At 41.0% G+C, this 1153433-nt stretch overlaps 1 protein-coding gene across 2 annotated transcripts; it reads right to left on the bottom strand.

Moving 5' to 3' along the window:
- Nucleotides 1-194745: 194745 nt before the first annotated feature.
- On the bottom strand, nt 194746-1123082 carry DCC (DCC netrin 1 receptor). Of its 2 annotated transcripts, none has more exons than XM_037902678.2 (29): nt 1121734-1123082; nt 808110-808430; nt 709428-709712; nt 685376-685526; nt 684832-684968; nt 567837-567991; nt 565315-565435; nt 487845-488001; nt 471288-471442; nt 445988-446136; nt 444201-444339; nt 432087-432136; nt 360218-360359; nt 357056-357166; nt 348903-349097; nt 320453-320548; nt 316437-316675; nt 308816-308954; nt 302119-302226; nt 294619-294813; nt 286393-286425; nt 264685-264750; nt 257591-257753; nt 250792-251018; nt 247277-247393; nt 241316-241471; nt 228067-228279; nt 203810-203952; nt 194746-201225 (listed from the first exon to the last, which is right to left on the bottom strand). In XM_037902678.2, the coding sequence occupies exons 1-29, from the start codon at nt 1121822-1121824 to the stop codon at nt 201136-201138; spliced, it is 4344 nt and encodes a 1447-aa protein (XP_037758606.1). In that variant the 5' UTR covers nt 1121825-1123082; the 3' UTR covers nt 194746-201135. The 2 variants fall into 2 exon arrangements, with proteins under 2 accessions (XP_037758606.1, XP_043403133.1); XM_043547198.1 differs by having other exon boundaries at nt 316437-316615.
- Nucleotides 1123083-1153433: the final 30351 nt, after the last annotated feature.

Here is a 1153433-nt window from a genome sequence, read left to right as displayed (position 1 = left end):
TTTGACAGTCTCCATGGTATCAAAAATGATAAATATCCTTTTGTGGGAAAAGAGGAGTTGAGGCAGGTTGGGGCTTTTGTTAATACTGTTGTTGTTTAATTCTGATCCTGTTTCCTAAGAAGACAAAACAAGACAAACACACAGAAAAGGGGAGCAAAAAGAACAGCAAAAATAAAAATGCAGCTTCCATCTCTGTTGCTGTCCCTTGCAGTCTCACTGCTGGAAAGACAAAGGCACGGCACGGGGTCTTATCAGCCACTCCAAGACTTGGCAAACTTGTACCGGCACTGAGCTGTTTAGGGCATTGTTTTTAGCTGCCTCTCTGGTCACAGGCTTAAAGCAGTGTTGCAAAGTATGCAGTCTTGGCTGGTTAAGCCAGACTCTTGTTAGATAAAAGGCAAAAGGAGAGGGATAAGAAAGAGAGGAAATAAAATAGGGAAGGAAAAGGACACCTGGGAGTATAGGGTGGGGTGACAAAGTCTCACATCTCAGGTGATACTTGAGATTTAGCTGAAGCCAAAAGAATTGGCAATGTCATCTGAGTCTCTCTCTGGCCTCATCTGTTTAGGACATCTCTCAGGATCAGGATGACAAAGGCCTGGGTCCTAAGAGATGGTAGGAGTGGCAACCATGTTGGTGAAGCTCACTCCAGTAACCAATTTTTCTCCCCAAAGTCTTTTTCTTTAAGGCCCCAAAGGCAGTGATGGGTGGAATAGCCAATCCCCTCATTTTGTCCACCAGTTAAACCTAAAATCTGACATACTGATTTTGGTTTATTCATTTTCAGTCTTCACTTCCTCTTGTTTACCAGGGATGATCTTAGCACAGTCCTTGAGTTATGTCAGGGGCCCTTTTCATTTGGACTAATTCAGTCTGTCTGTCTCCCTTTTGTACCTTTCCCCGTCAACATTTATTATGCGTTATTGTGACGTCTAATGAACTTTCATTCACTTTTTTTACACTGGAGCTCACAGTTAGGGTAAATGTGTAGGCCCAATTATTACACAAGGCCTCAACCCCTGAGCACTGCATACGGCTACACTGGATCTGAACACCAGCTCTTCAGTCCATTTTCAACAGAAATCAGAACTTGCAAAACCCAAACTGGACAGAACATACTGCATAATATGGAACGTGTGTACAATGCCACTCTTTAGGGGTCTCTGTCAACGGAGAGCTATTATAATGCTTACTGTGTGAGAAAAGAAAACTATTTCCCTATAAATCTTGTTCTTGGAGGGTATAATAGAGCCCATGCCATCTCTTTCTCAGGGAATGTGGGATGAATGTTTGCATTTTATATGGCTTCTATCTTTGCTTAAAATAAAGAACAATTAGGCAATTTCTCAGTAGAGTGAGTGTCATATGACTTGCAAACATGCCGTGGCCAAGAAGGCTCATCTTCAACTGCTAGACTATCAAGACTGTTGGTTTAATCTACCGCACTTGTTAGTCCACAGTTAAGAAGCAGACACAGTCCCACAGAAGTTTCACTTTATCACATTATATATTTGTGCCTAAGTCAAGCTGGCTGCTACACGTGTGAATCGTTTTCTGTTGAATAAAGGGTTTGGCTTTTATGTGAAAAGTGTATCATGGTATTACTATTATGATTTATGATTTGTTTTACTGTAGCACCTGGGAGCCCTAGTCATGGACTGGTGCCCACTGTAGATACAACAAAAAGACAACCCCTGTCCCAAAGAGCTTACATAGGGACTAGTCATAAGAGTGGACCCTAGTAGCTGTTCTCTGCCATTAACACTAGGCTGCCGGCTTTAGGCAGTGAAGGGAGGAAGCCTGTCTCCTACTGGAAACAGGGAACAGAAGCTAGAGAGAAAGCCATTACTCCAGCTAGACTTTGACAGGGACACTGAGGCCAGGTCTACACTTAAAACGCTGCAGCGGCTGCTGTCGTGCTTCAATGAAGATGCTAGTACGCTGGAGGGAGAGCTTCTCCCATCAGCGGAGTTAATCCATCTCAGCGAGAGGCGGTAGCTATATTGGTAGGAGAAGCCCTCCTGCTGACATAGCACAGTCTATGCAGGGCGTTAGGTGGGTATAACTACATCACTCGGCTGTGTATTTTTCAAACCCCTGAGCGATGTAGTTATACCCATGTAAGTTTATAGTATAGACATGGCCTAAGGCTAACAAACCTGCTCTCATGTGAGGTAACACATTTTCAGCCCTCATAGAGGCATGGATTTATATGGGCAGTCTGGAAGTGCACCTCCAATTTTAAATTGAACAAAACATACAATATGACAACATTGTAAATGTGCTACTAGGATGCAGAAATAAACACTATTATCAAAAATGTGGCTTGATTCTAACACAGCCCCACACACGCATGTCTCAGTGATTTACACACATGTACCCAGAGGAATGTGCACAAGTAGGCATGTTTAGCATGAGTGCAAAGGCGTACGTCTTTGGGACCTAAAAGTCAAGCACAGAATCTTAAACGATCATGAGGAGACATGACCTCAGTTCTACATCTCACAGAGAGCAAAAACCTCCAGCAGCTGGCTTCAAACAGTTAACAGCTAGTTTGATAACATATTAATAAATGCTTCACACTTCTACTAATTTTATTTTCTAGCATCTGTGTTTTGTGATTGTCAGAGGCAGAGCTAAATTGTGTGAGATCAAAATTACCATTCTAGCAACATACTAGTGTGTTTTAAATGCTCCAAATAGGTTTAAACAGATTTAAAAGAGATATTTTAAAAGAAATTCTTCACAAGACAAATAGTTTTTTTGCCAAATAGTTTAAAATGTTTTTGAAAAAATAAAGATTTGTAAATACTAATACTGTGTCAATGAAAACTGAGTCCTTGTAATATGGTGATTATAGAATGCAATCTGCTACTAATGGGGAAAGCCACTTAAGTTCAAACCTAGCAAAGTGACCTTATCTGTGATCATTCCCAGGAATGGGCTCAAACCACATAATTCACATCTGGAGTTTGAACACACTGAGGCGGAAAAGTGTTTGGATGTTAGGATTTGTTTCAATCCATGGGTGGTGGAGAGCAGAGGCTTAGGAAAATTCATATCCACATCTGCCTTCAGATTTCAAACCTGCACAGAGGTGGGGATATAGTTTGAGCTCATCTCTAGTAATTACCAGAAATCTGAGATTTTTTAGGAGCTTTCTTAACTCAATGCAACAAACAAAATGAAACCTTGGTTGGTAAACACATGGAAATGTCTTTTAAAATGACTAAATCCCACTTTATCACTCATTGCAGGGCTAGCAGACCTTCTCCCTATTTCCTTGGGTTATTACTTTCTGTGCTCTGTAGGGCATTCTACAGCATGCACAATTTGCACACAATATGCAATCATCACATCACAATCCTGGGTAAATGCACCTGTGGAAGTTAAGAGGGGGTGGAGATTACTCTGGGGTAGATTCCACTCTGTTTCAATGTTGTAGTGTTCCAGTTACACTCAATCACATGTGTATGTAAAAGTAATATTGATAAATGATATAGGGTAATGTCTTTCCCCCCCAGTGTAGGTAAAGAGGGAAAGGATTTGCAGAGTTAGCACAGGGGAGGTGAATGACTGTACACCTCAGATCTTTGGAAGCACTCTGCATGCTGTTCCTCTGATGTGGTATGTAGCTATATGACTGTAGGATTTTTTTTCTTATGTACTGCACCTTTAAATTTTTACAAATCTGATGTCTGCTGGAAGTAGCTGCCCTTTTTCACTCTGTTCAGATGCAATCTGTTGGAGAAGAGAGGTACACACACTGTGTCATCTCAAGACTGGATGTAGGTTAATTTGTGGCCCTGATTATATTAATTTGTGGCCCTGATTATATTAAACATTCATTTGGGTTCTTTAATAGAGAATGTAATTATTACCCACAGAACAAGTAATGCCATGCGATGCTTGAGCCCCAGTCCTGCAATTTCCGCACACCCCACAACTCTCATAAAAGTCTATGGGTTTTCTGAGAACCTTTCATTTTGCATATGGAGCTCTGGGGCACTTTTTTGGAAATTTTTCTTACTCCTTAAAGCACTCGGTTGGTTAAGGGAGGCATAGATCAAAAAGAGCTTTAAGTCAAAATGAGTTTTTGAAGGAAAAATGCTCCTTGTAATAGCTCTAGGCGATCTTTGAAAAGGGAGCAAATAACAACCACAACAAAAAAAATTGCATTTATTTAGCACCCATCACAGCACAGCTATCCCTGGGCACTTGACAAAACTTGTGTGTTTGCATTAAAGAAACGCTGAGAGATCACTGAATATGAATATATGTAAATCACAATATAAACTTCCAAAACATTGCTTATAACAACTGTTTTATTAAGTCACTCTCTCTTTGAGTTTTCGTGAGTTTAGGGGAAGAGGCAGGTCACATTTCAGAGTTTTCTCTCAGCTTTCAAATGTATTTGAGTTGTGTGCCATGAAGTGTATGAGTTTGAAGAATCCAGATTTGGGAAGGTATTTGGAGATATCATCTGATTTATAATAGTGACTCTGCAAGTCATCCAGAACAGGAACAAGCATGAAGGTTTGTTTATTTGAAGGAGACACAAGTTGCTACTCCTTGCCTTTTTTTAGCTGTATTCGTCAATAAAATATGATCAGAGTTTTGGGGAGACTCATGAAGTTTCCACCTGTACGGCAGCCAGTCAGAACCTGTCAACACAATTTTTGGAAACTGTATGGAAAACATTAGCAGAATTAAAAGCAATCTAAATATACAGTCAGGTAGCATGTGGATATAACAGGATGGCAAACACCTTATTTTTTTTAAACAAAGAAAAGGATTTGCTATTAGATAGATTTGAATGGCTAGGCAGTGCTGGAGAACATTCTGTGTTGATCACATGTAAAAACTACAGTAAACAAAATGAATTAACTCTCCAGTTATGCCAATATATTCAGAAGTAGCCAAGTCACTCTTGCGATCAGTCTTTCACATTGTTGTGAATTACTGTGTGACTAAAGGGCCAAATTCCTGCTACATAGGGGATTTTGGCCACTCTTGCAAATCCTCTGGCCTCACCTCACAGCTTCCAGCTGCCCACTCATTGACCATAGAGGGGGCTGCTGCAGAGTGCTGGTCCTTAGCATGCCAAATAGGGGGTACAGGTCACATTCATCCCTGCTCCAATGCAGAACCCGGCACTGATGTAGCAATCTGGTGAGAATGTTACATGTCCTCCTGTGCCCAATTTGCAGAAGACATGAATCTGTTAGAACCCCTGGGTCTAGAGTGTGGCTTTTAAGATCAAGCAGCAGAGACTTATCTGTTCAGCTTATGGTTCAGTCCCCTTGTGCCCATCGAGAAAGCAGCCATCACCTAAGTGAGGCTTGCTCAGTATCTGAACTGTTGTGGGTCTCAGATGCTCAGAGAAAAGGTATCTCTGTCCAGAAGGAGTTCATAACTCACAGGTCAGTGTGTCTTAACATCTCTTTCTGTGCCCAGTCCACAGAAGCTGTGGGTCTGCTTCAGCTTGAGAGGCTGAATCTCCAGCTCAAGCTGCAGTGAGTCATGCTTTTGGCTGAAGAGGTCCCCACTTTAATCCCCAGTGTTGGCCAAAATGGTGGTCATCACATGGACCAACGGGATGCAGCTTGCACCCTCCCTATCCTAGGGCTGCCCAAGGGCTGATCCAATTCCCAGTGCAGTTAGGGCAGTCTTGAGGGATGCTGTAACTTGAGCCCTGGCTGTCGTGGCCTCTATGGACTTTGTCACAGCCAGATAATTGCTGGCTACCACTTCTGTTGTCTGGAATTCATCCTTTACTGACCCCAGCATGTTCCCCTGAACTGGGGGCTCCTGTGGGGAAGACAGTACAGAGCAGACTATGTTGGCTCTGTGAATAGTGGAGAAGGCCTATTGCACTGGGCCCATTCCCCAGTGGGGAAACAGCTTATAGCTGCTATGGTACTATTTGGACGAGCTTATCGGGCATAAATGGCCTATAGGTAGGGTGACCAGATAGCAAGTGTGAAAAATCAGGACAGAAGGTGGGGGGTAATAGGCACCTGAAAAAGCCCTGAATATCAGAACTGTCCCTATAAAATCGGGACATCTGGTCACCCTACCTCTAGGACACTGAAGATTTCTGCCTTTTGCCACCATTCACATATCCCGGCTCCACCCAGTGGCTTTTTGCTGAATTTAGGGCCTTGCTCACATATGGCAGGGAGGCAACCTTGGGTCTCAAAGAGTTTGCTGAATATCACAAGACCCCTTTTGTTCTCTGTGCACTAAATGAAGTGACACAGATTGCTGATGTATTATGTATCTATTTTGTGCTCATTACAAACAAAATGTCATGACAGAGAAGTGTCACCTGCTAACATCTTCCAGTGTAAGATTAGTGATTGAAAGGAAGGGGAATAAATTCCTGTGAGTGATTGTCAGAGGAAGGTGAAAGAATTAAACAAGAGGAGGAAGAGGAAGGAAAACGTTTCACATGTGATGGATTTTTGATGTTTTGATAATAAATATTTAATAAATTCCAGACACCTGAAGCACCAAGAATCTCCCTCTCTCCCTCTCTCAGGATATGTCTACACTGACACTGCAAGTTGTAATCCCCAGCTCAAGGATGTGCAGCTGTGGCAGCATGACTGGTGGGAGGGGCTAAATGCCCCAAGTACAATCCTGTCCAATACCATAGGTACATAATCAGGGCATCCAGCTCCACCCACCACTTACACTACTGCAGCTACACTTCAGGTTTTAGTGTGGTAGCTCAACCAGAACTAGCGAGGGTACATCTCCTCAAGCTGGCATTTACACCTTCCAGCTCCCATGTAGACAGCTCCAGTGTAATTTGCACTACATTTACTGTACAACACATAGTATGGTAGACCCTATGTAGCATGCCCTGCACATAAAAACCCATTAAGGGGAAAGGAGACTCTGGAAGCACCCTATGCTTGTGGACTTTCCACCAAATTGTTCCATCAGAGGTTACATTTGCTGTCAAATTGTCAGAATGTTCAGTCCCTGACCCACAGATTCCCCCCAAGCTCTATGGGAAACTTGGAAGGTCCCACATAGATCTTAGGAGAAACAGTGAGATCCAGAGCAGGTACCTGAAGGCCCTGTTCCTGAGTACTGCTCTCCTGGCCTCCATGAAAGTACAGTGACAACGTCCCACTGAGCAGCCTTCACCTCTCCTACCTCACCCACAATGACATGAATACATGAATGAAAAGAAATGAGATCAAGTAGTCCTAGGCACTTAGATACCATGGGGGACAATGCCACAGAGCCAGCATTCCACCCCTTTCCCTTTCTTCCTTCAGCCAGATATGTCTATCTAGGATTTTATACCAGGTTTCTCACTATCATATCAGAGTGTTTAGCTCTACATGATTTGGTTCCCCTTCACTCAGGAAAGTAGCAGGGACCATCTGGCCTGATACTAGACTCCAGTTACTATGCAAAAGTCTGAAGTAGTGCCAGTGTAGCTGAGGGAAGAATTTGGGATGTACCAATAAGCAAATAATAGCCTGTTAACGTTAGAGTTGAAAATGGCGTTACCGTGCATAGGGGCTCAGATACTATCATGATGGGCACTAATACCAAGCCCAAAGATAGATAATACAATAAAGGAACAATTTCTACAACTTCTCTATATTTAGTTGTTTCTACTGGGAAAAAATAAAACCAACAATTTAAGCATGAGGCTAAAAAAATAACAAACACCAATATCTCTTTCGTTTACAGAAATGACAAGGAAGTCATGCCACACTACACAGTGGAACAAATTACAGGGTTATTGAATCAGCAAAGTACAACACTATTTGTAAACAATGCGATACTGGGCTCTGGAGAAATACAGAGGGAGATTTTTTGGCACTATTTGATGACCTACAAAAACTATTAAATCATTAGTTCAAGCAATCAAACAGGGTAAATAAGTGAACAGACTTTCTGCTAAATGACAGTGATGTTATGTGCTCAGTGTTGATTAGTGTCTTAATTTTAATCAGCTGAGAAATACTGCAGGGGAAATATAAATACAACAATAATTTGTTGTTTTGGAAAGAGTTTTTCTTTGTGGTGTTTCAACAGATGGTTATTTTTGTTTCCTGGAGACAGTGCATGTGCAAGCCATTTATGCTTTGATTTAAAGTGGAAGGTTAGTGCGGCATTTTTGAAATTTGCTTCCCCCCCTCAGTATAAATTCTTTGCATTCTGATCTGGGTTCACATCACTGATGCTGCAAAGAGAGGAGTAAAATGAATGCAAGCATCTGTGCAGATGCACAGTGTACTTGTGCGCTATGTGTCAATTCTATAAAGAGCTCCATTAAGCAAAGCAGATTGAATATTACTCTGGCTAATTCTGTAATGTTTGCTGTGCCAAAAATTGATAAATTCACTTGTTATGCACTCATAAATTTCAGCAAAGTAGGCTGAGAAACGTGCCAAGCGTAGTGCCACATGTTCCTACTTCCTACCTCCGCCAGTGTCCTCAGACAGGAAGAGATAACTCAAGAGAACCTTATCTAAAAACTCTTTCATATTTTTAACATAGCCTCAGGGTCCTTACTTCTTTTTTAGTCAGTTCTCAGGAAAACTCACACTGAAGTAAAAGTTGAGTGAGGACTTTAGATCACTGTCAGGGGTCGGCACCACCATGTTGCACGACAGACTCTTGACAAAATTACCGTACTTAGTGACGGACACTGGGGGGGTTATGTCATTCAGTCATTCAACGTTTCTTGAAAAATTACCATGGACCTCAGAGTTTTTACCATGGACACTTGTGACTGTGTACAGACACGTTGCTGACCCCTGACCACTGTATCTATACTTTACTGCTGGTAACATTAAGCTAAACTGGCTGTTTTATGTTGTTTTAGCCTGCATACCACATCCAGTGAAAAACAAATGCCCAAGATTTTCAGAAGTGATTAATGGCTTTGAGTGCTCAATTTAAGATACCTTAAAGGAGCCTGGTTTTCAGGAAGTGCTGAGAACCTGCCCTCTGAAAATCTTGGTCCTTTGGGGCATCTCAAGTTTCCCCCGCTCGACACTCAGAATCAAGGCACTGAAACCACTAATTACTTTTGAAAATCATGAGCAATAATTGTATTTAGAAAGTGCCCCTATTACTTTACACTGCCCAGGGTCTGCACCAAAAATGTAAAATAACTTCATCTCATAAAATGAAATACTCCCAATTGCTGGGCCTGGCCCAACTGTGTTCTGTGCAAGACTAGGGGAAGGGTGGGGGAGAGAAATATCCCATTATGTCACATTTACATTCCCTCAATCCTGGGGCCAGCTGCAGACTGTTTCTACTACTGCTGCAAGTGAGGATACATCTTCACTGTAAAAAAAAGGGTGTGTTTTTAATTTGGGTTTAAAATAGCAGTGAAGACTTGGTGGGGAATGTCGTAAAAAGGGTTTTAGTATTTTTATCTGTGAAGAACCATAGAGTTTATCACTATATCCTGAGAGAGATGGAATAAATCCATGGAAGAATGACAGATATAACTGAAGAGAGGTCTACGGCAGTAGTAGTCTTCTGCCTAATCTCCTTTCTTATCTCTCTCTGTTTCTCTCTGATTTGAGCTTTTTATAGTGACTCTTGACCTCCTCATACAAAATCATAATTCCTCCTGTATTGGGACTTATTCTTTTGGGCTTAAAAAACATTGTTCATTTCTTAGAGAGAGATTTTCTGGGCATCTGTGTCTGTAGTTAAGACATACACCATTAGTTTTAGCTTCCTTTCCCTTTGTTAACCTCGTGTTTTGAATGTACATTAGCCAGAAGGATAATCCCTTTGATTCATTTTGTTAATCTTTGTTAATAAATCCTTATTGCTTGCCTTGTTGTCTATTTTTCTATATTAAACAGCTCTACATGTCCCCCAAGATTTTCTAGGGAAAGCTCTGTATCTTTTAGTCTTTATATTGCATATTAAGCTTGTCAGAATCAAAGTCCTTTCATGTTCCAAGGTTCACCAAGTGCTGTTACTTGTTGGAATTAAACCACTGTACTATTTTATCCTTCTTTGTATGGTTGCTTTTGAACTTTTTAATTGTGTCTCTTTATACACACAGGTCAGTGTATGATACCTCCTTTGCATAATAATAACAGTGACATTTTTGTAGTATATTTGTTGTGCTTTGTTCTTACCCTTGTGGAAAAGGTCTATAGAAATAAACAGAAAATGAAAACCTTTCTATAGGTGCTTTCTGCCATCCACCAGAACATAACAGACAATTATATCCCCTGTTGTGGAATTCTATAGGTTTGTTAAAAAAACTATTCAAAATGTATCATTCTCTATTAAACATTATGGGCTAGATCCTCAGCTGGTGTTGGCATAGCTCCCCTGAAGTCAAGGAAGATATGCTGGTTTAGCACAGCTGAGGATTTGGTTTTGTGGGTTTTACGAATATTTTCTATGGGAGCTTATTTGATTTCTGAAACATCCTATTGCTTTATCCCTCATTAAAGTGTTTGTTCCCCAACTACATTTCCAACGTTAATGACAGTCCAAGGCAAACTATATAATAATTCTGGGTTTTCACTTGGTGGGGATGGATCCTATCTGTTGTGGGAGATCACCTTCTTTACAGGTATCAGATTCTACTTCCTTTCAAACAGGATACAGAGTCTATATCAGGGGACTGCAGACACTAGGTCTGGCCACCTAGGGGACAAAGAGGGAGAAATGGGTAAAAAAGAGTGTTTTATTTTTTTCTTCCCAAGTGGAATCTAACAAACTGGTTACTTTCCCCAATTTTCTGTTCTTTTAGAAAAAAAGCCAGAAATGTGATATTATGACCCAGAAGTTATACACACACACACACACACTCTTACACTTTGTTAGGGCATAAGGGGTCTTCATTAATCAACAAGTTTGGGAAAGTTTGGACCTGTCTGTTGTTCCTTTGTTTAACCTAGCAATCAGTGACCCTAGAGACTTAATGAAATAAGCCCCACCTAGGCAAAACTTCCTTTGTAACTAATGGGAGTTTTGCCAGAATTGGGACTGCAGAGTTGGGCCCTTGGTTATCAGACATATACCAGAAGTATTCATTTGAATATCATGAATGATTTAGCTTCCTATGTTTATGACACTGCAGTAATTGGAAAGCCTATTCCACATAATACAGAATTATTAATTGATATTTTCTCTCCCATCTTACCATAAGTCATTATTCATATCATGCACATTATCACAGATTTCTTGGTTTTTCTTTTCCTTTCATGGAATTCTCTTTAAGGAATTTAGCTATAATGCAAATTTTGTAAATTTTTTAATTAGTAAGGTATTCTTTAAACATGACTTACAACAAGATACTTGATGCAGAAATCACTGTAATAGGTTTTAAAGGTGCATACTGGATTTTAATTGAACACTCTGTGATAAATCTGTAATCACAACACATCAGCTAAACCACATGCAATCAATGTGGAATAGAATTCATGGCTATAGTTGCGTGAAGGGTTTAGGATTTGGTAAACTTGTTGATCTACATTTTGGGTTCACATAACGAAAGCTTATGCTCAAATAAATTTGTTAGTCTCTAAGGTGCCGCAAGTCCTCCTTTTCTTTTTGCGAATACAGACTAACACAGCTGCTACTTTGATAACTTATTTGAGTTCACAACTCCTTGTAATTTAAACACATGAGGCCAGACCCTTAGTTGATTTAAATCAGAGAATGAGCTCAATGGAGCTATGTCAGATTATACCAGCTGAGGAACTGGCCCATTTTTGTTTTTCAATAGACACTGAGTTTTAAAACAAACCAGCATATTTTTCCAGCTGAGGATAAGCCTGTGCTCTCTATGGTTGTTATTTCCTATGCAGTACCTAAGATGTGCCCATTGCTTTACATACTGATATTTATTCCGTACATTAAAGAGCTTGCAATTAAGACCCAGATAGTAAAATGGGAATCTGCACAGAGCCTCCCTATGTGGAAGAGATTGCAAGATCTGGGCCTAAATGAAAACAATATCAATAAAAGTAGACAACACAGCAAGGGATTATGAAAGGAGGATTATTGAAAGGATTATTAATGATCTGGAGGATGGTGTGGATTGCACCCTCAGCAAGTTTGCTGATGACACTAAACTGGGAGGAGAGGTAGATACGCTGGAGGGTAGGGATACGATACAGAGGGCCCTAGACAAATTAGAGGATTGGGCCAAAAGAAATCTGATGAGGTTCAACAAGGACAAGTGCAGAGTCCTGCACTTAGGATGGAAGAATCCCATGCACCGCTACAGACTAGGGACCGAATGGCTCGGCAGCAGTTCTGCAGAAACGGACCTAGGGGTTACAGTGGACGAGAAGCTGGATATGAGCCAACAGTGTGCCCTTGTTGTCAAGAAGGCCAATGGCATTTTGGGCTGTATAAGTAGGGGCATTGCGAGCAGATCGAGGGACATGATCATTCTCCTCTATTCGACATTGGTGAGGCCTCATCTGGAGTACTGTGTCCAGTTTTGGCCCTCACACTAAAAGAAGGATGTGGAAAAATTGGAAAATGTCCAGCGGAGGGCAACAAAAATGATTGGGGACTGGAACACATGACTTATGAAGAGAGGCTGAGGGAACTGGGATGTTTAGCCTGCGGAAGAGAAGAATGAGGGGGGATTTGATAGCTGCTTTCAACTACCTGAAAGGGGGTTCCAAAGACGATGGATCTAGACTGTTCTCAGTGGTAGAAGAGGACAGGATAAGGAGTAATGGTCTCAAGTTGCAGTGGGGGAGGTTTAGGTTGGATATTAGGAAAAACTTTTTCACTAGGAGGGTGGTGAAGCACTGGAATGCGTTACCTAGGGAGGTGGTGGAATCTCCTTCCTTTGAAGTTTTTAAGGTCAGGCTTGACAAAGCCCTGGCTGGGATGATTTAGTTGGGGATTGGTCCTGCTTTGAGCAGGGGGTTGGACTAGATGAATCATTGATTGACTAGATGAACTCCTGAGGTCCCTTCTAACCCTGATATTCTATGATTCAATGATTCTATGAAAGGAGGAGGCAACTAGGGTGAATCAATACATCAAGCAGTATGAGGGACAGAATGGCCCTCTTCACCCATACACCTTTTAGGCTGGCACAGGTGGGTACTTTGTGTGGCCAACCTTTTGAAAAAGTGACTAGTGATTGTGGATGCCTCAGTTTTTAGATGCTCCTTTTGAAACAGCTTACTTGGCCCTGATTGTCAGGGGATGGGGTGCTGAGCACCTTTTGAAAATCAGACCCCTATAAGGTGCCTCAAGTTGGACACCCAAAATCATTAGTGACTTTTGAAAATCTTGAACATTGACATAATCTGTTTAATTATTCTCATCTTCTCTCTTATATCCACACTTCTTGTATTCGTCATTTCCCACTCTGCCTCCTTTGCTCTATGTTCACAGTCTTTACTCAGCAGAATGTGAATCCAATAACGTGTGAGTCCAAGGCCAATATTTAAAGCTATGGTGTTTGTAGGGGTGTTGAAATAGGCAGTACAATTTTTCCCACCCCTGCTTGCGTTATATCTCATAGAAATTTGATGTTATCTGATGTACCGTGGCCACCATTAAGAAATCATTTGCAATGGTACCTAAGACAACACAATACTCCCTTACAGCTAAAATCGGAAATCACTGCAACATCTCAGATGCTGTGGTGTGGCAGCCCTAGCTAAATGTTGACATTTTAATGGCAGGCACCATAAATTCAGACAGGACAATAATGAAAATAGGAAGGAACTTTGGCCCTGATCATGCACTTTCTTTCTTCCATAATGTTTACTTGCGTATAATTTAATTAAAGTACTTTAAAGAAAGTTTAGATTTCATAATCTGACCTTGTGCTCCATACACTCAGTCCTCTATCCTGGAGCTAAAAGGCAAACTTCATTAGTGGTTGCAAGTGATTATTATTATTATTATTAATAGTTTGTTCCACCCAAAACAAATACATAAGGTCTCCTGCCTTGAAGATCTTCCAGTCTCATTTAAAGATTGATTTAATCCACATTTCTAGTTTAAATATGACACAATGAGGGAAAGAACAAAGAAACAAGAGAGGATAAGGGATGGGAAAGACAGAGTTACATAAAGAGACTTATGTGATGACTTTGGTCAGTTTGTGTACATCTAATAGACCATAAACTTTTAAAAATATATCCTCTTGTTTAATTTGTTTACTGTGGCTTTGCAGCAGAAATAATTTTTTAGGAGAGATATGAATTAGCAAAGTGTGGATTGGTTTTGGGAGGGCAATCCAAATATAACAGACAACATGTAAATAGGCACAGGCTTATTGTAAACCCTTTGCACACTGGCCACTAGAGGGCAGTAATTCATATACTCACATTCATTATAACCAAAGCAGTGAAATTTTCACAAACTATTTTCTATTTCCTTAAAGGTAGCCTTATCTATACTGTACCCTCTTACAGTAAGTATTACATAAGTTCACTTATTATTTGCAAAGGAAGAGCAACAATTTAGGTACTTAGCTAATTAGACATTTCTGTCTTTTGCTTTTGACATTTACATCAACTTGAAATTTAGCAGAGTAGATTACTGAAAGAATTTAAATTGAATGTTCTAGTGATTAAGCATTTAAAACTGAATACTAATGCATTTAAAACTGGGTTAAAGCTATAATGAATATAACATATTTAGTGTTAAAGTGGACCAATTAACAACTAAGTTTCAAGTGGAACTTATTTACATGTGCATTAAAAAAATCCCCAATTTTTGAGTGGCTAAAGTTGAAGTTGTCAGTTTGGCACCTCTCTGCTGTTGATAGGAATTTGCTGCTCCTCTAATTTCTCCAGATGCCCGACCACTATCTCTTGTCCTTCTCAGGGGTCTTCTCCATCCCCTGGGAGATTCTTTCCAGTTCCCCTGCCCTAAATCAGAAACTGCTTTAGGAATAGAAGATAGGGAGGTCCATCCAAACAGACGGAATAAGAACCCATCATTTCATTAACAGGAAGGCCATAAGGATGGACACCAAGAATACTCACAGATCTGTGTGTGTGTTTGATGAGTTTGAATGACTTGGCTTCTGTTAATGATTATGGGGCAGACGTTGCTGCTGTTACATTGAGATTACTACACACGTAGTCCCATGGATTTCAGTGTAGATAGTCAAGTAGTGAGGGAACCACGGAGAGTGAGAAAGGGTGTCAGTGTTGGACTCTAAGTGAATAGCTTGGATAATCCCCATTTATTGTTTTGAAGACGGGGACATTTTAAACTTATCTACAAATGGAGACTCACTGAGAGCCCACCTGGCCAAAGATCATCCCTTCGCAAAGCCTTCCTTTGGCCTAGCCTTTACTCTGCACAATTCCTGGAGGCACTGGAAACTTTTGACAAAAGACAGGTGTATCTTTTGATACGGTATCTTCACTCCCAGTTGGGTACAGCTATGTTAAGACTGGCCTAGTTATTTTTGACCCAGCTGCAGAAAGCCTCATGTTATGTTTCACAGCATATGCACAGAGAAGTTAGATAAAAACATAAACTACTACTGCTGGAAGGCTGCAACATAGCAGAACTTTATTTCTTAGAATTCAGAATTACGCACAAGAACCCAAAAAGAGAGAGAGCAAAAGTTGGCCTCTCCCTAAAACACCAAGGAAACTCCCTGAGAATTTAAATTGATAGATCACAATTTTAAGAGTTTTCAATAAACAACACCTAGGAGAAAGACATACCTCTTCATCTCTCCCCTCATAGGATAGGGATAACCTTTATTTTCCTCCTTCTCCTTCTGTACTCAACTAGAGCAGAAGAGGAGTAGGAGGTGATATTCCCTTTGGAATACATTTGACATCTATTTGGCATTTTATAATTGTTGAATTCCAAGGGGATTAGCCCACCTGTCAAGTAAAAATATCAGGTTTAGAATAATGAATCATAGAAGATTAGGGTTGGAAGAGACCTCAGGAGGTCAACTAGTCCAACCCCCTGCTCAAAGCAGGACCAACCCCAACTAAATCATCCCAGCCAGGGCTTTGTCAAGCCAGGCCTTAAAAACCTCTAAGGATGGAGATTCCACCACCTCCCTAGGTAACCCATTCCAGTGCTTCACCACCCTCCTAGTGAAGCAGGTTTAGTTTTCCCCTGGACTAATGTTCTGAATGTATAAACTTTTACACTAATATCACGAGACAGGTTTCCACAAACTTATTTTAATTCCAAGGGAAACAGGGTTTAAAAAAATTAATAAATAACCATTCCTCCTGCAGCTTCCATTCATAGATTTTTTAGGATGCCAGGAACACCCAATCTGACCTGCAAAATACATGCCCAAGGATCTCATCCAGTAATTTCTGCATCTACTTGTGCAGTCCACACACTGCAGCATTGAGTTATTACATAAGACACTGAAATGGAAATTGACTGGAAGCTAAGTACAGGGAAAAGTAAAAAATGACTTTTTCACTTTCATTGTCAAAGATGAAGAGAAATGCTGAAGGGTAAACAAGCGGCAAAAACCAAAGATGAGTAAGATAGACTTTCAATATTTTTCTTTGTATTGATAAGTAAAGTATGATTTGTAACACAGCTAAGGAAATGTGGTTTAAAAAAATACTGAGTGTGATTTTTAACCTAAAAGTATCTGACTCTGATAGAAGATAATTGAAGCCCCCTGATATGTACTGAAACAATTTAGCATTGGGCATGACTTGGTCCCCCAGTTCCTTGCTCCAGCCTTGTTGATTGGCAGGTGATCTACCCCATTTATTTGTTTGGCTCATCTAGCAGGGCCTCCATCTGCCTCAGCCTTCTCTCTTTCAGTTCATGGCCAATTTGCAACCCTGACATCTCTCTCCAGCTCTTACCAGCTGTAACCGTGCAACTGCTCAAAAGACCTTGGATTCTGTTCAACTCCAGCCTTCATGTCTGTCATCACTAGAGCACCTGCCACACCCACATAAATCAGGCACAACAGCTCAAGGTAGGGGTTAGAGTACATTTAACAAACCGGCTAGACTAAGGAGATGATCTGGAGCACACAACCCCAGCTACGGTGGGGTGCAGCTATGTAAATCTAGGGGAGATGTTGTGATTCTGTATTCTGGGCACTGCACTTCTAAATGGAAGGAGATTCTCTGCCCCTTTGCTGGGAGGGTGGAAGAAAGGGATAGTGCTATGAATCCTGCACGGAGAGAATATCACCCAGTGCACATAATCTCTCACTAGGCTTTTTTCCTAAAATAGGCAACATATTATTATTTATTATTTGTATTATTGTAGGCCCAGATTCACAAAAGGGCTTAGGTACCTAACTTCTACTTCAGGCATCTACATTGAAAATAGGGGTGTCACTGAGATCCTCCAAACCCCTGCTCACCTGCTGCTTAATTCTGTAATGCCTAAACTCACATTTTCACCATCAAAATTCCCTAGATGTCTACATTTCTGCCCCTGGGCACATGAGCATGCCTCACTCTAGGCATCTGGATGCCTATCTTGTGCCTAAGTCCCAGAGGCTATGTCACCTTAGTGCTCATGAAACCTGTGGCTGGCCTGGGTCAGTTGACTCCAGCTCATGAGACTCGGGCTCCAGTTTTTTAAATTGCTGTGTAGACACTCAGGCTTAGGCTGGAGCCCAAGCTCTGCAATCCTGCAAGGGTGGGGGTCCCAGATCTTAGACTCCAGTCCCAGACCAATCCTCTACACAGTACAGCAATGTTTAGTCCCGTTGTGACATTCCCCAGGGTACAATCCGGACTGGTGAACAGCTGTGTCTCCTATATTCTCCAGCCTGGGGTGCCTTTTACACTGCTTCACTATGGGAGCAACCACTCCTAGTCTGTTCATGCACAGCTTCCAGCATGTAAATTACTGCCAGCTACACAGTCGGAGTGCCAGCCACTCTTGAATGACAAGAGAAATGGGTTTTCTCTGCATGAGGAGAGCTGGAGCTTTACATTAAAGGCTATTGCTTTTTCACATCCTTACAGATAAAAACATGAGTTTGAAGAGTCAGCTGATAGAAACAAAAGGAGCCTGATTCCTCTGAATGACACTGGTTTTACACTGCCATCACTGCACTATGATAGGGAGACAATGTGGTCCAGTGGATAATGCACTGATCTGAGTTTCAGGAAACCTGGGATTGAATCCTGACTCTACCACTGACCTGCTGCATCATCTTGGACAGGTCACAAAATTTCTCTGTATCTGTTTCCCCTCCCCCACTTTGTCTGTCTTGTCTACTTAGAGGATAACGGATTTGGCATGCATTGTCTCTTACCGACCACAGTGGAGCTCTGCTCTCAGCTGAGACTTCCAGCAGCTACAGTAATACAAATGAATAATAATCAATGGAGCTATTCCTGGTTTAAGCAGAATGGCTGAAAGAAAAATCAAGCCAGCTGAGTTGTTTAGATTGGTAGCCTTTCAAAAGACAAAAAATCCCATGTTAATGCCTTATTCTTCCTTTGGCACATGCCACCTACTCTGGAGTGTTGTGAGCACCCAAAGCACTGTCTAAACAGTACATCGTTTGTATCATTGATAGAGTAGTGTAAGCGTACACACAGCCAGACTGTATTGATCTCTGCCAAATACTAGGCACCTGGCCCAAAGAAATCTAAAGTCAAACACAAACACTACCAATCAGAATAGCATGCACATATTGTGAGACATGACAACTCTAGCTATCACATCTTAATGAAGAGGTGGGGATTGATTTGAGTGGGGGGAGAGAGGTATCTTGGCTTATAATAAATAGGAAGCCATTTCTCATGTATGAAAGAAAGCATGGACTAAGAACCTGAAGCAAGGAAACATGCACAGATCATAGGAAGCAGAAGGAAATGCAGGAGGAGATAAAGGCAGAAATATAAGCAGGGTGAAGTAACAGAGAGCTTTGAACGTAAGGAGCTTGAACTTCATACAGAAGGAAAGTGGAAGCTAGTATAATTTTAGGGCCAATCTGGCAAAACAGACAGGAGTAACTTTACTCATCTGAGTAGTTATTTTACCGCCAAAGTGTTTGCATAATGGAGACTTTAGAATAAAAAGTGGGAGGATTGATTTCCCCCCCCAATCCGGTTGGAATTCTCCTGTATGTGATTCTGTCATTTATTTTGACTTGGTGTTATATATACTTTTTCTGGAATTTCTGCATCTCTATATTCTTTTCCATATCCCCTTTTCTATCCCCTTTTACCTCTGTGTTGATTATAAAAAAGCACTGAAAGTTCTAAAGGTGATAAAAATCACAGCTGGTTTCTGCTAAGTTTACGAGCTTATAATAAGTCTTAATAAAAGTAAACTGAGAAGTTCAGAATACCAGGGAGAGAAAAAATAACATATTAGGAAGGAAAAGTTGATTTTAGTTGTGTTGTGAATATTTTCTTAGGGATGCTTTCAACCCATTCCAAGTAAATGGAGTGTTCTGCAGATGGATGGCTCTCTGTTGGCTGGCATACACCCAGCTGGGCATGTCTAACAAACAGGTGCTTCAGTTTGTAGTTGTTAGCAGGCAGAGTGGTGCCAAAAGTTTTGCATACACTCTCCCTGTGTTTGCAAAGCGGGTGTTGGGGGGTGGAATTACTGAAGAGTTATTGTTTGGTTGGTTTGTGAAGTTACCTGTGAGTGAGGTGAGAGGTTGGGCAAGTTGGTCATGAGTTGCCGAGTTTACAACTGAGGTTCTGGTTTGGGTCATCACTGGTGGAAGGCAGAGACAATTTATTGTTCCTTAGGGCAGGTCTACACTTACAATGCTGCATTGGTTCAACTGCAATGCTTAGGTGAAGATGCTCCTATGCCAACAGGAGAGCTTCTCCCATCGGTATAATTAATCCACCTTGTGAGAGGCAGAAGCTATGTCAATAGGAGGAGCTCTCCCGCCGACATAGCACTGTCTACATGGGGGGAGCTAGGGAAAGAGTTAGGCTGGTATAGCTACATCACTCCAGAGTGTGGATTGTTCACACCCATGAGTGACATGGTTATACCAATATAAGTGTGTTGTGTAGATCTGCCTCATAAATTTAGGCTTCAGAGAACCCAAGAATAGCACTGGCTGGGAATTATTTTTTCTCTAGAAAATTTCAGATTTTTTTGTCAAAAGCCCCCAAATCAAAAGCCTTCTGCCAAAACTTTAAAAATCCATTGGGAAAACTGAAATGGAATATTTTGTGTCAGGTTGACCTAAACAGAAATATTTTCATTTGTTGAACTGAATTGAATTGCTTAGTTTTTGGCGTTAGTTTGACATGCTCCCAATTTCCCCTGTATGCCAGGAACCCTGGCCAGATTTTATCTTCCATTGTGCACCACAATCTCAACTCATTGTGACCTATTGCGGTGTATCATAGGACTCGTACGGCTGTGATTCATCAGGGGAGATGTAGTCTGGCCAGGGAGCCTGGCCCATAGAACAGAAGGGGGACCTAAGGCTCCCAAACTACAGCTCCCGTGAGGGACCAGGGGAGTTCAGGAGGACACGGTTTAATGTTGAACCGAGCTGAAACGAAACATTTAGATTCACGAACACTGAAATATTTCATTTTGATCAAAAATATTTAAACCAAATGTACAGACGTTTCTGAACAGAAATTTTGTTTTTTGTCTGAAAACAAAAAGCTTTTTGTTTTTTGGGGTGTTTGGGTTTTTGAGGAAAAATCAATATGTTCTACTGAATGCAGCCAGTTTTAGTGAAAAATTTCATTTAGTTAGAAACCCAATTTTCCTTTCAATGAAAATTTTCCACCACCCCTACCCAAGACTTTAACCATAAAGTCCTGTTCAACATTCTTGGGTTATGCAGGCAAGACCATGTTTTCCTCTTTCAAATGGTGGCTGATCTCCTGTTTGTAATATGATTAAGAAGCTGACATCTGATTTTTCCTTCTGCTTGGCACTATATCTTACTCAATTAGTTTGCTTTAGGTCTGTGCTTCCTTTTCTTGTCTACATACAAACCAGCCAAGAATAAAAGCCTCACAAAGCTAACTAGCATATAAAGAATAGAATAGGGCCTCTTGCAGAGCAAGCAACATACTCCCATGTTTTTCATGTTTCATGTTTTTCATGTTTTTCCACTGCATGCATCTGATGAAGTGGGCTGTAGCCCACGAAAGCTTATGCTCAAATAAATTTGTTAGTCTCTAAGGTGCCACAAGTCCTCTTTTTCTTTATACTCCCATTGCGTGTCAATAAGAAAAATAAATCTGATGGCATTATAAATTGATTAATTATATTTAATCAGGTTGCAAATACACTGCATTTTTCTTTTTCTTAAATATAGTCCCAGACAAATAGGAAAATGAATCAGTACCAGTTGTGTACATTGTATATGAAGTGAACTTGAAGACAACTAAAAGTCACACAAATCATCAATCTGACAGGTGATGATAAATGACAAAAATAATAGTAGCTGCATAGAAATTATGAATATATCAAGTATACTAAAAGAGAAAAGTTAGTTCATGAAGTTGGTGTCACACTGCCTGGAGTGGCTCACAACCGTGAGTACCTACATCAGGGCAGACTGTCAAAAACAGGGCAGACTCCTCAAACAGGTGGCATGTTCTCTCATTAGATTTCACCAAGCCAGTGATAAATGTGAACTCCTGGATCACTGTAACAGTCTTAGCATGGAATCACTGACAGTCCCCTTTGACTAGGGTGACCAGATAGCAACTGTGAAAAAATGGGACAGGGGCTGGGGGGGTAATAGGAGCCTATATCAGAAAAAGTCCCAAAAAACGTGACTGTCCCTATAAAAACGGAACATCTGGTCACCCTACCTTAGACTCTCCAGTCTATCGCACCACCCTGGCCTTAGTGATGAATGGTCACCTACACCAAAAATCACAAAATATTCAGGTTGCTTCCAAGTCCATGGAGACCAGTCACTTACCCCAGATCAAGTGGTACCTGTTCTTACACCAAAGACAAAGCCTGTAGCCAGTCCTATAATAAACTATCTAAAGGTTTATTAACTAGGAAAAAGAAATGAGAGCTATTTATAGGTTAAAGCATAAGAACATAAGAATGGCCATACTGGGTCAGACCAAAGGTCCATCTAGCCCAGTATTCTGTCTTCCGGCAGTGGCCAATGCCAGGTGCCCCAGAGCGAATGAACAGAACTGGTAATCATCAAGTGATCCATTCCTTGTCACCCATTCCCAGCTGCTGGCAAATGGAGGATAGGGACACCATCTCTGCCCATCCCAGCAAATAGCCATTGATGGACCTATCCTCCATGAATTTATCTAGTTCTTTTTTGAACCCTGTTATAGTTTTGGCCTTCACAACATCCTTTGCCAAGGAGTTCCACATATACACACAAATGAGTTGCAATCTAAATCCTAAGAATGACAAAGTTGTAGAGATCTGTCAATTCAAAATATCTTTCAGGGCGGACCCCCAGGTAACCCCTGGGGATCTCTAGTTCAGTTTAGTATCTCTGGCCATGTGAGAGCTTGAACAATAAAGAGATGACAAATTTTCATGTGTCTTTGTTTTTATTTCCTTCATTCAGGACAAGCTTCCATGCATTTAGCTTTTCCAAGGTGTGATAGGGCCATTCACTGATCCTTTGTATTGCAATGTTCCTTGATGGCCCACCTGATTTTGATAATCCTTCTGGATGGGTGTGTGTGTGTGTGTGGAGGGGAACACTCTTCCCATCTGAGTTTACAAGTTTAGAGTGAACATTTTCAAAGTTATAAAGCAAAACTTACAAACATTCCATTGAGTCTAAACACTAAAAACATTGTTATAAGACTAATACCTATTTTGAGCAACACTAACACATAAGTGAATTGGTCTGGTCTCCAGCTATGAGTTTATCAATTCTTAGCTAATGCCTGCAGCCTTGGCAAGAGCTGGCATCCGGCCCGCCACACTCCTGCAAGAAGAATCACATGGTCCTCTACTTAACTGGGAGTGAGAGCTAATCATAGAATCATAGAAAATCAGGGTTGGAAGGGACCTCAGGAGGTCATCTAGTCCAACCCCCTGCTCAAAGCAGGACCAATCCCCAATTAAATCCTCCCAGCCAGGGCTTTGTCGAGCCTGACCTTAAAAACATCTAAGGAAGGAGATTCTACCACCTCCCTAGGTAACGCATTCCAGTGTTTCACCACCCTCCTAGTGAAAAAGTTTTTCCTAATATCCAACCTAAACCTCCCCCCTGCAACTTGAGACCGTTACTCCTTGTCCTGTCCTCTTCTACCACTGAGAATAGTCTAGAACCATCCTCTTTGGAACCACCTCTCAGGTAGTTGAAAGCAGCTATCAAATCCCCCCTCATTCTTCTCTTCTGAAGACTAAACAATCCCAGTTCCCTCAGCCTCTTCTCATAAGTCATGTGTTCCAGACCCCTAATCATTTTTGTTGCCCTTCGCTGGACTCTCTCCAATTTATCCACATCCTTCTTGTAGTGCGGGGCCCAAAACTGGACACAGTACTCCAGATGAGGCCTCACCAATGTCGAATAGAGGGGAACGATCACGTCCCTCGATCTGCTGGCTATGCCCCTACTTATACATCCCAAAATGCCATTGGCCTTCTTGGCAACAAGGGCACACTGTTGACTCATATCCAGCTTCTCGTCCACTGTCACCCCTAGGTCCTTTTCTGCAGAACTGCTGCCGAGCCATTCGGTCCCTAGTCTGTAGCGGTGCATTGGGTTCTTCTGTCCTAAGTGCAGGACCCTGCGCTTATCCTTGTTAAACCTCATCAGATTTCTTTTGGCCCAATCCTCCAATTTGTCTAGGTCCCTCTGTATCCTATCCCTGCCCTCCAGCGTATCTACCACTCCTCCTAGTTTAGTATCATCCGCAAATTTGCTGAGAGTGCAATCCACACCATCCTCTAGATCATTTATGAAGATATTGAACAAAACGGGCCCCAGGACCGACCCTTGGGGCACTCCACTTGATACCGGCTGCCAACTAGACATGGAGCCATTGATCACTACCCGTTGAGCCCGACAATCTAGCCAACTTTCTACCCACCTTATAGTGCATTCATCCAGCCCATACTTCTTTAACTTGCTGACAAGAATACTGTGGGAGACCGTGTCAAAAGCTTTGCTAAAGTCAAGAAACAATACATCCACTGCTTTCCCTTCATCCACAGAACCAGTAATCTCATCATAGAAGGCGATTAGATTAGTCAGGCATGACCTTCCCTTGGTGAATCCATGCTGACTGTTCCTGATCACTTTCCTCTCGTGTAAGTGCTTCAGGATTGATTCCTTGAGGACCTCCTCCATGATTTTTCCGGGGACTGAGGTGAGGCTGACTGGCCTGTAGTTCCCAGGATCCTCCTTCTTCCCTTTTTTAAAGATTGGCACTACATTAGCCTTTTTCCAGTCATCCGGGACTTCCCCCGTTCGCCACGAGTTTTCAAAGATAATGGCCAATGGCTCTGCAATCACAGCCGCCAATTCCTTTAGCACTCTCGGATGCAACGCATCCGGCCCCATGGACTTGTGCACGTCCAGCTTTTCTAAATAGTCCCTAACCACCTCTTTCTCCACAGAGGGCTGGCCACCCACTCCCCATGCTGTGATGCCCAGCGCAGCAGTCTGGGAGCTGACCTTGTTCGTGAAGACAGAGGCAAGAAAAGCATTGAGTTCATTAGCTTTTTCCACATCCTCTGTCACTAGGTTGCCTCCCTCATTCAGTAAGGGGCCCACACTTTCCTTGGCTTTCTTCTTGTTGCCAGCATACCTGAAGAAACCCTTCTTGTTACTCTTAACATCTCTTGCTAGCTGCAGCTCCAGGTGTGATTTGGCCCTCCTGATTTCATTCCTACATGCCCGAGCAACATTTTTATACTCTTCCCTGGTCATTTGTCCAATCTTCCACTTCTTGTAAGCTTCTTTTTTATGTTTAAGATCCGCAAGGATTTCACCGTTAAGCCAAGCTGGTCGCCTGCCATATTTACTATTCTTTCAACACATCAGGATGGTTTGTCCCTGTAACCTCAATAGGGATTCCTTGAAATACAGCCAGCTCTCCTGGACTCCTTTCCCCTTCATGTTATTCCCCCAGGGGATCCTACCCATCAGTTCCCTGAGGGAGTCGAAGTCTGCTTTCCTGAAGTCCAGGGTCCGTATTCTGCTGCTTACCTTTCTTCCCTGTGTCAGGATCCTGAACTCAACCAACTCATGGTCTCTGCCTCCCAGATTCCCATCCACTTTTGCTTCCCCCACTAATTCTTCCCAGTTTGTGAGCAGCAGGTCAAGAAAAGCTCCCCCCCAGTTGGCTCCTCCAGCACTTGCACCAGGAAATTGTCCCCTACATTTTCCAAAAACTTCCTGGATTGTCTATGCACCGCTGTAGTGCTCTCCCAGCAGATATCAGGAAGATTAAAGTCACCCATGAGAACCAGGGCATGTGATCTAGTAGTAGTAGTAATAATGGATGACATCAAGCAGGCTGAGGAATTTAAGGCCTATTTTGCTTTAATCTTCACTAAAAAGGTATATTGTGACCAGATACTTAACCCAATTAATATTAACAACAAGGAGGAAGCAACACAAGCCAAAATAGGGAAAAAGCAGGTTAAAGAATATTTAGATAAGTGAGATGTATTCAAATTGGCAGGATCTGATGAAATTCATCCTAGGGAACTTAAGGAACTAGCTGAAACAATCTTGGAACCATTAGTGATTATCTCTGAGAACTCATGAAGGACTGGTGAGGTCCCAGAGGACTGGAGAAGGGCAAACATAGTACTGATCTTTAAAAAGGGGAAAAAAGGAGGACCTGGGAAATTACAGACCAGTCAGCCTAAGTTTGATACCTGAAAAGTTATTGGAACCAATTTTTAAACAATGAATTTGTATGCACCTGGAGAATAAAAGGGTGATAAGTAATTTGCCAAGAACAAATCATGCCAAACCAACCTAATTTCCTTGCCTGGCAGGGTTACTGGCCTACTAGATAGGAGAAAGCTGTAGGTGTGATACATCTTGATTTTAGTAAGGCATTTGAAAGTCCCATATGGCATTCTCGTAAGCAAATTAAGGAAATGTAGCTAGAGGAAATCTCTATAAGGTGGTGTCAAGGCTGATTTCCCACTCTGGCACTTCGAGTGCAGAAGGTGGGGACCCGCAAGGACTCTAAAAATTAATACTTGCCACTCCAGGTTTGTATTAAATTCTCAAGGTTACAGCTTTTTCTGATCTTGGATTGGTAAATGCTGCCACCATCCAAGTACAAAACCCCTCTGAGAACCCAGGAAGGCGCACTTGGGAATTCCTTCCTGTGGGGTACCCTCAAGCCCTTTTACACACACCCTCACCACTCCAGGGAAGCGCTGAGAAAGAAAAACAAAGGAAATCAGCTGTTGCCACCAGCTAATTAAACAACATCTGCACAAACTTCTTAGGACACAAAAACCCAATTCTGTTTTTAAAAAAGGTAAATTTTATTAAAAACAAAAAGAAAGAAAATGCTAGATTAAAAAAAAACCACTTACAAGGATTAATCATCAAGAATAACTTTTTTGAGGTCCATCTTAAAAGTTACAAGCAAAACAAAAGCATTTGGGGTTAGCACAGAGGAGTCCACAAGCCATAAAGAAATAACAGGAGGTAAACCTGATCGTGTCTTCCTAGACATTTCCTGAGCTACTTACATATCTGGGGTTTCAAATGAGTAGTTTTTAGGTATGATACCAATGATTTTTCATGCCTGGCCCCAAGTTTCTTTCAGCATAGTTGCTCATTGTCTGTTTCTCCCTGAGAACAAGAACAGACAGACAAAAGGGGAGGCTTGTTTCAATTTTAAAAAGTTCTAGCCTTCCCATTGGCTCTTTTGGCCAGGTACCCACGCAATTCCTTTTACCTGTGTATCGCAGTGACTTTTAACCCTTTACAGGTAAAGCAAGTAAAGAATAGCTACTAAGAGGGATTTTATAGCTAAGTAGCTGGCTGGGTCCCTAAAAGGGAGCTGCCCCCCCTTCCTTTATCACAGGTGGTATCATGGTTTCAGTTAAAAGACTGTACTCAAAGACTAGTTATCAGTGGTTCACTGTCAAACTGGGGGCACATATCTAGAAGGAATGCTCAGATCCTGGATCTAGTATTATTCAATATTTTCATTAGTGACTAGGATTATGGAGTGGAGAGTACACTAATAAAATTTGCAGATGACACCATGCTAGGAGGAGTTATTAGCACTTTGGAAGACAGGAATAGAGTTCAAAACAACCTGGACAAATTGGAGAATTGAAATCAACAAGATTAAATTTAACAAAAACAAGTGCAAAGTAATATACTTAGGAAGAAAAAATATCAAATGCACAACTATAAAATGGAGAATAACTGGTTAGGTGATAGGGCTGCTGAAAAGGATCTGGGCGTTATGGAGGATCACAAATTGAACATGAGTTTTTGGGGAGTTAATTTGGGAATGAATAAGCTGCCATCATTCCACTAGTTACAGATGAAGGGATCAAACTGCCATCTCATCACCATTTGTACAGAGTGGTAAATATACTTTTTTTTCCTGTATTCTATATAGTGCTGTGTTAATCTTTGACTAATCTCTGAATAAAAAATTCCAATTGAGCTGATTATTTTAACATCTTGAATTGTTATTAGTTAAATTATTATTATTTAATTTGAACATTCAACATATCATTGGACATTTTTATGAACAGGTTGGACAAACATCAGTCAGGGATGGTCTAGGTTTACTTGGTCCTGCCTCACCACAGGGGCTGGACTAGGTGACTTATCAAGGTCCCGTCCAGCCTGACATTTCTATGATTCTATGGACAGACTTCTGGGGCTGGGCAGAGTTCTGCTAACTTTACTGGGGATCCATGTGAGTGCAGGGGACTGCCCAGGAAGTTTTCTTTGCAGGATCAGGTTTTTCAGCAATTTCTGTGGTTACCATAGACTGGTAACAAAGCTAAAGATGGGGGGTGGGGTGGGGGACTGGTTTTCAAAAGATTCACTTTCGTGTCATGGGTTCCTCTTGGGAGCAAAGTAGTTTTATCTCAATTTTTACTTTAGCAATACAATATATACACAATAATAATTTGTCATGATATAGCTTACTTTAAGGTATTATGTCTGATTTAACAATATTGTAGCAGGTCTCGCATTTGTGAGAGCTCAGTGAATAGACAGAAGAACTTTAAGTGCCCAGATGCCAAAAGCATATATGCCTTTGTAGATTAATAAGAACCTCAAAGGCTTTCATGCTAGCTAGTTCTTTATGAGCCATTATTAGAGCAGGTCAGTCATTTTTTCATAATGGAGCTAGCTAAATATTATTGCATATGTGATGTATTCACTTAATTTTGCTTACTGTTCAATAATTATTTTGCATTATTTGACCTTCCGTTAGCTGATCAAATACTATTCATGAAGTGATTCAGTAAATATTTTTATTAGATTAGCTCTAATTATGAATCATGTTTATTCATATTAATCCACTCTTCTTGTTGCTTAGCAAACTATTTGCAAACTGATCATTGTTTACTTTGAACACATTCACTGTTTCAAAGGGTGTATTTAATGGCTTCAAGGATTGATTCTTCCAGGTATGGGCTATTTGCAAACTGCTCACTTTGACTGCTTTCCATTGGTTATTCTTGTTGTGTGGTTGGTCACTTAAGTCACATTATCATTTTTGTTCCCTCTTTGAATGATTGAAACTTTTTAAACATGAAAACAAGTAACAAATATTGAATAAGGCACTTTCAGTATGAATTCGTGGATGAATAGTATTTTGTGCTAAGAACCCAGAGAACCAGGAGTTGTCTACGTTCTTGTGAATAAGAAATAATGTGACACTATGAATCACAACAGACTGGGTTTTTTTTGGCTTTTATTTGTGAAAATATTTGCAATTTTTTTTTAATTTATTTAGTACTAGTTGATCAATTCTAGTTGTTACCAGCTAATAGCAGATGGGCCCCATCTTGCACTGGGACTCTTCAGTGGATCATAATGAAAAGCTGTACATGTGACGGCAGAATCAGTAGAAAATGGTTGGTTATGTCAATTCAATTAACACTTTCCCTCAGGGCCACAGGGTACATTTCCTGGTTGGTATGACTGAAGCGTGGGAACTAAATCACATTCTCATAACTGAGCAAGACAGATCTGTGGATTTACAGCTTTTTCCTATAATTGTAAGGAAACAAAGGTTTAGTTTCAATGCAATGCTCCCTATTTCATTTTTAAGACTAGGATTTTTAAAGGAACCTAGAAGAACTACGCACCCAAACCACACTGAATTTCAACAGGAGTTGGGTCTTCAACTCCTTCGAAAATCCCAACCTAAATCATTGTTTCTAAACATACCCCAAGAAACAGCCTGCACAGTTCCTAAATAATTAGAATAAAAAACCTGGTCACAGTTTCAGAACCATGGCTGTAATATGTGTTTAAGGAAATAAGGACTTCACTGAAATTGGTGCTTCAACTTTTTCTCTCCGATTGTCTTTAGCACATATCATTTACTGGGATATTGTGTTTCCTAATGATGCATGCCATCTGCTTTACTGTCCTAGACTTTATTTCAGAGGCAGTGATCACTCTTTCAGCCTATTCAGCAGAAAAGTGGTCTTACTGCAGGGTCTTCTTAGCCAGCTCTGCCTGAAGGTCACCATGAATATCATTAAAATATTTCTCCCTCCTCCTTTGTCAAGTTCTTAGGCTATGTCTACACTGCGCACACACCTGAATACTGGATTGTGTTCATGCTTGCACGTGCTCCCCTTACTTATGCCCGAGAGTCCACATATGCCATACTAGACACGGGTACAATGCCATGTACATGTGTATACCCGCATCTGTGCTGCCTCTGTAGGTACACAATGTTAGTGCTACCATTTAAGGCGTGGTATCTCACGATTCTGTGCATCACAGGGAGACACTGAAGGAACAAACTTCTTTGTTGTGCTTTGTTGGTACTATTCCCTGCTTTCACACATTTGCCCATGCTAGTTCCTGATCATGTCATGCCTCACTGTTATCTCTACAAAACTGGATGGAAAACATGGAGCAACTGGATGATGATCTGGTTCTAGTTCTGCTCCTGCTCCTTTATGCGGGACAAATGGTTATGTAGTGGCGTAGACGCTTGTCAAGATGTTGGATGGAATTTGGGCAGCATTTTCTGGCACATCAAGGATGAATTACATGACAATTCATTAAGCTCACACTGTACCGGTATAGCAAATGCTGGTATTTTTACGGTGTGCCCTTTGGTTGACTGTCGCCTTTGGTGTAGGCGAACCAGCACAGTATGGTGGGATCACATTGTTTTGGACACCTGAGATGACCAGCAGTGGCTTCAGAACTTCCAAATGAGGAAACAGACCTTCATGGAGCATGAACCCAATCCTTCAACACCAGAACACTCAATACAGCGAAGTCATATTGGTGCAGAAGAAGGTGTCTATTGCTCTGTGGAAGTTGGCAACACCAGACAGCTATTGATCCATTGTAAACCACTTTGAGGCTGAAAAGCCACTGTCAGGTCCATGGTTGTGCAGATTTGCAAGGCAGTTAACATTGTGATCTATCCATGGGTAGTTGCCATAAGAAAAGTTTCAGATATAATAGCTGGATTTCAGATGATGAGGTTTCCAAACTGTGCAGGGGTCATCGATGGTACCTGCATTCCAATATTTTGCTCACCAAAGAGGGCAGTCTAGTATGTGAACCAAAAAGATTATTGTTCTGCAAGGCTTAGTGGACCAAAGTTGCAGATTCATGGATCGCAACGTGGGAAACACTGGAAAGGTTCATGATGCCAGGCTGCTGGGGAGATCAGGATAGTACTTGAAGGGGGAAGGAGGGACTTTGTTCCCTAGAAACAATATGGATCTCTATGGTGTGGGTCTGTGCCAACTGTATTTTGGGTGACCTTGCATACTCACTCCTCACTTGGCTCATGAAACCATGCCCCCATTTCAATGACGCTGGAAAAAGGGAATTCAGTGACAAACTGAGTGGCTGCAAAATGGCTGTGGAGTGCTCTCAAGGTAGGCTGAAAGCATGTTGGTGCTGCATTGTGCTGCTCTTCTAAGGTCTCCCATGTAGTTGCTCTATGCTGATGGGAGAGAGCTCTCCCGGTGGCATAATTAAACCACCCCCCACGAGCAGTGGTGGTGATGTTGGCAGGAGAACATCTCCCGCCAACATAGCGCGGTCCACACTGGCGCTTCTGTCAGTGAAAATTATGTTGGTCAGGGTGTGTTTTTTCACATCCTTGACTGACAAAAGTTTTACCAACTAAAGTGTAGACATAGCCTAAGATGCAACTGCAGCACCACCTATACCAGGGGGGTCAAGTAAACAGTCAGGGAGGGTCACCTCCTGCGCTAGTTGTTTACACGAAACTAACTGCAAGCACTTAGCATTGTACAACTTAGGGAAAGACAACAGTGGACCATTAAAGTTCATGGAAGACAATGAAACGGAAAAGAAAACCCCAGTACTGGAAAACTAAAGAAGAAGGGAGTTTTCCCTGCTCTGTGTAACCATGAATTACGGTAGTCTTAGGGCAAGTCGACACTTAAAATGCTGCACTGGTGCAGTCGCACCGACACAGCTGCGCCACTGTAGCGGTTTAATGAAGACACTCCAAGCCGACGGGAGAGAGCTGTCCCACTGGCATAGTTAAGCCACACCCCCAAGACGTGGTATTCTCACGCCGACATAGTGCTCTCTACACGACGGGTTAGATCGGTACAACTATGTCACTCAGGAGCGTGGATTTTTCACACCCCTGAGTGACCTAGTTATACTGATATAGGTCTGTAGTGTCGACCAGACGTGAGAGAAAGGGAAAAATACCCTTGCAAACTCTTAAAAGGGAAGAGGGTTTGAAGAGAAGTCAATCAAGAAACCAGGGGCCAGCATCTAAGCAGAGTGCTGTCCAGCGAAACACTGGATCCCTTCTGGGGAAGAAGGCATGCTGGAAAATTGTTCAGAGGCAATAGGGAACTTGTATTAAAAAGGGAATTTAGCCAACACAGAAGTGTAAAGCCTGTGATTGGATCTTTATGTTTATTTTCTGTGTATATTGTATGTGTTTGCTCTTCCTTAATATTTCATCTCTGAATCTATGATTTTCTATTAAATAAACTTCTTGTTTATTTTTACCTCAGCCAGGTCTCTGATGTGCAAACTGGGTGGAATGTGGGTGTGTCAAAATGAACTGATAGCTGGGGTGCAGGTTTCATTACTTCAGAGGTGATGAACCAGAAGAGAAAAGTCTGAGTGTCTGGTAGTTAAGAAATTGGGGAGATGGATTTGGGGATCACCCAGACCAGGAAGGGTTCTGTCACCACCTGTCTTCTGTAACTCTGGGTGCCTTAATGTTGTTGTGGCTTAAAGCTCTGACACCAGTAGCTAGCTTACAAGCATAAGGTCTCCACCCTGGCTTCCCCCTGCCCTGTTAACTTCTTGCAGCATGTCCCCACTAGCCCTTCTGGTCCCAAGTCCCCCCAAATCCATCTTCCTGAGCTCTTAACTACCACTTAGACATTTCCCCTCTGGTTCAGCTCTCCTGAAGGAGTGAAGCCTGCCCCTAGTTATCAGTTCATTTTACACATGTCACACAGGTTGTGACTGATGAGCTGGTTCTGGGGTCTTGGCAGCAGGCAGACGCTGTACTCTTTTGGTCCCCCATTCAATTAGCTTCTCCATTGGGAACTTGGAGAACATAACGGTTTTCAAAGTACCAGAATGGAAAAGAGAAGTGGCTTACCACATCTGCAAAGGAGATCTGATAATCTGTGCCAGAAAGATGTTTCTGCTACAGGTCACCCCACTGCATATGGCTGAATGGAGTGGTTTGGTCAGCTCTGAAGGTAGACAAGGCACATTTGTACTGTGGGTGAACCTGAAGAACCAGGTGGAGTTTTGCTGCAATAGAAATTTTCTGAAATATGCTTGCACAATTGGGAGGTAGTTCAAATGGAAATTGACTATATTGTCAGCTACCATATGGAAATTTCATGCAGAAGGAGATCTGAACCACAAACCACCACCACCTCTGGGTTTACCAGGAATACCTGTGCCTACTTATGGACAGGGAAAGAAAGGGACATGCTGCAGCTTCATTAGGTTTCCTGAAGATTCAGCTGAGCATCGCAACCCTCACCTTAGACAACTGGAAAGGGACACTATTTTTATCCTAAGCCAGACTGGATCTTTCTCCCACCCCTGCTACCGCTGGCTTGTGTAACATGGCTCTGTGAAGGCAAAGGGACAGAGAAAGACTTCATAATCTTCCAAGGGAGAAAAGACTGCTGTAGCTAACTTTTCCTTGGACAACCACTTGTAGGTTTTGTACAACAGCATTCTGTTCCCTTCCTCACCTGGGACCTTCCCTCTCCCACTCCATCCCCTGTTCTATGTGGCTCTTGTTTGGAAGGAGACAGGTTGATCAGAGGTGTGGGAGAAGACCTGAACCTGTGTGATCTTTAAAGGGAGAAAAAAGACTAAATTTTCCTTAAACAACCAACTAGGTTTTCTACAACTAAATTCACTACCCCCAAGTAGGATCATTCAAAACCCCTGCCCCCTTCTGTGCAGCCTCAGAATCAACACTACCTGACTGCCCGCTGAAAAATGCGCAGACATGGGCACACTGGTTGTTTTTTTCTTTTATAAAGCGTTTGGAAAAATATCTTTAGTTATGTAATGCTGTGGTTCACAGAAATAAATAAAGTCATTGATTTATAACTGTCTCCCTGGAGGACCATTTCAGGGTGGAGCAGTAAAAGGGCCAGATGGAGGAAGGAAACCTGCAGGAGTCTGGTAAGAAGACGTAGCTTGACAAAATACTGGCTTCAGCACTGCATGGCATACTATCCAGGGAAGAAAAGTCAGAGTACAGTACTTCAAATACCCTGGATCTTAAGATCAGGAATTTAGCTCCAGCACAAGAGGAGATATTGGTGCGGGGGGAGGTTGGGAGACCATTGTAATTTACCAGCCTTGAGTTCCTGCTGCAGTGTAGGGTTCTCCTCAGGTTTGTAATGGGGGTGGGGGGTAGGGGAGGGGCTTCTTCAACTTGCTCCTCTGGATAAAGGAGTAGAATGACATGCTTCTCCTCCTCCAGGTCTGGGGCACCCTCTATGGTTCCTGCTGCCTCCTTATCCATGTGCCCTGATCAGTGTCCTGTTGGACAATGAGGTAGGTGGGGCTGAGGAAGGGATCATAAGCCACTCCAAGTTGTGTATTGCGACCTTGATAGCACCAGTCAAGCTCCTTGTAGAAGGGGCATTCACGATGAGCCCTCCTGGACCAACTGTTGGAATCTTTGACCTTCCTACAAAGGTTCAATACATTGTGGTGATGGGGATGGAGGACTATTGAAACTTGAGAGTACATTCCTGTTACCCCCGTTCACACTGCAGACTGGCTTGGGTATGTGGGCATGCCACAGCTAAGGCATGGACTTACCCACACCCCTCAGGCATGCTAGCTTACTCGCCCTCTACTCTCCTTGAGACATGTTTCAGGGGTTTAAGTGTGGATCACAGGAGGGTTCTGGCACAAGCCCACTCAGGGACATGTATACCGTTGATAGTGTAGACATACCCATAGTTTGACTAACTAAAAGGCTCAGTCGCCTACGCCTGCAAGAAAACTCCAGGGAGGGGGCTGAAGCAGAGAACATCTCTGTGTGAGTCTCCTTGTGGTTTTCTGCCCACTCTTTCTGGTGCAAGAAGCAGCATTTGCCTCCCTCGGTGCCCTATTGAAAAGGTCCTGAGGCCATTCTCCAAACCCCACAATTGGATTATAGGAGATCAGTTGGAGTCTAGGGCCATTCCCACTGAGGCCCTGTACCTCCACACTGGCTCCAAGTCTCTGGTAGAAGTTTAAGCAGAGACAAAAGGTAGCTGTGCTGACATTCCATATAGCCATGCTGCCTGTAGTGATCCTGCAGCCAGAGGTTGCCCCAAAAATGCCTTTTAAGGGGACTTGCCAACATGGAAGGGCAGCACAGACTTCTTATTCAGCCTATGGCTGTATTGTCTTTTTGTTCACAAGGCTGATGGGTGGGAAACAACATGCATTTTTCTCTGTGGGCACCTAGGCCACTCCTGACTCTCCCCCTCCCATCACATGACCCTTTGGACCTGCAGAATGGATCCCTCTGGCATGTCTTAATGGAAAATACCGACACCTCCCTACTCCTCCCCTCCCCAAAGCCAAACACAGTCCTTTAGGAATGGGAGCAGGACTGCTAGACAGTATGATCAGGTCCTGAATAAAGAACAGGTTTTTAGTTGGCAAAATGATGCCCTTTCTAGCTATCTTGAAATTATAGCATTCAGCATTCACAGCTGGTTAAACATGTATGATATCCTGGTCCCCAACGTCCATGAATATGAATTGCACCAGTTTCATCAGGACAGTGAGTAAAGCTAACACTGTTTCAGTTCCCTTATTGGTGACCGTGCTATTGCATTCATACACCGTGTCTCTTTACACTTCATCGTTCTGGCTGTCATTTTATGCTAAATCAGAATATTCAAGCAGTGCAAGAGGAGGAGAAAAGGGGTTCACAAGCACTTGAGGATACCAAGCAGACGTGTTATCACAGGGCGAGGAGAAAGTGTCAGGGATAGGTCCTGTGTCGGACACGTTTGTCAGCAAAAGCTGCAGCATCACAGAAAAGACAGAGCATCTGGCTCTCTGTATAAGAATACCAAGCTTATACAAGGACATTCCCGAACATGGCTCTAGGGGATAAACTCAAACATATAGGAATCTAGGTGACAGAAATTGTAATGTGCAATGACATTTTGCTTAACATGTATCTAAAACAGTACTGTTGGGAGAAAGATTAAAAAATATAGTGGAGCATTCTCATCAGGTAAATAGCTTGAGGCAAATAAACCGAACAAGAGTTTGCACCAGTTGTGTTCATTGCCTTTGAATATAGGACACATGAATAAAAGAGAGATTGCCTATGTGGATTCCACCTGTGCTTACTGCCTTCCCCAGTGCCCTGACTGACTGGGGGCATAGTCACAAAAAAGAGCCCAGAAGACAGATTGCCTTGCTGTAATCAGGCAATGGGCAAGTGAGAGTTTGCTGAAACTACCATGATCCAGAGCTGAAATTGCCTGCAACAGCAAGGAGGCTTATGTAGTTATGCTGAACTTCAAGTGGCTCAGTTCACTCTGGACAAGCATCCCAAAGTACAGATTCTTATCCAAAACTCTCTGTTCTGGAAATCAGTTTGGGAAGCTTGTGAGAATAGGGTTTCTAGCGAATTGCTAATCACTTGCTGAATTCATCTGGGTTAATACAATAGGCTCTGTGACATTATTTTAGTATTTCCTGTCCTGAAAAAGAGGGCATGCAGAGGAGCACAAAGATTTGAAAAAAGGATGTGAATTTTTAAAAGAAAATTTAACCCAGAATCCTTTCTCAACAGCATTTTGCATATGCAATTATTTGCAAGTGCAAATGAGGGCATCAGCTGTAGATCTCTAAGTACCTGATCTGCATGCACAATCAGGTTGTTAGAAGTCTTTTGTGTCTTCATTTGCCCTCGTAAATAGTTGCACTTATAAGATTGTGCTGGCCATTTGGGATATAAATTCTGGGTGTAAAAATTCTGTTTTTGAAAACAGGGTCCAAAAATTTGCTAACCTGTTTCTACCTAAAAAATGGTACTTGTTTCAGATTAAGGCATAAACTGCGGTTCAGACTTCATTCTAACAAGTTCACACTTCCTTCAACCTGACCAGCATTCTGAACAAAATTATGTTTTCTCTTTAAGGCAGTGCCTACTAAGGTCATTCCGCAAAGTGAGGCTGTCACAACTCTTTTGACATGAATTTGGCTCATTCTTCAGTACGTCATCCTGGAAGGTTTGCATTGTAATAGGACAGACTATGTATTCAAAGGAAGACTGGGATTAGAGGAAAGCACCATAAGTGACAAAATATTCATTTATATCTCTTGAATAAGGATTAAGCAGTGAAGTTATAGAAGGTTCTGGTGACTTTCCAGGCAGGGTACTGTAGCTGAATGCAATACCTCTGTATTTAAACATTATTATTGGAATGGAACCAAATTGTTTGACTTTCAACAACAACCACCATCAAAAAACCCACCCTGATTTAAAGTACCTCTTCAATATTTAATCTTTTTTCTGGTGCTTTTATTGGCTGATGATTTCAGTTCCTATTAATTCATTAGCATTAATGAAAAGAATCTCTTCTATTTTTAATTATTAAGTTTTCATTGGCCAAATTCTGTTTGGGGTTGCAGCAGTGTAAATTGAGAGTAACTGTAAATAATCTAGAAAAATCTAGATTTTACCTCAGTGGTGTAACTGAGAACAGGATTTGGTCCCATATTTCCAGATCCATATCAAGTACATGATTTTTATTTCTCAGATCTGCAGACTGTATATTTCAAATATAAACCTGGATTATATTAGCACTGCAGACCTAGGCTGAAAGCGTATGTCAAGAGGCCCATCTTTAGTAATACTGGAGCCTTCCATATAGTTCATTCTTTTTTAGCCCACATGAGAATTTAGTGCTGAGAAGGAACTAGTATCACCGAACTACCCTCACGTGTCTGCCTGTTCATCTCAATTCTGTCCTGCCACACCAATGCTCTTTTAGTCCTGGGCTATTCTTGAATTTTTTGACCACGTCAGCTTTTATAAATTCTCTCATCTTTTAAATCTATAAAGGATCCTATATATTTTCATCCTTTTCTTTCTTAGGCTGCTTTCTATATATGGCTCTCCAAGTCTTTTTTTTGTTTCTTTGTAAGTCACGTACAGTGTGATATGAACAAATAAATATACTCAAAAGTGTTGAAGGCTTTCTCAGGTTAGTCATGGTCAGGTTAGTTAGATGAGTTAAGTTTAGAAGGAAAATGATATAGTCTTAACTTATTATTATTATTTATTAATGTGTATTACGTAGCACCTAGAGACCTAAATGAGACCACCCCCATTGTACTAGGTGCTGTGCAGATACATAGTAAAAGACAGTCCCTTTCCTGAAAAGATTACAGTCTAACAAGACAAAGGGAGGGAGAGGAAAACAAAGGCACAGAGAAATTAAATCACTTGCTAAGGTACCCACTGTGACCCTACACCCCATATTCTTCATAGAGTTATTGTTATGATATGAATATGGCATAACTAAGATGTATTTTATGCAAGATGGGTCATGTGAGATATTATTGGAAAAGTTATAATTTACTGAATATGATTATCCTATTTGTATGCATGTATCATTTATGTTTCAGAAGTTAGGAATATGGACTATGTATCAATTACAAGAGTGTTTGCACCTGGGGAATACCCACCAGACAAAATGCAATCAGTCTGTCTGGTTAGTCAATAAATCCACTAGGGAGAACAATAGGACTCCTTCCTGAGAAGTTTCCTGGGATGCTGCTTTGACACGGCAGGGTCAGGTGATCATGTCACCTGGTACTGGACACCATCTTGGACTTCTTGTGTTTTTCCATTGAGAGTGGGTTGGGGGTCAAACTGGGAAACAAAGGATTCCCGTCATATGCAAATCCTATTTAAGGCTGGGAAGTGAGTTAATCTTGGTTCATTTTTCACTGAATCCCCACCCCGGATTACTGCTGCAAACATCTAAGAAACAAAGACAAAAGGGGAACGGGGGGGAGGAGTACTGAACCTGGGCTGGGAATGGTATCTGGCTCATGAAGGATATACCTGGAATTTTAAGCTGCAAGCAAGAGCAGTGTGTCCACAAGAAATTCTGAAACCTGCCTAAAACAACATTTAGGGTGAGAAATTACTATTTGTAGCCAATTTCTTTAGTGTATTAAGCCTAGTTTGTGTGTTTGTTTTATTTGCTCAGTAATCTGCTTTAATCTGTTTGCTATCCCTTATAATCACTTAAAATCTACCTTTTGTAGTTAATAAACATGTTTTTTGTTTATTCTAAAACCAGTTTGTGTAGTTCACAATTGGGGGTGGGGGAAAGCTGTGCATATCTTCCTCTACGTTGAGGGAGGGAGCTGTATAGATTTCTGTGCAGCACAAGGCAATACAATTTTGGGTTTATACCTCCAGAGCAGGTGTGCAGTTGAGTGCTGGGCAATCCCTGAGCTGAGTCATCCCACACAGAGCTGATCTCAGTGTCTGTGTCCTTTTGCAGCTGGGTGTGGCCCTACCTCTGTGTGTGTGCTGGAGGAGACTTGTGGGCCTGGCACATCAGGACAAGGTGAGGGAGCCCAGGCTGGTGGAACAGGTGGGCTCAGTGGGACCCCAGGACATCAGGTGGCACCCTGGAATGAGGGGGTAGCCTGTCACACCCTCCACTAATACCCACACCTTCATGTTGGTCCACTAAGTCTTTATTACACATTTATCTATCTAAGGTACTTATATGGCTCCCATCACCACAGTATCTGAGCATCTCACAGTCTTAAATGTAATGTTATCGCATTACAGATGGGGAACTGAGGCACAGGTAGACTAAGTGACTGGCCCAGTGTTATACAGGAAGTCTGTTGTGGATCAGGGAATTCAACTCAGGTGTCTCGGGTCCCAAGAAAACATTCTAACCATTGGCTCATCCTTCTTCCCCCTCACTATTGGGCTAATTGTGTATAAATTGTGCTTGATAATAGATAGCTTCCCTGGCACATGTCCCCTCCCACTCTCAGGCACACTTTCAAATGGCCTATTTGCAGCCAGCCAATAGGATAACTGAACTGAAAAAAAAAAAAGAAGAAGAAGAAGAATTAGCCTGAGCAGACCTACAATTCCTTATATCACTGGGTGCCTCAAGACATGGTAGCCTGGTAAGAAACATTCTTACTGTAACATCTTTTGTATGGGAAACTTTAGGCTAAAAAACAATTTCTAAAAATTGATGGGGTTTGACTGGCTTTACAAAAACGGCTTGCTTATTGCATGAAACAGCATCATTTCTTCTACTACTTAACGAGAAAGGTAAAATGGAACCTTTTGAAATTATGGGATACTTGTGGAATGGTTACCCTTCCCTATTACACCTGTTATGGCTAAAGTTGATCAACTTTTGTCATGCAGAATAAAGAAAACAGTGGGCATATTTTTAGGCTTGTGAGGAGATATTTTTCAAAACAGTCTAGGGGACTTAGAAACATGTAATCCATTAAAATTAATGAGAAGGATGCATCTAAATTCCCTAGACTATTTTGAAAATCTCAGCTGATAACTGCACAAAAGTTTTCTACAAGAAATAGCCTTGTCAAAGCCTGAACGTTTTTTTTTAATTTTTGTAATTTTGAGCTGAGCTGTCAGAGTTCAGAGATCAACTGAATTAAGTCTAAAATAACTCAAAAATTTGAAAACTGTCAGTGGGAGCCCAATTTTCCCAATGGTCTGTATTCCTGAAAATCTAAGAATAGCTGTGTAAGACCATTTTCTGCATTGGTAACAGGATTTTAGATAACTCTGCTAATGAACTATCTTTTGTTGCTGCAATAATGAAGCAAGTCTTTTGTAGTGTGCTAAAAAATACCACAAAAACAGTTGGGTTCAATTGCAAAGTAAAATATCGAACGTGTTGAGATAGAGTTTGACTCTATAATTCTAATGAAAAATAATTAAATTTCGGTATGTAAAAGGCCATTTTTATCAGCATTGTCTTGATAAAATGAACTGACAGCTGGTAACATTTAGCTATACCTTCAAAAATATGCAGCTTTGACAGAAAGTTTGGTTTTGTGATTATAATAAGATCATTAACAACCCTGTCTGCTGTTAACAAAGGACTGAGATTAAAAGAATTCTGGAACAAAAATATTCATTACAGACTGGACTTTTCTTTACTTACAGGACAAGGATCACAGCCAAGATCTTCATTCAGCTCTACCCAGTTCCCATTAGCTTCAGCCACGTTGACCTGCACCTGCCATTTCAATGGAATACCATTCGGTTAAACAATGTGATCCTATGAAGAGAACAGTTGGAGTAATGGTTGCAACTTTGGTTCAAAATGTATGGCAGACATCTGAGTGAAGATTCTGGTGTCAGCAAAATATAATTGGAGCAGGAGAATGGAAAAGTTCTATCCACTTCAATCATTCACTATTATTCTCCATATTCCATCTGTATATGCAACCCACCTTTCAGCATTTGTTACACATCCCTATCTGTGCCTGACCCACAGCAGATCTTACTCTGCTACTGCTCTCAGCTAGAGGAACTCTGTCCTTTACCTCAGGCTGTAGAAGCTCTGGCTCAGGATCAATCTCTAGTGACAACATGGATAACTGGTTAAGGATTGAACAAGGAGATATTTTCTCCTCTCCTCTTCATCACAGGCTAGCCATGCATACATATGCACACCTTTGCCTTATACTAGATGGAATAATGATGCAAGCAGCAAAGATGACTGGGTGCCTAAATGTAACACACTGACTTCATTGGGATAAAAAGACTGAAAACTAAGATACAGAAAACTCAGATTCATCAGAAATTCACAGACAGTACAAATGAATCCTTGTTCAACTATACATAAAATAAATAATGCAGATTTTCTGATTCCCCTCATGCTGCTGACTGTATTTGGGCACTCATATGTAGGAATTCTATTGCAGCCTGACAAAAATATAATTCTTGATTCAATTCAATGCCTGTATTTAGCACATGAGTAATACATAGGGTTCCTCTGATCACAAAGCTGAAGAGAAACAAAGTGTAGCTATATAGTATAGGTAGAAAAATGTAGGAGTTGAGACTGAGGCCTGGCCTACATTACAAAGATAGGTTGATGTAAGCCTCCTTGCATCAACCTAGTTGTGCATGTGTCTACACTTAGATTTGTCTCCCATTGATGTAAGATTTCCATTACACCAACATGGTAACACCACCTCCCAGAGTGGTGTTGAGCAATTGTTGATGTATTGAGGTCAATGCAGTGCAAATGTGGACACTGCACTACCTATGTCAATCCTAACAGTCCTCCAGCAGCTGTTCCACAACACTGACCACACTGGCCACAATTGTGAATTTCACTGCCCAGGGATCATGAAGAATGGAAAGCTCCCTCCCTCCCCTGACCCTCTCGTAAAGCCCTGCAAGTTTTAGAAAGGCCTTTTCCTGATTGTCCAGCATGGTGAGCACACCTAACAGCTCTCCATTGCTGTGTGCAGCTGACCAGGCTGGCTACACACTTCAGATGTGTTCCAACTTGGAGCTGACAGGAGATATTGGATCTCATGGGTGTGTGGGGAGAAGATGCTGTGCAAGCACAGCTCTGGACTAGCCATGGAAATGTGGACCTCTACAAACAGATTGCATGAGGGATGCATGAGCAGGGATACAACAGGGATCAATAGCAGCACCACATGAAAGTGATGGAACTGCAACAGGCATATCACAAGGCCAGGGAGGCCAACAGTTGGTACGGGCCTGAACAGAAGAACTTTTACAAAGAGCTGCATGCCATACTTGGCAGAGACCCTATCCCACCCCCACAGCACTATGGATACCTCTCGAGTCACAGACCCTAGTGAGGAGAAGGAGGAGGTGGAGGAGAATGGGGGACATATGACCAAAGGGTCCAGCTATGCTGTGAGCCAGGACCTGTTTCAGACTGCACTGCAATACAGTGAGTTCCAGACATCAAACACAAACGAGCCTGATGCAGAGAAAGGAACTTAGGGAAGTGTGTACATTTATTTCCCATTACAGAGATGGTACCCCCAATTTAGCAGGACAAGCCTATTGACTTTTCATTAATTTACTGATACTAGAAGAGGTGTCGGTACAACAAAGAAAAGTAGAGTTGTTATCTGTTTTTCATTCCCCCGTAGAGTTAGGCAGTGGGGCCATGTGGAGCAGTTTGTTTTTGTACACAGGGATGTCCCTTGAATCCTCCTGAGAGATCTCAATGAAACTTTCATGGAGATACTGTGCAATCCTCTCCTGAAGGTTTCTAGGAATGGCAGCCTTATTTCTTCCACTGTGGTAGAACACCCTTCCATGCCAGTTGGCAATAATTTTAGCAGTGAGCATTGCAGTAAACTGGCTAGCAGCATATGGGCCAGAGCAGTTCAGGACACCACCAGCAGCTGTGCTCATTGTACCTTTGTTACCCTCAGGAGTGAGCAGTTAGCTAAAAACACCAAAGCCTGCATAAAATTGTGCCAGTATTCAGTTCCATCACCCTGTACTCAAAGTTGCATGCAACTGAGCAATTCCCTCCTCATTTCTTCCTCCCTGGTGGGTCATACTCACTATGGCTGAAGCTGTGAGTGATGCTGTGCACAAGCACGCCAAAGCAGAAGTGTCACTAAGCTTGTCTTTTTTAAAACTTTAGGGGGGCACGAGAAGGGAGTTCTGAAACTTAACTTTTGCTTTCCCCTGTGAATATACTGACAATGACACCTCTGTGTGTTTTATCTGTAGCTGCTGTTGTTGAGGCCTTGAGGGATTCCCCCTCCACACTCGTGGAACACCAGAGCCAGTTAAGGAGAGGAAAGAAGCAGACTTGGATGACTCGTTCAGTGAGATCCTGCAAGCCAGTGCGGCATCAGACGGTGAACAGCAGACTGGAAGGATGACTATTGTAGGCTGAATTGAAAAGGAAAGAGTGGACAGGAGAAAGACCCGGGAGTCGGAGTGGGAGATGCACCAGGACATTATGGGACTTCTCTGGCAGCAAACACAGATACTTCAGACTCTTGCGGACCTCCAGGTTCAACAATCCTGGCCTTGCCTCCCTTTGTGGTCCATGGAGAACTTAAATAATCACCTTCCTGCACCACCTCAACATTCCATGTGGCATCAGGGGCCACATCCCTACCCCATCACTCCACATCAGGGGACATTAAGGACAGCCACAGCTTCACATACACGGACCTGTGAGTCATGGTTGATGTATGTGTAGCTAAAATGGACATGAATATTCCTTCCCCTTCTTTAAGCTCTGTTCCATACATTTGTCAAGGATTTAATGTATTTGCTTTTAACTGGCACAGATTTTTTGAAGTATTTTTGTTACTCAGTAAAAGTCTATTGTTTGGAAAATAATTTGCCTTTGTTAGTTTTTAACATATGCTACAGAATGCCTAGCAGTAGTGAAAGCACCCACTTAGTTGTTAATGTACATTGTGACAAAACTCAGGGAATCAGTGACAAACACAGTGTAATAATCATAAATGTACAGCAAGCACCACAACTTTAATAGTTGCATTATCAGTGTTATATTCATAGATGTGCACCAAGCACCATACAGTTCGTAACAGGGCTCCAAACTGCAGGGCCACGCAGAGAATGGTACATTAGAATGCATTACCGTGGCTTATTGTTAAAGTGCTCTTTCAAAGTCTCCCGGGGCTGTATAGCTCCACACTGAGCTCTTCTGTTAGCCCTTGTGTCTGCCTGTTCAAACTCAGCAGACAGATGCACCATCTCTGCCCCTCCACCATGGTGGCAACTTCTCCCTTTGTTTCACAGAGATTATGTGGGACACAGCAGGCAGCTATAACCATTGGGACATTTTTGTCACTGAGATCTAATCTTGTAAGTAAACAGTGCCAGCATCCCTTCAATCTACCACAAGCACATTCAAGTGCCATTCTGCACCTGCTGAGCCAGTACTTGAATCTTTCCTTGGTGCTGTTGAGGTGGCCGGTGTACAGCTTCATAAGCCTGGGGAGTAAGGGGTAGGCTGGTTCTCCAGGTTCACAATTGGCACCTCAACAGCGCCAATGGTAATCCATTGGTCAGGTAAGAGAGTCCTGCTTGTAGCTCTCTGAACAGTTCAGTGTTCTTAAACATGTGAATGTCATGCACCTTCCCTAACCAGCCACCACGGATGGTGGTGAAATGTCCCAGGTGATCCACACACTTTTGCCTAACCACAGAAAAGTAGCCCTTTCTATTGATGTACTCTGGGGCAAGGTGGTCTGGCGTCAAACTAGAGATATGTGTGCTGTCTATTGCTCCTCCACAGTTCAGGAACCATCCACTATGTCCTGCATGTTGCTGAGAATCACAAGCCCTGTGTAGCAGAGACAATTAATGGCCCTGCATGCTTGAATGACAACAGCTCCCACAGTGGATTTTCCGGTTCCAAAATGATTTCTTACTGACCAGCCGAAATCCGGCACTGCAAGTTTCCACAGTGTGGTCTCCACTCTCTTCTTCACTGTCAGTGCAGCTCTCATACTGGTCCCCTGCAGTGAAGAGCTGGGGCAAGCTCAGCACAGGAATGTGGCCTTTCTCATCCAAAAATTCTGCAGGCAAAAGTTCATAATCCCAAGCCTGCATTACGATGCAATCCCATCAGTCAGTGCTCATTTCTTGGGCCCAGAAACAGCATTTGCAATTGCTCTGTGGACAGTCTTGAATTCTTTCTTGCTATGGCCACAGCACTCTGACCTCCAGGAAATCATCATGTTCCCCACTGCTTTTCTTGTGGCTCTGCAAATAGTGGAGGATTGTGTGTCCTGTGCGTGCGATGCTCTTGACAATAGTGTTGTGCATGCTTCTGTCAGAGATGGTGGACAGCAACAAGTGCCTCGCGGATTTGTGGGATTTTCAAAATAGACACAAAAATTATGGGATAGAGACGGCATTATGCAGTGGAGAATGTCACATGCTGGGAACTTGACCCTGCAGTACCAGTCACCCCTGCACAACTCATTTCTGCACCACCATGCATTGCCAAAACTTCCCAAAAGACAGTGCACTGGACAGTGGTATGTTGCACGTGGGATAACTACCCCTGCTGCACTGCATTGTGCATCAAAGCAACCACGCCTGCTGATTATGCACAGTATCGGCGCAATGTACGATGTACTAACTGTGGCAGCTTTATGCCAATGTAATTGCATCAGCAAAAGTTAATAGTGTAGACACACCCAAAGGCAGGATTCGGTAGCATCAAGGTAAGGAATGCATTTTCAGTACAGAAAGAGATAAAGACTTAGTTCCAATGCTGTAAAGATATTCATACAAATTACTAAGGCCTTAAAGAAAGTGTAGTAGCAAGTAAGAGATGTGTGCTGTGAAGGTGAGCAAACAGCACACAAAACAAGCTCAAGGATATAATTGGATGAAAGATGAGAGTCTGTGATAAATGTCATTAAATATAGTGAACAGTGAAACACTATGTTGGAAAAAAGATCAGAAATGCTGCCTGAAAATAGTATATTGACATGATTTACTTGTGCAGTGTTCTCCACAGAAACAAGGTGCTACCAGACACATGAAATGAAGCATCTAAGAGGCACTGAGCATAGCTACCAGCACCCAATTAAAAGCTAATACCAGAGTTTTCCCAACAATTGGAAAAGTTTGTTGAATAGCTGTGTTACCAGCTCTAGCAATTTGATTGTGAGTCTCACAAAAGGCTGAAATATTCAGGAATAAGTTAGTTCTCATGAGACTTTCAGTCCAGCACCTTATAGTGGTTTGGATAAGGTTCAGATGAACACTTGGAATTGTGAGCACTGAACTTCACACCCTATTTTGGTTTGCCTGTGATCAGAGAGGAAAGGATGAGATTTACCCATCCATACCTGGGAGAAAGCATAATCTAGTCATCAGAACATGGGGATTTGGTTTCAAGAGTTCTAGGTTTAATTCTTGGCTCTGCCACTGACTTGCTAGTGTTGTTGAGTTAATCCATCTGTAAAATGGCTGAAAGAGTACTCACTTACCATATGGTGGATTTGTGAGACCTAGTCAATCAGTGGTTGTTAGAATGCTTTGAGATCCTCAGATGAAGATTATAATCGGGGTTTTCATAATAGATTAGTTATAACCATGCAGAACAGTATTTGATTTAGTGGCAACTAGCCAAAGAACCTTACAAGAACATTACTATCTTTATTCCAAGGTTTTTGGTACATGTTTTCAATGCAGACAATGCAGAGAACTGGTGATGTCTGAAAGCCAATAGGTAAAAAGGTAACACAAATGGAGAATCAGTTTTAGCCGTGGGTTAAGATAATGGATTAAATGAAAATGGAATGCCTAAAATTAGGCACTTAAATCTACATTTAGGCATCTAAATAAGTGACCTGATGCCTGCAGCTCCCAGTCAACACCAGTCAACTGTGGTGGTAGTTTTATTATATGGATATGTATCCCCTAGGAGCTAGATTAAGATATCCCAGTTTATTTCCCATTGTCTATGAAAGACCCAAGGTCTGGTCAATGTCAATCCAGTTTAATTTGAACTGGATGGGTAGATGTTATGTCCTATGTCTTATGGACTGAGACAGTCAGTCCAAATGTCTTCTTTCATCCGAGATGACATTAGCTTTCTGTCTCTCATAAACAAAGTTCCAATTCTTGTGTTGCATCAGTTAGGCCAAGGACATAGACCTGGCAGGAGTAACCTGGCAGAGCAGTATTGTTTAAACTGAGTAGGTTTTACAATGTATTTACAGAGGAAATTATTCCACAAGTTTGATTTTTGTAATGGATTTCATTCTTGGTAATAGCACACCTTTCCTGATCACTCTTGTTACAGTCTGTATGGTAACATCCATTGTTTCATGTTCTCTGTGTATATAAAACCTCCCTACTATATTTTCCACTGTATGCATCTGAAGTGAGTTGTAGCTCACGAAAGCTTATGCTCTAATAAATTTGTTAGTCTCTAAGGTGCCACAAGTCCTCCTTTTCTTTTTATGGATACAGACTAACACGGCTGCTACTCTGAAACATGTCAAAAGTTTTAGAAGTTCAGTTCACTTTGGATACACATTCAAACTTTGAAATCTGGTTCCACTCAAATCTAAGAACTACAGAAATATGTCAAAATTAAAAATAAAATAAAGTCTTTACTAATTTTTTTTGAACATCTAAAAATTCTGGTTCACTTAAAGTTTTTGGCAAAGTTTGGGACGATTTTTTTTTATTCAAACCAGTTTTTCCATCCCTAAGCATTAATCTCAAGTGTATTCACATGGTTGTTGAAGAGGTAACTTCAGGGGTATTTCATCTGAAACACTCTTTAACTATACAAAGAAGAATTCATAGCTTTACTCTATCCTTGTGTTTAATCAATTCTTTTCAAAACAGAAACTTATTAGCAAATCCCTGGAGTAATGGTTCATGTTTGTGTTGGAAGGCAAAATAAACTTCTTGTACATTCAGTGATAATGGTTTAGTTACACGCCAGGTTTTATGAAGGCCGTAATCTCTAATGTATGTCATTCCAAACAGACTAGAATATTCATTTATTTTGAGGGTGATAAATGAGTTCTAGAAGGTGACAAAGATTTGTGTCTTGCTCTGTTGATCTAACAACTCTCCGCATTTCTCTGAGCTAAGAAAAAAACAGAGTCTTGCCAGCTTGATGGGGGAATAAAAATGCCATGGACTAATGAGTACCAAAATGAACTGAACTGAACTGAATCCAAAGCAGCTCAAACTTCAGGCAGTTTAGACTCAGAGCAGACAACTAAAATTTGCTGTGTGACATTTGCCAGTGTGCCACATTTGGGGCCACATGGGACATGATGATTTTTTGTCACAGAGAAATGTTTATTAATGAAAAAGAGAGTTACTTCTTAGGAAACCATTTCCATACCATTTGGGATTCGTTGGCACGGAGGATGAAGGAAGAAAGTTCCTGGGGTGGGTCAGTTTAAAATTAATTGATTTTGCTGGACCATATAGGCTTGTAAAGCATATGATACAGAATTGAAAATGTGAGATATAGTCACATATGGACAGACATTTATTAGCTATTGCCTAGCATTGTTCTTTTATTTTTCTAAATTTGCAAATGCAACTAGATTTGAGAGACACAGATACAAAGAAGGCGATTACGATAAATAGATTATTTTTTTCCACCCTCCCGGGGGGCGGGGGGGGAAGACCTTCGTGGCTGAAATATTCAAAGCCTAATCTTTGTACAAAGATGAGGTTTTTTTCCTTTTTTTTCATTTTTTCAGCTAGCCTTGACTTTATTGGGGGGTAAAAATATACATTCCCCATTCCCATATGATAATTTCTTTCCATACGGTGTGAACGCAAAAACAGATCAACATGAAAACTTGGGGGCAGACTGTGAAATCCCTCCTCACATAGAATAGTATCTTACTCCATGAATAGTCACATTGATATCAGTGAAAAGTACTCAGAAAAGGGTTCACAACCTGACCCTTGGAGGGTAAGTAATCTTCTTAAGAAAATATATCCACAGTTTATGTTTGGAATAATTGGTTGGAGAATAAGCTAGGGTTGCCAGGTGTCCGGTTTTCGACTGGAATGCCCAGTCGAAAAGGGACCCTGGCGGCTCTGGTCAGCACTGCTGACTGGGCCATTAAAAGTCCGGTCAGCGGTGCAGCGGGGTTAAGACAGGCTATCTGCCTGCCGTGGCTCCGTGCAGGTCCTGGAAGTGGCTGCCAGGTCCCTGCAGCCTGTAGGTGCGGCCGCTTCTGGGAGTCGAGCGGAGGCAGGGCAGGCAGGGAGCCTGCCTTAGCCCCGCTGTGCCACCAACTGAGAGCATTTGAGGTAGCACCGCCTGGCTGGATCCCACACCTGAACCCCCTCCCACCACCCAGTCCCCCTCCCAGGTCGGAACCCCCTCCCGCACCTTAACTCCCCCTCAGAGCCTGCACCCCAACCCTCAGCCCCAGCCCTGGGCCTCCTCCTGCACCCCGAACCGCTCATCCCTGCCCTGACCCCAGAGTCCATACCCCAGCCAGAGGCCACACCCCCTCCCAAAGACCAACCTCCTACCCCAGCCCTGAGCCCACTCCCGCATTCCAAACCCCACGACCCTAGCCCAGAGCTCCTTTCTGCACCGCAAACCTGTCGTCCCGGGCCCCACACCAGAGCCCGCACTCCAAGCCAGAGCCCTCACCCCCTCCCACACCCCAACCCCTGCCCCCAACCTCCTGCCCCAGCCTGGAGCCCCCTCCCGTACCAGTTTGATTCAACCAAAAACAATTTAAAAAAATTTTTTTTGTCAAATTGATATACTTGATAAAAAATTTTTTGTATCAACCAAAACATTTCAGATCAACTCAAAACTATTTTTAGGTTTGTTTTTTTTTCATTTAGAGTCAGATGAGTCAGAGTCAACTTGAAACAAAATTTTTTGTTTGTTTTTCATTTTGTTTTGATTTTGAAAATGTTTTTTCATTGACTTGAAATTAATTGTTTTTGTCTTAATTTTTTTATCGAGGTTCTGCAATTTCCAGGTGTCTTTTGTTTTATTTTGTTTTTTGGATTTTTTTTTTTAAATTGACCAAATTTGAAAACGAAATGCCATTTTGAAATGAAAAGTTCAAAGGAAACATTTTTGAAAAAATGTTTTCATTTTTTCAGCCAAAACTATTCATCAAATTCAACCTTAGACTGCAAATAGTTTCACTGCCCCCCAAATGCATTTTTTTTGCAAAATTACTATTTGTTGAAATATTTTTGCCCAGTCTTATGTGTGATTAGTAGGATCTGCTAAGGGTTTACCTAAACCTATTGAAACCCTGTCTCCTTTGTGACATCCCAAAACAGTGTGACCAGAGACCCAAAAGATACAGGGGCTCCTGCTGGGACTGGTACATGTGTGAGTGTAAATGTCCCATTGAAATACATATAGCAAAACCTTCCAAAAGAAGCATAAATCCTGCTTATGAAAAATTGATTTTAAATGTGTGCATGACTAAATGGAGTAATTGCATCACCGTTATTGCTGTAGCCCTCATCCTTTTATATCTTCCGTGTGATTTGTCCCATCAGTTGTATAACATCTAAAATAAGCCCTTTGAGGCAGGGATATGAAGGTGTAATTCTGTCTTGTGTGAAGCACCAAGCATATTTTTGGATGCTATAAAATAATAAAAATGATAGCAGAGGGTCTCTTTGAAATTCTGCTGCTCTCTCCAAACTCTAGGTTTAATATAGATATAGATATATATCTTTCCATTACCATGTTAACAGGTGTGCTGGGCATTGCTTAAGCCTTGCTACATAGGTGCTACATATGGAGATGTCTGCCTATTGAGAAGCCTCATGTGGGTGTGTCTGCAGCCTCTAAAAGGGTTTCACAGCAGCCCTGCATAGCCCAGTATGGAGGGCCACATTTATGGTAGGCCAGATAGGGGCATCGAGTACTGGCTTTTAAGGCCCAAATACTGTTGTGGAGGGGTTGCACTTCCTATTTTAATCTATAGGCTGGGACAGCGGCTGTCTGGAAATTGCACAGCAGACCCACACCCAGGATTTCACCTCTACAACCATCCTACACTCCACCTACATACAGCTGGATTACTATGGTTCTATGCATGTGGGGTGAATCTTCTCTCTATGATACTCCTGCCTGTGGCTGATCTTGGAACATTCGAACATGGAACATGGGTTTGTTCCACAGTATGAATAGAGAAGCTGCACAAGTTACGGTAGACTCTGTTTGCCCTGAGGGGCTGGTGAGATGGAGAATTCAGAAGAGACTTGATCCTGTCTCCCATATATATATATATATATATATATATATATATGCATGTGTTCTCTCCTGGTTCCATCCACCTTGCAGAGCTGGAAATCAGAGGGGTTTCTACAGGGTTGGAGGAAAACGGGTGCATCTCATAAAAACAACAATGCCCTTTGCCTTAATACCATACGCATCAGCCAGGATCTGTAGGCACAGGAGGTCTACTGCTTGTGGGAGGGAGTGGAACATGGGGACTTCACATTTCAGCGTATACTCCAATCATTCAGAGGCAGATTGTTCTTGTGCAAAATTAAATGCTAAATCTAGATGCAAGCTTTCCCCCTCCACCAGCGTACTATGAGGTGCTTGTGCTGAAACTTTATTATACTAATTCATTTGTGTCAAGTAATATATTACTTAACCTGATTCGAAGACAGGTGGGTGAGGATTCCTAATAACTAACAAAATGCCATTTCTTTAAAAATGTCATCTTTATTAAACCGAAGGTGGCATCTGCAGACCCTGATCCATCTGCAGAGGCAAATGTCTTTAGTTATTACTGGAATGTGACCAGAGAAGAGAGAGAGGGTGAGGGAACAATGAGTGACAAATGCTGAACGTTCAGTGAAAGAATAAGCAGCATCTTGGCAAAAGTCATTTATTTATCCAGCCAACAGGAGTGAGATAAGGGGAATCAAATCCTCTTGGTGTAGGCACATAATGCATAAATGGGCCCAGGCCTCTATTCGTTGCACACAGCACAACTAAAACTCCTATTGATCTCTATGAGAGGTTGGGGTATGATTAGAATGTATGATTAGCCTATAGAAGGGAAGCGCTTGCTAGCGGGGCTGCCCTGTCATATAGTGTCACACACCCCCTTTTTCATTTCTCCACTCCTAGCACAGTAATAGAGTAATTCAGAGTCAGGCCCATAAGATCCAACCATGAAGTGCAAAGTTATGGAGACTGTTACTTGGTTGCCAAGTGATTTTCAGGGCCTCATGTTATTTTCCTGCTGGAAGGGAAATTAGTGACAGAGTCCACGTAATTTTTACCATTATTTGTCTATTTACATTCATCCTTATTCTAGGAACAGAGATGGTTGCAAACTGCATATAGGCCAGTCTGTCTTGTAGAAACCTCAGCAAAGACACTGCTTTCCTTCAATCAAGAAGCAGCTGTCTTAGGTCTCTGTCTCTTTTGGGCCCTGTCTACGCTTGGAAAAAAAGGTGTGTTTTTACACTGTGAAAGCCAACACGCTGTAAAATCCTAGTGTAGACAGCAAAGTTGCCATTTTACCTCCACTTTGCTAGGGTTCCCAGGGAGGTTTACCTCAACTAGCTAAATTCGAGTAAAATTACAACTTTCCCAGTCAACAATAGGGTTTTACAATATGTTACCTATCATGATATAAAAACAAACCTTTTACCTTGTGTCACCATACACCTGGAATCCTACTGCTTAACACACATTCTTTTTGCCTTCTTCAACCCCTGTGTTTTACAACCTGGAAACAACCCTAACATAAAACCTGCTCATCTGGGATCATGTAATGTTCCAAAGTAGCCAGACGATTTATCTGTCTTTTGTGAAGCTTCTCTGCAACACACACGGACTTAAGCATGGTTTAATTGCCCCTCAGGAGATTTCTTTAACCACACACTCTCCTTAACAAAATTCTGAGTGTGGCTACTGCATGATTACTTTAACTTTTTCTATGGAAATGTTTCATCCCGAGGACTTGTACATCATTGACTCATCATTGACTTGTGTGACCTGTTGTCATGACAATATATTATCAGTGACGATATTAATGAAACTCCATAGGTGAAGTTGAATTTAACCATAACCCATACTAGGCTGCAGAGGTGATGTGTGTGTGAAGGGGGCATGCGGGGTCACGTGCCCCTCCCTCCCCCTGATTTGCTGCTTGGCTTATATTGAGCATGCTCACACTCTGCCTCCCGCTCCCCCATCCGCAGGCATGGGTTGTCTCTGCTGGACAGTCTGTAGAATTACACTGGGATGTGCTCCATTCCCTGCTAATGGTCAGTTCAGATCCTAACTTAACTACACAGAGAAATCTTGAATTCATTTGGATACCTTCATTGATTTCAAAGGAGTTGAACCCTTCATTGATTAAACTGTAATGAACCAGCAATTACTCTGCATATACACAATTCTTAGGTCTCAGGTTGTTGGTTTTTTTAATAGCAAAAAATACCAAAATAGATCATGGGCTAAGTACTTGCCAAGGTCTGCATCTGAAAATCAGCCCATATTAAAATACTAAATATATGAAATTACCATTGTAATTATTTCAAAGTATTTTCCTGCTTTCAGACTAAATAAACAAACCCAGCTCATCTTTTTTGTTATTGGAAAGGGGGATGAAATGCTCTCAGAGGATGAAGATTTCTATGGCAACTGCCAGCCTGAAAGGAACATTTTGCAGCATTATGAACCTTCTGAAAATACATTACTTTCAAACCACGTTGTATTTAATTAGTTGGCCATGCCACATTTTCCTCTATCACTTTTTCCTTTAAAAGAGGATATTGAGGTTGTAAAAGAGCAGAACATGTATAGTCATCAGATTAAATTGCAGAACACTGAAAAGGTCAAAATCATTGCAGTATAGTATCTTTCAGAAACTGTCGCCAAAATGGAATGGCCATATTTGAATGCTTACTCATGCAGATATTTTAACCAAAAGTTGAAAGGGAAATATGAATTACTTCTCAAGTCGGGACTTGATCGTAGGACTTTACAAGTTGATTGCAAAGAGAATCAGAAATAATAACAAATGAAGTCCCTTCTCATTCTAGAGTGTTGGTGCCACTCCACATAGCTTATCTTTTCTTTAAGATATGGACAGATCTCTTCCATTGACTTCATAGGAATTATGTTTGTTTACATGAACTGGAACTCTGCCTCTCTGTTTCTGTGTCCAAATTTAAGAGATCAATCTTACCCCCAAACATTTACTGAAGCAATTTAGATAGCACCATATGGAATTTACTTGTATCATTTAGCTTCCCCAGTACAGACATAACTCTCAGAATCTTTCTTGTGTGGCAGTTGCACATGTGGCTGGGGAATGATCATTTACCACAATGGACAGAATCAAAGAACTATAGTTTGTGCATTTGTGAGTTAATATTTTCTCCCTGGCATTCACTTGGAACTGTCCCAGTTGTTGAAAGCTTGAGTTGTTTATTAGGCCAGCTTCCCTATTTAAATACAAGCTGTCACTTTTCATCTGCTTCTATCTTAGCGGCTGGTTAGTCATTTGGTCACTTGATTATCAAGGAATGGAGGGGGAAAAGAAACAGATTGGTAAACAAATTGAACTGCTCAATATTTGAAGAAGATCCAAGGGTGAAAAAGACTCAAAATATTCTAAAATCTGCTGGCTTCCACAACATCAGCAGTCTAAACTATGTTAAAGGAAAAGCAACGTGTTTTTAAGTATAAAGGGAGATACGATTAACTGATTTATATGTCTAGATGAAGCAGTGACTTATACTGGAGTGTTTCAAAACAAATTGATTAATTACACCTAAAGGTATGTCCACACTGCAGCTGGAAGCATGCCTCCCATCCCGGATACACAAACACGAGCTAGCTCCATGTGAGCTAGCATGTTAAAACTAGCAGTGTGGATTATACAGCCACCTACACCTAAGCTGGGGTCAGGTAGACATGTACTCAGGCAGCAGCTGACCTCTGCTGCTGCCCATACCATAACATCCACGCTTTTATTTTTAGCACGCTAGCTCAAGGAGAACTAACATGTGTCTATCTACCCAGGATAGGAGCCACAATCCTAGCTGCAGTATAGACCTACCCTAAGACAGTTTAGCAGCTTCTTTAGTATAAAAAGGTTTGTATCTCATTGGTTGTTCATTATGTTATGTGAATAAACAGATTATTTCAGAGCTAATGAAAGCTTTACCTTAACAACCGAAGAGCCATAGAAGGCAGGGATGGGAAAGAACTATTAGCACAGTCAATCCTTCTGTCAGCCAATGCAGGTTTGTTACCTACGGTACATTATCCAGGGTTTTGTCCAGCATAATTTTAAATATCCCACACAATGGACTTCTGCCACTTTCTTTGCTAGACTATTCTATAGCCTAATAGCTGTTGAAGCGAGTTATGACGAGATAACTGGCTCTGTGGATGAGGGAAAAACAGTGGACGTGTTATTCCTTGACTTTAGCAAAACTTTTGATACAGTCTCGCACAGTATTCTTGCCAGCAAGTTAAAGAAGTATGGGCTGGATGAATGGACTATAAGGTGGATAGAAATCTGGCTAGATCATTGGGCTCAATGGGTAGTGATTAATGGCTCCATGTCTAGTTGGCAGCCGGTATCAAGTGGAGTTCCCCAAGGGTCAGTCTTGGGGCCGGTTTTGTTCAATATCTTCATTAATGATCTAGAGGATGGCGTGGACTGCACTCTCAGCAAGTTTGCAGATGACACTAAACTGGGTGGAGTGGTAGATATGCTGAAGGGTAGAGACAGAATACAGAGGCACCTAGACAAATTAGAGGATTGGGCCAAAAGAAATCTGATGAGATTCAACAAGGACAAGTGCAGAGTCCTGCACTTAGGACAGAAGAATCCCATGCACCGCTACAGGCTAGGGACCGAATGGCTAGGCAGCAGTTCTGCAGAAAAGGACCTAGGGGTTACAGTGGATGAGAAGCTGGATGAGAGTCAACAGTGTGCCCTTGTTGCCAAGAAGGCTAACGGCATTTTGGGATGTATAAGTAGGGCATTGCCAGCAGATCGAGGGACGTGATCGTTCCCCTCTATTCGACATTGGTGAGGCCTCATCTGGAGTATTGTGTCCAGTTTTGGGCCCCACACTACAAGAAGGATGTGGAAAAATTGGAAAATGTCCAGCAGAGGGCAACAAAAATGATTAGGGGACTGGAACACATGACTTATGAGGAGAGGCTGAGGGAACTGGGATTGTTTAGTCTTCAGAAGAGAAGAATGAGGGGGGATTTGATAGCTGCTTTCAGCTACCTGAAAGTGGGTTCCAAAGAGGATGGATCTAGACTGTTTTCAGTGGTAGCAGATGACAGAACAAGAAGTAATGGTCTCAAGTTGCATTGGGGGAGGTTTAGGTTGGATATTAGGAAAAACTTTTTCACTAGGAGGGTGCTGAAGCACTGGAATGCATTACCTAGGGAGGTGGTGGAATCTCCTTCCTTTGAGGTTTTTAAGGTCAGGCTTGACAAAGCCCTGGCTGGGATGATTTAGTTGGTGTTGGTCCTGCTTTGAGCAGTGGGTTGGATTAGATGATCTCCTGAGGTCCCTTCCAACCCTGATATTCTATGATTCTATGATTTTATGAAGTAAGGAAGTTTTTCCTAATATTCTGCCACAGTTCTCCCTTTCTTAAATTCATCCTGTTACTGTGAAACTCCAACAGCTCCAGCCTTCCAATGGGAGCAATGTTGACAAAAAATGCAAATGGCATCCAGATGGAGCTTGATAAGTTTATGGAGGGGATGGTATGATGAGACTGCCTACAATGGCTTGTAGCCAATCAGCAGCTGCTAGTAGCAAATATCCCAATGGCCGGGGCGGGGGAACTAGATGGGGAGGGCTCTGAGTTACTAAAGAAGATTATTTCCCAGGTATCTGGCTGTTGGGTCTTGCTGAAATGCTCAGGGTTCAACTGACCACCATATCTGAAAAGGAATTTCCCCCCAGATCAGTGTGGCAGAGACACTGTTTGTTTGTTTTGCCTTCCTCTGCATCCCTGGGCATGGGTCATTTGCAGGTTTAAACTAGAGTAAATGGTGGATTCTCTTTAACTTGAAATCTTTAAATCAAGATTTGAGGATTTCAGTAAATCAGCCTGAGGTTATGGGCCTATTACAGGAGTGAGTGGGTGAGGTTCTGTGGCCTGCAATGTGCAGGAGGTCAGACTAGATAATCAGGATGGTCCCTTCTGGCCTTAAAGTCTATGAGTCTATCAACTGCTTGCAAAAGGTGACCCTACTGGAGCTGATCCTCAGCAGGTGTAAATCAACATAGCTCCCTTGACTTCAACGGATTTACATCAGTTTATGACAGCTGAGGAAATGAACCACTATCTTTGAGTCCGAGACTGCAGAAGTAATTATCACTATAGGAATTGGAAAATATGTTTCCTATACATTTAAAATCTACATTGCTATTTTTCATTGCACAAAAACAGATGTAAACAACTATTCTTATTTTGAAAGCAATTATAAGACAATAATTGTAGGGGGAAACATTCCAGCTGTAAATATGTAGTAGACAATGGTACATCAGTCTTACCTAAGAAAATTAATCTGTGACTTACCCAATGAAAAATTACTTCAGCAGTAGTTTAGAAACATTGCTTAGGAAAAGTTCTGTAAAGAGCAGTGACTTTGGAGTTGTGCTCATATCTGAAAATAGAGCTGGTCACAAATGGTAAGTAGATTCATTTAATGGAAAATGTTTTGTAAAACATTTTACAAAAAAGTGAAGAAAATATTGAATTTTTCCTCACTTTTTGTTCAATAAAAGTGAAAAACAGTGAGAACCACTTTTTGGTTTTTGAAATTTTTCCCTCCTTGTTCCATTCCCCTTGTTTTCTCACTGGCAAAATGAAAAAGAAGGGCCTAAAGGGGATTAAAAAGGAAAGTGAAAGAGGTATGGAAAATGGAAAACTGGGTGGAAGGGGGTTGGTTTTGAAAACTGAAAAAATAATTAGTTTTTGGTTGCTGGCATTTTTGCTGAAAAATTAGAAAAAACTTTTTTAAAAAAAACAACCCAAAACTTTGTCACTAAAATTTTAATTTTTTTAAAAAGGCCATTTTTAATAAAAAAAATTATTTGAATTGATAAATTTTGTCCAGCTCTATATAACAGTTTTTTTCAAATAATGGGGCTACTTCTACATTTCATTGAAGAGAGGCCTCTGGTTCTGGACACATCCTGGTTCTTCCTTCCGGGGGAACCCATCTGCACCACTCTGTTCACTCAGGCTTGGAGCACAGTGGAGGATCTGGGCAAAAGTCAACATCAAATACAGGGTGTGCATAAATATACCTCCATACATTGCATTCTGGGTAATGTAGTCTTCACTTTTGTTCTCCATACTGCTTATTTAGATAACACTTGCTGTCCTCTTTATTCTTCCAACCATTTTCCACCAGCCAGAAAGGGAGAGAAACAGCTGCCTCCACAGCTGATGCCAGCATCACTCTCCTGATGCCTGGCAGGTGTTACTTATGCGTAAATGGCTGCATTCCATCCCTCCAGCAAACTGGGTGCCTTAGCACTGAATTGCACTTGGCATATATTGGCCCACAATTGTTCCATCATTAAACCAGTTTGTGTGGAATTGGTAAGCTCTAGTCTCTGGAGTCCAGCTGCAAGATCAGGCCACAGGTATAAGACTTAAAGCACAGAGATGGAGCTCAGAGTTCTTGCCATCAGAAATCTGATCTCATCTGGAAACATTCTTGACCATTATGTAGTGGTTACACATAAATAAAGTTATGCAAGAAAAGATTCTCATGTTGGTACCACTGGAATAATTTGCTCTGAACTATAACATTAAGAACTTTGAAAGAGGCTTATCTGCAACACTGGATGTTTCATAATACTGCAGAACTTAGAACTACTTTGGCTTTTGTCAGCCACTTAACAACCAGCGGGGTGCTCACTGGCTCCAGTTTTGACTTAGGGATCTTAACTCCTTCAGCCAGCTACATACTATTAGATGAAGGACAAGTAATGTAAAAGAATAAATAAATCATGCAACATGGAATACACTTCCTTGTAGCTGTGAATCAAAATATTTTCAGTATTTTAATGTGTACTTATATATTAATAATCTTCCTCTTTACAAGGATTATGATGAAACAAATTCTATCCCTTTGGGCCTGATTTCCTAGACTTCAGAGGCTGAGCTCCAGCCCAAGCCAAAACTTCAAAGTACCATCTACACAGATATTTTTAGAGCTCTAGTGTGAGCCTCTCGGAACTAAGTTTGTTGACTGTGGCTGGGAGGCTCACTCCCACAGGCTTCAAACTGCTGTGGGTAGGTAGACCTACCCTCTATGAACTTAATGGTCCCTTATGGGCCTTAAAATATATGAGTCCATGTAATCAAGTGTTCCTCTCACTATTACCTTTATCTCCCAATGTCACCCAGATGTTGCACCATTCAGTTACTACAGGTGGGCGGATCCCTACACCTATGCGGAACCCCTTGGAAGCTAACGGGACCTGCAGGCACAGCATGTGCCAGTATGCATCTGTCAAGGTTCCTTCCCCACTCTGAACTCTAGGGTACAGATGTGGGGACCTGTATGAAAACCTCCTAAGCTTACTTTTACCAGCTTGGGTTAAAACTTCCCCAAGGTACAAGCTATTTTGCCCTTTGCCCTTGGACTTCCACTGCCACCACCAAACGTTTACCTGGGTTTATTTTTATTAGGAAAGCGTTGTTTGGAAACATCTTTCCCCCCAAAATCCTCCCAACCCTTGCACCCCACTTCCTGGGGAAGGTTTGGTAAAAATCCTCACCAATTTGCATAGGTGACCACAGACCCTTGGATCTTAAGAACAATGAAAAAGCATTCAGTTTCTGAAAAGAAGGATTTTAATAGAAGTAAAAAGTAAAAAAGAATCACCTCTGTAAAATCAGGATGGTAACTACCTTACAGCGTAATTAGATTCAAAATATAGAGAATCCCTCTAGGCAAAACCTTAAGTTACAAAAAGATACACAGACAGGAATATCCATTCTATTCAGCACAGCTTAATTTCTCAGCCATTTAAAGAAATCATAATCTAACGCATATCTAGCTAGATTACTTACCAAGTTCTAAGACTCCATTTCTGTTCTGTCCCCAGCAAAAGCATCACACAGACAGACACAGACCCTTTGTTTTTCTCCCTCCTCCCAGCTTTTGAAAGTATCTTGTCTCCTCATTCGTCATTTTGGTCAGGTGCCAGCGAGGTTACCTTTAGCTTCTTAACCCTTTACAGGTGAGAGGATTTTTCCTCTGGCCAGGAGGGATTTAAAGGTGTTTACCCTTCCCTTTATATTTATGACATGCCTCCCAAATTACAGCTAGGGTGAAATGCTGGCTGGGATTTCTTCCTGGAGCTCTAGGAAAAAACAGAGTTAATAAGACACATGCACCTCTAAATATACTACCAAGTACATAAAGACTAACAATATTTTCCACATCTCAAGGACGATTTTAACCAGTTGATTCTGGGAAACTTTCATGGGAGAGTGCATCAGCCACTTTGTTAGAAGCTCCTGAGATGTGTTGGATGTCGAAATCAAAATCTTGGAGAGCTAAACTCCACCGAATAAGTTTTTTGTTATTTCCCGTGGCGGTATGAAGCCACCGTAGCGCAGCATGGTTGGTTTCCAGGTGGAAACGCCATCCCCAAACGTATGGGCGTAGCTTTTCCAGAGCATAGACAATGGCATAACATTCTTTTTCACTGACTGACCAGTTGCTTTCCCTCTCAGACAGCTTCTTGCTAAGAAACACTACAGGATGCAATTCTTGATCCGGTCCTTCCTGCATTAAAACTGCTCCCACACCACACTCGGAAGCATCTGTGGTTACTGGGAATGGTTTGTCAAAGTCTGGGGCCCTTAGTACAGGGTCAGACATGAGTGTCGCTTTAAGCTGGTTAAAGGCCTTCTGACACTCTTCGGTCCACTGAACGGCATTTGGCTGTTTCTTTTTGGTCAGGACTGTCAGTGGGGAGGCAATTTGGCTGTATTGCAGTACAAATCACCTGTAATAACCAGCCAAGCCTAAGAAGGATTGAACCTGTTTCTTTGACCTTGGGACAGGCCACTTTTGGATAGCATCCACTTTGGCCTGTAGGGGGTTGATAGTTCCTTGACCCACCTGGTGTCCAAGGTAAGTCACTCTGTTTGGGCCTATTTGACGCTTCTTAGCCTTAACAGTTAGTCCTGCCTCCCTTATGCGCTCGGAGACTTTTTGTAGATGTTTCAGGTGTTCTGCCCAGGAATCCGAAAATATGGCCACATCATCAAGGTAGGCGACTGCATATTCTCCTAATCCCGCTAGGAGACCATCTACAAGTCTTTGGAAGGTGGCGGGTTCATTTCGCAGCCCGAAAGGGAGTACATTAAATTCATACAGCCCGACATGTGTGGTGAAGGCTGACCTTTCCTTGGCGGATTCATCTAGCGGTACCTGCCAGTACCCCTTGGTTAAGTCCAAGGTAGAGATGAACTGGGCCCATCCCAGTTTCTCTAATAGTTCATCTATGCATGGCATTGGATAGTTGTCTGGGCGAGTTACAGCATTTAGCTTATGGTAGTCCACGCAAAAACATACCTCCCCATCTGGTTTGGGAACTAGAACCACTGGAGATGCCCATGCACTTCCAGAGGGGCGGATTACACCCATCTGTAACATATCCTGGATCTCCTGTTCTATAGCAGTTTTAGCTTGAGGAGACACCTGCTAAGGTTGGACTTTAATTGGGTGAGCATTACCTGTGTCAATGGAGTGGTATGCCCATTCAGTCAGTCCTTAGGTGGCTGAGAACGTCGGTGCATAGCTAGTGCACAGCTCCTTGATCTGCTGTCGCTGCATACACCCAAGGGTCATGGAGAGGTTCACCTCTTCCACGCCACCAGCACTTTTCCCTTCGTAGTAGACACCTTCAGGCCACTCAGCGTCGTCTCCTCCCTGGGCTGTAAACTGACAATTCTCTAAAGCCCTTTTATTCCAGAGAGTTAAAGGTTTAATATGGTACACCTTAGGCTTTTGGTTGGAGGTGGGGAATGCTATGAGATAATTAACAGCTCCCAGGCACTCCTGGACCATGAATGGCCCTTCCCACAGGCTTCCATTTTATGGGACTGGAGTGCCTTTAAGACCATGACCTGGTCCCCTACTTTGAAGGAACGCTCTCTGGCATGTTTATGATACCAGGCTTTATGCTCTTTTTGAGCATCCTGTAAGTTTTCTTTAGCAAGTGCTAAAGAGGTTCGGAGGGTGTTTTGTAGGTTGGTTACAAAGTCCAGAATGTTAGTTCCTGATGAAGGTGTAAATCCCTCCCATTGCTGCTTCACCAACTGTAATGGCCCCTTAACCTCGCGGCCATATACGAGTTCAAATGGTGAAAACCCTAAACTGGGATGTGGTACAGCTCTGTAGGCAAAGAGCAACTGCTGCAACACTAGGTCCCAATCATTGGAGTGCTTGTTTACGAATTTACATATCATGGCCCCCAAAGTTCCATTAAACTTCTCCACCAGGCCATTTGTTTGATGGTGGTAAGGAGTGGCAACCAAGTGATTTACCCCATGAGTTTCCCAAAGGTATTCCATAGTTCCTGCCAGGAAATTAGTTCCTGCATCTGTGAGGATGTCGGAGGGCCAACCTACCCTGGCAAAAATGTCTGCTTGTGCCTGGCACACACTTTTAGCCCTGGTGTTGCTTAGAGCTACTGCTTCCGGCCATCGGGTGGCAAAATCCATGAAAGTCAGTATGTACTGCTTTCCTCTGGGTGTTTTTTTCGGAAAAGGACCCAGAATATCCACAGCTACTCGCTGAAGTGGAACTTCAATGATGGGGAGTGGCTGGAGAGGGGCTTTGATCTGGTCTTGAGGTTTTCCCGCTCTTTGGCATACTTCACAAGACCGGACATAGGTAGAAACATCCTTGCCCATTCCCTCCCAGTGAAATGACCCCCCCAAATGGTCTTTGGTCCTGTTCACCCCAGCATGGCCACTAGGATGATCGTGGGTTAAGCTCAAGAGCTTGGCCCGGTACTTAATTGGAACTACCAACTGTCTCTGAGGATGCCAGTCTTCCTGGTGTCCACCAGAAAGAGTTTTCTTGTATAAAAGCCCTCTTTCTACAACAAACCTGGATCGATTAGAAGAGTTGAGAGGCGGTGGGTTGCTCCGTGCCGCCGTCCAAGCTCTCTGGAGGCTTTCATCTGCTTCCTGTTTGGTCTGGAACTGTTCCCTTGATGCTGGAGACATCAGTTCCTCATTGGATTGTGGACCTATGCTTGGTCCCTCTGGAAGCGATGTAGGGGATGGGGCTGTTTCCGTTGACTGTGAACCGCTCTCCGCTAGGGCACTATGTTGGAGTTCAGGTTCCGGCTGAGCCTCTTGTGTAGGGTTATGGGCTGCTGTTGGTTCAGGTTCGGTGGGGCCCTCTGGTGTTGGGGTTGCAAGCACTGGATTCAGTGCTGGCAATGGGTCTGGTGCTGGTTGTTCTGCCGGTTCCGGTTCTGGGACTGGTTCCGTCTGGGTCTCTGGGACTGGATCCACTACTGCTGTTGCAGACATTGGCCTGGGGTCCGGGTCCATCACCTCTGACCGGGTCCCGGTAGAAGTTTCCGGAACAGCGTTAGGCGTGACAGCTGGTTTAGTCTGGCTGCGGGTGACCATTCCCACCCTCTTGCCTGACTTCACATTATTGGCCAAGTCTTCCCCCAACAGCATGGGGATGGGATAATCATCATAGACTGCAAAAGTCCACATTCCTGACCAGCCCTTGTGCTGGACAGGCAACTTGGCTGTCGGCAAATTGAAAGAGTTGGACTTGAAGGGTTGAATCGTCACTTGGATCTCTGGGTTGACTAAATTGGGGTCCGCTAAGGAAGCATGGATAGCTGACACTTGTGCTCCGGTGTCCCTCCACGTGGTGACCTTCTTCCCACCCACACTCACATTTTCCCTCCGCTCCAAGGGTATCTGGGAGGTATCTGGGCCTGAGGACCTCTGGTGTGATTCCGGTGCAATGAACTGTAATCTGTTGGGGTTCTTGGGGCAGTTGGCCTTTACATGCCCCGGCTCGTTACATTTAAAACATCGTCCAGCTGACGGGTCACTGGGGCGAGGTGGGTTGTTGGAGAATGGTGTGGCGGGACGATAAGGTGGCTGGAGGGTTCCTTGGGGGGTAGGTGGGGCCTTGGGTGGCCCCCAGTAATAGGGTGTGGTCTGAGGTTGTCCCTTCAGGTATCTGCTCCAACTGCGACCAGTTTTTTTCTTTTCTGGCACCTCCACCCATTTGGCTCCAATCTCCCCCGCCTCGATTACAGTTTTGGGTTTCCCATCTAGGATGTATCTTTCTGTTTTCTCAGGAACACCTTCTAAGAACTGTTCCATTTGCATTAGGAAAGGCAAATCTACTGGAGCTTCAACACTTGCTCCTGATATACAGGCATCCCAATGTGGTAGGCATGTCGGGTAAATGACACGTCTGGTTTCCACCTTAGGGCTCTGAATTGCCAATGGGAATGCTCGGGTGTTAGCCCCATTCTGACTCTCGCCTTGGTTTTAAACAGTTCATACTGGTTCATTTGTGCCTTAGGCATTTCAGCCGCCACCTCAGCTAAGGGTCCACTGAGCTGCGGCCTCAGCTCTACCATGTATTGGTCTGTAGAGATGCTGTACCCAAGGCAGACCCTTTCGAAGTTTTCTAGGAAGGCCTCGGTATCATTGCCTGCCTTGTAGGTGGGGAACTTTCTGGGATGGGAAGTGGTACCTGGAGAAGGATTGCTAGGGTTTGTTGGTATATTCTGCTGAGCCCTTGCCTTCTCCATCTCCAGTTCATGCTTCCTCTCTTTTTCTTTCTCCTCCAGTTCTTTTTCCTTTGTCTCCATAGCTTTCCTGTGAGCAGCCGCTTGGTGTTGTTCTGCCTCTTTCGCTGCCTCCCTTTCTTTGTCCTTTGCCTCCGTTGCTCTCCTGTGAACAGCTTCTAGGGCTTTTTCGGCTTCTTTCACTGCCTCCAGTTTGGCTAACTCCAATTTGTGTAGTGCCTTGGTATCTGTCATCTTTACCTCTCTGTTTTTAACTAACGTTACACCGAGGGTTAGAAATAAAACAAACAAAACTTGGCTTGTAAAATTTTGCTGTGCTGTAATAGGATACCTGTATTCTCTGATAGTGATTGTCAGCCTACAAAAATAATAATAATAATAATAATAATAAAAAACCCAACAACAACAATAAAAAAAATTAAAAAAAAAAAAACCCAAACCCTAACACCTTTGTCTCCAGGCTAATAGGCAGAAAACCCCCCTAGTTACTTTTAGGTAAAAAAAAAAAAACTTCAGGTCTGTGAAGACTTGTGAATTTCCCTGCTGGAGGTTAACCACTCTGCCTTTAGGTACAGAAAACTGCAATTCACAAAAGATAATTCCCTTTTGTCTCTGCTCTGGCCCCAAAGCAAAGCAAAAAAAAAAAAACAAAAAAACTTCCAACTATTTCCAGTTGGAGACCTGCTTTCTAGCAGCCCAAAGGATTTTAAAAATTTCCTTTTAAAATCTGTTTTTCTGGTTCAAAAAATCTCAAATTGATCTCAAAATGATTTCAAGTTAATCCCACTGCTCTGCCACCATGTCAAGGTTCCTTCCTCACTCTGAACTCTAGGGTACAGATGGGGGGACCTGCATGAAAACCTCCTAAGCTTACTTTTACCAGCTTGGGTTAAAACTTCCCCAAGGTACAAGCTATTTTACCCTTTGCCCTTGGACTTCCATGCCACCACCAAACGTTTATCTGGGTTTATTTTTATTAGGAAAGCATTGTTTGGAAACGTCTTTCCCCCCAAAATCCTCCCAACCCTTGCACCCCACTTCCTGGGGAAGGTTTGGTAAAAATCCTCACCAAATTGCATAGGTGACCACAGACCCAAACCCTTGGATCTCAAGAACCATGAAAAAGCATTCAGTTTCTGAAAAGAAGGATTTTAATAGAAGTAAAAAGTAAAAAAGAATCACCTCTGTAAAATCAGGATGGTAACTACCTTACAGGGTAATTAGATTCAAAATATAGAGAATAGAGAAAACCTTAATAGAATAGAATAGAATAGAGAATAGAATAGAATAGAATAGAGAAAACCTTAAGTTACAAAAAGATACACAGACAGGAATATCCATTCTATTCAGCACACCTTAATTTCTCAGCCATTTAAAGAAATCATAATCTAACACATATCTAGCTAGATTACTTACTAAGTTCTAAGACTCCATTCCTGTTCTGTCCCCGGCAAAAGCATCACGCAGACAGACACAAACCCTTTGTTTTTCTCCCTCCTCTCTGCTTTTGAAAGTATCTTGTCTCCTCATTGGTCATTTTGGTCAGGTGCCAGTGAGGTTATCCTAGCTTCTTAACCCTTTACAGGTGATAGGATTTTTCCTCTGGCCAGGAGGGATTTTAAAGGTGTTTACCCTTCCCTTTATATTTATGACAGCATCTAATTGCAGCATCAGAGCCTTAAACTGTGAGCCAAAACCTGCTGTAGTCAGAGGAAAGACTCAGTTTGATTCATTGGGCTTTTGAGCAGGTCCTTAAGACTATAAGATTTCTGAAATGTGGAATCTCTCTTTCATGGGTTTGCACAGCACCAGACACAATGGGGCCCTAATCCTGATTGGGGCCTCTATGTGCCACTATAATACCCATAATAATAATAATTAATAATAAAAGCCCTTTGATTAAATGCAAAATGATAACAATCTCTGTTTCAATGTAATAAAGTGCAATATATTGGGTTCCATTCTCCATAACACCTATGCGAGTGTAGGGCGATTCCATTGAACTCAGTATGGTTACTTTGAGTCTTCACCAGTGTAACTGACAGCAGAATTTGGCCTAGAATTTTTCCTCATCTCATTTTGTATCCTCTGGGAAGACTGGAGACAGCCACCCAGTTTTTAAATAAAACCCAACACAGTTATTTTTCCTTCACAGGCAGCCTCCTCACTTCCGGTGTTGATGTCATTAGGAAACAAGAACACTTCTATACAGTAAGATTTCTGTAATCACAGAAACTCGAGGCTTACAAAAGAGGAGAAAGGTAGCAAAACTATGGTAATCAGAACACATTAAAGCAGTGGCCTTTCTAATCCACTATTCCATCTGGGACTGTGGTCAGTACCAGCTGCTTCACAGGAAGGTGCAAGAAACTCTGCAGCAGGCAGTAATTGGATAACTTTGCCTTAGGGAAAATTTTCCAACTAACCCTTTGAAATGAAAGATTGTCTACGACAGTGGCTCATTCAACTGCCTTGTAATTTTTGTTTCCTTAAAAACCTTTCAACTCCACATCTATTGCTAAATTTTAGAGGTGAAGACATTTGGAATGACTTGCTCAAAAAAGTGCCATTTCAATCTGGGATTTAAGACCCCCAAATGTCCATGTTTACCAGGGTTTGTTTTTTGTTTGGTGAGTGTCTAGACTGAGAATAAAAAGTTTGCATATGTATTTTATGCCTTAACTGCCTTGAGAAATTAAGTCATGTTAGAAGTGATAGAAAGTCAATTTTCCTTTAATTAATTGTGCTTTATTAGTCCCATGATGTCCTGCTGATTGAATTAAACTTTACATCACAGGAAGAGTTATTATTTTTCACATTATATGCATTTCCACACCCCTTCTCCTCCTGGGAAGCCTGAGGATTTAAGTCCTGTACCTTCACCAGTGATCTTGTTAGAGAGAAATGTAATTATTTTTTGGCACATAAGTTGGACTTTTTGGGACACTCAATTACAATATATATTAAACACAAATGTTTTACTACTGATAATTTACATTTCAATTAGAAACTGCATGACTGTGCTTATTTAAAAAAAAGCTGATTACACTCACAAAAAAAGCTAGTCAAGTCAAGTTAAAGGTTGACACTAATGCACAAAAGTCAGGAAATGTGTTACCAGTTTCTTGTACTAAGCTGCTGATCCAAACCCTAGCTTGATCCGATGGAGGACCTGATTTTTAAAAGTTCACCTAGGTGCATCTGCCAAACACCCTAGGTCTGATTCTCCATTGCCCCGCACCTTGTGGAGTCTTTGAAACCTGTGCAAAGTGGGTGTAAAATGCTACCAGATCAGAATGTCAGCTTTTTAGATCAAATTTGTGCTGTTGTTAGAGACTACTCAAGGCCCAGGGCAATGGATGACTATGTGTGTCATGTGTGTGTGTGGAGGGGGAGGAATGAGATGTGTCTGAGTCATTGTTGCTCCACAGATGCAAAATTAGCATTCATGCCCAGAGTTTCTGGGCATGCTCAATAGGTTCCCTGTAGCTGGATAGTAGACTCTATTGAGCAAAAGCACATAGGGCAGCTGCTTTACAAAAGGACATGTGACCAGCATGGGTTGGGAGAAGTTCAGCTATCAGAGCAGAAAGCAGTCTGTTTTCCCTTAACTTTGAAGCATTCTGCAGCAGATTGATAATACTGTTAACTTTCCCACAGGGAAACCTTGTTAGTTATAGAAGGGGAAAATTGGGAGGAAAATTAACTTTTTTCATTTTAATTGTATACCTTGAATGTTGTTCGATTTTCGCCATTTTTATCACTACGGTTCACCAACTATTTTCTTATTTAAATGTGAGATGGGGAAAGAGTCCTTTATGTTTTGCTATTCTCAGTTCATTATTTTTGTGATGTCAAGGATATTCATTTACACATTTTAATCAATACTGATTATAGAATGAGTCAGTTAATTAGTTAGCTGATTAGCTAATTGCGTGATTCCGCAGTCCAGCAAAGGAGGAAGAAGAGTCTGCATGGGTTCCAATTGGAAATTTCTGTAAGCCAGAGTAGGGAAGCTCCTGCCACCCTGCTTTTGACCCAGCAGACTGTGTCGAGCTAATGAATAAGGACTCTGAGACTCAGGTGAACTCAACCTGAGCTTTTGGAACCCTGAGTTACTTCTCCCTGTATTTCTGCAGGGACTGACCTGTTTCAATTTATTTTGTTATATATTTCTGTATAACTGTGAAGATAATGTATGTGGATCATAAAATAGCTTTGTTTTGTAGTAGAAATTAAGCTGTTTTTTTTTCTTCGCTATAAAATGTTATATAGTTCGTACTTAAGAATTAAGTGCATTCGTCTTGTTTTTCAGACTTGATTGTGGGCAGGGTGACCCTCTGCAATCCTTGCTCAGAATCCTCCGTGTCTGAATTCTGGGTCTCCATGTGCTTTTCTAGCAGAGTTGTGTTGAAGCATTAGAAGAGGAGTGGTAAAGTTAACTCTGGACCACCCAAAGATTACTCACACAGTCATATACATGCAAATTGTCACAGGCCCTGCACAGGCTTCCCCTTCAGAGATTGTTTTAGGTTCTCAGAAAGGGCAGCCCATCATAAACACGTAGGCATGCACAACATCTATAAAAAATTAGATATTTCTCGGTTTTCCACACAAACTACCTGATTTGTTCATGCACATTGGGCATTTGGGGGCTGGTTCTGCTCCCACTGAAATGAATAGGCTGTTTGTGGGCCCAGCTGAAGGGTACAGAAAAGAGTGCCCACACTTTTTAGCTGTATGTGGGACCAAACACCCTGCATTCCAAATGGAATAGTAAAAGGGAAATAGTAGCTAATCGAAACACAACCAGAACTCAGACTCCCCTGATGTTTCCCAATTATTCGTTAGAAATGTTTGGAAACCACAAGTGTTAGATCTACAGGAGGTGGTTTATTGGCCACAGAAACTGAGAATAAAGGGATATTAAATGGGGAGGCTGAGAAAAGATTTATTAGCTAAGGAAAATCAGTATGAGTAAACAGTATGTGGTAATGAGCTAGAAGGAAGGAGGGGAAGTTTACAGAATTTCCCTGAGAGGGGGCTCTGTTTTCCAATGTGAAGAGAAGAAAAAACCATATTGAGCAGATTGTAGCAGAGAGAGTGTGAGCAATATTAAGTGATACAATGTATTATTGTGAATAATTAGCTACATTTAAAACTTTCTCCATTAACAGTTCCTCAACTAAACAGTGACTTGGAGTTGGGAGCAACAGGCCCCCAACAGCAAGAGTGTTGTGTTGTGTGCATGTTCTCGATGATTTTTATTGCAGCCTCAGCAGAGACACAGGATCCGATTCTCAAAAGAACTGGCCTCATTCTGTTTCCATTGAAATCAGTGGAAGATTTACTATTGACTTCAATGGAAGCAGAGTTAGGCTAAAGTGGGGTGAGTTTAATCCCACTCAGTGTCCAGACTGTTAAAGATATGTTGTATGAGACTAAGAGGGCAACCCCCCCAAATATCTACTAAACCCTGCACTCTCTATCCTATATATCACGTAATGGTCAATCAACACAGGACAGTGCTTCATTACAATCACATTATTTTGAAAACAATAAGGTCATGTCCAAAATCTTAGATTTTGTAAACTTTTGGGGGGCAGTGCCCTTCTGAAAAACACCTGGTACACCTCTAAGGGCTCTTACATACAACTCTGTACCAACATTGTTTATAATAGGTGGTTTTGCAACAATGAGTTTGTTATTAGTTGTCATTAGTTTGGATAAGTATCCAAAATGTTGTATATCTATGTGAGCTCTGCTGTGTACCCCAATAACTGTGTACCCCAATAGGCCCTGGCTTTTCCTTGCTGTTGTTCCCTTCTGAGGGAAGATCTGGTGGCTTCCTTTCCCCCCAATACCTTTGGGGTCAAATTGCAGTATGGTCCTTTTAGGGGGCATCTCACCCTCCTCAGTCCTCTCCCAGTGTTTTCCCCTTCTCTTACTCATTTCCCTGAACTTCCATCTGGTTTGGACTCCTCTTCCCTGTTAATCTATCATACCCTCCCCTGATCCTTGTAATAAAAACATGCTCCATTCAACGGTATTCATGGCGATGCGCAACTAGCTAATAGCATGGCTTAGCTCACATAATTCTCAGAAAAAATGCTTGATCACACTATCTATCACCCACAAGGTCTGTCCTGTCCATGGTGCTATAACAGTAGTAGCAACTGACTCTGAAACTCCCTTTTCATGTATCAGAGTAACAGCCGTGTTAGTCAGTATTCACAAAAAGAAAAGGAGTACTTGTGGCACCTTAGAGACTAACCAATTTATTTGAGCATAAGCTTTCGTGAGCTACAGCTCACTTCATCGGATGCATACTGTGGAAAATACAGAAGATGTTTTTATACACACAGACCATGAAAAAATGGGTGTTTATCACTACAAAAGGTTTTCTCTCCCCCCAACCCCACTCTCCAGCTGGTAATAGCTTATCTAAAGTGACCGCTCTCCTTACAATGTGTATGATAATCAAGGTGGGCCATTTCCAGCACAAATCCAGGGTTTAACAAGAACGTCTGAGGAACAGTGGGGGGGAACGAGTATGCAATCAACATAGGGGAAGGGATAGCTCAGTGGTTTGAGTATTGGCCTGCTAAACTCAGGGTTGTGAGTTCAATCCTTGAGGGGGTCATTTAGGGCTCTGGGCAAAAATTGGGGATTGGTCCTGCTTTGAGCAGGGGGTTGGACTAGATGACCTCCTGAGGTCCCTTCCAATCCTGATATTCTATGATTCTATGATCATATCAGCACACCAACTAAGTTCAGGATCTATTCAAGTTGTATCCTCTCCGTACTGTTGTACGGTTGTGAAACATGGACATTATGCAACTCAGCTGGAGGCTTTCCACACAAAATGCCAATGTTGTCTATTGGGCATAAAGTGGAATTACTTCATTGGTAATGCAGATGTTTATGGTCACTCTGGTCTACAGACTACTGGGGTCATTGTCCTCAGACAGCGTCTTATGTTTTTCATGTATGTCGCAAGAATGCCACAAGACGTTCCAGCAAATGCCATTGAAGGTGGCTTGTAACATCTGGGATAAAATTCCACCAACTGAGGGGTGGAGGCGGCCTGGAGGCCATGGGTTCATCAAGTCTGTTCCAATCTTGGACTCTCGGGCCATCAAGCCTTTGCGGCTGCACCGGAGAAGACCAAATGGTGAATGATTGTTACAGGCGACTGTACAGCGTCGGAGAAGAATATATCTTTGTGAGGAGTAATCAGGATTAAAAATTCCTTTTTGGTAGGTAGTGTAGTCCTGCGAGGGAGCATAGGATTGGGACTCAGATCTGGGTTTTATCCCCAGTTCTGCAATTGACCAGCTGTGTGACATCAGCCAAGTCATGTGTGGTGCTGGGGACTGAGTAACAGAGAGTCTAGCTGGGGCATTTGGAAGTCCTTGAGGTTATGCACAGCCAGTTGGAACCAGATACTGGAACCTGATAGAATAAACCAGATCTCTTGCAAGCACCTTAAGCTTGCAAGACCCTGATCCTCAAAGGTATTTAGGCACATAACTCCCCTGGGAGTGAGATGCCTAAATACCTTTGAGGATCTGGGCCTGAGAGATCACTGAACACAGCATCCTGTAACCCCTTTGTACTGTGATTTACCCTTCTGTAAAATGGAGATGATTTATTTCTTTTTAAGCACTTTATTTTAATGTTACTGTATAATTTATAATTCTAGGTACTCATCCTGTGCTGGCATAGGTTAAAACACAAACAATAACTGTCTCCGATGAATATAACCACCCCAATCCCCTCCCTTCTCAGTAGCTTGAGAAAAGATAAGGATAAAAAGTGCTGCATAAAAAGCTAAGTGATACTATGTATTCCTTTTTTACTTCTTTATTTAATAGACCTCTGATTTGTTTCTTTCACAGCTGTTTAAAACCTGTAGAGGTTTATGTTTCTCTTCACCCAAATTACCACAGTGAAAATACTCTGGTAAGCAGAGCCAAAAGCAGAAGAAAGTATGTTGAAAGGTTACATGCACAGAGAACTTATGAAAGGAAGAACGTTCTTCAAATCTGCCTGCCAAGGAATTTTCTTTTGTTAAAATTCTGTCTCATTTTGAGGGGGAAAAATCCTTTTTCCAGGCTCAGAGCTTAGATTCCCTTGGGGAACTTCTAAAATTCCAAGACTAAAATGGTGGCTCAGATTTCTCAAATGACATGTCTTTCTTTTTACCAGATTAGCATTTTTTCTCATTACTGAAAGGCTCACAAAGAATGCTTAAATAGGCTCTTCTAAATTTGCACATCCAATAGAAATATGGTTAGAATGTTACAGCATCTGGTGTGCCTGATGATTATTCATATACTCCAGAAAGATGACTATCACATGTGTCTTTACTGTTGTTTTTTAAGGAGTCTTTTGCTATTACATATGGTTGAACTCTAACTGGAAATAAGGGATAAATTAGGAAAAAATATTGATTTCCCATCTGGGCAAAGTCAGTTTCTGAACTGGATGGGCACATACCATATCAGGCATGAGTACCTAATGAAACTGCAGGATTTTGGGTGGGGGGGAGTAGCAATCTTGATGAACTTTAACCTTTTGCAAGGTCCTAGTCTTTTTTTGCTTTGCAAAGTGTAGACAATAACGATTAAAACCTTGGTCTGACCGAAGTTGTTGGCAAAACTCCCACTGACTTCACTGGGACCAGAATTTCACCCTAACGGTCCTAAGTTCTGTTAGTATCTGTTGGTAAATATTAATCCTCTTAGTCCTTTTCTGCTTCCAAATCATATTCTAATTGCCTCATTTTCCCCTTCATTTTACTAACCACATTACTTAAAGCCATGCAGGTTACAACAGACCTTGTATAGCCATGCCTTTTAACTTTCTTTTTCCCTTTTTTACCTTTTCCCTCTGTCTCTTCTTCAAACAACTTACACACGTATTTCCAAGGATCGCTTTCATTAATTGCTTTTAATGCAAATAAAATGGTTCCTTGTTCAGTAACAGTTTATTATAAAATCGTCCAGGGTTTTCCCCTTGTCGGCTGAGATTTTTCTTATTTAACCTATTTCAAATTTTTCTTATTATTATTAATCTTACTTTATTCTTTCCCCCCAAGGTACCTTACTGCCAAAGTACCACAGTGTGCTATGCACGTAGGCTTTAAAACAGTAAAGAAAAACACTCTGTTCCTAGACTTTTCCAGAAAACATAGTTTGCCACTCCAGGTAATCTGGATCCAAATGATACTGTTATTGACAATCACGTTGGGGGTCACCAATTTTTTGCGTGTGTGAGTTAATGGCGACTCCAGATTGTTGAATAACAGGCTCAATTGGAATTATTTATTCAAATTAATCAAATCAATTAATTGGAATTATTTAATCAAAAATGATCAATCGGGGATTAGTAAATACTCTATAGATTACAGAAAAAATAAATACATTACCACCCTTTTCTTGTAAAATCAAGAGTTGGGTCTGTGTCTCTTCTTCACTGTAATTGGAAAGATGAGTCAGGCTTCATTCTCCAACTAAATTCCAGCACCAGTGTCATTATATAGGATTCTCAAACAAAGAGACCTTCTTTGCTAAAAGAAATATATGTTTTGATGTCATTTCTATACATTCTCAATTTACCTAATTTATGTGTGAAGGAATAATTTTCAGCTCAGAGGACTAACAATTCAAGATAATATCTTTCAGTGAATCTTTCTTCCCCTGTAATCATTCTTCCCTGTTGATTCCCTAATAGGAAACATCTGCTGTAGCAATTATCCCTTATCAGTTTCCCAGGTTTATATATGCTTATGTAAGCTCTGTGTGTGTGTGTGTGTGTCTGTGAAGGGGCTGCTTTCTCAGACTACCTTGAGGTTTAGACATAGAGATGCCATAGAATATTTGATACAGTCTAATGCACAGAATTCCTGAATAGGGTTATTTATTGTTCAAGGACCAGTGATCTGGGCCTTAGAATTCAACATACTCTTTGTTACTATCCTACAGATTTTAAAGAATAGATAATATATAAATTAATCAAATATACAAAAAGAAAATGACTAAAAAGATGAACAGTGAATAATTTACTATTACTAACAGATACAGCTTATCATTTCCAGAAACCTCCTTTTATTTTCTTATCTCATGCCTAAGTCTTGGTGGGAATCACAAAGTAGGTCTTCCATCTCAAGAAATTGCCCAAATGACTAGGTTATGGGAAAATCTCCATGTATCTCCTGTTGAAGCTGTTTAACTGTGTATAAATAAATACATATGCAGTGGAGTAGAGGGATTGTAACCTGAGTTTCCCACAGCCCAGATGAGTGACTTAACTATGGGGCTACCAGAGTCATTCTGACTCCATCTTCCTCTGGAAGTTTTCAGAGTTTTTTCCCATGGCCTATCTCTTTCTAGAAGGGCAGATAGTTAGAGCTCCTTGAATAATAACAGAAGTGATTTGTGGGACTTCACTCCATTGTTATCCACAGAGAGATATCATTTGTTCATGATTATTTAGATGTGACTGGTTTATTTATCAACTTACTTGTGAATCCTGGAATCCCACAGTTTTTTAGCACAAATGATCATTCACTCCATAGAGAGAAGTATTTTCTTGTTCTCCTAGAGGCAGAGATAGTAGCTGCAGGAACTGAAACAATTTAGGTGGGCAAAAACAATAAGTGTAACCTTGGCCCCATTCAAGTCAATAGATGTTTGCAATTGATTTCAGTTGGGCCAGGATTTCACCCAATAAATCTGGCAAAATGGGAGAAGACTGATTTCCCTGCTGTAATGACTTGGAAAGTGTCACTATGCTATAATGACTGAAAAATCTATTTACTGGAAAGAAGAAACACCTAAAACGTTGGGTTAGCACTTGAGCATCTCACTTGACTGCTTTTAACTGCAATGCTTTTACTATGGCTGTTTATATATGTATGTACAGAGCCTACCACTGTGAGGGTTTGATCTCCATTTGGACTGCTAGACATTACTACAATGCAGACAATTAATAATAATAATACTCAGCAGTAAAGGTCTGGAGGCTCAGACCACATACGTTTAATACAAAAGCTGCCACCCAAGGGATGAAGGATGGCCTAGCATTGGACACCACACTGAAAAAACGAGATATTTTGATCAACAACACAGACACTAAACCCTAAACAGATCCCTGATTTTTTTTTTAAGGTCAGAGCACAGAAGAGAGGGTGCAAGGGTAAAATTCACCTCCGTGCAGAAGTTCAGCTCGAGGCCTATGTACCACTTAAGCCCTGTTTTTGAGGCCTTGTGCTGGCTGTCTGCATAGAGGTGAATTTCACTTTTTATATCTCATTCAAAACACCTCCTGTACAATGGGTGAAATCCTGGCCCCATTGAAGTCAATGGCAGTTTTGACACTGACTTCAGTGGGGCCAAGATCTTACCCTGAATACTTCAATCAGACTTACTGAAGGGCTGTGTCAGTCCTTCCAGGACTGGAACCTGCAATTTCAGGGACTCCTGGTTTTTCTTACCTGATACTTAGAACACTAGGTTTCATTCTTCAGAGGTGTATATTATAGGCTGTATGTTTTACCTGCTGCTATGTACACACATGTAGGAAACAGTCAGAAGGGTGGGAAAAGGCAATTTGATACAAATTCCAAAGATTTGAAAAAAAAATCACGTTTTAGTTTTTTATAGAAACAAGACATTGGAAATAAGCATAAGATTTGAAAGTTCATTCTTCATGATTAATGCTTTTGTATATTTACATTTAGCTTTGCAAGAAATGAGAATCTTTGGTTTCCTGTTAGATGGCTGTTGCACGATAAAATATTTTGAAATTGGATGTTACAGGTCATGGGTTTGTATTTATATATCCATTTCATGCTTCAAAAAATCAGCTTCTTAAAATGTAATACTTGATTACAGAAAAATGCTGCCCAGAAGAATAAATAAATAAAATCCTGATAGATGTTGTTCAGCTGTCTGATAGGAAGGGGAGGAATGTGACAATCTGGGAGAGGTACGAAAAGTATCATCAAAATAGCAGCTGCTTTAATTAAGTCATTACACTTGGCCCTTTTTAAAAACAAATAGCTAGTTCTGTTTAAAAAAGAATGAGCCCCAGACAGGTGTTGTGTCTGTAATAGTCAGATGCACAGGAGGGGCCGTGCACCACGAGAGGTTTTGAAGTGTGTAAGTGGGGGGAATTCTGGAGGCTAACTTCATTTTCCCCTCACGTCCTGCCTGCCTCCCCACTCGAGCCAGCTAAACTGTTATGAGATGCCTTTCACCTTAGGGGCAATTCTTGCTTCCACAGAAAAGATTCCTTCTCTTCCTGCTCACCTAAGATATATCCCAGCAACCCCACCCACGACTGGTCTTCCCACCATGAATGCTGTAAGAGATCTGCTGAAAGGAATATTCTCCCCCTGCCCTGAGACTCATGATTGCTGGGCTCTCCTCACGACAGATTTCCCACATTATTTTCCCTCTGTAAGACATGGGACTTGCCTCAGTGTACCAGAGCTCTACCCTGCAACCACCCCATCTTCTCACAGCTAATGAAGAGAAATGGCTGCAGCCCGCTGTGGTCCAATCCCAGTCTCCAATCAAGTAAACCAAAGGCTTCTCCAACCATAATAATTTCTAAGGCCTCATCTACACTAACAAGTTAGGTTGACTCAGCTACGTTGCTGGGGGTGTGAAAAATCCACAGCAGTGAGCGAAGTAGTTAAGCTGACCTAACCCCTGGCATAGACAGCACTAGGTCGATGGAAGAGTTCTTCCATCAACCCACCCACAGCCTTCTGGCAAAGCGGATTCCCTACACTGATAGGAGAACCCCACACTAAAATGCTACAGCAGTGCAGCTGCAGATGTGCCACTGCAATGTTTCAAGTACAGAGAAGCCCTAATGTCCTCTTCAGCTCATAAAGCTCTTTTTGCCTGCTTTTCCACTGTGCTATGTGAAGAAGCAGCAAGTGTGGATGGCCACTTCTGGGCCAGTCTTTCCCTTCTGCGTAGAGAAGGAAACCAGGAAAAATGTAGCTTTGTGCAGCCCAAACTTTTCCCTTGGCCGCTTGTTGAAGAAATAAGATGGTGTAGGCGCTTCCCAGAGTCTGTCATATATTCTCGCTTGAGGAACTGTGGGAAGAGGTGGCTACATTTAGTCTGATACGTTCCACCCCAAAAGACCTTTCGTAGATGATCCAAACCCATTTTGCAGCAAAATTCTTGGTGGGAGCAGCACCACTCGAATTAATATTCTAGAGGAGGAATGAAAGAACAAAGACCTCTCATCCTAGCCATCTGCTGCAAGAGAGAGACCTTTTTACTATTACCTTCCTCTGTGCCTCAATGTATCCAGTGTTGTTGTAGGCATGGCTGTCCCAGGATATTAGGGGGACAAGGTGGGTGAGGTGATATCTTTTATCTGACCAGCTTCTGTTGGTGAGAGAGACAAGCTTTTGAGCTTTCACAGAGCCGAAGAAGACTTTAAAAGCTTGTCTCTCTCATCAACAGAAGTTGATCTAAATATTACTTCACTCACTTTGTCCCTCCATATGCCTATTGTTGGTTAAGCTCTGAACAAGCAATACTTGATGTGGATAAGGACAAGCGAGCAAAAAGATACTTGCATTTATTTTTAAGAAGGATCTTCTTCACGTACATGCCAGAGCAACAATTTAGAAAAGAGTGTTCAACATCAATAGCTTCACCGTAGCTGAGTGCTACTCCAAGGGCAAGCTAACAAGAAAGCTGTCTCTCACTCATTTCATTTCCTAGTGCCAGTTACTAAAGAAGTCTTCTCCTCCTGCTCCTCGTTTTGCTCTTGGTAATGACAAAGAGAGCAGTGAGGGAGGCTGTGAGTTGTATCGGGCTCACTATAGACCTGAGTAAAATTTACCCAATTTTGTCTAGTAAAATTTTATGTCGACATTTTCATTATTGTGAATTATTTCATTCCCTTGACATTTCACTTTATGCAAAAATTTCAAGCCCTCTGGCTAATTTTACATCAAAAGAATGTGGTAAAAATGTAAATTTTCCCCTTGAAAGTGAGCCTGTTTTCCCTTGAAAACAGGGTTCCATTTCACTGGGAAAAATTTTAATATTTCTCTAAAAAATATTGTGTATATCTCAGTAAAGCTGCCTGTGGAAATGATCACATTTTGAGGACTTAGAGAAGTGTAAGGAAAAAAAGATGAATTTTGATTGGGTGCTGCATCTCATTAGAAATATTTCACACACCTCTCATCAATATGTGGATAAAGGGTACAATGTGTGAGGAACTGGGCTCATTTGCTTTCCAGGGAGAGGTTGTACCCGGAAGGATCTCTTTCATACCATCATACAGAATTGCTAATGCAATCAGTAGAGAGCAGCCTCACCTTTCAGCCTGATTCTGGAGGCATAATAAATTCTGAAGCTAATTTCTACTCTTTTTTCGGTGACAGCAGTTTGAAATAGACCTTCAAAGGAATCACAGCAGTGCTTTTAGCCTTTGGAAATTACATTTTCCTGTGTTTCAAGTATGTCCCATCCTTAACCTCCTCCCGTGTCCTTCCTCTCATTTCTTATGCTGGCAAGTGCTAATGCTGCCACACGTGAGTCTTTGATCCAAAGACAATCACAGACTTTGTTAAAGTCAATGGACACTCTTTCAGACTCAATGGGAGGAGCAATTAGGCCTCTTTATGTAGTGAGATAACTGGAAACAATGGAGCTACTGCCCAAGGCTGAAGCAGAGCTAACCCATGTAGATTAACACAGCGTTCCCTGACTGAAAACACAGGAGGCTCGGAGTTTGAATTTACAGGGTATCAGTGGCAGAGGGAGAAATGTGCCTGCTCACAACTGCTTCTCCAGGCTAAAAGGATGCAGAGAGACAGATCTTCTTGGCACAGAATTCACTGAGCAGGCACCCAGTGTATTTCTGAAGAAGGAAACTACCTGCTGTTGCTTGTTTCCATTGTGTTCATGGAAACATCTTTGTAAATAAACAAGATTGCACCATAAAAATACCCAGCTTGAGATTTCTCAAGATTATCAATTTCTCCTACTAACAGAAGCAACCCTCCAAGGCCCCCCATAATGGCTAACCACTGAGGCCAAAGGGTTAACATTATAATTGCAAAACAAAAAATATATTAACTAAATTATGTAACAATCAGGAGATAAATGTACATATGCATTGTATAGCAGAATATATAATAAATATCTCACAAAAATGTTGCTTATTCAGTTTTTAACATTATATTAAATGGAGGTATGGAATTTCAGGCTGCTCCTGGCACCAACTCAACTTCTGATTTGCAACTTTTGTATGAAGCGATGGATTTTAATAGTAATGTTTCTTTCTGAATGTTCCTCTCACCACTCAAACTTTACATGCCAGAAGAGGACAATCAGGTCTGTCCAACTTTGATTATATATGTACTTGTATTAGTCAATCTATATCTCACTGTATAACTCCATCACCATCTAGCCTTTCCCCCAAATAACGACTTATCTTCCTATTTGGATTAATTTCAATAGCTTGTACTGATGAGTTGGCAACTAGTTCCATACATCAAATGTCCTTGCTTTTTATGCTCTTGCTTTTTAACTAGTAACTATAATATTCAGGTGATTTGCATGAATCTGTCCTATCCTTTTAGGATCTTGAAAACCTTTGAAATTTCCCCTCTTAATTTCCTTTTGAGGTCTGATCTGCCTAACCTTTCTCCCTGAATCTGTTTGATTGTCTTCCACTAACCTTTTCAAGCTCAGCAAAGTCCTTGACCAAAACTGTAAACTACAATTCTAATCTAATTTTGGTCTTGCTAGTAGTTTAAACAGTGTCAGCAAAGCTGCTTCCAATTTATAATATATATCTCTATGCATACATCTCAAGATCTCATTTACTGTTGCTAAACATTGTGCAGATGGTTTTAGCGTATTATTGATGATCTCTCGCCAGTCTTTTTCCTGCCCTTTATAAGTGCTGTGTAGATCTGCAGGGAGACTTTACTCACAAGGGAAAGCATTGAGAAAGTGGCTGGGGTGTGGGACTAAAGGTTGCTTGCACTCTAATTAAACAAAATCTTAAAGTCAAGAACTGGATTCTGTAAGTAACAAACCAAGTTCTGTTTTTACTACTACCAGCTCAACTGGTAAGAGACAAAACATAACTAACTCGTCATTCATGACCAGCTTAATTATACTGAATGCCAAAATAATGTAGTATGTATCACAGGTATGTATGTATCATAGGTTTTATCAGATGCAATAGCACCTTTCACAATAAAATCAAGTGAAGCTTGAGTGATCAATTGAAAACATGCTTGAACACAACTACGAAAATAAAAATAAGTACTCTAATGATTTGGGCAATTCTGGTGGAATTTATGAAATTGCTGGATCAATGACTGGCTCAGCAGGTGTGGGGTCGGCCATTTCCTAACAGGGGTTGTGTCATGTGCCTCCCAGATGGGGAACAATGGAAAGTCATTAACATGAATGGATCTCATTCAGATGGGAGCATTTTAGGAAAATGGGATGGCTGTAGCCTAGGAAAACCAGTTGGACTATGTTTGTATACAGTAAGCGGGTTTTGGAGCAGTCCAAACCCCCCCCCCCCACCGCCCTGAAAGGGGAAACAAAGAAAGAAATCAGTGCTAGGGCTTAAAAACCCAGCGGGATTGACAGCACTAAAATGGAAGTTTGGGCAGGAGCGAGGAACAAAGGGGAATGCTTTTGTAGCAGAGGGGTTCTTTTGACTGTGGGACCAGCTGGGGAAGAAGGAAGCTCTCTGCAGGAGTGAGAGATTTCATTGTTCAGCGGAAAAGCCATATTCAAGAGGGGGACTGAGGACACTGTCTGAGTCCCAAAAAACACTCAGGAGTGGTGAGCAAGCTGAGGCAGGGAAGGGCATGTTGTTTTTATTTAGATCTATCTAAAGTAAAGAGTAATAATTGTGTTACAAAACTTCGCAAAGCTTATGTGTTTTGTGCTTCCTCTATCACATCTCCCTGGAGAGGTAGAGCGTAAACCAGCATGCTCACGTGGTTGGAGCTCTCAAAAACAGTGTGCTTAAGCAACAGCGGTGGTCTTGAAGGAGAGGGGTTCTGGGGGCCTAGAGCAACCGGACTGCAAGGTCCCGCTTCTGTGAAGGGATAATAGAGTCTGTTCCCAGGAAGTGGGCCAGAAAGGCCAAGGGGAGAGAAAGCGCTAGAGCCTACCCAGACCAAGGGAAGCTTAAGAGAGGCCTGTGTGATGGGAGCCAAACGCAGCAGCCTGGTGAGTGTCCAGCAGAGGGAGCTCAACCAGGGCTGTGACAAATGCGCATCAGCACATAAATTAATCTTAGGTTAAAGTTAAGCAATTTATCTTCTATAGCTATTGCAATAGCTTAGTACCTCACTTTGCAGGCAGCCTACTCTTACAAACAGAAATGGAATTACAGCGATGTCAGTGTGAATATAGTAAAGCTGGCTGAAATTTGCTGACAATCTTGGTAAATTTTGAATTTCAGGGGGAAAGTGGGATAGAAACACTCTGGAAAAAATGGTCTCAAAACGTTTTCCCCCTTTCAACTAACTATAATCGTAGGGTCTAGCTGAATAAAAGCTTCTGGTAGGAATATCATATACATTGTAGGTATGTGTTTATGGCTATGTGTATATCAGAAAACATCTATGTCCAGGCTCTTATTTTGCTAGCCTTTGTTCCTAGACAGGATTCCAACGCTGGTGGTCAGCCAGGCTTGTTAGGCTGCTCTTGCCTTAGCTCTGGTCACATACATTGTTATCTTCTTCCTTCCTTTTTTTGGTCTAGTCAGGAGTTATCTCAGAAATCCACAAACAGTCTTCCTCCCACAGTTTCCACATTTTGGAATAATTTAAAATACTTTAGAGAAAAGGAGATCTACTCCAGTGCTGTTCATTAAAGCTGGTTGGAAAATGGTAAATAAGCGCTGCAATTTTTTCTTAAGTTTTCCAATTCTTTTTGATTAAAATCTATGGGTTTGTTTTTTTCAGTTTTCATTTTCTTGGGTTTTAGGGATCTTCCCCCTTTTCTCTCCCTTTTGTCCCTTTTCAGTGGCAAAATAGAAAAAAAGGGGGAGGAGAAGGGGAAGGAGAGTAAAGGGACAAAACAACCTAAACCAGAAAAGGCTGAGTTTTGACTTTTGTAAACCAAAACATTTTTGATTTTGTTGTTGTTGCTGCTGAAAGATTTCAGTTTTGGAAAACTGGCCATTTTACAGCTAAAAAAAGTTACGACTGGAAAGTTTTTAACAGTTGTGCTGTTTAAACTATTCTTTAGCTTTCTCTCTCAATTGAGTTCTCAGGACTCAAACAGAGCTGCACAGGTTATCAAATAAAAGCTTTTTAGTTTTCTTCTTCTCTTGTAATACTTAACTGCTGCTCTTTCTTGTCTTACTGCGTTCAAGTTAACTGTGGCCAATTTCCTTTTTGTTATTTCAGTCTTTACTTCTGACTGTCACACTCTTAAAAAATATAAGAATACCTACCAGAGATATTTCCAGTACTGCTGCTGTAATCGAGACACCTACTCTCAAGCTATTACTATGTGGGCTTCACAGTATTAGCAAGTTAGGAAAGCGTATAAATTAATATATTTAATATTAACAAATGGAAGGAAAACTTCATTTATTTTCCAGCTGTTACTCTGGTGTGGCTTTTGTGAGTCACATAAAATAAAGAATAATAGAAAACACTGCAGACATGCAAGCATCAGCCTTGCCTCTCATGCTGTGAAATATAATTAATAATATTTCTAGCATTTACCTGTCTCTCTTTTGAAAACAATTTGGTAATAATAAGTGTGACTCCTTCAGTGGTTCTAAAGAGGAAAAGTAAGGGTTAGGAAGTATATGAAAAGGGGGAATTAAATCAAGGGAGAACTAGAGAACATCAGTAAGGATGAAATGAAGCCATCACAAAAGGGCCCGAGTTTAGCGCTCAAGCCAGATCCAAATGTTTCTAGTCCAAACCTGAACCCAGTGTTAAGGAGCATTACATGCCTCTAGCATCTGTAAATACTTGTAGTCTCCTGGAGAACTGTGTGAAACATTTCATATCAGTGGGAAAAGTGAAGAAATGTGCCTTTGCTGTTTTCAGTACATGCAGAAAAATATATTTCCACATGAGTTAGTTTCACCAAGTGTGCCATAAAACAACTTATTTTTCCATCTGAAGACTGCTTTATACGTTTGGAATTGTAGTGCGAAATGCACAGCCTGCTTAGAGAGGAAGTTATAAAATACAGCTGGTTGCATCTCTCAAACTTGATTGGAATGTCGTTACCTACACCCTCACTAAAGGCTACTGTTGTGACAGGAAGTCCCCGGCAAGTTAAAAAAAAATATGGATACTCGAAGTTCAGATTGTTAAAATGGACAAAAAGATTCCTAGTTTCTCTAGAGTTCTTCTGTTCATGTTATATCCCCAATTGCCAGAGATTAGCAGTAAAAGACTTTGTTGCTGCTGCTGTGGGAAATAAAGGGGGTGCTGTGAAAATGTTCGGAGAGAAATTGGATCTAAGTCAGAAGAGCACTCCAGAAAGTGAGGAAAGAACACATAAAGAATAGAGCCAAGGATCATAAAAATCCTTCCCTCTGATGCAGAATATATTGATTCTGATATTTCTGCATGTGCTTCTGAGGACAATATGGGCACTTGGACAATACCAATGCCCTAAGAATTGTGCAAACAAAATTAAATTTGTCAAAAATCCAGACATTTACAGTTTGTTTAAAATGTTCAAAAATAGTCCATTTTGTGAAAACCATACAACTCATGACTTCAGTGCATTACTCTGGTATATGAGCATGCACCTTCTGTAAAAGGGGCTACAAGTTATTTGGTAAATAGACATGGGTAAATTCCCTATCACAGATATACTGGCTAGAGTGCAGTTCTTTAGGCCCTTGATGGTGTGTACATGAAATGTACACTTGATGTGGTGGACTGAATGGGAGCCAATGGAGGGATTCAGAGAGATGGTTGGTTGTGGTGATGTGGAAAGAGACTATGCAATTTCATATTGACCACTGGATCCATTTCATGTTCCCAACTTACAATTTGGACAACTATTTTCCTCTACAGCACAAGAACTTGGAACTGTGGACCAACATTTGGAATTCTACAGCTGAGCATCCCACTTAATAAGTATCTTGAATGTAGGACTGATACTCTTTCTTATATTCCATTGGGATATTGTACATCCTTGACTTATTGATTCTTGACTTACCTTAGTGGTGTTTTTTTTCTTTTATTTCACTTTTATGTGTTTGTTCTGATAAAAGTAATGCATTTATTGAACAACAATGGAAGTAATGAAGAAAGGCCTAGAAAAGATGTGTATGGCTGAAATTCATCTCTTTGCAGAGAGCCAGCAAAAGGTCTATGCACCACTGAAGTTGTTTGCCTTAGCAGGCCTACACTATTTTAAGCATAGACAATAACTGTACTATCTGTTTGTACCACACCTAACATATGGAGCTGTAATCAGGGCATCTGGGTGCTACTGTCATATAAATAAATAACAGTGGTGTTTAGGCTTTGCTCTGGCCTTCTGCACTGGGGTGAGTTTCACCCTGTATGTATTGGCACTGGGGGCATGAGCAAGAGCTATATTAGTGAACATGCCATGGTGAGGCTAATTTTTTTCCAGGGAAAAGACACTGCATGCATGGGAAAATCTACTTTAAGAACCTACTTGCCAATGTGTCATGGGGAAGCATCTAACAATGAGGAACAGGTCAGAGTAAGGAAAAATGAGTCACAGAAGCAAGACAGGAGTAAGTTAGGGAAAGGCACCTAACTGAGTTTTGTACCTCTGTTATCTTTTTATTGTCGTATCCACTTGTCACTGCACTAGATAATAAGGGAAGCTATGTGATGTATTGGGCAGTTGCTATAAGTAAGGTGGCACCTAGCCAATATGTCTATCAGATAATACAGCCTATTGCTGAATCAATCAGAAGGATGACACACTTACCACAAGGAACACCCTGTCAAAGGTGGCTAGATTTCTAGTTCATGACCACTGTCCTAGTAAATAAGTGGCTCTTTCTGTCGTTTTGAAAAAGCCCTTACTGTAGTGAATCTGAAGGAAAAGCTGTTTGACAAGGTTGCCATGTGCTCTGCTGGACAGCACATTTGTCATAGTGACAGGGAACGTTCACATAAAAATAAAGAATCAGAGGGGCCTATCCTTCATTGTCTATATGGCTGAAACTCACTTGCAAAGACTGTAGCCAAAGCAACTTGGAACAACACAGAAATTTCTTATGTTTAAGGCTTCCAACTTAATATCAGAGAATATTAGTGAGAAATGAAGATGAAGCTCCTTCACTATTAACTAGGAGCAGATCAATGAAAAAGACCCGAATGGCTGACTACTCCCCCCTCTTCTTCATAGAATTCTATACCCTCAACATGCTCTGGGAATGGGAGCTTGGTCTGCAGATGGTAGATGTATAACATGGTTCAAAATTAGATAAAGAACTTAGCAGAGGAAAATAGATCCCTGACCGCTCTTCCTGTGTTGGTGTGGGGGGAGCCCCGGAAGGGGGTAGTAGACTACGCCTCCACCCGCACACTAGTGAGGAAGAGTCTAGCGAGGGCACGCTGGATGATTCCAGGGGCAAAAATGGCCCTGCGATGCGTCCATGGCGACACCCGGAGCTACCAGATGGCCCGGGTGCCTTTGGAGACCCAGGGGCGCTTCCAGTGGCAGCAGGTAGGGGTAATAAAGAACTTACGCTACCCGGTCCTACTGGGAGGTGATTGGGGACCCCCTCCGGGCAAAGCCGGGAGTCAGGGCATGGATCCTGGGGTAGGGGGGAAGGAGGAACAAAAGGGGGAGAAAGGAAGTTTGAATCCCCAAAGGGGCAAGAGCCCCCCACTTCGGCAACAAAAAAGGAAACTCCTAGACAACCGGTCAAAGAACTTGGGGAATGTTTGTTATGCGGCAACAGGGGATCCTCCGGGCAGGAGTGTGGGCCCCGAGAGCCTGAGGAAGGCCAGGACCTGGAGGCCAGAGAGCCAAACCCAGAAGTGGGGTACCTAGGCCACCAACCACGGCCCGAACAAGAGTGTAAACTCTGCCGGGCCAAGGGACATAGAGGGAGGCCTGTCCCTACCGCAGAGAGGGGAGGGGGGCAGGAAACCCCAAGGAGGACCCGCAAGAACCCACGGCGGGGTAGTAGAAGCCCCGCCAAGGGCTGGATATGTCGGGCTGCAGAGGGGTGGGAGCAGGTGGAGCCTGGCAGCTCATTGAAGGGGGGAGATGTGTGGCAGGGCAGAGGTAACCCCATGAATGCCCTGCTAAAAGGGGCTGGCCGCACCCTGCTTCTTGGCAGGGTGGCCAGTTATGGGGGCCCAGGCACCCAGCTGCAGGCCCTAAAGAGGGCTGGCCCAGAGGAATAAGCTAGGCCAAGTGGAGGCAGCTGTGCTGAGTACTGGGATGATTATATAAACCCTGAGAAAGCTCAGTGAGGGCTAACCTGGTAGAGGACAGGAGGGCTGTATTTCTGCCTCTGTACCAATCTAAGGAAGGCTCAAGGGCCAGAAGACCCTGGGAAGGGTCTGTCGGGGGATAGCGGCTGGGGGAATTGGGGGCTAACGGGAGCACTGTAAATAAAAACACGAAGGTGAATCAGCACAGGAGGGCATTGAGACTCTTTATTTGACCAGTCTAAGCACAGGGTGCAGCTGTGAGGGTGGGGAAGCCTGAGCAGACCCTGCCACAGGGCCCCACATTGATTACTTTTCCCCATCCCATCTCTCTCCCCATTCTGTTTCTGTCAGAGTGCCTGCTTGATTTGTTTCCCTTTTATAATTTTAAGAGATTAGGGATTTGTGTTCTTAATGTATTTTAATCTGGGATTTTCAAAGAAGCAAAGGGGAGCTAGGCATCCATTGACTTTCAATAGGAGTTTCAGCAGGAGGTGCTAAAGGTGCTACGGGAGCACTCAAGGCAGATAAGGCTATTGAAGAGAAGCTAAATGAATTATTTGCATCTGTCTTCACTGCAGAGGATGTGAGGGAGATTTCCACATCTGAGCCATTCTTTTTAGGTGATGAATCTGAGGAACTATCCCAGATTGAGGGGTCAGTAAAGGAGGTTTTGGAACAAATTGAAAAATTAAACAGTAAAAAATCACCAGGATCAAATGATATTCACCCAAGAGTTCTGAAAGAGCTCAAATGTGAAATTTGCCGAACTACTAACTGTGGTAGTAACCTATTACATCTGTACCAGATAGCTGGCAGACAGATAATGTGACACCAATTTTTAAAACAGGCTCCATAGGCGATGCTGGCAATTACAGGCTGGTAAATCTAACTTCTGTATCAGGCTAATTGGTTGAAACTATAGTAGAGAACAGAATTATCAGATACGTAGCTGAGTGTGATTTGTTGGGGACGAGTCAGCATGACTTTTGTAAAGAGAAATCATGCCTCACGAATCTATTAGAATTCTTTGAGTGGGTCAATAAACATGTGGGCAAGGGTTATCTAGTGGATATAGTGTACTTGGATTTTCAGTTCCCTCACCAAAGGCTCTTAATCAAAGTAAGCTATTATGGGAAGGTCCTCTCATGGATCAGTAGCTGATTAAAAGATAGAAATCAAAGGATAGGAATAAATGGTCAGTTTTCAGAATAGAGAGAAGTAAATATTTGCAGATAATACAAAATTGCTCAGGATAGTTAAGTCCACAGCAGACTGCGAAGAGTTACAAAAGGATCTCACAGAACTGAGTGACTGGGCTACAAAATAGCAGATGAAATTCAATGTTGATAAATACAAAGAAATGCACATTTGGAAAACACAATCCCAACTATACATACAAAATGATGACAGCTGTTACCACTCAAGAAAGAGATCTTGGAGTTATTGTAGATAGCGGTCTGAAAACATCCACTCAGTGTGCAGTGGGAGTCAAAAAAGCTAACAGAATGTTAGGAACCATTGGGAAAGGGATATAATAGGACAGTAAATATCATAATGCCACTCTATAAATCCATGGTACACGCACACCTTGAATACTGTGTGCAGTTCTCGTTGCCCCATCTCAAAACAAATCTATTAAAATGGGAAAAGGTACAGAGAAAGGCAAAAAAAATGATTAAGGGTATGGAAAAGCTTTAATATGAGGAAAGATTAAAAGATTGGAACTTTTCAGCTTGCAAAACAGACGACCAAGGGAGGATATAATAGAGGTCCATAAAATCATGAATGGTGTGGAGAAAGTGAATAAGGAAGTGCTATTTCTTTCCCTCATCACAGCACAAGAACCAAGGAGCACCCAATGAAATTAATAGGCATCAGGCTTAAAACAAAAGGAAATACTTCTTCATACAACACAGTCAATGTGTGGAACTTGTTGCCAGGGGATGTTGTGAAGGCCAAAACTATAACAAGGTTAAAAAAAATATAGATAAGTTTAGGTGTAGGAGGATAGGGCCATCAATGGCTATTAGCCAAGATGACCAGGGATTTAACTCCATGCTCTGAGTGTCCCTAGGCTCTGACTGCCAGAAGCTGGGTATGGACAACAGGGGATGGATCACTGGATAATTGCCCTCTTCTGTTCATTCCCTCTGAGCACTTGGCTTTGGCCACTGTTTATAGGTAGTTTACTACAAACTTTAAAGAGAAATAAAGACAATGATTTTACTACACCACAAGTTTCATCTAAATGTTAATATTCCCTTTTGATCTCTGAATCAATGGAGTATAGTAATGGAACATTACAGTCAGGAGCTGAAGTTTTAGCATCTACAAGCTAATTAGATCACATTGTTGAACCTCTAGTCTATTTAACATGGCTTTGCTAACTGTCTACAAGGAATGGCCCTGTTTACCATTTCAGTACTTTCTAATATGTCCTTAAATATTGCTTTTAGTTCAACCAGCTTCCTGGTTGCTTAACGCTCACTGGCTCAGCGTCACACAAGTATTTCAGACATCTTCACACAGGTTTTTATTATAAGCATGCTTTCACTGATTCTGGGGCCAGTGTAACTGACCAGAGGACTTACTTGTTTACGACGGTTGTCAAACTAGTGACATTCATGAGAATGAGCACTCACCTTTCACCTTTACAAGTCATCATTAGCTAATTTAGTACACCGAGCCAAGTGAAACAGGTAATGACAATGGGGAAAGTACAGAAAGGTTATTTAGTCACAAGAACTGCTAATATTGAGATGCGAAGCTTTGTAGGATGCAGAACTGTACATTATAATCCTCAAATCTGACCTAGGTTAAACATGGTGTGACTTGCCTTTTACTCACGAATGCCCATCAACCCACAGGCAGAAGACGTGCATTTGTTTTAATGCTTCACTGTGTTGTGACTACTATGAAAATTACCATAAATATATTTCAACATCTGATGATTAAAACACTGTCATCTAAGTGGATGTTTGTTGTCTGAAAAATGCACAGCTTTGTGAGCTTCCACAGCTGGATTGCTATGGTGACATTTCCATTATAGCTATGGTCTTTTGTGACTTTTTGGTTTCACTGTGCACATTTGGCAAAAGCAAAAGCTGCAAGTTTCACATGTCGCTATTTCTTAGCCCTGGTATCTAACACGACTTTACAATGAACTGCACAAGTCATTTCTTATTCATGATGGGTCTAAGCTTTCCTAATCGTTTTGAATTGTTTTCCTTTGCTTCTTTAATTTTTTTGCCTTTTAATATTAGTACTGCCCCATCCACCAGTAGGAAAATAGTGGGGATATTTATCACCCTCCAAATTATATTAATTGCTTGTTATTATGGTTATTCATTAATGACTATTTGTATTGTGGCACAAGTCATGGATTAGGTGCTATATTAATGCATAACAAAATGATGGTCCCTTTCCTGAAGAGCTTAAGTGGAGAGTATTTTAGGACGTGCCTAAACATACCTGTGTTTCTCTCAGCAGTGCACGAGGAAGTCAGTCTTAAAGATCTGGACCATTCCAGATTCCTCAGCCACATCACAATTCTACTGGTTCCAGGTTTTGGTATTCCTGAGCAACACAGTATGGGGAGGAAGTGAGCAGCCCTCAGTGGTGAAATAACAGGTTAAGGACTATTTAGAAAGTCCATGGGTGCATTCAAGGGTGCTGAGGGAATTGGCTGATGTGAGTGCAGAGCCATTGGCCATTATCTTTGAAAACTCATGGCAATTGTCCCAGGCGATTGGAAAAAGGCAAATATAGTGCCCATCTTTAAAAAATGGAAGAAGGAGAATCCGTGGAACTACAGACCAGCCAGCCTCACCTCTGTCCCCGGAAAAATCATGGAGCAGGTCCTCAAGGAATCCATTTTTAAGCACTTGGATGAGAGGAAGGTGATCAGGAACAATCAACATGGATTCACCCAGGGCAAATCATGACTGACCAATCTGATTGCCTTCTATGATGAGATAACTGGCTCTGTGGATATGGGGAAAGCAGTGGACGTGATATATCTTGACTTTAGCAAAGCTTTTGATACGGTCTCCCATAATATTCTTGCCAGCAAGTTAAAAAAGTATAGATTGGATGAATGGACTATAAGGTGGATAGAAAGCTGGCTAGATCGTCGGGCTCAACGGATAGCGATCAATGGCTCCATGTCTAGTTGGCAGCCGGTATCAAGCGGAGTGCCTCAGGGGGTCTGTCCTGGGGCCAGTTTTGTTCAGCATCTTCATTAATGGTCTGGATGATGGGATGGATTGCACCCTCAGCAAGTTTGTGGATGGCACTAAGCTGGGGGGAGAGGTAGATGCACTGCGGGGTAGAGATAGGGGCCAGAGTGACCTAGACAAATTGGAGGATTGGGCCAAAAGAAATCTGATGAGGTTCAACAAGACAAGTTCAGTGTCCTGCGCTTATGACAGAAGAATCCCATGCACTGCTACAGGCTGGGGACCGACTGGCTAAGTGGCAGTTCCACAGAAAAGGACCTGGGCATTACAGTGGACGAGAAGCTGGATATGAGTCAGCAGTGTGCCCTTGTTGCTAAGAAGGCTAACGGCATATTGGGCTGCATTAGTAGGAGCATTGCCAGCAGATCGAGGGAAGTGATTATTCCTCTCTATTCGACACTGGTGAGGCCACATCTGGAGTATTGCATCCAGTTTTGGGCCCCCCAGTACAGAAAAGATGTGGAAAAATTGGAGAGAGTCCAGCGGAGGGCAACAAAAATGATTAGGGGGGTGGGGCACATGACTTATGAGGAGAGGCTGAGGAAAATGGGCTTATTTAGTCTGCAGAGGAGAAGAGTGAGGGGGGATTTGATAGCAGCCTTCAACTACCTGAAGGGGGGTTCCAAAGAGGATGGAACTAGGCTGTTCTCAGGGATGGCAGATGACAGAACAAGGAGCAATGGTCTCAAGTTGCAGTGAGGGAGGTCTAGGTTGGATATTAGGAAAAACTATTTCACTAGGAGGGTGGTGAAGCACTGGAATGGGTTACGAGGGAGGTGGTGGAATCTCCATTCTTAGAGGTTTTTAAGACCTGGCTTGACAAAGCCCTGGGATTATTTAGTTGGGGTTGGTCCTGCTTTGAGTGGGGGGTTGGACTAGATCTCCTGAGGTCTCTTCAAACCCTAATCTTCTATGATTCTATGATGTTAGTGGAATACTCCAGATATTGTGATTCTGAGAGCACAGAGAACTGGAGAGAGAGAGAGAGACCAAAATGCAGGTGAGTGTAAATCAGTGGTTCTCAAACTTTTGTACTGGTGACCCCTTTCACATAGAAAGCCTCTGAATGCAACCCCTCCTTATAAATTAAAAACACTTTTTATAAATTTAACACCATTATAAATGCTGGAGGTAAAGCGGGGTTTGGGGTGGAGGCTGAGAGCTCATGACCCCCCATGTAAGAATCTTGTGACCCCCTGAGGGGTCCCAACCCTTAGTTTGAGAACCCCTGGTGTAAATCTACCTGGGGTGAATGCACTACATCAGGAGGTTAAGATAAGGGTGCCAACCTCCAGGATTCCTGGTGTCTCCAGGAATCGAAGAATAATCTTTAATTAAAGATTATGTCATATGATGAAACCTCGAGGAATATGTCCAACTAAAATTGGCAACTCTAGGTTAAGAGGGTGTTAAGAATTTAAGTACCCCATATTTGGAGCATTTCAGAAAAAAAATATTTTGAAGGACATTTTCAAAAAGAATGAAAAAGCTATGTGTGTAGAGAGGAAAACAGTTAAAATATTTTATAATTACTATGTGTGTTGGGTCATCTGCCCCACACTGGCCTATAAGGGGCCATAAGGAGCCTGCACAGAAAGCAGCCAATTAGAGAGGGGCTGTGAGGAGCAGCTAATCGGTGCCGGGCAGGCCCATATAAGAAGAGCTGCAGGGCAGAGCAGGTTTAATTGCTCCCTGGAGCTCAAGGAGGGACGACTGCTAGCCTTGCAGGAGGAATAAAACTAGCACCCTGGACAGAGCAGTGCTGGGCAGGATTAGGGTAGTGAAAGCGAGCTCCTGGCTTGCTGCTAAGAATGGCATGCTGAGGCCCCTAGGTAAGGGCAAAGAAGGTGTGGGGAAGTGGCACAGAGAAATAGACTGAGAGGCTGCAGGGGATGCAGCATGTGGCTGCCATCTACAGGGTCCCTGGGCTGGGACCCAGAGTAGTGGGTGGACCTGGGTCCCCTTGTCCACACTCGCCACTCAGGAAGTGGCTGGACTGTCAGACTGGTATTGTCTCCTGCAAGGGTGGGGTTCAGAAAGTAGCACAGCTGGAGGGCTGTGTCCTGAAGAGGATGCCATGGTCCTTGGAATGACTCGGGTCCAGAAACGGAAGTGATAGTGGGTGAGACACCACCGAGAGTCAGCACACCAACCTGTGGAGTTGAACTGCAAGATGACGAGCAGGAGGTGCTAGTGTGGTGAGTCGCGCCCCGTCACACCATGTAACAGGGACTGATAATTGTGCAGAGTTCTCTTATAGCAGCATTAATGCCATATTTCAGAGTAGCAGCCGTGTTAGTCTGTATTTGCAAAAAGAAAAGGAGTACTTGTGGCACCTTAGAGACTAACAAATTTATTTGAGCATAAGCTTTCATGAGCTACAGCTACATCTTTTAATGCTATAGCTGAACTGCTTGCAGTGAATATAATATAATGAATGCAGAAGAAATACAAGGAAAAGATATTTCACTGCAAGCAATTTTTAAACTTTTTTGATCTTATGTATAGAATAAATAAGGTTGTCAAGCTTCCTTCCCCACTCTGAACTCTAGGGTACAGATGTGGGGACCTGCATGAAAAACCCCCTAAGCTTATTTTTACCAGCTTAGGTTAAAACTTCCACAAGGTACAAACTATTTTACCTTTTGCCCTTGGACTTTATTGCTGCCACCACCAAGCTTCTAACAAATATATAACAGGGAAAGAGCCCGCTTGGAAACATCTTTCCCCCAAAAATCCTCCCAAGCCCTACACCCCCTTTCCTGGGGAAGGCTTGATAAAAATCCTCACCAATTTGCATAGGTGAACACAGACCCAAACCCTTGGATCTTAAGAACAATGAAAAAGCAATCAGGTTCTTAAAAGAAGAATTTTAATTGATGAAAAAGTAAAATCAGGATGGTAAATACCTTACAGGGTAATCAGATTCAAAACATAGAGAATCCCTCTAGGCAAAACCTTAAGTTACAAAAAGACACAAAAACAGGAATATACATCCCATTCAGCACAACTTATTTTATTAGCCATTTAAACAAAACAGAACCTAACACGTATCTAACTAGATTGCTTATTAGCCCTTTACAGGAGATCAGACCTGCATTCCTGCTCTGGTCCCGGCAAAAACAACACACAGACAGAGAGAACCTTTGTTTCTCCCCCCCTCCAGCTTTGAAAGTATCTTGTCTCCTCATTGGTCATTTTGGTCAGGTGCCAGCGAGGTTATCCTCGCTTCTTAACCCTTTACAGGTGAAAGGGTTTTTCCTCTGGCCAGGAGGGATTTTAAAGGTGTTTACCCTTCCCTTTATATTTATGACAAAGGTGATAAAATAATTATTTAAATTCAGGAAAAAAGAATACTAATGAAACAATCAGTAATGAGAACAAGTACAATATGTCAATGCTGGGTAGCTCTTTGTTTTGTTTTGTCTAATTTATTCTTATAGTATTTTCTAAAGTTAGATTACACACTTTAGTGTAACACCTATGGCCCCAAATGTGCTAACACATATATGTGAACATCTCATTAAGGAGTCTGTTCACATACTTAAAGTTACAAACATGTTTAAAATTAAGCACATGCATAAGTGTTTGTAGGATTGGGGCCAAAGCTTGTTTTAACAACTGCTGAAACGGAAGGAAAATGGAGTAATATAATTAATGGTGCTCCAAAGCATTCAGCTCCAAAGGTGATCTCAAAGACGCAGCATGAAATCAAATCACCAGCTATAATTAATCACCAGACCCTCTAAAATGATTAATAAATGTGAGACTCTTGGTTTTGCTAGGAAACTGTTACTAACAAAACCCAAATATCCAGCTGTAATTAGGAACACATCACTCAAAAGGCAAATGAGTACTAGGGAACTCTGAGAAAGAAAACAAGTTGGCTGTAATTGTGTGCATTTTAACAAGCAATCCTTCTCTCACATGAGATTTTTCAGGATTTTTAGTTGATGAGCCAGTTTTCCAGATGGTAGAAATCAGTGTAACTGAAATGAATTGCCATCAGTAGAGATCTGACCCATATTATAAAACCACTTATTAAACTGTACATCTCTGAAGCGCTTTTCTTTACATGAGAAAATGTTTTAGAGGTGATATCATTTCTTGTTCACTTTAGAAAGCTGTTAAAGATTGCTTTAAATTGTGCAGATGAAATAATGTTAATAGAAAATAATAAAGTAGATACATTCTCACTAATTTGGAACTCAATAGTTTGGAAGAAAAGTCAAGTAGTCTTTAGACTACATAGATATTGCTTAATAGTCATTGAATTCTATGGATAGTTCTAGTCACTGGAGAGCTACCATATTTTTCCAGTCATGTTCTAGAAACATAATGAATTCCTTTTAATATAATAGATATTGGTGATGTGGCTGAGGAATGTGGAATGGTCCAGATCTGCAAGACTGACTTCCAGGTGCACTGCTGAGAGAAACATAGGTGTGTTTAGGCACGTCCTAAAATACTCTCCATTTAAGGAGTATTCATCAGAAAACTCCAATCCAGATGCATGTTCATACTGGCAGCAGTGAGGCGGTTATGAATTAAAGAGTCATTTCTTCTCAGTCTGCAATCTGAAAGGTCAGCAACCTCTATCTTTTAGGTAGCTGTTTTCTTCTCTTATTGGAGAGAGAAGCTTTTTGCTCCAGCTGGTGTTAGCCTCCAATCTGACCCCACTAGTGTTCCAGTATTGTAGTTTATTTCCCATAAGACAATGATTGCAAGATAAGGAAATGATCTTTTTTGTTCATTTTTATGAACACCTGTTGGGGTGGGCTAAAACCATCCCCCCCAAAACTCTGAATTTTCTGGTATTGGTAAATTGCTTTGGAGAATTGCAAGAACTTTCTAAAATCACTGTATTAAAAAACCTCCCCTTCAGTCCCAGCTGCATTCAGGACTGTAACATAGCTCAGAAATCAAATCGGGTACAAGGATTGTCAATGCTCAAGCCTGTCACTTAAGCTCAGGATGGCAATCGGGTGGTTTGCCCATCCACTCCTTTGTATTTGCAGCAAAATAAAGGTACAGGTGATTGTATTAGAGCTAATTGAAAAATGGAAGGAAGGGGAGATCATGAACATTTCATAAAAATCTCTCCCCCCATCCTTCCATGTTTTTGTCAACAATTCAGCAACATTTTGGATTGAAAAAAACACCACATCTCTCTCTCTCGGCCATACAGCAGCATCTGTGGCCAGAAGAGGTGCTCATGCTGGATTTCCCCTTCTTCTAAAAGAAAGGGAGGTTTCTGAGGTCTCTGGAAGTTGCTCCTACACACTATCTGAAACAGCCCAAATCTGGTGACCTTCTGGTTATGCTGCAAAAGATACCTCTGCAATACAGTTCTTGAAGAGGGCTGAGGGTGTGTTTCCTGGAATAATGAAGGAGTGCAAAGGAACTTTTAGGAAGGAGGTTGGTTGGCAGAGGGCCTGTCTGAATGATTGTTTTAATGCTGCTGGGGTTATGCTGTAATATTAACATTAGGGCAAGTAAGGTGAAATCGCCCCATTGCATTCAATGGGAGTTCTGCACCTAGAGCCATAAATAGACATCTTTTTGATTATTTATATAAACATTTAAAAAATATTGACTGTACAAGCAACAGTGTCACTGCCTCTGGATTTTGGACAAGAGGAGAAGAATCCTAATACCATTCTTTTGCTCCCCTTATTTTCTCTCCTAATCAAATCTTTATTTTCTGTCCTCTCCTGATTTTATTTTTTCCCTTCTAAACCTTTGTTCTGCTGTCATGCAGTGTGTAATGGGGTGTCCACCCAAGACAAGGTAAGCAGGTTAAATTAATTAAATAACCTGAGAATCTGCACCTAGGAGAGAGCCAGGGATTGAAAGGCTGATTGATGATGGAGTCCAGCTGAGAAATAGCAAGAGGGACAGGGATGAAGCCAGGAAAATGGCAGCAGAAAGGGGCTGCACAGAAAGTAGTCTGCAGTCACTCTCTGGGAGAAGGGAGGTGTGTTCGGTGCTATGGAGTTAAGTAGTCTGAAGTTACTCTGTGGGAGTAAGGATTTTGGGCTGATAAACTCAAGGAAGAGGGAGCCAGAAGATGTTAGCAGGAGTCCAAGGAAATAGCAAAAGGTCTGGGAGCGGTTGCTAAATATAGGGTCCCTGGACTTGAACCCAGAGTAGAGGGCAGACCTGGGTTCCCTTACCAGCCCCTGGAGAGGTGGCACAGTCTTGGATGTGAAGGGAAGACTGCTATTGTTGTTAGAGAGACTTTGATACCCCGGATGGAGTGGACTATGGTCACCTGGCTGGAGGGCCAAGACATGAAGAGGGAGCACCCTAAGGCGCAGAGACAGAAAGAGACACAGACGGACAGAAGGCAGGGTGCATGAATGAGCAGTAGAAGGGGGCATCAGACCTGGAAAGCGCTAATCCCCACAGCAGCCAGGAGGAGGTGCCCTAGTAATGAGTAAATCCTGTGATACAGTCACATCTCTCCTTTCTGACTGTGTTTGCATAGTGGCCAGCACAAAGGGGCCAATAGTGCTATGTAATACAAATAAATAATAGGGATATTTGAATTTTTTTATTACAGTTCATTTGATCTATGACTTGGACCAAAAATAGATTCTGCCATTTAAATCACCCCAAAATTTTGGGGGGTTAGATTTGGACCACTCCTGGTTGGATTTTGCTTTTTCACCATCTCTGGACCATCTCTAGTTTTCACAGAGCAAACCCCTGACTGCAGTAACATCTGCTTCATAAGTAAAATATACTACGTAGCAGAGATTTTGGTCATTACTATCCATTATAAGGGAATACCAAGAAAACCTGGAACCAGGAGAAGTGTACTTGTTTGTTTTCACGAGGAACCTAACTCAGTGGAGGCTTCTGGCAAAGAACCTGGCACAAACTTCATACACACTATATATGGCAGCAAACTGGCTTGCAGCTCCAGGACTCTAAAAGGAATTTTAAAGAGCTTTATATTTAAAGAACAAAACAAAAAGGCTTGAATAGTTCTGACCAGGAATTGTTACAGTCCTTTTTCTATACAATAGCCAAACTGTCCATTTAAGTCACCTGCCAACGTGCTGGTAGAATGAGAAAACCCAACCCTCAATTTTGTCCCTCTTCCTAGACAAGCAGGGTTACAGAGCAACTGATTGACAAAAATGGGGGAATGAGCAGGTTCTCCATTGCTCTTTTGTAGTGGTTTATACCAGTGCAAAGTGGGTGTAAACTGTTACCACTTTCATTGAATAGTGTTTTACCTACACTGGTGTAAATGTCTCCACAGGTGCAAGGCAACAGGCAACCCAGCTCAAATTCTCTAATTTACCTTTATATTAGACCAACTCAATTCTATGTACATTTTTGTACTGAATTTGGTAATACACAATATTTCATGCAACAGATTTGGTGGGAGCAGAACTGAGTGTTATACTACTCCATTGCTACTTTGAACAGTAGTTTCTGAGGGCTGGTTTACACTGAAAAGTTACATTGGCATAGCTACATCTCAAAGGGGCGTGAAAAATCCATACCCCTGAGAGATGCAATTAAGCTGACGTAACCCCAGTGTAGACAGCGGAAGTGGATTACCTACAGCGAAGGGAGAACCCCTTCTGTTGCTATGGTATGTATCTACACTTAAAACTCTACAGCAGCACAATGTAGACATAAGGCTATGTCTTGTTTTTAGAGCAAGATAGTGAACTGGAGTTTGCTACCTAACTATAAAATCCTAGTAGACAGGGCGCAACTAAATATTACCTCAGATGAGGGGTATAGTGTTGTCTTGACTACCTACATTGAGGTAAAAAACTGTCTGTGCCTTGTCTCCACCAGGATTTTACACTGAGACAGCAACTTGAGTTTGCCATCTCACTGTAAAAACACACCTCTTTGGCACACAGCCTGGGTAAGGCATGCCATATATGCAGCAGTGCACTTGATAAAGACCTGTGCGGAAGAGATGCAGGATTGAATTCATGCAGGGGATGGGAGCGGAGAATATCTGGCAGCTATTCAGCCACCCCCATACAAAAATATTACAAGTTTGAAATGCATAGTAGGCTTACTGCCTCTGAAGAAATATCTCACTAAAGATAAAATATACAGCAGCATATCCAGTGCAGAGAATGTGCCTTGGTTTCATATTAGCTACTCTGCTACCATAGGAAGGGAAGATACTATTCAGCAATATTCAAGCTGTCAAACCCAGTGCGGGATATCTTTGTCCCTTTTAATCAGAGATTCCAGTACATTTTTCACTTAGGAAACTGATTGACAGATAACATATTTATATGGACATATTTTAAAACTGGAAAGACACACACATTTTAAAGCAAAGCAGGGCCCTTATTCTAAATTCTGCCAAAGGCTGCATTATTTTGGGGGGTGTTGTTTCTCAAAAAAATAGGGGCAAATAAGTAAAAATTCTCCCATTTGGATGATAGATAGATATAGGTAGTAACAACTCTTTGCATGAATAAACTTAATCTCAAAGCACTTGACAACTATTTTACTTGTATGTTATATCCGGTTTGGGTTTTTTCTTTAAATTTTCAGTTCTTGTCTCTAAGAACTGTCTTCCTTCATGTTTGCATAGTGTTTAGCACAATGGTGCCCTGATCTTGACTGTATTTCTTAATACAGAAATAAGAAACAATAATAATTAATAAAAATAACTAAATCTATGAAAGTTTACAGCATCCTTGTGAGGTAGGTAACTTATAGGAAATTCCCTTCACTCATCACTGAAATGCAGCTACCTCTGTAATAGACTAGAGCATCTGTTTAATTGATGCTCACAGCAATATAATACAATAGTTTAAGAGAGAAAGGGTGTGTGTGTGTGGAAATAATGTAGCTAAAATTAGAGTAGGTATCTAGGCAGGCACAGAGTAATTACTTAGGACAGAATTTGGCCTGGATATTGGTGTTAACACCTCTGCTTTTATGAAGCATTCCATGGACTTGTTAAAGTCCATAAATAGTCAGGACCTCCTGTTTATTGCTCTCTACAATGGATGAGCTCTTTTGAGAGATGTACAAATATTGTACACATTGTATAATATCACACAGTCTAGCACCTTGGAGTGGGACCTGATGGTGCAGGCCTATCAGGACTCGAGCAGACCAGCAGAGGCGAGCCAACCCCAAGTGCACCTGACTACCACTGAGACTAACGTTACCTGTGAGTGAAGTATTATTTGGATGGGGTTTATGGTGAGAGACAGTTCTGGACCTCCATAAGATGGACAAGTAGTATTTGGGACTCGGGGATTGACCAGATTCCAGATGTATTGATTTGGATTGCTTAAATACTTGGATGTATATATATAATAATGAGTTTGCATGTTTCTTTTGACTGTTTTCCTCTTTTTCCCCAAATAAGACGATACAGTGTTCCCAAGGACTCATAGTGCTTGCGACTGGGGAAAAATCTGCAAATGTGACCAAGTTTCATTTAATGTCCCAGAGCCAAGAATAAGACTAAGGTTGTGGGTGAAGGCTTGAACCACAGTTTTATTTATTTAGAAATGGACCACAAGATAGATTGTTGTAGTACTGGCAGATGGGTTACACATCTATATGAGCATGGATGATAAGAGGGGTATTCAGTGAGAGAGGCTGACAGTGTGCAGCAAGGGTCCAGAATGCCCTAAATTGAGATGGGGGTAATTTGGACAAATTATTGGAGTGCCAGGTTCCAGAGAGATGAATGCATCTGCAAGGGTATATCTTCTGCAGTATCACAGCTTCACATGTTGTTAACAAACAAGCACACTTTGCCTTTTTGTTCTGTGGCTGCTGATCAAAATGGGACAAATGCATCCTTAAGAGCTGTGGAGTTAGTTATACCAGGAATGAACTTGTCCTCAATGAGGACTATACCCGTGGCAAGTTCCGAATTTTGAAAAGAAGAAATTTTTGAGTCATTAGCACACAAAAAATACTTCTGAAATATTTTGTGCCTAGTGAAAGAAAACTATGTGCCATCATCGCAGGAATAGCAAAAGAGAATATTGGTGTGACTGCAGAAGGTGTTAACAGGGTGGTCGAAGAGAGGGAGATAATGCAATTGGCTGTTCAGTGCCTATGTTTATTCCTGAGGGTCAGTCCTAGGCCAGGTCTACATTAGTGACTTGTGCCATAACAGGTATACCATAGAATCATAGGACTGGAAGGGACCTCGAAAGGACATCTAGTCCAGTCCTCTGAACTCATGGCAGAACTAAGTATTATCTAGACCATCTCTGGGAGGTGTTTGTCTAACCTGCTCCTAAAAACCTCCATTGACAGAGATTCCACAACCTCCCTAGGTAATTTATTCCAGTGCCTAACCCCCCTGACAGGAAGTTTTTCCTAATGTCCAACCTGAACTGCCCTTGCTGCAATTTAAGACTATTGCTTCTTGTCCTGTCCTCAGAAGTTAAGGAGAACAATTTTTCTCCCTCCCTCCTTATAACAACCTTTTATGTACTTGAAAACTGTTATCATGTTCCCTCTCAGTCTTCTCTTCTCCCAACTAAACAAACCCAGTTTTTTCAAGCTTCCCTCGTAGGTCATGTTTTCTAGACCTTTCATCATTTTTGTTTCTCTTCTCTGGATTTTCTACAATTTGTCCACATCTTACCTGAAATGTGGCTCCCAGAACTGGACACAATACTCCAGTTGAGGCCTAATCAGTGCAGAGTGGAAGAATTACTTCTCGTGTCTTGCTTACAACTGTCCCATTAATATATCCCAGAATGATGTTTGCTTTTTGTGCAACAGCGTTACTGTTGACTCATATTTAACTTGTGATCCACAATACCCTGAGATTTCTTTTGGCAATACTCATTCCTAGGCAGTCATTTCTCATTTTGTATGTGAGCAGCTAATTGTTCCTTCCTAAGTTGAGTACTTCGCATTTGTCCTTATTTACTTCAGGCCATTTCTCCAGTTGGTCCAGATAATTTTTCATTTTAATCCTACCCTCCAAAGCACTTGCAACCTTTCCCAGCTTGGTATCATTCGCAAACTTTATAAGTGTACTCTCTATGCCATTGTCTAAATCATTGATGAATACATTGAACAGAACTGGACCCAGGGTTTACAAAAGTGGCATGTTTTTGTGTGTTGCATTGTACCTGTAATTCAGAGGTGATTTCTTTTTAGATTCAAATTAGAAGATTATTCATGGAAAATATTTTGTATTGAGAGATAAAGATGAAATAAAAGTAATAACAAAATGTATGTGTGGTAAATGTCACATATCTTACAGCCAATGTGAACTTTCATAAAATAGCCTGAATATTGGCACGAAGAGGAGTTTTCAATGATTTGATATTCCCTTTTTCATCACAGATGCATTTTCTGTCTAAAATTAATTTTTTATTTACTTGCAATTGATTTTGATTTGAAACCTGCTTTTTAAAAATAAACCTTGACTGTGAAATAAAAGCAAAAGAGAAAATCATCTTGGTCAAATTGGTTTAGTGTTATCTGCTGCTACCTTTGTCATACTATAACCAGTGTCAATACATTTTCACTCACCCCTTAAAGCTTTACCCTTTATCACTCTCACTGTTATCCTTAAGGATCAAAACTCCCATTGATCTTTACAAGTGATTGGAAGGTCAGTGGCCATCTTACCTGATTAAAAACTCCTGGTTGGGGCCCCAAAGTGAAATATAATAATATCCATAGTTCTACTCCCTTTCCATTTGAGCAGTGCACCTTGACACAAATTTCCCCTAGCATTTAATAGGGGCTAGTATATCCTTAACTCTATCCAGTGACTGCCTGCAGTGTCTGCTTTAGTTTCTCATATGGTATAAGGTACACACATTGTAGAATTCTTCTCAGTGAAAGTGCACTTCAGCTTACTGCAAGGAAGAACATCAAATCTTGATTTAAAAGTTGTCAATGATGGAGAATCCACCATGACCCTTGTTCAGTTGTTCCAATGGCTAATTATGCTCACTTTTTAAAAATGTACACCACATTTCCATCTGAATTCATTTAGCTTCAACGTCAACATTTTGGGGCTCCCTCGGTCTCTCCTGTTGAAGCCGTTGCACTTTGGATAAATACAAAAAGAGCAGTTGGGCCAGAGAGAGAGTGAGTGGGAATGACACTAATCCAGTGGATGGGACACCTATCCGGGGGGGGGAGGGTGCAGGAGCCCCCGGGTCAAATCTCCCTGCTTCACTCACTATCTTTATTTATCCAGAGTGGACCAGGCTCAACAGGAGAGACTGAGGAAGTCCCACAGCTCAGTGATTAGAGCCTTCTCCTGAGAGATGGGATACTCCCTGTTCAAATCCTTTCCCCTCCTCTGCCAGGGAAGGGGGAGTTGAACTTGTATTTCCTACATACCAGGTGAGTATTCTAACCACTGGACTAATGAGTTGGGCACCACCACCTCCTCCAGCTGTTTTGTGTGGAGTGAGGCAGGTGCCTCAGTCATGCCTGCAAGAAACAACATAGGCACCTAAGTCAGGAGAGGGTTTTCTGTTTGTGAGTCTTCAGCAGAGCTAGGCATGTCCCTGCATCCTGGATTTAGGCACCTATGGCTGAGAAAGTGCAGGGCTTGATACAGCATCTCCCGCTGGCTAGCTTAGGTGGGCGGCCACCTAGTATAGGTGCCTATCTCTCCCCATTCTTTGTGGAGGCACCTAGGTGCGCAACTCTGCTTTGTGGATTGCAAACTGCACCGCAGAGTTGTTCCTTTGAGTTTCTAACTTTTAGGTACCCTGACACTCAGTATTGCAGCGCCTAAGTCCCTGCATGAATTCCACCCTTACTGTCTGTACTGTGACTGCTCTTACGTATAAAGAGAATTTCTGTTTCCAGAGGTATTGTGCCATCACTTTTCACCATCCCCAACTTCACTAAGAATGAGACATTATAAAATAAATTGGAACACTGCTCAGCCTTGCTTTTGCAGACTTATTTGAAGGTTACACCTAATTTGATGCAATTTTGATGTTCAGGCTCCCAACTGCGAGGAAGCCCACTAGCAGTGCATCATTCATAACCAACAAGTTGCTGAGAAACCAAAAACAGCTTTAAATAACAGTTGGTATATTTAAAAAGGTGTTTTAGGTCTCTATGCAGAATAAAATGCACGTTACTGCAGCCTCTGGCTTGTCACAAACTTTAAAAGTCTGAAGATCCTGGCTCTGTGGGAAACTAACCTCTCCAGGCAAAAGATTGGCCTAATGCAGAATCCCAGTATGAAAAGTTGCATTAAGATAGTGAATGAACTCCTCTCTTCAGGCTAATTTTTGCTTATCCCACTTCACTGCTGACTGGACAGTAAACAAGAATGACAACTGAATTTGATAGTGGAATCTAGTCTTGCAGGTCATGCAAGACACAAAATCTTACATTAATATTTCCCTTCATTCTCCATAATCTTCTGTATTAGGGGGCATGAGGGACTTTTATGTATCCCCCTCCCTGGGAATTACTATTTTTGAGAGTTATGTCTAGTCTACCTTTAAATTGTTTGAGTTAATTATCATTACTGAAATGAATTAGGCAATTTTATAAGTAGTGTTACTGTAAAATATAGCCATAACAAGAATAAAATTCAGAATGGAGGCTAAATTCCTGAGTTTTGCAGCATACATAGCTCATAAAATCTCATATTTTTCTGATATTTCTAAAATGTACTGCCCCCATGCATGAGTTTAGGACTGAATGACATTTTGAATTATTGTCCATAGCTCTGGGAATTTCCTTAGCATTTTTGTAGATCCCACTAAACCTCAGACATTTAATTTTAATATTAGCCATATCATCAGTTGTTGCAAATCTGCATACTCGCATTCAAGTCAATGGCACTATGCTGTTTTACATCAGCTAAGGATCATCCCCAATATATTTGGTGGTCATGGAAGACAGGTGTCAGTGTATAAAAAATGTCATGTACCCAGCTCACAAGTAAAGGACTGGATATGGAAGTTAATGAAAGTTTTGTCTGCATATAGTCTTGAGCATTAGTTCCAGCGTAAATTGTCACTGAAGAATTGGTATTTCCCAGCGCTGGTGAAAATGAAGGCAGCAAAACACCCAAATATGCTTCTAATTGTGCCATGGCCTTTCTCTCTACAGGTTCTTCCCACTAGTCCTAAATGAGCTGTGACAAAGCAAGAGGAGTGAAATACTGCTTCCATTGAAATCAATGAGAATTTTGCCATTGGCTTCAGTGGAGCCAGGATTTCATTCCAGGTGTACAGGGCTCATCTGAAGCCAATGGAAAGACTTGGGTGGGCTTTAACAGTCTTTGAATAAGGCCCAAATTCAGCAAGCTCTCTGTATGAATATGTATTTTCTTTTTTTTTACTTGATATTTTACATGTGGGAGCCAGAATTATTTTCATTGTTATTTGTGTTTGTTAAGGTTGCGTCTAAAGGCCAATCAAGAGTGGGGCTGCATTTTGGTAGGCATTGTACAGCCACAGAGTAGTCGATAGTCCCTGGCTCAAAGAGCTTATAGCCTAAGTAGAGAAGATGGCTACAGGGTGCAAGCAGAGGTGTAACAAGCAAACAATGTGATGGCAGCAAACATCATGTTAGAATTCTTGAGAAGCAGTCATGGGTTTGTGCAGAGAGATAATAGGTTTCACTGGGACAAGATGGCTTTTAGCAAGCAATATACACAAGATTCTGCTTTATGTTTTAAGGAAGAGATGAGCATACTCAGATCTGATAACTGCCTTCCCCCGCCCCTGCTCTGTCCCCCATATATATAGGACATATTTAAAGTCATGTTCATTGATCATCTTTCTATTTCTCTTGGCCGGTTTTCTTAGACTTGCTGGAAGCTTAGCATTCATCTTGCTGGATACCGTCTCCCTCATTTGCTTTAAATAGAGCTGTAGCTAATTGTTCATCAGCGTTGCAACTCACTTGTGGAAGTTCATGAGCTGTCTGCCGTTTGTCAGAAGCTTTGCTCTTCATCATCGTCATCCTGAGTGTGCATGTTTGGCTTAAGAACCTCCCTCCCACCCCCCAAAATGACCATTAAAAATATCATACCACTAAGAATGAGGAAGCTAAGCAAGCTGCTTTGTTGGTTAATGAGAAACAAAAATAAAATTCCCATAATCAAATAGGTCAGCTGATGGGCAAAATAAAGCATTTTGGAGATTCCTAGGTAAAAATATGGAGATGGTTCAGTAAGACATATTATGCCAATTTTTGATGTACATTTTATCAACATTAATTGGATAGTTTACAATGAAAGCCATTGCCTGTGATATTCTAACTCCAAAGATGTTCCAAAAAAGCATTTTAAGTGTTTCTTAACTTAACAGTGATCACAAGTGATGCTTAAGACTGAAACTGTAGGTTTTAAAAACTGGAAATGTTTCTAATGGCACAGGCATGGGATGCAGAGTCAAGACCGGGTTCTATTTGTAGGCAGATATTTCTCTGTGCCTAAGTTGATCCATCTCTATAATAGGTATACAACCGTAGTTATTTGTATTCACTTTTTTAAACGCCATGCATTCTTTGTGCTGTATGTGTTCTCATTTATTTTCATGCAACACTTTTTTGAAAATGTCACCAGTTCCTAATTATTGTTACAAAGGATGAATTTTTTTATTCTAAATTTATTTTATGCATTTTCCAGATGTGCAGAAATGGGGAAAAGTCAGTACTAATGTTAGCAGTGCTGGAAGGGTCTCAGCAAGGCGCTTGCTGGAGGCATGATCCAGGAGCTCCATCTGAATCTGTATATCATGTTGGGGGTTGTTTTTTTGTGTGGTTTTGTTTCACTGATGATAGAATTGAAAGGTGGGATTTTCAGAAGTGCTAATTATTGGCCTAATTCAGCTCCCAGTAAAGTCAGCGGGAGTTTTCCTCCAAACACATAAAAGATGCTAAATATGGAGAAGCAAAACATGATCATTTTTAGTTTTACTTTTAATGGACATCTGGACTTTAATCTAAGGTCTTTTCCAGTAACATGCAGGTGGCTACACTCTTAATCAGAGGCTTTTTCTATCCTGAAATAAAACTGACTGGATTAATTCCAAGCAAGACATTCTCTGCACTACCTTCTCAGTGGAAAAGGCAATTGGTATTTCTCCAAAATCTGCTAAACTAGAAGCCAGGAGGGTGGGGGAAAATGATGGCAGTGCACATTTTAGGTAGTAAAATAAAATTATCTGAAAATCTCCTCTTTGAACTACTCAGGCAATTTCAAAACTAGTGAAGTGCACTGCAGCACTTAGAAAAAAAGATTACGATCCCAAAAGGTAAAAGTGGCAGGTGTCCCGCTAGGGGAAGTGATTTGGACTTGTGTTCTTTTATAGCCAAAAGAACTTGAGCTAAAAGTTCTGGATATGGATATCAAGGATGATCTTGCAGAAAGCATGTTGGGTTCCAATGTTGGAAGCCTCTAAAACACCCAGGAAGGAAGCCGCGTTATCATAACTTTGTCTGGTCAAAGGGCTCAAGGCATATTTCTGCATTTTGCACTTACTAATTTTGGGGTGAGTTTGTGTGGTTGTTTGTGTTTTTCATTTTCTTTCAGGTTATTTAAAGTTACGGGGTCAGCTGAGATTGTGAGTTTGGGGACTATTTGAGCCTTTGTTCCCTGGATCATCTTTGATCATCTTTGATCAGCTTCAATCAGCCTTGTGATCACCTTCCCCCGTGTGAATAATGAGGAGGTAGGGCTGACCTAGGAGAGAAGGCCTTAAAAATCAGAGGCTAAGCAACCAGGGGAGTTAGCAACCAGGGAAGCTTGTAAGAGGAAGTCTTAATATAATCACTATTGTTAGGAAGGGCCACATCACCAGTGCCAACGCTGCTCCTGTCTCCTCCACCTGTGTCTGTATCCAGAGAACCTGACCATGGCTATCTCTACCCAAATCCTGGTGTGGATTTGCAGACATCGTTGCCCGCATTTTCCACTCTCAGAAAGCCAGGCTGCGGGGAGCGTCCAGAGTGAAAGGTGCCTGCTGGTGGAATCTCTCAGGAAGCAGATGGGAGAGCTGCAGGAGTAGGTGGCCAGGCTGAGAAGCATCTGTGCCCACAAGGAATTCCTCAAGAGTATTCCTATGGAGACGTCCAAGGCTGAGGAAGCTATCTAGCTAAAAAGGACTGCTCTCATGCCACCGGGGGAGGAGGAAATAGCTCTGCCACAGGGAGGACACCAGCTCTTGGTTACTTCTGGCAGCCTGGAGCCTTAGAAAGATGGGGGGATATTCTACCCTGCTTCCGATTGCCCGCTCTCTTCCAACTGAAGGAAGGGATGGCATTCAAAACCACATACTGCATATGTTGCCGGAGATGGTATATTCTGCTGCTGCAGAGACAGCAAGCACAAGCAGATGCTCATCTTGTGGATGAGGGGCAGGCCCAGTTTGAATGCTTGATCCCTATGAGCCAGCATGGCATGTAAGAATTGACCACTGCCCAAAGGGAAGGAGGTGCCTTCATCTGGGACTAAGGAACCAGGGTTGGAGGGGCAGTTGAGACAGTTTGTGAGTGATGGAGGTAGCGTTCCTTTTAGGTATGTGGGATTTGTTATATTCCCATTGGCTAGTCTTTAGAATGACAGTCTTTACAGTGTCTGTGCTGAAAAAGGTGTTGGGATAGCTCTGTGCTTTGGAGTAAATCCTGCAATCTATCCTGTTAGACCTATTTGTGACGTGAGCATATAATTGCTTTATATTGTGCCATTTAGAAGTTGATAGGAGGGTATATTAGGAAACTATAAAACACTTGCCCTCTGAAAACCTAAGGGGTCTTAGGTTGCATACCAAAAATTGAGCCACCCAAAATCACTAGCCAATTTTGAAAATGTAGGCCTATAATTGATTATTTATCAAATGTTCTTTATTATAATTATGTAAAGCAGAGGTTAATTTTAATGTTAGACCACAACTTTGTCAAGAAGAATTTTCTTCTCTTCTTGGATTATGCTGACTTTTTCTCTTTTGTGTTAAGAGACTGAGCAAACTGTGGATACCACGAAACAGTAAACATTATGGGAGGCATTAAGGGAAAGGAAAACTCAGCCAAGATACCCTTACGTCTACTGCTACTGCCTACACCTAACACCTGTTTACGTCCTGACTTCAGCTTGCCTAGTCATAGAATCGTGGGACTGGAAGGGACCCCGAGAGATCATCTAGTCCAGTCCCCTCCACTCATGGCAGGATTATCCTCTGCCTTGTAACTCACCTGCTGATTGATAATAGGGTTGGCAGGAAAAAGGAAAGTATAGTGGAGGCCCTGTGTTTTTTAAATTTTGGTTATAGTAATGAGTACTTTCAGATATTTCTGCATCAGAATTATGTGGTTTCTCCAATGTCATGTATTTATTTTGTTTTTACTGAATAAAGCATTATTGCTCTATTCAGTAAAAATTACATAACATAAGAATGGCCACACTAGGGCAGACCAATGATCCTTCTCGTCCAAGTTCTATCTTCCAACAGTGGCCACTGCCAGATGCCTTAAGAGAATGAACAGAACAAGGCAATTATTGAATGATCTAGTCCCCAGTCCCAGCTTCTCGCAGTTGGAGGTTTAGGGACACCCAAAGCACGGGGTTGCTTCCCTGCCTGTCTTGGCTAATAGCCCTTGATGAACCTCTCCTCCATGAACTTATCTAATTCTTTTTTTTTAACCCAGTTATACTTTTAGCCTTCGCAACATCCCCTGGAAATGACTTTCACAGGCTGCCTGTGTGTTATGTGAAGTACTTCCTTATGTTAAATTAAAACCTGCTGCCTATCAATTTCATTGAGTGACCCCTGGTTCTTGCGTTATGTGAATTAATAGATGGACAGTGGATGCTATAGTAATACTTACTTATCTCACAGGGATGTTGTAAAACTTAGTTAACTAACATTTGTAAATCACCTTGCAAATCCTTGAATTCAATGTGCTATAGGAAATCAAAATATTATTGTTCAAGTATCAGTTGGATGGAGACAGTCCCACATAACTGCAGTCAGTATTTTAGGGGAACTTTTTAATAGTCATTATAAAATGGCTCATTTAGTTCTCAAATTTATAGCACCACCTAGAACAGTGTCTGAGAATATCAAGGTACCAGCCAACTCTCAGTTTTAAAAGCAGAGGCTTTCCTTCTGAAAGGAGGAAATGTGTTCTTGATAACTCCATTTTGTCAGAAGAGGGCCACAATTCTCCTAAAAGATACTTATGATACACATTTCTGTTCTCTGTGAAGAGGTAGTAGCTATTAGCTAGGATAGGCAGGGATGGTGACCCTAGCCTCTGTTTGCCAGAAGCTGGGAATGGGCGACAGGGGATGGATCACTTGATGATTACCTGTTCTGTTCATTCCCTCTCGGGCACGTGGCATTGGCCACTGTCGGTAGACAGGATGCTGGGCTGGATGGACCTTTGGTCTGACCCAGTATGGTTGTTCCTATGTTCTTATGGATGATTCCCCCAGAGGAAGAGGAGGAGTCCAATATGATGAAGTAATATGGTACTGAACAAGTCATATTTTTAGATGGAGGGAAAACATGAGTTGCTTGAGGAAAAAAAATTCCAGACACTTTGACTGCCCTTGTTTTCAGTTGGTTCTGGTTGCTGTTCCAGCTCCTAAGAGGAAAATGTCTCTTGTTGTGTGTCCTTATTTGGAAGGAAATGTAGAGAGTCAATGGAGTTGTAAGGAAATCAGTGGAGCTGCACCTGCTTACACTAGGGGTGCATTTGGCCTGATGACTGGTGGAGATGAGAAATACATGCCTCGTAAATGATATGTCTTGAATGACCTTTTACAAATACAGCAAGATTCTTTTGAATTGAAGAAGTGAATACATTTATGCTAGTGCTTCCCCATGGAAATGGTGATATGGAAAAAGCATGTAGTGTAATCAGGAAAAAAACAATCAGACTTTAGATTATTTCAGCAAGTCAAAGTTACTCCAAGGTCGCTGCTGCAGTTAAGAAATTCAAGGAAGAAGCTAAGCACTTCTGATCAGTGAAAGTGAGTGATAAAATTTACAAAGAACTGGAAAAATAGCTGGTGTTGAGCTGATACAACAAATAATTAGGTTCCACAGTAATAATAACTTGCAACTAGTTTCAAAGCTATGTAGCTTTCAAATGTTACAATAAAGTGGGTGAACCATTACAATTCACTCAAGGGCATCCTGATCCTCAGGTCTTTCTCATATGATTTGAATGGGGGTTGCATGGTACCTGGGGTGCAGATATAAAATAAATTGATTACATATAAGTTTTCTTCTATTTTGGCATTTCGTGCTTGGATGCCCCGCAACTATTATTGAGCAGCTATATATGCTTCCTTACTGGTTATATCAATTACTTGGTGCTTTGCAGTTAAATTGGTGTCAGATAATGAGTTATCGATCATTAACTGGACTGAAAGTGAGGGGATGGATGGCCTGGAGGTTTATCAGGATAACCTCTAACTGCCATGTTTGCATAGTTATCTGTCATGCTATCATGAAAGCCAGTGTTTTTAAAAAACCTACTAGGTCATGTAACTTCACTACCAAAGTTTCCTACAAGAAGAGCTGGTTAAAATTTTTTTTTTGAAAGAACATTTTTGCATCAGAAATTTTTTGTTGTTGTTGAAATAGAAATATTTCATGGGAGTGTGTTGATTTCAATGATTCAAAATTGAAATGGAATGTTTTGTTTCATTCCAACTGCCTTCTTTTGTTTCAACTTTTACATATTGTATTAATTATAGTTTATATTGTAGTTTTGAATTATTGGAAAGTTTTATTTTGATAAAGTTGTTGCAATGTTTAAACATACCAATATTCCACAATTTCCATTCTAAGACTTTTTGTTCCGATTTGGGATAAAAATAGATTTTGAAAAGTTGTTGTAATTTCCCACGAGACTCATGGAAATTCAGTTTTCCAACCAGAACTACCTACATGTTTATTGTCCAGTCTGGTAAGTATGCTGAATAATGAGGCTTCCACCTCTTCTCTAGAGAGATTACTTCACCCTATAAGTTTATTGCTCTTAGAAAAGTTTTCCTAATAATCAACCTAAATTTTCCATTTCTTAATATCATCCCAAGGGACCGCCATACGTTTTGTTTTTCCTACTGGTTGGAAAGGACTTAACTCTTGATTTATACTCCAGTTGGACGTATGCACACACTCACCAAATTATGCACAGAACCTTCAGTTTGTTGTTGTTCTGACAGTAAGGCAAACACTATCTCTTTTAAAAATTTTCCTAGTGGCTGCAATGATCACTTTGAAAAAATGATCATGAGAAAGAGTCCTTCCTGATGGAACTGCAGCCAAGGAAAGGACATTTTTGTCATAGCAGCTCCAACAGTCTCTGCAAACTTAGATCTACAATGGACAGCCATGCCTTCATGCTCTGTCTTCTGGACAGCTCACATTTCTAAGGCTATGTCTACACTACTGCGGTACGTTGACCTAAGTTGTGCAACTCCAGCTATGTGAATAACGTAGCTGGAGTCAATGTAGTTTAGGTTGACTTACTGCGGTGTATGCACCATGCTGGGTTCACGAAAGACACTCTCCCATCAGCTTAGCTTACTCTTCTTGTTCTGGGTGGAGTACCGGGGTCAACCGGAGAGCGCTCTGCCATTGATTTACTAGACCCGCTAAATCAATTCCTGGTGTACTGATCGCCAGCGCATTGATCCAGTGGTAGTGTAGACATAGCCTTTAGTAGCTACTACTCCAGGAGTCTGTGGAGCATGTAAAAATAGAAGGTACATCTTGATTCAGCTGATGAGGCGGAAGATTGCTCTTATATATAATGCATGTTTTTAAACATTTAATGGGGCTTCTACAGCAGAAAAAGACTGAATGTTTTCCCCATTGAATGAAACTGTTTTGTCTGCTTCTTTCGTTCTGCAGGAAATTATGTATAGCACATTTCAGTCAATACATGAAGCTGCTCTGCTTAAGTCACACGTGACATGCTGGCTCTGTTTAGGAGTGGATAGAGTATGGTGTGTTTTTATTTTTGTTTTAAACCTCAGAGGAAAAAGAAACCCAATTTGTTTGTTCAGCTGTTTGGAACAAAATATGAGCTGCTCTTGGCTGGTGAAAATATTATTTTTAAGCTTTTTAAAAGGATTTATTTGCACTGTCTAATCAAAATACAGACATCAAATAGCTGTTTAACAGAATTGATACCTTATCCTCATGCATGTTTTTCATTCAGTTTGAATGAAAGACTGATCGAATGCAGCACTCCCGTGAATTCACTTCAAATCAGAATTACCCCTCAGTAAACTTTTTTCAAATCAAGCACTGAAATAAAGGATCTTTATGTAATGGTTGTGTGCAGAGATTTCTAAAAGGAGCTGGAGAGTTTGGAAAAGGAGGAAAATGGGCTCAAACTAGTACATTAAACTCTCTGAATGATAGAAAAACACTTTTAAAAAAAATGAGAGCTCATTTAAGCCTGCCTGCAGGCAGCTTTCTCTTGGGTGACTTACTCCCAAGGCCCACCTGTACATAAACATGAACTACTCTTGAACAAGTTCTCTAATGTAGTGCATGAGATAAAAATGTATTTGCCTGAAACCATTGGGCATGAATTTTGTTTCACCATTATTCCTCAACAAACCATATTTATTATGGCAAACACTATAAAAACCTCTGTACACTCCTAAACTGCTGCAGATTTGCGCTAAGTGCGGACGGTGCTATGATTTACATCAGTGTGAGGATTTGGCACTGCAAGTCTCTTTATATACTGTACCGGTAAGACCACAGATAAAGTATCATGTTCTAATCTCCCTAGGAAGTAGCAGACAAATTAGAAATTAATGTAGAGAAGTAAAATGGACAAGGAGTTGATGGGGGCAAATTCACAAAAAAGAATGATAGGGTAGCATTCTGTATGTACTGAACACACATTCATCCAGTAACTCAGGAGTTAATTACCTACATCTGTTATGGATGTGTTAATTTGTACACCACAAGTTAGTTTTTGATATCAATTTCATCTCCAGTGGAAATCAAGAGCAATTTGATTGAACTGAATGGAATTAGGAATGATGTACTCCAGTATAATTTAGGCCAGTAGGCCCAGATATCTGCTGTGCTTCTGTTGTCTAGAAGTTTCGGGAAACGGTGTAAAGGTTGTGAGAACTGGTTCTTTCCCCTGCAGTCTAATATCAATCTTCGTCTGCAGAAGTGTTGTGCTCAGAGTGATTTAGCGGTAGAGTGCTGACCTTTAGCAGTGGCTGAAGGATGGCCTTGTGATTAGAGTGCTGGCCTGGGAGTATCACACTGAGTTCCCTGCTCTGTCATTGTGTAATCCAGGGCAAACCACTCTGCTAGATTCACAAAGAAATGGAGGTGTGGTGCTGCTGGCATCACTTTTAAGTGCTAAAGCCTGAGTTTGGTGCTAAACTCTATGCATGGGGAGAGAGACATGGCTTAGAATGAGATTCACAAAAGCCAGCATGCGAGATGGCTCCCAACCTGAACTAACCAATGGGAAAGGCCAACCTGAGGGGTTTTCGCTGAGCCTCACCCCTGTCTTGGAGATAGATGCCTGGGGGCAGGGAGGCACCTCCCTCCATCTGGGATTCTGAGCTGAAATTGTCTCATAATGTTAGACTCTTGTGCCATTTTAACAAGAAGCCAGGGGAGGGTGGGAAGGAGGAGAGGACTCCCCTCATAACTTTTAGCCCAGGGGTTAGGATACTCGGCTGGGAGGAGGAAAACTGCCAGTTCACATCCCCCTCCTTCTCCTGAGGGGAAGAAGGGATTTAAACTGGGCTTTGCCACTTCTCAGGTGAGACCTTAGCTACGGGGCTGTGGTATATTTGGATATGGGGCTTCCTGAATCTCTCCCTTTGAAACTATTCCACTGTGGGCTCAATAACTTTAGAAAATCATTGGGCCAGAGAGAAAGGAAGACTGAGGCCGACTCTGATACTGTAGTCTGGTGGTTAGAGCACTCAGCTAGGACATGGATTACCCAGGATCCAGTCCTTTCCCTGCTGCTCCTCAGAGGGAAGAATGGACTTGGACTGGGGTCTCCCACCTGAACACTCTCACCACTGGACTAAAAGTTATGAGGGAACTCCCTACCACAGCCATTTTGTGTAAGCTTCCCTATAGGGCTCTGTCTGGTAGGCGAGGTCTGAGCACACTTACTGGATTGAGCCCCACAGGCAGGTTAGGTGGAGGAAGCCTATCTTCTCCCGGATAGTGCATCACTCTTGGGCATAGGCATCTGGGTGCCTGGCATAGGGCTTCAGTGTGTATGCTCAGAGGCAGAGACTTAAGTGCTTAGGGAAATTTAACTTCAAAAACTGAGTGAGTTTAGGCATCTATGGGATTCAGGGAAAACAGCAAGGGCTTGTGAATCTCAGTGGGGCCTGATTAGGCAGCAGTTAGGCACCTAAGTCCTTTTGTTAATCTAACCTTTAGTCTCTCTGTGCCTCAGTTCCTCATTTGTATAATGGGGATAATAGCACTTCCCTGCCATGCAGGGTTGTTGTGAGCATAAATTAATTAAAGATTCTGAAGTGCTCAGATACTACAGTAGAAGACCACGTAAATACTAGAGAGTGCTGTGTTGATTTTTTTTTTAATTTAAATCAAAGTTAAATATTTTAAAGGAGATTCAAGTGGGCTCTTGGTTACTGGCTATTCTTCAATGCTAGAAATATACCCAGATTTACCCAAATGTAGCCAAACTTAAACCAGACACCAAAGAGCTTTGGAGAGTCAGAATTTGAATCCAGAATCAAAATGTTTTGAAAAGCTAGATTGAGCTGACCACAGTTTTCCCATCTATGGCTTATGCTAGGTTACAGCACAGTCTCTTGAAATATTTAAGACTTTGGTAAAAGTGTCAAAATTTTATAAGAGCATCTTAAGGTAAGTCTTTCCATACCATTAACCTTTTCTTTCTCTTCCCCCTTCCCCCGCCTGTTGTAAAGGGACAAAAATATAATTAATTAGCTGGTTCAGAACACAAGACATTCTATAAAAAAATACATAAAAATCCTGAATTGTGCATGGCCCCATTCACAGGAAATAAAACAAACTTTATAGCCAAGGAGAAAAAATGCAGTTTCCAGGAAGCTAAGCGTCTGGAACAACATTGAAGGAACACTGTCCACAGTAGCAAAGCAAATGGCATAACAGAATAAAAGACTCATTGCCTGGAATATTGAGCATCATGTTGCGAACAAATGCGAGAGAGTGTAAAGAATATATATGTGTATATATATAACTGGGGAATTGGAACTCATTGGGCAGCATTGCCAAATAGGAACAGGCACCAGGATGACGGGAGGCTAGTGCTGGCCCTAACTTGACTTATGTTGCTTTAAGTAAATTATTTAAGGTCTGTGTGCTTCCCTTTCCCCATCTGTAAAACAGGGATGCTAACACTTCACCAGATGTTAACTGTGGAGAAGCTATCATATCTCCATAGTTAAGCACTAAAATGTCTGATAAAGAGGCAACACTTTGTTACGCTGCCCCAGTAGCAGACTGGGAGTAGATTGCAACTCCAAAAAAACTCTCTCCTACTAAGTATATGTACAACAGCTACCAGAATACATCCCTGATCTCAGCTGTAGCCTCTAATGGTATGTCTACACTACCATGAAAGACCTGAGACACTGAGTCTCACAACCCAGTAGGGTTGCCAACCTTCTAATTGCAGAAAACCAAACATCCTTACCCTGCCCTTTGCCCCGCTCCTTTCCTGAGGCCCCCATCCCTGCCCCACCCCTTCTCTGAGGCCCCGCCCCTCTCATTCCATCCCCCCTCCCTCCATCGCTTGCTCTCCCTCACCCTCAGTCACTTTCACCAGCCTGGGGCAGAGGGTTGGGATGTGGAAGGGGGTGAGGGCTCTGGCTGGGGGTGCAGTCTCTGGGGTGGGGCCAGAAATGAGGGGTTCAGAGTGGGTGTGTGGGGGGGTCTGGGCTATGGCAGGGGGTTGGGGTGTGGGAGGAGGTATGGGCTCCAGGAGGGAGTTTGGCTGCGGGAGGGTGTTCTGGCCTGGGACAGGGAGTTAGGGCAAGGGAGGGGGTTTCGGGTGTAGACTCTGAGCAGTGCTGACCTCATGCGGTTCCTGGGAAGTGGATGGCATGTCCCTCTGGCTTCTAGGTGGAGGCACAGTGAGAGGGCTCCTTGTGCTGCCCCCACCTGCAGACGCCACCCCCGCAGCTCCCATTGGATGAGAGTGTGCCTGGATTCCTGGCACTAAGCTCTCACCTAGCAGCATTCATGAGTAATGGTTTCTACTGTCTCTGGTGAATATGAGACTCTGTCCCACCCTGGTCACAACTTCACTCCACAGACACTATAGAAATTGTGCAATAAGGGTAAAGCTTGTTTGTGCAGGAGAAAGAGACTACTTTTGTATCAGTCTAAGACTGTGGAACGAACTCCCACAGGGTCTGAGGACTATCACAGACCTCACCACCATCCCCTCCAAGTGAAATATGCACCTCTTTGACCTGCCTTCTCTAACATAAACAGAGCAGCAAATCGTGACAGGGTAGTTGCCCCTTAAGGGCACTACTGCCTATTGGTTAGTTCACCCCACTTCTGTTATGGCTCTTAAGAACTGAAAGGTCCAGTTACAGATGCAAGATTGGGCAGTGGGCAGACCTGATGGGTCTATATAGGAACAGTGAGACACTGCTCCCCTCCACTAGTCTTGGGGCTACACTTTGGGTAAGTGTGGATAACCCCTAAATTTCCCTGCTAGGGTTACAGCAAAGCCTTCGTTGGCTGACTATGCGGAAGAACACATTAGTGTCAATGGAGAGGAAGGTGATGAAGCCTTTTTCTCCAATTTCTCCACATCTTTCCTGAAGTGAAAGATTTGGAGAAAGGCCAGAGGACCAGAACAAAAATGTTCAAAGGTCTATTAAACATGACCCAGGACAAAAGACTGAAAAAATTGGGTTTGTTTACTCTGGAGAAGGGAAGACTAAGAGGGGATATAGCTGTGTTCAAGTACATAGAAGGTTGTTATGAAGAGGAGGGTGATACAATGAAGAACCACTGATGGGAACAAAAGGCTGCAGAACTGCAGGAAGTGGCTAACAAGCAAGATCTGAAGGCCTTCTATGAAGGTCTCTGTGCTGTGTTTGGCCTGAAATTCAATGATACAGCCCCTGTCCTCACAGCAGATGGTAACCAGCTGCTCACAGACAAAGGCAATATTCTCTCTTGCTGGGCAGAGCACTTTGATAGTCTCCTGAACTGTCAATCCACTATGTCCAATGAAGCCATCAACTCACTCTTGCAGCGTCCTGTCCTGGAGAAGCTATCTGTGGATCCTGCTTTGGATGAGGCTTCTGAGGCTATCAAGCATCTGGCCACAGACAAGTCTCCAGTGTACAAATATGGAGATGCCCACCTGTTCAGGAAAGTCAACAGCCTTTTGAAGACTAATGGGAAAAGGGAACCATGCCCCAGGAGTATAATGGTGCTTTTATAGTCCATCTATATGAAAGGAATAGAAGCACATCTAGCTGTGACATTGCAGAATCTCACAGCTATCTGTATCAGGGAAGATCCTTGTATGGCTTGTCCTCAACAGGCTCACCTCTCACCTACTTGATTTGGTGTATCCAGAGTCTCAGTGTGGTTTTTGTGCTGGCCGTGGTACCATGGACCATTTTTGCAGGCCAAAAAGTACCAGGGAAGGATCATGAAAAGAACAAGGATTTGTACATGGTGTGTGTTGATATGACCAAGGCCTTCAACACAGTGAATCACAAGGGTCTATGAAAACTCCTTCATGAATGTGGCTCCTTGGAGAAGCTGATTGCTATCATCTGCTCATTTCTCAGTAGCATGATGGCCAGGGTGTGGTGACTCATGGCAAGCTTTCCCTGTTACCAATGGCACCAAATAAGGATGTGTAATGGCTTCAGCTGTCTTTGCCATTGTCTTTTCAGCCCTGCTCTTGTTTGCATTCCAGGCTTTGACAAAGGTGTACAATCTGGTTTTGATTGGGTGTCTAGTCAGGCTATAGTGACTCAGGGCCCACACCAAGATAATCAAACAACTATTAAGAGAGCTCCTGTTTACTGATGACTGCACCCTCCATTGCATGCACACACACACACACACACACACACACACACACACTTGCGGATATTCAGCTTATCATGGATCACTTTGCCTATGCCTCAAAATGCTTTAGCTTTACAAACAGCTTGAAAAAGATGGAGGTCATGTACCAGCCAGCACCAGGCCACCAGCATCATGAGCACCATAAGCCCATCATCACAATTGACAATACACCCCTCAACTTGGTCAGGAAATTTTGCTGCCTGGATAGCGTACTTTCTAGGGTGATCAGATTATTCAGCGCCTGGCCAAGGCCAGCTTGGTATTGACAGGTTCACCCACAGGCTCTGGAGGGAGCGTGTAGTCTGCTTCAGAACGAAGACAAAACTCTATTGCACTGTTGTACTCACTACTCTACAGCTGCAAGTCACAGATGCTGTACTGACACTGCATCAAATAGCTGGAGAGTTCCACCTTCACTGCCTAAGATTCATCTGCAATGTCAAGTGGCAGGACAAGATCCCTGGCATTGAGATGCATGCTTATCAGGGTTCAGCTTTGCTGGGTTGGACATGTGTCCTCATAGAGGTTTCCTATATGCCAGTGGTCCTCCCTCTCCGTGCACCACAGTCTGAGGACCTCTGCTATATCCTGAAGCAGTTCTCTACAGCCAGCTGAGCACAGGAACTCACTCTAAGGGTCGACCTATCCTCAGCTATAAAGACACCTTGAAGGCCAATGTCAAAGCATGCGAGAGGGACATTAAAGCATGGGAACTCTGCACTGGACAGACTGAGATGGAGAAGTGTGTGCCATGAGGTCATGTCCACTTTTGAGGAATGGCAAATAAGGTCTTGTGGGAAAAGAAAGCACAGCATAATGCCAACATCTCCAACCTTCCCCCAACAATGCCTACACTTGCAAGATATGTAATGAAATGTGCAAATCTGAGATCGGACTCACTTCCCATGGGAGAAGCTGTAAAAATAAAATAAACCCTGAACTCAAGTCAATAGTAGCTGAACACTCCTCCGCTGAAGTCATGGGACAGTCCATCGCAGGCAAGGACCTTGGAAACAGGGAGTGTTCCCAGGAGTAAGTAGGGTTTGGAAGGAAATGCTGGTACTACTGTATTTCTTTAAGGGCTCAGGACCAGGAGCCTGTCAGACAGGACGGAGCAAGGCTCTCTTTTCTCCCAGCTCACCCTCAATTGGAGTGGAGAAAAGGGGAATAAAATGCTGCCTCCCTCATAACAGGGCAGATGCCTGTAGATGCTAAAGGGAGTAAAGGGCTCCTGCAGGGTCCTCAGTTAACATAAGAACGGCCCAGAGGGAATGAACAGAACAGGTAGTCATCAAGTGATCCATCCCCTGTCGCCAATTTTCAAGCTTCTGGTAAACAGAGGCTAAGAACACCATCCCAGCCCATCCTGGGTAATAGCCACTGATGGAGCTATCCTCCATGAATTTATCTAGTTCTTTTTTGGACCCTGTTATAGTCTTGGCCTTCACAATATCCTCTGACAAGGAGTTCCACAGGTTGACTGTGCAGTGTTTGAAAAAATGCTTCCTTTTGTTTGTTTTAAACCTGCAAACAAGGAACAGGAAAGTAGTGACAGGAGAAAGCTGCCAAACCTCCGAGCCTAAGGACTAAGTGGGGCCAGCTGAGGATCACAAATTGTAGCCCAGCTCCAGGAGGAGGGGTGGGGCACCTGCCATAAAGATAAGACACAGACTGAGAAGATAACCCTGAGGGGGCTCGTAACAGAGCTTAGAAGGCAGACTTCAGAGGAATCACTTTTGAAGAAGCACTTTTTTTTATATGGGACTTTTAGTTATGGATCCTTTTGTATGAGGTTTTGTAATAAACAAGCTCCAAGAAGGGTATTATTAAATTAAGCATCAAGAATGCCTGAAGTGGAATTATTGTCTTCCTGAGAAGGGAAACTGAGGCAGGGAGTACACACAGTGTCAGACTAACTTAGCAAGGGGTGCAACAGGCTGGCACACCCTTTGACACATGTACATTTAGAGAAACAAAATCCCCAAACAAAACCCTACCCAAACTCTCACCTGGACACGTATTTCTTTCCCTGCAGAGAGGATGAGAGAGAGAGAGAATGAACCACATGTGAAAAAATGTCAGTCACGTCACTTAAAGCACTATTGGATAGTGCTCAGATACTACCAGGATGCGGTGGCATAAGGACCCATATAGAATAAAGTGGTAGCGTGCTCTGTAACAATGATCGATATTCCATGTAAAAGTTAAAATTAAAAAAAAACTTGACCTCAGCTTCTCTGCTTGTCACCACAGCGGCACCATCGCTCAGTTGCCGCTCTGCAAAATTCTTCTCTCACGCCCCCAAGATCAGATAACACAGGCGATGACAAAACTGAAATTAGACCAAACAGATCTTTAGCGCAGCTTTTACTGCTTATGTCCACAAATGAGTCTTTAATAAACCTCGGCTGAGATAAGGTTCCAAGGTTGCCTCTTTAGGAAACTTCAAGGGATTCTAACTCAGAATATCCCCCTTTTTTTAAATGAGTGCATGTTAAGTGAGTGGGTGTCTGTAATGAAAGTGAAATATATTGTAAAATAGACGTTTCCTAGGAAAAATAAATTAAAATGTTTGACCATATAATAAATGGCTATAGCATAGTTACCATGGTATCTTGTGAGAGCCTCTCTCTGGTCATTCTAATTTCACATCAATAGCTATCACCTTATCAAAATGTTTCAGTGCCTCAGGTGGTCTGGCTATTTCAGATACAAGCTGAGAGCCCTGGCCTTTTGGTCAATACGTCGGTTTCAATCAATAATTTCTGATGTGTGGAAAGGATCAATATTTAAAGCCATCAGAAGTACAGGATTTCACACTTTTTAACAGCTTATGCCTCAGTCCTCTAGCATCACAGATTTAAATTGTTTGGGCTAATCTTATATACCCCAACAGCAGCCAAGCTTTTCACTTGGGGGAATGGGGGGAGCTGCATCTGAATATCTGTCAGAGACCCAGATTGTCTTAGTCCTGGCATGAGCACGGGAAGGAAAAAGGAGCTATTTGTTATGCCTGATCCTCATGTCAGGGCTAAAATAAGTAGCAGGCCCCACACTCCAGGGACTGCTGCTCTGTGCACCATTTGATTAGAAGGTCCCCCAAAGTAGGTGGGAAGGAGACACGGCTGGCATGCCTTTGTCTCCCCTTTAGTAGCCCATGGAGCTGTTTAGGTGAAGGAGGGGAGCAGGCTTTCCCATCCTAAGGCAACATCTACACTGCACATGCCTTACAGCAGTATTTTGAGTACATACATTGCATGCCCCATCCCCCTTCCCTGGGTGGATATAAATAGCAGTGTAGATGGTGAGATATTGCTTGGGTGAGGCACGCCTGACCCCTGTGGGTCTGTACCCTCCATGGTTCTCTACATGCCCAAGCAATGCCTCCCCCAGCTACACTACAGTTTTTAGCAGCATAGTGTCCTGTTGATTCCCCGCTGCTAGAGCCTTTGTCTGCCACAAGAAGCTGCTGCAGCCTTCCCTGCTGCCTCCCCCTGCGAGCACCTTTCACTGAGACGTGTAGCTTCATAGTGTAGTGTGGATGCAGCCTGCTTTTCACTGAGGCGTGTAGCTACGCATACCCTGTGCGCTGCCACCAGTGGTTTGGAATGTATCCATACCTATGTGATGGTTTGGCCCATGCACTCCCCTGTATGTTGGCAAGCACCATCCTGGAGGTACAATCCCTGGAGTTTCCTTGCGAATGGGATAACGCCACTTAATGATGCAATTTGGTGACATCAATATAGATTCTTCCTAATGATGGTTCATATAAGCAATATACATTCGTTATCTAATCTCACAACAAACAGTCTACAATGCAACTGTATTCTGAGACCCACACAATGTAGAAGTAAGTAAGATTGCATGAGAATAAAGTTATAATACATTTATAAGCCTAAGGTGCAGTGGTAGGAACTACAAATGGTGGACTACACACAGCTGCATGTTGGGAGAATTTCCTAGTTTCCTGCCAGGAAGACCCGCTGCCCTCCCAGCAGGAAGTTTAAGCACTGAAACTGGGAGCAGGAGGTATGCAGAGAGGTGGCTGCAGGACTGGAATCCTGTTCTGTGTTTTGTTACAGAATAAAACTAAAACTTTGTTCCTGGTGGTGTGTCTGGTCTGTGGTGAATACACACTGGCACACAACGCAGAGCCCAGTCCCCCAGAGTTGTGTAAAAAGTCACAAGGCCCTATCTTGAGCAAATCCTACAGGGATGGTGAACAGGAGTGTGTGTATGTGCATGTGTGTAGGGGGGTTACACACTGATGATAATATTTGTACAGATGTAGCACCTTACATGCAAAGATTTCAACACGCTTTACAAAAACTAAGATTCACAACACCCCTAGGGCCTATGTAAGTGCAATCGCTATATTACAGATGAGGGGAAATGGGGTGTAGATGGCGGGAAAAGAGGATAAATGGTCTTGCCTAAGGTCACAGACCAAGTGAGTGATAGAGCTGGAAACAGAAGCTAGGAGTCCTAATGCCCAATCCGCTGTTCCCACCACTAAACAGCATAAAAAGAATAATTATATGAGGAAACCTCTTACAGCTGGGAACTCTCATACCAAACAGTTAGTTTGACTGCAGCATCATATTGTGGGTTGATACAGCAGTGGTGCAGAGAGCGCACTAGCCTTTCAGCATTAGGAAGGTGTCTGATTTAGCTCTAGCCTAAAAAAACAAAAGGAAAACACACAGTTGGCAGTTTCTGCTCAAGAGCCTCGAGACCGGCATAGCAGGAGCGTTCAGGTCAGGATGCAGGTGGCTAGGTAGAGTCAAGGGGAGCTGTTTGTGGAACACTTGCCTCCACACTGCTCTGTCTGGTGTTATGCTAGTGGACGTGGGAAATATGTAACCCACTGGTCATTGTGTGTTACATTCCATGTCCCCATCTGACACTGATCCACGGAGGATATGGCTTTGTTTCAGCTTGAGACCCATGCCCCATGAAATGGCTATGGGTAGGTAATTGCATATTAGTCTATTATGGGGTTTCTTGGACTTTTCTCTGAGATATTTGGGGCTAGGCATTGTTGTAGACAGCATACTGCACTAGAATGGCCCTGGTCTGATTCCATATGATAATTCCTGCATTCTGTTCTCCTTAGAAAAGAGACAACTAAGGGGGGATATCATCGAGATGTATAAAATCATGACTGGTGGGGAGAAAGTAACTAAGGAAGTGTTATTTACTTCTCATAACACAAGAAGTAGGGGTCACCAAATGAAATTAATAGGCAGCAGGTTAAAAAAAAAGCAAAAGGAAGTATTTTTTCACACAACGCACAGTCAACCTGTGGAACTCCTTGCCAGAGGATATTGTGAAGGCCACGACTATAACAGGATTCAAAAAAGAACTAAATTAAGTTCATGGAGAATAGGTCCATCAATGTGTATTAGCCAGGATGGGCAGGGATGGTGTCCCTAGCCTCTGTTTGCCAGAGGCTAGGCGTGGGCGACGGGTGATGGATCACTTGATGATTACCTGTTCTGTTCATTCCCTCTGGGGCACCTGGCATTGGCCACTGTCAGAGGACAGGGTGCTGGGCTGGATGGACTCTTGATCTGGCCCAGTATGGCCATTCTTATGTTCTAAATAAAAGCAACTGAGTGATTGCAGAGAGAGAGAGAATCTGTCCTTGCTCCTCTGCATGTTTCTGTAACATCTTCATTCGTATGCAAACTGGTCTGTCTCTTTCCTTTTAATACTTCTTCCATCGATATGCAACAGCCATTATAAAGAATCTGGTATTGAATTCCCAGTTCTCATCTTGTCACAGGGTTTCTAGACCTAGAAACTCCATGTACTATAATTCTGAATCTTGATTAGACTGATATTATTGGGAAGTGAATTTATGGTTTTCAAGAGTAATAGGATCAATATCCAGAGAGTAATGGGTTAGGTAACCATGCCAACGCAATTTACCTGCAAGACTTGAGGGCAGGTTACTTTTTAAAACACTGAACATAGAAGTAATTAACTTTGATCCTGACAAGACATACAAACAAATAAGGATGCACTTCAAGTCATCTGGAAATTCTTTAGATGAAGAAATAAGGCTAATGCTGAAAACAAAATGAATTCAGTAGGTGCTGTGCGAAACAAAGTTCCCCAGCTTGAGAAAACATCAGAAGAGTTTCTTTTTCTTCTGGGCAAATATTTGTCTCATATTGCGGTCTCCTTTCTTTCAATAGGTACCTGAACTTTCTAGGTGTTGTTTGCCATGCAGCAGCACCCATGTGTAGTGGTGTCGCTCAAGGTATCCTGTCACTGGAATAATGGCATGCTAGAGATTGAAGGATGGGGCTATTTCTTCTTCTGTAGTTTTCTAGAGAGGGAGATCCAGTGTCTGCCAGGAGAATTATCTCAAGTGCACTTTTCACCACCCACAATTTCCACTGAAAATCAGACCACATCTGTGAATGTCATAGCAACAATGAAGCTCGAATTCAGCCTGTGTATAAGCAGAGTCAGTGGAGATACACGTACTTACACTGCATCTGTACCTTTCCAAAGATGCATGCTGTGATAGGCTTATGTGAGTGTATGGTATACATCTTTTGCTAGAGATGCGAAAATGTATCCGCTGAATGTCCTGTAAAATGCAAGTATCCTGTGGGGAAGTATTCTTTCTATCCACACTAAGGTGAGTAACAAATAATCACCTGCTTATTACATTGTTAGCACTGAGAAATGCTGATTTGAAAGGTTGGAGAGTTGCTCTGTAAAGACAGGCACAGCACATTGAAACAATTATTGTTGTTACTTACAATTCACAATACAGCAAAGGTCCATATCACTTTACACGTATTCAGACGTGGTGTAAGCCAACACAACGTAACGTACTAGGAGTGGCTTTTGGCCAAAGTCCTGGCCATAAGGAACTTAGAAGTTGACTCAGACCTATGCAATACTCTGGATAACAGCTAGGTAGTGATAGGTGCAGTTGTCAGTGAGAAAGATCATGAAAAGAGGAGCTTAAGGTAAGTGAATAATTAGTTTAGAAGAAGAAAGGTGCATAAGATACATAAGATGAAGAAGGCCGTTCCAAACACAGCAGACAGTGTGAAAGGAGGCACAGAGGCAAGAGTAGGTGAAGGACACAAAGGAACAGTTAGTAGGCAGCCTTGGGAGGAGTGTTGTGGGAGATGGAGACACTCTGGTGAAATGACAAAGCAGTTGTGATGAAATGATGGAGCTTCATGTAAATCCTCTCTTATTCCACCTGTGTTCCCACCCTCATCTACCCATTTGTCACTACCTTATATATTCATCTTCAGGTTTCTTCTGTTTCCCCTGCTCCCCCCAGCTCACTCACAAATGATGTTTCCATTCCCCTAACCTCTGTCTACTGGCTCTGTCCCTAAATTGTGAGCATCTTATGGCAGAGATCGTCCCTTTTTGAATGTCTGCATAGCACCTAGCATGTTATGGGAACTATCATAAAATAATAATGGGGATGCTGCACATGACACAATAATTGTATAAATTACACATAGCCCATGTGGATGCAAGCTTAGAACTCTGGTCCTTCAGTTCCAAAACATAGGATACTAACACTTAACATAAAGGAAGAACATCAGTAGCAAGTTCCTTACCCTTTCTGTGGGCCGTCCTCAAGAAGGAAACATCAAAGAAACCTACAAATCTCGACAGACAGTGATGTAGTGAGAGACATGTTAGTGAAACAAGGGATGGTATCTTGGCAGGAAAACATTTTTTTGTCAAATGCATTTTATTCTCCAGTTGTGTATAAATTATTCTGTGTAATGCTTTTGGCTCCAAACTCATGCTGTAAACATAATGCTAACAGCTGGCAAATCTGTCGTGCCCTGCTTCTGGTTTGCAGTATTGAATTTTATTTAAGAATAGCATCAGCTCGAAGCTGGCAAAGTGAATCAGAGTTATCATGTGTTATCTAGTGGGCCCATAAAATCACAACCTGGATCAGATCACTGGAGCCGTGCGCGCCGGCTAATGAAATCACATTTCTTTACAATGGCCATATGGGCAGAGTTAGAAGATACAACTCTGTGTTAAGGAGGCAAAGAGGTAAATTATGAACACATTCTACTTGTCATACTTTGAATAGACATCCCCCCCAAAAGGGAGTGTTTTCCACATTTAAGACTCAACCTTGAAGTCAACGTAAAACAAAATTTCCATAAAAGTAAATGAGATTTTTGCCTGAATAAGGGCTCCAGAATCAAAGTCCATTGCAAGCTGGGGCAGCCTCTGATCCGGATGATCTCAAGTCTGGGCAATTTTTTTTGGCCAAAACTTTTTTTCTCTGAAAAATGAAAATTTGGGTTGACTAAAATATTTAGCCACAAATTGTTTTGGTCAAAAATATTTTTTTAAAATAAAACCCAAAATGTTTCATTTTGACATTTGAAAAATGTTTTGATGTTTTTCATTCAAAACCACTTTGTTTCAACTATTACTTTAATTTTCTTTAAAAATGTTAAACTCTAAAACAAAATGTTTCATTTTGGGTGGAACAAAAATTATTTTTTCCCCTGCTCTTTCAGTTCACAGAAGAATTCAACCACTTTTAGTTTTGGGTTGACCCAATTTCCCCCCCCCCCTTTTTTTTTTTTTGGCCAGTGAACTGAATGCTGGAGTCATAGAATCATAGAATCATAGAATATCAGGGTTGGAAGGGACCCCAGAAGGTCATCTAGTCCAACCCCCTGCTCAAAGCAGGACCAAGTCCCAGTTAAATCATCCCAGCCAGGGCTTTGTCAAGCCTGACCTTAAAAACCTGTAAGGAAGGAGATTCTACCACCTCCCTAGTCCTTACTTTTTATCTCAGTCCTAACTCAGGCAGACATAAATCGGACTGAGTGGGGTTTGGATTTAAGGGCTTGAGTCAGTGTCCTTTGAAATCAGTGGAAAGACTCCCACTGATTTCAGTGGGACTGGATCAAGTCCCTAGACCAGTATTTTATACATGTTAAGGTTACTCCTTCTCATTTGTGACTCCTAAAGAGAAATAATACTCTCCTTTCCCCCTTTAAATGGCTTTTTGCTGATCTTCACAGCATGTGGAGTAGGCTTAGCCAGTCAGGGAACCTGAACACCATATAACAAAACCAGGTAATGAAAACTATGCAAAACAGCTTGCAAATCAAAGATGCACTACAAATAAGAAATTGTTTCTGCCAATCAGTGAGTGAAAAGCAACAGGCAAAACATTTCTCAGGACATACAGAGCATTTTCACAGAAGCACCGCTGGACTTGAAAAGCACGTTTTAAAATGTAACAAATAGCAGAGCTCTGGAGTTAATTACTTCCAATCTGGAGCTTTGGAACACTGGACCAAGACCAAACACATTAAACTTGGATCACTGAATATCCACCAGAGGGGGCTTTTTAGTTCAAAGGACTTGATCGCACAATTTGTTGTATGACGGCTGACAGCTGAACTCATATGGAACCCCATTGATTTGTTTTATTTTTTTACTTCAGTGTAGTGCTGTCTGGATACAGCAGTCTGTGTGCATGCAACACATTGCAGGATCAGGGCCTAAGCATCCTCTGTTCTGATGTTACTGTTTCCTGATCTTTCTCTATTATGTTTACCCCTTTTTGTGGCTTTCTTAATCAACTCTAATTCATTCTCTGAGCCATTTTTCCTTGTTTTGTAGTTTTTTCTCTCTGCATTTTAGGAAACTGTTGTCCTCTGAGCCCTTTCTTCTATACTCTTCCCAGCTCTCTCATTTATATAACTGCTCATGCTTGGCTTTGTAATTGCCCAGTCATGTACACTATCTTTTTTTGAGCAGGCTTGAGGTAGACTATAAATAGATATTTCTTTAGGGTAATTTGATTTTACAAATGTAGTGTGGGTATCTGTAACATTGTTCTTCTAAATCCTCAGCTGTACCCAATATAAAACAGAAGTGTGTGTTAATCCCTTCAATTCCTAATCCACACATTTATAAATGGTAACTTCATATTCAGACATATTCCTGCAAACATAGGCACTGATGTAGTGCATCAGATTAGTGGGCCATCTAATCCCGTATCCTGTCTGCACCAGTGGCCAATAGTAGATGCATCAGAAGAAGGTGCAATAAAACCTTGCAGTAACCAGTTTTGGAACAACCTGAGCACAGGAAAAAAATTCTTCCTAACCTCTATTAGTTAGGAGTTGGTTTGCGCCCTGAAGCAAGAGAGTTCATATTCCTTTCAAAATGCCTTTTTTCCTCTTTGAAAAATAGCCTTACTGTTCTAGCTCTGCAGCTTCTTCTTATCCATATAAATGTCCCTGGTATCCTTACAGCAGTCTTGGTTAAAATTAAGAACATTTTTGGTATTATTTGGACTTGCCAGTGATAGTACAAGCATTTATATTTATTTATTTGTATTTGTATTTATTTATACAAGTTTGGAACACATTAAAATAAATATTGTAAATCACTCATGACTAATAATAATTAATAGGCATTATTAATACTCCTACACTAAAATATTTTATATCAATTTACTATTTACCATCCTAAAGGCTCACAAGACATGTAGATTACAGCTATTGCTAACCTACCTACATTACATATCTGGAGTAGCCAGTACTCTGGTCTCCAATGATTACTCTTCAGTAGAAACCACGAAGCAGTGATGCATTACTGCTCCTCTTCCTCAAAGATCCTCCTTTGTAGGGTCCCACGGGACTCAACACTATTCTCTCTTCTCTTTGGTATCTACACGAAACCATTTAAAAATACAGTGAGACATCATGGAATTCACTACCAACAATATGCCAATGATGACACTGAATTGCAGATCTCATTCTCCACTGATGCGCCAACCACCATTACTAAAATGTCCCCATGCCGACAAGAGATTGGCTCCCGGAGGAATAGCAGCTGGCTGTAACTGTACCGAAGCAAGACCAAAATGATGCTGGTTACCCAAGAGAATCAATGTTTGCAGGCTTAGGGTCTAGAAGAGCAAACGATTAATTATGCTTTTCAAAATTTGCCCCCTAAGAACCGTATTTTGACATGAACTACTTATAATGCTTGGAGTAAGAGCCCCCCCGCCCAACCCAACCCTTTCGATTTCGTAAATAGACTGCTAGACCTTGGCTCCAGAAGCATAGAAGTAAGTCAGTCTAGATGTCCACTTACTCCTGCCTTAGAACGCATGGGTTGCCTGGGACTGAGCAGATAATGGGCGGAGCCATAGCTCCAAGCCCCAACTTGCTCCATAGAGTAGCTAAACCAGCATGTTGAGGAGGGTTAGTAATTTACTGCTGGCCTGTACATCAGAAGCAAAGTGGAAGCTGGGGAGGAATTTTGACTAAGGGGGTCATCTAAGGGTTTCAGGGGCTAGGCCTAGGATGGCACAAGCTATGTGTCACCCTTTATTCAGGACTGTGCCTAAAGTCACAATCAAATCCACTGTGCGTGTGTATGCAGGCTAATGGGGAGAGAGGCAGTTATCAATGTCCTCTGGTTCTGTGTTGTTTTTTCTTCAGCTGTGTAGTTTATTTAGCTGGGCATTTTATGCCTGGGGGATTTTTATTTGTTGTTAGTACCATTTGTGAGAGCTGTTGTTTTTTAAGTCTGTCTAAGAGCAGCTGGCATCTTTGTGGAGCTATTGCTGCATGGATGGTTTGCTGTGTATCTCACACACTTCCAAAGCTTTGCAGTGTGATACTCTTTTTATTTTTTTTAAATCACCATTCCTTTGCTGCAGTTTTTTGCAATTAATCATTGGCTGTTTGCTGGTATGTTGCTCTTCTTTAAGTTTTGGTATCCATAGAGTTGCTGTTCTCGCCCTGGAAATATTTAAATGTTTTAAATGGTTTAAATGTTGCGCTGAACTCTTTTCTATGGAACATTTGTTTTCTGTATCCTTGTCTCACTTTCCACTTCTCAGTGGTGCTTGTTGCTAGATGTAGTACTGTCTAAAGGACACTGAAGGATATATCTCCAACTGAACTTGGTGGGAGGCAGGACAGCTTGGGCACTTGGGATTGCTTTCAATTCTGAGGTGATGAAAGTTAATAGTTCTGGACTGTTAATATTAATGGTTACATCTTTATCTGCTTTCCTGATTGACTTTTCCCTCTGCATTTCAGCACTGGAATTTAGACTGTCTTAAGCTGACTTTCAAGAACAGTAAAAGATTGAAGAGGTTAAAATAAATTATGCTTTCCATGATTTTTATCATCTTTTATGGTTCCCTGTTTATTTTCTCCCATTTATATTCCAACCTCTTTTTTTTTATTGTCTGAGGGTATGTCTACACTACGAAATTAGGTCGAATTTATAGAAGTCGGTTTTGTAGAAAGCGTTTTTATACAGTTGATTGTGTGTGTCCCCACACAAATGCTCTAAGTGCATGTAGTCGGCGGAGTGTGTCCACAGTACCGAGGCAACCGTCGACTTCCGGAGCGTTGCACTGTGGGTGGCTATCCCACAGTTCCTGCAGTCTCCGCCGCCCATTTGAATTCTGGGTAGAAATCCCAGTGCCTGATGGGGCTAAAACATTGTTGCGGGTGGTTCTGGGTATATATCATCAGGCCCCCGTTCCCTCCCTCCCTCCGTGAAAGCAAGGGCAGACAATCGTTTTGCACCTTTTTTCTTGAGTTACCTGTGCAGACGCCATCCCACGGCAAGCATGGAGCCTGCTCAGCTAACCGCCACCTTATGTCTCCTGGGTGCTGGCAGACGTGGTACTACATTGCCTCACAGCAGCAGTTTATTGCCTTTTGGCAGCAGACAGTGCAGTATGACTGGTAGCTGTCATCAACGTAGTCCTGGGTGCTTTTTTAACCGGGCGCCTGGGCAAACATGGGAGTGACTCAGCCAGGTCATTTCCCTTGTTTCGTCTCGTGGCAATTCAGTCCCACACTGTCTTTTAATCTGCAGCTAGCAGAAGATGATGGCCAGTAGTCATACTGCACCGTCTTCTGCCAAGCACCCAGGTGTTGACGATGGCTAGCAGTCGTACTGCACAGTCTGCTGCCAGCAAGATGTATAAAGATAGATAAAGTGGCTCAAAACAAGAAATAGACCAGATTTGTTTTGTATTCATTTTCTCCTCCCTCCCTCCTTCCCTCTGTGAAATCAACGGCCTGCTAAACCCAGTTTTGAGTTCTATCCTTGAGGTTTTGAGTTCTATCCTTGAGGGGGCCATTCAGTTTTTTGCAAAGCCACCCCCCTTTGTTGATTTTAATTCCCTGTAAGCCAACCCTGTAAACCATGTCGTTAGTCGCCCCTCCCTCCGTCAGGGCAACAGCAGACAATCGTTCCGCGCCCTTTTTCTGTGCAGACGCCATACTACGGCAAGCATGGAGCCCGCTCAGATCACTTTGGCAATTAGGAGCACATTAAACACCACATGCATTATCCAGCAGTATATGCAGCACCAGAACCTGGCAAAGCGATACCGGGCGAGTAGGCAACATCAGCATGGTGACGTGAGTGATGAGGACATGGACACAGACTTCTCTCAAAGCACGGGCCCTGGCAATGCAGGCATCATGGTGCTAATGGGGCAGGTTCATGCGGTGAACGCCGATTCTGGGCTCGGGAAACAAGCACAGACTGGTGGGACCACATAGTGTTGCAGGTCTGGGATGATTCCCAGTGGCTGCGAAACTTTCGCATGCGTAAGGGCACTTTCATGGAACTTTGTGACTTGCTTTCCCCTGCCCTGAGATGCAATAATACCAAGATGAGAGCAGCCCTCACAGTTGAGAAGCGAGTGGCAATAGCTCTGTGGAAACTTGCAATGCCAGATAGCTACCTGTCAGTCGGGAATCAATTTGGAGTGGGCAAATCTACTGTGGAGGCTGCTGTGATGCAAGTAGCCAATGCAATCTAAGATCTGCAGATATCAAGGGTAGTGACCCTGGGAAATGTGCAGATCATAGTGGATGGCTTTGCTGCAATGGGATTCCCTAATTGTGGTGGGGCCATAGACGGAACCCATATCCCTATCCTGGCACCGAAGCACTAAGCCGGCGAATACATAAACCGCAAGGGGTACTTTTCAATAGTGCTGCAAGCACTGGTGGATCACAAGGGACGTTTCACCAACATCAGTGTGGGATGGCCGGGAAAGGTACATGACGCTCACATCTTCAGGAACTCTGGTCTATTTCAAAAGCTGCAGGAAGGGACTTTATTCCCAGACCAGAAAATAACCGTTGGGGATGTTGAAATGCCTATAGTTATCCTTGGGGACCCAGCCTACCCCTTAATGCCATGGCTCATGAAGCCATACACAGGCAGCCTGGACAGTGGTCAGGAGCTGTTCAACTACAGGCTGAGCAAGTGCAGAATGGTGGTAGAATGTGCATTTGGATGTTTAAAGCGCGCTGGCGCAGTTTACTGACTCGATTAGACCTCAGCAAAACCAATATTCCCACTGTTGTTACTGCTTGCTGTATGCTCCACAATATCTGTGAGAGTAAGGGGGAGATGTTTATGGCAGGGTGGGAGGTTGAGGCAAATCGCCTGGCTGCTGGTTACGCACAGCCAGACACCAGGGCAGTTAGAAGAGCACAGGAGGGCGCGGTGCGCATCAGAGAAGCTTTGGAAACCAGTTTCATGACTGGACAGGCTACGGTGTGAAAGTTCTGTTAGTTTCTCCTTGATGAAACCCCCCACCCCTTGGTTCATTCTACCTCCCTGTAAGCTAACCACCCTCCCCACCTCCCTTCGATCACCACTTACAGAGGCAATAAAGTCATTGTTGCTTCACATTCATGCATTCTTTATTCATTCATCACACAAATAGGGGGATAACTACCAAGGTAGCCCAGGAGGGGTGGTGGAGGAGAGAAGCCCCAGGAGGGGTGGTGGAGGAGGGAAGGACAAGGCCACACAGCACTTTAAAAGTTTAAAACTTTAAAACTTATTGAATGCCAGCCTTCTGTTGCTTGGGCAATCCTCTGGGGTGGAGTGGCTGGGTGAAGTGGCCCCCCCACCGCATTCTTGGGCGTCTGGGTGAGGAAGCTATGGAACTTGGGGAGGAGGGCAGTTGGTTACACAGGGGCTGTAGCGGCGGTCTGTGCTCCTGCTGCCTTTCCTGCAGCTCAACCATACGCTGGAGCATATTGGTTTGAGCCTCCAGCAGCCTCAGCATTGAATCCTGCCTCCTCTCGTCATGCTGCCACCACCTTTCAGCTTCAGCCCTCTCTTCAGCCCACCACTTACTCTCTTCAGCCCGCCACCTCTCCTCCCGGTCATTTTGTGCTTTCCTGCACTCTGACATTGTCTGCCTCCACGCATTCGTCTGTGCTCTGTCAGTGTGCTCAGAGAACATTTCATCACAAGTACCTTTTTTTCGCCTTCTAATCTTCGCTAGCCTCTGGGAAGGAGAAGATCCTGTGATCCTTGAAACACATGCAGCTGGTGGAGAGAAAAAAAGGGACAGTGGTATTTAAAAAGACACATTTTCTAGAACAATGGTACACTCTTTCATGGGAAACCTTGCTGTTAACATTACATACATAGCACATGTGCTTTCGTTACAAGGTCGCATTTTGCCTTCCCCCAGCCCCTCCCACCTCCCCGTGGCTAACAGCGGGGAACATTTCTGTTCAGCCACAGGCAAACAGCCCAGCAGGAATGGGCACCTCTGAGTGTCCCCTGAAGAAAAGCACCCTATTTCAACCAGGTGACCATGAATGATATCACTGTCCTGAGTATAACACAGAGAGATAAAGAACGGATGTTGTTTGAACGCCAGCAAACATACACCGCAATGCTTTGTTCTACAATGATTCCCGAGTACGTGCTACTGGCCTGGAATGGTAAAGTGTCCTACCATGGTGGATGGAATAAGGCTGCCCTCCCCAGAAACCTTTTGCAAAGGCTTTGGGAGTATATCCAGGAGAGCCACAAATGCCAGGGCAAATTAATCATTAAACATGCTTGCTTTTAAACCATGTATAGTATTTTAAAAGGTATACTCACCAGAGGTCCCTTCTCCGCCTGGCGGGTCCGGGAGGCAGCCTTGGGTGGGTTCGGGGGGGGGGGGTACTGGCTCCAGGTCCAGGGTGAGAAACAGTTCCTGGCTGTCGGGAAAAATGGTTTCTCCGCTTGCTTGCTGTGAGCTATCTACAACCTCATCATCATCATCTTCCTCGTCCCCAAAACCTGCTTCCGTGTTGCCTCCATCTCCATTGAAGGAGTCAAACAACATGGCTGAGGTAATGGTGGCGGAACTCCCTAAAAAGGCATGCAGCTCATCATAGAAGCGGCACGTTTGGGGCTCTGACCTGGAGCGGCTGTTTGCCTCTCTGGTTTTCTGGTAGGCTTGCTTCAGCTCCTTAAGTTTCACACGGCACTGTTTCAGGTCCCTGTTATGGCCTCTGTCCTTCATGCCCTGGGAGATTTTGACAAATGTTTTGGCATTTTGAAAACTGGAACGGAGTTCTGATAGCACGGATTCCTCTCCCCATACAGCGATCAGATCCCGTACCTCCCATTCGGTCCATGCTGGAGCTCTTTTGTGATTCTGGGACTCCATCATGGTCACCTCTGCTGATGAGCTCTGCATGGTCACCTGCAGCTTGCCACACTGGCCAAACAGGAAATTGAAATTCAAAAGTTCGCTGGCCTTTTCCTGTCTACCTGGCCCGTGCATCTGAGTTGAGAGTCCTGTCCAGAGCGGTCACAATGGAGCACTGTGGGATAGCTCCCGGAGGCCAATACCGTCTAATTGCATCCACAGTACCCCAAATTCGACCCAGCAAGGCTGATTTCAGCGCTAATCCCCTTGTTGGGGGTGGAGTAAGGAAATCGATTTTAAGAGCCCTTTAAGTCGAAAAAAAGGGCTTCATCGTGTGGACGGGTTCAGGGTTAAATCGATTTAACACTGCTAAATTCGACCTCAACTCCTAGTGTAGACCAGGCCTGAGTTATATTAGTAGCCATTGGCCGTTGGCTGCTTTGGCTCACTGGATCTGAACTGACATTCCAAGCTAAAAAACAGGGAGATAGAATTGAGGAAAGGAGAAGAAAAGAAATGGAAGTGAAGTATCAACATGAATATGACATATGAAAGAAGGGAGTGGCATGAGAGAGAAATATAGGCAAAAATGAAAAAATAGGAAAATATAGGTGAAGAATGGGAGAAGAGGTATCTTGGTGGATATGTAGCCAACTAGATGGCTCCTTCTCCATTTACAAAGACATCTGTGATAGCTTGGAGCTTGTCTCTTCACAGTTTGAACTAAGCAAAAGAGCTAGTCAAGAATTTTCCACCAAAACTTTTTTTTCTCTGTAAATGGCTTTTTGATGGTATGGAATTTTTCATATAAATTTCTGGGTTTGCAAAAAGAAAACCACCTCAAGACTGAAAACATTGTGGTTCTCATTTGTTATAACTTGGTTTTCAGAGAGGATATTTTTTTTTCCTGACAAAAACCTGGAAAATTCGACAATTTTTTTTTTAATTTTGTTTTGTTTTTGGAATTTTTTTGTGGTAAATAAAATCAATTTTTCCGCCAGCTGTACTAAGCAGGAATAGGTAGAAAGAGACAGGAGTAATTCTTTCTGAGTGAAATCCAGCTTTGGCCAAAGTAGTACATCTTACAACACTTCAGCAGTTTAATTTAAAGTGAAAGGCTTGTTCAGCAGCCTTATGTAAGCATAATTATATTGTATGGAACAAAATTGTATGTTTCCAAAGAAACATGGGCAGTGTCACATTTGTCTGGTTTTTTTCCAGCAGAAGCAGAAGAAAATTCCTGCAATTAAAGGCAAAATGTTCTGTAATTTTCCAGCGGGCCACTGCCTTGATGCTTTCACACATTCTGTTCTACCTCCTGTGCCTCTGGATGTTAGGGATTCCATCCTCTCCCCAGTTCAGCTCCCACAGCTGGGTCTTTGCTGGGCTAGTGTGAGTGATTACATATTCTGTGCTCTCTCTCTCTCATTCATCTCTTTCTCTCTGTTTTGGGGCACTGTGAGAAGGAACTAGAAACGTTATTTCTATATGCTGCAGTGGGGTCTTTTGGCAGTCACTATAGCTTCAAAATCAATTTCCCTGTAGGATCATACCTACAAAGTGTTATTCACATGAGTAATATAAACAAACTGTGGTCATATGTATTATTTATAAGCCCCCCTCTTCATCCACTAGAATTGAATCTGGGATTTTCAGCCACCGTAGCATGATCAAGCCACTGCTCCTTTAGCAAAAGGAGAATTCCTTTAGGAATGAATCAAGAACAAGTTGTCATAGCTGCTTGGGACAGCTAATAGAACTAAAAGATATGATTACATATGTGAGCTCAGTACAGTAGTTCAGTGTACTTAAGGACTACTCACGTGAGTTAGATAGAGAATAAGAGTCATCTATCATACCAGGGCCTGAAAGAGAAAATTTCTGTATCCTAAAGAAGAGACTTAAGGATAATTGATTTATACCAGGGGTAGGCAACCTATGGCATGCGTGCCAAAGGTGTCACACGAACTGATTTTCAGTGGCACTCACACTGCCCGGGTTCTGGCCACCGTTCCGGGGGGCTCTGCATTTTAATTTAATTTTAAATGAAGCTTCTTAAACATTTTAAAAACCTTATTTAATTTCCATACAACAATAGTTTAGTTATATATTATAGATTTATAGAAAGAGAGCTTCTAAAAACGTTAAAATGTATTACTGGCACGCGAAACCTTACATTAGAGTGAATAAATGAAGACTTGGCACACCACTTCTGAAAGGTTACTGATCCCTGATTTATACAGTGCTTTGAAATTGTAAAAGATACCGTAAGGGCCAAGAAGTAGTGTTAATAACTGTTGCAATGTATTTGGAGATTTGGTTTCTGAAATTTTGAACCTTTGTACCAGATAGTTATGAGCTCTCCGGCAGTGATGAGATATAGCACTGTGGGGTTTATGTAAAAAAAAGACAGGATTAAATACCACTGACACCGTTTTGTAAAAGCTTACAAATAATGTAGTGCATATTGAGGCTATCCACCTCCATTTTTTAGGAGAGACAATGTGACGTTACTGGGAACAGTGGAGTCAGACTCTTTCGCTATCCAGATGGATCTACTAGAGCCTGACTATAGAAAATTACAACTTAGTGAAAAACAACTAAACAAACATCTAATCTTTCCTCTGCTTAATAAACTCACCAAGCCAACCCCTCCACACAAACCCTGACAACTCATTGGGGGTGGGAAAAAGATGGGCTCTAGCTTTTGTTCTGCAGGGAGACCATGCAGCTGTAACAGTACCTGTTTAAGAGTGGGAATAGTGACTTCTACCTATCTAGATACTTATCTGACCTCATCTCTCTAGTATCTGAGCGCCTCGCCATCGCTAATGGATTTTATTTTCACAACAATCCTGTGAGGTAGGGAAGTGCTTGTCCCAATTTTTTTAAAGATGGGGAACCGAGGCACAAGGTTCATTAAGTGACTTGCCAAAGGCCAGACAAGAAGTCTCTGAATGAGCCAGCAACTATATGCAAAAAGAAAAGGAGTACTAGTGGCACCTTAGAGATGAACCAATTTATTTGAGCATAAGCTTTCGTGAGCTACAGCTCACTTCATCGGATGCATTCAGTGGAAAATACAGTGAGGAGATTTATATACACACAGAACATGAAAAAATGGGCGTTTTCATACACACTGTAAGGAGAGTGATCACTTAAGATGAGCTATTACCTGCAGGAGAGTGGGGGGAGGAGGGGAAGAAAACTTTTTGTAGTGATAATCAAGGTGGGCCATTTCCAGCAGTTAACAGGAACGTCTGAGGAACAGTGGGGGGTGGGGGGGGAAATAAACATGGGGAAATAGTTTTACTTTGTGTAATGACACATCCACTCCCAGTCTCTATTCAAGCCTATCTCCTCACTGTATTTTCCACTGAATGCATCCGATGAAGTGAGCTGTAGCTCACGAAAGCTTATGCTCAAATAAATTTGTTAGTCTCTAAGGTGCCACAAGTACTGCTTTTCTTTATGAGAATACAGACTAACACGGCTGCTACTCTGAAACCTGTCAACTATATGCAGGTACCAGTACACGCTAGACCATCTGTCCTAGCCACAGTCCTTCTGCATCCCCTAGACAAATTGGGATCACTGGATTAACATATATGCAGATTCACTTAGACCAGCTTTGCTAGAATTCACAGTAAGAATCCTATGAAGTATTCATGTTAGTGTTTATATAGCTAATTGAATCATCACTTTTTTCCAGTATTGCAATAAATAGATTCCTTGTTATGAAAATGGAACAACTAAGTGATACTGTCATTGGAAAGGAATGTTGGAACTGAGTAATGATTCCCGCTGAAAGGTAAATGCCAAGGCATTTGGAGAAAATAAACTTGTGAGAAAGCAGGGAAATGGGTTACTGCATTTTGCAAGTGGCAAGGAAACCTTTAGCTGGGCCCAGATTTCAATTCCAGGAACATTATTGCCAATCTACTTGTTAGGGGGCTTATTCCTTCACCCACTTACTTCCCTGGTCCTTCTCGCATGAACAGAGAACAACAATACTCGAAGTCCAAAGGTGCAAACAATTCGATGTTTATCGGGGTGAACTTCCAGCAAGCATGATTCCAGTTTCCTTCCTTAGTGTCCCCCTTCCCAGTTCTGACACCACAGAGCCTTACACCTGTGTCCCTGTTCCCATTCCTGCCCTTAGCCAAACATGATTCCAATTTCCTTACCCCCATTCCCTGTTCCCATTTCCCCCTTTAGCTAAACATGATTCCCATTTTCCCACCCCCATTCCCTGTTCTCATTTCCCCTCCCCACACCCACCTACCCACTTCCTGATTGACTGCAGACTGTATAGTAAAACTTGAGTTCTGCTTAGCTATACCTTAACCAATCATTTTCCTGAAATTTAACTAACCAATCCTAACATATTGTAACATGATTATGTAACCAATTATATCCCACCACCTTAATTAGTTTACACCCAGCAAAATTAATTATACAGCAGACAGAAACAATCACAGAACCAGACAGAGATTATACAGACAAACAATAGCAAAGTGGGAACTATAATGACAAAACAATACAGAAGTGAGGATTTCACATCCCAGCTATTGAAAAGTGAGTTCTTGCCAGACAGGATGCTATCAAACTAAGTTTCCTTTTACATTTTCTAGGCACTTCCCTTTCTCTGGAGGTGATAGGCATTATCAGGACAGGATTGTATTCCTAATAGCCCAATAGCACCTTATTTCAGTGTGACTAGTTTGGAATGTGAGGATGTGACCGGTCACTTCCCAGCTTATGGCTGCCTCTGTTGCTTAGCCAAAGGCCTTAGCCTAAGAACAGGGCCTCAGACTGTCACAGTAAGAGAAGGCCCTTACACCGGCAGACCGTGATTTTGATTCTTTCTTTTATATCTCTATACCTAGCCAAGTGATAAGAATACACCTAAATTCTTAGAGTATAGGCCTTTACAGACAGGCCTGAATATCTATATCCTAACATTACTGATTGAGTGAAAATAACATACAATAGAACAGTTCTAAAAGACTAACAGAAGAATGAGGTTGCAGCAGGAGTGAAAGCTGCTACCTGTCCCACTGCTTTTAGAGTCTGATCCAAAGTGTGTTTAAACCATATAACAACACAAATTGCCTTCAATGGACTTTGGGTAAAGGCTCCTAGTGGAAAACTCTATTCCAACTGCCTTAGATGGGACCTGATAGGTTGGGGCAAATGTCCAGCAGTGCATGAGCACATGTAAGGCCCATAAGCTTTGGCATGCAGCTCAGTTGGTTAGTATCATCTGGGTGTACATGAATCAGCATTATTGAGTGTGAACCCATTGCATTTGAGAGCTTAGACTCGTGTATTTCAGGAATAAAGAAAACAGCTTGCTCATAAAAGTGCACATTACTATGCTGATCTATGTTGGCTGAATTCATCCATTTGTACAGTGCTAGCAGCCTTTCTAATCCCATTGATGTGGCGTTTGGGGAAGATAGTTACAGTGACTGAAGCCCTTTGTTTTGCTATTGCCATTCCTGAGGTACAGGGTGAATGGGAGAATTGGAAAGAGATATTTGCTGTTTTGCATACAGTAGGGAAGATATTTTTATGTTGGCATGTGTGGTTTTGGCTATAAAGACAATGGAGCATATAATATGGAGTCTCCATTTCATTGAATCAGACCTTGAAGTTAGTGCAAGGAGTTGTCTGGAACGTGACTGTGATGCAGCGAATACTTTAACTGACTGAGCAGAACTGACAAATATTGCACCACAGGAATGGACGGATGCTCATGGCATGGTTACGTCAATGCTTGGCAAACTATATAGCAAGGAAATAAACTTCGTGATGGCAAAATGTCAAACTTGGGCTACATCTACACTCGGAGCTAGGGTGTGATTTCCAACTCGCATAGACAAACATGTTAACTCTCATCTGAGCTAACAAGTGAAAAAAAGCAGTGTAGCTGTTTAGCACAAGCTAGCTGCCTCAAACTCAGCCCTCCTTCTCCCCCGCCCCGAGTCCCCTGGATACATCCTCAGGGTGGTTAGCATGTGCCAGCGCTGCCCAAACTACCACGGCTACACTACTATTTATAGCATACTATTTATAGCATTCTAGATGAGAGTTAGCATAAGTATATGTAGGCAAGCTGGAAATCACACCCCTCGCTCGTAGTGTAGACATAGCCTTGGAGTTTTAAAAGCCCTTGAGTGCATAGGAAGAGATGAGGCTACTTTCATTGGTTATCTCTCCTCACAATTTCCATAATTAGATCGGATGCATAATCTTAAGGCTAGGATGGACCATTATGATCATCTGTTCTGATCTACATAACACAGGCCAAAGAATCTCATCCAACAATTCCTGCATCAAGCCCCTCACTTCTGTTTAAGCGATAGCATATTTTCCAGAAAGAGTCAGGAGACAGGGCTGCTTGCGGTTACGGTGGTTTTTCTCATCAGTGTCCATGTCAATAGTTTCCGGAGGGCTGATTGGACTGAACAGTCTCTTCTTAAAATAGATGGAGATCTTGACTACAGTAAAGTATTATCTTCAAGGCCCTTTAGCCCTACAGATGTCTCCATTAGCAGCGCCTCTGAGGTTACAACGGTTATAGCATTTTCTATTTTTACAATCTCTTTATTAATTTTTAAACAACTCTACAAAACTGCAGAGTGGAATTGCTAAAAAATCCCCACAAGCCCACAGCTAATAGAACCAAAATACGATGTCCAAACAGCACTGAGACAAGACATAGTGTTCATTGCCTTTCACAGAGAACTTCTCACATTGTTTGTCCCCTTTATACTTTCAAAATTTGAATTAGAGAGAGACTATGAAGGTCTCCCCTACACATGTCAGCAATAGGGAAGGGGTAGCCCTACTCCCCATGAACACTGATGGACTTGGGGACTGTCAGAGAGCAGAGCTGACCTCCTGTGGCCCCAGCTGGCTACAGAGCTGGCGGGAAATCCCACCCATGCTTCCTGCCACCAGCTCTCTTCCTGTTGAAAGATGGGGATGCCATCTGATAAAGTGTTGCATGGACTAGAGGACAGATACTACTCTAGGGAGACTGCAAGTCCAGAGCCTGAGTCAGGGCTGTTGGTCTGGTCTAGAGGGCACCCTGGGTGCGTGGCTAATAGGAACCTGCATTGCACTGTATGCAAGACTCAGGCTGAGCACAAATGTGCCCTGATTGGTGACTAAGGGAGGATTTTGGAGGGACACTTGGCCTGTTTGCTAGCAATGAAGATTGTTTGCTCACTAATAAGTGTATTGCTGTAACGTCGACAGTCGAGATAAAGTCTTCTCCACCCAGAGGGAAAGGATGGGATTGGAACAAACTACCAGAGAGGACAGCTTCCACCACGAACACATGATATAAGCAGATACCCTATTATTAGTTAATGTATTGTGAGTGTCCAGGAGCCCCACCATGGACCAGAGCCTTTCTGCTAGGTGCTGTATAACGCAGAGCAAAAAGACATTCCCTGCCTCCAAAGGGCTTACAATGCTCAGTTACAGTGGCATGGGGTGACTTAAAGACCTATACAGACATATAACTTGCAGTGCCAGATTTTCAGAGTTGTGTTCTGTGAACCTAATTTACACCTTTTTTATCTGTATTCCAGTAGTACCTACAGGCCCCATTGTGCTAGGTGTTATACATACACATGCTAAGAGGCAGTCTATGCCTTGAGGAGCTTACAGTCCAAATCAACAAGACAAGACAGACAGTCAGTGGCAGGGGAACCAGAAGTAGACTGACTTGCCCAAAGTCACAGAGTTGATCAATAGCAGAGGCAGGAATAGAACCCTGAGTCATGAGCCATCACCCTATCTAGTGGCCTGGGCAGTATAGGTAATAGTGTGTGAGAATGAAGAGCTATTACTACTTATAGAGCACCAAGAATCAATTCCCTGATCAGAAGAGTTTACAGCCTCTGGCCCCAATCCTGCTATGGGATCAATACAAGCAGTCCCCACGCAGAATACGCCAATAGGGCTCTGCACAGGTGCCAGGGTCTGTTTGCACAGATCAGATTGCAAGAGGGAGGCCTAAATTAAGACAAGAGCAAAAGGACTTAATGGCAGAGTGAGAGGGAGATGAAGACAGGACAATTTTACCATACAATTGCTTGGGTGATTAGTGCTTGCGCTGTGTTGGCTACTTTTTTTTAAGGCTGTAATTTACAAGCCACTATGATCATATGCAAATTCACTTATTGCAAACATACATACAGTAATGGTAACAGTGCCTGGAATTTAAATACAAATACTCAGTTCTGGAAAAGTCTGGTCCTAGAAAGGATGAGTAGAGCTGAACTAGCTGGGCATGCTGATAAGATATAATAAAGCAAGTTGGAACTGTTAGTCAGGCGGATCACTCTCCCATTTAATTACTGTTATTCATCAAGGCTTAGGATCCTACAGCATATCACAACAGTACATAGTGAGTGAGGCCAAAAGCAAAGTGATTTCAACTACTCAAAAATGCAGATTATTAACAGCTACACTTTTTTTGGAGCATGTTATTGGTTTTATAAGTTGTATTAACTGTTTCTTCTGTCATTTTTGGCTCTTAACCTGTGGTTATTTCAGAAACTCAGATACCTACAGAGTTGAAATCTTGGACAATCCTTTTCTTTTTAAACACAAACAAGCAAAAAACATTTTTAAAATTCTTTTTAACAGTCAGAATTAATTCTGTAGGTAGGAAAGGCCTTGTCATGAATATCAGTGTGATCAATAGTGATCCATCACAGCCCAAGCTGTTCTGATATCCTGCATTTATATTGGCATAGCAGCATCTTAAGTCGCCAAAATATATTGTGGACTACATGGTTGACTAGAATTGGTGCTCATGGCCATCCACAATTATTGGGGGGAGACAGAGAGACAAGGTGGAAAAATTATTGAAACTGAACTCTGCTCACAGCTACTTTTTATTTGTGTTCTTTCGCTAGGCTATAGCAAAGCATTAGATGCTGCGCTAGTTAAAAGTTTGCTATACATAGTGGTTTGTTTATGTTCACCTCTGGATGCACGCTGACCTAATCGAGGCTTTACCATGGGGGCAACGATTGCTTCTCGAAGAAATCAAGAAAATGCCACAACTATTCATCACTGATAAAGGTTTGTTTTGGATGCAAGTGGCTTAACTCTGATTTTGGAGCCCAAAGTTCTATATCTCACAACACCCACGTAGCACATAGGGTTACTGTGAGTCTTAAATTACGTTTGCATAGCTTTTTGAGATCTCAGGTGATAGGTGCTAAAGAAATGCAAATGTCAGCATGATACAGACAGAACACAGTTGCAAATAACAACTTGTCTGTTACCTACAGTGTATGCTCAACACAACTGCCTATTTTAGAGGAGAATTGACAGGTGATATCACTATGTGAAAGCTTGTAATGGTTCTAGATTCTATTATTGTTTCCACTCAGAAACACAAGTCTTGCAAAACATAATTAAGTTGTACAACTTCCTTTGCTGTAGGAAAAGACTGTAGCCTACTAAATGTAAAACTATTGCTGTGAGGCATTGATTATGGCTGTGCTAATTTTAACTGACATTTTCAGTACTTCTGTATCATCAGTACAGTGCTAATACATTCTGAGCAATTATTACCATCAACCATCAACCAGTGATGGATGACCCTTGAAGGGTCGAAAAGTTGGTACACATAAAGCAGATCCACAACTTTTTTCATTCATCTCCTTAGGCCTGGAGCAACTTCAGCTCACACTTCTTCAACTTTCTGCACTGAGGCTCCTTCTTTTAGTCAGCCTTCCACCAGTGATCTGCACCCTGGGCTTCACTCCAGACACCGTCTCCACCTTTTAATCTGTTCAGTGTCAATGAAAGCAAATTAAAAACAACAACAACAAATAAACCCAATAAGGAACTACCAAAATAAGTATGTAACCGTAAACATTTCTCATGCACGTTTAAGTATAGAAAAGCTCTCCTTTTCCTTCCTGGTATACGTATCTGTAGCACACATTTTTTCCTGAAAGAAAAGTTTGTAGGTTATAAACCTTTCTACAGTATTTAAAAATTCATTTGTTGTAGGTAATAATCATTGGAACAAATGACCAAGACTAGATGCCTTTCAGGAAATGAGCTTTAGCCACACAAGTTATTGGTCTCAATTCGGGAGTAACTGGATGAAATTATGTGGCCTATTATGTACAGGAGGTTAGACCAAATGATCTGATAGTCCGTTCTGGCCTTAAAATCTATGAAAACCTCTCTCTCTCATGTAATTTATCTTTTATCTACCACCCCCCTTCTCCCCGCAGCCTAGATTCTCAAAGGTATTCTAGGCATCTAACTCCCACAGAAGTTCGGATCTGAGGATCTAGGCCACAGATGCGTTTTGTTTTTCTTTTAAATGAATCCGTTAGTGGTTGTGAAAAATGCTGTACTGACATGCCTGGAGATGGCTATCTAGACTTTGGCATGAGGGCCTGGCATCAGATTGGAGTTGAGGGTGTTCAGCACCTTGCAAATCAGGAGTAGAACAGGTACATCTTAGGTAGTGGCTACTCAAGCTTCCCTACTCCTTTCTGTCTGTGGACTTGTCCTTGCAGGGAGTGCCAACAAAGGTGTCTATTAGTGCAAAGGGTGATGGTAGCTTCACTCCACTATGAGCTGAACTGTGACTAATTCACTTTATACAGATCTCTGAAAATCCTTTAGAAATTAATGACTTTGAATCATTTCTAACCTGGGTTACTTAGCTGGGTTGGATTTCAAGCAGTCTGAAAGATTCTTTGGCCTGTTACCAATCCCCTAAGCAATCTCGGTCTCCAGCACACAGCAGTTTGAATTAAATGAGATGTGAACACATACCACATCAAACTGTCTCAGAACAAGACTGCTTGATTAAACAAGAGTCACGTCCTAGTGATCTGAACTCAGGACAGCATGTCAGGAAGTCTTCCTGAATTTTAAACCTTCTAATCAATGACTCCGTCTGTGGCCTGGGACAAGCAGAGTAGGCCCAGATCCTCAAATGTAATCCAGAATGTTGGCACAAGAGTTGTGATACAAAACATCTATGCTTCCAGATAGACTGCGGAAATAATGGATGACTTTAACTATCTAGGCAATAAATTGTCATCAAATGAGCGCAGCCAGTCAGTCATTCTAAGGAGAATTGGTTTAGCAGCCTCAGTCATGAAGGACCTGCATAGGGTCAGGTGCCAAAAGAAGACAAAACTATATGCAAAAGTATGGGTTTAATCAAACCTGTGTACTTCCAATGCTCTTATACGGGTCTGAAATATGGACATTGCTGAGAGAAGACATCAGGAAGCTGGAGGCATTTCATACGTTTGTTTGTTGCCAGTGGTGACTACAGGATATAAACTGGTTTGACTTTATCAATAGTAGGGGTGTATCATTGAGAATGGGCCTTGAGAGGACTGTAATCATCATTGATCACAGGCTCTTTTTGGTCATGTTGTCTGCCTCAGAGACAAGGTCCATGCACACGGAGCTCTGAAGATCAGACTTGAGGTCAGGATGGGGGGAGAGGGTCTCTACCTGCCAGCAGTCATGTGGTCACCCAGGATTAACCTGGCTGAATCAGATCAGTGAGGAGCTCTTGGAGCACTGGAATAAAGCCATAAGGCATGGTCATGGACGTTCGGTGCTATGATCCTTTGCTGTCTAACTGTATAGTTGTTACTTGGTGATTCTGTACCTTTGAGGAGCTGGCCTTTAGTAAGAAATTCTTACTCATCTGAGCCATTCGTACTCATGAGAATATTGTTATTGAACTCAAAACTATTTTTATGTGTCGGAACTGTTCAGGATTTGCAAAGTTGTGCCCTTAACACTCTCTAACATCTGTAAAATGGGGACATTAATAATTACCTATATATTATACCCGACAGCAGTTTTGCTATATACGTGCTAACTATTCATTCCTTAATTAAATTTGTTTTTCTGACCATAACTAATTAAATCATATTCTGTCTTCAGAGCCTCTGATTTGATGTGTTTACTCTTTTATATTAACCTTCAGAAATATGAATTGGTGCTCCAAGAGTTAAGTGATGAATCCATTGCAGTCCCTGTAAGTCAATATACAATGCTGTTGCTTGCCTAGAAGTTTTCAGGGGCTACTTTGTTTTTTTCAGCTTCTAAAGAGGAGTTCAACATTTATTGCCACTTGTTTTAGCATATATTGGGTTGACATTTTTAAAAGAGTTCCCCACTGAACTTCCAAGAAGTGTAAAGACACCCAGTTTTCTTTTTTGGAGATTTCCAGCCTGGATTCTCACTTGGCCAGAGAGTTCTAGCAAATGTAGATTTTGCTTTCACTTGCCTGTATTTGTCAAGAAGGCTGTGGTTTGAAGTATGAACCTTGGTTCCCCGACATCTTCTCACCACACTGAAGCTATGCTTTTTGAATGCAGGAAAAATTATATTTCAAACTAGAAAAAAATAGAGAGTCTGGGAGTAGTGATGTGGTTTAGTCAGTCAAAAGGCCTAGTGGTCTGGGCCTCTGTCTCAGTCTTTCTCTCAGTTCGGGGTGTCCTGGCACTCAGGATGAGGTCCAAGCTGGACTGACCTCTCTGCTGGTAATCCATAGATCTGCCTTCTGTTACAGCGACTAAGTCTCCTTTGTGACTCGCACTTAGAGTTCCTATAAACCACCATAGTTGTTAGTGCCAAGGATATTTCATGAAAATATTCAGCCTTGTCAAGAAAGCTGCTGAGGGTTAAAGCTTGGTGAAAGGGAGGGAGCACCCAAAGTTATGTCTGCAAACATTGACAGTGTATGGTACTAGTTGATCTGTCACTCCAAAGGATCCCAAAATACTGTGCAAATAGTAATCTTCCTAACTTCCATGTAAGGTAGTTACTATCCTGATTTTATCGAGAGGGAAACTGAGGCACCGTACTCCTGTGTGCATTTGCTCAAGGTCACTGGGAAAGCCAGTGGGAGAAATAGTTGCAATTTTGTTTTAAATTGAAAATGTTGATGGCATTTTTTGACATCTCATGGTTTGAAATATTTTCATAATATTGGTTTCCCTGGTTTTTAACTAGTAAGGCCCAGGAGTCCTGGGTCTTGGCTCTTCGTCCTATATATGCTCACTCATGTCCTTGGTATTTTGTGTTAGATGGGTAAAGGCACAAAACAAATCCAGGTTTAGGTAACCCAGGAACAGGCTCATCGCGGTATAACAATCACAGATGAGCAAACTCCCTGGCTGACTCTTGCTGCCTGCACCCCCACAGAGCCACAGGGAAGTTCAGCTCTAACAGAGACAGACATCCCAAACAGAATATTCAAACAGACTTTTTGAATAACACTGACCACTGCGCAACAGTCATTCATTCCGATAGCAGATTGAAGGAATGATGTGTAAAGGAACAGCGTAGTTGGCAACAAGTCCTCACTTATTAATTTCAGGCCCAGAGAACCTCCCATAATGCAAATATAACTGCCTACCTTCCCAGTATTTTGGTTTGAGATTCATTTTGTGATCACAAACTAGCCGCAGCCAAAGGCCAAAACAATATGAAGGATAACAGCTGTGACTACAGGGGAGAGAGAAGGAGATTTTTTTTGTTCAAGAAGCCAGTTAATATTTTTTGTTTGTTCGTTTAAAATACCAGTGCATCCTCAATTCCGGCAGAGCCTGTTTTGTTTGGATTAAAATCATCAGACAGTTATATACTATATACTTAGTGTACAGAACCATATTGGCACTTATTTTCCAGAGTGTCACAAGCTGGAAGGCTAATCTCAGCATATTTAATTTTCAAGATGTAAATTTAAAGGGGCAGTTATGTTTTAGTAAGCTATAAAGCATAAATGAATAACTATGCTGCTACCATGCATCGCCCTATCAAATCCATTTGCAGCCTTCCCCTTGTCATCTGTATAGAACTGAAGCTGCTTATACTAGTCCTCACAATTCAGTTTTAGCCTTATTCTCTATTCTGCTATTGTGGTACTTATGTGGACCTCACCATTTTTATCTTCTTTGTCCCCAGAACACCCTGTGAGGGAGGGAAATATTGTTATCCCCATTTTACAGATGGGTGACTCATCCTTCATTCCACAATTTACTGTTCCCATTGTGTTCTTCTCCCGCTCTTGTCTCTGTGACTTCTGCTAGACCCTATATGCTTGAGATCCTCTCCTTGGTTCTCCCTGCCATGCCTTCCTCCATCCTTTCCCTCAAGTGATTCCTGAAATCACAGCTGTTTGAAAGAAGGATAGTCCAGTGATTAGAGTGCTGACGTGGGCTCCAGCCCTTGCTCTGGCACAGACTTCCTGTGTGATACTGAGCAAGTCACTTAGGCCCAATTTGGAAAGGGGTTTAGGTATTGCTGTGCTCAGTAGTGTAACACCTAGTTGATTTAGGAGGGTGTTGGGGGAGAAATATATCAAAGATTGCGAGGGGGGGGCATCTAAGTACTTTATATATAGAAAAATTTGCCTCTAGCCTTTGAGACATTGAGGAAGGACGACCTGGGATTTTTCTAGATAATCATTAGGCACTATTGTTGTTCCACACACAGCAGACAGTATATTTAGTGGGCAGTTAAACAGTTACAAACTGTTAAAGAAAGAAGTTTGGAATAAGCCAATACGGGCTGCAATCTAAATCAAAGCTGAGTGAGACAAAGGTTCATGCTTTCTGGAATACTGCATCTAAACTAGATAAAAAGGTACTGACAAAAGTCTTTAAATAAATATTAAAGTGGACTTACAATCAATGTTGCTTTGATTTTTTTCCCCGTTTCTTTCTAATGCAAACACTAAAGAAAATAGTGCCGCAAATATAGGTATAGATTTTTCTTCCCTAAGCAAATACTGTAGAACAAAGGTTTAGAATTTTTTTTAAAATATGAGCTTCCTCAATAAACTAAAGAATTTCCAAACAACTCCTAATATATTCAGCTTTGAAAAGGATTTCAAAATTACAAAGAAGCGATAATCTGGAATTTATCGAGCCTAATTCTAATGTACACAAAGGCCCCTTTTTCATCATTTTAGCAAACTGAAGGATCCAAAATGTATGTGCAAATATAATTTACTTCCACTTTAAGGACTGTTGTATTAATTTAGATGGAATAAAGAGGCCCAAAAAGTCAAAGGCACTAACATAATCCAGTCACTGAACAGCATTAAACAGTTTTAAATAAGATTTCGGGTTTGGTATACAGAGATCTCAGATTGCTTAGTACCACGGCAAACACACCATTAAAAATCCTTTTAAATTTTAATTAAAGATACAGAAAAGAAAGAAAAATAGTTAAAGCATTTGAAATGCAAAGTATTAAATAAAGACTTTCATTTTAACAACATCTCTTGTTCCCTTTCCCTTTAGCTCGAAGGAAAAAACCTTCCTTTGACAATCTCTTAGATTTTATTAAAGATAGTAATAACTGTCCTTTTTGGAGAAAAGAGAAGTTAGTTAAGATGGGCTGGAGTTTTTATTGTTGCTGTTGTTAAAGTCCAATCTAGTTTACTAAGAGGACAAAACAGGACAAACACATACAAAAGGGAGAGAGAAAAGAACAGCAAAGATAGAAAATGCAGCTTCTGTCTCTGGTGTTGACTCTCATGTGCAACCTCACTGCTGGAAAAAGTCAGGCACAGCACACTGTCCTAACAACCACTCCAAGACCTGGCCAACTTATACAGTGTCAAGCTGTTTAGGGTATTGCTTTTAGCTGCCTTTTTGCTCACAGGCTTGCAAAATATGTAGTCTTGCCTGGCTAAGCCAGGTTTTTTTTAAACAGAAGGAAAAAGGAGAGGGAGAGAGTCTATCATCCCAGGTGTTTGGGATTCATACAGAACTGGTAGAGGTGGTGAGGTCATCTGGCTTTCTCTCTCTGGCCCAGTCTGGTCAGGACATCTCTCAGGATCAGGATGATGAAGGTCTGGGGTTGCAGCAGATGGTGGGGGTGACAGACAGGATAGTGAAACTTGCTCCAGTATCCAGTTTTATTCCTCAAAGTCTCTTGAAGGACACCAAAATGGAGTGATGGGTGAAACAGCTCATTATTTCCACCAATTAGGCCTAATTTCTGACACATCAATTTTGGTTTACTGATTTCTGGTTCCACACGTATCGTGTTTACCAAGCATGACTGTAACACAGTCCATGAGTTAAAATCAGTAATCCTTTTTCTTTGGACTAATTCAGACTTTCTGTCTTGCTTTTGCACCTTTACTTATCAACATTTATTGTTTATTTATTGTGACATCTTATGAATTTACACCCACTTTTCTGCAGTAGAGCTGACAATTAGGGTAAATTTGTAGGACCATTTATCACAACAGGACCCTTTGCATTGCCACAGAGAGGTGTGAAGTAGCTTAGGGCTAGATTCACAAAGGGGATATATATAGACACATAGAAGTAGAAGGAACCACAAGGGTCATCTAGTCTAATCCCGTGCCAAGAGGCACGATTTGTTGTGTCTAAATCATCCAAGAAAGATGGCTATCTAGCCTATCCAGAGAAGGAGCTTCCATGATCTCCTAGGCAGTCTGTTCAACTGTCCTATTGTTCTTACAGTTAAGAAGTTTTTCCTGCAATTTAATCTAAATCTGCTATGCTGTAGTTTGAACCCATTGCCTTGTGTCCTGCCTTTTGTGGCAAGAGAGAAATTTTCTCCATCTTTTTTTTATAGCAGCCTTTCAAGTACTTGAAGGCTGCCATCACGTCCCCACTTTGTCTCCTCTTTCCCAAACTAAACATACCCAGTTTTTTCAGCCTTTGCTCAGATAGCTTGCATTCCATCCTTTTGATTATCTTTGTCACTTGTCTCTGGATCCTTTCCAGTTTCCTCCAAAGTGTTTGAATCCTCCCCCCCCCCCATCTTTGTCATTAGCAAGTTTTATCAGTATGCTCTCTATTCCTACATCCAGGTCATTCATAAAGATGTTAAATAACACCAGACCCAGAACAGAGCCCTGTGGAACCCCACTTGAGACCTCCTTCCAATCTGACATCATTCCATTAATAAGTTACTCTTTGTTTGTGGTTGTTTAACCAGTTATGTATCCATTTAATGGTAGTTTCACCAAGCCTGCAATTCTCCAGCTTACTTATCAGAATGTGCCTAGCTGATACTTTAGGCACCTAAATTCAACATTTGGGTGTCACTTGCATTCACAAAACCACTGCTCAGCTGCTGCCTAGTCCTATTTGCACTTAACCTCCTAGGTACCTAAGTTTCCATGTGTAAAGTCTCCTAGGGGCCTAAGTCCTGACACCACTGAGCTGCTCAATGCCTAACTCACACCTACGCCCTGGTAGGATTCTCAAACAAGGCATTCCTCTATCTCGTCTCCATGGCCAGATCCAGCAGGCATTCTTCAACATCACCTGTCCTGCACAAAAGGCAGCCAGGAGGAGGAGGAAGAGGAGGTGGTGGTGATGTGCCCTTTACCCAGTGGCCCAGTGGTTTGGGCACTGAGCTGGGAAGTTAGAGATCTGGGTGTAAGTATCTGCTCTGAATCAGATACAGATATTAATCCAGGTCTCCCACATCCTGGATGAGAGCTCTAACCCCTGGGCTATTGAGTAGGAAGGCGGAAAGGGTTGGCACCACTACCATCTTCTCATTATAGCTTTGCCTGGTTTCACTCTGTACAATGTACATGCAGATTTCACACAACCTTCATAGAAGCTGCATTGGGCACCCTGTGCATGTTGTATCTGAACTACAACAGACCCAAAGAAGGTTAGCTATTGCCAGCCAATTTCATTGCCTTGCATTTTTCATCTTCTGTCTGTGCTACCTCTTGTGAATTCCATTTGGAAGAGAAAGGATCAGATTCTCAAACCCACTAAAGCTTTGATTCTTGAAGATGTCGGCTGCATATACTTAATTTTACACATGAGTAGCTCATTGACTATAAGGTTAACATATGCATGTGTTTGCAGGATCAGGGCCTACATTTGATTTGACCTGCTCCCAGGGCCGGCTCTAGGTTTTTTGCCACCCCAAGCTCTGAGAGCTCAACTGCCCAAGCAAAAAAATGAATGCCACCCCTGGAACTGAGCCACCCCAAGCACCTGCTTGCTTTGCTGGTGCCTAGAGCCAGTCCTGCCTGCTCCATTTGCTAATGGAGGCTTTCATAAATACCATTGAATTTATGTCTCTTTTTGAATGCATCTGCAAGATATTTTGAATCCCATTCTCTTCCCCTTGAAGTTAATGGGAAAAGTGCCATGAATTGAAGTTCAGTCCAAGAGACTGACTAAAGCAGAAATCTCTCTTTTGGACCAATTCAGTTTCCTCATTGAACTGCACATCTAGGCTATTTTATTAGCTATTTAGAGTGCAAATTCATCAACAGCATTCCCCCCCTGGAATGGTGCTTTCCTCATTTGCACTCACCTAATTTAAAAATAAAAATGATTCTGACTGTGGAGTTCTCCAAAGGACACTTTTACCCAGAAGGTTTCTCCTTTCTTTGCTTCGACAAAACACCTGCAACCAAATCATTATTTTGGCTTTTCAAGCTACGAGTGCTGGGTTTTTTTCCCCCTTCCACTTTTCATCCACAGTGCAATCAAGCATGTAGTTCCTAATCATATGGAGCATTTGAAAACGATGATTCATTGTTAGGAGCACCGAGCTGGTCATTAAAATTTAAAGCAAGGTTATCAGAGTTATTTCAGTTGTGGTCTTTGAGGTAGATTTGAGGAATGACTTCCAGCCAATTACTGCACTGCCTGACTTGTGTCTCTTCAACTCTCCACTCCTCTCATCCCTGTCTTTTTCTTAAAGCAAGCCATTGGGATGACTTTGCCATCGGATCAAGTGAAATTCTGAAGTCTCCATCTGACTATTAGCCAACACCTTTCGTGAGCCAATTGTAATATGACAGCTCTTTGTTCATATTTTAGTGTTTTTGTTACTTTTTTTTTCCCCTGGCAAAAGCGGAGTTCTCTAGCATCATATTCCCAAACACCAATAAGAAAGACTAGTGTAAAGACATTTTCAGTGATCCTTTAAAATCAACCCTAAAAACTAAGTAAATGAAGATCTTTATTCTGTCCTAAATTTGCTGCAAATACACTGCCTATGGGTTTTTGAATATCCATAATAAAATATTCGTATATATCTATGTAAAACATGCAAAACTCCTTTCATCCAGAAGGATCCTAAAGTGCTTTACAAACTATGGAACCATTCTTACAATCAGACTCAGTCCATGTACCTTTTCAGCTGCAGGGAGCCACACTAGTTAGTGAGGCTCTGCATAGGTGCTGGGGTCCTCAGTAGCAAAACTAATACAGAATGGGGCATGGACGAGCGCAGCACCAGTGAAGATGCTTCTGCCAGCATTGGCGCTGGATAGTAGAAAACTGATTGACACACAGAACAGTTCCCCCTGGTTGGCTGAGGAGAAATGGCTGGTCAAGCACCCTTACCCTTAGTAACAGTGGCATGGGATCGTTTATGCAGAACACACAGGACCTCTCTTTTTTAAAGTTTCATTCAAAAATCCATCACTAGCTTTGAAAGTGAAATAGAGCACAGTGGCCACATCAGTGCAAGGGACTGAAAAGTAGTTTTGCCCTGGCAGTCTGAATTTTTAACCTTTAAGATCAATAGCAAAAAAAACCCACAATGGGGGGAAAAAATCTGGTGAGAGTGTGCGAGTTCCCAGCTCTGTCGTTTCTCCACAAGTCATTCGTTTGCTGAACTTTCCAAAATGAAATATTTATGCAAACACCCTGGTGGCTTTCCTTTAAAGGTGGTTGTGTTTGCTTGGGAAGAAGCACAGATGGCTCTATTCACTCAGGCTACATTCTTTGCACATCACCAGTTAATTTGCTTCATTCTCATTCCTCAGGAAGCCTTTCAGCATCTGTAGTTATCAGACCTGCAAGGGTACACCTGTGGCTGGGCACAGCTTGCCCGGTGCTCCAGTCTCTCAGGGGAAGGGCTCAGCACTCAGGTGGTGGCTGGGAAAGTGGGTTAGTGCATTCCCTGTAATCTGAACTGCATGCATGCCACACGTTAGTGAATTGTAAATGCAGAAAAACAATATTCCCTTGGAGAAAGCTCACACAGCAGGAAGGTGACAGTTTGAGCAACAGCAAATATTTCTAGCATAACCCTGAAACAGAGGGGGCAGAGGAAGTAGAAAGGAGTATTGTTCCAAGAATTGGGAGGCTTTCTGTGTTGATTGTTAGGGACTAATTGTCCTGATGAAGGGGTGGCCCACAGCTGCACTGCTCCAGAAGCAGAGCACAAGTTGAGACTCATGGAAAAGTCCTCTCCTGTGCTCCCTTCATTTCTTTTCATGGAGCATCTTAGTCCCCTAATGTGCCCAGCCAACTACCTAGGCTGGCCAGTAGAGGAGGTGGAACCAGAGCTTCTACTTCTCATCCCTACCCACTTGCTTGCAGTGTTTGAATAGCCCTTGCTCTTCCCCTCTCTGGCTGGAATCACAATCTGAGCAGGTCCAAGTAAGGGTGTGGGGGAAACTGTTGTCGTCCCCCTTACTCACCTGCAAAGCTGAGTAAGGCCTACGACTATCTAGCCATGTATGGTGCAACTGCTCTCTAAATGCTGCACTAAACATTGTTTGTCCATGCTTTACCTGAGCAGATATTGGTTGCATTAACCACAAGCTGTAAGTCAAATGGTAGTAAGGAGAAGCTACCTGGATTTACATCCCCCGTTGAGTTGCCAATGTTTTAAGAAGATTTTTCTGCTAGAATGCAACCTCTGCTCTTACCAGTGGATTACCTTGCAATCCTGCAGTGAGAACTCAGCAAAAGGGATTATCTCCAAGGACATTATCCTTGCTATGGATTTTGGAAGAGTATCCTTCTTGCATGACAGTACTGCTTGCTGTACATGAGTAATGGTTTCATGCGATTCAGTTTTTAACAGGGGCCGGAGTTATATAAAAAGAAACCTGTTGGTACACAGTTCTCCTCAGGAAATCAATATCTGAACTCTATATCAGGGTAAACCATAGACAGGCAGAGCTGGGGTTGACTTTTGAGCAGGAAAGTATCACTGAGCACCAGCTATTTGAGAAAGTTGCTCAGACAGATCTGAACTCTTTCTAGACCTAATACTGGCGAAGTAATATTGAAATGAATGAATGAGCACCACCACATAGTGCCTTCCTCCTGAGAATCTCAATGATTAAATGATAGGCTGCCAGAGACTGAATCATTACTCACACTGAGTAGCACCTCACACTATGAGTATCCATGAAAATTAATCCTCAGAGTGAGGTGCTACTTAATGCAAGGGTGTTAAGAAGGTGGCCCAAACTAAACCCTCCTGACACCTCTGTGAGAGGTTCTTATTTCCACTCAGGCAAATTGAGGCACAGAGAGGCAGGATCAAAAGCAAGTTATTATCTGTATTGTGGTAGAGTCCAAAGACCCCAATCAAGAAATAAGATGTGACAATCAATAGGTGGGAAGAGTGAAGGAATAAGGAGGTTAATAGTAATAAGGTCACATGGTTACATAGGTTAGCTCTGCAAAATGTGAAGGTTGAGTCAATGGAAGAGTAAGGAACAAAACACAGGAATTCTGAGTCCGTACTCTAATCACTAGATCTCTTTTGACCTACATGTCAGTGGGAGCCTTTTAATGAATACGAGAATTACTGAATATCCACACTGCATGTTTTTCAGAGGAGTGTGAAGTGTGTCCAATACCGACTGAAAGTCAGTGGGATTTGGGAACCTTACTCAGGCTTCTCTGGGTTTAAAAAAAAAAAGAAGCACATTTAAGAGTTACTTTGGTTTGCTGATTTCCTGTGTGTATTCTGGTGGTACGTGTATCTGTATGTCAGGATGCATCAGATTATAGTTATCTGTAGTCAAGATGAGAGCCAAAAGAAATTCAGTGGTGTTGCTTCATAAGGGTTTATGAAAATGTTCTCTTTGGTTTCGATCCACATGGTTTCACACCTTCTAAGTTTCGCTTTGTGTTTAAAGTTATAGTGATGGCCGAACCTGAAACCCTGGATTCAAACGTTCCTAAATTTGTATGGTGATTACTAATCTAATTTAGATCTGGATCAACATTTCCTAAGTGGCCTCTTTCTTTATTTTGGACAGGCCCAAAACCCAATTGTAAGTGTGATTCACCAGTCAACCTGCCCCCTTGTAGCAGGGTATGGCACAGCAGGGTCTCCTCCTATTTGGCGTGGCTGTCAGCTGACAGTCACACCAGCCCTGAGGTAGTCTGCTTCTTCTTGAGATTCGGCCCTCCATCCAGATTACATATAATCCCACCATTCCGGGATAAACAAACAGTCCAACAACCAATAGTCCATCAACCCCCCAATTCCAGGCTCTCTAGTCCTTACCACTTGTATCAGGGAGTTTCAATACCCCTTCCCTCTTGTGTCCAGAGGCTTCCATCCTATCTTCCTCATTCGGTAAGTAGGGAAACCCAGGCCCCAGCCCCTCCTCTGGGTTCCGGTCCAGGGACCCTTTAATAAACAGTCAGGGTCTGGCTACATGGACCCCTGACTGCCTCCTGAAGCACTTCCTATCAGCCCTATCCCAGGGCTTTCCAAAAGCCTTTCTCTGGGCTTACTGTGCATTTGCATCACTCTCACTAAACCTCCTCTCCAGGCTCACTGCAGAGCTTCTTAGTGCTTTCAGCCATCCAGCTGGTTCTGCTGCAGGAAACTTTGCTCCACTCAGAGGTGCCAACATTTCACTTTCCCCCAGGGGTGCTGGACCGCTGCTCTGCTCCAGGCCGTGACCCAACTCCACCCCTTCCCCCAAGGCCCCAAGGTTAATGAACTGGATGCATGAATCATGGAGTAAAATTCAAAGGCCTGTGTTATACAGGAGGTCAGACTAGATGATTAAAATAGTTGCTTCTGGCCTTAAAAATCTATGAAAAGCCCTCCTTGGCTGAAGAGTCCAGAAATATGATGAATTTTCTTGCTGATTTACTTGGTAAGAAAATGAAGAGTTCTGTAGATCAATTTCTAACATAAATAAAAAAAACAAACAAACAAAAACGGACAGCAAATAACATACAGGGAATCAAATCCGACAGATAATATAGTGCAGCCCAATTATCCACATTGTAGAGTTGGAGGCAATTTTTTCCTTTAACAGGCTCATTCCTTTGTCAGATGATATTTATATTCGGTGTATGGAAAGTTCACAGAACATACAGCACGGATATTAGTGCATAGCAGCATATCGCATTAGCTGTTCTAATACTCATTCGTGACTCCGCCCAAGTTGCTCCATGCATCTGCAACCGTAAACGAGGAATAGGGCCTAATATTAACACATTAAAACTGGGTTCCATTGCCAGTGCAGGGAATCCTGGCTGTACCACTGACTTAATCTCTGTGCCTTGGTATAGCCCCCGGTAGAACAGGAAGCTTGTTTGCAAATTGCTGAGCTCTTTGCTTGACAAGTCCTACTCTCATAAGTGCAAAATATTTGACTTCTGAACTACAGCTCATGATCGAAATGTGCCTCTTGTTGGTTGAAGGTGCAAGTTAGGTAGTTAAAGGAGACAGTGCTAGGGATTAACACCACCGGGCATTCAATTTTAGCTGCAAATTGTTCTCACAAAAACAGAGGTTGGGCCTCAGCCTGAAGCGTTACCTGAAAACATTCGCTTTTCAGCATATTCTGGAAAAGAGTCTGAGCTCATAATTCGTATTGAACAATATTCAGGGGATCTGACACGACTTCCTAGGAAGGGAAAAAAGGAAGGACAGTTAGTAAACCCAGTCTCTGGTAGCAGTGGGCTGTGGATGTAGACTCAGTGATGGTGCACTGGCTGGCAGTTTTGCTGTGTGCATGTTGAGGCAATTTCTGATCAGTCCTCTGCTGGTACAAAAGGCCCTGCCTGCAACTTCAGTGGGACACTAGAAGTGGGTGAAATCTTTCCACTGAAAAGTTCAGATTTGGGTCAACCAAAACATTCCGCAAATTCGTGTCGAGTTTGCTGAGTTGTTTCATTCAAAGCCACTTCCCCCCCAAAATTTTGACATTTTTGTAATGAAATGTTTCTCAATTTGAAAGTTTTTTGTTCCAAATTTTACTTCAGTTTTTATTAGGAAAAAAGGTTAAAAAACTCTTTAAAACTAAATGTTTCATTTCAGGTCAGATGAAACATTTTTGTCGACTGGAAATGACATTTTTCAGTTTGCCAGCAAAACAAAAACAACCAAAAAAAAAACCAAACCAAAACAAAAAAACTAACCAACCAAACAAAAAACAACCCAGCAACCCACACCAGTTATTCACATAGCTCTCTAGGGTATTCCTTCACTGAAAGAGGGCAGTTCTTAACAACCTGGGTGGGTGATATTCACTTCCCAGGTATCCCCACCCTTGGGGAGTGCCCCAGCACATGGCTGAACAGCTCTGACTTTGGAATAGGGCCAGCATTTCCTTGAAGAGGAAGGCCATACAGGTTGTGCTGGCCTATACGTCTAAAACTCTTGCTTCTCTTTAAAGTCCTTCTTCAGAGGCTAAAATAGGGAACGAACAAATTAAAAATTACTTAGACAAGTTAGATGTCTTCAAGTCACCAGGGCCTGATGAAATACATCCTAGAATACACGAGGAGCTGACTGAGGAGACAACTGAGCCACTAGCGATTATCTTCATGGAAGATGGGGGAGATTCCGGAGGACTGGAAAAGGGCAAATATAGTACCAATCTATAAAAAGGGAAATAAGGACAACCTGGGAAATTACAGACCAGTCATCTTAACTTCAGTACCCAGAAAGATAATAGAGCAAATAATGAAGCAATCAGTTTGCAAATACCTAGAAGCTAATACGGGGATAAGTAACAGTCAGTATGGATTTCCAAAGAACAAATTGTGTCAAACTAACCTAATAGCTTTATTTGAAAGGGTAACAAGCCTTGTGGATAGTGGGGAAGCAGTAGATGTGGTACATCTTGACTTTATAAGGCTTTTGATATGGTTTCGCATGACCTTCTCATAAACAAACTAGGGAAATACAACCTAGATGCAGCTACTGTAAGGTGGGTGCATAACTGGTTGGAAAATCATTCCTAGAGAGTAGTTATCAGTAGTTCACAATCAAGCTGAAAGGGCATATCAAGTGGGGTCCTGCGGAGATCACTTCTGGGTCCAGTTCAGTTCAATATTTTCATCAATGATTTAGATAATGGCATAGAGAGTACACTTATAAAATTTGCAGATGATACCAATCTGGGAGGGGTTGCAAGAGCTTTGACGGATAGGGTTAAAATTCAAAATGATCTGGACAAACTGGAGAAATAGTCTGAAGTAAATAGGATGAAATTCAATAAGGACAAATCCAAAGTACTCCATTTAGGATGGAACAATCAGTTGCACACGTACAAAATGAGAAATGTCTGCCTAGGAAAGAGTACTGCGGAAAGGGATTTGGGAGGGTCATAGTGGATCACAAGCTAAATATGAGTCGTGTGACACTGTTGCAAAAAAAGCACACATCATTTTGGGATGAATTAGCACGCGTGTTGTAAGCATGACACGAGAAGTAATTCTTCCACTCTAATCCAAACTGATTAGACCTCAACTGGAGTATTGTGTCCAGTTCTGGGTGCTGTTTAGTCTGGAGAAGAGAAGACTGAGAGGGGATATGATAACAGTTTTCAAATACATAAAATTTTGTTACAAAGAGGAGGGCGAAAAATTGTTCTCCTTAACCTCTGAGGATAGGAGAAGAAGCAATGGGCTTAAATTGCAGCAAGGGCAATTTAGGTTGGACATTAGGAAAAATTTTCGAACTATCAGGGTGGTTAAGCACTGGAATAAATTGCCTAGGGACATAGGTGCTGGAACTAGTGGTGCGGGGGGTGCTGACACACCCCCTGGCTTGAAGTTGTTTCCATCATAAACAGGGTTTACAGTTTGGTTCAATGGCTCTCAGCACCCCCATTATCCAAATTCTTCCAGCACCCCTGCCTAGGGAGGTTGTGGAATCTCCATCATTGGAGACTTTTAAAATCAGGTTAGACAAACACCTGTTGGGGTGGTCTAGATAATACTTAGTCCTGCCATGAATGCAGGGGACTAGACTAGAAGACCTCTCAAGATCCCTTCCAGTCCTATGGTTCTATGGTTCTTTGAATAGGCATTGTAATCACAAGAGTAAGTCACCACATTGACACCAACCAACCATCCCCTGAAATAAATCAAAACCTAAACCTAAACAAAAACCAAAGTAGCGCTACCACCCCACCCCCCCAGCACACAATTCCTTCCTCTCCCCTCCCTCTCCCACTTCCAAATGGTGAAGTGTCAGAGATTCTGTTAAATCCTCTTGGGACTTTGTTGCTGTTGTTGTTTTTACATTGAAGATGTTCAGATACTACAGAGATGGGCAACAGAATAAAAATTCCCCTGTATGTGTACATCCAATGGAAATGCATGAGCCTTCCAGGGTATATTCCATAGGCAGATTTAGTAGACTTTTCACATTTATTTGGATAGAGATATAATTTGAATGTGGCGCTCTCAGATCAGGGTATTCTAAGTATTTCTTAATGACTCACCCATAGTTAAGGCTGATTGTAGCTATATATGTGAAGCATGAGTCACATGATCTGTAAAGCTTTATACCTTCTCCCCCCCCTCCCCAGCACTTTTTTGTTGTAACCATTTTGTTGCAGTTGGCTGGGTATTTGTGTGTCTGCCTTTTACATTTACAGAAACTTAACAGAGAGTATTGCAACAACCAACATTTTCAAAATGAATTAATGCTCAAATTTTCCCTTGGGGAATTTGATTATTAGGAAATTGGAAACAAAAGCTGACAAGTAAATAACCAGCTTTTACTTGCATGTGCAAATACATTGCCTTAATTTAGGCAACAGGGTACGTAGCTGATCATTCTGAACATGCATTTGAGTGTATAAACTGATAGCCTTGTCCCCTCATTTCATTCCTCCCAGTTAGACAGCTAATTTTTAATTGTATCTCATTTGGATGTGCACTACTAGATTTTCTTCTCTGAAGTATCACGGTCAAAGATGTTCTAGTACAATGAAAGCAGAATTAGGCCAAAGGAGAGGGCTTTTTAAAAATGCCACTCTCCTTTGCAGTTTAAAGCTGCAGTGTGTCATGTGTCTTTTGGAAAATGTAGCCATCAGGCATGATTTTTTAAACCTCAGCTGCCGCTTTTGCATACACAAATAATCATGGATGCAAATGACTAAGCCCACAAATCAGCTAGCTGGACATCCAAGACTAGCAAATGAAGGTTGTACAATGCGAAATTGCAAGTACACAAGCGGGGGGGGGGGGGGGGGGGGCGGTATTTAAAAAAAAAACAGGACCAAAATGTTTAACTGATTAAGTAGTAGGGAGTGTGCTTGTTTTGCTAGAACTTTGAGACAAATGCATTTTCTCAACCTAAGCTACTTTAGAACTGTATAGTGACCCTTGTGAAATTAATTGGTAGTCTCAGTATTGCTCCTTGTGGAGAAGTATCAAAAAAAATATCGTTCTACTAGGCAGCAGCTGGCACCCTTATTGGTAGTCTTATTAAAGGCAAGGACTAAACTGACCATAGAAACTGAACTCTAGCCACATCACCAGGTCAAGCTTGAGAGGAGGTGAAGGACCTTGCATTGCTTTGCTTGTGCTACCTCCAGTGTGAATAAATGTAGGATTTTTTCTCCAAAAGAGTCTTTCTGACTCCCCTCATTCACAGAATATTCATTTTAAATCCCCCTACAGTATACTGTGGAGATAATAGTTTAAAAGGGTATCTGGCTTATAATGAGCCATTCTGAGTCTGACTGACCTCCTCCACCAGGCACCAGGATCATTCTCTTTGGGAAAGATGCCCAGAATGGTTGTATTTGGAGCAATTTTATTTTTGCCATCTGGTGGATCATAGATGTAACTGCAGCAGCAGTGGTCCACATTTTCCAGGGATACATTGGCAGAGTTGGAAAAAATTAAAAAAAGACACAAACTCAAACCAGAACATCAGATCTGAATCCCCTCGAGCTTTGGGGAAGCCAGTTTTAGGCTGAGGTTTGTGGGCTGAGTCACCCCCCACCCCCCCCACACACACAAGGTTTATTTAAACCTTTTACGTTTTTAACTGCGAATGAAAGTGTGATGCTCCAGCCAGTAGGACCCAAAGCAGAGACAGCTGCCTTAGGAGGAAGGGGGTAAAATGGGGCCCATTTAAGGCTACCCTTCCCATTTAAGGCAAGTGAGAATCCCCCACTCTGGTGATATCAGGGTCCAGTGGTGCACCACCTCTGCCCTACCCTGTGGCCTTGGGGGACAGCTGCAGAGAGGAGCCAGCCAGAGAAGCAGCCAAACCTGGGACCTCTGGGAATTCTAGTTAAAACAGTAGAATGGTCTGAATTTCCCTGCCCTGTGCTGATTGGCTGTTTGCACCAGCAATCCCAATAGTCTTTTCACCTCAGTGGCACGCCACACCTGCTCCTCCTTCCCTGCTCCATTCCCTTCTTCCCCCCCGCTTCCCTTTTTTCCCCACTTAGCTGATCCCTAGCTAAGCAAACCCCCTGGCTCCCCCCAAAGAAACACTTATCCTGGAACTAACATGCCAGTCGCAGTCATCACATTGTTCACTCTGCTTGTGTGTTACAGCGGTGGTTCTCAACCTGTGGCCTAAGGGGTCTGCAAAAGACAGACTGAAAACTGACTGAACAGAATTCAACTACATATACAAACAGTAGATTTCCAAAGGGGTCCACACCTTCATTCAAAAATTTTTAAGAGCAGGCAAGTGAAAAAAGGTTGGCAACCAATGTGTTACAGCCCTTCCCCATCCTGTGTCTGTCTTGTCTAGTTAGACTGTAAGCTCTGGGGAAGGGACCATCGTTACTGTGTTTGTACAGTGCCTACCACAATGGGATCCAGGTCCAGGAGTAGGGCTCCTAGGTGCTGTGGCAATACAAATAATAATCATAACCCTAACAACAACTTCTCTGCAATGCTTGCCTGCTTTTTGGTTTTTGTAAGCAGTCAATGAAGAACTATTTGTAAGGGAATGTTAAACTGTATTATACTAAAAGCAGCAAAGAGTCCTGTGGCACCTTATAGACTAACAGACGTATTAGAGCATGAGCTTTCGTGGGTGAATACGAACCCCCACAACCCTAACCCACACCCACACCCCCAGCCCTCTGCCCTGACCCCTGCACCCCCCTCAAACCCCCTCCCAGCCCTCTGCCCTGACCCCTGCACCCCCCACAACCCCCAGCCTTTACTCCAGCACCCCCACACATATCCAGCCCCCCCCCCACACCCCATGCCCTGACTCTTGCACCTCCCACATTCTCACCTCCACCCTGAGCACCAACCGGGAGCTCCTGCACCCCCCCCCCCCCCACATTCCTACCTGCACCCCTCGCACCAAATGGGAGCTGCCCAGGTAAGCACTCCACACCCAAACCTCCTGCCCCAACTCTGAGCCCCCTCCCTCATTCTAGCTCCTGGCCAGACCCTACACCCCAACCTACCCAGCTTGCTCCTTCACCCCCAGCCCTGTGCTCAGTGCACTCCCACCCTCAGCTCAGTGCAGAAAGAGAGGAAGAGAATGGGCTAGAACCAGGGAGAAGATAGGTACCCACTCTATGTGGGCAGGGCAGGGATCCCAGACCGGCAGCGGGCTGAGCAGAGCTGGCAGCCGGGACCCTGAGTCTCTCAGCCCACTGCCGGTCTGGGGTCCCGGCCGCTGGCCCCGCTCAGCCCGCTGCCGGTCTGGGGTTCTGGCTGCCAGCCCCTTGCCAGCCGGGGTCCTGGCCGCAGGCCCCGCTCAGCCTGCTGCCGGCCTAGGTGAATGGAACCCCAGGCCAGCAGCGGGCTGAGCAGGCCGGCGGCGTAAGATCAGCATTTTAATTTAATTTTAAATGAAGCTTCGTAAACATTTTGAAAACCTTGTTTACTTTACATACAACAATAGTTTAGTTACATAATATATAGACTTATAGAGAGAGACCTTCTAAAAAAAAACGTTAAAATGTATTACTTGCACACAAAACCTTAAATTAAAGTGAATAAATGAAGACTCGGCACACCACTTCTGAAAGGTTGCCGACCCCTGTGATAGACTAACAGACGTACTGGAGCATAAGCTTTGGGTATTCGTCGGATGCATCCAATGAAGTGGGTATTCACCCATCAAAGCTTATGCTCCAATACGTCAGTTAGTCTATAAGATACCACCGGATTCTTTGTCGCTTTTACAGATCCAGACTAACATGGCTACCCCTCTGATACTTGTATTATATTATTCAGCCACAAGGTGGCACCGTGTGTAAAATAGCAGGGATCTTATGATGAACACATCTGGTGTGTATAAGCAAGCTCTGTAGCTAGACGATATCTGGTCCAGGAACACAACATGGTGTCAGGAGTAAACTAAAAACAGAAACAGAAAGAGCAAAGGTTGCAGACAGAAGGAACAGTACCAATGGTTGGAGGATTTCGTCAATATGCCACTCTTCAATGCCCCAGAGAACTTCAGCTTTGACAACCCTTCACAATGGACAGACTGGAAGCAATATTTTTCAAGAATTGGAATTGCAAGGAAACTCCACACAAAAACTGAAAGTATACAGGTATCTTCTTTAATTTATACTATGGGGAAGCAGGCAGAGAATATCTTTAAATCCTTTGAAGACAGTCACAAAGATGATGATGAAAGCATTCTGGCTAAGTTTGATGCATACTTTATACCTGAGAGAAATGTGGTTTACGAAGAACATGTTTTCACCAGAGAATTCAGGAACCAGGGGGAAATGTTGAATGTTTTATAAGAAGCTCTGCATACATTGGCTGAAAACTGTGATTTTGGGAATGCAATACATGAAAACATCAGAGACAGGCTGGTTATTAGGTTAACATATAAAAACTTTTCACAGCAGCTACAGCTGAAGAGAGATTTAACCCTAGCCACAGCTATTCAAAGCAATCAGAGCTGGTGAAACAGGAGCAACTTGACAAACGTGAAAAACCTGAAACTAGCTTAGCAGCTATAAACAATCACTTGTATGTCAAAAATCATCATCATAAAACGCCTGAGGCAAGGACAGAAAACTCCCAGGGACAAATTCCAGTCTACATGCACAAAGTGTGGAAAAAATCATGTCCCAAGAAGTGATGCATGGCCAGCCAGAGGCTCCTGACATAATAATCACTTTAAATATGGAGATTTTGCAACTGTTCGATGCACCAAAGTGGTCAGGGAGTTGGCATATTACAAACAGACAATCAAGAACCATTGTTTCTGGGGCCTATCACTTGTGATGTCATACAACCTGCCTGGAGAGTGAAACTGAATATTCATAGCAAGACTACTGACTTTAAAATAGACTCAGAAGCTGATGTCAGTCATCTCAAAAGGGATTTAAAATAATCTTCAACACGTCCCACAGCTCAAGTAAAATGACATAGCTCTAAACTAGCCCTGGAGGTATTCTTAATGGCATAGACCAATTCATGCAATGTTGATGTAGCTGTGTCCGTCCCAGGATATTAGAGACCAGGTGGATGAGGTAATATCTTTTATTGGACCAACTTCTGTTGATGAGAGAGACAAGCTTTAGAGCCAGTTCATCACATAAACAACTTAGAAAGACAAAAGCTGTGCAATTCAGAGCATATATGATTAAAGGACCACAGATTAACAGTCTTCTCAGCCACAGCGTGGCAGCCATGATGGGCCTAGTGAGAAAGGTGGAAGAACTCAGTGGAATATTTAGTGAAATTGGACTTTTGAAAGCAGATCCAGTACAAATAAGCTTAAGAGACAATGCTGAACCATACAGCAGTGGTTCTCAAAGCCGATCTGCCGCTTGTTCAGGGAAAGCCCCTGGCGGGCCGGACCAGTTTGTTTACCTGCCACGTCCACAGGTTCGGCCGATCGCAGCTCCCACTGGCCGCGGTTCACCGCTCCAGGTCAATGGGGGCTGCGGGAAAGGCGGCCAGCAAATCCCTTGGCCTGCGCCGCTTCCTGCAGCCCCCATTGACCTGGAGCGGTGAACCGCGGCCAGTGGGAGCTGCGATCGGCCGACCGTGTGGACGTGGCAGGTAAACAAACTGGTCCGGCCCCCTAGGGGCTTTCCCTGAACAAGCAGCGGACCAGCTTTGAGAACCACTGCCATACAGTGTACATATACCTCACAGGATTCCTTTTGTTATTGCACATGCACAGAAGCATAAAAATTATATGTGCAGATTGAAAAGGAGTGCCTGGAAAGCATATGGGCTTGTGAGGTGTTTTACAGATATTTGTGTGGACTGGAATCGTTTACACAGATAACAGACCATAAACCACCTGTAACCCTCATCAATGGACAAGACCTGGATCAGGAAGCTGAGATGTCAGTATCTATTTCTATGGTTAATGAGATTTAACCTCATTTCTAAATATGTTCCTGGGAAAAATCTGGTAGTAGTAAATGCTCGGTCAAGGAGCCCACCATCACACTCAACTACCCATGAGCTCAAAGATGAAGTAAAGGCATATGTGTATGCTGTGAACACAGACCTGTGTCTGAAGAGAGACTATTCCAGTTACAAAAAAGCAACTTTGCCACACAATTCTAAGTTACGTTAGGGGTGGCTGGTGTAAGTATCTAAGAGGTCACCAAGGAAGCGTCTATACTGTGTTGTGGTGCGTGGACAATTAAGTGAGTCAAAGGGACTCATGATTAAAAGCAATTGCGTCACATTTCCAAATGAAATGAGAGGAGAAAACATAAAACTCATCCATGAAGGACATCAAGTATTAATGGGACAACTAGTCACTGTGGTGGCTGGGCATCAGCAAGGACATAAAGAATGAAGTGTCTGCATGTGAACATTGCAGAACTAACAGGCCAACACAACACAAAGATGCTTTAACACCACCACCTTTCCCAGACAAATCTTGCTGTAGATTTATGCAAATTCAGAGGACATTATTACCTGGTGGGCATGGACTATTTTTCCAGGAATATAGAACAAATGTGTTTGAGACATAATACGTAGCTGTGTTATCAAGAAACTGAAAAGCACTTTTGCTCATTTTGGTATTCCAGAACATCTAGTGACAGACAATGGACCACAATTCACTGCAGCAGAATTTAAGTAATTCCAAATGAAGTATGATTTTGATCATATTACTAGCAGTCCACATTACCCACAAGCAAAGGCAGAAGCTAAGAGAGCTGTATAGACAGCCAAGAAAATCCTACAACAGGAAGAGACATTCCTTGCTTGTCTGAGTTACAGAAAACCACCAGTAGCAGCTACTGGATATAGTCCAACACAACTCCCTATGGGAAGACAACTCAGAACTACTGTTCCAACTTTGGAAAAGAATCTATCTCCAAAGTGGCCACACATGAAGAGAATAGCCAAATCAGCTAAAAGAGTTTAGGAATACTTTTAGAAGAGATGTCACTCGGACAGCTGCTAATTCTAGAATACCGTGACTATGTTCATATCAAGCTTGGCAACAAGGGCACACTGTTGACTCATATCCAGCTTCTCGTCCACAGTAACCCCTAGTCCTTTTCTGCAGAACTGCTGCCGAGCCATTCGGTCCCTAGTCTGTAGCGGTGCATGGGATTCTTCCATCCTAAGCGCAGGACTCTGCACTTGTCCTTGTTGAACCTCATCAGATTTCTTTTGGCCCAATCCTCTAATTTGTCTAGATCCCTCTGTATCCTATCCCTACCCTCCAGCATATCTACCACTCCTCCCAGTTTAGTGTCATCTGCAAACTTGCTGAGGGTGCAATCCACACCATCCTCCAGACCATTAATGAAGATATTGAACAAAATCGGCCCCACGACTGACCCTTGGGGCACTCCGCTTGATACCGGCTGCCAACTAGACATGGAGCCATTGATCACTACCCGTTGAGCCCGATGATCTAGCTAGCTTTCTATCCACCTTATAGTCCATTCATCCAGCCCATACTTCTTTAATTTGCTGGCAAGAAAACTGTGGGAGACCGTATCAAAAGCTTTGCTAAAGTCAAGGAATAACATGTCCACTGCTTTCCCCTCATCCACAGAGCCAGTTATCTCATCATGGAAGGCAATTAGGTTAGTCAGGCATGACTTGCCTTTGGTGAATCCAAGCTGACTGTTTCTGATCACTTTCCTCTCCTCGAAGTGCTTCAACAGAGCAAACTCAAAATCTCAAATAGATGGCAGATGCAGACCATGAAGATGACGACTCTTATTCCAAACCAACTGGAGACAGTCATTGTAACTAATGGATAGCCAGATGACCAAGTTGTTACGTGTTCAGGTCGTGTAATTAGAAAACCAGTACAACTCAGAGATACTTAACAGATTGCTACCTACTGAACTTCAAAGACAGCATGATAGTGTAAATATTGTAAATGGTCGGAATGTAGAATTTAAGGGGGAGATGTAATGGAATGCTAAATGTATTATACTGTTGACCTGCTAGGTGGGACTGTGTGTAAAGTACCTTATATAAATGAACCTCATTCATACCTGGCAGAGTATTAAAGGAACTTGCGATGAACACAGCTGGTGTGTATAAGCAAGCTCTCTAGCCAGTCCATATCTGGTACAGGAATATGACACCATTCAAAAGAAGCCTGTTGTTGGAAGCAGGCCAAAAATCAGGATTATTACTGCAAGTTTCCCTTTACTGCCAGGAAGTGTGAACAAGAACAAAGCAGATGCAAGCACAGCATGAACAGCAATAATGTGCAGATGCTCCCTGTAATGTATGTGTTAGCCAGTCTCGCTGCTATCTGTGTTCTAGTAGCAGGAGACTGATGGCTCATTAGAACTTGGCAGGGCCTTTTTGGAAGGACAATTTGCTGCGGGGAGTAGTTTAGTGCTAGGAATGATGCCTCCTGGAAACATAGATTCAGCATGTATTCTCCCCCAAGTGGGGCTGTCTCAGTTTCAGTAATGGGTGCCTGTGGTGAAATTCCCAGGCCTGCTGCATGCTACTTGCCTCTCTAATAATATTTATCTGGGGGCTTTGGAGGGTGCAGTGAAGTGCAAACTTAAAAAAAATAAAGTAACTGGTCTGCTTTTTCTCTGCCACAAATACACAGGTGGAGATGTGGACTAGCTGGCTCCTCTCTGAAGAGAGAGTCATGTAAGAAACTAGCAGCCATAATCAGTGATGTAAAGAAGGGGAATAGAATGCCATTAAGAATAGAATACGCCCCCCTCCTAGAAGACATCTCAAGGGAGGTGGGGCCTAGGTACTATAATGGGAGGACAAGGAGTCCTCTAGACAGAAGACAGTGGGAGGGTAGGTCATTATTCAGACAGTGACATTTGTGTTCAGAAGTCCCAATATCATAGATGTATATTTAATACCAGAAGGGACCATTACATCTGACCTCTTGTATATCACACACCTTTACATTTCATCCAGTTACTCCCGTACTGAGCCCAATAACTTGTGTTTGGCTAAAGCATCTCTTCCAGAAAGGCATCCAGTCTTGATTCGAAGGCATTAAGAGATAAAGAATTTACCGCTTCCCTTGGTAGTTTGTTCAAATGGTTAATCACCCTCACCATTAAAAATGTGCCTTATTTCTCATATGAATTTGTCTGTCTTCAGCTACCAGCTATTGGTTCTTGTTTATGCCCGTCTCTGCTAGATGAGAACCCATTACTACCTGGTATTCTCTCTCGGTGAAGGTACTGTAATCAAGTCACCCCTCAACCTTTTTGATAAGCTAAACAGATTGAGCTCTAAGTCTCACTGCAAGGCATTTTCTCCAGCTGTTGAATCATTTTTTGTGGATGTTTTCTGCGCCCTCTCCAAATTTTCAACATCTTTTTAAAAAACAAGCACATGAGAACTGGGGGCATTATTCCAGTATCGGTCTCACCAGCACCATATACAGAGGTAAAAATCACCTCCCAGCTCCTAGTTCCCTGTTTATACATCCAAGAATCACATTAGCCTTTTTTGCCCCAGCATTGCACGGGGAGCTCATGTTGACTTGCTTATGCACTATAACGACCCTTGAATATATCAGTATATAGTAGTATTTAACCATCCTTCCTCTCTACTGGATTCAGTACAGCCTAAAATTGCAGTGGATCTGGTCTTTATGACAAATTCACATTGTCCCTCATTGCCTCTTATTTTTATACCCCCACATATACAATCCTCTACCACATGCAGACTTGTCTCAGACAGAGTCCTTTCTTTCCTCATTGACTCCCACAAAGGTGCCATGGTAGACAGATCTGCACACAACCAGCACAGGGGATTACAGATCCTTGGCGGCCTTGAAGGGGGGGTCTCAAATCACTTTAGTAGTATTTTGCTTTTACATCTTGCAGAAATTTGCTTTTTCTTCTTTGACCTATATCAGGCCAAATTCCACCACCCTTACCCATGCTGAGCAGTATTTTATTCCATCAGTGAAATCAATGGGACTCTTTGCAGAGTAAAGTCCTCAATATTACAACCTTAATGTAAGCGCAATGTGATGGCCCTGGATTGTCAGCAGCAGGGATCAGACCCAGAATCCTCTGCCTTCACCAGCATGAGTTTCTGCTGCCTGAGCTGAAAGACTGCTCTGTTAGCCAAGGCTATGACAGCCTCTCCAATCTGTATAGCTGGCCCAGGGACAGAGCACCACACTGAGTGGGAGTGGGTTACACACACACCCTGGCTGGGGAAGTTCATCTTGGTCTTCAAAGTCCAAAATCATCTTGTCCCTGCTCAAATCCCACTGGAAGTGGGGAATCTCAGCTTCTACTGCGGAGTGACTCCTGGCCAAGTGGGGCAGGGATTAGCTGCAGGGCACCAGATTGATTCTGGGCCAATCATCTGCACAAGGGTAGACTGAGTGATGGGAGATACACAGCTAAAGCCTAAACACATCTTATTTTGCAGCTGCTGGAGGGATCAGGCCCAAGTGCAGCTTTACCTATGGTGAGCAGGCCAGGGGAAGTTTAGACCTAGCACGTGTCCTGACCAGCACAGTGGCCATGAGGCTTGGCACCAGGTAGTGCAGCAGCATTTCCAACTCTGACAGTTTTATTGTGACTCTACCAATTCTGGGGTGTTTTACCTGTGTCATGACAACATGATGAAAGGCTGCCAACAGATGCGTTTTCCTCATTCAACATGGCCACCATCCCCTCTTACTGCCAATGGGGTTGGAGCCAGCAAGATGGCCGCCATTTCCTTACAGGCTAGCTCGGGGTAGGCAACCTATGGCACGCGTGCCAAAGGCGGCACATGAGCTGATTTTCAGTGGTACTCACGCTGCCCGGGTCCTGGCCACCGGTCCGGGGGGGGCTCTGCATTTTAATTTAATTTTAAATGAAGCTTCTTAAACATTTTAAAAACCTTATTTACTTTACATACAACAATAGTTTAGTTATATATTATAGACTTATAGAAAGAGACCTTCTAAAAACATTAAAATGTATTATGGGCACCCGAAACCTTATTCGGCACACCACTTCTGAAAAGTTGCCGACCCCTGGGCTAGCTGTATGTGACTATGTGTTAGGGGGCTTATTCCTTTACCCACTTACTTCCCTGGTCCTTCTCGCATGAACAGAGAGCAACAATACCCGAAGTCCAAAGGTGCAAACAATTCAATGTTTATTGGGGTGAACTTCCAGCAAGCATGATTCCAGTTTCCTTCCTTAGTGTCCCCCTTCCCAGCTCTGACACTACAGAGCCTTACACCTGTGTCCCTGTTCCCATTCCTGCCCTTAGCCAAACACGATTCCAATTTCCTTACCTCCATTCCCTGTTCCCATTTCCCCCTTTAGCTAAACATGATTCCCATTTCCCCACCCCCAGTTCCCATTTCCCCTCCCCACACCCACCCACTTCCTGATTGACTGCAGACTATATAGTAAAACTTGAGTTCTGCTTAGCTATACCTTAACCAATCATTTTCCTGAAATTTAACTAACCAATCCTAACATATTGTAACATGATTATGTAACCAATTATATCCCACCACCTTAATTAGTTTACACCCAGCAAAATTAATTATACAGCAGACAGGAACAATCACAGAACCAGACAGAGATTATACAGACAAACAATAGCAAAGTGGGAACTATAATGACAAAACAATACAGTAGTGAGGATTTCACATCCCAGCTATTGAAAAGTAAGTTCTTGCCAGGCAGGATGCTATCAAACTAAGTTTCCTTTTACATCTTCTAGGCACTTCCCTTTCTCTGGAGGCGATAGGCATTATCAGGACAGGATTGTATTCCTAACAGCCCAATAGCACGTTCTTTCAATGTGACTAGTTTGGAATGTGAGGATGTGACCGGTCACTTCCCAGCTTATGGCTGCCTCTGTTGCTTAGCCAAAGGCCTTAGCCTAAGAACAGGGCCTCAGACTGTCACAGTAAGAGAAGGCCCTTACACCGGCAGCCAGTGATTTTGATTCTTTCTTTTATACCTCTATAACTAGCCAAGTGATAAGAATACATCTAAATTCTTAGCGTATAGGCCTTTACAGACAGACCTGAATATCTATATCCTAACACTGTGATTCAGGCACCAGACTACTCAGGAGATCTGGGTTCAGTTCTTGGCTCTGTCACATTGCTGTGTGATCTTAAGCAAATCATTTAGTCTGTGTCTCCATTCAGCTCTCCTGCTCATTCTCTGTCTACGTACAGCACAAGCTGTTTGGGGCAGGAAGTGTCTCATATTATGTGAACTAGCAAATGGCCCCTTGATTTCAGTTGGTGCTTCGGGGTGCTGCTGTGTGTATATATATATATATATGGTGACAAAGTTCCTCCTCTGCCTTGGTGGGTCCTGCGCTTATTGATGGATTTGCTCGCCTCAGAGGTTCATGGCAGCCCTCAGTTTGGCCACTTTCATGGCTCAAATCTGTCATTCACTCAGTTAGCCTCATCACTGGCCAGCATGGGGAAAAGGAAGAAGAACAATCCCCGCAGTCTCTGCTGATCCACCTAGTGGACCAGGGAACAGGCCAGAGACCTTCCCCTCTGGTGGAACCCACAGTCCAGGTCAAATCCTCCGGTATCAAGTAGGGAGTTGGGGGAATGGAGGGAACCTGGGCCCGCCCTCTACTCCGGGTTCCAGCCCAGGGCCCTGTGGATTGCAGCTGTCTACAGTGGCTCCTGTAATAGCTGCGTCACAGCTACAACTCCCTGAGCTACTTCCCCATGGCCTCCTTCCAACACCTTCTTTATTCTCACCACAGGACCTTCCTCCTGGTGTCTGATAATGCTTGTACTTCTCAGTCTTCCAGTAGTACGCCTTCTCACTCTCACCTTCTTGCGCCTCTTGCTCCCAGCTCCTCACACACACCCCACAAACTGAAGTGAGCTCCTTTTTAAACCCAGGTGCCCTGATTAGCCTGCCTGTCTTAATCAATTCTGGCAACTTCTTGATTGGCTGCAGGTGTTCTAATCAGTCTGTCTGCCTTAATTGTTTCCAGAAAGTTCCTGATTGTTCTGGAACCTTCCTTGTTACCTTACCCAGGGAAAAGGGACCTACTTAACCTGGGACTAATATATCTGCCTTCTATCACTCTGCTGTAGCCATCTGGCCTGACCCTGTCACATTGGATAAATATGTAATATTTGTATTGATTTATGTAATGTATGTAACTTTTCTCTCTTTCACAATATTTAATAAAAACCTCGTAAAGAATCAGGAAAAAAAAAAAAAAACCTTCCTTGTTACCTTACCCAGGGAAAAGGGACCTACTTAACCTGGGACTAATATATCTGCCTTCTATCACTCTGCTGTAGCCATCTGGCCTGACCCTGTCACAATATATATATATATATATATATATATATATATATATATATATATATATATATTATATATATCTTAAGGGGAAAGGACCTATTCTGCCAGGTTCTAGAATTTTGATGTCTTGGGCAAATCCCAATCAAAATAATGGAATGGATGATACAGGAATAATTAGACGAAGAATTAATGGAGATTAATGTAGTTAATGCCAAGCAACAAGGGTGTATGGAAATAGATCTTGTGAAATGTACCTGATGTCTTTTTAAGATGAGATTACATGTCTGGTTGATAAAAGCAAATAGTGTTGATGTAATATGCTTAGAATTCTCTAAGGCATTTGACTTGGTACCACATGACATTTTGATTAAGCAACTAGACTGGTACAACATCAACAAGGCACACTTCAAACAGATTAATAACTGGCTAACTGATAGAATATCCTCATCAAGGAACAGGAGAATTCTCATCAACTGAATGTTTCTAGAGGGGTCCTGGAGGGATTGGTTCTTGGCCCTTTGCTATTTAACATTTTGTATCTATGAACAGGAAGAAAACAAATCATTACATATAACGTTTAGAAAATAAGAGCGGCCATACTGGGTTGGATGAAGGGTCTATCTAGTCCAGTATCCTGTCTTCTGACAGTGGCCAATGCCAGGTGCTTCAGAAGGAATTAACAGACCCAAATCGTCAAGTGATCCATCCCCTGCATCCACTCCTGCTTCTGGCAGTCAGAGGCTACGGACACTCAGAGCATGGGGTTGCATCCCTGACCACCTTGGCTAATAGCCATTGATGCACCTATCCTTCATGAATTTTTTAATTTTTTTTTCAGATGGCACAAATATTGGCAGAAAATGATAAATAATGAAGAGGCAGGTCACTAATACAGAGCAAACTGGATCACTTGGTAAGTTGGGTGCAAGTAAACAATGTGCATTTTAATATGGCCAAGTATAAAGTTATACATGCAGGAACAGAGTGTAACCCATACATGCAGGATGAGAGATGATTCTGGAAAAAACCTGGGGGACATGGTGCATAGTCAGCTGAACATGAGTTCTGAACGTGAGGCTAATTCATCCCCGGATGTATAAACAGGGGAATCTTGAGGAGTAGTTATATTAGCTATGTATTTGGCAGAGAGGCAAAAGCTAACGGAATACTGATTCCAGCTCTGATGTCCAGAATTCAATATGGATGTTGAGAAATTGGAGCGGGTTCAGAGAAGAGCCAAAGAATAATTAAAAACATTGGAAAACATACCTTAAGGTGAAAGACTCAAGGAGCTTAATCTGTTTTGTTTTATTAAAGAGAACATTAATGAGTGACTTCGTTATAGTTTTTAGGTACCCATATGGGGAACATACATTTGATAATAGAGGCTCTCTTCACTCTAGCAGACAAAGGTATATAACCCATCCAATGGTTAGATATTAAATCTATTCAAATTGTGACTAGAATAAAGTTCATATTTTTAACAGTGAGAGTAATTAACAATGTACCAAGGTTGTGGTGGATTCTCCAACACTGAAATTTTGAAAGCTACAAGCTGCGCGCTAATTAAAATGGGAATTAAATCCAGGAAGTCCTATGCCCTATGGTATGCAGGAGCTGAGATCAGAGGATCACAGTGAACCCACTGGCCTTATAAAGCATGCATCTATGAGTTAGAGATCTATTTTGTACTCACACCCACATGCCTGAGTTCATGAAGGCAAACACCCCTGAGCACTAGTATGCTATTTTAGTGCTAAGCTGGAGGTGGGCTAGAGTCCCAAGGTTTGGATTTCCATCTGCAACTGAATCAGAAGTTCATCACTGTTGGTTTTGCAGGGATGTGAGCCAGATAGGAAGTTTGTTTCTGTCTGATGAAGCTTGTGCTTGTTTCTAGCATAAACAAATGAAAGAAACCTGCCCTTCCCCTCTACTCCATTTACGTATCTTCCCTTTCTTTTGGTCTTTTCCCACTCCTAATTTCCTTGTACCTATTTACTTGCTGGCCTTTCCTCTTGGGACATCAACTGGTCAACTTCTGGTTGCCAGTAACTTAGCTTGTTATAATAATGAGGCAGTAGCTTTCCACTTTCTCCGTATGCTGTTGTGTTAGTTACTTGTCCTGCTTTAATTATCCTTTTAAAATGCCTCAAACAGCCTTGTGATTAATCTACACGGTGATTATTCTGTTTCCATCTCACACTAACTCTTCCTTGGTTAATGAAATATTCATGTCTGGAGCGGGTTGTTGTGAGGCTGGATAGCACATTGTCATAATAAAGTTATATTGATTTTACATGGTTGGTGCCATTTTCTTTTCACACATTCCAAACCCTATAGATTATGTTTACTCTTTCAAAATTAAAGAGTAAATAGTATTTTTCAAATTTTAGAAGTTAAGTAATTTATTAATCAGAAGAGTCTGCTTGTTATGAAAATTATTTCCAGTTATCAAGGATAATGTATACACCAATATGTATAATCATTTATAGGTCAGAGCCACAATGCAAAGTGGAACAGTCCTTTTACCCAACACTAAGAACAAAGTAACTCTGACCTAAATTCATAATCACACCATTACCACCAAGATGAATCAAGTGATTGGATGAGATCTGCTCTTTAATGAAGAGCAGCAAGCTGAAGCTGAAACTGAGCAAGTCAGAAGTGATGCTCGTGGGCAGAGGACAATACTTTGAAGAACTTGCAGCCGTGGTGCAGTCTCTGTTGGTTGAAAATACAAATCCACAATTGGTGATATAGTGTATAGTCTAGGAGTACTCTGATTCCTTACTTACACTGTGCTCTCACATAGAATTGTAAGACCCCCCTGCACACATGGCAGGACTAAGTATTATCTAGACCATCCCTGACAGGTGTTTGTCTAACCTGCTCTTAAAAATCTCCAATGATGGGGATTCCACAATCTGCCTAGGCAATTTATTCCCATGTTTAGCTACCCTGACAGGAAGTTTTTCCTAATATCCAACCTAAACCTCCCTTGCTGCAATTTAAGCCCATTGCTTCTTGTCCTATCTTCAGAGATTAAGGAGAATAATTTTTCTCCCTCCTCCTTGTAACAACCTTTAAAGTACCTGAAAACTTATCATATCCCCACTCAGTCTTCTCTTCTCCAGACTAAACAAACACAGTTGTTCAATCTTCCCTCACAGGTCATGTTTTCTAGACCTTTAATCATTTTTGTTGCTCTTCTCTGGACTTTCTCCAATTTGTCCACATCTTTCCTGAAATGCGGCACCCAGAACTGGACCCAGTACTCCAGTTGAGGCATAACCAGCGTGGAGTAGAGAGGAAGAATTACTTCTCTTGTCTTACAACACTCCTGCTAATATATCCCAGAATGATATTTGCTTTTCTTTGCAACAGTGTTACACTCATATTTAGCTTGAAATATCAGCATCTGTAAAACTTTCTACCATGTCCACAAGGCAAGGAAACTCTATCCTTTCCTGGTGGACAAAGATCTGGCCTCAGTTATTCTTACCTTCATCACCTCTCAGCTGGAGTACAGCAAAACAATATTCCTGGGCATGCAGCCTTCAGCATATAGGAAACTCCAGTGATTCAGAATGCTACACCATGTCTCCTCAGCAACACAGGCAAACCTGTCCTCTGCTCTCTACACTGGATTCCTACAGAATTTTGAATCCATGTCAAGGTCTCAGGCCTGATCTTCAAACCCAGGGCCCAGACCAAGATGTGCTATCTAGAAGATAATCTAAAGCTCTGGGATGAAGACCCTGGTGTGCTTATAGCACAATGGAACTCTCAACAATAAGAGTAAAGCTCATCTGTGCAGGAGACAGAGCTTTCTCTGGAGGCAACACACAAGAATAGGTATGTTTATATTTTTAAAAAAAAACAAACCCCACATCCTGCTAACAAGACACTCCACTACACACATTTATCTCCCTTGGGAGAGGATGAGAAAACCACCACCATTGGTGCCACATGTGTAGTCATGTTGCTTAATGTACTACTGGAAGGTGCTCAGATACAACAGTGGTTAGTGAGGTATAAGAACCTACACGGAATAGAATAGAAGGTCTTGTGATTAAGGCACTGGACTGGGGAGACTTTGATTGACTTTAGGCAAGGCACTTAATCTGAGTTCCACATCTGTAAAATGGGTATAATAGTAGTAGAATTCCCAGATAGGCAAATTTGCCTTTCATGTTAGAAATGTGTACAAAAGACCTGAAACCACTGATCTGCAGCATAGCATTTGTGTCTAACTGAATGGCCTTGTCAAGCTCATTTGTATCTGGTAGCGTGGGTTCAGACTATTGCCAGTCAAACAGCTTCTCTGAAGGTTAAGAAAGAAGAGAGACGCTGCTGGTATTCTGTTCAGTTCTGCCAGTCAGAGAAGCTTGGATAGAAGTGCTTATAAAGCCAAGCCATTTAAACAAAGCCAATGTAGCTCATCCTGGATTAGTGACCGCTTCACCCACCCTACTACATAATATATGGTAGGAGATCAAGTGAGACCCACTGGAGCCAGTACACACAATTCTTGTTCTTGCTTGAAAGAGAAATATGTACAAGGAGGATTCTTAGATACTATTCACTTCTCTCTCTGTGTAATATCTTGTTTTGACTCCCCAGTCACCTTCCTTTTGTCCAGGTCTGTGATCCTCTGCAAGTGTTATGACCTGCCCGCTGAGCTGGCCAGTGGACTTAGTTACATGGTAAGGATTGACAGGCAGGCACCCACTGGAATCTATGAGGTTCCATGCAGGCGCGGGTGTCTGCTAATTGCAGGACTGGGTAGAGCTGTTAGGAGACTGGAGAATTAGAACAGTTCAGTCCAGGCTTTAAAGAGAACGGTGTTTCCAGAAGCATCAATTTTCATAATATTGTTAACAAGGATGGAAGGGGAAAAGTCATTGAATTGTAGAAGTCCAAAATGGTAAGAGACCTATTCTGGCATCCAGTCCATCTCCTGGCCAATGTGGGATTCACTTTCTGTGGTATATCTAGCACTGAGTTCTAGCTTGTTTTAAAATATTTTGAGTGATGGGGCTTCCATCACATCCATTGATATCATTTCACAATTTGTTCAGATTCCCCTGTTTTGAATTTTGTCCTTATTTTTCCCAGTTTAAGTTGTAATTAATTTAAATATCAAATAAGATCAGTACAGCCAAATTTATCACATTGATATAATTGCCATAGTATCTGTAACAGTCTGGGTCTTGTAAATAGAAGTATTTCTCTTAAACAATGTTTCTGAGGTTATTTCACATGATCCTGACTCTCTCCTCCAAAATATGCCAACTAAACTAAGTCATTATTTTAGCACACATTAATAATGAAGACTTTTCCTCTACAGAGGGATGGATATATGGCCAATTGAATACTCAATGTTCTGTCCTTGAACAGAGTTCATATCCATAACCATTTATCACATGCAACAATCAAACAATTTCAGTACATTAATTCTGCCCAAATCAGCAAAAGATTCATTTCTGTGTTTAGTAGATGGGCTTAAGATGGAAAAATAAATAAAACTTATCGATACAGCACATCACAGAAATGGCCTTTATCAAGCTAGAGTCATTGAATAAAAGCAGGCATATCAGAGCAAGCATTCTCAGGAGGCGTATACAGTGCCATGGGGTGATTGATTTCCTCAGAGGTTGCTGATTGTTAATGTTATTTGTGTTTGAATATTTAAAACTGTTTAGGAATAGAACATTACGAGAAGGAACTGATGATTTTGACACTCTCTGTAATTCTTCTGGTTAAAAAAAGTGAAGGAAAAACAAAGTTAGGTTTTTGCCCAATTGTGCTTAGTTCTGGTGTGCATAAAAAGGCCATTTCCCCCTTAAAGCTACAAAGAATATCAGGAATTTTGTTATTGCTGCTAGCGAGCTCCTTGGATGACCAGAACTTTTAGTTGCCATTTGAAGAGGTAAGAGCACTGAATCCCTCATAGAGATGCCCAGTCCCAACAGTGTTGCAGTTGTTTGCTTGTTGTTAACCAAAACAAAGGAAAGGTTTAAGTCTGACTGTGAATTCCTTCCCCTCAGTTACTCAGCTTTCCCATTCTTTGTCTTTGTGATGTCATTGTGTAAGTTCTCCCATATTTACAGGTGGATTAGAGCAAGCTGGCTGTGTGGTCAAGGCACTGGCCTCAGATTCAAGAAATCTTTGTCTTGTCTCTGCCACAGACTCCCTCTGTGATCTTAAACTAGTGGCTCATCATAAAACAGGAACAACAACATTTCCCTTTTCTTGTCCAGTTAGACCAGTAGTGGGCAACCTGGCGGGCCACTGGACAGTTTGTTTACATTGATTGTCTGCAGGCACAGCTGCCCACAGCTCCCAGTGGCTGCAGTTCTCCGTTCCTGGCCAATGGGAGCTGTGGGAAGCGGCGGCCAGCACGTCCCTGTGGCCTGCGCTGCTTCCTGTGGCCATTGGGAGCTGCGGATGGCCATGCAAATGTAAACAAACTGTCTGGCAGCCTGCCAGTGGATTACTCTGACGGGCCATGTGTGGCCCATGGGCTGCAGGTTGCCCACCACTGAGTTAGACTGTAAGCTATTTGGGGCAGGAATTTATGATTGTACAGGGCTAGCACCATGGGGGCCATATCTCAATGGGGGGTCTTTAGGAGCTAGTGTAATGCAAATAAAAAATAGCAACAAGACCAGAATCTCAGATGAAAACACAAACAGAAAGGGGAAAAATACCTTTCAGGCATTCTTTATACACAGCCAGCCAAAGAGGAAACCATTCCCTTTTCCTTTTGTAGGGCACCTTTAAGAAACTTTTGACCTCCCAAGCTTTGTTTCTATATCCAAAACTGTTTCAAGTGGAGACCCAATCATTCTGCCCTGGCTGCTGAGGCGGATAATATAGTCTTCCAATTTAATAGTCTTCATCTCTTTCTTTGTGCCACAGGTAACTTGCACTAACAGACTTGAATCACTGGGCTTAGGACATCACTACATCTGTTAAACTGGCATGTGCCAAGAAGCCTCAACCCAACTCTTGTAGAGTCAAATGAACACCAATGACTTTTCGACTGTATGTTACCAGGGAACGCTCCAGGCATGGTACAAACAAGCAATGAGGAGATAAATTTCACTTCCTCAGCCTATCACCACCATGAACCCTTTGCTAGTGCACTTTGTAACTTGAGATGGGAATTTTCCAAAGTTTGCCTAAGCCCAAGTGGTCTACTGCGCACTTGACCGGGGGCTCAGCATATGTATGGGGACTCCAGGCCTTTTTGTAGAAACAGTCTGTTGCTGTACGAAAGTCTCCCGAGATCTCCGGGTGCTGAGTGTTCCAAGAGGCTGTGCCAAAGATGGTGTGTGCTCCTGCAACATTCACCCATGTACTCAGAGGGCCCTACATGCCCAGTCAGGTTCTTCTGAGTGAGTGGTGCCAAAGGCACAACTAAACTTGAAGGTGCATGTTTAGCCACTCAAGCACCAGTCGTTTGCTCATTGGTTTCCTGGATTATCCCGCACTGAAGATTCCCAGTATAAACAGATTAAAGGCATCAGCTGAGTGGGTGGACGCTGAGAGAGAGTGTATCAGAAAAATGGCAGGGAACAGGGTATGTGCCAGACAGGGCAGGGGGTCTGAGAAAGGATTCCTCTTGGGTTTTGCACTTCTGGGTAGGGGCTTCACCAGCCACTGGTTTAGCCCAGTGCCCAACCCTGCTAGGGTGCATATGTGGAGTAGGAGGAGGGAAGATTTGTTCTGACTCAGAGACACAGGTGGTACCAATGTCCTCCCAAAAATGAGTCTGAGACAAGTACCAAAAGGCATTGGTAATCCAGTGGTACAGATTCACTCTGGATGTCATCATGTGATGAGCTGAGGTATGGTCTGGAGAAGGCAACACAGGGGTCATAAATACAGAACCTCCCACCACCTCCCTGCAGATAAAACTTGTATAAGCTCATCTGCTCCCTCTTTCTAAAAGACTTAGTATTATGGTGAGAAGGGGAACACATAACACCCCCATGGACAGAAATACACAAATATCCAGGACGCAAGAATTCATTTTCTGTCTATGCTAGACAGGGTGGCTCACTGATCAAATATGCAACATACAAAAAAAACACCCATGCAATCATATATATGTTATTTCCCATTGTTATCCATATAATTGGTAGACTATCATGCATATCAATTTTATTATGATTTTATATTTATATGTTGGTGAGTCCCCAAAACCCAATGTGTTAGACCTAGTGCAAGATATGGCCCCAGCGCTGCAGAGCTTCCAAAAAAGCGTTCGCTTTACTTCTGTGCAATGCTCTATTCTTACTCGAAAGATTTTGTGAGGCACTTTGGTTCCTTCAAACTATGAGACTAATGCAGTAGAGCAGCTCTGTGTTCCCTGTTTGTCGCTGTGGATGACTAGATGCACGCAGAGGCTCACTTGAGGTTCATTTTCTTGGGATGCCCTTAGCTCTGGGAGTTAAAAGCACTGATGCATGAGTAATTGCTTAGCTCTCAGTGCACAAAGTAAAGGTTAGTTTTTCTCTCGGGAATAGGGGAAAGGGTGGGGGAGGGAGGGGGAAAAAGAGAAATGGGTCTTAAAGGAAAACACTTAGTGTTCCCTGGAGGACTTCCTGAGCCAGCCAGCACTATTGGAATTATTAGAATGCTGTAGCGAGGCGGTCTGGCTCCCTGCCGCCCCGGAGAGGGATGAGCCGGCCGAACCCCCCTACAGATGCATAGGGCAAACACTGACAGGACAGGAAGCCTGTACTGGCACCAAGTACTGCAGTGACTCAACATGCATCAGTGACTTCAAAGGATGCTGCACAAATACATATTCAGCAAATGAACTCTATGCATATAAATAACCTCCTCCTCCTCCCAAATATAAAGGTTTTACATGAAAGCACATTGATGTAACAGTGTCAAGTTTGACTTTAAAAAAACACAAACCAACACCCCAAAACCAGATAGCAACATTTTCTCTTTAAACTCTATTGATTTATTTCCCATACTGTTATTTTGTTACATGAAAATCTCAACTGGATTTAATTTATTAGGCCCAAGGGAGGACAGCATCTTTTTGTGCCTGAAATAAAAATATTCCCACTTGGCCAATAAAATACTGAATCATGATCAGTTTATTAGTGTGCCACTATTTTAAATTCAAAGTAAAACCTCACACATACAATTCATCATGGCTTGGTTTACCCTACACTCATATTTCTCTGCCCTTAAATGTGATATAATAGAAAAGGCTTCCATTAATCCCGACTGACAGTCCCAAATAGATTTTTTCAAGGACTCTGGCACAAAAATAAAAGCAGTGGTTTAGAACATGTCCTCAGGTTTGCACCTGGACCATCATTTAGAGTAATGATCCACTTCTTTCATATACTAGGGCAGATCGGGAGTAATTCATTGAAATCAAGTTATAACTGTGTGAGAGGAGAATCAGGCCCAGTATCAATAGACAAGAACATAGTCACAGATAATGGTCTCCTGTTGCTAGGTAAGTGCTGAGGCAGGGAAGAAGAGATGGCATCAAGGCAAAGCAGAGATGTTTATTTTCAAAGCCAGGCACATTTCTTTTGCTGATCATATTCTACTCCAGGAACTTCCCTTTCTGTCTACAGAAAAGCTGGGGCCTGACTTTCCCCACCCTTGTACCTGTTTACACCAGCGTAACACGATTTCACTGGCATTGCCACTGTAGTGTCTATTGGTATATCTTAGGTACTTATGTGGCCCCCGTCAGCAGAGAATATAAGCACCTCACAATGCATTTATCCTCACAATAGTCCTGTGAGGTAAGGAAGCGCTATTATCCCCACTTTGTAGTTGGGGAACTGAGGCACAGGGAGACTTAGGGCTTGTCTTTGTGGACACAGTTTGCACCGGTTACTACACTCCAAGACAAGCCCTAAATGGTTTGCTCAGGATCACATAGGAAGTCTGTGGCTGAGCAGGGAAATGAGCAAGGTCTCCCAAGTCCCAGGCTAGCATCCTAACCACTGGGCCAGCCCGTCTGTAAAGACTTACATGCCCGCCACCTCATTGACTTAAAAATGGGTTTATTCTACTAGTTTGCAAAGTCAGAAGGGACAGCTGTGATCATCTAGTCTGACCTCCTATATAACACAGCCCATAGAACCTCCCCCCAAATATTCCCTTTTGCTTTGTGTGGTCCTTTAGTCTCCTGGCTGTGTCTTACTACACCCAAAGCAAAAGGGAATATTTTGGGGAGGTTCTATGTAGTGTAGCAAGACAGATAAGAGGGCATGGTCTCATATCATGCTGGTACTATTTTGTCCTGTACTTACTAGCTGCCTCTTTTTTTTCCCCAACAGCAAACAAGCAGAAAGATGTTAAGATACCTGTCCCTTTGGCAGGTTACAAAATTCATGCTTTCAATGCGGCCAGGCCTAAAGTGTCTGAGCCTGCTCACCAACCAACATTTTTAAGAGCAGCTGTGGCACGGGAGAGTATATGAAAAAGACAAGTCCCCTTGCCCTTACCTCAGTGGCAACCAGTGAGAATGACCAGAATAGTTCCTAGAGTTATAGTAGGCGAGTTTCCTCTTGTGTTGGTAGAAAGGCTTTTTGCTGTGACTCAAGAGCTGATGAGAAGAGTCTTCAGTTGGAGGATATCTTGGCATTTCCCATCCTTTCTGATTGTTTTTTCCCCCCTCAAGCTGCTGCATGTATGGGCTGGTTTCCAGTTTACTGCTGGTTATATTCCTCCCTCCTTCTCTCCCGCTTCCCAAACACGCAAAGGGCAATCCCATGCTTTCACTTGGAATGATTTAGTTTAGATTAAAAGCCGAATAAAAGAAAAGTCTCAAACAGGGAGAGACTGTTCGTTTCGGTGGAATAGGGGGGCCCAGAGAGTTGAAGGGTTAAACGGGATCCTGTCACTGTACAAAACAAAACAGTTTAAATGGGTCAGGGTTAGGCGGGCCCAAGATGCCCCCATATTAACACACCAGTTTGACTCCTTTGTAAGATACCCCCTTTTGATTCCGTTCACATTCCGGATCCCTTGGGGAAAGGCTGAATTTTTGCTATCCAAACTGCAGAATGCTAGCAATGCACAGTGTAGGCTAGGGATTATGGATTACTCTACCAGCTGGCTGTTGAACGAAGTAATACAGTGTCTTCTGCTGGCTAGATCCTTTCCATCCAGCTCAGCACAGGCAGAGTCAGCATGTTTGCTACACTGCACCACAATGACTCTTTAGTCTATCAGTTAAGTAAAGGGCTTGTCATATAGCAATTTTGATGGCTGGAAGGGATTTCATTTAACATATCATGTACATTCCTGGATCCTGTTTGACTTGTCCTGTAGGTGATTTCCTACCCTGCAGGATAAATTCTGTTGAGTAGTTCCTGTAGAAAAGTCTCTTGCAAGACAGGAGGGGCTATAAGCCTCTACAGCTGCAGCCCAATCATATTTAGCACCAAGGGATGCTTCCAGAAGGAAAGTCTAAACTATCACCTCCAACCTCTGCACTGACTCCACACCTGCATTCCTGGGGCAGTCATTGACTCTGGTGAGAGATTGGGAATGGGCAGGGAACTCAGGATCATGCACAAGGTATACAAGCCCTCATTTTTCACAAATGAGCTACAATCTTTCGTGCTCCAGAGGCTGTGGATGTTGGGCTGTGTGTAGGTGGTCAGTTCCAAAGCTCTTACTCACATAAGTAAATCCTTAATTGGCTAAGCCAGCCTCTTGGAGTCTTAAGAGTCTCAGGCATGTAGGGGAGTCATGGGGGTGGGTCTGCTATTGTTAAATCTCAGGTTTGCCTCTTGGCTACTTGGGGATGCGGAGCCTATTTCCGTAGCAGAAAACGTGTCCAGGAAGTGTCTCCTCTCTGCCCCCATTTCTCCCAGTGGCTGCTGTGATAATTGGTGCCTTCCTTGTCATTAGTGAAGTTCTGGTGCAGGGATAAGGGGAGGATGTAAATACTCCCCCAACTTGGCTGATTGGGGTGCTGGCGTAGGTGATATTCATCTTTAGGTTGAGCTGGTTAGCCTTTCAAATTACTCTCTCTAATACAGGGCCCATCACTGCGGTATCTAAGAAGCCCCACAAAACTGACATCCCAAATTGACGTCACCCAGGGAGCTCACTATGGTATGCAAGTCACACACTACCCAGCTCAAGAAAGTTACATGATTGGATGCTCTGCGTGCCTCTTGCTGTCTCACCTCTGCCGAGGGGCATGAGCATTGTTTTTATTCTGTTTTAAATCCAAGGACATTAAGTTCTCCCTTCTGCAAATTCCATGGTTGTTTTTTCTCTATACTAACTTTGAAACTTTAAAGTCTCCTACCAATTTGATATTATAATTTGGCACTGCTTGGTACCTGCAGCTCCTTAGCAATTATTCAGTACCTTGCATGGTCTCCAAGGCTGCAGAAGTTTGCAGTGATTGACATCTGAGAAGACTGTGTGTGTGTGTGTGTGAGAGTAAGAAGGGCAGTGTAAGTAAGAAGGGCAGTGGAGAATGGGCAAAATGACTAAGTCTTCCAAAACCAAGACTACTATGGGGTTCCACTCACCACTAGGCACCTCCTCCTCACTGCTCTGGAGAAGAATTCTTTCCACATATGCCATCCCCTTCTTGCCGTTGCTCACTCGATCACTTTGTCATGACTTAATTGCTCCCTCTTTTGTGCTTGGCCCTCCAGCCAGTTCACTGTAGTTTGCCCCTTCGGGGGGATGGGGTTGTGTATCAAAGTCTCTCTGTACCAACCAACCAACCCAGGCAGTCTTCCAATTCGCTGCCTTTCAATGGTGCCACTTCCCTTGTGGCTGGTGGGGAACCCAGGCCCACTCTCTTCTGCTGATTCCAGTCCAGGGACCCTACAATCAGCAGCTGAGGTCTGCACTGTCCCACACATTGTTGCTCCTCCCCTGGACTACTTCCTACAGTGCTTCTCTCAGGCTCTATCTCTACACTGCCCAGGTAGGCCTGTCCCTCTGGACCAAGCATCAAAGAGAATGACTACAGAACTCCTCTCTACCACCCCTTTCTGTGCTATACCTGGCTTTATATAAACCGCAACTGTTGCTGTCCAGGTGAGCTTCCTCCTTTAATTAGTCCTCATTGCTCCTTGACTGCTCCTCCAGGTGCAGCCTAGACAATTAATTGGCTCATCTAGCCACCTTAACTTTTTCAGAGGCTGGTGTTGGTGACAACCCCATCATAAACCTTTAACAGGATACATGAACCCAGGGGGATAATGTTGTCCCTAGTGATTCCCCATCAAATGTCAGTGAAGAGGACCACAGAGACTCTGAGAGGCTTGGGGTTTTTTTTCATGGATTTTAATTGGAAGGGGAAATACTAAAATACTGGAGGTGAGTGCTTCCTAGATAGTGTATTGATGCATTTCTCATGTTCATTTAATCCTAATAAATCTAATATCAGCATTTCTTTTTCTAAGGACAAGGTGGAAATGGAAAAAACTGGTTGATGCTCTAGATTATAGAATCTGCAGGAACTGCTGGACTAAAGGAAAGGTTGGAAAGCAAGAAGCTTGACGGATTTTTTCAGGGGTCATTTATTAAACTGCCTGGGCTGGGCTATTTCTTGATAGGTCGCGGTAGAAAATTGCTATTTATTGAGCAGGATCGTGCCATAGAGAGAGGCTGTGCTGTCTCATATAAATGCTTAAGTATTATTTTTTAGAGCAGCTATTTGCGTAAGAGCTTTCTGACCCTTATAGCAGACATTAATTTTCTCAAACAAGTTTTTCAGAATGCAAAAAAAATAATTTTGATACATTACACTGGATCACATGGCCTCAGAAATAAATACTTCAGGGAGAAAAAAGAGCAAACATTTTGTTCCATTGAAACACCTCCCCAAATTACCAAGTCAAGACAAACACTGTGAAAGAGAAGAAACACCTTTAGGAATAAAACGCTGCTTTTAAACAAGAGTGAGGCTGCGCCAATGCCTCAGGAATAAGGCAAAGCAGAAAACATAATAGGAGCTAAGGATATCAAGTCTAAAATGGCTGCCCCTCCAGTTACTTCCTCCATTTTCTGGACCAAAAGTTGTCCCTGATACATTCCAAGAACTTATTGGCGATTTTGTGTTTTGCTGTATTACTTTCTCAACAGAGTCTGGGTGATTAAAGCCCACTCCGCCTCCTGCCCCGCATTAGTACCAGGTCCTATGTTTGAATATTTACATTGTTTGTTTTAGAAGTGCCGCATATACTGCCTAATTCTGATTTGGTGGTCTATGACATCACCCCTATTTTTTAACCCTTTTAGCTTCACCCAGAGACACTCAACTGGTCTGCCTCCCGCTTCCTTCTGGTCCTCAGAACAAGAGCCTATATCCTTTATGTAGCATGCAACACCTTCTCCCTTTATTCCCTGCCTATTCTTGCTGAACAAGCTATACCCCTCTACACATGCAGTGGGTATAAGAGGCGAAGGGAGGCTAAGCCTCCCCAAACAACTGGCCCACCACTTTTGGAGCGCGCCGCTGCTGAAAGGCGCCCCAGCCATGCTCTGCCCCGCTCCTCCTCTTGCCACCTCTGCTCTGCTGGCATGGGGGCCTCACGCGAGGAGGTGAAGAGGCGTGCAAAAGCAGTGAGTGGCCAGCCATCAGGTAGGCAGGGGGCAGGCCCTGGGAGAGGGCAGCGAAGAGGTGTGAGCGGCAACCAGGGGGGTCTCAGGAAGGGGGACTGAGTGGCGCTGGGTGTGGCGAGTGGGCAAGGCTTTGGGGGGTGGAGGCTAAGCAGAGGCAGGCCTCAGGGTGGGGCCACAAACCAGGCACGCGCAGCCTCCACAAATGGAGGAGTCATGCGCTGCCCATGCCCCGCTATACCAATATTCCAGTCATGAGACTTAGCCCACCAAGTCTCTGCGACGCCAGTTAAATAATAATTTAGCTTATATATACCAGGGAAATGTGGTCTAGCTGAAATTACTATAAGGTGGGTGCACAACTGGTTGAAAGACTGCACTCAAAAAGTAGTTATCAATGGTTTGCTGCCACACTTGGAGTCCCCTGTCTAGTGGGCATAGCTAGTGGGACGCTGTAGGGGGGTTAGGCTTGGGTCTAGTACTATTCAGTATTTTCATTAATGACTTTGATAATAGAGTAGCGAGTATGCTTATAAAATTTGCAGATGACACGAAGCTGGGAGTCGTTTGGAAGAGGACAGGTTTAAAATTCAAAATGCCCTTGACAAATTGGATAATTGCTTTGAATTCAACAAGATGAAATTTAGTAAAGACAAGTGCAAAGTAGTACACTTAGGAAGGAAAAAATCAAATGCACAGCTACAAAATGGGAACTAACTGTTTAGGTGGTAGCACTACTGAAAAGGATCTGGACTATGATTCTGGCATGTTGTATATAAGACACAGAAGGTAATTGTCCAGCTGTACGTGGCACAGTTGAGATCCCAGCTGAAGTAGTGTGGCCAATTTTGGGCACCACCATTTAGAAAGGTTGTGGACAAATTGGAAAGAGTCAAGAGGAGAGCAACAAAAAATGATAAAAGGTTTAGAAAACCTGACCTATGAGGAAAGGTAGAAAAAAACTGGGCATGGTTCGTCTTGAGAAGACTGGGGACCCTGATAGCAGTCTCCCCATCTGTTATAAAGAGGATGGTAACAACTGTTCTCCGTGTCCACTGAAGGCAGGACAACAAGTAATGGGTCAGAAAGTTTTTCCTACCATGTAACCTAGCTATAAGGGCATTAAGCTCTGGAATAGGCTTCCAAGGGAGGGCATGGAGTCCCCATCATTGGAAGTGTTTAAAAAAAAAAAGGTGGTCCAACACCTGTCAGGGGTGGTCTAGGTTTACTTGGTACTTCCACAACACAGGGGGCCGGACTGGATGACTCCTCGAGGTCCCTCCTTGACCTGCATTTCTATGATACTTACCAGATGGAAAGGAGAGAGCCTACAGCAAAGACACTCCTTACAGGCTATATCTTCTGTTGTTGCTTAAAGGATCAGAACATGCCAGGAAGGTATCTAGTAAAGGCAAAGTTGAGAACTAAATGCTGCCTAGGAATTTATTAGAGGGAAAGGGCTAAGCTCCTAACTCTAAGGGTTGGGGAATCTGTGCAGAAGACCACATTCTGAGGTGTTCAGAGCTAAATGGTAGGGTGTTTTGAGATATTTCATGTCATTTCAGTTTCCTAAGACATGTTTATATAATATCAATCTGGATACCTTTTTGACATCAGTTACTGCCCATGCTTAAATTTAAAACCAGCTCATCATGACTAGTAAGAAGAATGAGGCAGATCCACTCATTAATTCTCATAAAGAAAAGGAGTACTTGTGGCACCTTAGCGACTAACCAATTTATTTGAGCATAAGCTTTCGTGAGCTACAGCTCACTTCATCGGATGCATGCAGTGGAAAATACAGTCGGGGAGATTTATATACATAGAGAACATGAAACAATGGGTGTTACCATACACACTGTAACGAGAGTGATCACTTAAGGTGAGCTATTACCAGCAGGAGAGCAGGCGGGGGAAGGGGAGGGAAACCTTTTGTAGTGATAATCAAGGTGGGCCATTTCCAGCAGTTGACAAGAACGTCTGAGGAACAGTGGAGGCGGGGGAGAATAAACATGGGGAAATAGTTTTACTTTGTGTAATGACCCATCCACTCCCAGTCTTTATTCAAGCCTAAGTTAATTGTATCCACATCACCTTCAGCCCCCAACTAAAACCTCTCCAATGCATCATCAAGGATCTACAACCTATCCTGAAGGACGACCCATCACTCTCACAGATATTGGGAGACAGGCCAGTCCTTGCTTACAGACAGCCCCCCAACCTGAAGCAAATACTCACCAGCAACCACACCCCACACAAGAGAACCACTAACCCAGGAACCTATTCTTGCAACAAAGCCCGTTGCCAACTGTGTCCACATATCTATTCAGGGGACACCATCATAGGGCCTAATCACATCAGCCACACTATCAGAGGCTCGTTCACCTGCACATCTACCAATGTGATATATGCCATCATGTGCCAGCAATGCCCCTCTGCCATGTACATTGGTCAAACTGGACAGTCTCTACGTAAAAGAATAAATGGACACAAATCAGACGTCAAGAATTATAACATTCAAAAACCAGTTGGAGAACACTTCAATCTCTTTGGTCACTCGATTACAGACCTAAAAGTTGCAATTCTTCAACAAAAAAACTTCAAAAACAGACTCCAATGAGAGACTGCTGAATTGAAATTAATTTGCAAACTGGATACAATTAACTTAGGCTTGAATAGAGACTGGGAGTGGATGGGTCATTATGCAATGTAAAACTATTTCCCCATGTTTATTCCCCCACCCCACCCCCCACTGTTCCTCAGATGTTTTTGTCAACTGCTGGAAAATGGCCCACCTTGATTATCACTACAAAACGTTCCGCACCCCCCACTTTCCTGCTGGTAATAGCTCACCTTAAATGATCACTCTCGTTACAGTGTGTATGGTAACACCCATTGTTTCATGTTCTCTATTTATATAAATCTCCTCACTGTATTTTCCACTGAAAGCATCCGATGAAGTGAGCTGTAGCTCACGAAAGCTTATGCTCAAATAAATTGGTTAGTCTCTAAGGTGCCACAAGTCCTCCTTTTCTTTTTGCGAATACAGACTAACACGGCTGCTACTCTGAAACCTGTCATTAATTCTCATGTTCTTTTAAATTTGTGAACCCATTGGTGTAGCCAATTAGCACTAATCAGGCTGTAACAGTAGCCCCTAGGGAGACAAGTATTGTTGATGGGAGATACCGGTTAGGGCCTGATTCAGAAGTACTGAAAGCACAGCTTCCACTGATTTCCGCTTTGGGTGCTCAGCACCTTGAAAATCAGTCCCCTAGATCATTTTCTCTGCCAATACAGGAATATTCACTATGGTTTTTTAATAGTGCGTTGTCCATTCTAAGGCCCCCAACCATGCAAACACTTAATTGAGATTACTAATCTAAATAAGACTTGGCCCTAACTGTTCCAAGCAACAGGATTTCTACCACTTCCCAGGGCGGATTCTCACTCCACTCAATTGAACTTGCTCACTGTCAAGAAGTGTTCCCTTATATTCAGCATAAATCTTCCCTTTTCTTAATTATACACTATTATTCCTAGTTATACCTGGTTTCCCCTATTTCCCCTATATTTATTCTTATTTCTACGCCATCCCATTTTCCCAAGTTCTACCTAAAAAGTTCCTCTCTTTCTTTAGGTCTCAGTCCTGCAAACCCTTATGCACAAGCTTAATTTTAAGCATGAGTAGTTGGGTTGAGGTCAGTAGGATTCTCAGTGTACTTAAAGAATGTACCCATGTGTTTTCTATGATCAGGGCCTTACTGTTCATAATTTTCAGAGAGTTCTTGCCTGTTATTTATCCTTTCTCACCCACCCTTTGTCCTCACCAAGCTAAACTATCTAGTCGGATTTAGATCGTGCAAACTTTACTTGTACTGGTGAACAGTTGCCTACTGGAGGAGCTCAAAGGACTTCTTGGGTGAGTAAGTGCTTGCCAGTGTATCTAGGGGTTGTACTGTCATCCTCACTCAAACTCTTTAATCTTTCTTCATAAATCAGTCTCTAGCCTCCTAATTAATTTTTGTTGCTCTCTGTGAATTCAGCTGGATAAAGCTTACAGACTTTTTACCCTTTCTGTGTTGTGACAAACAAAAATCCTTACAAAGCTAGTCAATGTTCTTGTTTTCACTTTGGGTCACTCAATGCAAATAAAAAATTCCTGAACTTTGTACACCAAAAGGAGGACGTTTGTATCAAAACTTTATTTATTAAACAAAAAAATGCACCATTGGAATAACATTTCTATAAAAATGAATATGAGACTGTTCTACAGTGCATTACAAAACCCCCTTTTTCTTCATGTAGTAGTATACAAGAGTGTGTGTAGAAACAGTCATTTATTTTTACATCGTAAGCAAGTTTCCTTTCGCATAGAACAAGATTTACACTTAAATATTGCAGTCACTAGTCTAATTTGGTTAACAATGCTAGAATTTGACAATTTAAAGAAACTGTTTATAGGCTCAAAATGCCATTTTTAGGCCTTTTGTAACAACAAGATTTTTTTTTAAACTAAGGCTAGTTAAAGCTGTAGTGTAACCCATTTCGACCAGATTAAGGTATCACTAGTAGGCTAACAATTTGTTTGAATTACCTTGCAAAGCCCTTTAAATGAAGAGAGAGCACTGTTTTCCTTAACGTTTTAACGATTAATTAACAGTTTATGTCACTGTTTCACAGTCACCATCTTTTGTGTGACCTCAGTGGCAGATACCAGTGAATATTTAGCAAGATATCTTTGCCAGTTACTCTTGAGTACTCTTATAGTTAGGTCTGAATAATATAGTTTCAAAACACAACACACTGAGACATGGGACACAGCAGCTTTAACAGCCAACTCTAGGTTTCCAACCAGATCTCCCTTTTATCATAAATTATCCAAAAGAAAACACTCTAAATAATAAATTAAATATTACTTATAAAAAGTACACCCTTCCCCCCAACCCTCCCATCCTACACATGGTGACAATTCAAAAATGTAGGAATTGCCAGGTATATTTTACAATAATAAAAACAGCAGTTTTCCCTTCTTCTACCAACATTGCTTTCTTGCACTTCAAAATACGAGTACAGCATACAGTGAGAGACTCTGGCCTGTGCCGCTTTATGACAGATGTACTGTATTGTTATTGTTTCTTTCCAATCAAAAAAGGTCAGAATGAAGATGCTTAAAATGCTGTCTGCTGAGATCTAAAAAGAAAGACTGAGCAAATTCAACTTGAAATCAGCCAGGACACTTGCTGGCCAACAGAGAGACAAGTCAAACAGATAAGAAAAATAATCTCTGATCACTTTCAGTAGTTTGTGGCTTTGCTAATAATCAGCTTCCTTTATCCAGTTTCCAGTGCTTCCATTTCTGACAGAATACTGAATGCTTTTCATCTTATCCACCCTTTATGTTACTTATTTACACTGTACAATGTGTATGTTTGTGACCTGAAATATTTTTATTTTCCATATTTTTACATGCTTATATATAGATTCAATAATGTTTAACACCCTGACTCTGAAAACACATATGCATGTGCTTAACTTTATTACTGTGAGTAGGCTCAGCAGTAAGTTACCCATATGCACAAGTGTTTGCATGAGGTTGCCAATTCTCCAGGATTGTCCTGGAGTCTCCAGGAATCGAAGATTTATCTTTAATTAAAGATTATGTCATGTGATGAAACCTCCAGGAATACATCCAACCAAAACTGGCAACCCTAAGTTTGCAAGATTGGGGCCTAGCCATTTTTAATAAAATATAGATTTGGCATGCCAATTAAAGGATTCAATGAAGATATTTGGCTGTCAAATAACAAGGGATAAGGGGCTATTGGAAACAGGATCAGAATGTTCTAATGGAAATAATCATTTCATTATGAGGTTGAGTCTTGATACAGTAAGAGACATGATTTTCTAAAGTATCACAACTGATGCCTTGGTTCTCAAGTGTGTTACTCTAGTTTTTGTTGATTCAATTCTGTTGATTGCAGTGAATCTGCATTAGTGTATAACTGGAGTAACACTGTGGAAAATCAGACTTGAGAATAATATTGCATTTAAGAGAGGACATTTTTATAACACAATATAAAACTCACCAGCTCCCACCAAACTCGATGACAAAGCTCCCATTCACTTCAGTGCTGAGCAGGACAAGGCCTTTTATCAACACAACAGTTCACAAAACCACTCTTACAATAAGGATGTGGAATTAGTAAATTATGATTTTGCTCTTCATGTTAAAAAAATTCTTAGGGCAAACTTTGAATGTACAAATACCTTGGCCATCATACTTCTTCCATTTAAGTTAATGGAGTTTTTCCTTCAGTGGATCAGAGTGGTGCTATTTATGTTTGTGGTATATTTGTATATTAGTGGGGTGATTTTCAGATTTCATTTGTTAAACAATACAAAGTTGTGAGACTAACCTGGGAATTGTGTTCACAACTAGGGGTGGGCTAACTGGTTTGGAGAAAATGAGTAATAACTCCTGAACTATTGGTAACATTATTTTGAAACTCCAAAAAGGTAAATTAGGCCTTTGAGACTGCAATCTGAATCACCTGGGTGGCTGCTGTACTCATATGGAGCCACAATGATTTCAGTTTGCGATACTTTGCAATTCATAGCTTCTTCTGGTCAGGAAGCAGAAATTCCCATACACCATGGTTTGGGCAGCTTTTGCAGTATTATCCAGCCCAAACCATGAAGTAATGGAGATCATATGGGAGTATACCAATTTTTCTGCTAGTTTACCAACCAAAAGGATAAATGGCCTTAGATAAGTAACTAAATGTTTGGATGGTTTCCTGAACTAAGCCTTCCAAAAAAAAAAAAAAAAAAAAGCCAACCATCACCAGACTAACTTTGACAGCCAAGTTCTCAAGCTAGAGGACTCTTAAACAAAGAAGTTCTTGGCAGTATTCCATCTGTGAGGTCTTTCTCAAAAAATGAATATGATACAAGATATACAGCTGCAGAAGTCTTGACTGCAAAGTCTATCTGCTACCTGTAATGGCAGCCAAGGAAACCATTCCTAGGTGTGAATAGCTAGCTACTTCCCCATGGCAGCTTTACAAATTCATTACAAGTTGATTTATCTTTCTTTACATTTACGAGGGTGTTTGTGGTAGAGAATGATTCAGTGTCAATAATTTTTCATTTTAAATATTCTGAAAGCTTAGGAATCAGTCAAAACTGAAATAAATTTTACAGCTGAATTCACTGCAAACGTAGCACTATCAAAATATGCCTTTAAAGGTTCTGTGCCGTTACACTCATGTGAGTCTCCCATGTTTGGATGTTTATGTAGAAGGTCAATATCTTTGAAGTCCTAATATGGGCGTCAGTCCTTCAAACCCGTCTGTTTAACTTTACGGAAGTGAGTTGTCTCATCTAAGTCAATACAACTTTGCAGGACTGGGGACAAAATCTGAGCTAAAATAAATTCCTGTGTTCTCTATCCTATAAATAAACTATGGGAAAGAACAGCTCATTCTATTAGCTAATACCAAGAAATGCTAAAACCTTTCATTCTAGTTAGTAAGATGCTTCTGCTGCAAGTTGAGTTTAAAATTTGCCAGGAAAAGTAGAACTGTGCCTATTGAATACATATTTCACATAAAAAGTAACCGAGTTTTTCGATTAATTTTTAATTTCTCCATTTTCCAAATACTCTAGACAAGTACTAAGCTATGAACATTGTAGATTACCTCCATTTGTTCCTCTTGCCAATCCAGTTTATACAGTTTAGGTTTTGCACATAAGTCTCCTTTAAGATTTCACTTGATAACTAGAAAAGAAGCTGTAGCCCTGTGACTTATATCAAGCTAACTGAAAATAAACTTGTCTACAGGAAAAATGAAGGATCTCTGGGCAATAATGCCCTTCAGAAACTTTATCAGAGGAAGTCCAGAGACTCTGAGTAGGATTATTAAATAAATAGCTACTTAACTTTATATTTTCAGGTATGACTGCAAATGCTCACAAACTAGGGATGACTGAATTACTATGTAAAATTTAAGAATCTCCTCTTCCTGAAGACTCACAGATATCTAAAACCAAACTTGTTCTGAATCTTCTTCAGGTTCTGAAATTTTGCATTTCTTTTTCAATTTCCAGTTTCTGGCTGAATTTAGAGATGGAAATGCTTTAGAATTCACAAGAAAGGCTGTCCTCAAGAGAAATCCAGACCAATTTTGCAGACATACAAGGGTCTAACATTTAAATCAGTGGGAGTTGCACATTCACAAAATGAATATGATAATCCATGTCACAGGACAGCCAACACCATAACCAATGTTCAAATAAGCATCTGAATATTAGGATGCTTATCCAAACAAAATCCAGCTGTCAAAACTTTTGAGGTTCACCCGTCACATATTTTAGATAATTTTGTACCATGGATATATTCAGTTTTGGGTTAATGTTCTATGATTAAAAGCCCCTTGTTAAAGTCCTATGAGTCAGATACTGTTTTCCAGAGTAAGGGAGTACAGAATTTGGCCCTATGGTCCCATTTCAAAATAATTGACAATCTCTGCTAGAAGGGAAGAGGCTCTTTTTCAGAAGCTGTATTGAAACCTGCCTTGCAGAAACAAGGTAGTAGGCTGAACATCATGGGATCCAATACCAAAGCTATGAATTTGGTTGTCATCATGACAGATTTGCTTGCTTTGTTTTCAGTGGAAGTTCTTAGTTACAAATCTAACAGAACATAAAAACTCAACCTCTCACCTTCTTAACTCTTAGGAAATATCTGACTAAAATCTTAGTCAATTGAATAAAAATATATTTTGGTAAGGAACATTTTCACAAACACACTAGAGTTCCTAATGAAGCATTTGAATTCCATCCTTCACATCTGATTTCCTCTCCAATACATGACTGTAGAAAATAATCTGAATTATTACTTCTGTTACAGTGCCATTTTACGCCAAATATTTTATTCAGGGATTCACATATAATTACCCACCTAATAAAAGGAACTATTAGGTTGTAAAGATCCCGGCCTTTCCATGCTCTTTTAAAATTATGACCTACTCAAGCTTGAAATCAAAGGCAGAACTGAATGGAGTAATTCATCTGAAACTCTCTTATTGGGTTTTGCAGCCTCCTAACTGATAAATATGCAAATTAGTTCCCTTTTGGTGATTCAGCTGCATAAACAGGGATTAACTCTGAATGCAGCTGAAAATTCAGCAATAAAAAGTATGCTCACAAAATTTAGTCAATTCAAACAGTTATAGTTATCAATAAACGCTGTAATATGAAGCTAGACTACTAGAAGAGGGAGGAAAACACTGAAAGGGTTCCTCTAAGTTTACAGCAGTGTCCTGATGCTAAATTGTGATTGGTTGGTTGTTTTTTAACTATGACTGAACAAGGAATATTCTACTGCAATCAAGCACCTGTAATTTGTTTCCCAATTATGCAACACAGTTTCTGAATTCATTTTCTTGGATTTGTTGCTTGTCTGTAAAAACTGTGATGTGTCCATCACTGTTAACCGATAAGTCTTATCTTTCACTGTGCCTGACTGAGGGTTGCTTTCCAATTTCTGCAGCCTTCACTGAGTTAAGGAGAAGCCATTGGTGACTGAATCACAGAGTTAATGGAACCGAGCAGTCTCAAACAAGAGGTGGAGCAGTAGAGAAAGGATGGGAGGAACTTCACCCCGTTTTCCTCTTTGCTGCTGTGAAAGGTGGCCCTGGAGGAGCTTTCAAATGTCATCACAGTGCAGTCTGGCACAAAGGCCACCCATATTTAGAAGTGTTCTATTCCAAGTTTAAGCACATCATTAGTGTGTGTCAGAGAAGATTGCATACCATATCTTCTTTTTGTAAGCATACGGCAGCTGGCAGCGAGCCACCAATGCAGGTTTTTTTATGTTCCCGTTCTCTGTAGCCAGATATAAAATGTTACATATGGGAGGATTTCCAAATACTTGCAAAAATGGGTGGATTTTACAGCAACTCGCTAATGCACACCGCTTGTGCAAGATGAGTGATTGAAATTACAAAAGAAATGGGAGTTATTTGTCTGGTTTTGTGCTGTTGGTAACACTTCCAATCCTTTGGTGCTGTGTCGTGATTATTTGTTACAGGTGCTTTCATGTAAAAAAAGTATATAAAAAACAAAAAAACCCCAAAGAGTGAACTTCCACCCTGACAAATTATGGCGTGGTATATGTTTAAAAATACATTTGAATGACGTAAAACTAGATTTTCACCAAGAACTATACACCTCTATTAAGTAAAATGTGAGATAGTCATGACACCTCAAGTATTACAAAGGCTAACAGATCAAAATGAGCAATCAAGTGGCATCACCTTGGTCTCTGCTGTAGTTGTTTCACTTATTTGCAAGGGCTGCACTTTAATTGCTTTAGATGCTTGATCTATGGTAATGTAACATATTTTTTGTTATTTATTTTTTAGGACGCATCAAGACTCTTCCTTACGTTGAATGAGTGGTACTGCAGAAAGGGTGGTTTTATGGGGTTGTGTATGTGTGTGGCATATATGAAGTACTTGTATGCTGCAATGTTCCTGGATAATACAATTTATCTATTCATCAACAGCTGTTAGAAGGCTGAGCCTGTAATAGCGTTAAGTTGCTTCATTAACCCCTCCAAACTGGCCATTTGTTCACTCAGATCATCCTGTTCATATACCTGCAAAAAACCCAAATCAACAGTCAATGTGAGCAATAACCAAAATCTGTTTTAAAGGACACAGAAAAGACAAGGAGGGGCAGAGCCACTTGAAACAATGCATTAAAACAGTTGTTCTCAGATTCATCACTTTGCCCAACGGAGACCCCGTCACCTCCTTGCTCTCCTTCCACTGCAGTCAGCAACCTCCTCTCCTAGATATCTAGTTGGTGAACTCAAGGACCAAACTCTGTGATGAGTATATGCCTTCCACCAGCAGTGTTGCTTGCAGTACTCCAAATCTTGGATTATTCCAGACTGGCATGAGACTGAACAAAGGAATGGGAATGCAGCCATGGTGCACTGGGATGTACTACAGAGGCTGCTCCTGGAGTTCGTAATGAAGGGCCTGATTCTGCCAGGAGCTGAGCACTCCCAACTCCCATTGTAGCCAGTGAGTCTTAACTCTTACCATTGCTGTTAATGGGATTTGAGGGCACCCAGCGCCTTGCAGGAGGTATTCAGTACCCTGCAGGATTAGGGTCTGTGACAACAGTGGAGAGGGAAGTACATTGGACAGCCGACTGAGTACCTGTCATGAAACCTTAAATGACCGGCAAATGTACCTATCATTGGGAACCACTGACCTCAAAAGTTATGGAGACAAGAGTAAAATGAATGATTCTCTGCTTTTGATTCACTGAGCGAGAACTCAAACACTAGTTATTTATGTGGGACTTTTCAAAGTAAATGATTTGAAAGCACTGTGGGAAATCTGCAGCCTAAAGGTCTGGACAAAGTTAAGAATCCAATAGCATAATCGTACCTCTGCAGAAATAAACTTAAAAAACTCCCACAATTCACCCCTCCACCCCCAAAACTCTGACTACCTGAAGAGCCTATTAACTCCTGTCATTATTTCCTACAAGTGCTCACACACTTGCTGAGTTTGAAAAGTGTCCCTCTTGGGAAATAAATTGCGCTGCTGTTATAAGATGTTTAGAGCCGAAATAGCATTTCATGTAATCAAATGTTCTGTGCTAAATTACTCTTTATGTCAGTAATTTTATCAAGTAAGTCATTTTCATTTCTCTTCCCCCAATACAAGACTCCGTGTCCCTTATCTCCTCTCTGCGGTAAAGCCAGCAGGGCTTGGAAGAAGTTCAGAGAAATAGTAAGGCTGCAGTAACCCACAGGACTGCTCTGTGACCACATTGTTCAGTACTGGATTTTACCCACTGGTGCGCTGGCTCAGCACTACCCTTCATTCCAAGCACTAGTGGTTTCAGTCCCATTGCTGTTGCAGGGTTAGACTCTAAATCATGGAATCATGTTACACTTGTTGAGCGAAGGTCCAGGTGATTGCCAGAATCAGGAAAAAAAAATCCCAACACAGCAAGGGGAGTAAAGAAGTTTGAAAAGAAACTTCTTTAGTTAGACGAGGATATTTATCTTATCTGCTTTGGAAAGAGCTTTGAGATCTGTGGATAAAAGAACCAGGGCATAAATCCTGCAAGTAGATCTGCATTTACAAGAGTCAGTGCTAAGCATTATTATCAACATTACAAAGAGCCACTGGCAGCATAAGCATCACTAGAAAAAAAGCTACTGGGTTAGGAAAGGGTCAGGTAATAAAAACCAGTTTTTTGGAGATGGCTCCACACTTTGACGGCCATTACTCTAATGTAACATGAGACGAATTCTCTCAGAACAACACAATAGCACATTGCTTATGATACTACTAACAATAAGAGGGAACATAATTTAACTGTTCTACATTTCTATGGGCAGCAGACCAAAAATCTCTCTGTGCATGTCAAAAGCAGATTTCTTGCTTTTTCCCTTCCCCAAGGTTTCAAACATAAGAGGATTAGGTGACAAGATGCCAGATGAACCTGTCTCATGATGCCTAGTAAGCCACTCTCACATGTAAGGAAATGAAAATAGATTGTACATAACAGCCTGTCTCCCTTATTTTTTTCTTCCTATTCAGTTTCTTTTGCTCTTTCCCCACCTTTTGTAAAGTACTGCATCTAAGATTGGGATCGTTTTAAATTTTCTGATTATTTTTTCAGACATCTTTTCCCTCTGATCCTTTCTTTTCATCTTACCTATCCCTTTCACATTATTTTCTCTCTCCATTGTCTGGTATTACTTTATAATCTTTTATTCCTTAACTTATTTTTTCTGACATCAGTTTTCTCATTCATTCTCTCTTCCATCAGTCCCTTTCTCCTTCTGGATCCCATGCTTGACAACTAGAATTGTTTTGATCTCTCAGTCGGTACAAAAGAGATCATGTAAGTAACAATATGAATTATGTGTGCACAGAATACAGGTTATCTGTCCATCTCTATCAGACACAGGCCCAGATCCAAAGGCCACTGAAGTCAACAGAAAGATTCTTACTCACGCTAGCAGGCTTTGGATCAGACCTGTTGTTCCTTAACTGCTACTCACTGGTATAACCTAATACATCAAGTAGGCAGAGATGAAGCTGTTCAACTAAAATGATTGCACAGAATATGATTTACAACTATGACCCTTCACTTAAAGTTAATATGATTTGCGATGAGACTCTTGTTTTTTTTAAGATTGTTCTTACGTTAGCTGGATCCTCTGTCTGTTTGTGGCCCTCTTCTGACACTTCTGGGGCTGTTGGCACCGAGACTGGAAGCAGAGGGGATCGTGCTTTTCCAGCTAATCCAAGTGATGCTGTTTTAACCTGAGCCTTGGGAAGATTAGGCCCTGAAAGAGGAAACAAATCACAATAATAATGTATGAATAATACATATAGGGGAACAATGAGGTTTAAGCCTTCTATGCAAAATGCACTTGATTTAACTGGTTATAATTGGTTTTATATTTTCAATCCTAAATACAGATTATCTTTTCCAAATGTTCTTATATTGCTTCTTTCCTGAAGGGAAACCAATGCCAATTGGAACGCTCTTGTTAAAACTCTGTCAATTAGATTTCACTGTGAGCAAGCTCTAAATCCTATTGCTGCCATATTCGGATTGTCAGGTATTTTGGGATGTGTTTGTAATCCAGATGGCAGCTATTTTTGCCACTAGGCCAGACCATGGTGGGCTCATCTCCCAAAATAGGACTTAAAATCCTGCCCAGTACTAACACTTCAGCATTGTGGGTGGTGGGAGAAGTAAGGGTTGCTACTTGCCACTCGTCTAATGAGACATTATAATGAGGTCCCCGGTGGTTTTTCTGGTGGAAATTAAAGGTCCTCTCTCATGTTTTATCTTTTAAAACAACCAGTAATAAAACCAGTGTTGTGGTCAATGTGTCCTCTCTACATACAATAACTTCTGATGCTCATGGATATGTGGAAACTATTGCTGCTGACATAATGTCTGGCTACTGCACAAAGTATATGACTCTGATTTTAAAGACACTGGAATGGTTTGAGAATGAACGGTACCATATGAAATAAAATGTATAGTATTCATTAAAGAAATCGGGCACATATCAAGGACTCATACTATTAGAGGTGAGGTTTTCAAAAATGGTCAGCTTTGGCATAACTCTGCTCCCACTGAAGTCACTGGTAAAAGTCCCACACTATCAGTTGTGTAAAGCCAACTCAGTCCATTGCATCTACTTTATCCCTTCTCTTGAATATCCCTTAATCTGACTCTCTTCTACCTTGCCTCTATGGACACTCAACCACTGCAATGCATATTTGCTTCCTACGGTACATTTTAGGTTGATATGCCCAGGTTATCAGCACTCTCCAGATTGAAATTTGTTTGGCAGAGTACATTTCTTGCTAGCGTTGTGGAATCTCTCTCAAAGCATGGCTGCTATCAGTTGTCAGGAGATCGCTGCTAATACAGATGATCCTGTTAGGGACAATGCTCCATTTTCTATACTGTGCAAGACATTTTTTTATTCACTTCATTTGTCTCTCTGGGAATCAAAACCAAAAAAATATATGAATGAATGAGTCTGGCCCACCAGCCTCCCCTCCTTATCTCCCATAATGTTACTAGGAGCAAAGCATTTAAAATGTCTGTGCTTTTGTCTACCCATGTGTAAAATGGGTACAATAATAATTACTTACCTCACATAGGTGAATTATATCTAGATATGGTCTTAAAACCACCACTATCTCTGTAGTATCGGAGTCATGTTAGGCTTAATTAATTAATGTTTGTAAAATGCTATAAAATACTTGTATTAAAGATGCTAGGAGAAGGTGCAAGATGGCATTATATAATATTTTCTATGTCTATTACTACATCAGTTTGCTCTCCCTCCTCCATGTATAGATTAAATCATTGGGAATAAAGTGCCTAAATACTTTTGAAGATCTGGGTTTACCTTCCCAGATTGGATTATCATACCATCCAGTCTGATATCCTGCCTGTAATAGTGGCCTATGCGTGATGCTTCAGAGGAACATGAACATCCCTCCTGGCCAAATAATACACCAATAATACCATCTTCCTGATGTCCTGACCCTGGTGGGAAATATCTGACACCCCGAGACATGAGAACTGATTATCCTATTTTAACAAGCAAATATCAGTTTTGGTCATACAACTTATCCAGCCTCTATTTAAATCCAGACTGTCCTTTCTAAATTATAGGGTTTAACTTTAATCATTCATTGCTCTTGTTCTTCCCCAGTAGGTTCCAACCTGATGAGCTCAGTCATTGTAGATCATTAATAGATCATGAAGAGTAATTCTCTGGGGCCATCAGTGGTTCTACCAAGAGGAATAACTCTACTATGGTAGGAAAGGCAGCTGCTGCAGCTGGAGCAGAGAAAGTACTCCCCTACTCCAAATAACGGATTGCAGTCATGATAGTTTTTAGTATTTTTACAGCTCTAGTGAGTAGCCTGGGGACAAAAGCTGCAGATTAATTCCCTTGCATTTCAAAGAATTGTTTTTACATTTTTAATTAGTTTAAAATGTGTATAACAGAACTAAAATACTCAGGACCCGCAGCAGAAGAAACACAGAAGAGCAAAGAGAGAATGAAATCCCCCCCATTAGAGAGTCCCCTAGCACATTAGTTATAAGTAACTTCCAATAAAGAATTATAAGACAAAGACTAAAAGGAAAAGAGACCCATGTATCAAGCTCTTTGATAATACAAGTTTAACTGAAACAACAACAAAAAAGGAAAGTCAATACTGACTAAAAGAGATCACTAAAAAGATACAAACCCTTTGCTTGCTCCAGTTTAGTAGCTAAAAGAGTTCTTTAATAACTGGTGCTCCAAACTTCCCAGTACTTCAAAGAAAGACTAGAAGACACAGATATCGCCAACAGATAAAATCTCTTGAATGTCACAAATTCAAGTTTCAGAGTAGCAGCTATGTTAGTCTGTATCCGCAAAAAGAAAAGGAGTACTTGTGGCACCTTAGAGACTAACAAATTTATTTGAGCATAAGCTTTCGTGAGCTACAGCATCTGATGAAGTGAGCTTATGCTCAAATAAATTTGTTAGTCTCTAAGGTTCCACAAGTACTCCTTTTCTTTTTACAAATTCAAGTAAAATTTTTAAGAAAGAAAATGTGTTTAGCTTCCATTTCCTCAGAGAAAAGTGATTTTCAAAAGGGAAGAGGCTTTTTTCCCTCTTTTTTTGGCTATTAAAGGATTTCTGCTGATGTTGAAGTGAATGCAGACACCCTCATTTGCATTGATGGAAGCATTCTTTAAAATTTGTGTTTGATCAAGCAATTTCCGGACCCTGGCTGTGGCATCAGAATCCATTTGATATTATAAGAAATCAGTACGTGTTGTAAGGCATGCAGAGGAAGAAGACAAAGCTCTCAAGATAAAATGAGAAACCATCCAAACCTGAACTTTTAAATTCTATTTACACAAAGAAAAACATTAAGAGTCAGAGGGCGTACATGGGTGTATCTATATTGATTTAAATGGAACTGTGTCCATTTACACCAGCTGAGAATCTGGCTCTATAAATTATTAATACCCTTTTGTTTGTAGTTTCAAAATGCGCTCTGTAGGTATCTGTCCATATGAAACAGCAGGAGCAGAGACCAGAAACTGGCTGAGAAGCCTGGATGACCCAAGCCCACAATCCTGGGGGCCTTTCACCTATGGGTCACAGGTGTGAATTTTACCAATGTTTGTAGTGATCAATGTTCAGTGGTCCACTATATGTGAAACAGTAGAGTGGTTTCAGTCCAGTTGTGAAAGGCTGGGGCTCCAACTGAGCAAAACGCTTCAGCATATACTGAACTTCAAACACATGACTAGAGACTTCAGTGTGGCATACACACATTCTGAAAGTACATCGGCCTCCATATCACAAACCCACAATTATAGCTACCACTCTTGTTGGAGGTCTCACTGGAGAGACCAATGACTGATTGCAATCACAAAAGTGATTCCTCTGGGTCCCAGTTGAGGCACAGTGAAGGGTCCTGTGCTATATCTGTTGTGAATAAAATAGGATTTCTGTTTCCAGTACTATCCAGGCAGCGCCTTTTGCAAGCTCTGAATTCAATCAGCATTGTTTTATTTATGCCTGGCTGCCCTTGACTCCTATAGGCTTTTAAGGGACTCAAGCAATCCCGGTTCAATTCCTAGCCCCGCCACTGGTTTCCTGGGTGTCTTGGGCAGGTCATTTCCCTCCCTGTGCCTCAGTTTTACCATCTGTAAAATAGGAATAATTATACTGCTCTCCCTATGTAAAGCGCTTTGACATCTAGAGATGAAAAGCACTATATAAGTGATAGGTCCTCCTCCTCCTTCCTTTTCTTCCAACCAGTGCTCACTGGAGTTCAGGAACAATTTGAATGGGAACATATCCTTGATTCCGCTGATGTGGTACAGAATAAAATAATGCAAGCCTGTTCTCCCAATATACTGTCTGTACAATACACAACATATTGTTGTTACAAGAACTTGCTTGGTCTTTGTGACCATAGCATCTGGGCCTCAAGCCATGCATCCACCTAGGTTTAGAGCTTACTTCAATTGTTTGTATGCTGATGTGCAATGCTGCTGAAATATAAAGCAGAGTAATACAAAGTGTTCAGTAATGCCTTCTGAAACAAGACACTGCCTGGAATGTGCATCTGGCAGTCATATATTATATAACTAATGAGCAAAGTAAGTGTTTAATATTTTTAAAATATTAAAGATGTAAAAAGGTAAAAACACAATTTAGGTGCTGGTGTGCACAGACTACAGACTATCATGCTGACCGATACTGTCTTATTGTTCACTCATACTCCCTGATCTGTCTGTATCCATCTGTTGTCTCTTGTCTTATACTTAGCTTGTAAGCTTCCTGGGGCAGAGACTGGTTTTTGTTTTGTGTTTGTACAGCGCCCAGCACAATGGAGTTCTGATCTATGACTGGGGATTCCAGGTGCTATGGTAATACAGATAAAAAATGCAATAAACTGTAAGCTGGTATGGGCAGGGACCATACCTTCTTATAAGTTTTTAAAGCACTAAGAGTAACCTATGAAGAAAAAGAGTGCAACTGTGACTTCTGTAACTGTAGGATTTATTTTTATTTATATTAGCACCCAAAGGGCCCACTAAAAATATATTTATTCAGATTCCTATTGCAGTACAATTTGACTGGAACCTTTGGGTACCACTGTAACATAACAAAGAATAAAACTAAACAATTGCTAGTCAGACTTGCACCATGCTTGTTCACTGGTTAGCACAGCTATACTGTATAATGTTTCTTTCAACAAATGACTTCATACTGTGACTTGCTTGATCTTCATGGATTTGGGGAGAAAGTAAACATTTTACATGGAGGAGAATGAGTTTATGTGAACTGCAGAAATATTCTGCTACAATTATTCCTGCTGTAATGCATATTTGTACCTGTAAATCCCCTGGTAAAAATCCTGTTACTAATATGTAACTCATTATAGTAATTGGCCTTAAAGAGCTGCTTTTCTGTACAAAGACAGATGTTCCCTCCTGGATATTGTTAGAGAAAAGCCAAATTGACAATTAGCATTTTGTTTCCCCTTCAGCTCACAAAAACAACAGGCAATTTCTAAGCTTGTAACTAAAATGACAACCAGAAAATGTTACTTAAGTAACCCTACATTTAAAGTTCCCCAGTAAATGTTTACAGACCATTATCAAACCACACACAGTATATAATTTCATGAGTTGTACATACAAGAAAGAAACAAAGAATATTAAAAAGACCAAGCAGACCTTTCAAAAAATACACTGGACACAGAAGGTTGATGTGGTAAGTAAGCTCATATATGCAAATGAATTACTAATTAAATTAACAACATTAGTTTCTAATGCTTCCAAACCCAGCAGGACCCTTAGAAGAAAAATAGGAACTGCCAGCTCATGAAGAGAAAAATGACAGCGCTCATCAGGTGTAGTTCTAAGTAGCCACAGCATGAATTTACTGTTTTAAAGTTTTATTTCTCAGAAGGGTTATTAATTAAACACTTCATTTGCTCATTAGTTATACAACATACGGTTGCTAGGTGAAAATTCCAGCTAGTATCTTATTTCAGAAGGCCTTATTGAGCATGTGATGTCACTCTGCATTAGATTTCAACAGCACTGCACATCGGTGGGCAAATAAGTATTCTGTAACATCATTAAATGAAGATAACTGTAAATATATTGCATGCAAGAAGCAATATTTCAGATGGAAAGATAATTCCATAATTGTCCACTATAGGATTTCTTGCACTTTCTTCTGAAGCATCTGGTTCTAACCACTGTAAGAAAAAGGGTCCCTAACTAGATGGACCACTCGGGTGTGATTCAATATGGCAGTTCCTACATTCCTTTCTTATATTCTGTTCTTCCTACAAGTGTGCAGCCATGAACATCAAGGCAGGCTGAGCAAGGTATCAGGATCTGAAAAGAGAATTTTGCTCTAAGAGGTGTATGGGCATACTTTAATGGTTCCAGTTTTTAACTTACTGGTATTGAATCCACTGACTCCATAAAGAGTATTGGAGGACAATAACATGCTGTCAATTTTAATTCTAAATGAATTCCCCACCCCCTTCTCCATTCCAGCTAGTACAGCTCATGGAATTGTTAGGGTTGGATCAGTCCCTCAGTAAGACATGTAGCCAATTCCTCCCCACTCAACCCCCAGGACCCTAACATGTCATGTGTATAACTCATACATTTAGAGTCACTCTCTTTTTTTGAAAATAACTCTTTCATTTACAGACATGCAGTTATTTAAAGAGTGGTATTTCCCCCCCACCCCCATTTACGCAGAGAGTTTTTAAAACTTACTTTTAAGGTTTCATTGAACAATACTGAGAATGAGAGGAAATACTATGTTTGATGAGGTTAACAATTTTATCTATTACACATTGTATTTTCCCAGTTTCACCGTAAAGTGGGAATTTGCAATCTGGGAATCATTTTAAAGTAAGAAATTGCTAGGCTCAAAAGGCAGAAGCTGACTGAATGTTTACATGCTCTCGAGGGATTTAAAAGCTAATTAGGCAGACATTCAAAAGACTATAAGAAATAGACCAAGTGAGCTCAGGTAAAAGTCAAGCTGTTAACTAATTAACTAGCCTGTTACCATTGCAGGAAGGATCAACGCATAACAGCAGGTTTCAGAGTAGCAGCCGTGTTAGTCTGTATCCACAAAAAGAAAAGGAGTACTTGTGGCACCTTAGAGACTAACAAATATATTTGAGCATAAGCTTTTGTGAGCTACAGCTCACTTCATCGGATGCATTCAGTGGAAAATACAGTGGGGAGATTTATATACACAGAGAACATGAAACAATGGGTGTTACCGTACACACTACCAAGACTACAAAAAGAAGGATTCTGGGTGGACTCCTCCTGAAGGTCGAAACAACAGACTGGACTTCTACATAGAGTGCTTCCACCGACATGCACAGGCTGAAATTGTGGAAAAGCAGCATCACTTGCCCCATAACCTCAGCCGAGCAGAATACAATGCCTCAGAAACAACTCTGACATTATGATCAAAAAGGCTGACAAAGGAGGTGCTGTCGTCATCATGAATAGGTTGGAATATGAACAAGAGGCTGCTCGGCAGCTCTCCAACACCACTTTCTACAAGCCATTACCCTCTGATCCTACTGAGGGTTACCAAAAGAAACTACAGCATTTGCTCAAGAAACTCCCTGAAAAAGCACAAGAACAAATCCGCACAGACATACCCCTGGAACCCCGACCTCGGGTATTCTATCTGCTACCCAAGATCCATAAACCTGGAAATCCTGGACGCCCCATCATCTCAGGCATTGACACCCTGACAGCAGGATTGTCTGGCTGTGTAGACTCCCTCCTCAAGCCCTATGCTACCAGCAATCCCAGCTATCTTCGAGACACCACTGACTTCCTGAGGAAACTACAATCCATCGGTGATCTTCCTGAAAACACCATCCTGGCCACTATGGATGTAGAAGCCCTCTACACCAACATTCCACACAAAGATGGACTACAAGCCGTCAGGAACAGTATCCCCGATAATGTCACGGCAAACCTGGTGGCTGAACTTTGTGACTTTGTCCTCACCCATAACCATTTCACATTTGGGGACAATGTATACCTTCAAATCAGCGGCACTGCTATGGATACCCGCATGGCCCCACAGTATGCCAACATTTTTATGGCTGACTTAGAACAACGCTTCCTCAGCTCTCGTCCCCTAATGCCCCTACTCTACTTGCACTACATTAATGACATCTTCATCATCTGGACTCATGGAAAAGAAGCCTTTGAGGAATTCCACCATGATTTCAAGAATTTTCATCCCACCATCAACCTCAGCCTGGACCAGTCCACACAAGAGATCCACTTCCTGGACACTACGGTGCTAATAAGCAATGGTCACATAAACACCACCCTATCCCGGAAACCTACTGACCGCTATGCCTACCTACATGCCTCCAGCTTTCACCAGACCACACCACACGATTCATTGTCTACAGCCAAGCTCTACGATACAACCGCATTTGCTCCAACCCCTCAGACAGAGACAAACACTTACAGAATCTCTATCAAGCATTCTTACAACTACAATACCCACCTGCTGAAGTGAAGAAACAGATTGACAGAGCCAGAAGAGTACTAGAAGTTACCTACTACAGGACAGGCCCAACAAAGAAAATAACAGAACGCCACTAGCCATCACCTTCAGCCCCCAACTAAAACCACTCCAACGCATCAGCAAGGATCTACAACCTATCCTGAAAGACGACCCATCACTCTCACAAATCTTGGGAGACAGGCCAGTCCTTGCTTACAGACAGCCCCCCAACCTGAAGCAAATACTCACCAGCAACCACACCCCACACAACAAAACCACTAACCCAGGAACCTATCCTTGCAACAAAGCCCATTGCCAACTGTGTCCACATATCTATTCAGGGGACACCATCATAGGGCCTAATCACATCAGCCACACTATCAGAGGCTCGTTCACCTGCACATCTACCAATGTGATATATGCCATCATGTGCCAGCAATGCCCCTCTGCCATGTACATTGGTCAAACTGGACAGTCTCTACGTAAAAGAATAAATGGATACAAATCAGACGTCAAGAATTATAACATTCAAGAACTAGTCGGAGAACACTTCAATCTGTTTGGTCAGTCGATTACAGACCTTAAAGTGGCAATTCTTCAACAAAAAAACTTCAAAAACAGACTCCAACGAGAGACTGCTGAATTGGAATTAATTTGCAAACTGGATACAATTAACTTAGGCTTGAATAAAGATTGGGAGTGGATGGGTCATTACACAAAGTAAAACTATTTCCTCATTTTTTTTGCCCACGCCCCCACCCCTGCTGTTCCTCAGACGTTCTTGTCAACTGCTGGAAATGGCTCACCTTGATTATCACTACAAAAGGTTTCTCCCGCCCCACTCTCCTGCTGGTAATAGCTCACCTTACCTGATCACTCTCGTTACAGTGTGTATGGTAACACCCATTGTTTCATGTTCTCTGTGTATATAAATCTCCCCACTGTATTTTCCACTGAATGCATCCGATGAAGTGAGCTGTAGCTCATGAAAGCTTATGCTCAAATAAATTTGTTAGTCTCTAAGGTGCCACAAGTCCTCCTTTTCTTTTTGCACATAACAGCAGTGATTCATCATGTAGAGAGTATCAGAGGGGTAGCCGTGTTAGTCTGGATCTGTAAAAGCGGCAAAGAGTCCTGTGGCACCTTTTTGACTAACAGACGTATTGGAGCATAAGCGGGTGAATACCCACTTCGTCAGATGCATGTAGTGGGAATTTCCAGAGGCAGGTATAACGGGGTTAGTTCAATCAGGGTGGATGAGGCCCTCTTCTAGCAGTTGAGGTGTGAACGCCAAGGGAGGAGAAACTGCTTTTGTAGTTGGCTAGCCATTCACAGTCTTTGTTTAATCCTGAGCTGAGGGTGTCAAATTTGCAAATGAACTGAAGCTCAGCAGTTTCTCTCTGAAGTCTGGTCCTGAAGTTTTTTGCGGCAGGATGAATCATAGAATCATAGAATATCAGGGTTGGAAGGGACCTCAGGAGGTCATCTAGTCCAACCCCCTGCTCAAAGCAGGACCAATCCCCAATTTTTGCCCCAGATCCCTAAATGGGCCCCTCAAGGATTGAACTCACAACCCTGGGTTCAGCAGGCCAATGCTCAAGCCTTTAAATCTGCTATTGTGTGTCCAGGGAGGCTGAAGTGTTCTCCTACAGGTTTTTGTATATTGCCATTCCTAATATCTGGTTTGTGTCCATTTATCCTTTTACGTCTCCATTTATCCACAAATCAGATATTAGGAATGGCAATATATAAAAACCTGTAGGAGAACAATTAAGCCTCCCTGGACACACAATAGCAGATTTAAAGGTAGCCATCCTGCAGCAAAAGAAAAAGTATTCACCCATGAAAGCCTATGCTCCAATACATCTGTTAGTCTATAAAGTGCCACAGGATTCTTTGCCAATCATATAGAGAGTTTGCCTTTAAAAAGGAAACAGCTCCCAACAGACTTGGCAGAATTCCAGTTAGTCCCCAGTCCAGCAAACATTTATACATGTATTTGATTTTCATGGGACAATTAATAGTAGTAAAGTTAAGCACATGCATAAACGTTTACTAGGATCGGGGCCTTATTTCCTATATAGGCTCCCAATTTTGCAAAGCATTTAAACACCTGCTTAACTTTAAGCATAAATAGTTTCAGTATAGAATATTAATATATTTAATCTATAATAGATATTCTTTATACTGGGGCTGAATTAAGTCTTTAGTTTTGTAAGAACTGAGCCATTTCCTTGCAGCATTAACAGAATTGTGAGACACTCTGCAGGATTGGACCACGAATGACTAAGTAAGGTACTACAGTCACATTAAAAGATATTTAAGCATTTCATTTAATACTTTCTTCAGTCTCAGATGCTTCTGACTATAAAGAAGGTGACAGACAAAACTTGAATCTTTATTCTTTTAGTTAGTAATAAATAAATGTGATGTTTTTATTGTTATGAATTAAATATTTGTAGAGGGGTTTCTGGGGACGGTTATGAATACTGCAATGTGAAGAGGTCTTTTTTTCCCCTTTCAGTTCCACAACAATCACAAAAGGATCAAAGACAACTAACGGGTTATTTGATACTGACTGTACTAAAGTGTGTGTTCTAGCTGTTTAAATGTAGTTCTGAGCTTGCTTGTAACTACATGGCAGAATGTCCCCATTAAGTGAGATGGTGCCTCTCAAGGGAATGGAATGTGAAAGCATATGAAAAATATTTGAAGACTAGACTGTTTTACACTATAAGTAAAAAAAAAATGAAAGAAATAAAAAGATATTTACATCATTGGTAAAAATGGAGCTTTAAAAATGACTTTCCCAGATGATAATGAACAGCGGCTTGACTCATTCTATAGGGGAGATGCTTTTAAAAAGAGCCAAAGTTTCATTTGGGTAACTTTGATATCGTGGGGAAAGAAATTCAAAAAGGCAAACAGAAAAGAGAAAAAGGAAGAGGTCATTTTGTGAATTTCAAACGTACAGTACCAGCTATTTCATGGAATTGCCAATTGGGAAGACTTTTGAAGGATGTTGACAAGCCTTATTTTTAATGTAATAAGTCTTCATGATAGATGTAACAAATGGTGGGTATAGAAAGGACACTTGAAGATTAAAACAATCACAGAGAATGTTAACACGTAGAAGATGAAAGTCAAAGCCTTGAAACATATGAGATGTTTGTTCTGTCCTTTCAGGGCCTCTCCATCAAAATTACAGCTATAAACTTTAAGACCATGAAGACACTCACAAATTTCAATTGGGTATTATGATGTTTTCTTACAATTCCGTTATATGAAGTTAACACATTTGTCAGAATTCCATGAAAAATCCGGTGACTGTTAGTGTTTTACTTTACATCACCACATTGATCCTCTTTGTCTTTTAATTCTCAACAAGAAAAAAGGCTTTTCATCTCTCCTCAGGAAATATGCAATGAGATCAGTGAGCTGACAGTATAAAATGGATGTTGCTGATCAGTGATAATGAACACAATCTCAACTGCATATTCATACATCCGAAAAAGATTTTCCTCCTCCACCTTTGTGACACTGAGCCAAGCCATATTAGATTGACTCACGCTTTGAAATGTAGACTTGCATTCTTAGAAGAACTGGAAGAAGGTAGTGATTGTATTGGTCTGTGTTTACATATATCTTGTTAGAGGTTAACAATGTAACCAGATGGTTCCTGTCTGTTCCTGTCTTTTATCTTCAACTCAACTATCTTTAACTCAGCGAGCAGCCCCAGCGGTACTCCCTGTGCCTATATCTCCCACCCTTGGTTCAGCACCCCAGGGGGTCTCGCGAGCCAATACGGCAGCACCTTGCCAGCCCAGTGGCAGCCCATCACCTCTCCAGCAACCTTGCAGCGTGTCCCCCAAGATGCTTTAGCATAGTGGAGGTACCTTTGCCCATGTGTCTGCTCTGGGGACCTGTGCTCTGTACTGTGAATAACAGAAGCACTTTGCCCAGGCAGGGAGCTGGCTGCAGAGGGAACTGGATTCAGATTCTCCGCTCCCTCATCAGCTGGATAAAGGTGTGACACTCTTCAGCCTCGGCACATGATGTTATGGCCAGTGGCTGCCAGGCTGGGTCCTCTGGGGCTGAGTATGATGGGGAGGGAGGGGAGAAGAGGTAGAGAAGGGTAATGGGCCAGAATCGCCAGTGGAGTCATTGTTGGGGCCTGGGCTGTGGAGCCTGTGGCCCAGAGAAGGCCAGCACAGACCCAGAAGCGGGGACGGTGGGATCAGAAGGTGCGCAGATTCAGTGTGTTTCCCAGAGAGTCTTCCCCTGCCAGCAGAGATCCTCTGGAGCCCAGATGGAACTGAAAACCCTTGGTGAAGGGGAACCTGGTGCCACTACCTGGCCTCCCCTTGGTTTGGGGGCGGGGAGAGGGGGTGAAGGGGCTGCTCCAGGGCAAAGCAGCAGCAATGGCCAGGAGCCAGAGGGATCAGTTGAGAGAAAAAGTTCAAAAGAGACTGAATCTCTAGAGCTGAGCTCACAAAGGGGGGACGGGGAGTGGCCACGAGAAGTGACTGCAGGCTCCTGGAGGGTGCAAATGCCATGGAGCAGGGTGGATAAAAATCAATTATTCTTTTTTTTAAAAAAATCAAAATCAGATTTTTTTTTAAAATGTCATATTTAAATGAAATAGAGGTTCAATTTTTAAAAGTAAACCTATTGTAAATTAAGTTTGAAATTTAAGGCCTAAATTTATTATAATCTATTAAAATCATTTAAATTAAATACAAAAAATAATAGTCACCAGTACAGCTTTGCAGCCAAGCTTTTAAGCAACTCAAACTGCTGAACTGGTGGAAGTCACTGACTAGGCACTTGGAACCAGAGTTTGTTGAAGTGGATCACTTGATGATTAGCTGTTTTGTTCATTACTTCTGGGACACCTGGAATTGGCCACTGTTGGAAGACAGGATACTGGGCTAGATGGACCTTTGGTCTGACCCAGTATGGCCTTTCTTATGTTCTTATTGATTCAGAGATCAAAAGGGGATATTAACATTAAGATGGAATTTGGGTGTAATAATATCACTGTCTATGTTTCTCTTTGAAATTTGCACTCAACTGTCTATGAACTGCTTAATGGATAATTACCTTATGCCGATGAATGCAACTAATTACCTTGTATACATAGGATATAAAAGGTTTTACTTCAAAGCCACTATTCTTCACCCAATGAATATCTGCTGTCAAGAGACTATCATAGCCTACCAGAGATCTATAAAAGTATTCTAGGGCCCTGATCCTGTATCTGAGATCTACTTAAGCTTTGTCAGGAGAATTTAAGTCTCCTCAAGACTGAGCTCCAGTCTGGATCACCCTGATATTGGACATGGTTTGCCTATTTTGGACTATAACCTGATGAACTGATTCTGAAAAGTTTCAGAGTAACAGCCGTGTTAGTCTGTATTCGCAAAAAGAAAAGGAGTACTTGTGGCACCTGCTATTATCAGCAGGAGAGTGGGTTTGTGTGGGGGGGGGGGTGAGAAAACCTGGATTTGTGCTGGAAATGGCCCAACTTGATTATCATACACATTGTAAGGAGAGTGATCACTTTAGATAAGCTATTGCCAGCAGGAGAGTGGGGTGGGGGGAGGTATTTTTTCATGCTTTGTATGTATAAAAAGATCTTCTATACTTTCCACAGTATGCATCCGATGAAGTGAGCTGTAGCTCATGAAAGCTTATGCTCAAATAAATTGGTTAGTCTCTAAGGTGCCACAAGTACTCCTTTTCTTTTTGATTCTGAAAAGAACTTTTTGCAACTCAAAAGCTCACCATCTCTACTATGAAACGGACCTAAAAACTTTACTCATATCTGTATGCATAATGATCTTTTAACCAATACTCTCTCTCCTTTTCTTTTTTAATAAGTTTTAGTTTAGTTAATAAGAATTGGCTGTAAGCATGTATTTGGATAAGATCTGAAATATCCATTGACCTGGTGGGTAATGTGTCTGATCCTTTGGGACTGGCAGAACTTTATTTTCGATGAATAAGATTTTCAGTAATCCCCATCATATTTGACTTGGGTGTCTGGGGTGGAGGCCTAAGGCTGGGCTGCTTTAAGGGAGCTGTGTTTTTGGCTTCTGGGTAACCAGCAAGGTATTGTAGAAGCTGTTTGGTTGCTGGATTGGTGAATCTAATTATCAGAAATAACCACCAGTTTTGGAGATCACCTGCCACCCCATTCTTTGCAGTTTGCTCTCATTAAGCAATCTGAGTGTGCCCCCAGACCCTGGTCACAACCTGAAAACCAGGTGGTAAATAAGCCATCCATGCAGTCTTTTTATGGATTTGTAGTGGATCTTTTGGAAAAACACCCAACATTTTCAAAGAGAGTTTTTTAGAGAAGATGTAGTGAGTCTCCAGAAAACCATTACAAAAAAAATAAACTACAAAACGTGTAATCAATCAATTTATTTCTATAGGGGCTTGATCCTGCAAAGCACTTAAGCACATGCTAAATTTTAAAACCTTAAGTAATTCCAGTATAGTCAATAGTGCTATTCAGTAGTTAAAATTAAGCAGGGGCTTAAAGTGTTTTGCTGGACTGTGGCCAGATGTCTCATTAACATGCATGATTAAACCCCTGTGATCCTTCATCACTGAAGTATCCGAGTTGAATGGAGGAAGCCTGATTTAATAAAATGACATGGGAGCCAAAAAGTTTGAAAGGGTTTTTAGGGAAGGGGAGGGGGACAGGGTATATGGGGGGGGGGGATTTTGAACATAAATGACAACAGTCTTTGACTTCAAAAGTTGTGTTTTTTTATCTGATGCTAATGTGAATTAATTTAGGATTCCAGCACCAAAAGGCTATGAATATGCCATTAGTTTACCAAAGAAAGTTTCTAACATACTCCTGCTCTACCAGTGTTTGCTGCATTCTCAAGACATCTGTTACTCTGTATTCTAGATAATCTATCAAGAGAAGAATCTAAAACTGCCATTTCCAGCCAACATTAAAAGATGAAGAACTGGAACTAGAAGAACCACAGTTCTCATAGTTTTTATGCAAAGAAGCTGAAGGCTCTCTTTAAAAACTATTAGGTGAATTGGTGGGAGTTAGAACTATGTATAAAACGACAATAGGATTTTATTTAAATTTTCCATTAGCAATGGGAAATATTGACTCTGAGGGGTAAATTTCTAAAAAAGCACACAGATTTATCTAAAAAAAAAAAGGAGTACTTGTGGCACCTTAGAGACTAACCAATTTATTTGAGCACAGTTAATTAATTAGTGTCAGTTGGATTCATGTGAATAAATGCCCCTGTTCCATCACTTGATTACACCTCTCTGCTTTGTGGTTAAGTACAGTTCTGCTCCACAGGGTGTTAGATTTATAGTCTCCCCCAATTACTTCCTGATCAGATTTGCTTTGCTTACAATTAAAGAGTTGCCCTTGCCCTTGGAACACAATTAGCAGTTAACAGCTACTAATTATTATTATTATTATCATTCATATAGTAGTAGTGTGAAGGAAGCCTAGTTCTGGACCAGGAACCCGTGGCCCTAGGTGTGGTACAAACACAGAACAAAATGAGAGTCCGTGCCCCAGGAGAATCAAGCTTGCTCTCTCATAGCTTTGTTGGTTCTGCAGTGCCAACAAAAGCAAAACAATAGCAGCCTTTTGTTTGTCTGTTGCTATATTAAGCAGCTATGATTCTAAACACACAAAAGTATAATGGAATGCTAACCTGTATGATACTGTTTAGCTATTTGGTGGCACTGTGCAAAGCAGATCTTATTTAAGGTAACCTCAGCCTGTATTTATTTTCTCTTTTAGGTGTTTAACAGGGTCTGTGGAATTGGTGATGCCGTAGAAGAACAAGGTGGTGACAGTGAACGAAGTGGAGACTGCCACCCTACCCTTATGGTTCTCGGGTAATCATGTCGGAAAGCCGAAGTGTTCTGGTACAAAGTGGATTGCAACCAAGGTGGAGGATCCTACAGCAAAAGCAACTCCCAGGAGCAGGAATATGGACTGGGGGACCTACAGGGTGTGGTGTGTTTAAATGGAGTGCAGTTAACACTTGCAGGAAACATTACGGTTATTTTAGTAGATCACTGAACTGTCGCCCATGAGTTCGCCTACCAAGCCAGGAAAATGACTAAGGCCATGTCTACACTTAGAGCGACACAGCTGTACCGATGCAGCTGCGCTGCTGTAAGATCTCTGGTGTAGCTGCCCTCTGCCAACAGGAGAGAGCTTTCCTGTCGACGTAATTAAACCACTCCCAACGAGCAGCAGTAGCTATGTCGGCAGGAAAAGCTCTCCCGCTGACATAGCGCTGTGCACACTACCACTTATGCTGGCAAAACTTACGTCACTCTGGCGTGTGTTTTTTCACACCCCCGAATGACATCAGTTTTGCCGACATAAGTAGTAGTGTAGACATGGCCTGAGACTTGACCTGCTCTCTGAATGTGATTAAGGACTGGCAGAGTACCACTCGTGAACGTACTGGAGTAACAATGCCTCCTACTCCAGAATTGAATCAAGATGATGAACCATGCCTAGAAACACAAGCAGGACCTAAAAATGGACTGATGATAAATCGTGAACATCAGATTATATATAATAACGTACAGTACCAACTGATACCAGTAGTATTGAATTTAACCAATTTTTCATCTCAGCAGCTCTGTCATGGAAAATACGTGCGCCTCTGTGTGCAAACGATGCAAAGTTTCAGACAAGCAATGGATGGGGTGGAGTTGGAGGAAAGTTGGTGGTCTGAGAAGGGAAAGAGTCAGGGAAAGAGAGATAAAAGAGAGAGACATAGGAACAGTGTTGGGAGTGAAGGTATGGGTAGAGTCTGATAGAAGCCTGCTGTGAGTGTTAAGAGTCTGTTCTGATAACATTTAACAGCGTACGCATAAGTAGAACTGCACTTGTGTGAGAAATTACAGAATAATCAAGTTTGTGAGAAAAAGAAAAGATAAAGTAACTAAAAAACTAGAAAAGACCAGTTTAAACTAACACTAACTCTGTACTGACGGGGGAGGAGAGTTAACAGGGAAATGTGAGATTAATACATATGTATAAGAGAAGATAACAAAAAGTTATAAATAAATTTGTGTAAAAAAGGGAGGTCAAAACTGTACTGTCCTGTGCTGGACGTGACTGTGATGAGATCATCCCGATGAACTTTCCACTTGTAAGTGATCACTACTTGCTGAGTGTCTTGCCTTAATAAAGATGTTAGACCGACCTGCCGAGTAAGTGAATCTCAATCTAACAATATGTGGCAGAACATTAAAGGGTCTGATCCTGAACATATCTGGTGCGTAGCTCTGTAGCCAGCCCATATCTGGTACAGAAGCCTGATTTGCTAGTAGCAGCCCTGCAACCTACTGTGTACAAGAAATACATGACAGGGAGCAGATCTGTTGAATAAGATGGTGTCACTTTTTACAGTCATTTTTCCAAACACAACAGCAACTTCTTAGGCTACAACTACCCGATGAGCTAGGGGAGCGATTCCCCTTGTTATGCACATGTATTTCTGCTAGCTCTCATCACACGAGTGCAAGTATAAATAACAATGTAGCCACAGCAGCACATGGAGGGGCAGCGGAAGCACAGGTGAGCTGTGCTGAGAATGTCCCCACTGGTGTCAGGCGGGTTTGCCATGAGGCCACTGCCTGTACTAGGTTGGCTGCACTGTAGTATTATACTCATGCTAGGCTGATAAGAGGTAGCACAAGTGTGTGTACGCAAGCAGGGAATCACACCCTAACTCATAGTGTAGATATAGCCTGTAATTATGTCTTCTCTGGCCAAAGAGGCCTTTATGTATGTGTGAGATTGCTATGGCACAGGATTAATTAAGTTATATTAAATCCATTGTTTCATATTGATTTTACCTCTCATTTCTGTGGGTGTGATTTTTGTTTTTGTTTTTTCAGTTTTCTCTCTTGTTTTTCTGGTTCTTTCTTTGAAATCTTCATACAGAGGAAGAAAAGTGGCAGACTCAGCAACCACCAGACTGAGCTGATTTCCTTAGGCAGGTATGCTGCGGTAACGTCTAACAAAGACAGTTAATGGGTGGCTATAACCAGGCACTGGTAGGGACTTGTACTAATGTGCTGCCATAATTTATTACTTTTTTATATTTATAGGCATGCATGCTCGACTACTTCTTGCAAAAAAAAAAAAAAAGTTATGCCAAGAATACATGATGTCCTGACGAGCCAGAGAACATAAATCAGTCCACATTCTGTGCAACCCTCCCCTACAACTTCCGGATCATATCCAGTTTAAATCACACCTTACAGTGTGTAAGGAAGAAAACAATATCAAACTCAATTTTTCTGTACAATGATGTACTTTTTAGTTCTGTCATTTCCCCTGGCATATTGGTCCATGGAAGATTGAAAAGATGGGAATTATTACTTCTGTATATACATATTATGCAGAAAAAAGGAAAGTGGCAATAGAGTACAGCACTTTTACAACTGCAAAAAAAATACAAGGGCTAAAGTTATAAACCTGTGATACAGTATACAAGGCTCTACTTAAGAGGTCACATTTTCTATCCTGCTTACAGCACACTTCCAGCTACAGAAGACAAATGGCCTGCTAATCCAGGTTCATTTAAAGTGCAGCGGATCATTTCAACAGTTAAAAGGAATTTCCACTTGTCAGGAATTTAAAAAAAAAACCCACTCCTTTCCTGGCCATTTGTAGAATTTATGTCAGATCCATCATGCAATAAGCTCAACACTCCATCAAGCATTTTCTATTTAACCTGAAAGGGGACTAAGTCAAATCGCTTAAATGTCTATGTCCATGATTTGCAGGGAGAAATGACCGCAGCCACAGTGGAGTGTGGAAAGGAAAGATTGTGCAGTGGCTCTCATGTCTTCAGATTTAGTGTTAAGAATCTGAACCAGTGTATCATAAAGCGGTGATGAAACGGTGTGATCTACTATAAAATATCTATGAAATGGGCCAGCTTAAAGCAGAGAGCAAACTCAATGGCCTCAAGTAAAAAGGAGTAAATTTCAGCTTTGGGGTATGTTGCATGTATGACCTGAAAAACAGGGTTGTGGCCTTTTAAGTAATTTATTGATTCCCTTATGGTAAAATACTATAGAACTGAATAAATGATGTTAATCTTTCTACAGGTTTGTATGTACTAGTTTATAGATGTTAATAGCTAATTATAACACTTCTGTATGTGTGAGATTACTATGGCACATGATTAATTAAGGTATATTAAATCCATTGTTGTTGATTTTACCTCTCATTTCTGTGGGTGTGATTTTTGTTTTTGTTTTTTCAGTTTTCTCTCTTGTTTTTCTGGTTCTTTCTTTGAAATCTTCATAAAGGAAGAAAAGTGGCAGACACAGCAACCACCAGACTGAGCTGATTTTGGTTGGCTAAAATGCCTGTAGAAAAGATCTTCTATTAGGGCTTGTTTCAGTGCCCACTGGGAGTGGGGGTGTCAACAAAAAGACTCCCATTGACTTAAATGACAGTGACATTTGGCCCTTAAATTCTGTGGCCATGATTTTCAAAAACAGGGGCTTGAAGTTAGTCCCCTAAATCCACATTTACGCATATGAATAAATGGTCTGATTTTCAAAAGTGCTAACATACACAAGCTTCCACTGAGATCAGTTTAGATCTGCTGCATAGTCAGAATCTTTAAGAATCAGGCTGCTTATTTAGGTGCCTGCATATATTGATATAGGCTCCTAATTTTAGGGATCCACTTTTGAAAAAATCTTTGTCTATAGGTTTTTAGATCAATTCCTGTAGAACCCTGTTATATTTCTATAGAACCCTGTTGGCTTCATCCCAGTTCATTTAAATAGGAAGTTTCCATCATTGTTATTTTTGACGGGATAAGACACTTGCCCAACATGTGTTTGAGAAATGAGAGAGTGATGTTTTCCATGACACTCACTTAAAGTAATAAACATTTTCCTTGCTCTAAGTCAGGGATCGGCAACCTTAGGGAAAGCCCCTGGTGGACCGGGCTGGTTTGTTTACCTGCAGCGTCTGCAGGTTCAGCCAATCGCAGCTCCCACTGCCCGCGGTTCGCTGTTTCAGGTCAATGGGGGCGGTGGGAAGCGGCGCGGGCCGAGGGATGTGGTGATCCTCTGACCTCCATACAATTATCAGGGACTACCCACAAATAAGCCAGTGTGTCTCCGCAGTGGCTCTGGTACATGGCAGCCACCTCCTCTGGAAATGTGGATCCAGTGGTCACAATTAATGTTAACTTTTGTCTAATTAACAACACAGCCTTATACAGCGTAGGGAACACAGCAAATTCTGAGGTAACATAATTACTCACAAACAGCTATTTTAATGGTGATCACTGAACTTTATATGGGGATGGCTAACATGCCTTTACTTCCCCCCACCACCAAATCACGAAGATTAAGTGCAAACACCTGATTGCCAAGTAGTTCTACTGAAGTAAGTAGGCTTATTCACATGATAAGGTCAGTAGGATTTGGCCTTAGGTAAACTTGTGGTATTACATAAGGATGAACAGACCCTAACACATATAAAAATATAGTTCAGTTGTAAGAGTTGGCCAAAAAACAAAGACTTTCCAACATTGTAGGGTTTCTCTGCTTCTGTCTGCTGTCAAAAATTGAAATACCTGGTGATGGATAGCAGGTGTTCAAAGTAGAAACATGGTGCTTTTTTGGTAGTCCTGTAATCACTTACAGTTAGGTAACATATGCTGTGTGGCAAGAACACTATGTTCAGACAGCAACATCTGAATATAGAACAGAATTCAGCAGAGCTGAAATTTCTGAACTGCAGGTAATTCTGCCAAATTGAGCAACCCACCAAATTGCACAGTGTGAATTATCAATATTTTTTAGTTCCCATCCTGCAAACGTTATTCACACAGGTAGTCCTTATTTACCAGATAACGCTATTGACTTCAAAAGCACAACTCATAAGAATTATTCATGTAAGGATTCTAGGATATTGGGCTCATATTTTATATATATATATATATATATATATATATATATATAGTAAGGCTTATGTTATAAAACTCTTCTAATTTTATTGCATTTAATACAATATAGAAGAGGGGTGAAATATGGGGTGGTGTGTAGTTGTGCTATCCTAGCAGCATCCCAAGAAAGGAATCTCTTTAGAAAAGCGCAATTCCCTCTCTCTGCTCCATAGTCCATACTAGCAGCAAACAACTACCTTCCCCATGACAGCTCCAATGTGGAGATGGTGCATTGTGGAGAATGGACCTAAGATTCTACTCTTTCCCCACTTGCTTATGACGCAGGATAGTTGGTAGATCAGGTCAATTTTTTTGGCACATGGTGTATTTGCCGAAAAATGCAGTTTCAGTCAACATGGAACTATTTGTAAATTTGAACCAGGCCATAGATTATTTTGGGATAGGGGCGCACTCAGTCTCTCCTTTTGAAGCTGTTCCTCTTCCTATAAATAATCATTGGAGCAGGGATTTAAACTTGAGTCTCCCTCACCTGAGTGAGTGTCCTAAACACCAACCTAATAACTCTGTAGTGATTCTCCTTCTCTCTGGCCAAATGACTATTCAAGTACTTAACACAAAGTGGAGGAGCTTCGAAAGGAGAGGCTGAGACAAAGCCATCCCTATAGCCTGGAATGGGATGAAGCCTGGGTTCAAATGCCTGCTCCAGAGCAGGGATTCAAACCTGGCTCTCCCAATCCCAGGAAAGCACCTTAATCACTGGGACACAAGCTCTAGGGAGGTCCACCACCATCTTCTCCTCCTCCAACCACTTTGTGTATCTAGTCCTTTTAAAATGACTGGAAACAAAATGTTTCAGGTCAAACTTTTGTTTGACCCAAAACAGAATTTTTCAATTTGTCAGCGTTTTTTGGCATTTCTGGATTTGGTTTGATCCGAACTGATTTTTCCACTCCTATTTTTCAGAACTGCCAAGAGAACAAAAAAATCAGGTATTTGTTCAACTCTAGTAGTGAGGACTCCTGGCCCCTTACCTCTCTGCACCTGGACCCATGGTGCAGAGAGGCAACGCAGGAATTTAAAGAAGGGTCTTACTAGCATCATTCTCATCTCCTAGTGTTTTTTTCGTGTAACTGTTTTCTATTTCTTTCCATTCCCTGCAAATTTATTTTTTATTTTTAAAGAGTTTGCTGTCAGGACTGCATTCCAGACAGTTTTTCTGGCAAATATACATAATCCTTTCATTATCAAGAAAGTAAACCTTGAAACAGGAGCCAAGGATTTGGCATTGGTTTAATTTATTGTAGCAAATATGAAATTTGAAATAAGACCAACTTATTCATTTGGCTCCTGATTTATTTAATTCTCCTCCCTTATTAGTTAACTCTAATTTTAAACTATTGCCTTATTCTGAATTCCCATTCCAGAAAATCCTAATGAAATGCTGGAATATTATCATAAAATTGTCTGAATTCTTTTTTCATTCTACAAGAACTTAAAGAAACTTTTTTAAGATACAGGACAGTCTATATTTTATTTCTGACAGTTAAAGCATGTCTTTTTCTTTCAAGTGAGAACTTAACTGTATTTAATGGAGCTTCCCTGTAGAGGATGAGGAATTTTAAATGTAGAGGACTGCAACTTTTAAGAAAGTCAAAATATAGGTAAGGGTTGACCTTTAATTCTACAATTCTCACCAGGATGTCACTTAGTTTCAGTTCTACAAACCGCCTCAGCCCGCAGGCACAACCATCACTGATGTCAATGATGTGACTGGGAGTGGTGTGTATAGATAGAAGGCGCAGTACATGGACATTACAATTTATAGCCAGATTGTGCCTATTAGGATCTAGCCCAGGTTGCTGGCAGAGAAGAGCTGCTTTGTTCCAAGGGGCACCTCTGAAAGGCACTGGAGGCCTGATTTGCATTTACACTCAGGCCCCCACTTTACGCCACTTTGGAGCACTTAAGTGGGCATTAAGGACATTTATGCTCACTTCAAGGCCCCCTCCAATGGCCAGAATGATGTAAAGAAACTTTAGTGCAAATGAGTGTGAGGCTCATCCCTTAGAGTACAGCATGTGCTCCTCTCCACTGCTGCTCCTCCCACTCTCCTTTGAGGTGCGTAGCCCTCCAGGGAGTGTTGAGAACAATCTCTGTATTTAGGAGAACACAAGGACCGCAGCTGTGGCTGGCTTCTATCTGGGGTTCTGCAGCAGGAGGGAAGGTCTTTGTGTCCTTCGCTTTCCTTGCACATCCATGCCGGGTGCCGGCGCAGTACAAATTAAATGCAAAAAATAAAATGATGGCAGTCTATGGAAAATAAGCAGAACAAAAATCAAAGCCCTACTGCAGAAAGAGGAAGGATGGTCCAGTGTCTAGGTCTTGGAATATCTGGGTTCAAATCCCTAATCTGCCCACAGATTTCCTGCATGGCCTTTGGCAAGTCACTTAGAGCCAGGGCTATATAGGTATTTAAGCTCCTAAAGATGCAGGTAAGTACCTACTGGGATTTTTTCAAAAGCACCTACCTAGGTTCCTGTGGGCTTGTGAAAATCTCACAATGTGCCTATCTGGATCTTTAGGCACATAAATACCTTTGAATATCTGGCCCTTATTTCTATGTGTCTCAGTTCCCCACCATCAAAATGGGGAAAACAGCACTTCGCTGCCTCACGTGGGTATTGTGAAGATAACTAACTTAAAATTATGAGGTGCTCACAAACTATTCTGAGGGCAGAGGTCAGATAAGTACCTTAGACAGATAATCCCTGCATCCAGTCTCAACTAGAATACTGCACCTTGGTGGCTAATAAATAATACCAGTCATTCTTTCCTGAATTATTACCTGTTTGAGACAAAAGTGGTGTATAAGGGACTTTCGGTTCTATTGCACTCATTGGTGGAGGTAGCAAGGGGTTGGCAAAGCTGCGGAGAGGGTGCGTAGGCCGGACACAGGCTGTGGGAATCGTTCTGCTTGGGGCGTCCTCATTGCTGGCATGTTCAGGCTGTGTCTGTGGCAGCATGGATGGCTGTTGTGGGACTGGCCCTTCACTCACCGCTGTAAGGGAATAATAAAATGAACTATTATTAAGATATTTTTCCAAATCCTATTTCTTACTTTTGTGATCATTTCCCAAAGAAAGGGAAGTGCCAGCCTTTAACCTTTGAGGAGCTGTAAGATATATGTAAACATTTTTTTTTCAAAAGATATGAATAGATGAATTAGAAACAAGACATTCCTAAAAGCAGCCATGTGCCAGAGTGCTGCAATAAATCTTCCTTCACATAAAGTACAGAAAATGACATTTTTAGCTCCCTCTGTGTATTTTATTTGTATACAAACTTCTTAAGTTCCCATCACTATTGGATCTAGGTGCCTTTAAATTCTAAAAATCAAACAAAATCGTAAGTATATCATATGGATAGTGACACAAATCCCAGTTGCTGGAACTCATTACATTCTGCCCTATATTATTGTTATAGCCACAGCTAATGAGAGTTGAAGACAAAGAAGGGACTTAATTTCTATTTAACGAAATACCAACATCATTTTTCCTTGAAACAGCGTAATATTCACTGTGCCAAAGCAGTCAGTTGCTGTTTTATTATCCTTTACTCAAAGTCAATTTTTCTGTGATTTAAACACACCATGTCAACCTTCAAACATAAATCAAGGTTACTCTATGTTCTAGAGTGTTTCTTATAAAAGGCTCTCAAAAATTACCTCTCTCGTGAACTTTCTATGCCAGAACAGAGTTACAAACTTGACTAAAGTAATGTGAAAGAAAAATGAACGAAAAGGAAAACATTTCAGTGGATGAAATAATTTCTTTTTTTGTCTGCTTTGTATCCAGACTGGTAATTACAACTGTTTAGGCATTTTCATCATGGTCACTGAGCAACAGCATGGTCTGTTACTGAGAATATGCACATATTGCAAATGGAACTACAGAGAAGCTGCTCAGTGATGTTTTCAAAGAACAGTGTCAGGATAAAAGAGATGCTATGTGACAGTGCCAAAGCTTCTGAACATGTTAAGGACATTTGTATTAATACTGTAAACCAGTGCTACTCAAAGTGGTGGTCCGTGGGCCGGTGCCGGTCCGCGAGCCATCGGCTGCCGGTCTGCTCGCACATTGGAAAAAAAATTGCTGGTCCCCCACATCAGATAGCTTGAGAAGCACTGCTGTAAACCACTTTATTTGCACAGTCATGGGCCATGTTTGAAAGTGATAAATGCTCTGGGTTCATTTTTTTTTTAAACTGAAAAATTTCACGTGAGTTGAGTTCTCATGAAAGGTGTTGGATTAAGAGTCCTGGAATCTAAAATTGTTTGCCTATTTGCAGCAACCAGCATGGAACTTGGAAGGAGGAGCACAGGTTGCAGGAGGGAAGAGTCAGGAGGGGGCAAAGGAAGTCAGTCTGTGTACATGTAGCTGGAAAGCTAGCTGCAGTTTCAGAACCTCTGTAAATAGTTCTATTAATAAAGAGCCAGTTTTGTTTTTGAAACATGGAGTTCTCTCATGATAGTACCCAGCACATGATATATAAAATGCTATGCACAGAACAAGTACAGCACAAGCAATGGCATGGTTCAAGTTTCCCCATACTGCTCATGTCAGTAGTTTTACTGGATCACCTGTGGGGCAAAGGGTAGTTCAGATTCCATGCCCATTCATTTCTTGGCTACAGATCTCTTTAGGGCAAGAGCTATGTTAAATTATTTCCTTCTCGGATTGAGCCTGCAAGTGGATCATGTGGTATGGAGGAAAAACATGAAGAAGGTGGGGTCCAGTTGAGCAGGGAGCATAGTGGAAGGGTTGAAAACCTGATCATATCACCCCAGTCTAACAGACCATAAAGGGATCTTAGTGGTTATGGTTTGTTTGTTTATCCAGAAGATAAAACCCAGGAGTTGAGCAACTTGGAGGAAGAGGTATCTCGTTGCGTCTGTATATGGAGGGATGGAGGCATAGAAAATGGAAAGGAGGGAGTAAGATCAGATGTCACTTAATCTGTGTGGAGACTGGGTATGAAATCCTGACCCCATTCAAGTCAATGGAAGTTTTGTCATTCACTTCAATGGACCCAGGATTTCACCCTGGGTATTTCATTTTACAAAGTTATCTGCATTCCGTAAAAAGTTTGAGTGCTCCGTCTAGTGCTGTCTCTAAGTCATCGAGTGTGCTGGTCTTTGCTATTTTATATAGAGATGCAATACTGCACCATCAGAAAGCCATTACTGTACCGCAGGACATTCTTCAAGGGTACCACACCGTCCAAATGAAGTTGCTCTGCCAATAGATTAATCAAAAATATGAGGGTGAAGGGAATAGATTATTTTGTTCTTGAGAGAAGAATTTTAATTTTGAAGTAGTAAAAGTCTCGAAGAAGTAAATCCTAGCCACCCCTATCTACCATGACAGGCCCAACTAGCTAGAGTTATCCATGGGACAATAAGACTGTGAGGAACAAACGTTGGCTGGCTATGCCATGGTTATGGGTATAGTATACTAAACAGAAAGATGCCCAGGAATTCCCTCTCCCCTGCCACAAGGTGGTGGCCACTTCCACACAATGCACAGCCAACCTGTGGAACTCTTTGCCAGATGACGTTGTGAAGGCCAAGACTATGACAGGGTTCAAAAAACAACTAGATAAATTCATGGAGGATAGGTCCATCAATGGCTATTAGCCAGGATGGGCATTGATGGTGTCACTAGCCTCTGTTTGCCAGAGGCTGGGAGTGGGCAGCAGGAGATGGATCACTTGGTGATTGCCTATTCTGTTCATTCCCTCTAGGGCACCTGGCATCGGCCACTCTTGGAAGACAGGATACTGGACTAGATGGACCTTTGGTCTGATCCAGTATGACCATTCTTATGTTCTTATGCACTAGCTCATAACGCTACTCCATGGTGAGAATATGGGAAATTGATCTGCACAGTGTCTCAACCATCCCATTCCAGATCCTACATCCTAGGAAAATTCATAGAGGCCCTGCAGCCCTGGGCTCTGCTGTGTTTCCTGAGGATTTCCCAAATCCTGCTCCACTGCACCGAGGAATCTCACTAGAGCAGGGTTTGTCCATTAGTAAGTAGGCCAAGAGCTTCCCTAAATGACTAAAAATCTTAACTTTACTTGCAAACAGAGCAGTGAAAGGGTGAAAACAAGTTAACAAAGTGTAATCAGAGGAGGGATGTCTTTATTTTGAGCAAACTGGATTTGTCCAGTCTTGATTCAGGTAAAAACTCCTTAATATCTGTCCCAGCTAGAATGGCTCATAGCTCAACAGTTAATCTTGTGGCAGGAGCCCAGAAAGCAAAAACAAACAAACAATCAAGACCCCAAACAGCTCATCCTTCTCCTATAGAAAACAATCTTCCTGACACTTAGATATCAGATCTAGTTGTTATACTGGGAATGAAAATACTCTAGAGGATCTGGTTGCTTTCAAAATCCAGAACTCATTGTAGAAATAACGTAATTACAGAGCCAAGACAAATCTCAAGGCACTTTATAATAATGAATGTCAATGTATATAAGTAATTACAATCTACTAGGTGGCAAAATTATTTTGAAAAATGGAAATGAGGGTTTTTGTTCCAGAATCCTGTTATCTGTTCCCGATGCAATATTGCAGACCTCTCCAGCAATTTTGAACTCCAGGCAGAGGAGACTAACTACAGGATGAGACCAAGGTCACAACCATTTGTAGTTTGTAAAAGTTTACTTGGATTGTAGTGAAGTTTCCTTGTCCTCACCTTCAGTGCTCTCTGCATAATGATGCCACTGCCTGGCATCTCCACTCTTCTTTCCTTCCACTCCCTTGCTATGTGCACCCTTTCTACTCTTCTTTCCTGACTGTTCTCTTTGGACTAGGATTTGACTTGGACCACATGCCAGTGCAGGAGAGTAAAAACACCCTTTAAATTTCTGACTTGGTGCACAGAGGTAAAGTAGTGCTGTGGGAGCAGGCTGGGAAATAGTAGGGGCAGAGAATAGGTGGAATGTTGGCTCCATCTCTGCTACCTGCTGGCCAAGAAGAAACTGGAGAATCGTGACTCAAAGGTATGTGTCTCAGTAGCAAGGTCTTTGAGGGTGACTCCTCGCTCACAGCTGTGCTTAAAGGAAAAAAATCCAGCCTTTTGTCTCTTTCTCCTGCTCTTGGCCTCACATTTTCTTTCATGATATTAGGAACAGCCTGCTTCTTCTACTGTGCCCAAGGCTATCATGTCCTTCAAATCCACTTCTTTTTGGAGTCTGCTGGCTCGCATGCACAGACAGGAGAGAACAGGCACATATTGCTAACCTCCACTGACCTGCCTGATATCTTCTGAGTTTATGGTCTCAGAGAGAAAAACTTGATCAGCTGGCATCAGCAGTGTAGAGAGTGATATTTTTAACATTAGATTAATGGGCATTAGATATAGCTCCTGAGAAAGTTTTTGTATAAATCCAAGTGGGCTAGAAATGAAAGATGGTGATGGATATTGGAAGGGAAGCACAGTTGTAAAATCTGAAGACTACAATAACTTTTATTATACAAAAAACTTGATGGGGTTGAGCACTCCATCTACAATTGAAGGCAAGGATTCCATAAAAATTAGAAGGTTAAACTTGGGCTGTAAATATTGAAAGTAAGTTGTCTGAGGAAGATGTCTAGTATTTGAGAAGGGAGTTTTAAAACAATAAAACGTACATGCTTGAAAAACTAATGAGAGCCATCAATTCACAGTTAGTTCAGGTTCCTGAGGGAATGGAAGATGGAAGCTCTGAAAGTTTGTTTAAATAATGGATGAAGATGAGTCCATTGCTGGTACCACATGATCCAGTTACCTCAATTTCCCACTTAGAAGCTAGACATTTGTCCTTATGAAACTCAGCATGGATGTCTAATTCCAGAAGAATTCTGATTACTTGAACAGATATTGTAGTTAAAAAATAAGATTTTCATGGAAGCTAGGCTCTCAGACAACCCTGAATATGAAAATCATTGTAGTGGGTCCCAACTGTTCTCACTGCTGAAGTTAAGAGCTTTGACAAGGTAAAAAAAAATTTGCTGTACCTTGGCACCTGATCCAAACCCCAATGAAACCAATAGGAGGGCCTTCCACCGATTTCTAGGGGCTTCCACCGATTTCTAGGCCCTAACAGTAGTACTTTTATGTCTAGGTAAGCTCCATTTACAATGTGGAAGATTTATTTACTTCTTTAAATCCTCTGCTGCTGTCATGTTTTTCTGGATTCCAAAAGGAATGAACTGTCTACTAGAGGAACAAGAGGCATGTGATAGACTTAACACAGACTTAGCATTCTTGGTCCTGCTTTGAACAGGGGGTTGGACTACATGACCTCCTGAGGTCCCTTCCAACCCTGATATTCTATGATTCTATGATATTCCATGATTCTGTATATTTTGATTTTCTCTTGCATTTGCATATAGACTAATAGAATCATAGAAACATAGGTCTGTAAGAGACTTCAAAAGCTCATATATTCCAGCCCCCTATGCTGAGGCAAGACCATCCCTGACTGGTGTTTGTCTAACCTATTCTTAAAAACCTCAAATGACAGGAATTCCACAACCTCCCTTGGAAGTCTATTCCATTGCTTAACTAACTATCCTTATAGCTTGAAAGTTTGTACTAATAACTAACCTAAATCTCCCTCGATGCAGATTAAGTCCATTATTTCATGTCCTATCTTCAGTGGACATGGAAAACAAATGATCACAGTCTTCTTTATAACCTTAATATATTTTAAGACTATCAGGTCTTCTTTTCTCAAGGCTAAACATGCCAGGTTTTTTTTTAACCTTTCCTTCTATGCCAGGGGTGGCCAAACTTACTGACCCTCTGAGCTGCATATGACAATCTTTAGATGTTCAAGAGATGGGGCATGCTTGCCAGGGCTCGGGGCTCCAGCCCCGAGACCCCCCTCTCCACCGGTCAGAAGTTAGAGGCGATGCGTGGTTTTTTTGCCAGGGTTTGCTGGCCCCGTTACATGGTGCCACCAGGCCCCCTTCCTGCACGGCCTCTGCTGGAGATGGCAAGCTGGGAGCTGTGGCCGTAGGGAGAGGCAATGGCAAACAGCTGGGAGCTGCAGGGGGAGCCACTGCTTTTGTTGCTGCCCCTCCCCATGGAGCTAAAGCAGCAGCTCCTCCCTGAAGCTCCCAGCTGTTTGCTGTTGCCTCTCCACATGGAGAGAACACCTGGCAGCTACAGGGAGGGGACGCTGAGGGTATGAGGGAGGGTGTGGCTGGGGAGGCATGACTGAAGCTATGAGGGAGGGTTGCGAACCTTTAAATTGTGCCTTCCCCACTCAGCAGGCACCAGTTGTCTCTGGCAGAAGCCCCTAGCCCTGAGTTCCTCCTCCCCCGCTCTGGTAGGTGGAGAATGGAGGAGCGTGGTGGGGTAGGGAGGGGCGCAGGCTCCCACAAGCTATACTTGAACTGTCAAAGAGCCGCATGTGGCTTGCGAGCCATGGTTTGGCCACCCCTGTTCTATGCTCCCTATACCAATATTCTAGTCATTGGATTTATTCCACCAAGTCTCTGTGACGCCACTTAAGTCACAATTTAGCTTGTGGACTAGTACTTCCACATCTTCTGGTTTATTCCTGCATAGGTCTTGGTTTGATAGATTTGAGAAGTTTAATGATGTCAGACGTATGAATCGTTCATTGCACATCTTTTACTGAGTGATACCTTTGAGACGTACTCCCACTTTGAATGTGGCTGTTTGCCCCACTCTGACATGAGATAAGCCCGGGCTATCCAGCGTATGTTTAAACATGAATGGCCATCATGACCCAGAGGATGACCAGGGTATCAGACCGGGATTTAGGAGGTATGACTTTTATTCCTAGCTCTGTGTGACCCTGGGCTGCACTTCTCTGTGCTTCTGTTCCCCCTCCCATGCGTTGTCTGTCTTTTCTACTTAGATTATAAACCCTTTGGGGACAGGTTCTAGCTATTTGTATAGCACCTACACAATATGGCCCCCATTTCAGTTAGGGCCTCTGGATTTGTTGTTATCCAAATAAGAATAATAAATCTGCTAAAACATCAGTTTTATTCTCAGGTGAGAAGTTTAGGTATTTATATTTATATTCTTGGGGAAAAGGTGGTGTGGGTGTTGGTTTTTGGTTTTGTCTTATTTTTTTGCATTTGCAAGAATAAGACCAGATCCAGCTTCACTGAAGTCAATAGAAATATTTCTGAAGTCATTTATGATGGACCCCCAAATAATTCATTTCTTAAAAAAAATTACCTTTAAAGCTATTTTTCCTACTCATCCAGTCGATAAAGAACAAATGTAGAAAATGAGGGAGAAAGAAGAGCCTCAGTCAGAACTCAAGGATTGGGCTCACAGCTACATTGGGTCATGTCACACCATCATTTGTACGTGCAGCAGTCCCCAATGAAATCACAGAGAAGGCCTGCCTAAAATAGAAGGCATGATATAGCCCAGTATTAAAGTATCCTTTCTCTCCTCTCTTAAAAAACTGGTCAAACTGAAATATCAGTGATTCAGCTTAACAATGCTTCCTAGCTAAAATCCCAGAATTAAATATTCACTGTTACAGTTAGCTCCAAGAGGAAACACTGTCAAGAAATAAGATTTATTTTAATTAAAAAATGAGTATAATTCACTTTTGCACTTTGAGGGAGGTGAAGCTATTTTAGTTCCTTGCTAATCACGTATTGTTACCTCAAAATGGTGAGGACAGTTTCTTTCTTTCTTCTTTTCTTTAGTTTTTTGTTTGTTTTGGTTTTGGTTTTACAACTAACAATCTTGCCTTTACTCATATTTTCACTGGAAATTCATAAATTCTCATTTAAAAAAATTCACTTGATTTCTGGCTTCCTCTTCTACTGAAGCCTCCGGTGAAAAGTGTAGAGTACTGGGCATGTGGTGATGATGATCTGCCCCTTAGAAGGGAAGCTGATCTATATTGGACAAGTGGAGGCGTCCATATTACCTTCAGAGTCAGCCAAGTCAGAGCACATTACAATAGCGCAATCTAGAAGTGATTAAAACGTGCTGTGGTTATGTTCACATCTGAGAGGGAAGTCTCCTGGACAGCACCATTTTGAAAATTGGAGAACAGACCTCCCCACTGCCCCCAGTTGAGGGAGACACTGCAGCTCCTACTAGTCCTTAAAACTGCTTCTTCCTGACCAGTACCACTTCAGTGTTTTTCCTAGTTGAGGATGAATCATCAGGTCTCATCCAGTTGCTCATTTCTCTGATATTCTGAGACCTCAAGGGGACAGCATTGTCTGTGCTTGATGGGGAGGAGACAAAACTGAGTGTCCTCTGCAAATTTGATGACAGTGCAGCCCAAGGCATTTCACAATCTTTCCCCGGCATCCTGAGGTACACGTTAAACAGCTCAAACTAGAGACCAGACAGATTCCTCAGGTGAAGGATAACGGTTAGGAGGAACTGCTGCACAGAGTGAAGCCACCTTAATATGGCACCAATATATTTCCTGGCAGCAAGGATAGAAAAGCAAATGTATAATAATTGGCTTATATAGATTTCACTGATCGTGTGAAACAGACAAGCAGATCTGTTATTCCAGGAGGTTATGGTTGATTTGGATTTAGCCCTTCATTTTTTTTTTAAAGCTTTCTTCTCAGTAGAAGATGAACAGTAAAACTTGGCTTAAGGAAGATTTTCAACACTGGAAGCTTTGAGGTCAACCATGAAGAGTTTCAGGAACAGAAAGAGGTGTTGGAGCATGGTCCACTTGGCAGAATGCACAGCAACACTCTCCCTAATGACATTGCACAGGATGTATTCAAAGATTGCTATGTCCTGATCAATAGCATGTTCAGCCATGTAGTACAGTAGGTAGAATTCACCGCAAAGGAATTACTGCAGCGCATGTATTTTATTTTTTTTAAACTTTACTGCAATGGGGCAAGAATATCATGGGTTTTTCACTGTGTAGTTCAAATGGATACAAACCTACCTTATGCACCTTCCCTAGTATGATCTTCAATTGCCATTCACTGTCAAGAAAACCCCACATGATCACATGAAGACAAAGAAGTGGGTATGACTGAGTCAGAATCCTAGATTAATTTTCCTGAAACCATTTTCTGCAGAAGAGAAGCTGTATGGGAGACTGGTAAGGTGATCCAAACATGAAGCAGATGCTCCAGCTGCTTTTTAATGTTGTCTGCTGGCCGAGTGTATGGGAGGGAAATGTGAAACAAGGAGCACAGCCATTCTTTCATATGATGTGTTGCTGCCAGTCCCTGTGTCAGTGGTGGCAACATTAGTAGCGATAGCAGGTATGTAAATACATATATATGTACACACACACACACATGCACACAAATCTATCTGTCTAGCCTCCCCTCCATTCTACTCAGGCAGAAAGCTAACCCACCATGCTGTTACAGAAAGCTAGGCAATTGCTTGGCTGGTTGTCTGCATATCACCGATAAAACAAACAACATATATAAAAATAGTTTCTGCCTTACGGATTTTTTTGTGTATGGAGTTTTGTGGCACTTCTTTCTGTCATATTTTGCAGCTGAGTTTCCTGCATCTCTGACGGATGCTGCAGAAGTAACAATGTCTTCTTTGATTTCCCACCTGGTTTGTTGCATGTGTGGGAATTTATCCACAGATAAGAACATAAGCATGGCCGTATTGGGTCAGACCAAAGGTCCATCCAGCCCAGTATCCTGTCTGCCGACAATGGCCAATACCAGGTGCCCCAGAGGGAGTGAACCTAACAGGTAATGTTCAAGTGATCTCTCTCCTGCCATCCATCTCCACCCTCTGACAAACAGAGGCTAGAGACACCATTTCTTACCCATCCTGGCTAATATCCATTAGTGGACTTAACCTCGATGAATTTATATAGTTCTCTTTTAATAACTCTCCTCACTTCTTCTACTCTGCTGTGTAAAAGCGAAATATTTTGGCAGAAATTTTCAAGATGTCATTCTGAAAGTAGTGCCTCACAATTCCTACTGGAGAGCTACAAAAATATTTGCTTTGGCTCAAACACTGCTGTACAGAAATGCTCAGCTGCTCTCACTGCCTGCTTCCAGTGGTGATTCCAGGGTGGGCAGGTTGGTCAGACTCAGTTCAAAAATGCATTTTTTCCCCAAGAAAAGGGTAAGCTATTGATCAGATGACTGAGGTGTGCTATGACATCTTCTGGGGAGAAGTCTGGCAATGTGGGGGCCATGTAAAAGGATTGTTTGTGGATGGAAGCACTTGATGGGGTGAATGCTGTGAGAGGTCACAGGAGAGGTCTGGAGGTATTAGAAAAAAGATGAGGTAACGCCACAAGGAGGGCAAGATGATAGCGGCTGACCTAGTAGAGTTCAGAGACAGGAGAAAAGGGCTTTCTCTCAAAAGGAGGCAGTCATGTTCCAATCCATCCTGATGGAGGCCATCTACAAGATATGGGGGAAAGGATACCAGCCTCCTGTCCAGTGCTCTTCAGGGGAGTGTCGAGTTTGTGCATGCCTTACTTTGTGTTATACTGCTGACAATTTATTAAATATATAATCCCTTGTGAAATGTACCATGCAATATACTTATGAAATGTACGGTCCCTGCTCCACATTGCTCCTGTGAACACTATTGCAGTGCCTATCAGAGGTGCAATTGCCCATGCATTCACATTTTTTTCAGTTCTCCAGGATAAAGACTACACATTCCAATCTGTCAATCTTCTCTTCCATCTCCATGGGTAGGCAGAATCTAACACCTTGTAATGTGAAGTTAAAATTCTCCCTCCAAGTCCCCATATATCACCGAGCTGTGTTTCCATGTGTTAAATCTGTGATAATTTCGGGGTGAGGGAGGTCTATATTCTCAGAAACATCCAGCCAGAGTTAGCCACCCCAGTCACGCCCTCCAGAGGCAACTACCACGTACCCTTGTATTGGACCCAGTCATTGTAGGGGAAGAAGGTGACAATGATACTGGGTTCATGGATAGAACATCTAGGCCCACAGTCTACCCACAAGCATTCTACTGAAATGTCAATTACCAGTCCCTCTGGGCCTGACCATAATGACTGAAAGCAAAAATCAAACAGGATAAAAACCACTCATGGAATTTATTCTCCATGAACTAGCTGCACAGACTGCCAGGAATATGAAAAATGTGTGTGATAGATTGACATAAATATGTCAATAATTCATACCGAAGAGTAGAATAAAGTTAAGAGGGAATTGTAAGAAAATATGAGCCCTCCAGCTATGATAATTAGCATGCAAAAGCATGGTCATAGGCTAGAACATATGGCCCATGATGTTAGGACTGCTTATTTAAAAATAAGGTGTGAAGGTGAGGCTGAAGGACAACTGTTGTGTGCATATGCTTTCCAAAGAGCATTATAAACTGTAAAGTGAGTATAGGAACAAAAAGACCCCAATCTATTTCTCTAAAGAATATAAGTCTGGTAAATGTATGCCAAGGCAAGCAGTGTGGGCTAGTGGAGAGTGCAATAGTCTGGAACTCAGGAAACATGGATTCTATTCCTGGCTCTGCCATTAGCCTGCTGGGTGACCTTGCACAAGTCATTTCAACTCTGTGTGCCCCAGTTTTCCCATCTGTAAAATGGCAATAATGATACTGACCTACTTTGTAAAGTGCTTTGAGATTTACTGATGAAAAGTGCTATATAAGAGCTAGGTGTTATTATTTCATGCAAGACTGTTATATCCTTCCTGAAGGGTCCATATGTGGTAATATCTTTGTGGAAGATGCCATAGCAAGGCAGTTTAAAGTAAAGTGAGAGGATGAGGGGGCAAAGGATGGTATGAGATGCCTGAGTCTAAGAAATGCTGCCCTGTCAAACCATCAGGGACAAAGGGGCAAGCTGGTAAAAGTATGCATTCTCCAGAACAGTACAAGATTTCTTCCAAGTTTAATGGCATGACTTGGACCTATCTACATAAGTTGGTGCAGAGTTTAAGGTTAGATACATTATGCAGATTGTTTTTTTTTTATTTTGATCCAATTCTCTTTCAATTCTTAATAAATCTCATTTTGGTACAAACCAAGGGGTCTTAAAACTTTGGGGGATTTGAAACAGATGATCCTGAATAGGTGCAACAACTTTCAACCTCTAAGAAGAGATGTGAAGCAAGGCTGTCTGGTGTCGCCCCTGATCAGTGTTCTCAGTCCACCTGCTACAAACTAACGAGCTCTCTACCATAATGTTTTGATCCTCCAAATGCACAAGAATGCCTAATTAAACACAGATGAACACTGAGTTTAAGGAGTATATGATGACAATGTTTTATAAGGAGCAAGTCTGCTGGTAAGAAAATATTAGTGCAATTTTGGCAAACCTGGGTTTAATATAGAGAATGCTGGGTGGGATTTTGAAGACCAATCAACATTGGCCTAATTCTGTTCCCACTGAAATCAATGAAAATGTTTCTACTGATGGCAATGTGAATTTTGACATTGATTTCGAGTTAGACCAGGACGGAGTGCTTTTTGAAAATGCAACCCACAATGTATTCTTTTTATATTGTATATTGGTTAACTTTGAGAAGAAGAAATTAACTGCAAAGACCGCATGTATTCTTACTACACTTCAAAATAATACTGTACTACACAACTTCAGATATTTTCCTTTTTAGTACTGGCTCATACCAGAAAACATTCAGAGGAACCCAGTCACGAGGTGAGATGTCATTTTGTTCAAATGAATGTGTACACAAACTCTAAGTTAGTTATAAGCCTTCCTTTACAGTATACTGTCCTCCTGAAAAGAAAATAATACTGTGTTTGCTATTTCATAGATTCATAGATTCCGAGACCACAGAGGACCCATTCTGATCATCTAGTCTGATCTCCTGCAGGCCACAGAACTTTCCCAAAATTATTCCAGTTTGCACGAGAACCGATCTTTTAGAAAAGCAGCCAATCTTGATTTAAAATTTGCCAGTGATGGAAAATCCAACACAACCCTTGTTCCAATGATTAATTACCCTCACAACTAAAAATGTATGCCTTATTTCCAGTCTAAACACCACTTCAAAACACTTCATCAGAGAACAAACATCAAAATAAAAGGTAAGGCACTGTACTGACTTCTTCCTGTTCCAAAGGTTCGGTCAACAGAGAGTGTTGGGAATGGCACAGGCCGGAGGGTGAACTGCGGGTGTGGATATCCACATGTTGGCGATGGCAGAATTCCTGGGTACTGGGCACTTTCTAGTGTTGGCACTGGGATGGCACTGACAACAGCTGAAAAGAGAGAGAAGGAGAAAGAGAAGTAAAGATCTCTTAACATTCTGTGGAATTAAAGATCTCTTAACATTTGTAGAAAGTTAAAAATAAATGGATGGATCTCGCAGAAAATTACAAATGGCCACATTTCCAAAGCAGGTGCCTAAATTGCAGCCACAAAATATGTATTTTGTACAGTGCCTGATACAGTGGGGTCCTGATCCATGACTAGGGCTCCTAAATGCTATGGTAATATAAATAATAGATAAATAAACAAACAAACAATGTGTGTATGCTCTTTATAGACAAACCAACACACATACATACACCACATTTGTATACAGAAATAGGCATGTTTCATGTGACTGGGATATTTTCACATACAAAAAGCCACTTTTATGTATGAAACTATGTATGCACACATAAATGCCTGTTTCAAGGGTGCAGATTAGGCAGACAAGTTTGAATATTTTCCTGTTAAGTGACAAATATTTGAAAGGAAAATGGATGAATCAAGGCTTCAAGAGCCAGGATATAATCTTAGTGACTCTACTAAAGTTATTCCTGATTTACACCAGTGTAACTGAGATTGGCCTTACTTCCTCAGGGCTTGGCTACACTTATATTTTATAGCGCTCTAACTTGCTGGCTCAGGGGTGTGAAAAATCACCCCGCTGAGCGCAGCAAGTCAGACCGCTTTAAAGTGCTAGTGTAAACAGGCTCCGAGTGCTGGGAGCTGTGCTCCCAGTGGTCGGAGCTAATCCCGTCCTGAAGGTGGATTACCAGGAGCGCTGGGAGAGCTCTCTCCCGGCGCTCGCGCGCAACCACACTCGCACTTCAAAGCGCTGCCGTGGGAGCGTTCCCACAGCAGCGTTTTGAAGTTTCCACTGTAGCCATGGCCTCAGTGTGTACATTTAACTCTAACTGTTCTAATGGGAATTACAACCAAGAAAGAGAGGAAAGAGAAACAATGCGTTATGCAAATTAATCACCTGAACATTTAAGGCTTCTCCAAAGCATATGAACCATTTTGGTTTGGAAACTGGCTCAAAATCTAATGAAATCAGGATTTCTTGTGAGTGAGTTCCAGTATGTTCTGGTTTTGAACAATCCAGGAATAAACAACCAATAACAAAAACAATGGGCCAAATTCTGAATTCCTTTACCGGTTTTTATGCACTTCTTACTCAGGGAAACTCCCACTGACTTTAACAAAAGTTTTGCCTGAGTAAACACTGAGTAGTAACTTCAGGATTTGCCCCAATGATGATTTTTTTGGCTTATGTAGCACTTTTAACATGTGAATTGCAAACAATATAATAAATATTAAAGTAGACATTATTATTACTTCTAGCCCTTATTAAATCCACCACACAGAGTTGTAAACTGGGCAATTTGCCCAAGGTCACACAAAGAGTCAATAATTGTGCCAAAGCTTATTCCTTATTACTTCTTTAAGCACTAAACGACACAGTCTTTGTTGGGCATTTCTGTACTTCCAGAGGAAAACGGGAGGTGTAGAACCGCATAAAACTTTTATTAAGAAATGATAATCATAATATTTTGAACGTTCAAAATGTCTAGGTTCAATTTACCCATCCTTAAAATAGAAATCTTACTATTCAAAGATTTAATTTTATCTGTGGAAATCATTTTATTCACACTTTTGAAAGGTTAAATAATAGTCTTCCTGTTTGCATCATTGTTAATGCACTGCAAAAACAATCATTCTGTACTGAGTCATAAAAAACCCAACACATTTATTGAAGGCCATCCCTTCATTCTTCTCCAAGATATAAGTAATAAGAATAAAAAAAATATCAGAGTATTCACTGTAATATTATATTTATGTAGAGAAGCTAAGGGAAAAGATAGCTTCAAGCATTTTCAATAAGTCTCTGCAATATGACAAGAAATTTGTTCTGACATAGCCTAACAAGAGTTGAATTTGTATTTGATATGGATGCTTTAGGAGTTTGAAAGCAGAAATTCCCTTACCAGATTTTGGAGCTCCCTGATCACTGCCCTTCTGCATCAAAAATTTTCAATATGTCCTATAAACATGTAATCTAAGTATGGCTTATTGAATTTACAAAGTAGAGATTCCAAAGCTGTGCTCAGTAGCCCAAAGTCCACAGATGTTGCCAAACACAATATCAACATGATTGTTTCCACAACTTGGGAAAACATACTTAAAAAAAAATCCGTGATAATAAACCCCCAAAAGTGATTCATTCTATGAGCATATTTCTTCCTCACACAGATGTATTATAAAAAATAAATATACTGGAATTCTGTAGGTATATCACAAGAACATAAAACTAAGCAGTCAAAATTTTTCTACCTCCTTTTTAAAAATCTGCCCTTGTATAATGATACACTCTTATCAAGTTATTTGTTATCTCAGCACCTACCCTATTATAACATTTTGACTAAGCCAATCAGAAAATGGAAAATCTGCTGTGTTGATGCTAAGAAGGAGCACAGGTCTTTCACCAGTAGATAACACTCTGAATTCAACTGTCCTGTTTTCCAAGATTTTACTCCATAATTTGTCACCATTTTGATACAACAAATTGTGATATAGCCTCCTGCACAAACAGACTTGGGATCGAAATCCAGATCTTTGATTTTAAATGCCTGGGGAGAAGGAAGGTGTTTAGGACTATGTATCATCAGCTAGATTTCAGCCTCTTTTCTGGTTTTCAGCTCAGCTCTCAGCTCTTTGATCTGAGTATTTGACATCAATTGTGTTAGTTATGAATTGGAAACAATGCTCTGAATTGTTTTTCAATTTTGTCCTTGTGTGCGTCCAGGTCTTCGTTATTAATGAGATCAAGCCAGATTTCCACTGAGACTGTGACTTTAGCGTCATTGGACTGTAATCTGCCAAGACCCTATGAAACCCCTTTCAATTGCTTTATCAAGTTTAGTGCCTTCCTGTGAAGGAATTTAGAGACTTAAGAGTATCACAATGGCTACATTTCAATAACGATGATGGCCTCAAACTGTCTCACTTGTAGCATCATGAAACTCACCAAGGTTTTTCCCTTTTACGTCAATACAAAAAGTTTCATTCAATAGCTCATTTGATCCTGAAGAACCCAAATAAACTGATTTTCTGTGCTTTTTAAGATCAGCTTAAATCACATCTATTTTGTCATTTAACAGTGCCAATGTGTTTATTTTACTTCAGAATAATTACCTCTTTTGATTTCTTCAGTCCTTTCTATAGCTTATTTCCTATCACTTTTAATGTTTGGCACATTGAGTCAGATAAATTAAAAAAAATACAATAAAGCCCCTCAAAAACATACCGCTTTTATTTTATGGAGAAAGAAACAGGTTTTTTTACAACCCAGCCTAAAAAGTTCACAAATTAGACCTAAATGTGAGATCAATTTCTCCCCCGCTCCCATGTATCATTATATAATCTCTCTATTAGACATATACTAGTGGGAATAGGATACAGATAGAAAACAGGACCACCCTTCTAAAACTATTTATGATTTGATCCTAAAAAACCCAACAGCACATTTATCCATATACACTGACCTATAAAGCGGACTGATTTTACTTATACTGGTATTGTCCCATTGCAATTATAATGAGTTTGATTCTGATCTTGCCTACAACACGTCTACATCCATGTAATTCCACTGCCCTTATTCATATCTCCCTTGTATCAGGTAAATCAGGAGTAATGCTACTGCAGCTAGTGCAGTTATCGCAGCGTCAGTCTAGTGTGAGAAAGAGGATTATCAGGCCCATCAACATCAGTGATGTGACTTCTGATTTTCTCTGAAGTAAATGAGATCAGAATCCAACCCACTGAATCTTTTCCTGTGCACTCTCCAATATTTTTTACGTTTACAACTCCCCTTAGGGAAAGTATGTCAGGCCGGAATGTCAAAGTGTGTATGTGACCGCGTTATCTACAAGTGGATACAGCCTAAAAAGAAGAAAGTTCCCAAGAATGATTTTTGCCTCCGTATATTTAAGTACTTCCTTATCTTAAAGTACAAGTTGTTCCATTGACATCAGTGGGACTGCTCATGTGCTTAAAGTTAAGCACCCGTGTAATGGATTGCTGGATCAGGGTGTTATAGATTACTGGTAATGTAACATATACCAAATAATGTCTAGATTTAATATGTGTTGAGCAGTTCTTTGAAACCAAGGGATTCTTTCCAGAGATAAACATCTCCATCCTGTAATCCATGTTGAGAATCACACTGCACAGTAATGCATAAAGAATGAGGAGAACTTGTGGCACCTTAGAGACTAACAAATTGATTTGGGTATAAGCTTTCGATGGGCTAAAACCCACTTCATCAGATGCATGGAGTGGAAAATACAGTAGGAAGTCTGTTATTGAGTGTCCAGGTCAGTGCTTTCGTTGTGTGATGTGTAGTTGCTTGTGAGTATTTGCTTCAGGTTGGGGAGCTGTCTGTAAGCGAGGACTGGCCTGTCTCCCAAGGTCTGTGAGACTGATGGATCATCCTTCAGGATAGGTCTACAACCTATACCGAGGGACGATCCCTTACTCTCACGGACCTTGGTCAGTCCTCGCTTACAGACAGCTCCCCAACCTGAAGCAAATACTTACCAGCAAGTACACACCACACAACAAAAACACTAACCCAGGAGCCTATCCTTGCAACAAACCCCGCTGCCAACTCTGTCCACATATCTACTCAAGGGACACCATCATAGGACCTAACCACATCAGCCACACCATCAGAGGCTCGTTCACCTGCACATCTACCAATGTGATATATACCATCATGTGCCAGCAATGCCCCTCTGTCATGTACATTGGCCAAACCGGACAGTCTCTATGCAAAGGAATAAATGGACACAAATCAGATGTCAAGAATTATAACATCCAAAAACCAGTCGGAGAACACTTCAACCTCCCCGGACTCTCAATAACAGACTTAAAAGTGGCAATTCTTTAAAAACAAAAACATCAAAAACAGACTCCAATGAGAAACTGCAGAACTGGAATTAATTTGCAAACTGGACACCATCAAATTAGGCCTGAATAAAGACTGGGAGTGGATGGGTCACTACAAAAACTAAAAACTAATTTTCCCATGCTGATACTTCCCTCTACTGTTACTCATACCTTCTTGTCAACTGTTTGAAATGGGTCACCCTGATTACCACTACAAAAGTGATTTTTCCTCCTGTTGTTAATAGCCGACTTTAATTGAATTGTCTCGTTAGAATTGGTAAGGCAACTCCCATCTTTTCATGTACTATGTATATCTTCCTACTGTATTTTCCACTCCATGCATCTGATGAAGTGGGTTTTAGCTCACGAAAGCTTATGCCCAAATAGATTTGTTAGTATCTAAGGTACCACAAGTACTTCTTGTTGTTTTTGCTGATACAGACTAACACGGCTACAACTCTGAAATCTGTCGTAATGCATAAAGAGTACATTTGTTGGCTAAATTTTATAATTAAGAACAGCAATGATCATAATAAATATAACTCTTTGTAACATGTGTCCCCAAGTACTGTACACATAGGAAATGTACACAAAGGAACTGTGTGGTCTAGTGGTTAGAGCAATGGACTGGGAAGTTAGGACTTCTTGATTCTATTCCCACCTACCGAATCATTGTGAAGCCTTGGGAAACCATGGTTTACTCCTTTGTAAAATGTGGCTAGTGCTATTTACTGTAGTTGTGTTATGAGGCTTAATTAATTAATATTTGTAAGATGCTTTGCGATCCTCAAATGGAAGAAACTGTAGATGCATTATTGTTCTCACATACAATTGTAAGAGGGAGTAAGAGATGCGCTACTCACGAGGGTTGTTTGGTTGTGAATCCATCGGAATCATGAGCTTGGCACGAGTGGCTCTGCGGGCAGCAAGCGAGCGCTCTAATGTGGACATGCTACTTCCCACATCCTCCGTGTCAGGACCTAGTGAAAAGCAACACAGTGGCTATGTTAATAACGGCTAAACACCAAACTGTTTCCCTCTTTACCATATGTCTTGCAGTAAAGTGGATGGATATTTTTTCAGACATCTATCATTAAAACCGATCACTTAAATGGCATCATCTCCTAATTGTTCTGCACAGACTACTTTGGACACCATTCCTGAATAAAATGGTTGTTTCTCATTTTTTTACAACTGTCTTTAAATGTAAATTTCTCCCTTTACAATCACATCCTGGTTTAACTCCCCTTTCTCCCTGCCGCTGAAACAAAAATTGCTTCATAAAAATGACACTAACCCTGTGCCTCAACATTTCTTGTTACCCACTTCCTTTAAAGTTCAAACAAAGTATCATGGCCAGATTTGGGTGCATAAAGTAGGACGTCTAAATCCATAATCTAGCACCTAAATAACGGGCCTTATCTGCAGAGATGCTTTATATGCACCCACGAAGTCCCAGCAAATTCAAATGATTGGCTCAGCAGCTACAAAAATCAGGCATTATATTTAGGTACAAAATATAGATGTAGGTATCTTCAGGTAGCCAAATTGAAAGTTTTAGTCCAATTATACTCATACAGAGATGTTTGGTGTAACCAAAGAAGCTAGGGTAACTATCTCTGGTCACGGAGGTACCTTGTTTTCCGTGGTTTGGTACAGTAATTCCCAATGAAATAGAAGATACGTTTTCTGGTTCCCAAATTGTATCATATCTCATATGTATATTATATTAATGTCACATAAGTAGTTAAACTACCATGGGGAAAATGAGTTTATTATCGCCATAATAACATAAACTGAATTTATTTGTTATCTTTGAGTAGTTCACCTCCATTGTACCTACTCATCTCCACAGGGCTATTACTTTCTAAACCTCTGAGCAGCTCATAAACTTTTTTTTTAAATAAGAGTCTCCACAAAACTATTTCCTTCAAATTATCTTGATTTAATTTTCAGGACTAAAATCTCAGTAACTGTTTTAAGGTCCAAAATCTAGTGATTAAATAGGGCGAGGACAATATGTTTTATTCAGTTGATATTTTAGGATTCCTAGTACTATAAAAGTATTTGTATGTGGCCTAGTTATTTGCATGTATTTGTATCTAGCCCTTATAGCGAGGCAACTGGTGTGCTGTGACCACTGCTTATCTTGGGTTTGATCCAAAGATCATTGAAGACAGTGGAAAGACTCCAGTTGATCATAATGGGCTTTGGATTAGGGTCCATGATCATCTTACTTATGAACAGATTATAAAGTCTTTGGGGCAGGGATCATTGTTTTGTTGTATGATTGTGAAGTGCCTAGAGCAATGAAGCTGGGGCCTCTCGGTGCTAATCCAAGACAAATTAAAAAAAGAAAAAAGACAAACCACTATGTAAGAGTTCAAACCCTAAAATCCTGACAGCAACCTCTGATTTTTAGATCATTTTAGAGGTTTGAAATCCAATTAGGTCTGCCATTTCTTTCACACTAACGCCTGTACCTCTTACGGTAGGTAAGGAATAGAGAGACACAAACCATAGTAGCAGCTGAAGAAATCTAAGCATTTACCATCATATATATCACCAAAGAATCTGAAATACTTAAAACCCTATGTGATTTTCCAGACTAACTTGCTTCTGTCACTCATGAATGATGCAGCCATGCAAACTCATGCCAAATATACTTATATTTTGAATCTATATATTGCTTCTTCTTCCCCACCGCATTACATTTTATGACTGAAAAAAGTTTCTCTAACAAAAGGGAAGCCTGTACAGTTTAAGGATAGAAAAGAAAAGCTAGGCTGTCTGTATACTACACTTAAATTGCATTCTTTGCATTAGAGTTTTTTTTCTCTCTGGACCAAATTCTGATCTCACTTACGATGGTGAAACTCTTTTTTACTGTGTTATCTCTCTACTCCATTTTTCATTTGATTTGTTTTCCATTGTGTTCCCCCCCACACTATGTCATTCCCTTCCTCCCCCCCGCCACCAATAGGTTCTCCGAAAGTGGAATGCAAACTCAGGGCTTGTCTACATGGAGACTTAGTGCATTGCAAGCCAGGAATATACAGCATGCTAGCCTGCCGTGTTCACCATGTGGAGCCTGCAAGTGCACACTAAAGCACTATAGTTACACTTTGACTAGCTGGTCATACAGTAGGGTCCACATGACCAGTTTGTATGTGCAGGCTCGGGCACTGAAGATTTACACCCCAGCTTGCGGTGTACTAATTGACCGTGCAGACAAACTCTCAATAACGTTTGATTTCCAGCGAAGTTCTGAGCCCATCATGAAAGAATGGAGTAGAAATCAAACATAATGCATATTCTTCTAATTATTAACCGATGCAAAGTAGCATGTCATTTTGGAAAAATGAAATGTACCTGTTCTGCAGACACTATTGAATTGCTTAATATTTGATTTCTTGAAAAATCATTCTTACCCATTAAACCAATTGGGAATATTTGATTACGATAAGCTAAAACCTTCCAATATTGTATAAAACATACTCTGCTCATCAATTGTGGGTCCAGGTGATTTTTTCCTTCCCTCAGATCTCAATTTCAACATATGTATTGCTCCACTTGCATTAGAAGATACCCATGCAGCTAGTCATGCTGCTATATTAGACAAGAAGTATCTGCCACCATGCCCAGTCGCAGTGTTGCCAACTCTCCCAATTTTATTACAAGTCTCCTGATAATTGGTGTTTGTTAGAGCCCCAGTTGCTGGAATCTAGACTGGTTATCATCTGAGAATCCCAGATTTCATTTTTTTGTGGCTACAGAGCAAAGCTTGACAGCATGAACTCTAAATACTCCAACATCAGAAGGCAAACAAACAGAACCTAAAGTTAATTATTTTTAAATCTCGTGATTTTTTTAAACCAATCTGCGGATGGCTTGATTTGTGATTTTTGAATGCCTGGAGCTGGCAATACCACCAGAACTGCATTGGGCCTGTTAATCACTGCTGGCATTGGTGGAGGGGGCCTGCAGCAGGGGACTCCCTCAGAGGCACATTTTAGAGCAACCACCGTAGTACCCTTTACGCATGTACATTGCACATTTCCACCCTGTGTTGGCTTGATTCTGCCGGCTGCTCCCTTTGGTGGGTCTAGACTCCCCAGTCCTTATGTCTAGGAGTGCAACAATGGGAGGGTGGCAGGCCCATGTATAAGGATTATGAGCAGCCTTTTCTATCTCAGATAAAACTGTATCCAGCTAGGCCAAATTTGGACCATAGCACCCAGATTTATTGATTTTAGGACTGACTGTGTTATTATGCCCCCCAAAGAAACTATTTACATATCACTACAGATGCTTGAAGTTAAAAACAACTCCAGGCAGAGCTGGGACATTTCAGTGAGCACAATGGCGGTGCTGTTACCAGACTGTGAGGCACTCTTGCTGCCCAGCTGAGTTTCAGACTGGCTGTGGCTGACTGGTGTGATGTCTTGACAGCTCTGCATCGGCGAGTCTCTTCCTGAGGGGTCAGAACCTGACGGCTTTTCAATATTCTTCATCTCCATCTCTTCATGGTGTATCCAGAGGTCTGGGGGCCTCAAGTCTTTCTGGCTGCCCTTCCTTTTACCAGCACTATGGGTAGCACGCTTTCTATGGAAAAAGTCAAAATTGAAATCTAAGAAAATGTCCCCCAATAAAAAAACCAAAAACCTTAAAAATTAAGTGATCTCAGGTTACACAACAAATAAATCCATTAGGTTTGTCCAACAAGGCTTAGGAACCAGTTATCTTGGATCTGGCTGCTATGCCTTTAGGCCTCTAGAGATAAATGTATTATTGCGATATGTTAAATCCCCAGGGCATGGGGGTAGGTACCACCACGTGTCTCACTGTCTAGCACCAGCTGCTTGCTGATCCATGAAGTGGCACTGGCGTTAGTTCAAGATGAGGCCACTTGCCAAGCCCTTAGAGCTAGACATAAAGGTGTCTCACTGACAGCATATGTTTAGGAGATGAATGAAAGGGGCAAGTGAGAGGAAATACTGCTGTTTGCTCCAAGGGGTGGGCTTGGGGCTCAGCAGGGTAGGTCATCTGTGCACCAGCTGATGTGCAATTGGAGAAAAATTCCTTCCAGAAACAATAGGGGAATTGTGAAGTTCCTCTTGGGAAGACTATAATTTCTGATTTAACTACATATAGCAACAACAATTGAATAGTGCAGAATATATTCCCGTAGTGTCCTGCAGGCCTCATACTTTCCATAAATGGCTACAGCATACATTATATTTCTTAAAAGTATATTAAAACATTATTTTTATCACACAAAAGCTAAGAAATTCAGAGTGATATATCCCACAGCAACATTAACTTTCCTCCTTATGTATATTCATTACAATATGTTCTATCCTTACAAGACCATACAGTGTATGTGTGTATGTACACAAAACATGCACGCACACATATTCAGAGACATATGTGCATCTGCTGTTACAGAAAACGTATGCAACTTAAATATAAATCAAGAGCTCTCTGTTGCAGCTACCTAAAAAGTTTCATTGGAGATGCATTATTTAAACTCACTTTAAGCAATCTAAAAATATGGAAAACGTGCGGCCCCTCTGTTTTATTTTTAATGGTATTAATTGCAGAATAATCTGTCCGAGCATTCACATAGCATTTTTCATCGGCAGATCTCAAAGCAGTTTACACAAACGGATAAGTATAATCCAATTTACAAGTGAGGAAAGTGAGATACACCTCGATGAGGCCAAAATTTTCAAACTTGGGTGCACATTTAGTCATCAGAAAAACAGCAGCTTGATTTTCACATGCTGAGCACACCCAACTCTTATTCAAACTTCAGAAACAGACTTCAAAGAGAAACTGCTGAGCTACAATTCATTTGCAAACTTAACATCATCAGTTTGGGCTTGAATAGGCACTGGAAGTGGTTGGCTCACTACAAAAGAAATTTTCCCTCTCTTGGTATTGACACCTCCTCATCAATTATTGGGAGTGTACCGCATCCACACTAACTAAACTGGCCTTCAACATTGGTTCTCCACTTGTCAGGTAACTCTCTTCTCTTCATGTCCCAATATATATTTATGCCTGTTTCTGTAATTTTCACTCCATGCATCTGAAGAAGTGGGTTTTTTACCCACGAAAGCTTATGCCCAAATAAATCTGTTAGTCTTTAAGGTGCCACCGGACACCTCGTTGTTTTTGTGGATACAGACTAACATGGCTACCCCTCTGATACCAACTCCTGTTGAGCCACACAAGCTATTCATGCCAAAATGCACTTTATACATCTACCGAGTCATCACAGGCCTGATTAAAAGACCATTGAGCCAGGAACTCCTGAGTTCTAATTCTGCTCTGCCATTTATTTACCTGATCAAGTTGCAATCAATAAAACATTTACTTACTGCAGCTATCTCGCATGGGAGTCATGAACATTCATTTGTTTGTAAAGTGCTTTGAAGATATATGGTGCTGAGTGCAACTATTATTAAATCTTAAATGTCTTTTTGGTAATTGAATTAAAAATTAAGATGTACTACTCTTTACTTTTAAACTTTGCAATACACACAGAGTATGGTATTATCCAGTACACCTTGTGGAATTCACTAAGACACAGTACACGTTGAATCTTTTAAGAACGCTCTTTCCACTTTGCCGAAACATTGCCTTTTGTTATGCAGACACTATCCTAACCAGCTTGGATGAGGCAAATAAGTGAAGACATAGCTGATAACTCATTAGCATCAGACCTTGGAAAGGATGTTTTGTCCCCTGCAGGAAACAGCTTTTTGTCTCTGATTTAAACCAATTACTGTACCATATCATAAGTCTTCCAGCAGACAGGGATTCTATCTCCCAGCAGCTGTAGACAAATAAATAGAAGAGAAGCTCAATGAAGCCTTTTGCAATTCACCCCATTTGCCCTGACAGCATCGTACATATAACACTTGTCTGCACTTTTGTTTTTGTAACAGGCTACAGTAAAGGGAACACAGCTGATATAAAGGTGTTAGTAAGAAAAAAATCTCTTTACAAATGAGAAGTGATTTCACTTTCAGCTCAGTTATTTCCTGCAGGTTACCATGAAAGGAGTGGAAATGACATGTCTTCCCTATCACCATTCACACCACCAACAAATGTAACCTAATGCCTGGCAGGCAAGAGTCAAAAACATAAGATGCAGCTAATGAGCAATGTCAAGGTGGGAGATGCAGAGAGAAAGGAAAACAGCAGAAGACATATCCCAAGAGAAAACTGCAGAGACATACTGAGGAATTCTAGTGGCTGCTGACTTATTCGCCTGAACTTTATTTCGCTTTTCTTTAAGTTTCCACCTAGCTTCTCCTATCTCTGTACACATTTGCTACCATCAGTTATAATAGTACCTTGCCGGTAATCTTTATTTATTTCTCATATTTTTCCTTTACCCACTTCAGATGCCTAACGTCATATTCACTACCTGACAACTTCTGAAGGACAACCTCCTATCAGCTAGCTGCTGTGCTCTGAAGTGGCTTAGGAACAGAGGATTTACCTAACTGGATCAGACTAGAGGTCCACCTATACCAGTACCTTGCTTCTTGCAGTGGCCAGTACCTGAGTTTTTTTAACTTCTCAGGTTTTAATTTACATTGCACATGTGAGATTTCATGGTTTTAGCTTGCTGCAAAGGCCATTAATAAGCATTATATTATACAATCTAAGCACAATGTTGTTTACCATCCAATCCTGACAAACTCCTGCAGCAGTGAAGTTCACGGGTTGGCTATATACTGCATAAAGTAGAATCACAAATACATAGGGCTGGAAGGAACCTCAAGATGTCATCTATTTAATCTCTCTATGCTGAGGCAGCATTAAGCACATCTAGACAATCACTGCCAGATATTTGTCTAACCTGTTCTTAAAAATATCCCTTGATGGGGATTCCACAACTTGTGCTTAACTATCCTTATTGTTAGAAAGTTTTTCTTAATATGTAACCTAAAGTCCTTCAATGCAAATAAAGCTGATTATTTTTTGTCCTACCCTCAGTGGACATGGAGAACAATTGATCACTGTCCTCTTTATTACAACCTTTTCCATTTGTGAAGACTGTTACCATGTCCCCCGAAAGCCTTCCCTGGTCTAGTCTAAACATGGCCAATTCTTTTAACCTTTAGTCCTAGGTCATATTTTTAATATCTTTAATTTTCTCTCTATTTACTGCCCTTTACTTTATGTAATTTTGTCTCATTGTTTACTTGTACTCCTCCATCTGTCTCTCCAGCTGTTGTCTCTTGTCTCATACATAGATTGTAAGGTTTTTGGGGCAGAGACCATATTTATATTCTGTGTTTCTCCAGTGCCTAGCACAATGGGGTCCTGGTCCATGACAAACAAATAAATACATATATACACACATACCTGTGGATACTAGGGAGATGTGTTATATATAGAAGTTAAATTGCCTGATCTTTTATTAATGAATAGTAAGGCTGCACATGAGGATGGGGCACTGGGCTGCCCCCGGCACTGGCCAATGAGGGCAAACAGATGTAGTTCCCACCTGAGGGAAGTACGAGTGCCCATGTTCTGAGTGCATGCCAGTAAACCTCGAGTACTACAGAGGATATGATTACTGAGATGTTTCAGAATTTGAGGCAATTCAACGTACTTCAAGAGCTGTAGCGCCTCCTGTAGGTACAACAGAATAACGTAAACCTGACCTCTTAATCATCCCACTTTCCTGCTTTTTATAGACGTCTAAATTACTGGAAAGCTAGTATGGCTGATACATTATTCCTCCCTGAAGTCAGAGACAGAAAATAGCTATTAGGTTTCCTAATCCATCCCTCTGTCAGTACAGTGTTTTCCTACAGTATATTTTATAGTGCTTTGCCCACTCATGTTTTAAATGCCTCAAGGATGGCCTTCCCTGCTCTTGGGAGATTACTGTACACTACAGTATTAAAAACTTTCATTGTTAGGAAGGTTTCGCTCATATTCAACATGAATCAACCTTTTCTTGATGTCATCTCATTCACAGGTTTTGAAACTTACTTGTGATTTTAAAATCAGAGGCAAGTCCACATTGGAAGCTGGATCTAAAAACCCCTTGTTTCAGCGTAGGTGTCTCTTCATAATGGTCTGAACAAGAGGCTCCAACACCCTCAAATTTGAGGAAGTTTGGCTTCTGACTTTTGAATTCTGGACCTTGAGCCTGAATTTACTTGTTTATTTATTTATTTTTATGTAATGACTTCCCCCCTTCTCCCACACTTTCAGTATAAAAGGTTTGGTTTTGGTTAACATAGTCTCCACATCCTCCAATCTCTTTTACACAGTAGCAATCCAATAAGAGCTTTAGGCAGCGTTCAAAGCCCATTGCAGTCAACAGAAAGGCTCCCATTGTCTTGCATGGGCTTTGGGGCCAGACTTTTCAAGAGCTCGGAACCCACAGTTGAAGCGGATTGTCAAAATAGCTCAGCATTCAATATGTTGAGCTCTTCTAAAAACCTGGACACTTATTTTGGTGTCTAAATAGGGACTGAATTTTTTGAAAATCAGCCTTGAGTGTAGGTACTAAATTCTTTTGGAAATTTGGCTCCCAGTTACTATATTATACTATAAACTCCCCTGCCTCTGAGCTTGATAAGTCAAAGCTAATTTCAGCAGACGGTAAAACAATTTAGTCACATAAGAATGGCCATATTGGGTCAGACCAAAGGTCCATCTAGCCCAGTGTCCTGTCTTCCAACAGTGGCCAATCGCAGATGCCTCAGAGGGAATGAACAGAACAGGTAATCATCAAGTAATCTATTCCTTGTCGCCTCTGGCAAACAGAGGCTAAGGACACCTACCCTGCCCATGACCATCCTTTTGTTGCTCGCACTCTTTTTCAAGCATCAACAAAAATCAATGCAATAGACTTTTGACTTGCACTTAGACTAACTATTTGTCATCCTCATACGCAAAACATGATTAAATTTTATATCAAAAAGTTCATTATTTCACAATAGCATAATTACTATATAATTCTGAATCAATTAACTGGTAAAATCCAGCTCTATGGCAAATTAGGTGACTCCAGTGGAATATCTTCTTCTTATACCAGGGCCAGATGTCACCTTTAACTTTCTGGGACTGGAGCACCCACGGAAAAAAATAGAGCACCCACCGCCAGCCTCCCCAGTCAACTCCTCCTCCTCCTCACAGCACCACCTGCCCGTTGGTGGGCCCTGCTGATCAGCTCTTTCTGCTCCCTCCCAGTGCTTCCTGCCCACTGCAATCAGCTGTTCAGTGGCATGCAGGAGGCACTGGTGGGGGGGAAGGAGCGAGGAGGGGGTGCGCTCTGGGGAGGGGGGCTGGAATGGGGCAGGGGCGGTCAGGGGTGGGAAGAGGTGGGGCAAGGGTGGGGACTTGGGGGAATGGGTGAAGTGGGAGGCGGGGCCTGGGGCAGAGCGGAGCTTGAGCACACCCCGGCAACTTGGAAAGATGCCACCTCTGGTGCACCCTACACTGTCCCTTTAAAATATATGAAAATGGTCTCAAATGGTCTCAGTGCTGTTTTCTGGCATCTTTTACATATATATGAATAACAGATGTTAACTTTCTTTTGCAGGACAAAAGCCTTACAACAGGCTGAAAACTGAGCCTGAACTTCTCCATTTTTCAGCTGAATGGGGAGAGGAAGTCAACAGACAGTCTGGTACCTAGAAGCCATTATCAGGCAAGACAGATCACATTTTTCCTTAAATCAATGGAATTGATTCTTCCCCGTTTGATTGAACAGAGACGGGGTGGGCCATGAGGAGGCTGGTTCTGGCTGTCTGATTCTGAGGAGCAGCCCTCGGCCCCAATAAATGTTTGAGCTACTTTTTAGCATCACCACACCCTCTCCCATTCTACTGTGTGCTCCCAATGTGCTCCATCAAGGGTAGGCCATCTGTGGCAAAGGGACTGGAGTTGGGAATTCCCATATGACAGGGAAATTCTCTCCACTGGCCAGTTGCATCCAGTTTCTGGAACTTTTGCACCCTCTAAGCGGCACAAAGTGGCTGGATCTGATTACATATTTCAGCCTGTGATGCCACATCCTCTAAATGCTCATTTGAGGACCTTGCTCATACCATCTTTGAAACCTACCAACAGAAAAGACATTAAAAAGTGGCCACTTTTTTGTCTGTTTGTTCAGGTATTTGACAGCAACATACTTCCTCTGTTGTGCTGAAGAACGCCTGGTGCAGATCACAGCCACGATCACCACCACCACCACTGTAATGACCCCAACGGTGACCACAATGATTACTAGAAGGTTGCTGTTCTTCTGAGGCGTTACACTGCCGTGTGGAGGGTGCATCTGCCCTATGGGAGGTTCTGAAAAAATATAAATGACGAGAGTTTCAGCAGCAAAATTTAACAACAGAATGTAAAAAACAGATGTCATGTACAACAACAGTTGGCAGAGACTGCTAGATCCGGGGTATAGACCTTTTGCCCATCAGATTGCCTGGATAAGTTCTGTCCCCAGTTGAGAGAGACAAGGAGAAAAAGATATTTTATGCCACACAAATACTTTTCTGACATAATTGATGAAAGGTCATGGTTTATGAGAAATAGCCTACTTATTTCATGCAGGAAGACAAATTGCTTGACACATTGTGATCACAATTTACCCCCCTTCTCCTTCAGAAGCCACCCATAAAAAAAGGCACAATTTAAAGCCTGTCTGGGGTGTGTGAATTCTACTTTAAAACAGACAGTGGGTTCAGAATGGTGTCATAAAGCACTGAAATTTATGTTTCACTGTGTTTCAGTGGTATAGCAAACAGGAAAATATTGAAGCAGTAAGGACTGAGGTGCAAGGCGTTTACTGGAGATTAATGACCAGCTGCTGGGAGTTGATGGCTATCAGCTCATTATTGCTATTAGCAGCTAAAACTGAAAAAAAAAAGCAATATGCATTTTTATTCCTTTCATAGCCTCTATTGATATTTATTGGAAAATTAATGTCTTGTATATTAGCCAATCTGAATGTGTGATTCATCTCTCAAGATTCCATTCAGCTCATAATCAGCCACACATTATATTCTATTGTATTTATTGATATAGCTCCTCTGATGCAAGGTGTTAATCACGCTTCACTTGGAACATAATAGCAGATACAGAGGTCAATTCAATGGAATGACAAGACTGGACGCCAAATGATTAAGTTACATCATTTCAGGTTTCAGATCCCAATACCACTGACTTCAAAGATTGGGCCCTTGCTCACTAGCTTTTATGGATGCTATTACGTGGTGGATGGCACATTTTTCAACTGCGCTGACAGCTTCTTGCATAATTTACATAGAAAAATAATTACTCCCCTTGCATACCATCCAGAGATGGCCCAATCATGCAGTCTTTATTCAACAAAATTTGCATTTTGGTCAAAGGAACTTTTTGCCTGAATAAGGACTGAAGGTTCACGATCATACATTATAGACACTAGCGTAGGACAATATGAAATTTGGTTATTTTGTCTGCTAATGGAGCCCATAAAGACTAAGAGCTCAGGAAAACCAAGAGATGATGACACTCAAGTTTAGAGAACTTGTCAATAACTTCATGAGCAGAGTCTGTCAAGAGTTTTCAGATAGCGGCGTCATCCCAAAAGCCCATCTGTAACTTAAAAAAAAAGTGATTGTGAAGTCATTTTACCTTCATTAGAACTGAATGAGCAAATGACAAAGGTCAAAGCTTTCTAAATTGCCATTTTAGCTAGTGATAAATGTAATTTTATTGTAATTTTCTATCTTCATTCTGTACTGTAGTGTCATTTCTTTATATAACAAATTAATTTGTTTAAATAAATTGACTTTTTCTCATAGTTCTTTTTCAGGCAATGGAACATGACAAGCTCTTGTGAGTTTCATGGCTTTTGTCATTAGAAGACCTAGTACAGGAATTCAGTAGTTTTTCATTTCCATATTGCGTATAAGGAATATGACATGTATAGTAAACACTGTAAAACAAATTAGCCTTCCTCCTTCCCTAGTTCATGCATCCATCCTCTGTTCTCTCCGCAAAACTCAATTTTTCCATGAAGCCAACAACTATTAACCCAGATCCATAAAATCCGCTAAACCAAGCAAAATAAACAAGCTGCAAGACAGAACCTTTCTGAAGGCTTTTCAGTAAATTTTGCCTCAAAAGTCTACTTAGGGTATAAGCTTCACAGAGCACGGACTGTGCCTTCTGTGTCTTGTACGGAGCACATGGTTGCTGCTTAAATAATAATAATTATTCCTATAAAAACAGTAAACAGATGGCAGGTCTGGTGTTCCATTCTTAACTAGTGAAGTAGGAGTAAGTCCATGGATGTAATACTAGTATAAAATTGATACAAGATGGAGGAAATTGCTAACGGCTTATTTTAATTTTTCTCTTGCAACCCAGGATAGTGATTCATATAATAAAGTACTGACTGGATTTGTCTGATCATTATTAAGGTAACAGAATCCATGTTCACACATTTTCCTCCAAACAAGATGTCCTGGACTCCAAACCCCCCTCAACCTCTTTGAAGCCAGGAACAGCCAACCAACAGGAATAGGCACAGGAAACTTCAAAAAAATACCATAACAACTTAAAAGACATATCCAGACAGCAGCAATCATTTAAGCACACGCATTACCTATATAAACCACAAATTGATATTTTCTAGAGGTAATAGCGAGGGTTTTCTTTTTAAAAAAATTACAGTATCTCTCACATCTTAATATAACACTTGCTGAAAAAGACTGGAGAAGCTTCTATTAAAAAAGAACACCATGTTAAATAACAGCCTTCATCCTATCTTTCACACAACATAATATCCTTTAGAAATATCCATATTTTCTACAGTTTTCTCAGGGACTTAAGATTACACAGTAAATATGAATGATCTGGAATCAAGAAGCCTCAGATTGATTATTTGGATTTTAAACAAGATTGTTCAGCTTCACAGAAGTGGCATATAGCAATGCAAACGTAATTATTAGGTATTTCTGCACTTCTTCCCCAAGGGTGTCCAATGTCCCCCAAACAAGCCATTATTTTACTGTGCTACTTCTTTCTCTACTACACGCTGTAGGCATGTGTCAAGGTTCCTTCCCCATTCTGAACTCTAGGGTACAGATGTGGGGACCTGCATGAAAGACCCCCTACGCTTATTTTTACCAGCTTAGGTTAAAACTTCCCCAAGGTACAAACTGTTTTACCTTTTGTCCCTGGACCTTATGCTGCCACCACCAAAGTGTCTAACAAAAACAACAGGGGAAGTGCCCACTTGGAAACGTCCTCCCCCCCCCCCCCCCGCGCCAAAAATACCCCCCAAGCCCTACACCCCCTTTCCTGGGGAAGGCTTGATAAAAATCCTCACCAATTTGCATAGGTGAACACAGACCCAAACCCTTGGATCTTAAGAACAATGAAAAAGCAAACAGGTTCTTAAAAGAAGAATTTTAATTAAAGAAAAAGTAAAAAAAAACCTCTGTAAAATCAGGAAGGGAAATACCTTAGAGTGTAGTCAGATTCAAAATCCCTCTATGCAAAACCTTAAGTTACAAAAGGACACAAAAACAGCACATTCAGCACAACTTATCTTATCAGCCATTTAAACAAAACAGAATCTAACGCATATCTAACTAGATTGCATACTAACTCTTTACAGGAGTTCTGACCTGCATTCCTGCTCTGGTCCCAGCAAAAGCATCACACAGACAGAGAGGACCCTTTGTTCCCCCACCCACTTCAGCTATGAAAGTATCTTGTTTCCTCATTGGTCATTTTGGTCAGGTGCCAGCGAGGTTATCTTAGCTTCTTAACCCTTTACAGGTGAAAGGGTTTTTCCTCTGGCCAGGAGGGATTTAAAGGTGTTTACCCTTCCCTTTATATTTATGAGAGCATGTAGGTAAGTATAGCGGCTAGTAGGTTTCCGGTATAGGGTGTTTATGTGACCTGTACTTACCTACATGCCTCCAGCTTTCCTCCAGACCACACCACACGATCCATTGTCTACAGCCAAGCTCTATGATACAACCGCATTTGCGCCAACCCCTCAGAGAGAGACAAACACCTACAAGATCTCTACCAAGCATTCTTGCAACTGCAATATCCACCTGCTGAAGTGAAGAAACAGATTGACAGAGCCAGAAGAGTACCCAGAAGTTACCTACTACAGGACAGGCCCAACAAAGAAAATAACAGAACACCACTAGCCATCACCTTCAGCCCCCAATTAAAACCTCTCCAACACATCATCAAGGATCTACAACCTATCCTGAAGGATGACGCATCACTCTCACAGATCTTGGGAGACAGGCCAGTCCTTGCCTACAGACAGCCCCCCCAACCTGAAGCAAATACTCACCAGCAACCACACACCACACAACAAAAACACTAACCCAGGAACCTATCCTTGCAACAAAGCCCGTTGCCAATGGTGTCCACATATCTGTTCAGGGGACACCATCATAGGGCCTAATCACATTACTATCAGAGGCTCGTTCACCTGCACATCTACCAATGTGATATATCCCATTATGTGCCAGCAATGCGCCTCTGCCATGTACATTGGCCAAACTGGACAATCTCTACATAAAAGAATAAATGGACACAAATCAGACGTCAAGAATTATAACATTCAAAAACCAGTCGGAGAACACTTCAATCTCTTTGGTCACTCGATTACAGACGTAAAAGTGGCAATATTACAACAAAAAAACTTCAGAAACTTCAGACTCCAACGAGAGACTGCTGAATTGGAATTAATTTGCAAACTGGACACCATTAAATTAGGCTTGAATAAAGACTGGGAGTAGATGTGTCATTACACAAAGTAAAACTATTTCCCCATGTTTATTTTTCCCCCTTACTGTTCCTCAGACGTTCTTGTCAACTGCTGGAAATGGCCCACCTTGATTATCACTACAAAAGGTTTTTTTTCTCTCCTGCTAGTAATAGCTCACCTTACCTGATCACTCTTGTTATAGTGTGTATGGTAGCACTCATTGTTTCATGTTCTCTGTGTATATAAAATCCCCCTACTGTATTTTCCACTGCATGCATCCGATGAAGTGAGCTGTAGCTCACGAAAGCTTATGCTCAAATAAATTTGTTAGTCTCTAAGGTGCCAAAAGCACTCCTTTTCTTTTTGCAGATACAGACTAACACGGCTGCTACTCTAAAACAAAGTAGGGTACTTAATAGCTGGATCTGATTTTGTCTAAGATACCATTACTAAGTTCCTTTTAACAGCAGGAGCTATGTCTAAAATATGAAGCATACATTTGTCAGCTGGCAAAATATAGCAAGGAAAGGTTACTGAGTTCAGTATTCCCTCCCTGTCTGGTCTCTGGAAAGTAATCAGTCTGACTTAATCAGTTAGGTGCCTTGCAATAATTGTGTATTTTCCAGACTGGCTTTATATAGCACCTCAGGTGCTCTGTTCCTCTCATTTGTTCAATAATGTGAAAACTAAAGCTCCATTAGGTAACTGGGGAGGAAAAGGTGTTGATAGCATATCTAAAACTCAGTTGATAGTGGTCAGATTCAGTTAATCTTTAGTAATCCACAGCTTTTCCTCTTGTGTCTTCCTATATCAGCTCAGGTTTAATTAAGATTGCATTTGCCAACAGGAGGTTTAACACACTGAAACAAAATGCCATGAAATACTTTTTATGATGTTTTCCCTTTACGATCTTTTGGTTCTCTGTTTTATTTCTTATACTTCCTTCTTAACATTGTTCTTATGATGTGAGATAAAACTAAAACATCTCCTACGAAGAAAATAGCTAACTGGTTTTACAATAAGCTTCTACTAGGGAAAGAACATCTTTTTGACTGAAATATGACAGGGGATTTATTTATTTTTTACTTCGCTGGGTCAACTTTTGAAACAGTCAAAAAAGATTTTTTTTTAATTTGTCACACACACAAAAAAGAGGATTTCCTTTCTGATATGCTTTTTAAAAAGGAATAATTTCCTCTTTCTGTGGTTTACAATTGCTAAATCTACAATACATATAATAACTATTTAGTCATGGTTAGAACCTGCCAAGGGATAATTAAATTTTTTCAATTATCTATTTCATTTTACTCTTTAATCTCCTTTAACCTCTTTTCTCTTACAGGCTACTTTGCACCAGTGCTTACAGAGGTACCTCAGTTGGCAATGGAATGTAATACTACTACAGGCTGCCTCAAAGCAAAATCTTATCAATATCAGCCTTGTTTAAATTTCACTTAACTCCACCTGGTCTTCCTCTCTCAAGTGTACTAAGATCCATTAATGTCTATCTAAACTACAGGATCTGAAATATGATTTCAACTCATCAAAACTGTTATTCCTCTTCCTCTACTGGCCTAGGGCATAGAGGGGAAGCAGTAGACATGATATATCTTGATTTTAGAAAGACTTTTGACACAGTCTCACATGACATTCTCATAAACAAACTAGGGAAATGTGGTCTAGATGAAATTCCCACAAGGTGGGTGCACAGCTGGCTGAAAGACCGTACTCAAAGAGTAGTTATCAATGGTGTGCTGTCAAAATGGGAGAGTGTATTTAGTGGGGTCCCATAGAGGTAATTCCTGGGTCTGGTTCTATTCAATATTTTCATTCATACTTGGATAATGCAGTGGAGAGTACGCTTATAAAATTTGTGGATAACACCAAGCTGGAAGAGGTTGCAAGCACTTTAGAGGACAGGATTAGAATTCAAAATGACCTTGAAAAATTATAGAATTGGTCTGAAATCAACAAGAAGACTGAGGGGGGACATAACAGTCTGCCATTCTGTTAAGGTCTGTTATAATGAGGGTAGTGATCAATTGTTCTTCATGTCCACTGAAGGTAGGACAAGAAGCAATGGGCTTAATCTACAGCAAGAGAGATTTTGGTTAGGACACATGTCTAATTATAAGGGTAGATAGAAGCTCTGAAATAGGCGTCCAAGGGAGGTTGTGGAATCCCCATGACTGGAGTTTTTAAGAAAAGTTTGGACAAACACCTGTCAGTAATGGGCTAGGTTTACTTGGGTCTGCCTCAGAGCAGGGGCTTGATGACCTTGAGGTCCCCTTTCCAATTCCATATTTCTATGATTCTGTAACACAAACTATCATACTATGAATGGGATTTTGAAACTCACCCATATATGAATGGAACAATCTTATAAGTGGTGAAGAAGGTGATGGGGAGGGACAGAGAGGATGGGGTTCACTGCTGAAAATGGACTTAATAATCAAACTTAATTAGATGGAGTCTAGTTTAGTCTATATTTACCATTGAGGCTGCTTCTGTCAATCAAGTTCGTGTCAACTGGCCAATAGGCCCCATCTCCATGACGACCTGTTAACAGAAAAGCATGTGTCAGAAACAGAATGACAGATAAACTGATCTAAGTGTGATCTGCTTCTTGAAACAGAGTCCATCTGACAACATTTAAGCCATTAGACAGTGAGGGGAAAATTAATTCTGTATGTGCATGAGAAAACCTGTCATAAAAGTCAACTTTTAAATTAAGCCGAATTTCAAGCCTTTGAGAGGCTTGCCTTTTTACATTCTTTCTCCAATAGTCCTTGTTAAAGGGACAAAATAAGGTGAGGCAGTAGTAACAGTCAGAATGTTCTTCCTCAAAAGCTGACAGATCTGATGGAAAAGTTAGTTCATAGCATAGATGAAAGACATAATATTGGGCTTCCCTCACATTTATGCGGCTTATGTTCATTGATGGCTCCCAATTGACATTTCTTTGAGTGCAGGTAAATTGTCATTATTATTCTACAAGATGACAGTACATCTCATCTAGTGTCTGGGTGTCTAGTATTCCTTCTGTTACTTGCCACAGAAGATAAGTTTAATATTTGGTTATATTCTTATATGGGGAAAGTAACCCCTGTATAGTTTAGTTTATAAACTGATGTTCTTTGGGGTGCTATACTTAATATTGAATCAAATCAGTCAGAAGAATGTAAGAACCCTCTAAAATTGCCAAATAGTATTCCACAAGATATTAAGCAAATATATATATATCATTTTATTCCATCCCCAGAAATACTATTTTTCATGGAATTGCCATTTTTTACATTGAAAATGCAGGAATTTCAAAATGGATATGAAGTGATTATTGTTCTAAAGAAACTACAAAATCTCCTTTAAAATTAATATTTGTTGTTGTTTTTAAGAAAAGAATATTTGCCCCATTTCACAGGTTTTACACAAACGTGGAAAATAAGGAAAACTTTGACTTCTGAGATGTTCATATTTTGAACTTAATTTTTGTATGCTTATACCAGTAAGCAATTTTAGGGCCAAATTCAAAATGGTGGCTATGGCCACCTTGAGCCACCCAGGTGATGAATCTGTGATGTTGCCAAGGACTATGCTTATGCCTTCCGCATTCCTGGTAGATGGGGCATGTCAGGGTTGGTAGGGGGCAGGGTAGAGCTCTGCTATACTATGTTTATCTTCCACTGGTATAGGATCAATCAAGGACCATAAACCACTGGTAGAATGTAGTGCAGCTCTGGTGCAGGACAGAATCTGAGTACTTTGCCAGTCTAGGAATCCTATACCAGCAACATACTGCTAATATGGATGCAGCTTATACTAGCAAATCTGTGCTCTTGGCAGTATTGCTTATTCCACCCCCATCCCTCTCAGCAAAACAAGCTGTACCAGTAAAAGTGAAATTTTGCATTTATTACTACATTTACATTAGGGGCTTCTGCTGGCACATCTACGTTTGTCAGGGTGGGATTGCACTCTTTCACACCCCTAACCATTACAGCTATACAGCAGACACCTGTAGTGTCGGCATGGCCTGAGTAATGTACTTTCCCAATAGATAGCGAGGTGACTAAGTAGATGGTATTCTTCCCTCTGAGTTCATAATAAATCAGCATCCTAGCATGGAGTCATGGAGTCCTGTTCCTTCCATTTTTCAGGTGAGACATAAAAATGAGCCGATGACCAATTTTGGACAATAAAAAACCCAGGAGTCTTTTTAGAAAATTTGTATGGGGGCATTTAACCCCAAATGTTCTACTTAAATTCCAGCTCTGGTATCTAGTGTTTAGTTACTTCGAATCCCTCAGTAGTTGCAGCTGGAAAACATTTTCTTCACTTCCTACCATACACTATTATTATATTTGTGCATTGTTAAACAGTTGCAGCATTTCATTCCAGAGGTAGCTGCGTTTTGGGGGAGTATGAAGTGATTCCTATGTATAATTTTGTCTATCAATTTGTAAAGTGCTTTGCAATGAAAGGAACTATATAAATGTAAGATCATTATCATCATAGGTGACTTCAACATAATCATCTTTTCAATCAGCATAATTGCACAGCAAGGTTGTACAATATTTAGCTGCAACAAGTAACAGGCAAAAGTGAAATGAATGTAGGATGCACTGTAACTCTATTTACAAAAACTGCACTGTATATAAGTAATATTCCCGGGTTTGCACTAGAAGCTTTCAATATATGGGGATAAATTGTCAATAGAACCAAGTAAATTGGGTGTCTCAGTGGGAGATGCTGGTGGGTACTCAGTATTTGTTTAAAAATTTGTCCTTATTTAGGCGTCTAAGTGGGAGTTGATCTCTTTTAAAAATCTAGCCCCTACTGTCTGCTTTAACACCTCTCTACAATTTAAGATATTAGAACTCTTCAAGGCATTATATGTCACATTAATTGATGTACAAATATTTTAGAAACTGGAGGTCAGTTTAAGGTTTCATGATCCTCATGAAATCATGGATTGAGTAATTGAGCAAAGTACAAACAACATGGCTATTTCAGAGTCCTAAGGCCAGAAGTGACCTTCAGATCATCTAGTCTGACCTCCTGCACATCAGAGGCAACAAAGCGTACCCACTTATCCCTGTACTGAGCCCAATAATCTGAATTAGACTACAGTATTTACACCTCCCAGGAGACTAAATTACTCTATCTCACAGGCAGAGAATAGGAAGGACTGAGGTGCCGCAACAGCTAAACCCCCTGCAATGGCAGGGAATTGATTTGGTGAGACTTCTTCTAAGTTCATTTTCAACTGAATTGCCCTACAGGCAAACCATGGTGAACCTGACCAGAGTAAGAGGAACACTGGGATTCCAAAGATCAAATAACACTTACTACAGGGCTAGGTTAAAGCACAGGTAATATAAGCTTGTACCTAGAGACCCAGCTCTTGAAGTCGTATGATTATAAATAAAATAACTGTAATAGTTATTCTTGAAAATGTGACCCAGAGGTAATCAACACAGTGATGTCGGTCTGAGTGGGCACACATCATAAAACAATAGCACTGAAAGGCATAAACGGCGCTATACATCTTCCTGGATGTTACCACCAAGAATTGCTGTGTAGAAGAGTGGTCACCCACTCCTGCCCTGAAGGGCTTGAAATCAGCCCTAGGAGAGGGCTAAGGCTGTGAGAGGGCTGCTGCTAGGGAAAGCAGCAAGCCTCAGCTGATTGGGGAAACAGCCACAGCTGTGGCCAAGCCACAACCAGGGCCCAGCTGGCCTTTATAAGAGGGCAGTGGGCCAGGAGGACACACTCTTTCTCTAGATGTTGAGAAGGAAGGGCCTAACTGTTGGGAGCTGAGCAGGGTACCTAAAGTGGAGCAGGGCTGGTAAAAGGCCAGAGGAGCTGGGGAGCTCTAGCCTGGGCTGATAGCCAATGATGGACCTATTCTCTGAGATGCTTAGGACAGCTCTGAAAACACTCAGTGTATGGCAGGAGGAGAAGAGTGCAGCCATACCCACTTACCTAAGCAAATACACCCCAACTTCTGGGATAAATAATGGGCGGGTCCTCTGCTGCCACCCCTTCCTCTCATGCTTCTGTTCTTGGGGGAAAGGAGGATGCCCCATGATGCTCTGGTAGGGGAGGGAGAACTGTGCCACTGTGCAAGGGGTGGGGGGAACAACCTTATAACCTTTCATAAAAAGAAAGCTTTCATAAAAGGAAAGCTTCTAAAATGTCTTTTTGGAGGGAAAATCAGCTTCATGGCAAAGGAAAATGATTTAGTTTTATGCATGAAAGCTAATGTTTTCAAATGGTCTAACTTTTGATAAGTGTTGATTAGACTGATAACAGGGCAGAGAAATAAATAACACTTAAGCCCAGCACACAATATTTCAACAAAACTAGCTATCACCAGTAGCTAAAATTGGATTTATGGTAATACAGATTTATTCTGGTATTAAGATAAACAAACAAACACAATTATTCAACATTTTGATTATCTTGGAAATCTACACATTTAGGAGGCTGTAAAGCTGTAAGGTAAATCTTCAACACAGCGTGCTGGAAGCTAGATGCTAAAGAGTAAATGGTGCTGGTGCAGGACTATTAATGCTGTACTTCGAGCCAACATGCCTTCTTGGAAGCTTTCTTCATCTAGCTCTGTGTGGAGCTTACCACATTCTTCCTTTTGAAAAGTAAAATGATGCACAAGTCCATTGCTACTTTGAGCCCAAGTGCTTCATTCTGGCTTGATGTCTCATTCTCCCATTAGCCTACATACTTAGTCTCATCTACACACAAAACCACCTCCTTTGTGAATCCTTCTGCACTTACAACATCACCTCCTACCTTGCTAAGCCTGCCTCATATCACTGTGATTTTTTTTCTGCCACACTCAGAACTGTTGCTATTCCCCTGTACAGTCTTCCCCTGGATGAAACCCCACCTTTCTCACTTCTTCTTCTTTAATGGAGACCTTATATTTCCCCCTCAATATCTGATCTATGTAGTTGGCACAAGGCTGGGTTCTCGCTACTCTGCAGTTTTTCTCTGAGTTGTGTAACGGGTGGCAGAATTCAAACTAGCAGAAATATGTTCAAGAAGTGCCAACTTTTCACTCAAATTATGCAGAAAGGATGGTTTTAACTTTGGACATCACTTCAGTGTGAATGATTTCTGACCTTTCTATTTCCCATTTGTCCTCTGTCTTCAATTAGCTCCTTCTTTTGAATGCTTCTGTGACTAAAGTCCTCCACTGGAAAATGTCCTTCTCCCACAACTATAGCTGAACTACCATTATTTTTAATATGTTTTAACTTTGCCTCATCAAGGCCACAAAACTTGAAGTTCCCCATGACTGCAAATTTTCTTTTTCTTGTCAGTTCTCCAGCATTTGTAAATCTGGCATCACTCCTGCTGTAACTCTAGCAGACTTCTTCATTGTTAGCTCATTTTTCCTGATTTATGCTTCATCATTTATACTTTAACTACTGAAAATCCCTTATCTCCAAACTTCAGATATCCCAGAATGCCCTGTCCAGAGTACTCTCACTCCAGGAATTATTGCTTCCATTCTGCTTAATGTTAACTATATTATACATGGGTACTTGCTATGAAGAGTAGTGACATTATTATAGTATGTCTTGCTCTCCATGAAGGACTCATGATCTGATTCATCTGACCCAGATACATCCTTTCTCTACCAATGTTTTCAGCCCTATACTCATTTAACCCTGGGAAAATTGAAAAGTAGTCTTATTTCAGTTTACGAAGCTGTAAGCAATTTTCCTTCCCTCCAGGAGCCATAGTTGGAGACATGATGCCAGCTATAAGTCCTTCGGCGCTGTGCATGGATACCAGCCAATGCAAGGCCGTAATATAACCATCCTATTTTACTTCAACAAAAAAACATTTCTTATGGGGCACATGATTTTCCTCTACAGGCACCAGAGCTGCCAAAACAAGCTCCAATACACTAAAGGACACTCCTCAGACATAGTGTACAATGGTCAAAAGAAAATGTAAGAGAGCCCAGCTCTGCCATTTCGCGCTTCATGTTATTCATAGACATCTTCATTGCCAAAGTTAGGGATTGCCTCCTGGTTGTTCACCCTTGTATTTCCTTAGAGGTACTGACAGTTTTCAATCATAAAAAAGAAAATTATATTTAGTCAAAGATGTCTCAATTAAACCTCTTCATTGTGCCAACGCACCAAAAGCAGTTTTTCTGCCATAGGATTGTTAGCACAGACAGCTTTGGATGTAAGCTGCAGCATCACCCATTCCAAAAGCCACTGAGTACTCTATGTGCCTGCACCCGTGGGTGATAACTTGGCCATGCACTTTGTCTGAGTCTGCAGGCTTTATCATGCACAGAAAGGTCAATCTTGGGACTAAGGCACTGGATTGGGACTGAGGAGATCCAGGTTCAATTCCTGGCTCTGTCACAGTGAGTCTGGTCTCGTCACTTAAGGTATGGCTGCACTGCACTTGGGTGTGAGCCTCCCACCTTAAGTAGACAGACTTAGGTTTGTGGGGCTCGCCCTCATGTGCTAAAAATAGCTGTGCAGCTGTTGTGGCACTGGCAGAGGTTTGGGCTAGCCACCTGAGCCAACCCTATTCCCTGGGTCTGCGCTCAGGTGGCCAGCCTGAGCCTCCACTGGTGTTGCAACATCTACACAGCTATTTGTAGTGTGCTAGCACAAACTCTGCTAACACAAGTCTGCCTGCCCAGGCTGCCAGGCTGACTCCCACTTGCAATGTAGATGTACACTTAGGGGCAGATTTTTCAAAACTGATCAGCATGTTGGGTGCTTGTTTCCTTTGAAAATCTGGTCCTTAGTGTCAGAATGAGAGCCGCCGGGTGTTAAGTACTATTGAAAATTTGGCCCTTATTTAGGTGCTTAAATGAAGCTGAGCTCTTAGGAAACTTGGTGCCAGTTGAAGGTGCTCAGCACTTGAAAATCTTGCCTTGAGACATAAAGTAGCTGCAAGAGAGAAGGTCTGAAACAACTGAAGCTGGCCTTCTAGCAGCTTTGGAGAGCGAGCTCAAATTGGATTGCCAAGCTGCCGCCTGGGAAACTGGCTATGAAAGCCGGCCAGGTGTATATAAAAGTAGAGTAAGGAAGGCTGATGGAGAGGAAGGAGCAACAGGAGTTTGAGCATGGAACTGACAGACAGGAATCTGCAAGAGGAAGTAGGAATGTGATTACCAGGAAACCCACCCACAGGAAATCTACCCACAAGGGCCTGCAATAGTTTGTTGTAAACATGATAGACAGAATGTGGGACTGGAAAAGTGGCACACAGAAGTAAGAAGAGAGATAAGATTAACTTGCTACACTGTACAGTTCAAGGCGGCAACTCCATTAGCTGCTCTTTGTCAGGAGGATTGCTACTCCCTTTTAGACTTAGACTGGCAATAATCAGTAGATTGGGAAGATGACTCCGTACTCATCCACTCAGCCAGAAAGAAGGATGCCAAAGTTACTCAATCCAATTCTTGGGACTGAGACAGCCCCCTTTGCACCACTCCAGTGGCTAACCAGGATTCCTTCAGTTTTGGGAAATTCTACCCCTGTTGCTACAATCCTGGTGTAGGGAGCATGGCCAGGGTGTTACTGAATTCCATCTATCCTCAGCTGCTTGAATGGCCTCTTAGAGGTGCTGGGCATAAATTAGATCAGTTCTGGTGGGCCCCAGGATTAGACAGAGGATGGTGTAAGAAACATAAATCTATCTGTGCCCCCACCAAGCAGAGTTCAACCACACCCAAGAATGAGGGCCACAAGAGTACCCAGGAAGTGGGGGAGGAGAGAGGCCACAGGGGAGAATATTCACAGGGTCTTAAGTTTGTTTTCCTTCAGGCAATTAGATCCTGATATATTTCCGGGCAGGAAACTGGAGTTTTGAGTAGAGATGAAGTTATCCCTTGACTACATTAGCTATATCACCTCTAGATTTGCTCAATTTCAATTTCAAACATTGTAGTGTCTCAGCAAAGCAAAAATTAAAACCAATATTCAGTGATATCTTTTTAGCTTCTTTCCCAAGAATCCTAGCTATGCATTGCTCATTAGCAAAGCTTTCAATGTCTCTCCCATTAAGGATGACTTTCCATTGGCTACTTCATAATATTAGCCATATAACTGAATCCCTGATGACTTGGGTGGTGGGGAGATGTTCCACAAACAAACATGGCATTTTAATTTCTGTTTTCCTTAATCTCCTTGCTTATTATACATACAGAAACAGAGTATTTCAACCCACAGCATTATTTGTTTAGAAATAATCAGACATGCTGCCGAAAATCTGGTGCATATCAAAAGTCATCGGCCTCCCAGCACCTGGTAAAGACCCAAACCAGGCAGCGCCACCTGATATTGCTGCTTTCTGTGTCTCAAGATTTTAGAGCACCTCATTTTACAGCGAATAACATGAGAGGTGGAGAACACTTTGAATGGCAAGGAAGGAGACTTTCAACAAGATCAAAGCACGTGCGACAAGTACTTGTGCTAACCACATGAATCCAAAATGGTTTTCAAAGAAACCTGAAAACAGGCACTATTTTCTTTGACCTCACTGCAGCATATGATGTGGTATGGCCCACGGGTCTTCCTGTTAAAATATTAAGAATCCTTCCACCATGGGTCACTGATGTCATCGAACTGCTACTCCAAGACAGACGGTTCAAGGTGCATGTAGGTGAGCAAACAAGTGCTTGGAAAAAACAGATGAACGGGTTGCCCCAGGGATCTGTTCTAGCCCCAACCTTTTTCAATATATACATCAATGACCTGCCACCAACCCAGTCATGGAAGTTCATCTATGCAGAAGACATCTGCTGAGGGCTACAGGCTCCAACTTTCTCTGAGCTGGAGAAGACCCTGAGTAACGAAGCTGCAAAGCTTGAAGATATGGTGCCTTCAGCCTAGCACCAGCAAGACAATCTCTGGCACATTCCACCTCCACTACGCCAACTCTAAGACGGAACTAAACATCATAATAAATGGCCAGAGGCTGAAGCATGAAGCATACCCAGTTTACTTAGGTGTGACCCTTGACCGAACACTGACATACAAAAGCCACCTGAGGAAGATAGCAGTGAAGGTCAAAACATGCAACAACCTTCTCAGCAAACTGGCAGGTTCTTTACGGGGCACAAATGCTCCATTCCTAAGGACCTCAGCCCTTGCTATCTTGTATTCAATAGCAGAGTACTGTGCACCAGTTTGGAGTCAGTCAGCACACATCACAGCACAAATTTGCTGACTTACAACTCAACTCAACAACGTGCATCATACTAGGAACTCTCCGACTGACTCATCTTCCATGCATAGATGCCTTGTGCATCCTAATACTGGTGGGGCACAATCTAAAGGGGAGGACACATGACCGCCCCATGTGTCTCCTGTGCCCAGGGACCCCTCAGCCCTGAGCCCAGCCTGGGGCCACTGTGCTCTCCCCACCCCACCAAAGTTATCTGTGTGGGGAGAGGCTCTGTCCTTCTCCCACTGTGCCTCCCCGTGGCATATTCAGCCACTCTCCCTGGCATCTGGGCCTGGGTGGGGAGCAGAGGTGGTGGGACAGAGTCACTTCTCACGCTGGCTGAAGGAGGCTGCTCAGGGTCACTGCTCTGTGCAGTGTAGCAGCTGCCTGACAGACAGCCCAGCCACCACTGCCACTGCCCCAGCCAGACTCTCGCAGGCAGCAGCAGTGCTGCACAGAGCAGTGACCCGAGTGGCCGGCATGAGAAGTGGCTCGTCCCACTGCCTCCACTCCCCGCCCGGACCTGGCTGCCAGGGATGGGGACAAACGTGCTGGGGGGAAGGTATGGCGGGAGAAGGACAAAGCCCTTCTCCCCCCGGTTGTCTAAGCAGAACTCTTGAGGGGCATTTGACCCTGCATACTCCCCCCACGCATGGCCTATGCTTCTATGGCTCCTAGTTCTGAGCCACACTGTTCACCCTTACATAATGAGGGAGACTGCAGCTGGCAAGTTGCTTGAGAAGTTATGTGCCAACCCAAGCTTGCCCTTGTTTAATGACCTTTTTAGTCCACCAGCTACATCTCTTTCACCACGACACCTATTGTGGTTGAGGCTGCCAGGCTAGGATGTGACAGCAGAGCCCTGTGGTGGGAAGACTGGTGCTTAACTTCAACCAGCAGTCAGTTCCTTGTCCCAGACCCTACTGTCTGCTCGCCCGGCTTTGAACTGCCAGGTCACCAGTGGGCCCTTCTTTACCGATTCCGGACTGGACAAGGCCTTTGTGCAGCCAACTAGCACCATTGGGGGTCTTTGAGACAATCCAAGCTGCAGCTGTGGTGCAGATCTAACAATGATATACATTGTGGAGGAGTGTCTGCTCGCCAAATCCAGCGGTGGGCTCCAAGAGCCCCACTTAGCCACTAGCAACATTATTGCTTTGTGTGGTGAATATGTAAACCGTAAATAAATAAATACATTTGTTTAGAAAGCAGCTGTTTGAGATGCTCATGAATTACTCATCTTATTTATCTCTGCTGTGTTCACAGCTTCCAAGAGAGACTTAGGGTATAATACCAAAAGCCTGGAGCTAACAGAAGCTTCAGCAAAAGGTAAAGAGGAGAGTTAGCTGCCTTCTGCTGTCACAGTATGGGAGCAGGTTGCTGTCTCTAGGCTGACATCAGGCTACAGATGTATTTGCAGTTGTTTTCATACTGGCAGAGAGGAAGCAGTAAGCAGAACAATGAGACAGTTTATAGTTTTCAGATTAATGATATTGAACACTGGATGGTTTATGCTTCAAATAGCCAAACCGCAACATGCCCACTGTAATCCAAACATGGCAAAGGTTGAATGACAGAAAGTTAAGTTCTCAGCATGACTAGCCTGCCTTAAAAACCCTATTTCCCTGAAAGCTAAAACAATTAGTGCTCTGTTTATTCATGAGCTCAAAACCACTGAGGTGTAAAGTGGTTAGGTGCACAGCCATGTGTAATGCATTCATTCCCTATCCAGAAAAGTCAAAATCCTTTGAATTCACAGGGATCTGTTTGGATGCCTTGCTGAATGCCCTCAGAATGACAAAGGCCACCATTTTCTCCAGGGTTTTGAGACATGAGTCTTGGTTTTCAGTCTTGAGTGATCTTCCAGCAGTGCTTCTGATGCTAGACCCATCTGAGGAGAACTTCTTTACATCCTGCCAGATATGCTTGTTAGATCAGATACTCAGCAGGTGTAAATTGGCATAGTTCTTCTGGTCCATTGTTTTTTCAAGGTTTATAAACTATAGATAAGGCAGATGGCACTCCATTGGACTTGTACATCGTGAAATTATTCCTAATGGTAGTACATTTTATACATGCCCCTGTAAATCTCTAACTCATGGGCTACCACCAAAAGGGTAATGTTATATGAAAATCTGACTTCTCCTCAACACACAACACAATTCTAATTTGAAATAACACAGCAGTCTGTACTGGCAAATTGAACCTAACCAACTCTGGAAAGCTCAAAGGAGTCATTGCATAGATTATATATTTGAAGAAAAAAAATCTACTGAACTTCCCCCAGGATAAGGAAACTATCAACTCAAAGACTCACATGTTCCCTTTGACCAAACATTACAAATCAATGATAAAACTTACCTAAGTCCACACATAAGAATCAGCTTGTCACCTGAGAAGACATGATTGCCAAATTTGGAACCAACCTTAATTCTGCATGTAACTGCTACTATTTTTTCATTACCTACCTATATACTAATCTGCTCCTATCCAGAGAAAATATGGAATGAAGAACTTGATATTAGCTTATCATACGAAAACTGGGATAGGATAAAACAAAATAAACCAACCTCTTCATCACCAACTGTCCACTTATTTAAAAAAAAAAATCTTAAAGAGAAACTATTTAGACTTCAACAAGACTTTGTTACTCAGCAACTCTAACAAGCTGTTTGAAAGTATCTACACACCTCGGATCCTCTTTCATATGTACTTTGTGCCTCTGACAAAAATTCCTTCTCATATGACCTGATCTATAATTTTACTTTTACCTTCATATTGACAGTTATTGCCTTGGAACTTGAGCAGGCCTATAAATCTCACACATTCAAAGTAAATAAGGGGAACCTAAATCCCATTTCCAAATGCATCTAACCCATGGCATGAAGGCTCCTAAGGGATTTGGGTACATTTGTAAACTAGATTTTGGCTTCTCACTGACTTAGGCACTTTTGAAAATTTCACACTCAGTGTACATTTCCTTAAATCTCTGTGTACCTCTAACCTCTGCAAAGAGCAAGGGAGACTCCCTATTCCTGGACATTCAGGGATGGATTTTTAAAGGTATTTAGGTGCCTAAAGATACAGATTGATGTCAAATGGAATTTTTAAATGTGCCTAGGCACCTAACTCACAGGTGAGAAGTCTTTTGAAAATAAGAAAGTTTTTGAAAATCTCACTAGGCACCTATCTGCATCTTTAAAAATCTGACCCTCAGTCCCTTAGATCCAATGAGTGGACATTTTTGCTAATAAATCAAGATTAGCTCTTAAAGATGCCAAATACAGTGCTGTAGTATTACAATTCCACCTGTTCTGAATCACATTTCCTACCCTGGAATAACATTGAGTTCCTGATGTTTTTAAAGCAATTGTCTTTCTGAAGGAAATGGGAATTTTAAAGTTTAGTCATAAAGATGGGACGACACTTTGTTCTGCACACAGGACTCGAGACCCAGCTTCTAAGTGAAAGTCATGGCTCCATCCCTGATTTGCAGCATGACCTTGAAAAAGATTCTCACTGCAAATGAAAAAGGGTATTATTCTAATCTGTTAAAAAACAACTTCAAATACAAAGAGAATCAGAGGGCAAAGCTTTAGTAAATCAATTAATTACAAGTCTCAGATGCCCCCAACTCTCCCTACCATAAGAAGTGATCCTCAGTGCTGAATGACATACTATACTAAGAGCATGTCTACGCTACAAAGGTAAGTCGACTTAATGTAAGTCGACATCAGGTCTCCACAGTAATTAAGTAGATCGTTTGTGTCCACACCACTCTTATTGTGTTGGTGGAGTGCATCCTCACTAGCAGCGCTTGCGTCAATGCACAGAGCAGTGCATCATGGGTAGCTATCCCACAGTGCAACTAGCTGCAGGGGGTTTTGGGAAGGTCTTGCAGTGCTTCATGGGACCAAAACATTGTCGCAGGGGGGAATGGGAACATGGCTTGGGATTCCCATGATGCAATTTCCTCCCTCCCTCTCCCTTCTGCTATCAACAGCAAACAACCATTTCTTTCTGGGGGGCTTTCACTGGAATGGGGCTGTTTGCTGTGTACCTGGCTGCTGTGCAGTGGAGTTGAAAATGATCTCCAGAGCATTCACAGTGGAGCATTATGGGATACCTCCTGGAGGCTATTTCAGTTGAATTATACAACTATGTGTCTATACCGCCTTTCTGTCGACCCATCAATATTGAATTAAATGCTATGGAGGTGGAGTTATTAAGTCGACATGGAGGTGGAGTTATTAAGTCAACATTACAGATGAGTTAGGTTGGTGGAAGGGACCTGGTTGTGTAGATGCATACTTTATTAAGTTGACTTCAGGCAGCTTCCATCCACCTACATTTGTAGTGTAGACCAGGGCTAAGTAGTCATAAGAAATGTGCTATTTCTGGGTGGCCCAATATATGCTGTCCCAAAAGGTGCAAAAGTGTTAATATTATACAATGATTTAATTTCCATAATTTTGAGAAATTCTAGCTCATTTTGAGAATTATTCTGGCTGAGATTTTACAAGTTACACATAGCTTCCATTTTCATACAAACAGAACTAGGATGAAACTTTATTAAGATCAAGCACAGTATTCACTCAGTGAAACAGCTGCCACTCACAAACATGATAGAATTAGCTGCAAGGGCTATTATTATTGACTTTGCAAAATTGGGAAAAATTTGATCTGTCACTTCAGCGGAAGTGCTAATTTTTGAGTACATCTGGAGAGTCAGTTCAAATGAATCCAGGCTATTTTGATTGTATAGAGTTTTCTTTATATCCTGATAATTTGTTAAATAGCATTGTTCCATGCAGTTAGACAGTTTCTGTAATCCACCCCAGAACTGGCTGCATTTTGTTGGTGCATGAGATGATTACTATACTATACCTTTCACAAAAAAATTTTAGGATTATTTTGGTGAACGTGAGCTGCATAAATATGTGATATAATTCTACTCAAAATGCCTGTCTGCCTCTTCTTCTCCTTCACATAAGAGTGCTTTTAAGCAGGGCTGGCTCTATCGTTTTTGCCGCCCTAAGCAGTGGAGAAACCTGTCGCGGCCGAATTGCCACCGCAGATGGCAGGACAGAGAGAAGATGTTGCCGCCGAATTGTAGCCGCCACGGAAACTCTGCTGCCCCTTTCTGACTGCTGCCCCAAGCACCTGCTTGGAACGCTGGTGCCTGGAGCCGGCCCCGCTTTTAAGCAGTTCACTGTGCTCTTATTTGTTTTCTTCATCTGCTGTGCTTCTTTTCCCTTCTCCTTTGTTGACAAGTGCCTGCCTTGTGCTCTTGCCTCTTTTCCTAGCTTGCTCTTTTGACCTTTTAGATACTGAGCAGCTGACAGCAGAAGTTAGTTGCCTAGGCTGAACTAGCAGAGTGGCTTTGACACCACCAATGCTCCCACCTACTTCACTGCATGCAGATCTCATGTTATTAGAGCATGCTGTGATGACATAGCTGTCATTAAGGGTCATGGTTAGGTCCTGCTGAGCCATGTGAGTTTCTCATCCTCCCTCTGTCTCCTCTTTCCTGTAAATCTCTTTCTTTGCTCCATCCAAACCTAATGGAAGGATAGGCAGGGGGTTAATGAAACAGCTGCAGCAAAAGAAATGGGAGGGAGCACAGGCAGAAAATTGAAGGAAAAAATAATGCATGGGCACATTTCTCAGTAGCTGCTTTGGAACCTGGGGAGCAAACAGGTCTCATTATAGGCATGACAGTCTTTCTAGATTCCAAAGTGGAAAACTCTGTAGGAGAAACACTGGAGATTATGTTGGCAGGAACAATCCTGCACTAACAGTAGAATGAAGCAGATGCCCTAATAGGGTTAATTCTGTTATTCTATGAGAAGGACAGATGTGATGGAATACACCCTAAGGGCCTGATCCAACACTCTCTTAGGTATGTCTAGGGTGCTTATCACCTTATAATCAAAACTCAGCTTCTAATTGGATTTTATCTTGGTGTGTGCTTCTACTGGGCCAAATCCTGAGATCCTTACTAAGGTTTTACTTGGTGCTTACTTATCTCCACTGAAGCCAATGTCAAAATTATCTTGACTTCAGTGGGGCCAGGACAAACAGTAGTTTGTGTAAGAATTGTGTGAAAACTGAGTAAGAACCTCAGGATTTGGCTCATATGCTTGAGCAATTTATTAGATGACTTTAACGTACCTCTTTACTGATTTAGGACCTGATCCAATGCACATTACATACCATAAGATGGGGTCCTTAATGACATACAATACTAAGTAGTCCACAGAAATGTGCTGTTTCTGCGTGGTCCAAAAGGTGCAAAAGTCTTACTATTATCCCTAAGAGAGATATCCATAGATGGATGGGAAATTAAAGCCTGGTTTTTACATAACACAGTCATAAATAACTCAAAATGGTACGTTAGAGCTACTCTGGAAACATATTTGTGTATAGGTAATACCAGAATGTTTCATAACACGGAACGTGAGCTCAGAATATCCTAATGTCTGTTAAAACAACAAACTACATTTATAATGTATCAATAATGTGGCCCAGTCAAAAAACTCCCTAAACAAACTCCAAATCAAAACAAACTAGGGTATTCATAGACTATGTCTGAAATCTCAATATTAACTTAACCCCCTGAATGTATTGGTTACACTTGAATCTCAGAATATAGTAGATATAAAACACTTTCTGAAATCTATACCCAACCAAATCAAATTTTATTCAGAGTTTATTTAATCACATATATCACAAACATTCCTCAGATTGTTCTAGGGACAGTATTTTAGCCTTTAAGTTACTTTTAATATTTAATTTTGTGTTCATGAAAGTTGCTGGATTGAGAGCATTGAAAGACCTACGCAGGACAGTTCCAGTATGGGCAGGATCTGTAAAAATCCTGACCAGCTATATGATTCAGAGTTTTTCAGTTGTCAATCCTTGGTCTCCCTTCTGGGATTGAAAACAAGATTGTGGAAATCTGTACTCTAGTAACTGAGCTGAGACCACTAACTCATTTAACCAAAGAGCAATCCAGTGATAACACTTTTGTAGTTGCTGACACTGACTTTCAATTTATGGCCTACATGCAAGAGTCTGCATCTCAGTACTCCATGAGACATCCTCAGGTTCTTTTTGTATTTATTTATTTCCTTAATTTTAACTCTTGTGTCATAATGGTGATTAAGTATGGTCTGAAGGAGTGTAACTTTCATGTCTAAGACAATTAAACTTAATTGATACATTTAAAATGTGTTTTGATTTTTTAAGAATAAATTTGTGCCTGCCAGTACCACTGGTAATATTCAAAGTGTCTTTCCATTCTATTTGACACAATACAGATTGCCATGGTACAGTTCACCAACAACACATCCAGCAGGAGCTCTATTGCTATGACTGGCATAGCTCTGGGACTGTGTTTTAGACTATATTTAATTTATGGGATACTTTGGTGGAGAGAATCCCCTATAGGAAGTGATTGGTGATGTGTAGTGGAAGAACACCATGAACATGATTTCTATATGGGGTTGATGGACTGTGCTTGAAAATGGAAGTCAGAAGAAAGATACAGTTTAGTGACACGAGCATGAGAATGGGGACCAGGAGCATCTCAATTCTAAATCTGGCTCAGAGAGAGACAACAGCCCCGCCCTGGCAAGTCACTTAGGCCTAATCTTCAAATTTGCATGCACCTAAACATGCAGGTCAGCACCCACAACTCCCATGTCACTGTCAGTTTAAGTGCCTAATTTTAACTGCTTGACAGTGAGCCTGACACTAGGTAAGATATAGAGCTCCCTGCATGAGGATCTCAGAGTCTCAATATGGAGAAAAGACAAAACACCCCTATCTTATTCTGACTCAAAACTTGAGCTCCTACTACACCTATCCGCCAGCCTTGCTGTGCTATCTATCCATCCTGTTGTTTTTACAGTATTGATATACTTTTCTATATCAACTTCTATGTGTATTATATATGGCTCTTCGAAACGAGCTCTCTCTATAAGTTATCTTGAGTTACAACTATGTTTAGTGCCTATAATAGGACAGAAAGTCCTGCTTTCTCACTTTCAGTTCAAAAGAATCATAGAATATCAGGGTTGGAAGGGACCTCAGGAGGTCATCTAGTCCAACCCCCTGCTCAGAGCAGGACCAATTCCCAATTAAATCATCCCAGCCAGGGCTTTGTCAAGCCTGACCTTAAAAACCTCTAAGGAAGCAGATTCCACCACCTCCCTAGGTAATGCATTCCAGTGCTTCACTGCCCTCTTAGTGAAGAAGTTTTTCCTAATATCCAACCTAAACCTCCCCCACTGCAACTTGACACCATTACTCCTTGTTCTGTCATCTGCTACCACTGAGAACCGTCTAGATCCATCCTTTTTGGAACCCCCTTTCAGGTAGTTGAAAGCAGCTATCAAATCCCCCCTCATTCTTCTCTTCTGAAGACTAAATAATCCCAGTTCCCTCAGCCTCTCCTCACAAGTCATGTGTTCCAGTCCCCTAATCATTTTTGTTGCCCTCCGCTGGACTCTTTCCAATTTTTCCACATCCTTCTTGTAGTGTGGGGCCCAAAACTGGACACACCAACGTCAAATAGAGGGGAACGATCACGTCCCTCGATCTGCTGGCAATGCCCCTACTTATACAGCCCAAAATATTGTTAGCCTTCTTGGCAATAAGGGCACACTGTTGACTCATATCCAGCTTCTCGTCCACTGTAACCCCTAGGTCCTTTTCTGCAGAACTGCTGCCTAGCCATTCAGTCCCTAGTCTGTAGCACTGCATGGGATTCTTCCATCCTAAGTGCAGGACTCTGCACTTGTCTTTGTTGAACCTCATCAGATTTCTTTTGGCCCAATCCTCTAATTTATCTAGGATAAAAAGATTATGCTTGTGCTGACAAAACCTTAACTGTAACATTACTCGTGATACTACACTTGTTCTTTGATCAGTGAATCAAAGTACCATGTACATTCTCAGCATAAACCTGCACTGAGCCTTGCTGAGCAGTAGTTCTGGGCAAATGGAGCTATTTTTCTATTTTCCTAGCAGATTTATATAAACAAACTTGAAATAGCCTTGTTCATATCCTGGTATTATATTTGCACAGTATTCAAGACCCTATTTGAATCTGTAGTAAAATGCATGTTTATTACAGTGGAAAAGGAAGTGATTAGATCTCTTGGTGATACAAGGAATGTATATTCGTATATGATACACAGGCTAGTTCCACCTTCAACTGACACGCTTATTTAGTTCTTCACATGAATTAAACTACAGCACCATTTTTCAAAGGGGGTGCAACCGGCCTCCCTGCTGAGGCTCTGATCTTTTTCCAAGAGGGACTCGGGCAAGTCTAGAGAAAATGAAGAGAAGACTATACTTTTCCCCCCTACTTATTAATTTTTTAAAAGGGCATAGCCAATGCTGTATCTAGAATATTCAATAAATGTTCCTGTATTTTTGCTGGTTTCTACATGGATACAAGCCAGCAGACAAGAAACAAGAACACCGCTGATCCTGACTTCATATTTAAATTATGCACCTTTTTCATGGGCAGTAGCTGTGGGACAAATACAGAAGAATCCTGAACTAGAGGTAAGACAGGCCTGGATAACCAAGCTATAGCAATTTTGTACACCACACATTCAGAAATATAACCCCAATGCCCACAGAAAAACTACAGCCCTCATCCTTTAAGTAACTCTAGGAAGGCAAACATGAGCACCAGTATGGAGCCCTACTGGGGTTCCATATGGGTGCAGGTGCCTGTCTGTACAGAGCCTGTTGGAGGGCTGAGGCCTAGATTAGTTATTTGCCATCTGAAGTGACAGCAAGTGGGGCAGAAATAAATACATTGATTTCTCCCTTTTCATTCCAAATAATTTGCCATGACACAAAACATTAAATTGTGCAATATTATGTTATGTACATGCAATTTTACATCTAACTTGAATTAATGCACCATACCATAATGCTTTGAAGAGCAACAGTTATCACTAAAAACCCCCCTACCCTTTTGTTTTCAAGCCTAGTTTATGTTATATTGTTGGATTTCAAGTTGATAATCCAAATTTATTATGTGGGTAGCAAGTTAGCTGCACTGTTACCAAAATGATAACTCAAGTTTCCCTCTATTTGCATTTATTTAAAATCATTCCCAAGGTATCTGAGCAAATTGGCATCTTCTTTACGCTCCCGATTTTCTATTAAGATCAGAATTGACTGATTACTTGATTGCCTCATTTGTAAACTGGCATCAAAGGTAGAAGGAACATTTTGTAACAGGCAGTCCTGGAGTTATAACAGCTGGGGATCTTACTGAAAATCAAGATGCCCCGTTTGTTTTATCAACTAAGGCAAGTCTAATGAAATATGCTGAGATTTTTGCAGAGATCTAATGGACTTATGTGCCCAACTCACATTGTCTTTAATTAGAAGAAGAGTGCCTAAGTGGTTTAGACCCCACTGAAAATCATAGCCTGTCTACTTATTATTCTTAACTGTTCCTCAGTACTGATAATTTTATTATTAGGGCTTCAATTAATCACAGTTAATGTATGCAATTAATGCAAAACAAATTAACTAGATTAAAGAATAGTTACAATTAATTACCATTTTAATTGCACTGTTAAACAATAATAGAATACCAGTTTAAATGTATAATAAATATTTCTGGATGTTTTTCTACATTTTCAAATATATTGTTTTAAATTACAACACAGAATACAAAGTGTACAGTGCTCACTTTTTAGTAGTATTTTTATTACAAATATTTGCATCATAAAAAATATAAACAAAAGAAATAGTATTTTTCAATTCACCTTATACAAGTCCACTCAATCTTACGTCTTGTTCAGCCAATCGCACAGACAAACAAATTTGTTTACATTTATGGGAGATCATGTCGCCCGCTTCTTAACTACCTTGTCACCTGCGAGTGAGAACAAGCATTCACATAGGACTGTTGTAGAGGGTGTTGCAAAGTATTTATGTGCCAGATATGCTAAAACATTCGTATGCCTCTTTGTGCTTTGACTTGTAGGCTGTAAAGTTTTACATTGTTTTGTTTTTGAGTGCAGTTATGTCACCAAAAAAAATCTACATTTGTAAGTTGCACTTTCATGATAAAGGGATTGCCCTACAGTATTTGTATGAGGTAAACTGAAACATACTATTTCTTTTGTTTATATTTTTTACTGTGAACATATTTGTAATCCAAAATAATAAAGAGAGCACTTGTACACTTTGTATTCTGTGTTGTATTTGAAATCAATATATCTGAAAATGTGGAAAAACTTCCAAAAATATTTATAATACATTTAAATTGGTACAGACAGTCCTCGACTTTACAACGTTTGACTTACGATGAGATGTTTATGAATTGATACCTTGATTCGACTTATGACAACTGGTTTTGACTTAATGACGCTCGGTCCCGCAATGGAGTGGATTGCAGTTCCAAGTTACCATGTTTTGACTTACAACGCAATTTTGAGGAACCAATTGTGTTGTAAGCAGAGGACTGCCTGTATTTTATTGTTTAACGGTGCCATTAAAATTGTGTTCATTTGCAACAATTTTTTAAAATCTCATGCTTAATTGCAATTATTTTTTAAATTGTTTGACAGCCCTATTTATTGCTTGGTAGGCCTGCTTGGAAAGAACAATTATTTTAAAAAGGCAAGGGTGGGGGGTTAATTTGAAACTATTTTGCAGCCCACAATTTTTCACATTTTCCAAAACAAAATAAAATTGTTTTTTCACGTAAAAGCATGGAATTTGTGTGTTCTGGTGAAAAACCTAACATTGGTTGAAATCAAATGTCAAGTTTCAAAAAGATAAATGTTGAGATCCCTGTCCCCAAAGATAAAGAATGAAATCCTGAAACCTTAGGGTGGATTTTCAAAACAGTCTAAAGACGCATCTTCACTGGGGTGGGAGGTATGTTCTTACCTTGTGGTAACTGACATGATATAAAATCCTACTTAAGACACAGTTTATAGCTTTCACAGGTGCTAGCAAGTTGAGGTAAAGACTATGGGAGAGCATAGGCTTTATTGTGACCTGCTTACACAAGTGAAAGTTACAAACTGCATTGTCTTCACTAGGATTTTACATCATGTTAGTTAACTCGAGTTAGCTAACAGAAGGTAAGACTGCACCTTTTCTCCAAGTGAGGAGAGACCTATGGGGTTTGGATACCTTCTTTCCATTGAAATTAGTGTGAATGGGAGTTCAAATCACCTTCTTAAACTTCGTAGCCTTAAACTTTTCAGATATCATTGTGAATATTTCCCCCTCTCAATGTTTTGAATGACATTACTTATGTGGAAGATGCTATAGTTGCATTGGAAACAGATGTTGACAATAAATCAGTTTGGAGTAAAAAGAAGATGAAAATTTCCAAGCAACAGACAACACAAATAATAAAAAAACTGTAGTAAGTTAACAGCAGAAGAAAAATGACTAGTTAGACAACATTTCATACTTGGTAAACATAGCAATGATAATGCCTTGAAAAGTTGACTAAACTTTGCTTTTATTAAAAAGGGGCTGCTGACTTGAGAAAGAAAATGATTCATGATTTTTCACTGCAACACTTCAGAACTTTAATCTATAACCCATGAAAGGGTGCAAGAGCGGTCTGAATATTATGCTGAACTTAATTACACTTAATGTGAATTATTCAGAAATGCAGCAGAGAGAGTAAAAATTTATTTCGTACAAAGAAGCTTGACATTTTAATTGGTCCTTCAGAAAAGAGACAAAACAATTTCCTCTCAAGAAAATTTACATCTTCCCCATCAAAGCAGCAGCCTTTGCGAAGCAGAACTTCATTAACAAGATTAATTATCATGCCAGTGCCTGCCTCATCAGGTGTGCAGCCCAGGTGAAAAACAGAATGCAAAGTGACGAGTAACATCGTTCCTAACATTCAGCACTGATTCTAAGAGAAAACGTGACAGATTGAGGCTACTGTACCTTGGTCATTAGCCATTTTGTCAGGGTGCTCGACTGCAAGAAAAAGACAATATCATTAGACTGTGACAGCTCCTAGTAGGAAAGCTGACATATCAAATCAACAATTTTGTTAGCAGGTTTTCATATCAAGTTGCTGCTCTCCTGCACTTTTGGCAGATTGACTGGGACAAAGAGAGATATTTTACCTTTTTCCTGTTCAAAGAGATTCTGAAGAACAGATAGGACAAGTACAAGTCGCACTGTATTTCTCATCAAATGTAGTCACAAGTTCTTAAAAAAATAAAGCAGTAAAAAATATATATTTCCTCAACTTGTTGGTCTATGAACTTAGAAGTATCATCTGGGAAGTTTAATTAAGCTTGGAAGTGAAAAAGAGAGAGAGAGAGAGAGAGAGAGACTGTTCCTTGAATGGTTTCAGAGTAACAGCCGTGTTAGTCTGTATTCGCAAAAAGAAAAGGAGTACTTGTGGCACCTTAGAGACTAACCAATTTATTTGAGCATAAGCTTTCATGAGCTACAGCTCACTTCATAGGATGCATACTGTGGAAAGTATAGAAGATCTTTTTATATACACAAAGCATGAAAAAATGGGTGTTTTACCACTACAAAAGGTTTTCTCTCCCCCCACCCCACTCTCCTGCTGGTAATAGCTTATGTAAAGTGATCACTCTCCTTACAATGTGTATGATAATCAAGTTGGGCCATTTCCAATACAAATCCAGATTTTCTCCTCCCCCACAACCCCCCCCCACACAAACCCACTCTCCTGTTGGTAATAGCTTATCTAAAGTGATCACTCTCCTTACAATGTGTATGATAATCAAGGTGGGCCATTTCCAGCACAAATCCAGGGTTTAACAAAAACGTCTGGGGGGGGGGGGGGAAGGTAGGAAAAAACAAGGGGAAATAGGTTACCTTGCATAATGACTTAGCCACTCCCAGTCTCTATTCAAGTCTAAGTTAATTGTATCCAATTTGCAAATGAATTCCAATTCAACAGTCTCTCGCTGGAGTCTGGTTTTGAAGTTTTTTTGTTGTAATATCGCAACTTTCGTGTCTGTAATCATGTGACCAGAGAGACTGAAGTGTTCTCCGACTGGTTTATGAATGTTATAATTCTTGACATCTGATTTGTGTCCATTTATTCTTTTACGTAGAGACTGTCCAGTCTGACCAATGTACATGGCAGAGGGGCATTGCTGGCACATGATGGCATATATCACATTGGTGGATGTGCAGGTGAACGAGCCTCTGATAGTGTGGCTGATGTTATTAGGCCCTGTGATGGTGTCCCCTGAATAGATATGTGGGCACAGTTGGCAACGGGCTTTGTTGCAAGAATAGGTTCCTGGGTTAGTGGTTCTGTTGTGTGGTATGTGGTTGCTGGTGAGTATTTGCTTCAGGTTCGGGGGCTGTCTGTAGGCAAGGACTGGCCTGTCTCCCAAGATTTGTGAGAGTGTTGGGTCATCTTTCAGGATAGGTTGTAGATCCTTAATAATGCATTGGAGGGGTTTTAGTTGGGTGCTGAAGGTGACGGCTAGTGGCGTTCTGTTATTTTCTTTGTTAGGCCTGTCCTGTACTAGGTGACTTCTGGGAACTCTTCTGGCTCTATCAATCTGTTTCTTCACTTCCGCAGGTGGGTATTGTAGTTGTAAGAATGCTTGATAGAGATCTTGTAGGTGTTTGTCTCTGTCTGAGGGGTTGGAGCAAATGCGGTTGTATCGCAGAGCTTGGCTGTAGACAATGGATCATGTGGTGTGGTCAGGGTGAAACCTGGAGGCATGTAGGTAGGAATAGCGGTCAGTAGGTTTCCAGTATAGGGTAGTGTTTATGTGACCATCGTTTATTAGCACTGTAGTGTCCAGGAAGTGGATCTCTTGTGTGGTCTGGACCAGGCTGAGGTTGATGTTGGGATGGAAATTGTTAAAATCATGGTGGAATTCCTCAAGGGCTTCTTTTCCATGGGTCCAGATGATGAAGATGTCATCAATATAGCGCAAGTAGAGTAGGGGCGTTAGGGGACGAGAGCTGAGGAAGCGTTGTTCTAAGTCAGCCATAAAAATGTTGGCATACTGTGGGGCCACGTGGGTACCCATAGCAGTGCCGCTGATTTGAAGGTATACATTGTCCCCAAATGTAAAATAGTTATGGGTAAGGACAAAGTCACAAAGTTCAGCCACCAGGTTAGCCGTGACATTATCAGGGATAGTGTTCTTGACGGCTTGTAGTCCATCTTTGTGTGGAATGTTGGTGTAGAGGGCTTCTACATCCACAGTGGCCAGGATGGTGTTATCAGGAAGATCACCGATGGATTGTAGTTTCCTCAGGAAGTCAGTGGTGTCTCGAAGGTAGCTGGGAGTGCTGGTAGCATAGGGCCTGAGGAGGGAGTCTACATAGCCAGACAATCCTGCTGTCAGGGTGCCAATGCCTGAGATGATGAGGCGCCCAGGATTTCCAGGTTTATGGATCTTGGGTAGTAGATAGAATATCCCAGGTCGGGGTTCCAGCGGTGTGTGTGTGCAGATTTTCAGGGAGTTTCTTTTTCAGGGAGTTTCTTGAGCAAACGCTGTAGTTACTTTTGGTAACTCTCAGTGGGATCAGAGGGTAATGGCTTGTAGAAAGTGGTGTTGGAGAGCTGCCGAGCAGCCTCTTGTTCATATTCCGACCTATTCATGATGACAACAGCACCTCCTTTGTCAGCCTTTTTGATTATGATGTCAGAGTTGTTTCTGAGGCTGTGGATGGCATTGTGTTCTGCATGGCTGAGGTTGTGGGGCAAGTGATGCTGCTTTTCCACAATTTCAGCCCGTGCACGTCGGCGGAAGCACTCTATGTAGAAGTCCAGTCTGCTGTCTCGACCCTTCGGGAGGAGTCCACCTAGAATCCCTCTTTTTGTAGTGTTGGTAGGGAGGTCTCTGTGGATTAGTATGTTGTTCAGAGGTGTGCTGGAAATATTCCTTGAGTCGGAGACGTCGAAAATAGGATTCTAGGTCACCATAGAACTGTATCATGTTCGTGGGGGTGGAGGGGCAGAAGGAGAGGCCCCGAGATAGGACAGCTGCTTCTGCTGGGCTAAGAGTATAGCTTGAATAGAGACTGGGAGTGGCTAAGTCATTATGCAAGGTAACCTATTTCCCCTTGTTTTTTCCTACCCCCCCCCCCAGATGTTCTTGTTAAACCCTGGATTTGTGCTGGAAATGGCCCAACTTGATTATCATACACATTGTAAGGAGAGTGATCACTTTAGATAAGCTATTACCAACAGGAGAGTGGGGTGGGGGGAGAGAAAACCTTTTGTAGTGGTAAAACACCCATTTTTTCATGCTTTGTGTGTATAAAAAGATCTTCTATACTTTCCACAGTATGCATCCGATGAAGTGAGCTGTAGCTCACGAAAGCTTATGCTCAAATAAATTGGTTAGTCTCTAAGGTGCCACAAGTACTCCTTTTCTTTTTGTTCCTTGAATAATTGCATACAAATCACCTACATATTGGAAGCTAGATCTGAATTATAATGTTATTGTTTCCGCTTTTTACAAAAGAGGTTTTAAATTATTTACACGTTTTTGAATAATAATTACACAAATGATGGTGTGATTTGAAGTGCATCAGACAAGGCTTCAGAATTCAACAGACACACTGAAAGCTCTTCTGAATGGTTAGCAGCTCCCAGCAATTTATTAAATGATAGAGAGTATTAACTTTCCCTTCAGATTCAGAAATAGCTATGATTATGAAAAATTATCCAATTTTCTGGTTAATAAAATTTAAGAGAAATTTAAGCTACAGGAGATTTAAAAAAAAAAGAGTTTGACACACCTGAGTTTAAGTAGCTGAGTAAGTAGTCTATAAATATAGGGTGGTTTTTAAGGGCTGGTCTCTTCTCCTTTTGAAGAACACTACATAAATTGGTTACCCACCTTTATGTTATGACCACCATGTTATCCCATGATTTAGCTTACAAGATGTTGCCATGAACAATAAAGGCCCAAGATAGTGGCAACTTACATGTAGCACAATGACATTAGTGCGTCTATTTCTGATAACAATGTCATCAGCACCTGTTATCCTTGTAACTCCCCTCAGTACTTATGAAAGTTCCATGCGTGCAGCAAAGGGAAAACAGACCCCTGAATGATCATCATGCACTCTATTATTTTAACTATGTTAACAGAGAAAAATGTACAGAGTTGTACATATTCCCTCAAAGTTTCTAGAAATCTTTTGGGGAGAATGGGTTTCCCTGCTGAGTAATATCTGGGATTATGACCTTCCCCAGAGAACAAATTTATTTATAAAAACATTAAACCCTTGATTGCAACTGCAGTTACTTCATTCCAACTATTTATATCATTTAAAAGCTGACCTCAACTTTTTCTGCCTTCTTTGAGTTATTAAGGAGATGTAACCTGTGACATCTACAGTGTTGTGAAATACTGCTGTCGTGGGTCAGTAGGTAACATTTTTCTCTGGCAGCTCATAAAGGTTCACGTTTTGTAGCTTAGGAGCAAAGATTTGTTTTTTAACCACCACTCCAATACAGCATTAGAGGGCACTGTAATGCTAGAAATGCTGCCCCACATCAGCTTTGCCAAAGAAAAATGGGACATCAGCAATATGTATTCCTGGTGTCCTGCAGCAAGTCCCCAGATAAAGACTTTCCCTGCTTATCTTGGTACAATGGCATTAGTAATATCTGACAAAATTGAAAAGCCAAGATAATTCTCTCTCTCTCCTTTTTATAAACAACTGACCATGTATTTCATTCATCCTTGAAATAAAGCTTATAAATGTACTGCACGTACACAGATTTGTAGAAAATGCAGTATGTGCATTTTCATATTGTTATCTATGCATGTTGGTTTATTTTTGTGTTCGATATTAATAAACAGTTCAAATACTATTATTTTATTTGCTTCATTTAAAGTTCAGTAGACAATTATGGTTTGTATCTAAATTGAAGCTGAAATTTAGAATCAAATTATGTTTCAGTTGAAAAGGGGGTAAGTACAGTTCTGGGATTTATTAGTTTCTGCTACAGGTGAAAAACATAAGTTATTAATAAGTTAAAATTGGAAAGAATGAGGGGACCTCCTACTGATCGGACACTACTATATTCAGACTTTCTTAGCTAGCCTTTTCATAAGGCAGTCAGAAGTAAATTCCAGACTTGAGTTGCTTCCCTATCTTGCTAAATAGATTCCAGTTACTTTGCTTCAGAAATGTATCATTTAATGTTATTAATTTACATACAGTAAATCTAGTGGAACATTGAGATTGAAGTTCTGCTTTCCCACTTGTTACTGCATGCATCTTTAACTTCTAGAGGAATCCATGTCAATATGCAGTTTAATATTTCAACATATAAAAATATGATTTACTTCTAATTTTCTTTATATTTTTTCAGGACATCTAATGAAATCAACTGGAACCTGTTCGCATAAGAACTAAATAAAACCTGAATCAGGTTTTGGTCCAACGTATATAACAACAAAAAAGGGACGCACTCCCTAGTAATTAATTATGGGGTAGATAATCACATCTCACACCCTCATCTCCTCCTGGCACATAAGAACGACCTGGTAATGCCTGTATCCGAGCAATTATGTCTTAAATGGTGAATATGACCATACCCAGCCAAAGAACATGCAGGCTGATCCTCAGCTGGAGTTATGACAATTTAAAACAGCTGAAGATCTCTCCTTGGATTACATTTTGTTACCAATGGATCTAAGGGGAAAAACCATAAGCACTTTGCTCATGTGGCAGTGATATGTACAATAAAACGTATCTGTTCTTGTACAGGTCACTGCATAGTTAGTTACTAAAGGCATGTTACGGAGAAAAAAAATTCAGCTGCAGTTTTATAACCGACTAGGGGTGTGGTTTCCTTGAAAGAGCTTTGTGTGCTATAATATCTTAAATCAGATAAGGGGTGACTTTATAGATCTTTGATGCTTCCTTAGTTCCTTGCGGTTTAAAATATCTTGTGATCAAAACATCTATTTGCCAACAGAGCATTCATTACCATAAGTCACATGCATATCTCCTGTTAATAATCATTAAGGTCAGGAAACCAACGTTTCTGCATAATGCAGAATGCACTCAAGCCTTCAGAAGCTCTTTTCGCCTTATAGGTAGAGACAGATTTGTCAAAAACCAGCTGAATATTATTGAACATGACATATTTAGGGTGGATAACATTAAATATTCACGTCAGGGTATTAAACATAGTCCTTGTAGACTATTACAAGATGTAACAAATGTGTAAATTTATCTTTTTGGTATCTCTTGATGCTCTCTGATATAGAATTTATTTCCCAAATGAATTTTATGGTACTTTGTGTAAACACTATGAAGTAGGTGATATCTAGCCCATTAATCTTTTTGTTTAGTTAGATATCTGGGTCTCTGTATCTTTTGATGTCTCATTACTCTGTCATTATTATATTTTGATTCTTTGACTCACTTTAAATTCTCTCTAACAGAGTTCTTTTACTTGGCACAAATTGGGAGCATGAAATTAACTTGGCACCCCTCAAGTTGATAGAGACTAAGCACTTGCAAAGTGCTTTCTATTCACATTTCATGGTTGTTGAGAATGAATAATCAGGATCCTACAAATAATTCATTCAGAGTGAAACCAGACTCGGACAAGTAAGTCCTGAAAATCTGGATAGACTGTGATAAGCTCTGAACAAATTAATACATTTTTTTCATTTTTCTGACTCTTGTTAATTCACTAAAACTGTTATATGAGGGTTTTCACACTTAGCCTGAATATTTGATAACATGGTCTTTATACACATAGATAACGGCTAGCCCTCTGCCAATGCTGCTGAGTGCACTGGCCAATTCATTGCGATGCTAGGGACTGACTGAAAATGGAGTCTCCCTTTCCTCCTTCAAAAGCAGCAGGAGTAGGAAAAATGACGTTTCTGTTCCAATATTTGTTAAAGGCTGAACTTGCATAATACCTCTTTCCTACAAGGAAAACAAGGATAAGATGTATGTAGATCTACAGAGTATTGCATATGAATTGCCCTTTTGTTCAGTCATTTTCATATATATGTTTAAATTAAAGATAGGCCTGAAGCAGAATATTGGATCCAGACCTCTTACTCCCTACAAATGGAATTGGATCTGAAACCTCTGATCAGAGCTTTTCAGCTCTGGCCCATCTTCATTTTAAGCAGCCTTCTGTGAAGACATTATTTTTTATACTCAAAAGCTTAGGAATTTTTGCTCTCGAAAAGCTACAGCTCTACTACATGTGACCCCAGTTTCCTAAAATAGGCACATAACTTATGTCACTCTATTTGTTTCCTTAATTAATTGCCTTTTAAAAAAGAAGACTTTATATACTGTCATGTAACTACATAAGTGACAGTTTCAAACATAAGGCACACAGTTGCTGCCAGTACCCTTTGTGCCACTCGCAGTAATATAGTCTACCTTTTCATGGCTAATAACGTAGGGGCAGATTGTGACAGGTCTTTGCGTTTGTGGATTATCTCTCCACTTCCACTTTCAATGGGGCCAAACATGGTTGCAGTCCAGAGTTCCAGTAAGCACAGGCACTGCTCCCCATTAACACGCACTGAGGCACAAGCCATTGAAAAGGTCCCCCTCATCTTGCCTTTCCTCCATACTGGCCAGCAAGAGAGATATCTGGCACAGACTTGTTTAGGCCGACAAATAGTTTGTTCCAAGTAAGAGAGAAAATTCCATATGTATCCAATTAGACTGTGCCTCAGACAGTGTTGATCTGTTCTTTAATTATTTTGCATTTGTTTGATCAATTAAAAAGAAGGAAATCATAATTTTGTATCCCTATTTTCTAGATATGTGAGAGAGTAATTACTAGTTCTTTACAGCCACCAACAGAGATAAAATAAATACCAAGGTGAAACAGTATCTCACTAAGAAATTGCAGTCATGTGCAATTAGCTTCCTTGTTCATGGGAGAAAATGGAATGATGTCGTTGTTTTTTTACCCAATGGTATGCGTGTGAATACAGCTGCTGCATTATTATGGTGTTCATTTTTGTCTACTATGGCGCTAGTTCCAGTCTCTCAATAACGGTTTCAGAGTGCCTTCTAAAACTTTTGTATTAGTGTTAGCATAACTGACTCCTAATGTCACTGAAGTAAACTGCAAGCATTGAAGCATGAGCATGTTGTATATCTCATTAATATCCAGCTATCTAAGAGAAAAATTCAAACCTTTCAGAGTCCGGAAGAGAATAGGGTCAGAGAGCGGTCCCACTCCTTTGGCATTGCGAGCTTGGATTCTAAAGTAATACACAGTATCTAGGTTGAGGTCCATGATTTGATGAGTAAGTCGGTCACCACTGATTGACTCCATAACCCAGTCATCAATTGGAGCATTCTTGTCCAAGGTGTAGAACAGAATATAAGCTGCATAAACATTGTCTTGGTTAGTACATATAGTGCATTTTACAATCTATATTTAAAATTCAAATTTCAGTCAAGATAAATGTTTTTTATTTCACCTACATTAATGACAGGTCTTTCATTAAAATCTATTTTGATGAATGTTACAAGAATTAATGCATAATTTTCCTATTTCAAGATCAGAGTATCAATTGCAGTATTCACTGCAATATAAAACATAGGATTAACAATTAGGGAAATACCTAGCAAGCTTTACTGTGTTATATTTGTTACTTGTACATTGCACTTGTCAAATTCAGACTCGTGATCCAGTATGATATCAGTCATAAGCCATATGTGATAAGTCTTTAGTGTTTCAGGGCTGGTATAAAACTAAACAACATTGATGATAAAAGAAAAGGAGTACTTGTGGCACCTTAGAGACTAACCAATTTATTTGAGCATAAGCTTTCGTGAGCTACAGCTCACTGCATCCGATGAAGTGAGCTGTAGCTCACGAAAGCTTATGCTCATATAAATTGGTTAGTCGCTAAGGTGCCACAAGTACTCCTTTTCTTTTTGCGAATACAGACTAACACGGCTGTTACTCTGAACATTGACGATGCACATCATTCACTGGGTGCTCATGAGAAACCATGCAATATTTCCTGGTAACTATACAGTAAATCCATTTGAAAAAACCATGATAACTCACTGTAATGCTATCACTGTATCTCACAATCCCCAGGAAAATAAAATAAACCACCGCTGTAGGTAATTTGATTTAGTCCTAAATTGTGCAGAGGAGCCTGTCCAAAAGGTGAATACAGCTGACGTGCTGAGTAATAATGACCATAATGTAATTAAATTTAACATCCTGGTAAGGGGGAAAATACCAAAGAAACCCACCACAGTAGCATTTAACTTCAAAAAGGGGAACTACACAAAAATGAGGAAGTTAGTAAAATGGAAATTAAAAGGAACAGTCAGAAAAGTGCAATGCCTGCAAGCTGCATGGAAACCTTATTAAAAAACCATAATAGAGGCTCAAACTAAACGTATACTCCAAATTAAAAAAAAAAGCAGTACAAGGATCAAAAAATGTCACCATGGCTAATTAACAGAGTAAAAGAGGCAGTAAGAGGTAACATTCAAAAATTGGAAGTGAAATCCTAGTGAGAAAAATAGAAAGGAGCATAAACACTAGCAAGTCAAGTGTAAAAGTATAATTAGGCAGGGCAAAAACATGTTGAAGAACAACCAGCAAAAAGTACAAACACTAAAAGCAACTAAGGACACAGAAATCAGACACAGGAATCTTGCAAAACAATCAGAGGGGCACTGGATGATCGAGGTGTTAAAGGAGCACTCAAAGAAGACAATGCTGTTGTGGAGAAGTTAATATATTTTTTTTTTGCATCAGTCTTCACTGCTGAAGATATGAGGGAGATTCCCATACCTGAGCCATTCTTTTTACGTGACAAATCTGAGGAACTGTCCCAGACTGAAGTGTCAATAGAGGAGGTTTTGGAACAAACTGATAAATTAAAAGTAATAAGTCACTAGAACCAGATGGTATTCACCCAAGGGTTCTGAAGGAAAATGCAGAAATTACAGATGTGAACTTGCAGAACAACTAACTGTAGTACGTAATCTATCACTTAAATTAGCCTCTATATCAGATGACTGAAGGATAGCTAACGTAATTCTGATTTTAAAAAAGGACCCAGAGGCAATGCCAGCAATTACAGGCTAGTAAACTTAACTTATTACCTAATTTCTTGCCTAACTTACCAGGCAAATTGAATGAACCTATAGTAAAAAACAGAACTATCAGACACATAGATGAATACAACATGTTGGGGAAGACTCAGCACAGATTTTGTAAAAGGAAATCAAGCCACAGCAGTTTATTAGATTTCTTTGAATGTGTCAACAAACATGTGGATATGTAAAAACAATGAAGAGTCCTTGTGGCACCTTAGAGACTAACACATTTATTTGGGCATAAGCTTTCGTGGGCTATAACCCACTTCATCAGATGCATGGAGTGGAAAATACAGTACGCAGTACATATATTACAGTACATGAAAAGATGGGAGTTGCCTTACTGAACTGGGGGGGGGGGGGGGGTCAATTCACGAGGCCAATTCAATTAGAGTGGATGTGGCCCATTTTCAACTGTTGACAAGAAGGTGTGAGTATCAACAGAGGGAAAATTACTTTTTGTAGTGACCCAGCCACTCCCAGTCTTTATTCAAGCCTAATTTGATGGTGTCAAGTTTGCAAATTAATTCCAGTTCTCCAGTTTCTAGTTGAAGTCTGTTCTTGAAGGTTTTTTTGCTGAAGAGTGGCCACTTTTAAGTCTGTTATTGAGTGTCCAGGGAGATTGAAGTGCTCTCTTACTGGTTTTTTAATATTACAGTTCTTGATGTCTGATTTGTGTCCATTTATTCTTTTGTGTAGAGACTGTCTAGTTTGTCCAATGTATATAGCAGAGGGGCATTGCTGGCACATGATGGCATATATCACATTGGTGGATGTGCAGATGAATGAGCCCCTGATGGTGTGGCTGATGTGGTTAGGTCCTATGATGGTATCCCTTGAATACATACTCAGACAGAGTTGGCAATGCGGTTTGTTGCAGGGACTGGTTCCTGAGTTAGTGTTTATGTTGTGTGGTGTGCAGTTGCTGGTGGGTATTTAGTTCAGGTTGGGGGGCTGTAAACGAGGACTGGCCTGTTTCCCAAGGTCTGTGAGAGTGAGGGATCATCCTTCAGGATAGGTTGTAGATCCTTGATAATGCGCAGGAGAAGTTTTAGTTGGGGGCTGTAGGTGATGGCTAGTGGCATTCTGTTACTTTCTTTATTGGGCCTGTCCTTTGTAGTTGACTTCTGGGTACCCTTCTGGCTCTGTCAATCACGCATTCTTAAAACTACAATACCCACCTGGGGAAGTGAAGAAACAGATTGACAGAGCCAGAAGGGTATCCAGAAGTCATCTACAAAGGACAGTAACTATGGGGGGTGTGAGTGATTGCTGGACCCAGACAAGGAAGGAGTCTAGTCTGTGAAAGAAGCTTACTGGAACATCTCTAAGGGTGAGATTTACCTACATTTAGTTTCCTACTGTATTTGGCTTAGACTTGTGTGGTTTTGTTTTATTTTGCTTGCTAATTTACTTTGTTTTCTCTGTTATTACTTGGAACCACTTAAATCCTACTTTTTATATTTAAAAAATCACTTTTTGCTTATTAATTAACCCAGAACATGTAATTAGTGTTATATCAGTGTTATAGATGGCAGACAATTTATGAGTTTACCCGTACACGCTTTATACAGAGTAAAACAGATTTATTTGGGGTTTGGATCCCATTGGGAAGAGGGTATCTGGGTGCTAGAGACAGAAGCACTTCTTAAGCTGTTTTCAGTTAAGTCTACAGCTTTTGGGGGATGTGGTTCAGACCTGGGTCAGTGTCTGCAGCAGGCTAGTGTGTCTGGCTCAATAAGACAGGGTACTTGAACTCCCAAGCTGCCAGGGAAAACGGGCTTAGAGGCAGTCTCAGCACATCATGTGGCAGTTCACAAGGGGGTTTCTGTGACCCAACCTGTCACCAGAGATGGTATGATGGGATAACATGATTCTGGCAATTAATTGATCTTTAACTATTCATGGTAAATAGGCCCAATGGCCTGTGATCGGATGTTAGATGGGCTGGGATCTGAGTTACTACAGAGAATTCTTTCCTGGGTGTCTGGCTGGTGAATCTTGCCCACATGCTCAGGGTTCAGCTGATCGCCATATTTGGGGTCGGGAAGGAATTTTCCTCCAGGGCAGATTGGAAGAGGCCCTGGGGGGTTTTCGCCTTCCTCTGTAACATGGGGCACGGGTCACTTGCTGGAGGATTCTCTGTTCCTTGAAGTCTTTAAACCATGATTGAGGACTTCAATAGCTCAGACGTAGGTGAGAGGTTTATCGCAGGAGTGGGTGGGTGAGATTCTGTGGCCTGCATTGTGCAGGAGGTCGGATTAGATGATCATAATGGTTCCTTCTGACTTTAATATCTATGAGTCTATCTATAAAAGTCATTGTGAATATTTCTCTGAAACCATCTGCTTAAAGTGCAATGGCAATCAAAAAGGCCCACCGAATATTAGGAAAGGGATAGCTACTAAGACAGAAAATATCATAATGCCACTACATAAATCCATGCTACACTCACATCGTGAATATTGTGTACAGTTCTGGTTGCCCCATTTAAAAAAAAAGATATATTAGAATTGGAAAAAGTTCAGAGAAGGGCAACAAGTACAAGTAGGAATAGTGGTGTTGGAACAATTTTTATACTGGAGGTGCTGAAAGCCACTGAACAAAACTGAAAACCCCCATATATGATGGAAACCACTTCACACCAGCGAGTGCTGCTGCACCCCCAGCACCTCTACTTCCAGCACCCCTGATAAGCAGTATGGAACAGGTTCCATTTGAAGAGAGATTAAAAAGACTGGGTATTCATCTTGGAAAGGAGACAACTAAGGTAGGAATTGATACAGGTCTATAAAATTATGGATGGTGTGGAGAAAAGTGAATAAGGAAGTGTTATTTACCCTGTCACATAACACAAGAAACAGGGATCACCCCGTGAAATTAATAGGCAGCAGATTTAAAACAAACATAAGGAAGTACTTTTTCACACAAGACACCGTCAACCTGTTGAACTCATTGCCGGGGTATCTGTGAAGGTCAAAAGTATAACTGGATTAAAAAAAGAATCAGAAAAGTTTATGGAGGATAGGTTCATCAATGGCTATTAGCCAAGATTGTCAGGCATGCAACTCCAAGCTCTGGATGTCCCTAGAGTGGACAACAGAAGCTGGGAGAGGACAACAGGGGGATGGATCACTTGATAATTGCCCTATTCTGTTCTTTCCCTCTAAAGAATGTCACACTCGCCATTGTCAGAAGACAGGATACTGGGCTAGATGGACCATTGGACTGACCCAGTATGGCCATTCTTAAATTCTTATATCACTTATAAAATTCCACCACATAAAACCACAGTAACTGTAAAATAAACAAACAAAAATAGAAATTAATTATTTTCATATAAAACCAAAGTGACTAAAACCACAAGAATTGTACTATGAGCAAATTGAGTCCCTGATCCTACAACCAGATCTATGACTGGACCCTCATGTTTTTGTGGACCCTGACCAACTTACATGAGACACCACATGGGTAAAGATAGGTGAGGTTCAGATTGCATTATTAAGCCTTATGGTATTATTTTAAAACATAAGATGAAAGCCCACAGAAATAGAAATTATAGTAACCCTTAGAATAACAGAACTAATGTGAAATAATAATTGTCTATAGAAATAATTTCCTTGGCTACTCTAATTCTTGGGAAACTTCTTGTGTCTAAATCCTCAGCTGGTGCAAATCGGCATAAGTATTCTCATCAATATCCCTCTATTCACTTTAAAATAAAATAATCTTTGCATGTCCCTGTTTCCAAATGAATTGGGGTATTAATGCAGAGAAAAAAATGTCAGAATGAAAGGCCATGATTGTACTTTAAAGATTTTTGGCATTGTATGATGTTTACAGGATTGTATGCAGTTATTTAGAGGTTGTTCTAACTATGAAAGTTCTTTGTAGTCATGTATCAGTCAGCCCATTTAGGTTAGTCCTTGTGATGATGATATGAACGTCATGTGTCATATATCACCTCAACTATGTAACATATTACAAATCATTCAATGGGATTAGTCACGTTAATAAAGTTACACACTTGCTTAAATATTTGCAGATATGGAGTTTTGGTCGTTTTGCCTTTGCTTGACATTTCTAAATAACATTTGGCCACTCCTGGCTGCATTATAGATTTCCTGTATGTGTTGTTTTTCAAACAATTCCACAATGAAGAATAGTTCTCCATGGAAATTTTCAAGCAAAGTCAGCTCTCACTTACAACCCTGTAAATAAGAAACTCCATTAAAGTTACTGCCTTTGATTCTTCTCTCACTTACACCTATGGAAATCAGGAGTAATTCTATTTAAGTCAATGGAGTTACACAGCAGAACAGAAAGAAGACTCAGGACCACTGACTGCCAATTAAAATGACCATTTTTCCCTCTGAAATTGGGTTAATGTCAGAAAAAAAAATTCTATGAAAATGCATACCTTTAACATGCCTTTCTTTTGGATGTGGTCATTGAGTATAAAGTACTGAATATAATGTACAGGGAAATAATGAATAGAGTATTTCCAACCTGAGGTGTATTATCCCTGGGAAATTTCCCGACAGATCCAAATATATCTTATTTTACTGGTAATACTGGACCAGATTCTCCATTGGTGTAAACCACCCCAGTTCTACCAAAGCCAATGGAAATATGTTGTTCGGCACAGGTTAAGAATCTGATCCAATAGGCTTTGAATTACTCACACAGGGTTTATATTTAGAAGTATTCTTGCGCCAGCATTTATAGTTCAGGATGCTTGAGCGATATGTGTCAGGAATTAGTAGTAGTATTGGTGACATACACAGACTATCTCTGACACACAGAAGATATGCTGCATGACTTCCAGGAGTCTATCCCAATAGTTTGTGTTAATTAAACCATTATGTGCATATTTTTAAATTGAATGATATTTGTCACAATAATTCTATGTCTCTTAGATGTCTATTAAAATCCTAAAGTGATCATTTAGATGCAAAATCTCTGATAGAACCTGTTATATTCTTCATACTAAATTAACATTATGGGCTTGTAATGGGTGTCTTAATTATGCATTGATGTTATCTCTAATATTTTGAACAATAAAATTTGTCATTGTGAAGCATCCATTAAGTTCAGTCCTTGTCAGTCAATATTAGAGTTTTTCTGATCATCAGTGCTTTAAATTGTTATTATAAAGTTAAACATCTACATAAATCCTACCATTTATGTGTTGTACTAAGCAACCTATCATTATATACCTTATGTATTACAATATTGCCAAACAAACTACTTATTATTAGTCATTTCTAATTGCCACCAGAAGACCTTTGCTCAGAATTACTACATTTAGAAAGTATATTAATGCCTTCAGCAATTAAAACTAAAGGATTTATATTCTCTCAATTCTCCATCTCACTGTAACTCTGGCACTGAATTAACTACTAATATAACTCAGCATTTCTATGCAGAAAAAAAAGAAAGTTCAGATGAAATATTATAGTGGAAACAAAGAAAGATAGAAGAAGAATAATGGAGGAGTGAAACCAGAAAGTGAACAGCTGTAAAATAAAAAGATAGACATGGGATAATATAAGCATTTACCAGTAATTTTTCCATTGGCTTCTAATGGAGGCTGCCAGCTGACAATGACAGCTCGAGGCTTCCCTTCCCGAGTAATGACTGTCAAATCCTTGGGAGCAGAGGTTGGTGCTTAAAAGAATGGAAATAATAGAACACAAACCATCAGTTTCTCAGCTATATACTTGTTTTCCTTAAAATGCTATATCAGTCATTCTGCATAACTACTCATTCTGCATTTACTTCTTTTCTTAGATCCTCTGATGCATTACAGATACATTCTCGGGCAATATATGTTGAGAACTAAAACCTCGATTCTTAAGGGAAACTATTGTATCATCCCATTGGTTATGGGTACTTCTGGAAATGTAGATCCTTTTTATCCCATTCCATTCCACTCTGGTGCTTATCTTTCACGCATCACTGTGGTATTTGAGCACCTACTGTCTATGTTAGGGCCTCAAGGCATCACCATATTTAATATTAATACCACTGCTACTACCATGTTACAAAGATTTTTTAGGTGCCCATCACCATTTATGAAATTAAATTAAATGAAAATACACCTAACATGAGACATTCTGGATATAGTAGCAAAGTCCTGGGAGTATTGTGTAACAATAGTACAAAAGGAGTCCTAAATAGAGCAATATATCCCATTAAATATAGAAGGCTGGGTCTGTGAGTGTCTTGTGCCTTCTTTACACTGCATGTCTGTTGCATGTTTGCCACATAATCTTGCAGAGTGGCTTAGGGATGATCATCAATGGGATCTTCTGGTGGTGTACAGACTATCAGCAGAGTGGAGAAAGAGGGGAGTGGTTATTGTTAAAGAACATGATGAGGACTGCACTGAGCTATACTGTTCCTGAGCTAGATGTTCAGTGTTTGGGGTATAATATAGTAGGTGTTAACTTAGGGCTTCCTTCACTACTGGGGTAGGTCGATCTAAATTAAGCTATTATGTGAATAACGTAGCTGGAGTCGACGTAGCTTAGGTCAACTTACCTCAGTGTCTTCACTGCACTGGGTCGATGGGGGACACTCTCCGGTTGACTTCCCTTACTCTTCTTGCAGAGCTGGAGTACCGGGGTCGACCTGAGAGTGCTGTTCCATCGATTTTGTGGGTCTTCACTAGACTCACTAAACTGATCTCCGCGTGGTGAAGACAAGCCCTTAGATTATGTCTATACTGTAGTCTAAGGTGTGATTTCAGCACAGGTATATATAAGCACATGAGATTTACCCATGCAAGTATAACTAAAAATAGCAGTGTAGATGCAGTGACGTGGGCTTTAATGTGGGCTAGCAATGCAGGTAAGTATCCAGGATCCTGGAGTGCTTGTACAGCCATGCTGAAAACTGTGCCTCTTTCCTAGATTCATTCATAGATTCATGGATTCTAAGGCCAGAAGGGACCATTGTGATCATGTAGTCTGACTTCCTGTTTAACACAGGCAACAGAATTTCCCCAAAATAACTCCTAAAGCATATCATTTGGAAAAACAAACAATTTTTATTTAAAAATTGTCAGTGATGGAGAATCTACCACAAGCCTTTTGTAAATTGTTCCAATAGTTAATTACCCTTACTGTTAAAAAATTATGCCTTATTTACAGTCTGAATTTGTCTAGTTTCAACTTCCAGCCACTGGACTGTGTAATACCTTTCTCTGCTAGATTGCAGAGCCCATTATAAAATAGTGGTTCCCCACGTAGACACTTACAGATTGTAATCACATCACCCCATAACTGCCTCTTTGTTGAGTTAAACAGACTGAGCTCTTTGAGTCTATCACTCTAAGACAAATTTTCTAATCCTTTAATCATTCTGGTGGCTCTTCCTTGAACCCTCTTCAATTTATCAACATCCTTTTTGTACTGTGGGCACAATATTTCAGCAGCAGAAACACCAGTGCCAAATATAGAGGTAAAAATACCTGTCTACTCTTTCTCGAGATTCCCCTACATATGCATCCAAGGATCACACTAGCTCTTTTGGCAACACCATCACACTGGGAGCTCATGTACAGGTGATTATCCACCACAACCATAAAATGTTTTTCAAGGTCACTGTGTCCCAGGATAGAGTCCCCCAACCTGTAAGTATTGCCTATATTCTTCATTCCTAGATATATACATTTACATTTAGACTATTAAAATACATATTGTTTGCATGCACCCAGTTTACCAAGTAATCCAGATTGCTCAGACCCATCCTCTTCCTTGTTTACCACTTGCCCAATTTTTGTGTCATCTGCAAACTTGGTCAGTGATGTTTCCTTATGTTAAATAGCATTAAGTCAAGGAACTGATCCCTGAGGGACCTCACTGGAAATAAACTAACTTGATGATGATTCCCCATTTACAGTTACACTTTCAGACCTACGCTGCTATTTTCGGCTGTGCTATTGCAGGTAAATCTAATACGGGTATGCCTACACATGCTGTAATCATACCTTGGCTTGCAGTATAGACATACCCTTAGAGCAGTCACACAGCTCATTGTGAAAGGCATGTGCAATATAGAAAAAGAACAGGGCAGTGCAGTGTGAGCTCCACAGCTCTATTCACCACCTCCTACCTGACTTCCACTATGTGAATTTTCTGAACGTTTGAAAATCTGCCTCAAAGTCTTTTTTAAAATATTGTTCCTAAAAATTTCGTTGGGTTGATGTTACATCAGAAAAAAATCTATATTAAACAAAGAGGTTCTAAATGAACATCTGACCCAAAATGAAAAATATATAATGGTGTTAAATACTGTGAAACAAATGAACAACCACACACTTAACAAAGAAAGGATCATTACGATATTGAATACAGGATTCAACAGAATACTGATCAGCTAATCTTACAATTAATGTGTCAAATGACCCTATTCAAAAAAGGATCCCAAACAATCAAGAAAGATGTAAAAAGGAAGATCACATTATAATTAATATTGATAAGTAGGTGAGACGATCATTCACTGATGTTTTGGCTTAGGCCTAATGGCTACTGGATGCTAACTTTAACTATTCCATTGGGTTTCCTTACAGATGAGCCTGGTCATGTCAAGATTTTTGATCATTCTATTTAGTAAGGCCAAAATATTCGAACAAGGATGTTCAAAATTAGGCACACAATGCACAATTTTAGTTCTTCAAATCTCTTAACCTAGATATATTTACAGTATGACATGCCTGCACACTTAACTAGGAAAATTAGTGTAACAACAATAGCCTCTAATGGGTTGTGCTTCATAAAAAACATTCAACTCAGAACCTGTTTATGACACTGGCTCATCAATTTCTGTTGAAGGGCTGAAGTTTGAGTTCTGGGATTCAACAGATTGTGAACATAAGGAATTGTGAGTAAAATTAAAAGACCAAATCTTGCTCTCAGCTCTCATTAGCTCCCACTGAAGTCAATGAGAATTATCTGGGTATATCAAGGCCCAAAATTTGGCTCTAATTATTGTTTTTGTATTGTGGGTGCACACCTTCCTTCCACCCCATGTTGCTGATTTCTACTGAATTTTATATGAATATTGATATGAACATTCTTCATTAAGGGAACTTCCACACGCAGAATGGGTATAAAATAGGCATTAACAATCAGAAATACAAGATCCCTTTAGTTAATGCAGCTGCATCTCCAGCTTAATTAATTGTATGTCAACCATATGGGAAAATCTAAAGATACATATATTTCCACTGAGTTTCCCCCTGTTAAATAACTGATGTGTTCAGCAGTTGCCATTAAAAAGTCAATATTTACCAGCAGACATTTCCACATTTGACATCTGTTGGTAAATGTTGATTTTTAATTGTAACCATTGTACTTTTGCTTCTTCTTGTCATGTACAGAAAATATCACAGATATTATGTAGTCATCTAAGTTTATATATTAATTTATATATTAGAATCAAGAGTCAGTTAAAAAGGAAAATATCATACTCAGAGCTATAGATACACTTTTTATTGAGCATGGGAAATACAATAAAGTAACTAAACAGTTTGGATCCTATCCAGCACAGTATATCTGCAGTCTTCTGAGCCACTCAGTTTGTGGAAGATCTACCAGCTCTGCAGAAGGCCTACCTATTCAGAAGAAAGACTGGCCTACTTTGGAGTGCAAAACACAAAATGAACAAAAACAGTGAACCGGAGAGCTCAAGTTTAGTAACTGCATTTAAGAAACTTCCTGCCTGCTCTTCTCCCTATTTAGATTCCGCGCATCTCCCTATACTGAGGCAAGGCAGCTCATTGGCTTGACTCAAAAGCAATTCTTCTGAAGAGCCTCAAGGAGGGAAGATGAATAATTTATTCTAAACACATATAGAATTTAATAGAAAATACTAATCATTCTGTAGAGCAGTGATACTCAGACCTCAGTGGTTCAGGAGCCAAATTAGTGATCAACATTACCCAAAAAAGCCACAGCAGTGTGAATTCATTGTTTCATTTATATATTTAATACATATTATTCTCACAGCAAATAAGTGAATAACTTGATAAAAAAATTGATAACTTAATTGGTTAATAGCATAGTAAAAGCTGACTGGTTAATAACTTAGATTGGTTAATAATTAAATCACACAGTGTTTTAATATCATGTGCTGAAGAAAGCCTCAGGAGACACATTAAAGAGCCACTTGTGTGCCACAAGCCTCAGTGTGAGTACCACTGCTGTAGAGCATTGTTTTTATCCACTCAATAGAATTCTATATTTTGGGATACACTTCTCCATTAATATCATTATAATATTAATATGACAGTTAAAAAAGCAAAACCCAGAGAAAAGGTATCATTCTCTATTTTTTTAAGGGAGAACAGAGTAGAAGGAAAATAGAGAGGTTGGGACCTGACAAGCTCCTTAGCTTCCTTTTCCTTGCAGACAGAAATAAAGGTCCAAGCCAGAGACCTCCTAACTCTATTGCCCTTTTAATATATGCTCATTCAGCTTACTGGAGGTGTTATCTTACAATAAACATTACATGACTGCTACCCAAGCAATACTTTTCCTCAGAGCCTTAAGTAGCCATCATAGTTGTATTTCTGAGAGCCCTCACTGAGCATCTGAGGCCAGCAGCTACATAAAATCCTTAATGCCTAATATCTATTCAATGATATAATAACAATTCTAATAATAGGGAAAGAATAATGGTGACTAGTAGGGGCCTGAATACAGAAAGGTGTGAAGACAATGGGAGTGTCATCCAGGGCTTAAATTCTCATTCCCACTCAGGACTTGGGACTATAGCCCCATGGAGGGGGCGCCAGGGCCTGAGGCTTTAGTCCTTCAGGGGAGAAGGGGGGTGCTGGGGCTTCAGTCCCCACAGCGCATGCTGGAGCTTAAACCTCAAGCCCCAGTGCTTCCCGTGGAGCTGAAGCCCTAAACCCCAGGGCTCCAACGGGGCTCTGGTGGGTTCTGACTGAATTTAAGCCTTGGTGTCATCTAAGGAGCCTCATCCACCCAGGCAGGGAGCCTCTGACATGAGACAAGAAGTTCTACAGGTAGAAAGTTTGTATCTGTAAATAACATGCAATTTGAAGAGACTGCTCAACTTTGTTGCATATTTTTTGTTTAATTTTGTAGCTGTACCAGCTGCTGTAACTCCAATTCAGGATCTTTAATCCATCTGGGCTGGAGCACATGATTTAAGAGGAGAGGCTGAGGGAACTGGGATTATTTAGTCTTCTGAAGCGAAGAATGAGGGGGGATTTGATAGCTGCTTTCAACTACCTGAAAGGGGGTTCCAAAGAGGATGGATCTAGACGGTTCTCAGTGGTAGCAGATGACAGAACAAGGAGCAATGGTCTCAAGTTGCAGCAGGGGAAGTTTAGGTTGGATTTTAGGAAAAACTTTTTCACTAGGAGGGTGGTGAAGCACTGGAATGGGTTATCTAGGGAGGTGGTGGAATCTCCTTCCTTAGAGGTTTTTAAGGTCAGGCTTGATGATTTAGTTGGGGATTGGTACTGCTTTGAGCAAGGGATTGGACTAGATGACCTCCTGAGGTCCCTTCCAACCCTGATATTCTATGATTCTATGTAATGTCTGCATACAGACACCTCCAGAGCCCACAGAACTGCACATATACAATATAGTTAATAGAACTGTGGGCCTGTGGCTTCAAAAGCATCTTCTCCTCTTCAGCCAAAAAGAATCTCTATTAGCTGGTATCAGTACATGATCCATTCCCAGAGGCACTAGGGGGCTGGGACAGGATCACACACACTAGAGCCAGTACAAGTCGCCTTTTATGAATTAATAAATGAGAGAGACTAACAAAGCTGTCATCTTAGTCATAGAAGACTATTTCCATCATTGTTCTCATCTGATATCAGTTTTCTTTGAAAACTGAATACCAACTAGGTCACATCATTAGTGAAAAAGATCTTTGAAGCTCACCGTATTTATGATCCATATTATTGGAAACATGCCATTTACTAAATTCCAACGTTTGGCTTTGAGAAACTTTAGAGGAAATATTAAATGTCTTCTGTTTTGTTACCCATAGAAAAAAGTGAAGAAAATAAATTTAGCTTTTAATGTACACTGTTGATTTGTTTTGCTGGCATGAAATTTGACAATGCTACCAACTATATCAGCAGTAGTTCAGCAATTTCAATATACTTAGTCAGTTCCAGATTTTGAAAATTCCTAAATATATTTTACTAATATGGGCATCTTGAAACAAAATCACTTTTTAAAGCTATCAAAATATCTAGACATACCTGCTTCATATGTTGTGGCATGTGCAGTCATGCTCCACGTGCTTGACCTTCGACCTTTTGTTACCATGACAGAGAATTCATACATAGTGTTTGGCTTAAGGCCTATTACACTATGGCTCAAAGCTGTTGTATCTGCTGACTACAAAAGGGGGGGAAAGAGGAAAACAAATATATGTTTAAGCAAGTAAGACTTGAAAAACGCAATCCTAGAAAACTAACTTCCACACACACTTTCTCCATATAACAGAGAAAATGGAAGAGCATAATAGAGTAACACTAAATAGCCTTGGCACTGTAGCATGTATTTTAGTGGAACTATTATTAGTACTATAAATAAGATACTAAATAAGAAAAATAAATAAATAAGATACTAAACTTGTTTTCTATAATTTAGACAGTTAACTAAGGTATGGAGAAAAAATGTTTAGCAGCCTCTAATGGAAGTTTACAAATACATATTTTCTCACCAGAATGGTTCTAACTAAGGCACTCTGGTCTTTCTACGTTCCTTGAATGAATATGTATTTAATTTCTTATAAAAACTAGAACTGTTAAGTGTTGTATTTTTGCTTGTTTAATTATGCATTATTTATCCAGTTCACTACAGCATGTTAAGAACAGGTATATAAACTAATATTGATGTGCATATTACATTTTTATAATGTAGATTTACCTGATCTCAGCCTGTTCTAAGGAATGACTTAAGAGACACAGCACATTTTTATCACATGAGTAGAGCCAGAGGAAAATTGCAGGATAAAACTGGTGAAAACTGAATGAAACCCTGTCTGTATTTTCAGAGCATTATGGAGCCCCATCATACTGGGCCCAATTTCTGAAGAGTTAGGCACTTCCAGTGAGATGTTGAGCATCTTCCGTGCCCACTGACAGCAGTGAGAGTTGAGGGCATGCCACATCCAGTATAACATGTGATCTCAGCTCATTTATCTGAGCGGTAAATCTTTAACTTGTACGATATGTCTGATGGCCTAAAATCTACCAAATGATGCCTGAACCACTAGAGCGGGTGAGTGAAATTTATGCCCAGTTATGCAAAACATCTGACTTTCATCATTAGAATGGATCCTTTTTCACTGTTCGATAGGATGTGTCTGGAACTCTGCAGCTCTCTGGTATTCACCAGTAATGTCACCCTTGTGTAGACATTAATCATCAGCCCTAATGATGCAAGTTAAATCTTGTAAAATGTTACAATTAGCTTCGAAGGCAGTGCAGAATACTGCTTTGCTTTGCTACTCCACAAGCATTCACACTGAGGCTTTGCACAGCAGTTAAACAAAGAAGCTTCTGTATTCAGAGACAAATTCCGTCATCTTTGTACTCACTGGGACAAATCGTAGCCTTATGCAAGATAATGAGAGATTTGCAGTTGACTTCTTTGAGACTAGGATTTCACCCATTGAGTAGTCCCCCACTCTGTGAGTAATCGTAGTGAAATCAACGTGTCAACTCATGGAGTAAAAGTGGCAAAATTTGACCATTAACTATGTGACAGATTTCCCTGCGGTGGGAATTACTGTTCACCGTAAGTACGCCACTGACTTAAGTGGGACTATTTGTGGAATGAGGTACTACACAGCATGACTGAAGGAAGCTAAATCTTATAGACAGCACTGTAGAAATTAGAGTTATATTGGTAGGATGGCCCATGCAATGATCTTTGATGGGAGATGACCAAGGGGGAGGCCAAAGACCGGCTATGTGGACTAGATATAAGCTGACTTTATGGAGACCAATTTGCATGACAGCCAGGCATACTATCATGAGTTCTGGAAAAAGGCTATAAAAGCTGCCGAGCCCAAATAGGAAAGAAGAAGAGGAAGAAGAGCACTGTAGAAATTAAACTTTCCTTTTTTTTTCAAACTTGCTCAGATATTTCACATGCCCAGGATGAAGGGACAGGAATAAAACAAAGGGCAGGTCTCCACTATAGCACTACATTGGCACAGCTGTGCCCCTGTGGCACATCTGGTGAAGACACGTTATGCCGGTGGGAGAGCGCACTCCTGTGGCCATAATTACTCCACCTTGGCAAGAAGCGGAAGCTATGTCAGCAGGAGAGCATCTCCCGCTGACATAGCACCAGTGTGGACAGGGCAAAACTTATGTCACTCGGAGGAGGGACAGTCTTTTTCACACACCTGTGTAAAACGTAAGTTATATTGACTTAGGCTGTAGCGTAGACCTGCCCAAAGTGTTTGGAAAACAGGATGGGGTTGAACATGTTCTGGACACAATAGGCTTTGAGTGAACATACATTCATTGTGACTTTTTTTTATTAAAAGTAAAGTTGTGAGATTGCTGCTTCTGTCTGAAGTGGGAATAACAAAGGAACAGACTGATGTGACAGATACTGCAACTGTATGCAGAACCTTGGGGGAAACATTGTATCAACATTGTATACTGTGATAGACCCAGGCCAGTTGGGTACAGAAGAGTAGCCTTATTGGGATCCAGGAAGTGGGCGGGCGAAGCCCGGCCACTGCTAAAGGATTCCCCCATCCGGCCTAAGGGGGGGGGGGTCCACAGGACCTGGAAAACCAATTAATTATGGGGGACAACTAATGAACAACAGGGACAAGAGTGCGGTCAAAGGGTCAAACAAAGGGAACCTGACGGGGACACTGAGCAGAGAACCCCGGACAGCGCCCACTGCTTCTCAAAGGCGTCAAGGGAGTCAGTGGACGCCGCCCAGAGGAACTCTGCCCGGAGACATGAACGGACAGAGGATCGGAAATAGGCCGCACAGTCGCAGGAGACTCCATCGGCCAACCTCCTCACCCTGGTTTTATAGATGGCCACTTTAGCCAGGGCCAGGAGGAGGCTGACCAGGAGGTCCCGCAACTTAGTGGGGCCACGGACAGGGAGTGCGTAAATAAGGAGGTGAGGGGAAAAGTGCAACCAAAATCTTAACAAAATATTCGTGAGGAGCCGGAATAGGGGCTGCAACCTGGCGCACTCCAGGTAGATGTGCGCCAGGGTTTCCCTCATGCCGCAAAAGGGGCAGGTGTCCAGGATTGGGGTGAACTGCGCCAAGTACACGTCCGTGCTCACGGCCCCGTGAAGGAGCCGCCAACTGATATCCCCGGCGGGCCTCAGGAATAAGGTGGCATATAGGCTGGCCCACCGGGGCTCCTCACCCTCTAGAGGTGGCAGGAGGTCCTGCCACTTTGTGCCAGGGCGGTACAGAAGAGTAGCCTTATTGGGATCCAGGAAGTGGGCGGGCGAAGCCCTCCCACTGCTAAAGGATCCCCCCCCAGCCTAAAGGGGGGATCCACAGGACCTGGGAAACCAAATAATTACGGGGGACAACTAATGAACAACAGGGACAAGAGTGCGGTCAAAGGGTCAAACAAAGGGAACCTGACGGGGACACCGAGCAGAGAACCCCAGACAGCACCCACCGCTCCTCAAAGGCGTCAAGGGAGTCAGTGGACGCCGCCCAGAGGAACTCTACCCAGAGACGTGAACGGACAGAGGATCAGAAATAGGCCCCCACAGTCGCAGGAGATTCCATCGGCCAACCTCCCCACCTGGTTTTATAGATGGCCACTTTAGCCAGGGCCAGGAGGAGGTTGACTAGGAGGTCCCACGACTTAGTGGGGCCATGGACAGGGAGTGCGTAAATAAGGAGGTGAGGGGAAAAGTGCAACCAAAATCTTAACAAAATATTCGTGAGGAGCCGGAATAGGGGCTGCAACCTGGCGCACTCCAGGTAGACGTGCGCCAGGGTTTCCCTCACATTACAAAAAGGGCAAGTATCCGGGATGGAAGTAAACCGTGTCAAAAACACGCCCGTGCTCACAGCTCTGTGAAGGAGCCGCCAACTGATGTCCCCGACGGGCCTCGGAACTAAGGTGGAATAGAGGCTGGCCCACCGGGGCTCCTCACCCTCTAGAGGTCCCGCCACTTTGTGTCAGGGTGGTACAGAAGAGCAGCAGAAGGCAGATATACTGGCCACTGGATTAACAGTGTTCTGTTCCCCGACTGACCAGAGCAGGGGCTGCTCCAGGCTAATGAGAGCACCTGACTCCAATTAACCTGCAAAGAGTTAGGTGAGGCCATTAAGCTAATGTGACCACCTGACTCTAATTAAGGCCCCTCTGATAATATAAAAGGGATCACTCCAGTCAGGCAGAGGAGAGGAAATGTGGCTGAAGGGCTGGTTAATGAAGACACCCTCAAGTCATTGATAAGGGAGCTCTGAGGTAAGGGAGAAGCAGGAGAGCTGTGGGGAAGTGGCCTAGGGAAATGTTGCAACTCTGGCAGTAAAAGGTTGGCTGCCAACAGCTGCTACCATTAGGGTCCCTAGGTCGGAACCCGGAGTAGAGGGCGGGCCCGGGTTCCCCCCAACCCACCACTGCAGAAACACCTCCTGGGAGGGAAAAACAGGCCCCTGTCAAGACAGGAGGCTAAACTGTTTTAGCATGAGGCTGTAGGAGCAACAGAGACTATGGGAATTCTCTCACCAACCTCCATTGCTGGCTTATGTTGAAAAAAGCTCAGTAGACTGTACCCCTGGCCCTAGAGAGAGAAGGGCTATGTAGTGAGCCTCTGAAGCTAGCATAAACTGCCTGGAACCGCGGGACCCACGGGGACAACTTTGGAGCTCTGCCACAATGGGCAAAGGGATTGTATGTATGACCGTGTCCTTCTCCACAGGGAAGTGTTACCCGAGCTGCTTCAAGAACTAAAATAGCAAGGGGTTGGAAGGAGGGGCAATTATTAAGGTGAAACACTCAAAATGTAAACTCCTCCAGAGAGATACCACTTTCTGGAGAGGTTCAATATAGATTTTCCAGAGACTATGAGACAAATACATGGCTTTTGGCATTAAAAAAGCCATGTTTAAATTGACTCAGGGCCTTCATTCTGATCCAGCTAATGGACAAGACTTTCTGTCTTAGGGCCCCAACCCTTGCGGATGGGAAAGACTTTGGCCCTGCTAGGGCCTCAGAAGATTGATGGGTGACTTCTGGTAAGCTTTTTGCATGCGGATTGGAACTTATTGTTTTTTGTATGTTTTCTTAATGCTTTTACTGTAAGAATAAATGTGCTTGCCTAGAGAGTAACTTGTAACTGTTGGCAATACACTGTTCATAGCCCTCAGAGAAAACGCAACACACAGGGGCAAACTTTAGGCAGAGTGCCTTTCTGGGGTATCCAAGTGTAAGGCAGGGAGCTGTGCAGCCTTAAGATCTCCAGGCAGAAGGGAATGGGACAAGGGTCCTTGGTGAACGCTGGAGACCTTAGGCCTGACTGGTCACTCTAAAGTGGACCATGGAGGAGGGGATACAGATGCAGTTACCTGGAAACTGCGACAACTAGTTCATGACATTTCAGCTACAGATTGGCTAAACTAAAAAATAAACCAAACCAACCAACAAACAAAAAGCCCAGAAGGGTTTGACTCTTCATCCCCCAATTCAACAGAACAATGGAAAAAAAGCAGATTTGGAGACTGTCTTGAGTTCTGGATCAACTCTAATTTCCATAATTCTCCTTCAGGTGGAATCAACATGAGCCATCTCTTTTGTTGTCCTGTTCATTAAAAATAACCCTATATGATCACCCCACCTTAAGTTTTTCCATCAGGCTTGGTTGTCCGTATAGTTACTTTATAGTTACCTAAGCTTTTGTTTCCAGTCTTGACCATTCCTAGGGTTCCTTCCTATATCTATGTGCTGTAAAAAGTTAGTTTCTTCAATGAGTTCCACTTATCCATTTTAACAGTTTCCCAGCAAGAAACAGGGTGATGACAGGGTGGGGTGTCACAGGCAAACACAGTTAACCTGTTAAACTCATTTTACATAAGTGTGGTTACTATGAGATGACACTAACAAAGCTAGCTTTATATTTTTTGTTTGGCACCTGCAATTTTCCACTGGGCCTGCACATGATGAACACACAGTGACAATGTGGACAATTTCATAATTGTCTAAAGGTCACAATAAATAATGCTGTGCTCTTTGGAGCCTTGCTCTTACTATAGGAACTAAATTAATAAAACTGTCTCGTTCTACTGTATTCCACATTTTACTGGGAATGGGAATAAATCTCTCAATGGGTACAATTACATCAAAATACAAAACTACACTATTTCAGAAACCTTAACTTTTCTACACTGGAGCTTACTACACTGCCAACAAGCCCCATGTGTATGCTACATGAGCATATAAGAATTTGGTGATCTTACGGTTTAGCACTGTGGCCCAGAACAGTGCTATCTGAGGTTGAGATAGCTATGATAGTAATTGTGACACCACTCATTCTGTGATACACTTGAAAAGATGTTCAAGATGTACTGTTATATAGTTAAGCACGTTTAACTAGTATCTCTTAAGACATTTAAGATCATCAGCATCTACAGTTAAAAGACAACTGGCCTGATTCTCCTCTCACTTACACTATTGTAAATCAAAAGCAGTGGTTACAACAGTGCAAAACTAGTGTAAGCAACAGAAAAATTAGGACCACTGAATGAAATTCTGGCAGATGTGTTATGGTCTTTACTAGAAAAATCATGTCCAGCAGGGGGAGTGAGAAAAAAAGTTTCCACCATTATTTAGTCTCCTTTCAAAATCCACTGACACAGTGATATAGCTCAGAGTCTAAGAACAAGAACCAGATTCTAAAAGGTATTTAGGTGCCAAAAGATGAAGATAATTCTCTAGTGGGATTTTCAAATGCACCTAGGTCCCTAATTCAATAAATATTTTTAAAAATCCATCCCTAAATCCACATTTCTAATCACAAATTCATTTACTCACTAGTGGCCCTGTGATCATAATAGGAACAATCTGTACTAGAGAATTACGTTTGGGGTGGTGACCAGTCACTTATCGGTGAACATATTTGCAGTGTATATGTGCAACTTTTGGGAACAATTGCATGTTGCTCAAGAAGATAGCACCATATGGCAAGAAAAGTTAACCAGTAATTATGACATCACATGACAGGAATGGTGAAGCATGTTCACCAGGAGTGATTTGGACATTATAAGATGCAGGATATGAATTGACTATAGTATGTAAATTGATAGAGTTTATTTTTTCAGATTATTAATTATTATTATTTTCTCTCCTATCCCACATACATTTTAATATTTTGTTGGCATTAGTGTTTGAAAACATCTTTCATTTACAAGCAGTAGGATATTCATCCTATTACAGGCTATTTCCAAATTGAGAAGTTTCCTGTTCACTTGGTGCTTTTTGAGTGTTTGTTGCTAATATAATAAAACAGGGATTTCCAACAGTGTGGTTGATTTGAAATTGGCATCCCAGTTTCATTCTTGGGCATTATGCTGTCCAATCAATGACTTTCTAACTTACATATGATATGTAAAATTAAACATGAGAACTTTCAACAATTAGATTTTTAGTGTGGCATTTTCAGGCCAATAAATACTCTTAAAAAACCTCAACTATATATATTTGTGGCCCTATTACATGCTTGCTATTCAGGACAAATCTCCCATTGACTATACTGCGAGTTTTTCCTGAGTGAAGTACAGAATAGGTAGATTCAGGTTATTGTCAAATAAAATACGAACACAAGAAATCGCAGGTCTTCAATTCATATCCCTTTATAACTTCACCTTGTATTTAGCACTTGTAGAATAGCTGGTTCTCCAACGGACAGTGTAAAAGCGAACCTCAGTAGTCTTTTGATTCTTTGGGACAGAGTTGTCTGCCCAGCTGACTCTCACTGCATCATGGGTAAGTGCAACAGCCTGGACACCTACTGGTGGGAGCATGGGGGTGGAGATATCTGGGACTGAGGTAGGGAAATCATCAAGCAAAGGATAAAAATCAACTTCTAATGGATCAATGGGATCTGGGTCAAAAACCACCAAATGAGCATTCAAAAAAAATGAATAGCAGTTAAAATAAAAACAAAACAAAACAATCACCAGTGGATACACATCACAATGGGTTAAATGATGAGAGGGGAACAGGAGAAGAACAGAAAGAGAGGCATTAATTGAAAAAGATAATACCGGTGTATATATATATATACACACACACAATATTTCACTTACATTACAGTAAATAAAGCTAACTAGCAATTAATGTTATTTTGCATGGCTTGTTCAAATACTTCCAGGTGTGCTTTCTTTTCTTGGCTCCAAAATGAAGTTGAAATGCATTGTTTCTCCTTAAAATGATTTACTTTGCAGAAAAAAGAAATACATAAATGATACATTATTAAAAACACGTACAAAATAGTGTCATTCTAAAAGACACTCTGATGTGTGTAGGAGTTACCTATGCTTTTCTCTCTCTCTCTCTGCAGCTTCTTTTGTTCTTTTAATGCTATTCAAAGGAGCACTTCTACATCTGCTTAAACATTTGTCAGGCAAAAGAGAACATAATTTTAATGCTAAGATGGAGGTCCCCATTTGTTGATTTAAGAATGCCAGCATGATAAATGTGTGCATCCAGGTATGGATATGTGGATTGTTGTTTTCATCTCTGAGCATGTTTCCTCCTTGAGACATAAGCACACTTCTTTTATGCATTTGGTGATCATGCTGCCTTCAGACAGATCAATAGACTGAACATAATGATATGCAGAGGTAGGTGAACTTAGTACAACATACAGAGGCAATCTGTGGTAGGTTTTATTATACAGAAAAGTTTGCTTCCATTTCCAAAAATGCAATTCCATATTGGAAAGCCATACTTGGCAGTTAGCCAAATGCTATCTAAAACATCATGGGCCTGATTCTCCTCTCACTTCATTGTAATTGAATTGACTTCAACAAAATTAACCCTGATTTACAACAATGTGATAGGAGAATTGGATTGCATGTCTTTTTTTTAACCTCTGAGTTTTAAGTGGTTAAACTACTACCTCTTAATGCAGAAAATGTTGGTCAGAGCAGAGTCATTATGTTAAAATGTTACCTTTTAAAAATATATATTTGCAATTTAAATGCAAGATTATGATTTTACCAACCAAAAATTTCAGGCAGCAGTAGTTATGACACAGCGCACACCACCATATTTTTTTCCAAAATAACAGACTGCGTAATTAATCAAAGCACAAATTAATCTGACATTTCCCGATTGATAATTACTTCAGTTTGTCAGCTTTATATGTATGTCAAACTGCTGACAGTCTTTGATCACTTTTTTTTTTTGTAATTAATTATTTACAACTTCAGGAGGCCACAGACTTTGGAATAAAATATACAGGAGAAAAGCATGTTTAAAATTTTTGATGAGCAAGTAGATAAGTCTTTTATTTCTGCTGTTGTTGCTGCTTCATTCGTCATCAGCTTCTTTAGAAGCTTGAAAATAGATGCTTGGGAAAATAGAGCAATCTGGTAGTTCACCTACGGTTCCAAAATTCATTCGGACATTCTGCATAGCAGGATGGGTTGAAACTTCTTTGCCTATTCACAAAGAATATTGCTACTCTTAAGATTTCAATTCCCAGTTCTAAACTGAAATTTTCAAGGAGATTTGTCTATAAACCGTGACATAATGAACACTTTTCATTTTTGTTTCTTTTTTGCTTACATAGTTAATGCTGTAAGGTAATATGCATTCAGTATTTTGGCAAATAAAACACTGCATCTTTTTTCTTTCCCCATAGTGACATACTGAATTCTGAAGGTCTGTTGAACAGAGGATCATGAAGAAAGACTAGGTCTAGCAAAATAAATGATTAGATTCAATCAAGATGATTCAGTTCTTGACACCTGCCATCACTGAGCTGAGAAATGGTGGAATTTCTATAATCCTTTGGTGTCTGAAAATAGGTCCCTAAACACTTCCTCCACTTTTCAAAACAGAGTTATTTGCTGCTGTTCATGTTCGGACATCTGTCATTTGGAAATTGCATACCCTGGATAAAAAGGTTTCTGCTTCATTTAAATCTTATTTTGCTTATCACATCATTTGAGATTATATATTACACACACCCACACACACACACACAAATTTCTATATCTGTCTATATATACACAATTCTTATGCACTGAAATAAATACAGTAGTTAAATCTTCTTTTTCATTCAGGGCAACTCAGTTCAACAACCACTCAGGGAGTTCAACTAAAATGCTTCTCACTTTGCTGAACGTAGTTTTTGAAATGTTCTTCCATGAATGACCCAATGGCACTGACTCGCTTCAGAAGCTGCATCCAGAGGGGTAAGAGATTAGATAGGAAGCTCCTTGTTAGAGCTGCTCTTAGAAGTAAAAGAGAAGCTGCAAAATGGCATACTTGTAGAGAATCCTTGGGTCAATTCACCAAAGTAGAATCCAAGCTTGACATACCTTTTTCACATCTGGATAACATTTCATTTATGAGAGGTCACATACATACATACATAAAAAAAATTCCCCACAGGCTACACATAGATAATTCTTGATCTAGCATCAACATGGAACAAAAGGTCAAACAAAACAACACATGGATTTTGAACCAAGTTAATCAAATAAAGATTTCAAAAGACACATACTTAATCTCGCATGCCTAGCAGGAAGAACTGACCATTTCAGATACCACACCAGAAGTGATATTAACAATGTTGAAGTCACATGCTCACTGTTAGATATTACATCTGGATACGGTTTCTCACAGTTGTCTTTGCTTTTACATTGAATGTTTTTCCCCACCTTTGGGACTTTCCAAGATTTCTTAGGGGAATACTTCACAAAAACATACGGACAACGGATGGTTTTCCATTTGGAGCCACAGTGCTGCCATTTGATTTAATTATCCTTAATGGTTCACCCTAGTCAGTCTGTCTGTCAATGGTCCTTTTGCTCTCAGTGACATAAGCTTCCTTCCTCCGAGGAAGTTCTTAACGTGGTGGGTGAAACACAAGGAAAAACTACCAAATGATGGTGTCACTCCACAGGAAAATCGTTTTTTTTTTTTTTTTTTTTTTTTGTTAGCTCTCTTCAGTCTCACCCACTCATCCCCAAAACCCATACACGTACAAAGGCCACCAAAGGAACCCTAAACTTATTGGCACCCTGTTTTTTTGTACGAAGAATACATCTATGAAGAAAAATGTTGCATGGTAAGTGAGTAGCCTGATTAATACTGGGTATTCTGTTTTGTGTGAGTTTATATCATCATTAATTATTTGCAATACTTTCCTTCATCTTATCTGAGACCTGGCTACCTGACCCTATCTATGTCTGTGACTGTTCTTGGCTTTAATTAATTAATTTAAACTTAGCAAAAATTATAAGAGATACAGAAAATAATTAAATTCTGTGCTTGATTTGTAACAGCAGCTACAATTTTAACCTGATCTTCAGATATTCAAATTGCTCTGGGATTCATGCTGCTCCCAAGCCAACTCAATCAAACTACTAACGGATGTGCAAGCATTACATTATTTTATATCAGCTAATGAAAATTTACTGCTGTAAAATATATTTCAGGAAAGTGTAATTAATTCATTATCTTACATCCATGTAGTTCAACCATTTAAAATGGGGTGGAAAAATAATAATAATTTATTTTAGCAGAAAGTTGGATGTTGAAGAGCTCTTTCTTTATTGGCTTCCCAAAATAATTTGCCTAATATGTAGGTAAGGCTAATGATAACTGATATGGAACAAAATAAAAATCAACATTGCCAACTCACCTGTCAATGATCTAGTGGTGGCACTTTCATAGAGAGGGACTCCTTCACCCACGTTGTTAAAGGCTTTTAAAGAAATTACATAATGGGAACTTGGCTCTGCAGGCAAAAACAAACAAGGCATAACACACATTGTTAAAATCAATGCTCTGAATCAGACTGGATTAGCATTTTCATGAAAAATAAATAAAATATGTCAAGTGAACGCCTGTTCAAACTAAACCAACAGTTACAGAGCTGCTTAGAAAGCTGTCATGTTTTTGCTTTCATTCCATTCAGGCTTCAATTTAGGACCAACCTTATAGTCCTTTCTCAGTCTTTAATCAAAGTTCCCATTTAATTCAATGAAAGTTTTGCCTGAGTAAGGACTGCGAGATCAGCCTTTTCTTCCACAAGAAGTAACTACTGATGCACAACTCTGCATGGAGGTTCATTCAGGAGTTCACACTCCCCCTGCATGTTGCATGGAGTTTTGCTTTGTGTCACTATGCAGTATGGATTTAGCGATACATCAGGAATTGGATCCGCTGGCCCCTATATGGAAGGAAAGTTGTCAGTACAGATGCTGTGGTTGCCATTCCATTTCAATAATAGGAAACATTCCTTTTTCCCAACCCCTGATGAGGTCCCCAGCTCACCACCCAGGTACTCAGGCAGTGTATTTGGGGAAGAATTTGAGGCCAAGATTTTAAGATCGCTAACTATATATCTGACTTGTTTTTTGAAATGCGTGTCAGTGCATTTAAAATGTTCCCCCCCCCACCACCATTTTGCTGGAGATTCTGTTCTGAACCAAAATTAGAACAACTCACATACCATTATAATTCCTATATTGCTGCTGAGGAGTATATCTCACTCACTAACTTTGTGACAGAAAATTTATTGGTAATAGCTATTTTACTACTGTCGATCTTACTAATATTGAGAATTTATCAAGCCTTGAGCTATCTGAATAATGCTGGCATCCTGACTTGAAGCTCAGACATTGTATATCACTCTGGTGTGCAGTTAGAGATTTATAATTTACTAACTGTTGTACTAATGAAGACCACTAATCATCCAGGGATATACATCCAAAGCTATCCAGCTATGCTGTAAATGTGTGGGATGTGAAGGACAGAAATACTGACATACAAGAATTAACTTTTGGCAACATGAATATTCTTTGATACTTTTCTGTGTCATAGATTGCAATAGGAATATTCTAAATATATTCCCCCAAAGAAAAGAAAGAAACAGAATAGGTCAGTTTTTTAATGCTTTTTGCTACTGTTTTCAGAAGAAAATAAAACAATCCATTCTGCTGCATGTTCTCAAGTGATACCTTCAGGGCCACATTTTCTTCAGTAGGGAAGTTGGTAGTTATTGTATTGATGTAAATTTTAACCAAGAATGCTGCATGCTCACATATGGGCCAAACATAGGGAACCACTTTCTTGAGATTCTTTATTTCACAGAAACAAATGATTTTAAGTGAGGAGACATGAATTAATGTAACATTACAAAGGAATTGCTGTGGAATTACATACTTTATCCACATTAATATTAAATGAGTTAGGAATGATAGATGTTGTTATACTGAATGAAATAATAATAGTTAACAATGTATTGTATAGTGTTGCTAGTACCCCCGAATTTTGTAATTAATATTATGTTGAGCAGAAACTGGCGTATTTGTTTAATATTCAGGTAGATGCTCTGTTCATTTCCAAAAAGAGCTAAATTTTTAAAAGTGGCTAATGAATGACTGGAGCATTCTCCATTAATAACACTCTACACTAAGTGTTCCACAGTGATTACTTCAATTGGTATTCAGTGTAATATCATTCGTCATGATGAAATTATTTAGTATTCATGGAGACGTAATATAGATATGCATGTGATTTCCGCGATACACTAGCTTACTATCTTAGATTTTAATCTTTGTGGGTACCTGACTTTTTTTTATCTTTAGGTTCCATATGAAAATATAGTAGTTATTATAATTTAAAAAAATTGCCTAGTATTTTGCAAATTTTACAGTATGAGTCTACAAGTTATTCTCTGAAAAGAAACATATCATGTGATCTACATGTCGAATCAAAACACATCTTGAACTTCCAATATTGAATACTTGAAATTAATTGCTCACAAATAATCTACTGACCAAAAATTATTCCTAGGAATTATTTGGCAAACAATTTCAAACAAATTCTTTGCAGAAAAATGTGATCTGTTCACAGAAAATCCACAAACAGAAGCTATATTCATTAAACACATTCTTCCTTACAACTGTCTATCGAGCTCTAAATTATTATCCACCATCCCTTATTCTCTCTCTCTCTCTCTCTCTCTCTCACTCTCTCTCACACACACACAGATGATACTTTCCTACTTTCACATTTTTACTAATTTGGGTGAGGGTCTCATTAGCAAACATGGATCATTTTTCAAGAGAACTTGGTTTGAAATTTGGCTGTGAGGAAAAGAATTATGGCTTTGAGTAACAAACAAGAAAAGTTCAGAGGTTTCAGTGAAGTCTGTTGCTAATTAGGACAATAAGTAATAGACTAGGTCTCATTTAAAAAAATAAAAAATAACATTTACCATACTTTAAATAGGTCTTCATCCTCTCTTTTGAGTTTACGCCCAGATGCATTCATAGAGATCAATCATATCCCTTCTTAGCCTTCATTTTGCTATGCTAAACAAGCAACCTTGTTTAATCTCCTCTCATCAAATAGGATCTGCATTCTCCTGTTCATCCTAATAACTCTTCTCTGCAACTATTCCAGTTTGAATTTACCTTTCTTGCTCATAGGGTTACCAGAAATGTCTTCCAAATGAAGTCTTACCAGTGCCTTGTGTGATGTATTAATTTATCTCTACTGGAAATAACTTGCCTGATAAATTCTAGGATGACAAGGTGGGTGAGGTAATTTCTTTTATTGGACCAACTTCTGTGGGTGAAAGAGACAAGCTTTTAAGCTACTCAGAGCTCTTTAGTTCTGACCTGCAATGAAAATTAATACATTGTACAAGGTCTGACCTGAAGAAGGTAGCTTAAAAGCTCTGTGTAGCTCAAAAGCTCGTCTCTCTCACCCACAGAAGTTGGTCCAATAAAATATATTACCTCACTCACCTTGTTTCTCTAATACCCTGGGACCAACACAGCTACAAAACATGGCAAACATCCTGGGACCACATTTGATTTTTTTTTTTGTACAGCCACATTACAATGGTGGCTCATAGTCATCCTGTGGTTCACCAACACACCAGGGCTTCTTTATTCCTCTGTCACTTTCAAGCAGCTTACAGCAGAAACTCTTATTATTAAACCCTAATGCTGTGGTATTTGAGCTCAATATCAGAGCTACATCCTATTCTGAATCTAAAAAACACTGCAGTAAAGTCAAATACTGTTGCATGGCTAAATGTTGCCTTTTAAATTGCACCCACTGTATATTAATATTACTTATGGGGCCACTCTGGAGTTGAGTTTTTTATTTCTGTATTCAATTTGGTTTTAAAATATAAATATTTAAAATGACACTCGGCACCCTTGACAATTAAAAAATACAATCCAAACCAGTTAAAAACACCAGTGTCAAAACAGCAACCATCATACAAGAAGACAAATTTTCCCCCCACCTCAGTTTCCACAAAACCCTAATCTTTCAATTCAAATCTACTCCCAAATTCCCCCTCCCACCTAACATTTCAGCTTTTCCCAAATGCTTACCCAATACATGTGCTTTGAAGAGTGCCCTGAAACTCAATACCTTTGGGATATTTCAGACTAAAGATGGAGTCTCTACTTACCCTGAAAAATGTGTCCATTTTACTGTTACCTGAGATGCACATTTTACTATTACCTTCCAACTGCGGAAACTCACTCTCCTGCTGGTAATAGCCCATCCAAAGTGATCACTCTCTTTACAATGTGTATGATAATCAAGTTGGGCCATTTCCAGTTTGTGGGGGGGGGGGGGGGGCGGAGGGTGAGAAAACCTGGATTTGTGCTGGAAATGGCCCAACTTGATTATCATACACATTGTAAGGAGAGTGATCACTTTAGATAAGCTATTATCAGCAGGAGAGTGGGGTGGGAGGAGGTATTGTTTCATGATCTCTGTGTATATAATGTCTTCTGCAGTTTCCACAGTATGCATCCGATGAAGTGAGCTGTAGCTCACGAAAGCTTATGCTCAAATAAATTGGTTAGTCTCTAAGGTGCCACAAGTACTCCTTTTCTTTTTTCTCATTACAGTGTGTATGGTAACACCCATTGTTTCATGTTCTCTACGTATATAAATCTCCTCACTGTATTTTCTGCTGAATGCATCCGATGAAGTGAGCTGTAGCTCATGAAAGCTTATGCTCAAATAAATTGGTTAGTCTCTAAGGTGCCACAAGTCCTCCTTTTCTTTTTGCGAATACAGACTAACATGGCTGCTACTCTGAAACCTTCCAACTATATGTCTCTCTTTTGTTGTGTCTTGTCAGAAACAGGGTCATAATCTCTTTGGGACTAGAAGATATTAATGTAATACAATGAATAAATAATAATATAGGTGAATTACAAAGCCAAGAGCCCCCAAAATGAATTCCCTGCCAACATCCCTTCTCTCATATACCAAGGGAGTTCTAACTCCAGTAACGGCACCAATCTCAACTGTCGCAATAAGGCACAGGGAGAATGGCGGTAGGGTGACCAGATGTCCCAATTTTATAGGGACAGTCCCAACATTTCGGGCTTTTTTTAATATGGGCTCCTATTACCCTCTACCCCCGTCCCAATTTTTCACACTTGCTATCTGGTCACCCTAAATGGGGGTCTATCAGATAGGCAAGTCACAAGTCATTATGGACTTTACACATCAAACCCACAAACTTGAACTCTGCCTGAGAAGCAATGCAGATCTCAGAGTATTGGTGTAATGTGCTCCTGACAAGATAGCCTGCTTAACAAGTAGGCTGCCACCTCCTGCTCTAGCTTCTTGTACCGAGTTGGTTTAAGATGTAGCCCTGTGTAGGACTTCTTACAGTGTTCTACTCTTGGGAAGACAAAGGCCTGGAGGATCGTAGTGAGGTCTGCAGAAAGGGCGGGTAAACTCCAGCCATCTTGGTCATGGCTGCTGTATGACTGTTTAACAAGAAAAAGGATTCTAACAAAGCATCCGAACTGAAAATGTGATGAGTTGAGGGGGACTGGCCTGGATGATACTGAGGAGCTGCTTGAGGGAATTTTGAAGCTGTGCCATTGATATAATGCCCTTAGGCCCTCTCGCTTGTGAAGCGTTGCTGTAGAGACCTCTGCTTCATCACAGCCACTTACAACTCCCTTCCCATCTTCCACCTCATCTATACCTGGGGTGGAGGTGGAAGGCCCAGCTGCACAGGAGGGAGTTCCCCTCCAGCAGAGGAAAGCTATACTGGACAGTCACAGCAGAATTATGGCTCCTTTGAATCATTTGAGTGGCACAAAGGGTACATAACCTGAGAATCTGGCCCATTCTGTTTTCTATATCTTCCAGTTCCCTATCTCAGCCTGCCAACATCACTTCTTTTTCTCTGGATTGAACCTTATCTGCACCCCTTGAGTCCCATGACATGGAGAGAGAGTGGAGTGTTGTCAGCACACTGAAACACTTCAACCCAGGCCTCAGCCCTACTAACAACCCCATGTATAACCTGAACAAGATGGGAGTGATAACGTGGAATCCTACATGAGTGATTCCTCAGGGCAGAAAATGAAGCACCTAAAATTATTTCAGAGAGAAATGAAAAAGCCACCAAAAAGCAGTCCAATCTGCTCCCATTTAGGTCTGTGAAACAACCACATGCAATGACCAATAGTATCAACATATGTTGACAAATCTACTAACATCAGCATTACATATTGCCAAAAAGAGATCATTAAGCAATACAACAAGTGCCAAATGCAGGTTGAAAACCAGATTGACAAGAGCCATGGACGTCTGAGATGTTGAGAGCCCAGGTTTAGAACAAAGGTTTCCCAGCACATGCAGCAACTCAGTAAGCTGCACCATTGTAATTTGAGCAAAGGAGTCTGAGTCACTGCCTACTTCAAGATTTTGCTCTTTGAGACAACTCAGTGTGTATCTGAAGAATGCTCTCTGTAAAATAAGGAGGAATTTCTTCATAATGGGAGGCACTCAGATCTGGCCCCGGAGAAAAGTGCTAAGATATAGCAAGTTACTCTATGCAGAATACATCTGCTCTTTGAGACTGATATGGTGAAGGCTGCAGAGCTGGTCAAGCATGCCAAGGGAATTCACTGCACTACCTGTAGGAATATAGTAGTAGATGTGATTCTCTTGAGGGCTGGAAAGCCCAGGAAGGGATTCTGCTTTCTTCTTGAAGTTTCCTGTGAGGCAGCATGGGTGTGCACCACCACCAACACAAACATATTGAACTTGACAAACTGGAGAATTGGTCTGATATCAATGAAATGTAATTCAAGAAAGACAAATGAAAGTACTATGCTTTGGAGGGAAATATCAAATGCACAAATAGAAAGTGGGGAATAACTGGTGAGACAGCGGGACAGCTGAAAAGGATCTGGGGATTATGGTGGATCACAAATTGAAAAATGAGTCAACCGTGTGATATAGTTGTGAAAAAGGGTAATATAATTCTTGCATGTATTATCAAGAGTGTCGTATGTAGGATACGGGAGGTAACTGTCCCATTCTATTCTGCACTGGTGAGGCCTCAGTTGGGGTACTCTGTCCAGGTCTGTGCATCACACTTTAGAAAAAATGCGGACAAATTGGAGAGAGACCAGAGGAAAGCCAGAAAAAATGATAAAATGTTTATAAAACCTAACCTATGAGAAAAGGTTTAAAAAACTGGGTATTTTAGTCTTGAGAAAAGAGGGGGGACCAAATAACAGTCTTCAAGTATGTCAAAGGCTGTAAAGCATACTGTGATCAATTCTTCTCCATGTCTGCTGATGGTAAGACAAGAAGTAATCAGTTTATTCTGCAGCAATGGAGATTTAGGTAAGATACTAGGCAAAGCTTGGTAACAGTAAGGAGAGTTAAGGACTGGAATCGGCTTCCAAGGGAGGTTATGAAATCTCTGTCATTGGAGGTTTTTAAGAACACGTTGGACACATACCTGTCAGGAATTGTCCAGGGATACTTGATCCTGTCTCAGCACAGGGGGCGGCACTAGACGACCTCTCAAGGTCCCTTCCAGCCCTACATGTCTATGAGTCTATGTGCCTTAATGTTACAATGAAGCCCTGATTCAACATATTTTCACCGCCATTAGGTGCAGTGAGATTACAAAGAAACAGCAAGATTGACAAGTTCTCCATCTTGCACAATCTCATCCTTTCCCCTGTGAACAAGACTGAAAAGTAGACCTGAACCCAGTACAAGAAAATTATATCCTATTTAGAAACAATCTTTTAATCCTATTAGCAGCCTTTAATCATATTAGCTGTTCTCTTTATAAAATATTGTATTAGCATAGCATTAACAACGTGTCATGGTGATGCTCAAAGAAGTTAATTTCTTCTTACCTAAACTTCTCCTGTAGTTACAGCTAGATAAATGAATTTTTACTTTCTGCCTTTAACTTCTGCTATGCATTGTATACAAACCACCTTCCACCTCAGAAATGGCTGTATTTCAGTGATGGATAAGATCAACACTATAATATCAGTGGATAAAGTAGGCCAGGTAATTTGGAATTTTTGCTTGGTTGGCAAAGGAACACTTTAAGTGATAATTGTTATTATTACGAATGAAATGGAAATACATGTCTTTTGAACACATTTTCAGTAAACTAAAAGAACTACCAATATATTGGCCATTCTGTAATATACTAGAACTTGCATTTGTTTTTCATCTTTCTGTTAAATTGTACGTTGCATTATAACAGAGAGGAAATTACTGTATTTAAAAAACATGTTAGTACAATGCAATTTAAACTAGCCTTATAGGGTATACTTCAAACATTTCTTCTGCATGTCTATAAAATGTGGGTCTAATTCTCCCATTTGTTTCAGAGTAGCAGCCGTGTTAGTCTGTATCCGGAAAAAGAAAAGGAGTACTTGTGGCACCTTAGAGGCTCAAATAAGTTTGTTAGTCTCTAAGGTGCCACAAGTACTCCTTTTCTCCTATTTGTGTACATGAAAAACCAAGGATTTGTGCACACAACTGTAAGCAATGGGAGCATCTACAAACAATGAAGGTTGAAGTTTGGCTGCAGATGTGAAAATTCAGCCAATAATATTTTCCTAGGCCAAAAGGTTTAAACTTGGTGCCCAAATTCAACCAGCTAAATACCTTTTAGGCACCTAAGTAAATGGCCTGATTTTTGAGATACTGAAGATATGAGAGTGTAAACCTCCTAAAAAAATCAGGTGGCTTTTGTTTAGGTTCCTAAATATAAATGTAGGCTCCTGAATTGGGCACTCAAGCCTTAATGTTTTGGCCTATCAAAATATGACGGGCTGAACTTTCAAACCTGCTGCAGAGGATAAAGAATGATCTTATGATTAAAACGTTGGACTGGGATTCAGGACACCTGGGCTCATATCCTGGCTTTGCCACAGACTTCCTGAGAGACTTCATTTTTCCATGCCTTAGTTCCCTGTTTGTAAAATGGCATTAACCATTCTGCTACCTTTTGTCTCCTCTCTGTTTAGCCTCTTTGCGGCTATGCTCTTTGTGCAGGGGTTGCCTCTCACTATATGTTTGTCCAGGGCCCAGGTGCGCTAGGCACTGGTCTCAGTTGGATCATCCAGACACTATGGTAATACAAATAATAACAACATAATAATATATAAACACTTGGTTACATTTAAAAAATAGTGTTTACGTTTAATTTATAATGGTGCCCAGGGACTGCAGTGTTACCATACTGCTGCTGCCCAGGGATTCAGGGGGTGGAGAGAGGTCCTGGCTCACCTGTTTTGCAGAAAGGCCCAAGCTTGCCCTCCGCTTTTCATCCAATGCCAGTTATTAACCTAATCCACTAAAGATGTAATGGGGAGTGTTATAGGAGCAAATTCTGCAGTCTTTACTCAGGCAGGCCTCCTACTGACTTTCCTAGAAATTCGACTGGAATCAGTACCACAGGATTTGGCCTCTTCTGTGACCTGTATAGTAACGTTTCATTTGGATGACTCCTTCAGCACTCTGCTTCCCTGACTTCCGAAGACAGTCAATGAATCATTGTGAGAATTAGATGTATGCATATCCATAGGGCCAGTGTGTCTTTTCAGGCAACAAACAATCCTAAGGCACTGAGGTAGTACCACGACTTTCAACTGGTGAGTTTCATGATATTAAAATATTTCATTGTGATTGGCTGTTAATTGTGCCACAATATATTGGAGTCAATTGTGTATATATAGAGATACATGTACTGCCTCTAGAAATAGTTTGTTTCTAAAAAATTAGGGAGTTTGATTCTCATTATAAATTCTCTCTTCTCTGTTAAACAATCATCTGCATTAATTTTAATGCAGTTCAGGATATCCCATCAAGAGCAAATCCCATCTATACAGTAGCTTTTAAGATGTCATCTCATCATGCACATCTCATCATGCAATATACCTGCTCACTGATTTCTCTTGAGTCATGTCCTATGTGCATCATAACAAAGCATACAGGCTTTCAAAGAATGACTGTAACTTGAACATGCTTAGAAATAGGTCTCCTCCCCTGTGGAGACATGAACCTTTACAACTCCCACAGTGCATTACAAGCTCAGTGCATACTGTATAAGTTATAAAGCTAAATAAGTTTACAAAAATAAATGGCATATGTGTTTGGAATTTATGTTACAAACACAGCTGAAATCAGTAAAAGTTAAACGGTGTAGCAGAAACTAAAGCAAAAGATATATGGACAAATGAATTAAAAATGAATAACTATAATCTACAAGGCATTCTGACTTCCTAGTAAAATGCACTCACTGTGTGAGTAGTGTAAACTTGGCTTTGTTCAGGATTTCTTTGGGTACATGTACAGAAAGTAATACTGAGACTTTTGGAGCAGGAAAAGGCTGTCTGACTTCACAGAAATGGTACTTGCATTCAGGGAAATGTGAATGTATGTACTTAGGATCTGTTTCACAGTTTTGCTCTGTTTTGCATCAGTCTGCTGAGGCAAGGTGAGGCAGAAGTAAGCCTATCTGAGGCAGGGGACACCACTGAATTTTGTAGAGGTAACAAATCTTTGAGAAAATTCACTTGTCACTTGATTATTACCATTTGGTAATAATCCTGTCATTTTGCCAATATTTATGAGCAAATATATGTAACTAAATTATTCCTTTGTGATATTTGTCGCATTTATGCAGGAAACTGGGCCAAAGGAGTTTATTCTCGGGCATTCTGCGCTGCTGCAAGGAACACTACTATTAAAATCTAGTTCTTATATAATTCTTTTCACCACTAGATAGCAAAGTGCTTTACGAAAGAGGTAAATGTCATTCTTTCCACTTTACAGATGGAGGCAGCGGGAGATGAGTGACTTTCTCAAGGTCACCTAGCAGGCTAATAGAAAAGGCAGGAATAGAACGCAGGTCTTCTGAGTTTCTATCCAGTGCGCTAGTCACTAGGCTACATTGCAGCATTGCCCTAGTCTCTTGTTCTCCTGCTCAACTTTAGTTGTCTTTCTCTTCTTTCACTCTCGCTAGGATTCAAATCTTGCCCTTGATGAGTGAGGAGACACTCAACTGCTGCAGGATTGTGGTGCATGGGGAAGAAAGGCAAACTCTGGGAGCTCATGTGAGAAATATGGGTTTGAGGGAAAGCCTGTGCATGCTGCAGTGTCTACCTTTGGTCTAGAGTCTGCCCATCCATTCAGAAAAAGGAGTAATAATACTTGCTTTCTCCCGCCTTTGTCTGTCTTGCCCATTTAGATGGTAAGACCTTCAAAGTGGGGCATGTCCATTATTATGTGTGTGAACAGTGCCCAGCACAATGGGACCCTGGTTTCTATTGACCCACTATTTCTGTAAAGACACTATTGTAAGCATAAGAACAATAACCAGAGTGGTAGGAGCTTGAGAGGAGATATCCAGCACAGGCCCTGTGGAGATATCCAGCACCAAGCCTCATTACACAGGTTGGCAGAAATTCACCCTGGCTGAAGGCCAGGACAAGGCCTCTGTACCACTCAAGACCAGGACTGAAGCAGCACATATATCTTGTGTTGACCCTCTGCCCCAGAGTGAGGCCTCGTCTACACCTAAAACAGGATGAACTAGCTCCATCACCCAGGGGTGTGAAAAAGTCACACCCTTGAGAGATGTAGTTAAGCCAACCTAAGCCATAGTGTAGATGCTGCTGGGTCTCTGCACTGAAACCAGGATCTGAGGCCACAATACAGGGAGAAGGAAAGAAGGAAGGAAAATCAGTCTGTGTAATGTTTGGTGCAATGAATCATTTTGCAGTCATTTCTCAGAGGAAGGAAATAGAATGAACAGTCCCTGGAGTTTTGAAATGCTTTTTCTTGCTACTGCTGTGCTTTAATTTGATCTTTGAGGGAGGAAGTGGAGCTGCATAAAACATAACATGTTTTTGTTTGATTTCTACTGCTCCATTTTGTTTTAAAAAAATGTAAAGGGAAGAAAAACCCTAAACCTATAATAAAAAAAACACTTTCGTTTCCTTTCATGTCTTTGTTGGAATCCACAGCTGTCATCTGCAGAGATTAAACAAAATGAAGAGATCTCTCACTCTCGGTTTGCAGCAAACCAAAATAATAATTTGCTTCATTTATGTATGAGGGTCAAATTTAATCTAATCTGTAGTTAAAAGGGAGGTGAAGTCCTTTGATGTTCCCTATGCTATGTTCATTAAAATATAACTTCAGATCTCAAGTGCTTCATCTGCTTATATTTGTTGATATTCTCTTTGCTCTCATTCTGTGAGCAATGACGTGATCTCCAATGTTTAATGGATAGACACAGAACTATAGTGCACTACCATAAGGGAACATGGTAGCTGCAGGAGGCACAACTCTGCAGAGATAGCTGGGCGTCCCATGTGCCTCAGAAAGGGTCTCTGAACTGGCTCCACATAGGCCAGCACTGAGGCATGTGATGGGGAGAATGCTATGTGCTCCAGGTTTACTTTGAACCAGTGGCTTCAACACCCTCTGTGAGCAGGTTGGCTTGGGTACAACTGCTATTGCTACCATGAGCCTTTGGCTGGTTGGGAAGTGGATTTCACCTCACCAATTTATCTGCATTTATCCTGCCTGGAACCTGACTACTCAAGCTCTACTGGTGAGAAGCAGATTTCAGCCAAAATTAATACAATGTAAAATATAATGTAGTGTTGCAACACATTGAAGAGCCACTAAATCAAATTTAACACATCCCAAAATTTTCTTGTACTGTTCTACTCACATATGATAGATGATTAATGTGAAGGAGTTTGAAATAACTCTAATTAATTCACTTTGCACCATTTATTTTTTATACTCTTGTTGCGATCTTCACTTCATTCAGTGTAGGAAACAAAAACTATCCAGTAAGTTTCACTTTGTTTTTCTAGTCAATTTCACCTTCCTGCTCCTCACAGTTATTGCAAGTCTGCAACATTTGGTTTGCAAGCACTGTAGGGGAACTAATTCCATTTAACATTCATTTAAGGAGTGAAACTCTGGTTATATATAACCACTAGTTGGTAGTCTTAACAGGGTATATTAGCCCTGGGGAAATTCTGCGCCACTGCACACGTGGAGAATTCGTGTCCCCTAGCAGATTTTTTTTCCCCTGCAAAAAATACATTCTGCCAGAGAGGCACTAGAGTTATGTGTTTCACGCACCAGTGGCTGCTGTGGTGCGAGAACAGAGGATAGACACTCATCAACCGAAACAGCTGATTGAGGAATGCAGCCTCTGCTCTCTCCCTAAGCACCGGTTTCAGAGTAGCAGCCGTGTTAGTCTGTATTCGCAAAAAGAAAAGGAGTACTTGTGGCACCTTAGAGACTAACCAATTTATTTGAGCATAAGCTTTCGTGAGCTACAGCTCACTTCATCGGATGCATACTGTGGAAAATAGAGAAGATGTTTGTTTTTATACACACAAATCATGAAAAAATGGGTGTTTATCACTACAAAAGGTTTTCTCTCCCCCCACCCTACTCTCCTGCTGGTAATAGCTTATGTAAAGTGATCACTCTCCTTACAATGTGTATGATAATCAAGGTGGGCCATTTCCAGCACAAATCCAGGTTTTCTCCCCCCGCAAAAAACAAACCCACTCTCCTGTTGGTAATAACTTATCTAAAGTAATCACTCTCCTTACAATGTGTATGATAATCAAGGTGGGCCATTTCCAGCTAAAATCCACGTTTTCTCCCCCACCCCCCAAACAAACCCACTCTCCTGTTGGTAATAGCTTATCTAAAGTGATCACTCTCCTTACAATGTGTATGATAATCAAGGTGGGCCATTTCCAGCACAAATCCAGGGTTTAACAAGAACGTCTGAGGAAGGGGGGGGGGGGAAGGGGTTAGGAAAACAAGGGGAAATAGGCTACCTTGCATAATGACTTAGCCACTCCCAGTCTCTATTCTAGCCTAAGTTAATTGTATCCAATTTGCAAATGAATTCCAATTCAGCAGTCTCTCGCTGGAGTCTGGATTTGAAGTTTTTCTGTTGTAATATCGCAACTTTCATGTCTGTAATCGCGTGACCAGAGAGATTGAAGTGTTCTCCGACTGGTTTATGAATGTTATAATTCTTGACATCTGATTTGTGTCCATTTATTCTTTTACGTAGAGACTGTCCAGTCTGACCAATGTACATGGCAGAGGGGCATTGCTGGCACATGATGGCATATATCACATTGGTGGATGTGCAGGTGAACGAGCCTCTGATAGTGTGGCTGATGTTATTAGGCCCTGTGATGGTGTCCCCTGAATAGATATGTGGGCACAGTTGGCAACGGGCTTTGTTGCAAGGATAGGTTCCTGGGTTAGTGGTTCTATTGTGTGGTATGTGGTTGCTGATGAGTATTTGCTTCAGGTTGGGGGGCTGTCTGTAGGCAAGGACTGGCCTGTCTCCCAAGATTTGTGAGAGTGTTGGGTCATCCTTCAGGATAGGTTGTAGATCCTTGATAATGCGTTGGAGGGGTTTTAGTTGGGGGCTGAAGGTGACGGCTAGTGGCGTTCTGTTATTTTCTTTGTTAGGCCTGTCCTGTAGTAGGTGACTTCTGGGTACTCTTCTGGCTCTGTCAATCTGTTTCTTCACTTCCACAGGTGGGTATTGTAGTTGTAAGAATGCTTGATAGAGATCTTGTAGGTGTTTGTCTCTGTCTGAGGGGTTGGAGCAAATGCAGTTGTATCGCAGAGCTTGGCTGTAGACAATGGAACATGTGGTGTGGTCAGGGTGAAAGCTGGAGGCATGTAGGTAGGAATAGCGGTCAGTAGGTTTCCGGTATAGGGTGGTGTTTATGTGACCATCGTTTATTAGCACTGTAGTGTCCAGGAAGTGGATCTCTTGTGTGGACTGGACCAGGCTGAGGTTGATGTTGGGATGGAAATTGTTGAAATCATGGTGGAATTCCTCAAGAGCTTCTTTTCCATGGGTCCAGATGATGAAGATGTCATCAATATAGCGCAAGTAGAGTAGGGGTGTTAGGGGACGAGAGCTGAGGAAGCGTTGTTCTAAGTCAGCCATAAAAATGTTGGCATACTGTGGGGCCATGCGGGTACCCATAGCAGTGCCGCTGATTTGAAGGTATACATTATCCCCAAATGTAAAATAGTTATGGGTAAGGACAAAGTCACAAAGTTCAGCCACCAGGTTAGCCGTGACATTATCGGGGATAGTGTTCTTGGTGGCTTGTAGTCCATCTTTGTGTGGAATGTTGGTGTAGAGGGCTTCTGTATCCATAGTGGCCAGGATGGTGTTATCAGGAAGATCACCGATGGATTGTAGTTTCCTCAGGAAGTCAGTGGTGTCTCGAAGGTAGCTGGGAGTGCTGGTAGCATAGGGCCTGAGGAGGGAGTCTACATAACCAGACAATCCTGCCAATGCCTGAGATGAAGGGGTGCCCAGGATTTCCAGGTTTATGGATCTTGGGTAGTAGATAGAATATCCCAGGTCAGGATTCCAGGGGTGTGTCTGTGCGGATTTGATCTTGTGCTTTTTCAGGGAGTTTCTTGAGCAAATGCTGTAGTTTCTTTTGGTAACTCTCAGTGGGATCAGAGGGTAATGGCTTGTAGAAAGTGGTGTTGGAGAGCTGCCGAGCAGCCTCTTGTTCATATTCCGACCTATTCATGATGACAACAGCACCTCCTTTGTCAGTCTTTTTGATTATGATGTCAGAGTTGTTTCTGAGGCTGTGGATGGCATTGTGTTCTGCACGGCTGAGGTTGTGGGGCAAGTGATGCTGCTTTTCCACAATTTCAGCCCGTGCACATCGGCAGAAGCACTCTATGTAGAAGTCCAGTCTGGTTTCTCGACCTTCAGGAGGAGTCCATCTAGAATCCTTCTTTTTGTAGTGTTGGTAGGGAGGTCTCTGTGGATTAGTATGTTGTTCAAAGGTGTGTTGGAAACATTCCTTGAGTCGGAGACGTCGAAAATAGGATTCTAGGTCACCACAGAACTGTATCATGTTTGTGGGGGTGGAGGGGCAGAAGGAGAGGCCCCGAGATAGGAAACCTGGATTTGTGCTGGAAATGGCCCACCTTGATTATCATACACATTGTAACGAGAGTGATCACTTTACATAAGCTATTACCAGCAGGAGAGTGGGGTGGGGGGAGAGAAAACCTTTTGTAGTGATAAACATCCATTTTTTCATGATTTGTGTGTATAAAAACAAACATCTTCTGTATTTTCCACAGTATGCATCCGATGAAGTGAGCTGTAGCTCACGAAAGCTTATGCTCATATAAATTGGTTAGTCTCTAAGGTGCCACAAGTACTCCTTTCCCTAAACACCCTGTCTGTGAGGCCAGAAGAAGAGGCACATATGATGGGGGACAGACAGAGTGGGGCTTCTGGGGGGGCCACAGATTGTGGTTCAGTGGAGGGGCACAGACTGGGGCAGAGGCTGAATGGGAGTGGGGTGCAGGGCCACATGGGATGGGGGGAGTGGGTGCACGGAGACAGGAGTACAGGGACACATGGGGATGGTGGAGGGGTGCAGGGACACACGAGGTCAGGGGAAGAGAGGGTGCAGGGAGACATGGGGTGGGGCAGAGGTGCCTGACTGAATGAGAGAGGTTAGGGCTCATCCAGGGTCTGCATGGGGAAGGCTCTACAACTCCCTAACTATCCCTCCCCCCAAAAAACCCCCAAACTGTTCCATACTTCTCCCACTCACACCCCAAAAGCCTCCAGCTTCACTCCCAGCCTCCTTCCCAGCAATTACTTCCCTTTCCCTCGGCTCTTCCATTACCCCTGACTCCCCCAAGCCTTTGCATTGCTTCTGAGGAGTGCAGGAAATGTGTTTCTGTATTGTAGTTTAAAGAAATCATTACTCAAAGTTCTTTATTAATATGCCTAGTAAGGAATCTATTTGTCAAAAAAAATTAAAAAAGAACATTTCCTGAACCTTTTTCATTGTCTGTATTGTTACAGACATACTTATTGACAGGTATTTTGAAATAAATTACCAAAATAATTGAAACTGGTATGATGATTTATTTTGACAAATAAAATATGCAGAATTTTAAAATATTGTGTGCAGAATTTTTGCGTGTGCGCGCGCAGAATTCCTTCAGGAGTGGTATATGAAAAGTACAGAACTACAGCATGTAAGTGTGGTTAAAATGTTTCTCTGTGTGAGTTTTATTAGTAGTATTGATGCTTATCATTTATAGTTTAACCCTTATTTTCCAAACTACTGGTTAACAAAGGTTGGTTACATCCCCTAGGCTTACACTGTGGAGCTCACTATTTCCATAGATGGGCAGCTTCAGTCCTACAGAGCCATTAAGCTCTATAGGGCTTAAGAGAACCAAAAACTTCCATAGAGCTGCTCTACTCCACATTAGTGGAGTCCCTCTTCCATCTATCCTCCTAAAAGCAACACAGGAGCTTAGTTTTGATGCTGCAAAGTTTAACTGGAACTCTCAGTTTTATGAAGTGTTCAAATATCCCTGGGAGATTTTTAAAATCAGGATTTACCTGTAGACAGTGTCAACAATGTACAAGGTATTTTATAGGGAAGAATGAAGTCAAAAACAGAAGTTCTTATTTGAGCAGTTTAAATCAGAAAAAAAACCCAAATTCTTTAAAAAGTCCTTATCTAGATTATGTACGAGGGCTGTGTTTTAGGAGATTTAGTTCCAGGGGTGGTGAAAAAGCATCAAAGGTTTACATTAAAAAGAGAATAATATTTAAAGGTGTGTACTCCTGTTTCCCAAAGAAACCCTTTCATGTGCTTGTAGATGAACTCCTACATTACCATCATGCTCAAGGAGATCAATTTGATTTCTTTCTTAAGACGCTTAGACATGAAGGTCCATATTTTTAAAATGTATTTAGGCATAGGTGCTGCAACTCTGAATGCAGCAAAGTCTCATTTTCACAAGTGATTTAGGTACTTATGAGCCTTTGAGATTTTGGCTCCTAAATTATGTTTTCTTCTTCTGTTCATAAACAGGTAAAAAGGGAAAGATGTACTTTAAACAATGAAATTCACATTCCTTTAATTTACTGAAATTCAATACTGTGTTCATCTGATACTTGATTAGTAAGGGTTTTTTCAACAGTTAAATCGTAACAGGTAGTTAGATATAGTACTCCTCACACATAGATCTCAGGGTATCTTACAAAGAAAAGGAAACATCATTATCAGGGAAATTGAGGCACAGACAGTTGAAGTATCTTGCCCAAAAGTCACACAGCAGGTCAGTTACAGAACTGAGACTAGAACCCATATCGCCTGGCTCCCAATCGAGTACCCTGTACTTTGGCACACACTGCCTGTCCTATCATATGCTCACCAAAGTATTGTTTATTTGCTCTCTCACATATGTTATTAACAAAGAAATAAAGCTTTAAAGATCATAAAATGTTTCATTCAGATTATCATAGTGAATCAGTTGTTCCAGTGCCAGACTTATTCATTTTTCACTTACTCAAAGTTTTTGTCGATAGTCGCACATTTAGTAAACTCTGGTATGCTTCTTTCCTGTTCTTTTTCACTTTTGATTTCATAAGTAAGTTTTAACACAAAGCTCCATGGATGTGAGCCCAGTCATCTCATTACAAGGTTTAATGCCTTTTGAGTTGGATCAGTACAAAAATCATTATAACTTATGCGTAAAAGATTAGAATGGGCATGTGTGGAAGTTCCAGAATTGAGCATTTGTCAAAACATCCATTAATCAGGCAATAACCTTGCTATTTATAATCATAAGGTGGAAAAAAGAGAGCACATTGCAAATGGGCCTTCTTGTTAAAATTATTCATTTGGGAATCAGTCAACCACTGATTCCTTTGACACAGAAGAGGTTGAATGAGAGCAGTGGATGATTGCACCTGAAATTTATGACACAAATATCTTTCAAACACCGCAAAAGAAAATATAACAAATTCTTCACTGACAAAGCTGAAGTCATTCCAGATTTTTATATTCTGACATGCCCAAGAAGAGTATTTCCCAGGCAGTATGACCACTTTCTCATGGGATTAATCACTCTGTTTCATTTATGCTGACTTTCAAGTGTTAGTACCCGCCAATCATATTCAAGGCAATCACCACAAGAAAGGGGACCCCCAACAGTTATTAAGACAAAGTGAGTGTTGTCCTTTATGCTTTTGAAGTGATTTATTCAATATTCAAACTGTACTGCTTGGGTTACTTCTGAAGCAAGCAGCTGAAGGCTGATTAGGTAATTAAGAAGGCTTCTGGGATACTAAAAGTCCATGAAAACCTGAGATGAGGTGCAGGTAGACAGATTAAGGCATGATGTTTTGTTTGGGAGATCACATATTATGAAGAACCACCTATTTTGGTGTGATATTGCCAGTCACTGAGAGAAATAAAGTAATGTATTTATTGGACCTCCTAAAATAACCTATTCTGGGAGATTGTGGGTCTTTGGCTCCATCTAATGGATAGCCCATTGAGAGGTTGATGAGTCTGCTACTGCTTCCAGCTGGTGGATTTAGGGCCAGATTTGTAAAAGTATTCAGGTATCTAATGCTGCTGATAGAAACCTAGTGGGATTTTGAAAAGTACATAGGCACCTAATCCCGTTGAAATTGGTACCTATCTGCATCTTGAACAGGAGGAGGAGGAGAACACTTACTGAGGAGATGCAGGATCCCCCTACTTTAAAAATGTCTAGCTACTTATTGGCTAACTTGGTGAAGAAGGAAGCTGACTGGGTCCTCACCCTCCCTTTTTAAACCCTAGCCTGGGCCATATGGAGCTTCTTTGTGTTCTGTTCCAGCAGCCCCACCCGCTCTGTCCTGAATTGATAGTTCAAAGCTATGTTTTGCAGATGTTGTGGATCTGACCAATCACCAGTTTGGGGGTCAGGAAGGAATTTTTTATTCTCAGAAGGACCAGATTGGCAGAGGCATGGAGAATTTTTATGCCCTTCTCACAGCATCCTGGAGACACAGTTAAGTTAAATAGGAACAGTATTTAATTATTGATAGTACTTAGTAAGGATGTTAGTTCATTGCAACTTGCGGCCAGAAGTAAAAAACCTGGGATTTTACTGATGGACCTTGTGCTCGTGGGATAGGGATGGTCTTGTGGCCTTTGAGGGCCGAGGTCCCCCCTTTTAGTATCTTGTGCCATGTTATAGAGTGAGTGGGTGGTAGAACTCAGAAGAGTGAGTGAGTCCTAGGGGTTGGCTGAGGAGAGCCTACCCTGAGTTATGGGTTAGATAGTAGGAGCCCTGTAATCCCAGCACTTAAAATGTCTGGTACGTGACAGGGCGGGTGATCCCCTCCCCTGTGTTTAAATTTAATTAAGTTGTGGCCTGTCACTTAAAATCCATCCCTGCCATGTCTACATCAATTCCTTTTGCTTACATTTCTAATACTAAAGTTCAGCTCAGGTACTTGGTGATTGCCACTCCCCTACCTGACCATCACTAAATTTAGGGTTACAAGATATTGGATCGTAAGCCTTTTGCTAGTGCACTACTGAATACATTGCCTATTCTGCCTAACTGGCGGAAACTTAACACTAGAGAGGAAAAATGCACAGGAACAAATTTTTTTTAATGGCAGCTGACTGACTAAAGATTTAACATGTCAGAATTAGTGAGCAGAGTGTAGGTGAGGCACTCAAAGGTGCGTAACAAATCTAGTTTATCACCTGGCTCATCCATGTATTACACATATTATGTTATCACACCTTGTACATATCTATATAATGATTGCCACTGTCTGTCACTCTGAAGCTTAATGTCATGTTTGAACCTAGAGCAGAGAGAGGTTCCTGGGGCGAGAGGTAGGATAATGGGGAGGTGGGGAAGTGTTACTGCTGGGTCCAAACAACTGGGAAGGAAGGTTGGTATGTTGTGGTTAGGTGATAAAAGCCAAAGTTGTAACATGTAATGGGTCCAGTCCTATTCAACATACCCATAAATGATCTGGAAAAAGGGGAAAACAGTGAAGTGGCAAAATTTGCAGATGATACAAAACTACTCAAGATAGTGAAGTCCCAGGCAGACTGCAAAGAGCTACAAAAGGATATCTCAAAACTGGGTGACTGGGCGACAAAATGGCAGATGAAATTCAATGTTGATAAATGCAGAGTAATGCACATTGGAAAACATAATCCCAACAATACATATAAAATGATGGGGGGGGGGTCTAAATTAGCTGTTACCACTCAAGAAAGAGATTTCGGAGTCACTGTGGATAGTTCTCTGAAAATATGCACTCAATGTGCAGCAGCAGTCAAAAAAGTGAACAGAATGCTAGGAATCATTAAGAAAGGGATAGATAATAAGACAGATAATATCATATTGCCTCTATATAAATCCATGGTATGCCCACACCTTGAATACTGTGTGCAGATGTGGTTGCCCCATCTCAAAAAAGATATATTGGAACTGGAAAAAGTTCATAAAAGGGCAACAAAAATTATTAGCAAAAAGAAAAGGAGTACTTGTGGCACCTTAGAGACTAACCAATTTATTTGAGCATAAGCTTTCGTGAGCTACAGCTAAAAAGAAAAGGAGTACTTGTGGCACCTTAGAGACTAACCAATTTATTTGAGCATAAGCTTTCGTGAGCTACAGCTCACTTCATCGGAAGTGACCTGTAGCTCACGAAAGCTTATGCTCAAATAAATTGGTTAGTCTCTAAGGTGCCACAAGTACTCCTTTTCTTTTTGCGAATACAGACTAACACGGCTGTTACTCTGAAAAATGATTAGGGGTATGAAACGGCTACCATATGAGGAGAGATTAATAAGAGTGGGACTTTTCAGCTTGAAAAAGAGATGACTAAGGGGGAATATGATAGAGGTCTATAAAATCATGACTGATGTGGAGAAAGTAAATAAGGAAGTGTTATTTACTCCTTCCTAGAACACAAGGACTAGGGGTCACCAAATGAAATTAATAGGCTGCAGGTTTAAAACAAACAAAAGGAAGTATTTTTTCACACAACGCACAGTCAACCTGTGGAACTCCTTGCCAGAGGATGTTGTGAAGGCCAAGACTATAACAGGGTTCAAAAAAATAACTAGATAAATTCATGGAGGATAGGTCCATCAATGGCTATTAGCCAGGATGGGCAGGGATGGTGACCCTAGCTTCTGTTTGCCAGAAGCTGGGAATGGGTGACAAGGAATAGATCACTTGATGATTACCTGTTCTGTTCATTCCCTTTAGCGCACCTGGCATTGGCCACTGTCGGAAGACAGGATACTGGACTAGCTGGACCTTTGGTCTGACCCAGTATGGCCGTTCTTATGTGCGTATTGCAGGTAGACAATGTGCATGTTTTGCACTTGCATTCTTTCTATGTGTGTTGCCTAACAGTTTCTTCCAGCAAGCTCTGTCGCCTCATAAGACGAATTACACCCAGACAACAGCGCAGGCTTTTAACTAGTATAAGTGTATGCACTGGATGCTCGGCGAGTGATTATTGGTAAGCTGTACTGGCAAAGTAGATAGGGCTTTTAAACTGTAGAAGCTGAGCAGAAGAGTGGAGGGATGGTTTTATGGTTAAGACATAAGACAGAAATTCTGGGTTTGGTTTCTAACTCAGCCAGAGACACATTGTATGATACTGGAAAGTCACTTGAGGTGAAATCCTGGCTGACAAAACTCACATTGATTTCAATGGGGGCAGGATTTCACTCTTGCGCTTTCTATGCCTCAGTCTGTCATCTGTAAAATAGGAATAACACCACTTCCTTTTCCCATCCTTTGGCATATTTTCAACTGTAAGCTCCTTATGGCAGTAATTCTCATGTACGAGGTGAATATGCAGTGCCTAGCTTAATAATAGCAAATTATAACATGCCCACAAGTTTATGGGTAAAAAACAATAGTAAGTTATCCTCATGTTTACGTTTTCATTTGCATCCCATTGTCCATGTCTATCTTTTTTGACTGTAAGATCCTTGGGGCAAGAACTCTTTCTTATTGTGTATTGTCCGAACACATAGATAGTTCCTGGAAAGAGGTTTATGTATGCACACATATATGGTGTGTACAGAAGTGGTAGCAAAATTGCAGAGTCATGTGATAAACTACATTTATGTAGCACCTTTGACAGCCTCACCTATACAAGAATACTAATGCATTCCACACACCATTTCTTCTACTCTTTGGTAGCCTTGCTTATCTTATACCTTGTTATTCTATCCTAATCTATTCCACTCTACTCAGGTTCTTATGTTACCCTCATTACCATAGTATCTAAGCACCTTCCAATGGTACATTAATTTGTTGGTTACTTTTTCTGCTGCAACCCCACTCATCTACCAATTGATACTCATGCCCATTTGCATCAACTCTCAAATGTTTCACTTATGCCACTATGTTGCCTATTGGCCTGATTTTCAGATGGGCTGAGCACCTACAGTTCCCATGGACTTTAACTGGAATTGCTGACGCTCAACCCTTCTGAAACCAGGCCACATGTGTCTTCCTGCTCCAGTCAGAATCCTTCTCTCACTCACATTTCCAAGCTCTTTGCCATTCTCCCCTAAGACGTCCCTGCTGTCCCAGTTCATGAAGGCATGCATTTTTCTTCATTTAAGAAGCTCATAAAAGCCATTTCCCTGAGGCCCTCAAAAGTGAGTTTATAATGTTATTTCTATTAATTAAATTATCTCCAACCATGGATTTAGGTTGCTAGCTTAAGGATTTACCACAGAAGTGAGTCAGCATGGATTTGTGCAAGGTAAATCATGTCAGACAAATCTGATTGCTCATTAATGAACAAACCTATTGCTCTGGAATCCAAATTATACTTAATTAAATATTTAACATATTTCAAAATAACACCCAGAGCATAAACAAACCAAACACACACTACAGTGCATTTCAGTCATAGGGAGGTCAGATAAGTATTAACTTTGAGCCCTGAAACAAAGGCCTAGATTCTCAGTTACACCGGTTGTCCACTGGGTACAGCTGAAATGGAGGGCCTGAAAGGAGATGGTTGAAGAGCCCCTATTCTGGGGCTGGATTTACAGTGGTCCCATCATAGATTAGAGCATCTTTTGGGCTGTTCTAATCCACAGTGGCTGGTAATGGCCTATACTAGCTGGGGGTACACCCACCAGGAGAAATCCTCTGTTAGAAAGATACCTGGCCTTCCAGCTTATTTGCATCAGCAGAATGGTACAAAAGGGCCAAAATAAATAATAGGATCTGGCTTAAATAATTTTAAAAAGGGTGAGAGAAGAAATATGTTAATAAATTACACCTTTAAAAGTTGAATTTAAGTGCTGATATTCATTATTTGGTACCTTGGGCCAAATTATGAAAAACGGCCCTTAACTTAAATTCATATATGTACCTACAAATATACACTTGGTCATGAAGATTCTCAGTCTGATTTGAATATGTAAATATGGGTTCTGAACAGACAGCCATTTTGATTCTTTACTAGGTCCTGAACTTTCAGAAAATGATTATTAGGTCACCATCTCCATGCAGAATCCTCCAGTGCAGGATCATTCTCTGTTGCACACAAGACAGTATAGGATAGTTTGAAATGTGCCAAGAGATAGGGCTTTCCAACCCTTCCACTGGGAGACATCTCTAATAATGCTCATATTCAGGAAGCTTTTTCCTGATATTTACCTATTTTCCCCTTTCTGAATTGTATTCTATTACCCCCAGTTATGGGGTAACTTCCTTTCATTATGCAAAATAATTCCTTTTCCTCCATGAGGTTTCAACATTTAAGATACCTGTAGACTGTTACTGGTATCATGTTGCCCACTTATTTACTGCTTTGCTAAAATACATATTTATCTCCTTCACTCTTCAACACATCTGGGCTACATGACCATTTTTGTTGTCTTTCTCTAATTTGTCAGTATCTCTTTGGTAACAAGGTACCCAGAACTGAATGTGGTATTCCAGGTCCAGAGCCGAATAGGACCCCTTCCTGAGATGAGGTAAATACCTTTGACTTCTTAGCATCAGGCAGAAACATGGCCACAGAAAGTGACTATCAAAGTCCCTCTCCTGTGATGTACATCTATATAGATGGAGCTGAAAATAAACCTGTAATTGCAACTATCATATTACACTGAAAAATTATGTCTAATGTTCTGATCGCTGTCAGCCTATGTCAGTATTACTAATTCACCAGGAGTCAGACTCTTGAGAATGTCTGGAGGACAGCATGAGGGTTTGTAGAACTGGGCAGGAGATGAAGGCGGGGAGGAGTAGTCAGAGCTGGGCAGTGAGTGGGTGAAGGTGATGCACCAGGAGAGTGGGAATGCAACAAGTGTGGTGTTTGCAAAATGAGGAGTTGGAGACATTATTTGGGACCCAGGAGAAGTGGAGTTGGGAGAGGGAGGGATGAAAGACAGTGGAGTATAGGGGAGATGGTCTGTGAATGCCACGGTTGTTGAATGGGTTAGTAGGAATTTGTTCTTTGGAGCACAGAGGGAAGTCTGAAGTTTCACCATTTATTTTAGGTATCAGATTTTTATTATCATATTATGTATTAACAATACCACTTAATATGCATGGTTTGTGGGACATTTTACAACTGTTGGGATAAGACCATCTAATGCCTATCTTTTTTCCTTTCTGTCTGTTAGTGTATTTTGATCCATATCTTCTTGAAAACAATATTTCCATTAGGAAAAGAATCCTGTCTAATCATTTTGTAGTAATTTCCTTGTAATGGTCTCTAATAGAGTTAGGTGAATAACGTAAGAAATTTTGGAAGATGTTTGTTCTAATTTTTAAAAGCATTCTTTGGGCTCTTGGTTACATCATTTCAGGGTTCATTTTTTGTGAACATTTGAGCAACTGAATTTAATTAGCACAGTTGCTCACCAAAAATGATTTTCAAAGTTGTACACAAGAGTATTCACAGACATTAAGTATAAAAAGTACACATGCCAAAATTCACAAAGTTAAGTCCCTCAACCAATTAGGGAACAAATGCATATGATGTATCTGGAAAATCACAACTAAATAACACTGTTTACATTTTGAATATTTGTGATCAAACCAGAGTATAAACATCCAAAAAAGCATTTGGCCAATACATTTGAATACTGATGAAATCTTGAACAGCTAAAGAATGTTCAGAAAGTTAAAAAAAAAAAAAGAAAAAAAGGAAGCTACATTCAGCAAATAAGTTATTTGTAACTAAATATTTGCTCAGCTCTAAATAGTTTCCTCACATTTTGGTAGAAGTTTTAGAGTAATTTCTGGAACTACAATAAATTAGAATAATTGAAGCCGCATGATGCCATGTTATGAGGCATCTCTTCAGTTGCTAGTTAGAATATCTATAATGAAAGGTGCTCATTAAAAACTTTCAAGAATTTGATTGTATAACCATCTTCTCCTGGGGCCTTGCCAAAGTCCAGAGAACATACTGACCTATATAACTCTGTTAATACAATTTCTGTTTCTAATACCTTCAGGTCAGTGGAGGTGAGACACTTCAATTCAATCTCAGTAAAGTTATGAAACGACTTAAAGTAGGATGATTAAATTTGGAAGAATATAAATCCATTTTGGAATCTAGAAAAATGTGTTTAATCATTAATTGTTAGACCTATAAAGTCATTAGTAATCACTTTTATCCTTATGTTCCACTAACCTTCTTTGATGGCCCATTCAGACCTCTTTCCATTTTGCATAATAACTTTAATCTCCATCAAAACACTTTCAAGTCAGCCTTTATCTACATAACACTTTGAGTCTTTGGACTTTGGTGGCAAAGCTTACATGTAGCTCCCTGCAAGTACCTTCATGGGCACAATTTCGAGAAATTCTGAATATTATACATTTGAGGGACATGGAATATATTAAATGGATTCCGTGCTGTTCATATGAGTTACTGGGTTGTCCAGAAAAAAAACAGCTCTTTTATCATAATGGTGCTGAGAATGGAAAAACTACAGTAACATCTAGCGCTGCGTATTTAATTACTTAAGAATTAACCGTAGATGATAATTGTGACAATATTGTCATCATCATCAATCACAGACTACCAATATTTAAGGGATTTAAAACATTCCTGAGAAATTTTTGATATATGTTTCTATATGTTAGTTTTTTGCATTATGGTTGTTTTTGTTTTGTTTTTTTTTTCTAATTTTTCAAATGACTTTGCCAAGCCAATTTACTTAAAAATACAAATGCCCTAATAGCCACAGAGAAGCCGCTTGGTGAAGTCACAGTGAGCAATTTCTTCACAGTGCCTTTTATTGTGACAACCCCCCCTGCCGCCCCCGCGCAAAAAAACCCCACCCCACCAAAAACAAAACAAAAGTCCTCCTATGTATGAAGAAAGATTTTATCTGTATGAGATTTCTCTTGAGAACATGGCGATCACAGAAATGAATCATATCCAGTTTCTTGTGCTACTGGATGCTATTACCAAAAAGGCGTATCTAGTGATCACAGAAGACGACTGGAAGACAAGAAATTCTATGTTCCATTCCCAGCTGTTACAACAACTATCTGTATAAATTCTAGCGAATCATTTAACTTTTGTGCTCAGCCTTAACATACAGGTGCATTGTGAGACTTAATATTTGTAAAGCATTTGAGCAAGCCTAGAGCATCACATACAAATGTTAAACAACAATAATAATAAAGAAAAATAATATCTTTGAAAGAAAAAATGCTATAGAAGTAAAACAAAGAAAACTGATTATTTCTCATGACTTCATTCAAACTGTGAACCATTTCCCCAATGCTTGAATACCAGTATTTCATCATCAAAGTACCAGTTCCCTGCATACCAGGCCCAGCATCAAGATGAACCATCAGAGACAGTGTGCAATGAATAATGGGATAACAGAATATCTCCTTAAACCCTTTTGACAGATACAAAATATGAGTTTTGTGAGTGCCATTAAATTCCAACACTTGGGCCAGCTCAGGGAATAGCATTTCCAGCTCCTGCTCTCTTCAAAATAGGGGGCCACATGGTGAAGTGCTTATTTAGTATTTAGATTTGCTCTGAAGTGTAGGAGCCAAGCTTATATGCTACCAAAGTTGCAGTCCAAAAATATAAAATGCTGATTATATTTTGGAGTCTATCTTCAGCTCAATGAGCTTTTCATTGGATCATCAGTTAAAGGTCTACTACATGACATGACCACTTGATTAAGAAAACTTGATCCTCCCTGATCTGGCTCTTATTATAGTTTTCAGCATATGATCAAGGACAGAGAATAATTTCAGCCAATCGGTGACGAACAAATAAATGCATGATCTCAGTTTAGTAGATCAATTATTTGTTCTAAATTCCATGGAGACAAACGATTTTTATTTCCTCTTTTCCCATCTCGATCATTGATGTATCTCATTGTTTTGTAAAAGCCAAGCAGAAGATGATTTAGCAATAATTTCAAACACATTAAGAGAGTGTATGTGCTCATTAGAATCAAACACTGTAATGATATAAGATCTTTTATTGATTATTGTTTCCAAAGTTATAAATGTAATGTAACTAAGGTTCCATCTAGACTGTAAGTACAATTTTATTCTGGTAACCTGGTTATAACACCTTCATTGACATTCATGCTACAGAATTATAGTGTTATCACCTGGTTACAGGAAGATAACCAAGTGCCAGTTTTGGTCAACTGCAGGAGTCAAACCTCAGTAGCCAATGCTGTTAGTAGCTGAATATTAACCATTGTTTGTGTTGGCACAAACCATACTATGGCAAACTCAGCCATTAAGTGGCTACAAATTTGGTTTGTACACAAGGACTTAGTGATAGCCTAGGAAAAGTCTCAAAAATTAGTAAACTCCAGAAGAAACTTCTTTCTTTTAAAATCACTAAAGAACAAAGAACTACCTACCCAAGTTTTCAATGGAATAGTAGCGCTGTTTGCTGTCTACTCGCACTGTCTCAGCATATGGGCTGCCCACTCCATAGCCAATGATGTATCCGCGTACAACAATGTTTGGATTCAGTGGTGGAGTCCAACTCATGACGATACTGGTTGTCAATGGCCTGACATGAAGAGAGCTTGGCTGATCAGGAACCTGAGATTCTGGGATACAAATAAAGGATCCATTAATATCCTGCTCATTGAGTTTTACCATTCACAAAGGCAGAGTTGAGATTAAGAAATATGTTATAAGAAAGTTACCAGGAATCTCACAGCTACATGCATAGTCTACCTGCAATTTCCCTTCTGAACATTCAGACTTGTTTTGAACTACATTCTTCAGCAACAAGTACATTAAGCAGCTTCTTCAACATATAAGGTCTCCTTTCCTCTTTTTAAGAAAAATAGAATATCCCTCTGTTCGTCCCATTTTTAGTGTATGAATACAAGGCAGATCTGAAATTATGCAGGAAAGTGGAAAATGGAAATGTTTGGAATTGATAAAAAATTTTCCATAACAAATTTTGAAGTCTTCCTGGTTTATTTGCAAGTCAAATAAGATGCTGAAATCAACTAGATGACTTATCATGGGCCAGTAGTTTAACTACAGTATTTAATGAGCTGGTTGACTTTGTAAGTGATATAATAGCATTTATAACAGCAATGACCTATCTCATGCCTGTGAAAACTTAATGTTAATTACGAGCAAGCAAGCTTGAACTTTCTTGGACATGCCTCTCTTGGCTTGGAGGCTGCTCTGAATAATACAACAGCACTCGGATAATAAAATGAAATAATACAATGATATCTTTTATACAAAAATAAAAAGAGTACTTGTGGCACCTTAGAGACTAACAAATTTATTTGAGCACAAGCTTTCATGAGCTACATGCGTACATCCGATGAAGTGAGCTGTAGCTCACGAAAGCTTATGCTCAAATAAATCTGTTAGTCTCTGTAAGGTGTCACAAGTACTCCTTTTCTTTCTGCGGATACAGACTAACACAGCTGCTACTCTGAAATCTTTTATACAGGTTCTCTCAAGGCATATTCATTTCTTATGTAGTACTTAATGACTTGACGTGTAACTAGCACACTTTGTCTTCAGTGAACCCATTTTTACTTTAAAGAATAGATGAATAAATGCCTTTTGTTGGAGTGTATGATAGCTACTATATCACAAGTCTCTTTAGAAGAGCAGCACAGTAGCTTGTCTTTTTGAGAGCAGAAAGAGACAAGCTACTATTTTTCCCCACTGAAGAGGCCTGTAGTATAATAGGCAAATGCATGGGGGGAGTGGTACAAAATGCTGGTGTAAAACTCCAACAAAAGATATTTTGAGATTGTGAAGCATTCCCACTATAAACCTTGGAAAAGACCATAAAAAGATGGACTTAATACTTTTCAGTCCTATTGTCATATATGGTACAATGGTGTCTTTGGTATTTTATGTGCTTTGAAATGAATTCTGTTTAATGCATTTAAAATCTTTTGAAGAACTATTGAATCTGATTAGTACATTACCAGTCTGATACATAAGTTTTAAAAGTTCTTTGCACTCAGTTTTCTTAAAGTTGCTATACATGGTCATAAACTTTAAGAATGAAGGAAATGCACTGAAGAATAGCTAATGACAAAACAAAAACCAGATTACACCAGCAGTGCCACAGCAAATCAAATACAATTGTCATTCATCTCCTTCTGACCTCCAGACTTTGCTTCAATGCAGAATCTAAAGTTACTTGAATGACTGTCTTTGAATACCGATGATTTTTCAAATTACAAAAGTGGTTCTTACGTGAAAAAGACATATAGTAGCAGTTTAGCACCTTGTAATAGGAAGTCGTAGAATGAAGTGATACTGGATTCCTTGCACGTGGTAGAAGCAGTAAATCTCAAGCAGTTCATGAAATCTGAACATTCAAAAAGCTATTGGCATCAAGCAATAATCTTTTCATCTCACTTACATAATATATAGAGATTTTAACACCAGCATAGACATCCCTAGGTAGCTGTTGGGTTCAAACAACTTTACTCTGATAGGCTGAACTGTTAGTATGAAGGAATTCAAATATATGTATCATACAATTTTAAACAGCAGTGTCATTGTTGTCTCAGTAGGAAAAACTATAAGGAATTTACCCTTCTTGTGAAATACAGAGACAAAAATGAACCTAGGGTGAACTCAACCATTTTGGACTATTTGCCCACATAAAAGTTTTATGAACATGGGAACACAGGACATTTCAGGGGCAGAATGCATTTTCGAGACAGAAGAATTCTATATATAATTCTAGCTTAAATCTAGCACCTGTCCTACTCCTTTTACATTGTTACTTAGATGATGCCAGGTCTTGGCATAAGGGTTTAGGAGAACTGCAAATGTGGTTAACTCTAATCTTTCTGAATATAGCTAAGTGCTTAGAGTTAACAATCCACTCTTGGAAGAGCTTGTTTCCTTCTGGCAGACTCATGGGAACTAAATGAATTGGTTTACTTTTGAAGGTTTTGTTCACAACCAGAAGGATCAGAAATGTAATATCACTCAGATTCTGCAAAAAACACTGTAAATGCTAAGACCCCACCAAGAAACCTTAATTATATGCCAGACTGTGGAATTTCCATGCACAGGTGCTGGAACTAGTAGTGCTAGGGGTGCTACTGCACCCCTGGCTTGAAATGGTTTCCCTCAGATACAGGGTTTACAGTTTGGTTCAATGGCTCTCAGCACCCCAACTATTCAAATTGTTCTACCACCTCTGTTTCCATGGCTGGTAGTGGTCTAATTATGATTAGAAATGATGCAGAACATAGTCCTTTTGCTTAAACTTATTATCTGATATTTTTCTACCCTGGAGTAAATGAAGCAATCTATCCATACTCCTCATCTAGCCAACTAATTCTGAAATGTATTGCCTTTGTACTGACTAGACCCACAGTTTCTTTTTGTGATTAAACCATTTCATCACATTGCTAGCCATTATTTCTTTAGGTCACATATCTAAAATGATCCAAAATACTTCCCCTTACACAATTACAATCTGCCTTGGATATCCAAGTAGGTTCTTTATCTGCTCAAGTAGCTCATCCCAATATCACCCATTGTCAATTCTGAATATAAGCTTCTTGGATGATAATGCACTGTAAACTTCCTTAAACACCACATATATTACTTTAGGCCAGATCCCAAGGTGGTGTAAATTGGTGTAGCTCCATTGACTTCCATGGAGCTATGGTTGTTTCTGCCAGCTAAGTATCTGGCCCACTGTGTCCACAGCCACATTCATTCATCAATGAATACCTCCTAGTTCACCAGTGTTCTCTTTATCTCTTCTACTTTATTAAATGTCTATATCTGTTTACTGAAGCTGGTCAGAAAAATTAAAATGGAACTATTTTCCATAGGAAAATGCTGTTGTTAAAACCAAATGCTTTGTAAAACGGTGTCAATTTTGTAAACATTTCATTCCAGACAAAAACTGAAAAAAGGGCCCAATGTCTTCGCCATGCATTAAGCAGTGGGGCCCTTTCTCTAGATGGATGTAGGAGGTAAACTGCCCCTTTCAGCTTCAGTAATGGGGTTTGCACAGAGGCTGGTTGAAAGGGGGCCATTGCCTCTTTAAGGCTCGCCCTCCCCCCCTCCACCTCCATGGATTACCTTTCCTAGGTAGCAAGCAGGAAAACAGTACAGCCAGAAGAGGTCAGGGTGGGGAATGCTGCCCCCTCCCTTTCCAGCTAGCTGGAAGGCGGGGGTGGGGGTGGAGGTTAAAAGAAAGGAGGAGTGTTTATATGCAGGGAAATTCTGGAAAAGCCCTCTTTAACCTGGACAAGGTATGCAGCTCCCAGAAGGAGTTAAAATATTAGCTGTGGGCATTACACTAGTCACCCCTTTTCTTGGGGGGGCGGAAGAGGGGAGCTGGGAAGGAATTTTCCCTCACCACCAAATTGGCCTAGGTGAGATGGGTTTATTGCCTTAGGTGAGTTGCTGACCTATTGAGGCACAAAAAGGGGGGGGGGGCGGGGGGGGGGAGGCTGCAATGTCACAATTCATTGTGCAATGATGTGGCAGATGTCCAGTGCAAGTATTCCATTGGGAATGGATATGGATCAGATAAAAAATGGATGGATAAAGGAGCTACAGAAGACACACTTTAAATAAGCAGAAAAAGGGGGTTTGGGGCTCTTACAATTGGTAGGGCAAGAAGTCAACTCCTCCTCCTTCATAGCCCCACTTGACCCTCATATAAGAGGCTCAGTGGCAGAGTCCCAGCAGCAGGGTGGCTGGGACCAGAATGGAAAAGGGGAACAGATGATAACAGCCCTCAAGAAATGATCATGGAATTACCTGCACTGTACAATTTTATCAGCCAAGTATTCCCAGGTATTTTAAAAGTAAAATTGCAGCCTAAATAATACCACATTCAGGGTCTCCTGTCTTCCTCCTAGCATAGATGGGCAATGTTGAAATGGAATATTTCAGCATCATTTCCAGAATGAAACATTTCAATTTTTTTCATTGTGAAGTGATTTTTCATTTTGATATTTTCTTTTTTATAATATATAATATGACATTTTTTAAAAAGTCAAAATTGAAGCCAAAGTATATGTGGTGCTTGATTTGAAATGATTTTTAAAATCATCCCTTGGAGAATTTTTAAAAGTTGATTTTGTTCTGATTCAAAACAACGCCAAATTTCAAAATCTGAAACACTTTGTGAAGCAGAATTTACATCCTTCACACAGCTCTACTCTTTACATACCTTTTACATTTAGCCCCTAGTAACTCTCACTTCCCCATCATCTTCCAGCTAAATGCATGTAAACATCTACTTAGAGCGTATAGATACATCTCTTGGTCTCTTCTTTATTGCATTTTTTTGCACTTTTATAGTCAATATCCAGTTATGCCTTTGTTTCTAACCTTTTTTCTGTCTACCTGATATTAAACATGATGCCAGAGACATTTCCGAAAGAAGGAATCTTCAAATTCAAACCTCCTTTGAAAGATCTCCATTCTACTTCTACATTTGTCAACCCTTCAAACATGAATAAAGATTCCACTTTCATTGCACTCTGCAATTGTGCATGGAGTTTCTCTGACTCTAATTTGATGTCTCCTGTCCTCGTTCATAGAAGGAAAAATTCTATGTATACGTCAGCTGCTGAAGTCACGCAGAATTGCACACAAGTATCTGAAGGCTGAATCTGGCACTCCATGTTACTTTGATTCTGCACTCTTTACCTTCTGCACTATGCACATTTTGAGAATCTTAGGGCTTGTCTACATGGTGCCAAGTAGTCAAGCTAGATTCTCCAAGAAACAAAACCCTATACCATAGTTTCACTGCATAATGTACTATCTTCTTTATTTCATCCTTAATCAATTACTCTTTTATGTAATGGTCCAATCACATGTCTTTCATTCAGGGAATGTCGTATGTTTAAAGCTCCTTAATTCGTCAGGCTAACTGACAACACTAAGGAAGTTATTTATATTTGGGTCACTTTAGCAATTGTTGTAGAGGGTTCTCTGGAGTTCATAGTTGTATATTTTACAGATTAAATTAAGGCTATCTGATATTATTTTCATTTTCTTCCTGTATTCCCACAATTCATTTTCAGAAGAAACTATACTGTAATATAGGTTTAGCTTGTCATGCTCTTAAACACTAACTTAGAGCTGAAGTTAAACTATATCACTAATATTTATAATAGCTTCCATCTGTTCAAGGCAGTAAGCAGAAACTGAAAATTCTAAACCCATTTTCCTGGAGGATACCTTTGAAAACTTGAGTCTCTTGCATTCTTGCTCAAGCTATTTAAATCAGACCCTATGGGGAAAGCTAAATTTCCATTTTTTAAAGCACAAAATTTGAGGCTCAAAAATAAATATTTAAAAGCTTCCCAGCTGTCAGTAAGGGCACACAAGCTTTCCAGGGAACCTTGAATAAGCAGTGATGTTTGGCTTTCTAATCACTTTAACAAAACACACTAATTAAAAAGAATATCCATAGGGGTTAGTGTAGTTCTCTTAGAAACTATTCATCTTTGTGTTGCTTATGCCAAGCAGACATACAGTGAAGGCAAGAAAAACTGCACAAACCATAAGAGCAGAAAGGGAATTGCGGTTAACAATCCGTGCAACGGCATTTCTACTATTTAGCTGACAGTTGCAGGACTTTGCATAACTACAGTAATAAGTCAATTTCTCCCCAGAGTTTATCAAAGTATCTCAGTGGTGTATATATTATGCAACACAGAGCACGCAAAGTGTCAGACTGCTGCAGCTTCACTACAGATTTTTCATTGGTACTGTAAATGCAAATATGTGTAGACACAATATATGAAAAAAGTCTTCAGTTTAATTTGATTATCAGGGTGTTTTCATTTTCACTGCATGTCCCCTATGATTACGCTGCTAGCATCTTTGCATGCATATACATATATATTGTTGGATGAAAACAAATATCATGATATTTTCGTACGGATTAAATGCAAATAAAAACAAATGTGTTCCAAGAAATGCATTGTGTTTCATTTTGCAATATAAATAAATAAAGCCAAAGGATGTATTTGCTTTAAAAAACAACAACATGATATTAAATATTGAGACGTGTTTAGAATATATTTATTTTTACTTACTAAGATCTACCTCCAAATGAATGGCCAGCTGCTCTCATCTTGAATAATGTGTCATTTCTGAAAGCGCTATCCACTCAAAATAGTAGTTAGTAGAATGATAGCATACATCACCAGATACCATAGCATATTGTGGCCAGTCAGTATGGTCACATCACTTCCAGAAGTGTCATCACCTCTTTAAAATGTTCATTGGAACCCAGCTGCATTGAATAAAATATATTTTAGGTGCCAAGTAAGCCAGATAGAGTCATTCCTGGCTCCTCCATAAAAATGGAATTGGACATGCTGGTGAGGAAAAATGCTCAAAGTAGGGCAGGCTGGTGGTGAGATCATGAGGAAAGACTCTTAGTCAAAAAAAAAAAGGAAGATGACAATCTCTTGTTGCCTATTTACTTATTGCCTGTTTATTCTTTCATCCATTTTACCTTTGTTCCTTTTTAGATGTTTTTGGCTTTATTTTGCTTCTGAGCCTTGATTAGTTTTTTTCCCCTCGTTCAGTTTCCCCATATTTTCTATTGATCTCCTTCCTTATATATTTGCTTCTTGACAATTTCCTTATTTTTTCCCCTCAATTTCTATCTGCATCTTTTTTGTTCCATTTTACTTGCACTTTCTTTACTTTTGAAAGTAGGAAGACGTTTCCATTACTTTCTCTTTCTTCTTTTAGTTCTTCAAATGTCTCAGTCATTGTATCTGTCCCTTTGCTTTCAGTCACTTTTTTTCTTTTATATCAACATCTGTGCTCATTTTTACATTCCATATTTTTCAGGTTCCTGTTTCTATCATCTTTCAGTTATTATGTGGCTTCATTGCCAACCATCTGAAAATAGATAGTTCAAAGACAATAATCCTCAAGACATTTGTAGGCTCATTTTGTTGAGTTAGAGGCATCACTATTATTTTAAGTGTTTCTCTGATTGATTATGTTTATCGTTCATGATGTTATTGGTTCACTTCCTACTAATTTTCTTTCCAATAGTCATGACACAATGCATGAAATTCTAATACCTGATAATTACAACAAAGACTTTTGATGCTTTATTGGTGATCAGACCAGAGATATAGCTTAAGAAATATTAGTAGTGAAATCTATGTACGCATTATTTGGTTGGTTATTATCCAAGATGGTTATTGTATATTTTCGCAAGTGCAGCAAAACTGGGGGGAAAAAAAGTGAGACTGAAAATGAGAGTTTTTAGAGTGCCAGTGTAAATGGGGGAATAAAATTAAGTTGTCTTGTTTTGTCCCTTCCACTTCACTTGTTCAGAATGCAAGCAGGCAATCTTAATAATGGGTAATCACTGAGTTCTTCTGCTCAAAAACACCCAGACAACAGCTCCTGCAGCTATAATCACTAGAATCTAACCCAAGACCTGCACAGCATCTGGTTAAAGCTCTAGGTAACAATTAGAATGACACCCGTCAGATAAAAACCTAGAAGGAATGTGGTGATAATGTCTGAAAAGAAATGTAATTACCATCAAGATCATTCTCTGGAGTTTCTGCTGTATACCAGTCCGAGGAGGGTCCTGTCCCATTGACTGTCATGGCAGCTACCTGGAAACTGTACTGGCTTCCTTTATCAAGTCCTGTTAAAAACATAATATAAACCAAATAGAAAAAAAATAGTTTTATCAAGTTCCAGAGTTTGCAACAGAACTAGAGCAAAATGAATAGTCTCCAGTAAAATTCCAACTTCCTTGCCACATTGAGTTGTGTAGATAAACAGGTCTGCACTAATATATTCATTTACATGAACAGCAATAGTGGGTATGTTCCTACAGACATATTCATTTACAACAGAACCACTGGTCACTCTAAATTTCTATTACTGTTGCTACTTAGTACCAAATCAGTTTAACTCATAGACTCAATTCTGGACCCTATGTGGCTATGGTGAAGCAATCTGGCCACCAAACCTCCTATAAGTGTTTTATCATTTTATTTAGCCCATCCTGCCCATAAAGTACAAGAAAAACTGTTATGTTCAATTGCAAACATTCTCTGAAGAAGAATGATCAAAATTAAAAACAGCAATTTAAATTTATCAGTCATTGGAACTTACAATAAAACAGATAGCAGCCTTTTAAAATCTTTGTTGTAACTCTAAGTTACTTTGCTACTACAGGTTTCTACATTATCCTACAAAAATACCTGCCTAACAAATAGAGGATTGTAAAAAGTATTTACAACTGAATATTTAAGTCATCCATTTAAAACAACTGTACAGTTCAGCTTCTCTAGCAACTATTTTATTATTTTATTTTTAATATTTTATTACGTTAGAGCCTATAATAATGCGATCTGAAGAAAGTTTTGTTTTTAAACCTGCACATTTAAATATGTATTTCCACTACTTTCCCAAAACAAAATACCCAACTTAATATTTTGAAATGCAGAAAATCTTCCACGCATTGAACCCCCCCACAAAGACAACCAGCACCCAGTCCTCTATGCTAGGTATATGCCTACATTTGAGTCTCACTTTACAATTAGAGTCAAAACTTTAAGGACACTCTTTCTTCCTAAGCAATGTTGAATTTTCTGAGGTCAAGGTAGCTCTATTATATTTATATTAGTGTCTACAGTACAGTGTGCATGCATGTGTATATTTTACAGAGGGATATATCATAGACTGATGATATCAGAGGAACACATTATGGAGTCATGTGATAAAACTCCCTTCATTATGTACCTTTGACCATATCACCTGCATTATTCCTTCTAATCCATCACCACCTGGAGCACTTTTAACACTCCAAGTCTCTGAGCATCCACCACTTTTTATTTTGAAATCACCTATCATAGAAATGTTTCATTCTTTCCCAACAAACCTGACATTTGTATCTCCCCAAAACTACCCTGCTCTGAATCCAATAATCACTAGTCCTGCAACCTTTACTCACATAGTCCCATTATCTTTGAGACTATTTACATGAGTAAGAATACTCATTATTGCATCATTAGGTCTTAATTATGTAAAAATTATCTTCTGCGTTTGGTGTTCTGTGACTAAACAAAGTTGGTGTTTTTTCAACATAAATATAATTTTTGTCCCTGAGATATGTACTTTCATGAGACAGAAATATTTTCAAATCTCAAACAATACTATTTTATTTTAAAGTAAATGGAATGGGGATATTTCAGGGGGAGAGTCTGGGTTTCACCTATGGAACTTAACTTCCTTCACAATAAACACATATTGCTGGTGCAATATGAAAATATACCTGTGATAGTGTGACGATATCCTGGACAAACTTTATGGAATTAAGAGAAACTTTACTGAAAACAAGTTAAATGTTACTCATAGACTCAGACTTTAAGACTAGAAGGGACCATTAGGATTAATACTTTTGGGGGCCAATTGGTATTAAAAATGAAACAGTGTATTGTGGAATTGATGTACCTCCTTGAGCAGGGACGGGGATGCTAACGTACTTCCTCCATTATCAACCCTTTGAAGGCACCTCCCAGGAGAGTTATGCATATACTAGTTCAACCTGGATTCTTCAGGATTTTTGGACAAATAGCCTGGTTTTAAACAGGCTCAGTGCCTTTTTTCTAATCCAGCAAATAGACAGGATCCCGGTACATGGAGGGCCCCAATCCTTAGGGAAGGGTTTGAAACACTGGGCCTACTGAGGTCCATAAGACTGTGTGCTTATTCTGAGCTGAAGCTGTGAGGAACTTGTAAGCACAAGGAATCCCCTTTGATGGGGATTTGAAGGACTGCTTCTGCCAGAATCTAATGTTAGGGTTGGGTTGAACCCTGGTAAGCTTATTAGCATGTGTGTAGGTTCTTTATTGTTTTAATATGTTTTCTCTGTAGCGCTTTTATCTTAAGAAAAAATAGTTTTGTACAGAAAAAAAAAACAGTGTGGTGATGTATAACGATAGCAATTACACCTGTTAACTATCTCCGAAGAGAAAGCAAGCAGGTGTGCTTGAGTAGCCTGCCTATGCTGGGAATAACACAGTGAAGGAAGGGAACTGTGCAGCCTGAAAATTTACCCCAATCAGAAGGGCATGAGATGCAGGTCTCCACCAAAGAAAGGCAATGGCTGGGGAGCTGGAAGCTTGATACTGGGTGCCCTGGCTGGGCCATTGAGGAGAAATACAGATACATCTGCTCTGTGACAACATCCTCCTCCAGAAAGGACTGAAATGAAATTATTCTTTGTTTAATTTAATGTTACCTTGAAAGTACTGATTTGGCTGCTTACACTTAGCATGGCAATTATATTTTTAAAATAGTGTAGTGTTGGACCTGTCACACTTGGAAGAGAGATTTCCCCCCCATAAAGTACAAGAAGAGGGATGGCGAAAAAAAAAAGTGTGGTAGATGTCGTTGTACTAAGAGAAAGGATTTGTGGTGGACTCAGTGGTCCGAGAAACCAAGCTAGGTTTAAGATGAACAGAGGGAATTTGCTTTTATTAGGGTGATGAAATCCAGGGGACAAAACGTATGAAAAAAGCATTAAGAAGAAAAGTAAAAAAAATATATAAAGGTTGTTCCTGTACAGCCCAATAAATGTCACCTGCCAGAAAAGAAATCAATGTTTCCTTGAAGTGAAAATATATTTTATTCCCAAAGCATTTAATTCATCAAAACCTTGCAAGGCTACACCATGAACACTGACCTGTGAACAAGTACCAGAGGTTGTTTGGCTCCAGTGTTTCTATCTCACCCCTGCGGGCAGTCTTTCTGTGTCGGATTTTATAGCCAGTAATAAATCCATTTTGTGTGCCTGATGGTGGAGGTAGCCAACTAACTTTGATGCTCTGTAAAAACAGGAGATGTTAATGTTGAATTTTTTGCAAAAGACGAGAAATGGAGCCACAATAAATGGAATCACAAGTAAAGAAAAGTGTGGTGGGGGTAGGTGTGGGGAGGAAGAAGGAATAGATGTCAAGGCTGTTTTTTATAACAACATTGATTAATTTTAATTACTACTACTAACTTTAGAACAAACAAATGTAATTTAAACCAGGCACCAAATAAGTTTGAAAAGATTAAAACAATGATATCACAAACTACCTATTAATTGGCAAAATTAACTATACGGATGGTTGAAGCTTGGGAGATAAATAGCACGGTCCCTTGCTAGAAAACTGTCTCAGTTTCAGGAACATTTCATTTCAACAGGCCAAAGGGATGTCTCAGCTCCTTCATGCACTTCTGTGATATTACAGCTGTCATCTTTATATGTGAACACATACTGTGGCTCATCTCCACTTTCTAGTGAACCTCGAAGTTAAAAAACCACCCACGCTAGCTGTACAAATATTTAGAGACAGATTCACATCAAGAGCTTTCTACTTCCATTGACTTCTGTGGAATAATTTCTGACTTATACTAGTCCCCATCAAAAAATCAGTCCCCTTGGTTTTAATCTTATTGATGATTCTAATACATTAGAGCATTTTAGCAGAATTGTTCAATGAAGTCAATAGTACTAAGATTGATCAAAATTCGTGTAAATACATTGGCCTGCCTTTTCCAAAAATGACTTTGATTGTCTCATTTTTGGAGCACGTTAAAAGAAGCCTGATTTTCATAAATACTGACCATCACAGCCTCTGAAAAATAGGTGTCTCAAACTGGACATTCCCAATACTGAGGTGCCCCCAAATCACTGGTCACTTCTGAGAACTGAGGTAGTTGCTTTTAGGATTCTTTATGATAATTCACTTTACACCATGTTATCAACAGATACAATAAAATCCCCGAAGGCATGATTCTTATCTGAAAAGTGAAATCTGAGCTACCATTTATAAGGGAGCTTTTGTTGTTCATCAATATCTCTTCCCCAGGACCACTGTCTGGGAATTCACTCTTTGTAAGATTCTGGTCACGTGAGTATGGAGTGCTTTAACTCCCATTGACATCACTGGACAATTAGGATGTTCAAGACCTCACAGGATCAGGGCCCTATAAAAGTAACATACCCAGTTGTCAAGGTTCCTCCCCCACTCTGAACTCTAGGGTACAGATGTGGGGACCTGCATGAAAAACCTCCTAAGCTTATCTTTACCAGCTTAGGTCAAAACTTCCCCAAGGTACAAAATATTCCACCCTTTGTCCTTGGATTGGCCGCTACCACCACCAAACAAATACTGGTTACTGGGGAAGAGCTGTTTGGACACATCTTTCCCCCCAAAATACTTCCCAAAACCTTGCACCCCACTTCCTGGACAAGGTTTGGTAAAAAGCCTCACCAATTTGCCTAGGTGACTACAGACCCAGACCCTTGGATCTTAAGAACGATGAACAATCCTCCCAACACTTGCACCCCCCCTTTCCAGGGAAATGTTGGATAAAAAGCCTCACCAATTTGCATAGGTGACCACAGACCCAAACCCTTGGATCTGAGAACAATGAAAAAGCATTCAGTTTTCTTACAAAAAGACTTTTAATAGAGATAGAAGTAAATAGAAATAAAAAAAAAATCCCCCCTGTAAAATCAGGATGGTAAATACCTTACAGGGTAATTAGATTCAAAACATAGAGAACCCCTCTAGGCAAAAACCTTAAGTTACAAAAAAGATACACAGACAGAAATAGTTATTCTATTCAGCACAATTCTTTTCTCAGCCATTTAAAGAAATCATAATCTAACACGTACCTAGCTAGATTACTTACTAAAAGTTCTAAGGCTTCATTCCTGGTCTATCCCCGGCAAAGACAGAATATAGACAGACACACATACCCTTTGTTTCTCTCCCTCCTCCCAGCTTTTGAAAGTATCTTGTCTCCTCATTGGTCATTTTGGTCAGGTGCCAGCGAGGTTACCTTTAGCTTCTTAACCCTTTACAGGTGAGAGGAGATTTCCTCTGGCCAGGAGGGATTTTAAAGGGGTTTACCCTTCCCTTTATATTTATGACACCAGTCTTCAACAGAACCTATGCAGCCAGCTTTTGGACAAAAGGAAGAGTCATCTACAGGGCAGTGGATAGTTTTTTGACCATATACAATTAATTATCATTATTGAATTGCTTAGTCCATGCACAAATATAAGTTATGGCAAATATCAAATTAATTACCGCAATATAAAAATCAATTTTGCACATCTACTGCATAGTGATTTATTGGTCCAAACCAATTATGCATTTCAAAATCAATATGTGGGGTTTTCAATATGGTAGAACAAGCTACATTTTTCAGTTCAAGGAATGATTGTTTTTTAAAAAATGGATTTAGCAGCTGGGGCTATAAAAATTGCATTCATGTAATATGTTTATGGGAAAATGCAACTGCTCAGAAAAGAGAAGTTATAAACATAGACGTAATGGAGAACATAAAAAAAATGCTTCTGAATTCTTTTGGGAGGTTAACAGTAATTCTGTTAACATTTGCTTAAATGAGGGATTTTAGCTCATATAAATCTGAGCACTCTGTGGGCCCTAAAAACTGCATGGTACTGTGCACCTTTGTATGATCCTGTGCATCTTTATCTCCCTCTGAAGTTAATAGTGATGGCAGACCCTTGAATGATTGGCCCCATAGGAGCAATGGGTTTGATCTCACATTCAAGGTGTAATGCATAAAACTACTTTATAGTTAGACAAGTCCCAGTCCCTTACAGCTCTACCCAAAGCTGTCACTATTATGGTAACGGTTCACTTTCACCTCAGCTCAGTCTCCATGGACACTGCAGCAATGCTTTTCATCAATAGTACTTAACATGTGACCCTTGCTTCTCAAAAATCAATGGCTAAGGCTCTGAAGTGCTTCTTCTCCTTTACTCGGTTTGAGAGAGAATAGTAATTACTCGTACTTTAATCCTTTATGTTTTATAGAAGGGACAATTTACTGAAGGAAAATATTTCACTTCTCTCGTACCAGGATTCCTAAGGAAACCACAAAAGATTCATCTATCAAGTTCGTTTTATGAGTCTTCTAGGCATGGCTGAAAAGAAATTTTAATAATGCACTGAAAGGATTTTTCACCACCTGTGTGTTATTGCAATAATTCCACTGTAATCAGACTGTGTACACTGGCCTGCACTTCTGTAAGGTCATCACCAGCAGCACTGTATGGGTCTCAGCAGCCAAAGAGATCATTGGGTTCATTCAGAGCTGCACTTTTGAAAGTCAGACCCTATGCTTATTGTGGCACAGCAATGGACATGGCACTACCCCACTCATAACGTGGCACAGATTACAACTCTCCACCATAATGTTTAGACACATCTTCAAATGTTTTCAAAGGGCCTATCCTTTTAGTGATTGCAAACTGCACTGCATGACACGCATTAGGTTGACTGAGGACCAGTAATCATAGAATCATAGAATATCAGGGTTGGAAGAGACCTCAGGAGGTCATCTAGTCCAACCCCCTGCTCAAAGCAGGACCAATCCCCATCTAAATCATCCCAGCCAGGGCTTTGTCAAGCCTGACCTTAAAAACCTCTAAGGAAGGAGATTCTACCACCTCCCTAGGTAATGCATTCCAGTGCCTCACCACCCTCCTAGTGAAAAAGTTTTTCCTAATACCCAACCTAAACCTCCCCCACTGCAACTTGACACCATTACTCCTTGTTCTGTCACCTGCTACCACTGAGAACAGTCTAGATCCATCCTCTTTGGAACCCCCTTTCAGGTAGTTGAAAGCAGCTATCAAATCCCCCCTCATTCTTCTCTTCTGCAGACTAAATAATCCCAATTCCCTCAGCCTCTCCTCATAAGTCATGTGCTCCAGCCCCCTAATCATTTTTGTTGCCCTTCTCTGGACTCTTTCCAATTTTTCCACATCCTTCTTGTAGTATGGGGCTTAAAACTGGGCACATTACTCCAGATGAGGCCTCACCAGTGCCGAAGAGAGGGGAACAATCACGTCCCTCGATCTGCCAGCAATGCCCCTACTTATACACCCCAAAATGCTGTGAGCCTTCTTGGCAATAAGGGCACACGTTGACTCATATCCAGCTTCTCATTCACTGTACCCCCAATAGGTAAATCTATGCAGAAAAAGTAGGTATTGACCTGAACTTTCATCCAACATTCATTGTCCTGTTTTATATGTATACATGTTGTGTGTACGCTGCAGCTGCTGCTTTTCTTCTTCTTTCTTTCTTCTTTTTTTGCAATTCTAATGGATAACGAGGATGCAATTTTCAAAAAAAAGGTCAACTGAACATGCAAAAGTGTATTTACAATTACACCAACTAGATCCACAAATCAAGTAACTGCACCCAGGAAAGAATCATAGAATCATAGACTTTAAGGTCAGAAGGGACCATTATGATTGTCTAGTCTGACCTCCTGCACAACGCAAGCCACAGAATCTCACCCACCCACTCCTGTAACAAACCCCTAACTTATGTCTGAGCTACTGAAGTCCTCAAATCATGGTTTAAAGACTTTAAGGTGCAGAGAATCCTCCAGCAAGTGACCCATGCTCCACGCTGTAGAGGAAGGCGAAAAGCCCCCAGGGCCTCTGCCAATCTGCCCTGGGAGAAAATTCCTTCCCGACCCCAAATATGGTGATCAGCTAAACCTTGAGCATGTGGGCAAGACTCACCAGCCAGACACCCAGGAAAGAATTCTCTATAGTAACTCAGATCCCACCCCATCTAACTTCCCATCACAGGCCATTGGGCATATCTACCACTAGTAGTCGAAGATCAATTAATTGCCAAAATTAGGTTATCCCAACATATCATCTCCTCCATAAACTTATCAAGCTTTGTCTTGAAGCCAGATATGTCTTTTGCCCCCACTGCTTCGCTTGGAAGGCTGTTCCAGAACTTCACTCTGATGGTTAGAAACCTTCATCTAATTTCAAGTCTAAACATCCTGATGGTCAGTTTATATCCATTTGTTCTTGTGTCCACATTGGTACTGAGCTTAAATAATTCTTCTCCCTCCATGGTATTTATCCCTCTGATATATTTATAGATAACAATCATATCTCCTCTCAGCCTTCTGTTAGTTAGGCTAAACAAGCCAAGGTCATTGAGTCTCCTTTCATAAGACAGGTTTTCCATTCCTCGGATGATCCTAGCAGCCCTTCTCTGTACTTGTTCCAGTTTGAATTCATCCTTCTTAAACATGGGAGACCAGAACTGCACTCAATATTCCAGATGAGGTCTCACCAGTGCCTTGTATAACAGTACTAACACCTCCTTATCTCTACTAAAAATACCTCGCCTGATGCATCCCAAGACTGCATTAGCTTTTTTCATGGTCATATCACATTGGTGGCTCATATTCATCCTCTGATCAACCAATACGCCGAGGTCCTTCTTCTCCTCTGTTACTTCCAAGTAATGTGTCCCCAGTTTATAACAGAAATTCTTGTTATTAATCCCTAAATGCATGACCTTGCACTTTTCACTATTAAATTTCATCCTGAAAGGTCAGTTATGCACCTAGTTGGCCATTTTTGAGTTCACATATGTACCTGATTTGCACATGCCCCTTGTTAGAAAACCTGGCCTTGAAAACTGTCAAAAATTTGGGGAGGGGAAATAGAATTAAAACAGGAGGACTCTAGAGTAAAGTTGTGTAATTGTGCTGCACAATACACAGACACATACAGTTTGTATAAAGTTGAACAAAAATAAAAGAAAGAAGAGTGTAAATTCAAATCATCTGCTGTGGCCACATCTGATGACTTCATTCAACTAAGAGATTGACTATAGCTCTCTGAACACTCTAGGAGCAAGAAACAACTCAGTTCTAATCCCAAATCTAACTCTGACTTCCTACATGACCTTGGACAATCACTTACCCTATTCATTGAACAGGGCAGGAAACTTGGGAGTCAGGAGACCTAGACCTGGACTCCTAGGCAAGCACTTAACTTTTCTTTTGTTTCCCTGGGGATAACATTTACTAACTTTTGTAAAATGACCTGAGATTGTTGCATAAAAGGCTCTATTTTAAGTATTATTTCTGCCTCAGTCTAACCATATCTGCTGTTTACCGATATCAACAGCAACATTGTGAAGATTAATTATTTAAAGTTTGTAAGGTGTTGTGTACTGTATGCATTAAATATTAACAATAATTTCTGTTCAAATTGTATTCTTTCAAATTGTGTACTGCACATACTTACTGTGTGCTGAAAATTCATAGGAATGTTATGTATTGCACTTTAGTACATACTCAATTTAAACAAAACTCCACTCTCCCTCAAAATGAACTCAATGTAGTGAGAGATTTATATTAAATAAGAAAGTAATCCATAATTATGGAAAGTAGAATTTTCTGGAACAGACTTCGAAGCACCAGTCATTCTGAATTTCTAGTTTAGCCATGGTAGTTCCTTCAAAACCAGCATATTCCAGCAGAGTAATTGCATCCTGTCTACACTGCACAGTACCAGTGGTTCTAATACTTCTAGGGAATGATATCTAAATGCATAGCGTCATTACAAAACCTAAACCTAATTTCCCCAATACTAATTTCCCCCTACTGTTCCTCACAACTTCTTGTCAACTGTCTGAAATGGGCCACTCTCATTACCACTTCAAAAGTTATTTTTCCTCCCTTGGTATCCCACTGTCAATTGAATTGTCTCGTTAGTCTGACCTCACACTTGGTAAGGCAACTCACATCTTTTCATGTATTTTTACCTGCTCCTGTATTTTCCACTCCATACATCTGGTGAAGTGGGTTCTAGCCCATGAAAGCTTATGCCCAAATAAATATGTTAGTCTCTAAGGTGCCACAAGGACTCCTCATTGTTTTATCTAAATGCAGAATACCATTCACAGCAGACACCAGTTACAAATAACAACAACCTCCTAAACACATTTGATGGAAAGCTTTAAGATTAGTTTGACCCATCTTCAGTACTTAAGAAGGAATTGTCTCATAGAATCAGACTAGCAACAGTAGCCCAGCTAGTCCAGTATCTTCTCTCCAACAGCGGCCAATGCCAGCTGCTCTAGAGGAAGGTACAAGACATTTTTCATTAGGTTTCAGGAAAAGTCTGCCTTCAGAAAAAAATTCCTAATCAACTCCCAATATTCAGATGCTGCCTTATGCTGTCAAGCATGAGGGTTCCAATTTCTACCAAACCCTTTTTAAAAAAATTACTATTAGAACTCGTGATAGATTTATTACCCATATGAAGGGCCCATGTTTGGTCCATCCACCTGCAAACAGTCAGGGCACACCCTGACCGTTGTGAGGAGCAACACATTGCTCCGTCCAAGGACGAGGACCAGATATGAACCCTGGGAACTTGATTAAAGGTGGGAACTTGATTAAAGGACAGTAATCGTGGGAAGCTTCCTTGGCTTGGCCTTAAGGCCTGAGAATTAAGAATGTAGTAGATAGAAGCTGAAAAACAAGAATATTAATCAATGTCATGCATTCCTTTGCGGTGAAAGTAGGTAATGTGCAGGGGGGAGAAATATAATAAAGGAGAAGGTGGAAAGCTGACAGGCAGCAGCCCATTTCAGCTGACCAGCTTGCTTGCTTGAATAAATCTGTGTTCTGTCTCATCATTGAACCGCCACACCCATATAAATGTCCAATTGCTTTTTGAATTCTGCTGAGTTCTTGGCTTCCATGACATCCTGTGCCAATGACTTCCATGTGCTAACTGTGCATTGTGTGAAAAAGTGTTTCCTAGTATTTTGAATTTGCCACCATTCCATTTAATAGAATGTTCCCTTGTTTTTGTATTATCAGAAAGGGTGGACAGACAGTCCCAATCTACCTTTTTCATTACAATTAAGTCCAAGTCTCCTGAATAACCCGATAGTTGTTGAGCCAATCAGACGAGAACATGTAGACCATTTCCTGAATCAAGTATTTTTTGAAAAACATGTGGGACTTGAAAAGAAACAAAGATTATATTTGAGAAACAAGTATAGTCTTCAGGTGTATTTTAAGGCAAGTTATTGCTTCAGCTTTCTCAAATAAATGTTTCCTTTTTGCCCGAGAACACGAAAATCAATGTATTATTCGAGCAGTAAGATGTGCTAACAGATGGCATAACTGTAAAGTAATTGATTTCACCAGTAAGTTAACCATCCTGAGGTGAAGGCAGCTTAATGTACTGACACTTTGCTACACGTGAATTCGCTCACTTACGGGATAAGATCAATTTCCAAGAAATGCCCATTAGGTTTTATGTATGTGTAATTGGCTTCCATGGGGCAAAGATTAAGATTATATGCAAAATCCAAACTCTCTGTTTAGAAACCGAACTATGGTAGTCTCTGGAATTGGTGTATGATGTTTAGTAAGAAATAAGTGTGTCTCACTTTGAAAGAGGTCACATGTGCTTCAGTTCTGTGAGAAAACAAATGAAGCCCAAGTATTACACATGATATCAAGACCCTCAGACTAAATATAGTACTTCAATTGAACACCCCAGTTATTGTGACTGAAAATAATTTACTTGTCCACCTACGTTTCAGTCCTTATCTATATTTATGCATATAAAAGAGTAACCAAACTACAGAACTCCCAGATCAACCAGGCTAGGTCCTGAGGCTCCTTGTGAAGGTCTGGGTGGAGGAAACTTTCCCCTGAGGCTGAAAATCAGCTAAAGAGTTATCCCATGGCCAGTATTGTAGTCTTCAGACTGAAATAGCTCTCATTTCTCTTTCCTTTGTCACTCCCCTACCTGTGTCTGTGCACAGAAATCCCCATACAGAACTACGTTCTGTACAGCACACTGGGGGTTCATCTCCTGCACTGACTCCCCAAATCCATCTCTCTCGCATACACACGTACAGAGCAGAACCATGATAGTTTTGCCGCATATGGGAACCACTGAAAGCATAAGAGGTGAGGGAGGGCAGAATTCACTCCTTATCCAGTTACTTTCCATTAAAGCTGATCAGAAAACTTCAGGAGCTGATGGAAAATAGGGATGACATTTTTGTGAACACTGAATCATTTTTCAACCAGCTCTAGCAATTCTGCTTATATATGGAAAGTGATGCAATGGATATAAAGGACCTTATTTCCAACTGTACCGCTGAGACATCAGGAAAAAAAACAATTTAATTCATGATGTTTGATCTCCATAATAAAAATATTTAACCCACAATGTCTATCTTGCATCCTGCACCCCACAACATTCACTTCCTCTCTTGTAGAAGAGGTCTAGCAGTATTAGTTTAAAAAAAAAAAAGGAACAGACCCAAAACTTCACTCTAATCTAAACCCAAAGAGAACATTTTTTTAAAATTCCTAAATTCAGATAACTTGCATTTTCTTCTCACCCCTGAAATCACTGCACGTTTTGACTTTGGCTGGGACTGGAAGTGTTAAGCTACCTTGTAAATAGACTGTTCTCATGGTAAGCCTGGCATATAAAATACATTCCTTCTCACAAGAGAGCCTGTTTACTCAAGCTTACAAACCCAATATTTAAGACATTTGGGTGTGGGGGGGGGCAGGTCAGCTAAGCCTTCCTACTTATAGGGCGGATCAAAACTGAACCTCTGAACATTCAGAGATTCAATTAGAAGTTCAATCACTAGCCGGATGACTTATGTCCCAGGAACAACACTGTACATACAGTGCAAGACACTATAAGGGGAGGGGGCACAGTTAAAGGGGTACTTTACTCCTTGATACATTATTGTAAATGAAATGCCCTGCCTACCTTAACACATTCCCTTGCCCCATTAGTATGTGTATGCACAAGAGGCAGCAGAGGTTTCATGTTTAATATTAAAGCTGCATTTCCTCAAATATACTTGCTGCTGTCAGATCTCAGTCCTCAATCCTCTTCAGCATCATCGCCACTCCACACCTGACTTACTCTGCACTGTTAGGGAAGTCTCTATTGTACAACTAACTTGGAAACTGCAAATTGATTTACAAAACAGGTCTGATGTCAGTGGACAGTTGCCTTGGATTCCCGCAGTTTTGAAGTCCCCAATCATGTTGTTTTTATTAAACCACTTTTGCTCCACTGTTCATCATAACAAAAAAATTATACGAGATTTTGACAGCATTAAGACCCTGCCAGTGTGTTTTGGGTATTTCTCTTCTGCAAATATTTCCCCAAAGAGCTCTCAAATTAAAAATGATACAGTTAGATATTTAATACCGTCTCAACACCACAAACTTAAAAAAAATATATCAGGAAAAGAAGACTGATATAACACCTAGGACCTCTTCATGGTTCTCCTGAGTGGCCTAGCCCAGAAAGCTGGTGGGATTTTCCAAAGTGCAACATTGGTTTAATTTTAATTGTATCTTGATTATGCAGTTACTAAGAGGGAGAGAGGGGGGCATAACCATATACACGTGTCTAAAGAGTTTAAACAACAAGTAAAGAGAAGAATTATTTAGGGTGGCACAAGACAGTATAACTAAGAGTAATGGGATGACATTAAGTATGGAAAAAAATCTTTTCTAATTTCCACTCCCTATTTTCTATGCTTCTGCAATACAGTTGCAGTTATTGCATATGCAGTGATATATTGGTCATTCAAATAACTAAATAAAAAAACAACAGATATTGCTCTCATTCTTTCTAAACTAGCCTACTTTACTATTGCATTTAAATATGATGTGGGTAATAAATATGTACAACTCAGTAAAGTATCCTTTGGAGGTAAAAAATATAGTATTAGAAATACTATCTAGCTGGTTGGGAATTTTTCAACAAAAAAATTTTCCAATTAAAAAAATGCTGATTTTTTTTAAAGCGAAACTTTTAATGGGAAAAGGTCAGTTTTGATTAATTTCCTGTTTTAAAAAAATTGAAAAAAGTTTTGAAGCTGTCAAAAATGGAACTTTGACATTTTATAAATGAAATGTTCCAGGGGTTTTTTTGGTTCAAAACAACTTTTCATTTAGAAATTTAAGTAAATTTAGTAAAATAAATAAAATAATAATAATAAAGGTCAAAACTGAAGTGAAACATTTCCAAACTGTTGAACCAAAATGTTTCAATTGACCCAAACCGATTTCCAATTTGCAAAAATTTTCAAGATTTTGACTTTTTGTTCCAATTTGGGATAGGAAATTTTTTTGAAATCTCAATTTTTTCCAAAGAGAGGAAAACCATTTCCTACCCAGCTCTAGTACTATATCACAACAGAGGTAAAATATTACTTTTTAGTATGAACGCCTTCCCTTCTGACTCAGGTACATTTATTCCAGTGATATTTGCTTTTTTCCCTTATCAGTATTCTAGCTTCCAAATGGCTATACACATGTGGACTAATTAACCCCCCATGAAGGCCAATCAGCAAATTGACATTGATACTGACTGCAGCCTCCCGGCAAAATAAGAATTCTATAATTGTTTATTGACTGTCACATTGCATATGTAATGTCCCTGGCATTTGCCAACTCCAGACATACAGGGACAGCAAAACCATCTGCAGAAAGCCGCTTGTTCTCATGCAAATAAACCTATTAAAATTCAAACACCCATTCAACAGCCAGTCAAGCCAGTTCTGATCTACAGTACCAATTTTATTCATATGAACTGGAGTGGGCAGGGCCATTGATACTGACGTTTAGAGCCAGTTTTATTCTCCTACAACTCTGTAATATTCCACATCTGTAAAATGCTCAAGTCAACTTCCAGAATACCAAGAGGCATTTCACTGTTCCAAGGTCCATAGGCAAGTATCAATACTTCAGCTGAGTTTTCAATTACAGATGCAATAATTATGCATTTGATTGATTAACAATTAGCAGCACCTGTAGTTGGCTATCATTTAATTACTGATTACACCAGTGCTGATTACTTAAATATCTGCATGAGAGCCCTATGATTAACAGTTTATAAAACAAAGGGCACAACAATTCCAAAATAATTAGGCTATTAAGATTCAGATTAAAACCAAAACTCTAAATATTTCAAAGAGATTTCCATTTTAAACAATAGTAATGTTCTTTTCCTTAATTATGCAGCACAGATCTGAGGAGCTTCCTAGCAATCACTCTAAGAGAGCTAATCGCCTGCTTCTCTCTTGGATATGGAATATGTAAGTTGTCCATCGGAGCAAAAAACAGAACAAAAACAAACAAAAAACCATGGACCCCACCCCTTCTAATTTTGTTTATTAAATATTCATACTTCAGCAATGGGAACCTTGATTTTTTTTAATAATGCATTCTGTGATGTTGGCTGACCAGGTGCTAGCTCATGCCAATGTCCCCAAGCCTTAATGGAATACTGAAATCAGTCTCGCTCACCTGTGTGTATTGTTAAAATAGATATTAGAATTATAAGAATGTGTTTAGCGTTTAGACTTTATAGAATGCTTTTAAGTTTCTGCCTGCATTCATCTCACTTGTAACATCTGTATCCCACATTATAAAATAATATCTGAGTGTCTGCATTGTGAGCCTCTGTCACCATGTAAATCTCTAGACAGGAAAGAGACTTTAACTAGCACGAAATGCCAATCTCCAGCAGAAGGAAGGCCCCTCAACCCCACACACACTAGAGTGGAACATTAAAGAGCACAAAAGACTTTGTTGTTTACCCACATGAAGATATGTCTTGCAAGTGAATTCCTCCCATCCGGTGAATTTGCAGCTCAAAAGCAGAATGGAGAAGGGAATAAAAAACTCTAACAAGGAGGAACTGTGTCTTATTGCTGCTTGGACTCTGGGGGCAAGATTTCTGTGCATAAGGAAGAGATCCCCAGCTCCTTAGCCTGGATTAGCCCTAAAGGACATGTAGAGTTTACTTATAGAAGCTTCTATTACCTTTTGAAATTTAAGATTAAAACTCATTTTTGTACATAGGTTTACCTGCTTTAGCCTTGGAAATAACTCATTTCCTTTTCCTATTAATAAATCTGTATATAGTTTATTATAGGAGTGGCTACAAGCATTTTTTGGGTGTGAGATCTAAGGTGCAATTGACCTGGGGAAAATCACTGGTCTTTTGGGACTGGAAGTAACTCGAATATGACTGTGATTCACAGTGTAAAGGATCATCTATCAGAAAGTTAGGCTTACCTCAGTGGCAGATCGGAGTACACAAGGGAACTCTCTGTGACTCCATGTTAAAGCTGTTACAGTGCCTAAGGAGTTTACAGTTGATAATTGTTTGGCGAAATCTAAGTGTAGAACTCACAATCAATTTGGGGTTTGTGCCTAGGTTCTTAATAGCATGCCCTGAGGTTGGTACTACTGCTGTTAAGCTACTGCAAGACAGCTTGACATATTCATCAGTCATTCCTTTTCCAAAGTGCTCTTGATTTCTTTGTCATCACAACAAAAACCATGTCACTGTGACCACATTAGATGGATGAGAGAGTTCTGCAGAAATCTACAATTTACTACTTAACTAAGGCCTGATTCTGCACTCTTGCCTTATTCATACTGAGTAGTATCTCTCTCCACAAATAATCCCTGATGACTGCTACTCAGTGTGAATAAGAGTGCCAGAATCTGGCCTATAAAGGTTAGGGCACCAATCTTGTTCCCACTGAAGTTAAAGTTAAAACTTCCACTTACTACAGTAGTGCAGGACTGAAATTTAAAACTCAGTTGTACTCTCTCTTTTCACTGCTTTAATTGCTGCCCTGACACTGACTGTGTGTGACCTATAGAAAGTCACTTAACTTCTACTTGTCCCAATGCAGCTGTGTGCAAAATGGGTATGGTAAGTAATTACTTACCCGCACAAAAAAGAAAAGGAGTACTTGTGGCACCTTAGAGACTAACAAATGTATTTGAGCATAAGCTTTCGTGAGCTACATCGGATGTTGTGAGGCTTCTTTAGTGAAGGTTTGTCAAACATGTTGAGAACCTCAGATATAACACGATATAGAAGTGCAAAGTATGACTATCGTTACTATTTACTTATTATTAAGGCTGCGAGTCTGTCATGGAGGTCACAGATTCCACGAGTTTCTGGAATCTCTGTAACTTCTACAGAGACCGGTGTGTCTGGCCTGGGGGCCGCCGAGCAGCTCGGCAGCCCTGGGACAGCTGCAGCGACTGGTGCTAGGGCAGTCTCGGGCCACCCCCCCGCCGGCCCCCCCAGCGGGAGTCCCAGGCCACCCTCCGCGCCCCCGCTCCCCCGCACCAGCGGGGGGTCCCATGCTGCATGCCGCTGCCCATCACACACCCAGCACCAACGGTGGTCCTGGGATACGCGCCGCCAGAACACACGCAGCGCACCTGGGACACCCCTTACCCCAGAGCATGCAAGATTTAGTCAGGGGCATATAGTACAAGTCAGGGGCAGGTGAATTTTTGTTTACTGCCAGTGACCTGTCCATGTCTTTAACTAAAAATACCCGTGACTAAAATGTAGCCTTATTTATTATCCTGGATGCTGTCTTTTTGATTCTCTAATTCAAAGAGTATAAATGCAGTTCTCTTGTGGAAGGCGCAAGATCTATACAGGGGCACCATCTAGGGTCTCAAGAGGGGTGGGGGTTGAAGTCTAAAAAATTTAGGGAATGTTTCCCAAAATGTTATTGAATTTGTGAGCTAACAAAAATGGCAATTCTTCAGCCTACAAAGAAGTGACAAAACATGCAAATATTATTAAATCATATTTCACTGGTAAGCTGTTAATCAAGGGAAATGTCTTGTGAATGAGCTCTATGGGACTGGGGTGAACAATGGGTTAGAGGTAGTGTGAAGGGGGCTGTTACAAGACAAGGACCACGGGAGAGAGGGAGTTTAGATGCAGGGGATTTGGGAGTGTGAAGTGGAAGTGAGGGGCTTGGGGGGGAGGAGACCCTGGATGAGGGAGGAGATTGGGGCAGCCATTGGTGGGGGAGGGTTTAAGAGCCAGAGTCAGGTTGGCCAAGGAGGTAGGGCTGGGGGTGGAGACAGGCCTTGACAGATCTGATCCTGCATCACAAAGTTGAATTGGTTGGTGGGGTTGGTGCTTTTCTGAGCCGTGCCTATACCAGCACCCACTGGCAGCCTGACTAGGCCCTTTGCTCCTGCCGACACCTGGGGCTGAGCCATCCCGGCCCCACCCTCAGCTGCCTCAGGAGCTACTTGGATATGGCAGCAGAGCTTGGGCTCCTACACAGGCTGCTTAGTAAAAAAAAAAAAGGCTGGCAACAGGCCACCACTGTCCCCTCCCAAGAACCAGCACCCCAAGAATCTGCTTCCCGCCTTCCCCCACAGCCCCTCCCCTGCCCCCGACCCAGCTCTGAGTTCTCAGCATCCTCCCTCCCCATGGGCAGCATGCAGGGAGTCCTGGAGAGGCAGCACCTTCTCCACCAGCTGGCAGCAGTCACAGCCCGCGTTCCTCCGCCACTGCCATTCTCTACAGGCAGGGGGAGGAGACCCGTCGCCATGGCACCACGCTGCCTCTGAGGCCTAACAGCACTCCCAGCCAGGGGATAAAAGTTTACCGAGTGTGTCAGGTGCAAAGGGGGGGGGGGCGGAAATCTTTGCTCGTTCCCCCCCATCCCCACCTTGTGGTGCCCCTGGAGGTATAGGTATCTTTGCTCATTTCCCCTCCCTCCCGCCCCTAACACAATAGAGATATGTCTACACCTGGAGCTGGGGTGTGTGAGATTCCCAGCTCGTGTAAACCTACCCACACTGGCTCTCATCAAGCTAGAGCACTAAAAATAGTAGGTTTCAGAGTAACAGCCGAGTTAGTCTGTATTCGCAAAAAGAAAAGGAGGACTTGTGGCACCTTAGAGACTAACCAATTTATTTGAGCATAAGCTTTCGTGAGCTACAGTTCACTTCTCGAAAGCTTATGCTCAAATAAATTGGTTAGTCTCTAAGGTGCCACAAGTCCTCCTTTTCTTTTTAAAAATAGTAGTGTAGTTGGGACAACAGGGCAGCAGCAAGAAGGTTAGCTGTGCTGAGTATGTACCCACAGGGGTCGGGCGGCTTTGTACTCAGTCCGGCTAGCCCATACTGCTTCTGTTGCCACTGGTCATGCTACCCCGGCTACACTCCTATTTTTAGGGTGCTAGCTCAATGTGAGCTATCCTATGTAAGTCTATGAAGCTGGGAATCATATCACTAGCTTACAGAATAGTTGTAGCCTAAAAAGAAAGCAGAGTGAGACCCAGCCGCCTGCATGCATGGCAGCTTTGAGCTCTCGAAGGAAAAAAAGAAGCCACGTAACTTGCATCAGAACAGCTGACTGAGGACAATCTACAGTGGGGAAGTCACTCTGCATGGGGCTGAACCAGGAGCCAATCAATGAAGAGGTGAAGTTACAGGTGGCGTGTACAACTGCTGCTGAAGCGCTCAAAGATATAAGAACATGAGGCTGGGAGAATGTGACCACATCATCAAGCCTGAGAAAACAAGAAACCCTCTTATGGCTGGAAACGGCCAGGAATAATTCCAGACTATTGCACAGTTTAACCAATATTCTGAATGTGTGGTTTTGAGAATGAATGTGCAATTACACATTCACACTGTGCAAACGCATAATGAACTTAGAAATGGATTTCCTACCCAACAAGATACTTCCCATGTCTTTTAAAATTTCTCTTAAGAGGTAACATTTCATATGCCAGGGTCCAAGAATACCATTCATTTCTATTGACCTTCGTAAGAACTACTGATATCCTCTGGAGAAACAAAGATGGGGAATGACAGGGCCCCAGAAGTTAATAATTAAACCTTACAGACATAGGTGCCAGCTTCATCTGGGCCCTGGAGGTGCTCAATCTGCAGCCCCACCCCCACCAGACCCCTTCCTCCAAGGCCCCACCCCTGCCCCAGACCCCGCTCCTACCCCACCCCTTCTCCCAAGCCCTCTCCCTCGCCTCTTCCTGTCCCCACTCAACCCCCACCTAGTTTTGCCCCATCCCCCAAGTGTGCTCCATCCCCCTCCTCCCGCTCCACCCAAGGTATCTTGCACACCGCAGAACAGCTGACCATGGCAGGCAAGAGGCAGTGGGAGGGCGGGGGAGGAGTTGATCTGCAGGGTTGCTGGTGGGCGGGAGGCACTGGGGGGGGGCGTGAAGGGGGGAGCTGGCTGCCAGTGGGTGCTAAGCACCCACTAATTTTTTTCCATGGATGCTCCAGCCCTGAAGCACCCAAGGAGTCGGCGCCCCACAGATATTCTTGGGTTAGCATATGAACCAGTTTGTTTATTTCTACTCCAGTCCCTTCCCTTCACAAATGATAACTGACTCATGTCCACTCTTAACATAGCATTGTACACAGGATTGGCCTTAAACCTTTTTTGTGGGGGCAGAGGGAATGAAAGGGGCTGACTGTAGGAGAAGTGGAACCTAGGTGTGTGTGCTGGGATCTGCATATTGTTTCTGAAATTTAGAAAAGTGTTTCAATGGACAATCCTCAAAACAAGCTGGGTGGTGTGTGTGCAAAAATTCACCTGAATGAGCACTTATTAGCATCACTTTACAAATATTAACTAAACAAACACCTTAACACCCTTGGGATTGGTATACAATAACATCCTCCTCTTGTAGAGGGAAAAATTAAGGAAGGAAGTCTTAGTGACTTGACAAAGACAGAGATAGAGTCAGTGTCAGAGATGGAATTAGAAGGTACTTGCAGAAGACAATAGTTAGTATTTCCATGGAATCATGGATTTTAAGACCAGTAGGGATGATTATAAACCTGTAGTCTGACTTCTGACACATCACTGGCCAGAGAATTTCACCAAGTGTTTCCTACATCAAGCCCATAACTTCTGAGCTAGAGCACACGTTTTAGAATGACAGCTTTTCCCAGCTGACCATGGGTCAAATTCACCCTGCACAGGATGCCAACACAAGGCATCTGCAACACTTTTAGACCTCAAAGTAGTACTTAAGTTGGACTTAAGTCCTGCTTAGGCCTTTTGTAGACCCCCTGCTTGAGCGTGAATTCTATCCCATGTGAATAGTTCAAGTGGGCCTAATTTTGAGCTTTTATGAAGATCTTACTCAAGACTTTAATGTCAAGGGAAATTTTACTTAGCTCGGTCCTTGTTCCAAGTCTTTTGAATTTGGTCCAGTTACTTCAGTGGGGTTTTCTGGCATGAGTGTGTAAAACAGAATTCAGCACTGAGCTATGCATGACTTTTTGACAGGCATAAACCCCCATGCTTTTCAATACAGTGTTTTTACAACTTGAAACCCACAGTGACTATGGGAAGAATCAATCCTCTTTGTTACTGCTATTCTCTGATTTCTCTGTCCTGTGTTTTATACAATGCTTTTGATATTATGCTAAATATTATAGACAGATTGGAAATAAAAGACTTCTCACACATTGGTAAAGATAGACAGGCAAACTGTGAGGGCCCAAACCTCTGATACCATCTAAAATTAAAATGTGAAGTTGGCATTTTGGTGAAAAATGAAGGTGCTCGGCCATTTTCCCTAGAGCAAATCAGAATACGTTAATCCATATCGAAGAGCAATTGGCAATCCTACCTTGGGTCTCTTTTCCCGATAGTTTTTTGTATCTTGGCACTTTAAATCCTGCCCACAGTTCACTTCTCCACATTTTGCATCCCAAGGCTGATCTTATTCATAAATTCTTATTGAACTTTATCTATTCTTTTTGCTTTAAGCTTTTTGAATTCTGTAAAACATTGGCTCTTTAAACAAAAGTACTCCAGCTATCCCATATTGCCTTAAATATCTCTGGCTGCAGGCAGCTATGAAAATACATGATCTTTAATAATTATTTTAGTGTTGATCTCTATATTTTCATCTTTAAATTTTAGATGCTGGAGGGTCCTGTAATTATCCTGGGCACCAGACACCAAATTCATCTTGAAAAGGTAAATGACTAGAAGTTGCGAGACAATGCAACACATTATATTGATTTTGAGGATTAATGACTAGGGTCATTCAGCACAGGTCTTTAAATTGTGCACCCACTGGCATCCGTTTAATTAATATTTTTTCCCCTGCTTCTTGTGCACATTCAATAACATTAAGCAGAGTTCTTAAAAAAAATCAACTTTGCCATAAAAATAGATTTTCCTTTTTTCCCCTTTAACTTTTATAGCTGCAGAAAAAAAAAACCCCTCTTCAGCTGAAAAAATAAAAGGAATATTCCCCCAATTACAAACCAATTACACTTATAAAAAACAAAGTCAGACATTTGAAAATAAATTTCACAACCAGACATTTTTTTAATTTTTAATGCTGGTTGCAGAGCAGCAATTTGAGAAGCCAAACGAACTTGTGCAGGATTTCTTTAGCTATCAGCTAGATTTCGATGGTGTCTTTGCAGACAGTCTTGAACCCATTAGGCAAACACATTCTACATCTCCGCAACTGATGTTCACAAAAATTGTGAGAACACAACCCTTTCTGTCCATCGGGCTGAGTTCTTTATATGGCACCAATCAATGTAGGATGTAGTCAGGAGCAATTCCGCTTCCACTGAAGGCAATGGGAGTTTTGCCATTGACTTTAACGGGAGCTGGATTTTCAGGGTTGCCAGGTGCCTGGTTATTGACCCGGAAGTCTGGTAAAAGAGGGGACCTGGCAATGTCCGGTCAGACACCAAAAGTCTGGTTACTGCGGACGGGGGGAAGTGTATGTGTGTGCGGGGGGGGGCGAAGGCACCAGGTCATCAACCTATGCCAGCCCCTGCTCAGCCAGGGGCCATCTCCTACCTGCATCTCGTGGGCAGACAGCAAGCTGCACAGCAGGCTGCAGTTCCCGTCCCATCCCTGGAGCAAAGGAAGCCCAGCTGGGGAGGGCAAGGGAGATGAAAAGGTTTGAGTGACAAAGAAGGGTTGTAGGGGGAAGAGGAGTGAGCAAGAGGCAGGGCCTTGTGGAAGAGGTGGACAGGGGGGCGGGGTCCATTTTTCAGCCATTAGAAAGTTGGCAGCCCTAAGTGGGCTTTCTTGGATTAGCACTAAAATAAGCAAATTTGAGGGATTTCTCAATATAAATAGTTGAAGTAGGAAGCAGACTTGGAAACTAGACCCAGGGTTTTCAAAAATAAGTTAAAGTTAGGTTCCTAAAATAATAGCCTGGGCGTTCCAAGTGCTGAGTACCCACAGCTTCAATGGGAATGCTGGATACTCTACACCACTGAAAAAAACTGGCATTACAGAGACTTGGTGGGACACCTCCCATGACTGGAATACTGGTACAGCGTGTTCAGGAAGGACAGCCAGGGATTATACAAGCTTGTCCAGAGCTCCAGAAGGACGTGAGAGAAGGACCAGTTGAAAGTCTCTGGGTGAAGACAAAAGGGTATCAAACAGGGGCAATGTCATTGTAGGGGTTACCATCATCCACCAGATCAGAAGGAGGAGGCAGCATTTCCAGAACAAACAACAGAAATATCCAAACCACAAAACCTGGTAGTAATGGGAGAATTTAACTATCCAGACGTCTGTTGAAAAAGTAATAAAGCAAAATACAAAATGTCCCCATAGGTTCTTAGAATGCATCTGGGACAACTTTTTGTTCCAGCGGTGGAGGAAATAACCAGTGGGACAGCCATTTTACTCTTGATTCTGACTAACAGGGAGGAACTGGCTGGAAATCTAAAGACTGAAAGCAACTTGAGAGAAAGTGACCATGAAAAGATAGAGTTCATGATTCTAAGGAAAGGAGGGAGTAAGAGCAGTAGAATCAGGACAGTGGACTTCAACAAACTCAGAACTAGTAGGTAAGGGTCCATTGGAAGAACATCTAAGGGATAAAAGGAATTCAAGAGAGCTGGCAGTTTCTCAAAAAGATATTAAAGGCCTGAAATATTAATGACCTAAAAATCAAAAAGGAATCCTACAAAAAGTCAGTTATTCACTGCACAGTCTCTCTCTCTCTCTGTCTTTCTCTCTGAGTATTGGCATGCTCCCTTTCTTTGTGACTCAGCCCTCTGGCTAGATCACAGATATATAGTCTTATATAGTCCCCTCTTCCGGGATATCAAAGTCCTTCTGGACCAGATGTCCGGTTGGCATCTCCCATAATTCTTTGTGGCTTCCTAGTGGCTTATAGGGGAAACCGGACCCACCCACTACTCCAGGTTCCAGCCGAGGGACCTTACAATCAGCAGCCAAGGTCTGCACAATTTCTGTCTTCTGGTCTTGCTGCTCTTTCCCTCAGCTGCTTCCTACTTTACTTCCCAGAGGCTTTCTACACCCTTCGAGGTAAACCCTTCCCTCAGGGCCAGGATCCCAAGGCTTCTTTCACTCCCTGGGTTTCCTCCCTTTCCCTCTCTAAGCCCACATTGTGACTGCTGGCTTCCACACTGCAGCTCCTTTCTGCTACAAGCCTCCTGGTTTTGTACCTTGGCTAGCTTCTCACCCACCTGGATTTTATCACCTGGGCTGTAAATCAAGCCAGATTCTCCACCAGATGCAGCCTAGAAAGTTAATTGGCCCACTGTGTGCCACCTTAACTCATTCAGGGCTGATGTGGGGTTAAAATCCAATCCCAGGTGGGTGCAAAACTAGTTGAATGATGGTACGCAAAGGATAGTTATCAATGGTTAACTCTCTACTGGGAGGGCATATCTAGTGGGATCCTGCCGGGGTCAGTCCTAGGTCCAATACTATTCAATATTTTCACTGATGACTTGGATAATGGAGTGGAGAGGGTGACATCAAGCAGGGAGGGTTTGCAAGCACTTTGGAGTACAGAATTATAATTTAAAATGATCTTGACAAATTGGAGAATTGGTTTGAAATCACACAATGAAATTCACCTAAAGACAAGTGCACGTACTTCACTTAGGAAGGAAAAGTCAAATACACAGCTACAAAATGAGAAATAATTGTCTAGGTACTGCAACTGATGAAAAGGATCTGGGGGTGAATCCCAAGCTGATTAGTCAACAGTGTGATACAGTTGTGAAAAAAGCTAATATCATTCAAGGAATGTCTTACATAAGACACAGGAGATAACTCTCCCCTCTACTCAGCACTTGAGGCCTCAGATGGAATACTGTGTCCAGTCTTGGGTGCTACACTTTAAGAAAGATGAGGACAAACTGACATATAAGTAAAGGTTAAAAAAAAAAGACTAAGGGGGGAAATCTGATAACAGTCTTCAAATATACTAAGGACTGTTATATAAAGATGACTGTGACCAATTATTCCTCCATGTCCAGATTATTTTTCTGGATTACAATTTTTGGAAAATAACCCATTATAATAATCAACTCCTTTAACAACCCTGGCTGGATTCCCAGTTGCTGATCACAATTAACTTCCAGAACCTGGAAGAATATTTGAGAACAGTGAAATACCTCAGCCTGGCAGAATTATCACTTTTGGCAATTTTGCTCCTTATTCTTTGTTAAAAAGTTTTTAATACAGCAATAATGTAGGTAAAGATGTCTTTGAATTCTCACCATCCTCATTCACAGGGACACAATGTTCATGACATTTTAGAACAAGAACTGTTAATTTCTTGGAAAGTATAGACTAGTAAGAATTTACCAAATCACCTCATGGTGTTGTGCAAAGAACACCAATGCATTAAGCAAATTATGTGTCTGGTTTCAGAGCAAGTGCAAGCTTTATCACATCAAACTGTCTTACTAAATATTATCAACCTTTCACAAGAAGGGGATCCTAAAAGAGACTGTCCTGGAGCTTCCTTCATAACATGTTAGAGTTTAGGGCCTTACTCTCTACTCCATTGCACCAGTTTTACATTGGTGAAACTCCAGTGGAGTTTACTTGAGTTAAATGCATTCAAAACCAGAGTGAAGAATCAAGCCCTTACTTATCTTCTGACCAAATAATTATATGCATAACAAAATGCTGCACATTGAACCATACTCAATGCCTTGTCATCACTATTCAACAAAGCAAAACCGCAGAAATATTATGATTATATATATCATCCCACACCATGTCCTTCTCAAAGCCTTAGTGGGCACATCAGGAGCAGTAAATTGCCAGTACATGAGCTATTCTCAGAAGTAGTGGTTTTATAAATTTGCAGAGCAAAGCATCAGAGTTATACTGGATATAAATAAAAGTCAGAGTTGGTGGTGTTGTGCTCTGCTGAGTTGAGGCACTGCTGATTTTTTTTTTTTAAACATAGTGTTTTCGTCAAACAAATGACCAAAGATTGCTCAGGAATGGTCCACGGAATAAGGGAAAATGTTCATTGTAGATTATATTCCTCAGAACTTAGTTTGTTCAATCTTTAGCACCATAACTCTACAGGAAGAAGAAAGCAGCTTAAAAAAAAATCTTTGTCACATATTAAATGTGACAAACCACTTCCATGGTTTTTGCTAGTTTGCTTAGTTTTTACCTGATGTCAACTCTCAGAATATTCAGGCTGTAGTTAAGATGATAGTATAAATTAGTGTTTAGGTCTCATTTGTATTTGGCATGGAAACCTAGCTTGCAGAATAGCAAACATACAGAATAAATTGTTGTCCAACAGCAAAGAGTGACATTTCCATGAATTTCCTTAAAAGAGATGAGCTTCAATCTTGCCATCTGGGTGAAAGCACTCGTATGCATATGTGAACCTAGACGGACAGGGTCCTAGCAACGGTAATTAGGTCCTATGTAGAATTTTATAAAGAGAGATCTCAAAACGCTTTACAAAGGAAGGTAATCAGAGTTTTACTGATAAGGAAACAGACACAGGGAGGTGAAGTGTCTTGTCCAAGGCCACAGAGCATATCAGTGGCAGAGCAAGGAGAGAGTACACGGAGAGTGAGCAAAAGAAACAGTGAGGGCAAAGAATACTATCGACCCAGCACATTCACATGCAATGAGGGAAGTAGCTAGTTATGGGAGGAGGGCACAAAGAGGTCACTGGAGGCCCAGATGTAGCTTTAATCTAGTCAACTGGTAGCATTATCTGAAGAACAGAGATGATCCAAGCCCCAAATCTGGAACTAATCCAAATTTCCTCAATGTTTGGGGGTGTCTGAATCTGGGACTTTGTTTTGTACCCAGTACTACTGAAAAGTGCTGAGCATGAATAATAATCATCATAAGCACATACATGGGCAGAGGGATTTTACTACACTTGGTTGCCGTAAGTAGATCTGTTAAAACATTGGCATTGTCCCTTTAATATAACTAATAAAGATGAATGCAAAAAGGATGTTGTTGGAGATTCTTCAGAGGTTAAAAAAACCCAACCCTCTGAATCTGTTCCTCATGACCCACATTAGCTTAATCGAAGAAACAGTTATGCAAGGATGTGCAGCGTATGTCTTTGGTCCATACACATGTGGCTTCTCTGGGTGTATGCTGTATGAATTCAGTTTCAATAGCTCATTTGGACAAAAGAAGCAAGATGCTGAAATACTGCTGTGTTTAAATGAAAAGCATCCAGAAGACACCATAAAAAATGCAGGGAGGGATGGAAAGTAAGTAACTCCCTGAGCATTCAAAAAACAAGTGGAGAAGGGAAGAAACGTTAAATAGATTGTCAAGTGCAAAGTGCAGTTTAATACATCAGTATAAAAAAACTTACAGATGTGAAGATATTTAGCTAAACACATGATATTTAATATCTAGTTTTTGACTCAAAAAAAGGCAAATAATGCTGTATTTCATGATGATACCAGATCTACTTCTCCCTAATGACAATGAAAAAACAAAGAGGTCAACAGCATCATTTGATTTCATTATTTAAAAGGTAATATGTTATCAGTCTGGGCAGCTGTTGCAGCATCTAAAAATGAGCCAGTTTTGTGTGCACTAAATCCCATATATTTTTCACATCCAGATCCAATGCTCATTGAAGTTAATAGGAGTCTTCTACTGACTTCAGTGGGTATTGGATTGGGCCCATAAAATGGGTAATTGTGGACATAAGCAAGCAGTGAAACCCACTCTTATATACCAAAAATTCAGGTTGTTGTGCATTTGCAAATTGATGCAAACATCAAAACTTCGGGCCTCTTTTAGAGGCCAACAAATCTTTTCTATGATATGTAAAATTACCCACTGCATGGAAACTTTTGAAATATTGTGCTTACAGTAGGCAAATATGAAGGGAGCACAAGTTAGAATTTAGCTTTAGTTCAGAATTTTCCTACATTAGTTGTTTAATTAAACTTTTACCCTTATTCAAATGTAATTTTGTGGAGACTAAAACTTCTTTGATGATGATTTAACTATTCTGGAAGAAATACAGTCGTATAATTAGCTGCTTTGCATGCTGTGTAACGAAAAAGAGTTAGAGTTGTGCGTAGTTTCTGTAATAAACTCAAAGATGTTGAAGCTACTGCTGGAATGCTTCTCCAGAATAACTGGTGTTGCTCCATGGGTAACAAAGAACACCAACTCCTCTACTCTCCTCCACTCGTCCCCCAACTCCTCTCTTCCCCCAAAAAGAAAAACTCTGAATAATACTGGAAATTTCACATACTTTCTGAATTCTTGCTGAAAGATAACACTGAGTTTGTGAAAGGAGTCGATTATGCATTAAAAGGGTACTCTGACAGTTACTTTAGAAATTCGTAGGCAAAGTTTTCCTGGCATGACTGATTCCACTGAGTATCATGTAATTTAAGCCTGAAGACAAACTATACCTTTGAACTTACATGTATTCGTGAGTGTGAAATCTACACCCACTCAGTATGGCATCCATATGTATACATAAATCTACACACAGTGTGCATATCAGAAAAATGTAGTCTCTCAGGATAAACGGTCCTATCAACATGTTTGATTTAAGGGCTAACTCTGGTCCTAACTGGTAATTACAAGCAACAAAAAGCTGAAAGACCATAAAAGCATTTTAAAGTATTCAGCAGTGTGACATTTTATATTATTTTAAAAATAAATCCTAAAATGATTTCCACATTTGGAGCACAGTGGTAGTTCCTTAAATTTTTGAGATGGAAACCAATATCAATAAGAGGAACAGTTTAACTTTATTTTTTCTTTTGAATTTTTCATCCAACCTGACACCTGTCCCATAGATGACACTTTGTCCCATAGATGACATTTCTGCTCAGACCGTCCATTCACTAATGTGCTTTTATTCCAGAAAAATGCATCGCTATTGCAAATGACGTGGACCACAGTCCATAAAGGGCAACTGCCTTGTCTCCCAAAGGTGGTCCTCACAAGCTGGCTTCCTTGCTGTCCATCCATCCTCATTTTACACTGATTCTAAATGAACTCGGAGAAACATTTGGCTTTCTTCTTGCTCAAATAAAATGAAAATAATGCTGCTGTTAGAATCACTCAGGATATCATCGGAAAGACTCAGAAATAACATGGTAATCATGGTACATTTTAAAACTAATGTGACAGCCTACGTTTGCTGAGTGAAAGTGCTCCCGTTTCTACCAAGCTGACTTGAGCAAGGTCCGGATGTAAATGCTGTCATTTTTTACATATAAAGAGAGAGGACGTGGGGAACTTACATCGACCTAGCTACATTGCTCAGGGCTGTAAAAAATCCACACCTCTGAGCATCATAATCAAGCCGACCTAACCCCCAGTTTCGACAGCACCAGGTTGAAAGAAGACTACCGCCTCTCACGGAGGTCGATTACCTACAGCCCTTCTGTCGGCATGGATAATGTCTACACTGAAGAACTACAGTGGCACCACTACAGTGCTGCAGCTTCGCCACTGTAGCTTTTCAAGTGTAGACAAGCCCTAAAAATACTGAAGGAAAGATAGAGAAAATATGTGGCCCAACTAATATAAAGCTGATCTTTCTCACCGCAGACATCTAGAATATTGTTATGACAATTATATTATTCCTCTCCTTTCCAGGGACAAGGATTTAAGTTCAATTTTAACTTCTCCTTCAGGAGCACCAAAACCAGTTTTCAAAAGGATGGGTCATATTGAGAGAACCAAATTAAGAGAGACACAGGAGGGTCTGGGTTTGCTAGGAGAATGTCAGATGGTTATGCTTTGTTCCTGCAACGGAAGAAGAAAATCTATCTAATTTAGTGTGTGTGAAGAGGCAAGATTAGATGAGAGTAAACATGCATGTTGGCTGTTTGTGGTTATAAATGCCTTTTGCCTCTGGTGTAGAGTTCCAACTACTAAATAAAATTATTTTGTTTCAAGAAAGCTGTTGGTAGCACTGGTCACAGGTTCCAGAAGACAGGACAGGCAGGTGCCCAAACCCGAGCTGGACCTGCAAGGTGATCAAATGGCTGGAATATGCTGCAGAGGTGTACCAAGTTCCCAGTCTTAAAATGGAAAAATTGGTATATTTCAACCGAGACAGGTAAGAGCAAGAGGCCTTACACCTGAGGTGCACTCAGAGAAAACAGAAAGGGGGCTGGGATGCAGTTAGCTTTATACTGTGACCATGGCATGCAATTCCAGTCTTTGTTTTCTGCAAAACTGGGTTAACAAGATAGCAGCAATAAAGCAGTTTATACTCTTATGCGGTATCTTTGCAATGGGAGGAGACAAAAACTTGGGGCCTAACCCTGGAAGACGTTAAGCACACTTAATTCCTATAGGAGTCAATGTAATCTGAGGAAACTAAGCACTATATAGGAGATGCTCAGCACCTGTCAGGATTGGGCCCATGTATTTTGTTTGGTTCTTTGTTTAAATGAGAGCCTAGAATATGACCAAATTTGTACCGTGTAGCAAAAAATGATAATTATGGGATCCATGATTTTTTTTCATGCCAACAAATTTTCTCTTATCCTTAATATGGATTAAAAACAAAACCAAAAAAGACTTAGGGCCAAATTTTCCCATAGAATTGGCACCTCACCTGCTTAGATGCTTTTAAAGATTCCACTAGGTGCCTAGCTGCATCTTTCAGTGCCTAAATACCTTTGAAAATCTGGCCCTTACGAGCCAAGTGGTATTGGCACTTGTTCCTAAGTCTCAAGTCTCTTTTGAAAATGGGACACAGGCAATGCTGAAAATTTTACCGCAAGCACAGAAAAGTTCAGCTCAAAAGGGGAATATTCCAGAATGTTACGAGGCCATGAAAAATGGGATTTATGATAGAAACTGATTTGTAATAATGATAGTAGGCACAACTATTGATGCCTATAATAAATTAGATCATGAAATCAGACTGGTAGCTTATTAAATAGCTTTTGTTTTAGGTATTGTTTATTATGTGTGTTATAGTGGTGCCTAAAAATCAGGGCCTGATACAGTGTACAAACACACAGAAAGAGACAGTCATTGCTCAAAGAACTTTCATTCTAAATAGATAAGACATTCATTTCATTCTAAATAGATAAGTGTGAAAGTGATTTATCTAACCCAGCAGGTCAGTGTAAGAGCCAGGAAAAGAATCTAGGCAGACCAGCGCTCTACCTAGTAGACAAACCTGCCTCTTTAAAGGCAAATATGTTGCAAGATTTCATTTCTAAGTGAAAGTGTGTGTGTGTGTGTGTGTGTGTGTGTGTGTGTGCATGTGCATTTTTAGTACAAGTCAACATAAATTCCTGTGATTTCTACCTCAAACACTCAAAACTCATGCAACTGCAAGAATGGAAAGTGAATTTCTTTCTCGTTCCTTACTCCCTAAAATAAGCCTCTCAAAGAAAGCTCTTTATTCTTGACAGCTCTTAATATTAATCTTGTTCATGGACAAATTTACTTTAGAGACCTTTTAAATACTCATTTCAGTTGCTTGTGTTCAAACTGAAATCAAATATTACAGATGTAATGGAAGCTCCCAGCTACACCGAAGCAATAAGACTGCTGTACAACTTTCTCGCAGGGGAATCTTTGAGAGTTTCAAGTGCTTTCTTTTTTATAACTTCAAAACAATTATTTCTGTAGTTAGAACACAAAAGAGACTTCTATAGATGAAAAACATCTCTTCCAGGTTTATCCTTTATTAGAACATTATACCTTGGAAGAATGCCAAGGAGGAATCTAAACATCTCACCTTCAATTCACCGGATTTTGACAAGTCAATGCACATATAGCAACTTTACTTTCATCATCAGTGTTTAAGGTGCATTTAATAAAAAATGCATGTTTTGTAAGAGAATATTCCTACATAAGTGCAGAGTCTGATTTAAGCGAAGAGTCAAGGGGGAAACTAAAACAAACCTCTCAAAATCCTGAGGGTGACAATGTATTTCGGGCTAGCTCATCAGATCCCAGAACACATCATGGGTCATTTTCTACAAGTAGTGACAGCTTATGCCTGTAAACTATGTAACCTACCCTCATCTCTGCAGCAGTAAGTTATGTTGCTTTGCTATGAGAGCGATGAAGCTTTGAGAATACATTTTTTATCCAAGGCACCTGACTCATTGAATTTGGATAAAAGAGAACTGTGTACCTCTCTTGCAGAAGTCATTGCTACGGAATCCATTGTTGGGGGTCATAATTCGATATTTCTACACGTAGTAGCTTATTCGCCCTTTTGACTCACAGGAGTCACAATTACAGACAAAAAAATGAAGTCACAGATGTATATTTGACACAGTCCTCTAAGATCTAGGGCAGCATCTCTATCTAGCACTCAGGTGAGTACTTAAAAGGAGGCTTGGGTTCAACATTAGCCAAAATTCATGACTCCTAAGAGGCATATAGTCCGTGATTGGGAAACATGGTTTCAAAAATGTGATTGCTAGGGGCTAACAACATTGTGCACCTGGCAAGGCATTCTGCTAGCCCAGCCTGAGCCATCTGGTACCAACTTGATAGCTTATTTTGTGCACAGTCAGTCCCAACCCACTCCCTCTGCTCACTTCTGATAGGCTCAAGATTCTCCTTTAGTAATTGCACATCTATAACAAGATCTTACGTTATATAAGATAAGTAGCAAAATTATATAAGTGATTTTGCTCACTGGTCGCAGGAATTAGCATGAAGAGTCCTAATATTTTCAGTGATATTACATATTAAACAAAACTATGCAGCCAAAACTAGAAAACTGTTTTATACCTGGAAAAACAAATGACCAGAAAACTACTGATAAATTTGAGGGAGTACAGAGAATAGCAATTCCAGTGATCAGCGAGGGTAGGGGAATTTAGTTATAAGAAAAAGATGACATGAACATGTTCACAAAAAAATGTGTGCATATTTGCAGACTCAGTTAATGTAATCTCGCAAAGTACCAGTTAGGTATCCAAAGTTGTTTGCACATGCAGTTTTAATGCATGTGCATGTCAACAGAATAACTGCCCACACAAATGAAGCACACATTTTTCTGAAAATATATCCCTTAAAGAAATAAACATGTATAGCTTGACTAAGTGAGAACAAATGCAGGAACAAGACAACTGTCCAAAAACATATGAAGGCTATAAATACCAAAGGAGAGGCATAACTAGGAGGAAAAGAATGAAATTAAAAATGAGAAAATTTATGCTGACAGTGAAATATTAGCCACTGGAATAGCCTCCCAAGGGAAGTGACCGATAAGCACTATCACTCAGAACTTCCAAAATTAGATGTCGATAAACACTAGAAAAATGCACGGTAGGTAACAAAGAGTGAATTAGGCAAAGAGTAGGTCCTGATGATGTAATGACTCTTTCCAGCTACAATTTCAACCATTCTATGACAGAATCACATAACCCAGAAGCCTTTATTTCCTGGTTCACTGTGAATGTAAAAAACCCTCTTACTCTAGATTAATGAACCTCAGAAATAAAGTTTTCATGAAGCCAAGCTTAGATGGACACGGGGTTCATCAAAGGCATTTATTGCCTAATTTGTTTTAAACTGTCTCATATTTCTTCACTCTCCCATTGCTGTGCTCTTGTAATTAAAAAAAAACTTTTCCTAAAAAAGGCAATACAAAAGAGAAAGATTGCACCCATGATTATGATTTAAAAACCTACAGTACAAATAAATAAATAAAATAAACCCTTATGGTTACAATTCAACAGAACTGCCCAGTCACTTCTGATCCTTTGAGAACGAAGGATCGTCCTATTATGTTCCCGGTCTTAACTGTATATTGCACTGTAAATGTTGCATTTCATTTTCTGGCCTGTTAGTATATTGTGAAAAATTATTAGAATTATGGAGCTTATGGGGAGAGCTCTCTGACAACTAGTTTATAATTGAACTGGGTATGGGACTAGCATACCTCTCTCACCTCACTCTAAGAGATGGATTATCATCATCATCTCTCTTAAATGAATAGAAGCAGCACAGTCAGGTACACTATTGACCCCATCCATAAGCCCATGAAAGTACACCATTAATTACTGTTAAACTTTAAACCAAAGGTGGGTACATGAATATGTTCACTGAATATATTCTACTCTATGGGCACACTGAAGCTATAACTTTTAATCATCTGCAGAGGAGTCCAGCAGAAGAAGTAGGCTGAATGTCGGCATAAACCATGCAAACTACAGCTTGTGCAAGTGTGCACAAGACGCCATCCATAATTACAGACCTTTCTCTTGAAACAAGCATTATCAGCGGTACTAGCTGCCTAAAGGTGGGTGAAATCATGGCTATGCCTTCTCTGGCCCAGCCAGTGGAGCTGACATGATATGGGAGGAATGCCTGCTGCATTCTTTCAGAGTATAGCAAGCACCATGTTAGTCTGAATTTTCAGAACCATTTTGCCTAGCCCAGAGACAAAGGCACACAAAACATACAATATGCAACTGGTCAAGGCTGATCATTATCCACAGATATAACAGAAAGTTCCCAGCTCCCAAAAACTTTTCTTTAAGGACAACACTGATTCACAAAATAAGAGCTGTCAACTTATTTCTTATTGAATTCTTTGTCTGGTTCAGATAAATAATATCTTCTATTTATTCAGTGCTTTTATCCCAAATGGTTCCAGAACACTTTGCAAACTATGAACCAGATTCTTTATCCTAATGTACTTACACACATTTTTGTACATGGTATAAATTACAAAGCAAGCTGCTGAATCAGTTCCACACACGCGCGCACACACACACACACACACACACACACACTTTCCGGAAGTGGTCTCTGGTTATGGACATGTAACTTTATAAGCACAAATACATGGGCAAATGGATTTTGCACTTGTAAATTCATCTTGGCACGCGGCAGTTAGAACCTACCAACTGTGAACACTAATATTTGTGCTAAAAAATGTGTGTGCAGGTATCTGTACATTACAGATGGAGGCTCCATGCTCAGCATAAGCATCATGGAACATGCAGCCTGGTGCACACTACTACATGACACTGAGGAAGGTGGGGACATTTTTGCTAAAGTCACTTTGGCTGTGCCCATTCTCATTAGATCTTTGGGAGCAGATTTTGCAACAGTCCTCTGTATGGCCACCTTGTGTGCACAAACATTTAGGCATGCAGATGATTGCACATTAATGTGCAAATCCCACTTGTGATTACAAATCACACACCAATGTGTGGATATGAATATAAATTGTTACTTATACACAAAAACTGTGCACACAAATGATTATGTGTTGCAAACTGTGCATGCACAAATACAGGTCACGTTTTGATAATTTAGCCCTGCATGTCCAAGGACAGACATACTGTCCATTTTAAAGATCTTCTCCACAAGGCCAGCGTACAATAAAATCCATCAATCCCTATTTCTTTTCCCTACATCTGGAATTTGTTTCCTTGGGTTCCAGAGACTAAATTTGGAGACCTTCAGAAGAAAATTTTCTCAAGTATGTCTTTGGAAGGGTTGATAAGCAGCCTTTAATGGGGGGTTGAGTGAGGGACTGATTGGATAGCTGTGTAATCCCCACTTGGAATTGGCCAGCTCCTAGCACTCTGTCCTGAGCCTGTAAGGGGTCCTACGTAATAGACTACAACAATAATGACTATCCCCAGAGGCCTCTGACACCATCATGCCCTTGGAGTCAGTGGAGGGAGTTAAGTGGGGACAGAATGGACTTGCAACCCCGGCTGAGGCCAATTCGGAGGGTTCTGCATGGGGTGATTTGCTCAGACAGTTTGCTAGGCCTATAAAGAGTCAGGGCTGCTAAGCCCCTCAGTGGGAGGGGACAGCCTGACTGAGACAACAATTAGTTTTAGTTTCAGGTTTGAGCTTTCAGTTTGGGAGCTGTGAGACAGAGAAGCAGAAAAGTTCAGGAAATCTCTGATTAACTCCCCCTCCCCACAAAGTCTTTGATCTGCTGTGGGATCTGCTGCATGGCTCAGGCCATTCCAGCCCTACAAAGTCCAGAGTGGCAGAAATCAGACCTGGTGCTGGCTATCAAGAAGCAGCGGAGCTCTCCACAGGACTCCAGAACAGGGAGCCAGGAGAGGACCTTGTCCTGCCCAGGGGAAAAAGACACCGTAAAGCCCTTCTCTCACTCCCGTTTTTTGTTTTATTTAGGCTGGCCAATATTCACATCAACACCCATTTCCAGATTCATCCCCAGAGTACCAGCTGCGTGGGAAGGTGCTAGGGAGGGAGCTGGGGGCTGGGAAGAGTGATGAATTGGGGAAATAGGCATTTACTGTATTATTCATGTTTCAGCATTTATTAGTTAAACTTAACCCCTTTGTTCTCTTTGTCCAGTCCCAAATAAACTCCCCTTTGCCTTTGCTAGAGTGGATTTTTTGTGTGTGCAACCACATGAAATGCCATGCTGTGTTATACTCCTTGTTAAGAGTAATAGCATTTTCCCAAGGAACACCATCCCATGCATAGTGGGGGGTTGGGAGGGAAGGGTTACTTGGTAATTTCTGCAGTATCCTGTACAAACCTTATTGAATTAAATTAAACCTTACTGAATTGAGTATCCCAGGAGTTCACTGTATGAAAAAAATGTATGTGTTCATGTGGGATTTTAGATAACTTCTCCAGGAAACATAGCTAATACAAACCTTGAGAAGTGTTATGAGCTTCAAAGGACTCTTTGAAACGAATGTGCTGGACAGACAAAATTAAGTGAGATTGCTAGGAAATACTTGGGAGGAGGGGAAGGCAACTTCTCACCTCCTGGACCCATCCTTTTGAAGCTGCGCCCTAAAGAGAAACCATTGTCTACCGATCCCTTGTTACATGGAGGACAAAATCAGAGGCCCACTCTAGATAAAAGAATGACCCTCGGATTCCTGGATATGCTTCTCCTGAGCAAAAGCTGTTATGAACTTGTAACCGCAGAAAACCCCTTAGGTGGAGTCTGAAGGATCATTCACCTGCCAGAGACCTTGCTGGAGTTGGGTGATTTCTAGTAAGCTTATGCATCTAGGTTCTTTTATTGTTTTTAATGTTTGCTCTATAATGCTTTTACCATGAGAATACATATGCTTGCTTTGAAATAGCTGTGGGATAACTCAGCTGTGGCAACTGTACTATTTATAGTCTCTGAAGAGAAGACTAAACAGGCCTGCTTAGGCAGCCTTTGTTTGAAGGGGAATTCACAGTGAAAGCAGGGAACTGCAGCCTGGAACAACCCCAGTCAGGTGGGAGGAAGATGTGGGTCTCTACCCAAGAGAGGTGACAGCTTCTTACGAGTGAATGCTCTTGCTGCACAGAGGGGAAACAGAGGTGCAGTCGTCCTGAACTGTGACAGAGGTGTCAGGCATCACAGCAAAGAACCCAGGACCAACCCCTTGAAAGGAGAAGGGAGAAGCCACTTCAACAACAGATACCAGGGAAGAGGCCTGAGGGGCTACAGTGAACCTGGAATAGCTGGTTTGGGTGTTGGTGATATTACAGAAGGTCTTTGTTCTTTTCTTGTATGATCTCAGAGTGGAGGTCTGACCTGGAAAACATTCTATTTCAAATATTATATATAGTTTTGAACTGCAGTAAATCCTGAGATAGGTGCAATGGGTATCCGTGATTGAATAAATATCCTGAGAAGGTTAAAGGATAATATTGCACAATGCAGCTAGGGATCAGTTCTGTTGAAGACCATCACACAAATGTTACCAAGGAGTGGGTTTTCATTATTCTATGCTATTCCAAGTTGTCACTCTTTCAGCACAGGCAAGTTGTTTATCCCTTTGCAGATAAGTTTGTACATTGTTCTTTTTTACTGTTGAAAGTAGAAATTTCCATTATGGCATTATCTTCAGAGGCAGAACTGCTGCATATTCACTTGTGAACAGGAAAATTTCAGGCACTGAACTTACATTCTGCAATAATCTAGCAGCAAAAACAAATTAAGTCTCCTCCTGTTGGATGTAAAGGATTCAAATTTAATTATAAGAAGGCCAGCATAGCTTAAGCAGGGTATTTGAAAGATTACAGTATCCTAATTCTGATTTGACCAGACTCCCTGGATCAGTCTACCTAGAGGTCTGAGAATATATATTACCAGATCACTTATTACTTCTTGGTTCTGCTTTCCTGAATGTTTCAGTCACTTCTATATTCCTTTCAGGATTTCATGTATGTCTGGGTAAAGGAATTTGAACTCAACTAAATATGAAAGACAAACAAATGAGGGGTTTTTTTGTTTGTTTTTTAAAGACACTTTGCATCTCCTAAATAGAACCCCTGGCCATTATTTTTATTAGGTTTTGGAGAAGATTCCAATACAGCACAGCAACCCACCAATACTAAGGGGAGAGGAGAACACCAATCCACCTTGCACTGTGGTATTGCAATCTGAGACCCTGCAGTAAGGCAGCAGCGAGGCTGGACTCCACATTATCCTGAGACTCTTTCCCTTTGTAGCTATAGTTGCAGAACAAAATAAAGTTCTAAAGATTTTGCACAAAAACAGTTCCAGGATCCTCTCCTTTCAGATGGAGGCAGCAGGCTACATAGGCTGGAAGTAATTAAAATCCCCTCTGAATTCCTTTAGTTCCTCAGAAGAGAAAAAAGAGCACAGGGGTCGATTCACCATTATCATGCTCTTAGTGTAGTCATCTGCACCAGCGCAAAGTGGGTGTAAAATGCTACCAGATCAGAACGATAGCTATTTACACCCATGTGGCATTAGCATAAATGTCTACACTAAGTGCAGGCCATGGTAAACTGGGCCTACAGTCTTTAACGCAAATTAGGCTCACTCTGAAACTGGCAGTTTCCTTGCCTAGATCTGCCACAGTCCTAGTCACATTGCCAGCCATTCCCAGCAGGCTCTAGGTGGTAGTTTGTACTTCCTTTTCTATGCTCCTGACAGGGTAATAAGCTCCATGCTTATTCTTCCCCTTCCATTAAACCTTCCCTCCATGGAAAAAAAAAAACAATATGGGATTCCAAGGCCTTCTGAACCCATCAGCCACTTGTCCATCTTGTGATTCAGGAGGGTACAGACGGTACATTGCATCACACAATAATCTAATTAGATATCTAGGTTTCCTATACACCTGCCAAATTTCATAGCTTCTATCTGAATCACTCTGTTTTCCCAAACATATCAAATGTACTTGAAGAAGCATGCTCCATACCCAGCATTCCCTAATATTATACGATATATAGCCATCCTCTGGTGTCATTCAGTGCCTCCTTGACAGATTCACCATTACAGAAATGTGTTGTTTTACTCTGCATGCATGTATGAGAAAATGTATGTTGTCATCTCCACATAACGGGAAATGAAAAGATCCACCTATAAAAAATGGATACCTCTGATGATCACCTAGTAGAATACGTAGATTCCAGTGGTATAGATAAATTTTACATTCACTGCTCCTAGGGAAAATAAGTGGCAACTAATAGATGAGTTTCAACTGTCTCCTATTCTAGGGCTTTGACTTTAATAGCATAGTACACCTGTGCACTTTTATTTAATTTTCTCATAGCTTTTATGATTGAAATAACTTTGTTTTCCTCATTCAGTAATTTTGAGTACTGGAAACTCAACTGAGCAATTTTCATCCCTGGAAGAAAGGGTACTATACTGAACAGTTACTAGATATGCTATGTACATAAAGTGTACTATATTTTTCCGGGAAGTTGACAGGCATTCATTCATTTCATAGGGGGTTTGTTTTAAACAATCACAAGACCTGTGATACTGTTTCAGTAAGAAGATTGTAGAAATCAACCAAAGTGAAAAGAAAAAGTCATCTCAAGAAGTACAGGTCAGATAAGTAGCAGCACTGTTGACAGCCTATTAACAACCTTGGCTGACTGCATCTCCTTCCTTTATATTTTATAGGAAATATCTCTACCTTTTGATCACCAAAATGCTTGGCTATATTAAGTTTTGGATGCCAAAAAAGTATTTATCTAACACCTGGAATGCCCAGGAGATACAGTTCTTCAACCATTGCATCTTAGCACTAAACTGGCTTTGAGAGGCATCCTGTTATTTTTATTCATCACTTATATTTGAATAACTATTAATCACACTTTAAATTCAATGGTTTTCTTTTTATGGTATCATAGGGGTTTTCAATTTCTCAAGAGTGAAGAGATAGAAGCTTTCTATATGCTCCTAATAGAATTTTTTGTATTTTACAAAACACTTGTTTGCCCCAAAAACTTGTATTGTGTTTTGATAGCAAAATTAAGCACGTTGCTTACTGAGTTCTAATTTTACCAGCAATTAAAGGCAATCTAACTGACCCCCATATTATAGACTTCTGAGTAAATTAACAAAAAGTAGGGAGAGATAGAACAAAAGTTAGATTGATTTCTATTGACTAAAACTGAGTGCCTACAGTAAAGATACTCCCATTCTGTAGGACAGGTGGGATTTCACAGCTGTGGGAATGAATTGCTAAACTTTGCATATATTGTTTTTACCAGAGATAAAAAATACTGAAAATGTCAAAATCATGTAAATCTATATGGTGTGCCATCCAAATGTAAAAGAGGAATTTTCTTAAATAGCATCAGTTCAATACATCTGAGGATGCTAAAAGAACATATTGTCAATGTATCCATCTGTATAAAAGGCAATTAAAATATAATGTTAAGAAATATCAGAAAAATGGAAAGAAAGACACCACTGTCTTTTTTTTAACACTAAATAATACAATAAAAATACAATACCATTAAGAAACTTTGCAAATGCTGCAAAAATCTTATGACTCATTACACGCCACTGGAAATCAACAGAAGACAGACACCCTAAGTAGTTGACAACCCAAACCAAGTGTATCCTGAGACAGTGGAGGAATGAATTGCCACTGTGTTCCTGATTCAGTCACTCTTTTTATCGTGAGTCAGTGTAAACATTTCCAATAGCTCATTTTATTTTCATTGTGTTTCAGTCGAGAAAAAAAAAACTTGTCATAATGAACGAACAGAAGTTTATAACAAACACCCACACAACAGCATTTAGCAAGTTATTTGAATGGACACATCACTTTAGGTTGAGCCTTTACCATCTGTTTCAGTCTCTGATTAGCAACACAAAAAAAGAGCAAAATTCACAAATGCATCATAAAATGAAAGCTAGTGATTGGAATACATGTGTGTGATCTCTCCATGCTTTTTTTATACATCAGAAACAAATCACTAGGAAAATCTACTCACTCTGCACTGGTATGCAGACTATTGTATAGGCCACTAGAATTCACTGTAAGAGGACTACAATGTACCTATCAAGAGATGATTCTGGTCCTTTCTAGAATCTATCTGGTTGGAAACAATGGGAATTGGGAGCAGTTGGCAGCTCACAGGAGCACTTAGCACTTTTCAGGATCTGGTCCTAAATCAGTAGCTAAACTCCCTTTCACTTGAACAGCAGCAAGCTCATGTCACTAATTAGCTTTTAACAAAATCTACATACACAAACTTACAATTATATTGACTGGGGAACACTACTAAAATGCTTCTTATCCCAAATTACCTGTTTAATTGACAAAGACATCATTTTGGATATCTTAGCTGATGATTTCTGTAATCATAGTGGAATAGTCAAAATATCCACCAAGTGAAGACTAGCTAGAAATAGGTAACAGCTACCTAGGAAGAGTACCCAGAAGTTGCCTACTACAGGACAGGCCCAACAAAGAAAATAACAGAACGCCACTAGCCATCACCTTAAGCCCCCAACTAAAACCTCTCCAACACATCATCAGGGATCTGCAACCTATCCTGAAGGACGACCCATCACTCTCACAGATCTTGGGAGACAGGCCAGTCCTTGCTTACAGACCGCCCCCCAACCTGAAGCAAATACTCACCAGCAACCACACACCACGCAACAGAACCACTAACCCAGGAACCTACCCTTGCAACAAAGCCCGTTGCCAACTGTGTCCACATATCTATTCAGGGGATACCATCACAGGGCCTAATCACATCAGCCACACTATCAGAGGCTCGTTCACCTGCACATCTACCAATGTGATATATGCCATCATGTGCCAGCAATGCCCCATGTACATTGGCCAAATTGGACAGTCTCTACGTAAAAGAATAAATGGACACAAATCAGACGTCAAGAATTATAACATTCAAAAACCAGTTGGAGAACACTTCAATCTCTCTGGTCACTCGATTACAGACCTAAAAGTGGCAATACTTCAACAAAAAAACTTCAAAAACAGACTCCAACGAGAGACTGCTGAATTGGAATTAATTTGCAAACTGGATACAATTAACTTAGGCTTGAATAGAGACTGGGAGTAGATGGGTCATTACACAAAGTAAAACTATTTCCCCATGTTTATCCCCCCCACCCCCAGCACTGTTCCTCACACGTTCTTGTCAACTGCTGGAAATGGCCCACCTTGATTATCACTACAAAAGGTTTCCCCCCTCCCTTGTCCCCCCCCCGCCCCCCGCTCTCCTGCTGGTAATAGCTCACCTTAAGTGATCACTCTGGTTAGTGTGTATGGTAACACCCATTGTTTCATGTTCTCTATGTATATAAATCTCCCCACTGTATTTTCCACTGAATGCACCTGATGAAGTGAGCTGTAGCTCACGAAAGCTTATGCTCAAATAAATTTGTTAGTCTCTAAGATGCCACAAGTACTCCTGTACCTGAGCATTAGAGACTCACGCAAACTTGACGGAACCAATTTTACTTATTTCTTTTCTGTCTGCCAGAGAAAATATTTTTCCAGTGTCTAGGCTATTTGCTGTCTACAGTTAATCCTGATTCCTAATTAATTCTCAAACCCTATAAGCTCCAAAGACAACTAGCACAAAGACTGTCTGAAAGCATCTGGTGCAGTAACTGGCCTGAAGCACATCGCAACTCCTGACTTTAAGGTGCTCCAGAGCTCTCAAATGTGGTAGCAACATGGGATGCACACTGAGGCATTGACTTTTTTAACTGTGGAATGTTTTAGCACAGCAAAGCAATAACATCAAGAGAAAATGAGATGAAAAACTTTGCTTGAACTCAGTTTTCAGACAATATAAATCTATAGTATAAGGGTATTGATAGCCTGATTGAATACATCAAATAATACTATTGGTGATTATATTCTCACAAAAGGCCTTTGTACATCACAGAAGCTGCTCTGGCAGACTCCAGTATTCCTTCTATTGCTGTTCCCTCAAACCAGGATGGCTTAATATTCCTCTTCATGGCAAGTAACTAACTGAGTAAATATTATATTGAAACTTGTGCAAAGATGTTTTGACTTTTCTAACTACACTGCAAGCACACTTACACTCAGTAGTGAGCTGAGGCACATAGGAGATTGTCCAAAAGGCTTGTAATAACTATTTTAACTGTCTGATAGCTTCAGAGATTCTTTTTAGCGTTGGTCCAGGACCTGAAAAACCTTCTGAAATGATCATGCATAAAATAATCATGTAAAAAGAAGCTGCAGTAAACTGCGAAAAGCCAGCTTATGAATATGGACGACTCTTTCACCTGGTTTGTTCCAGAACAGGTGGGGGAGGGGGGTGCAGCTATAGTCTGAGAGTGGCAGTTAAAGAGACAGAAAGCAGAAAAAAAATGGCAATGCTTCAGATGAAAAGGACTCGGTTTACTAGTAGAATAATTGGAGGAACAAAGTCTCTTTCCTGACAAAGGGATGAAACCTGTAGAACAAAGAATCTCTTTCCAAAGAGGTTAAACCTACAGAGTTGAATTTTCATCACAGATGATCTACTGAGGGCTGACTGCACCAGCAGAAAGGTGCCTAATAGAGAGTATTTTGGAAATGCTTAAAGTGGTTGCCATTAAAATCTTGATATTTTTGCCTTTTATTACTGTAATAGGGCTGTCAAGCGATTAAAAAAAAATCATGCCATTAAAAAAATAATTGTGCGATTAATCACAGTTAAACAATAATAGAATACCATTTATTTAAATATTTTTGATGTTTTCTACATTTTCAAATATATTGATTTCAGTTACAACACAGAATACAAAGTGTACAATGCTCACTTTATATTTATTTTTGATTACAAATATTTGTGCTGTAAAAACCAAAAGAAATAGTATTTTTCAATTCACCTAATACAAGTACTGTAATGCAATCTCTTTATCATGAAAGTTGAACTTACAAATGTAGAATTATGTACAAAAATAACTGCATTGAAAAATAAAACAATGTAAACTTTACAGCCTATAAGTCCACTCAGTCCTACTTCTTGTTCAGCCAATTGCTCTGGCAAACAAGTTTGTTTACATTTGCAGGAGATAATGCTGCCTGCTTTTGTTTACAATGTCACCTGAAAGTGAGAACAGACGTTCGCATGGCACTGTTGTAGCTGGCATTGCAAGATATTTACGTGCCGGATGCACTAAAGATTCATATGTTCCTTCAACTTCAACCACCATTCCAGAGGACATGCATCCATGCTGATGACAGGTTCTGCTCAATAATGATCCAAAGCAGTGCAGACCGACGCATGTTCACTTTCATCATCTGAGTCAGATGCCACCAGCAGAAGGTTGATTTTCTTTTTTGGTGGTTCAGATTCTGTAGTTTCCGCATCAGAGTGTTGCTCTTTTAAGACTTTTGAAAGCATGCTCCACATCTTGTCCCTCTCAGATTTTGGAAGGCACTTCAGATTCCTAAACCTTGGGTCAAGTGCTGTAGCTATCTTTAGAAATCTCACACTGGTACCTTCTTTATGTTTTGTCAAATCTGCAGTGAAAGTGTTCTTAAAATGAACATGTGCTGTGTCATCATCTGAGATGGCTATAACATGAAATACTTGACAGAATGCAGGTAAAACAGAGCAGGAGACATATTATTCTCCCCCAAGGAGTTCAGTCAAAATTTAATTACACATTATTTTTTTAACTAGCATCATCAGCATGGAAGCATCTCCTCTGGAATGGTGGCCAAAGCATGAAGTGGCATATTAATGTTTAGCATATCTGGCACGTAAATACCTTGCAACGCTGGCTACAAAAGTGCCACGCAAACATCTGTTCTCACTTTCAGGTGACACTGTAAATAAGAAGCCGGCAGCATTATCTCCTGTAAATGTAAACAAACTTGTTTCTCTTAGCAATTGGCTGAACAAGAAGTAGGACTGAGTGGACTTGTAGGCGCTAAAGTTTTACAGTGTTTTGTTTTTGAGTGCAGTTATATAACAAAAAATCTGCAGTTATATAACAAAAAATCTGCACTTTCATGATAAAGAGATTGCACTTCAGTACTTGTATGAGGTGAATTGAAAAATACTATTTCTTTTGTTTATCATTTTTACAGTGCAAATATTTGTAATAAAAAATAATAATATAAACTGAACACTGTACACTTGGTATTCTGTATCATAATTGAAATCAATATATTTGAAAATGTAGAAAAATATCCAAAAATATTTAATACATTTCAATTGGGATTCTATTTTTTAACAGTTTGATTAAAACTGTGATTAATCATGATTAATTTTTTTAATTGTGATTAACTCAAAACAATTAATCACATGAGTTAACTGTGATTGACAGCCCTAGTAATTTTTATATATATATATATATATATATATATATATATATATATACATATATATATATATATATAATTTTATAGGAATACTACACTAACAATAACTTTCAAATGACAAATGCAAAGTTTTTAATTGTGAACCACTGGCGTTTTGTATTGTGTGTGTGTGTGTGTATATATATATATATGCGCACATTTGGGCATGGAATAAATAATAATATTCACATATACAGTGCATGCAAGCACACCCAAGACAGAGAGAGGAAAGCACCTTCAGGAAGAAGCTTAAGAAAGTCAGATCTAGGAAGTATGACGCTATGCCTAACTCTAGTTATGGGAAACTTGGGGTTAGGTTGTAGAATTTCTTTTAAATTGTTTAGCCTATCCAGGATATAGGTTAGTAAATATATAGGCTAGATATTATTAAAAATAATATTGTGTATTGATAGATACTTAAAATTAAATATGATGCTTAACTGCTGCCTTGTTCTTTAATAAAATATATTTTATTTACATAATATTTTTCAAGGTACATAGGAATTGTCATACTGGATCAGAATAATTGGACTATCTAGTCCAGTAACCTGTGTCTGATGGTGGCCAGCATCAGAAGAAAGTGCAAGAATGCTGAAGAGGGCAATTATGGAAAAACTTCCACAGAGAGAAAGTTTCTTCCTATCTACCCATGGTATTTATAGACTAGACATGATAAATCAATCCCCGCTGGATCGATCGCTGCCCACCGATCTGGCGGATAGTGAAGACATACCCCAAGGCTATGTCTACACTACCGTGGTAACTCGACCTACACTACGCAACTCCAGCTACATGAATAACGTAGCTGGAGTTGATGTACATTAGGTCGAGTTACCGCGGGGTCTACACCGCAGGTGGTCGACAAAAGAATCTCTCCCATCGACTTACCTTACTCTTCTCGTTGGGGGTAAAGTACAGGGGTCGACTGGAGAGTGATCTGCTGTCCATTTGGTGGATATTCACTAGACCCACTAAATTGACCACCGGTGCATTGATCTCAGAGTGTTGATCCCGGCTGTAATGTAGACTGGATGAGGAGTCCAGGGAGGAAGATTGTGACTAGAGAAAAACTAAAGCCAGGAGCCTGAGACAGGGTTATCAGGGTTTCTAGACTCCCTGATGCATAGTGGGGGACTCATTTGACTCCTGAGGACTCCCCAGGAGCAACCTAGGGAGTGGCTCTGTTTAATTTTGGAAAAATTGAACAGAAACTTTTCAATTTTTTTGAAACCTAAAGAATTTTCAGAACATATTTTCCACTTGAAGTTTTGAAATTTGTAACTTTTGTTCTGATTCCAATCCAAAATGTATTTGAAATGTTAGCATTTACATTCAGCTCTAATTGGGTCTGGGGCCAGTGGATATGGGGAACGTGGGTCAGGGATTGGGTGACCGAGGCCAAAGTATGTTGGGGGAGAGACAGATTCGTTGAGGAGCCAGGATGGGATGGAAATAGGACTAGCTGAGCAGCAAAACTAGAAGCAAGGAGGTGGGGGTAACTAGATAAGGAGACTCAGTGTTGGGGGAACTGATACAGAGGGTCTGGAGGGCTAACACTAGATTTGCTGGGACTGGAATGAAAAACCTGAAGTGTGCAGACTGGGACGAGTTAGTTGAGGAGAACGGAAGTGGGAGAAGGAGCCAGGGGTGAGAAAGAGGCAAGTCTGGGACAAGATGGAGGGGAGGAGGAAGAAAGGGTCAGGCTTGGGGAGGAATGCACAGAAAAATCTGTGCCCGTCAGAGCCTGAGTGGAACCCAGGATTCCTCACCATTCCTCTGCAGGCAGCAAATATCTGTGGAATCAACTGACACAGTCTGTGTCTCATTCTCTTCTAGCGCTGGTACATGTAGAGGATGCTATTAGTTACTCAGTTAACTCAAGTGGCGAGGTCTGACTGGTAGATATAAAGTTTACAACACTGCTGCTGACCCATATGGAAAAAATAGCATGTGATCATATAATTAAAGATTGTAACATAATGTCTACACACAAGGGGGCTGAATTAAGGTTGCACAAGCAGACTTAATTGTGACACTTCATAACTTTTGAGTGCTTGATTTTGCAACCTTAGAAATGTTCTTTTAAGAGTTTTTTTAATTGTTTTGTTTTGAAGTGTAATTTAATACAGATTACAGAGTAGCCTGAAAAGAGTGCTAAACAACCTAGCTATTTTATGGCTATGACAGGAGATTAAAAACTTCTCCACCTCAATGTACTCTTCTTCCTGCCTGTCATAAATATAAAGGGAAGGGTAACCACCTTTCTGTCCCCAGTGCTATAAAATCCCTCCTGGCCAGAGGCAAAACCCTTTCACCTGTAATGGGTTAAGAAGCTAAAATAACCTCGCTGGCACCTGACCAAAATGACCAACAAGGAGACAAGATACTTTCAAAGCTGGGGGGGGGGGGATGGAAACAAAGGGTCTGTCTGTCTGTGTGATGCTTTTGCTGGGAACAGATCAGGAATGCAGCTCAGAACTCCTGTAAAAAGTTAGTAAGTAATCTAGCTAGAAATGCGTTAGATTTTCTTTTCTTTAATGGCTGGTAAAATAGCTGTGCTGAATGGAATGTATATTCCTGTTTTTGTATCTTTTTGTAACTTAAGGTTTTGGCTAGAGGGATTCTCTATGTTTTGAATCTGATTACCCTGTAAGGTATTTACCAACCTGATCTTTACAGAGGTGATTCTTTTACTTTTCTTTAATTAAAAGTCTTCTTTTAAGAACTTGATTGCTTTTTCATTGTTCTTAAGATCCAAGGGTTTGGGTCTGTGTTCACCTGTACAAACTGGTGAGGATTTTTATCAAGCCTTCCCCAGGAAAGGGCTTGGGAGGATATTTTGGGGGGAAGACATCTCCAAGTGGGCTCTTTCCCTGTTCTTTGTTTAACATGCTTGGTGGTGGCAGCATAGGGTTCAAGGACAAGGCAAAGTTTGTACCTTGAGGAAGTTTTTAACCTAAGCTGGTAAGAATAAGCTTAGGGGGTCTTTCATGCAGGTCTCCACATCTGTACCCTAGAGTTCAGAGTCTGGTAGGAACCTTGACAATGCCTTATAATCAGAATGTAAGGATTAGTACCTGCAAGACAACCACCAGCTGACTGGATTCTTTGCCTATGCGGACTACTTCTAAATTGGTAGCCAGGTCTGCATCAAACAAGCAAATAGATGAATCACTGCAGAGGTGTTCAAAGAGTAGGCAGTATTCTTCAGAAGTTAATTTCTGACTGTGAATGAGGTTATGCTTACTTACCTCATGAGGGTATTGGGAGGATTAATTAGTTATATTTGTGAAGCACTTTAAGAATTAATTGTAATAGCTCAATTATTATTAATCATTGAGCTAGCACACTCTTTTGAAACAGGGTTTTACTTCAACCAACATGCCATTTAGATGTGCATGTTTGAGCATGAGGAGAAACCTAATTTTATATAGTGAAAATTATCTTAATTATCTAATATTTTCAGATAATTGTGCTTTAGAAATTTCACTGCAGCCTCCAGATTCCAGAAGTCTGCAACATAATAGCTCTAATATTTTGCATAATTTGCCATGGAGTGTCATCATCCAAGTTCTTGTAGTGTCATCATGCAAGTTCTTCTAGTTTACATTCCTGTGATCACTGCAATAACAAAGTGGCAACTTGAGCCAATTTGCTTTATCATACTTGTTATCCTCTCACAGCACCAAAGATGTGTGTGACCACAGGATCCAAATGAAAGGATATTCACAGCATGGTACTAAGAAAGCCTCAACATCTGATTTACCACAGTTATCGGCCAAATGTCAGACACCCCATATTCACTATGTTTGGATCAATTCATTTTAGTCTGGCTACCACTCAATTGTGTTTCTCAAGCCACACCGTCAGAGTAAAGTGCAACGGGATTCTCAAAGAATATTGAATATTTCTACTGCAGTCAATTAGTCAGATATTGTCTTCTGGTTCCCTACGTGTGCAGAGGATTCCAACTCATGCAACATGCCTTCAGAGGTTTTCACTGTCCCCTATTAAAATGACAACCAGTTTTGTTGTCAGTATAGAGGCTTTGATCCCGGAATACAGAGAAGAGGAATTCACAGTTCAGTTTCACTAGTAATACCGCTAGATATAGTAGCATCAGCATCATTGTCTTACATAAATATGCAGCAATTTAATATCTCATACTCTAATATAGCACAGAAGACTGTAGCAGGCCACTGACAGACGGCAGCAATTATTTTCCAAGTTGCCATTGAGCTGGAATCTTGAATTTTCCTACACCCATTGATTGCGGGCTACTAAGATTCAGACATGAAATCTGACTGGCTCATCAGCGGTCATCAAAAAGTCAACAACTGTGTGGTTTTTTAAATCGGATCTAACCATTCCAGTGTCATTACATGTGTAGACGCGGCAACAATTTCAAATGAGTATAGTAATTTTTTCCATAAGCCAGTCATGCGGGATAAAAACTTCCCAATTTGGAGAAATTAAGATCATTCAGGGCTACCAGTTCTATTTATTGAATTTTAGCCAAGAACATCTATGCAAGTATCTGGTAGGTGATTACACAAATTACATTAATTTCCATGTTCTCCTCTGTGAGACTGTGGACCAGATTCAGACACGACATATAAAGGTGGGTATGCAGTGTAGTTGTAGCCATGTCCGTCCCAGGATATTGGTGAGACAACAGAAGTTGGTCCAATAAAAGAGGTTATTTTGCCCAGCTTATTTTGCTAATATAAAGATGGTGTCAGTTTGCCATCCTTATCCCTAACATCAAGCTACAAATGTGTAAGCATCTTTAAAATAAGTGTAACTTACCCGGAGGAGTCAGAAGAAAGTGGAGTTAAAATTACCCTACCTATTTTAACCTGTGCCTTTTACCCCATCTAGCTTCTCAGCATGTATCCTTCACCAACATAGACCCCCTGGCATGTCAAAAGAGAGGTGTCAAAGGTGGTCTTAGAAGTGTAAGCGCATTTTAAGTCCGTATTAGGGGGTCTACATTACACCGCCTTGAATGTCACATTTGAATTTTGGCCCCATCTATTTGTTCGCAGTCAGCTGTTTGTTGAACTAGTGCATGGGTGAGCAGAGGCCACTATTAAAACATCAATGGCAATATACTGGTGTCAGAATAGTGACCTCTTTATGCACACATGGCCAATATAGCACTCCTAGCTCTGAATCAGGCACAAGCAATAATGTTTGTGTGAAAAAACTAGCTGCTTGACAGTTTTATGTTTTAAAAGGTATGATGAAATTACCATATACAGTATACTCCCACTTATCCCAATAGCCTGGAGGACATAGATTTTATTCAGATAATTGAGAGTTTGGAAAATCCAAAGGGTAGGTGCTATTCAGTAGTGGGGTGGCCTCCCCGGTGGCTAGGGGCTTGTCTACCGCTTTCTTCTTTTGGTCCTGGCTGGAGGTTTCTGCTCTATTGTCTCACCTCTGCATTAGCGGAATCCCACCCTCGTTCTCCAGCATAAGATACATGGGGGACAATAAAGGGATTTGGATAATGCAGATGTTCAGATAATGGGGAGGATACTGCATGTCCCTTCTGCAATTTCTGTATCCCCTTTAAAATATGAAAAAAGTATTACTAGAAGGATGAAGATCTACATATATGAAAAAGGAATTGAGTTTAGTGACCACAGGCTACTCTCCTTGTTTCAAATAAAAAGAGCAAACAACATTGCAACATTTACAAGTTGGAGCTTGCCCTAAGCAAGCAATGTGTTGCAGCTGCTGACACTGATCACTATCAACTCTAAAAAAAATAGTTTCAAGTTTGCAAGACAATTGTCAGCATCTTGACAAAACTGCCCTCCACTTCCATTACCTTGTACATATGTTTGTACAGCAAACAAGCTCATCCTTCCCCTGCCCCCAGCAGTAGGCCATTATTATACTGACATTTCTGTGATGTCTCACATTAAGACACAGCCAACCATTCAGTGGGTCCAAAGTAACATAAAATCCACAGACCAAAAGTATCCTTGTTTGCTCTCAGCGAGTCAATTCAGTAGTGTTCTAGACACATGGGAAAACTGACTGCTACTTGGCTCTCCTATAATATATTTTTCTATTTGTCCTTGCTTGTGTTAGCATCTTCTGTTCTTTGTGTCTTTTCAGCTGTAATGGCAGTGTTACTCTCATTTACAATTTTGTTGTTCAATTTAAAAATTCTGTTTTTATTGCAAGATGTTTTCTAGTCAAAACAATTACAGAACAGGCATTAGGTGCAGAGGACTAAGTGATAACAAAAACCAAAGAAATCAGTGTGGAATAAAATCCCTGGAAGGATTACAGAATTAAGACAAAATAAATTAGAGATGAGCGAATAATTCACAATGAGTAATTGAGCCTCCTTTCTGGTAAAAAAAAAAACATCCATGAGAAACTTGCAATTACCTCATATTTATTCAAAAAATCTTTGAAAAATGTTACTCTGATTTGATTATACACACTGCTTATCTGAACTGTGTAGATTTGCTGTGACTGGTCCTATGTGTCACATGGTATTGTTCCTGTTGCCTGAATGTGTGAGCACACAAACACTCCTGTTGCAAAGACTTGGATGTGCAAGTTTTAAATTTGGTTTCCACAGACACTGATATATGCTGTCCTCAAAGGCTCACAGAAAAGAAACAAAGCCAGAGTAGATTCAGCTTGAAATGAATATGCAAAGAAATGTTCTTACTTTTGTCGCCTACCTCTAATTAACACACAGGATGAAGCAATAGGACAACAGGGAGCTGATTCTGCATAGAGAGAAACAGTTGTAACTTTTTCAAAAGCAACTAAATGATTAAGAAGTCTAGGTCCAATTTTTATATATAACTGAACATCAGGGATTTAGGTGCCTAAATCCCATTATTTTCAAAAATAACTTGGATATTTGGATGCCAAAGTCATCTGGATGTTTTTGAAAATTTTACTTAGGTTTTCTTTTTTTTTTCAGATTGATTGTTTTGTCATTAACATTTCCCACATTTAGTGCTCCTGTCCAGTTTTACTGAGCAATACTGGAGGGATATTATCGAAACTGATGGCCAATATCTTTACTAGATTTTTAAAACTGGCATTCAGGAGCAATATTGATTGATAAAGGCAGATAAGCATTGAGTCCCTCAGCCAGTGGTAACTACAGTATTGTAAATGTATATCTGAGGGTAGGTTCAAACATTTTCACAGTGATCTCCAAACCACTTAACATTACTGAATTAAGCAGAACAGGACCATTGTTAAATAATATTTAAGACTGGCTGGAAAAACAAGAATTCTGTTTTGTGAAAAGATTTGAAAGTTTTCAATATTTGTTTTAATTTGACATTGGAAAAAAAAAGTCTGATTTTTTTCATTAAAAAACAACACAGGAGACAGACCCATTCCAGAACAGCCAACAGCCCAATGGTTAGGGCATTTACTTGTGGTGTGGGAGGAGAAATTGTTGAAAGAAAAGTGGTCAACTGCATTGCTTTTACAACATTATGCTTATTAAGATTGCTATTATACTAATCTCTCAAGAGTCAATATTTTGAGGAGATGTATAAATTGGTTTATGCAACAGGTCAAATTAAGGAGGAATTGTGTTTAGAATCTTATTGCTGATTTAGTTATGAATATATCCTATTTGTTATCCTCAATAGGCATAAGCACAAAAGGATCAATATCAGTTAAAGTAAAAAAAGAAAATTTACTGTAACTCACAGAATTGTAGAATCCAAACAGTTTTGACAGAGACAAAATAAACATTTTTACAAAAACCCAATTTACTAGTTTTTCACCAAAAATAAGAGTTTTAATATTAACTATATTTTTAAAGTCAACAACAGGAAAAATAAAAGCATACTGGAACTGTTTCAGAGGGAAAGTCATATATAACACTTATGCTCCACACTGGAGTGTCATGGGGAGGTTATAGGCTGTGGGGCGATACCGATGGAGCGTTAGGAGTATAAACACACATCTTTTCTTAACAGAACAGGAGATAAAATAGTGATAAAATATACTGGGTGAAAACCACTTCCTGTATATAAAGCCTTAGTAATCAGCTCTAAACACAAGAAGTGTGAATGCCCTCGGGAAAATCAAATCTCCCTGTTTAGATTCTTAAGTTACATCCATCACTGTAGTATTTGAGTATCTGGAAATCCACCCCCTATGTGGGGCCTAAGCCTGGGGGCTGCAGTGCAGTGCAGTCCTCCATGACTGCTACTTCAGCCTATGGGCTAAACTAGCAGCCACAGTCCCTCTGTAATACACATGAATGTCGGGACCATATGCGGCCTTCAACTGTCCTGCTCCCTCTAACAGTGCTGGCTTAGGCAAGACTAGCTTGCAGACCATCGGGAGTGCCCCACAGCCTATAACCTCCCCATGACATTCCAAGGTGGCACATAAGTGTTATATATGACTTTGTAGTACAGGTAAATTTCACCCCCAGGGGTCCATCAGTTGGGCAACCCACTGAAGACTGATAGAGAACAGCATTTGGCTCATACTGTATTGGGAAGGATTAAATGCAGTGACCAAAATGATTAGTAAGTTGGATGACTGGAGGGCTCACTGGGTTGGTAATGAGATACAGAGTTTGTCTTCTATCCCACCACTCAAATCCAGTTTAGCGCCTGAGTTGCCGAAGCAAAAAACAACAACAACAAAAAACCGCTGGAGCAGCCAAAGCTGCAATATCGGGACAAATGGCGTCCTGACCGTGCATCAGTCGGGACGTGGGACAAAGAACTAAAAATCGAGACAGTCCCAATTTTATCGGGACGTCTGGTCACCCTAAATGTAACTACTATCTAACAGCTGATCAGTTGCCCAGATGAAGTGAGTTGGCTGTTTCAATCTGTACCCAATGGACAGGTATCCACATCACACACACAAAAATACTGCCACAATTAACACCTTTCTGGTAGTCTGAGAGCTCGAGAATGGGATGGGCATGGAGACTAAACTATTCTGTAGGTCCTAGAGGTGGTCACTACACATCAGGACTCAGGCACGCTGGCAGGATGTGTGAGGAAGCTACTGGCAGGGTGTCTGAGCAATCCGCCTCTTTTCCCCACTACTAAACAACTGGCTTTTAAAAAGGTTCTATAATAAAACTAAAACCATGGCTCAGGGCAAAGAAACATAAGAACAATAAACCCATTTACATTTTTCAGCTGCAAAATGAAAAGTTTGAAGAATTCTAAATATTGTAATGCCATGGAGAATGGAAATGGATGGATGATATGTTATATTTTTCTTATCTGATTTTTATGCATGAAGATTTTTATTTTCATGCTGAACATAGTCTCTCTAATTTATTTCTAGAGAGGAGGCTTTTAGCTTTTGTAAATTCAAAGATTTCTTCAGGCTGTTTGAAGACATGTCTTTTTCCAAGAACTCATCAGGCTTGCTAAATATTGCAGGTCACACTGTATTACAACCGTACCTGAGATTAGACTTAAACAAAACAAAATCCTTGTAGTTTCTTATATAGTTCAGCAGAAAGAATTTGGAAGAAAAATATATTAGAGCATGCAATAGTTAGCTCACTCTTCCCTGAAATCTAAAGGTAGGGTTTTTCAACCATGATGTTTACAAAAAACAACAAATAAATGTCACAGTTGTTCTCTGCATAACAAGCAGTCTTAGGCGATCCTATGCATATTTTTAGTGTGTTCAAACAACGTCACTGCACATGTTTATTCAGCATCAAGTACAGCAGTGCCCTGATCCTTATTGGGCTGTCTGGGGACTGCTGCAATACAAACCATTCTTTTTTGCGGGGGGAGGGAATGGGGAAGAAGAGGTTGGGAGAGAATTTTATAAGTAGTGAACAAATCTCCAATTAAGATCAATATCTATTGAAGCATGTTAATAGCCACCAAGGACTCCATAAATATGTACTATGCTTCAATTTGATCTCTGGTTGTAATCATACCAATCAAAGAGCTGGCTGACTTTGAATCAGTTGAACTCTTTATCTTCTTGTCAATGAGAAAATTTTCCTTGTCAATTCCAATTTGATCCTTTGCCACATTTTATAATAGCAATGAGATCAGGCAATGTTTTTTTCAGGCCATACATTTTATTTTTTATTCTTGAAATAGTTTGTATTTGAGCAATGATATTTTCTTAACAGAGCCATCATCTCCATCATGATTTCCCATTTCAAAGACTCCAGCTCATTTAAAGTTTTCCTTAGCCGCAGCCACTTTTGAGGGGCAACTGATTCCACTTCAGTGTCCGTGTAACTCTTTCACCTAATTTCCAGTAGAGCTTTCAAGCAAAGTCTTGTCTCAGAGGACCCAATCCAGCACCCATGTAAATTAGTGGGAATATTTCCATTGCCTTTAACAGGAGTAATTTAAAGGACTTACCAGTACGCCAGAGTCCTGAGCAGGGGCGTGGCCTCAACCAGAAGAGGTGTGGCCTCAACTGGAAGAGGCTGGGCCTTTAAATCAAGATTTAAAGGCCCCGGGGCTCCGATTGTGGCTGGGAGCCCCAGGGCCTTTAAATCACCCTGGAACTACCAGCTGCAGAGGTGGCTGGGAGCCCCGGGGATCAGGGGCAAATTAAAGGGCCCGGGGCTCCAGGCCCCTTACCACAGGAGCCCTGCCGCCGCTACCCCGGGGCTCCGGCAGCAGGGCTTGGGCGGCGCTTTAAAGGGCCCAGGGCTCCCGGCAGCAGTCCGAGCCCTGGGCCCCTTAAAACACCGCCAGAGCCCTGCCGCCGCTCGGGGTGGTGGTGGCAGGGCTCCGGCGGTGCTTTAAAGGGCCCAGGGCTCCCCGCAGCAGCTGGAGCCCTGGCCCTTTAAATCACCGCCGGGGAAGCCAGTCCGGTACACCGGACCGGACCGGACCAGCTTACTTGCACTTCTGCAGGAGTTACATCAGGATATTAGGAAGCTCGGAATTCAACCTATGCCTAAACCAGAAGTGCCTCATCCTCCATAGCACTACACCATTTTTTAACCAATGTGACTGTACCAAATTCCAGAATAACAATAGAGTAACACTGAGGAGTATCAGGCCCCAATGTGGTTCATGGGGTAAAATCCTCTAAAATATAGATCAGCACGTACGGCCTGATCTAAAGCCTATTGAAATTAACAGTAAGGCACCCTTTGACTTCAGAGGTCTAAGCAGCTTGCTTGCTTGTATCCTGTCTCATGCAGAGCCTCTTAAGGGGCTCGATCCATAGCCCATTGAAATCAGTTGGAGTCTAAATACTTCAGTACATTTTTAGATCAATCCCTAATCTTTTCATGGTTCATATGTAACCATAATAGAACTGGAAATACTTGGGGAGGTGAGATAGTGACTATAAAGGCCAGCTGAATAATGTCATAATGAATAATTTCCACAGCAGTTAAAAGTTAATGAATAAAGATACATTGACAGACAAGAGATAAGAAGGTAGTTGTAAATTCCTTGAGTGCTGCTGGAGTATATTCAAAAAACTAAGGACCTATAGCACTGCATAGATACTCTACAGACTTCAGAGGTAGAGTAGCAACATGCAAGTCCTTCCAAATGAGTAAGAGTGACACTGAGTATAGCACCTGTTCATGAATGTAGCAAAGGGGTGACACAATGGTCAGCAAAATTTAGTGAAAAATATAACACAATGCTTAGACAGAATCTTTAGAGTAAGCTTGAAGAGTCAGATGACCAAATCCATTAAAAGAGATGGCTATGTTGTCCACAATGTACTTAAATGCCTGGGAATGCAAAGCAGGCTTTGAGAGGTTAGACTTCAAAGACTAAAAAGGAAAAAACATACTCTGATGTATGTCTGGAGAGTCTTCAGTGCCATTAAATGACCAAAATAAATAAGCACAACCTTGAAAAGCCTGCTTAGTAAATAGAATCATAGCATAATTAATGTATTTCATGAAGGAAGATACAAAAATATAGCAAATAATTTATAAAAAGCATATACCTGATTTAATGCCCAAGGGGTTCCCAAACTGTGACATGGTGACCCCTGGTGGTACATGAGCTCAATGGTCCCATTCATTCACTTCACAGCAATTTTTAAGAAGGTGATAATTAAAACAATAAACTGTGGGAACTGCTGAATGGCAGCAGAGCAGCTTTCCCTCTGCCAATGCTTCAGTGGTTTACCTCCCTTGTAATCTTATTTTATTCTGTTTTTCCCTTCCCAGACCCATTGTCTTCCAAGCAATAGCTGGCTGAATAATGGAACTTGCCAGTTTTATACACTACTGCAAAATGGGGAAGGCCCCTGGTCAAGATTTGAGAGTTTCAGTTACTGTGTGAATTTCAGACTTAGCAGAAAGTCACCACTGACTTGCCCAAGGAAAACATGGCAGATCAAATGCATTTTCCCCCTTTGCAAAGAATGAAGAAAAAGGGAATAATGGAGTGTAAGAACCCACTGTTCATGGTGTGTTACATGCCCCGTGCACCCATGCCTAGCCAACAGAGGATATTAGCCTGTTAAAGCTGACAGCTAAGGGACTTGGCTCTTTAGATCAAACTCTAGAGGCTCATGCTTTTAGCTTTGGAGAGCCTGGTGGTGACCTTACAACAGTGGGGGCTTCTCTGAGATCCGAGTTGCTGGGGACCTCAGATTGTTGTATCAAGATTCCACTGTCCAAGAGAAATATGCAACTTGTTGTTCAGTGAAACTCATCCCTCTCTGTGCTGAGCCACAGAACATGTGAATTTAATACAGCAGGGAAAGCCTCACCTTTCCTAGCACGCAGTTGCTAATGGTCTTCCAAGGGTTCATTAGCTCTAACACTAAGATTTATGGGACAACTTTTCTCCTAAGCTTATGCAGTTGAGTTTCCCAGTTCCTGCTGCACTATATGGAATGGAGTAATCACATTCTACGAATGCGCTTTACTGGGAAGGTGACCAGATAAGGGAGAAGTAGACATACAGTGTCTCCATCAAGGTTTAGAGGATGCAACAGAGGAGTCCACCAGATACCAAGAGTTAGGAGTCCGAGGGAGCCAGCTCCCTTGAAAACAAAAATAGGTAAGAAGAAGGATCTCAAGCTTGAGCAGAGGGGCAACTGCAGGACATAACTAGGTCAAGAAGGAGTGAGCATTCTTCTTAGAAGCACTGCTTCTTTGTAGAAGTCTTGGTCCTAATTCTCCACAGCCCTGCATCTTGTAGAGTCATTTACACCTGTGCAAAGTGTAAAATACTTTTACTAAAAGTTATTTATCCCTGTTTAAAATACTACCTTCTAAGACCTTTCCATTTATTTACATCAACGGCAGCATTCTGCACTGACTTTGCACATTTCTTACGGACGACATTAGGTTCAAGGCAGTGGAGAATCAGGTTCCTTACATCCAAGAAAATCAACAAGAGGCTGATTTGCTGCCAGATATTGCTAATGGTCCCAAGAGGACTCAGTTCACAGATAACTTGAGAACAGAATCCTCTAAGATTCTAATAGTTCTGTCTGCAATGATTTAGGAATAGCTGTGAGCTTTGCGCCCATTTCTGTTGCCAGCACGTGGAACCTTTGGAACTGGAAATTAGACAATGCATCAGCTACATGATTATTCTTTGGTGGTACATAACTGGCACTGAAAAGTATTCTATGACTATTTTCCATGGCATAAATATCTTGACCCTGCTATGAGACTGATTTTGATTAAGGGGGTTGTTTATTCTCAGTCTTGAGTACAGGTTTATTATCTAAATGAAATATCACTTTTTATCCTTCAGACTTTTTATCCTTTATCCCCCAAGTTGCACCTCTATACAAGACAGAAAAATTGGAGAACATATAATCTCTTGTAATTCCCAGTTTGCCACAGACTGTTGACTGCTGTGCAGTACACCATGATTCTCAGCAAAGGAGAGGACAAAAGAGGAAATTAGACAAAATAAAGCTACCACCCCATTTCCAAATGTTTGTCCATTTCTAGAACCAAATCTGAATCAAACGTTTTTGAAAGTTCTGACATATTTCGCTGACTCTGTTTTAATATTCATTTTCCTTTCTGTGCCTCTGAACTAACTTCTGCTCTGAATGAAAACCGAAAGTAATGGAATGCTCACAAAAAACACCTTTTGGGAAGGTCTGCAGGCAAGTTTTGCAAACACAAGAAGTTGAACTATCGCAGGCATACAAGTGTTTGCCTCAGCTAGAAGGCAGTGTAGTCTGGTGGTGAGTGAAAGGAGGTTGGAGTCAATACCGCAGGGTTGTTTCTGCCCCACTCTGCCTCTTGGTCATTGTGTAATCTCAGGGGAACCATTCAACCTCTGTGCCTCAGTTTACCCCTATGTAAAAAGGGGACAATAGTAATACTCAGCTTTGTAACAATGCTTTGAGATCCTGGGGTTTGATGCATTGTATTACTACCATCCAAACCTAAAGCATAGCTCCTAACATTTCATCGCTATAATGAATTCCAAAATCCCAGAATATTATAACATGTAGCTCAAGCAAATAAGTACATCCACTTGGACTGAAACAATCACTCTGTATTTCTTATGTTTAAAGGAGATCGTCTGAACCATCAAACTTAGGTGTTAGGTTAGATGAGTGACTTAAAATAGAGAGATTTTGGCAATGTGTCTGATAACTTATTTACAAACTACCTTTTCCAAAGCCTGCACAGGTGTAACAGATGCCTTCAGCATAAAACCTCTATGATTCAAGATATCCGAGAAGAAATTTCACTGGCTATTTTACAACTATCAGCTCAAGGTCCATTTCCAAGGGTCGGTATAATCATCATCATCTGTCTTCAGTTAATGAGATTCTTAGGTATTGATAATTCTTTTAGATGGTAGAATGCTTTCTTGATATCATCATTCTTAGCTGGATCTATAAATGCAATATACGGATATAGTGTACTCTCCTTATAAACAACTTGAATTGAACCTGCCCATTTGAAGGATATTCAGAAGCCTATGGGCAAGGAATTACCAAAATAATATTAGACACTGAACCACATACCTAACAATTCAAAGTCCTTGGGGGACACTGGCAGTTGTCAAAACATTAATTCAATACTTTTTGAATGTTGATGCTGAGTTGCCTAATGATACAGCACTCAGTTATAGTTAGAGGAAGCCATTATCTGATGTGCCTTCCAGATATGATACATGACAGATGTAACATGTATTTTTCCAAACTCCCTTTTTGGCACCAGGCCATTGGCAAAACAGTTAGAATTTGGACAAGAGAAATTATATTTCTAAGCTTAATATATTAAATGTTCTTGTTAAAAATGCTTCAGTCTTCATTCGATGCGTTATATAATTAAATGACTTGGCTTTTTAGTTAAATTGCACCATAACCTTGGAGGACATGTGTGCATGGGTGACAGTGAGATACTAACTAAATAGATTTAGAAAATACACTTAAAAAGCTAAACCTAAAGCTAAAGAAATTAAACCCATATAAATAGCTAGAAAACTCATGAACAGATTTAGAACAAAATATTTGAAACACGGTATAATAATGCCACTCTGCTACTGAAACTTTTTCAGTGGCATAAGTGCAAAGAATATTTACCAAGAGAATGACCCACAAATGGTGTAAAGTGTAAAGTGAGAAACAAAAGATATGTTGACTTACAGACTATCAGCAAATTTCTCCTTTTTAAAGGTTAAGCTCAATGTTCATTGCTGTTCTTCCCCATAAGTAATAGGTTTAAAGGTTAAAGAGCTCCTGCGATGCAGTCCTCTTCATAAGCAATATATTTAAAGGTTAAACCCATATCCTAGGGGTCGCCTCTCTAAATAGTGGTGACAATCATTGTTTTCACTTTTTTGTGTTTTTAAATATTCACTTGACTAATTTATAATACATTTTATATTTGCCCCTGGATCTCATTAAAGTTTATTCATGTCGTCATGGGTCAAAAATCTCCTGAATATTTTGAATGTTTTCAAAAACTAGTTCCCATTTAATTTTATTTTATTTTTACTCTCTGATAGTTCTTCATTTTGCAAGACTGGAGTAAACATTTTATCTTTCCTCCAGTCTCAGTTTTAAAAAAAGCAGCTCACCTTTAGAACTTGTTTCTATTAAGAATATTACTTTGCATTTATGTAGCTCTTCCCAGCTTGTTAGTGTTTTAGAAACAACAGTTAATTGAATGAGTCAGGCACACACCACAGCAACCTCTGTGCTAAGTTCCAGCCTAACTACCCACCCGAACATTCCTACATCCTTTGATATAAAAATGCTGCATTGTAGAAGCACAGGACAACATTTTCAACTGGGGTGACTAAAGCTAATCACTGAAATTGGTGACTTGATTTGCAACAGTAATGAGCTCCCACAAGCTTCCACTGACTTGAGTGCCTTAGACAAGCCTTCCTACTGGAGACACAGCTCATATAGGCAAAATATATACCAGTTACAAAATAAGCTATACTGGCAAAGGGACCTCTCCCCCTTCCAGCATTATTATATTTACACTGGTACTTTCGCTGGCATAGCTACGTGGTTAGGAGTGTGATTTTTTTTTATATTCCTAACCAACACAGCTGTCCCACCAGACCTCGACTTGACCATCTGCAAAATGGGGATAACTGCTGCTTAGGGTAGCTACCTGACAAATGTGATGTGACTGAATTCTAATTAGTTCCTGATCCTAAGACCCTCCACTCCCTCTCAAGTCAATGTATGTGAAAGGCAGTCAGCATCTGGCAGGTTCAGGCCTTAATAGATGGTCAGTGCTTTGTGATCCTCAGATGAAATAAGTGTGCAGTGTAAGTGCAAGGAATTATCATAATTGCTTAATACTCTACTGCAGTGGTCCCCAAACTTTTTCAATCATGCCCCCCTTTACCCGATCTGTACCACGCCCCTCTCCCCCAGGAGTCAGGACAGAATGTGGGGGGAGTGAGGCAGGACAGTGGAGGGTGAGCCGTGCTTGGGGCAGGACAGGAGAGCCACCGGTACCCCTCTCACTGGAGTTGTCCCTGAGTGCTCCTTGAGGCTCCAGCAGCAGCTGCTTCTGCTTCTGCTCTTCCCACCCCCTGGTGGCAGAGGCCAGTTACTCTGGGTAACTGGACTTTTAGTGTGCAGGCAGCTGGGACTGGTTCCAGAGCAGAACTGGGAGCAGAGCTGGGCTGGGTGGCGCTCTCTCCCCGCCCGGGGCTGGGCTGGGCCCACCATGTCCTCCCCAGATGTTACTTTGCACCCCCATAAGGGGGCACACCCCACACTTTGGGGACCACTGCTCTACTGGGAGGTGTTCAGACACTACAGTGATGAGTTCAGTGTAAGAACCAAAATAGAATATAAAAGAATAGTATAGAATAGTATACCTGCCTCATTGCTTGGGTTCAGCTGGCCTTGCAGACAGCTAGTGGTGGAGATGCACATGCTACTTCTGGTCCAACATCAGGTAGCAGAATGCATGGAAGTGGCCAGAGGGGAGGAGCAAATATGATATATGCAGATTCAGGGCAAGGACATGACCCTCCACCCCCAATCATGGTAACCAGTGGAATGCTGAGCCACCATAAGCAATTCCTTGGTGCTTTAACGTAAAGGACAAATTCATCCTAGTAATTTCACCCACTCAGTGGCGTTAAAACAGGCTGTGTGGCCTAATATGTCAATATTGTAAGAATGGTTTGGGATGGATTTACATGATATTTCAATGCAGATTTCATAGGAAAGTAATTTTAAACAGTTGAACTAAATGTGTTGTGATAGACCTGTTCATCCCTTTACTCTGCTACAGTATATAAATTCCCTTCAGTACAGAGCAGTCGCCAGACCCAGATGCCAAGCAATGAAAAAAATATTTTTCCACTGGCAAATCTGGCTCCTGTGTGTCTCATGTATGTCACACTGTATCCCACGGCATGGCTTCTGATGTCTGCGTCCGTTTAAGTAGCAGAAATTAATTCCAGGAGCAAAACCAGAAACAGAAAAAGTGCAATAGCATTTTAGAGTTACAGTGTTTAAAAATGGTGGCAGCCACAGTTGCATGGGAATGATATGAACAAAGGGAGGGCACTGGCTTGGAGGACTAGAATTCCACACAAAGTGGGTGGCGTGGAAATAGGCACAGAGACATTTGTAAATGAAGCAGGCTAATAGTGCATCAATGCTGGCATCATTGGTGAAGCAGCAGCAACACGAACTTACTGTGCATAACAACCCAAATGGGTCCTATTTCCAGGTTTGGCACTCATTGTGACCATGGGCAAGTCTTCTAGCCCCTCTGTAAAATGGGGATACCAATACCACTCACCAAGCTCTGAGCAGCGTTGCAAGACTTAAATTAAAATTTGTTATTATTTATACAAAACAGAGGTGCCCGGTGCTTTACAAAGGAGCTACCTACATGAGTAAGTAGCACTCAGGATGAATATAAGTTGTAGAATTGGATTTTAAATTAGACAAAGGAATGGGAAGGGAAAGAGAAGCAACAAACTTGCATGTGATTTTTTTTTTAAAGAAAACGTTTAAAAACCCATTCTGATATTTCTGAACTATCTGTATTGTAGGGTGTTGTTTTTTGGGTTTTTTTTTATAGTGCCCATCACCCTAAGGGCTCTTTTTCATGACGAAATGTTATTCTGATTGAACATGGTTAAGAATCAAGTTAGCAGACATGATGCTGACTACAATTTGACCTTCCCTAGGCTGATCAAAGTCAGGCTCAACATTGCGCCAGACAACCATCATGGAACCCTTATGTCCTCAGGTTTAATCATGATTAGCTGACACAGTGCTGAATGTGATTTGCTCAGGTCTACCCTGACTACAAACTCATGCTCAAAATCATATTAACCAACTTGATTCTTGATAATTGTATTCAAACACATGAAAATTTTGCAGTGTCGACCAGCGCTCAGAGTCGTATGAGTTGGAGGCAAATCATCAAGCCACAAATATATGGCTGGTGGTGAAAGTAAAGTAATTTGCTAAAGGCAGTGGACCTGATTCTCCACTATTTTGCCCCTTATGTAACCATTTAAATCTTTGCAAACTAAGGACAAAGTGACTGTAAGATGCTATCACCAGTTTATGTAGATATTTCAGATTTGGTAGCATTTCACTTAAATTTTGCCCTTTGTCAAATGACCGCACCAGGCACAAAGCAGGGGAGAGTGGGACTCATTGAGTGCTAAGTGTTATAATTATTACTACTGTAAAGTAAAAGAGAATATTCAACACTTTTGCAAATAAAACATTCAAAAGGATATTCCATTATCATCATCTGTTTATGCCAGCCATTGTCTCCTTCAGCACGGCTGCAACAAGAATCTTATGCTTGTCTTAACTTAAATTGATGAGGATGATCACATTGAAGAACATTCTTCTGAACTTTTCATATACAGTTAAACAACTTATATCTTTTCACACTTTATTAACTGTGTGAATTTTATTTGGGGTAAGATTCTGCAAACAGTACTTGACAGAGTACTTATTATCATAAGTAGCCCCAGTGAAGTCACACTATGCCTTTGTGATAATAAGTCTTTGATGGATCATTTGTGGGTCTTACTGTTGTAAATATTACACCCTAAGCATGGCTGGGTCTGATTCTGCTCTCAGTTACATCAGTATAAAACTGGCATAACATTGAGTTTCTTCTGATTTATATTGGAATAAGAGAAGAATCAGGCCTGTTACCCTTTATCTCATCTTTGATTCGGAGGAATTATTACATTCCCGGTTCTAAGACCCTTAACTATATTGTGCAGTGCCTTACTTCACAAGCAGTCCCAGTCACTTCAGTGGAACAACTTGTGGATGATAATTATTAACAGAAATATTGTAGAGACTAGGAAACCCAGTTATAGGCCAGGATCCCCCTTGTGCTAGGTGCTGTTCAACCAGAGAACAAAAAGATAATCCCTGCCCCAAAGAGCTTACAATCTAAGTAAAAAGCAAGAGACAACAGGTGGCTACAGACAGACTGATGGGGGAGTAAAAGGGAAAAATGAGACAATACTGGTGAGCATAATAGGCAGTGGTCTCAGCACACCAGCTTATTGTTAATTTTTTTGTAGGCATCACAGCAAAGGAGATATTTAAGGAGGGATTTGAAAGAGAAGAATAGGAAACATGCCTCTATGTTTGCTGTACAAATCCTTGATGCTCCTCTCATACAGGTCTTTTGAAGTACCACACAGATAATGTAGATATTGAAATATAATACAACTACTGCACACTTTAGTGGCTTTAAAACTGCCAATATACTAACAGGCATCAAAGTTTCTGTGCATCAGAGAAAAATTCAAAGACCGTATTGTATTAAAAAAGCCTCCATTATAACAAAAATCAAAACAAACAAACCAAAAACAGACTGAAGTATTTCTCTTCACATAGAAGGGCTCTGTTCAGACTAAAGTACTTTCCATTTTAAAAACAAAATAGGACAAATATCAACTTAATGGCTATTGCCTCTCAGCTAAAATAGCAGCTGGTCTGTCAAAGAAATCAGACTGGAATTCTGAAGTGTTTAGATCCAAGACAGGTCTCTTTCGCTCTCCAAAAGAAGAATTTCTTATAATTTTTACCCAGAGCTAGAGTTATGTAAAGAATTTCACACATATCCTCTCCCACAAGAATAACTAAGCACAGTATTATACCAAGTAACTTGCTTTTAAATTAACTTTCTTGGCACATGGCACATTTGTGTAGGTGGCTCATCCTACTGACATCACACTATGAATGCCACAGGTTTTGTTTTCTTCTCCAAGATTTCCAATTTTGTCAGTAAATATGAAAAAGCACAGAGCTGTATATAACTTTATGGTCAAACACTGTTCTAGGATGCATGCTACCTCCCACTGACTAATGAAAGAGCTGCCACGCACAGCTCTGAGAGCTGAATTTGAGCCCATGTAGAAGTTAAACTGAAGGAAATACACACACAGAAGAAGAAGTTATGAAATAAAATTTCATGATAAGATAGACTTTTGGCCACTTAAAAGAAATACAGGCAGCTGTGATTACGGCTACTGATTGGCTATGAATTGCCACACACAGCTCATCTAGCCTCCGATAAGACATTCTATGATTTTTGTTACTCTGTCTTCCAATAACCCTCAGCCACTTGCTTATCTCATCCGCCTGTAATATCTTGTATTTTAGATTGAAAGCTATTTAGGGGCAGGGACTGTTTTTTACTATTCAGTATCTAGCAAAATGGAACCCTGATCTGACTGAGGCCTCAAGGCACAACCACAATATAAATGTTAATAATAATAATACTCCAAAAATCTTCGATGTAATTAAATGTTTATATCTCCTACCACTGAGGAAAAATATTATGAAGCCAGAAATCTTATTAAAGTCAGCATGAAGTTTAAACAGGTATGGGGTGTGTTGAAGCAGGTTATTTTATTAGACAAGGTTGCATTATGAAGCATAGTTGCCCTGTGCAATATTTAAATACAATTTGGGAACTGTGCTGGAATAAAGTTCAGCTCCGTTTTTTTTTAATTTAATCAATTTGTGAAATGGAAGTGTTTAACTGAACTAATTCTCAGTGACTACTGTCAGGTTAGAAGAAAAGAAAGAATGATCAGGACAAAAGCTGACAGAGCGTAGTGTTATATTTTAGATCGTTGCAAAACCGAAGCGATAAAAGAAAAACATTACAAAACTCATGCAGACTTTCACAAGACTGGAAAATAATTGTAAAGTTCAATGTGAAATTGGGAGTTAAATTATGTCTTGGCAACAAATGCCACAAGAATCATATTTCTTAGCTATAAACAAATGCATTTTAAACACAGTCCATGAAACCAGTTCTTCTGCTTGATTAACTTTGTTTCTCTAGATTTAGTGAATTTACTTTTCTTTTTACTGTATTAAGATTGTTCTTCAAAAAACAACCCACATTTAGAAATCTATTCTAGCTTTTTCAAACAGTGCTCCTGTGTAGATATACAAGTCTACCAATGTACTTTCTAAAGGTTGCGGGCTTTAATGATGGACAAACATGAAATGTTTCAGAAATTCACTTTGGGACCAATAAGTACTCAGAAGTTGAGATGCACACTCTTGGAATCACTCTTTTTGAATGGATTGCTCGTCAATGGTGCCATATTGATAGCTCTAGGAAGCAGAAATTCCCTATTAACAGAAGAACACTTCAGGGACTATCCACAGAATATTTCCCACACTTCCCTGGCAATGTGCATCAATCTTGACATAGTGGGAGGGCAGTTCAGATTCCATATCCATCATTCAATCCTTTGCCTTCAGTCTCTTCAGATTGCCAAAAAGTGTGCATGTTACCGGTCATTTGGTTCTGTGATATCGAAACTTGGCCACCGTGAAAAGAACTGGGATAAATTTGTTTTGCATGGGCTACAGCACAGCAGTCCTGTGGGCCATGATTCAGCAAAGCACTTAAGCATGTGCATTAATCCATCCCCATTTAACAGAGCATTTAAATATGTATTTTAACATCCCATTGAAGCTTTATGCTTAAATGCTTTGTGAATCAGAACTAGAGTAGCACCTTCTGATTATAGAAAACCTAGAGATAAAAGGCTATATCCTTTAGCAATAGAAACATAAATATCATTACTATAGGAACAAACAAAAATAACTTTAAAATGGACTTAGTCCTCCCCATTTCTGTGTAGCATTATTTCCTACAGCATATTTTCCTGTTTTCGTTTTAAATGTCTTATCACTGAATGATCTCTACATAAGGTCACCAAAGATTACCAGCTGCTCTGTGACATGTGTCTTGAGAATAAGTCAAAGATACACACAAAGGTTTGGAATGAGATATTTCTATACAGCATTGCCCGTGGGTACTATATGTAGGAGGGTTTAAAAAGTGGAGAGTAGCACTTTTTTTAAAATACAAATTTGCATTCAAGAGAACAAGAGATGGAAAATGGAGATCAGCATGACTGAAATTTAAGTTCATAATTAACATGAGATTGCAGAAGTGTTTCCAAAACAGTAAGTTCATCCTTATTAATGAGCTTTTGAATTAACTTGTTGCTTAAGTGTCAGTGGTGCAAAAGGAAATGTCTGAAGGGCATGTTCCATTAGACCACCTGTAAATACAGATTTCACACATGGACACTTTTCCATTATGTCTGATGGCTGCTGAAATTGACAAAGTATGTATGCACATTTCTTTTAATGCTCTGAAGTGTCAACTTGAGGGTCTAAATGGACTTCCTATTGCAATGAGTTACCAAAAAAAAATTTATGTTGCTCCAATAAAACAGGGAAAAAGAACCTCCCAAACACACAGCATAATAAAATAGTACATTGCTATTTATATAATATAATGCTAACAGAATTAATACCAAACATATAAAATATCAAATGGAAGAGACAGTATTAACCAGCATCAACAAAAGGTATGACTACACTGCAATCAGAGGCATGACTGCAGCACACATAAATCTGAGCTAGCTTTGATCTAACTAGCTCGAATAACATCAACGTAAGCGAAGTGACGGCAACGAGGGGTAGCAGCACAGGCTTTACAAGCGCACCAGGGATCCTGGGTATGAATTCATGTGACCAACCAGTGCTGGAACTTCACTGCTATTTTTAATTGAGCTAGCTAGATCAAAGCTAGCTCAGGTATGTCTACATATGCTGCAATCACACCTCTGAGTGAAGTGTAGACAAACCCTAAAGGCTTGCCTACACAGCAAGCTACTGCATGGCAAACTGGTGCACAGTAACTGGCCATGTAGACAAGCCTTTAGTGATCTCTTGGATTAATTGACATTTGTGCCATTATGAAGGAAAAGATGTCAACAAATATATTCATAAAATTAGCAAGATGGAAATTGTCATACACAGGACATAGAAACACTGCAAGCCGTGTATGTTGAACATAATTTCCTGGTGAGAGTTTTTCCAAAGGGCACGTTTGCCTCTCTGTCTTCTAAGTGATTGTTTCCTTTGGTGATCATTTATGATTTGGGATTACCTTTCAATTGTTCACCTCAGCTGCACTGACAGTGCTGTTGGCTGAATCCTGAATGAAAAAAATCACTACTTAAGATGTTTTACAGATACCTTTCTCCCCTTGCCTCCACCATATTTTTTCTACATTGGATTAATTCTGTTGCTCAGTTACAACTTCTCAGTTGACAACCTTAAAATATCTGAGCAAGAGCTGGGTTTTGTAAAATTGATCAGTGATTTTATTCACTGCCTGTGGGTCTGTTTTGTCTTCGTAACTAGCATGGCTTCTTATTGCGATTTCTATAGGAGCATGTACAGTGATTGTTTTTATGAGCTAATAAGTGGCTGGCATCAGCTGGTATTAATTCTTGTGTGAAGATCAATTTAACCCTCAGGAAATTAATGTAAGTCAGTCTAATATGTGCTAACATCTCATATCCACGTTGAAAGGATAAGATTAAAGAACGCCCATTAGGAGATGGTTGAAATTCTGAATTTCTGTCCTGAAGGAAATTCCATGATTTCAAAATGGGTATCATCTCCAACCACTTAGTAAAGGCGAAATGTCAATTTTTTTCATGGAACAAACTATTCCAAATATTCCAGTATTTCATTTTGACCTTATCCAAACATTTGGATTCAATAAGATGGAAAAGTTCCATTTCCACTTTATTATTTTGACATCTGTGTTATTTTCATATAATATAAAAGTTGAAACAATAAAATCCAAATCAACCTTACCAAAGCAAAACATTTAGATTTTATTAAAATGAAACATTTTGATAATTTCCTGAAAAAAATAGACAAAAATCAATGTTCTCATTAAATGTTTCAATTTTATCTGATCAGTATTTTTTTGATGGGAAACTGTTCTGCTGGCAAATTTTTGACCAGCTCTGGAACCTCATGTACAGTGGAATTTCATACCACTAGGACAAAACTCATCTGTTCAGGCTGTTTCCAGATTGTGGAGCAAACTCCAACAGGAGCTGAGAACCATCACAAACATCACGCCCCTCTGCTCAAAGTGCAAGACACACTTCTTTGACCTGCCTTTTCTAATACAATCATATAGGAGCAGATACTACATATTTATTAGGACTGTCGATTAATCGCAGTTAACTCACGCTATTAATTCAAAAAATTATTCATGATTAAAAAAACTAATTGTGATTAATTGCAGTTTAAATCACACTGTTAAACAATAGAATACCAATTTACATTTATTAAATATTTTGGATTTTTTTCTCCATTTTCATATATATTGTGTTGTAATTGAAATCAAAGTGTATATTAGTTTTATTATAAATGTTTGCACTGTAAAAATGATAAAAGAAATAGTATTCTTCAATTCACCTCATACAAGTAATGTAGTGCAATCTCTTTGTTATGAAAGTGCAACTTACAAATGTAGATTTTTTTTGTTACATAACTGCACTCAAAAACAAAACAATGTAAAACTTCAGAGCCTACAAGTCCACTTAGTCCTACTTCTTGTTTAGCCAATCACTAAGACAAACAAGTTTGTTTACATTTACAGGAGATAACGCTGCCCTCTTCTTATTTACAACGTCACCAGAGAGTGAAAACAGGCATTTGCATGGCACTTTTGTAGGTATTTACATGTCAGATATGCTAAACCTTTGTATGCCCCTTTGTGCTTCAGCCACCATTCCAGGGTACATGCTTCCATGCTGATGATGCTAATTAAAAAACGTATGCATTAATTAAATTTGTGACTGAACTCCTTGGGGGAAAATTGTATGTCCCCTGCTCTATTTTACGTGGATTCTGCCATATATTTTACGTTATAGCAGTCTCGGATGATGACCCAGCACATGTTGTTCATTTTAAGAACAGTTTCACTGTAGATTTGACAACACACAAAGAAGGTACCAATGTGAGATTTCTAAAGATGACTACAGCACTTGATCCAAGGTTTAAGAATCTGAAGTGCCTTCCAAAATCTGAGAGGGACAAGGTAGGGAGCATGCTTTCAGAATTCTGGAAAGAGCAACACTCCAATGCGGAAACTACAGAACCCAAACCACCAAGAAAGAAAATCAACCTTCTTCTGGTGGGATCTGACTCAGATAATGAAAAAGAATATGCGTCGGTCCGCACTGCTTTGGATTGTTAGCAAGCAGAACCCGTCATCAGCATGGAAGCATGTTCCCTAGAATGGTGGTTGAAGCATGAAGGGACATATGAATCTTAGTGCATCTGCCACATGAATATCTTGCGACGCCGGCTATAAGAGTGTGATGAGAATGCCTGTTTTCACTCTCATGTGACATTGTAAAGAAGAAGCGGACAGCATTATCGCCTGCAAATGTAAACAAACTTGTTTGTCTGAGTGATTGGCTGAACAAGAAGTAGGACTGAGTGGACTTGCAGGCTCTAAAATTTTACATTGTTTTATTTTTGAATGCAGGGGTTTTTTTACATAATTCTACATTTGTAAGTTCAACTTTCATGATAAAGAGATTACACTACAGTACTTGTATTAGGTGAATTGAAAGATACAATTTCTTTTGTTTTTTTTTACAGTGCAAATACTTGTAATCAAAAATAAATATAAAGTGGGTACTTTACACTTTGTATTCTGTATTGTAATTGAAATCAATATATTTGAAAATGTAGAAAACATCCAAAAACATTTAAATGATATTCTATTATTGTTTAATCACATGATTAATCATGATTATTTTTTTAATTGCTTGACAGCTCTAATATTTATTTAAGAGAAGAAAACAACCGCCAAAGCACTAGACTATACACAAAATTTCCCCGTGGGGGGTATGAGAAAGAAATGAACTTCACATGACAGATGTTAGACCCATCACTGACTGCACTAGTGGAAAGTACTCAGATACTATGGTAATGAGGGTAGTACAAGAATCTATTTAGAATAGAATGCTTACTTACATTTACAACCAGATATTGGTATTTCACACTGTGACAGGGCTCACAGTACTCCCACTCATGGCCCACCAGGCACTACTCACCATGCCTCGGGGTCAGATGCCACCTTTCGTGATGTCCAATGCAGTGGTGTATAGACCCTCTGGCTAATGCATTTTTCAGTCCCACCCCTTCCAGAGTATTAATATTCACAAATAAAAGACAAACCAAGAAACCAAAATAGGGTCATCCAAAGAGTCTTTGGCAAGACCCTACCATATTTAGGTTCTGTCTTCAAACAACCAGTCCTTTGGTCAGTCTCGCAGGGCCTGGTCATTCCATCCACCAGGAGGCTTGTACTACCAGCAAGCTGTCTCAGTCTCCTGGCTGTAACCAAGCTTCTCTCCGAGAGAGAGAAGTAGAGCTCTGCCCTCCTTCCTGTGCAGCCCCCAATTCAACTTGCTCTTCTCATTTTAACTTCTATCTCCACACCTGATATCTGCTGCAGGTGTAGCAGAGCAGGGCTAGTTGGCTCCACAGGTCCTCATTAACCTCCTCCTTTCCAGTATGGGTCCTATATGCCTCATCAAACACAATGATTTTTTAAATTATTTTTATTTCAGAAGCAATTTCTAGCACATTTGTCCAAAAACATTTACACTGCTTTCAGCAGTTTAGCCGTTTCTATCACAGAAGCAATCATTCAGATAAACTAGCTTGGCTAAAATTGGTTGCTTATGACTGAATTGGAACATATTTTTTCAATTTACTAATTTTCAAGAACCACTATCTTGTGCACGGAACTATTTGTGCCCAGAAAGTGTACATGTGTATGTGCAACGGGGTAATTGTGCACAAAGGCATTGCTACACCAATGAAGTCAACACAAGTTTTTCCACTGACTTCAAGGAGAACAGAATTGACCTCAAAGCATTCATTTCTTATGTGAAAAATGGGTACTTATGAATTCTGGTAGCCCTTGTACACACACAATTACACTCTGTGGTCCACATTTTCAGCTGGTACAAATTGGTACAGCTCTAATGAAGTCAGAGCTACACTGTCTGTTTCCCACTGGCAAAAATCTAGCCCAGATTTGTGAGGACAGGTGCTAAATATGTATGCCCTCTTTGCATCCACACATTCTACTGGCAAACCATAAACAGATGTACATCACAGAAAAAATTAATGGTGTATTGAAAAGCTAAGGGGACAATAATAAATAGCTATTTACATTTTCAATTTTTTTTTAAAAATGAGAGTCAACTATGTGTTTTTGTTTGTTGAGACAGAATGAACAGAGCAAGACAGGGAATCAGGGAGTTCTGTTGAATGGCCCTTTGCAAGTCACTTAACAGTTTCCTTGTCTGTAAAATATTAATAATTACCCTACTTTGTTAAAACCTTTGAGATTTACAGTGTAATAACAATAATACTTAGAACTTACAAAGTGCTAACAATGAAGCACATTCTTAAGCAGGCTGAAGACTCGATTGTAAAGCAGTCTAGGATTTATTCCCCACTTTGCTACAAATTTATTGGGCATGTCTCCTATCCTTTCTGTGCCTCAGTTCACCCAACTGTAAAATGTGAACAACATCTAAGTCACAGGATTGTTGTGAAACTTGTTTTGTGATACAGCAAGTATTTGTAAATAAGGAGTTTCATTATATGTGTTGAGGAGAGAGACTAAGTCACGTTCTTCAGGAGAACCGAACTTTTCATGGTTTCCAGAGAAAACTGAACTCCTTTACTAGTGATAGGGAAACCCGTTTGAATGCAGTAGAGTCAGCACTGTGTCAAACTCCAGATAGCAAAATCAAGTGCCACAAGAATGATGCCTCATTAAAAGCATTGGAAGGAGCAATCCTCTCTTTGTTTGTTAGAATCAACAAGATTACAAAGTCTCATTCATTAGCAATGAATACACATTCTCATCTAGATTGTTACTGTAAGAAGTTTGTTGTCTTAATTACACCAACTCAGGTGGACACCTTGGCCTATGGAAAGGAAAGAAATATAATGCCCACCAAAATGACTGTTACAAAAGAGAAACAGGGATTTGGAACGGTCAGTTCAACTAATAAGGAAGGATAAAGAGATGAATGAAACAAAGCATTGTGTGGAATTTAGAACATTTTCTCTAACATAAAATCTACACGTAAATAGGGTGTGTATATACAGGATTACCAAATATATACATGAACTCTGACAATGAAATGGTGAACATATGGCAGACTTACCCTTGAATTAACCACTTCCAAGGAGACATTCTGAGGCATTGCACTTGGTACTGAAAGGGGAGAAAAAATTAGAAATATGTAATTAGCAGCAGAGTCATAAAAGGCTATGTCAAATCTCTCTCTTATTGGAAAGAACTGAGTGTGGCTTTTCCACACACTTTATAATCTGTTCATAAATGTGTAGTTAATTCAGGTGGCACTTCAGGGGTCCCCTCGAGAGACAAAAAAATAAATACATCTATTTGTTTCTTCTCATTTTTGGTAGACCTATTAGTGAGCCCCTTAAACAGTTAGTCAGTAGATTTTATGCAGTGATACCAAGTAGCTGATTTCAGTTACATGTTTATTTCAGTTGATGTTTATAACAAGATCTTTCAGGTAATTGCTCTGCTGAGCACCAGGCTATTAGAATACATGCATTTCAGAATTCACACTGCATTAAGATAAATCCGTGCATGTTCTCCTAATTGGTACTAGTTCTGAAGATCTACCAGAAAATAAAAGAATTTGAAGTCTTTTTCTGATATTAGTAAAAAATTATTTTAAAATATACCATCTTGCTCTAAAAGAAAAGGAGTACTTGTGGCACCTTAGAGACTAACCAATTTATTTGAGCATAAGCTTTTGTGAGCTACAGCTCACTTCACCGATGAAGTGAGCTGTAGCTCACGAAAGCTTATGCTCAAATAAATTGGTTAGTCTCTAAGGTGCCGCAAGTACTCCTTTTCTTTTTGCGAATACAGACTAACAGGGCTGTTACTCTGAAATCTTGCTCTAAGTAATATATGTAACTGGGGAGACACTGTTTATTAATTTCACTATTAATTTTATTATGTCCACACTAGTAAACATACTTTAATTGTTAAACGCAACTAATGCTTATTTAGCACCTCATCTTACAAGCTGCTGAGCACCCTCTTTCCAGCTGCTGATGCCCTTGGCTCCCTCAGAACGGAATCATCAGACCCCCACAGGAGCAGGCCTTTAATTTGAAGAAATAACTGATTCAAGTTCCTATCTAGTTAAAATTAGAACTTCCTTCAAACAATAAATCTATTTTTATTAAACATCCCCAAAGTAAAGCTTTTGTTCATCGAGGACTCATTTCTGCCATCCTCACCCACATTGAGTGATGCCATTGATATCAATGGAATAGTATTGGGGCTTCACCATAAAGGTGGTAGAATAGGTCCTTATTAGCTAAATGTTTACAGAACTGACAATTGTCTCCTTGGTGCCTGTATAAGTGAAGCAGATGTGTGCTACAGATCTGGCTGTGGGAGGAGGTTTTCATATATATTTTCTCCTAGCACACAGTCAATGTTCAACCAGTAGCTTAACAGATGATATCTTCAAACATAAATTCTTGGTTTGTGGTGCCTTTGCACATTTTGTTGCCTCCTGTCACGCAGAGATCTAGACCCAGAATTCCCTCTGACCCGAGTATACAAAGAGAGTTCTGGATCACATGGTAAGATGGGCTCCCTTAAATTTGAACATGCATATTGATACAGCTAAATGACCATCATACATCTAGAAGCCAAGACTGTAGGTCACACATATAGAATGTGGGGGACTGTATTTTCATAGAAACATAGAAATGTAGAGCTGAAAGGGACCTTGAGATGTCATCAAGTCCAATCCCCTGCACTGGACCAAATAAACATTGACTTTTAGTTAGAAAGTTGTTTCTGACATCTAACCAAAATTTCCCCGGATGCAGATTAAGCCCATTACTTCTTGTCCTACCTACAGAAGATATGGAGAACAATTCTTCATAACAGTCCTTATCTTCTGAAAACTGTTTTTTTAAAAAAACAGTGACTAAACAAAGAACTTAGGGACTACAGTGAATAATCATCTGAACATGAGCTCACAGTGTGATGTTGTGGCTAACAGACCAAATATGATCCTTGGATGTATAAGAAGTAAAATATTTATTAGGAGAAGGGAGCTGTTAATACTACTGTATGTGGCATTAGTGAAACCATTACTAGAATACTATGTCCATTTGCATTGTCCACAATTTAAAAATGCTGTTGATGAATTTGAAAAAGGTCAGAATAGAGTTACAAAAATGATTTGAGGTCTGGAAAACCTGCCTTACAGTGAGAGACTAAAGAAGCTCAGTCTATTTAGCTTAAACAAAGAAAATTAAAAGGACACTTGATTGAGATCTAACACAATAAGAATAAGGAGAAGATTTCTGATAGTAGAGAGATCTTTAATCTAGCAGACAAGGACAAGCTCCAATGGCTGGAAGCCATTCATACTGGAAATAAGGCATTTTTTTTTTACAGTGATGGTAATTAAGAATTGGAACAATTTACCGATGGGTGTGGTGGCTTCTTAATGTGTTGGTAGAACAGGATCGTAGTAGGGAATATAAATGATAGTTTCATGTATTACCCTAAACAGCTTTGCTCATGAAACTGAGAACTTGCAAAAAAATTGTGAAAACCAGAGACACCCACTTAAACTAGAGTACCTAATAGCTTACTGGTTAGGCCACTGTCATAAATATAAAGGGAAGGGTAAACCCCTTTAAAATCCCTCCTGGCCAGAGGAAAAATCCTCTCACCTGTAAAGGGTTAAGAAGCTAAAGGTAACCTCGCTGGCACCTGACCAAAATGACCAATGAGGAGACAAGATACTTTCAAAAGCTGGGAGGAGGGAGAGAAACAAAGGGTCTGTGTCTGTCAGTACGCTGCTTTTGCCGGGGATAGAACAGGAATGGAGTCTTAGAACTTTTAATAAGTAATCTAGCTAGGTATGTGTTAGATTATGATTTCTTTAAATGGCTGGGAAAAGAACTGTGCTGAATAGAATGACTATTTCTGTCTGTGTGTCTTTTTTGTAACTTAAGGTTTTGCCTAGAGGGATTCTCTATGTTTTGAATCTAATTACCCTGTAAGGTATCTACCATCCTGATTTTACAGAGGTGATTCCTTTACTTCTATTTACTCATATTTCTATTAAAAGTCTTCTTGTAAGAAAACTGAATGCTTTTTCATTGTTCTCAGATCCAAGGGTTTGGGTCTGTTTTCACCTATGCAAATTGGTGAGGATTTTTACCAAACCTTTCCCGGAAGTGGGGTGCAAGGGTTGAGAGGATTTTGGGGGGAAAGATGTGTCCAAACTACGTTTCCCAGTAAACCCAGTTAGAGTTTGGTGATGGCAGTGGATATTCCAAGGACAAAGGATAAAATTAATTTGTACCTTGGGGAAGTTTTAACCTAAGCTGGTAAAAGTAAGCTTAGGAGGTTTTCATGCAGGTCCCCACATCTGTACCCTAGAGTTCAGAGTGGGGGAGGAACCTTGACAGCCACTCACTTGGGATGTTGGAGACTCCAGTTCAAGTCTCTACTTCAAATCAGGCCCAGCAGATATTTGAACCTGGTTCCCTGACATCACAGATGAGTACTATTGTCTATTCTGGGATGGGTCTCTCACCAGGAATTCCATCCTAGATCTGAGGAAAGTTTAATCAATACAGCTACATTTCTGAAAAAGTTTCAGTTTTGAGAAATCAAAAGAAATGTTGTTGAAAAATTTCTCACCAGCTCTAATTTCTATCAAAGTGTACCAAGAAATACATGTTTTGGATGAACGGTGCAATGAAGTGTTTGACAATGATCTTTGAAACCTTTCCTCAATATATAGCACATCATAGGGTCTGCTTTGGAAAGGATGATGAGCATTTGAACATAGCTTCAGGTTTCTTAAAGTGACAACTGAGTCTTTAGACTTTTCCCCAGTGCTATTGAGGTTTGGTGTGGTCTTAGGAGACATGTTCTCCAAGAAGTGTTTACAACTGAATTGATGTTCTAGATTGTAAATGTCCATTTTGTGCCTTTTACATTAGGAGACACAGTATGAACCAATGATTAGGGACACTAGAATGCAAATCAGGAGACCTAGATTCTATTTTTAGCTCTGCTACTGACCTGGTGTGTGACCCTGGGCAAATCATCTCCTGCTCTCTTCTCATCTTTTATCTGTCTTGTGTATTTAGATTGTTAAACTTGATGGGACAGGGACTGTTCCCTACTGTGTGTTTCTAGCAGTTCCTCGTACAATGGAGCCCCAGTCTTGACTGGAGTCTTAGGCAGTACCATAATTCAAATACCAATACCAATAATATGTTAATATACAAGGTTCAGTCCAGCTTCTTAATATCTAAGGAAGCTGTGGTTGCTCATCAGTTACTCCAGAGATTGTATTCATTACTTCATTTTGACAAATTTAGAGACAGAATCTGTATCTGTAGGACACTCAATAATTCAAGTCAAAAAGAGAAGTAATTATGGTATTCCTGTGATATTACTGACCTGATCAGAAACAGTGAATAACTGATCTCACACAAGAAAGCCTGTTCTCATGAGCTATTTTACAGAAGCAAGAATTCAGATAACATTTCTATATATAGTATATCAGTATTTGTAATATGATCATCATGATGGTGTGTGAAGGAATTGTACACTTATAAAAACACTATGCTCGCAATCTACACGAAGATCCAATTTTTTTCTTCTCCCCTCCTGCCCAAGAAGCAGGAGGAATGGTGAAGAACAAGGATTGTTTTTTTCCCCCCTCTCTATCTTCTGCTGAGGACAAGTAGGAGTGTTTGTCTGGTTGGTTTTGGCATAGCGCATCTGTGTATAAGCATCATGGTGAGGCTATGACAAAGATGGGTGGATCTTTCACCTTCTCTTGGTGATAGTGGTCAGCATTCACATTTGTGGGTGCTTATGTAATCGAAAATATTTTGAGGTCCAATCCTCACTAATCCTGAGGTATTTAAAAATGTGGGATTTTAAAGGCGATCTGATCAGTGCCAAAGCAACTTGTGTCTCCTGAATTCAGGTGGGATGTCTCAGCCCATGCAGATCAAACTTGCTTTTTTTAACTACCACATTAAACTTCAATGTTGTATATAATTTGCTCTCCATTATCACCTTAGGCCTTTTTTGTCATTATTCCTTTTCCAAGTATTACTGCTATTGATTGTCAGTTTCAAAAGATTCCTCACCCAAATGCATTAGCCTGCATTTCTCCAGGTTGACTATAATTGTTTTTCCTGTCCACATTGATAACTTTTTCATTATTTCTCTGTCCTCACTGTGTGCAACACCTCCCAATTTGGTTTTGTGTGCAAATTTAATTAATGTGCTGTTTATCCCTTCTTCCAGATCTTCAATCAACATGCTAAATAAATCCAGACCCAGTACCAATCTGAGTCACCTTCACAGGAACATTGCTGATTGTCTTTACCTTTGTTTACTGTACTTCAGCCAATGAGACAGTACTTATAACCAAGACAATGCGATTTAATATTTTAGGCAAAAAAAAAATATCTGTGGGTCACTGTATCAAATGCTTTACAACAGTCTAGAACTATTACAATTGCTTTATTTCCTACTTCTACCAGTTTTGTATCTTGATCAAACAAAGCAATTGAGTTTGTCTGATGCAATTTGTTCTTTATAAACGGATGAGGCTTATTATCTATGGTTCCATTACATTTGATTAATCATTGGTCTATTATAATCTAGGTATTTAGAGACTTCTTCTTGCTCTTGATCAACCAGTAACCTAAAGTTTAGTGAAGTCAATGGGAATACACATCCATTAACGTCAGTGGTCTTTGGATTCAGACCCAAATTCTTACAATAGATTTCGCAACTCTTTCACATTCATACAATTTTAAAAGCATCAAGTGTCCTCTCCACAGGCAATTGCTCTCTGCTGTGTCATTAAACTAAGCAGGTACACAGCACAAAAAACTCCAGATTAACTCTTACTCCATATTCAAAAACAAATGCTGCCAAGTGCAATTACACTTCAGATCATTAAGCACTGTCTTTTTGCCTTCCTTTGCTGCATCATCACATTTTCCAAAACATAGTACATTACATTTATTTTTGATGTGGCCAATCAAAAACAAACTAATATAACTTCAGATTATATGTAGCATGGGACAGGGGTTGGGATTGCTGGCAGGAGTCATGACTGGGAGTCACTCTGAATATGAATATGAAACTTCTTATCATTCAATAAAAGAACACATCATGTATCTGGAGGCTGGGATTAAGCAGTTTTCTTGTAATCTATGTTTAACTAACTTCAAAATGCAGGGCTAAATTCAGGCCTCATTTACACCTGTGCAATCACATTCAGAAATTTAAGACAATGGGTTGCAGAGTTTAGGGGAGGCAGAATGTTGCCTGAAAAATCTTCCTTACTAGCATTGGTGCATGCACCAGAATGAACACATTTTTACTTTCAAATCCCAGGCTACATTTGCAAATCTGGAGGTTACCCCAAAAAATCATGTCATATTTGTAAACTGAGAAGATCTGATATGGAATCTTTGAGAGACAATAAACTAATAACCCTACCGACCATTGCTACAGAGTCACTCTTCAGAACTGAACAGAAGCTTGTATTCTTTTTTTGTAGTGCAGACCACACATCCTAATAGACAGATTGTGTTGTGTGCCACATGGATTGCAGTTATTTATTATTTGTATTTTTAAGTGCTGACAATATGCTCAGGGCTGTGCCAAACAGAAATGAAGCCAGGCCCTGCCTGGAAGAATTTATAATCTAAAATACAGACAGAGATGAGAGGACAAACTGGGAAATCAAGAGGATGGAGTAATTCCCCCACTTTTCAGGGAACAGACTGGACACATGTCCCTGTGGCCCACACCATTTCTCACTGCTCCCATTGGTCGGGAATGGCGAACCGCGGCCACTAGGAGCTGCGGGCAGTGGTGCAAATGCAAACAAACTGTCTGGCGGTCACTGTCTTAGAGATTATATAGGAAGGAACTGTGAGAGCAAGGATGGTCTAGTGCTTAGGGGTGCTAGCCTAAGACCTGGGATACCTGAGTTCAAGTCCCTGACCTGCCACAGAATGTCTGTGTGACCTGGGGGAAATCATTTAGCCCTCTCTGTATCTCAGTTACCCATCTGTAAAATGGGGATATTAGCACTTCCCTACCTCACCGCAAGGTACTTAGATACTGTGGGGAGTAAAGGGAAGTCTGTATAAAAAACACAGAGAGGTCAGATAATATTCTTTAGTTGGAGCTAACTATACCCAAGAGAACTGGGGTTCAACAGAACCCGAAGGAGTCCTAAAGCATGACATCTCTCACAGAGTGTTTGCATAGGGGAAATCTGCACTCTTGTGAGTTAGAACCACACAGATTCTGGTAATTTTCTGCATTAAATACTATAACAGCCTGCATTTCCTCTGCCACTGTTACTTCTCCCCCCACCTGCAAGTAAACACATGAATAGCTCAAGTTATAGAGCCAGCTGTTGATATATGAATAACTTTATATGCTCAGTGTCCTGACTGTGTCAGTTTGATCCTCACTCCTTAATTTTTTTTAAAAAAAATATTCCTATCATCATTATGGATATTAATTATTTTTGAATCAAATATTCAGAAAGAATTAAAAAAAACTGTCTGCCAACTTTTGGGATTAAACACATTTTGAAAAATTCTTAGGCATGATCGTTCAAAGCATTTCTGGAATGGCAAAAAGCCTGACCAAATATTAACTGAGCTGTATATTAAACAGAAAACTAAACATTAAAGAACCGGTAAATTCTATAAGTCTGTGATTCTATAGTTCCTGGAATTGAAGAAGCTATAATAAATCCCTGTGACTAAAGTATATTTCTTAGACTGTACGTTAGATCCCAGAGCTTCATGGATAATTTCTTCCTACAGACATGCAAGGAAATAGTATGCGCGGCTTCTTTATGACATCATCTACTGTATCATATAGTGTGAAAGTGCCACAGAATTTAACACCAGAAGGAACCACCTGATCATCTAGTCTGACCTACTGTGTATCACAGGACATCAATATAATCCAACACACACACACTAAACCCAACAACCGAAACTAGACTGAAGCAGTACAGCCCACAGTGAAGGATGCACAGAAAAAAAGAACACAAGAGGTGAGGTGGGGACCTACAGAAGCGATGACACAGCAGTATTACAGCAACAAAGAAAATCAGGTAGAACAACAGTATCAAGGCTTCTTCATCGTTTTAATTTTTAATCCTGTTCAAAATAAACCCTTGGAAGACTGAAAAGGAAATCTGTTTCCTTAATAGAATCCCTATCCCCTTTTTCAACTGTACACCTACACAAGTCTGTTGTAGTATTCATCTTGGAGAAATAAAATAAGATTACATGGTCTTTGCAAAGTGATACAGGGGAAAATGTTGGTCATTACGTTTTAGAGAGGAAGGTTTTGGTCTTGTGGTTAAAACACTGGCCTAGGATTTTGGAGACCTATATTTAATCCCTTGCTCTACACAGCCTTCCTACTTAATTTCTCTTTGTCTCTGCTCTCCATCTGTAAAACTGTGATAATAATTCTTCCTTTCTCCCACCCTCTGTCTGTCTGATCTATTTAGATCATGAGCTTTTTGGGGTGGGAATGTCTATTACTATTTGTTTGTATAGTACAGTACGTAGCAGAATAAGGCCCTAATCTTGGTTGTACTCTCTAAATTCTACTGAAATAAAATAATTATAATAAGTTCTGGTATTACTTTCAGCTTCGCACTCTTTAATTCCCTTCCCCCCTTCGCCGTGCATAGCATTTTTGTGGGAACTCAGATCACTGTATGATATTATACATAAAGGGCCAGATCCCAGGCCCCTCTGCCAACTACTCCTGGGCTATTGTGGCAGTGCAAAACAACTGAAAAGCTGTCCTAAAGAGGCAACCAGAAATCCCAGCATATACTTCCCCCATTTCCCCCCCCCCATACACTTTGGGAATATAATAGGGGGGCAGGGCCAGAAAGCCCAGGCTCCAGTCTTTCTTTGGCCAGAAGAATGGTCCCAATGGCACCAAGGAGGCTGGTATAATTTAGTCCAGTGTTTCCCAAACTTGGGACACAGCTTGTTCAGGGAAAGCCCCTGGCGGGCCGGGCCGGTTTGTTTACCTGCGTCGTCTGCAGATTCAGCTGATCACAGCTCCCACTGACCGTGGTTCGTCGCTCCTGGCCAATGGGGGCTGCAGGAAGCGGCAGCCAGTACGTCCCTCAGCCCGTGCCACTTCCCGCAGCCCCCATTGGCCTGCAGCGGCGAACTGCGGCCAGTGGGAGCCCCGATCGGCCGAACCTGTGGACGTGGCAGGTAAACAAACCGGCCTGGCCTGTGAGGGGCTTTCGCTGAACAAGCAGCGTCCCAAGTTTGGGAAACACTGATTTAGTCCATAGATTGCTCTAACTTATACCAAAGGCTTAAATGTCTCCTAGTGGCCCTAGGATCAGGGAAATGGAAAGATGTCTTAAAGACACCTTCCTCTCCTCCCCTAACTACACCAAGTCCTCAGTGTTGCAAAAAGCTACAGTTTACACCTCCCTGCAGCACCAGGGGTAGTTCTGTCTGTGTGTGCTGCAATTGCTGTATTCAGTGGGATGAGTTAAAAGGGCAAAATCTAAGTTGACAGGCTCAAAATTTGACTGTCCTTGCCACAGAACATTACAATAGTTTTACAAATATCTCCTGGATACTGAAAACTCTGTTAACTCTAAAAGAAGAGGAGAGGAACCTGGGTAAAATTCTTAATTCTCTGCTGGGCAGCTCACTCCCACCAACAAAACCAAACCAAGAGCGCTGAATTAGTTTGGATTCATGATAATTTACACCACATCATCTATGTCCGCTGCCTGCCTGCTCCTTTCCTGTAAACTGAATCTGCAACTGACAAGAAGGTTGCTCTGGAGCAAAAGACTTTTGTAACTTTTAGTCACCTGCTGGCACCCAAGAATGGAACCCACTTGTGGGGAGAGCATGAAGCAAATCTACTCACTTGCTTCATGTACACATATACAAAACAATGCAAAACTGGTACCAGTAGGTTTCATTTCAGACTAACACCCTACCTTCTCCCCTTGCTTAACAGCAGAGAAGTTAAATGCTTCTTGGGATGCCATATTCTCCATTTTGCTGTTTTCTGGAATAGTTTCATAAAAGCCTTCTCTTCAGTGACATTTTGTGCTCCCAAAGAGGTGAACTCTTCTGACAAAATTTGCAGAGGATAATTTTCAGACTCATGAATAACAATCTCTCCCTTTCTCATTTATGATGACATTTAAAACCAAAGTGAAGAACCGAGCCACAGTACTACACTTCACAGTCTGAATTATATCTACATAAATTATGCAAAATATTCATTTTCACTTGTTTTCCTTTTGTTTTTATAATTATAAGTGTGAAGTAATTTATTCTGCCAAGATCCAATCTGTATTACAAGTGATGACTGAATTAGATGGATAGGCCTAAGTAGTACTTGAAAAAATATTGAAGAGGTATCAAATGTAAAATAATTGAAAGTTGAAGTGCCAAATGAGGTGTGGGTAGCACAGATGAACCTTATAAAGGATACTACAATGATGGTCTGAAACACTACAGCCTACAATAATATTATCATAGTGTTTTTACCAATTCTGTAGGATAGCAAATATTTGTTTTTTAATAAGGGAAATATTTGTAAATACAACAGAACTTGAGGCAAGGGTTCATCCTTATCTATTTAAATCTTTTCTTCCATCATAGGCACTGCCTAGATTAGGAAAAGGAAATGTTTTTAGCAAGCGTATTAGCTAATATATTTATGAGCACCATTGTCTTTGTCTCCTCTGGCTGCAAAGTGGAGTTTTAAAATGTGTTAAGTAAGTGTTATGCTAACACGTTTGCTAAACACTTCTGTTTTCCTAAGTTTTGTCTTCACCACAAAAAAATGTGTATTTGTTTTACATCTAAGTAACCATGTCTCTGTAAAAATGTAACAGAAACAAGGGCAGGTAAGTTCTTCATTTAAACGGAGCTAGTCAAGGTCAACTCTATATCCCCACCTGGGTGTGTGCCTTGTCTCCACTAGGATTTTACAGCAAGATAGTTACCTAAGTGTAAAAAACCACCATTTTTTGCAGTGAAGACACAGCCCTGGTAAAGACAGCACTACTGTGAGCTTAAGTCAAACAGTGATTCAAATACAGGACAGGAGCAGAGACTGAAATTTGAATACCTAAATTCAGAAATACACAGGAAAAAACCATGGCTATCAGAATACATGCAATTATAAAAATCTCCATCACTACCCCAACACTACCACCACCAATACTAATTATTCCCTTCTAACTTTCAGGGTTCTGTTTTTCTCCAAAAAGTTGTAACAAGTTTCTAGCAGTGAAAAAAATCTACCCAGAAAAGTCATCAACGTACCACCAGAAGGACACACACATCCATTTTTTGTACACCCAATTATTGGGCTAATTCTCCTATCATTTACACTGTTTTTACACCACTGTAACCAAACTGATCAATGGAGTTACTCCTGATTTACAAGTGTGGGAATCAGGCTCACTGACTTCACCAGGAGTCACTGCAGCACTTACACATGAATATCAGGCATTAGACGTTTCCAAGCACAAAATAAACTTCAATTTATTACCCCAAGAATGAGGAGACACAAAGCACAGTGCAAGACATGGGACGAGTGACTATGCAATCACTGTGACAGGGAAGAAAGTAAACCAAACATTTTCTACGCTAGTATTCCAAATATGAGGAAGATCTAGAAACCTGTTTCTTCAGATTACCAAATATAATAAAATACTTTCCATTAAAAAGTGGTGAGGACAAACCTGTGTATAACTTCAGGAACTGGAAAGGGAGGGTAGAGATAGCATCATGCTATGTAACAACCTTCTACCAAACTAGGAAAAATGAAAAGGACAAATGATCATGAGGGATATGACCACAAACACCTGTGAAACGATATAATGGGGAGACAATGAATCTATGATTTCTGCCTCTGAAAAAGACCTGAATATATTTATTTATTTATTATTTTATTTAAGAGTTTACATTTTTGTAGTCAATTTTCACTTAGTTTGTCGTGCCTATCATTGACTTGAACTGAGTATACAGTAGAGGAAATCCTAAATTTGTCCTGGTCCAAGGATAAAACTTTTACATAGCGATCCATGATGTTCATCTACAAAGTGCACATTTTTCTTCTCCTTACATTGTCCATCCTGGCACGTGTAGTTCTAACTTACCATCAGAAAGCGTCATGACAGTAAGATCTTCAGTGGATACCCCAGGGCCATAGCGGTTATAAGCCAGGAATCGTAAGGTGTATTCCGTGAATTTTTTCAGCCCCTCCAGTTTGTATGATAGTCCATCAACCTCTATATTCTGGGCACATAAAAATGATAATTGTTACTAAGGGGAAACGTTAAAGAAGATATGACAGTAATGCTGAGGGATGAACTGATTACACAGTAGAGCTTTTCTATGTCTAAGAGGTAATGCTAAATCCTTATTTAAGTTGCTGTAAAAGGTAATTTGTAACATAGCATTGCTTGTTACAGCTCAGTTCTCAATAGATTATGATATTAAACTGCCACAGTTCAAGATATAGCTGACTCTGGTGCTTATACCTTTGGTTTAGTTATTTAAAGCACAGTAGAAAGTTTCCTTGCTTAAATCAATCACTCCTTCTCCCATAAGAAAGTGATAGGGAAAGGAAGAAGGGAAGAGAAGGGAGAAAATAAGGACTAGGAGTCATGGAGGAATTCCAGGAAAAAAAGGAGAGAGTGAAATAAAGAAAGACAAGAGAAGAGAGAGAAGATTTTGGGGGGGTGAAGAAGCCAGATAAATCTACCCTGGGATTTATGATGCCTGTGACTGTTACAGGCTACTAATTAATTAAACTGGCTCAGATGGAGAAAAAGGGAGTCCCTATTTTACTACCCTGTCCTCTTCTAAATCTCTATTATTATTATTTTTAAGTCACATTTCATTCACATAGCATCTTTCAATGACCTCTACAGGATCACTATGCCACCTTAACTTTACATCAGCTACTGATGTACTATGTTAACAGTCTGAACTGTTTAAACTGTTTATTTGCTAGAGTGCAGGATCCTTGGAGCAGAGACCATGATCTTATATGTTTCCACATAAAAACACACAGTCATTGCGGAACACCAATAATAATGATGATGCAAATTCCCTTTGTTTATATCTCTCATTTATGAGAAATACAGATAATGCCTAGACTGGGTTTATATATTTTACACTCCTGGAATGGACCTGGCCCTGAGGAAAGGGAAATAAGGAAATAAGGGAAATGAGGAAATAAATTAGATCATATCTAATTTGTAGAACTTCCCTTAACATCAGTAGTAGTTCTGCACAAATATAACAGGGATTCTGTGTCTGAAAAATCTAAAGGACTGTTATAAGGGAAGGGCTCTTTGCTTCGTTTCTAGACTTTGGATAAGAAAGGTAAACTAAGGGCTTGTTTCTCTCCTGCTTACACCAATCGTATGCTGGTGTGAATCCATATGGCTTGATCCTGCTGCCATATTAGTAAATCATAAGACTAACGTGGATTTCAATAGGCCATCCCATTTACTGCCGTGGAGATACTCCTGTCTTGCACAGTGTAAGTGAAAGAAGAATGAGTTCCTCTATATATTAAAGTATTTTGTAATAGGCCTGTGTAATATTCAGCTAAAGTGGCATGTAAATTCTCACAGTTCAAACCTGCCAGGGGTTCTAAAGACTTGATTTTTTTCAAAAAAATCCCGTCTACTCACTGCCTTTCAATGAACATTTCCAAGGTACTTAACCTGAGGAGTAACCACTCCACTCTGTTATGCCATTGAAGCACCAAAATTTCCACTATCAACAGGTTTAAAGCTGCTGAACAGATATCCTTGATCACTTGGATTGAACACTTCTTCTCCTTCCTGTCTGATTTTGTCACGTCATCCAGCAAAAGCCTGCTCTCACAACTAACTGAAAGAAGAACATACAGCTCCATTAACTTGCTCACCTGTTCTTTTCCAGTAGCAGTCTCTGTGCAGAACAATCTGTAACCTTGGACTGGACCATTTGCATAGGCAGGGGGTTCCCAGGAAAGAAGAACTGAGGTAGGTGAGGTAGATACAGCCCGCAGGTTTTCCACTGGCCCTGGAACTTGCACTGTATGAAGAAAAATTGCCTGAATAAAAGCAGTCATTTATTGCAGCTCAGTTCCTTAATCATTTTGTTATCCTTTTGATTGCTCTGGCATATCCAGCCCCAATATGTGTCCCCAAAAGCGCACACTTCTCCTGCTGTATATGACTGTGCAGAGCTGAATGTTTTTAACATTGGAGTGAAGTGTGTTTCTCTATGAGGAAGCATTTAATAGACTTGAATGGTGTTGGGGCAAAGCACGATTAATCCATAAAGAAGCTCTGCAGAGTGATACAACATTGCATCACAATAACCTTCTAAGTACAGAGGTGGCTTTGTAAAATACTGCCCTTCGTTTAGCATGTTGTTACAAGAAGTATGAGCTATACTTGTGATTAATTCCTAGTGCATGGAAACAGAGGAGTTGCTCTCCTTTCCCTTCCCTCGCATTCCTTCACCTTTCTGCATTTCTGCTTTTTGTTTTGTTTTTTCTTAATATTCTCTGCTGATTTTTCAAATCTATCTACCTATCTATCTAATATGAGGTATAGAAAAAACAGTCCAAATCTGATCAATCCCAAGACTGGTTCAAGAAAAGGAGGAACTTTAGCAGACCCATTACTCTCTACTTATAAAAGAGCAAAACTGAAAGACACACAACCTAAAATATCAACACAAAACCCAGCTTTTCAGAGAAATACAACGTAGCCTTACCATACTTCTTGAATATCTATTCAAGCTCTGTACAGACTGGCTCAACAGCTACTTGTTTAAAAATTGATTTAATGCATCATATATTGGCTTGGCCTCCTATTACCAGTGCAACAATGGGGTTTTAGTATCACTCCTATTTACATTGTTGCTTCATGTCCCTGTATATTTACTTAACCTTAGGTATATTTTATATGCTTTCCTGTAACTATCTCTTTGGATCACAAATGCATGGTTGCTAAAAGTAATCATCATAATAAAAGTAATCTTGGGCATGCACTGAGGGCCAAACCTGGAACTATGAAACACACAAGTAATCCTATTGCCTTCTTGGATTCACAGTTTGGCACTGAACATTGCTAGTGATTTGGTAGGAAGAAATGCAGTTTAGTGTGACTGAGACATAAGTAAAAACTTTCAAACCTGGATGCCTAAAGTTAGGTCCTGAAATCCATATTTAGGCACTTAAAGAACTTTCAGGTTTGAATTTCTGGTGAAAGATAATTATATGAATTGGTAAGAAAATGTAGCACATCCCCAGTTCTGTTTAATAACAATGGTTTTGTATTTGTGCAATATCTAGCACTCCAAAGATGTTACTGGAACTCAATACTTATAAAACTAAAAGCAACAATAAAAGTGTTAAAAACTGCAACCATCTGACAAAATCTTGCAATTACTGGAGTTAGTGCAACCAGTTCTAACAACACTTTAACCTGGAACAGATTTATTTTCAGGCAAAGGAAAATCTGGGACCAAAAACACAGAAAGCTGAATTATTTTCCATTTTCAGTATGATTTCATAAAATTTGGGGTAGGAGGTGAGAGAGGAGATTTTTTTTGGCATGAACCAACCCAAAATGAAATTGCCTGTTTTCTTCACAGATTTCATGGAAAAGCCCCCCAGTGTTGCACAGCTCTATGTTTTTATGTTTTATGTTTTTCACTCTTAATTCTGATTGTCACACATTATTAATGTTATGCATTCACTGTTGACTTGAACTAGTTACCAAATAACAAAAGTGCTATACTTGGGAAACTCCCTTTACCACTAATAGCCATTCCATACATAATCATTCCTCACATGTCGGGCAATGAGAAGGAACCACTACGCAGACTAATACTTTCAAGTCTGTCTCTACAGTTCATCTGTCCCTTCTGCTGGAACCCAAGGAAGAGTAACAGATGAGAGAAAAAGGAAGAAAATTGGCAGAAAAGTCGCAGAACAAGTGGAGAACCAATTCTGAAAATGATCTAAACTCTAAAGACTGGTGTGATCAACAGTGTTTAATATATCTGAGTTGTTGTTGCATGTCTATACCTTTTTCTTGCCTGAATATGAAATGGTCTATTCATATTTTACATATAGAAAATGCCATCAGGCAAAACAAATTTGCCAGTTATTGTGCAGTTGAAAGATAGCAGCATTACAATTCCTATAAAAGGCTTTTCACAGTCAAATGAATGTTACCAGACAATTTCATAGAAGAAAGCTGTTAGGGTAAAACTAACAGGTTTGTGGCAAGTGACAGGGAAAGAACATGACACTTTCTTCTGCTAATACCTGTGTATTTGACAATATGCTAAATGCAAAGTGGAGGACATCTAAAAGACTGCCACCCGGCCCAGGGTAAAGATCATGGTTGACAATTTCATTCCTCTGGCCCAAACAGAACTCTGTAATAGGGATAAACCATGGGAGACAGAACTTTCTCAGGGGCTAGACCGAGACGTGGAGTGAACTAGTCCCTCAGGAACCAAGGCTTGTCACTCTCTACTCCAAGTGTAAGGGGCATCTCTTTGACTTCTAACAAATACATAGCAACATGTGTATTAAAAAACCCAAAACCAAACAATTCACTCGGGTGTAAACACTGCACCCTCTGGGGAGAGGAGGAAAAAACGAACAACACATGCCAGATGTCTGTCACATAGCTGAATGTACTACTGGAAGGCACTCAGATACTGTGGTGATGAGCATGGTAAGAGAACCAATACAGAATTTGTAGAAAGCTAAAAATCAGTGAAAGGCTGCCAGTGACATATACTTTTAAATGGCTTTCAATATTCACTCTAATATAGAATTAATACATTTTAAAAGGTTTTTTCCCTCCAGCTTTCCATTTCATTATATTTCAGTTTGCCTGGCAGGCCCGCTAATATGCTAAACTTCTCAACACTTTGGCATGCAGAAATTCTTTAGTCTCTGCTGATCCCTGATGACAATAATGTAGGGGGAAATAGCATTTTGTTTTGGTCCTTGTTTTCCTGTTACTTTTTTGTTTTTGTTTTTTTGTTCGTGGGAAGGCTTTAGAAGTACAGCAAGAGCCATTCAAGCAGCACAAACCACTTCTCCCAGAAAAGTCATTCTCTTTAGATCAATCAGTTTCCTGGCCAAAAAGAAACATACCCAAAGATGGGAAAGAGCAAAGATTAAGTGCTTTTTGCCCCATATGGACTGTGCATAAACTGTGAAGTCATATTTATATTTGATCATTAATACTCACATGAACAAAACATGCTAAGCCTACTTATTCCATTGAGAATTTTCCTCCTGAAGTTTGAGACACTTTTGTAAAATAAAAGCTACATTAATTGTGAAAGAATTTGATTCTACTCTCACGTATGGCAGTTTTACACCACTGCGAACCTACTCATTTCAGTGGAGTTACTCCTGATTTAGACCATGTAAATGGGAACAGAATCAAGCCTAAAGCTACAAGTGGCCAAATTCTATATCATTTTCAAGGCTGGCTTTAGAAATATGGTTCCGTTCAATATCTACATAAATGATATTGTGAACAGCATAGAGAGTACACTTATAAAGTTTGTGGACAATATCAAGCTGGGAGGGGTTGCAAGCACTTTGGAGGACAGAATTAGAATTCAAAATTGCAAATGACTGCCTAAGAAGGAGTACTGCAGAAAGGGGCCTGGGGCTTATAGTGGATCACAAACTAAATATTAGTTAATCACTGGAACAAATTACCTTGAGAGGTCATGGAATCTCTGCCATTGGAGGTTTTTAAGAACAAGTTGGACAAACATCTGTCAGAGATGGTCTAAAATACTTAATCCTGCCTCAGTGTGGGGGACTTGACTAGATAACCTACTGAGTCCCTTCCAGTCCTACATTTCTTTGATCTATAATACCTATAACTGTCTTAATTTCTCCATAACTGCTGAAGGTGCAACTGTCTCTCATTGTGCCTGAGTGGAGTTAATAGGGCCCCATTTCAGCAAAGCATTGCAGCATGTGCTTTATGGGGGGAGGGATAGCTCAGTGGTTTGAGCATTGGCCTGCTAAACCCAGGGTTGTGAGTTCAATCCTTGAGGGGTCCATTTAGAGATCTGAGGCAAAAATTGGGGATTGGTCCTGCTTTAAGCAGGGGGTTGGACTAGATGACCTCCTGAGGTCCCTTCCAACCCTGATATTCTATGATTCTATGTCCATTCCTATTCAGCCAAGCACTTAAGCACATTGTGGAACTTAAGCAGTTGCTTAAAGTTAGGCACATGCTTCTGGACTTCATTGAATAGGAATAGGCTGCTGAACTGGGGTGTGAGAATTTTAACATTGGTTTCAGTGCGCACAGGTTCAAACCTAACAAAAGCTGCCTTTTTTATTACTTCCAGCAGATTGTCCCCTCTGATGAGGTAGGTCAAGACAAAGGAAACGTAGGTCAGCATTTGAATGCATAAGGAAGGCAAAAAACATTCACAGCTGCTGAAATAGAACACTGATTTTTTTTAAACAGTCAAAACCAATGTTTTTAGATTAGAAGTCAATTTAAAAAAACTTTGTGAGCTTAATTTCAGTAGGTGTATAGAAATAAGAGGTCCAGGACCTGTTTTTCAGTGCTCTGTAAGTGCTACTGCCTACTTTGGTCATGCATAACCAGATTCATAGAATCATAGAATATCAGGGTTGGAAGGGACCTCAGGAGGTCATCTAGTCCAACCCCCTGCTCAAAGCAGGACCAATCCCCAATTAAATCATCCCAGCCAGGGCTTTGTCAAGCCTGACCTTAAAAACCTCTAAGGAAAAAGATTCTACCACCTCCCTAGGTAACGCATTCCAGTGTTTCACCACCCTCCTAGTGAAAAAGTTTTTCCTAATATCCAACCTAAACCGCCCCCACTGCAACTTGAGACCATTACTCCTTGTCCTGTCCTCTTCTACCACTGAGAATAGTCTAGAACCATCCTCTTTGGAACCACCTCTCAGGTGGTTGAAAGCAGCTATCAAATCCCCCCTCATTCTTCTCTTCTGCAGACTAAACAATCCCAGTTCCCTCAGCTTCTCCTCATAAGTCATGTGTTCCAGACCCCTAATCATTTTTGTTGCCCTTCGCTGGACTCTCTCCAATTTATCCACATCCTTCTTGTAGTGTGGGGCCCAAAACTGGACACAGTACTCCAGATGAGGCCACACCAATGTCGAATAGAGGGGAACGATCACGTCCCTCGATCTGCTGGCTATGCCCCTACTTATACATCCCAAAATGCCATTGGCCTTCTTGGCAACAAGGGCACACTGTTGACCCATATCCAGCTTCTCATCCACTGTCACCCCTAGGTCCTTTTCCGCAGAACTGCTGCCTGGCCATTCGGTCCCTAGTCTGTAGCGGTGCATTGGATTCTTCCGTCCTAAGTGCAGGACCCTGCACTTATCCTTGTTGAACCTCATCAGATTTCTTTTGGCCCAATCCTCCAATTTGTCTAGGTCCCTCTGTATCCTATCCCTACCTGCCACCATATCTACCACTCCTCCTAGTTTAGTATCATCCGCAAATTTGCTGTGAGTGCAATCCACACCATCCTCCAGATCATTTATGAAGATATTGAACAAAACCGGCCCCAGGACCGACCCTTGGGGCATTCCACTTGATACCGGCTGCCATCTAGACATGGAGCCATTGATCACTACCCGTTGAGCCCGACAATCTAGACAACTTTCTACCCACCTTATAATGCATTCATCCAGGCCATACTACTTTAACTTGCTGACAAGTATACTGTGGGAGACCATGTCAAAAGCTTTGCTAAAGTCAAGAAACAATACATCCACTGCTTTCCCTTCATCCACAGAACCAGTAATCTCATCATAAAAGGCAATTAGATTAGTCAGGCATGACCTTCCCTTGGTGAATCCATGCTGACTGTTCCTGATCACTTTCCTCTCGTGTAAGTGCTTCAGGATTGATTCCTTGAGGACTTGCTCCATGATTTTTCCAGGGACTGAGGTGAGGCTGACTGGCCTGTAGTTCCCAGGATCCTCCTTCTTCCCTTTTTTAAAGATTGGCACTACATTAGCCTTTTTCCAGTCGTCCGGGACTTCCCCCGATCGCCATGAGTTTTCAAAGATAATGGCCAATGGCTCTGCAATCACAGCCGCCAACTCCTTTAGCACTCTCGGATGCAACGCATCCGGCCCCATGGACTTGTGCACGTCCAGCTTTTCTAAATAGTCCCTACCACTTCTTTCTCCACAGAGGGCTGGCCACCTACTCCCCATGCTGTGTTGCCCAGTGCAGCAGTCTGGGAGCTGACCTTGTTTGTGAAGACAGAGGCAAAAAAAGCATTGAGCACATTAGCTTTTTCCACATCCTCTGTCACTAGGTTGCCTCCCTCATTCAGTAAGGGGCCCACACTTTCCTTGGCTTTCTTCTTGTTGCCAACATACCTGAAGAAACCTTTCTTGCTACTCTTAACATCTCCTGCTAGCTACAGCTCCAGGTGCGATTTGGCCCTCCTGATTTCATTCCTACATGCCCGAGCAACATTTTTATACTCTTCCCTGGTCATTTGTCCAATCTTCCACTTCTTGTAAGCTTCTTTTTTATGTTTAAGATCCACAAGGATTTTACTGTTAAGCCAAGCTGGTCGCCTGCCATATTTACTATTCTTTCGACACATCGGGATGGTTTGTCCCTGTAACCTCAATAGGGATTCCTTGAAATACAGCCAGCTCTCCTGGACTCCTTTCCCCCTCATGTTATTCCCCCAGGGGATCCTACCCATCAGTTCCCTGAGGGAGTCGAAGTCTGCTTTCCTGAAGTCCAGGGTCCGTATTCTGCTGCTTACCTTTCTTCCCTGTGTCAGGATCCTGAACTCGACCAACTCACGGTCACTGCCTCCCAGATTCCCATCCACTTTTGCTTCCCCTACTAATTCTTCCCGGTTTGTGAGCAGCAGGTCAAGAAAAGCTCTCCCCCTAGTTGTCTCCTCCAGCACTTGCACCAGGAAATTGTCCCTTACATTTTCCAAAAACTTCCTGGATTGTCTGTGCACCGCTGTAGTGCTCTCCCAGCAGATATCAGGGTGATTGAAGTCGCCCATGAGAACCAGGGCGTGCGATCTAGTAGCTTCTGCGAGTTGCCGGAAGAAAGCCTCATCCACCTCATCCCCCTGGTCCGGTGGTCTATAGCAGACTCCCACCACTACATCACTCTTGTTGCTCACACTTCTAAACTTAATCCAGAAACACTCAGGTTTTTCTGCAGTTTCATACGGGAGCTCTGAGCAGTCATACTGCTCCCTTACATACAGTGCTACTCCCCTACCTTTTCTGCTCTGCCTGTCCTTCCTGAACAGTTTATAACCATCCATGAAGTACTCCAGTCATGTGAGTTACCTCACCAAGTCTCTGTTATTCCAATCACGTCATAATTCCTTGCCTTCACCAGGACCTCCACTTCTCCCTGCTTGTTTCCAAGGCTTTGTGCATTTGTATATAGGCACTTGAGATAACCTGCATTCACTCCCCCCCACTCATTAAACACTATGTGTGCACATGTGTAGCCAGACTCCCAAATCCTCTCAGAGCACAATCCTTCTCACAAACCTTCTCAGTTCTTTTGCTCTGCATTCTCACACAGATCTCCTAACTGCTACCTCTTACTCAAAATTTTGTGCATAGTCCTTAGTCGTTTGTACTGTATCTGTCAAATTCTATACCACTCTTTTTCAGGGAAAGGGTCTCATCTTCTCGAATATGAACAACAAACAATAATCCTTTCCCATGCATCTAAATCCTGACCTGCATTTCCTTTGTCTCAAACAGTGTCAAGGTGCCTATTTCTATTTATTATTATTATCATTATGTATTACTCTAGCACTCAGGAGCCCCAGTCATGTTTATGATTGTTGGTTTGCTTCTGTTCTTATGCAACACACTTTAAAACATTTTTCTAGTGATTCATTCTTCCTTATGAGATGCAATGATGAAAATTTTATTTTTATTACATTTCACTTTCCCTTAAAACAGCTGATTCCTATGCTGATTCGCAATGAAAACATTTAGAATGTGACACATTTACGAAGCCACTTGCATTTATTGATAATAGAGTGCATGCTTTGATTGTGTCTTTGATTTTTTTCCCCCCTTTCCCTGTAGTTAACAGCTTTAATGATATTTCTGTAAAATCTGTTTCTGTGCTGTATGGGGAGATGTGACTTCAAAAAGCCTGCAGGCAATGTAATTATTAGCATAATGAAACCCTTACTTCCCTGCACTGTATACAGCTGAAAGATATGACAGCAGTTTGGCAAGAAATGCAAAAACTACCCTGGTCTGCCTCGGCTGCTGATCCATGGGAGTTCCGCTGGACACAGGTTTTTGAAAGTAGCTGTCACTTAAAGATATTTTCACATTTTGTTCTGCTTTGCATCGAGTTATTCTGTATTTGCTTACATGGTGTGCAAATATATTCCATAGTCAAATATATTAACCTATTGTATAATGTTTTCTTCACATTACTAGCAAAACTATGGGCCAGATCACATATCATCAGATATGCAAGCAGCAGGTCTCTTCCACCTGCAGGTCTCCCACTTTCTCTGTAGAAAGTTGGCTTTGAGGGGGGAAGTTGCCTTCCTTGCACAAACCCTCTGTCTATGGGGACGGGGACTAATTTGTATCTAGTTAGGGTCTTGGGAAAACACCTCCCCACCCACTTAACCCTACTGCAGGACATCTGATTTTTTTAAAAATGGGGAAAAGGGAGGTACAGGAGTAAGTGACTTGCTTATTGCCACTGTCAATTGCAGAACAGGACATAAAAAAGAACAGAGGACAAAGTGCACACTTCATTTACACCGCTGAAACTCCCATTGAAGTGAATGAGATTAGAATTTGGCCTTGGTCTCGACTCCAAGTCCTGCACAGTAGTCACAAAACAACAAATTATACTAACAAAATATAACACAAAACACATAGGAATACACACACACACACACACACACACCCCTCATCTCCACGGAAGGGAAGTTATAGAAAGCTCAGATCAAAGGAAAAGACAGTTTAGATGGAAGAACTTCCCTGCTATCTCCTCTACGAACGCATCCTTGATTAGAAAGATACAGTATGTCTACACAGCAAACGTGCAGCTGGCCCGGGTCTGTTGACAGGCTCACCAGAGGGGAGTGTCTCAGAGCCCAGGTTCCAACCTAAGCCTGAACATCTGCAGCCTGAGCCCAAACCAGCTGGCATGGGCGAGCCACAGGTGTTTAACTGCTGGGTAGACTTACGCACAGAGCATTGACATCTGAAGGAATCACTACCACAGCTTTTAAGCTCAAAGGTTCCGATACTGGTCTGTGGAGAGTTGATCTGGTCACATGGGGACAAATTTTCATTTACGTACCTAATTAAAGACCAGATTTTTTTTTTTTAAAAAAGGACTCAGCACCCAGCAGCTCTCCTGGTGACACTGCAGCCAGATTTTCATGCTGAGCTGTTCCAAAAAAACTGTGGGAGCTGATCTGTTGAGCATCTTGTTGGCTCTCCTCATTGTTTGCAGCTGCTAAGTTGTAGTAAGAGACAGCCTAACATATATTAAATGATGTATTAGTATTACTTTTGCACAGGAGTAATTGCTATAGTTGCCAAAGTGAAGCTACCCAATTGCAAATGGAGGGCGAGGTGGTCGATGCAATAGAGTCTGGATCCAGGAGACAAGCTCTCTCTTAAAATGAAATTATTGTTCGTGGTTCTGTCATCGACTTCCCATGTGAGCCTGGATAAGTCACATAATGTTTTTGTGATTCAGTTACCCTACAATAAAATGGGGAGAATGCTTTCTTTTGCCCACCTCTAGTCTTATCTATGTAGACTGCAAGCTTTCTGGGACAAGGACTTACTCCAAATATGTACAGCTCTGTAAGGGTGTGGGACTCACCCGTGCGGCGCCACCTGCTGGTGTCCTGGGAATTAGCTCTACTTCCAGCCTTGGAGCCAGCCTTCCAGCCTTATGCCAGGCCCCCATGTCCCTCCTGGACCCGGTGCCCCTTGTACGCAGAGGTGCTGGCCCCTAGCAGTAACCCCTCACTTGCAGGGTCTCCCTCCCTAGGGAACCCCAACCCCCTATCCCTACCTCACCTCAGTCATAGGCTACTGCTAGTCACCAGCTAGTCTCCAAGCCCTGGGGCAGACTGCAGTATAAGTCACTCATCAAAGGCAAGGTTGGGTTTGGACCTGCTGCCTCTGTCTAACCTTCGGTTGTCCCCTGCAACCCCAGTACCTGTTGGGCCTAATACTAGGCCACAGCCTGGGGCTTTCCTGGCTGGTGCACCCCCAGCTCCTCAGGCCCTTCCCCAGCCCTGCTCCAATCTAGGTACTCTACTTAGGTCCCTGCAGCCAGGTCCCTCCCTCTCAGAAGCTAGAGAGAGTCTTTTGAGCTTCAGCCCAGCAGCCCCTTTATAGGGTCATCTGAGTCTGCCATGCTGAAGCTGGCTTTTAAGCCCTTTGGGCTGGGAGCGGGTGACCACCGCGCTACAAGCTCCTAGCACAATGGGGCCTTAGTTTCAGGGTCTAGATACTTTTACAAATACACATGATTTATAGAGGGGACTGCTTTGATAATTATCATTATGGGGTTAAAGGGAGAATGGTGATCTTATAATGCCTCCATACCAAATATGCAATTCAAGCATGGGAAAGAAAACATGTCAATTTGAAGCATCAACAAGGCTCTTCTTTCACTAACAACCCACAGTTATGATAAAGTTTTATTTTAGTGGAAGTATTCAGAAGATAAGTTCATTACCACCATAGTGGATGTTGGCTGGTTTAGAGACAGCTGTATGAAGACAAATAGATTTCAGCAGAATGCCATCCAGAAATAGTTTTGGAATGATTCTGAATAAGCTGAAATTGTTGTGCTCTCATGGTAACAGATAAGATCAATTTTACTTTATAGTAATTGCTAAATCATGTCAGATTACGTCAGACCAATACTAAATTAAAAACATAGGCGTGCTACTCAAGCACTATTAAATCAAAATGATTTTTGCTGGACCTGAAGACGAAGGGAGGAAATTGACCATAATCTTTCTTAAATTGCAAAAGTACTTCACATTAAGGAGACAATTTTTTCTAAGTAAACACAGAGGTTGCAGATCTTATTTAAAAGCTCTGGATGGACTGTGTTCTCTCTTAAGCAGGTCCAGAAACTGGAGATTTTATACAAATAATGTAATGCCTCAATTTGCATGTTTGAAAAATATGCAAAATCTCAATTGCATATATATGCATGTACATACATATATATGCATGTATGTATTTAAAACACTACCGCAGCATAAATGGGAATGATTCGTCTGAGCCAAACCAGAAACTGCCATATTAAGTTCATTGGTGTTTCTGACCTCACAGAAGCCCTGGTGGGAGGAGCTCTGAGATCATTCAAGAGGAGATTCTTTCTTTCTTTCTTATATTCACCTTCCCAGTTCCCCAAAAGACTCACAGAGCCTGGTTTCAGTCCTAGCCCAGCTGGCTCAGCTCCCATAGTGAAATCCACCCTTAACATACAGGCACTCTATCCCCAATACAGCCCATAAGAACTATGCTCCGAGGTCTGCCGGGAAGTAGCAGTCTACACTTCTAGGCACTAGCCATGGAGCAACCTAGCTGAGACCACAGACTAGAGATCAAATCCTGGCCCTACTGGAGTCAATACTCCCTGGGGCCAGGATTTTACGCACAAAGTGTTTGTGGGTAGAGTCTCACCCTCACTTACTGTTTACATCTAATTTCCCCAAGAGATTCAGACTCTCAGTTGGGAGGCCATGAGAGAAAGAGTATGCACAAACCTGTGCAGGTTCCTGCACACAGTTAACTTTGTCTCCTGGGTTTGGGCTGAGGAGGTGAGAAACAAATGGAGCATATCTGGCCCCGCTTCCCCATCCTGTCCATTCACATAGGATCCAGAACTTCATGGAAACCTTGTGGAAACCAATGTGAACTCTTCCATTGGATTCGGTGTGGAAATGAACAACATGCCATGGAAACAGCTTTTCCCTCTTGTGGGCATCTGGATCCATGATTTTTGGCTGCCCTCTGCTTGTGGAAGCAGAGAGAAGTATGGGGCCCTGTACTATTACAACAATACACAAAAATACCAATAATCTTAGCATTTTCTAATGTCCTAGGAATGGGATAAAAAGCATGTAACAAAGGGGACTACACATTTCCATTGAAAAGGTAATACCGGACACATACATTATCTTTTATAAGCAAAATGGCATGTCATGTAGAGTGCAAATAACCTGTATTGACGAGAGGAAAAAATGAACTAAAATCAATAGAAAAAAGCTATTTACTTCAGTCTTATTGGAATTCCCTCTGAAATTACTATAATTGACCCTGATACAGTCCATTCAACCAGCAAGAGACAGATTTCCACACTGGGAAGTTTATGTGTACACTGATATCAGCCATAGCTAGACAGGCCCCATCAAAATGGTGTAAAGAGAGAATTATCCATTTCAATTATCACGGCAATGCAGCATCAAAGAACTGGGCAACAAGGGGAATAAAGGCTCATGCCAAGCCAGTGATTTATAACAAGGAGCAGGAACAGATGCATCCATTTTGTTTTCAGCATCTTGTGTAGACTAACTTCAATGTAGCATGAGGAAGTCTAGAGTAATTGTTCTCATTGCTACTGTTATAATTATTGATGCTTTTGTGGTAACTGATGCTGATATTATACTTAGATAACAGTCACCCTGGAAAAGGACATCACAAGAGACACTCCAGCTCATTCAAGTTCAAGGCCATTTTTATACCTAACAAAATATAAACTATTTTAAATAAATTCTGCAATAAATGTAAAAAATGACCTTTGTGCTCAGAATAGAATCTCTTTCTACTGTAGCGACAACCTCGCTAATCAGGAGCAATCCAATTAAATACCTGTGTGTCTTAAACTGTCACTGATTTAGAGGGCACTTAATAAAGTACTATCAATTCTACCCTAAGTGTGAAGCCAGGGAAATCTCTTTAGAGGATTATTCATAAATTCACTAGTAAAGAATCTCTGTATGCTTCTAATGTAAAATGTATTCCTGGGTTTCTTGCACTATGGGACACAGGATGCAGGTCTCAGAGAGGGGATATGGAGTCACTCAAAGTAAGTTGTAATTACATATTTAATGTATCCATGTGAGTTTCTAACAAGATTGGCACTTTTCAAAGGAAACAGTAAAATGGTTCAAAAAAAAAAAAAAAAGATGTCCAGTGTATTATGCCAGTTAATTAAGATGAATGGTGAACAGTAAATAACTAGTTGGTGCTTCTTAGAATTAAACACAAGGCAATTTAAAAAAAATAAACTTACTTTTTGGTTTTGATGAGTTCTGTTATCTATCTCTTAGTTTACCACTGTGCTCAGTAAGGAAACTGCTCCTAATGGGCCAGATTCTGCCATCTTACTTATGAGGGTGTACCTTACTCCTAGAACAATTAATATTTAGTTCTGATTCAGCAGTGTACCCGGAAAGATAATGGAGCAAATAATTAAGCAATCAATTTGCAAACATCTAGAAGATAATATGGTGACAAGTGACAGTCAGCATGGATTTGTCAAAAACAAATTGGGTCAAATCAACCTGATAGCTTTCTTTGACATGGTAGCAAGCCTTGTGGATGGGGGGAAGCAGTAGATGTGGTATATCTTAACTTTAATAAAGATTTTGATACTGTCTCACATGACCTTCTCATAAATAAACTAGGGAAATTCAACCTACATGGAGCTATTATAAGGTGGGTGCAAAACTGGTTGGAAAACCATTCCCAGAGTAGTTATCAGTGGTTCACAGTCATGTTGGAAGGGCATAATGAGTGGGGTCCCGCAAGGATCAGTTCTGGGTCCGGTTCTGTTCAATATCTTCATCAATTATTTAGATAATGGCATAGAGAGTACACTTATAAAGTTGTGGACAATACCAAGCTGGTAGGGGTTGAAAGTGCTTTGGAGGATAGGATTAAAATTCAAAATGATCTGGACAAACTGGAGAAATGAGAAATGGTCTGAAGTAAATAGGATGAAATTCAATAAGGACAAATGCAAAGTACTCCATTTAGGAAGGAACAATCAGTTGCACACATACAAAATGGGAAATGTCTGCCTAGAAAGGAGTACTGCGGAAAGGGATCTGGGGGTCATAGTGGACCACAAGCTAAATATGAGTCAACAGTGTACCACTGTTGTAATAAAAGCAAACATCCTTCTGGGATATATTAGCAGGAGTGTTGTGAGCCGGACACAATAAGTAATTCTTCTGCTCTACTCTGCACTGATTAGGCCTCAACTGGAGTATTGTGTCCAGTTCTGGTTGCCACATTTCAGGAAGGATGTGGACAAATTGGAGAGAGTCCATAGAAGAGCAACAAAAATGATTAAAGGTCTAGAAAACATGACTTAGGAGGGAAGATTGAAAAAAAATTGGTTTGTTTAGTCTGGAAAAGAGAAGACGGAGAGGGACATGATAATAGTTTTCAAGTATGTAAAAGGTTGTTACAAGGAGGAGGAAGAAACATTGTTTTTCTTAACCTCTGAAGATAGGACAAGAAGCAATGGGCTTAAACTGCAGCAAAAGAGATTTAGGTTGGACATTAGGAAAAACTTCCTAACTGTCAGGGTAGTTAAGCATTGGAATAAATTGCTTAGGGAGGTTGTGGAATCTCCATCATTGGAGATTTTTAAGATCAGGTTGAACAAACATTTGTCAGGGATGGTCTAGATAATACTTAGTCCTGCCATGAGTGCAGGGGAATGGACTAGATGACCTCTCGAAGTCCCTTCCAGTCCTGTGATTCTATGATTCTGTGATCATCCATAGATCTCAAAGTGCCTTTACAAAGGAGGGTAGGTGTAATTATCCCCATTTTGCAGATTAAGAAACAGAGGCATAAAGAAATGAAGTGAGTTGCCCAGCAGTTGGTCCTCCCATGGGGCTCTTTTTGCAGAGCTTCACAGTATAAGTCTACTACCTCCTGCCTGCAGTGCAGTACTCAGCTCTCCTTATAAGCTCCTCCTCCAGCCTGTGCATGTGTTGCAGGTGTGTGCCTAAGCCCTGAGCAGTTCCTAAACCCCTTCCTCTCCTATGTGGGCGTTTGTAAACTCCATCGTAGTTGCTTAAGAATTAAGTATTTTCATTAGCCCTCTCTTGCAGTGCATGGTATTTTGACTGGAAAATGGGTTTCTTTCCTCCTCCATTACTACAAATGTTCCAGGGCAGTTGCATGTCTGTGATGCTGATTTGTTTCTCCGATCTCCACCCCATCCTACCAGTGAATGTAATAGCTATAATATAATCACATGATTAAATACTGTGTTTAACTCCAACTGACTGGCAACTGTATATTGTCACAGTGCATGGGATGGGATTATGTGACTGGCATCTGTCATGTAAAGATTTGTTTTATTTTATATAATTTTATCTTTAAATTTCAGCACACGCTGAAAACATCCAGTTAGCATAATCTGTGTGGCCAAAGAGTGAATAAAAGAGTGTATATTATTTATTAGCTTTGACTTTGTGGTTCCCAAATCCAAAGCCCTTTCTTTGAAGTTAAAGGAATTGGCCTTTAGGATGTGTATTCATATATGGTACCCCTTATATATAGTGAATGAGGGGGTGCAAAAGTCAAAGAGAGGCCAGTTTTTCCACAAAGCTAGATTTTTCAAAAGAGTTCAACTACCAGCAGCTCCTATGGTGATGAAATTTTTCTTTTGAAAATACCAGCCTCAATAATTAAAAATCATGAGTCAGGCCCCCCAGAATCACTAGATTGTCTTAAATGTAGTAAATTTGAGGTTCTTTTTACTTGCCTCCTGGCTTTTGAGCTCTTAGAGTTTTTGTGCTTTTCTCCAACATTGACAGCTAGGAACTTACTATTATTTTTCTTTTAATAAAACCTGACATAATTATATACATCTGGAAGCTGAGGGTCAGATTTTTAAAAGTTTTTTATGTGCTTTTTTTGTTAATTGAAAGACATAAGATGCTGTGTTTCAATATAACTTTTTACAATGGAATTGAAACAACGGGAGGTAAAATTAAAATGCACAGCATTAAATCTACTCAGCTTGAAACTTTATTTCACCTACAAGGAAGTAGTATTCAGTACTTGGTCTGAATTAGTAGGGCTAGCTAATTTCACACCATTAAGCAGCTCCTGATTTAACTTTAAACAGTTAAACCTGGCTTGGCTGCCTGCGTGGAGTTGTTGGAAGCAACAGTACTCAGAGGTGGATGTTAGAGTAGAACAGGGTTGTGAAGCAGAAGAGCAGGTTCAGCTCTGTGGGAAGGTGTATGCAACTGTACCTTCTCTGGTTATGCAAACTTAACCTTTGGAAGCTTCACCTTGAGAAGGGGACCTTTTATTTTTGGGGAAGTTCTATGGTCTGAGTTATACAGGAGGTCAGACTAGATGATCACAGAGGTCCCTTCTGGCCTTGGAATCTATGAAAAATTCATCCACTGATCACTTATCCCATGAGGACAAGATCAGAGGCTCAAACTGTATAAAGGAGTGACTCACAGATTCTTGCTCTGAGCAAAAGGTGTTATGGACTTGTAACCACAGAACAAAAACCTTGGAGGTTGAAGTGCTGACACCTACCAGAGCCCTTGTTAGAGTTGGGATAATCTCTGCTTATTGGCATGCATGTAGGTTCTTTTATTGCTTTTAATATGTTTTCTCTGTAATGCTTTTGCCTTAAGGATAAATGTGCTTGCTTAGGAAAAGCTGTGTGGCACCTTGTAACTGTGGGCAATTTTGCTGTTTAGAGCCTCTGAGGAGAAAGCAGAGTAGGCTCCAACACCTGGCTCCTGACTCCAAACATGCCCATTGGCCTCTGGTTCCTGAACTCTGCACTGAACACCAAGCTTGGACACCCACTTCCTGCTACTGGTTTTCCACAGATGCTGACCCAGCATGAGGGAGTTACAGCATAGCATTTTGATGCACACACCTCTAGCCTGACCTGTGGGGTAGTGTAGACATGCGCTAAATCTCTCAGATCAGAATGGATGCCAAGTAGTGCCAAATGTCATGCTGCTTGTGATGGTGCACAAGTCTATTAGAAGGAGGTGGGCCAAACTCACCGGTTCACAAATCATTTTGCAAATGAACATCCAGCAGAAGAGAAGGTTTTGTTCACAGCCAGCCTGAACCAGTGACCTAGAAATGAAAATCACCTTTCCTTCTACCCCACTCCCATTACCAGATCTATCCAGATGTCTGGGAAGAGCAGATTTATAAATTCACTGAAATTTTTGACACCTTTCCAAAAACATCCCATGACGGTAATGCCCTGAGTAGATCTAGATGATGACAAGACAACAATCTGTTAACAGTCTCACTGTTACATGTTCTGCTTTGATGTGTTGTAAAAGAGCCCACTGCTTATCTCCTTGGCATGCAGCCACAATAGCAGCAGCAGTTGTTGTTTTTGGATCATTCTTTGCCAATAATGATGATGGTTCCTTCTGGCCTTAAAGTCTGAGTATATAATGCTAGTCGCCCCAGGAATACCAGATTCCTGACATTAAGGGGTTAAGTTACACCTCTCCCAGTAAGATATCACGAAGAGCTGATTGGCTGTATAACTTTGCCCTTGACCAAAAGCATACAAATATTGTAGAGCATATGTCCTGAGAAACAGACAGATGCTTCATGTCATAAAAATGACAGATGGAGATGTAAAAACTACAAGTCCATTGACCCATCATCTACCTATACTGGACAACACATCAATCTGCACTTTCTGGTAAGACTTTCTAATGTTATGAGTTAATAATCCATAGACCAACAATCCATGCATTGCACTGAGACATTCTGAAACCCGGGCTTCCATTGTATTGTTGGCTAGAAAAATATGTCATTACTGTTGTTATTATTAATGTTGAAAGCGCGAGCTAGAAATTCTAAACATTGACACCTTAAATGTTTGAATGGGAAATAACTGTGGTAACTGTGTGTTGAGCAATGTTGAACATTTGAAGCGAAGGGCCCGATTCAGCATTGCCATGTGACCCCAGCCAGCCACAGACTGGGAGAGGTACAAACTCAGTCCCTCCAACAGTATCTGCAAGAGGATGAATCTGCTCTGACCTTATTTTTTTTCCTATAAAGAAAACAAAATTTGCAAGTTAAAAGGACAAAGGTGTGTATGTGTTACATACACATACACTTTTGTTCTTTAACTTGCCAATTCATCTCTCTTTCTCTCTCACTCACACACTTATCACTGTGGAGCTAGTTGTGAGCTTGATAGTTGAAACTGGGTTCTGAAATGGGCTTAAAATGTGGCACAAATCCCTGTTTTCCCCAACACCTGACCTTTTCATGTGAAATTTCACAGTGTTATTTTTTATGCTCTTCGAATTTTCTAAGATGTTTTGTTTAGATACATTTTTAATAGCAAGTGTTTAAACTTGGTTGTGGCTGACATTGGTCTATGTCAATCTGATTATTGTGTTTATAACTATTTTAAAATATTGCTTATCTACACAAAAATTGGTTGAGAAAGAAAACTTGAGTAGATCTGGTCAACATTTTTTAAATGTAGTATTTAGGGATGTTTTAGTCATTGTTTGTTTAGTTGCAACGGACAAATAAAATCTTCTCTGTTATAGACATAAAAGGTGATATTTTCAAAAGCACTTGGGGGCAGATTTACAAAGGCACCTAAAGATACAGATGGATACCCACTGAGATTTACAAAAGCATCCAAGCAGGCAAGGGGCCTTACTCCTACTGACTTCAATTAAAATCAATGGAATTTGTAGATATTTTTTTCAAAAGCATGTAAAAGATTTAGAAGCTTAAATCCCACTGACTTTCAATGGAACATAGGTTCCTAAGTCACTTGTGGCTTTTGGAAATCCCACCCAAAATCTTCTGTTGGCAGCCACACATTTCTGTCCAGTTTTATTCTCTCACAACTACTGTACACTGCAGACCAAACACTGCAACCTTAATTCTGTCCCTTATGAATGTCAGTCTTCTAGCAACCCCTTTACAGACTAACTCATCCCAATATAATATGCTACCACACACAAATCCACAACTAATAGTGCTAGGAGGGAGCAGTTTGGTAGAGCAGTATGATGAGAATAATGAGGGGGGCAGGATTAGGACCTCAGGAGCCTGAATCTCTGAGGTGCTGTGAACTGACAAATCTCACAGGATATGTGGAGACAGCGCCCTCAAAAAATCAGGGGGCTGGATTGAAGGGCCTAACATAGGCATCCAATTGTGAGAAATTTGGCCTGAGTGTTTGTCTCTTCTTGATAATACGTATGTGTGCTCTGAAATGCTCTCTGAATAATCAAGCCAGTTCTGTGTTGTCATTGATGTTTGACCACATATTTGGCTCATTTCAACAGGTGGATGTTTCCCTGAGGAAAATCAAACAACAGATTAAATACCCACTTAAACGAAAAGCTGGCTTTTCCTTGGCCTCCAGGAAAAACCTGAAAGTAGCTACCTCACACTAACTGTTTCTACCATGGGGACAAAGAGGGATTTAGAACTGAATATCACTCCCTTGATAATCACAGTATGTCCTGCCACAACAGTTATTCATTTGATTATTTTTTATAATAGAAGAAGGCCAGAACATAGAATCAAACATTTCAAGCCTGTTTTTATCTGCTTCCATTACTCCAAAACACATTTTTTAAAAATTAATGGAGATTTGCTTATGCCTAGTGTGGAGCAGACCCTGTAAGTGTTCAAATAAATTACTGCAACTCTTTCCATAATGATTTTTTTTTAGCAATCATAAATATAGTGATAGTTCATCTTTGATACTGAAAATGCAGATTTGGATGATGGATTATAACAGAGTGGATTAGCTCCTCCTGTTTATCAGTTTCCTCCTGATTTATTAGGGAATAATGATTTTTATCATGAGGCCAAACCTAAGGCTTTTATTCAGAGTTCGAGCCTTCTCCCACTGAAGCCACTGACTTCAATAGGAGAAGGATCTGGCCTCCTATTTTTTACTCAATGGACCTGATCCTGAAAACATTGAGGACTTTCAACTCCCCTTGCAGAGAAGAAGGTGCCCTGCACCTTGTAGAAGAGATTCAGCACCTCGGAGGATCAGGTCCACAACCAGTAGAACCAGGAAAGCTCCTTCATCCTGTGACTGCTCATGGAAAATATATTAAACAAATGCCAGTCCTTCCTCTAAATTACATTATCTTTCTCCTTTCTCAAATCTGCCTTGAATAGTGAGAAATGTACTGTTACAATATATTACAGTCAGCCCTGTAGCAGTCTCTTCCAGTACTAAGTGACCTCTCAGATAATGGAAATGCCCTGCCTTTCAGCTCTGTCATAACTAGGATCAAAATAAACTGCCACAGAAAAGCGGTTACACTGCTGAGACCCCTTAAGACCTAGACTCATGGATGTAGAGATTCATATGATTATGTTAAGGAGAACGGATTACCTACAGTAATTCATCTTCCCTGAAAAACTGGCCTCCAGTCCTGCTGACAAAGACCACACAACCACTTCCCTTGATTGCACTTATCTCATTTCCAATCACAATAGATATGTACTGAGATAATAGCAATCTTCCGCTCTAACCGTAAAACCTTTAGTCTGTGAATCTTTATCACTGACAACATCTGTTGAAAATTACTGATTGTGACCAGTATTTCACTCTTTCATTTCTCACTTCACACAATTGCATTTCTTTAATCTAAAGCAGCAGCATCAGGCAGTCCTACACTTTTTTCAATAATACATAGTTGATCTGCAAAGTCAGGTCTAGTTAACCATGCCTCTCTGAAATGATATGTTCATCTTACTTAATTTTATAGATGTCAGGCCCTCCGACTTCTAGCAGCAGTGCTCATAGCAGCCACACTACACTGATTTGGCAGCTAGAGGGACTTCCATGGGTGTGGAGAGGCTGGATTGGCCCAGAGTGTGCAGCAGAGAGTTAATCCTGTCTCAAGCAGCAATAACTCTTCAGCCTGTGGTTGGTTTGGTTTCTGGAGGAGCAGAATGCCATGTAATGCAGCCCCTCCTCCCAAACATTGAGCTCACCCACTTTTCCATTGTCAACAGACTATGTGGCTATTTTGTGGAGGGGGCAAAGTGGCTGGGCTCCATGGATGGGGGCATCCACTTAGCCACTTTTCCTCCCTGTGTGGGATCACTGGCTTTTCAGTGGATTTGCTCCCTTCTGCACCACGCAGTGTGTGTGTGTGGAGGGGGGGGGATGAACATATGGATACACAGATGGGCCTCTGTGCTGCAGTTAAGTAGGTATAATAATACTTCCCTACCTCAGAGGGATGTAGTAAGGCTTAATTAATTATTCCTTATCAAGCCCTTTAAGACTCTTGCATGGAAGGTTAAATGTAATTGCAAAGTAAAAGGATTCCATTAGACTGCAGATGATCAAAGGCAATGTTTACAGGCTGCAAATTACACGACAGTTAAGCAGTAAATCAATCAAATTATTTAAGTGTATATTGACACGTCTCCCTATTAATCTTTTCTTTTTCTAACCTCTTCCAATACACATATCACAGAGAAACAGGGTTATTAAAAGGCATGTGTCATAAATATAAAGGGATGGGTAACAACCTTCCTGTATACAGTACTAGAAAATCCCTCCTGGCCTGAGGCACAAAATCCTTGTACCTGTAAAGGGTTAAGAAGCTCAGGCAACCTGGCTGGCACCTGACCAAAAGGACCAATAAGGGGACAAGATACTTTCAAATCTGGGGGGCGGGGGTGGGAAGGTTTTGGTCTGTCTGTTTTGTGTGCTTGCTGGGCACTGATCAAGGAAGCAAGCAATCCAACTTCATTAGAATTAGTAAGTACTAGCAAGGGAATGCGTTAGCTTATTTTTGTTTTGGCTTGTGATTTTCTCTGTGCTGAGAGGAAGGTGTATTCCTGGTTTTCTTTTTGTAACTTTAAAGTTTGGCCCAGAGGGAAATCCTCTTTGTTTTTTAATCCGATTGCCCTGTAAGATTATCTTCCATTCTAATTTTACAGAGGTGCTTCTTTTACCTTTTTTCTTTATAATAAAGTTCTATTTCTTTTAGAATCTGATTGGGTTTTTTTTTAGTTTTTTTAAAAAACCCCAAGGTTGGTCTGTGCTCATCTTGTTTATTCTCAAGCCTCCCCAGAAAAGGGGGTGAGGGGGGTGGGGGAATATTAGGGGGGAGCAGGAACTCCAAGTGGTCCTTTCCCTGAGTTTGTCTAAATCACTTGGTGGTGGCAGCGCTACCTAATCCAAGGTACAAGGGAAAATTTGTGCCTTGGGGTGTTTTTAACCTAAGCTGGTAGAAATAAGTTTGGGGATCTCTCATGCGGGTCCCCATGTCTGTACCCTAGAGTTCAGAGTGGGGAGGGAACCCTGACACGTGTCTTAATAGCTAACGGTGGTGAAGATAATGGAGTTGGTGCCCCAGCAGGGAGGCTACCTTCAAAAAACACAGAAAAGCTCAACCCTCCAAGCTAGAACTAGACCAATTTCTGTACTCTCTGCTGCTCGGCTGCTCTAATAGCATCTTGAAGAGTCAAAATAATAACTCACAAAGTCTCCACATGTGGTATGAAAAGATTAGACAACTTAAGCGGGCAGGGATTTAAATCTTGACTGATAATACAGTTGTGAAATTATATACCATCAAAAGCAGAGGAAAAGGGGTTGGAGTTTAGTCCAAAGGAAGATTTAATCTGGAGACAAAGACCTTCATATAAATCCATCCCATATATTTTGGATGATTATTTCAAAAGCTGGAACTTGTGCTTGTTGATCTCTTAAACTGATTACTGAGAAACTGTATGCACTTTTAGAAACAGTCATTGACAGACATGCATTTCAGATGTTCTTTTTCTTTGGTTTTTATTTCTTAACAAAGCTAGATTGCATAATACTTCTGATATTTTCAAATAACACAGATATCTTGATATTCAATTTGTAGTGCAGCTGTATATTTTATTGTACAATAGCTACATCATGTTCCAGGAGACAGCAACATAGATACTGACTGAATTCCAGCACAGAAGAGAGTTGTTTCAAAATGATAACATCATTTTGTCAAGGGGGGAAAAATAATGATGGGAAAAGATATTTTCTCCAAGCATCAAATTCTGATACTTTGGAGCAACCTTCAAGTTACTGAATAGGAGAGAAATTCTATTAAATACTGTAGGAGTCCCTATGTTATTTGAGCTTCACATACACTAAGAGCAACACTAGGAAGTGTTGGTGCATGTTTATGCAAGGATCTCTTATGAATGTGCTTTCTTGATAAATACATTAATGTAATTTTTTAAATTGCAATATATATATATATATATAAAAATTAATGGTTAAAAGGAACACAAAAATGGCCATACTGGGTCAGACCAATGGTCCATCTAGCCCAGTATCCTGTCTTCTGACAGTGGCCAGTGCCAGGTGCCCCAGAGGGAATGAACAGAACAGGCAATCATCAAGTGATCCATCCCCTGTTGTCCACTCCTGGCTTCTGGAAAGCAGAAGATAGGGACACTCAGAGCATGGAGTCGCATCCCTGCCCATCCTGGCTAATAGCCATTGATGGATCTATCCTCCATGAACTTATGTAGATATTTTTTCAACCTGTTATAGTTTTGGCCTTCACAACATCCCCTGGCAAAGAGTTCCACAGGTTGACTGTGCATTGTGTGAAGAAGTGTTCGTTTTAAATCTGATGCCTATTAATTTCATTGGGTGACCCCTACTTCTTGTGTTAGGTGAAGGAGTAAATAACATGATAATAGCTAATTTACATAGCACCTTGCATCAAAGGATATCAAATTGCTTTTCATATTTATAAAGTGATTTTCAACCTGATTTCTCCTCACTCAGGGCTGAAATGCAGCCACCTCTGGTGGACCACAGCAGGGGAATAACAAGACAAAACAGCACTGCAAAAGAGTTTCATGGCAGGAAATGTAGAATACTTTGCCCAAACAAATCTGCAGTACAGGAGAACTTTAGGGAAGCTGAATGTAATTTCCCAAGTTGGCATTGGTCCTGCACTAACATCCCTACTTGTGCTGTGGTGGTGGGGTGAGAGAGGGGTTGTTTGTTTGTTCGTAATGATCACAAATGAGAGTATCTTGGTTTTCTCTCCTGATTAACACACCCAGTGTGTACATGTGGTTTCTCCAGTCCATTCCAAAGACATTCCACACGTGTTGTAGTTGGGCTGAAGGTAGCCCTTTCCTGGATTTGATTTTATTCACAAAAGGAACGCAGAATTAACCAGTATAAAATCCAGCTAAGCCTTCTCAAGAATCTTGGCATCTCAAGAGACTTGTCTCCAAGACCTCAGTCTATTTCCCCCCACCACAGAGAGCCACGCCCATCTCCTTCACTTAGATGGGCAACAAGTCACTTGCAACAGTAAATCAGGAAACCCCATTTAACCCTTTCCACTGAGGCAAAATGTGTTACAAACTAAAGAAGATTCCCCTTCTGACAATAAAGTTGACCTACCAATTGGTGGTGCTGTGAAAATCAAAAATTGGTCCAGCCTGGGTCCCTTTCTCTGGGACACTGATTGGCTAAGTGGGACAACCCTGACATATTGCAGAATACTCTGAACTAAAGAAAGTTTATCTTCCTTCTGAGGATGAAACATGTGTGCAAATATTTGCAGCTGGAGAAAACAGAGAAGAAAGTACAAGGCCCTGCAAAGAAGCTCTAAAATATACTGAAGACTAATAAAAATATTTCCAATTAACCATGAATAGATTAAACATCTAGCAACTGGAAAATTTTCCATGCCCTTCAAGGGGACTAGTATTTCACCCTGTATGTAAAGTGCGAGAAATACTGTGTGTGAGAGAGAGAGACACACACACACAATACAAAGTCAACACACCAACTAACAATATACCGTACTGTTCAAATCTAATAAACAATTCACTGATCAGATCAAATATTTTGAAAATACATTGTAAGAACATATATTATATTACAATGAAAATAGAGGGAAGTTTATTTTGACCATCCATATGGACTCTGTTACTAATATTTATAATGAAGAATTATTTGTAAACCTTAAAGAAATTCAGCATGACAAATGCAGAGCTGCTGCAGAAGTAGATCATTACTAACTCTATCTAACTTGGAAACACCATTATACCGCATACTTACATTCAGGCTGCGTGGCAACCTTGATGGATTGCGAGCTCTCTCCTGGTCCCCATTCATTGTATGCCACCACTCGGAACGTGTAGGTCTCCTCTGGTTTCAGATTTCCCACTGTAAGCTGAAGTGTCTCAGACTGTGTTGTGTTCTGTGCCCGTTCCCTAAGTAAAGACATTAGCACAGCAAAATAACTTTAAAATTAACATAGCCTTCCAAGCAATACTTATTTAATAATACTTGGCAAGCTAGCAAAGTGTCGCTAATTCTTTTAACTCTGACTTTGGGCTATAGAGTTTCTTTTAGGTGCCTGAAGCATTACATTACAAATTAACTCATGCAACGGGACCCAAGATAAATGCTGCAAGAACTACAAGAACCTCAGAAATGTTCTATTATAAACACTTAATAAGCAACACAATCTTCTGGTTCCTTCCCTGCCTTAATACAATAGGAAATGGAAACTGATGGGAAACAAATAGCTATTCAATAAACAGAAACATCTGTGATCTTGACGGTGAGATGTGTACTGGATCATAAACACTGGGCTAATGACAGAAAAACAGGTTCTGATGTTCTACAAATTGTTTTGTCAGTGCCGCTAACAGATGTGCCTTCTTGATGACAATGGGGACAAAAGTATACCACCATCCAGCTAGCAGTGCTGTGTTCAGTGGTGTCAGTTACTGTAGCTAATGCAAAGAGATCACACAGAGATGAAGTGTATCCATTTGATTGATTCCGTCTCCATTACAAAGGTCTGAAAAAAAGGCAAATTTGTAAAGTTTGCGCTCTGCCCCACTTAGCTCTTTTAGCGTCTTGGCAAAAATAGCACAGAGATTATCAAGTGGTGTTCTCATATCCTAGGAAGACAAACAGTCTCTGATACATATGTGCAATTCCCATGGCTGTCAACAGCAGTTGAGCACACAGATTAAGGGCGATATATTGCAAAAAGTATCTGGGACTGTGGCCTGTTTACGAACTGAATAAGGATTTTAGCCTCAGTCCCATAAGATAAGACTATGGCTGGTCTTGTGCATGTACCCAAAGCTGGGAGAGAGAATAAAAAGAGTTCTTCTTCCTTCGCACATCTTCTCAGATTCTAGCCAGGTTACTGATCCTGGCCTCTAAGTACATAAAGACTAAGGGTGTGTCTGTTGGTGGCACTGGACTCCCTAAATAGGGCAGGAGGAAGCCATTGTTTCATTGTCCTTTCCTACTGATCAATAGACAGAAGGCAGCATCAGGAGAGCATGTTACACCTTGAGAAAGGAACTGCTGTGACCACAGCTGTGTGGAAACACCCTGCATTCTTAGAGGCATTGGGAATACTCCAGGCCCAGTGCCTCTGAGGGCAGTGCTCCTCCATACTTCCCTATGCTAGACTGTGGCTTGAAAGCCACAGAGGGATAGACTCTTCTGATTTTGAGAAACAGTGAAGGCTTAGTAGGTTCAGGCTTGGTGTTTGGGCTCCCTAGAACCTCACCTTCACAGATTCTGAGGCCAGAAGGAACCATAGTGATCATCTACGCTGACCCTCTGCATAGGCCAGGCCACAGAACTTCCCCAGAATAATTTCTACAGCAGATCTTTTAGGAAAACATCCAATCTTGATTTAAACGAAGTCATTGATGGAGATTCCACCATGACCTTTGCTACATTGTTCCAATGGTTAATTACCCACATTGTCAAAATTTACACCTTATTTACAATCTGAATTTGTCTAACTTCAACTTCCAGCCACTGTATTCTATTGTACCTTTCTCTGATAGACTGAAGATTTCTTGTTCCCCATGTAGATACTTACAGACTGTAATCAAGTGATCCCTTAATCTTTTCTTTGTTATGCCAAATAAACGGAGCTCTTTGAGTCTATCACCATAAGGCAGGTTTTCTAATGCTCTAATAATTCTTATGGGTTTTCTCTGAACCCTTTACAATATATGAACATCCTTCCTGAATTGTGAGCACCAGAACCGAACACACTATTGCAGCAACAGTTGCACTAGTGCCAAATACAGAGGTAAAATAACTTCTCTACTCCTATTCAAGATTCCTGTTTATGCATCTCAGCATTGCATTAGCTCTTTTGGCCACAGCATTACAGTGGGAGTTCAAGTTCAGCTGATTGTCCACTATGACCCCCAAATCTTTTTCAGACTGACTGCTTCCCAGGATAGAGTCCCCCATCTGAAAGCATGGCCTACATTCTGTGTTCCTAGATGTATACATTTACACTTAGTCTTATTAAAACACATATTATTGCTTGTGCCGGATTTATCAAGCGATCCAGACCCCCTGTCATCTGCAAACTTTATCAGTGATCACTTTTTCTTCTACTTTTGCAGGACTATGTCAACACTACTTTCCTAACCACCAGGCTACAGTGTCAGTCTCTCTCTCTAGATTAGAGCACTTGGGGGGGCCCAGGTTCAAGTCCTTGCTCTGCTTCATTCAGACAAAGCACTGGTGGATTAGACAAAGCACTGGTGAATATAGTCTACGGAGCAAACCAGCAAAGTCCTACATAGGAGATAGTGGGGACCATAGGTCTCTTCTAATGGTGCAAGCAGATAAAAAGCAACAGGTCGATTTCCTGTTACATGGGCCAGAGAGTTGTGGAGTAGTGCTGCTCCTCCAAAATGGGAAGAGGAGGGGAGCTCTCCCTTTGCTTTTAGCAGAGGAAGTAGATCTGTGCTTGACCAACCCAAACCCTCTTCACCCCTGGTCTCTTCCATCTCCAATTTCTATTATTATTCTGGTGGAATCCAGAACCAAGCTACTCCCTTCTTTTGGGAAATGGAATCTGTTGAACTCAAAACCAAAATAAGCCATATTCCAGGCTCATTGACCCTGAGTGCAACTCCGCTGAAGTCAGTGAGGTAGCAAGAGATTCATGTCAATGCAGAATCTAGCCCATAACAACCTTTACATTAATTCTTTGCAATGTGGGAATTCACAACAGTAAGAAATGAAGGAAAAAAATAACTTCAGTGAGCTGTGGGATGGCCAGACACGTATTGCTATTGCCTATGAGAACCACTTTTTTGTTGAGATAAATAAGTAACAGAAGAGGCCCTTCAACGCACAAAACAGTAGGTAGGAAGTGATAAAAGGAAAACAGAAATGAAGCAAAAATGGGAAATTCTATTCACCTAAATCTCAAAAAATGAAACTTCTCTTAAGTTCAGCAGCTCCTCTAGAACTTTTGATGTGTGTATTTGCTTTTATATATCTGGTTATCTTCATCTGTGGCAACGCTACCTGCAGTGATGTCCATCTTACACACATTAGGGACGATACACAGCACATTAGGGATGATACACAGCGTCCAGCACTTCTGCAGCAAATCTATTCCAAGTAATATGCAAAGGAAATACTTGAATTTTCTTTCCCTGTTATGTAGAACTCCAGTCAAGGAACTGAAGAGCCTATTTTGCCTGCTGAGTACCGTTATTTCCCCTAAGTGTATCAAATCTACACTTTAGGCTTAAAGGGTCTGAATCTCTGCTGCTTTACAACTTGTGTAGTCTGTGCAAATTGGGTGCAAAATGCTACCAATGGCGTGCGTGAAAATGCTGACATAGTAGCATTTTGTCCTCTGCAAAACAATGAAGAATCAGGCCCACTGGACACAGACCAGGGTGGGATTTATAACTATTTTGTTTCTCAGACCTACATCTCAGGCTACTGTTCACATCTTAATCCATTCAGAATTAGGCTTGTCAGAACAAGTGATCAATACGCAGATAGTGATTCTGGTTAGGACTTTCAAAGGCACCTCAGAGATTTAGGTACTCATCCTCCATTGAATTTCAGTGGTATTTGGGTGTCTAACTCCCTTAGGCTCTTTGAAAAACCACAGTCTAAGGTGTTCCCGTTCCTGGCTAGCTTGCTCTATACTAACCAATACTTCCCTCTTTATATGCTAGAAAAGATGGACAGTATTATACTATGGCAGGTTCCATTATTTGTCTAATTCCTATTTTGGGGGGTTTCCAGCTGTCGTATTGAGGATGTCTTCCAAATAAAGAATTAGAAACCTGACATCTGAGTCTAGAAATGTTCTTTTTGCAACTGCAACACATAATTTTCCTATATGTCTTATATCCCAGATTAATGACCTGAGACTAGCTGATGTATTGTTTTATAAAATCTAAGGAGTGCTTTTATGCTTCCCCCACTTTCTCCTAACTTCAAAAAATAAGAAATGTACCATAGCAAAAGTAAATTTTCCAAACTTGACTGAGTAAGGACTGAGTAATAACCCAAGCAAGGACCTCAGGATTTAACATGCGAAAAATAACAAATAAAGAAGGGCTGAGATTCATTAAATCCATTCGGGACTTTATACTTGCTTTCAAGTTCACATGGGAGGCAACCCAATACTATGGTGATGGGCAGTAGTATAAAGCCATAAGATAGCTAGACAGACAGATAGATAGATGTTCAAAAACCGGTGTTCTAAATTAGAATCATAGAATCATAGAATATCAGGGTTGGAAGGGACCTCAGGAGGTCATCTAGTCCAACCCCCTGCTCACAGCAGGACCAATCCCCAATTAAATCATCCCAGCCAGGGCTTTGTCAAGCCTGACCTTAAAAACCTCTAAGGAAGGAGATTCTACCACCTCCCTAGGTAACGCATTCCAGTGTTTCACCACCCTCCTAGTGAAAAAGTTTTTCCTAATATCCAACCTAAACCTCCCCCACTGCAACTTGAGACCATTACTCCTTGTCCTGTCCTCTTCTACCACTGAGAATAGTCTAGAACCATCCTCTTTGGAACCACCTCTCAGGTAGTTGAAAGCAGCTATCAAATCCCCCCTCATTCTTCTCTTCTGCAGACTAAACAATCCCAGTTCCCTCAGCCTCCCCTCATAAGTCATGTGTTCCAGACCCCTAATCATTTTTGTTGCCCTTCACTGGACTCTCTCCAATTTTCCCACATCCTTCTTGTAGTGCGGGGCCCAAAACTGGACACAGTACTCCAGATGAGGCCTCACCAATGTCGAATAGAGGGGAATGATCACGTCCCTCAATCTGCTGGCTATGCCCCTACTTATACATCCCAAAATGCCATTGGCCTTCTTGGCAACAAGGGCACACTGTTGACTCATATCCAGCTTCTTGTCCACTGTCACCCCTAGGTTCTTTTCCGCAGAACTGCTGCCTAGCCATTCAGTCCCTAGTCTGTAGCGGTGCATTGGGTTCTTCCGTCCTAAGTGCAGGACTCTGCACTTATCCTTGTTGAACCTCATCAGATTTCTTTTGGCCCAATCCTCCAATTTGTCTAGGTCCCTCTGTATCCTATCCCTGCCCTCCAGCGTATCTACCACTCTTCCTAGTTTAGTATCATCCGCAAATTTGCTGAGAATGCAATCCACACCATCCTCCAGATCATTTATGAAGATATTGAACAAAACCGGCCCCAGGACTGACCCTTGGGGCACTCCACTTGATACCGGCTGCCAACTAGACATGGAGCCATTGATCACTACCCATTGAGTCTGACAATCTAGACAACTTTCTACCCACCTTATAGTGCATTCATCCAGCCCATACTTCTTTAACTTGCTGACAAGAATACTGTGGGAGACCGTGTCAAAAGCTTTGCTAAAGTCAAGAAACAATACATCCACTGTTTTCCCTTCATCCACAGAACCAGTAATCTCATCATAGAAGGTGATTAGATTAGTCAGGTATGACCTTCCCTTGGTGAATCCATGCTGACTGTTCCTGATCACTTTCTTCTCCTCTAAGTGCTTCAGGATTGATTCCTTGAGGACCTGCTCCATGATTTTTCCGGGGACTGAGGTGAGGCTGACTGGCCTGTAGTTCCCAGGATCCTCCTTCTTCCCTTTTTTAAAGATTGGCACTGCATTAGCCTTTTTCCAGTCATCCGGGACTTCCCCCGTTCGCCACGAGTTTTCAAAGATAATGGCCAATGGCTCTGCAATCACAGCCGCCAATTCCTTTAGCACTCTCGGATGCAACGCGTCCGGTCCCATGGACTTGTGCACGTCCAGCTTTTCTAAATAGTCCCTAACCACCTCTTTCTCCACAGAGGGCTGGCCACCTACTCCCCATGCTGTGATGCCCAGTGCAGCAGTCTGGGAGCTGACCTTGTTCGTGAAGACAGAGGCAAAAAAAGCATTGAGTACATTAGCTTTTTCCACATCCTCTGTCACTAGGTTGCCTCCCTCATTCAGTAAGGGGCCCACACTTTCCTTGGCTTTCTTCTTGTTGCCAAAATACCTGAAGAAACCCTTCTTGTTACTCTTAACATCTCTTGCTAGCTGTAGCTCCAGGTGTGATTTGGCCCTCCTGATTTCATTCCTACATGCCCGAGCAACATTTTTATACTCTTCCCTGGTCATATGTCCAATCTTCCACTTCTTGTAAGCTTCTTTTTTTTGTTTAAGATCCACAAGGATTTCAACGTTAAGCCAAGCTGGTCGCCTGCCATATTTACTATTCTTTCGACACATCGGGATGGTTTGTCCCTGTAACCTCAATAGGGATTCCTTGAAATACTGCCAGCTCTCCTGGATTCCTTTCCCCTTCATGTTATTCCCCCAGGGGATCCTACCCATCAGTTCCCTGAGGGAGTCGAAGTCTGCTTTCCTGAAGTCCAGGGTCCGTATTCTGCTGCTTACCTTTCTTCCCTGTGTCAGGATCCTGAACTCCTGATTTATGCTTTCAAATCCTATATTCTTACTTAGGCACCTACATAAGTGATTTGATTTTCATATGAGAAGGATGAGCATCCATTAGGGCACTAGGCTAGGACTTGGGAGACCTCGGTTCAGGTACCTGCTCTGTGACAGCCTTCCTGTATGACCTTGGGCAAGTCACTTAGTTTTTCTCTGCCTCAGTTCTCCATATATAAAATGGGGATAATAGCACTACCTTACCTCATAGGAGTGTTGTGAGGATAAATACACTGACAATTGTGAGGTGCTCAGATACTACGGTAATGTGGGCTATATGAAGTACCACAGATAGTGAGGAGGATCCAGCAGCTCCCACTGAAATCAGGAGCCTTTAACTTTAGACAATCAGTTTTTGAAAATCTAGACCACAACATTCATGTGTAAAATAAACAACAGTTTCTAACGTGATTCACTTGTTTATAAGATGGAGCCTACAATATGTAATTTCCAAAGGTGAATGTAGATCATCTTACATAAGTGTATCAGGGTTAATAATGCAATTACATTGTTCCCATACACCTCTTAGGTGAGCAACAAATGCTTTTACAATGTATCAAACACCTAATTAGTTGTTTCAAGGTGGAAGAGTCATGTTAATGTTCCTTGCTGTGAAATGCATATTATTAATTTAATAAGGTTTTAGCACCTTAAGTTTTTTTGGTACCTCCCACTATCTTCACTCCTGGGAAGTAGCAGAAAGACCTGGATTATAACAGGAAAACAACAAACATGAACAGTGCCTCTGGGAATAATTTTTAAAAACTTTAGGATGAAAATCTTTCTGGGAGATATGTGTTAGTCAGTACAGGGGTAGCTGAGTGAAATTCTATAGCCTGTATTACACAGGTCAGACTAGATGATGATCTGATGGCCTTTCTGGCTTTAAGATTTTGCACCTGTTAATTTGTGACCAAAAAGAAAAACAAATCAATGCCTTGGTCCTTTATAATATTAATGTAGGCCCTGATCTTCCATATGTGGACCTTTACATCAAGGGGAGTCCTGTTGTCTCCAAAAGTATCAATCTCTTTGCAAAATCAGGGCCTTAATTTCATTTATCAGAGAAAAAACTGAGATTTATTAATAGTAACTAAGAAGAAAGATGGGCACAAACCAAAATACCAGATCCAAACACAATCAGAATTTGAAGGGTTAGAATCTAAACCTGGACTTTGCTTCTTGGGCCCATGTCTAGCTGAAAATGTTGGACAGGAATATATATTACAGTATAAATACAGCATTCCTCTTTTTATTCTCCACTGGGAAGACTGAATTCTGTGAATACTGTGCACGGTTAACTAGACATATTCTGAGGTGATATTAGAACAGAATGTAATTTTTTTCTCATAATAGCATGCATCAGATCAGTGGTCTCCAAACTTTTTGGATCGCGCACCCTCAGGGCCAGCTCTAGGGAAGCAAAAAAAATAAAAAAGAAGAGCTGCCGCCGAAGGCGGAGCAGGGAGAGCCTGCCGCCGAAGACTCAGCGGTCCAGGAGCGCACCCCACTTTGGAGACCACTGCATTAGATCATGAACAAATTGCCAAAAGCAAACAGTGGGTCTGTCCTTGTGGTGACTAATGTAAAACCACACAAAGATCAAATGCCTGCATGAATCAATGCCCACACTTGTCCAGGGTCAGCCTGACAAAGACAGAGATGGGGTGTGGGTGGGGGATGGAAGATTAAAGATGAAAAGAAGAGGGAATGCAAACAAATGGCCAGCGAGCAAATCCTGCATGTTTAAATTAGATCAGGAAAGAGAACTGAATAAAAGTCCAATCTGGGGGCAGGTTTTAAAAACAGTTCAGCCTGAATCATGCCAACAGCCCCAGTGTTTGGGGGAATACTTGAAATCTGAACCAGGGTGTGGATCTGAATATTGAATCTAACTCCCTATTATTAGGAGTGAATTTTCACAGGGAAAAAATGTGCTACACAGTGCACAGAACAAACAGAGCCCTGCTCAAAAGACCTTGCAATCTATATACTATGCCAGACCTAAAGCCTGTGTTCAAATGCTCCTGAGTTTTGGGGAATTAAAGAGCTGGATCTAGAGCTAGTTTTTGCATCTTGAGTCCATTACTAATTTTAAAGACTTTGAGTAAATTTTTCGAAAGCACATAAGTGACTTGGGAGTCTAAGGCATTGTCTACACTACATGGAAAAGTCAATCTAAGCTATGCAATTTCAGTTACGTCAGGGGTTCTCAAATTGGGGGTCGGGACCCCTCAGGGGGTCACGAGGTTATTCATGGGGAGTAATAACAAGCTGTCAGCCTCCACCCCAAACCCCGCTTTGCCTCCAGCATTTATAATCATGTTAAATATATTGAAAAGTGTTTTTAATTTATAAGCGGGGGGTCACACTCGGAGGCTTACTATCTGAAAGGGGTCACCAGTACAAAAGTTTGAGAACCACTTAGTTACGTGAATAATGTAATTCAAGTCAACGTAACTTAGATCTACTTACCGTGCGGACCACACTATGCGATGTCGACGGGAAATGCTCTCCCATCGACCCCCTTACTCTTCTCCATCTGGTAGAGTACAGGAGTTGACAGCAGAGTGATCTGCGGTCGATTTAGCGGGTCTTCACTAGACCTGCTAAATCGACTGCCGATGCATGGATCGCCACCTGTCGATCCCCGGTAAGTTTCGACAAGCCCACAGTCCCATTGATTTTCAGTAAGACATAGTAGTAATAGTATTTACTATTTGTATTATTGTAGCTCATAGGAGCCCCAGTCACAGAACAGGCACTGTACAAGCTGCTCACAATCTAGGTAGGCTCCTAAGTGACAAAGTAACTTTTGTAAATGGGTATATATGTCTACATGGAAAAGTTTTACAGGTTACATAGATACAGCTATCTCAGTATCATTACCTTCTTATCAGTCTAAAAGTGTCTCTTTTTGGTAAGCTTATCTCACTTGGGAAGAGGTTTGAACTGGGGCTGTTGATTAATCTCAGTTAACTCACGCGCTTAACTAAAAAAATTAATCATGATTAATCACATTGTTAAACAATAGAATACCAATTGAAATTTATTAAATATTTATGGATGTTTTTCTACATTTTCAAATATATTGATTTCTATTATAACACAGAATAAAAAGTGTACAGTGCTCTCTTTATATTATTATTTTTATTACAAATCTTTGCACTGTAAAAATGATAAATGAAAGAAATAGTATTTTTTCAATTCACCTCATACAAGTACTGTAGTACAATCTCTTTATTGTGAAAGTGTAACCTACAAATGTAGATTTTTTTGTTGCATAACTGCACTCAAAAACAAAACAATGTAAAACTTTAGTGCCTACAAGTCCACTCAGTCCTACTTCTTCTTCAGCCAATCGCTAAGATGAACAAGTTTGTTTAAATTTACGGGAGATACTGCTGCCTGCTTCTTATTTACAATGTCACCTGAAAGTGAGAATGGGTGTTTGCATGGCACTTTTGTAGCTGGCATTGCAAGGTATTTACATGCCAGATATGCTACACCATCGTATGCCCCTTCATGCTTGGGCCACCATTCCAGAGGACATCCTTCCATGCTGATGATGCTCGTTAAAAAAAGAATGCATTAATTACATTTGTGACTGAACTACTTGAGGGAGAATTGTATGTCTCCTGTTCTGTTTTTCCCACATTTTGCCATATAGTTCATATTATAGCTCTCTTGGATGATAACCCAGCACATCTTGTTCATTTTAAGAACACTTTCACAGCAGTTTGACAAAACACAAAGAAGGTACCAATGTGAGATTTCTAAAAACCCAAGGTTTAAGAATCTGAAGCGACTTCCAAAATCTGAGAGGGACAAAGTGTGGAGCATGCTTTTAGAAGTCTTAAAAGAGCAACACTCAGATGTAGAAACTACAGAAACCGAACAACCAAAAAAAGAAAATCAACTTTCTGCTGGTGGGGCCTCTGACTCAGATGATGAAAATGAACATGTCCGTCCATTCTGCTTTGGATCATTATCGAGCAGAACCCATCGGCATCATGGATGCATATCCTCTGGAATGGGGGTTCAGCATGAAGGGACATATGAATCTTTAGTGCATCTGGCAAGTAAATATCTTGCGACACTGGCTACGACAGTGCCATGCAAATGCCTGTTCTCACTTTCAGGTGACATTGTAAACAAGAAGCTGGCAGCATTATCTCCTGCAAATTGTAACCAAACTTGTTTTTCTGAGCAATTGGCCGACGTAGGACTGAGTGGACTTCTAGGCTCTAAAGTTTTACATTGTTTTATTTTTGAAATCAGTTATTTTTTGCACATAATTTGACATGTTCAATGTTCATGATAAAGAGATTGCACTACAGTACTTGTACTAGGAGATTTGAAAAATACTATTACTTTTGTTTTTTACAGTGCAAATATTTGTAGTAAAAATAATAATATAAAGTGAGCACTGTACACTTTGTATTCTGTGTTATAATTGAAATCAATATATTTGAAAAGGGAGAAAACATCCAAAAATATTTAAATAAATGATATTCTATTATTAACAGCACAATTAATCACGATTAATTTTATCAATCATGTGATTAATCACAATTAATGTTTTTAATCGCTTGAAAGCCCTAGTTTAAACTAAACTATAAAAGCCAGAATATACTTGTATAACAATATCCATTTAAATCTGCAACCTAGTTTACACTGAACAAAGCTTTCCCATGTAGACAACGCTTTAGCCTCCCAAGTGACTCTGGCACTGTTGAAAATTTTACCATTATTTTTAAAAGTGCGACATGATATTTTCATGATATTTTAATGGAGAAGATAAACATTAGCACCCACTAACAGATGTTTATCATTACTTTTGGTCACCTGTTCCTTTGAATCATGTTTATTTTTCCTTTAAATATGTCAGCAGATAGTTTGAAAGCATGATGTCTTTTAAACGAAAGTATTTTCTCATGCAGATATTCTTTTGGATGCAGGTGTGTTCTGTGGTCTTTATTTATTTATTTCCTAATAGATTTAGGTTTGTTTTATCATACTTATAAGAATAAAAAACCCTGCCCTTTACCTGTAAGTGCTTTCCTTATCAGCAAGCAAAACCATTTCAGTGTTCGATCCCCTGAAGCAAGCCTACCCAAGTGCGAAGATTAAAAAGCAGGCCATCAAAAACACACCAAAGGTGAGGGTATATGATAAATGCTTCACTTCCAAAGGGGTTTCTCTTTAGAAGTGTTGAGTCAGGGCGCCCTCTTGTTCAAATTGCAGCCCCACACTACACAAACTTCTCCCTCTCTTTCCCCCTTAGATGTTTTTGGTGTCTGGTAAGGAAAGACATTCTTGAAAAGAGTCCAGCTTGTTTTCAGCAATCCACTGTTCCTATTAGCTCAAGTTCAAAGACTTGCCTGGCTCTTTGGCATCCAATAACAGCATGTAATACAAGAAAGCTGATGGGGAAAATTTAAAATTCACTTACTGGAAAGCTGGATTAGCAGTGAGGCAATAGCTTCAACCTAGCAAGTGTACAATCTGAGGAGACTTGGTTCTCAATCTGCTTCTCAAACCTGTGAGATGGATGTCACCCAGTAGTTACTGTACAACTAAAGGTTTCAGAGTAGCAGCCGTGTTAGTCTGTATTCCAAAAAGAAAAGGAGTACTTGTGGCACCTTAGAGACTAACTTGGTTAGTCTCTAAGGTGCCACAAGTACTCCTTTTCTTTGTACAACTAAAGATTGGCTCTAAAGAAGTTTGATGTATGGACTTATACACATCCCTAGCATTACTGGTACTGTCAATCGTCACACAAAATTATTGTTATTCTCAAACTGGGAAGAGCTTCTTACTCTCGAGTTACAGTAATTTGCCTGACAATTTCTTTGCATGCCTGAGGTTAATGTCAGATCCACTATTTTTGTAAGGAGAAAAATAGCTCTTCTGTAAAAATAACATATAAACAATAAATGACTCAGTAGTCTATGCAAGTGCTTAAAGGAAAACTACCTTCATTTGGTTCAGCCTCACAGGCTGAAAGTTCAGAAGACCAGAGGCAGTTCTCGCCATGGCTAAACTGTGAAATTTATTTTTTAAGAAAGTTTTTAATTACAATTGGCATCTTTAAGCTAAGCGCTGGAGGCTGCCATCTTGCTAAAAAGATTTTTTTTTTTTAATTTTGGAAGCATGAAAACCCTCTGCAAGGGAGTGTTAACAACTTCCATACCTGGGTTAGGGCTAGAGTCTGACACCCTCACATTGAATAGTGCCTTACCCTCTGTGAGTAGTGTTACTGAAATTAAATGGAAGAAAATATTCAACCAGTATAAGGGAATTGGAGGCCCTTACTACACAGATACAGATATAGATATGGATATATCTTGGAATCTTAAAAAAATAACAGTAGTTTTATATAAATATTTCATATTTAAATACTGAAGTATTCTTTTCAATGTTAAGCTGTTACTGGCCATTGTTGAAAACAGGATACTGGGCTAGATGGACCACTGGTCTGATTCAGTATGGCATTAAAGCAGATGAGAAATAATTGTAATAATGCTTTGCATTGTTACCATCCCTTCCATCCTCAAATCCCAAAGCATTTTATAACGTCAGTTCTGAAAGTTCCCATGTGCAGTATGGGTGGTATTATTATCCCTAGTTTATAGTTGAGGAAATTGAAGCACAGATGTTAACATCCATATTTTCAAGAATGTCCATTTATTTGGGAGCATCAATTGTTCGGTGCCCAACCTGAGATAGCTAATGGATAATGCAACGATTTTGTCACAGGTATTTTTAGTAAAAGTCACGGAGAGGTCACGGGCAATAAACAAAAATTCACAGCCATGACCTATCTCATGACTTATATTATAAATACCCTGACTAAATAGGAGGTGAGGGAGGCGCCTGGGGGCCGCTGCTGTGGGGAGCAGCAGCTGCTCTGGCTGCCCCAGGGACCGCTGCATGCTGCGGGGATGCCAAAGTGGCTGGCTGCAGAGCTGCGCCAGTAACGGATGTTGTGGCAGGCTCTGTGGCCACCAGAGCAGCTGACCCGGAGCCAGCTGCTTGGGCGGTCCTGGGGTCAGCCACACTGGCCACTGCACAAGTCACGGAGTTTGTGGAAAGTCGTGGAATCCGTGATAGACACGGGGCCCTACTGATGGATTGATTGTGTAACATGCTGAGCATCCGCTGATCTAAATTGGATTTTAAGAACAATCAGCTCCTCACACAGTGGTTAGCATGTTCTAGCTATCTTAGTTACTTATATATCCCCAATTTCTGTAGTATCTAAGAATACCTTAGAATCTTTAATTGATAGGCCTGTAAATTAATCTTATTTAATGCAAGCGATTAATGCGAAACAAATTGCGACTATTTTTTTTAAATCTAGTGAATCAATCACAGTTTTAATTGCACTGTTAAACAATAATAGAATACCAATTAAAATTTATTATACATATTTTTACCTAACTGCACTCAAAAACAAAACAATGTAAAACTTAAGAGTCTACAAGTTTACTCAGTCCTACTTCTTGTTCAGCCAATCGCTAAGACAAACAAGTTTGGTTATATTTATGGGAGATACTGCTGCCTGCTTCTTATTTACAATGTCACTGAAAGTGAGAACAAGTGTTTGCATGGCACTGTTGTAGCCAGCAGTGCAAGGTATTTACGTGCCAGATATGCTAAACATTTGTATACACATTCATGCTTTCACCTGTATGCTCTAAAGGTTTTACTAATAATAATTCTAAATTTGTAAGTTGCACTTTCACAATAAAGAGATTACACCACAGTTCTTGTATGAGGTAAATTGAAAAATATTATTTTATCTTTTTTACAGTGCAAATATTTGTAATAAAAATAATAATATAAAGTGAGCACTGTACAATTTGTATTCTGTGCTGTAACTGAAATCAGTGTATTTGAAAATGTAGAAAAACATCTAAAATATGGCTAATTTAAATTGGTATTCTGTTCTTAACAGTGCAATTAAAACTGTGATTAATCACAATTTTTTTAATCGTGCAATTAATTGTGATTATATTTGTAATCGTTTGACAGCCCTATCCATATATTATCTTCACAACACAAGGTCACAGAGAAGTCTGTGGCAGACCCATGAATAAAACCCAACAACCCTGGCTCCTAGGGCTGTATTTTCAACAGAAGCCCATCATTCCTCTTCACCTTTATAGACACTCCACAGGGCTCCCACAAATGACATCATGTTTCAGGAAGTTGTGCTCTGGGCACTGTGTACTTGCAGGGTATTCTGCTGAGCAAAATGGGTGCAGTTTTCCATTAAAGAGAATGGTTTGACTCTTGCTGTAAGAATTTCTGTAATAATTGTAGGTTTCTGTTTGTTCTGTGTAGTGCATAGCACTATTTTTCTTAAAAATCCCAACATTATTGTAGCATCATCAAATAAAACATATAATGCTAGAGATCAAGGGCCAAACCCTGCAATTTTTTGCACATGCTAATCTCCAAAAGGGGAGTTTCTCCTTTGGTAAGACTGTATTAATTATTATTGATTATTAGTAGTATTAAAGTAGCGCCTCTGAGCCCTAGATATGGATCAGGACCGCATTGTGCTAAGCACTGCACAAACACAGAACACAAACACAGTCCCTGCTCCAAGGGGCTTACACTATAAGTGTAAGATAAGAGATAACAGATGGTTACAGACAGACAGGAGAGTACAAGTAAACAATGAGAGAATGGGACTGGGCCCTTCATAGCTAAGCACATACTTCACTGTGGATAAGGCATAGTTCCCAAAAAAACCCAAGGCTAAACCTAAAAATCTCTCTTTGCAGATGCTACTCCACCTCATAAAATGAGATCAAAATGTGGGAAAAGGTTTTTGGGGAAAATGACTATACAAAATGGTCCTGGGGTGCCAAGTATATTAGTTCTCAGTGATTCCATTGCAAATTCATTTACTTCTCAAATCAATATAGGTTTCATTCTAATTCACCCTCAGAATCTGTGTTCTTTCTGGCTCCTACAAGAATACCATTAACCATCACACAGTTGAGGTGTATTACAAGTGCAGTTAAGGTGAAAGTGACGTTTAATAGACAATGATGTGAAGGAAGGGAAAAATCCATCTTAACTCTCAGATCTCAGGCTGATTTTGCCCATTAGAAAAACTAAACTAAACTAAAAGCATCTTTTTCACATGTACCCTGAGCACATTAGACAGGGAATCATGTGAGCAACAAACAAGACCCCCACAACATCTTTATTACAGAATAGCTTTTCAATGTACAATTATAAATACTTATGAAACTGAGGCATAGCATAGTGCAATCTCCAATACACAACTCTGCTATTAACATCTCAGTTCTCACCTGTAATACCTGTATCACTCTTGCACCCATTCTTGTTACTCCATTTTACACCATTGCTGAATTAGACATTGGCTTTTTGCTGGAGCTATCCTCATTTATCGATTAAGGAAAGCTCACCAAATTTACTCTCACTTGTGATTTTAACAGAATTTGAACCTGTTTCTCCAGAGGGAAATGAAAGGTAAATGTGCTAATCTACTAGCCATATATTAGACAAGAAATTAGGATGATAAAGTTGTTGCAAGTAAGTTGGGATTGCATAAGCTACAATCAATATACTACCCTCCTAGCCAGAAAGGTGCTCTGTTATCAAGGTACTAAGCATGGTATATGAAGTTAGATAAATTACAATAGACAATCTCAGTCTTCATACTGGCTATTATTGTGAAGTATTGTATGCAAAACCATAAGAATGATTTGTGAGACACTAATAAAAACCTTGTGCAGCTTTAGGACCATGAACACCCTGATATCAGTAGTGGGCTGCTTAAGTCATCTTAGTCATTTTCACCTACCTGTTGATGCTTTCCCTGGAGAAGTAGACAGTGTATGCCAGGATATTCCCTTTAGTTTCTGCAGGTGGGCGCCAACTGAGACGGACAAATCGACTGGAGACCAAAACAGGGACCACATCTCGGGGAGCAGAGGGGAGGACACTGGAACTTGGGATAGCTGAAGGGGAAGGAGAGGAATCAATCAGAGAGGTTGGTGGAACAGGGGATTCAGGGCTGGTGGGAAGCAGTGTAGTTGGCACAACTGATGTGTTACAAAACAAAGGGCCAATGTGAAATGGAAGTGTGTGAATAAAATGAATGGGAGGGGAAAAAAAGAGAAAACTGACAGTAAAACCACACTTTAAAATATAACATTCTGTGCAAGCAATAATCCACAAAGTTCAACAGCAACAAACAGATATTAGATGAGCTACTGTCCTGCTAATGTTCAGAGCTTCTCTCTTACATGTATGATCACAAAAACTCACAAAAATTGCATTGCTCACACAGAGATCTTTAGTTATCTGACAAACAAAAAATTTTTAGCAACTCTTAAAAATCCATTTTCTACAAGAACCAACCTTATTGGACTGGGAAAGGCAGAAACTAAGAACTCTTCTATGAATTACTTAGTGGATGATTGCATCCAAGTTCAATACAATAAAAAGCAGAATGGAAACTCAGATTTCAGTTTTAATATTGGTACATCTGAGCATCTGTTTTTGAGTTTAAAAAAAAAAAGTCAAACACACCAGGTGCATAAACAGTAAAACGAGTAAATGGCTAGGTCAGGGTTTCAGGTTGTGAAATTTACAAAAGTATTTGTGTGTGTTGAACACTAAATGTTTGTCTTATAGGTTGCGGTTCCAGCTACATATTGTTTTAGCATGCAAACTCCATAACCAGCATCCACAATCATCTTTCTTCCTTTGTGACCTAATGTGAAATCCAATGCTTAATCTCACAGGCCGGTTGCTGTTACCACGGTCACAACTTCCTTAACTGTTGTCATGGAGAACCACAGCCACTCAAAGAATACCAGCATATTCTTATAACTTTTTGAATGATCCGTGTTTCTGGTAGTCATAAATATAAAGGGAAGGGTAAACCCCTTTAAAATCCCTCCTGGCCAGAGGAAAACTCCTCTCACCTGTAAAGGGTTAAGAAGCTAAAGGTAACCTCGCTGGCACCTGACCAAAATGACCAATGAGGAGACAAGATACTTTCAAAAGCTGGGAGGAGGGAGAGAAACAAAGGGTCTGTGGGTCTGTCTATATGCTGCTTTTGCCGGTGATAGACCAGGAATGGAGTCTTAGAACTTTTAGTAAGTAATCTAGCTAGGTATGTGTTAGATTATGATTTCTTTAAATGGCTGAGAAAAGAATTGTGCTGAATAGAATAACTATTTCTGTCTGTGTATCTTTTTTGTAACTTAAGGTTTTGCCTAGAGGGATTCTCTATGTTTTGAATCTAATTACCCTGTAAGGTATCTACCATCCTGATTTTACAGAGGGGATTTCTTTACTTCTATTTACTCCTATTTCTACTAAAAGTCTTCTTGTAAGAAAACTGAATGCTTTTTCATTGTTCTCAGATCCTAGGGTTTGGGTCTGTGGTCACCTATGCAAATTGGTGAGGCTTTTTACCAAACCTTGTCCAGGAAGTGGGGTGCAAGGTTTTGGGAAGTATTTTGGGGGGAAAGACGTTTCCAAACATCTCTTCCCGAGTAACCAGTATTTGTTTGGTGGTGGTAGCGGCCAATCCAAGGACAAAGGGTGGAATATTTTGTACCTTGGGGAACTTTTTGACCTAAGCTGGTAAAGATAAGCTTAGGAGGTTTTCATGCAGGTCCCCACATCTGTACCCTAGCGTTCAGAGTGGGGAAGGAACCTTGACACTGGTCAAGTGTCCAAAAGGTGTGGGTGGGGCCCAAAGGGAGTGATTGTTTATGGAGGATGCAAGCTTAGTGGGGAAGTCCCCTTGGTGTGATGTGCTAGGGGTGGAGTTTTCCTCTGCGCATTTATTATTGGTTTTGGTTTTGTTGTGTTGTTATTTTAAATACTATCAAATGCCCACAGAGTAGCAGACAGGCACCTTTGATATGTTTTATAAACTTCAATGAGAAAAAAAAAAAAAAGCTGGCTCACCGTAGTATCGCACAAAATAAGCAGACCAGGAGTCTGACATAAGCCACTTAAAGAAACAGAATGCATCATTTAAAACCAGAAATTTGCCACTGATGGTGCACCTAAAGAAATTACTTTTTTCATAACTGTTCAGCTTTATTGGCCACGAAGCAATGAGCCCTATGGCTGTCCGCAACCTTTTTTTATTTTTTGGTGTGTGCTGTGAACAGTGTTATAGACATTAACTTACACTGGGCTGGTTAACAGTTCATGAACCGTATTATCTAAATCGCATATAAAGGATGGCTTGATGTGTTCATAAAAATGCAAAAAAAAAAAGTAATTTGCATAGAATATTAGATCAACCAATGAACTTATTTGCATGTCCTCATCCTCAAATTCTGGAACCCTTGCTATTAACGAGATGTCCAAAATATGGCCACATCTTTTGACTATTTTCATGAGAAGAAATACTCCTTTCTATTAAATACAATACTCAGTATGGTGGGGTCCATTAAAAAGTAGTAATGCTTGAAGGATAATTGTCCTCAGTGGAAGAATTGTGAGACCCATGGAATTTCTTTATGATATTCCTCATGCACTATCTGGTGGAAAAGAAAGGCCGTAGTCTTGACAGCTCTTGACACCTGGGGCTGATTAACTATTATTATTTTATTATTTGTTCTGTGGTAGTTGTATTTCCTAGAAGTCCCAGTCCTGAACAGGGCTGATTTGTGCTAGGAGCTGTACAAATGCACAACAACAAGTGAAATTCTCCACTCACATCTTACAGTGGTGCAACGCCATTTGTTGCAATGGAATGACAGCTGATTTGCAATACTAAGAGAGATTCTGACTTTTGGTCTAATTTGTATATCAACACCAATGCCACACGCCTTAATCAGGCCTATTAATGAATGCTAGACTGCATAAGTACATTATGGAAGCACCAAGAACCTTTCCTATGTTTTTAGTTGAATGATAAGATAGAAATGTTATTAAATTGACAGATTTTGTAAGATCAACCCCAACTTTGAGTAGGGTAATGAAAGTTCCGAGGGGAAACACATCAAGGTTGGGAGCTGGAGGGTCTACCCACTCCTTATTGCTTTCAGTAAATACTGTAGGGTTTGAAATATGCATTTTCTGCTAACTCCAGTAAAATCTATTTCACTTTTATGTTTGTTAGCAGCGAATAGTAAACATGTATTTATACTTATAATATAGAAATAACCTGTTAACTTGCCATTTATCTCAACAAGTAATATCCTAAAATCCTTTAAAGTTTCATATGAATATACTGGATAAAGTCGCTTGCGTCTGATCAGGGATGAATTTGTCCCATTTGTTCCCACTCTGTAAACAGTGGACATTTCTCTACTGTCTTGGCACCTAGAGTAATCATTTACTCCTATGTAAAGCGAGTGTAAAACACGACAGTTCTGAGTCACTTTGCACAGGCATAAATTAGTACACAAGATTCAGTGGAGACCATGGCAGCGGATGAACATAGGGCCACATTGTCAAGAGAGCTCAGTTCCCATTTAGGCACCTAAATAAACAGGCCAGATTATTAATCTGGCTGAACTCTTTTGAAACTCTGGCCCCAGTTGTGAGAACTGAACTCCTCTGAAAATTCTGGCCATAGGATCCATCCCTGCAGGACAAAAGTCCTGTGGGAAATGGGAGGTGTGTCGGAGTTAGGTGCACAGGCAGCTTTGACACAGGAAGTTCTTATGAATAGGGCATAGGCAGAACCATCTGTATATCACCAAACTATTTTATAGAAATTAAGGGCAACATTTTCTCTGATCTACCCTTTGCATTTGATCATGCCGCACCTTTAAGCAGGAAGATGTTGTCCGGCTGGCTGAGGGAAAGGGAACGGGGCTCTATGGGTGTGGAGGGGAGAGAACGTCAGAAGGTGTTGCAAAAGGGGGGAATGGGTCAGCATGGCCATGCTGACTCCTCCCCTGGAACCGGAAGGGTTGAAAGGGGACAAGCCCAGACAGGAAAAGCAGGGACAGGGAGGTGAGGGTGGGGGAGAATTCAAACACTGCGAAGCACAGATGGAGTGGGATTGTGGAGGTCAGTGGTAAGCCAGAGGTAGGATTCTCGCAAGAATGGTGGAAGGCTGGCCCCACAACCTGGTGCTGGTGGGGTGCTGGTGGAGCTCAGGGTGCCGTGTTTGATTACCAGTGGCAGCCCCCTAGGCAATAAGTATCAATTGTGGGGGGCTTGGTGGGGTGTGGGGTCCGTGCACTATTTGTCCCTCTGAGGATTTACATCGGGGAGATGGGGATGGACCTAGTGCGGTATTAAATGGGCCAGGGTAAGAATTGGGAGACTTGTCTGGGGGGCACGCCCTTGCAGGGAGGCTCATGGATTGCACAGCAGTTGTTGCAATGGCTTCTGGCATCCACAGGTGAGTGGTCTGGCCAGGGTGATAATGGATCCACAGAGAGGGCACGAGTTGGGGAGAGAGGCAATAGGAAGGTGGGGCAGACCCCCTGCACTGGTGGGGGAGCCCTCAATGGGGAGGAGGAGGAGAGATCCCCCAAAACCTTTCAGCTCTACCCCTGTCAAGGACGGTAACTACATGGGATGGAGTTGCAGTCCCAGTGCTAGTTGGGAGGCAACAGGGCAATGAGGGACAGTCAGTCCCGATATGGTTATGCTTGGGTGGCTGACCTGATGGGAGTCCACCCTCTCAGTACCACTAGGGATGAGAGGTGAATTTGTGGCTATATTATCACTGTTGCACAGGGAGGTGTCGGTGGATTGTAAACATGGAGTGAACAAGCAGAACAGAGAGATGCCCAAGCAGCTGAGAGTACCTAGACTGTGGGAAAATTGGAGAGGCTCTTCTATGCAGGTGTTACAGCAGAGCTTTACCCAGAGAGAAGCCCAGCTTTGTTTAAATATATGGATATAATCAGGTGGGCATACAATACATTCAAGGGCATGTTGTTTCATTATGATGAGCAGTTTAGATTGAGGGCGGCAACCCAAACATCAGACACTGTGGTTGGAATGGATGATGCTGCGGGGGCCTGATGCCCACACAGATAGTGGCCTGTTCATTCCACAGCAGGACTGGCAGGGGCCAGAGTCACGTAAGGTTATTTCCTGGGTGTTTAATGATAGCGATTGTCAAAGGGCATCCTCAACCGTCTTGAATCGCCTCTCTGCTATTACATTCACCAGTAGGCTAAACGGTTATCCAGATCCTTGTAGCGGTTTCTTAGTTTGAAAGTTTCTGGCGGGGTGGTTGCATACCAATGACCCCGGGGAGGATTCACATCATCCCACCACAGTTAACATACTTAGGGATCTTGTGCAGATCCTTGGCACCATATGTCGTAGTGGACTGGAGGCAGCCTTGTTCAGGGCAGCATTCTTGATAGCGTTTTTTTTGTTGGTGCTTTCAGTGAGCTAGTACCTGGGTAATGTAGGGACTCCATGGGAAGGGCGTTGGAACTGCATGATGTACACTGGCAGGGGCAAGCAGTGCTACTAAACTTGTGGAAGTCAAAGATGGATCAAGGAGGTCAGGGTGAATCTATTATCCTGTGGGAGGGTGGTGAGCCTGGGGTCTGCCCCATGGAGGCTTTGAGGGCCTACATGGCAATACGACTGGGGAAGGAGATGGGTGTACGGTGACAGGAGTCCCCTCACAACGTATCCATTTGTTATGGTGTTGAGACAGGGACTGATGAGGTTGGGGCTGCCAGCCCAGAAAGTTGGTTCCCATTCATTCAGAATCGTGGCAGCAAGTTTATTTGTACCAGAACAAAACTAGGAGCCAGTGAGTAAAGACCTCAAGAGGTCTTCTACTCCAGAACCCAGCACTCAAGGCAGGATTAAGTATTATCTAGACCATCCCTCACAAGTGTTTGTCTAACCTGCTCTTAAAAATCTCCAGTGATGGAGATTCCACAACCTCCCTAGGCAATTTATTCCAGTGCTTAATCACCCTGACAGTTAGGAAGTTTTTCCTAATGTCCAACTTAAACTGCCCTTGCTACAGTTTAAGCCCATCGCTTCTGGTTCATCCTCAGAGGTTAAAGATAACACTTTTTCTCTTGTAACAATCTTCTATGTACTTGAAACTGCAACGATGTCCCCTCTCAGTCTTCTCTTCTCCAGACTAAACAAACACAGTTTTTTCAATCTCCCCTCATAGGTCATGTTTTCTAGACCTTTAATCATTTTTGTTGCTCTTCTCTGGACTTTCTCCAGTTTGGCCACATCTTTCTTGAAATGTGGCACCCAGACCTGGTCACAATACTCCAGCTGAGGCCTAATCAGAAAAGAGGAGAATGATGTTTGCTTTTTTTGCAACAGTGTTACATTGTTGACTTATATTTAGCTTGTGATCCACTATGACCCCCAGATCCCTCTCTACAGTACTCCTTCCTAGGCAGTCATTTCCCATTTGGTATGTGTACAAGTGATTGTTCCCTCCTTAGTGGAGTACTTTGCATTTGTCCTTGTGGAATTTCATCCTATTTACTTCAGACCATTTCTCCAGTTTGTCCAGATAATTTTGAATTTTAATCCTATCCTCCAAAGCACTTGCAACCCCTCCCAACTTGGCATCATCTGCAAACTTTATAAGTGCACTTTCTATGCCATTATCTAAATCATTGATGAAGATATTAAACAGAACTGGACCAGAACTGACCCCTGTGGGACCCCACTCAATATGCCTTTCCAACTTGACTGTGAACCACTGATAACTACTCTTTGGGAACAATTTTCTAACCAATTATGCACCCACCTTACGGTAGCTCCATCTAGGTTGTATTTTCCTCATTTGTTTATGAGAACATCATGCGAGACAGTGTCAAAAGCTTTACTAAAGTCAAGATAGATCACGTCTACTGCTTCCCCCATCCTCAAGGCTTGTTACCCTGTCAAAGAAAGCTATTCGGTTGGTTTGACATGATTTGTTCTTGACAAAACCATGCTGTTACTTATCACCTTATTATCTTCTAGGTGTCTGCAAACTGATTGCTTAATTATTTGCTCCATTATCTTTCTGGGTACTGAAGTTAAATTGACTGGTCTGCAATTCCCTGGGTTGTCCTTATTCCCCTTTTTATAGATTGGCACTGTATTTGCCCTTTTCCAGTCCTCTGGAATCTCACCTGCCTTCCATGAACACAGAGCAACATGCTCTCTGTGGGAAGCAGCAGTGAGCAAGCAAAGCAACCAACCATATTCTGCACTAGCTGAATTTTCCAAGTGGACTTCACGTGCAGCCCTATGAAGAGAATATTGGGATTTGGGAACTATAGTGAGGTCTTGATCTAGATGGAAGAGTTGCAACCATCTAGCCAAAGCGTAATTGCTGCAAGCAGTGAAGGTGCTGTAGGAACAACAAATAAAATAAACCACCTGTCCACATTTCCACAGATTTAAAGCACAGACACGTCACCTCCCTCCTTCAGACAGCTCTACTAGTTTCACGCTCATTTCAGGATGCAATTAAAAATAATCCTCTGTGTTTAAACCTACCCAATGGACAGTCAACTGTAGCTCTTGGACTTCACTTTTCTACTCTACAAGCACCATTTCGATTTCCACAATCTCGCTATGTAACAGCCACCTTCTCTCCTGTCTTGCCATGTGGAACAGCCTTTCTGTATCTCTGTTTCTTCACCATTTCATGTATTTTCATGATCTTCATTTAAAACATCTTCCCATTCTTTTGATTATATCACTTACTTTGTCTCTCTGCTATTACATATCATTTAATTCTGGAATGCAGTTTGAGATACAGGTTGTGTGAAACAAATTTATTCAGCACATGTCTCTTTCTACCCTATATAGCACTTTCTCTCCCAATTGTTTCTGCCCTGCTCAAACTGAGTGGACGCAATATCTACCTTCAGATTAAAACTCTCATTTTGGAATGAAGTATGGTCAGTGGGCTAGCACATTTATTTGTTACCATGCCAACAACCTGGCTAATCTCATTTTTTTAATGTATTGGAGAGGGGAAAATGACAGTAAAGCTGTAAAGCATAAAAAGGGCTCATTGGCGAGAACGGCTCTTGTACTTAAAACCCATTAAGTAGGCAAATGAAAGGAATAACTACTAGCAATGATTAATTAAGGTAATAAAAACTCATTATGTAATCATAAATCGTGGACATGCATCAACCGCCATCTCATTTACTGTCACTTTAAATAGAAAAATATTAATTTCTGGAGTTTGTGAAATAATGATGTGTTAAATATTTTTCTTAACAAAAATAATGCTTCTGCTGTGAAAGCGTATTACTGTGTGAAAAAGTTACTTACCAGTGACAGGAAATGGCATATAATTGCAGATGTTAAAATTACTTGTCGACAAAACACAAAAAGTTCGATATGCAACATACTCAAACTTTACATAGAGATACAGGAGGCAATCACTCATAATTAGGGACAATTATGCCTATTGCAATTTAGTTATGATTTTTTTCTAGATCAGTGGCAACATTCTCTATGTCTTTATTACTAATAAAATGTACACCCCCTCACACAAAAGATAAAAACGGTTCAAATGAAATTCCAACAGTGGCCAGTAACAGCAAATCCAAAAAAATAATTAAAAAAAAAATCATGGCCCATATTTTCAGGAGTGACTAGCAATTCTGGGTGTCTCAATTTTTGGGTGAACACCATAATGGGGTCAGATTTTACAAAACTGCTGAGCACTTAGCTTCTGAAAATCAGGCCACTTAGGGTATGTCTACACTGCAAGTGGACACCCCCAGCTGGCCCGTACCAGCTGACTAGGGCTTGCAGGGCTTCGGCTAAGGGACTGCGGTGTAGGCATGGTGTAGGCGTTTGGGTTCGGGCTTCAGTCCAAGTGATGGGACTGTCCCACCCTTCAGGGTCCTAGAGCCCAAGCTCCAGTCTGCACCTGAACATCTACACTGCAGTTAAACAGCTCTGCAGCCCGAGCCCCAGGAGTCTGAGTCAGCTGGCACAGGCCAGGCACGGGTTTTTGTGTGTTTCAGTTGGGATATTTGAAAATAAAGGCACTCAGTATCACATTTTACACTTGGAAATCTTGTTTTTAATAACAGAATCATAGAAATGTAGGACTGTAAGAGACCTCGACAGGTCACCTAGTCCAGTCCCTGGCACTGAGGCAGGACTACGTCTTACTAGACCCTCCCTGACAGGTGTGTGTTGAAGTTGTTCTTAAAAGCCTACAATGACAGAGATTCCACATTCTCCCTAGGTAATTTCTTTCAGTGCTTAACTACCGTTACAATAGGAAGTTTTTCCTAATCACAGAATCTCAGTGTTGGAAGGGACCTCAGAAGGTCATCTAGTCCAACCCCCTACTCAAAGCAGAACCAATCCCCAATTTTTGCCCCAGATCCCTAAATGGCCCCCTCAAGGATCGAACTCACAACCCTGGGTTTAGCAGGCCAATGCTCAAACCACTGAGCTATCCCTCCCCATCTAACCTAAGTCTCCCTCGCTGCAATTTTAAGTCCATTATTTCTTGTCCTGTCCTCAGTGAATAAGGAGCACAATTTATCACCCTTCTCTTTATAATATTTTTTTATGTACTTGAAGACTCGTATGTCCCCCCTCACTCTTCTATTTTCCAGACTAAACAAACCTAATTTTTTTTCAGTCTTTCTTGTAGGTCATGTTTTCTAGACCTTTAATCATTTTTGTTCCTGTCCTCTGGACTTGTAGTGTAGTGTCCAGAACTGGACTCAGTATTCCAGTTGAGGCTTTATCAGTGCTGAGTAGAGTGGAAGAATTATTTCTTGCATCTTTCTTATCACACTCCCACTAATGCATCCCAGAAGGATGTTCACTTTTTTGGCAGTGTCACACTGTTGGTTCATATTTAGCTTGTGAACCACAATAACCCCCAGATCCTTTTCTGCAGTATTCCCTCCTAAGAAGCCATTTCCCATTTTGTATTTGTGCAACTGATTATTACTTCCTAAGTGTTGTACTTTGCATTTGTCCTTATTGAATTTCATCCTATTTATTTCAGACCATTTCTTCAGTTTGTCAAGATCATTCTACATTCTACTTCCGTCCTCCAAAGTGTGTGCAGCTCCTCCCAGCTTGATATTGTCTGCAAACTTTATAAGTGCACTCTCTGTACCACAATCCAAATCACTTATGAAGATATTGAATAAAACTGGACCCAGGACAAATCGCAGCAGGGCCCAACTTAATATGCTCTTCTAGCTTCACTGTTCACTGTTCCAGAGACTTCAGTGAGACTCCTTGTGAGTGAACAGGTCTTTTTGTAGTATCAGGGCCAATCCTGAGAAGAGAAAAGGAGTAGTAGTTTCACCTTAGAGACTAACCAATTTATTTGAGCATAAGCTTTCGTGAGCTACAGCTCACTTCATCGGATGCATTCTTATGAAGTGAGCTGTAGCTCACGAAAGCTTATGCTCAAATAAATTGGTTAGTCTCTAAGGTGCCACTAGTACTCCTTTTCTTTTTGCGAATACAGACTAACACGGCTGCTACTCTGAAACCAATCCTGAGAAGGGTATCCCTGGTTATGTGGAGTCCCACAGAAGTCAAAAGAACTCTAGGCAGGCTCAAAGCTCTGTGCAGTAAGAGCCCTTTGGCGGATCGGGGCCTTAATTTGCACGATAGGATAAACAGGATGTGACCCCCTGCTGGGGTACCCAGAACTGAGAGTCATGGTATTACCCCTCTTAGTCTCAGCAAGTGAGAGCTTTGCTTCTGCTAAGCTATGTGTTAGCTCCCTGACACACCAGCTTGTCTGCCTTGCCAGCAAACCTCTCTGGACTCTGCCAGTCCAAATTTTGCCTAGCAGGTAGCCATCAGTGACCCCCAATTCTCGAGTTTCTCAGTGACACCCTTCTTTGCAGTGTACAGTCCCTCTAAATGTAGCAACCACAAAACCTTATCAAGTTTGCTGCTCATTTAAAGAGACAGTACACAGTCACTTATGACGTTAACTGGAGTTAACAAACACTGTATTTCAATCAAAGTACTGAGTTGGTTATGCTAAAAGTAAAATGAGTTTATTAACAAAAGGACAGAGGTTTAAGTGATATTTAGTGTAAGAAAGAAGGATGGAAATGGTTACAAATAAACCAAAAGTAAAAATATGCTTCCAAGACTAAAACTCAAATTAACAAACTAGAGTTTTTAGTTCAAAGAATTTTTCTCACCACAATCTTTCTTCCTTCACAGGTGGCTAAACCTTTAGCTAGGACCCAACACATAGAGCTCAAAGTGCTTGGTTTCTTTGACTCCTTACGTGAAGGATAATTTAGGGGTTCTCTCCCCCCAATCTTTATAGTCCATTAAATGTTTGTGATGGATTCTTTGAAAAGTAAGCCCAGACTAAGTTCTCTCTCCTGCTGGGGAATAGATGCCATGCTGTCTCCTTCCCCAGTTATTAGCTTGATAGCTTTGTTTACCTTATATGTAAATATACCTTCATTGTCTCTACCTGACGACCAGGCTGGTCAGACAAGCAAATATACGTTCCTTTTTTGAGGGCAGATTGGGTTTATGCATTGCTTGCCAAATATCTCTTAAAAACATAATTCTAGCACATCTTTATAACTCTTTGTACACACCTCATACATACACCACACAATGATTTTGGGACCAGTGTGTTACCAGTCTGCGTATGATACCTTACATGACATCTTTTAGATAAAGATTATGACAACAGTGTGTTAGGTGTGGTGAGTATGTTAGGCCTGACAAGAGTTGCTGACACAGTGTAGTGAAACACCAATGGACTTCTGCATCACATAAGAGTAACAGAGAGTAACTAGCTAGCTACCTAGCTTATATAGCTGCCGTCATTGTAATACTGTACCTGAGCAGGAAAGGGACGGGGTGAGGAATGACATGTTAGGATCTTGTGACTACTCAGCATGTGCACATCTTCATGGTCAATTTAAAGTGTTTTTAATCATTTATTATTGTTGTTATTGACTCACTTCCTATGGACATTGCAGGAAAAAATGGGAGTTAAGGAAGGAATTGAGAAAAAGGAGGGTAGTGATGAGTAGTTTTGAAGCATTACAATTGAAACCTATGAAAAGACGGAATTTTTTGATTCAAGTTTCTTTTGTTAGTTTATCACCAGCAAAAATTGCCATGACACAATATAATGGTGGTCATGGGTCACAATCTGATTTTTAAAACTTTTTGATGCAAGTTATTCTGAATATTCACATTCAGGGGTAGATCCTCAGCTGATATAAATCAGCATAGCTCTGTTGATATTTAAGTAATGATAATGGGCACATATTTAATGACATTCATCCAATGATCTCAAAGCTTTTTACAAATATAATGTGTCACCACACACCCTGTGACACATTATCATTGAAAAGATTTATTATATTAATTTTTCTGGTGGGTATAGAGAGAGTAACTTTTTTGAGGTCATACTATGTTTGAATGGAAGAGGATGAATTTCAATGTTACCTAATTAGTAATGGGTTTGAATTTTATCAAGGTGTAAATGGAGCAAAATGAAATCCATCCAAAATATTTATTTTAAATGTTTTAAATTTATAAATAGAACTGCTCCAGAGTAAAGACATCTACAGCATGCTCCCCTCACCCCTGCAATACTGCTCAGTAGTGGCTGAAAAGTTTTGAAATTCAAAGTTTTTCAGCAACACAAACAACAATAAATCTATCACATAAAGGTTTATGAAAAAATAATCGTATTTTACAATCAACTCTACTGCTGATATTCTAAACACATCCAACATCCAGATGCAGAAATATGATATTTCAGGCATGACATAAAAACATTAATCTATTCCTATTTCTGAGGCCTCAATGTTAAAAGGAAATGCTACCTAAGGAGAGTGTTAGCTCCAGGAACATTAAAACACATGATTACCGCTTATCACTGCACAAGAATCTATACATTGAGGAGGCTTTTGTGTACTACTGTGTTTGGAGAAGTACCCAAAATTTTCAAAACTAGTTTGACTGAACTTAAGTAAGGCCCAACTGTAATAGATACAGGTGAGGGGGGGGAAAGCAAGTTGCAGGCAAAGCCATTAGGTTTCTAGAAAGTGAGGCATCTTTCCATTAAAAAAAAAGTGTTAATATATATAATATCAGCTATCAGTTTTAACCCGCCCTTTCATATTTTAGAATTTATGTATATGTCATAGAATCATAGAATCTCAGGGTTGGAAGGGACCTCAGGAGGTCATCTAGTCCAACACCCTGCTCAAAGCAGGACCGATCCCCAATTAAATCATCCCAGCCAGGGCTTTGTCAAGCCTGACCTTAAAAACCTCTAAGGAAGGAGATTCCACCACTTCCCTAGGTAATGCATTCCAGTGCTTCACCACCCTCTTAGTGAAGAAGTTTTTCCTAATATCCAACCTAAACCTCCCCCACTGCAACTTGACACCATTACTCCTTGTTCTGTCATCAGCTACCACTGAGAACAGTCTAGATCCATCCTCTTTGGAACCCCCTTTCAGGTAGCTGAAAGCAGCTATCAAATCCCCCCTCATTCTTCTCTTCCATAGACTAAACATCCCCAGTTCCCTCAGCCTCTCCTCATAACTCATGTGTTCCAGTTCCCTAATCATTTTTGTTGCCCTCCGCTGGACTCTTTCCAATTTTCCCACATCCTTCTTGTAGTGTGGGGCCCAAAACTGGACACAGTACTCCAGATGAGGCCTCACCAGTGTCGAATAGAGGAGAACAATCACGTCCCTCAATCTGCTGGCAATGCCCCTACTTATACATCCCAAAATGTCATTGGCCTTCTTGGCAAAGAATTGGTTGTGTCTTAGTTTCACAGAATTCCTGTTTATTTTAAATATGAAATGTGTCTTTAAATCTCCAAACTCCAGGCAACTCAGAAAGTTAGGGGATAGCTTTAGTTCTACATCCATTTATATTATCATGCCTGACACAAAGAGTTTATAGCCTAATTTGACTTTACAATTGCAATAGTACTAATATGACTTCATTATTTAACAATTCATGCTGTGATCCTAAGATGGAACGAGCTGTATTATTGTTCTCATGCAATGCCATTCATTCAGAGATCACAAAGCATGTTGGATATATCAGTAAGCCACTACTTATATGAGGCAGGTGAATTTCACACATCACTTAAGAGACATGTTCAGTGTTGCACAGTAAATCAGCAAGAGTAAGAAATGAGGACCAATGATGACTCCCAGTTTTTGCTTAAGTCATTAGACAATTCTCACTTTTAAGATACTGTAGATAAATTTTAACCTGGATTCTAATAGCTAGAAAGAAAGCAGATAGGAAAATACTAATGATTTAGGGTCTCATAAGTATATTAGATTAGTCCTGAAGGATCACTAGTTATGATTAGCTGAAATATTACTCTTCTCTGGATGTAAAACTCCCATTTATCTTCAGTGGGATAAAAGGTAGCATTTGGCTCTGACATTTTAAAGGAGAAATGTTCATCCAGCCTATGAATTGTGCTCCATATTTTCAAAGTGCTAAGTGCATGCACATGTTTACACTTGCCCAATGTGGGTGCAAATATGTAATATGCAGCTCAGTTTAGGTTGAGTATATGCCAAAGTGTGAGTAAATATCAGCATATCCTTCTTTTAAAATGTTAGCCTGTGGCGATGATGTTAAAGCAGTGAGTAAAAGATTGGTTTTGATTGCCACACAAACTTCACCTACTTTTGCATTTGAATGGAAATGTGTTATTTCTTGGGTCCATAATGATGTCCTTAGAACTAAGTGGTGCAGTGCTAATTTTTACTATGCCTCCTGTGTGACATTAGGGGACCTGTAATAAACACATTATTTATGGGCCCATGCTAATAATGCCTGAAGTTACTGAAAAATGGAAAGACTGAGGAATTCACACAGCACCTCTCAGGATCAGACCCAAAGCTCTTTTAAAAAAGAAAAAAAAAACAGAAAAAGGAAGCTGTACGAGATTTTTGATAGATCTACCCTGTGCTATAATAACCAGACCAAAATTGAACCATGCACTGCTTTCTCTTCTCCTCCAGCTTCTTTTTCTTAAACACAGAAAACAGAGAAGTACATAAGACTAATAGTTTAATTGCTAAGTTGTGATAGAGTGGAGGAAGGAGGCTAGTTATCTGCTAAGTGGCTGTACTCTAAAACTAGTAAACAGGGACACCTCTGCAGAGATCAATCTGTGCATTTGCTCCCACTCTTTAGCACAGATCTTACTAGGATTACATGCAGAGAAATTTTGCTAGTGCTCGGAGGGTTCTTATGAAGAGACACCAGATTTGCCCTCTCAGGGCTTGTGGAGGCACTGCACCCCATTGGCGTGTTGCTGTGTGCAACTCTGTAACAATGTTGAAAAGGCAGCTGCCAGGGAGCAATTGGAGTTAGGCTAAAATAGAGGTATGCTGGGAGCGTGGACTAGCAGTAGCCATTGTTCCAACCCAGAGACCTGAATAATGGGTGCATAAAGACAGTAGAATGTGCCCATGTGTTTGCTGCTCATGGTGAGGTTGAATTCCATCCCCACCAGTCCACATTTAGTGACTTCCACAAAGCCAGGTCATTTTGGTTTGTCTTGGGGAGAACAGACTTCCACCAATGACTGTTTCAGTGCTAGAGTATTAGTCATTCAGGCATCCATTGTTACTTTAGTTACAGCTGAGTAGGCAGCTCTGTTTAAGGAAACTCATCGTCTCCTTAAATTAGTGAGAGTGTGAGGACATGCTGAAGATCTGTGGGAAACAGGGACTTTAGTTTTGTCAGACATCACAATTATGTCAGAGTCAGCAGTCAGGGGAATGAATTGCAAGGAAAACTTCTCCATCAGGGGTTATGCCATAGGGTGCACACCCAAGTTGGATACCATCTAGCTGCATTTTAGGTTTGCTACAGAATCACCCATGAAGCTACTGTGAGATGATGTGCAATCCCACAAGGATCACCAAGTCCACATTCATAGGTCAACATACAATGGGGATGATGCAGGCATTTTCCCGACACACCCCTCTCCCAGCTGAGGTTCCATAGGGCTTTCATCCTCTCCCATCCCTCTGCAGTAGGTTTTAAAGGACTAAAAGGGAACATGGCAGACAAAGGGAGCACTAAGGCAAATAGGCTGGGCATACCACAGAGACTGGGATGTGGCCACAGGAAATGATGGCATAGATGTGGTTTGGGTAAGGTTATGCATTGCCCTGCAGGTGTGGACAAGAAATTTGAATGTGATGAAGTAAGAGACACAATGCCCATGGAGGAAATCAAGTTATGCAGTCCACAATGTGGAAGAAGATAACATTAATAGTGGTCTTTTGCACAGCCTGAAGGAGAGGGTAAACCCAGACAGGAGACGGCTACAGTAATTAATGCAGGAACAGCCAAGGATAGTGTTCTGTAAATTACAGAAAATAACAATTTGGCTAGTTAAGGGTTTTAGCAGTGCAGACTGCGAGCCAGATATTGAAGATTCAGAGGGATAAGAAATTACAAGATAGCAGAAAGACAGAAAAGAGGGGAGAGAAGAGTCAAAAGGCTAAGGAAAAATACTGGACTGGTCAATGGAGTTTAGGAAAGGAAGCAGAGGAGAGACTGGGAGCAGTATGTAGTTCTTGAGGGCTCTTCATTGCCAACATTTACGTGGTCTAGCTGGCATCATTCATGTAAATTGTGAATGTCTGTAAAAGGTTTGTCTCTACATATTATTTACTCTGGGGGGAATTCTGTGTCACTGCATGTGCGCAGAATTCATGTCCCCCACAGATTTCTTTGCTTCCCTGCAGAAAAATGCAAGAGCAGTCACGCACCATTCCCTAGCTTCGCAGGTACACTGTTTCAGGCACCCAGAGCAGCTGGTGGAGAGGTAAATCAATGCGGGGTTGGGGACACCCCAGACAATGGCTCCTACCCTGAGCTGGGATCAGCTGCTAGTCCCATCTGGGCTGGAGGCAGGAGACGGTGGGACTTCCTCTTCCCCTGCAAGGAGTAGCTGAAGCTGTGTAAAACCCACCCCCAGAAACCTCCCCACAGCTGCAGGAAGCTCAGCATCCTCCCCTGCTTCCTGCCCCCATCGCTCCTCAGTAGCAGGGGGAAGGGTCACTGCACGGGAGCTGCTCCTCAATCCTCCCAACTCCCCTTGCATCCAGACCTCCTATACCCAGACATCCCTACAAAGCCTCACCTCTTGCACCCAGAATCAACCTAGTCCTCCGTACCCGAACCCCACCCCACTGAACCTCAACCCCTGCATCTGAAGCCCCTGGACCCAGACAACCCTCCACTGAGCTCCCTGACCTCAAACCCCAACCCTGATGAGTCCCACCCTGCACCACCCTGAGCCCCCATATCCAAAACTCCATGCCACTGACCTCCAACTAGCTGCATCCAGAGCCCCAGACCACCAAGCCCCACTCCCCAGCACCAAGACCCCTCCGCTGAGCCCCAACCACCTTCACCTGGAAGCCCCTGAAAGTCCCATTGCCCCTGGAATCTCCCCAATGAGCCTCTGTGCATCCAGATCTCCCACACCGAGACCTCCCACTGAGCTGCCTGCACCCAGATTGTCTCATACAGAATCCTCTCACCCCACACCTGGATCACCTCACACTGAGCCCCACCCCATTTGAATCCTCCCTGGTTGAGGCTGCCTGCCCACACCTGGTGTGCCTGGTGCAGAGGGGCAGAGCCCCAGGGTGTTTTTGGGGCAGGCCCAGGCCTTGTGCTGTGTCAAGGTTGGGTTCAGCCTCACCACTGTGTCCGTGTCCCAGGGGTGAGGGTGTTGCAGGGTGATCTCCCACCTTTGTGCAGTCAGTGGACTGTGCTCCCCACTGCCATGCTGGAGCCTCTGCATTTATTTATTGACAAATAAAACTTGCAGAATTTTAAAATATTGTGCGCAGAATTTTTAATTTTTTGGTGAAGAATGCCCTCAGGAGTAACATATGTAATCAATGCAATGGAATTTTGCCAACAAAATGCTAAGTAGGCACATCCCTTTTACAACCATATGTGCATGAAAAACATCTTTTCTATATTATTTAGAAAATCTAGCAATTACAAGACCCTGTAAAGTTGAATTAACCCTGGGTGATCATGGCCACTGGTTATTTTGAATGGCTAAATAAAATGTAGTTAGTGGATGATCAAATTAAGGAAGATATTATTACATGAATCACAGTTGCTAATTTGCTGCTACACAGGTGGAACAATACAGGACATATGTATCATTTATTTAAATCTGTCGTGAGACACAAGCAGAGGGCTGTGACAAGGATCTAAGCAGCAGCACTACAGCGTGGGGTGGGGGAGAAAGACAGAGAAAGCACCCTTATGGATAATATTATTTTCTTCGTTGTAATAAAGTTCCTTGTTCACTGTTAGAAAAAGTGAGTTTTCTGTGATTCTTTACCATTTTCACCTGACAGCAATTCTGTCCAAAAACTAGTGTGACAAAGTTCCTCCTCTACCTTGGTGGGTCTTGTGCTTATTGGCGGATTTGCTCGCCTTGGAGCTTCACGGCAGCCCTCAGTTTGGCCATTTTCCTGAACCCACAGTCCAGGTCGACTCCTCCTGTGTCTGACCAGGAGTTGGGAGGATTTGGGGGGATCCCGGGCCTCCCCTCTACTCCGGGTTCCAGCCCAGGACCCTGTGGAATGCAGCTGTCTAGAGTGCCTCCTGGAACAGCTATGTGACAGCTACACTCCCTGGGCTACTTCCCCATGGCCTCCTCCCAACACCTTCTTTATCCTCACCATAGGACCTTCCTCCTGGTGTCTGATAATGCTTGTACACCTCAGTCCTCCAACAGTCCGCGTTCTCACTCTCAGCTCCTAGCGCCTCTTGCTCCCAACTCCTCACACACACACACACCACAAACAGAAGTGAGCTCCTTTTTAAAACCTAGGTGCCCTAATTAGCCTGCCTTAATTGATTCTAGCAGCTTCTTGATTGGCTGCAGGTGTTCTAATCAGCCTTAATTGTCTCCAGAAGGTTCCTGATTGTTCTGGAACCTTCCCCAGAGAAAAGGGACCTACTTAGCCTGGGGCTAATATAGCTGCCTTCTATTACTCTCCTGTCACCATCTGGCCCGACCCTGTCACACTAGTCTGCTATTATTCTTTTTAGAAACATGCCATCTGTAGTTAATATTATCTACGTTTGTTTATTTTCCTTAAATACAATACTTTCTGAAATGTTTTTATTTACACATTCAAATCCTTTTTAGACACAGTTGTGAGGAGTTTCTCTTTGGGTCTTTAATTATCAAAACACTGCAGTGGTACAGTTGGGAATGTTATACTATTTATAATGTTTTGTTTGAGGTATTTATATATTATATTATATATTTTTCTTCCCTTCTACAGCTGATTGTTGTTCATGTTTGCAGGGGGAAAAAACAATTGGAAATACAACCATAATGATTGCTTACTTCTGTGCAGTGACCAGATCTTCGTAATTAACTGACACCACACTGGAAACAAAATCAATGAACAAAAACACCAATGATCAGCTCACCAATTTCAAAAGAAGGACTATTACGTATACCCTCAATCCTGCAGCATTGGCTTCATAGCTCAGGTGACAGCCATCATAATCAATTGGTCAACAAGAAAAATTGTGGGGGAGAAAATAGTTTGTTGATTGTAAGAAATTCAATCACTCGCAAATATTTCCTTAGGAAATGCTGGCCAGTTAATCTAGTCAACCATCTTTGATTCATTGAACAATAGCTGCCTTTCACAGTAAAAGCAGAAATAAACAAAAGATTTGTTTCAAGTAGCCATGGGACTTCCAAATAAATTTCACAGCCAAATATCAACAGCGTTAAACAGAAAATGTAACTGTTATGTGTGTTCAGTTCAGCATACATAACATTGAGTGTATTTATTATTTCTACAGGTCATATTCAGCAATGCTTTGGAATGCTCAGTAAAATGATATTGTGGCTGGAATATCTACCTAACTGTTGCTGCTCCTCATGAGCTTACTATGCATTGTTATATTTTTTATTGATCACAATCATCATCCTTTCTGTGACTTTGCGCTATGTACAGGTGAGAAGAATCAGTAACACTGTAGGATCCAGGTGGGAATAGCCTAGCTTGTTTGCTGCTGCTAAATAAGCTGTCCTGTGGCTGACCAAATTGATGAAAATTATGATGCTTTGTCACCCATCCACAGCCATTCTGTGACTGATGTACAGCCATTGTTTGTAACTTTCATCTCTGTTTACGCATCGCTACTGAATTTGGCCTAGATACTACATTGGGTTTTGTAGCCATATAAGTCAGGCTTCATTTTGATGAAATGTTTCCCCTCCCCCTTCATTGTTTGAACAGTTCTACATAAAGTGATATTTATTTGACTTAAAATGTAAGCTACTGGGACCAGAGGACCTTGAAATGCTGGTCCGATTGAAGTCTTTGGGGGCTTAACCACTGATTTCAATAAGAGCCAGGATTTCAACTCTTATCTTTTATGTACTCTATGAAGCATCACATGTACTTATGGTATTCTATAAATAATATATGATAAAATATGTTGTAATCATAGCTATTTATTATTAAGTCTATTGTTGGATGAGTGTCTCATACAATTTGCCAGTTGCACACTTCAAATCTATTGAAAGAACTGGGATCTGTGTCAAATAGAAAATCACTATTTTCTGCAGAAAATTAAGTCTATTGATCTTCTGTGCTGTGGGGGAAAAAACCCAGTGGACTTAACTATAATTAATTATAAGTCAACTAGTCCAAAACATAGACAAATTTACAAAGTCTAACATAAAACGATAATTAAAATGAGAAACATAACAAAATCACTGTAATTAATCTTGATATTCTGATTTTCATTGAAAAAAGTACTAATGAAAGGTACCTAGTACCTACACTCTGACTGAGACATTGTAATATTGGGGCCAGTAGATCTTAGATTGGTACATACTGGCTTTGGACACAGTTTTCTCAATGTAAGCATCTGCTCAGCCATTTGCTCACTGCTTGAGTTTGTCAATCTTCAAGTCACTTTTCAAGACTTCCCCCTTTATTCAATGTTTTCCACAGGAGAAATTGGTGTAGGGTAAGATATGAGGCCTTCTGTATTTTTAGAATTAGTTGATACTGACTGAAATGATGAAAGGAAGTATGTGATTATTATTGTTAAGGCTACGTTTTAGTCACGGCTATTTTTAGTAAAAGTGATGGACGGGTCATAGAATCATAGAATCATAGAATATCAGGGGTGGAAGGGACCTCAGGAGGTCATCTAGTCCAACCCCCTGCTCAAAGCAGGACCAATCCCCATTTAAATCATCCCAGCCAGGGCTTTGTCAAACCTGACCTTAAAAACTTCTAAGGAAGGAGATTCTACCACCTCCCTAGGTAACGCATTCCAGTGTTTCACCACCCTCCTAGTGAAAATTTTTTTTCTAATATCCAACCTAAATCTCCCCCACTGCAACTTGAGACCATTCTTCCTTGTCCTGTCATCTTCTACAACTGAGAATAGTCTAGAACCATTCTCTTTGGAACCACCTCTCAGGTAGTTGAAAGCAGCTATCAAATCCCCCCTCATTCTTCTCTTCTGCAGACTAAACAATCTCAGTTCCCTCAGCCTCTCCTCATAAGTCATGTGTTCCAGACCCCTAATCATTTTTGTTGCCCTTCGCTGGACTCTCTCCAATTTATCCACATCCTTCTTGTAGTGTGGGGCCCAAAACTGGACACAGTACTCCAGATGAGGCCTCACCAATGTCGAATAGAGGGGAACGATCACGTCCCTCAATCTGCTGGCTATGCCCAAACTTATACATCCCAAAATGCCATTGGCCTTCTTGGCAACAAGGGCACACGGTTGACTCATATCCAGCTTCTCGTCCACTGTCACCCCTAGGTCCTTTTCCGCAGAACTGCTGCCTAGCCATTCGGTCCCTAGTCTGTAGCGGTGCATTGGATTCTTCCTTCCTAAATGCAGGACTCTGCACTTATCCTTGTTGAACCTCATCAGATTTCTTTTGGCCCAATCCTCCAATTTGTCTAGGTCCCTCTGTATCCTATCCCTACCTGCCACCGTATCTACCACTCCTCCTAGTTTAGTATCATCCGCAAATTTGCTGAGAGTGCAATCCACACCATCCTCCAGATCATTTATGAAGATATTGAACAAAACTGGCCCCAGGACTGACCCTTGGGGCACTCCACTTGATACCGGCTGCCAACTAGACATGGAGCCATTGATCACTACCCGTTGAGCCCGACAATCTAGCCAACTTTCTACCCACCTTACAGTGCATTCATCCAGCCCATACTTCTTTAACTTGCTAACAAGAATACTGTGGGAGACTGTGTCAAAAGGGTCACGGGCAGTAAACAAAAATTCATGGCCCGTGACCTGTCCATGACTTTTACTATATACCCCTAACTAAAACTTGGGCAGGGGGGCCAGAGGTGCTCTGGGGGGGCAGTCTGGGACCCCCATTGGTGCTGTGGGGGAGGCGAGTGGTGGTGTGTGGCCTGGGACCCCCATTGGTGCTGGGGAGGAGGGTTGGCGGGGCTCGCAGCCTCCCTACCCAGCTCTGTGTGTCCCTACAGCTCCTAGGGGGAGTGGCAGCCAGGGGGGCTCCAAGCGCTGCTCCTGCCACAAGCGCCAGCTCTACGGCTCCCATTGGCTATGGTTCCTAGCCAATGGCAGCTTTGGGGGTGGTGCCTGTGGGTCCGGGCATCCCGTGGAGCCCCCAGCCTCTGCTCCTAGGAGCTGCAGGGACATGCCTGTGGGAGACGGGAAGCATCCCCCGACCAAGGTAAGCGCCCCCTCCCACACACCCAAACTGCTGCTGCTGGCCCAGGAGCTGTCCGGAGCCCGCACCGGCTGCTGCAGAACTCATAGAGGTCACAGAAAGTCACGGAATCTGTGACTTGTGCAAGCTCTGTGACAGACACAGAGCCTTAATTGTTGTACACAAAAATGCCGAGAGGCCATGGTAGATATCTTTTTATACTTCAAACGATTAAGGCATCTCATCTATCTCCCATCATATAGTCATAGATTTCAAGACCAGAAGGAACTATTGTGATGGTCTACTCTGACCTCCTGTATAACACTGGCCATAGGACTTCCCCAAAATAACTCAGAGAGCATATGTTTTAAAAAAGCCATCCGATCTTGATTTAAAAATTGTCATCATGATCTTTGATAAATTGTTCCAGTGGTTAAGTACCCTCATGGTGAAAAAGTGTCTCTTATTTCCACTCTGAATTTGTCGAGCTTCAACTTGCAGCCATTGGATCATGTTATACCTTCCTCAGATAGATTAAAGGGCTCATTATAAAATGCTCAGAAAGAAAAAAATCAGGTCTTGGGGATCTCACAGTGGGCACTCAACATTAGTGAATACTTTGAACCATAATTTCTCTGCACCACAGTTCCCCATCTGTAAAATGGGGTTAATAATTCACCTTAGAGGGTGTTGCAAAAATAAATTCTTCATGAAGCACTCAGATATTATAATGATGAGCATCATAGAAAAGCCCAGGAGGAAATTAATAATTCTCTCTTTAGAGCAAGGTTTCAACTGATTTCTGTAAATAAGGCATGATGCCACGCATTGAACATCAAGGAGAAAACAATGAGAATAGATTCTCATTAAGTGAGCACCGTCCATCCTGGGCACTGAGTGAGGTGCTGGCAAAAAAGCTGATTTACAATTGCAGATGCAGTAAACCACTATTAAAGACACCATCTCCCTCCTCAGAAGAAATCAAATCTGTGGTTTGCAGCAGCAGTAAGTGATTAAATTCTAGTTTATTTTATTACAAAACCCAGTCTGGCTTAGTTGACAAATGGAACTGTCCCTGTCCTTTCTGACCAAACATATCTGCCTTTGAACTTTTTGACTATGGCCTATAGTTTGCAAGCTTTATTCTCTCTCTCAAAATCAAATCAATCTGTCTTACAGCAGTTGCCGCTAAATTCACAAGGCTCTACAAGCTGCTATACAGTCTATTCTGGCTTGGAAGGAAAATTAAACTGTTGCCGGACTATCTGACAAAAAGAAAGGTCTTTGGACTGCCCGACAGCATATTCAAACAGAGGCTTTATTTCAAGTATGCTCAGCAGTGCCCTTCTCCTCGGTTCCACCCCTTTTCCCAAAGCATCACTTGCATGGCTGGCATTCGTTAAGCCTATCCCCCTCACCTCTGACTGGCAGTTTAATTCTTTTGCTCTGCTCAGCTCTCCCCTTGTGACTGATAGCTCAGTTTTATTGCCCTGCTCAGCCCCATGCCTGAGGCAATTCAACTTCAGCCATCATCCTCTCAATGCTATTGTGCATTATGGTTCTCAGTCAGCTTCCCCTGCTCTCCTTGACTGGCATGCAGGAAATCTGACACTTCTACTTGTCCCAAGGTTTTGGGGGCAATAGGCATTTTCCTGGCCTGCAGGTTTATGATGATTATTGCATAGTGACCTTACATTTGCAATGAATCTGTTTTTAATAAATTGCATAGCACCTAGCTACTATTGTTATAGATTGGAAACAAACCTATAAACAAATTAATCAAATCTCTCACAGCAATTTTCCTTAGGAGGAATTTTTAATTCCTGAGTCTGTGCAAACTTCACTTCGTCATGCTGCAAAGAACTGGCTGTACCACCATTGCTCACAGCGGAAATGAATGTTAATGTTCCACAATGGGTTTTTAGGCCTCTTGGTTAAGTGCAAAATCTGTATGCCGTTGTCTGTTTGTTTTTAATTGAACATTTACCACATTCCGACTCTGTGAATGCTAGGGGAAAAGCAAAGCTGAGCTGATGAGCGGCTTTACTATAATAAAAATTATTTATTAATAGGTGGGGATAATTTTACTCAAACAGACTGCAGTTTGATCAGAGGAAACAACCAACCATCAATAGCAGGGTGGAAAAGAGATCATGTGATGAAGGCACTAGGTCTGGCACTCAGCAGAGCTGGGTTCGATTCCTGAGTTTGGCGCAGTCTTTTACTTTCTGTGTTTCAGCTGCCCCATCTGTAAAATGACCATAATAGTCTGTATTCTTCTTCTGTATTTCTTTTAGCATAGCACCTAGAGGTCCCAGCCTACGAGGTGCTGTTCAAATATATGAGAGACATTCCCAAAGAGTTTACCATTTTAGGGTATGTTGACTCTGCAGTGAAAGGTGTTATTACACTCCGGGCAGTCATTTCCATGCTAGCACAGCTAAACAGATTAGTGTATATGCAGAGGCATGGGCCTCCATGCAGACTAGCAACACAAGTACATAACCAGTGTGCTAGTACAGCCTCTTCTGAAGCCTATTCTGCTACATCTGCACTGCTATTTTTAGCCACGCTGAAATCACACTGCAAATTGAAATGAAGACATACCCTATATTCAAGTCATGATGCAATAACAAGGTGCAGTGAGGATCAGTGTATTAATGTTTGAGAGGCACTCAAAACGTAGGGCGAGATAAGTACTGACACAGATAGATGAGAATATAAGAGGTCTTTTCCCATTTCTAAGTTCCCAGGTGTCATGCTTGCTTTGCTCTTACTATTACCTTTTCCTAATGGAGGAGCTTCATGAGTTCAGTCATTTTGCATTTCCTTTTGAACCCATCATTTTATTGTAAACTCCTCTGTGTGCAAACAAGGTGGCTAAAATAAATTTTACCGTCTGTGATGGGGTGTACAATCCCCACACTGAGCAACAAGGGCTTAAGGGCTTAGTTTGGGCTCAGCCAGCCACACCTGCAGCAAATGCTCCATCTGCTGGAGGAGTTAAAAGGCAGCAAATTAGCTCAGTTGGTGAGCAGCACTGAAGGTGAGCAGATCTGCAGTGCAGAGCGGAGTAAAACCTAAAGGCTCCGAAGCAGCTGCCCAAAGGGGCCCTCTGTGAGGAAAGGGAGGCCCCTCTGCAGAGAGGGAAGTATTCTGTGGCCCTGGACAGTGGTGACTCCCTCTTGCTTCCTTGGGATTTGAATTTTGCCATCAGGCGAAGGCCTTGGACTTAGGTGACCGCGGGGAGAGAGACGAGAGGAAGAGGCCCAGGGCGGACAGCCGTAAGTAGTCTTGGTTGCCAGGTTACTGGTAGCTAAAAGGGCCCAGGGTCAGAGCCTGGTGGAGTGGCAGGGCCCGGGCTCCACTCCCCACAACCCCCTTGGCAGTCTGGGGCTAGGCCACGCTTCCCAACCAAACCCTGAGTGAAGACCAATACACCATCTAGCTTCAAAATAAACACATAAAAGAAACAGCTGAATTCAGATTGACTGTTAAAAATTTCACTGTTTCAATCTGGCCAGCTCTTGAATGAATTCCTTCACTGCTTGTAATGCACACAACGCTTTTGGTATGACACCTGGCACAAACAGCTGGGATAACAAGATCACCAATGAAATCAGCAAACAGCTCAGAAAATGTTACCCAAAGAACAGTTCAGGAAGGTCTACCTCTTCCAGATGTACTGGCTGCTTTATAGCCAAGGCACAGCCAAAGGCTGTGTGTACCCAGAGCTGCGCTACCATCCCAGCACAACAGTGCATACTGCATCCGTAATGCATGCATGGTGCAGGGACCTTTTGTGTGGTTCAATCCAGCTGAGCATAAAAGTCAGGGAACACAATAATGAGATCAGGGCAGATAACTGGATGGCAATCACAGACTGGAAAGATTGCTCATTGAAAGCACAACCACTATGATCCAAAAGCGCAGATTATATCAGCGTTACTGCACATCAAAGATGGTGTGTGCCAGGGTTCTGGGGGCTTAAATGGTATCTGCGAAAAATAAGATGAGAATATGGCTATAAAGCAGCAACTTTAATTGGCTAGGACATGTTTAATGGTAAGGAAAGAATATCCAGCCAGAATAAAAAGGGGTTATTTTTCCCTACATCACAGAGACGACTGCTTTAATAAAGCCCATAAATCTTTGGCAGAGTAAGCAAAATCATCACAGAACTGGAGGCCTTCCAGACGCCCTGTGCAAAATGGATATTATCCAGTAAGGTATCTCAAGAAAAGTGTTTTTAAAAGAGAGAGATTTGCAGTTACTGTGACCTTCAAGACTTTTAAAAATAAACCATATGACTGCACAGAAGGAGAAGAAAGCCTGCCTATGGGCTCTTTGAAGAGGTGTAATGCAATCAGAATGAAGTGTTGTAGTGATCAGCAAGTGACTCAGATGTCAGGGATGTTATCTGTAAGGTGGCAGGTCAGTCTCAGCTTGCTGCAGTTAACTTCCTGAATGATCACTAGGGGCACAGGAAAAGTACATCTGGAGCCCTGAGTTGGGATGGGGTTGGGACTCGACTGCAACTTCCGTCATCAGCCAATGTCCTTGAAAGGTCAGTGGACCTGGTTTGCAGCATGTCACAGACCGCTTACGCTCTTACTTGGCTATTGTTGTAATCAGGGAGTTAGTGGCCTGAACCATGCTCTGATTCCTCCCTGAATCCAGTAACCCTTTCCCACAGGCTATCCCAAGAGCTCTGAGTGAGCACATTACCACCTCAGACGTTTGGGGCTACTAGGTATTCACCAGCGTCCCCTGATCCCACAGGAATTTCAGGGAGCAGGAAGCGGTCTGCCTAAAGACAGTAACAAAGAGTGGCAGAGGGAGTGTTCCTGTCTTTGCTACTGTGCTAGGAACCAGGGACATTCTTCCTCATTCTCAACCTTCCCAAAAGATGATGTGGATTGGGACAAATGGCATCATGAAGCTGTGAGATGGGGATGGAGCCACTCAGTGACCCCGAAATACCCTCGGGGAGAGGCCATAGGCAGGACTGTTTATTTATTCACAAACTTCATTTCTGTATAGATATTTCTACAGCTCTCATCTCCCTCACATCCAACTAAATGGACGAGTGGTGCAGTGTCATCACGAAACCACTAATGACCTAGGGTGCGCAATGGGTTTGAGGGGAAAGGGAGATGAAGCTGTCTTGAGGGAGAAGTTTCTTGGGGGTCCAGATTCTGCAAAACTCCAACCTCCTGCAGGGAATGGATGGTGCCAAGCCCTATGCACCAACACCGAAAAAAGTCTGATTTGGTTAGCTTATGCAAACAGAACCCTGCAGGGTTTGCTCATCCCATAATAGGCAGATGTACTTCTGCCCCCTAATGACTGGCTTACGGAAAATAAAAGGTCAACTACTATTAAGAGGTAAAGGAGAATAAGACCGTGATCCTGTAAACACTTGTGCTTACTCTTGCGTGTGCTTAACTTCACACACATTGAACTCAATGGACCTGCTCACATATGTTGAATTAAGCACGTGTCTAATGTTTGAAGGATAGGGACCTAAATGATTATAGCCTGTGTTTCTGGAGCCAAAAGTTAAAGGCATTAAATGAAATCTGTTCACAGTCTTCCCTTGCAGCTTTTTTTTTTTTACTCAATCAAAAGATCTGCAAGATGTCTACAGCAGTTGATTCCCAGATTTCATGTTTTTGTTTTCAAGTATTAGTTGCCAAAATAAGTAGCTGAGAGGATTCCCAGCCTGAAAGAATTATTGCTTCAAATTTTCTACAATTCACCCAAAATTCTACCAGAAAATCAAGGTACAGCAACAACACAAAAAAGAAGTGACAGAGATTTGTAAGGTCTTGGTACAATGTGAAAAGACATGTAAAAACATTTTCTATTCTACCCTGTCCTCTACAATGAAACAATTGGTAGCTGCAGGTTCTGTTATCAAAATGACACAATTACAAAATGCATATTTTAGTTGTGTTTGCTACATGTTTTCCTAAGATACAATTTTCCTAGAAATATTGAATTTTACAGACATAAGAAGGAAACCAGCTGAGCTAATCTATACCTTAATGAAACTCACTGTGTCCCATTAGAAAAGCAGTTTATTTCAGACAACAGGAAATATATATAGCAGGTTACGACACTAATGGTTTTGTTAACATTATCTACTTTCACATAGATTTTAAAAGAATTAAACATTATAATGGTAGTGGCTGCTATCTTTAAAGTTGCTTCTTTTTATAGGATGTGGAACTTGCCAAACCAATTTGCAGCAGCCCCATCAATGAAGTGCAGACCCCTCAAATCTGGTCAGAGGGCAGTCATCAGTGATGTGTGACATTGTCTGTCTTTGGCCATAACCACATGTGGGATCCTCTCACTGGCCCTAAGTAGGAAGATTGGCTACACATTGACCCTCCAGAGTGGCTCCAGAGTGGTGTGGCAAATCAAAGCTAGGTACATGGTTGATTGGGTCAGTTAGAAGAGACTTGTTTCTAACATCAGCCACAGACCATTCTTCACAGCTTGTTGATATCACAGAGAAATTGGGGCAAGGCAAGTGGCCCCACAGTGGGTGTCTCAACGACAGCGCGCTCTTGAAGGGTCAAAAAAGTTTGTGTATAGTGGGAGGCTCAGTCATCTGCTGTTGTCAGGTCCAGAAACACAGCTCCTGTCTTCATTTTTTTTTCTGAAATCTGTTTTTGATTAATGTTATCAAAGCTAGAATTTGTTTGCAGATGGTCTACTTTGCCAAAAGCCTACTGGCTCAATGCTGAGTATTGACTCCATTTCTGGAGAGATGCACTAAAGAATGAGATGCTCCAGCACCTTGAATGGCACAGACGGAGATATTTGTTGATAGCTTGCAATGTTATGTGGGTCTTTCCCCAGTTTTGGGACAGCAATTTGATATTCGCCATGTCTTCAGAAATTAATGGATCAGTGTTCTTGTTGCACATTCCATGAGTACCTGGTTTGTACTGGGGAAATTGATGATCCAACCAGTGGACCACATTTGAAGTCCTTTTTAGGGATGAATCTTGGTCACTTGCCAATCAAAATTCCTGATGTAATTCAGCCCCTCTCCCCCCACCCCCGCCCCGTGTTTCAGCTATTAGGCTAAAGGCAGAGAATAGGGATTGTTGGCAACCAAATGGAGCATTATCAGCAATTAAAAGTTACTGAATGGTTTCCATACTAATTTTCTCCTTACAGGTTTCAGAGTAACAGCCGTGTTAGTCTGTATTCGTAAAAAGAAAAGGAGTACTTGTGGCACCTTAACTGGTTAGTCTCTAAGGTGCCACAAGTACTCCTTTTCTTTTCTCCTTACAGTCACTCATAAATTTCAAAATGTTAAGCTATCAGGTTGCAATTTTCCAATGCTAGCATCTCCACAACTGTGATTATGTTTTGAGGAGGAGGAAGAAGAGAGATTGCGGTGGGAAGAAACATTTTACTCATTATGGAAAAAAAAAATCTTGTGACCATTTTTTATTGCAATGAGTTTCATCACTAAAATTGGAGGGCCCGTAACATTGAAATTTGGCCAGGAAAGAAATGTCACTGATAAGTGACTTGGAGCGTTCAGAGAAAAGGGTTTTGATTAGACCAAATTATGAGGCTTTGAAAGTTACACTCCATCAGTGTGCAGCACATTTTGACTAGTGGGTGCAAAAAGCTTGTAAAGTGTACAGCTATGGAAGGCGGTTTGCTTTGCTGGTGCTGTGTAGACAAGCCCTACCCTCCTGAGTAGTGTTGTGTACTGTACATGGGCTGAAGCAAGCGCTCCAGTGCTCCCAGGCTTCCTGAGCCCCCTTCTCATGGACTCTTCAATCCCCCAGGATACTCCTCTTGTTCTGGTTCTCCTAAATGGCTAGGAGTCCTTAGCTGTAGACTTGCTGAGGCACACAGGAGGGAAGTGCCAATTTTTAAGTTCTGTGGCATGCCACCAGAATGTGAGTAGCGCTGCCATGTTGTTGTGATTTGAGTAATGGAGGGTTTCAACCACAGAGGACCCGCTGCAAGAAACTTCATCAGCAAAATTCACATCAAGGGAGACAAATCTTATTTGATATATAATTCATATATTAGTGCAATTAATTTTTAAAGAGATGATCAAACAATTTCTTGCCCCCCTCCCCCATCTCCAACTCCTTTCCTTGGAGGATCATAATCATAGTGGCTGTGGTCTGAAGTGCTGGTTTTATTTCTTTTCCAGGATAGTGCTTTGAACTGAAATAGCATTGGCTCACAGAAAAATTGGAGGATTCAACAAAATAATCCTTCCCTTTTTAAATATTAAATGTGATTTTATTTTGAACAGTGGTGTCAAAAAATAAAAGTGCTGATGTTTTGGCTGGGGTTACAGTTCCTAATCATCTAAGGAGACAGACTTAAAACAAGTCTATAATAATCAAGGAGTCTAAATAATTGAGCAGAGACACACAGATTGGGGGGATGTTTTTTGTGTAATAGCATCCCAAGATTAATTATTCATAATCATGATGATGATTATTAGTCGTGTAAGTTTCACACTATATCACTTGTAAATTACATCACTGATTCCTATAACCAGAGAGGTTAGAACAACATTGAGTTAATTTTCCTTCTATTTATTATAATCCGCCATCTAAAATTCAATATAGGAGGAAATGGTTCTCTAGTATGTGAAAAAGAAGAAAACTCCATTTATTAAAGTGACGACTTCTAGAGCTCACGTTTAAAAATCAGATGTTTAATTATGCCCCTGCTCCTTTTCCCACTGAAGTTAATGGTGGCAAATCTCTCATTGATTTCTAGGGTGCAGGATAGTGCCTATAAATCAGTATGGAATTAGAAACGACACTAAAAAATGTGATGTTTAGGGCTGGACTGTGATACCCTCATGCACATTACACCATGAATAGTTTGAAGTCAATGGGGCTACTTGTGGTATAAGCTACTAACCCTGGGTAAGAGGTGGAGGATCTGGTCCCAAGTATTTAGGTAAAATATACACTATGCTGACATGAACATTGGTAGTCAGACTTGCATGTTAAAAGGAACAGTTAAATCCATATCACTTGTTGATGCAATATACTACTTATGGAAAAAAACTGAAACAATGGGCAAGTGGAACATGATTTCATTGGTTAAAGAAAAGGAAATCTTCTCAACTGGGATATGTCAAACTGCAGCTAAAGTGGTAGATGGATAAAACAGCTTTCTTCAAATTTCTTATGAAACACAGTTCATCACAAATTGCTGGCAGGTGGAAGCGATCACAAATCCTGCCAGTAAAGTTATTTTACAGCTATTCACTGATGGGAAAAGGGCACGAGGATTTTATTGCCAGCACTTTTCCACTATTCAGCAGATAACGTAATATCTGTAATACAAACTACCATGGTCTCTGTGATATTGAATTCTCTATGACTCTCGCAGAAAGTAACTACTCAGTTTACAATACAAGACAATGGATTATAAAAAAATTATCTAAGACACCACCCAGGTATTTATGAATGTTTGCTCCTAGCCCTGAATTTTTGAAGTCAACCTGCAACCATGTGTTGTTGTTTTTTTTGCTCCACTGACAAAAATTAGAAGAAGTTGCCCTATAATACATGGGAGAAGTTGCAGTTTTCTTTTTTCAAATGCCTTAAACAAGTCCTTGGCTTTAAGATTCAGACCGGAAGTGTTCCGAGTGGAGTAGTTAAGTCTCCTTGAGATGAAGTTTTCAAATATTTATAATTAAACAGGGCTTTTTTCATTTTTAAACTATCAGTAAACTTTTCGTTTTTCATTTGCACAAAGATAAAAATAGCTATGCCATTGTTCTTAAAATGTTGGATGAATATTCCATTTCAAAGGGCAATGTAATACACACACAGATTTTGGCAAGGGAGAGGGAGGAAGTAGGAACATTTTTATAAGGGACCTATATGAACAAGCACAGTATTATAGCTTTAGTTTGAATAAGGTGGAATACGTAAGACATTTTCCAGTAAATGAGATTGCAAACAGGCAACTGCTAGAAAAATTAAAGTTAATATTTAAGCAAACTTTAGAAAAGACAATGCATTTCATTAGCTCCGACTGACATGCCAGTTGCAAGATGCAAAAAACAAAAAAATAAATAAAAAAAAGGAATGGAAGCATGGTCTAACAAATAGCACAGAGAAAACCTCCATGGAGAAAAGGGAAGAACCATTAAAAAAGCCTCTTAAGAGCACGCCAGGTAGAGACATGACAAAGGCCAACACACAACAGATGGAGTTTGCCCAGCTTGTTTTCCTGCACATGCTTGTGGAAGCATGTGCAGGAAATGTAAGAAAAAACAGGGCTTGAGAGGTTGTCTGTTGGAGCAAAGGAATCAAGGACATAGGTAAGTCATACTTATTTTCAGGGATCTGTGTCCAAAGACAGCATTCACTGTTTAACTCAAGATCTAAAATACTATTAAGTTTAGAACTGATTCAGGAGATTAATGCAGGGACAGAGATGTTTTGTTAGAGCAGTCCAAGGTAGTGATCAATAGCCTAAAAGGAGAGATAAGGTTGTCTGGGTCAATTAGAAGACCATACCACCTATGGCAGAAAGACAAAGAGCATGTGCTTGTCATTAATTGAGCCATGGCAAGTATCCTCCTTGACATGAGCTCCAACCATTGAGATGGGCTTCATAAAAGAGACAGAAAAAGCAAATGTGGTGTTTGGTGAAAATGTCCTGCTTAAAGGGAGAATCAGGGTGGATTCTACTGAAAGAAAGGGATGTACCCTATTTTCTCAGCACAGTATAGAGGATACCAATTCTGCTGTTTCTAAAGCGAAGGAAGAATTGGAGAAGGAGAATTTAGTAGAGTGCATAATTGAACCAAGAGAATCACTACGGTGCCTATTATGAGAATGGAAAAAGGCTCAACTGGACACTGACTGTTTCTCCAGGAAGAGGGGGGTTTTTCCCCCAAAAGGGGGAGTTTTTGTTTGCACCAAGAAGCTAACCCCACCGAATTTATGGCTAAAGCTCTCTGAAGCTCATGATGGGAAAGTAAATCATCCCCTCACAGGGGCTGAGATCTCTCTCAGTCATTGTGCTCCACTGGAATGATGAAATCCCCAAAGGTCACATTTGTGAATATGGGGCACCGAGTCTTTTCAGCAACTAGTCCAGGACTATGAATCTGCTTTTTGGCAGACCACAGAACTCACTGCCTATAGAACAAAATGCAGGACTTTATTTAGTCTACCCTACCACAAGAGTAAGAAGACAGGAGAAGAAAGAGGAGACACACTCACATGTACGTGTTGAAAGGAGAGGTGTGAATGAGAGTAATTCCAGCAGCCTCCTATAGAGGAGGGAGAAATACAATCCAGAAACCTCCTAGAGAGGAGGGAGAAATACAATCCTATCTTGTGTTAGCTCTTTTTCTGAGAGGCACTCAAGTATTAACATGATGCGAGCTTTTTTAAAACATAGATCAATTAGAAACTGTAGATTAGACAGCTATCCTATTTTAGTAGATGGGTTAGAAGAAGAACTTCAGAGAAGTCATGTGCTTCTCCTTTGTTGACTGTTCATGCTTGTCACCTAGAGTTATGACAATAGAGATTGAGTCCATTGGAATCAAGACAAAACCTCTTCTTTGATAAAGAAGAGGCAAGTAAAGAGATGGCCCTTGGGAATGATTCTGCAACGGGGGAATAGAAAAAAGAACAAAACATAGCATCTCCAGCAAATGAAAATATCCCTCCCTTCTACACAACCCCAGCAACTGGAGATGGAGGGGTCTAAGCGTGTTTGCTCGTTGTTGCTGTTTTATTTTCTCTCTTTAAACAGGAACCTGCTCCTATCATGAGGACAGTGCGCCTGGTTATAAATTTGCAAATATTCTTAAATCTCTTCCCTTAAGAAAGTCTGCAAAAATACACACAACGTTTGAGGTAAATGAGAATGGTAGAGTTCTCATTTACCTCAAACCAGAACCTACAGGGGCTCATGCACTAGTACTGATTGCAATGGGTGTGAGCTTTCAAAGTTCAAGATTATAATTGCATTTGGACATTTCTTTAATCAGATGTATACAATTTCTTCATGTGTATTTCATTTAGCCCTAAATAAATGAGCTGACTTATTTTGACAAATTTGTGAATCCAATCAAAATGTAATCAAACAGAAAGGTCTGCAGAAATCTATAGCTTTGGCCTGGTCTATTCAAGGTGATTTGAAGGTCTGAGTTATTCTATACAGGAGCAACTCAGCACTTTGTGGATGATCTGCACGTAAATAATCTACCACCATGGCTTGAAAGAGTGACCGAATGCTGCTCTTTTTGCAACCCTAGCGAGCCATTTGTTCTGTCTAAGGCTATTGCCACAACACTCTCCCTTCCGCTTGCTTTTCAAGGATTGCTTCTTAATTTTGTACTTTTTCAGCTGATTGTTCTAAAACAAACCTCCAAAGTTTTACCATGCACTGCATACCAAAGCAGGAGAGCAAACACATTCCAGTTTACTTTATACATAGAATTACCTCTTTATGTGCCTGCTGTTAGTTTATGCATGAGCTGTTTCTCTGGGGAATACATTATGTAGCTGGCAAACACTGGCTATTCCATGGAGCATTAACCATTTTACATAAAATCAAAAACAACTTAAATATTTCCATTGTTGTCGGCATCATATCTGATGTGCAGCAATAAGTGGAAAAATTTCATTTAAAATGGATACAGTTTTAAATTGAGGCATTACCAAAATTTGAAACAAATGCTACCAACTGGTGCTACTAATGACTATTTGGTAGAAAGTAATTTAATCTATATGAAAATGAATATATTATGTTTTGTTATTATCACAAAGGGACATTAGAGATCACCAGCCAGTTACTTTGGGTTTTTTTACTTCTTCTTTTAATAACAGACTCAAAGTGTAGCCATGGTTCACAACAAGGGCATCAACAAATTTTAATCCAGGGGGAATTCTGTGCTATTGCATATGTGCAGAATTGATGTCCCCTGTAGATTTATTTGCTTCCCTGTAGAAAAAATGACTTTCTGACAGGGAAGCAAAGGGAAGGCACAAGAGTGGGCATGTGACGCTCCCCAGCAGTATGTTTCAAGTGCCCAGGGCAGCTGGCAGAGAGGTAAATCACTGTGGAGCAGAGTGTGGGACTGGGGAAGACTCCTATCCTATGCTAGGCTCAACTGCTAGTCCTGGCTGGGCTGGGGAGGACAGGACTTCCTCTTCCCCTGCATGACATCTGGGCCTGTGTCAGACCCACCCCCAGATTTCTCCCCCAGCTGAAGGAAGCTCTGCACCCATTGCTCCTCAGCTGTAGGGGGAGGGGTTTCTGTACAGGAAGCTGATCCCCCATCCACCTAACACCATGTATACAGACCCCCTCATCCCCAGACCCTCCTGCTGAGCCTCACCCCCCCACACACCCAGAACCCCCCTCGATGAGCCCCACTCCCCCTGCACCTAGACCACCCCAATGAGCCACCCGCACCCAGATCCCCACCCTACTGAGCCCCAACCACCTTCGTCCTGACCCCCCTGCAGAGTCCCATTACCACTGCACCCAGAATGCCCCCTTCCCCCCACAAGCCCCAGTGCATCCAGATCTCCCCTGCGTCTGGATCCCCCACTGAGCCACCCGTACCCAGACTGCCCTACACAGAACCCTCTCAACCAACACCTGGATTCCCCCCACACTAAGCCCCTTCACACTTGGATCCTGCCTTGCTGAGCCTGCCTACCCACACCTGTTGCACCTGGCATGGAGGGGCAGGGCCCTGGGGTGTTTCTGGGGCAGGCCTGGTCCTTGCGCTGTGTCAGGGTTGCGTGCAGCCGCACCATTGAGTCTTTGTCTCGGGCAGGGGGGAAGGACTGCACAGTGATCTCCCACCTCTGTGCAGCCAGTGGCCTGTGCTCCCCAGTGCCATGCTGGAGCCTCCACATTTATCTGACAAATAAAATTTGCAGAATTTTCCCGAATTTTAAAATACCGTGCACATAATTTTTATTTTTTTGGTGCAGAATGCCCCCAGGAGTAAAATTTGAAAAGACCCGATTCCAATATCACTTAAGCTAGTATAAATTAGGTGGAATACCACTGAAGTCATCAGAATTGTATTGTTGCAAGTGAGATCACAATCAGGTCTTAGGTATTTCCACTGAGACTATTAATATGTTGTCTCCAATGCAGCAAGGAAAGGCAGGGACAATAGGGAAGCTAGCAAGTATTGCTCTGAGGACAAGGAAAGTAAGATTGCAACCTACATTGTCCACCAACACAGAATTTAGTGATACCAAATTAAGCAACATTCTTCAGTAATTCAGTAGAAAGAAATCCAAAGAGATAAGGTTGCTCCTGACTGGTTTTTGTCAGCTTAATATGCCTGCATTTAATTGCCTATTGCCAATTAAGTCCAAATGCAAGGCAGGGCTCTGATAAAGATAAAAGGACATTAAGTTATAACTCTTGGCAAAAGAGTGTATGGAAACTGAAGTAGTCAAGCATCACTGAACTGAGCAAATGACTGGACATATATCCCTAGTTAAGATACATCTCCGTATGGCTACATTTTGTTTTCTGTGGATACATAAGGCAATTTAGTTTTAGGGGAGAAAACAAAGTTTGTACAGGACAAAATAAATCTGTACAACAATATGGTGTAGGATGTTAAAAGAAGAGCACCATTTTGATGGATATTTGATAAATAGTGGGCTAGATTCTCAATTTCACCCAGTATCTGTTAAGTACAGCAGTGTAGGGAGCTGAAAGGGAGATGTCTGCAGCTTCGTGATTCCAGGGCCTGTTCTGTTCAGACCCCAGTATGGTTTCAAGCAGACTCAGAACTATGCTGCTGACTGTGGCTCCTATCAGCTGGGGATCATTATGCTACAGCCCCACCCTTGCCTCTCTCTGGCATGCCCCGGCATCCCACTACATAGAAACATAAGAATTGCCTATTTGATCAGACTCAGGGTCCATCTAGATCAGTATCCTGTTTCTGAAAGTGGTCAATAATGTAATGGAACAAGAGGAGGTAATACAGAGGCTGGCTTTGCCTGCTCTGTACCCAGTGGGGACTACTCTTGCTTGGGGAATCTCCAATTGTGGAGATCCAGCTGGCTTCCACAGGGGTCACACCAAGGGAGAGTATGTGGCCCTATAATAATTAACCTAAGAAAACAGTATTGGTTCTCGAACTGTATTAACATAGACAAATGTATAGTCCAGGTGTGGCCAAACCACAGCTCATGAGCCGCATGCAGCTCTTTTACAGTTATAGTGTGGTTTGTGGAGCCTCCCACACCCCATCCCATTCTCCACCTACCAGACTGGAAGGGGGAGCTTGGGGCTTCTGCCCTGTGGCAGGGTGTTGGGCCTAGAGGCTTCTGCCCTTCAGGGAGGGGGTGTTGGGGCTTTAGCCTTGCAGGGAGGCATTGGGGAAGAAGCACCGCACCCCAGCAGGTTGCGTGGCAGGTTGTGCGTGTCTCGCGGCTCTTGAACTTCTGAAGTCAAAAATATGTGGCTCAGAGGGTCAGTAAATTTGGCCACCCTGGTATAGTCTCTGGCTGCACATAGTATATCTAGATCATTTTGTCTGCTTTATAGTCCATTCACAGAAAAGTCTCCAAAATGAAATGTTACATCTCACTGAATTTGCTCCTGTATCTATATATATATATATTTTAAAAGATAGAATATATATCAGCTGTTATTCTCGTATAAGCTTAGATTTTACACTGTTTCCAAAAGTACATCCAGTGCCTTGTCATTCACTGGATTTCAAATGAATGTTTAAAACACTATTTTGAACGTTTCATTTTGAACCTGTGGAATCCTAGGAACCCATTTAATGAAAAACCTCTCATGTCACAAGCGGTGCATGGTATTGATCCTATAGATCAGTCATGAGCTAGCAGCCCAGCAAGAGAAAAATTAGGCTGCGATCAAAACAAATATCTTACTTCTTTGACATGCAAGTCGCTATTCCAATCTCATTCTTGAAACTGTGAGTACAAATGGCACATAAACAGTAACAGACAATATTTGGAAAAGGAAATTCAAGCACCAAGGGATCGAGCCGGGGGTGGGGAGGAGGAAGTGTGGCCTTCTATCCAGATACCCTTTTTTTTTTTCTTCCTGGATGGTGCTAAAATAAGAATGCACAACCAAATGAGTTTGAGGGGCAGATAGGTCTGATACAAAGGGTTAAAACATTTCTATGCCTGAAAGGAGGAGTTTCTATCTGTATCTTAGAACTGTGAGAAAAACTTATTTTTCAGTTAGCTGGCCTTTCGGGGGAAAAAATTGGTTCAGGTCAAACAAAACATTCTGGGTTTGTTTGTTTGTTTTTTGTAAGCAAAGCCAATGAAGGGCTAGATTCACCAAGCTGGTGATGGTGGTGCTGCTGCCACCCTTATAACCTTTATCTCAGGGGTTGGATGGAGGAGACCTAGATTTGAATCCCCACTGTTGAGGAGGGCCTTGAGCCTAGGTCTGCCTCCTTACAGATGAGTGCCCTAGCCACCAGGCTATAAAGTCATTGTCTCTGTGGCCCAAAGACTACTCAAGTATTTACACAAAGAGGAACAAATTCAATATTATAACCAATGGCCCAGTGGCTAGGGCATTCACCTGGGAGGGGGAGACCTGGGTTCAAGTCTCTGATAGGGTACTTGAAGGATAGTGGCATAACAGTTGGTACATCTGAGTTGCAGGCCCTTGCTTTTTCTGACTGGGCAGCAGAGGTGCCTGGTTTCTCATCTTTGGCTATGAACCTTCTGGCCTCCACTCACTTCTGGGCCTCAGCCCTCAAGCAGGTGTGATAGGGGGACCTGAGTTCTCCCCTCCCCCAGGTTCCAGTCGAGGGCCCTGTGTGAAGCAACACTGACAGGGTCCTTCCTGCAGAGAGTGTAAGGCCACTGCCCTGGGCTACTTTCTACCTATGGCCCTTCAGTTTGGGACACGGCGTCCATAGTCCAGTCTGTAGTATCTCTATGTTGGAATAACCCACTTGTGTACCTTTAGCAGCATCCTGCCATGGCCTCAGGTCCCTCTAGGCGAGGTCAGATGTACAGTTGTAGGGGCCCTAGCCCCACAATGTTCTGACAGTCAAACAGTAAAGTTGTCTCACAGTTGGGTGCTCCTCAGTCTCCCCAACAGTCTCTCTCTCAGTCAGGGACGCAGTGCTTTTCTCCCAGTGGCTGTCCCAGCTCCCAGATTTGTAGTGAAGCTCCCCTCAACATACAGAGGCAGAGCTACCTCCAGTCAGCAGTGAACTGAGCTGGGTTCTCTCCTTTTCTTCCCCCTCTAGGCCTGGCATTGGCTGCAGGTTTAGCAGGGCAGGGTTAGCTGGGCCCATAGGCTCTCAGGCTCACTTGAACCCTTTTTCTGATGGTGTGAGGTTTCTCCGCTCCATCACATTTCGCTATTCCAGAGCAGAGATTCAAATAGGGGTCTTCCGTATCCCCCATGAGTGTTCCAACCACTGGGCTAAAGAGCACAAGAAGGGCACTACCACCACCAGCACAATGTCTTGTGCCAAAATCCCTTTATAACTCTAGACTGAAAATTTGAAACGTTTTGTTTCAACATTATGGAGTGTTTTTCTTCTTTTTGTTAGGACAGAAACAGTTTCTTGAAACTGACATGAATTCAGAAAATGTTTCTGTTGACCTGAATCTGTATTTTTTAGCAAAAAAAATCCAACAACAACAAAAAAATACACTTTTATCCAAAACATTGTAGCCAGCTCTAGGTACTAATATGGCCTAATTACTGTCGGGTCTGAATGTGTCACAATCTTTAATGCATTTACCTTCAAAACATCCCTGTGAGCTATGAAAGTGCTATTATCCATATTTTATAGATGGGAAACTGAGGCACAGAGTGTCTAAGGGACTTGAAACTGGGTCTTCCAAAATCTAGGCGACAGTCCTAAATGGCTAACTTCCTCTCACAATACAGCTACTCCGAGGGAGAGGGGAAAAGAAGAAATTTTATTGTCACAGGGAATTAAAAAGGAAGGAGTCCCAGCTTTTCTGTGTGACATTCAATGCTTGCTTCAGGCCCTAGATGGTCCCAAGATAGTTGATATATTATTTAACGTCAATTTTAGATATATTTAAAATATATTAGTTACCCTTTTTTCTTTCTCTCTAAACTCTATACAATTGGACACATGGTAATTCCCTTTGCAATTAAAGCAATACAAAAAATAACCCCAGTAAATTGTTTTAAAACTCACTACAACATTCCTAAAATACTTTTTGATAACATATACAGAAAATATGGAAGTGTGATATGCTGTGATAGTTTTGTCAATACCCAGGAGTCTCCAGCACTCAGAGGCCTCAAATGCATGCCAATAAAACCCTTAATAACTGTCAAATGTTCAGTATGGCTCCTATCCACCAAAGCCTTTAAGCATTGACCTTAGCAGGAGTCCTCACCTGTTTAAAATTAAGGATGTGTTGAATGCTTTGCTGGATTGGAATGTTTAGATATATATAAACATAGAAATAGAAGATCTATATAAATATATGAAATACACTCTCTCACACACACACACACGCAGTAGAAGGTGGTGTTTGACAATAGCTGTTAAAGATAATAACAGTGATCAACAGGGATCAGAGCACCAGTCAAATTTCATTCAGGATGTGTTGATGCTGTCTTCATATACTTTACAGTGGGTACCTAACATAATCCTATGAGGACAAGCTGCAATATAAAGTGTTTGTTTTGGTTTATTTATGAATGACAATGGAGGGAACACAAAACTATCCAGCATACACAGAACTGGCAGGTTTTCTGCTATGTTCCCTAAGTGAAAAGTGAGTGGTTTGATATATTTTTAAAATTCATATATTCAAATAAAAAGATAAGAATCTCTTAATGCAAAACACTACTTTAAACAGTAGACATTTTCTGCTTTACAGATCGTGCTTTCTTTTTCAGGTCATCAGGGTAATGTAAAAAATGGCAGGCAGACAAACTGCCTGAGGCAAAATTCAAGAGTACACCAAAGAGTACATTCAAACAGTGGTCACACTAGAATACTTCTCTGAGTCTGGTATGATGGCAAAAAGCTGGGGTGTTAGAATACAAATTGTCAGAGACTGATAAGAAAATAATCTATCTGCAGCAAAAATGCATTATATTTTCCAGGCTCCAGAAATTCACGTTACATTGAAATAAGAACAGGAGGCAAAAATGGAACCATATAATTTACCCCAAAGTGTAAAACAATAGTTTTGGTGGCGATTAGTTCCATTTAGATATTGGTTTAATTATTTTTTTAATTTTACAGCTTATTAAGAGTAAATTTATTGTGATCCAATTGCTACAAATTGTATGTGGAAAAATTCCATCTAACCAAGAAGTATCCTGATAATTTATGAAATCTGATAAAAATAATCTGCTTTACTACCGTTAATGGCATTGCTATACATGATAAAGCTGACAGGTCATGGGGATGAAAACCACATACATGACTGTTTTTGTTATGCCTTCGGTCAGGGATCTCAATGACAGGTGTTTGGTTGTGTGTCTGTGGTATGGTTTTTTGTTTATTTAGCAGCATTTTAGACTTCTTAAGAATTTTAAGCTTAGATCAGGAAAAGTTATAGGACCTTTATAATCTAATTTTCAAAAGCTAAACTGCAATCACAAAATATTCACACAGAACTCATTGCATCTGCAATCAGATACCATTTTATCTAAGGGAGTAACTCCAACACCCTTCAGTATGGAGCAGATGCTTATCTTTACTGGTATCAGCCACTAGAGGGAGACACGATCACACGCACTAATCCAGTGTATGACATGAGCCTCTGTATCTATTTGCACGCCATGTTACCAATTCTATGGGCGTAAATGCTATCACACAATTTTGAAAATCCAGCCCTTAATGCCATTGCACAGTAAATGTTGCAATGTCAATCAAAAGCCACAGCTAATTGCCAGGAAAAAGGAACTTAGGCAACAGTTGCAACCATCACTATCCATGATAAAAGCTGTCAGAAGTTGGTAACATGTAAAAAGTATTAAACAACAGAGGAACACATCCTGGGTTCAAGTCTGAAAGTATCTTTCTCCCCGCCACATTTTGTCAGTGTGTTGAACGAGTAGCATGGATTGTAAAATATTCAGGAAAACACATCTCCAAAATACTGACTTCGTAGAGTAAAAGTTTCAGGCCAACACTCTTACGTTAAGCAAAATAGTAGCACAGGTTTTTATCCTCTAATCTGGTCATATTCCCTGTCTATGGGGTTAAAGAAGCTGCCTCTCTCCAGGCAATCAGAAAGAAGCACATGTTGCTGGAAATCCACAAGGGGCCAGAATATTTCATGTTCTACCATCTCTGTACTAGCATGACTTTAGGCTAATGAGCTACAAACGGCCTTGTTTTCTGCTGTGTGTTAACTAATTTGTCCTTTTTGTGTCTTCAATTTATACCATTTGGCTGTTTATCTGATTATACCTGTACATCAGGTACAGTAGTCCAATATGTAGCTCACATTAATTGCACCTGAAAATTGCAGGCAAGAAAAGGGAATCCAGATTTCAAAAATCTAACCCTATCTGCCTTCAGGAAAACTTTTATCTTATTGTATTTGTGCTGCTTAAATCAGTCATTTTGTGTTATGCTCTAATAAAAGGTTGGAGTCTTAAAATTCCACTTGTTTGGCAAGAAATGAAATCTTTTCTATTTTTAAAAAAATAATAATAGTGAATAATAATACATAGTTCTGATATAGCTCTTTCAATAGATCTCAAAGTGCTATACAAAGCGAGGGAAGTAGCATTATCCATTTTTATAGAAAGGACAAGTGAAACAAGAGAGATGAAATGCCTTGGCCAAGGTCAAAGCGCAGGTCGGTAGCTGAGGTGGGAATTGAATCCAGGCCTCCCTTGTCGTAGCTCATTGCTTTATCTGCCTCCCAAGGAGTCAATGGAATTCATTCCATAGGGCAGATGGTATTTTAATGCTAAAGTACTGCCTATAGTTTTGAGTAGCTTTGCCTTTATTTCTTTTATTGGGGATTACTGCAGTGCTGACATTACAGAGTATGACTGACAGAATAACGTGAGCAAGGATTTTAAACATAGACATAGGATTCTTATCATGTGTCCATACAAAGGAACAGTTGTGTGCAAGTCTTATACCACCGTAGTATCCAGTGATAATGAAGAATAGCTACCTTCAATCTACTATATACAATAGAAACTGGTTAGTATTCTGGAAGAATTGCCTCAGTCCACCGCCTGCTAATATCTGAAAGCTGCCATTTCTAATGCTTTAAAAGCTGCCTCCTTCATAACCTCCACACTTAGGATAATTGCATATGCCCTGGCAATGGGTCAGGAAGGATGCTCATGTCCTATACAAGATGAGGAAAATTAATTTTAATGTCTAGAAGGAAGGAACTGCTGGCAAGCCTGATAATAAACAGAATTGATTCTGTGGCACAAGAGTCTTGAAGGCAAAGCCAAAAGGTTTGGAACAACTGTCTAATGCATTGCTACCCTGAGTTGGTGAAAAGGGCATAGGAGAAACTCAAAAATCAGTGGAAAGCGGGCTTCAATTTCTCTTCTTTGCTTCACTAGAAAGGTCACATTCTGCTACCAGATAGACACACCACACTCAGTTCCTAATGAAATCAACGAGAACCATGTGCAGGGCAGTATTTGGTCCAACATGTTTAAGGAAAAAGGAACTGCTGCAACAAATAGCCATGCATATCTGATGTTGACGAAAAGCCAGGGTGTGACTAATATACTGGAGAAATTGTTAAAGAGCGTTTCCTCTTTATGCAAAGATTGCCCCTGTGATTCCGCCAAGGTTATGAAGACCTTGGGTTATCAGGTCTGAAAATACTATTAGCTCAAGTAACAGCTGTCTGGAGGCGGATCTGCAGATGTAACTTGTGTGTGTAATTTTTTATTTAAACATTTTGTAAGGTTATTTATTTATTTATTTATTTTTACTTAAGGGTCAGTGCAACTTGCTTATTTTTTGCCAGAGATCCACCATTCCCTCTCACTCTGGCTCCATATAGATTTTGCATACACTATTTGCATAATGGAAGAATTTTCCATGAGACATACACTCTCATGAAAAAAAGGCCAGGCATGTAAATACCAACTGCACATACGTTAGATGGGACAATTATGTTCCAGAATTTTGCAATTCTCAGTTACCAGGTGAAGGATTTGGTTAGATAGATTACATTCTATCTCATCTAGCCATCTACAATCTATTAAATCTATCTATGGACAGATCAAATGAATTATATTAAAAGAGAGGTAGCAAATCAGGTGTTTTTTGTTCATCTCAAGGCTTTGGGTTCTCAAAAAATGGTATCTTGAGGTCTGGTTAAAATGTATTATATAGAGAGCTGGATGGGAATTTTCTAGCAACTGAATTTCTGACAGAAAATGCAGTTTCTGCAAAATCAAAATTTTATGCAGAAAAATCTAGACTTTGCTGAAAAAAATGATTTTTCATTGGGGCACTCACAATTAAACACTTTATTTCTGGTCATTTTGACCTGAATAAGAATATTTCATTTTTTGAACTGACCCAGAAAGTTTAGTTTTGAATCAGTTCAATAAAACATTAAACTGCATTTGCCTGTTGTGGTGCATTGCCTCATGGAAGTTGTAGTTCGAGTCCTCATTCTCTCCTATGGGCTGAGCTCCCTGGAAGACTACATCTGCCATATGCAATGTGGATTTTCTTCTCACCAAGCTCTGTGTGGTGCATCATGGGAGTCACATAACTCTAGAGTTTGAATTTGTGATGCTTCCAGAGTATAAGACCAGAAGGGACCATCATATCATCTATTCTGACCAATAACTTGTGTTTGATTAAAGCATATCTTCCAGAAAGGCAGACAGTCTTGATTTGAAGACAGCAAAATGGAGAATCCACTACTTCCCTTTGCAGTTTGTTCTAGTGGTTAATTATCCTGTTTTCAGGTGTCTAATTTTTATTTGAATTTGTCTGCCTTCAGCTTTCAACCATTGATTCTTGATCATAGATTCCAAGGCCAAAAAGAACCATTGTGATCATCTAGCCTGACCTTCAACCTGACCTTCTGTATAACACAGGCCAAAGAACTTCTCCAAAATAATTCCTTCAGCATATCTTTTAGAAAAAAATCCAATCTTGTTTTAAAAATCATCAGTGAGCTCATTATTAAATATTTGTTCTCCATTGTAATAAAATCATCAACCTTGACTGTAATTAAATGTCCCCTTAACCTTCTCTTTGTTAAGTTATTGATTAAGCTCCTTAAATATATCACTATAAGGCAGGTTTTTTAATCCTTTAATCATTCTCATGGTTCTTCTCTGAACTCTTTCCAATTTGTCAACATCCTTCTTGAACTGTGGGCACCAGAACTAGACACACTATTCCAGCAGCAGTTGCACCAGTTCCAAATACCAAGTTAAAATAACCTCTCTGCTCCTACTCAATATTCCCCTGTTTATACATCTTCCTCCCAGCTGATCTGGCTTAAAATTTTTTTAGCATTGTGAAATTGGCCCTTTTAAAGCACCAAGTATGGATAAATAGATAAATCTATCCCTGGCCTGGACTTTATGCTATTTGCACAGTATAAATGTAATCAAGTCGTGATCACTTGTACATAATTTACCAGTATTTTTTAGTACTGTGATCAGTTGCTCCTTGTCTGTCAAGATGAGGTCTAATACAGAATTCCTCTATGTTGAATGAAACACTTCTTGAGTTAGGAAATTGTCATCTATAATATTTAGACATTCCAAGGATGTTTTAGTACTAGCAGCATGAGACCTCCGACATATGTTACTCAGATTGGAGTTCCCCAGGATCACAGAGCTTTTTCCCCCACACATTACAGATAGATGCTTAAGGAGCAGGTCATCCTGTTCCCTAATGTGATTGGTCTGCAGCACCCGATTTTGTGCTTTATCTGTTAAGACAGTGATCCATAAGCAATCAGGATCATTTTCTTCCCAGTGATCAGTGACTTGGAAACAGGTAATGCCTTTCTCCCCAAGACTCAAGAGTGCTTTAGTACCTGGTATTTTCTGTCCATTAAGGTACTGATACCCTGTAATCAAATCATCTCTCAAGCTTCTTTTTGATAAACTAAACAGATTGAGCTCTTTAAATTTCTTATTACAAGGCATTTTTTCAGCCCTCAAATAATTTTTGTGGATGTTTTCGGTGACCTCTCCAACTTTTTAACATCCCTTTAAAAATGTGTACGTCAGATGCTGTATTCCAGCATTTGTCTCACCAGTGCCACATGCAGAGGTAAAATTCCATTTCTACTCACTACTCCCTGTTTATACGTCCAAGGATTGCATGGCTTTTTTGGCCCCACTGTCAAATTGGGAGATCATGTTAAGTTGCTTGTCCACTATGATCCCTAAATCCTTTTCAAAGTCACTGCTTTTTGGCATACAGTCTCCTTTTCTGTACATACGGCTTGCATTCCTTGTTCCTAGAGATATCATTTTGTCTTTGGTTGTATTAAAACCCATTTTATTAGAATGGTCCCTGCTTACCTCGTGATCCAGATAGCTCTGTATGACTGACCTGCCCTCTGTAGTGTCAGGGTTAGTACTAATCCCCATGGAACCCCACTAGAAATATCCTCATTCAATGATGATCCAACAATGACAAATACTTTTTGAGTACTGTCAGTTAGCCAATTCTAATCCAAATAACAAGTACTATACTGATATTGTATAGCACTGATTTTTTAATGAGAACTAAGTCAAATGCCTTATAAAACTCTAAGTATATTACCAAACTTGTAATCTCATCAAAGAATGATCTTAGGTTGCTTGCCAAGAGCTATTTTTCATAAACCATGTAGTATAGAATTAACTATATCCCTATTCTTTATCGAGTAAGTCCCACATCCGCTTTTTCTTTATTTTGCTGAGGACTAATGTTAGGCTAACTGGCCAATAGTAACTGGGGTCATTCTGCTTACCATTTTTGAATATCACCACAACATTAACACTCTTCCAATCTTCAGGGATTTACCCAGTATTCCAAGATTTATTAAAAATTAACATCAGGGGGCCAGAGATCTCCTCAGCCAACTCTTCTAGGACTCTTGAGAGCAAGTTATCCAGGCCTATTGGGAGCATAAGGCTCTCTAACTACTTTTCCCAGAGGCATTGTGACACAATGGAAAACTGCAGTTTAATATTGAACTGACACAAAATAAGCATTTCTGGGACATTTCAACTAAACATAATGAAACATTTGATTTCAGGAATGTTTAAATATTTTGTTTTGATTGAAATAATGCATTTCAACATTTCTGGAATCAATTTTTTTAGGAATATATGAAAAAAACTGAAATATCAACTTCCAATGTGGGCTGAAAACAAATGTTGAAATTTTGCTCAGCTCTAATTATTTATTTCTTTTAGAGAGGCATCAAATCTTTCCCTTTTCATTTCTATTTTCCCTCCAAAACAAAGTTAAATCCATATAGAAAAGATTGAAATACCAGAAATAAAGCCTGTTTGATAGTCAAAAGTATGTATTGCTTTGTTTACATCAATTCAATTCAAAACTAAGGATATTGTGTCTGAATTAGCCTAAAGTTCATCTAATGACTGCGAGGTCTAAACTGGAATTTATGAAGCCTTCATATAGTGACACCAGGCACTTCTTTGATCTTATGCCATTTCTAGCAGACTAGATAAAATAATTTTTAAGTCAATAAAACAGAGTCTTGCTCTTTTGAAAACACTCAGGTAGCTCAGGTACCTTTTCCATGTTTAACCTTCACTAACACTTTAGGCAGCTGCTAAGTTAGTGGATAAAATGTGTTCATAATTTTCTCTTATGTTTTCTCTCATCCTCCTCCAAGGAACTATTTTTCACAATGGAAGAATGCATTACATAAATTCTTTGTTTTAAACTGGCACATTGACTCCTCCTTTAGCTGAGTGCATCTGAGGATAGTGAAGTATTATCCCTATTTTTTATAGATAAGGAACTGAGGCCCAAGGTAAGTTAAGTGACTGGCTCAAAGACACATGGGAAGTTGTGCTTTAGCCAGGAATTCAGCGTTGGCCTCCCAAGTCCCAGTTTGTTGCCTTATCCACTAGCCATTCCTTCCATCTTGTCTAGCGTGGCTATTCTTCTTGCCCTTTGCCCAGTCACACCATGGCTAATACAAGAGTCTTCTCCTTTGCAGCCTTGAAATTTTCATTTTTCTCTTATCCTTCTTGAAATGTTTTCTCTCTCTTTCTTTTTCTCTCTCTCTCTCTCCTACTCTTATTTACTCATTTACCTATCATAAGAATTTGTAAGGTGGCTGTCACCTTGGTATCTCTTTAAGCATGAATATAAATTAAGATGCAATTAATTTACAACCATATTTTTTCCCTTATCTAAGTCCCTTTATTCTCACCCTTTCTTCTCTCTTTGTAATATTGTAATTAAACTTTGAAACTACATTCTTTAATTCTGTAAAAATATTTTAGGAATAAGGTTTGAGTGACAGAAGCTAGATAAATATAGTATTGCACTGCACAGTCACTAGCAAAATTTTAGCATAGTTATTTGGTAATGGTATCATGGACAAGCACAAAAATACAGAATAAACATCCTGATATATTCTGATCATAGGAAAAAGTAATTAACCATTCCCCCAGCCCAAAACAATCAGTGCAGCATGTGGCTGGCATTTAGACATTTACCACACTTTATTGCTCTGTCCAATGTAAAGGACTTAAATATGGCACCTTTTACTGGCTTAAGCCTAAACTGCCAAATATCTCTCTCTCTCTCTCTCATGCACACACCAGTGGCACAGACCCAATACATAGCAAAATACAAACCAAACCCAAAAATGTAATCAATTTTCATCCATGACTCTCCAGCTCTCCCTAGTGGCAGATGGCAGATAGTGATAATCATTTTGGTGAAGCAAAAGGTGTCCCAAAAAACCACCCGCACACTGCTGGATGATATAACAGTCACTTCAAATATGCATGAGAAACACAATAATTCTAACCATCATTACAGCCCTGCAAACACTATAGCTACTGGGTTGGGTTGCTTTAGAAACCATTTTCAAAGCTCATTGTGAAGTGGCTCTGCTGTCAGTTATATCAACCAGCACAGCTGTTTGCTTTGTGACTATTTTAGGCTGCCCAAAAGGAGATAATCAAGACCCACCAATCCTTTGCTTTACTGGAAAACCTTTAAAGAAGATCCAAATAGGACATTGGTACTCAATTAACGAGAGGGGAGCTGAATGAGCAAGAGGAATCACTTATCAGAAGTGGGGAATTTTTAAATGGCCTTAAAATGTCGTAACACCTCAGTCAAGATCAAGAATGTTTTAGTCCATTGTGTGAATCATTAGAAGTTGTGGGAAGCAAATTCTAGTAGACTGTTCACTTTACACAGAAGAGTGTAAGGTGTGCTTCAAAGATTTGAATTTCAGCTGGTAGTGTTTCTAGTATGATTTTATGTGTTACAATACTCTTTACACATCACTTAAAGTTTAAGGTTAACTCACTAGTTTGTACCAGCTTTGTCCATGATACTGCCCTATACTTTCCCACATCTCATTTTGAATACTACATTCCAAATGTTGTTAAGCCATGAAAGAACTCTCTAGCTGTACATATTACAAAGTATTCACGCATCTTTGCTTTGAGAAGCTTCCTATTTTCTAATGCTGAAGTTGACATCAGGTTTGCAGAGTTTTGTGGGATGCCTGGCATGGGTGAACCGAATTGTAGGAAGAGCTTAATACATTCAGTTAACATAACTTCCCAACACCCACATATATACACTATAGATAGTATTAATACCATGCACATAATACGTATTAATGTGGTATGCCTAACATATATGTATTAGCTAACACAGGGTTTCCTGACCTTGGTGCCAAATGCAATTGCAGTTAGATAACATTTGTCCATAGAGCAAGCAGCAACACTAGCATGAGTCTATGCTAGAAAAAGGCCTTCTGTTATATGCGGTTCCTCTGAACTGAAGGAGCTAGCAAAGTGCTGTTGGTTGAAAATAGTGGAATCAACATTGTATGATTTGTGGGATCTAGCATGATGAGTTAGTACACATCTATTGAAATTCGTAGATGTTTTCAGTTTAATTTTTTTGCAAGCCAGACACACATTCTACTAATTCTAGCAAACAGTGAAAAAAAGCCATTCTTGAGTCCTTCCATTGTAAACCAGCCCTTTGGGAAACCAGAATAGCTGCTATTCAGGGATTAATAATGTTTCAAGGCTAAAGTAAACCCAGGGGGAAGGGCTAAAACTTCCTGCTGACATCAGGGCTGTTTTTGGTGAAAAAGCTAGACTTTAACCTGCAAGGGTGAGGGGTTAAAGAAGTAGGTTAATCAAGGAATTACGAGGACGAGGAGGAGGAGGAGGAGGAGGGAGAAGCAAAATGACTGCAGATGATAGACATCAGTAATGCATCTCCCAGGGATTAAGCTTCCCTCATAATTCACAGATTTACATGCATACATTCTTCTCACCTCCTCATACAATAGTTCAGTTTGTATAAGTCGATTTATTGCCAAAGTATTCTATTCCTGTTATGTAACCCATATGGAAACTACAAGCTTAAATGCATTGTCCTGTAGCTGAAGGTTTTAGCATTCCAATTTACTTATTGACCCATTTCACTGTGGGATATTAACATTCTTCATGTTTGTTTGATTGTCTTAAAATTCTCCCTTTGAAACTCCTCACATTTAGGTGTGCAGTGATCACCAATTTTTTAAAAATGTATTCTTATTCTTAAAATGGGATATTCTCTTATTAGTTATTCTCTTAGGCTGAATTGCTTAGTCTATGTTTCCAAGGCAACAGACAGGAAGCAGGAGTTAAGCAGAATCTTTCATCTGGGGAGGGGATGATGGGAACGGATGAGGGAGTTTGAGCAAGGTCAGGCATTTACCGCTGAATACAAATCTGTCACGCCTAATAGATGAAGCTCTTTAGTTTCTGAGCTACTCAGGCTGCTCCCAGCAGCCAAGGAGAAAATAAAAAGACACTCAAGCATGAATGCCAATCAGCTTGTGCTGGCAACAATGATGTATATACATGTGCCACAGCAGCTGTACCAGAGTTGGCTATGGATGAAAGGAGAAATTAAATAGGTGTCAATAATTATAGAAGGTCAGGATCTAAAGCTCTGAATATTAAATATATTTTAATAATATTGGATGAAAGAACAGGGAATAGTAAACCAACAGGCTCAAGAGTCCTGGGCCTAAAGTGCAGGGAGATTATGTAGACGTTATATTGGAAAGGCAGCCAGGCCGGCAGGTGGGAGTCGAGAAAACAGAGGGACCATGAGATGTGACTGACCAGCAAGCACATGTTTAGCAGCTGCAGCTCTTCTGGCTGGCCTACAGGAGGAGCTGCAGCCATGTTGGCTGGATGGAAAGGGGGAACAACATGATGGTTAGCGTGAGAAGAATTGCAGAAACTAGTCAAGGAGAGCTGGCTTGTGGGGGGCAAGGAGTGGTGAAAAGAGAGAGAACACAGTATGGCATTCATCTCCAGGCTGCTATGTGGTAAATCAGAACGAAAGGGCAAGGTGGCACACAAAATATTAGGTATATTAGTGATCCTACACCAATATGGGAAGCCAGGAGCTATGCTCTATTAATGATCACACCTGGAAAACTGGGTTCAAAGTCCATCATTGTAACAAAACAAGGGCAACGAGGCTGGCAGCTCTTAAATTCTCCATGACCATTTGTTAGTCGATCATCACTATAATGATGTGATGCTTTTGCTACCTCTGAATCCCCAGAACAGAGTCCTCACTTAAACTTTCATAAAGAGGTTTTACACAGCTTAATGGCACCTAACATGAATGTCACCCAGAGTTTGTAATTCCAGATTATGCTGTCTTTATTCAGACAAAACTCCCGTGGTATTCAACAGTACATGTACCTATAAATGGCCTGTGTAAGGAATGCAGTATTGTGCCCAGAGTAGTGAAAGAAATATATTTGCTTAATTTAACACAACAGTGTTCACAGAGACTCGTGTATTAGAATTAAAATCACAACTACCAAAGAATAAGTGGATCAATTTACATTACAAGTATTTTGCAGTGACTATCCCCCCCGCAATTTCTTTTGCGAGGAGTCTGTAAACTGCTCATGGGCTGAGATGCTTTATAACATTGAACATGAGATGCTACAACCTGCTTAGGGCAATAATATGAGGGCTGACTGGCTCTTACTTGGGTGCATACGGTATGGGGGAGAGGTAGTATGCAAGCAGTATTCCATCCCATCACGTCGTGCACAAGTGCTACTCTCAGTTGCAATTCCTGAACTCAGGGGAGTTCAAGGATAATTCCCTCTGTGCACATAACAGGCTGTGCATTGCCCCAGGGGAACTAGAGAGAACCTCTCCTGCTCTTCCCACTCTCCATAGTCCTACGCAGACTTGGCCAGCAGTCCCAGAGTGGGTGGACTTCTCCATCTGAAACTTCCCCTCTGAATCAATCCACTAAGGAAAGGATTCTGCAGCTCTGCTTAGCTCCTAATGCAGGCCAGTGGATAAATGTCACATATAGGCCCTTTATTTGGTAAAAGACTGAATGAAAAAACTATAAAATGGTGGTTAAGCTTTTTTGGGGAAAAAAAATCAATCTGAGTATAATCTCCATCCCATGCTAATTATAAGTGATTGCAGATGACGTGGCGGAAATGTACTAGTTAAACTGAACCTTCCTGCAGAGAAAGCATTCACTGTACTGCTATACTTTGCTCACCGATTCATTACCAACATAAGGCTGCTTCCTGCACTTTGTAGAAATTTTTTTAATGGGATTTCAAGTAATTGGAAGCCAGCGAATAAAACATTTTATGGTTTAGTTTTACAGTTTGTAAAGAAGTATGCATAGTTACATAACATAAGCAATGTCATACCACATGCAGCTTTACATTTCTGTGAAACAGCATGGTTTAAAACAAGGCATTGTTAAGCATGCCTTGAACACTGCGCAAAATATCCATGATTTTTATTATATTTAATAGGTTATTTTTGTTCTATATCACTAATATTTACATACAGAGATACATTTCACCAAGTTAGGTGCTTCATAAAGGATTGTAAAAATACTGACAAGGGATAGTAAAAGAGATACTGATCTCATTTGCACCAGTGTAAATCCAGAGTAATTTTGCTGTTTTCAAGGGAGTTCACATCTGAGGAACTCACATCAGAATCCGACCCATTTCTTATTGCTAGACTGGTTACGCATGGATGGTGAGTTCAGGGCATAGAGAACTCTAAGGCCACGTCTACACTACCCGCCGGATCGGCAGGTAGCGATCGATCCCCGATTGCTCTGCTGTCGACTCCGGAACTCCACCAGGGCGAGAGGTGGAAGCAGAGTCGACGGGGGAATGGCGGCCGTCGATCCCGCGCCACGAGGACGCGAAGTAAGTGATTCTAAGTCGATCTAAGATACGTCGACTTCAGCTACGGTATTCTCGTACCTGAAGTTGCATATCTTAGATCGAACCCGCCCACACACACACACAGTGTAGACCAGGCCTAAGAGACACATAGACCAAAACTGAGATAAAACTGGATGAGAAAAGAAATGGTGTACGAGAAAAAGTGTGGTGTTCCTTCTCCCTTTACTAGCCACTTTCAAATTCCTCTTTCTCTTCCACACCTCTTCTTCAGCTTGCCCAAACTGCATGTGAAAAGTGCAAGTATGGCACAGACATTAATACTCTTGGACTCTGGGAAAATGGCCCATGCCAGCTGCCACTGAAGTCAGAGAAAAGAGTCATACTGACTTCAGTGGGAATTGGATTAGGCGCCCAAAGTAAAGAAAGTTACCAAAATATTAGATTTTCATTATTCATTACATAGCATCAGATTCTACTCATCTAACTCATGCTGAATAGCACTGCTCCATGAGTAGCCTCCTTCATTACAATAGCACTTCTCACATAGTAAAGTATTACTCATTGAGAATAAGGAAGACAGAATCTGATCCATCATGATGAGGTTATCTGGTTCTGGTTTATTTAGTTCCTTTTTCTTTTGCACAGTTAGTAATTGTGACAAATATTTCAAGGTTCTCATTCCAACTGTATTAAAACAGTTGGATCCATAAAATTGTACTTACCAAACTTAAACTGCTGGCACAAAGGCTTATTGACAACAACTGGGAACAGTTGTTGCAGCTTGAAGGATGGCTATAAAGGTTTGGTAAGGAAAATCCTTCCAGTTGTTTCTCTTTAGGGAATCTTTCACATGAGTGACTGACCCAATAATCTACCATACACTGATAGAACAGACTAAAAGACTGCTAATTAAAAGATCTAGATTTTCTTATTCCTGGTTCTAAAAGAAAGAAATGTTATGGGATACAAAGAAAAGCCTTTACAATCCATAGTATGTTTTCTTCTACAATAGAATAGTACATTAGAACCTCAGAGTTATGAACACCAGAGTTACAAACCTACAGGTCAGCCATACATCTCATTTGGAACCGGAAGTATGCAATCAGGCACCATCAAAGACCATAAAAAGCAAATGCAGTACAGTACTGTGTTAAATGTAAACTACTAAAAATATAAAAAGATATAAAGGGGAAGATTTTTTTAAAAAAAGATTTCACAAGGTAAGGAAACTGTTGCCGTGCTTGTTTCATTTAAATTAACATGGTTAAAAGCAGCATTTTCCTTCTGCATTGTAAAGTTTCAAAGCTGCATTAAGTCAATGTTCAGCTGTAAACTTTAGCAAGAACCATAACGTTTTGTTCAGAGTTACGAACAACCTCCTGAGGTGTTCGTAACTCTGAGGTTCTACTGTAGTGCCCTTCAAATACTGTATGCTTTGACTTGAAATAGGTTGATAGCTGTGCTTGAGATCCTGTATTACCCATAACAGAACTCTAGCTCTAGGAAACAAGGAGACCAGAAGAATTTTCAGAAACTTTGAAAGACAAAAATATTGTTTTCTACAGAGGGTGCATTATTTACACTGATGAAGTTATGATGACATGTAAGCATAAAGGGCCTTATGACTTGTTCATTTATAGCATTGTAACACCAATGGCTTCAGTGCAATTACTCGTGATCAATACTGGTATAAATGTGAGAAGAATCAAATCCAAAATTCTTAAGAGTTGATGCCGTGGGGACCTTATTTAGTGTCTGGCTCTAAGCCAGTGAGGAAATGACCTTCCGAGTAATTTTTTGTCTATCTTCTATCAAAACCTTCTGGTAGGTGTGTGGAAATCCAATTCTGCTCTCAATTAAACTAGTGTAAATCAGGAGAACTTCCCTTTAAATCAATGTAGTTACCCCAGATTTACATCAGAATATGTGAGACGAATTTACCCCAAAGAATGGTACTGACAGCCTGCCGATGGAGCTGTATCCAGCCCTCTTACCACACTGGAAAGGATACCATGGCCCTCTCTCTTTCAAGGGTGGTGGGAAGCAAGGGGAGTAACTCAGATATCTCTCACTGTTCCGGCGGGGGCTTGCAGAACCCCTCAGGAAGAAATGAAGGTCTCCTCAAAGAGGAGACATCAGAACAAAGGCCTCCTCAGCTGCAGCCACAATGGCACAACGTATCTCAGGAAGAATGTGTGCACAAATTCAGTTTAAGTCTCCTCTGTGCTGTCCCAATGCAGAGTGGACTGTGAACTGGATCAGTCTCCAGGCATACATTAGCACATTTTTAGGCTACTCTATATTACACTTACCAATGGCTCTAAGGGCCCTGACAGTAGCCAAAGATCACCAGGAGATAGGGAAGGGATAGCCACCCCCAGAGGCTATTAATGGGGAGCACAGTGGTGTGGGAGCTCTAATGCCAGCTCTGTACCACTGGAGTTCATCCTCCCACGGATGGCTACATCAGCTTTAGGCCTGCCTTATGCTGGTGTCTGAAACGCAGGAAGAATCTGGCTCAAAAAATTTCATAAACATTGTAACCTAAGAGAGTTACTTTTCAGATTTACCAAGAAATCTCCACATTTCAATTTACTAAATGAAATCCTGTCCCCTTCTATACAGGTATTAATAGTAAATGCAGCTACTTATGAGCACTTGACTGAACGAATTCTTTTTCCTTCTCTTCATGGCAGCTGCAAATAAGTTTTACTCTGAATTTACATTTCAAAAGATTTTTAAAATCACATACAGAGGTATCATGAGCCCATGAGAAGAAGAAAGATTATGGGCCACTAGAAGGAATCTTATTTCTCACACTCATACACGTGTGCGCACACACAGAGTAGCTGAGGATTCTGGACTAATTTCTCAATTAACTACTCTTCAGAACAGTGGTAGCTGCAAATATGAGAAAGAGATAATAACCTGTGTAAGTATTTTCAGGAAGTTGACACCAGGGCAGGAGAGAAATTCTTTGATGTGAGTAAGAACAGTGGGATGAAATTAAGAAAAGAAAAATATTAAAGAGCTTGAAGGGAAAATCCCCTAGTTGTGAGATCTACTAGCTTGTGAAAAAGTCTCCCAAAAGAATATGTGAAACAAGTGGATTAGGCTGGATGAAGATCTAGAAAGAAACATACTGAGGGAAACAATCCTGCCATGGCTGGTGGGTGAGTAATGGATACCCAGTTATACAGCCACAGCTTGCATGTGGTGAACGAAGTCAGTGTGAGTCCCTCTGCATAATCAAGTCCTCGGAAGTCTTTTTAAAAATTAACTTTTATGATTACATGAATGCTCATAGTAAACTTGTTGTATGATCTCAGGTACAATGGTGTATGTTTAGCAATTTTAATGGAGTTACATCAGTGCAACTGCAATCAGAAGCAGGTCCTCAGGTGAAAACTGTGATAATTGATGCATCTTTTTAAAAAAAAAAAATCAGAACACAAATATTCCATAGAGTATGTGGCCAGGGCACAGTTTTAGCTTGCATAACTGATAACCCCTATCTGATCCCTCCACTAACATTCCAATTAATATAATTGAAGGGTTCCGCATGTTTAATTTTGACAGAGTTTAGATTGAGAACCTGTGGACTGTAAATTCTAACCTTTGATAGCTGGTCACCTTGGCCTTCTATACCTTGCAGAATTGGAGTGTATTCTGTGCAAAGAGTGGATTTTACTGCTGCAAAGCCTCCACTCCAGGGGAAGGAATCGAAAGGCGAGAATGTTGCTGAATATAAATAGGAATAAAGCACATTATAATTACAAATCTGGCTATCGGATGTACAGCTCTAAACCCTGAAATGATAGGCTGACACTGTCATCCCAGCCCAGACACCAATTACAATTACATCTAACTGAGGCCACTGAGCCAGACAGAGGAGGGGGCTGGATGAAAGAGGCACCTTCTCAGGGTTTCATCTCCCAAACTTCCAAGGAATTTCATTCTGCAAATTATCGGTGGATCACGCAAGCTAAATAATTAATGTTTAAATAAGGTGCATGAGATTATTCCTGAGTGGTGGGAAGAGGGAAGTGGGAGGGAAGGATGGAGAAGAAAAAGGGTAAATAGAGGAAGCCTGTTTTATCTGTCACTCAGAGAGAGAAGATATTTGCATTCCTGCAAGAAATGTGCCTGTTTCCTCCCCTTAGGAGATTGTACAAGGCTTTTTCTGGTCACTGTTTGATCCTGCAGATGTAAATAAGTAAATAAATAGACAGACAGGATGGTGATGGGTCACAGTCCACATCAGAACAAAACAAAGAAAACATCATCTTCATGAACAAGAGCATATTCTGAAATGTCAGAATGCAAGAGTGCTGTTTTGATCTTATTAAGATATTTGCCTGATCCTAAACTCTAAACTGAGTTTGCCCTGCAAAATCAATTTGTGAGCTCATTACGCAAATCCATATTATACTATTTAGTCTATATTTAACACTATAACAAGGATATTCAGGGTGAATTAAGTAGATTTTATTTCTAGGTTGCAGAGAGCCAAAGCTTGCCCTTCCTCTTTTAATTCTTTTCTAGGCTCTAATCTTTTAACACTAACCAAAAATCTTTTGCATGTAAAAGGAGACAGACTCTCTCTCTCTCTCTCACACACACACACACGAAATGAGAAGGGAAAACTCAGACAGTCTTCTATCATTGGATCTTTAAGTGCTACTCAAATCAATATATAACAGTCTTCAGGGTGATATTGACGACATACTTTTTGTTTTCTTATGCTAATGTTCCCCATGTTGTCCTGTTACAACAAAGTACATCATTGATGCAGTACAATCCTCAATCACTACAGAACAAATAGCCTGCAATGTTATACTATATATACGGAGCGCACAAGCATTTGTTACATCAGTGGAAGATAAAAAGGCTTTTCAAGCCCATTATGGGAGAAGATGTAGCATGCTCATTTTGCAAGGCAGAACTTTGTCGTCAATTATATGTTAGTAATAACTCCACACCATTGGTCTCCCATGATGAGCATTGTGATGCCACAAAGAAAGGCAGGTCTGTTCTGTTGGCTTACTCTGTGAGTAGGAGTTAAAACCCTGAAGAAATCTCCTGGGTAAATATTGCTGATTTTTGATGGGTTTCCCTTGTTAATCTATCAGTATGTGAGAGAAGGGAATATGACTTTCTGGTCAGGAGGAACTAAGGGCTTTTACTGGGAGATGCTAAAGGAAAAAGGTGGAATACAGCTGAGTGAAAATTTTCCAACAATACCCTTTTTGATGGAAAATTTTGTTTTTAATTAATTAAAAATGTTTGCAGAAAGTGTCTGAATAATTTCAGTTTTTTACTAGCAAACCAAAAGAAACAAAGAAAATTACTTTTTTTACTGTTCAGTAACACCCAAAAATCAGTTTTGATTTTCTGACACAACATTGAAAATTCATGTGGGAATGTTGACGAAGCCAAAAATGTTTTTGTTTTCAATGTAATTTTCCACAGAACAACAACAAAAATTCTTGACCTGCTCTGATTAAGGGCAAGCAGAAGTAGAGGGATAGTACAGATCTCTAGGATTCCCCCACCTACTGATGAGGGAAACCTTTGGACCCTGCCTCCTGTGGCAGACACAGTATTGGGTCCCATAAAGGGACATTTAATCTGATTTGCAGAAGGTCCCCGCTTCCTTTAATAGCTCTGCTAGTCCTGGTTGCAGAGTTACTTCACAGCTGTTCCACATCCCCCTCTATTCCAACCCATGACATGGATCCCCTGATTCACCTTAGATTAAAATTCCTACACAGATGCCCAGGGCAAGGTGTGGAATTAGCCCAATGATAATGATCCTGAACACTTGTGGAAGCGTTTCATTCTCAAACATTAATTCACTCTACCGAGGCTAGATGGTTTCCTCTAAACTTCTGTGCCAATCAGTAATATTTTCTTTCATTTTATACCCGAAAGGATGGAGCTCAGGTACAGCTGATCATATGCTGTGAACAAACGCATCACCAGTTTTCGATCAAGCAGCATCCTAAGTGGGCCGCTTGTGTGACGGCATGCTCTCTTCTTCTAAATCTTTTAGAGTCAGGGAGCAGAGCCAGCAACTGAACATTACTGACAAAAAATGCCTAATGATCAGCTTGCTGTTTCCCCACAAGCAAAACATGCTCAGATATGTCTAAGCCTTTCTTGCCTTTGAACAAACAGCTACTCAAAAGAAAGGCTTCCAGCTTTAAATCCTTCCTTCCCCGTTGTGAGGATGACAGGCTAGAACACTAGTTATAAAACCAGTCAGTACTCGGACAGCTTACAATGAATGTGGAGATCTTATTACAATGGGGCTTAGTGCTGCCGCTCCATCTAAGCCTCCATTAGAAACAAGCATGTTTCGGAGAAAGTGGAGGGTTAACTCTTGGATTAAATTTCCCTGAGCGGACACATGGCATGTAAAGTCAGAGCCCCAGTACATATAACTCAAGTCAGCAAAACGATGTGGTAAGCACACTTGTCTAACCTAGAAGGAAAGAAACAATTTGAAGTAAACAGGTCCACCTATCCTAGGTACTTACATGACCCCACACCTCCATTACTAGAGTATTTGGGTACCTCACAGTCTTTATTGTATTTATCTTCATCACTCCTGTGAGGTAAGGAAATGCTATTATCCCCATTTTACAAAGACTTGAACCCTGGTCTCACAAGTCCCAAATCAGTGCCCTAACCACTGAAAAATTCTTCCTCTGTAAGACACTGACTGTAGAATGGAGGAGAATAGCCACATGTGGAGGTGGGAAATCCTCTGGAAAGGCATAGAGCCCTTTACAAGGGCCACCAGAGTTCCAGAACAGCAAGAATTCCTGCTTCTGAGCAATTCTTAATTTTTTTTTTTTGAGCTTAAGGAAATTCCTATGTAAAAAGCTGCATCACCCTGGAATTAGGGATGAAATAATTTATCACTTCAGCAAATAAACTCACCAGAGAACATTAGTTAAAAAAATAAAAAGTCTGGAAATTCCAGATTCAGATTTCTACTTCAGAAACAAAACGCACAGTTGATGTCAGACAAAACACCTTAACTGCCTAGCACAATGGCAGACAGTTTACAATGAATGTGGTGGTTGAATAAAATATCTTTAGGGCATACCTACTTTGTCTTTCTAACATCCTGGGACCAACACAACACTAACAGCACTGCATGTCACACAATGGCACTCCAACGGCAACCAGAGAGAACTTCATCTACCCACCACAAAAGTTTACCCATTTGTGTCCTAGAAAACATTACCTGCAGTACGGTGCTGAAAAGGCAGAGTTAAGGGTGTTTGGATAATCTTTGGACCCTTTCAAATGTTTTAACTTGTTTTTGTAAAGTGTAACTTTATTTTGAAATACCATAGCTTTCAAATATTTGTGTTTGTTCTGAGAAATCTACAGTGCTCTCTTATGGATTTCTTTCGTGGAAGTGATAGAATATTTTAATCTTAACTCCAGGTTAGTGAAGTTACTTTACCTGGAGAGATTAAAAATGATCCAGACAAAGCTCTTAAAGGTAGATTTGCTATACTTGCAAACAGTTTAGAGTTTACAGTTGCCTCCAATGTGATTTATATGGAAAAGTATATTACCATTTTGCACCTAGCTATCCCTACCTATTAAATTTACAAATTACTGTGTGGAAGTTGCTTATGCTCCCTAGCCTCCATATATAATCTTTAAACTATAACATGGCACAAAGGGAAATGCTAGACTTGTTGACACATTGCTGTAATTGTGCATAAATCCTTGTTGAACCTACACTTATTCCTTCCCAACATAACCACTGAAATTTCACATTTTTATAGGTGCCTTTTGTTATTTTCAAGCCTGGGTGCAAATGTCAGTGTATTCAGTTCCACATTTAAGAACTCAAGCTGGCACTAAGGCACACAAAATGGGTTTCTAGCTACCTACAGTAAATGTTAACATGGATACCCTAATTCACCCTATTGATCAAGAAATCTTTGTGGAGGATAGGTGGAATATTAAGATTCTAGGAGAACTGTGATTGTCAAGAGGGAATCTTGTGCTTTGTTTTAAATCTCCATTCCCCCCAAAAGGAGCCCAGCTTCCAAACTTGAGTGTATAAATTGGGGTACTCAAGTTAACATTTACTGTAGGTACCCAGATACCCATTTTATGTGCCTTGGTTCTAGTTTGAGTGCTCAAAAGTAGATCTGAGTGCCCTGACATATGCACTTATGCTTGAAAATTGAGATCCAATTGTGTCACTTCCTGCTTTCAAAATAGGTTAGCAGGATAACAACCATCTCCATGATGACTCCTCTGAAACCTGTACTGGAATCACTGTTCAAGTCACATTCACCTCTACTGAATGTCAATGCAATTTCACCAGCGATGTGCATTAGCCCTTCTCCTTTATCATTTTGTTTGGTTTCTTCTCCTCTTGTTCTTTTTTCCTTTCATTTTACAGTCAGTACCAAATACCCTGCAGAAGCTAACTGTTCTGTTTATGGCTAAAATATGCTGATGCCGCTGGGCTTCCTTTAAGCACTTAATTATGTGACACCTTGAACAAAAGATGCAATGACTACTACATCTTCACTGTGTACTTGATTTCCTTTGTTTATGAGTAAATATGTGCATGCATATATCACATGTATGATTGTCTCTCTGTTCTTCACCTGTAATTTAATGTAAAACTCAAAAAATAACCACATAACATTATATATATATTGCTTCATCCATGCAATCAGAAGCCTGCAGTTCACAAGATGGGAAATAAAACAAACCCATCAACCTTCTCAGTGCACATTACTTTTGAGAATTGCCACATTCAGAGATGAGTAGAAACAGATGGATAACTGTTAGATGCAGGTAGCAGTAAACATCAACAATCTGAATTCCCCAAACTTAACTGACATTATAACCTATTAAGGCTTAGCTAAAACTTGACTCAGCAAATTCTGGGGATTTTTTCTACAGTGCTAGATCGCTATGTAATATGCTATATTACTGTAAGTGAAGAATAAAAGCCTGAGCTTGTGCCAAACCTGAATGAGAAACTATTATATGAGCTGTTTGTTAGTATATAGGTCTGTTTGTTAGCCTGGGATAGAGTTTTGGGTTTGACTTTTTGATACTCTTATACTAATATGTGTAAACAAAGGACAAAGACACTGTGATGTTGCTTCTGCCTAGTCAAATGGATTTGTTTATACAATGGGAATAGATAAAAGCAGTTAAAGTGTTACTCAGATCACACTTTAAGATTGCCTTAACCCTTATCTGAAGGCAAAATCAAGCAACCAGTCAGAGGGGCAAAAAGGCTTGGAGGGGAGGTATAAAACACTAAAAGACCAAAGAAATGCCAGTCCTGACCAGAGCACAACCTCACTCCTTACCCCTCCCATGGGGTACAAAAGAGGTGGGATGAAGACCCCAGACCCAAAATGGAACATGACCCCAAGTTGTAAGGGACTGTGGGCGTGCATTTCAGGTATAATTATGCCTCCTGAGGAGAGGGGGATGAGACACTGGGAAACAAGACTCTGTGGCGTCAGAGTTATGGAATACATGTTTGCTGGAAACAAACCCCAATAAACATTGCATTGTCTACACTTCAGACTTCTGGTCTTCTGCTTTCTGTCCATGTGACAAGAACCAGGGGAAAGGGTGAAGGGAAAGCACCCTAACACCATTCAAGGAAACATTTGCTTTGCACACAAAAATTCCTCCTTGGAAAATGAGGCTTCCAGGGGTATAACAGTCTAGTCATCCACAAAATGCTTGAATCATAGAATCATATCAGGGTTGGAAGGGACTTCAGGAGGTCATCTAGTCCAATCCCCTGCTCAAAGCAGGACCAATCCCCAACTAAATCATCCCAGCCAGGGCTTTGTCAAGCCTGATCTTAAAAACCTCTAAGGAAGGAGATTCCACCACCTCCCTAGGTAATGCATTCCAGTGCTTCACCACCCTCCTAGTGAAAAAGTTTTTCCTAATATCCAACCTAAACCTCCCCCAATGCAACTTGAGACCATTACTCCTTGTTCTGTCATCAGCTACCACTGAGAACAGTTTAGATCCATCCTCTTTGGAACCCCCTTTCAGGTAGTTGAAAGCAGCTATCAAATCCCCCCTCATTCTTCTCTTCTGCAGACTAAACAAACCCAGTTCCCTCAACCTCTTCTCATAAGTCATGTGTTCCAGTCCCCTAATCATTTGTGTTGCCCTCCGCTGGACACTCCCCAATTTTTCCACATCCTTCTTGTAGTGTGGGGCCCAAAACTGGACACAGTACTCCAGATGAGGCCTCACCAATGTCGAATAGAGGGGAACAATCACGTCCCTTGATCTGCTTGCAATGCCCCTACTTATACAGCCCAAAATGCCATTGGCCTTCTTGGCAACAAGGGCACACTGTTGACTCATATCCAGCTTCTCGTCCACTGTAACCCCTAGGTCCTTTGCCTAGCTATTCCGTCCCTAGTCTGTACTGGTGCATGGGATTCTTCCGCCCTAAGTGCAGGACTCTGCACTTGTCCTTATTGAGGACAGATTTCTTTTGGCCCGATCCTTTTAATTTGTCTAGGGCCCTCTGTATCCTATCCCTACCCTCCAGCGTATCTACCTCTCCTCCCACTTTAGTGTCATCTGCAAACTTGCTGAGGGTGCAAAGCACCCCATCCTTCAGATCATTAATGAAGATATTGAACAAAACCAGCCCCAGGACCAACCCTTGGGGCACTCCACTTGATACCGGCTGCCAACTAGACCTGGAGCCATTGATCACTATCCGTTGAGCCCGACAATCTAGCCAGCTTTCTATCCACCTTATAGTCCATTCATCCAGCCCATACTTCTTTAACTTGCTGGCAAGAATACTGTGGAAGACCATGTCAAAAGCTTTGCTAAAGTCAAGGAATAACACGTCCGCTGCTTTCCCCTCATCCACAAAGCCAGTTATCTCGTCCTAGAAGGCAATTAGATTAGTCAGGCATGACTTGCCCCTGGTGAATCCATGCTGACTGTTCCTGATCACTTTCCTCTCCTCTAAGTGCTTCAGAATTGATTCCTTCAGGACCTGCTCCATGATTTTTCCAGGGACTGAGGTGAGGCTGAATTGCCTGTAGCTCCCAGGATCCTCCTTCTTCCCTTTTTTAAAGATGGGCACTACATTAGCCTTTTTCCAGTCACCTGGGACCTCCCCCGATCGCCATGAGTTTTCAAAGATAATGGCCAATGGCTCTGCAATCACATCCGCCAACTCCTTTAGCACTCTCGGATGCAACGAATCCGGCCCCATGGACTTGTGCTTGTCCAGCTTTTCTAAATAGTCCCGAACCACTTCTTTCTCCACAGAGGGCTGGTCACCTCCTCCCCATGCTGTGTTGCCCAGTGCAGTAGTCTGGGAGCTGACCTTGTTCATGAAGACAGATACAAAAAAAGCATTGAGTACATTAGCTTTTTCCACATCCTCTGTCACTAAGTTGCCTCTCTCATTCAGTAAGGGGCCCACACTTTCCTTGACTTTCTTCTTGTTGCTAACATACCTGAAAAAACCCTTCTTGTTACTCGTAACATCTCTTGCTGGATGCAACTCCAAGTGTGATTTGGCCTTCCTGATTTCACTCCTGCATGCCTGAGCAATATTTTAATACTCCTCTCTGGTCATTTGTCCAATCTTCCACTTCTTGTAAGCTTCTTTTTTGTGTTTAAGCTCAGCAAGGATTTCACTGTAAAGCCAAGCTGGTCACCTGCCATATTTACTATTCTTTCTACACATCGGGATGGTTTGTCCCTGTAACCGCAGTAAGGATTCTTTAAAATACAGCCAGCTCTCCTGGACTCCTTTCCACCTCATGTTATTCTCCCAGGGGATCCTGCCCATCAGTTCCCTGAGGGAGTCAAAGTCTGCTTTTCTGAAGTCCAGGGTCCATATTCTGCTGCTCTTCTTTCTTCCTTGTGTCAGGATCCTGAACTTGACCATCTCATGGTCACTGCCTCCCAGGTTCCCCTCCACTTTTGCTTCCCCTACTAATTTTTCCCGGTTTGTGAGCAGCAGGTCAAGAAGAGCTCTGCCTCTAGTTGGTTCCTCCAGCACTTGCACCCGGAAATTGTCCCCTACACTTTTCTAAAAACTTCCTGGATTGTCTGTGCACTGCTGTATCACTTTCCCAGCAGATATCAGGGTGATTGAAGTCTCCCATGAGAACCAGGGCCTGCAATCTAGTAACTTCAGTCAGTTGCCGGAAGAAAGCCTCGTCCACCTCATCCCCCTGGTCCAGTGGTCAATAGCAGACTCCCACCACGACATCACCCTTGTTGCTCACACTTCTAAACTTAATCCAGAGACGCTCAGGTTTTTCTGCAGTTTCATACCGGAGCTCTGAGCAGTCATACTGCTCTCTTACATACAATGCAACTCCCCCGCCTTTCCTGCCCTGCCTGTCCTTCCTAAATAGTTTATATCCATCCATGACCGTACTCCAGTCATGTGACAGGTTTCAGAGTAGCAGCCATGTTAGTTTGTATGCACAAAAAGAAAAGGAGGACTTGTGGCACCTTAGAGATTAACAAATTTATTTAAGCATAAGTTTTTGTGAGCTACAGCTCACTTCATCAGATGCATGCATGAGTCATGTGAGTTATCCCACCAAGTCTCTGTTATTCCAATCACATCATAATTCCTTGACTGTGCCAGAACTTCCAGTTCTCCCTGCTTGTTTCCCAGGCTTCTTGCATTTGTGTATAGGCATTGAGATAACTCACTAATTGTCCCTCTTTCTCAGTATAAGGCAGGAGCCCTCGCCTCTTGCGCTTGTTCACACCACAACACATTTCTTCTTTTTCAAGGTTTAAATTAAATAAAATAAAAACAAGGCTCTGAATTTATAGTAAGAGTTCCTATATTAAGTGATAATAATTACACTTAATTGTCTGCAAGTAACTAATACGAGACTAGGAAGTACATCATTTTTCATACTCATAGATAGTCAATTCAGTGCTATTACCTAACAAATTAAATGCTAACAAATCCTGAAGTGTTAAGACTAAGTGTGCACTTATTCATTCCATTTTGTGATTCTTCTGAAGTTACTATGTAAGGTCAATATACAGTAATGGATATTGTAATTAGCATCACTTAATACAATGTGTTAGCAAAATGCCTTCTAGTTTTCTCCTGACTATTATTTATTACTATTATGTATTATTTATTAAGGAAATAAAAAAAAACATATTCATTAGATTCTGTAGCTGGGTTTAAGAAAGAACTATCAATTTAAGAGGAAAACATAGCCTTTTTTATAGTTATTTTTAAATTAAACTATTTGTATATAATTTAATAACTAATACTCTACCTTCTAAGCTATAGATAGGAGATTCTCTCAAACACTAAGTTTTTAGAATAAAGTTTGTAAAATTCTATTATATTGCTATTGGGCCTTAATGTTTTCATCTTTGTTATATTCTAAATTTGAATTTTCAAAAGGTGTCTAAATGACCAAGGAGCCTCAGTCCTGTCAACTTTCAAACAGAATAAGGTTCCTAAGTGAATTAAGTACCTTTTGAAAATGTTACCCTAAAGCCCATTTTCAGAAGTGACTTCGGTGTCCAAGTCTCATTGAGAATCAGTGGAACTTTGGCTCCTAGATAGATAGATAGATAGATATAGATATATGGGCCCATTACTGTTGTATCTGAGAACCTCTCAATCTTTAATAACATGCCTCTAATGTAAGGATGTGCTAATATTCCCATTTTACAGATGGGAAATGGAGGCACAGCAACACTAAGTAACTTGTCCACAGTCACAGAGGAAGTCCGTGACACAGCAAGAACTTGAACCAAGGACTCCCAAAAGCAAAGCTAGTGCCCCCACCACTGGATCATCTGTCCTTATTAAATCACTTTTGAAAATGGACTCTGGAAATTGCTACTTGTGATGACTTACTACAGCCTGAAGTTGGCAGCCTTCAGCAAGGCACACATCTTCTATCAGGCTTTCAGCACAGATAGTTTTAGGCTGGGCTCTGTCACAAGGCAACTTAAGTGGAAATGTTTTAAACCAAAAATAATTTGGCTAACTTAGCATTTTTGCATGGTTTCATTATAAATTCACAGTCATGATATTATGGTGAAGGCCATCATAAAATACATAAACAAAATTTATATTTATCATTATTATTACTGCTTATATGGTGCTTTGCATTTGAACAGCACACTAGCTATGCATATTAAAACAAGGGCAATCAGTTCTCAAGTTTCAGGGCATAAACATGTCATGATGGGGTCAGGAAGCCATTCCCCATCTCATTTATGGTAGTGTACACCTGGCTATATGCTTTATGTTAGGATTTTTTGGCTTTCCCCTGAAGCTTCAGTTAGTAGCCACTGATGGAAGCAGGATTCCAGGCTTGATAATGACATAGTAAATTCTCAATACACCCACCATTAATTAGTATACACATTGAGAGAGATGGCCCTAGCTCCGACCTGCCACAGGTGAGCAGTGGTGATTACACCACACACTCATACAACTCTGCCCCCAAATACTGCTCTGTCTACAAAGAGAAGGCAAGGAGATAAAACGTATTCTTTTGCAGCATGCACTGCAACTTATGAGAGCTCTCTTGTAATTCCCACTCCTCCTCCTCCTGTACCACTCTACCTCTGGCTAACTTACAGGAAATAGCATTGTAAACTTTGCTAGTCCCTTTGCACATCACAGATGACAAACTCCAGCTCATTCTTCCTTCCTCTGAGGAAAAATGTAAGGGTTTGTCTGTTAAATATGTTGGCCTGGATAAAAAAAGTGGGGAAACATGAGTATAAGGCTAAAAACAGTGAGAACAGGGTGGATGTAGCATCACTGAGCCCGCCTGTCCCACCAGCCTGCATTCCCCTTACTCTGTGCTGCTGTGACAGGCTTTCAAGCCCCCTTCCTGCACACACACAGGTAAAGACACACCCAGATGCAGCTATATTCACACAGATGTTGAGATCAGCTCTGCATGGGATAGCTCAGCTAAGGATTGCCCAGCATGCAAGTGCACACCCCCTCTGGAATGTAAACCAAAAATTGTACTGTCTTGCACTGCACAGAGAACCATACAGTGTAAATTCATAAAGTTTGCCCTCTCCCTCAATGTGGAGAGATATATGCAACAGCTTTCTGCCCCAAGTATGAGTTCCACATTGGTTTTAGAGACAAAACAAAACAAATATATTGACTACAAAAGATAGATTTTAAGTTGTTATAAGTGATAGCAAACAGATCAAAGCAGATTACCTTAGTAAATAAACAAAAATCATGAAGTGACCTTAACACACTAGATAGATAGGATATAAATTAGCAAATTCTCACCCTGAATGATAAACAGGCTGGCAGATACTTAAGGCACAAGCTGCCTTGGCTTTCTCAGGTTTTCATACACAGGATAAAAATCCTTCTAGCCTGGGACCATCACTTCCCACAGTTCAGTCTTTGTTTCTCAGGTGTTTCCAGGTGTGTTGTTGTAGGGAGCGTGAGGTCCCCCCATGATATCATTTCCCCCCTTTTATATCTTCTCCCCACTTTCTGGAAAGCTCTTTCGCTGTGACCTGGGTCAAACAGTTCCATTGCATAGTGCTATCTCTGAGAGGTTTCTATTGTACACAGTCCCTGGGGTAATCCTTGTTTATGTGCATTTCCTCAATAAAACCATTAACATTGTATGACCTTTTTACTGTCATATCCGAAAGGCTGCTTGTGGGTGTTTTCAACCTCACAACATGTTTCAGTAACACATACACAGCTAAACTTCACATATGATGATAGCACATACAATTCAACTACATATTACTGTCTAGCAGATCAAGACTTTTAGACACCCCACAAGGCATACTTTGTATAAGGCATATCCTGATTACATGGCAGTGGTGAATATTGGGGTGTCAGGATGTCACAGTACCCTATACTAAATTGCCAAGGGGGCAACAACCAGCTGCAGCAGCACCCTCTGCCCCAGCACTGCAACCCTAAACCTGGCCTAGTTAGAAGGCAAGGCCCAGAGAAAGGGGAGGGGGAGACTTGAGTGTGGCAGTTTCTGCCCCAAGGGGCTGGGCCTGGGGCTTTCCACTCCAGACATTGCAACCTGGTAGACGGGTATGGCCCTACCAATTTCACGGATGTGAAAAATGTGTCATGGACCATGAAATCAACCCTCCCCCATGAAATCTGATCTCCCTTGCTGCTGGGATCCCAGGGCTCCTAGCTGCTGGTCTGGCCATGCTAGGGGGCAATAGGAGTTGTCCTTCCCCTGCACAGCCACTCTTGGTGGGGAGATCAGATCCACCTCCAGAGGCAGTGCAGAAATGAGGGTGGTATATCCTCCCCTGGGGGCTTCCACTCCCGGTGGCTGCAGCTGGGGCGAGGGCAGCCCAGGCTCGGGGCTTCTTCCCCCTGCCACTCCAGCTGGGGGCTTGTAGCCCAGTGGGCTAGCTTGCCTTTATTATAGTCACTGCTTTGCATTATATTCTGCTTTGCATTATATTCAGCAGTAATGCAAGAAACCTACAGGTCTGTATCCTGTAAGACATTAGCTTCAGCAAGTTAACATTAGGCTTGAGGCCTATGAACTTTGAACAGATAAATGGCCCAATGGAAAACCCCAAGTATTTGGGGAGCTGAAAATAGAATTTAAGGAAAGTTCTGACCACAGATACATGCGTCAACCACAGAAGTGTCCTGGCAATGAACTGATGTACACAACAGGTACATGAGATACATCTAAGGCTCGCCTGCTTGCTTGCTTATATATCTTTTCTTATTTTCTTATGGGCTTGATTATTTGTTTTATTATAATAGGTTTATATTAGACTATATTTTGGCTGTAATGCAAGGGACCTACAGATCACATCCTGTATGTTGAGCTAAAGCAAAGTTAGCGTACATGTTTGGGACCTTTCACCTAGATACATGGTGGTGAGCTAAAGCATGAGGTCCTTATATAGTTGTGACCTTTAACATAAAGGATGCATTGAAGTAGGTTGGCATAGGGGGCTTCCTAAGTTCATACCCTATTAAACTTAACAGGTACACCACAACATGGAAGTTGGAAAGAACTGAAATAACCGGTTGAGACAGAAATAACAAATGTGATACCTAACCACAAAAGGGCCATGGTAACAAATTGACATATATGATAATAAGTTGAAATCATTGATATACTAATCTATAGAAAAAAGACACTCCAACATTAGTAAGGTGAGGAAATACAAATAAGGAAAAGGGAAAAAAATCCCCTACTGAATATGCATGGAACATAATGGCATCAGTGTAACGTATTATAAAAGTGGCATCCCAGCCTAGGGGTGGTAGGAAAAAGATGTAGCTCTTGGGAGGTGCCGGAATGATGGCCACTGGTGATGAGCGAGAAGGTGATGATGATGAGGAAGATGACGGCTAACATTTCAGGTTGTTCCACAAGGGATGGTGTGAGTACATGGATGTGCAGATGTACATTCTGTAGTATCTCTATCTACTTTACTGAGGGTGTTTGCGACTGTGCTAAATAAACTATATTTGTAAATATAAAAGAGTTCTTACAGTGTAAGTGTTGCAACTGTGCACATCGGGGTTCCCAACTATATAATCATTTAAACAATACTGGGCCTGATCTTGGGACAAGAACCTGTCAACCCTCAGAGTAATAACTGGGGATTCCTAAGTAATCAACATAATTAATACACAATCTAAAGATCAGGCAACAGGCTTCTTCCACTGCTCCATCTGGGGCAGCCTGGGCTCTGGGCTTCCTCCTGGGGCTTGGGGTGATCCAGTAGGGGCTTCTGCCCTGGGGCTTCTTCCAGTGCTGGAGCACCCATTTTTCCTGGGGGTGCCCAAACTGGCAGGGGTCCCTGCCTTAATCTGTCCCTGGTGTGGACTAGCAGCTAGGAGCCCCTGGCTGGGGCACTCCCAGCAGCATGGGGGAGATCCTACCCACCTCCAGGAACCTCCTCTAACTGCAGGAAGCTTGGAGGGTGCTGCTTTCAGAGCCCAGCTCTGAAGGCAGCACAGAAGTGAGGGTGGCAATCTTGGGACACCCCTACAACAACTTTGCAACACCCTCCCCCCGGCTCATGATCTCCTTTTTGGTCAGGACACCCCCACCCCACCCCCCGGTTACAACACCATGACATTTCAGATATAAACATCTAAAATTGTGAAATTGAAGTGAAGCTTGCCAAAAGTTTTCTTTATAACCCTCAATGCTCCATAGTCTGTAGTTTGAAACTGCCTCTCCCATTTCCTGTAGCAGTGGATGGACACAAAATAACTGATTATTAAAATATTTCCAGTATAGTATATCCTCCTTGTGTAACATAAATAACCCATGTAGTTTCCTGTTGTCTAGTTATTTTATGTAACAGATGATTTTCTTTATCTTTCTGTTTTCAAGTTAGCTACTTCTTATAATGTCTGGAGCTCCCAATGGTAAATAATATTCTCACGTATCCATGGTAAAGTGTATATCCGTAACTTAAAATTTGTTTAACAAGGAATTTATTAAAAAAACATAATTGACAATTATCCATTTATGTGAGTTGATTATTTCAGGATTATATTGATTAGTTTCTTTATCTGTTTTTGCACACTATGGAGTAAATAATTCTCCTCCCGCTGCTCCCCCCACCCCCACCAAGCTATTGGAAGGACGGATCTGAGTGAAAGTATGGGCATTAAGATAATAATTATTTGCAGGTTCTTTGGGGAGAATTTTCCTCTGGGATCATGTCCATCATACCTGCAGTTATGCATGTCCATCATATTTAATTTTTTAGATGTACAAATGATGTTTTTTACAGTTCTAAAAATAAATAATTCACTAACAAAAACCTCACTATTAACCATCCTGTTCTCTTCATGAAGTACATACTGGGGGCTTTATTCTAGAAAACCTCTAAGGTGCACAACGGATCCTACAGATTATAGAAGGTCCACAGGGATGGTCCTTCTTTAGTGGAAGCAGGAACAAAACAGGGTAGCTTTGGAGCATAGGCGGAGGCTGAACAACCCAGGAAAGCTGAGCTGCAGAAGATGATAGAGTTAAACATTTTGGAAACAAAGCCATTATTTATTATTTTTTTAAGAGCTGCAAAGGGGATGGTTATCACAGGACAATGATTGCAGCCTTCATTATGGAAAGAAGAGCAATTTCTCCAATATGTAATTCAAAGATGATGAAATGTTAAATACAATGCCTCCATAACTATAATCTCAGCTAAAAGCTAAAATTTCAGTTAATTTTCCCAGGAGGCTCACTTGCTCCCCAATGTCTAACCAATATATATTTAAATAGTATTTAACATTTAACAATTCCATCTGGAATTCTAGAAGAAAGGTTATAATCTGTGTAAACTCACTACCCATTTAGCTTGCATTACTCATTTCAGTGTTGTCTAGTTTCAACTCAGCATACCACTGTATTTACACTGAACATAATTTATGGGTCTGAATCAGATCTCACACTGGTTTTATAGTTGACATCGGTGGTGTTACTCCTGTATACCAGGAGTAACTGCTGTTTAAGTCAGCTCAGAATCAGATGATCAAGCTACATGTTTGTGTAATGACAACAGAAAGATTTGGTATCAGAGCAGGATCACAGTAACTAGAGACAGAAAAGAATCTTAAGATCTTCTGATTTACCCCCTACCAGACACTATACTGGATATCTCCAATAGACTATGCATCAGCCATTGAATAGATGACACACCTAATTTTAAGTTCATAGGCTGGCCAAGAATATTTGTAACTAACTAAAATACCAGTAGCCATGATTTTACGAATCTCATGGAGGATAAATGGTCATCTATTTATTTTCCCCATTATTTTAGGGAATAAAAAGATTATTAATTTACCTAGGGGCTTTTTGATAAACCTGATCTTGGCTATCAGAAAAAGAAAACTCTGTTAGCTCTTTTACATGTCTTGGACTCTGTTCCCTCAAAATTAATGGTTACAAAAAGGGGTTGGTAACTATTTATAAAAGACTATATTGAAACTTCATTAGGCTCTTGTAAATACTCACCAACAGAGAATACTGGATTTAACAGGTCATTGTCTATGCCTTAACAAGAAGCAGATTGTCACAGTTGCTAGGGGTAACCCTTAGTTTGAGGCCTGTGGACAGGCCAAAACTGAACAGCTGTGCAGTGCAGAGCTCACACTGAGTGTGAAAGATATGGTGACCGTATATTGACTAAATTTAAACAGAGAGGGCTATGTACTTCCCACCATGGTCGGCCCCAGCACTTAATTTGTATTTATAGCTGGCTTCTCTGCCATCTGTGCATGCTGGCCTTCTCAACATCTCGGAGGAATTGGAGTGGCATTGTTTGAAGATCTGATTAAATAGCTAGGAAAAAGTAATCCATCATTTATAAAGGGAAATGGAGACAGTTACAATAGTATCCCGTAGCTCTTTAGGATTTTGTCTTCATTTTCTTTTACTTTCATTCTAATCCAATGCCAAACATAATAAACACTGACCAAAAGTACAGAATTTACTGACAGCATTTGAACATCTAGGTGGAAACAGTAATGAATTCTCCCATTTCCTTTAGACTGGTCCTATTGATAAATAAAACTACATTATAGTTCACGATGGCCCCTCTTCTCCAGGGTTGCACCTGTCTAAATATATTCCAGAAGCATGAGCTAAATGCAAGATTCAGCTTTAAAAAGAAATCAAACCCTTCCTCCCCCCCCCACACACACAAAACCCTCTTTTCCCCCCATTATGATGTTTAATAGGGATGAAGTTATTTTTAGGTACCATTATATCGTTCTGCTCCCAGCTGCCCATCTTAAATATCGGTAGGGTTATGTACTATGTATAGTTACTGTGCCAAGGTTTTTTCTTTAAGCACCTTCTTATGTTCATGTTTCCCCCAAAGGAAAGGTAACACTCTGCACAGAAGGAGAGAAATACTCATCTGGCTTGATTCTTCACTATGCAGGTGCAGAGTGCTGAGTGCATAAAGGCCAAGTAAAAAAGTGATGAGCCATACCGGGAGCACAAGTGTAGCCTGATCCTGCTGTGCAGACATCCAGTCTATTAATAGCATGAGTCAGGCCTAAGAGGAGAGTTGCACAGTGAAGTGTCTCATTACCACAATGAGGATGAAAATCATGCCTCTGTCCAGGGTTCCCATGAAGCAATGTCACTGCGTAGCTGCATCCCCTGCTAGCAGGCACAGCTCACAGTGGGGGATTACTGCACAAGGGAGCTGGCTTGGGATGTGGGCTGAGAAGTGATCCATGGCTTCCCCAGGTGCTGCTGGAGTTGCATTTTGGACATGGGTTGGTCGGAGAAAGAATGAGTGAATGAAGGAGGGATTGGATAGCAAGGGAGAGGGAATGGGAGTGACAAACTGCTAAGAGGTTTAAAATTTGAGCTCAGGCAGTCATTCGTTCTGTACTCAGGAACAAAGATAGAGAAAGGACATTGGTCCTGTTCCCTTTTCTGTTTACCGTGTGTACTTGTTGTAAGGGAAATGCTATGCCAGGGACTCGAGACTAGTGAGGACCTAGCAGTTAACCCTGATTGTGCCCACCTGGAGTTACCACTTGCATTTGCACTGCAGTGCAACTACCTGGCACACTACTGCCCACAGGACAAAGGCTTGCAGTATCATAGCCTTTCAGGAAATCAATGGTCTTTAACAACACATTACAATGTTACTAGAGTGTTCCATATTACTTGTCTAAAACACTACAGTGGGTGGGTGTGTTACTGTAGTTATGGGCCATTAGTGGAGAACACTGTTTTTGTTTTTTTTTTCAAATTATGGCAGCGTTTAAGTAAAGCTTTACAATTTAAAATTATTCTGTGCGCACTTTTCAAAAGAAATTCTATAGCATGTGCTATAAAACAGGTCAAACAAGATGATGAAAGTGGTCCTTTCTGGTTTTAAAATCTATCAACAACTATGAACTGCCCATTTTCTACTTTTTCCAGTCCAGGTAAGGGTGTGAACGAACTATGGCTACATCTACGCCACAAGCTAGGGTGGTGATTCCCAGCTGCCAGAGACATGCCTGTGCTAGCTCTCATCCAGCCAGCATGCTAAAAATAGTAGCATAGCTATGGCAGCATGGGCAGCCACCCCAAATATGTACCTGTGGGGTCCAGGTGGGGTTAGTGCTGGGGGCATCTAGCCCATGACACTCCGCATCACTTATCGTACTACCGAAGCTACTCTATTATTTTTAGCACACGAGCTCAGAGAGAGCTAGCGCAAGTATTTCTACCTGGGCTCCGAATCACAGCCATAGCGCCAAGTGTAGACGTAGCCTATATTTCTGAATATTCACTTGCTCACAGCTTAATGACACAATTCTACATAATTAACAAACACAGCAGAACCCACTTCAAGTAAATAACTATCATATAAAACACAGAAAGCACATTAAAGGCATTTATACATGTTTTACCTTACCTGGTTTAAAATGAATACATAGTTTTTATGTATTTACAGTTTAATATTCCATAAAGAAATAAACCCCATTGGTATTGGCACAAGAAAGGACAGTTTATAATTCTTGTGAAACTATTCATTTCTGGGCCACAGAAACACACTTTTGTTCCCTTGTTGTATAAGAGACACCAGCCTTTCAATCAGTCTCTTTGCTACCCCTACCATCACAGTGCTAAATTTCACCTACCTTTTCCCCTATGACAAATATTCTTAGTGTTCACTGAGGAGCCATACAATATTTTATTCTCCATTCCATTTGGACTATTTCTTCCATCTCCCCCCTCCACACACACACACTCCCCCTGGCCCTTCATAATCCCCAACCTCTTCTCATATTTCAGCAAGATGAACCCAGTGGTTGAAAGGGAAGACACTGTCTTTGATTTTTCATGCTGAGATTCTGACCTCCAGTGTCACGTCAGGGATGCACCCAGCATCTGTAATTGTCCCAGTGACAGAGCGTCTCAAGGTTACACCAAGACAGACCTGCATTTCCCCTAGTGCTAAGGAACACACTGTTATAAGTCAAGCCAACCAGCTAGCTAAATATTTTTTAACATGGCTGAGAATGAAGTGTGGGGGTGGAATAGTAGGTGCCCAACTAGGATTTATGCTAATTGTATTCATCACTGATATGATTCTCTGTGTCCTTTGTATCTTACCCGGCTCAGGGATGATTAGCTGTGCACTGGTCTGTGCATTCCCGGCATCATTTTCAGCTACACACTGGTAAAAACCTTCATCTGACTTTACAAGGCCCAGAATCCGCAAGTTGCTGCCACCCTAGAGAGACAAAGAGGGGAGAGGGGAAAGGGAGGGAAATAATTAGAAAAAACTGTCAAACTGAATGTCAGTTACTAAGGAGCTTCAACAATATTTTGTTTGTGAAACAAGAGCAGAGAGTATTAGGAAACATCAGCCTCCGTTCATAATGTCTTTGTCTCCAGTGGATTGTAATAAAATGCATATTCATCGGAATCAACTGATTCTTTTTGTTCTCTTTGCACCACTCTGTTACAAGGATGGTGCTTGTGCCCTTATTCTCCCTGGGACAGAGGAGGGCCAGCCCAACACCTTATGCAACAATTAAACACCATATTAAAAGCTAGAGTGGGACTTGAGTGGGGAACAGGGCTTTGTATTGGCTCTTTGCAGCAGGGGAGATATAAAAGAACTTCCAACTTTTGTACCTTATGTACAAACAGCATTCTGTAGGTCAGATCCTATATCATGCCATGAGACCCAAAGACCAGCAGCAACAGAAGGGTCACTCATTGTGTGCTGCTGATGGGCAGGATTTCAGTTTTAGCTGCTGCTAGCACTAGCAGAATTAAGTGACGTGGCAAATGTTGGCTTCTAAGGGACAATTTTTTGCATAAGAAAATGCTGCAAGAGAGATTCCCTTGCTATAAATATTTCTTCAGGAAATAAAAATTGAAAGGATAATTCCCCTCCACATTATAATAATAATAAAGGGACTTTCCATTCCTTGGCAAGTACACTTATTGCTGTCTGATCCTCCTCATAACAAACAGTGATGCTGCATAAAGTAGCATGAACTTGTGATTCCATATAACTAACTGAGTAAATCTTCTCCACAAGAAAAATATGGTAAAAACCAACCTTTATTCATTGGAAGAAGTTTAATTTACAGGAACATAGTCCATTTCATTGATTAGAATGGGCATTCACTAGGAAATTGGCACTAAATTGCAATCTGATCTATATGAATGAGACATGCTAACCTTCTTATACCAAAGTCATCAAAAGAAAAATATTATCTCATGACCTATGGATATTTTTATCATGCTGTAACAAAAGATAGACATATTAGGGATGAGATTTTCCAAAGCACTCTACAGTGTCTCAACTCTGCTCCCACTGAAATCAGTGATAAAACTATCGTTAACTTTCATGAGACTAGTTACGCCAATGCTTTTGAGAATTCCACCATTGATGTTTAACTTTTAATGCCCCATATATAATGCTATTTGGGTAATAAAAAATGGGAATATGACATGGTATCACACTACCAATTATGTGCTATGGCGACAAACTTGTGTCATATGATAATGGTCATGAAAAAATGACCATTATCATGATTAATGTAATTGTGGTGAAAATACTTTGCATTTGAAGAAACTGATGGATCGTCATTGAAAGATCAAGTTCAGCAAATATGTTCTAAAACAGATTTGAAAACAATGCAGGGAGGGATGCCAGTTGAATGTCATACCTGTGGCAGAAATATCTGTTTCACTTTTAACTCCTATGAAAAGAAATTGCTAAGAAGCTGCAAGATCTGCACACTTCTGTAAATTCCAAATGGCATTTGTTAGCTCCCTTTTAAGAGCTCTACCTTTCTCACTTATGATTACTTAAAATGCGTACTGCAACGTATCCTTAAAACAGAGGCTGAAGGATATTAAGCCCCGTTTCCCCTTTGTCCGAGTTTATCCCCGTTGTTGCATTGTGGCTCACAGCCTGTTTTCTCTAGCTAGAAAGGCCCCATGCAGATGTGTGAAGTATCGCTAACCTCCATTGTAATTGTTGATCCGCTATCTTCATATTTAAACATATCTATTTTTAGAAGGACAGATTAAGAAGCTGTGCATTTAACAATAAGTACAGTTGATGACTGACCACTGTTGTATTCTTCATCCGACCACATTCACTTCCTTCCCTTTGTTTGTCATCTCTTACTACCTTACGTCTGAAAGTGTAATTTCCTCGGAGCAGGGATTTATCATTTTTTGTCTGTAGTAAAGCATCATACATGACACTGATGGCACTTTATCAATAATAGGTGATAAATAATAATAATAATAATAATAATAATAATAATTTAATTGAAAATATGACATGAAGTTATGGTCAATGCTCTGTTCTGGAGAAGAGCCTAAACAAAAATCTAAACCACTGTTGAATGAAAGAGTAAGGGCCTGATCTAAATCCCAGTGAAATCAGTGGGCTTTGGGTCAGACGATAACAGTGCACTCTGGTACCGTATCCCCTTTGTCCACCAGGAGGCAGGAGAGATTTGATCAGTTTTGCTTAGATGTTTCCTGCTTCTGCTAAACTAGTTAAAACACTGGTTATGAAAAGAAGGAACAAATCAGAAATAAAAACATACTTTAAAATAAGTCAAATAGTGAATTTGCAATAACAAAAATCAGATAATTACCACTATCTGAAAATAATCACTAGGAATGACCACTTCTCCATTCTTGATCCAATCCACGGTAGGGACAGGCTTACCAGAGACAGCACATTCAAACTCAATGTCCATACTTTCATAGGCATAGAGGTTTGAAGGGTGATTTAAAAACCACGGAGGAACTGCAAAGAGAGAGATAAAAACCAAAACAAATAGTGAGTGGATGTGAATGTAAATTTAGCAACCTAATAATTTCACTAGGCCTGGAAAATATTAGACAGAAATAGAAAACATATCTGCAAATCAAATTATTTCCCCAAACCCTGTTTTTTTTAAAAAAAATCAAATACCAGGGAAAACATTTATTTTAGTGAATACAGTTTAACAGTCATATGATTTTTGCAAAAAGGAAAGCTTAAAAACCCAGTATGGAGAGTATGTAAGATTTGTGTGAAATATACACAATAAGCACCTTGAGTAACCAGGGGCCTGATCCAAAGCTCATTCAATGGACCAGGTGCCAAAAGCATGCACATTAATATGCAGGTAGGAAGCTTTTAGACAAGTACACAGTGCAGAATGAAGTATATTTAGGCTTGAGAAAACAGTTTCATATAACCAAGTGGAACTTATGACTGGATTTACAAAATATGAGGATTTCACTAATAAGAATGAATTTTGTCCATGATGATAGAAAGAAGAAACAATCTGGATTATTTTTGCTGAGGACAAATTCTTATTAAGATAGCAATTATCTGTTGCCTTGTATTACTATAATGTATTCTCACTTTTGCAGTATGGTATATGATATGCTAATTTAATTTAATTTCATCATTACCATAATACTGGTATGATGGAGATTTGCAATTTGAGGAAAACTGCTAATAACATCAAATTTCTAATGAGATCCCTGTCACAGAAAAAACAATTCACATACAGTTCATCATCTTTCACAGGGGAACAATGTTCACTATTTTGAATATTCATAGTTGCTAGGAAGCCAGATTACATTCATTTCTAGGTAGCATCCATGGCTTCTCATTTGAACAGCAAATGCAATTGTATTTCTCAAGCAACCATTTCCAATGCCTGATTTATAATATATCTAAACCCATTAAAAGCGGGGGGACTGACATGAAAAGACTATTAAGGTTGCAAAATCACACACTCAAAAGTTAGGAAATATCAGAATTAAGATTGCTTGTGCAACCTTAATATGACTTCTTGTGCTTATACATTATGTGTCTGTCTTTAATTAAATGGCCACAGGTCTCCTGCTTCTTTTAGTGCACAGAATGGACATGACTCGCTTTATTAGCCATTATTCAATATTTTGTTTTCTCCTCATTGTTCAACATGTGGCCCTGTGCCTTTTTATTATTTATTTGGCATATGCAGTCCAGTGAAGCCAAGCCACAGTATTCTTATCAAGGATGTTCAAGGCACAAAGACCTCCAGGAAACTGCAGTTCTCAACAATGTGTATCATAGCTTGTGGCTGCCCACATTGACATAGTAGATTGTCTCTAAACCACTACCGAAATTCCACTGCAGCCTTATTTACTGCATACTATTCAAACCCAGTTCTCAACATAGAATTAAAAATTTCCTCCTGGGCTTTTCTATGGCACTCATCACTATAGTTTCTGCCCACTTCAAATTAATTAATTAATTTTCATAACATCCCTGTGAGGTGAGGGCGAGTATCCCCATTTCACAGATGGGGAGCTGCGATACCAAGACCTTTAAGAAATTAAAGGTCAAAGATGTCCAGTAATTTTGGTTGCCCAACTTGCAATGCCTAGGATCTGATTTTCTTCAGAGTATACAGCACTATATAGCACTTTACATGTTTAAAACTCAGCTTTCACAGACATCTATTGCAGTTGTGAGTGCTCAGCACTTCTGCAAATTAGACCTCAGGATCTCAAGTTGGCCACCTAGAAAATGAAGAACACTGTGGCCACCTGTGTAAAGTTTTGCTTAAGTGACTTACCCAAAATCACATAGGAAATCTGTGGCAGGCAGAGATAGAATCCAGTTCTCCAGGGTGGCATTTAATTGCCTTAACCATGAGTCCATCCTTACTCTTCCTGCAATCTCCTGCCTCACTCACAACATACCTTCAACTTGTGCAACAAAGAAAGTAACGTTATGACTCAGGAATCCTATGTTCTACTCCAGGTTCCGAGGAGAATATTATCTAGAAGTTATATAGACTCTTCTGCCCAGGACCCTTGAAACCCTCAGAACTTCAATGCCAGGGTTCACCATTCTATAACAGCAACTCCTATCAGACCTGATAAACTCACTACATCTAACATGACCTCCTGAGGTCCCTTCCAACCCTGATATTCTATGATTCTATGACACTTTGATATCATTTATTCACAGATAATATCAAGGCATTAAATGAAAGCCACAGTGACACACTAGTCACCATTAGCATTGTGAGATGTATCTACAGATGGTGTGTAAGTTATGTGTACCTACTAAAATATATTTTAAACTATGTAAAAAGGCAAAGATAATAAACAGGTTTTCTGCCAGACAAAAGAATGGCCGTTCACCTACCCCTGTCTCTGACGTAAATTAAGAATTGTAAGCCAACCACAATGGGAGCTACATTTGCATTCCAAGTCACAGTAAGGATACCACGTCAACATGGGGGTCAGCACACAGGAGAACAAACAACAGAAGGGCTCTTCAAAGGTTTACTGGACTGTCAGGAGGGGGAAAGAAAAGCACTTTGTTATCCATTCATGGAGGAAATCCCTTGAATGGTGTGGGTTGTTCATGAAAATTTGGAGCCTTGTTATGACTGAAAACCAGAAACTCTGTCAAAGACTGAACTCTTGGGACAAAGTCTACTTTATTAAATAGGAGCGGTAACCATTAATAAGTGTAGACTTAGGATTGCATTTTATGTTTTTTTTCTTATATGTGTAACCACTTCTGTTTCCAGTCATTATCCTTACTCATTATTTCTTAAGTCTTAATCTTTGATAATAAATTTAGGATTGTTTCACTGTAGCTATATCTCCATGGCCTTGAGTTGTACCAGTCAAGCTGTGTGTATGCTGTTCTCTTGGGACTCACAAATTACTGTGTCCAGTGATAGGGGCTGGACATTACAGAGGGATGCTTCAGAGGAGCTTGGAGACTGGGGTACACCAGATGTTAACCTGCAAGGCAAAGTAAGAGCTGGCAGAGCCATGAGGAAATTATTTGGGTGACTAATAGGCTGGTGGTGTCAGGGAGCTGACACCCAGTTTAGCACCAGCAAATATCTCTCTCGCTAAGATGGGGGAGGGGTGTAACATGGTGACACTATCCTGGGCACCCCTCTAGCCTGTCCTTGTCCTTTTCCCAGTTTCTTCTCTACCTCCCCCTCAGCTCAGTCAGGGTGCTTAATGATCGGGGATATCTAAAAGAACAAGGTCCAGGTCCAGGACAGCTAACGTAATGCCAATTTTTAAAAAGGCTCCAGAGCCGATCCTGACAATTATAGGCTGGTAAGTCTAACTTCACTACCAGGCAAATTGATCACAACTATAGGAAAGAAAAGAATTATCTGAGACACATTTCAGAGTGGTAGCCGTGTTAGTCTGTATCAGCAAAAAGAACGAGGAGTACTTGTGGCACCTTAGAGACTAACAAATGTATTTGGACATAAGCTTTTGTGGGCTAAAACCCACTTCATCGGATGAATGCAGTGGAAAATACAGTAGGAAGATATATATACACAGAGAACATGAAAAAATGGGTGTTGCCATACCAACTATAACGAGACTAAAAAGTTAAGGTGGGCTATTATCAGCAGGAGAAAAAAAAAAAACTTTTGTAGTGAGAACCAGGATGGCCCATTTCCAACAGTTGGCAAGAAGGTGTGAGTAACAGTAGGGCAAAAATTAGCATGGGGAAATAGTTTTTACTTTGTGTAATGACCCATCCACTCCCAGTCTTTATTCAAGCCTAATGTAATGGTGTCCAGTTTGCAAATTAATTCCAATTCTGCAGTTTTTCTTTGGAATCTGTTTTTGAAGTTTTTTTGTTGGAGTACTGTGACTTTTAGGTCTGTAATTGAGTGACCAGGGAGGTTGAAGTATTCTCCAACTGATTTTTGAATGTTATAATTCTTGATGTCTGATTTGTGTCCATTTATTCTTTTGTGTAGAGACTGTCCAGTTTGGCCAATGTACATGGCAGAGGGGCATTGCTGGCACATAATGGCGTATATCACATAGGTAGATGTGCAGGTGAACGAGCCTCTGATGGTGTGGCTGATGTGATTAGGTCCTATAATGGTGTCCCTTGAGTATATATGTGGACAGAGTTGGCAACAGGCTTTGTTGCAAGGATAGGTTCCTGGGTTACTGTTTTTGTTGTGTGGTGTGTGGTTGCTGGTGAGCATTTGCTTCAGGTTCGGGGGGGGCTGTCTGTAAGCAAGGACTGGCCTGTCTCTCAAGATCTGTGAAAGTGAGACACAGATAAACATGGTATGTTGGGGAAGAGTCAACATAGCTTTTATAAGGGCAATCATGCCTCACCAGCCATTAGAATTCTTTGAGGCTGTCAACAAGCAAGGGGACAAGGGTAACCCAGTAAATATCGTGTACTTGGACTTTCAGAAAGCCTTTGACAAGGTCCTTCACCATAGGCTCTTAACCAAACTAAGCAGTCATGGGATAAGAAGGAAGGCCCTCTTATGGATCAGTAACTGGTTAAAAGATAGGAAACAAAGGGTAGGAATAAATGCTCATTTTTCACGATGGAGAGAGGTAAATAGTGTGGTCCCCTAAGGATCTGTACTGGGACCTGTGCTATTAAACATATTCATAAATTATCTGAAAAATGGGGTAAACAGTGAGGTGGCAAAAACTGGAGACGATACAAAATTACTCAAGACTGTTAAGCCTAAAGCTGAATGTGAAGAGTTACAAAGGGATCTCACTAAATGGGGTGACTGGATGACAAAATAGCAGATGAAATTCTATGTTGATATGTGCAAAGTAATGCACATTGGAAAAAATAATCCCAACTATACATACAAATGGACAGTGTCAACATTTGCTGTTACAACTCAAGAAAGGTCTTGGAGTCATTGTGGATAGTTCCCTGAAAAGATTTGCTCAATGTGCAGTTGCTGTCAAAAAAGCTAACAGAATGCTAGGAACCATTAGGAAAGAGACAGATACTCAGACACAACATATTGTAATTCCACTATATAAATCCATGGTATGCCCACACCTTGAATATTTTGTTCATCCCATCTCACGAAAGATATATTAGAATTGGAAAAAGTACAGAGAAGGGCAACAAGAAGGATTAGAAGTATGGAACAGCTTCCATATGAGGAGGGATTAAAAAACTGGGGCTGTTTGGTTTAGAAAAGAGATGACTAAGGGGGAATATGGTAGAGGACTGTAAAATCATGAATGGTGTGGAGAAAGTGAATAGGGAAGTGTTTTTTACCCTGTCACATAACAAGAACTAGGGGGCACTCAATGAAATTAATAGGCAGCAAGTTTAAGACCAGCATAAGGAAGTTCTTCTTCACACAATGCACAGTCAACCTGTGAAACTCATTGCCATGGGATGTTCTGAAGACCAAAAGTATAATTTGGTTCAAAAAGAATTAGATAAGTTCATCAATGGCTATTAGTTAAGATGCTCAGGGATGCAGCCCCATGCTGTGGATGTTCCTAAATCTCCAACTTGCCAGAAGCTGAGAGCGGATGACAAGGGATGGATCACTCAAAAGTGCCCTATTATGTTCATTCCCTCTGAAGGATCTGGCACTGGCCAACGTCAGAAGACGGGATACTGGGTTAGATGTTCTGATCAAGAACCATGGCTCTTCTCTGATATAAGAGAATGCTCTGCTGGAAGAGCAAAGCTCATTTATGCAGGATTCAGATCTTTCTGAGGGGCCATCGAAAGATGGAATGAACTCCTGCAGCATCTCAGAACCACCACACATCTCACCACTTGTCACTCCAAGTGCAAGGCATACTTTAATAAAAATACTCAGCAGCAGAAACTTTTCAAATCCACAGACTATTTCCTCCTCACAAGAGGGAGAGAGAAAGAAGAACTACATGGGGCAGATGCTTCTTTTTAATGAACTCTTGGTAGGCAATCATATACCGCAGCGATAGATTAGAATTGAATATAGGTTGTTTTCGGAAGAAATGAAACAGAATTAATCTCCCAGAACACTAGCAGGAGAATGGAAGGGATACAGGTACGAACTGAGCCACATGCAATACTGTAAGTTACTTTAATACACAGAATTGTTGAACAGAGAACAGAAATATCATATTTACCAAAGTATTGTATAAAAAGAGCTAGTAGCATCCACAATCTTTAATTTTGTGAAAGCTTCTTAGCGTCAGTTTCCTGTCATGCTTATCAAAATACAGGTGTGATATTGTATAGTTGTAGATAAGGTATTTATTTTAATCCTTCACCAATTACGTAGTCATAGTGATAAATTAAACTAAACTGATTCCAAAGCACAGACTCATGGCCAGAAATAAATTAACCCCAAGTCCAGCAAACTTCAATTTCTAATCTGAGCTCCCATATACCTCACATTACCTCCAGTGAGAGGCAATAATATTTACTAGCTAAAAAGCAGAAAGAAATCACTCTTCAATTCACTTTAGGAACACTGAATTGGTGTTTTGAATGAATGAGGAACAAGAATCTTTTATAACTTCCCAACTCAAATCTGTAGAAGAGGAACAACATGAGGGTAAGCCACATGACTCCTCTAAAGAATAGTTTTATAGAGCTTTTCTATTTATATAAGCAGATAGACTTATGCAATGGAGTCAAGAATAGATATTCACGTGTTTCACCTACTTGTAAATAACTAGAAACCATCTTTTAATTCTGGTCTAGGAAGTGGCATCAATGAACCAAAGGCTCCTTTTTTCCACTCCAGCTTCTGTTCTTTAGTCTATGTAAGGTTATGTTTCCATTGCTTTGAAATTCCAAGTTTTCCCACCAGCATTTCAGAATGATCTGCTGGAGCTTCTCTCCATAGCACTTCACAGTGATGTATCAAGTACAACAGACAGCCTACAATGTAATATATGTTTTGCTCTATACAGTGGGAATATTCAGCAGCCTGTAGACAGTTAATATAGTGAGGTAGGTGGAAGGGGGCAGTGGGATGAGAAGAGGGGGTGGGGGGAATTTGGGATGTGCAGGACTGTGGCGGCGAGAGAAAGGTGACTTTCCCCAGCTCCAGGGTTGCAGCTGCCAGGGAGAGATGGCCCTCCTTCCCAGCCGCAGCTTGGGGGCTGCTGCGGCGGGGGAGAGAGAGAGAGAGACCCCCCCTCCTTCCCAGCCTCAGCTCAGGGGGCTGCCATGGCGGGGAAGAGAGGGCACATCCATCGCATTAGAAAGGTATGACTACTGATATTAAAATATGAGCTGTGTGCTTTTATTTGTAGCACAAAAAACACTAAAGATTATTATTTTTTTATATATAGCACTTTTATCCAAAGCGCTTTACAATAGTTAGCTAACAGTACAAACAACATTTGGAAAGATCATTAAGCAGTCCGCCGAGACCCGCCGCAATTTTCAAGTGGTCCACACAAAAAAAAGTTTGAGAACCACTGGTCTAGCGGGTAGGTAAATTTACTGGACTTCTATGATATCTTGACAGCTGTACTATTGACTCACTTTGTTACCTTCAGCAAGTCACAAAATCTCTCTATTGGTGTTTACCTATATATATATATATATACACACACGGGGGGTTGGGGCGGGGGGGGGGGGGGAAGGAGAGGATAATATATGCCTGCCTAAAGGAGTGGTGCAAACTTTTGTTAATTAAACATATAAAGCATTCTGAGATTCTGAGATGAAAGATGTTCTTAGTACAATGTTATTATTATTAGAGCTGTTGATTTTTACCATTGCTTTTTCCTAAAAGTCAGTGAACATTTAAAAAAAATCTCCATGCACTATTTTGTGGCTGGTTTTGTTTGGTTGTTTTAAGTGTGTGAGAGTATCCTGGCATAGTTCACAATATGGTACATGCACTGTGCGTTTGTGAATAACAAATGACAAAAATCGGATGGGTTTTCATGTGTAGTTTGCAAATTCCCAATTTTCAGCCTGTGACAGAAATATAAAGAACATATTAATATTCAAAGTCCAGGTCATGTTTGAAGCTTTCAGGATTTCTATTGTGGCTTATAAAAGGAGAGTTAATAAAATCACTAGCCCCTCCCAACTGGTACTTGCTGCTGTCTCTGTGCGGTGGGAGAACATCATAGGGTTGTCTCAGTTAGAATATGAGCGGCTCAAAGGTACCACACCAGGTCCACAAGGAAGCCCTGCTTTGCCTTATCCAACTCACACATTCAGCAGCACTGAAGCAGTTAATTTATTACTAAAATTAGGAGTTTCAAAATAGTTGCTGTCACTGTTCTTGTCAATCAGAAAATCTGACTGAACTTCCATGCCAGCTAAGTCTCACCCAGGACTTTGGGAGACCCAGTGTGTGGTGATTCTAGACAGCATAGGCTGCATTCTGTGCGAGCCTGGCAGTTAGAAAATGAGATCCACAAGGTCCATATCCAGTGTCCTTCATAAAATATCCCCTCCTTTATAGTCATTACAACAGAGTCCTGAATCTCCTCAGCCACACAGGATGCTGCATTGACCACTAGCACCGAGCTGTGGGTGTTATTTGTATACTTAATATAAACTGGTTATTTAAAGTGGAAACTTCAAAGTGGGTGAAATAGCCTGTTCCACAATGAACCCTATTACTTGCCATCATAATGAGTTTGCTAGAGTATATTCCACTTGGCATTGGGAATAGGATTTTAAATGTAAATACTTATACACAAATAGTAAAATACTGGGTTTCTGGGCCTTGTAAATATCTTAACATGGCATGATGACACTCAATGAAAGACAGGCCACTTAGTACTTTGCAGTTATAGTTTCTATTAGCTGCACACATAATATTTTATCAAAAACTAACTGCTATTGTATACATTTATTTTATTTTGTGGTTAACTAAATAATCTGTCATTATTATTCTTTGTATTGTGGTAGCACCTAGTGTCCCTAGCACTATTGTGCTAGGCACTGTACTAACAAACAATAGGAAGACATCCCTAGCCCAAAGTATAAGAGCCAACAGACAGATACAACAAAATGAAGGGGGAGGCGAGGGGAGTGCAAGATAATAATGAGATAAGTTGAACTGACTGCAGAGAGCTGGGAGAGATTTAGACCCACTTATCGTCAAAGGATGAGTCTCCCAAAGAAAGCAATCCACTACTTTTATACTTACCTTTGCAAATTATAAAGATGAAGCTTTTGATCAGTGCAGCTATGTTTCATGGGCCAAATTCTGCTTTGATCCCTACTGGGCTGCTGGTGTTTTATGTCAGATTTTGGCTTAATCACTTTACATATAAATAGTTACCCACCTATCACTCTCTGGTATCTTAGCTATAGCGGCAATGATAGTTCAAGGAATGTACAGGAGTTTAACACTGCAGACCATGCAGTGCGTATATCAGTAACATCCCAAAAGTCACCCCCATAAGTTACTGGTTTTCATACACAAAGATCATAATTTGACCTTGCCCCCGCAATACTGCAGATGCAACTTTCAAGCTGATGCTTTAGGCACCTGTTGACATTGTGTAGGTGATGTGTAAGGTGTTGTAAAATAGACTTCGTATAGACTCAGTGGGTCAAATTCAGAGATGGGTGAGAATGTAAGCTGCAGATTGGTATGTGGGTGAGACACTGAGAAAGCAAGTAAATCCAACAGATTCTAAATTGTTGCAACGCACACCGTGAGGGGATCAGAAGAAGATACACCAGCTTAGACTCTTCTCCAAATTTGGCTTTGTGATTGTAGTCACTGTCATTTCTCAGGGACTTCTCAACGTGAGCAGAGCTACAAATGGATGCAGAATCTTGAGAGTGGCTTGTGAATTCTTGCTTTGTCGTTTGCAGGAGACACCAGAGACAGTGAATAAGCGCTACTTTCAAACTTTTTCACACTGCTTTAAAACTTTACTTAAATTAGACAGCTGGGGTGCTGTGACCACTGCCTATCCTATTGACTAATATTGTCTCCTTGTTTCCTGGTGCACCCCTGTTTGTCTGTCATATCCACCTGTTGTCTCTTGTCTTATACTTAGATTGTAGAGAGACAAGGTGGGTGAGGTAATATCTTTTATTGGACCAAGTTCTGTTGGTGAGAAAGACAAGCTTTCAAGCTTCAACCGACCTGAAGAAGAGCTCTGTGTAACCTCGAAAGCTTGTCTCGCTCACCAACAGAAGTTGGTGCAATAAAAGATATTAGCTCACCCACCTTATCTCTCTAACATCCTGGGACCAACACAGCTACAACACCACTGTATACATACTTAGACTGTAAGCATCTGGGGAGTGATAACACCTTTTTGTTGTGTGTTTGTACAGTGCCTGACACAATTGGGATTTGATCCATGACTGGGGCTCCCAGGTGCTACCACAATACAAATAACTCATAATAATAAAAGAGAAAAAGGAAATGCCTCCTGTGATTTGTTTTTCACATAAAAAATCCTTAATAAGGGGAACATTGGTGAGTACATTCTAATTCAAGCAATTTGTGGTGGGTTCTTTGTTGTTGTTTTAACTGGAGTTGAGAGAAAAACATCGAGAGCAAATTTAGTGAATGTAGCTGCCTCTGACGTCAGAGGGAGCTGTGCCCATTTATATCTGGGCTGCATCTTGGTCAAGGAAACAGCAAGAAGATACAAGACGTTTAACTGGATATAAGAGAGTTGAAGGACAAAAATGGGATAAGAGGAAATATATTCATCTATTAATTCTTTTGTCTTATTTGTCTTAGTCTAATCCATGCATTAAAGTCAAATAAAAAATGGGAGCTGTGTGGCTCACAAGCCATGAATACATTTCAGAGTCTGTCAAAATCATAAACCATTCAATCTTTGCTTGTATAGTTTATTATGATGTTACCAGAAACCCACAATGAATTTATAGACTTGTAATTTGTAGATACCCATGAGTTATTCTGTATATAAACACACAAACGCAAGGACTCTGACCTCTACTTGTGAGACTATTCGTTTTCCACCCTAAAATAGAGTTGTTTCCCTCTCCCCCATTTTTCTTTATTGCTGTATTTTTCTAGTCTGCAAAAAACATACATCCACGTCATTAGGTCTATGAATATAACACCAGGCTCATGCTGGGAAGAAGGCAGTTAGGATACCAGGGTTATCCCCAGTTATAACTATGCCAGTCAGAAAATGAGGGAAGAAAAAGAAACTGCCTTGCATTCAGTAAAGATAATCTAAGGGAGGTACTTACCAGCCCTAAGGGTGCAGTATATTTATCAGTTCATGTTTTCCCATAAGCAAACTATGGGATCTGTACTTTTCTCATGCAAAAAAAGGTCATAATCCAGATTACATTGTTCCACTTCAGGAGTTTGGACTGGAGTCAGTGAGAGGTTTATGTGGGGACTGAGAGTAGAATATGGCCTGAAGTTTGTAATCCTTCTTCGATACCCTTGTATCTGCTCATCCATTTCCTTCAGCTCATTGATGATACCTGGAAAGTACAGCGATTGCTTGATATTGTCTGATATGCTTATTTACGTGTTGAGTTTGGTTGTGTGTGTGTGTGTGTTTTATTTTGTCTAGGGAGTTTCATTTGTAGCTGGTTGTATATCTGAAGAGGTTTATATACGCACACTTTTGGTAATTTATGTATGTCCCAAATTTTAGAGAAGGATTTCTTTTTACTAAAGATGACACTACCCTTAGTAATATATATGGTTTCTTTGGCAGATACATTGTAAAGTAGTAAACTGAGAAAGATTTAGATACTATAATGAAAACCTTTAAGAATAGTTATGTGCATAGAAAGTTATTGATAGGACCCATGAATAAAAGAAAAAAATAAAACAAAAGCTAAGAGCATCTGTATTGTTATTTATATTGCAGTGGTTCCCAGGAATAAAAGGTATCCAAACATTTTCAGCTATTATCTTTTCTGTTGAAATCAAAATGTTCATCTGAACTTTTTGTGGGAATGTTTCTCAAGTACAAACTGGAATTTTTGATCTCAATCTTAGACTCATAGACATTAAGGTCAGAAGGGACCATTATGATCATCCAGTCCGACCTCCTGCACAATACAGGTCACAGAATCTCACCCACCCACTCCTGTGATAAACCTCTCACCTATGTCTGAGCTATTGAAGTCCTCAAATCATGGTTTAAAAACTTCAAGGTGCAGAGAATCCTTCAGCAAATGACCCGTGCCCCATGCTACAGAGGAAGGCGAAAACTCCCCAGGGCCTCTTCCAATTTGCCCTGGAGGAAAATTCCTTTCCGACCCCAAACATGGCCATCAGCTGAACCCTGAGCATGTGGGCAAGATTCACCAGCCAGATACCCAGGAAAGAATTCTCTGTAGTAACTCAGATCCCAACCCATCTAACATCCCATCATAGGCCACTGGGCCTATTTACCATGAATAGTTAAAGATCAATTAATTGCCAAAATCATGTTATCCCATCATACCATCTCCTCCATAAACTTATCGAGTTTAATCTTGAAGCCAGATAGGTCTTTTTCCCCCACTGCTTCCCTTGGAAGGCTGTTCCAGAACTTCACTCCTCTGATGGTTAGAAACCTTCATCTAATTTCAAGTCTTCAAGTCCTGATGGCCAGTTTATACCCATTTGTTCTTGTGTCCACATTGGTACTGAGCTTAAATAATTCCTCCCCCTCGCCGGTATTTATCCCTCTGATATATTTATAGAGAGCAATCATATCTCCCCTCAACCCTCTTTTGGTTAGGCTAAACAAGCCAAGCTCCATTGAGGAATGGTTTTCCATTCCTCAGATCATCCTAGTAGCCCTTCTCTGCACCTGTTCCAGTTTGAATTCATCCTTCTTAAACGTGGGAGACCAGAACTGCACACAGTATTCCAGATGAGGTCTCACCAGTGCCTTGTATAACGGTACTAACACTTCCTTATCTCTCCTGGAAATACCTTGCCTGATGCATCCCAAGACCGCATTAGCTTTTTTCATGGCCATATCACATTGGCAGCTCATAGGCATCCTGTGGTCAACCAATACTCCAAGGTCCTTCTCTCTCTCATTCATATATGTGCCATAACCACCAAGCTACTCTGTGTGTCTTTCTCTCATATATATAACACATCTCCTGGGATATAGAACACCAAGGTTTAAGTCCCTGCTCAGAATCAAGACAAACCAGGGACTTGAGCCTGGGTCTATTGAATCATAGAAGATTATGGTTGGAAGAGACCTAACGAGGTCATTTAGTCCAACCCCCTGCTCAAAGCAGGACCAACCCCAACTAAATCATCCCAGCCAGGGCTTTGTCAAGCTAGGCCTTAAAAATCTCTAATGATGGAGATTCCACCTCCTCCCTAGGCAACCCATTCCAGTGTTTCACCACCCTGCTAGTGAAATAGTGTTTCCTAATATCCAACCTAGACCTCCCCCACTGCAACTTGAGACCACTGCTCCTTGTTCTGTCATCTGCCACCACTGACAACAGCCAAACTCCATCCTCTTTGGAACCCCCCTTCAGGTAGTTGGAGGCTGCTATCAAATCCCCCCTCACTCTTCTCTTCTGCAGACTAAACAAGCCCAGACTAAACAGTTCCCTCTACCTTTCCTCATAAGTCATGTGCTCCAGCCCCCTGATCATTTTTGTTGCCCTCCACTGGACTCTCTCCAATTTGTCCACATCCTTTCTGTAGTGGGGAGCCACAAACTGGATGCAATACTCCAGATGTGGCCTCACCTGTGCAAAATAGAGGGGAATAATCACTTCCCTCGATCTGCTGGCAAGGCTCCAACTAATGCAGTCCAATATGCCATTAGCCTTCTTAGCAACAAGGGCACGCTGCTGACTCATATGCAGCTTCTCATCCACTGTAATCCCCAGGTCCTTCATGGGATTCTTCCATCCTAAGTTCAGGACTCTGCATTTGTCCTTGTTGAACTTCATCAGATTTCTTTTGGACCAATCCTCCAATTTGTCTAGGTCACTCTGGACCCTACCCCTCCAGCGTATCTACCTCTCCCCCCAGCCTAGTGTCACCTGCAAACTTGCTGAGGGTGCAATCCATCCCATCATCCAGATCATTAATAAAGATGCTGAAAAAAACCGGCCCCAGGACCGACCCCTGGGGCACTCCGCTTGTTACGGGCTGCCAACTAGACATCGAGCCGTTGATCACTACCCATTGAGCCCAACAATCTAGCCAGCTTTCTATCCATCTTATAGTCCATTCATCCAATCCATACTTTTTTAGCTTGCAGGCAAGAATACTGTGGGAGACCGTATCAAAAGCTTTGCTAAAGTCAAGATATATCACGCCCACCACTTTCTCCATATCCACAGAGCCAGTTATCTCATCATAGAAGGCACTCAGGTTGGTCAGGCATGACTTGCCCTTGGTGAATTCATGCTGATATATCTTTCTCTCTGTTTTTGTACTGAAACATTTCTGAAGGTCCCCACACACACATCAGAAATCCAAATTCCAAAACCTCAATTTTTTTCATAAAATAGAATTGTTGTTTTTAGCCAGCTCTGCCTAGGACCCCTCCAAGCATGCTAGACACTGTACGAACACATAATTTTAAAAAAAAATAGTCCCATCCCAAAAAAGCTTAAAATCTAAGTTGTTTTAGCAATCTAAAGAGTCTTTGTTCTTAGGAACAAAGGAAAGACATTTTTATCCTTAGAAACGTAGGGCTGGAAGGGACCTTGCAGTCATCGAGTCCAGCCCCACCCAGTGAGGCAGGACCACGTATATCTAGATCAGTGGTTCTCAACCTATTTACCATTGTGGGCCGCATATGCAGCTCTCTCTGTGTTTTAAACATATAAATTAGCTCTATGACCCTGAGAATGTCACACAGGCCACAGCTGTGCGCTGATTGGGCCACAATCAGCACACGGGCTGCAGGTTGAGAACAACTGACCAAAACAATCCTTGACAGGTGTTTGTCTAATGTGTTCTTAAAAACCTCCAGTGCAGGGAATTCCACAACCTCTCTTGGAAGCCTATTCCAGCACTTAACTACCCCTGTAGTTGGAAAGCTTTTCCCAATATCTAACCTAAATCTGACCTGCTGCAGATTAAGCCCATTACTTCATGTCCTACCCTCAGTGAACATGGAGAACAATTGATCCCCATCCTCTTTATAACACATCTTAAAATATTTGAAAACTGTTATCAGGTCCCCCCGCTCAGTCTTCTTTCCTCAATATTAAACATGCCCAGTTTATTTTTTTTTCCTCATAGGTTGAGTTTTCTATATCTTTTATCATTTTTGTTGCCCTCCTCTGGACTCTCTCCAGTTTGTCCACATCTTTCTTAAAATGTGGCATCCACTACTGGACACAGTACTTCAGCTGAGGCCTTACCAGGACTGAGCAGAGCACGATAATTAGCTCCCCCACATTGCAGTGAAATTAAAACATAGGACAAAGGAAAGCAATTGTAAGGAAATGCAGGGTTTTTAAATTGCTCTGTAGATATCAACTCTCCAAGTGATCATAACTTCAGCTGGGAGCACACATATCTGACCCTGCTTCCCACCCCCGCCACCTGCATCCATCTCTGCTGCTTGCTCCTGACCAGATAGCTCTTATTCAACCCCATCTGCACCATATCTCTTCCATGACTCTTCCACAAGGGTGGATCCTTTCGGCAGCCAGCATTCTACACTGATCTCGTGCAGCAGAATGAGGTGCAGGATCACTTCTGAAATCACTTCAGGATCTGGGTCTGAGTTTATAAAGTGCTTTGGGATGAAAGGTACCATTTAAAAGATCAGGCATCTTTTCTCCTTGGCTCTGTCCTCAAAACAGGCAGGGCTAGGTCACCACAAGATATCCAAATTCAGGGCACCTTGCAAGTAGCCTCCATAGTCAAGGTTCCTATGGATACCTGACTGGAATTTAAAGTAGTCTTTCAGAGAAAGAATACTCCTCTCCAGGTGAGCTCCATTTATGGGAGTAAAATTGGCCTAGTATTTTGTTAAGGTTGCTTTGTTGAAATTGGGCATTAACATGAGACATTTCAAGATAAATACCAGTGAGTACCCCCCCATACACACATACACATCCTGCTGTATATTGCAGGTACACTTAATACATGAATCATGTTAGTATTCCTGCAAGCAGAAGCCTTATTACTGAAAATGGTGTTAAAATGTGATATCATTTCATGGGCTAGCAAATTTTTTTCTTTGACAGGTTAACAAACTTTGTTGATTTCTTTGACAGGGTGATAACCCTTGTCGATAAGGAGGAAGTGGTAGATGTGGTATGTCTTGACTTTAGTAAGGCTTTTGATACAGTCTCACGTGACCTCATAAACAAACTAGGGAAATATAACCTAGATGGAGCTACTATAAGGTGGGTATCTAACTGGTTGGAAAACTGTTCCCAGAGAGTAGCTATCAGTGGTCGATAGTCAAGTTGGAAGGGCATATCAAGTGGGATCCCTTAGGGATCAGTTCTGGGTCCAGTTCTGTTCATATCTTCATCAGTGATTTAGATAATGGCATAGAGAGGACACTTATAAAGTCTGCGGACAATACGAAGTGGGGAGGGATTGCAAGTGCTTTGGAGGACAGGATTAAAATGAAAAATGATCTGGACAAACTGCATTTGTCCTTATTGAATTTCATTCTATTTACTCAGACCATTTCTCCAAAGTACTCCACTTAGGAAGGAACAATCAGTTGCACATATACAAAATGGGAAATGACTGCCTAGGAAGCAGGACTGCGGAAAGGGACCTGGGGGTAACATAGTGGATCACAAGCTAAATATGAGTCAACAATGTAACACTGTTGAAAAACAAGCAAACATCATTCTGGGATGTATTTGCAGGAATGTTGTAAGCAAGACACAAGAAGTAATTCTTCCACTTTACTATGCGCTGATTAGGCCTCAACTGTAGTATTGTGTCCAGTTCTGGGTGCCACATTTCAGAAAAAAATATGGACAAATTGGGGAAAGTCCATAGAAGAGTAACAAAAATTATTAAAGGTCTAGAAAACATGATTTATGAGGGAAGATTGAAAAAATTGCGTTTGTTTAGTCTGGAGAAGAGAAGACTGAAAGGGGACATGATAACAGTTTTCATGTACATAAAAGGTTCCTACAAGGAGGAGGGAGAAAAAAATGTTTTCTTAACCTCTGAGGATAGGACAAGAAGCAGAGAGCTTAAATTGTAGCAAGGGCAGTTTAGGCTGGACATTAGGAAAAATGTCTTAACTGTCAGGGAGGTTAAGCACTGGAATAAATTGCCTAGGGAGGGTGTGGAACCTCCGTCATTGGAGATTTTTAACAGCAAGTTGGACAAACACCTGTCAGGGATGCTCTACATCGGGGTAGTCAATTATTTTTTGTCAAGATCCACATTTCCGGATCAAGGTATAATCAAGGTCAAGGCTCCGAAGAAAATAATAAAAAATACTAACAATAATGATAATAAGTAAATAAAAACATTTCGGGGTCTGTTTAAAAGCATTTGGTGGTCCGGATTTGGCCCACATCTGCCTATTGACTACCCCGGTCTACATATCCAAACCGAGACAGTAAGTTCTCAATATATCTCCCATCAGACCAGCCTTGGAAACAATAGTGTCTTAAGAAAAATAATACTGATATTCTACATAAAGCCTTGCAGTTCAACCAAGTAAAGATACTTCTTGTCTTGTTTGATGCTTTTTGATTATTTTCATGCTTCTATAGTTTTCAACATGAAGGTCAGTTAGTGCAGAAATTCACAAAAGCAGATCTTCATGGCTCTGAAGAGGAACAGACTAGAGCCATCAGAAATGAAAATGAAATATCACTGTAGTTACACATGAAAGGTAGCTGTAGAGGATTTGGAAATATGCCAAGTGGTTAGAGCAGGCATGGGTGGTCAGGGCATTTTGAGCTTGATCCTCAATTGTAGCTGAGACATCCTCAGTGCAACTGGGGAGGTGCAAGTGGGTGCAAAGGTTATTTTTAACCAATTGAAGTCTCCAGTTCTGGAGTCAACCAATGGTCTAGCATAACATAGAACAGCCTCAGAATTTCTCTCTGTTACACCCAAATTTTCATGATCCCAAGGGGTCATTCCAGCAGCCAGGGTCCACCAAAGCACAGCTATGCTCAGTCAACTCATTTTTTCCCTGTGAATGCTTCCTACATTGCTACAGTTCAGGGTGGTGTGGACTCAGCTATGTCCCAGCTAGTGGAACTCCACAGCCTGGCAAATCTATCAGTGAGATAAGAGGATAGGACAAGAAATTATCATCATTTATCCCTTATTTCCTATGAAAAAAGAGTCAAATTGAACGTCACATTGACCAGTTGAGAAGCTGCCAACCTTTGCTACTGTCTTCATTATATATTGATGCAAAAATCATCAAAAAAATACCCCTATTAATAAAAGTGCCAGGACCACACGTCAATATTGAGGGAATATGCAGGGATCATGCCTAGCCTAGCCTAGCTGTAAAGCTCTGCAAGGGTGACCAATACTATACTAGACTTGAGAATATTTTGTTAATTAAGTCTAGACTCTGGACTGTGTGTTATGGTTTTGTTTTATACATAACCATTTGTTTCCAATATTTCTAGTTGCTACTACTTGAATCTCTATGCTTTGTTAAATAAATTTGTACTTGATTTCACTATAAACAAATCTAAGTGTGGTGTATTAAGCAGAGTGGTGAGCCAAGGTGAACCTGGTACTCTGGGGTATACTGTTTCTTTGGAAGCAATGAATCTTACTCTTCCCAGGGGTACGCAGGGTTGTCAGGCACATTGCTACCACATGCTGTTAGCATGAGGAAACCTTGTCTGGGCCTGCCACAGGTCAGGTCCCCAACTCCTCTGGCTGTGGACAACACAAGCTTTCCCCTCTAGGCCTCGCTGGCCATGCTTTCTCTCTACAGGTTAGTGATTGCCAAACTGTAACCCCTGAGCCCTCTGAGTGTCTCCCTGGAGCATCCAACCCCTGGTCCACTGGACACTCACAGTATTCACCAACCTGCTGCTTCCAAAGAAGCTGTACACCGTGGCGTACCAATTTCTCCTCAGATCACTGCTCCATTCAGCTCACAGCATTTAAATTTTACACTCTTTAATATTATATGCAAGATCCTTGTATCACACATGCGAAATTTGTAACATCAGCATTTCAGTCCCTAGCCTCTGTTTGTCAGAGGGTGGAGATGGTGGCAGGAGAGAGATCACTAGATCATTACCTCTTAGGTTCACTCCCTCTGGGGCACCTGGCATTGGCCACTGTCGGAAGACAGGATACTGGGCTGGATGGACCTTTGGTCTGACCCAGTATGGCCATTCTTATGTTCTTATATTATGTTCTTAGGTTATGACTGTACACATTCTGCTCTTACAGAAAAGACCTACAGAATTAAATAAGGATGAAATCAGTTGAATAGGGATGAAACTAATAGGGATCTACACACTTTTAATAGGATATACAGAGATTACCTTAAAAACCCATAGAATATCCTTTCTGTAGATTTTATGAGCCATTGTATAGAATTCTTCAGCACAAATAGAAAAGGAGTACTTGTAGCACCTCAGAGACTAACAAATTTATTTGAGCATAAGCTTTCGTGAGCTACAGCTCACTTCATCGGATGCATGCAGTGGAAAATACAGTGGGGAGATTTTATATACACAGAGAACATGAAACAATGGGTGTTACCATACACACTGTAACGAGAGTGATCAGGTAAGGTGAGCTATTACCAGCACAAATGTAATTTTCTGTTAAATTTTAACAGAATGTGTTTTAAATCCTATGGAAAATGTATCCTTTTTTATAAGGACTTATAGAACCAATCATAAATGAATTATAAGAGCATTCTCTTCTAATAATCCAAAATATTGTAATGCCATTTTAAGCAATAACATTCTGGATCGTTATTACAGAATAAAGGTGTAAGTTTTGTTGTAATATGGAGAAGCATGCATGAGGGATTTTGACCCTATATTCTAGGCATACAAGCAGTTAAATCTCACAATACGTTACACAAAATACTGCTTGTCCTAAGTACAGACTTCAATATGATTCTTGAATGAAGATGCCTGTTTGAAGACCACAGCAGCAGGATGTTAATAAATGTTCTCTCCATGTAATCTACTCCTAATAGGGAAAATAGGGAGAGAAATCAAAGGTCACAGTTATCCGTCACTTCATAACAGCCTGAAGATTTTATTTTAGTGCAGCTTTTATGACTTACAGTACAGACATCAGTTATTGACCATATACCATCTGCACTGTGGATAAATGTGCCTTATTTTTTCACTGTGCACTTTATACCTAACAGTGGGCAAATTTTTGCCCTTGGATGCGTGAACATGATTCCCATTGAGCTCAATAACAGCTGAGCATGTCTCAGACACCAATATGCTTGGAAGCTTCTAAGGACTGGGATTTAGCTAAATTGTGACTAGAAAATGTAATACGAAAGAAAGATTTAACTCATAAGAAAAATTATAAGAACAGTGGAATTTTCCCAGGCTATTTTATTTTTTCATATCTTGTCTCTGTACCTGAGGATGGCCAATGACTACAAAAAGGAAGACAGACCAAAAGGGACATGAATTTTATACTAATAGAGAATAGCTCAGACATTCGCTCCACAAGAGCACTGCAGCCATGGCCTTTCATGTCTTTTAAAGAAAATTTTCAAGCCTTTTCTAAGAGGACTGAAAATAAACACCTACCTCAGGCCCTTACCCCTCCTCTATGCAAGCATAAGCATCCTGGTCCCTGTGTTTTGTCAAAGATCAAGGAGGAATATTTTTGTGGGATTCTCTTGTTAAGACACATGCACACACTCTGCAACACTTTACACTCATATGCAATAGCACTTTTCACCCAAGTATATCAAAGCTCTTTGCAGATGTTGAAAGTCACCAAGTAGTTTGCAGACGGGTGAACTAATACAGAGAGACAGAGAGAGAGAGAGAGAGAGAGAGAGTGTAGAGGACTTTCTCAAGGTTGTTCTACGAGTCTTGTGCTATGAATCAGTGACAATTATAAAACAGCATAATTAATCTGCATCCCTGTGTGGCAGTCTACACTTTTAAGAACCCTGCCCCTTCCTTTCTGGGCATCTGTAGCCAAAGCCGTAAGTTTTTTTTTGGTGGAGGAGAAGGGGTTATGAAAATCCTTTTCTGGACTGTTTGCCCCAGAATGTTCACTGTAAAACCAAGTTGTCACTGTGTCTATTACACAGAGCTGCTTGTATTTCACTTACATAATCTCAGACTCTGCTCTCCCCAATACTCTGCATCAAGAGAAGAATATCAGCTGGTATTCTCATTTAATCAGAAATTAAAGAGGCTACAATCAGATGAAAATACTGGCCATGTTGGGGGAGGAATAAGAGAGAGAATTTTCCTAACTGCCTCTCTCACAGTAATGTGTGTTTTTAATCTGTTGCTGTCTCTGTAGCAAGCTTTGGTCATCAAAGGGCTTTGTTTGTTTATTATTTTACTTATTTTACAACTAGCACCATCACCAGGCTGCTTCTTGGGATGCAAGTCTCGCGCCTGGGAAATATTCCTATCTCTTGTGATACTGAACGTTTTGCAGAGTAACAGCTGCAATAGAAATTACAGCAGCGTGTCCCTCTAACTCAGGATTTGGTTGATATTACACAATGTGGCTGAACAGCCTGTGGGAGCAGAAGACAACAGGGTAGCTGTGGCTATTAACTTTTTCTTTTAAAAAAAAAACTGTTTTCATTACATCTGAGAGCTACGTAGCCTGTAGCAACAGGTTGTGTGGAGATGAGAGTCCAGTGACATATAAAAACACACAAGAAAGAAGGTAGTGTGACAAATTGTAATGATAAGGCTGTGTAGGTAACTTGCAATGTAGTGAAATGAAATTTATTGCCAGTGCTATGTTCTGCTCTAAGTGATAGGGCTCTATACGTGCCTATTGTGCACACAGACCTGTATGATTCCATAATTAAGGAGTGGGAACAAGGAGTCCGGTGGCACCATAAAGACTAACACTTTATTTGGGCATAAGCTTTCGTGGGTAAAAAAAACCCACTTCTTTTTTTTACCTGGTTTTTTATCCATGAAAGCTTACGCCCAAATAAATCTGTTAGGCCTGGTCTACACCATGGGGAAGGGATCGACCTAAGATACGCAACTTCACCTACGAGAATAGCGCAGCTGAAGTCGACGTATCTTAGGTCGACTTACCTCATGTCCTCACGGAGTGGCCGCCACTCCCCCATCGACTCCGCTTCCGCCTCTCGCCACGGTGGAGTACAGGAGTTGACAGCAGAGCGATCAGGGATCGATCGATCAGTACCCGCCGATCCGGCGGGTAGTGTAGGCGTACCCTTAGTCTTTAAGGTGCCACTGGATTCCTGGTTGTTTTTGTGGATACAGACTAACACGGCTACCCTCTGATACTTAAGGAGTGGGAGTTGTTTTTAATTTCAATCACAGAAGATGTCTTAAGAAAAATAATAGACAAAGGTCTAAACTCTAGACCCTACCTTAGCTGATTCAGGATTGTTTCTTCACTAATACTACTACACATATTAATAAACTAATGGGAGTTGAAAGAACACAGCCCCACACAGGACTGGGCTATGGGCAACGTGCCCAAGAAGGTGACATGACCAATATTACATAGGAGGTCAGGAATAGACTCCAGATCTTCTAACTCCCATTCCTTTGCTGTAACCACAAAACCAATGCTTTGTCCAATCTGCTTTTAAAATGTCCAAACAAGGGGATATCCGCTATCTTCTCTCTTGAGTCTATTGCACAGAGTAACCGACCAAGAAGCTTTTTTTCCTGGTAGGCACCCTGTAGTTTTCCTTTCCTAATTTCATTATGTTAACCCCATGTCACTGGGTGTACCTCTTCTAGCATGTCCTGCTGGCCAAGTGTGGCATTGTAGGTCCTCCCTGCCTCAGTTTATCTTAATGTCATCAATAAGTTTAACAAAGCTTTATATAGGAAACAATGCCCCTTCTGAGGGGTCCAGTTGATTTATCAAAGACCCAATGAAAATATAAGAAGGGCTTCACCCTGGGATCTTAGCTAGGAAATAGAATAATTCAGTTTCTCCATCTCCACCTGGGTCCACCACTCCCCTGCAGTAGGGTTCTCTCAGCTCGGGTCCCTTTCCTGGAATCAGGTCTCTTGGTACAACCTGGGAAGAACCCTTCCACAGATCCAGGGGGTCTACAGAGATGTGTCAACTGTCGCTCCTGTCTGGGGCAGCAAATAGTTGCTGCCAGGCTGGGCTTCCTGCTACTATTTGGGAGTTCCCTCTGCCTCAGAGCAAACATTCCAGGTTCTGGTGAGCACTCCTGCTCAGCTTTCCTGGGAACTTTAAGGCTAGAAGTGACCATCGTCTAGTCTTACCTCTTGGACATCACAGGCCACAGAGCTCCTCCCCTCACGAGCTTTCTGTCTCTAGGATCCACCTCAGCTGAGACTTTATCACGCTCATCAACTAATTAGCGAACAATCAGACACTCCGATTGGGGTATACGAAACCTACACTGGAGAAGAAGGGGTTCAGGAGCAGATCTGGGCCCAGGTGGCCCTGCCCCACTGCACCTACAAAGCCTGCATACGCTGGAAGTGGAGCTTAAAAAGAGAAGCAGAGCAGCTCAGAAGCAAACATCTAATGGTAGGGAACATCCATGGAGCTCTGGCTGCCTACAGTTTGGAGATACTGACCTGAACAACCTTGCAAAGGAGGTACTGGTGACTTGTGAAGGTCAGGAACTTTAATGTTGTGTTCAGTTCTTTATTTTTCCCTGCAGGAAGAGGGGATCCTGGTAGGAAGTCATCCAGGGAGGCAACTACATAGCATACCCCAAGATGCAAGTCTTAACTGGCTACCATTGGGCCCTGGATTGGAGCCTGGTGGAGAGGGTGGACCAGACTCTCCTATCACCCTCTAAGGAGGGGACATTGACAGAAGTCCATCCCTTGGCAGGGAAGCTATCTGGAGTCCAGATTCTGAAGGTGCAAGGGTCCAGATGCTAAAACCCCAACCCAAGGAGAGAAGCCCTGAAGTCCTTACTGACTACTGTAGATTTCTGCATCATCGGACTCTTCATGTGTACCCCAAAAGAAGTGCCCTTAAACTTGTGACTGGGATTCTGGGCTGAGTTACTGAAAGGACAGATCGCCAAACAGCAGATCTATAGTGAGAAAGGCGAATGCCCAGGAGGAAGACAACCTGTCACACCCCCTGCCATACCTACAGGTGTAATTACTTCCAAATAGGTCTGAGTTGGTCCGCTCTCCCTTGCAGGAGCCTGTCACAGGTAGGCTGGGCCCTGACTTTCCTTAAACGTGCAGCCCCCATGACACTCCAGTTATATTCCCTCTTTTGGGAGATCAAAGTCACCCATTTAATTTGGGCACCAGAATACTTGCAAAATAATATATGCATTAAGGCTGATGAATGGTTGGTGGGGTGTGTAGAGAAGGAGTTTGTAGAGCAAAAACAAACCAGGAATCCAGTCAAAGCAGCACCATTTGCATTTGCCAAGGCAACTCTGAACATTGCAGGCCAAGTTTGTTTTCTGCCATGCTGAGGTATGGTGACAGTCTGTCACAGTGCAAGAGCAGGCCAGAGGGACAGTGCTAAAAAAGTTATCATGTACTATTTATATGACCCAAATCATCATAGTATCTCAGTGCCTAGATGAGCAGAAAAGGAGGAGTTGGATCAATTAAAGAGGCACTATATATAATATTTACTATATCTAACACTTGTGTTTATGGTGTCTATGCTGTTTTACATGGGCCAAATTCTGATACTATTTACTCATGCTAAATACATGAGTAAATAATACCTACCTCTTCAAAAAAGTCCTATTCAAACCAACAGGACTATTCATGGAGGGAGGTACTACCGAGCTTGAATAAGGGTGGTTGAAATCTGTCCCACAGAAAGTAAAGTGATGGTCTCTGCCCGACAAAGCTTACAATCTAAGATGAGCAGGTCAGAGACAGAACGCAGGACAAATAATCAGTGAGGGAGGAGTTAATGGAAAAGTAACAATATTTTGTCCCTTCCCCATTATTTACAAAGCTTGGGGGAGTCATGAGGCAGTCCTGACTTCTGAGTCATTAACAATGAGTCTAGACAAAGCACTGGAAAATAATATACTGTAGGGAAGAATATAATATAGTCTTTTCCAGCTCTAATTTCTCTGTCTCCCTGCTTCTATACCAGCACACGTCTCCTTTCAAAATGAATTAAACTTGGTTAGGTGTAGACTGATTTCAGTTGTGCCCAGTCAGCAATTAACCTCTTGCCTAACAAAAACCATCTAAAAACTGCAATTGGGTTAAAAAACATGTACTATGCTGGTAACTTGTGAAGTAGGGTTTCTTTTCTTCAATTCCACTAGCTTGGCCAAGATACAATATGAATAAAATTATGCAAAATGTTAAAAACACTTTCAATGGAGTGAAGGTTGTTGTGGGGTGGGCGGGGGGGGAGGGGGGGGAGTTTCTTCCCTGTTCTGCCATTCGATGCTCTGGGGACACAATAACCTTTGTTCTCAGCATTAAAAGTTAAATGCAGATAGATGAGAAGGAGTTAAACAGGCCCCTCAGCTATGGACAGTCCATTACAATACTACCCTTCTGCTTTGGGTGAGGCAGTTGTATTTTGATCTGATAGAAAGGAATCAACAAACTCTAATTTGATTAGCAAGCAAGAATGCCAAATAATTTTTAAGTAATCCAAGATTATTGGGAATAAAAGTGTTTCAGTTCTACATGTGGTGTTCAGTGAAGCATAATTTGACAACTATTGTTTCAACAACAGCCAGGTCATTTACTTCAGAAAACTATGTGAAGCCTTTTGTTCAGGAAATGGGCTGTCACACTTTACTGTACCAAGGGGGAAGAGGGACTAAATTGTGACCCCTCCAAGTAACAGAGTGCCTGATCTGTTCCTGGGGAGGTGCAACTACACACTGCCTCTTATTGTGGTGTTACAATCTAGACCTAAATGACTTGCCCGAGCAAAGGTATCAAGTTAATAAAATGGCAGAGCATAGGAAGAAAGTCCTAAGTCCCTGTCTTGTTTCCTCTCTCAGAATAATAAGTGGTATTAAGATGCATAGTTAGAGTATGTATTTAAAAAAAATATTGCCATAAATCACAAAAGAAAGGTCAGATCAATACATGTCTGCTAAAACAGGAACTGAATAAAATATCATTGTTTTTTACCAATATGTTATTTGTGGCCAAATGAAATGTCATACTTTTTAGGAGCAAAGTCACACACAATGGTTCGGAAACAGTTTCCAATTATTCTAGTTCCACTGTGCATTTTCTGTTTATTGCCATCTTTTGTATAAAAGTGAAAGCAACTCCACAAAAATTTGAAACTACATTGTGGTATCACTACTTTCCTATCAGTTACGTAAGCTACTCGTCCTTTTGTAGGCAACCTTAAGTACTGTAGAGCTCATAGTTAAATATACATATAAGAGATAATAATACATTCGGTCATATAGCTTGACTATCTTTCTATCATATTGTAGCATCTCTACACTGACTGGAAATATGACCACATGCTGTTCTTAGATACAAAGTACTTTAAGCCTGTTATTAGAGACAATGTGGGTGAGCTAACATCTTTGAATGAAAGTAACGAATTTAAGTTACACTCTCAAATGAGCTCACACAGGAAAATGATAAAAGACAAAAACACCCTATCACCTGTGGGTGATCGCATTGTGAAAAGTGTTCACTCTATCTCACTCAGGGCTGTCCTTACCCATACGCAAAGTACGCAGATGCATAGGGCACCAGGAAATTTGGGGCGTCACATTTCCTGGTGCCCTGCGCAGCTGCATGCTGCTCCAGCCCCTGCCCCGCCTCTTCCCGCCCCAGCCCTGCCTCACTCCACCCCAGCCCCAAAGCCCCCACCCCTACTCTGCCCCCACCCTCGTCCTGCCCCTTCCCCGCCCCTAAGGACTGCAGCAGAGCCAGGCCTGCACTCACCATGGGAAGTGCAGGAGCCCATCCCCAGCTGCACTGCTGGTGAGTGCCGGGGGTGGTTCCCCCCAGTCTCCCAAGGCAGCCCCACCCCCCACCGAGGGCCCCCCACACAACCCCTCCCGCGCGGGGGCTGCGTAGGGCCCCAGAATAGCTAGGGACGGCCCTGATCTGACTGATCAGTCCTCATCCTCAAAAGAAACCTGCACAACACTTTCAAAAGACGAGCCTGGGAACTTAAATCCATTACTCTGCTAGACACTAAAAGTCATGAACTGAACAGAGACACTGGATTTATTGCTTATTACAACAAGCTGTAACCCACTAACCCCTTCTTTTTGTCCTCTGACTGCAGAGGTGTTAACAGGCCACTCTAACTTGAATGGCCCCTTACAATATGTGCTAGCTACTTATGTTAAACAATCTGTTCCACCTTGCATTTTGCTGTGACACTGGGAATATCTTTCCCAGACCTGAAGACCAGTCCGTGTGGCTCCAAAGCTTGTCTCTCTCACCAGCAGAAGCTGGTTCAATAAAAGATATTACCCCCACCCACCTTGTCTCTCTAATATCCTGGGCCAGACACAGCTACAACTACACTGCATTAAACCTGTTATTTACTTTAGCCTAATAAAGCCATTAGCTGCTCCAGCATGCTATTGCATTGGGAATTAATTTATATTAATTAATTACATTTTATCATTTGCAGGCATGCAATATTTTACTGTAATTCTTAAAGAGCCCAAATCACTGTTTAACTGCTATAATGTGTTCAACATGGCAGACTTAATTTTGGTTCACCGTATAAAACCAGGCCGCACTTAATCCTGTTTATAGGGATGATTAAGGTGATGCAACAATCATTCAGGCTAGCTCATGCAAAACTGAACCCCTTTTGTCTAAATACAAACAAACCACATCTGCACCTTGGACCATGTACTGATCAGAACAGGACTTTGTTGACTTGTGGATGGGAGACCTTCAAGGAAATCCTATAGTATCCATCATTCAGGCCCCAATTCAGCAAAGCACTTGAACACGTTTAACACTAAACACACGCAGTGCAATGGTTACCAATGGGCATGCACTTATTTATGTAAGTGGCACGACTCACAAGGTTAACGTCAAGTGTGTGCCCAAGTGCTTTACTGAACTGGGACCATATTACTGAATTTCAGTCTCCATTCATCAGCAACTCTTCCTTGAAAGTGAGTAGTAAATCAATGGCCCATCATGGTATTACGCTGCTGGAGGTGCTGTCTCTTTTTATTAAAATGGAAACTGAAGTCCTCACCACTTACTTGTGGTGACTGAACTGCCTAGAGCACCTTTTTCACAAGAAAAGGACAGTGTTAACTCTGGTGTGCTGGCCAAATGTCTATGTAAAGGATTACTATCTGCCTATGTTCATTTCCCTTATAGTTCCAACTAGCATAATAGTTACATACATCCATTCACTGCACAATGTGTGCACCAGTGATATTATCGTTTATACAACTCCAGTGTTCTAGACACTTCAAGAACAAACAGAAGATATGACCCCTGATTCTAGGCTCTTAGGCTCAGCTCCACAAAGAGACTTCATTGCCTAAACCCTAGATTTAGGGACTACTGCGATCCACAAAATCCACGCTCAGCTGCCATCTAACCACGTAGGTGCCTAAACTCACTTGGTACCATAATGTTTGCTGTAAACATTCCGTACTTGCCTGTGTTTCAGCCTCTGAGCATGGGCACTGGTGCCTCAAGTAAATGTCCAGGTACGTATCTCATGCCTAAGCATCAGGTAAAGAAAGGCAGAGCACCACTTATCTCACCTGCAGGGCCTGATCCTGTAGGCATACTCAGAGCCCATCTAACTCCACACAAAATGGCAGGGCAGGAGACCTCCCTCATAAACTTTATCCCAGTTCTTAGGGTACTCTTATAGGATGTGAAAGACCTTGGTTCAATTTCAACTTCTGCCTGATGCAGAAGAGGGATTTGAACAGGGGTTCTCCACTTATCAGGTGACTGCTCTAACCACAGGACTATGGGATATTCTGATGTGGGTTCCTCTTAATCTTTCATGTTGAAGCCATTCTACTTCATATTAAATGGGCCAGGGAAAGAATGAGAATCCTAACCACTGGACTGTAACTTACATGAAAGGTGGGACCCCTAATCAAATCCCTTCTCCACAAGAAGAAAACTAAACTGGTGTCTCCCACCCAGGGGTGAAAGTAACTTAAAGGATTTACCAATACTCCAGAGTCCTGAGCGGAGGGGTGGCCTCGACCAGAAGAGGCATGGCCTTTAAATACCCGGGCCCTTTAAATCAAGATTTAAAGGTCCCAGGGCTCTGGCTGCGGCTGGGAGCCGCCAGGCCTTTAAATCACCCCCAGAGCTACCAGCTGCAGAGTTAGCTTGGAGCCCCGGGGCTCAGGGGCAATCTAAAGGGCCCCAGGCTCTGGCCACCGCTACTGCAGCAGAGCTCTGGGCCCTTTAAATCTCTGCTGGAGCCCTGCCGCCGCTACCCTGGGGCTCCGGCAGCGGGGCTCGGGGGGTGCGTTAAAGGGCCCAGGGCTCCAGCTGCTGCAGGGAGCCCCAGGGGCTCTGGCAGCGGGGCTCGGGGGGTGCTTTAAAGGGCCCGGGGCTCCCCGCAGCAGCCAGACCCCCTGGCCCGTTAAATCACCGCCAGAGCCCTGCCGCCGCTACCCCAGGGGCTCCAGCAGCGGGGCTCGGACAGTACTTTAAGGGGCCCGGTGCTCCGGCCACTGTGGGGAGCCCGGGGCCCTTTAAAGCGCCAGTCTGGGGAAGCTGGTCCGGGCCAGCATGGCACACTGGCTTTTGCTGGTACACTAGACCAGACTGGATTGGCTTACTTTCACCTCTGCTCCCGCCTCCGAGGTGAGTACCTTAACACTGGGATAAATGTTATAAGGGAGGTGGCTTTGTCCTCCTCAGATTAGAATCATAGAAATGTAGGACTGGAAGGGATCTCAGCACATTATCTAAAAAATTACTGCAGGTAGTAAGTAAGTAAGTACTTACTTCAGGTAGTAAGTAAATAAGTAAGTAAGTACTTCAGGCAGGTAGGAAGAATATAAATGTAAACAAAGAAAGTTACTGGTTGCCGGGGGATGGGGAGAGGAAGACAGTATCCTATAAGTAATTCAGGGTTTGCAGTACAGTTTGATACATCCTTTAAAATGTCCAACTCCACTAGACCAGCCAATTTTTTTGTTTTGTTTCCTTGATTGCTTCACCTACCTGCTTATCCTATTGGGATCCAGGAAGTGGGTCATGGGCAGATATTTGAAGTATTGCACCTAACTGCACTTGGCAGAAACCCGAGGCTTCACTCTTTTTACATGTTAGCCTTGTGCCTGCTAGGAAAATGAACAGTTACTGAAAGTTACTTAGCAGTTACTTAGCACTGGTTCCCAGAAAAAAGGTATTGAAAAATGATGTACATGCTAGTGAAGACCTGACAAAACTATTTTAACACCATTTCAGAAAGCACTACTGAGATTTGGTAGATGCAAGTTTTAGAAATGGCTCAATTTCCTAGTGTAGACAAGCTTATTGAGATTGGATTGAGGAAATTCTCAATCCAGTTCTGTGCAATGGTAATGTAATCTCTTTTGCCTGATCTACCTTAGCACTTAATCAGTTTTCAATATTAGTTCAGAGAAATCAATGCTGAAAAACATTTTCAGCAAAAGTTCATTTTTCTGGGTTCAGAAAGGGCCTTCTGGCAACACTCAGAGTATCTCATGACAAAAAGTATTTCTGAATTTGTATCTTCTCAACTCTATAGTAATAAGTGAGGGACCTTTCACATTTGTAGCAAATCTTGTGGTCCTCACTTAGGTCCTCACTGCAGAGTTAGATGATCAAGAAACAAGAAGTTGGCAACAAAAAATCTTTACCTTTTGTTATTTTACCACAGGAATCCGCCTCTAGTTCTGTCTTCATCTCTCTCTCTTTTTTTAAGCTTTAGTTTTCTCTCTTTTGATTAAGGTACAGAGCTCTTTTGAAAGGAGAAATATACAATGAAAAAATAACTTGAAGGGGAAAAAACCTGGGGGGAGGAGCAGAGCCACGAGAAACCTTTCACTGAAAATTAAAAACTGATGAAAGTAAAAGAAAAATGTCTCACATTACACAAAGCCTGTCAGAGGGAATTTGTTTTTTATACATTCAGTGCTAACTCCATATTATAAAAAGAATGGATGAACAAGTTGGGATAAAACACAAGCTGATATGATATGTACTGACAGCCAAAACTCAAGCTGAACTTCTCTGGTGGTTTGAAAAAGTTCGGGGAACATTTTTTTAATCTTTTTTTATTATATTTTTGTGTCCTTCCTGATGAAAGTTAGGACCAAGCCATCCTTGTGCTAATTTTAGGTGAACTGAAATCAGGAAAAATATCAAAAATCTTGCAAGAAATCCTGTTCTCACTAAATTTCCAGTCCAACAGCTTCTGGCCTGCTTCCACTGAAGTCAATATAAGCATTTCCTCCTCAGTGGAAGCAGGATTCAGCCAATCTGACAAATCTATATATTTCAGATGGTTCATTACTAAACATTTTGGAGTTTATTTAAACCAAGCAGAGCCCCTAAATTAGAGATATGTTTGAGCCACAAAGTTTGAATCTCCCCCAAAATTGGCAGATGTTTTCAGCCGAGGAATTAACTTCTAATTCCAAACTTTCAAGGGAAGCCCGTTGTTATTTAGCTATCAAAATGACATTTATTATTGTATAGACCAGTGGTTCTTAATCTTTCCAGACTATTGTATTCCTTTGAGCAGCCTGATTTGTCTTTGTGTACCCCCAAGTTTCATATCACTTTAAAACTACTTGCTTACAAAATCAGACAAACTTACAAAAGTGGCACAGCACACTATTACTGAAAAATTGCTTACTTTCACCATATAATTATAAAATAAATCAACTGTAATATAAATATTATACTTACATTTCAGTGTGTAGAGCAGTATAAACAAGAGTTTGTACTGACTACACTAGTGCTTTTTATGTACCCTGCTGTAAAACTAGGCAAATATCTAGATCAATTGAGGTGTTGTCGTCGTCCCCCACCCCCAGAAGACCTCTGCATACCCCTGGCTGAGAACCACTGGTTTCAACCCCAGTCAGTTAACATTCTGCCCCAGCAGCACCTTGTTTTTGTTTCAGTATACATTAGTTTTACTCTTCAAAAGGGCCTCTGAACCACATAATCCCACACTAGGACTGCACAGAGCTGCTCTCAACAGAGCAAGATGTTCTGAAGTGCCTCTGAACACCCTGCACCCCACAAGCTCCATCCTAGCTTCACTCAGTCCATGACAGAGTGTGGTGATGGAGGCGGAAAAAGGATGAGGCAACTTTTTGTAACTTGTTTTATTAACACATATAAACCAATCCTGGAATATCGGTGGTCACAAATAGTGTGCAGGCAATCTTCATACCTGCAGAACTCTCAGCCCTTTCACCCCAACACTCATGCCCAGTTCCAAAGGATCAGTTCTGGCTCAGTTAATTGACTCTAGGTAGAGAAATTAAGGGCAGTGAGAAAACACCCTCCTTATTTGCCTCAGCTCCCACAAAAACTGCAACAAAACACACTTTCAAATCTAAAACTTGCTCACATATTAAGAAAAAGACTATGTCTCACAGCAGCATCTAGTGACCCCAGCCATAATACTCCTTCCATCCATGCACACTGAAGTCCACTGAACATCAGTGAGTTCGATGCAAAGAAATCACTCCATTTCTGCCCAACTCTAATGATTTATATTCTCTTCTTCTGCTGATGGATCTCAAAAACATCTTTTCTATTTTACTTCATCAAAAAGCTAAGATGATGGCCTCAAGGATTTTCCTATTATAGTCGCATGTATTTCCTAGCTTGGTTCATTGCCTCCAGACCTATATCACAGATGTCTATATCACACTATGTTTTCATGCATTTTGCTGAGTCACCACAAAAACTAAGCCCTTCTAAATCTGGCTGCATTATTCCTCATTAAGGACAAAATTGACATTGATCAGAACGCAAGACCTGAACTAAAATGGAGAGCATAATGTGAAACGGAAGTCCTCAGTATAGATTCAAGGTCATAATTCTGCCTTATGTCTTCAAATTTGATATCATCGGCACATCAGAACTGTACCTCTTTCCATCCACCCTATTTAATATCTCTCTATTTCCTATATGTTATATATATACACACAAACATGACAAGGAAGACCCCAACAAATCACCTCTTGACGTTGTCATGTTCTTTCCAGCTAGAAATAATACTTACGTATTGCCATTTTTCTGAAGTTTGACAATTTTCTGTCCAACATGCAATTTTACCCCCTATGTAGTACCATTACACTGTACCTAATCTTACCAGTTATCTTCAATGTGGAACCTTATTTACATATTAAACCTTAGTAAATGGCTTTGGAAAATTTAGCATATATCTCCAATATTATTTCTCTAGTCTACCATGAAAGTAGACTTCAGAGAACATCAACAGGTTATTTAAGCAAGACTGTCTTCTCATAAATTCATGCTGACTGTCTTTAGTCAAATTATATTCTCACATTAAATCCCACAAAATCATTTCTAATATCTTTCTCACAGCTGATGTTACCTTCATTTTTCTACTAATACTTACTAAATCTCCTAGCTAAATGTAATATTTTGATGGCCAATTTCCAGTAATTACATTATTAGTTTGAATATCTTAAATTTCTGGCCAAAAATAAACAAAACAATGACCAGAATCACATTTGATTTTCAATGAGAACCTCTCTCTAAAAAATACACTTTATACCAGTGTTCCATGTTCTTATTCAGGGGCCTTATAGAAATTAATGAGCTGTGCATCATTGGGTCTGGGCTGGATCCCTCTGTGACTATATACTGTATTTGCAACTATACGACCTCATTATTCTCCTAAAAAGAATGTAGGAAGCTTTGAAGAATAAGAATATGCTATTGGAAATAATCTCTTGAATGCTACATCTCTTTTCTTTCTATCAGCTTTATGTGATGAATGAGGGCTTATTTTTAAGTTTAAACCCTCCCAAATAGGGGCCAATCTCCTGGAGAGCTGAGCAAAAACACTTGTCAGAGTCAGGCTCCAATTCCTACTAATGCAACAAGCAAGCCTTTGGAACTTTACTCCACTATCCCCATGTTCTAAGGAATTGTTAAGGTCTAAGATGAAAGACATGGAAACTCCAAACAGAAAAACAGGGTACCAATTTCGTTAATGTCCTCATTTCCCCTCCAAAAATATTTTATATTAAAATGTTAGTACATTTTTTATTTGAATTGTATTTTTATGGATTCAGGAAATTAGGTTGAAAAAAAGGTGTAGAGACCGTCTTTGACTGACCAAATATTTGTCCAGAGCAAGTTGGTTTATGCAGTGATAAAGGAAACGACCTGCCTTTCAATCTGCAGGCCAGAGTTTGGTTGCACATTCCACATTTGTTCTGTCTGAGTGGAATTTCTGTTGACGTTAGCAGAAGATTTGAGTGCAGAATAAGCATGAGAGAGCCACGCTACACAGAGGAGAAATCTGCATTTCCTGTGGCTTTATATTTTAATGAATATGTGTAATATTTATCTAACACCTTTCATCTGGACAAATTGACAGATTAATTCTCCACTGAAAGAAATCTCTCCTCTGGTATGCAGTGTGGAAACTAAGTATACCACATTCTGCAGACTGCAAAGGTGGAAAAACTTTTGGCCAAGAGCCCTGGGGCAAACACAACATACTATTCAATCTCTAATGTCCACCCTCACCTTCTGTATTAAGATCTCATCTGAAATGCACACATATGCAGAGAACTGCATGGTAGTCTATGTATTTCCAAAAGATGGAAACACCAAGTCTATACTGCTAGTACTTGAATTTGTGTTCTAGGGAGTTTTGACATTCCATGCCTGATGGTCAGCCTTTAAACTATTCCCTCTTCCAGCTCTCACCTTTACTATTTGACCTGGGAAATTTCAGATTTGCTATGTCCTTTACGCTTGCATACATTCAACTCTTTTGTAAGATTTTCATATGGTAAATGACAGTCTTAAAAGTAAATGCATTTCTATACATACCAATAGCAACCAGCATCATTAACTCTCATATCTTACATGTGTGACAGACGTAATACTTTGGAAACATGGAATATTCAAAGACTATTATACGGAGATGTGACAGATGCTATGGACCCATGGAATAATCAGTGACTATTCTGCCAACTTTATAAATATTATGTGTATCTTCCTGGGAAGGCTAGCAATTACATTGCTGGCTCAATGGGTGAGCTAAATGATTCTTCATACAGCAACTAAAGTCATTGCAGGAAGGGGTAGTTAATGCAAATTCTTAATGCAAATAAAAGTCTGTGAAAGCTTCATTTTGTGGGGAAATAGTATAGTCTGGTTTGACTTAGTTCAAGGGGCCTTGCAGACAAAGAACTTAAAACTATACAAAATGGCTGCCCCTGACCTAGGGAGGGAAGTCACTCCCACTTGATCCAAGAGAGACAGGACCTGAGAAGTGCGCCTGAAGTACCTGAAACTTCTCCTGGTCTTCATGTGGAAGTTGGATGATTGCCTAGAAAGCTAGATCGAGCCATTTATTATTTGTATATGTTTTCTCTCTAATATTTTTTGTTTGAATAAATAGTACTTTGCTTTTTGAGAACGGGTTGATCACTGGTTAACCCTGTCATTGCCCCTAAGAGAACAGGACTGTGGGTGCTAAACTAAAGGTAGACCTGCAAAGATCATCTCAGTGAATTGCAGCCTACGTCACTGGTCTGGAGGGCGAGGATTATGGCATCCTATCTCAAGATAACTAGAGGCCTGAAATCGAAGAGGGAGTGCTCTCAAGTGATCATGAATGGGTCAGAGGTGCAGTTACCTCAAGAGCTGTCACAACATGGATGCGCACACAAACAAAAGCCAGCTTTGGCTACATATTCCTCATGGTAAGGAAAAGAGAATGTACATAAGCTTCAGGGGTTTGCTCTGCAGGCTTTGTAATTAGCACCAGAGAAAAGAAACTGAAGCAGGTTTATGTGACCCTGGAAGTAATTGTCATCCTGCTACAGATGAAGAGCATGGAACCTTGCTGCAAGTGAATGGAGGAATATGAAGAAGCATTAATGTGCAACATCCTCGTTGAGTGGGACAGAGTAATGTCATTCTGCTAACCTGGTTCTGTAAGGGATATTTTTACTTATCTGTTGAACACACAACTGCTACATATGCTTGTTACCATGTTACAATATATTCAGGTTAAATAATATTTTGATTTTTAAGCTTGACTTTTATGCTCAGATCTATGTATCTCTTTATCTAGCAAGCTATTACTATGGACTCCATCATCATAGTGCTTGAGTGCATCTTATAACAACAGCTACCTTGACATTTTTAAAGGGTGCTCAGTTGTATATTTCTTTGTTCTCCTCACATAAATATTGCATAACCACTCAACATAATCTCCTGCATATTGGTAGAAACTACAATGAGGAGCCATGTGAATACCATAGATTAGCTATGGCTTTGAGGCTTTCAAGATATAAGAAATGAGCAAACCATTTATGCCATTCTGCTAGCAGGCAAAAGGTTAGAGTCTGGTATTCAGTGACCTTTGGAGGTTGGTGTTTTCTTCAAATAAAAACTGTACTTACAGTGACTGTAAGAGCACAGACTACCGCAATTCCAGTTCACTAATGGTTTGTAAGTTACAGGGAGATGCATAGCTATGACCTGCCAGATTAAAAAACCATGACATGACGTTTAACAGCTGGATGGTTGGGATTCATGGACTACGGAGCATCCCTCTTGGCAGATACAACAACAGATCAAGAAAATGTTGTGTTTATCTGGAGCTATGGATATTTTGATGGGAGAAAGCTTCAATTTAATTAGTTTAGCTCCTGATTCCAAGGTTTACACCCCTTCAATCTTAGGAAAGGAATGCATAATTCACCGTCTCTAATGGCCTCTTTTGTTTCCAGGACTGATTTTAATGTTTTATTACTTGTGTTAAAGTATGCGGTCCAGAATCTCAGCTAGCATAAATCAGTGTAGCTCCACTTAAGTCAGTTTGCACTAGCTGACCTGAGCTGAAAGTTTTTGGGCCTCTCTCACTCTTTATCAATGAAGTAGCTAACATTAACCACCAGTCTGTATGCTGCTTTGTTTACCACTGCTGGCACTGCACCCTCAGGGAACCTATGCTTTCCGTCACAATGGTCCCATCAGTGAACACACTGATTAATTTAATCAGGGGTTCAGAAACCAAATCACAGTTTAAATCTTGCCTAAGTCAACCTATTCGTTTCAACAAGCTATTTACAATTACTGGGGCATCCATATTTATGCTCTTTTGAACTCCATTTTTATCAGGCGTACGTTATATTAGTTCGTACTTACTGATTATTTATAAAGTGGCTTGAAACTACATGTCTTAGAAGTGCCATAAAATCAGAGCGGGGTGTTGCTCATGTTAATATCTGCAATCTGTGAAAGCAGGCAGAGCACTAATGGGTTGCATTTCAAAATCTTGCTTGTGTTAAATACTGTAAGGCTCAGGAGCTTATAAATATTGTAGAATTAAATGTTTCAAGCCTCAATAGAACCTAATGTAGTGTAATTTTTTTAAAAATCATCTTAGTGAGCTCTAGATCCCATTGGGAATTTTCCATCAGAATGATTTGCTGATGGAAAACAAAATTTCCACAAAATCAGAATTTTCTGTGGGAAAATATTGATTTTGCTAAACATTATCAATTTTCCATTGGGGAAATCAAAATGAAATATTTCATTCTAGGTCGGTCCAACCTGAATTGGAAGTTTTTTGGACTGATGCAAAATGTTTTGTTTCAAATCAGTTCCACAAACATTAAACTGCATTTTCCTATCAGTGCACTGCCTTTTGAGATTTGTAGTTTGCTCCCATCCACCCACTGTGTCCTAGGGTTGAACTTCTGGAGGAATACATATCGCATAACGTAATGCAGATTTCCCTCCGGATCAAGCTGTGTAGGAGTCACATGACTCTGGGTGCATTAAGGGAGATGTAGTCTGGTCAAGAATCCTGGCCTATAGGAGAGAAAGGGGGCATAAGGCTCCCAAATTGCAACTATCATGAGGCAATGTGCCACAACGCGAAAATTACTTTTAATATCGAACTCACTCAAAATGAAATTTTGAATTTTTTCAAAATGTCTGTGCTGCAGAACATTACCGATTTCAACTTTTTGTCCTGATTTGGGACAAAAACAAATTTTGAACTGTCAGAATTTCTTTGGGATAGAAGTTTGAAATTTTGCTTAGCTGTAGTCAGTTTTAAAAAATGTCATCTGTTCCCCCACTTCCTCCCAACATTAGAGCAAAATTAAGAAATGAAATTCGGCTTGTCAGTCATGTTCTTTACCATAATCAGTGCCAAATCTACATGCCAGCTACATACCTGAATTTGAAAGTTATGGACTATGGTGGTTTTTATATAATGATGATGGGATTTTCAAAAGCAAAAGCACTGGCCTGACTCTGGCCTCATTGCAGTCAATGGGAGTTTTACCATGGACTTCAACAGACTTAAAACAACACTGAATACTTTTGAAAAGACCACTCCACTAATATAAATGCCGCTCAAGTTGGTAGCTAACAGAACTAATCACCCATGAAAGCTATTTGGTGGTTTATATGAGATAGTATCCTGAAGTGTAAATATTCTTAAGGAATCAGGACAGACTAGGAATGAGCATATCTAGACATATCTGTAGCTTTTCTTTTCTTTTTTTCTTTTCCTTCTGTTATTTTTGTATGTCAACAGCCCAACTCAGTTTTAGGAGTTATGGAGATAATTGGGGCAGCCAGGGATGGGAGGGGGGAATGACAGCTAAGTCTTTATGGGACTTGTGCCAAATAAGGGAATCTGACTCTTTAATTATTTCCTCAATGGTTAATAATATAGCTCGACCCATAGTAATAGTCTGGTTATTACTAGGCCATTTGGAATCTGTTACATTTAATCAGCTACTTAAAGGGTTTGCTTACGCTTTTGAGTAAGAAAGGAAAAATGCCTACATTAATGCAATATTGTAACTGAAAATGTACATGCAGACATCAGGAATTTCCAAAGTTAAGCTTCCCTGACATATTTCAAGTGAGTAAATGCTGCTTTGGGAAATTTAGGATTAAAGCTGAAGACTTAAATAAAACAAAACTAAAAAGAAATTTTCAGGATTATTAGGGTTTTGTTTTTATGATAAATTTCTGTTTAAATATATGTTTTCTAATATATAACATACACAGACCCACAAGATCCGTGGTCTTGAAGACTGAAAAGAAAATCTGAACAATTGGCTAGCTTCTACTTTCACCTACACCTTTGTGAATCAAAGACTCAGTGTCACTGAAATCATTGGATTTACAGTGGTATAACTTTATTATATATGTAGCTCTGTAGAGGTGTATCATGCTTCAAAGAACCAGTTAATATGGATTCCCTGATCATAACACTTTTCATTCTAATTGAGAGCAAAGCAAGTGCAAAACTTCTGATCCGTCTTCATGATGGTAGACTTTCCATTACACTCCCACTGTCACAAGAGTTCATTTTATGTCTTGCCTACAAGGTATCTTGTCTTTCTGAAAGAAGAGATCTGAAAGCATCTGAATTTCTGATTTAAATAGTTTGCGTGCTTCTGTAGGCAATGCTGCTATTCATAGGTTTTTCCTCCCCTCCTCCCTTCCTCAGATAGATTACTTCATTCTACATAATTCATAAACAAAGAATTGTTTATGATTTATAACCATGTAAAATTACCTAATCCTTCCACAAGTGCAGTCCCTTTTCTCCAGTACTCCATCCACTACTGGTATATAAATCAATCATCAATGTGTTAACACTACTGCACATCACAGGCAACTAAGGAGATTACACACTAAATAATACATATACCTCTAGTTGCCTTTTCAATGTAATTCAGGCATAGAATAATATATAAAAAGAACAAGAAAAACCAAATTATTTTATTTACAGACAGCACCAGCCTCTCAGGACTCTTGGAATACTCACTATCGATCCAGCATCAAACTGACACAAGAGAGAAGCCTCTATCAGCTCTTTAAACTGGGTTTCATTGATATTGATTTTGAACCATCAAACAGAATATAAGATTTTGAAAAGACCACACCCTAAGGCTCCGAATCTCCTCTTACTTACACTTAATGACGTTGCACTGCCAAAGTTAGGACTATTTACCTTAGGTACTCATATCGCGTCCATTTCTAGAGTATCTGAGCTGCTTGCAACATTTAAAGGAGATATGTACCCTCACAGGATCCATGAGAGGTAGAGAAGTGGCATTAGCCCCATTTCACAAAGGGGAAGTGAGATTATAAGTGACTTATCAAATGTAACATGAGAAGTCTCTGGCAAACCAGGGTACTGAACCTCATAAATCCCAGATTAGCTTTTTAACCACTCTACCATTCTTCCTCTAGGTTCTGACCCTCTACTCACATTGAGTAGTATCCTGCTTAACATGTTGTCTCATTCAATGGGCTACCTCTGAAGTATGACATTGTCCGGTGTGACTAAAGGGTTTGCAATCTGGCCATTATTTTGTAAGAAGTTTGCACATTAATTGATTCTAATACTACTTTGCTCTTTCCATTTTCCATTTGTAAATCTCAAAATATTTTACTAAAACTAATCAAATAAATTTTACTATATTCCTCTGAGATAGGTACTGTATTGTTATCCACAGTATATACAGGAGAAGTGGAACCATGGAGATGTTAAATGAATTAACCAAGGTCCCACAAGAAGAAAGTGACAGAGCTAGGATGAAAACCAAGTCTCCTGACTCCTTGTCTTATCTTTTTGTTCTCTTACAGTGCCAACTGCAATGGGGTCCTGGTCCATGACTAGCCTCCTAGGTGCTGTGGTATTAAAAATAAATAAATAAATAAATAAATAAATAAATAAATAAATAGGCAAATGCTTCCTCTCAAAGATAATCGAGATACCTTGGAGAGTGAAACATTTGAGGATTGATTAATGCAATCCACAATACAATCAAAGGGAGTTTCTACTTATTGACCACAGAACTGGACCTACATGGTCAACTTAAACCTTAACTACAGCCATGATCGGCAGGTTTTCACATAAAGCTAAGGTAATTTTTAGTATATAACCAGTAGCAGAGGACCACCTGATTTAAATAAAGTACACAAATCAGAACGGACTGAAAACTTTGCCCAAAACTTGAACCAAAGCTTTTCTGAAGTTTGAAAATGAGTATATTTGTATATATATATATGTGCCTTGTCTTTCGGCAATGAAAGAAACATAATACAATTAAGAAACAAAAACAGGTTACAAAAAGCAAGTTATCTGAGTGAGAAAACTCTCCTCCAGTCAACAAAGTTAGAGCCTGAACCATTGATTCTCTCTCACCTCACCATAAGAAGAAACTGTATTTCCTTTAGTAACTGGGGAAATACCCAACCAAGAAAATCAAACATACACATTAGGATCATTGACTGGATGTTCTTCAGAGTTAGTATCTGAAGGGTGGGATCAATGGTAATGAGATCTTCTAAAGCTGTTAGTGTCGGTGTATCAAATTGACATGGTAATAACCTTGAGCCAAATTCTATTGTCATTACTGAAGGAAAATTCCACTTCAGTTAGAAGTTTTACCTGTATGGCAGTGGCTCACTAATATAGATATGGCCCATTGATTCTGGATATGGAATAGGCTGAAGACCCTGGCTCTTCAGCATCGACCCTTCTAACAATAACTTCAGAGCATTTACAAAGCATTTAACCACTGGCAAAATTTCCTATACTTATTTCCAAAACAAGAATGTATATTGAACACTGACCATGCATCATCCCATGCTTCTTTATTCTGGACAGTAAATGTTAACAGGAGAAATACAGCAAGAAAGTCTGTTCTGATTTTTGCTCTTTCACTCCCCCTTTCAGCCTTACTGGTTAAAAACTTAGAGCTTTTCGCTCATGAGAGTCTACGTTCAGCTTTAATACTTGAGAGGGTCAGACAGTTCAGATCAGCATCCAAACTTCTGAAAAAGCTATTACTTTATCAGAATCAGAATCTCCAAGGTTTTTGAGGCTTACCTATCATTACTAGAAGGCGGCTGCTGCAACACTGGATAGAAACTTGTCACTTAACAGATGAAGGTTGCTGCAACACTGATAGAAACAAGAAGCAAAATCCTGGGTCTAATACTGCACTGCTTTCACCCTATGTAATCCAACTGAAATAAAGGGGATTATGCAGTGTGAAGTCATCAGATAATTTTGTCCACTGTAATTATAATGCAAAATAAAATAATAATAGTAAAGAGACTGCAATGAAGTTTTATAACTCAAGCACTTCGATGACCAATGACACTTAAAAGTAGTAATGTGGGGAAATTACTGTAGCTATTGCAAACAGCTCTGTTGAAACTAAAAAAATTGTATTATACACAGATTGGGATACAGAGGAACAGTAATTAAAGTTTGTTGCTTTACATATGTTATCCCTTGGACCGGTTTGGTCCCCTAAGGCTTTTTAATGGGCTAAAAGTTATCACAGTCCACTAGTCAATTTCATGAAGTTACCAGAGCAGCCAGAAATCACTACAAATTTATATTGCCAGAAGTAAATAGAGTACTTTCCACAGCAGAGGAATGGTTAACCTCTGGCCTTTCACCTAGAACAGTGATTATCAAACTTTTGTACTGGTGACCCTTTTCACATAGCAAACCTCTGAGTGCGACCCTCCCCTTATAAATTAAAACACATTTTTATATATTTAACACCATTATAAATGCTGAAAGCAACGCGGGGTTTGGGGTGGAGGCTGACAGTTTGCGACCCCCCACATAATAACCTCACGACCCCCTGAGGGGTCCCGACCCCCAATTTGAGAACCTCTGGCCTAGAATATCCTACTCAGTCAATCAGCCTACATTTATAAAAACAGAGTTCCACCCAATTTTTCTAGAACATGGATAACTCTGGAATGAAACCAACCATACAAAGATATTTCTCAATTTAACTAGAAATGATGCTGAAGCTTCATAATGACAGTGTGCCTTTAAGTCCCTTTACAGCAGTAAGTAGGGAACTCAAGCCCTGTTGGTACATAAACTTTTTTTTTTTTTTTTAAATCTCCACAAGACAGTACTCGGAGGAGTAATAAGCCATAAACCCTCTTGCACTTGAATTTTGATTAGTCTCAATTAGGGCTGTCAAGTGATTAAAAAAATTAATTGCGATTAATCGATTATAAAAATTAATTGTGATTAATCGCACTGTTAAATAATAATATAATACCATTTATTTAAATATATTTGGATGTTTTAGACATTTTCAAATATATTGGTTTCAATTACAACACAGAATACAAAGTGTACAATGTTCACTTTATATTTATTTTTGATTACAAGCATTTGCACTGTAAAAAACCAAAAGAAATAGTATTTTTCAATTCACCTAATACAAGTACTGTAATGCAATCTCTTCATCATGACAGTTGAACTTACAAACATACAAAAAAACCCTGCATTCAAAAACAAAAAATGTGAAACTGTAGAGCCTACAAGTCCACTCAGTCCTACTTCTTGTTCAGCCAATCGCTCAGACAAACAAGTGTGTTCACATTTGCGGGAGATAATGCTACCCGCTTCTTGTTTACAATGTCACCTGAAAGTCAGAACAGGCATTCGCATGACGCTGTTGTAGTGGGCATCGCAAGATATTTACATGCCAGATGTGCTAAAGATTCATATGTCCCTTCATGCTTCAACCACCATTCCAGAGGACATATGTCCATGCTGATGACGGGTTCTGATCGATAACGATCCAAAGCAGTATGGACCGACGCATGTTATTTTCATGATCTGAGACAAATGCCATCAGCAAACGGGTGATTTTCTTTTTTGGTGCGTTGGATTCTGGAGTTTCTGTATCACAGTGCTGCTTTTTTAAGACTTCTGAAAGCACGCTCCACACGTCATCCCTCTCAGATTTTGGAAGGCACTTCAGATTCTTAAACTTTGGGTCAAGTGCTGTAGTTATCTTTAGAAATTTCACATTAGTAACTTCTTTGCATTTTGTCAAATCTGCTGTGAAAGTGTTCTTAAAACGAACTACATGTGCTGGGTCATCATCTGAGACTGCTATAATATGAAATATATGGCAGAATGTGGGTAAAACAGAGCAGGAGACATACAATTTTCCCCCAATGAGTTTAGTCACAAATTTAATTAACGCATTATTTTTTTAACAAGCATCATCAGCATGGAAACATGTTCTCTGGAATGGTGGCTGAAGCATGAAGGGCCATACAAATGTTTAGTATATCTGGCACATAAATACCTTGCAATGCCAGCTACAAAAGTGCCATGCAAATGTCTGTTCTCACTTTCAGGTGACATTGTAAATAAGAAGTGGGCAGCACTATCTCCCGTAAATGTAAACAAACTTGTTTGTCTTAGCGATTGGCTGAACAAGAAGTAGGACTGAGTGGACTTGTAGGCTCTTCAGTTTTACATTGTTTTGTTTTTGAATGCAGGGTTTTTTTGAAAGCTGCACTTTCATGATATAGAGAATGCATTACAGTAGTAGGATGTGAATTGAAAAATATTATTTCTTTTATCATTTTTACAGTGCAAATATTTGTAATAAAAATAATAATATAAAGTGAGCACTATACACTTCGTATTCTATGTTGAAATTGAAATCAATATATTTGAAAATGTAGAAAAACATCCACAAATATTTAATAAATTTCAATTGGTATTGCTATTGATATTGTTTAACAGTGTGATTAAAGCTATGATTAATTGGGATTTTTTTTAGTTAATTGTGTGAGTTAACTGTGATTAATCAACAGCTCTAGTCCCAATATTTAAAAGACTTAACATCCAAATATGAAGCTATTTAAGCAATACTTGATGATGTCTACAGCATGTGATATATTTAGTTTTAAATATACCATTCATTACAAATTTATTTCTACAAATTAGCTTGTTAAAAGTACTACATACAAACCAAAAATGTCACACAGCTTGCAGTAACATACCAAATGTTTGTACTTCATGGCCCAGTTCTGCTCCCAGTTGTGTAAACCAGGCATATAAATCTACACACGTGAAAAGCAATTTCAGCAGTATAAAACCTGTGAGAGTACAGAATCAGACTCCATACATGCACTACTCTTGAGATGTAGAAAGTATCTGCACTACTCCAATTCATCTCTCCCCTGCCATCTATTAGGAAAGCAGTGTGAGTATGTGTGAGCACCTGTCTGGTGGGTCATGAGACCGGAGTTCTATTCCTTGGTCAAGCGACTGAATGAAGGAAGGTAAAATGAAATCTACAGCTACAAAATGGGGAATAACTGGCTAGGGGTGGTACTGCTGAAAAGGACCTAGTGATGCCATAGCTGGAGTATTGTGTCCAGTTCTGGGCACTGCGCTTTAGGAAAGATGTGGGCAAATTGCAGAGTCCAGAGGAGGGCTACACAAAAATGATAAAAGGTTAAGAAAACCTGACCTGTGACGAAAAGGTTTAAAAAACTCATCATGTTTAGTCTTGAAAAAAAGATGACTTAGGATGGACCTGATAAGTTTTCAAATATGTTGCGGCCTGTCATGAAGAGGACTGTGATTTATTGTTCTCCATGTCCTCTGGAGGTAGAATATGAAATAATGAGGTTAATCTGAAGCAAGGGAGATTTAGGTTAGATATTAAGGAAAGCTTTCTAACTGTAAGGGTAATTAAGCACTGAAATAGGCTTTCAAGAAAGGTTGTGGAATCCCATAACTGGAGGTTCTTAAGAACAGATTGGACAAACACCTGTCAGGAATGGTCTAGATTTACTTGGTCCCACCTCAGCACAGATGTCTGGACATGGTAACTTCTTGAGGTCCCTTCTAGCCCTACATTTCTATCAATGTGGGACAGGCCTCAGCAATATAGGGGTTATCTGAAGAGCAATGTGGAAGAGACCAAGGGCACCAATTAGGTAGGGCTGCCCCCAGAGTTTCATACAGGAGGTGTGCTCCCAGGTGGAGCTCTTAACTGCTCAGAATTAGTGTGGAATGTGAGTTCTGCAGAGAGGTGCTTCTCCCAGCTTGTGTCCCTGGGGCCGGGAGTCAGTGTCTGGTTTACAAACAGAGGCAGGGTTATTAAGAGAAGAAAAAGGCTGGTAATTAAATTAAGGATCTGGAAGTCACTAGATGAACCTGTAAAAAAGGAATCCCTCTGAGGGGAGTGATGGAGGGGAAGGGGGTTTGAAGAGAGAACACAGGGACTCAGAAGAAATACAGCCAAGCTCTTTGAGCCAACGTTACATTCAGAAAAGAGGAAGATGTGAGGAGCACAAGTGAAAAGATGGGGCCAAAACTTAGGGAATGGATAGCAGTGATATACAGGAGTCCCTACTCTATCTGTGGTACTTATGTTGCCCCATCACTGTAGTATCAGTGCCTCACATCACAGCCCCTCGGTGAGGTAGAGCAGTATTTTCAAAGGTATTTAGGCACCTAGTGGGATTTTCAAAAGCACCTAGAAGGTTAGGGGCTTTGTAAACCCCACTAGATGTCTAGCTGCATCTTTGGGTGCCTAAAAACCTTTGAAACTCTGTCCCCAAGGCACTGACCTGAGGTCATACAGGAAGTCCATAGGGGTGAAGGGAGGAAAGTACAACCCAGGTCTCTCAGCTCCCTATCCACTGGACCAGCCTCTCTCTCTGCTGCATGCTGCAAAAAAAGGCCTCTGATGGATGGGAGAAAAACCAAGAAGGCCAGTTCTCTGAGACTCCAGCAATTGGTCCCAGGTGATTGGGAAGGATGTCATGATTGACAGTATGAAAAGCCGCACAGAGGTCAGGAAGGATGAAAAAAGAAAGAAAGAAAGAATGAGTCAGATGTGAGGAGAGCACTTAACCACCAATGTTTGGCAGGTTCTGCCCTAGGCTGAGTTGTACAGCAATGCCTCCTGTGCAATTTTAGATTTTAATGGAAAACCATTTTGTTGTTTAATTTTTTTTGTTCCGAGTTTGAGAAAATGAAGGAATGAGAAAGTGTTGTATGAGTATCGGATGTGATTATACAACAAATTCTTAGAGTTTCAGCTGTATTCAGGCCAATTCCAGAACAAAGAACAGAAATTGCATCCACAGAGTCCATAAAGTCAACGATTATTGTCATGATTTGTGTTATTCATTGGGCATCATGTGTGTGCTCAGCACTTTTCAGAATATGCCAGAAAATGTATTCCCTGAGCCATTGTATATAAGATGTATAACTCTGGATAAGATGGCTCAGATATTTAAATATGAAGTGTATAGTTATTGACCACACATGTTATCACTTGTTCACTGTGATGTTTATATCTATGAGTGGAGGCACTGATGGCAATAGAAGTTTTACTTGATTAAGTACTAGAAGATTGGACCCTCCTACTTTCTTTCAAGAGGAAGAGCTGCCCAGAGCTCCTGTGCCTGTTTATTTTCCTGTCTTGCCTGCAGTGGCCCTGATATACCTCTGAAGTCTTAATTTTTTCCCCAACTTTAAAACGTGGAATTTTCTTGGTGCTTGATTTAAAATATTCTCCTGTGAAAACTGCAACTCAATCACTGTAGTGTTGTGTTTAAGACCCTTCTGGACCCTTAGGAGCCTTTTAACCAGAAGTGAAAGCAGTGCTGCCAACTCTCATGATTTTGTCACGAGTCTCATGATAATTATTGTTTTCCTTAAAGCCCCAGATCCTGGAGTCAAGTGATATGTGATTTCAGCCTTCATTCTTAAAGAACCGCAAAAAAAGTGATAGAAAGTAACCTGGATTTTTCTTTCAGAGTAACAGCCGTGTTAGTCTGTATTCACAAAAAGAAAAGGAGTACTTGTGGCACCTTAGAGACTAACCAATTTATTTGAGCATAAGCTTTCGTGAGCTACAGCTCACTTCATTGGATGCATACTGTGGAAAGTACAGAAGATCTTTTTATACACACAAACCATGAAAAAATGGATGTTTACCAGACTCCAGCGAGAGACTGTTGAATTGGAATTCATTTGCAAATTGGATACAATTAACTTAGGTTTGAATAGAGACTGGGAATGGCTAAGTCATTATGCAAGGTAACCTATTTCCCCTTGTTTTTTCCTACCCCCCCTCCCCCAGATGTTCTTGTTAAACCCTGGATTTGTGCTGGAAATGGCCCACCTTGATTATCATACACATTGTAAGGAGAGTGATCACTTTAGATAAGCTATTACCAACAGGAGAGTGGGTTTGGGGGGGGGGGGGGGGAAGAAAACCTGGATTTGTGCTGGAAATGGCCCACCTTGATTATCATACACATTGTAAGGAGAGTGATCACTTTAGATAAGCTATTACCAACAGGAGAGTGGGTTTGGGGGGCGGGGGGGAGAAAACCTGGATTTGTGCTGGAAATGGCCCAACTTGATTATCATATACATTGTAAGGAGAGTGATCACTTAAGATAAGCTATTACCAGCAGGAGAGTGGGGTGGGGGGAGAGAAAACCTTTTGTAGTGGTAAACACCCATTTTTTCATGGTTTGTGTGTATAAAAAGATCTTCTGTACTTTCCACAGTATGCATCCGATGAAGTGAGCTGTAGCTCACAAAAGCTTATGCTCAAATAAATTGGTTAGTCTCTAAGGTGCCACAAGTACTCCTTTTCTTTTTGCTAGATATTTCTACAATTGTTTCAATTATTGTATTCAGGAGTTAGTAACAAATTAAGAATATACATTAAAATTTTAACCCTAACCAGTGTCCCTTAAGTGACTTGACACAAGATGTCAGAACATGTTAGTATTAGACCTGAGTGGGTCTAATATTTAATTTTCTTTCTTTATATAGGAATTAGAAATTATTATCTGACAGGAGCACTGTATCTAAATTATCTGCAAAAAACAGGAGTTTTCAGGTGCCCAAGTAGCCTCTGAAATCACAGTTAAAGTTGCCCCCTCACACCAAAATCTGAAATGGCACCCTGGAAGAGACTCAGGACATGGCATTGGGGACTGAAAGGAGCTAGGAAAACTTTTAGTCCAGTTTGAAGACTGAATGCAGGTTTGTGTGGCTCTTATTTTACTGATACAAGTTTACAAATCTCTGCAGAGTTTAGATCGGAGACAGGGCTCATCCCTGACATCCAGGAACCAGATCTGAACTTCAGCTAAGTTTGGCTGATTCAAACCAACTCTCTAGCTTTGATTTAAAGCACAAAACCTTTCAGGAGAGGTTGGCAGTTTGCTCTAACTAAACATCAGCCCTCTTTGAAAGACAAGGCCTTTGCTACACTTAAACCCTATTTTGAGGACTTAAGTAGTGTATAACCTTCTGCACAGGAGTGAATTTCATCCTCAGTGAAATATTAAATAACTACCAGTGCCTCATGGACAGCTATGCTAGAAATAGCTCTGCTTCTATAGTCCACATGTCCCCTTCTTCTCGTCCTTTGTTCTTCCTAACTAATGACTTCTGTCTAAAAATGGGATTTTGGTTACTAAAATGTGTCTCTAACCCCTGGTGGCTCATTTCCCTGCTCAAAGTGGAAATCCTTGAACTATCAGAACTGACTGCTGTGGAAGCAATTATGTCATTGTGAAGACAGAATTATAACTTCAGGTGAGAAATAAGCTGTAGGAGTAGATAAACATGAAAAAAAAAAGATCCTGTTTTCATGCAGATGTGTTCAATTATAAAAAAAACCTAGAAGAAAAATACAGGAAATATAGGACATAAAAAAGAGTTGTTTTTAATAGAATGTTTATTGAAGATTTTCATGACACATAAATAGCTCTTTAAGTGGCAAGTTACTGGTTTCCTGCAGATTATATGCTTTACAATCCAATTGAATTATTGAAATGTCTTCCATCCACCAATTTATTTACCTTAAGTACACCGTGTTATTTTCATACTCTGATACCAGCCTTCACACAGAGTGTTTACAAAATGGGTTTAGGGCAATTTATTTATAAAAGTGACATTTTCACCAGCATTTAGTGTATATAATCCAGCCTATGAATTCTGTATTTAGTCTTATTCATTACAATGATTAAACTTTTAGTTATTTTATAGCAGTGGAATAAAATCACACCAAAGCAGGAAAAAAAACATAAAATGCATTGATATGCTGATAAACATCTTCCTTATTCTCATAGATTCTAAGAGCTAGCAGGGTGATCTAAGCAAGGGATTCAGAGGAGCCTGGAGATGTGGTCCTGATACTATAGCTAATTCACTATGTCACCCTTGGCAACATATGTAGGCCTAATCCTACTCACTTTATGGCCCCTTCACACTGCTATGGGTTTTAGAGTGAGTGTAAATTAAAGCTGATCAAAATGTTGATGAATTTTTCAACAAAAAATTTTGTCAAGAAGTTTTGGGCTTTTTAACCAGTGTTGGTATATTATACTTTAAGGCTCCTTTCATTGGCAGTTGTATAAAGGGAGCCTAGTGTAAATGAAAAGCTGCCCCTCTTTGCCTCAGTCATGCCATCTGAGAAATGGAAACAATAATGCCCATCTTTATAAACGCATTTAGAGCTCCTTGGATGAAGGTTTATATGTAATTACTCAGCATTAATTATGAAAGTGCTCTTATTTTTAACATTAAAGGTACACTGATCAGTTTGAGAAAGGGAATCAAATTTGAAAGAATGATGGTATATATATATATATAAAGAATGATATGCCTGATATATTATGGCTGACATTTATTACATTATGCAGAATCCTATACTTTCCTGAATCATTAAGAACAAATGAGGAAATGTTATAAGCACCCCAGGCCAGGTTTTCAGCTGATATAGCTTGGCATAGCTATACTGAAGTCTGTTTCAGGGCTCCTCACTCATCTCAGTCCAACTTTGTGTCACACATCGTGATTAATTACCCCTTGGGCCCCAAGGAGCTACCTTTTTTTAGGTTGCTGATGGGAAAGGCACAGAGACAGTTTTGTTTCCCTGTATATGTTTCTTTCCCATCTGCATGCTTTGCAGTGAGGCACATTCTCTAAATTATTGGTCAGTCCACATATAGCCTACCTAAATTCCTGAAGGTTGTATTCCATCAGGACCAGGTCAAATTTGTTTGTGCATAATTAAAAATAAACTATCTTGAGTATCATAGAGTCTCTATTGGTGGGGGCAGAGGCTAGGACAGTTTTGGCCAGGAACCCAATGGGAGGAGGTCATTAGATACTCAGATTATAGGATGGGACAGAGAGAGAGGGTCATTGGCAAAGGATGGGGTAAAGATTTCAGTTTCTGCCTACTATAAGAGTTCTAAGCAATGCCCCTATTTTACCCAACTAACACAGTCAAGGTGAAATGAAAAGGATCGTATTCATGTGTCAGTAATAATTAAACATCAATCTTACATTCACTCTAATGTATGATGTAAGGGTACATTTACTCGTTTTGCTAGACTTAAGGATTCTGGTTCATCAAAGCCCATATTGCCTAAGTGCTTATGTCCAAACAGTGAGGCATTATGTGTTGTAAAATGCCCCTATTCCACATTTAGCAAACTATTACAAGAGAAAAAAGTGTAACATTAAGAACTGTATGTGCCCTATTATGACAAACAGTCTTCATAATAATTTGATTAAATACATCAGTCTCTAGAGGACATAATTTTATCACTCTATAACAAAACACCATAAACCTGCTGCTATTCCCAATAAGAATAACAGTTCTGATTAGATCAGGGGTGGGGGTGGAGGGTTGCTGCAGTAGATTTAGACAAACTGATCATGGCATGAAAGCAGCCCAGGGACGAATTAGATTTTTGCAAAGATTAACTGCAACATTAACTAAACACCACAGAACTGGTATAAGGCAATATCACACAACTGGGCCTAATCACTTTTTAAACAAATTTAAAATGGTAATAATACTTGATGCATTTTACTTTAAAAAAGCATTTGTCATATTAATTTTAAAGAGATGCTCCTATGGCTTCACTGCATCTTCCGAGAGGATAAAGTACCACTCAGGCCCAGTGTTGACGTGACGACCAATCTCAGTGGCACTGACATTTCAAGTTCTTATTCATTAACAATTGGACAGGAAATAAGCTACTTCCCACCAGGAAATTAAAAATAAAATAAAATATCAGTCACAACCAGGGATGATTTCAGAACTTTTGATACACTGATGTTTTCATTCAGTTTAGGGATTGTTTGCATTTTCTACTTACTCTATTAAAACATGACAATATTAAAAAAAAAGTTTTCTTTCCGCTGGGTACACAGCTGAATAATTGTGATGGACCCAGAATTAGACTGCACTCATCTTCCATCAGTTACAGCTATGTTAAAAGGAATATAAGCCACACAGCTGGATGGCCAACTTGTTTTTTCTTTTAAGTATCTATTCTCTGTATGTAGTGTAGTTGCAGCCATGCCAGTTCATGGCCACTCTATCTTGAATGGTCCCTGAGAATATGTGCTAACTACTTATGCTAAACAATCTGCTCTACCTTGCATTTAGCTGTAACACTTGGAGTACTTCTCCCAGACCAGAAGAGCTCTGTGTGGCTCAAAAGCTTGTCTCTCTCAGCAACAGAAGTTGATCCAATAAAACAGGGGTTCTCAATCTTTTTCTTTCTGCGGTCCCCCCAACATGGTCTAAAAGCTCCACGTCCTACCAGTTCCACATCAACTGTTTTTCTGCATACAAAAAAGCCAGGGCCAGCGTTAGGGGATAGCAAGCAGGGAAATTGCCTGGGGCCCCACATCATAGAGGGCATCACAAAGCTAAGTTGCTCAGGCTTTGGTTTCAGCTGCAGGTGGTGGGGCTTAGGGCCCCGGGCTGCAGTCCTGCATGGCGGGGCTTCGGCTTTCTGCCTGGGCCCTAGCGAGTCTAATGCCAACATGCTCAGTGGATCCCCTGAAACCTGCTCATGGGCCCCCGGTTGAGAACCACTGCAATAAAAGATATTATCTCACCCACCTTGTCTCACTGTCTATTCTCTGTCCTTTTTCTATGCTATTTGGGTTTATTTTTCCCGCTTCTTGTCCACTTCCTGTAGCTCGATAGCAGTGGTAGCTCATGTGGAAATGGAAATGTGAGGCAATATTTTTACTACAAGAATTACCAGCTCCAAGGTAATTTTGCCAAACACTGAAAGGTAAGAAAATAAATTGAAATATTCCAACAACTCCTTGGCCAAACTCATTCTGACACTGTGGTCACCAACTAAGCAAACACATGGATTTGATAGTATAATTTAAAGTGTAGTTCTATTGTGAAAAGTAACTCTTCAAAAGAACAATATAGGGTTCCATGTTTATTATCTCAGTGATATCCAAATAAACTTTGGTCAGTTCATAAGTAAAATTATTCAGAGAAGGGGGTGCAGGGTTCACACTACCAGCACTGCAAATTCCCCTGGGATCTGAATGTCAACCTGCACTCTCTTCTTCTTGCACAATTTCACCAGAAATAAAGATTCTTCAGGCCAAATTCTGTCCTCAGGTAGACCGTTGGCTGCCTCATTTTCTTCAAGTTATGGTCTTGTCTTCTCCAAGAGGGTTGGAACCCACTTTCACTTGTTCTGTAACAACCTAAGATTGTTAACCTACCGTGCACAGTGCAAAAACCTTCTTTCTTCACTGGTTCATGGGGAACTGGGAGATGCGTAAAGGTCTAGGAGTGGTTAGAGGTAAAAATTCTGGTGATAACTTTGTTAGTGAGGTTTATTAAATGATGTTGCTGCCAAGAAAGCATTATCTGGGAGTAATCGTTGGAATCCATTAATTTTACTATATTCATTTCTAATGTTTGTCAAAGATGTATAGATGGGCAACATTGTTCATTGTAATATAGGCAGGAATAAATAAAATAAATGACGAAGCACAAAATTCAGCCCTGAAATTAGAACTAAATTAATAATTCTGTTGATGGCAAGTGAAAAAAGAAAAAAAATCTCAATTCATTCTCCTATAGCTGGTCTGACTACAATTTAACAGGAGTAAAAAGTAAAAATAACAAAACCTCCACCACTTACTTTTGTCACTAAAGTTGATATGGCTCTGAATACACACAAGGAGAAAACCTCTGATCCGTTCCTAACTATACCCACAAGAAAGAAAGAATGGAACTAACACGACATTTGCTGCCCTCATATTGTTCATTTTGCTTGTGTGTTCCACTCTTCCCCCCACCACATGTCTGTCTTGTCTATGTAGATGATAAGCGCTTCAGGACAGGGACTATCTTTTTGCTCTGTGTTTGTACAGCACCTAGCACAATGGGGGAGCCTTGGTCCATAACTAGGGCTCTGAGGTGCTATGGCAATAAATCATCATCATCATAGTCGTTTTCAGAGTAAAACAGCACTTTAGTAACTTCTCAAATAAACAGTCCTCCATTTGAGCTAAGAACAGCATTAGCTATTGGTAGCATTAGCTTTACATCCTCTGAAGGCTCCAGCCACAGTAGAGCAACACCAGGCTGAACTGGTTTGCCTATCTATAAACGTACACAGTAGTGTGAGTACCATACATTGCAGCACATCTGTTGTGACAAAGGCATTGATGTGGTCAGGAAAACAATGAGACACAACACCAGAGTATGGTTAAATAGAGAGGCAGCAAATTCAATTAAAACAATTATCCACTTGGGGTAACCATCCCCAAGCTACCCAGACCTAGCACGACTGGTCCAGTGTGGACTACAACCGGTACCAATGGGGTACTACACCTCTCAGGGATAGTATGAGGGTCATGGCCCCTCTACACCCACGAGCTGCCCAGGAACCTGCCAAAGTTGTGGCAATTGTAAATTATGCCTCCAAAATCAAACCTCCAGGATGACACATGGCAGTTTGCCAATTTTGTCATAAGGGAAGAATCCTTTCTAAATCCCAGAACTGGTGATGAATCCAGCCCCTGGCACCAAACAAGATCCAATATACTAGTGTAAGGGTGGGGTTACAATAGGGAGCCCCAAAAAGCTAAGGGTCTGTGCAGCAAACCATAGCAACTTGCTTTGTCACTCCTATATCAAACTCTGTGACTTGATAGATTCCCTCTTCAAATTCTCAGGTCTCACCAACTAGTAACTCTTGAAACAACTGACAGTTGACAGTAAATGAAATGGTAAACTCTGGTTGGAATGCCATACCCGGCTTCTACATATTCCGTTGACTGATATCCTCTTCTGACATTATTGAAGATTTGCTTATAGATTTTTCAGTGTCAATTTTGGCTATTACGCTATCAATCTTACCACTCTTAATTATTACATCCAAGTCTAGTTCTCCTCCTGTACCCCAAATTAAAATACAGTCCAATCTTGCTGCCTCATTGCAGACAGCCAAGCAAGGTATAAGTAGTTAACAAGTTGTTACACAATGACAGAACTAACCTACAGTCCTGATGTGCTTGCACTGAAGTATCCCATTACAATTAGTAAGTCACACTTATGTACATCATTCCTGGTGATTTGGCACATTGAAGGCTGCTAAATAATTCCTCTGACTCTCCAGGGTCATTATCACTTGTCAGGGCACAGCACAAAACTCCTGAGACCTTGTCATGCCCTGATTGAACTGAACCAGCTGCCAGATATATATTGACAGGGTCCATGACTTAAGCTCTCTTCTCACCAGATCTGACAAGGGCAGAGCAGCTCCTGGGTAATATAATAGAGCTGATCTGAACAGCTACTGTACAAGATGGCTTTGACATCAGTCTTTGTTTCTACACTTCTTTCCATATATTTCATTTAAAATGAAAATATCCAGAGTATATAAGAAAAGGAGTACTTGCGGCACCTTAGAGACTAACAAATTAAGTACTCCTTTTCTTTTTGCAGATACAGACTACCACGGCTGCTACTCTGAAACGTAGTATATAAGAAGCTCCCACTGAAAATGTACTGTCTGTGCTATGAAGATTTGCTTCTTTACTTCATATTCTTCAGTCAATTTTTGTGGTCATGGATTATCATTACTAGGTTTGTTTTCCCTTTCTGGTCATTGCACTGCTTCTTTTCCTAGGCCTCTAAAATGCTTTATTTTCCAAGGTAGAGCTGCTAGCTTTGCATAGGGCTTTTCCGTTCATCCTAGCTCAGCATCAACACAGAGAGAATAGATTCATACCACTAATCTTAAGCTAAGCATATTGATGCAGAGGAGTAAGCACTGTAATTAAATCAAGCAATATATACCTAGCAAAGCACTAATTGTACACTTTAATCAGAATCAAAAATATATTAGACACCTTTTCCAAATATTAATTTAAAGCACCTTGAAGGCTGCCGCTTTGCATTTTTAACATGGTGTATGTAACCAGTTTGGATGTTCCGTCTATTTGTTTATATGATCAAAAGGATCTGGGTGTTCAAATAATAGCCAAGAGATAACACAGCATAAAAAAGGCCGAGGCAGTCATTTTTCTATGATGGCAGAAGGCAAATGTAAACTGGATATGCTAAAGCTCCAGCAAGAGCTACAGAGATAAGCTCGCCTGGGTGCACTTTCATTGACTTCATCATTGTCTCCCACCAGCAAGCTTGGCTTTCGCTTAATAAATGGCAGCCACAGTGGGGAAAACGCCATGAGAACAGTATTGATTTTTTTCTTCCTTTCTGACATTTAAGACACGCGGGGCTTTGTTAATGGAAGAACAACAACAACAACAACAAAAACCCATGATTAGTGACCTCAACAGAAAAAGTACTGCATTTCTGCAGGAAACTGATACGAATTAATTCAAATCCAAATCCTATGGAAAGTGTGAATAATTTTACCCATGGTAGTACATTTTATTGGAATTACCTGAGACAGTACAGATTGCTAATTAAGGGCCTGGTCCAGAGAGGAGCAGAACACCTGTGATTATATAGGAGTTGTGGGTGTTTAACAGACATCAATGTAACAAAGAAAGTTAACCATTAAATACATGAAGATTTCACTGTAAAGCTTTAGGAGCATGAAAACTAACTAAAAGAAGCAGATCAATTAGTAGTGAATTTTTCTCCCAAATCTGCTCTCTTCCCCCTCCCTGAAATCCTTTTCAGCTTGATGGGAGCTCCAACGGCATGCTTGGTATTCTTCACTTGATGATACCTATAGGAACAGAAGTTAGAGAAACGGGGAAGCACCACACAAAAAAAGCACTGAAAGCAGCAGCTTTGAGACTGAGACGCAGAACTTGGTGGGAAATACAGTTTCTGATAGTCTACCTTCAATATCTTATCACTAGCATATACCACGACTTAAAAAAAAATACAAAGGTAAATCAAAGGTTCCTCCTACAGAAGTACTCCCAGTGCTTATTACTGAAAGAGAAAAAAAGGAATCTTTTGCTTCAGCCTGAAGCATACTGTGCACCAGGAAGGAGAAATGAAAACAGCGTGAACAGCAGTGGCAGGAGCTGTACCAAAACTGTTTCACCACAATAACTTTTATGTGGTCAACTATAAGGCAACTAGAAGGCCAGAACAACAGTGTCCGCCCTATTAAGCTTATAAAAAGATACTGAGACTGTCAGTCTTCTTCACGGAGCAAAAAAGAAAGCTGACTGACCAGTGAATGCATCCAATGAAGTGAGCTGTAGCTCACGAAAGCTTATGCTCAAATAAATTTGTTAGTCTCTAAGGTGCCACAAGTACTCCTTTTCTTTTTGACCAGTGAAGTTAAACCAGTCACAGAGGGCAGGAATCATATTGGAAAAAGGATGTCTTGTCCATTTGCCAGACTGAGAGCCCTAAAGACAAAAGTCCTTTAACAACAGTACAAATATAGCATAGGGGCATTGGCAGTGCAAATTTTCCCTTGCCATCCCATGAGTGATTCCTCATTCCTGACCTGGACAGACCATATACAAGATTAGTGGGGTCCATCAGCACAAATTCTCATTCAAACCTTGGCCTCCTGAGTAAGCTAATAAGAGACAATTAATAGGGGGGCTTAAAAGAGATTAACACCTCTCCACTGAATCCACCAAACTAATTTCCATACAAGTATAGTGAATAACCATGAAGCAACTTTAGGCTGCTACTACTTTGGGGTGGCCTTAGCATATGCTTAAATGCTTTGCTGAATCTGGGCCTTAGACAGGGCAGGTTCCACTAGTGCTCCCTTTGGGCATGTAGCCAGCTAACAGAACAAGCTTTCCAAATCATAGATGTAGCAAGAATCGGTGTCTGTAGTGATCATTTTTCTCACTCTTTTTGAATACTTATTTATCCAATTCATGATCAGAGCATTACTCAGTCAGGTGGTAGATCATCTCCTTTTATTATTATGCGGTCGTATTTGCTCTTGTATTCTTTTCTGACCATCTATCACTTGCCTGTTGATAGCAGAGGAGAATAAACACCATATATGGTGACAGGTTTCAAAATGGTAGCCATGTTAGTCTGTATCAGCAAAAACAAAGAGGAGTACTCGTGGCACCTTAGAGACTAACAAATTTATTTGCCATAAACCCAAATACATTTGTTAGTCCCTAAAATGCCACAAGGACTCCTCGCTGTTTTTGCAAACACCATATAGGTGTTCTCTACTAACTATTTTCCTTTCATTTGTACTGGCATGATGGAGAGATGCATATTTTGCAATTACCCCCTCTAAGCCATTATTATTACTACACTCCAGCATAATTATTTCCCTGCAGATTTGCACAAGAAACTACTTGATGGGAGCAGAAAACAGTGCTAGATTTCTCAACTTTAATAACAATGATTATAATTTTTGAATGTTTCTAGAGAATGCAACTTCAACTATCCTGCCTATCTGCTTAAGGAATAGCCTCTATTTTTGGGTCCGGATCCCATGCAACTTACAAAGGCAACACTCCCCTGGGAGCCTTTTGCCAAACCAAATACATCTCTTCAAGCCTCTTTCCTACTATTTCCATTCTCAGTTCACCACTGACTGGTTCCAGGAAAAAGCACATAATAAAACAAACCTCTCTCTTGCAATGTGGCTGGGGCTCAAGCTATCCTGTTCTCTGTATTTTTGACATTCACATCTTCAGGACCCCCTACTGGTATGTTTAGCCATGGTAACTTGGAAAATCTGCATTTTTCAAAGAGTCCTGGGTTTCTGATGCATCCTTTTTTATTCTTTAAAAACAAGAACTAACCTCCTTCCTTGCTCAAAAATAACCCAAATTTATTGCTATAATGCTAATTATTCTCCAGGGCCTTTGAAAGAGAAAGAGAAAGGTGAAGTGGAAAGGGTATTTATTTGTTTATTTTGTTGGCTAGTTATACTTTGTGAGGGGGGTTGAAGTGAAATGACTTCAATAATAATTAAAGATTTACCAAAGGCAGTTAGAACTTGGGATAGGTACCCTTTATAATATTTATAGAAATGAAAGTAAATAAACAGAGATGGGCAAATGGGTTTGAATAAAATGGGAGCCAATGCAGACAGGTTTCTGGGGTCGGTAGTAAGTTAAGCTAACTTTTTGCCTCTTATTTTAAAAAAAATTAAAATGCCCCTGTTTGTCCTGTTTGGGGGTTTATTTGGGGTTTTTTTTGGGGGGAGGGGGAGGTGGAAAGCACCAAAATATTACAAGAAAGGCTGCTCTTGATTTGTTTCTGACCTAAAGGTACTAGAAACTAAATGAAAAATCAAGAACTGCTGGTAATCATCTTGAAAGCAGCATCTTGTGAGCTTTTTCCACTCAATTTCCAGACCAAAGGATTCAGATAAGTGTTCAAGATCCAAAGACTAGAAACTGAAACTAGACCAATTCAGACTGTAAATAATGTACAAATTTTTAACAGTGAGGGTTATTAACCGTTCATTGAAACCAATGAACCAATTTACCTAGAGAGGTGGTGGGGGGGTTCTCCAATACCTGAAGTCTTTGATTTAAAGAATGAATACCTTTCTAATGACAGGTTTCAGAGTAACAGCCGTGTTAGTCTGTATTCGCAAAAAGAAAAGGAGTACTTGTGGCACCTTAGAGACTAACCAATTTATTTGAGCATAAGCTTTCGTGAGCTACAGCTCACTTCATCGGATGCTTATGCTCAAATAAATTGGTTAATCTCTAAGGTGCCACAAGTACTCCTTTTCTTTTTACCTTTCTAATGGATATATACTAATTCAACCAGCAGTTATGGGCTTGAAGCAGGAATCATTTAGGGAAAATCTAAGGCCTGCGTTATGCAAGAGGCCAGACCATCATAATGTTCCCTTCTAGCTTTAATATCTAAGAGGTGTTCGGTTATCCCTTGATGCAAGGATGATGTCTGCCAAGGGGGTTCATTGGTGGGTTTTTAGGTGGCTGAGGATCCCACTTGGTGCCCTGCAGATTTTCCCACAGAGGTGACAGGTATAATCATGTGGTTGTTAGCCAGAGTGTTGTACCCTTTCTTTCCTCCGTTGTTACTTCTCTGTCTCATGAGCACATCTGTTCTCCTTAAAGTGGGCTGTGGTTTGGTGAGTGGTGTGGCACCACTATGTTCTGTTCCGCATCAAGTCCTCCCAGTTTGTTGGGTTGATGCCTTCCTTTTTAAGGTTTACTTTCAGTATGTCTTTGAAGCACTTCCTCTGCTCTCCGCATGCCCTTCTTCCCTGACTTAACTGAAAAGAGTGTTTGCTTCAGGAGGCGAGTGTCAGGCATACTTACACAGTAGCCAGCCCAACAGAGTTGGTGTTTCGTAACTTGCACTTCTACACTGCTGATGTTGGCTGCAGAGAGAGTGCTGATATTAGTGTGTAGGTTTTCCTAGCTGATCCTGAGAATCCTCCTGAGGCAGAGCTGCTGGAACCTCTCCATCTTCTTGAGATGTCGTCTGTAGGTTACCCAGGTCTCACACCCACAGAGAAGGGTGGGGATGACAACTGCCTTGTAAACCAAGATCTTGGTGCCTGTTTGCAGATCCCTATCATTGAAGACTCACTTGAGTAGTATTCCAAGGATGTGCTAGCACAGAGAATCCTGTATTCGATTTCTGTGTCAATACTGGCTGTATGGGAGAGGTGTCTGCCAAGATACGGAAAATGGTCCACTTTTTCCAGGGGTTCTCCACTGATGGTGATTTGTGGAGTATGAAGAGTAGTTTGTGCAGATGAGGGCTGGTGGAGTACCTTGATTTTCCTGATGTTCAGAGAGAGATCCAGGCTGTGATAGGCACCTGAAAAAAGATTTAGGGTGCTTTCCAGGTTGGCCTCTGTGTGTGCGAGAATGACGCAGTCATCTGCATAGAAGGTCAGTGATTCCAATTCTCATGATCTTAGATTTTGTTTGGAGATGTCGGAGATTGAGGAGTTGGCCATCCATATGATACTCACTCCCGATTCCGTCAGGAAGGCAGTCACGGATGAGAATCAGGATCACAGCAAGGTAAATTGAGAAGAGTGTTGGAGCTATGACACAGCCCTGCTTGACACCAGTGCAAATGAAGAATGGTTCAGTCTCTGACCCATTGCACAGAATGGTGGCAGTCACCCCATCATGGAGTAGTCAGATGATGGAAATGAATTTCTGTGGGCAGCTAAACCTGCACATAGGGCATCATGATTGATAGAGTCAAAGGCCTTGGTTAGATCGATGAATGCCATGAGCAATTCCTGATGTTGCTCTCTGCACTTCTTCTGAATCTCTCACGCCACGAAGATCATGTTGGTTGTGCCTTGGAATGGCCTGAAGCTACACTGTGATTCGTGGAGGAGTTCCTCGGCAAGGGGGAGAAGGTGGTTTAGTAGGATCTGGGCAAGGATCTTCCCTGCGATGGAGAGGAGGACAATACCTCTGTAGTTCCCGCACAAAGATTTGTCCCCTTTCTTGAATATTGTAACAATGTTGGTGTTCTTAAAGTCAGGCGGAATTTTTTCACAGGTCCAGATTTTGTTGAGGAGTTTGCTAAGTTTGTGCAGGAGGTAAGTGTCAGGACTTGGGCCGCTTATCCAAACTTAACATTTTTTTCAGTACTTAACACAAAGGCGATGTGCAATAGAATTCATTTAAAAACAGAGAGCTGTAGAAAGCTGAAATTTAATACTATCTTCCCCCTACAGTAGGTGATAGTCAAAATGGTTTCTATTACAACGTATGCATCCTCTCTGAGTCCTGGATGCATTTTGTGTAAAAGGTGAAAAGGCAAAATGTTAGTAATCTTATCATCTTTGTAGCCCATGTGTGAGGTATTACATGATGCTACATAATAATGCACAATATAGATCTCTTTGCTTAGAAACTCTTCATTTAAAAACCTTTTCAATCATTTATTGATGGTTTGCTTTCAATAATCTTTTTTTAAAAATTATGCAGCAAGGATTCTTTTCAGCATTTTAAGTACTAAGTAAATGACTGTGTAGGATGTCTCAAGTACCCAAGGAACATTTGAGCTGATGGAAAGCAAACATGCTAGGTAAACTTGCTAGGTAAGACTCGGCTTACTGGAAATATCTTGTGGAAGCACTGATTTAGAATTTTCTAGGTAGCTTATAGTAGTTCTGACTTCAAGATATTACAAATTCATATTGTACCGTGTTGCTTCACATGTGTAGATTTCCTCATACAGACTCCAACTGCAGCATACACACACTTCCAGAGCAGAGCTCTCACCCTCTCACCAACAGGTAACCCAACTGTACAGTGACAGAAAAATCAGAATTCTGACTGCCTTAAAGAAGCCCCATGCTGGTAGATTATAGAGTCATGTCAGAGGATCTTGCCCCCCCCCCCCCCCACACACATACACAAGCACCACAAACAACAACACGCCTATGCCAACAACATTTCTAAATTAAACAAATAAAAATAGAATTCCTTCTCGTTTGGTGAGTTTGAAGGCTATATGCCACTTCTTTCTTGGGTTAGATGAAGGTGCCTTAAAAGTGTTAGAGCTAGAGCCCTGTGTAGGAAAGGCACAATAAAGGCTCGAACTTCATTGCTGTACTCTGATAATTCTGTGCAGCAGTGGGTGCTCTAACTCCTCTCTTGCCACGTAGTGAAGGATATTAAATCATACTGCAGAATAACTACACAGGTATTGTAGCATGTATAGTACACATTGCTGCGAGAAAGACGTTGGCTGTCTTATTGGATCAGCACTACTGGTTATACAGAGTCAGAAAATGCTATTAGTCTCATTGTTGAAAGGAACCACATGACTGTCTTCCCAACCAGAGGTAAGGTACCATGACAGCAGCAGCTACACAAGCAAAATTGTGCTTCTGAGGTGCAGGGAGGAAGTTCACAGCCTTTTCCTGCATATAAGCAAATTAGGCCTAAAATTACTGAACATGCCAGCCTGGACATCAGGGAAAAGAAAATGACACATCCAGCAAAGGGTTGATATGAGAAAAACCTGAGATGAGAACACAAATATGAATTTAGAGTTCCCCTGAAATCACAATCAGCAATTCAGTATTATTTTTCATTATAGCAGCTGGATTTTGTTGTTGTTGTGGTTAATGCTAATTGTTGTTAGTAGTTCCCAAAATATTCTTTCAGATACTCAAAAAGGGACATTCCCTGCCCACAGATGTTCAAAATTTAAGGACGGGCAGACAATTACACAGTACTTAGTGGAGAGGAACAACAAATAAGGAAATTTGAATATGAGAAGCTGTCCTTAGCTCATTTTGTAGCATCCTCCCATTGTTTATTTACTCTGAAGGAGAAGTTTCATGCTTGCAGCTAATGTCTGTGTGCTGCTTTTTAACATTTGATATTTCAAGCATAATTAAATAGATCACGAAGAAGAAATACAAGTTGGTTAAAGATACATTCAACGTCTCCAAAGAGTACCATCCACATGGACTCTTTGCCGCTTTTATGGAGAAAATAGTTTCTCAGGGGATACCTGCCTTCTCAGTTCATGTTATTTAACAGGACCTCTGAATCAAAGGCAACCTCGATGTCCATTCTAAGCCAAGGTTCCCCTGAGGTGAGCATGATACCAAGTTGGGAATCTCTGGCACTGCATTCCTTCAGTGCTTCATTGCTATCATCCATTTTCACAACAGCTTAACTGATCACTTAATAGGCTACATCCTCTCAGCTCCTGTAAAAGTTTAATGGAATACATATTCTAACAAATATGGTATTTTAACATCAAAGCTTATTATCCTCCTCTTGAGCCACACAGGAATGTCAAAGGGAGAGACATGCAGAATGGAGGGGGGGAAATAAATCAAGGCACGTATCCCAAATTCATTAATCAAAACAAAGGTCACACTTTATACAATTATGTGTGTGTTCCATTTACAAATACTTTATAAATGGTTAATAAATGATAAATGGATGCCATAAGCATGTTACTGACATGATTTATGTGTGCTATAGATAGTTCTAAGCACATAAGTAGGTGTTATGGATGATTATACAACATAGTTATAAGTAACATATTGACCTTTAAGTCTCAATAACTGATTAACCATTTAATAACATATATGTTAAACAATTATTAACCATTAACAAACTACAGAAATAGAACCTTAATATAAAGTGTGACCAAATTGTGCGGTTCACTTAACTCTGTTGTTTACTCGCATCAGTAGCATGCAAGTATTTTATTCAGGCTAGCTTTCAAATTTCACAAGGAATACAAAATCTTTCTGTCATATTAGACTCTTTGGTATAAACATTCGGAAATGACCTGTAATTTTATACACACAATATTATGTTATACCCACAACATTATACCTACAAGTTTGGAACCGACAGTTTTGCACTTACAACAAGCCATGGCCCCAAATGGTAGCAATTAAACATCCAACTAAATGTGTCAGTCACTTTCATTTGTTGCCGGCACCAAACACCGGGTGAAAAATCAGAAGCTGGTTTGAAGTTTGGCTGAAAGTCAGGGCCTGTTTACCTCTGCTTATCTGTGGAGCCGTTTTCTTGCACGTTCACCTTCTGATCTGACTTCTCATGCTTTCTTTGCAGCATTTAATTATGTGACTTTAGCACACGACTCTGGGTTACTTTGCTTTACTAATGTAAATCCACGAAGACAATGGAATTAGCCTCTGAAGCCAGTAGATTTGCTTCGGATTCATGTCAGTATAAATGAAATAAGAACCTAGTCCCTACTAAGGTGGAATTCTCTATCATTTGAAATCATAATTCAGGTTGCCATATTTCTTCTGTAGTTCAATTTAAACAAATATTTTATATCTATTTCACAGAAACTTGATGGAATAAGGATAATCAATGGGACACAGTAATACCAGGGTACAAAATATATCGGAAGGACAGAACAGGTTGTGCTGGTGGGGGAGTGGCACTATATGTGAAAGAAAGCATATGATCAAATGAAGTAAAAATCTTAAATGAACCAAACTGTACCATAGCATTCCTAAGTGGAGCACAGGATCACATCCAAGAAGTGAATATAGCTGGACTGCTTGGTAATAGTGATCATAATATAATTAAATTTAACATCCCTTGTGGTGGGGAAAACACCACAGTGGCCCATGTAGCATTTAATTTCAGAAAGGGGAACTATACAAAAATGAGGAGGTTAGTTGAACAGAAATTAAAAGGTACAACACCAGAAGTAAAATCCCTGCAAGCCATATGGAAACTTTTTAAAGACACCATAACAGAGGCTCAACATAAATGTATACCCCAAATTAAAAAACATAATAAGAGAACCAAAAAAGAGCCACAGTGGCTAAACAACAAAGTAAAAGAAGCAGTTAGAGGCAAAAAAGGAGCATAAACTCTGGCAAATTAAGTGTAAAAATATAATTAGGAAGGCCAAAAAAGAATCTGAAGAACAGCTAGCCATAGACTGAAAAATAGCAAAAAAATGTTTAAGTACATTAGCAGGCTTTCTGCTTCTGAACAACCAGTGGACGATCAAGATGCTAAAGGAGAACTCAAGGATGATAAGGCCATTAAGGAGAAACTACATAAATTCTTTGCATCTGTTTTCACAGTAGAGGATATGAGTGAGATTCCCAAACCTGAGCCATTCTTTTTAGGTGACAAATATGAGGAACTTTCCGAGATTGAGGTGTCATTAGAGGAGGTTTTGAACAAATTGATAAAGTGAACACTAATCAGTCACCAGGACCAGATGGCATTCACCCAAGAGTTCTGAAGGAACTGTGAAATTGCAGGACTACTAACTATTGTCTGTAACCTATCATTTAAATCAGCTTCTGTACCAAATGAATGGAGGATAGCTAATATGATGCCAATTTTTTAAAAGGGCTCCAGAGGTGACCCCAGTAATTACAGGCTGGTAAGCCTGACTTCAGTCCAGGGCAAACTGGTTGAACTATAGTAAGGAATAAAATTGTCAGACACATAGATGAACATAACTTGTTGGGGAATAGTCAACATGGTTTTTGTAAAGGGAAACCATGCCTCACCAATCTACTAGAATTCTTTGAGGGGGCCAACAAGCACGTGTATAAGGGGGATCCAGTGGATATAGTGTATTTAGATTTTCAGAAAGCCTTTGACAAGGTCCCTCACCAAAGGTTCTTAAGCAAAGTAAGCAGTCATGGGATAAGAGGGAAGGCTCTCTCATGGATTGGTAACTGGTTAAAAGATAGGAAACAAAAGGTAGGAATAAATGGTCAGTTTTCAGAATGGAGAAAGGTAAATAGTGGTGTCCCTCAGTGGTCTGTAATGGAACCAGTCCTATTCAACATATTCATTAATGATCTGGAAAAAGGGGTAAACAGTAAGGTGCAAAATTTGCAGATGATACAAAACTACTCAAGATAGTTAAGTTCCAGGCAGACTGCAAAGAGCTACAAAAGGATCTCTCAAAACTGGGTGACTGGGCAACAAAATGGCAGAAGAAATTCAATGTTGATAAATGCAAAGTAATGCAAATTGGAAAACATAATCCCAACTATACATATAAAATGATAGGGTCTAAATTTGCTGTTACCACTCAAGAAAGATCTTGGAGTCACTGTGGATAGTTTTTTGAAAACATCCACTCAATGTGCAGCGGCAGTCAAAAAAGCGAACAGAATGTTGGGAATCATTAAGAAAGGGATAGATAATAAGCCAGAAAATATATTGCCTCTATATAAATCCATGGTACGCCCACATCTTGAATACTGTGTGCAGATGTGGTCACCCCATCTCAAAAAAGGTATACTGGACCTGGAAAAGGTTCAGAAAAGGGCAACAAAAATTATTAGGGGTACGGAACAACTGCTGTGTGAGGCGAGATTAATAAGACTGGGACTTTTCAGTTTGGAAAAGAGACGACTAAGGTGGGATATGATAGAGGTCTATAAAACCATGACCCTGGTGTAGAGAAAGTAAATAAGGAAGTATTATTTACTCCTTCTCAGAACACAAGAACTAGGGGCCACCAAATGAAATTAATAGGCAACATGTTGAAAACAAACAAAAGGAGTATTTTTTTTCCACATAATGCACAATTAACCTGTGGAACTCCTTGCCAGAGGATGTTGTGATGGCCAACACTATAACAAGATTCAATAGAGAACTAGATAAATTCATGGAGGATAGATCCATCAATGGCTATTAGCCAGGATGGGCAGGGATGGTGTCCCGAGCCTCTGTTTGCCAGAAGCTGGGAATGGGTAACAAGGGACGTATCACTTGATGATTACCTGTTCTGTTTATTCCCTTTGGGGCATCTGGCATTGGCCACTTTTGGAAGACAGGATACTGGGCTAGATGGACCTTTGATCTGACCTCGTAGGGCTGTTCTTATGTAACAAAGATATTTCCAAACGTACTGAAAGGGGGTAGTATTGTAAGTGATAACAGAAAACCTATTCCCAATATCTTTCCAGGAAAGCACCTAAGTGCGTGTTTAAGTTCATCCCTATTTAGGAAAGCACAAATGCATGTGCTTGACTTTAAACACATGTTTACGTAACATTGACTTCAACGGGATTTAAGCACAGCTTAAAGTACTTTCCTGAACAAAGATTCTTTCTTCAACCAGAACCAATGAACATGCACATAAGAATGGCCATATTGGGTCAACCCAAAGATCCATCTAGCCCAGTATCCTGTCTTCCGACAGTGGCCAATGCCAGCTGCTGCAGAAGGAATGAACAGAACAGGTAATCCGCAAGTGATCCATCCCCTGTTGCCCATTCCCAGCTTCTGGCAACTTACACTTTTGTAAGTTTATCTGAATCCAATCCCTTGAAGTCTACCCATCACTGCATTACATTTAAAACATGACCTAGAAGATAGCAAAACCATGACATGATCTGAAGATATAAAGTTATTTATATTTCTTTCATAAAATGCAGTATTGTATCATTAGTGTTATGCCTTGATGAAGTTTTTAATCAGAGTCCCTTCACTGACAGTATAAGACTGTCTCCCCTACGCTTCATCATCAAGGAAGACAGAGCATTGGTCTTGTTCCCATCTCATTCCTGCTCTGTTCCAGTCCTGCCCTGGTTCTGCCCCTCACTTGTTCCTGTCCTGCTCCAGCACTGCATTCCCTTCCTGGTTCCTAGCGCCAGCTCCCAATTCCTCACTTTGGGTTCAACTTCTATTTATGGTTTCTGTCTCTGGCGCTGACCCCAGCTCCTATTCTGGCTCTGCTTCCTGGCTCTGGTTTCTAACTTCGGCTTTGCCCCCAACTCTGGTTCCTGGCTCCCTCAGCCCAGTTCTAACCATTGAGATGAACTGCCAGTTACCACTCTGACAACCTATAGGAATGCAGGGGTGAATGTTTGAGCTTCATAAAAATCAGTGAGTGTCATGGCTGTATAATCCAAAGAGTGTTTTCAGTCAGTAAGGTACTGGTGTAACACCAACAGACCCTGGTCATCCGCAGGCGGGTGGGATTGAACCTGGGATCGCTGAAGTGTAATGCATGAGCATCTACTGCATGAGTTAAAAGCTACATGGCTCTTAGCTAAGGCTGTAGCAGACTCATTCTTCCCTAAGTGGTCTCAGGGCCACTAGAAGGGGACAGAGCAGCACACCCAGGAGGTGTGTGGGTTACACTGGTCTGGATTTAAAAGGGGAGAAATGTGAAAATTCTGTTGTTTTTAAGTGACCTTACTTGACATTTTCACATACAAGAATATTGACAAAAAATTTAAAATAAATCTTTAAACTAGGTTAACAGTTAATCAACTTATTTTGGTTCCCCTTTAGCAATTGTTATTGATTCTGAAATGAAATAGTGCTATGCTATTAGTTAAAATAATGGATAGCAGGATAGATCAAATTTCTGCATTCAAAAAAAAAATCACTCACTGAAGCAACTTGTACATTAGTCACAGAACTATTTAATTAAACAGAAATCCTGATGTAACAATGAAGTTGACATTAAAAAAAATACCAGCTAAAAATGGAAATGTAAGAGACTAGTCAGCAAGATTCGTATGATTCTGGGACAGATACAGAAAATATATACAAAGTACCTCTCTAGAATGATAGCAGAGAGTCCCTATAGCTTTAATTTAATTAGCATAGGTATTATAATAATTGGAAGAAATAGCTTAAAGAAACATATCAAATCTACTATAAAACTTCAGGTGCTGAGCATGATGGACATTTGAAGCCCCAGTCACATGATGAGGACAAAGATTCAAATAGAAATCATAAGCAGACCTACTGTATTAAAGAACAATGCACTAAGATGCATCTAAAAACATATGAAAGTAGAACATCCACATCAGACTACATTAATATGTGAAGGGAGTGCAGCCCTTTTGGGGAAAAAATGAATACCTAGAATTTAATTTTGAAATCTGTGTTACTCAAATGTAAGGTGGAATCAGCCTTCCTCAAATGTAATATTAGGTCATTAACACCATAAGCTTCAGTACGCATTATACACGTAGGAAGTGAGTCACCGATAATAACTAGTGGGTATATGTACACACGTGTGCATGTATAATAAAATACACACACATTCACATACACCCAGCAGAATTATGAACTGAATGAAATATATATACTTTCAGCTGAAACATTTAAACTAAGTAGCCATGTGATATTACTGCTATAACACTATTCTTTATCTCCCCATTGCTTGTTACCCAGCTTCTCATACCACATTTAAATAAGGACCTCATCCTTCAGTGTTCCCCCTGGGTGGGTTTCTGTGCTTTAACAGGAGTTTCGTAGGATCAGGTCCCTAGTCTGCGTACTCATTGCAGCTCATTGTCCCAGTCCTGATCAGCAGAGCTACACCCAATCTCACACCATTGCAAGTGCTCATAGCAATAGACGTACCCCAGCAGAGTACATAGCACTGTACGTGGTATGAGATTCAGGGCTTCATCCCGTTTCCATTAAAGTCAATGGAAAAAAACTCAAGCTATCAGGTCCTAAATTCTTCTTTTTTTATTACAGAAAGCCCAGCACATTTTTAGACACCGTAATAATTTATATTCAAAAAACTGATCAAAATGTGACCATTAGATTGACTTTTGACTGGTGCTGTGTGTATAGCTAAGTTATATCTCCACATAATGTTATGCTACTCAAGAGAATTTTTTTTATTTTTTCCATAGTTTATTGAAAAAAAAATTACCACAGAGAATACTGCAAAAAGCAGCAACAGAAAAGCCCTATCCACAGAAGAGACATTGAAATAAGACTTCTATTTCTGTAAAATGTCTGTACTGTCTTATTAACAGTATCTAAATTAAAAAAATACAATACATGGGAAGTTATTCCCCATGAGTAGGCATGATGTGCTGTTGTTGCAAGAAATAGCTTAAAATATATTGCTTGTTTCATACCGAGCTTTAAAAAGCCAATATTCAATAAAAAAAAAATCTGATCCCATTGAAAAATATCTTTTAATAACTATACCATAGTACTCACACCTTTAAGGCTACTGCATGGATTTTGCATATTTGATGACAGCACAATCTTAGAAACAATCTTAAATCATTTAATGGCTGTCATTTCTCCAGCTAAACACCCCTTCTCATACTCATAATATCTGATGGACTTTGTGACACAAGTCACCACTAATTGTTCCCTTCTGCAGTGCACTGAACCTTTATACTCTTTGGTGCCGTAAGTTCAAGTCCCAAATGGAAAGTCAAATTCACAGTAAGACAGCAGTGGACTTGGGGACTCCATTTCCCTTGACATACAGGTCTTTCTCCTTAGTGAAGAAGAGGGAAGGAAGCAACTGGAACTAGAATTGTCCCAATCAGCTTAAGCTTGCCTACTCCATGCATCTGAGCAAGGAGGAAGTTTTAATAGACATCAGCCAAGACAAAGGCTTCCAGTGTCTCCTACTGCTCTCCCCAGTGTTAGTTTACAAACATGGTATAAGCATTATAAAAACAAACATTTGAGAGAATCTAAGAAAGGACTGAAAACAACAGTTTGTGTCATTTGCTTGCCACATAAAGATTTTGGGGCGGTGTATATATCTCAACGGTACCTTGGAAAGTATGTGAAAGCGTGTGAAACTGACTATATATTTAGCAAATAAGGACAGCATTTCCTATATATTATTGTATCTCATGAATAGCAAACAGCAGAGACTCATGACAAGCTCAACATCATCCACACTACCTGCTGGAAGTCAGTGAGAATGCTCCTTATGCAAGAAGATAATGTGGTCCAGTGATTATAGCCAAGGACTGCATTCAGAACTATTCCTGGTTCCTATACTAATGCGTTGTGTAATCTCTCTTTGTGCAGCAATAAAATTTAGATGTTTGGTTCCCACCTCTGAAACCAGTTTGAGATCTACAGATGCAAACTCATTATCTAAGGCTGTTGTCGGTAGTGGGGAATTTAAGAGAATTTAATGGGAATTAAAGTGGGTGTTGGATACCTAACTTCACTTTGTGCCTTTAAAAATCACCTCCTAAATAGTTAAGTATTATTAGTAAATTAAATGTTTGCAATTTTTTTTTTAATGATAATGACACAATGTTCATTTTGGCAGCGTCACACAAGTTTGTGTGTGTTAAAGCAGACCCAGAATTAAAGCATAAATCTCTAACACACAGTCACTGAAAGCCAAAATTTCAAATGTAACTCAATTAATAAAAGTACATTTAAATCACTTCCAAAGGAACAGGAAAAGATGGGAGATAGAAAGCAGCAGCATCTGATGATAGGAAGAGGTGTAAAGAAGAACAATGGTGGTGATTCCCTCTCCCAGTAGACCTTGCCTTTATAAACACACTAAAATCAACTATGTTAAAAATAAACATACAGCTTGGATCAGCTGCCTTTTATTCCCAAAAAGATAAATAACTTTGTCAGTTGTGAAGAAGCTAGTAATGCATAGCAAAGGTGCATAGCGTAAAAAAACATTCCCTGACATAGACTCAGTCTGAAATTGAAATGTTTTGATTCACGAGTAAACAAGATAATAGAGCTGGGCTCATGTTGCTTGCACGTAGTTTGCCAGCAGCATGCAGGGAGGCAAGAGAAGTGGGCAGCTGATGTTGGAGTGCAGATTCAAATAAAGTAAGAGTAGAAGTTTTTACAGATCATGGATTGAGTGGGGGGCGGGAGGGGGTCTGAGCTACCTTCATTTTCCTGATGAAACTGGGTGGAGTAGGCACCCCTGACTGAAATTAGCCATGTGCCATGTGCCTCCACAGCCGGCCAGGAAGAGAGGGATCAAACTAAGCCTGGATTGTGGGGAGAATGTAGAAAAGAACCCAAGAGCTAAGGAAGGTGATCACGACTCCCAACTCAAAAGGAAAACACAGAAGTCAAATACTTTATAACAGTACTGCTTCCTCTCTGGGTTTCACTCACCCTTTCTTCTGAAAGCCATTTTATTTCCTTTTCCTATCATGCTCTATGTAAATAGTACTAAAATAGGGCAAGCAATGCCGACCTTACCCACCTCTATGCCAAATATCAAGGTGCCCAGGTGTCTGCTCATTACCCTGCAGCAAATTATCCTATAGTATCATACAGCATTTGTGTCTAAACCAACAGTGACAGCTTGGATCACATGTTGTAACTCATCACCGTACGTGTTATAAAACATGAGTTCCACTTAAATTGTCCATAGGATCAGATTTTCAAAGACAAGAATTCCTCTGATCCTCCTCCTCCCTCCACCCCAAAAATCCTGCATCTCTCTACTAGTTCATTTGGTACCATTTGTGTACATAAGGAGCAGTGGTTTTCAACCTGTGGGCCGTGGACCCCTGGGGGTCCACAGACTATGCCTAAGATTTCCAAAGGTCTGTACCTCCATTCAAAATTTTTTAGGGGTCTGCTAATGAAAACGATTCAAAACCACTGCTTTCAAGACAGTGTCAGACGAGAATAGGGCATTGCTATATCACTGAACATGCTGTACCACAATGCTTCCAAAATATGAAACACATTGAAAATGCTTGCAAGCTTGTGAGTGACCTCCCCTTTCACTCTCAATTGTGTCTATATCTAGTACTTAATTAGAAAAAGCAGCCTAATAAATGATGGCGCTAGGTTAAAAGGAAAAGAAAAAGAATAGTGAGTCAATGATGCTGAGACTGACGCATTGCTTTGTGATAAAATGCAGCAGTATGATGGGAATGTTACCTGCAGAAAACCTAACAAAATGAAGGAGAAAATAAAAAGCAAAACAATGAGAGAAAAATATAATTGGACTATTTGCATTGATAATACCAGGAAACAGAATATATAAACTAGAAGAAAAGACACACTTAGGGGGAAAAAACCACGTCTATATTATTTTTTAAATGGCCAAGTGGATTTATTTTCTAGCAGGAAAAAAAAATCATATTGCATGAAATAGGCTCCAAACAGCTCAGATAGACAGTGTTTGGTTATGGGAGCAAACCATATGCCCCAGATCTCAACTCCCTCCAAACTCTGGAGCAGTTTGCAGCTAGCTACACGCTTTTTAAAAAGCTGAGAGGGGAAAAAAGATCAGCTCCAAACAACTCTAAACTTTGTGGAAGTGTGGATCTGATTCTGGTCTTTGCAGGTCAGACCCAATATCTCAGTTTGTAATGCCAAATCACGTCCAAAAATAAATATTACATTGAAGTTATAATTCCTTGCTCATAATGATCCAAAAGGACTTATAACCCATCTGTTCCTATTATCTTCATTAGTGAACCTCCTTTGAAGGGGACAAACCTTCCTATAATCCACAACTACAAAATTAATTTATATAAGAATTTTTAGGTAGATTTTAATTTCAGCAACAGACTCTCACTTAAAGTCCTTGTTTGCATCTATTCCTATTGCATTGCTTCCACTACTGTAGATGGATGAAAATATCCCATGAAAGACACAATAGAAAAACATCTGAAAAACTCAAAACAAAGCTCTCTTCAAGGAACTCTTCCCTCAGATACTGAGAAGAAGCTCCTATTAATTTTAACTATATCTGAGTATTAAGAGCAAAATCCAGCCGATAGTTTTCATGATTGTTGATTCTTCTCAATTAGACTATATGCACGCAATGGCACCAAAAGGGGAAATATATGCTTCTAGAGAAAAGGGAGAATGAAAGCAGTCCACTTTTACAAAACACAATCAAAGTTATTTGGAGGATAAATGTTGCTAGGGATAGTTTCTTGATAAATATGGTCTGAAAGTCATGTGATTATTATTTATTATGCACCAAAAATGTGTGCTTAGATTCTGATCCAGTGTCCAGTGAAGTCAATAGATAAGATTAGAGAGAGAACTGGACAAGACTCAAATACAGATCTAGGATCAGATTCACCACCTGGTTAGCCCACTTTTACACCTAAACATGCTGCTCCCTTAAGGAGCCTGCCATCTGAAAAACAGACAGATCAGACAAGACAGAAAGATCACACAAGAATGCCTATGACTCAGAGGAAGGTGATGCATAAATAAAATATCTATTTTATTCACGAAATTGAGTTAGTTATGGCACCACAGGGGATAGCTTTTTTAGGTCTTTCAAGGAAGTGCGTTTGCAGGAGGGATGTGAATAAAAGGAGACTGGGATTGTTCTAGAATACCTGTAAGAAGGTGAAAGTTGGAGGATTGAGAAACAAGCTGAGGAGCCTGGAGTATTTGACAGAGTGAAAAGGAAAATAGATAGGATGTTTCAAGGAAGATGACCAGAGAGGGAGGCATCATTGGGCAGAGCCTTGGAGGCAAAGAAAATAATCTTGAACTTAATGTGGAAGATGAAGGGAAACCACTGGAGTGATTTGAGCATGGGAACGATATGGTCCAAACGATGGGCCAGGAAGATTGTTTTGGCTGCTGCCTTTAGGATGGACTGGAGGGGGAAATCATGCTCTCCTGATTATATCAATAGGCATCAATCTGGTGGGGCCTGGGTCATGTTTCACAGTAACAACTTCAAAACCCAGCAGGAAGCCAAATTCTGAAATAACATAAAAAATAAATGCACATTGAATTAGCTATTTAGATCAAAGACAACGAAGGTCAGAACTCAGGGGATTAAAGAACAAAAATTATTACTTCTTTATCACACAAAGGCTAATCCCTTCAAGACAAATATGTGGGAGATTTTTTTTCCATATGTTTTTAGAAAAGGAGAAGAAAAATAAACTACAGGGAGGATTACAGAAAAGAATCATCTCTGGGACTGTCAGAGAAAAGATGCTTTTTTAGTACTTCCTCTGATCTGAATGAGTAAAATCTCAGCATTTCTAGGGCAGCCATAAAGATGACACATGTTGGAACGTATTTGCCAGCTTTCCAGCCCTGTCACTTGATTTCTCTAGTGGCCTAGAAAATGCACATATTGTGTCATGGACATACGTAGTAAAGGACTATTATTTTACACATTTACAAGTTAATTCAGAAGGACAACACATTTCCATTCACACACCTCCTTCCTCTGCTGGGAAGAAATAAAGAAAGTCAGTTGAAAATACAGGTTGTGTTTGTGTTGGTTCCTCCAGCATGTTCATGATATTCTTTTTTCAACCTGACCACCAGTTTCTGACATTCAATATCTCAGTAAAGTGACTACCACAGCATTTATTGGGTAGTCTACTACAGGCTATAGCTCTGTGTTTAGGTGCTATGTTCCTCTACAGGACAATAACATATGTACAAGGAACAAGAAACTCTCCAGTTTTACTCAGAGTTAACTCCTAATTCTTGAATTGGTAGGCAGGATTTACCTCCCTTGCCCCCTGGGGAAGTGACAAAGAGTTCATCTCTCAAACTTTGGAGGAGCTGCTGAGGCCCACAGCTATGTGTGCAAAGACCTATCTTCCACCTCCTTAGCAGCACAGTACCAACAGAGCTACTACTGATCGGGGCTCTTCCATTTCAGAGTGGAAACCAGGAATCCCATCCCCAGAGCAAATGGCATTTAATGATCATTCAATTAGCACATTTTTTTGTTCAAATCACAAGACCTTAATACTTATTTAGTATACATATCACTCTAAACAGGAAGCATCAAACACACAGTACAGAAATCTTCACCACAGTAGTTGCTACTAGGTGTACACTATCCTATTAAAACTCAAGAACCACTGGAGTGATTTGAGCATGGGAATAATATAATAATATCAAGATTCTAAAATAATAGAGACTGTATTGACAGCTGGTACTAAAAAGTATCATTTCAAAGCTGTAAAATACTTGGTTTTGAACCATATTCTAAATGTTTTCTTGTTTGATATTAAAATGATCCTGATGGATCTTTAAGGTCATTACTCATAATTAGCAATGGGTGAACCAAGGGATAAGTATCCAGAAGTTTAGCTGCTTAAGTGAACTCTCTGGTCTATTATCTGCACATCTGTACAGTGCCTCGCACAACAGGGCTTTGATCTTGGTTGGGGTCGTAAGGTGTTACTGTCATATAAATAGTAATAATAAAAGTTATTCAAAGGCTGGAAGTTGAAGGTAGGCAAATTGAGACTGGAAATAAGGTGTACTCTTTTAACAGTAAGAGTAATTTACCATTGCAACAATTTACCAAGGACCATGGTGGATTCTCCATCACTGACCATTTTTAAATCAAGACTGGGTGTTCTTCTAAAAGATATGCGCTAGGAATTATTTTGGGTAAATTCTACGGCCTGTGTTATATAGGAGGTCAGACTAGATTATCACAATGGTCCCTTCTGGGCTTAGAATCTGTGAACACATCCCTCAAAGATTCCAATAACACAACAAAAACAGTCAGTCACTCTGGTCACGAGAGGAATAATTCCTTTAAATTCAAACCATGTCCTGAGATAAGGCAAGCAGGATTTGACCCTGAGCATGCCATTCCCTTCCAAAACATTCTGAGCAGTATAGATCCTTACTGCATTACACACTGAATTATTGCTTAAAAAATCCTCATTAAAGTTGAAATCCAGCTGTCCTTACTTGGGCAAAACCCCATTGAAGTCAGAGTGCCTTTTGGTAGGGCATGAAGGATTTGGTCCATTATACTTGCAGACAGATTGTATGGGTCTGGACAAGATGCTATTTCTAAGAAATATAGCAGTGCATTACACACACAACTTTTATGTGAGATCCTTTGTGTTGTTTTTCTAAAAAAACATTTTTGTGCGTCTTAAAACAGATTTTAATTAAACAACCGACTGAAACACAGTAGCTTTTGGTTGTTGCAATTTGATGGGGAACAAAAAAATTAGCCTAGTACTGCTCATTGCAATGTTAGAAAATAAAGCACAGGAGGCAATGAAAAACGACCAGTCATTTCTTTTCTCCCAGCTGATACATATCTTATTTATTCTTCCTTGTAATGTGTGAATGCTGTGCCATGCCCTATTTTGTCTTCCACCTCAATTAAAATGTTAATTTCTGCAGCCCATCTCTAATTCCAAACTGCTCCAGGCAGGGGAATTTAAACTGCTCTTAATAAAACCAACTACAGATGCTGCAATAAGATTCCTTTCAGACTGTTTGAAATCTATATTTTTAATGGTATTCTGTGTGTTACACAGTTATGTCATTGCTATGAACTTTCCCATAAGAGCAGTATTTGAAGAACTATGCATTGTAGATAAGCACTGGCAGAACTCCATACAAACATGCACACACCACTCCTTCAACAATTACTTATGGCAATTGCTCCTTTTTATACCTATAAAAGTCATAATGAAGTTAACACACTTAGGATTGTATGCCTGAGCTCCGCATCTTCAAAGTTCTCAAAACCTTTTCATGAGCCTAATCTTTACCAAATTAAGTTTTTAATCAGTAACTAACAATCCTACATTGGCAGGGAAATGGACTCAATAACTTTATAGTTTTCTCTTCCCTCTTCTCTGAGTTCTATGATGCTGAGCTAATGACTCAGAAGATAAATGTCACTCTCACGTTTATGTGAAGCAGTCCTGATGGGTGTATTTCTAATAATGGAGGTTTACAGGAAATCTACTCAGTTAACTCCAGGAAGGGCTGAAATCCAAAGTGAGGATTCAGAATTAACTCCTGTCCACAATATTGCTGTCAGGAAGTCCTTGTGTGGACAAATCTTGACTCTTGCCCCCGCCCCCACCCACTTTTGCTGGCACACAAGAAACAGAGAAAATACCAAATTCTCCTGTGCTTGGGGTGAAGGCCATGAACAAGAGATGCAGTGGTCTCCAAAACTCCTGTATACCAAAGAACAGGGCGCTCTGTAGTAATAGAGTCCCAAGGTGAATTCACTCCTACACAGGATGGAGAACTGACTACATGGATGCACTGCACAAAATTCCACTACAGCCCAAGAATGTTCTGGTAACTCAACTAATTTACCACGCACACTTACACATAATAATAACCCCTGCACAGTGGTCTACATTTCAAAGCTCTGCGTGACACATGGCAGTTGTAGTGAGAATAGAGCACCAACACTGGTATTCCACATCCTGCCAACACTTTGGAGAGGGGGCTTTTAATCCCCCAAATCCCTGAACAGCTGCATAAAAAAAATCTAGATGAGTATTTGTGGCTCTTGACATATATTATGAAATGGGAATGTCTCTCCTCTCACTTCCTCTTTCATTCCCCCTTTTTTTTTTTAAAAAAAAAAACCAGATTATTTGTATGATGCTCTGACAGTTCACATCAGCTCTGATATAAAAATGGGTGTACTTTTGCAGTCCCTTAACTGAATGTTTGTGTGTCCAACAGCACTGTCAACCTTCCCTACTGGCCTAATTCATAAATAGTCTGCAAAACAATCGTTACATTTGATCACTCTAACACCTCTTCAGATGTATATTAGTCTTCTCCTTTCCATTCCATTACAATTTTGTATGCATTGGCTCCAGCAGATCTCAGGCCACTGAATTCTAGCATGGACAGATCTGAGGACTTGAGAAGCATTTGGAAGATCTCTGTAGAGTACAGCTGACCTTACAGCATCTACAGATTTTTGGAAGTTTTAAGAAAAGGGAATGGGAAATGTCTGTGTTACAAATATTATTTATTTATTTATTTCTGCTTTGAATTTGCTTTCACCTACTGTTCTGACAATATCTCAGCATGTAGATAACAAAATCAATCAACCAATTCTGTAAGGCACTATGCACGATCATCTCCAAGTCAAGAAAATCAGACCACTTTGATTTAGATGCCTATTGCCAAAATTTAGACAGCCAAGTTTAAATATTAAACTCAGTGCCCACAGTGTTACCCCACAGTCCATTCATACAGTTTCCTCCCAATTTATTAGTGAGTCATCTGGACCACAAAGTGAGTCAATGGAAGAGGCTGGATTAGAAGCCAGGAGTTCCCATCTTCTATTCCCATGTTTGGCCCAATAGACCAAAGTAGTTTGCAAAGGCCCAGGATTTATAGCATAACAGATAATCGGCTCATTGCCTATTATAAAAATAGCCACTTTAAAACATGATGCATATGGTGAGGCTGACGAAGCCCTTACTGATCTTCCAACCAGGGACACCATGGCAACCACAGTGGAGATGTTGGTGCCAGTTGGAAATGGAGTGCACAAGTTCAGTACAGGGTCTGTTGGCTGCTCACAAGAGGGAGAAAGAAACATTAAGTGGACTGGGCTCTTCTCAGAGTTTTCAGGGCTAACGAAGGAAATGACACTAAGTAGCTGAAAAAAGAAAGAAGAAAAGTCAACGTGAATGAGCAGGTATAGACAGAGGGCATGTTCCCTTCCCCATTGAGTTTAACGTGGGGATGACTGGGTTCAAACTAATTAAAATGAAAACCATATGAAGCAATCATGTAAGAAAAGGTAAAGTAAGGAGATTTATAGATGTAAGAAGCAACACACATACATTAGAGGAGGATCAATGCAACAGTGTAGCTGGAAAGAATGGTCCGAGGAGCCCATCAACCCACTGCTACTTCCTCTGAAATCACAGAACTAGAAAAGTGTCCTATTACTTCATTTGAGTGGACAAGTTTGGAAATCATGGTTGGGATTGTAGTTTTGCTGGACACTAAAGCAGCCACCTTTTAAAAAAATCTGAATTCTGAAGCTGAGGCATATTGATCCCTCTTCCTGAGCTGACAAAGCATACTCCGCCCCACAGTAAAGCCAAAACTTCTGTGTATTTCATTAAATGTTTCAGGAAAGAGAATTGTAATAAGGAGCCAGAAGTAAGCAGCTAGATACCAATAAACCCCACCTGTACACAAAAAGAAGATCAGCAAGGCACCCAAGATGACAACTATGTAATTATACACAGGGCTCCATGGACACTGAGAAACAATGAGATCAGAATGAGGCAGGAACTCCTCACAGAAACATTAATTTATTTAATCACCATAGAACAGCCTTCATTCTTGCTCTCTCCCTCCACACACAAACACACACATTTGTGGATCATAGTTGAACATAACGCATTGGCATGAAGTCTATTCATAGGGACTGTAGAAATGTGTTATCTCAAATGAAACTGTAAAATCAAACTGTAAAACTCACACCCATTTTAAACTGAAATAATTAAAACCGTTTATAACAGTTACCACACCATAGTCTCTGAGATACCAAAGTTTCCCCTATAATTGGGACAGAAGATATCCACTGGTAAGTGTGTAGTAACTGTAGGCCAACACTGAGTTTTTAATAGCAATCAGTGAATTTTATTTTTATGGAGATGTATGAAAGGGGCTTCATGTACCATCCCAGGGGGACATACAGCAGACAGATTCATATTTGCTGAAAATATTTAATGACAGAAGAGGACTGACAACTTGGAATTCCAAACATAGAGGGACTGCTTTGCTTCTCTGGAAGTTGAACTAGTCTCACTCAATTCCAAAATCCACAGTCCTGAACCTTTCACTGTTAGTATAACTACTGTTAAGCTCATACACCACATTTAATCAATTCACTCCTACTGAAGTCAAAGACAGGGACTTAAGCACATGCTTAAACTCTTTGCTGAATCCAGGCCAGGGTTAATGATCACCGTCTTCTAAAAAAAGCCATTTATTTAAAACTCCAGTTCTGTAGTCCATATGTGTCTCCCTATATTTGCAGTCAATCATCATGGGACAACTGAAATAGAACAAAGGGCAGAGATTTCTGGATCAACATTTTCAGTTATTCTTTCTTAACTGTATACAGCAACATAGTGAGGTGGGTGTTTTGAATGTATTTGTGTTTCCATAGAGTTAATCAATGTGATATCTGAGCAATGGACAAAATTTAATGGATTAATCCTCATAACACCCCTGTGGAGATAAGGAAATGTGACTCTTCCCAATTTGTAGGTGAAGATACAGAAGGCTAGATTCTCAGCTGGTGTAAAACCAGGGTAGCTTTGCTGTATTCAATCAAACTGCACTGATTTACAGCAGGCGACACACACAGAAATTTGGCACACAGAAATTAAGTCTCCCAGAAATCTACAGTAGAGCCAGGTATAGGAATTTTGAGTCCTAGTTTTGTGCCTTAACTGTAAGATCATCACTCTTTGAAAATGCATGTTCTTTTTCTCCTCAGACACTTATGTCAAAGGAGCCATTTGTGAATTTCTTGTCAATATGGAACTTTTAAATCATTTTCATAGTATTTATTTGCATGCCACCTGTTATAAATATAAGTACTGTTGCTACTGTTGCCCTATCACTAGCTCTTCCCTGGGTTAATGCCAAAGAAAACAACAACAAAGAACTATAGCCAGCCCAGTCGTGCCAGCAGCAGGCTACACTGCCAACTGGGAAACCTGATTTCCACTGGGGATTCAGGCTCTGAAATGCCAAACCAGAGAAAATAGAGCTCATAATCAAGGTGGTGCTTTCAGCTCCCATCCACAGAGATGAAGAGCATCTGTAGGTCTCGTGGTGCCCCTTCATAACGATTCTAGAAAGTATTATCAGCAACAAGTTTGGAAGGAAATATTCATCTGCATTCTCAGTCAAGGAAAAGGTACATTAGACATCACCAGCATTCTGTATGTGTAAATTGAGAGAGGAAATAAAACAAAAGTAATACATAAATCAGCTTCTCAATCAATCTCAAACTGAGAGAGAATTTGTTGAGCATGAATTCACACAATATTTTACCATGAAAATAATCTCAACTGGTAAGATGGACCTTTTGAACATGGGTGTCAAAAATCCCAAGTATTTTATTTAGAAATTAATTGTGGGGCTGGTGTTAATAGATCCTTCTACTGCTGAATTTCTCTTGAATTTTGTTCAGCCCTTGAATCACAGTTTGACATTTTTAAATAGATACATGAAATGGTCTTGTCAGTAGCTTATCATTTTTGAACAACTGGCTTGGTAGTCCAACCAGAACTAAACTGCTTCAAAACATGGGGCAATGAAGGAACAGACTGAGTTTATAAAGGCACTCCAAAATTCATAAGAAGAGGAACCAAACTTTTAACTTTGGTGGGTTTGTTTTTGTTTTGTTTTGTTTTTGGGGGGGGGGAGGGTATGGACATGCACATTTGTCACTTTGGCCAATGGTGAAATTTCAACACCGTAGTTTATTTATTTAAAAACAAATGATCCCCAAAGGGCAACAAAATAGCAAATATTTCACCCATAAAAACAATTTGTGGTTTCCAGGCTCCTCCCCCTGCACACACTATTGATATGTAACAATAAAAAGTTAGACATTTTGTGAAAGCAGAAAAAACACAAGCTTTTACCCAAGCAGTGAGGACATTCCTCACAGGTCTATTTGCTTTCCAAGAGTTCATCTTTGATCTGTTTCATTTTGATTGTAACACACAAGATTTTGAACTTAAGTTTCTTCAAGTTATTGAATTTCTTTTCTGAAATTCAGTGATTTATTCCCAGTCACTACTAGTTAGATCAATATATTAGGGACCCCAAATCCCTATTCTATGGTCCTTAAAATGAGAGAAAATTTGATAAACATGACTTCTCAAGCAGGTTTTTATTAAGTCTGTTCATGCAATACAGGGTGGACAACTTCTGTAAAATGTATGAACCAAGACCACATTCCTAAGAACATGCAGCAACTTCAAAAAGATGCCTGTGAGCATACTCCATGTTAATTATCAGGCTTGCCTCATAAATGACTACAGTTTCCAATATGTCTGCTCAAGGAAAATCTACTGCAATCTTTAGGTCTCTCCTCTTTGTGTTTTTTTTTTTTTTTTAAACCTTTAAGCTTCTTTTCAAATGTTTTAATGTTACCAAACCTACTGCATCTTTTAGCTTGTAAACTGTTTAAGGCTGTTTGAGACTTTTTTGGTTGCTGTGTGTTTATACGCTAATTAACACAATGGGGTTCTGTCCATGACTGGAGAGCCTAGGTGCTCTCCCAATAAAAATATCATCTCGGAAGTTTTCCTAAATCTCTAGGATGTAATAAGTTAATTGAGATGATTAGTGAAATTTGTGAACACTTGCAATAGATAAGTCATGATATTATCTACTGGCTCAGCATAATCCGCATTAAGAATAGCCTTTTGTCACAATTTTCTATGACATGACTAAGTTCACAGTCTTGGGAACCTTTTCTCAGGATCTCATCCCAACTTCTTCTCACCGTCTCCAGTTTAAAAAAGAAAAGTGCTGCATGTATCTAGGGAAATGGGCTAAGACTGAACAACCAGGGAAATAACTTGAGGCGGGACAACCAGAAAATCCTCTCTCTGAAGGAGAAAAACAAATAGACCATACTACAACAATACAAGCTGGATGAATAGCATCTGCTGTGACAACTTCCACCAAGTACGTCTTTTCAGTTAAAAACACCTCCCTATGGATCTGAAGAAGGGTATCTCTTCCCCACCCCCTTCTGTTTTGTTTGTTCGCTTAAATGTAAGCCTTTTCCTAATCCTACAAACACCTTTTCAATGCAAGCCCAGTGGTCACTGCCAATCTCACTTGATTATTTACAGGCTGTTGCTTTCTTAAATGACATGCTGAGATGGGGCAGCATTCTGAAAATCAATCGTAAAGTGCTCTGAGACATCTTCAGACAAGCAATATATGGGGCCCAGTCTCTCTCTGAAGTGTGACTGAGAGATGTTTCTGCTCTGCCTTACACAATCTAGTTTCTCTTTGTTGGGGAACTCATGAAAGAAGTCAGTTCCACTCAACAAGATGTGCAAGAGTTCAATCTGCTTCTCAGTGCAATGAGTTGTTGACTTCATCAGTTACATACTGGTCATCAGACTTCTCTCTCCTGCCTGGGTTAGATATCATTTTACTTTTGACTTACTGAATACAGTCCCATTTTAGTAAATTATACTTACGTCTTTCCACACAGTGAGTTCTGCAAAATCAAAATCTGAAAAGGGAAAGGCAAAGTTTCCTACTGAATGACTTTGTTCACCTCTTCAAATGTTATTCACAAACATCAATTTCAAAAGGTGCTTGAACATAGCTTTCCATTGTAGCAGGAGACAGATGACCATACAACCTTCATTCCAAAAGCCATGGGAGGTTTGCTGTCCAGCAATGCATTATTCAGAAAGAGAGACCAACCAACATACAGTCAGGTTTGAGACACCTTGTCAAGGTTCCTTCCCCACTCTGAACTCTAGGGTACAGATGTGGGGACCTGCATGAAAGACCCCCTAAGCTTATTCTTACCAGCTTAGGTTAAAAACTTCCCCAAGGTACAAACTTTGTCTTGTCCTTGAACCGTATGCTGCCACCTCCAAGCATTTTAAACAAAGAACAGGGAAAGAGCCCACTTGGAGACATCTTCCCCCAAAATATCCCCCCAAGCCCTATACCCCCTTTCCTGGGGAAGGCTTGATAAGACTCCTCACCAACTGGTACAGGTGAACACAGACCCAAACCCTTGGATCTTAAGAACAATGAAAAATCAATCAGGTTCTTAAAAGAAGAATTTTAATTAAAGAAAAGGTAAAAGAATCACCTCTGTAAAATCAGGATGGTAAATACCTTACAGGGTAATCAGATTCAAAACATAGAGAATCCCTCTAGGCAAAACCTTAAGTTACAAAAAGACACAAAAGCAGGAATATACATTCCATCCAGCACAGCTTATTTTACCAGCCATTAAACAAAAGGAAATCTAACACATTTCTAGCTAGATTACCTACTAACTTAACAGGAGTTGTAAGGCTGCATTCCTGATCTGTTCCTGGCAAAAATATCACACAGACAGACAAAACCCTTCCCCCCACCCTTCCAGATTTGAAAGTATCTTGTCTCCTCATTGGTCATTTTGGGTCAGGTGCCAGCGAGGGTATCTTAGCTTCTTAACCCTTTACAGGTGAAAGGGTTTTGCCTCTGGCCAGGAGGGATTGTATAGCACTGTATACAGAAAGGTGGTTACCTTTCCCTTTATATTTATGACACACCTTGATACCAAACATGAAAGAACCCCAGGCAGTTTAATACTATCATGAAGGAGGCAGCTGTCTTTTGGGCTGTATCTCTCTTCTGTTTTTCTTTTTTCTTCCTCTCCTTTCCCCCAATTTAGTGTTTTTAAGAAATGTAGGTCTGGAAGGGATCTCAAGGGTCATCTAGTCCACTCCCTTGCACTAAGGCACAATTAAGTATACTTACACCATCTCCAGCAAGTGTTTGTTTAACTTGTTCTTAAAGTTCACACTGAAAGAGATTACATAGTCTCCCTAGGTAACATATTCCAGTGCCTTATCTATCTTTATAGTTAGGAAAAAATTTCTAATATCAAACCTAAACCTCTCTTGCTTCAAACTAAGCCAATCATTTCTTATCCTACCCTCTGTGGCCATGGAGAACAATTGATCATCTTCCTCTTTATAACAACAACTTTTTACACATTTGATGACTTATGTCCCCTCTCACCCTTCTCTTCTCAAGATTAAACATACCCAGTTTGTCAACTTTCTTTACAGGTCATTTTTTCTAAACTTATTATTTTTGTTGCTCTCCTTTAGACTCTCTAATTTGTCCATATCTTTTAACAGTGTGGTTCCCAAAATTGGACATAGGACTCCAGCTGAGGCCCCACCAATGCTGAGCAGAACTGACCAAGTACCTCCTGTCTTGTGTCTTAAATTCAACACACCTGTTAATATCCCCCAAATGATATACGCCTTTTTTGCAACTGCATCACATTATTGACTCATTCAATTTGCAATCCACTATGACCTCCAGATCATGTTCTGCAGTACCACTGCCTAGTCAGGTATTCCCCATTTTTAAATGTGCATTTGATTTTTCCTTCCTACGTATAGTTCTTTGGACTTATCTTTATTGAATTTAATTTTGTTGATTTCAGACCAATTCACCAATTTGTCAAGATCATTTTGAACTCTAATCCTGTTCTTCCAAGTGCTCGTAACTACTCCCAGCTTGGTACCAAGTATCAGAGGGGTAGCCGTGTTAGTCTGTATCCACAAATAAGTGTGGAGTCCGGTGGCACCTTAAAGACTATCTGGTTTATTTGGGTATAAGCTTTTGTGGGTAAAAACCCACTTCTTCAGATGCAAATAAACCTGTTAGTGTTTAAGGTGCCACCGGACTCCTCCCAGCTTGCTATCATCTGCAAATTTTATAATTATACTCTCCACTCCAAGGCATTAATGAATATATTGAATAGCACCTGATCCAGGACAGACGCTTGCAGGACTCCACTTGCTAAGTCCTTTTTTGACTTCAAACCAAAAATAACTACTCTACACCATCTCTATAGCACATCACATTCAAAGGCAGCACTGGCTCTCATATTCAAAGTAGTATTTCTCCTTACTTTATTAAGGCAATGCAGACATTAATATACATTCCTGTAGGTCATAAAGTATTTTCAATTACAGAGAAAAAATGTGAAATCTTTCTCTACCTGCTATAATCTATAAGGTGCTGATCACTCAGAGCATTTTAAAGATAATTGGAATTCTGCAAGGCTATCGGAGTTCTTTGGTTGTTTGGGGGAAATCGTATAACAACAGAGTAGTAGATAGAGATGAAATGAGGTACTGCTTCTACTGTGATTTCTCTGATTTGACTGTGGTTGGATTTTGTTTAAGTTAGGGCTTCTGAGTATAGTATTATTTGTGTGTGTGCTTAAGCAATTACAGGGCTCCCAGAATCTTTGTGTGCATGCCTCCTTATTAGCATTTTACAAATCCAAATAAATAAAATGTGGTGCCCAATTACTAGACCAGCTGGAAGCTCAAAATGTATGTGCAGTTGTACACCTAATTTATGCACACAATTAAGATAATATGAGCAATTGTACCTACAGGGCTGGCCCACAACATTTTGGCACCCGAGGCAGGGAGCTCAAATGATGCCCCCATGTCCCCTCACTTTGGCCAAAACTTTGAAAGGTCTCAATTCTGCTTTCTTCCTGTTCTACTCCTCTCATAGTACTGCTCTGCTACCTACCCCAATAAAAGGAGAACTAACAACTTAAAATGCCTTGTTCAAAATTTTTAAATGACAATTAACTTTCAAACACCTGAACAGCAAATGTAACTTTTCTTGTCTGCATAGTAAATACTGGCATTTTTATCTGTTTGAATAATCAAAGTGGTGTTTTCCGTGCCTTCTTGGTTGCAAAGATTTGGACTGCTTCCTGCTGAAGGTCCACAGTCTGGGCCAGCTCATGCTCTGTTGAGATGGTTGCAAGGCCGACCAGCCTCTCCTGTGTCATTGTGGAGCGTAGATATGTTTTTATTAACTTCAGCTTGGAGAAGCTGCGTTCTCCACTGGCAGCTGTTACAGGAAGTGTTAGAAGTATGCGCAGAGCAACAAAAGCATTTGGAAACAGGGTGGTCATCTTATTTGTGCACATATATTCCAGAACAGGCTTTGAAGTTGATCCTGCTGAAATGTATCTTGAAAGGGCTTTCAGTTCATCACCTAAATCACTCGCATCAATATCGCATGTCATCATGTGTCAACACTGTCTCTAGTGCCCTGCATTGCTGATGTAAGTCTTGTTCAGGTATAGTGAGGACTTTTGGAATATCATACACATCCCAAATATACTTCTGTGTTCTTTGAGCTGCATGAAATGTTCTTCAACTGACTGTATTGCACAATCTAGCACCTGGTTAAAGAATTCAACTTTGAATTGTTGTTTGGGGTCTCTTATGGGATTATCCCATGCCTCAAAATCAAAACGTCTTCTTCTTTGGTGACTCTTGTATTCTTGAATGGGTGGGAAAATAGCTTCAGTGTGAAGTTCCTCTGCCAACTTCTGTGCACTCTTCAGAACATTTTGAAATCCCTCATCTGACCGGTAAGACTGTAGGTATGACTTTGCTTTGTCCATTTGTTCCATCACTTCAGATATATCAAGGTCAACACCTTGGAGTCTCTTGCTTACAACATTTATTTCAAACAGTATGTCATGCCACAACACTAAGCCACACAGAAATTTGAAGTTGTGTATGTTTCTGGTGACTCCATTTCCCTCTGCCACTGTTCTCCCACAAACAGTTCCTGTCACAGCATTATCTTCCATAATGACAACTATGGCATCCTCTATCTTCCCAATTTGGTGTTTGATAGGCTTTATCGCCTCCACTCGACTTTCCCATCGTGTGGCACTCAGTCATTTCAGTATCAGAGAGGATGTTCCCAGACGTTGGTTCAAAATTTGCCATTGATGAGCTGATGCAGAGAAAAATACACAGATGCTTTGAATTATATTAAAAAATTCAGCAGCCTCACTAGAAGCTGATGCTGCATCACTGACCACCAAGTTCAGTGAATGAGAACTGCATGGGACAAAAAAAGCTCGAGGGTTTAACTCTCGGATCCATGTCTGCACTCCTCTGTTCTTTCCTCTCATGTTGGCACCATTATCGTAGCCCTGACCTCTCATGTTAGCTATCACAATTCCCGTATCTTCCAGCTTTTTAAGAAGCACATTTGTCATACCAGCTCCTGTAGTACCATCAATGTCAATAACTTCTAGAAAATGCTCTTTGACAGTCACCATTGCAGGGACATTTTCACTAGGTTCTGTTGCTGTTACAAAACGCACCATTAAAGTCATTTGTTCCGTATGGCTGATGTCAGGTGTGTAGTCCAGAATAACAAAGTAATATCTTGCTGACTTCAGATCTGCCACAATCTTCTGTTTGACTTTTGTTGCCAGTAACTGTATGATCTCATTTTGAATTGTTTTTCCAAGGTAGTGGTGTGTGTACATTTCTTGGGTGGTGACTCTTCTTAGATGCTTCTGGAGTATAGCATCAAACTAAGCCATCAGTTCCACAATTTTAAGGAAGTTGCCACTGTTTGGCACATACAGCTGATCTGAAGTGCCATGCAGTGCTAGGTTTTGGGTAGCAAGCATTCTCACAATGGCAATGAGCCTTTTCAGAACATTTTGCCAGGAAAGAGACTCTGATGCAATCTTCTCTTGATGCTGATCATCTATGGTGGCCTTTTAACCTTAGTCTCATCTCAAGCTCTTTCCACCTATGGAACGCTCTTTGGTGATTTGCTGCCTTCTCATGGCATGCCAGATTTCTAGCCAGATTTTTCCAGTCCTTTGTTCCTGTAGAACCCAATGCGGCTGGAACATTAGGAAGAATCTGCCACAAAAACAAGTATGCAACATTCAGGGTTTCTGAGTACATAAGCCATGGCCTCTCCACTTTGTCACCATTGGAGATTTCATGCCAGTAATGTGTTGGATGGAAACTTCTATTTTCATTGTCTTTGGCGAACATGAAGTTTTTCACTTGCTGTGGCCCCTGCAGAACAAGGAAGTCCCTCAGGCTATTGCTCAAGTGCGTCCACAGTCCTGGATCATCCAGATTTAAGGAACTAAACTCAGCAGCAGCTGTTTTTTGCACCTCCACCACACTCTTCTCTGATCTACACTTTTCTTCAGGAATGTGCATGGTTACATCCATTTGAGATGGAGATACGGATGCTGCAGTAGCTGCCAGGTCACCTGCACTCTGACTAACTGGAAGATCAGGCACCACCTCACCACTCACATCTTCACTGGGGCTGGAAGGCTCACCCTGAACATTTGTGTCTATGTATTTCAGGGGAGCGCCTTCCTGTTTAGATAGAAAATCTTCCTTTGCTTTCTTTTTCTGAATGCTGCCCCAGAGGGGCATTTTCTTCTTTCACTCATGACTGCTGTTCTGTGCCAGCTATAGTGGCTCTCAACACTCAACTGAGGGGGACAAATAAGCAGGCTAGTAGCAGGGCCCGAGTGAGGGAAGACATCAGCGTCTTAAGGGCCTAACTGGCTCCTATTACTTCAGTTGACTGCCTGTTCTCCTCAGGTGGGCTCAGGGAAGCAGCAGGAAATAGGAAGCTCCCTGAGAAGCTGGTGTTAATCAGTCCAGGCTCCTGGGGGTGCTAGAGAGGTACATAAGAGGCTCCTCCTCTTCTCGCTTCCTGCAGCTCCTGCTGCTTTCTGTTATTCCCTCACCTTTTCTCCTGCCTGCCTGTTAGGTCTCTTGTGCCCTCCTTCCTCCAGCACTGCACTCCACCATCTCTGTGCATCTAGAGCAGAGAGAATACAGATGCACCAGCAGCAGACAATTTTCTACACTCTGGGTCCCAGTGATGCCCCCCCTCTCCCCCACAGTCTGGCACCTGAGGCGACCACCTCAGTTTGCCTCATGGTAAGGCCAGCCCTGTGTACCTAATCAGTCATCAGTTGTGTTGCACAATCTTCCTTTATCTTGATATCTGTTCTCATATAATACATTTTAGATTTCACTCCTTCATTCAGAAGACAAAGCAGAATCTTGTATGATACTCACTTTGATAGATGGATATTCAAAGTCAGCTAGTGAGGGCTTCTGCTTTTTGGGGTTTGTTTTTTGCAATATTTGAGTTCCATGTTGATGTCCAAAAAACAAGGGAGGAGGGGATTGGGGCTCTTTCTTTGTATGAACTCTAATAAGTGATGTGTGTGTGTGTGTGTATACACACACACACACACACACACACACACACCTCTTGAGAGTAGTATATACTGCCTCATGCATACCACTTGCAATGGCATTGCATGCTCTGGAATCTCTGACTTATGAATCGAGGAAAAAAACAATAAAACAAAAATACAAACACAATATCTAAAAAATATCAACACTCTCCTTCTCACTGAAATACTTCCTGTTTCTCAGGGATGACAATTTAAGACTTCAGTAAGCCTTTTTTTTTTTTTTTTAGCTACTATAGCACATTGGGACTTACAAAACGGCTGCCCCAAGTACTAAACAGAGCAATAAAAAAAAAAAGAAGCAGTAGAACCAGGGCCTCATAAAAGCAAGACAGTCCTATTGGTGTGGTAAGAGTCAAGCAATTCTGCATGCATGTGATTGTAGTACTAAATGTTAACATTAGGCATCATAATCAGAGATGTATTGGCTATCACATACCCCATGCAACTGGCACTTCAGAGTCCTTTCCAAGGTATGAGATAGGGTGAAGAAAAAGATCTATCAAACATTTCTACCCATTAGGCTTCACACAAAAGTGTGATAAAATTCCCCCGACGAAAGTAAAATAACAACTTTTGTAATTTTTTTTTTTATTACAAAAGCATTATTTTCCAGTACTATAATAAATAAACAAATAATTTGTGTGGCATTATAATTTAAGTATGATATTACAAAAGGTCAATTTTCTTTTTAAAAGGTTAAGGTCTTGCTGATTAGCTTTAATTTTCTTTTAAAGCCTGGAGCATTTGAACCATCTCAAAAGGCAGGGCATGCAAAATACTGTGTATATATCAATTTTTCAAATTCAGTTTCTGAAAATTCTGACATCATATCTGGTTTCTAAAGTTTTTCCTGAGCATTACTAGTGAAAGGGATACATTCTGCTCTCAGTTCTCTTAAAGTAAAAATTTAGTAATTCCATCAGCTTTGCTGGAGTCACTCCAGATTTACTCTGATGAAATCATGAGCAGAATTTGATCCAAAGTGTTCATTTCTTCTTGGGAATGAATTGAAACAACTTTGATGTTTTTATATGTAATAAGCTCTAGGTACAATGTTCAGAATAGTGCAGAACTACTTAACAGCTCATTCATATAGAGGCATGTGTTCTGCTTAGAAATAAAAATGTTTCAAATATAAATAAAATATAAAATGAGAACTGACTTGCGGAAGCCCTTTCTTTTTGTTTTCTGAGGCAACAAAGCCATTTCAGTTAGTAGCAGTGAAAAGCTGAGAACAACAGAGTACAGAGTTGTAAAGGCCTTCCATATCTCAATATGCCCATAATTCAAAAAAAATCATAATATCTCAGAGATGTATCTTCAAATGTAAAATAGGGCTGTCGAGCGATTAAAAATATGTTTTAATTGCGCAATTAATCACACTGTTAAACAATAATAGAATACCATTTATTTAAATATTTGTGGATGTTTTCTACATTTTCAAATATATTGATTTCAATTACAACACAGAATACAAAGTGTACAGTGATCACTTTTTATTTATTTTTGATTACAAGTATTTGCACTGTAAAAAACAATAAATCATATTTTTCAATTCACCCAATACAAGTACTGTAGTGCAATCTCTTTATCATGAAAATTGAACTTCCAAATGTAGATTTATGTTAAAAAAAAAAACCTGCATTCAAAAATAAAACAATTTAAAATTTTAGAGCCTGCAAGTTCACTCAGTCCTACTTCTTGTTCAGCCAATCGCTCAGACAAACAAGTTTGTTTACATTTGCAGAATATAATACTGACTGCTTCTTGTTTACAAAGTCACCTGAAAGTGAGAACAGGCATTCTCACAGCAATGTTGTAGCCGGTGTCAAAAGATATTTACATGTCAGATGTGCTAAAGATTCATATGTCCCTTCATGTTTCAACCACCATTCCAGTGGACATGCATCTATGCTGATGATGGGTTCTGCTCAATAACAGTCAAAAGCAGTGTGGACTGACTCATGCCAAGCAGCCCACCATGCTGAAGACAAGAGGGAGGAGAAGCAGGAAGCAGAGGGAGCACATGGATCACTTCCATAGTTGCTCCTGGAGATGATCTCATCTCCCCCCCACCCTGAGGATGTCTCCGCTGCTCCCAGCCCCATAGAAGCCACATCCCAGCTAGGAAAGTGAGCATTTGTGTTGCTTTTGGTTTCAGGAACAGACACCCACTATTTCAGTGAGAGAGCAAGAGCCAAGTACAGCACTTAGGCTGCAACATTTTAAGCCATGTTCCCCTGGTGCTAGATGATTAATATCATGAACTTAAGAAGTATTGAAAATATTGTGCGGGTGGTAGGATCAGAAGGGTATGCACAGGAAAGGTGGACAGCAATTTACCCAAGTGGACAAGTACAATCCAGTGCAGTTAACATTGCCCTGACTGAACATCCTTCTATTCCCACTGGCTGAACTATTCCTTCTTGCTTTTTTTAAAATTTTATCATGTATGCAGATACAGCACACTCAACAGTCTGCTGCCCCACATAAAGAAGATATATAGCCAAAGTGATGTTCAGAATTGTATTCAGTGATGCATTTGAAGATAATGTGGCTCAGCAAAGATACAATGGAGACTTAACTACAAACACTGAATAACTATAGTTTCTGCTTTAACCCAGATCTACCAGCACCAGTGACAGATGTAATACTGGGTGCGATTTGGGAAGAAGAAGAGAGAAAACACTGATTTAGGAAAAAGCTGCAAAAGGCAACCTAGTGGAAGATTTTGGTCTCCACTGAAGGAGAACTTTGTTCTTTTAACCATGATAGCCCTTCTCCAAATGTTATACTATAGTATGTATTAAGGAGTATTAAGAATTTTATATGTGATATCTTGGAAATAAAGGTTCAAACCCTGCTGTCCTTACTCAAGCAAAACGTCCATAGATTTCAATGGGAAGTGTGATTGAGTATGGCAAGCAGGATTTGACCCGAAGCATATGGATGATCTATTGAAGACGTTCTCCTTGGAATACTCTATTTTCTACAGTCACAAAAGTCAGTCACGCCACTGTTCTGTAGCCATTCTATTCACAGGGAATCACAGGAAATTAGGCATCACCTGCTAAACAGGCCACAATTCAAATTGTGCCACGACAGCTAAATTCCTACGTCCAGTTAATAATTCTCAATTAGTAGCATGGGAGCCACAAAAGAAGTAAGATTTGGTAAGATGACTAATCAGTCAGAATGTGAAAGCTCTTAAATAGAGAACTCTGGGTAAATGAAACAGTGCTTATGAAAATAAAAAGGAAGAATGAAAAAAGTCTTGATCCTGCTCCACTAATAACCGTCAAGTCCCATGTTGGAAATTGTTTTTCTAAGTAGAAATGACATTAGCATATTGAAGGAATTTTTTTGGAAAAAAAATTAGTGACATGCCACTGACTAAATATAGCATTGATAACAGATTAGGGTTCAGGTTTCAGAGTAGCAGCCGTGTTAGTCTGTATTCGCAAAAAGAAAAGGAAATGTTCGTCTCTAAGGTGCCAGAAGTACTCCTTTTCATATTAGGGTTCAAACTGAGATGTTTTATATACAGACGTTCAAGTCAAGATTCGCCCCTCTCACCCTCAAGCGTGAATTTTAGTGTTTCTAAAAGGTGCCAGATGAAGTCTTCTATACATAGTTTACACAGCAACAGTGACTTCCTCATGGTATCCCACAAAACATAATATAAAGAGACAACCTGAAAGGGTAGTTCAGTCTCCATGTAAATTCAGTTCTTGGCATTTCTGCTTACATTGCTGAAAGAGAAGGAGATCAATGCAAATTGTGGTCATGAATTTTTGTGATGCAGACTTCTGTCCTCTGCAAAACCATAAAAATCATTTCACGTATGGGTACCTGACACCATAGTTAGTAATAATGTTCATTTTCCACTACCCCAGTAAAATTTTTAAATAAGGGAGATCATAGCTGAAGGTGTAAGATTAAAGATGAATGGTTCTATTTCTAATTGTATGAGCCATTCACTCTGTACTACTGCTAAAGCCACTTGGTTTTTGTTTTAGGAAGACATGGATTATACTCTTAAAAAAAAAATTCCAACTTTCTTGTTGTGAAGATGCTACATCTCTTCATTTTCCAGCTGACACGCACAACTCTTTATATTGTTGATACTAGAGTTGGTAAAAAAAAATCCCATTTTATTTCTGTGAAAAATTTCTAAATTGTTTTGTTCAATGTTTTTGCAGAATATTTTGATTTTTTGATGAAAATATTTGAAAGGAAAAACACATGCATTTAATTTCTTATTGATATGTTTGGTTCCCTTTGAATTTTCATTTGATTTTGTTTTTTTGAAAGCCAAAATTAAACAAATGTGTCATTTTGAAGCCTAAAAGGTCATTGTTTCATTTTAAATTTTTTATTGTGAAAAAAAATCAATTTTTTTCCTAAATCAAATGGTTTGTGAAATATTGATGAAACTACAATTTTCACTGAAAAAAATTCAACTAGAATCACTTCAAATAGCTCTAGCTGATAACAAATAATAACTGGAAAACAGAAAATTGGAGGCTGTTTTCCAACACAGTATTACTGAGTTATAGCATGCCATGAGGAATTTACACATTAATGAGAGATGAGAATTTCTCCATCCTGTTTCCATCTTCTAAAGCCATTCATAAATATGGATTGGAAAATCAAGCAAAAATTTGCCCTATTAATTCAGAGGTCAGGGCAACTTTGCATGATATGATTAATTTATTTATTAAATAGAACAAAATAATTTGCCTTCATATATATGAAACTCTTGTGCACACTGTGCTGTGTTTTGTAGAGTTTGTGCAGGCTACAAAAAGACAAAAGAAGACTTGTATCTTCTCCTCCCCCACAAAAAATACCCCACACTCTTTGTATTGGGTACCATCTTTATGAAGCACAATACTGAATTAGATTTTTCATGCTACCTTCACAGAGAAATAAGTGTCCTTTAAAATATGGGCCCATATAACCAGAGTGAGGGAGCTGGGTTTTAGGATGAAAGAAGATTCTATATGTGAAATTACTGTATCCATCATTCACATTTTTAAAAATTCCCTTTTGTCCTCAGAGGCATGAGGAGAGGACAAGTTCCCCCTGTTAAACACTTATTAATGAGTTTCTGGTCAGGGATTGTTTAAACCGTGAATTATCAGGAATATGCTCTTCATTTTAAGAGAAGCTGTATAAAATTGTGCTGGAGTATACTGCAGAAGCTACAACACACTCACATAGGAAAGAACGGCTGCACTGAAGAATAGAACACATTTGTATGGAACATTTCAGATTTATTCCTCTATCTAAAGGGGTCATTTTTCTTTTCTGTCTCTTTCTACAGATATTATTTATGGGAAAATAGAAAACGACAGAGAAAAATGGTTTGTGATAAACTATCTTTTTGTTGTTGTTGTTGGGGTTTTTTTGAGTGGTTGGGTGGTGAGGGGAGAAAGCTTTTAAATCTGCAGTTTTTGCAACCAGACTGAATTCAAGAACAACTTCTGGTCTCCACATCCATTGCCATGGGGAAATTAATGCATATGTGCGGAGATAAACTACTTGCTATAAAACTCTATGCCGGGAAGAAACATGGGGAGTGAGATAGATCCAAACGGCAACCAATCTTAATATTCCGGTGCTTGAAGATTCCTGCTATTAAAAAAAAAAAATTTCAAAAGATATTTTATACCCCACCCAAAATCTGTGAATTGTGCAACATTTCTGGGAAAGCACCAATTTGACAAGAGTTTAATTCCAAGCTTCTATTACACAACCAAAGAGGAATTAATCCCTCACAAACAGCACTAAAATCCCCAGAGACCGGTTTCCTACCTTGAGCGGAAAGATGGCTTAGTGGTTCGGGTGTTAGTCTCACAGACCTGTTGTAAGGACAAATTCCTTAAAGATTGTGAGGACCTCAAAAACCACAATACTGAGAGCCATACACAGTAAAACCTCAATTGTATGAATATGGATTTTATGAGTGACTGGTTGTATTATTTTTTTCTGCCACAAATGTGAATTTGATCCTTCAGCCAATGTTCAAGCAGCTGTACAGGTTTGAAAAGAAATAGATTTGGCAGCAATGAAGGACTGCAGTTCTCTCAAATTAAAATTGGGCACGCTGTATACATTTGTTACCATTCATTACATACACATCAATGAATTATTAATAAATTAACGTATGCACCGTATGTACTGTAATTTTGAGATGTTTACTTCTATTAACTTTGATTTTATGAACACCTCAGCCCCCAGGGAGTTAATAAAATAGGGGCTCTACAGTAAGTACTTTGGATACACAGTATGTACCTAGCCACCTCATCTCCTTATCTGTTCCCTGAAACTCAGTCCTTCAAACCACTTTTCACTTAGGAAACTGCTCTCACCCCACTGACATCATTAGAAAATCCTCAATAAACCGTGATGATAGTATATCAGTGATTTGTAAGTAAGAGATCCTAGAGCTATGCTGAACTATATCAGTGAAGAACATGCCCTACATACTCTAATTATCCAAATCTTCATACATTAAAAATAAAACATAACAAAATAAATAAAAAAGCAGCAACAAAACAAGTAGGGATGAAAGATCAAAGTTTTAAAAAAAGAACATGAACTGAAAAAAACTAACAAAGGGGTGAGACACCCATAATTCTCCTAAATATAAACAGTCATAACAGCACATAGCTCTCATACAGCAATGTTCACCCGTACATCTCAAAGAACTTTACAGAGTAGGTTGATATTATTATCCCCATTTTACAGATAGGGCAACTGAAGTACAGTGAGATAAAGTGACTTGCCCAAAGTCACTGGGAAAACCAGTATGGAACTGGTCTCCTGACGCCCAGTCTGGTGCCTTATCCAGCAGGCTAATCTCACTCCTGCAGGATGTAGCTCATTTGGTCATCCATCATTTACTGGGTGCTTTGACTCAGCTTGCTATGTACATGTGTTTTAGGGGCAGACATTATATGCTGTGCTCTCACACACAGCATAACACAGTCCAACCATATTCTGAAAGAGTTTTTGCCCTTCCTTCCGTCCTTGGGGTTCAGATAGTGCTTTTACTTCAGATTTCAATGTATGAGATGCTTAGCAGGGACCCCGTCAGGCTGGCAGTTAGCTCCAAACTCTCTTCCGTCATTCTGTAGGATTGTCTTCTTCCTTAATACACAGAGCTACAAGAAAAATGCAAGCTTCCCTCTTAAAAAGGCAGTACTTGTTATACTGTATGCAGTATTAATTACTACTGTAATTTTACGCAGAAGCAACCATACATTGTATACATTCCCATACAAGTCATTGGGACTTTTTCTCCAATGACTGAGATTAAATAACTATTAAATTACTGTGCATGGCTCTCGGTGTTGTGGTTTTTGAGGTCCTCACAGTCTTTAAGGAATTTGTCCTTACAACAGCTCTGTGAGGCTAGCACCCTAACCACTGAGCTATCTCTCTGCTCAAGGTAGGAAACCGGTCTCTGGGGATTTTAGTGCTGTTTGTGAGGGATTAATGTTAGAGTCTTGTAATGTGACTGTCTGAAATTCCTCTTTGGTTGTGTAATAGAAGCTTGGAATTAAACTCTTGTCAAATTGATGCTTTCCCAGAAATGTTGCACAATTCACAGATTTTGGGTGGTGTACAAAAATATCTTTTGAAAAATTTTTCTTTTTAATGGCAGGAATCTCCAAGCACCGGAATATTGAGATTGGTTGCCTTTTGGATCTACCTCACTCCCCATGTTTCTTCCCAGCATAGAGTTTTATAGCAAGTAGTTTATCTCCGCACATATGCATTAATCTCCCCATGGCAATGGATGTGGAGACCAGAAGTTGTTCCTGAATTCAGTCTGGCTGCAAATTCTCCTCTCACCACCCAACCACTCCAAAAAAACCAAACAAAAACAAAAAAAAGAATTTGAAAATGATTAGCTACCCATTCAGTTTAAAGTATATATTTATCAGTTGATAGTGTGCTGGCATAAACAGATGACTGAGAAAAGCTGCCACGCTGCAAATTATTGTGAATTAAAGACTCTGGCAGTGAGACAAACAATATATTTGTAAGAGTGTTAAAAATTAACACAGAGTGAACAAAGATGAATCCCAGCCCCATGAACCAATAAATTCAAAAACCATTTGAATAATATTTAAAACTCTAATTCTAAAGGTACTCTATGCAGTTCAACAACACTTCACAATCTCGTTTAATTACATGGAACAATTTGATTCCTAAATATCAAAAATGTATGCACTGTCAATATACATACTTTTCAAATTCAGTATTTCTAGATAATGGCCAAAATTGATACTTCAGTTAACTCCCATGCTAAGTCACTCAAGTAGCAGTCTCAAAGATTGACTCTTTTTGAAGCAAAAATATACATACCTAAATTAGTAAAATGTTCCCCTATAACAACTAATGAACTATACATTTGCGGACTTCAACCACATTCAGGAAACCCTCATCAAAAGAGAAGTTGCATGCTGCAAAAATAATCAGGGATTTGACCACCAAAGTATTAAAGAAAAATTTTCAGAAAAATGGACTTTTTGCTCCAACTTGACTAAAAACATTTATAGTTTTGTGAAACTCATTAGACAACCCCAATCACACGAGTTTCTTTACAGATTTGATTCTCAGCCCAATCTCATCACAAACTTTGCAAACAAACGTGAGCTAATTTAGTTTCACAACAAAACCAGTGAATTGAGACAGTTTTGACAAGTTTGCTTTGAGTTCATTTGAATCCAAAGTTCAAAGTGAGCCAATCCACACAAACCGTGAACAAAGTGTTTTTCCGTGCATTGCTGTGTTTCCGTGCATTGCAATCTCTTAAATTGCAAACATGAGAAGATATCTAACTTGACTGCTTCTAAAATACAACAATAAATATATGGGATGAAACAAAGGAAATTAACCCTTAGCTCTGAAACTTTTATGAGAAAAATAAGGGTTACTTTGGTGGCAGTGACTTTAGGATTGGGGGAGGTTGTTTTTGTTTTCATTAAACCAGAAATTTAATGAAAGAAAGTCAAAAAAATTCCTTGTCAAGTTGGCTAATAGGTAGCTACTACATGCCATGAAAAAATGCTTTTACTAAAATTCATGAGCTCAGTATTGCATTCTCTAGAGTTCAAAGTATGCTGTGCATATTTAGGGTGGGTTGAACTCCCAGGACTTTGAAGCAAACAATCTTGGAACAATCAGAGAGGTTCATAGACTTTTTAGGCACATCATATGGGGGGAAATGCGGGGTGGGGGGAAGAGCCGCAGTGAAAAAGAGAGAGGGTTTCATCAGATGGAAAACAAGTCAGAGAACAGATCCATTAGTCTCCTCCTTCCATGGAAAAAGGGATTTGGTTTGGACTTAGCTGGATAACAGAGGAGGGGGCAGATAAGGGGTAAGACATGGTTAGCAGTTAGAGCAAGGAAGTGAACTAAAGTAAAAAGAGCAGGTGGACTTTGTGGTTATGGGGAGAGGGCTTTTCAACACGTGAACAAAGATTCACTCTTGGTTAGAGGGATGGTTGAAGGCTCTGAAAGGTTCTTCTTGTGTACAAGCTTATACGTCTATCCACAGTTTATAGAGTTTGCAGTGTGATTCTTAAAAAAAAGCTATCAAACATCCCAACTATGGGAGATGCATCCATTCTTGCAGGAACACTGATAGTGAATAGGAACATGAAAACCATAAAGTGTATATTGTCAGCACAAAACATACTGCATTTCTGGGACTGTGTACTCTTTGTTTCTGGATATTTTAAAATGTTTAGCCCTCGTAAATATTTGCATAATGTGTCTTTTTTTCCCAGATGGCTGCTTTAGAGAAATGTATCTTGTGGCATATAATCTTCTGTTACTTCCCACTGCTTTATCAAAACTATTTCCTCTCTCACTTAAAAAAAAAAAAGAGTTCATTAAAAATTGCTCCACTCATTCTTTCAACGAAACCATCAGTGTAAAAATGATAAGACTGCCAAGGGGGAAACCTTACTGCTGAAGGTTAAGATAACAGGAAGCTTCATGTGACTTTCCCTTCTATAGCCTAGCTAAAGTTCAGCGAGAGTAAGCATGTTGCAGTCTGCTGATGCCTTATTCTCTGTTCTAGCTAGAGCTGTCTGATTAGTCTGCTAGTTTTCTCACTGAGATTTAATATCTACGCATAAACAGCAGCTCTCTCCTTTATATGAGAAAAAGAGACCTCATTTTATGATTTCTTCTTATACATAAAAGGTGGTTAAAACACTCCTGGTTAAGTTTAATTGGCCTACAGCTATGGTTTAATTCGATAAATTGAAATAAAACATTGCTCACAAACCCCATGCCAGGCTTAACTAATATGCTTATAATAGACTTAAAAGGGAATCAGAAAGTAAATCCTAACTATATTGGTCTTTCCCAGCTACATACAACTAAAGTTATTCGGAGCATTCTAAAATGCTGCATATTTAAAAATTCGTTTCTCACTGATCACACTTGTGCTTTTTATTTTTTAATGCAGTCAAACTCTCACTTCACTTCTGGATTGTTTTGAGCACTATGTGGATGCTACAGTGTAGAAATCCCATGTGCCCGTGTAATAAAAATGAGTACCATAACGGGCACTAATTTGACAATATTAAAGCATGTAATATTAAAGCTTGTGCCAGGTACAGTCTGTGGATGGAGAATTTCAGGGACTCTAGCAGCTTTCGCAGCTTACCCTGACTCCTCTTACAAATATTTTATACTGTCATATGTAATTATGGAAAAAGTCAAAGCAAGGATGTGTTACTGCTGGCTGTATAATTATTATACATTTAAATACATTTACTAGGAAGATCTTTAGTTTACTTTCCAGCTTCTATTTTAGGTGGAAGAGAAAAGTAGTGCACCTCATCCCAAAATCCACATTTATTTAGCAATCATTTGGGATTCACGTAGGTTTATTTATGCAGTTTATATGAACAATGATGTATCCATCACATAGATACAATTTCAGTATTCCCCTCAGGCATATCTGAATTGTGTGCCTGAGCTAATAGATAAATGCAGGTATTAACCCAGCCACCTTTTAGGCAGCTTTTGCTATGCTCCATACAACGTATTTTAGTTAACTTCACCTGAACCATTTGTTCCAACAGCTTTGAAAATCTGTCACAAATGGAACACCCATACTGTACACAGATTGACTGTACAAGACAAGTAGCGTCTGAGTTCCCCAATGGGCACTAGCAGATCACCACTGTGAGAGCTGTAAATGACTTCAGTATATCTCTCTCCCAGCAAGTGGTGAATATACTCAGTAAAGCTAACATGAGGCATTTCTTCCAAGAATCTAAAGAACAAGGGATTGAAGGTTTCTGTGTGCATCATAATATGGGCTGAGATGCAGTAATTGGGACAGTTCTGACACTGGAAGTCTTCTATCCAGCCATCCATAGGGTGCAGTTGGAGGATATTATAGACCATACTCTGGAGCCTTTTTTTCCTTCCCCTTCTCCCCCCCGTTTCTTTTTTTTATATATATAAATTGAAGGTTTGCAGCTGCACCGATTTGTGTTAATTGTGTTCATTTTATGCGGATGACTGTATAATCCAGATCTGATTGAGTGGAATTCACCATTCACTTCACTTAGGATCTACTAAAACCATTAATCAAACTGAGGTTCAATCACTCTTGTCAGAGGTTGAATCAAACTGGAACTTTGAGGCAAAAGGGTAGAGACTGATCCAATGAACATTGTCATGAATGTCATGTTATAATAATGGAATATTCAGGCTTTCCACAAAATCTTTTAAGTGTCATGCTTTTCATTTTCCTGTAGTCTATGAAACTGTACACACCAAATGTGGTGCTTTAGATGTTCCATTTGAGGGACAGAATTCCACTTCCTAGAATTTTCCTCGACCAACAACAACAACAAAAATCAAACCCAATATATTATCAATTCCATTTTTTCAAATGATAATAATGAAACTGGACAACATTTTACAGGTTTATAAATGTATCAGCCTAAAATATTTTTGTCAAGCTTTTTGCTGCAAAAAGTGCTCCTGAGCGCTTCAATAAGTGTACACCCAGAACGGTAGTGCAAAACACTTTGACAGAAACAAGAAACCACTTATCCCATTACCGTATATATTTATGCAGTCTTGAACTTCTAGCTTAAAAGATCATTCTCAGAAGCATTCAGCTACAAGCACTTCTGTCCATTCTGCTAAGTAACAAAACAAGATGGTAAAAATCCAACAGGAAATTTGAACATATTAAGGTGAAGGTACGAATCAGGAAAAAACTCCTACCAGAAAAATGAGACCGCTCATCCACAGAAAAGCTTTGTGCTGAAAGAGGCCTAGTTCTCTTAGGACTCCAGCAGCCTAATCACTCCTGGTTTTGTTTGTTTTTTACAAGCTGTTTGGAGTGTCTGTGTGTGTGTGTGGTGGCGTGATCTGTCACTTTTACTCCACAAAACCAGTCAGCGCTATAGGGAAAGTCCCCTTTCATTTTGTGTTTTCCTAGCTTCTTGTCTTCTAAATTTGGAATGTGCCTAGCACACTGGCGATGCTACCACAAATAAATAAATACTATGTTAACATTCATAATATATTAATGTCGAGACAGTGCTATGATACAGAGGTTTCTAGCTTTATTATCCAACACTCACAGGAGAAGATGCTGGGTGATACAAGCCCAGCACATGCAATGCAATATTTAAGAGCCTTTTGCACTGTATTTTTGAAATTACCCTTAAGGCTAGAACTCTCAGAAAGGCTCAGTACCCATAACTGGGGCCAGATTTCAAGAAAGCTCGGTGTCTGAGTTCTTTTGAAAAGCTAGCCATTATTCAGGTGCCTCAGAGGGAATGAACTCTTTCTAAAAGTTATCCCCGATTTGGGTACTGAGCACTTGAAAATATGACCCTAAGCTCTTTTGAAAATCTGGTCCCATAACCTCTGGTGTGGGGCATGCTGTAGTGGGGGTGTGGAATTCACTATAAACAGAATAAAGATGCTTTCTTTCAAGATTTATTTATTTGTTGGGGGCTTATTTATTTATTTGTTTGTTTGTTTATTTGTTATTCAGTGAATCATTTTGGCAGCAGCTGATGCCAATAGCTCTTAACAAAAAAAAACAAAACCCAAACCCCAAACCAAACACATCCACTCCACCAGTGTAAAATGAAAAGTAATTTCAGTTTTCCTCAATGGGTCATTTTTTGGCGGGTGGAGGGGTTGGTTTACAACTATATTTAATGACTTTGTCTTTATGCAAAAATAAAAAATGTTACTTATTTCAGATACTAATAGGGAATAGCAGCATAGATGTGGCAGGTACTGACTGGGGTGTAGAGAGGTGCATAGGGCACTACCCTACGATTCTGACGTGTCTTTACTCAACTCACCTAAGTAGTGCTTCACCATCTACACTGCTATATATACACCTGTGCTCGGGATGCATACAGTATATGTACTCTACACGTTACCATAAGGTTAGACATAGCCTAAACTCCCATAAATGACACTCCTTTCCTGTGGGTTAGGAGAAATTTTAAAGGGCTAGAAGTTTTCTAAGACATGTGTAGTAATTAATCTTTGAAACAATGAGAGAGAGAGACAGACATTCTTCCCATTTGACAGCTGGAGAAAGTTAGGCACTTGGGGTCAGAGTTGTCTTGATTTACATCTGCTGGGAATCTGCCACAGTATTGTTCAGGGACCGATCTCTCAGGCGTGATGAACTGTCCATTCCACTAATTTGCAGAGTCACTCAGAAAATATAGACCTTGCCAGTCTACAGCCTTAACCACAAAATTATCCTTCCTCTTTTGAAGGACAATTGGTATCTACAGTTCCACTGTTAAGGTCTGGCCAATAATAATTCACGTAATTTGATAATTTAGGCCCATTTCCTGTAGTTTGTTGAACAAGCAGAGTCTGTTTTGCCCACATGCAATGAATTGCAAGATCCAGGCTCAAATCATGAAATTGTTTTCTTTTCTGACCCTTTAAAGAATAAGGAGAAGTGAGTTATAAATACCAGATTAATTACTGGAGGAAGAAAGAAAATTGGGGTGCCATTACAATTGACATTTTCTCCTGCATAATGTAGAATAGTGCAGGGAATGCCAAGAAGGCATAGAATCAACATCCATAACACTTTTGTAACCATTAGTTTTAATTTATTAGGTAGTTTGCTAACAACTATATTGTGTTCTATTAGAATTTATTACATTTTATTGTTTTTTACCATGGATGTCAACACAGGCTTTACATACTCATAACTATTCTGAGTCAGAAGCAGCAACAATAAAACTTAGCAAAATCCATTCAGTCACAACCCTAAATTGTAGCAATGTAGAAGATCTTGGAGGTTAATGAACTGACATTTTGGCCTGATTTTCAAAGATGTGTGCTCACCTGCAAGCCCTGCATCTGAGACCAGACAACCTATGGGCAAATTAGTTATGAAACAGCATACAAACCAGTTTTGAAAATCAGTCTGAGTCAAGATGGTGTAGTTGCTAAGCAACAGCATTAAAAGAATGCATGATTTTTTTGTTTGGTTGTACGTTCCTCTATTCTGTTGCTTATTTCTCGGGGGGGAAAAAGACAAATATTTAAATTGGAATTTAATAACTGTTTTTGCTTTTTAATTACACAACATTGAAAAATTAATGAATAATATCTGGGCTTCTGAAGAATAAGAGAGAGAATTATACATCTGCATGCATAATAATTATATAATTCAAACAGAAGAGAGAATTATACATCTGCATGCATAGTCATGGTCATCAGGGTGGTAAGCATGAGTGAGAGGGACAGCAAATGAAGCTATGTGCCTGCTGTGTTCGTATATGGCCCAATCCTGCCTCTGAAATAGTGGGGAAAGTCCACCTTGACTCCAGTGTTATCAGAATAAGGTCCTAAATTTTGACCCTCATGAGCCAAACATCAATGCAGTACCAAAAAAAGTACAGTGTACAGCTTAGTTTTCCAGCATGGACATAAGGTATGGCCTTACATATTAGATGAAGATAAAATTTTGAAAAACACTTAAGTAACTTAAGAACCTAAGGGGGAGATTTTCAAAGGCACAAGGAGCAGTTAGACTCCTATCTCTCACAGAAAGTTTTGTGGAGTTAGGCAGCCATTCTTCTTTTGTGTCTTTGAAAATCTCCCACTGTACCATTTTCAAAAGTGACTTAGGTGCCTAGGAACCTAACACCCATCGACTTTCAATTAGAATAAGGCTCCTAAGTGCCTGAAAGCCAGATTTACACAGGTATTTAGGTGCCAAAAGATACAAATAGGTGCCTCGTGGGATTTACAGAAGATTAACTTGAAGCCTGTGGGAGTTAGGTGCCTAACCTTTTGAAAATCCCAATAGGTACTGTGACAAAGTTCCTCCTCTGCCTCAGTGGCGGATTAATGATTTTTCCGCCCCTAGGCCCAGAAATAATTGCCGCCGCCCCCCCACCCTAGCTCACCTCCACTCCAACTCCGCCTCCTCCCCTGAGCATGCCGCCGGGTCCTACTTCTCCCCACTCCCTGCCAGTGCTTGTGCGTGAAACAGCTTCGCAAATGAGGGGGGAAGGGGCGGGGGAACGCAGCGCGTTCAGGAGAGGAGGCGGGGCTGGGGCGGGGATTTGGGGAAGGGGACCAATAGGGGCAGGGAGGGGGTGGGGAATGGGGGCAGGGAAGGGGTGGAGTTGGGGCGGGGCCGGAGGGTGCAAACCGGCACCGGGGAAGCAGCCTCTGGCTGCCATTATAAATTTGCCGCCCCTGCAAATTTGTTGGCCTAGGCATTAATACACCGCTGCTCTGCCTTGGTGGGTCCTGCGCTTATTGGCAGATTTGCTTGCCTCAGAGATTCACAGCAGCCCTCAGTTTGGCCACTTTTGCTAGTGGCTCAAACCTGCCGTTCACTCAGCTAACCTCATCACTGGCCAGCATGGGAAAAAGGAAGGAGAACAATCCCCGCAGTCTCTGCTGATCCACTGTGTGGGTCGGGGAACAGCCCAGAGACCTTCCCCTCTGGTGGAACCCACAGTCCAGGTCAACTCCTCCTGTGTCTGATCAGGAGTTGGGAGGTTTGGGGGGAACCCAGGCCCGCCCTCTACTCCGGGTTCAGGCCAGGGCCCTGAGCGCCTCCTGGAACAGCTGCGTGACAGCTACAACTCCCTGGGCTACTTCCCCATGGCCTCCTCCCAACACCTTCTTTATCCTCACCAGAGGATCTTCCTCCTGGTGTCTGATAATGCTTGTACTCCTCAGTCCTCCAGCAGTACGCCTTCTCACTCTCAGCTCCTAGTGCCTCTTGCTCCCAGCTCCTTGCACGCATGCCACAAACTGAAGTGAGGTCCTTTTTATACTCAGGTGCCCTGATTAGCCAGCCTGCCCTAATTGATTCTAGCAGCTTCTTAATTGGCTCCAGGTGTCCTAATTAGCCTGCCTGCCTGAATTTGTTCCAGCAAGTTCCTTCTTGTTCTGGAACTGCCCCTGTTACCTTACCCAGGGAAAATGGACCTCCTTAATCTGGGACTAATATATCTGCTTCAAAAAAACACTCTTCTGTAGCCATCTGGCCTGACCCTGTCACAGTACCTATCTGCATCTTTAAACACCTTTGTACACCCAGTTCTGAGTCTCTTTTGAAAACGGCCCTTAGACTCCTAAATCATTTAGTCGGTTCAGAAAATTTTACCCCAAGCCTAAAAAGTGATTCTCTTTGACAGTTTCTTGAGGAGAACACATAGGCAGCTGCATAATACAGATGCCATAAGTGGTTGCCTAGAGCAGCAAAGCATCCAGTAACTGTTTGTGTGGGTGACAGCAAGTTGGTGTGGTAGAGCAGTACGGATTGGCATTTGCTGGTTTGCCTATAACAGAAGAATCGTTCGTGTTGGCCATAAGGGGGATGTGTGTCGGTGTCACTACAGAATACTGAGATATAAATAAAAACAGGTTTCAGAGTAGCAGCCGTGTTAGTCTGTACCCGCAAAAAGAACAGGAGTACTTGTGGCACCTTAGAGACTGACAAATTTAGTCTCTAAGGTGCCACAAGCACTCCTGTTCTTTTTGCAAATAAAAACAGAGCATTCTAGTTACCAGTACAGTTGTTGTTCTGCAGGTTTGAGGACATATGTGCAGTAGATCATTAAACTATCCATACAGAACAACAGATTACTACCTGCTATTGTGATGATCTGTCCTTTTCGTAGAATAGATCTCACTTGTTATTATGCAGTACAGTTGAATCTTTTTATAAGGCTCAATCTGAGCAATTTCCATTCTGATTGTTATAGAGTACCTGACTGATCACTACAGCCAGATCTACAAAATGATATATTTCCTAAATTAGAGAGTTATGCATAGAAGTAGCAAAAAAGGCATCATGCCAATACTGATCTTCCTGTGCAGATGGATTCAAACACGTTTTCCCACGGACCAATGCATTTCCATTGCCACAACAAAGATCTGGGGAAATCATCCTCAAATTCAGTATCTCCAACAATTTCCCCTAGGTCATTTTGAGAGAGCACCAACAACAAATAGCTCCTTTCTACATGCATATTCCGCTGTTGGGTTGAACATGAATATGCATATTAGCTGAAACTGGCAATAAGCTGAGTTTTATTCAAGCCTTTCCCATAAATAAGTAGCACAAGAGAGGTGTGGCCTGTGCGTTTGTAAGAACCTAGCCCACAGATGTATTGACAAGGACTACATTTTCAGAAGTGTCTGAATGAGTTAGGTGCTCAGTTCTCACTGAAATTCAATGTAAATTAGGTGCTTATTCTTAGATTACCAAACACCGTCCCCAGACATCCTTGAGCTGGGTTCATTTTCAATTCACTCTTGTGAGAGCCCATTAAGGCAAGACACTAGCAGAATTTTTTCTATCATGCTGCTACAGACCGAACTGCTCACATCTGCACCAACAGGTTCATGAAAGCAAGGAACATAGCACCAAAGAAAATGCTATACTGGATACAGCAGTGCTCATCTTAGTCCAGCATCTGGTCTCTGACATTGACCAGTACCAGCAGATTCAGCATAAAGCAGAGTAAAGTTATGGAACACCACCTCAAAATGGAAAGTTTCTTCTTTATCCTTCATTCATTAGATGTTGACTAATGCATGGAAACATAGGGGCTTATATCCCTACCAAAACTCTATTTTTAAAATCTTTGTTTATAACAACTCTGGATGTTTTCATTATCCATATAAAATGTCCATTCTTTTTATAACCCTACTAAACTCTTAGTTTCAATGCTACCTTCAACATCCTTCTATATTCCAGCAGTAAAGTTTTCTTTCCTTGAGGCAAACTTGAACCAGAGACTCTAAGCAGATAAATCTTCATCACACCCCTCCATTTCTCCCCACACTTCTGCTTTTCTCTTTTTGTTTCTGTTTCTCACCAAAAGCAAAGTTCACCTGGGATGCAAATCACAAGAAGGCTTACTTATGATCAAAACCTGTGAGGTACCCAGATTTCTCCACCCTCGGTGATACTGCCTTTATTGTGTGAGCCTTGCACGCAGGCACCCAACTTATGGGGTAAGATAAAACTTCCATCACAGCCTTAATAAAAACAGAGGGTCAACAAATATAACTTATTCTGTATGACACAAAGTCTACAATTTTCAATTACTTAAAAAAATGCTAGAAAAGGATTTAATAAGAATTTAAGATAAATACGGGGTATATCTCCAATAGCATTGCTTTTCATAACATTTGCAGTAACTGCATCTGTATCATCGTCATCATAATTTTTCCATTTTCTTCATAAGCATGATGCAACAGTGGATGGAGTGATTCTCAGGGAAACATTACAGCCTCTCAATCAATTGCATAAAACACATTCTGAACACTGTCCAAATGGGTGTTTACTAGATGTAAAATAACTGCTCCTATGGAGCCCTTAAAGTCTATTGATCGCATAATATGTATTTTAAAAATTTTCTAAATAAGAGAAAACAAAGATGAAAGGAAATATTGATCCATCCAGTTCAGCCCGTCTTTTGGAATGACTAGCTGAATTTTAGCAGGTATAAAGTTGAAGTGCCAGCACTCCTCATAGATTCATCCATTCTTTTTTATGTTTGCAGCTGTTGTGACGACTTTGAGCACGGGCAGCCTATCCCATTTCCCAACAGCACAATGCAAAATATTTTCCCAATGCCCAAGCTAAATACATTACTTTTACTTCATTCATGTCAACTCTTAAACACATTTTTGATACTTAATATTACTATGAAAACACCAGGAAACAAAAGACATCAATGCAAAGCACACCCTTACAGTTCCATGGAATTTAACCACACAATTCCCACTAATGCCACGAAGAGATAAATAGTAAAAAGAATGAGAAGAAAATGGACACTGCAGCATGATGAAACTGACAAGCCTCTCAGCAGCACTGAAGAGCTGGGGCATGGGGAAGCAAAAGAGGAGGGACTTCGATAACGGTAAGAGGAAATGACAGGGTGGACGAGTTATCCTCTTGCATCCTTAGTTTGCTTCTGCATTCACTTCTGATATATACAGAAGAAATTAAAAAAAAAAATCTGATATCCTGTATTCTACTTTTGGACCTTCACCTTATAGTGATGGTAAAAATGACTTGAAGGGAGTTTTTACAGCCTTTTGGGGATTTAAGATTTATTAATTTTTTTAAAAATTGCCTGGGATAATGCATCATGGAACCATCTTTTGGATGATCTGTTTCCACTTTAGCTTTCCATCGCATACATAAACATACAATGTTCCAAATAGAATGATAGATTCAGTTAGAGAATAAGTAAAGAGCTTCAACTGTGTTTGGCATTCAGAATAAAACACCTGACTGAACAATCTACGTCAGCTAGCTGCTGTGGGATTAGCTATTGGCCACAAACAGAACATTCAAAAATATTAACAGAACAGACTGATATGGGATCCTTAACTCACCCTACCATGCAAAGGTAAAGAGGGACAGATCCTCAACTGGTGTAAATTGTCTTCACTCCAGCAAATTCAACGGAATTATTACAATTTCTACCAGTTGAGGATCTACCCTGGAATGTTTCTGTGTCAGGGATTTAAGAACAGTGAATGATCTTTTACAATGTGGAACTATTTTACCATTGATGTTTAGTAATATGGTATATCCTTGGACATATTTTTCACATCCAGAGTAGACTGAATCCTTCTTATATAAATGCTTCATGATTTGTGCCAAGCAGGGTAAGTTTAAAAGATGCTTCTGTAGCCTTAATATACAATTGTCTGGCTTTTGTTCCTAGGCATGTCAAACAATGTTATTTCAACACAGGGCTTTTCCCCTAGCATTTACTCTGTTCCTAAATTATTCACACACAGGAACATGCTCCAGGCCTCCATCAGTCAGTATTTTTCATCCTTTTGATCTGTGCACACATCTTCTGGCAATGGACATTCCGGAGTGGAAATAAAACCAAACAAAGATTAGATTGACCATCCTTTGCAATACCGACTACCTCTTAATCTTGGCAAACTAAACTAGACTTGTTGGAGACCTGGCTCATAACACCATGGAGGCTCATCCTTCTTGCTGGAAAATAAAACTGATGCAAAAAACAGTTGGTCCTGAAAACTCAATAGTAAAAGGTGCTTGTTTCCCTGGCTGCAGTTTGGAAGCATTTTCTAAGTTGTCTCTTTATAGATTAAATATAACTTGCTTTGTAAAAGCTACGAACGGTGTTTTTCTGTGAACACAACCTTTTGGACCCAGTCTTCTGTTCTTGTTGGCAATCTCTGTCTAGTCAGTAACCTGAAACCATGCAAAGCCAGTGTGCTGACCTTGCACTGCTGGGAAACAATTCACTTCTGCATTGCTCTGTATGCGACATTTACAGGATCTTTAAATCACAGAAAGAGAGAACAACAATTATGTTATGTACAATAATCTCAACCCAATTAAAAGTAGCTTTGAGATCCAAGTGTAATTTTATTATGAACCTGAAAATATTTCACATTAATATGGAAGTGTTTATTTGATTAAAAATCTTCTTTATCCTCAAAAGGCTATGTACATCTTCCTGGACTTGACAGGCACAATTCTAACTCTATGTTATTTGAAATCTGGCAGTCACATTATGTTTGCCATTGGAATGTATAGAATTTAGAGACTGTCAGGGATATGCATTCATTACAATAAATGCTTGCAAAAGTCAGTTTTGCAAAATTAAGCTCCAATCCAGTGACTGGAACTGAAAACTCTGACTCTCACTCCAGCATAACACTGTGCTGAAATCAGTGGGATTCCATGCTGGAGTAAAGACCTTTGCTTGATCAGTGCTATAATCCAGCCCACCTCAGGCCCATTCTTCCATACAGAAATGGCTAAAGAATCATAGAATCATAGAAGATTAGGATTGGAAGAGACCTCAGGAGGTCATCTAGTCCAATCCCCTGCTCAAACCAGGACCAACACCAACTAAATAATCCCAGCCAAGGCTTTGTCAAGCCAGGCCTTAAAAACCTCTAAGGATGGAGATTTCACCACCTCCCTAGGTAACCAATTCCAGTGCTTCACCACCCTCCTAGTGAAATAGTGTTTCCTAATATCCAGCCTAGACCTCCCCCACTGAAACTTGAGACCACTGCTTCTTGTTCTGGTATCTGCCACCACTGAGAACAGACGAGCTCCATCGTCTTTGGAACCACCCTTCAGGTAATTGAAGGCTGCTGTCAAATCCCCCCTCACTCTTCCCTTCTGCAAACTAAATAACCCCAGTTCCTCAGCTTCTCCTCGTAAGTCATGTGCCCCAGCCCCCTAATCATTTTTGTTGCCCTCCGCTGGACTCTCTCCAATTTGTCCACATCCCTTCTGCAGTGGGGCCCCCAAAACTGGATGCAATACTCCAGGTGTGGCCTCACCAGTGCCAAATAGAGGGGAATAATCACTTCCCTCGATCTTCTGGTAATGCTCCTACTAATTCAGCCCAATATGCCATTGGCCTTCTTGGCAACAAGGGCACTCTGATGACTCATATCCAGCTTCTCGTCCACTGTAATCCCCAGGTCCTGTTCTGCAGAATTGCTGCTTAGCCAGTTGGTCCCCAGCCAGTAGCCGTGCATGGGATTCTTTCTTCCTAAGTGTAGAACTCTGCACTTGTCCTTGTTGAACCTCATCAGATTTCTGTTGGCCCAATCCTCCAATTTGTCTAGGTCATTCTGGACCCTATCCCTGCCCTCCAGCATATCTACCTCTCCCCCCAGCTTAGTGTTATCTGCAAACTTGCTGAGGGTGCAATTCGTCCCATCATCCAGATCATTAATAAAGATGTTGAACAAAACCGGCCACAGGACCGACCCCTGGGGCACTCTGCTTGATATCAGCTGCCAACTAGACATTGAGCTGTTGCTCACTAATATCTAAATGAAATCACTAAACTAAATCTCTTGAGAAAGAGATTTTGTTCAAGCTTTAAATTCACCTTCCAAAGATCAAACAGGAAGAATTCCAACCCCAAAAGATGAATGCTTCTAAAAGCTTAAGACGATCTAGAAAGAAGAGTTATAAGGGACACTCATTAGTCAACCTAACCATAGCAATCATCTTGCCAGTGATTGTCATCATTAAACAGCCTAGTCCTTTAAAATCATTGCCAAGCATGCAGCTGATTTATAAAGTGAGAAGGTAATATTTACTGGACTTTTAAACTTTCTACTGCACAAGGAGACACAACTGACATCCTGCCAAAAAAGGATTTGTACGTGAAATATTCAGAGTTAAAAATTTGGCAACAAATATTATTTAGCCTTTCCAGCAACTTCATTCCTTTCTGCATTTTTAGCATTATGGCCAGTACAGGTGAGGGGTTGTTTTAAGATCCTCAAGAGAAATGATACCTAGGATCTTCCCAGTGAAAGACATTGGTTTTCCTGCCAGATAGTCTTTTATGTTTTAAATAATGAAGCTATCGCCCTATCATGTGATGCAACTAACTTTGATCTAGTATTAGCCCATTCACATAGCATTCAGGAAAAGATTTAATTATTGGAGTGTTTAATTTTTTAGGTGACACATGTAAAATGCTTTGCCCACCCTTTTCTCCAGAACATACTCTTACACAAACTGTTTACATGAAAACAATTATCTTTCTAATAAACAATGGATTCTTTACAACTAAAGGTGCATTTGCAATTCACAGTTTTTGTTTGATAAATAACCCAACTTTTTCTGAAGAACATATACGGATTTATACCCCACCAATGGGAAATGAATAAACCATCAATTAATTATTACATGTCTATAAATTAGGCTAATGGTATGAGCAACTCTGGTAAACTTCTCAGAGAGTTTCCTACTTATGGAGATGAATTTAACAAATATATATGTCCAATTTTTATGAAAATAAGGATATACGGGGATTTCTATTGCCCTCCATTAGTAGGTGTGTCGTTTTTGTTGAATCTTTTACATATTCACTATAGCAATACAAACATAATAACTGTTGCTAAGCAATATGATACATGGTGTTAATTTAAAGCTGTCACCCTACATGCTTATGAAAATAAATGACCAAACTTTTAAAAGTTATCAAAATTGTACTTCCAAAACTTACACCCACATTTCATTAGCTTATGTGACTAGACACTTATGCAAAAAAACCCAACCCACTTTACTTTGCATATACAATTGATTGTTTTGCATGCACAATGTTTGTATTATGCATTTTTATTATGTATTTTGCATGCATTTGCATGTTTCTGTGTCAAATTTAGATTTCATTTTCATTGTGCCAGTGATTGTGCTATCCCTTTATGTTGGTACAGCCCCAATCAAACTGTGGTCAATAAGTAACAAGCACCACCTTTTGAAACCTCTCTTCTACCATTCATATATGACCATTATCACTGAAGTAACTGAATCCAAGTTTGTCCCCAAAATTGTAGTACACTCCCCGTTACATATTTCTCTCTGTATAAGCATGAAAATAAATGCAAAGTTAATTTCTATATAATGCATTTTTAGCATAACATTATTATATATTTATATAGAGTCATAGTCCAGCGATAGTAAAGTGCATTATAGAGAACAAAGACATGGGCTGAGATTTTCAAGTCCCGAAAGGATTTGGATATGAAATTTCTATTAACTTTCATGGAAACTGGATAGCCAAGTCCTCTACAGAGCATTGAAATTTCAGCTTTGGCCCATGCCACAGGATCCTGCAATCTACTATAGGCGAGAAAAAAAGAAGATTCACATAAATAGCTGCACTTCTTTATAATTTCATTGTTGGTTTCTGATCAGCATCTTTCAGCAAAGCTAAATAAGCCTTTTATCCCAGAAGTTTTCTTCCATTTCTGTGTTTGATTCTTTGCAGATTGGAAATGTAGGTTTACAATAAATAGTTAAGGTGAACTTTTGCAATTATAAAGTCATTTTTTAATTTTCAAAATGTAGCCAATAAAACAGTATATTGTATTAATGTACCTAAAGCAATAGAAAGTTTCCATCATGTGTAATTACTATAACATTGCATTATGATTTGATAAAAGGATATTGTGATACAAGCACTGAATATCCTATAATCCAACTTTGGGCTCTGTTCTCTAATGGAAGTATTTTAATGCATAAGCTTTAAAACCAGAATGCAAAATGAACAGCACATTGAAATTATGCTATTGTTTGACGAAGTATTATCTATGTAGTTTCTTGAATCTTATTGAATAATGCTAATGCAGCTTGGTATTGTTCTCCGATTAAAAAAACACAACACTTCTTAGAATTTATTATAATTCTGGTTCTATTAAAATTTGACACAATAGGGGAGAAAAGCCTGTTTCAAAATTTCTAGGACATCTTTTCACATGTTTCTCAGACAACATATTTTGTTAGTTAGCCACTAAACCTATCATCTGAAACAGAGGAGAAAACATTTTTATGTAGAAGGTAAAACTAGAGTGACCAGATGTCCTGATTTTATAGGGACAGTCCTGATATTCGGGGCTTTTTCTTACATTGACCTATTATGCCCCACCCCCTACCCTGATTTTTCTATCTGTTCACCCTAAGTAACACAGGAAATCCTCACTGCATCATTGCTCAGTGGGTAGCATGAAAGGTGATCTTCCAAACTTGGGGGTGGGAAACAACATATTTTTGCTTGAATTCCTGATCTTCAACCCAAAGGTTTTTAAAGCCTGGCCATTAAAAGCAACAACATAGGCACATAATATCAGATGCTAAAGCAAGGCCATGGAGTCATAAGAGAAAGAGAAAACAGTAAATCAATTTCAGTAAGCAATACTATAGTTATGCACAACTTGCTAAAATAAGATTGCAGATCACCATTGTCTCCATTTGTGATGCCATAAACAAGAAAAAACAGTTAACTGAATGGAGCAAGTTGGGATTTGACACCAACAAATATTCTACTAGCAATTAGATTATAAGCCATAGACATTGTAAGAAGTTTTATTCTGCTGTTTTATGTTCTTCCATGAGGTATATTGATTATGTGTATATACTGTTTATAGGTGAGTGAAAATCCTGTTCAGAGAAGGGTGGGAACCCCACCAGTTTGGAGATAAGTACATGGAGACCCGCAGAGGAAGGAGTTATATAAGCGTTAATGGTTATCAACATTCTTGGGAAAGCAAAGGACGCCTCTTGAACAGAGTCTGGAAATCTGTACTCACCCATAACTGTGAGCTCTGCAGAGGCACTACTGTTCTCATTCTTGTAGCTGACAATGCAAGTGTATGTCCCAGAATCGTCATCAGTCACATTAGAAATAAGTAAGTTACTGCCAGCCAATAATGAATATTTTTTGGATCTGTAACATTGACAAAAAAAAAATCCATGTTCACATTAATCTCCAATGAAAAGTACTCAGGATCTAAGGTACTCCATAGAGACTTCTCGGTGAGCTAGCTCTGATCTTACAATGTTGTTATTAAATGTGATAATTAACTTTTGAATGCCGCTCTACCTGATTTAAATAGCATTTCATAAAAGAAGACATTTATGGCCAAATTCTGCCCTCAGATGTGCATGCATAGCTGCAAAGGAAGAAAACAGGAGTTTCATGTGCACATCCAGTCTTATTATTACTTAAAATGAAACCTGATCTCCTCAAAGCTGAACCAAATTGACAACACTTAAAATGGTAGTTAATGTTTTACCCTTACTTCACCCTGGGAAACAAATTTTCATTACATAAGAGATCCGAGTATTAAATACCTGACAGGAATAATTTCATCTCCTCGCATCCATGTGAAGGTGGGTGTGGGAAACCCAGAAACACAACACTCAAGAACGGCATCTTTTCCCTCAAGGGCTACCACATTTGATGGTCTCTGCAGGAAAAATTGCTGTCTGTGCAAACCTGGATCTGTGAAGGAAAAGGAGAGAGTTATCATAAAATGCTGTTTGATTTCAGAGCAGGGAATCAAAACAGCCTGTCACTAATGGACCCAAGGAATTCAGGTCTTCAAGTCTTCTCTCTGAAGAGGAAAAAAAACAGTAATAAATAACTATAGAAAGGACTATGGAATGGAGATCTGATGGAGCTGTTTGTGGGTGGAAGCCAATGGAGCTGCTTGATTCTGGGGCAATGTTATCTTTTTGAATAGCTGTAGAAGCATTCTTTAGAGACTGGAGTCAGAGCTGAGTCTTGGGAAGGCCACAGAAAAAGTTGCACTCAAGCAAGAAGAGACAAAGGCATGTATAATGATGTCAGAAAAGCTGGGGTCAAGGTAGTCACGGTATTTTGAAAGTGTTGATAAGCAGATTGATAAATATGAGAGGTGAAAGAGAGGAAAAGGGAAACTCTAGTAAATCAAGGAAGTCATCAAGATTATGAACCATGGACATAAACGGAAAGTCTGAATTGAGAAGGAAGCTAGGAGAAAGAGTAGTGTCCAAAAAGCTCCTTTGGCTCAAGGGAGGCTCCTGAGACAAATTTACTGGGTGATGTTGAGACACAGCTTCAAATTTAGTTGGTGGTAAGGAAGGCAGAAAATAAACAGAAAGGGTGACCAGGAAAGAGTCAAAGTAGTGAAAAGATTGGACAAAGACAGACAGATATTCCTATATTTGTTTACTGTGTATATAATAGCAAGCATCGAGAAGTTTAACAAAGGTATCACTTTACTTTACAGGGTAGATAAAACACTTGAGAACAGAACTGTGGAAATTCCTGATATGCCATGGGGATGAGATGTCTTAAGTCTGTTCCAACTCTATTTAAAATGATTTCAGAATATATATATATATAGATATACACACACACACACACACACACACACACAGAGTAACTACCATTACACATACTTCCATTTCACCTGATAAACACTGACAACTGCAAATCTCACTTAAGTTAGCAGGAAGCCACAGTATTTAGGATCTCAGGTCCAAAGTAATGGCTCAGTTTTACCAAACATATAGCTAAAAATTTTATTTATTTGTATGCACTGGCTGATCTGTTGCTCCATGTCTACCATACACCCAGCCTTCCAAGATACACATGCCATGCCCAACTGCAAGTTAGAAGACACAGCACAGGATTTACTTTGTGAAATTCTATGAGCTTCATTATGCTGGAAGTTGGATTAGATGATCAAACTGGTCGATAAGATCACTACCTTAGAAGGTGTAACTTAAAGATACAGTAGACATAGAGAAGTAAAATCTAAATGCTGCTTTAAAAATGCCAATTTTCCAAGCTAAAAACAGTTGTGAACAGAACTGAATAAGAGACAATATTTGAACATAAAAATTTGAATGCCAATTACGAATTGTGACTGTTTTATTATATGCTCAGAAAAACCCACTCTTCTGCTACCATGAAAGAAGGCTTCTTTGGTTAAAAAAGTCCTGATTAAGAGGGGGAGATAAAGGCAGCAGTAAAAACTAATATACAGAAAACAAATTAAAAAGTGAGGAAGCTGATAGCAATGAATACAAACCAGGAGTTAGGAAATGCTAAAAATGAGACCAAAGGTATCAATGAAAAAAAGAAAATTTGCAGCCAGTAAGGTTAAGGGCATTAAGAAATAATTCTTTAAATAGATCAAGAATAAATTAAAGGATAGCACTAGAATAGGTCCGAATAACACTCAAGGATGATAAAATTATGCATCATGATGCAGAAAAGGCAGAAACATTCAATAAATATTTCTCTTGTATATTTGGAAAGAATCTGTTTGATATATTCCTATATTACAGTCATAATTAAATATTTTTTACTCCATCAGAATCTAGGGACAATGTTAAATTTGATAATGGCTATTTAGCATCTTGTTTAGCCATTCTTAAAAAAATGTTCCCAGATAACAGCATCCTCCTTTTTCAGATCAAGACATTATTAACTGGAGGTAAATCAATGAAGCAGGAAATAGTTTTATTTTAAAAAAACTGAAAAAATTTCTGATCTGTTATTTCTCAGGCTGTCAAGTGATTAAAAAAAATTAATCATGATTTATTGCACGATTAGTCATGCTGTTAAATTATAGAAAACCATTTATTTAAATATTTTTGGATGTTTTCTACGTTTTCAAATATTTTTATTTCAATTACAATATAGAATATGAAGTCTACACTGCTCACGTTAGACTGACCTCACACTTGGGAAAGCAACTCCCCCATCCTTTCACGTATTTATACCTGCTCCTGTATTTTCACTCCATGCATCCGATGAAGTGGGTTCTAGCCCATGAAATCTTATGCCCAAATAAATTTGTTAGTCTCTAAGGTGCCTCAAAGACTCCTCGTTGTTTTTGCTGATACAGACTAACAAGGCTACCACTCTGAAAACTGCTTACTTTGTATTTATTTTTTATTACAAATATTTGTATTGTAAAAAAACCAAAAGAAATAGTATTTTTCAATTCTCATAATACAAGTACTGTTGTGCAATCTCTTTATCATGAAAGTTGAACTTACCAATATAGAAGTATGTGCAAAAAATAACTTCATTCAAAAATAAAACAATCTAAAACTTTAGAGCCTAGAAAGTCCACTCAGTCCTACTTCTTGTACAGTCAATTACGCAGACAAACAAGTTTGTTCACATTGCAGGAGATAATGCTGCCCACTTCTTGTTTATAATGTCATCTGAAAGTGAGAACAGGCATTTGTATGGCACTGTTATAGCCGGCATCTCAAGATATTTACATGCCAGATATGCTAAAGATTCATATGTCTCTTCATGCTTCAACCATCATTCCAGAGGAAATACGTCCAGGCTGATGATGGGTTCTCCTAGGTAACGATCCAAAGCAGTGTGGACTGATGCACATTCATTTTCATCATCTGAGTCAGATGCCACCAGCAGAAGGTTGATTTTCCCTTTTTTGGTGGTTCAGGTTCTGTAGTTTTCGCATCAGAGTGTTGTGCTTTTAAGAATTCTGAAAGCATGCTCCACACTTCGTCCCTCTCAAATTTTAAAAGGCACTTCAGATTCTTAAACCTTGGGTCGAGTGCTGTAGCTATCTTTTGAAATATCACATTGGTACCTTCTCTGAGTTTTGTCAAATCTGCTGTGAAAGTGTTCTTAAAAAGAACAACATCATTGGAGACTGTTATAACATGAAATATGTGGCAGAATGCAGGTAAAACAGCAGGAAACATACAATTCTCCCCCAAGGAGTTCAGTCATAAATTTAATTAATGCATTATTTTTTTAACAAGCATGGTCAGCATGGAAACATGTCCTCTGGAACGGTGGCTGAAGCATGCAGAGGCATATGAATGTTTAGCATATCTGGCATATAATGCCAGCTACAAAAGTGCCATGTGAACGCCTGTTCTCACTTTCATGTAAATAAGAACTGGGCAGCATTATCGCCTGTAAATGTAAACTAACTTGTTTGTCAAGTGATTGGCTGAACAAGAAGTAGGACTAAGTGGACTTGTAGGCTCCAAAGTTTTACATTATTTTTGTTTTGGATTGCAATTATGTAACAGAAAAATCTACATTTGTAAGTTACATTTTCAAGATAAAGAGATTTCACTATAGTACCTGTATTAGGTACATTGAAAAATATTATTTCTTTTGTCTATCATTTTTACAATGCAAATATTTGTAATAAAAATAATAATATAAAGTGAGCATGGTACACTTTGTATTCTGTGTGTATTTAAAATCAATATATTTGAAAATATAGGTAGTCATCCCAAAATATTTAATAAATTTCAATTGGTATTCTATTGTTTAACAGTGTGAAATATTAATCACAATTAATATTTTAATCAATTAATTTTTTGAGTTAATCGCATTACTTAACTGTGATTAATCGACAGCCCTAGTTATTTCACGTGTTTTTCTCTTGCTTCAATTTTGCCTGGCCAAATTTTTGATATAGCTAAAGTATATCAGATACACATACTTTAATGGAAACCCTAATAAAAATGATACAGCTAGATTAGTGACTTTTTAAATTGGAAAATGCTTATCTGAATGTGAAATTGCCAAATTTCATCTAAATCTGAAATTTATTCATCCTTTCTTTGAGGATAACTTCAAATCATAGCTTAAACTATTTAGATGAAATAACTAAGATAGACTCAAAAATCTAAGTTGCAAGGAAACTTGTTTATTTATATAAATCTTCCTTAGACCAGAATTTTAAAACAGGAGGCTTGATGCTTGAGCACATTTGCCCACCTGCATTAGCACATGTAAACAACATGATTGTGTGGACAAATGGCAACCAGCACAGGCAATCATGCGGTTTCTCAGTATACATATGTATAATACCATTGCATAATCGTACTTCTGCTTTTTTTTCCTTCAAAATTTGTTATTTACAGTCATCCAAGCTTCATTTGTCTGACTTCTCTCACCCTCTGACCACCTATTTCCTAGCTGGGCTACTTTTTTTATATCTCCAGTAGTTTCTAAATTTGCATTGTCGTGCCTTAGACTCAACCCAGCTGCCTCTCTCTCTCTGTCATCTAGCTGCTTCTACTTATTAATGTACAAATTTCCTGGCACAAGAAGGAGGAACTGTGCTGTATGGTAACAAACACCATTTCAATATGCTGCCCCTCTAAGACCTTAAAAGTGCAAGGCCAGATCTCTATCTGAACTTTTCTTTCCTGCTTAGCCACAGAAATGCTAGTTGAAAAGGCAGCATTATCTACACATCCGTATTTCATTTGCAAGTCCACTTCAAAAGCAGATACAAATTATAAATGATAAATGAAACACCAGCAGAATTGAATGAAAGCTCTACCTGAGTGAGGGAGTGCAAGGCACGGCCAGAGACTGTAGCAGAATGGTACATAAAGATCTTAATAGAAAATCAGTTACAAAAAGAAAGGATGAGGAAATCACCTACAATTTTCTGAAAAGCAAAGGGAAGATCAGAATCTTAGGTCTCAGATCCCTGAAGTCTACTTAGAAATGGTAGGAACTCCTGCACAAAGAGGGGCAAGAGGGGCAAGACCCTGGAAGGTGCTGAGGACCTCCTGGAAGTTGATGACTGTGCTCTCATCTCCCATATATGTCAATCAGAGTTAAATGTGCTCAATGTTTCCCCAAAGATGATCAGCCCCAGTTTAAACACCAATAGCTTGATTCTGTCCTTACATAAGAATGGCCAATAGTCCATCTAGCCCAGTATCCTGTCTCTGACAGAGGTCAATGCCAACTGCGTCAGAGGGAATAAACAGAACAGGGAAATTATTGAGTGATCCATCCCATCATCCACTCCCACCTTCTGGCAATTGGAGGTTTAGGTATACCCAAAGCAGAGGGTAGCATCTCAGCTAACAGCCATTGATAGACCTATCGTCCATGGACTTATACAATTCTTTTTTTGAACCCAGTTACGCTTTTGGCCTTCACAGCATCCCCTGGCAATGAGTTCCACAGGTTGACTGTGCATTGTGTGAACAAGTACTTCCTTTGGTTTGTTTTTAACCTGCTGCCAATTAGTTTCTTTGGGTGTCCCCTGGTTCTTGTGTTAAGTGAAGGGGTAAATAACACTTTTTTATTCACTTTCCCCAAACCATTCAGGACTTTATAGACCTTTATCATATCCCCCTTAGTTGTCTCTTTTCCAGGCTGAAAAGTCCCAGTCTTCTTTAATCTCTCCTCATATGGAAGCTGTTCCAAAACCTTAATTTTTGTTGCCCTTCTCTGTACCTTTTCCAATTCTAATATATCTTTTTTGCGATGAGGCAATTAGAATTGCACACAGTATTCAATGTGCTCATTCCATGGATTTATATAAAGACATTATGATATTTACTGTCATAGTATCTATCAATTTCCTAATAGTTCCTAACTTTTTGTTAACTTTTTCGATTGGCGGTTCACACTGAGCAGGTGTTTTCAGAGAACTATTCACAGTGACTCCAAAATCTCTTTCTTGATTGGTAATGGCTAATTTAGAACCCCATCATTTTGAATGTATAGCTTTGATTATGTATTCAAATGTGCATTATTCTGCATTTATCAACACTGAATTTCATCTGCCATTTTGTTGCTCAGTCACTCAGTTTTGTAAAATCCCTTTATAATTCCTTGCAGTCTGCTTTGGACTTAGCTACGCTGAGTAATTTTGTATCGTCTGTAAATTTTGCCATCTCACTGTTGACCCCTTTTTCCAGATCATTTATGCATATGTTGAATATCACTGGTCCTATTACGGATCCCTGGAGGACACTACTATTTACCTCTCTCCATTCTGAAAACTGACCATTTATTCCTATCCTTTGTTTCCTGTCTTTTAACCAGTTACTGATCCATGAGAGGACCTTCCCTCTTATCCCATGACAGTTTACTTTGCTTAAGAGCCTTTGGTGAGGGACCTTGTCAAAAGCTTTCTGAAAAGTCCAAGTACACTATATCCACTGGATCATTCTTGTCCACACGCTTGTTGACCCCCTCAAAGAAATGTACTAGATTGGTGAGGCATGATTTCCCTTTAGAAAGGCCATGTGGACTCTCCCCCAACACATTGTGTTCATCTATGTACCTGGTAATTCTATTCTTTCATATAGTTTTCATCAATTTATCTAGTACTGAAGATACGCTTACTGGCCTGTAATTGCCAGGATCACATCTGGAGCCTTTTTTTTAAAATTGGCATCATATTAGCTACTGTTCAGTCAGCTGGTACAGAAGCTGATTGAAGTGATAAGTTACATACCACAGTTAGTAGTTCTTCAATTTCATATATCAGTTCCTTCAGAACTCTCAGGTGAATACCATCTGGTCCTGCTGACTTATTACTGCTTAATTTATCAATTTCTTCCAAAATCTCCTCTATTGACACCTCAGACTGGGACAGTTCCTCAGATTTGTCACCTAAAAAGAATGGCTCGTGTATGGGAATCTCCCTCACATCATCTACATTGGAGATGGATACAAAGAATTAATTTAGGAAGTACTTTTATCCCCATTTCACAGATGAGGAACTGAGACCCAGACAGATTAAGTGACTTATCCTAAATCAAACGGGAAGTCTGTGGCAGAGCAGGGAATTAAACTCTGGTCTCCCCACTCCCAGGGTAGTGTCCCTCATCATAATTTATTGTTATTATTAATCATCATTTACTGATTATTCCTTTAATCAAACCAGGGGTATGTTGTAGGTCTGTATCGTATCTTATTAATAAGGGTTGTGATGCATTTAATCTCATATCAAATGGAATTAGGCAAGAAAAATTCAAATTCTGTTTAATATCTCACCCCGTAAGCCTCCCCAAGTAGGAACAACAAAGGAATTTGCAGGGAATTTGGCTCATTCAGTGTTACAGAAATGGAGAGTGCCTGGCCGGAGATAGAGACTGTCACTACTGCATTTGAGCTATGCTGTACATTACTATGAAAATGGGAACTGGTTCCATACAATGACCTATTTTGCTGGCCTGCAATACAGAGTTTCTCATTCTACTAAATTACTTTTGCACTACAGTCCATTAGTAAGAGTTGTTCAGCTGAAAGAAAACTATCATATATATGAATTTTGCTGAACATATTTGCTAATAATGTATATCAGGCCAGTACAATGTTATTTTATTATTGCAGCAGTTTTTCTATTGCAAACTGCAGAACAGATTCCTTTAATATGACATTAATGTCTGTAAGTGCTCATAGTCACATTTCTAAATTTGATTAGAAGAGATAAGATTCAGACTTACTAAAACGCAATTTTGCTCTCTCCTGTCACAGAGACAAGGACAAACCAATTCCCTGACCTGATCTTACCATCACGCCTAGAGGCTGCATAGTTAATCCTACCAAAAAAGCAAAGGTTATGTGTGAACAACGATAGAGAAATCTGTCATTAAAATGATACTGATCTGTCAATATACAGACTGCATTAAAGTGTATAACCACAATGTACGAACGTGTTTGGGATTTTGCTTCCCTCCACCCCGAAGGAAATTCAGGCCTGGCTTAGCAGAGCTATAGGATGTCATGAGAGCCTATGCGGATAAGCAATAAAGAGGTAAAAAGATCATAACATTCGTACAGACACCCATCAAGGCATTCTTCTTGCTACAGTATTTGCAAAATACTTTTACAGTCTGCAAGAGAGGCAGTGTCAACTAATGGTTGGACTATGGGATTAGGAGTCAGCTTTGCGGCTGCCTTGCTGTGTGACCTTGAACCTTCGGTTTTCCTGACCTGTGATGGGAATAAAAATATTTACAAGCCTTTGAAATAATGAACATCTTATTATTGGGGTTATTACTTTTAGCTATTTAGGGGGAGAGTTTTGGGGTTTTTTTTAAATTAAATATACCAGAATTTTGTCAAGAAAACAGCTGCTTTGGAAAAGCTTCTTCCGCTGCGATTTAATTGTCAGTGGCAAAATGTTACAGAATGAGGAACTGTAATATAGCTAAATTAGTCCATATCCTTAATAAATTATGAATTCATGCAGTCAAGAAAATATGAATGTAACCCTGCATAATTCCTTTAACCCCTCTCAATATTGCTCTGTTTATACATTCAGAGATTGCATTAGCTCTTTTGGCCACAGGGCCACATTGGAAGCTCATGATTACCATTACCCCCAAGTCTTGTTCACAGACACTGCTTCCCATCCTGCAAGACTAGCCTGCATTCTTTCTTCCTAGATGTATGACTCTACATTTGGCCACATTGAAATATGTATTGTTTGCTCACGCACACCTTACCAAACAACCCAGATCACTCTGTATTACTGACCTGTCCTCTCCATTATGTATCACTCCACTTCCCCAATCTTTGGGTCATCTGGAAACTTTATCAGTAATGATTTTATGTTATCTTCCCTTAATACAAAATGTTAAACAGCACAGGGCCAAAAACCCATCCCTGCTGGACTCCACTGGAAACACCTCTGCTCAGTGATGATTCGCCATTTACAATTACATTTTGAGACCTATCAGTTAGCCAGTTTCTTAATCCATTTAATGTGTGCCATACGGATTTTGTATTGTTCCAGTTTATTAATCCAAATGTCATGTGGTACCAAATCAAACGGCTTACAGAAAACTCAGTATATTACATGAACACTATTATCTTGATCAAGCAAAGTAATCACATCAAAAAGATAAAGTTAGTTTGATAAGTTCTGTCTTCTATAAATCCATGTTGATTGGCATTAATAATATTACCCTCATTTAATTGTTGATTGACCCCCTATCAACTGTTTCTTATTTTTCTCAGGATCAGTGTCAAGCTGACGGTCTATAATTACCCACCTAATCCTCTATCTTTTTAAAATACTGACACAACATTAGCTTTCTTCCAGTTTTCTGGAACTTCCCCAGTGTTCCATGATTTATTGAAAATCATCAACAACAGTCCAGAGAGCTCCTTGGCCATCTCTTAAAATTGACAGATGCACGTTTTATCTGGACCTGTTGATTTTAAAAAGTCTAATTTTTTAACATCCTCCTGAGTTACTGTTGGAATGGAAAGTATTTCATCACCATCATATGATATGAATACATTATCTGTCTTTTTTCCCAAATACGGAACAGAAATATTTGTTGAACACTTCTGCCTTCTCTGTATTAATATGACAAATGTACTATTTTTATGTAGCAATGGAAAAGTACTGTTGTTGGGACCCCTTTTGTTCCTAATATACTTGAAACAATCATTCTCCTTAACTCTTCTGGCCACCAGTTTTGTCCTATGCTTCTCTTATCATTTTTCTGCAATTCCTAGCATCTAATTTATATCAATCACTATAAAATTTCCCTTTTTTTAAATTCAATATATATATCAAATACACACACACTTCCCAACACAGCCAGCCTTGTTTTCTAACTATGTAATCTCTCTCAATTTTGGCTTTTTGGGCATCTAGTAAAATATATTTAAACTGTTCCCAATTATCACTTGCATTTTTCTATTTAAATTCTTTCATCCAGCTGATCTGGCTCACAGTTGTTTTCTGTTGCACCTTCCGTAGTTATAGCTGCGTCCACTATGACTTTGCCCCTCCAATCCCTGGCCCTGCCCTTACAACAGGACTTGTGTAGGGAGCCTTCTAAAACTGCCTATTGCTGACTTACTCAATTCCTGCACAGGGAGAATTCTCTCCAGCTGGACCCTGGGTTTTTCTGGTCCCTTTACACTTCAGAATAAAGAGTCCATAACAGGAGGGAGAGGACATCCTCAGGAACCCTTACACAGTCCCCTCTTCTAAACATCTGGCACTCCTGCCTAATTCTGGACAATTATTGGACAACTACTGGCCCCCATTACATGTTGCAGGTAAACACTGTGTGCTGCAACACTGACAAAACCTAGCCCCGAATCTGGCACAAGTGGCTATGAGTCTTGAACAGCTGCCGTAGCAGCTCCTGTGCCACTCCTCCTCCCTTCACCTTCAGTGGATGTATGACAAACAAAGGTGTATGGGCTTCTTTATACCCAGAAGATCCCAGCTGTACAACACACAGCAGGTCCAGGATTGGAGAAGAGTGAAGATGAGCTTTATGCAACCTTTTCACACCTCTTTACATGCCTCAGCTGTGCAATTCTCAGCATCTAACCCAGTATTTCTAATTTTTCAACTCTCCTATGACAGAAGAAATATCTTTCATCATTTAGCACCCAACAGTTTTCATTATTAAATATGTAGTGCCATGATGTGGTGTAAAATAGCTTTGCCATTGGAAAGTAAAGGCCACTCCAAGGCTACGGCAGGTATTCTTTTTGACTGCTTTCCATGCATATTGTGCCAAATTGATTTAAAGTGAAAGGAAATAGTCCACTCTTGTCTCTATCCCCAAATTTGTAAACTAATCTATTCCCCACTTATTGACAATCTTCAGTCTAGTTAGATCATCCTCAATCTAGTTAGATCTCATGAAGATCATCCTGTACAATGGGTCTTCAAATAACAAATTGTATTTCAAATATTCAGAGGCAAATTACATGATACTATTATTGCCCTTCTTCTGACCTAAGTCCGTGCATCGAATATCTTAAACACAAAACTCAATCCTACCCAAACTAATCACAGGAAAAACCCTAATCTGGCAACAAGCCAAGGAGTTTTGAGCAGACAAGGAAAAGTCCGAAGTTTCTTGGTAGCTATTTGTTGTTGCACTTACAGCTCTCTCACTCCTGTTATTTGACTTATACCAGTTCTATGCAAAAAGTGACACGACTAGGTATATATGCCTATATCTGTATTTATTTCCCCATCCATCTGCATATATGTTATACACAGTGATATTAGTATGTTACATGTTGTACAGCCAATGGGTTGGCCTATTAAGAACAGCATCCCATTATATTCTCTAAGTATCACAGACTACCTATAAAATTGTATACCATATCTGGAAAAATATACATTTATGAGTGGATGGTTATTTACAGCCAGGACTGAAATTAAGGATACTGTTTTGTTAATGCTTAGAGTAAAGCTAGCTTGGAAATACAAAACCTTTATATAATTAATGGGTATGCCACATAAAAGAGACTTTCATACTGGAAAAAAATGAAACTACATCATGCTAATGATATGGATTTATAGTTCTGTGTTGTGCTTCCATAAATTTCAATCCCCCTATGGCTAAATAGCAAGAAAGCCTGTCTCCCCCTGGGATAACAGACAACCTCTCCTACATGATTCTTCAGTGAAGTCAAAATCCTGATTTTATTTTTTTATAATTAAAGTGTTTAGTCAAATTTTCTACTAGCAACACTAAAAAAAACCCAACATACCAGCACCCTGATGAGGATCCTGTACTCTGCACTCAGATGAGAAACCCCACTGATCTTGGCTTACTCGTATGAGTAAAAGTTGCTTATTGAGTATGTGAGTTGGGGATTAGGTCCCAAAACAAGGCATATAAGTAAAGTAGTCACTGTCAGACACCTGTTAAGGTTGAAAACAGTATCTATGATCATTATAATCCCATTTTCACACACACTTAAACCTTTCTGAAACAATCAGCTTTTGGGTTGAAATTATCCCTGTTTGGCCTCTTCCATAAAGGTGAATTTTCCTAGAAAATTTGAGCAAAATCATGACTTATGAGAAGAACATAGGTATTTTTGAAATCTAATACCACCCACTAACCACCTCACCCATTTGGCCTAAAGAATGAGCAATAACTCCAGAATTCTATTCCCACTTTTTCCACTTATTGGCCTTAAAACACTTCTCACTTGTCTAGCATGTTAAAAACACACGTTAAGCTTCACAAAACCTGTGTGAGGTACTGGATTATCACTCTGCACATTGCAACTTTGCCGCTCTTTATTCAAGAAGCTTCTCTGCAACAGTTCTCAGCATTCTTGAGCATTCAAATATGTGCAAACCTGTCCTTTCAAGTTCTTATACCGCATTGTTATGAGGAGAGGCTGAGGGAACTGGGGTTTTTTAGTCTTCAGAAGACAAGAGTGATGGGGGATTTGATAGAAGCCTTCAATTACCTGAAGGGTGGTTCCAAAGAGGATGGAGCTAGGCTGTTCTCAGTGGATGCAGATGATAGAACAAGGAGCAATGGTCTCAAGTTGCAGTGGGGGAGGTCTAGGTTGCCTATTAGGAAACACTGTTTCACTAGGAGGGTGGTGACGTACTGGAATGGGTTACCTAGGGAGGTGATGGAATCTCCATCCTTACAGGTTTTAAAGGCCCGGCTTGACAAAGCCTTGGCTGCGATGATTTAGTTGGTGTTGGTCCTGCTTTGAGCAGAGGATTGGACTAGATGATCTCCTGAGGTCTCTTCCAACCCTAATACTCTATGACTATTCACCATGGTATACATTGCCAATATACTCATCATTATGTGCTATACAGTACATTGTACACAGAGTGTACACACAGAGCAGAATTCCTCTTCACTTTTTGTATTCTGTTTCCTGCTTAAGGTATAACCAAATGTGAATAAAATGTTTAGGGTCAAGAATTTTATTTTATTGGGTCTTTCATTTTTTCTCCATGAACTAAAATCACAGTTCTCCATTGAACTGTTGACATTTTATTTTATTACTCTAAGTAATACTACAATACTTGCAGTATTTCTGTGTACTTACTAAAGAGTGCCATGACTGACAAATTACAGTACAAATTACATGACCTCAAACACAGAGTTTAAAAATTATGTGCTAGGGTCACAAATCCACAGGATCACAAATCCACAGGATCAGTAACAGGCCCTAGTTTTGGAAGTCTCTTGGAGGAACTTTTTCAGTGTACTAGACCCGCCCCCCCCCCAAGGGGTCTCTCACTTCCCCCAGGGTACGACAGATGGCCTCGCCACCTTCTTGATTGAAACTCTGGGGCTTTAGCACCCCTGCCTCACACCTTGAGCATTGCCCAGCGAGTCCAAATGAGACAGGCTCCTCGTAGAGACTTGTACACTCATCAGGGATTAATGCACCTCACCAAGCCTTTTCAATGACTCTCAAATAGCATTGTCAACATAGTAGGATTTATTAGTCAATTGGAACACGCCATAGGAAGTCCTGAGGTTAGCATAGAGAACTGAAGGTTAAAGCATATAAACCATTCTGGTTAGTCCAGAGCCCTGCCAAGCTCTAGTGAACCCCCATGTTCAGGATGTTTGTCTCTCCATCTGACCTACTTCATCAAATCCCAGGTGAGAGCCCTGACTCCTTCCAGAAGCCAACTCTTATCCTCCCCACCTCACATCTCTGTCCTTTGTTCTCAAGCTGGGGGATGTTGCTCAGCTTTCCTGCTAAGAGGTGGGGAAATACATCTCTCTATGGTTGCTTGGCATCAATGTCCTGGTGACTGGATTTGTCATTTTTGTCTCAGATTCTGTGTTGCTATGGGGTTGGCCTCAGCCAGTCTTTTTTCAATGACCCATTCAGGCTCAGACAGCAAGGTGATATTCATACCTGTGTCTCTTGCCTACCCTGAGAGCAAAACAATCTCTCTACCCCCCCCCCATCGTAGCCTTGCAAAAATTGAGGGAAACTGAGGCACAGATAGGTGTCAAAATATTACAGAAAATTCCCACTTCGTTATAGCGAGGCCTCCAAATCATTAGATTAAAAAAAAATAACCTGATGATTTTAAGTCAAATAATAAATATTGGGTTCTTTTTATTTGTCGTCTGGTTTCTGAGCCAGTGAGGTACACTGAGACTCCTCAGCCATGAAGGCTAGAATCTCACTGCTTCCTCTCACAAAAACTAACAATTACTTGAATCCAGAAGCTGGGGATTTCAGTAAAACACCAAATATTGCAAACCTGGTGATCAAATTGCAAGCCTCGGCTACACTGGAGTTAACATTAAATATTTACGCACAGTAAATTTCAAACACATCATTAATGACAACTTAAGTAAAAAAAAAAAAGTGCAAAATCCCTTGTGTGTAGTGAAGAAAAGAGTTTGGCAATTGGACCAGGCTGTAAAAAATAAGATTTTTTTGTATTTGCAAACTTCACAAACCCCAACACGCTTAGGAGGCAGAGGACAGTGAAAAATTCCTTTCTAACATTGTATTGAGATGAAGAGCAATATAGAGACAGTCTGCTGAGAATCATTCAGTTGAGTTGACCTAACTGTTCCATTACAAAATAAATGAATGCTCCGATGATAGGCGTGCTAAATATAGCATTGAAAAAAAGTCTAAAGCAATAATTTCTGTATCAGTATGTTGTTTGGGCTGATGCTGGCATCTCCCTTATCTTCAGTCTTTCTCTGAGTCTTTTTTTTTTAAGTCCCTCATCCTATTTCTTGGCTCCTAGTTCTATTTAGCTGTATTTAAATGCATGTTGTTCAAGTGAGCCAAGACCACTCGCCATCATTATTTACCACTGCACCAATTTTTGTGTCATTTGCAAACTTTACCAACACTGATTTTATATTTTCTTCCAGATCATTGATAAACGTATTGAATAGAACTGGGCCAAGAACAGATTCCTGTAGCACCCCAGGGGATCAATTTAGCCTAATAGCGATGACTTTTGTTCAACTGGGACAGTAATTCCACTTTTATGAGAACACCTTCTCCCAGTGCTGTGGGGTTAAGTGGTGCTTAAGCAGATGTGAAGTTCTAATCTCTGGTCTTTTAATGTAGAAGTTACTTAACAACCATCAAAGTATATCTTAGCCCTTCATGCAATTCAGAGTGAGTCTTATTACTTCAATAGGAACAGCAACTCTAAAAAAAAAAAATCTCTCTCATATCGCCCTTACGTCTATGCTGCATTCACCCTCCTCCCTCTCACCCCCCCCCCACCCCATAAGTACAAGTGTGAACATGGAGCTGATCACTCAAAGGCAAATTAACTCTATTTTTCATTAAATAAGAACAGGTTGCAAGTTTTTCTTCATTCTTGGTACAGCACATTGTGTGTGATTTTTGAGGGAGGGGGGGAAAGAGGGAGGCAAATTCTGCACTGTAATTCAGCAGAGGTACACTGTATGAGACAAAAGAGAAGACTCCAGAATAGGTAACACTATACCCATCAATGTTATCTGTCCCTAAGGACAATGCAGGGTTATTATTTACGAAAGGAAAATTAATGCTTTCAGACAATGAACTGCACAACTTATACATTGGGGGGAAAAAAGTCATTGCACTTCAGCAGGGTACAGGCTTCTCCAGAAACCAACTGGACCAATCAATTTACATCAGGGATGAGTTTGGGAATGATTTTGTATCATAGATTCTTTTCTGTGTACAAGAAGATTCTTTTCTCTATATTGATTAGCGGAGTGTATGTGGTGATGTGAGTGTCTCTCTTGTTTTCTGAAGTCTTGTAGTATCTGTCCAAAGTGTCTGGTTGAGGTTATGTTTCTGGAACCTGAAGAAAAGGGGTGCATTTTAATTAAAGGTTAGGTCTGTGCATCGGGAATAAGCATTCTTTGGGGGAAAATGTGCGTTGGCTATTCGTAAAACAAAGGAAGAAGTGAAACAATGAAAGGGTGTTAGATCTTGGTTAAAAGCCTTTGCTCAGATAAGCATCCAGTAGTTCCAAAGCTCATCCCAAGTTTATCCAGTGATGTGCTGGAGTTTGATAGCAGAGGCTAGTGGCTCTCTTGTTGAAATTCTGCCACCAAGCTGAAGGCAAGGTTGGCTACTACTACACCATCCCATCCCTGCCAGAGATGACTTACCCCAGGTGCTCATAATAGTACATTGCAAGAGAAAATGTTTTGCCTTTGGAATAAACCAGATTGCACCAACTGGCAGGTATTATCAAAAATATTCTCAAGGGAGGACACTCCCAGACACCCTTATCTATTTGATATTATAAGAGTTGAACTTGGTGTCTCTGTCTTTGGTGATGGTAATGGCAGCATATTTTGTGTTCAAATGGGAAAATAAATGAATAGATTCTCCAGTCTCTCAGCTCTCCTCTCTGCCATCATACACATATCAGGTACATGGGATTTACCATAGGCTCAGAGGGATATTTACAGGATCCCCCTTGTTAAATCCTGGGCAACACATCACTGAATTTATTGATGTTTATCCCAAATTCAGCCATGTTGACCCAGTGCTGAAAATACTGAGAACGGGATTTCTTATGAAATTTCCACTTCTCTTTAGCTTCAGTGAGGTTGGAAATTCCAAGAGAATACCCATTTTCCCAGGATTTCGGCACTACTGCTTCCGGTCCCACATGGAATAAGGAAGTGCAAGAGCTCAAAGTAAACTGAATTTTTCCAGACATCAGATTTGACTTTAGTTTGGGTTTTGGATGATGGCCTGAGACAGCTTGCATTTTATCCAAACTATCCATTTCCCATATTGCTAGTGAGGATCATAGAATCATAGAATATCTGGGTTGGAAGGGACCTCAGAAGGTCATCTAGTCGAACCCCGTGCTCAAAGCAGGACCAAAAACCAACTAAATCAGGAATGTTGTTTTCGAAGGTGGAATTCAAAAGACTTCTCAGTGTAAAGGAATGCTGTCAAGACCTATCTTTCTATGGCCAGATACTGCTCTCCGAGTTGTGCCTGCACTGAAATTCAATGAGGGCTGGAAGCACATATCTACAGGCTGAATTTGACTGAGAGTCTTTCTCACCAAGTTTTTAAGTGCTCTCTTAGAAGACTAAAGGAAGACATTTCCCTACAAAATGTTTCTTCTTTTTACTTTTTTCCCCTCATTCTGATTTTGGAGGAACACACCTTGCTTCTACCTATTTTTGTTTGGTAGTGTCTCGTTTATTTACAGCATTACTGATCATGTCACAAGAATAATTTCAGTTATAGGTTTAATGATCTAAACAAATTTGTGCTCTTTGGTGGATAAATGGATTAAATGTGTCAAGTTTTGTTTTGCTCCCCATCCCCACTTTCAAAGCAAAAGAATAAGAATATTTATCCATGCTTAACTAAAATTTCCCTTTCTTTAAGCAATAAGGTCTATAGATCCATTACAATGAGAACTTCCACCTCCTTGCAGCTTGGGGCCAGCCAGACCTGTCAGTACCTGGCAGCAGGGGAATGCTCTGCCCCCGAAGTATCCTCCAGTTGAGAAAGTTTCCACAATCAGGATAATTCAAATACACTTTCTTAAGTTACAGATTTTGTTAAATATGCTTTGAGGAAAACCACAACAATTTCTCCTACTGCAGAAGATGGTAAATTCCACCAAAGGACAACTAACCCTAATCTTTCAATGCCAGTTTTCATCTCTATTCTGCATAATCCACTAGTCTCCAGGATGGGCCGGATCTGTGGACCTTATTACCTGAAAAAAAGGCAATTTTCAGATAAGTATGGATAAGTTTTCCTATTCTTGGAGCCATTAAAATTATTTTTTGTGCCAATGTGCTTCAAGAGTGGGAAGCAAAATTATTCTTTAAATATGGATACCATGCATGGAGAAAAACTCTGCCAAAAGTTTAAAAAAAAAATGACGCTGGCTAAGACTGGATGACCAATTTTCAGAATTTGGTGAACAAATGGCCATCTAGCAGATCTCAATACAGGAGAAACTACTACTCTGTCCTGAGATTTCAGTGTGTTCCTAAAGACTGGACTTCAATGCTGAACAGAAGAAATATTTCTTGGATTTATTTAAGGAATAAATGTTATGATAGTTGTGAGGACCACCTGTCTGAATTAAAAGTACAATACGGGGCCTCATTAGAGAAAGCTCCCAACTTCAAATAAAAAAAAATCAGAATGAAAACTGTAGCCCTTGAAAGGCCTACTCCATTGGATAGAGAACATAACAGCTCCTGCAAGGGTTTAACCTAGGTAATGCTGTAAAGAGCAGAATGAGGTTCCAAGGACATGTTCTATTCCCTGGGGCTGGAATAAGGTTGACAATCAAGAAAGCATTTGATGTTGGCATTTGTACAAAAAACTTCCTTTTCTTGAACATGCTAAGAACTTTATATTATAGCGACTTGATCTTTTTGCTTGGACACTGTTATATACCCATAACCAAGCCTTCCTGGGCTGGGGTCACACAAGGATATGTTTCACTGTCTTAACATGGTAGTTAAACCATGGACTTTGCACCCTCCAATAGAATAGGTTCTATATGTTGATTTCTCTGTTGGGCTCCATGAGAGTAATCACCACTTCATCCAAGTATCCATTTTAAACCTCACTGGTCCTGCAATAGCAGAGCTCTGTAAGACAGGCATCTGAAGATCCAGGGCCAAGCTAATCAAGCCTGAGTATCATAGTCTCTACATCCAAAAAAGCATAAGCTGTATCTCATTCTGATGTTTTGTATTGTCCTGTGGAGCAGTGGAAAAGGTGAGAAGATGTAGCAGGGACCTTGCCCAGCTTTGCAAGATGCCATTCACTGCCTAAGATCCTGAGCCCTGACACACAGAAAGGCCCCAGGGCACTTTATTTTCTGTTTCTAGTTGCAAAGGAGTTGATCACCAGCCCATCGAATTACTTATGATGAGTGAGATATTTCTGGGTGTAGAAGTCACCCCGTTACTCCAACTTGTGCCATGTAGATCTTGATGCTGTTTGTCTCCCCCTTGCACAATGGCTGGGGCAGAAGCAGCTGGGCCGGTACTTTTCACTGGGCTGGGGTCAAAGGCAGGAGTCAAGACTAGTGACCAAGGTGAGGCAGGAGATGAATACCAACGTCAAGCCAAGCTGGGATCAATGGCAGAAGTCAGGAGCGAGATAGGGCAAAGATGAGATCTGTAGCAAGGAAGAGTCTTCATTCCTGCTTGGACAGCTCTTTGGGACAATGTCCTAATTTAAATAGTTGGTGTGGACTAACCAGGTGGCTGCAGGATTCTGTCTCTCTGGCCTCTTCAGACAGTATTTCCTGCAGTTCCTAACCCTCTTCAGGCAAAAAGAAAAGGAGTACTTGTGGCACCTTAGAGACTAACAACAGTATTTCCTGCAGTGCCTAACACTCCAATAATTGTTGGGTGCTGCTTCCTTGGTGGCTCAGGACCCTGCAACAATGAAGCAATGGAATGGGTTACCTAGGGAGGTAGTGGAATCTCCTTCCTTAGAGGTTTTTAAGGTCAGGCTTGACAAAGCCCTGGCTGGGATGATTTAGTTGGAGATTGGTCCTGCTTTGAGCAGGGGGTTGGACTAGATGACCTTCTGAGGTCCCTTCCAACCCTGATTTCTATGATTCTATGAACCCTGATTATAACCTGCGGATCCTTACACCTTGTTGGGCAGTGCACAAGTTTGCTCCACCCAAGGCAGGAGAATCTTTCTGGGGTGGAGCTGATTATGTTCTTCCTACTTATTATGAAATCCTATCGGACACACTGACTGCTACAACAACAACAGGTCTGTTATCCATGAAGTAGGGTGACCAGATGTCCTGATTTTATAGGGCAGTCCCAATATTCAGGGTTTTTTCTTATATAGGTGCCTATTACCCCCCAATCCCTGTCCCGATTTTTCACACTTGGTATCTAGTCATCCTACATCGAAGATACAATGCTGTGAGACCCAATGAATCTCTATGTTTTAGTGAATGTTGTAATCTCTTTCTGGTATACATTCCCTAAACTGAACTGTAAAGATCACTTTTTAAAAAAATCCGATTCTCTGCAATCACCTGTTTCAGATTCCAAAGTCAGAAAGGACAATTGTGGTTATCTAGTCTGACCTCCTGTATCACACAGTCCCTGAAAAAATTCCTAGAGTATAACTGTTAGAAAAACATCCAATCTTGAATTAAAACTATGCCACTGGATAAGTTGTTACAATGGTTAATTATCCTCACTGTTCAAAATGTAAATCTTATTTCCAGTCCAAATTTGTCTAGTTTTAACTTCCAGCCATTGCATCATGTCATACCTTTCACTGCTAGACTGAAGGGTCCATTATCCAATATTTTCTCCCTATTTGGATACTGATAGACATGAATCACATCACCCCTTAAATGAAATAGATTGAATAAAAAGGTTAACTCTTTGTGTCTATCACAATAAGTCACATTTTCTAATCTTTTAACTATTCTTGTGACTCCCCTCTGAACCTTCTCCAATTTATCAACACCCTTCTTGAACTGTGGGCATCAGAACTGGGAACAATATTCCAGCAGCAGTCACACCAGTGCCAAACACAGAGATAAAATAACCTCTCTACTCCTACATGAGATTCCCCAGTTTATGCATCCCAGGATTAAATTAGCCCTTTTGGCTGCACTGTTGCACTGGGAGCTCAGGTTCAGCTGCCTATGCACTACCATCTGCAAATCTTTTTCAGACTCACTGCTTCCCAGGATAGAATTCCCCCATCCTGTAAGTAGGGTCTACTTCCTTTGTAGATATATATTAAAATGCATATTGTTTGCTTACATCCCACTAACCACTCACTTCAGATTGCTCTGTAACTATCCTCTGCATTATTTACCACTGTTCGAATTTTTAAGTCATCTGTTAATTTTATCTGGGATAATGTTATGTTTTCTTCCAGACCTTGATAAAAATAGTAAATAGCATAGGGCCAGGAACACATCGCTGCAGGGCCCCACCAGAAACACACTGGCTCAGTGATGATTCCCTGTTTACAATTATATTTTGAGACCTATCAGTTAGCCAGTTTTAAATCTATTTAAAGTGTGCCATGTTAATTTTATATCATGCTACTTTTTAAATCAAAATATTGTGCAGTACCCAAGTCAAATGCCTTAAAGAGGTCTAAATATATTATATCAACACTATTAACTTTTATCAGCCAAACTGGTTATCTAATTACAAAAAAAAAAGGAAATCAACTTAATCTGAGAGGATCTATTTTCCAAAATCCCATATTGATTGGCATTAATTACTACCCCTTTATTCAACAGGGTCCATATCAGCCACTCCATTATCTTGCCTGGGATCTATGTGAGACTGACAGGTCTATAATTATCCGGTCACTCTGTTTACCCTTTTAAAATACTGGCACAAAATTAGCTGTTGTAAGAGCAGAGAATATATAGCAGAACTAGATCTCTGCCAACAGATGAAATAGAGTGAGATGTAGATGGGTTATCTGGAATTACTGAACAGGTATTATATAAAATCTGGATCATTGAATCATGCCTGTGTATGGTTTAGAATTCCCAATAGGCTCCAATATGAACTGGATTTCCATCTCAGTGATACCACTTGTATTACATTATGGCCATCTTCATATTTGTGCACATTCTTCTGAGATAAAACCTTATATCTGATAGTATTCATTCTCAGCTCAGGCCTATAATTGACTTCCCAGGCATCATATGTCTGTGTCTGTCCTAAATCCAACATATTCAAGGAAATGTATAACTTTGTGTGTTTGCTTCAGCTTTCTCTGTACAGAACCCGGATCAGAAAAATTGTTCAGAAAGAGGTAAGTAAATTTCCTTCTTCCCTGTGTAGAGTACTTTAAATATATTGTAAATATTTGATTATCTAATGCTGATAATCTGGCCTTCGTGCCCTAAGAAGGAACAATTCTATTTGTGGGGAGGGGCATACATACATGCATGCCTAGAAGAATCAGTATGTTTATGGCCTATTCTTTTCTGCATTGATCCACCATGCTGCACTCTTCTCATGAGACAGGGAACCAGGTGCTGAGGATCAGTTGCCCTGCTGCATTCCAGAGAGGGGAGCAGAGGAAACAGGGCTGATTTTATTATTCAGTTATTTATGGGAGCTTGTCCCCATAATCCTGCTTTTGATGGCAAAATGAAATTGGGTTCCGAGATTGTAATCCACTTGAAATATTTTCAGAGCCATTTCCCTGTCCTAAAAGAGGCTGGAACTATTTGTGTCCCTCTCCCAAATAGGCCCTTTCTGGGTCCCAAATAGAGGTCTGGGATTCTGGATCTCAAGTCCCCAGAATCACAACCCTCTGCTGTATGGGATCCACATGAGCCAGATAGGTCTTGTTCTCTCCTGGATGCCTAATCCTGGTATATCAGTAGGGGGCGGAGGGGTGATTACAGAGGTCACAGCAAAGGGAGGGAGCTGGACATGAGGGCTCCTTACTGCCATTTGCAGCGTCCATACTGTGCCCAGTGCCCTCCATCCACAACTCATGGGGAAGCAGATGGGGAGGAGGTGGCTGTGCTCCACAGTGTGAAGCATGGCAAGGGCCCACGTGCAACCACATCTGGGGTGCTGCCACTTTGACTTCACTCCCATGGCAGAGATTGGGGAACTACTTGCTCTGGAGTCTGTTCTTTTCCAATCCTGCCTGCCTCCTTTCCTGCCAGGGGGAAGGGTATCGAGGTAACCCCTCCTGGACTGAGTTGGGAGGGAGACTGCATCTACCCACAGAATTGGCCCAATATTTCAACAAGACGCTCATGGGGAGGAAGTAGAGGGGAGGGTCCACAGTCCATACCTTTTGCCTCTTACCTCTTTCAGCCTAGCTCTCTCCCTGAAGCCTTCAGAGCACCAGCGACTGCCCATGCCTCAGAAGAGGAAGCAGAGCTGAGGATACAATTCCTCAAATGGCAAATTATTGAGAATTGTTTATCTAAGAATTTGAAATAGAGTTTGGAATTTCCCTATGAAAAGCTCAGCAGCTGGGAGGGCTGCAACCACTGAGGATGCAGAAAAAAACTGCAGGGAACTTTAGGAGGTGGGGTATTAACTTGCTACCAGCGAATGTTGGGTTTGAGTCTGCCCCCAAGCTGCAAGCAGTCTGTGATGCATCCAGAGGAGTTGGATTTGGGAGCTATCCCACGGGTTTTGCCCTGGCATCAAAATCTAAGATACAGAGAAAGTTTGAATCTCACAAATCCCATTCTGACAGGTTTCAGAGTAACAGCAGTGTTAGTCTGTATTTGTAAAAAGAAAAGGAGTACTTGTGGCACCTTAGAGACTAACCAATTTATTTGAGCATAAGCTTTCGTGAGCTACAGCTGTAGCTCACGAAAGCTTATGCTCAAATAAATTGGTTAGTCTCTAAGGTGCCACAAGTACCCCTTTTCTTTTTACAAATACAGACTAACACGGCTGTTACTCTGAAATCTAGAAATAAGGAAGCTGGAGCTAGATGGAAGAATATTGGAGTGGTGGAAAACCTGACAGGCCAAAAGGTACATAGAGTGAGATTTGGATACAGGAATGAATATGGATATAGATACAGGAACATAAACCTTTAACTAAAATTGCATCAGCTCTCAAACCATGGCCTATGGAAATTTGATAGTCATATAAGGCCAGCTACTCACCTTCACACCCAGAAGCTTCTAAAGCTCTCCAGGCTCTTCAACATAAAGAATTTGGAAACCTATAGAAGCAACTGGAAAGAAAACTTAACTGCCCCCATTAGGAGTGACAAGGTGGGTGAGGTAATATCTTTTATTGGACCACTTCAGTTGGTGAAAGACAAGCTTTTGAGCCACATATAATTGGGGCAGCATATAAGGACAATGTAAAAGCATATGGTTCTTACCGGTCAAAACTCTGACTTCTGCTTCATTTCCAGTTCTTGAACTAGCAGGATTTTTTCCAAGGCATCTATAGATCCCACTGTCTCCTGCTTGGATTCTGCTAATCTGTAAAGCTCCAGAGGGCAAGACAGCCACTCGGGTGTCACTCGGGCTCAGGATCAGGTCCTCCAGGTTTTTTTGCCAGTGTACCATCGGCATAGGCTCTCCAACTACTTCACACTTTAACAAAACTGTGTCTCCTGCAAAAGCTGTGACAGATTCTGTCTGGGAAAGAAACCTCAATGGCCCTGCAAGCACAAGGAAAAGAAGCAATTATATAGTCACTGAAAATATAAATTGCATGCTGTTTCTATGTTGATCTGGATTTGGTTAATCATGCAATCTGAAGAATAAGTGATGTTCAGACAAGTACTTTGAGGCTTCCGTGACTGCTGAATGACTATCAGTGTGCCACTAATGAGTGTAATTTAAAGAAGAAAATAATAGATGTGTTTATTGACATAAGAAGAGTACCAAATAGCAACCCATTGCTTACAAACAACTTCAGGAATAACTTTTATCAAAGTACAAACACCATGTTATGCAATACAAACTATTCAGAACAGGATGAAATTCAAAGAACGATGTACTGGAATTAGGTAGGGTTAAGAAACTTTTGTTATTTTTCACAACTTTCCACCTAATGGAATCTTTCTTCCATGCTGCACATCAAACTGTACGACTGACATACCCTCTGAAAGGGTACTATTTGTTGTGTTGAAACAAGGGACGTATATGTGCATGTTATTGCGGGGGGAGGGAGCAACTCCTATATTTAGGCTGCCTACCACTCTTCATTATGAAGGATTCTTGCAGCCTATTTTTGAAGAAGTTCTAACACAGCTGTTGTTTGCAGCAGGTCTTCAAAATTCAATAGGGCCCAAGGCTTTGAGCTAGTCTGTTAAAAAATCACCACTTCCCCCAAGGAATGCAAATGAACGATTTAAGTATCTTTCAAAGCAACAGTGGCAGCAGCACTGGGAACATATGGGAGCTATCAGAGGTGAACCCGCTCCCTAAACCCGACACATGGCACCAGTAGCTCATTCCACCCCTTCTGGGACAACCGCAGTCTCTTGGTAGCAACTAGTGTAGTTAGTCCTATATCTGAATTGGTAGCACTCTCTAACTCAGAGTTCAAATTCTGCTGATGTATGATGGCAGGGTTACTACAGGGGTAGATACTAGAAATTGTTTGTATCTTTTCCTTAAAAAGAAATTACCTACAAAAATGCACGTTACCAACCAAAACACCCCCCACCCAATGCCTAATCTGGCATTAGGAAATGGCAGATTTATGGTTGCCAATGCAACATTAATTCTGCCCCCTCATGCATATGAGCATGATACTGTCTTTAATGATATAATCAAACTATTCCCGCCCACCCCAAATACACCAGCCTTATTCCAAGCATGGGATACCAAAACTAAAAGGCCAGATCTGTGAAAAGTCAAGTAGGTAGAAGCTGCAAGAATTGGACCTGGCCTGAGTGATTCAAAGATAATGCCCAGATTAAGGCCTCTATGGTGATGTTATCAATGGCAACAGAAAACCGAGGGAGAAGGGGAGAGGGAATGCTCAGTTGCCAAATGATGACGAGATGTCGTCAGAGAAACAGGTTGAAGTTAGGGTTTGGATAGAGGGAGACAGGTCTTTAGCAGAGAGTTAGATCTGTGAACCATCAGTATAAAGATGCTATTTGAAGCCACCCTCATGGATAAGATCATTTAGAAATAGGAGGTAGAGAGAGAAGAGCAGGTGGACAAGCACAGAGCTTCTTGGAGAGGCCTATCAACAAAAGGAGGGAGTGAAGAAAAAGACCCATCAAAAGAGATTTTGAAAGCAAATTGGAGGGGTAGGAGATGACCAGTAAGAGGCAAGAGCCTCAAAAGTCAACGGAGTACAGTACTTCAAAAAGTAGGGGAATGGTCGCTGGTGTCTGAGGCCACCAAGAGTTCAAGGAGAAAGAAAATAAAGGCCCTGGCATTTTGACCAGTAAGAAGTCACTCAAAAGTTCACTGAGTGGGTAGGGCAGAAACTAGTATGGTCTAATAGATGTATTGTTAGAGTTGGATTCAGGAAACCTGGGTTCAATTCCTGGCTCAACCACATTTCCTGTGTGATTGGGGTCAAATCACGTAATCTACCCATTGTCTCAGTTCACAACCTGAGATATTTCACACGAAGAGGGAGGGCAGGGGTGTGAGGATGAAATCCATTAATGATTGTAAGCTGCTCAGATATTATGGTAGCAAGAACTATATATTATTATTATTTATATTTCCATAGTGCCTAGGAATCCCAGTCATGGTCTAGGATCCCATTGTTCTAGGTGCTGTATAAACACACATATAATATACACACATTTAGCTAAATAGTCAAGGATGGAGTTGGAGGAGAGGAACACATGCATCCTTTAACTCAATAATTAATTTTTTCATTCAGTAACTGCAACCTGTGAAAAGGTTCCTGCATGTTAAAAAAAAGTCATACTACATATTGTCCAACATGTTTAGTACTTTGTAATCATAATGATCACAGTTAATACATATTTCAAGAGTACTTTGCTCTGAAAAGAGAAAGAACAACTAAACTCTACATGGTAGTTTGGAATTCCACACCACAGGTGAACAGCCATCAGCTGCACCCTTCCATAGTCTACAGAAAGAGCAAAAATGCTACATTTCAAATTAAGCTGTTGGCACAGACACAGGATGTAACACCTTTTCACACACAGCAAAGCTGAAGTGAACTAGAAAAGCAGAAGCACTGAACGCTTTCCATTTTAGCTTTGCTTTAAATAAAAAATTAAAAAGTTAAAAGCAACATGAGTGTGGACGGAAAGCTTTTAAAAGCCACTGCTACATCCATATCAGCAGAAAAGAAGGTTCATGAAAGTTTAAGAGAGCAAAACAAACAAACAAACAAAACCTGTCCATCAAGATAGCATATGTCCAAGGCTTTTGTCACAAACAGCTGGTTGTCCTCAAGAGTCCATGCAACAATCCCAAGAGTCTCCATTTTAGGCAAATAAAATAAATAAAATAACTGCAGGACCAAGGCTGATTCTCACTTCGACCTGGCCACCCTAAGTAGTGACTCCAGAACTCCTTAAGAATGTTAGGCATAATACAAACAACCATCACCCTCCATACGTCACAGATTCATTTATTGTAGGAAAGGAGGAACATGCTTCACTTCACCTGGAACCCTTGTGGCACATGCACCTTTCACCAGACACCACACAAACCCCTTCATGGGTTTTGTGTGGGAATTCAGATCCAGAAGTTTGGGGTGGGGTTAGAGAGAGAGGAGGATCGGAGGTCTTCCTTCCAAGCCCATATGCAAAGCAGTGCAAGTGACTGCAGACTTTCCACTCCTGCTGTGGAAAAAGTCCTTCTAAACAAGGGTGTACTGGGGACAGTGGTGGTGGTGGCTGAGAGAGATACGCCTATTTCAGTGGTGAATTTGGCTCTTGTCAAGGTTCCTTCCCCACTCTGAACTCTAGGGTACAGATGTGGGGACCTGCATGAAAACCCCCTAAGCTTATTTTTACCAGCTTAGGTTAAAACTTCCCCAAGGTACAAACTATTTTACCTTTTGCCCTTGGACTTTATTGCTGCCAGCACCAAGCGTCTCACAAATATATAACAGGGAAAGAGCCCGCTTGGAAATGTCTTTCCCCCCAAAATCCTCCCAAGCCCTACACCGCCTTTCCTGGGGAAGGCTTGATAAAAAATCCTCACCAATTTGCATAGGGTGAACACAGACCCAAACCCTTGGATCTTAAGAACAATGAAAAAAATCAGGTTCTTAAAAGAAGAATTTTAATTGAAGAAAAAGTAAAATCAGGATGGTAAATACCTTACAGGGTAATCAGATTCAAAACACAGAGAATCCCTCTAGGCAAAACCTTAAGTTACAAAAAGACACAGAAACAGGAATACACATTCCATTCAGCACAGCTTATTTTATCAGCCATTTAAACAAAACAGAATCTAACGCATATCTAGCTAGATTACTCACTAAGTTCTAAGACTCCATTCCTTTTCTGTTCCCGGCAAAAGCATCACACAGACAGAGAGAACCTTTGTCTCTCCCCCACCCTCCAGTTTTGAAAGTATCTTGTCTACTCATTGGTCATTTTGGTCAGGTGCCAGAGAGGTTATCCTAGCTTCTTAACCCTTTACAGGTGAAAGGGTTTTTCCTCTGGCCAGAAGGGATTTAAAGGTGTTTACCCTTCCCTTTATATTTATGACAGCTCTACTGTATATAACACACACATTGTTCCAACTCATGGAAAAGATGGAGAAAGACACTACAGTTAGGATTTTCAAGAGTGCCTAAGTGATTTAAAAGCTCAAGACTTTGTGACCCCCAATGGGACTTGTGCTCCTACACTACATAGGTGCTTTTGAAATTCTACCCTGTAGATGGCTACAGATTGGTGCAGTGTGGTATAAGGATTTTATCAGTCACAGATTGGACGGCCATGTTACGTTTGCGAGGCAGTCACTAGTTATGCACTCAGCCCAAAGCACCACCACTCAACACCACCATACATTCTATATATACCACTTGTGTTACAGAAAAGACATTTTAGGCAGGTTTTAGAGAGTTTTAAAACATTATTGGGACTTTTCATTTTTGCTAAGGTCAGGCACCTTCATTCTCAGCCCAAGCATTCAGAACACAGAGAGAGCCATAAAAAAAAAGTTTCAAAATAACCTACCATAGGCTTTTTGTATATATATAAAATGTCACGGTTTTAAATTCTGATCTCCTGGGTCCTTGCAGGGCTAGAAGCATGTGCTGTTCCACTGGAAAGCGGGGACCTTCCCTTTTCCAGTGGTTATGTACAATGCTCCTGTTTATAGGTCTCCAGGATCCCACTATAGCACACCCCAGTGCTGTCACTGGTCCAGGACTACATATTGCCTGGCAAAGGCCTCAAGTCTGTACAGTTTTTATGGTGAAATTCAACAACATTATTAGGCTTTTTTTTTTTTAAGATAGTTCTTTTGAAGCTGCTCAGAAGCCTGGAATGTTGTAAGCTGGTTCGGGGAGAGGACTAATGAGTACATACTGAGACAGTCAAAACATTTATCACATGGTCAGCAATTTATCACAATGTTTTCCCCGCACCTACAGTATTTTAAATATTAGTAGCCCCAGACACAATCCTCATTACAGTACTGACATCTGGTTCAATTGGTTTAGTCTGGCGTTGATTCCCTTGCATAGTTATACTAGTTTTAAGACAACCATAAAAATAAACCACTTCACAGTTCAGGTTCATGCCATCCATGGCTTTGAACGCACTGGGCTAGCTGCCTTTCACCCGCTGTCTCAGAGCATTACACCCAGACCTGCTTTTTTAATTCTAATCTGAAAATGACATGCAGGTCTGATTTGCCCTGCAGCCTGGTTGGCAGCCTATCAGGATCCCCATCTTTCCCCATAGAAGGTCTAATTATTAAGTAATTAAAGTTCATTTAATAAAAAGGCTTATCATTTGGGGGACAGACCTTGGGGTCTGGAGCATGCTTAGCTATTAAATATTCAGCAATTTAGTAACAGTCAGTAAAATCCCATGAATGAGAGCTGCTTTAAGTGTTTTGTTTGTTTCAAATTAATGTCTGCGAGGTTACATAACATCAAGGCAAGACCCTTTTTTCCACTTTCAATGCACACAGTAGCTGAAGGGCAGGGAACCAAGTTAATGAAAAGGAGCTATATGCTTCTGTTAGATTCAGGCAGCACCAAAGAAAGAGCAGCAGTGAGTCTGGAAGAGAAAATCTTCCATAAACCTCTTCCTAATTAACTCTCCCTTATTTTTATTGTTTTCATTTTGTTTTTTTAATCTTTCCTTTCCCATATTTTTATTCTACTTCATCTTCATTAGAAAAACTCTCCACACTAGCTGAGCCAGGGAGTCAACAACAAACAAAGGGGGCGAAAAGTATCAGCAAGTATTGAGTATTCATGGCTTGCAGCCAGACTTATTTGGGCTGTAATACTGTATAAATCTCACACACTAAGCTGGGTCAGGATTGGACAGTACTTGTACAAGGACCTTAAAGGATAAGTCATGACAATTCTTGAATTAGTGATGCTTGTAAGTGGAACTCTTCTATTGGGATTGTGCTGAATCAGGGTGACAGAGTTGTGTTTGGTGGCACTGAGTTGCTGGAGATGCTGTCTTTTTAGAAGAGATGTAAAACTGAGGTTTTGGTCACTTATGGTCATCGCAGAACCAATGACAGGGTTCCCCATCCAACAACAGTGAATGTTTTTGGCTCAGACACTAAAGTTAAGACCCTAATTCCCCTTAGGACAATTTCTTTCTATCCAACTAAAATAACTTCTCATCTCTGCAGTTTCAGAGGGCTATGGGATTTCTTTTTCCTTCCTCTCCTAAATGGTTGTGAAGTATTGCTGTGCACCACACAGCTAAATAACGGATGTGTTCCTTCCAAAATGTTGCTGCATTTTAGGGGTTGATGAAGAAAATGGGGCCCTAAATGCTTTGGTGGAATTCTAGCTTGGGGTGAATGAATGAAAACATTTGATGGAGTGGCACTTCAGTTTGCTGAGGCAGTATGCAGAAGAAATGTTACAAAAGAACATGTATTTTAGCATATGGTTAAATAAAGGTAATTTTGTGCTAGGGTTAATTTGTAATATCATCATCTAAATGATTCCTTTCTTGTTACAAATCACACCTTGGGAAATTGGCGGCAGTAAACCACAGTAGAGGTAGTAACATTGATGAAAAGCTTCTGGTAAAGCCATATAATTTAGATTTCTGATTTAGGAGAACCTACTGGGAGAAAATTGAAGTTAATGATATACATTTAAAAATACTTTTATAATGGAAAGCCAACCAGAGAAGATGCCTCAACCACTACAATAGAGCTATTCTGAGTCCCTTTTGTCAACCTAATTAGAAAGATTCACCAAGCTTTTAAGTTGTTCAACTTAATGCATCTTAATAGGATATTTTATGCGTATGCAATTACACCTAAAACTTAAGCACTTATGGTTTTCAAAAAAGAAAACTTGACCAGCCAGTGCTAAAGGACAATGAATGGGGAAAAGAGCAAAGGCTGGAAAGTGAGGGTACAGCTACACCGCAGGTGAAGGTGTAATTGTAGGACAGATGTGCACCCCCATGAGCCCTAGGTATGTACTTGGGTTGCTTGCCCATACTGAAACCCATGCCACCATGTCTTCACTATTATTGTTAAACATGCTAACTAGATTAAAAATAGTGCAGATGTGCCTACCCCTGTTACAATTATACCTTAATTTGTGGTGCAAATGTACCCTGAATGGCTCAGGAGCAGAGCAGGCCAGGGCTAGGAGAAACAAAGGAAGCTGGTGAAACAGTCATCTCTGCTCTGTTTAAAACTACACTCCCAGGGGAGGAAAAGTTGAACCAATGTTCAAGCTTTTGCTCAATGACATTCAAAGCCTTTCATTCTGACAGGTTCCTGATGTTTCAAGTAATATGTTTTGAAAGCCCCCTGGAGCAGCCCTTAAAGCTTTCTAAACCAGGTGTGCCAATGTAAAGCAGAGGAGATATGATTCTTCAACTAGTTCCACAACCTCAATTCCCAGCTAGCCCCTTTTCTTTCTATCATATTCTATTCAGGTCCTTATATCACCCCCATCACCATGCTATTCAGGGCACCAGGAAGTATCTTTCCAGCTTTTCAGCTAGGCTAGCCACAAGTCCTCAGCCATATTTATAAAACCAAACCAAAATGAACACTCTACAGTAATGACAGGTTTCAGAGTAGCAGCCATGTTAGTCTGTATTCGCAAAAAGAAAAGGAGGACTTGTGGCACCTTAGAGACTAACCAATTTATTTGAGCATAAGCTTTTGTGAGCTACAGCTCACTTCATCAGATGCCTTCAGTGGAAAATACAGTGGGGAGATTTATATACACAGAGAACATGAAACAATGGGTGTTACCATACACACTGTAACCAGAGTGATCACTTAAGGTGAGCTATTACCAGCAGGAGAGCGGGGGTGGGGGAAACCTTTTGTAGTGATAATCAAGGTGGGCCATTTCCAGCAGTTGACAAGAACGTCTGAGGAACAGCGTGGGGTGGGGAGGGAATAAATATGGAGAAATAGTTTTACTTTGTGTAATGATCCATCCACTCCCAGTCTCTATTCACTACAAAAGGTTTCCCGCACCCCCGTTCTCCTGCTGGTAATAGCTCACCTTAAGTGATCACTCTCGTTACAGTGTGTAAGGTAACACCCATTGTTTCATGTTCTCTGTGTATATAAATCTCCCCACTGTATTTTCCACTGAATGCATCCAATGAAGTGAGCTGTAGCTCACGAAAGCTTATGCTCAAATAAATTTGTTAGTCTCTAAGGTGCCACAAGTCCTCCTTTTCTTTTTACTCTACAGTAATAAAGTGTGCATGGAATTTCCTACAGTTAAGATTGGTTAGGTATGTTTCCACGCATTAGCACTAAAACACATGGAAATCAGAAGGTAGGAGGTACCTTTTTACACCTAACACAATTCTTCAATCTCAAGTCTTTGCATCTGCACCAACAGACTGAAACGCTCTCCAACACACATTCTATGTGGAGTATATCATGCTGAATGCACATACGAAAAATCTTCAAATCACACCGTTATACACAGCTTTAGCTCTCTTGTTAATGTGTTCTATAACATATTACTATATCCATGAAGTGGTGAATATGCATACTTTTCAGTACTAATTTTCTAGTACTTTCTAGTACTAGTACTAATTTTCAGTACTAAGGCTTTACTTAATAATATGTGCTGCCAAAAATCCAATTTTTGAAAGTCAGAATGTAAATATAAAGTAGAAGATAGATTTTGTGTGGAAAATGTCTTGTTTTCAAAAACAACTTTAAATTCTTTCTCTGGAGGTATGGTATACAGATAAGTTTCCTTGTACTCCCCTTTCTGTCTGTATCTACCTATTGTCTCTTGTCTCACACTTAGTTTGTAAGTCCTTTTTGTGGCAGGAACCATCATTTTTGTGTGTTTGTACAGTACCTAGCAAACTAAGATCACAGTCCATGACTGAGGAAATAAGAACAACAATTCATAAGATAAAACTGTAATTTTACAATAATTGTTACCTTATTCATTATGTACCATTGAAAGGTCAAAGCTACTGTTGCCCATTGCAGTGTGATTCTTAGATCTTTCGATGTGTTCTTTGAAGTGTAATAGAATTGTTAAATTGAAAGCGAGTATGTTAGAGTGGGTATGATGACAAGAATGGATTAATACTTGGAGATGAACATTCTGCTGGATGTGAATGTTGACTTGAACATAGAGCTATGCAAATAACTGATTCTTCAGTTTGACAGACACAGCCGTGAAATAATTTGGTCAGTTTCAGTAAAAAATGTACTGACCAAAAGAACTTCCCCCAGCTCTACCGAAGCATGATTCCCTTGCTTTCTGGTGGCGGTGCGTGGAATGACACATAAGCAAGCTTAACTCTAATTTAACAGCATTGTTGGCAAGGGAGCCACAACTTAAGGATAAAGATAAATCAATAGAAGGATCAAAGCCAATAGAATAGCATGGCCTGCTAGCCCAACACATGCCTAGCGAGGCTGCATTTACTTGCTGTACAGCAGGCTGACTTGTAGGACCAAATTTTGAAAGTGATCATAAAAATAGCCTCAATGTTTGCATGTGCAATCAAATGTATGTGCCAATTTCAAGCAGTAACCCATCTAACTACCTGATCTATGGGCAAAGTCAAGTAATCCGATGTCTAAATCTAGTATTTGCCTTCACAATTAATTGGACCCAAAACTGTGCCTCCAAAAATGAAAACCATTAAAAATTATGCTCAACTCAAATGAAAAATAGCTGACGAGAATTGCAGAGATACTCAGAGGGAGGAGGTGAATGCTTGTACAGAAGCTCCTAAAAGCATTATGATTCACCAATCCTTTTTCTCCTCTGTGCTGTATCTGTGCAGCTCACAGAAAATTTATTTCCTAGGGCTGGATTAACTCAGTCTTGGTCCTTTTCAAAGCATTCAATGGCCTGGACCCAACATATCTAAAAGATCACCTAAAACACTATGACAAGGGCTGTGGTCAACGGCTTTTCTCCTGTGGCACAATGGAACTCTACAATACATCCTACATCTATGTAGGAGACAGACCTTTTTCAGAGGATGGTCCCAGACTGTCACAAACCATCATAAAGCTCACCTCCTGCCACTCCAAATGCAAGGCACTCTTCTTCAATTTTGTGTTCTCTAACATAAAAACAGCAGTTTGTACATAAAAGAAACAAAAAATACTACATAGGTTGAACACACAATTCTCTCCCTGGTGACAGGATGAGAGAGAGAACAAACTACACATGACAGATATCAGCCACGTCATTTAATGTCCTATGGAAGGTATCCAGATTCCACAATGATGAAAGTGGTACAAGAACCTACATAGTATAGAATATAAAAGCACTCTTCCCATATATGGCCCCAGTAGATGAAATGAACTGATTGTTGTTTTATGAGGCCCACTTTAAAATGCTTCCTTAGCTGACACAATGTCAGCCATCCTAGGAAGACCCCACCTGCTTCTTTACAGCATCCAGTGACACATTGGTTTTACCTGAACATATTTTTCCATGAGCCTGATTGTTATTTATAGCAGCTGGACTGAGTGGTACCTATGACAAAGCCCTGGCTGGGATGATTTAATTGGGGATTGGTCCTGCTTTGAGCAGGGGGTTGGACTAGATGACCTCCTGAGGTCCCTTCCAACCCTGATATTCTATGATTCTATGATTCGATTTTAAAATCCTGTATTAGGAATCAAGGTAACTGCTGCTAAAGCCTGCTGGCAGGTGCCTCCATGTAACTCCAGTGAGAATATTGTGATACTCTGTGTCCTAAAGTGACACTCTGCCCCTCATATTCACCATGGTGATATAATTATGGTATGTTTTGTACAAAATATGTGTAACCCACACACCTTCTAGGTGTGATGTTGTGTCCCATCTAGTGGCACTGAGACCACTTAGAGAGAAGGAGAAAAAATGAGTCTTCTCTACAGCCTTAGCTAACAGGCAGTTGACTTTTAGCTCATGTTGTAGAGGCTCATGCACTAAGCTCCCAGAGGTCCACTTTTTGATCCTGTCTGTCAATGACCGGGGTCTATCGGCATTACATATGCCTTGTGAGGTAATTTAAAAGTCTTGATCTACTGAACATTAATATCCCGTTGGATTGTATGTGTTATCACTGTATGTGAAATTATGAAGTTTGGCTGTGTATGTGTTGCTGAAATATGTTGTGAGGCTGGAAAAACCCACAAGCAGCCTTTCAGGTACAACAATAAAAAGGCCAAACAATGTTGATGGCTCATTGAGGAGAATACAAACACTCACAAGGATTACCCCCAGGAACTGTGAACAATGGAAACCTCTCAGAGATAGCACAGACCCAAAGGAGACTGGTTGACTCAGGTCACAGCAAAAGATGTTTCCAGCAAGTTGGAAGAAGATATAAAGGGGGGAAGTGACATCACTGCTTGGCCTCACTCCCCCTACAACACAGCACATGAGAACACCTAAGGAATAAAGACTGAACAGAGAAGGGGGGTTCCAAGCGGGAAAGAAGAAAGCCTGCCTGCATATGGAAGCTTGGTGGACTGTTTGTACTATCTAACAGGGTGAGAAACTGCTTGATTCAAATCCTATCCAGTTTAGAGAACTTAGATTGCATTTTTGTTTTATTTCTTATGGTCATCTTCTTTGATCTGTACGCTATTACTTATATGCACTTAAAATCTATCTTTCTGTATTTAATAAATTTGTTTTATATTTTTTACCTAAAACTTTGATAGAAGTGCTTAGGGAATCTGCTCAGTAACAACTGGTGCATGGTCCTCTCCACTTTGAGGGAGGGGCGGATAGGATAATAAATTTATATTGGCCAGGCTTTTGACTGGGACAAGATGGTACAGCTCTGGGGTCCTAGGCTGTGGAGCTGGGGAGAAGCCTTCGGGTAACTGCAGCTGGGTGTGGAAAGGTTTGTATGAGCGCAGGACCGGGAGTGGTCTGCAGCTTGTCACAGAAGCACAGTGTGAGAGGGGGAGCCCAGGCTGATGAGACAAATGGCTTGGGGTACCCCAGTTCCAGGTTACACCCCAGGGGAGGACGGCATCACAAATATAACCTATTTTAGATACTTATATAACATCCAAGTGCCTCACAGTCTTTAACACTGTCAAGGTTCCTTCCCCACTCTGAATTCTAGGGTACAGATGTAGGGACCTGCATGAAAGACCCCCTAAGCTTATTCTTACCAGCTTAGGTTAAAACTTCCCCAAGGTACAAACTTTGCCTTGTCCTTGAACCCTATGCTGCCACCACCAAGCGTGTTAAACAAAGAACAGGGAAAGAGCCCACTTGCAGACGTCTTCCCCCCAAAATATCCCCCTAAGCCCTACACCCCCTTTCCTGGGGAAGGCTTGATAAAAATCCTCACCAATTTGCATAGGTGAATACAGACCTAAACCCTTGCATCTTAAGAACAATGAAAAAACAATTAGGTTCTTAAAAGAAGAATTTTAATTAAAGAAAAAGTAAAAGAATCACCTCTGTAAAATCAGGATGGTAATCAGATTAAAAACATAGAGAATCCCTTTAGGCAAAACCTTAAGTTACAAAAAGACACAAAAACAGGAATATACATTCCATTCAGCACAGCTATTTTACCAGCCATTAAACAAAAGAAAATCTAACGCATTTTGAGCTAGATTGCTTACTAACTTTTTACAGCAGTTCTGAAGAGCGTTCCTGATCTGTTCCCGGCAAAAGCATCACACAGACAGACAGACCCTTTGTTCCCCCCGCCCCTCCAGCTTTGAAAGTAACTTGTCTCCTCAATGGTCATTTTGGTCAGGTGCCAGCGAGGTTATTTTAGCTTCTTAACCCTTTACAGGTGAAAGGGTTTTGCCTCTGGCCAGGAGGGATTTTACAGTTCTGTATACAGAAAGGTGGTTACCCTTCCCTTTATATTTATGACAAACACATTTATACTGAAGACATTTCTGAGAAGCAGGCCAGTGTTATTACCCCCATTTTGGGGAACTGAGGCAGAGATGGACTAAACGTAAAATTTTCTAGCGGCAACTTAGGTACTTAGGAGTTCCACTAAGGCCTTTTCTACACTACAAAGTTAAGTAGACATGAGGCAACTTACGTCGACCAAACTTTTGGGGAAATCTTGACAGAAACTTTACAGGTGGAAAGGAAGCTTCGGTTCATGTTGTGGAGTTAGTTTTCAGCTATAGATAATAAAATAAAAACAGAACCCAGAAGGAGATAAGTTTGGACTCCAATTCAGGTCTATGCACTCTGCCAAGAATGGGGTGGGCATTCAACTAGTTCACACAGACCCATGTGGGAAGTTACCATTTGGCAACAAACCCTGGATCCATCAGTCTAAGGACATCAATTACTTTCAGACACTCAATTTTTCCCCCATTTAAAAAATATTTGAACAGATACTCTTTATGTTCAATATTTGCCCGCCAAAAAGTCTCCTTTTATTATGCTATTCTGATGTTCCCTTAGTTAGTGCCTCTTTGTTTTGCCATCCCAGAATGAGTAATATTGCTTTCTGCCAAGAGAGCAAAAGAGGTTTAAATGTTTTCAACCAGCTTCATCCTCAAAGACAAAGCATTTGGACTCACTTCAGAGGAATCAAACTGTTTTCAATCCAGGCATCTGAGGGTAAAGTGAGATGTCATTTCTGCAATTTGCATTTCACACTCTATTACTGAATTAGGAGCCTATTACTGCATTTCTGCTATAATGCCACTAAATCTTTTTTAGTAGATTCTTTCAGTAGAATTTCACCTTGGATATTTAGGGGGTCAAAATGCCATAAGGTTTGCATATTATATATCATAAGCCCACATGACATCTCTACAGTTGAATTCCACCTGGGTTTGAATCACTTTGAGCATAGCTATCTGTCATTCACACTAGCTGAACTGTTAATTTTCAGTGACAATACACCTGTGGGGAAACAGGAAATATTACCCTTATTTTCTTTTAATCCACTGACAAACCCACATACTGCTTTGTCCCTGCTCAGACAGAAATCAGAGGGTACAAATCTCTTCATCTTCCTTTCAGCACTTCTTGCCAAGATGCTAGTGACTTGCAGCCAGTAAATGGAGTAGGCTTCCTGCCAATCACCAATGGAACCATTTCATCTGCTTCTCAAAACAGAAAGTCAGCAAGAAAAAGTAACAGGCCTGTCACTGCTGAGGGATCTAGAAGGAGCCATATTTCAAAATCTCTAATTAAAAACAATAAAAATGGAGTCTTTGTCATCCACATGCCATGCATTGGTAGTACATGTGTCATAAACAATGTAGTTTATTAAATTCAAAAGTAAGCCGTTTGGAGCAGGAACCTTGTTTTTATAAGTGTTTGTACAGTGACCAGCACAATGGAGTGGGATCTCTCAGTGTTATTACAAAAGAAATAATTAATAATACATATATTTATTCTTCCCCGTAGTCAAACTATTTAGTTTCTCAATCACTTTGAAGAGACCTTTGGAGAATTTAAAATTCCTTTGGCAAAACCATAAAAGCTCTTTCCTAGATCACTGACATCTTCACCTCTACTTGAGCTGAATGGCTCACAATTGTCTGCCATTAGGATGCCTGAGAGATTCCTTGAGCAATGTTGAAGGAAATCCCTAATGCTCTGTTATGGAAACAGAGTGATATCATGCTCTGGGTAAAGAGATGGTGTATAACATAGCTTGTCTTGGCCTCTGAGGATGAGCAATTGCTCCTAGACCCTCACAATTGTATTCTGCTGCACAGGAGATCTACAGCATTTCCATTGGGCAGCAGCTGCCACAAACAAAACCCTGTTGAATGAAGGGCTCAAAGCTCAGGCAACCCACTACCCTAACGGATTCTTCATTGTGAGACAGTGATAGTGAGCCCAGCAAATGTAACAAAGGTCAGTGTGATTTGTGTAAAACTAACACATCTGTATCAGCAAATCCTTTTCATCATGGCTTATGAATCCAGCTCTATATTTTGGAGCTGAAGCTTTTAGAAATCTCAACAGCTGTCTAATGTGACATGACCAGTGGTTTATTCCTTAGTGATATCATGAGGTATTCCTAATATGACAGACCAGTTCTGACATGCTGAAGGTCAAACTGTTCAGTCAGAGGATTGACTGCTGTCATAACCAGCAAACACATTGTTTCTAGACTAGACTACAGGACAGAAAATGCTTATGTACATTCCCTTTCCAACCTCTAGCTTGCAGCATGGACCATCCATTTTCAATTTTTGGAAAGTGCTTAGATCCAAAACACACCAAATATAAAAAACAGTATAGCATGCTGCTGCTGCATATCCTCCACTCTCTACAGTGGCTTTCTACTGAATATTGAATCAAGTTCAAGGCTTCAGCCCTTATTTCAAGCCAGATAAGGTTTGTCTGGGGAGCAATTAAACACCCGCAACTGGCACGAGTCATCTGGGCTTGCAAGGCTTGGGATACAGGAATGTTTAATTGTAGTGTAGACTTTCTGGCTGGAGCTGGAGCCCAGGCTCTGGGACCTTTCAGGATATAGAACTTTCTTAGGTGCTTCTCCCAGATTGTTGAATAAAATTCCACAAGAATTAAGGACCGTCACAAATCTCACCACCTTGCTCTCCAAGTACAAGGCGCACTTCTTTGATCTGCCTTCTCTAACAAACGCAGAGCTGTGGGTACATATTAAAACAAAACTAAAAAACACACAACAGCAGCAAGACACCCTCCCAAAACACTCTACACTACAAACATGATTCTTCTCATGGGGAGAGGATCAGAGAGAGAACAAACCACATGTGACAGATGTCAGCGATGTTGCTTCACCTGCTGGGAGGGTGCTCTGATGTTACAGTGATGAGGGTGGCATAATCCTATATAAAATAGAAAACACTTTTCCACCAAATTAAGCTGAGTTTGAACAAGTGTTGACTGTCATAATTATAGTGTTAGTTTTACCAATTATTACTACCTTCATTTTGAGCCCAATTCTGTGTTGAGCACCCTTAACTCCCACTTACTTCAATGGGCCCTAACTTCAATAGACATTAAGGATGGCAATGTTTTGCCACTTTGGACCCATTGTTTGTTTATTTACAGCAGGGTACAAAGCTCATTGCTTTCCAAACATTCAAGAAGGATGGCTCAGAGCTCACAGTCTGAGCAGACAGACAAGCTGGCAGATATCAGGGTAAGGGGAACAGCCATGGGCAATCTATATAGGTCTCCTTGTTTCACAATAAGCAGCATGACAGAAATGGGTTTTTAAGAGGGACTTAAAGATGGACAGGGTAAAAGTCACACGTACCCAAGAGCTAGGACTTTAAGGAAATCACCAAATATCAGGAGATTTGTGATAAAGCCTCAAGAGTTGGCAACTCTGTATGCTTATTAATTTATACTGTGAAGGAATAGTGTAACATTACATAATCCATACTATGAGCAGTGCCAAATGCTACAGAGGCATGAACATGTAAGAAACTTAGTATACTAAGCATTGTATCATTATAGACAGAAATATTTGTATAATACAATGAAATTCCTCTTATGCCCACAACATTTATATATTTATTTATAAAGATACAGTTAAATGTACTTGCTACACATGGGAAGATTTGGTCAGGAATGTATTACGTTTTGGGGTTTTTTTTCTGGTAAATTATTAGCTAATAAAATTATCCTCCCGCCCTTCCCCAAAGAAGTTATTGTCTTGCTCATGGAAGCAGATGGAGAGTGATAGGAATTTGGGTCTGGTAGATTGTAAGGGACCAGGGCATAAGTGGTCTGGCCTAGCGGTCACAGCTGTGCTGGGGTCCATGTCAGAGACAGTAGTGATGAGCAAGGATTGGCCTCCTGGTGGCACTGTGCGAACATCAGCTGTCCCAGGTTCTAATCCCTGGTTCCTTAGATCACCCACCACCACTTCAGGGGCACCCTTCCTCCGGATAGGTTACAGACCTGGTTTATCTAAGTGATATGGATGAAACCTTTTTCCAAGTCAGGGTCATGGACATGGGCAGCAGGTTCCAAGGAGCATTCTTCACTGGTTAAAAGACATGGAACAAAGGTTAAGAATAAATGGTAAATTTTCAGAATGGAGAGGGGTAACTAGCGGTGTTCCCCAAGGGTCAGTCCTAGGACCAACCCTATTCAACTTATTCATAAATGATCTGGAGAAAGGAGTAAACAGTGAGGTGGCAAAATTTGCAGATGATACTAAACTGCTCAAGATAGTTAAGACCGAAGCAGACTGTTAAGAACTTCAAAAAGATCTCACAAAACTAAGTGATTGGGCAACAAAATGGCAAATGAAATTTAATGTGGTTAAATGTAAAGTTATGCACATTGGAAAAAATAACCCCAACTATTCGTACAATATGATGGGGGCTAATTTAGCTACAACTAATCAGGAGAAAGACCTTGGAGTCATCGTGGATAGTTCTCTGAAGACGTCCACGCAGTGTGCAGCGGCAGTCAAAAAAGCTAACGGGATGTTAGGAATCATTAAAAAGGGGATAGAGAATAAGATGGAGAATATCTTTTTGCCCTTGTATAAATCCATGGTACATTCTGAATACTGCATACAGATGTGGTCCCCTCATCTTAAAAAAGGTATACTGGCATTAGAAAAGGTTCAGAAAAGGGCAACTAAAATGACTAGGGGTTTGGAACGGGTCCCATATGAGGAGAGATTAAAGAGGCTACGACTTTTCAGCTTGGAAAAGGGGAAACTAAGGGGGGATATGATAGAGGGATATAAAATCATGAGTGGTGTGGAAAAAGTGAATAAGGAAAAGTTATTTACCTGTTCCCATAATATTAGAACAAGGGGCCACCAAAGGAAATTAATGGGTAGCAGGTTTAAAACAAATAAAAGGAAGTTCTTCTTCACTCAGCACACAGTCAACCTGTGGAACTCCTTGCCTGAGGAGGTTGTGAAGGCTAGGACTATAACAGGGTTTAAAAGACAACTGGATAAATTCATGGAGGTTAAGTCCATTAATGGCTATTAGCCAGGATGGGCAAGGAATGGTGTCCCTAGCCTCTGTTTGTCAGAGGGTGGAGACGGATGGCAGGAGAGAGATCACTTGATCATCACCTGTTAGGTTCACTCCCTCTGGGGCACCTGGCATTGGCCACGGTTGGTAGACAGGATACAGGGCTGGATGGACCTTTGGTCTGACCCAGTATGGCCCTTCTTTATGTTCTCCGGGACCACAGCCCTCCCAATTGTTTAGGTAGTACAGTATCCCACTCTGCAGTTAAAGTCAAGGATAGCATGGACTACATACTTTTCATGCCCCTGGATCTGGACTGGCAGAGGTGGTTGTTGGGACTGATCAGAAAAGGGGTCCTCTGTGTAAGTCTTCAGAAGGGATACATGAAAAACTGGATGTACCTTAAGTGATCAAGGGAGCTGCAATTTGAAGGTGATGGGGTTTTTGCTGACAAATCCGGAAGGGTCTGAGGACCCTAGCTTGCAGGATAGCCTGTGCATACAGAGGTGTCTTGCTGCAAGCCAGACCTTTTGATCCACCATGACAGCTGGGCCTTCCTGGCATTGATGGTCTGAGTACCACTTGTAGTTCCTTGTCACATCTTTGAGGTTATCTTTAGTCTCCTCATGGATATGGTGAATTTGTTGGATCCAGTGAGCAGCTGTTGGGTTTGGAGAGGCTGCTGGCAAGGCCAGGTGGAAGGAAGGGTGAAACCCATAACTGGCAATGAAGGGACTCTACCCCATGGAGGAGTAGTTGGCATTGTTGTATGATAACTCAGCATAAGGAAGAAGGAAGAACCTGTTGTCTTGATGGTCGTTGACAAAGCACCTTAGGTATCACTCTAATACTTAAAAAGAAAAGGAGTACTTGTGGCACCTTAGAGACTAACCAGTTTATTTGAGCATGAGCTTTCGTGAGCTACAGCTCACTTCATCGGATGCATAGCAACTCACGAAAGCTCATGCTCAAATAAACTGGTTAGTCTCTAAGGTGCCACAAGTACTCCTTTTCTTTTTACGAATACAGACTAACACGGCTGTTACTCTGAACTCTAATACTTGGTGGTCCTCTTCATCTGCCCACCTGTCTGGGGATGATACATGGAGCAGGTAAAAGTGCAAACATCCATTAGTCAGAGTGCTTCACACCAAAAGTGTGAGACAAACTGTGGGCCTAGGTCTGAGGTGATATGGTCCAGAATGTACAAGGCAGCTGGCCTTTGTCCTTGCTGGAGTCTTTGTGCTGAGTGAGCACAATGAAGGTCATTAAAATGTGGAAAATGCTCACAGGCAGGGGTGCTGGAACCTTTTGTATAGTGGGGGTGCTGAGAGACATTGAACCAAACTGTAAACCCTGTATATGATGGAAACCACTTCAAGCCAGGGGGTGCAGCACCCCTAGTTCCAGGACCTATGCTCAAAAGACGGCATTCCAGTCTTCTAACACCCAGCCATACTGCACTGCTCCTTGGCTGTGACTCTGTAGGAATATCAGCTTTATCAGGCTCAGAAGACCTGATTTGTAGTTCCTGGATGCTTGCATTTGTAGTTCCTGGATCCTGACAAAAAGGAACAAGTCATGTATGTCCATTGGTTTAGTAAATCTATTTGTCCGGCTTAAAGGACAGAAGCACGTTCTAGCGTACAGAAAAATCCTTCAACTACTGATGAACAAAGTACACACGGAGGGTCGAACCCTGCTTTATTCATTAACAAGTTCCCATTGACTTGAATGGGGACATTCCTTTCTGTCAGGGTGAAATTCTCATGTTCATAGCACCAAACTGGAGAGGGAAAACTTCTGAAGATACAACAATCTCTTCTGCCAGGGCTTAGCTTGTCTTCTTTAAAATAACAACAATGATCATAAAGGTTTCCGAGTAGCAGCCATGTTAGTCTGTATTCGCAAAAAGAAAAGGAGTACTTGTGGCACCTTAGAGACTAACAAATTTATCTGAGCATAAGCTTTCCTGAGCTACAGCTCACTTCATCAGATGAATGCATCCGATGAAGTGAGCTGTAGCTCACGAAAGCTTATGCTCAAATAAATTTGTTATTCTCTAAGGTGCCACAAGTACTCCTTTTCTTTTTAATGATAACAAAGGCATTCCATTTATTATTCCATAATAATGGAAGCCAAATACAGCAACCTACTAGGGTTATTTGGATTGAGTACTGTAGCATTGTTACGCTTTACCACAAATCCAAAGTAAATCAGCAGTAGCCTTCAGCACCAATAAATAACATGAATATTTTATGCTGTATCATATCTGACTTCAACTTTATTTTTTATCCATAGCTGAGGATGGGTTACATGAAACTGAACAGTCTCAGTGAATTCTTCAGTATTATGTTTTCCGTACGCTTATTGCCCCCTCTTCCCCCCCACACTCTCCTCCCCCTGGATATTATGCTCAATGTTTGCATTTCACTGCTCTGTATATCAGGGTTAGATGGAGATATACTGTAGCAGTACTAAATTTGTTCAGTGAAAAATAAAGAAGTTACATTACGGTGCATCTTAGGTGGCCTTGACACTTCACAAAAGGAGAAAATAATCCAATTTTATGATGCACCTCTCTCCTTCCACCCAGACACCTCCCCCGACCCTCCATCCCATGCCAGGAATCTCAATGGGTTAGGAAGCAGCTGCTCATCTCACCCTTTCAGCAGGCAGAAGGATAGTAGGCAGCAATAATCAAGAGCAACAGGGAAAGTAAGATGAGAGCAGATAAAAGTTGGGGCCATCTACTAGCCTCTAATAATCAAGCACTGATATGTTTTGCACTTACATAATGCTGTTTGACCAGTGCCCTCAAAATGAGGTATAAATGTTCATCCATTCACAAAGCCTTTCAGTTCTTTTGTCAGGTAAGCAAGCATCATTTTGTCAGAGACATATTTTACTGATGGAAAAACCTATGGAAAGGTAAAGTCACTTCCCAAGGCTATACAGGGAGCCAGTGGAAAAGCTGGAAGTAGAACACTGGAGTGGCATCTCTCAGACCTCTGCTCTAACTACAACACAACATTTTAAAGGAAAAGGATGCTCGGGGGGCAGTGCTTCCTAGTGGTGAGAGCCTTACGACCAGAGTTCTATTCCCAGCTCCGTCTCCGGCCTACTGGGTGGCCTTGGGCAAGTCATTTCACCTTCACTTAGTTTCCCCAACTGTAAAACGGCGATTATGGCTCTTATCTCCTTACTGATGAAATCGCTATATAACAGCTAGGTGTTATTATTTCTACTCATTATAGGCTCTTATATGGCCATAATCACCGTAGGATCTGAGTACCCTTCAGTAAAGTGTTAACTGGCATGACTAAAATCTGCCATGTGAGGTTTATTTGTTTTAATATATTCCATTATTGTAACAAATCAGTAGCTACCTAACTCTTTACGGTAGTTCCTGAGCTACTCACCACAATCATTTGGAACAGCTGAGATTGAACTCAAGTCCCTTCCTCTTAAAATATAGACCCCTTCCATTTAAGGAAATTCTAATTTTCTACATTAGAAGGGCTGGGGAGTGGAACACATACCCCTAGGCCAGTTCATTTAAGTATTGTTTCTGAAATAAAGGTATAAGAAGCAAACTTTTCATTTAAGACAATTAATACACTCGGTAGTTTGTTATTAAAACATTGCTACACATGTCACAACTTATTTTCAAATTCAATGGCAAAAATGTTCATTAACACAGAGTTACTGTTGCCCAGTGATAGCTCATGCCCCTACAGAATGCTAAGTTTTGCAAAACTCAAACTTCTAAAAACAAGGAAGGCCACACAACCTTAACTCTGCCTTCCTGGAGCTGGCATGAGCCACTGAGAATTATCTGCAAGCACTCTAGTTGCTTTCAGTGTTTTAGGTGTAGCTGTACTGAATGGTGGAGGCAGTAAGTGGGACAAGTTGTCAGAGTTTTGTGATATGAGGAGATCAGGGGATTAATCAGAGCTGTGATTGTGAAATGAGTAGATTTGGGTCTGAGTCATCCCCCCACCCACCCCCAAGAGGGATCAAAGGAAAGAGATGAATATGTACTTTGCGGTTCCAGACTGCACCATTTCACTACAGAATTTTGTAGGTTGTGTCAGTAGCACAAGAACTGTGGTCTTTTTACTATTGATATTGTCAGTAATGAGATGGGATAGGAGAGCAGCCTGTGGATTTAATGGTAGCTAGGGGAAAGCATAGGTTAAAGTGGTATCCTGTGTGCAAGTATAAAGGGGTGCAAAAGGTTACGAAGTGCTCGTTAAATTTTACGAGTGTGGTATTCTTTGGGGGAATGTAGGGAAAGTGCAGGTAACGCCTGTCCATTAAAGTGAAAAGGCACAGCTCCCATCCCTGCAGATCCCAGTTTACATGGATGCGGAAGGAGAGGGCCTCAAACCCCGCAAGAGGAGCAGGAGCTCCCAGATTCCAGCACGCTCAGCAGACAGGTCGAGGCCTCAGAGCCCTGCTGTGGGGTAGACTCCCCCAGATCCCAGCACATACACTGAGGAGGAGAATCCATAACTTCATCTGCTATCTCGAGACCCTCCCACTCCTCCTAATCCCCCATCCTCCTTCCTTGAGCCCCAAACCCTCTTCCTTCTCCCCAATCCTATAATACTCCATCCCTCACTACAGACACAAACCCCTCTCCCTCATTCCCACTTATTCTTGCACCCCTAATCATCTCTTCCCTCCCAGTGAGCATTCACCTATCTCATTTATTTTCTTTTCAAAAACAGTGTAAGCACCTTCTTATTTATCGGCTGTACTCAGATTACATTTCTCCAATATAAAATAAAATATAAAATAGCCTTGACAGGGGCACATTTTTCCCAAATGTTTACAGCTCATTCTCAGTTCTGCCCAAAGTGGATTTCAAACTTCAAAGTCACTAAAATCTGTGAACGTAATGAAAATGCTGATTCCCCACTACCCAGAGGCTGTACCTTGGGAACTCCTTGCTCAAAGGACCCCACCCTACCCTACACGCTCCTGAAGCATAACAAATTTCACAACAATCAGTTTAAAATGTGGATTTTAGAACACTTAGAGAGTCATCCTTTAAACAGGAAGGGCTTCCTAAACTCAGCTAAATCAGATCTAGCACTGCACTACAAGATTGTACAAAATTAGAGGGAAAATGGAGGGGCGGGGCTGCACACATCCATCAGCAACATAGCAGGCTCACAGGGGGCTAACGTGGCCCATTCACCTAAATGAGATGTTCTCATCTGAGAGAGAATGCACAATGGAGACGAATACAGCCTGAAACAATAACTCTGAGAAGGGTGAACTGCTCCATTCATATCACTGGGTGTTGCCATCCCCCCTGTCCAGTGCTGGGGAGAGTCTGATCTGTGTCAAGCATACCCATTCTCAACTCCTCACCCCATCCTCACCTGAGTGTTTTGGGTACATGTTCCGAACGTGCCTATTCTAAGCTCCCAACCAGGGGCAGAGCTTCCCAGATCCTGGCTCACATGAGGGTGTATAAGGGGCTCAGATGCCCCCAGAAAGGTAAGGTAAGCCTCCTCCAGAGCCTGGTTCACAAGGGGTGGCACGTAGAGGGTGTCAGGCCCCCACAGATGGGTAGGAACCCCTGGATCCTGAAACACACATGGAAGGAAGAAATAGGGGCTCACAAACTCCTGGGGGCAGGGACCCCTATATCCCAAGCCAAATGAGGGAGGGAGGGAGTGGGACTCAGACCCAAACCCGGAAAAATCCCACCCCCCAACCTGTCTCATGTAAGGGAGGAGGTCAGGCCACCTTTAGATGGGCAGCGAGGCCCCAGTACTTTGCTCACATACAGAAAGGGAGAAGGTGGTGATGACAGGTGTCCCTCCACTCACCCTTATGTCCCCTTCCCAAGGTCCTTCCCCATCACCTGAGCCCCACAACCCCTCTCACTTCCCCTACCACCTATACACATTTATCCCACTGTGACCGAATGCCTCCCTGTATTCACACATGCTACTGTAATAATCTTTGAATAAAATATGCCACGTGAAGTATCATTTGAAAACTAATAACTCACTGGTCAATAATATCATGGTGAAATGTATGAAGCAGTAATATGTGTAAAGTTAGGAAATCCCCCCGATGATGTTAAAGGCACATGTTCAAACTCATGTAGCCCCAATTAGGTAGAGCTGGTCAAGCAGGCCTGTCTTAAACAAGGGCATGTATGCGTAAGGAGACTTACTATCATTCAGTGGGGGTGTTTTTGTTGGCTAGCTTCCAGTACTAAAAGGGGAAGGGTCTATGGGAAATCAGGACCCTGAGATTGATAGTCCCCAGGAACAATGGGGAGAGGCCAATGCTGGGAAGACGAGTCCTACCACTTAGAGCCTGAGAGCGTGTGGCCACCACCAGAGCAAGTGTCCAACCCACAGCATCCCTGCAGCACAGCCAGGGCCTGAGAAGGCGGCCTGGGACTTACAAGGAACAGACTGTGAACTGCCCTGACAATCCAGAGACACTGTTTGTGATGTTCCCTGCCACAGAGCGGGTTGATGTGTTTCCTTTAACCTTTCCCATTTTTCCTTATTCTGTTTAAAATTAATTGTTGATTAAATAACTTGCATTTGCTTTAACATGTATGTAATGGTCAGTGGGTCAGAGAAGTGCCCAATGCAGAGAGAGTACCCCGGAGTGGGGAGACCCTACCCCTGTCCTAGGTGACCACAGCAGGGTTGGGGGGCAAGCCCCTCAGGAATCCTGGGCCCAGCCTTGTTGGGATTACGAGGACTCTGCCAGACAGGAGAGTGGAAAGGGAGTCCTCAAGGGCAGGGAGTCCTCAAGGGTCACTGGGTAAAGGAAGTGGGAGCGAGGACTCAGATCCTTTCGCTAGCCCACTTCACCGGGGTAGTGCAGAAGCCAGGAAAGTTCCCCACAATAGCAGGACTATCCCCCCACTTACATATGTTTACCTCAACTGCAAATAAGCTGTAAACAGAGTCCTCAGACAGCCAGAGGGGGAAGAAAGAAGACACAAAAAATCTGCATTTCAGCATACACAGGTGAAAAGAAATATCATGAAGCCTCTTATATCCACCAGACTATGTCGTCTTACTCTCAGCTGGAAAGAACTTTAACTAGGGGTTACGCTCAGGAAAATGTTTTTCAAAGGATGACTGAACTATAAAAATAGGGGCAAAAACTCCCCAGTCTCTCTCTCCCTATCCATCCCTCTTTTTCTATCTAACAAGACAAAAGAAACAGCCTATAGACTTCAGGAGCAGATCCTTGCTCGAGAGATTGGTCAGTAAGGTACTGAAAACATGGTAAGAATGTCACCTTGAACCAAAGCTAGTTTGTTAAGTTTAGACAGTGTTTTATCTTTATTTGTCTTGTAACCATTTCTGACTTTAATGCCTTATTACTTGTACTCACTTAAAATGTCTCTCTTCGTAGTTAAATAAACTTGGTTTATTCTTTCATTAAAACTAAGTCAGTGCTGTGGACTGTTTGGGTAACTCCATTTAACATAGCAGACCACTGAATATTGATTCCCTTATGGGGCAATGGACCTAATATATCTGGACTATCCAGGAGAGGGTTGGACAGTGCAATACACACATTTTTTAGGGGAAATCCAGGACTGGGAGTGTGTTGGGGTCACCCTGCAAGGCTGCTGGAAGCCAGAGTGTGGCTGGTGTTTGCTGACAGACTGTTGGGGTTACATCTGCTGGAACAGGGCTGTGGCTGTACACAGATACTCAGGGTGTGACCTGCATGCTGTTTGGATGTTTAGGAGGCGCCCAGGTTGGCAGCTACAAGGGCAAGTAGTGACACAGCCTTTCATTGGTCTGGATTACAGCCCAGAATGTCATATCCCCTTCCCTCAGTGCAGCCCCAACCCCCTACTTCTCTCCACCCCCTAAAATGCCGTTCCCCTGCCAGCAAGCATTTCCCTTCTTTAAAAAAAAATCCCACACCTCACAGAGACAGATTTTAGCAGTATGCTTCCTGATCTTTTCCAGATTTCTGCCCAAAGGGAACTCAAATTGTCCCTGGGTGAGGGGGGCTCAGGATCAAGGGCTTAGCCTCTTGAGCTACCTAAGCTCTTGAGTCCCATAAAGCATTCCACTTACAGATCCTCTTAGCTAGGCTCTCTACACATGCTCAGTGTGATCTGCTAGGTTCTCGAGTAAGGGTCAAGTACCAGACTGGAAAACTAAACTCTTGCTCATAATTTTCTAAATTTTGTTCACGCAAAGGGCTAGTGGGTGCCATGCACTCTCTGAGGTTAACCCTCAAGTCACTGAGACCCTTGTACTGAGATCAGAGCCCTGGTTTGATCTCTAGGTCGGGGGGGCTGGGGGGAGATGACACACACAAAACATTGCCAGAATATGCCAACCTTTAGAAAAGCTGTTCATTTGGGGAGGCTGTATTTCAGGAACCTCTTGCTCAAATGACTCCACATTTGGTTCACTAACCGTACCCCACACCTACATGAAGCACACCAAATTTCAAGGCAACCTGAGTAACTATGCAAATTTTACAGAACTTAGAAAAGTAGAACTTTAAATGGAAAGGGATTTTTCAAACAACTATAGGGGAGCTGGTGCTACCCTTTATTATTAATATTTTAATAATAAAATTATTATTAATACTAATAATAATTAATAACCATCCTAAAAGCAAGTTGCTTTAGACCCTCACAGTGTTTCTGGTATCAGCAGAGATGCAGAATTCCCCATCTTCCGAGAAAACATTAGCAATGGGCATAGAGAAACAAAAAACAGGTCTATTTCCAATTTGCTATTAGCAAGAACCTTTTAGTGGAAAGCAGCAGTAGCAAAAGATGGTTCAACTGATCAGCAGTGCTTAAACACAGAGTGATCTGCTGTTTACTAAACTCTTCCTATCAAGCCCATGAATAAGTCTTAAAGTCTCAAAGACATGCTAGGCCTGCTATTATCCAATGATGATCTTTCACTAGTTTGTACCGAAACTGAGGGCTTGCTTCAAATATGTTACTGTTTTACATGTCCTGTCTCCAGTAACCAACCTGCCTCTGTCCCACGACTTATCTCCAAATTTTGCTCCCCCGCCCCCCCCTTATTTTTTTTAAACTATGTCTGCCATCCCATGCAATCTAGGCCCCTTTAAGCCTTCTCCCTGAGGCAGCTATAGCTCCAACAGAGCAGATCCTTTCTTGGAGTGGATATGGATTCTCCTTAGACCACAGGTTCTATCTGCAGCGGATTCTGAAATATGAAGACTTTCTCTGTTGCACTCTGGGAGGGATCCTCCCCTCTCCTGAGAGCCATGCACCGCTTCAGTTTTACTTGAGCCTGAGGATTTAAATGGTGCCTCTTCAAGGCCTCTTCGCAGGGGCCTGATTTACACAGTCTAACACAGCTGACAACTTGCCAGGACAGAAGGGCTGAATTTATTTTGCATTAGCCTTCAGGTAATCAAAACTAAATGCACACAACTCTACTTCTGTTAATCACCAGGAACGTGTTTGTTGTTTGAGATCTCCAGTAATAAAAATCTGCAGTTGATTGGCTTTATCCTCACCTTGCAGATACCTTGCAGGAGCTGTGTTTTATGGCTCTGGGCCACACAACAGGCAATCCTTATCTTAAGTATTCCACCAAGGAACTTCCAAGGTTCTCTTTTTAGAAGCATTCTTGCAAAAAAAAATACTCTTCCTAGTCCTAGTTAATATGCAACCTAAAAGCCTAGTTTGGGCAAACAGAACAAATAGAGCACAATACTACATTGTCCTGATATCTTTACTTGAGTTGTTGTCCTCATCCCCATAATTTTTTTTTGAGCCAGACTTCTTACTTAATCCTTCTTATAAGCAGCCGTAGATATGACAAATGTCTGTCTTCACGTTGGAGGACACTGAGTCAAACTGATTCAATCCCTTCAGTGACTTCTCCTGGCCTTCTGCACCATATTCAAGCTCTTGATTTTCAGGGCTCTGCAAACTGCCCTCTTGCCTATATCTCATCAGACACCTTCCTAAATCCTTTCTTGCATGATTCATTTTGCCAAAGCCTCCACTTGACTGCTTCCTTCACCTCATTCTCCCATTTGTGCCTTCTCCCCTTATATCTGAAAAGATTTTCCTTGATCTTGTGCACCAAACAACCAGCATTCCACTACTGAAGCCTCTCCTGAAAACCTGTGTTTTCCTCAAAACCATCAACTCCATCAAAAAATTAATTTATGTACACATGCAAATATTTATAGAATAATACAAATAAGTAACTACTGGGAAAGTTCACAATGCAACTAGCTTTTACTACCTCTCAATGCCTGTGATGATGTCTCACCTTTTCAGGAAAGAGAAGGTTAGGGTGGAGGTTGACAACATAGGAGTGCTAATATTAGTTAACTAACAGGGAAGGAGCAGGAAGGGATAAAATGGGACTACAGCTGCTTCTGCCTCCTGAATATAAGGCCTTGTCTACTCCACAAAGAGTTTGTCGGCAAAAGTTATGCCGCTTTAATTAAAGCACTTTAATTAAACTGCTGTTGCATGTCTACACTCGCTCCTTGTGTCGGCAGAGTGCGTCCACACTAGCAGTTCTTGCATCGACACAGAGAGCAGTGCACTGTGGGTAGCTATCCCACTGTGTAGCTGGCCACAGAGTGCTTTGGGAAGGGTTTGCAATGCCTCGTGGGGCAGGTACAGCATCACATGATGCAGATTTCTCAATCCCATTGTTCCAGGGGCATCCTAGGAGATTGTCAGCCGCTTTTCAACTGAAATGTTTGCGGGGGGGGGGGGGGAAGAGTGGGGCGTGGGGGGGGGGTAGGGGGCAGACAGCAGGCTGACTGACCTATCCTGAGGCAGGGGGAAGAGGACACCCCTCCCCATATCAGCCCCCGGCTCTGCTCAGTACAGCAGTCTCCCTCTGACCCTCTTCCTGGCAGAAGCAGCCTGCTCTGCTTGCCTGTCTATGGTTCTGTGGTTCCATCTGAGTTAGAATCATAGAATCATAGAATCATAGAATATCAGGGTTGGAAGGGACCCCAGAAGGTCATCTAGTCCAACCCCCTGCTCGAAGCAGGACCAAGTCCCAGTTAAATCATCCCAGCCAGGGCTTTGTCAAGCCTGACCTTAAAAACCTCTAAGGAAGGAGATTCTACCACCTCCCTAGGTAACGCATTCCAGTGTTTCACCACCCTCTTAGTGAAAAAGTTTTTCCTAATATCCAATCTAAACCTCCCCCATTGCAACTTGAGACCATTACTCCTCGTTCTGTCATCTGCTACCATTGAGAACAGTCTAGAGCCATCCTCTTTGGAACCCCTTTCAGGTAGTTGAAAGCAGCTATCAAATCCCCCCTCATTCTTCTCTTCTGCAGACTAAACAATCCCAGCTCCCTCAGCCTCTCCTCATAAGTCATGTGCTCTAGACCCCTAATCATTTTTGTTGCCCTTCGCTGGACTCTCTCCAATTTATCCACATCCTTCTTGTAGTGTGGGGCCCAAAACTGGACACAGTACTCCAGATGAGGCCTCACCAGTGTCGAATAGAGGGGAACGATCACGTCCCTCGATCTGCTCGCTCACATCCTCCTCAGCTGCTGGGAGCCATGTCCTGAGCCGCTCTGTGAGCTCTCCATGCTGAAGAATGTCAAAGCAGCACAGCAGTTCCTCCCCCATCCACCCGCCACTCTCCACAGCAGCAGTCTGCCTCTTGCTGTGTTCCTAGTGCAGGGCAGAACAGCAGCATTCCCCCTTAATGTTCCCCTAAGGGAGCAGCAGGGGTCAGCTGTCTGATACTTCCTGGAGCTTTGAAAGAGGAGAGGCGCATGCCTGCAGGTCAGCAGAGATCAAAACAGTGAGCAGAGCAGTATTGTGGGATACTGGGAGAAGCCAGTTATGTCAACATAACAAACAGCAGTGTCTCTATTCTGATGCTTTGTCTCTCTAACTTTGCTGCAAAAAGCTTTATGCCTCTCATCGAGGTGGTTTTATTTCGTCGGCAAAACAGCAACCAAAATGTGCCGCCAAAAGTACTTTGTAGTGTGTACACCTCCACTGTTTTGTCAGCCAAAGGCAGCTTTTGCCAACAAAACTTTGTAGTGTACACAAGGCTTAAAGGACTAGCTTCCAGAAAAGGTGAGAAAGGCTTCTATAAAAGAGTGGATCTAAGGCCTTATGTACACTAGAAAATTAGGCTGACATAAATATGTCACTCAAGGGAGTGAAAAATCCACACCCAAGTGGTATAGATAAGCTGACCTAAGTCTCGATGTAGACAGCACTAGATCAAAGGAAGAATTCATCCATTGATCTAGCTACACCATCTCTCGAGGAGATGTATTACCTACACAAACAGGAGAATCCCTCCCGTCAATTTAGGTCGTGTCTACACTACAGTGCAACAGCAGCACAGCTGTGCCGTTGTAGCGTTTTAAATTTAGACAAGCTCTCAAAAGGCAATCTGGGAGGGAATAGCTTTTAGGGAAGAAGTTGCATTTCCCCCTTCCTGAGTGACAGGGATCTGTGCAAAAGTCACCCTGACAAAAAACTTGTATGCTTTTTGTTTTCCTTTGCTATTATAAAGCTTTATTTAAAAAACAAAAACAAAAAACCAAAAACCTAGGTGAGTTGTGGATATCAGCTATTTCCCGTGCTTAAAGTTTACTAACATTGTACCACAATCCCCTTCCTTTCATTTAACATCGCCTCCCAGCACCCTCAGTGTCTCTTGTCCTTTTGTTTTAACCCCATTTTAAACTAACCCCTTCCAAGAATAGCTCTTCCACCATGCATATCTCTGTAAAGCACAATGTATGTCTCTAGTGCTATAAAAACAATCATTCACATTGCTAGAGAGAATTCTCCAAATCCCGTGGTTAATCCTTGAACAGTGACAGGTGCTAATCCGTCCAGAATCAGAGAGGTTTAAAGGCTCTCTCAATGGGCTTCGAATGCTGATTTCGAAAGAGTGGAATCTTTTCTGTCCAGTGGTTTCAATACAGCTCTCATCCAGACCATGTTTATGTGAAGTTGTAGCTCTGAAGTTACCAGGATGACAACAAATGAAAAATGAATAACATACGCAGTTCAGTAATCACCAAGATTGGTCAATGAATAGTATCATGGATCCCCACCCTACAGACACATATCAGGTGCAGTCCTTTTGACTTCAGCAGTACGACAATAAGTTTACAGGACCAGGACCAAGGTTGATATCTGCATCCTGAATTGCACTAGAAGAAAGCTATAATGCATTAGCTTTTCCTTTTTAGCTAAAGAAACTAATTCTGAAATTCAGACTCTGAAGACTCTTAAAAAAATTATTTCCTCCAAACAGCTGTGTCAGGGGATTTTTAATTACGAATCGTTTTTTAAACAATTACTGAAAAACGATTTTGTTATTTATGGTCAATGTTTAGACTAAAAGAGGATGCTTTAATTACAAGATTATTATTTTCTCATTGGTAATGATTTGGCTCATTAGAATGCTAATCCCTTTCCTTCATTTTACTGACTGTTGTAACCTTTCTGGTGACTTTGATAGTAAAATTACTCACTTAGGACCTGATCCTGTGAGCTGCTGAGTGCTTTCTGGGGGGGTTCTCAGCACCTTCAACATCCGTGGACTTCTAACAATGTCCAGGACACTCAGCACCTCCTACATTCAGGTCTTTCTAGAGAATATAACTGCACAGTGAGGCAATGACTAGTGCAACATTCAGCCAAATAAAAAACAGTGAGCTAGCAACAAATTGTTCCTCATATTATGTGCATGTTTAATGCTTGGTGATCACTCAAGACACTTGCACTGTTTCATCTTTGTGGCCTCTTAAGGATGAGATGTTTGATTCTAATTACACAGTATATCACAGAAGTGTCTAGCCAGCAGAATTCAAATAACAACCAGCTCATATTTTCCTAATATTTCCAACCATTTAACCACTGGGACATTTATAAAACTCTGTCTTCAAGGTTTGACATTTTAAAAAGGCACATGAATCATGCACAGAAGTCTTAGCAAGACCAGACATGAAGGGAACAACTACTTTTCTTTAAAAAAAATTGGTATGGGAACATAACTCCTGAAACAGGGTTACTCGGCAGCGTTATCACTTGCATAGTGTGGAAAGAAATAACGAAGATTCTAACCCCCGCCCCCCACGCACCTCTACAGTACAGCTTCAAATGACCACCTCAGTTTACCAATTGTTTGGCCAAAATCTATGCTTATATTTACCCGATAGTCCCAGAGCTATTTTCAGCAGAAAGTACTTTTCTCATCTTTTCTATCAGACTACAGCAATTAGAAGTCACTCTCTGAGCTCAACATACACTATATAATCAAATCAATGTTCTTTGCAAGATGACATTTTAAGAATGCAATACATTTCAAAACTCTAAACTCTTTAAGGGTTCAGATTTGGACATCCTTAATAAAAATGTACCTTAAATCTATGAGTAGTTCTGTTGAAACCTATGAGACTATTCACAGAGCATCTGATTTTGTTAGCCTTGCCTCACTCTGAATAGTACCTTACTCCCCAAGTAGCCCCACTGATGCGTAAAGGAGGTAGAATCTGGCCCTAAATATGTGTAAAAAAACCCCATAAGTAGCAGCTCTAGAGTTGATGGGAAGTGGATGTTAATTTTCTGTTTATTTTCCATACACCAATAAAAACTATTTTCAACAATAGAGTACTTGCAGTTTTAAGTATTAGCATAGTACAGATCTACAGATTTGCTTTAAAGTAATAGCTTTATGCCTAGTTGAATATTTGTTTGAAAGGAATGTATGTTGTATAAGTCCCATGGGCCCATTTAATGACCATTGATCAAGGAAGCTTGATTTATAATATTTTTCCCATCAAATAATGAAAACACGTTTATTGCATATTGAGAGAGGCTATCTTTTATTGGTCTTATAATTCATTAGTAAATCATAACATACAAGACATCTCTACAGTGTGGAAAAATACAGGCATTAAAAAACCTTGTTAACCTTGTCTTGCTAGCAACTATCATCTGCTTTTATCAGCTGGAGAAAAAATACACAATAGAATAAAAGAAATTTCAAAATGTTTATCATCCTTCCTTCAGGATGGGCAGGAATGGTGCCCCTAACCTCTGTTTGCCTGAAGCTGGGATTGGGTGACAGGGCATGGATCACTTGGTGATAACCTGTCTGTTCATTCCCTTTGGGGCACCTGCCATTGGCCACTGTCAGAGGACAGGATACTGGGCTTGATGGACCTTTAGTCTGACCCAGTATGGCCATTCTTATGTTCTTATGTAAGAAACACTCTGAAGAGTTACAAAAATTGTAATAGTCACCTACAGGCAGCAAGACTGGTCACCACTTTGATTGCTAGGCAGTTTTATAGGATAATTATGTATCACACCAATATTATTAGAGGATATTACCAAGACAATTGTGAAGTTTGCATTATCACTAGCTAGGATGACCATACATCCTGTTTTGGCCAGGACAGTCCCCTTTTTAAGCCCTGTCCCAGACATCCCAATTTTTTTTGGTAAAACTGGCCATTTGTCCCATTTGCTCTTGCCAACTGACGATCAGTTTTGCCAAAGAAGTGGGGTGTGCCCCTCTAGGGGAGCACAGAGGGAGTTTCAGGGGGAGGGGCAAGTAGTGATGCAAGGCTAGGGTGACCAGATGTCCCAATTTTACAGGGACAGTCCCAATATTTGGGGCTTTTTCTTACACAGGCACCTATTACTCCCCCATTCCTGTCCCGATTTTTCAAACTTGTTATCTGGTCACCCTATGCAAGGCGCTGGGTGGCAGGATTCAGGCGGCCAGCTCCAGCCCCAGCCCTAGGCAGCACAGGGCTCGGATGGCCAGCTCCAGCCCTGGGCAGCAGAGGGCTCAGGTGGCCAGCTCCAGCTCTGGGTGGCACGGGGCTCCAGCAGTGCAGGGCTTGGGCCAGGGGCGATGTCAGGTGGCTCAAGCCAGTCCTGCATGGGGGAGGAGCAGCTCAGCCCAGTCCTACGTGGGAAGGGAAGCACGGTGGGCTCAGGAGAGTGGCAACACCAGGTGGTTCAGGCCAGCTCTGCAAGGTATCCTGTTTTACTCTGGGAAATATGGTCACCTATCGCTAGCTACCATCATTGTCCCCAACAGGCTTTTGGGGTATCATTCCCATCCCTTTGAAGACACTGAGAGTCTTGTCACTGACTTCAGTTTAAATAGAAGCAGACCCTTTATTCTGAAATCTTTTAAAGGTTTAAAAAGTAACACTTCAGAAAAGATGAAAATCACCTATAATTTTTACAGGTATGAAGGCTATTCAGTTATCCAAATAAAGCAAATATAGGTAGAAGTGCTCTTATTCCATCACATAAATGGGACATATTTACCTCTCTGTATTACACAGTTTAATAGATTTAGTACAAAGGAATTATTTTAAATTAGTCCTGAGACTAATATTCCATTTGCAGCTTTTACATTTTCTCCTTGTCATGGGATTTAATCAACTACGATTATTTCAGAAAAAGTGACTGCAGTATTAACACCAATAACTCTTCCAAACTAATTAACATGGAAACTCCCTTGCTATCTCCCAAATAATCAAATTGCCAGCCAGTGTCCTTTCAAACTAATCTGCACTATCTCAATGAAGGCAGAGACAAGAGTTTTATCCAAGAGAAGCAAAGCTCGATGGAATTTATGTGGAAGGTCCTGGGCAGTGATGAAATAGAGATAGGTCTAAAATGATCTGTGTTAAATGTACACTATGTACAACCACCTGACATTTGTGGCCAAATTCTCAGCAGTGAACTGGCCTCTTTGTACCACTAGAGACATACAAAGGGACCAAAAAGTAGGCAGATGATTGCCCCCTGTGGGTAATGCACAGCTGGTGCAACCATGTCTTCCCCACCCTGTGTATTTCAGAGGTAGGAGGAGATGACGCTAGATTGTGGAGAACAGATATTATGAGTTTAGTTCCAGCAGCCCTAAGGCTGCTCTAAACTGCCAGGACCAGTTTTGAACCAGCCCCAGAATCAGGGAGCCATAACTCTGTTCCTCCGTAGATTGCTCAAACACCCACTCCAAACTGGGGCTAGTGGACACTGGGCCTTTTAACTGTAACTGTTATTCTGAAAACTTAATGCTTGACCCAGAACCTTTCCTTGCTTCGTTTATATGCTCATCCACTCAGGGCTTGTCTATTTATAGTGCTGCAACTTTCTTGTTTGGGGGGGGGGATGAAAAAACACCCCCTGAGTGCTGCAAGTTTCAGCGCTGTTAAGCACCAGTGTAGACAGTGGCGGTCGTTCTTTCAGAGCGCTGGGAGACCTCTCTCCCAGGGCTGTGACCACACAAGCCAAGTTAAAGTGCTGCTGTGGCAGTGCTTTAGCATTACCAGTGTAGACTAGCCCTAAGCCTCTGACCCAGTAAAATTCCTATGCTGGTCGCATGGTGTTCTCCAACAGGGATTTCTCATTGCACTTTATTTTACTCCACATTGTCAAATCCCACACACACATTTCTTAAAGCAATGATATTAGTTTTGCTTTCCTCATTTTCTTACCTGGGCAATACTATATTCTCTTAATCCTTTAAAGCCAATCCAGACCAACATCAAATTAGAAAGATATTCTGGCATCAAAAATACATGAATGAAATCGTTGTGCAAATCAAGGTACTCTTTCCTACCTCTAAATATATTTATAACCTCATTAAGCCTGGAAGCAAATCTATCTCCTAAAAAGACTGCAAGAAGGTTCTGTTGCTCAATGCTTTGACTTCTTTGAGAATAGACAGGTACTGGAATTTCTGGCTGACAGTTTTAGAAGTCACTCAATATCTTCCTACAGTATATGTGGAAAAATCACACTGAATCTTCCAATAAAAAGGATTCTCTTGAAATTAGTCCTTTGGAAGCCCACAAAGAGAGGGGGGGAAAATATCAATATGAACAATAGCCTTCATCTTGATTTACTTTACTTGAAATTTCAACTGCTAATAAAAAAATAAATATGTTCCATGCAATTTAGAGGCATTGTTCCCCTATCACTGGAACTCCGTATTTCAAGATATATTAGATTGACTTGCTGTATAGTTTAGTGAGTGAAAATAAATATTACAGGCTGTTTAATATTTTCTTGAGCCCTTTCAGAAAGGAAGAGTAGAGAATTCATTATAATCATCAATTATTTTACTAGAGCTGACTGGAGGATGACAACTCTATTTTAAAGCCACTTTCAAAGGTTTCAAATTTTGTTTTCATTCTGTGTTGGAACAGAAACAAAGCCACATGCATGTGAGCATTAGTAGCCTTGTGGGAGACCCAGCTTAAGGTCCCTGCTCTCTCTGATTCAGAGCAGAGTTTTTCATCCCAGGTCACTCGAAATCAGGCCACCAGGCTATAGAGTCTGTCTTTATCTCTTCCCCCTTCTCCCACCCAATGAAAACATCACTGAAAATGACAAGTCTCTGAAAAACATTTTGGCTTCAATGAAACAGCATATTTCAGTAAAATTTAATTTTGCCAAAAATGTTCTGACCAGCTCTCACTTTTATTCAGAAGAGTGCTAAGTTCTTTACAAAAGCATTATCTTCTTATAGGAGGATATTTTCAGGTTGTTCAATATTATACAGAGATGCATGACAGTGAAGGGATAATTAAACTTGGTCTTCTCAGGAGAAATCCTTGATAACCAAAAGTCTAGTAGTAAAAACACATTTAGCTAAGGGCCCAATCCAATGCTTATTGAATTCAAAGAGTCTCTTTCCACAGACCTTAAAAGACATTGGATCAGGCCCTATGTTTATGTAGACATCAACTGATGCTATCAAGTTTTGGAGATGTATATGTTCTTGAGAGGTTTGCCGTCATTTTTGGGTGGGGTATTTGTTTGTTTTCTGGAGTATGGCAAAGTACACATCATTAGTGTAAGCAGAGTCTGGATGAGCTCTCCCCTGACATCGAGTGATGAGCAGAGCGGGAAAGACTTCAGGAACAGTCCATATTTGTATAAACATACCTTCTCTACCTAGGTATTCAGCTGTGCCAAAATGATCGGTTTTGGCTGGTGTTGGGATAAATAAAATAAAAATATCTAACCCTTTTCTGAAAGCTTGCTAGTCGACTTAAGACTTAAGAAAAGCAAAAAGGAAACGAAGGGTTTTTCCACCAATGCACTATTAAAATCAGAGATTTTTTGTTGAATAGTTTAATTGTAAATAACCAACTATAGTATTTTTAAAACTATGTTTTAAAAACCAATTTTTTAAGTTAAAGGCTAATTATAGTTCTCTGAAAATTCTTTACAAGAATGGCATGCACCCAGATTAATTAACTTTACTTCCTAAGAACTGGGAGTACTTCCAAATTTCGACTAGTATGATTACTATACTTCCATGCAAAATGTTACCTAAAATCCTGCCTTGGTTAAATGATGTCAGAAATGCCGTTATGTATTTTAAATTTAAACACAGAAATAAATCTCCAGTATGGATTCATAGAATCCAACACCATATATCTGTCTGATTAGAGCTCACCAATTGAATGCTATTGGGACTAACCTAACTGGAGTAAAAATACATTGTTAGTAAGATAGTAGCGTCTAGAGGCCACGCTCAGCATTAGGGCCCCATTGTGCTAGGCACCATACGAACACATAGTAAGAGTCCCTGTGATAAACAGCTTATATTCTATATAGACAAGGCAGTCAAATGTGGAAGGGAACAAGACAGAACCTACCAGAAGAGCACTGGGAATTCAGGCAGAGAGATTAAGTGACTTGCCCAAGGTCTCACAGTAAGGCTATGACAGAGCTGGGAACTGAACTTTGATGTCCTGAGTAGAGCTGGGAGAAATTTTTCATCCCACACTCTTTTTTGCTGAAAAATGCCGCTTCGGGTAGGCCAAAACATGTCATGAATTCATATTGACTTTGTCCAATTCTTTTAGTTGAAACTCCTGCCCCGCGCCACCCCCCAATATTTGTTTTGACATTTTCAAAATGAAACATTTCAATGTTTCAATTTGAAACAATTTTCATTTTGAAATTTGCTTCAACTTTCTTTAAAATTTAAATTCAAAAATGAAAATGTTTTCTTTCAGGTCTAACAAAATGTTTTGGGTTGACCCAAAATGATTTTTTCTTTTTTTGCCAACAAACTGAAAAATCAGTTACTTGTGCTCTAACCCCTGATTCCCTGTATAGGGCCCAAACCACAAGATGAACCTTCTACTTGCCTTTGTCTCATTTTAGACACTATCATATTCTGTTTTCTGTGATGTTTATTATCCATGAGTATTCCACAATAGTTCCACAGGTTTTAAGAAAAGATCAGATGAATGAAGAGCCCATGTTAAGCCTTTTGCTTAACTTGAAACAGCTGTTCTACTGTCAGACATACAGTAAATCCATGCACAGTGTATTCCACCTTCAAATATAAAATTCTGTAATGAAAGTATTATGCTAGAAATGGGACAGAGAACTTTCCAATAAATAATCAATTTATAATAGCAACATTTATGAGTCAATCCACAAAGGAACACATTGTATTGCCTGTACTGTTTTTGATATTTGAATGCCATTCAGAGCATTCACCTCATTTATACCTCAGCGTATGCATTGTTTGATCATTAGGAAATGTTTTGTGCATGCTGCTTGATGCTCATGGTTATTGGATTTAGCATTTGTATCTCAGCTAGCAGCAATGATTAGTTATAGTGTTTTCCCTGTAGAGTTAAAGAGAAAAAAGGCAGAACTGGACAATTCAGTAAGACACTAGAATGGTTTTGAAAACAAAACTGGCAGGAGCTATATATGTAGTCTGAAGAGTAGGTAGGGAATGTATATGCATAATTGACCTAAAGAGACATGACCTGGGTCAAATGTCAATGGCTGCCTGATCGGGAAATATTGTTTAGAATAAATAAGGCTACCCTGATGAAGGAGAGCAACAGACTATATATTCCAAAATAACAGAAAAGCTGAAAACAAGGTTTTAAAATATATGGGAATGAAACCACTTGATTATGATTGGAGTCTACTGCATAGATTCCAACATGTACAATTGCCTCCTGAGAGGAAATGTGGCCTAGTGAGAACCTCTGCTATCTCCCAAAGACAGTCAGTGAATGACTGCGGTGGACTTTTTCTTAGGAGTGAGTTCCACAACCAAAGATCCTAAATTTAAGAAAAAAAGAAAAAAAGACAGACAGACCGGCTCTTGGCCTAATCCAGGTTGAACCTAGAGCAAATTAGCTCCAGCTAACCATAACTGCTAGACAAGGACACAGAATACTACAACCTGAATGATTTGGAATCTTGGCCAGTAAGATTTTTCCTTCACTCCTGCCCATTTTATAAAAAAATATTAGCCCCGTTGCTGTGCATTATTTGTGCTGTTGCATCCAAGTTCCCCAAAGACCTGTCCACAACATTAAAAAAAACACCCAAAACCACTTCTTGTCCATCTCAGAGGAGAGTCCAGGAACTGAATGGGAGTGGAGCTTGAACTATCTTCTAGAGTTGTTTCTTCCCAGTCAAGAATAAAGCACATGGAAGGAGCAGTGGGAAAAAGGTTACCTGTACTGTTTTTATTTTATCGGTACAGAAAGGATGTCAGTCTCCCAGGGTAATAATATGATACTTTGTACCTAACCTAAATATCACACATCCTTTTAAAATAGAAATAAGATTTACCATAAAATTTCTGAGACTGAAGATTCTCTATAGTTATTATTTACAGTATGTATTCATCTAGGAAGCCTGGAATTCACTAACAAGGTCAGATAAAATAAAAACCCCTAAAGATATGTCCAAAACTCCAATGCAAGCCAAGTATTTTAAGGTGAACTTGAATAAATTTCATGAATTTGTGTTTCTCCTTGTCCCATTTAAGTTTCATTTTAGAATTGCTCTCTGCATTGACAGATATAGTTTGAATCAGAATCAGTAATATTCCATGACTGTTCTCATGGCATTTCTCATGGGTAATATGTAAGGATAATGTATTTACAATAGAACCTCAGAGCTGCAAACACCTCGGGAATAGAGGTTGTTCGTAACTGAAATTTCATAACTCTGAACAAAACATTATGGTTGTTCTTTCAAAAGTTTACAACTGAACATTGACTTAATACATCTTTGAAACTTTGCTATGCAGAAGAAAAATGCTGCTTTTAACCATTTTAATTTAAATTGGGGCTGTTGATTAGTCGCAGTTAACTCACGCAATTAACTCAAAAATATTAATAGTGATTAATCACTCTGGTAAACAATAGAATACCAATTAAAATTTATTAAATATTTTTGGATTTTTTTCTATATTTTAGAAATATATTTTCAAATATATTAATTTCTATTACAGCACAATACAAAATGTACAGTGCTCACTTTATATTATTGTTTTTATTACAAATATTTTCACTGTAAAAATGATAAAATAAATAGTATTTTTCAATTCAACTCATACAAATACTGTAGTGCAATCTCTTTATTGTGAAGGTGTAACTTACAAATGTAGATTTTTTTTGTTATATAAATGCACTCAAAAACAAAATAATGTAACACTTTAGAGCCGACAAGTCCATTCAGTCCTACTTCCTGTTCAGCCAATCGCTAAGACAAACAAGTTTGTTTACATTTACGGGAGATAGTGCTGCCCGCTTCTTGTTTACAGTGTCACCTGAAAGCAAGAACAGGCATTCACATGGCACTTTTGTAGCCGGCTTTGCAAGGCATTTACGTGCCAGATATGCTAAACATTCGTAGGCTTCTTCATGCTTCGGCCACCATTCCAGAGGACATGCTTCCATGCTGATAATGCTAGTTAAAAAAACAGTGCATTAATTAAATTTGTGACTGAACTCCTTGGGGGAGAACTGTATGTCTCCTGTTCTGTTTTACCCGCATTCTGCCAAATATATTTCATGTTATAGCAGTCTCGAATGATAACCCAGCACATGTTGTTCATTTTAAGAACACTTTCACAGCAGATCTGACAAAATGCAAAGAAGGTACCAATGTGAGATTTCTAAAAATAGCTACAGCACTCAACCCAAGGTTTACGAGTCTGAAGTGCCTTCCAAAATCTGATTGGGACAGGGTGTGGAGCTTGCTTTCAGAAGTCTTAAAAGAGCAACACTCCGATGAGGAAACTACCGCTGGTGGCATCTGACTCAGATGATGAAAATGAACATTTGTTGGTCCGCCCTGCTTCGGATCATTATTGAGCAAAACCCATCATCAGCATGGACACATGTCCCCTGGAATGGTGGTTGAAGCATGAAGGGACATATGACTCTTTAGCGCACCTGGCACATAAATATCTTGTGATGCCAGCTACAAAAGCACTATGTGAACTCCTGTTCTCGATTCCAGATGACACTGTAAACAAGAAACGGGCAACATTATCTCCTGCAAATTGTAACCAAACTTGTTTGTCTGAGCGATTGGCTGAAGTAGGACTGAGTGGACTTGTAGGCTCTAAAGTTTTACATTGTTTTATTTTTGAATGCAGGTTTTTTTGTACATAATTCTATGTTTGTCAGTTCAACTTTCATGATAAAGAGATTGCACTACAGTACTTGTATTAGGTGAATTGAAAAATGCTATTTCTGTTGTTTTTTACTGTGAAAATATTTGTAATCAAAAATAAATATAAAGTGAGCACTATACACTTTGTATTCTGTGTTGTAATTGAAATTAATATATTTGAAAATGTAGAAAACATCCAAAAATATTTAAATAAATGGTATTCTATTATTGTTTAAGCGCACGATTAATCATGCGATTAATCGCGATTAATTTTTTTCATCGCTTGACAGCCCTAATTTAAATGAAACAGGCACAGAAATAGTTTCCTTACCTTATCAAATCTTATTTTTTAAACTTTCCCTTTATTTTTAGCAGTTCATGTTTAATGCAGTACTGTATTTCAATTTTAACTAATTTCTCTTGCTTCTTTTTCAGTGTTCATTATCCATGAAAAAAAAAAAGCCAACGCAAAAGCCTACCAATTTAAATGTTCGTTCAAATAGCACTAAAAGAAAATGCTGCAGCAAAACGTACCGGCACTAGTCTTTCTAATGACATTAAAAAAGAAAAAGTATCCAAACTTCACTTTCCTGTTTAAGTACTACAGGATAAACTACATAGACTTGAAAAAAAAATCTATGGTACTCTGCTTGAGATTGCTAATATGCTTTTTTGCTGCCAAGATGCATAGCTCTTGAAGCATCATTATGTTCATTGGTGCGGCGTCAGGCTATTGTTCAAGCCACTGAAGATAGGTATCGGAAGTGCTCTTCTGCCTGCACGTGTGGGATCTTCTGGACATTCTCTCCTGCCTCACTGCCTCTCTCCTTCCGCCTGGAGTGGCACCTGGGCTGCCACTGCTGGTGGGGGACATGGGCCGACTTAATGGGGGAGCTGCCGCTGCTGCTGACGAGGGGATGCCACACGCCGAGCTCCCACTCCCTGCTATCTCCCTTCCCCACTGCCTCTTCCCCCTCCCTTTTCCCACAGTTCCCTGCCCCATCCTCCTCCACCCACTCCCACATCCCTCTCCTCCTGCCCCATTCCCTTATCCCCTTCTCTTCCCCGACCCTATCCTATCCCCCTTCCTTCCCCACTGCCTCTTCTCCCACCTCATCCTCCTACCCCCATTTCCCCTGCCATACCCTGAGCCCTTGCCCAGCCTCACCGTGGGCACTCACAGTTCTACAGGACACTGGATGGTGGCCATGCAGGGCACCCAACACACATCAGAAGGGGAAAACAACTGGTGCTAGCACCCAGGAGGTGGCATTCAGCTGCAGAGCTGTCCCACCCCCTCCCGGCCCTGGCTTGCAGGGAGAGGGGTCGAGGGAGCTGGAACCTGCATAGGCACAACGTGGGAATGACACAGCCCTCCTCCCGCTGGCAGGCCGAGCAGAGCAAGCCCTGGGCAGCTCGGAGCTCACCCACATAGTGCTGTGCACACTACCATTTATGCAGTTGAGATTTATGTTACTCAGGGGTGTGAAAAAACACACCCCTGAGCTACATACGTTTTGCCGACATACATGGTAGTGTAGACATGGCCTAAGGGTAGACCCAGGTTCATGTCTTATGATTTTGCTTTATATTGTAACCATTTGCTTCCTTCATTCTCTCTGATTTCTAGTTAAATTTTAATTCTTTCTTATAATAAAATAAAAGTAGGTTTCTTTAAGTGCTCACAAGTGCTAGGTGGTTTACAGGAGCAGTGATTTAACGATGAAACTCAAACCGAGGCACACTGCTTCTCTGGGGACAGAGGATCAGGGATTTCTGTGAGTAGCCAGCATCAGGGGTTGGATATCACAGAGGAATAATTTGAAGGGACTCAGGTGCACCTGTAAGGCAAAGACCAGGATGGTATAGCCAAGAGGAGAATGCTTGAGTGGCTGAAAGGCTGGTGGTGTTAGGGTGCTGAGACTCAGCGAGACCCCGACAAGACTTCTTCACACTGAAGGCAGTGGGTAACAAGGTGACTCAGTCCTGAGAGACCTGAGAGCTATCATGACGATGGTGTAAACTGGTGGGTCAACTGACTGGTCAGTGCATCAAACAGTCCCAACTGTGACAGGATTTCAGTCCCTTTTCTTTAGGGTTCTTTCCAAATCAAGACAGTTCAGCATTAATCCAAAACATAAACCCAGGGTCTCTTGCAAGAGCCCACCTTGTCCCTGCCAATGTAACTATCCACTCAGCTGCTTGTTGGATTTTTATCAGAGGAGCAGGTGGCCTCACAGACTATCAACTGGTCCCTGGCCTAAGTCCCATCACTTGAGAGGCAGCTAATCAGTCACTGGTGGAGGTAATTCCAGCACCCTTATAGGGCCATCCCATCCTCTGACAGATGGTATGTCAGCAATGACAGAGAATGGGGGCAGGGAGCATGGAGAAGGTTGACTTTTCATTTTCATATTACAAACTTTAGCGGATAATGTTTAAGTGAAATATATTTCACGCTGGAATACTTTCCATCTCGCCTGGATCACAAAATAAATTACGCAGGCAGTTTAATTTATTATATTAAAAAGGCTGTAATGACATGGTTATATTTTTCACTGTATGGTACATATTCAACACTTCATGCTATTTTAGAGTAAAAATTTGTACCACAGTGATCTTTTCACAAAGTGATGCTTTAGCAGTGGTACATCAGAGTTTATAATAAGGTTGCATTTATAAATGGTTTATGAAAGGTAATAAATAATTAAAGGATGTTTTAAGCATATTACAGACATGAAAATCAGATGTTATGGCAGATTTTAAGATCATCATAATAAATAATACCGCCTAGCACTTATATAGCACTTTTCATCAGTAGATTGCAAAGCACTTTACAGAGTAGGTCAGTATCATCAGTCAAAGATGTTATAGAAGATAACAAGCAACCAACTGACCTCTTTAATAATCTATAACAATTGATTAGCTGTTTGTTAAACTGTTAACCAATTATTAACCTTATATGATTTATAAATGAAAACTAAATATAAAATGGCACCCGATTTTTTTCCTTAGTTACTTTATACTACAGAACAATTAATGAATTGTATTCTAGGGGTTTTATGCCCTTCTATGATACATGCACCACTGTTGGAGACAGGATACCCATCTAGATCGAGATGGACTATTAGTCTGTTCTGGCATGACAGTTCTAGTGTACCTAGGGTTTACCTGATTTCCTGCACAGAGATAATTACATAGACATCTATTCCACCCTTGGTGTCAGATGCCAATAATTTGGATTTTTTTCATACTTCAAACAAAAAAAAGTGGCGATACAGACACTGTTTCCAAGTAAATGATAAATGTTTATCTCCCCTGGATTTCTGCACACATGCTGGAAAACAGGTCAACAGCAAATGTCTAAAGGCAAATGGAGAGATGGGATGGGTGGGTGGAGAATAAATACAGGCCAAATGGACAATTGATATTTACTGACAATAATTTGGGGGTACTGTCATTGGCACATGGGGAATTAACTTGAACAAGTACCATTAGATTCTACCATTAAGACCCCACTTTTCACTCAACGTTTTTGCCCCTGAGGAGCTTAAAACTTTCATCACCAGCACTTAGCATGCTAGATCTCACTGACCTTGGCAGCATTAAAGAGGTCACACGGATGAACAGGTTTTGAACTATTTTTCCAATTCATTAAGCACACAAAGCTTCCCTCCACCATCCTGCCTATTTTTCTTTTCAGGTTTGTGATGGGGAACTCTGCTAAAATATCCTGTACCCCTGCTCACAAAGTATCAGGCCTACAAAGGAAAAAGTCTTTGTTTTACACAGTAACATTCATTTCAAGTATTAATGTTACTAATGTTTATATTAGAGCAGCTCCTCCAGACCCCAGGCAGGGAGCTGTGACCCTATTGTGGTAGGTATTGTACACAGTCTCTGCTACAAAGAGATTACAATATAAATATATGAAAAGGCACAACTCGTGGCATCAACAAACAGACCAGGAAGCATCAGGTACCATTGAGGTGATTATAAGCAGCAGGATAAGTAGTAGTCACCGCTTACCAATTGCCTGGCCATTGTTAGTCTTAAGGAAAAAGAAAAGGAGTACTTGTGGCACCTTAGAGACTAACCAGTTTATTTGAGCATGAGCTTTCGTGAGCTACAGCTCACTTCATCGGATGCATAGCATATCGTGGAAACTGCAGAAGACATTATATACACACAGAGACCATGAAACAAAACTTCCTCCCACCTCACTCCCCCGCTGGCAACAGCTTATCTAAAGTGATCCTCAAGTAGAGCCATTTCCAGCACAAATCCAGGTTTTCTCACCCTTTCCCCCCCCCCCCCACACACATACAAATTCACTCTCCTGCTGGCAACAGCCCATCCCCCTTTGAAACCCCTCTTTATAATGCGCATGATAATCAAGGTGGGTCACCTCCAGCACTAATCCAGGTTTTCTCACCCCCCCCCACACACCCCCCTTTTTCCAAAAACCACACACACAAACTCATTCTCCTGCTGGCAACAGCTCATCTTACAATGTGCACAGCAATAATCCAAGTTTAACCAGAGCGTCTTGGGGGGCGTTTTGCAGGAAAAAAAAACAAGGGGAGACAGGCTACCTTGCATAATGACTTAGCCACTCCCAGTCTCTATTCAAGCCCAAATTAATAGTATCCAATTTGCAAATGAATTCCAATTCAGCAGTTTCTCGCTGGAGTCTGGATTTGAAGTTTTTTTGCTTTAAGATAGTGACCCTCATGTCTGTGATTGCGTGACCAGAGAGATTGAAGTGTTCTCCGACTGGTTTATGAATGTTATAATTCTTGACATCTGATTTGTGTCCATTTATTCTTTTACGTAGAGACTGTCCAGTTTGACCAATGTACATGGCAGAGGGGCATTGCTGGCACATGATGGCATATATCACATTGGTGGATGTGCAGGTGAACGAGCCTCTGATAGTGTGGCTGATGTTGTTAGGCCCTGTGATGGTGTCCCCTGAATAGATATGTGGGCACAGTTGGCAACGGGCTTTGTTGCAAGGATAGGTTCCTGGGCTAGTGGTTCTGTTGTGTGACATGAGGGTCGCTATCTTAAAGCAAAAAAACTTCAAATCCAGACTCCAGCGAGAAACTGCTGAATTGGAATTCATTTGCAAATTGGATACTATTAATTTGGGCTTGAATAGAGACTGGGAGTGGCTAAGTCATTATGCAAGGTAGCCTGTCTCCCCTTGTTTTTTTTTCCTGCAAAACGCCCCCCAAGACGCTCTGGTTAAACTTGGATTATTGCTGTGCACATTGTAAGATGAGCTGTTGCCAGCAGGAGAATGAGTTTGTGTGTGTGGTTTTTGGAAAAAGGGGGGGGTGTGGGGGGGGGTGAGAAAACCTGGATTAGTGCTGGAGGTGACCCACCTTGATTATCATGCGCATTATAAAGAGGGGTTTCAAAGGGGGATGGGCTGTTGCCAGCAGGAGAGTGAATTTGTATGTGTGTGTGGGGGGGTGGGGGGAAAGGGTGAGAAAACCTGGATTTGTGCTGGAAATGGCTCTACTTGAGGATCACTTTAGATAAGCTGTTGCCAGTGGGGGAGTGAGGTGGGAGGAAGTTTTGTTTCATGGTCTCTGTGTGTATATAATGTCTTCTGCAGTTTCCACGATATGCTATGCATCCGATGAAGTGAGCTGTAGCTCACGAAAGCTCATGCTCAAATAAACTGGTTAGTCTCTAAGGTGCCACAAGTACTCCTTTTCTTTTTACGAATACAGACTAACACGGCTGTTACTCTGAAACCAGTCTTAAGGAAGAATTTGAAGGAGGACAACACAGTGGCTTTTTCAGGGGATCCTCCCAATCATAAGGGGCAGCATGGGAAAAAGCAGGAAGGTGTTTGGGGGAAAATTGGACTGACGTGTGACAAAAGCTGGCATCTTTGCCGGAGCAGAGATGGGGATTTACACCTCAGTATTTAAACAGATATTGTAGAGGTTGGTAATTCCAAAATTTAATTTACCTTCCCTCCCTACCAACCCCCAAGAACTGCGCAAATAATGAATTTTTCCATTAAAAAAAAAAGTTTAGTTTTGGGTTGAACTAGAAATGAAATTCTTCAGTGAATCCTTTTGACCTGACAAATTTCATTTATATTTTGGTCATTTTGACAGAGGAGGACTAGATCCACAAAATACCAAGAGACAGCAGGGAAAGACAACCTCCTTTATAACCTTTAGTCCAATGACTAGGGTACTTTCTTGGGATGTGGGAAGACCCAGGTTCAATTCCCACCACTGGCTAATGTGGAAAAAGGATGTGAACTTGGGTCTCTCACATTGCAGGAAAGTGCCCTAAACCACTGGGCTATTGGGGGAGTTCTCGACCTCTCCTGTTGAAGCTGTTCCACTTTTTCTAAATAATTAAAAATAGTCCTTGGAGCTATTTGGATCTCCCTACATCCTTGGTGAGTGCCCTAACCCGCAGGTTTTGGGGTTCTAAGAACAAATTTTTTGGTGGCCTCAGAGTGCGGCCACCAACTCTTGCTGCTGGTCACTCTCACACTTCTTCCAAAAATACATAATTAGCTTTAGGAAAAACAAATAAATATGCACACAGATATGTCCAAATCATTGTAATTTATTTATTACTAGCTAGTAATGTCTGTTGTTAAAAGTGATCTTAACAAACATACAGATATCACTTTTCACAGCAGACTTAGTTATCCCTGGCAAACCTGGGGACAAATTAAGCCCCGGATGGGGAATCGTGGGGGAGACAGCAGGAGTCAGGGACAATTGGGGTGCAGTGCTGGGGGAGACAGTCGGGGGCCAGAGTCCCATGGTCAGGGGATGGAGCTCGAAGCTGCATGGCCAGAGACTGGGGTCTGCCACCGCACAGCCAGAGTCCAGGGCTGGAGCCCAAAGCCCCACGGCCGGAGTCTGCCATGCCACCACCCCAGGGATGAAGCCCAAAGCCTGAGCCCCACCGCCCCGGGAAGATAGAGAACTCACCAGCTGCCTGCTCCTCCAGTGTTGTGCCCCAGTTGTCTCCAGAGGGGGCAGGGTCTGACCCCTGCTTGCAGCCCTAGCCACCAACACCAAGGTAGTTGGTGCTGCTCTCCCCGCCTTCCCCCACCCCTCATCACAGCCCAGGCCACAAGAAAAGCCCCTGATGGCTGCATTTGAGAAATGCTGATTTAGAATCATTCCCACCCTTTTCTCCCAGCATAATGACTGTCCTTAATCATTTTGATTTTTTTCAGTTCACCTGCAGTTATTTGGCAAACTTGGTACAAATTGGCAAACAGTTTTGGGGTATATATGTAGCGTAGCTATAGCCATGTCCGTCCCATCCACCTTGTCTCTGTAAATAGTTTTAGTCTCGACGGAAACTGCATTTTTCAATGAATAAACCATACTACTCACACTTTTCTATCTGTGTCAACCCAGGAAACTCATGTTATTCTTTTTTTCCAAATGAGTATTTCAATGCTGTCTTATGACAGTACAAAGCCACCACGTCAGTACTTGCAAATAGAGGGTTAGCTCCCCTGCTGTACTCTCCTGCAAATTTCATTTCAATTTTGGGGGATTTTGACAGAGGCCAAGGAGGACTAGAATGACAAGCTACCTGGAAACGGAGGGGGAAGATGGAAGGGTAGGGTAATCAGGCAGAGCTGAAGGCCCACTAGGGCTTAGCACTAACCCACTGAGGCTCACTAAAACCAGTTCCCTGTTAGCTGGAAAGAAGAAAGCCAGAGGGAACTGAGAAGGGAGGTGGAATTCTGGTACCATCAGCTGAAGTGCTAGAATACTGTCCTTTTAGCTCCTGAGGAGCCTTTTCATTTTGCCTTTTCTTTATGTTTTTTAAAAGTGTTCCTTGTTACAGCCCAGGAACCTTAAAACCTGTGAATAAAAGGGAAGAAACTCTCTTGGCAAAGAGCTGTGTTCTTGCTATTGAAACAATTTGGGCCACTCCACTAGCTTATGTTATCTTTCCCCCGCCCCACACAAATGAAGAAAACGATGCTAGTCGCAGCCCAGCATGCATGAGCAACCCCACAATAATAAACCACAGTGTGAGAAATGGAACAAAACAATTTTAGGAAGGAAACAAATTTCAGTTCCATGCATCCAAAGATATATGTATAAACTGCAGCAAGGGAAAAAATGTTTTAAAAACCATCTGAAAAGGCTTTCGTGACATCAGCTAATGGTTGTGTATAAATCTAACTACTTAGAATAAATCTTTAAACAATCATGAACCAAATGAAGAATCCATGCTTGAGCTACTTGAAATATGTATTTGATAATATCAACTATGTTTTCAGAAGGCAGCGGGGCAGGGAGGAGCCAAGTCCTTCACCAAACATCAATCAGCTAATCATTCTGCCTAGTTGCACAATCATTTCCTCTAATGAGAGGTTTGTAATTGTCACTCATGATGACTTTACACATCCTTGCTGATTAGTACTGGAGAGAAACATCTCTGTAACCTGCTGCTCCCAAAGTTCACTTCCCTTGTTGTTGTGAAAAGTCTTTTGCCTTTCACATGTTCTAACGGTGTGTGAAGCTGTTAGGTTTGCTATTTATTGCTGATAAAGTCTAGCACACACTCACCAAAAAAAAAAAAATCACCCTCAATTAGGGGATTATTTCTGCTTCAATAAAGAAGCTCACTCTGCAGAAATCTGTTTAATCTTTCCAAATGTACAATGACTGTACATACGTGTTTCCACAAAGTAAGCACAGCGACTTCATAATGTGGCCTAAAATTAATCTCTTTATCTGATTCGGTTTGACTTAATCTGGCAAAATTTAAAATGAGAATTTTAAAATAAAGCATGATTTTCTTCTCGAAAGCTGATATAATCACAAAATGCAGGTCATTCCTCAGTTCTGACGCAATGGCAGGAGTTTGAGAAAACAACTAGTGCTTTTGGATGAATGCTGGATGGATTTTTATCTTTCCTTGCCTACATATCCTCAAAACAATCTATATTGTTGTTTTCAATTAAAAACAGTCTATGGCTATTTCCAGGTAAAAATATATGCCCTAGTCCATTCCCCTACAGGTATAAAGACACAAAAAAACAGACTGTTCACTCTTATACTGTAATATATTACTTGGAGCTCTTTACAATTCTTGTCAGTGTAAGATTTCATTCTTAAATATATAGTTTCCGGTTTTTTTAAAAGTGACAAAAATCACACTGATGTCTGAAAATTTGAACCTACAGTAATTTTAGGCATTATTTGTAACTAAAAAAAGAGGATTTCTTTTTAGTTTTCTTTTTCAGCTTGTTCACTTCCTGCATTTGACAGAGCTTTTGTTACAGTCATTTGCATTATTTTCTTTTTATAGGGCACTTAGGCTCTGATCCTCTGAACACTTACACACATGCTTAACTGTACTTACCTGTGTAAAGTTAAGCATGTGCATTAGTCTTTGCAGGACTGAAATGTTAATTTCTTCTTTTATAAAAGACCATGATAACCAGAGGAGCAGAAAAGCATTACAAAATCTTTGTTTTTCTAAGAAGGACTTTCTTTTTTTAGATTCAAGACGTTATTTAAAGGACATGATTCAAGATGTTATGTTATTTCACATATTATCAAAAACTGTAATTGATTATAATTAGTTCATTTAAAAAAATCAGTCAGCCAGTCAGTTATATAATTGATATTTTCCAGTGTAGCCGTTTTCACGTTCTGCAGGTCTTGAAAACCCTTGTGATGTTAGGAAAAGCTTTGGATTATCACAAGTTAGTATCTTAACTAACCATATGGAGGACCTCATTGCTACAGGCTTCAGGGGTAAACAAAAAATATTACTCATGTATTTTTTTTTAATTTTTCAGATATCTACTTCTATTCTGTATTCATCTGGAAGTGCTGAATAGGACCATCTAAATTGCCTTTAACAGTTTTTCATTATATAAAATGCATAATGATGGTGCTTCAAATAAAAATAGTTGTCTCGGTCATCTTTACTGTGGCACATTTGCCGGAGTAGCAAGATGTCTGTACCTAGTAATATTTACTAGATATGAGTCTCAAACAAAATCTCAAATACAAACTTTAGCTATCTAAATCTATGTTTTCCCACCAGCACCTATATTTATAACATATTGAACCAAACCCCATCAGACGTGAATCTCCCCATAATGACAAAGTGTTCGAACTCTGTGTCTAAATTACTCTAGTATAGGGTCATCTCTAGTCTTAACCTTCATACTGAAAATGCACAAAAGGCAGCGGCGTTAAAAAAAAAAAAAGAGCATGAGTGTATTCAGCTACAAATGAGAAGAAAAACAGTGTGCTGTCACAGAGTGCAAGTCATCCGTCAAAGGTTCCCTTAAAATGGGAATGTAGTTTCTACATAAAATCATGATATAAATCAAACTACTGTCCTAATCCTGCATATGCTTAACTTTATGTATATTAGTAGTCCCACTTAAGCCAATAGAAATACTCACATATGTAAAGTTAAGGATGTGTGAAAGTCTTTCAAGGATCAGGGCCTTAAAAATGGCAGTTTGCAGTCTGGCTACAGCAAAGGAGCTTACAATAGTGACATGAATATCCAGGTCTACTCTTATTATTCATTATGTGTATTACATTAGGTCATACTTATGTGGTACCCACTCTATGCTAGGCACTGATTTATGAACCATGGCCTTGTCATTCTTTTTGATCACGGTTGAAAGTGAACCTCATAGCAGGAATACTCTATGAATCAATGTTTGGAATATTATCACACCTTGCAAAATTTTATTTACCCATTCATCTGAGGCAACTAAATTCTTTTGGGCAGACAAGTAAAATATCCTTTAGCTTTTTTTCCATTCTCATCAATCATCATGGCAAAAAGCAGACAAGTAGATTCTGTGACTGTGACAGATACAGCAATTTCCTACAATGTCCTTGGAAAACCTTACCGAATTAAGTTTAAATAGCTTTGGAGTCCAACGTATCAGAAATGCAAAGTTTATATATTATTATGGAATTGAATGTAACTTCTATAGCAGGGATGCATGACCACTGTAAATCCTGAGAAGTTAGAACCCTCAAAGGACTATTTGAAACAATGTTCCAGAAAAGAATAAACTTATGGGACAAAGCTAAGTGGATTTCCCAGGTAACCTCCAGGAGGAAATGAATGTGAATATACCATCTCCAATTATGCAAAAACTCAGCCTTTTGAAGTTAAAGCCTGAGGAGGGGACTTTTTGTCTGCTGATCATCTGTTATATGAGGCCCAGATCAAAGGCCCAAGCTGTATAAAGGAAAGAATGAACCATTCACAGTTCTTGTTCTGTGAGCAAAAGCTGTTACGAACTTGTAACCACAGAAAAATCTGTGTGTCGAGTTTGAAGGACTGATACCTACCAGAGCCTGAGGTTTCATTTAGGGGTGATCTCTGGTAAGCTTATTAGCATGCATATAGGTTATTTTATTTGTTTTTAAATGTGCTTTCTCTATAATGTTTTCATTTTAAGAATAAATGTTTGCTTTGAACGGGCTGTGTGATACCTTATAACTGTGGACAGTTATGCTGTTTATCGCCTCCGGAGAGGAAGCAAAGTGCAGATGCTGACTCTTTAGTCAGTCTGGCTTTCAGGGAATAATACAGCATAGTCAGGGAACTGTGGAGCCTGGAAAAACTATGATCAGGAGGGAGACAGATGCAGGTCTCTGACAAAGGGAGGTAATGGCTGAGGGGACAGAAGGCTAAAAATGGGTGCCCTTGCTTGACCACAGAAAGGTAATACAGGTGCATTTGCCCTGAACTGTGACAGTGACTGGGCGATTAAATGTTCACATCAACTTTGCAGTGCGAAATCAGCAAGATTTCATAAGTTACCAATCTTCTGTGATATTGTTATCTATGTTTTCAAGATAATACACCATGAAATATTCATATCAAAATACCTTTCACATTGCCATTGCTAGGGCTTACATTCTATAATAATAATAGCAAGAAGGAAAAAATCACCACCACAATACAACTTTTATCTTGGATTTATACAGGGAAACTACTCATGCTTACTTGATTTCATTCTCATCAATGATTGTAAATATAAGAGGAGGAGCATATGCCTCTCTTTGTAAATGAATTCCTGTACACCGTCCATCCAGGCTCATAGGCTCTGGTAACAAGCGTATAAAGAGTTTTAATCTGTACGTGCTCTCTCTTGGAATACCGTGATGCCCTGGTACCCAGCTGTGCTGTCATATGTCAAATATGGAACTTGAAAGTGTTGAAACATGGTCATTGCACATATTATATACACTGCTGCCTTACATTGAAAAGAATAGCAAGACATATTGATCCAACAGGTAAATATTGACTGAGGAAAAGATGAGGTCAGTTTCTTACCTGAAAGGACAATAAATCTTCATGTCCACCAAAATATGGAGCCATCATATGAATAGTGTGACACACACCTCTTTCATCACATCAGGGCTCAGCACTTCTCCCTCTGGCATTGAGAGAGAGGGAGCTCAGATAAATCAGTCCCACTCCAGAGGTTTCATTCTTCATTGGGTTATTTGCAATATTTACACAGTAGATCTCAGGGTTGGCTCAAGGAAACAAAAAAGTACATTTTCTAACCTCCACTGGAGTACTGCCTCTTCTTATGCTGGCTACCAAGCACCAACCACCCTGACTAATCCACTCTGGGCCCAGCTACACTGGGAACCAAGCCCCACTCCCTAAACAGAAAAAAACACAAGATTTTCCTTATAGAGGAAAAACAGCTCTTTACCTAGGAGAAGCCTTTTTCTCTTGCTGCACACAACCCTTTCACAACTTGTTTTTCATCCTTCCACTCTTCTCACTCTCTCAGAAAATTTATTTTTCTTTTTAAAGATCACAGCCTGTCCTTAATTAGACTCAGGTGTGTGTAATTAACCTGAAGTAACCTCTTCCAGCTCATAGGAAAAAGGCCTTTAGCCATTCAAAGACTGATGTACCTTTCTTCAACCACCCTTCCTTGACTGTCAGCTCTGACTTTGTCACAATAGTTACATACATTCTGTCTTCTTCAGAAACATCCTGAAATCTCTCCATTGTGGATTTCAAAAGTGTAACTATATTTCTAAAAGGGAAATTAAAAGCTACACATCAGATCAGATCAGAATGCACTCATTTGCACAGAGTTGCTGTTTTACCCCAAGATCACCAGGAGCTTTCACTAGAAGACTGCCTGAGGAGCTGATGTCCTGACAGATACTATACTGGTCTACACTACACAGTTAGGTAGACAAAGCAGATTATGTCAACCTAATTGTGTCAGTATCTATACTACAGCCTTCCTCCTGCTACGACACCAACATCAGAACTCCACCTCCAAGGTTTATGTCCGTGTAGTTAGGGTGACACTGCATCCCTTACATCGACTATTGGCTGGTTAGCCCATTTCACGGCAGGAGCCCCAGCAGCTTTCCTCCCGCCTGCTCCCACCTGGAAGCCAGGAGAGAATGGACCTGCTCCCAACTGGGAGCTGAGGCAAGAAGCCCCACCGGCTTTGGACACACTCCCAGCTGGGAACCGGGAGGCCTTGTCAATTTCACAGCTCACTTGGTGAGCTTGCTGGGCTCCCAGTGGGGAGCAGGCGGGGCAGAGAGGGGCAAGAAGCCCAGGCAGCTGGACCCCCGCTCCCTGGGGCAAGAAGCCACTTCCAGCAGGGAACAGGGAAGGGAGAAGCCCGGAGTGGGGAATGGGGAGTGGAGCGGGGAGGGGGACAGCCTGCCGGGAGCCTCTGAGGCAACTGGGCTCCCAGCAGGGAACTGCCAGGGGAGTAGAGAGACTGGGTTCTCACCTACCCACACTGCCTTTCCTAGATCGGTGGAAGCGCTCCTGGTGAGGACGCACACCACCGATGCAAGGAGGGCAGTGTGGACATGCACCACTGCAGTAATTACTGCAGTAACTAGAAGTTGACCTAATATATTGCCTAGGGAAGTGGTGGAATCTCCATTATTAGAGATTTTTAAGGGCACGTTAGACAAACACCTGTCAGGAATGGTCTAGATAATAGTCCTGCCATGAATGCAGGAGACTGGACTAGATGACCTATCGAGGTCCCTTACAGTCCTATGATTCTATGTCGGGGTGGGCAAAATATGGCCCGTGGGCCGCATCTGGCCCTTCAGACCTTTTAATCCAGTCCTTGAGCTTCCGCCGGGGAGTGGGATCGGATGCTTTCGCCGCTCCATGCAGCTCCCAGAATCAGTGGCATATCCCCCCTCTGGCTCCTACACGTAGGGGTAGTCAGGGGGCTCCACATGCTACCCCTGCCCCAAGAGCCAGCTCTTCAGCTCCCATTAGACAGGAACTGCGGCCAATGGGAGCTGCAGGGGCGGCACCTGTGGATGGGGCAGTGTGTAGAGATGCCGGGCCAGCACTGCGTCTCTGTATAGGAACCGAGGGGGGACATGTCACTACTTCCAGGAGCTGATTGAGGTAAGCGCCGCCCAGAGCCTGGACCCCTGACCTCCTCCTGTGCCTCAACCCCCTGCCCCAGCCCTGATCCCCCTCCCGAACCCCTCAGTCCCAGCCCAGAGCACCATCCTGCATGCCAAACCTCTCATCCTCAGCCCCCAGCCAGAGCCCTCACCCCCTCCCACACTCCAACCCCCAATTTCATGAGCATTCATGGCCTGCCATACAATTTCCATATACAGATGTGGCCCTCAGGCCAAGAATTTTGCCCACCCCTGTTTTCGGACTTACATTTCTAATGTAGACATATCCTCACCTTAGGTTTAGGATGATGGTTTAGATTTTGAAGCTGAAGTGTGTTAAGTTTGGGGTTGAATGATGAAATCTCATGAGCTGTTTTCATAATATTTTGATCCCAAAGGGTGCACATTTCACAAAAAGTGCTTGTTTTACCAGATTTAAGCTATCTTGAATTAGGGAAATAGCACTACATCAAGTTGTTCTTGTGAGGTTTCTGACACATTAGAATGTACTGAACCAGATCAGGAAATAGCTTCCTTTCAAAAATATGATTAGGAATCAACATTATAGGTTTCATCCAGCTGTACTGAGGTTGGAAACTAAACACCAAATCTTTAGGGTAAGGAGACTGGATTTGAAATTTTACTTTAGACCCACTTCTACTTTCCTTTAACTGAACTGTAGCCAATTAGTATGCACTTACATATATAAATTATCTGACTGATTCACATTTTACCAGATGCCAGCATTATTCACCTCTTTTGCAATAAATAGAAACATATTGACTTACACATGACTGTGGTCAGCCAATTGTGGGCCAGGATTTTTCTACTGTCTGTAACAATAGATTATTGGACATTCTCGTTACTTTCCTCCAGATCTGAGGAAGAGCTCCATGAAGCTGGAAAGCTTGTCCCTTCCACCAACAGAAGTTGGCCCAATAAAAAGATCTTACCTTACCTAACTTGACTGTCTCATTTTTATTTTGAAACATTTTGTATACCAAACGCCATTAGGATTAATGGAAGTCGTGTTTAACTCTAAACCATTCTGATGAGAAAATACACCATAATTTCTTTGGGAGTATTAATGGTCTTCTGATTTAAACAATATCCTGTGGAAAATAGAGAAAATTAATCTTCTAATTTGACCTGGATGAGAATAATGTACATTTTAAAACTTATTGAGCATGAGAATTGCACCCTCACGAGAGCACCGTGTTGCAGTGAGAAAGGATCATTTATCAATATAAAGGTTTTAAAACATCTTGGACCACTGTGTGAAATTATTTTTGAAATCGTGTTGAGTGATGAGTTTAGTAGAAGATTCACTTAAAAAATTAGAATGAAGAAAAACTGATATATTATTATATCTCATATCATAATAATTCTGCTTGTTATCATTAGATGAGAACACTATACCATTACTTTCTTATGATTTTTCTGTTTAGAGGATTTTTTGTGATCAAGATCCCACCACCCCCTTCCCATTTTCATAGGTAGAATGATAATTTTTAATTGCCCTGAAGGAAAAACATTTTTATCAACTAGAACTAGCTCATAGAGTCTGAAAACTACACTAGTAGTTATGCCTATATGGCAACTATATTAAGTAGAAAGAGCTCCACATTTTTACTTTGAGAAGAAATGGGAGAAAAATTAGTATTCTCAAAGTATTACTCTCATTCACACTTGCATATTCCAGAGTACATCCCAAGACTGTGATCTATGTCACCTCTCCATAGTTTGGGTTTCCTTTTATCTTTAACATTTCTCTCCAACAGAGCATTAAAATGAAACCTCACAGCTTTCACCATATGTATTGTGCCTCACTTACTCCAGCAAAGCAGCACGGCTTTGTATTTACACTTTCATCACTCAGTGAAATCATAGGTGATTGATTATGTCATTTCTCCTTTCTCAAAACTGTTAATCGGGGGGAAAATAAGGATTGTACAGGGCAATGAAGAAACCATGTTTTCGGAGATGTTAAAGTTATCATGTAAAACAAGTATCTCTCCCAGGCATCAACCACACGTGACCATGTCAATACAATTAATCTCTTTTTAGTTTTCAATATTTTCTTAGTAACAACACACTGTCCATTTTCAATAGTGCATAAAATTTAAGGGAAAACAATATCTTTTTGGAAGTGTTAAGAATAACTAGGTTTCAACAAAAGTTTTCCATCAAAACTGCCTTTTGATGGAAAATTGGATTTTGACTAAAAATGTTCACGAAAAGTGTCTCCTTTCCACAAAAAAAGTTTTAAATTGTGTACTTATTTATTTAAGTTGAAAAGCCAAACACCTGAAAACTGAAATTCTTTATCCAAAACCCAAAATATTTCCGCTAAAATTCAGAATATTTTTATTTAATTATCCCACCACAGTCCCTGACAGGAGTTACATTTCACTTTCCGCACATCCACATTCTTCTCTGTTGGCTGGGCTCCCTAGACAGACTACATCTCCCATGATGCACAGTGACCAGATACTTTCATAACACAGCCACGGCCCTCAAGATAATGGCAGACTGCTCTTGGGGGATGTAGTCTGACCAGGGAACCCAGCCTATGTAGGAAAATGGAAGTATGAGCCACCCAAAATATAACTCATGGCACCATGGCAGAATGGCAGCATTTCCAAATCAAAATATTTGAGTTGTCGGCTGAAATATTTTGGTTTTTCATTTTTTCATTGAAAACATTTGTTGTGGAAAATGTCAAAGAGAATGATTTCTTTCTCTCCCTTAAATTTTCCACTGAAAAAAAGCTGATTTTTCAACCAGCTCTAATTCTATCCAGTACACAAAGCTGTGTGTTGAGGCGAGGGAGGCATACATGCAGTCACAGGTTCAAGTCTGAGCTGAGAAGCTGAGCACAACAAGTAGTATATGGGAATGAACAACTGTGGAATATGACTGTTCATGTTGCCTCATCGCTTCATTTCTTTCTCCCCTTTCAGATTATTTTTTCTTTATAGCCTTCTCATTCATTGCTTCAGTCTTGAAAAATATATATGAAATAGGCTCACTTATGAGCAAGAATAGGTTTGGTTGGCACAATCAGGGCTATTTAGGTAAATGGGAAAGTGGGAAAATATAGCCAAAAACCTTATGTTTGGAGAATTTTCTTTATTTATAAGAAATGAATTAGTGTCTAGGCACCAAATTTATTACTAAGTGTTGTAGGCAAAGATTTTAAAGGGACTAAGGAATTTGGATTTCCAAGTCCCATAATTTTAACATATAATTGCCATGTTATAATAAATGGCAGTTATACCTTGCTTAGGCCATAGGGGAATTTAATCCCAGGTGTTTTGGGGGCAAGGAAAGAAGTAGACTTGTAAGTGTTATTAAATACTGTCACAGAACCTTCAGAGTTGTGCTGAGCTTGGTACTCCTTCTAAGCTGGTAACTGGTAATCAAAGTAAAAAAGAACTCCATGGTTAAATGAACTTTTCATTCAAAGTGACTTAAATTGCTCCACTTACATGTTATTACGGGAACTTTACTTCAAAAGATCAGTGTTTCCAACTGTACGGAAAGAAGTAGGGTATAGCCCAAATGTCATCTTATCTTAAAAATGTACATGCACACAAATATCCTGCATTAAAAAAAGACATTATGGTTACAAAGTCAAGCACTTATACCATTTATGATTTATCCTCAGAGCAGGTCCATCCTGTGCATTGAATGAGGGAGGTATCCTGTGGGGAAAAAAGAGTATGTGATCATGTAATTAAAGACTATCTGAATGTGTGTGCATAAGGAGAATTAAGGTTGCACCGGTAATCTGAATTAGGGAATTCCCCACATTTTGAGTACTTGACTTTGTAACCCTAGTAGTGTTCTTTTAATGTAGTTTTTGTGTGTAATTTCCTAGATTTTTAAGAAAGCGAACTCTGTCATGCAGTATTGTATTGCAATCAGGGGTAGAACCCTTGGATCTATCACACAAAATTCTGCCTTTTGAGATAACACAGTAGTAAATAGCAGTAGTAGGTTGTTCTCATCCCTTGTGGACCAGCATTAATGTGACATAGAGGACGTTTTGCCAGTGAGTTTCACAGATATTTGCTGACAGCATAGGAATAGTGAAATACAGGAATGTTGGGTTCCATTCCAGGCTTTGGAGGGGCATGCGTTCTATTGGTCATAGACTCTTCTGCCCATTCCCTCCAAGCATAACTTCTTCTGCCCCATTGCCTCCAACCTATCCTTGTCCCAGTACTGTCTCTTCCCTTTCCATGACTCCCTGTCCCATTTTTTTTTTTTGGCCTTCCTCTGCAGTGTGGGCCACGGGTCATTTACTGGAGGATTCTCTGCACCTTGAATTCTTTAAACCATGATTTGAGGACTTCAATAGCTCAAACATAGGTTAAGGGTTTATTACAGGAGCGGGTGGGTGAAATGCTATGGCGTGTGTTGTGCAGGAGGTCGGACTAGAGAATCATAATGGTCCCTTCTGACCTTAAAGTCTATTTTCCTCACCTAGTTCTAGTCTCCACTCCTAAGACTTCTTATTCTAGTCCCAATCTTCTAGCCCAGTGAGTCCCAGTCTCACCCCTCCAAACTGCTCAAGTAAGTCCCTGTCTCCACCCCAGTCCCAAGCCCCGTTCTATCCACACACCTGCTCCTTGTCAGATCTGTCTTCCTCTTCCTCCTGCCCCAAAGGTTCTCAGTCCCAGTCTCCTCGCCAAGCCCACCCCAACTCCAGTCCGACTTTCTGCTTCTCCCACGCCCACTGGTACAGCTCTTTCCACTTCTGAGTTCAAATAGGCATCTTCCTCCTCCCTGCTACCTGGGCCCAATGGAAGAGAGTGAGGGCATTGACAACATAGGAGATACAGTCTCACTGCTGTCAGTTCAGATGCTTGAACCTGGACCTCGCATAACCCACAGCATCCTAGAGCTACAGTTGCAGAGAAAGTCCTGCTCAGCTCCGGGCTAGCACATGCCCAGCGTGGATAGACTCTTCAGAGAGTTTAGCTCTCTCCCTCTCCAAACACAAGGGGTTTAGAGGCTGATCCACAGCCAACTGAAATCAGTGGTTATTAATATCAATAAGGCTCAGGCCTTAGATTGTGCTCCTCAGGAAGCAAAAGACTGGGACCTGGAATAAATTCCTAATAGAATTTTCCTACTCGAACCAGATGGAACTATAACCGAGCACTATAATAAAGTGCTGTCCATGTGCAAAGATTTAATTATAGACCACCGCTGACTATAGAACTCTAAACAATTCAGGCAATGAAAAGCTTTTGCCTGTAAATGACACCTTTTCATTAGAGCATCTCTAAAACATTTTATAAACATTAGTTATGCCTCAGTGTGCTCCTGTGAGCCAGGCAAATATTATTACAGGTATCTCATAGGTGAGTAAACAAAGTGCAACATGGTTAAGTAACATTTTCAAGGTCTTAAGCAAGAGAAAATTTGGGATTGCATCCTGATTTTCATTCCTCATGTGCTAACCACTAGTCCCCACACTCTAAACAAAAATAACTTAACAGATGTTCCACTTTATAGCCATGTATATTCTGTCAGGTTGGAGGTCTCAGAGATTAAGACACCACTCCCTAAAACACACAAATAAGTCATGTTTTGCTTCTCAATGGCCACAGGCTTGTGCACTGTGACAGATGCATGATCATATCTTTAGCCAAAGATGTTTTTCCCCCTCAGTTGTTGTTGTAGTCTTCTGAATTTTAATGAACGTTGTCCTACGGTCATGCAGGCAGAAGAAGATCAATGCTACAGGGCACAGACTAGTGACATAAATTATTCCATCCATATTAATTAAATTTTCATTTGGGGCACGCTCTAAAATACTACGGTTAAACGTAGAGATTTACTCCATTAATTTACTAAAATGAATTGTTTTATTTCTGTAATTAAAACAGTATAAACTACATTTTAAAAACAGAGAAAGGCTGAGCATTTAGATTGTCTGTTCACCATTGTAGTCTCCAATTCTGCAAAGTCTATGGTGAGGTTCACTACATAGATCTCCACAAGGAATTGCACTCTAAACCCCCAATCCTGCAAACACTGATGCATGTACTTTACTTCACTCATGATGATAGTAGTCTCATGCACTTCAGTGTGACTACTCACATGAGTAAATTTAAGCACTTGCATGTTTGTAGTGTCCAGTACATAGTTGGCTTTACAGTTCACCACTCTACAAAAATTGTAATAACTTAGTTGTTCAAACAACAACTTCACAAGACCTATCATTCTGGTGGAGACTCAGACAGCACTAGAAATGAAACGTTAGAAGACTGTGGGACCGGACAGTCTACAAAGTGTGGCATTTCAAGCATTAGGCCATGGGGGAATGGTGACGATGATGAAATTCAACTTAATTCTCCATACTGGAAAAATGCCAGACAAGTGATGAAGGTAGGACCAATGTGCTAATCAAGTGTAAAGGGGATGTGCCGGAATGTAGTAATTAATGACCCATCAAGTTAGTGAGTCACAGGATGAAATGGCTGGAAAGAATTATCAAAAAAGACTTTGTAAGGAACTAAAACATCAAGCAAGGAAGATCAACAGTGGATGCAGTGTTTTCAGCTCAAATATTACAGGAGAAGCAAAGAGAGATATGCAAAGAATTGCATTTAGTGTTTGTTCACCTTCAGAAGGTTTAGAGTTCCTAGAGAACTGATATGGTAGTGCCTGCAGTCACACAGTCTGCCTGAGATAGCTTCAGACTATCATGGCCATGTATGTGGGGAGCAAAAGGATGTGAGTAGCTGCTGCAGTGAGTAGCTGCTGCTCATTCACTGTGAGGGTAGGTCTACATCAAGGATCAGCCTTAAGCCCATTTCTATTTGTCACTGTAATGGATACCTTGATGATTATGTAAGCGGGGGAATAGTCCCGCTCTTGTGGGGAACTTTCCAGGCTTCTGCACTACCCCAGTGAAGTGGGCTAGCGAAAGGATCTGAGTCCTCGCTCCCACTTCCTTTACCCAGTGGCCTTCCTGCCCTTGAGGACTCCCCTTCCACTCTCCTGTCTGGCAGAGTCCTCATAACCCCAACAAGGCTGGGCCCAGGATTCCCGGGGGGCTCGACACCCAACCCTGCTGTGGTCACCTAGGACAGGGGCTAGGGTGTCCCCACTCCGGGGTACTCTCTCTGCACTGGGCACTTCTCTGACCCACTGACCATTACATGCAAGTTAAAGCAAATGCAAGTTATTTAATCAACAATTAATTTTAAAAAGAATAAGGAAAAATGGGAAAGGCTAAAGGAAACACATCAACCCGCTCTGTGGCAGGGAACATCACAAACAATGTCTCTGGATTGTCAGGGCAGTTCACAGTCTGTTCCTTGTAAGTCCCAGGCCTTCTTCTCAGGCACTGGCTATGCTGCAGGGATGCTGTGGGTTGGACACTTGCTCTGGTGGTGGCCACACGCTCTCAGGCTCTAAGTGGTAGGACCCTTCTTCCCACTGTTGCCCTCGCCCTGTTGGGGTTATGATCCAAGCCTGGCCCGCAGAGCCTCTTTGCTGAGGAGTCTCCCTGTGCTGGGCCCACTACCCAGGGTCCCCCTCGGTCTCTCCAGCTGCTCACGACACCCGGCTCCGGACTGCTCCAGCCCCAGCTCCACCACTCGGTCTCAGCGCTGCTGCTCTGCCTCCAGCTCCCTGGGCTGCTTCTTTGGCCCCTCTGCCTCTGGTTGCTACAGCTCTGCTCCCAGGACAGGTCTGCTCTACAGGCTGCTTCTGAGACTTTGCTCCCAGCACTGACCTGCTTCATGGGCTGCTTTTCTGGCCCCTCTGGCTCTGGTTGCTGCAGCTCTGCTCCCAGGGTAAGTCTGCTCTCTCTGAGCTGTGCCTCTGGCTTTGGGGCTGCAGCTCTGCTCCCAGGACAGGGTTTGCTCTCTCTGGGCTGCTTTTCTGGTTCCTCTGGATCTGGCACAGCTCTGCTCCCCAGCTCAGCTTGGGCCCCTGCTTTCTCCTTAGCTCGGCCCCACTCTGTCTGACCCAGGCAAATCCAGCTCACACGGAGGACGGGACCTCCCTGGCCTCCTGACTCCCTCATTAGCCTGCCCACCCTGTCATTCAGGCTGACCTAGAGCATTGGCCTCTCCCCATTGTTCCTGGGGCTGTCAGTCTCAGGGTCCTGATTCCCCATCGACCCTTCCCCCTTTTTAGTACTGGGAGCTAGAAAACCAAAACACCCCCACTGAACGTTAGTAAGGGGGCAACAGTCCCCTTACAATTAGAAGAGAGGGTTGATGGACCATCGTTTCTGCTGATGATGCTAGGTTGTGCCATGAAGATAGGTATGAACTGAAAAGGGATCTAGAACAATGAAGGGCTGCATTAGAAGAAAATGGTTTACAAGTCAGCTGACAGAGGACAGAATACATTTGCTGTGTGGTGGAAAAATTAACCACGCGTTGTGTTTGCATCAGAACCAAGCCTGAGGCTCCTTTATTGATGACAAGCGCAGTGGGGTAACAGGTCCAAGTAGCTGCCCCCCCGTGCAAAGCACACACAGCTTTTTAAAGCTTAAAACCACAGACAAATTACACATACTTTTGTCTTAATTACCTTATTTGGAATATAGCAAAACAAGCTTTTTCTGTTATTGACAGGTGTTTTCTTTGTGGTTAACAAGCTATTTCTTGTTATTGACAAGTTGTTCTTTTGCAGTTAACGTTTCTTAAGCTGTGCTGCTGCAATTGCCTTACAATGGAATTTTCCTCGCTTTCTTTTTATGCTTTATATACACAGTTAGCTTGACCAAAGTTTTAGGCCTACTTGGGAAGTTTAGGCCTATCTGGGTCCACTGAACTTTTCCTCCACAGCTGCTTCACTGAGATGGACAATGAGAAGCCAGTAAAACTAGATAGTATAGAATTCATTAAACACTGCATCCATTGTTGATCTTCCTTGTATAAACCCAAATTGGTTGTTGCTTGCTTGATGTTCTAGTTCAAATACTTAATTTCATTGTTGAGCTATGATGGGAATATAGATATTAGGAATCAGTTGAAGAGCTCTTGATGCAAATTAAGGGATTTGATGGGGATTCTTTAAAAAAAGGGAAGAAGGAGAATCCAGGGAACTACAGATCGATCAGCCTCACCTCAGTCCCTGGAAAAAACCATGGAGGGGTCCTCAAGGAATCCATTTTAAAGCACTTGGAGGAGAGGAAGGTGATCAGGAATGGATTCACCAAGGGCAAGTCATGCCTGACCAACCTGATTGCCTCCTATGATGAGATAACTGGCTCTGTGGATATGGGGAAAGCAGTGGCCATGATATATCTTGACTTTAGCAAAGCTTTTGATACAGTCTCCCACAGTATTCTTGCCAGCAAGTTAAAAAAGTATAGATTGGATGAATGGACTATAAGATGGATAGAAAGCTGGCTAGATCATCGGACTCAATGGGTAGTGATCAATGGCTCAATGTCTAGTTGGCAGCTGGTATCAAGCAGAGTGCCCCAGAGGTCAGTCTTGGGGCAGGTTTTGTTCAACATCTTCATTAATGATCTGGATGATGGGATGAATTGCACCCTCAGCAAGTTCACGGATTATACTAAGCTGGGGTGAGAGGTAGATACTCTGGTGGGTAGGGATAGGGTCCAGAGTGACCTAGACAAATTGAAGGATTGGGCCAAAAGAAATCTGATGAGGTTCAACAAGGACAAATGCAGAGTCCTGCATTTAGGATGGAAGAATCTCATGCACCGCTACAGGCTGGGGACCAACTGGCTAAGTGGCAGTTCTGCAGAAACGGACCTGGGGATTACAGTGGTCAAGAAGCTGTATATGAGTCAACAGTGAGCCCTTGTTGCCAAGATGGCTAATGGCATATTGTGCTGGGTTAGTAGGAGCATTGCTAGCAGATCGAGGGAAGTGATTATTCCTCTCTATTTGGCACTGGTGAGGCCACATCTGGAGTATTGTGTCCAGTTTTGAGCCCCCCACTACAGAAAGGATGTGGACACATTGGAGAGAGTCCAGCAGAGGGCAATGAAAATGATTAGGGGGCTGGAACACATGACTTCCTAGGAGAGGCTGAGAGAACTGGACTTGTTTGACTGCAGAAGAGAAGAGTGAGGGGGGATTTGATAGCAGTCTTCAACTACCTGAAGGGGGGTTCCAAAAAGGATGGAGCTCAGCTGTTCTTAGTGGTGGCAGATGACAGAATAAGGACCAATGGTCCGAAGTTGCAGTGGGGGAGGTCTAGGTTAGATATTAGAAAAACTATTTCACTAGGTGGGTGGTGAAGCACTGGAATAGGTTACCTAGGGAGGTGGTGGAATCTCCATCCTTAGAGGGTTTTAAGGCCCGGCTTGACAAAGCACTGGTGGGATGATTTAGTTTGGGTTTGTCCTGCTTTGAGCAGGGGTTTGGACCAGATGACCTCCTGAGGTTTCTTCCAACCCTAATCTTCTATGATTCTCTGTGACAAGAATATGCCATGTAAAATAAAGAGCAAAGGGTATAAGACCATGATTAGGTCAGCCATGAACATTGGCCAGTGAGAAAGAGAGAACAACAAGTACTTCCCCCAGCTAAGATGAGAATGCTCAGGTGGATACTGGGTAAGATGAGAGCTGATAGGCTATGCAATTAAATGGTATGAGCCGCGATGCAACCCCCATAATGGAAACTACATGAGAGTATTAACTGAGATGGCTGGGTCACATGAGAACGAGATTCGAGATATGTTGGCCAGAGAGTAAAAGATCTGGTAGTCACGGGACAGAGACCGTGAGGAAAACCAAGGAAAAAGATGGTTCGGGATTCTGAAGGAGGATAAGAAGAAGCTTGGTATCAGCTTGGAAGATGCACCTGTCAAGAGAGCTTGGAGACAAAGTACAAGAGCTGCTGACCCCAATTAATGGGACAAGGTAAAGAGGAAGAAGTTCCCTTCACCCTCAATACTGCATTGCTTTCAGGTACAACATGTCATAAACCATTCTACTGTTATAAAAACGCATCTTAGGTCAAATCTAGGGCATCTTCTTTCCTTCAGAAAAACTGCATCATGTATTTCCTATATAATTGATGTTCACCAGGGGAGACTGGTTCCAATCTAAAACCCAGTATTATTAATAAAATCTCTACAAATGCGTAGCACCTTTCAACAGAGGATCCAAAAGCACTTTACAAACATTAAGCTTCACAACATCCCTGTGAGGGTAGTTAGCATCAGAGTAATCATCTTGCAGATGAAGAAACTGAGTCATAGAGCGGTTAAATAATTTGCCTAAGGTCACATAGCAAATTAGTCGTCCACCCACCAAGAAAACCGAGGTTTATGAGGATCGAGTCTACTGTTCTATTATGCAAAAACTCCTTCACCAGATCATTTTGAGGAGGAAAGGTTCATTATTAATAAACTAGAGGCAACATTCTTGTCCATGGAGAAAAATATTCACTTCCTATTAAAATCAATCAGGCAATTTCTTTGCAATTTTCCAGTGAGTTGCTGAGCTATATAACAAGCCTTCCACTTTATGAAATTAATACAACCCTTTACATTTTCTCACCAAACCAGTATAGTATACCTTGCTTCTCTTAATCAACTTTGGACTACCCAGAGTACTCATTAATTTATGTACAGAGGTTATGGGTTTTTTTTAACTGAAGAACAGAGTTTTTTCTGCAAACACAACATTTTTCAAGTTTATCTTTAACCAGATATTTATTAAAAATAGTTTAATTTAAAAAATCTGTAAATTTGATGTTTTATACAGTATGTTCCATTTATTCCTCTTGGTAGACTTATTCAGGAAGTTATTGGGACATCAGTTCATTGTGATGGGAGAAATGACAATAACTGGTGCTTAATTTGGACAGTAGTAGCATAAACTCTGATACAATGATGATGCAGTTTGCCTGTGTCCAGTGGTTAATTGCTGTTTATACTCTTTCTGCACTGAAGTATTGGCCAAAAAAAATACACATTTTTCATTACCTCCGCTCACCTTCTCCCTAAGCCCCAAACTGGAACTCCACCTTCTTCATTACTATTGGCCACTCACTTTCCCAAAGCAAAGCAGACATCTGCCACTTTCTTACACAGCCCATCCCCCACACACTCACTCCTTGATTCTAAATGACAGAACCCCTGTTCCTACCACCAACAGCCAAGAGACGCATGATCTATCTGTCATGCAGCACCGTAGGTTCCAATTACATTCTGCTCCCCATTCTTTCCCTGATGCTCAGCCTAACCTGTCTACTTCACTACTCTGCTAGTTCCTAGAATGAGAAACAGGTAGAGAACAGGCAAAAAAAGACAGGTGAGTCATATTGGGATTGCAAGCTGAGGCAGAGAGAACTTCCTAGGAAGTGAGAGTGTGGTTGGAAGAAACCAGCTTCTCCCAAGAGTCTTGACCTGGCTTTGCTTTCAGGCAGCCAGAAAACTCTCCTCTTTCCCTTGGGAGAACCTAGTGGCATCCATCAGGCTATAGTTAAGTTCCTAAGGGTTAACTAGATCCCAAATTCATAGCATTTATTAAGTCAGAAGGGATCATAGATCATCTAGTCCAGTGTTTCTCAATCTTTTTAATACCAGGGACCAGCTTGCTGCCTTTCTAAATTGTGGGAGATCTCAGGGACCAGTGCCGGTTCACTGACTGGTCACTGAGAACCACTAATCTAGTCTGACCTTCTGTATATCACAGACCATTACATTTCACTTTGTTATCCTGATATTGAGAGCAATAACTTGGGTTTGAGTAAACCCAAACTTATACTGAGCTAAAAGTGTATCTTTCAAAGACACATCTGATCTCGATTTGAAGACATCAAGAGATGGACAATCTAACACTTCCTTTGGTAGTTTGATCCAATAGTTAACCACTCTGATTGATAAAAAATGTGTGTCCAATTTCCAAATTGAATTTATCTGGCTTTAACTTTCAGATATAGGCTCTTGTTATGCTTTTCTCTGCTAGGGTAAAGAACCATTTAGTACCCAGTATTGATTAGAATGAAGGTACACACTACAAGAAGGATGTGGAAAAATTGGAAAGAGTCCAGCGGAGGGCAGCAAAAATGATAAGGGGGACTGGAACACATGACTTATGAGGAGAGGCTGAGGGAACTGGGATTGTTTAGTCTGTGGAAGAGAAGAATGAGGGGGGATTTGATAGCTGCTTTCAACTACCTGAGAGGGGGTTCTAAAGAGGATGGATCTAGACTGTTCTCAGTGGTAGCAGATGACAGAACAAGGAGTAATGGTCGCAAGTTGCAGTGGGGGAGGGGATATTTAGGTTGGATTTAGGTTGGATATTAGGAAAAACTTTTTTACTAGGAGGGTGGTGAAGCACTGGAATGCGTTACCTAGGGAGGTGGTAGAATCTCCTTCCTTAGAAGTTTTTAAGGTCAGGCTTGACAAAGCACTGGCTGGGATGACTTAGTTGGGGATTGGTCCTGCTTTGAGCAGGGGGTTGGACTAGATGACCTCCTGAGGTCCCTTCCAACCCTGATATTCTATGATTCTATGATACTTATTCACTCTAATCAAGTTATCTCAAATTTTCTTTTGGATAAGCTAAACAGATTGAGCTCATTTAGTCTCTCACTGTGAAACATTTTCTCCAGTCCTCAAATAATTTGTGTGACTCTTTTCTGCACCCTCTGCAATTTTTCAACTTCTTTTTAAAATGTGGACACCAGAACGGGACACAGCATTCCATTGCTGGTCTCACCAAAGCCTCATACAGAGGTAAAATCACCTTCCTATTCTCTTGTTTACACATCCAAGGATTGCATTAGCCCTTTTTGTCACAGCATCTTACTAGGAGTTCAGTTGATTGTTCACTATGACCACTACTGTCCTTTTCAGAATCACTGCTTTCCAGGACACAGTCCCCCATTCTATAGGTATGCGCTGAATTCCTTGTTTCTAGACATACAGCTTTGCACTTGGCTGTATTAAAACACATTTGTTGAAACTGACCCCTGAAAAGCAGAGAGTATCATGTTTATTCTTCTACTTTTATTCAGTAGAACAATTTACACTATTCTGTGGGGTCTCAGACTTTTCTTTTGATGAAATATCCTCTTTGCCCATTCACAGTGATGGATACACCAGTGGACTAGCTCAATGAAGATGATTCTGTTGAATTAGATTAATACTGTACAGCATGCATTTTTGTTCTGTAGCAGGTTTCACTTAAAGTCTGTTTCCAGGTATCGTGTGTTAACCTGAGAAATACTCCAACTTTTCAATCTTCAGATCCTTTTACAGGGTATTGTGTTTTCAAATCATCTGTGTAACAATTACAATTCTGGACTACTCCCCTTTTAATTGAGTGGTATCATGTGTCCTAATTTCTGTTTATATACTGAACTTCCCCAGCATAACAAGGGAAAGCATGTCACAGTCTAGCCACAATCCAAAGTGTAGGACAGAGTTTTAGTAACACAAAGCATTAGTGGCCATAGCAACCATAATGCAGTGACCTTCTGGCCATTTAATTATGGCATCAATCAATATTACTGCATCAAAGGAAAACTGGGGCAGTCCCAAAATGGCCTAGAAGAATCACCTAAGAGTATAACATTTTTTTCATCCTGTCTTAAGGAAGATTAGAAATAGTTGTTACACAACAGGATGAGCCATGAGCTACTAATGGAAAAAATACAAAATCATATTAAAATCTTAAATTTGCACCTACGTTAAAACTGGCAGCGTCTAGCAAGGATGGGGCTAAGCACTTGTTTGTGTTGGAGTTTGTAAAATTACACAGTGTTCCAGGATTATTATGGATCTTGTCAAAACTACTCCAGAGGCAGAAGGGGAGGATTATGGTGGAATTGACTTCCTCGGACTGATTTTAATGAAAAGTCAAATTTCTGAGACAACATTATAATAACGTTTCCACTTCTCTCCACAGCCTGGAGCACTTTTTTTTCCCCCTGCTGCTTGTCTATTACTAAGCTGGTATCAACACTTTGATGTTCTTTTTTTTGCCAAAGCATGTTCTCCCTGCACATCCCTTTCTGGAAAACATATGGTTTCCAACACACCAATATAACTATATTGTGTCAGACACAGATCAAAGAATCATGCTGTCACATCTGTCTGAAAAAAAGAAGCAGTTTGTACTTGATCCATAGCATCCTGTAGGACACAGATGCTTATTGTAAAATTAGCAATACTGAACACTGTAACAATTAGGTATGTTTTCTGTAGATATCCGATTAGTATAGACGTATTAGATGTCCAGATGAGGAAAGAATGTCTAATTATTTTTATGACTAATGTAGTTTACACTGCTATACTGAGCAACTTAACCCCTAGTAATTGAAACAAACTAAATTCTTTTGTAAAGAAATGAGCTTGTGTTCATGAAAAATATTGACTTTAATGGAGTTACACCATCATAAAATCTGTTTACGGGAGTGGAGAATCAGGACCAATAGGTAAGAATTAGTGAGATTATGCTATATTTATCATTTGCTTTTTAAAGAAAACCTTTAACTTTTCTACTTGTCAAAGTTGTTTATAAACTGGGCCATACAGAGGCTGACTTCTTCAAATTAAACACTGTATGTCAGTTACAGAAGCTGATTTGAACCCAGAAGTCCTGGGGTGAAATCTTAGCACCACTGAAATCAATGGCACAAGTCCCAGTCACTTAAAAGGACCCAAGATTTCGTTCCTTGTGTATCAGGTCCAATCCCTTGAGCTAAACATTAAACCACAAACTCCTTTTTTATTTGTTTATCTTCTCACTTTAATCAAAGAAGCAATAGGTGCTGCAAATCCTGTATACTTTCATAATATCCTGCCTGCATGGAGATCTGCTATGAATTAGGAAACAGACTGTCTGAACTCTGAAACCTATATGACAATTTATTATTAAATATTTCCCTTATAATTTTTAGTTTGTTTCTAGGATGTTGCAAGAAGAGAGGATACCTCTCCTGTATTTATCATTTGTAAATGGTCCTGAACTATAGCTAAAAATCATTCTCTAGAGTATATGTACCTTATATGGCAAATGCAGAAAGAAGTTGAAATCCTGTGGGGATTGAGTTTTTATGAGAAATTCTTCACGTCTTTTCTTCTCTCACTACAATATGGATCACTACTCTTTTTACTCAATTATCTATATAAATCAAAAATACTCTGCATTTAATTATACTATTTTAACAACCTTTTCTTTGAGAAACAAAACAATCTACTGTTTGGTATTAAGTTTAATTTTCCTGAAATTTGATTTTGTATGCATGCAGATCTCAGCATGATTTGATTGGGGATTGGTCCTGCTTTGAGCAGGGGGTTGGACTAGATGACCTCCTGAGGTCCCTTCCAACCCTGATATTCTATGATTCTATGAGCCAAGGGTCACCTTAGAATGTATTGGCTCTACATTCAATTTTCCTGTTTGAGGTGTTCTTTTAAAATATACTATTACTCTTATTTATTATTTGTAGCACATAGGAACCCCAATCATAGACCATGACCACATTGTGCTAGGCATTTTACAAACAGACCAAAAAGATGGTTCTTGCCACAACGAGCATACGATAATCTATGAACAGAACAAGAGCAACCGGGTGGATACAGAGAGACAGAAAGCAGAGTACAAGGAAACAATATTGTAAATGCAAATGCATAAATGTAAAGTAATATCAGGACAAAATTAAACAGATAAGGAAGTGAACTTGCTTTAATGTTATAGGTACAGCTCGTTAGGTTCATCCATTCTGTATCCATTGTCTTTATTTCATTTTCCTGACTTTATATTTATGAGGGACAAATCTCCCTTGATTGCTTCCAACTCTAATCTCTCCAGGTCACTCTGGAGTTTGGTTCTGTTTTACTGTGTGTTAGAACAAAACACCCAACGACGAAGATTATGAAGCAGCCACAACAGGATGTTTGGTTGTTTTCCATTTACTGGGCAAAAGCCTCTGGAAACCCTAAAAAGAGAATGGGTTACAATTAGCAGGAAACACTGCTTGAAGTCTGCTCACTGTGACAGAAGTAGCTCCAGTGACCACCAATGGTGCACTTATCAGGTCAAGAGAAAGTGTATTATTGCTATCATGGGGAAATGTTTCAAAAAGAAAAAAAGAGAATGGCACCAACTGAGAGTCTCAGAGTAAAAGCAGTTCCTCTGTTACTGATATCCTTGCTTACAGTGGTGCTCCATAGCCTGTGATCTCCTTAAGTAAGCAAAGTATTAGATTTCATATAGCACATTTAGCTTTAAAGCAGGTGAAAGTTGTATTCACCTGTTTCATGCTGCTATAATGTTACAACTTATTCAAAAGGTAAAAAAGTAGAGCTAGAAAGTTAAAGATACTTCAAAAGAGTCCAGAAGTTTTTAAGACATTGCCAAGGTTGAGCAGCACTTCAACCAATAAGTGGTCACGTTTGGCATTTCACAAGTTTGTACTTAAGCATGGTTTCATTTAAGTAAATTCAACTACAAATCAAATTCAATTTCCTAATTTTCAGTTTTGTAACTGTTTGTGAGTTAACAACTTGCACAGTAATGCTCTGGTTACTTATTTAGAAAAGAGAGAGAGAGAGAGGTCTTTTGATTGGGTCTCAGGCTGGAAAGTCCAGTCTGCTCTAGCCCAAAGATGTTTTACAATGGTGCTCTCCTCTCCCTTCCTTTGCATTAAACACCGATGTGCAAGGCCAAATATACCATTTTGTTGGTGCTTTTGAGGTGCATCCTCATTGCATTGGTCCCCATACATGGTTCAAGACCATAGCTATCCTCCTTTCACACCCTGTGCATACAGAATATGGTTGTCAGCTCTGTTCTGTGTCTAAGGTAAAGTATCCCCCAATCTTTAGATAGTCTGTCCTCCTGTCCTGTGCTGTATCAACAATCTCCTCCCTAGCATAAAAGTTTGCACAGCTTTTCATACCTTCACTTTTGTAAAGGGACCTCTCACGGGGTGCCTAGCTCAGTGTGTCCCTGCAACCCAGCTTTCTGTCTCAGTTTCCCTATTCCAGTGGTAGCAGTAACTCCACACAAGCTCTCTAAAATACAGATAGCCCTTTAAGGGGTTAATTTATTAGAAAAGTCCCACAACTATAATCCAGATTTTCCTAGTGCAGACGATACATTCCTCTTTCAAGTCCCACTAGTCATGAATACCCAAGTACAACTATGGGCATGTCCCAGCTCTCAGGTACAGCTCTGGCATCTGATCTCTGTTTCATTAGCAATATATCATGCAGAAATCACGCAGAGTTCTAGCAAAGGGATCTTTATTGAGCATACAGAAAGGCCATGCTAAGAGAGCTGTGTTTGTCTATCGTCAGCCTTGCCCAGCTTGCACCACTCTGCTGAAGGTATCACATCAAACTAGGTCTCCTCTTAGAACCTGACCCTCTTTCTCCAGTTCCACTCATGCTACAATCTCCAACAGTAAAAATTCTCTAGGCTGTGTTTCATCCTCACTTACACTTGCGATATCCTGCTGTATCCAAATCCTGTCCCTAATGATACTTGTGTAACCTCGTTGCCTTCAGCAGTGCACACAGGTATAACTGATAGGGACTTAGTAAATGATTCTGTTAAAAGATGCACATGAAGGAAATAAAACCCAGTTCCCTCTCTCTTAGCTCTACACTTTTAACAAGAGGAAAACTCAGCAAACGCTTATCTTTCTCACTAAAGTCAGAAGATATGACTCTGAATATATACAAAGAATGGAGTTGTTTAGCAAGGAATTGGTGGTGTTAGAGTAAAACCAACCTTTAAGCAAAAAGAACAGGAGTACTTGTGGCACCTTAGAGGCTAACAAATTTATTAGAGCATAAGCTTTCATGGGCAGCTTATATCTTTAGCTTTAAGCAGTCTATTCTCTTAACAAGTATTCAAAAGAGAAGGTTCCCTTTGTTGACAAAGTACTTTTTTGTTTGGTGCACAGAAAATGCAATAAATGAACAAATCTCTTCCCTTGACAGGTCTCTTTTGCATTGCATTTTGTCTTTTGGAACTGGAAACTTATCCATTCATCAGATTTATTCCTTTATCAGGTCTTCAGCAGAAAGGTTTTTATTGTGAGGTGGTTTCTGTGTCTGAGTCAGAATAAAGAAAATGCTTCTTTTAGCAAGTTGGTTCTTATCAGGGATTATTTCATTGGGTCTCTGGCTAGTCTGAAAGAAAGGAAAATTACTCCCCAGTAATTCCTTTCATCAGTTTCCTCTTTTCCCATTTTAGGAAGGAACATCTCAAATATCCAGTCCTAGGCAATGCTCCACTGGAGCAAAGCAGTCCTGAACCCAAAGGACTTCTCTTGCAGAGACCTAGAACCACTGCTCCTACCCTGTCTACCGTAGTCTCTGCAAGCCCGCACAAGAGTATGACTGAGGAAAATGGGGGATGAGCAAATTTATCCTTTGCCCTTTCACTGGAAAAAAAATGGCAAAAAACAATGTCAGGAACTGCAGTAATACTTGACCTCAGAAACGGTAACAAGTGATTAACTAGCAGGGATTCTTGTTAAAGCAGGTGGTCTCCTGGGAAGGAAGGGAGGAGAAGTATACGCTACTAGGACTTAACCCGAAAGACATGAATCAGACCAAAGAATTGGAGATGCTTCAGGGTAGTTTGGCTGCCAGAGTGGCTTTTCTGCAGTGTGTTTGAGAACAAATCCTCTGGTATGAATCATATTCATCTAACCAGGGATGGAAAGGCTTCCATTTGCCCTTACTAGGGTATTCTCATTAGACACTACACCTAACTGGTTATCTTTGATTGTTAACCCACACATCATCTATTCAGCCTAGAGAGATATTTTGCTGATCCATATTCCAGAAAACAAATTTTACACTATAAGCCTATTAAACTGCAACACCAATCATTGTGTCATTTCTACCATAAAGTTAAGCAGTCCACTGAGATGGCTTTAATCAGGTTCTCTTAGAAATCAATTGCTCCTCACAATGTACTCTCAGACCTACTATTATTATCCTCCTGATATTCATGGTTTACTGGTTGTTTTTAATCATGGTACAATGAAACCCTGTTTAAAGAATAACTGTGAACATGAAAATGCTAAGCTATGAAGCGTTCAGTACTGTTAGACGTAATTATTTGCCTAAAAGTTCTTCACTGTAATATCTCCTCAATACATAGAGGATCTCTAATAGCTTTCAAGGGAAACTCAGTAATTGATGAGGACTAAGAAGGCTTATTGAAAAATTCCCATGGGTGCTATTGATTCCAGAAGATGCTGCTTGAGCCATCCATGTATGCTGAAAACTGCAGAAATATAAAAGGGTTAATAAAGTAGATGCTAAATGTTCAGAGGATTAGAGGGGGCATTTCAGCTAGAGAGAGGAGAAAAGGAGAACCAGATAATACCTAATTACTTTAAAAAAAATTAATATATGGCCAGATTCTCAGCTGGTGTGAATAAGCATAGTGATATTGACTCTGCAGAATGCAGGAATCTTGCAGTAGAATGTATGGACTTCAGTGGACCCATGTTGAATTATATCAGCTGAGAATTTTGCAAGCCATGTTTTAGAACATGTAAATAGCTAAGTTTTCAATAACTCTAACAATATGCAAACCAACTGTATTCCCAAACAAAAGACCAAAACCAACTGTGTTTCCAGTTCTTGGAATTGTACTTCAAGTATCATGATTTTTCTAGAGTTCTTAAAAACGTAACTTCTGAAATCAAGAGCTTAAATCAGAATCTCAGCTGTAATTAAAAAGAAAAGTAAGTTTCTAGCCCTTATGGTGTGGAGAAAAGCTTGAAAATGTGAAGCCACTGTATCCCTGCGGCTCCACAGCCCATTTCTTTATTTTTGGGACTGAGTCAAGATTTTTGAAAGCTTGAGGTTGGCAATACTGAAGGCCTATGCAATCCACAGTCAGCTAGACCTAAATTCTATGGCAAGATTCCTGCATTCTGTAGCGCTTTTATGTGGCAGGTTTGAAATTCTGTGGGGGCTTCATTTAAATTTTAAGAATGTGTTTGTTCAGTGAATTCAATGGAGTACTGAATAACACAATCAGTGCCTTAGGTCCTGTGTTACTTAAAAGTATTTTAAATTAAAAGTATTTTCCACCATCCCTACATTTTCAGTTTTCAGAATGCCAGTGTTTTTTGTATTGAGAATGCAGAACCACACTGTAGAAATTGCTAAGGGCATGTCTACACTAAAAACTTAAGTCAATCTATATATTACGCTGACTTACAGCCACCGCAGTAATTTGCAGTGGTTCATGTCCACACTACCCTCCTTCAGTTGGTGGTGTGCATCCTCAGCAGGAGCGCTTTCACTGACTTAGGAGGGGCAGTGTGGGAAGCTGAGAGCCCGGGCTCTCAGGGCTGCTCGCAGCCCCCCGCCGGGAGCCCAGCAGCTGGCCGGGGTCTCGCCTCCCCACCAGGAGCCTCAGGGCAGTCGGGCTCCCAGCGGGAAGCCAGGAGTACTTGGGACAGCCTGGCTTGGAGCAGGGAGCCTGGGCAGCAGCCCCGCTGGGAGCGGAGAGGACTTTCATGTCAATTTCATAGCTTCAGTGTGGTAAAATTGACAAAAGAGAGAGCCAACAGCTGATGTAAGTAACATAAGCTGCTTTACCTTGACATAACTGTGTAGTGTAGGCCAGGACTAAAAGTGAATATGGAGGTTTTGGCAGCTAAATAAGGGGTGGCTAAGGCTTTTTGCACCCGAAGAGGATTGGAAGTCAGTCAGGGATTGTATGATAACCACATTAGTTTACACATACGGACCCATTTTCTCTGTCTTAAATTTCTGCTTCTTTCACACCAGATTTCAGGGCCCTCCTTTTCCTACTGTTGTGTCTTTCGCTCTTTACTTAACAAAGCATGAGTCCCAAATTACCGTGTTCAATAAATACACACAAAAGTCAAAGGTCTACTATATGTGCAAGAAGAAAGTTCATAAACTATTTACATGAATACTACCCTATTCCTATGCACTATACGTAGCATGAACCAAAGGTCATAGTACGGATAGTAGCTTGGTTTTATCACAATGGTACCAAATGGTGGCATACTAGCAATATAGGAAAATAAGAACAGCCATAGTGGGTCAGACCAATGTTCCATCTAGCCCAGTATTCTGTCTTCCGACAGAGGCCAATGCCAGGTGCTTCAGAGTGACTGAACAGACCAGGCAATAATCAAGTGATCCATCCCCTGTTGTCTACTCCCAGCTTCTAGCAAACAGATGCTAGGGACACTCAGAGCATGATGCTTCATCCCTGCTCATACTGGCTAACAGCCATTGATGGACCTATCCTCTATGAACTTATCTAGTTCTTTTTTGAACCCTATTACAGTTTTCGCCTTCACAACATTCCCTGGCAAAGAGTTCCACAGGTTAACTGTGCATTGTGTGAAGAAATACTTCCTTGGTTTGTTTTAAACCTGCTGCCTATTAATTTCATTGGGTGACCCCCTACTTCTTGTGCTATGTGAAAGAGTAAATAACATTTCCTTGTTCACTTTCTTCCCACCAGTCAACATTTTATACAACTCTATTATATCCTCACTTAATTGTCTCATTTCCAAGCTGAAAAGTCCCAGTCGTTTAAATCTCTTCTGATATGGAAGCTGTTCCATGCCCCTAATAACTTTTGTTGCCCTTCTCTGTACCATTTTGAATACCAATACATCTTTTTTAGAGATGGGGTGACCAGATCTGTGTACACTATTCAAGATGTGGGCATACAAGAGATTTATATAGAGGCATTATGATATTTTCTGTCTTATCATCTATCCCTTTCCGAACAGTTCCTAATATTCTATTAGCTTTTTTGACTGCCACTGCACACTGAGTGAATGTTTTCAGAAAACTATCCAAAACAACTCAAAGATCTCTTTCTTGAGTGATAACAGCTAATTTAGATCCCATCATTTTGTATGTATCGTTTGGGTTATGTTTTTCAATGTGCATTACTTTGCATTTATCAACATTGAATTTCATCTGCCATTTTGTTGCCCTGTAACCCTGTTTTGTGAGATCCCTTTGTAACTTTTTGCAGCTGCTTTGGACTTAACTATCTTGAGTAATTTTGCATTGTCTTCAAATTGTATCACCTCACTGTTTACTCATTTTTTTCAAATCATTTATGAATATGTTGAATAAGACTGGTCATAGAATCATAGAATATCAGGGTTGGAAGGGACCTCAGGAGGTCATCTAGTCCAACCCCCTGCTCAAAGCAGGACCAATCCCCAATTTTTGCCCCATATCCCTAAATGGCCCCCTCAAGTATTGAACTCACAACCCTTTGGTTTTAGCAGGCCAAAGCTCAAACCACTGAGCTATCCCTCCCCCCAATACTGTATAGTACTGACCCCTGGGGGACACCACTATTTACCTCTCTCTATTCTGAAAACTAACCATTTATTTCTACCCTTTGTTTCCAATCTTTAACTAGTTACTGATCCATGACAAGACCTTCCCTCTTACCCCATGACTGTTTATTTTACTTAAGAGCCTTTGGTGCAGGACCTTGTCAAAAGCTTTCTGAAAGTCTAAGTACACTATATCTGCTGGATCACCCTTGTATACATGTTTGTTGACCCCCTCAAAGACTTCTAATAGATTGGTGAGTCTAAGTCATGATTTCCCTTTACAAATGCCATGTTGACTCTTCCCCAACAAATCATATTCATCTAGGTGTCTGATAATTCTGTTCTTTACTATAGTTTCAACCAATTTGCCTGGTACTGAAGTTAGGCTTACTGGCCTGTAATTGCCAGGATCACCTCTGGAGCCTTTTTTAAAAATAGGCATCACATTAGCTATCCTCCAGTCATCTGGTACGGATGCTGATTTAAATGACAGTTTACATACCACAAAATAGTATTTTTATTTGCAAGTTCTGGGAGCAGCACCAGCATCGCTATGTATTCCTGGCAGAAAAATTAACATAGTGGTAGAAGATGCAATGTTCTCCTCTTCCTCCCTGCCACCACTGACCATATGCCATCAAAATGGAAAGCAGGATATTTTGGAATTTTGCTGCCAGAGGTAAAAACCATACTGCCAATCACCAGGAAACCATGATGGCATGCCAATGACAGAGCACTGGTAAAACAATGGTATCTGTTAAAAAAAAATCGTTTAAGATAAATGTCCTCCCTCCCCGTTTGAAGACCCATCTTTCTGCTGCAATACACTCTGCCCTTAGTCTTCCCTTTCTTCTCTCCAAACTCCTCAGTCCCCTTCTCTCTACATTCATCCTCCTCTGACTCTACTCCCAATCTCCTTTCTTTGCTCTTCAAACCTCTCTGCCCTAGTCACTTACAAGTCTCTAGCTGGGGGTGTCAAACAAAGTCACAAACTTGAGATACAATGTGGTGTAGAAGACAAGCACCAGATTAGGAACTGAGGTACCTCAACTCTATCCTTCGCTTTGCTACTGACTTCCTGTGTAACCTAAAATCTTATATGCCAGACTTCAGCCCATGTGAGTTCTTAGAGCGGAGTTATAAACCCATAAAAATGGAGTTTATAATGGAATGCTGACAGATTTAACTATAGCTACCCTAATGGGGATCAGTGTAATAAAATGAATGCAATCACTCACTTCATTTTACCAGATTTGATTGCTATGGAGAAGATTAAGAAACTTAACATCTTGCACTCCACTAAATTGCTTTTTTCCCCCAGACTTTTCCTACAGTATCTAGTAAAATGGTATGCCCTTTGTGATACCACTTACTTGTAAACATCATCATTTTTGTCTCCATATTCAAACACACACATTTAACAGCTTGCATTAGCATTCTCTTCTCTATAGCACTTAATTTCATATCAGGCCAATTTTACTCTGAATCTTATTCAAATTAAAGCTGAGTTATTATGCAAGGTGCAAAGTTTCAATTTAAGTAAAATCAGGACCATTTTCTTTTGTTTGATTGTTTGTTTTGCATGAAAACAATAGCCTAATAAATTTTAATCATTTCAATCTTTTCAAATTGAAAGCTTTTCAAGTGCATTTTTGCACTTAAGAATATAAGGCATGCTTTCTATTTCCATGCTTAAGGCTTGTATAGAATCATAGACATTAGAACTGGAAGAGACCTTTGCGTCATCCAGTCAATCTCCTGTCAATGAAGAATTGTCTCTCTCCAGGTGAATAAGGAATGAGAGAGTGTAAGAATGATACATTTCTCCTTGTAAATCGGTGATCATCCAACATCAATTTTGGCATGCATTGAAATCTGGAGACATAAGTTTCCCCACACCTAGCTTGTCAATCAAATCCCCAAACTGTAAAGTGCACATGAAATAATTCTATTGTTCAAATGCAGGCAGCAGTTGGGAGTAGAGAAATCTGCCATGCTTTAATTAATTTGCTTTGATATTGTGCTTTCTGAAACTTGGAGATTGACTCAATTCATGTAAACATCTCCTTCCTGCAGTGACATTCTGTGGCATCTAAAATAACCTGCTTCTCATTTGCCCACCTGAGGTCACTAAGGACAACTAGAAATGTTGTAAACAGCTCCCCTCATCTTATTAAACACCGCTTTTGAAATCTGTATAGATTTCAAGTATGGGAGGTCACGATACCATTAGAGAGGTTAAACTGGAAACAAGAAAGCATGCAAGTGGTCACAAGATCATTTCAAGGTACACAATTAAATTAACCTATACAAATCTGTGCAGGTGGCTACATCTATATTACTTATCTGGGACAGAGAGCGAAATCCAGAAATGGGGAGAGGAATTGTCAAAAAGGAAACTGACTTCTGGAGATGAACAAATTCCACAACGCATTGTCTACAAATATTCCTATTTTAAAAAAACAAATTTACTTTAGCTGGGATCATTCAACCTTTTGTACTCATTCTATGTGAACATTTCGCTTATTGACTTTTACTAGCATGAATGCACGGGGAAAGCAAATCTCAGAGCTATGTGGAATCTAAATTTTAAATCCATGCTTCACAAGGTATTTATTCCAAACGGCCTGCATGGTCATCCAATTAGGGATCAGAAAAAAGGTAGTGTGAATTATCTGACCAACCAAAACAAAACAACACCACTCAAACGTCAAATAGAAGTATAAAATTCTTGTACTGAACTGTTCACAATTTTGAAAAAGAATATCACAGGCTTCAGCAAATATAATTTTAAAACAAATATATCCAAAGAAACGGTGATCTGCTCTTGATCATTTTTATGCTAGTTTTGTCTAAAATTATTCATTGTGAATTATTTGCTCAGCTCTATGTATTTCATAAGAAAAGCCTTATTATCTACTCTATGTCACAAATAAGGGCTTAAGATTTCAGTATTTTTGCCTCTCTCTGTACTATAAATTGCACTGCAGATTATAAGGAAATGAATGGGTGAGGAACGATCCCAAAAGGTTTATTATTAATATTTCACATGTTTATGTAACCTTTCACCTGCAAAGGATCTCACCATGCTATGGAAACCATATCAATAAGGCACTTCTGAAATGCAGAGACATCCTCTGTGAAGGGTGTCAAGCAACCACACATATAGTGCTCCACATCTGTAGGAAGATGGAGAAGTTTTCCCAAAATATCAGTGAAAATCCCTACTCTCACAAAGACTCCTGGAGATCTTTATTATGAATGCAGAGCAGACAGGCCTTTAATATCTGGCCTGAAAGACCAGCACCCAAAGTGGTAATCAGTTTATCTACCTCAAAAGGATGATGGGTTGAGCTGAATCATGGGATTTGAACCTGAGATTCTAGAGGTTTCTGAACAAAAAACTTAAATCACTAAGCTAGTATCACAGAGTGACACTGGCCCTCTAAGAGGGATCAGAGTAAGTGAAGCTGTGACTTATCAACTGCCTCCTAATTGGGCTTAAAAGAGGACACCTGGGCCATAGAGGGGAGAGACCTGGTGAGTAAAGGTTGCCTTAGACCACAGGCAGAGTCAACAAGGAAAAGGGCAAGCAAAAGCTGCCTGAGAATCAGGGGCAGGTGAGAACTGCCAGAGACCAGGGGCGTGTGGAAGGTCCCGGAAGGAAGCTGTAGTTGGTTCCTGGGAAAAGATGGGGAGGTCAAGCAGCAGTAGAGGGAGTTGCCTGCTGACATCTAAGTCGGAGAGCCAAAGTTGAGGACCAGCAACTGCTGACATAGCTGAGTCAGAAAGCTGGGCCCAGGGGAACAGTGAGAGGGTCAGAGGGAACGAGAGCTGCTCTTGTGTGATAAATGGACTATGTTTTGGGATTTAGAATTTGGACTGTTCACACAATGATTTTGTAATAAACTAGCCTCGTCCAAGGGTATTATTGAAGTAAGAAAGCATGGCATACAGTTATGGGGGACTCTGAAGGAGGGAAACCTGATGTAGGTGGGATGTTATACCACAGGAGAATGACACTTTAGCGTGAACCAGGAAAAAATATATAAATAGGTTTCTATTTGATCTGCGCAAATAACTGATTTTTTTTTTTAAAGAATTGCCAGTGAACTGCAAAATCACTTTGACCCAAACTGAATCTGAAAAATGTCAGTAAATTGGGGGGGGAGGGGGAATTTAGCCAAATGAAAGTTTATTTGCTACCCAAACATAAGAATGGCCATAATCGGTCAGACCAATGGTCCATCTAACTCACTATCCTGTTTCTGACAGTGGTCAGTATCAGATACTTCAGAGTGAATGAACAGAACAGGGCAATTTTGAGTTGCCCCATCCCAGGTTCTGGCAGCTGGAGGTTTAGGGACACCTAGAGCATGGGGTTGCATCACTGATCATCTTGGCTAATAGCCATTGATGGACCTATCCACCATAAATGTATCTAATTATTTTCTGAATCCAGTTATTCTTTTGGCCTTCACAACATCCCCTGGTAATGAGTTCCACGGGTTGAATGTGTGTGGTGTAAAGAAGAACTTTGGTTTGTTTTAGCCCTACTGCCTATTAATTTCCTTGGGTGACCCCTGGTTCCAGAAGAGGTAAATAATACTTCCTTATTCACTTTCTCTGCACCATTCATGGTTTTATAGATCTCTATCATATCCCCCCCTTAGTCATCTCTTTTCTAAGATGAACAGTCCCAATCTTTTTAATCTCTGCTGATATGGAAGCTGGTCCGTACCCCTAATCCCTTTTGTTGCCATTCTGTGCATCTCTTCGAATTCTAATATACCTTTTTTGAGATGGGGTGACCTGAGCTGTATTCAGTACTCAAGGTTTGGGCATACTATGAATTTATACTATTTCTGTTTTATTATCTATTTCCTAATGGTTCCTAACATTCTGTTAACTTTTTGATTGCTGCTTCACATTGAGTGGATGTTTTCCGAGAACTATCCACAATGACTCCAACATCTCTTTCTTGAGTGGTAACAGCTAATTTAGACCCCAGGATTTAGTATGTATAGTTGGGATTATGTATGCCAAAGTGCATTACTTTGCACTTATCAGCATTTAATTTCATCTACCATTTTGTTGCTTAGTCACTCATTTTACTGAGATACCTTTGTAACAATTTTCATTCAGCTTTGGACTTAACTACTTTGAATTATTTTGTATAGTCTTCAATTTTTCCCATCTACCCCCTTTTCCAGATCATTTATGAATATTATACACATTACAGGTCCCAGGGCAGATCCTGGGGGAACCCCACTATTTACCTCTCTCCTTTGTGAAAACTGACCATTTTTTCTACCCTTTGTTTCCTATCTTTTAACCAGTTACTGATCTGTGAGAGAACCTTTCCTCTTATCCCATGACTGCTTAGTTTCCTTAAGAGCTTTTGGTGAGGGACCTTGTAAAAGACTTTCTGAAAGTCTACGTACACTACACCCACTGGATCACCACTATCCATGCTTGTTGACCCCTTCAAAGAATTTTAAGAGATTTGTAAAGGTATCATGCCCCACCAAAGCTGAAAAAAGAACAATTTTGTTTAGTTTCTGGGTACTTAAACATAAAAGCAAAGGCAATGAAGGGCTAGATTCACAAAATGGCTGCAGGAGGAGATGGTGCACCCAATATAACTTTTAGCTCAGGCACTCATCTGGGATGTGGGAGAGCCAGGTTCAATTCCCACCTCTGCCTGATGCAGATCAGGGGTCTGAACTTGGTGTCACACATTGAAGAGAAATGCCCTAACAACTGGGCTATGAGATATGATGGTATGGGGCTCTCTCAATCTCTCCAATTATCTATATATAGTCTTTGGAACAGGAACATGGACTTGGGTCTCCTACCTCACAGGTGTGTACCCTAACCAATAAGCTATCAAGTCTTTCCCTCTCTCCTTCTGATTCAATGACTAAAGTATTTTATATAAAGTGGAACAGCTTCAACTGGAAAGATTACCCTTATAGCCCAAGGGGTAGGGCACTGTCATGCAGTGTGAAAAACTCATTTCTAAATAGCTGCCCTAATCCGAGGTGCTTAGATATTACAGTGAATAGATTCATAGAAATATAGGGCTGGCAGGGACCTCAAGAGGTCATCCAGTCCAACCCCATGCACTGAAGCAAGACCAAGTAAACCTAAACCATCCCTGATAGGTGTTTGTCTAACCCCTTAAAAATCTCCAAGAATGGGGATTCCACAACATCCTTTGGAAACCAATTCCAGAATGTAATTACCTTTATAGTTAGAAAGGTTTTTCTAATATCTAATCTAAATCTCCCTTGCTGCAGATTAAGCCCATTACTTCTTTTCCTACATAGAGAACAATTGATCACAGTCCTCTTTTTGTAACCGCCCTTAATATATTAGAAGATTGTTATGGTCCCCAGTCTTCTTTTCCCAAGACTAAACAGTTTATTTTAACCTTTCCTCAGAGGTCAGGTTTTCTAAACCTTTTATCATCATTTTTGTTAGTCTCCTCTGGACTCCAATTTGTCACCTTTCCAGAAGTGAGGTGCCCAAAACTGAACACAGTACTATAGCTGAGGCCGCACCAGTGCTACATCTCAAGTACTAGTACTCGCATCACATATCAACACTGAAAGAAGATCCAATAATAGCAGGGCTTACTTTGATACTCCTACTTTTTAATTGTCTGTTACATCACTATAAGGCCCAGAGGGAAAAAAGTCACAGTAAAACTGAAAGCAAGATTAAGAGAAGTTATAGACTGCAGAAGAAAGAACGAACAAATTTATCTAGGTTGCAAAACAAATAATTCTAAAGCTGTTGGGGACTTAGATTACATAACTAGTGTCAAGGACAGCCTTAGGCAAAAGCAACACAAGTGATCGGTTGGCCCCTGTAGTCCTACACTAACTCAGCAACTCACAGTCTGGCCTCCCATGTGGAAGATTACGGCTGAACAAGTATAAAACTGACCCTGGGCAGTGAATTTGTTCAGATGGACAGCAAAGGAGAGCAAGAAGGGACCAAGCTATGAGCAAGAGAAAATGTTCCAGATGGAAAAGCACCTACTACAGACTGCACGTGAAGTATGACGTGCTAGGAACTAAGAGCAGGACCAGGCCTAGCCTTTCCTCAGTGCCTGAATGACTGGTCAAGCTGGAAACAGGATGTTGTGGGGAGGAGGTAGGATGGGAAGAGCAAAAAAAAAACCCATAATGATTCAAATAGTTTGCTGGTAACCATAGGTTTAGGGAAGTTGCCTGAGTCATAAAGGCTGTTTCTCACCAAGATAGGTGCATACTAATAGATTCCTTGCTTATTCTACCATGGGACCACTTGTGGAGACACCCGACTTAGGAAAATTAGACCATTACATTAATTAAATTTCCTTTGTATCAGTTCTAAACATCATTCACAAATTTTAATTTATGCTTGAAAAGAAAACAGAAGAGTGACATCAGTAATGATCAGTACACCCATTTATTTTCAAGCTTAAAAGCATTATGACTATAGCACTTATTTAATTTGGGGCAATAAAGGACAAGTGGGATGAAATTAATAAAGGAAAAATTGAGGCTTAATGTCCAGGAAAACTTCCCAAGAGATTTGTACAGCAGACTTCCTAGGAAATCACATCACTTGGGACTTGTAAAACCAGAGTGGACATAGCATGAGAAAATGCACTGTAGGGAACACTAGATTGTGATTCACCAAATCTGCTAGTTCTCTGGAAACCAACTGGTGCCTGGAGACTGTGGAGAATCAGGCCCCAAGTCAGGATGCAAGTGAACAGTCAGGCATATTATTTGGTTTCCCAATATGTCCTTCTAAGTTTCAGATCACAGCATAATTAATTTTTCAGTTTTATTAGAATGGTGCTTAATCTGCTTTAACAATGTTATAGAATGGGCATTTGTATGTGTGTGTATGCACACATACATGTAAATCTTACAGTGATAACAATGGGACATTAAACAGTAATAGCACAAAGTGTGCAATCAGGAACAGTCCATTTCATTAAGTAAAAACACAATTAAGTAGTATTAGTCATCAAGTGATATAGGAAGCACTCCTGCAAGCACACACTATTGGGCCATGTAGCTTTAAAAAGAGAGAGAGAGAGAGAGAGGAAAAAGAAGAAAAACAAAACTTCAAGATCATCCTTCAGCACAACAAAATTAACCAATTCCCGAATGATTTCTAAGTGGTCCTACACACCAGTACTCAGTGTGCTGCCTAGGAACAAGTTTATCTTTAAATTATTCACCAACTCAATACATAATAGAACCACATCAACTCACAGGCCTTTATAACATATTGAATTTGAATAAAAGAATCATGCTTTGAATATAAAAAGAAAAATAGGGAAACGTCACTGATAAAAAGTTCATAAAAGTCCAGTCACACTACTGAATTTACTATCAGATGGCCATATTTTTCTCAGAGTTTTCCAGCATTATTGTCTCTTCTACTGAGTTACTAAGATTTAGACCTCTGTTATTTCAGCATTTATCAAGAAACTCAATTTTTAGAGAGCCACAGGGGATTTTTGGAAAGAAATTGGTTTTAGTTTTCTTCTACAAAATTATTTTAAAAGTTACTACCTAGATTTTATTAATTTCTCCGCAGTATGGCTCACTTTCATTGTTACCCAAATAACACTTTTTAAGACAAACGTGAAATCAGGGTATGGCTGCAGACAAAAAGATTGCTATGCCGGACACTACACCAGACAAATAGGATGCCAAAGGAAATAACAACACAGTCAAGGTCAGGCAGGTCTAGAGGCCTACCACTAGTTGGCTAGGCATTGTATGCAGGGACATGAACAGTCTGGGATTAAGATAGGAACAATCCATGGGCAGGAATGAATGGCAATGCTCCATTGTACCCATAAAGATGCTTTGGGACGAGAAGAAGAATGAATCAAATTAATACTTGACAGCTTGAGAGGTGGACATATGTTAAAGGATGCTTGCCTCCTCTATAAAAGTGAGTATCATAGAATCACAGAAATTCAAAAAGGAACAGACCGAATGCTCTCTCTCACATTTTCTAGTGCTGTCTCCAGTCTAGCATTTGCTAATATTCCGTTGACATTTACTTTATTTCATCCCATTATCCCTAGGTAATGTATAGCCCTTGTGACCCTCTAAATCAGTGTTTTTCAAAGTTCAGGTCGCGACCCAGTACTGGGTCACGGCAAGTAAGGCACTGGGTCGCCTTGCTCAGCACCCAGAGACCCTAGCGGCTCTGGTCAGCACCACCGACCGAGATGTTAAAAGTCCCATCAGCGGTGCTGCCCGGCTACGGCAGGCTAGTGCCTACCTGTTCTGACACCACGCTGCGCCCCGGAAGCGGCCAGCAGCAGGTCTGGCTTCTAGGTCATGAGGCGCCGGGCACTGCCCCCTCCCCAAGCACTGGGTCCCAGCCAATGGGAGCTGAGGGGATGGTGCCTGCAGGCAAGAGCCGCGCGGAGATGCGAAACTAGGAGCTAGACCTGCTGCTGGCCACTTCCGGGTGCAGCGCAGTCCACAGTGCCAGGACAGGTGGGAAGCCTGCCTCTGCACTCCGGCTGCGCTGCTGACTGGGAGCCGCCGGAGGTAAGCCCATGCCCCAATCCCTGCCCCAGCCCTGAGATCCCCCAAACCTGGACCCCCTTCCTGAACCCCAAACCCCTCATCCCTGGCACCACCCCAGAGCCTGCCCCCACAGCCCAGAGCCCTGACCCCCTCCCACACCCCAACCCCTTCCCCCAGCCCAGAGCCCCCTCTCAAACCCTGAACCCCTCCTTCCTGGCCCCAGCCCTCACCTCTTCATCCCAACCCTCAGCCCCTCATCCCCAGCTCCATTGGGCCGCGGGCATCAACAATTTTCTTCAACTGGGTCACCAGAAAAAAAAGTTTGAAAACCACTGCTCTAAATAATTCATTTTAATCTTAGTTTATTAATGCCCTAAAATAGTTGTAAATAGTAATGCCCCTTAGTCTCCTTAGCTGTTAATTAAACGTGCTGTGCCACACATCAATAGTTCTTTTAAAATTATTAGTGGGCTTAAAGTTTTAAAAATTAGGAAAATTTCTCTCTCTGTTGGAGAGCTTTGATCTGGGATTCAGATTTTTCTTTCTTCACATCTATAAAATTTTAATCTCAGGTTCACCTAGTTCACTAGCTTTCTATTATTCTGAATTTGGCAATACTGTTAGAGAAATTACAATGTGGAACAGTCCCCTGGAATGCATGCCCCTGAACCATGGACGCTGGGGGGCGCTGGGATCCCCAGTTGCCCACCATGAATCCAGGCAGGATTCCCTGGGAACCTTGTCTTGGATTTGCCAAGTTCATTGAACCAGCAATGTTTTAGGCAAAACACTTTGGACTCTAAGAATTGTGATTTTCTGACTAAACTTTCTCTTGTTGAAAAAATTCCAGCCAGCTCTACTCATTAGGTGAATGTACAGTATCTAGCAAAATGGTGTCCTGTTTCTTATTGGGACTTTTAGGAACAATTGTAAATAAAATAATAACATAAATAATAATAAGTAAAAATTCACATTACCATCCCTATCCATTTGCAAAATTTTAGCATTCCACATGCCACCATAATATAAATGCTAAGAATTTTATAACTAATTTTAATTAAAACACATATTCTAAAAGAAAATTCACTGAAAGATTTTTTACGGATATTGTGATAACTAATATTTTAAGCAGAGAGGAGATTTAATCGTGCTTCTCATACTGTTATTCAGAAGATAAGTGAGAAAATTTGCAACCTGAAAGTCCCCTTGTGTTTAAAAAATATTGTTCTATCCAAATTGTCCTTTGCAATAAATTGAATTGATTTGGCTTTTTTACCGCTGAGGAACAAAAACTAAGCCCATTTTGAGTCAGAAATGTCTAGGCATATAGGAAAACTCTTGTAGTTAGTTTGGCATAATACAAAAGGCATGTTCTTTCAAGAATAAAAAACAGGTTTTGGATTGTTTGCAGTAACATCCAAAATCTGTATCTCATCCCAACTGCACAGTTACCACAAGTGGCTGGAAAGCATGAAAGACTATGTGTATGTTGTCAGAATCCAGGGTCCATTCTATTGTGTTTAGGTATTGTAAGGTGCCATACAACAGGGTTTACAGGTATCTCACATTAGTACTTGTGTAGACATTTGTCTTCACTGATTTCCACAAGCAATAACATATGGCAAGATATTCAGTTACACCAGGGTAGCCAAAAGCATTGGGTCTGTCACAGGTGTAGCCTGTATGTTTGTCACATCCCTGACTTCCTTAACAAAAATTGATACTTTACTGTTTCTTCTTAAAACTCTCCTCAGTCAGCCCACTTCTGAGCAAGACTACTGCATTAATTGTATACAAGTTTGGCTCTATATCCGGTGGTGTGGAATATGAGTTTTTAAATGCTTATAAGGTTAAAGTCTGAAGGTCTTTGCACCACTTAGGCTCTATAGGTTCAACTGGGGTTCAGGTTGTCCATTAGGCCATTCTGTGGGCCCTCTATGCTGGGTATCTTCTACCCCATAACTACTGAATAATATAAAAGGCTCAGTTCTACCAAAGTGACTCCCCTGAGTAGTTTCTTACTGCATGAGTAGCCCAACTGATTGTAATTGGGACTGAATTAACAGGAATACAGTAAGATATTACTCATGGTGAGTGAGGTGGCAGAATGTGTTCATAAATGATTTTCAACAGTTATTGCTTTAGTCATAATTTGCCACAACAAACAACGTAATCAAATTTTTGGATGACAAACATGCAGACTGAACAAGAAGCATGAAGCTGAAGTGCAGGAATTCTGTATAATCTAATCTTTTGGCTTGCCTTTTATTACAATTAGGATATTGGGGCCAACTAGTTCAGAAACTGTCTAATTCAGAACCCTAGTTTGACACTCAAATTCCTGCCCTTCCTTCTTCAGTCTAATTAACTAATCTGTATAACCTATCCTACCTTATTTTTCACCATTACAAGAAAAAAACATGCCCCATTGTGAGAGGGTGTACCAGGCCTTTGTGGACACTGCTGAAAGTCCCGGCATCCTAGTTCATCCCATTCCAGCAAAGTGACAGGAAAGTAGCAACGAAGGTGGATCCTCCAGGCCTGCCTAGAGAGGCTTCAGGGAAGCAGCCCATCAGAGCCCAGAAGGCTCAGATAAAAAGAGCTGCAGGGCCTTAGCAGATCAGTTCCTTGCTGGGACCAGCGGGGCAAGGAAGGATGCTCCTGTCTGGCCAAAGGAGTTTGAGAGATAACCAGAGATTTTTTTTTTCCTGGCTGAATTTTGCATTGCTGGGTTTGGGAGAGAGAGAGCTGAAGAACCTTAACCCCGAGATAAGGGTGATGCTAAAGGGGCTAGCATGGAAGAGGCCGAGAGAAGCAGCCACTAATTGAATCAAGCAGGAGATAGGTGCTGCTTATAGGGTGCTTGGGTTGAACCCGAAGTAGTGGGCTGGCCTGGGTTCCTCTGCCACTGCAGGTAAAGTGGCATAAACCCAAAAGGTGCAGAGGTTATTTGGAAGCCAGAACAAAGGGCTGAATTTAAAGGGCCCAGAGTTGGGCTGAAGACCCTAGCAAGGACAAAGAGACTTTTATTTGCTAGAGTCTTTAATACCCTAGAAAGGGTTCATTCTGACTTTATAATTTGACCAGAGGCCCAAGCCACTGAAGACCCACCAGGGTCAGTCAGCAGCTCTCAGGTGGCACCAGGGATGTGTAAAGGGCTGTGGTTCACATCCAGCAGCTTGGAGGTGCTCAGGAGGTGAATGTCCCATGACACCTACATGGAAAAGTTTACCCCTCTCAGATTAATCTAGTTGGTAGCCTCATTCAAAAGCCAATTGCTGCATTAAGAACAACAGACTTCCCTCAACCCCCCTCAATAAAAGAGCAATGTTTTGGGTTGGTTAGGGTACTGTTAAAGTCAGAGACTTTGGATCAGTGACCCAAGAATGGTATATGAATAGAAATCAAATTGCTCAATGTAATGTCTGTATCTGAAGACCTACCCATTACTAGAAATACCAATAATCAGTAGCCTGTTAAATTGGGACTTTTAATAAGATGTTAAGAGTAGGAGGCAGCTCTTAGTTTCTCTTCGCTGCTCTCATTCCCACTTCAGCCAAGAACACTTTTACAACTGGTGAGTGTCAAGGCCTCAAGAGCCCTTGAGAAGGTCCTGGAAAATATGATTTGTGGTACATGGCAGGTTCCATACATAAAATTTCTTGACTACAGACAGCTTTCATTTGATATTTTCTTCATTAAATAGCACTTTAATAAGTGAAAATAGACGGGGGAAGGGCTTTAAAAGGGTGATATACTTTCAGTACTCTTGAGCAGTTTGTTCTAAGCAAAGTTGACTGTTACCTTTTGCAGAAGGATCTGTTTAGCAACCATGTTTCTGGTATCATAACTGATCACAGAGGTTCAAACCTCAACTGATAATATTAACCAAAGATCTATCCAGAGCTTCTCCTGAATCCTTGATATCTGCCATATTAATTTTGATGGAATTAAATGCACATAGGTATTAACATGACCCTGTCACTGTACAAGACAAAACAGGCAAACATGGTTTTGATTACACAGACCTTGGCGTGCTCAATCCCCTCAACGGCAAACACACCATTAAAAATTATTTACCTTTTATTAAAGATACAGAAAAAGGAAAAAAGTTAAAACACTTGAAATGTAAAGTATTAAATAAGACTTTTATTTTAACAATATCCCTTATTCCTTTTCTCTTTAGCTGTAGACATTTTGTAGAGGAAAGAATAACTCTGCTTGACAGCCTTTTAGATGGTACTAATAGTGGTATTAACTGTCCTTTTTGTGGGGAGGGGCGAGAGAAGAAGTTAGTTGAAATGGTCTGGAGCACTTTATTGCCCTTGTTGTCAAAGTCAAATTTCCTTGAAGTCAAAACAAGATGCACACACATAAGGGGACAGAAAACAAGAGAAAAAATAGAAAATATAGTTTCTGTCCCTGGAGCTGACTGTTACTTGCAGTCTCATGGCTGGAGAAACATGGGCACACCACATAGTCTGCTCAGTTACTCCACGAACTTCCAAACTAGCACCAGCATCAGGCTACTTAGGACATTGTTCTTAGCTGCCTCTCTCATGAAGGGCTCACAGTTGTGTTCCAAAAGACTGAACTGTCATTGCTGGCTAAGCCAGACTCAAACAGAAGACAAAGAGAAATAGGAAAGAGAAGAAAGAAGGTTAGGAATGAAAAAGGACATGCAAGGGAGGAGCTGAGAACAGAAACCCAAGCCTCATAAATATCACTCTTTTCAATTCATCCATCTTCCACCTGGTATCACTATTCTCCTCTGTCTCTTTTAAGGACCCTGAACGGGTTGAAGAGTGGGTTAAGCCCATCCTCTCATATTTTGTCCACCAATTAGGCCCAATTTCCAACACACCAATTTTGGTCCATTAATCTCCAATTTCATTTGCCTCTTGTTTACCAACCACACATCTCACAGTCCTTGGTACCAGTGGACATTTTTGTTTGGTTTAATTCAGCCTGTCACCCTTCTCTACTTTTTTCCAAATAATGTTATTTAACAATCTGAGTTGATCTTCCATTACTTTGGACAACTTAAAGTACTTGCACAACACAAGCCCTGTAAAAGCAGCTTCATGCAGTGATTAGTGCAACTTACTGGAGTGTTAAACCTTTATTTCTCCTCTTACCCTTCTTCCCTACTCTGTCGTATCTTTCATTTGCCTGTGTCTTAAGTCAGCGGTGTGCTGCCAAAATTTTAACAAGGACTTCTTCAAATATTTTCCAGCTCCCTCAGGAATACATCTGACCTTCTGTCAGCAAAATACTCTTCCCACACTTCAAATAACCCCACATACTTATCCTCTACCCCACAAAATGTAGCAATTCTACACTCTTCCCACACCAAACAGCGGCATCAGTGATTTCACTCTCACCCACATCAATCAGTCCCTTTAACATGCCAGGCTTCCCTCTACCCTGCATCTTTCTTTCTTTTAGAATAGCATCTTGGGACCCCAGTCAGGGCTTTGGCCTCATCGCTGTACAAACACCACAAGGACAATCCCTGCCCCAGAAATCTCACAGTCAGGGATTTAGGCCACACACAACCAATGGATAAGTTGACAAGGAACAGCAGAGACAGGTGCATTTACTTAAATTAGTAATCAGCAGAAGTCCAACCAAAGCCAAACAGCATCTCAGAGGATCCCTTCTTAGGCAGCTGTTCCTCAAAACAGAGGTGATTGTAGCAGGCAGCTGTCTTAAAGCCTCTGTCTTGGGGTGGTTAGTCAGGTAGAGAGTGGGATGGTGAAATAGGTGTTTTCTGGTAGGTTGGGGATGTACGCCCTTGGTTCTTGAGGTGGGAAGTTTTGTCCGACTGAGAGGGGTCTACCCCACCTTGTATAGGGATCAAGTAGGGGAACTAGGTCTCCCATTGCTATGAAGGATATTAGGTTGGGGGGTAGCTCTCCCAGGATGGTGTGGAGGGCTCAGTAAGTAAACAGGCCTTTGCTGGCTGGTATGAGGAGTCAGCAGGAAAGTGGGTTTCTCCAGATGGTGTGGGCGAGTGGGTCTTCAGTGACTAGTATAGTGGTCAGGTTGGGGAGTGGATGTCCCCTAGACCAGTGGCTCTCAACCTTTCCAGACTACTGTACCCCTTTCAGGAGTTGGTCCCACCACCTGTGGTGTTGAGCATGAGGGTTTTCCTTATGGGAGTCAAAGAACAGGTTCCTGTATGGATGTGTAGGAGAACCCTGCACTGAGATGGATGTGACTGAAGGAAGGTCTTCCTCCTCCTTGGTATCTTCCAACTAAGGGGGCACCAGCTGAAAAAGGGTGGAGAGTCCAGTGGTACTGGAGAGTGATAGTAGTCTGGAGAATGGGGTCTCAGTACTGAGAGGTATGTGGTACCCATGAGTAGTGGAGATTCCAGTCCATCTGCCACTGATAAAAGTCTTTTGAGTATCTGAATTCTTGTGGTACTGAGTGGAGGATTGGTACTGACATAATAGCGTGCTTGGCAGTTGAAGCAGACATACTGTAGATTTTGAACATACCAAAGTAGGCGCCAGTGGTCTGACACTGGTTTGCATGGTTGTACTGAAGATCCTGACTGGGGAGCTACTAATGATGGAGCTGTGCTCAGTGGTACTGGTTTGGAGGAGTGCTTATCCTCCTTGTCCCTTTTAGACAGTTCCAGGGCTCTGTTGGAAATGTGTTTCTCTTAAGAGTTCTGGGATTTCCCAGACCCACCAGTTCTGGAGGAGGAGTCTTTTGCCTCTACAGTGCTGAGCTGAGAGGCTGGGGCTTCTGATGCCATGGACTCAGCAGGGGACGGGGGTCTTTTGGGAGCAGGGTCCTTATGATAACAGTCAGCAGTTCTCTTTTGGGACCCTTCATTGAGGTCTCAAGAGTTTTGCCCCTCTTAGGCGAGATCTGTGTTGAGGTCAAAGGGGAACTTGATCTGCCCAGAGACAGATGTCTGTGGGAAGGTCTTCTGACCTGATTCTGAACTGGGTCAAAAGGAGCACTCCAGCAGCAGCCTGACCTCACAGTTCTTCCTTGCTCTGGATTTCAGAGCCAGGCAAAAGTTACACTTCTGGGAGACATGTGACTCTCCCAGGCAGCTGACACACTTAGAGTGGCCATCATTGACCAAGATTGCCTCTCTTGTTGGGAGCCTATGTTTGAATCCTGGAGAGTCGGGCCTGCCCTGCCAGGAGAGAAAGGCTCCCTGAAGTGAGGGAGAGGACCAAAGTTAATCCTCGCACTACTTATCTACTAACTATGCAACTAACAACGATCTAAAACCAACTAACACTATACTAAACTATAAAGAAGAAGTTCACTCAGGCATTCTCAAGGCAGACACGCTAGGGCTCTGTCTTAGGCCGAGGTGGTTGAGAGGGAACCGAGGGCAGATCGACTGCGGCAGCCCTATGTAGCCTCAGTGCATGGCACGAGGATGTACAGGCAGGTCAAACGGACACTGCAAACAGGAAATCTCTGATTAAGGATGCAAGAGACACAGGTGTACCTGAAGTGGAACACCCATAGGGACATTACTCAATGAAGAATTTTTAGCCCACCTCCCCCAGTCTGCTGCTGAAGGAATGGATCCCATCTGCGTTCAAGTCTAGCAATCAAGTTGCATTTTCTAGGTTTATCTTTGGAACAAGAGTGGCTACAAATTTATTTTTCTTCTTCAAGAAAAAAATTCCTTTCACATGACCCAAAGAATAGCTCCGTTAACAAGGGAGCTCTCCAGTTCTTCTGTGCTTCAAGTACCATCAAGTCTGATTCTTAGCATGGCTGTAAAAAATACTTACCTAGACTCTCTTTCCTCCAAGGAGATTAGAGACTTGGCTGCTTTCAACCATCGTAAGACCAAGGACCCTGTGCCTGCGAGTCTCCCATAGTAAATAAAGTAAGATAGGGGAATATAGTCCAGCTCTGGATATCTACTCGCAGGAAGTCCAGTTCAAGTTCTGACCATTCTAGGCAGCCAAAACATTATTTCAGTCAGAGCCAGATCTAGTAACACACTGCTCCAGATCAAAAGAAAACCTACTGCCCTGTGAAATATTTTAATAATGGTTTACAATGATCCTACAGAAACAGGCTGAAAGCTAGATGCCATGGGATACTAAATATAACAGGGGTGGGCAAACTACGGCCCGACTCTCCTGCCTGGGCCCTGAGCTCCCGGACGGGGAGGCTAGCCCCCGGCCCCTCCCCATATTCCCCCCTCCCTGCAGCTACACTGCCGCGTGGGCAGCGTGGCTTGTGCCCACCCACCTCCCAGGCTTTCAAATAAGCCTTTCCTGCCACTCTGAGCGGCATGATAAGGGTAAGGGGACAGGGGGAGGGCAGGAGGTCCCGGGAGGCAATCAGGGGGCAGTTGAATGGGGCAGAGGTTTGGGGGGGTGGGCAGGAGACAGGGAGCGTTGAATAGGGGGTGGGGTCCCAGGAGGGCCAGGGAACGGGGGGGGGTTGGATGGGGGTGGGGTCCTGGGGGGGGCAGATAGAGACAGGGGTCCTGGAAGGGGGCGGTCAGGGGACAAGGAGTGGGGGAGGGATGGATGGGTTGGGGGTCTCAGAGGGCAGGGGTGTGGATAGGGGGCGGGCAGTCAGGGGACAGGAAGCGGGGGGGGTTGGATAGGGGGTGGGGTCCTGGGGGGCAATTAGGGGCGGGGGGTCCCTGGAGGGGGCAGTCAGGGGGCAGGAAGTGGGAGGGGGTGGATAGGGGAAGGGGCCAGGCTGTTTGGGGAGGCACAGCCTTCCCTACCCGGCCCCCCATATCATTTCGCAACCCTGATGTGGCCCTCGGGCCAAAAAGTTTGCCCACCTCTGAAATATAACAACACTTCATTATTTAACCTTTCATTCAAGGGTCTCAAAGCAGTTTGCAATGATTAGCTGATTAAGGCCTCACGCCACCCTGTAAAGTGGAGTACAGTTATTCCCATTATACAAAAGGGGAAACAGACATGGAGAGGCTATTGCCTATCCTTTTAAGTGCCCACTAACTTGAGGTGACAACATTTTTGACACACCTAAAGCATTCACAAAGGCCAAGCACCTACCAATCCCTTGTGTCCTCAGTTGGCATTGTGGATGCTCAGTACTTCTGAAAATCATATGTAGGAGCACTAGCTCCAGGGCCCCAAACAGTGAGTCACCCAAAATTATTGGCCACCTGTAATAATTTAGGCCCAAATGGTTATCATATAGAAACTCAGTGGTAGAGCCATAATGAAACCCAGGTCTCCTGATGACCAATATTCTGTTCTCACCACCATATTATACTTCCTCCCAGGTACTTCAAAAAAGAGCTACAGAAATTAAGGCTACAAATTCCAATAAGTTGTATAATGGATTCTTGTCAGTGGGGAAAAAAAAGACCTAAACTGAAAAACAAATTATGCACATTTTACATCCCACAGAGGTTCAGCGTTTTATTTTTTCTAAGGCTGAATTAACTAAGAAAGCAGTTAATTTCCAATTTCAAAGATTTCTTCTTGTTTTGAAGACAATAAATATGCAGCAAATATCTCACAGCAACAAGGAGCTGATTAGACATATTTAAGCAAGAATAGTTGCTTGTCAAAAATAATTAATGTGTCATGTCTGGCTTTATTTTATTTATTTTTGGGGGGAAACCAAACCACACATTTCAGCCAGAAGAATGTTTCCCTACATTTTAATGCTTCTTTAAAATTGTTCTCACAAGACAACGTTTCTAGCAGTTTAAATGACAGAAGAGTTATTCCTACCTGCTACAGTGACTTTAGCTGTCCGACTGATGATAGCCCCAATGCCTTCTAAAGAGGCCTCACATTGGTAGAGACCCTCATCTGGCTTATGGTGCCTGGAATGGACTATGCTTTCTATCAAAAGGGAACCATTGGCCATCTGCTGTCTCCTTTCATCCACTGCCAGATTTAAGAAGACTGCATCTTTCTTCCACTTGATGACAGGAATTCCTTGATCTGACTCCACTGTGCAATTCAGCAGCACATTACTTCCACGCATGGTGACAGCATCTGAAGGCTCAGTCAGGAACCGCAATGATGTAAAACCCTTAACTTGTGAACCTAAAATAAGAAAAGCTTGGTTATTCATTCACGTACAGGGAGATAGATGCCAGTTCTGGTGCATTAACTCATTGAAGAGTACAAACACAAAATCCCAGAATAATGACAGGTTTCAGAGTAGCAGCCGTGTTAGTCTGTATCTGCAAAAAGAAAAGGAGGACTTGTGGCACCTTAGAGACTAACCAATTTATTTGAGCATAAGCTTTCGCTGTCACGAAAGCTTATGCTCAAATAAATTGGTTAGTCTCTAAGGTGCCACAAGACCTCCTTTTCTTTTTGAAAATCCCAGAAGACACTTTGGGTGCCTAGCGAACAGTCTGAGAATTAATTTAATTTAAAATAGCATGTCTCAGCAAATTGACTGAAGGAAAACCAAGATGAATATTTTGGTGCCACCAGTTCAAATATAATATTTACAGAAGGGAGGCAAATATGTAAACAAAGCAAAATACCTTTAACCACTCCCCCCCGCAAGCATTACTTCAGGAAATAAGTTCCAATGTGTTCAGTTTTCTCTAGTGCAGTGGATCAGTACAAAGCCTATGCACTATTTCAGTACCATTTTGAGGGTATAAGTGGAATTTACTCTAATTGGCTCGTAGGGCTTGTGCTGGACCCCTGCACAGAGCTGAATTTCACCATGAGAAGTTTGCAAATAGCACTTGGGTGGCTTTGTATTTATGAGCAACCTTTCAGAGGAGATTAGACAAATCCAGAGTTTGGCAATCTTTTGGAAGTGCTCTCCTAACCAGAATGACACTCACATCTGTAGGAGGAAGAGAATCTGAGACATAAGCCCTTGTATCAGAGGCCTGGTATGAGGCAGGACCTGCTCACAGAATTTGGCAAGAACAGGGCTGATATTGCAGAAAAACACATTCCTAACAAGTGCTAGTCACAGAATGCTCATGCAAACACATGCCAATGTCCAGTGGTACCAGAACATCCCGATATCAAGGATGGTACAAAAACATTATCCAAAGATAACAGGAACACACTGACCCATCCTAAAAGATAAGGTTAGGGTGATAGTACATAATAGAGATGTTCTGATCGAACCAACATGTACAAGATGGGTGATAACTAGCGATGTCAGGGGGCAGTAACTAACTATGTCAAAGGGGCAATACTAACTTGTTTGTATTGGGGTATAAAGATGTATCTCAGAGGGAGTATCTTTGTCTGGCCTTAGGGAGGAATGGAAAGTCCAGCCATTCACTGAGCTGGTCCATTGTTACGGGCATGCATGTATTAGTGGTCTGGCAGAGTCTGCAGGATACTAGTATCATGCTTTGTCAACAATACACCTGGCTGGGTGCCTTCATCCCTTAATGGATCTTGTGGTCATTGGGTGGTTCGCTCAAAGTCTGCCGTGCCAGCTGCCTGCACAGGGCTGGGGCGGCACATAGAGGGAACGAACACACACACACACAGCCAAACAAACATCTATCAACATCTAACCACAACATCCTCAAAAACACCTCCTCTTGACTTCTTTTCCATTCCTCTGCAATAGAGAGAGCAATGGGGGAGATACTGAAGTCCCTTGGGTACCAGCTGAGAAGGTGTCACAGGAGCAGCCATTACAGGCTATTCTTACGCCATAAATGTGTGACATCAAGTATGCATGACAGGGCTGCAAAATGCAGAGCCTAGGCCCCTTTGCAGCCCTGCACAGTTAGGAGGCAATGGAGAAGAAGATGGAGTGAGAGGCTTCCATGGAGAGCCCATGATATGAATATAAACCTTAACTGATAAAGACTAGAAAACTGTGAAGATGCTTAAGAACTAGTAGATTTTATTACATATTCTAATGGCACAATAAGGAATAGAAATGGCCCTGATTCTGATTTTCTACTGGATTGCACCTTTTCCAGTCATTTACACCTATGGAAAGTGCATGAAATTGGATTCTGATTTGGTAGCATTTTACATGCACTTTCCACAAACGTAAATTACTAGGCCATGGTCCAGGTGTGGAGAATCAGGCCCTATAATTTCCATTGATTGCTAAATGGTATCAGAGAGTCAACACTTATAAAACATTGCAATTCTTTACAGCTGCTGACTGTGAATGGAAACGAGGCAGATATTTTCTGTTATGCAAACCTTTTCCTCAACCTTTCTTCCACAGATATGCTATATATAGCATTCCTAGCTGTTAAGGGTTGGGTTGACAGTGTGACCTTGAACTGCTTGGCTCCTGATTGACAAAGCCTCCAGTATATGATATTTCCAGCCCCTCGCCAGCTACCATCCTCCTCTCCACATTACCTTTACTCTGACCATGTTCTAAAGGAAGAACAAAATTAATTGACTGGCAAAAGATGTTTTCAAGGCCTGATCCTGATCTTGCTCACGTTGGTTTAATCCCAGTTGAAGTCAATGGAGCTACACTGGTTTCAGCAACCTAAGATTGCATATTGGTGGAAGGTACACTTTTGTCATGAAACTGTTGTTAGTAGCAAACAGACCCATTTACAATTTAGGCAAGTACAGTTATCTTAAAAACATTTATTGCTTCTTATTCTTCCACAGGCCTCTGGTGTTTGTTTTTAAACCACAGCTTCTTGTTGGACATTTTTATTTATACCACCAAAACACAACACATTTTAACACCCAGCTGTTTATGACAGTATGTTAATGAATTTGTGTGATTAGTATCAGAAGTAAATAATCCACTTCTTCTGAAACAGTGGGGTAATGACAGATTTCAGTTCAGGGAGTTCATAAATTACAGAAGTTAACTTTCTTTTCATGCAATTACCCTTGCAGTTCAGTCACAATTTCAGCTATTCATATCCTTTGCAGAAGCCATAGTTATCTTAAATTGCTTTAGTGCATAGTACCTAAAAGCTTGAATAACCTGTAATGCTTTTGGAATGTGAATACAATTCAAACCCTTCTCTGAAATATTGCTCCTGGAGGCTGAAGTGGTGAGAGGTTGAAGAAATGATCATATGCTTTCAAAGACAATTTCTTGGAAGTCCAGGAAGGAGGAGGGATTAAGAGACAGGTTTTTAAAGGTATTTAGATGCCTAATGATACAGATAGCCACCTACTGAGATTTCCAGTACTGCCATAGTGCCCAACCCCTATTGAAATCAATGGCAGTTAGGTGCCTACATGCTTTTGAAAATCCCACTCGGCTCCTATCTGGTTAGATAGCTAGGAATTAGATCAAGCAACCCCCAACCAAAATATTAGATCTTGAATGCCAACCAACCTTTGGGAACATTCCAAACCATGTATCATCATTATTTTAACAAGGGACTTCCACAAACCTTTTCCTCCCTAACCTGTAGTAAACCCCGGGTACCAGAGTGCACACACCTGCAGACTGGAAGGCTGAGGGACTGAACATTGTTCAAAATTTTTATGATATGTCCAAAGATTACACAGATTTAGTCTTTGTTAGATTAACAGGGAACCAGATTCCAGACCAAAGCTGGACATACAACCCTAGAGCCTGTCAACTGGAACACCTTGGTACTCAGAAGCCCAATCATGGAGAGTTTTAAGGTGGAAACTCACAACATAAATTACACTGAGAAACCAATATGAGGGCAGTGCAGTTTATGAAGCACATATTAAAGACATTCTGTGTAACCAGGCAGCAATATTTTACACTTGCTAAAGTGTTCAAGCAGTCATCACGTGTGGCCCTGTTTCTAGTGGATTGCAGTAATCCAGTTTTCTTGTTCTTCACACACACGTTTTATAGTTGGACTCCAGGTCCTCTGGGAGAGAATATAATTTCTTGATGGAGAATAATATTTTTCCCTAGTGAGTGTTTAATTAGTGCAGCAAGAGTTGAAATCGAAACAGAGAGAAAAGATGCATTTATGAATATATTTTAGAAATTCCAAAATTGAGTTTAGCTTCCCAAATGATCTTCAAACCTATTTTTTGCTGAGACCTAAATAAATTCCACTTAGAAATCATTGCTCTGCACCACTTTCTCACAACATTGCAACTCATGGTGATCTTCCCTCTAGTGAGCAGCACTGGAAATAGCTTCTTCAGGGCACAAGAAGGGGGCGGGGGGGAATCCCACAGTGTTTTCCCTTATTCTGCCAAAAGCGGAAATGCCACCTCTGAAACGTTCCTAATGCCCAGCACAGGGACATCTATTGAAACCAATAGCAAAACGCCTGCTGGCATCAATGAAAGGAAGAGTGGGCTGTTGGGAACCAGATCTGAAGTCAAATCTTTACATGGCAAAGCACCGTCCCGAATGATTATCTCTTCAGCTACAGCCAGTGGAGGTTTTTAATCTCGTGCTATTGGAAGATGTGAAGATGCTGTAAAACTTCTTTAGTATTTGTCCGAGTCCTTGAGAAGACGCTTCCCAGCTGTGCTTTACCTTAAATATATCATGAAATCCAAGATGAGTTAACAATGCAATGGAAGCACCTAAATACAGCACAGTTTACAACAGGCCATTAAACTCTTCACCCCTAGTATTTGGAGGAGGGGTGGGATTTGTTTTTCCATTCGAGATGGCCAATGGGCTCATTTTATTTCTAAGAACCCGACTGATATTTTCCAGCTATGTTTAAACCTCTAGACTACTAAAACTTATGCCAATAGCTGAAATTAAGGGATGGGAGGAAGGGGTAAACTAAGAAGGTAGCTGTAGAGAAACTCTTTTAAAGTATACTGCAATATAAAATGTCTCTTCTACAGTTTCAGTGCTTTATCTGGCACGTTTGATCACCTCCTTAATTTTTTTCCATCTTTAATTATATTTCCCTTGCAATCCCTCAGAGTTGCAAAAAGCTAAACATTAAAATAAAAAGTTTGTGATTATTAAACTCCCAAGCATTCAACATCAAACCCAATGAAACTGAATCTTGGATCTGATGTTCATCAGCGTGTTTGGAAACCCTATGTTTATGAAAGTTTGGTGAATATAGACTGAGGTTACTTGCAGAGAGCCTTAATTACTTCCATTGGATTGTCTGCATAGGTAAACGCTAACCAACCTGAGTAAAATTTGCACAATTGAGTCCATGCCTGGGACGTTGCTGCACTTCTGTCACAAAAGTTTACCTCCCTTGTGACTTTTCCCCAATATGTTCCTTCAGGTTCTATGCCCCTCAAAGACATCTACAATCAGAGCACGAGATGTGTGTGCTTTTCTAATTGTTTTAAGTGTTATAACAATCATCAGCTACTTCCATTGCAGAGACAGAAGAGATTTCACAGTTGCAACAGCATTTGACCAAACAACCCTGGGAGCTTTTTTATTTTTCAAAGACATATTAAGCAATAAAAACTTTTGCACACAAATGATTTGAAATCTGCAAAAGTAAGGGTACCATCATCTATCAGAAATGTGGTAGCATAATATACTAGCTGAACTAAGTCAATTATAATAAAATGTATTTATGGAAGCCCTGAGTATTTTTCTCAGGGGCCATTTTGATTTCGCCTACAGATCCTGCATTAAATTAGCTTAGTGCTCAGACTAGTAAACACTTATTTACAATTTCAGGTAGCGTACAGTACAGCAAAACTTGTCACAATTTTCTATGTGCTCCAAATCAGCTAAAACTGAAATGAGACTTCAAATATAATAAAATTATTAAAAGGAACGACCTCATTTTAATCTAACTTGTGTAGCCCTGATTGTTGGTGCTGAGCACTTTAAATTCTAGCCCTTTTTGAATATCTGGCCCAACATGTGCATTAATATTACATGTCACATGTAGAAAGACAAGACTGCTACCCCCAAGGAATTTACAATCTGATTCAAAGGAGCACGGTACATAGAACAACTCTTCAGGCATTATATACAATTCTGTAGTTCTCTACAGTGGTGCATCAGCTCACTGCATTTTACAATAGTTCTCCTGTAGTGTTTTGGACTGATACTGTAATAATTTTTATTAGGAAAATTGTGTCACTAACTCCCAAGAATCCTGGTGGTTACTGAGCACATATAAAGAGTAGGTTTTCAGTTTAAACATTTAGTTTTGACATTCATAATTTAGATTTTTCATTTATGTATTTAGTTGAGTTTAGAGCTGGTCAAGAATTTTTTGATGAAATTTTCTTTAATTGGGAAATGCCAATTTGTTGAAACCAAAATTTTTCATAGGAACATATTCGTTTTAACAAAACCTACCTAGGTTCAATCCCTTTTCTGCCTGATCCTACCATGAGAAGACAGTTTATCCATGCAGGAAACAGAGCTCTTTAGGGCCAGTCCAAGGCTGTGGCGTGAACTCCCACAGGAACCAAGGACCATCACAAATTTTACAACTCACAGTTCCCTGTGAAAGCTGCACTTTTTTTTACCATGATTTCTCTAATAAATACATAGCAGATGGACATAAACTAAAATAAAAACCCTATCAAACTAAAACACCTCACTACAGACACATTTCTCCCCTGGGGAGGGAATGGGAGAAGAATAGGCCTCATGCAGTTGATGTTAGTCACATCACGGAAGGTGCCCAGATATTATACTAACAAAGGCGGTACAGGTTTCAGAGTAGCAGCCATGTTAGTCTGTATCCGCAAAAAGAAAAGCAGTACTTGTGGCACCTTAGAGACTAACCAATTTATTTGAGCATAAGCTTTCGTACATCCGATGAAGTGAGCTGTAGCTCACGAAAGCTTATGCTCAAATAAATTGGTTAGTCTCTAAGGTGCCACAAGTCCTCCTTTTCTTTTCACTGAAGCTCAGCTGCACTTATGACCAAATATGGCCACTCTTTGGCAGCCTACAGAAACACCACATGACACATCAGGACAGAAGTTGCCACTTGGAGCTGCCGAGGAAATTCGGAGTGGCAAAGAGTTGGAATCTGGCCAACTTTAGTAGCGTGAACTACTTTGACATAAAAAATGCTCCTGGACCTTTAGTGATGTGAGTGTTATATTTCATCCAGAAGACATTACCTCAAACAGCACATGATCCCCTGGCACCATAAGGGGGCACTGCTTCCACACTGACTCAGAAGGTGCCTCATCACCTCATCCAGAGCCTACATTTTCCCTAGGTTTCTCCCATCTTAGTACTGCCCCATCCTGACCCTGCTTATATGTGGCCTAATGAGGAAGATATAAATTCAATCGTAAAGAGTGTTACCATTTCAAAAAGTATCAGAAGCAGAACAACTCCTTTCACCCTTAACAGAGAGAGGCTGTCTTATCTTTTCATTCGAAAAAATATAAGATTACACACTGTCGAGGTCATGCCACAGACTTGACCAACTTTGCTAGGGCTGCTTAATATACTTCACGAGAAATTAAGTGTTCATCTTTTTGGGTTTCAGAAGGAAAACATCAAGGATTAATTCTGTAATAATTTGACAGGTTTTTTGAAAAATCTAGACAAAGTGGTAAAATGTACAGAGCCAGAGTAATTGCAGAGAAGAACTTGCAGCTCGTTCCTTCACTGCTGGATAATTTTTAAGACTTTTTATGGACACTGAATTAAAAAAACCTGACAGTTCTATAACTGGAACACACACTGCATAATCCTGTCTCTCTGATTTGTTTTTAATGTTTTGCTCATTGTAGGAGTACAAAAGTCAGCTCTTTTCTTATACACTGTTGTTAAAGTCAGCCACTTCTTTCTATCTTCTGCAGAAAGCTCAAAGAATAAAGTACTCTCTACTTAAAAGAAACTCTCTTATTAAAGGAATACTATGTCCTGCAATCACTACTAGCAGCTACAGAATCTCAGTCTCCTCACAAACTATGACTGTCCTGTAAGATTCTGCCTATGGCTGATTTCCTATTCCCTATAGGCTCCCTGCCCTCTCATCCACTGGCCCGCTGCTTTTCTTGACCCATCTGTGGAGTCCAGCAATTGTATCTGGCTCTCTGCTGGGGCCTCTGCATTAAAGTTTTGTGCAGTGTAGGGTTCCAGCTGTGAAAGGGACCCCAAAATACTTTATACACGGGACGTGAGTGATTTCCAGATTGCTGGTCTCTGGGGACCACTCTAAGGAGGTACCACAATTTCTGGGCCCTACAACTTTAGCATAAAAGTTACCCTACAAACTGCTCTGAAATTTAATAAATTTTGAGTTAGTCTTAGATGCAGTTAAGTTCAGGCGAGTTCTTATTTCAACTCATCCACTGGTGGCTGTTGAATGTGATTTGCTGGTGCAATTTTGTGTTATCACCTATACCCAGGTTGTTGTCAGATCTTTTACTGCATGAGCCAAAAGGATGTTGTTGTTGTTGTTTTTACGATCATATTTAATGCTGTGCACAATAGCTAGCTCATACAAGCCCCAAGCAATTGCAGGTATCTATGTGAAGTTGGAACACGCCGGTTTCCTTATGTAACCTATGCACTATGCATGCTAATTTGAACACAAAAGTTCTATGGGAAAAAATCCTGCTTTAGGTCTTTTAAAAGTACTGCAACATTTTCAGTCTTCTCCTTTTCAAGGGTCCAGATGTGCTAATTAAGTTTGCTTCTCAGGGCTAAAGGGAGTTAGGAGTAGAGGCAAAATGCTCAGGCCTGGCAAACAGCATTGCTTTAAGGTGTTTAAAAGCAACACTTCCAATTAAAAAGACACCATCAACATGAAAAAATAAAATCCCATTTCTGTCTGAAAATGTTGTACCTACTATAATTACAGGTACCATTTAAGATAACTGTCGCTGAAAGAAGGTAGGAGAAAGACTTTTTCCTACTGCGTTTACTCTATTTGACAGCACTCAGTCTCTTTCATTATTCTCCTGTATAGCCATCTCATTTTCTCCACCAATAGGAAAACAGAAAATCCCTTATCAAAATGTTTTAAAGCATTTTTTTTTTAAAAGTTCAGGACATGCTATTTAAGGTGTTCTCTATCAGAAACCGCTTTCTTTTCTTTCTCTCTCTTTTTAGTTAGTAATTAAAAACAAACAAACTGAGTGTCTCTCTTTAAGGAGCAGTGCTGTGTTGTCAATCCCATCCAATCTGCTGCATCCAAAAATGTACTGAGCATGGATTGAAACCTCTAGAGCAGTGTGATGTCAGTGGGGGTAAATGTGAATGAGGAGAATCCCCAAACAAGGGAAGCACCAATATATGAAACATTTGGGAGGTATAACAACATGTAAATAGTTCAGAGAGGGGAAACCTGGCCTGTAGTACAAGAGAAGAAAGGGGAAAGGAAGGGGGAATCTGGGAGGATGGGAGAGATGAACTGCTTGTTTGCTAACTATGAAATAATCTAATGATCCTATTTTCAGAGGATGGGTGGGAGAGGATGAACCACCAGGATTTAGCCACAGGGTGTTGTGGGAGGTACAAGAACCCAGTTCACCAGGCATCCAGCCAGTCTGTGATACTTACTGAACCAAAAAAGGATCCACGGGGATCAAGCTTAGAGGGAAAGAGAAAGCAGGCTGGAGACAGCAGCCTGGGAGCTGTGTGCAAAGACAAGGAGATTGGTTTAATTGGTTTAATTGCCTCTGACTGGGCTAGACTCTGGCATGTTCAGTGGCTTGGGATTTACAGCAGAACTGTTCACTCCTGCATTGCAGGATCAGATTGAGCACCCCCGCCCCCCATCCTCCTGTCAGGGTAATGCACAAGGCCAGATACCTGTGGCACAAGCTACCCCTAAAATTGGCAAGATGGGTGCAGGACCTAGCCCTATTACCCTCCCACAGCTGGCACTTTTTGAAAAGGTGGCAGAATTGCCACTCCAGAACGCCTGGAGGAATTCTATCTGCATCGGAATCTGAGGTTCTCACTGCAGCAAGGTCACCAGGAAGAGTCTTGGCTTACAGCAACCAAGACTACCCTGCCCCACGTCCCTGCCTTGACACCGCAATCTCGTCAGCTATTATACCATGTACTTTTCCTAAAATAGCTGAAAGGTTTAGAAACACAGCAAATATTAATCTGCTTATCTCTATCACATGCTTACAGGCACACTTCCTGTATTTCCTGATGCCTCCAGGTGAGAAAGTAGCACAGTTCAAAGCTTTAATGAATTATTACCCATTTAAAAAACGATCAAGACAATAAACTACACCCAACGCTACAATGTAAGACTATATTTTTATTGACAACAACATAAACCATGAGATCAATACTCAAGTTGTATGAACATGTCAGCAGAAACAAACCAAGGCCAGAAATACAGCTTTACATTGTGCACAGTTAGGTGTACTTTGTTGTAAATGATAGACAGAGAAACCAAATCAAAACAAAGTCATTTTTCTGTATCAGTCTGCCTGTTCTTTCCTGACAAAGCCACACAGTGGAGCTTGTTGCTGGCTTTATGAAAACACCCTCAATGTACAAAAACCTGATTTTTATGACATTATCTTATTTTGCAACAGGTATGTCAAGGTTCCCTCCCCACTCTGAACTCTAGGGTACAGATGTGGGGACCCGCATGAAAGACTCCCTAAGCTTATTTCTACCAGCTTAGGTTAAAACTTCCCCAAAGCACAAAAGGAAGTTACCAAAAAAACCCAAACCATAGTAGGAGAAACTTCAACAACATACAAAATACCTTGTCATAAATATAAAGGGAAAGGTAACCACCTTTCTGTATACAGTGCTATAAAATCCCTCCTGGCCAGAGGCAGAATCCTTTCACTTGTAAAGAGTTAAGAAGCTAAGGTAACCTCGCTGGCACCTGACCCAAAATGACCAATCTTTGCACTTAGATTAGGTAAAACGCTGCGACCACCAAGTGTTTTAGACAAAGAACAGGGAAAGGACCACTTGGAGTTCCTATTTCCTCAAAATATCCCCCTAAGCCCTTAAACCCCCTTTCCTGGGGAGGCTTGAGAATAAACAAGATGAGCACAAACACCTTGGATTTTTAAGACCCAAAAAACCCAATCAGATTCTTAAAAATGAGAACTTTATTAGAATAACAAAAAAAGATAAGAGAACAACTCTGTAAGATCAGAACGGAAGATAATCTTACAGGCAGTCAGATTCAAAACATAGAGAATCCCTCTAGGCAAAACCTTAAGTTACAATAAGACACAAAAACAGGAATACACATTTCCTCCAGCACAGCGAATTTACAAGCCAAAACAAAGAAAAGCTAACGCATTTTCTAGCTAGATTATTTACTAACTTTACAGGAGTTGGAGAGCTTGCATCCTTGATCTGTTCCTGGCAAAAATATCACACAGACAGACAAAACCCTTCCCCCCACCCCTCCAGATCTGAAAGTATCTTGTCCCCTCATTGGTCATTTTGGGTCAGGTGCCAGCGAGGTTACCTTAGCTTCTTAACTCTTTACAAGTGAAAGGATTCTGCCTCTGGCCAGGAGGGATTTTATAGCACTGTATACAGAAAGGTGGTTACCTTTCCCTTTATATTTATGACAAGGTATTTTGTATGTTGTTGAAGTTTCTCCTACTATGGTTTGGGTTTTTTTGGTAACTTCCTTTTGGAGTCAGGTAAACAAGAGGGTATTGTGAATTATAGGGCTTTGACTCCACTGAGGCGTGTGGTGACACCATGAGCCATTCACTCTTCTAGTTTACGTAGAAAATCGAGGTAAAATTCTAGTAGAGCCAATTTGTAATTGCCGTTTTGTACTTTTAATGTAATATGATACAGTACATTTATGTGAACGCTCCAGCATCCCACCCCAAGTTCATGGCCTGCATGTGTTGCTACTTCCCTGAGGCTCCTAGTGCTGTAACACATAACTGATGTATAGAAAGTCCAGCCCTCTGCCTTCAGAGAACCCTGGTTGGCTAGACAGCTGGTAGGAAACCCCATCCCTAATTCCTGCTGCTAGCTTTTGTTTGGTTGGAGGATGGAGATGCAATTTGAGAAGAGACTTTGCAAGTGGTGCTTCTGCTGCAGGGGGGAGGGATAGCTCAGTGGTTTGAGCATTGGCCTGCTAAACCCAGGGTTGGCAGTTCAATCCTTGAGGGGACCATTTAGGGATCTGGGGCAAAAATGGGGAATTGGTCCTGCTTTGAGCAGGGGGTTGGACTAGATGACCTCCTGAGGTCCCTTCCAATCCTGATATTCTATGATTCTATGATATAGAAGGCAGAGTGTGAGCCCAGGACAGGTCTAGGTAGCACCCTGAGCACATGGTCTATATAATAAGCCTGCACTGCACGGTAGGTGAGAACAAGTCTGAGTGCAAAGAGAAGGAGATACAGTGAGCAGAAACTAAGGGATCAATGTCAGAGGGCACTTTGAGTGTTTGCTGATAAAGTTGGTGGAGTGATTTCTGGCTGAAGGAGGGTTCTCCACAGAGAGGCAAGAGATGGGAGTTTGGAACAGATGGAAGCCCTCACCATAAGAGTCTGCTGTAACTGCCCTCTCACCTCCATCTATCTAATCTGCCTGGAATATTTCTAAGGCACCTATAAACCTGACATCTGAGAATCATTGTAGCTTCCCCATTCTTGTTACTAGGGCTTAATTCAAATCCCAGCGGAGATTCCCGCTGACTTCAATGACCTTTACACCTACTGATCCTGCTTCTCTTCCTCCCCCCTCTGATAGTTGCATCTGATGCTCAGCCCCTGGGATCTTGATCTGAACTTTGTCGGCTGGGAGAACAAGCAGCCTTCCTTCTTCCTCCAAAGGGTCTTCACTTTTGCCCTAGGAGTGGGAAAGCTTGAGGTTAAGGTAAGGGGCAGCAGAGTTGCACCTGTCAAGCAAAAGGCAATGAGAAAGCCTCCTTTCCTTCCCCTTTCTTTGGCCTTCAGGAGTGCTGTTGCTGAACTCTTTTATTTGGCAAAACAATACGAAAAAGAAAGCTACCTTCTACAGGTTACTTTCCTACCCAACCCAGGTGCCCCTCACTTCTTGCTCTCAGCACAGATCATCCTGTGGAACCACAAAAAATGAGTTTTTGTGGATAGCTGATGGTTCATAGACTGTAATTTGAGAATTTCTCTACTATTTGAAACTATTGTGGATGATGGGAGGATACAGAACTGGTTCGGATAAAATTATCCCCCAGAGCTTTCAGTAGATCTTAGACCAGAGGTGGGCAAACTATGGCCTACGGGCCACATCTGCCCCGTGGGACTGTCCTGCCTGGCCCTTGAGCTTCCGGACAGGGAAGCTAGCCCCCGGCCCCTCTCCCGCTGTCCCCCCTCTCCCGCAGCTTCAGCTCGCTGCGCCACCAGCGCTCTGGCCCGCTGCTCCTACCGGGCAGCGCAGCTGCAAGCTCCTGCCGCTTTTGAGTGGCATGGTAAGGGGACTGGGAGCTGGGGCGGGGGGTGTTGGATAAGGGGCAAAGGGTTCCGGGGGCAGTCAGGGGACAGGGAGTAGGGGGTGATTGAATGGGGTGGCGCGGTCAGGGGATGGGGAGTGGGGGGGTTGGATAGGGGGTGGGATCCCAGGGGGCGGTTAGGGGCAGTCAGGGGACAAGGAGCAGGGTCGGGGTGGATGGGTTGGTGGCTCTGAGGGGGGCAGTCAGGGGGTGGGAAGTGGGAGGAAGCAGATAAAGGAGGTGGGGGCCAGGCTGTTTGGGGAGGCACAGCCTTCCCTACCCGACCCTCCATACAGTTTTGCAACCCCGACGTGGCCCTCGGGCCAAAAAGTTTGCCCACCCCTGTCTCAGACTGAAGCATTTTCTGGGATTTGTAAATAAGCCTGACTGTATTGTATCATTATATTCCTCTCTCTGCACATCTCTACTCATCTGGTTTACACATGGAATGGGAAGGCAAAGAATGCCATGCAAGAGTTTGTTCCCGTTATATGCAGATGCCTCCTTGGGAGGATGGGGATGTAAACTTGGTCTCCTAGGTCAATCCCACCCATTCCTAAACAACATTGGCTGGCTCCATGGCAAAGTAGGGGTTTGGGGAGCTAATGCCCCTGCACCCCCCAACTCAAGGCAGACTATCCATTTCCCGGCGCCATGTCATCATTTGCATGTGTTGTGCCAGCAGAACCCAAGGAGTGGGTCAGGCCTGTTTTCATTGTGTTCATTCTCGGCAGGCAGTAGGGCATCCAGAAGAGATATCGGCAAGGTAGTCACAGAGTTGGAACTAAACAGAGCTGGGGAGGGGGAGGATGACAGAGATATTTAGGGTTTCATAATTGTAGGAGGTGGTAATTGAAGCAAAGAGAAAAGACAAAGTCACCCAGAGTTAGATTGTACAGGGAGAAGAGGAGGGGGGGGCAAGGACAGAGCAAAAAGGGACATCAGTGTTGAATAGAACAGGGAACGGGGAGAGCCACTGAGGGAAATGTTGAAAGAGCATTCAAAAAGTAGGAAGAAAGCCAATGCAGGACAGAATCAAGGCCAAGTTGGATAATTGATGTGAACATGTCAAAGGCAACAGATGGATCAAAAAGGATGAGGATAGGGAAGAGGTCCTCACCCCTGGCCAGAAACAGATCATTAGTGAACTCAATGAGAGTGGTCTCAACGAAAGGGAAAGGACAAAAGTCAGATTGCACGAGAGAGAAAAGAGGCAATGGGACCAGACAGAGGCATTGCTGGTGAAGGGGGTGAGGGAGAGCTAGGGATTTTGGGGATTAGAAACCCAGTATCTTGCTTGAAAATAGAGGGAAAGGTGCCAAATGAAGTAGGATGGAAGGATGGGTAAGAGTGAGAGGTGTCAGGAAGGTACGGGGTCAAGAGAACATATTAATAGGTTGAAAAAGGAGAACCCTAGGGAGAACTTGGAGATGAGAATAGGGTTGAAGGGAGACTCAGAGCATGGAATGTTGGGGTGCACACATGTAAAGATAGAGAATTGTTGTAAAAAACAGCTCCACCAACGAGATCTGTGTAGTAAGCCAACCAAATCCAATTTAATAGAGAAACACCAAAGCTCCTATGCAATGCTACAGCATAACACCAGTCGAACCCACACTGCACTTCCACAGTGAAAGCACTTCTCAGAGAGACAATATATTTAGGCAGTATTTTTTCTTGTTTCCATTTTTGTTCATTCTCTAAATGTGTTCCCTCCTTCCTCTGAGGCCATTTAGTAACGCAATAAATTAATTTGTACTTTAGAGTGAACTCTTTAATCCTTTTTGTTCTCTCCCCTCCCAATCAAATGCACACTTGTAAATTTGCATACATTAGCATAATGAAACATTAATTACATAGTATTCCGGATAGGACAAGCACAGCGCTTCAATCAATCTCAATAACTTGCATTGGGAAGGTGAAACTGGCCAGTCTTATCAGGACAACATAATAGACACAAACACATCCACAGCGGCTGTTGTGAGTGTGATTTATATGCACCATTGGAAAACAAAAAGCAGAAAATTATAAAGAGGCTAATAAATATCAATTATCTTAATGATACACAGACAAATTGTATTCTGTTGTTTATGTTAGATTCTAGGGCTGTGTTTGCACTGGGGGATGACAAGGGATGAGCTGGCACATCCCCAACAGCATAGGCTTTACCTACTTCCCAACCCACCACCTGCTTCAGCCACTAACAATAGCTTGAAAAGCTCCTCCAAAATAAACCTTGATGAGTTCAACTGGAAATGGTTCAGGTCAGAAGGGACCATGATGATTATCTAGTCTGACCGTCTGTATAACACAAGCCACAGAATTTTCTGCATTAAATCCAATAACTTGGGCCGGGAAGAATAATGGTGCCCATCTTCCCCTTGCAGAGGAGAGGATCCATATAGTACGGAATCCCCTGGCTCTCCTGCCTACCCATGACAAAGTCCCACTCATCACTGGCACACTAGAAGCATCCATGGAAGTTAGCGTCCACCTATTGTACGGATTCATATACATACCCAGCCATACAAATTAGAACTGGATTTACCTCTGACAGCAGAATTACAAATAAAAATAGCTGTTCCCTCTTTGTGTCTGCGTGTACATTATCCCACTTTATCCGATCTAAATTTATTAAATGTAAAGGGACAGAGCAGCTCTCCCTTTCATCCCTAAATTAAAGTGCTCCCATTTTTAGTAAAAGACTTCTGGGAGAACAGCAAAATGGTCTTCATTAACAAAACAAACTGCGCTGCTTCAATAATGAATGGGAGTGGTAAGGAAATAAATGGTGTATTCTCTGCAGATGCAGAGCCTTTCCCTCTTGACACAATGAAAGTGCACACTATAAAGCCATGAATGAATTGTTACAGCTTTTGAAAAATCTCAAAGAAATTTTTAAAAAAAGAGCATAACCTGAACATAATCCAAATTGTAAGACATCCGACAGCAAATGAGACTGCTGGATTGAGGGATCACCAAGTGAATATCAGCAAGCCATTACCTTCACGCTTCCGGGTGCATCAGCCCTTCCAAAAGGGAAAGATTTGGTTTCATAATCAATCACAGCTTCCATGTCTCACTTTCCTTTTAACTCAATTTATCCCACAATTTCAATTAACAAAATTATTGCCTACGGAAATATAGCCTAGACGAACCTACTATAAGGTGAATACACAACTGGTTTAAAAAGTATACTCAGTAGTTGTCAGTGGTTCACAATTAAATGAAAGGTCATATTGATTGGGGTGCCACAAGGATATGTCCTGGGTCCAGTTCTATTCACTATTTCCCTAAATGATTTGGATAAAGGCATAGAGAGTACACTACCAAGCTGGGAGGGGTTGTGAGCACTTTGGAGACCAGGATTAGAATTCAAAATGATGTTGACAAACTGGAGAAATGGTCTGAAATAAATAGGATTAAATCCAATAAGGACAAATGCAAAGTACTCCACTTATGAAGGAATAATCAATTGCAGAAGTACAAAATGGGAAATGACTGATTAGGAAGGAGTACTGCAGAAAAGGATCTGGGGGTTATAGTGGATCACAAACTAAATCTGAGTCAATGTAATACTGTTGCAAAAAAAGCAAACATCATTCTGGGACGTATCAGCAGGAATGTTGTAAGCAAGACACAAGAAGTAATTCTTCAGCTCTAATGCACACTGATAAGGCCTCAGCTGGAGTACTGTGTCCAATTCTGGGCACTACGCGTTGGGAAAGATGTGGACAAATTGGAGAAAGTCCAAAGGAAAGCAAGAAAAACGATTAAAGGTCTAGAAAACATGACCAATGAGGAAAGATTGAAAAAACTGGGTTTGTTTAGTCTAGAGAAGAGAAAACTGAGAGGGGACATGATAACAGTGTGCCAGTAGGTTAAAGGGTTGTTATAAAGTGGAGGGTGATAAATTGTTCTCCTTAGAACTGAGAACAGGACAAGAAATAACTGCTCCAAATTGCATTAAGGGAGATTTAGGTTAGACATCAGAAAAAACTTCCTAACTGTAAGTGTAGTTAAGCACTGGAACAAATTACTGAGGTAGGTTGTGGAATCACTGGAATCTCCGTCATTGGAGGTTATAAGAACAGGGTAGAGAAACACCTGTCAGGGATGTTCTAGGTAACTTAGTCCTGCCTCAGTGTAGGGGACTGGACTAGATACCTATCAAGATCCCTTCCAGTCCTACATTTCTACAATTAGAAATATATAAGGAAAACCTGCAATACACAAATTGGGGTAAGCCGCAATATTAGCATTTGAAATAAGTCCCCATCTTCAGGTTTAGGTGATATTACAGAAATAGATTATTTGCTACCCTGAAACATAACACCTTTATTATGTGAATTACTGTAGCACCTAGGAGACCAGGGATGGAGTAAGACCCCATTGTGCTGTAGAAACACAGATTGTAAACTCTTTGGATCAGAAACCAGCTTTTTGTTCTAAGTATATATACTGTATTCTTTGCACCAAAACTAAGGGGCTGATTCTTTCCCCACAGGATCTGAGCAATTCTCATGAATTTCAGTGGGAGTTATTCATGTCTTTCATGGGGAAAACTGAACCCTACCTGACTTACACACACAATTCAGTTGACTAAAACCTAAACCAGGGTCAGAATCAGTAACTTTTTCAACTCAAAAAACGTCAGGGAAAAAGTTTTGAAATTGTTAAAAGTAAATGTTTTGACATTTTCAGAACAAAAACGGTTTGGTTTTCCAGCTCAAAATGACGTTTCATGTCAAAATGTAAGCTAATTGGATGGAATAAAAAGTTTAAAAGAGGAGGCTAAATAATAATCACTTTTTCATTATTTAGCCATTGGAGCAGAGCAACTAAAACCCAAGTCTCCCGCATTCTGGGAGAGAGCACTAACCACCAAGTGGGCACTCTCGCTCAATCTGAGTCATTTTATGCAAGCTCGCCTCGGGTGAGTTAGACAACTGATCTCTTCCCCTGGTTTGTGAATCACTATGAGACTTAGATGGGAGATAGGCGTCCAGACACCCGCAGGGGAGCAGAAGTGCGCACTCCCAGAGGCAGAAACATACGCACCTAAGGAACTTTTACTGCAAAAACTCAGGTGCCGATTGAGTTTAGGTGCCTCCAGGGTCCCATGGGAATTCTGTCCATTGCAGTGGTCCTAAAACTGTGACTTAGGCACTCTTGCATTCTTTTAGATGTAATATAGGAGCTCAAAGATGTTAATATAATGCAGTTACTGTCCAAAATTAAACAGGGTTAAACAAGGCTCAGGGTTTTGTTTGCACCGCTCTTAGGCTGCTTAGTACCAGGGCAAATAAAAGAATTTTTAATACTGTAGCCTTTTATTAAAGATAAAGAAAAGAAGGAAAAAGAGTTAAAGCATTTTAAATGTAAAGTATTAACTTTAATTTTAACCATAGGCCTTATTCCCTTTCCTTTTAGCTGGAGGGGGTTTTTAGAAGGAAAACCCCTTTGTTTGACAGTCTCTTAGACGATAATCAAAGATGGTAATACATGTCTTTTTGGGTAAAAGAGAAGTTAGTTGAGATGGGCTGGAGCGGTTGTTGTTGCTGCTGTTGTTATTAAATAGGGTTGCCAGCTCTCTACTTACACAAAACCAAACACCCTTGGCCCACCCCCTGCCCCTCCTCTGAGGCCCCACCTCCACCCTGCTCCTTCTCCGAGGCCCCATATCCCCTCCTCCTGGTGCTCGCTCTCCCCACCCTCACTCACTCATTTTCACCGGGCTGGCTCATGGGCGTGCGGTGCAGGAGGGCGTGAGGGCTCTGGCTGGAGGTGCTGGCTCTGGGGTGGGGCCAGAAATGAGGAGTTCAGGGTGCGGGGCTCCAGGCTGAGGCAGTGAGATGGGATGAGTGAGGGGGTGAGAGGAGTGGGGCCAGGGATAAGGGGTTTCGGGTGTAGGAGGGGGCTCTGGGCTGGAGCCAAGGGTTTTGGAGTACGGGAGGGGTCCGGGCTGAGGCAGAGGTTTGGGTTGTGGGAGGGGATGCGGGCTCCAGATGGGGGTGTGGGCTCTGGTGTGGGGCTGGGGCTGAGGAATTTGGTTGCAGGAGGGGGCTCCAGGCTGGGGCAGATGGTTGGGGTGGTGGGGGGAGGGCTCCAGTTCAGGGTGCAGACTCTGGAGTGAGGCTGGGGATGAGGGGTTTGGGGTGCAGGAGGGTGCTCTGGGCTTGGATCGAGGGGTCTGGAGGGTGGGAGGTGTATCAGGGCTGGGGAATGAGGTTGGGGCATGGGGGGGGGAAGAGGTCTCCAGCTGGGGTTTTGCACTCTGGGGTGGGTCTGGGAATAAGGGTTTTGGGGTGCAGGAGGGTGCTCTGGGCTGGGACTGGGGGGTTCGGAGTGTGGGAGGGGGCTCTGGGCTTGGGCAGGGGTGCAGGGTGAGGGCTTCGGCTGGGGGTGTGAGTTCTGGGGTTGGGCTGGGGATGAGGGGTTTCAGGTGCAGGAGGTTGCTCTGGGCTCGGATCGAGGGGTTCGGAGGGTGGGGGGATCAGGGCTGGGGCGTGGGAGGGGGTCAAGGGTGCAGGCTCCAGATAGCGCTTACCTCAAGCAGTTCCCAGAAGCAGCAGCAGCAAGTCCCCCCTCTGGCTCCTACACAGGGGCACAGCCATGCAGCTCTGAGTGCTGACCCATCCACAGGTGCCGCCCCTGCAACTCCCATTGGCCGTGGTTCCTGGCCAATAGGAGCTGCAGAGCCGGCACTTGGGGCGGGAGCAGTGTGCGGAGCCCCCTGGCTCCCCTACGAGTAGGAGCTGGACGGGGGACATGCCTCTGCTTTCGGGAGTTGCGCAGAGCCATGGCAGGCAGGGAGCCTGCCTTAGCCCCGCTGCGCCACCGACCAGATTTTTAATGGGCTGTTCAGCAAGAGCTGCCAGGGTGCCTTTTCGACCGGGTGTTCCCTATTGACCCTGGCAACCCTATTGTTAAAGTCTGATTCCATTTCATCTTAGGTGGCATCTGGAATTCCTCTGGAGCTGGTAGAGGTGGCGCTATCATCTGGATCCCTCTCTCAGGACCAGGATGATGAAGGCCTGGGGTCCCAGGAAATGGCAAGCATGGTAGTCATGATAGTGAAACTTGCTCCAGCAGTCTCTGGCTGTTCGTCCATTTTTTTTTTTGGACTAATTCAGTCTGTTTCCCTTTTCCCATCAACATTAGTTATTATAGGTTATTGTGACATCTTATGAACTTTCACATACTTCCTATAGTTGAGCTAATGATTAAGGTAGATGTGTAGGTCGAATTACCACACCAGCACCTAAACAGATTTAGGCACCTAACTCCTTTTGTGCATTCCGACTTTAACGTCTTTGTGCCTCAGTTTACCTACCTGTAAAATTAAGACAGTAATGACGACACCTACCTCACACAGGTATAGTAGACAGTTCATTAATGAAAGCTTTGAGCTTTCTGAGATCCTTAGATACAAAGGCCATGTATGCCTTATATATTATATGCTGTGAGTTTTTACTTCTTACTCTGACAAAGCTCCCTACAAAAATAAGTAAATAACATAGCAGTGGCATGTGCAGGAAAAAAGAGTCTGAAGTCCATATAAATAGATGAGGATAAGCAATGTGAAAAGCTCAGTTGTTAAATGTGTCCTTTGAGATTAGACTGTAGAGAAATCTCAGAGGTCAGTTCACACAATTTAGTCACTCATATTAAAACATTATACCACAACAATAACTTGCGGTCAATTTTATGTTTGGAGCAAATAAATCTGAAACCCCACACTGTCCTATTATGAACTGTATACCTTTGCTCATAATAAAATTATTTTTAGAAGTTTGCCAGCTCCAAGGGAAAACAGAAGGAACAGTCCTACATTAAATTATCCACTTGAATGAGTTTCCAAATTGAAATCACCAAGATTGCAAGTACAGAGTTGTAACTACACGGGAATCCATTTGAAATAATTTCAGATCTGAATATCGCCATACGGTCCTGTTGATTTCAATAGAGAAAACCTACTCATGTGGATAATATTATGCAGATGGGACAGTGGCTTTGGGGCCTTTTGCCAAGGCCTTGTATGCTCCTGGCCACCCCTACAGCCAAATGCTTTTTGATTAAAATCCATATGGATCACAAGTCTTATAAAAGAAAAACCGTACAGCAAAATATTTGTTACCCCTCAGTTAGGACTAATACTGCTGTTGTAGCCATATGGCTAATCTGCTTCATACAGTACTCCACACTACAATGCTCTAGACTCAATGCTCTTTGAAAGCAAAACTTCTGGAAAATGTGAAAGGCTAATGGTTCTACAGATATGAACAGAATAGGCAGGGGGGAACCCACAACCTTGCAGAAATATTCAGCATTCCCCTTGATTCATACAGTGCATGAAATGTGTTAAAGATTTCCCCCTCTCCAAAATATACCTTGAAGTGTATAGATTGTAACCAGTTTGTGCATTTGAGCCAAATTTTCAAAGGGGCCAATAACTTGACCTCCATTTGTTTGCAAGCCATTTTGCTTGTGCAGTTACTTGCATATATAGTGTTTGATTGAGCAAATGATTGCATTTGCAGCTGCAAATTCTGTTAGCAAATGAGTTTTGGGCGTATACATTTTACACTCTGTGTGCATAACTCCAGTGGTTAAGCACAAAACTAGCAGTCAGAAAACCTGAGTTCTCTTCCCAACTCTGCCACTGACCGTTGTATGGCCCTGGGCAAGTCATTTAATCACTTTGTACTTCCATTTCTCCTCTCATAAAATAGCCCTAGTCCTGCCAATTGCGCATTTAGACCATCAGGACCTGAATATAATCCAGTATGAAATGGAAAGCCAGGAAAGGCATTAGTGAACCAAACGATGTGTTGATATCATCCTGGGCTGCTGAGTAGCTGGGCTACTACCTGCTGAACCAGCAGCAGCTTTTTCTAATGCCTGTGTTTTCCTTCCGTAAGTCTGTACTTTCCAAGAATCCAACCTGCAGGTCATGAAGGCTTGGATCACCGTGCCAAAGTTTGCATTAGGTTGGATGAGGAACACTCTGGCTACTATGGAAAATTAATTAGCAGCCTTTTAAACTCAGAATGGCTAAGGTAAAACACTGAAATGAGTTTGATGACTGTCTACAGAACAAAACACCATACAGGGTTCCCCGCTATCAGCACTCTGCAGAAGGGAAGGCAGCGCCTGCCCACACAATGCTTGGCTCTCACTACAGCTGTCATTTTTTCCCCCTTTCACGACGACTGAAATTTCTCAAAAGATACCCAAAAGGGGCCACCCACAGCTAAAAAATGTAATATTGCTTCAAGAAGCACTACAGATGACAAACCTGGCTTTCCGTCTTGGTGAGCAGTCCATTTAAAATGTTGTATCATTGAACGGTTTAATGCTTGAAATAGAACACTAATTATTTACAGCTACCAAAAGCGTGCCAGGTGTTTCATGGAAGACTGCCAAACAGCCTTTGCCTCACCACCCATTTCGTTTAGTTACATAAAACCTTACACAGACCCCTCTGCCCTTGAGGCTATGTAATAGGTTTCTGCACCCTGCTTGTCTGTGCAGACACATCTTGGCCCGATGACAGACACTCATTTCTGGCTCATTCTACAGAAAACTCCCATAGTGAGCCAAAAAGAGCCAGACTTTATTTAATGCTTCTTTCCACTGCCCCTCAGCATCTGACCTGATTCAGACTGGGCAAAGGCTCAACGCAGACAATTTTAGAAAATAGTCAGAACCTAATCTATCTCTGAGTGAGATGAGGGGCAGAAAATGAGAGAAGGCAAACATCTATGGTAGCAGTTTCCAAGGAAGATGACAGGTAAGAGGTTAGAGAAAGTTAAACAAAAGGAAACTACCAAGACTCCTAGTTCTGTACCAATTTGTAACAAGGCAGGGCTTGCCACATGACCCACTGCCATAGCCTGTCACTTGTAGGCAGTTCGATTGCCTACAAACTTCAACATAACACAAACACACACAGTTCTTCACCACACCCTCGGCAGCTGGGCTATAACTCGCCGGGGATCTCTTCCCCTTTGCCTCTCACTACCTCCTCCTCTCCCAGGGGACTCTGGCAGTCCTGCTATTTCTGCTCCTGATTCCTGCAGCTTCCTAGCTCCAACCTGCCAGGTTGGTTACAGACCCACTCATTCACTCCCACTCTTCCAGTGGCCCAGGTACCCTCTTTTAAAGCCTTATCTGTGTCAGCTGATGAAGCACAGGTGCTCTGGCCCTGCTCCCACTTACAGGGCCAGCATCACCCTGAGACACCTTAATAGTGTCTAATGGTTTCTCTTAAAGGCAGATTATAAAATCACAAAAAGAAAAGGAGGACTTGTGGCATCTTAGAGACTAACAAATTTATTTGAGCATAAGCTTTTGTGAGCTACAGGGTGCTACAGCTCACGAAAGCTTATGCTCAAATAAATTGGTTAGTCTCTAAGGTGCCACAAGTCCTCCTTTTCTTTTTGCGGATACAGACTAACACGGCTGCTACCCTGAAACCCATAAAATCACAGTGCCTATTATTATTTTTTGTATTACATTCATACCAACTGACACCAGGGCCCCACTGTGCTAGGCACTATACGAACTCACAGTGAGAGACAGCCCCTACCCTAAAGATCTTACAATCTAGACAAAATAGGGCACCAAACAGAAGCACAGAGCCTTGGCCACTGTCACATGGCAGATGACAGGGTTAGGACTAGAAGCCAGGTTGCCTGCCTCTCTGCTCGGTGCCCAGGACATGAAAACACACTGAACCATCAGCACAGTGTGTTGAAACAGTTTTGAGCACAAATCACTATTGGAGCCACCTGTTGTGAACCCAAGCTAGCTTCAGCTTTTTTTCAGCTCAGAACCCACATGATCACTTTGGAATCAAAGCTCTCACTGAGAACCTGCCAATCTGGTTCCTTGTGTCACCACATATGCATATAATACAACCACCTCCCATATAGCAGAGCCTCTCTCTTTGCCGTTGTGAAGACTGTAAACCTATGACTCATATGACATCCATGTTAAAAACATATCCTTAGAGATGGGACATTGGAACCTCTAGCTATAGATTCATCAGCATGGACAATGATTACAATCATTTTAGATGGGAGTCTGTGCACATTTGATTCACATATGTAATCACATGCCTAGTCCAACTCATGCTAATCTGTTAAAATATAATTAGTACTTTATATTCCCAAAGGACTATACAAACATCTAGTTAATCCTCAACAACTGAGAGGAAATAGCCCCCATTTAGCAGATGGAGAGAAAGAGTCACACGTAAGTTAAGGCACTTGGCCCAAATTCACACACTAACTCAGAGGCAAAGCCAGGATTAGAACCCAACAGTTCCTTGCTCGTCATTCTAGTTTACTCACTACACTAGGATGTCACTCTCTAGCTGTTACTTCCTCTTAATGGTAGCATATTCTTTCCTGAAAAGTTGTTTTGACCTTGCTTCGTTGTCTAGCTGCTAGGCAACGAGAGGTTTAAATTGATACTTTTTGGAGTCATGCCATTAACAAATTTTCATGCCCCATCATACTTTTCCTTTGCTGAATTATTAGTGCTTCCTTCCTTCATGTGGTTGTTCCCTTATACTGATACACATGTCAAAAGAAGAATCACTGAACAGTGGGAGGAAGAGAAAGCACAGAGTTCACACAAAGGCATTTCTGAATGCCAGCATGACAGATTGCATACCACATATTCACAAAGAAGCCCCATTAAGATCACTTGGGGTGTCAAAATTATGTAACATGAGACGTACAACCTGCAGGCACTCTACAGGCTAACCAATGTCTGGAAAATGCACCTAGGAAGAAACTGAATCACAAAGGAATGAATCCATATCCTGGATTCTGTGTTAATATGTGACCAGCTGAGTAGTCATAAGCCTGACTGGTCAACCACAGGGTGTACAGTATGTTCATTTCTTCAGTGGGCTTGTAGAAAAGAGGAGATTTTTCTCACACTGCAACAGACACCTATGATTGCGCAGATAGCATGGATGTGCATAAGATCAGAAAGCATAAAAAATATAAATCTGTTCCTGCTTACAAGACCCTTGCTAGGAGAGCATTCAAAGTCTATATGGGCTCCAAACGAACCTCTTACAGCACATTAACACTGAAGGGAACCATGGGATTCTTCTTCACGCATGTCTGCTTCTCTCTTGCTAACAAGCATCTGGATTAAGGTGGCTGCAGAAACGCACTGGGTTAGTCTAATTCCGTCATTGTGCTCTCCACGCACACCTACGTGACTCAGACTGATTTTGTTAACCCATGGGCATGTTAAGAGATGCAACTTAAGTAGGGAAGGTCTGGAATGATCAGGGGGATATTGCCCAAGTTGTGAGTCTGAGTGCCATAGAGCTAGTGCCAAGTGGTTCCTGGCTCCTGAATCAGGGTCAGGCAGCATGATGAGAGATAATCATGGAAAATTATAAGGGGTTGCAGCCACTGTCAGAATTGGAGTGATAGAATGGAGAACTTTGTGAGATGGAAAATTATGGTGCAATAAGGGGTTGGTGCAAAGGGGATTCCATGGAGACCACAGGGGACAAAGTCTTCTGCACAGACTGACTTGATTCTCTTTATTCTCTCATGTGGAAGTATAAGTGTATTAAAAACATGTTGGAAACTAGAACCTCCACCTTTTCCTTCATCTGTGAGCCAACAGACAAGTCAACCCCTTCAGTGTGAAAGAGCTCGGTGATTTCATTCCACTCTTTCATTCTGTGATATAGCTTCTCGGTCTCCCAACATACAGCTTGTTTCTAGGCTGGAAAAGGGGGCCCTCGAAAATTCTGTTCTTGGTTACATCGGATTAAATCTACAGTAACTCGATTGCATACAGCAGATTTACATCAGAGTAGCTGAGTGCTCAATCCAGTCATACAACAATCCCATCGAAAGAAGAGACACCGTAGGCCAAATTCTCCTCTGAGTTACACTAGTGTAAATCCACTGAAGTGACTCCAGATATATACCAAGGTATCTGAGAGCCTGCGTGAATCCAGATTATAGAAAATGGCTTGTCTCATTGGCAGCAATAATGCTATAAATGTAAGCAATTTATTGAGTTAGTCACTCTCCAACGGTTGACTTTTTCCTGGAGAAAAAGCAGTAATTGTACTGGTGCCTGGTAAGGCTGTGTCAGCCTTTTCTTTAAAAACACCATTTTTCAAAGGTTTGCAACTCAGCCATCAAAGTTGGCTCCATGTGGAAACTTGGTTGCTACATAAAGTCCCAGCTTTAAAAGCAGATTTTATGATGGCTGTTATTTGTCCACTAAAGGATGATGTGTGTTGCAAGAGAGATGCCTACAGACTCCTAAATACACACAGTTAACCTCTTCACTGCTGCCAACAACAGTAGCTTCTGTGCAATGGAACACACTCCACACCACAAATTAGCAGTATTTGAATCAGAAACTTTCACTCCCAAAGGAACCGACTTCTGCTACTTGAGCTAAAAAGGTTGCTTCCTTAGCTAGCAGCAGTAGTTAACCCCTAGACTAGCCACCAGAAGGTGGAGGCATGGTGCATGCTTTACAAGGGTGTTACATATGGTTCCTATACACAAGTAGCAAGACAGGCACATTCAGTCTAGATGGTTTTTATTTAGGATTAAGGAAAAGAAGAAAGAACAAATATAAAATCCCCAAGGGAGAGAAAATAGAACATATTTCTCACTCTATAAAATCCTTTTGTCTTGAAATGCCTCCTAGCGCTGGCCTTTAGCAGACTTGTTGGCAAACACCTTAGCAATAAAGGGTACAACACATAGCTGCATGCACCACACTGTGTTCAGGTCTTAGAGTAAACTCTTCAGGACAGAGACCATGTCTTCATATACAGTGCTTTGCATAATAGGGCCCCTAGATACTACCGTAATACAAATGTTATTTTACATGTACTTACAATTTAACATATGATTACTGTTTTTCCTTTAGAAAGGGAGCAATCTTTAGTCTACATGGTTCTCTAACAACTTCTTGATATTGCAGTATATTTTTTTAATATTTCACTGTTCTTGGAGACTCTGGTTCCATTGTGTCTTGCATAAATATGTAAGCCATAAATAAGTCATATGAACGTGTAAACACTGACGGTGCTTGGTTTGCTTGCATCTGCCTATATTTGTATCCAATGCAATAAGTAAAGGAGACTATATTGGAGAGAAAATAGGAATAAACACTCAGTGTGAAAAGGTTAGGATTCAAGCATTTTCCTTTAAATTACTGGCACTTCTGCAAATAAACAGCATTCGGTAATTTCAGTTAGGCGCTAAAGAGGTTTTAGCCCCCAAATGGCCCATTTCTACCAATTATGCCAATTAATTAGCAAAAAAAGATGGAATAGTGGTGCTTTGGTTTCTCTAGAAACAAAAATAGGAAGAATGCAAAACCATTTAGATTAATAAGCAGTCATCAAAATACTCTGACTGACAATCAGTGTAATGGTGCATTTATGGTACATATGGTTTGTAACTGGTTGCTCATTGTATATGTTCTGCACACTCTAAAGAAAGCTGTCTGTAAACAGCTCCTCTAACATATGAAATAATTGTCATTTTCATGTTAAAAAAACAGAACGTACAAAGATGTGGATGTGACTTTTCAAGTAGAACATCTATAACCCTTTCCAATTCGGACATTGCCTCCACTGTAAAAGCAGTATTCACTTCCAAGCCAGGAGATACTGTCTCTCATATTTTAACACATTTAATGGTAACATCAGGAAGAAACATCTATTACAAACAGATTTTTCTTACTGCATTTAAGGAGAAATCTTCCCCTTACAAATAGCTTTGTTAGTAAATTTAAGATCAGAATTTCTTTTGTGTCATTCCTTAAAAATACAATGAACATGCCACCACCAAAAACAATATTTTTTTTATCTTTCCCACAGAAGTAGTTCACAAATTATACAAGTTCAATAACACCAAATGCAGCCATCTCTGGGGTTGAGGACATACCTCACAGCCTAACAGGGTGGGGAAAGGAACTTTTGCCCGGAGGTTAAGGGGCAAACTCCTAGGACACGATTTTCAGGCTCGTTTGTGGCACAAAGAGATAAGGGCCTAGCAGAGAATTCTCCTTTCATAGGATAATGTACTGTTGGTGCGTTTACACTGCAACTGGACTCTGTATCTTAATTTCCCCCTAGGTGGCACGTTGGGGAAAGGGGAGGGCATAATGGAGTTCTGCTCTACTTTTTCTATCCTCAGTGGTTTAGTGTCGATTAAGGACCCCATATCAACGGTGCAAGTTAATGCTGCTCAGAGACGAAATAAGTCCCATTGGGGTCAGGGCTTGGGAATCAAGAGCTATAACTGGCTCTCTGAAACAGAGCTCTGGCATAGAAGAAAATCTGCCCCGACTCTTCAGAAAAGTATCATGAGAACTACAGAGCTGAATTTCTAAAATCAGGCTCACGTAATTATATGGCTTATTTGTGTACGTAATTACAGCAATTTCCATGTGCAAAAACCAGCAGTTGCATGCAAAAAATTAGGCACACGTGTTTTACAGTTAATTGGGCATCCTTTAAAAAAACAAAAACAAAAAACCCTTCAGGGTGCAGAGAGAAGAATTGTTTTTCAGGTGTCATTTGAAACACCCCCATACAATAAACCACTAATAATTTAATTTTCTACTTTGCATAGCTAAAAGGGCTGAGACAAGTTTGCTAGAATTTCAGCACGTAATTCTACACCATCATTTTTGGCTTTAAATACAGTACATAAATAAAACATATCAGAATATTTCATTTTAGAGTTTCCATCACCTTGGAAAGTCGACTTTACCATGATTATATGGAACTGATTTTTGGCCATGCCTCAGCCTGTTATTGACTCCAGCTTTTAATATATAAATAATAGCATGAGTGCATATCCTAGTGGAATAAGGCTTGCCTTTGCATTTCTGTCTGCCAAATATTTTTATTAAAGCAATTAAACAATTATTCCCCTTACTCATTCAATATCAGGTTTCCCTTTTGCAAACACTCAACCACTGCTGTGGATGCATCAAAAGCAGAATATTTTTTGTAAAATCATACTAATATAAAAATAAACTACCCATTTATTATCCAATTTTGCTGTATCTTAAAAAATAAAAAGGTTTGCAACTTTTCTTACTTTTATTATTGTGATTTTAGTTCTCATAAAAGATGCCAGATGGAAAATGCTGAAAACTGAAACTATAGGTTTACATTTATGTACTGATTTATTTTTGCATTCCTCCCAAACATCACATGTGGGCTGCTTTTAGAGGTAAGATACCAAGCTAAAAGGTCCAGATAGTATGTTGCTAATTGTGTTCCTAACCTGTCCAGCTCTCACATCTCACAACTCTAACCAGTCCCCAGAAATCATAAATTTCAGGCCCTCCCCTTTTAATACAGGTGATTACAATAAGTCGGATACTTCTACCAGTGAAATCAAAAGGAATTTTGCTATTGACCTCAATAGGTGCCAGAGGAGGCTCAATGTAGCTATGTCTGGTTCTCTGTTCCTGGAGACTGATGACTGGATCCTGTTCCGTTGGCAGGCTGACCTAGGGAAAACCTTGGATGGTACAAAGCCAGCAGACCTAGCTTTATGGCACCAGTTCTTCATATCCACTATATGTTGGGAGTGTGGAAGAGAAATGCAGTGCACAGCACACATCATTTTGCCATCTGGCACAGTGACTGGCTGCAGCTGGTGCGACTTAGAGCAGCCCTCAGGGTGCTCTAAGGGCTTGTCTACAAGGGACATTACTCCACAGCAAGCCAAGGTGTGACGCTACATCATGCTAGCTTGCTGGACAGTAACATCCAGTGTGGAACCTGCTACAGTGCACTAAAAGTTCCATAGTGTGCTTTGATGTAGTCCAATTTCAAATAGCAGCACTCCAGAACTTTTAGTGCACTGTTCACATGGGACATTATTGTGTGGCAAGCTAGTGCGCTGTAGAATCGCACCCTGGCTTGCACACAGTAATGTCTCATGTTGATGTTCCTTTGCACCTGGGACTATTTTGGCCACTTGCTAACGCAGGATCAGAAGATCTAACATGTGGCTTAATGTTCTCTTTTTCCCCTACCCCATCAGCTACACCAAGTGATTCAGTCCTCAGTAGTCTAAAAATTTTAAATGCTTATCACAGCTACTGTTATTGTGATGAAGCTGAATTTCTTAGCACAGAAAACACAGTTTCAACTAGAGAAATAAAATTGATGGCAATAAAACCCATAATGAGATTTTTGTAATTCAATTGTAAAAATAACATTTTAAAATAGCCAATCATCTATCCTATTAGGTAATTTGTTATTATTAGAAATCACCATGTTTTATTTACCCAAAATATCCCAGAAACTCAATTAGCCTTTGATCAGATCTTATTACAGCTATAATATGCTGCTAGTGATGACATTTACTATTAGTATGTGTTTGTTGCAAAGAGTCCTATCTATGTTTAATTATTTAACTTCTATTGGATACCAATACGCAATTACATATGTTCAATATATTTCAATTCGTGGCACGTACCTTTTGCTGCTTTGACATCTGCATCTTTAAAAATGACCCACTGCCAACACAATATAATTATACTGTATTCCATTAGGAGAGATGGCATATTTTGAAGACTTTTCTTTTACCAAATCCACTTCAGTTTTGGGTGGGAGTAATATTCTAATAATAATTCTAACAATACAGTGCTCGCAAATATCCTAGACACTGCATTACAGTTAATTAATTAATACAAGGGTATATTGTACCAGTCATTTAGGATTTTAAGTAAAATCTTACCTCCATGTATTCCAGTACTCCATTGATTTTGTGGTTCTACTCAATGTGATTAACAGGGGGCAGAATATGGCACATCCAAGTACTAAAAGAGATCTATATCTCACCATATAACTGATTTTCCTTGCCCATTAATCTGACTATGGTCCCCATCTCTCATGTGTAGAATCACAGAATCATAGAATACCAGGGTTGGAAGGTCATCTAGTCCAACCCCCTGCTCAAAGCAGGGCCAATCCCCAACTAAATCATCCCAGCCAGGGCTTCGTCAAGCCTGATCTTAAAAATTTCAAAAGAAGGAGATTCTACCACCTCCCTAGGTAATGCATTCCAGTACTTCACCACCCTCCTAGTGAAATAGTTTTTCCTAATATCCAACCTAAACCTCCCCCACTGCAACTTGAGACCATTACTCCTTGTTCTGTCATCTGCTATCAATGAGAACAAACTAGATCCATCCTCTTTGGAACCCCCTTTCAGGTAGTTGAAAGCAGCTATCAAATCCCCCCTCATTCTTCTCTTCCGCAGACTAAACAATCCCGGTTCCCTCAGCCTCTCCTCATAAGTCACGTGTTCCAGTCCCCTAATCATGTTTGTTGCCCTCCGCTGGACACTTTCCAATTTTTTCACATCCTTCTTGTAGTGTGGGGCCCAAAACTGGACACAGTACTCCAGATGAGGCCTCATCAATGTCGAATAGAGGAGAATGATCACATCCCTCGATCTGCTGGCAATGCCCCTACTTATACAGCCCAAAATGCCATTGGCCTTCTTGGCAACAAGGGCACACTGTTGACTCACATCCAGCTTCTCGTCCACTGTAACCCCTAGGCCCTTTTCTGCAGAAAACTGCCGCCTAGCCATTCGGTCCCTAGTCTATAGCGGTGCATGGGATTCTTCCATCCTAAGTGCAGGATTCTGCACTTCTCCTTGTTGAACCTCATCAGATTTCTTTTGGTCCAATCCTCTAATTTGTCTAGGGCCCTCTGTATCCTATCCCTACCCTCCAGCGTATCTACCTCTCCTCCCAGTTTAGTGTCATCTGCAAACTTGCTGAGGGTGCAATCCACGCCATCCTCCAGATCATTAATGAAGATACTGAACAAAACCGGCCCCAGGACTGACCCTTGGGGCACTCCGCTTGATACCGGCTGCCAACTAGACCTGGAGCCATTGATCACTACCCGTTGAGCCTGACAGTCTAGCCAGCTTTCTATCCACCTTATAGTCCACTCATCCAGCCCATACTTCTTTAACTTGCTGGCAGGAATACCATGGGAGACCGTATCAAGAGCTTTGCTAAAGTCAAGGAATAACATGTCCACTGCTTTCCCCTCATCCACAGAGCCAGTTATCTCATCATAGAAGGCAATTAGATTAGTCAGGAATGACTTGCTCTTGGTGAATCCATGCTGACTGTTCCTGATCACTTTCCTCTTCTCTAAGTGCTTCAAAATTGATTCCTTGAGGACCTGCTCCATGATTTTTCGAGGGACTGAGGTGAGGCTGACTGGCCTGTAGTTCCCCGGATCCTCCTTCAGTGTACTTCAGTTGACTCCCTCTCGCACACATCATGAAGTGTAAAAATCTTTTGCACACCTTCTCAGACCTAAACAACTCACTCTGGCCTACATCTCAGACTTTTCTCCCACCACATTTCTCTTCAAACCTTCCGCTCTGCTGGTGATGCCATCCTTGACGTCTTATTTGACTATTTCAATCACCCCTATCTTGGTACCTTTTCCCATGCCACCTCCTATGCCTGCAGTACCTTTGAACACCAAGTCACCGGTGACTCCTCTCCTGCATAGCTCCTACAATCCTCCTCCTTTTATGATGATCCAAAGTTGTAAATTTATAATTATGGAAAGGATCACAAACAAATCTGTTATCCACACCCCTCTAGATTTCACAGTGTATTTTGTCTTTTATCTGTTGGCCTGTAAGCTCATTGGGGCAGGCAGTGTCCCACTTTACACTGTGCTCACTTTACAATGCTTAACACACTATTTTAAATCTAAAAATAGATAGCAATACTATGAGCAGACCCCGTAGCTCAGTTCAGCAGGCTTACACACTTGAGTCAAAGAAAACATTCAAATCAGGTATAGTAAGGCCACGAAATCAGAGCCCTTGACACCAGTCCTGATCTCACCACTTTTGTTATAATCACTGATTGACATGCTTCTTACCCAAAATGCCACCCAACCTTAGATGAATAGCATGCTGGTATCAGCTTGTCCACACCATCTCATTGTAGAGCACTGGTATAGTATAAATATCAACTTGTTATGACTCAGTAGGCCCAATTATGATCTCACACCATTTTTTCACCAGTGTAACTCCAACGACTTTACTGGACTTTCTCCTGAATAACAGTGTTGTAAATGACATAAGAAAAAGAACACTTGTGGTTCCCTATTTACATTTTGAACCTGCACACATTGAGATGGCTCGAAATTGACCCAAACTCTTTCTTCCCATCTTGATGGCAAATTAAGTCTCTTTTAAATATCTAGTTCATTTGCAGTAATTGCAATTGTGTGATCGGACAAAACCAGCCCTGTACAAAGCACAACCAGGGGATTTTCACCTTTGAATTCAATGATTCAATGTGCGGTCATTGAAAAAAGGTATAAATAAGGCCTGGTCTACACTGGGGGGGCGGGGGAGAGTGGAGATCGATCTAAGTTACGCAGCTTCAGCTACGTAAATAAAGTAGCAGAAGTCAATGTACTTAGATCTACTTGCCGTGGTGTCTTCACTGCGGTATGTCGACGGCTGATGCTCTCCCGTCAACTCCACATGCGCCTCTTGCCCTGGTGGAGTACTGGAGTCGACGGGAGAGCGCTCGGCGGTTGATTTATAGCATCTAGACTAGACACAATAAATTGACCCCTGCTGAATCAATCACTGCCTGTTGATCCAGCCGGTAATGTAGACAAGCCCTAAGTATTGTTCTCTGGTCATTGCTTGCCATTTTCCCAAGTCAACTCTTAGACACTCTTTTAGCACAACATTGTATTGTTCAAAAGGAATAATCATAGTTGGTTGGGTCAAAGAGTCTAGTGCTCTAACTTAAATAAAGTTGAAGTGTAAGATTCTCCACTCTTTGCCACTAACATAGTTAAATACTCCAGTACAAGCGATTTCAAAGTGAGTGTAAAATGTTACCAATCAGAATGGTAACATGGTCATATATTTATGAAAATGCCATTTCTAAACAGTTTATTTAGGATTCAGAAATGATCAATAGGTGTTATAAGCATGTTACAGATGTGTAATATACTTTACAGATGGCTGTACATATATCAGTAGAGGTATTGTAAGTGTTATAGGCAGTTATAAGCCCTTGTTATATTGACTTGCTGGACTGAACAACAATTGATTAACCATTCATTAAGATATCTATTATTCAGTTTATTAATACTTTATAAACTATTTCAAAATGTACCTTTAATTTAACATATGACCAGTAATGTTTTATATGCACTTTCCACTTGTATAAATGACTACAAAAGATCTATTTACAATGGTAATTTTGTCCCAATGATGGCAAAATGCTACCATCTAGCAGTGCTTTGCAGCCATCTTACAGGGGTGGAATTGATTACACAAGGGATGAGACAGTGCAGAATCACGCTTGATATGTCAGCTACTATTTAGTGAAGCAAACTGTAGAACAATGGTAAAGGAGAATTCATGGCAGAGTTTGAAAAATGGATAGATCTTAAAAACTAGCTGGCAAAAAGCACATTCAGCAATAGTCTTCACCACTCAGCAAAGAAAGGCCAATCTACTGTGTTTAAAACCACTCAGATGTTACTCAATGTAGTATTATGCTCTGAGACACATATGCTCATAAAATATAGAGATCGAAGTCTGCCACTAGCTATAGAAATAGATTATGAGTGCTGTTTCTACAGTAAGGAAAGAAACAAAGGCTTTTCAAGATAACGCAATCACTCATTGACAGAGATGACACGATATGGCTCTGCTTTTGAGACAAGCTCCAGATGTCACAATCAACTAAGTACTCTGTCAGGTGTGTTGACAAGTGAGCTTCTTGATCTCTCTGATGCTGTTATTCTGCTTAAGGAAGAGAGAGGAGAGAAACTTGAACCCGTAAGCCCACTACATTCAGGAAATGACAGATGAAAGAAATCTTTAGAGAAGGAATATAAAATTCAGTGCCACAAAAGTTCACCTAACAAATCAGAAGTTGTCAGGTCAAACAAGTCTTCAAGATCTTTTAAAGTGAAATGTTTTTAAATGAATGATTTGATATTATCAAATCAAAAAGTGGCACCTTATGAACACTGGCAACATTTGTAGGCTCACTCACTAGCTTCTTGCATAATCAGTTTGCCAAATTTGGCAGGTCTAATTATGGAGACCTGCTGAAAAGTATCTGATAGTATTTCTCTCACAGAGTGAGACTAATATTAACACAGTTAACCACTTTCTGCTGCCTGAGTTTCAGGATTTTTCTTTTCTCTTGTAAGCAATTAACAGCAGATAAAATTGAATAACAGATGAAAGATCATCACAGTTGTTTGATGAATCGGGTTCATTTGGTAACTCACAGAGGAAAGAAGAGACTCTGAAAGTTTGGAAAGGTAAGATAATCTTCTTAGTCGACTTTTTCCTTCATGCTGCTTTACTTGGTGAGGGTCGAGGTGGCAGCATAAAGAGTAGGGAAGACCAGACTTCCTTTTCCTCTGCAACAGGTGACAGCTCCTTCTGGGGGATCCCCCAGTGTTTCCAGAGCAGCCGGGAGATATCATCCCTCCAGTGTGTCCTGGGTCGGCCTCAGGGCCTCTCCCCAATGGGACATGCCTAGTATAGTTCCAATGGAAGCCCCACGGGGGGCATCCTTATCAGGTGCCCGAACCACCTCAACTGGCTCCTCTTGATCGGGAAGAATAGCAGCTCTACTCCGAGGCCTTCCTGAATAGCTAAGCCCCTCACCCTGTCTTAAAGAGCAAGCCCAGCCACCCTGCAGAGAAACCTCATTTCCACCACTTGTACCCGCGATCTTGTTCTTTCGGTCATTTCGCAAAGTTCATGACCATAAGTGAGGTTGGGGACATAGAGCAACCTGTAAACTGAGAACTTCATCTGAGAATTCAGCTCCCACTTCACCAGTATACCATGGATCAGTACAGCACCCGCATCACTGCTGCCACTGCACCAGAACAAGACCCCTAGATATTTGAACTCTTCCACTAAGGGCAGCTGCTCCCACCTCACCTGGAGAGAGCAGTCCACTTTCTTCTGGAAGAGGACCGTGACCTCTGATTTGGAGGAGCTGATTCTCATCCCAGCTGCTTCACACTCTGCAGTGAAATGTTTGAGTGCACATAGAAGTCGGAAGAAGCAAGGAGGACACTATCATCTGCAAATAGCAGAGATGGCACCTCTGTGTCCCTGTACTGGATGCACTCAACAGCTCGTCTGTGCCTTGATATCCTGACCACGAAAATCACGAACAGGAGTGGGGACAAGATGCACCCTTGGCGGAGTCCAGCACCCACCTTGAACAAACTCAACTTAATGCCAAGAATCCGAACACAACTCTCACTTCAAGAATAGAGGGACTGGATAGTGCGCAAAAGCGACCCCGGCACCTCATACTCCCACAGCACTTCCCACAAGACATCTCGGGGAATGCAGTCATATGCCTTCTCCAGGTCTACAAAACAAAGTTAGACCAGATTAGCAAACTCCCACCACTCTTCGAGTATCTGTGAGAGACTAAAGAACTGGTCCATTTTTCCATGGACAGAATCTGCATTGTTCCTCCTAGATCCGAGGTTCAACTAATGGGTGTAACCTACTCTCCAGCACCCTGGCAGAGGCTTTGCCGAAGAGGCTGATGAGTGTGATCCCCCTCTAAGTGGAACATACCATCTGGTCTCCTTTCTTAAAAGGTCATCCAAGCGAAAGCCCAGGCTTGGGAGGAGTTTGGAGAGACCATGGGGAATGACAGCTTCAGAGGTGTTCTGCAAACCATTTGTCACCTTAGGAGGGGTCAGCGTGACGTTGCCCAGGCTGTACTCAGCAAGGGTGGTGAAACGCTGAACTCAACTGAAGAGAGGTGGAAGGAGCACTCTGAGGAACTCCTCAACCTGATTGACATGCCCCCCTTTCAGGAGACAGCTCCAGAAACCTCCAGTGAGGTCGGATCTATTTCTGATGCTGAGGTTGATACAGCAGCAAAGTGCCTTCATAGTGGTAAGGCATCAGGGGTGGATGAGATTTGCCCAGAGATGTTGAAAGCACTGGACAATGTTGGGCTGTCATGGTTAATGCGCTTCTTCAATGTTGCATGGAAGTCGGGTGCAGTACCTCTGGACTGGCGAACTGGGGTGGTGGAAGATAATATTTTAGATGCTTATACTCAGCAAACCTCTCAACTCTTTGAGCTTGTCCCAACTCTTGGTATTTAGATACACAAACAGAAATCATCTGAACCAAAATCCTTGATCAGATCACATTGAGGAATTATCAGAATAAAATCCTGGCTCTGGATCCAAACGTTTTTTCTCGCCCATCTCTATATTGTGGCAAACCAACATCTTGGATATGTACTTCCACAAACATTCGTGTAAAATTCAAACCCAGAACACAATTTGAAATTCAAGCCCATTTCTATAACATGCTGATGAAGAAGCAATCATGTCCTTTTAGTAATCTCAGGCAATACACATACAATTCTTCTTTGGAGTAAAAAGATACAGGGTCAATGGGAGCTCTGGTGCTCAGCACCTCTGAAAAACAGGGCCTTGTTATCTACAGAGAGATGCTCAAAAATTGATGCAAGCAAAATTCTAGGGCGCTTATGAACAATTTAAGTTGTGGGTGTGCATAAATTATAAAAACAGAAATAGTTCACTATTCCACATTAATGGCCCAAACATTATAACACTTACTACACTGTTTGAGGCTCATTACTATACAAGACTATGACTGCAGAACAATATAATTGTGAGGTTTTTTATTTATGTTTTTTTTTAATAAGAGGTACTTGAAGACCCCTTATTGAACTGTAAGGTGGGAAACTGAGGCACAATTCCACCCAATTTAGGCTTAATCGATTTGAACCATTATTTATAATTTTTTAGACACAATCATTGTCACTTATAATTTCTGATCATACATTTATGACAGAGAATAAACAAATAAGATGGAACAGGTCAGGCCCCAAGTTACCATGTTCTGGGGAATTGGGAAACTCTTCATGACGGTTGTCTCAGTCTCTAGTCCAGAACTTTCTGACTTGGGCCCTTGTTCATTTGTTTTTCGTATGTTAATTTGTGCATCTATGTCTACACCATAAAGCATCTCACGTTACATATTCATTAGTTCTCTTCCAATCAACGTTAAGATTGTGTTTTACATAACACATACAATACACATGCACAAGGTTCAATTTACATAATTTTCGCTCTCTACACTAATTTTCCTGTCATCATGTCACCTTACTCCTGTTTTTCCCAGTGTAGGGACTTTTAGCATTGCGTTTTGTGTATTTTACTGTAATGATTAATTTAGTCTTATTGATGCCCTCCAACAGAATACATTCCACTAACAAAACATCACCTTTATCCTCTCAGCTCTGAGCATTACTTAAGCACACCTCCGTGAGAGAGAAATTGTCAAGACAACACTCATGTCAAGCAAAGCTATGCCAAAGCCTTGGCATAAGTACTATCCTGGCCTATCCAAACTCATTCACTGTACGTAAGCATAAACTATTAACATTAAATCAAAATTGTAACCCTGATTTTTACCATTCAGACATTCTTCATTTTTGATCATCATAATTCAAAACATATGTATCATCCTAAATTATTCATTAACCTTAATTTTTTTATTTGAGTAGGAGAGTTATGGAGAACAAGGTGACCTTAATGTTAGTGTTTTCTAATCTTTTCCAAACATGGGTTTTCAGAAGATTTTTTGCTTAAAGTCTAGCACCCTGTTTGTAAATCATTAAAAAGCCTTGTCAGCAATTTTGCCTGTTGCACTTTGAAGTGCTTTATTCAATTTTAAACCTGTCCTCAACAGAACCTTAGCAAAATATGAAGAAAATGTATAGTATACAATAAACGGAGGCAATAACAATATGCCAGAATAAGTCCCCAAACAAGAGCAATGCCTCCAGGAGAGCTACATGTGTGCAGTACCCATAGTAGACACTAAAATGCTACCTATTTGTAGAGGGCAAATATCTTGGGATATTATCCCCTCCCTCTTTCTTAACTCCCGTAGTTGAGTGAGACATTAAAAGTTATTGCACACTGCTGATTGACAAACACAGCCATATCACAAACACATAACCACAGTTCAACCGTCACCTCCAAAGGATTCCAGCTATACAAAGCTTTTGAGGTATCAAAGCTCCTCATGTTCTCACAATGATTTGGGTCTGCACTATAAATGCTCGCACCCGAGTCCAATATTAGGAGAGTAGGTGAGTGTTTGGGCACATGCTAAAACATCAAGCATTTAAATGAGGTGCACTCTACCCCCTCCAGAGCTGCAGCCAGCAGCCTTGTTTTAAAGCAATGATCCAATCTATCAAAAACAGCAATATGGCAAAAAAATGTGGCAGGGAAAGGATAAATTAAAGGCCCCCACCATCTGGCTTTCAGGGTTCTTCCAGACGTTGAAAGCTCCTTTTCAAAAGAGTGGTTAGCATTCTAAGAGTTCAGACCACTTTCTTACTACCATACCTAAAACTTTCACAGATGAGGTCCAATTTGATACACAGACAGCAGCCTGGGAAACCTCAGCATTCTCACTGCACCACAGAGAACCAAATTCATCTTTCCATTGCACGGATGTAAGACCATAAGTGGGTTTGCATCCCTGTGTGACAAAGAAAAATTGAGCCCAAAGCTTTCATTCGGAATATTACATCATAATCCAATCTCCCAGCAGGTGTCACTGTGGCACGAGGAAGCACATCCCCGTGAAACTGCAGTGACTGACTACTAGCCAAGATATTCTTGGTGGTGGTGCCTCAAACCCAGCAAGCCCCATTTGTTCCTCTCAATCACTTACCCACCTGATTACTGTAATCACACTTCATAGCCTCGGGGAGCAAAGTCATCCTTCCTTACTTTAATTTAAGCAGTAAGCCCATTAAAAAGGTGCATGCAAAGAGTGTGCGGGATGAGGAAACAAATAAATCTCAACTGGTATTGTACTTATTCCTACTGCCACCTCTGTAAGAAGGAAGCCATATATGTTTCTGCAGCATCCCTAATGTAAATAAAATTCTTTCAAACCTAGGCATAAAATAAATGAATGGCAAAAAAGGCAACAGTAGTAGTTCATTTGCTACAAAGCCTACAAAATAAATACATGTGGATTTGTAATATTGCACAAATGGAAAAGTCCTATAGTAATGAATAGGAAACCCTAACCTTTCTGTACATTTTTAGTCATTTCTATGAGAATTACTAGGAAATTATATCCTTACTAGAGAATTTTATAGGATTACCAAAATAATCTACAAAAAGGTTAGCATTTTCTGTTCAGTTCTACAGGTTTTGAGAATAACTTTTGTAACAAGTTTCTATAAAATCCTATTAGGTTCCATTCTTAGTAAATTCTCTAAGATCTTTCCATTAGGTAGTAGATGGTCCCAGGACCATCAGATTTGGTTCTCTATAGGCATGCATCAGCCCCCGGTCAGTTGGGTCCAAAAGAAAGTCTTTAGATTTAGAATCATATCCGTTAGACACTAATTTTAAAGTGATAGGAATCTATTTCATCTTCTGTAATCAGCATTTTAGCTTGGAGCTATTCAGGAAAGCAACAGGAGGCCCCACTACTGTCAGAGCTCACGGTGCATGCAAAAGGAGCAGGATGCAGCATTACTTCAGAAAGGCTAATTACTGCCTAGTGTAATGAAAGGATTTAGTTCCTTCTGCTAACACTTCAGATGATCATGGCACGGAATTAAACTATAGCTGATCTTTACCAGCGGGAGGAGAACACAGGACTCAGTTGCTGTGCAAAGGAAATGCCATGTTAAAGGTGGGAATGCCTCAGCTACCTGATGGTTAAGTTTCAGAGCAGCAGCCGTGTTGAACACTCAAGCAGCACCTACCAAACTACTCAGCAACAGACAGCAAATTCCAAAGGTGGGGGTTCATCTCGGAGTGCGCAGTTCAGACTTGGTGAAGTACAGTAGAATGGCTGTGACAGGATTTTGGCACGAATCTGAAGGTTGCAGCTAATCTCCATACAAACGTCCATCTTTTTTTAATAAATAAATGCAGAAAGTCATAATGGATGCTTGTACAGTGCTTGTCCTGTCCTTGACGCATAGAAATTGCTTACTGTATGAATTCACCAGCAATAAAAAAAAAGTTACAACTGATTGCCCTGCCCAGATGGAAATGTCCTACAGAATTTTATAGGTGTGAAAACTAATAAGGTGCTATAGAAATTATTCTGACAATCTATAGAATTCAACGGAAATGGAGGTCTTTCCTATAGACTTGGGTTTGGGGGTGTTTTGTGCTCTTGTTTTTGAACCATCCTACAGAAGGTCTATAATAATTAAATGTTATGGGATGATTAATTGAGAATGAGATCCTTTCTATATATATTTAGATTCTGTTACATTTTTACCACAGGATATAATTACAAGGAAAGCGTAGGCTTGTGTTGCATTTAGTCATTTGGCTACTCTTTGGGAACTCCTGGTCTAGCGCTTGCTCTCTTGCTCCGACAAGTAACCACTTTGTTACCTAATTTTTTAATGACCTACAAAGACAACAGCCTCCCTGAGTCTCTCTGTGCATAACACTACTTCGGTTTTAAACTCCCTTGCTCTCTCTAACCTCCCAACAGGCTCTCTCTCACCCCCCAAGTAACACATTGTGATTTACTAAACCTGATATGAAGAATCAGCATGGATCAGCTGGCAAGCGTGAACAAGAAAACTCAATGACAAAACATTTTCAAAGAACTTCTTTATAAAACAAGGATCTAAGCACCTTTGAAAAGATTCAAACCAGAGGCGTCCAGCCCATGGGTTGAGGCAGGTAGCAGATAATTTATTTCTGGCATAGCTGTACTTTACAAGGGACTTCAGTGAAGTATATAACAGCCTTATATCAAAGGATAACTTTTCAAGGAGCAAAGTGTATAGAAAGAATGCACTAAATCTAATGATCAAAGACACCTGAGGACACAGGGAAAGAAAAGGGTGATTTTATGGTTTCCTCCATTCCTGTAGTGCTGGAAATCATTATTTCCTTGTCAGACAGCAGCTAGGATTCCCCAGTGTTCTGAAGTGTTTGTGTATTGCTAAAACTGTCACTTTATCAGGGTCCCAGAATGCAGGGTGATTCCTGATTCCCACATTCCTTCAGAAGTTCAAGGCAATCGTGTGTTTACTACCTCCCATTTAGCAACACCCTGACCTCATTGTTAGTCCAACCAATATTATATATGCACTGTTAGAATCCATGAAACAGAAATCTGTTCTCACACACATGCCATACCAATGACTTCAGACTGTTGTTCTCACGTAAACAAAGACAAGTGTGGGGACTTCAGTGGGACTTCTTTTGGTTAAGGACTATTCACATTAGTAAAGATTTGCAGAATGGAGTTCTTGGTCTGTACTGTGTAAAAAGCAGATGAAATCCTGTTTGTCTTGTCCACCCAAGTAGTCCCACTGACTTAAATGAGACTACTCATGCAAGTAAGGGGAGCAGAGTTTGGCACAATAGTAAAGGGATAGGAAACAAAATAAGGAACCAATCCTACCATCTTTCCTTATGTGAGAACTCCCTGCACGTCTGACTAAGGCCAGCAGGACTGGGCTTTCAGTTAGCAGTAAAATAGAAAATCTTTTTGATTTGTCTGATAAATATGCAGTTTCTATTTTCAAAAATCATACTCCAGGGGAACTTGCATGATTCTTTTTCATTAGCACTTTAAACAGATACACCCACAATTTAAGAGACTTCTTTCAAAACAAGTTCTTATCTTAAATTAACATTTTAACCATTGTATTCAATAGGAAAAGTTGGCTCCTTTTTGGCTCATCCCTTTTTCTCAGGGCTTTAAATCAACATCTACCAGATGGAGGAGCTCGTGGAACAACTGACAGGGACCCTCGCTTTCCTAGTCTTCACTCATGTCAGACAAAATGTCAGAGACTCCAGAACTGCTCTTGGCAATACACAGAATGGAAACAATCCAAATTCAAGCAGCTGAAGGGGCTGCACAATCACTACACAAAGGAACTGATGTGCTGAATTCTGACAATGATTACATATAATTGTATCATTACCTAGAGTGAAATTAATGGACGGAACTATTCAGGAAAATATGAAAGAAATTAGCTTTGAAGTAGCATAATGGAAGATTTTAATTGTGGAAGAAATCAGTCACTTTTTTAAATTACTGGTTATGGTGCCATCAAACATACACTATCCAAATATCTGTGTCACTTGGACATCCATACTTTTTTGTCTCAAATCACAGCATTATTTTACAACAGCCAAATGTTTGTAAGAAGCATCTTCGTTTTGATGTCTAAAAAAGTATATCCAAAATCTTAGTCCGAATTCATATCTGTCGGTGATGGAGAAACTGCATGTTGTCAGATCAATAAGTGAAAGCCAATATTTACTGATTGTTTCAAAATACATACATCAGAGCAAGTTCCATTCAAGCAAGACACAAACAGCAATATTTCAAAAGGAATCACATAGCTGTAAAGGATTTGCTCGCTCTCTCTCTCTCTCTCTAACAGATCAAAAAACACCCAATAATTGGTTGAATAACAGTTTGCAGCCCGGTGCTGAAAGGAAGCATTTCTATTCCCAAGGAAAATAAATGAGATTTATCATCTGCAACTTGTTACCCAAACTAGCATAGAATAAGGCACAGAACCTTTTGCAGGGAAGATATGGCACCAATTATGACTCCGAGATGCTCTGGCAGTTTTAAACAAATTAACTTTTTTTTTTACCTTTTTAACAAATTAAACTCAATTGCACCATTTATTATTGAGAAGTTCATATTCAAGGTACTGTAATGGACAAAACTCAGGCAGTCAATAAGACATGGAATATGTAGCCCCATTAGTGGCAATTTAGTCTTTCTGCTTATATATTTACTAACTGCAAGATTGGTAGTGTTCCTACAAAGCTCAGTGTTTCCAGTACAAATTGAGTTACAATTTGCACAAAAGCCTCCAACACAAAACAAGTTGAAAGCATGCTTAATGAACTCCAATCACTAACTGAGAGCAAATTGGGCTGGATATAGTTTAACTTACTATATAATTGTGTGGGTTTCTAAGAAGGGGAAGGTCCCTCATTAGAAGCACTGAGAAGAGAGTTGTATTGGTGATACAAAGACAGTACTTTACCCTCCTTGCAGTTGTGAATGGAGGACTAAGTCTCCCTGGCATGTTGGCTAATCACATTACAGAATGAGCTGGCTCAAATAACTAACTTAATTCCAAATCAGCAAAGTAGGTTTGCTTGTTTTTGGCCTCTCTGCAGCAGGTAAGCTGGATCAGCAGTAGTACCATAACTAACATAATTGGATTTAAACATAATAAAACAAGGGGAACTGGTCTGAAGGGCTTTCCAAAGCACTTCACAGCCGGTCAGTGAAGTCAGTGGGAAATTTCCCTGAGTAAAAATAGAGTCCAGCCTTCAAGATCCGGCCCATAATTTATAGGGAAAAAAACAGTATGAACATATTCATTGCCTTATCCTTGATGACAGCCCGCTGCACTAATGCAATTCCCACAGCCTGAAAGTTGGGGAGCTTTGTCTGGACTAGAGGGGGGGAAAGAGAAGTGTCTCCTTTAAGAGTCTCCCCTAGTTTGGGAGTAATGAGGGAGGTTGGGACATGGGGATGGGGTGGGGAGAGGAAGGCAACATGATTAAGGCTAAGATTTAGTCTGGTATTTTTAGTAAAAGTCTTGGAGAGGTCATGGGCAATAAACAAAAATTCACAGCCCATGACCCGCCCATGACTTTTACTGTATAAATACCCCTGACTAACACTTAGCAGCTCCTGGGGTCTCTGGATGCCGCTACTCTGGGGGACCCCGAGGGGGCCAATGGTTAGCCTCTGCACTGGCCGTGGGGGGCTGACCGACCCCAGCCACCCACTGCTGAGTCCCAGGGTCCGCTGCTCAGGTGCTCCCCAGGGCCACCTCTGGGACTGCTGCTTGGCCGCTCCCCTGGGCCAGTCACCCAGGATCGCCTGAGTGGCAGCTAGTGCAGCTGGCCCCAGGGCCGCCACCAGGACCACTGCTCGGGCACCCCAGGGCCAGCCACACCGGCCACTAAAGCTGCAAAAGTCACGGAATCTGTTACTTCCGCCACCTCCGTGACAGAATCGCAGCCTTAATCATGACGTGAGCTGGTGGGCAGGCCACTGGGTCTCAAGTAACCCCATTGGCCCCTACACATCTACGAAAGAGAGTATATAAATCACATCCCTCCTGCTCGAGCCCCCTCTTATGCCCAGATCAGCAGCTCCCACCCTCTCACCTCTGGGATAAGTGCAGGACCAGGATTTTACTCTGCAGTGGGCATAGTGGTAGTTACCTTTTTGGGGGACCCGGAAGGAATTTTTCCCTTCTTGTCAGATTGGCTGGGTGGGATGGGTTTTTCACTTTCCCCATAACAGCTCAGAGACCCAGTGGGGCAGGTCAAGTTCAAATTGTCACATCTTAGCAGGTGGGAGGTGCCCAGTGAAGTTACTCCACATTCCACAGGAGGTCCAGTTTCCTGATAAGCCAGAAGTGGAAGAGGACTTAGGGGCAGGCATCTCCTAAAGAAGTTGGGAAGTTGGGAGTGGGGTTGGGACTCTTTATGTCTGGTACAGTGAGGAGACAACCCCTTTCCCCCAGCCCCTTAACATTTATATGAGAGGAGGGAAATAGAGGCCCAGCAACAGGCTGGGGAACAGCTGCGGATGGGGTGGGGTGCCTGAGAGCAGCCCGCCACTGGAGATGATTAAAAAAGGAATCATGACCTGCACTGTACCAATTATTGCCTGGTACTTCCCAGATGAGTTAAGTTAACAAAACTGTCACATAATTAAACCACATCCCTTGCATCTTGTCTTTTTTTTCCTCAAGTCCAGGACAATGCTAAAGCTGTAATGCATCCAACATAGTGCAAAACCAGAGACAGTGAATTACACAACAACTTCCTACTATGATATTACATGAAGAGGAGACAACTTCTTCTAGTACAGTATTTACAAGCCGTATGTAACTTTACCCTGGTTTCATTATATGGGCTGCCATCCTCTTGTGCTTTGGACTGCAGCAAACCAAAAAAATTAGGCAAAACTGCAACTTTCACCTGATTTTGATATGAAACCATTCATCAACCCACCTTTGTGACTCTTACTAAACCTGGTCATCCTGAGATGAATTTAGGGCTGAGCTAATTTGAGTTTGCAGGTGAGCAGATTACTATTGGTTAATCTGAACTGACTCTTGTAATTATTACTATATTATTGTGGTAGCACCTACAAGCCCAAGTCATAGACCAGGACCCCATTGTGCTAGGTGCTGTATAAACACAGAACAAAAGGACTGTCATTCCTAATGAGTTTACAATCTAAATCATGAAACCCCTGAACCACCCAAATTTTGCCTGGCTTCATGTTTTATGGGGAATCCAGCTTTGACATCCAAATGTTTACATGTTATATTAGAACATCGATCAGATCCATTTGAAGTTATTTAGTATAGAAATCAGTCTGTAAGTCTCACAACAGTCTCACAAGACCCCTGGTGCTTCCTGATTCCTATCAGGTTGGAAAGACCATGGCAATCGCCGTCTTCCTGGCTTCTCAGCACTTCTGTTTCCAATGCCAGCTACAGAAAGGGCAGAGGCAAGTAAAAATGGTAGGAGAAAATAAACTGACGATTGTTTCAGTCTCAAAAAGTTTTTGGTTTCGGTTGAATTTGAGGTTTGAATAAATAGTGATCCTAATAGTGATGTTTTGGCCCATCCCAGTAATTTGAGGATGTACCCACTGTCTAGCTTGCTGGGATCAACTTGATAGGTTTTTGTACCTCCTTTAAACCTATCAGGAGACTTACGCTTAAGGTAAGAAGGTAACCAAATCCTCAAAGGTAAAAGCAGATCCTCTGATCATAGTTCCAAAACATGGCTCCACTTGCTTATGTGCAGTCTGTCTAACACAGCTGCTCTCATCTCAGAATCCCATAAATAATATTCTTTCAAAGGAAATGATGAAGCCCTGACGTAAAACTAATATTTTAAAGCTCTATCCCTTGTAGGCTACCAAACTTCCCTGCTGACCCTGCTCCCATGGGTCCATATTGATTTTTCAATTAAAAATTTATCAGGACTTGAAGAAATAATAAAGCAGCCAGGATCAGTCAGAGAGGTCCGAGGGATTGGGGGAGGGGACCGACAGGGAAAGATGGTTGCTTTGAGGGACTGAAAAGGACCCAAGATTCGAAGAGCAGTTGATGCATGCAATATCCAAATGTAAGGCTAACATAGGTCCATTACAAAGGGAGTGACTGAAAGACTGAACAGGGAGGAGGAAAATGGAGACGATCAATGGAGTTACATTCTAGTGAAAAGGTTAATTAAATCTTTTGCTGGCTTGTACTTTAGGAGTCACTTTTCCTAATGTAAATATATAAAGTGCCCTTTTCCGAGCCTCCATTTACACAAACAGTTGGTGCATAGGAAAAAAACCCACAATAAATCACTTTACTTTCTGAAAGGTAGAGTGGTGCAAATGTATAGCTGTTGACCTGCAAATAAATCTCACTAGACAGACACGGCTATTGTTGCCTGGTGCATTAACTACCAGCAGGCTTTTTTTTTTTTTTTTTTCTTTAAACAACCACCACCGGCAGCTCACAGTATCGGAACACACTATTCCAATAGACCCGGGCAGACCAGTGTGTGCCGACCAGCATGCATACATCTGTTTGGCTAGGTCAGTCAAGCCGCTTTGCCAAAGCTCAAGGAACAGAAAACGTTATAAGCAGAAGAAATTGTCACTGAACCTTCGCTGTATTTGTGTTGAAGATCACTGCTAACACCACAGCAATTTTTCTCTCTCACTCTCAACCTCGCTTGGTCACCCTGACTATCGTTATAGCTGATGAAAAAAGTTCAGGTTGCATGAGAATTGTTTAATGCAAGCGCTGGGATGCAGCTCATGTCAAGAAGCAACAGAAATAACAGCAGCAGCCACAGCAGGCAGCAAAATACTTCTCTGCTGTCCCTAGCAGAGAAGCTGGACAATTTATGTATTTGATTTTTTAAACCAAATCCGGCCTCCACTGCATTTTGTCTCTGCATTCTGTAACACAGACCAACCTACAAAACTCTTCTTGAGTTGTGTGTTTTGAAAATTAGAGAGTATCCATGTTACCAAAATAATTGCATTTGATAGAGTTGGAGGTGGTGGGGGGGTGGGGGGAGGGGAGGAATTATTGCCATACTTTCTTATCAACATGCCAAGATTCATAGATTCTCATATGCTTGAATAGAAACATCACATATAAAATCAAAAACTGAGGGATGCAGTTTCTTCTGGGAGCTGCTAGTTTTTCTCTTTTTGCCAGAAAGCCGTCTTATAATACTCTCTACTAGTGTGTCATAGGGTGTTCGCACAGACTGCAAGCTGATCCACAATCTGAACAGAGGTTTCTAAAGAGAGGCTTTCTCTTACCCTTACAGAGAGAAGTCATTTAGTAGCTACAGAGGATCGACCAGAGAAAATGTATTCAAAGTAGCAAAGATGACACAGGGCCAAATTTGGGCATTTAGCTACTGTCCTCTGTTGGGATTGAAGTGGCAATGCCCCCCGCCTATGGGAAACTCAGGAAGGTACAATACCTACTCGAGCAGACCACTCTGAAAGAGGACTGCATGGGCTGCACCAAGTCTGTGGCTGGAGAAGCCTACTTCCCTTGATGCAGCCAAGCCACCCTTCCCCCTCTGGAACACAATGCAGCCAGATACTGCAGCATCAAGGGTTCCTGAATGTAATGACAGGCTTTCACGCAGATTACACAGGGGTGGACTGAGGGGCTCCTTGTGAATTCTCCTCCCCATGTGTCTGTCTAAAGATATTCCACAATACAGCCCCAAATTTTCTTATTTTGCTTTTTAAAACCTGCTCCTATCCATGGCTCTAGACCTGTCTGCAACTCAGTCCTTAAACATGTCAGGCTGACCATATGCCAGCATTACAACCTTCTCAGAATGCCTAGGCAATACTTTCTTCCCTTTCATCCCAGCCCCTCGGGAACAGTCTGGGAAAACAGGCATTGCAGCCTGCTCTGAAGGTTACCAAATCTGGGCTTTGTTGGACCAAGGAAAGGAAAAATCTCCAGATGCTATGAGCTCCTAATAAGGACTACCTACTCCTATCCCACAGGCAAAAGTATCCAGAAACTAAGCTAAAGTGTCCCACTGTATCTCATCTGTCAGGGTGGAAAAAAATGGAAAAAGGCGTGTTTTCCACAGAAAGGAAAATGACAGCCATGAAATATGTGATTATGCAATATCAAGGTCCAGAATCTGTTGTCTTTATGTTCAGGGCAAGAATAGGCAAAGTTTCCCAAAGGGCCCAGATTCCACCAACTGCTGTCTTCATGCATAAAACATCCTATATTTGTAGCTGGTCTAAGTCGCCTTTTGGTGTGTCCAGATCAGACCCCAAAACTACGAACACCCTCAAATTTTAGGGTATTCAAATTTAGCCTTTACCCAAGATAAGCCTTTGCTGATAACAGGCATAACCCAAACACCAAAATTTGATGAAGGAGGCAAATTGGTTGAAACTATAATAAAGAACAGCTTTATCAGACATGCAGATGAATGCAATATGTTGAGGAAGAGACAGCATGGCTTTTGTAGAGAGAAATCATGCCTCACCAATATGTTAGAATTTCTTGAGGGGGCCAACAAACATGGACAAGCGTGATCCAGTGGATATAGAATACTTGGACTTTCAGACAGCCTTTGACAAGGTCCCTCACCAAAGGCTCTTATGCAAATTAGGCAGCTGTGGGATAAGAGGGAAAGTCCTTTCAAGCATCAGTAGCTGGTTAAAAGATAGAAAAAGTGTAGCAATAAATGGTCAGTTTTCACAGTGGAAAGAGATAAATAGCAGGGTCCCCCAAGGATCTGTACTGGGACCAGTGCTTCAACATACTCATAAATGACTTGGAAAAGGGGGTAAATAGTGAGGTGACAAAATTTGCAGATGATACAACATTAATCAAGGTAGTTAAGTCCAAAGAAGACTGCAAAGAGTTACAAAAGCATCTCACAAATTTGGGATACAGGGCAACAAAATGGCAGATGAAATTCAATGTTGATAAATGCAAAGTAATGCACATTGGAAAACATAATCCCAACTATACATACAAAATGATGGGGCCTGAATTAGTTGTTTAAACTCAAGACAGACATGCTGAAGTCACTGTCGATGAAAATATCTGGTTAGCGTGGAGCGGCAGTCAAAAAAGCTAACAGAATGTAAGGAACCATTAAGAAAGGGATAGACAATAAGACAGAAAATATCAGTGCTACTATATAAATCCATGGTACACCCACACTCTGATTATGTGTGCAGTTCTGATCACCCCATATCAAAAAAGAAATTTTAGAATTGGAAAAAGTGCAGAGAAGGGCAACAAGTTTCCATATGAGGCGAGATTAAAAAGACTGGGACTGTTAAACTTGGAAAAGAGACAACTAAGGGGGGATATGACAGAGGTCTATAAAATCATGAATGGTCTGAGGAAAGTGAATAAGGAAGTATTATTTATCCCTTCACATAACACAAGAATCAGGGGTCACCCCATGAAATTAATAGGCAGCAGGTTTAAAAACAAACAAAAGTAAGTACTTCACACACATTCAACCTGTGGAACTCGTTAAGGAACGTTGTGAAGGCCAAAAGTATAACTGAGTTCAAAAAAGATTTATGTAGTTTAGGTCTAACAATGGCTATTAGCCAAGATGGTCAGGGATGCAACCCCATGCTCTGGGTGTCCCTAAACCTCTGACTGCCAGAAGCTGGGACTAGACAACAGCTTCCCTTAATAAATGTCCCTGTTCTATTCATTTCCTCTGAAGCATCTGGCACCGGCCACTGTGAGAATACAGTGTACTGGGCTAGATGAACCATTGGTTTAACCCAGTATCTCCATTCTTATTTTCTTATGAGAGGATTCAAAATCGAGATCATGAGCTGGGATCTACCTCACACTGATCTCTTGTTCATCTGTAGTTCCTGTTAGTGTTGTTGGTTGTTATATGAACACACTGAGTAGAGAAGAGACCCCTAAAAGGTTATAGAAAGTCATTTTAATTGATATCTGTACCCACTGCACAGGCAAAACCTGTATAATGCAGCAGAAAACAAAACAGCCAATTGTACACGTGGTCTGTCAATCATGCAAGCCACTGGCTGTTTTGTTTGTTCAAATATCTGTTTGCTGACATGAGCATGGTCAAATTTTGAGGGTCTAATATAAGAAGCCAGTTTGATGCATAGAATGTCTCTGTTGTACATTTATTGGAGGGTGGGGTGTGGGAAGGAGGGAGAGGAATTGCAGAGCACCTAAGAAGAAAAGTGTAACAAAAAATACATTTAACAGTTTAAATAGTGATGAAAATGAGCTGAAAATTTCCAATCATTGGGGTTGTTCATTCCATTATCACAAATTTTAATTCCAGAAATGCAATAGTAAAAAAAGAAAATATGCTGGCACATGGAACCAAATGATGCCATTGTGATGGTAAATCAGATTGAGAAGGGAAAATGGCATCATCTGGACCCTTTGATGTTATAAAAACATACTGGAAAAACATCAAAAAGCAATACTTTGCATTTCATATGAAACAAGTTCACTAATGTAACAGAGGGAACTGAGAGGAACAAGCAAAAGGCAACGTTTATGATAAATGTCTTATTTTTTAAATGGTTCAGTTTTAATCGCTCATTTCAATCACTCATTCTCCCCAAAGATTAGTGATCAGCTGCCTATGATCAGATTGATAAAAAAATAAACAGTCAGTGTCTGTCCAATTTACCTTGCTTTTCAAAAGCATATAATGTAGCCTGGAGAAATTTGTTTCTCACAAAATCAAACTGCAGAGATACCTCAATCTGATCATCATGATCCTCCCCAGCAGGGGTCACTAAATTAATGATAAATATAACATAGGCTCTACATATTGAAATATATATTTTGCCAACAAAAAAATGCAGCAGGACTTCTGTCTGCAGAGGTTTCTTTTGAAATCTAAAAACTCTCTCTCTAATAAATGGTTAAGAAGCAAGAAAATTGATGATTCAGTTTTATGAGGCTCAGTAATAAACAAAGTTAGCATAGCTGCAAATATATATATCATCTGCAGCTTGTGGGCTTCTACTATTATATACTAAATCTACCTTTGACCTTCAGAACAACCTTTCTTAATATTTTATATCTTTAGGATGATACTTATAAAACCTTGGGCAGAACTTCAATTGGCGTAAACCGTTACAGCCGCAGAATCTGGCCTACTGAATTCAATGGAGGTATTCTGATTTCCACCAGCCAAGGTTCTGGCCGCTCCTCTAAATGATTAATTGCAAAGTTCTCACATCATTTTTGTCGATAGCACTAAGTATAACTTTAAATATTCCCAGATTTCAGGAAAAGTTCTAGTAAATAACTACATTCTAATGAGATGTTTTCCCTTAACTTCCAAAAGAAACAAAGACAAGATTTGAAAAACAGCAGCTTTTCTTCCCCTTTACTATCACCATCTTTGCACAAATTGTACTTTCTTTAATCTGCATTCTGTCTCTTCTTTCCATACACTTCAGTTCACTGACTGGATTAAATTCCTCATTTACTGATCTTTATTAAAAAATAAAGTATGCAAGTTTTTGCTTTCCCCTCAGTGGAGCTTCTTTGTTTCTTAAGTATAAATGAAAGGGAAAAATCTTGAAAAAATGTTTCAGAGTAGAAAGAAAAGGAGTACTTGTGGCACCTTAGAGACTAACCAATTTATTTGAGCATGAGCTTTCGTGAACTACAGCTCACTTCATCGGATGCATACTGTGGATGAAGTGAGCTGTAGCTCACGAAAGCTTATGCTCAAATAAATTGGTTAGTCTCTAAGGTGCCACAAGTACTCCTTTTCTTTTTGCGGATACAGCCTAACACGGCTGTTACTCTGAAACCTGTTTCAGAGAAGCAGCCATGTGAGCTGTAGCTCACGAAAGCTTATGCTCAAATAAATTGGTTAGTCTCTAAGGTGCCACTAGTCCTCCTTTTCTTTTTTTGAAAAAATGTGTTGCTCAATGAATATGTTTAAGTGTCGACATGTCTGTTTCCCTTTTTAATTTTTTTTAAGCTGGCACATTCTCAAAGTTGCATTGTTCACTTTGAAGTAGTTTCCATTGTTTCCCCAGCAGCCTTATCAAGGACTTTTGACAGATGACCCGTCAACAGCTCGTTACTTTGTCTTCCAAACTCCTTATCACCCTTAATTTTTATTGAAAAGGGACAATCTGCTTGGCCTAGTGCCTCTTCCTCTAGGAGTAGCAGTTGGTAAGCCAGGAGTCTCCATGTACCCATTGGCTTTTATGCAGAGCATGTCTGCGTCCCAATTATCCCAGGAGAAGTTCTGCATAAATTAGCAGATATTGTTACTAAAGCTGTCAGGAATAAATTGTTCTTATTTGCCACAACTGTCAAATGGAGAGAGGGGGTTCCCAGATGAGCTTTGACACAGCACTGCTGCTCAAAGGCAGAGATGCAAATGCTACCTCCTGCCAGGGTGTTGTCCTGATGTCTCCAGCCATGCCTGGGAGATTTTTTTTATTAATTATTATTATTATTATTATTTTTAAAGCAACAGCCATATTAAGAATATCAGGTTTCTGTATATATGCCAAAGAATCATTGCCTTCTTCAGTACAGAAAGCCAATAACAGAACAGGACAGCGCATACCATTACCATTTTCATTCCCAAATTTCGCAGGCCTTTCTAAGGGCAGGCCTATAATGGAAACTTATGTCGGCAGAGCTACATCTCTCAGGAGTGTGAAAAAAAAAGGTGTAGACAGCCCTAGGTTGACCTACCTACTGCCTCTCGGGAAGGTGAATTAACTACAGTGAAGGGAGAACTCCTGTCACTGTAGTGAGTCTCGACACTGTAGCATTCTAAGTGTAGACTTAGGCCAGATCTACACTGCAGGCCTATACTGGTATAACTGCATTGCTCAGGGGTGTGAAAAATCTATCCCCCTAAGCGACAGTTCTACTGACCTAACCCTTCCCCTCCCCCCCCCCCCCCCGGGCCCGTGTAGACAGCGCTATGTCAATGGGAGACCTTCTCCCGCTGACGTAGTTATCACCTCTCACAGAGGTGGATTAACTATGTCAACAGGAGCTACAACGCCGCAGCGCTGTATGTGAAGACAAGCCCATAGCCTAAAAAGTAGAATTGAGGAACGGAGGGCCCGATCCTACTCCCATGACAGTCAATGAGAAATCTGCTATTGATGTAGATGGGAGCACTTTGCCTTTATGGTAATTTACAAAGTGGGAGCAAAAAAGTATCTAATGTTGTTTTTACTCCACCGGAGAGTATTCATTCATTCATTCTGAAAGACTTTGGACCCAGTTCTCTGTGGCCTCATACTTTGTCTCATTGTTCACACCAGTGAAAAGTAAATACAAATTGGGTGTAAATCACCTACCAATTCAAACATCTCTCTCACTTATGCTGGTGGTAGTGCTTTGCACCTACTTTTCACTGGTGTCAGTAACTACACAGGTTTCAGAGTAGCAGCCCTGTTAGTCTGTATCCGCAAAAAGAAAAGGAGGACTTGTGGCACCTTAGAGACTAACCAATTTATTTGAGCATGAGCTTTCGTGAGCTACAGCTCACTTCATCGGATGCATTTATTTGAGCTTATGCTCAAATAAATTGGTTAGTCTCCAAGGTGCCACAAGTCCTCCTTTTCTTTTTGTAACTACACAGGAGCACCAGAGGATAAGGAATTCGGCCTGTGAACTCTTCTCACAGATGTGAGACACTGGGCCCACCTACCTATCCTTTCACTTACACCTGTGTAAACCAGAAGTAACTCCACTACAGTCAATGGATTTACAGAGGCAAAAAACTGCTTTCTCTGCCTTCATCCAACTAAACTGAAGAAGGCCTTTTTCTCAGTACATAAAGTTTTATGTCTGGGAATATTAGTTGCTTGTGTGGAGTTACTTCTGATTCAGATTCAGACAAGTGCAAGCAAGGGGTAAATCAACTCCAAGGACTTTCATCTTGTATTATTTTGTGTTTGGTGGTAGAACCTAGAGGCCCAATTCAGGGAACCAGTTCTTATTTTGCTACATGCCGCACAGACATCCAATAAAAAAAAAAGACAGTCCCTGTACCAGAAATCTTTAAACCAGAGACAACAAGTGATGCAACACATAGACAGGAAGAGAACAAAGTAACAGAACATCAAATAAAGCCAATGTTGGTCACAGGAAATTTTGAAAGCCCTTTTTTTTTTCTAGAAGTTTTTTGGAAACATTTTTCTACATGAAACCAACCTCCCCAACTTCTTCAGATTTCAAAACCCAACAATATTTTCAGTTTTCATTCCCCTCCTTTTTCTTCCTCCTCCACACCCATTTCCAGCATTAAGGTCAGCATATTACCACCTTTCTACCCATTGTCATTATATCTTCCAAACATAGTGAAAGGAACATCTTCCATTAAAAAAACACACACAGATATAGGTTGCTGTAGGTTCTCGGGCAGACACAAAAGGAATAACCAGACAGAAAGGTTGTTAATTCTCTGATTATTGCCTACAGCACAAAAAATAAACAATACCTTATATGATTTTGCTAGTAAGTATATTGCAACTGCTCTGAATCAACAACAAGATGCAAATTGATCCACTGATTGTTTCTGCTTGCACATTCTTATGCAACATTTTAAGTACAAGTGATCACATGCTGGATCTTTCTGATGTGATGGGGTGTCCACCCAGTACAAGGCCTGAAGGGGTTAAGGTGGTGAGGCAGACCAATTAACCACCTAGGCTGCCCCTGGACGAGAAGCCAGTGAGCAAGGACTAGTTAGAGACGAAGCTCAGCTGGACAGAAACAGGAGGTGCCTGTATAAAGACCAGTAGCTGAGAGTAGAGGGGAGGATGCAGAGAGAGAAGCTGCAGTCACTGGTAGGATGTGGGATGGCAAGGTAGGATGTAGCCCAGGGATACAGCAGTAAGGGACAGGACTGTGCAGACCTTGGCTGCTTGTTGTAGGGTCCGTGGGCTGGAACCCAGTGTAGAGGGTGGGCCTGGTTCCTCTACCAGCCACAGGGGAAGTGGCACTGTAAAGGGCATTGAAAGAGAAGACTGCCTGGAACAGTGGGTCCAGAGAGACTTGGCGTGTGTGTATCCCCTCAGAATGGGAAAACTACAGTGACCTGGCCAGAGGGCCAAGCCACGAAGCGGGAGCAACCAAGTCCCAAGAGAGCAAGACTGCAAGAGTGATGGAGTGAGTAACAGCAGGAAGGGGCATTGGATTGGCGGAGCTAATCCCCAGAGGCAGCCAGAAGGAGCTAATCCAGTGGTGCATAGAGCATCCCGTGACATTGATAATTTAGTACACTTAAGTATCAGGGCTGGTAGGAACAAAGGTGTAATTCCAATACATTAATAAGGTTAATCTGCTTCATACTACTATGTTACCAGTACTGTTTACTGCTTCCAACTACTGTACACACCGGCTATGCATCAAAGCTATTGTTTCTAGCAGCCAAGCCATTTCAGAGAAACCCTGCCATTTCAATTGAACCCTATTTACTTTGGAATATGTGGGTTCCATGAAAATTCAAATGCTTCTTGGAAATATGTTTCAGAAGAAAACATGGGGTGGAGGGGGAGTTCAAACAATGTCAAAACGTCCCATTTCAAAATTTTTGGAACAAAATGTTTTGTTGTGGAACAACTTTTCATTTAGTATTTTTTTTAAAAATTGTTTTAATATACAATACAAAAACTATAAAACCAGAACAAAAGGTCTTGATGAACCCCAAACTTTTTAAAAGAAATTTTTCCATCCTAAAGAATTTCGAAATTTTTGATTTTTCAGTTCTAATTAAGAATAAAGCCAAAATCTGAAATTTCAAAATCCTTTATACAATTGAATTTCCTTTCGCTACACAGCTCTACTCTGGAGTTCAATCCTTTTCCCACGTACATTAAAGGGAGTTTTGCCATTAATTCAAAGGAAACGATATTAGACCCTGCTCCATCTTTTTTAAGCAAAGGGTGCGATTTTCAAAAGCACAGCTCAGGTGGGAGAAAATATCTTTTCTAAGTTAACCCTTCCCCCAAAATATGACTTTTTCTTTCTATGTCACATATTAAATTTCTCCTTTATGACTTCCAGGACATAGTTACTCATTCTATCTGTCAAGAAGCTTTGGTTGACTTCAGTACAGTGACAACATCCTAAATATAGTCCTAAATGAAAATAAATGTGTTTTTGTAAGAAAAGAAGCCCAGATTTCAGATTGTCCACTGTTTATGGTGGGTAATGACTCAGTTTATGAGCGCATCATAGTAACAATTCAGATACAGAAACGTACTGTTATACTGACACTCAATTGTTGATTGATTATTCATTTTCTGTATCTATTTGGTCTATAATCTAAATAATTTCAAAGCATTTTGACATAACTGAATTCTGCAGGAAATTAAGTTTTTCTTTAAAATGAAAGCTGAACAATTTTCCTGAGAGTTCAAACTTTGAGATTTATCATCAGAATGTAGCTACAATTTCCTTCCTAGAGTTGTTAAAATATTCATTATGAATCATATTCACTGCAAATTTTAAGAATTTTGTATAAAATTAGTTGAACTTATCTTCTCCAGAAGAAAGCATTAGGAGTGGGGCATTACAAGAATTTGTGTTTTTAATACTGAACCAGCTCTACAGATAGCAAATAAACTGCTGCAAATTCTACCGCTCTCATGGAATAATTATTTGTTTATATCTTTCTCCATTATTTAACCAGCTGTAGTGCTGGTATTAAAGCTTACACCTCAAACCTTCAAAATCATCTTGAAGTCAATGGGACTATGTGGAAGTAAGGGCCCGGGCTTTGTAGGATATGAAAAAAGGAAAAGATCTATTATGGCTTGTCTACAGGAACATTTAGCTCACAGCGAGCTGAGGTGTAAATCTACTCTGCATTAGCCTGACACGGACTAACAGTTCCTGAAATGGGACTACATCAAACCACACTGAGGGACTGTTAGTGCTTGTCACCAGGGTCCACAAAGAAAGTTAGGGTACAGCAGGCTAGCACAGGGTAGATTCACACCCCAGCTTGCTGTGAACTAAATGTTCCTGTAAACAAGCCATTAGACTGAGTCAATTTCCTTGCTAAATAAGGGTATATACTCCTGATAGGAAGAGGCATTCTGTCTTATTGGGGTGGGGAAAGATGTATGGTTGAACTGGCAGGAGAATGACCAATCCTTTGGGTCCTGGTTGGAACTGGCAAGACCTCTGGACCAGGTCTCCTTTGCTTCCTCTCTCCCTACCCAGATGTACTCAGGCTTGTGGGTGGTTGGAAGCTGAAGGTGGGAAGAGTGCAGCAGTGGACCGCAGCAATCCTGGAAACCCAGATATAACTATCAAAGCTGGGCTTCCAGGATTGCTGTGGGTCTAAACTAATCTCTTTTGGGATCAGGAAAGAATTTCCCATCTGGGCAAGACTGGCAAAGTGAGATTTTTTTCATGGTCTCCACAGCATCCCGGACGCCTGGTAAGTAGCGATGATAAATATGAGAGAGTACCCAAAAAAAAAAAGAGAGCGCGAGAGAGGGATAATAAATATTGGCACAACTTGTGACCAGACAGTTGGAGACTTCAAGGGGCCAGGTTTTGGGGTGAATCGGAGCACAGAACTAAGAGGGATTGATGCCCCCTCTTAGCCTGTGTGGACAGAAAAGGTCTTAAGTCTCAGCTCTCTGCTGTCTGTCCCCTCATTTCCCCTTGTAAGTGGAAGGTGGTGGGACTCAGCTTTGGGCTGAATCAGGAATTGAAGATGGGGCTTTGGTTAGGGGAGCCAACGTTCATTCTTTGGTCATATGACAAGGAGCCATTCAGCCCTTCACTGGACCCAATTAATGCCTGGTAATTTGGTGGAGGGTGCAGGGAGTGGGAGCTCACCTCTCCTCCCTGCTGTTTCCTCCTTCCCCTACCCCCTTACACATATTTCATAAAGTTGTGTCCCGCCACTTTAAATCCATTCACCCATCTCTTGTCATTCATCTGCATGTCCAGATCAAGATTTACTGGTTATTAAACTGGAAGCATAGCTAATCCGTATTAGAAGGCTGGCCTGTAGTTAAGGTACTAGAATTTGGGCAATCTGGATTCAGTTCCTGGCTTTGCCACTGTAGTGTGAGGCCTTGACAAAGGAGCTAGGAGAAAAGTAGTCCTAGCCCTCCTTATATATCTGCATGTGGATTTAGACTCTGATGATAATTATAGAAACACTGTCTAACCATTAAACATCACCATGCACAACACTGTTGAATCTCCTATATAGATATATATGTTTTCCAGCATTATTGTAAATCAAGATCATATTATCTAGTTGCAAATTGGCAACTTCTGGATGACTTCCAATCTCTTTCATGCACATCTGCTCTATACACCAACAAAATATACAGCACCCAGTGCTGCAAAATTCAACATAATTTCAATATTTTGTATAATTAATTATATGTAATTAAACATAATGTAATTACATTTGCGTTGTCTGAGGGAACTACTTTATAATTAGTGTGCCATCAACAAATGACTTTTTTCTTTCAGTTTGAAAAGCAGCTCAGAGAATGGAGACATCCCATACATTTATGATATTTGTGAAATAACCACAACACCAACCAGAAAAGAAAGATTCCAACTCATCAACCTCCAGTTTTGATTATCCTCCTTAGTAACACAGGCCTGTCACAAGCCCAGTGGCATGTCACCACAAATATTAATAACTTTCCATGTAGCCCTGGCTTAGAGTTCAGAGGTCAGACACTATCCTCCTCTGCTTTTATCTGCAAGAATGGACAGCTTTCCAGGAGATCAACAGAGACAGCAAGCATACCATCCTCACTCTAGGATATGTCAGCATGGCCAATAAAGCTATGTCTGTCTACCTGTCACACTTTCATGGGTCAGGAATTTAATTAGACTACTGTGTGGAGAAAAGCGTCTGTTTAGTTGTTCTCTTCAAATTTATTTATAGTGGCAATTTTGTGGGGGGCATTTTAAACTAGATTTCCATGATGTGGACGTGGACAGTGTAACTTCACCAGTGCCATTTCAGAAGTCTTACAGTACTTAAAACTAATGGCCCATGTCATATATCAACTAATATAGCAATGAAGAGGTTCTATTCTGAACTCTGAATCTGGCCTTCTGGGTAACCTTGGGCAAGTCTCTTCATCTCTCTGTATGTTCCCACGCTTTGTCTTATCTATTAAGATTAGAAACTTCAGGGCAGGAACTGTCTCACACTATGTGTATATACAGTGCCTAGCACAATGGGACCCAATCTCAGCTGGGGTCTTTAAGTGCTACAATAATACAAGTAATAACCATCAATTCTTTATTATACCACAGACTCATTTTCTTTCAGAGTAAGTCCTGGGATTTCATGGTAATATGCATCTTTATTTAGAACAGCCACTACTTAAAAAACAAACCAAACAAATCAGTATCTATGACATCATCAGCTCTGTTTGACTGCAGCCTTTCTCTGTACGTAGAACGGGAGATCACACTGGCATCACAGATACTGTGACATAAATGTTGTTTTTTCATAGCAATCCCAATACATTGATGTAGGCACCGGTTCTCAGTTCACCCAAGCAACTCCACTGATTTCAGTGAGATTGGCCAGGTGAAAAAAGAGCAGAATACAGTTCATAATGTGCTTGTTAAGGAAAAATTACTGGCAATACTGGAGTCTTCTCTTTACCTAGACAATTGCAATATTTTTCCACACTATCCTGAAGAGTGACCTGTTGGTTTCTCTAAGACACATTTGAAGTCAATTTTAAAATGAGGCATACACAGACTGCAGGACTGGGTACCTGCACAGTGTGATGAATGTCAAGGAGAGTTTCTTTTGCTAGCTCTGGACTTTGGACTAAAATTTGTCTCATTCTGTGACATGAAATTGGTTGATGTTCTTGCTTGGTCTTTCATTCTGAGTAATTTTTTACTGGAATTCATTTACTAATGCAGTGCATCTTGAATCCTTCTTTCCAACAGAATTTAACTTTAAAAAGGAAACCTTACAGAAAAAGTCACACTAGTTTATTTTTTAGTCCAATTTTGTCCATAACATTGTGTCTATTATTGTACTCTGTTTTTATTTTTCTTGCGACCACAGCACCCAAATTCAGCCCTACCCCATACAAAGATCTTAAACCTGATTCTGATCTCACTCCGTTTACTTCAACAGGGTTATTACTGGTTTTACATCAGTTAACAATCAGATCAGAATCTATCCCTTTATCAGCTTTCCTTTATAAAGTCTATCACATAGGGTTATGATTTCAGTGTTTCCAGGCACATCATGCTGAAAAAATCCCCCCTCCCCCAAAACAATATCAGCATTTTGGAGTTTGATCAGTGAATGCTCAGAATTTTGCACAGGTGCTCAGAACCTTTCAGGATCAAATCATAGACCCTTTTTTGGGTGCCAAGATAGTAAAAAACAAAACAAAAAAAGTCTTCCACTTTTAAAAAAGATTTGTACAGATTTTAAAGTTAGGCATATCTGTCTGCATGCTGTGATAATGACTTTCCTAAAATATGGATTATATGTATCTATTACACAAAAAAACCCTCCTATATTTAAAAAAAAATTTAAAAAAATCAGTCTGTGGCAGACAACTAGCTTTGAAAATTTCAACCTGAAAGGATATAGTGTGGCAAAAGTTATAAGCAACTGAAACAGGGTCTTTTAATGGGAAATGTCAGGCAATCTTAATTATAGGCTGCACTACCAGCTTCACCTATAATACATGGATTACAGGCTTGAACCTCTGGTACAGCAGACAGAGCTATTTTCTGTGCTCCACAGAAGACTAGTTTTCAAACTCAAGCTACTACCCTGCTAATCACAAACTCCTGTTGTCTTTCTGAAGCAGTACCTTCCCTTTCTGGGATCTAATTTACATTAAAAGATAGAATGATGGTTTAATGTGACCATGTTTTAACTTTATCTTTCTAAGAAAATGAGGAAATAGCACACACTTTTTCTACAGGCAATCAAATTTAATCAAGCATTTTCTTGATAGAAGCTTGCGAAACTATCTTGAGAATAAAGAATATTTAAATCATTCTGGACAAAAAAGCCTTCCAATTTAGCAAGGATCATTCTAATAGCAAGTTTTGTTGCCAGGAGATCATAACTCCAAAGCATCAGGATGGTATTCCCCGCCCCATTTTAAATAAGAAATGTTCTGCATTTAACATGCTTAACAGATAATGAACAAAGGTATCAATGTTGTATGAGATACTGAATTCAATATTCAGGCCAGATCCTCTGGTGATGTAAATCCTAAGGGTTGTACAATATTATCTAGCTCCATGTTCAGTAAGTTACATGTTCCTCTCTGCACCTGATCCAAAGAATACAGCTGTGCTACAGCTTCCACCTCACACAGTGGTGCTCAAACTTTTTCAGTCGTGCTCCCTGTGACGCGGTATGATTGAAACATGACCATTTATATCATTAATATTGTGACTGTTAGACAATTACAACAAATCTTATACAAAGTATGTCATGTAAGGTATCAATGGAAAAGTAACAGTCTATCAGATATGATTATCTTGTTTTTATGCGTGTATCATTTTTGTATCTGAAGTAATAGATATTGACTATATACTGGCATCCTACATACGTGCGGTGTTCCTGATTAACACCCGCCAGGTAAAATCTACATTGAAGCCAGACAGCACATTGTGAATGGACTATTCAAGTTGATGGCCCAATCAAAGAATATTTACCTCACAATGGCCACCTTCCTGTGGACGCCTTAGCCAAAGTATGGGTAATGGCTGCTCCTATGAATCATTGAATCATGCAAGGACCTGTGACTTGCTTATGTGACCTTGGACTGTGTCAAGGTTCCTCCCCCACTCTGAACTCTAGGGTACAGATGTGGGGACCTGCATGAAAGAAAAACCTCGTAAGCTTATCTTTACCAGCTTAGGTCAAAACTTCCCCAAGGTACAAAATATTCTACCCTTTGTCCTTGGATTGGCCGCTACCACCACCAAACAAATACTGGTTACTGGGGAAGAGCTGTTTGGACACGTCTTTCCCCCCAAAATACTTCCCACAACCTTGCACCCCACTTCCTGGACAAGGTTTGGTAAAAAGCCTCACCAATTTGCCTAGGTGACTACAGACCCAGACCCTTGGATCTTAAGAACGATGAACAATCCTCCCAACACTTGCACCCCCCCTTTCCAGGGAAATGTTGGATAAAAAGCCTCACCAATTTGCATAGGTGACCACAGACCCAAACCCTTGGATCTGAGAACAATGAAAAAGCATTCAGTTTTCTTACAAAAAGACTTTTAATAGAAATAGAAGTAAATAGAAATAAAAAAAAAGATCCCCCCTGTAAAGTCAGGATGGTAGATACCTTACAGGGTAATTAGATTCAAAACACAGAGAATCCCTCTAGGCAAAAAACCTTAAGTTACAAAAAAGATACACAGACAGAAATAGTTATTCTATTCAGCACAATTCTTTTCTCAGCCATTTAAAGAAATCATAATCTAACACGTACCTAGCTAGATTACTTACTAAAAGTTCTAAGGCTTCATTCCTGGTCTATCCTCGCAAAGACAGAATATAGACAGACCCACATACCCTTTGTTTCTCTCCCTCCTCCCAGCTTTTGAAAGTATCTTGTCTCCTCATTGGTCATTTTGGTCAGGTGCCAGCGAGGTTACCTTTAGCTTCTTAACCCTTTACAGGTGAGAGGAGATTTCCTCTGGCCAGGAGGGATTTTAAAGGGGTTTACCCTTCCCTTTCTATTTATGACAGACTGCATCTTGTGCCTGTAACTTTCCTCAAACTAAGAATGAGAATATCCCCTCCATGTGGGTGAAGATATAAAAGATCCATTTTATAGCATCTCCATTTTGCCTCTTTCCTGCTCTGATCTCTGGACCATGGACTTACCCTAAAAGGAGTATTATAACCAATGAACTGAGGCCCTTCCAATCTTTTAGAAGTCACCAGTGACTTCACAAGGCAGCAGTCTGTAACATCACTGCTAAAAACCCGATACACACACTGATTGCAAAATTCTTGTATTTGATTTCCTTAACCATTTTAACTCGCTCCTCCTTTTTTTCCTCTTATAAATAAACCCTTAGATATTAGGTACTAAAAGATTAGCAACAGCATGATTATTGGGTAAGATCTGAGTTAAATATTGACCTGGCTATGTGGCTGATCTCTTGGGATTAGAAGGACCCTTTAATGAAATTGGTTTTAAATGACCACTCATCATAAAGTCCAGTATCTGGATGGTGAAACAAGGGCTGGGATACCTAAGGAGATTGCAGTTTGGACTTCTTGTTAACCAGTGTGGTGAGACAGAAGTTTACTTTTGTTACTGGCTTGGTATATCTTATGGAAGAATAACCACCAGTTTGGGGTGGGTCTGCCCTATTTCTCAGAGGTTTGTCCTGAATCTGGTATCCTCAGCCACTGAGGCACAGTGACACCCCCCTCTGACCAATAATGGAATCTGTCTGCACCCACCTCCATTACTGGACAGCCAAGGCTTCCTCAGCAGCAAAGCTTGGGCTGAAGGCAGAGCTGGGGGTGGAACTGGGGATGGTCGAGGAGTTGGGGCTAGAGGCCAACCTGGTCTGGGGGTGGAGCAGAGGGAGGAGTGGAGCTGCAGCTTGGGTCATAGCTGGTCTAGGGGCGGAGAGGGCGGAGCTGGGTCTGGATGCAGAGCAGGACTGGGGACTGAATAGAGTTGGGGGAGGAGTGAGGCTGGGGGCAGAGCTGGTCTTGGAGGGAACAGTGCTGGAAGCATGGTGCTCCCTCTCCGCCCTCTGTGGGGGCTGGCCATGGCATTGCACCCCCAATCATTCCTCCATGCCCCTCCTGCACCCCCCAATCATGCCTCCATGCCCCACAGTTTAGGGACCACTGAGCTAAAAGAATCAATCTTTAACAGTAGAAGACAATGCTTTGGTTCTGGAGGTCCCAGGTTCAACTTCAGATGATGGCTAATCTGATAATTTTTCTAACTGCACTATGTTTTTATAGGGGCGGTAGTTGTGTGGTTGATGGAGTTTGCAGTGCGACTATAGTTCTTTTTATATACCTGTGTGAGTACTCATGGTGGAGATGTTGCTATGCTGAACAACTCATGATTCATGCTTTTTTATTTTAAGATGAGACATGCTAAACAGTAGAGAACAAAAACTTTTTTTTTTGCTATATACTCTAACAGTTTATAATAAAATCTGAACCTCGCTGAGTCATTTTATGTCAAAGATTCTTTCCCGTAAGGGGGGAAAAAGAACCATTTATATTTTCACCCCTTATAACTCTGCTGAATGAGCTCTTTAATTTATCGTGCAGAATACACTGTCCTTCCTCCACACTTAGAGAAAACACCAAGGTACTTGTTGAAACGCAAAGGAAGTACATGGGTTAATGGAAAAAAGGCAAAGGTTCAGCTGCTTAACACGATGTATTCACCCTTTATGAATGCTTCAATTCCACTACACAGCACAGAGGAATTTATTCCTGCAGTCATGCATGGAGGATTTAAGGGTGGCTGGCTTGTATTTATGGCATGTTGCAGATAAACAATACAAGCATTTTCCTGACCCAGATAGCGAGAGTGCTTTGTTGGGGAAATGCAAGGTGTCAGAAGGAGAGCTGGTCAGGAACTGGAAATTCCAATTCAGAATGAAAAGCCAAAATCTGTAAAATTTCCCAGGAATTCTGAAAAATTGCAATTTGGGACCTGTGAGCATTTATTTTAGTAGTATCCATTTATTTTGACTCAGCTGGAAACCTCGAGTGAAATGCTGACCCACTGAAATCAATGGCAAAATCCCACTGACTTCAATGAGACAAGAATTTTACTCCAAGTGTCCCGCATGCTCTTCTCTTCCCATTTTCAGCTGCATTAGGAATCAACAATTCATAAATACCTAGCAAAAGTCCAAGTATGTTAGTTTATTGAGCTATAGAGAAGAAGGTGGCATCTTATATTTTTATAAGAAAAGCTGATTAACAGCAGTGAAACATTCATAGATTTTAAGGTCATTTAATCATCTCTAGTCTGACCTCCTGTACAGCTGAATTTCATTCAGCTACTCTTGCACTGAGTCTAATAACTTGTGTTTGGCTAGCCCATATCTTACAGAAGGGCATCTAGACTTGATTGCAAGACGTCAAGAGATGAATAATCCACCAGCTCCCTTGGTAGTTTGGTCCAATGTTTAATCATCTTCACTGTCAAAAATGCATGCCTTATTTCTAATTTGAATTTGTTTGACTTCAGCCTCCAGCCATTGGTTCATGTTTGTGGTGGCTGGACATAGTAGTCGGAGCCAGAGTCTGCAGTCATGGGACAGGAGTCAAGAGTCAGCTGGATCAGGATACCAGGAGGTCAGAGGCAGAACCATGAGTCAGGCACCAGAGTCAGGCCAGATCAGGATACCAGAGGCAGGAGACAAAATAGAAATCAGGAACCACAAGTCAGAAACCAGTAGTCAAACTGGGTCAGGATGCCAGGAAATCAAGATAGGGGAACAAAGGCACACGGGCCAGAGCAAGGTGGAGCCCAGTTGTTCAGAAAGCTTCCTGTTACTGCTGCTGGATTAAATGGGGCCAGTGGACAGATCAGCCACTCTGGGACTCTGCCAATCACACCTTAGGAGTAGAGCCTCACACTCAGGCTGAGCCTCAAGGGTCCCAGGTAAGTTATTGGCCGCAGGTTGCTGGGTTGGAGCTTGGCTGCTCCTGGGAACCCTACAAGCCTGGGTTCAAGATCCTTTTAGCTGCGAAATCTAGTCACAGAGACATCTGGTGTCTTTACAAATCATCTGCTTTCAGTTTTCAAGCACCAGGGTCCAGATGACTGAGCTCAGGAATTCCTGGGTTCTGTCACTGACTTATTGTGTGATTATAGCCAAGTCACTCAATCTCTGAGTGTCAATTCCATCATCACTGAAATGGAGAGAATCACTAATAAACCCCTGCAATACTGTTGTACTTTGGAGATGTAAATGCCTCTCTGAAGGGCTACGTATTACCATTTAGGGCCATTTTCTGTATTTTTTATCTGCTACAGGGGTCTTTAGGTACGGTTTCTGAGCTGGATCCGGAACCTGCCTCCATCTCCTTAGCACTACTCTGTTGACACAAAGGGGACAGAGTAGGACAATTCCCAAGTGGTAATGAAGCCTAGAGCTGGGCAAATAATGGATTCTTTGGCAATTTAGAAAATCTGGAAAACATAGTCGGAGGTCAGAGCAGAACCAAAAATGTTTTAAACTGTTGAGTTGGAAACAGTTTATTTTGGCTCAAATGAAATGCTTTGTTTGACCTAAACTGAAATGTTTTGTTTTGATTTTGGAATATTTTTTTAATGTCTCTGCATTTTTTAAAAATTAAATTAAAAGGAAATTTCTAAACAAAAAGTCATTTTCAATGGAAAAATCAGAGCATTTCACTTGGAAAATATCAAAATGAACATTTAGATTTTTTTTTTTTTTATCTTTGGGGCTTTTTTCAGAATCAGCAATTCAGCAAACCCAACATACAATTGGAAAAACATTTTGGTGTCACCAAATCTTCATTTTTTGCACCCCAAATTTTGATCAAAATAGTTCACCCAGCTCTACACTACATGCTCCTGTGCAATCACAGGGGGCATTCCTAGATGGACCAGTGATGAACCCTGATGATCCTAGGCTGGCAACAGTGGTCCCAAGTGTGTATCAGTTAGGCTGCTCTAAGTTACACCAAAAGTCAGTTCAGACCCTGGTCGGTCACAAAATCAGGGGAGCAGAGAGGTGGCTCAGGGCCAAACTTTCTTTCTTCTGCACTGAACCCAGTTTGGCCAGACTGGAGCATCGGTCCCTATATTCAAGTCCCACATTAAATTGTTTCACATCTAGTTGTTGCTATCAGAATGTTACTCTAGGAAAGGCCCTGAAAGAAAAGACATGATGCTACCTTTCCTGTTTGTTTGTTTTTTTTCCTTTTGTCTTTGTCTGCTCTCGTCAGGGGGTGGATCCTTGGCCTTTCTAAAGAGACTATTACACAGTTTGCCAATCATATCAAAGAGCCGCAATTGCTCAGTATCTTTCTGCTATGATTCCACAATGTCAGTGCCTATTGAGATGAAGAAGAAAAGGAAGAGCATGATAGTAATTTGTTTCCCCTGGCAGAAGTTGGTTGTGTTGGTCATGGATTTCAATGCGCTGCTACAGCTCAAGCTGCAGTGACAGCAATGAAGTCACATATTCATAACTCAAAGCATAGATGGCATATTTGTTGTTTTTGTTAAAGTCCTGTCTAGTCACACTGAGTACTTGTTTCATTTCACTAGCACATCACAGGCTGCACTAGGAGCTAAAAAAACATATAATTCCTTAAACAAAGTAAACAGGAATAAATAGATTAAATATAAATTTGTTATTGGTTTTTGAGTAACAGCCGTGTTAGTCTGTATTCGCAAAAAGAAAAGGAGGACTTGTGGCACCTTAGAGACTAACCAATTTATTTGAGCATAAGCTTTCCTGAGCTACAGCTGACTTCATCGGATGCAACTGTAACTCACGAAAGCTTATGCTCAAATAAATTTGTTAGTCTCTAAGGTGCCACAAGTACTCCTTTTTTTTTTTTATTGGTTTTTGAAAGTTCTGTCTAGGTACATTGGACACAAATTTCATTTTCCTCCCAAAGCACAAGCCACACTGACAGCACATAAGTCAAATATCCTTATCTGTCTAAGCACAACGTAGGCATATTTCATTTGCTGGCATCAAGACACAGCGAGCTGCTTCAACCATCTCAACAACAAACTATCAATGCGTCCTTGTCATTGTAATATTTCACACATTCCCTCTATTGCATGGGTGCTCAATTATCTCTCAAAGAAACCTATTCTCCTTAATCAACTCCCATTGGCTTTTAATCTGGAAGGAAAACTGGGCCCCCATAATGTCAAATATAACAAAAGAGAAACAACATCATAGGAGGGGAAGAATTTTCCAAAGCCAGTCGTCTAAGTTCTTCTCTCAAAGTCTCTGGATTTTTTCCCCTCGATGCAGCAAGCAAATTTGTTAGAAAAGATTTTCAGCATGCATCTTGCTAGCACTACTTTTATTTATTCTCTATATGGGTGAAGAGTGGTATAAGTTCCATCACTTGAGACGTTTCATACCAAACAACACACTTCAAAGAACAAAGCACTTGAAAGCGTACCGTAAGGAACAATCCTGCTGTGGGCCACGGATGATAGTTTTCCCTCACTAACTTCTATGATTCTATGACACAGCCCAGCTATTGAAATAATACTAGAATTCCTTCACCATTCTTCTCCATCCCCAATCTCAGGGGGAAAACAGAGCACATTTATTGCTAACGGAACTAGAACCTACAGGTCACCCTTTTCCTCTTTCCACAATCTCAACAACAAAATATTCTTCAGGATGAAAAAATGGAGGTAATCAAAGCTCATGCCTTGTGGTGCAACATTATCATCCCAAGAGTCAGTAAGGAACCCTCTTATTCTTCCATAGAACAATGAACAATTGTCCAGGTCCATTGTTCGAAAATGTTTTCAACATCCTCTGAAGTTTGGATCACTTGCTAGAGCCAGGCTGCTGATGCAATAGTGGTCTAATCCTGTGAAAAAGCAGCAAGCCAGTGGCATACCCATTAGCAGTAGCTGAAAAATTCTGTTACACCTATGCTTTGTCCTAACAATAGAGAGCAAGTGGCTAGTTTTTCTTATGTGCATGAGAAACTCAACCTTCTTTGGTGGAGGTAGACTATTTTCCCACTTGTGTGTTATACAAATTGGTTATGTTAAACTGTGGCTTTTACTGAAATTCCCCACTGTAACATACATTCAGTTGTGATAATGCTGATTGCATTGCAACAGACAGTAGCGGCACCAAGCTTGGAGCAATAGGCAACGGGCATCTAACTTTTTAAAGGATGAATCTGAAAAACTTCCCAGGTTTATACGTCTTTCCTTTTAATGTACCACGAATTAGATAAAACTGCATAGTCAGAGGAACTGTAGCAAGAGGAATAAATGTATATGTAAAGACTCGAGTGGATTTCTCTGTCTTTCTCCTACTCCCTGCAAAACATCTGAGTGTGACTCCCATCTCTGAAAACAATGTCTGATTGCAAATTCAGGATGAAACACCTGGAAGTTGGATATGCACAGCTGTCTAAGGCTGATTCCTCTGCAGAGTAAGTCACATTATTGTTTGATTTATTGTGGGTTGAGAAGTGGTCCTACTAGGATGAGAATAAATCTATAGCACCATTCCAGTGACTCATTTTCTTTCCATTTCTTCCCCATTCTCTTTCCACTATGCTTCTTTTATTTCTAGTGCATACTATAGTAATGGCATGAAACACGTTATTGGATACAACATAATGGCATTTCAGACAGTCATTTGAATGGTATTGAACACAATCCACATCTTTTGAGGTACCAGATAAGCACTTTGATATGAGAACATTCAGGTATTAATGAGCAGGATTTGCTCAATGTGCTACCATTCTCTGGTCAACAAGCTATAGTCAATGGACAAAATCTAACAGCACGTGTGCCCTTAAAATTCAACAAAAATGAAGTTATCCATTCTTATGTTAATAAAAATGATTATATGTGCAGGATTTTTCCAGTCATGCACCAAATTACATTACTGGCATATTATTTCTGTTGCGTTTCTTACATTAAATAGATTTTAAATGTTTAATAAAATGTTTGTAGACAATAGTTAGAGGAGAGTATAAAAATTACTCTGTTAAATCTCTTTAAATATAATTTCTTTCTAAGGTATCCTAGTTCAAGACAATGGATTCCTGGTTTCCTATGAATTATGTTAAGAGACAGATATGTTTCATAGTTAAATTTCTGAATTGTTTTTCCAAGCTTTCAAAAGCTAGTACTGTACTTAGCAGTAATTTTAAAAATGTGGCTAGCAGCATCTACAGAGGAAACTAAATAGTAATATTAAAAAACTATTGATGTAAATGTAAACTTAACTGTATGTATATGCATTAAAATAAGGTTTCTTGGTGCCTTATGTTTTCAGAAATAAGTTACTAGACAAAAATTTGATAATATTCAAATTCCACAATTTTCAGCAGACATGGTCACTTATCTTAAGTGCTTCTGAGTGTACGATGGCAACTTTTGGAATTGACTTTATTCTGCCTAAGGATATATAGTATCCTGTATGTCTTTCTGCTCTCTTTCTGCTTCAGAGAACCCAGTAGAGACACCTCTAGAACGAGGTTGCCACTGGCATTTGCCAAAGAGTACTTAGCATGGGATTTGGCATTTAGATGGACACCTCAGTTACTTGTATGCAGTGTTGTTGTAGCCATGTCGGTCCCAGGGTATTAGAGAGAGAGAAGGTGGGTTAGGTAGTAGTACTGTTAGTCACCCAACTCAGTTACTTGGTAGGTTTTTTAACATTGAGTTAGTCTTATTTTCCAGTGCAAAAGACAAGAGATTGATAACAGGTCTAAGAATAATGAAGCAAAATAAGATGGAATAAAGAAAATGAGGCAGGTAACAGGAAGTAGAGTAGCATTTCATTTAAAGTAGATAGTGTTCTATGGGAAGGACCAGACACTCTTTCCTTTACCTTCATCATTACCTTTACCCTATAGATTAAGACCAAAGCAGTCTAAAAGTGTCACGTCTCCAATACTCGCTGGATACATTGATTTTCTTCTTCTTTTGAGTGATTTTCCATGTCTCTCAACAAAAGAGAAAATCCTTCATTGCTCAGAGACTGGCAGCTTTTTGTATGCTTTTTTAGGCTGTTAGAAAACACTCTGATTTGAGAGGTTTGAAGGGATTTGGTGTCTTTTGCTCTTTGAGCTCTCTATTCTGAAGCACATCTCTCTTTTTTGGGTATTTTGGACAAACATAAGGGTCACGCTTGAAATATGGATTTACTGAAAAATAACTTTGAACAAAGAAATGCAAAGATGATCATGAAAAATACAGCATAGTTTGAATTCTAGAGTTTCCATAAACATATAAAACAGCTACATATATAGATAAATAGGACAATGCTATACCGCACATTTATGACGTGCCTGTTCCCTAAAAGTATGACTAGAAATATTTTATTTTTATTTCTAACTGCTATCAAGCCATAAATAATGAAAATGTCATTCGTTCTTTGGCGCAAAATTTACCCTAATGCCATTTAAGCCCCAATTAAGCCCGCAGGGTGGGATTTTTGAAAAGTACTCAGCACTGGCCTAACGCTGCTCCCACTGAAGTCAATGGGAGTCCTACCACTGACTTTAGTGGGGGTCATCTTAGGCTGACATCGAATGCTTTTGAAAACCCTACACTTAACATGGAGTCAGCAGATACATAAGGCTTTGCAACAGCTAGCTGCAGCAGGGTGCATTTCACCCTTTGAAAATCCGAGTTGGATTTTTGCCTCACTTGAACACTCTACTGATCCATCTTCCTCCAGCAGTGCACAATGACTGATATTTCAAGGGATGGGGAAAACACACACACACACCCCACCAATCTAGCCCAGTGTTGTGTATGGTAGAAAACTATACTTCCTGACCCTTGCAGATAATCATCTTGAATTTTGCAAAGGATGACATCTGAATACATGTAACTTGCAAAATGTCAAATGTTCCTGGTGATGAAAAAGCCAAGCCTGCCACCTCAGGGTGCTGCAGAATTCCTGGTTGCTGCAGAGTACACAGAGCCTGCCTACTGGAATTCCAATTGCTGCCTTATCCCTCCTGATCATTGCACAACAAAAGCCAGTGGTTTACTTATTATTTACACTTCAATAGCAGTTTATCTTTCTAGGTGCCCAACATCACTCAGATAAATTGCTATATCATGTGATCGATATGACAACCGTTGGGCCACAGCAAAACACGTAAAAAAGAAATTAAGCCACTGTGAACTTTTGAAGACTTTTGTCCTTCCAGTTTAACTGCTGAGGCATAAGGGCAGAATGACCCAAATTGAGTTCTGCAGCTTGTGCCAAAACACAGACTACACCTTCTCACGTTGCTCATAAGTCACTCAGAAGTGCTATACATATATTTTTGCAAAGTAAGAGACTGCGATGAAGACCAGGGAGTTCATGTCTCAATGTAAACATACTAAAAAAAAAAAATAATGACAACACATCAGATGTGCTTTATTTCCCTCATCCCTCTCCACACCTATACGGTATAAAGATATGCAAGCAGCAAAACCACATGGAAATAAATTGTCCAGAGACACAAAACAACCTCTCACCCCCCCCTCCACCGCGCAAAAAAACAACAACATAAAAGCCATTACCACTCTCACCAGAAATAGCCTGTGATGGGTTCTAGCAGACTAAAGCTGGGCAAAATTGGCAAACAATTTTCACAAAAGTTTGTGCATAATTTTCCATTATTGAATTTAATGTTATTTTTCCCCACCCCAAATAGCTGATTTTTATGGGGAAATGGGCAGTTTCCACATTAAATCATGTGAACAATCAAAACATGGTTTCTGTCCTGAAGTGGAGAAGAAAACTGTCCCTAGAGGCCACATGATCTAATGGACTGGGCACAGGATGGGGAGCTAATAACCTTGCTGTTCTGCCACTGACTATGTTTTGCACTTACATGGCAATTTACGTGGGTGATTTAGCTACACCACATAATACCTCTACAAAACAGGTAAATATTATTGGTCCCTTGGGGAAATGAGGCTGAGAGGGATGCCTTTCCCAGAGTCACACAGAAAATGAGTATCAGATCAAACTCTTTTAGACTCTTAGCACTGGCCAGCATTCCACTGACCAGTAGTGCACCCCCACATCTCAAATTTTCCCTGTATCTCAGTTTTCCCATTTAGGGGGACAGAGACACTTAGTTTGCTACATGACAGTGATACTGGGGGTGATGGGCTAGCCAGGCACAACAACTGCTATCACCATATTGATACAGAAGAGTCTCGCATCAGTTCTAAAGCATTTTTATCCCAGAAAATACTAAAAATGAGGCAATTTCTGAACCCCCAAACACGGAAAATTTGTCAAAAAACAACATTTTTAACAAATATTTGTCCCTACTCTGGTGGAAGTCCTCTCCTGAGTCTTTCCAAACCAAGCTGAACATCACTGGAAAATAGATCATAGGGATAATCCTGCATTGACTGAGAGGGATAGACAACATGACCTAACAGCAGAGATAATTCATTGCTTCACTGAGAAAATAAAATACAGTAATTTTACCTTCCTTGCTACAGAGTCTCTTTGGAGAAATAGGTGTTTGAAAGAAGTAGAGAGCCATTGTTATAGAAGCGCTCCATATATGTAAATAGCTACTTAGTGGATAACGGGCCCGTAGATGGCACTCCAGAATATATAGCATATACGTCCTGGGTTTTGTAGTACCAATAAAACTTCTTGTTGAGTGCTGCCAACGGCATCCTCTTGCAGCTCTTTACATCACCATTCGCACTTGGAGCATGGAGCAGCAACTTTATTAGTTCATAAGCTAATACTACATGGAGAATAGACTCAGTTCTCACTCGGTGGCAGCAATAATGTGGATGCATCACCTACAGGAATATTTTAATACGGGACAATTTCTTATTATGTTGAAACAAATAATACAATACTATTGCACTGTGCCGTCTGTTGAATTAGTGGCATAGATCTTCCATTTCCAGGTGGAGGCAGATATCTTTGTATCTCAAAGTAGGGAGTGCATATGTATCCCACTGGTGTGTGTTAATAGTTCCCCCTCTGTGCCCAATCCACAGAGGCTGGGAGTCTGTTACAGCCCCAGCTAAAGTGCCAGGGCTCCCTAACTGAGGCTATAACAAACTCAGCCTCCGGGGATGAGGCAGGGGGGACCTGTAACACATACTTTGACCAGTGGATTACACATGTTAATAGTTTCACAGTGCAACACCAGAAGGGACCATTAGATCATCTAGTCTGACTTCCTGAATATCACCAGCCATTAAATTTCACCCAGATACCCCTTCCCTATATTGAGCCTATAACTTGTGTTTGACTAAAGGATTTAGTCGGCAGGAGACTAAGCTGTTGTGTGCCACACACAGAGAACAGGAGCGACTCAGAGGCTCCCAAGAAGCAGCAAGGGTCTTGGGAAAGCACTTGCACTTCAGTGAACAGCGTAGCAGCCACAGCATAGGGCTGAAGAGTGCTTTTAAAAGAGCCCCTTATCAAGGAGCACACATGCAGCTATGAAGCTGTACAGCCTTCCCTTAAACGTTTCTCAAGTCACCAGCAGTCCAGCAGGATTTTCAGAGAGATAAAATCATGGATTAGAACCACTCTGACTCAGCATTAAATCATATGAGGAGTAACGCTATTAAAGGCCGTGGAGATACACCTTTGTAGAGTGAGAGGAGAATCAGGCCCACAGACACTCAGTTGCAATGTTTCAGAGTGGTAGCCGTGATAGTCTGTAACAGCAAAAAGAACGAGGAGTCCTTGTGGCACCTTAGAGACTAACGAATTTATTTGGGCATAAGCTTTCGTGGGCAAAACCCCACTTCATCAGATGGGTTTTTGCCCACGAAAGCTTATGCCCAAATAAATTTGTTAGTCTCTAAGATGCCACAAGGACTCCTCGTTCTTTTTTCAGTTGCAATGGTATCTTAAGCCAATGGAACTATGTGAAATTACAGTGATGTAACAGGCAAGAAAACGTGACCCTCTCTATGTGAAATTAGAATCTCTCCTATGTTGCTTTTGAAGAATGTGCAGAACAAAAAGGAAACATCCTCAAAAGTATCAGTTGATTTACAGTGATGACTGGTCCCAGGGTTCTGAAAATTAACATCAATTCTTCAAGGAGCCATGACATAGAATATCATGAATTTTTCATGCCTGCAATATACTTCCTCAATGATTGTTCCTTCTAATACAGTTGCTAATATTGTTTGAAATTCACATTCTGAAATAGGCTATTACCATTTCCCCTACCACAAGACATAAGCCACGTGTGATATTAATATTCATATTTCCCCTCCCCCGCACACTAATACTTTTCTTACCAAATCCATTAATACGATAATACTTTGGTAATGAATTTGCAAAATGTCCACACAAATACTACATAGGCTAATACAATGAAAAACTGTGGAAACATTATACATAATTCATTAGCTTTTGTGACAAAAGGCTTCCAGAAGCAGTGTTTGGCAAACAGTAATAAATTTGAAAAGCAGCTATCTGATTAAAATGTATAGCTGGTGATAGAGCCACTGCAAACACTGAACAATCTACGCTGTTCATGCACTGGCAGCCATACCAGTTCACGGACTATGCAGAGTGCCTTTCCAGGCTTCAGGAAATCTTTACAATTAAGGATTTAAAATGAAATTATTTGTGCTGGCTATAACTTTTCATGGGAAAAGTTACTTGTCTAAAAGAACCCAAGAGGAAAAGCGGGATGGGAGGTGTTTGTCTTGTTAGCCCCGATGAAAGGCCTGTAACTGGTCAAAATGTTGACAGGGAAACTGTAAGTATTCATAAATAGTCAGGGTATCACACCCAAAGAGGGGGAATGCATTTATGAAGGACAAACAGGATTTCTTCTGCAGAATTTTCTCAATAGCTCATATGGTCAAAGTCTATTCCGGTCTTATAGCGGTGGTAGGAAGTCATACAAGCATTATCACTGGAAATATTATTACTTGTATTACAGTATTCAGAGTAGCAGCCATGTTAGTCTGTATCCGCAAAAAAGAAAAGGAGTCCTTGTTAGTCTCCAAGATGCCACAAGTACTCCTTTTCTTTTTGTATTACAGTAGAGGCCCCAGCCAAGGTTGGGTACCGCTGTGCTAGGCATTGTACATACACATAGTAATAGAGTCCTTGACCTAACGAGTTTTCAGTGGAAATAGACAAGAAAAACAAGGATGGGGGGGAATAAATATTACTATCCTCAGTTTACAGATTAACTGCTCACAGAGGAAGTCTATAGCAAAGCCAAGAATTGAATGTTGATTTTCCATGTCCCAATTTAGTGCCTTACCTGAAAGACTATTTTTCCTCCATAAGAAGGAGTGATAAACATGAAGGGAAAATTAAATGTGTGGAGGTAAATCAAATTCTCAAGAGATGAAATATTATGGGAATCAGCACATTTTTGACTTGAGGGATGTTACTTTTAAGAAAATAAAAGACTGATACAGTGTAGGAATGGCATGAATAGAGGGATAAAAAAACCGGCTTAACTGTTTCCCAAACCTTTGCACATTTTGAGAATAAAGCCATTTTTGAGGTTTTGAGATAGATCTATTTAAATTACATAGACCCACACCCCTTTTCCCTTCATTTTCACATGACATTTCTGGAAAGGTTATTCCCTTAGTATCTATGTGTGGAAATCTCACAAGAATGATTTCCAACCCAATTTTGCATATTTAATGGGATAAATTCTGCTCGAAAACACCCTAGGGTAAATCTAAAGTAACTCCATTGACTTCAGATAAACTTTGGATAAGCACTCATATCTTATGGATGTTTATATGGAACTCAAATTCCAAATCTATGATGGTTTGGACATCTCTGCTGTGAGGGATTGATTGTATGGAAAATCTATGGCTTGAAAGTGGAATATGCTGTATTTAAGAAATCGTTTTGACAAGCACAATGAAAATTCATTGTAGTTAGCCCAGGAAATGACACGGGAAACAGAGACCAGTGTGGTTAAGCAGGGCTGTAAAGATTAGTATAATCAATCAGAAGGCTTTTAAAAATATATTAACAAGCTTGGTTGGGAGGGCGGGGAGACTATCAAACAATAAGTAGAAACAAGATAAAGGATCATTAGAGGGACAAAAAGATACTGACCATAAAACTGCGTCGTTCAAAAGAAGAACAATTTTGAAATATATATTGTAGCAGACATGCATCATCATCATCATCAAATGTATACAATGTACTGAGGACTGTTGCGCCACCCAGAGCGACCATGGTATCGTACCAGGCATTGTAGAGTGAAGTTCCCAAATCTGGCTCAGTCCTGTGAATACATGAATCTTTGGGGCAGCCCTGAGGTGACGGCAGGTAGCGTCAAAGCATGCACCCCTGGATGTGTCAAAGGAGAGTCTGAGAGGACTCTGTGCTGAGGTGTTTTTGTCCATCCTGGCGAAATGGCCAAAGAACATACAACACCGCTGTCATAAAATAAAAGGGAAGGGTAACCACCTGTCTGTATACAGTACTATAAAATCCCTCCTGGCCAGAGGCAGAAAAACCTCTTACCTGTAAAGCGTTAAGAAGCTCAAGTAACCTGGCTGGCACACGACCAATAAAGGGACAAGATACTTTCAAATCGGGGAGGTGAGGGGGGAAAGGCTTTGTCTGTTCTGTGTGGCTTTTGCCAGAGACAGAACAAGAAAGCAAGCACTCCAACTCCTTAGTAAGTATTTAGCAAGGAAATCCGTTAGATTATCTTTCGTTTTTGCTTGTGATTTTCTCTGTGCCGAGAGGAAGGTGTATTCCTGTTTTTTCTTTTTGTAACTTTAAGGTTTTGCCTAGAGGGAAATTCTCTGTGTTTTGAATCTAATTGCCCTGTGAGATTATCTCCCATTCTAATTTCACAGAGGTACTTCTTTTACCTTTTTTCTTTCTAATAAAGTTCTTTTTTTTAAGAATCCAATTGGTTTTTTTAGTATCCTAAAAAACCCAAAGCTGGTCTGTGCTCATCTTGTTTATTCTCAAGCCTCCCCAGGAAAGGGCTTGGTGGGATATTTTGGGGGAATAGGACTCCAAGTGGTCCTTTCCCTGATTCTTTGTTAAATCACTTGGTGGTGGCAGCATTTACCTAATCCAAGGTACAAGGGAGAATTTGTGCCTTGGGGAAGTTTTAACCTAAGCTGGTAGAAATAAGCTTAGGGGGGGGTCTTTCATGCGGGTCCCCATATCTGTACCCTAAAGTTCAGAGTGGGGAGGGAACTCTGACAACCGCTTTTGAATGTAGTGAGTGAATGGAAGAAGGCTAGATCTCTGTAAGATTATGGCATTTCACGCAAAGTCAAACCACTCTATGCTCAGAATTTGCTACTGACAGCACATACGGAATGCCTCTAGCCACTCCAAGTCTGCCTGTACGAGGATCCAGGTTTGATAGATTCTGAACTTCATCTCAGCACAAAGATGTTTTCATGTTATTAAAGGGTACGTTCCACTCCTGTTCTCTTGCCCTGCAGAAACTGTGCAGACTCCCTTAGTTGTGCATTCACAGTGCCATTTATTTTGTGGTCCCTCCACCAACACCACTACAGTTCTCATGCAAAGATCAATTTACAATATCTTCTGTGCTTTGGCCCTCTCATCAGGACCTGCTTAGGGGAACAGAAGTGTGCCTTACCTGAGGCCTCTGAGGGTATGTCTATACCATCCCCGCTTCCTTCTTCCCATCCTCCTATATAGCCCTGGGCTAATTGGGCTGGCTGCTGGCTCTCATTCCCCAATTAGGGCAGGTTCTTTCCAGCCAGCTCCACTTTATTCACTTAAATGGGGCTGGCGTGGCAGAGGGCTGATTCTGCAATCCTTCTGCTCAGCACCCTGTCACACAGCCCCTCTTAACTCAGGTCCTGGAAGTCAACTGGAAGTATCCCACAATTCCATGGGACAACTTCCTTAGTTCTTTCTAACCTCACAATCTGCAATCTGCTCTACTGAACATGGAAGCCAACCCCCTCTTCTTTGTGAATGGCAGCAGCTGAGGTCAGCATTCTCTTCTGATCACCTATCTGCATGCATACTATCGAAGAACCCCCTAGGTTTGCAATGGGGAGTGAACTAATCAAGCCTTTTGCAGAAGCCAGGGGGTAAGGACAGTGTCCCTTGTCACCCTTCCAGTATTGAAACCCAATTGCTGTGGATGATGTCATCTGTTAAGCAGCGGCTGCATCCTACTAAGCAGAACATGAGCCAAAACCTTTCCAGGAACCAATAGCAATGAGACAGGCCTGTAGTTGCCACACTCAGTGTGAAATCCTTTACATGTGTACAGAGAACCTATGATGCCAATCTGCTGCTACTCTCCCTGATGCCAACACTTTTAAAACAGCTGGCCAATGCTCACTGGTTGCAAAGAACTGTTGAGCAACCAGGGTGGAATGCCATCAGGTCCAGAAGCACATCCATTGCATAACTTTAGGATGGCCTTTTGCACAGTAGAACCTCAGAGTTAGGAATACCTTGGAAATGGAGGTTATTTGTAACTCTGAACAAAAGTTATGGTGGGTCTTTCAAAAGTTTACATTGAACATTGTCTTAAAACAGCTTTGAAACTTTACTATGCAGAAGAAAAATGCTGCTTTTAACAATCTTAATTTAAATGAAACAAGCAGAGAAACAGTTTCTTAATCCTGTCAAATCATTTTTAAAGCTTTCCCTTTATTTTTTAGTAGTTTATGTTTAACACAGTAGTGTACCATACAATATTTTCTCTTTTTTTTGTCTCTGCTGCCTGATTGCATAGTTCCAGTTCCAAATGAGGTGTGTGGTTGGCCAGTCATTTGTAACTCTGAGGTTCTCCTGTACTTCCTTAAGTGATGCAGAATCAATGTTCATCATTGGGTCTTCTGTATGGTTGCTAGGTCACACAGCTCTGGACAATCATCAGCACATGCATGCTTCAGCATTGCTTTAATAATGTGTTTTCCATCTATATAGGACCTTGCCCATTGATGAGCAGGGAAAGCCATTTGGTTTTGTGATGGGAATGTTAGAAAGCTAATTATGGCTGCCAGACAAGTATGTAAAAGCCCTGTAGGCAGGATAGATTGTTGTGCTTTAGGCTGTCCTCTGTTTTTGTCAACCAGAGAGATGGTGTAGATCTCATGGTTATGTTTTGCCATAGTCCAGAAAATGCCTTCCAACCCTTTATGTTCTTGGCCATCTCCCTGTTTGTGCGCTTCTGCCTTTTTCACTAATATATCAAAGGACTCTTCAGAAAAGCCAAGGTTTCTTGTGAGACTATTGTGCAGATGATTTCAGCGCTGGTGTGTGATATAGCATTATATATACACTAAGCCAGGCTATATCCATATCATCTGAGAAGGTACCAATATTACGTATGTCATCTTCAGTGGCCTATGTGTATTTCAGAGCTTGAAAAGGATCCTTGGAAAGACACTGGACATTGTGCTGTTGATGGACATCTGGCTTGAGAGGAGCTGGAAGATGTAGTGAGAGCTGAGCAACAACTAGTCTAGGGTCTGAGTTTCCTGGTGCTTCTGCACTACTGAAGACCTGGTGATATTTCACTATGGAGTGATTTCTGAGAGGATGCAGTTAGTTTCTTTCATGGCACATCTACTGTTTGAAATCCAGATCCATCTTGTTATTGAGGTAACTATACCAGGATCTCATGACAGACAAACCTTGGCAGCACACAATTTAGAAGCCAAGTGCTGTCATTTGGAGATCCCAAACCAAAAGGGACCTATCGCAGTTTCACATCCAGTTTGATCACAGCCAGTCATAGCACTGAAATCTCCGAGCACTAGCAGTGTGTTAAATGGAAAAGCTGACGGGATTGTTGCTGCTCTAGCTGTGGTCATAGAATGCATCCTTTTCTGCAGCTGATGCATCTTTCATTAGTGCATAGGACACAATGACACATAAGTGCCCATGATGGTGTTGAAGACAAGAACAAAGTAAGTGTGGAGAGAACGGGTTCCATGTGATTAAGGTCTGTGCTACAAGTTGCCTAATAAACAGTGCCACTCCTTGATTATAGTGTGGATCATTGGAGTGGAAGAAGGCTGCTCCTTCCATAGTGACTTGAGAGCTTTGTGGCAGGAGAGCCTCGGATGCCATTGTTACAATTTTGTAGCAGGTGAGTTCTTTGACAAGGGCTCTCTTACACCCCCTACAGTTCAACGTGAACACATTCCACGAAGTGACACAAATACACCTCTGAGGTCTGGTCTGGACATCTGGGGAGTTGGGGCCATCGGTCCTGCACCTTCTCTGAGCAGAGTTTGAGTTGTACCTTTTATATATGTGTGAAACAGACCTCTCCTCCTGGAGTCACTAATAACAGGGGCTGTTGTTGCAGTCTCTCATGGCTGGCTGCCCCTTCATTTTGTTCTCCCTCCTTGGGACTGGGGAGATACAAAGGTGGGCTTTTGGGGGGGGGGGGGCGTGGGGGCGTGAGATTGTTCCCTTTCCTAGGAACTCTTCAGCCAGATGCTGTTGGCTCCTGAGGGCATGGATGATGATTTTAAAGATCTAGCTCTTCTTCTTCCCTGTGTGGTCCATGTACCCATGGCGATAGCTTATCCACCATCACCACCATTGGGGAACATGGCCACTGAGTCATTGGCCTTCACTCATTACCCTGAGCAAGGGCCTCGTCAGGTGCTACTAACTGGAGTCACTTGGAGCTGAGGTTCGCATGGACAGGGAAGACCACGCCCTGAATAGGACATGCAATAAAATGGGAACGGGGAAATTAAAGGGTAGAGGGTGAATTAGAGTAAATTCAGAAATTACTGATTTGTTCAATAGTTCTTTTGCTTTCATCTTCAGGTGATTTGCCCAGAAGGACACGCACAGAGGATAGGGCTGGTAAGGGTAGCATAAGATTCTGGTGGGAATTTTTCAGTAAAGGGAGAAGGTTATAATTATTCCTGAACGTTAAAGGAAGTGAAGCTACAGATAGTAAAGTCTTCTTTAAAGGTTTATTTTTAAAGTGCTCACATGACAGTTTAGACTCTCTGAGAATTATAAACTTCCTCCCATCATCAAAAGGTATGAGATGCCACCCAAAGAAAGTGAAACATAGTGGTTTTGGCAGATTTTGCTTTGATTTTTTTAGATTCCTTTCTGCTTGTAACTCAAAGGGAAACACAGGAGGAAAAGACTTACCTAAAGTGAACTCCCGGGTTCACTGATCCGTATATGGACAAAAGCATCTGAATTTTGCACAGCTCTGATAACACAAGCGCGTGGTTAAAGTACGAGATTTAAAATTAAGAGCTGTATTCTATTCCCATTTCTGCCTTGGACTTCCTGTGTGATCATGGCAACTAATAGGGCCAGATTTTGCAAGAAGTGGCCAATGTGTGTGCACATGAAAACAGCTGTAAGTGCAAGAGACTGAGTTTATCAAATGCATGCACTAGACAACACATCTACATACATATACTGCATTTATAAAACTGGGATTACAAAACTCAGTCACCTTTATAGAGCACTATGAGATTTTGGGGTGAAAGTGTAAAGTACATTACACTTATAGGCATGCATAGCTTTAATACTGTATGGTGATGCTTAGCATACGAGTAGGTAGCTCGGTAGAACAGTAGTCAACAATGCCAATACAAATTAGAGTGACAGCTGGGTTGTTTTTGTGAACGTTCTAAAATATAAAACATGCTATTCAGTTAAATATAATAATGCCTCAAAAATCAACACTAAGAGAACATTTTTAAATGGAGCAGGTTTTAGAAAGCAGTGACTAGGAATGGACTTCAAGGGTTATTATCAATAAGCTATTTGATATCATCAATCTAGCACTTGATTAAAAAGGCTCCAAAGATACCAGGATGACCAGTAACAAAATACTAGTCAAATAATGATGTGATGCAATTATTGTGCAAGGGGCTTCTTTGGTTTGATTTGAATTAGTCCCATTTATTCAGTTTTGGTTACTCTCCCTCTCTGGAAGGTTTTTTATAGCCCGGATGGAACGTTCAATGAAGGATAAGCAGAAAGTTTTGAAGGTTGATTTTTTTTTGTGCTGTTTCAGATATTTGTTTGTGAGTGAAAATCAAGAGAGGTTGTGTGTTCTCCCTAAAGAAGCAAAGATAGAGAGGTCACCTCAGAGAAGTAGTTAAAATTAAGGAGGAGTCTTCTAAAGTGGAGAACGAGAAATTGTTCATGTGGCCAAGGGTGGGACTCAGAATCCTGGGGAATTATCATTTAAGAAGTAGGAAATTAAAAGGGAGGAAGGAACTGAAGATAAATCATATGGGATTAACATATCAAGGATGATTATAAAAGCATATCAAAGAAAGATGAGGAGAAAAGGCAACCCCGATTCAACAAAACACTTAAGCACATGCTTAAATTAAAGTCAACAGGATTTGAGCATGTGCTTAAATTAAGCATGTGCTCGAGCAATTCGCCGAAGAGCGATGGTTTGCTGAATTGGCTGAGAAAGAGGTGGGGCGGGGAAGAGTGGGTTACAAAAGATTTAGTTCCAATTGAAAAAAATCTGAATTTTGTCTAGATCTGCTGTTTAATTGTTTAGATACTTAAGCAGAAAAAGGTTTAAAGCTCAAAAGAAAGGGGAATGAGGGCGTAAGTTAAACTCAGAGTTATTGGTCCTCCAGTTTCTAGAAAGGATCAGGACAGGTTGTATGGGAGACTTTATATGGTGACTGACTTCTGTGACCAAACGTACCCCTGAATTCACACCCAACACACTACTGTAATACTCTTTATACAAAATATGCCTTGTGAGCTATCATTTGAAAACTAACAATTTTCTGGGAAATAATATCATAGTAAAATGTACGTAGCAATATTGTATGTAAAATTATGAAATCCCCCTGTATGATGATAATGGCACATGTTCAAAACCACTCAGCCCTGCCTAGGCAAAAGTTGTTAAATGGGCCTATCCTAAACAAAGGAACGTGTGTTTACCTCAATTTACATATAAGTAGTAAGGTGGGTCCTTGAAACAGCAGAGAAGGAGATGGCAAGAAACAGAACAATTTGGATTTCATCAAAGATACATAGAGGAAGAAAGAGCATGGAGTCTCCTTCACCACCAGATTTCGTGTTGCCTTATTTACTGCTTGAATAAACTTTACTTTGAAGGATAAGCCTCAGAAAAATCCACTTCAAACACTCACTGGATAATAAAAGGGCAAAGAACGCCAAGTTCTCTCTCTTCTACTTAAGATGACAAGGGCACCAGCAGCTTTGGCCTCTGTGAGAGATCCTGACCAAGGAAAGGGTCAGTCATCAACTTGTTGGAAGACTGTGGGTGAGAAAGGCCATCTTAAACAAGGCCTTGAACCAAAACTTGCTAGATTAAGTTCTAGACTTTTAGATGCATGTTTTCTCTTTCATTTGCTTGTAATCCTTTCTAACTTTCTATCTTATATTTGAATTCATTTAAAATCCTATTTTCTTTTGTTAATAAAACTTTTTTTTTAATCTAAACCAATCCCGTGCTAGGTTTAAATTGAACTGGTTGGTAACTCCAGTTAAAATAGCAAAGTGTGCAATATTGATTCCTTAAAGGGCAATGGATCTTAATCTCTATACTGCCCAGAAGAGGGCTTGACAGTGCAGAACACATTTTTGAGAAAATTTGGGAGGGACTGGGAGTGTCTTGAGGTCACCCTGCAACTAATAACCAAAGCTGGTGGAAGCCCGAGTGTGATTGGTGTGTCGCTGACAGGTTGTTGGGATCAGAGCTGCTGGACCAGGACTGCAGCTATACACAATCAGGGTGTGACTTACACACTGGTAGGCTGTTTATGTGTAGTCCAGATTGGAAGCTACAAGAGAAAAGCATTGTGAAGCACCTAAGGTTGTGGAGCAAGTGGTGACACAACTTCACACTGGTCTAGATAGAACCCCAGAGTGAGACAACTTCCCAGTAGGAAGGCATTTTCATGCTCTCTGAAGATACATAAGTTACTTTCTCATCTCCCACAAAAATAATCTTTGAAGATTCTATTGACAAAGCAAGAAGCTGGGATCAGTTTCAAGAGAGAAAGATGAATTGGTAAACTGGTAACAGGATAGAGAGACCCTTGCACCTTTAAGCTGCTAGGTAGAATGTGTCTGAGGCTGACATAAGAAGTTTTTTCAACCCTAATGGCTGTTTGGTAGCCTGTGCAAAAGGGGTTAGTGATCAGTTTTCCTCCTGTTCTTGAGGGACATCATAAAAACCCAACCTATGCTGACTGGCATTCTTATGGAAGTTCCAGCAGAAGAGTCAAGGATACAATGTGTATGGAGACAGAGGTACTCTTTCACCCTGTGCGCCCCCACAGATCAAGAATGAGACAGTCACTTGGCAGCGTGGAGACAGCAGATTGAAATCACCTCTTTCCCCAGCATCTAGCCAGTCTCTATGGCTGATCATCCATTCAGAAAAAAGATAGCAAGTTCGTTCCAGTAGGTGGATTTTCAATGGGTTCCTTTTGGCTCTACTTGACACCCTGGCTTTGAAGAAGAACAATGGATGAGGTGGACTACTGATTTTAGAGCTACTAATTTGCCTGTAGAATCCCACTTTCTGTCCAGCAACCTGTTACCAAACAGCCATATTCCTTTATGGGCCTGATCCAAAGAGCATTGAAGTCAGCAGAAAGACTCCCCTGGACTTCGATGGGCTGCAGACAGGGGTGGCTCTACCAGTTTTGCTGCCCCAAGCAGCCGCTGCTGAATTGCCGCCGCAACAGCGGCGGAGCTGCTGCCAAATTGCCGCCGCGCCCGGGAGAGCGGCGGAGCTGCAGCCCAAAAGCCGCTGCAGCGGAAAGAGCGGTGGAGCTGCCACTGAATTGCCGTTGCAGGACACAGACTGCTGCCCCATTCTGAATGCCACCCCAGCCACCTGCTTGGAAAGCTGGTGCCTGGAGCCGGCCTAGGCTGCAGATTAGGCCCCATCTGGAGCAGTGCATTTCAGGGTCTCTTTAAAGAGCTCAGCTTCCACTTCCCTTAGAGATTTTCATTTTCATACTTCAACCATCTCCTTTGTTATAAAAAACCATTTTACATCTCAAGTCACTGCAATCAGGACTGCAAGGAAATAAAGATCTTTTTGTTCCCTCATTCAGAACACGTGAAACAAAGTGAGCCTTCCTCCCCCTCCCCCGAACACACACTTGCATTTTTCATCTTTAAAAATATGAGCACATAAAAAGGGAAATAGAAATGTTAATTTATATTTAGGTCTAGAGGAACCTGCACAGTTTTAATTACCAGATGCAAGTCTCAATTGAGAGTCATTTAATTTTTGCCGAGATTTATGAGGAAGCACTCGCTTAACAGAGTTTGCACTGGAGCATTTAAAAATGCTTTATTAAGAGAATTTCATCTTCATAATTTACTGCACGGATTTAGACTTCTTGCTTCCCCCTCCCACCACTTTCATTGTGGAAGAAATGAATCCTTGCCCTTGAAGTGGAATTCATGGTTGGGGGCTCTGGGAGGATCCAATGCACTTGCCACCCAATCTGAATGAAAAACAGGAAATTCAACTGCAACAACAGAAAACAGGGTTACTGGAGCAAAGCTCCTTTTTTTTTTGTTAATTTATTAGTCAGGGAAAAAAAACCCTCTCTCTATGTGCCTAGCACACACTTGTGCGTCACTGAGTTATTTCACTGTCCTTGCTGACATGATGATAAGCCTGAAAGCAGTCTTGCCATGAAGAGGTGCTGCTTCTTACTGCCAGCAAGCTAAAAGAGAAAAATGTGAAGGGTTGAGGAGCTGAGGGAAACAAGAGAGACAGAAACTTGAAAGTGTGAAAGTGAAAGCTCAAATATGGAGGAAGAGAAATGTCACCAGAAAAAATAAAAGGAGTACTTGTGGCACCTTTACTCCTTTTCATTTTGCGAATACAGACTAACACGGCTGTTACTCTGAAACCAGAAAAAATGTTATACGAAATAGGGTATCCTTGAATAACCTTGTTTAGAAAATTGCATAAAATAAGTCAATCTATGTAATCCAGTTACAAACTGTTATCTTATGGGCTTTATTCACAGAGAAACTGTGTCATGAGATTAAGCCACACAAGTAAACATGCCTGGCTGTAGCTTACTGGATCAGAAGACAAAAATCCAAAATAAAGAAAGCACTAAGAGGACAAATATAATGTGGTCTTTTTTAAAGCAAAACAATTAGGAAGGAAGCTTGTGAGGTAATAAAAATGCAACCTCACTCCACTGCATATCCCTGTAGAGAATAATTGTACTGGCTTCATTATATCAACATTCATTTCTCAATGTCTTTTATTATATGTAAAAGTTACTTGGTTTTCAAAGAGAGACACAAAGATGTCTGATTGCGCCTGATGAATCTTCATGTTTCCTCTGCTGTCAGAGAAGGTTTGTTGCCAAAATACTTTCAGCCTCACTTTTCTTGTTTTTGAGCAGAAATGCATTTCCAAACGATTGTTTAAAAACAAAATTGTAGATTTTCCCTTGTTTTCTAGTTGAACAATTGGTATCAGTATATGTGACACCTCTCCCATGTCCCTTAATTGGAGGGATGTTACTCCTTTTAGTACTATAACTACCTATGTTCTACGCAAGTGTTGTGTTCTTCTGTCTTCTAAAGTAATCCAGAGCATGCAATTTAACACATTATTAGTCAAGCATTACAGACTACAGAAACCCGACCCTGCTGGAAGCCCCGCCTTCCAAAATGGAGGATGATCATTGGTCTGTACAGCCACACATCCTTATCTGAGGACACCTGCTCCACACAAATGTGGTGTCCCTCACCTTTATTGTTAAATGTTATTTACATCAGAAATAAATAACCATGAAACTAAAACTATAGAAAGAGAAACTTGTAACAATGGAAAGGAATCCCACAGCATGTTAAGTGTTGGGCAGGAATAGTGTTTAGGTGTACCTCATTAGGGGTCATTCCCAAAGCTGGACCTTGGCAGATTCAGAGCTACAGTGTGGCTAGGTGGGGAGTCTGATACTCTTATGCAATCGAAGAGAGGGTTATGACATATCCAAGAGGGCAGAGAATTCCCCCTAATAACTTGATCTGTTGGATCATTGTTTTATGCATTGAGGTGACCTGCAAAGGTGTATATGTGAAATTACATTCGAAAATCACTTCCTTCCACAATAGTTCATGTTTCACTCTTCTTACTTGTGAAGTCATAACAGCTATGACCTCTTTAGCCATCCATGGAGTCTTCCTGAAATAACAGCGCGAGGAGACTTGAATTTCTAATTTAAAAGAGGGAGGAGCAAGGAGCCCTGCTTAAGGGGCTAGACAATTGCAGTTGCTACAATGTCCCATTCCCAAAGAGTGAGAGAGGAGGCAGCAGCTGCCTCCCTTCCCACTGCAGAATGAGGAGGCAGAACCTAGGAGCTCCATATTCAGCACAACGTGGCCCTAAGGAAAGGAAAAGGGTAGAAACATTTTTCCCCCTTTTGCACATCACTTTCAATGTCTTCGTCTCATGCATTACATACCTCTTACCATGACTAGTTCGCAGGCACTGTAGGAGCCTGAACCTACTCCCATTGAAGTCAAGGGTAAAACTCCTGTAGGATCAAACCCTAGGAGCATCTCCGCTGAACTTCCCCCACACATAGTCCTACCGCTCCCAGGAGTCCCGATCCTGCTGTCATACAAGTCAATGGCAAACACTCCCTTTGACTTCAGTAGGAATGCTGGGAGCTTATCAGTCTTTGAAAATCAGGACACTTATTCAAGTGTCTGAATATGGATTTAGCTGACCAAGATGGAATGTTTTTAGCCTTCGAGCTGTGCGACTACATGAAAAACCACCTTTGGCGGGAAAGAAATCCCTTCCGTCCAAGATGCATCCAAACAGATTGAGAGGCAGCTGAAAACTCTCCCTTCAATTCATTCGAGGTCGTACCTCAAGCATTTCACCCCACCCCCACACCTGACCTACTGCCTGCAGAGGGAAGCAATGCATGCAAAACAAAGCTAGAAAATGATTTATGTTGCAGTTCTCTGCTCTGCTGCCATATGTAGTCACCGTTTTGCTTTGGGAGTACAACAGCAACCTCTGTCCCTGAGCTGACAGACAGTGTTCTACGCAACTTCCAGTAGCAGATATGATCAGACAGAAAGGATTGTCCCACATGTCCCTTTTGTAATTTCCTTTAGAACTGTGCTTCAGACAGACCTACTCCTAAATGACTATGCATTCATATCACACTGCTGTTCTTTCTGCACTAAGGGACATATAAAAGAAAACATACTTTTGGGGGGAGGGGAGGACATTGAGACAAGTAGAACATGGAGAAATTTTATCTTGGAGAGGAGTTCAAAGATACCTCATATTGAGATTTCTCAAACTTCAATAGAAGCCTTAAAATGGCATAATTTATAGTTGTTTTCTTGGACTTCTGTTCTTGGAACAGTGGGATTTAAATGATGCTGTGAGACATTTTACTGACAAAATCACAAACTAGAGGCCTGGAGATTGGTTGCTAATTTGAAGCTCGGCTCATATTCGTTAAAATGTTCACCAGGCTTTTGGTGAACCTGAATTTTGAAGACCATAGTTCAAGTTATATTTTTTCACTGGAAACCATAAAAATCAGGTGGATTTGCATGGCTTTGAACCTCAAACCAGGAATAATTTGGTTCTGTGGGCTGAGTTTTGAGGTTTGTTCGTTACCCATTCAAGATGAATTCAAACATGAACAATAAACATACAAGATGGGAAATGACTGCCTAGGAGGGAGAACCGCAGAAAGGGATCTGGGGGTCATAGTGGACCACAAGTTAAATATGAGTCAACAGTGTAACACTGTTGCAAAAAAAACCCCGAGCATCATTCTGGGATGTATTAGCAGGAGTGTTGTACGCAAGACACAAGAAATAATTCTTCTGCTCTATTCTGTGCTGATTAGGCCTCAGTTGGAATATTGTGTCCAATGCTGGGTGCCACATCTCAGGAAAGATGTGGACAAATTGGAGAAAGTCCAGAGAAGAATAACAAAAATGATTAAAGGTCTAGAAAACATGACCTATGAGGGAAGATTGAAAAAACTGGGTTTGTTTAGTCTGGAAAAGAGAAGACAGAGGGGACGTAACAGTTTTCAAGTATGTCAAAAGCTGTTACAAGGAGGAGGGAGAAAAAATGTTTTTCTTAACCTCTGAGGATAGGACAAGAAGCAATGGGCTTAAATTGCAGCAAGGGAGGCTTAGGTTGGACATTAGGAAAAACTTCCTAACTGTCAGGGTAGTTAAGCACTGGAATAAATTGCCTAGGGAGGTGAGGAATCCCCATTGTTGGAGATTTTTAAGAGCAGGTTAGACAAACACCTGTCAGGAATGGTCTAGATAATACTAAGTCCTGCCATAATGCAGGGGACTGGACTAGATGACCTCTGAAGGTCCCTTCCAGTCCTATGCTATGATTCTATGACAAAGCAGAAGAAAGGATTCACTCAAAAGTTCAACACCTGTGAATCAACCTTGCTGATTTTCACAACAGTGCTACTGACTTCCAAAACAAGTGGTTTCTTTTAGAGATTATCTCACACAAGTACTAAATAAAGTTGCACAGTTTAAAAAACTATTAGGACTTGTCCATCCTCAAAAGTAGCAAATTTGAGTACATAACATCCCAACTGTTTGAAGTTTAGAACTGGAACTATAAATAGAGTCCCTTGAATTCCTACACAAAGAACCTATTAGTTTATAACAGCTATTGTCTTACTAATATTTATGCATTGTTTGACTCAAACTTTGTGCTGTTGTGAAAGAACAGATTTCAGAGTAACAGCCGTGTTAGTCTGTATTCGCAAAAATAAAAGGAGTACTTGTGGCACCTTAGAGACTAACCAATTTATTTGAGCATAAGCTTTCGTGAGCTACAGCTCACTTCATCGGATGCATACTGTGGAGGGGAGCTCCAACCCCTCAGACAGAGAGACGAACACCTACAAGATCTCTATCAAGCATTCTTACAATTACAATACCCACCTGCGGAAGTGAAGAAACAGATTGATAGAGCCAGAAGAGTTCCCAGAAGTCACCTACTACAGGACAGGCCTAACAAAGAAAATAACAGAACGCCACTAGCCATCACCTTCAGCCCCCAACTAAAACCCCTCCAACGCATTATTAAGGATCTACAACCTATCCTGAAGGATGACCCAACACTCTCACAAATCTTGGGAGACAGGCCAGTCCTTGCCTACAGACTGCCCCCCAACCTGAAGCAAATACTCATCAACAACCACATACCACACAACAGAACCACTAACCCAGGAACCTATCCTTGCAACAAAGCCCGTTGCCAACTGTGCCCACATATCTGTTCAGGGGACACCATCACAGGGCCTAATAACATCAGCCACACTATCAGAGGCTCGTTCACCTGCACATCCACCAATGTGATATATGCCATCATGTGCCAGCAATGCCCCTCTGCCATGTACATTGGTCAAACTGGACAGTCTCTACGTAAAAGAATAAATGGACACAAATCAGATGTCAAGAATTATAACATTCATAAACCAGTCGGAGAACACTTCAATCTCTCTGGTCACGCAATCACAGACATGAAGGTCGCTATCTTACAACAAAAAAACTTCAAATCCAGACTCCAGGGAGAAACTGCTGAATTGGAATTCATTTGTAAATTGGATACTATTAATTTAGGCTTAAATAGAGACTGGGAGTGGCTAAGTCATTATGCAAGGTAGCCTATTTCCCCTTGTTTTTTCCTAATTCCCCCCCCCGCCCCCCCAACGTTCTGGTTAAACTTGGATTTATGCTGGAAATGGCCCACCTTGATTGTCATGCACATTGTGGGGAGAGTGGTCACTTTGGATGGGCTATTACCAGCAGGAGAGCGAGTTTGTGTGGGGGGGGCGGAGGGTGAGAAAACCTGGATTTGTGCTGGAAATGGCCCAACTTGATGATCACTTTAGATAAGCTATTACCAGCAGGAGAGTGGGGTGGGAGGAGGTATTGTTTCATGGTCTCTGTGTATATAATGTCTTCTGCAGTTTCCACAGTATGCATCCGATGAAGTGAGCTGTAGCTCACGAAAGTTCATGCTCTAATAAATTGGTTAGTCTCTAAGGTGCCACAAGTACTCCTTTTCTTTTTGCGAATACAGACTAACACGGCTGTTACTCTGAAACCTGTCATTATAAGTTCTGTCTCTTTAAAGATCAATCAGCCAGGTACAGTTTTACACCTGCAGCCAGGGACAAATGACTTGCACACCAGGATCCAATCACCTTTGCTATTTAGGTTGACTAAAGTGGTATCTGAAATGCCATCATGTTAGAGAAGAGATTGGAGGAAATACCCTTAGAACTGAATGGTGTTGCTGCTAGGAGGTACTGAAGACAATAGCCATATCACAGAGGCAATTCCATTCCCCCCAGATAGCACATGTGATCAGATGTTCCATTGTTGAGAGACTGACGTCGACCTAGTATGTTGATGCACTTCATCTCACCTTCAATATAAAAAATGGTCACATGCTACTGGGATCCCAAGGTGCAGAGGAGAAGGGAGGAGGATGACAGCAAGAGACACCTGAAGCTACAGGTCATATGCCAGGTATGCAACACAGCAAAAGGATCAATGATTAGAGGACAAGCTAGGAAACAAGGGTTGCTTATTTTTCTGTAATTAACCCAAAAGAGGACCTTGATCTATGAATAGCTAGATACCTTAAGCATTATTTTCTTTTAACAGGATTTTTGACTTTGTTTTCTTGAGAAATCTTATTTTACAACTCCAGTGATTGTAGACTATTTGGAAATGTCACTCAAAACTCCCTGAAGAGGTGAAACAACCTCTAAGGAGCGAGAGCGAAGAAACAGTGTCTGGAAACTACCACATTCAGAACTTTCCATCTAAAGGCCACAGGCCTTCAGGAAATCCCTCCTAGAATGTAGGTTGCTTGCAGCACTGTAATCCTCCAGGTACACAGGAAATGCTTCATGACCCCAGATGAGAACACAGTTTCAAAAGCCTAGAGTTACAGTTATGTCAGATTTCTCCTTCATATAGAATTATTAATGCTTCAGTACAGTAACACCTAGAAGCTCTGACTGAAACAGGGCCTCACTGTGCTAGGCACTGTAAAAATACATAGCAAGAGACATTCTCTACCATGAACAGCTTACAATCATAGAATCATAAAAGATTAGGGTTGGAAGAGACCTCAGGAGGTCATCTAGTCCAACCCCCTGCTCAAAGCAGGACCAACACCAACTAAATCATCCCAGAGACGGCTTTGTCAAGCCAGGCCTTAAAAACCTGTAAGGATGGAGATTCCACCACCTCCCTAAGTAACCCATTCCAGTGCTTCACCACCCTCCTAGTGAAATAGTGTTTCCTAATATCCAACCTAGACCTCCCCCACTGCAACTTGAGACCATTGCTCCTTGTTCTATCATCTCCCACCACTGAGAAAAGCTGAGCTCCATCCTCTTTGGAACCCTCCTTCAGGTAGTTGAAAGCTGCTATCAAATCCCCCCTCACTCTTCTCTTCTGCAGACTAAATAAGCCCAGTTCCCTCAGCATCTCCTCATAAGTCTTGTGCCCCAGCCCCCTAATAATTTTTGTTGCCCTCCGCTGGACTCTCTCCAATTTGTCCACATCCTTTCTGTACTGGGCAGGGGGGCCCAAAACTGGACGCAATACTCCAGATGTGGCCTCACCAGTGACAAACAGAGGGGAATAATCACTTCCCTTGATCTGCTGGCAATGCTCCTACTAATGCAGCCCAATATGCCGTAGTCTTCTTGGCAACAAGCACACACCATTGACTCATATTCAGCTTCTCGTCCAATGTAATGCCCAGGTCCTTTTATGCAGAGCTGCCGCTTAGCCAGTCGGTCCCCAGCCTGTAGCGGTGCATGGGATTCTTCCTTCCTAAGTGCAGGACTCTGCACTTGTCCTTGTTGAGCCTCATCAGATTTCTTCTGGCCCAATCCTCCAATTTGTCTAGGTCACTCTGGACCCTATCCGTACCCTTCAACGTATCTACGTTTCCCCCCCAGTTTAGTGTAATCTGTGAACGTGCGGAGGGTGAAATCCATCCCATCATCCAGATCATTAATGAAGACGTTGAACGAAACAATCTGTATACATCAAACAGACAAAAGATGGGAGGGGATGCAGAGGCACAGAGAGGAAATGACTGGTCTAAGGTCACGCACTAGTCAGCAGCAGATCCTGGAATAGGATCCAGCACCCTCTGAGGTCAATTGGACTCTTTCCTTTGACTTCAATGGGCATTGGATCAGGTTCCAGGTCTCTGGACTCCAGGTTCAGCATTCCCCTAGGTTATGCAACCTTCCACATTAGCTCAAACTTTTATTCCTATACTCCCTTGCTGACATTCTTGTTTCCTTCTTTTACTACTGAAAATGGTAAGGCTCTACACTAGTCTAGAAGGCACTGCTCAATGCTTGTCTAGAAGGCTAAATTTAGAAATATATGAATTGGGGTTAACTTCTGTTTTCCAAGTGAATTTCCTGGCCCAAAAATCTACTCTCAAGGTAGCAACTACTTTGACCATAAAGGCTTGAAACGAAATGGGTGAAGCTGAGATGAAGGACTGATTTACCTTATTAAGACCCTCCAAAGATCTGAAGGGTACCAGGAGACTGGGATAGTCCCCTTACAATGTGAAGTATTCACACCAAATATACACTAGGTTCTCCCCATCCAGCCTTGAAACTGCAACTTGATGTTTCAAAGATGTTTGGGCTACCTTACCTTTCCATGAAAGCGGTTGTCATGCAGGTGGAGAGCTCTGGCATTTAAGTGACATTTTCTACAACACAGGAAGAGCAGTTCACTCTCATTTAGCTGTTTTAATTTGAGAAAGAACGTTATAGAATTGTTTTCCTCTCTGATGCTGGTGCAAATGATGTGTTTCACTGTTGCTTTTGTATGTGTATATGACTTCACTGTTTAACTAAGCTCACTTGAGGCTATCAGCCTTGGAGTGCCCTATAGAAATTACTTATCATAAAAATCTACTGGAATTTTGGGTTCCTTGTATGCAGAATTCATTAAATTTAAAGGCCAACTCTTGTCTTTGGATAGTCTCACACAGCGTCAATGCAAGACACTAGGAATTTGTTGTGTAAAGAACTAAAGGCACAACATACGTAACATGACAGAACCACATGGGCATAGTGGGATCCAAATAACCACGATTATTACAGGCAAAACCACGCTTCCGCTCTGGCAAATTTCTGGTGGCTTCTGAAGCACAGAAGATTGAGGACCAATACAAACTATTTAAAGAGTTAATACCTAATTCTTATACACTATATGCTTTTTATATACCTCATTGCAACAACACTCAGAGGAACAAGGATTCCTCCCATATACATTTTCAGTCACACTGAGGTTTTCTGCAGTTTCACCTCTTTAAGTACTCTCTGATAATCCTCTGTGAAATTACAGAAGCAGTAGACTTCGTATCAAGCTCCATGTTAAGTCTTACTCCTTCCATTTGTAAAGAAATCAGAATAACCCCATTGTTTCTTGTCTTCTAAATAAAACAGCTGTAGAGATCCTCTAACATTCTCCATGTTATCACCTGCAAGCTGATGAATCTGAAACCATCTATTTCTCTCATGATGTGGTGGTACTTGCACATCTTCCGCTTGTGCCCCAATTTGTTTCAGTTTCCACTGTGTTTCGCCTCACAGTAACAATCATTTGCATTGTTAGGCCACTTTCCTCAGCTAAAGTTCACATGATTTTTGCTCAAATTGCACTTTTTACCTGATCTATTCTATTTGTTACACACATTACATGATGCTTTTGCAGCTCCCTGGCATCTTCAGAAGCTTACTCCATTAACAGAGCCATTTCCAGAGCACATGTGAGGGTTGAATCAGCCCAAAACAACAGCTTGTTTTGGATTATTCCACTTTGTATAATCACACACTGACTGGTCCCTTATCGCATCCCTATAAACTCTTTCCAAACTGGCAATGTTAATTTTCCTAACCCCACATATATTGAGAAATTGTTTCATTTTTGTTTTGGTTCCATTAATAAAACCATGAATGCTCTGTAGTCAACAGTGGCTTTTGGGGATATTGTAGAATTTCCACAATCTCAAACGTTTGGTCTGCTGATTTAACTGTTGAACTGATAAACTATGCACCTGATTATAAATTTTAGCTCACATTGCACTCTGTAAAAATGTCAGTTATAGTATTAGCGAATATATATTGTTCCTGATTGTTGATATACGTGGGTCAGTCCTCACAGAGCTATCAAACAAGACCATTTTTCTCAGTCAGTCAGATATTTCTCTCTTAAAGAGCAGTTTATGCTCAGTCGTTGTGGCTTCAGGCTGCAGTTTCCTTGTCAGTTTTCCTTGCCTCTGTAGTAACTCTCTGTTTCGCGGTATTCCGGGATTAGGATCCCCTCCTTGTCACCAATTGTGGTGTTTTACTCTTTTATACAACAAATGTAATATGAAGAACCATATGGGCACAAAGGACAGGAGTACTTGTGGCACCTTAGAGACTAACAAATTTATTAGAGCATAAGCTTTCGTGGGCTACAGCCCACTTCATCAGATACATAGAATGGAACATATAGGAAGAAGAAATATATATACATACAGATAAGTTGGAAGTTGCCACACAAAAACTTGAGAGGCTAATTAGGTAAGATGAGCTATTATCAGCAGGAGAAAAAATCTTTTGTAGTGATAATCAAATGGCCCATTTAGACAGTTGACAAGAAGGTGTGAGGCTACTTAATTTTAGGGAAATAGATTCAATATGTGTAATGACCCAGCCACTCCCAGGCCCTATTCAAACCCAGGTTAATGGTATCTAGTTTGCATATTAATTCAAGCTCAGCAGTTTCTCGTTGGAGTCTGTTTTTGAAGCTTTTCTGTTGCAAAATTGCCACCCTTAAATCTTTTACTGAGTGGCCAGAGAGGTTGAAGTGTTCTCCTACCGGTTTTTGAATGGGCACAGTGAGGTCCAAATAACTACGTAACATGCAAGGCCACAGGCTCACTTTCATGCGCTCGCTCTCTCACATACACACCACCGCTCCTGCTCTGGCAGGGTTCTGGCGGCTTCTGAAAACAATGATGTCCACTAAAGAGTTCAAAAACTATTTTAAACACTACATAATTGTGTATACCCAAGGGTGCAATTTACCACGATAGACCTACCTTCCGGTTTCTGATACAAGACTTACTTGAGAAATTATTTCCCCCCTTCTCATTCCTGAGGCATTTGAGAAATGAGTCAAAAGCACAGTCATTTTATAAAGAGTGATGAGATGGGATATTATCCACAAGTTTCACAGTCCATGGAAATACTAAATAGGTAACACTTTCCTCAACATCACAAAGCTGCATCTTTCATGTATTTGTGATATGCCAATAACAAAATGCTATATCAGGGATGCCACCCCAAATTTTTCTCACGGGACGCACGATGCATAATAGCTCCAGGGGTGCTGGTCTTCTCCAACAAAATTCCTGCCTGGAGCAAGGAAATAAAATTGAGCCACCCACCAAATCCCGTCAGTGGGCCCTCAGTAAAAACCTCTCATGTCTGCCCTCCAAAGGGCTCTCCAGCATCCCACCCTGTGCAGTTGCTTACCAGAGTGCCCATACTTGTTGCAGGTCCTGAAGCTGAGCAAAAGAAACACTGGTTGCTGAAAGAGGGGTGAGACTGGGCAGGTACCCAGGGGGAAGCCCTGGGGCATGAGCTGTCCCAATGCAGCCACAAAAAGGAACAGTGCTGGCCCCTCAGGTTTGGCCCTTTGGACCTCCATCATGACAGAAAGTCAGCAGGGCCAAAACTTAGTGAGTAGCATTGCGACCTGTGAACAGGAGTCATAGGGCATCTCTAGTTTGGCCTCTCATGCGAGGGGGGGGGGGGGCGGGCAAACTTAATGACAATGCAACCTAGTACAGGGGTTTGCAGTCACTCAGATTTGGTCCTGTGGCCCCCACGCCCTGAATGGTGAAGCGACCCCCATGTACCAGATCACAATGCCACTCGTTCACTTTTAGCTCTGCCACCCTCTGTGATGATGAAGGGCCACAGGGCCAAACCTGAGTGGGCAGTGGGGCAGTCACTGCTGGTGCTCCTTGCCACTGCCATGGGGCCAGCTCTGCCCCTGCCAGGGGTACGCACAATGTGTAACATACGTACTGCTCTAGGTATCCTGCTATATATATGTAAGTGGTTGTTATAAGGAGTATATTTTTAACCGTCCCATGGCCTAGCCTCCTTGTTTTAAGGTGCAATTTCCATCTGCCACAAATCTGAACAATTCCACCTATAAAATTTTCTTATTTGCTCTAGCAATCTGGTTGTTAGAGGTGCAACTAAGAGCTGTTTCCATTTTTAAAATGTGTGCACACATTCTGAGGTCCCAAATTGCCTGTCCCAAATTGCTGAAAATAAATCCTTAATTGCGTGACTATTTTGCTGATTTTCCTACTTTGTTCAAATGCACATTCTAGAACTGTAACGTCTCATTAGAAAGACGAGACATTGGCTAGTAATTAATGAATAAAAGTAATTATATTTATATCACTCTGGAAGACAGATCAGAGTAAAAGGCTACTATTTATACAGTAAAAACAGACAGTTGGTAGAGGTGGGGAATATAATTGCTAAGGCATCCATATTTCCTTGCCGAGAAGAAAACCATGAGTTTCGGTCTGAATTTATCTTTGTCCTTTGATAGACACTGTATTGCATTTTTTCCTCTCCCCTTCCAGGGAACTGGAGAATTTTTGATCTTGTCATTGTTCATTTTTCAAGTGTAAATACTTTAGATTTCTTTAAAAATGTATCATATAAAAGACACAACCATTCCTACAGCTGTTAATTTTTTTCCTGATGAAGAACAAAGTTACTGTTATTTTAAGCACAAGAAAGAATGGATGTGTCAAGGGTCTCGAAGGGAAGGAACAAATGAGACCGGAATGAAGAATTTACTAAACTGGCACCTGTCCATTTGATCTTGAATAGAGCTGGTCAAATAATAAAATATAAAAACAGCCAAAATTCACAAATTATTCTAGCAGCTTAGATCTTAGGTTACAATAGGGAGAGCTAGTAGTGGCCCCTATATTTGCATTGCCAAAATATTTCCCTTAGTAAAGATTCTTGTGACTATTTTTGAAAAGATTAACACCTTTATTGTTTGCAGCAGACGTTTGAATTTCACCAAAGAGAAAGCCCTATGGATAGAGAAGTGCCTTGTCTTTGTCCCATAGAATTTGGCTCAGGTTTGGCTGAGATATAAATTGCCAATTCCCCGCTTTCACTTGGGTGGTGCACATTTTGGCAGGCAGGCAAAATAAATGAACATTCACAAACTAAGGCTGGGCCTGTGCTGCTGGGAAAGTGGTAGCAGCAGGACATGCTGTACTGGGAATTCCTGAGAATGGCGTATGCATTTTGATTCAGTCTGTAATTATATAATCATTCACTCTTTTTCCACAAGACCCTTGCATCAGTCCGTGCAGACACTGGATGCACAAAGGGGCAGAATGTTGCTTGCACGGGCAACTCTAAATCTGACATTTCTGAACTTTTGAGTGCCTAACTCTGCAACAAGTATTCTTCTTGTAAGTAACATTAAAATAACTGTTATTAATACAACTTGTCATGGTTAAAGGGTTAGCCGCATCTCTGTCCCCTTTCTGGTCTCTGAGGCTCTCTCTTCAGGTGTCTGGTCTCATGCCTTTACCTATCTTGGGGTAGAATTTTGTAATTCTCCCACTCTTAGACAGGCCCTGGGCTACAGCAACTTGTGCATTATCCGTTCTTAATGTAGCAGGTCCAATTAATAGATTCCAAGGCCAGAAGGAATCATTGTGATCATCTCGTCTGACCACATGTATAACACAGGACAGCTGACCTTCCCTCATCTTAATTTAAAAATTGCTAGTGATGGAGAATCCTCCACAAGTCTTGGTTCATTGTTCCAATGGTTAATTACCATCATTGTTAAACATTTATTTCCCTATTTATCTAGCTTCAACTTCCAGCCATTGGGATATGTTTCTCGGCTAGATTGAAGAGCCCATTATCAAATATTTGTTCTCCAAGTAGGTAATTTTAGACTGTAATCAAGTCACCCCTTAAACCTCTCTTTGTTAAGATAAGTAGTTCCTTGGGTTTATTGCCATAAAGGCACATTTTTAAATCCTTTAATCATTCTTGTGGTTCTTCTGTGAACCCTCTTCAATTTATGAACAGCCTTCATGCATCGTGGGCGTGAGAGCTGGACACAATATTTCAGCAGCGGCCACACCAGGGCCAGATATAGAGGTAAAATCACCTCTCGACTCAAGATTCCCCTGTTTATGCATCCAAGGTTTGATCCTCCGCTGGTACAAACCAGCATGCCTCCCTTGACTTCAAATGATTTACATCACTTTATGCCAACTGAGGAACTGGACCCTTGTCTTTTTAACTACTTAAGTCCAAGACTGCAGAAGTAAATATCATTACAGGAGTTGTGTATACACTCCTATATATTTGAAATCTCCTTTACTATTTTTCATTGCACAAAAATAGAGGTTCAGAGCTATTGTTATTCAGAAAGGAGTTGTAAGATAGCAATTGTAAGGCGGGGTGGGGAAGGGATTCCAGCTGTAAATATGCAGTAGACATAAGAACGGCTATACTGGGGCAGACCAAAGGTCCATCTAGTCCAGTATCCTGTCTTCCAACAGTGGTCAATGCTAGGTGCCCCAGACAGAATGAACAGAACAGGGAATCATCAAATGATCCATCCCCTGTCGCCCATTCCCAGCTCCTGGCAAACAGAAGCTAGGGACATCATCCCTGCCCTTCCTGGTTAATAGCCACTAATAGCCACTATCCTCAATGAATTTATCTAGTTCTTTTTTGAACCCTGTTATAGTCTTGGCCTTCACAACAGCCTCAGGCAAGGAGTTCCACAGGTTGACTGTGCGTTGTGTGAAAAAATGCTTCCTTTGTTTGTTTTGGTGGCCCCTACTTCTTATGTTATGAGAAGGAGTAAATAACACTTCCTTATTTACTTTCTCCACACCAGTCACGATTTTATAGACTTCTATCATATCCCCCCTTGGTCATCTCTTTTCCAAGCTGAAAAGTCCCAGTCTTATTAATTTCTCCTCATATGGCAGCCGTTCCATACCCCTATTCATTTTTGTTGCCATTGTTGGAACCTTTTCCGAGTCCAATATAACTTTTTTGAGAGGGGATGACCACATCTACACACAATATTCAAGTACCATGGATTTATATAGAGGCAATATGACATTTTCTATCTTATTATCTATCCCTTTCTCAATGACTCCCAACATTCTGTTCGCTTTTTTGACTGCCGCTGCACATTGCGTGGAAGTCTTCAGAGAACTATCCACAGTGACTCCCAAGGCCTCTTTGCTGAGTGGTGGTAACAGCTAATTTAGACCCCATCATTTTATGTGTATAGTTGGGATTATGTTTTCCAATATGCATTACTTTGCATTTATCAACATTGAATTTTATCTGACATTTTGTTGCCCAGTCACCCAGATCCTTTTGAGAGATCCTTTTGTAGCTCTTTGCAGTCTGCCTGGGACTTAACTATCTTGAGTAGTTTTGTATCATCTGCAAATTTTGTCACCTCACTGTTTACCCCTTTTTCTAGATCATGAATGAATATGTTGAATAGGACTGGGCCCAGTACAGACCCCTGGGGGCAGGGCCATCCCCACCCATTCTGGGGACCTACGCAACCCCCCCACCCTGCAGGCTTGCAGTTCCCGCTGCCCGTGAGTGCACGCCCAACCCTGCAGCAATCCTCAGGGGAGTGGGGGTAGGGATGGGGCGGAGCAGGGGTGGGAAGGGGTGGGGCGGAGCGGCGGGGCTTTGGGGAAGGGGGAGAGTGGAGCCAGGGCTGGGGTGGGGCAAGGGTGGGAAGAGGCGGGGCTTGGGCGGAGGCGACAGGGAAGAGGCAGAGCAGGGACTGGAGCAGAACGCAGCTGCCTAGGGCACCAGGAAATTTGGTGCCCCAAGTTTCCTGGTGCCCTATGCAGCTGCGTACTTTACGTATGGGTAGGGACAGCCCTACCTGGGGGACACCACTGTTTACCTCTCTCCATTCTGAAAACTGACCATTTATTCCTACCCTTTGTTTCCTATCTTTTAACCAATTACCAATGCATGAGAGAACCTTCCCTCTTATCCCATGACTGCTTACCTTGCTTAAGAACCTTTATTGAGGGACCTTGTTAAAGGCTCTCTGAAAATCTAAATACACTATAGCCACTGGATCCCCCTTGTCCACATGCTTGTTGACCCCCTCAACAAATTCTAGTAGATTGGTGAGGCATGATTTCCCTTTACAAAACCATGTTAACTATTCCCCATCTATGTGTCTGACAACGTTGTTCTTTACTATAGTTTCAACCAGTTTGCCTGGTACTGAAGTCAGGCTTACTGGCCTGTAATTGCCAGGGTCACCTCTGGAGCCCATTTTAAAAATTGTCATCACATTAGCTATCCTCCAGTCATTTGGTACAGAAGCATCAATGATGCAATAGTGCATCATTGTCACCTAAGCAAAATAGCCTTTAATCAACCCAATAAAAATTACTTCAACAGTAGTTTAGCAACATTACTTGGAACAATGTTTTGTAAAGAACTGTGGTTTCAGAAAGTCAAGTTGTATGGGCACATCTCGTCTGCCTTGCCTTAGCCCCTTATTCATAGCAGCACAATCGTTTTGCCAACAGTCACTGGTAAGCTACAACACTGTGCTGCATCAGACCAATAATTCAGTATTCTGTGACTACTTCTTCACCTGCTGAGTGTTGCCCTCCACGTCTCTTTGGAAATTATATGCAAAATGCTCTAAAATATACCCTTTTGTACTTAATAATAAAATGCCAGCAGAAAATGTATTCTAGCCAAGCGCCCTCAGATTACTTTATTTGTGTGAGGGTAGGAAGTTGGATGGCATAAGCCAGTCTCTGTTTTATTACAGCACAGGTTAGTTTTCCAACAATACTGGCAGAGGCTCACTTCCATCTACCAACCCTGAAATAGCAAGCAAAGCCAAGTAACTGAGCAAACTAAGTACACACTTCTGCTGCTTGAGGGCCTCTTGTTCAGCTGCCTTCTTCCACCATCCTCCATACCAAGGCTAATCACAATCTGGAGCCGTGCCAAATTGTCCTAACGAAACCCCTGACCAGCCTCAGTGTTCATTTCAGAGCCAAGTCCTGGGTCAGGTTTACTGAGGCTGTAACCCTTTCACTGAACCTCAGTCGGTTTCTGGTTGGCATGCATGCCACACAAAAACTCAGTGAGGAACCCAGGTGCTCTCCAATCTGAAACCATTAAGAAAAGACAGTGGTTATCGTTAAATTTTGGGGCCACCAGAACCTAAAATTCAAAACAAAACTCAGAATGTGGGGAGAACAGCAATTCTTATGACCCAGAACTGCAAGCAAAAAACACACCCCAAAAGTAACCCAACTCTGATCTCATACTATACTGGTGTAAAAACAACATGAGTTCAGAATCAGCCCAAGGTTCATAGGAAACTCTACCAAATGAAACAGTCTAGTAATTTATGAGCCAGATTCAGGTGTAAATCCACAGTAATTCTAACATGGAAATGGTGCCCAGGCAGCATAAATGCTTATTTGGAGCATGGGCGCATCCTGCTGATCAACATTTCTTCATTGCAGCCAAAATAATCCTTCCCTGGAGCATCTTATCTGAAATCCACCCCGTTGTTTGGAAAGGAGGTTTTAGCTTTTAAGGGACAATCCTTCAAGATCCTGATGCCTCCTGCCAGGTGCTCAGTGTCCTCAGCTCCCAGTTAAGTCAACTGGAAAGGAAGCCACTCAGAACCTTCAACAGACTGGTCAGGATTGTACAGGATCAGGCACTTAGAACACCAAGACAGGAGCCCAGATGTCTTGAGTTCCTTGGAAGATTAAAAGAATAAAAGTCTCTTAACTTACCCAAAGCTCCCGAAAGGAAATGCTGTTTTGTTCTGAAAATGTTTTTTTTAAAAAAACCTCTTCCCAACATTATTGAAAACAAACTGTCTTTAATGAAGAACATGGAGTTATTCTGGAGTTTACACCAGTGTAAATAAAATCAGAGTCCAGCTTTGTATCTTACTGCTAATGCTAAGCTTTGAATTCTTTGTCTTTATAGCTCTTTCTTTTTTTGGACAATTTTATGTTTTCTGCCAAGTCCTGATAAACAGTTTCAGCATAAAATCAGTATTTCCTTTCAGGAACTTCAGGTAAATTCAGTTGCTCTCAATTCTTTTACCCTGGGATTTTCTGTGGAACCTGAGGGAATTAGACACCCACTAGTCTGCAGTTTGCTCACATGAATAGGTGCTTAATGTGAGGAAGGGTTGCACAAATGGCTCCATAATGTTTGTAAATCACTTTGAGATACTCAGGGAACAAGAGCTTTAAGTTAGGAGTATTTTAGTATAGTTGCCTACAATAGTAAAAGATTAGGAAAAACATAATGCATCAAACAGATTTCATTTACATATGATATTGTAGAATTAAATATATAGTTATGTTTTATATGTAATCGGTTTGATTTATGGGCTTAATGTTATATTAAAAACTCATGCATACAAAATATTTCTGTATAGTAGCAACTTGCTTATTTGCACCATTACAAATTGCTGAATTTTGCCAGACAGTAAGCAAACAAGAAAATGGGTCGTGTATTACAAAATTGACTTTGTTTGCTAAGGCTGCGATTTGCAAAGGGGCCTAAAAGGAGTTAGGTATAAACCTACAAGGTGTCTCCAGCAGCCCATAGGATTAGGGCAAGATGCTGATTGTTGATTAACTTTAATGGGAATTGCAGATGCTCAGCAACTCTCTGGATCAGGCCCATATTTTTTTGGATGCAGTTTGGTTGTGATTATTTGATAATATTTCATCATGGACTTACAAGGCTACAATTCAGTGGACACCATTAAAAACCCTCCATATTCTTGTCCCTGGTAGTTCCTGTAACCTCAGTAATTAGAAACACTTTTGGGCAGTGGCTATCATTCATGTTATGTGGGTTAGCCTAAGAGAGAGCACTGGACCAGGACTCAGGAGATATAGGTTCTATTCCTGCCTCTGGTCTGCTGTGCGACCATAGGCAAGGTACTTCACTTCTTTGTGCTTCAGTTTCCCAATCTGTAAAACAGGGATAATGATACTCACTTCCTTTGTAAAGCCCTTTGAGCCTGTTGATGAACAGCGCTATAAGCTAGGTATTATTACAGAACTGAATACGTTGTCACAGTGTTTAACAAATTATAAACTAAAACAAACACACTGGACCAACTTTTTAGAGGCGAACTTATCAATACACAGGTCAAAATGTGCGTGCCCTCACAGTGACTGCAAAATTCCACAATTTTTTTATATAAAATAGCCACCTGCATATGGTAACTGACATTCATCGGTGTACATGCAGAATTGCGACAGGTGAAGCATTCAATTGAAGCATACACCATTTGTGCTCCACTTTGAGAATATGTCCGAAGGGCTATTCAGCCATGCATATCTAGGTTGCTGATTCAAATCCACCCCATTGTAGAAATGACCTGACGTCGAGTTGGCTCATTCCATTTCCTACTGCATACTCAAGAACCACTACCACAATTAATGTTTTCAGTGGCAATAGAAAAGGGGCCAACGACTGAATAGTTATAAAAACTGAAATTCCATCTCCTTGCTAAAGGTGATCTCTTCTGACCAGATCAGAGGATCACTGGAGGAATAGCATGGAGAGGCTTGCACTGCTGCTATCCATCCTGTACCCAGTCAGTGAATAAACAGAGGAGTAAAGTTTCCAAGGGCTAGCAGTCTGGCACTTTTCTTAAGGGATTCCAAAGAAAAGAGGAGAAAATTTGGCTCAGTGTGTCAAACTATATTTCTGAAATGATGGAAATCGGCCAGTTCAGTATTTGAAATCTGTTTAGCTAGAAGGATTTGAAATATCCAAGTGACATGAATACAATGTGTGCGCGATGCACTGCCATAATTAAATGTTTCAAGAGGAGGTTACACTCAGACTGTCAACAGCATTAAGCAGGCTTGGGAAAAAGGCTACAGAAAACAAGCTACTGTAAAGAGAACTTATGACACCTATAACCATAGTTGAATTGATAAAGAAACAAGACAACAAATTCCCCAGTGGTGGGAAAAATGAAGTGAAAAGAAATGGTGGTGGCTGAATTAGGGCCCTGTCAAAGGATGTCAGATATTGTTTTCTTTTGGTCGGGGGTGGGGAGGAATGTGGTTGACATGAAAGCTGGAAAAAATATGATTTTAAAGGAGATAAATTGAGTATCACTTTTATCTCTCCCCTTCCGTTCCCAGTCACAAACACACACACTCCTCTCTTTGCTCTGGACTTCTCTAGGTGAAACAACTGCCAGACAGTTTTGCTATTACTTGAAATAGATATAAACCACTTGGGGCTTTTTAACATTGTGCCTGAAAATCATGCAACAGATAAAGCTGCTGAGGAGACTCATAATAATCAATATAAAATACATTTCAGAGGGCATTTTAATTAATTTCCATCAAACATGACTCATTTATTTTTCCAGTATTAAAAACGGTGACAAACTCTGCTGTATGACTCCCAGATAGCTTGCCTTTCTTTAATTGCTATAAGACAGTAACCCTGACCCCAGCCGGAAACCTATATCATTACCACAGAGAAGACCTGACCGAATGTATTGATTGGATTTCAGAAGCAGAATGAACTGCTGGATCCAAATTTAACTACTCCCATTATCCCTAATCAGTTATGTCTTTGCTCATGTAATACTCACTGTATGACATTCAAAATCAAGTCCAGACACAATGATGAAAAAGTTGCAGTGAGGAAACAAACTAGAATCTGACAAAGTACAGTCAGATAGCATTTAGTAACAGGTATAGGAATTATGAATAAAGTGTATATTGCAGAAATGCCAATACATCACTTCAGGCTGCTGGCTCCAGACAATTTTGAATTTGCAGTATGGCATTTTATCCATTCTCTATTGATTCTGGCTTATGATTACCTGCAATTTACTTGTGTTCTACATTTATTATACAGTACCATTTTTTACGCTGCTCACAGTGGCAATACTGAACAAGTAGCAGGTTCATCTTAGTAGTTGCATAGCAGCAGATGTAAGAGACTAACTAATGGAGTACAATAGCTTATTAGTTATAATTGCTGTTTTTTCCCTGGTTTCAGTTGTCCCACATTAAATTGAGTGTCATAAATTTAAGATGAAATCTACCATTGCTTTATACAAACCTGTCATTAATATTAGTTTCACCTCAATGACAATCTGAGATGATGTACTAAACAGCTTAAATTCTGAAACAGATTTTTTCTTCAAAGAAATTAAACTCATTATTTTGTGGGGAAGGGGGTTTCCATCAGCCTTGTGAGCTGCATTTGATCGTACAAACAGAGCTTTAAACGCCACTATATTTCCCTCTTGAGCAGTGACAGGTTAGGCTTCGTTTGGCGTAGCTGCAAACAGTGACAGAATTAAAAATTCAACAGAAAACAAGCTTTTCATTCCAGAGAAGATATTCATAACCTGATGGGTAAACATGAAGAATGAGAGAAGCTGGTTGTATAAATCTTGCATAGAAAAGATTACTCTGCTTCACGCAAGAAAGTTTAGCCGCTTTATTTTGTATCTTTGCAGTGTTGTTCAATTCAAAAAGGGGTTTTGTGCACACAGATGTTCCTGTCTTTCCTGTGCCATATCAAGAGGTAGCACTGTAGTTCTCATGATTTATAACTGTTTTTTAATCAATATGTAATTAACTATTCTGCTTTGAGAGCTCAAATATGCTGCTGACATTGTCTGATTGGCTCGGTTTGGTGAACTGCTGCAGCTGACCTAGCTGAGCAAGAAGCAGCGTGCATTGGCCAGGTTATGAATCCAGATAAAACGAAATCTGTGTCAATTACCATCAAGCAGCCTCTAGCTCAGTATTGACCTGTCCAGATGGGACACTGACAGTTGCCACCTGCTCAGATACTTGGGCCAGTGCTGGAGGTTGGTTGACAGATGTGGACACTTATATAGCAGCGGCTGCTGCCATGTGTTGGGCCCTTCAGAAGCCTGTGTGGGGATGCTGAGACATCAAGTTTGCTACAAAGCTGTGGATCTATAGACCCTTGGTTATACCCGTGCTACTGTATAGCCATGATACACGGACACTGAGGAAAGCTGAAAAGTAGTGAATTGGTGTTCTGGAATTTTGTCATCTTAACAGTTATTCCATATGAAGTGGCAGGACAAGATCAAAAACAAGGATATTTGTAGCCAAACCCAGTAATTGCCTCCATCAGCACTGGTTCAGTTTCGACAAATTTCTTGGTATACATATTGGGCTGGAAGACCAACGGATTATGAAAGATGCTTACCAATGAATGTCGCTACAAGGCCAGTGATAACATGGTTGTCAAAAGCTTTGTCATGATAGTGGATCATCAGTGACACATAAACGGAGTAGCCAGACTGACTACGTTAAGGATCTAGGTAGAGAATGATCTGGGTGGCACTCAATCTGCAAGGAGGCTAAGGCCTTGTCTACACTACAAAATTGAGTTGACTTAAGTAACGTTGATGTATAGCTGCCACATTAATTAAACCGCAGTTGCACGTCCACACGTCATTCCTTGTGTCAACAGTGTTCGTCCACAGTAGCAGCGTTTGTATCAACACAGAGAGCAGGGCACCAGAGCTAGCTACCCCACTGTGCAACTTGCCACCAACTAGCACGGGGTGTTTTGGGAAGGGCTTGCAATGACTCATAGATGCAAACAAGTCCCCAGGGGTGGCTGGGAACATGAGTTCAGCATCCTATGGTGCAGTTTTCCCAATCCCCCTTTCATAAACCCCACTAACCCGTACATTTGCCATCTCTGTGAGAAGCATGGATCCTGCACTGCGCTTCAGTATTGCGCTGAGCATTACAAACACAATGCACCTGGTCCTGCAGTATTTCCTGAGCTGAGAGTCTGATGATGCCTTGGTGGATGTGCCATGGAAACAAACAATTCAAGATTGGTTTTGGCATTCATGAGATGCTGCACCCAGTGGACCACCAGTTCTGGCCCCAAGAAACAAGCACGGACTGGTGGATTACATCCTTATGCAGATATGGGACGATGAAGAGTGGCTGCAGAAATTTCAGATGTGCAAGGCCACATTACTGGAGGAGCTTGCCACAGCCCTCCAGCACAGCGACAATAGGAGAGCTGCATGCACAGTGGACAAGCAAGTGGTGATCACTGTGTGGAAGCTGGCAATGCCAGACTGCTACTAATCAGTCAGGAATCAATTTAGAGTTGGTAAATCCACCGTGGACGTTGCTGTGATGCAAGTGTGCAGGGCCATTATTTGCATCCTGTTATGATGGACTGTGACTCTAAGCAATGTGCAAGAAATAGTAGATGGTTTTGTAGCTATGGAGTTCCTGAACTTCAGTAGGTCGATAGAAGGCATACATCCCTATTCTGGCATCAGATCACCTTGCAATGGAGTACATCAATAGAAAGGGCTACTTTTAAATTTAATATCCCTGTGGCGAGGAAAACACCACAGTGGCCCAATGCCATAGCATTTAATTTCAGAAAAAGGGACTATGCAAAAATGAGGAAGTTAGTTAGTCAAACAAAAATTAAAAGATACAGTACCAAAAGTGAAATCTCTGCAAGCTGCAGGGAAAGTTTTTGAAGACACCATAATAGAGGCTCAACTTAAATGTATACCCACAAATTAAAAAAAGCATTGTAAGAAAACCAAAAAAGTGCCACCGTGGCTAAACAACAAAGTAAAAGAAGCAGTGAGAGACAAAAAGGCATCCTTTAAAAAAGTGGAAGTTAAATCCTAGTGAGGAAAATAGAAAGGAGCATATACTCTGGCAAATGAAGTGTAAAAATATATTTAGGAAGGCCAAAAAAGAATTTGAAGAACTAGTGTATTTAGACTTTCAGAAAGCCTTTGACTAGGTCCCTCACCAAAGGCTCTTAAGCAAAGCTCTTAAGAATGGAGAGAGGTAAGTAGTGATGTCCCCAAGGGGTCTGTATTGGGACCAGTGCTGTTCAATATATTCATAAATGATCTGAAAAATGGTGTAAAGACTGTGGTGGCAAAATCTGCAGATGATACAAAACTACTCAAGATAGTTAAGTCCCAGGCAGACTGCGAAGAGCTACAAAAGAATCTCACAAAACTAGGTGACTGGGCAACAAAATGGCAGATGTGGTCACCCCATCTCAAAAAAGTGGGGATATGATAGAAGTCTACAAAATCATGACTGGTGTGGAGAAAGTAACTAAGGAAGTGTTATTTACTCCTCATAACACAAGAACTAGGAGTCACCAAATGAAATTAATAGGCAGCATTTTTTCCACACAGTGCACAGTCAACCTGTGGAACTCCTTGCCAGAAGATGTTGTGAAGACCAAGACTATAACACGGTTCAAAAAAGAACAAGGTAAGTTCATGGAGATTACGTCCATCAATGGCTATTAGCCAGGGTGGGCAGGGATGGTGTCCCTAGCCTTTGTTTGCCAGATGCTAGGAATGGGTGACAGGGGATGGATCACTTGATGATTCCCTGTTCTGTTCAATCTCTCTGGAGCATTTGGCATTGGCCACTGTCAGAAGACAGGATACTGGGCTAGAAGGACCTTTGGTCTGACCCAGTATGGCCATTCTTATGTTTTCTATAGTGTTGCAAGCTCTGGTGGCTCACCATGGTCATTTCACTGACATCAACACAGGCTGATCAAGGAAAGTGCATGACACATGCATCTTTAGGAACACAGGCCTGTACAGAAAGCTGCAAGCAGGACTTTCTTTCCAGATCAGAGGATTACCATTGTGGATATTGAAATGCCAGTAGTGATCCTGGGAGACCCTGCTTACCCCTTATTCTCATGGCTCATGAAGCCATATACCGGCCACCAACAGCATCAAGGAATGCTTTAACAACAGGCTCACCAGGTGTAGAATGATTGTTGAATGTGCCTTTGGCCACTTGAAGGGCTGCTGGCACTGTCTACTCATGAGATTAGACCTCAGTGAAGAAAATACCCCTATGGCATTGATGCCTGCTGTGCACTTCATGCTAACTGTGAAGCAAAGGAGGAGAAGTTTCTGCAGGGGCGGACTGGCTGTCTGCTGATTTTGAGCAGCCAGATACCAGGGCTATAAGAAGAGCTCAGCGAGGAGCTATTCAGCTCAGGGAGACTTTGAAGGAGCATTTTAATAGTGAGCCACAGTAATGTGAGTTGCTGTACTGTGCTGTGCTTGGTTGTTTTTTTTTGGGGGGGGGGGTTTGCACCGTGCTATGAACCTTGTAATGAGTGATATGTGTGCTAATATAACAATGCAAAAACAACTATTGCTATTATCTTTGAATGGTGGCCACAGCCACCATACGTTAGAGATTAATAAAGATGAATTCAGTTTCCTAAGATAGACTTTTATTCCACAGCCATGCAAATATACCTGCTTCAAGCTGAAATAAACTTCTTACAGACAGGTAAAAGTATCTTTAAGGGGGAAGGAACAGGGAATTCACAAACATATACACCAACCTAGTCTGTCACAGCTCGGTGGATGTGCTGCTATCATTGTGTTCAGTGTCCTTCGGAGCAGAATGGTTGGCGTACTACTGTGGCCCCAAAAGAAATCTGGGCTGTGGGGGTGAGGGGAGTGTAGGGAGGTCCTGGAATGCAGTTCTCTATGGGATGCAGGAGGAGGTGAGCACAGATGCACTCAGCCTGAAGTTCAATTAGGGACTGCAGCATGGGCAGCAGGGTCATCTCTTGCTGCCCATTTCTCCTGTCCTCCCTAACTCTCTGCATTTTGTCATTGATTGTCACCCTCTGCTGCATCAGGCTCGCCAGTACTGGAGTGCTTGCAGTGGCTTGACTGCTCAGGAGTCAAACACAGATCCTGGCTCGCCATGCCACTGAATCCCATGGTTGCCTGTCCTCCATACTCCTCCTCCTCATCCAGCACCTCATTTTGAGCATTTACTGTGGTGCCTTGTGATTCCAGCTCCCTTGAAGTATCCACAGGGTGCTTGGTGGTTGAGGTGGGGTCACCGCCAAAGATGGCAAGCAGCTCCTTGTAGAAGTAGCATGTCTGTGGCTCTGCCCCAGCATGACTGTTTGTCTCCCTTGCCTTCTAGTACACCTGCCACAGCTCCTTGATTTTCATGCGGCACTGCTGCGTGTACCTGTCGTAACCCTTCTCCACCATGCCCCAAGCGACCAGCCATAGATGTCTAAGTCCCATGGCTGAATGGGAACTGTGACTGCACAATCTTCTCTCCCCACAGACACCACCTTAAGTGCACTCCATGCAGGAGCATGTCTGCTGCGTGGCTCCAGCATGGTCAACTGCTAAGTTAGCTCTCCACTCTGAGCAAATAGGAAATGGAACTTCAAAAATTCCTGGGGCTTTAAAAGTGGAGGAGCATGTACCAGTGTACTTGGCTTTCAGGCAGTGGAGTCCAAAACAGCGATCAGAGTGGTCACAGTGAGGCATTGTCGACGTAAGCGACGCAATGTCTACACTGACACTGCATCGCCCTAACTATGTCGACCTACACGCTATGCCTCTCACCAAGGTAGATTTATTAGGTCTGCATAACGGGCAAGTTAAAGCAGCATGATGAACATTGTAGACACCTACAGAATTAGGTCAGCATAAGGCAGCTTATGTCAACCTAACTCTGTTGTGTAGACCAGGCCTACATCCCTCTAGAATTTGCCAGGACAACAGTGATGGCAATGAATTAGCATATTACTTTTAAAGGCACCATAACTGTATGGGCTGCTTTGAAGATGACAAAAAATATCATGAAAAGAAAAGGAGTACTTGTGGCACCTTAGAGACTAACCAATTTATTTGAGCATGAGCTTTCGTGAGCTACAGCTCACTTCATCGGATGCATACTGTGGAAATTGCAGAATATCATTATTATATACACAGACACCATGAAACAATACCTCCTCCCACCCCACTCTCCTGCTGGTAATAGCTTATCTAAAGTGATCATCAAGATGGGCCATTTCCAGCACAAATCCAGGTTTTCTCACCCTCCGCCCCCCCACAGACAAACTCACTCTCTTGCTGGTAATAGCCCATCCAAAGTGACCACTCTTTTCACAATGTGTATGATAATCAAGGTGGGCCATTTCCTGCAGAAATCCAGGTTCTCTCACCCCCTCACCCCCCTCCAAAAACCACACACACAAACTCACTCTCCTGCTGGTAATAGCCTATCCAAAGTGACCACTCTCCTTACAACATGCATGAAAATCAAGGTGGGCCATTTCCAGCACAAATCCAGGTTTTCTCACCCCCCCCCCCCACACACACAAACTCACTCTCCTGCTGGCAATAGCTCAAGTACTCCTTTTCTTTTTGCGAATACAGACTAACACGGCTGTTACTCTGAAAAAATATCATAGGTCTCACCCGAAGGGCTTACAATCAAACTCAAACGATTACATTTCACAGAACTTTTCAGGTGCTAAAAAGTACAGAGACATTGTTGGAGTATAGATCAGGTTTCTAGATACTGTGGTGATGGATACTTTACAAAAGCCATTAGATGGTAGTTATAGAGCTTTGCAAAAGAATTGGGGCTTAAAGAAGCATTGGCAATGAAGGCAGTCCTCATGTTGAAAGTGAGAGTCTGCTGCAAGCCAAAGGAGTGGGATGTAAAAGATAAAGTCAAAAGTGGATAAGGGAGAGAAAGGGAATCACAAGGGAAGAGGTTCTGATAATAAAACAACAAGTGTTACACCAGCAAAAGCTCACTAGCAATTCACAGCACATATCCCTATGTTCTTTATGTCAAGAACAGGACCATTTTCCTAACAATGGAAAAGCATTCCATCGGGATCACAAAAGTGGGCTTAATCCCAGGCAATGCCCCTTTCTACACTGGTACCAATGTGTGTCTTAAACAAAACTTATGGGTCAAATACCATCAGCATAAGTGGGTACAACTGCAGTCAAACAGTAAACCTGGCCCTCTATCTTGCACTGTTACTAGTCAATAAAAGTCAGCATGCTGAAATTTTAAGGCAAAAATGAAAGACAGTGACACACTCCCTTACAGGATCTTTCCAGTTACTACTTTTGAGTAGAGTCTAAAGCGGGTTGAAATTTCACCCTTTTTGGGGGGAAGGCAAGGTAAAGAAAACCATTTTCAAAAAAAAGAAAAAAGTGTGGAAAAAAATTACCAAAAATACCAGTTTTTTTCTGAATGTTATTCTTATTGGTAATTTACTGAAATATGTTTATGATAATGATTTTAAAATTTTCAGTTGCCACAAACTACATTTTTTTAAGATGATTTCAATATAAATTTAGATGAAACTTCTATTAAAAGGAAAGTCACAAAAAGTATTAGTACAAAATGAAAGATGGGTCTGTTCTGAATTCTGCAAAATGGAGACCTTTTTTCCAAATTTTAACTTGCTTTATTAAAAATCAAACGTCAATTTAACTAGTTAGATATATCGTCACCTGCCATTGACTTCAGTCTGCACCTATATCCTTAAAGAAATATTGTATTGAATAGTAGGGAAAGATCCTGTCTTATAGTTAAGTAGCTCAAATTTGGCTCTGAGCTACATCATTGTAGATCTGCAGTAATTCCAAATCAATGGGCCAAATTCTATCCTTTTACTTAAATCACGTGCAGTTCCATTCAAATGGGTAGTAAATGGTGTAAGTGAGGGGAAAATGTAACCCAATATACAACATGCAATGGTGTAAGAGAGCAGAATTTGGCCACGTTATAGTTTTACACTTCACAAAAGCTTTCAATGCTAGTGCCATGCCCGTTATTTCAGCATGTCCAGCTTTTTTCCTTATTTTCTCTGTTTTAAAATCTTTGGCCAGGTTTGCCAGTTAGAAGAAAGACGGCAGAGAAAAGATTCTGTAAACATCCTAATTGGTGTGATTGCATATTTTCTGCGTTGTGAAGAGTGGCAGAAGTAATATTGACCGATCACTGCCAGCTGACGGCGAAATGTCAAGACAGGGTTGCAACAATATACTTTGTAATGAACCAATTCTGAATACAAAGTTGAGCACGGAGAGCAGAAATTAAGTGAGAATGAAAAAGTATAAACACTTCTGATTAACAGCCAATAGCACCAGCTGGAACAGACAATATAACAGACCTCCTAGAGCAAAAGGGTCAGCTACGCTGATGACAGGCTTGGCAATGCAACCTTGTTAATAGCAAGGTGAAACCTCATTTGCTCACAATTTTATAGGCTGTTTTGTGGACATCTATTGCAAATTGATGTTAGTAGATGGAATTGTATTTAGCTCCGATTCTCTGGCAAAAAGAAGGATTAAAAAGAGTATTTTAGCGAGATGATCTTTGACCAGCAAAGCAGACGTGAGTTACAGCTGCCCAAACACCTTCAAAACAACAGTAACAAAAACCCCCATACAAGTCTGTAAATCTGGTTCCTGAATGAGTGGCCATGTGTGCTTTTATTAGGCTCTCACCAGAGTGCCATGAAAGCTGATAAAGATCTTCCACTACAACAAGAAAACAATGTAATTGTTGAATGCTGCATGACATTGCAGCTCAATTCAAAAATAGTTAGACAACAAAAGGTATTTTCAAACAGGATCTTCAGTAATAAGTAGAGGCTAGTTAAAGAACATTAAAAGGCATTTAAGCTTCATTGTCTAACCTCATAACTATTACACTTATTTGCATGGCAATTTCAAAGTGCCATATCAAGATTTCATTTTAAACCCCAATATTAATCTCTGGTTTCTCTTCAACATTCTAGCTCTGTAGTTCTGTTTAGTTTCACCTCTCTGGAGATATACAGAATCTTTGTGAGTTATTTATAAATAAATCAAAATTCATCTTAAGAAAGGATGCATGTTTCTTTGTAAAGAGGTTATGAAAAATGTGGGAACTAAACACCGACCTCCTAGTGTAGGACCAATGTAATATTAAATCTGGCTCTACTGAAGTCAACAGAAGTATAGCCACTGATTTCAATTAAATTCAAAATTTCACTCAAATTGAAATGTCCTGTTAGCCAAAGGCTACAATATTTACATATTTTCATACACAAATATTCTAGATCTGATTGTGAGATGCTGACTATCTCTTACGACAGCTTATCATAAGTTTATGGAGGAGATGGTATGATGGGATAACATGATTTTGGTAATTAAATTGATCTTTAAATATTCATGGTAAATAGGCCTAATGGCCTGTGATGGGATGTTAGATGGGGTGGAATCTGAGTTACCCAGGAAAGAATTTTCTGTAGTATCTGGCTGGTGAATCTTGCCCATATGCTCAGGGCTTAGCTGATCGCCATATTTAGGGTTGGAAAGGAATTTTCCTCCAGGGCAGATTGGAAGAGGCCCTGAAGGTTTTTCGCCTTCCTCTGTAGCATGGGGCACGGGTCCCTTGCTGGAGGATTCTCCGCTCCTTGAAGTCTTTAAACCACGAGTTGAGGACTTCAATAGCTCAGACATAGGTGAGGTTTTTCGCAGGAGTAGGTGGGTGAGATTCTGTGGCCTGCGTTGTGCAGGAGGTCAGACTAGATGATCATAATGGTCCCTTCTGACCTTAGTATCTCTGAATCTATGCTGACCAATGTTGTCTCATTGTTTCATTATACTCTCTTTCTCAATCCATCTTTTGTTTCTTGCCTTAGACTGTATGGCCTCTGGGCAGGAACAATCTTTTTATTCTGTTTGTACTGCACCAAGAACAAATAGTCCTGGTCCATGAATACAGCTCTTAGTCATGGACCAAAATAATACCAAATAATACCACCAATTACAAAGTTCTGATTACCTTGAACTAACTTTAATAGAGGTTGAGGGTGTTCATGTCAGAAGATCAGTTCCAAGGTCCTAATCCTGGAAACACAGATGATAATATCATATATTATATATTTAATTAGTCCAGCTACACTCACTGAGCCAGATCCTCAGCTGATGTCCACAGCGCCATTGATTTCCAGTAATCTATGCTGATTTACACCAGTGGGGGATCTGGCCCAAAAGCGGTATATGCGATTACAGAATCAGGGCCCTAGCTCCAAACACTTGCACTTTACCTTAGACTAGCACACGGACAATAAGGTTTCTCAGCCTCTGTGAAAGATAGCTTACATTAGTTGTCTCAGGCAGTGGTTTTCAAATTTTTCTGGGGCCTAGTTGAAGAAAATTGTTGATGCCCATGACCCAACGGAGCTGGGGATGAGGGGTTTAGGGTGTGGGAGGGGCTCAGGGCTGGGGCAGAGGATAAGGGGTTTGGGTTGCAGGAGCGGGTTCCAGGTTTGGGGAGACTAAGGGCTGGGGCAGGAGCATGGACTTACCTCCAGTGGCTCCCAGTCAGCGATGCAGCTGGGGTGCAGAGGCAGGCTTCCTGCCTGTCCTGGCACCACGGGCCCCACTGTGCCCCAGAAGCAGCCAGTAACAGGTCCGGCTCCTAGGTGGAGGTGTGCGCAAGTGGCTTCACGCAACCAAGAGGAGTGGTTCTCAACCAGAAGTATGTGTACTCCTGGGAGTACACAGATGTCTTCCAGGGGGTACATCAACTCATCTAGATATTTGCCTAGTTTTACAATAGGCTACATAAAAAGCACTAGTGAAGTCAGTACAAACTAAAATTTCAAACAGTGACTTGTTTATACTGCTTTATATACTATACTATATATTGTACTTTATGAAATGTAAGTACAATATTTCTATTCCACTTGCTTCATTTTGTAATTATATGGTAAAAATGAGAAAGTAAGCAATTTTTCAGCAATAGTGTGCTGTGACACTTTTGTATTTTTATATCTGATTTTGTAAGCAAGTTGTTTTTAAGTGAGGTGAAACTTGGGGGTGCGCAAGACAAATCAGACTCCGGAAAGGGGTACAATAGTCTGGAAAGATTAAGAGCCATTCATCTAGAGGTCCCAGGTTCAATCTCCACTAATAGCCCATGAAGTGGCACTGGAATTACATACATTTTGCAGTTTTTTCTCCTCCACAAACACACTGATGCTGCAGAAGAGATCATTATTGTTTATTCTCTCTAAGTCCTTGTCTACACTTGTCTTACAGCACTGCAACTTTCTCATTCAGGGATGTGAAAAAACACCCCTCCTGAGCACTGCAAGTTTCAGCATTGTAAAGTAGCAGTGTAGACAGTGCATTAGCACTGGGAGCCGCACTCCCAGCACTGGTAGCTACGCCCCTCGTGGAGGTGGGTTTTTTTGTTTTTTTTATAGTGCCGCCCTTCGTGGAGGTGGGGTTTTTATAGTGCCGCGACTACACAACCACGTTAAAGCGCTGCTTAACGTTGCTAGTGAAGACATGCCCTTAGAAAAAAGTATAAGTATGTCTTTTTCTAAAGTATTGGATCATTCAGGGGTGAGGATTACCTAAATTCAGAATATATGAAAGACAATGACAGCTCCAGACGTGCCATGATCACAGTTTATAATTATATGTTATCTTTAAGGTAATAATATATCTTAAGAAAGAATTACTGACAGTCTGAGGAGATAGAGGAACAAAGAACAATTGCCTGGAACTAAGAGTTCAATACTTGAGATCAGAGAAGTTCTTAAAGGAAAAAACAATTACTGGAAAAGACTTCCAAGGAAGATGGATGAATCTACTCTGGCCACTGAGTAAGGGAAGTCTGGAGCCAAGACTCCATCTATTCTCTACTCGTCTGCACAGGGGATGTAGGTAGGTAGGTGGGTAAATAGCCTCATTTATGACCACATATCTGAGCCTAAGGTCCAGGCGGCACATATATACACACATACTTTCTCTTACCCACTTGCATGCGTTCTCTAGTCCGAGTTACAATCTAGCCAAATGCATTTACCACAAGGGGTAGATTTTAGAGTAGCAGCCATGTTAGTCTGTATCCGTAAAAAGAAAAGGAGGACTTGTGGCACCTTAGAGACTAACAAATTTATTAGTGCATAAGCTTTCGTGAGCTGAGCTGTAGCTCACGAAAGCTTATGCTCAAATAAATGTGTTAGTCTCTAAGGTGCCACAAGTCCTCCTTTTCTTTTTAAGGTGCCACAAGTACTCCTTTTCTTTTCAAGGGGGGGTAGTTCAGTTTCCAGGTCCTTTCAGGCACTGTCCTCTGTCTGGTGAAGCTGCCAAGAAGGTTGCCAGTTATTGCCAATTGGGCTGCTGGTTTCTGTGAAGTTTGAACAATCAGTGTAGGCCTGATTCTTCACTGCCTTGCACCTTGTATGGTCACGTACACAGTGGTGAGCTGGAGCCGGTTCGCACCGGTTCGTGCAAACCGGTTGTTAAATTTTGAAGCAGTTTTAGAACCTGCTAAAAATTGTTACGGCTCCCTGAGATCCCGGCCAGGGAGGCTCCCCGGCCCCTTCCCCCGTCTTGCAGAGCCTCAGCGTGCTGCACCACCGGCACCAGCGCTCTGGACCGCTCCTGGGCAGCTCTGCAGCTCCAGCCGCTTTGAGTAGCATGGTAAGGGGGTGGGGCTGTGAGCTCCAGCGGGCCGCGCGGCATCCATTCACACTGCCCTGAGCAGCATGGTAAGGGGGCTGGGCCGGGGCTGGGAGGAGGGGTTGGATAAGGGGTAGGGAGTGGTTGGAGGGGGCGGAGGTTCTGGGGGTGGTGGTCAGGGGACGGAGAACGGGGGTGGGGGGTTGGGTAGGTGTGGGAGTTCCGAGGGTCTGTCAGGGTGGTGGTGGATGAGGTCGGGGCAGTCAGGGGACAGGGAACGGGGCAAGTTGGGTAGGGGGTGGGGTCCTGGGGAACAGTTAGGGTGGTCAGGGGACAAGGAGCGGGAGTGGGGTTGATTGGTTGCAAGTTCTGAGGGGGGCAATCGGGGGCAAGAAGTGGGTGGGGGTCGGACAGGGGACGGGGACAGGCTGTTTTGGAAGGCACAGCCTTCCCTACCCGGCCCCTGACACAATTTTGCAATCCCGATGTGGTCCTCGGGCCACCTTGGTCTAGTTGCCCACCTTGGTCTAGTTTATTATTTTATTAACAGGGGTCGCACTTGCCTTGTTGTCATGTTGATATGCTTTTAATAAAGCAATACCTGGTTTCTATTGTAATAAACATGTAAAAATGTTTTTTTATTGTTAAGTACGACTCCCAATGACTCAATGCATTGCCACTTTTTATGGAGAAAGGTACAAAAAATACATACTGTGGCACATCCCTTAAATCAGAACTTTTTATAGGGAACCAGTTGTTAAGATTTTGGCAGCTCATCACTGCGTGTACACCTGCAGAAGGAAGCATTTTTATACCCAACTTTCCCTTCACTTTGCAAAAGTGTGGATGATTATACAAGGTGCAAAGGAATAGATAGTTGGAACCTTTTCTATCCCAGGTCACATATTTGCTACCTATGCTCTATCGTAGAAAATACAAAAAACAAAGCCATTCTGACAGCTAAACAAAAAAAGTGAAACTTCCCATAAAATGTATGTTTTCTCATTAGGCTCTAATGCAGGGGTTCTCAAACTGGGAGTCATGACCCCTCAAGGGGTTACAAGGTGGTTACATGGGGATCATGAGCTGTCAGCTCCGTGGGGCTGACAGCTCCAAGCCCCAATTAAATTAAATTAACTTCCCCTCCCATTTTTAATTTATAAGGGGAGGGGGCACACTCAGAGGCCTGATGTGTGAAAGGGGTCACCGATACAAAAAGTTTGAAAACCACTGCTCTCGTGTGTCTGTCAACCAGAAACCATTGTGTCTGGGCTGAGTTAGGTCTTGGAATGGATAATGAAGAAGTAGAGAGCAAGAGAGAGCACGCACGTGCTGGCTTTTCAGTAGGTGAAACAAAAGTCCAGTAATGTATTTTGAGGATTATGGTAAATAACTTTCAGAGATGACCGGCCTAGACAACTGGGTATCCTCAATTTATTACAACATATAATAAACAGCACCAGCAACAATAAAAAGAGTAACCAGCACAGATGTCAATAAGAAAACATATAGTTCCAGATGTAATAGTAATAGACAGTGACTCTAGTGTCCTCCTGAGAGACATGTATCCTGATGTTAGTTTCTGCATAACTATAGTTCTTAATAAAAAACAGACATGCAGCTGCACAAAAACTCTTTAGGAAAAAAGTCTGTAGCTCTGTAAAGAAATACATCTCTTGAGAGCAACATCAGATCCCAAAGCTGATTTTTACATCCAAATGCTGGCAACTATAAAACTAGAAGCTTGTTTGCTCTTATGAGCCTGTCAAGAGTGTCTGAGAAGGGTAGGAAGATATTCATTTTGTTGTAACAGTTGAAGGGAAAAAACATCTGATCAGAGAACTCCTTGTAAATGACTCCTTATATAAAATGGTTTCTCTGATTTATCAGAACAACAACTCATATACTACCTGCCATCAGGAGGAATTCTGCTCTGCAGATTTCAGGTTTGATTTAAATTACATGGGTGTAAATTGGAAGTAGCTATTCTGCAGTCAGTATAGTGACACTGATGTAAAACCTGTGTAAATGACTACAGCATCAGGTCCACTGTAGGTATTCTAGGATCAATTCACCCACCACTGGAATGCAGTTATAGGGAAGACTGTAGTTAATGATTTACCAGTGACAACACCACTATACAAAAGCTGATAAGTAGTAAAAAATAACTGGCCTGATTCTGATTGTATCAGAATGAAGAATCAGACTCAACGTGCCCAACTGAATTATTGGAGAAATACTGGGTCCACCAGAATGAAATTAAGTGATAAATACTTTGGTCAAGACACCAGGATTAACTGATTAGTAGTAAGGATTAGGGAAGAAAAATGTTCACTTAATTTATTAAAAATAGGATGATCTAACAGTTAAGGCACTGGAAAGGGTTTGATTCTCTTCCCACTTAAGTAAAAACCATTTATTCATGACTGAATATTGGTGACATCACAAAAGAATTTTGGAAACCTTCTTGATCCATTGCTAACTTTGAATATTCATCAGATGACCTCCCAGATATTTGCTGCTCACCATTTATCCACCTCCTCACGGGTCATCCCCTATTACAAAGACCTGACACCATTCCTTTCATGATAACTTTCTTCGGGTTATTTCCATCTTTACGCCTTATGTGACCAAAGTACATAAATTAATTTCTGCCAGCTGAGTCCGCTTCTCTTCAATAATATTTCTAGCCTAAGCATTCATCTTTTTTTCTGTCCAGGAGCTAGGCAAGCATCCTTGTCAACACCACATCTCAAAGGCTTCAATTTTCTTCTGAAAAAAGAAAAGGAGTACTTGTGGCACCTTAGAGACTAACCAATTTATTTGAGCATGAGCTTTAGCTTACGAAAGCTCATGCTCAAATAAATTGGTTAGTCTCTAAGGTGCCACAAGTACTCCTTTTCTTTTTGCGAATACAGACTAACACGGCTGCTACTCTGAAATTTTCTTCTGGTCAGCAGTATTAGTTCGCTCAGCCTCTCCTCATAAATGTCATGTACCCCAGCCCTCTAATAATTTTTGTTGCCCTCCGCTGGACTCTCTCCAATTTGTCCACATCCTTTCTGTAGTGGGCGCCCCAAAACTGAACGCAATATTCCAAATGTGGCCTCACCAGTGCCGAATACAGGGGAATAATCACTTCCCTCAATCTGCTGGCAATGCTCCAACTAATACAGCTCTATATGCCATTAGCTGTCTTGGCAACAAGGGCACACTGTTGACTCATATCCAACGTCTCATCCATTGTAATCCCCATGTCCGTTTCTGCAGAACTGTTGCTTAGCCACTCGGTCCCCAGCCTGTAGCAGTGCATGGGATTCTTCTGTCCTAAGTGCAGGACTCAGCACTTGTCCTTGTTGAACCTCATCAGATTTCTTTTGGCCCAATCCTCCAATTTGTCTAGGTCACTCTGGATCCTATCCCTACCCTCCAGCGTATCGACCTCTCCCCCCAACTTAGTGTCATCCACGAACTTGCTGAGGGTGCAATCCATCCCATCATTCCAGATCATTAATGAAGATGTTGAACAAATCCAGCCCCAGGACAGACCCCTGCTTGATACCGGCTGCCAACTAGACATCCAGCCATTTATCACTACCCGTTGAGCCTGATGATCTAGCCAGCTTTCTATCCACCTTATAGTCCATTCATCCAATCCATACTTTTTAACTTGCTGGAGGCCAGATCAAAAGTTTCACTAAAGTCAAGATATATCATATCCACCACTTTCCCCATATCCACAGAGCCAGTTATCTCATCATAGAAGGCAATCAGGTTGTTCAGGCGTGACTTGCCTTTGGTGAATCCATGTTGACTGTTCCTGATCACCTTCCTCTCCTCCAAGGGCTTCAAAATGGATTCCTTGGGACTACAGACCTGGTATTTCTGTGAGTGTTCAATGTAGAAGGGGCTGGACACTACAGGCGAATGCTTTGAATGGAACCAGGGACTGCGGTACACAGATTGTTAGCTTGCATAGTAAAATAAGGGCTGGCATAGCCCAAAGACGAGCGATTACATGTCTAACAGGCAGATGGCATCAGGGAGCTGATACCCAGAAGCATAAACAAGTCTCCCTCATGCTGGAGGCAGGGGGGTAACAAGAGGACTCTCAGTCCTGACTGGGTACCCCAAGAACCATCACACCTTGCCCCTCTCTGAAACCAGTTTGCTGTGGTAGTAGTTCTGCTTCTAAACATTCGCTGCAGATCCTGGATTATGTAGAGCAGAGCTTTACATGTGTGCGATATCAGGGCGAGAATATGATCGTTACTACACTCTTGTGTCTCTTTTCTTTGGTAAAGGCAGAAAGATTCCTTTCATCTAGTCATCTGGCCAATTTCTAGTCATCCATCCATCCATCACTGCAAATTTTCCACACGAGATCTATACCAAAGTCACCAATCACTTTCAGCAGTTCTGCCGGTATGTTATCTGCTCCTGGTGCTTTCCTAGGCTCCATTTTCATAATAGTTCACATCACTTCCTCTCACAAGATTGATGGCTCCAACTCCATACTGTATTCATCTTTCTATTGTTCAGTATTGTAAGTGGCTCTGATGAGACATATAGATTTCGGTATCAATTTCTCTATTACTATTTGATAATGCCACCTTGAGTGAGAACTCTGCCATCATGATCTTTTATTATCATGCTTGATCATGGGGAAAACTTTTTGTAAGAGGCCAGACCACTGTGAACGTATGTTTTGTATTAGGACTCTTTATAATTCTCAAGTTCCTCTCCTTATGTCCTGATGCATTCACTGTTGCCTCTCTTGTCTGCCTTTGAGTCTGTCTGCTCAATTCCATGTACTCCCATCTATATTCTTCCATTTCCAAGCCATTCTGCATCTTTTTTTTTCGCCAGTTCAAACACTTTCTTGGCTAGCCACAACGCAATCCCATGCAGACTTTTTGAAATGTGTGCTTTTGAAGTTTAAGCATAATACGTCAATTTTCATTTTATTCCAAAGATCATTCAGGCTGTTCTCCTTTTTCACCTGTGACAATGTCTCAAACATATTCTGGATGGAAATCATGACAAATTACAATGGAGAGGAGGTTCTAGCCATTAAGAGTGTTGATTGTAGTTATGATGGTGCTTCACCAAATCTTATGGGAAGTACAGTGCATGTTTGCGCCAAGGAAAAGAATGACGTGAACCTTCATAAACAAATCGTTAGAGTAGGAATGTGAAGAGTATGTAACAAAGGAAGTGTGCCATTGTGACCAAAGAATTGGAAACGTATAGGAGAGAAATATGTGGAATCTCAGAGCTGTGATGGAATGGTAAGGGTCATTTCATGGTGCTGGATGGATATGCAGTGTACTACTCATGATCCAAGAAAATATGGGGAAGGGGGTCTAATTTATCTTATCCAAGGAAACATCAAAATGCATACTTGGATATAACCCAAGAGGCAACAGAACCATAACTATTTGCCTTTCAGCAAAGCCAGTTGATATGTCCATCATCAGGTTTACGCTCCTACAAACAGCTGATGATAATGCGATTGATAAGAAAAAACTAACGTGCATACTGGGTCAGACCAATGGTCCACCTAGCCCAGTACAATAGAACCTCAGAGTTACGAACACCTCGGGAATGGAGGTTGTTCGTCACTCTGAACAAAACATCTTGGTGGTTCTTTCAAAAGTTTACAACTGAACATTGACTTAATGTACAGCAATGTACAGCAAAACTGGAGCTCGAGCATCCAATGAACAAAGACTTTCCCAACTAAAGATTGCACATTAGACCATTAACTGTTAGCCTCAAACATAAAATTAAAACTTAAACAGTTAAGGCATTCAACAGGCCTACTCTGTCTGCGCTTGTCCAGAATGAATTAAACTGTCTGACTTCTTCCCACTTTACTCAAGGGTAAATCCTGAATAGATCCATTGTAGCCATTGGAGTTTCTCTGATGTAAAAATGGAGATCTGGGTTTGAGTGTCAGCTTTGCCACAGACTCACCGAGTAACACACTTAACTGGTCTATGCCTCAGTTTCCCATCTTTATCTATTTAGGTTGTAAACTCTTCATAGTGGGGATTGTCTCTTATGGTGTGTTGTATTGCACCTAGCATAATGGACTCTCAATTTAAAGTCTCTAGGTACTATCATTATACAAGTAATAATTACTATTAATTATACTACAATAATACACTTCCTTATTTTACAAGTCTGTTGTGGGGATTTAATTTTTAGTGTTTGTAAAGAGCTTCGAGATCCTCAGAGGGAAGGGCTAAAAGGACTGCAAACTATTATTAATATTGTCATTACATTCTGTGATTTCAGTATAGCAGGGTTAGTGCTGCTCTGTTTTTACTTTGAGTTGCAGCCTTATCATTAATTTGGGGTGCAAAATGCACTTAGCCACCAAAGAATGAACCTATTATTAGTGACATGAAGCAATTCAATTAAGAAGATGATTGTTGAGACACAGACTTTATGAGTTTTATTATACCACAATCAATGTAAGCAATATGTCAGACCTAGAAGAAAAAATGACAACAGCAGCAGAGTCCACATCACATATACTCATGAATCATGGGACTCTGGGTTCACCTTAAAGTGAGATTAAGCATTCAGATAGCCACCATTCTGCTTTCCCAAGATCCTGCTGAGGGTTGGGTTCGAGTCCCTTTTAATGAGCCCATTCCTTACACCTATGTATTTCCAAGACCATATATGGTTAAGTTTTGGCCTCTGGTTCATGTGTGTCATTTCTGCTACCCATTTTTGGGGGTTCTGACAACTGTTGTAAGCATTTGCACAGCTAGGAGATTCTCTGAACAATGTGGTTAAGGAAGTCGGGCTAAATAAAGCCTCTGCAGTCTAGACAGTTTCTCACAAGATATATATTGCTAAATCTTCTAACCCAAGGTTACTTACTAACACTAACTTTTAGTAGGCCTAATGTGGCCTGCGCTATTACCATCACCACTAGTCCTCGAACTAAATACCAGCCTTCAGGCTAACTGCAAAGCTCATTTTAAACAAAATGTTTAAGCGTCTTTGTTTATTCCTATTTGCATTATAGTTTTAGTTTCATTTGATTGTTTACCTGATCACCTGAGCTCAGGCCACGGGTCAAAGGTCAGAGTTTTGCAGGTTCAATCAAATCCAATATTTCAAAGAGAAACTCAGATGAAACTGCTGAATTTCACCTGAGTTCAGTTTTGAAACTGTTGGGGACACTGGGCATGGCCACTAGGTAACTCGAGGGGATGGAAGACCACGAGTGTCGATGAAGCCCCCTCGCACTAGGCCCAAGTGTCCTTGGCCCCCCCGCCTGGAGGCACTCGCAGCAGTTATGCTGAGGATCTGCAACACTATGTTGCAGAGTCAGATTGCCTGAAACTAAACAAGGCCAAACAGGGCAGATATGGAAAAACAATGCTGAATAAAGCAGCTTTATGTATAGTTTAACAAATGATACAAAAAACAAGGGAACTAGCTGGTAACTGGATTGGCTGGCTATATGGATACTTAGGGCAGCTTGCTATTGGATAAGTATGCTGAAGAAAGGATGTATAAAAGCCTGTGTAACTTCCTGCTCTGTGTACAGGATTTGAGATTCTAATCTCCCTGTACCTTTTTGAAGCTTCAAATAAACTTTTCTGCTTCTCCACCCCGTTGTGATTATTGAGTGAAGCACGCTGGGTAACAAACCCCTGCTGTTGTTTTGCCTCTCGGCACTGGGTGCCGGCAACAAAACCTTTTGAAGACAAGTAGTCCTTGTGATTTTTGAGCAAAACAACACGTCACCTGTGGCTGGTTTGAAGCATGGCACAGGTTTGTCCAAACGGTTTGTGAGCTTTAAATAATCTTTTGATTAACTCAGTCTTCACTACCAGTTTGTAACAAAACTAGACCCTGAATCAAGATCATGGAATCAAGATCACAGAATCAAACCTGTTCAAACTTAGGGGGTGTTTGAAACCTGGACTGAGTCTCAGACCCAATACGTAATGTCACTGGGTGATTTTGGTATGTGGCCCTTCTCATTATAAATGAATCATCTCACATGCTCTAGTGTCAGTCTGAATATTCCTGAACCATGGACTAGTCAAACTCTAGATCTAAATTTTTAACCCATCTGGAAATAGGGAGCTGAAAGCAGGCAAGTTCAATATCAAAATTGTGCATACTTTTTGCACAGCTCACCTTGACACCCCCAACCCTCCAATGCTGCGATATATGACCCACAAAAGGAATGAGAACCTGGAAAAGGACTCCAATTTTGGTAACTGAATTACATTGCCTGGTTGCCAGGGCTCCAATTTCCCCAGTAAAAGATTCAGCAGACTTCTATTTGTTCTTCCATATATGGCACTATGCAAATATTATGAGAGAGTTTAACTCAACATGTGAGCTCCTAATGCTTTCTCTGTCTTCCCTAAGATAGTCTTTAATTAGTCAATAATTGCTTGAAGGAGCCAATTGATTGGCATTATAAACACAGGAAAATGAAAATGGTCCTTTTATTTCAGAGCTGTATTTAAGGTTTAGTAAAATGTTAGCAGCATATCATTAAGCAGAACAGAGCAAAGCAGCCTACAAAGCACGTTCAAGAAGCATGACTAAACACCACACTATCCTACTTTACTTTTCAGATTAGGCTAGTGACAAGAAATAAAATGAGGATAATGCATGTGCCATTCTACGAGACATCAAAATACTATATTCTGCATTGTCTTGCTTAGAAATACCCTCACACTTCAGGGGAATTTGACAAACAGCTGCAAAAGCTCAGCAGGTCTTTGATGTCATTTCTGGTGAGATTTGTGCTTTCTTTAGCTGCAGAATGCTATGTGTTCATTTTATAAAGGCAGAGATAGGTTTCATCTGTGCTTCTGTGGATTTCATTCATCTGTTGTCAGGGTTTAATGAAATACATTGTAGGCTGGTATTTCTTGAGATGTCAGCCCACATCCATTTCCCAAACCTACCCTCTTTTTTTGCCTACTTTTGAGAAACTGTAGTGTCTGAAAAATCTTAGTCATTGACAACAAATGTAGCACAACCCCTTTAAACACTAAGATCATGCTGAACACCAATGCAAATAATATATTCATGAGGTGTAAGCAGAAGGAAAGATTTGGGTACTTATTTCCCACACATCTGCATAAAAATATTTGTACTTGGGTCAACTTTAGATTTGAACCAAGTAAATACCTAAGACCAAATCCTGCCTTCCTTGGTCTTATTCAGGCAAAATTTCTTTTGAAATCAATGGGAAATGTGTCTTTGACTGCAATATTGGTCCAAAGGGTGTGTGTCACCAACCTCTCATTAGCGTCTCCTGTCAGCTGGGTGCAATCCTGGGCTCTTTTCCTCAGCTCCTGCTGCCCCGTTTGGCTGCCAAGCTGTCTAGGCAGCTCTTCACTGTCTCAGCCCTTCAGCCAATTCACACAGTCAATATGCATGAATGAACCCCTTCTGGGATAACAGAGGTCCAATAAGGACTATCACTGTTCCCTTGTTAGGTTTCAGAGTAGCAGCCGTGTTAGTCTGTATTCGCAAAAAGAAAAGGAGTACTTGTGGCACCTTAGAGACTAAACAATTTATTTGAGCATAAGCTTTCGTGAGCTACAGCTCACTTCATTGGATGCATCACGAAAGCTTATGCTTATGCTCAAATAAATTGATTAGTCTCTAAGGTGCCACAGGTACTCCTTTTCTTTTTGTTCCCTTGTTAGTGTCTTCAGCCTTGTCTCTGGGCTCAGTTCTCAAACACTTCCGGGCTACCTGAGTCCTGCCGTGTTCTAGAGCATTGCCCCAGGGCTTTCTCCCTGGAGATTCTTTGTCTTCACTGCTTCTCAATGCCCCAGCTCTCCAATGAGGTCATCTGTCAGGGTCAGTCCCCTTCTGGTGTTCACCAGACAGTGTGTCTGTCCTAACCAAGGTCTTCACCCCATCCCTCAGCCCTTCAAATTCAAACCCTTTACTTGGGCTTCTCAATGAGACTTATCCCCTTCTTGGGGTTTAGGCCATTTCCCCAATGACTGGTGGGGGGAACCCAGCCCCACACACTACTATGGGTCCCTACCCAGGGAACCTATGAACAATAGTCATGCCCTGCTCCCTTTAACTCCTTCAATTAGCTGCTACAGTTTTCCCTGGGCTTCTTCCCACTGGTCTCCTTCCTTTCACCCAGGACCTTAGGGTTACAGTTATCAGGTCCTTGCAGAAAGCAAAATGCAGCCAGAACTCAAAGTCTGGTTATCTCTCAGTTTCCTATGGCCAGAGAAGAGCACCCGGCCTTGCTGCTCAGGTCCCAGCCAGCAACTGACCTGCTAAGAGGTAAGTCCACATTACAGGAGGGGTGTGGGCTCTGGCCCAGCTCCGCTTACCTGGAGCGGCTCCGGGGTGGCAGCGGCGCTAAGGCCAATGGGAGCTGCAGGGGGCGGTGCCTGCAGGCAAGGGCAGCACGCGGAGCCCTCTACCCTTCCCCCTCGCCCCGGGGCCACAGGGACATGGTGCCAGCCGCTTCCGTAGTTTGTCCACTCCTGACCTATGCCAATGGGAGGGCTTCTCCCATCCACATAAGTGATCCACCTCCTTGAGAGGCAGTAGTTAGGTCAATGGGAGAATTCTCCCATTGACCTAGTGCTGACTGTACTGGGGGTTAGGTCAGTCTAATTGCATCATTCAGCCGTGTCGATTTTTCACTCCCTTGAGCAACACAGTTATACTGACCCAGTTTCCTAGTGTAAAGCAGGCCTTAAGTGGAGCATATCCCTTGTGCAGGTTTTCTGAAGAAGGAGGGAATATTACCCAGAGTAAACAACTCAGTTCAGCTTACTGTGATCACACACACACACTGGAGTTGAAGTTATTAGTGGGAAGAATAAAAACCAGTGGGAAGAAAAAAAGTGGCAAACAGGGAAGTGCATGTTTCAAGGTCTAGGTAATGGGAAAAATGCCTTTTATGGCTATCAGTTCAAGTCCAGACCAGGGCAATAGTGACCAAAAGACATTTTCACATGATGGCGATTTGGTAGCCTGTTTGAAATGACTTGGTGCTGGGTGGCACCACAGTTCCTAATGGATGGGGCATCCCGATAATGAAACCATAAGCACCCCAGATGGCAATCTGTCAGCAGATGACAATTTGTCAGCCCCAGAAAGAATGGGCATGAACACTAATTTATTCTCTCAGTGGTGGTCCTTCTACAGGCACAGTGAGGGAGCAGTGTGGATAAAACTTGTTTGCTGCTACCCAGATTGTAGCAGGTCTGTGAATAAGTATAGCACTTTAGTCTTCAAGGCTGTCAGTTGGGACACTTTTCACAAACACTGAAATTCACTAATGATTTAAACCAAACTAATGATTAGCAATACGATAAAATGCCCATTGTTGCTCTGTTTACGTTAGTATTTCAAAAGTATTAGGGACAGAGGAGTAAATCAGAAACCCCACTTAAATATTTTCCTGTGAACTTCCCAGCTGATAAGTATTTTCTAATTAAATTATTCAAAGCAAACTGGCTCATAATAACTGAGGTTTTGCTCACTAACATGCCTCATCTGACAGAATCCCAAATAAACTGAAGATTACAATTTTTTTGGCTAGACCAGCTGGATTCTAAATTCTTCCCTGACTAAAAAACCATAATCAGTCCATTTTTTTGACCATCAGAATGAACCTAGGCTCTCATCTGAACAAAGGAAAACAGCTAGGTAGGTGGGAGTTTTAACTCCCTCGATCTGCTCACCAGATATTTTGAAAACATTTAAAAAGCACCTGGAACTAGAACAAAACTGGAAAGTCTCGAAAAACTGCAGACACATCTATATTTTTGGTGCACGCCCATGAATACTGGATCAGAATCCCACTGACAGAATTTCTGATACACAGCGTATTTCCTGCAAAGGAGAATCTCTACACTTAGTCTCTACAGTGGAATAGAAGACCCACGGAATGGCTGTAGCTGGCCTGGGTCAGCTGGTGTGGGTTCACGGGACTCGGGCTTCAGGGCTAAAAATTGCTGTGCAGATGTTAGAACTCGGGCTGGAGGCCGGGCTCTGGAATGCTCCCCACTCATGGCGCTCCCAGAACTTGGGCTCCAGCTCAAGCCCAAAGGTCTATGCAGTAATTTAAAGTGTTTAACTGCTGTGTAGATGTACCTATGTCTTAATTCCCCATAGCCACACCAGCTAAAATAAGTTCAAGTTCATAGTTTTAAAGGCATGAATCTTGCATCTGCTGTTAGTCCAGCTCTTCTGCCTAGCACTGAACCAAACACTTGCAGGAAGTTTACTTTGCTCAAGTACTGATTAGCAAGCAATTAAGCTTCAATCCCAACTCAAACCCATTTATGAATAAGAATGAGTCAAAGAAGAGCTAAACTGTTAAAACTGGCTCCTGGTAGTCACAATGACATATACTGTCACTTTATAGATAGATTAGATAAATTATTCTTGATATATGTATAACCACTTCTAATAGTTCATTTTATGTTAGGTTTCAGAGTAACAGCCGTGTTAGTCTGTATTCGCAAAAAGAAAAGGAGTACTTGTGGCAAAGTGAGCTATAGCTCACGAAAGCTTATGCTCAAATAAATTGGTTAGTCTCTAAGGTGCCACAAGTACTCCTTTTCTTTTCATTTTATGTGTTTGCTAATGGAATCATGAATACACCTTTAAAATGGAAACCACAGCTACAATAAAACAAACAGCTAATTTAAAAAAAAAATGTGGTACAGACATCTTGGCAGCAGTGAGAAGCGTAAAGTATATTAATAAATGTAGACACATTGGGCTAGATCAATAACTAGTGTAAATTGGCTGAATTCAGTGGCGTTACATCACTACGAGCTACGGTAGGCATTTCTGGAGCATGCTTTACTAAAGTAATGAGGAGTAAACTGTACTGAAGATCTGAAGAAACCAGAAAATGAAGTTCACTAGCTTTCGGATGGCGATATATATATTGTACACATTCACACACACACACACACACACACACAATGGGCCAGATTTTCACAGGATGCAAATCAGCATAGCTCCATTGACTTCACTAATTTCAATAGAGCTACACCCAATTTACAAGAGCAGAGGATCTGACTCGATATTTCTTTAGTTCTAGATTTATTTATTACACATATTTCTAATGGCCCCATCACTATACAACATGGGCATGTCTTGTTTTCCACTGTGGTAGATACAGGAACTAAACCTAGACGGACCTTTTAGATTTTTTGTCTTCAGAAAACAATTGTCCCACTTATTTACTGGCTAATCTCTTTCACAAATGCTGGTTAGACAGGAAAAGCATTCCTGTTCTAAGAACTTTGCATGCAATCACGTTCTATTTTGATATGTGGATAGCATCACTGAAGGTAACTGCTGGTCCCAGGTCATTGTTTATCCAGATAATCTCCCGTGGCATTTATGTTATATTTATACAGTAAAAATGCAAACGAGAACAATCTCAGATATGAAGAAAAGCCTCTTACGCTGATTTGAAGCCATGCATGAGAAGGCTGGCTCATCCCAAACATCTAGATGACATGTCAATAATAAATATGCATGCATTAACTCATTGGTTTTTCAGATATGAATCAGGCTGCTGTAAAATTTTGATGGAATATTTGATAGAAAACCACCTCGCAAAATTACAGGAGTAATTGTGTCTGGAGATTAAATTGTGAATGTCGTTAAACACAACAAGCTGCCAGTTACTGTGGTTTCCTTAAGCAAATTAAGTTCAGCCCTCGACTAAGAGGTAAGTCCACATTACAGGGAAGCCCCAGAGAGCCTTTTTCAAGGAAATTTCCCTTAATTAGGGATTTTCTTGTATCATATGAAAACACAAACAGTATTAATTGGCTAGCATTAAAAAACTATTTTTTTCAATCAATCATCTATCTTTGGAGTTTTTCTCAGAGTCATGGTACAGCACAGCATTAGGGAAATTAGGCTGTGGAATTTCAATTATGTTTAAAATATTTAGGAAACAATGACCATGATTGGGTTGTGGGGTTTTTTTAAATGGTAAGTTAATAGAACAGGCTAAATTTTGGAGATGGCTCCATCAGATGAATTCTCCTGATGTAGCTGCAATGCAAAATGACATTATGCTTTACCCCTAAGAGGCCACTTTGATTTCCAAAATACATTTTCATAATTTCTTCCACCTATTGTACCCAAGGAACCATTCTCACAATTTGACAGATACTTTCAGATAATGGCAAGCATCTAGATATACCCCCTGTAATGAAGTCATCCCCCAGATAGTTGTAATGATAATGGAGATAAAAAAAGAATGGAAGGTCAATTTGATAAATACAAAAGGAGGAAAGTGGTGTCACTTCAACTCAAGCTGAAACAGGGCTATTATAGCTAATTGCTTGAAGGCTTTATGATAAAATATGGTCTTGTGGTTAAAGTGCAGGACTGGGACTTGGGAGATCTGGATTCTCTTCACAGCTCTGCCTTAGAGTTCCTGTCTAACTCTAGTTAAGTCACTTAGTCTTTGCCTCAGTTTCCCCATCTGTAAAATAAGAACACGATTTAATATTTACCTCACAGTGGCCTTGTGATGCTCAATTACAGCTAGATCATGGCATTTTACTATAGCCCTGAATATGCTGTGACAGTAACACCCCCAGTGTGCCTCATGGGCTACATGAGTTGATGTAGAAGTGGTTGGGGGTCACAGCACTGCCTTCTTCCTGCCATTTTTGGAACCTACGCATCATCCCCAAGGGGCACAAAGCAATCAGTCCTCATTTTCCCCTCGCCGCAGGGACTGCGATTGTCACTGGCTCTTGTGTATCTGTACAAGGGGATGAGGCTCTGTGTGACCTATAACCTAAGGGGGAAAGAACTTCAGTACAATAATATTTTCCATTTTTGCCTTTCAAGCCAGATATCAAAATATTTTACAAACATTAACTCATTACACTTCAAAAGACCCCCATTATAGCACATATAGTGCCTTCTTTTCTATCCAAGGTAATTATGGCTCTCTTTATTGAAGTATCTGAACACCTCACAATCTATCTTTAGTGTATGTATCTTCACAATGCTCTGTGAGCTAGGGTAGTAATGATTATCCCCATTTTACAGATGGGCAACTGAGGCACAGAGAGCATAAAGGACTTATCCAAGGTCATGCATGAAGCCTGTCACAGAACAAGGAATTTCACTCAGGTTTCTAGCTAGTACCCTGCCCACTGGGTCATTCTTCCTTCTTTTATCAATAACATTTATATAAAATATTGTTAAAACATTTATCCATAGGTTTCAAATTGTTCTGCTTTTTCCAGATTTCCATAAGCGGCCGTTTTACCTTTCCTATGTGTCTTTTTAACCAGGAGATCTCTTTACTGATTCTTCACTTCGTTTTTAGCCCATTGCTGTTTTACATCTGTATCCCAAGTCTTGTTCTGATTTCACGTACAGAGAGGACAACGTATCATTTTTCAAAAGATGATTTCTAGATTATGGAAAACTACAAAAAATAGTCTATGAAAGAGCACAGAGCGTGACTCTTTTGTTGCAAGCTGGAAGCACCTCTGAGAACAAAATGGCTGCTTAGCTTTGTGCAAAGGAAGAATGCAAATGCTTAGAAACAAAGGTGCAGAGAATACCAAAAAACAAACATAATAGTTTAATAGCTATAAACACCACACCTGCAATGTATGTAAATATTATATCCACTGATGAGATGAGAACATTGAAACAGAGAGATACTAACTGACTTCTGAGGTGTAAGCAGCATAGCCAGGAGCAAAATGTCTTCACTATCAATCCTTACGTTCAGCCGACTAGACCACATTCCTTTTCCAACTTCTCCAGCTCTTGGAGGGTCTATATTATTAATTTATTGAGACGAGGAGAGTTTGGTAGACACACTCTGGTCAATGATCATTCTCATTTTTATTTTTCAAGGATTCGGTCTTCTGTTTGCACCTGTGCATGAATAGTCTAAAAATATTATTCCAAGTCACAAACTGTCCCCAGGGAAAACAGCTAGAAGGCAGGCTTATTGTAAGATTCTCTTCCAGGAAAAAGGTCTGAATTTGCACCTGAGGGCAGAGTGAAATTGGCAATATCATAAAGCTGCAGGACGAGCCCACAGGTTTCCATTTACATGACAGTTGTGTTTCAACCATCAGGTCAACTGCTGCTCATTACTACAAGGTTGACTGCCTCCCTATTATGACTGTTAGCAGCACTGTTAGTCTCTGCAGATGCTTCGATACTCATTACTCTTTGTAAAGGAAGTTCCTAACATAATGCCTGCTAGTAACTTTCCCCCAACTGACAGCAAAATTTGTTACAGAGCTAGGCAACCTTCCAATACTGAGGGAGAAAAAGAAAAAAAACCAAACCAAAACCCCTGCTCCTTTCTGTGCTGAGCCACAGTTCAGCATTCTTGTTTCATTGTTCATACCATAAATGAATTCTGAGCCACAGTTACTCACTTGTTTGTACATCAGTAACGACTCTGATAAGTTGTAACTGATTGTCCATACCTGCTTTTGATAGCACAGAACCTGTCCACCACAAAGAAGACTACTGCTGCTGTGTAGTCCTCTTTGAACTGCAGACTACAGGCTGCTTTAAAGGGCTACAAACAGGTTTAGTTTAGACAGTAAACACTAAATAAAAGACAGGTCTTTGTAAAGACAAAGACAATGCATGTAAAAGGCAGGAAAACAGACAATCCAACTACCTATGGAAAATGTGAAGACTTACTATAATGTTACCTTGTCAAAGCAGTATCTGTGCCACTGAACAGATTGTCATTTTCTCTCTCCTTTGTTTTCTCACTGCTTTGAAGATAGAAAGCATTGTGTGAGGAGAACAGAGAGTCTAAGAGATTGTCTTCTGGCTAAGGCTCAGGACTGGGAACCTGGATGCCTGAGTTCTATTTCTGATTCCACTACAGACTTCCTGTGTGATCTTGGGCAAGTCACTAATTTACCTCACTAAATGGCAAATAATTAGTAATAAAATGGGGATATTTCCCTACATCAGTGTTCATGGATGGGGTTCGCAGGTTCATTCATGCATGCATATAAAGTACTCTGTGATCTTAAGAGAGAAAATGCTACAAGAGAAAATGCTACAAAAGTATTAAATATATGCTAGGGATTTTAAATAATTCTCTCAGCTAACCTTTGGCTCAGATTTTCTTTTTTAAAGAACAAATTAAATTAATATGTGAATGAATATAAAAAAAAAATCACATAGAAAGGATTTTCCCTAACATACTTAGGGTCATGCTACTGAAACACATCCTTCTATTTTCCACCTTTAAACCTGTGCATCCTAATTTGAGTGCCAACTTCTGTACAATACACTTTTTGTTTGTCCTAAAAATGTCAGTTGGAACACCTGATTAGCATGAATAAAAATCATAGAATTTGCAAACACTGGATAAACCAAAATTATTGTCTCAAATGTGGGTGTGCTATTTTGGCCATGAAAATATAGAGGAAGGTTTTGAAGCTGCTTGCACCTGCACTCTTAAATTGCCCCTGAAAAATACATGCCTGTAAGTACAAATTATAACTGCATATGTGTAGAGTAACATCTGCTGCAGAAGGATGGACCAAAGCCCTCTACAACCCTAAGTCCTGTTGCACGGCTGGGAGGCAGACTACCTGCGAAGGCAGTCCTCTGCAATCACTGTACGCCACATGGATTGATTCTGCAACAACATCCAGTAGGCTCGAGCAGAGAATGGCTGTGGGGGATAGAACAATGGATGTTTGTCCAGGGATCAGTTCTGAGTCCAGTTCTGCTTGTTATCTTCATCAGTGATTGAGATAATGGCATAGAGAGGACACTTATAAAGTTTGTGGACGATACCAAGCTGGGAGGGGTTGTGAGTGCTTTGGAGGACGGATTATAATTCAAAATGATCTGGAGAAACAGGAGAAATGGTCTGAAGTAAATAGGATGAAATTCAAGAAGGGCAAATGCAAAGTACTCCACCTTGCACGCATACAAAATGGGAAATGACTGCCTACGAAGGAGTACTGTGGAAAGGGATCTGGGGTTCATAGTGGATCACAAGCAAAATGAGAGTCAACAGTGTAACACTGTTGCAAAAAAAATCCCGAGCATCATTCTAGGATGTATTAGCAGGATCGTTGTAAGTAAGACATGAGAAGTAATTCTTCCATTCGACTCCACCCTGATTTGGCCTCAACTGGAGTATTGTATCCAATGCTGGGTGCCACATTTCAAGAAAGATGTGGACAAATTGGAGAAAGTCCAAAGAAGAGCAACAAAATTGATTACAGGTCTAGAAAACATGACCTATGAGGGAAGATTGAAAAAACTGGTTTTGTTTAGTCTGGAAAACAGAAGACAGAGAGGGGACATGATAACAGTTTTCAAGTACATAAAAGGTTGTTACAAGGAGGAGGAAGAAAAACTTGTTCTTAACCTCCGAGGATAGGACAAGAAACAATTGGCTTAAATTGCAGCAACCATTGGCCGGGAACCAGGAACCGTGGCCACTGGGAGCCGCAGGCAGCCGTGCTTGCGGACAGTCAATGTAAAGAAACTGTCTCACGGCCCGCCAGCGGACTACCCTGACGGGCCGCTTGCAACCTGCGGGCCGCTGATTACCCACATCTGGTCTAGATAATACTTAGTCCTGCCATGAGTGGGGAGCCCTAGGGGGCCAGTGGCTGCTCCAGCCACCGCCAGGGGGTGGGGAATCCTGGGGGTGGGGGGTAGCAGCTTGGGGAGGGAGCCCCAGGCCAGCCGCTGCTCCGGCCACCCTGGGACCACTGCCAGGAGCTGCTGAACTGTGGCTGCTCTGCCATCCCCTGGGACCACTGCTCAGGCAGTCCCCAGGGCCAGCTGCCTGAGGCCACCAGAGCAGCAGCTCCAGCAGTGGCTGCGGGGCCACCCGAGTCCAGCAGCGGCCAGTGTGGCTGTCCCCAGGGCCTCTTTCCAATGTATTTTTCCTCCCAAACACCTTTGTGAGGTACAGGAGTACTGGTATCTTCATTTTGCAAATGGAGAACTAAGGCACTCAGAGATTAAGTGACTCGTCCAAGGTCACTGAGAAGTCTCTGGTGGAACAGGGAGTTCTCCTAGGACATGGGAGACTGGAGTTCATCACCGCAACCTAGCCCCTGCACCAACGAGTGAATTCAGTGCAGCTACATTGGTTTACACCATCTGATATCTAGCCCTATTTATGTAACTGCAGTTTCTTATTTTTTTTCCCCCACAGTGTCTTCATCTTCCTCTGAAACAAATGTTTAAGTCCTGAATAAAAATGTCTGAAGAAAATAGGAAAAAGACAGACATTAAAAAGCAAAGTACATGATTTTCCACAACCAACACTGATAGCATCAGATTAATAGAATAGATTGTGTTGATAAAGAATTGTGATAGTGGAAAACTCAGAGACAGTGACAGAGAGTGTACTGTATCAACACAACTATTTGCTGTTACCAAAGGAAGCCCATTACTAGAGTAGAGGTGTTTACCTTGATTTACTCATTGAAAAGTTGGCATATTTGCCAGTAATGCTATTCAAATATGGGAGGTACAATGTCAGGAGATAGCGGCCCTTCAATGATGTATTGTCTATCCTATTATGAGCTGCATCGTGGAGGAAAAAATGTTAGTCTACCTCCTTGACAGCAAAGGACAAGGTGACTAACTATCGGTTTATATATTTAAACACCGTGAATCATGACAGAAAAAAAGCTACAGAGTTGTTTAGGAGAATTCATCCCCTGCTCTCAGGCCTTTAGATTTTTGAAAGTTTTATAGCGTTGAAATATTCCAAATCTGAGAAAGCATTGACTTGGTGGACTGAATTTATTTCCATGAGATTTCTTGGTATACCTAAATCTGTCCAGTTTTATAATTCACTCCCAGAAATTCTTGAACTCTTCTACATTTTGGATCTTAGTAACTATAGCTCTGCCTAACAATTTATGAAGAAGGTTATAGTATTATGTTCAAATGACATTAAGGGAAAGGAAGTGTAGCTGAAAAGAATTACTAGCTAAAAAACTGAAGTGACTTGGAAACGTTACAGATGTTATGAATTCTATTGCAGCCAACATGGTTTTATTTGAAGGGCTTCATTTTCACCTATGCTCGGTTGGTTTTGTGGACACAGTTTTGCCCCCACAAATAACTGGGTCACATTTAAGTGCCTGCAGTTAACTATGGGCAAAAAGTGCACTAGTTACATTTGTAGGTGCAAATGGATAATTAACATTATCCTCACAATATAAATTGCTGGCACTAAAATGTGCAGGTATATGTGGGCATGAAATTAAACATGCCACACACACACAAATAACCTTGTAGTGAAAAGGAGTCCTTCAATGCCCCAAATTAAATACACATTTATATTTAATATTATATCTCACACACACACACACACACACACAGAGCTATGGTCTTAACTACACTGTAGCTTGAGATGGGGTACTGGCAACAGACTAAGTACATTTTAAAGGCGTCTAATCAGGAACATGTTTTCCTATGGACTTATTAATAGAAGGAGTAGACAATGCACTGGCCAAAAACATGCAGGTATTAAGTGGATTGGTGACATACATTATTAAATTATACCCTGGGGCAAAAGGATTAATCTTTAGATTATGGTATGCAGGGATCTCCCTATGGGAGCATGACCCTTCACATGCCTTCCTGGAAGAGATTGTACTCCTTCAATTGATCTTCCCTAACTATCTGCTAATTGATAATGCATGCTGTATATATTTAGCCTGTCATAACCTATAAAGTATAAATAGAGTCATTCCCACTGAAAGAGCCCTGCATTGTTGTAATGCCATTTTAACCTGTAGTCTTTCCCTACATTTGTATAATGATCCCCAGTACCAGGCTAACCAACTTTTGCAGATAATTTATGCTTTTAAATAACACTTTGCATCTTTACATAACCTTGCATCTTGTATTAACGGCAATGAATTTTGTCTAAAATCACCCCTGTGAGTTAGGAAAGTATTAACTCCATATGACACATTAGAAAATTGAACTGCAGAAAGTTTGAGGTCCAAAAGTTACACAGGAAGTCTGTTGTACAACCAGGATTTTGCTTTTGGTCCTCTGCTTTAACCATAGGACTGTCCTTCCCTTCTTAATGACATAAAACTTCAGTGTATCTATAAACTCACCCAAGAGGAAGAAAATTATTTTTGGACTACTATGCATATACTTTATGTGATTTCTGATTGGCAACAACATTAACAGGCACCAAATTCAGTTTGATTAGTCCCAACTTTGGAAATGTAGCGAAGTGTTCAGGTCCCCAACTGCCAAAAGCTCTGCAACCAGGGGAGGGAAGGGCAGCAGGCATCCTTACCTTTCCTGAAGTGCCCAGTTATTGCAAACATCCCTTAGAAGAGATGTTTGCTGCCCACCTTCCCCACAAGCAGAAAGATGTCTCCAAACAAACGTCTCCTAAGCTTGAGAGGAAGTTTTATACTGTTGTGACAAAGTTCCTCCTCTACTTTGGTGGGTCCTGTGCTCACTGGCGGATTTGCTTGCCTCACAGATTCACAGCGGCACTCAGTTTGGTCAATTTCATGGCTCAAGTCTGCCATTCACTCAGAAAACCTCATCACTGGCCAGAATGGGGAAAAAGAGGGAACCCAGGCCCGCCCTCTACTCCAGGTTCCAGCCCAGGGCACTGTGGATTGCAGCTGTCTAGAGTGCCTCCTGTAATAGCTGTGTGACAGCTACAACTCCCTGCGCTACTTCCCCATAGCCTCCTCCCAACACGTTCTTTATCCTCACCACAGGACCTTCCTCCTGGTGTCTGATAATGCTTGTACTCCTCAGTCCTCCCGCAGCATGTCCTCTCACCCCCAGCTCCTTATGCACCCCCCTACTAACTGATGGGAGGTCCTTTTTAAACCAGGTGTCCTGATTAGCCTGCCTGCCATAACTGATTCTAGAAAGTTCTTAATTGGCTCCAGGTGTCTTGATTAGCTTGCCTGTCTTAATTGGTTCTAGCAGGTTCCTGATTGCTCTAGGGCAGCCCCTGCTCTGGTCACTCAGGGAACAGAAAACTATTCATCCAGTGGCCAGTATATTTGCCTTCTACCAGACTCCTGTACGGGCGGGACCTCCTGCCACCTTTAGAGGGCAAGGAGCCCCGGTGGGCCAGCCTCTATTCCATCTTAGTCCCGAGGCCCGCCGGGGATATCAGTTGGCGGCTCCTTCACGGGGCCGTGAGCACGGGCGTGTACTTGGCGCGGTTTACCCCGATCCCAGACACCTGCCCCTTTTGCGGCATGAGGGAAACCCTGGCGCACGTCTACCTGGAGTGCACCAGGTTGCAGCCCCTATTCCGGCTCCTCACCAATATTTTGTTAAGGTTTTGGTTGCACTTTTCCCCTCACCTTCTTATCTACGCACTCCCTGTCCGTGGTCCCACTAAGTCGCGGGACCTCCTGGTCAACCTCCTCCTGGCCCTAGCTAAAGTGGCCATCTATAAAACCAGGGTGAGGAGGTTGGCCGATGGAGTCTCCTGCGACTGGGGGGCCTATTTCCGATCCTCCGTCCGTTCACGCCTCCGGGCAGAGTTCCTCTGGGCGGCGTCCACCGACTCCCTTGACGCCTTTGAGGAGCGTTGGGCGCTGTCCGGGGTCCTCTGCTCGGTGTCCCCGTCCGGTTCCTTTCTTTTGACCCTTTGACCGCACTCCTGTCCCTGTTCTTCATTAGTTGTCCTCCGTAATTACTTGGCCTCCAGGTCCTGTGGATCTCCCCCTTAGGCTGGGGGGAGATCCTTTAGCAGTGGGCGAGCTTTAGCCCGCCCACTTCCTGGATCCCAATAGGACCAGACTCCTGTACGCACCTCGATCCCAATAACACCAGACTCCTGTACCCCACTGGTCTGGGTCTGTCACACTGTGAAAAGCAACATAGGGTAAAGATGAACTTAGAGGGCTACCTTCATCCCTGGAGTAGCACCACTGACTTCAAAACAGCTACAGCAGAGATAAATTTGGCCCACAGTGTCATGTGTTTATAAATAGATGAGTAAAATGTAGGTCCGGGTCTTTGATAACCTCTTTAATGATCATTTAAAGATCCACACTAAAAATATCATGAGATCTACCCAGATGGCAGCCAAATTGGCATTCTGAAAGTAACTGCTGCATCATCGTACCACAAAGCAGCAGTATACTCAAGGGATATTTTACTCAGAAATACCAAGGTATAGGACTACTTACAGCTTATTTAACATTAGAATTTCATGCAGATGTAACAAACGAGTGTAACATTTGAAACCAGTTTGACACTTAGTGTTGCACTTCTCTTTACCTTTGGTACAATAACGTTCCTATTTTATACACAAATGGTACTCAGTGCCACCCAACAGACTACAGAGTATGTAAGTACCCTTTTGCATGTCATCAGGACAGGCCATCAAAAAAGAACAGTTAATTTAATACTTAGGATATACATAATTATGACTCTCTTGAATTACCCAATATGCAGCTGGAGGCTCAGTGCTAGCCAGGAATAAATTATGGACTCAATTATTTAAATAAACTTGCTTGATAAATAGCAGTAAAATTAGCAGTGTCCAATGTAGTCCACCAGGCTGAGTTTATTTTAAAACAAACAAACACACACACACACCACTGCTCAAACTGGTTTAATTAGTAACAACCTTTGAAAGTCACATAACACTGTCTCATTTTTGCTTGCACCAAGCTATGGCTATTGAAAATTGCACGCACACTTCAATTTTCTTCAACTTTTCAATACATTTTGTAAGATGCAGATACTGGGATCTGTTAAGAGACTCAGCGCACTGTAAACAGCAACAGGACAACAAAACGTCATGGAAACACAAGCGTAGAGAGGGACTAAATCCAGAACCATTTATATTACTCTCAAACCTCAATCCTACATGGTATTTTGGGACTCAGATTAAATTGGATCTGAACCCTCCTTGTTTTTCGTTCTGCAAAACTGAAACCTAACCAACATTTTGCAAAGTAAGGAGTGGGTCAGCCTTCGTTTTGCCCAGCTCTAAAGAAAGTGTTTGTGTTACAAAAATGCAACTCCATATCAATTAGTCCCATGAACGTCCTGCTGAAGTGCATGGGACTGAACTTGTATTGAAGCGTCAGAAAAGAAGAGCACATTGATAGGGACCTTCACGAGCCTTCACCTCCCCGTTGAGCATCAGTCAGGATCAACTAGTACAATAAGAACTTTTGGTGTGAGAAATTCTCACACTTTTGATTTCTTATTAGTATTATTATTAGTAATAATAATCATCATTTGTGTCTGATGGTGCCCAGAGTGCCATTTGGGGCGGGGGCAGATGGGGCTCCTTAAGAAAGACAGGACACACAGAAAGATGGAGGATTTCAGAGGCATAAATGATCCTTCTGTTTCTATGTTTCTGAGAAATGAATAATCAATAGACCATCCTCATTTTGGACCACTATCTCTGGAATTACATTAGATGCTATGTTGTTAATAAACAAATAAAAGCAAAATATAAGTGGTCTTGGGCACTAGCTGTTTGGGATGAGTGAGCAGAGAATTGGGAAAAAAAATCAAAGAATGGAAAGTCCATTAAGTGGAAAGGTGTGTAGAAAAGAATATGAACTCATTACTTATAATAATCCTGAATTAAGTATTCAGACAGAACCTGATAAAGAGTTTGACTTGATCTGTTTAATGATGACCATCCTTCTTATCTAACTGTGCTAGAAGGATGTTCATTTGGAAATCATCAGGAGGCACTCCTACTATTTCTATCAGAATTCAGTGATCTGAACCAGTAGAAGGTGTGACGCTGGCAGACCAGGTGACAGCTCTTGCCTCAGCCAAGCTCTGACAAATTCATTGCTGGAAACCAGTCTCTTTCAACTGTGTGTTAATATGGTTAAGGTGGGTATTGGACTTATAACAACGTGTTTAGTGTTTGGTCTTTATGAAATGCTTGTTAGTTGCTGCATGCCTTGAGATCACTTTTTCTTTATTGCATGCTATAAGGTAATATTTAAGTTTTTGCTTTGTAAGTGTAAAAAATGGTTGCTCCGAAACTGAGCCAAGTCAGGAGGGATCAGCTCCTATCCTTGAAAGAAGACCTGTCAAAACTCAATGGGCCATTGTGGGACACCACAATACAACTTAGGAAGAGGCTGTGTGCAAAAGGGCTCATCCCATCAGCTTGAATTGGAAGAAGAAAATAAAAGTAACTGATGAGAAAAGTTGTCTTCTTTTGCTGTTCGGACTCTCACAGGGTTGGAGCTACAAAACAGAAGCAGAGGTTCAACCTGGGTTAGCCCTAAAAGGCTTTCAGAGGTGACAGATTACTACAACTCTATCACCTTTTGAAACCATAGACTAACTCATTTTGTATGTATTTGTTTGCCTGCTTTAACTTTGCAATAACTTTAATTTCTTTTCTTAGTTAATCAACCCTTAACAGTTTACTATAGGATTGGCTACAAAGCACTGTCTTTGGTATGAGATCTAAGGTACAAATTCACCTGCAGTAAATGACTGGTCTCTTGGGACTGGGAGCAACCTGAGTATTTTGTGATCTTTGGTGTGTAGCAACCATGTATCACTAAGTCCAGCTTGCCTGGGTGGCTAGATAGACTGGAATGTCCCAGGGATTCCATGGTAATACTGTTAGTGCTTTACAAGTTCACACTTGTTACTGGTTGGTGAAATCTAATAACAGAACATGTAACAATTTGGGGTCTCTGCTCTGCTTCTCAACAGTCTGCACTGAAGCTGGCAGTCATGGTTGAAAGCTATTCCAGCCAGCATAACAGAGGGGTTTCTCAAATTTACCAATAAACATTCATCTTGGAATTATTTCTTTAGCAATCAGTCAAAGCTAAAATGTTGTATTTGTTCTATGGCTTTCACAAGTACATGGTAGTGATATTCCAGCACAATCTGTCTTCAGATTTGAATGAAACATGAGCAGCAGAAACACTGCACCTTTATCTTCATTGTCAGCTAATTTTTACAGACAGAAAACAAGTTTCCTCATTTATTGATTCTGACAACTTGAAGACATTAGGAAGGTTTGCTGCCTTATGATTTCAGCATTAGTGTAAGGAAGAAAATTTGAATGACATGACTATATTGATTGCCAATATTTTTACTTCAATTAACATTCACTATAATCTGGAAATTAGAAATAGCAAAAGATGCATAAATATATATATTTTCATCTTGTGTCCTCCAATGATCCTCCTATTTCAAGCTGACTGTGTTGAGGGAAAATGGTGGAAGCCACAGAAATCTGAATTTGTGCACAATGCAACAGTCCATTTCAACAGCAGGAAAATTATATTTTATTCTAATGCTTGTGTCTTAACAGGAATGCATTCTATATTCTTTCTGGGAATACATTTTAATTCTATCTTTGCATTTGTAGGAATTGTCATTTGGGATTCTACTCCATGGGAGACAACCTCCAATTTTAGCCAATCATCTTGCATAATATGATAAACTAAAACAGAGAGAACAAATACTTCCTGGAGGAGTAACATTATTCTCAGTGAAAGAGTAATCTTGCTTGCTAAAATTAATTGAGCTCCTTATCTTCCCTGCAGATCTATAAGAATCCGAGGCATTTATTTTCACCAGCATTTCCCAGAACGGAATCCCCTAGAATTTCTTGCTTCATTTTGGAACTGTTCTATCTTAAAGAAGATTGAATGACCACGTCCAAAATAAATCGGAACCTCCTATACAAATCTATTCCAAATGATCACCCATTTTTAACACTGAACTCAGAATGAACCATTCTTCACATTCTGAAATGTTTAGCTTTGTATTGCCTCCTTCCAATCTCTTATTGGAACAAGACCTGGAAGGGTGACAATGTGAAAGAACCTGTTCTCACAGCATTTCCAAATGGGACTGGAAGCAGAGTGCCAGATATTTCATCACAAAGCTTGAGTATGCGAGATTTCCAACCCAGTTGTGCAGACCCTTAAAACTTTCAGATATGATTTCACAGATTCAGGGCCAGAAGGGACCATTGTGATCATCTGGTCTGATCTCCTGTATCACACAGGCCAGAGAACTTCCCCAAAATAATTCCTAGAGCAGATCTTTCAGAACAATCTAAGGCCTCGTCTACACTTGCAAGTTAGAGCGCATTAAATCAGCCCCGGGCGCCATAACTCCTGAGGTGTCCACACTGGCAAGGCACTTAGAGGGCCCGGACCCCGCGGCTGGAGCGCGCCTGGTAATTCACCTCCATGAGAAGCAAAAAGCTTTATGTGCCCAGGCTGAAATGCCGGGGCGTCAGCGTGGATGACGTGTTGCATTACTGCACGGTGACTGGCCTCCAGAAATGTCCCAAAGTCCCCTGAAGTCAAGTGGCCCCTCTGGTCATTGTTTTGAACTCGGCTGCAGGCATGCGAATATCCCCTTTCAAAGCTCTGTTCTGACAGCTTGCATGCTTATCTGCTCTGGGACAAAGTAAAGCATTACTGTGGAATGCTCCTGCTGCAGAGGCAGGCGTGCGTGTGTGAGTGAGAGAGAGAGGCGGGTGGTGTGGGTTGATGTCGGGTTTCCCCCTCCCCCCTGCCGCTGTCTGAACTTACAAGATAGCAAGCTGACACACACTGCACCCCAAAACACACACTCTCCCCCCGCCACATACACACAACACACTCCCTGTCATACTCCCCACCCCCTCATTTGAAAAGCAGCTGGCAATCTAGTAGGACGCCCATGGAACAACGGGATTGAGAAACCTGCATCATGTGGTGCTGTGCCCGCCCCATTAGGCATTGCAAACCCAAAGCACACTGCAGCCACTTGCACACTGGGATAGCTACCATAATGCACTGCTCTCTGTGGCATTGCAAGAGCTGCTAATGTGGACATGCTCCACAGTCACAAGGAGCACAGTGTGAACACACAGCAGCGCTTTCTCTGCTGATGTCTCCGAGGGCTGGTTTAACTCCTGGCACTCTACATCTGCAAGTGTAGACGTAGCCTGATTTAAAGATTGTCAGTGATAGAGAATCCACCACAACCCTTGGCAAGTCGTTCCAATGGCTAATCACTCTGACTGTTAAAAACGTACACCTCATTTCCAGTCTGAATTTGTCTAGCTTTGACTTCCAGCCATTGGATTACATTATACCTTTCTCTGCTGAATTAAGAGCCCATTACTAAATATTTGTTCTCCATGTATGTACTTACAGTCAGCAATCAAGTCACCCCTTAATCGCCATCCAGAAAAAAAAAAAGTTATATTAACTGTGTCATGGGGGAAGTTTGTACCCAAATGCATTCAGAAACTAAGAACAATTATTCAATGTTGTAGGCAAAAACAACTCTATTTAACTAACAAATTGAAAGAACTAGCAAGAGTCTCCTGAGTCTGCAGTGTTTGGAGCAGAATACCTAGCCAGAAGATCCTCTCAAGAATGTTAGGCAAAGAGAGCCGGCATCAGACCATTCTGGCGTGAGGATTCCTAACAAGCCTGGACTTGAAGGGATGAACCTACGAAGAGTACCTTGGAGTGACTGTATGCAGCAACCACCGTCACTGCAATACATCATCAATTAGCATATGCAACATCCTAAAACAGCATATCTGGATGGCCACAAGTTCGTGAGTTAGCGTAACGTATATGGTTGTGGGGTACAACATTACTCACACAAGCATTATAGCATATGTAAATTAAATTTATGAAAAAAAACACAAGTTTGATTAGTGAGGGAGATATAGTTATCACTATTACAAGACAAGATACTCTCCCTAGAAGCAAACATGTACATAGAACTGCTAAAAATACAGGGTAACAGTGCAACATGTTTGGAGCACATTTGTAGCCCACATACTTTTTGAAACAGAAAAAAAATGTTTTTTTATTCTACATATTTTTTTTCACCTCATTGGGTGGCTAGGTGACAATGTCCTAAAACAGCACAACTGGAAGGCCACTAGTTCATGAGTTATTGTAACATATATGCTCACAGGATACAACATTACCTCACAAACATGGGTAAATTAAACAGATTGAGCTCCTGGAGTCCATAAATATAAGGTATGTTTTCTAATCCTTTAATCACTGTCATGGATCTTCTCTGAGCCCTCTCCAATTTATCAACATCCTTCTTGAATTATGGACACGAGAACTGGACACAGTATTCTAGCAGGTTTCAAAGTGGTAGATGTGTTAGTCTGTATCGGCAAAAAGAACAAGGAGTACTTGTGACCAGGGCCATATACAGAATACGAATGGGACTTTTTAGATATTGAAGCAGATCAGACTTGAACTTGATATCTTTTGAGGTTTACCGTGAGTTACCACGAGCCAAAACCATGCAAAAAAATTGAAAAGGATGATGCTACAGCCACACAGACTTGGGTGACTTGATTTTGCAGAGGTTTGTGCATTTTAGTTAGTTACCATTCACTTGGCTTCTTACACCCTAAGTTTTTATTTCAGATTAGCATTCAAATTATCTCAAAATCTAAGAGAGAGACTCCCAGAAACCTAAGATGTGCTCAGGCAACTTTTTGGATTTGATTTTGGATTTTTGAAAGCCCAGAAATTGAAAGATGTTAATCTGCAGAGGTTTCATGTGAGCTCACCTCCAGTTGAAACCATTGAGTGTCACCTAGATTCACAATGACAATATAAAAGCATGATTCTGACACAAACTGTAGTGGTCTCAAATGATCCTAGGTCTTTTATTTCTTTGAAATGTTCACAAACCTCTTTAAACTTTGTCTGAGTTTTAAGTTTGTGATGAACCGCACAGACATGGGCGAGATTTCCATGTTTCGGGACTTCAGTGCAAACATTTCATAATGCCTATGGAATACAGAATCTCCTCCGGTATCCTAACATTCACTCTGCTTAGTGTGTTTTCTAATTATTACAGTGTTGCATAAAAAGAATTGCACCTACTGAAAAACTAGTGAATCTGCCCTTTGTATTTCTGAGTAGGTGGATTCTTTACTTCACTGGTTTCTTCCAAAGGGAAATCCTCCTGTAGGAAAAATAAAAACTAGCATATTTTTGGCTTAAATGAAAGTAAAAGAGGAGAAGTGTCAGAGCTGAAACAGAGCTTATCACAGTGTGTGGAGGGTGGAATTACGTGTGTGGAGGTGAACATCTTAGAATGAAAGAGGAAAAAGGAAGAAAGACGCTAGAGAAATGAATTGAAAGTGGATGAAAACTTGTTAAAGCTTCTTTCTTTCTTCACGCATTGAGAAGAACTCAGACTAACTGTCAGAAAGCTTTCTGTTCTGAGAGAAACTAGGTGGTCACAAGAGACTCATGGGACAGTAAGTGACAGAAAAAAAGCAAAGGATGCAAATGAGGACAGAAGCAGGAAAAGAAAGGGCTGAACCATATAGGTGATAGGCAGTGAATGGTGACAGCAGTCTTGAAAACAAAATGAAAAGAAGAAAAAGAAGAGGTAGAAGAGGAAATATATTTTACACCTTGATACCACAGTCACTGGCACCATACAAAGAGCAGTTTGCGACTCTAGAGAAGTAACCTAACACTTATATAGCACTTTTCATCTGTAGGTTTCAAAGCACTTAGCAAAGGGAAATTGGTATCATCCCAATTTTACAGATAGGGAAACTGAGACAGACAGTTGAAGTGACTTGCCCAAGGCCACCCAGCAGCCCAGTGGCAGGGCTAGGAATGTAACACAGGTCTTCTGAGTCCCAGTCCAGTGATATAGCCACCAGGTTACACTTCCTCCTAGCAATATCAATGTTTTTCATTGCAAATTCACTTGAGTTGAGGTGAATTGGAATTGCCACACTTCAATGCCTTAGATCAATTTGAGACTCACTTTCTGCTTGATAATGAAAGAATTTTTCTAGACTGTAATATGGATGAAATTCAGCTTGGGGTTTTTTTTAGTGCTAAAGAAAGCCCCAAGAACCACACAAAGTTTCCACCTTGTGGAAAGATCTTGTGGTTAAGGAAGCAGACTTCGAAGATCTAGGTTTAATTCCTGATTCTGTGACCTTGGGCTAATCACTTGATGTCTCTGTGCCCTGGTTCCCCCACTGTAAAATGGGTATAATAATTTCTTTGTCTGGTTAGATTGCAAACTTTTCAGGACAGGGGCTGTCTCTTACCATGTTCATTTACAACATCTAGAAGAATGAGGCCCCAATCTCAATTAAAGCCTCTAATTGCTACCATAATAGAAGTCGTTAACACTAATAATACAGTGTGCTGGAGGACAGAGGATACAAAGTAGGCTCCAGGGGAACTCTCCACTCCTTCTGTGCTATGGAGCTGGGATTCACTCCTACTTCAGATAGCTTAGTGTGCAGGAGGTGGGAGTTTCAGCAGACCAAGGGAGAGGCTATACCTGGTAACTGGATCGTGATTACGTGGATCCAGTAATCTCCACTGATTCCTAAGATCCACTTAGTTTTCATTTCTCCTTGTGGCAGATTCAGCTACAGAACCTATTGTTCTGTAATCAACAGTACTGGTAATCAACCACCAAAATGAGATGTTATTCTAAAATTGAGGGGGGGTGGGGAACTTACAGAGTTTGGATTAATTTTGTCCCTCTGTACGTTTTTAAATCTGGCCCTTTATTTAGATATTCCAGACCATCCCCCTTGCAGTGCAGGATTGTTGGCTAGAATATATTTTCTAGCACTTTGTCCATTCCAGTTTTAAATTACTTTAATGATGGTGTTTTGACCTCACTGGAACATTATTCCAGTTTTATAGATCCCAATGATAATACCCCTCCCCTGATGCTATCACTAGGCCTAGTGCTTTGATCTAAATTTCTCTTTCTGATCTGCTTGTACTGCTGGGTGTATCCTTCTGGAGAGGAGAGAGCCATTGGAAGGGCGTTACCAACCAAAAGCACAGCCGGTAACAGACAGAGATGAGGGGCAGGGGTGAATGACACACTACCTAATTCAAAGCACTCCTAAACGATTCATGATGGGAGGCCTTTTTCTAATTTGTTTGCTTTAGGAGGAGTACGAGGCACTGCGTAGGATAGATGAGTTAAGGAATCCTTGAGCTTACTAATAGGCCCAGAAATTTTCTTGGAGGTCCTGCTAGTATCTTTCCCCTGCTGCTTTAAATTTCTCTCCCCTGGTGCACAAGTAGCCAGCAAATAAACCACATGTGCTCTCTCTCTGAGCTCTGCTTCAGTGCCCAATTCCATGAACTTTCACATGCTGTCAGGGGTGAAAGTAAGTCCAATGATTTACCAGTACGCTGGGGCCAGCTCTGGCCCCCTGAAGGGGCAGAGCCTAGGGCAGAAGGGGCAGGGCTGAGGGGGTCAGAACCAGCCCCAGCCCACCCTGTAAGGTAAGTGCCCCACCGCCTACTTCTCCTTCTCCTCCTCTTCCTCCCCCCCTCCGGGGTAGCAGCAGCAGCCCGGGGCTCCGGGGGCTATTTAAAGGTCCCGGGGCTCCCCTGCTTCTACTGCCTCGGTCCTTTAATTAGCCGCCGGAGCCCTGGGGAAGTGGCGGGGCTCCAGCAGCTATTTAAAGGATTGGGGCGGCAGAGGCAGCTGGAGCCCTGGTGCTTTAAATAGCCCCTGGAGCCCTGGGGTAGCAGGGGCTCCAGGGGCTATTTAAAGGGCCCGCGGCTCCCCTGCTTCTACCGTCCCGGTCCTTTAAATAGCTCCCGGAGCCCTGGAGTAGTGGCGGCGGGGCTCCGGGGGCTATTTAAAGGGCCGGGGCGGTAGAAGCAGGGGAGCCCCGGGCCCTTTAAATAGCTGCCGGAGCCCCGCAGCCGTTACCGCAGGGCTCCAGCAGCGGGGCTCTGGAGGCAATTTAAAGGGCCTGGTGCTGCAGCCACTGCTGGGAGCCCCAGGCCCTTTAAATTGCCCCCTAGGGAAGCCGGGCTGCCCCAGTACAGTGCACCAGCTCTTGCCACTACGCCCTAGTGGGGCATACCAGCTTACTTTCACCTCTGCATGCTGCTCAGTGAGATCACAGTAACGAAATTTCCATACTGTACTGTCATTTTTGCACACATGGTCTCTGTTAACATGTGCAAAATGAAACTCTCCTCCTCTAATCCCCAATCTGTTACTTCACCCTTAGGGACCTGCCCATGGTCACTCACTTATTACCCAAAGTACTGTAAAAAGGAAGGGGTTTTTAAACTGCTACACTAAGACAAAACATTAGTTCAAAGGTATGGATTGTTTACAGTCTCCTGTTAAATAAATATAGTCTCCCATTAAATATAGCAAATGTGGCCCAAAACTTCTTTACAAGAAGTCTGTAAATCAAATAGGTCGCAGGACTAACCCTTATAAATAGTTAGAAGACAGTAACCTCATATTTGTCAAGTGATGAGAAGGGCATGTAGGATTTTTGAAAAAAATAAATGTGGTCTAGTTGGACTAGCAATTAGGACACCCGGTTCATCTGTCCCCAGTTTGGTCATTGTCTCCTGGCATTGACACTTGACATTGCTTTGACACTGAGCAAATTGATAAGGGCTGGTCTACATGGGCAAATTATTCCCAAGCAAAATAGGGTGTGAATGTAAAGCTCTGTGACAATTGGTCTGGTCACTAGAATTATTCTGGAATACCTACAGCAAAATTTCCTTCTCAGTGCAGGAATATTGTGAGGCTAACTTCTTTAAATGTTTGGAAAGCGGTGGGAACTCTTTGGATGGAAGTTGTTAGAGAACTTCAAAATATTCTTATTTTTCTAAAAATCCCTCGTTTATCTACCAATCTATAGGTGAGGTGGGGAAACAAAACACTTTCATGTCAAGTCCAAGACAGAAGATCAATGAATTATTTAAACACCAACAAAAATTTCCTTGACAACCAGGTGATGGGAAGAATGGACAGGCCAGCTAAAAATTCCGTGGAGACTTGTAACTGCAGAAATGCGATACTGATTTGATTTCCTTTAAAGAGTGATCTGATAGTTTTAATCAAGATTGAATCAAATGACAAATAATAAATCACAGAGAAGAGTTCACACCTGAATAAATAAACAACAGCTGCTAAGGGTGGAAGGGGGAATAAAAAAGGAAAATTTTTAAGAAATCTAAAAAGGATTGATGATCAAGGTAAATGCCTCAATTTCTTTCCTATAAGAAAAGGAGTACTTGTGGCACCTTAGAGACTAACCAATTTGAGCATAAGCTTTCGTGAGCTACAGCTCACTTCATCGGATCTGATGAAGTGAGCTGTAGCTCACGAAAGCTTATGCTCAAATAAATTGGTTAGTCTCTAAGGTGCCACAAGGACTCCTTTTCTTTTTGCGAATACAGACTAACACGGCTGTTACTCTGAAACCTTTCTTTCCTATGGCATTTTGGTGATAAGGAGGTTGTGATGCAGGATGTTAACATATCATAGCCAGGTGTGTAGCTTAAATGAATACTGTATACCTCAGGCCAGCTGAGATTCTGTAGCTAATGGTCTCAAGATCTTATAAATCTTGAATGTGGGATAAAAGGATTTCAATGTACAAAAGTGGGGGGAAACCAGACTCCACTGTCAGTGCATATATTCCTGTTGCTGTTAGGATACTGGTGATAAACGTCACTTCTGTCAATGATTCTCCCTCATTACTACTAAGGTGTGACTAGTCTCTCACTGGATTATGAAAACCTGTGCAGCTGGAAAGCCATCACTGCTGCTATCTCAAAAATAGAAGATACAGCATCTTTATAAAAAGTTCTGAAGCCAGCAAACATTCTTGCATGCAAGCCAAGAGGACAGGGAGGAGTCTGGCAAATTGCTGTGTGTGGTGCATTTCCCCCAAGGATCTCAGTGTGCATTACAAATATTAATTAATTAAAATCACACATTGCTCCAGGGGCAGGTAAGTGTTACGAGGCCAATTGACAAATGAGCACATTGGGGCACAGAAAGATTCAGGCCAAAAAGCCACTTTTTTTCTTTTTCTTTTCTTTTTTTTTTTTTTTTAAATGTGGGTGCCTGGATTTAAATACTTGTATGCAGATTTAGTCTCTCTATAGCACTTCTCTGGCCCCCCTCACATAGTAGCCGAGCAACTCACAAGCTTTAATACACTTTGCCTCAGAACTGCCTTGTGAGGCAGGAAGGTGCTGTGGTCCCCAAAGCACTTAGGTGAAGAACTCCCATTGATTTAAATGAGAATTAGGTGCCATGACCCTTCTGGAAACCCCAGTAGGCACTTAAATCAGTGCTTCTCAAATGCAGCCACTGTGGCTGTGACCACAGCCTCCTGGGCTGTGATTGGAGGAGGGGAAGCAAAGCAGCAGCCCCTCCACCTCCCCGTTGCTCCTGGATGCACTGCCTTGGTGTTGGTTGCTGGGACCACCAGCAGAGGTTGGGTCCTGCCCTGCTCTGAGAGTCCCTTGGGACACAACGCTGGAGGAGAATGCTGCTGCTGAGTTCCCCACCTTCCCAGAGGCTCTGGGGCTCAGGCTTTGAGGCTTCAGCCCTGGAGTGGTGGGGTGGCAGGCTCTGGCCATGGGGCTTCCAGCTCTAGCCCTGGGCTCTGGCTGCGTGGCAGCAGGCCCCAGACTCTGGTCACAGGGCTTCAGGCTCCCGCCCCCTACTGCTTCTCCCAACCCCTCACCCCCATCGCCCCTGGCCCCCACTGCCTCCCCTGACCCTCCATCCAGGGCTTAATTTATCCCCAGGCTTGCCAGGGGTGAATAAGTCTGCTGTGAAAAGTGATACTTGTATGTTTGTTAATATCACTTTTCACACAGACTTACTAACCAGCAATAAATAAATTAGAATGATTTGGATATGTCCGTGTGCATATTTATTTGTTTTCCTAAAGCTAATCAAGTATTTTAGTAAAAAATGTGAGACCCCATCAAAAAAAATTGTCCTGAGAACCCCAGTTCTAAATACTTTTACAAGTCTGGCCCTAAGTGACATGCCAAGGGTCACATAGGGAGTTTATGGTGGAACAGGAACTTGAACTTGTGTTTTCCATGAGACCCAAACTAGAGTCCAAACTAGGTTTACAAGGTGTATGGTTTTCAACTGGAATGCCTGGTAGAAAAGGGACCCTGGCCATTAAAAGTCCAGTTGGCAGCACAGCAGGGCTGAGGCAGGCTCCCTGCCTGCCATGGCTCCCGGAAGGAGAGGCATGTCGCCCCCTCCAGTTCCTATGCGTAGGGGCAGCCAGGGGCTCCGTGCACTGTCCCCACCCCAAGCACCAGCTCTGCAGCACCCATTGGTTGGGAACCATGGCCAATGGGACCTATAGGGGAGGCACCTGTGGAGAGGGCAGCCTGGCTGCACCTCTGCATAGAAGCCGGAGGGGGGACATGCCATTGCTTCCAGGAGCTGCCTGAGGTAAGTGCCGCCCGGAGCCGACCCTATCCCGTGTCCTAACCTCCTGCCCCAGCCCTGGTCCCCCTCCTGCTCTCCAAATCCCTCACTCAAAGCCGGGAGCACCCCCCGAACCCTCATCCCCAGCTGCACCCCAGAGCCCACACCCTCAGCCAGAGCTCTCACCCCCTCTCGCATCCCCACTCACTGCCTCAGTCCAGAGACCCCTCCCACAGCCTGTCCTCCTCATTTCTGGCCCTACCCCACAGCTCGCACCTCAACCCCCTGACCCAGCCGGTGAAAATGAGCGAGTGAGGGAGGGTGGGTAAAGCGAGCAACAGAGGGAGGGGAAGAATATCGGGGGTGGTGCCTCAGAGAAGGAGCAAGGCTGTTCGGTTTTGTGCAGGTAGAAAGTTGGCAACCCTAGTCCTAACCCGTGGATCATCCTCTCTCTCTTGGTTTTATTTCCTGGTTCTGCCACTGATTTGCTACACAGCTTCAGGCAAATTACTTTTTAGTTGAAAGTTTTTAATGTCAAAGCCCTCTACATATAGATATAAGATGCTTAAAGTTAAAGTTAGTCACACACAAGTCAGTGGGAAAGCCAGGAATGGAACCCAGGAGGTCCTGACTGCTCCAAACACCATACACACTTCCCGGATAAAAGGTAGTTTCCTCAGGCGATGTATTGCACAGCTAGTTGTAATTTATAATGACTGCAAGAAGCTACTCTAGTTTTAATCACTGGCCAGTAGCACTGTATCTATCAAACTAGCATCAGCCATATTGCTGGAGGCTACATCAATCTCTCCCGACACAGAACATCTAATAATTTATAAATAATAATAAAGTATATTAGAAGCACACAGCCAGGCAGATATATTGGGTCAAACTATTGGGATATACTGGGACTCACATCCTATGGCTTTGTAAATCAGTACAAAATTTGGTCCCTCAGCAGTTTTACCCTTTCAGCAGACAGTTAAAGGAAAAGTTTTCCAGTGTGTAGACCTATTTTATCATAAACTACTCATTATTTTCTTAGACAGTCCTTCCTTCCTTCTCCTGTCTTTTTCATCATTTCTTTTTGGGAGGGCTATTTACAGGGCCCTGGGGCAGTAGCAGGGGCTGGAGCCCTGGGACCCTTTAAATTCCCGCCGGAGCCCCACCACCGCTACCCCAGGGCTTTAAATTGCCATCTGGGAAAGCCAGTCCCAGTACGGTGCACCGCTCTTGCCGGTATGCCATACTGGCTTACTTTCACCTCAGCTGATAGTACTTGTGTTGACTGAGTTTATGTTAACTAGGTTCCTGCTAACCCGGCCAGCCAAAAGCAAAACAAAAAAATAAGCACACATCTATAACATTTGTGAATTATCCCTGCAGAACCAAAATGTTACACTATCAATCTTTAGCATATCTATCAAGCTCTCATTTTCAAAGTGCTGTATAGACGTTAAGACAGAAATTTGCAAAGCTTCATAGATCCCATTAATTCCTACATTCTCTTAGACATGTTTGAAAATCCCACCATAACCAAATAATTCTCACAGTACCATGGTGAGGTAGGTAAAATATTAATTTCCATTTGACAGATGGAGAAACTGAGGCAGATGGAATCATGTAACTTTTACTTGGTTCAGCTATTTTGTACCCTGGACAATAATGAAAATTCCAGATCTTGCTTCTTCTTTGGATTAGACAGGAATTATGATATTGTTGGATTGCTCAGGAGTGCCTGTCTTGAAACAGTTCTGACTTGTAATAGAAATGGTTTTGTAACAATAACTATATGCACCCTGTTACTCCAGTGCGAAACCCTAAGATTGATATACATGGCCAAGCGCCAACTACAAGGCAGAAATAAATCTATATGCACACACACACAAAAGAGAGGATTGTGGGGACACTGTGAAACCTGTGGCTAAAGGCCCCCTGAGTTGGGAGAATGAAAATATGACACTCAGCTCTCATTTTTCTTTTAAAGTAGTAAGTTTCTACCCCTTTTCCTGGTGAGGAGAACAGAGAGACATTTTTATTTGTCCATCACCATCACAACCAGCAAAATTCTGAGAATCTTTATTAACTGGCAGCAGCTGAAGAGAAACACAGAGTATAAGGCCCTGGATTTTATAGGATCTACAAAATATGTAGCTATTTTCCTTGAAAACATACACCGATCACTGATGTTGAAAAGATCTCAAGATCATCACATGTAGATGTAGAAGACTCAGTTGTGTCGGTGGTGTATTCTAATCTAAAGAACCATCCCACTGTCCCTCTCACAAATCTTTATGCCTGCCCTGTGAATAGCAATGTAACAGCAGCAAACAGGAGCCATGCATGTGGGGGCAGCAACCATTGTTATTCAGGCATGCTCAAAAGTGCTAACGCTGGCTTTGACACTTAGTATATTATTATCCTCCAGCACAATTCAAAGGAAGAGAAAGGCCAGTCCTGATGCTCCATATTCAACTCAATTACTTTGTTGTCACTTACTTAATTGCTGTTCCAAAATTGTGACAGCATTGCCTAAAAGTTTATGACTGCTTTCATTTTCCAAACACACAAAGAACTGCACAGGGAGCTAAATATGCCTTTAACAAGAGCCTATAATTTTTAACAGCAGAACAGAGCATCCATATGGAAAGGTGATGTACGATTACTGTCACAAATGGTCTGATTGATTATTGATTGCAATCATCTACTACTTTCCATGATGAAATTGGCTATAACTCCTTATGCAGCTACTGATAACGCTGTATCCCTCCGATTCAAAGGCAACATATGCATTCTGCACATGATAAATCACTCAGTGCAGGAGAAAACTACCCACCCATTGTAGGACAGCAACAAAGGTTTATTAGATGCACAATGATGTAGTACACAGAAGGCCTACGGAATTCTACTGAAAGTCCCTATGGTCAAAATTCTGCTCTCAATATTGAGTCCTGAAGGCATTGCTCCTTAGGGAAAGGCTTTCATTTTTCTGTAAAGCATCAGGCACGGTTTTGTGTGGTGTAACTCAAGACAGGATCTGACCCATTGTTTTTAGGAAAACATGTAAGTGGAAGGACAAAATGCTAGTCCTCACTATAAAATCATCCTTGAAGAATGACTTGCACTGTACAGCATATTCAAAAAGTTATTTCCAGCTTGGTGACTCAGGCCTCAGTCATGCCATGTAGACCTAAACCTGTGCTGGGGTAACTGCAGCCAAAATTCTTCAGCATGGTCCAGCGCTGGAGGAGGACTCTTGCTGATACACCCTTCTGGGGAGATTTCCCTCAGTGCACTAGATTCATACCGCAAGGTGGAGCAGAGAAGGGGGAGGATCCCCACAACATCTGAGTGCAGTTCCTGCTTTACCAGGAGTACGATAACCATTAGTTGTGACAGGCCCTTAAGAAGAGTACACAAGGTAGGTTGAGGCTCCTTTGTTCTCATTTCCCCACTTTCCCACCCTGTTAAGAAGCAGTCACTAACTGGCTTCAAGGAACCAAATGTTTTACCCATGTGAAAACAGTGACAAAGATGTTCAGCTATTTCCTAGCCAGGTGTGCAAAGGTTATGATGATATCAACACCTCTAAACAGATTTCCATTGTTGGTGTTTTTCCTACCTCTTAACTTCTCGATTCTTTGCTGTTCTAAAATTGCTTATAAATAATAATGTTTTGCATTTCATTACTACTTCCCATTAGTTGATCTCAAAATACTTAAGAAACAACTAATTACATTAACCCTTACAACCTCCTACTCCTCCTCCAGGAGATAGGAAAGTACAAAACATTAACACACTCATTTTGCAGCTGAGGAAACTGAGGCACAGAAGATGAAACTCAGGTGTATGAAGGCACCTGTATGAGTAGACTGGGTTTTAGAAGCTCTGGATGGTCACAGTGAGAGTTGGAGGTGCTCATCTATGCAAATGAGATCATTTATTTAGATACCTCAATAGAGCACATTTTTGAGGTAACTTGCATGAGATCATCAAATCAGTAGAAGAGCTGGGGATAGAACTCAGAAGGCTGGTGGCATCTAAGTGGGGTTTAATCTCTTGGACCACAGCTGCCTTCGTAGGAACGGATGTTGAAAAATATGGGGCTTCATCTCAACTATGTGCTAGCAAAGAGTCAATGTTTTGTCATGCCATGATATTGCATCAGCTAGTTCACTGATTAACATGGTGTATCGAGCACAGAAACATGGTTTTTCTACTAAAAATTAAAGTGCTGTGACTTTTTTTTTTAAGACCAAACAAAGTGCTAATATTGTATATAGCTGCCTCCCTCCAGTTGCAATTGCTGCTGCAGACCAGCAAAGCAAGCAATCTCCCTCCTGTTTGCACATCTAATGCAGACTAGGAGGCTGGTCTGACTCCAGTTAAAAGGATCATGTCTGTTTAAGTAAAACATAAAGTGAGGCATTTAGCCGATTCTTGAAGAGAGATCTCAAATTCACTCGGTGCTTTGTATTTCAGAGCTACAAGAGCAACTTTGAAGTGAGCTGTAGCTCACGAAAGCTTATGCTCAAATAAATTGGTTAGTCTCTCAGGTGCCACAAGTACTCCTTTTCTTTTTGCGAATACAGACTAACACGGCTGCTACTCTGAAACCTATAAACACCAAGTGTCAGACATTTCTCTCAGGGATTTCATAAAACAACTGAAGTTAAGACTGCAATGAGATTTCAGTTTTGATTTTCACTGACTAAAGGACACTTTCATATAGCACTTCTTTTGTCATTCTCTCAGTTCTTTGTGATATTCTTCCAAAAGTCTGGAAATTATTTTTTCCCCTCTCTCTTCTCATTTTACCATGCATGGAACTGAAATTAACATGGCTGTTTGACTGAACGTCAACTTTTAAGGGTTATTTTACTGTATACAAACATCTTTGTCTAGCACCCACTATCAGCTAGGAATCTTTATTAGCTGACTGCCAGACAACATCGAATATGTCTACACTGCAACTGGCAGTGTGCGTCCCAGCTCAAGGAGACGCATCACCCGTGCTCCCTCCATTTGAGCCAGAACATTGAAAATAGCAGTGTGGACATTAAAGGACAGGCAACAGATAAAGCTATGTTTATACTACAGCTACATCTACACTTGGAGCTCGGGCGTGATTCCCAGCTCATGTAGACATACTCACGCGAACACTCATCAAGCTAGTTGGTCACTAAAAATAACAGTGTAGCCACAGAAGCAGGGGCAGCAGTGAGCGGCAGCATGGGCTAGCCACCTCAAGTATGTATCCACAGGGGCTCTCAGCCCACGCCACCACCCTGCTACCACCGCTCCACTATTTTTAGGGTGATATCTCAATGAGAGCTAGCACGAGTATGTCTACTTGAGTTGGGAATCACAGCCCTAGCAGCAAGTGTAGACATAGCCTAGAAGGGCAACTGTGGTTGTACCTTTAATCTAGCTAGAGCGGGTAAAATCATCGTGAAGACACGGCAGCATGGGCTTTACCATGAGCTAACAATCCCAGTACAAGCCCACTGGGGAGTCTGGGTATGTACTCAGGTTGCTAGCCAGCATTAAAGCCCATATCACAGGCCTTCACTACTGTTGCGACCTGTGATAGCTAGACAGAAGCTAGCACAGATAAGTCTACCCATGCTACATTCACACCTGCACTTGCACTGTAGACATGCCCACAGAGAGCACAAGGTATTTTTCTGTAGACCCTAAAAAGGCAATAGTCGCATGGATTTTAGTTTTTTTTTTTAAAAAGTGTCCAAGTGTCTAAGATTTAACACCCTGAGCATTATATACAATAAGCCTTCGTGCTGATCCCAGTATAAAATTGTAATCTGAATGGAACTTTACAGTGTCTCTTGTTGGGTATCCATCATGTACTCATATAGTTGCTTAGGGCAACAGAGCACTGAATGCTGGGATATATAGTCTCTGTGGAACGTACCTCAGGACTGACTTATTGGCCTTATCAGTGGGCTCTGGATCAGGCCCTAAACCATGAGGGCAGTTGCAGTCTATTCCATTTATGTAAGAAGTGGGCCTTGGGTTACCAACGGTTTTTGGTTGAGCAAAGTTTCTGCAGACACTCACACAGCAAACCCTATGAAGATGGTAGATTTTTGTAAACACTGCTGATACTAAGCAGTTTTAGTGATTAAAAATTAATCTCAGGAAAACTGCCTAAGGCAAAATATTTTCCACTTATGTTAGACTCAAAATTATCTGTTTAAAATATTCTAAATCTAAATCTATATCTATATATCTACAGCTACGTTTCCTGTTCTTTTCCAAACCCAGGGTCTCAAAGGCTTGATCTGGGTACCTCTTCACCTACGCATTGTGTGCATATTAATACATTTAAATTGCTACATATGTAAACATTAATATGCTGATTTAGCAACTACGGAACTCTAGATTTTCCAATCACCTTTATTTTCATTCACACTTCTAACAAACAATAGGATAATACCCCATCAATTAAGTATAATTAAGCTTAATAATTGTTTAAACTTGTCATCCATAAATCATGACCAGCAAACCAGTAGGAACGAATTAATCACTGGTGGCATCATTAGGTATGTTTATTTATAGAGTATTTATAAAATACATAGTGTTGTAATAGAAAACAAAAGGAATACACATGAGTTTGGAGTGATAATATTACTCACCAGTGGTGAAGCCATGGGTGAGGTCAGACCAGATGAGTCGAGTACCCATAAAATTTTTATACAACACCACACCATTTTATATGTTGTATATGCCAAACTCTAGGCACCTGTGAAGCAGCAGAAGTCTAACTCACTGATCAAGTCAAAGCTGGAGGGAAAAACTGTAACTAATGAAGGTTTAGAAACAACAACAAAACTCCTAAAATTTAAATTTGATACATTGTATTGTGGTAGTGGCTAGGGGCCCCAGTCATGTCCCAGGACCCTATTGTACTAAGAGCTGTACAAGAAGACCAAAAAGATGGTTCCTCCTCCCCCCACCCCTCAAAAAAAACAACTTAATGTCACAGTTAAGAATCAGGGGTTGGGATTTTCAAAGGAGTCTAAGGAAATTAGGCACTCAAATGCCATTGAAAATAAATGGGATTTGGGCATCTAATTCCTACTTTTGCTCCTTTGAAAATCCTAGCCAGATAGCATTTCAAGGTCTGAGTTAAATATACCATGCCTCCCACTGGAAAATCTCCTTCTGTATTTGGCTTTAAACTTGTTGCAGATCCGGGGCTGAGTACTGCTTCATCTCAGGCTATAGTAATTTTTTTAAAAAATAGAAAGGGTAGTTTGAAGTTACTCAGAGGTTCAGAACATGAGTAATACTCCCAGGTGGGGATGGATTAGCAGATAAAGTGGTGAAAGGTGAGTGCAGCAATGCAATTGATGACTTCTCTAGTAGACATCTCTGTTCAAAAATTTAAAAAGGTTCTGCTTGCAAAAAAAAAAAAAAAGTTATGAACAGAACAGCAAATCCATTGATCAACTGGTTCTTGAGATACAGGTCTTCTAGTAGAAACCAGCCAGCTGAAGGATTCTAATGGCGTCTATATAATTGTTCAAATTAATATTTCTCAGTGGTGTTCATGCCTGTCAATCCTAATATAACTTATCACATTTTAAATGTGCCTATCACCATAGTATCTACACTCATTTCATTATAGTGGTAGCTACTGATATTAGATTAACTAAATTATCATCCTGATTATATACAGTATACTCAGATTAAAATAATTATATTCAGCCTTCGGGCCTGAATCTAGCATGTTTTGAGATCAATGGGAGTTTTGCTTCAGAAAGAATTGCAGAACTGGGCCTTGAGAGTTTAATATTATATATTCTTGTATTTTACTAGATAATTTGAAGTCTTCTAGCTCTTCTCCATGAAAATAACAAATGCTTTGTTTAATTTGTATTTGTTAACAACCCATTATTAGTAAATGCTTCTTAGATGGGAGAAAGAGAGAATATATTTTTCTAAAAGGTCAATATCCCCTCCTCATGGTCTGCCAGTTACCTCCAGGATGTGCCATTAACTTACTGTGTAATGATTCTGCACTCTTAAAAGCAACTAATTATGTGTATGCTGCCCAAAGTTGCACAGAGGTGTAATTGGCCCTGGAGCTAAAGGAGGAGACAGAAAAACTCCACACAGGTCAGCTAAAACCCATAAATGCTATATCATCAGGTGTGGTATGTGGGGTTTTAGTTAGAACTCTTGACTGCCAAAACTACTTATGTTGACAGGCACGCTTTACTCTTCTTTGATAATTTATATAATATTCGTATTTTTGTTTAACTATGCTAAAATGTCCATTGTTACTTGAAATACAAAACGAAGCATTTGCTATGTGTTAGATCTATAGGAGTTTATAGTTCACCCAGTAAAGGCTATGGAAACTTCCACAGATTATCACTTTCATTACTCTGGCTTAGAAAAATACATCTTTTTTTTTTTTCCTTATTAAATGGTTCTCCCAATTCCTTCGTATTATCAATAAACAAACTTAGAAATATAAATGTTACTGATCCAATGCCAAAAAGTTGTCAGTGGTGTATAAATTAGCATATATTAATACATAATTCACCATTTGCAACATGGCTTTGTTGAAAAATTGATGAAAATTCATGAAAGAATCTTTCCAGATTATGTTGCACAATAAGCATGTAGCCAGTGGCATTCATAACATAAAAGTAACAGTTTAGAGTTGCCATATGCATATTTTGTCTATTTTAAATGTGTATTTTAGACTCTCAGACACAGATTATGTATACAATGTATTGTGTATATGTAAATAAGAGGTGTGTGTGTTTATTAAACATTTCTACTGTTTCAAAACATTCTACTGTTTTCAGGGATGTTCTCTATCTCTAATGAGGAATTCTGCTAGAAATGATAAAGTATTCTATTGTTCTGAAAAAAGTTAAGTGTGCTGACTGTATACAATATGCAAATATTGGGGCTGGAGAAAAATTGTGTGTCTATACTGTTTTTAAATGGAAATCTGGATTTTTGATGAGACAAATTTTTAGCAGAAATTGCTTCCCACAGAAAATGTTGCCTTTGTCAAAAAACTGACACCACCACAAAGCTTTTCAGTGAAAAACAAAAGGGTTTTGGTTTTTCAAAAAAAAAAAAAAAAAAAATTCTGCATGGTGAAAAAAAATCATTTACTGCCAGCTCTAACAAATATATCAGCACAGATGTGTATGGTCATGTGTAGAGTGTGTGTGTGTGTGTGTAAATACACAAATGCCAATCCAAATCTCTCAATCTATTCCTTATTCTCCTATGACCACATTATCTAAGTTTCATAAAATATCTGTGGCGGACAGCAAAGCAATGGTCCTCTATCTATTTGGATTTAATATATTTTGGTGAGGACTTTCTTACACAGATACAGATATAAATACAAACACAACATGCAGCATTTATGCCACACCCAGCGTTCACAAGTTAAATGTATGCGCAAACGAAGCACGCTGTAGGCATGCTGGTTAACAGTATTTCTTTAAGGGTAGGGAATGAAAACAAAAGAGGTGTTGTAAAAACAGAACAGCTATTCAAACGGCAACAGAAAAGCTGTCCTTAGGCACCAGCCTTGGAGTTCATTCAACACACTATCAAGACATGAGAACATGGATGTCTTTTTTATTCCAAATTTATCATCTGAACAAGACAGTGTCTTTTTTACATATTCATACAACTGCAAAACTGATCAATTTATTCTATTTTTAGAATAGCCCTGCAGCATTCCCCCCCAGAAAATGGATTGTGCTCAATACATTCCACTAGAAATGTAAGTGTTGTCTAATTTCCAGGATTATGTACTTATTGCAATATCTTAAAGACTCCTTGTAAACTAATTTGAAATAACTTCATTGTTTAGAACTGAAAGTTTTGATTGCATTTGAATTGACCTGACTCAATGATTGATACAAGAGAGAGTTTGGATTCTTTCCAGGAATGATTTACTCATCTCCACTCCAAGCATCCTGTTCACATTGAAGATTCCCCTCTATGTTTTCACTGACATCACAAATATTTGCGCTCATCAACTCTAAATTTGTGCTCTAAATCAAATCAAACGAGATGCATTTAGACAAATTTAATTGTGTCTTTGCAAAACTGAGTCCCTAATAAAACTCCCTTATTGAATTTGGAGCCACAGGTGACTGCAAAGTATCTTTTCATTTTATTTATGGGACAGTGGAGATGGGCTGCATATTTTTAAAGACACATTGACAGTGAATATGAATGAAACCTAGAATGGATGATTATTCAGACTTCAATATAGTAGTACCCATAGGGTCCAATCAGGCCAAAGGCTTACAATGACACAGTCCTTGCCTGGGAGAGCTTACAGTCTCACAAGACAAGGAGGGAGAGGCAATCAAATAGAAGTTATTGCATTGATAAGCTAGTGAACACAGTTGTCAATTTCCTTTCTATCTGAAGATATGTCGAAAGGTAAAAACCAAGGTGGTGGTGGGGGAGGGGAGAGGGAGGAAGAAAAATCAGCTCCTCAGGGAGAGTACAAGAAAAATAAGCCCTGGGACTTCTCTGAATTTTTCCACCCTCAACTACAAATTTTAAGATGAAAATAGACAGCAAAGCTATAAAAGGTCTTGGCTTTATACTGAAATTTAGCTGCAGCAGCTGTGAGAAACTACATCACAACTGTTAAACAGCATGCACACCTTCCTACCCATACAGCACTTACATTTTATGGGTCGGAGCCACATGATACCAGAAGTGATGGCATTACCACTGAGACCCATTTAGGGATAAAACATGAATTTTCTCTCTGTCTCTCGCTGATGGTTTCTGTCCATCACGGTTCACTAGAAGTTCTTCACCTCCAAATCAGGCCCCACTCAGCTGCCAGGCAACCCCCAGCCGGAATGGCAATTAGCCAGATGTCAGCAGTCCTATTATCTCCATTGCTCAGTTCTACATTATTTAGTCACTGCAGGATAACTGCAAGAAAAGAGAAAATTACAGGAGAGAATCCCACCAGGACTCCACTTTAGAAACCTGCAAGGAACCTGAAGGAGGGCCAAAAGAAATGCCAAAGTGAGGCAAAAGTAGCTAAGCATGCTCTCTCTTTTTCTGTTGTGATTATTGTTGTTTTTCTCACCTTTAACTCTTTGCTGGAAGAGAGAACAGGCTCCTCTGGGCCATTGGGAGGATGACAATATTGCACAGAGTTCTTTTTACTTGGCATGCATCGGCAAAATTCTGTACATAACTTATCCATTTTCTCGAAAGCACTGGCTTCTACCATCTGAAAATATGGGGGCTGCCGTATACACACAGCAAGGAAGCAGGTGGAATGTGTCTCATGTTTTATTTTACAAGAGGGAAAATGTCTCTTTGATGGCAGACTAGAGGAAACTATGTTTTACGGAAAACAAAATATCAAACTTGTTTATTTGAGTCCAACACCTGAAGGGTTATTATTTTCCATCCCTTTATATTGTAAACAGGTGATATATCTGCAAAGGGGGGGGGGGCAGAGAAATGACACAAAGATGTAATAATTGTGAAACCTCAGGAAAACTTTTATTTTTTACCTACCAATATGCCTTTGCATTTTAAAAAAGGTGTTTCAAACTGAGGGGCATGCTTGTTAGTGTTTCTGGGTAATTATACAGGGTCATCAATTAATCAGCACTTCAGATGCCCAGACAGGAGATTAATCAGTGGCCTGAGAGAAAGATAAACCATGGATGATGAAAAGCAAACATGACAGCAAGTCTTGGTAAATACTTAAAGTGTGGTTAATGTTTGAAAAGGGACTCTGTAAAAGTGACATTGCAAGGGTCCCTATTTATTCTTTGCTTGCATACAGATTAGAATCAAAAGATCTTTTTCTAACCACCAATAATCTACACACTACCCAGAGGCTGAATATAAAGATGCCTTTTTTCCACTTCTTGCATTTTTACATTTTGCACTTCCATAGCAGCTCCTGGCTTAGAAATTCAAAGTGTTTCATAACCCTTCATGAACTAAGCCTCACGACACTCCTGTGAAGTAGGTAGGTTTTATTACTATCCCATTTTACAGATGGAGAAACCAAGGCGCAGAGAAGTTAAATGCTTTGCTGAAGCTCAAAGATAAGTGGTCCCACTGTGACCAAGGAAGGAGAGGAAGAAGCCAGGAGTAGCTATGCCCTTACTGCTGCTAAAAGAATTTAGAAGTCTGAAACAGAATTGTAAAGGGATGTTGGTTGATGAGACTGAGAGAACACTGCAATAGAACACCCATGGCTGGCCCATGTCAGCTAACTTGGGCTCACGTGGCTCAGGCTGAAGGGCTATAAAATTGTAGTGTAGACATTCAGGCTTGGGCTGAAGCCCAGGCTCTGGGATCCCACAAGGAGGGAGGGTCCAAGCCCGAGCATCTACACTGCAATTTTACACTGCTCCAAGCCCTGCAACACGATCCCAAGTTAGCTCACACAGGCCAACCGTGGATGTTTTATTGCAGTGTAGGCATACCTTGAGCGGCTGTCATGTGTAAGTTACTCTTTTTCCTCCAAGATTTCATTCTGCACTGAGTCCAGGGCAATCTACAACTCTTCAGAGAGAGTGAAGGCAGTCTCCTTTCTGATAACAGGACTTCTAATTAATGTGGGTTCTGCATGGTAGGACAGTGGCACCTTCCTGTACCATTCACACTGGTTTTACTGTGAACAGGAATCTGGAGATTTTTGCAGACTAGCACTGTGAACTTGGCACAGGTGATTTTTTTTCTGCTTGGATCTGTGGTAGCTACTGGATGACTGATGTAGACTTGTAGGAAGTATAAATTGGGTCAAAAGTTCACTTGACTGCCCATCATCTATTTTGAGATTCAGAGGTTCTCTAAAGGAACTATTGACTTCTGAGGGCAAGATCAACTGCCGAGTCCACTTTAGGCTGAGAATTCCAAGCTTTGTGGAATGTACTCTAGGGTCCAATCTGAAGACTTTTAGGAGCTTCTGGACTGGGCTAAACCCTGTGATTGGGTCAGGCATGGCTGCCACCTTCCATTCGGAATAAATGTGAAGACAACATTGTATTCAGGTGGCTGAAACAATAGCAGTTAGCACCCCAAAACCAAAGGCACATGGAAAAGCTGAACAGAAGCTGAATCAAGTGGCCCACAGCGTTTCTAATCCAGGGGCTAGGGATTTGATTGGTGGACCTGTTCGTGTGTGCGTGCACGCGCGAGAGACACTCCAAACAAGCTGATGTACAACAAGGCAAGGAGAAGCTACACAGAAGCAGTGAAAGAAAGCCAAGCAAACATAGCCTGGAAGCACCGTCATGTAGTCTTGAGATAAAGCAAGAAGGAAAAAAAAGTGTTTTGAGTACAGAGGGTTGGCTGGGAAAGCAGGCTTGGAATAGCAAACAAAGGAACTGCCTCAAGCTATGAGAGTCCTCTTATGTTCAGAGAAGCAGGACTTTGTATGTTCCTTGTAAATAAATAAGATTGCATCAAAACCAAAATTTCTGACTCCCTCATCAATTCCTCCTCCCAAAGCATGGTGCATTCCTCCAGCCTGGCTGAGGCTAAAGCCCAGTGAGAACACTGCGGTACTCTGAGCACTGCCCCCATTCCTTGTCTGGGAACTGCTTCATCTGTAGGTCCTTAGGCTGCTGTTGCTGCTCCAGGCTGATTCTTTTTGCTTCTTGTTCCTGAAAAAAATTGTAGGCATAAAACAACAGAGGCCTGAGGAAAAGACATGGTGCCTCAGCAAAAGGTGCCAGCTGTTCCTTCCCAGAGAGGCTGGGTACAACTGGGGAGTCTGAGGCATGAGCTGGGGAAGGATGTGGGCCTAAAGCCAAAGCTTTGCTCCTGAGTGGAAGCCACCTGCCTGATGGACAATGAGGGAAGCAGCACCCCATTATCCACTATGACGGCAGCCAAGCCACAGAAACAACAACAACAAGGCTCCTTGCAGGAGTGAAGGTGCCATGATGAAGGGGAACCCACACGAACAGTGTGGAGAGACCAGCTTTGGGTTCCTTTCCCAGTGGATGCACTGCATTCATGGAGTTGTATTCCTTACCGTCTCTGTGGCCTGCTAATGCCCCCCACACTGAGGGGATTAGAGAAAGGAAATTTTGTGAGTTTAACCTTGTGGAGTTTCATGGGCCAATTGTTCCCTCTTGTGGATGTTTCCATGGCCCTTGATTTTTTAAAGCTAGCTTCGTTATCCCATTATAATTATTTTTTTTAATATCACAAAATTGGAGAGTTTATATCTTACAAAATATAAGCACGTTTTACATGTTATTAAAAATAAAACATGGCAAATACATTCTGTGTAGACTGCCTCTAAAATATACCCAAGTTTAGCTGTGATATACATATGTTAAACCTTCCAATACCACACAACACTAGTCAGTTATTTTGCATTCGAACCTACTTTCCACTCTCCCAATAGCACAGTATTTGCAAATACTACATTAATCTAGGTCAGTGTATTTTGAAAATTAGAAAGAGATTGGAAAATGACACTCCATTTCCTGTGCTCTTGCTTAGCAGATCTGACATCATTTGATATAAGTAATTAGTTAAACTTGACTGGTTTGTATTAGAAAGGAAGATAGCTAACCCGTAACTAATGATGTTATTAAACAAGTCAGTTGCTTTCTCCAGATACCTGAGCCATGGACATTTTTTGGTCAAGCTTTTTCTTGTGCTGAGCAAGCAGTGTACTCTTGTGCTTAGAGAGGGGAGTTCGCATCAGACATTCTGGATTCAGCCACTTACAAATGGTATGACCTTGACCACGTCTCTTCATCTCTCTGTCACCTCCGTTTATTTATATTGTCTTAATATTTCTGAAGCAGCTTCAGATCCTGGGGATGAAAAACACTAAAGAAATGCAAACTATTTTTTCACTGCTTCCAAGTATTTAACCTCTAGACATATAGTGTGTGTCTGTCTGTCTGTTATATGAGAATCTGTGTTATGCACATTGCCTAAGCAGCTAGGTTCATTACAGCATTTAAAAACACAAGTGATGCTCACAACATGTGACAAGTTAAACTAATCCCACCATTGGCCACTCTGGCCCACCAGCGAACACATTTCACCAACTGCAGCTGCATGGCCAGCAGCCAGGAAAATGCTTAAAATAAAGTAATAGCTTGCAAAAATGCCCTGAAGACCACCAAATTCCCACTTAGCTAGACTGGGAAAGAGAACAAGCAGAGCTGGGGACCTACCACCAGCCCTCAAGAAATCAAAACTTTAGGTCCCCTAGATGGAAAGCCTCTCCTGATATCTGGAATCCAGCTGTGCATGGAGCCCCACAATACAGCTGGCTTCTCACCCTTGATCAGTACAAACCACTGTGAGCCTAAACTTTAAATGCAATGATCTAAAAGATCAATGATTCATCTACAACTGTCACTTTAGATCATCTATCTAGTGTATTGTTAATGATTGTTCTTTAAATATTTCACTGAAATGCAGGGCGGAGGGAAAAGTTATATTGATGGCTAGAAAGAGCAAGACAAGATGACAAATTAGCAGAGTCTTTAATTATGGCAGCATCAACAAGTAGCACCTAGGTTCTTTCCTGCTGACATTTTTACAGTATAAAGGGAAAAGGTGGTGTTGTTTGCTCATGACCATATTTACTGAAAACATTTGTCACAGAGACTTACACACAATCAATCCAATCCTGTGCAACCGCTCAAGAGACCAACAAAAACTCAGATGCTTAATGGAGAGGGCCCTCTCATAAAGGAGGAGCAAAGCTGAACTCAGTGGGCCAGGTCTTCCAGTGGAGTGCGGCTGCTTTGCACCATACTCGTGGCACCGATGCCATCTGAAGTGCCCAGGGGAAGACTATCCACTATATGAGGAATCCTACAGTAGTGCACAGAAACTCTTACACCACCCACTCACCATCCTTGCTTGGTGGAAGAGGGGACCATGTGGCAGGATCCCCTCTACTTTGTGAATCCTCAGTTGTGTTTTTAGCTTCTATGGTCACTGCTGTACAGCAAATGTTAGTTCAGCCCTTAGCCTAACAGAGCACAGCAGAAGAGACAGCCTGGTACAGCAGAGAGAACATTGGAGTTGGGGTCAGGAGAGCTAGGTTCTATTCACAGATTTGCCATTGATTCATCATATGCCCTTGGCCAAGTCACTTAACCTCTTTTCCTAGCTAGGAAAAAAAAGTGGGGGGGGGGGAGAAGTGTCTGGATGCTGAGATACTACAGTGGTGGGTGGGAGCAGCAGAACCACCAGAATAGACCTCTGCAGGACCCTAAGATCAGAGAAGTGCACAGGTGAACTTTCAGCCACCATTGCCTGCTCACTCCAATTTCCATTCTGTACAGTCTGGCGGCACCTTGGAATCTGGCCCCTCTCACTCACAATGGTTTTACACTGCACTTACTTCAGTGAATTTACTCCTGATTTACAGTGGTGTAAGTGAGCAGGAAAACCAAGCCCAGTGCGTTTGACACTTTGGGGTAGACATTAAGGCAGGATGTGATATAAAAAGGCTGGTGTGTGGTACAAGTTTTTCTGCATGTGATATTTCTGTCCCTGTTCAATTTGGGGTGAGTTAAGTTATTAGTTATCCCGTAAGGAAATGATATTAGTCCTAAGAATGCAGAACCCCAAACTTTGCTGAAAATGTGCTGAGCGTACTCTGTGAAATGACGCTATCCCTTTTTTGCTACAAATGCTATCTCCGATTATTTCAGATGCAGAGGACTTCACTCACACTGAGTTTGCTTTTATATAGGCAGTAGAATCCTCTTCTAGGAACAAATCCTGAATCTCTCACTTAACTCTTTTATCAATGGGAATTTTGCTTGAGTAATAGAATACGAGTAATAACTACAGAGGATTTGGCCCATGGCATAGCCCTGGGGACAAAGAAAATTGATAGATTTGGGATGGATGTTGTACAGAAAGAAACAGTGGACATGGAGAAACTTAGCCCAAAGATGTTGAAAACTGGTGTGACTGCACCATTTTTCAGATTTATTTATCCACGCACTTGTAATTCCACCAAACACACCACCTGACTCAAACACAGAGAGGCTATGACCGTTGGCTTCATGTCATCCTATGGGAATGTAGGACTGCAAAACACACACAAAAGCCAAGATCCTGTGAGCACATTAGTACATCTATAGTTCTTATAACCCTGGCAGAAGGTGGGAACAGCGACCCTTTACAGCACACCCTTGAATGTCTACTCCAGTTCTGTTAAAGAGGTCATCAGCAAGTGGTTCGAAAGAAGTATCACAGCTGCTTCACAGAATTTCTCTCTCTCTCTTCCCCCCCCCCCCTCCTGACAATTTGGTATTGTCCGTTATGCCTAAGAGTTAACAGGCTTCCTGTACTGACCATGCAGTCTTTTCAGATCTTTAAATAATACAACACCTAGCTCTTATATAGCACTTTTTTAAACATACATCTCAAAAACACTTTACAAAGGAGTTCAGTATCATTATCCACATTTTAAAGATGGGGAAACTGAGTCATGAAACAAAAGCAACTTGACCAAGGTCACCCAGTAGGTCAATAGCAAAGCCAAGCACAGAACCCAGATGTGTGCTTAACAAGTTGGGCACCTTATGTCTATTTAATTTCAACAGGAGTTGGGTGCTCAGGGCTAGATTTACTAAAGGACATAAGCACCTATCTGCCACTTTAGGTGCCTAAATCCCAGAATTTGACCCCACTCAGATTCACAAAATTCATGCTCAGCTGCCACCAAATCACATAGGTCCCTAAACATACTCAGCACTTCCATTTTTGCAGTAAAAGTTCCCTTGGTACTTATGTTTCTACCTCGGCACATGCATCTGGACATCTATGCCCCAGAATGATGCAGGAACCAAAAGTGTTCCTCCACCTAACTCCCTTGTGGGGCCCAATCCAGTAAGTGTCCTCAGAGTTTACCTACCAGATTGGGCCCTGAAGGCAAACTTGTACAAAACAGCTAGTGGGAGGGGTGGTGGAGGAGGACTTCCCTCATACCTTTTAGCCCAGTGATTAGGGTACTCATCAAGGATGTAGGAGACCCCCACTTCAGGTTGCCTGAGAGGGAGAATGGATTTGGACAGGTATCTGCCATCTCTCCGGTGAGTGCTCTAGCAACTGGGCTATGGGATATTCTGATACAGGAGTTCCCACAGCCCCTCCTGTTAAAGATGTTCCACTATGGATAAATAATTTAAAAAGCCATTGGGCCAGACAGAGGGAGAGCAAGCATGAGAATGACTGTACCCTGGTGGTTAAAGCACATACATGGGAGACCCAGGATCCAGTCCCCCCATTCTCTAGTATTTGACAGTGTTACCTAGAAATGAGAGAAAGTTTAGTGTACCTGCATGAAGCAGCTCTGGTGAAGTTCAGAAGCACAGAGAAGAGACATTAGTGAAGGAATTCCCTTGCATACAAGCCACGTGGCAGAAGGTAACTAACCTATCTCTGGCAGCCTCCACAAGAGGGAATGAGGTGGCTCAGTTTCACCTGGGAGTAGTTAATTCACTGGGTAACTGGGAGGCAGTTAATTAGGCAAGGAAGCACCTGGATGGAAGTTTAAGGATCTCTGTTAGAGAAACTCTGAAGAGAAAGATAGCTACTAGAGAGATAGAAGGTTTGCAGAGAGAGGATCCCTCCGGAAGACTGGTGAGAAGCTACCAGACAAAACCAACACTCCAAAGAGAGAGAAATGGAGCAGGAGGCTAGAGAAAACCACAGAGATAGGAATTAGCTCAGGGAACAGAAAGGGACTGAGAAGGGCTGAGGAGATCTAGGCCTGATTAGCCCCTACTGAAGAGCCACACTCAACCACAAAGGAGTATGTGGGAGGTGACTGTGCCCCTTCTACATCCAATCTTTGCTCAGATGGTTTCTCTGGCTCTTGGGTACTGATTCTGGGAGGCAGGCAGTATCTTCACCTAAGTTAGAAATTACATGGAAAGTCGGATTTACTTAAGTGACAGGTTCTCAACCACAAGGGAATTGCTCAGTATATGCAAAGAGGCACTCTACCTGCATGTTGAGGAAAAGTTATATAATTTAAACATGAATTTTATTCAAGCTTTATTAATAGCAAAGAAATTTGCTTAACAGAAAGAAAAGTGAACTACTTTCCCAAGTTTCAGGGGAAAATGGCAATCACTTAAACTTCCCTGGCTTTGCTTTACACACAGGGCAAAAGTCATCCTGGCTGTATATCTATCCAAGTCACTGATCTTATAGTAGAGATGAATTTGGTCCACAGAGATGAATCTGAACTCTCTGGGGAAATATTAATGCTGTGTGTGATAAATTAGGAGATATAGTAGGTGGAACCCCTAGAAGTAAGATTTTTTTTTTTTCAGAGTATGTGGAAGTTTTCCCAGGCTGTGGTTAAAATAAACATCACACTTGGAATGTGTATGAACTCTTGCTTCGGGGCTTCTGGAGCACCTCAATAAGATTATGTGAGTTATTGAATTGTGCTGTGTATGCAAAACTTCAGGCAATTCCATGGCAGTGTAATAAAGTATTTGTCAGGTTCCACATTGGAACAATCAATGAACTGACTATTGGCAATGCTTCTATTGATACAAGCATAATGCACAAATATTTTACTATGATATAAAATAGGCAGAATGTTCAGTTCTCAATGCACAATTAACTGCTATTCCTCATCACTAAGTGGGAATCCTATATTGTGATAACAGTGCTTACAATATGATCCTCTAAAGCAGTGGTTTTCAACCTATGGTCTGCAGGCCCGTGGGGTGGGGGTCCACAGACTATGTCTAAGATTTCCAAAGGAGTCCACACCTCCATTTGACATATTTTTACAGATCCACAAATGAAAAAAAGGTTGAAAACCACTGCTCTAAAGTAATCACATAAAAAGGAAAACATTCCTTTGGGTTTCATATACAGGAATGTGCCATTAGAAGAGCATTTCTGAAGTGCTGAGAACACTTCTGAGAAGTGGGGATTATATGCAGTCAACGTCAGCAGAGGTGGAAGTAAAGTAAATTAATTCCTGACTCCAAGCTCTCCGCTAGAACAGGTGATCTCACCATTTGAGGTACCTTCAGTTTAAAAAACAAAAACACATAAAACAAATATGATTGAAAGTGTCTATTACTTTTTCTCAAGGAGACCTGAGCTTCACCTACTAGCCATTTCATGGCACCAAACATCTATTAAACATCCTTACATGCTTGTAACTCATTTTCCCTTCCTCTCTCATAGACAGTATTGCTTCATTGCACTGGGGCAAAAATTAAAATCACTGTTCCTTTACGAAAAGTCTAATGGGAAATGCCATGTTGTTTTAAAAAGGAAAGCAGTCATGTGATGGAGTCCAGAGCGCCGTAAGATCTGCTGTGATCCAGATAGATCAGATACTATTGCATTCAGACATAGTGGTGACAATATAAAATTCTTGCAAACTAGTGATCGGAGACGCCTTAGTTTAGCAGTAATTGGACGTGATTAAAGGACACGGTAGGCTGTTCTAGGGGTAAAACAGCTAGGAACCACACAAAGGATCAGGGTTTGAAATTCATCCTCAGGTTGGCAGAGGTCTGGAGCACTCCATGTACAGCCCGCTTGTTTCACAGAGTGAAGGAACCACCTTATCTTATTTATTTTCATTGTATGAAGAATACACAGACCAACATTTTTCTCCAGCAAGATCCACTATGGTATCATAGATGACATCTGTGCAACTATAACAAGGAGTCCGGTGGCACCTTAAAGACTAACAGATTTATCTGAGCATAAGCTGTCGTGATATCTGTACAACTGTTTCACTTTATTTTACATTAAGTCTTAAGGGCCTGTACTTCCTTCCCAAAATGATAGCAAGAGGCAAATTCCTGTGTAATAACGACATCCTAAATTCCTACCACGTTACTACCAGTCAGAGGTTCTCTGTTCTCAGTCATTTGTAATTCATGAATACTTCATATGCACCCATGCACTGCTGAAGAAGCTCTGCACAGCGTTGTTCTGCAGACATTTTACAGATATTATTGCATGTAAAATGGAGAAAATTAAAAGGCATTCTACCATTCTGCTGAGTTGGAACACCTTCATTCTGTCACCTGTGATGAGGCTCTTCAGCATATGGAGATGGGGAAAGGAAGGGCAATTCTGGTAGTAGCGTACGGCTGCTATCAGTGAGGGCATATACTATACGTAGAAGACCTCCTGCTGAAAAGTACCAGAGACGATTGGGGAAAATCACCACATGCTTTTAGGCAATCTGTATCTCCTGGATCATTCCTTTGCCAGAGCAATATTGTTCCCTACACTATATTCTTCAGATTTTTCTGTAGCTCATTTGTAAATATTTCAAGCAATGTGGCAGTCACCACTTTGGCTGGGAAAGCAAGCATTAAGGTGCTATGGTATGAGTAAAAGGGGACTAGAATGAGACCACCATGAATTATTTTCACATGTGATCCAAGTTACTATCAGAATTTAGATTTTCAGAGATCGAAGTCTAGCCACTAACTCACAGCGTCACTTCGATATTGCTCTTGTTTTAGTGAAACATATGAACTTAATAGTGACCATCAATCCAATTGTCCATCTAGTTCGCTATCCTATCTCAAATAGCAGCCAGATGCTTCAGAGGAAGGTTCAAAGTACTCCTTGATAAATAGTTATAAAATAAGCTGCCCAGGAGAGCCCCCCAAATGAGACCAAGAGTCAACCCACCGCCACCTCTCTTCCTTCAGGGTGAATTCCTCTTCCAATGTAGGTGTCTCCATGGGTGTAAAGGGGTTTACACATACACACACACACAGACTGTGCCTCTGGGAGTTAATCTGGCCCACAATGTATTGTCTAGATGTGTATTCTGTATACCTGTTTGGAAGCTCCATGCACTTTTTCTTCTCCTGCTCCAAATGATTGTTTTGAGGCTCTTTTGGCTAATAAAAAAACAATAGTGCCTGCAGCTCTGCACTCAGGAGCAACCCTGCAACAACAAGTCACACTGCACACATACAATGGAGGAAAAAAAACTAGATCACTGATCCAAGGGCAGTTGTTACTAACACCACCAAGAGCAGATATTTAAAACTAATTATTAAAATGCCTTGGGGTCAGCACGATGAGGAAGCCTGAGCCAGGGAGAAGGGTGCTATCCTTTACACCCACAAAGAACTGCTCTCCCTTCCACCAGAGGTTGTTTTGACCCCTACAGCAACCTGGAATCCTAGTCAGGCATTTATTTCTATGCTGTCTGGCTCAGGAGATGCAGCACAGATTCTGGCCCCTTATTATTTTTATATTGATTGACTCTGGGTCTGATCCTGAAAGTGTGCTGAGCAGCTGGAAACTCCAACTCACTTTCATGGACCAGTCATTGAAAGCCTATGGGAACTTTGCTGTTGACTTCAGTGGAAGCAGGATCATGCCCGTTGCATACAAGTACTCAACACAGTCTCAGCATCAGCTTCCACCCTCTAGTTCCCCATTTTCTTCTGGCAGAAATTATCTGTCTTCTTTCCTTTTTTAATATCAAAATCTCTAAACAATTGCATTTGGGTTTGGTAAGACGGCATTTTCATCATGAAACTGACATGTACAACCTTAAGAAAAGCCTTTATACTGAACCGTTTGCAAGTAAATATTGGGATTTAAACTGATGAGAAACAGACTGGGTGTTGCCTGTCAAAGCCCCAAAGGCCACATAATAAATGGCTAGGTAACAGCAGCTCCAGCTCATTGAAATGCAGACATTATTCACCGAAATTTCATTTGCACGGCTTATTCTCCACTGCCTCCTTAACAGATGTCAATGAATCAGATATACACGTTCAGTGAAATGAAGTGCAAATACCACTGAAAATCAAGAGGAAAGCTGGTGGAGGCACAGAAATGCACATCAGTTCCTGCCAGTGTGTCTGCTCCCCTACTGCAGCCATAAAATTCTCTCTTGAGTGTTTGAGGTGCCAGTGAGGAAGAGGCGATTAGGCATGATGGGGCAAAAGATTAGCATCCTGTCTCTCTGTGCCACTGTGTCATCAGACCCATAGAGAAGAGTACCCATAATGTAACATGGAATAGTAATGGGCCATTCACAGAATGCTAGAAATTAGACATGGCAAAACAACTATACATTATTTAGAGCAAAATTTTCAACAGTGAATTAGAAACTTAAGTCCTACTGACTTTCAATGGGCATTAGATTCCTAAATTACCTAGATGCTTCTGAAAATGTTACCTTTACTGTACCCCATTGCCAAGGCATGTTTGTTCCTACACTACGGTTAGTGCTTTCGGGACTCTTCCTTTTCTGCATGAACTGCATGGAATCATCGATATATAGAAGCTGTTCAGATACATTTGAATATCTACCCTGATTTATGTTAGCTATAAACTCATACCAAGACATTAAGAAATGGGACTGTCAGATGTTACAGAGGTTCTGTCAATTTGTAGATGTGTGTATAAAATTCTAGGATTATTTTTGCAATGACATCTCAAAAATCAGGAAGCTCTCCTTCAATAAGGGACACAAAAAGGATAATTAGGGTTTTCAATTTTGTATCTAAAATTAGCGCTGAGCCCCAGACAAGACTGTGTCCTGCCATCTAAGATATTTAAACTGTGTGAGAATATTCAGAGTGCGTCTGAACCATTTGTGTGACCTTTGGCTTTTTACTCTCTGCTTTCACTCTATTTTAAAATGACTTATCTCCTCCTCATGTGTGTTTCATGGCTCATATCCATTTCTGTACGATGGGCCAAATTCTCTGCTGGTATAAATCAACATCACTTCTTTTAAGTCAACGGAGATGTGCTAATTCATACCAGCTGAGAATATGGCTCTATACTTGGTTTTTATTATAATTTGATTTCTTTTTCTAATAGAATGTCAAAATAGTTGTTCTTTTTTAGGCTACTTTGCTTTATTCTGTTTTTTAAAGGAATGCCATCAACTTCAAATTCAATCAAATTTCTGTCTAAAACCATTGTAGTAGTGTTACAAGTAGCACTAAGTAATACCATAACTGAAAGCCAATAGAGAGGTGGAAAAATCCTTCTCTTGTCCATGTGGTTATTTTTGTGGATTTGAGAGCAATTATTATGTAGTCAGTTTCACTGTCCCTTTTGTGCCCCAACCCCCAACTCTATGTCACTCATTAATTTTCCCTTGTTTGTGGGTCTTTCACACAGCAACAGGGGATAGAAAAATCATTTTATAATATAGGAAAATGGGATTGTAAAACCACAACAATTGACAGAAGAAGGTGCAGGACACAAAACTACTTTATTAAATTTCATTGTTTCTTTACTTGAATTTTAATTCTGATTTTGAAATTGGCTAGGTTTCAAAGTGATGTGTCCCTTTAAAACATCAACAGTATTAACATTAGCGGGGAAGAAAGGTGGTTAGTGCATTATCCCAGTACTTGGGATATGCAGGTTCAATTCTTTACTCCATCACAGACTTCCTGCCTGACTTTGGGCAAGTCACACGATCTCTCTGTGCTTCAGTTCCCAAGCTGTAAAAATGGGGATAATATCACTTCGCTACGTCACTCTAATGTTGTAAAGATAAATACATCCAACATAGTGAGGTGCTTGGATAATATTGTGATCAGGGCCACATAAGTACTTATGATAGGACACAGGACTTGGCAGATCTGGGCTATGGTGCACCTTGTATGGTATCCTGCCTTGGGCAGTAGCCACTGTCTGATACTTGAGAGGAACGGGGGAAAAAGCCCTACCAATGTCCCTAGCTTTCTGGGCAATCCTGTACACAGAGGTAGGAGACTGATTCTTACTGACATGTGAGTAGAGCTGGCAAATTTTTTTTTACAACTTTTTTTTTTTAATGAAAAATGGCTTTTCAACTCAAATGAGATTTTTTGCAGAAATTATTCATTGAAGTTAAACGTTTCCTACTTTTTAATGAAAAGCAAAAATTTTGCTTTTTGAAAACTGAAAACTGTTGTTCCCCTGCCCTCACCCCCTGCATGTTTTTTGTCCCTTTTCTCTCCTTTTCCAGTGGAAAAAGGGGAGGGGAAGGCAAGAAGGGGAGAAAATAAAAAGAGAAAAAATGTTTTTAAAAACTGAATACGGGGGGGGGGGGAGTTTTTTGAAAACTGGAAACGGAGAATTTTTTCAATTTTAATTTAGACAAAAACCTGAAAGATTCCACCAAAAAACACTAACATTAAAATTTTCCATTTTGTTTGAATTTCCCCCCTGAAACTATATAACATTTTTCAATGAGCTCTACCTACAAGGCAGTTGCTACACCCTGAAACAAAAGATTTGCATCCACTTCACTTGCACAATTACCAATGTTACTACTAAGTCAGACATTTTTTCCTATGGGTTATACAAACTTGGAACAGCACCCTGAGAGATATCTATGAAAGTATTTGACCATGTATCAGAGTAACAGCTGTGTTAGTCTGTATTTGCAAAAAGAAAAGGAGTACTTATGGCACCTTAGAGACTAACCAATTTATTTGAGCGTAAGTTTTCATGAGCTACAGCTCACTTTCCACAGTATGCATCCGATGAAGTGAGCTGTAGCTCACAAAAGCTTATGCTCAAATAAATTGGTTAGTCTCTAAGGTGCCACAAGTCCTCCTTTTCTTTTGACCATGTAGGCCATCAAAACATTAGGGAGCTCAAAATGCTCAGTGTGTGAATGACTGTGCCCTAAGATCTACCAAAATAAATAGCTTCATCACTCAAAAAAGTTCTAAGGGTCTAGTTATCCCGCAATGTCCCTGCTTCCATGTAGCTCAATGGCAACATTCCCCACAGACTTCAGTTGAGCAGGACCAGCCCTCTAGTGCCCCAAGCTTGAAAGGAAATCATGTGGGGAGAGTATGCTGCAGAGAAAAACAGTTTCACTGGTCAAAAGTAATAATTAATATCACTGGAGACTTTTAAGAGCAGGTTAGACAAACACCTGTCAGGGATGGCCTAGATAATACTTAGTCCTGCCATGAGTGCAGGGGACTAAGCTAGATGACCTCTCGAGGTCCCTTCCAGTCCTATGATTCTATGATTATCGATTCATAGACTTTTGTTTTAAAGACAGAAGTGCTAGTTCAAGGGATTCTACTGCCCTAGGCAAACGGACGGTTTTTTTGAATGTTTGGTATCCCAGAGGAATCCATGCTCATTTTAACAAAGTCCCTTGTTCTTCTTCTGAAGCAAAGAAAAAGATCTACTGTTAGGATAGGTCTGGGAAATGGGTCAGATTCTGCTGTCAGTTACGCTGCTGTAAATCTGGAGTGACTGCACTGCCGTCAGGGCAGACTCTTCGTTTTTCACAGATGTAGTAGAGCAGAATCGGGGTCCTTTTTCTCCATTTTTGAACCAAGGGATTTACTTGTTGCCACTTTATTCAATGGTCAGAATGGTCAGATATCGGGCTGGGACACTGAACATGCCAAAAGCCGTGGACAATCCCTCATTTCCTTACTATTGCAAAGAGACATCCACAATACTTCTGAAGAAGTCAAGAGGACTGTCTGAGTTCAGAGTGTTTGAAGGGGCTATTAACGAACCGTTGCACTTTAAAAAGTCAACTAAACTTGGATGGTTTCACTAGAGACCACATCCTCAGCTTTAATCACGCCTTATATTATGTCCCACACCTGTGTCATTGGAACACAAATAAATATTTTAGAACAAGGAGCAGCTTTGCTCTCTACTCTTTCTTCCCCCCTCCCTTTTTGTCTCCACTGGACTCTGACATACCATTTTTCAACCTTGTTAAAAGCTGCTGTTATATAAATTGCTAGATCTATTAGTATATCTTAATTACTGCATCTTGTGCTACTCTTAGCCTCTTGTGAGGCACAATTGTCATGATTTATACAATACTAACAATGATATTTTTATATTAGTAAGCAATTAAAGAACTGAACAGCACCCCTGGGAAGTTCAGAAAAGCTTGGAAGATTCACCATCATTTTGAGTTATATCTGGTCTAATTGTATTTACAGAAACCTTCCAAAAGAATAAATAACTTGTCAAAATATTTGCAGTGTTCAGAATAAATGTATGTGTAAAGAGCATCATTAATGGCTCATATTTATTATAGCAGTAAAACAAAGGTAAAGAAAATGAACTCTGATGAAGTTACACAGGGAAATTGATCAATAGATTTTAGGCTTGTCAGACAGAACCATTCAAAAGAAAATAAAGCCGATTCAAATACTCTTATGGTCTTTGCAAACAGTACAAAGATGACAGATATGGTCATTAGAGCATATATTCCTTTAAGTTTAATATTACAAAAGTGACAACCATGCCATGTTAGAAGTTGCAATGCTCTGACTACAAAATATACTTGCCACCACAGATGCAATCAAAGCAGGGTTTTCCCATCAAGGCACACAGCACCATGCAAATATGCCTCTATCTTGTGCAATTGTATATATCACTCAGTAATTAAAATTAGAAAAGACAGTGAAAGATACATGAGTGAACTTGGTTTGTCATCAATGATAAAGTGGTTTCAAATGCAAGACTTAGGGGGGGGAAGGCAGGGGGGAATCCTTGGCTAGATTCAGTGGTATAAAATAGACTATTCCTTTCATTCAGCTCCCTAGGGGTCCAGATTCAATCACTGTTGCAAACACTGATAGTGCTTTTCTGTACATATAATCCGTTGAGTGGCATGAACAAGTAGTGCTCAGACCAAGTGTAGGTGGGAGAATTGGGCTCTATGTAGCAGAAATCCTGTCTATTCATTTATTTAAAGAAAGGTTTAAGAACAAAGGTACAGAACCTTGAAGACTTTGGGTACCAGTCAGTGAAAGGTACACTTGCACCCTGGCTAGCATAAAATAGTTTCATTGTCCCTCCACTAGCCTGATCTTCAGAAGCGCTGAGCACACAGTAGCTTCCGTGGAATCTTTTGGGTGGGTGCTCAGCACTTTTGAAAATCAGCCACAAACAACTAGTGGAAAGATGCCTGGCTCTGACTCAACTTCTCCTTTGTTCACACCTTCCGCTATCGGTGATGACTCCACCTCATAGCCCTGTCTTCAATAGCCCAGAAGAGAGTTGCAGATTAATCATAGCAGGATGTGCGGCATAAAATATTCAGCACTACTGCCTTCTTTTACTTTCAAGGTGAAGGTGGGAAATAATTTTCAATCTAAAAGCTATCAATATGTCAAGCAGGTGAATATACCTGGCTTTATTTCATGGGGAAAGAAATCTGAGAACTTTCAATCTTTTGAAGTCCTTACTCAGGAAAAAAATCTGTTAAAATCAATGACCATTTGAGAGCTTATCAGAGCAAGAGCTATAAGATCTGTCCCTTCTTATGTCCCCAGATGGCTTCACTGTTATGCTGTTTTCCCCAAGTCTATTTCTTGTATCCATATGTTGTCTCTCATTATATACTTTGACTGTTCTCTCTTTGGGGCAGGGACAATCTTTTTGCTATAAGTGCTTAGCAGAATGGGGCCCTGATCCTTCAGTGGTGTTTTTAGGAGCTATCACATTACAAAAAAAAACAACCGATTATTGTTCTGAAACATACAGATTGTGTGTCTAAAGTGACCAGAGTAAACATAAATGTGGCCCTTCATATGAAGTTAATGAGGTTATACAAGCACACAGCTCATGTTGCATTCATGTAAATGTAAAACAAGCCATTTATATTGATGGTGAAAATATGACCTCTTGCATGAATTATGCTACACACACACACACAGTATAGCAAGGATAAAACAACTCTTCCACTGCCCACCTTCACAGATAGTCTACACAGATCCATTGTACTCACATATCTTGTACAAATAGAAATAATATATTAAGACTAGAGACCTTGATCACAGCTTGGATTTTTTCAGTTATATATATCAGGCTCTTCATTTTTACACTTTGACAGCAATTCAGAGTAAATTTCGAATATACATAGTCCAGAGTTACCTTTTAACTCTCAATTCCTATTAACAAGGCTTTTTCAGATGAGTATTCATTAATAGCAATCAAAATAATTATATACATGCTATACAACCACATAAATGCTAGTGCAATTAATAGTTGCCCTTTCTTTTTTAGCCTTTATTTTATCTTTTCATCCAAGTCTATAGCAATACAAAATATGGGTTTTTCCTTTCCCATATTACTATATTTCTGTTAGTCAATGGTCTAATACAGCGGTTCTCAAACTGTGGGTCAGGACCCCAAAGTGAGTTATGACCCCATTTTAATGGGGTTGCCAGGGCTGGCACTAGACTTGCTGGGGTCCGGGGCCAAAGTCAAAGACTGAGCCCCACTGTCCAGGGCTGATGATGCACTGGAGAGGTTTTAGTTGGGGGCTGAAGGTGACGGCTGGTGGCGTTCTGTTATTTTCTTTGTTGGGCCTGTCTTGTAGTAGGTGACTTCTGGGTACTCTTCTGGTTCTGTCAATCTGTTTCTTCACTTCAGCAGGTGGGTATTGTAGCTGTAAGAATGCTTGATAGAGATCTTGTAGGTGTTTGTCTCCGTCTGAGGGGTTGGAGCAAACGCGGTTGTATCGTAGAGCTTGGCTGTAGACAATAGATCATGTGATGTGGTCTGGGTGAAAGCTGGAGGCATGTAGGCAAGTATAGCGGTCAGCTGGTTTCCAGTATAGGGTGGTGTTTATGTGACCATCGCTTATTAGTACTGAAGTGTCCAGGAAGTGGATCTCTTGTGTGGACTGGTCCAGGCGCATCATCAAGGATCTACAACCTATCCTGAAGGATGACCCATCACTCTCACAGATCTTGGGAGACAGGCCAGTCCTTGCTTACAGACAGCCCCCCAACCTGAAGCAAATACTCACCAGTAACCACACACCACACAACAAAAACACTAACCCAGGAACCTATCCTTGCAACACAGCCCGTTGCCAACTGTGTCCACATATCTATTCAGGGGACACCATCATAGGGCCTAATCACATCAGCCACACTATCAGAGCCTCGTCCACCTGCACGTCTACCAATGTGATATATCCCATCATGTGCCAGCAATGCCCCTCTGCCATGTACATTGGCCAAACTGGACAGTCTCTACGTAAAAGAATAAATGGACACAAATCAGACGTCAAGAATTATAACATTCAAAAACCAGTTGGAGAACACTTCAATCTCTGTGGTCACTTGATTACAGACCTAAAAGTGGCAATATTACAACAAAAAGACTTCAAAAACAGACTCCAACGAGAGACTGCTGAATTGGAATTAATTTGCAAACTGGACACCATTAAATTAGGCTTGAATAAAGACTGGGAGTGGATGTGTCATTACACAAAGTAAAACTATTTCCCCATGTTTATTTCCCCCGCCTACTGTTCCTCACACGTTCTTGTCAACTGCTGGAAATGGCCCACCTTGATTATCACAATAAAGTTTTTTTCTCTCTCCTGCTGGTAATAGCTCACCTTACCTGATCACTCTCGTTACAGTGTGTATGGTAACACCCATTGTATATAAAATGCCCCTACTGTATTTTCCACTGAATGCATCCAATGAAGTGAGCTGTAGCTCACGAAAGCTTATGCTCAAATAAATTGGTTAGTCTCTAAGGTGCCACAAGTACTCCTTTTCTTTTTGCGGATACAGACTAACACGGCTGCTACTCTGAAACCTGTCCAGATAGGCACTCTCCTCCATCCTAGGTATTCTAAAATGTGTATCAGGACAGCATCTAACCATCAGCGCTCATGAAAAATAAAGATACACTGTTACTGGCAGCACCAAGACTCTCACTACAAAACAATAAAGATCTGAAACTTAGTAGTCATGCTTGTGGAAATGGAAACAAAGCATCGTTACCTAATGTGATCGTAGTGTCACAGATTATTCAGGTTGGGAGGGAATTCTAGTGAGCAATAAATCTATCTTCCGGCATAATGGCAGAATATTCCTAAATTGTCTGTGACACATGGTGTATGAACTTTGGATATCTCAAATTACGTGATTATGTCTTGGTAGTTTGATCCTGGCTTTGGTACTCTTGGAATTCTAAGGCTACACAAATTCTGAAGAAATAAAATCTTTAAAGCCAACTTTTCAAAAACCGGGGTCTAAAACTGATTTTCTTTGCATCTAAAAACTTACCTTTGAGTGTGCAAATCTCATTTCTGGGCACGCGGTTGGTGGTTAGACAACGAGGTGCCTGATTTGCACGCGTACCATGTCTGCACAGGCAAGTCTGAAACTTTATACGTGCAAAGTGCAGCTATCTGTGCAAACTGGATATCTGTGCATGGAACTGGCTAGTAAAGAGTCTAGATTACGTTAGTTAACAAATACACAAATAGTATGTGCAGTTATGACAAATCCATACATCGATTAAGTCTGCAATTGTGTGCACGGGGCCCTAACAGCCAGACTTTTTCTGAATTATACCTTTCGTGTCCACAAAGCTTGAAAAAAATTGACTATTTTAACTATGCCCATAATACACGTCAATTGGGTCAGAACGATTGGTAATGACGCATGAACAGGAAAGAACACTGCTTGACTTTCAGTCCCCAGAGTGAGTTTGTCAAGCAGACTGTTAGAAAAAATGACAATAATATTTTCCTCTCATAAAGAGAGCAAATTTGATCTGGAATCAGTGAGACACAATAAACATGATTCCAAATTCAATATTCAGAGTCGAACTAAACTTTTAACCTGAAGTCTAACTTCTAGGTAATTTATCAGTCAATAATTATAAATAAAAATTGGATGACTTAAGGACATAACTCCACTGCAAATAAAGCTTAAAGTGTGTAGAGTTGTAGTCTTGACCCCAAACTTGCTATTAACTGATCTAAAGCTTTCAATCATGTCCCAGTTATAATAGGGTTAAATTCCATCGAGGCTCCAATTTTGAATGTGTTATAACTGGGTGTCCTGCAAGAATTGGTTGTACAGCACAGACAGGCTCTAAAGTGAGGGTACTTAAAAATGTCTTTGGGCCTTATTATGGACTCATCTACACTGTGGCAATCTGGATAACTCCACTAACACAGTGGGGTAATACTGTGCCAAACTGGTTGAAATGAGATGAGAATATAACTCATATATCAATAAAAAATGAAAACACTAGATAACCCAGAAATATGGAAACAACAAATTCCACCATAGCATTACTTCCCTCCCAGAAAACAAAATATCCCATTGGCTCTTGAGATTTGGGATACTGTTTTTACTATAAGGAGTGTAATTGCTGATACAGGAATGCACAAACCCCTTGTGTTTTCCTTAACCGTACAGACAGTGATCACTATAAAATGGGGAAATAATTTTCTTGATATATATCAAGACAACTATACTTTAATTATTGAAAATTAGACAACTTGTATGGGTTCATCACTGATTTTTTTTTTTAAGTAATACTGTGAAATCCTGGCCCCACTGAAGTCAAATGACAGTTTTGCCATTAGCTTCCCTTCGAAGGGAAGGGGGGGTCAGAATTTCACCCACTGTGTTATCCATTCCATATTGTTGTGATAGATAATTGATGTCAATAGTGGTTATCAACATAAGAATGAGCAAACTGGATCTGAGTCTGTCATGGGGAAAGGAGGAAAAGGAACATGACCAGTTTTCAAAAAACGGGAAGCCACATGAGGAGTCTGGGTTTTGATGCATGTTTGTTTACTAGGTCGGGCCAATTGTTACAAATTCTCAGTAACACAACAGAACTAGTTTCTAGTAGAGGAGACCTAGAGAAGGTTTAGAACTTACTTTATAAAAACAGTTGAAAGCGGTTGTAGAGATTCATTGATTCACAGATATATAAAGCCAGAAGGGACTACAGCAGAACCCCGTTTATCCAGTGTAATGGGGACTGGATCCAGATTGGATCATCAGAAAGTCAGATAATCCAGAGAATGGGAAAGTGTGAGGCTGCAGCACTGTCTAGCAGCTACAGGAGAGATCACCCGCGTGCTCTAATTGTTCGGTTAGTGCAAAGTGCTGTTATGCCACCCGACTCTGGTTACTGCCTCCTCATTCCCTGACACACCCATGGCTGGGAGCTGGGGGATAACTGCAATCAGATTGTCTCCCAGCTCCCACAGCCAATGGGAAGACAGTAACAAGTGCCAGGTGGCATGGGTGATGGAGAGGTGGCTGGGCCAATGAGTGCATTGCGACCTGGTTCGTGAGCTCCTCGTCCCAGCCTCCACTCTGTACCTCCTGAAAGCCTCCTCACTCTCAACACTATGGCTGATGCTCAGATCTGGGTGGGCTGTGGACTAGGTGCTAATTGCATAAGCTATGGCCAACCCAGGTCCACTCACAGTTACGCCCCTGCTCATCTCCTCCCTCCCCCCCCAAAAAATAATATTTTCAGCAGCTTCCTATGGGTGGGCCAAATTAAATGATCAAACAAGCCACCCATCCCTGCTTTAATCATTCTCATGACTCTTCTCTGAACTCTCTCCAATTTTTCAGCATCCTTCTTGAACTGTGGACACCGGAATTGGATGCAGTATTCTGGTAGTGGTCATACCAGTGACCAATACAGAAATAATATGACCTCTCTGCTCCCACTTAGTATCCCCTTGTTGATACATCCAAGCATCGCATTAGCCTTTTGGCCACAGCATTGCACTGAAAGCTCAGATTCAACTCATTATCTACCAGGACTCCCAAGTCATTTTCAGGGCCCTGCATCCCAGGATACAGTTCCTAGATGTATGACTTTACTTTTGGCCATACTGAAATGCATATTGGAAGCCTGCTATACTGATTATAAATAGAGGGCTGTTGCACTGCTGAATAGGTAAAGAAGATTTTAGCACAACCCCTTTTTAAATTCCTGTGTAATCTTTAAAGACTAATAACCAGGTAGTGATTAAGATTCAGGACACTGGGGTCAAGAACTCTTACAAAATGATAAAGTACACAATTTTGAAAATGAGAATGATTTTTTTCTCTGGTATAATACACTATGATCTGTTTTTAATACTGTTTAGAGCTGTAGCTGCTAAAGACTCCGTATCATGGGTTCAATTATTATATCCTTCAGAGAATAAATTAGACTTTTTTCACCTATTTTCTATTCATTAGTATTTTATAGCTAACTCTGGTATTATGGAATCTTGTCATGCGGGAGTCCATTTCCAACATAAACCTGAGACTAGGTTTTCAGCATAATACGTTTCTAATTATCATTTTGTTTCTGATTTCATTACGTAACTTCTTCATTCTTATCCAACTGATTTTTCACTCCTACACAGGGAAGTGTATTCTTATCAAGTATGATTTTCATTTGGCCAAATATCCATCTTTTGAAGAAGTTCAATGCACAGTCATCAACATTTTAAAACTAGAATTCCTAGTTTAGGCTCCTAAATCAGTTGCCTGGTTTGCAGGGGTGGTGAGCTCTCACAACTTTATATCTTCACAGTTGTAGGTGCTCAGCATCCCTCAGGATTTTACAGGATCGGGCCCCAACTGCTAATCACACAAACACTTTGGCTGCTTATCTGAACGATACAAACCTTTAGAGCATGTACATTTTGGTCAGAAGTCTCACAACAGATTTCTCAAAAGATATCTTTCTTCCAGTTAGGTCAGAAATAATGTGAGAACATTTATTTTTGGTTTGTTCGTATTTCTGGCCTTTTTCAGAAATTACAAAGGTGAATGGAAGGGGCGGGGAAACAAATTTAATTGATCCTTTCAGTATTTTGAGGGTTCTAGGAATGGCCAGAAGTTTTGGAGATGGCAGAAGAGAGGATTTTTTAAACCAATTTAATCATCCCTATGTACAATCTCAGGCACTTTCTCTGCAGCAACAAAACAAAAACCACCTGTGAGAGGAGTGACTGCTTGAATTTTTGACATGCAGAAACTCAAGGGATTTTGTTTCCTCTATTTTTCGTTAATGAGAAGGATAAGCTGCTGTTTCTTAGGATGGAGAACTAAGTCTTGAAAGCTACTTGATCCTATTTCAGAAGTGCACAATAAGAACTGGTTGGCTGGCTGGGCAACTTCAAGGCAAAGTTTGCAACTTCAACACTTATGCAGATGATTATGGTGATATAGCTCATCCTGAGCTGGCCATGTTGTATAAGCATCCTGAAGCCAGCATATCCAGCCCCAAGAGGAACATGCCAGGATTTAAGTAAGGGAGATTTCCTCACACAGTATTCTCATTATTGCACATACCATATAACAATCTGAAGCAGGAAGGTCAGATGATCACTTTGCCTAGTGGTTAGCTAATGGCCTTAGGGTTTCTGCCACTTTAGTCATCCCAGGCTGTGGCCTTAATCACCCCCTTGTGCGCCAACTACTCCCCCAGAGCTCAGTCACTACAAAGCAGCTGTGGGGAGGGTGTAAGGTGGGGGACCCAGGCCCACCTACTCCATCGAATCCCTAGGGATTCGTCAAAGTTTCCAATCCTGTTACTGAGCTACTCCAAATTATATTTCCCCTGGGTCACTTCCCACCAGTCTGGAGCTCCTCAATTTGGGACGTAGCAGACTCTTCTCAGTCTCTTTGTGTCCTGTTCAGTCAGTCAACTTCTCTTAGGGCTTTCAAATCCAGAAGATGGGGGTGGGAATCCAAGTCGCTGCTGGTAGAGCAGCCTTCACAAAGCTGTTGCCACTCCTGGCTCAGTTTCTACCTCTCTCCCTGGTGCCACATGCAGCTCATTCCCACCTTTTCCTGGGCAACCAGTGTCCTTTTAAACTATTCCTCCACTGGAAACCTGCCTTGCAACTGTTGCGGGGCAGGGCCTCTCTACCCCAATATTGTTCTGCCCATCACCCTGGTTCCGTGTGGGGCCTGTAGACCCCATCACATGGTCAAATTCCAGACTGGTGACTTCAGTGGAGTTGCAAGCAGTTACTCCAGGTCTGAACTTAGCCCCCGATTTGGTTTTTAAGGTCTTGTACACTGAAGCGCATGTTTATTAGAGTCCAAATAAGGACACTAATTGTCCAAAGTCACGTTCTCATTGGCTAGCTACCTGGACACTTTTCATCATAACTCTCAAAGTTACATGTAGCCCAAAACAAAAAATCTCTCTGCCCATTAAGTTAAATGGGTGGACTGAGGGATAGGAAATTGACAGGATGCACTATGAAAGAAAGTAGCAGAAGCTTGAGGAGAAAGATTGATGTTTACATTTCGCCCAGTTCCTCCACAGTCCAAATCTGCCCTTTCAGGAGCAATCTGTGACATTTTAGCCACTTGTGATCCTCTTGTTTTTGTAAAGGCTACACCAGAAACTAATCACTAATAATCCAAATGTATACTTAGCCAGTTTACCAATGAAAGTATCTCATTGCTGCTGAAATGGAAGCTGGGAGTAGTGCAAAGGGGTCTAGACAATAAATGGGGGGTGAGGGTGGGCGGGAGATGACAAATAAATGATAAAGTAGAGAAAAAAATGTTTATAACCTTTTCCCCGCTAAGTTTTTCCCTGATACTGTCTCTTACAATTTTTCTAGGGATTATTTTAATAGTGGAAGGACACATTTCACAGTGCCACCTCACCTCCCAAAATGTTGTTCAGAAAGGTAGTTTACAATGTGTGAAGTTTATGAGCTATATTCTAATAGCAATAGGCCACTTCAGGGTAAGCACTAGTGGGCAAACTGATTTACTTTTTGGATGGCTGAATGCAAGGCCAGCCTACCCCAAGAACTTTATAATGCATACCCTGTTGTGGCTTATTGCTGTCCTAATTCCCATTATAGCATATGCACTTTAAAATGTTGAGAGATCAGTCCTCCTTTTGTTCCCAAAAAACGCTGAATCAGGAATAAGCTCTACTGATATGACTACCCTAATGGGAAACTCTTACAAAATGTAATGGGGCTGAAGCCAATAGGATTCTATAGAAACTTATCAGATTTCTACAGATGTTATTCTTAAAAAAACCCTTGAGAATGTAATGTAGAATATCGTTTCTGTTGCTTTTTGAACAAACATATAGAATTCTATGCCAGAGGTTTAATTTTCTATTAAATTCTATAGGACAGCCAAGAAAAGTTACCATTCTCTATTGTATTCTGTAGGATTTTTCATAAAACTAAAGGGCAATAGAAGGTTTCTCCATGCTATCATGCTGCAATTACCCCTGCTGAATTAATAAATATGATCTTTCTATTCTGTGGCTTTAAAATTACATCCACAACCGATTGCATAGATGAGCAGCTATAAAAATATTTTAGAAGAAATATTTCTGTGCCATATAGTTGATGGGCAGTTTGGAACTGAAAAGGATTGCAGCTTGATAGCCATTTTGTACAACATTGAAGGTCTCTCTCTCTCCCTCTCTCTCTCTCTCATTGATTTTATACTGTAGGCATGTTGGTACAGTAAAGATCAAAATAAGTTAACAGAGCATGTTGCTGGCATTTATCGTTGAACTAGAATTTAATGGATTAGTTAAGGGGAAAAAATCTTTGCAAACATAATTTTGGAATTAGCAGCAGGAGGAGGAGTAACAAACTGAAGTGAAATTAAAGGATCATCAGGAAAACTGAGTAGAATAGGGCAGCATGTTTTTCTGGGATGGAGGCTGCAGAGTATCTTCTCACTATGATGAAATCACTGGCTCTGTGGATGAGGGGAAAGCAGTGGACGTGTTGTTCCTTGACTTTAGCAAAGCTTTTGACACGGTCTCCCACAGTATTCTTGCCAGCAAGTTAAAGAAGTATGGGCTGGATGAATGGACTATAAGGTGGATAGAAAGTTGGGTATATTGTCGGGCTCAACAGGTAGTGATCAATGGCTCCATGTCTAGTTGGTAGCCGGTATCAAGCGGAGTGCCCCAAGGGTCGGTGCTCAGGCCGGTTTTGTTCAATACCTTCATAAATGATCTGGAGGATGGTGTGGATTGCACCCTCAGCAAGTTTGCAGATGGCACTAAGCTGGGAGGAGAGGTAGATAAGCTGGAGGGTGGGGATAGGATACAGAGGGACCTAGACAAATTAGAGGATTGGGCCAAAAGAAATCTGATGAGGTTCAACAAGGACAAGTGCAGAGTCCTGCACTTAGGACGCAAGAATCCCATGCACCGCTACAGACTAGGGACCGAATGGCTCGGCAGCAGTTCTGCAGAAAAGGACCTAGGGGTTACAGTGGATGAGAAGCTGGATATGAGTCAACAGTGTGCCCTTGTTGCCAAGAAGGCCAATGGCATTTTGGGATGTATAAGTAGGGGCATTGCCAGCAGATCAAGGAATGTGATGTTCCCCTCTATTCGACATTGGTGAGGCCTCATCTGGAGTACTGTGTCCAGTTTTGGGCCCCACACTACAAGAAGGATGTGAAAAAATTGGAAAACGTCCAGCCGAAGGCAACAAAAATGATTAGGGGACCAGAACACATGACTTACGAGGAGAGGCTGAGGGAACTGGGATTGTTTAGTCTGCGGAAGAGAAGAATGAGGGAGGATTTGATAGCTGCTTTCAACTACCTGAAAGGGGGTTCCAAAGAGGATGGATCTAGACTGTTCTCAGTGGTAGCAGATGACAGAACAAGGAGTAATGGTCTCAAGTTGCAGTGGGGGAGGTTTAGGTTGGATATTAGGAAAAACTTTTTCACTAGGATGATGAAGCACTGGAATGTGTTACCTAGGGAGGTGGTAGAATCTTCTTCCTTAGAAGTTTTTAAGGTCAGGTTTGACAAAGCCCTGGCTGGGATGATTTGATTGGGGATTGGTCCTGCTTTGAGCAGGGCGTTGGACTAGATGACCTCCTGAGGTCTCTTCCAACCCTGATATTCTATGATTCTATGATTCACTAGCCCTGATCCTTCTTGACCCACAGATTCCCCACCATGTGGTATGCCTGTGGAATAGCTTCCATGGCCTCTGTGGGAGGAAGAAGCATCTTACAGAGATGCAGCTCACTCTTCCACGGTCCCAACCCTAGCCAGTTCAGCACATAGTAATTATCTTTGGGGGGGTGGGATAGCTCAGTGGTTTGAGCATTGGCCTGCTAAACCCAGGGTTATGAGTTCAATCCTTGAGGGGGCCATTTAGGGATCTGGGGCAAAAATTGGGGATTGGTCCTGCTTTGAGCAGGGGGTTGGACTAGATGACCTCCTGAGGTCCCTTCCAACCCTGATATTCTATGATTCTATAGATCTTAGAGTGTTATATTGCAATTCATCATCACAGTATCTGAGAGCCTACCACACAGGAGGCATCGATGTTGTCAGTGTCATTCTTGCTAACGTTTCTCAGTGTCTCTTAAAGACAATCAGGCTGGATCTGAATAAACGCCTCTATAAATTCATTCCCCCTTGACTGCAAATGTTTTGGCCCCTGCAATTTCATGCTTTGTCCCAGGGCTCCCTTCTGCCTATGTGCATAGAGGGGAGCATCAGGAGCACTGTTACTAACTAGATACATTCTCATACTCTGATTTTCCCAGGCTGCAGTCCTTACCTGTAACTTCACTTCCTTCGGTGGGATTTGCCAAGGGGGGGACTGCAGGATTTGGCCCTGCAGGTTGCACAAACCAAAATCTACAGCAGCAATAAAGATACTTCCATCCAAAAGTTAATGAGGTTTAACCTGCACTCTCTTTAGCAGTGGGGATGGTGCATGAGAAACAAAGAATCCACTTATAATTTTGCGGGTTGGCAGTTAGGATAAACATATTTTTGCTCATAACTAAAATACACTTTATGGAATCTATGACAGGCAAGAAACATAGAACCTTAAAATGCCATTTTTTCAGTCATTTTTCAGAGTAGAACCACAGTTCAAACAACATATAATTCAAACCAAAAAAGTGAGTAAAGAAACACCCATTCTATGAATTTAACGTGCTAAATTTACAACATATTTTAACTTTAAAATAAATTACTTCTGAAAATTCATCTAGGTCCCTTTGCAGTTGACAAACTTGATTTTTAGGTATTTTTACTTGTTCTCTTCTTCCTTCAGGGTGTAGTATAGTAATGCATTTTTAAGGGCTTTCCAAAGAACATTTATGTCTTTGAAAGTTTTACTGAATTGCAAGTAAATGCATATGTGGATTACTTTGGAGGGGAGGGGAAGAGTGTTCTTGATAAAACTATGAAATCCGTGAAATTAAAGTCCCTGTAGAACTATTCAGGAATCAAATTAAGATGAGAAAGACTCTCTCTTTTCCCACTTAAAGGGTAAGGTAGCTTTCACCCATTTCAGGCCTCTGAAACAACTCTACACCAAACACAGTAACATCTTATTTATAAATGATGCTCTGTAACAATTTCATCCATCAACTTTCTAGAATTAGAGAGACAACCTGGCTAATTCTCTCTTGTGTTTTTATAGCACCTGATCCCCAAGTGTTTTAGGACCATATACACAGGAGATTACAGCTATATACACCATATGGTAGTACAGCAAATTCTAGAGTGGAACATAGCAGCAATGTTGCACAACATTTTAGGACAAGAAATAAATACTACTGTAGCCAGTTGAAACTTTAAGGGAAATTCAGGGCTAAAAACCACCATGTTTGGGGGTAAAGTACCACAGAATCTTTAACAGTCCCAAGTCATTAGTAGCTTGGTTTTAAATCTCACTTGAAAGAGCACACTGCCTCCTGACATCAATTCAGTAATAACTCAGAGGGGAAAGGACCCCCTACCACATCGCCTCCTTTTGGGTATTCATGGAATGTTTTACATTCCAGCAGTGACCAGGCATAACCATGCTTAGCTTATAAGTAGGGCTCCATGTTTGTCACGGAGGTTGCAGAAGTCACGGATCCCGTGACTTCCTGAGACTTCTGTGACTTCTGCAGCGGCCAGTGTGGCTGACCCCAGGGTGGCCCTTGGGACAGCCAGACTGGCCACTGCTGGAGTGGCTCTCTAGCCAGCTGCTCAGGTGGCCCTGCAGCCAGCTGCTGCTCTGGTGGCCCAGGCAGCTGGCTTCAGGGACTGCCCAAGCAGCGGCCAAAGCAGCTGGCCCCGGGGACCGCCCGAGCACTGGTCCCAGGGTGGCCAGAGCAGTGTCTGGCTCCGGGGCTCCCCACATAGCGGCGGCCGGAGCAGCCACTGGTCCCCCAGGGCTCCTCCCCCACGGCGACAGCTGGAGCAGCCGCTGGCCCCCTGAGCCTCCCCACCCCCACAGCGGGTCCCCTTGGGGATTCCCCCTGCAGCTAGTACTGCAGGCTCCCTCCCACAAAATTCAATCAGGGGTGTTTATGATATAAATCATGGACAGGTCACTGGCTGTGATGTTTTCTTTCTTGCCCATGATCTGTCCATGACTTTTACTAAAAATACCCACAATTAAATCATAGCCTTACTTACAAGATAAGATCACAGTTCAAAGTGCTATTGTGACAGGAGGTTCTCATGAACATTATTAAGTATTTCCTTCCCAGATGACAGGTTTCAGAGTAGCAGCCATGTTAGTCTGTATTCGCAAAAAGAAAAGGAGTACTTGTGGCACCTTAGAGACTAACAAATTTATTTGAGCATAAGCTTTCATGAGCTACAGTTGAAGTGAGCTGTAGCTCATGAAAGCTCATGCTCAAATAAATTTGTTAGTCTCTAAGGTGCCACAAGTACTCCTTTTCTTCTTCCCAGATGGGATATGGAGTTTGCAGTTTTTTGACCTATTCATAACACCCACTCAATTTCTGTGCAATGCACTGTGGAACTCTTGCTAATGGTAGCCGGAGAGTTCCACACCTGTAACAGGGACAGTAGAGATGCCATACAATGTGTGATGTCTGTTCTGAAAGTGGAAACGTTTCACAACGTGGTCCCTGGTGAGGCTTGTCTATTTTACCAGTTAGAGGCAGCAAAACTGCTTTAGTACTGCACAGAAAACTGAAGGGCTATGAAAGAGAAAGCAAAGAATGAGCCCAAGAAAAGCCTGTGCAAAACCTCTTCTTCAATCTTGTTTTTTAAGTGTTTAAAATTCATATCATGGTTCAACATTAAACAGCAGCCAATAGAGACAGAGACTACAAAGGGAAAACAAATAGATGTAGTGCAAATTTTTTCTGAATTGTAATATCCTGTAGTCTTAAAAATTCCACTTTGGCTAAAGGAGATTTTATGCACTAAGCTCTTTTAAAAATACATATTCTCTTCTTTCAGGATAACTGAAATATTAGGGCACTCGTTTTTGTAAGTGTCATCCTTCTTAATTACAATGTGAAAACAGAGAAAGAATGAATTGGCTTAAAGGTAAGTAACATGAGTGAAATATTGGCCCCATTGATTCAACAGTAAAACTTCCACTAACTTCAAAGGAGCCAGGATTTTCCCCCAAATTTCTATGCAACCAGAAAAGCATCAATTCATAACTATCCAACTGTGGTATTACCTAGACGCAGTGCTCATAATGAAAAAGTCAACATTTGCCAACAGCCTCTGACCCTACAAAGCTAGCACTGTTTTTTTCCTATTCCAAATCACCAGAGAAAAACTAATATCTCGGGGATAAAGTGGACACCCTTAAGAACATGCCAGCTGACTTTTAGATATTTTAAACAATGTTACCTCAGCAAATGCAGTATTCCCCATAGTAAGTACAGGGAAATGTAAGGAATACTGCAAACAGTAAGTTTATATTATCTATACCTAAAAGAACACTGGCCAGTTTTTGTTAGCACCAACTACACTTGTATTCACTTGCAGTCAATGTTTTTAAACAATAACCACTGGTCTGTATAGTGCCTTTTATTTTCTGAAACAAGATAAAACCTCTGCTGGTTTTCTATCAACATAGAAATGCCATAGTTATTACTAAAACTGTTCATATTTGCTTTTCAATTCTCACAAAGGAAAATGCCATCCAATTTTTTTTAATTTCTTAAAAAATAACGACATCATCCCAAGCCATGTGACAAACCAAGCCAAGTTCAGTGCAGAGCTGTGTGTGCAAGTCAGACGCACCCAGTTCAGTGCAGAGATGTGTGTGTGCTGCAGATTAATTAAGGGCAGAACCATTATTATTTTGCATAACATTTTTTTTTCCACAAACAAATTAAGGGAGCTGAGTCAGGTTATAATGATAGAAGCTGAAACCAATCAATAGGAACTCTCAGAGCTCTAGAGTTGACAAGCTCGGCAACAAGCCACTTTCCCTCTGATCTCCCCCCCACACACCTCCCAGACGGGTTAAATTTTCCACTCATTTTCGTTGTCTGAGATTTAATTTGGCTCTTGCCATGTCAGTGAGGGGCAGGAGGTGGTCACAGCCCCTCTGCCTTTCCAGCCACAACCATGGCCCTGACAGCTACCAAGCCAGAGCTACAACAGCTCAGCACCCTGCCAGTAAATGAGGCACGGCTAATGCTGTGTCAAGAGGCCATGTGGACTGCCATTAAAATTCATTACCGGCACAAGATTGAAGGCCTAAACTGATGCTTTTGACAAGCCTGAAATCAGCAAATGAGGATGGGAAGGAAAAAAAAGGCATGAAAACTTGGCTAATTTTACAGCCTGAATCTTCTTTTCTCCCTCTCCCCACTTGTTTCATTTTCCTTTTAAACTAATATAACATTAAATTAACTGCTTTTATTTCCCCCACTAAGCCTATTAGGATTTAACTATGGAAAGTTTAAGTAATTTTTTTTCTGCTTAAGTTGTCTTGGTAGTGAAAGGCTGGGCTCCAGCTGTCAGGCCCCCCAGAGGTTCAATGAGATTAATCCTAAAAGCTCTTAGAGTCATTCCAAAGGCTGTAACAGCCCCGCATCTTCAGAGAAAACTGTTTTATTGCATCCCATCAGTTGAGTGTGGGGTCAGAGCTAAATATAGGCAGTTGGGAGACACATAAAGCATTGAAGGCAAGAGAATCCTTCCTGTTTTACCCTTGTTTCTGGTAACCTGAACAACACACTTTGGCTTTTGCAAAACTGAATCAATAGGCTCTGAATGAGCCCCTCTCTCAACTAGTGCTGACTACACTGGACGTACTCCTGATGTATGCTGGTGTAAACAATAGGAGAGTCAGGTCCCTGGGGTATAAAGTTACTTCAAAGGTCAGTGAATGTGATGCCCAATTCTGACATCATGCCAGCATAAATCAGGAGTAATTCCACTGACATCAGTGGAATCACACCATTCTTCTTAGCATATGCGCAATGTACCTCAGGTAGCACGTGACCAAGATTCATCACCAAATCTGGTCCACCGGTTAGATTGTTAGCTTCCCAGCCCAAGCTGGGTACTGACAGAGAATATGAGAGGAACACAGATTTACAAAAGTGCTGACTCTGAATCAAGTCCACCATCTCGCTGTTCTTTATCTTTTAAGAGTTAGTGAACATGTGCAAGTTAGACATAATACTAATTTGCATTTCTATATTACTGTTAATCAAGGGATCTGAAAGTATAATACAAATTTATCTTAAATGCCATATTACCCTGGTGAGGTAGGTAAACATTATGATTCCCATTTTACAGATGAAGGAACTGACGCATGGAAAGGTCAAGTGTCTTCCCTAAAGTCACAGGAAAAAAGTGGCAGACACAGCATTAGAACCCAGAAGTCCCACACCCATTCTTTGACCATTTACACTGCTTTGGCTTTCCCATATGCACATAGACAGTGGTTTTCAATCTTGCAATCCAAATAAAAGATCCTACCGCTCAAGCTCATTAAAAATCATAAGTTTGGTTAAAAAAGAGTGCATATTCCCATATGTTGCTCAGGCATGTCAAAAGGGCTTCTTCTGTTTCAGGCATGATAGCACTGTGCATGAGAATCTGTGCGTAAGGAAGAGGATTAGGACCCCATTCAGTTGATGGTTTGTGTCAAGTTACCCAGAGGATTTCCTTTCTCAATCTAAAGAGTTAAACAGCACCATCAAGGAAACAGCACTTATCTTAGGCAATGAGTAAAGAGACTATAAAGCCTGTTGTAGAATTGTATTCATGACTCCCTAATCCTATCTCATTTAATAATAACCATTAAGCCAATTGGTCAGTATTTAGCACTAAAAAATATATATATTTTACTATTCCCCAGAGCTTCTTTTTCATGTTGTAGAAGCGAACAGAGAGAGACAAGGCACTAGAACGACCTAAAAAGCACCACAGTGCTCCAAAAACACAGTTCTTAAGGTCAACAGAAAAATTCAACACATGCTGTGTGCTTAGTTCCTGTTTTACTTCATGAGTGATACACACGCCCTTTATTTTCACAATTTCATACACTACTTTAACCTAGAAAAACAGTCTCATTTTCAAACATCTCCTTTGTTGTTGGGACTTTTTTGCCCCCCAAAAGGTGCTCTTTCCTATTAGGCCTGAAACAAGAATGAAAATTAAACTTAAAAAACAAACAAACACCCTCTTCTTCAGTATACACTGGAGAAGGATGTTCTTATCTTCTAGTAAGTTGAACACAAACACACATATACATATTAAACAGGCGTGATGGAGGTATCTCAGTAAATAAATAAGGCAACAGAACTTGTTCACAAAGGGGCCTGAATGTGTATACCACTTCAAATATGTAGAACAACCAGTTTCTTTAATAAAGCAGTTCAGGGATATGCTAAGCTCAATGCTAAAGCACAAATGAAAGAGTGTGATCCAGGGGATAAGACATGGATGGAAACCTCAAGAGACTTGAGTTTTGTTCCTGGCTCTTCCTCTGACCTGTTGTGTGACTTTGAGCATGTCACTGTGCCTCTGTATCCCCTTTCTCTGCGTCAGCTATTTAGACTGTCAGCTCATCAAGGCACAAGCTTTCTCTCATTATGATTTTTTACGATGCCTATCACATTGGGTCCTCTAAGTGCTATTATAACACAAGTAAATAATGGGCATCAAACACTGGCGCACAATGATTTAAAAACACTGATAGTTTCAGGTTTCATACACAACAGAGGAGGCCATTTGAATAGTTGCTGACTTGGGGGAATATTCAAGCTCCATGTTTTTTCAAACTTTCCGAAAAATACTATGCCCAACCCAAAACCTTATATGCCAAGAAGGTGCACAAATAAGGGTTTATCATGTAATTGCAGAGATTATGAGCGAAATCCTGGCCTGACTGAAGTCAATGGAACAAAAATCCCATTGACTTCAATGGACCTTTTTAGATCACTTTCCCCATCCCTAGCCTATGAAAGAGCCCTGCATTTTATTTGCCAGTGCTTTACCCAGGTAAGCCACATGCAGCATATGAGAGGCCCACTGAGGTACTAAAGCCTAGTGGTGGGACTTAAGCACTTAAGAGGATTAAGCACACAATTCCCATTGAAAACTAATGGGACTTAGGTGTATAATTCCCTTAGATGCTTTTAAATATCCTCCCCATCCACATGTGTTTAATGCACCAGAGCGGCCACCTCACTAGGTACAATGCATCTTCCATAGATGACGTGTTAACTTTTGTTCTCTGCTACCTTATGATCTTCGAGAGAGATTTTTTTTTCAAAGGAACTTTAGCTGTGTAACTGCTACTGACTTTCACTGGCGGTCAGGCCTTTTGTTATTTTTAAGTTCACTCCCTATAAAACGAGTTATTTACTATGGCATTCATTGGTGTGATATTATTTCATTTGTATTGCAAATGTGAGTGCCTTGAATTATGAAGACATTAATAACAACTGGAACTGAACATAGAAAGCAAAGCACTAATAAATTACAAGTAAATGCTTCATATTAACAACCAGAACTTTTGCTTGAAGACATCGGTCAAGGCTTCACCAATGAAATTAATTATTAAAACTAGTAAGGAACAAGTTTACTAACCACTGAACAGGCTGTAGAGGATTTTCAAAGACCCAGCAAACATCTTTCAGAAGAGGTCAAGGTACCGAGGGGCTAGACTTTAAGCATTTCATTTTCATTTTCTGGGAAAATCTTCACAGTCTGATACTGAAATGACTGGTAATTATAAAGTACAATGAGGAGGATCTCAGCTCCCTCTTCAGGGAAAGCCAGGGCACTTCTTTGTTTAGCTTTGCAGTAAATCCCGATGGCCCATGTATGATATCTAAAGTTGCAGAAGACTTGGGAAGAACTACCTGGAATACTTTGGCCCTGATATTGCTGTCTTTACTCAGGAAAAATCTCTGAATTCAACAGGAATTTTGTCTGTAATTAGTTCAGAATCAAAGTAATTGTCTTCATAAGAAATGTGTTAAATGAAGGTCAGCTGTCTTGTATTACTGTATATTTTACATTCATTAAGAGCAGCCAGTATTCAGGAAGAGAAGCATACAATTTTAATATTGTTAGTTGAGACATATATTAAGAAGCAACTATCAGAAATTTTACAGTCTATGTAAAGACAGAATGTCTAAAGAACCTGGGCCAGATTCTGATCTCACTTGTATTGGAGTAAATCCAAAGTGATTGTAAGATTGCAAGTTAAGTATTTAGGGCCAGATCCTGCTCCCACTAAGGTCAACGGCAAAGCTTCCACTGAAGTCATGGGCTCGATGTAATGCTCAGAGTAGAGCAATTATGGAATCATTCCAGATTTACACTGTGTAACTGAGATCAGAGTCTGCCCCACACAGTACTGAGATAGAGAAATGAGGTGTTTATCTACTCTAAGGCCTGGTCTACACTGGGGGGGGGTATCGATCTAAGTTATGCAACTTCAGTGAATAACATAGCTGAAGTCAGCGTACTTAGATCTACTTACCATGGTGTCTTCACTGCGGTAAGTTGATGGCTGATGCTTCCCAGTCGACTCCGCCTGCGCCTCTCACCCTGGTGGAGTACCGGAGTCGATGGGAGAGCACTCGGCAGTCGATTTATTACGTCTAGACTAGACCCAATAAATCGACCCCCGCTGGATCGATCGCTACCCATCAATCCAGCAGGTAATGTAGACAAGCCTTAAGGTATTTATATTGTGCTCATCGCCCTAGTATCTGAGTGCCTTATTATAAATTAGACAGACATCACAGACAGAGATATACAGTTAGGAAATAGAAAACCCATAAAAACAGATTCAGCAAGAGACATAATATTTGCTAAAAAAAAATCAAGTTTTTTTTATTTTCCTTTCTCAAAGTGTTACATTTCTTCTAAACAATGAAAGTGGCAATTAAACAGGGCAAACCTAGCTACAATGGGCTGAATAGAGCCTCTTCAAGCACTAGACCTTAAACAGATGCTTCTTTTGGTAAGATAAAGGGCCCTCTGGCTTCTTTAGTTAGCTATTGTTGTGCCAAGTTCCCTTGGGGGGGATCTTTAAAAAGTATGTGCTCACATTGACATGATGTGCCCATTGTGTCTTAACAACTGTGCAGTGGAGCCCTCAGTGTGGAAATGAGGAGGAAAAAAGCAGCGCACCTGGAGTCCTGCCTTCCTTGCAGCAAGGAGTCATGGGGAGGGAGTTTGGTGACCAAATGATTTAGTAACAGATGTCTATTCCCAAGCCGGGAGGCCCTCAGCTTGGTACAACTACACAGAGACGGTTAAGTCCCCTGTTGGAATATAGTTTAGTCCTCCCAGCAGACAAACGAATTCCTGGTAATTTATTTTACCCACCGCTGTGGCTTGGGGTTTCTCCTGCCTGCAGGGCATAAATTATAAAAGCACACTGGACAATCTGCTGGGATTTAACTGATAGCTTTTTGAAATTAAGAAAATAAACCCATTTCTTAGGACTCATGAAAATGTATTTCTTCATGTTTAAATATAAAAAATGAATCCCCTGAATAAGCAAAGGAGTAAAAATCTTTATTAAACCACAAAAAGTTAAATATTACTTTATTATTTAAATAGAAATTTTCATTATGTAAATAGTAAAATTTGCATAGCTAATAGTCAGCTAGCAAAAGCTAATGGGGATGACATAGATAATTCCATATACATAATGCTGTTAATGCGCCACGGCTAAGGTTTGAAAATATCTGTTAATGTTTAGCTTTATGGTAAAATATTATTATATGGGCTTGCAGCTGACCCACAGGGTTTTTCATGTATATTTTGCTGTAACAGTAGATTTATAAAATGGGTCATTCTGCACCTAATTTTGCATATACAGTGACTTATCTGTCTTACAGGGCTTTTGATTGAGGGGTTGGAAGGCAAAAGAGAGTGCTGGTGTTTAGTTTTGATTTTCAGGGTGGTGTCTCTTAGTTTTCAGTTAACATTGATTAACACCTTTTGTTTGGCAATAAAAAAAATGGTATATGCATCAAAAGAGGAAATCGACAAGGTTCATTTTATAACCAAAAAATAAAATACATAAATGGATGCTGTACACAAATTTTGCATGTGCCAGTTGCGCATCTCTTTGAACCTGCTAAACCCACCTTTCTGCATACAACCCAACAACTGTACATACAAAAGGGTAAATGCACGTGCAAAACAGACAATCGCATGTACAAGCCTGGGTTGTGGATGTGCATTCCTTGAGGGGCACTGTTGTGCTGTCTTTGAAGTGTTGGCCCTCAGTCTATAAAGGCTCAGTGCATACTCAGCCAAAACACTCATTGACAAGGGCAGACATTCTCTTCCAGTACTTTAAAAACAGTATGAAGGAGGGGAGAGGAGAGGAGGGGAGCTAGTATTTTTCACCATCCCTTTGAGCCTACAAAAGTCCCTCTAGGGGTTTCAAGGATTAGTGGGCTTTGCCAGCCTGAGGAGGGTGAAGGCAACGTATAGATCCCTGGAAAATCCAGAGAATCTCTGTTGGGAAATGCCTGCAAGATTTGATGCTGCTTCTTGCAGCTTTACCTCCAGTTCTGCTCCTTCTTTCCCCTCTCAGAGAAGGGGAAAGTGAATAGGTGGTGACCTAATGGTAGAACAATTACTGAGTGAATGAGGGGGCAGAGATACTGAGGAGCAGCACTGAGGAGTTGTCTGTCTGCCAGATGCCCAAAAATACATGGGATTTCCCATTAATCAAAGGACATCTGCCCTCCTACTCCCTCTGCAGACACACAAACACCGCCCTATCTCAGAAGGATACTCTGCCCATACATAATTCCTGAATACATTTTACCATCACGTGAGATGGTTTAGCCCAGGGAGAAGAATAAGAGCGCCAAATTCATTTCCACATCTGCACAGATCTAATATCACTTCAGTGAGACTGTCTGTGCACTTAAGTGCTTTGCTAGAGTAAACCAGTACTCCGTCTCTTGCAAGACTCTATAACTCTACAGCTCAAGTCTCCAGAGAAGAATGATTGCTACACTATCATCACCACTTCCTATATCCTGCACAGGATACATTCTAGCAAACAAGTAAATCATGTGTTTGTTCCATTGGCTGGGAACGGCAAACTGCGGCCACTGGGAGCTGTGGGCGCCTGTGCCTGCAGATGGTCGATGTAAACAAACTGTCTCGTGGCCCACTAGTGGATTACCCCGACGGGCCACGTGTGGCCCGCGAGCCCCAGGTTGCCCACCACTGCGATAACCCATCTATACTAACCCATCTATAAAGTAATGTATTAATAATTGCTCACCAGAGCTCCATTCCTGCTCCCATTTAGGTCCATAGTAATATTCCAGTTAACTTCAATGGGAACAGGAATACACCCCTCCTGTTATGCATAGCTAGCGAAGGTGTTTGCATAAAGAATGGAGACATGCGAAAAAAGTAGTTGAATAACCTAGGGATAAATTACACATATTAGTTACTTAAATACAATATGTTTCTATATCCTATTTCTTCCACAGGAGGAGACAGGGAGGTTGGACAGGAGTTCTTTCACTTTGGTAGATTAAAAAGGAACAGGAATTGTCCAGTTTTCTGGAAAAAAATATTTCTAATTTTTTTTTAGCGTTCCACTAATTTTACCAAACCTTATAGTAAAGCTGCATAATAAGTTCTTCCCCTTAAAAATTATGCTAGTAGGACTTTTATTCTGATAACCTGTATTTGTTTTAAATTACAAGAAAAGATTTTGTGATTAAAGTTTAAAACAAGCCAGCGGATTTGAAAAAAAGTTAAGGGAACAAAAGATTTCTCATTTTATACTCTCTTTCTCTGTAGCTTTGTTCCTTAATTTCTCTGCCAGACAATAGATGTACTGAAGATAGATATTATTCATAAATATTTCTGAAATAGTATCACTCAATTCAAACCCTTAAAACCCTTAAAAACCTAATAACCCTTGTTATTAAATGGACCAGAATTCCATTTAACAACAAGAAAAATGCCTGAATTTTAACAAGCTGATTCTTCTTCACCTTGTAGAACCTTTTGTGTTTACCTCCGCTTCTTATCTATTCTCCTGGAGAAATATGAGGGTTAGCATATCACATACCATGACCCAAATTCATTGATGATGTAATACTGATTAAGTCAGTGGAGTTACATGGATGAATTCGATCCAGGGTGTTTAAAGTGAACGCAGCATCCAGGTGTAAAACCCTGAGCACTGCTCACTGAGTCTGGAATTATGAGTGTGATCCATTTATTTATCAACTGCCATATGAAGCAGGCCCCACAGCTTACTTCTTTAATGTTTGTTCTATAAGCTACACCCTGAGAGTTCAATGCTTTCTCATAGACTTTAAGGTCGAAAGGGACCATCATGATTGTCGTGTCTGACCTCCTGCACATTGCAGGCCACAGAACCTCACCCACCTACTCCCTTAAACTCTGGCTGAGTTACTGAAGTCCTCAGACCATGATGTAAAGACTTCAAGTTACTGAGAATCCACCATTTACACGAGTTTAAAACTGCAAGTAACCCGTGCCCCCATGCTGCAGAGTAAGGTGAAAATCCTTCAGGGTCTCTGCCAATCTGACCCAAGGAAAATTCCTTCCTGACCCCAAATATGGTGACCAGTTCGACCCTGAGCATGTGGGTAAGACTCACCAGCCAGACACCTGCAAAATAATTCTCTGAAGCAAATCAGAGCCCTTCCCATCTTGTGTCTCTCCAATGGAGATATCTGCTGCTAGCAGTGGCAGATCAGCTACATGCCATTGTAGGCAGCCTCATCATACCATCCGCTTTCACTCTCCCTGGTATGACTGTGTCCTATTTATTTAAATTAAACATTTCATCGATGCCTGTTATGAATTGTAATTCATAACTCAAAACTACTTCTTGAGGTTAGATCTCAATGAAAAGAATACCAGCAATGAACAGTAAACTTCCTTTTTCATCCTGTGCAGGATGTTTCATTTCCATAAACAGCAGTGTAACAGAATGAACTCTGCTCACTTTCACATAAATCAAGCACTAAATAAAGGGGAACCATACTGACACATACTTTGAAAAAGTAAAATGCAAGAGACATTTTCTGTGGAGGAAATGGTACCAAGGATTCCACTCTGTGTATGCTCTATAAATGACACCAAACTTGTTTTTATCGCCAGTCGCTCCTGCCACTGGCATCTGCATCCATTTTTCACACAATAGGAAAACATTTGAGTGGAAAGAGGAGTTGGCTTATGAACGTCTATTTCTTGTCATTTTCCTAACAAAGGATGAAAATTATAATGTTTATATGCATATTTCTTATATATAATGTATTGTCTGTCTTGTGTATTTAGATTGTAAGTTCTTTGGAGTAGACACTGTCTCTCATTATGTAAAATGCCTAGCACAATGGGGCCCCATCCACAGTCAGTCTCTTGGCATTACCGTAATAAGCAAACATAATAATCTGATAGACACAGCTTGGACCATAAAATAAAAGGATGAAACAAAAATTACCTTTATACCTTTAAGGCTTATAGACTTAAAAGGGATAAAATTAATAAGATTCTATAGAAAACACTCTAAAATCCTATAGAACTGAACAGAGAATGATCTCTTCCATAGGTTTTTTTGAATAATCCTATAGAATTGCACAGCAGGAATATAGTTCCCTGTTAAATTGTGTAAGACGGTTATCTTTTTAAAAATGTTTTTCTATTAAATTCTATAGTATATTCTTAAGTGCTCAAATACTACATTTTTCTATTTGTGATATGTGCTGTGAGATACTTTGAGACAATAGAGTCTGATATAACACACTAGTGTTACAACGTTGTCACATATATACCTACAACATGAAGGACCAAGTGTGTCCAGGAAATTTATAAACTTGTTTGGGAGTTTACCTGACATTGTGAACAGTTTGGCTCACAACCCTGTTGCAAACAGGAAGAAAAAAATGGTTATACCAATAGTACATTTTTAGTGCTGTCACCTAATTTGCATTCTAGGTAATAAATTGCATGATTTGGTTCATTTAATGTCAGACATACAAAAGTTACAATATACTATGTCCTTGTGGCACCTTAGAGACATGCCACAAGGACTCCTCATGGTTTTTGCTGATACAGACTAACACGGCTACCACTCTGAAACCAGGTTTCAGAGTAACAGCCGTGTTAGTCTGTATTCGCAAAAAGAAAAGGAGTACTTGTGACACCTTAGAGACTAACCAATTTATTTGAGCATAAGCTTTCGTGAGCTACAGCTCACTTCATCGGATATGAAGTGAGCTGTAGCTCACAAAAGCTTATGCTCAAATAAATTGGTTAGTCTCTAAGGTGCCACAAGTACTCCTTCACTCTGAAACCAGTATACTGTGTGTAAGCTATTGAAAAGAGAAAAGCTAAAAGCACAGACCTTTTATTAATTGTCTCCATTAAATGAAATCCAAGTGAATGGAATTATAAATCAAATGTTAAGATGCAAAGCTGCAGTGTCTATTGTGACAAGGTAGGAACAGATGGCTACAGGAGAGTAATAGAAGGCAGATATATTAGCCCCAGGTTAAGTAGGTCCCTTTTCCCTGGGTAAGGTAACAGGGAAGGTTCCAAACAATCAGGAACCTTCTGGAGACAAGACAGACAGGCTGATTGGCTGCAGGTGTTCTAATCAAGAAGCTGCTAAAATCAATTAAGGCAGGCTAATCAGGGCACCTGGGTTTAAAAAGGAGCTCACTTCAGTTTGTGGTGCGCGTGTAAGGAGCTGGGAGCAAGAGGCGCTAGGAGCTGAGAGTGAGAACGCGGACTGTTGGAGGACTGAGGAGTACAAGCACTATCAGACACCAGGAGGAAGGTCCTATGGAGAGGATAGAGAAGGTGTTGGGAGGAGGCCATGGGGAAGTAGCCTAGGGAGTTGTAGCTGTCACACAGCTATTCCAGGAGGCACTCTAGACAGCTGCATTCCATAGGGCCCTGGGCTGGAACCCGAAGTAGAGGGTGGGCCCGGGTTCCCCCCAAACCTCCCAACTCCTGGTCAGACACAGGAGGAGTTGACCTGGACTGTGGGTTCACGAAAACGGCCAAACTGAGGGCTGCCGTGAAGCTTCAAGGCAAGCAAATCCGCCAATAAGCACAAGACCCACCAACATAGAGGAGGAACTTTGTCACACTATGTATTCAAACATAATAGGGACTTCTTGCTACCAACTAGGAAAATCAAGTCCTAAAGATACAATAATATGAAGCAGCCAAAGATTTATCTTTAAACATATCCAAATGAAAATATGTGTAAGACAGTGTTGTGCAGTCCAGAGGCTTGGTTCAGTACCTGCCCCTGCTACTGACCTACTGAGTGACCTTTGGCAAGGCCTTTCACCTCCCTGTGCCTCAGTTTGTCCATCTAAAATACTTGCCTTCTGATACTGTATTATGCTTATAAAAGGCTGTGAGATCTATAGTTGAAAAGCACTATGTTGAGAGCTTATTATTGTGTAGGGTCCTGTCATGGAGCCAGTGGCCCTTAGGGAGAATCAGGGCTTAGCTGACCCATGATGACCCTGTAAACTACACCTGGGAGCAGGTGGTGGCTCGTTAGCCAATTAGCAAGGGAGCAGCTGAGTTCTATAAGACTGCCTGTGCAGTACAAGCGGGAAGCTGCTCAGGTAGGAAGGATGATCTGAGGTGAGAGGAAGGAGAAGAGTTCCTTCTCTGGGGAAGGCCTGGGACTGCAGGCTACAAGGAGCCCACAGGAAGCAATGCAGGCTCCTGTAGGGGACGAACTCTGATTTAGGGCTTGGAGGTAATTGGGAGAGCCCCAAAGGAAGACTGATAGACCCTGGGGAAGGGAGACCTATGGTTATTAGCTCAGGGAAGAGAGCTGGTGGATGCCTTTGGAGCGGCCCAGCAGTTTGGCTGTAGCTGGAGAGCTGAGCCACAGGAGTAGCGCTAATTTCTATCACAGACCCCAGTAGCAAGGGGCCAAGTGTTGAGAGAGCAGGACAGGGAATAGAAGAGACTCACAGGGTTCAGGGTAGGCTCCTGAGGGGGAGCCCTGAACTAGCTCTGAAACAGGAGACAGAAGAAAGGCCTGGCAGGGGCAGAGCACCTGTTTATGTTGGATTTGGATTCCCAGCAGGGAAAAGCCTGGGGAGTCACAACTCTGATGCGATGAGAAGGAACTGTGAGTTGAACTTTAGATCTTGTTTTCTTTTTTGCCCTTTTCAGCCCCTCTTTCTCCCACTGACTGAAATGATGGCAATTTTGGGATGTATAAGTAGGGGCATTTTGGGATGTATAAGTAGGGGCATAGCGAGCAGATCGAGGGACGTGATCGTTCCCCTCTATTCGACATTGGTGAGGCCTCATCTGGAGTACTGTGTCCAGTTTTGGGCCCCACACTACAAGAAGGATGTGGATAAATTGGAGAGAGTCCAGCGAAGGGCAACAAAAATGATTAGGGGTCTGGAACACATGACTTATGAGGAGAGGCTGAGGGAACTGAGATTGTTTAGTCTGCAGAAGAGAAGAATGAGGGGGGATTTGATAGCTACTTTCAACTACCTGAGAGGTGGTTCCAGAGAGGATGGTTCTAGACTATTCTCAGTGGTAGAAGAGGACAGGACAAGGAGTAATGGTCTCAAGTTGCAGTGGGGGAGGTTTAGGTTGGATATTAGGAAAAAACTTTTTCACCAAGAGGGTGGTGAAACACTGGAATGTGTTACCTAGGGAGGTGGTAGAATCTCCTTCCTTAGAAGTTTTTAAGGTCAGGCTTGACAAAGCCCTGGCTGGGATGATTTAATTGGGGATTGGTCCTGCTTTGAGCAGGGGGTTGGACTAGATGACCTCCTGAGGTCCCTTCCAACCCTGATATTCTATGATTCTGTGATTCTATGATTCAACCAGAGAGCTGGGAGACTAGATAACTGTCTCATCCACCCACATATTGTACTGGTTGTAAAAGACAGAATAGTGCACCATCTGGGTTAAACACAGTGCTTTCTCCTCCAGCACTGAGGCTCTCATCTGGGGCTACAACATGCTCGTATTTTCTGTGGATTGGGCACAGATGGGACCTGTAACACCCACTTAGCAGTGGTTACATTTGTACATTCCCTAGAACAAACAGTTGCAGATATATGGTGACATTGCTTAATGCAATGCTAGAAGGTGAGCAGATACTACAGCTATGAACACAATATAAGAGCTTCTATAGACTAGATTAGGGCCCTGATTAGGACCTGTGGGCTCTATTGCAATATAAATTATAAATAAATCATACAGAAATAATTGGTACTCCTGCATGTAATGGGGATAGCAAACAAAGGTGATAGAACATACAAAACCCACCTGTCGACTCTATCAACTGCACATACACAGATGGATAATGCTGCAAAATGAATACTCAAGCATCTGCATGTCCACAATTTTATGCACACACACACACACAGTTGTCAGATGGAGGCCCCTTTTGAAAATTTGGTCTCAAAGAACAGCTCATGTCATGTAGAACTTGTCATATTGTATCAATTACAGAATTCCAGGTTTCTCGGATCATTCACAAAATTATCCAGGCAAAGCTCTATTATGTTCAGTGGAACTTATTCCTTGAATGTTAGTGCCATGGAATTAATATTAGATAAAGGGATCATTAATAAAACTTGGTGAAGCATAATTGATCTATGAAGGTTTAATGACAACTCCAAATGATGTAGCATAGAACATCGATACATCTCTCCATCATCATGCAGGTTTTCACTGTTCATGATGATGGATTCAACTGGAAAGCAAGGTCTTATCTTCATTAATGGCTACATGTAAAAGCTTTTCATTACAAGATAGACTATTATGGCCTTGATTTATTAATTAGGCAGGCATTTTTGTAGCCCTGAATAATTTAACCAAAAGGGCAGTAGCTTTGTACTCCAATCTCTTAATGGTTCAGAGAAAGGTCCCACCTGTCTCTTTGGTACATTAAAAACCTGCAGCCATTTAATTGAAATTGTAGCTAATTACTGCAAGTGAACAAAAACCAACAGTTCAGCTATACTATGGTTATCAGCTAGCCAAACTGCTTTCTCTTCCTTATCAATGACATTTTTCTGGGACTCCTACCGCAGAACTACAACAAAGCGTAATCTGAATACTAGGGGGATGGGTGGCAGTGAGAAGCAACAGTTATGCAAACGAGACGAAGTGTTGTACCTTTTGAGGAAAGCTCTGCCTAGAAGTGATGTTTCATCATACCATTTACTGCCTTTTAATTTAGCGGTTTTTTAAATGACCTCCTTGTTGATAATCCAGTACCTCTTCCCTTCGTGGTAAGGGAAAGGGGTTACAACAAAATGTCCACTTAATGAAACTTCCATTTATTACAGACAACTTTAGTGGAATATGTAGCAAATTTTGGCAGAATCTGTTCAGAGCTCAGAATTTCTCCTGGCTAGGAATTATTAGGCTCTCTGGATCTCTTAGTTAGTCTTTCGCTAAATGGCAAGCTCTTTGGGGGATGTTTTAGATGCAGGAGGATGGTTGTATGGTGAAAGCACAGGAGTAGGAGTCAGGAAGCCAAGGTTACATTTTCAGCTCTTCTACAGGTATTCTGTATGACACTGAGCAAGTCACTTAACTGCTCTGTGGGCCAGACTCTTTAGTTCAATGCAACCATTGTGTACACCTCTTTACAACCCCGTTTTAAGGGCTGTGTCATAAATGGATGCAGTATGTATGAAACACACCTGTAATCCAATTAATACCAGCAGGTGTAATAGCCCATGGCCAGCTGGCATAGGTTAGAGCAGCCTTTATGCTGCTCTAAATGACATTGGGACCTGCATAAAATTGGCCTCAGCATCAAAGAGCTGCAACACTTGATAAAGCCCTGGCTGGGATGATTTAGTTGGGGATTGGTCCTGCTTTGAGCAGGGGTTTGGACTAGATGACCTCCTGAGGTCCCGTCCAACCCTGATAGTCTATGATTCCATGAACACTACCTTTGCAGGGCTGCCTAGTAAGCTGAATACCGTGAAACTTGGGCACACTGGAGAATCTGACCCTGGGCCTGTGCTTCCTTATCTGTAAGTGGGGACTCTGCCTACTGAAATAGGTGTCATGAGCAGATCTGGATGAATAATTTTTTTTTTTTTGGTTTTCTGGCAATTCCAAAATAATAATTTTAAGAAATTGTTTCAGGCTGAGCCAAAAACAATTCTTTAAAAACAAATTTCAGCTAATCGAAAAGTCAAAAATATTTCAGTCTAGGTAAAACCAAAATATTTTGTTTCAACCAGACCTTTTGTTTGTTTTGATTTTAGGTATTTTGGCAAAAGCAAAGAAGGACTAGATTCATAAAAACACATAGGAACATCTGAGGAGGAGAAGTAGCAGCAGCACCCCCACTTATAACCCTTAGCCCAGTGGTTAGGGTATTCTCCTTGGCTGTAGAAGACCCCCATTCAATTCCCCCCTCAACCTGATGTGAAGAAAGGATCTGAACGTGGGTCTTCCACATGGAAAGAGTGTGCCTGAGCCATTAGACTACGGGTTAGGCTGCTGTAGTTCTTTCTCAGTCTCTCCTGTTGAAGCAGTTTCATGGCAATAAATAATTGGTAATTGGATCTCCCGCAGCCTAAATGAGTACACTAACCACCAGCCTATGGAGTAATTCTCACTCTCTCCCTGGCCCAATGACTGTTCATAGTGGCAATTCACTGACCCTCATGAGGATAAGTCTGGTTGTGGGAGCAAAGTTTTTCCATTTGTGGAGATTAAGGTCAAAGACCGTTTTATGCCACATGAAACAGAATTTGCTTTCTGAACCAGGTAATATAATTCTCCATAGTTAAACATGTCTCTGAAAAAAATCTATATATGCTTGTCTGGCATCAAGAGATTAATTTCATGAGCTCACAGGATGATTACAGCTTTCTGGAGGAGAAGACAGAAATAGTGATAAGACCACATTCAATCCATCCTCTCTTCCACCAAGTAGCGTTGACTAGCTTTCATTTTCTGAACATCATTGGAGATATCAATCTCACTCATGGATTTCAACTTCCATTGATTGTGATGAGCATATAATAAAATATTAATATGATAAATTAGTTTTAGCAATCACTTCTGGCTTACTGATGCTTCTCTGTGCATTTTTATTATGTATTGTGCTCCATTTGAATTTTTAAAAATAACATAAAAAGTAAAAGTAAATTTATGAAACACATCTCCAGATCCATTATCTGGGATATGAGATGATGCACAATTACACAAAAAATAATACACAGTAACCAGCTAAGACAAGTTTCTGAGTGGCAGAGAAGTCAGAGTAGAGATGGCTCCAAACCAAAACTCAACATAAATGCCTTCAAAACTCTTTTGGGAGGATGACAAAAAACAAAGAGAAACACGAGTTGGATTCAAAACCCAAGATCCAAATTGTGTTGGATCAAAAAAATGGCCATAATGGGTCAGACTAATGGTCCATCAAGCCCAGAATCCTGTCATGTGACAGTGGCCAATGCCAGGTGCTTCAGAGGGAAAGAACAAAACAGGCAATCATCAAGTGATCCCAGCTTCTGGTAGTCAGAGGCTAAGGACACCCAGAGCATGGGGTTGCATCCCTGACCATGTTGTCTAATAGCCATTAAATCTGTTTTGGATTAATTCTGTTTCAGATGTAACCAAAAATGACAGAAATACTGCAAAGCAGCTGATCTTGTAAGCTTTACACCATTCAGGATTGTAGGAAATTCATTACAACTATGGATACCATGAGAGTTTCACTACTTGGAATTGAAAGGCCATTATGTGCCTGATTTGGTTAGAATCCAGAATCCCAGCCCTCCCACTAACCAGGATCTAAATCTGAATTTTGCTTCTTTGGCTCATCTATATCATGTCCATAATTTTCATTCCTATTTGAAGAATTTTCTTGTATTTAATTTGAAGGAAAGTTAAGAGAAAGTCTATAAAAAGACATTTTATTTCATTGTGTCTTAATATTCTATATGAGAAAGCAGACTGTGTCAAACCTTTCCATAGTCTATCTCCTTCATTCTCAAAAGAGTAGAATGCATGCTTGTGTTAATCATTTTACTCTAGCTTTGATTTCACATAATTATTGTTAATCATAGATAGTATCTTTAAATAATCAAGGGATTCTTCTTATATTAGTACAGTTTTTTAGAATGTTTCTCATCTTTTCACTTTTTATCCCAACAGAAAATTTCCTATGTGACTTAAGTCCTACTCCTTATTAACTAATTTTAAAGGGTGAGTCTCACCATGAAGTATTGGTGACAATCTTGCAAACATTAGGAACCAAGATTTTCATTATTTTTTTATACCATACACAAATATTTGCCTGGTAGATTTAAGCCTAACTTGTGCATAATGAGACAGCCCAGGCGTGTTGTGACCATTTGGAATTTTGCACACTGGCACACTTAGACCCCACTCATCCAGTATGCACGCTGAATCAACTTCATCCCAATGCAGAGGGAACAGCACCAATCTAATCTGTCACTTAAGTTCCACCATTTTGTTTTACTGCTACTTGCTAATTTACTTGTACTAATACAGTGATATCACACACCTATGTAGACCTAAAATAATATGGTCAGTTCCCTTTGTACATTTTCTTTGCCTTTGTCTCCAAAGTCCCAAGAACTACAGGTTTTTTACATTCCCCTCTCCTTGATTCTCTCCATGGACTTCATCTAGAACATTAGAGTCAATTTTCTTATCAGAGGCTAAAATACAGAAAGAACCAATTAAAAATTACTTAGACAAGTTAGATGTCTTCAAGTCACCAAGGCCTGGTAAAATACATCCCAGAATATTCAAGGAGCTGACTGAATAGATATCTGAGCCATTAGCGATTATCTTTGAAAAGTCATGGAAAATGGGAGAGAGGACTGGAAAAGAGCAAATATAGTACCAATCTATAAAAAGGGAAATAAGGACAACCCGGGAATTACAGACCAGTCAGCTTAACTTCAGTACCTGGAAAGAAAATGGAGCAAATAATTAAGCAATCCATTTGTGAACGCCTAGAAGATAATAAGGTGATAAGTAACAGTCAGCATGGATTTGTCAAGAACAAATAATGTCAAACCAATCTAACAGCTTTCTTCGACAGGATAACCAGCCTCGTGGATGGGGGGGAAGCGGTAGGTGTGGTATATATTGACTTTAGTAAGGTTTTTGATACTGTCTCGCATGACCTTCTCATAAACAAACTAGGGAAATACAACCTAGATGGAGCTACTATAAGGTGGGTGCATAACTGGTTGGAAAACCATTCCAAGAGAGTAATCAGTGGTTCACAGTCAAGCTGGAAGGGAATATCGAGTGGGGTTCCACAGGGATCAATTCTGCGTCTGGTTCTGTTCAGTATCTTCATCAATGATTTAGATAATGGCATAGAGAGTACACTTATAAAGTTTGTGTATGATACCACGCTGGGAGGAGTTGCAAGTGCTTTGGAGAATAGGATTAACATTTTAAATGATTTGGACAAACTGTAGAAATGGCGTGAAGTAAACAAGATAAAATTCAATAAGGACAAATGCAAAGTACTCCACCTAGGAAGGAACAATCAGTTGCACACATACAAAATGGGAAATGACTGCCCAGGAAGGAGTACTGCAGAAAAGTATCTGGGGGTCATAGTGGATCACAAGCTAAATATGAATCAACAGTGTAACACTGTTGCAAAAAAAGCAAACATCATTCTGGGATGTATTAGCAGGAGTGTTGTAAGCAAGACATTAGAAGTAATTCTTCTGCTCTACTCCATGCTTGTTAAGGCCTCAGCTGAAGTACTGTGTCCAGTTCTGGTCACCATATTTTAGGAAAGATGTGGACAAACTGGAGAAAGTCCAGAGAAGAGTGACAAAAATGATTAAAGGTCTAGAAAACATGACCTATGAGGGAAGATTGAAAAAATTAGGTTTGTTTAGTGTGCGGAAGAGAAGACTGAGGGGCAGCAGGGTAACAGTTTTCAAGTATATAGACGGCTGTTACAAATAGGAGGGAGAAAAATTGTTGTTCTTAACCTCTGAGGATAGGACAAGAAGCAGTGGGCTGAAATTGCAGCAAGGGAGGTTTAGGTTGGACATTAGGAAAAACTTCCTAACTGTCAAGGTGGTTAAGCACTGGAATAAATTGACTAGAGAGGTTGTGGAATCTCCATCATTGGAGATATTTAAGAACAGGTTAGACAAACACCTGTCAGGGATGGTCTAGATAATACTTAGTCCTGCCATGAGTGCAGGGGACTGGACTAGATGACCTCTCAAGGTCCCTTCCAGTCCTATGATTCTTATCTCTCTTAAGGCTTTACAAAACTCCACCATCTGAACTAGTCTCTTAGCACACTGACCCAGCCCCTCAGCTAATGAGGCCAGCCTTGATATCCCATTTGTCAGTTTCTCCCACAACTGTCTTCATGCCTACTTCCCTGCACTGCCACGCCTGGAACACCCGTAGTGAGCAATCCTACTAATCATTTCTCCATTCCACTCTATCCTAAAGACCCACATCTACTGTGATGACTACAAGAAAGTGACTGACTGATAATGGCAAAGGTTAAAGGTAACTGGGAACAGTCTGTATGTATTTTTAAAGAAAAAGATGGAGTATATTACCACAACATGACCTATCACCAGCTTCAACACTTCATTTGTACATGGTACTCCTTAATCCTAACCATTGTATGTATTGTATTTTTAGATTGTAAACTCTGTAGAACAGGGACCATGCCCTCTATAATGTTTGTACAGTCCCTAGCATATCAAGGGCACGGTCAGCAAACAAATAAAATGACCACTATAAACAATTCAGAGTAGGCCACCCTTCCCTGTTTCTCACCCAATTCAGCCACAGGTAGAGATATTTTTTATTAATTAAAAAACAAAGTTGGAATATTTTCTTAAAGTCTAGTCTTGCAAGGTGTAGACTGTGTTATATAACCAACTGAGTACCTTCAACTCTCATTGACTTCCATGGGAGTTGAGGGAATCTCAGCATTTTCCAAGATTAGGCCTCCATGAAACAATTCAAAGAATTAAATAATAATACAATATATATTTTAAGATATGTTAGCTTTTGGCTGCGTCAGCCATGACTGTGTCCCTTTAACCATGATGCATTATGAATGTCTTTTAAAAGTGCGTTGATTACAAAGGAGAAAGCCACTGTGGCAAATGCATAACAAACAGCTGCATCTGAAGAGCTGGCATATGGCATGTGTGTTGTTCCATTGCAAATGCAATCAGAAGTGCAAAAAAGATTATTGCAGTCTGTCTCTGCAGAAAGAACCATATTTGTACCATGTCATGAGAAGTAAAGAACATTATAATAATCAAGACAATCTATATTTTTCATACCCTGTGCACTTGTCAAGTCGTCTTTATTCTCTTAACAGTTGATTGGGGGGGCGAGGGTGAGGGGGGAAAGTCACTTGAAAGGCTCTGATTTATTAAAAATGCCTCCTTTCAAACCAAAAGAAAGAGATTTGTGCTATCCGTAAAAGCAAATGAGCCATTTTTTTTCTAGCTTTCATCACCAGAACCTCAGAAGCCTGTGTGTAAACTACCTTCAGTATCGACTTCCAAAGTTCTATTTCCACAACAAGGAGCCAATTGAAGCAGAGTCACTGTAATCCCAGATCTCACTGTAATCAGCACTTCCTCTGGGCCAAATCCTGCATTCTCTGCTCAAGATTTACTAAGCTAAAGTTCTCACTGACATTAACGGAAATTCAGCCTGAGTAATTCATCAGTGAGGACTCCAGGATTTGGTTCCATACACCACTTTGGTAACAACTTAAAAGGTATGTGTACAAAATAATCATTGGAGAGCATTCAGTTTTCCAAAGCTGCGTGGTACCCCATTGATTTTGGGCACACGCATCATAGTGAAAACAGCTATCGTTAAGGTTGTTTATAGGTTACAAGTGCATCAGAGAAACTCAGTGAAGTTCTCCATATCAGTACATTGGCTCTCCTGCAGGCATGTCACCACAGCCAACTTCATTAAATCAGCACAATCCAGGGGAAATTTCAGACTTGTTCCAAGTCCCAGCATTTAATTCTAAATTGATAGCTATCATGTCAAAATATTTATACCCTGTTGCACCAGGGATTAATCTAAAGCAACATTTTACTTACAGCCTGCCCATGTTTCCCCAACATTTAGCTAAGTGGTTTCCTCAGTAGGCTTACTGCACTTAAAACAGTATGTTTGCTTCAAAAAGTGGAAAGAAATGCTGAGAACATAACATGCTATGGGTTGAAAAAGGAATCAAATTTACATTTCTGATCCTCTTCTAAGGACCTTTGAAGGGATTAAGCTGCATTGTGGAAACTAGGTGACATAAGGTTCAGCGTGTTAATGTTCTTCAACTAAAACGTTGGGACTGGTCTATAAAATAAGTACACGGTCCCCATTCATCTCTCTCCAGCACGTGTTCTTTCACACTAAAAGAAACTAGCTGACTAAGCTACCTGTGTGTTATTTTCTGAAGAAAAATCCCAACACCTCCTATATCTTCATGCAGTGTGCTAGCTATTGCTTAGGTTCTGGTTAATCTTTGTGATTATGCCCATTACTCCCAACTCTTACTGTCCTTCTTGTCCATGCATTGTATCTCAGTTTATAAACTCTTCAGGACAGGGATCATATCTTATTTGTATAGAGAGGCACCTGGATGCTGTTAAAATACTAAACAAAAATAATGAGGGAATAATATGAAGTGGCTTAGTACCAAGGACCAGACAGTTACAAACAAGTTCTAGGGAATTCTATTGCCCACCAGGAAATGAACTCTCTCATTTTTATGGGATCAATAAAATCCAAGTAGCTTTAGACACTCCAAAAGAAGTCTAATGATAGGAAGATTTGAAATGTCTTCATTCTGATAGGGCGGGATTACAAATGACAAAATAGCCAGATCTATCCAAAAGCATAAGAATGTGTTAACTCTGTGATCATGAGAATGTTCCATTTAGGGAAATACTTTTCTGTGTGAACCTCCACCCCTTTCAATATCCCCTTACCTTCACACAAAAGGGCACGCAAGCCCTTTTGTGAATCAATTGTAAAATGCAAATATCACCTACATTGAAGAATACATTGAAAAATACATCAAAAATACATTGAAGAAGCTAACTAATGCTTACAAATTGGAGCTTGAGCTGAAAATACTATTTAAAAACATCTCTGCATCTGAACTTTGTTTCGGGTTTGTATTTGAAGTGCATAACATACACAAATATACAGAGCTGCTTGTAAATTTTCCAACAGGTCATTTATCTCATCAGAAAATTTCAATTTATCGATATCTTATCGACCTTCAGAACCATATCCATTTTGCCAAAATTCTGATGAAAACCAGACAGAACTCCATTCCTGATATCTCACCTGCCCAGCTCCTTAGCACCCTGCCTTGGTCCCAGACTTAATGGCTTCTCAGCAGGCTGGGCTTCCAGCCTCCCAGCTCCTCTTCAGCCTGGAAGACTTGGCTCCGTGTGCTGTCCAGTTCCCAGAGCTCCCTGGAGAGCCTCAGGGACATTTTAAAATTCTCATCCCATGGTAAACTTCAAAATTTAATTTGTGTTCCGTTTCCAAACAATTTTTTTTATTTCCCACAGAGTGAGAATTCCAGATTCTCCAAATATGTATATATCAAGTTTTCTACTGCTGGTTTCTCTCTACTACTGTATTCATTATTTCCCTGTAAAGAGGAAGGCAAGTAAATACATATCAGATGTAAGATTATTAATTGACTAAAATCCGTCTCCTTTTTTTAGTGAAAAAAGTCATGCTGTTCTAAAACCTGATATTTTTATATGAATCAGCAGAAGAAAAATATCTGCTGCATTGGTGGGACTAGGCACTAATAACATCTAGTAACTTTTGATGTCTAATAGCAGGGAATTGTTTTCTTCATACTCCACAGGGCATAGTCTGTTCTATGTTGTTTCCCAATAAATGGGGTACGTTGAATAGATTCCACTGCACTATACATAGTGTTAGGAGGTTTTCTGTTGAACTAAAAAAAATGCAGACTTTGTTGGAATTGATCACCATTTAGCTTTCAACTTAACCCACAAATCAAACAAAGCTATCAAACAGTTTTTAAGATCAGCATAAAAGACAGACCAGGAGTTCAAACTCAAGAGCATGAAGGTCTCTTTGACAGGAATTCTCCAAGATGCCAGGTTTAAGGAACAAGTAAATCATAAATCAGCAGGATACGGACCCTGGACTTCAGGAAAGCAGACTTCGACTCCCTCAGGGAACAGATGGCCAGGATCCCCTGGGGGACTAACATGAAGGGGAAGGGAGTCCAGGAGAGCTGGCTGTATTTCAAGGAATCCCTGTTGAGGTTACAGGGACAAACCATCCCGATGAGTCGAAAGAATAGTAAATATGGCAGGCGACCAGCTTGGCTTAATGGTGAAATCCTAGCGGATCTTAAACATAAAAAAGAAGCTTACAAGAAGTGGAAGGTTGGACATATGACCAGGGAAGAGTATAAAAATATTGCTCGGGCATGTAGGAAAGATATCAGGAGGGCCAAATCGCACCTGGAGCTGCAGCTAGCAAGAGATGTCAAGAGTAACAAGAAGGGTTTCTTCAGGTATGTTGGCAACAAGAAGAAAGCCAAGGAAAGTGTGGGCCCCTTACTGAATGAGGGAGGCAACCTAGTGACAGAGGATGTGGAAAAAGCTAATGTACTCAATGCTTTTTTTGCCTCTGTTTTCACTAACAAGGTCAGCTCCCAGACTGCTGCGCTGGGCATCACAAAATGGGGAAGAGATGGCCAGCCCTCTGTAGAGATAGAGGTGGTTAGGGACTATTTAGAAAAGCTGGACGTGCACAAGTCCATGGGGCCGGACGAATTGCATCCGAGAGTGCTGAAGGAATTGGCGGCTGTGATTGCAGAGCCCTTGGCCATTATCTTTGAAAACTCGTGGCGAACGGGGGAAGTCCCGGATGACTGGAAAAAGGCTAATGTAGTGCCCATCTTTAAAAAAGGGAAGAAGGAGGATCCTGGGAACTACAGGCCAGTCAGCCTCACCTCAGTCCCTGGAAAAATCATGGAGCAGGTCCTCAAAGAATCAATCCTGAAGCACTTAGAGGAGAGGAAAGTGATCAGGAACAGTCAGCATGGATTCACCAAGGGAAGGTCATGCCTGACTAATCTAATCGCCTTTTATGATGAGATTACTGGTTCTGTGGATGAAGGGAAAGCAGTGGATGTATTGTTTCTTGACTTTAGCAAAGCTTTTGACACGGTCTCCCACAGCATTCTTGTCAGCAAGTTAAGGAAGTATGGGCTGGATGAATGCACTATAAGGTGGGTAGAAAGCTGGCTAGATTGTCGGGCTCAACGGGTAGTGATCAATGGCTCCATGTCTACTTGGCAGCCGGTGTCAAGTGGAGTGCCCCAGGGGTCGGTCCTGGGGCCGGTTTTGTTCAATATCTTCATAAATGATCTGGAGGATGGTGTGGATTGCACTCTCAGCAAATTTGCGGATGATACTAAACTGGGAGGAGTGGTAGATACGCTGGAGGGGAGGGATAGGATACAGAAGGACCTAGACAAATTGGAGGATTGGGCCAAAAGAAATCTGATGAGGTTCAATAAGGATAAGTGCAGGGTCCTGCACTTAGGACGGAAGAACCCAATGCACCGCTACAGACTAGGGACCGAATGGCTAGGCAGCAGTTCTGCGGAAAAGGACCTAGGGGTGACAGTGGACGAGAAGCTGGATATGAGTCAGCAGTGTGCCCTTGTTGCCAAGAAGGCCAATGGCATTTTGGGATGTATAAGTAGGGGCATAGCGAGCAGATCGAGGGACGTGATCGTTCCCCTCTATTCGACACTGGTGAGGCCTCATCTGGAGTACTGTGTCCAGTTTTGGGCCCCACACTACAAGAAGGATGTGGATAAATTGGAAAGAGTCCAGCGAAGGGCAACAAAAATGATTAGGGGTCTAGAGCACATGACTTATGAGGAGAGGCTGAGGGAGCTGGGATTGTTTAGTCTGCAGAAGAGAAGAATGAGGGGGGATTTGATAGCTGCTTTCAACTACCTGAAAGGGGGTTCCAAAGAGGATGGCTCTAGACTGTTCTCAATGGTAGCAGATGACAGAACGAGGAGTAATGGTCTCAAGTTGCAATGGGGGAGGTTTAGATTGGATATTAGGAAAAACTTTTTCACTAAGAGGGTGGTGAAACACTGGAATGCGTTACCTAGGGAGGTGGTAGAATCTCCTTCCTTAGAGGTTTTTAAGGTCAGGCTTGACAAAGCCCTGGCTGGGATGATTTAACTGGGACTTGGTCCTGCTTTGAGCAGGGGGTTGGACTAGATGACCTTCTGGGGTCCCTTCCAACCCTGATATTCTATGATTCTATGATTCTATACAAAAAATAAATAATCCACGACTACTATGACACTAGAACAGGTAACAAAACCATTTAGCCTTTGTCTCATGAGGTTAATAAACATAAATTTAGTTGTTCTAATCTCAGACGTAAAGGAAAATACAAAAAAACCCATCAGATTAGCAGGCCTTGGAGAAAGAGGGTTCTTTTATCTCATCACTCAGTAATTTAAGGCAAAGAAATGCTACTGACACTGTTTAGCAACTATCCAGCTGCCTTTCCTCAGTGTGAGTCAAATGCTCATTATTGCAAAACTAAATTTTGGAGAGGCTCCTTTCTTGTTTTGACTTTTAACTTCTGGTCCTTGCAGACTTTAGTTTGCAAAGTGATTTGGCAGTTTCTGAAGAGAGAAGAGTAAGGTATGCCAATCATTTTGGACAGCTCCCCATGAGGCATCAACTGAAAAGTCACCATTGCAAAGCCCCTTGGAGGATGCCCTCATTAAAAGAAATGTCTGAGATGGATCAAGATTTAGATATTTGAAAAAGCCTTATTTTTAATGGAATCTAAGAGACCAATATTTCTGTGCCTCAACACAACAAAACACCCACTCAAGTCAATGGACTAGATTAATATCTCAGCATAAATCTGGAATAACGCCACTCTGTTACACACTGTATTTACAGCAATGTCAGATCAGACTCTGGCTCAAGTAGAGTGTTTTGGCAGAAGAAGTAATGTATGATTGGATTTATTAGCACTGTCTGAGGGCAGGTGTAAATTCACCTTTCTCTACACTAATTTGGCTCAGGTGCAAAATGATGATATGACCAGTATGATCTGGGCTCTGCCATATCCTGAGCATACACAGAAGTATTCTCTGTGCCCTCAGAGTTCTTCTAAAAGTGGAAACACTGGCTCATGTTTCATTAATAGCAAACAGACCATGAACCCTGATTTTAATACAGCGCCATTTAGTTGCAATGCTTGCCATTTAAAGAATGCCGGAAGCATTAATAACGCTTCTTGACAGGCTAAAATCAGGATGAGGTCTCCTTTTATAACTAAGATTATTAGCACTACATCTGACACTGTCCATTTTTGCATTATAGGTTAGTCTTCAGAAAGGGCAATGCCATGAATAAATATCACATATTTTTACCATGTTCTCCTCTTCCCCCCTCCCCACCCAAAGGGCAGACTAATACCAAGCTCTAATACTGCTCATTTGATTGACTCTGCCCAAACAGCCTTTTATCAGGCACAAGCTACTTCTTTATGATGGATGGCTACAGTTTATGGCATAGCTGTCATTTGCAGGCACAGTTTGGAAATTCTCCTTCACGGGCAGAATTCTGATGAAGCCCACAGCATCATTATCGCATACTAAACTCATTAGAGTGAAAGGAAGGAGATGGTGGGCTGGGATTTCTGAAGTATCCACTAATCTTGTGTCAGAAAATAAATTCAATTTCTCTCTGTGGGACCTGACCCAACTTGAACTTTTGTTTCCTATTAGCCACCAGCTTCAGTTAGAGGTTGCAAACCCACAAGGATGTTTGGAGTATTTCATTTTACATTTTTAAGGTTAAGGAAGGACGAGGAGACTCAGACCTGGCTGAGAAATAAGCACTCAGAAACAAACGTAGCTGCATTGATTATGTCAGTGTAAAGCAGATGAAAAATATTCTGCTAGCAAAAGATATCAGAATCAAGTATACTTGCTTAGGAAAAACAAGATGTAAGCATGCATAGATAATTGGTCCTTGAGATTTCTCTCTCGCTCTCAGATTATGGTAAGACACAAACAACCATGACAGTGTGGAGATTTAAGTGTTTCTAATAAACAAGAGGGAATTGTAGCAACAATTAATTGAGCAAAGGGAAAGAGTCAAGATGGGGAAAACTTACACACCAATGCATTTTGAATTGTTGGATCAATAGAAACATCCCTCAACTCTAATGCATTCATGTCCTATTTTCACAGCACTCCTATATCATGTCATCCTCATTTTGGATTCCATATCCTATTGTAAAGCATTACTGATCCTCTAACAAATGGCCTTGGACAAACATGGGCATCTCATGCTCAGTTCCATCAGTTCAAAATTCCACTGACGGAGAGTGCCTCCAATTGCTCACTGATATTCCTAAAAAATTAACCGTAAGGAGAAGTTATCAACTGTTTGCTAAATCAACAGATCAAGCAAAGCCAAGGTTGGTTAACACATGAACAAACCTTTCACTAATTTACAAACAACAGCTTCTGAAGTATTTCTACCCAAAGATACTTTTTTGGTAGTTTTTTAATAGCAGCAGCATATTTTAAATTATTTGGATTCTGCCCCGTGGTCATTCAATACAGAGCATCTGTGAGTTTGGCTCAGAAGGGTTCATGCACCCATTTCTCGGCACTGAATAAACCCAAACGCTCAAAACAAAGCTCAACTGAACTCAGAACGTTTTGCCTGGGTTGCCTGAAACTATACAAAAATCACTGAGTATTCTCTAGATTCCACCCGAAACCATACCCCGGCCAGAGGGTCTCCGTCCAGAGTCACTGAAGATTCATGAGCCCTGTCAAATTGTTGGTGACTTCAGTTTTTGGGTTTGTAACCTGGTCTCAAGTTTCACTATGATGATATCACATGCAGATTTGCTTGATATTACTTCCTGTTTCACACTACCCAAAATACACAACACAAGTAGCAGCGCCAGTAAAAATACAGGTGTCATCCAAATCATTCTGCGCTACCATCATCACAAATCGAACATGCATTGCCCCAACAGCTAACAAAGTCTGATTTTCCCAGAAAGCAACAGGGCTTGAGTAAAATGAACATCTCAACTCTGCAATTTAGAATCCTACTAATACATCAGCTATTAAAAAAAAGGCAAAAATCTCTCCCTGTTCTATGAAACATTAACCATGCACTACCCCTTTCTTCAATCTCTTCTCCCCAACTTTCAGAGAAGCGGCAGCTGACAGAGGAACTGCACCATTAAATGTGAGCACTATAATTCAAATTCAAAATGCAGGCAAACAGCCCTACTCACAGGTCTGCTTAACATGGACACATATAATGATTATGAATCTTGCCAGTCTCTTGGACTCACCCATTTAAAAGAGCTTCTTGGTGCATCCTACGGTGTTTATAAAATCTGGCACTAGTGACTAATTCATCATGTTTGACAGTTTAGGATGAAGTGTCTTTACTATAAGGACAGTAAATCAGGACAAGCCTGCAAATGTAGTTGGTTTCTTTAAGATTTAGGCTGGGACTTTCAAAGGCTCCAGTCCTAAATCACTTAGGAGCACAAGTCCCATTTACTTTCAGTGGGACTTGTGCTTAGGGTTTCCAACCCTCCAGGATTGTCCCGTCGTGTCCAGGAATTAAAGATTAATTAAGTCTATTACTCTGGCAAGCGTGGACTACTTGAAAACTGAGGGACCGGATCATGTCATCAATCACTAGTATGAAATGGCCTTGACTAAAGTGTCTTTGCATTTGAGCCTAACTTATCTGAGCCTATCTCATGATCCAGTCCCTCAGTTTTCACATAGTCCATGCTTGCCAGAGAAACAGTCCTTATTTTTAAAGTGACCTAGTTCCTGTGTTGTGTTCCTTTAACGTGAACCCTATGTCATTGGAAAGCTCAGTTTTTGTTTATTTTAGCATGAGATTGAACAGAACAATCTTTTTAAAGGGATTTATGTGCTGTAGTATATGTTTGACTGCACCATATGACTAAATGTTGCCGCTTTCCCAGATGGGAAGAGGCTACATGAGCTAAGTAAGATTGCATTAATGTGCAAAATTAATAAAGTTCTCCTTCATAGGTCCAGAAGGGCACATAGTACCTAAACTACCCTTTTACAACACTCCAAGTAACCCAAGCTAATGTCTGTTTCAACACCATATGCATAAGAAGTGTTATAGGGTTCTGTTGACTAAAGCCTAGAGATCAAACGGAAGACTAGCATTTCAGGAAGATTGCATTCATTTTGCATGCAGTCAAGGTGTGATTGCACCTCATGCAGGCTGCATTTTGAGCACAATAGAACAGGAGGCAGTGAAGAAACAGCAGGATTAAGTAACAGAAGGACTTGGGATTCGTTTTCTCTAAATGGGTAATCTTGATGGAAGAAACCGTGATTTTAATAATCTATTTCATGTGCTAAATTGTCTTCCTGAAAGACATAATTTCTTGTCCGATATAAATGGTAATGTTTTACTGAAGGAGGTGGAGGTTCCAGGATAGTTAATCTAGCTGGAATCTGTAACAAGGGAAGTGGGAGTGGTAGAAGCCCCATCACTTGGGACACTTAAAACTGAATGAAAGAAAGCACTAATAATGTTCTCTATGCGGCAACAAACCTGCACTTGTAGGTGGGGTGGATGCCCAAAATATTTTTTGCATCTCTAATGTATATTGTTCTCTCGCTATCAAGAACAGGCCAAATTCCTATCCCAGCAAAAGATGGGTTTGCTTTGTTGTTGAAAACGGCAAGCACAACTGATTTTTATTATCCCGGTATGTCTTTTTGACAGTGTTCGTTAGATGGTAATGTGAATAGCTTATTGAAACATACAAGACAAAGGGTATACTGAGGGCAGGATGGGAATCAAAGGTGGGCAAATGATGTTGCTCTCATCTCTAGTACAGAGAGAGTAACATCCATTTTAGATACTGTGTCTACAGACGCCAAAATAATCTGGGTCCTAGGGAAAGGTACGTATCAATCTAAGCAACAGATACAATGAAAACATAGCCTAGGAGGAGGATGATTGTAGTAAAGTGGATTACTTTAGGAGCCTTAGTAAAGTGGATTGCTATCATTATGTTGATGCATGGGAAATTCTCTTCAACTCTACACGTGGAGAATGGGAAACAGCTAGCTCATGTCTAGCATTCCAGGTAAAGCTCTGCAGGGTGCTTAGCACTGACAAGTGGGTAAAGATGCTCCAGCCAGTTTCCTATCTAACTGCGGACTTCAACAGAGAGTTGATGTTTACGTGCTTTCATCATCTTTGCCACCTGTGAAAAAGACAGCATGGAAACCAAACAAATGTTTCAACAGCTGGGTGTGCAATGGATACTCTTTGGAGAATACAGCAGATGAAGCAGAGGTATTTTTCTTACACACACACACACACACACACACACACACACACACACACGTTTCTACTGGCAATCTGGAGTGGAAAAAAAGCCAAGGAGTACTTGTGGCACTTTAGAGACTAACAAATTTATGCCACAAGTGCTCCTCGGGTTTTTTTTTGTTTGTTTTTTTTTGCTGATACAGACTAACACGGCTACCACTCTGAAATCTGGACTTGGAGTTTCTGCAGAGTACAGAAAAGCAATCAGCAGGTTAGTTGAGACAACTGTTGGAGGAACAATGTTATAAATGGGAAGGGCAAGTAGGGTCAGCCAGCAACTAGGTTAGCAGATTACAGAAAGGACAGAAAAACCCACCATCACTAATACTGAGCCTTGGGTAATAATATCAATGAAAAAAGAGCAGGATAAACACTTATGTGAGAGGAGAAGGAAAGATGAGCTGGTTGTAACCCCTTGTTCACCAAGGACCAGGAACTTAGAACAAAAATAGGCACAGGCAGATTTGGATCCTGGGATTAAAATCTGAACCTCTGCATGATCTGAAAGGGTTGGGAGAGGAGAATTCAATTTTAGCTAATCTCTGCTAAGTACAAATAGCTGTCATCATAGATTTAGATTTACACACTATCTCTGGCTCCCTCCATACCTGCATTTAGAGACAAATGCTTACACCTTTACTCAGGCAAACCTCCCACTGAAATCAGTGAGAGATATAAAGTCAATGGGAGTAAAGGATGGGGAAAACACTTAGCATTTGGCCCTTTGCAGAGTGAGATCAAATAATCCTGTGCTGTACATGCTGTGCTCTGGATCAAGAAAAGGTGGGGCATCTCAGATAAAATTAAAAAATATGAAAAAGAATAAAAATAGATTACGACAAAAAGGTCAAGGAGAGACTTTCTCAAGAAATGAACAAATCCTCAGGACTTCTTTTTTATTTTTCTCCCTGTGTTCTCCTGTAGTGAAGAACTAATGTATTCCAGTGTCACAAAAGGTGAGACACACAAAGAATTCCTGTAGATCCTACAGACAATAACATTCTGTCTTTGCAGTATTGCATTCTTGCCTTTGCCAAATTATATCATATACCTTCCAATAAGAGGAAAGTTTTATTAATGCCATTAGAGAGCACTTAGGTAACATAAATTAGATGCAAGTGGATGGGAAGTTTCTTTATTTTGTTCCTCTTTCTACTTAAAAGGAAAATAGCACATACGCATCAGAAGAATAACACACATCAAGTATCTAAAGCCAGCAAATGTGTTAATATATCAAAGGAGTCAGAGCCAGTAGGGTAAACCATTGTCTTACTGCAGCAACACGGACATCTCTATGCCAGATCATGAGAGCGAATGCATTATTAAAGAAACAATAACAGCAATCATGCAACATGTTGAAGATAAGCGGTGGTCAATGAAATCCTGAGAAGGGTACAAGGATCAGCTAAAAGGAGAGACAACTCTTTCAAGGCTCGGACAGCAGTGGAGAAAGCAGCCTGTCAAGTAGAGAAAGATAAAAGTGGTAAACAGTGCAGCAGAGGTGAACCACAGATAAAATAGGGAAAAGGGGAAATCAACAAAGGCAGTTCTGACATTTCTGACGTTCTGCTGCAATGCACTTAGGTTTCCAGGATGTCAAGGGCTGAAGATATTTTCCACAGCAAAGCTTAAAAGGATCATGCCATGAGAGAAAGGAGGCTGAATTCTATCTCCCCTTCAAATGTTTTGCCACGTAAAAGATTCATCAAATGATTCCAGATATTCAGATATTCTGGGAAGGAACTTCGGATGGAGAGGAAATCTGCCCAGTTAAGGTAGAGTCTAAGGCCCAACTCCCTTCTCACTTTTGTATGTTCATATTTCATATGAAAATGTTCTCCATGCATTTAATTAGGGTAATGATGCTCTAAGAACTCAAGCAAAGCCCCTCTGTGTCATGAAATAGGAGTGTCATAAACAGGGCCATCCCTAGGCATTTTGGTGCCCTATGCACCCACACACACACGCAGAGGGCCGGGTTGGGGGGGGAGTGGCCCCAGGCCTCCGTGGGTGGGCAGGAGCAGGCTCCACTTCCTGCCGCCCGGTGAGTGCAGAGTGGGTCTGACCCTGCACTCACGGGGCAGCGGGAAGTGGAGCGACTCGCCAGCCTGCTCCGCTCCCCTGGCTCCCAGCCTTGGGTCTCGGGAGGCAGGGGAAACCGTCCCCCAGCACTCACCGGCAGTGCGGCTGGGAGCCGGCGGCACAGAGTGGGCTGGGGCAGGGTCGCTCCACTTACCGCCACCAGGTGAGTGAAGCACCCAAACCCTGCTGCAGTCCTCAGGGGAAGGGGTGGAGTGGGGGTGGGGGTGGAGCAGGGGCGGGAAGCGGCGGGGTGGGGGCGGAGCAGGGCCGGGGTCCATGGGGAACAGGCAGAGCAGGGGCCGGAGCAGCACGCAGATGTGTAGGGCACCAGGAAATTTGGTGCCCCAAATTTCCTGGTGCCCTACGCAGCTGAGTACTTTGCATATGGGTAAGGACAGCCCTGGTCATAAATGTTACCAAAACAATGACAGACAAGAACATAAAGCACTACAAAACTGCTAACCACCATAATAGTCAAATCAGATCTGCATTGCTCTTTTGTTCTGAAATGCTCCTGTAATTCTGAAACTTTTTCCATCTGCTTTACTAACACTAGTTACATCAAGTCTTTTTAATACAGGACTCAAACCTTGCTCATGTGAGTATTGTTAACAGTACCGTTCATGCTGAGGAGCATACCATCCTAAATCCTGCAGATTTTACTAGTTTCTAACTGAGGCCCATTGGAGGCTCAGGGCAGCTATTGTAAGCCTGAATCAGATACACCAGCATATTTACCTTCTGCTGTAAATCAGCCCTTATTGCATCTTTACACATCAATTTTGCTTACCCACTTCAGTCAACAGTCAACATTGCCATTTTCTCCAATGGGAGTTACACCTCGGTAGGAACTACAGGATTTGGCAAACAAAAAGAGTGTAAAGAAAAGCAAATGTATTTCACCCAACAGTCTCCCTCACGCAATGCCAGCTGCAGCTGCAGCATTCTCAGCCACCCCCAACTAAACTTGAAATGTTACTTTTGTTATTTCAGATCTAATTAAGTCTTCCAACTTTTAAAATCCTTTGTGCTAAATCCAAACCCCTCTCTGAAGTAATTGATTAAGAATATAATGGAATGCAGCTTTCCAGTGCTGCAGGATATGATCTTGAGTCTGGTTCAAAGCAAGAAGGTTGAGAAACGAGACAAGAAACTTTGCCATACCCATTCAAGGTAAGTTTGAAAGGCCTTGGGAAGGTCAGAAAGGGCATACATGCAGATGGGAGGTCTGGGATTTATTGAGGATGACCAGCAGTAAATCACAAAAATCTTCAGCTTTGGAAGACAAGATGAATCAACTGTGTGCCCTTCTTGCCAAGAAGGCTAATGGCATATCGGGCTGCATTTGTAGGAGCGTTGCCAGCAGATCCAGGGAAGTGATTATTCCCCTCTATTCAGCACTGGGGAGGCCACATCTGGAGTACTGCATCCAGATTTACCCCCACCCCCATCAGAAAGAATCTGGACAATTTGGAGAGAGTCCAGGGGAGGTCAGTGAAAATGATTAGGGCGCTGGGGCACATGACTTATGAGGAGAGGCTGAGGGAACTGGGCTTATTTTGTCTGCAGAAGAGAAGAATGAGGGGAGATTTGATAGCAGCCTTCAACTACCTGAAGGAGGGTTCCAAAGAGGATGGAGCTAGGCTGTTCTCAGTTGTGGCAGATGACAGAACAAGGAGCAATGGTCTCAAGTTGCAGTGGGGGAGGTCTAGGCTGGATATTAGGGAAAACTATTTCACTTGGAGGGTGGTGAAGCACTGGAATGGGTTACCTAGGGAAGTGGTGGAATCTCCATCCTTAGAGGTTTCTAAGGCCTGGCTTGACAAAGTCCTGGCTGAGATGATTTAGTTGGGGTTGGTCCTGCTTTGAGCAGGGGGTTGGACTAGATGACCTCCTGAGGTCTCTTCCAACCCTAATCTTCTATGGTTCTATGAATCCAGATCTCTGGCCTAAAGTCAGAACTCACAAAGAAGTGTTTCCTGTACATGGGCATCTTCATTCATAGTAGCTGATGTTATCACAAAAGATCAGAAAAGCCATAGATACTTTGCTATGGCTTTTAAGCAGGAAGGTACACTGAGGTTGCATTTGAAGAGTATGTTTACAAAACACTCAACAGACAAGCAATTCAGAACCTTATTACAACTGGTTTATTACAAAGAAGTGCAGTCCTACCTGTTGCCTATTGATTGTATATTGATCATATTACTGATTTAGTTTCCCCAATTAGCACACTGAAATTTGGTAAGTTCTTATCCCAAGATCAGGCCCAGTATTATCAAAATTACTGTTCAGCTTAGGCGTGGGAACTAGTGGTGCAGGGGTGCTGCAGCACCCCCAGATTTTGTGTGGGGTCCTGCCCGCCACACCACGCCTAGGGTCCCAGCACTGCGGGCCTGGCGCCCAGGGCTTTGCTCCTGGCCCCACACCTGGGGTCCTGACTCCCAGCTGCAGGACCCATGCCCAGGGCTGTGTTCCTGGCCCCGCACCCAGGGCTCTCTGCACGCAGGGTCCCAGCTGCCGCCAGCCCCACACCCAGGGCTCTGTTCCTGGCCCTGCGCTTGGGAGCTCAGCTCCTGGCTGCCACTGGCCCCCACCCAGGGTTCTGTTCATGGCCCTGCACCTGGAGTCCACATGCGGGGGTCCCAGCTGCTGCCAGCCCTGCACCGGAGGCTCTGCTCCCAGCCCAGCATGCGGGGTCCCAGCCTTGGCCCTCTTACCCCTGTCCGCGTGTCTCGCTCCAAGCCCTGGCCCCGCTCCTGGCCCCAGCTCTGGGAGGTGGGGGTGGCACAGACAGGAGTAAGGGGGGGGTGAGGTAAAAAGTTTGGAGTGGGGACCACTGGTTTTCAGCACCCCCACTGTAAAAAATGTTCCAGCACCAACAGTGTTCAGTTGGGAGCCCTGATGCACATGGTTGCAACACTCACACTTAGGAAATCACACTATATTTATAATAGTTTGGTTAACAGTTAGCAAATTCACAAACACTCCAACCCAGTAAGGCAGGTAGAGGGAATACAGAATGAGCTGAGCATCCATATACTTGCACTATCCCTTGCAAAACAACCTAAAGTGTTAGTTATCATCTTCCTCATCTTCCCCCTCACCATCATCACCAGCGGTCATCATCCTGGCATTTCCCAAGGGCTATAGCTCTCCCTCCCAAAGGACACAGGCTGGGATACTACTTTTACAATGTGTTACGCTGATACCACTATGTCTAATGTATATTCAGTAGGAGTTTCTCCTCTTTTCCTTATTTGTATTGCCTCACCCTACTAATGTTGGGATGCCAATCTCCCATAGGTTATTAATCCTTTTCCCTCGCGCTTATTAGCATATACATCAATTGGTTACTATGGCTTTCTTGTGGTCAGACATCTGCAGATAGGCCTGACTAAAAATATCCCAAGCTGCTATAAACTAGCACTTTGTGATTACCTACCAGCAATTTAGTCATTACGTCATTCTATCTTGTGATATCTTATGAGCTAGGGTTACTCTTGGTTAGCTATTCATGTTAAGGCTTTTTGGACCTCATGCCTTAATTAGTTTAACTAAGCTATTGTCTTACAGGTCATGAGGCTTGTAGGCTCGTTGCAATATTGCAGGGGTGACCAGTCTGTGGCTCTGAACCACATGCGGCTCTTCAGAAGTTAATCTGCGGCTCCTTGTATAGGCACCGACTCCAGGGCTGGAGCTACAGGCACCAACTTTCCAATGTGCAGGCGGGTGCTCACTGCTCAACCCCTGGCTCTGCCACAGGCCCTGCCCCCACTCCACCCCTTCCCACCCCCTCCCCGAGCCTGCTATGCCCTCGCTCCTCCCCTTCCCCTCCCCCCCCCCGAGCCTCCTGCATGCCACAAAACAGCTGATTGGGAGGGAAGGGAGGCCCTGATTGGTCGGGCTGCTGGTGGGTGGGAGGCGCTGGGAGCGGGGGGAGCGAATGGGGGGCTGCTGATGTATTACTATGGCTCTTTGGCAATGTATGTTGGTAAATTCTGGCTCATTCTCAGGCTCATGTTGGCCACCCCTGCATTATTGCCTTAACATATACCTATGCCTTACCTAGCAAATATACCTATACCTGTAGGCTATGCACCACATTATAGTTGAACATGTTAGTGATTGCTACCGACATCAAAGACATACCGTCATGATTAAAACAGAGACGTGCTGTAAGTATACTACTTAGAGGAATAAAAATAACTAGATTTCCTCAAGCCTGAAGAGCTGTCCTCACAGGATGCACTAGCACCAACAACTTCACATACAACTCAAGTGCTGTTGAGTATGGAATCACACTGGATTCTGAGATCAGAACCTGGTGCAATATGTGTTGAGGTGGCCCGTAGGCTTCTGATTTATTGTGAACTTTAATCAAGCATGGAGGAAAATGAAACTTTAAAAATGGCATTCTGTTTTACAGAAATATAAAATTAAGCATAACAATTTTGAATATAAAATTAAGATTTCCACAAATATCTATTGGCACTGTAAGTTCTCATTTTGAAACCACACAGAAGAAAGGAAGGATGGTCCAGTGGTTAGGGCTCTAGGACTCTACCATGCTCTGTATGACCTTGGACAAGTCACTTAATCTCTCTGTGCCTCCGTTTCCCATCTGTAACTTGGGCACAATAAGCACTTCCCCACTGCACAGTGGTGGTGTGAGGATGAATACATTAAAGTTTGTGAGGTGCTTAGATACTACTGTGATGCGGGCCCTATAAGTACCTCAGATAATCAAAGTTCGACATCACAATGACAATCTTTTCAAATGAGGAGAACTAGAAGAGATGGGACAAAGCCAATTCTTCAACATTCCCACCTCTTTAGTGATTAAATAAACTGCCTCCGAGTTTTGCGTTTGATTTTTGCTGTCATTTTCTGTTTATATTTTTGTTTTTATGAATTCATGCAGTTCTACGAAGCATACCACTACAGCATCTGATGTGGGGTGAAATTCTGTGCTCCGTCTCAGAGATGGAGCACAGAATCTGTAGCACAGGTGGAAGGGGGGCTTATGGTAGCATTAAACCGCCTTTGTGCCCTCTCAGTCCTGGGCTTTTCAGGGGCTGAAAAGGTCACTGATGTACTTTACTCAGCTCTAGGGACCTCTCTAAGTTATGGCAACCTCTGTGGGCTGCCCTGTGGGCCACAGAGATGACCAGAATTACCACAGGATTATGTGCTTCAGCCTGGCCTAACATCCTCACATACCAGGGCTTGTGAAAGGGTCTTAAGGAGGCAGCCAGGAAAATCTTCCCCCAGCAGGAAGTGGCCTTTAAGGACCCCTTTGTGCCATTCTGGCATTTTACCCAGTGTAAAGGGGCTGGAGCAGTGGGGTCTGAAAATCTCACCCAGAATGTCTGGAGGCTGGGTCAGAAATAACCACAACCTCTAATGGGCAGAGGAGGATTATATTTATGTAGGGGTTTGTTTCTGCTTCCCCTTGACCCTCATCAAGTCACCTCTGCCCTTCTGAATGCCTTAAAAGATATCTCTTTTCAGTAACTTAAGGCGGCGCTCACAGACCCGTTTTTAGAGGCAATGCATTACACATCCATCTAACCCATTTCATTTTTCTGTGTTTTCTATCCTGTACCTTAAAATAAATATGAGTTTGGTTTTATCTAATCTGGAAAGAATCTATTCGAGGAAACACACCTGTACCATCCTGGAGAAGTGTAGTATTCACCTGCTTTCAATTCCAAAAGAAGGCAATGGAGGTATGTGGGAGGGAGTTTGAACAGATAAGTTGTTGGTTGGAATAGGAGAAGAGGATGCCGGGTCATTTCACAAAAATTATTCTGGCAGAACCTAACCATAGGCTGGGAAGAGGACCAAAAGAGATACAGACCAAGCGGGCAAGAGTAGATAAACCTTTGCAGAGTTATCTTCCCCAGCTGACTCAATGCAACATTCACAGTACTTAGCCTTTGGCTTGGAAGGTGAAATTCATGGAATGCCTGGAGACCATACAGAATAAGGTTGTCCCTCCACCTTTTGCAGGGATATTTCAAGCTGCAGATTTTCGCACTGGTGTAAAATTCCTAACCCAGCGCTAATGCATTGATTTTCAAAATCCTCCCATGATTTCCATGGTACCGCCATCCCATTGGGTATCACCACTAATATTATTAATGTTGGAGATGGCTACTTGGTAAGTTGGATTGTCCTTCATTCCCTTTTTCTCCCCTTCTTGTGATGGAAAGATCCCAGACAACTGCCTGCTACCAGGAAGCAAGGAGATAAAAGTCAGTGGATAAGTTAATTTTCTAGCTTTCTTTGAAGTTCTAGGCTAGAAGCTGCTATATTAACCACAAAATTATTGTGTGTTGCTGTTGCCATAACACATAGAAAAGCAGATAGCTGTCCAGGACTGAAAAGTCAAGAGTATAGCAGAATTTTACAAATGCAGAATCCAAGAACTGGACTTCTGTAGAAATGTAGCAAATGCAGTGACAGCAGCAATTCTAAGGATCTCAATAACCTCTCGGAGGGAGCAATTCACTTCCTAACTCAGAAGCAGAGGGGAGCACCGTCTTAGATACTTCAAACATATTAGCTGCATAGACATGGACCACAGGCTATTAGGGGAGAAGCTTTAGAGAGAAGATGTCTGTCAGCTGAGCCCCATTACTGAGATTGTAACATCCTGTGTGGAGTTAAGGTCACATTGCTGAGTTGAGTCATTCTCTCAAAAATATTCATCCCTGGCTCTGACAGGAATCTCCACCCCAAAGGTGGCCAGCAACCTAAAGATGATAGATTCCTGGGGTTCTGCAGAAGAGAAACAAATAGGAGAAAAACTGGATGGAAATCTGTCACTGAGCAGCAGTGTAGTCACTATTTGGTGAGGGAAGGCAGAGACCTGAATTCCAGTGTCCAGCGATTACAGTTTCCTGAAGATCAGAGTCCAAAGCCAGCACTGCAGCCCCTGAGGAGCTAGGGACAGTGAACACATCCAGCCCTACGTGGTGATTGCTGGGTTGCATCAGAAGGTTTAACATTCATATTTTGGGCAAACCCCAAAGACCAGAAAAATCTTGGCAACCACCACCACACCCTCCAGCAGCCTTCCAGATGAAAATGAATAGTAATATATGGATGCAGAATGTACTAGGTTTACATACTTTCCTTTCTCTGTCATTTAAAACTAATTTCAATGAGTGAGGTTGCCCCTGCCCCAAGCACAAGCGGCAGGAGGGCTGGAGAGGGGGATGAAATGCGATCCCCTCAAAATCCTTGTGCCGTCATCCCCAAAAGTGAGCAAGTTTTGCTCACCACAGAAGAGGCTAACGGAATACCATGCCCCTAAAACCCACTGGTTCCCAGAGGATTTGCAGAAAGACCGAGCCATCTGCAGATGGTCCTGTGCGTCCACTGAAGATCTGACCCCCTCCTCCCCCCGCCCCCACCACTGTGTTGTGTGCTCCCTACCAAAGACTCCACCTGGTCACAACTGCCCTGGAGATATCTTAAAAAGAGGGAGCCTCACTCACTGTAGAGGGGCTCTGCAAGAAAGATAATACAGCTGCATTTTCTTGTCTGTAAACAGCAGGAGGCCAATAAGCAGGATGTACACCCTCATAACCACACTCCCAATCTACTCCTTCTTCCCTCATTCCCTGCCCCTCGTCTATACAGGTCTCTAGAATGCCCTCAGTGCACGTGGAAGAGAGGGACAGGGCTGATGTTGTGAAAGTGGCTCAGGAGAGCCAAGATATCCTGGGTGTGGTGTTCTGTCTCATCGAGTGGCACAAGACCACTTAGAGAGAGAGAGATTACTGAGTCTACTCTACAGCCTTAGCTAAGGGCCATATGGCTTTTAGCTCATGCAGTAGAGGCTCATGCATTTAGTTCCAGAGGAGGGCCCAGGTTTGATCTCACCCACCGACGACACGATCTGTCGGTGTTATATATGCATGGAGGGTCACATGAAGATCAGTGTGGTGGACATGATGCTGCACACACATACAGTTAGGAGAATGCATTTGACTATAGTACCACCTGCTGTCATGTATTCAATATGCTGGATAAAAAGATGTGAACTTACAAATAGCTGCCTGAAGATGGCTTGATTCCTCCCACCCCGTGCACCCACTTTAGTAAGTACAGTATCCTTCCCTTATACATCTTTTCCATTGAGTATTCCAGTCAAATATTAGTTCTCTTAGCTTTATTATTTTAAACCCCTTTATTCTAAAAAACCCCATTAAAGTATCTTTAGAGTTCATGGGGGGTTATTTTTCAAATGATTTTTACAAAGTAAAAAAGGAGTAAGAAGCAAAAACAGTAAGTAGCCAAGCGTTATTTAATTAAAGCAATTTCTGCTCAGATGAGACTCACACAATGGCAATTCTTAATAAGGTGCTAGATGTTATCAGGCAGAAAAATTAGACAGCTAATAACTATGCAGGGAAGTATGCCTGGTGGTAGTAAAGCTTGTGGAGGGATGATGGTTCATGGATAGAGGACAAAAGATAAGTAAAAGTGAATAAAAAAAAGAGATAAGGAAGGTAGCATTTAAAATGCAAGGCCAGGGAAGTAGTAAAGACGTGTGCCAAGACACCAGGAAAGACAATTGAGTCTCAGGGACGTGACAAGAATGAACAGCAGGCAGACTTGTGGAGGGTTTTTCTCCTGGTTCCAGATCAGTAGTGTGAAAGATTAGTCTGTTTGTCTCCTAACGTGTTAAACAAATCCTTCAGCCAACTTCTCCTGACAAAAACTATTCATTGAGAGAGAGAGAGAGAGGAAGACAAGTGGGCTCCTGGACGCTAGATGCAGATCAGGAATTAAAACAGCAAGGATATTCAAACATGGAAAAAGAAGTGATTATTCAACTAAGTGAGTTATCAGTATCTGCAAATAAGTGGAATTATCCCTCCTTTCACAAGATAAATTATCAACTCAAAGCAAGTAATTGCTTTGAGTATGATCCATGTCCTTTCTATGCCTACTGTCTTCGATGTGGCATAGTCATACTGATAATGCAGCCCGATCAGGTTTGCATGCCAGCTGAGGGTTTACATTCAGTTCTTTTTGTGTAACATTAGTGGCTTTGATCTCCCTTTGATCCACATTGGGGAAAAAGCACTCAGTCAAGGAAAATAGAAAACAATTATATTGCGTATAGCTGTGGTGGAAGGAAAGAAGGACATGTTAGCAATTGATTGACGTTCACACACACACACACACACACTTTGCAACCTGTTTTCATGCACAGCGATGATGGTGCTGACACTTTGTTTCAAGTGCCAGCTGACAAGTGAAACAAAATACATAGGAAGCAAGAGCCAGTACTACTTCACAACATCTGGTGCTATAGATCCATCCTTAGCAGAGACAATCGTGTCCTTAAAACAAATGGATAAATGAAGGTCCATATATGGCGCACAGATAGCACAGCTTTCCACTGATGATGTATAGTAAATAAAATTCTTAGATCCAAATTTTCTCCTATTGTGTAAAGGGAAAAAAAGGGGTTAGGTTGGGGGAAAAGCTAGACCTCAAACTCCTTCATACTAGAAAAATGCACAGTGCGTCCTGTTCTCTCATCAAAGCATGGGAGCTTGATACCTGAACAGCAATCAGCAAGGGTAGCAAAGGAATGTGCCACATCAGAGAGAAGCAACATTTATCCCAAATGCATTCGAATTTATGGCACCTGGGACCGAAAATACATCAGATTGCCAGTAACCACAGAAATCAACTCTTCTTTTTGAAACCCTACTATACTAAACACAGGTGTAGTATAAGGCTCTGTTGGTTTTATTGGTTACAATGGGAAACGGATTGTACTAGCTGGAAATCTAGTTTACAGGGAAATCAATATAATGTATTTACGATTTGTGATAGGAAAATAATTTTACTAGCTATTATATGTTCGCAATAAACCCATTATACCAATTGCCATGTGGAACAACTTTTTTGTTTTAAATACTGGACTAGTTTCCAAGTATACCGGTTTTACAGGTATAACTAATAATGACAGGTTACCAGCATAGTTCGTACAGTGGCTTCCATTAAAGTTTTGCTACTTTTGCCTTTGCAGTTTAGATAATATGACCATTGTATCTGCAGCATTCCTTAAAATATCCCTATTATTGGAACAGGAAATACTACATAGGAATCACCATACAGGATTGGACCCATGGTCCATCTATTCCAGTATCTTGTCTCTAACAATGGCCAGCATCAGATGCTTCAGAGGAAGTTTCAGGTAACTCCACTGCAGTCACATGAAAGCAGGCAGACATACCTCTCAGTGTCCTGCATTGAGGGAACAATCAATACCTGCAGGATGGGGTAGGAAACACCTACTGGGCACACTCAAACGCTAAAGGGGCTGTTGAGAAATCGGGGCATAAGCAATTGCTTAGTCTGCTTCTGTCTTTCACGGTGGCTCTTTTCCCTTTTCTTTCACTATGTGCTTATATTATTTAGGTAGTTGTTCATATATATTGACCAGACAATGGCAGGGAATAGGGGAATTGGAAGTACTTATGCTTATGTGTGTATTTATAAATACATAAATACTATTTCCACAGCATATGTATATTTCTACGTATAAGTACTTCAGTAATGGTATGCTTGGCACTTACATGTAAGTCCTTTTAATAGCCACTTACATCAACACTGGATCATATCCACATCAAACATATTATGGACACTCTCCCCCAATAGTAATGCAAAACCAAGCAATAAATGGCACATATCCCCAAAGTACATACATTTCACAAGACAAATGCTGAGTGAGAGATCATTAGGATAACAATGTCACAAACAAGCAAATTTCAATTTTTTACTGGTCCATTAGGCAACTACCCACTGTCCCAGCAAAAAGCAATGATCCCCCAACCAACACCAGAACTAGATGGGAGGAAGGGAATAGGAACATGTAAGTCTGTCTTGCTTTCAGTATTTATTTCTTGCTCACTTTTTGCCTTGATATTGGAGGGGAGTATTTGATCCTGACCCCCTCTTCTTATATAGAAGAGCTACATCCATTTTTTCCACAGAGAGTCTAAAAAGTGAGCAAGGGCAAATCATGTGCTCTGCATTGCCCTTTCTGTTGCTAAGGTTAGGAGAACAGTGCAGCTTACTTTGTTGTAACTAATGACCTTTGAGAGAATTGGTTGTAACTAGGGTTGTCAGTTAATTGCAGTTAACTCAAGCGATTAACTCAAAACAAATTAACTCCATTAAAAAAATTAATTGTGATTAATCACAGTTTTAATCACACTGTTAACCAATAATAGAATAACATTTTATTTAAATATTTTGGATGTTTTCTACTTTTTTCAAATAAATTGATTTCAATTACAACACAGAATACAAAGTGTACAGTGCTCACTTTATATTATTATTTTTGATTACAAAAACTTGTACTGTAAAAATGATAAACAAAAGAAACAGTATTTTTCAATTCACCTCATACAAATACTGTAATGCAATCTCTTTATCATGAAAGTGAAACTTAACAAATGCAGATTTTTTTTAACTGCACTCAAAAATTGAACAATGTAAAACTTTAGAGCCCTACAAGTCCACTCAGTCCTACTTCTTGTTCAGCCAATCACTAAGAGAAACAAGTTTGTTACATTTACGGGAGATAATGCTGCCCACTTATTTATAATGTCACCTGAAAGTGAGAACAGGCATTTGCATGGTACTTTTGTAGCTGGCATTGCAAAGTATTTACATGCCAGACATGCTAAACATTCGTATGCCCCTTCATGCTTTGGCCACCATTCCAGAACACATGCTTCCATGCTGATGATGCTCGTTTAAAAAAAATGCATGCAAAAATTGGATTTTTACCCACATTCTGCCATATATTTTGTGTTATGTCAGTCTCGGATGATGACCAGCATATGTTGTTTGATTTAAGAATACTTCCATTGCAGATTTGACAAAATGCAAAGAAGGTACCAATGTGAGATTTCTAAAGATAGCTACAGCACTCGACCCAAGGTTGAAGAATCTGAAATGCCTTCCAAAATCTGAGAGGGACAAGGTGTGGAACATGCTGTCAGAAGTCTTAAAAGAGCAACACTCCAATTTGGAAACTACAGAACCCGAACCACCAAAAACCTTCCATTGGTGGCATCTGACTCAGATGATGAAAATCAACGTGTATCATTTCACACTGCGTTGGATCGTTATCAGTCAGAACCCATCATCAGCATAGAAGCATATCCTCTGGAAGGGTGGTCAAAGCATGAAGACGCATACAAATGTTTAGCATATCTGGCACATAAATACCTTTCGATGCTGGCTACAACACTTTCAGGTGACATTTTAAACAAGAAGTGGGTAGCATTATCTCCCATAAATGTAAACAAACTTGCTTGTCTTAGTGATTGGCTGAACAAGAAGTAGGACTGAGCGGACTTGTGGGCTCTAAAGTTCCACATTGCTTAATTTTTGAGTGCAGTTTAAAAAATCTGCATTTGTTAAGTTTCATTTTCATGATAAAGAGATTGCACTACAGTACTTGTATGAGGTGAATTAAAAATTACTAATTTGTTTATCTTTTTACAGTACAGGTATTTGTAATAAAAAATAATAATATAAAGCGAGCACTGTACACTTTGTATTCTGCATTGTAATTGAAATCAATTTATTTGAAAAAAGTAGAAAACATCCAAAATATTTAAATAAAATGGTATTCTCTTATTGGTTAACAGTGTGATTAAAACTAATTAATTGTGATTTTTAAAAAAATCTTGTGATTAATCATCAATTTTTTAATAATTTGACAGCCCTAAAATGAACATAATTAAGTAGGTTTGTTCTTTATCTCTGAGGTAGATTACCTTTATGCATAACCTTGTGTCATATGGGAAGCAAACTTTTCAGGTCTCAAAGTGAAGTCCCTAAAAAATCATTCATCTAAGCAATTGTGGAATACAGAAAACTGACACTCCATAAACTGCTTAGTGGTTCTTTAGAATACTCAGGGGCTTTCCTGAATTGGTTCAGTCTTATTGATCATAAAAAGATCAATCAGTAAGTTACATATGCATACAAACAAAATACAGCAAAATATCTTTAGGGAACTGCATTACAAATATTAAAGCAAACACACTGAAATAGATTTTTTTTAAAAATAAACCCACACATTCAAATGCCCCACCCCAAACAAGATATATATGAAATGTCCCATATGCAGAGCCTTCTATAGATAGAGTACCAGCAACAGTTCAGGAGTCCGCAACTAGGTTACTACAGTGAGTGAATAAGCTCTCTTCACAGACATACTGCTGAGTTCATTAACAAAGCAATGAGGGGAAACCTGCATTGTAGCTCTCTGCAGTATGACTAGCCTGCAACACTGCAGTTTGCAGTGCTGCCAACTGCTTCGTTTTTACTGCAGAAATAATTGCTTAGAGTCTAAAAAAAAACAATGCACCACCACCAGGATTAGTTGATTGATATCCTTTGGACTGAGTGTAGGAAAGTTACTGAAAAATATTCTTAACTAAATTCTCCACTTTCAATAGCCCTAATTTTGAACAATGAAAAGTAATATTATCTATATACCAAACTCTCCAGTCCGACGAGAGTTTTGTTTGAGTCAGAAATTCAGGATTTGGTCCTGTACTAAGAATAGGAAAATAAAACTGCAGCCTGAATTGCAAGAATTTCATCTGAAGATGCTGAAAGGTCTGTAGAATACCGAGAAACTGTAATTTCTAACAAAGATGTCTGGGGGACCAGGTGGCTAAAGGACAGTATTGCTATCAGAATATACTGAACAGCCTTTCCCCTTTATGTGGCTGGCTCAAATTCAGCCCTCATTTGTACTGTCTGAAAGTTATGCCGATACTGTAGATTAAACACATTCGAGGAAAAAATATATCTTTTTTATTGAAAAACAAAACAGAACACCAGATTCTCAGCTGCTGTCAATCAGCGTAACTCCATTCCGTGCAGTGGAGTGCTTCAATCTTTAGTGAAAGATCTGGGCCTATATTTGCAAAAAGCCACTGTAAGTGCCATTGCTTTCTGAGCTAGGGCAACCTTTGTTACTCCTACATATGCTAATATGAGTCTAAATGATGTGAAATGAACACAAGGCTCACCAGCCGCCAGAAGCAGCACGGCCACAGTAGGTAATGTAACCCAACCTATAATCTACTGATCTTTGACAGCTCACTCACACAGGCAAGCCACAATTGGTCACATTTCTGATCTTCATTATGTGTGCTGCGTTGAGACATTTGGTATTCTACACCATGTTGCTCATAAGATGTGTGTCAACCTTTTTATTTTTTTTTTAAACTGGCTATCTGCCTCAGCACGCAGCTTAAAATGAAAAGCGAAGGTAACCCACAGAACATGAAATTTACAATGCAGAAACAGCGCAATTTCCAATAACTATTGTATTTTTCTCCTCATTTCACATCATGCAGTGCTAATATTACATGTAGGTTTGGCTAGACTCAGTAGCACAAAGTAGCTGCAGTCATTTTCTCACGTGAAGCCTAAAACAAAAAAATGACCTTATTAGACTTTATGAATGACCTTATTAGATCACCTCAGTTGCACAGAAATTACAAAAAAAAAAATGCAAAGGAATTGTTTGAATTTATGATAGGATTCAAAGCACATTAGTTTAATTCCAGATTGTTCATTTTTATGTGGTTTTATTTTGTCTTTTCTCCCACTAAACATCTCCATGACTTTTCACCGAGGATATCAATGGCTGCATGATAATTTTGCTTTTGCACATAGAGATAGATTTAATAGTAGCTTTTTTATGTGTTTTGTTGTTGTTGTTGTTGGTCTGGCTGTATGATCTTAATCTTCAGACTTTAAAAAAATTACCAAGAAAATGTCAGAAAGAAGTCTCATTCTGTGAATATTCAGAACCTTCAAGATGTGCCTTTGTTTATCTTGTTCTATATTTGCTGATCTGACCTTTAATTTGTCATTAATATAATAGCATTTGAAATTATTCTTTTAAGAGCACAGAAGTGGTGATCATTTTCAGAGGATATGATTTTTAAGAAAGGTTTTATTTGAATGGGTTCTGGTTCAGTACATCATTACAATAAGCCACGGCAAAATATAAAATTCTATAGGAATTTTCCTTCCAAAGTGTTTTATTCTTTCACAACTGCTGCTGCCGCCCTCAACATTATTAATATTGTATCCAGCCAGCACTTGCAGCCCAAAGGAGGCTTCAGTATGATCACCAGAAAGAAGGTTCAGTAATGTTTGAAGGTTTTTTTCCCCCAAATTGACTTTACATTTCAAAGAGTGATATGTGCGGTGTTGGTTCCCTACACTGTGCATTGTTCTGTCTTTCTAAATCACCATCAGATTAGTTTGCTTTGCATATCATTTTCTCTCTTGGAGTTCCAAAGACATCATCATAGGTGATAGATGTATTCCAAAGTGTCTTACTGCCACGGAAAACAGAGGAACTGCTACCACATTGAACTCCAAGATTATCTAACCATCATAAATTATAATTGGTAATATTCAGATGCCTCATGCCTTTTTACAGCAGATGAGATGACATTTGGGGAGGGGAAAAATAAAGACAGCTATGAGTCCAGATGGCTTGAAGCTTACAACATGAAAAACTGACAGCACTGTGGAAAAATAAAAAAAGGGGAAGAATGAAGGAAAAGAACAAAGTGTCCCCATCTGGGTGAGTATTCCATAGTGTGAAGGAAACCCCTCATCTTTAGAATGTTGAACAGCGGAATTCCACCTGCCCATACACACTTCTAAACTCACATTTGCAATTTGCTGCTAAAAGTAACAAAAAGGCTAATTTGTTGGTGTTAAAATCTTCTGCAATCTCTGCAAGCCAACTGATATCCCTGTCTCTTGCAGTTCAAGACTGTGTTTGAGAGAAACATAAACCAATTAAACGTCAGGAGCCATTAACTTCTGCATTGTTCATGCAACACAGAATGGGAACATTTTATAGAGCTTCTATTATTAAAGTTAATAAAAATGAATACACAAAGCCCCAAGGACCTGTAAATCATAGAACTTTATCTGATCACAAAATACCAGTATTAGCCACCCTGCAAGGTTACTCCAACATCCAATGAAGCACCTGAGAACCTCTTGCTCTATACCTTGCATCTCATGAAGATTTTGTATTGTGTTGTTTGAGGCACACTGGAAACTGTCTCTATTGAAATGCAGGACAAAAGAAGTTTGCTCTTCATCAGTGAATTACCCTTTATTAGCTCTGTAATTGCAGTGAACCATAGGTGGAAAAAACATTATCCTGGCTTGTGCTGATAAGCTAAGTAGGTAGATGAATGACAAAGAGCAGGAGACAATAAGAAGGCTGCATTTTGTGGCAAGGTATTTGGAGCAAGGCTAGTTTTTGTTCTGTGTTCATAGTACATGGACCAGTTCAAGACAGAACAAGAAGCAATGGGGGAGGTCTAGGTTGGATATTCGGAAATACTATTTCACTAGGAAGGTGGTGAAGCACTGGAATGGGTTACCTAGGGAGGTGGTGGAATCTCCATCCTTAGAGGTTTTTAAGGCCCGGCTTGACAAAGCCTTGGCTGGGATGATTTAGTTGGTGTTGGTTCTGCTTTGAGCAGGGGATTGGACTAAATGACCTCCTGAGGTCTCTTCCAACCCTAATCTTCTATGATTCTAAGACAAAAGTAGTTAGAGATGAGGCCTCACAATCATTAATCTACCTGGGTTCACTGCCCACTTCTACATATGACAGTGACTCACTGTGTGATGTTGGACAGATCTCTTAACCTTTATATACCTCAATTTAATCTCCTTAACATAGGTACACTAATTCACCTACCTCACAGCTCATAGCTGTAAAGCACTTTGAGATCCCTTGGAAGTGCAACAGAAGTATATAGTCTTTCTCAGTGGAGAAAACATTAGAAATTATACTGCATGGAACAATCCTATATTGCAGGATGGATGGGGGTGCCATGTAATCCAATATTCAATTCCTAATTCCTCTGATTTATTATTTTTTAAAAGCACTCAAACATACACATTATGTGTGTATCTTAGAGCTGAGTCTGAATCAAATCCCTATCCCTAATACCCTTGAACTTTGGGAATGTTCGTCCCCAAGACAGAAACCCAGAGCCAAACGCCTCCAAACTTTGGGAAACTTTACACCTCAGACGACTCTGTAATATACAGGGACAGACATATGCATACTAAAGAACTGTTATAAGGCAGGGAGACCATAATGCTCAGAATCCATATGCCAGCTGTAGTAATTCTGCATGTCAAGTAATATTTTTACATTTCAGTGTCCAGACTGTTACAGAGTCTGTGAGTGTTGTGGTACATTTCCTCCTCCTCAACATTGTTTTAAGATTTGTTACACTCAGTGCACAGTAATTGCAGGAAAGTCACATTCTTTCTCCTTCCACCAAAAGATGGGAACAATGAAGGAAATGGCAGAAAACTCTATTTGCTAAGCATATTTGCTATGCCATCGATGGCTTTGTTGAGAAAACTCTTGCTCAGGTGAATTGTGTCATGTAATCCCACTGGACAAAGTTCATCCCTGAAACAGTGGAATTTACACCAGGGATTAATCCAACCCACTAACTACCAAATAAGAAATCCATACAACCTTTCTGTTATGCTGGGTGGTTGCCAGCTTGCCAATTTGAAAACTAGAGCCATTTTAGATATCTACTGATCATGAGTTTTCACACATGGTGTACAGCCTGTTCTCATTAGGTTAGTAGGCAGACAAACGTTTATCAACGTTTAGATAGTTCTCTAGATAAGAACTTTATTAAAAGAAGACAGAAAGACACAGAGAAATCTATTTTTAGTGTGCTTTGATTATTTATTCGTGATGCAGTCCACATGGAAGCAGCTCCATAAGCAGTATGCCATCAAATGACATTGGTCCAGACAGTATTGCAAGCAACATACATAATACCACATGCATACTGCCTCTGCTCCAGCATATTTTAGCAGCAAGGAACATGAGTAAACCAGTTTGCACTGCAACATCTATTATTAATTCTTTTTTGTGTGTGTTTGCTTTAACAGTTGTTAATAAAAATATTGAACAGGTCAGAGCTTTCAAAAGGTTTTGAGGACCACAGCTGGCAGAATCCTTGTAAAGCGAAGTTTTTTCATATGAATCTCATTCAGAGATAAAAATCTCAATTGGAATCAAACCTGGCCCTTGAATTGCTCATGTTTTGAATAAACACACTGATGGTACACATTAGCTGGATGGGTTAGCAGGATGACCAGAGGTAAATTCTACTCTCATGTGACTTGCAGAGCTCAGATCATCCCTGTGGAATAAAACAAGCTGGTTTGGCTTAATCTAATTCATGGGGTGATTACATATAGGGGAAATAATATAAGGCCTGAATCTGATCTCCCTTAGGCTATGTCTACACTAGAAATCTTACAGTGGCACAGCTGTACCGATGCAGCTGCACCGCTGTAAGATCTCTTGTGTAGCCGCTCTGTGCTGATGGAAGAGAGCTCTGCCGTCTATGTTATTAAACCACCCCCAATGAGCAGCAGTAGCTATGTTGGCGGGAGAAGCTCTCCCGCCAACATAGCACTGTCCAAACTGACGCTTATGTTGGTCTAATTTATGTCACTCAGGGGTGGCATTTTTTCACACCCCGGAGCAACATAAGTTATGCTGACATAACTGGTAGTGTAGACAGTCTTACACTGGTTTTGCAGTGGCATAACTCCAGTGGAGTTACTCCTGCTTTATGTTGGGTGTGAGACTAGAAACAGGAGCATAGAAGTCACAAAGTATAGTAGGGCTGAAAATTAGCAGCTACGTCCAAGGACAAAGCTCTACCGTTTCTCATGCTTCCCTAGGGGAGAGAGTATAAATGGGCCACTTATGAGAATTGTAGTTATGTAAGAGTATCCATACACTGAAGTGCATCCCAACACTTCTTAATTTACACTTCAACCACTTCTAAAACCTCTCCTCTATCAGGCAGGTTTTCTTTGCAAGACCAAGTTTGTACCAATTTCTAGCTACTGTGCAATTATAATATACTATATATAAAAAATGAGAGCCTAGTAATCACACATTGAGCCCTGGTCTACTCTACAAATTTATGTTGGTATAACTACGTTGCTCAGAGGTGTTGAAAATCCACACCTCTGAACAACGCAGTTATGCTGACCTAACTCGGTGTAGACAGAGCTGCTGATGGCAGGGCTTCTCCTGTTGACATAGCTACCACCTCCCAGGGAGGAGTCCCATGCTGACAGGAGAACCTCTCCTCTCGGCGTAGGTAGCTTCTTCATCAAGTGATACCAAGTGCACAGAATCACCAGGGTAGCTACGCTGCTGCAGTGCTGTAAGTATAGACAAACCCTGAGTCAGGGATGGATTAGGTAACCTCTGCCAAGAACAAACTTCAAACTGAAACAGTGCAGTACTAAAAACTGTAGTTACTGCAAATCTCATGAACTTTAGCATCATACAGATATAGAAAAGCAATCGAACTGTTGATGCAAACTAGAATCTCTACAGAAATCGTACTTGAAAAACACTTATTCAAGCACTTCCTTTGGAAGACATTGACCTTGTTATGCTTCAGTTTGTATTTTAATTTTAATAATTTCAAGCCAAAATATGGATGCATTTTAGTTATTGGACGATACTTTTCTAAACAAATTCCAATGCTCCTTTAATAGTATTACATACTGAGGTATACACTGTCCCATGGAATGAGCCATAACAATCTCCCAGGAGTCAACAGGAGAAAAGGCATCCGATCTTTAAATGGAAAATTTTAGCAGAGCACAATTTAAAGTCAATGATTTTAAAATTAAAAAGTGAATCTCTTATGTATTTGGCAAAAACTACAGAGTATTTTGAATGAATTATCCCCTGCCTTCTTTTCTCCCCAGATATCAGCTTCTGTCCTGAAGCATGAGAACTTATTACCATTATTTTAACTGTAAAAGTTATTTTATACACAGAACTTTTGAACTATAATGAATTATGTCCTGTGTATTATTGTCTTATACAGTTATAGTTCTATTTCTGCTATAGCAAAACTTTCCAGGTCCCCCCTACAGCAAATACTCTTATCCTGGAGGTTAGAGGAGTCCCAGAAAGTTTGTCTTTGATCTGTGGGCAATCACAAACCTCACTGAAGCTGCTGGGCACACTAGCTGCTTTCCATTCAGGCTAAATGAGGGAACAATTAAATGGGCCTTTGTTTAGGTATAGCTGAAACAACAGACGTCACCAACCAAAGGCTAGACTGAATGTAAACACAGGGGGTGGGGATTGATTTGACTGCAGCTGCTTGCGTGTGTGAGGCAAAGAAGCAGAAGCAGCCTGCAGGCAGAGAGAAGCAGATAATCAGGACACAGCAAGAGAGGCAGCTCAGTGTCCCTGACAGAAAGCCAACAATATTCACTTTTTGGACAGAGTGCTGGATGAAAAGAGGCATGGAACTGCGAACTGCCTCCAGTTTGATTCCTACTGTGTTCAGGGAAACAGAACTTTGTGTATATTATTTGTAAATTAACAGGATCGCAGAGCAAAGAAATAATTGCACCATCAATTTCTCTTCCTAATAGAAACAACCTGCAAAGTCCCAAATATTGGTTAGCTGCTCAGGCTAAAATAGGCAGTGCATGTACAAATTGGCAAAAAAGAAAAGAATTACAATTATACTACACAGTCATTACTTACCAAAAATGATCCAGTCCCACTAATTTCCTTATGAATTACCATTATATGTCTGACAGGTATTATACATCAAGTTTCCTGATCCTGTATTCCTTATTCACTCAAAACTCCCACTGATTGCCATTAGCAGCAGTGGGAAAAGGCAAGGAATGAAAGAACGTGCTTCAAATATAATATTTGTAATACATTTTGTATAACACTCGTAATGTATATACATTTGCAATTTACACTAAATTCAATGAAAGTGGATCTGATGTTTCCACAACAGTTATAGAAAATATTTCTAAGTAGGTGACTTTATTTTCCTCAGTACATAATATTTAAAGTTCAGAAATGCTTAAAATATTTCATTTATTTCAAAATATACTGGACACTGTTTTAGCACTTTTCATTTTCATGCTCAATGGGCTTTAACTTCAAGCATCAACTTATGTAATTAATCCTAGGAATCTCTCTATGGTGTGTAAAATATTATTTATCTTACAACTGAGGATACTGAGACAGGGAGGTTAAGGCCAAAATTTTCAGTCTTGGGTGCCAAAAGATAGTTTCAATTGGATTTTTAGAGGAATGAGTTCCTGCAACTCATTCAGCACCTCTGAAAGTCAAACCACTTATTTAAGAGCCTAAATAGGGACCTAAATGCCTAATCGTAGGTCCCCTAGTTTCAAATTTCTGCCCTAAATGACTTGCGCAAAGCTACATAAGAAGTCTTAAATAATAATTTTGACCAACTCCCAGCAGTGTGCTTAAACCAGTGGATCAGAACTCATTCAAATAAAGTGGCACAAACTCTCCAGCCAACACTTGCCAGTTCACTAGCAGACATTACTAATTATTATGATTATATATTACTTGTATTACAACAGTGCCCGTCTGCCCTGGTAGGGATTGAGGCCCCATTGTGCAAGGCACTAAAGCAATAAATAAAAAGATAAGAGGACAGAATTGCAAGTATCTGCCACCTACAATCCCCAGACTCCCCCTCTCCAAAGATATTGGCTGCATATCTTTAAAGCATTGATGTCAATTATTTGTAGGAATGGATCTATAATTTATAAAACAGTTTAATCAATGGAAAACTGGAAGCGAGACAAGTCCAAAATATAGACCATAAAATACACAGTATCTAGTTTATAATCTCTGAAATCTTAGGTGCATTTGATTCATAAGAATATATTCTCTACTCTTCCTCCCCTCCCCACATGTTCAATTTCCTGAGTTACCAAATGGAAAAACTCGTTAATGAAAGCTCTTTGCATCCATAACTCAAGACATAGAGCTTCTTTTCAAACCCGGCAATAAAGCACCATTTACAGTTAGGACTGGTTAGATCAAATACCAACTAATCCAAATGAAGGAAACAATGTGGCAAAAGTAATTGCTCGTTAGCAATCACCCCCCAGCTGCAGCATTTTATACCGTGCAATGAAGTATGCCATTGAGAAGCACAACTCAGCGTCAAAGGACATGGTGATATAGGGAGAAGACCCAGTAAAATCAGAATCACTGACCCGTATTTAGCATGTGTAATCCAGCACTGTAACTAGCAGGGGGGAAATTACAGATATATATGATATGATATATAGGAAGCTCAGACAATTCAACATGTTGCAGACTTGTATGAATCAAAACTATACAAAGAGTTAATAAAAAGAGAACAATGTTAAAAAACAAAATAAAATTAATGCACTCGAGACAGAAATCTTTGTCTAGTCATTCAAACTCGATTTTTGGTTACAATCCATCATATATAAATGCATCTGTTCATTTAACATACACATGTGATTAATGATATTTTTGACCATGAAAAGGAAGTTGAGACAAATGTATGTTTTTGGATTTGCAGCTATGAGCACAAAGAGTTGAATTAAAACAAAAGGATATGTGTATGCCCAAAATGCCACCACCTGAAGACCTGTAGGGTGCAGTAGCTACACTTTCCTATCTGGTTTCCCGCCTCTACTCACCCAAGACTCACAGAATTTATATTCTGGAGGCTCTCCACTGATGCCAAGAATTTAGCAAGATCCAGATAGGGATTGGTTATTTACATGGATAACAAGAACATCAAGAGTTTTTATAGTTAATGCTAAAAAAAATGGAAGGGGTATGGGGATATAAACCTCATGTTCAGGGTTTAAGGCAATCTCGAACTATTAGGGATTAAGATAAGACTTTCATGGGGCGACATTTTCCCACACCTGCCTACACTGGGGTTTCTTGTATCTTCCTCTGAAACATCTGGTGCTGGCCGCTGTCCAAGGCAGGCAACTGAGTTGGCCAGATAATGGATGTGATCTAGTATGCAATTACTATGTTCCTCCATATGTAAGCCACATGCTGAACTGTGGAGGCATATCTGGGGCCTACATATGACTAACATGATAGGGTGTGCAGGGCACTCATTTTAGCATGTTCCCCACTCCTCTGATGCACCAGTTCTGTAGGGATAACTTCTGCACGGGTAGCTATGCAGGAATCATGAGGGCGCCCAGCCCATATTGGCTGCAATATGTGCACAGAATTGTGTCTAAGGTTCTAAATGCAAAAGAGAGCCAGAATTTTGTCCGTATTATTTTCTTTCCCATTTGATTTGTACAGTGAGTAAAGAGATAAAGTGCATGAGCTACTGAGCAAAAACAGTGTAGCTACAGCTTCCTTCCCAACACCCACAGTTACGTAAATATCACCTTAAAAGTTTACTAGTGATACTGCTACCAAGTGTGGCTTTGCTTATTAATACTGCCTTACTGAGTCTTGTTACCAGCAAGAATCTTACTGGCATAGACAGGCCATCTTTATTTTTTCCCTCCAGTGCCTTTCTAAGTGTTAGGGTCAAAGTGTGTCACCAGTTTTTAAGTCCACCTCCTCACTGATTCCAATGGGACATTTAGGGAAAAAAAAATCAATGGCACAATATAGGCCGTAGTTATTACTCAGCTTGTTTTGACGGGCTCTCTTCTCTTTCTATAGGAGCATTCTGAAATCAACAACTGGGCTGCTCCCACTCAAGAGGCTGGTTGCTTAATGATGCCTGTTTAATTTCAATTCATTAACTCTCTGCAATATGTAATTATTATTCTCCTCTTTTAAATATGAGGAATGATTTTAGTAATCTACAAGTTTGGGAGAACAAAGTTGAGTTTTGCTATGCAATTTATAGACTGCATCTTGGCTTTTAACCGGAGGAAGCACTGGCTTCTACTCCTTAGAGGCTCAGGGAACAATTGTGGTTTCATTCCTTTTCAATCTCTCACACTCTGTTCAAGCATCCTGCCAGCGCTGCCCCTCTTGAAATATACAGCATTTTTGTTCTTAAAGAAAATAACTATTTTTAGCTCATGAAATATGGTATAAATCACAGTGTGGGTCAATGCTTGCTAATTACCCATGACTAAATCCCAATTTAATGTGTATTGATACAGAGAAATTCCAAATAATTATGCCTTCTCCCCCTTCTCCCTTGCTGCACAACACAGTCATAAAATATACATTAAAGAGGCCTTCTTTTAGGAGAGCAGGTGCTGAGCCTACATACTGACAAAAAGGCACTTCTGCGGTGTGAAATACGTTATTGAATTAGCAGTGAATGCATTAGTTAGGTCTGAGTTATGCTTTGAACATTTAAAACGTACACAGCCACACCATTTCCCTCCCTCCTCCTTTCAGCCCATTTTCATGGTGAAAAATTCATTCATCGCCTGATGAATACAATTTGGGACACACCAGGCAGTGGAGAGGACACCGAAAAAACAAGGAGAGGAACAACTGAGATCCTGGGTGGTTTGGAGAAAATGGACTAAGAGGAAAGATAAAGAGAATGATACATATACAGACAGGATAAAATGAAAGTTATTGCAGGTGGGATAGGAATGGGGTCATAAGATTCTCATTTAAGGGGGGCAGAAGGGCCGGTCTGAGAGAAAAGAAACCTTGTGGGTGACTTCAGTCTCTTATCCTCTCTCAGTGGCAGATTCTCCTTCCCCAAAAATTCAGACAAAAGTTCCATTTAAAAAAAAAACCAAAACCCAAACCCGTTAAGGGTATAAAGTGCAGCAATGTACTTGTCTATCACATTATTTAAAAAACCTAAGCACTTAAAGCCAGGGAAATGAATAGTTTATGACATCGTAAGTCTTACTCTGCCACATACACAAACACATTTTTCTTACCCTGTATGAAGGAATGAACATTTCATCAAGCTGACCCATTGATTTCTTTTGTAAAGCATTTTTTGCTATTTTGAGGTCAATATCTAAATATTGCCTTTTAAGGGACACTGTTAAGAAGGATTTATCAGCTAATATATTTATCAATTGACAGTAGATATTTGGTCAACTACTTACAATTGCTGTTTCTTAAGAATAATGGAGGATATGGCATCTAATAGGAAGAGTGTATAATATTGTGAATACATGGCAAATTATTCATGTATGTGGTCCTGATTTGAAACTCTCAGATATATATGGATGCAAGAAAATTCGTAATTACTTTATATTTCTTTTTCAGAAGAACTTTGTTTCCTGCTTCATATTCTGAAACTACTGTCGAATGAAAAGGATTTAATTGGTGTTAGTAGTCAGGACAGTTTGTGTTTTGCTGAAATGTGTATGTCTTTGTGTTTTATGAGAAGAATGGACCACATTTTCCTCCGTTGTAAATCACTGTGGCTCTGTTGATTTAAATGGAGCTGTTGTGCCATTAGCGCCAGCTGAGGATCTGTCCCAATGCCTTTATTTTCAGGATGCGGACAGGGAAAGATTTATGATGCCCTCACTATTGTTGTGATAGTACCCAAAAGCCCCAAAGGGGATCAGAGCTCCATTGTGCTCAACACTTTACAAACACAGAGTAGCAAAGAATCCCTGCTTTGAAGAAGTTAGCACCTATGTGTTTCATTGCTTTTAAGAGCTTGCGTGTTTTACACAATGTGAAAGCTAGAGGGCATAGTTATCTCCAAGTAACCACAACCGGTTTTGGAAACAAAGAAGAATTAAATTTGGGGATTTCCCGGGGTTGGGGGTGGTTGCTTGTTTCAGTGTCTTGTTTTGTCTCTCCCACCCCATACCCAGCCCCATGGTTGTCTCATCAGACGTCCATGACTCTACCTTCCCTCTCCAAATCTGAGCCCCCTGGATCTTCTTTTATGTCCTGTGTCTCCAGAGCAGGCCTCCTCCAATCTCCACTGCCGTTGGGCGGGGAGGGCAGGATGCTGAAGTGTGGTGTGGTAGGCACAGTCAAAGAGCAGAAAGGGGAAGACACACTTGCCATCCCTTTCCAGTTTCCTAAAAGAAGCTGTAGTCAGAATGAACAGGTCAGATTATGAACAGGAGGCTTCCAGGCAACTCTCCAACACCACATTTTACTGGCCACTATCCTCTGATCCCACTGTGGGTTACCAAAAGAAACTACACCATCTGCTCAAGAAACTCCCTGCTATAGCACAGGAAAAAATCTATACTGACACACCCCTAGAGCCCCGACCAGGGGTATTCTATCTGCTACCCAAGATCCATAAACCTGGAAACCCTGGACACCCCATCATCTCAGGCATCAGCACTCTTACAGCAGGATTATCTGGCTATTTGGACTCTCTCCTCAGGCCCTACGCTACCAGCACTCCTAGCTATCTTCGAGACACCACCAACTGCCTGAGGAAACTACAATGCATTGGTGATCTTCCTGAAAACATCATCCTGGCCACCATGGATGTAGAAGCTCTTTACACCAATATTCCACATGAGGATGGACTACAAGCTGTCAAGAACAGTATCCCTGATGAGGGCAGGGCAAACCTGGTGGCTGAGTTTTGTGACTTTGTCCTCACCCACAACCATTTCAGATTTGGGGACAACTTATACCTTCAAGTCAGTGGCACTCTATGGGTACCCGCTTGGCCCCACAGTATGCCAACATTTTTATGGCTGACTTAGAACAAAGCTTCCTCAACTCTCGTCCCCTAGCACTCCTCCTCTACTTGCGCTACACTGATGACATCTTCATCGTCTGGACCCATGGAAAGGAGGCCACTGAGGAATTCCACCAAGATTTCAATTAGTTCCACCCCACCATCAACCTCAGACTGGACTTGTCCACACAAGAGATCCATTTTCTGGACACTACAGTGCAAATAAGTGATGGTCACATAAATACACTGGAAACCTACTGACCGCTATACTTACCTACATGCCTCCAGCTTTCATCCAGACCACACCACACGATCCATTGTCTATAGCCAAGCCCTAAGATAAACCGAATTTGCTCCAATCCCTCAGACAGAGACAAACACCTACAGGATCTTTATCCAGCATTCTTAAAACTACAATACCCACCTGGGGAAGCGAGGAAACAGATTGACAGAGCGAGACAGGTACCCAGAAGTCACCTACTACAGGACAGGCCCAACAAGGAAAATAACAGAACACCACTGGCCATCATGTACAGCCTCCAGCTAAAACCTCTCCAGCACATCATCAACGATCTATGACCTATCCTGGAAAATGATCCCTCACTCTCACAGACCTTGCGAGGCAGGCTAGTCCTCGCTTACACACAGCCCCCCAACCTGAAGCAAATACTCACCAGCAACCACACACCACACCACAGAAACACTAACCAAGGAATCAATCCCTGTAGCAAACCTTGTTGCCTACTCTGTCCCCATATCTACTCTAGTGACACCATCAGAGGACCCAACCACATCAGCCACACCATCAGGGGCTCATTCACCTGCACAACTACTAATGTTATATATGCTATCATGTGCCAGCAATGCCCCACTGCCATGTACATTGGCCAAACTTGACGGTCTCTACGTAAAAGAATAAATGGACACAAATCAGGCATCAGGAATGGTAACATACAAAAGCCAGGAGAACACTTCAATCTTCCTGGACATTCTATAACAGATTTAAAAGTAGCCATACTTAAAAAAAAAAACTTCAGAAACAGACTTCAAAGAGAAACTGCAGAACTAAAATTCATTTGCAAATTTAACACCATTAATTTGGGCTTGAATAGGAACTGGGAGTGGCTGCTCATTACAAAAGCAGCTTTGCCTCTCCTGGAATTGACATCTCCTCTTCAATTATTGGGGGGGACTACATCCACCCTGATCGAATTGGCCCTGTCAGCACTGGTTCTCCACTTGTGAGGTAACTCCCTTCTCTGCCTGTGTCAGTATATAATGCCTGCACCTGTAATTTTCACCCCATGCATCTGAAAAAGTGTTTTTTTACCCATGAAATCTTATGCCCAAATAAATCTGTTAGTCTTTAAAGTGCCACCGGATTCCTTTTCGTTTTTGTGAATACAGATTAACACGGTTAACCCCGGATACATAAAAGAAGCTTCGCGTTTCTTTCACTCAAGGGGGACTCTGGAATGCTTGGAAAACAAGATGATGCCTCAGAAAATATGTAATTACTTTATATTTCTTTTTCAGAAGAACTTTGTTTCCTGCTTCATATTCTGGATGCCACTGGCAGTTGCTCCAGCAAGAGTCTGGAGTACGACCAAGAGCACAATGCCCGGCTGTGAGAGGAGGAGGAACTCGGAGTGAACAATTCTGGCTCAGGATTGGTGGCCACGTGGCTGCTTGTTAAGTGAGAGGAGATACACCCTTCGTGTATATTGGTGGCAAGCAACCACTTTGAAATATTTGACTGTAAATCCCTGTGTACGTGCACAATGCAAGAATAACAATAATTAAGATCTGCCCATAAAAAACTGCTAGGAAAAGTAGTGCAACATGAGGGGAGTGACATTGTCTCATTAATTAGCCAGAAAACATTAGAGGTGATAGATTTTAAATAAAATCATTGCTACATTCAGCATAAATAGCACACAGACATATTAGCAGTGGAGAGGCAGTTTGGGCTTGTGGCTAAAGCAGCAAAGAAGAAATCGGGGGTTTTGCAATCCTGCTCTCAGTTCCACTACTGATTCGCCGAATTATGTGGCGTACACCATTTGGCCTTTCTGTTCTTCACTTTCTTTATCTGGAAAAGGGGAACCATAACATTTACTGATATTTTGAAAGGCACAAATAGCAATTAGATGCCTAATTTCCATTGACTCTCATTTGTGACTTTGAAAATCTCCCCTGAAATGTTTTGGATTCATTCAGTGAAAGCTGCTCTAGAAATGCAAAGCCTTCTGCGAAATGATAGTGGTCTCAGTGTGTGATTAGTAGACTCAACAGAGAAGCTGAAGATTTCATATTCAGGGGCAGGATAACCTGAACTAACTACCTCTGGAGGTCAGGATGAGACACATACGTAGGACTTTGTGTGGAAGTTTTCTGCTATTAGACAGTGAAACCGACTTCAATCCAGCCTCTTTCAAAAGCACTGAGTTCACTTTAATTTTTTTTTCTCTTTAAAAAGAATCTTCAAAAAGGCAGGGGCCAGAGCCCCTTAAAGCCCTGATGATTCTATAACACTCACTGTTTTTCAGAAGACTTTTCTAAAATTATGTTTTAGTGGCACTTTGAAGAAACGGTGCTACATGAAACTGCACTTCAGCTCACATTATTAAATTCAACCCAGGAGGTTTATACGACATGAAGTTCCTTGACTATGATGGCCTATTGATTAGTTTGTCCAAAATGCAGCCTCATTTGTTATGGTTTGATTTAAGCACCTAGAGCTCACTGGAAAAGTAATTCATTTTTATCCATTTCTGGCCAAAAAAAACAAAAACAAAAAAAAACCCCACTCCCTCTTTCCATGACTACCATTCCAAAGCAATGCTGTTTTAGTTTTCCCTTTTGACTCTCTGGACCACAGCTAGGACTGATGGTGCTTGTTCTGCACCCAGTTTGAGAAGCATTACACAGAAACTGTTGCAGAAGAAGAAAACCTCTCTTGATTCAGCAGAGATAGAATGCCCCGCCGCCCATTTGCTGACATAAACATCTTCAACTGTAAAATGAACATATTCAAATGGATATGCCAGTAATTACTGAAAACATGGACTAGCATATTTAGGAGACTGGGTCAGCATTTTTTGCATTAAAAGTTAATGCTCTTCAAAAAAAAAGGCCATTATTTTACAACAAAACTTTTCACGAATAATTGTTGACATCTAAGTTTTCTGCAACATATTTTATCAAAATCATTGTTGATTTTTTTTGTTTATTGAAAACTCCGCTTTTAGTAAGTAAAGACTAATTTTGTGAAGCAGAAAAGTTTGACAACAATTTTGAGAATAAATACTATGAAAATTTTCACCCAGAATGGTTCCATTTCAAACCTTCTAAAGTGGAAATTAGGTTTGAAACTTTTTGGCATGATTGTTTTCCTGATTTTTGACCAGCTTTGACATTTGGTTCGCAACAACAGAAACAGAATTAGAATATATGAATTGCCATATTGCACCACCGCACCAGCCCATCTGCTCTAGCATCATGGCCCTATCAGTGGGCTTGTCTCCACAAACGCTTAGTTCGTGGCAGAAGGGTCCACCTGGACACTTAATGCACAGCAGGCTAGTGCGGAGTAAATTCACACTCCAGCTTATTGTGAACTAAATGTTCGTGTAAACAAGTCCCTAAGGTTTCTAAGTGCTTAAGTCCTCTCTGAGAATGAGACAAAGGTTCTTACGTCATGTAGAAGCTTTTGAAAATGTTACTACTTCTTGCATTCAGTTTCATGGTTTTGGTTCAGGACATCTCTATTAATATGTTATACCTCCCAAGCCATGATTTATATACTGGGGGCTCAATTTCCCAAAGTATCTGCCTCAACTACACATGCAAATCCCACATACTGTATGCATATTGGAATGGGAACATAGGTACACAAAATACAAGAAAAAGTTCCATTTGCATTCAGCCTTTAGGAAGCCACTTTGGAAAACTGGGCTTTGTTTACACAAGACACTCAGTAGCCACTAATATGCAGCCACCTCTAGGGTGAGTTTAGGCAGCCATTCTGGCAGCAACACAATACAACACTTACAGGGAGGGGAAGTGAAATACAACTTAAATCAAAAAGTGTCTTGCATGGCTGCTCATGTAAGAGCACATAAAATGCAAACACAGACCTAGCTACAGTTCCAGCCCAACCTGGTTGTAGCTTCAATGATCACATGCAGAAATTATGACTACAAGCTACTATTACTGATGCCAAAACACACCACATACACAGACACCCTGAGTGTTTGAAATAATTGGCTGTTTTTACTATTTTGTGAATTTAGCAGCTGCATGAGTAATGCCGTTACTATAGTCAGATGCGATAAATCTTCCTATCTAAACTGATAGAAGGTCTAAATAAAATGTGTTCTCTGTGCCTCTGACTTGCTCAGAGTTTGAGAGACTCTCCCCTGCTCTAATTGCAGTGTCAGCCCTCATTAAAACTGAGAGTGCAACACAGAAAACAAATACTGAGGTTGCAAGACAACACAATTTTATTTGTGTGCTGTCTTGCCCACAGACCGCATCATAAAATGCTTTATAGAGCTGCTGTTAAATAATGCAATTACAGAGTTAAATAATAGCAGAGCAACTTTAGGAGGGAGACATGAGGGAGAAGAGAGATGTTTTCAGCAGAGTTCTGAAATGAGACAGAGAAACTCTGAGGCAGGGATAAATCAGAGGCTACTTTTTCCCCAGCAATGGCAAGTCTAGAGAGGCTGATGCTGGATGAAGGAAAGTAGTCGAGAAGGATTTAGAGACCAATAGGGCAGTTTTCACTGGATTCTGTAATGAGTGGAGAGCCAGTAAAGTGACTCACAGCTCCGAAGGATGCAGTGAGCCAGAGGGGGAAGAGAAGGGGGTCATCATTTGCAGAAAAGGTCATGCATGTGAAGGAGAGTAGATTCTCTTAGAGTCGTGGACTTTAAGGCCCAAAGGGACCAGAATGATCATTTAGGCTGAACTCCTGCATGACACAGGCCATAGATCCTCATCCAGTAGTTTCTGAAGCAAACCCATAACTTCTGTTTGGGATATAGCATCTCTTTCGGAAAGACATCCAGTCTTGGTTTAAAAAAAGTCAACTGTTGGCATGAGTGCACTCTTATCAAAATCCATAAAGCCACCATCTCTTCCTCCTTCAAATCCATACTTAAGACTGACTTCCGCTATAATCCCTGTTGTCTCACAAAGGTTTCAGCTATAAATCATAAGCCTCTATTGTGGAAATGGAGAAGAGAGAAAAGATTGAACATCTTTTCTGTATGCTTTGTCACAGTTTCATCAAGCGTTCAGGTAACAAGGTGATGGGCACCTCAGAAATACCTAAAACAGACATAAGTGATGGGGAAAGAGACAGACCAAACTAAAATCACAATACTTTTGTTGAAATCATTTACGAAATTTTCAATTTATTGAAAAACCAGTTTTCAGTAAGAAAACAGTCTTTGGTAAACTAAAAAGAATTCAACAACAATTTTGATTTTATGACTTTTTATAAAAATATTGAACAACTACCATGTTCAATTTCACAAAAAAATGGAAAATGCATCAATTTCAAACCCTGCAAGATGGAAGCCACTTGAAATTTTTCAGTGAATTCCAATTTTTTTGACCAGCTCTAGGATTACGGTGTGATATGTGATCAGAGAGACCAGAAATGGCTATTTTCTCTGCATTTACCATAAATGGAAAGATTAGGAGTTGTGCCATTACTAACAGGAAAGGTGAGGACCTAGGAAAAGATTTTAAGAAGGAAGAGGACAGTGACAAATTGTAGAGAAAATGTATCAGTGGGAAAAAGTTTTTGACAGTGGTGGGAGCACAGATGTGGATAATAGGATCAAAAAATAAGCATGGAAGGGGTTTGAGGAAGTGGCTGGTTTATTATGTTAGGAAAGTGCCTGAGGGACAAGGAAAAGGTAATACTCTAATGGACAGGAATGGAGGAGTCAGTATCTTACATTGGGGCAAGTGCCGATTGATAGAACAAAGCCAATTCCTTGCACTTGGCTTAAGAACAGCTTGGAGGAGAAATTAGAAAAAATGTTCCATAACAGTTGCTCTTCAAGATGCGCTGCACATGTCCATTCCACTCTTGGTGTGTGTGAGTGCTCCTCACACAGTTGTTGGAAGTTTTTCCCTCGGCATACCCAGAGGTGCAACTCGAGCACCCTCTGCTTCCATGTGCCACTGTGTTCAGGTACAAAGAACAGAGCCACCCCGACTCCCCTCTGTTCCTCCTTGCTGGAAGATTCCGATGCAGAGGGATAGGAGGGCAGGTCATGGAACAGACATGTGCAATGCATCTCGAAAAACAACAATTAAGAACAGGTCAGTAACCATTTTTTCTTCATTGAGGGATTGCACATGTGCATTCCACTTGTGGTGATTCACAAGCTATGATATCAGGAGGTGGGATCAGAAGTCTATCTGAACAAGGACTGAAGGACAACTGGCCCAAATCTGGCATCGTCTCTAAAGCGCTGAGTGATGGCATAATGGGATGCAAATGTGTGCACTGAAGACCAAGTTGCTTCCCTACAAATGTCTAGGATAGGTATCTGAGCCAAGAAGATAGCAGAGGCCACCTGCGATCTTGTCAAATGTGCTGTCACTCTGCCTGGCGGGATAACATTAGCCAAGTCATAGCACAAACAAATATAGGAGGCTATCCAAGATTATATTCATTGAGAAGAGAAGTAGAGCCCTTTCGTTCTGTCTGTGATAGCCACACACACAGCTAGGAAGACAAATAGGTGAGCAAGAGACAAAGATGGTACCATGGATGATGAAGGTGCTGCTTTAGGCCCAGATTTGACGGTGCCTGCCCCAGCACCAGCGTCAATAGTACTGCTTTAGCAAATGAGTGAGAGAAGGAGTGCTTTGATTTTGACTGCAAGCTACTAGATTCTTTGTTCCCTTAGGTAAACTTAGGAACAGGTGATGTTTCTCTCCTGGCAGCATCCTTGGAAGCCTTATGTTTCTTCCTGGACACTGGAGAAGGTGAATGGTGCTGGGACTCAACCAACATTGGAGGAGCACTTCTCACAGAAGCTGAACTGCTCGGCACCCTCTCTGAGCAGGAAAACTCAGAAGGTGGCCTCAGAGCAGCCTTCATGGAAGTTTCCCCCCAATCCCCATCAAAGAACATTCAGCCTGGCCTCCCTGTCTTTTTTGGTCGTTGGCTTGAAGTCTTTACAGATTTGACATCGATCCTAATGTGAGACTCACCCAGACACTTGAAATAACTGGAGTATCTGTCACTCGTGGGCTTTGGTTTAGAAGATGTAAGACAGGGCTTGAAGCCTGGTGACAGAAGCATTCCTTGGTACCAACAATGGAACCCCAAACTTGGGGGACCAAGAAAAATAACTTTACTAACAAAAACTTATCTCATAGACTTTAAGATCAGAAAGGACCATCATACTCATCTAGTCTGACCTCCTGCACATCGCAGGCCACAGAACCTCACCCACCCACTCCTGTAATAGACCCCTAACCTCCGGCTGAGTTACTGAAGTCCTCAAATCATGATTTAAAGATTTCAACTTACAAAGAATCTACCATTTACACTAGTTTAAACCTGCATTGACAGGTGCCCCATGCTGCAGAGGAATGTGAAAAATACTCAGGGGAAAAATTCCTTTCGGACCCCAGATATGACAATAAGACCCAGAGCATGTGAGCAAGATCCACCAGCTGGATACCTGGAAAAGAATGTCCCATCAGTGGCCATTGGAGATATTTGCTACTAGCAATCACAGATCAGCTACATGCCATTGTAGGCAGTCTCATCATGCCAGCCCCTCCATAAACTTATCAAGCTTAGTCTATTACTGACACTAAAAACTATAGAAATAGGTAACTATATAAAATTATAACATGCTGAAAGAACTTGCTAAAGCAAGCAAACAAGTTCCTATAACTGCCATAGGTGGTAAGAAAACTGAGGAGGGTTGGGGCACATCTCGCCTTAATATGGCGCACAATGGCGAGCGGCAGCAGAAGGTGCATGAGCTGCCCTGACCGGTACCACTGAAGGAAACATTTCAGACAACTGTGTGCAGGGCACACACATTGAAAGTGGAATAGACATGTGTAATGCATCTAGAAGAACAACAGTTACAGAACAGGTTAGTAACTTTGTGCAATCACTCAAAGAAGAAATGTGGGCAGAGAAGAGAGTTGATACTGCTGACTATGGGATAAGAACTGCCAATGCTTATGGAAATCAGGGAGCAATTAGACTGACCAGCCCTGAAGATATCTCTGTAAAGTACCTCATGAGATAACCAGGTTTCACAGTGAACATGGAGATAGGGCATGTGCCATTGGTCTTCAAGGCATTGACTTGTGTAACAGAAGAGGCCTGTGTATTATGGAAAGCTGAAGTTCAGGGACAGTGTGTTTTTGACAAAGGGGCAGGCAAAGGATCAGCAAAAGAGGGATCAGAGATGCAAATCAAGCCAGTGAGGCAAAGGTGTCTGAGAAAGCAGGGAGACAGGCTAGTTTTTGGATGGAGTGAGGCAATGAAGATAGTTGCTCAGACAAAAGCAGGGGAGGTGTTGATCCGAACAACAGAAATAGGAGATGAAGTTGATGATAATGGGAAAGAGCAGTGAGGAAGTTGAAAGAGACATGGCCAAGGGGCTTGAGAATATGCTCAAAACACCAAACTCACCTCTGCTGTGATACTGGGGAAGTCAGGGGAGATGCAGTAGGTATGAATTTGACATTTTTTTAAGTGAGTGCATGGCTTTAGAGCCTCTGAGCTGTTGTTGGCATTGGTTTCCATCTCCCCCGACACATACTTTTTCACTGTGTTGTTGTTGTTGGAGACTGGTGTTTAGATATTCAGGTTTGGGTGCTGGAAGGAGACATTGCCTATTAAATGTAAGATGGTAAATCTCAAAAAATGTTAAAAAGTCATGGAACCAATAAACCTACATAAGACATGGCCATTCATCACACTGCTATTCATTTCATCCCCTTTCCTCATCCTTCAGTTGTAAATTGCCAAGCAAGGCCTTGATCCTTCATTCAGATCCATGCGGGCTGTGTCTGGGCACAAGGGCTTATTCCTAGATCTGATTGTTGGGTCAGGCTGGAGTCTAAGATTTTTGGGGTAAGGACTTTGTATGTAAAGCGCCTTATTGGCACTATGCAGGTAATAATCATACTAAAGATGCTGAATTTAGATTTGATCTGTCACGTGACGCAGCCTCTCAGCAGCACTGGAGATGTGTACCAGAGGTTTGCAAAGTAAAATGAACAAGCAAAAAAATCTCAACCTCCTGATAACACTGAACAAATTATGCAGCCCAAAGACCATCTATCACACATTACAACTGCACCTCACTGTTATCTCAGTAATTTGCATTTTGTTTTATATAAATTTGAATTGGACTTATTTATATTATCCACTCTCCCTCCATATGTTTCCCTTTATTTTGGCTTGGGTTTTCTTCTTATTGCTTGCTCTCTGTGCTGATACAGCACCTATAGTTATAAATCATTAAAGTTTGACAGCACTGTTAATATTGGTATTCATGCGGAGTTGACATTTTAATAGCATCCGCATGCAGAGATGTGGCATACAGATTTCCTAATGGTTGGAGTTAGCTTTGTTAACATGATTGTGACTCATTTAAATACATACCTTAAGACATTTGCAAGTGTGGAAATGTAGGAGTTCCTGTCATTAGGACGGGCAATATCATATTTCAATTCTCCAAATTACACATCGGAAGCATTGAAAAATGAACAAATACATCCCCACAGCTTGCTATCCATCATTACGAAACATGCGTTTACCTGGAACTTTGGAATGGACCCAATTCTGCAGCTTTTATTCTAGGCTCTCTTTAAAGTCATGCCTGCCATGATGTCTACAAAGTACTTGATAATGGCAAAGCCACTGGCATGATAAGCCTGCTGCGCAGATCCTGTTCATTTCACTGTTGCCTCAGCCTCCTCCCTGGCTTTTTGTTTTTGTTGTAGCCATGTCATCTCCTAATATACGCTAAGATTGTAAACTGTTGGGGGGCAGGGAGTATCTTTTTCTTTAAATGTGTGTACAGCATCTAGCAAAATAGAGCTCTGTTCGCTCATTGGGGCCTATAAGCACTACCACAATAGCGAACAATGATCAGCATTGTTATGATAACCAAAACCAATGAGAGTTTTGCCTCAGTACAGATAGTCTTCAGGATTTGGACCCTCATATGTTTGTATGTACAGGGCCAACTCCCAAAGACCTCACTCAATCCTTGCTCAGGCAGAACTCCCATTGACCAAGTAAGGGCTTCAAGATTTGGCCCATGAAAAGCGTACAGATATTCGGTCCATGTTCTCAAAGAGAGTAACTGAATATGCATATGCGGAATACAAGCCTTTTCAATTGCCTTCAGAAACTAAATAATGCTACCTCAGAGTTTGCAATAATCCCCAGTTACATCCTAGAGCAGGGGTGGGCAAACTTTTTGGCCTGAGGGGTCACATCAGGGTTCCAAAGCTATATGGAGCGCCGGGTAGGGAAGGCTGTGCCTCCCTAAACAGCCTGGACTCCGCCCCCTGTCCGCCTCCTCCCACTTCCTGCCCCCCTCAGAACCCACCACCCATCCAACCCCCCCTGCTCCTTGTCCCCTGACTGCCCCCTCCCAGGACCCCCCGCCCCTAACCGCCCCCTCCGGGACCCCACCCCCATCCAACCCTCCCTGTTCCCTGACTGCCCCGCCCCCTATCCACACCCTGGCCCCCTGACTCTCCTGTCCCGGGACCTCCCACCCCTAATCACCCTCCCGGGACCCTACCCCCATCCAGCTCCCTCTGTTCCCTGTCCCCTAACCACCCCGCCCCCCAGAACCTCCACCCCATCCAACCCCCCTGCTTCTGGGACCCCCTCCCCTTATCCAACCCCCCCGCTCTCCGCCTCCTTACCATGCTGCTCAGAGCACCAGGACTGGCAGCCATAAATAGTACACCGTAAGTAGCACATGCCTACAGGGAGCAATTTAATACACATCCAGCAGGTGCTCGCAGCCCTGCCGCCCAGAGCACTGGAGGCACGGCGAGCTGAGGCTGCGGGGGAGGGGGAACAGCAGGGGAGGGGCTGGAGTCTAGCTTCCCCGGACGGGAGTTCAAGGGCCAGGCAGGATGGTCCCATGGGCCAGATGTGACCCGTGAGCCACAGCTTGCCCACCTATGTCCTAGGGCATAATTTAGATTGTAAACTCTTCAGAGCAGGGGCCACCTTTTTGTTGTGTGTGTGCATACAGCACCTGGCACAGTGGGGTCCTGGGCCATGACTAGGACTCTGAGGTGGTAAGATAAAAATAATAATAAATATTGAGGTAACTATCAACTGATCTAATACAAAATTCAACCTTTTTAAAGTACTGCCATTACCCAGCCCAATTTTAAATGATCCAAGCAACTGGTCTTCCACAATTTCTCTTGGACAATGATTCCACACTCCAATATATCGCACCATGAGAAAATTTACGCAGAAATTAGCCTAAAATCTCCTTGGTATCCCAAGTGCTCCCAAGTTTACCATTCCCAATCACTCTTCTTTAATCCTGGATTTTTAAACTTTGCAAATATCATATCTTTCCTTAAACAATAACTTAGTCAAGTACCACGGTGCTGCGGATGTAAGCTGTAATGCTGCCATTACATAGAATCTCATTGTCTGCAGTTTTGTGGGAGTTAGTCCCTGGGCAAACAGTCTGGAGATGTGGTGCTCAGATATCAGCCGCACAGTGGCCTTAAAATGGATGCATCATTACAAAAGGCACTTTAAAACAGTTATAAACAGCATTTATTATAGTTCACTGCTATAACCGGAGCATAGAAGGGGGTGCGTAGCTGAATACAGATTGATGATTAAAGTATTTGGGACACTTTTGAGAGACAATCTTTGCCTGGGCAAAGTACATAACATAGGTAGTTTATCCTATTTGCACAGGCAAGCTCTGCCTGCAAACACAGACTGCCAGACCTCATTGGGACCCCTAGCCTAACAATCCTATTGTTTTCCCCATAGGAGGGCATTTAACCAGCTTTTGTAAGCCTTGGTTTAGGATGGCCATCTTTCATGAATGAAAACCTTTAAAGAGGTCCATTAATCACAGCTGGACTGGGCCTGATTCACAGCATTACTGCTTCTAATTGAAGATGCAAGACAGTTTTGCAAATATGAAAAAAACAATTAATTACTCTACTATGGTGAATATCAAGGGCAAGCTTCCACTCAAGCCAATGGCAAGTTGAGCCATAATTGATTTTCCTGGACTACACCCTTTAAATGAAGTGTTTGTGATAAACTCCACAGACCACAAAAGCAATGTTTTCTCCTTAGCTTGACTCTCTCTGTAAAAGCCCAGTGCTAACGTCATTCCACTGTGGCCAACAGGCAGACGTATATCTGGTTTGCCAACACAGCTTCCCATTGCATTTGTCATTGCGTCTTCCAAATGGGAGACTGGCTTCCCTAATTTCTTTATTTAGCCTCCACAATTTTACGAAATGAGTTCCATCACTGGCCCTCCAAGGGTGAAGGACAGGATGGCTGCATGAAGTGATATGTAAATGCTTGCTATTCCTCTCCCATCCCGGCAAGCTGTTTTCAAAAAGTGTATTTTATGACGTACTATTAATACTGCACAACAGGTTTAAGTAATCTCCACACCAGCCCTAAGTGGTGGGTCACTATTATTCACATCACGGATGAACAAAGGAAGAGATGTTAAATGACGTGCCCTTGGCTACAGAGGGGAGACAGTGTCATAGACAGACTGGAACTCAGGTTCCCTGCTCCTACTGAAAAGCTCAGGCTGTTAGCCCACCCCCTTACATAAGTGGGGGGAGGCATACATGGGAGCTGAGCACTTTTGAAAATCTGTGTATAAATAACTATATATAAATAAAAGGAAAAGGAGGACTTGTGGCACCTTAGAGACTAACAAATTCATTTGAGCATAAGCTTTCGTGAGCTACAGCTCACTTCATCGGATGCATGCAGTGGAAAATACAGTGGGGAGATTTTTTACCTTCAGTCCTTTTGGTATGATGTCCATCTGTTTGCATTTGGAAAGGAAGATGATGCCTGTCTGTATGAGTTTTTTCATGAAGGTGATAGATTTCCACTCCATACGGCTAAATTTCAGAAAACCTGTCATTATGCAAGGCACTGAATTTAGCCGTATGGAGTGGAAATCTATCAACTTCATGAAAAAACTCATACAGACAGGCATCATCTTCCTTTCCAAATGCAAACAGATGGACATCTTACCAAAAGGACTGAAGGTAAAAAATCTCCCCACTGTATTTTCCACTGAATGCATCCGATGAAGTGAGCTGTAGCTCACGAAAGCTTATGCTCAAATGAATTTGTTAGTCTCTAAGGTACCACAAGTCCTCCTTTTCTTTTTGTGAATACAGACTAACACGGCTGCTCCTCTGAAACCTGTATATAAATAAGGAGCCAGATTTTCAGAAGAGCTCAGTTTGCTGTGTGCTGAACTCTTGTAAAAATCTGACCGTGAGTGTCACAATGGGAGGTGGTGGGTATTGAGCACTATTGAAAATATGGCCCCCACTATGGGTGCAATTTAAAATCTAGCCCCAAATAATAAATCAGAATAAAAACAAGAGAAAACATCTCTAACACCACTTAAATGTACTTGTTCCCTTTCTTTCCATCCCTTTTTAACTGTCTACATATATATAAGTTGATCATCTTGAGAATTCATCTGGAAAAGTGGGGCATTCACTACAGCCAGAGAAAGCAGAAAGGACCTTTTCTTCATAGCATGTCATCCTCTCAGAACCAGATAAACTAGATTTTGATTATTAAGACCCAACAAAGGTCACTCACCTGTTGAGATAGCCTTACTCACTCACCAAAAGGTAGCCTTAACTAAAGGCCACCATATCTTCGAATGAATTTCGGATTTTTTTAGCAATCAATTGCAACAGCAAGTGTCAGACAGAACTTGTGGGGAAAAAAAATCAAGATATGGGTTATAGCATCTAAATGTGAAAATACGCACTGCACAGTATATTAATCCTGCCATTGTTCATGCCTGTTTCACGCTGATCTTCCAATCTGAATTTGAGGTGGCTGGAATTTTAGGTTGGATTTTCAAAAGATTCCGAAGGAGTCAGACGACAAATTTCAGGTAACTCACTCTGAGTCTCCTTTGAATATTCCAGCCTTAATGCTGATACTTTCCAACAGGCCAAAGTCTGACATGGCTACTTTGCAGGTTCAAGTCTGAGTACAAATGCTTCTAACTGCCTTTGTACCCAAAATACAGATGGATAAAATGAGGCACACAGAGATGTGAATGATTTGCCCAAGCTCACTGACAAGGGCAGAGTCAGGAATAGAATCTAGATCACTTGTTCTAACCTTTAAAGCAAACTGCTGCAGTGGGAGTTGCACATGGATCAAGAGCAAAATAAGCTCCAGAGAACTGCATGGTGGACTGGGCAGGCTTGGAAAGGAAAATGTTTAATCACATACCCTCTGTAGACTGTCAACTACCATATTGCCATGAGGATCCGATCCCGTCTGATGTGATGCGTGATAGATGAAGACACTTGAGACCACATTTTCAGTAATTGATGCCAAACCTGTACCCTCAGAATTTGCATGTCTACTTGCAAAACCCACATTTCTTTGCAAAAAGCACATTTTTATGCACAAACCAACAAATTGCGCATGCAGCCCACATGTGGAATTACCCATTTTGCATCTACAAATTCTGACTTGCAAACACAGCTTTCCCGTGTGCAATGGATTTGTCTACTAATTTTTCAGGCCCATCTTGATAATCAACCATTGAAACTTTGGCCATTGGAATTATTGTCATGTGCTTTTTCATAGCAAACAGAGCATCAAGTTGAATTTGAGTTTATGGTACTGGTGCTGTATGTTACGACTATTTAAACATCTGCTACTTAAATATATTCATTAATGTTACATCTACCTCTATAAATGAATCCATCTTCTATTATGTTCTGCAGAGACCATTCATTCTCTCTATTTGCTGTGTTATTCAGTGAAACCGCAACAGAACATAAGGGTTGGGTGGGAGCAGTTGCAGTCAGGATAATCTGAATTTGTATCTATTTTTGTTATGAATTTCAAATAGTTTTTCCTATTGGTCTTAAGAAGCTTTGTATTGATGCCATAAAACATATCCGACTTTTATATTTTTCTTTAAAGGAATTTTGGGTTTCAGTGCTTCTATAACACAGTCAACTCTCCTTCAGCATGGCAAATACCATCCTGACCTTCATTAGTGCCATTAATTCTATAGATTTATTTTTTTACTGCCATGATTTAATCCCTTGGCCGCTCTTCAGTATTGTTAATGAACGGAGCCTGTGGGAGGGAGCCATGCCAAATGAAACATGATACACTCTCATATCTCTCTCGAGGTGCCTGAAGTGCATCAGAACAGCCACTGAAAATACGAGCAGGTCTGATGCACAGTACTATTTGTACTGACAAGGAAACGAAATATGGAACAAATGACAATGTTTTCAATTTTGGTGATAGGTTTAACACAGTCATCAGCTTTGTTTTGTTATGTTTCTTTTCCTAACGCACCGTTACCAGAGAATCACAGCCCTTGAAGATAGAAAGAACCTGTTCAGTCAGAGACTCCATTCATCAGTCTGGGATTGTCCCGTACATGGGAAAGCTGAGATTATTTGTATTACGTTATCTTTTGGAGACCCAGTCAGAGTAAGCCCCCCATTGTGTCTGGTGCTGCACAAATGCACAGTAAAAGACCTAATCTAACCTAGTTTTAAATAATCCAAACTGTAAGCCTTCCATCCTGGCCTCTGAGGAATTATTCCACCAATCCTAGCATTTCTCTGATACGCAGACAAGTATATTTTGCTTAATTTCACCCCACTATGGCTAGCTGTGTCCTCATTGTACTTACTCCCCCTTATTCCAGTTCCTCTTCCCAATGAAGAGCTACATTGCGCCTTGGACTGCATGTCCAGAGTGTAAGAGGGAGCCAGTGTGTCCCTGCACAGACTGGCCACACCTTGGGTTTTGGTGCACAGAATTAATTCATTACGGTGCATGCGCCACTACCCCACATCCTGAATCAAGGGTACAGCGAGCGTTGGGGAACGGGTGGAGCCTTGAAGGCTCTGACCCCCAAAATGCATCCAGCTGACCTGTCACTAAGCGTGTTGTAATCTGATGCTGGTCTAGGCCAGCTGCAAATACCACCTCCCAGCCTGTGACAATCAGGGTGCAGACACCCTAAGGGGAGAACAGGGGTCTGAACTCCGAAAAGTAAGCAGTTGAATCAACTAGTTGTATACATTAATTGTGTACAGAAATATGTCCAGTATGGTCTTTTATGAAAGCCTGTAGTGTTCTGAACTTGATGGTCATTATGAGGTATGTATATAGACTGTGGTTATGAATCTATGTATTTATGTATATAGAATACTAAGTGCATGACCTGTACTATGACATTAAATACACTTCACAACCAGTTGTTTACACAACACCAGATACAACCAGCCACGCATGGTACAACCCAAGAAAAGACAAACGATGGAGTTAAAAGGAAACACACTGAGACACCCCAGCTACCAAGCTGAAAGGGAATTTCCCTCGCTCTGAGTAAACTTGGATCACCATAGTCTGAGCGAAAGGGGAAAAAACTGCAAACCCTTAAAAAGAAGGGGTTTGAATGAAGGCTATCCAGAAACTGAGGGACAGTTTTAAAAGCAGGGTATCTGGGAATGCTGACTCCCTCCTTAGGGGTAGGGGGCACGCTGGGAAACTCTTCAGAGTCAATAGGTAACTTATATTAGACAAGGAAACTTACCTAATGTAGACATGCAAAGCCTGAAGTTATGTCTTTATGTTTATTTTCTGGGTATGCTGTATGTGTATGCTTTCCGTTACTATTTTACCTCCAAATCTGTGATTTTTCTGTTAAATACATTTTTGTTTAGTTTTATCCCAAGCAGGTCTCTGCTGTGCAAACTGTGCGGGTTTCAAAGTGAACGGATAACTGGGGGGCTGTTTTCACACCTTGGGGGGTGATGCACTGGAGGGGAAAAGGCCGAGTTTCTGGTAGTTAAGAGATCTAGGTAGACAGATTTGGGGAGACTCAGGCCCGGAAGGGCTGTTGAGGTCATCCTGCAAGGAGTTAACGGGGCAGGTGGAAGCCCGGGTGGGACCTTTATGCTGGTGGGCTGGCTATTGGTGTCAGGACTCTGAGCCATAGCAGAACAGCGCTAAGACACCCAAAGTGACAAGGCCAACAGTGACAGGACCCATTACTGGTCTGAGTGATCCCCAAAACATCACACACACCCTTGGAGCAAAAATGGGGAGGAGCAGGGAGGGAATTGTAGCTCCCTGGACCACAATTCCTTCCCTGGGATGCGCCTGGGGTTGCCCAAGCCCCCACCCACTGAAGGCTCTGTCCATCTTGCACAACTTAGCCTGTTATGTTTACACCTTTTCAAATACTGCACATGGCTATTGTGTGTCCCATTAATCATCATTTGGCCAAGCAATTACAGAGCATAATAGACATTGCTTTGGTGATTGCTTTGGTTCCAAATAGAAGCCTCTCTATCATATAGCATAACAGTTACAGCATTAAGTCTGACTTTTTTTTTTTAAACTGGAACTCTAACTTATGGACTCTACAGCCCTAAAATGGCATTTTAAAATAATTAGGAACCCTTTCTCACTTTTCTAATTAGTACCCTGTTTCCAGGCATCTGGCAAAGGTTACAATGGCAAGCTGCTCTTTGCGATTTTTTATTGATCTCAGTATGTTCCCTAATGGTAGGTTTATATCATCAGCTCTGTTCATTTAAGTCTGGGCACACAAAGCCGATCCAATTCTAAAGAGGGAAAAAAAGACTCAAGAAAAATCTTTAATTTCTTTTGGGTTCCCGGGGGAGTTTCAATGGTACAAAGATCAGGAGAGGAACTTTCTAGGATCATTGACTTTTAGACCTATTGAACAGAAAACTATTTCAATTTATCTTCTGTTGTTAAAAAGTATTTTTGGCTACTTCACTCCAGAGTTTGTGGGACCGTGGCCCAGTAAAGATTTTTGTGGCTTAGCTCAAGGGCCTCTTCCACCTGAAAAATTATGATGCCACAGATGATACATTTGGAAGAGACTTCCTGGGTTGTCTATTCAAACATCTATATCTCCCCTTTATTTGTACTAATTCACTCCAAAACCAACTTAATCTACTTTCAAAATAGATTCTCTAATTTGCAATAACTGGTCAGTTAATTCAAAAGAAGAACTGAATATTGTGGATGTAGGGCATTTTAATTTGAAAAAACAAAACTTACCAGAAAAAACCTCCTAGTGTAGACAACCTCTCAACTTTCTTATCCTAGCCATACTGCCTGCAACAGCAACATTAATTCAGGAATTTTAGGATGTGATGTTATTATAGGTCAACTCCTGCTTCCTTATCATGTAAGTAGCCTGACTGAAAACAGAATAAATAGTGTGAATGCATAAATAGTAACAGGCAATATATGAGCATGACGGAGTATACCTTATCTATCACTTGCTTTTGTTAGTAATGACCATGTACATTTCCATTTGTCCCATTTAATTATGCACTGCAGCTAGCTTTCCATATATAGCTATACCAAACTCAGCCATTCATCATTTCTGTAGTTTACATTCTATTCAGTTTCAGTTCTCCCTTGTTCTTATTAAAGTTTAGTTTGGTTTAATTTTAATTAAGTTTAGCGAAGCTTTTGTTCACAAATCCAGTCTCCTTGCTGTCATTTACAAGGGTTCTCGTTTTCCTCGGAAGAGATTTTTATCCTCGTCTATGTCCCATAATAACTAAGCTTACATCCCAGAGGCAGCTGCTACTGAAGTAAATGGGAATTTTGCCATCAACTTCATATAGAAGCAGGATCCCTGGGAAACAAAACAGATGGGGGAAGTGGGGTTCCTGAAGGATTTTGAACCTTGGGAAAGAGCTCTGAATAGGCTGCTGCTTTTAAGAGCTATAAGCTGGAGAAGTAAAAGCGGCAACTTAGGACTTCCTGTGGTTTCAAAACTTTTTATGAAAAGCTGGGAACATTTTTGACAGAAGGGTCTCCCCCCAACCATTCTCCTTTCATTGTGTCTCTCTCAGTCTACCTCCCCCACTCACTCTTTCTTCTTTCTCTGTAGCTGCCCCTGTCCTCCCCCACATTCTGAGGGGTCTATTCTCCTCTTGGTGTGTAACTCACATTAATGTCAATTGGAGTTATGCACGCGTACGAAGGGGAGAATAGACCCCTTGGAGCGGAGCTAATTAAGCTCTTCTTTAGAAGTCAGAATCTGCAATCTCACAGACATCAGTAGCCTGCTGTCAGTCAGGTGCATCCTGGTTTGTCAACCCTATGCACCTGTTCATTTCTGGGTTTCCAAGGGGTACCAATAATTCAGGTTGGGGGCCAGGCAATTGCCTACTTCACCTCTTTGGGTATAGCCAGGACAGGGTCTCACTTTTAAATCATTCCCTAAATGGACTTTGGCTATCAAATATGTTGCGCGCATTCATTTTTATGCATACTGCAGGCTAAATATTTCTCAGTTAGACCTGTGCAACTCCACTGACATCAGTGGGCTTGCACAGGTCTAAGAGCAATATTTGATCTTGTAATTGTAACTCCCTAGAAACCTTAATTATGGTTTGTAGACACCATAATATCTGCTTGGGATCTCCCCTGGATGAACCAATACAAAAATAAGTAAGAAAGCAAGCAAGCACATTTTAATGTATATCCTATCCGGTTATGTTCCATTTCTTTCTCCTCCATTCCCGATTCAGCCACCCTTCTGTGAAATTCCATTGCTTCTAGGATCAGAGTATTAATCTCTTTGGTAGTTCCTTACCCTTACCCTTCGTACCCACTAAGGTCAAGCAGGATGCAGCTAAGTACCCTACTTACCCAAGTAAAGCCAAGTTGGTATTCAGGTATTATTCTGCCACCTATAGTCACAGTTCTTCACTTGAATATCGTAATGCTTTCTGTCATTCACAACCCAGCAGGCTTTGCACAAGCTGTTAGCTACAACAGTGTTATGTCACCATGGTAAAGAAGGGCCTAGGCCCAGATTCACAAAAGGGCTTAAGTGCTTAACTCACACTTTAGGTGCATACATCCAAAATTTAGGCACCACTGAGAGCCTCAAAACCCCTGTTTAGCTGCCACCTAACCCTGAAGGTGCCTAAAATCCCTAGGCAACTACATGTCCCATGCTAAAGTTCCATAGGTACCCAAGTTTCTGTCTCTGGGCCTGCGCACTGCTGCCTCAGTCCTGATAGACAGCACCTGTCTCATGTCTGTAGGGCCCAGTCCAGTAGCACGCTCAAAGTACTTCTCCAAAACAGCAAAATAGCCAGAGGAGGGCCCCATATAACCTTTAGTCCAATGGTCAGGAAACTCACCTGTAGGAGGAGGAGATCCCAGTTGCATTCTGACCTCTGCCTGATGTGGAGAAGGGATCTGAACATGGGTTTCACACCTCTCAGGTGAGTGTCACAATGACTGGACTATAAAGACTTTCTCACTGGTCCAATATAGTTTAACTATAAAAGTGGAACAGCTTCAACAGGGGTAATGGCGAGACCCACATCAGAATGTCCCGTAGTCCAATGGTTAGGGCACTTGTCTGAGAGCTAGGACACCAATGCTCAAATCCCTTCTCCACACCAAGCAGAGGGGGGAATTTAACCAGGGTCTTCCCCCATCCCAGGGGAGTTTTCCTAACCTCTGGACTAAAAGATATAAGGGAAGCTACTACAAAAACAAACTAGCATCCGTAGCCCAGCACTGAAGAACAAGCCAGGACACACAACCCTGAACTCTAGAGCATCTGTACTAAAATATTGCCTTGCTACAACAAATGCTGTAGTCAGAATCAACCACAAGTTGTTAGGCTAGAACGGGGGTGGGCAAACTTTTTGGCCTGAGGGCCACATCTGGGTATAGAAATGGTATGGCGGGCCATGAATGCTCACCAAATTGGGGTTGGGGTGTGCGAGGGGGTGAGGGCTCTGGCTAGGGGTGCGGGCTCCAGGGTGGGGCCAGAAATGAGGGGATCAGGGTGTGGGAGGGGGCTCTGGGCTGGGGAAGGGACGATGAGGTATGGGGGCGGGTAAGGACTCCAGCTGGGAGTGCAGGGTCTGGGGTGGGGCTGGGTATGACAGTTTGGGGTATAGGTGGGTGCTCCAGGTTGGGACCAAGGGGTTTGGAGGGCGGGAGGGGGATCAGGGCTGGGGCAGGGGGTTGGGGCTCTGGGGGGGATGTCACTCAGGGGTGCAGGTTCAGGGCAGTCCTTACCTCAAGCAGCTCCCAGAAGCAACAGCATGTCCCCCCTCTGGCTCCTATGCAGAGGTGCGGCTAGACGGCTCTGTTGCGTGCTGCCCCCTCCGCAGGTGCCGCCCCTGCAGCTCCCTTTGGCCGTGGTTCCAGCCAATGGGAGCTGCGGGGGCGGCACTTGGGGCGGGGTGAGTGTGCAGGGCAGAACCCCCTGGCTGCCCCTACATGTAGAAGCCAGAGCGGGGACATGCCACTGCTTCCGGGAGCCACACGGAACGGCTCCCTGACCCTGCTCCCCAGCTGGAGAGCCAGAGAGGGGGGTAAGCCCCAGACCACGATCCCCAGCAGCAGCTGAAGGGCCAGATTAAAGTGGCTGGCGGGCCAAATGTGGCCCACGGGCCGTAGTTTGCCCACTCCTAGAACCAGGAGTCACTGGGTAAAACCTATGGCCTGTGTCATACAGGAAGTTACATGATCACAATGGTTCCTTCTAGCACTGAAAAATCTATAAATCAGAATACTAAAATAAGTGTATGCACATGTGATGGCAGAAAAGAAAATTCAGTTTTAAAAATAAGTTTTTGTTTCAAGTTTCTTTTGTTTCAAGCTTCCTAGGAGAGTAGGATAAACATTGAGTGATGGGAGGATATTATTTTAAAAAGTTATAAATCATCCGGTTGGAGGTGACCCCTGCAGAATTTGAGACCAATAAGCTGTCCATGGCTCACGGGAAAACGTAAATATTCTGTTTTAAATTACATACATTTTAGATATAACAAATTCAGCATTTAAATCTCAGCCTGTAAAGTGAAAGGCATGCATATTATATCAGTAGGTAAATTCTGTATTTCATATACATTTTAATGGTAGGTGAATGGCCAAGTTAGCTCCCTAAGGCTTAAAATATAAATACAAGACCTTTAAACATGTAACTACCTTTTACAACAATACCTATATTCTAGCTGTGAAAACAGTGCAGCCATCTTCCCCGAGGCCCTTAACTATGTTTCATATTTTACTCACAGGGAAGTGTTTTGCTGTATATTGTAATGTGGTGTTTAACAACCCTTCCAAGCATTTGTTTAGAATAGAAAAAACTTAACGGTCCAAATTCACTCCAGGTGGAAGTAAGAGCAAATCCACCAAGTACAATGGAGTTAGGTCCATTTACACTGGTTCTGAATTGGACCCACTGAGTAGAAACATGTTTCAGTTTGCAGGTGGTTTGTGCAATTTTTAATTTATTTTTTTTAAATGAACAGGCAGCAGGTTTAAAACAAACTAAAAGGAAGTATTTTTTCACACAACGGACAGTCAACCTATGAAACCACTTGCCAGTGGTGCTGTGAGGTTAAATTCATTGACATTTATAAAGTTAGTTGAGATCCCTGGATGGAAGACACCATAAAAGCGCTTTTCAATGTATTCATATTATTTTATCTGCAATACTTAACAAAAAAGAGGCCTTATTTTAATATTACCCATTAAGCTTTTATTTTCTTGCTGCTGCTGTGTTGTGTTTTGTTTTTTTAATTTCAGCTGTACAGTTCAACATAAATTATACCAGGTTCCCATTCTTAGTGTATTGGAATAATTATAATTTTAAATGCACAAAAAATATTCAACAGCTAATTAAGGTTTGCATTTAGAGCAATTAACAAATCCTGGTGTCAAGTACTTGTTTGTAAAAATGTTCCCAAATGACATGGAAACACTAAGTCGGCAGTACTAACACATAATTCTTCATCGGAAGGGGAAAAAAATAGCTCTCTGGCCCACTGGAGCACCCCTGTTTTGTTCTGCAGGAGACCCAGGTTGAACTACCAGTGCTAATCGTTTGCTGCCTGGACCAACAGAGAACTATGCTCATCTTCCAGTACCAACATCTGCACAACTAAAAAGCATAACTGATAGACTTTAAAGGGATAGCCATTCAGTACTCACTAAGGCAGAAGGATGAATGAAGCACAACCATAAACCTAAGCTCTAGTTCAAGCAGGAATCATGTTGGGGAAGTTCTATGGCTTGTGTGAGAGAGTGCAGGAAATCGGACTAGATGATCACAGTTGTCCCTTCTGGCCTTAGAATCTATGAACAGAGCTTCTCAAAAATGTGAAGGGGAAAAATGGAGGGAAATGGAAAGGCTTTCTGGGCCAAGTCAGGGACATGGAGACCAAGTCTGGATGAAAATGGCCACTCCATTCTGCTAACCAAACAGGCAAGTTTGCTTCAGTCTAACCTAAATGATGGGAATAAGGTATATCACTCTATTAATTAGCTAAATTGCGCACATAGCTAGTCTATATAGACACACATTCTCATTACTGTAGCCCTCATCTAGTCTCTCTCCCAATTCCTCACTCATTATATCTTGTTTTATGTTGGACTGCAGGCCCTTCAGGGCAGGAATTCTCTATGTATTTGTACAGCATCTAGCACAATGAAGACTTTAGGCTCTACTGTAATTCCTGGATCTCTAGAAATTAAAGTAAGACTTGACTGTTGACTAATGGAAAGTTTCTGTTGCCAAGGCATTTTGGAGAAATCCAATTTCCCCCGTAAGATACAAAACCAAGATTCTGACAAACCAGGGGAAATTCAGCAACTAAGATATAATGTTTGCATTTAAAAGTTGGACATTTACAATAAGTAACCACACTATGGTACGTGAAGATAGGTACATAAGATATAATGATTGCATTTAAAAGTTGGACATTTACAATAAGTAACCGCACTATGGTACATAAAATGTAAGTGGTTTAGAACAGGATTAACGATCTTATCTCGGATACTACAGTATTGCCAATCCTAAGCACTCAAACAATCATGAGTCAGGTCCCAGCAAATCATGAGATTGGCTTAGAAATCATGCAGTATTTTTAAAAATAAGTTTTGGGTTCTATTGTCCTTCTGGTTTCTGAACCTTCAGGGTACATTCAGGTCACATTTTCAAGGTTTTCTCCACAACCATGAGGTCTTGAAACTTTTTTTAAAGAAAATCTGAGATTCTCACATAATTACTAGATTGCAGGAGCTGTGGCTTTAAGAATAACAAGAAGTGTCATAAGAATGGCAACAAAATCTTGAGAATTGGCAAAACTGATATTGCAGATTAGTAACAGCTGTTAAATATTTCATTTTTAATGCTGATTACTGTATTATTGCATCTAGGATCACAGCTAGGCTGGAAGAAAATGGAATACGGTTACAGAAACTCATGGGTTAAGCAATTGCTTTTCTATGCATGCACTTAACTAAAAGACTCTTGAACAAGTTTTGTGTTTCCTTCCTCTCTCCCTACCATACATGACACTAAGAATGGAGAATCATTAGAGATCTCAGGACACTTTTTGCCAGAATAGGAGGTTTGACCCAAGTGTCTGTCCCCATTCTACCTTGGATAATCACATTCTGCTGACCCAAATCCTGTGCAGTGTCTCAGAAAATGCAGCATAAACATAAAAGGAGTGTAAAACACTTACTAAATAGAAAAAAAGAGATGGAGGTACTTGTGCTGAAACAGCCTGGTGCAAAACGACCATTTTAGAACTGAAATTGGTTGTTTCTGCCAGATTTAAAAGGCCATCTCCAAGAAAGGCATATGGGAAAGAAGTTGCCATAGGAGATTAACCTTGCACAGAGTACAGTAAACAAGGTTCAGACAATGATTAATGAAGGTGTTATATCTGCATGCCCCTTATCAACACTATATCACACAGATGTACATGTTGTTTTTAAATTTTATATCCTAAATGGTTTGGTAGTGTTCTGTGTTTTATATCTTCTGTCTTTCACCCTAGAGGTGCCTGCATTTGAAGAATAGCCAAAGTGATTCCTGTACATTTTGTAAAGCTAGGAAGAGAAAAGTGATATAAGACATTACTGTTATTAAAAATTGCCTTTGTCAGGAGTTAGACATAGCATTTATGCTTGGCAGCAAGTGCTTGCTAAAGTTAATACTCCAAATCCATTTAACAGTAGTTGTACTAACATTTATTTTGCTTTTCATTACCAATCAGAGAGATGGACATAATCACTGAAGTGTTGCTTGGTGTTAATGCATCACTTTGAAAATAAAATGGTATATAGGTAATTAGACTCTACAGTTTGTAAGATGAGCCAATTTCAAGTCCAACATATTTTTGTTTAATTATTGCTGCATCTCATCTTAAAAAAATAAATAGTCTGGCACTCTCAAAACTGTTTTAACTATAGCTGGTTGAAAAACAAAAATCACAAAACTTTTCTTTCAAAAAACACCATTCTATTGAAATGAATCCCTCTGGACCAAACTTTTGTTGAGAAGGTTTCTCAGGTCCAAAATGGAATTTCTAGTCCAAATGACAGAGGGAGGAACTTGAGTCTCCCACCTCCCAGATGGCTACTCTAACCACGAGGCTATTGGCTATTTTTAGGCCTTTCTCATTCAGGTTTTTTATGAAAATTCAGAACAGCCTCATTTTTGTTCTGCGTCAAAACAAATTTCAAAACCTCAAATTTTTTGAGAAAAAGGAATTGTTGTTTTCTGGACATCCTTTGTTTTAGCTTATTTTAATTAGCTTCTGTTTTGTATTCTGGCCTGTTCACATTAAGTGAATTTGGCATATATTCATTCACATCTATTGGACTTTGATACCTGTATCCCTCCGATATCAACAAATATTGAGATGTATTTGTGCACTTATCCCTTGTTAGAGGATTTTTAAGTGTGCAGCCACCAAAAGGATTGTGGTTTTTTTATAACCCAACCTTTCATGAAACTAATAACTTAAGAGCCATATGGGTCTCTTTCAACCATTTTTAGACAAATATCAGAGTTATAATTCTGAGCATGACCATTTGCAAACAGAGACAGTTCTGTTAGCTCAGTGAAAAATCAATATACAAGGGGGGAAAACAGCCTTCCCCCACATCCCACTGTGCTGTGTAAAATTATCGTTTTTAGGGAACAAGGCATTTTCTGGATTAATCCTTCCAAACCACATCAAAGAATCAGATCTGACTTCGAACTCTCCAGGGTCAAAAGAAGCCACAGCTGTCGATCGAAACAATTTATTAAAGCTAGCAAAAGATGCTCTTGGGAAGAGTCAAGCTCTATCTGTATTATTTTACTACCTACCTTCAGCTGTGTGTTTTAGGGTGGGTTTTTTGTTTTTTTCCCCAGTCTTTCCATCTCTGTTTCTTCTCAGCGCTGAATGAAGTGGGTGTGACAAGAACCACTGTATATTTCTCACTTCAAATAGACTAATCAGATGGCTCCATTTCACAGCCTAACCCAATAATTAAGGACTAGGTTCTGATCACCTTTGCCCTGTTGGGTAAAAATAATCCTTAAAAAATTCCACTGATGTCAATGGGACCGCTTGTGTAGGTTGGTACTACTCAACATGAGTAAATGTATTCAGATCTGTCCCTTAGTGACTATCCTTCCAGCTTTGTCACAGCAGTTGAGTCTCTTTCCCTGTTGAACTTTCCTTCTTGAAGTGATACTTGAGGAAAAAAGAGTAATCGTGGCTGGAAATGAGGCCACTGAACAGCCAGGCAAAGCTGTAACAAATGTTGCAAATTTCTAAAAATAGCTCCAAAGCCATATGGAAATGCAATGAGTGTGCAACAGGAAAACGGTGTTCCCACTTAGAGGCTGAAACACAGAGCATTAGTTCAGTAACCCACAGAGATGGCTGAAAACGAGGCTCAGCTCTTGTTCCCAGCCTTGTGGAGCTGGACACTTTTAACACCTATGAAGGGGTTAATTTAGACATATAAGGCTCTGGCGGGCAGCGCTGCCCTTCCCTCAACCCATGACCAGCCAGCGAAGATACATTCTGAGGATATAATGTGTATAGTCTGAGAGCCTGCTGGCATACTTGGAGTGGGGTGGGGTCACAGGGAGGGCTGTCTGTGGACCTGGACCGAAATGGATTCTCTCTCTCGCCTGCTTGTTTGTGCAGTTTAATTTCAGAACAGTTGATTAATCTCTTACTCTCAGTGAAGTCGTTTGTTATTTTCCTAACTCTGAAACAGCCCCTAAAGGCCATTATTCCAAACAAAACATCTGATACCAAACTTAAACCCTGATTCTAGACTGCTAACAATTTTCTCCTCTTCTAGGTTTACTGCGGCCGTGTGTGGTGTTGGTCAAACGAGTCTTATGGGATGACTGAAACAAATGTCAGGCCTCTGGTGAGGCTTGGCTTATATCTATGTGATGTATCCACAAGTCCCATCACTGAATGGGTCTGGACACATATACAAAGACACCATAGTTATCCAAGAGGAATAGAACCCATGACCTGCATCAAAAGCACAAGTCCTTGCTATTTTAGCTTAAGAAATAACTAATGTACCCCAGATGATATTAAGTACCTTACTTTCAGTGAGGCCAGCCAGTACGAAACATGTTCATATACAATATGCGGGTGTATTATGCAGTGATTAATAATACATTGAGCCAAATGCTTATTTGTAAATCCTCTTGATTAAGTTACTTATAAAAATTATATGGGGCCAAATCCTGCAGTTTTTGGTCAGCAAAAACTCCCACAGAAGCCAAGTTTATGGGCATTTTGACTGACTCTGTAGTGCAAATTTTGGCTCTATGAATGAAACTTGTCTGACTCTATAACCTAGTTATTGGTTTTCAGTCTCTCTATGCTGTCTGTCCATCACAATAATCAAGGCCTGGCATTGGAGAGTGCCATTTATTGCTCAACTCTCACAACAGAAATGACCCAAATTTAGGATCTTCATGTATACTCTTCACCATGTATGTGTCATTTTGTCCTCACTGATTTCAACACTGCCCTGTGCCATAAAACTCAAAGTCAAGACATATGCAGTGCTTATTGTTAAAGCTAATGCTGTCACCTGCATAATGCTTACTGATTGTTCCTATGTTTTTTTTCATTCCTAGGAAGCTCAATATATAGATTCATATGAGATTATATCATTGTTTATAAAGGGCTGTAAATTTGCATGGCACATCACAAGAATATAAGGAAAATAAATCTGGGCCCAGCCAGTCCTTGGCTACCATGGAACCACTTCTATCTTTGTAATGATACCCCGTTGTGCTCTGCTAAAAGGCCCTGTGGATATTTTAACTCTGACACTCATTGGTGTGTACTGTGAGCTGTATGCTATTGCCTGATTTTGCAAAACAGGAAACACAGGCCATTCCCAGATGTGGAGTGTCCAGCTATTTTTCTATGTTCCCTTTCTCCCCAGATGCGTATAGTAGAAAGCATTAGGTATAAACTGTGGTGGAATACTGTATATTGGTGGAGATGGCATTTCTGTGTTCTGGGAGAATTTTGTGTCTCAGCCAAGTAATCTAAGACAACTTCATATGTGTGTGCAGCAAATAATGGTATGAAGAGGAGGGTAACAACAATTACATATATTTATTATTTCTCTTGACGTATTAAAATGCACTCAACCAGTGCTCTGGCTATATGTACAATCTCTGTTTTAAAAAAATACACATTGCAATAAACTTGGTAGTGGAGCAATGTATAAGTGCCTCTGTCATCTTCCCCTAGAAGAGAAAATTCTCCCAGTGAATCTATGCAACTCATAAATACCCTTTCCCTCCCCGAGGCAGGCTGGATGAACAGAGAATATTTGCAGCTTCAAGAAGTGCAAGCTCATGCAAACTAACAGGAGAAACAAATTAAACAGAGCAAGACTTGTATCTAGCTAGTTCAGATATAAGATGAACACCACTCACCCTCTTGACACCCTGAACCTTTGCCTATCCTTGGAAGCAACCCCAAAGCAACTTCTTGTTAAAAATTCAAAAAGGGTATTTCATCACACAAGCACTGCAGGGTTATACTCTTAGGTAGATTTTGTATAACTGTCTATCAATGATACTTCTAAGGGACTTCAGTATCTAATTGCCAATTATAGGGCATGTACATATGCTGAAAATTTGTTTTTCACATTGGAGAGATGGGCAAGGAAAAAACAGAAGAAAGAGAGGGATTATACTGCAGCAGGGAGTGAGTTAAAAAAATAATCACTGCAGCTCCCCCAAGAATGACAGATAGTTCAATTCCTGGGCTAGTGCCAGTATGAACAGTAAACAAGATACTACTCACTGTCTTGCACTGATGGGGTGCCCTTGGAGCCTGCCCTAACCTGAGAAATGCCCATAAATTTCACAGCATATTTGTTTTAAAGATTTTGACCACATTCTACTCTTAGTTACACTCATTGGCTTCAACAAGTTGCCATGAATATAACTAAGGGCAGAATTCAGTGCTCATTAATTACATCTGCCAAGCCGGCAGGGGCTTTTTTTTTTTTTTTTTTTTAACGTATGTTTTCTGACTAGAAAAAAAAGCAGCAGCTGTCTTTTCTGAGAGAGTTCAAAAGTTAGAACACAGATTATCACACTTTATCTCCTAGTGGTGGAGTCCCCACCTAGTGCCTACCATGTACCACCATATCTAACAACTGTACTTTCCTGGCCTATCATTCTGACTTCTAGTTCACTCTGGTTATAAGTGAAAGGAATGTCAGGCCCCCCTGTTGGTCTCCAATATTGCCACTGCAGCCTGTGCCTGCCTCTCTCCTACCTTCTGGTCAGTTTTTAAACTTGTCAAGAAATTGCAGCCTTGCAATTTTACTGTCTCTGAGAGCACTATAGTTCTGATCTGTCTGTTGTACCAGTTTCAATGCTGGCGAGATTCAGCAGCTGGAGCTATTGAAGGTGGTCTTGCTAGTTCTGTTTATGTGAATGAACAGTTCACAGAGAACTGCTTATTGTCAGCTGTGGTGCATTTTTTAAAGATAATGAACATATTTCCAGTAAAGTTTGTCCCCTGTCTTCATCTTTTTGACTCAAAATCACTTTCTTAGGTAGAGCTGCTGCCTGTAGGTTATACCCAGTCAAGTAAACAAAACAGTACGTGGTCTTAAAATGTTTCATTTTTTGACCATCATTTTTAAACCATCATCTGCACAGGTGCAGTGAATCCATCCCTCCCATTCACACTAACCCAACATAACCCATTCTTCACCTTCATTCAGTGTCTTAAGCTGCATGATGCATATACTCTATAGTTCCTTTTCCATTTTTAGTGCACTCTGTCTTCCACATCTTCTCAAAAGCCTAGAGGGCAGAGAGGAGAGTGTTACATTTATCCCTTTGGCCACAGAGGTACTGTAAGTCCACTTCTACTCTCTCACATCCACAGCCAATTCCTCTCCAGGGACCCTGGTGACAGAAAATCTGCTTCAGAAAGTACAGAGTTGTGGCAGCACAAAATAGAGACTAATTCCCATATGCCAGGGAATATAAGGGGACCATGTGGCCATGAAGTGAGCATGGACAGAGAATCCACTGGTTCTGGATCTCTGCTGACAAAGTGCCAAAAAAACTCTGCTGAGAAATAGACCCCGTATCAGAGACCCTGAAGGAAGGCTGAAACAAAACAGTGTCTACCCATACAGCCAGCCCTCTCCTAGGATAAATCTCTTTCCAGTTCATGAAAGTTATTTACACCGTCCTTTGACAATTTTTCTGAATCTGGCCCATTGTCTGATACTGTACACAATGTACATTGCTGTCTTCCTGCTACACAACAAAGAAATCACCTGCACGGTGCCAAAAATCTGCTTTACTATTCTACCTTGCACACCTTCCCATCTCGAACCACCAATGATAATATCACTAGGAAAGATGTCCCAATTTTCTATTGCAAAATCTGGCACTTCCCCATACTGACTACTGTGCATGTGTATCAATCATTCTGGCATTTTCTTTGATTCAAATAGAACAGGGAATCGATCATTAATTCACACTCCGACTTCTCTTTTCTCCTATGGGGCTGGTGGTCTTTAATGTCATAAATTTATAACTTTTCACTGTTTATTTGGCCCTTGACATTGACTTAGGCACCAGAGGTTTGGATAAACATCTGTTAGGCGTTCGTGTTTTGGAATCTTAACATAAACACACTTCCCAATTTTCCCATCACCGACATTCTCTGGCAGCCCTTGATACATACAGTTAAAGCTGTAAAACAATTTCCATAATAAACCTCTATCTAAAGCATTTCATGTTTTATCTTCTTCCTAAGATGACTGGTTTTTCTAAGCAAAGTTGGAGTAAAATTCCTTCCACCAGTCTGTAGTTATCGGAGCTTGAAAAAAATTACACTTTAAAAAAGTTCTGATCATTTGTTTTCCACTGGGTGACAACTAGGAAAAAAGCGTAGAAGTCAAACTTTACAAGTAAAAAACCCTCAGTAAGAGTACAGGCCAAACTTTGCCAATATTTCTCCACCAGAATAAACCCACTGACTTCAATATAATGTGAGTGAGAACTACCTGTGTGAATAGGTGTTTGCAGGGTCAAGTACCCAAGCCTGTGCTGTAGAAGAGGGGAACTCTGTGTCATCCAGTGGAATTCACTCTACAGCAGAGAAAATTCACAGATGGAACATTAAGGCTTCAGGACTTACGCACTTTGTTTATGGAAAAATAAAGTTCTGAATATTTGAAAATACAGCACTATGTTCAGTGTGGATATGACAGGATGTCTTTCAAAAAGATTTGCTATAGCTCAAACAGACATTGGGGGCTTGATGAAGGAATTACTGGGGGAAGTTCTGTGTGGCCTGTGGTATTTAGGAGGTCAGATTAGATGCCCATAATGGTTTCTTCTGGCCTTAAAAAAATGAATTTGTGAAACAAATTTACTGTTTTACAGTAAGCAGTAATCATTTATTATTGAACGCTTACTGCTGTGACCCTTACTTTATGTTTTGGAGAAAAAGTGCTACATACATTAATAAAATGAAATGTATATATAGTTTGTGCATTTGGAGATAGATTTATTGTCCCTTTTGTAAGTTACCACCAAACTGAAGGCCATCCTTGAAATTAATGTGCTGAAATCTAGTAGTCAAAGAGCTTAACAAGCTTTGGGAAAAAATAAATCTATCTCCAGCCCTTGATAAGGGAGATACACAAAATCCTGACTAGTACAGGTAAAATGCTGAGGAAAATGTGATTGTTCCTGTCCAGAGTAAGTGCTGAAGCCCTGAGTGCACGCACCATCTAACTACTGAATTACTTTTGCAACTCCCCAGGTAAAATTCTAGGAAAGTTCCTGGACTTACATAGGAAAAGAATAACCATGACTGCCCATTCCCTATTCCTCGTCAGCCATGAGAGCTGGATCAGTGCATACCCTTCATCAGAAAGGCAGACAGAACAAAGACCTTGCAACCACTAAACTTCCTGAATCATTCAGCAGGAGAGGCCTTACCATCAGAATACCTGTAATCTTCCTGTGTATTAAGTGATATACTAGAGAAGCCATTGATACATTTCCTTCAAACCTGATTAATCTAAATCAAAGTGAACTTCATGCCTATTTGGCTACACGAGACACTGGTACAGTTCATGAACAGGAAACACTAACATTGTTTACCACATGGAGCTTTTGGTCACCTAGGCATAGGGTAAAATGAGACATGGATTAACTAGGTCTGACTGTATTTAATTTACTACGCAAACAGCACAGTAGAATCTGTAGTAAATCCTCTGCGGGAGGGAGGAATGAAGATATCAGTTCCTCCTGATCAGAGAGTGCAAAGGCCGACACATTTTTAACTATGCTTTGGCACAAGACAACACTTTTTAAAGGACTCTTGTCAAAGTATTTTTCATCGTTTTTTCTATAATATTGTTTTATAGTGAACATCCATGGAAGCTTGACTCTGAAATGTCTTACTGTTTGTATCCCACTCCTCTTTAATACAAGCAAGATGGGTTGTCATTTTGGGTAATGCAGTGCCCCTATATGGGTCAACAGTAGCAAGGATCGACTCCAGGACCTTTGGGTTTTAAAGAATAAGCCTCAACTACCTGAGCTAAAAAAGACCGTTCAGTAAGTCAAGTTAGTCAAGCTCATCAACCTCCCTAGGTGTCCCAGCCGCCACGAGAGGGGGACAAAGCACCACATTGAGTGGTGTGAGGGTTACACTTGTAGTTTTTCTATCTGTAAAATGTGGATAATACTACTTACCTTCTTTGCAAAGCAATTTGACAGCTACTGACGAAAAGTGCTATATAAGAGCTAGGCATTATTTTTATTGTAAGGTGCTCAAGAATGCCCAAATGCTGTTTTAGTCGTTTTTGTTTGTTTGTTTTTTAGACCAGAGGGTGAAGTTCCCCTTTAAGAACAGGCATAAGTACCATGTAGGTCCCACTTAAGCCCCAGTGCATAGACCTTCTCTGGCCATCTGCACAGAGATGAGTTTCGCCCAAAGAACGCTGAAGCAGGCTGAATTAGGGCCTTACTCACCTTGACAATGTCCTTTTACGAAGACCTTCCAAAGAGTTCTGACTGCGTTTGGAAAGTTTCTAAATATCTGTCTTGCTTCGAGTCAAGTGATCGGAGGATTCTTTCCAAACCATTGGTCAGAACAGATATTTGACTCAAGTCTTCCTACCCTTTGACTTCATAAAGGAAGAGACTACTACATTTGTTCCAAGGGACCATGAGAGGAAGGGAAATGAGCAGTGGCAAAGGGTGATCTCATGTACCCGTAAACTGGTGATGATGGCTCATTTTTAAGTAACGACTAACCTAGAAATAGAAACATAACCAAACAATTATTCTATCCGTCAAAATAGTCAAAGTTAATGTAACACTGACAAATTCCGGTCGCAGGCGGGCAGGCTCACACCCGGGACCTCTGGAGCTAAATGCATGAGCCTCTGCTGCTTGAGCTAAAAGCCACATGGCCCTTAGCTAAGGCTGTAGCAGACTCATTAATCTCTAAGTGGTCTCAGTGCCACTAGATGAGAGAGCGCACCACACCCAGGAGGTGTGTGGGTTACATTAAACCTGGCTAAATGCAGAGTTCAACATGAGCTTCCAAATCCCAGGAAGGTACTAAACACAGTGCTGACGTCACGGTTCCATTGAGCAGCTGCTGGCAGAGCACAGAAAAGCCATGCATGCAGCAGGACCGTGTGTCCCCTGCATGCCGTACATCTGTACTCCAAGAGACACTCTCCACAGCAGCGCAACACAGAGTTGAGGACTGGTGGGACTGACATTCAGGCCCTAATTCAGCAAAAGATTTACTCATGTGCCCAAGCCCATCCATATCCACCAAAGCACTCGAGCACATTCTTAACTTTAAGCACGTGCTTCAGCCTCCTTGAAGTCAAAGGGTCTTCAATGCATGCCTAAAGTTAAGCATGTGCTTAGGGATGGACTGTTGAATCAGGGCCTGAGTCCCTCACTACACATGTTCAGCAACCCCACTAGCTAGAGGGTTAGCAGCTACTGCCACATCTCCTGGGCTCTAAGCTCTGTGCTCAGGTTCCCTTGAAAAAGGCCGTTTATGCAGGCTTTGTGCATAGGCCCTGGATTTTTCCCGGAGAGAGTAGAGCATAAAGCAAGCTTTCAATTTGATCATGGACTGAGAGGGGGGTTTTGTTTTATATTATAAGACCTGTTTTCAGGGTGTTGTGTTTTTCCCTACAACAGCAAATGAAGCCGCTAACACCTAAATCAGCACAGCCAGATGTAGTCCTGTGTTCCTCACACAACATTAGAAAGCAGCATAGGGGAATGAGCTCTACTGTGGGCAGGGAAAGAAAGAAATGCTATAGTACAGTGGAAAAAGTGAAAGGAGGGACTGATTTTATTTTGTACTTTATTTTGATATCTGAGCACCTCGCAGTCTTTACTGTATTTATCCTCCCAACACCACTGTGAGATAGAGAAGTTTGGGTCCTTCACAGAACAACAAAGGAGAGAAACATCTTTAAAACAGGAGAATATAGCTGTAAAACCACATAAACTGACAGGAAGACCCCTTTTTATTTTTGAATGACAATTTCAGATTGATGATATACCTTTTCTACTATAAAGAGAGCCCGGCACTCATTCATGCACAAAAATAATTGGCCAGATTTTCAAAGGAGATCAGACCCCGGTGGAGTGAACTCTTTGGAAAAACTGCCTGTAAGTGTCATAACGAGAGCTAATGGGTGCTGAGCCCTTTTGAAAAATCTGTCCATAAAAGTGACTGCTGAGACCTTGAAAATTTGGCCCAAACTCTTTTGAAGCTCTGTCCCCACAGGTGTGCAAACCTAGATCCAAAGACAATGGAAGTCTGTTGCAATAGCAGTTACTTGGGTATAGCACTTATAGTTAAGGCACAGTGTTTTGGGACTTTCATTTTCACTGTCGGATAAAATTTTAACTAGATTGCTCACATAAATTAAACACCCATTTAAATGAAGGATCACAAATTTCAAACTGGGGAATACTGAAATCCAGCTGCCAAACATTCTTGCCGGGTAAATATTTCCTTCAAAACCATAAAAAAATATATTATATGTAGGAAACTCAACTTTAATGCATTACAAATCAATATTTCCCGTCTCTGTCTCCACATTTACCATCTCTGCCCATATCAAGCCAATTGTTTCACAAAGCACAGATGTATAAAAATTATTCCAGTTTCCTGAAAAACTCAGCTGGAAACAAATCCAATCAAATGGAATAATAGAGAGAGCTTGATGTCTCTATGGCAGCCTATAGAGCCTTAGGGACAGGTTCTGTTCTTAAGTGTTCAGCTTAAGCTGAAAGCATTGGAGTGACTGCGTTTACATCAGTGTAACTGAATGCAAAATTTAGCCCTGAAGCACCTAACTTTCTTCTGATAACAGTTTTGCATTGTTGCAACTCCATCACCTTCAATTAAGTCACTACTGATTCACACTAGCATGGGAACAGAATCAGGCCTACAGAATCTAATCTCGTCTACTTTTTCCTACTTTTATTTAAACCATTGGAAACCTTTGAATATAAGAGATCTGTGTAAGCTCAAAAGCTTGTCTCTCTCACCAAAAGAAGTTGATTCAGTAAAAGATATTACCTCACCCACCTTGTGTCTCTAATATCCTGAGACTGACACAGCTACAACACTGCATACAGGCTTTCTTAAGACATTGGCAGTGTTTCCTGGGTTTGGCCAGATAGGGAATACCACAGAAACTGCCTTTTTCATGGCTAATAAACAAGTCAACTTCTGCTGACACCTGGAAGTGCAGATACCCAGAAGAAAATTAAAACAAAGGAAAACAAATCCTAATCCTAATCAAAGTTAATAAAGCTTTTTCAAACTTCTAAAGACATTTGGTTAAGTTTGGGGTTTTGCAAAGGCTTTAAAAGTCATAGTTCACCAAACCATAATTTCAGTGCACAGCAATTTTGATTTGCATCCAATCATTTGTTACAAGCACATTCATTCCTCATGTTAAATTCCCTGTGTCTCTTTTTTGGAGGTGAAAGTGGGAAAATCCAGGGTATAGTGAGAGTTTGCATTAAATTGAATTCCACTTTTGAGATAACCTAGTAAATGCTGGAAATACAGGTTCTCTTCAAAACTATGTTCCCAAATAGCATTAACTATTATATTTGATAGCAGGAGTCACTAAATTTCTATTTAAAAAGTGCTTATTTAACAAATGGTGCACTGATCACGGATACATAATTTTTTCAATGAAACATCACCTCTAAGAGAAAGTGGACATATGGATTAATTGAATATATGTTGGTCAGTGCCAATTTAAGCACAAGTATGGAAACAGTCCTGAATGTTCATAATTAAAACAACAACCCTGCAACTCTATGCTACATGGTTTCATTATTATGGTCTCTTCTTTTAATGAAGACATAGCACAGCACTTTGTTGGCCTAATTTACACTATAGATCAAAACTACATAAAATTTCCTAATACTATAAGGGGAAGAGAAATTTCTATATACATGACTTACAGTGCTCATTATTATTTTAGGTTATGAAAATAGCATCACAGCACAGTGGCAAATGATTGCTAGGATGTGCTTAATCTGGCAGCAAATTTCTGGTTCTCAGAAACCCAAATAATATTAAGGCTATTTTGTCCCTACCAATAATAGCTAAATCTGCTGTTAAAGCTAAATCCTTCCAGCTTGTTTGCTCAAATGTTACATATCACTTTATAAGATGGGAAATAATGACCATTGTGGTGTTTATCTGCAATTTTTCTATCAGAGTTAATAGCATTTCCAGCATTTTAGGTAGCTACTATTGTTTTCCTTACTATCAGTCTACCAAACTCTCTCGCTTTCTGTTAAACAGTGAATATACAAAGGGCTATAGTTTACTCTCATTTACACATGTGCAACTCCCACTGAAATCACTAAATAGAACAGAGGGCAGAATTTAGCCCACAGACTCTAGAAGGATTTGCAGGCCCATACTGAAGGATGCAAATTATAGCATGATTTTTGTCCAGTAAATTAAAGCACTCACAGCCAAGATTCCATGATTCTCACTTACATCAGTGTAACACCTGATTAATATAATGTAACTGAAATCAGTGGAGCTATGCTGGATTCAGACTGGTGTAACAGAGAGGAACAGGTCTGACACTATTCTACTTGGGCTTTAAGTTAAGCAAATAATTATTGAAATACAGGAAACTATTTTAACAGTGATATGAAGTTTCAGAGTGTTGGCAACAATTATGTATCTACCTGTGCAGAACGCTAAGGAGCCTTTCATCTGGGTGAGTGCAGACATCTAAATGCCCATTTGTCCCAGAAAGTGACAAAGATAATCAGCAAAAAGAACAAGGAGTACTTGTGGCACCTTAGAGACTAACAAATTTATTTGAGCATAAGCTTTTGAAAGCCAAGGATCATAGTGAGGTGCTCCCAGGTCTGTGCTGCGCCAGTGATATTGTTCTTATTGATGAAATCCAACATTGTCCCTCAGGGAAGTAAAAAGAGAGCTATAGATAGTCTCTAAGGTGCCACAAGTACTCCTTGTTCTTTTTGCTGATACAGACTAACGCGGCTACCACTCTGAAAGACAATCAGGTGTTTACTGTGACATTAAAACACTAAGAATGGGGAAGGGAGAATCTTTCTGATACCCGTAGGATGCTAAGAAAAGACAGAGTACCTGTAATATGCTAACTGAATGATGTCACCCTCTAGTGACGGGGCCATAGAAAGGATAAGGAACCAGATGATCTCATATCATTGAGAAGCCCATCAATTTCCTTCCTCAGAGATTAGAGGAGGATTTATTACATATTTGAAGATACACACCAAATTAAACCCCATTACCACAAGAAACCAAGGACATGAAATCTGCTCACTTAGTTCAGAACTTATAGTTACTGGGACTGATCCAAAGACCATTGAACTCAATGATCAGTCTTTCATTGATATAAATGGGCTTTGGATCAGTCTCATTAAATATATCTACTACATGTTTCTCACCCATTATATTTAAAACATATTTTATTTAATGTTCCACTGTCCCACTCTTCCCACTCCTCTGTTCAAGTAGACTTTCTGCCACAAGAAGCCTGCAGCTTGGGTTCACAACAATGCAACAGGACAAAAAAAAACCTACAAAGCCATACATTGCAATATCAAAAAAGAGCAGAATGAGCTGTGCTCGTTAGTTGTACCCCTTATGTTGTTAGAAAGTTGGCAATGAAGCCCTCTGGTGGGAAAAATGTGGACATTCCTGCAATACAGAGTATGGAGACAGGGTACATATGTTCCTTATTTTCTTATTTACCTTTTGTCTTACTGTTATCATAAATTTACTGTGTGGGGTTGCTGTGCATCTGCCCAGAAGGTGTGTAATGAAGAGAGTGGTGACATTAGAGGTAAAGTGGGTAAGTCACCTGTGATAGCTCATATGAATACAGAGGGGCGTTCTCCATCTGTTCTTCAGTTCACCAGGGCAGAGAACGTCAAGAAAATTATCTGGTGTGATGACAGAGGGGGTGGGGGGGGAAAGCTTTTAGCTACTAGGGAGTGTTTTTCCACTTACCATTCAAAGACCAATGGACCGAAAGCAAGAACAGTTTTTTCTTCAGCGTAATAGTTTGTGAAAGACGTCGTCAAATGACTTCAACAGAAGGTTTACCTGTTATTCTTACATAATTTAAAAGACCAATTACTCCCTCATGGAAGTCACATTCCTAGGATTTTTGTGGAGACAATTATCCACTAATATTCTTATGTGCTACATTCCTCCTATATGCGAAGCAACACATGTTCAGGTAATATGATTAACGAAATCCAGCTAGCTGGGCATAAATGAAGAGAGGATAAATCCATAATTGTGCTTTTGTGGAACTACCTTTTACGTTTTATTTATTGCTGAGCTATCTCACGTGTTCATTTGGGTTGTATCAGTATTAGTAGGATTAGCTTTTATAATAGTACTACATTACCTTTGTATAGCACTTTTCTTCTAAAAGAATCTCAAAGTATTTTACCAGTTGAATCCCCGACTCTGTAAAGATTTTCACACTTACTTAACATTAAGCATAGTCTCACACTGACAGCAGTCCCACCACTGCAATGGAGCTGCCGCTGGCGTGGAAGGTGTAACAGTCCACTGCACAGCAGATGAGGAAAGGAAGTGAAAAATAATTTATCTGATTGAAAAAATGAAAGGGAAAATTAGGGAAGCAGCATGCAATTAACCAAGTTGGAATTTGGCCAAGACACAAGTAGTAACACCCCTGCTCATGAAAAGAGATGTGGCATCATTAATAAACCGCAAGTGGTTAGGATTTTGGTTTTACATTTCAGTCAAAATATGAGTATTTCCAGAAACACAATGGCCCACTGTTGCTTCCCAGGATCATGTGGGTCATTTGCCAGAATCATCTGGGTATATCTCACTTAATTCCCTACTGTTGCAGGGTTTGGGGCACTATTGCCCCTTGGTCCCGCCTATTCTCTGCCTGTGGCTCATAATAGTTTAGTTTCCGCAGGGCTATGACTTTTTGATCAAATTTTCATTGTTGAGTTTAGTATGTGGATGCCGAGTGGTGTTGGTAGGCTGTGATATGCAGGAGGTCAGACTCGATGATCTGGTGGTTCCTTCTGACCTTAACCTTTAGGTCTCTATGACCGGCTGCAGCATTGATTCAGTTTTATCTTTGAGAAAAATGCCACCAACTGAAACATCAGCCTCGCTTCTCACAGCAACTGGGTGTTCTTTGGAAGTTTCTCAGTCAAGCAGTGACCCTGGCCAACCCCGCATAAATGGTTTACTTATTTCTGACACATCACATTTGCATGTCGTACAGGAATATACTGATATAGGGAATAGTACGGAGCACAGCATAAAGTAATCCTCTGCAATTTTTGACAAGATAGAAGATGTCAGTAATAAACAAAACTAAACAGTGCCTATCAGTTAGCTGGCATATGAACGATCACACACACAATTCGTTTACAGAGGCAGACTTTGGCAACGTGAACAATAAAATACACTGAATACCCATCAAATGTAAAGATCATTTGAATTGCACCAAGGTAATTCCACTTATCCACAGTCTGAGAATCCTTTAGTAATATGGGGCCAAATCACTCAATTTTTAAGCAGCATTTCCCATTAAAAAAAACAAACAGTGAGGAGTACTGCTTTAAAGACAATTAACGGTACAACATTGACCATGCTTTTGCTATACCAGACTCCCAGCATTACAGCTCTCTAAGTCTCGTAGCTCATAGTGACAGATAATCTTGTTTATCCTGCGTTTTCACTGCAGTATCTTTCCTTTGCACTACTGTTGCAGCCGGAGGCCTCTGTGCCACCAGTGCTTGTTGGTGTCCACCTCTGATGAGCAGTGAATGAAATAACCAGCAAAGAATCTATAGCTCTCCTTTTACCTCCCTGAGGGACAACGTTGGATTTCATCAATAAGAAAAATATCACTGGCGCAGCACAGACCTGGGAGCACCTCACTATGATCCTTCTATTTTAGATTCCACTCCAGTTTTCTGTTAGGATTTGAACTTATTATCCCAAGGCTCACAGTTTCAGCGCACTTTGTAATGCTAGATAGTTTGATAGCTATGTTTAACTGCTGCATCTCCCATTCTAAGGATGTACCATGAGAGCTGACGATAAAAATAGCTGGACAATGTGGCTAAAGCGTTGCATGTTTAACAGACAAGGCTCACCGCACAATGAAATCTACCTTGTCATTCTCAATTCATGGCCTCACTCTGTGATACTTCGAGAATTTGCATTAAATGGAGCTTAAGCTTAAGAAGGAGTACAAAGCCCAGTATTATTTCACTGCCTGTTAGAGATTAAAAATATTTCACTCTTGATTCACAAAGACAATCCAAAACAAAGCAATTGTGCCAAGGGATTGGGGTGGCTCTTTGCCAGCATACACATTTAAGCAGGGAAAAAAACCCATCAGTATTGGAAAATTTGCTCATTTTAAAACTATCCGTGCTTTTGTCTCATGTGAACTGTTGGTAGAGCATTATAAACAACCACAAGTGCCCACATCCTCACAGTGGTATCATATGCCATTGATTTTAATTGTGTTTTATTAATATGATACAATTCAATTATGCCCAAATCAAGATATAACTAATACTTTAATAATATAATACCAGGTCCTAACAAATTCCCTGCACAAAGATGAAAACCTGATTACGTTACTGATGCTAGAATAACCTCAGCAGTCATGTTAATAACACTTTTAATATCAGTACAGCTGCTTTAGCAAAGCCTGATTAGTCTACTGTGGTTGTGAAGAAAGAGTTAATATCTATATTATGATGTGGAACATGCAAAATCATCATCAGCAAATTGCATTAAAAGGTTATTGTTCAGATAAAGATTATCTGGTCTAAATTGGTGTAACTCCATTTATGTCAATGGAGATTTACATCAGCCCTGTATCTGGCCCCAGATATTAAGTGAATCCTTTTCTCTGTTATTATAACCTCTAGGTCATTAAAATGGACAGATTTTTTTTTAAAATCTAATTTACTCTTTAATACTTAGAATTTAGGAAAGCTGCTGGAACAGTGTGGAAGTACAGCTGTTTTGTTTATGTCACGTTCCCCAACACTTTTCAGCCTACATGACCTCTATTTCAGATTAAGGAAAACCAAAGAAAGAACAAATATAGAGTCTTGATGAGAGAGAGAAAGAGAATGCATAGAGAGTCAGTATGTAACGTTATGCATCAGAACTGAAGATACCTCTGAAATGTACCTGTCATTCCATGGGACATCACTTGTTTTAGTTCCAAAATTTGGTGTCCCCCCCCTTTTATTCCCAAACGTAATTTACATCAGAAAGACTCATTAAATTGTGTTTTATAGAAGGAATAATTTACACTAATGGAATGACTCCTACAGCACTTTAAAGTTTCTCAGATGAGTGATTTTTGGTGTCCTTCATTTGTAACTCTGTCAAATATTGGTTCCCACATTTGGGCAGTTGAGGGATATTTTTTAATTATAAAATAGCAGCTGCCTTATAGTTGTCCCTGTAGCAGGCAAGGAAACTCTGTACATTTATAGGTGGCCACGGAATGACATCTTTCAATTACTACAAAAAGGTACATAGGCCATAGTTTCAATTTTACATTTCACTCATCCTAAGCAGGAAAATGAGATTGATTAGAAACAGAAGTGAAACTAGCCAGTTTCACACTGCAATTCTTAGATATGACATGATAATAATGTTAATTTGCGGTTTCCAACACTACATTAAAGCGTTTAATTTATCCGAAAAAGTGTTCTTTCACCAAAAATTTCCCCAACCTCCTTTTTCTCAAGCAAAGTCTAAATCTAAAGCCTTAAAATACTTTCAGATGTACAACAAGATGCTCTTCACTGATTCAGCTGAACCTTTTCAATCTTGTGAGCAGAGAACTGGGTTGGAGGTTTCATTCTTAAAACAAAAGAGGTGAATCTGCGGTGAATAAGGGATGGGGAGTTAGGGAAGTCTCCTTCCCCAAGTGCTCTTTCAGAAGCATACACAGTATACAAAAGGAGGTGAGCAAGTATAAACTGATTTTTACTTTGGATAACAGGAATACTGTGTGAAAGATACCGTGAAATTTACAAATGACTATGAAATTTACAATATGTGATGAATCAAGGGAAAAAACCCACACACCACAGCAAACAAACTACTGTGAAATGTCATATACTACCAACTTACTTTCACATACACTACAAAGCCCAAGGGTTTCCTTGGTGAGCTCACACAAACATTTCTCCATGAGACTCATAAAAAAATGCTATTAAAAAACCTGAGCTTTATAGCTGTCCATCAGGAGCTTTACAAAAACACCTGCCACCAAGACAATGGCAAACAAAACCTCAACCTGAACAAGAGCCCACAGTGCTTGAATAATACAAAGGTAAAGTTCAGAACCAGGTCACGGCATCAGGGTATCATTCTGAAGATGTTCTGTTGTGTGTCATCAGCTTTGGAGAATCTGAGAGAGGGAAGGAGGGGAAAAGCTGAGGGGGCATTTTTAAGTGCCATTTTTCCTGAGCATTAGAGAGGCAGCAAAGGGCAAAGAGAAAAAGAAGAGCATGTAGACTGAGGCCCAACTGAGTTCTTTAAAATACTTTTCCCCCCTTCATGTAACAGAGAGGAAAAGCATGAATATTCTAGATAGAACCCCCAAAGAGTGTTTTTAAATGCTTTTTAGTCTTCAGCTAGCAAGAGGGAAAGGATCAGAGAGAAGCTCAAAGAGGAAGGAGGTCAGCATGTGAATTGAGCACCAAATGAGCACTTTTAAGTAGGTATGGCTGAGGACTAAAGTACCTAACTCCACTTGGTATGCCTGCAGGTATCCCTCAAGTACCCCACTACTTCATTAGAAGTCTGTTCAACTCATAAGGAAGCAACTTTTAAAAAAAAATTACAATTCTTTTGGAAATCCTTCCCCTAGAAAGAAGCACTTTATATGATTATATCAATCAACCTTGCCCATGACTGCAACATCTCCTGCAATCACTGCTTTCTGGAGCCAGGTGGAAATGCCTACCAGTTTAGCTGTCAGTCAGATAGTTAATACAGTCACAGGCCTTCAGACATCCCGAGCAGAGAGATTCCGGAGATTTGCTGAACCAATTTTGGCTTTCAGATACTTTTCTTTTATTTTTATATTACCTTAAAATATATTCAAAGATGAAAACAATGATGTCAATAGGAAAATGTTGGACTGAGCTCCTGAAGGAATATTTATAGGGCCAATTATTGGCTGCCCTCACGGTCACCCTCCCTGTCTCACACAGAATAATCCTGACAATAGCAGAGTAAATAATGTGGAATGAGACAGGTGAGGCTGCATACACAGACTATCAGTGCCTCTATGGTCAATTTGTTTAGCTTACTCAAAAGAACATCAAGAGGTGACTTATCATGGTGTATACCTTCATACGAAGAAAATACCAGGTATGAAGGGGCTCTTTAATTCAGCAGAGAAAGATGTAACAAGAACCAATGGATGGAGATAGAGTCAAACAAATTCAGATTAAATATAAGGCCAAAAAAAACCCCCACCAGTGAGGGTGATTAACCATTGGAACAAACTACCAAGTGGTGGATTCTCCATCTCTTGAAGTTTTCAGATCAAGACTGCCTTTTTGGAAGAGATGCTTTAATCAGGCAAGTTACTGCACTCAGTACAGGTGTAACTGGGTGAAATACTATGTCCTGCATTATACAGAAGGTCAGACTAAATTACCTAAAGGTCCCTTCTGGCATTCAAATGGATGAATTTCTTAATCTAATTCTCTGTAGGTTTGGTAGGAAACCAGAATTGGGCATAGAATTGGACAGATAAATTGTGATTCAGGATTCCCCTGTTGGAGGCAGCTTTTCAGGCATGAACAACCCAAGCCAGGATTTGGCCCTAAGCATTTTCCCTTGGAGATTTAAGACTCAGCTCTCATATCCACAACCAGTCAGGGAAAGGAGACAAAGCCAAAGTACCAGTATTTTTTCCTTACAGAATGTATCGTCCTCTACTGTACCAAAACACCAGGCAGGGAGAGCAAAATTAGCCTCAAACCAATTTACCATGCCACAGCCTCTCGCTGTTCTCCTTGCTTTTTTGTCCAATAAAATCACTTTATTCTATCAGTCGCTGCTGCTGCTACCTCCGATCAAAGAGCCACTGTGGTGGTGGCGTAATGAAAGCTACTGGAGCAGTGGGCAAAACTACTCTGGTGGAGATTAACCCAGAGCTGGAAGGGTGGCTGTAATAGAAGACATCAAGAAGTTTGGGGAACAGGAAGCAGCAATGGGAGCTAATGTAGTTCAAGGAGGAGAGAAAAGCAGCAAGCAAGTACTATCTGGAAGAATAGAAATTAGCTATCCATACATCCCATCCATATATATACGTGGACTATTCCACCATAGTATCTGAACCCTTCATGTATTGGCAGGTGTGTACAGGACTATGGAACCATATATTATGTAAAAATTTTAAAAAATAAATTGAAACTGTATTTCTATTTTAGGGCTCTTCTGGTCAGATGAGTTTTGCCTTCAGTTCAACTCATCTCCAGAACTCAATGGTAGAATTATAGCCTGGCAATTCACAGTGATCTCCTATTTATTCCACAGTGTATATTATCACACAGGACAGAGCAACTGCACTGTGTAGTCTATATTTTCTGTTTGCAGAGTACCTTGGACTTTGGACATCGTCTATAATTCATGACCAGGAATCCTAGATGACAAGTAATCTTCTTCTGTATTCGTATTAAAAACAATTACATTCCTGATTGTATTCATTTGTGATTGGTTACTTGTAATTGTCTAGGAAATTGAGAGCATTAATCAGGTATTTTAGCGATTATGACATTTTGAAGTGTGTTCCCATGGGTTTATTGTACACTTCTCCCCAACATCCAGTTGTAAGATCATAGTAGAGGACATTGGGAAGTATCTACTTCAATAAGTCCAACTTCCTGGAAGTCCAGCATATAGAACCCCAAGGGAGGATGGAGCAGATATTAAAGCAATTCATAGATTCTAAGGCCAGAAGGAACCACTGTGATCATCTAGTCTGACTTCCAATATTACGCTTGGTGTTATCCAAGGCTTCAAGTCCTGCAATAAGTTGAGCCAGGAGTCCATCATGAAGCTGAAAATCAAAAGAAGGAAAGCACAACAACAATTGGTTCCAATCTCAATAGTCTCATCAGCCTGTGCTCAATTAGGGCCTTGATCCAAAAGTCCACTGAAGTCAAAAGGAATGTTTCCATTGATTCCAGTGAGGTTGGGATCAGGTCCTTAGAAAATACATGATGTTCCTGAAACTTTACACTTAAAAACAAATAAAAACACACCTTCAGAAACTGTTACAAGGGTTTTTCTGCTTCCCAGCAGATGTTTACAACAGTCCTCTATCAGATCCATCCATCTATCTACCTCCTCATTCTCTCTGCATACATTCCTGTTTGCCTGATTATTTGGTATTTCTGAACTGGGGGGGGGGGGTGGGAAGAGACGAAGGGGGGGAGTACAAAAAAATTCCTGTCAGTATAGTTAAGCAATTAAATAAAGGGCCTAGGGAGGTTGTGGTATCTCCTGGATGTTTTTAAGAGCAGATTAGACAAACACCTGTCAGGAATGGTCTAGTTATTATGTAGTCCTGCCTTAAGTGCAGGGGACAGGACTAGATGGCCTATTGATGTCTCTTCCTGTCCTATACTTTGGTGACTCTATGTGAGCTCCCCCTGCAGGCAGTGTTTGAAAATGACGTTCCCATATAGTACTAGTGCTTGAGACAAGTTGCCAACTGATCAGCAAAACAGTGAAACTGACTATATACGAAGTGTACAATAGTACTGATTGTGTCATTTCTCTGTAGTACCCCATGGATAAAGTGGTCTCAAACCTGCATCTCTTGCATGTAAAGACAAGTTATGAAGACAATTTTTCACAAACTGTTTGCTGATGATTGTGCTTTATTGACCCATAACATCAGGGGCTTTCAGTTGTTTACTGACTGCTTTGCATGTGCAGCAAAATATTTTGGCTTAATGATCAGTTTAAGGAAGATTGAAGTCATGGTCCAGCCTTGGGAAATACTGCAGCTACTTGAATTGCGTCGATTGATGATGTACCACTCAAGATCATTGACAAATTTTGCTACCTAGGCAGTGTCATTTCATGAGATACAATGACTGACAATGACATTACAAAGTGCATTGGTGCAGCCCGTGATCCATTTGGAAAACTTTAGCATCTCTGGAACAAACACAGTGTCAGACTGCAAACAAAAGCTGATGTTTGGCATGCCATTACCATCACAACACTCTTGTATGGCTGAAATACATGGACTAGTTATCAATGCCACATAAAACTTATGATGTCTATGGTGGATAGTAGGAATTAAATGGCAAGATTTTATTCCAAACACTGAGGTCCCTGAGTGCTGCAGCATCAAATGCATTGATGCTTTTATAATGAGAGCACAGTTGAGGTGATGTGGCCATGTGGTCCATATGCCTGACAGTAAAATACTGAAAACCATCTTTTGCGGAGAACTGCAGACTGGAACTCATTGTAGGGACAGACCAGGGAAATGTTGTGAAGACACTCTTCACTGCAACCGTCAATCTTGCAACGTTGACCTCAACACCTGGGAGCTCTTAGCCCAAGACAAGATCCGAGGGCGGTAGCTCTGTCACCTCAGACTGAAAGATTCCAAAAGCTTGCATATATAGAGTTGTTTGAGGCTTAAAGCAATGCACATTTGTCTACAATTGCCTTCATCTGTGGATAGGACTGCCAGCCTGAAATTGGTCTTTGGTCTCATCAAATTTGATGGGAAACTCCTTCAATAAAAAGTAGAAAAACAGAGCAGTTTTCCCTCTTAATCTCTTTGTGTTCTAAGAGTTTAGGGGGTATATTTGTAGCAAGAGTAGGAACAAAATTTTCAACTGGACGTTTAATTTCCATGGTGATAGTATCTCTTTAAAGGGTTTCTCTGTATTTTACCAATACTTTGGGCAACCGCTTAACCAGTTTTCAATATAGTTTGAGTATTCGTAGCATTTATAAAATTACAGTACGTATTGGTATTACTGCTGGTAAATGATTGCCATCAATGGAGACTGAAGCAGATATTTAATTGTGAATTTTTTCATGTCTCTCTGTAGCTGTAGTTTCCTTTACCATGAGGGTATCTATAAACTACCAAAGGAGACGTTCTTACATTATCCCAATATAGCTGTAGTCTTTCACATCAAATTTGAAATTGACAAACACTGTTTAAAAGAAACAATTTTGATAGGTCACTTATCCATTTTGTTATCTTTCAAGAAAAATATACTCTGCTTTATCAGTGTATTGATTATCAGAAATCACAGTCTACTCTTTATAACTTTCAGCCATTGCCTTTCATGGAATAAAGCTAATTCGATAGCTTTCCTTACAGGATTCTATATGGAAGACCCAAAGGAATGCATCCGATGAAGTGAGCTGTAGCTCACGAAAGCTTATGCTCAAATAAATTGGTTAGTCTCTAAGGTGCCACAAGTACTCCTTTTCTTTTTTCCAAAGGAATGAAACTCTTTAATGCCTAAGACAAAGACATTCTACCAACATTAAACCAGGATATGCAAGCATCAAGCATTCTGAGCATTAGTTAGCAATTACAGTTGCTTATAATCAGAAAGAGTGCTAAAAAAAAAACAGCAAACTTTATGGAAAGAAAGGAGGAGAGTGGGTGCATATGCAGTGAACACACTAATTGTTATTTCATGAGGAGCAAAACCAATAGCAACTTGGGATATCCCCACAAATGCTCATAACGTTTGAGAAGGAAATCTTTAAGGTGGGAGTGAAAAATATTTGAAAGGAAGTCTGATACAATATGGTACAATGATTGTGCTGCTAAAATCAGCATAACAGTATGGCCTCAACTTCACCTTTAAATTTGCACTCAACATTCTGTCCCCTGGGCTTGAAGAGTAGGGATAGTGACACCTAATTTTTGTGCACCCAGAAACTCAGGCATGCATACACAAATCAAAGAGTTTGCTTGTGCAAATCTGAATTTGGGATGTGCAAAGCGTCCCAAAATTACAAAGTCAATAATTTACCCATTTTTTTGAAAAAGCCCAGACTTCAGAGAGGTGATATGCTTTCTGTCAGGTGTTGACTCAATGAGTGTTGAAGGCATTCAACAACTTGCAAGATGGAACCCTACATATGCAGATCTCACACTGGTTCAAATCAGGAGCAACTCCACTGAAGTCAGTGAAGATACATTAGTACAATTGTGGTATAGGTGAAATCAGAATTAGGCCTAACATGTTTACCTTGGATTGTACTAGAGATATAAAATGTAAATCAATGATTCACCCGAGGGATTATTTTAACAGAATCATGTGAAATTCTGTCTTTAGATAATTAGTCTTGAAGGCCTCTGTGAAATTTTGTCATTATTCATTTTACACAGGCAAAGCCAACATCTTCAGAAATTTACTTCTATTTATACTACAGCAAAGAGAGATTGTCCTCATTGGATCAGTCTATAGCAATTCTGCATTTCAACGAGAAATGAAGTTATAAACAGGAAAATATAATCTGCCTTTGAGGGTCAAATTCTCCTACAAATTTTGCTCTTATAAATATGGAGTTACTCTGCTGATCTAAATGAAATTACTCCTATTTACACTGGTGTAATTAAGACCAGAGCCTGACCCTTAGTTACCAGTGTAAAAAGACAGATTCTCCACTTATTTGACTCAGCATAAATCAGGAGTAACTCTACTGAAGCCAACACAGTAACACTGGTTTAAGACGAGCGTAAGAGGAAAATCAGGGACGGTTCGGTCTAGCACGTTTTTGAAGTATTGCAATGGGACAAACTTCTTATGGTATGGTAGTAAACACATTTATTTAGTGATCTCCACAACGATCTCTTCCATTAGAAGTACAGTTGCAAAATCAGTTTAGAAACTGTATCCTTGTAGCTGCATTTGCTGTACAAACAGCCACATAGAAAACTATTTTGATTTTATAACCTCTTTTTTACTAGGCAGAAAATAAGAGCCAGGAGTTCAATGATGGATCTCTAAAGTACATGTGGATGAAAGTAAGTGCATTGTGAGACTGTGAGGAGTTACTCTGAAAGATCATCAAAGAGAAAACATTTTATTAAAGGCAGCATATCATTGAGGGAATTCATGAAATGCCACTTATGCTCAATAAGAAACCAAACTAGGCAGCATAAAGAATACACGCACATACATATACATATCTTGGAGACTAGGTTAAAGCACAATCCAAGTGATAAGCAATATTGCAAAGTAAAGTCAAAGAGAATACAGTGATATATCACATGCACACTGCACAAATCTAATGCTGATCAAAGGCAGGATGCTGATGAGGCAGGACTGGTGATACAAAACTAGATTTTCCGCTAGCAGAGGGAAAAGACGCTGGTGTGGTGGCAGAGGGAACGGTCAGCTACAGATAAAGGACCCACTGGGAAATTCAGACTACACTGTCAGCGTACCAGCTCTTGTCTTAGGCTGATGACCCAATTATGCAGGTCTTACTCAGACAAAACTCCACATGGACCTCAAGTGGGTATTTGGAATGACTCACTCCAGAAGACTTGATTTAAGTCTGAATAGTCTGGCTGTCTATATCGTGGTGGCACTGTCATGGCTTGGATTCCAGAATAGACAGCTGGTGCTGTGTTATGTGCTGGGAAGTATGTTGGAGGGGAATTCAGGAATGAGAAATAAATGGAGGATGAAATTCTGACTTCAAATCTGGAGACACTCCATTGAAAGAATTAGTCCAGATTTACCCACATGTAACTGAGAGCAGGATTTGGCCTTAATTCTGCACAAACTGGGGGCGGGGGAGTAAAAAGAGAAACAGAAGGCAAATAGTGTTTGTATACACATAAATCAAGTAATTATAAAATGACAAAGCTGCAAATGTATAGACTGAAATGCTTGCCCTCAATCATGACCATCACAACTTTTAAGAATATGTAATCAAATACCCTAAGCCTGACCTAACACACTCGTATAACCCATGCGTTATAACACAGAGGGCAACTCTGCTGCGTGTGAAACGGATGTTGTGACAAGTCACTGTCGATTTATACAGCACCACTCAGAGAGAAAGGGATTGCCATACTGGCCAGGCACCACAAGGTTCTGACATGTTGTACCATGCTAAACAGCATACCAAGATGTGAGAGTAAAATAACAAATAATCATGTTGGGTTTTGTTTCCCCCTCCAGACAAAAGAGTAGTTTGCATTTACTTAATTATGAGTGGCAAGCAAACTATATAGTGCCATATATGTGTTTACTTTCCAGTATTAAGTGCTAAATAGTCAGAGATTTGGTTCTAATTAATAATGTCTTTTCCTGTTCTTTTTCCAAAACAGCGAACATTGCCCATCAATTCCTGCTCAGTAACATATGCCTCTGTGCATTCAGATTTTGTGCAGAGAAAAGAACCTTTTTTTTTGGATTTTACTTTTGATCGCCTACCACATAACATTTTGCATCTTACAGACAATGGAAGTGTGAATGGAAGGGACTTGAATGACTTCATTCAGGCACAAAGGTAGCATATTCCTCCTCATATGTTGACACTGTGCAACACTGCTCTTTGTTATTAAAGTTTTTAACAAATTCTTACATCTCCAAACCAGCTTTGGGGTTTAGTTAGAAAGTGTGAAAGGACACAGTCCCATTGTGCATCTCTATAAGCCCTTTGTTACTAGTCAACAAAGTCTTTAAATGCCCTGCCGAATGGGAATTTTGCCAAACAGCAAACCAGCTACTTGGCTTTATTAAGGGCACCTCCTACTGGTCCTTTCATAGAGTGAATTATGCTTTCTTCGCTATCACTCCCCTACTAGGTTTCTGAAAAGAGAAAATAGCTACTAAGAAGAGTAGTGGAAACTCAGATTAATGAGCAGAGGCCAAAGCCGCTTGAACAACATTTCCTTAAAGACGCAGGATCTCTTATTTTGTCAGTTGAATCCAGAGATTGTGAAAAGAGGGCTCAAAACAACAATCTCAGGAAGGATCTGGAGACTAACCATAGGGAAAACTTTGCACAATTCTAGATTGCAAAGGACAGATCAGGGAACTTGGTACAACACAGAGATGCATGTCTCCAAAAAGCAGCACAATAAATACACACTATACGTAGACAGTGAAATGCACAACCAAAATGTACAGCTAGGAAACAACCTGATCCTGTAATGAGTTATCTGCAGAATATCAGACATCATTCCCCCCACGACATCATTAAGACAATGTGCATCCTCACTCCCTTCCTCTCTCTTGCATGCACACATGACCCCAACTCGCCATATGCCCGCAAAGAAGTCTGCAAGTCAATCATCGTTCCAGAAGGAGGATCACTGACATGTCTCCCATCTACTAGCCTTTAAGGTGGAAATTCAAGAGACACACCTATTATCCGGCTCTGATTGCCCAAGTCCCACCTTCCATGCAAGTTATTGCAGAGGACATTGTGAGGGACACACACACACACACACAAAATGAACCTTCTTGTATTTAACAGAAGCATCTTCCCAATTCACTTACTAGCTCTCCAAAACAAGCCAAACAATATATATATATTTTAAAAGGAAGCATAATCTATATGAACAATTTAAGGCATTTCTATTTGCATACAGCTGATATTCTGAATGATACTAGTCTAGGGTAAAGATCTTTTTGCAAAGGCTTTCATATGCAGCACTTTCCCCATCACAAAAAAAGCTGCTTTAGTGGGGTGTGTGTGTGTGTGTATGTGAGAGAGAGAGAGAGTGTGTGTGTGTGTGTATGGGGATGGAGGGGCTATCGGTTTCTATTGTTCAGCAGCAGCTGGTGTGGAAGCAATTTGTGTGTGTTTATTTTATTTATTTTTGCTTTTCATGCCTCTCTCTTTCTAAGATTGCTCCTAATGAAACCCAGCTCATTTTCTTCTGGAGAAAAAATGATCACTGGAGAATAATATTTTCCCACATACATTCTACACACACCACACGCACACACACACACACACAGAGTCACCTACAAATCGAAGCTGCACTTTCTTAGTTCCTAACACTTCTCGATAATACTCCAATTCCTGATTTTTTTTTTAAAAAAATCTCTAATTCCCAGCTCTTCTCTGCCTCCAACACAGATAGCTCCTGAGCATCACAGTATCAATACCCCCTCTTTCCTTCTCTATCCTAATTCAATATACAAACCAGCTTTGCCATTTTTAATCAGAAAATGTGCCTGCCAAGTGCAAAGAGAGAGAGAGAGGCAGCCCCAAAGAATATCAATCAAATGGAGTTTGGAGAGCTCTGCAAATAACTACATTTTCCATCTTGCAAACTAATATTTTGCTTTTCATCATTTACCCTTCCCCTACTGTCTGAAAAATATAAATAAATCTATAGATCCCATCTCAGCCTAAAGATAAAAAAAAAAAAAAAGCCACAGGCAAATAAATCCAGTTGCAACAGTGGTCAGGTGCAAAAGAGAATACAAACCAGTGTACACACACACACACACACTATCACCACCTCCTTCCACATTTCTCCTTTATTTTTCTGGGTTTCTTTCCTTTCAGTTGGTTTTCCTTTTTCAGAGGCTGCTCAGGGTGCTTCTAAACCGGATTTCGTCTCACTCCTTTCCAAATCTATGTCAACTACCTGAAAAACCCTACACTGATCCACAACAACAACAAAATTGAAAGAGGGGGGGAAAGGCTGATAACACATAAGAGATAGGCACATTCCTTAGGGTTTTGCAAAATTCACCCTTATCCATGGAGTGCAAAAGACAAATAAGGCAGCAATCACTTACCGGTGACTTGAAGATTCAGGCTGATCAGAGAAAATCCGAAGAGTAGAAAAGCCAGCTTTGGTACCCAGACACATCCAAGACTATTCTCCATATTTCAACACACACCTACAGAGATTTGGGTCCTGAGCACCAGCAACAATCACACACACAGCCCCTTCTGCCTCCTCCTCTTCTGTTTTTTCTTTCTCCAGTCCCCACTGACAAAGCTCAGCAAAAGGGGGAGTTGGGGGATGTGGAGGGAAAAAAGTTATATTCAGTCCAAGAGCCGCCAAGCCTCCAGATTATGTTAGGAAACAAACTCAAGGAAAAGGGGGAAAGGTGGGGAACAGTGCTCCCACTGCTGGAAAACCATACATGGAAAAATACTGCAAAAAAAAGCGAACCAGGGTGCATCAAAAGATTGGGGGTTGCTCCATTTCCACAGCTGGGCAAAGTACAAAATATATATGTATTTATAAAAAAAAAATTAAAAATCAGAAGAATACAAAAGGGAAAGATTGTGATTTTCTTCCTTGTTGGCAGATGTTGGTGTGGGGGGAAAAAGAAGGGGAAAGAAAAAGGGGATGTAAAGCTCTCACTTGTTACTGGAGCTGTCCACCAGCAGTATGTGAGATGGGAGTTAGAGCTGTAACATCCATTGATCCGAAGAAGTGGAGGGCTGGACGGGAAAACGTGGAGAGAAACCAACCGGATCACGGGAAAGATTCCACTGAAAAAAAAAAAAAAAAAAAAAAAAACCAACCCTGAGCCCTGCTGCTTCCAGCAGCTGCAGTCACGGAGTCTACATATGAATGAGCTGGGATGCCCTCTGTAGGTAAAGCGTGGGAAGTAACTTTTCCTCAACGGAGCTATTTAATACAGGGCATGTCCCTTCTTATGTAGCTAGCTCACCTCCCGTCAGTATAAAGCTCCCCAGTTTTGGTCTGCAAGGGGGTTGATTGGTTTGTTTAATCTGCTCCTAGAAGTCTGGTCTGCAGTGACAGGAGTTTAAACCATTAACAAAGGCATGCTGTTTTTTAAGCTGATCAGCCTTGATTCTTCCATCTCCCAGTACTGCCAACTCCAAGCATCCAAAACTCAGGAGTCAGACCCCAAATAATTGCAGTATAAGCTTGTTGATTTTTACAAAAAATTGAGTTATTTTCATTTATCTTCTGAAGTTTGAGATTTTAGGCTTCACGTTTCCATGCTTTCCACAGCTACCATGAGGACAAGAAACTTTTAAAAATGAAAGCTGAGATTTCCACAAAACAACATGATTCTGGGAGCTAGATTTTACAATAAACACCAAATATCATGAGACTTATGATAAAATCACGAGAGATGGCAACACTGATTTTATCCTCACCATATTCTTTTTATTTTGCAATATTCACCCTGGCATAGGATGGGTCAAATAATTAATTTGTTCACTCTAGTTCCCAGCATCTCTAGGCTGCCAGTACTTAGTCATCATCTTCTGCTGGTATTGCTCACCATTTTGTCCTTTCACACAGTAAGGAAAAAGGGGTGTTGTAATAATTGATCCTAGAAACTTACCCTAATTGTAAGCTCAATTGTAAAAAAGTGAATAAAAGTTTACAAAATGCTCCAATCACATATAATAATAAATGTTGATGGGAAAAGGTGGAAAAAGAAAACAAAAAGACTCGGGCCAGGTCTATACTTGCGCTTAAGTCGATCTAACTTACGTTGCTCATGGGTGTGACACAAGTTTCCTCCAAGCAATGCAAATTTTGCACTGTCCATACCAGCGCTATGTCGCCAGGAGATGCTCTCCCACTGACATAGCTTCCACTTCTTGCCGAGGTGGAGTAATTATGCCGACGGGAGAGCGCTCTCCCATTGGCATAGTGCATCTTCACCAGTACTGCAGTTGCGTTGGTGCATCTGTGCTGATGTAGTGCTATAGCGTAGACTTGCCCTAAATTAGTCCAAACAAAAAGGCCCACTAATATAATTCAAGAACTGTGCTAAAACCACACTTAGTAACCAAAAGAAATGTGGGACCAAAATTTGTGTGTCAGAAATTAGGCCTAATTGGAGGATCGACTAATAAGATGGTCTAGTGTGTCCCATCACTCCCTTTTGGGGTCCTCAAAAAGAAACTTTGGGAGGGAAAACTGGCTACTGCAACACTAGCTGACTGAAAGAAGGGGAATCATAACTTCTCACACACATATACCCACTCTCTCCCTGGGAATCCAGAATGACACTCCTGTACCTTCAACATCCTGATCCTGAGTGATGTTCTGACTAGACCAGGCCAGAGAGAGGGACCCAGATGACATCACCACCTGCTCTGGTTAAATGCCAAATATCCTCTGGAACGTGAGACTGTCACCCCCCCCCCCATGCGTCATTTTCCTTCTCCACTTAATTTCTACCTTTTCCTATCCCTCTCCTTTTACCTTCTGTCTTATAGAAGTCTGACTTAGCTGACCAAACTGTATATTTTGCAACACTGCTGTAAGCCTACAAACACAGAGGCAAGTAAAAGCAATGGCCTAAACAACCCCATACTGGTACAAGTTTGCCAGGTCTTGGAGTGACTGATCAGACCATGTGCTGTGCCTGTATTTTTCCAGCAGCAAGGTTGCAAGTGAGCATTAATATCAAAGACAGAAGCTGCCTTTTCTCCCTTTACTTTTCTTTTCTACCCTCATGTGTTTGTCTTGTTTTGTCTTCTAGGAAATGGGACTGGACTTTAACAACAGCAACAACCACCATCACCACAACTCCAGCCCATCTTCTCTCTTATCCCCCAAAAGCACAATTATTACTATGTAAAAGACTGTCAAACAGTTTTTTTTTCTTCTCTTTCTAAAGACTTTCTTGAGCTACCAGGAAAAGGAACAAGAGATGGTGTGAAAATAAAAACCTTACTTCATACTTTACCTTTCAAATGCTTTCACTGTCTTTCCTTCTTTTTCTTTATCTTTATTAAAAGGTTTAAAAGACTGCTAGTGGTGTGTTTGCCATGGGACTGAACAGGCTAAAGTCTCTACATACCAAATCCTTGCTTAAAACTTTTTCACGTTGGACAGTGACAGAGTCGTGTCCACTTTTGACTCTTTGAGCCCATATATTCCTCCTAAATTAATACAACAGGGCAGAGCAAATGAGCCAGCTATATGATGACATGCACTTACCAGTTGAGATGCTGGGATCCCTAATACTATTAGCAGCCTAGTTCAGCTGGCAGCACTCTTACTACTGGACTATAAGGCCTTGTGCTCGAGACCCACATCAGAATGTGATGCGTCCATTACAAGAACTATAATGGACAGTGTGCAGAGCTCAAGGGAGGATGCTCCATTGTTAGAGGTGTTGTCCTTCAGATGAAACATTACCTACAGTCTGACATTCACACATCCCTTTCTGGTGGCTGTACATTTAAGGGATGGTGATCAGGACAGCACTACCTGAGAAGAGTAGGGTGTAACTCTTGTGGCCTGCACAGCATTTCCAATCCTGGAGTCTTTACCAGGGCAAAATTCCCATAGAAGTCTAAAGTCTCATATGAGGGGGCAGGAACTTCAGATTCAACCTTAAACATCTCCTAGGCATAGCATTGCAAAACTTTGTCATTGATGGCTTGACTGGGTTGACTTTTGCACAAGCTTTTTCCTGGGAGGTGTGGTTGGCATAGTTTCAGACCGTAGACCCTAATTTGAACTATTGATTGAGAAGGTGAAAGGCAATACCAAACTGGTCTTTTTTTTAAATCCAGAAATCCATTCCATGATTACCTGTGCCAGGCCAGGACACAGGTAGACCATGCATGGTGACAGTGTGTAGCCCATGCTGAAGTTCTCGGTCTGCAATCTAGGGAGGGTAGGAGCCATAGGGTTTGTGGATGTCCAAGAGCCTCAAAAAAGAATCCACTTACTGTTTGTTACACCTTAGCTCTGTCTTTTATCTGTCACAAGCAATATTACAATATTTAAGATCTAAGCATTGAATATGGGTGGGAGCTTTGACCGAGAAGATTTCACATATGACCAACTGATTAAAGTTTTATTCTGAATTCCAAACCAATATAAAACTGTGGAATTCACCAAAAATTACATCTTGACTTCCTCATGTCCCATTCTACCCTTGACCTTCCCCAGTCCAACTTCCACTTTCCACACTATCTATTCCACTGAAACCAAAGTCACTGATGACTTCCTACTGGCCAAATCGAAGAGGTACGTCTCTCTTCTCTTTCTCCTTTCTCTGTCTGCTGCCTTTGACACTGTTGATCACTAAATTCCTTCTTAATTTTGTCTTTTTTCTTGGCTTACATGACCCTATACTCTCTTGGATCCCCTCCTATCTTACAGACTGGTCCTTCACTGTGTGGTAACTTTTCTCTTTCCCTTTAACTGCTGGCATCCTTCAAAACTCCTTCCTATTTCCCTCTCCTCCTCTCCCTCTTTCTTGGGGACTTCTCCCGTTCCCTTGACTTCAATACAACCTTTCTATGGATGATTCACAAGTCTACCTCTTTCCCCATCCTTCCAGCCTCATTTTCATATAATTATATAGCTTCCCAAACATCCCCTTGACTATTCCACCACCGTATAGAACAATTAGAAAAACTAAAAGCAAATTGTGTTTGTACTTCTGCACATGCTCAACTTGTCCAGGCAAACCCCAGTCTTCATGCTCAAAAGCACATTGTAATTCACATAAGAAAAATAAAAACTATTGGATTAGAACAGAGGTCCTCAAATTGTGGGGCATGCCCCACTAGGGGGTGTGAAAGAATGTTGGAAGGGGCCCAGCTGCGGCCTAGGCCAGCCCCTCCAGAGGGTAGGAAGGCATGCCACCCAGCTCTGTTGTCAGCCCTGTGCCCACCCACAGCTGTGGCCCCAGCCTCAGCCCTCTTACCCCAGTCCACGTCCCCTCACCCATTCCCGGAGCCCTTACAGGGGTAAGGGGGAATGTGAGGTAAACGTTTGTGGACCACTGAATTAGAAGGATGGGACTATTCATAACATGCCCTTGGCCTTATGAAAACGCCAAGTTCACTTGTTTCTTTCAAAGAAACTGCAAGTGAAAACAATGAGCCAGATCTTCAGCTGGTCTAAATCAGCACAGCTGCATTGCGGTCAATGGAGCTATAATAAATTACGCCAGCTGAGGATTTGCCCCAGTACCCTTGGAGTAAGAAATCTCAGTTGCTGTGGACTTCAAAGGGGCTCACGCAGACTAGATTAGACTTTATGGATGGATGTTGGGCTGGTTGGGAGGTACAATGATGAAAGCTGCTCCAAAAATCCCAAAACGTAAGCTGTATTATTCAGAGGGGCTCAGCCCCTACAACAGGAGCCAGATTTTTGCAAAAGCTCAGCTCCCAATGAGGCATCCAAACAAATGGTCAGATTTTCAAAAGAAATCAGCATTTAGGATTCACGGTGGGCATTGAGCATTTTTAAATATCTGGTCCCAATTTTGAGTGCTAAGAACTTGAAAATCTGGCCCTGAGGCCTTGCATAGGTGCTGCTGTTAGGTGGGTTAGTACGGCTGACACGAACAGAATTCTCTGCTGCTATATTGCTTATGTGCCTTGATTTGTCGTCACAGGAAGGCTCAGTTGCCAGCAGAGAAGTGGGTGGTGTTAACAATAGTGGAGCCCTTTCAGCAAGAGTGGGACCGAAAGAACCAGGTCACTTGCATGGGCATGATCTTTATGACGTGAGCCTACCTCAATGATAGCCAGATCACCACCATTCCACCACCTAAACCTCTCTGAACTTCGGGGAAGTCTGGACTCAGTTCCCAAATCAAACTTGGTAGCTTTGGTCAAACTATGAAAAAGGCAGCAGATGACACTGACTGAAATGTTGTTCTGCTGTGGGACTCTGACTTTCTAATTTCATATCATCTTACATGAGAGTAATTCAAGAAAACCAGTAAACCAGCATGCTCTGTCTACAGTCATTCTTTTGTCTGAAGTAGTGTGTGTTTGGCTTAGGACAGACTGTGATCTCTACAGTGGTGAAAACATTACCAGGTGCGGAGAAACCCCAGCAACCCCTTGCTGCTTATTTGGCTGCCATCTGCCTGATTTCCCTGGAATGGAACACACAGACCTGCCACATACATTTCAGCAGACTTTTAGCTGCAGGAAAAGCATGTGTTTGGGAGGGAGCTGATTACCTAAGACAACTGTATTTGCATGAAACCGTTTGTTTTAAATTAGGAGGACCCTTCCAGTCCTATGCCCTGCAACTGACTCTCTGTATCTTTCCTCTTTTGTTTTTTTCTGATCACACTTGTCATCTGTTTCTTTCCTAATCTTTGCTGTCTCTTTCCTCTCATTAGCCCTATGAGCTATCGCTCTTGCCTACATTAGAAAACTATACCCAAAGTGTTCAACATAGCTCTCAAAGTGACTAATTTCTTCTGGGTGGTAGAACAGTCAACTAGCTGGACTACCATATATGCCCAGAGGAGCTCTCTGTGACCAACCTTTTCTGCTGTCTCTGCCTACTCTCCCATCTATTTGTAATAACTGCTATGTATTGTGAGATAGATGCATTAATTTTTGTGTCTGTTCCCACACTAATTAATTCCCCAGAAGACCAACTGCTGTGATTAATAAGAATACATTTCTAGTGGATTTTTTTAAAGACTGCCCTTCCCAAAACCCTCCAGGAAGATATTCAGTAAGGACACACTCATGAGAAGCATTATGTCCTTAGAGTAAACTCTCATTGGCTGATCACATCTTGATAATGTGAATGTTTCCAGCAGCTCCTGAAGGCTGTCTTTCCCAAATTAACCTTTTTGTGGGCATGTGCTCCAAATGCATGAAACATCATAAAGTGAAATTGGGTTTTCTGGACCAAGATAAAAGTTCTAACCTTGGGGCTGCTTTGATTTGATGTGTGAATGCAGTGGAATGGCTAGTTCAAACCCAGTCCTCCAGCTTTAAACAGAAAGAAGTGTTTTGCAGTTATATAGCCAATGGACCTCTTTATAACTAGAGAGTGCTTAATAGGATAAGTAGTCCACTGAAGTCAATGAGGCTATTTGTTTGAATAAAGTACTAGTTAGTGTAAGTAAGGATATCACCATCTGGCCCTGAATATGTGGCTTAATCAAATGTTATTAGTAGATTCCGTGAGGACAAAGACCGTCTCTCAGTCAGGGTCAGGAGGTATATTTTCTAATGTATACAAATGTGATCTGAAACATGAATCAATTATTCTCAAGCTAAAAGAGTAAATATGATGGGGAGTATTGAAGTAAGTATCATTTTAAAAGTGTTGCCAGTAAATTGCAGCATAAACTATTTCAGAATATTAGCGAGAGTTCAAATATTTTTGTGTTAGGAGCTGGAGGTTTAATATGTTGGTTTGGAATTTTAATGTTGTATTTGTTCTAACAGTGGACACATAATAAGTCATGCTGAGTTGCCTACAAAAATAAATATCAAGGCTAAGTAAAGACAGAATAATGGAATCAACCCTTCTTTCCAAAGCTCCTGAATAGAATTATATGGCACTTGAATACCTTGTTCAAATTGTGAGTGAATTTTAGTGGAAAACTAACAGAACTGATGTGAGCAAAGCAGAAAACAGGCAGGCGCTGTGCTGTCTCCTGACATGAGATCCCTCTTAGTTTTGCCTTGAGCCTCTTTGAGACCTGACTGCCAGTTGTGCGGTGTTGTGTGTTGAAGGTTTATGAGCGGCACAAATGGGTGAACAGGTTTTCACCACCAAACACATCTCTGTTTTCAGACTGAACACAGCTCCTGAGGGATGAACGGCTGGTGCAGGCCTGAAAGACCAACCTCAATAGAAACAAATATGTTCTAGCTTTCAGGAAGCAAGTATGATGCGAAGATCAAATTTGTGATTCTCCCTGGTCTCAGGATTGCTAGTGGGACATTGCATGCTGACATGAAGAGCTGGGGCATGCCCTCTAAATACTCAGATGCACTACAAGATCTCTCTTTTGACATTTGATTCCTTCCTCAAGGAGCACATGGCACAACAATATCAGTGAATGTGAATCCTTTCGTTTTGCAAACCACACACTTGTGGTTGAATAAGTAGTAGTAAGAGGAGCACTCTGTTGTGCCTGGCCAGCTACACGCAACTCGTGACTGAAATCAGTGAGAGTTATGGGTGCTCAGAAGTTCTCGAGATTAGGGAAGCTTTCCTTCTTCTTAGATTATAGAATAGTCTCACCAGGCAACTGAGTGCTTAAGGGCCCAACCCTGAGATGTGCTGCATGCCTCAACTCAAGACTGGGTCCTAACAGCAGCAGCAGTAGGTAATGCCTTGGAGATCAGAAATCAGCCCTGCATCAGCTTCTGGGGAGCATGGATGGATTTAGGGCATGCATGTCTACACTGCAAGTGAAGGTGACTGTAGCACAGGTAGGCTTATCTGTGTTAGTTTAACCTAGCTAGCACAGGTAACAATGTAGTGCAGACATGGCAACATGGAGACTAGTTACTAGAGTACAAGCCCCCTGAGTATGTAATGCAGGTTGCTAGCCCATGCCGCCACATGTCCATTACTAGTGTTACCCATGCCAGCTAGATTAAAGCTAGCACAGATATGCCTACTGGTGTTACATCGTACCTCCATGGTAGTGCCGACATACCAAAGTAAACAAGTCGGCCTTTTCCTTTTTTGACCTCAGTGACATTATTCAATGCTCACTAGACCTTCTTAGTTTAACAAATGCAGCATGCACATATAAATACATTACTGCACTTCTCTGAATTCTAATTCCTTTTACCTGAACAGACCTTTAAGAACACTAAGGTTCCTTTCACCCATTTTTACATTCCCATAAAGCATATGTAATACTCCATTATACACTTTAGGATTATGTGCAATTACCTCCTTCTCAAGTAATATTGTTCTCCAGAATTACCACTCCCCTTTCATTTGTTCCTGGCAACATTTCATGCACCTTCATGAATTCATCCAGCTATGCTGACATCCCATGCTTCTGGTCAGAGGGTTTTCTCAAAGGCAGTTTCACTTAGCTCGCTTTCCCAGGCCCATATGTGATTAAAATTTCCCAGGCCCGTGTGTGATGAAAATTTAGCCCTCTTGGCTGACACACTAGGGATGAAACTAGAGAATCTCCAGAGCTGGAAGCATGCACTGTAACACACATTGACCAGTGGGTTATATTGCACTCCTGCTTCCATCAAGGTTCTCCCCCGGCTCCTAATCGCTCCACCATCCCTTCAGCAATCCCTGCAGTCCTGTCATTCTCAGGTGAGCTAGTCAAAGTTTTCTAATGTCAAAATTTAAATGAAAAATATTATCCAAATTTTATATTTCAAGGGAAAAATGGGGGTGGGGAGGAAATTATACACACACTTACACACAAACTATAAAGCTGGTTGGAGTGCAAGGAAATTTTTAATTTTGCAGTTTTAAATGTTAACAGACAACGGACAAACATTTCCAACATTTTTTTCCTGGTTTTTGACCAATTCTCGTTGTTGGATGAGATATCCCATATGGCTCCCAAGGATGACACTGGCTTCTTGCCTGGATCGTGCCAAAGGTGCAAGGTTCCACAGCAACTCCACCATTAACTCTGCCCTTCCCTATCAGTCTCACTAACCCAGCCCTCTCTGCTCCTTTCCTCTTCTCTTCCCTCTGTTTTGTCTTTCCCAGTCCCTTGTTCTGGTGAATCCATCTCCTCTTGCCTTTCTCCCTCACCACATTACTCATTGGTTCAAATCCATTTCTGTATAGAAAAGGCACAACACAAACCAAAGCAAAACCCGAGGAAACAAACATTTAAAAAGTTATGGCAACAACGTGACCTTTGTGAACCATCATAGCACTCACTCTATGTGTCCCATTTCTTTCTCTCATGCTCTGTCGGTCTCGTCTCCTGAGGCCCTGCATCTGTAATTTGCGCGGGTGGACAGACCTACATTGAACCCCACTGACTCCACATTTAAGTCCACGGGACTCTGAACGGTTGCAGCAATCCATCCACAAGCCGCAAAGTTACAGGAGGAGGATGGTGGGCATGGATTCAGGAAAGCATGTGCTTAATTTTAATAGTGCGTAGAGTCAAGCATGTCCTTAAGTGCTTTGTTGACTTGGGCTTTTGATTGTAAGCTCCTCAGGGCAGGAACTGTCAGGGGTGCTGTAACAATGTGTACAGTGGGGGTGCTGAGAGCCATTGAACCAAACTGTAAACCCTGAATATGATGGAAACCACTTCAAGGGGAGGTGCTGCCACACCCCCAGCATTCCTAGTTCCAGTACCTCTTTGAATTGTCTCTACCTATGTGTTTATACAGTGCCTGTGTTGTTCTTCACATTAATACAAGGAAAGTGTGTGTGTAGTTGTAACTCCACAGAAACTATAGCCTGATTTCAGCTGCAGCATGCAGATCTGTCTGCTTAGCATTCAAAAAGTCCTGCATTGCAATACGAAAGCTGGGCCTTGGAACTCACCAATGCAGCTCTTTCCACATAATATAATATAATGGGGCCCCAATCTCATGTTACATAGATCATGATATTTCATGTTTTGTGAGGGTAAAGCTTTAGTTACAATATGCTCTTCTCCATTTTGGAGAGGTGATCATAGGTCCTAGAGCTTCTTTGTTAAAAGTAAGGGGACTGTTGCCCCCTTACTAACATTCAGTGGGGGTGTTTTGGTCGGCTAGCTCCCAGTACTAAAAAGGGGGAAGGGTCGATGGGAAATCAGGACCCTGAGACTGACAGCCCCCAGGAACAATGGGGAGAGGCCAATGCTCCAGGTCAGCCTGAATGACAGGGCGGGCAGGCTAATCAGGGAGTCAGGAGGCCAGGGAGGTCCCGTCCTCCGTGTGAGCTGGATTTGCCTGGGTCAGACAGAGTGGGGCCGAGCTAAGGAGAAGGCAGGGGCCCGAGCTGAGCTGGGGAGCAGAGCTGGGCCAGATCCAGAGGAACCAGAAAAGCAGCCCAGAGAGAGCACACCCTGTCCTGGGAGCAGAGCTGCAGCCCCAAAGCCAGAGGCACAGCCCGGAGAGAGCAGACCCTGTCCTGGGAGCAGAGCTGCAGCCCCAAAGCCAGAGGCACAGCCCAGAGAGAGCAGACTTACCCTGGGAGCAGAGCTGCAGCAATCAGAGCCAGAGGGGCCAGAAAAGCAGCCCAGGAAGCAGGTCAGTGCTGGGAGCAGAGTCACAGAAGCAGCCTGCAGAGCAGACCTGTCCTGGGAGCAGAGCTGCAGCAACCAGAGGCAGAGGGGCTAAACAAGCAGCCCAGGGAGCTGGAGGCAGAGCAGCAGCAGCGGTGCAGAGACCGAGTGGTGGAGCTGGGGCTGGAGCAGTCCGGAGCTGAGTGCGGTGAGCAGCTGGGGAGAGCGAGGGGGACACTGGGCAGCGGGCCCAGCAGAGGGAGACGCCTCAGCCAAGGGGCTCTGCAGGCCAGGCTTGGATCGTAACCCCGACAGGGCAGGGGCGACACTGGGAAGAAGGGTCCTACCACTTAGAGCCTGAGAGCATGTGGCCACCACCAGAGGAAGCGTCCAACCCACAGCATCCCTGCAGCACAGCCAGGGCCTGAGCAGAAGGCCTGGGACTTACAAGGAGCAGACTGTGAACTGCCCTGACAATCCAGAGACGCTGTTTGTGATGTTCCCTGCCACAGAGCGGGTTGATGTGTTTCCTTTAACCTTTCCCATTTTTACTTATTCTTTTTAAAATTAATTGTTGATTAAATAACTTGCATTTGCTTTAACTTGCATATAATGGTCAGTGGGTCAGAGAAGTGTCCAGTGCAGAGAGAGTACCCTGGAGTGGGGACACCCTAGCCCCTGTCCTAGGTGACCACAGCAGGATTGGGGGTCGAGCCCCCCAGGAATCCTGGGCCCAGCCTTGTTGGGGTTACGAGGACTCTGCCAGACAGGAGAGTGGAAGGGGAGTCCTCAAGGGCAGGGAGGCCACTGGGTAAAGGAAGTGGGAGCGAGGACTCAGATCCTTTCGCTTGCCCACTTCACCGGGGTAGTGCAGAAGCCAGGAAAGTTCCCCACAAGAGCGGGACTATTCCCCTGCTTACATAATGGTGCAACAGTTTCTAGTGATTATCATTATTATATATAACCAGAATGTGCAAATGTGTTTGTTGCAGCAGAGTTTGATATTCCTGACATACCAGTTATCTATACATGCAGAAATTCAGTCAATATCACAAAATCAAATCAAACAAATAAAATAAAATACATAATGATAAAGAGGAAAAAGTCTTACTGTTATTCTGACAACTAACAGAACATGCAGATTACTCTTAAAAACAAGGCCTGAGGAGTCATCCTGAGAAGCTCTGGGAAGCTGCCTGACTGCCATGTAGAAGCCGAGACTGAAAAGGCCCAGGGAAGGAAAATTAATGTGATTGAAGTTATGGCAGGGTATATACAGAAGGAGAAGGGAGGAATGAGAAAGGTAAAGATGACTGAAAGTATTCAGGTTTAGGAAGAATATAGTGAAAGATGGTAAAACCCTCAGCTTTTAAACTCAGAAGAAACCATTATAATCATGTGACTGATCCCCTGTATAACACAGGCCAGAGATTCCACCAGCTGATTCCTGCATCTAGCCAAACAGCTCATGGTTGAATGATAGCATCTGTTTTAGAAAGTCCTCCCATCTTGATTTAAGGACCCTAAGTGATGGAGAATTTACCCCATCCTTTGGTATTCTCCTGGTCTAATTTCATCTGTTGGGTTTAGTATGCAGATGCTGGGTATTGTTGCTTGTCTGTGATAGACAGGAGGTCAGACTAGATAATCTGGTATTCCCTTCTGGTCTTAAACTCTATGATTTCTTATCACCCTATCTTGTAATATAAGAGGAGGTCACACTCCCACAATGATATTAATGGCTGGTTAATACAGAACAAACAAAACTCTGCAGAGAGCCAGCCACTGGAACTTATTGTCACAGGAGTTCATCTATTATAGCTGGAGTCAGATATAATGGCTGCATTTTTAAAAGGCTTAGACTTTTTTATGGCAATTAATGACATTCACTCGTTCTTTGCCCACATTCTTCTCACAGCTACACTGTTTTAAATCTGGAGCAGCTACGTTGATTTACACAGAATTACTCCAGGGTTACTCCAGCATAAGTAAGAGCAGAATCTGATCAACTCAAAATAATAATCTTTCACATAGCATTTTATCTTTTCAAAGCCCTGTACAAACATTAACTAATTAATGTACTAATTAGCTGACTTGTTAGATGAGATAAGCCAAGAATAATCGGACCTGATGCTGCAGGGGGTAAGCTAACTGCTTCAATAGGACAGGCAGCTATTTTACACTACATAATTGCCAGAGTACGTATTTGGGAAGAGACAGGAGTTTGTGGTTTCACCTTCCTCTGAAACGTCCTCTGTAGCAGGATTGGGCTTGTTGGATTAATGGTGTCAGCAGCAGGATACTGAACTTGATGGGCCTATGGTCTAAAATCATATGACAAATCCTGTGTCCCCATAAATCCTAGTGTAAAGGCTCTTTCTCCTGCTCGTCCCACACATCAAATGAGCAAACATTTATAGATTTGGGGTCAAGGTATAGCTGTGAATTTTGTTCCGAGAGTTCTGATAATTCAGCAAAACACCTGAGTGGATGAGCAAACCCATCCCTGTTTGTTAAAGTGTGTAAGCGTATGCTAAATGCTAAGCACAGGAGTAGTCCCATTGACTTTACAATGACTTCAAAAGGATTATTCAGATGATTAAAATGAAGTGTGAGTTTAGCTGCTCTGCTGAATCAGGGTCTTTGGTCAATGGCAGATGTAAGAGAATTTCAATACAGCTAATGTCAAACTATGTGAAAAGTACTTACTATAACTACAATTACATTTTACAGATTTTTTGAAGGAAGTGTCTATGAGCTCCTATGCATTAGAGATGGAAGAGACTTACATTAGATCATGTTGATTTTATTTTATAGTTCAGATGACAGAATTCCTTCACTACCAGATCTTTGATGGCCCCGGCATTCATGTATGTGGTCTCATGGGGCCCCAAGACCCATTTGCTCAGCACAGCTACTCATTTCGATGCACAGTTGTGGTTGTTCACATCATAATTCCTGTGGCTTCAGGTATGGATGTATGGCACATTAAATCCAGTTCTTTAATATCCAATCTTAGTGAGTAGTGTAATCTGATCCAATTAGTGTGATCATGTTGCCCTCTAATGTCTGGCCTACCAAAAGAATAAAAGCTTTACTATTGTTACTATTTAAAGTCCTCGGCTAGCCCAAGTATTAATGGCCTATGTTCTTAGCCCTATGTTCGAGGGTTTTCTTCCTGAAGCCACATGTGCATAGTTTAGCTGGTGACCATGGACACTGTTACTTAAGTCTTGATCCTGCTCCTATGGAAGTCAGGGGCAAAGTTCCCTTTTAATTCAGTGGGGCAGGATCAGGGCCTTTATTGTGCCAATGGTGGGAGCAAAAAGGAGTTTAGACAACCAAAACTTGGGCCTGGTCTACACTAGGAAGTTAGGTCGGCATAACTACATCGCTCGGAGGTGCGAAAAATCCACACCCTTGAGTGACACAGTTAAACCGACCTAGCTCCCAGTGTGGACAGCGCTAGGTTGACAGGAGAATTCTCCCATCAACCTAGCTACCGTTTCTCAGGGAAGTGGATTAACTACACTCCCGTCGGCATAGGTAATGTCTTCACTGAAGCACCATAGCAGTGCCACTGTGGCATTTTAAGGATAGACAAGCCATTGGTCACCACACTGGACATCTGGTGGTCACACCTCTGCCTGCTACAGGGGGTTGGGAATTGTCACTGGGTATGTTACCAGCTTGCTTTAAGAACCCTCTCTGGTAAGCTCTCATGATGCTGTAATAGCTGTTGAGAGACCAGTGCTCTTCCAGAGCCTGATGCAAATCGTAGGTGATTGATTTCGGACAGACACACATACTGGAAGGCAGCACTTGGTCAAAGTTAAGCCAGGCTTGGGGGCTAGTTTACTGTACAGTTGGCTGTCCTTACACCACTCCTGAATGAGCAATACTGGTAGGAAGGAGTTTGCATAAACTAAGCCCTCTTTCTTCTATTGCTAGGCATTTATACCGCACATCATTATGGTGCTGGAGCACCTCTGCCCCAATTCCAGCTGAAAGGATTTAGATCACTTACATGAGCAATGAATGACACTGTGTGCAAATTAAATTTCCATCTCGCTTACACTCCCCCACACTCCCCCCGGTGGCTTACTTTACCCATGTCTAATTCATTAGACCATCCTTTTCCCAGCCTCTGAATCAAGTCTGCTTTATCTGCCTCCGAACGATGAAAAGCTGGGTTGACTCTCCTGGGATTTGTACTGGTGCTTCCCAGGAGTTTAGTTATTTCAAACCTGATGCTTAGACCACTATGCCCCTCTGGGAAAGAGGGGAACATCTGGTCATTTTTTTCCCCAGTCCTGGATTCTCCAGGCTGTCTGAAAGGCAATTTGTTCAAATCTGAGAATCTTTTATCAAGTATTGTGTACAAGATTAGACGGAATTACATTGAAACTGAAAAAGTAATACTCAGTGGTCTACTTCTCCAGCTGAGCTATGGCTTCCTACTAGAAAGTGAATTAATAGTTTAATGTTAGTTCAAATACTAGTAAGTAGTTGTTTGCCAGTTTACAATCACTTACGTTCACTCCCTGTTGGTTTCAGGACCATGTTTCAGTTTTAAAAGCTTCCGTAGGAGCTGAAATAGCCTTATTGTTAAGTGAAAACTAAATCAGTACTTGCAGGTGGACATCATTTAGTCTCACTGGAGTCATTACTGGATGGACAACAAAACATGTTTATTAGCAGTCCAGGTGGCCAAAGTTACAACTTCCTCTCCCATGCCTTTAGAGTAAATCCAATACCGGCAGTTGTTGATTACTACGGGCTACCATGATTTTTGATAGTTCTGGATGTGACAACTCAGTGTTGGTCAATCCACACTGGCAGGAACTGTCAAGTTTATATCCCTAGGTATAACACTTCTGACAGTCTGTATGACAGCTGTGATTACTGAAACATGTCGTGTGCTCCAGACAGCATTTCTCACCCTTAAACTATTCTTGTTTTAACAATTTCTTTTAGAAATTTATTATCGAGACACTGTAGCAAGAGCTCAGGACTGGGAGTTGGACAACAGGGAGAGCCCTGGATCCACCACGGACTTTCTGTGTGGTTTAAAGAAAGTTAGGTAAGGCAAATTGTTCAAACTTGCGTACCAAGTGGTAGGTACTTAAATCCTTATTTAAGAACCTAAAGAAATGGCCTGAATTTTAGAGGCACTGAGCATCTTCAGCTCACATCAGAGCTGTGAGTCCTCAGCCCCTCTGAAAATTAAATGACCTTTACTTTGATGTCTCAACATGGATTTAGGTACCTAGCTTTCAGCACCCAAGTTTAAACAATTTGGTCTTATCCCCACTCTCTGCGTCCCCTTCTGAAAAATGGGACCACCACTCGTTACGGGAGTGATCACAACATTCCTGTAGGATAAGGATTAATTAATATTTATGAAGTGTTTTGAAATGCAACATGCTAAACAGTGTAAGTTCTAAGAGTTCATGTATTTTTACTGGGCTTCTTATCCCTGCTTAGGCAAACCACTTAAGCAAGAGCTCAGCTTTAAGCATGTGCTTAAGTCCCATTGATGTCAGTGGATCTTAAACATGTGGTTAAAATTAAGCAAGTGCTTAATTGCTTTCATGACTTGAGGCCCTAATTCCCAATCCTAAAATATATTGAGTGCCCTAAACAAACACAGTTCCATGCAAGTGGGTGCTCATCACCTCTCGAGGTCATAGAATCATAGGACAGGAAAGAACTTTGAGATGTTATCTAGTCCAGCCCTCCGTACTGAGACAGGACTGAGGGCTTGCTTTCACTACCGGGGTAAGTCAACCTAAGTTACGCTTCTCCTGAATAAAGCCACATGAATAAAGCCACACGAATAAAGTAACTGGAGTCAAGGTAGCTTCGGTTGACTTACCCCGGTGTCCTCACGATGCTGCGTCAATGGGAGATGCTCTCCAGTCAACTTACTTTACTCTTCTTGGGGAGCTGGAGTACCAGAGTTGACCGGAGAGCGCTCTGCCATCAGTTTAGCGGGTCTTCGCTAGACCTGCTAAATCGACACCTGCTGCATCAATTGCAGCAGCGTCGATCTCCCAGGTAGTGAAGACAAGCCCTAAGTATACCTAGACCATCCCTGACAAGTGTTTCTGCAACCTGTTCTTCAAAACCTCCAGTGACAGGGATTACACAACATCCCTCGTTAGCCTATTCCAGTAATTAATTGTCCTTATGGTCAGAAAATTTCTCTTAACATCTAATCTAAATCTTCCTTGCTGCACATTAAGCTGATTATTCTTGTCCTACCTTCAATGGGCATGGAGAACAATTAATGACCTCTTTGTAACAGCTCTGAACATATTGCAAGACTGATATGAGATCTGCTCCCCCTCCCCCAGTCTTTCCTCAAGACTAAACATGCCCAGTTTTTATTAAAGCTTTCCCCATAGGTCAAACCTTTTAAACCTTTTTATTGTTTTTGTTGCTCTACTTTGGACTATGTCCAATTTGTCTACATCTTTCTTAAAGTGTAGCGCCCAAAACTGGACACAATACTCCAGCTGAGGTCTCACCAGTGCTGAGTAGAGTGGAACAATTACCTCCCATCTCTTACTTCTGTTAATATACCTGTGACCCAAGGACCCCTTGATTACAACTGGCAGAGGACACAGGGTCTTACAGAGGGTTTTACAAGGATCCGCTGGGTCAGATAACTACATAATAGTTCACCAAATGGTGATATATAAGGTCTCTACCAAGAGCCAGTAGCCCTGAGTTGTCATAAGCATTGCAAAATGTATGTACGGATAACATATAAGGAGTTCTATATCTACACTGAAAATTATGTTCTTAAGGTCTTGGAGTTAAGGCAGGTCACCAGGAGGTGCCATATACCTCAGAAATGTTCCTTTCAGACAAGTATAATAGACACCTATCTCCCTGTTTGGCCATTTGTGTATTGTATGCCTAACACTGAATGCCTGGTTACATACTGAGCTTTAAGAGATTGCAAAACCTACAAGAGGGGAAATCTACGGGAAGGAACAAACAGCAGGGGCATGTCCCGTTTATGAATAAAGACAAAGAATTGGTCTGGTATATCTTGGAGTGCAAAGGGACACACTAAATCCTTCAGCAATGAGACCAACTGCCAGAGTGCTTGTCTCATGAAAGGAGAGTCACAGCGAGCCTGGCTGAAAAGTGCTGCAAGGATTTTGGGTGATCAGTAGTCTACAAGAAATGAGAGTATCTTGTTAATTAAATCTAGGCTGAAGACTGTGTTATGATTAGATTTAATAAAGACAAGTGCAAAGTTCTTCAATTAGGAAGAAAAAAAGTCAATGCACAACTACAAAATAGGGAATAACTGGCTAGGTAATAGTACTGCTGAAAAGGAACTGGGGGTTGTAGTGGACCATAAAGAGAATATGAGTCAATGTGATGCAGTTGTGAAAGAGGCTAATACCATTCTGGGGTGTGCTAACAGAAGTGTTGTATGTAATATATGGTGAGGCCTCACCTTGAGTACTGTGTTCAATCCTGGGCACCAAACTTTAGGAACAATGTGGACAAACTGTATGAGAAAAACAGAAATGAAAAAAAAATTTAGACAACCTGACCTATGAAGAAAGGTTAAAAAATTGGGCATGTTTAGTCTTGAGAAAAGAAAACTGATTACAGTCTTCAGATACATAATGTTAAAGACTGTTATAAAGGGGATTGTGATCAATTGTTCTTCATGCACACTAAAGGTGGGATAAGGTATAATGGATTTAATCTGCAGCAAGGGCGATTTAGATTAGATATTAGGAAAAACCTCCTGACTATAAGGATAGTTAAGCACTGGAATAGGGTTTCAAGAGAAGTTGTGAAATTCCCCATCATTAAGATCAGGTTGGTCAACACCCATCCGGGTTGGTTTAGTTTTACTTTGTCCTGTCTCAGTGCATGGGGCTGGACTTGATGACTCCTCAAGGTCCCTTCCAGCCCTACATTTCTGTAGGTATCCATTTGTTTCCAATTCTTCTAATTGCTACTACTTGAATCACCATGCTTTTAAAAATAAAATTATACATGTTTTCACTATAAACATGTCTAAGTGCTGTGTGTTAAGCAGAGCAATGATCTGAGATAAAACTGGAAAATTGGGGAGTACGACTTCTTTGGAAGCAGCAAATCCATGAATACAGCAAGTGTCCAGTGGACCAGAGGACGGACACTCCATGGAGACACTTGGTGGGCTTGAGGGTTGGAGTTTGCCAATCACTAACCTGTAGAGAGACAGCAGAGGCTGCAAGACCTACAGAGGAGTGCTTGCGTTGCCCCTGGTCAGTGGAGTTGGGGAGCTGACCAATGGCAGGCACAGACGAGGCTTCCTTACACTATCAGCAGGGACGTGCTGGCCGCAAAATGTCTCGCGGCCCGCAATCGGCTTACCCTGATGGGCCGCATGCAGCCCCCGGGTCACAGGTTGCCCACTACTGCTCTAGCCTATCTAACATGGAATGGACCTAATTATCATTTACATACTTTTCTAACAGGTCTCTAAAGGTTGACTCTGGGTCATTTAGCCTGTGAGCTGCTTAATCCTTTCTGGTCATATGTCACAGCTTGCAACCCCTACCAGCTCAGTGTCTTCTGAAAATTTTATAAGCATATTTTCTGCCCCATTATCCAAGCCATTAATGAAAATATTGAATAGTACCAGACCCAGGACTGCCTTCTGTGGCATTCTACTAGATACAGCCTCCCAGTGTGACAGCTGTAGGAAAGAGACCTCAGCTTGGAAAGAGGAGACTAAGGGGGGATATGATAGAGGTCTATAAAATCATGAGTGGTGGGGAGAAAGTGAATAAGGAAAAGTTATTTACTTGTTCCCACAATACAAAAACTAGGGGCCACCAAATGAAATTAATGGGCAGCAGGTTTAAAACAAATAAAAGGAAGTTCTTCTTCACACAGCGCACAGTCAACCTGTGGAACTCCTTGCCTGAGGAGGTTGAGAAGGCTAGGACTATAACAGGGTTTAAAACAGAACTGGATAAATTCATGGAGGTTAAGTCCATTAATGGATATTAGCCAGGATGGGTAAGGAATGGTGTCCCTAGCCTCTGTTTGTCAGAGGGTGGAGATGGATGGCAGGAGAGAGATCACTGATCATTACCTGTTAGGTTCACTCCCTCTGGGGCACCTGGCATTGGCTACTGTCAGGATACTGGGCTGATTGGACCTTTGGTCTGACCCAGTGTGGCCATTCTTATGTAGACCTCAATATTGATGGGGAAATAAATTTTAAAAATTTAAGAAAAAAAAGCCTTCCTCCCGCCAATGTAAGTGCCCTAATACACCAACATAATAAGTCCACCTCCATGAGAGGCATAAGGCTTATGTCCCTGTAGTTAGGGTGACGCAGTGTCTGCAGAGAGGCTGCATCCCTTACATCTGCTGTCTTGCCAATTTCACGGCAGGAGCCATGAAATTGATAAGAAAGACCCTGCTCCCCTGGAGAGCTGGGTGGCTGCCTGATCCCAGCTGGGAGGGAGCCATGGTGAGAAGCCTGAGGGGCCCCTCCCCTGCTCCCTGATGGGAGCCCGGCAGCCTCCTCAATTTCACAGCTGGGGGAGCGCTGAAATTGACAATACTGCCTGACTCCCTATGGGGAGCGGGTGGGGAACGGAGAAGTTACCTACCACTCCTGGCTGGGAACAGGAGGTGAGAAGACCCGGGCAGTTTGCCCCCTGCTCCCAGCGGGGGTGGGGAGGTGAGAAGCCCTGGGAAGTCCCACTCCTGGTGGGGGACGGCAGGGTGGGAAGCCCTGGGTGGCTTTCCCCCTACTCCCGGCAAGGAACTGAAGGTGGGAGGGTGGGAAGCCCCGGGCAGCTTCCTTTCTGCTCCTGGCGGGGAAGGAGGGGGCCTCTGCAACTCCCAGTAAAGAATGAGGAGCAGGGAAGGGGCAGCCCGCGGGAAGCCTGTGGGGCAGCTGAGACCAGGCTCTCAGCTCCCCACACTGCCCCCTTTCGGTCAGTGGAAAGACTCCTGATGAGGAGACACACCACCGACCCAAGTAGGATAGTGTAGACATGCACCACTGCTGTAATTACTGCGGTGGCTGTAAGTCGACCTAATATAGGTGGACCTAGGTTTGCTGTGTAGACATACCCCCAGGATACTTGGAAATATAAGAATACAGTACATATGTTTAGTTAGTTATAATATATTAAAGCCAATCAAAGAAATTCCAGAACATCTCTGCTTCTATCTCCCAAGTACAAGCAAATATTAAGAATTACAAACCATGTAAAACATTCATGTTTTAGGAAGAGGCCTGATTTTGAAAGGAATGTAGGGTGTATTATCACAGTGATAAGCCTAGGTAAAGTGGGCCTACCAACCTCACCCTCTTGCCAGAAAACTTGCTTATGTTCTTAAACTTGAGAGGAAAACGTAGTTAAAATGGAAACTTCTGTTTATTTCTTAAATATTGAAATGACAAACCATCTTTGTAAAATGAATACTTGCAAATATGTTAGCTAAATGCAAAGTTCCTAATATTGTAAGGATTTTGATGTCTGAAGGCCAATCTGAACAGAAGATTTCGGGGAGCCTCACAGTAACCTCCCGCTGGGTCCCCCCGTTAAGCCCATCTATCAGAGCTGAATATAAAAACCTACACACACACCAAATATAAAAGTAAATAACAACAGTTTATTTAACTAAGGGAAGAGGAAGGGAGGAGAGGGGAATGGACTAACAACTCTGAGACTTGGGATACTACTTACACACATTCATACACTTAATTATAATTAAGTGTATGTATGTATGTTCTTCTACCTTTTCAGATGTTTACGTGGAAGGTGACAGGATCCAGGTGACCGAAGCCAGCGATGGACTGATTAACTCTGACCGTGGATAGCAAATGAAATGGACAGGTATGTATGTCGTGTGTGTGTGTAAGATTGAACTAACTACTCAGACTAGGTCCATGTATGCCAGTCTGCTTTCCCAAATAAAAGCATAAACAAACCCAAACCTATTAGTAAATAGCTATTGCAGGCCAATAGCTACTGCCAAGATGGAACTGCAGTGCAAGAGAGCTGGACACTTGAACCTCTGACCACTCGAAAGCTACACAGACCAAGAGCCAAGAGCTCCTCCCCTCACACACTTTTATAGGGAGCTGTTGCTGGGCAAACCTAGTTTCCCACCTTTGTGATTTCCTGCCTTTTCTTGGTACCAAGGAACAAGAACCAGACACAAGATGGAGGATACCTTGTCCTTTTACCAAAACAAAATGACCCTTTAAGTTACAGAACTTATTTTAACTTTATACATATATTTCAATAATTTGGCAGAAGTAAATTTAAAACTAAAATTAACAATATCATTGCTACACGAGTGGTAAAATGCTTTATGTACCAACATGGAACCTAATGATCTTGCTAGACAAGTGTAAGGGGCAATTTAAGTATACAATATTTATATTAATTGAGAATTTATTAATTACGGGCAGTGCACAAGAAAACCCTCACTCAATTCAGGAAGACAAGAAAAACATAGTTCTAAAAGTTATTGTGTAGAATCAACAACTTATGCTAAAGACTTTCTAAAAGTTTAATTTTGGAAATCAGTTCTGAGAACCAAAAACTTTTAAGGAGACATAGTATTTGCAGGAGGAACAGAAGTACTTGGACTTTTTGAAAACAGATTTTCATTTCCTGTCAAACTCCAATAAATCTGAAAAAATATCTCAGAGAATAGACTGAATAAAAACAAAGTTAAAACTAGCTTTTAAAGTTATCTGATGTTTTCCTGCCACAAGAAGAACGACGACAAATCAAGAAATGTTGCATATCATTAATAAATTACAGATGAAGATGCTCCTAAAGACTACCCATGAAGTCATGGAGCCAGCAAAAGAGAGACAGCAATCAACTTGACTTTAAACAAGCCAGAAAGAAGTATGTTTTCCTACCATTTCATGAAAATAGGAAGGAGAAGGTTATAAATGACTCTGATGTGAGCATCCCACATACATACACACACCCTCAGATACTCAGCTTAGACAGGAAGCACTTCACAACTCATCCTATCCATCTCTATAAGCAAGTTGCCACAGATAGATAACAAAAACAGAAGATTCAAGAAGAAACCAGCTCAAGGAAAACCACCCCAAAACATCAACAAGAATTGGTGAGAGGATGTTAACTAAGACACTCCCAATGGATTAGGTTTATATTCTTGTAATGATTTTATTGGGACAGAAAATACTGTTGTAACTTAAATGACCAACTATTGATCTCCAGAAGGATAACCCATATATTGCTGGACAGGAGACAGGGATTAAACCTTGGTAAACAGAGAAATAGTGGGATTTAATTGGATTTAAGATTCTTAATATTGGTTAATTGGCCTGTTTTGAGACGGCTCCTTTAATGGCTTCTTCTAAGTAACTAATTTAAATATTTTTTCCAATTGTATAGGATTTAGTTAAGATTGCTTACTTTCCCTGATTATAAATTGTCTGGTTATTTATTAAGAACTAACATGATCCACTTGCCCTTAAATTATTTTGCCCACACATAAACAGTTTAAGTATCTAATAAGATACTAAACTGAGTTCACAGCGGTTTCAGGAGACAATATACTTTGGTCTTCACTATCAAAAACGAAGAACACCCTAGAAGCAGTTTCTCTCCAGGATGTAAGAAGGTTAATCACCCTGCGCAGTAACTGCGGTTCTTCAAGATGTGTGTCCCTATGGATGCTCCACTCTACTCTAGAGGCACTTGCGCCCCCTGTACCTCAGATTGGAGCCTGGCCAGCTTAGGGTGCTGTTGGTGTCTGCCAAACAAAGATACTTGAGTGACAAATTCCGGAGTTGAACTGAGTTTTGGGGAACTGAGTGGAAGAGGGCCTCAGGGGATCTCAAGAAGCCCCTACATGTGACACCCCTTGGGCCAAATCATTCAGATTTTTTCATGTGTCTGTGTTTTGTATGCTATTGCTATTGTTTCAGCCACTTATTTACATTTATCCTGAATGTAAGGTAGGAGTTACACCCACCCATAACAACAAGGTTAATGCAACCTATAACACCATTTATGTCTGCAGCATCATAGCACTTTACAGAAAATTAAAAGTGACAGGTCCCTTACAATCTAAGTGAGACAAAGAATACAAAGGAATGAAAACCAGTATGTCAGGGGTGGGAAATGGTATGGAAAGGACAAGGAAAAGATAATGGGATAACAATATGTGCACATAAAATGGGTTAGTTCCCTTTTTTCTTTAGTGTGTATTTAGAATCATATCCTCAATGGGTGTCACTGAAGTCAGCTTACACCAGCTGAGAATGTGGCCCATGCTTTCTACATTTTTATGTTGTATTAATATAATAGTTTGAGAACGCTAACACCAGCAAAAAGATAGAAGTGGTGTAGCAGAGGTGAACATTCTGCTATAGAAGTGCAAATTATCATCAATCATCATCTCAATTAGGGTTCTGGGTATGGAAATTGGCTAGTAAAGTGTCTCTGAGCATTTTCATTCATGCTACGTGGTTATGGGTTTCTGCCATGCCTTCTTGAGAATTCTCTTTTCAGTGGCTGGTATATAGCTTCAATTTACAGGACAATTCCGGTAACTCATTCTAAGAAACAGGCTTATCATTTCATGATTGCAGGCTTAACCTATTTTCCGTAATGCTCAGAATATGTGGCAAATACTTGAATAGGTTTATCAAATGCCCAATAATCAGTTCAGTACAATAAACAATTCTGCAAACCAGGGACTGCAAAAAACACCACACCCCTGTGTGATATCCATCACATATAAACCTTGGCAAATCCTCTAGATCAAAAAGCAGTAACTCTTTCAAGGAAGTTAAAGTGTAAAGTATCAGATTACTTACTGAATATTTGAACATACCATCTGAGTAACTAAAACCCATGGAGTATAAAATCCATCTTTCTTACTGAAATTTGAGAGGTTTTTTTTGTTTTTTGTTTTGTTTTAAATATATCTCAGAAAAGATGTATAGCTCTGGTCTGGGAGTAAAGTGAAGTAGTGGATTAATGTCAAAAGGTTTTTTTTAACCTCTGAAGATCTGGGTCAGTATCAAAACATATTTGCCTTGCAATGTCTGTGCAGAACTTTCATAAGTGTTATGCATGTGCTCTGAAGCAGAATATACCCTTCAGGATGTAGAAACCAAACCACAACATGGTACATTATTATGTACAGCATCCTTCATGCAAGTTCGAACCCCAAAACTTTAGCCAGTTACACAGAGGCCTAGTCAACATTTTCCAAATTTCAATTTTTGATGCAATTTTTCATCAAAAGTTTGATTTGATAGGGAAAAAAACCCTGAAAAGATTTGACAATTTTTTTCTTTGGAAATTGTCAGAATTTTAACTAGCTCTAGTTACAGAGTTCAAACGAAAAATTAATAATGGGGACAAAGGTTAAAGATATAGGCCAGGTTGAAGAGAAACTTTCACATGAGATTTGAGAATGGATGGAGCTCAGTAAGGGGTGGTACAAGAATAGAGAAGTATTGTCCTGTTATATCCTTGAACAGAGCTTCTCCTGCTATGGCCTTTGAATCTAGAGTCCATCTCTTCCATGCCCCCTTTGGAGAGGCTGGCATAGTCTGGCAATAACGTGAAGCAGCTCCCTTATTCTCCCTGAGCGTGGAACTGCAATTATGACTAGTCATTGATTGAACCATGGAAGAAATAAGCTTCCTGATATACAGTATACTAAACCTCAAGCTTCAGGGCTTAAGACAATCTCAGTTAGATATTGAGATGAGACCTATGTGGTGGGCAATTTATCCCACAACTGATTATTTCAAGGTTCTGCTAAATCATCACTCCTTCCTCTGAAGCATCTGCTAACTGGACAAGGGTTGCTTCCTGTCCAGGTTCTCCCAGGATCATCCCTTTTATTGAGGTAGTGATCCTGGGAAAATCTACAAGGTGGTTTAGTATACACTGTATATGTTCATTTCTGTGGGCTCTGTATTATTCCGGATGTCCTCGTGTTTTATACTTCAAAGGTGGCAACTCTATGCTGGACTTGGGTGATAGACTGGGGCACAGAAGGGGCACTTCTAAGGAGGAGATATTTAGCTATAGGAAGTGAAGTTTAAATCACAAGTTTACTTGGTTAAGGCAGGCAAAGAGGTGCAACTATCCCCATTAGTAAGAGGGGTGGTACAGGGCTTGGTCATCTGAAGAATCATCTTTGTTCAGAAGATGCGTTATTGTAAAAGGACACCAACCTCATGCATGTACTAACTCTTTCACTGAAATTCATTGTTCAGCTAAGTCTTCTAAGGTACAAGGTATGGAAAAAAGTGTGTATTTATATAATACAATGCTAAGTGAATCCTTTGTTTCTCAGACTCCTGCAGTAGCTGCAACACAGGTAGATGACATTTTAAGCCAAAACTATACCAAAGGAGTTTTGGCTTAAAATGTCATCTACCTGTGTTGCAGCTACTGATAGGTCATCTGCTTCCTTTATTAGAAAAAAACAGGCCGCAGCAGCACCCTGGTGGGGGAGGAAGAGGATAATCTATAAACAGTTGAAATGAGATATTTGCCTTATTAAAATGTCAGCTTTAAAACCCACTTGGCACACACTCTCCTTTGAAAAGATTTGCACCTAAATATGACTCTGCACAATACTTCGCAGAACAGAGCCCTCTGAAGCCTTGTGGTCTATGTTCGTGTATAACCCTCTTATAATGCATGTTATCAGGACTAGTTTTTTTCCCCCCCAGTCACCCATTGTGGAAAATCATTTAATGTCTCTGTCAAAGCTTGAAGCACTGTAATCACATACAATTCATTCCTCTTAGCAAAAGCTCAACTCTAACTATGTGGATGTAGATATTAACAGAGTTTACAGACCACAGTGAGAGTTTATATAGGATATAAAAATGATACATAGATGGCCCGTCTTCCCAAATTCACACACACACACAAAAACATTTCTTTTAACATTTCTTATGCCTTGAACAAAGTCTTACTTGTCCTCTGTATATTATGTGCCAGTTGCCAGAAACTTGGCAGCTGGTAATTGCAGTAAACATTTTTTTTAACTCAAGATCTGATTTAACTGTTATGGTGATGCTGGCTTATGAACACAGCTATGCTGCCATGGACCTGAATTACAGCAGTAGCCCTGTAATGCGCAAGTTCTTTTTCTAAGACAGATAGTAGATTGTGAAATTGTGCACAGGCAATGCTCAAGCTCCACTCTCTGTTGAAGTGGCAGCCAGTTTGTACAGGCTTTTTGGAGTAGGGTTTGGCAAAGAGCATCTATTTGTTGAGGCTGCTAAACCAATAAAGCTTTGGGGAGAGTTGGGATTTATCAGATTAGATAATATGCTTCATAGCTTTTACCAGTACTAATGGGAATAATGCATGCCTAAGGAGACTGTCTTTGTGTGGGCACACAGGGGTAGGGGAACAAGCAGTGCAAAGAGCCTTCCTCTCTCCCATTGTCCCCCTGGGCAGTGGTCAGTCAATCACAGAGTGGAGCACAAACCTTGCTATCTGTGCCAGATTTCTCAGGGAGGAGGCAGTTAGTGATGGGCCAACATTAGAAGAAGTCGGTCAGGGAAGGGTACACTGATCCCTTTCAGAAGGTGGAGGAGCTCCTTTTCCAGGCTAGGATTTTCAAATGAGCTTAAAAGAATTAGGTGTGCAAATCCCATGGATTTGGGAATTGGGGTGGGGCTTTCAAAAGTCTTTACTGTTGACATAACTCTGCTCCCACTGAAGTCAATATCAAATGGGAGCAGAGTTAGGCCAATGCTGGGCACTTTTGAAAATCTCACTCATTTCCCGACTCCTTTGAGAGTCCCAGACCCAGTATGTGCTCCCTAGGGGCTTTCACACACAGCTCCTCCACACCCCACACTCACCAGTGGCTTAAAGCTACAATCCCACACATTGTGTACAATGTGTAAACTGTGACACATTATGTACAGTTCACTAGTGGGCTAAAGAAAAAGAAGACATCAGCTTACAGTACAGCACAGGGATAGACAGGCACACGCTATATAAGCTACAGGTTTTCATTTCCAGGAGGCAACAATTCTTATGGCAACTGGTAGATTTTATTTCACATTTTATCATGCCTGTTATTAATGTGCTGCTAGATATCTATAAATAACTGAACCTGTTGTGCCAGGAATCCCAGTGTGCAATGGCATGCATACCTTGGGGGATTATAGGTATACTACAGGTAGCAGGCAAGGGATCAGCCAGTGCCTCTACACATTTGCAATAGCTACACGCATCACCTGTAGCTTCTTGAAACTTCCTCTCTGTGCATATCTTTCTGCCCTGAAATGGGACAAGGTGGGTGAGGTAATATCTTTTATTGGACCAACTTCTGCTGATGAAAGAGACAAGATTTTGAGCTACACACAGCTCTTCTTCAGGTCTGGGAAGTCACTCAGACTGCCACAGCTAAATGCAAAGTGGAGCAGATTGGTTAGAGTACATGTTAACTACTTTGGCTAAGAGACCATTCAAGGTGAAATGGCCCAACCTCTGCAGTCATAGGACAAAAAAGGGGGGGGTTAATGGGTTACGGATTCTTATAATAAACCCTAAATCCGGTGTCTTTATTAAGACTATGATTTTTAGTGTCTAGCTCTGTCCAAGGTCCTGGAGTGGATACACAATCCAGGGGTAGCACACATTCCCCTCCCTTCTTACCAAATTATTCCTTGGAATATGCTCCCCCTTATGCTTCCAAGGGCATAATGATAGAGTATTAACAGTCTTAGACAACTTCTTTTCCAAGGAGGCTCCCTTTGCCAGATATGGATAATATACATTTTTCATTGTGCTGACTCCTTGGGGGGAAAAGAAGGCCTTATTTCTATCTTGCAGCTTTTCTGGAAGTTAGCATATCATTTATAATAGACATTTTTCTATTATAATTTGCATAATTTTTATGACTCCTCTCCAAGTGTGTCATTTACATATTAGTTTCCCTTGTCTTCCAACTTTCATTTTTTAAATGCAGTTGCAAAAAAAGGCTATCACTGTGGGATGTACTGACAGGAGTGTCATATGTAAGACCAGAGAGGTAATTGTCTCATTCTGCTCGGCACTGGGGAGGCCTCCACTGGAGTACTCGTTCCAGATCTCGGTGCCACACACTAAAAAAGATGCGGATTAACTGGAGAGAATCCAGAAGAGAGCAAGAAAAAATGATTTAAAAATATGATCTATGAGGAAAGCTTAAAAAATAGGGCATGTTTAGTGTTGGGAAAAGTGGGGGCTAGATAACTGTCTACTATGTTAAGGGTAGGGCTGTCAAGCGATTAAAAAAATTAATCACGATTAATTGTGCTGTTAATAATAGAATTACATTTATTTAAATATTTTTGAATGTTTTCTACATTTTGAAATATTGATTTCAATGAGAACACAGAATACAAAGTGTACAGTGCTCACTTTATTTTTGATTACAAGTATTTGCACTGTAAAAAACAGAATAAATTGTTTTTTTTCAATTCACCTAATAGAAGTACTGTAGTGCTATCTCTTTTTCATGAAAGTTGAACTTACAAATATGGCATTATGTACAAAAATAACTGGATTCAAAAATAAAACAATGTAAAACTTTACAGCCGACAAGTCCACTCAGTCTTACTTCAGCCAATCATTCAGACAAAGAAGTTTTGTTGCAATTTGCAGGCAATAATGCTGCCTGCTTCTTGTTTACAATGTCACCTGAAAGTGAGAACAGGCATTCACTTTGTACTGTTGTATCCAGCATCACAAGATATTTATGTGCCAAATGCCCTAAAGATTTATTTGTCCCTTCATGCTTCAACCACAACCTAAAGCAGTGCGGACCGACACATGTTCACTTTCATCGTCTGAGTCAGATGCCACCAGCAGAAGGTTGATTTTCTTTTTTGGTGGTTTGGGTTCTGTAGTTTCCACATCTGAGTGTTTCTCTTTTAAGACTTCTAAAAACATGCTCCAAATCTCGGCCCTCTCAGAATTTGGAAGGCATTTCAGATTCTTAAACCTTGGTTTGAGTGATGTAGCTATTTTTAGAAATCTCACATTGGTACCTTCTTTGCGTTTTGTCAAAACTGCCGTGAAAGTGTTCATAATACGAACATGTGCTGGGTCATCATCTGAGACTACTATAACATGAAATATATGGCAGAATGCAAGTAAAACAGAACAGGAGACATACAATTCTTCCCCAAGGCGTTCAGCCACAAATTTAGTGAACACGTTTTTTTAATGAGCCTCATCAGCATGGAAGCATGTCCTCTGGAATGGTGGCCAAAGCTGAAGGGGCATATCAATGTTTACCATATCTGGCACGTAAATACCATGCAACATTGGCTACAAAAGTGACATGCGACCTCCTGTTATCAAGAAGCAGGCAGCATTATCTCCCATAAATGTAAACAAACTTGTTTGTCTTAGCAATTGCCTGAACAAGAAGTAGGACAGAGTGGATTTGTAGGCTCTAAAGTTTTACATTGTTTTGTTTCTGAGTGCAGTTATGTAACCAAAAAAATTCTTCATTTGTAAATTACACTTTCACAATAAAGAGATTGCAGTACAGTACTTGTATGAGGTGAACTGAGAAAATACTATTTCTTTTGTTTATCATTTTACAGTGCAAATATTTGTAATAAAAATAATGCTATAAAGTGAGCACTGTACACTTGGTATTCTGTGTTGTAATAGAAACCAATATATTTGAAAATGTAGAAAAACATCCAAAAATATTTAATAAATTTCAATTGGTATTCTATTGTTTAACAGTGAGATTAACCACAATAAAAAATTTTAATCACGATTAATTTTTTGAATTAATCGCGTGAGTTAACTGCGATTAATCAACAGCCCTACTTAAGGTAGAACAAGAAAAATCAACTTAATCTGATGCATCTGTGAGTTAGTTTTTCCTAACATCTAACATAACTATAATGATAATTAAGTACCAAAATAGGTTACCACTGGACATTGTAGTTCACTGGAGGTTTTTAAGAACAGGTGAGACTAATCGCCTGTAAGGGATGGTCTAAGTTCACTTGGTCCTGCCTCAGTGCAGGAGACTGGACTAGGTAACCACTTGCGGTCTTTTCCAGCCCTACAGTTCCATGATTCCAGGATTGTCTGTTATTGTTATTTGCTTTGAATAGTTATTTAATAATAAAGTCACCTTTCCCCCCCAATCGCAGATTTAATTCACACTTTTGGCTACTCAACTGACTTTCCTGCAGGGGAAATAATCTGTACATCCATAGGGCCTGTGGGTGACATCCTCAGATTGAAATGTGATTTCTGGATGGCGTGGGTGGTTTGTGATTTTAACACATTGTGCCACCTCTATTTAGATAAAAACATACCCAAGATAGAATTTGGTGGGTTAATACCTGGAGATTGATGCTTGCGGGTAAAGTTTTTGTTCATATTATAATGTATATTATTGAGTCCTTTTCCATTACTTTTCATCTACAGAGCTCAAAGCACTTTCCAAATAAATGGAGGCAAGCATCAATCTCCCCACTTTGCAGATGGAGGAATCAGAAGCACAGGGAGATCAAGTGACTTGTCTAT

This window comes from Chelonia mydas, chromosome 5, assembly GCF_015237465.2.
Source record: "Chelonia mydas isolate rCheMyd1 chromosome 5, rCheMyd1.pri.v2, whole genome shotgun sequence".
Lineage (NCBI taxonomy): Eukaryota > Metazoa > Chordata > Testudines > Cheloniidae > Chelonia > Chelonia mydas.
Note: the sequence above shows the minus strand (reverse complement) of the source record. Positions and strands in the feature narration are given on the sequence as shown.

What these genes read in the sequence shown, in the direction of transcription:
- DCC (XM_037902678.2), bottom strand. Translation starts at nt 1,121,824, where the DNA reads ATGGAGAATAGTCTTGGATGTGTCTGGGTACCAAAGCTGGCTTTTCTA. An exon ending in AGCTAAAGTCACTGTAGCAG is followed by an intron (nt 709,713 to 808,109) that starts GTAGGAATAACT and finishes TTGTGCTTGCAG; the next exon opens with GGCCATTGAGGTTTCTTTCC. An exon ending in ACCACTTTTGTCTCAAACAG is followed by an intron (nt 203,953 to 228,066) that starts GTAATAATTCAG and finishes TTCCTCTTTCAG; the next exon opens with GGCCTAATCTTCCCAAGGCT.